The sequence below is a fragment of the Phycodurus eques genome, chromosome 4, assembly GCF_024500275.1.
Source record: "Phycodurus eques isolate BA_2022a chromosome 4, UOR_Pequ_1.1, whole genome shotgun sequence".
Taxonomy (NCBI): domain Eukaryota; kingdom Metazoa; phylum Chordata; class Actinopteri; order Syngnathiformes; family Syngnathidae; genus Phycodurus; species Phycodurus eques.
Window position 1 is genome coordinate 4,819,717 of NC_084528.1, and position 1,090,182 is coordinate 5,909,898.

The 1,090,182-nt window shown below is 41.9% G+C and overlaps 13 protein-coding genes and 1 long non-coding RNA gene across 27 annotated transcripts; 8 read left to right on the top strand and 6 right to left on the bottom strand.

Moving 5' to 3' along the window:
• The first annotated feature begins 84,053 nt into the window (after nt 1–84,053).
• id4 (inhibitor of DNA binding 4) lies at nt 84,054–87,132 on the top strand. The gene is made up of 3 exons (XM_061675507.1): nt 84,054–84,562; nt 85,044–85,110; nt 85,674–87,132. The coding sequence occupies exons 1-2, from the start codon at nt 84,173–84,175 to the stop codon at nt 85,089–85,091; spliced, it is 438 nt and encodes a 145-aa protein (XP_061531491.1). The 5' UTR covers nt 84,054–84,172; the 3' UTR covers nt 85,092–85,110; nt 85,674–87,132.
• Nucleotides 87,133–111,500: 24,368 nt separating this feature from the next.
• LOC133401974 (uncharacterized) lies at nt 111,501–185,301 on the bottom strand. Its single transcript, XR_009768487.1, has 6 exons — nt 184,476–185,301; nt 178,670–178,867; nt 177,998–178,160; nt 169,825–169,868; nt 168,273–169,039; nt 111,501–111,571 (listed from the first exon to the last, which is right to left on the bottom strand). It is a non-coding gene; the product is annotated as an uncharacterized LOC133401974 (long non-coding RNA).
• A 20,383-nt stretch (nt 185,302–205,684) lies between these two features.
• Nucleotides 205,685–270,862, top strand: LOC133401143 (neurocalcin-delta A). Of its 3 annotated transcripts, XM_061673712.1 has the most exons (5): nt 205,685–205,960; nt 251,360–251,769; nt 264,489–264,594; nt 268,124–268,243; nt 269,105–269,195. In XM_061673712.1, the coding sequence occupies exons 2-4, from the start codon at nt 251,392–251,394 to the stop codon at nt 268,219–268,221; spliced, it is 582 nt and encodes a 193-aa protein (XP_061529696.1). In that variant the 5' UTR covers nt 205,685–205,960; nt 251,360–251,391; the 3' UTR covers nt 268,222–268,243; nt 269,105–269,195. The 3 variants fall into 3 exon arrangements, with proteins under 3 accessions (XP_061529696.1, XP_061529694.1, XP_061529695.1); XM_061673710.1 differs by lacking the exon at nt 268,124–268,243 and having other exon boundaries at nt 269,105–270,862; XM_061673711.1 differs by lacking the exon at nt 268,124–268,243 and having other exon boundaries at nt 251,363–251,769; nt 269,105–270,862.
• A 23,615-nt stretch (nt 270,863–294,477) lies between these two features.
• LOC133401145 (14-3-3-like protein) lies at nt 294,478–312,206 on the top strand. The gene is made up of 6 exons (XM_061673715.1): nt 294,478–294,613; nt 301,647–301,955; nt 308,666–308,789; nt 309,366–309,529; nt 310,121–310,216; nt 310,961–312,206. The coding sequence occupies exons 2-6, from the start codon at nt 301,656–301,658 to the stop codon at nt 310,994–310,996; spliced, it is 720 nt and encodes a 239-aa protein (XP_061529699.1). The 5' UTR covers nt 294,478–294,613; nt 301,647–301,655; the 3' UTR covers nt 310,997–312,206.
• Nucleotides 312,207–315,807: 3,601 nt separating this feature from the next.
• LOC133401144 (polyadenylate-binding protein 1A) lies at nt 315,808–330,561 on the top strand. The gene is made up of 15 exons (XM_061673714.1): nt 315,808–316,616; nt 317,954–318,147; nt 318,325–318,440; nt 321,302–321,441; nt 327,853–327,947; nt 328,017–328,154; nt 328,257–328,352; nt 328,460–328,732; nt 328,854–328,944; nt 329,020–329,142; nt 329,248–329,390; nt 329,597–329,681; nt 329,767–329,897; nt 330,015–330,105; nt 330,203–330,561. Exons 1-14 carry the CDS (start codon nt 316,424–316,426, stop codon nt 330,102–330,104), a joined length of 1,908 nt encoding a protein of 635 aa, XP_061529698.1. The 5' UTR covers nt 315,808–316,423; the 3' UTR covers nt 330,105; nt 330,203–330,561.
• Nucleotides 330,562–348,625: 18,064 nt separating this feature from the next.
• On the top strand, nt 348,626–376,370 carry rnf19a (ring finger protein 19A, RBR E3 ubiquitin protein ligase). The gene is made up of 9 exons (XM_061673716.1): nt 348,626–349,573; nt 351,939–352,147; nt 357,063–357,207; nt 362,007–362,169; nt 364,560–364,674; nt 364,928–365,089; nt 369,892–370,105; nt 370,182–370,325; nt 374,476–376,370. The coding sequence occupies exons 1-9, from the start codon at nt 348,867–348,869 to the stop codon at nt 375,215–375,217; spliced, it is 2,601 nt and encodes an 866-aa protein (XP_061529700.1). The 5' UTR covers nt 348,626–348,866; the 3' UTR covers nt 375,218–376,370.
• Nucleotides 376,371–377,119: 749 nt separating this feature from the next.
• On the bottom strand, nt 377,120–401,496 carry spag1b (sperm associated antigen 1b). Its single transcript, XM_061673717.1, has 18 exons — nt 401,145–401,496; nt 400,660–400,819; nt 400,459–400,581; nt 400,318–400,373; nt 400,106–400,209; nt 399,878–399,983; nt 399,663–399,793; nt 395,509–395,615; nt 391,864–391,984; nt 390,254–390,679; nt 385,683–385,782; nt 384,948–385,100; nt 384,602–384,759; nt 383,020–383,161; nt 382,369–382,495; nt 381,996–382,154; nt 379,273–379,593; nt 377,120–378,329 (listed from the first exon to the last, which is right to left on the bottom strand). The coding sequence occupies exons 1-18, from the start codon at nt 401,285–401,287 to the stop codon at nt 378,201–378,203; spliced, it is 2,766 nt and encodes a 921-aa protein (XP_061529701.1). The 5' UTR covers nt 401,288–401,496; the 3' UTR covers nt 377,120–378,200.
• A 471-nt stretch (nt 401,497–401,967) lies between these two features.
• Nucleotides 401,968–408,776, top strand: fbxo43 (F-box protein 43). Its single transcript, XM_061675584.1, has 6 exons — nt 401,968–402,062; nt 404,182–405,004; nt 405,158–405,886; nt 406,292–406,394; nt 408,161–408,355; nt 408,494–408,776. The coding sequence occupies exons 2-6, from the start codon at nt 404,226–404,228 to the stop codon at nt 408,740–408,742; spliced, it is 2,055 nt and encodes a 684-aa protein (XP_061531568.1). The 5' UTR covers nt 401,968–402,062; nt 404,182–404,225; the 3' UTR covers nt 408,743–408,776.
• An 838-nt stretch (nt 408,777–409,614) lies between these two features.
• Nucleotides 409,615–431,052, top strand: LOC133401913 (regulator of G-protein signaling 22). Its single transcript, XM_061675444.1, has 22 exons — nt 409,615–409,629; nt 410,024–410,203; nt 410,304–410,389; nt 410,637–410,690; nt 411,168–411,415; nt 411,572–411,707; nt 413,482–413,643; nt 413,727–413,880; nt 413,965–414,087; nt 414,224–414,325; nt 416,277–416,471; nt 416,659–416,751; nt 417,231–417,403; nt 417,791–417,953; nt 420,176–420,356; nt 422,291–422,343; nt 422,844–423,002; nt 423,794–423,973; nt 430,042–430,212; nt 430,293–430,433; nt 430,579–430,678; nt 430,955–431,052. The coding sequence occupies exons 1-22, from the start codon at nt 409,615–409,617 to the stop codon at nt 431,050–431,052; spliced, it is 2,967 nt and encodes a 988-aa protein (XP_061531428.1).
• A 2,239-nt stretch (nt 431,053–433,291) lies between these two features.
• LOC133401149 (intermembrane lipid transfer protein VPS13B-like) lies at nt 433,292–915,838 on the bottom strand. Of its 10 annotated transcripts, none has more exons than XM_061673719.1 (68): nt 915,572–915,838; nt 914,718–914,887; nt 908,219–908,362; nt 888,222–888,339; nt 881,575–881,742; nt 879,992–880,173; nt 873,742–873,916; nt 859,756–860,027; nt 848,887–848,982; nt 848,006–848,128; nt 846,175–846,312; nt 842,152–842,239; nt 837,437–837,622; nt 832,800–832,969; nt 832,053–832,247; nt 827,704–827,828; nt 794,794–794,978; nt 769,030–769,164; nt 768,340–768,519; nt 711,593–711,702; nt 709,104–709,236; nt 697,215–697,348; nt 677,551–677,785; nt 675,882–676,099; nt 661,986–662,189; nt 649,170–649,341; nt 645,296–645,410; nt 640,860–640,947; nt 639,731–640,000; nt 639,476–639,632; nt 639,285–639,396; nt 601,317–601,520; nt 595,704–595,830; nt 594,929–595,072; nt 564,990–565,322; nt 563,722–564,130; nt 563,478–563,615; nt 555,900–556,262; nt 531,773–531,975; nt 529,167–529,383; nt 522,549–522,733; nt 507,413–507,609; nt 501,905–502,086; nt 501,585–501,805; nt 501,231–501,362; nt 494,638–494,799; nt 470,462–470,617; nt 466,885–467,151; nt 465,254–465,337; nt 459,323–459,498; nt 457,387–457,557; nt 452,338–452,545; nt 452,060–452,248; nt 451,244–451,390; nt 450,076–450,362; nt 449,615–449,742; nt 449,336–449,532; nt 448,141–448,259; nt 447,259–447,709; nt 446,560–446,718; nt 446,239–446,467; nt 441,081–441,257; nt 440,821–440,991; nt 439,886–440,062; nt 437,735–437,837; nt 435,836–436,004; nt 435,674–435,754; nt 433,292–435,038 (listed from the first exon to the last, which is right to left on the bottom strand). In XM_061673719.1, exons 2-68 carry the CDS (start codon nt 914,862–914,864, stop codon nt 434,790–434,792), a joined length of 12,087 nt encoding a protein of 4,028 aa, XP_061529703.1. In that variant the 5' UTR covers nt 914,865–914,887; nt 915,572–915,838; the 3' UTR covers nt 433,292–434,789. The 10 variants fall into 10 exon arrangements, 9 of the variants coding, with proteins under 9 accessions (XP_061529703.1, XP_061529702.1, XP_061529705.1 ...); XM_061673718.1 differs by having other exon boundaries at nt 640,812–640,947; XM_061673721.1 differs by lacking the exon at nt 640,860–640,947 and adding an exon at nt 641,685–641,751.
• A 2,873-nt stretch (nt 915,839–918,711) lies between these two features.
• osr2 (odd-skipped related transciption factor 2) lies at nt 918,712–922,261 on the bottom strand. 2 transcript variants are annotated; one of them, XM_061675509.1, is made up of 4 exons: nt 921,992–922,261; nt 919,767–920,460; nt 919,397–919,496; nt 918,712–919,069 (listed from the first exon to the last, which is right to left on the bottom strand). In XM_061675509.1, exons 2-4 carry the CDS (start codon nt 920,420–920,422, stop codon nt 918,995–918,997), a joined length of 831 nt encoding a protein of 276 aa, XP_061531493.1. In that variant the 5' UTR covers nt 920,423–920,460; nt 921,992–922,261; the 3' UTR covers nt 918,712–918,994. The 2 variants fall into 2 exon arrangements, with proteins under 2 accessions (XP_061531493.1, XP_061531492.1); XM_061675508.1 differs by having other exon boundaries at nt 918,712–919,151.
• A 104,034-nt stretch (nt 922,262–1,026,295) lies between these two features.
• On the bottom strand, nt 1,026,296–1,029,983 carry LOC133401976 (potassium voltage-gated channel subfamily S member 2-like). The gene is given in 3 exon segments (XM_061675510.1): nt 1,026,296–1,028,993; nt 1,028,995–1,029,470; nt 1,029,705–1,029,983. Coding segments are annotated over 2 exon segments (1,440 nt in total). The 5' UTR covers nt 1,029,469–1,029,470; nt 1,029,705–1,029,983; the 3' UTR covers nt 1,026,296–1,028,027.
• Nucleotides 1,029,984–1,046,099: 16,116 nt separating this feature from the next.
• On the top strand, nt 1,046,100–1,060,332 carry LOC133401977 (NIPA-like protein 2). Of its 2 annotated transcripts, XM_061675512.1 has the most exons (11): nt 1,046,100–1,046,308; nt 1,049,187–1,049,255; nt 1,050,175–1,050,343; nt 1,055,560–1,055,619; nt 1,056,895–1,057,016; nt 1,058,289–1,058,385; nt 1,058,615–1,058,750; nt 1,058,892–1,058,980; nt 1,059,703–1,059,766; nt 1,059,853–1,059,947; nt 1,060,118–1,060,332. In XM_061675512.1, the coding sequence occupies exons 1-11, from the start codon at nt 1,046,207–1,046,209 to the stop codon at nt 1,060,222–1,060,224; spliced, it is 1,110 nt and encodes a 369-aa protein (XP_061531496.1). In that variant the 5' UTR covers nt 1,046,100–1,046,206; the 3' UTR covers nt 1,060,225–1,060,332. The 2 variants fall into 2 exon arrangements, with proteins under 2 accessions (XP_061531496.1, XP_061531497.1); XM_061675513.1 differs by lacking the exon at nt 1,049,187–1,049,255.
• Nucleotides 1,060,333–1,061,721: 1,389 nt separating this feature from the next.
• On the bottom strand, nt 1,061,722–1,083,462 carry pop1 (POP1 homolog, ribonuclease P/MRP subunit). Its single transcript, XM_061675514.1, has 16 exons — nt 1,083,388–1,083,462; nt 1,083,115–1,083,226; nt 1,079,050–1,079,187; nt 1,078,093–1,078,268; nt 1,077,730–1,077,987; nt 1,076,737–1,076,824; nt 1,076,466–1,076,644; nt 1,076,126–1,076,400; nt 1,075,954–1,076,047; nt 1,075,758–1,075,866; nt 1,075,558–1,075,677; nt 1,072,830–1,072,951; nt 1,072,549–1,072,740; nt 1,072,041–1,072,195; nt 1,069,966–1,070,199; nt 1,061,722–1,062,889 (listed from the first exon to the last, which is right to left on the bottom strand). The coding sequence occupies exons 2-16, from the start codon at nt 1,083,221–1,083,223 to the stop codon at nt 1,062,211–1,062,213; spliced, it is 2,928 nt and encodes a 975-aa protein (XP_061531498.1). The 5' UTR covers nt 1,083,224–1,083,226; nt 1,083,388–1,083,462; the 3' UTR covers nt 1,061,722–1,062,210.
• Nucleotides 1,083,463–1,090,182: the final 6,720 nt, after the last annotated feature.

A 1,090,182-nucleotide genomic window follows, 5' to 3' on the forward strand; every position in this document is an offset into this window, starting at 1 on the left:
TTGAAAGAAACTAATGAGTTGCGAATCAGAATCAAATCATTACTCGTTGTACTATTCCTAAATAGTAAGTCCAACAAATTAAAAATCCAATTTGAATATTTGAACCGGAAAGAGAGCACACTGGTACATTCTGGCTGCCGCGTTAAAGGAGGCATGTTCCTAAATGTTCAAACGACCTCTCTGTCGAAATAGACAAGCTTGTAATTTCTGGTCCACCATCCGACGTCTCAGGAGAGGAACACTGTGTGTGCACCAACACTGTGTATAGTGGGGAAGGGCCGCTGCTGACCTCGACTCGGGACGTTGTGAGTCGATGGGGAGAATACTTCGAAGACATCCTCAATTCCATCGACATGCCTTCCCATGAGGAAGCAGAGTGTGGGTTCTCTGAGGCGGGCTCTCCTATCTCTGGGTTTGAAGTCACCGAGATAGTTAAAAAGCTGCTCGGTGGCAGGGCCCCGGGGGTGGATGAGATTCGCCCGGAGTTCCTAAAGGCTCTGGATGTTGTGGGGCTGTCCTGGTTGACACGCCTCTGCAACATCACGTGGACATCGGGGACAGTGCCTCTGGATTGGCAGACTGGGGTGGTGGTCCCCCTTTTTAAGAAGTGGCACTGGAGGGTGTGTTCCAACTACAGGGAGATCATACTCCTCACCCTCCCTGGTAAGGTCTATTCAGGGGTGCTGGAGAGGAGGGTCCGTCGAGAAGTCGAATCTCAGATTCAGGAAGAGCAGTGTGGTTTTCGTCCTGGCCGTGGAACAGTGGACCAGCTCTACACCCTCGGCAGGGTCCTCGAGGGTGCATGGGAGTTCGCCCAACCAGTCTACATGTGTTTTGTGGACTTGTAGAAGGCGTTCGACCGTGTCCCTTGGGGAGTCCTGTGGAGGTTACTTCAGGAGTATGGGGTACCGAACCTCCGGGGTTTTTTATTTATGTTTATCACAACGTTCCAACTTGGGAATTGGTGTTGTACTTCATCACATCCATATAGGTTTCAATCCTGTCCGAATCTTATGATCGTGTTATTTTGGACGCCGAAATCGAGGAACATTTTCATCTTTGTCAAAAGTACAGCAAATCTCATTTGAATTGAAAATTTCAAAAACAAGGTGGTAAGGAGGTTTCCCCAACAACGTACCTTATTGTGCGCAAAACTATGAAAAAACGCGATTTTGGTGGACCTCTGTTCAATCCAAGTGTACAGCAAAATGGAAAGAAAATTGCGGCTGTTTTTCTGAATCTAGTAATGTAAATAGTTTTAGTTGCTGCTTTTTTTTTTTAGTTTAAAATGGCATACTTAAAAAAGGATCCCTCACCGTCCTGTGGCCAAAGGTAGGTTATTTTTGCGCCTGTTGGTGCCGTAAATACTGTTAACCTTTCCTGCTACGGTCACCTGACCGTGGTCTGGAGACGCAGGGGAGACGCCTTCTCCAGGGCCAAGGTTGTCCTCCTCGGGGTTAACTCCCTTCTCTCGTTGCACAGCTGAGCTGGGTGGCGGCAACAATAAAGGCACGAAGCACCGATTTGCTGCTTTAATGGCTTTATTAGCTCCTTTGCACATTCAACGTCAACGGGTCCTCCGTTAATCGGTACTCTTCCCCGGTCGCCGTCACTACACTTGTCACTGTACACACTCGCACCTGTGCGCACTCCTTCCTCCTTCACAGTCCCACCAGACGACGCCTGCGCAGTCCCGTCTCACTCACACATCGACGCACACGCCCACACACACTGAGCCTGCTGTCACAATCACGTGGGACAATACCCGCAACACTACCCCCACTCTAGATGGCAATTAAATAATTCCATTCCAGCACAGGGATGTATGAGCTGGTACACACAAACGTGTCACCCATTACTGTATACAGATTAAGGTAGAGTAAAACAATGACAATATTGGCTCATTTATACGGTGTGTACACAATCAAATGGAGAATCAAATGGAGTGCTATGAGGTAGAAACTAAAGTGCACCTTAGTAGGCACTATGTGGCGACCGGGGACAATACTAACAGATCCCCGAGATTCAGAATTAACCAATACAAATAACTGCGTGGGATAAAAAGCACAATCCCTGCAGCTTTTTTTTTTTAAACAACAGAAGATAAAGGAAAAACATAGCTCCATAAACACGTTCAGCTGTTACTGTAGAAACCCAACAAAAATAGAACTTTTACCTGTAACTAGAGTCTCACTCAGAACAGCCTGTGAAAGGACAATCCAACTACGTGACCCACAAACCATACCGGTCGGGTGCCCTGTGCTCACGTCCCGGTTGTTGACCCTTGCAGGCCCACCGGGTGTGACTCACCCACTGCACCCCCACCATTCTCATGTTCTGCATGGCCAGGGGAGGATGGAGTCAGTTGCAGCAGGGATGGAGGGAGGATCAGCACTGGGGCCAGCATCCTTCATCGTGGAGAACAGGTCTTTCAGTCCCATATCACAGTCTACTGGGCCCTCCTCCAAGGCTGGCGGTAGAACCTCCGTCGGTCTCCATTCTTGAGCTTGATCCAGAGCCCAGGTGTTGTCCAGGGGGTCAAGGCAGCGATAATGCTTCAGCTGTTTGTGGTGGACAACTTTCATCTTGGCTCTCGGGTTCTCAGTAGACCAGGTCATCTAATTGACCCAGGACAAAGTATGGCCATTCATACGATGGGAGGAATTTCTTCACTTTACTTTTGACGTTTATTTTAGACGTTACGAGTCCCTTTCACAAGATACCACACAGGATCTCCGATATTGTACTGTGTGTGGCAGCAATTCTCATCATATTGTCTTTTAGCACGTGTAAGCGACTCGCCCATGGCTTCTCTGGTGATGAGATGGGCCAGCTCCACCTGCTCACGCATCTGATGCACGTACTCTGGACCTGTCAGTTGGTTGTCCGGATCGGGAGGCAGCCCTGCAACAAGGTCCAGCGGTTCACTTACTTCTCGGCCGAACATCATGAAGTTCGGAGTGAATCTGGTTACACTGTGTTTAGTGGCCCTGTAGGACATAACAGCATAGGGGACCATAAGGTCCCAGTCCCAATGACAACATTCTGCTGTGGAACCCAGGATCTTCTGGAGAGTGGTGTTGAAGCGTTCAACTTGGCCATCTGACTGGGGTCTGAATGGCGTGGGTGTGAGTTTTGTCGATGCCGAACAGGCTGCACATCCCTTGGAATACCTCCTTCTCGGCTTCGGTTGCAATGCTGCCATCAATATCCGTGCAGCTTCTTAGGGCTAATGTATGCCTTTTTCTGGGGGTATCTTGGTAGAGTGCTGTCGCTGCAACCAGGCTACAACTGCGTACAGGTGCAGAAACTATGCGCAGTAAGTTCAAATGGCGCCAGCCATAAACAAATGCTACAAATCGTGAAATATTTTATATTTTTTAACTTAATGCGGCGTTGCAGCATTGCAACTCTTGTCAGAATAAAGTAATTACTGTAGTATGTTATCCTTTGATTCGTTGTGATTTGAATCTGAAAATTCCGATTCGGTGGTCTTTTTTCCCCCAGAGGACTCCCACCCATTTGTACATAAACCTAGTACTGCATCACTGTTGACAGCTGAGCTGTGTCTATCAATGCTGCTAAAAACCATAAAAACTGTTGCTGCCATTATTTCGTTTTGGGGACAATACTTTAGGTGTCATCTAAACAAGGAATAAAACAAGACGTCGTATGTAGATGAAAAAAAGTAGTTCATTGTCCCTATGAAGACAGTAAACTGGCTATATAATAGTGTGGCAGGAAGGAGAGGAACTGAGCAAGGATCCATCTTCAATGCACCATAGAGAAACATCTGTTTGAGGTCAAATCCAAGGAGGGGGCTCCTCAATTTTTCTGTCTCTCTTTTTCTTTCTCTCTCACAAATTTAACACTTAAGCATATTGTCTCTAATCAGTCTCTTCCTCATTTCGATCCCTTTGAGTTCCTATCACTTGTCTGTGTCTCTAATAATGGAGAGTGCTCATTGTGCTCATCCACTCGTAACCTTCATAGTCCCAGGACACTTGGTTTTAACACAGCACAGATGGACAATGTTGATGACTAAGCTTAAAAATGTTCAACCAAAATAATTGATAACCATCTGGACATGTTTCCAAACTAGTTGATAAGAATGCCCTTTTAAAATAATCTACACAGCGGAAATTACAAGAAAAACATAAGATGCAGAAAAGTATTATACTTAGACTGTAGTTTAGGCTGTACAAATGATCATTTTGTTTGAGCTGAATGTCCTAATGCTTCTTGTAAAACACAGGATTAATATTGGAGATATTAATCCTGTGTGTTGAGAGAATGTTAAAATATTTTTGCTATTGTTTTTGTTTTCCTGGCCAACAAAATCAGCAAATAGTACTTTGTTGCTAGATGCTGAAGGCGACTGTTCTCAGCAAAAACAATGCTCTAATAAACCTTTCGCGATGGACTTCTAATACTAATTACTTTCTGTTTTTGCTGACTGTGTTCTTGGGCAGTCCTTGATAACATATTCAACAAGCGCTTTACAAGGAAGCCATATATCAGTGTTGTGTTTTCTGTTTTTTCTGTTGTCTCCATAGGCATACAACTGGAATGACCACATCCTGCAAATAGACAGGCAGTTCTGCTCAGAATTATTTAGTCCCAATTCCTAGTGAAAGCCAGGCACTACTAGTCTTGTTGGTAGAGACACCTATAGATACATAGATCCTTTTTGTTTATTTTAAAGGAACAATTATGCATTCCATATGGCTATGTGGTCTAATGCTGTGGGCTGTCACTTAGTTAGCCTAAAACTTTCTTTCTCAGGAATGTTTGGACAAATCAATTCTTACAAGCTGTACATTTGATTTATATACAACACATGAGATGAATAAGTGGGTTGTACAATGGAAATTGGCATTTAACAATTTCTTTCTGGTCATGCGGCACCTTGTCGTCTACTTCTGAGTCAAGCTTGTCAGACTTTTGCGATACGGTCTGTATTGCAGTATACAGCAGTGGTGGGAATAAATCACATATGTGCAAGTCACAAGCAAGTGTCAAGATGTAACCTTCAAGTTAAAGCAAGTCCAAAGTTAATGTGGAAAAAAAAATCAAGCAAGTGGAGTTGCCACCAAATTTCAAGCAAGTCAGTACTTGGTTCAAGCAAGTCATAAGTCAAGTCATACAATCTTCCTCAGTCACAACATACAACCCCAATTCCAATGAAGTTGGGACGTTGTGTTGAACAGAAATAAAAACAGAATACAATGATTTGCAAATCATGTACAACCTATATTGAATTGAATAGACTACAAAGACAAGATATTTAATGTTCAAACTGATAAACTTTATTGTTTTTAGCAAATAATCATTCACTTAGAATTTTATGACTGCAACACGTTTCAAAAAAGCTGGGACAGGGTCATGTTTACCACTGTGTTCCATCACCTTTTCTTTTAACAACATTCAATAAACGTTTGGGAACTGAGGACACTAATTGTTGAAACTTTGTAGGTGGAATTCTTTCCCATTCTTGCTTGATGTACACCTTCAGCTGTTCAACAGTCCGGGGTCTCCGTTGTCGTATTTTACGCTTCATAATGCGCCACGCATTTTCAATGGGAAACAGGTCTGGACTGCAGGCAGCCCAGTCAAGTACCCGCACTCTTTTACTACGAAGCCACGCTGTTGTAACACGTGCAGAATGTGGTTTGGCATTGTCTTGCTGAAATAAGCAGGGGCGTCTATGAAAAAGATGTTGCTTGGATCGTAGCATATGTTTCTCCAAAACCCTTATGTACCTTTCAGCATTAATGGTGCCTTCACAGATGTGGAAGTTACCCATGCCATTGGCACTAACACAGCCCCATACCATCACAGATGCTGGCTTTTGAACTTTCAGTCCGGATGGTTCTTTTCCTCTTTGGCCTAGAGGACACGACATCCACAATTTCCAAAAACAATTTGCAATGTGGACTCGTCGGACCACAGAACACTTTTCCTCTTTGCATCAGTGCATCTTAGATGAGCTCGGGCACAGAGAAGCCGGTGGCGTTGCTGGGTGTTGTTGATAAATAGCTTTTGCTTTGCATAGTAGAGTTTCAAGTTGCACTTACGGATGTCGCGCCGAACTGTATTTACTAACATTGGTTTTCTGAAGTGTTCCTGAGCCCATGTGGTGATATCCTTTACACATTGATGTCGGTTTTTGATGCAGGCTGCCTGAGGGATCGAAGGTCACAGCCATTCAATGTTGGTTTTCGGCCTTGCCGCTTACATGCAGTGATTTTTCCTGATTCTCTGAACCTTTTGATGATATTATGGACCGTAGATGATGAAATCCCTAAATTCCTTGCAATTGTACGTTGAGGAACATTGTCCTTAAACTGTTCGACTATTTTCTCACGCACTTGTTAACAAAGAGGTGAACCTCGCCCCATCTTTGCTTGTGAATGACTGAGCAATTCAGGCAAGCTCCTTTATACCCAATCATGGCACCCACCTGTTCCCAATTAGCCTGTTCACCTGTGGGATGTTCCAAACAGGTGTCTTGATGAGCATTCCTCAACTTTCTCAGTCTTTTTTGCCACCTGTCCCAGCTTTTTTGGAACGTGTTGCAGCCATAAAATTCCAAGTTAATGATTATAAATGATCATTTGCTAAAAACATTGAACATTAAATATCTTATCTTTGTAGTGTATTCAATTAAATATAGGTTGAACATGATTTGCAAATCATTGTATTCTGTTTTTATTTATGTTTAACACAACGTCCCAACTATATATATATATATATATATATATATATATATATATATATATATATATATTTGCCCCGACTGTGTGGAGTTTGCATGTTCTCCCCGTGCCTGCGTGCGAATGGTTGTCTGTTTGTATGTGCCCTGCGATTGCCTGGCAACCAGTTCAGGGTGTACCCCGCCTCCTGCCCGATGACAGCTGGGATTGGCTCCAGCACGCCCGCGACCCAAGTGAGGAGAAGCGGCTCAGAAAATGGATGGATGGATATATATATATTTTTTTTTTGGGTACCAGTTTGTTTCCCAAATACTGTATATACTGTATGTGGTATGTGTGTTTTTGTATGGGTGAATGCGAGGCATTAACTTTGTAGGCTGTCTCTTTATGAAGTTCAGCCAGTTAGCGGCGGACCCGTTGACGTTGAATGTGCAGAGGAGCTAATAAAGCCATTAAAGGAGCAAATCGGTGCTTCGTGCCTTTATTGTTGTCGCCACCTAGCTCAGGTGTGCAACGAGAGAAGGGAGTTAACCCTTGGATCTCCCGACCCCTCGATTGATTGGGTGGGTCCTCAGCCGCCGCGGTGCGGCCACAGCAATTACAGGACACTTCTGTCAGTCTTTGTGCATGTAAAACAGTATCAATTCACTTGCATGTATCCGCAGGCACACACCCCTTACTGCAACAAATAACTCATGAATATGCAAATCACTTGTGTATCCCCTCACTTATACGCCCGTTCTGTACACTTATATAATTTACATAATTAATGCCACCACACTTACATGCCACCACCTTACGTACATGCCACCACAGCATGTACGACCCTAGTCCTACATGCTTCTACTCCTGTCCTTGTCCTGTTCTATCTTGTCCTGTCCTTCCCTCACAGGGTGTAGCACAACAGCCCCATGTAACACTCATATTTAACGTTTCACTGTTGTTGATAATGTAATGATTTACTTCACTCATCCTGTCAACAATTAGTGCTTTGTCTTTTGTCTTTGTTTCTTTCTCCCTTCTAGAAACTTTGTTCTGTTCGACTGATCAAGTCGGATTCTCAATAAAGCTAAATTATAATACAACAACGGAAGCTTAAAAACTCCACTGTGACACAGTAAAACTGTTTCGGCATAAAAGGGATACATATTTTCCATTCTGCCTGACCTAACAGCCGAACAGGACAAAAAATAAATAAATCAGGTCAAAATAGTTACAATTGTGAATGGTTGTTTGCGTACTGTATATGTGCCCTGGGATTGGCTGGTGACCAGTCCAATGTGTACCCCACCTCTCACTCAAACTAACACTCAAACTAAGCTGGGATAGGCTCTAGCTCACCCGCGACTCAAATGAGGACAAGCACTATATAGAAAATAGATGGATGATTAAATGAGATTAATTAAATAAATAATAAAATAAAACGTGTAGCATTGCTTTAAGTGCATGCATCTGGGAAGTTTTTGGTTTACATTTCTTTTAGCAATATTGTGATAATACAGACAATTGTGACATAAAATCATACTTTTTCATCTTTAATCTGGTCTCAATGACTATGTATAAACGTGTTGCCCTGACAACACGTCATGAACATGATAAGATTGTTTCTAGCCCACCTAAGACCACAGGTGAAACCTGTTCTGGAGTCTCTGCCGTTAGCCTACCAGCCCATGTTAGTGCGGATGATGACTCCGCTGTCATTTACCTGCTGCATCGTGTTCATTCACACTTGAGTGGTTGTGGAGGTACTGTGAGAGTCGTCATTACCGCACAATTAATTATGTAATTATATATGGTTTATTATTTAGCTTAAGCCATCTTGGATTTGTGTCTTTTCTGCGTTGTCTACATGTTCTCCCTGTGCTTGAGTGACTTCTCTCTCGTGGGATTCCCACAGTCCAAAGAACATGTTGTTAGTTTAATTGAAGACTCTAAATACTCCGGTATGATTGTGAGTGTGAATGCCTCTTTTTCATGTCATGTGTCAGCCCCGTGATCGACTGCAGATCAGTACATTGTGTAAAACCTTGCACTGGATAAGCACTGTGTACAGGTAAAAAGACAGCTTGTCCTATGTCCCAAGAGAAGTTCTTGAAACCAATATTTAATCATTAAGTCATCATATTTTATCGCCGATATACATTGGAAGTAGCAATTTTATTGACTACACAATGAATTTCCTTCCCAATATCACTTTGTGTGTCTCTGTATATTTGTCTGTGCATGCAATTGGACAGTGCAGACCTCTAGACAGCTTATTTACAGCAGACAGATAACAGTAGAAGTATTATCTCGGCCAGCTTCTGATAGTGTATTGATGGGCTATTCGCCCCAAGACTGCTGAATTGAAGAACAAAGACAAGGATAAGTGTGGATGCACAGGATTAAAGTAATGGAAAAATACCCATCACTTCCTGCATTTTTTTGGTAAATGGTATGAAGAAAACAAAATGGCCCTCCAGACTTGATTGTCTGTATGTGGAGGGTTCGTGTGCAGTGATCTCGAGAAGTGCAAGCCTCTAAAATGCTTTTCAGTACGATGTGGTGCAAAAAAATGGGGTGGGGGTTGCTCCTCAGTATGAGCACAAGATTTTATTTGCTTTATAGGTGAGCTCATCTCTGCATGCACATTTGATTTATTTGTTTTTATAGTCTGATTGTGTATGCATGCAGTTAAGGTGAGTCAAATTCAATAATTTTCAGCTGTGTTACAATCCACTTTGAATTACCTTAGCTTTTTCTTTTGGGGGATTGTACAATGCAACATTGTAAAAAAACAACAACGCTTCACATAAAAAAAAATGCAAATGATCAGACTTGATCAACTGTTAAATCTTTTGGGACACCACATGCACGCACACATGCACAGCACACACACACGCGCACACAAAACTCTGTTTTTAACTTTCTCGTTTTCTTCTGATGACAAGAACAATCCGGATGAATAACAGCAGGGGTCAGAGAATTGCACGTGCCGAAATAACGGAATAAAGAGAAGCCTTCACTCAAATTATATGCAGTGGTTGCACACACACACACCCAGACACACTGGCCTGCACACATGGGCCCACGTGGGACAGGCACACAAAGGAATCCAATCAATCAGCAAAGTTGTCTTATCTCCTGCATATGAAAATGGAACTTTCGAAATTAGCTCATTTATTTTGCACAATTAGGGTTATTGAAGTGTGACAGTGAAAATTTAGTGTTCACTGAGGCATGCGCTTGGCAACAATAGCAGGCAGCCAATTGAGTGCGAAGAGCATTTAAAGCTGTAGTATTTACTTATCAACATTACCACTGTGGTGATTTCATTAAAAGCTCTTCCCCTGGTTTTCCTTTTTAGACAGGACAGAAAGATGAATAAAAAAGCAACCATCCATGTCGCATATGATATTATAGCCAGTGCAAAAATTAAGAAATGGAAAAAAATGTGAGGTGGCACTAACTCATCTATAAAGGGTTCATTGGAGGCTAAATGGTCGCGGTTCGAGTATTTCTGCAGACGAATGTAAAAATTAACTAGATGTTGGAGGCTACTGTTGAGGTGCCCTTGAGTACAGCACTGATATGAACCACTTTGTGGTGTGCAATACACAACATACAGCAGCCTGTGAGGTGAATTCCTCTAGGGATTATAATAAAATGAATGAAATAAACAAATAAAGAAGTACAGAGTTTTCTGAAAATAGTCCTAAATAAGGAGCTTCTCGGGATATTCTTTTTTGAAGGTAAGAACCTTCAATGCATGTGACCGAAGTGGCAACAAAACCTCTTTACACAAAATGTATCCTCAATAGCCACAACTTCATATCTAGACACCCAAATAGACACAATCAGTCCACTCCTTTTGATTGTGGAAATTAAAACTACTTGAAATTGGCATCACTCTGCCAGTCTAACAAAAACTTCCCAAGTGAAACATATCTGGTCCATGACTTTTATCAACTTCTAGTTTGTTCTGCTTTTGAAAAATAGCCCACTGAGATTACTAAGTGTAAATGTAATGGTGTTGGTGAAGCAAAAATACGATGACACGCACCAAATGTGATGTTGACGAGATGAACGACGTCACCTTCTGTGTAATGCAGGCATCTCACTGTGCGCTGTACATTCCCTGCTTATTCTTTTGTTATTGTTGTTGCCTTATGCTGATCTTTCTGTACACAATAGTGGCTCTGTTCAACTCGACCCTCCTTAGTTTGGGGTCATCAGTTTTCCACTCTGCAATAGTACCCTGCGAAGGTATGATAACCATGTCGCATTGAATATTTCAGAACGACACAATAACAAAGGAGGAGAAGAAGGGTCTCATACTTGTCATGTGGCACAATTTCATTTGAAAGAAAAGATTGTCCACAGCAAAGACATGGTGACAGTGGAGTTCAATACTGCAGTATCTCCATTGTCTAGTCTAGGGTTATATTTGTGTTTTGCAAAGTTTTTTTTCACCAACACTGCATAACACTACAAACAATAATTGTTGTCCAGACTGGTCCAACAGTATTTCACCATGACTCACATTTCATACACAAGGTAACTCAATGTGCTTTACATGATTGAAAGCATTTAAAAACAAAGAGAAAAATAAACATCCAATTAAAACAGCATACAGTGCAAGAAATATCATCTAAAAGTGGATATGCTCTGAAGATATTTAATGTTCAAAATGATAAACTTGATTGTTTTCAGCAAATAATCATTAACTTGGAATTTTATAGCTGTAACACGTTCCAAGAAAGCTGGCACAGGTGGCAAAAGAGACTGAGAAAGTTGAGTAATGCTCATCAAACACCTGTTTGGAACATCCCACAGGTGAACAGGCTAATTGGGAACAGGTGGGTGCCATGATTGGGTAGAAAAGGAGCTTCCCTGAATTGCTCAGTCATTTACAAGCAAAGATGGGGCGAGGTTCACGTCTTTGTGAACAAGTACGGTCAATAATATCAGCAAAAGGTTCGGAGAAATCACTGCATGTAAGCGGCAAGGCCAAAAACCAACATTGAATGCCCGTGACCTTCGATCCCTCAGGTGGCACTGCATCAAAAACCGACATCAGTGTGTAAAGGATATCACCACATGGGCTCAGGAACACTTCAGAAAACTCCCAGAAATGCTGCCGGCTTCTCTGGGCCCGAGCTCATCTAAGATGGACTGACTAGACAGTGTCCGACTGGAATCGTCGGACACTAAGTGTCCGACGATTCCACATTTCAAATTGTTTTTGGAAATTGTGGACGTCCTGTCCTCCGGGCCAAAGAGGAAAAGAAGCATCCGGACTGTTATGGACGCAAAGTTCAAAAGCCAGCATCTGTGATGGTATGGCACTGTGTTAGTGCCAATGGAATGGGTAAATTACACATCTGTGAAGGCACCATTAATGCTGGAAGGTACATACAGGTTTTGGAGAAACATGCTGCCATCCAAGCAATGTCTTTTTCATGGACGCCCCTGCTTATTTCAGCAAGACAATGCCAAACCACATTCTCCACATGTTACAACAGCGTGGCTTCGTAGTAAAAGAGTGCGGGATACTAGACTGGCCTGCCTGCAGTCCAGACCTGTCTCCCATTGAAAATGTGTGGCATATTACGAAGCGTAAAATACGACAACGGAGACGCCGGACTGTTGAACAGCTGAAGCTGTACATCAAGCAAGAATGGGAAAGAATTCCACCTACAAAGCTTCAACAATTAGTGTCCTCAGTTCCCAAATGTTTATTGAATGTTGTTAAACGAAAAGGTGATGTAACACAGTGGTAAACATGACCCTGTCCCAGCTTTTTTGGAAAGTGTTGCAGCCATAAAATTCTAAGTTAATGATTATTTGCTAAAAACAATAAAGTTCATCAGTTTGAACATTAAATATCTTGTTTTTGTAGTGTATTCAATTAAATATAGGTTAAACATGATTGGAAAATCATTGTATTCTGTTGTTATTTATGTTTAACACACTGTATAATCACTTTACAGTATTTTGCTGTATGATAAGTGGTAAATAACTGTAGAATTTACTGGAATGCCTAAGAGAATATATAAACATATATATATTCACAATTGAATTTGAAGGAGTCACTGATGGTGTAGTGGTACATATGCACGACTTTGGAGCAGGCAGTTCTGAGTTCATTTCTCACTCAGTGATGGTGTGAGTGGTTATCTGTCTCTGTATGTGCCTTGTGACTGACTGGTGACCTCTCCATGGTGTAGTCTGTCTTTTGCCTGTGCTCAGCTCTGATACACTCTAGCTCTCAGCAACCCTGAACAAGATGGTGGTGTAGAAAATGGATGGATTGATGGGTGGATGGACAATATAATGCGGAGAGCATTTTACACTTGAGACTCTGTGAGCCTGGGATGCACATGTCTGTAAACATTGAGTCCCAGCCCTGGAAAAAGTTAGTCCCTGCAATTTATCATCACGGAATAAAGATACAGTAATCCTCCGCGACATCACAGTTTTTGCTTCAGTGGTCCTGCTATATTGCACATATATTACAGTTGTTATGATATCTTTTACACTGTTTGTACAATACTTTTGTTATCCATTGCTTTTGCTCTCTCTCAATATATTATGTGTTTGGGCCTGCCATGATAGCACATTTTTTAAACCAGTATGTTTCTTAAAAACTTTCAGGATAAACAATAGTATCTTTGACGCTTTTTATGCCACTGATATAATGGTATAGGAGCATAATAAAGAATTGTACACATCTTCCAAATTCTGCCCTGGTAATCAAACATATGAACACAACTGTGTAATTGTGAGCAAAAAGATGCAGAGTCCTCAAGCAATTATAGCAGTTTGAATGACTAATATAGCAATAGTCCGATGCAATGACCATTGTGCAAAGGGCGCCTTTGTCGCGGGTGTACTGGTGCCTATCCCAGCTGACTTTGGGCAAGAAGTGATCGCTAGCCAATCGCAGGGCACATATAAACAAACAACCATTAGCACTCGCATTCACACCTACGGGCAATTTAGAGTCTTCAGTTAACCTACCATGCATGTTTTTGGGATGTTGGAGGAAACCGGAATGCCCGGAGAAAACCCACACAGGCACGGGGACGGGGACAACATGCAAACTCCACACAGGCGAGGCCGTATTCGAACCTGGGTCCTCAGAACTGTGAGGCAGATGTGCTAACCAGTCGTCCACCGTGCCGCTGGGTGTTACCACAGCAATGAAAATGTATTGAGTTCGGAAAAAAGTCTAATTTCCATTGTATTTCTGGAACGATAACCTGCCATACTCTGCCTCTGATTGGGTCACAGCAAGACAAGATTTTTACTTTTAGTGGATACTGATTAGCTGAAGCACTTCAGCAACAGACACATACGTGGGTAAGCAATGCTGTGTATCTATCTGTGGACGCATATTCACCATGTTTTATGCGTCCCCGCTCATTTATGTGCGTCTCAGATGCGGGACGCACATCAAACGAGATGCCTGAGAATGGAATGGCAAAATTAATTTAGCGAAAAAACTAAAAAAATAAAATATTTTTATGTTTGACTGATATCTGTCAAGATTTAGTGCTGTGAAGTGGAAGGAAAGTTGGTGGAGCCAAGTGGAGGGAAGCAAACAAAGGCTAGGCAGCATGACAATTGAAACTAAAAATGTTTATTAACAAACGTTTTATGTCAGAATAATAGGCAAACAAGGGTGCTGGAGGGCTAGGATAAAAAAAAAAATCCCTATGAAAAGTGGAAAATAAAATGAGACACAGGTGCACCAAGAACACGGGAAACGGTGTCGCCACATAGACTGTACGACAACAATTGACCAGGGGACAAATGAACAGAAACACCCAGACAAGGACAAATGTGTACAGAGCACAATGGAAATCGAAATAACGTGTTCTAGTGTCACACTGTAGCCACTGCAAAACCTAGTTTAACCAGAAAAGAATCATAACAATAAACAGCTGACTGCATCAAAGACAAAGGTTAAATTATAAGCCACTTTTTTCCATTTTATTTTACTCTGTCTTTTTTTTAAATCACACAAAACTGGTCATTCAATTTATTTGCCTTTCTTTTTCCCCCCAATATTTTAGTCCCATAGAGCCGACAGTGACAACCCGTACCAAGGCAATAGTCATACATCTGTGCAAACAGCTCACCTGTAAGACAATGTGTCCCAGAACACGACTATACCTTATCAATATGCAGTACACTCCTGCATTTCATTTACCTAAGAGGTACTTTATTTTTAAATAAACTCCCCCCCTCCACGCTTCACCAAAGTCTGCATAATTCATCACAATTTACATGGGGTTTGATTTGAATCAGGCCATTGAAGGAAGAAAAGGGGGTTGGGTGATGGAGTTCCTTCATGCTCAAGTCTGAGTGCCAGAGATCTTAAGGAGACAAATAAGGAGCAGTGGCAGGGGCCATCTATGAAGGGATAAATATTTAAGAAGCTATTTTAATAAATAATACTCAACATCAAATCAGCGTTTGTTTTGGCCTCCCAGTTGTAATTACATATTCAGTTGCTGCCGTGTTTTTTTTTATTTTCTTTTTGTCTGTGCCATCAGCTTCTCTTTAATATTAACACATCTGCAGATGGATTTTTCATTGCCTGGCTAAGTGTGTAAATCCCATGTGTCTAAATTATTGTTGCCTCCAACATTATTAATGTATTTTGGTTTGAAATCAATTCACATTCCTTACTTTAAAAACCTGAGATCTCGCCAACATTTTGCCTTTGACTGCTTTTTCATGTATTTATTTATTTTTTAAATGTCCCTTGTTTGTGAGACGTCTCAGAATGGAGACTTGCTGGAAAAAGTGGGCCTCAAAGTAAACCTTTCAGCAATATTTACATCTGTAAATAGAAGAGGCTTTCTGCAGCACGAATACCTATTATGGAAATGGTGTATGTGCTTGTGTGTGTTTTTGTGAAACAATTACAGTCAAATATATTAGGCCAAAAGTATTCATTCACATTTTGACAAAGCAAAGCAAATTTATTTATATAGCGCATTTCATACACCAAGTAACTCAATGTGCTTTACATGATTAAAATCATTTAAAAACAAAGGAGAAAAACAAAGGAGAAACATTCAAAACAAACAAAAAAGTTTTAAAAAAATTAAAAAGTGAATGTTTTGAATCTTCTGTATGGAAATGCCACCAAAAAGTGATAAAAAACTGGTGCAGCAGTAGGTCTTTGGAGTAGGAATGTTGGAGTCCCGCTGCAGACAAAAAAATAAAAATAAAAAATAAAATGGCAACTTGTTGGAGAGACGCTAGTTTGCTTGCTGCCCACTGTCGAGGTTACCTTAAGCAAGGCATCGTCTCCACCACCCCAGCTCCAGTGGTGCAGCACACACTTTTCACTTTGAACCTCTCCTTGCATGCCTCAATGTGTGTGATCTCATTCTATGTGTGGTGTGCAACACAAAGTATATATTGGAACGTAAGTTGATTTTTAAAAATGTATTATTATTTCATTTAGGCCTACTGTTATGCAACATTGGGGCTCAAAGGCAGCTCACAAAAAAACAAACAAACCAAAAAAAATACTTGCTTGTGTAATTTCACACTTGTCGGGTGGGCGGACACGCCGTAACAATTAAAAAGTAATTCTTCCATAATTTGTCCCCTATAATGTTCTCACTGTTTTGCAAAACCAATGGTCCAAACAGATACTGTACATGTTGCGCGCAGATCAGCAGCATTAACACCACTCTCGGTTTCAACAAGGAGCCCCTTGTGACACTGCTGTTCCACTGGCACACACGCACACACACGCACACACACACACACACACACACACACACACACACACACGCACACATGCACACACACACACACACACACATTGAGGCTTGCAGCCAAAGCAGGCTTGGCACAGGGCCTAATGATGCTCGGGCATGCGTCTGCTGTCAACAACAGCAGGATAACACCTGCCAAATTTTACTAAGGTGTAAATGTCTCTATTAGCAAGTGGCTGGTGCCGCATGTATGTCTCTTGGATCATTGGAGGGACTTTGATTGCTGTTTAGAACCCGGTAATCTTTGGGTCCAGTGGGCATGTTGACCATGTCGCTTTCTATTTCCAGTCACATTAAAGAAGCAGCAGGATTATGGCTGCTCTAAAGGAGTAAATATATCGAAAATGGAAGCTTATAAGGCATTATAAAAACTCTTGCTTTTATCAACAGTCGTAAATACTTTATTTTTTTCAAATTTGCCCTGAATTTATTAAGGAACATTTTTCTTGACTTTGGCTCACCATGTGTTCACTTAAACTCTTGTCAACAATCCAGCTCTTCTCTTCGGCCTGGCCCGGAAAGACAACACACAGCATGTATTTTCTGCAGGATCTGGATGGGAAATTGCTTTATAATTTCAATATATATAAACATTTCTGTGGTTTCTAAAGCAGTTGTATTTGTTTAGCTTTATTTCAGCCAAGTGAAATAGCGTTTGCTTTTTCATAATGTGGAGAGGAAATAGCCCTGTACACAGTAGAGAGTACGTATATATATATATTTGTTATATATACATATATATCTCGCTTTGAAGGCCAGAAGCCCACATTTGTGGGATGATGCAAAAATGATCATACTTACCATTAATCAAATTCAAACTCAGTATTTGGATCGTTGTTGTTTTCAAAGCATTGACAGTGTATGAGTTTCCGCCAATCATCTTTCCTGCCTGCAGGACTGTTTTTAAAATGATTTATGTATTCTTTGTTTTGTTTTTTTTTTACTTTTGTTTGGCTCTTCACTTGCAGAAATGTTCTTAGTGTATATGCGATTAGAGCATATTGTAGGTGTTTGATACACAATGCATATTGCAGATGTCAGGTTACTGGGCAGGCATAGGCGAATCCAAACTGGAAACAGAGTGTATTTGCAGATTTTGACAAAAGCTATATTCCTCTGAGAGATGAATATTTATACTACTTTGCACCCACTTCAATAATAGCATATGTAATGCAAAAGGATGAATTGTGGCCTCTTCTGTTCAAGCAATGTTGAAATAACGGCTATTATGTGTATCTGGCATCGAATGAGGGGTTGCATTTCTCCTCATTGGTCCAAGGTGGTTGTGTAACTCATTCACTTGTCACTTTTACAATGTCTTTGTACAATATGAGAGAGAGAATCCATCCATCCATCCATCCACCCCCTGTCTTGTCTATCACTTTAAACAATTTTGCTCAGAGATTAGGTAATTAGCATGAGAGGAACAGGTGTTTGTGGAGAGCCGGCATGACTCTGAAACCTATGAGTAGGAGGTTGTGTATATTTTTGTACAGGCTTAACCTCACACACTGTCACACACAGTCATACCAAAATAAATATAATAATAACTACTGTATATGAATGTTGATCATGAGACGAACCGTGTGGAGGCCTGGGGTGTAACCCAGATTATTTCCATTTGTAAAAGGTGGGAATGTGGAAATGAGTGTTGTATAGTTAGTGTTAGGTTACATTCACTGTAGCGCAGATGTGTTTCAATAAACACAACACACAGTGGAGCTTGAGAAATGGAAGTCCTGCGCTTGGTTTTCTTCAATGAGCCAGTTGCATCATGGTAAAAAAAAAAAATTTGCGTTTCCCCAAAAACTCCAAAGGCTCATCTTTTCATGCTAGTCGGCAACATGTTTGAAGAGTAGTTGCTCTTCGCCGTTGTAGGGGAAATCGTAAACAAACAACAACAAACAAAATAGAATACAAATATTCTCTGGCAAAAAATACCATGGCTAAAAAGGCTGTAAAAGCCAATTCGCAGTTTTTCTTTGATCAACTCAATCAAATATTTTTTTCTTCAGTCTCTCTGTGTGGACTCGGTGGTTGAGGGCTCCAGATTATTGAAGTCAATGACCTTGTTAATTTATCAAGCACCCTTTCAGTAAATGTATAGGTGCATGCCAACATTGGCATACTTCATGAGACTGCTGCAAAAAAGAAAGACAAAAGAAACACCATCAAAAGAAAATGGGACAGTGAAGGTTGAAATAACTCTCTTTTACAGTATTATTAGCATGTGGCTTATATTGTAACTGCATCTAAACTTGAAGTGCAAAAACCGTTGGAGAATATTGTCCATAACGCTTGAATGAGCTGATTGATGGAGTTCGCCTATAGATCAACTATTAATTGGAATGCGTAAGTTCCCCCTCTTTCATCACTCACTTTGCTATGTCAACCACTTTATTGCGATGGTTTATCTTCAGCCACAAACTATAGTACTGAGGTGATCCACAAGTCAATAAAGGTCGGTGTTAAAAGATTTGCTGTGTACCTAAATGGCTTCGGGGCAAGACTTCATGCGAAAAAAACTGTTAGACTTCACCTTTGACAAACAGGATGGGTTTTAAATGATTGAGGAACAAACACTTGTTTGGAGCACCCGAGGTGGACCAAAGATTAATTTTTTTACAAGTATTAAACATTACATGAATTTACGGCCACTTTTACCGAAAGCGTTGTGGTGGCGCACTCACAAGACCTTGATGACTCATAATCTTGTACTTTCATTTTGGGCCCTTTATTAGGTGCATTTTTGCTTTCGTCCTCCATTCCTCCCTCCCTTGTGAACAAACACAACTGATCTGAGGTGTTAGTTGTGGTTAAACATGCGCATTCCACCACACGTTTTGCTTTGGCAAACCGAGGAGTGGGAGCACATTGCACATGCAAAGGCGTGTCCCGTACGGACAAATGTCCATAGTGGCCCTCTTCGGTGAAGTGGGGAAAGCTGTGTTGGATTTCCTGAAAGAAAAACTTCACAGCTGTCAAGTATTTTCTATTTGCAAAAATGGAGAGCATATAATACCGTATGAATACGAAAATGCATTATCAAAGAGGCAGTAGTAACATATTGCACAGGCAGGACTTGTTGGGACGAGCTTACACTTGAATGAATTTGCCAGCACCGAAGAAATAGCTCCTCATGAGAAATTCAAAATACTCCCAGGAAGAATAATGGCTGCAATAAATCATTTAGCTTGGCCAGCCACCCTCACTAATACTGCCAAATCAGCAGAGCGGAGCCAAGTCTTATATGACCATCAATAATTAAGATACACTAACATTATTAACACATTCTTGTGAGCTGTACTGTAACTGGGGGAGGATAGATAGATAGATAGATAGATAGATAGATAGATAGATAGATAGATAGATAGATAGATAGATAGATAGATAGATAGATAGATAGATAGACCTGTCGCTAATTTCAGAGTCAAACTAAGTGGGAGCTGGATGGAATTTGACAGGTAGATTATGAGGTGATTATTTATGGAGACTTTTTAATTAAAAGAAAAACTGCTTATTAGGAACCCGCAGGTCCCTCATTAATAGCATGCACATAAAGAGTCAGTGGGTTGTTGAAGGTTAGTGGGGGTCACTAATGAGATGTGGTCTGTGGTAGAGAGAAGACGTCATCAATTTCACATCGATAAAATGTAATTTTGGCGGTGTTGATCAAATTGTCTTATGAACCCTTTTTTTCCCCTCATTTATAGTATTATATCCTGTGCAAAAATATAATTTAAGGAACTTAATAATTTAAATTAAATGAATTTGCTACAAGCTGTTATTACAGTGTTACGTCTGCGGTTGCTCATGGTGTCGTCAAACATAGTAACCTGGTATACAAACTGTCTTTTAAAACTTAACGGTTAAATCATTGCCTTTATAAATAATAAACACTCCTCTTAGCCTCATTCATATATTCAATTCAATGCCTGGGTCCGCTTGAGCAAACTCATTCCTGACCACCCCGAAAGGAAATTAATCATCAGATTTACATCAAACATCACAGAAAAGAAGAATAATAATATTATAATAATATGACAAATAAATACAAAGAAGAGTGGAAAGAAAAGTATGCGTTCAGCCTACCTGCGTTTCTAAATGAACTTGTCTCATCGGCAGCGAGGTTGCAGTAGGGACGTGGGCTGCACGAAGCGGAGGTGTGTGGTCACCTCACATGGGTTACGCGGCCAATCGGGTGCTTGAATACTTTAACAAAGAAGTGAAGTGAGCCTTTTCTTCCCTTGCCATTGCGTCTCAACCTGGCTCATTATCGCGCCTTGACAAATGTCAGAAGGCGGGCCAATAATTGCCCGCGGGCACCTAGTTGCCGACCTCTGGTGTCGTGGGACGTGCCCCACACTTCTGAGAAGGGCCCGGTTAAGTAACATTATTTTCATTTTCAACATTCAATAATAAATCTAACAAAGCATTTGAAAAGTGACATTTGTTTCAAAAATACTGAAGTGCTCTAAAAGACAGCGAAATGCCTCAAACTACCTTACACTAATATTTGCATCATTGGCGTCATCATCATCATGATCATCATCAGTTTTATTGTGGAGACAGAAACGACTGGGTGTGAATCACGATATGAAGGGTAAAATATTAGAATTTGAAAAATGACAAACCAATGAAGTATGAAAGCATGCATTGCTGAGCAGTAATTAACGTTTTCCTCCGCAGTCATAGCAGAGAAACTCCACACTGTGCACATCTAACGTGTGCGTGTATAAGTAGCATCATGAATTAACCAGCAGCTGCCTTCTGGAACTCAGCTGAGCCGGAGCTGCTTTGTGGGTTTGTGCGACCGGCCCGCACTTTTCCATAATGGAATCAAGGGTACACGTGAATCCAAAAAGTCTTATGTGGTGTTTAGACAATTTCGAGAGAATACTCATAAACATTAAGGGGGTTGCCGGGGTTAAAACGGACACACACACAAACACACGCACACGTGCGCACACAAACACACACGCTTGCGTCAAACTACTGGAACTCTCATATTGTCTCAGTCCAACAATGCAGCAGCTGGCACAAGCAGGGAGCTATTTAACAGCCACCAATTGAGGCTATCCCACCAGGTGCTACTGTGTGCCTTTCCCATCCAAATTTCATGCATCAGCAGAATTTCGTTTGCCTTTATTTTCATAGCTCCAAACAAGTAGAGGTGGGGGTCGCAGGGGCCAGCACAAGCATTACAAGCAAGTATTTTCGCATTGCTCTTGAAATGGGCCAGTGAAAAATGTGGGACATTTGTGTGCTGGTTGTGACGTATGTCCCATATCGTTATCCTTCTTTTAGACTCTCATGTTGTGTTTATATGCAAGTGATGTATATACAGTATTTTGCCAATGGGTGAAGGGTACACATCTGCCCGAGAATGTGTTTCCCACACATTGTGTGGGTTGTGAGCACCAGATATAACACGCTTCCCTGGGACCTTTAAAATTGGCGCCATCTGTCTCTATCACGGAAGGCTTTGGAAAAACGAATGCTTTGGCTCACATGCACTGTTAGACATTCCTTTAAATTGTAGTTATTTACCACATACCATACAGTCATATACTTTAAAGTGACCATACAGTCATTAACTCCAGTTTCCACTGCGTTTTGGGATTTTGGTTAATGTTACAGAGAGCGTTCCCAGCACGCATTGCGCCATAATATGTTGAAGTGCTGCCGTAATGAAGATGTTAATCCTGATGTTCATGAAAGATTAGGATTAAGGTAACAAACATAATGTGATGCGATTGGCTGGCTACCTGTTCAGGGAGTACCCCGCCGCTCGCCCGAAGATATCTGGGATAGGCTCCAGCATGTCCGTGACCCGTGTGAGGATAAACGGTACGGAAAGTGGATGGATTTCCCGTAGTTCGTTGAATGTGTGTATTATTTGAGTCGCGCGTTATATTTAGGTTGCACTTTGTTTTTATGAAACCCTGACTGTGGGTTGTGTGACGTGCTGTTCATTACATCCCCATGACCTGTTGACTTATCAACTGCATTAGATACAAGTGTGAAGGTCCTAGTGATTACTCAATTCGGCCCACTTCTTCTTAAAGCCAAAAGAGCTCCCATTTTCCTTGCATGACTCATCAGCACCACATTCAATAAAAGCATTGGTTGAAAAAAAAAATATATATATACTAACTCTTCTGTTGAAATTATGTGATGCCAACCAAAATCCCATGAGGAAGTGGAAATTATACTGAATGAAAGTGTAATCACTTTATATTATTTTGCAGCATGCATTGTAATATTCATGGCTACGCAGTGTTGAAGCATCATAAAAATCTATTGTGTAGAAATACTGAACAACAACAATACAGCACCATTGCAGAAAAGCATCGTGGCATATGTCTCTGTTATATACTGTGGGTTTTCCAACGGAGGAAGCTCATTGCAGAGGTCAAGAGACAGGAGGAAGGCCACCCCCTTTCGGCTGGACATAAAGGCAGGAAGCCTCACCTCTCACCACGAGGTGGAGAGGACACATCAGACCTTTCCCTGCGGCAGGGTACCCTGCCAGCGCCCCTAGCTACCCTTTCGTTTGCCTGGGCATCTTACGGACAAAGCTCCGTTGGGAGGGAAATGGGTGGCGCACGTCTGCTCCGAGCGTTCTGCGACCAGCGACACCCTGCGCTTGGAACTCTTTCTCTTGCTTTTTCTTTTTTTCCTTCCTCCTTTTTTCGCCAAATCCACCTGTTCCCCCGTGGGGATCGACCAGCCTGCCTAAATTGTGCTCCACGCAACGTAAATCCAACTTGCGGTCTACTAAAGTACAGATTGGCGCATATTTGGGTTTAAATTAACGAGAACAGGAAACCCCAGCTCTATGCATTGGCACCGCGCATGCACTTTCCACCCTCACATCACAAGTTCAGTCTCCTTTACATATGTTTGTCTGTCCTTTTTTTTTTTTTTTTTTGCTTTTCCCTGCATTGTTCCCCTGTAGATTCCCTTGTTAGATTTCATTCAATTGTCTATAAAAATCCACTACATGCATCATTGATGTGTTTGATTCGACAAAAGACCTCTGGTTATCGAGAACTCATCTAATTCCTGAAGCAACCTTCAGCTTAGGGGACGAGACTAGATTTTTTTTTTGTCACTTTCCCTGAAGTTTTACACAGCTAAAAAGAGACGTGGTGCCCCTTTTCGAGAGAATAATATACTAATATAATATATGAAAATAATTAGATTTTAACACTTAAACTTAAAGTCATGCTAAACCGGAAGTAACGCAGGCGTGGCTTCCGGCTTATTCTTTTCTCCTAAATGAATTACGTTTTTATCCAAACCAATATACGCTACATTGTGTATACCTCACAAAATTGAGGTTTGCATTGTCATTAGATGTATTTGCATTGCATTTTATTTGCATCGTATTAAGATGGGGTGAGCTCCAGCTCACACGTGACTCTAATGAGGACAAGCAGTATAGAAAATGAATGGAAGAATGTCTCCATACAGCACAATTCATCCTTTAAAAAAAAAAAAAAAAAAAAAAAAAAAAAAACATTTGGTGGTTTCAAGGTTTTTTTGATATTAAGGATTACTGTTTTATTGATGTGCATTTCTTATTATTCTGATCGGTGGGCTTTTCACACCTAAAGTTTCAATGTGAAAATCACCCGCAGATCGTAAAAATACTACTCAGGAAATCTTTGAAAGATAATGGACATGAGAGGAATGGAACCTGACAGCTAACTGGATTCTGGATGGGTTGTAATTGTGTAATGGTGATTTACATTTAAATCTCTATTTGCCAGTAGCAAACCTCTCGTTAGCTCTGTTTTCTTTGAGGAAAACCGACTGCTGACTCTCTTCTCTAAGTGTGCGTGTGTTAACTTGTCTCCAATGTTTGTGTGTATATGTAGGTAATTGTTATCAATCATTTGGCAGATACATGCCTGCGTCCAAATTCGCCCGCCCTGTCTCTCGTCCTGTCTGTCAGTTTACATTTCAAGTATGACAGCTGTCAGGTTGACTTCTACGCTGTGTCTGAAACCTCTTTGCCTTCCCTGTCAGGAAAATTGAGGCAGACGCAGACGAGATGTGATGGCCACACTGTCCGATAGCCCCCAGATTGTTCATGCTTTAACTGATCTTGACTGTGGATGAGCCTCTAAACTGTCTCCTACAATAAGGGACACGTCCGAGAGAATGGGTTTGACCCCGTGGGTCATCTCACAGAATAATGCCCTTTGTGGTGGCGTTTGGCAGACACGAAAGCCTATTCACACCTCAATAACAGACAGACAACCTAACACACAAACAAACGCATCTGTTCATAGGATTCAATCATAGCAACATACAGTATATGGTTGCAAGTGTGTGTGGGCACATGATGTGGAAAGGCAGGTCTGTACATGAATGTAATCATTTGCTTGAATCACACTTAGGTGCACGTGTGTTTGTGTGTGCATATCGGTGTGTGTGTCATCTCTAGAGTAAACACACGTCACACACAGAGACCTTGAGAAGACACCGTTGGGTTTTCTCCTGACTTTAAGCCTCTCTAATCCCTGAAAAAGAGTTTGACGTAATCCTTTCACATTTCTGCTTTCCTCACTCCCAAATGCTTCCTCTGTTGCGGCTTTGCTACAATTCAGGTGTGATAGCTGGATCTAATTAGGGATGTTCACTAGCAATAAAATGTTTCTTCTAACGGAGAGTGTTACAAACAGATTTGTGAATAATGCATTTAAATTGACGTTTAGTGGCTCATATTGCACAGCATCAAAGAATCAAAGAATCTGGCCTGAACGACAAGATGGCTGTTATTTATTACCCTCACAATAGCTCAATGCCCTGTAATTGGCTGGCAACCAGTTCAGGGTGTACCCCCGCCTCCTGCCCGATGATAGCTGGGATAGGCTCCAGCACGCCCACGACCCTAGTGGGGAGAAGCGGCTCAGAAAATGGATGGATGGATGGATGGATGGATGGATGGACAATAGCTCAAAACGTGCAACCATCTATTCATGACATAAAACCTTAAATAACTAGCTACAATATATCTCTAAGCTTGACTTTACATAACCCTACACTGACGCAAATATTGTTTTTAATGATTTAACAACAATCATGTCATTTTAACAATATTATTTCAAAATTGAATAAAAAAAATAAAATTCAGACTACAAAAAACAGCTTTAATGCTTTCTAGGCTGTGTCCACCAAAAGGTGGATATTTCAGCCCACTTCTAATTTGAGAAAGCACCTTGCGGTTAGTTGCAGATGTTTTTGTTGTAATTTTGGTTTTGTCATAAGTGTCTGTAAAACATTTCTGGTATGTGCTGGAATTTTGGTTTCTCTCTCGGGCACCCACACACGTAGACACACACACACACAAACACACACACACACACCAACTACAGTTGAAATGCAAGTACCATAAAACTTTCATTCATTCATTCATCTTCCGATCTCCTCACTAGGGTCGCGGGCGTGCTGAAGCCCATCCCAGGAATCTTCGGGGGAGAGGCGGCGAACACCCTGAACTGGTCGCCAGCCAATCGCAGGGCACATATAAACAAACTACCATTCGCACTCACATTCACACCTAAGGGCAATTTAGAGTCTTCAATCAACATACCATGCATGTTTTTGGGATGTGGGAGGAGAAAACCCACGCAGGCATGGGGAGAACATGCAAACGCCACACAGGCGTGGGGTTTGAACTGTGTCCTGAGAACTGTGAGGCGGATGTGCTAACCAGTCGGCACCGTGCCGCCTACCATAAAACAGCCTGTACTTTATCAAAAAAGTTGGTCAACAAGCACCTTCTTCATTCAGTCATTTCGGTGAATAAAGCAAATAATGTTTCTGTAAGGCCATATGCAAGTGTTGTTGTGTTTTGGCACTTGAAATGGTCACAGGTGTGTGTGGACTCCCATATTACATGAGTTTGAATGTGATTGGTTAATTCCGAACACAGCCACAAGCCAGTGATAAGGGGTGTGCACACTTTTATTTTACTTGTAATCTGTGTCTGGCGAGTCCATTGTGCTCTTTAACAAGCGCAAACAAACCAGACTTTCTTGGAGCTGAATTTTCCTTAATTTGTTATTTTATATTTTATGTACCATTTGTTAGTTTAAAAATATTTTATGAATTACGGTTTATATTTTGTGGTATTGGTCAGAAATATCTGAATTTGCACATTCATATATTATTTTGTTATTTAGTTTTTTTTGACATTACTCACCAGTCACTCAGTACTTGAGAAACTTTTTCACTGGTTTCTTTCTTACTCAAGTAATTTTGGGGAGGACTACTTTTTACTTTTACTTGAGTCATTATTCTAAAGTAACAGTACTATTACTTGAGTACAATATTTGGCTGCTTTACCCACCTCTACCGAGGTACAGAAGATAAAATAATTGCTCTGATAATGTCGGCGAAGCCAGCAATCGCATAAAAAACATGTTTTGATTGATTTAACTTGCCCTGAGTGTGTGGCAATTGGATAATACAGGAGCAGTATGTGCCCATCCTGCATAACATTACATTTCAAACTTGGGACAGAGCGAGGGGCCAGCACCAATTGTCACAGTGTGCGGAGATAACCCAGACGCACCCATGGAAATATAGAGTTGAAGGGAGCTTTGTTTCATAAGCTCCAAAACTGCGTTGTGGAAAAGACATTGCTATTATTTTTGTTGGCGTTTCAAAAAAGATTTACAAGTGTGGTAAAGTTCTCCGCGCCTCACCTCATTTTGCCTTTTTCTAACGCCGGCAATGCTTTGCATGCTGATTTGCACCTGCCTTTCAGACGCGCTATTTCAAGATGTAAAATCGGCCACTGCAATTGATCTCAGGTTTGATAGAGCCCTTTGCCCATGCAAAATTCATCTATTCCCATATACTCCTCCTGCAACACGCCAAATAAACTCGGCAGATGCCATCCTGGTTGTGCCCGGATATTGGCGTTCACATCTGTTTGCATGTGGTTCTGCGTGTTGTGCAACACAAAAATATACAGCAGAGTGCAAGTTGGATTCCCACTTGAGGGATTATAATGAGAATGATAAATTCAATAAGAAAGGAAATTAATATGAAATTGCGCATCATTTGTAACCTTGCAACTGAATATGTCGGGAGCGTCGTAAACCGAGGACACCAGAGAAATTCATGGAACTGAATGCCCACTTTCTGAACCAGAATTCTTGTGTCTTGTATGAAAACGTCTTTGAGTAATCCTACTTCTGTATTTATGCTTCAATAAATGTGTCACCCCATCCTTGTGAGAATACACCTCCAGGCACCCCTTTCACCATCTGTTCCAGAATTTTGTCAAATCTGTTGTCACATCAGTCGTAGGGTTGTTGCAAATATATCACTGTCTGATTGGAACTGTTAAATTATGGATTTAAACTCTGGATACTCTGAGTACGTGCAATCAAAGAAGTTTGAATCATTTTTAGATCTCGATCCTTGGTGAGATGATTGTGAACATCCTCATAGGATGACGAAGGTGAAGCCTCTTCTCAATGTTACAGTATGTGTTTTATTTACACTTGTCTTCCAACAACACTTTCCCTGATGGCACTGTCACAACACATAACATGTCATCATCACAGATGTGGTTTTTTTCTTCACCACTACTGAAACATTTCTGTTTTGACAACGTTTCTGTCTGGTCTGTGCCTGTGTTTCTTTGCAGCCACATCAGTAGGCAAGCTGAGCTGGAACTGGAGCTACCATTATAGCAGACTCAGCATTCACACCTTACGCCAGCATATTAGACACTAAAAGATTTTTTTGTGATTATTTCAGCTCACTTTGGCATTGCAGAACACAAACAAGAACTATGGTAAATCTTAAGGGTAAAATGGCTCAATTCAAAACTGGTAGATCCATGGAGCACTTGCAGAAGGTTCAACTACTTGACTTCCTCCAGACGCTGGCAACCGCTCAATTAACTAGGAGGGAAAAAGGCATCCGTGATTTATTTTTAAGAGTAAAAGAAGAATGTAGCATGCTACAATTAAATTGGCAGCCAGTCAGCGAATTCATGAGCTGAGATGGTCCATCCATCCATTTTCTGAGCCGCTTCTCCTCACTAGGGTCGCGGGCGTGCTGGAGCCTATCCCAGCTGTCATCGGGCAGGAGGCGGGGTACACCCTGAACCGGTTGCCAGCCAATCGCAGGGCACATAGGAACAAACAACCATTCGCAATCACATTCATGCCTACGGGCAATTTAGAGTCTCCAATTCATGCATGTTTTTGGGATGTGGGAGGAAACCGGAGTGCCCGGAGAAAACCCACGGCAGGCACGGGGAGAACACGCAAACTCCACACAGGCGGGGGCGGGGATTGAACCCGGGTCCTCAGAACTGTGAGGCTGACGCTCTAACCAGTCGGCCACCGTGCCGCCTGAGATGGTCCAATGTACAGTATTTCACCTCACCCTGGGAAAACATAGTGCCAATTTTTCATACGTGCTTGATGTATTATTTTGCGAACAGGTGTAAAATAAACTGCAACAGAAATTTGAATATTTTAGAAACACAACAAACTGTATCCTTGACAACCTGCAACTTCAATGATCTCTTTATGGGTCTGGAATATGTGGGATGGAAGGCATACAAATGCGTTTTATTGGGGCAAATCAACAGGTGATAAACTTTCTGGATTTACAAATCTCCAAAGACGAGTTTTTTTTTGTTTTTTTTTTGCATACATCTGTATTTACAAAGGTAATAGACCAGAACACCATACTACATGCAACCAGTTTTCATCCGCCTTAGCTTATTAATAACATACCCTGTGGACAATTATGAATACTAATACACGCCTGTGCCTCAGATCGGTATTTTCTAAATCATTCTATCAACATGCAGCAGTGGTTAACGACAAAGGGGATATAAAAAACAGACTCTCGAGTCTGTTCAAGATCATAACAAAGGAAAATCTCTTGAAAGGAGAAGTATGTTGAGTTCTAGACCCTAAAGAGTATTTGACCCTGATCTGTTCACCGCTGCCTCGCAACACAACGTGCGTGGTGGCAGACAGCAAGACACCCAAATAACACAAAACGCATTACACTTCAGGGAATGTGTATTTTTTCAAGTTGTGGCCATAGTTTCATAGCCAATTCCACATTATCCTGGTAGAAGTGGGTGAAGTTATTTATGAACAAGGAAATGCATTTCCGCCAAATGGCCACTGCATGGAATAAGGGCGCTAGTGACATGGTCTGTGTTTTCATTTGGGTTGTGTTTAGTTTTGTATCATGTGTTCCATGTTTTTCATGTCTTGTGTGCTCATTTAGTTATTGTGTCCACCTGTTCTCATCAACCTTCTGCCTCGTGTCGACCAATCAGCTCCCTCCAGCCACTTGTGTCTTGTCCAAGTGTTCTTCATTGTGTCGTCAATCTGTTTATATTTAGTTCCGTGGTTTTTTTTCAACTCTTGAAGGTTCATTATCATTGTCAGGTGTCATATGTCAAAGGTAATCTTGTCTCACCCCATGTTTCCATATCCCGTCATGTTGATTAATGGTCAGTATGTTGGTTTCCACGCTTCTTTGTTTCTAATGATAGATTTTTTTGGGACTTTGTTAAGTTAGTATTTATAGTTTTCCATGTACCTTGCTTTTGGAATTAAATGATGGGATGATGATACCTCAAGGTGTGTATTGACACACTACACAAACTGTGTCAGCACTGTATTGATACTGTGTTGGTCACTCAATAGTAATTCTAAAATAATTGCAGGAAAACAAAATAAAAATACAATGGAAAAGCTTACATGCTGCAAACCCAACATCAGCCTGTGAAATAATATTTAATCGCTAGTGCTTTACTTAAAACAGGATCTCATCATTGTATAATTTCAATGATGAGATCGTTTGCTAAGATTTTTATGAGAAGAGTTAAAATTTTCCTTAAAACCTCAGTCTCAGCCACTGCTTGCTTGTTAGGGACTGCAAGCCAAAAGTAAATATTTTGTTAAAAGGACTGTAATTTTGTTAAATTTTTTGTTAAAAGGACTGTAATTTTTACAAATAATATTATAGTCACACAAAGCTTTTTTTGTGTAATAAACTATTTTTGAAAATTCTTTTTTTTTTTTTTTTTTTTTTTATAATTCCAACATACCTCACACGTGTATCTGCCAATTCTTCATTGCCATGCCGAGCTCTATAATGCCTCAGCATTGATGAAGTGCTCTTATTGATGCATGATAGCTCTGTGGAACTTCACCTACAATAAAATAAACATTTTATTTATATGAAAACAATTCAAACCTCTTACCAGAAAAGAGTACAAACATATTAAATTAAAAAATGCCCAAAGGAGAAAAAGATTCACCTTATTTGGTCTCAAAAGATCCAAATTATTCCAGACTGGGGAAAACTTCTTGGAACGATCCATGAAGTCAGTGGAACAAGGTGAGGGCAAAGCAAAAAATCCAAAATCCAACAGCAAAACTCCATCCAACAAATCCGCAACATATTGACAGAGTTTGTTTCCTTATAAACACAATTTGGCGCGGCACATCGAAATGACACACTTCCCGTATCGGTCACATGATTTTTCTTTTTCTTAAAGCGATACACGCGCCAATACAGCGTTTCACGCTTGTGTGCTCGGCACAGTGCTGACGCACCAGTGTTGTTTGTCCCTTCACTATAAAATACCCTTTGTGAGACTCCTGCACGCCTTCCTTGTCACCCTGCTTCCTTGCACTTGGGTCCTCCACTTGCCTCCAGTGCCTTCAAAAACCCTAATCGTGACAGCTCGGGGTTTATGTAGTGGGGAGCCGCAGTGGGCGTGACCTTACGAGGATACCTTTTAGCGCCGCCCACAAAATCTGGAACATTTAGAAAGTGAAAAGTGACAATCAACCATTTAGTGCTGTATTGTTCTCAGTCTTTGGACATGTTTTCAGCACTGATCTTCAAACATACCGTATTTAATGTATTTAGAAACAAAAGGTTTTACGTTTTGGGACGCTTTAAAAAATAAAGCCCTTTTACATTTAGGTTCTCCTGAGTGCCTGGATCTGGAATTCTTTCCAACCTCTTTTGTGATAGCCGTTTGACTTGACAGGTCAGCTCAGTTGAAGCGATTCTACAAACTGAAACTACCTGAGACAATTTAAAATTTCTGCCCAATAAAAACCAAACCAACAGAGTCTGGCTGGTACTACTTGGATATGTGGCTATTATGGTACATGTAAATGAGATTTGCTTCAGTGAAAAGTGGGATTGGATTTATTGTACCACTTGTAGAAAAGAAGCCCATATTTATCACAATAAAACTGCAGCTCTTCTCTTGAAATTATTAACTGCTGAGTCTGGCCTTGTGTAATGATGTCTGCTATTTTATGGAAGCCGCAGCATCCGCATCCGTCTGTCTCCATGTATGGCCCATGCATCCTCGTTAATGATCTATATCATGGCACATTAATTTAAATTATTTAGGGAATGCAACATTAGCACACTGAGTAACTCATAAGTCTTTCTCAGAGTGCAATATTTGGACATTTAATTTTTCTGAAATTCGCTTCATGAGAGGATTTCGGTCGAAGTAAAGGTTGAAATTGCTTGCAACATTTGGATTATATGTTTTTTGTTGTTTTTGTTTAAATAGTCCGACCTTATGTAAATGCGCGATCTGTTAGTTGAGTTATAGCAGAAAAGTTGCATAGCTTGTGTTACAAGCCATTGTGCCCTGGAAAAATTGAAAGAATTTCTTATTGAACTCATTCTTTATGATGCAAAATCTTCACTGAAACCCACCACAACTTTGTCAGTGGTCTTGATTGACCTTGTCAGTCCCTTATGATTTCATATTAATTTGCAATGGAAAATGTTTCTCTTGAAATCTTCCTTTTGATGGCTAACTAACACATTGCATCACTGCTTCTGTTAAAAGACAAAGCATTAGTGATGGGATGATGATACCTCAAGGAGTATATTGACACACGACACAAACTGTGTCAGCACTGTATTGACACTGTGTTGGTCACTCAATAGTGACCCCTGCAGTAGTTCTAAAATCATTGCAGGTAAACAAAATGAAAATACCACGGAAAAGCTTACATGCTGCAAACCCAACATCAGCCTGTGAAATAATATTTAATCGCTAGTCCTTTACTTAAAATATGATCTCATCATTGTATAATTTCATTGACTCAATTTGTTTGCGGAGTTGTTTGTGAGAATAGTTTAAAATTTGCTTAAAACCTCAGCCACATCCACTGCTTGCCTTTTAGGAACTGCAAGCCAAAAGGAAATATTTTGTTAAAAGCTTATTAAAGGACTGTAATTTTTACAAACAATATTATATAATAATTAATATTATATAATAATATTAAGCCAAAATTCAATTTTTTTTGTGAGAATTTCAACATACCTGGGGTACTCAGACGAGTATCTGTCAATTATCCATTGCCATGCCGAGCTCCATAATGCCTCAGCATTGATGAAGTGCTCTCATTGATGTATGATAGCTCTGTGGAGCAGAGCCAACACTTCACCTACAATAAAATACAAAGTTAATTTCGCTGAAAACAATTCAAACCTCTTACCAGAATAGAGTACGAACAAATTTAATTAAAAAACTAACAGTAAACAATGCCCAAAGTAGACAAAGATTTACCTTATTTGGCGTCAAAAGATCAAAATTATTCCAGACTGGGGAAAACGATCCATGAAGTCAGGCGAAAGAAACAAAACTTGGATACCTATTGGACCTACTATTTCAGAGGTGGCGTCATATTGTCTTTTTGTGTGTTTTGTAGTTATGAAAGGATCCATCGAGCTCAACGTCTTTGAAAAAAAGTTACCTAAGACCACCGCCTCCCGCTGTTTCAACAATTGTTACAGGAGAGGATCTCTCTGACCAGTGAATGGTGAGTATTAATATCGATTTATCCTGCGTGTGAACTGACATGTCCAAGTAGTCTTGCTTCACCCTTGTCCTGTCCCTCACCAAAACAGCATTTTCAAACATAACCCTTTCACCATCAGACTGAAAAACAGCATAGAGAATACATTTGTCTAACTATGGAAACAATACATCTTTGCTCTAAAATACATGCTTATGATGAGCAAAAAAAGAAAAAAAAAATCATCTGATAATTGTCATGCGTACACAAATTTTTCGCTGTCAAGCAAGGGAGCAGAAGTGTCTTTTTTTTTCTTTAAAATTTCATCACAAATTATTTCATATTCCAGACAGAAGCCTTTCACAAAAAGGGAGGATGGATTGTGTGTTAGAGTCGTTTCTATTCTAAATGGCTCTTTTATGATTTTTTTTCAGCTGCAGAGACGAGCGAGAGACAGGAGTTTGTGAACGAATGTTTATTGTTGACCGCTTGGTCGGGAGGAAACAAAGGGGACTCTGAGAGCTAGGTCCAGCGTTGTCCGGGTTCCAATGAGGAGCAGTCTGGAAAGGTAAACGTCCAGGTTGTTGGTGGGCAGCAGGAGGTGAGCACAGGTTCGCAGGGAGCGAAGGCAGTTGGCAGACTGGGGACAAAGAGCAAGAAGGGCTGGCCCTATACCTACAATGGGGGACCAAGCCAGTGAGCACGTCCAGCAGAGGACCCAACCAGGGGGACGCCACAGACCCCCCAGGACCCAGGGAGGTCACCAGCCCAACTGAAGCGCCCGACCAGTCCCAAAGGGAGGGACACGGGCACTGGAACACCCCCCACCCAGCGTGCCCCACCGCCGCCATTGCCCCCACCACCCCCAGAGAGCATGAGGGCCCCATCACCAATAGGTCCCAATGCAGGAGCCAGCCGTCACCCAAAAATTGTCATAGCCCGCCAAAAGCGAGCCCATGTTAAGCGCCCATCGTGAGCAAGGACGGGCGAGGGCGCCAAGAGAGGGGAGATGGAGGTGGGGCCCAAAAAGAGGGAGGCCCGTCCGCGGGCCGACAATTTAAAAATAAAAAAAATAAGGTCCAAATGGATCTACAAATATTTAAGAAGCAATATAACATGCACATTTTTACTGGAGCAATGCTTTGAAAAAATTAAATGTGGTTCCTCATTGTCTGCTTTGTCTAAATCCTTTATAATGTCCTTGGGGATTTCCCATATTACATATTGGCGCAAGGCAGCCTTGACGGAATTGTCCAGGGTCATGAAGGTCATCAGCTGTCCGGATGTCATTTGTCTGGCTAGGTGTAAAACTCCCTCGTCCAAGATCAAGGTGTCCATGAGGTTTGTCATATGTCTGCAGACACCAATCCGTTGATCAGGGGCTGAAGCGTCCAAAGATCTTCCCCAGATGTCTCGTGGAGGATGTCAAAACATGGAGCCAGGGTCACGTTGCAGAGATTTTCTCATCACACTATGTGATTCCTCGAAACTCAGTCTGTCAGCTCTCGCCTGTAAAGCAAGACATTACAGTGATTAGATTCTGTTTTTGAAATTGGCTATCCATTGTTACAAATATAGCATAATTTTTTTTCTGATGTCCACATATAAAAGCCGTTAAAAAATTCCCTCATGCCATCCCATCAACAAAATTCTAATGAATACAACACATGACCTATGTTTCTGTTTTCATTCTTCTACACATACATTTGTCACGAATGGAGAGGAGCTGGACCCAAGAGCATATAATGAACAGTTTAATAGAGAAAGTCATGGAAGTGGTCCTTGAGGTGCGTTGGCGGGCAGTGGAGGAAGGGACATGCGGCAGGCAGTGGCGAGGACAGGCGGCTGGCTTGGCGGCGGGGTGGCAGGAATCACATAGACCAGGAGCACAGAGGAAACACGCTTGGAGAAGCTGCAATACTTTGGCGAGGCTTTCCGAGATCAGGCAGGCATATATGCAGGTGGTGACAAGGGGTGATTGGTGACAGGTGCGCGGCTGAGAAAGGTGCTGGAAAGAGAGAGAGGAGGGGCGAGAGAGGGCGAGAGGACGCAAAGCGCCACCCAGGCTCCAACAACAGTACTGCGGGGCAGCTCATGGCACACAGGGGTGTCAAACAAATTTTTCTCAGTTACTTTTTTCCCTCAAATGGCCTTGTAGCGTACACGCCATGGACACCCAGCACCGCAGTCTCCAGCGAGACTCGCTCGTCCCGCCGAGATAGACAAACACGGGGTGCCGAGACTCAACTTCACATACAGACGCTAAGTGAATCAGCAGCCATGATCATCAGAAGCAAGACACATTCATTGCTTTGGCAAGTGAATTACCAGCACCTGGAGCATCAAAGCGGAGACCAAAGATACCGAGTTCGCACTAGAATGCTAAATTAATTAACTTCCACCACCAGCCAGCCCGGAGGATTTCACCTACAAAGGTGCCTCCACCCTGCTGGGTACCCCGCCACTTGGCCAGCAAAGCTGGGAGTTCGGACAGAGCAACAGCGACACCCACAGGTGATGGAACGACACTGCAGACGTGGGCTCATTAAACTGTCTTTACCGGACTTGGCTGGGAGATAATATTTTAATAACTTTACATGAACGCCACAAGTGACTGTATTGCTGCAAACTTGAATGTCTGACGTCGAATATGTTCCTTTTTCTTATTCCTTTCTGCCAAATCCACCTGCTCCCGGTGCAGACCGGGCCGGCCGAACACTCGGAAGCTTGATCCGCCTGCCTCAAACGTGTTCAAGACACGTAAATCCAACATTGTGGTCTACTAAAAGTACAGGTTAGTGATTATTTGGGTTTAAATTAACGAGAATAGGAATCCCCAGCTATATGCATTCACTACACGCTCATTCTACCAACCTCACATCACACCTCTGCCCGTCGAGAACAAGATTTCATAAAGTGTAGCAACCTTCAGATTACGAGATTGATAACAAGGTTTCTCGTCGCGTTTCCTGAATTTTATCCACATAAAAAGCGATGTGGTGCCCCTTTTGCTAGATAAAATATCTTAATTTATAACGCTGCAATTTAAAATTACGCTAGACCAGAAGTAACGCAGCCGTCGCTTCCACCTTATTCTTTTCTCCTAAATTAACTACATTTTTAGTTAACCCGTATACGCTACAGCCGTTATGACTGGAAACACATTTTTAATTGGCTCATCATATTACATATACAGTACATACACCAAAAAATTGATGGCTAACTTGTTTTGAAAGTAGTACATGTGTGATAAAATGCATATTATTGGCGATGTAATGAGGAAACACCAATGTCTCTTGCGTGAAGCCACGGACCAATCACAGCCTGCCTGAATGGATGTGTGCGTGGTCTCTTGAAGCATCATGTGAGCAATGACTCAACGTGACTCGTAGCTGGGCTTCCTATGCATTTGAACAGGAAATATGAAACTTCTTCCATTTTATTTATGAAATCATTGAAATTATTGGATTGAAAAAGAAAATCAATGTAAAGCAGGGATCATAGAACTGAAATGGAACAATATAATTTAAGTTTTTTTTTACTATTCACATGCAGTGGAAAGGAAAGACCACCAAGGGGGCAGTGAGGCTCTGCCTCACTTGCCTACCCTGACCACACGTCACTGGTGTGGATATCCCACCCATCCATCCATTTTCTGAGCCGCTTCTCCTTACTCGGGTCGCGGGCGTGCCTATCGTATATCGTAGCTATCATCGGGCAGGAGGCGGGGTACACCCTGAACTGGTTGCCAGCCAATCGCAGGGTACATACAAACAAACAACCATTCGCACTAACATGCACACCTACGGGGAATTTAGAGTTGTCAATCAACCTACCATGCATGTTTTTGGGATGTGGGAGGAAACCTGGAGTGCCCGGAGAAAACCCACGCACATGGAAACTCCACACAGGCGGGGCCGGGGATTGAACCCCGGTTGGTGTGGAGATATATATATATATATATATATAGATATAGATATATATATATATACACAATATTTTTTTCAGCTTTTAAAATGTTGTGAAGTGTTTGACAGTGGTGTACTATGATACTGTTTAGGATAAAACAACAAAGACTTGGAAGGGAAAATTGGGAGCAGTGAGCTACTCCAAAGCAAAAATCGAATTTCATAACCAATCATGAGGCTCATAGAGAGATTATGGGATGCAATTAAAATGGTTATTAAACGTTTGCTCTTATTTGTGAAGCGGTTTTCTAAAAAAAATAAAAATCAGTATTTAAGCTTCAGCACAACACACACACACACACACACACAAAAACACACACTCTGACAGATGTACACAATCATAATAAAATAATGGAAAAACAAGACAGCAGAGGTCTGCTAACAAATGTAATATAAATATATTGAAGCATCTCGTCTGGATCTTCATTAGACAATATTAGATAATCACCGAGGCTTTGTAGAACTCTGGATTAACGCCATCATAATGCTTCAGTCAGGAGGGATTCCATTGTTTAAATTAAACAAACCTGTCACTCAAGTCACGCATCGTATAGCATTTTATGTCTGCTCTGTCCATTATCTTATGCCACGTGAGAAGAAACGCACTGTGAATGCCTTACTTCACATTTATTCGTCAGATTTTTATTTTTATTATTGAAGATACACCTTAACAATAAGGTATTATATTCATTGAAATTGTGTACGTGTCTGCTAAGCATGTCTAGACTCTGTATAATTTCCATCATGCCTCACGGATCAGACAAAGTGAGGGTGAGCTCTGGACAGTGGACGCAGATGTAGGGGGGCCCGATAGGAAGGTTTCTGTCTCATTTTTGTCATTCCTTGATCAACCATCCAAAGTGTCAATCAAGATTTACACTAAGTGCATCAATTTGACAGTCTGTGTGTGTGTGTGTATTTGTGGAATGATTATATTAAAGAGAGATGCAGTATTAGCTATTTGCTTAAAGCTACCTTGTTGCCATAAACTCATTTGTGATATATTGCCTCATAGTTCTGAGGACCGGGGTTCAATCCCCAGCCCCGCCTCCGGTTTCCTCCCACATCTCAAAAACATGCATGGTAGGTTAAGTGAAGACTCTAAATTGCCCGTAGGTGTGAATGTGAGTGCGAATGGTTGTTTGTTTCTATGTGCCCTGCGATTGGCTGGCGACCAGTTTAGGGTGTACCCCGCCTCCTGCCCGATGACAGCTGGGATAGGCTCCAGCACGCCCGCAACCCTTGTGAGGATAAGCGGCTCAGAAAATGGATGGATGGACATATAGATCGGTGTCAAATGTTTGATTTTATTGAAGTTCATTCGAGGCAGTTAAAGTCCAAATATTTTATCAAGTAAGCGCAGCAGTGCCTCAGTAAGAAATATACTTTAGACCAGAAGCTTGACGAATCCCAAAATATTGCAAATGTTGGACTTGGAGAGGTGCTCGTCTGCTTCCAAAGCAAGGTGCTGAACTTCCACAAATTTAGCTCGTGGTTGCAGAATCATTGACCTCTGTGATTAAATAGATAGATAGATAGATAGATAGATAGATAGATAGATAGATAGATAGACAGATAGATAGATAGATAGATAGATAGATAGATAGATAGATAGATAGATAGATAGATAGATAGATAGATAGATAGATAGATAGATAGATAGATAGATAGATAGATAGATAGATAGATAGATAGATAGATAGATAATGTCAGTCTTATTCTTTTCTACTAAAGAGAATTATAAAGTGAACAATACTGTACTGTATTACTTGGCAAAATGCGTGAACCTGTTGTTTCCAGAAACTCTCATTGCATTGTTGTCATACAGTGTATTTTGGCAGGGCACAAAGAAATACCTCCAGTGAGAGAGACGTAATCCTCATCAGATGGTGTCTGAATGGAGAGAAGCAGAGAGTGGATCGGAATTACCGAATCATCGAGGAATACGATTTGGCAGCAGTTCACACAGTGAGCATGGATGAGACTAATTTACTAAACATACCCTCCAGTCTCATAATTACATGTAATTTCACTGGCATAATTAACTAATTTAATTACTGCTCCTCAAGAGCATCAATTATTGATATTACAGAGCATTCAGATGGCAGGCATTTCTCTCCACGTGGCTCTCATTTAGAGGGTGGTAAACACATGCTGACTCTCCAAGATTCTTGGCCAAATTCCTGCTTGCACATTCAGCGAGAGCGTGAGAGAGTTACAGGGTGACAGATTGAGGGTGCAAAATGTGTGCGCGTGTGTTTGCGTGTGTGAACGTTTAAAAGACAGAGAGCATGCCTGTAATGAGGCCTTAAACGACGAATCGGACAATCAGAATGATTTATTTTTTTTGTTAACAAAAATGACAGTTTATTTAAGGAAGGATGTGAGAGACTATCATTAGGTATAAACAAAAAAAAAAAAAAAGAAAGAAGAAATGGTGGTAAGCAAGCAAAAATCTTGCGTTACCTTTTCGAGAAATGCGGAGGGCGTCCCATTGGTCCATTTTTAATATTGACAGTGAATTGAACAAATCAGGATTTAGGACGGAACTGGCCCCTCCCCTTTCTTGCGCGGTCCGGTTGTCACACAGCGTGACTCAAACTGCTTGTTTCATAATAGTGTAGAGAGCGAAGCAGTGTGTTCTAACGTGGAAAAACAAAAAGAAGTCGCCTGAAATGGAAGAATGTCATCTCAGATGCAGCAGAATGTGCAAAAATCGAAGGTTTGTTCCTTTCAGGAACTGTTTTAGTCTCCACGTTTGTGACAGCAATGCCAGCCATCAACTGCAGGTTGACCGAGGTGAAATCAGCAGCAGTGGTCAGATGGACGAGTAGCTGAAAATGCAGACTTTCGACAAAATGAATCAATTGAGAAAAACAGAGCAACCAAAAATCAGGAAGTTAGCAATAGACACCAAATTTGTGATTGCAAGGATGTTGATGACTGCGACTGGCTGGCGACCGGTTCAGGGTGTACCCCGCCTCCTGCCCAAAGATAGCTGGAATAGGCTCAAGGAGCCTGCGACCCTAGTGAGCATAAGCGATAAGGAAAATGGATGGTTGGATGTTGATGATACATTATATTTGAAATACAATATACCTAAGGAGGTAGAACTATACATGTTGAGTAAATTTACTTATTTCATTTCCACAATGGTTATATGATAGACAGCTAAAGTCATGATTAACGCTACAATTTGAATTGGCCATAAGGCAAAAAGTTGTGTTTTTTATATACTTTATATATGATACTGCTATTATTCATTTGGTTATAAGCATGCCTGAAGCCATCTCCAGCTCTTTTCTGTTATCTTGGTTGGTGCCATGGATGACTATGAGCCTTTTCCAATTATGATCCAAAAATAAAAATCTAACCTTAAGATACTGAATAGGAGCTATATTTATATATATATATATAATGTAATATTATAATATATACCATGTAATATAATATTAATATTCTCCCATTCGTGCATAAGTCTTCTTTTTATGCACCTGGCTTGGACACTGCCAAGGTGCTCCGATTCTCCCGTGTACGACTTCTGACACAACGCCGCGCATACCGGGCGAATTTGTGCGCAAACACCCATGAGGCGTGACTCATCAAAGTCTCAAAGAGGCTTCAATATCTGGCAAGTGGAGTTTCTCTGAGAAATGTGATAGAAATCCATTTAGAAAAAAAATGTTGACACTTAAAATTAACCCCCGTAGCGGATACGAGAGTTGGGTGTTGCCAGTAAGACGCATGCACCGCATGTCTAAAAGGGCTACTTTGAAGGAGCATGTGGTTTTGTATTCTCTATTAAATAAATACTTTACAGTAAATGTAATTTAATCACAATACTGTGCTTGAGAGTGAACACATTTGGACGGCCAGCAGTCAGGCCATCAGTAAGAAAGCGAGTGAGCAAGTTGTTGCCCAGCAACCATACTTGTCATGAACGGAACAAAGGACAGGACCCAAAATGCACGACTCCAATTCAAATGGACAGTTTCAAAAAGAGAGGTTTAATAAACGGGCAGAGGGTGGTACACAGGCAGGCAATCCGAAAAGGCAACAGTATCCAAAAAACGTGAGGCAAAAAGGCAAGGTCGATAATCAGAACAGGGTCTAGTCTTACTATGAGTCGGTGACGTGGAAACAAGGAATGCTGGAACGTGAGAACAAGGTACAACGAACTGGCGACCAGAAAGAACGAGACACGAGGTTAAATGCATGGGGTAATTACGGGTAAATGAGGCACAGGTGGGGAAGATGCTCTCAGGAGCAGGTGAGTACGAGGCAGGGGGAAGACAACAACCATAACACACACCCATGACAATATGAGCGCCACACAACTGGGCACGTCACCTAAATGGATTTCACGACCGCAGTTGTCGTAAGCGTAAGTATGTTTGAAGCCAAAATGCAGAAGTCTGCTGGTGCTGAATTTGTCTTAGCCAATTAATATGACATACTATGTCGAAGTTAGGCTGTTGAGTGGCGTAATGTGTTAGTGGCACATTCATGGACGTTGGGCAGTCGGTGAACGTGTAATATGGCCCATATTACACGTTCACGAGTCACCCGCCTGGCTCTCACCAGGCATCGGCGGCTCCGAGCTCAGGAGCAGTTAACCTAATCAAAACTTGCAATATGATGTCTCACCTTCCCGGGGCGCGAGACTTACAACAGCCTCTGGAGTGCAGCTGAAGAAACGTACTTCAGTCTTTGGCAGAAACCGGAGTGCCCGGAGAAAACCCACACAGGCACGGGGAGAACATGCAAACTCCACACAAGCGGGGCCGGGGATTGAACCCGGGTTCTCAGAACTGTGAGGCTGACGCTCTAACCAGTCTCCACCGTGCCGCCACTAAATATATATAAAATCATGTTCAACCTATATTTAATTGAATACACTACAAAGACAAGATATTTAATGTTCAAACTGATAAACTTTGTTGTTTTTAGCAAATAATCATTAACTTTGAATTTTATGGCTACAACACGTTCCAAAACAGCAGGGACAGGTGGCAAAAAAGACTGAGAAAGTTTGAGGAATGCTCATCAAACACCTGTTCGGAACATCCCACAGGTGAACAGGCTAATTGGGAACAGGTGGGTGCCATGATTGGAGTATAAAAGGAGCATCCCTGAATTGCTCAGTCATTCACAAGCAAAGATGGGGCGAGTTTCACCTCTTCGTGAACAAGTGCGGGAGAAAATAGTCGAACAGTTTAAGGACGATGTTCCTCAACGTACAATTGCAAGGAATGTAGGGATTTCATCATCTACGGTCCATAATATCATCAAAAGGTTCAGAGAATCTTGAGAAATCACTGCATGTAAGCGGCAATGTCGAAAACCAACATTGAATACCCGTGACCTTCGATCCCTCAGGCGGCACTGCATCAAAAACCGACATCAATGTGTAAAGGATATCACCACATGGGCTCAGGAACACTGCAGAAAACCAATGTCAGTAAATACAGTTCGGCGCTACATCCGTAAGTGCAACATGAAACTCTACTATGCAAAGCAAAAGCCATTTATGAACAACACTCAGAATCGCCGCCGACATCTCTCGGCCCAAGCTCATCTAAGATGGACTGATGCAGAGTGAAAAGTGTTCTGTGGTCCGACGAGTCCACATTGCAAATTGTTTTTGGAAATTGTGGATGTCGTGTCCTCCGGGCCAAAGACGAAAAGAACCATCCGGACTGTTATGGATGCAAAGTTCAAAAGTCAGCATCTGTGATGGTATGGGACTGTGTTAGTGCCAATGGCATGGGTAACTTGCACATCTGTGAAGGCACCATTAATGCTGAAAGGTACATACAGGTTTTGGAGAAACTACAGGTTTTGAAACTACAGGTTGTGGAGAAACTGCTTATTTCAGCAAGACAATGCCAAACCACATTCTGCACGTTACAACAGCGTGGCGTTGTAATAAAAGAGTGCGTGTACTAGACTGGCCTGCCTGCACTCCAGACCTGTCTAAAATTCTAAGTTAATGATTATTTTCTAAAAACAATAAAGTTTATCAGTTTGAACATTAAATATCTTGTCTTTGTAATGTGAATTACAAAGACAAGAATGAATTAAATGTCATTTGATACGATGTAGTTAAACAAAATACACAGGCCAAAATGACAACATTTTAAGGGTTGAAATAAAGCTTTAAACATAAATTCTGGGTCTGAGGTTTGTCCTACGAGAGCTTATCGGTTCACACTTAAGTTTGAGTCACTCTATAAATATAGTGTGACACCATGATGAGTGTGTGTGTGTGTGTGTGTGTGGGTGGGGTATATGTGTGTTGCGCGCTACACTGTTCAGAGGGTGTGTGCGAATCTGACGCGAACCTTTATGTGTCATTTGGATAGTATAAGGCGTTTCTCATGTGATTGTGAGTTATGTTTTGTATGCATGGTACTATGGTACACAGACAAGTGGGTTTGTTGTGACATATGTGTTTGTGCACTCACATGACAAGAAGTGTGTGTGTGCCCTGCACATCTCTGTGCTCTCCTCTAATTATATTCATAACAGCAATCTGAATGTGCAGGGTCCATGATGAATGTGCCACCCAAGTGTGACTTGCTTCTAATAGGATTCTGGGATACGCAGGCAGTTGACAAGAGGAGCCCCGTGTGGCACAAAACACCCCACGCCTTGATGTCACACACACATATACACGCACACTATGGACTTGTGCTACTATTATAAAGTTATAGAGTCAGTTATTTGTATATTTTCAATTCCTCTTTTCTCAGTCACTTCCACGTACCTACCAATTTGTAGTCAGCCTCACATTAAGTCAATAAAGGCTTTTCTCCTCACGTGGACATTTATACTTGAGAAATTGTGATGTGTATGAACGATGTTTTGTACCATTTAAAGGTTGTCATTCTCTTACTACAAAGGTGTGAAACCATTTGACAGTGCTTGACATTGTGCAGTTAAATGACACTCCCCGATGTAACAATATTTTTCTGACTCCAAATGTAGTTTGTATTGTTGTAGTTCGGCCTACATAATGCCGCCAACTAATATATCAGAATCAGAATCATCTTTATATGCCAAGTATGTCCAAAAAAAACACACAAGGAATTTGTCTCCGGTAGTTGGAGCCGCTCTAGTACGACAACAGACAGTCAATTTACAGAACACTTTGGAGACATAAAGACATTGACAAAAAAAAACAAAAACACTGAGCAATAAAGGGTTGCTCGTTGTCTGGTAATGCCGGTACATTTTTTATTTTATTTTTTTTGACAATTGTGCAAAAGATACAGAGTCCTCTAGCACTTAGAACAGTTTGACTGACTAATATTGCAATATTCTGGTGCGATGACCATTGTGCAAAGAGCGCCGAGACGTCAAGCGAGTCGTGCGATAATCTGGGACAATGTTGTTTGTGCAAATGTTGCAGATACTCCTCAATCAGTGTGCAAATGGTGCGCTCTGGCATGAGTGGCCAGTATTGGAAATAGTGCAGTGTGGCGAGACTACTACAGTGAGTGCATGAGTAATATATAATTATAATTAATATATAATTGGCCCCACAGAAATGTGACAACGAACTCAAGTCAAAAAATTCCCAGCATGTTGTGATAGAATTGTAGGTTAGGTGTTTAAGAAGTTGATCACAAGAGGGAAGAAGCTGTTGGAATGTCTGCTTCTAGTTTGCATTGATCGGTAGCGCCTACCTCAGGGAAGGAGCTGGAAGAGCTGGTGACCGGGATGTGGATGGTCTGAGAGGATTTTGCACACTCTTGTCTTAGTTCTGGCAGCGTGCAAGTCCTCAAGGGTGGGTAGGGGGGTACCGACAATCCTTTCAGCAGTTTTAATTGTCCGTTGCAGTCGGAGTTTGTCCTTTTTTGTAGCAGGACCAAACCAGACTGTGATGGAAGAACACAGTACTGATTCGATGACTGCTGTGTAGAACTGCCTCAGCAGCTCCTGTGGCAGGCCGTACTTTCTCAGAAGCCGCAGGAAGTACATCCTCTGCTGGACCTTTTTGAGGACTGAGTTGATGTTGGTCGCCCACTTCAGGTCCTGAGAGACTGTAATTCCCAGGAACTTGAAGGTCTTGACGGTTGACACAAGGCAGCTGGAAAACGTGAGGGGCAGCTGTGGCGAAGGATGCCTCCTGAAGTCCACGATCATCTCTACAGTCTTGAGCGTGTTCAGCTCCCGATTGTGTGGCCGCACCACAGTTCCAGCCGCTCCACTTCCTGTCGGTATGCAGACTCGTCACCGTCCTTGATGAGGCTGATGACAGTGGTGTCATCTGCAAACTTCAGGAGTTTGACAGCCGGGTGCGCTGAGGTGCAGTCGTTCGTGTAGAGAGAGAAGAGCACCAGAGAGAGGACGCAACCGTGGGACGCCCCAGTGCTGATGCTGCGTGTGGATGAGGTGGTCTCTCCCAGCCTCACCTGCTGTGTTCTGCCCGTCAGGAAGCTGTAAATCCACTGGCAGATGGCAGGCGAGACGCTGAGCTGGAGAAGCTTGGATGAAAGGAGTTCAGGGATGATGGTGTTGAACGCTGAGCTGAAGTCCACGAACAGGATCCTCGCGTAGGTCCCTGCACTGTCGAGGTGTTCTGGGATGAAGTGCAGTCCCATGTTGACTGCATCATCCGCAGACCTGTTCGCTTGGTAGGCAAACTGCAGGGGGTCCAGCAGGGGACCTGTGACGCTCTTGAGGTGGTCCAGCACGAGACGTTCAAAGGACTTAATTACCACAGATGTCAAGGCGACAGGCCTCTAGTCATTTAGACCCGAGATTGCAGGTTTCTTGGGGACTGGAATGATGGTTGAGATGGAACTGATGAGAGAGAAGAGAGAACAAAAAGCAGTAACAAAAGATAAAAACAGCAACAACAACATCGGCTAGTACATGTTTTAAGAGGGAACAAATAGGCCGTCAGTGTTTTCCGTCTTCTGTATAGTTAAAATTAACATTTGTCAATAAACCAGGCTTATTCAATCAAGTCGAATGTGCTCTTTTAGCAGGCAAAACTGCTACTATGGACCTGATGCCAAATCTACACCACAGTATAGCAGTTCACAATCATGATTTATCCAATAACATGACAAAAACTGGAAAACCTTCGATAAAACACATCGTACTCACCATAGATGCATATTACTTATAGAATTACTCCATCCTCTTTTGCTTGCTCTGCTGGGTCCGTGCCAGCTACATAGTTGTTGACGTGGCGAATAAATCCATTACCGGGTTGAAACATGCCAGCAAGCTATAAGCATTGTCCGACTTACTGTCCAACTGTCCAGTTTGTCTTGAAACGTCCAACTTGAAAATTAATTTCCATCATGTTCGTCACCTTACTCAGTTGTAACGTTATGGACGGGAAATCCACTCAAGTCGCTTGAAACACAATCAGAAGGCAGCACAATTCTAACATCACCAGAGGCCAGCTGGCTACTACAGTTTATTGAATCTGAATTCTGATTGGTTCAGACTGGTAACAAAAAATACATTATGTGTGTATTTGGCATCGGCCAGCAATCTTGAGTCTGAAGCCCCTTGGAATCTTTCATTCACATGGAAACACACATAATGTAAAAGGTGAAATCTGATTGCACCCAAAGAAAATCAACCCTTAAACAAATGGAGGCTGCTCAGCCAAGACACACACTTCTTCTTCTTCTCTTCGTTTCGGCTTGTCCCGTTAGGGGTCCCCACAGTGTGTCATCCTTTTCCATGTCAGCCTATCTCCTGCATCCTCCTCTGCCCTGATGTCTTCCCTCACAACATCCATCAACCTTCTCTTTGGTCTTCCTCTAGCTCTCTTGCCTGGCAGCTCCATCCTCATCATCCTTCTACCAATATACTCACTATTTCTCCTCTGGACGTGTCCAAACCATTGAAGTCTGCTCTCTCTAACTTTGTCTCTAAAACATCGAACCTCGGCTGTCCCTCTGATGAGCTCCTTTCTAATTTTACCCAACCTGGTCACTCCGAGAGCGAACCTCAACATCTTCGTTTCCGCCACCTCCAGCTCTGCTTCCTGTTGTCTCTTCAGTGCCACTGTCTCTAATCCGTACATCATGGCTGGCCTCACCACTGTCTTATAGACTTTCCCCTTCATCCTAGCTGAGACCCTTCTGTCACATAACACACCCGACAACTTCCTCCACAGATTCCAACCTTCTTGGATTTGTTTCTTCACTTCCTTACCACACTGACCATTGCTCTGGACTGTTGACCCCAAATATTTAAAGTGCTACACCTTCACTATCTCTTCTCCCTGTAGCCTCACTTTTCCCCCTCCACCCATCCTATTCATGCACATATATTCTGTCTTACCTTGGCTAATCTTCATTCCTCTCCTTTCCAGTGCATGCAGATCAGAATGTCATCTACAAACGTCATGATCCATGGGGATTCCAGTCTCAATTCATCTGTCAGCCTGTCCGTCACCACTGCAAACAGGAATGGGCTCAGGGCTTATCCCTAATGCAGTCCCACCTCCACCTTAAATTTGTCTGTCACACCTACAGTACACCTCACCACTGTTCTGCTGCCCTCATACATGTCCTGTAATATTCTAACATACTTCTCTGCCACTCCAGACCTCCGCATGCAGTACCACAGTTCCTCTCTGTGTACTCTATCATAAGCTTTCTCTAGATCTACAAAGACACAATGTAGCTACTTCTGACCTTCTCTGTACTTTTCCAACCACACCCTCAAGGCAAATAATGCATCTGTGGTACTCTTTCTAGGCAGGAAACCATACTGTTGCTCGCAAATACTCACTTCTGTCCCGAGTCTAGCCTCCACTACTCTTTCCCATAACTTTGTGGTGTGGCTCATCAACTTTATTCCTCTACAGTTCCCACAGCTCTGCCCATCACCCTTGTTCTTAAAAATGGGCACCAGCACACTTTTCCTCCATTCCTCAAGCATTTTGTCACAAGCTAGAATTCTGTTGAGCAAGCTGGTCAAAAACTCCCCAGCCACCTCTCCTAGAGGCTTCCATACCTCCACAGGAATGTCATCAGGACCAAATGCCTTTCCATATTTCATCCCCTTGAATGCATTTTTAACTTCTCCCTTACTAATCATTGCCACCTCCTGGCCCACCACACTTGCCTCTTCTACTCTCCCTTCTCTCTCATTTTCCTCATTCATCAACTCCTCAAAGTATTCTTTCCACCTGTCCAGCACATTACTGGCACCAGTCAACACATTTCCATCTCTATCCATCATCAACCTAGGCTGTTGCACATCTTTCCCATCTCTGTCCCTCTGTCTGGCCAACCTGTATAGATCTTTTTCTCCTTCTTTAGTGTCCAACCTGGCATACATGTCATCCCATGCCTATTGTTTGGCCTTTGCTACCGCTACCTTTGCCCTACATCGCATCTCCAGTGTATTCCTTTCTCCTCTCCTCTGTCCTCTCAGTGTCCCACTCCTTCTGAGCTAACCTCTTTCCTTATATGATTTCCTGTACTTTGAGCTTCCACCACTAAGTCTCCTTCTCTCCTTTCCTCCCAGAAGATACACCAAGTACCCTCCTGCCTGTCTCTCTGATCACCTTGGCTGTAGTGGTCCAGCCTTCTGGAAGCTCCTCCTGTCCACCGAGAGCCTGTCTAACTCTTCACAAAAAGCTGCACAAGACTCTTCTGTTCTCACCTTCCTCCACATAGTTATCTGCTCTGCCTTTGTTTTCGTAATCGTCCTCCCCCCCCACCAGAGTCGTCTTACACACCCTCCTATGCTGTCTAGCACACTCTACCCTACCACTACCTTAAGCAGTAGAAAATGGATGGATGGACAGTTTGAATATTAAATATCTTGTCTTTGTAGTGTATTCAATTAATAATATGTTGAACATGGTTTGCAAATCATTGTATTCTGTTTTTATTTATGTTTTACGCAACGTCCCAACTTCATTGGAATTAGGGTTTTATGTAAATTGTAAATGCAGTGCTTTTGATAAGGCCCGCAGACAGCACTGCACACTTGTGGTAGGAAGATACCTGAGGTGGGAGTAATTCACATGTATGAGTCATGTGTACTGTATCAGTCTCAAGTTCACCTTCCATGCCCCTTATCCTCACTAGGGTTGCGGGCGTGCTGTAGCCTATCCCAGCTGACTCTCCGCGAGAGGCGGCGTACACCCTGAACTGGTCAACAGCCGATCGCAGGGCACATATAGACAAACAACCATTTGCACTCACTTTCATACCTATGGACAATTTAGAGTCTTCAATTAACCTACCATGCATGTTTTTTGGATGTGGGAGGAACCCTAGTCTCCGGCGAGACTCGCTCTTCCTGCCGAGATAGAAAACCACGGCGTGGCCAGACTCAACTTCACATACAGACTAAGTGAATCATCAGCCATGATCATCAGAAGCAAGACACAGACATTAGCTTTAGAATGCCGACGCTAAGTGAATCACAAGCCCCCGGAGCATCAAAGCGGAGACCAAAGATACCTAGGTCGCACTAGAACGCTGAAATTAATTAGCTATCACCACCAGCCAGCCTGTGGGATTTCACCAACAAAGGCGTCTCCACCCTTTAGAACTTTACATGAACACCACTAGTGACTGTATTGCTGCAAACTTGAATGTCTGATGTCGAATCTGTTGTCAACTGAACCAGATGAAATGTTTCACTCCACACCACACAAATACTACATTGAAAATAGTAGTGTTCTCAACAATCACATAACATTTGAAACATTCGTTACAGGTATTAAAGGGGATGGGCGTGGGACAATGCAAAGCGGGAAAATTGTCTCGTTATCTTACATGCAAGAATTAATATTTTATTCCACTAGTTTTAAACGGCGGCACGGTGGATGACTGGTTAGAGCGTCAGCCTCACAGTTCTGAGGACCGGGGTTCAACCCACGGCCCCGCCTGTGTGGAGTTTGCATGTTCACCCCCTGCCTGCGTGGGTTTTCTCCGGGCACTCCAGTTTCCTCCCACATCCCCAAAACATGCATTAATTGGAGACTCTAAATTGTCCGCAGGTGTGACTATGAGTGCGAATGGTTGTTTGTTTGTATGTGCCCTGTGATTGGCTGGCAACCAGTTCAGGGTGTACCCTGCTCCTGCCCGATGATAGCTGGGATAGGCTCCAGCACGCCCGGGACCCTACTGAGGAGAAGCGGCTCAGAAAATGGATGGATGGATAGTTTTAAACCACGAAATCATCCCAAAATATAAAATTAACACTAAGAGGCGGCCCAGCTCCCATTTTGGTCCCGAAGGTGGTGGGAAAGGAAGGAACAGGGGGTGGGCAGGCGTCGCTTCCAGCCAATTCTTTTCTCCTAAATTCATTACATTTTTATTTAACCCGTATACGCTACGCGTGCTATCCAGTCGGCAACCGTATCGCCCAGTCTGAAGTTATTGTGGGGAAAATCAAGCAAGTCCAGTGGTATTGCCACTAAAATTCAAGCAAGTCGAGGCAAATTATTACTTGGATTAGGCAAGTCAGAAATCGTCATACAATCTTGCTCAGTCACAACATATATTCACAGATGAGGCTACGCAGGGCATGATACCCAATTTATATTTTTTGTCTTTTTATGTAGTTACAAAAAGTTTTTTTTTTTTTATGTAGTTTTATGTAGTTACAAAAAGTAATTTGACTCGAACTGTGCACGGAATGCATCTTTGATGTCACACGCATGTCCACCAAACAGGACGTCACGTTGCGAATGCGGACAAATATGAGGCACCTTGTTTACAAAAGTAAATATGGCCCCTTTCGTAGATCTCGTCATGACGCATTTTGGGTAATTTCAAGGACTTTGTACAACCGCAGCTCACATTAAATTATTTCCTCTTTGATATTAAACTCCCAGATGAATTGTTGCATCATCTTTGTCTGTACAGTGCATCAAGTCTGCCACAAATGACTTGATTTTATATGTTACCTGTTGTGCACCTTAGACAAAATCTAATGATATGCATTCGGCATCAGCATCGCACACTTAGTGATGATTATTTTCATGTTGATTGTCACATTCAAGAATATTCTATTCTCCATTTGTGTAGCTTGTATTCTATATGCGTGAATATAACATCTGCCCAATATGGGCTCTACTCTGTGCTCAGTACATGATTATCATAAGAAAGAGCTATGTGTTTTCGACTTTCAACATCGATTAGATACTGAGATACTGAGAGATGAGATCTGAGACTTGGAGGGAATGTATGGGATAAGACATGGAAAGACCGGTCCTGAGGGATGCCATACTCATGGTGAGCTGGCAGAGAAGGCCTGTTCTCACTTCCGTAACACTCTGCATCCATCCATCAAAGTGTCACTCTGGTTTCTTGCGCTCCTTCCCCCCGAAGAAATCTAATGTGTGGAGTCCCAATTCACTGACTTGTCGTTCCTTGTAGCTCGTGGATCACGCAAACATCTCATTAAGTATGGCACATCCTCCAGCAGACGTCTAAGCTACAATGGTGTGATGTGTCGTCCCTCTTACTTGGCCTCCAATGAGCAAAAAGGTTGACGTAAAAACAAACACAGATGCAAACATGTCCCTGCACATGCTAAAGAAAGCACGCCTCCATGCTTCTGGACAGACCTTCAGATCCCCATAGACCCCTGGTGGCCTCGCTCACGGGGCTCTGATGGGCTGTGGCATTGATAGACCATCTGTAACTGTGTCACGTTGGATTACAGTGAGTGGGAGAGACATACAAAAGAGGGAAGGAGACGAGAGAAAGGGTGGAGAAAAGAATAGGCAGAGAGGACCAAGGATCAAGTCCTTCTCCAAAGGAGTCTCTCTCTCTGTAAAAGACAGGTTCTTATCCTGGGTGAAAAGACTTAATCCATTCCCACACATACAAACTTCACCACTTGCCTCCTCATTTTTCCCCCCAACTCCTCCTGCCCCCTTCTCTCTGAGGCAAACGGGTGCTGCGAAGGACAGCAACGTGTCAGCTGTAAGGCTTTGTGTTCCTCTAGGGAACCTACCTATAGGAGATTGATCTGCAAATCACGAGGAGCACAAAGACGGCAGGTTTTATGCACCACAGTCAGCCATGTATCTAGCTTGGGTGTAGCCATACGTGTCTTATCGCATCACAGCTAAAAGGGCAGATGATAGACGGCTGGTGGAGCGCAGAGTGCTGAGATTGTTCAACTTCAAAGCACAAAGAATAAAAGAGGGGAAATTTGAAGTGTAAAGTGTTCATTGTCAGGAACAGTCTATGGACAGGTACAGTAAATCTGCTTTTGCATTTTTTAAATCTTGGAATGAGATGAAACAGCATTGACATTAGTCGTCATGTCACATACAGTATAGAATTTTTGTAAAAACTACTGTAAATCATTTTTAACAATAGGTGACATTCCAAAATACTACATCAGCCTCAGAGCAGTTGGATATTATGCTAAATATATGTGTAATATTACATAAACATTTGCTCATAAATTAAGTAAAAAAATTGAATTAAAGCTTTTGTAAAATAAGAGTAGAACTGCCAACGTTGAATATTTGGTCTATATTCTGCACTACCCTGAAATAGGCTTTTATTTGTTTTTGTTTTTTTAACTGAATGTGAAGCTACCTGGCGGCACGGTGGCCGACTGGTTAGAGCGTCAGCCTCACAGTTCTCCCTGTGTGGAGTTTGCATGTTCTCCCCATTCCTGCGTGGGTTTTCTCCGGGCACTCCAGTTTCCTCCCACATCCCAAAAACATGCATGCATTGGAGACTCTAAATTGCCCGTAGGTGTGAATGTGAGTGCGAATGGTTGTTTGTTTGTCTGTGCCCTGCGATTGGCTGGCGACCAGTTCAGGGTGTACCCCGCCTGCTGCCCCAAGATAGCTGGGATAGGCTCCAGCATGCCCGCAACCCTAGTGAGGAGAAGCGGCTCAGAAAATGCATGGATGGATGAAACTACCTTTCAGATAAGGAGTTACATTCTCTGGTTTTACGTCGACAAAGTTTCACTTCGTGAAACTGATCTTTCTTTTGTTACAGCTCTGAGTGGAATATCTGATATTTTATTTTTAACTTTTAGTTTGGTCATTAATTTTTTTATTATTTTTTTCATCGTTATTTTGTACTGCAACACTAAATTGCTATAAAATATTTGATTTGTTTACTTGGTAGAACCACTTCTGGACTAGACTTTGAGCCATATATCCATCCATCCATTTTCTGAGCCGCTTCTCCTCACTAGGGTCGCGGGCGTGCTGGAGCCTATCCCAGCTGTCATCGGGCAGGAGGCGGGGTACACCCTGAACTGGTTGCCAGCCAATCGCAGAGCAAATACAAACAAACAACCATTCACACTCACAGTCACACCTACAGGCAATTTAGAGTCTCCAATTTATGCATGTTTTTGGGATGTGGGAGGAAACCGGAGTGCCCGGAGAAAACCCACGCAGGCACGGGGAGAACATGCAAACTCCACACAGGCAGGGCCAGGGATTGAATCCCGGGTCCTCAGAACTGTGAGGCTGACGCTCTCACCAGTCGTCCACCGTGCCGCCTTGAGCCATATAAAATATTAAAATTTAAATATTTAGACAATTTCAATGTGATCCATTTTTTTTATAGTGAATTGCAATCGGCTCAGAACCGGGGATCGACAGATACTCAACATCAAATGTGTGGGACTGACTTGGATTCAAAAGAATGTGATCGGGACGTCCCTACAAAAACGTATTGAATTGAGTTGATATGTGACGTCAGCTACCTCTACCATCTTGTGTTTTGAGCTCATTCAAAATGAGGATACACCCTCAAAGACAGACCATTCTCCCTCCAAGTGGGAAGGAGATCAGGTGGGAATAAGACAGGAAACTTCAATGATGGAGTAGTCAATTACTGTACATAGTGCCATTGTTTTGCAGGCCCTACATATCCATCCCCTCAGGTTCATGTATAAACGTCCAATGCGTGTAGTTATGCAGTAGACTTTTCAAGGTGTGTATACTCAGTTTAATTTGCACCGGAGCACAAGACCTAGGCTAAATCTACCAGGTTGTGTGCTGCATCTTAATAAGAACCCTGAGGCTGTGTATGGGGTCTATCTAGACTTTGTGATAGATGCCATTCCTTTTTCTTTATTTCGGCCATTTCCACTATCGCACTTCACACACATTCGTGTTCACAGTGAAGCGCATACACACAATCTCATGGCACGACCCCTTAGTCGTTGGATCCGTTGCATCAGTGAGATCCAGTCTCCGGCTTCCCTGTGTGCTGATGTATCTAAGAATCCTATTTTGCCATGCTATTGTGTGAGTGGAGCTAGAGGCCCATCTTTGAAAAGCACAAGGTCACTGAACACATCAGCACAAAGAGCCCTATCTGCTGCACTCTGTCTGTGCATAAAAGTCTGCCCTCCTTCTTTCTATTTCAGCAGACACACGCACAGGCATGTACAGATGCATGCACGCACACACACATTTCTGCTGCAGTCACTTTGTTATTCACTCCCTAGAAGACAAAAAGCAGACAGCTCCCGTCCTCAAATACAAAACCTAATTTCCAAGGAAGTTGGGATGTTGTGTAAAATGTAAATAAAAACAGCATACAATGGTTTGCAAAAAAAAGCGAAACCTGAATTGAATAGACGAGAAAGACAAGACTAATGTTCAAAGTGATAAACTTGATTGTTTTTGTTGTTTTTGTTGTTTGCAAATATTCACTCAATTTGAAGTTGATGCCTGCAACAGGTTTCAAAAAAGCTGGGACAGGTGCATGTTTATCAATGTGTTACATCACGTTTCCTTTCAACAGCGCTCAATAAGCGTTTGGGAACTAAGGACACTAACTATTGAAGCTTTGTAGGTGGAATTCGTTCCCATTCTTGATCAACAGTCCGGCGTCTCTGTTATCGTATTTTGTGCTTCATATTTTAATGGGAGGCATGTTTGTACTGCTGGCAGGCCAGTCTAGTACTCGCACTCTTTTCCTACGAAGCCGCGCTGTTGTAACACGTGCAGAATGTGGCTAGTCTTTGTCTTGCTGAAATAACCAGTGACGTCCCTGGAAAAGATGTTGCTTGGATGGCGGCATATGTTACTCCAAAACCTGTATGTACCTTTCAGCATTAACTGTGGCTTCACAGATGTGCAAGTTACCCATGCCATGGGCACTAACACACCACCAGACTGTCACAGATGGTGGCTTTTGAACTTTGTGTCCATAACAGTCCGGATGGTCCTTTTCCTTTTTGGCCCAGAGGACACGAAGTCTATGATTTCCTAAAACAATTTGAAATGTGGATTTGTCAGACCACATCACACTTTTTCCACTTTGCATCAGTACATCTCAGATGAGCTCGGGACCAGAGAAGCTGACGGCGTTTCTGGGTGTTGTTGATATATGGCTTTCGCTTTACATGGTGGAGTTTTAACTAGCATTTGTAGCTGAGGTGACCAACTGTGTTAACTGACAATGGTTTTCTGACGTGTTCCTGAGCCCACATTGCAATATCCTTGATACAATGATGCCAGTTCTTAATTGAATGCTGCCTGAGGGATCGAAGGCCACAAGCATTCAACGTAGTTTTTCTGCCTAGCTGCTTACATGCCTTGCTGCTTACATGCAGAGATTTCTTCTTGTCTGAAATATTTGATGATATTGTGGACCATAGATGATGAAATCCCTAAATTCCTTGCAATTGTATGTTGAGAAACGTTGATCTAAAACCGTTGGACTATTTGCTAATGCAGTTGTTCACAAAGTGATGAATTTTGCCCCATACTTGCCAGTGAACAACTGAGTCTTTTGGGGATGCACCTTTTATACCCAATCATGACACTCACCTGTTTCCAATTAATGTGTAACAGGTGTTTTTGAGCATTCCTCAACTTTCCTAATCTTTTGTTGGCCCGGTCCCAGCTTTGTGGGAACATGTTGCAAGCATCAAATTCAAACTTAAAGAATATTTGCAAAAAAACACGAATGTTCATCAGTTTGAACATTAAAGAGTTTGCCTTTGTAGTGCATTTAACTGAATATAGGTTGAAAGGGATTTATAAATCATTGTATTTTGTTTTTATTTACATTTTACAAAACATCCCAACTAGTCACTGATGTTGTAGTGGTACATTCGCCTGATTTTAGCAGCTTGGGTTCAGTTCCCACTCAGTGACGGTGTGAATGTGAATGCATATGGTTGTTCATTTCTATATGTGCCCTGCGACTGACTGGCGACGAGTTCAGTGTGTAGTCTGGCTTTCGCCCGGAGTCAGCTGAGATAGGCCTCACGACCCTGAACAAGATTAGTGGTATTGAGAATGGAGGGATGGATGAGAAAGTCCCAACTTCATTGGATAGGGGTTTGTATGTTGGCCACAGTAGCCTCAAAGACAGCAAAATATCAGGCCTCTCAAACAACAGTTTGTGATTCAGAGATTAAATTTATCAGGATGTGAAGAATGTCGAGGTTTGATCACAATATCAGATTAAGATATGAAGAAAAGACAGCAAAGTCATGCGACAAAACCTGTGTACAATGGGCCTGAATCACCAACCAACATACAGTACCGTAATTTCACGACCATAAGGCGCACTTAAAAGTCTTACATTTTCTCCAAAATGGACGGGGCGCCTTATAATGTGGCGCGCCTTATTTGAGCCCCGTGTTCCAATATCGGTAAATGTTGTTGTGTGACGTTGATGAGCGCTCCGCTTGAGTGACTGGGAGCATTTCCTGCCGACACGCTGCTTATATAGAAGAAAGGCGGATGTTAAAGGGGGAAGGGCTCACGTGAAAGAAGACACTAAAGACACGCCCCCAGTAGATATATAGTTCCGGTATGTGCATCGGTTTGGCTAAGGACCCCCGAAAATGGCAACTACAAAGAAACACGGTTACGAAGCACAGTTTAACCTGCAAGCTATCAGTTACGCGGAAGAACATGGGAATCGAGCAGCTGCGAGAGAATTCAAGATCAACAAATCCATGGTTCGCAAGTAGAGGAAACAGGAAAACGAGCTATGCCAAGTCAAGAAGACGAAGCTGAGTTTCCGCGGAAACAAGGCGAGGTGGCCCGAGTTGGAATACCAACTCGAGCAATGGATTAATGATCACAGAACAGCCAGGAGAAGCGTCTCGACAGTCACCATTCGACTGAGGGCAATAACTCGGAGCTTGCCATCATTCCGGGAGGCTTGACAAAGGAACTCCAACCGCTGGACATCCGTGTAAACAGGGCGTCCAAAGTGAAGTTGCGAGCGGCGTGGGAGCCATGGATGACAGATGGCGAACACAGCTTTTCTAAGACTAGGAGGCAGCGCCAGGCGAGTTACGCCACAATTTGTGAATGGATTGTGGATGCTTGGGCTAACGTGTCTGCTTGCACTGTTGTCCGAGATTTCGCGAAAGCCGCCATCATTGCTGAACAGCCCCCCGGCAACGAGACTGACTCTGACAATGACGAGAGGGAACCCAGCATGTTGGTTGGAGAACTTGCGCAGCTGTTCTTTTCGGATACAGAGGATGAGGACTTTGATGGATTTGTGGATGAGGAGTGATCAAAAAAATTAAGTGAGTACTTTGTTAAATACTTCAATAAAGTACAACCGAACTCAGTTTTGCTCCCGCTGCCTTTTTAAAAACATACGCTAGCATGCATGCTAACGTATGTTTTAATCTAGCGTATATTATACCATGCCTGTGCCCAATAATACGGTGCGCCTTATGTATGTGTTAAATACAGAAATAGACCCCGTAGCTGAGACTGCGCCTTATAATACGGTGCACACTATGGTCGTGAAAATACGGTATATATGTATACCTAGATAATTTTACACTTGAGACTGTGAGTGGCGGAACGGTGGGTGACTGGTTAGCGCCTCTGCCTCACAGTTCTATTTATTTCCCGTGACCCTTGTGAGGATCAGCGGTACAGAAAAAGGATGGATGGAAACATTACATTGCCAATAATCAATGTTATTTAGAATGTAAAGTTAAAGCTATAGTATGTAATTTTGGCACCCCCTAAGCTCAACTTCTGTATTACAACAAAAGAATAGAGCTGTCGCTTAAATATGATGTCGGCGATGCATGCTATGCCTCTTATGAGTGATTCTACAACATTTTCATTATATTTTGAAGGACATGAATTTGAAATAGTTACACTAATGTTACATTTTCAACAGAGTAACTTGCCATTGTAACAACTACATTTCCAAAGAAATCTTCCCAACACTGCCTGTTAATGTCATGTGTCTGTGACGTGCACAAAAAGGGATTGGATTTGACCTTAGAAATTTTATTATCCTGTAATTGGTTGAAATATTTGGTATTTGATATTATTTGGTGAGGTTGAGAGAAGTATGTTCTGCGCACTCACATGAAAAAAAATCATATTGATCTGGGTTCAGTTTGGCCAGCATGAATTTATCACCTGGAACCTCTGACAGTGCAATCGACCAACACATTTACTGGGTCAGTGATCTGCTGCAGTGTTCGAGATTCGTTTCTGTTCCTGTGGGTCAACAAACCCTTCCATTGCATGATCATAATTTTTGTTTTACAAATTGACTTAATGACTGATTTTGTGTCTAAATCAATTACAGCCATTTCAAAACCAGTTTCCCTTACCGCACATATCACATGTATTCAGATTGTCTTTCTCAGGAATTAACCTGCGGCTGTCAATAGAAACAAATTAAGTATATTTTGAAATGCAAAGAATGCACTCATTATCTCTTCAACGGACAGTACATGTAGATTGTGAGTGTTAGTATAATGACCTGCAACAACTATTGCACTATACAGCACTCATTGGCATTATGACAGTTGATATGGGTCAACAACATAAAGGAAAAAAGGGGGCTATCACATGGGAAAGCTTCTGGAAAAACAACATGTAGATGTCCCAGTAAGGTTTTACTGTGAGTTAAGCTAAGAATTCTGTGTGTCTGTGTTTGGGACAGCAATACAGCATACATTACTAGCCCCAAATAAATATTGTAGTCGTTTCTTAACATCCTCTCGAGCCTCTTCTTGGGAACTGGAAGTGAATAATACATTACGAAGATGCTGGAAAGATAGTGCTTTATTACAGTTCTCAAGTATATTATGAGTTGTTTGCCTCTGCAACTGTTCTGCAGGGGATTATGATGCACTTTTTATGGGCAAGTTTACATTTTTCATTCTCTTTGATGTAGAATTAATAATTGATGTTATCTCACTTCAACAAAACACAAGACACACAAAGGAGAATTGTTCTTTAAGCCAAAATGTGTGAGCTTTGATTAAGTCAAGCTTCTATTCTTTCAAGGTATGCCATTGTGGTTCAGTGAAGTTTGTGTTTTCTTAACCTGTTTCCATGGCGATCTCAATAATAACTCCTAAATTCACCTTTTATCAGGATAACGTCAGGGTTATGGCCATTTTTTCTGTAGATAGTAGAATTATATATTTATAAAAGAAAAATTCTTGACTTTGTTTTCAACTTGAATGGCTCACTGGCACACATACACAATCTCGTGAGTTTCATTAAACAGCATGTATTAAAAGGCTCCCTTAAAAAAAGATAATAAGTATCACTTTTGATTAACATTGCCAGAGAGGAAAAATTTAACAACAATTACCGTATATCTTGTTTGGGGTGTGAAACTTTACCGCATCATACTGAGAGCTGTGTCAAATATTTTTTTTACTCTCATGCAGCTAAATAATGTTGAAAAGGTAAAACTACGCCATGTGTCAAAAAGGTATGCCCACTGTACTGTACCTTGCTTCACTAAAATTGTAACAAGTGTATCAAAGAATCATCAACATGCAAATTAAATTTATGTCTCTTAAAGTATAATTTGCGGGCTGATAGGAAGCCACCCGTGCAGCATTTTATTTCTGGCTATCGAAATGAAATAACTGTTGAAACAAAGAAGGGTACCAATGAGGAAATCTGTGATAAGGACCAACATCCCGTTGCGACATAAGTGGTTTGTAGGCATCTTTGTCCTACAGTATCTTTTCATTACAGGAAGACTAAAGTGACAATAGGCTGACATCAATAATAAAAGAAGAAAAAATGAACAGCATTTATACCACAAAGTCAGATGTGTTTAGCCTTAATGTTCATGTTTGTCCATTAGCCCATCTGTCACACGTCAGTTTATTGTGAGTAGATGCATATATTGTACATTGTACAATATATGCTTCAGCCAAAAAAGCCATGTTCACTCAAATTATTCATAAAATTTAAAAAAGAATGTGGTATTTCAATTACGTGTCATGTATTTATTTCTGTTAACACAATCTACATATTCAATAAGAACACTTTTAACAAAGGAGGTGAAGGGAAGTTACAGTGGATATAAAAAGTCTACACACCCCTGTTCAAATGGTAGGCAGGTGTTTGTGATATACAAAAATGAGACCAAGAGCAATCATTTTAAAACCTTTTTAACCTACTAGTTAACCTATGACCTCCATCAATCCATTTTCTGAGCCGCTTCTCCTCAGTAGGGCCACGGGCATGCTGGAGCCTATCCCAGCTATCATCGGGCAGGAGGCGGGGTACACCCTGAACTGGTTGCCAGCCAATCACAGGGCACATACAAACAAACAACCATTCGCACTCACATCCACACCTACGGGCAATTTAGAGTTGTCAATTAACCTACCATGCATGTTTTTGGGATGTGGGAGGAAACCGGAGTGCCCGGAGAAAACCCAGGTAGGCACGGGGAGAACATGCAAACTCCACACAGGTGGGGCCGGTGATTGAACCCCGGTCATCAGAACTGTGAGGCAGATGTGCTAACCAGTCGTCCACCGTGCCGCCTAACCTGTGACCTGTACAACTCAATTTAACAACAACAACAATATTTTAGGGTAGGGTAACTAAAAATAAACAACTCAGATAACGTGATTGCACAAGTGCACACACCCGCTTGAGGATATGGCTTGCTCAGAACAAAGCAATCATATTTAAACACGTGTAAATTGGGGTTAAGCACACATCTTCCACCATTTAAAGTACATCTGATCAACCTTAAATAAATTTCTGATGTTCTAGTAGGCTTTTCCTAGCATTTTTGTTGTCACATCTTTTAACGTAAACCATGGTCCGCAGAGAGCTTCCGCAGCATCAGAGGGGTCTCATTGTTCAAAAGTATTAGGCAGAAGCAGGGTACAAAAAAATTTCAAATCAATAATGTCATATATCATATCATATGTACAACCCCAATTCCAGTGAAGTTGGGACCTTGTGTTAAACATAAATAAAAACGGAATACAATGATTTAAAAATCATATTCAACCCATATTTAATTGAATACACTACAAAGACAAGATATTTAATGTTCAAACTGATAAACTTTATTGTTTTTAGCAAATAATCATTCGCTTAAACTTTTATGGCTGCAACACGTTCCAAAAAAGCTGGGACAGGTGGCAAAAAAGACTGAGAAAGTTTGAGGAATGCTCATCAAACACCTGTTTGGAGCAACCCACACGTAAACAGGCTAATTGGGAACACGTGGGTGCCATGATTGGGTATAAAAGGAGCTTCCCTGAACTAAATCATTCACAAGCAAAGATGGGGCGAAGTTCACCTCTTTGTGAACAGGTGTGTGAGAAAATAGTCAAACAGTTTAAGGACAATGTTCCTCAATGTACAACTGCAAGAAATGTAGGGATTTCATCATCTACGGTCCATAATATCATCGAAAGTAAGTGTAAGTGAATGTAATTGACAAGACCGAAAACCAACATTGAATGCCCGTGACCTTCGATCCCTCAGGCAGCATTGCATCAAAAACCGACGCCAATGTGTAAAGGATATCACCACATGGGATCAGGAACACTTCAGACAACCAATGTCAGTAAATACAGTTCGGCGCTACAGCCGTAAGTGTAAATTGAAACTCTACTATGCAAAGCAAAAGCCATTTATCAACAACACCCAGAAACACCACCGGCTTCTCTGGGCCTGAGCTCATCTACGATGGACTGATGCAAAGTGGAAAAGTGTTCTGCGGTCCGACGAGTCCACATTTCAAATTGTTTTTGGAAATTGTGGCTGTCGTATCCTCCGGCCCAAAGAAGAAAAGAACCATCCGGACTGTTATGGACGCAAAGTTCAAAGGCCAGCATCTGTGATGGTATGGCGCTGTGTTAGTGCCAATGGCATGGGTAACTTACACATCTGTGAAGGCACCATTAATGCTGAAAGGTACATACAGGTTTTGGAGAAACGTATGCTGCCATCCAAGCAACGTCTTTTTCATGGACGCCCCTGCTTATTTCAGCAAGACAATGCCAAACCACATTCTGGACGTGTTCCAACAGCGTGACTTCGTAGTAAAAGAGTGCGGGTATTAGACTGGCCTGCCTGCTGTCCAGACCTGGCTCCCATTGAAAATGTGTGGTGTATTATGAAGCGTAAAATACGACAACGGAGACCCCGGACGTTTGAACTGCTGAAGCTGTACATCAAGCAATAATTGTAAAGAATTCCACCTACAAAGCTTCAACAATTAGTGTCCTCAGTTTCCAAACGTTTATTGAATGTTGTTAAAAGAAAAGGTGATGTAACACAGTGGTAAACATGATCCTGTGCCAGCTTTTTTGGAACGTGTTGCAGCCATAAAATTCTAAGTTAATGATTATTTGCTAAAAACAATGAAGTTTATCAGTTTGAACATTAAATATCTTGTCTTTGTATTGTATTCAATTAAATATAGGTTGAACATGATTTGCAAATCATTGTATTTTGTTTTTATTTTTGTTTAACAGAATGTCCTAGAATTGGAATTGGATATTATAGATTGTCTAGAATTGGATATTATAGATTGTCCGTGGTGGCTAGTTAAATTTGGATCTCCATTGTGGCTCACTTTGCATTTGTTAGATTTCCCCAGATTTCCCTCTTCCCTCACATACACACACATTTATTTAGAGAGAAAATTAAGTCGTCATGTAAATTAAGTCTTGGAAAAGGGCACAAAATAGTGCACATGAAATTGACTGGGCTCAGAGATAGACCAGTTAAGAGGACTCACTCACCCTTCCTGTTTGCAGCCACTTTCATCTGGTAAACGAATGCCCGAGATCTAAAAGCTTTCCCATAGTTATTGCGCTAACCTTGGAGTACAAAGCCACGGCATTAGCATTTGAAGGAGCTAAATATTAGCTAAGAAAGAGAGTGTTCCCATCTAAAGGCATGAGAAAAAGTCTGCTGCCTTTGGTACTAAACCATCTGTGCTGGCTTCCCTTCTTGCATTGCAAACACGACCTCAGGAGCCGCCTGGAGCTCAGGGAACAAACGCCACATACTTTGAGTCGTGCCTCTGAAAATAAGCCTTTCTTGCACCACATCTATTAATTCAGAATTCAGACTCCAATTCTTCTCTCCATCCAAATAAAACTGTTTGTACTCTAGACATAGCAGGCAATTTTTCATGAAAAGTCCCATATGCAAATCTCTCATTCCTTTGTGGATTTGGGGATGTAAGCCACAGGACAGCAATAGAAATTGTACACAATTCAAAACACATCAAACATTCTGCAGATAACTCTTTCAGGATCCACTCAAACACTTCATCCTTTAGCTAGCATTAAATTGTGGACAGACTCCAGTTAAATGCTAACTTAGCTACTTAGGTTCATCGGTTTAAGCTTCAGGTGGTACAAATGAGGGGTTCACTCCTTATATAGGAGACAAAATGGACTTAGTTTTCAATGTGCGAAATGCAAAGAGTGTTTACAAGCTTGTAATTAATGACCATCTCCAAAGAACAATTTTACAAAAGGGCTCCTCCACTGTTTGTCAAAGATGACCTTAAATGATTGAAATCCACTCATTTGAAGATTTGAAATTCTCTGCCAAATCTGGTGATGAAATTTTATTGTGGGCGTTTTTAAAAAGCAGGGGTGCATCATCTTCTTGATGTGCAATGTTTGCAGATTTTTTATTACATGTTATTACAAAATCTGCTTAATATATACTGTACATCTACAATATGAACATGTATGTTGAGTTAAATACCCTATAGGTATGAATATGTGTGTGAATGTTTATCTGTCTGTACACTATGTGTCAGTCCTGTGATCAGTCCTGGGTGTACCTGCCTTTTGCGCAAAGTGTTCTCTGTATGCCCCCAACAAAAGGGGTCAAGTTTACCTTTGTGTTTTACATAGACTTATTATCATGATATTGCCTAAAGGAAAACACATCACAGAAAGATACACCAAAAGCACATCAACATGTTTTATTTTGAAAACCAGAAATATTAAATCAACAGCACTATGCTCTTTTTGTGCACATAATTACAAAATGTACCGTATATGCTGCTCAAATTTGTAATACGACAGTGGTATATTGAACAAGCAGCAAACGTGCCATGCACTGGTGTAAAATCTTGAGTGATTGTCCTCCCTTTCTGCATTCTCTACATACAGGGTAGTCATCTCACATTAATTTCCAGTCAGGTGCAACAGTGGACTAGTGCTTAGAACAGTGGCCTCACAGTTTTGAGATTGGAGATTCAAAGCCAGGCTCCTGCCTTCCTGTGTGGAGTTTGCATGTTTCTCGCCGTGCTTCCGTTTTCTCCGGGGACTCGGGTTTCTTCCCACATTCCAAAAAACATGTTTATTCAGTTAATTGAAGACACTAAATTGTCCTCAGGTGTGAATGTGAGTATGCATGGTTTATTGTGCCCAGCGATTGGCTGGGAACCAGTTCAGGTTGTGCCTTGCCTCTCGCCCGAAATCAGCTGGGATAGACTCCAGTCCACTCACGACCCTAGTGAGGATAAGCGGGATAGAAAATTGATGCATAATTTCCAATCTGCATTTAAAAAAAAATATATATATATATGCACATACTTCTTTAGTAGTCTTCTATGTAAATGAAGACTTAGTAGTCTGAAGATTTTAGTAGTCTTCTATGTAAATGAATAGCTCGTATCCACGGGCTATTTTGTAACAATACAAAATGTGCCTGTGATGTCTTCTTTGCTGTCTGAATTGCATCCTTCTTCTTTGTCTTCTTCTACAGTTTGCATCTTCTTTCTCTTTTTGTTTGCAATTGCAAGGGCCAAAGACACTACTGGTACTCTCAGAGACGCTAATCACAGTAGCAACAATAACATTATACACACATTAAATCCCCCTCCTGGAAGCCGTCACCTTATCGTGGTGGAGGGGTTTGTGTGTCCCAGTGATCCTAGGAGCTAAGTTGTCTGGGTCTTCACACCCCTGGTAGGGTCACCCATGGCAAACAGGTCCTAGGTGAGGGACCAGACAAAGCATGGCTCCAAAAACCCCAAAGAAGAAAGAAACAAATGGATCTAGGTTTTCCTTGCCCGGATGCGGGTCACCGGGGCCCCCCTCTGCATCACGTTTTAAGTAAACTTATCCCTTATTAAAAATAAAAAGAGCTGGTGACTTAAATACAGTATGTCCACAGAGCTCAGTATCTGTCTGCCTGTGCCGCAGATAAAATTAACCAAAATTGTGTTAGACCAGCAGTCTAGTCTGCACAAGGACTTAGCCATGGTGTGAGGTCTAAGCAGGCTTAAGTTTAGTTTTCTGCCAGCAAATTGTCACACACACATCTCAGACACTCCCTTTGTTGCACTGGAACGCCCAGCTTGGCGCAGGAAAAAAAACTGAATTTATTTTCTTCAGAGAGCGAGAGAAAAAAAATTATCATTCGGGTGCCATTTCACGAGACGTTTTGCTGCAAAAGTAGCGGGTTACTTTCACTAGTTACTGAATACCAATGAAAATGAAAAAAGCATTTCCCCAAAAATAAAAAATAAAAACATAAAGACTTCATTTAGGTCATACGTAGTGCTCCACAACATGGGAAAAGCAATGTTTTCCTTCAATTTATAGTGCATTTGTTTTTCATCAGTAGGTCACACTCATACTCCAGTTATTTGCCGTGAACAATCTAAGTCAGAAGCAGGTTTTTCAGTGTTTGTAGTTTGGGTTTCACACATGTGCATCCCAATGACACAATGATTAAATTCATACGTGTTCTCCATGGCCTTTGGATAGTTCAAATTCAGAGCATCAAGTTTGTGTTTTTCGCGCTCAAAATGTGGTTTCCTCCTCTTCAGCAATGCGGCTGCATATGGGCTGTGTGAATGAATGGAAAACATCTTGCAGTACAAATGTGAAGACGAAGCTACTTCTTCTATTATACCTTCTTTTATGACGATTTAGCTCCATGAGGGGTTTTATCACCACTTACTGTTCATTACTCCAACTGTCAACTCAAACTTTCTGACAAATTTTACTTGAACGATACACTTTCTGTGAGCTAGTGCCACTTTTATTTTCACAACACTTAACCACCAACCAACACTTAAAGTCAACATTTTGGCTAAAATCTAGTTAACTTATTTTTTGGGTCATTCGCTTTTAGATGGTAGGATTATTCAATTGTGATGTTCCATTTAAAGCTTCTCTTTTGGTCAGCATTGGCAAGAAGGTGGGTGGTTGGTGGCGATGGGCTATTTCACTGACAGGATGCATGCTGATCCAGGGGGAGGCCACAGCACCCGTCTGTCTTCTGCCCCTTAGCCCTGCTGCTGCAGCGCTAGAAGGCACACCTGTTACACTTCCCCAGGGGTGTGGAGGTGGAGGGCCACAGCCACCCTGAAGCACAAAGAAAACACACACGCACTTCACACACAAGAGGGGCAGCGAAAGCATACGCCCACACTGCACACACTTCAGGCCATAACCTTTATTCACCCTCAACCTTTTCTGTAACACATTCCAACACAAGTGGATTTCCAGCTACATTACTATTTTCTGTCTACTTAAAATGTATGCAGACATGAAAATGATAAAAATATTGATCTAGATACATACGAAAAGGTGAGACAAATAGGAGTTTGCTTTAGAAAAACCTAGAACACAAGGTCAACAAACAAAATATGATTCAGCAACCAGCTTATTCAAGGCCGGGTTATTTGTTAATTGTCGGCGTTGCAAAAAACAGATGACAGGGCTGATAAACAAAATCAACCTTACCAGGAGAGTCTTTTACGGTTTGAGGAAAAGATCAAGATTTGCGTTTTATTAAAGAAAGGCTGTGTGGTTTCCAATGCATGCTTTATTCACTTTCATTGCCATAGATGATTCAACAGCAGCCTCAACTACGAGTTGCCATTGGCAACTGAAAAGCAGTTGTGATCAATCGAACACAATGACTTTCCACTAAAGTCCCCTGATATTTTTGGATTGCAGAATTCAATATTCAGAGTGATTTATTGCAGCCTTTGTTCATAGATGCATATAATTAATTTTGATACCATTTAAAACTTTGCATCATATTGTGAAGGCATGTTAATGACAACGGAGAGCCACTGTGAACAGCGAGTGAGCATTGAGATGACAGATTTAAAAATATATATTTTCTTTGTACCTTCTGACTAACTCAGTCTTACACTCTACACCTTTCTCTCGGTAACATTCCAGCCACTGGTCTGTAGTTGGATCATAGAGATGCAGGGTCTCTGCTGGTGTTTGAGGTCACCAATAAGAAAGACAAGGAGCAGATGGTGGTCAGCCCTCCCTCCTTGCCTACTCTTTTCAGCTTCCTGGCAAGCACTGGCCACCTCTCTATCGCTCTTGCCCTCTCTTCAACATAGCAGCATTGCAGGCCTCTGAATAGACCCCAACCTAGGCAATGCAACCTTCTGCCTAGGCAGGGACCTCTGCAACCAGATGGTGAGATTATTTGAAGCAATTAATTCTTTGAGAGAATCAATGGGAACATGTTTGCAGCAGAGATTTGAGGGCACACACTGAATGTGTTGAATGGCATTCCTCTCAAAAGTCCATCCAAAAAAATTCTAAGGAGGTGGGTGTTTCCCACAGGGAAAGAGGAGAAAAGGAAGGAGGAGTTTTGTCCAGTAAAGAAAAGCGCGCGAAAACTCGGAACTTTCTTAATGAAAAGAGGTTGGATTTTTACATTGCATATTCTACAATTTGATTGACTTTTAAAGACTTTCTGTAGCACACAAAGAATCAAATGTGATTGTCATTAATGCATTACAAATAAGTCCTCCCATAATTATAATCAACAATCAACCATGTCAAATGGTAAGCTGTCCTGAGCGATCAAATGACCTATCAGTCATTCTGTCCATCATCTGCAGCCTTTTTGTGTCAAACAATCTATTGTTCTTGTTAGCTCATCAGGAACACAAGGACTATAATCTGTCACCACGATGCATTATAGACCTCCTAATGACCCTTCATGTCATAGGGTTGAGTCCCTCATTAACTCTGTCACTGGTATCGTCGTGCATACTTTCTCTGCTTTAACATGGTGAAGGGCTGCAACAGAGCAGTCTCTTATGTTGGTGTAAAGTATATTCAGTGAGCCCATGTGAATTGTGTACATCTCTAATGCAAATTTACTGCCATACATTTGGACATCAGTCACTCTGAAAAATAAAAACTACCTATCATGGTTGTTTGGGCGGAATCCTTGCACCTCCAAAATGCCTACTTTTCAGGAAATTTCAAAAACATGAGTTCAAAAACACCATTTCGTTCAAATTGGTATTATACCTCATATTTAGAGCTGGGACTCGCCGTCTAAATCCCCAATCGCTATTCACGAGTCACAATTGAATCATTACGCCTTATACCATTCAGAAATAAAGACTCCTTGTCCAAGAAATGAAAAATTCTTTTGATTATTTGAAAACTATCTATAGGCTTCTGGTTAAGTCCTGGTAGCAGTTTAAAAAAAAAAAATATATATGCTGATTTACGTCGCCGCCACATCAAAAGTCTGGCTCACAACAATGGTCGATGGACCGTTTCACTTTCGAAAACTTTAGTACATCACAAAAGCAAACGCCTGTGTTATGTCATCTTCCCCAAACTCTTTTTCAAAGGTCTTAGAGCCATGAGTGATGTAACAAAATGAGATGACTAGGCGGTGTATAGGCAGAAATTAATCTGGACGCAAACTTACTTCCATGGCTCACTGAGCTTCCTTCTGCCACAAAGCATTACTGCGATCAATTCTAACAAAAATAAAAATAAAAAGCCTACTCAAATGTATCTAACCTTACTATTTTCACTTGTTATTTTCTAAAACAAAAAACATCCTGACTTTCAATACAGGCAACAAATATTCCGCACAGCTTCCAGAGAACAACAAGAGACAGCTTTACAACACTCCCCAAGCGTTTTGAGCGTTCAAGAGCATTAATAAATTTGTTCTCAAGCTATTTTCAACACTTTCAATTTAAAAATGTTTAATATTGCCGAAAAATAACAGACAATGTGGGGACAGACCAATAGTATCGATTTTGTAAAAAATTATGAAACTGACCATATTTGGACATATGGGGGGTTTGCCTGAAAGCAACGATATGCTATGCATGCTTACCTTTACCAGACACTGACAAGTAGCAGTGCTTGAACAGTTATGTCTCCATCAATTATCTTTTTTGGGTGGTGAATGATGAATGGGCAACATTTATAGTGCTTTCCACAAAGCACTTTAACAATGCCAACATATTCCACCCATTCACACATCAGAATCAGAATCATCTTTATTTGCCAAGTATGTCCAAAACACACAAGGAATTTGTTTCCGGTCGTTGGAGCCGCTCTAGTACAACAGACAGTCAATTTACAGAACACTTTGGAGACGTAAAGACATTGACAAAAAACAATTGTGCAAAAAGATGCAGAGTCCTCTAGCACTGACCGAGAGTCCTCTAGCACATTGACCGAAGCTAAGTGTAAGTATCATTCGCAAAGTTATCCACCAAGGGCAACTATGAATTAAATATACGGTTCAAGAATACCCACTCAAACCAGCAACCTCTATTTGAACAATTGCTAACACCGTAGTCAAGCCACCTGCTCCTTCTAGCTCACTTGTCAGAGGCCTGAAATAATTGAATTATTCTTTGGTATAAAATAACATAAGTAACATCACATTATTATTATAATCATTAATTTTCCTCAAACAGTATTAACATATTATACAAGACCAAAGACAGTACGATCTATATTTTTCAATTTAAAAATGAAAAAAAAACAAGTTATTTTGGTATTGCCAGCTATTATAAATCATCAGTTTCATATGTTAGTCTTTAAAAAAAGGCTTTCAAAAAGCTTTAGCAATTTTAATGCATGATGACTTAGTCTGTTTTCTGTTAATATTTAATTAGTCTCTTTCACAAGGCCAGACTACTCTGATCATCATTAGCAATTAGGTTAAAAGATAAATGTAGCTAATTTAGAGGTAATTTTTCAGCACTAAAAATACTGTTTGGTTGTCAACTATTTCTTAATACAAGCATCAGCTTTACTATTAATGTTGGGGTATGGTAGAGCACATTTACGAGACAAAAGTATTCATCCATCCCTTTTCTATGGTTCTTGTCCTCATTTGAGTCTTGAGATGGACCCTATCCCAATTGACTTTTGTCGATAATTGGGGTACATCCTGCACTGGTGTCAGTCACAGGGAAAATCAACAATTCCCAAAAGTTGAAAATCCATATTTCGCTGCACAGAGAGAATACATTTGAATGACCTGCATTGTCTGTGTAGCAATGTTTTTTTTTTTAATCTTGACAAATGTATATGAACACATGCACTAAGGATTCTCTTCAAAATACATTTCTGACCTCACTTTAACTTTAAATAAAGAAAATTACATTCATGTCAAATGCTTAATAATCACGTTACCGTATTTTCACGATCATAAGGCGCACCGTATTAAAAGGAGCAGTCTCAGTTACGGGGTCTATTTCTGTATTTAACACATACATAAGGCGCACCGTATTATTGGGTGCAGGCATGGTAAAACATACGCTAGCTTAAAACATACGCTAGCATGCATGCACGCTAAAACAATGTTTTTAAAAAGGTAGCGGGAGCAAAACTGATTTCGATTGTACTTTATTGAAGTATTAAACAATGTACTCACGTTATTTTTGGACCAATCCTCATCCGCAAATCCATCAAAGTCCTCATCTTCTGTATCCGAAATGAACAGCTGAGCAAGTTGTCCATCAAACATTCCCTCTCGTCATTGTCGGAGTCAGTCTCGTTGGCGTGCGGCTCCTCAGAAATGATGCCGGCTTTTACGAAAGCTCGAACAACAGTGCAAGCAGACACGTTAGCCCAAGCATCCACAATCCATTCACAAATTGTGGCGTAACTCGCCCGGCGCTGCCTCCTAGTCTTAGTAAAGCTGTGTTCGCCATCTGTCATGCATGGCTCCCACGCCGCTCACTTCACTTCACTTTGAACACTTTGTTTACACCGATGTCCAGCGGTTGGAGTTCCTTCGTCAAGTCTCCCGGAATGATGGCAAGCTCCGAGTTATTGCACTCAGTCGAATGGTGACTGGAGAGACGCTTCTCCCGGCTGTTCTTTGCTCATTAATCCATTGCTCGAGTTGGTCTTCCAACTCTGGCCAGCTAGCCTTGTTTCCGTGGAAACTCAGCTTCGTCTTCTTGACTTGGCAAACCTCATTTTCCTGCTTCCTCCACTTGCGAACCATGGATTTGTTGATCTTGAATTCTCTCGCGGCTGCTCGATTCCCATGTTCCTCCGTGTAACTGATAGCTTGCAGTTTAAACTGTGCTTCGTAAGCGTGTCTCTTCGTAGGTGCCATTTTCGGGGGTTCTTAGCCAAACCGATGCACATACCAGAACTATATACCTACTGGGGGCGTGTCTTTAGCTTCCACTGTCACGCGCACCCTTCCCCCTTTACGTCCGCATGCTGTCCTCAGTTACGTCCGCCTTCCTCTATATAAGCAGCGTGTCGGCAGGAAGCGCTCATTAAAGTCACACCACAACATTTACAGATTTTGGAACTCGATGCACACATAAGGTGCGCCGCATTGTAAGGCGACCAGTCCATTTTGGAGAAAATTTAAGAATTTTAAGTGCGCCTTATGGTCGTGAAAATACGGTACTTTAAAGCACCTCTCTAATTCTGTGAACATTGGCACTTATTCAAGCTCTGGATTTATAAACAATGTCTGGAGAAAAAATGTCCCCCCAAAATAGACTTAGTGGTAATCTTGGCTTTTTTTCTGATGCCAAACTTTGCAGTTCAAGCAGATTTTGGCCCACCCACATTTAGGTTGAAAAACACGCCAGCGTATGATGTGCAAAAGCCGAAGACATTTCCTCATCGAACGTGTTCTGCAGTGTGAATTTGTGGCCTGCAGTGTATTAAAAGTTTGGATGTTTTTTTTTTTTTGCAATAATAAATGATGGTAATATATTTGAGTAGGCTTGTTTTGTAAAAATCGATCATCGAAATGCGTTGCAGAAGGAAGATAGTCATGAGGTAAGTGCTTGCAAATTCATTTACGCCTAATAAACGGGGTTTTGTCAGCTTAATGTTGTATTGATTGCATCACAAATGGCTCTTGACCTTTGAAAAATTATTTGGATTGCTGATACAACACAGGCATTCGTAAAGGCTTTTTGTATGGTAGTGGGTTTGTGTAATTTGATGTCCACGGCTGGCTGGCACCGTGTTCGTACCATTTTAATCAATTATAATAAATTAGAATTTTTTTTTTAGCATATTAAATTTGTGATTGGACATAATTTTAGCATGCTATTGTATTCATGCGAGAGTACAACGGTATATGATAGCAATATAAGGTATAATACCAACTTGAACAAAGCGGTGTTTGGAAACTGAACATTTTTATTTATTTATTTTTTAACCACAATCTATATTTTCCTCACTGGCAGTGTCATTAAAAATAGCATTATTTTTGGAAGCAACATATTTTCTATATCTCTTTGTATTGTAACCATTATATTGTGCAACTAGTCAATGTTGTGGCTGCTCAGTTTATAAGGATTAGGTTGTGAGAAGAGAAGCTGCACTGCACAACAGGATGCTATAATGGTGCACCTGTTGTTGCTTACACACGCACACACACACACACACACACACACACTGAAACATAAGGATAGGCAGTAGCACCACACTTCAGTTCAATATCAGACTGTTGTTGTTGGTTCTCCAACGTTTGCACTATAAACAGGATCCTGCAGCACAGAGTGAACGTCCTAAATGCCAGGTAAGGAGTGTTTGATGTGTACACAATTTCAACTGATGTCCTAAGGAACTGAAAGTACCAGCTGTAAGAATTAAGAAACAAAATACAAATGGTCAATCTGGATTGCTTATAAATTTTGCCTACCTGCATATGGCCCAAAGATTATCCATCCATCCATTTTCTGAGCCGCTTCTCCTCACTAGGGTCGCGGGCGTGCTGGAGCCTATCCCAGCTATCATCGGGCAGGAGGCAGGGTACACCCTGAACTGGTTGCCAGCCAATCGCAGGGCACATACAAACAAACAACCATTCACACCTACGGGCAATTTAGAGTCTTCAATTAATGCATGTTTTTGGGATGTGGGAGGAAACCGGAAAGCCCGGAGAAAACCCACGCAGGCACGGGGAGAACATGCAAACTCCACACAGGCGGGGCCGGGGATTGAACCCAGGTCCTCAGCGCTGTGAGGCTGACGCTCTAACCAGTCGCCACCGTGCCGCCCCCAAAGATTATAATCGATTATAATTATATCTTAATATTGAATGGATTTGCTTTTTTCTTGGATAGCTATTCATTGTACATGACTGACATTACACTCATTCAGTGTCATGCATGCATTTGTGTTTGTTTGAAAATAGGTGTGTATGGATGCATAGGTGTGTGGACAGTTACTCGGGTTGCACAAAGTAAACAGTGGATGCACCTGTGTAAATGATACACAGGGAAGTTGTGTGTTGAGCTGAGGCCATCAGGGACCGAGGCATGTTGTGCAAACTGTGTCATGGACAAAAAAGTGAAGCACCGTAGCCGAGGCAGCTGACACACGGCTGAGAGATGCGGGCTCAGATGTTACCAGTCTCATGTAAGCACTCGATAGATAGTAAACTGGAAATGCTACAAATGTTTGAAGAGATCAAACGTTTGATCTGACCCACAACCAACCAGTGAAAACATCCCTACTTTTACTGTACTTCTACGTAAATGTTCAGTGTTGTGGGAGATTTAGCTGGGAGTAATAATAGTCAGGAAGGGCATCCGGCTTAAAACTTTGCCAAACAAATATGAGCGTTCATCCAAAGAATTCCATACCGGATCGGTCGTGGCCCGAGTTAATAACGTCCGCCACCGACGCTGTCAACCTGCAGGGCGCCGTTGGAAATTCAACTACTGTGGGTCGAAGAAGAAGAGGTGGAAAAAGAGTTCTTCGGCAGAAAGAGAAGAGGAAAGCACAGAGCCTAGAACTGAATGTTGGGACTATGACAGGAAAATCTTGGGAGTTGGTTGACATGATGATTAGGAGAAAGGTTGATATATTGTGAGTCCAGGAGACCAGGTGGAAAGGAAGTAAGGCTAGAAGTTTAGGGGCAGGGTTTAAATTATTTTACCATGGTGTAGATGGGAAGAGAAATGGAGTCGGGGTTATTTTAAAAGAAGAGTTGGCTAAGAATGTCTTGGAGGTGAAAAGAGTATCAGATCGAGTAATGAGGCTGAAATTTGAAATTGAGGGTGTTATGTGTAATGTGATTAGTAGTTATGCCCCACAGGTAGGATGTGACCTAGAGGTGAAAGAGAAATTCTGGAAGGAGCTAGACGAAGTACTTCTGAGCATCCCAGACAGAGAGAGAGTCATGATTGGTGCAGATTGTAATGGACATGTTGGTGAAGGAAATAGGGGTGATGAAGAAGTGATGGGTAAGTACGGTATCCAGGAAAGGAACTTGGAGGGACAGATTGTGGTAGAATTTCCAAAAAGGATGCAAATGGCTGTAGTGAACACTTTTTCCAGGAGAGGTAGGAACATAGGGTGACCTACAAGAGCGGAGGTAGAAGCACGCAGGTGGATTACATTTTGTGCAGATGATGTAATCTCAAAGAGGTTACCGACTGTAAGGTAGTGGTAGGGGAGAGTGTGGCCAGACAGCATAGGATGGTGGTGTGTAAGATGACTCTGGTGGTGGGGAGGAATTTTAGGAAGATAAAGGCAGAGCAGAGAACCATGTGGTGGAAGTTGAGACAGGACGAGTGTTGTGCAGCTTTTCGGGAAGAGGTGAGACAGGCTCTCGGTGTACAGGAGGGGCTTCTAGAAGACTGGACCACTGCAGCCAAGGTGATCAGAGAGGCAGGCAGGAGAGTACTTGGTGTATCTTCTGGCAGGAAAGGAAAGAAGGAGACTTGGTTGTGGAACCTCACAGTACAGGAAATCATACAAGGAAAAAGGTTAGCTAAGAAGAAGTGGGATACTGAGAGGACCGAGGAGAGGCGAAAGGAATACATTGAGATGCGACACAGGGCAAAGGTAGAGGTGGCAAAGGCCAAACAAGAGGCATATGATGACATGTATGGCAGGTTGGACACTAAAGAAGGAGAAAAGGATCTATACAGGTTGGCCAGACAGAGGGATAGAGATGGGAAGGATGTGCAGTGGGTTAGGGTGATTAAGGATAGAGATATGTTGAATATGTTGACTGGTGCCAGTAGTGTGCTCGATAGATGGAAATAATACTTCGAGGAGTTGATGAATGAGGAAAATGAGAGAGAAGGGGGAGTAGAAGAGGCAAGTGTGGTGGACCAGGAAGTGCCAATGATTAGTAAGGGGGAAGTTAGAAAGGCATTAAAGAGGACGAAAAATGGAAAGGCAGTTGGTCCTGATGACATTCCTGTGGAGGTATGGAAGCATCTAGGAGAGGTGGCATTGGAGTTTTTGACCAGCTTGTTCAATAGAATTCTAGCGCATGAGGAATGCAGGAAAAGTGTGCTGGTGCCCATTTTTAAGAACAAGGGTGATGTGCAGAGCTATGGGAACTATAGAGGAATAAAGTTGATGAGCCACACAATGAAGTGATGGGAAAGAGTAGTGGAGGCTAAACTCAGGACAGAAGTGAGTATTTGCGAGCAACAGTATGGTTTCATGCCTAGAAAGAGCACCACGGATGCATTATTTGCCTTGAGGATGTTGATGGAAAAGTACAGAGAAGGTCAGAAGAAGCTACATTGTGTCTTTGTAGATCTAGAGAAAGCCTATGACAGAGTACCCAGAGAGGAACTGTGGTACTGCATGCAGACGTCTGGAGTGGCAGAGAAGTATATTAGAATAATACAGGACGTGTACGAGGGCAGCAGAACAGCGGTGAGGTGTGACAGACGAATTTAAGGTGGAGGTGGGACTGCATCAGGGATCAGCCCTGAGCCCCTTCCTGTTTGCAGTGGTGATAGATAAGATGGCAGATGAGGTTAGACTGGAATCCCCATGGACATGATGTTTGCAGATGACATTATGATCTGCAATGAAAGCAGGGAGCAGATGGAGGAACAGTTAGAAAGATGGATGCATGCACTGGAAAGCAGAGGAATGACGATTAGCCGAAGTAAGACGGAATATATTTGCATGAATGAGAGGGGTGGTGGGGGAAGAGTGAGGCTACAGAGAGAAGAGATAGCAAGGCTGGAGGACTTTAAATACTTTGGGTCAACCGTCCAGAGCAATGGTGAGTGTGGTCAGGAAGTGAAGAAATGGGTCCAAGCAGGTTGGAATGGGTGGAGGAAGATGTCAGGTGTGTTATGTGACAGCCAAGGTTCGATGTTTTGGAGACAAAGTTAGAGAGAGCAGACTTCGATGGTTTGGACATGTCCAGAGGAGAAATAGTGAGCAAATTGGTAGAAGGATGAGGAGGATGGAGCTGACAGGCAAGAGAGCTCGAGGAAGACCAAAGAGAAGGTTGATGGATGTCGTGAGGGAAGAGATGAGGGCAGTTGGTGTTTCAGAGGAGGATGCAGGAGATAGGCTTACGTTGAAAAGGATGACGCGCTGTGGCGACCCTTAAAGGGACAAGCCGAAAGGAAAAGAAGAAGAAGAATACAATGACGAACAGAGGCATGAAAAATTACTCCGCACAACACAATTCAAGCCCCCACGGGCTGATTTTAAGCATTTTGCATTTCTGCCCATCTCACCAACATGGGGAATGCTGACTGCAACTATAATTGCATTGGCGATTTTTCTGTACAACCGCTTGTCCTCAGGGTAGCGGTGAGCTAGAACCTGACTTTTGGCGAGATCACTCAAATTCACAATGATAGGCAGTTTTGAGTATTCAAGTAACCTAACAAACATTTAGCATGTAGTGATATCCTTTACACACTGATGTCGGTTTTTGATGCAGTGCCGCCTGAGGGATCGAAGGTCACGGGCATTCAATGTTCATTTTCGGCCTTGCCGCTTACATGCAGTGATTTCTCCAGATTCTTTGAACCTTTCCATGATATTATGGACCGTAGATGATGAAATCCCTAAATTCATTGCAATTGTACATTGAGGAACATTATCCTTAAACTGTTTGACTAATTTCTCACGCACTTGTTCACAAAGAGGTTAACCTCGCCCCATCTTTGCATGTGAATGACTGAGCAATTCAGGGAAGCTCATTTTATCCCCAATCATGGCACCCACCTGTTCCCAATTAGCCTGTTCACCTGTGGGATGTTCCAAATAGGTGTTTGATGAGCATTCCTCAAACTTTCTCAGTCTTCTTTGCCACCTGTCTCGGTTTTTTTGGAACATGTTGCAGCCATAAAATTCTAAATTAATGATTATTTGCTAAGAACAATCAAGTTTATCAATTTGAACATTAAATATCTTATCTTTGTAGTGTATTCAATAAAATTTAGGTTGAACATGATTTGCAAATCATTGTATTCTGTTTTTATTTGTGATTAACACAATGTCCCAACGTCATTGGAATTGGGGTTGTATAACGTTCTTCCAAATTTCATATAATAAGATATTTACATAAAACATTCTTTCACTCATGTTTTTTAAATTTTACATTTAGATTTAACTATATCGATGTAACATAATATTTGGATTCAACCATTCAAGCTGACAAATATCAGAATCAGAATAGGAATCATCTTTATTTGCCAAGTATGTCCCAAAAAACACACACGGAATTTGTCTCCGGTAGTTGTAGCCGGTCTCATACGACAGACAATCAATTGACAGAGAAGACTTTTGTGACCTAAATACATTGACAAAAAACAGTCACTGAGCAATAAAGGGTTGCTCGTTATCTGGTAATGCCAGATAAATGCCAGGTGCAGCAGGGGACCTGTGACGTTCTTGAGGTGGTCCAGCACGAGACGTTCAAAGGACTTCATGACCACAGATGTCAAGGCGACAGGCCTGTAGTCATTTTGACCCGGGATTGCAGTTTCTTGGGGCCTGGAATGATGGTGGAGCGTTTGAAACAGGATGGTACTTCACACAGTTCCAGAGATATATTGAAGATCCGAGTGAAGACTGGCGTGAGCTGGTCCAGCGCAGACTTAGAGGCAGGATGGGGACACATGGTCTGGGCCTGCCGATTTGTTAATCTTTTGTTGTTTGAAGATGCGTCTCACATCCTGTTCGTGGATGGTAAACGCAGAAGTCAGAGGTGTGATTGTGGTCGGTGGTGCGGCTGGGTGGGCGTGGGGTGTGAAAGTGTCCTTTTCAAATCTGCAGTAGAAGGTATTCAAGTCGTTGGCTAGTGTGCTATTGTTCTCAGCTTGGGGGGATCGTCGCTTGTAATTAGTCAGCGATTGGAATGCATGCCAGACTGATTTAGAGTTGTTAGCGCTAAACTGTTTTTCCAACTTTGCTGCATAGTTCCTCTTTGCAATGTTAATTTCTTTAGTCAGCTGGTTTCTAGCGCAATTGTACAGGGTCCTGTCCCCGCTTCGATGTGCGTCCTCCTTGGCTTGGCGAAGCTGCTTAGGTTTGGCAGTGAACCACGGCTTGTTGTTGTTGAATGTGCGAAATAACTTTGTTGGTACACACACCTCTTCACAGAAACTGATACAGGATGTGACAGTGCCCGTATATTCATCCAGGCTGCCAGCTGAATTTTCAAAGACACTCCAGTCTGTGCAGTCTAAACAGCTTTGAAGTTCCATCTTTGCTTCATTGGTCCACTTTTTCATTGTTTTCACCATAGGCTTCATGCATTTAAATGAACGCCTATATGTTGGTATTAAGTGAATTAAGCAGTGATCTGACGAGCCCAGGGCTGCACAAGGTATAGCACGGTATACGTTTTTTAGCAGAGTATAGCAGTGGTCCAGAATGTTATTTTCCCTGGTAGGACAGTCAGTGTGCTTCTTGTATTCAGGGATATTGTTGTAAATGTCCTGAAAAGTGACTCTCAAAAATTTACGGCAGTTTTTTTAATACTGTTTGAAGCTAAATGTGACAAAATGTTGCTGTTATTTTCAGCCTGAGACACTTTACAAACGGCACCCCATACACAAGCAACGTCGAACTTCGGAACTGTGAGGCATGCATGCATGTTAACCACTACTCTCCCATGCTACTGGTAATTGGCCTCTCTCCCCCCCCCCCCCCCCCCCCTGCACAAGTGAGTCAATAGAACAGTGCGATTACTAACACAAAATCATCAAAGAAAAACCAATGCTGTTAAAACTAAAGAAATGAATTAGCATTTTAATGAAACTTAATGACAATAAAATGTGATATCACACAGTAGTTGCAGACTGAATTTAAAAACTTATTATTTTCATTTAAAAGTTTAGGGTTACGTGTTACTTACCTTGGGTATACTTGAACCTCCAAGAATACTAAAAGCACACCCAGTCTCAATTGGCCTTCTATAAGGGGATTTAGCTGAAATACCACAAATGGAAGCATTTGCAAACATGTTTTTTTTTTGGCATGCTTACATGCTGCATGCATAATATCACAATATTAAGATTGAACAGACTGAGAGTTTGGGATTTGAGCTCTTTCTAAGCACACTAGTCACAACAAGCACTCTCTGTTGTTGTTCTTCCACCAGTCTTATCTGATAATGAGTCTCTAGTTACCAAGCACCAGTCCCCAGTCAGCACAGTCATAAACCTTTAGGGAAGTACAGCCAGAAGGGCCACAATTAAAGAAGCACCGGAAAGTCACCGAAGTCAACCAGATGAAACCTATACAGTACTCACGTTCCCTCTTTTGTGTCATACTGCTGGTGTTAAACTTAAAATGGAGCTACTCGACTAAGCTCAACTAAGACAAGAATAGACTTTAACAAGGTTACTAACAAAGCGTGCACTTATTGTTCTCATTCCTGCTGTACCAACATTAGTCACATGCATGACAATGTTCCTTTACTAAAGCTATTTGAAGGTGTCTGAAATCATATCATATACATATTCTGAAACTTAATAACAAATGAAGGTTGTACAGAAGCCTGGTCGAAGCAAACGCAAGAATACTACACTGGAACTAAGGTCCCTTGATGGATGGATGTCTACAAAATGGGAATTAGTGACACACTGACAAACTTGTGATTAATTATAGCTGCTGTGAGCTTCTTTACGCAGATCGAATGGTTCATCAATGGCATGTTTTTTTTTAATTGTTGTTGTTTTGGTAGATTCCATCCATCCGTTTCATTTTCTGATTGTGATAGAGTACTCCGTCCATCCATCCATCCATCCATTCTCTGTACCGCTTATCCTCACTAGACTGTCTTTAAGCGAGAGGGGGGACGCACCATGGATTGGGTGCCAGCCAGTCGCAGGGCACATACAGTGTTCCCTCGCTATATCTTAGTTCACCTATTGTGGATTCAGTGCATTGCAGATTTGTTAACTGTAAAAAAAGATATATATACAAAGAAGTCATCGAAACACATTTTACAAGGAATAAATTGTGCATAGTGTACAGTACTACTGTGCATTACTGTATGTTTAAAAGTTTAAAGGTAATTAAGAGTAAAAAAAAGAGTTTAGAAGTGTAGTTTTGACTTTAATATGAGTGTGAGGAAAATTCATAAGTCTGTGTCTGGGGAGGTTGATGCAGCTTTAAAATATGCATAAATAAACAAATATGTGGTCGCCACTTTTCAGATTTCACCTATTGCAGGAGTGGCCCGGAACCTAACAGCCCACAATAAACAAGGCATTACTGTATACAACAACATAGTCATTCACACTGATATTCACACCTACGTACAATATAGAGCCTTTAACCTTACATGTACTGTATGTTTTGGAATGTGGGAGCAAGTCGGCATACCTGGAGAAAACCCACACAAGCATGGGGAGAGCATGCAAATTCCACACAGAAAAGGCTAGAACCACGATACGAACCCATGAACTGTGAACTATGAGGCAGACATGTTAACTGTGGGCACATTTTACTAACATATTTAAAAATAATTAATGAATATAATAAAATATTTAAAAAGATGACTGTGACCATCAAGTGTCTTTTCTGGAGTCCTGTCAAGCAAAGGATCCAAACAGCAAACAGAGACTGGAACATAGCAATCCAAGCCAAGGAAATTTATTTAATTTATGTCGCAGTATGGTGGTCTCGTTGTTAAAACGTCTGCCTCACAGTTCTGAAAGTCGGGCATCGGCCCTCCTGTGTGGAGTTTGCATGCTCTCTCCGTGCTTGCGCCGGTTTTCTCCAGGTGCTCTGGCTTCCTTCCGCATTCCAAAAACAATCACGTTAGGTTCATTGAAGCAAAGAGTTGTAGTATGAATGTGAGTATGAATGGTTCTTTGTCTATTATTTAATGGCGACCAATCCGGGGTATACCCCTCCTCTTGCCAAAGTCACCTGAGACCCGAATGAGAGCAAGCGGTATAGAAAATTGATGGCTAGATTTGACTTGTGTTTTGTTTGACTTCATGAATACATGGAATACTGGACACCAGAAAAGAACACCCAAGTTGAAAATACAATAACATTTGAAATATTCATTCAAATTGCCTGTTAAAAGACTTAAAAGTGAGATACTGTGTTTCCATTGAGTCTATCAACTTGAATCTGTTAGTTTTCAGTGTACAGAGGAACAATAAAGGTCCAACAAAGAGGCTGGGCAACCCAAAAACCTTTTTTTGTGAGTTTTCAGGGAGTGCCTTGTAACATTTGAACATTTGTTTGACAGTCAAAATAAGTTTACCAGAGTCATCTTAATAGGTTAAAACCACAAAACATTCTTTACACATTCTTCAAAGATCAACGAGAAGCATGTAATAAATGCATGCCTCACATGTCTTTATTTGAACGTTAACTGTCATGCAAGTGTAAAAAGCAGTTAACCAGCACTGGCGTTCGCGGTCCACTCCACTCCCCGAACTTAACTTCCCAATGCTCACTATGTTTGTCATGAGAGTGTATCCATGGAATACAATATGTGGCAAATGAGATGGTTTGAAGTTGTCCTTGAACCAAATATCTTCTCAAATTACTGAGCGCAACAGCCGCTTCCCATAGCAACAGAAAACACTGAGAGTGAGAGAAGACAACAAGGAGAAACTAAAGCCATTTAAGCCTTTTTTATTATTCATTGCTGAGGAGATTGTGGTGGTTCCCATAAAGTTTGGGACATTAACCCTCCAAAAGAGGCGCTGAGGTGGGTGTCATCCATGCTTGACGCAGACCTTGGGGCCCCCTACATGCATTTTGGGTGGGAAACATTCTGGATTGAGGCTGAAATGCAGCGGAGCGTCCATGGCAACCTGTGTAACGAGACTGAACAAAGGGGGCAAAGTAGAGGAGTTACATACTGTAGGTGTGAATGAATAAGGTCCCAATATGGTGCCAAGTCGTCTGCTGGACTCTGCTACTCAATGAACACTGTAAGCGGAGGGAGAGGCGTTGTGGCATGGATCCCAGAGTGGAGGAATTCAAGAAGCACAAAAAAGACACAGCTCGGCAAAGGAAAGGGGAGGGGGGGGGGGGGGGTACTTGCAAACAGGTTTCATTAGAAACATAGACTCCAGGTAAAAAAATAAAAAATAAAAAATAACAATACTATGCAGTAGTTACAGAGTCTGGTGGATCTTTTTTTTTTTTTTTTTTTTTAAATCAAAAAAAAAAAAAGCTGTTCTTAATTGGACCATGCATATCGGTTGCAAATGATAGAAATGCGGTAATTTGATGTCATTTCCCCCTCTTCTCCTTTAAAATAACAAAATAATAGATGGCAGTTTACCATGTATTAATCATGTGCAACCTAGGTGCATGTTCGAGTTAAGTACATTCAAAGGACTTTTTTTTTTCTTGATGCTAAATTTAAAGAGAGAGAGAGAGACTTTTCCAACCACTCTCGCAGCTTTTTTTTTTTTTTTTTTTTTTTAAAGCGACTACTGACTTTAATTGCGAGAGCATGTAAGGATGTCATATTTATGTGATACATCAAATCCTAACAGAGATTTTATTTGGCCCAAAGCTAAAGCAGTGAAAGGTCATTAGTTTAGTATGTTTATTTTATTGGCACGCAGGTTCCCATATGTACTGTGGATATGCACAAACCCACGTGGACCTCCGAGGGTACGCCGAGTTTGAGAACCGCTGGTTTCCACCATCTAATGAGTGCCACGCCATATGAAAACTAATATCAACACAGTAAACAATTCTAAAAGCATTTTAGTTGAATGATTGGGAGAAGCCAAAATGAATAGAAGCAGCAGTTTCAGATGTCAAACAGTCAAAGACAAAAACAAAATGAGAACACTCGCAGGGGAGCATGGAGCAGACGCTAACGCCGAAATGACCGCAGATGACAGTGACTTGGCCACGCCCCTTAAAGGTATGCATCAGCGCATGAACGCATTTTGTGGGGGGTTTTGGTGGGCAGCCGATTGACCAGCTTGTCCCCCTCGTGTTGTCAGCGTGCTGGCTTGGCGCCTCCCCTCTTTCCCCGTCTCCTGTATAAATGTGCAGTCTGCTCCTTGTGTGCGCTCACAGTCACGTCGAGTCAGAGCAAGTGTGCGGCCTCCCGGGATATTAACACAGCAGACGACCGACAACAATCTTGATTTTTCAAGCCGTTTGCGATGAAGGCTGTCCCTCGCGTGCACCCCCAGGACTCTCCGTCTTCCTCCCCCGCCGGCAGCAGGCGGCTCCCCCTCCACTATCCGACCAAGCGGAGCTTCAACGTCGCCCGGTCCGGGATGGAAGAGGACGACCGGCATTGTCTGCAGCACGACATGAACGACTGCTACAGCCGACTGAAGCGCCTGGTGCCCACCATTCCGCAGGATAAGAAAGTCAGCAAAGTGGAGATCCTCCAGCACGTCATCGACTATATCCTGGAGCTGCAGTTGGCCCTGGAGACGCACCCTTCTCTCCACAAACAAGCGCCTCAACGGACCGCGGCGTGCGGTCCTCTCGCGTCCAAGCCCAGCCGAACACCGCTCACCGCGCTCAACGTCGAGCACCGCCAGGTACCGGTTCTTTACTAGTGTCACAGACGAGACATAGTTAGCGCCAGCCACTTGCGAGACAAAGCGCGTCATCCCCGTTATGTGCCAATGGAGCCCAACATTTTGTTTTAGCAATCTATTTAAAAAAAATAAAAAATAAAAAAATATATATATATATATATATATATATATATATCGATATGGCGTGGGAAAGGCGCATTTGGCGTGTCTTCGATTGAGCGCATTCTGATTTGCATGATAATGTCAGAGGGCCAGGGCTGGTGAAGTACCTCAGCCTGCAGTCCACTCCACTGCGCGCAAAAAGGGTCATTTGTTAGCCAATAGGCAAGAAAAATCATTCTTCTTTTTAATTATTTATGATTTATTTTTTTAACATGTATTGTATTGTGTTATTTCAGGCCATTGGCCGCTGCTTTCACCAATAAAGCTTAACCATACTGCATATCATTTTATACCTGTCGTTTGTATTCTTTGTCTTTAGAGGACATCAATTGTCAAAAAGCCGGAGGACTCCATTTTATGCCGCTGAAAACATACGCACCTGATTGGTAAGTGTGAATTCTTTTTATGATTACTGTTGTTATGTTTCATTTTTCTCCAAATGACATTTATCTAGACACAACGTTAAACGCTAAAACAGGTTGGCGACTGGCGCATCCTCATTGAAACAATCGCACAATATCGCAGAGTAAATGCAGGCCGGCGCATGGAAAGGAAACGAATAATTGAGGAACACGAGCAGAGGCAGCTGTGCTTTGTGCAATAACGGTCACCGGTGTAGCAATCATTGAAGAAGTCTAGGTTCAAACGTCACTTTGGCCTCTCTTTGAGTCCTTGACACTGACTCTCAGTCCCTGGGTTCATGTTAGCACAAGAACATCTGTCTAGAATCGGCGCACACGGCATGTATTTAGTGCGGCCGGAGAATAAAAGTGTCCCGGTCTGTCCGAGATCCGCCGGTCGCTCTGGCAGTAGCCCGCCGAGCCGTGTGGTTGTCGCCTGACCTGGTTTGTTTTGGGTTGTCGATCGAGCATGGCCTCTGTTTTGTTGGTGGCGCCAGTCAGTCTGGAGCTCTGAAGCTCACCCCCACCTCTATTCATCCCCTCCACAGGTGTGCAGGCTGCACAGAACCGCTCCAAAGCCAGCAAAGCTTCGAAAGCAAAGACTCACAGCCACCTGGATGCACAATCACAAGGGAATTTGGAAACTACTGGAACAAACTTATTTGAAATATAATTACAATTTTTGATCCATAGAGCATGGAGTTAGCATAAAGATGTCTCCCTTTATGTTTGTCCCAAACCAGCCCCATCCATTTTTTTTATCCATATTTTCTTTCAAAATTGAATTAACAGTCATCGTTTTGAGACATCCCCCCCCAATCGTGTATGAGCATTACATTGAAAACCTGTGAATTGTGCTTCAAAAAAAAAAAAGTGAGTTTCAAGCTTTACTGAACTGCAAAACTGCTGTACATATTTTTTTGACATCTATTGTTTAAAATAGATGCTTTGTGTCAAGCAGGGATGCCATTCCTGTGGTCATATCATATTTGATACTGTAAAGAAGAACAATTCAATTTGAAGAACAATTAAGATTGTACATGAAAAGAAACAAATGTTCTATAAGAAAAACAGATATGTGAAATGAATACATATATGCTTCAAATAGACTATTGTAATTATAAGATATTTTTTATTAAAATGTCATTGGTCGTTTTGTAAATATTGTTATTTCCACTTAGGAGTCTTTAGTGAATGAATGTGGTTTTGTCCTCACATGATGATATCAGTTAACATTGCAATGTTTTGGAATAGTTTAATATGTAGCATGTCAGGCTCACTGCAGAGATGCCAAAGGTGCACTGAAGCAGCCCCCCCCCCCCCCCCCACCCCACCCCTGTATAGATACAGTAAGTTCTTTTATTTGCTCAGCTTTCCCTTGTTGTTTTTATACTCACTAACTATGACACTTAATCCATTTGGGGCAATAGGTCGCTCCTCTTCGATAGGTTATCGTTTTTGTTGTTGTTTTTTTTAATGAAAAAGCCCGATGTCTTTATTTTACAATGCACTCATGGAAAAAAAACAAATAAAATCCATAACACGCATCACTTCGGTCGGTGTACAATGTAATATCTTAAAATGCAATGATAGTGAGTGATGTCATGGCATCGTTTTTCATTTCATTAGGACAGTGCAAACATTAAATACATGGACGACAATTAATTGTAGTCATTAATTGTGATCAGCATGTTTCATGGCGATCATGAACTCATTTCAGCAGCCGTGTGGTTGATTAATTAAAAAAACAACAATTTTTGGGGGTTTTTTTTCATGACATTGAACACCAAATTTACCTCACCACCCTCCTGCCAGTGTGGGAGGGCGCATGTACATGACTGTCAGAATTGACCTTCACTGGCTCGTGAGGAGCTGTCAAAACAATTAAAGTTTCCAGGAAGAACTGCGTCGTCTCATTATTTGTCTCCAGAGGTATAATGTTGGCAGTGCTGGTGCAGGAAAGTGAAATAATGAGGCCAGAGAGGGAGGTGTGGTAAAATATTAATGTAAGAGGGAAATCATTTGGATCAACGTTTCAATTTGATCCCAATTTTAATTTTAGTTTTTTTTTTTAAATACAACCTTATCGTCCAGAAATACAGCAACGTGGATAAATGCTTTGAGGAAAATTAAAACAATTCTTCGTTGTCGAATGCGGGAAAGCCAACTTTCACAAAAGCAAAACTTAAAACATTTAGTTGAATTGCCCAACTTAAAATGCTATCAAAGTTTGTTGCGTTTGAAATGTTTCTTTCTTTTTATTATTATTATTATTATTATTACAGTGAACAAATTGTATTATTTCAAAGAAATAGAACCATCATGTAAAAGGAGCACAGATGGGGGAGAGAAGAAGGTACAGGTACACATTTTATGCGTCCTATCAGATACTGGGGCAGCATAGTGAACCAGTGGTTAGCACTTGGGCCTCACAGTTCTGATGTTCGGGGTCTGAATCCCACCCTGCTGATTTCTTCCCCGGTGGCTTCCTCCCACATTCCAAAAACATTTGTGTTATGCTAAGTGACGACTCTCAATTGTCCACAGATGTGAATGTGAGTGTGGATGGTGGCGACCAGTCCTGGGCGAACCCCTCCTCTTGCCGACACTTAGTTTGAATAGCCTCCAGCTCACCTGTGACCCGAATGAGGACAATGAGCCGTATAAGCAGTTTCCAGTCAAAACGCAGGTTTGCTTATAAGCCCTGGGTTCTGTGTAGCATGCAAGACTGTACAGTGCTACAGCTCTGATCCAGAGGCTCGAGACGCAAACCATCGAGCAAAGTTAGCCATCATCATCATCATCATCATCATGAGTGTGTGTGTGCATGTGTGTATTCACTTCAGTTCCTCTTGATGCGATTCAGCTGCCGCGACTGCCGTCATCAATGGTTTTGAAGGATAAAAACCAGATGAAAGTTAGAGATAAACCCTCGCAACACATTTAATGAATCTAATTGAAAAGCTTCGGATTCACGCTATTTTATTTGACTTTGATTAATTCGATGCATAATCATCCAAAATGTTCTCTGCATTAAGATGATTTTAAACGACAGCATATGTCACCACATCTAATCTGAATTGGTGATGCGCGCTTACCGTGGTTCGGCACCACATACTGTACGTTTACATTCTTCTTCTCAAAGTTGCCTCCAATATCAATGGAGAGATTCACAATTCATACATGGCGCTAATCTGTCCGCAATCTCCTGATTTTACACACACATTAAAACACTTTTCTGGATTTACCGGCATTATACATTCATCACAGCCGCGTTTTTGGTTCACCTGCAAAATCATTTTATTTACATTTTACATAAATACTACCGTTGCATCAGAATTCTGCCAATACAAAGATAATAACGCTCATTATTTTTTTTCTGTTGCTCTTTTCTGTGGCGCATACTAACTGTTTTTAATATTTTCAGGTTTTAATCTGGTAAATATATGTCTTATTTAAAATATCTGCATTATTTTGCATGCAGTTTTACACGACTGAAAATAACAACCACAATAGTGAGCAAATAGAATGGATATACAGTTGAGTACCACACTTCAGGTGTCATCGCCTTGCATTACCCCAAGATGGGACCAGCTTGTAGGGGCAACAACAACAAAGTATGATGCCGAGTTGTATTTGAATACTGTCATTAGTTTTTCTAGGTTTCTATGCCAGTCAGTTCAAATATTGCTTGATGTGAAACTGCTCTGTGAATGGTCTACCTTTTAGTTTTAGAGTTTAAGGAAGTATGAATATGAAAATAAAAAATAAAAAATGAGACTGGAAATAAAAATAAACAACTGAAATAATGTTGTTCCACTGGTTGTGTTCAGAATGAATCCATCACTTTTCAACTCATGTTATGTGGGAGTCAGCACACACCATTTAAAGTGCTTCTAATTAACCCCCCCCCCCCCCCCCCCCAAAATTGCACTCATTCTACTCGGGTTTTCCTTTCTATTCGTGTTTTTCTGTCTAGCAGAAGCCTGAAGGTTTTATGCTAACACAATCTGCTATTTGGAACTTTTCATTATTCCACCCACCTTGTCTAAGGCCATAGTTCCAACTGAAGAAAAATGTCCCCAAAGCATGATACTGCCACCAGCACCACCATGCTTTACTGTAGGTGTGTATGGTGTTTTTTTTTTTTTTTGCAGAAAAGTGTTGTGTTTGCTAAACACATTTTTTGAAATTGTGGCCTAACAGTTCAGCCTTTGTTTCATCAGACCAAAACACATTTGGGGGAAATCCTAGTTATAAGACAATGTAAACACCGGTGCAACCGCATTATTGAAATTTTTATATGCCCTGTAAAATTAAAGATGAGACAAAAATAATTGAGTTGTACAGCTTGTAGGTCATATCAATAGTGGAAAATGTTTTCAAATGATTTGTCTTGGTCTGTTTTTATTTTTTTTTTACTTTTTTTTTCCACTCTATTCAGTATATCAGCCCAGTCAATCAGAACAATCCTTGTGATCACATAGTCATTGTCATCAATTCTAGGAAAGGCCTATAGTCATATAGGCCTCTTATTTGTGTGCACAAGTTGTAGTTCTAAATAACAGAAAAGGCTCAGTTGAAATCTCCAAAATGTATTATGGAATTGATTTCTTCTTCTTCTTCAGGGTCACTCTGCAGCGACTATGATTCAAAACACAAGTCTGCACAGCACAGTGACACAAACCCATAAAACGAGGATGCTCGCAATTGTTGCTGCTTTGAATTAACCTTCGGCATATGTTAAACAGCAATAACAGGTTTAGCTGTGCTGTCTCACCTCCTTCTCTCGCTGATTTAACTCCACATTATGCCATTCCACGGGGGCCTATATCTCTGCGTGTTAATCACTGCTCTTCGCGGCGTTCACAGAAATATATGGCGACCGCTTGCAGCTGAACGGTGGAGGACAAAAACGTGCTCACTCTTGGACACTACTTGATTACAGTCTAATTGGTCTAGAGTGATTAAATATATCATGCGTCTCACTAATTGCAGCTATTTAAAGCAGCTATTAGTGTAAAATGCCTGCCACAAACAGCCGTATATTCATAAAGCGTGAGATGCAGTAATTTACCAGCAATGCTCCAACTGAAGAACAAGACTTTATTTCTGCATGTACTTATGTCACTTTACAAGTGATAGAAATTTTTTTTCTCTCAAAGCAAATGGATACTTGATCCACTGAAACATTTTGATTAAAGGTCCCATGCCATCATTTTTTTTCTACTTCTTTATGCATAACATAGGTCAGAATGAGTTTGACCTGGTTAAAGTTTGACATCCAAATGCAGTAGATAAAAGCATACATGTTGTATTTTATAACAATACTTAACTACAACCACAATTCCAATGAAGTTGGGATGTTGTGTTAAACTTAAATAAAAAGATTATTTCAGCAAGACAATGTCAAACCACATTCTACATGTGTTACAACAGCGTGGCTTCGTAGTAAAAAAGTGCGGGTACTAGACTGGCCTGCCTGGAGTCCAGACCTGTCTCCCATTGAAAATGTGTCGCGCATTATGAAGCGTAAAATACGACAACGGAGACCCCGGACTGTTGAACAGCCGAAGCTGTACATCAAGCAAGAATGGGAAAGAATTCCACCTACAAAGCTTCAACAATTAAGTGTCCTCAGTTCCCAAACGTTTATTGAATGTTGTTAAAAGAAAAGGTGATTTAACACAGTGGTAAACATGACCCTGTCCCATCGTTTTTTGGAACGTGTTGCAGGCATAAAATTCTAAATTAATGATCATTTGCTAAAAACAATCAAGTTTATCAGTTTAAACATTAAATATCTTGTCTTTGTAGTGTAGTCCATTTAATATAGGTCGAACATGATTTGCAAAACATTGTATTCTGTTTTTATTTATGTTTAACACAACGTCCCAACGTCATTGGAATTGGGGTTGTATATTATATAGTTTACACACACAATGATAGTAAGACCCCACATCGAAGGATCTGTCAATATGAATGCTTGGCTGCCAAGATGTCGCCAAACGCCAGAACGAAGTTATTTTCCATTTTTAAATAGAGAAGCTTAGGGATCCAGTAGCAGCTAGAATAGCTTGAAAAATGGCATCTGGGCATTTTCGACCCAAATTGCAAATCAGCTAAAATGACATTTGAAATTATTTCAAAAAAAAAAAAAAAAGAAAGAAAAGAAATGGACGGCATGGGACCTTTAAACATGCTGCCCTCTAACAGACAGGTTTTTATTGATGCCTCATTAATTACAATTACATTTTCCGAATTCATATTGCTCATCGTAATTGATGCACAGTTATATTTTTATTTGGGTTGCGTTTGTATTTTTATTTCAAATACGAAGACACAACGATCCCACCGTGGATCATTCAGTTTAATTTCATAGCTGAAGACGATGCCTGACAAAGGAAGACCCGCTTTCACATTCAACATCCTCGTGTGATCTGAGCACAGAAGCTTCCATCAAACGCAATCACGTGAAGGGAATTCATGTGTCGACATAACCATTATAGTCAGCTTCTTTCCTGCTTGACACCAAACAGGCTGAATGAGAGAAAGACAGAGAAAGACATTGTGAGAGCGTGTAAGGAGGAAAAGGGGAAGACAAAGAAAAAAAGAGAATTTGGCATCACCAGTGCCAACCGAGTCTCCCAGGAGACGGGCAATGAATTACAGAAATGAGATCTTAGACAAATGCCAAGCTTCTCTAAATAGCAGAGAGAATGGCTGCATGCCCCTTGAGAACTCAGAGATTAGAGAAGGGAAACCAGAAGTCTGCCAAGGCCCTGAAAGATTGAAGATTGGGATGTGTGTGTGTGTGTGTGTAGGGTTGGCCAACAGCCATGTCACAGAACATGACCCTAAGGTGCAACCATCAGACAGCCAATATGGCACGCTAAATACCGCTGCTCCATCAGGGCGGAAGCGCTCCAACTGCCTCCAATCCAACTGGTTTTTGTTCACCTAATGAGCCTAATTAATGAGGCTTCATTTACAGTGTTTTGCTCCCAAAGACACAACAACGTGACAGTTATGTCTCTGAAATGAATCGACTAAAACAAAGACGAAGGTTAATCTAAAACTGTCCTGAAAATAATTTTCCCATGTCAAACAACACCCACAAATATTTATCCTAGCTTGAGACACAAAGACCATGCTTACAAAAAATATTTCTACCCTTACCGTTTTTAATACATCAAAGACCCAATTCTTTAAAAAATATAGTGATCCATTAAAAATATATATAGTGATTATTTGTGGTTTTTTTATGATTGTGTTGTGGGTATTTTTCATTGAAAATGCAGTTTGTTAGGGGGATGCTAAAGAATGTATTCTGTTGAGTAAAGGAAAAACACTATTTGCGCAACAGTGGATATAAAACGTTGGTGTGTGTGTGTGATGTACAAAAATGAGACCAAGAGAGCTCCACAGGGTTGGTGCTGGGACGTTGAAGGCTAGTCTGATAGTGTGAGGGACGGTGAGGAGACTTTTGGCTCGCCACTAGCTGAGTGGGTTTCCATGTGGGTTTGGGGACCTGTGGTTGAGGGTCAATCCCATGTGGGGGTCATGAAGGGATTGTGTAAAGGTGAGGAGACTTAAATACATTGACCGCAGTTCTTTGAGGGTGTGTAGTGATGGGATTAGATCTGACAGGTATTTGGGGCAAGGTTGTGTTGAGCTTTGTAAGCAAGGAAGAACAGCTTTTATCAGATGCGGAATTTGACTGGAAGATCATGTAGGTGTTCCAAGGTGGAGGTGATGTGCTGCCAAGGTTTGGTCGGTAGGAATCTATCAGTGTGGCACATCTTGATGTGGCAATATTTGTCCACTTGTCTTTCCAAAAACATTTTAAATCTGTCAGACTGCGAGGGCATCTCCTGTGCACAGCCCTCTCCAGATCACCCCACTGATGTTTGGATCGATCGGATTCAGGTTTGAACTTAGCTGGGCCATTCCAAAACCTCAATCTTCTTCTGGTGAAGACTTCCTTTTGTTGATTTGCAGGTGTGCTTTGGCCCATTGTTATGCTAAAAGATGAAGTTCCTCTTCATATTTAGCTCTGTAGCAGAAGCCTGGCGGTTTTTTGCTAACATTGACTGGTATTTGGAACTGTTAATAACAATAATTCCTTCCACCGTTTCTAAGGCCCCATTTCTGGCTGATAGAAACAGCCCCAAAGCATAATACTCCCACCACCATGTTTCACTGTAGATATGGTGCTCCTTTGCTGATGAACAATGTGATTGCGTCAAAGTTACATTTTGAAATTATTGCCCAAATTTCAACCTTTGGTTCGGCAGGCCATAACTACAGTGGCCGAGACAGGTCACAACAATTAGTGAAAAAGTGACCAAGTGAAAAAGTCGGTAATTTCCGTAAATTTTAATGAACGAAGTCGGAATATTGATGATTTATGACAATCCAGAAATACACATTTTCTAAAATAGCTCCAAAATAGCTTACTTTCACTTAACTTCACTAAACAACTTTATTAATCAAAGTCATTACAAGGATAGATATCGTTTAAGGTTTTGAAATGTGTTTGTTTAGCTGTTGGTTATATGGGTAGAGTGACGTGTTTAGTTCTAATCCCAAATTTAATTTCATTAGGAGAATCATTTAATTGATTTTTTAAATTATTATTAAAGACAAAGGGAAGCCCATTGGTTGATAAGCAATAGGAGTCCCCCATAATCCGGACGAATTATACAGTTGGAGGGAGTCCCGCGGTGACTTCCGCTCCACCTTAATGTTGCTATGTTGTGGCGTTTGCATTTCTGTTGTGGATTAATGCCGTTGTGTTGTGCGATTTGCAATTGTTGTGAGATGTATCGGCCGCCGTGAATAAGATCTTTTCCTATATACGTTTTTGCAAAATGTTGGATGTTTTTCTTTTTAAAATAAGGCATCCATTTTGCCATCCTACCCATACCCCACACATATTGAGAAGGTAGAAGTCTGGAAGTTTTCTGTCACATGTACTAAAGTACTTCCCAGAAGTTCCTGCAGTTCCTTCAATGTTGCTGCCAGCCTCTTGGCCAGCTCCTTGAAGAGTTTTCTTCTCGTCTTTTCATCAATGTTGGAAAGACTTCCAAATCTTAGTCATGTTACTGTTGTGTTATGTTTTCTCCACTTCATGATTACTGTTTTCATGGTTCCATGGTATATTTAATGCCTTGGAAATGATTTTCTACCCTTACCATGAATCATACTTTTGAACCATGAGACCCCTCTGATGCCGTACAGTAGGTCACATTGGTGGTGGAAAAGGTTTTTGAAATAATTCATCATGCCCTCAGTTTTTTTGGCATTTGAACTGCGGTGTGAGGACTTTTATATCCACTGTAATTAATTACATTTAATATTTCAATACACTACAGAGTAGTAGGGCCACACAGAAAAAAAGAGAATGTAAAAAATAATAATAAAAAAGTATTATTATTAGGGGAGGGGGGGGACTTGTAAAAAGTTGTAATGCTACAGCAATAAAGTCATAAACTAATTTTAGATGCGATGATGATGACAATAAAAAACAATGTGGTTCTTTCTCAGGAACAGACACTAACATTTGTAAAATCACTTTTCATAATGATAATGGTATTGGTGGGTGAAAAGATTTACCATTTTATTGTTTGTGACACTTAAAATCACCGTAATGCGTATACATGTCATTTTCATATAATTTGATCAATAACAGTAAAGACATGGGCCACTTCATTTCCTTTTGAAAATCAATTTATTTTACTGATGTGAATATTTGAATTAATGACAGTTGTTTATCCATCAAAAGGTCATATTTGTTTCTAAGGGGAAAACAATTCTAAAGTAATATTGAAGAATGAAGATTGAAGAATATGAAGTGATCTTTTAATGTCAAAATGTGTTTAACGTTAGGTGTCCAAAATGACGTTTCATGCTTTGCAACGTGTTTTCTGAAGATGCAAATGACATTTTTGGGTCGACATAATCAGTTATGCTGTACTGATTTTTCATTTTATCATTTTATATTTAAGTGTTTTATGTGCAACTATTTACTATAATCATGACTAATCTACTGTGTTGAACAATTTTGGATTTTGTTGCAGCTGGAGGAACAACTTGGTCTTAAACTGATTTAATACCTACAGTAGAAATCGTTTGTTTGCTTGCCTGACGATTGCATTTATTGGTTTCGCTTAACATCTGAGACGGTAACGCAACAAGGCCTTTGCATTTCGGCATTCTTGTGCCTCACTGTGCAGGCATGTCCAATCAACCCACGCTTAAGCCAACTGTTACATCTAGGGATGGGAATCGAAACTGGAGAATCAATGAGAATCCGTTCTAAAGTTAACAATTCCATGGAATCGTCCGCTGAATTTTCAAGCGATTCTCATATCAATCCTATACGGCACAGTGACGTCATTGCGCACGCTACGTGTAGCCCTGCTGACATTTGTATAAGTCTAGGCCTGCAAGTGGTATTAATGGACTTCATCACTCTAACCATTCTGAATAAGTGTGCCTGATAGTCACCAAAAGAAGAACTATTATATGCTGTCTGTACAAAATAGCATATTAAAGATTAATTTTAACACAGTCAAAATGTGATACAGTAATTTTAACAATAGCATTTCATTCTGGGAAACACTGAATGCAAATTTTTCGATTGTAAAATCCGTCCGACCAGAAAATGTAACTGGAATTTTGTCTTACCGTCTTAGGGGCAGTGTGGTGCGAGGGATGCATGGAGCTACACGTTTACTGTAAGCTTAAAAAAAATTAAAAAAAATAAATAAAAAGAGTAGAAGAAAGTCCCAATAAAACTTTAACTCATTAGGAAGAATATATATCTGAGGGTATTGTTATATTATCTGTCTGTATGTGTTACTGCGGCGTTATTTGAAATTAAATCCCTCATGGGGTCTAGTGCTAATTTTAGCTAGCCCGTTAATAGGTTTTTTAATTGAGTTTTAGCATTAAGCTGGCAAGCTCTAAAATGGTGTGTGGCTTGTATTTAAATATGATTTTTGTTGTGCATTTAATTTTACAGTAAACTCCAACTCTGGTCATTAGCAATCTCAGAGAGTGCAGAAGAACATGAACGCTTGCTGTAAGATAGACGGGAAGCATTCAGGGTAGGGGTTGAACCAATTGGTCGATTATTTGACGCGTCGAGTTTACTACTGTGCATCAACTGTGAGAGCATGACATTGATTAATCGCCAATTTTTGTTTTGTAATTTGCATCAACAACATGGACGACTGGAAGGCAGCCGGTGAGGAGGGGGAAGGGTCCTCTCAGCAATCGAACAGCAGTGCCTCAACATTGTCTTAATATTTGTCAAAATATTTGACTGGTAGACACAGTCATCCTGTGTCTACCAGTCTATGCACACATTTGAAAAAGCACTGGATAATGCTAATGGCTGGCTGACTAACGTGCTAAATCCTGGAGAGTTGGAATCCTTATGTGAGTAAGTGCATGTAAGGTAAAATGTGACAGCTGAGTTGCTGCTGGTTGTAATGTTGATGTGCTTGCTGTTCTGTGTAAATTCTGTGTCTGAGCTGACCATTGTCAGAAAATATACATACAGTATTTGCAATGTGAAGCATTCACTTCTACTGTGATATATATGTTTTCAATCATACTACTGCAGCGACTATCTAAAATTGTGTTATGTGCGTTCAGTGTTTCACCTGAACAAGTTCAATGAACGAAAGTTCATGAACTAGTTCATATTTTGTGCGAACGTGAGCTGCAGTTAATTTCTGCCTGATGAACGTAATTGAGAAGGGGGCTCATTCTGGCATCAAAGAACGGTTTTCGAACATAAGTTCATTTTCATTCAAGAGTGCCAGGTTTTGCCAGGACTTCCAGGACAAAGCAGTCTGAACACACTATGTACGAGCCTTCATACATCGCCGAGTAAACGCTGTATTTGGCAACCAATTCAGTGCGACCACGGCCACCTGCACATTGCACTACCGTGAGCAGCGTTCAGGGATACTGCGTAAATAGATAATACAATGTGTTAGTTAAAACTCTGTACAATCACACTGTCATGGAATGGAATTTATTTTGTTTTGTAATATAAGAATAGATAAAATAGATAGATAAATAAAGTGCGGGAAGCGGTGGCGTGAACAGGTGGGAGAGCTTGGCTGTGTAGCTGGAGAGGACAGCGAGGCGGGGAGCACGGACGGAGCACTGAGGACGAAGAAGAACACAGAGGTAAGTACCATTGCAGGGAGTAGAGTAATTTACATGCAAGGAGAAAGGTAGTGTACCACAGATGACCGTTAATACTCTGGCGGTGGAATCCTGGATCTGGCAGGCTTCAATGCAGGCAATGATGAATGCTGATTGACAACAGGTGCGCGGCTGTGGTGGTGCTGATTACTGAGAAGAGAGTGAGACAGAGAAAGAGAGAGGGCGCAAAGCTTGGGGGTACGGCCGGATGGCTAAGAGTGCCGGGGGAGACAGGCTTGAGCAGAGACACATGGAACGTCGGATGGATATTGAGAGATTGAGGGAGTTTTAATTGAACTGACATGGGATTGATGTCTTTAGTGATCGGAAAGGGACCAATAAAGCGCGGAGTATGCTCATGTTCCTTAAACAATGGAGGTTGGGAACCATAACATGCCATGAAAGGAGACATACCTGTGGCGGAGTTGGACTGTGGATGGTACCCAGAAGACAGACTGGCTGCTGCGGCCACCGCCTTACAGAACTGCTTCCATACCTGGGAGGAGAACTGAGGACCTCTGTCAATGGGGATTCCGTGGAGTTTAAAGACGTGACTGACAAGGAGGTTAGTGATTTCAAAGGCAGATGGTAATTTGGGAAACGGTACGTAATGGACATACTTGGAGAATCGATCAATAATAGTAAGAATGACAGTATTACCTTCAGAGGGAGGTAGGCCGGTTACGAAGTCCAAGGCGATGTGGGACCAGGGGTGGCTCGAGATAGGTAAGGGGCGCAGTAGACCAGCTGGGGGCAGATGTGAAGTCTTCCCTTGGGCACAAACGGAGCAGGCTCGGACAAATCCCCGGGTGTCTTTCACCAGGCTGGGCCACGAGAAGTGCTGTTGTATGAATTTGGTGGTGCGGATCATTCCGGGGTGACAGGTGAGTTTTGAATTGTGTGCTCACTGAAGAATGTGCCGAATTGGGTACAAACAGTCGGTCAGGAGGTCCAATCTTGGGATCCGGTTGTTGTTGTTTTTTTTGAGTATTTTTAACCACCTATTTGCTCTCCCAAGTGGCTGCCCCGATGAAGCAGGAGGAAGGAAGGATGAGTTCAGGTTCAGCGGGGCTGGATGGGGTGAACCAGAGGCTGAAGTTGAATTGGCTCAGGAAGAGGGCCCACCGAGCTTGTCGGGGGTTTAGACATTTGGTGGATCGGAGGGAGGCAAGATTTTTATGATCGGTCCATATATTAAACAGAGAATCGGTCCCCTCCAGCCAATGCCTACACTCCTCCAACACCCAGACATTGGTCAGCAGCTCATGATTTCCTACGTCATAATTCCGCTCGGCTGGGGACAGACGACGGGAAAAAAAAGGCACAAAGATGTAGTTTCTGGGATTCAGGGTCGTGCTGGGAGAGAACGGCCCCCGCTCCAGTGTCAGAGGCGTCAAACTCCACAACGAACTGCAGAGTGGGGTCGGGGTGTCTCAGGATGGGGGCACTGGTGAATAATTATTTTAGGCGCTCGAAGGCTTGGGTTGCAGCATGGGTCCACTGGAATGGCGAGCTGGTGGAGGTAAGGCTAGTGAGAGGAATAGCCACTTTGGTGTAATTGCGGATGAAGCGGCGGTAGAAATTGGCAAAGCCTAGGAAACATTGCAGCACTTTGCAGGTAGAGGGGATGGGCCAGTTGACGACTGCTTGGATCTTTGCCGGGTCTGGTTGTAATTGTCCTTTGGCAATAATATAGCCCAGGAAGTGTATGGAGGGGTGGTGGAATTCACATTTCTCCGGTTTGACAAAGAGGCAGTTCTCAAGCAGATGGTGGAGGACTTGGCGGAAATTATGGCGATGTTCAATGTAAGAGTGGGAGAAGATGAGGATGTCGTCTGAATAGATTCAGCGAATCACGGAGGACGCCATTAATGAAGGTTTGGAAAACCGCAGGGGCATTGGTTAATCCAATCGGCATGACCAGGTATTCGAAGTGTCCAAGCGGGGTATTGAAAGCAGATTTCCATTCATCCCCCTTATGCGGATGAGATGGTATGCATTGGGTAGATCCAATTTGGTGACGATCTGGGCATTATAGAGGGGTTCAAATGAAGGGTCAATAAGTGGCAGTGGGGATTTATTTTTTACAGTGATGTCATTGAGTCCACGGTAATCAATGCAGGGGCAGAGAGTGGTATCTTTCTTCTCAACAAAGAAGAAGCCGGCCCCCACGGGGGAATAAGAGGGACGGATGAGTCCAGAATCCAGGGAGTCACGGATATAGCCTTTTTCTCAGGGCGGGAAAGGTTGAAGAGACGGCTGGAGGGTAGGGGCCTCCCGGTAGGGGACTGATTGCGCAGTCATAAGGGCGGTGAGGGGGTAGTGAAATGGCAAGCTCTTTACTGAAACCAGGAGAGAGGTCGTGATATTCTTCCGGCACCTGGGAGAGGTCGACCAGTGTGGCAGGTGATTGAAGTTTGCTAGAGGGCGGCATGGCAGAAATAAGACAATGCGAATGGCAGTGAGAACTCCACCCGGTGATCGATAGGTGGGTCTAGTCAATGGCGGGGTTGTGCTTCATGAGCCAGGGGCTTCCGAGGACTAATGGAGTCTAATGGGAGGGAATAACAAAAAGCTGGATGGTTTCACTGTGATTACCTGAGATGAGTAGAGTAAACGTAGCTGTTTAGTGGGTGACAGGAGAGATGAGTCGCTCATCCAGGACTGTGACCTTTTTCTGAGAAGGGAGGTGTTTGAGAGGAAGTTGGAGCTGACATTCTAAAGCCTCATGAATAAAACTATCGTCGGTGCCGGAGTCAATGAGAACGGGAACCGGAGTATTGCAGTCAGGGCCCAAGATAGATGAGGAAACGGTCAGGGAGAGCTGGGAGAAGTGTTAGTTTGGCTCACCATGGCGCTCTCGGTCCGTGGGGAACCTGGTCTTTTGGCTTCACGGAATATGTGACAATGAAGTGGCCTGGTTGTCCACAATAGATACGCAATCATTGGTTGAAACGGCGCTGGCGTTCCTGAGGATCTAATCTGGTTTTGACAAGTTGCATGGGCTCACCCAATGCAGTGGGGGGTGATGAGGAGGTGGTCGGAAGTCCAGGATGCGGCGGAACTAACGGTGCTGTGCCCACGGAGGATACTAATCTATGAGCTCTTACCCCCCTTTCCCACGCTCTTTCCCGCAAACGACTGTCTAGGCAAATGGATAACTAAATTAGGTCCTCCAGTGAGCAGGGCTTGTCCCTGGGTGTGAGCTCGTCCTTGAGCTACTCAGAAAGCACTTTACAAAAAATACCCCTTAGCGTCATCTCACCCGCAAGCATTCTAAATTCAACAGCATAGGACGCCGCGGAACTAGAACCCTGAGTGAGCGTAAGGAGGCGTCGAGTTGCTTCCCTGCCCTGAATGGGGTAGGAGTCGAATGACACGTGTGCCGGGGAGGAATTATGCCATAGCGCGGTTGCCCATTTAGCAGCTTTTCCGTGTAGGATGTTGATGACAAATGCGACGTTGGATTGTTTAGTATGGTAGCTCAACGGTTGCAGATTGAATACTCGGGAGCAATTTAAAAAGAATTGGCCGCATGCACCTAAGTCCCCCGAGTAGGGCTCAGGCGGAGGAACATGAGGCTCTTTGTACGGGAGGTGGGATTGATTGGAAGCTGCGGGCTCGGAAGGAATACTCACGGGAGGGTGGGCGGCGTGCATTTGGGAAGAAATGAGGGATACTTGTTGAGCCTCTGTCCCTTGGTTGTGTCCTCTCTCCACTGCTCTTCTCTCACTACACGAATGACTGCGCCTCAAACACGCAGCTGTCAAACTCCTGAAGTTTGCAGACGACACGACAGTCATTGGCCTCATCAAAGACGGTGACGAGTCTGCATATCGACAGGAAGTGGAGCGGCTGGAGCTGTGGTGAGGCCAACAAGACCTGGAGCTGAACATGCTCAAGAATGTAGAGCTGATCATGGACTTTCAGGAGGCATCCTTCGCCACAGCTGCCCCTCACGTTGTCCATCTGCCCTGTGTCAACCATCAAGACCTTCAAGTTCCTGGGAATTACAGCCTCCCACGACCTGAAGTGGGAGATCAACCAACATCAACTCCATCCTCAAAAAGGTCCAGCAGAGGATGTACTTCCTACGGCTTCTGAGGAAGCACGGGCTGCCACAGGAGCTGTTGAGGCATTTCTGCCCATCAGTCATTGAATTAGTTCTGTGTTCTTCCATCACAGTCTGGTTTGGTGCTGCTACAAAAAAAGACAAACTCCAACTGCAATGGACAAACAAAACTGCTGAAAAAATTGTCTGTACCCCCCTACCCACCCTTGAGGACTTGCACGCTGCCAGAACTAAGATAAGAGCGTGCAAAATCCTCTCGGACCTTCCAAATCCTGGTCACCACCTCTTCGGGCTCCTTCCCTCAGGTAGGCGCTACCAAACAATGCAAACTAAAACAAGCAGACATTCCAACAGCTTCTTCCCTCCTGCCATTAACTTCCTAAACGGTTCATTTACAATTCCATTGCAACATGCCGCCAATTTTTTGTCTTGAATTTGTTGTCACATTTCTGTCGGGCCAATTATACATTACTCGTGCAGTCACTGTTGTAGTCTCACCACGCTGCACTATTTGCATATCTGTTGTTGACCAATACTGGCCACTCATGTGTATAGTAGCATCTGCAACATTTTTACAATCGACATTGTCCCAGATTATCTCACTACTAGTCACTTTAAACTGTACACGCTTCCTGAAGTCTCTGCACCCTTTGCACAATGGTCATTTCACCGGGCAATTGTTCTATTAGTCATTTCAAACTGCTTTAATTGCTAGAGGACTCTGCGTCTTTATGTACATTGTCAAAAAAAATAAAAATAAATTGTACCGGCGGTGGCATGAGCAGGTGGGAGAGCTTGGCTGTGTAGCTGGAGAAGACAGCGAGGTGGGGAGCACAGAAGGAGCACTGAGGACGAATAAGAATTATATGATTTCGGGGGGCGGCACGGTGGCCGACTGGTTAGAGCGTCAGCCTCACAGTTCTGAGGACCCGGGTTCAATCCCCGGCCCCGCCTGTGTGGAGTTTGCATGTTCTCCCCGTGCCTGCGTGGGTTTTCTCCGGGCACTCCGGTTTCCTCCCACATCCCAAAAACATGCATAAATTGGAGACTCTAAATTGCCCGTAGGTGTGCATGTGAGTGCGAATGGTTGTCTGTTTGTATGTGCCCTGCGATTGGTTAGCAACCAGTTCAGGGTGTACCCCGCCTCCTGCCCGATGACAGCTGGGATAGGCTCCAGCACGCCCGCAACCCTAATGAGGAGAAGCGGCTCAGAAAATGGATGGATGGATGGATGATTTCGGGGTGTAGAGTAGTTTACATGTGAGGAGAAAGGTGGTGTACCACGGATGACCGTTAAATACTCTGTCGGTGGAATCTTGGATCTGGCAGGCTTAAATGCAGGCAATGGTGAATGCTTATTGACAACAGGCGCGCAGTCGAGGTAGTCCTGATTACTGGAAAGAGAGAGACAGGGAGAGAGGGCGAGAGGGGCGCAAAGCGCCACCCACCTCCAACAAAGGAACTGCAGGGCACAGACCATGACAAAAAGGTCTTGTTTTTGTTTTAATTCCTCAATTTAAAAAGGACAAGCAACACCTTTTTTCTCGCGTTTTTGAGATTTTAGGGTGAAAGCTGCAGCTGGCTACTTGTGTGGAATAAATGGGTGGCAACAATGTGAAAATGAAAGGCCAGTATTTTAAGGGAAATAGCCCGTCAGCAACATATTGAGAACAAGCAAGAACCATGAACGAGTACATTTTTGGAATAGTGAATTTAGTTAAAAATTTCATGCTAGAAATTATATGCCCACACCTCGTGACATCACAAGGATACTTTTTAGCCCCGCCCACAACATCAGGAAACTTTAGAAGGTGGAAAAAGAGTTTTAAGCCATCCTGTATATCAACTATTCAGTACTATATTGTTCTCAGTCTTTGCACAGGTTTTCAGCAGTTCAAACATATTTACCGTATTTATGTATTTAGAAACAAAACACAGATTTTCGTTTTGGGGGACTTAAAAGGAAAAATAACCGTAGCTGAAACAACTGTAGCTGAAACAAAGTGCTGTACATAAAGATTGGATAATAAAATACGAAAACACAATGTTTTAAAAAATAACAACAAAATAAAAATAATAATATAAATAGCCATAGCCAAAGGGCCATTTAATATACTACGTATGTGGGACTTAACGGTTGCAATCGATCAATATCAGGATTAATATAGTTATCGGGATAAAAAAAATTACCTACAGTATATCAAGATGTAGGATTTTGTCCATATCGGACAGCACTACTCAGAATCATCGTTTGTATTGTCATATCATATAATGATAATGACATCAATGATATTATGTATCAATTGTATTATTTCATTCCCTCACCCAATGAGAATTGAAAAGGAATGGGATCAATAAGCAGCATCGATAATGGATTGGATATCACTTCCCATCCCTACTTGAAATAGTGTCATTAAATGACTATGGTGTATGAAATCGCTATTTTATTTATGGATTTAAGTGTTTATTTTGCCGATATAGGCACAGTGGACGACTGCTTAGAGCGTCTGCCTCAGAGTTCTGAGGGCCGGGGTTCAACCCCCAGCCCCGCCTGTGTGGAGTTTGCATGTTCTCCTCGTGCCTGCGTGGGTTCGCTCCGGGCACTCCGGTTTCCTGCCACATCCCCAAAACTTGCATGGTAGGTTAATTGAAGTCTCTATATTGCCCGTAGGTGTGAATGTGAGTGTGAATGGTTGTTTGTTTCTATGTGCCCTGTGATTGGCTGGCGACCGGTTCAGGGTGTACCCCGCCTCTCGCCCAAAGATAGCTAGGATAGGCTCTAGCACACCCGCCACCCTTGTGAGGATAAAGCGGTACGGAAAATGGATGGATGGATTTTTCTGATATAGGTCTTGCTTATTTCATTCAGGTTTCAGTCAACAGCTCATTTCTCAAAACCTTCTTTCTCTGATTAGGCAGATTTGTAGAATACACATATGCCTTTACTTATGACATTTTAAATGGTCTATGTCAAAACACATTTGCTCAACACAGAGACTGAAATATTGCAGAGCAGTGAAAATGAATTTTTTCCATTTCTGTAATGCAATTATTCAAGGCCTGCATTTGTCATCCCTGACTCTAATGTGTTCTGTTTGGTTTGATGTACTTTCCCCTCAGGCAGTCACTGAAATACTTATACTGATATAATTCTTGCTGTTCCCCCTGAAGAGAGAATTTTGTCTGAGGGAATCCATCTGTATGTTTTTCTGTCTGTCTGTCTTTCTGTCTCATCATTAAAACGCTAAGTTAGAAGACAGACAGAGAATAAAGTCACAATAGAAAGAGAAAACAATTTTACGAGAATAAATTTGTTGGACTGGTTAGAGTGTGGCGGCACGGTGGCCGACTGGTTAGAGCGTCAGCCTCACAGTTCTGAGGAGTGGGGTTCAATCCCCGGTCCCGCCTGTGTGGAGTTTGCATGTTCTCCCCGTGCCTGCGTGGGTTTTCTCCGGGCACTCCGGTTTTCTCCCACGTCCCAAAAACATGCATGGTAGGTTAATTGACAACCCTAAATTGCCCGTAGGTGTGAATGTGAGTGCGGATGATTGTTTGTTTGTATGTGCCCTGTGATTGGCTGGCAACCAGTTCAGGGTGTACCCCGCCTCCTGCCCGATGATAGCTGGGATAGGCTCCAGCACGCCCGCGACCCTAGTGAGGACAAGCGGCTCAGAAAATGGATGGATGGATATGTGTAAGCCATTTTCATGTAATTTGATCAATATTGGTAAAGACACGTAAAAAACAAATAAGGAATTCAGCATTTATTTTTTATGCGGCTTCTGTAAATTTCTCCCATGTGGAAACAGCCATCCTTGAAGTCCTATTTTCAAAAAAGCTATCCATCCATTTTCTACATCGCTTGTCCTAACTAGGGTCACGGGTATGCTGGAGCCGATTCCAGCTAACTGCTGGCGAAAGGTGGGGAACACCCTGAAATGGTTTTCAGCCAATCGCAGGGTACTTATAAACAAACAATCAGTCACACCTACGGGCAGAATCGTCAATTAACCTACCGTGAATGTTTTTGGGATGAAAACAAAGTACCCGGAGAAAACCCATGCAGGCACAGGGAGAACATGCAAACTATACAGAGGCGAGGCCGGATTGGAACCCGGGTCTTCAGATCTGCTAACCAGTCTTCCACAATGCCGCCTAATATAATATAATATCCATCCATCCATTTTCTTTATCGCTTATCCTCGGGTCGCGGGCTGCTGGAGCCTATCCTAGCTATCTACGGGCGGGAGGCAGGGTACACCCCTGAACCGGTCGCCAGCCAATCACATGGCACATAGAAACAAACAACCATTCACATTCTCCCATTCACACCTACGGGCAACTTAGAGTCTTCAATCAACCTACCATGCATGTTTTTGGGATGTGGGAGGAAACCGGAGTGCCCGGAAAAAACCCGGGGAGAACATGAAAACGGCACACAGGCGAGGCCGCGATTTGAACCCCGGTTCCCAGAACTGTGAGGCAGATGTGCTAACCAGTTGTCCATTGTGCTGGCATAATATAATATAATATAATATAATATAATATAATATAATATAATATAATATAATATAATATAATATAATATAATATAATATAATATAAAATAATATAATATAATATAATATAATATAATATAATATAATAGATACAGGATTGCAGAATTAAAAAGTAAGCAGTTTGTCTTTATGTGTTGATCAATGTCAAATGTCTTAGTTATATTTTCTAATACATTCGAGCCCACACACTGCATGAGGTACTACAGAAAAGAAGTGAGAAGAAATTGGATCCAAATGCAACGGCACAAGCTGTGTGTCTGATCCCTCCATATGTTTCCATATAGATATCAAGCCATCGATTATGAGACTGTTGTCATGTACATGGCAGCCCTTCGTCTGCTGGCTTTGACACACATTCAACACCTAATTTACATGCTAATGTTTTAAAGATCTGGTCTCAGTCGAAGTGCCAGTATGCCACTCCTCCCAAAAGGGGTCCTTTTATTGACTTGATTTTCTGATTGGACAGATGGCCACCTTTCAATATCACATACGCCTGTTTGTGTTGGGCTCATGGTATGCTTGGCAACGGCTCGTTTGAGGAAGGGCGGAGGATTTCCCGAGCTTATGAATAAACAACAATAATTATCGAGATAAACAACAACATTATCTGGCATCTGAACCTTGAAACCGATCAATTATGGTCATTACTGTCACATCATGTGCTACAGTTGACTCTTAATTACTGTTAGTTGCTGTTGAGAAAGAGCGAAAGTTTAGACACGGGATCCGTCACCGGTCTTAATTGATTTGTTCTTGCACTTGCCAAGACAGCAATCAATACAGACAAATGCGCTGAAATCTATCAAAGCGAAGCGAGGACTGACGCAAAAGCATAAACAGCTGCAGCAGGTGAAGAGAAAAAACCCAATAAGTGAGCATTTCACTTTTTGACTCCCTCACTCCTCCTCCCATACATCTCTTCCTCGCCTATTGCTCAGCTCTTCGTTCTTTGTTCCTGCTAATTTTTTTGGCTCTTTCTCAGGAGGCTTTCCCCTGCACGTCTGTGAACGCAGTGTCAATTAGTACTATTGTTGTAAGTGCATGTGTGTGTGCATTCGTGTAAATGTCCCCGGCAAAAAAAAATTTTCAACTGCTTGGCGCAGCTCATTATTTTAGAGCTACTGTATGTTTTCCCACAATAAGGGCCCAATATGCAATGTTTTTTACCTTAAAATTTCTTTAACAAAGACAATAACATTTTTGTCATTCCCATGGGTTTGCTCCATTATTTCACTCCTTTTTTCCCAATACATTGTATAATGTTGGAAAGCCTGTTTATTTCCCCTTTCAGTCGTATGAAATTCAATGGAATGAAGCATTGCTAGAACAGAGACATAATCTATCAAACACAAATTTACAAACTTTGTCTTATGTTTATGTGTTGGTATACAAGTTAATGGCAGTGTAGTTGTACAGGCTTGGGAATGATTCCAGGTCAGTGACTGTAGGTGTGAATATGAGTGAGAATGTTCTATCTGGTTTGCCCTGTGATTGTCTAGCAGTCCAGGGTGTTGTTTACCATTCTTAGACAGTCTTCTGGACTAGTTTTCTGCACACCCATGACCCTAAACATCATAAGCATTAGAAAATGGATGGATGGATGCTGGTGTGCAGAACAGCAGTGCCAAGATTGTACAGAAAAAGCACAGAAGTAAACAAACATTAGAAATTGATGCAAAGGAGCTAGAGCTCATCATACAACCCTTTGGCAATTGCTTATGTAAGGTGTGCTTTTCGCTACAGATTTGATTCAACATGGGTTGTGGTATTTGGCATGATGCACGTCCCTAATTGTTTTTATAACGTCCTGCTCTCCATGACAGATTGATCTGAACTCTATACCAAAAAACTGCAGAAGCACTATCAACACGATCATACTTTGATTACAATGTAATCATATATAATACTGACACTAGTCAGGTAAAGGCTGAGGTGGAATTATGAGATGTCACGTCTGCAAATGATTTTCCAACATTCCAACCTGGTCAGCAACCAAGCACAATGAGAGGGGAAAACTTTTGGAGACCTTTACCAGAGTCACACTTTCCACTCCTCAGAAATTTTGGTTGGGAGTACATACATTTGTGGAGGACGTTTTTCAAATGCCAAACACATTAACAATGACGTCAGATGATCAATTTGCCCCGCCAAGCGAGCAGTGCACTGTGCAACGAGTATCGAGGAAGCACAAACACTGTATGCGTGTGTGAGCGCCATGCCGCCTCTTCCTAAGAGAGGCAAATTTCCCAATCCCTGTAGAAAAATCCGTGATATGTTCGTACCGCAGCCGCCACCACCTCTTAAGGTGCCCCATAGTCACGAGTCAGCTGTAGCTGAAAAAAAACTGGTTGAATGGCAGCAAAAAGAAGGAACAGGCAGTGACAGGACAGTGACAGCCACGGAGAGTCTGTAAGGTGGAAGCTGAAGAAATGGTAAGTTAGTGTTCTAAGCAGTGAGTTCATGAACAGTGAAATCCTGTATCCGGCTATGAACTCTTTGTGTTTAAGAGCATCTAGGCTAGCGCTTTTCGAACTTTTTACCAACCCCTATACTACCTAAGATAAACACTGAAATAAATGTTCAAACCACCTTAAACTGGCACTAAACAGGCCCCAAAAATGTTCATGTAAATTCGACAAATTCGAGTAATGTTAAAAAGCCTCCCAAATGTGAACGAATAAAAAAAATAAAAAAAAGTATATAAAAGTATATAAAATCAGGCTTCAAAAACTTGAATAATAAGGGCCACCTCTCAGCTCTCAGATGCTGTGGGCGTGTCGAATGGATGCGGCAAAATCAAACTGGTCTGTTTGACAACCAAGTTCTCTTCTGACTTTCGGCATCTCCTCACACTGGCATGCCCTCTCTCTTGTGGTTTTAATTGACTGCTTTGTAAAACAGATGAGATGCTGAAAGTACTACAGTAGTTTAGGAATCAAACATACAGAAGGGGTGATAGCTTATACGATGTAAAATCACGTTAGGAGGCTCAACTTCAAAATGTAATAGTTATTGTGGACTATAATCGTAAAAATAAGCACACAAGTCAACTTACCCTCGTTGTTGGTGACATAACGGACATCAGGAAGGTAGGAGGAAGCCCAAGTTGTTAGACAGTCGGCACCGCCCAATTCACTCGTATCAAATTGCCCACAAAGCCATGTTGTCTCTGGTGAAAGTTTACAAAACTATCCATTGTAAAATGCGCAGTGCAGAGTTGGGTGGTAGTGTTGATTCACCTGTGTGTCTTCAAAACTTTTTTATTTCCTCATTTTTTGGGGATCTTAAATAACGTCAGTTAGCTGTTCTGTAAATAGCCATCGTTACCTTGATAACTGCACGCTGAAGTGGTAAATGGGCCTTGTTATGGAAGCTAAGAACAGCTAACTCACAACTGAGCAGCATAGCCGAATTATGTCACTTTGTCCTTATATAGTGGGGGAGGGAAGTCGCGCTAGAAAGTATACGCCCCAGCCCCGTGACATCACGGGGCAATTAAGCTATACCTCAACAGTTCCGCACTATATTGTTATAAGTCTTTGCATATGTTTTCAGCACTTCAAACTTATTTAATGTATTTAGAAACAATACGCATATTTTTGCTTAGAGTCATTTTAAACGTTTTTGTTAATCCACTACATTACATTTGATACTTAGTGTACAGTTGTATTTAACTTTAAAGTACAATGCATTCACATTTTTTAGAACTGTTTCTTTTCAAACATTTAAGTACAATTTTTATTAAACTTTGTTTAATATTGTTTAATTGAATCCTTATTCAAGGACAGTTTTTCATTTTCCTACATTTAAGTATAGTGAGTATATTGGTAGAAGGGTGATGAGGATGGAGCTGCCAGACAAGAGAGCTAGAGGAAGACCAAAAAGAAGGTTGATGGATGTAGTAAGGGAGGACATGAGGGCAGTTGGTGTTAGAGAGGAGGATGCAGGAGATAGGCTCACATGGAAGAAGAAGAAGAATGACCTTTTATTGCCATGAACATGCATGCATGCACACGAAATTTGTTCTCTGCATTTTACCCATCAAAGTGAACACATACACATGTTAGTGGAACACACTGGAGTAGGGGGCAGCTGAAGCGCCCGGGGAGCATTTCGGGGTATCAGTGTCTGAGTCCAGGGGATGTTGGCGGATCGTCCAGGCGGGGTCTTGAACCTAGGTCTTTTTTAATTTGAAATGTAGACTCGTCGAACCACAGAACACCTTTCCACTTTGCATCAGTCCATCTTAAATGAGTTCGGGCCCAGAGAAGCCGGTGGCGTTTGAGGATGTTGTTGATAAATGGCTTTTGCTTTGCATAGTAGAGTTTGCACTTGCGGATGTAGCGCCGAACTGTATTTACTGACATTGGTTTTCTGAAGTGTTCCCGAGCCCATGTGGTGATATCATTTACACACAGATGTCGGTTTTTGATGCAGTGCCGCCTGAGGGATCGAAGGTGACGGGCATTCAATGTTGGTTTTCGGCCTTGCCGCTTACATGCAGTGATTTCTCCAGATTCTCTGAACCTTTTGATGATATTATGGAATGTAGATGATGAAATCCCTAAATTCCTTGCAATTGTACGTTGAGGAACATTGTCCTTATACTGTTTGACTATTTTCTCACGCACTTGTTCACCTAGAGGTGAACATCGCCCCATCTTTGGTTGTGAATGACTGAGTAATTCAGGGAAGCTCCTTTTATACCCAATCATGGCACCCACCTTTTCCCAAATAGCCTGTTCACCTGTGGGATGTTCCAAGCAGGTGTTTGATGAGGATTCCTCAACTTTCTCAGTCTTTTTTGCCACCGGTCCCATCTTTTTTGGAATGTGTTGCAGCCATAAAATTCGAAGTTTATGATTATTTGCTAAAACAATAATGTTTATCAGTTTGAACATTAAATATCTTGTCTTTGTAGTGTATTCAATTAAATATAGGTTGAACATGAACATTTGCTAATCATGGTATCATCAGTTTTGATTTATGTTTAACACAACGTCCCACCTTCATTGGAATTGGGGTTGTAATACGAGCACTCAGTTTTATTTATTAGGAGTCTACCAGTGTGGCACATCTTGTTGTGGCAATATTTGCCCACTCTTTTTTGCAATAATGCTCCAAATCTGTCAGATTGCGAGGATATCTCCTGTGCTCAGCCCTCTTCAAATAGCTCCATAGTTGTTCGATGGAACTGTTCATAATTCCCTTCAGCTTGACTAAGCCCCAGTTCCAACTTAAAAAAAAAAAAAAAAAAAAAACAGCTCTAAGCATGATGCTGCCACCACCATGCTTTGGTTTGGGTTTGGTTTTGTGATGAGCAGTGTTGTGTCTTTGCGCCAATCTTATCTTTTGGAATTACGGCCAAAAGTTCAACCTTGGTTTCATTGGATCATAACACATTTTCCTACGTGTCTTTTGGAGATTCCAAGTGTTTTTTTTCTTCGTAAGATAAGGCTTGCATCCACTCCATAGCATACATATGAAGAAGATGTACTAAACAGCCAGTACATGCGAGAAATTCCTGCATCTCCTTCAGTGTTGCTGTCTGCCACACTCCGTGGTCAGTTTTCTTTCCATCTTTCTGAGAGAGAGAGAGAGAGAGAGAGACCGAGCGAGAGAGAGAGAGAGAGAGAGAGAGAGAGAGAGAGAGAGAGAGAAAGCAACCAATCATACAGCTGATCAAAAGTAATCAGCACATGGCCACAAACACTGCAATCTATGTGATAAAATGAGTAGAACAGGTGCATAGGTGAACAAGGATAAATATAGCTTGGCTTGGTTAAGTAATTTTTCTACCTGTCCTGGATGATAACTCATTATGTTAATTGCAAGCCCTATTAATCATTTTCTCATTTGAGCTGTCAAGAAATGATTGTTATACGAGAAGATTATTCGTCGGAAGCACGGAGAAAAGCTTGGCCTTTTGCCATTCATCAAAGTGGCAAAAAATTCACACATTGGAATGAAAGTCATCAACCATAGCACTGGAGATTTATGCAGCATAATAACAAAAGGCAAGCAATAATAATAGAAATATCCATTAAAGCACTAAAATTGGAGAGAAAAAATGACATGTACAGCTTGTAACGTTATCTTGATGGTACTACAACACAACACAATACATAAGCAATAAGAGTACTCAAAGAGTCCAGACCAACGCCAGGGCTTAAATGTCGGTCACATTTGATGAATGAACTCATTCTACAATTTTAAAAGCTGAGAAAACAAAGTCTGAATTTCTCTAGTATCTAAAGCGTGCATGTCCAAAGTGTTGCACACTACCCTTTTTATTTTATTTTATTTTTTTGTGATAATACAACAAAATCAACGACACTAATGTGCCACGACACACTGGTTGGGAATCACTGTTTTAGAGTATTTAATAGACTAAAGGAAAACATTTGGATGACATTGATTTAAGGATCCCACAATAAATTACAACTTGAATTTGATCAGACAGATACACAATGGGCGGCACGGTGGACGACTGGTTAGAGCGGCAGCCTCACAGTTCTGAGGACCCGGGTTCAATCCCCGGCCCCGCCTGTGTGGAGTTTGCATGTTCTCCCCGTGCATGCGTGGGTTTTCTTTGGGCACTCCGGTTTCCTCCCACATCCCAAAAACATGCATTAATTGGAGACTCTAAATTGCCCGTAGGCATGACTGTGAGTGCGAATGGTTGTTTGTTTGTTTCTATGTGCCGTGCGATTGGCTGGCAACCAGTTCAGGGTCTATCCCGCCTCCTGCCCGATGACAGCTGGGATAGGCTCCAGCACGCCCGCGACCCTAGTGAGGAGAAGCGGCTCAGAAAATGAATGAATTAAAGATATACAATGGTAACTTGACTTCACAGTTTCATTTGTTTGGTGACCAAGCTTGTAACTCAATTTGCTCATTTTTTCCCCATTGAAATTAATTGAAAATGTCAATTCATTCCAGCATCCAAGAAACCCCATGATTGTTTTTATCATTTAAATAAAGAAAAATTATATTATAATTGTATTGTAAAAATCAAACACATTGTAAATTTGTGAGAAAATAGTGCCCCTTGATTACCTTCCATAATGCACAAGTTATTCATTGTGTGCCTTTAGTCAGGAATACGATGTGTTTCATCGGCCTCCTTTATTTTATTATTATTCGTTAAAAGTACTCTTCCATCAAAATCAAAATTTTTACAGTGTTTTATGGATAACATAGGTCAAAATGATTCTGTGACATGGTTTAATTTTGACATCTATTCAGTTTGCCGATTTAATACAAAAGTCAATAAACGGCAAAAGGCTTCCAAAACGACCGGATAAGATTTCTGTCTGTTTGTGATGTCGAAAGTTACTAATTATTCAAGTACCTGCCCACTTCGTAGTTGGCACCCATCCAGTCAACTCAGCTGATCGGCAACATGGCATTTCCAGGTTTAAAGCGAGCGGGTCTCAGCTTCCGTCAAGCCATACAAATACAGTCTATAAAGTATACATATGTTGTGTTTTACAACAATACTTAACTATAATTATAATGTATGATGTAACAGTGGATGAAATAGCAAAGCTTGCAGTCATTGTCACCAAAATGTGTGCGAACGATGAACATAATGTTCAAGTGAAAGGCAGTGGATAATGAGCCTTCTTCTTCTTCTTCTTTTCCTTTAGGCTTGTCCTGTTAGGGGTTGCCACGGCATGTCATCCTTTTCCATATAAGCCTATCTCCTGCAGCCTCCTCTCGAACACCAACTGCCCTCGTGTCTTCCCTCATGACATCCATCAACCTTCTCTTTGTTCTTCCTCAAGCGCTCTTGCCTGGCAGCTCCCTCCTCATCATCCATCCATCCATCCATTTTCTGAACCGCTTCTCCTCACTTGGGTCGCGGGCGTGCTGGAGCCTATCCCAGCTGTCATCGGGCAGGAGGCAGGGTACACCCTAAACTGGTTGCCAGCCAATCGCAGGGCACATACAAACAAACAACCATTCACACCTATGGGCAATTTAGAGTCTCCAATTAATGCATGTTTTTGGGATGTGTGAGGAAACCGGAGTGCCCGGAGAAAACCCACGCAGGTACGGGGAGAACATGCAAACTCCACACAGGCGGGACCGGGGATTGAACCCAGGTCCTCAGAAATGTGAGGCTTACGCTCTAACCAGTCGTCCGCCGTGTCGCCCTCCTCATCATCCTTCTACCAATATACTCACTATCTCTCATCTGGATGTGTCCAAATCATCGAAGTCTGCTCTCTCTAACTTTGTCTCCAAAACATCGAACCTCGGCTGTCCCTCTGATGAGCTCATTTCTAATCCTATCCAACCTGGTCACTCCTAGAGTGAACCTCAACATCTTCCTTTCCGCCACCTCCAGCTCTGCTTCCTGTTGTCTCTTCAGTGCCACTGTCTCTAATTGGTACATTATGGCTTGCCTCACCATTGTCTTATAACCTTGGCCCTTCATCCTAGTCGAGACTGTTTGGTCACATAACACACCTGACACCTTCCTCCACCCGTTCCAACCTGCTTGGGTTCGTTTCTTCACTTTCTTATCACTGTTGACCCCAAGTATTTAAAGTCCTCCATCCTCGCTATCTCTTCTCCCTGTAGCTTCAATCTTCCCCCTCCACCCCTCTCATTCATACACGTATATTCTTACTCAGACTAATCTGCATTCTTCTACTTTCCAGTGCATGCCTCCACCTTTCTAACTGTTCCTCCACCTGCTCCCTGCTTTCACTGCAGATCACAATATCATCTGCAAACATCATTCCAGTCACCACTGTAAAGAGGAAGGGGCTCAGGGCTGATCCCTGATGCAGTCCCACCGCCACCTTAAACTCCTCTGTCACACCAACAGCACACCTCACCACTGTTCTGCTGCCCTCATACATGTCCTGTACAATTCTAACATACTTCTGCCACTCCAGACATCCACATTGAGTACCACAGTTCCTTTCTGGATACTCTGTCATAGGCTTTCTCTAGATCTATAAAGACACAATTTAGCTCCTTCTGACCTTCTCTGTACTTTTCCAACCACACCCTCAAGGCAAATCATGCATTTCTGGTACTATTTCTAGTCATTAAACTATACTGTTGCTCGCAAATACTCACACCTCTCCTTAGTCTAGCCTCCACTACTCTTTCCCATAACTTCATTGTGTGGCTCATCAACTTTACTCCTCTATCTATCTCACAGATCTGCACATCACCCTTGTTCTTAAAAATGGGCACCAGCATACTTTTCGCCCATGCCTCAGGCATTTTCTCACCCACTAGTATTCTGTTGAACAAGATGTTAAAAAACTCCACAGCCACCTCTCCTCGATGCTTCCATACCTCCACAGGAATGTCATCAGGACCAATTGCCTTTCCATTTTCCATCCTCTTTAGTGCCTTTCTAACTTCCCCCTTACTAATCATTGCCACTTCCTGGTCCACCACACTTGCTTCTAGTACTTTTCTTTCTCTCTCATTTTCCTCATTCATCAACTCCTCCAAGTATTCTTTCCACCTATCCTGCACACTACTGGCACCTGTCAACACATTTCCATCTTTATCCTTAATCACCCTAACCTGCTGAACATACTTCCCATCTCCAACCCTCTGTCTGGCCAACCTGTATAGATCCATTTTTCCTTCTTTAGTGTCCAACCTGTCATACATGTCATTATATGGCTTTTGTTTGGCCTTTGGCACCTCTACCTTCGCCCTACGTCGCATTTCCATGTATTCCTTTTTCTCCTTTCCTCGGTCTTCTCATTGTCTTTCCTTGTATGATTTCCTGTACTTTGAGGTTCAACCACCAAGTCTCCTTCTCCCCTTTCCTACCAAAAGATATACCAAGTACTCTCCTGCCTGTCTCTCTGATCACCTTGGCTGTAGTGGGAAAGTCTTTTGGAAGCTCCTCCTGTCCACCGAGAACATGTCTCACCTCATCTCGAAAAGCTGCAGAACACTCTTCCACCACATGGCCTCACAGTTCTGAGGACCCGGGTTTAATCCCCGGCCCCGCCTGTGTGGAGCTTCCACCACATGGTTCTCTGCTCTGCCTTTGTCTTCTTAATGTTCCACCAGAGTCATCTTGCACACCACCACACACCATCTTATGCTGTCTAGCCACACTCTCCCCTACCACTACCTTAGAGTCAGTAACCTCCTTCAGATTACATCATCTGCACAAGATGTAATCCACCTGCATGCTTCTACCGCCGCTCTTGTAGGTCCACCCTATGTTCCTGCCTCTTCTGGAAAAAAGTGTTCACTATAGCCATTTGTATCCTTTTTGCAAAGTCTACCACCATATGTCCCTCCAAGTTCCTTTCCTGGATGCCGTACTTACCCATCACTTCTTCATCACCCCTGTTTCCTTCACCAACATGTCCATTACAATCCGCACCAATCACAACTCTCTCTATCTGCAATGCTCAGAACAACTTTGTTTAGCTCCTTTCTCTTTCACCTCTCGGTCACATCCTACCTGTGGGTCATAGCCACTAATCACATAATACATAACACCCTCAATTTCAAGTTTTAACCTCATCGCTCGATCTGATACTCTTTTCACCTCCAAGACATTCTTAGCTAACTCTTCTGTTGAAATAACCCCTACTCCATTTCTCTTCCCCTCTACACCATGATAAAATAATTTGAACCCTGCCCCTAAACCTCTCGCCTTACTGCCTTTCCACCTGGTCTCCTGGACTCACAATATATATATATATTGTGTGTATATAATATATATATATATATATATATATTGTGTGTATATTGTGTATATACCTTTCTCCTAATCATGTCAACCAATTCCCTAGCTTTTCCTGTCATAGTCCAAACATTCAAAGTCCCCACATTCAGTTCTAGGCTCTGTGCTTTCCTCTTCTCTTTCTGCCTAAGAACCTGCTTTCCACCCCTCCTTCGTCTTCAAACCACAGTAGCTGAATTCCCACCGGCTCCCTGCAGGTTAACGGCGCCGGTGGCGGACGTTCTTAACCCGGGCCACGACCGATCCGGTATGGAAACTTTTGATGAACGCTCATATTTGTTTGGCTTAGTTTTAAGCCGGATGCATTTATCCGGGCTTTGGACCGGCCTATGGTTTGTATTGGCTTGTGCCCCCCATTCAGCTGCATTCAGCGGATAATGAGCATAACATCAAAATATCCCTTATTTTTATTTCTACCCACTTCCCCTTCCATATGCACTGTTAGTGGGCCAACCATCCAACGCTCGGTGAATTGTGCTTCACAATGATAGTGTGACTCCACAATGAAGGATCCGCGACGTTGCTATGAACACTAGGCTGCCCCAAGCCACACGACGCTGTAATATCGCATCAGACCAATCAGGGCGAAGCTGTTTACCATATTTAAATTAGAATAACAGCGAACCAATCAGAGCGAACCTTATTTACCAATGGAATATTAATGAAAAACCCGGCCTTCTCAAATGCTTAAGTTATCTTGCAAACCCAATAAAAAGATATCAAAGATTATAAAACATGAAATTTTATAATTTATGGAAGTGGTCCTTTTACCTGTTGATTTTGTTGCATGTACCGTGAGTGAATGTTGTCATGTTTAGGTATGACCTACAAGTTGCCGACTGCTGAGCTAGTGGTAATTTTTTTTTAAAGTAAAGTTCTTCTTCAGCAAAGCAGTCGGCACCTAAGTACCTGTACCTCATTTAATGTAGCGTCACCCTAATATTTAAGTTATTGGTTCATGTTGATGTCGTTCTGTAACTCTATGGAGTGTATTGCCAGGTTATGTGCACAGCTAAACTAATGTACTTTGGTTAAGTGATATTACTGCCGGCAGCCTCACAGTTCTGAGGACCGAGGTTCAATCTCCGGCCCCACCTGTGTGGAGTTTGCATGTTCTCCCCGTGCCTGCGTGGGTTTTCTCCGGGGACTCCGGTTTCCTCCCACATCCCAAAAACATGCATGAATTGGAGACTCTAAATTGCCTGTAGGTGTGAATGTGAGTGGAATGGTTGTTTGTATGTGCCCTGCGATTGGCTGGGTACCAGTTCAGGGTGTACCCCGCCTCCTGCCCGATGATAGCTGGGATAGGCTTCAGCTACATTTTCAAGGTAACTGTGGCAACACTGCTAATTAACCACGATTGGCACTCACCCTGTACTTAAGCTTTCTGATCTTTCTTTCAGAGCAATTGCCAAAATTACAAATCCAACTGTACACTATATATATTGTACAGTTGGATTTGTTTGTTTTTGTGCAAAAATTAAAAAAAACAAAACATTTTATATTAAAACACCCAAATCTTCAACAAATCATAACTGCTAATCAGTGGAATTTTGCTGGTAATTACGCTGCATCTCTCCCAATAGAAGAGTAGGCAGAAATCTGTTCCGCTTGTAGGCAGAACTCCCGCCTTCACCTTATTGATCATCCAATCACAAATCTAAAAGCATTTGTGATTGACATGGTAAAAAAAGTCCGGAAATCATTTTATTTTTTTCAAACAAAATACAGTACGTGTATTATTTATTGAATTGTAGCGTCTCTTTAATTAAGAAAACGAACAGTCAATGTCTGCATAATCACATCAAAATAGCTGTCTATGTGTCCGCTAGGTGGAAGTTCTCGAGGCAGAAGTTCCACTTACGCACATTCCGCCAATCACAGATCCAACCAGCAGCCGCCATGATTGTTTATGAACACGGAACTAGGTGCATTATCGTCGCAAGGAATGTTTTCTAAACAAGTAAACAAATGGCTAAACATTCAGAATGTCTCAGGAAAAAAAGGGAAACTGATAAAGACAGTTAGGAAACATTGATGAGTGGAAAGATCTGTGCTGTGCTTTTTCTCATGTTGTACAACCTTCATTGACTGTGTGTCACACAAAAGTCATGCAAAAGGTAAGCACTATATCTTTGTTGTTATTGTTAGACTGACCCAAAAATGAAAAAGCGCTTGGTGGTGATACGTGAGCGAGGCAATCAAAAAAATTATAAAAATTATCAAAAGAAACATGCAGCAAATTGGCCAGCACAGCAATTAATCATTTATATAACAATATGATGTCCCACTTTAAAAAAATATAAAAATTCTGATCAGAAAAAGACAAGTTTCCCTGGATCAGTTTGTTGTCCCAAAATCAACCATTGAATTACAAACGAAACAGACAAAGGGGGAAAAAAACACCTGACTCAGAATTTCCCCGTGTTGTTATGGAATAAGGCTCTTCTTCAATGAGGAGCTGGAGTCCTTGTCCCCTTTCCCTCCTTAGTTAAAGTTAATAAGCATCAAACAGTTATCATGTTTATTTAGTGTTTTATTTCTTTATAATAGTGTGTTTTCACTTATTTCTATATTGTACTATATTTATTTTTAACCACACACTGATTAAAAAAAAATGGTAAGTATAACTTCATTTAGGAGCTGGAACGGATTACCGTCATTTCTCGTGTATAATGTCCACCCATGTATAATACCCCCGCCCCTCCTAAAGTTGACTTAAAAATTCTGGAAAACCCTTCTACCTATGGAAACTGCATTTTTACAATGCATAATTTTGCTTCTACCCATATGATCAAAACATAAAGTATTATCTGTATTTTGTTATTTTTGTCAAATAATTATTCTGCGGCGGCGCAATTAATCTATCATGCATGTTTTTGGGATGTGGGAGGAAACCGGATTCCCCGGAGAAAACCCACGCAGGTACGGGGAGAACATGCAAACTCCACACAGGCGGGGCCGGGGATTGAACCCCGCTCCTCAGAACTGTGAGGCAGACGCTCTAACCAGTCGATCACCGTGCCGCCACAAACAGGGTCACAGAACAAATTAAGTTTGTAACACGAGGATCCACTATAGGGGGTGCAAAAGTTGTAGCTCAATATAGCGACGGAACACTGTGTATATCAAAATTGTGTGTGCTGGGATGGTAATGTGGTGCAGGATTACAGTTTTAATGAGGAGCAGACACACACAACAACTTCCACATAAACACCAACATACCACACAACATGAATATACTATGTGTTGGACGCTTGCAAAACCAGACTCGCACAACATGTAATACAAAACGGCCAAAGGACACATCAGATACAAAGACACAAAGAACAGCAGCAGCAGGGTGGTGGAGACGTTATCATTCCATATCTGTGCTTGGAGCCACACAAGTCTCCAAGGCTGCTATCGGCTCCCCCATTATCTCTGAGAGAGTGGTGGAGAAGAAGGCTCAGAAAACACCCGCACCCCACCACCATCCTTCCTCATCTCTTCCTCCCATACCTCCATCATACACACATACAGTAGCAACTTGTTAAAAGTGCGGAAATGAAATGCCTGTCCCTCTGGATAGCCCAAGTTACAGAGCTTTGCAGCTGAAGCAGGTTTAGTGCCAACAACAGAAGTCTAATAAAAACAAAGAAAAGAGAAAATGGAGAGCAACAGTAATAAAGAAAAGCAAGCATTAGAAACTATAGGCTGGGGCTATTTCTTTTTAATATAATGAACTATGTGGATGAGCGAAAAACCACAAATAACACAGGGGAACACAATGTTTGTTGAGTTAGGTCTGACAGCTGTTTTTAACTCATTTGTGGGTGCGGAAATCAAAACTAATCTCAGTTTGTCTCCATCACGTCAAGTTTTTTAACTATAGATGCCCGTTTTCCTAAAAAATTTGAAAAATACTGTACTCAATAGTTATGTGATGTTTTATAAAACTTTTCAAATATTGACATCCAATGAAATATGAAACTTAACAGGCATGACTGCAATGTTTATTCAACACTATTATGTTTTACATAGGATATGACACAAATCCTCTTAATTCCTACTATGCAGATGTTTGCAGATATTGATAGTACTGACCTATTAGGAGCTGCACACACCTCTCACCGCACTGTCACAATTGTGACTGCACAAAGTAGCCCCGTAGCTGTAGATGAGTCCAATCGTAATCAGCTGGCAAGTCTTACTACAGCTAATCAGTGGAATTTTGCTGATTTGGAGGGTAAGCTGTGGAGAAAAAACTTACCATGTTAGAAAAAAACTGACAGCAATTTTGGAATCAGCATGCCAGTTTTTGTTTTAATCAGCATAAAAATCTAACTCAACAGAAAAATATATTCAAATTTTTTTTTTTTTTTTTTTTACATATTTCTTTAGCCGCAAGTGTTTATTTACTCAACTGCAGTGAGGAGCAGGTGTCCATTTAGGGCAAGCTGTTTAGTCATGGCGCGTGGTCTTTTATTTGTACCACCTTCTCCATCAATAGCATGAGCAACTATGCAAGTTCTACCTTAAATTAAAATAAAATAGGACAATTATAAAGAAAATGCAGAGAAATTTATTTATATAGCGCATTTCATGCAAAAAGGTAACTCAATGTGCTTTACATGATTAAAAGCATTTAAAAACAAATTTAAAAAAATAAATAAATAAAAATATATTTTTTAAACAGCATACAGTGCAAAAAATATCATTTAAAAGTGGAAATGCTCTAGAAAGCATGGGAAAAAAGAAGAGGTATTAACTTGACTTAAAAACATGCAACACTTGGAGCTGACAACTGGCAACTTATTCCATTTGTGTGCAATATAATAGCTAAATGCTGCTGCAGCATGTTTGCTTTAGACTCTGTGCTCCACTATTTGACCTGAGTCAGAGCCCTACTGGGTTTATATTCCATTAACATTTCATTCATGTAAACAGGACCTAAGCCGTTTAGTGATTTATAGACCAGTAGCAGAACTTTAAAATATATTCTAAAGCTGACTGGAAGCCAGTGTAAAGACTTTAGAATTGGAGTAATATGCGCTGTTCTTTGTTCTGGTCAGAACCCGAGCTGCAGCATTCTGAATTCGCTGCAGCTGTTTAATGCTCTTTTTAGGGAGTCCAGTCAGAAAACCATTACAATAGTCAAGTCTACTTGAGATAAAAGCATGGATGAGCTTCTCCTGGTCTGCTTGACAGATACAAGCCTTCACTCTGCTAGAAAAAAGCCATATAACATGCAGTACAAAAACAGACCCACAAAACACTGCATAGCAAGCACAGAAGTGACTGAAACACCATGGAAAGATCATACTATTTAATACTGTATAACCATTTACATCTGAGTTGCAGTAGGTAAGACTGACAAAAAAATATTTCCCCTCAGGGAATAGCAGACAGGCGGCACGGTGAACGACTGGTTAGAGCGTCAGCCTCACAGTTCTAAGGATCGGGGTTCAATCCCCAGCCCCGCCTGTTTGGAGTTTGCTTGTTCGCCCCGTGCCTGCGTGGGTTTTCTCCGGGCACTCCAGTTTCCTCCCACATCCCAAAATCATGCATTAATTGGAGACTCTAAATTGTCCGTAGGTGTGACTGTGAGTGCGAATGGTTGTTTGTTTGTTTGTGCCCTGCGATTGGCTGGCAACCAGTTCAGGGTGTACCCCGCCTCCTGCCCGATGATAGCTGGGATACGCTCCAGCACGCCCGCGACCCTAGTGAGGAGAAGCGGCTCAGAAAATGGATGCATGGATGGATGGATGGATGGAATAGCAGACATGCAAACACCAACGGCATGAAAAAGATGACGAAAAAAAAAAAAACATTGTAGGGGAGTCTGAGGGGGTCCCGCATGCCCCCGCAGACAATTATTTATTTTTATTTTAACATAAATTAAGCAATCTGGAAGATTCTGAAAAATAAACAAATTTCTTCATGCTGAAAAACATTTATTTACACCGCTCAAGTACATGTTCATGTACAAATTTAAGATTAAAATTAAATTTGCCTCATTTCTTTGCTCTTTTTTGTTTTGTCCTCCAACTTGAGCCAGGCCCATCTCCACTCCACCTGCACCTGATGCCTGCTTTCAAGCTGTGCCACATGAATAGCAGCCTCCTCTTTAAACACTCTCCTTCTGGAAAATAATTTACTAAAATCATTGTCTGTTTCTCTTCATTTTTCACTATTATCAACTTCAAAGGCTTATCGCAAATGCATCCTCTAGGAAAATATTAAGAACAATATTTTTCTGTTTTCATTGGCTATTTCTGAATTTTAAGTTAATTAATTCTGTGTTGTGACATAATCCCTAACATCGCTCCGTCGCTTAATACATCTAACATTAACATCCATAAACTAATTGATAATTGTAGCTGCTTTTCCTAAAACAAGATGTACTAACGGATCAACTCTTGTCGCCGATGTTACGCGTGCTTCGCGGTTCCGCTGGGACCACAACCAGGGCCATGACCCGCACCAATTCAACGCAAAAATACAAAACACCAGTGCAACAAATACGACACTGGCTGATGTGATGAGCAAAGATGTGTCTTAAACGTAAGAGTCGCAATACAGGATGTTCGCTTCAGACGTGGGTGAAGTAGCCAAATATTGTACTCAAGTAAGAGTACTGTTACTTGACAATAATGTGACTCAAGAAAAAAGTAGTCCTCCCACAAAATACTTTATTTATTTATAAAAAAACACAGTGAAATAATTACTCAAGTACTGAGTAAATAGCACAATGAAAAATCTAAAAAAATAAATAACAACAAAAATATTTGCAATTTACTGCACGGTGTTTTCTCAAGTTATAAGTATGCTGGAATATCCATGTTTGGGCAGACAGTGAAAGCTATTATATACATGAAAGCTGTTGTTTTTGTTCGTCTAAATGTAAACAAGAGTAGTAGAGTGGCTTCGTGGTAACGACAATCTTCCCAAAATGGTGGCCCTTTAGGCACGACGATCAGGCGGGCTGGCTTATCTAGTGCTATTACCTATGCCCCAAGAAGCCCAACAGAAGACGTGTGAGGTAATGTGACTTTCTTGTGTCGTTTGATTGGTGAACTAGACTTAAACGTCACTAGCGCTTAAATTATCTGTCCATCCATTCATTTTCTGTACCGCTTCTCCTCACTAGGGTCGCGGTCGTGCTGGAGCCTATCCCAGCTATCTTTGGGCGAGAGGCGGGGTACAACCTGAACTGGTCGCCAGCCAATCACAGAGCACTTAAATTAGCTTGGCGCAAACAGCGCCTAATGCAGAAGTTGAAGTCGCAGTCTCCCGAACGAATTAAGCAATAATTGATAAATAAAAGCAGCGAGCGACATGTAGATCATTGTAAGGGAGTAAAAGTACCGTTACCGCTAGCTGCTCATGTTCAAGGAGTAGGAAACAACCCCCCCCAGGGAAAACTCATTGGATCTATACGATTCACGTAAATGGCCTATTTTGAGTTCAAAATGGCGAATTTAGCCGAAAGTATGTTTTAATCCTTCAAAATATCCATCCATTTCCTGTACCACTTAACCTCATCAGGGTCGTGGGCATGCTGGAGCCTATCCCAGCTATCATTGGACGAGAGGTGGGGTACACCCTGAACTGGTCGCCAGCCAATCGCAGGGCACATATAAACAAACAACCATTCACACTCACATTCACACCTATGGGCAATTTTGAGTCTTCAATCAACCTACCACGCATGTTTTTGGGGATGTGGGAGGAAACCGGAGTACCCGGAGAAAACCCACGCAGACACGGGGAGAACATGCAAACTTCACACAGGCAGGGCCAGGATTTGAAACCGGGTCCTCAGAACCGTGAGGCAGATGTGCTAACCAGTCGTCTACAGTGCCGTCCTCCAAAAGATGTTCCTGTAAATGTACTTCAAGGCTCAAAATAAATGTTTTTCTTTGAGGAGCAGTTTTGCTCATCATTTCGCCATAAAAATATAACAATATAATGGGGGAGTTGAATGTAGGGCTGCAGCTAACGAATATTTTAGTACTCCAACTGAAAAATTCTATTGAGCTCTTCTTTCTCTTTTCCCATCTCGATCATGCTTTTCATGTCTCGTCTCTGAACCTCAGTTTTATGTCCCCGGAGATCGATAGGGGTTCGTAGGGAGATTCAGATTGTCGCGGCAGCCGACTGGGAGAACCTCTCCATGTCATGACAGCTGGTGAAGCAATTTCTTATGATTCAAATCACATTTCATGTTGCTGGGAGTCAAATCAAGACAAACAATTCTCAAAATTTCACAGCTGCATTTGTAAAGATGACACAATGACACAGACAGCAAGGCATACATTTGGAATAATTCTCCAGAGTTTGTGAAATATCAAAACAAACAAAACATATTTCCTTCGTTAAAGATCAACTGAGAGTCCGCCCGGGTCGACTTTGCAGTTCCTCTCGACGCCTGCGTGTAGCGCCTTGCGCGCACGTTTTGCTGTTAAGCAAATAGTTTTTTGCTGTATTTGCATCCCATCGTCAATCGCTCCCGTTTGGCCTGTTGTGAGTTCAAACTAAAAAAGGACTCTTTGATGATTGTAAACCAAGTATTCGAGGGGACCTGCTAATTACTTTAGGGTCCAAAGCGTCTTGTCGCGGGAATCTTACAGCAGGGCGGCTTCGAAGGCTGCAGTTTATCAAACGGTGGAGAGCCACTGTGTCACCTCCGTTTGCGGGGAGCATGTCCGCTACTCACGTTTTGATTCTCTCTCGTGCTCTGAGCACCTGACAGCTGCTGGCGGCGCAGCAGCTGAGGCGGCATGCGGACCGACAGTTAGCTGGCCCATCACTGACTGCTCAATGGCCGTAGTGTGTCCTGACCACATTACGTCAATCGAGAGTGGAACGTCAGCATATCATGTCATATCAATTAGTTAATTTTCATGCATTTTCCCTTCAAACCTGCTGCATGGTGGCTTGGGAGTTTATCTGAAAGCGCTGCACAACTGCAGTCATCCGAATGGCAATATGGTGTGTTAGATTTTGAATAATTTTGTTCAGATTTGATCTCATCGTCGGTCATAAAATCTGTTTAAGTGACACGCTGGCTTGTGTGGCACCAATATGGTTGCTAAGCAATGTGGATCAACAGCAGGCCACTCATTTTATTGATGGCCTTCCAAAAGCGGATGAAATTACTGTAAATAGTACAGTATTTATTTAATAGACTTTAGAGAGAGAATATAAAAACACACCCTCCTGCAGACTGTGGAAGGAGAGGTGCACTCGTCTCACTGGATGGAAGCCACCTCTGTATATCCACACGGGGTTAATTCCAGAATTAAAGTGTGACATATTTCCCAACTGGATTTCAATTGCATTCACTGTACTTGTCACCTTCGTCATAAACAAAGCCACACATTGGACTGTACACATAATTAACAGAGACGCGCCGCAGGGCAAACGTTATGTTAGTAAAGTAGACTAACGTCAGTCGCACTAATTTGCACTGTTAATTTCACCTTCGTCTATTCGTTATACACTGCGTCTTAGGTGGAGAGAAACAAAGGTCTGTGTTACAACGAACGGGTCCTCGCATTGCATTTCACGATGAAATGCTCCCACACTTTCGCCATTTTCTGTCATTTTTTTCCTCTTCTCAATTCAGCGTCATGTCACATCTTCCCGCTTTGTTCCCGCTCCTTCAACCGAATAACTTCACTTCTGCATTCTATTTCTGACCCTTTTGTCTCCTTTCCTTTCTGAATTATAGTTTGCGGGAATAATTATACATACTGTTGAAGGGGCGTGGAATTGATTATTCTGCAGTCATTTTATACGTTACAACCGCACTGCTGTTCGACAGACGTCGCCTTCCTGAACCTTTTTGAGGTGCCTTTCAAAACTACTAAAGAGCACTTTATTTAGTTTTTTTGTTGATGTTGTTCTCAACGGCCCTAATTTTTTTTTTTTTTTGTACTGTTGGATTATATGTTTGGTCCTTTAGTGTGGTTCAGCTGGCCTCAGGGTTCCATTGCACTGGTCACAAGGCTATTTGTGTAGACTGGATATCAGCCACTGAAGACCCACATAGGCAACAATGTAGTACTCCACAGATTTGGCATTGCTTATGTGTAATATGGAGGCACTTAGACACACAGGAGACATCTGGCAGTGGAATGTAAATCTACAATAAACTGAAATATTATGGAAATGTACACTGTCAGTTGCTTTTGAGAGTCAATGTCCGTAGTATCATCATGTGTGTGAAATCTGCTGTGCAAAGACCACACAATCTCCATGAAAGCTCCAGGCTTTCTACATGGCATCTAGTACTCTAAAGCTATGTTAATGCCAATAATAATCAATGTGATGGTATAATCTTCTATTATTCCTTTCTGCACTGGTCTAAAAATACTAACAGCTGCTGATTAGGAGCATGACAAGACACAGAGCACTGCCAGAGAGAGAGAGAGAGCGAGAGAGAGAGAAAGAGAGAGCGAGAGCTAGGGAGCGAGAGAGAGAGAGAGGGAGAGAGAGAGAGAGAGAGAGAGAAAGAGAGAGAGAGAGAGAGGGAGACAGAGATGACAGTCCTTAGAGATAAAAAGGAGTTCAACACTTCACATTGTGGGCCCAAATGTAGTGAGAAAAGCAATAATTAATGGCAATAATTTGTCACTTCTAGTAAAAGCACCTTCTTTGCAGCTGTGTTCGTCTACACGGACAAGCATCTTCTAGGAGCTGGTGTTCCATTTTGCAATCTACACTAATGCTGTGTTCAAAACGGCTGGGAATCATTTAAATTCTTTTTTAATGTGAGGACAATGTTTGCAGTCTTGACAACAAAGAATTTTCTTTTAACACCTTCGATCTGATGTTTGTTTGTGTGTGTGTGTGTTCGTGTGCTTTTTTTTACACAACCAGAATTACAATTATTGCACAATTAAGGCATTGGTAGTGTCATTATTATGCTGTGAAACTTGGGTTATCTTTGTCTGATATTTACATTTGTTTGATGTGTTTAAACATTAAAGCGGTGAAATTATGCACACAAAAAAAACACACAAAAAAGAATTTGAGAAAAAAGCAAATACTTTTTCATAGCAATGTATGTCTTTTAAGCACCTGGACTTACTGTAATTACTGTGAAACATGGAGGGGACCGGTTATATTCTCGAGCTGTTTTGTTGTGTTTGGCACAGAGTTTACTTGAATCTGTGCGGGGTACAATTAAATATCAAGAATCAGAATCCTCAGAATCACAATCCTCTTTATTTGCAAAGTATGTCAAAAACAGAAACGGAATTTGTCTCTGGAAGTTGGAGCCGCTCTAGTATGACAATAGATACTTTTGAGACATAAAAACACACTACAGAGAATCACTTAGCCTCGAGCAATTTAATGGCAAGAGGGAAGAAGCTGTTGGAACGGCTGCTGGTTTTAGTTTGCATTGTTCGATAGCGCCTACCTGAGGGAAGGGAAGAAATGGTGACCAGGATGTGGAGGGTCCAAGACTAACTTTGCATGCTCTTGTCTTACTTCTGGCAGCGTGCAAGTCCTAAGCAAGTCCTATCAAGACATACTGCATTCTGGAGAGAGTGTGTAAGAAAGCCTGACCTCAGCCACAGGTGTTTGAGGTTCTCCAACATGATAAAGACCCAAAACACACCACTAAAAACACTTTTCTAAAGTGGCCTTCTATAAGCCCTGACATAAATCCTGTACTATGGAAGGACCTGAAACATGCAGTCTGGAGAAGGCCTTTCCGACTAGCTGTAGCACTTTTATTCCGTTACAATAATCTACATGCCTCTCGCTACTTTCATTAATCAATAATTGCGTGTTTAGTGACTATGGCCCGGTTGGCACTGCAACCCCCCCGCCACTCCCCCACAACAACTTGATAAACTGCATTCTCCCAAGCCGCCCCGCTGTGCGAGACGGCCACCAAAGGACGCCTGCAGTAAAGTCAGCTGGACCTTAAACTAATTAGCAGCTTCCCATCGAAATCTGGATTCCAGTCATCAAAGACTCCTTTCCTTCTTTTGAAGTGACAGAGCAACCAAAAGGTTGAACCCTCTCAACCACTGGGAACATAATTGGAACGCAGACGCAATCTGTGGCCTCTCATTCGAAGTTTCTTTAACTGAAGATAAATGTCTGTTTTTTTATATTTTACGAACTCTACAGAAATATTCCAAATGTATACCTCGATAAGTGTGTCATTGTGTCAGATTTACAGGTTCATCTGCAAGATTTTGAGGACTGTCCATCTTGAATTGAAGCCGAACAGTATGAGGTGCTGTATTGAACCATGAGCAGTTGATTTGCCAAGACTAAAGTTTGAACAATCATTTAATATGCTTGATCTATGAGTAGGAGTACAAAGTTGGGAGTATTTTATATGAATATATGATTTTTATACAATTGTTATGGCTCGATTGTAGACCAGGGTTTGAGTCGATGGGCGCGGTCTTCTCCGGTTTCCCCCTTATCTTGGACATGCCTCCTGGGTATCTAACCTTTGACACCCACCTCTTCTCGCTTTCTTGTGTTTTGTTTCTTAGCTTTTTCTTGGCTAACAGTTCTCCAGCTGCAGGGTGGCGTCGGCCAACCCCCTCCCCCTTCCTTTTCCTTTGTCCTTTCGTGCCACTACGTGTGTGCGAGCAAGCGCCGGACCAGGACGTCGCCGCTTTTGATCGATGCGGCTTCGATCGCTTTTCCCAGCCGTGATCTGTTGGCGGAGCCTCAGTAAGCAACTACTGGCATTCCGTACCGGTCACGCACGCAGTTGAGAGCAAGAACGGTTCAATCAAAGTTCAATAGGCAGGAAAGGTACGAGCGCACCTCTTCAATGTCTTCTTCTTCAACCAAACCTGCTTCGTTTTCTTCCTGAGACGTGCGGCGAAAGACCATTCCCAGGGACACCCAGTGCCAAAATGTACAAGATTAGTGCCTCATAATTTTGGGGGAAATAGCTTCACACAAATCCAAACTTTGCACTCTCTCGCTCTGACTCAATGCTCTTCACGCTCACATTTAGATTTTTAGCCCAGCAACACACGATGTCGTATTTTCCTTTACGTATGCCAGTTTCTTTCTATTAGCCTTATTAGTAGTGTTTTCTTTTTGTAGTTAGAACCCTCTGTGTATTTCCCTATAGATCCCTCATAGATTTAATTAAATATTCTATAAAATTCCACTCCTTGTTCTGTTTTGTGTGTGTTTTGAGGTTAACAATGAAGCCTCTGTAATCGAGGACTCTTATCTTAGAAATGTAGCAACCTTCAGCTTATGAGACTGATAAGAGGTTTTTTGTGGCTTTTCCTAAATTTTACACATAAAAAAGAGACATGGTGCCCTTTACGAGACAGATAGTTTGATTGTGATTGTGACATTAGCCCTATTTTATGGACACAAGTAACTGTAAAGCATGCATCTTGTTCTCTCTCCCTCTCTCACACAGACACACACACAATACACCCACACCCACACGTTTTATCAATGAGACTGGTCAGCAAACAGCTTCTTCATTCAGTCGTTTTAGTGGATTAAACAAATAATGTTTCTGTAAGGTGCCAATGCATATGTTATTGTTTTTTTCCACTTAAAAAAATTAAATGGTGGCAGGTGTGTGTGAACTCCCAGTGAACATGAGTTTGAATGTGATCTGGTACTTCTAAATACAGCCACATGTCAGTTGTAAGAGGGATTGCATCCTTGTGCCAATGAATATCAGCTGGTTCAGTTCTAATTGATGGCTTACAAAAGGGTCTCATTGCAAAGGTGTGAGTCAAGGCACATCTCATGATGGGTAAGAGCAGAGAGCTGTCTCAAGACCATCGTAAACTAATTGTTGCAAAATTGAACTCTTTGGATGCCATAATGGACACCACGTTTGGAGGAGAAATGGCACTGCACATCACCCTAAAAACATCGTACCAACAGTGAAGTTCGGAGGTGGGAACATGATAGTGTGGGGCTGCTTCTCATTATTGAAGGAAGGATGAATGGGCAAATGTACAGGGCAATTCTTGACAAAAATCTGCTGCCATTTACGAGGATGATGAAAATGAAATAATGGTGGACATTTCAGCAGAATAATGATCCAAACCATACTGCCAGGGAAACTCTCAATTGGTTTCAAAGAAAAAAATAAAGCTGCTGGAATGGCCCACCTGATCACCTGAATCACCTGAAAATTTATGGAAAGAACTGAAACTCAAGGTCTATAAAAGAAGCCCACAGAACCTTCAAATTTCAAAGTTTGTGTGGAAGAATGGGCCAAAATCACACCAGAGCAATGCACGTGACTAGTTTCTTCATACAGGAGGCGTCTTGAAGATGTAATTGCAAAGAAAGGCTTTTGTACAAAGTATTAAATAAATACCAGTTGGCATGTTCAATAATTTTCCCCCGTGTCAGTTCACATTATTACACACAACTTAATTCTGAGTTTATTTGCTCTATTTGCTTTTGCTCTACTTTCTTTTTTTATGTATGGATTACCAACATGAAATTTACGTTAATAGCAACAAAAGAGACCTTTTTGTAGACCATCAATTAGGACTGAACCAGCTGATATTGATACTGTTTGATTATTAATAGATTTTAGGTGTTGTCTTGGCTTTCCATGTCTTTTTGCACCTCCCTTTCTTCATGTGTTTAATACTTTTTCCCTGGGTCATTTCACATTATTACACATAATTTCTTATCGTATTTGTTCTACTTTCTTTGTACATATGGATTACTTGGGTTGTAATCACTTTCATCACAAAGTGATGGTGGTTTCAGGGGACCCAGTCAGTCCCTCCACAGCTGCACTGCTGACCTCGACTCGGGACGTTGTGAGTCGGTGGGGAGAATATGTCGAAGACCTCCTCAATTCCACTGACACGCCTTCCCATGAGGAAGAATAATCTGGGGTCTCTGAGGCGGGCTTTCCTATCTCTGGGGTTGAGGTCACCGAGGTGGTTAAAAAGTTCCTCGGTGGCAAGGCCCCAGAGGTGGATGAGATTCGCCTGGAGTTTCTAAAGGCTCTGGATGTTGTGGGGCTGTCCTGGTTCACACACCTCTGCAACATCGCGTGGACATCGGGGAGAGTGCCTCTGGATTGGCAGACTGGGGTGCTGGTCCCCCGTTTTAAATAGGGGGACCGGAGTGTGTGTTCCAACTACAGGGGGATCACACTCCTCAGCCTTCCTGGTAAAGTCTATTCAGGGGTGCTGGAGAGGAGATTCCGTCGGGAAGTCGAATCACAGATTCAAGAGGAGCAGTCAGGTTTTCGTCCTGGCCGTGGAACAGTGGACCAGCTCTACACCCTCCGCAGGGTCCTCAAGGGTGCATGGGAGTTCGCCCAGCCAGTCTACATGTGTTTTGTGGACTTGGAGAAGGCATTCGACCGTGTCCCTCTGGGAGTTCTGCGGGGGGTGCTTTAGAAGTACGGGGTGCCGAACCCCCTGATATGGGCTGCTCGGTCCCTGTAAAACCCGTCCCTGTGTCAGAGTTTGGTCCACATTGCTGGCAGTAAGTCGGACTCGCTTCCGGTGAGGGTTGGACGCCGCCAAGGCTGCCCTTTGTCACAGATTCTGTTCATAACTTTTTATGGAAAAAAAATTAAAAGGGGTCTGGTTTGGTGGCCTCAGTATTCCATCTCTGCTTTTTGCAGATGATGTGGTTCTGTTGGCTTCATCAAGCCGTGATCTCCAACTTTCACTGGAGCGGTTCACAGCTAGTGTGAAGCGGCTGAGATGAGAATCAGCACCTCCAAATCCGAGACCATGATCCTTAGTCGGGAAAGGGTGGAGTGCCCTCTCCGGGTCGGGGATGACATCCTGCCCCAAGTGTAGAGAAGCTCGGTCATCCGGGAGGGGCTCAGAGTAGAGCCGCTGCTCCTCCACATTGAGAGGAGCCAGATGAGGTGGCTCGGGCATCTGATTAGGATGCCTCCCAGACGCCTCCCTGGTGAGGTGTTCCGGGCACGTCCCACCGGCAGGAGACCCCGGGGACAACCCAGGACACGCTAGAAAGACTCTGTCTCTCGACTGGCCTGGGAACGCCTCGGGATCCCCTCGGAAGAACTGGAGGAAGTGGCTGTGGAGAGAGAAGTCTGGGCTTTCCTGCTGAGGCTGCTGCCCCCGTGACCTGACCTCAGATAATCAGAGGAAAATTGATGGATGAATTTGCTCATAATTCCCTACCCACTGCGTCACTGGTTACTCACCTTTTCATGTCGTTTATGGTCATCCTCTCTCTCTTCCCTTCCATAGTTTCTGGCTCTTCCGTTACTTCTGCAATGAGTTTGGTGAGGCACTGCAGGAGAATTTGGGAGTGAACTCGCAGGACCCTTTTGAAACAGTCCACCGTTTACAAGGCCGCTGCTGACCGTAAGAGGTCCTCAGCTCCAGATTACATCAAGGGTCAGAAGGTTTGGCTATCCAGACACAATTTACCTCTCAGAGTTGTATCTAGGAAGTTGGCTCGTCGGTCAGTATTAGTAAAAAAACAAAATATAAACGTGCTTGCTAAAAATTGTGTTTTGATGATATTTTTGTGGTTTGGTTTTTGATGTCTCTCAGTAATCCAGGTCATTGCAATGCGCAAATGTTGAATCAAGGCAACTTGGACTGTTGTTTGTTGAATTAGTTTAATTTTTTTCTTCTTTTCTGAAAATGTTTGAAAATGGCTTGGACCTAGCTTGAATAATATTTACAAAGAAAAGTTAACATTTTCAACATCATCGGGAGTCCGGACAGCTCCAGCGGAGCTCGCGAGCTGTCTTATGCACCCCGCTGACGTCCACGTAAGTAAGTGCTTCACCCCTCATCAATCACCACAACTTCTTTACTTGTTAAACAGCTGCTAAACTTGTCAAAGTTTGTTCGCTGTTCATATCAAACTTTACAATGGGGGAGGAGGTGTGTTTGTGTGTGTGTGTGTGTGTGTGTGTGTGTCTGCGTGTGCGTTCTCATGTGTGTTGATGGGGGAAGGAATCAAGAAAAGCTATCAACAAACTCTTTAATGCAAACAAAATGAGTAATCACGCCTTTAGAATATGCAGGGTTGCTACAGTGTCTGTTTGCCTGTCTGTCCATCCATCTATTCCATCCATCCATCCATCTCTGCAGTATGGTAAACAAGTGGTTGGCAAGTTTGCCTCACAGTCATGAGGTTTTGGATTCTGGGTACTCAGGCATCCACCAAAACTGTTTATATTAAACATTCAGACAGAAAAGACCAGACAAATATATATAAATACTATATGACGTTGTATTGCTATATAATTTCTTTGGTCTTTATTAGCATATTTGGTATTAAATTTTATTAACAGGTAACTCGTAACTGTATTGGAATACATTTTGAATGTAACCCTCCAAACCCTGTATTACAAGTCTGCACTAAGTAGCACATTCAATGTGGCTTCAAGCTACACACTAATATTTAAGTTATTCTTTCATGTTGATGACGTCATTCTGTTACTTGTGTGGCGTGTATTAACAAGTAATAATCTAATGCTGTTTTCGTACTGTGGAAAAGTGATATTACTGCCACTCGGAAGCTGCTGAAAGTAACTAATAAAATTACTTGGAATCAAACTTAGTTACTTTTCAAATCAAGTATTCACTAAAGTAATTAAGTTACTTCTAAGCTCAAGTAATGATTAACTATTGCTAACTATTACTACTGTATTTTCACGGCCGTAAGGCGCACCGCATTAAAAGGCGCAGTCTCAGCTACGGGGTCTATTTCTGTATTTAACACATACATAAGGCGCACCATATTATTGGGCGCAGGCATGGTAAAACATGCGCTATCTTAAAACATACGGTAGCATGCATGCACGCTAAAACAATGTTTTTAAAAAGACAGCGGGACCAAAACTGAGTTCGGTTGTACTTTATTGAAGTATTAAACAATGTACTCACGTTATTTTTGGACCAATCCTCATCCGCAAATCCATCAAAATCCTCCTCTTCTGTATCCGAAATGAACAGCTGGGCAAGTTCTCAATCAAACACGCCAGGTTCGAGTCAGTCTCGTTGCCGTGCGGCTCCTCACAAATGATGCCTGCTTTTACAAAAGCTCGAACAACAGTGCAAGCAGACACGTTAGCCCAAGCATCCACAATCCATCCACAAATTGTGGCATAGTCTTAGTAAAGCTGTTTTCGCCATCTGTCATCCATCGCTTCCACGCCGCTCGCAACTTCACTTTGAACGCCCTGTTTACACCGATGTCCGGCAGTTGGAGTTCATTAGTCAAGCCTCCCAGAATGATGGCAAGCTTCCTCACTTGCACATGGCAGTGTTATTGCATTCACTTGAAGGGTGACTTGAGACGCTTCTCCCGGCTGTTCTTTGCTCATTAATCCATTGCTCGAGTTGGTCTCCCAACTCGGGCCACCTCGCCTTGTTTCCGCGGAAACTCAGATTCGTCTTCTTGACTCGTTTTCCTGCTTCCTCCACTTGCGAACCATGGATTCGTTGATCTTGAATTCTCTCGCGGCTGCTCGATTCCCATGTTTCTCCGCATAACTAATAGCTTACACTTGAAACTGTGCTTCATAAACGTGTCTCTTCGTAGGTGCCATTTTCGGGGGTCCTTAGCCAAACCGATGCACATACCGGCGCTATATACCTACTGGGGGCATGCCTTTAGCGTCCTCCTTCACGCGCACCCTTCCCCCTTTTACATCTGCATGCTGTCCTCAGCAACGTCCGCATTCCTCTATATAAGAAGCGTGTCAGTAGGAAATGCTACCAGTCAGTCAAGCGGAGTGCCCATTAAAGTCGGCCAAGTTCTCCAACAAACACGCTGGGTTCTCTCTCTGGGTTCGTCTCGTTGCCGGGGGGCTGTTCAGCAATGATGTCGGCTTTCGCGAAAGCTCGGACAACAGTCAAAGCAGATACCTTAGCCCAAGCATCCACAATCCATTCACATATGGTGGCGTAACTCGCCCGGCGTTGCCTCCCAGTCTTAGTAAAGCTGTGTTTTCCATCTGTCATCCATTGCTCCCACGCCAGCTTTTCCTTGTAATCCCCCGGAAGTTACTGCGCCACTGTGGTCCTTGCCCGGATGGATAAATGGCGCCGTTTCATAAAACAAAAGCACCAAGACGGACCTGCTTGAAAATGTTCGATTTTCCTTTCTTCTGCAAGCGTTTTTGCCATCAGTCCGACAGCTTGCAGTTTAAACTGTGCTTCGTAAGCGTGTCTCTTCATAGGTGCCATTTTCGGGGATCCTTCGCCCAAACCGATGTTGTTTTGCACAATGCACACCCCGGTGTAATATACCGACTCGGGGTGTGGCTTTAGCGTCCTCGTTCACGCGCACCCTTCCCCCTTTACGTCCGCATGCTGTCCTCAACCATGTCCGCTTTTCCTCTGTATAAGCAGCGTGTCGGCAGGAAATGCTCCCAGTCAGTCAAGCATCACACAACAACATTTATAGATGTTGAAACTTGGTGCACACATAAGGCGAGCCGCATTATAAGGCGCCCCGTCCATTTTGGAGAAAATTGAAGACTTTTAAATGTGCCATATGTTCGTGAAAATACGGTAATTACTTTTTCAAAGTAACTGTGACAACACTGCCAGCAAGTCAACTTCTGAATTGCTTGGGGAAAAAAACTAAATGAAGGTTTTGGAGTGGCCTAGTTAACGTCAGGACTTGAATCTGATGGAAATGCAGTGCCATGACCTTAAAAAGGCTGCTCATGCTTGAAACCCTCCAGTGTCGCTGAATTAAAACGGTTCGACAAGGAAGAGTGGGCCAGAATACCCCCACAGAGATGTGAAAGACTCATTTCCAGTTACACAAAACACCTTTTTCAGTTATTGCTGCTGAGGCTGGCCCAATCAGTTATTGGGTTTTGGGGGCAATTAATTTTTCACATTGAGCCAGGTAACTTTAAATATTTTTTTTCCCTTAATAAATAAAATCACCATTTAAAAACTGCAATTTATTTACTTGGGTTATCTTTGTCTGATTTTTACATTTGAGCAAGTTGTTCCAGGAGATGGCCAAAATGCCTGTTGACAGGTACACAAGTCTCATTGAGAATTAGGGAAATCCATCCATTTTCCGTTCCGCTTATCCTCACTAGGGTTGCGGGCATGCTGGAGCCTATCCCACCTATCTTTGGGCAAGAGGCGGGGTACACCCTGAACTACTCGAAAGCCAATCACAGGTCACATATAAACAAATAACCATTCACACTCACACTCTCACCTACGGGCAAGTTAGAGTTTTCAATTAACCTATCATGCATGTTTTGGGGATGTGGGAGGAAACCGAGTACCCGGAGAAACCCCACGCAGGCACGGCGAGAACATGCAAACTCCACACAGGTGAGGCCAGATTTGAACCCGCGTCCTCAGAACTGTGAGGCAGATGTGCTAACAAGTCGTCCACCGTTCCACCAATTCGAGAAATCATGTAAGTTATTTCAGTCACTGTTTTTTCTTTCTTTTTTTTTTTTTTTTTTATAGTAGATCACCAAAAATCTTGTACATGTGTGCACAAACAAGACTGAAACACTTACAGTGCTGAACACATTTTGTTGGCCTAATAGCATAATTGCCCAAGTCATTGTAAACATTCGGCCACAATATGAGTAAAAAACCAAATATAAATGTGCTTGCTAAAAATTCTGCTTTTATGATGTTTTTGTGGTTTGGTTTTTGGTGTAGATTCTCAGTAATCCAGGTCACTGCAATGTACAAATGGACTCTTGTTTATTGATTTATTATTTTTTCTTGTTTTCTGAGAATGTTCGGAAATGACTTGGCATTTATGCTTTTAGGCTGAGAATTCATTAGACAAGCAACATATATTTGCTTCAGAGACTTTAACGTGGACTCTTTCATTTTTTGTGGTTTTCTTCCTCTGGCGTTCAACTCGGGCGTTCAACAAAAGCTTTTTAACTTTTACAATTCCACAAACTCTGCGATTGGCTGGCAACCAGTTCAGGGTGTACCCCGCCTTCTGCCCCATGACAGCTGGGATGGGCTCCAGCATGCCCACGACCCTAGTGAGGAGAAGCGGCTCAGAAAATGGATGGATGGATGGAATTCCACAAACTGGAAACCAGCCAGGAAAGGTCACAGAGTCAGCCAGCGTGCATGAGAGCCTCAGTCACCCTAAACTCATCACAAACAAGTACATCAGAGCAGGCCTCGTTCAAGAGAAGAAATTGACTAGTTGTTTGATTATACAGATCTTCATGACAATGAATTATGACTCCATGATTCAGGAAGATGGTGTGCAATGTGAATTACCACCCAACACTCAAGCTATGAAAGTTGATTACTCATTAGCAGGTGACTGAGTGGCACAAACCACCTGGACACTTTTGGATGCCCCTCCTGTTTGAGTGTACTGTGTGTATTTGTAACTGTACTGTATTGTACTGTACATTGTGATGCAGTTGGCTGTATCAACATTGAATTAGAAAAAGATCTTATATATAGATATACCTTCATCTACCTTTGTGTTTGGTTAAAGACACAATTTGAAATAAATTCTAAGATGCAAGAACTTATCTGGCCGTCAATTGTAAGTAACCAGGTTAAAGCTTAATCGGGACAACCCCTGTAACTTAACACTAACATTTCTAGAGCACTTCCAACAACCTTAACAATGAAACTCAAACGAAAACCAACAGTTAAAACAGCCCTGAAACAGTTACATACTGCACATTCAATTGTTCCCCAAAGGGAGACTCATGTTTGTTTTTACTTCTACGGTATTTTAATTTAAATTGGTGCCTGTTTACCATCTCAATTACTTTGCAATACCAATGACACTGAATATGATGTATTCAGTCTACCAAGACACAAGGCCACATTGACATCAGATTATCATCATAACTTTGAAGCGATTGTGCAAACGTCTTTTGGGCTCAGACTGCTGCATAACTTGTTAATATATGACAGTTTCATTTTTGTTATAGTTGATTCTCGCAATAGAGTGACCTTTGTCCACATATTTATAATTGTATGCCTTTATTCTTCATCAGTGATTGTGTAGTGGGAGCATGGGTCTCTACTTTTCTTTCAAAAACGACACAAATGGCACACTATCTTTCTAGATTCTATCTAGATTTCCAAATGTAAACAGGCAAGAATTGTTCAAGACATGGCCTTTTGCCCGGCATCACCTGGGATAGGCTCCAGCACCCTGTGACCCTAACCAGGATAAGCAGTGTTGAAAATGGATGGATGGATGGATGGATAGCTCGAGTCTAAGTCAGGTCGAGCCTCATAAATCTTGGATAGGCTCCAGTTCCACTCAAAATGATCACCAGTATATTAAATGGATGCATGGACTTTATTCTTATGATAATTTTTTTGTGGTTCTAATAGTCCTCTGCAATTGACTGGTGACCAGTGCAGTGTGTACTCCGCCTCTTTGCGAAGGTAATCTCGGCTGGAAACCAGTTACCCGCGATCCTAATGAGGACAGGATATAGAAAACGGATGAATGGATCTAATAATCCTCAGCAGAGCTGACTCGCCCATGAAACAATCCAGGCAAATGCTAAGGGTGCCGTGTTCTCCGCGGGGTGCCACAGTCGTGAAGAAAATACACTTTCAATATACAGTAGCCATCCATTCATCCACCCACCATTTTCTGTTATGCTTATCCTCACAAGGGTTCCTTCAATATACAGTGGAACCTCGATAATCGTCAGATGTAGCCGATTGTCTGTTCCATTGAAGCACATTTTTTGAGGACATATGCATATTACTGTACAACAGAAAATTGTTTTTTAGTTTTTTTCCGTGGGCTAAAACGCCCAGTACAGTACAACGTTATTGTACATAAATATGAAAAAAAGTCTGAAAAGGTTTGAAAGTTTCACATTTTATCTACACGTACCATACCGTGCTTGGTCACGGTGGCATTGTTGTCATTCAGCCATCATAGGCGAGTCGCTTTCATGACCTGACCTTTCGTGCTTCCTGGTTCCAAATCCATTACCCAAGGGGAACGATCGACTTGACGAAAAAATTATACTGTACCAAAAGTAGCATGTTCCAGACACCAGAGATTTGTTTGTATTCTTCAGTGTTAACACTGCTGCTATGCCGCGCTCTCTCCCCCCGCAGCGCTCTATAGCACAATAGACAATAGAGACTGTATAACCATCATGACTGCTACGTCAAAGCCCCACATTCAACAAGGACGCCATGTATGCACGGGAGGAACATCTAGTCATATTGTATATCAGTGACCGTGACATACATCAGTCCCATTCTCTGCCTGCATTGTGCCACAGCACCAGTAAACAACAACAATTCTCGAACTAACAGACTTTGTCAACAGTGGTTTGAGTCTAAGTCAGGTCAAACGATAGTTTAAGTGATAAATGGAAACTATTTTTGGGCACATTGTTCAGTCACGACGGTCCATTTTATCCGGTGTCTGTTTTATCGCCACTGTAGTTGTTAGAATTTGTTAGTCGTATCATCCATCCATCCATTTTCTGAGCCGCTTATCCTCACTAGGGTCGCGGGCGTGCTGGAGCCTATTCCAGCTGTCATCGGGCAAAAGGCCATGTCTTGAACAATTCTTGCCTGTTTACATTGGGAAATCTAGATAGAATCTAGAAAGATAGTGTGCCATTTGTTTCATTTTTGAAAGAAAAGTAGAGACCCATGCTCCCACTACACAATCACTGATGAAGAATAAAGGCATAAAATTATAAATATGTGGACAAAGGTCACTCTATTGCGAGAATCAACTATAACAAAAATGAAACTGTCATATATTAACAAGTTATGCAGCAGTCTGAGCCCAAAAGACGTTTGCACAATCGCTTCAAAGTTATGATGATAATCTGATGTCAAGGTCAATACACCCTGAACTGGTTGCCAGCCAATCGCAGGGCACATAGAAACAAACAACCATTCGCACTCACAGTCATGCCTACGGGCAATTTAGAGTCTCCAATTTATGCATGTTTTTGGGATGTGGGAGGAAACCGGAGTGCCCGGAGAAAACCCACGCAGGCACGGGGAGAACATGCAAACTCCACACAGGCGGGGCCGGGGATTGAACCCGGGTCCTCAGAACTGTGAGGCTGACGCTCTAACCAGTCGGCCACCGTGCCGCCCTTAGTTGCATCACCTCTTTAAAATTTAAAAGCTAACAGTAGGGTCAAATGTAAAGCAATGCCCAATTAATATTACTAAAAAATTATATCATACCAAATAAGATACAGTAATGAAGTGAAGCATCTTTTGTACTGCATCTGACATGTACTGTTATGTTAATAACATGCTGCTGAAAGATTAGCCTCTACATGGTATGCTATTCAGAAAATAACCAGTTTTATATTTCTGTAGCTGGGCTGAATGGAGGCGTCTTAAAGGTTATAGATATTTTGATTAAACCTACTCAGTTGGTGCCTACATTGGCCTAATCTACGATTTTATTATTTGTGGTACTGTATTTACATCTGCAACATTGTATGTCACTGATGGTGTAGTGGTACACTCGCCTGACTTTGGTGCAGGCAGCGTGGGTTCAATTCCTACTCAGTAACAGTGTGAATGTGAGTGTGAATGGTTGTCTGTGTTGATATGTGCCCTGCGACTGACTGGTGACCAGTTCAGGGTGTAGTCTGCCTTTTGCCCGGAGTCAGATGGGATAGGCTCCAGCACCCTGTGACCCTAACCAGGATAAGCGGTGTTGAAAACGGATGGATGGTTGTATTTATATCTAGCAAGCTAATGTTTCACCTGTTTTTAATAGTCACGCAATCAAAACAATATTCCTTTTTACCCCTTTAGCGATACAGTTCAAAATGTCTAAAGCATGTTCATTGTTTTTAGCTTTACACCAGTGTTAAAGTACATATTATTATTACTCTTACTATTATCCATCCCTCCATCTTCTATACCACTTATCCTTTTCAGGGTCACGTGAGCTGAAGCGTATCTCAGCAGACGTTCGGTGAAATGTGGACTACGCCATGGACCGGTCACCAGTCAGTCAGAGGGCACATACGGAGACATCATTACCTCTCACATTCATATCATCACTGAGTGGGAACTGAACCCACAAAAAAAAAAAAAAAACTTATTTGCAGTTACTAATCAACATTTGACTGTAATAAGGCTGTATCTAATCTAAAATGTATATCAGGGGGGAAAAGAAAAAAAAAAGTATATTATACATGTGGAAAAACAGTTAGTACATCTGCCTCACAGTTCTGACGAGCTGGGTTCAAATCCCGACCTCGCCTGTGTGGAGTTTGCATTTTTCTCCCCGTGCCTGTGTGGGATTTCTCCGAGTACTCCGGTTTCCTCCCCACATCCCAAAAACATGCATGGTAGGTTAAATGAAGACTCTAAATTGCCCGTAGGTGGGAATGTTAGTGCGAGAGTTGTTTGTTTATATGTGCCCTGCGATTGGCTGGCGACCAGTTCAGGGTATACCCCACCTGTCGCCCGAAGATAGCTGGGATAGGCTCCAGCACGCCCGCGACCCTAGTGAGGATGAGCGGTACAGAAAATGGATGGATGGACATTATACTATTATTTTAAAAAACACATTCACTGCCAATGACGGCTTCAGAAGTCAAATATCCTGGGAGGGCTGGCAGTGATTAATTATATGCATATGAAATAATAATCATATACATTAGGATACTTAAATTATTGTTAATTTATTTTGTATGTTATCTTGTAAGTTATCACAATTCGATTCGATTTCTTTTGTAACCATATATCTTAATCACTGATGGACGGGGGCGCCATACAAAATCTTGCCTCGGGCACCACATTGAGTAGGGCTGGCAGTGGTCCTCAGTATAAATGAAACTGACGCTATCTCTTGCTGTGTTTACTGGGTTATTACCCATTGTAATATTTTTACAATTTCAGGTTACCTCTTCAGCGAAGCTGCACTTTTTGTAACATTATGAAGGACCCTTTGTAGGGTTTTACCAAGGCATACAGTATAATGTTAACAGACAATAACAAACAAATACTTACATGCATCAGGCCCGCCTCATCATTGATGGGCAAGTCAACCAATCAAAGCTAACATCTGTCGAAAAAAGCTTCAGAACACAAGATATGTGTGTGTTTGCAAAAATAAATAAATAAATAAATAAGAGATACATGTTCAGTACATCTAGGCGTGGGTCACGGAGTGTTTTGTGTGTGGTTGTCCTTGCGCATGCGAGCGTGCTGCGTGTGTGTGGGGGGGGGTGTGCAAGAGAAAGAGAGTGCTGCAACAAGACAAAAGTTAATGAGGTTTGAAGGCTGCAGTGGCAGCGGCAGGCTCATCTTTTTTATTCCCTCCTCTGTCCTCTACCTCTCTGCTTCCTGCCTGGGCTTTTATTAAAAGGGTAATACAGCAAGGGTCTTTAAGTGTGCAGCTGCAAAGAGAAAGACAAGGGCGAGAGAGGAGTGGAGGGAGGGAGAGGAAATTTGGTATGATGAGCAAAAGGCAGCGGCACGGATGGCATGACTATATAGTAATAAAAAATTGATTTAGACAGATAGATAGATAGATAGATAGATAGATAGATAGATAGATAGATAGATAGATAGATAGATAGATAGATAGATAGATAGATAGATAGATAGATAGATAGATAGATAGATAGATAGATAGATAGATAGATAGATAGATAGAAATGAGCAAAAATTCCCAAATGAGCAAGCATTTTGTCTCGCCTGTTACGGATTGGCCAATTAGTAACTTCTTAATTGGTGCAGGTGCACATGTCTGAGACAAGGGCCATTGTTATGTGTTAAATGATCTCTGCAGACCTCCCATTGGCTCAAATTAGCCCACTTTTTAGAAAATTGCATGTCTCAGGTGTGGTTGTTGTGAACAAGACGTGTGCCTTTTAGTGTTGTAGAGTTGTCGTGTGGTGAGTGCATTGTAATTAGGATGTGGCAGTTATAAGCCTTTCTGTGTCTGACTGGTCGCTTCCACCAGCTGTCTCTCTGTCTCTCTGCTTTACCCGACTGCTTTGTCCAGCTTTCTCACCTGTGTTCTCTCCATCCGGTTGAAATATATACAATGTATTTGTAATCATTCACTTTCGTTTCTGCTTTATCATTCTCGACTTATTTGACCCAGACTACAATGTGCAATGTATCATTACACTCGTTTATTCTATCTTTCCGGACTGCTGACCGGTTTCCAACTACACTGAGCAGACCGCTATACGGAGCTATCGGGGGAAACAAAAGGTGGCGACATATGCTTCTATATCAATGAAAAAGGGTGAACTGATGTCACAGAGCTCAACACACAATGAGGCCTGAACTTGGAGTCGCTGTTTTTGAACTGTAAGTCATTCTACTCGACGCACAAGCTTGCTTCATTCATACTCGCTGGTGTTTACATTGCTCCTCCACGGTGTTCTAGGTCGCCTCAAGATTGTCTTAGTTTTAATAGGAGCGACAGCATTCATGACATCTGAGATTTTCCCTGTGAAATTATCCAAAAGTTCATCAACTGTCTCAGCATTCACAGTTTGTGGTCTCCATAAACTTAGTGGCGGTACTCTCATTTACGTACCTTTTCTTAATAGACATAGAGGCTGTCTGAACTTTTGGAAGAATCTGTAATTAAAAAAATACACAGAAATGGTCAGAAATAGCCATATCCTTAATGTCAATTGATATAATTTCAAAATCCTTAGAGATGACCAGGTCTAAGATGTGACCTTGAGTGTGAGTTGGACTCTTAATAGAAAATTTTTTTCCACATACACAAAAGGTAATTTACCTCAAATATTGTTCACAAATCTGTCTCAATCTGTGTTAGTGAGCATTTCTCCTTTGTCGAAATAATCCATCCCACCTCACGTGTGGCATATCAAGATGCTGATTAGTCAGCATGATTATTGCACAGGTGTGCCATAGGCTGGCCACAATAAGAGGTCACTCTGAAATATGCAATTTTATCACACAGCAAAATGTTATGAGGGAGCATGCAGTTGACATGCTGACTGCAGGAATGTCCACCAGAGCTGTTGCCCGTGAATTGAATGTTCATTTCTCTACCATAAGCCGTCGCCAAAGGCATTGCAGACAATTTGGCAGTCCATCCAACTGGCCTCACCACCGCAGACCACGTGTAACAACACCAGCCCAGGACCACCACATCCAGCATGTTCACCTCCAAGATCGTCTAAGACCAGCCACCCGGACAGCTGCTGCAACAATCGGTTTGCATAACCAGAGAATTTCTGTACAAACTATCAGAAACCGTCTCATGGAAGCTCATCTGCATGCTCGTCGTCCTCATCGGAGTCTCGACCTGACTGGAGTTCGTCGTCGTAACCGACTTGAGTGGACGAATGCTCACATTCGATGGTGTCTGGCACGTTGAAATGGTGTTCTCTTCACGGATGAATCCCGGTTTTCACTGTTCAGGCCAGATGGCAGACAGCGTGTGTGGCGTCGTGTGGGTGAGCGGTTTGTTGATGTCAACATTGTGAATCGAGTGGCCAATGGTGGTGGTGGGGTTATGGTAGAGGCAGGCGTATGTTATGGGCAACAAACACTGGTGCATTTTATTTATGGCATTTTAAATGCACAGAGATACCGTGACGAGATCCTGAGGCCCATTGTTGTGCCGTTCATCCACGACCATCACCTCATGTTGCAGCATGATAATGCACGGCCCCATGTTGCAAGGATCTGTACATAATTCCTGGAACCTGAAAACATCCCAGTTCTTGCGTGGCCAGCATACTCCCTGGACATGTCACTCATTGAGCATGTTTGGGATTCTCTGATACTGACTGGTTTTCTGACCCCCCCCAGACCTCTACAATACAGCAAAACTGCACATTTCAGAGTGGCCTTTTATTGGGACCAGCCTAAGGCACACCTGTGCAATAATCATGCTGTCTAATGAGCATCTTGATATGCCACACCTGTGAAGTGGGATGACTTATCTCGACAAAGGAGAAATGCTCACTAACATGGATTTAGACAGATTTGTGAACAATATTTGTGTATGTCGAAAAGGTTTTAGATCTTTGAGTCCAGCTCACATAAAATGGGAGCAAAAATAAAAGTGTTGCATTTATATTTTTGTTCAGTGTGTGTTGTAATGATGTCATTAGTCAACATTGATTTATTACCCCGCAGATATCAATCAGATTCACAGATACAATTCTTCATGGGTGGAGAGGCGCCCTTTGCAACTTAGTGGATGGTGATTTCAGGCGAGGGGGGATGGGAGGAAGATCTTGGCGTGGTGTGGGCTGGACTCCAATATTGACAATAGCCTTCACCCTGTCTGTCAGACCAAACATGGAATTTGGGCTAGTCGAGAATGAGTTTTGCATTGGGCTTTGCTCTAAGGGGCAGGGAGGGGTGTGGGAGATTGAAAGTGCTGCCTCATCTCATTTCGTTCCTCCGATTGGTTGAGTAATGCTGATAAATTCATCTGTGCCTCATGTCGCCTTATCTCTTGTTCCTCCGATTATTTGGGAACAACTGCATCTTTTTGTCCTTCAGCCATGTCATCAAAGCCAATGTCTTCCTTTCAGGCCACTGAATGACATACACAGTAAAAAATGTTGGCAACCAACATCTTAACCCCTTGTCTATTTAGAGGGAAACTGCCTTGTGAAGATGTCTGCGCTCCCAAAAAAAAGCTGAAATTGCCATTGAAATTCACGGATAGTGCAGTACACACTTCTTTGAGCGACTTATTTAATTGACTGGGCCTACTGAAACGTTCATCTCCAACTCGTACCGTTGGGAGAGGTCCACTTATGAAAACGTCAGTATCCAGACATTGCACTTTTGTTAGGAGATCAATGAAATCCCGCTTCAGTACCTCTGATTGCTGCTTGACAACATCCAGGGCCCCTGTGTGTATAATGACACATTTCACAGTTGGGTGCTGATTAGTGATCTCCAGGATTGGACAATTCCATGCTCCCAACTTTGTGGGAACAGTTCTTCCATTTCTAACATGGCTGTGCACCAGTGCACAAAGCAAGGTCCATAAAGACATGGATGAGAGCGTTTGGTGTGGCTGAACTTGACTGACCTTCTCAGAGTCCTGACCCCAACCCAATAGAACACCTTTGGGATGAATTAGAGCCGAGACTGAGAGCCAGGCCTTCTCGTCCAACATCACAAATGTGCTTCTGGAAGAATGGTAAAAAAATTCCCATAAACACACAGCCTTCCCAGAAGAGTTGAAGCTGATACAGTTGTACAGGGTGGACCGAAATAATATTGCACCCTATGGATGAGGAATGGGATGCCTCTTAAATTCATATGTGAGTCAAGGCAGGTGAGCGAATACTATACTTTGCAATATAGTGTATCTGCATCACTACATTCATGGTACACTTCATTGCTCAATGATTCTCCATACTTGTGTTGTATTTTTTATGTCCTACATGTATATTTTGCCATTGTAGCTGTTTGTTGTCATACTAGAGTGGCTCCAACTACCGGAGACAGATTCCTTGTGTGTCTTGTAACATCCACCATCCATTTTCTGCACTGCTTATCCTCACTAGGGTCGTGGGCGTGCTGGAGCCTATACCAGCTATCTTTGGGCGAGAGGCGGGGTACACCCCAAACTGGTCACCAGCCAATCGCAGGGCACATACAGTGGGTATGTAAAGTATTCAGACCCCCTTAAAATGTTCACTCTTTGTTATGTTGCAGCTATTTGCTCAAATAATTATGTTAATTTTTTTACTCATTAATGTACACACAGCAACCCATATTGACGGGAAAATAACGTAATTGTTTAAATCTTTGCAGATTTATTAAAAAATAAAAACTGAAATATCACACAGCCATAAGTATTCAGACCCTTTGCTCTGACACTGATATATTTAACTAGGGTGCTTTCCATTTCTACTGATCATCCTTGAGATGGTTCTAGACCTTCCTTGGAGTAGTAGTAGTTGGAGTAGTTCCTGTGTTTGATTCTACTGATTGGACTTGATTAGGAAAGACACACACCTGTCTTTATAAGACCTTACAGCTCACAGTACTTGTCAGAGCAAATGAGAATCATGAGGTCAAAGGAAATGCCTGAAGAGCTCAGAGACAGAATTGTGGCAAGGTACAGATCTTGCCAAGGTTAAAAAAAAAATTGCTGCACTTAAGGTTCCTAAGAGCACAGTGGCCTCCATAATCCTTAGATGGAAGACGTTTGGGATGACCGGGGCTATCCTGGATGAAAACCTTCTCTAGAGTTCTCAGGACCTCAGACTGGGCCAAAGGTTCACCTTCCAACAAGGCAATGACCCTAAGCACACAGCTAAAATAACGAAGGAGTGGCTTCAGAACAACTCTGTGACTGTTCTTGAATGGCCCAGCCAGAGCCCTGACATAAACCTAATTGATCATCTCTGGAGAGACCTGAAAATGGCTGTCCGCCAACATTCACCATTCAACCTGACAGAATTGGAGAGGATCTGCAAGGAGGAATGGTAGAGGATCCCCAAACCAGTTTGTTTTTATTTCAGTTTTTCTTTTTTAATAAATCTGCAAAAATTTCAACAATTCTGTTTTTTTCTGTCAATATGGGGTGCTGTGTGTACATTAATGAGGGGGGGGGGGGAATAACTTTGACGATTTTAGCAAATGGCTGGCAACCATTATCCCTGTACCGTGAATGTGTGTGGTGGGGTGTAGTGCATTCAAATTGGAGAAACTGATAGGGGTGAGGCGAGATGGTCACAGGACAATATTGACCCACCTCCATCACCCCAAACCAGGCCAACCAGCTCCACAATGATATGTGAATGTATATAGTGCATTAAAAATCAGCGGGAGAGAAGCATGGATGGACTGAGAGCAGGACAGAGTTCCGGGAAACTCGGCCATGTGTCCTCCTCAGCCCGGCCCTGCCCCTCACCTACAGATGGGTGTATGATGCATTAAAATTGAAGGACCGGCAGAGCAGTGAAGCCTTACCGATCGGTAGACCACAGACAAGAGGGGGGTAAGTAGAATCCGAGCGATCCCGGCCCCCACCCCGGGCCCAAACGACGCCCCCGGGGGAGCCGGGCCAAAGGAACACGCACAGCTCAAATAAAACACCCTCTCAGCAGCCCGCGGCACAGACCAAAATGAACACCCAACCCGGGGCTCCCCACAAAGCAGCACCAATATCAAACCCACGAACCAAAACGCAATGAGTGCGGAAATATTCCAATCAACCCGACACCCATTGATGTCCCAGCCAAAAGTCAAGCAGCACTGCCAATGCAGCCACCCGGGACTGGCCCACCATGCCAAATGGTCCATACGCACAAGCCGCAACCCGACCCCCAGCACCAGGCCAAGCCTCCGCCATTGACGCCCACGCCGGCCCAAGCACCAAAACAAACACAAACAAAAAAAAACACACACAGATCGGTGTAAAACGCAACCAGCCATCCACCCCGCCAGCTGACCCAACGCTTGCACAGATGCACTCCACAGCTCCACCCGTCTAGCCGACCGAGAGCCGAACCCACCGAAGCACAGCGCTGCGTAGAGCCCGGAGCGCGCCAGACGCGCCACACCGCGACAGCCCCCCACAACACAGTCCCAACCCAAAGCGCTGCACCGAGGCGACTGGCCACCAACCCCAACTAGGTCAAGACAAGCCCCGTCCGCCGCCGGAGAACCGGAATGCCAGCCCTGGCCCCAACCCGCCCCCAACGCCCAACCCCAGGGTGAAGCCCCCCAAACCCCATCCCACCCAAAAGCAGCCGTAGGCTAGTGGCCAGAGCAGGGCCAGAAGGCAGGCCCGACCGAGGTGGGAGGTGCTGACAGCCCACCGTGAGCCCCAAGTTAGCCGGGGACCCCACACAACCCGAGAGAGAGAAGGGCGACGACTGCGGCGGCGCACCACCCCGGTACCCGGGCCAGTGAGCAGCCCCAGGATCGGCATAGCCCAGGATGGCATCACAGACACTACCGGTTCCAAGAGGACGAGGGGGGAACAGGCCCAGCATCTCCAGAGGCCAAACCTCGCAAATCCAGAAGAATAAGGTTAAAGTCCTTGGTGGTCTGTCACACAGATCTGGACTTGTCTTGCAGTACCAATGGGATTATGTTGGGGTGGGTTTGGATCAGTAGGTAGAACAGGTTCAAATCCCTGCTACGACTGTCGAAATGTCAAATCCCTGCTACGACATGTCGAAATGTCCTTGGGCAAGACATCCATCCATCCATTTTCTGAGCCGCTTCCCCTCACTTGGGTCCCGGGCGTGCTGGAGCCTATCCCAGCTGTCATCAGGCAGGAGGCAGGGTACACCCTGAACTGGTTGCCAGCCAATCGCAGGGCACATAGAAACAAACAACCATTCGCGCTCACAGTCATGCCTATGGGCAATTTAGAGTCTCCAATTAATGCATGTTTTTGGGACGTGGGAGGAAACCGGAGTGCCCGGAGAAAACCCACGCAGGCACGGGGAGAACATGCAAACTCCACACATGCGGGGACGGGGATTGAACCCCGCACCTCAGAACTGTGAGGCTGACGCTCTAACCAGTCGGCCACCGTGCCACCTTGGGCAAGACATTGAACCCTAATTTGCTCCCAGTCCGCCTGGCAGCGCCACGCATGGCAGCAGTCGCCCATTGGTTTATGAATGTGTGTGAATGTGAGGCTTTGTAAAGTGCTTAGGGCACAGTGATGATGTAGATAAAGTGCTATATAAGTGCAGTCCATTTATCATTTATTTTTCCTAAAATATCAAATAAACTAAATTTTTTAATGTATCTCACGATTCAAATTAACTTTGCTGGTTGCATTCCTTAACCGAAGAGCACAGACGTCCATATTATTGGGAAGCTTTTATTTTGAAGGTGGCTTTCGCCGCGAGTTGGCGACCTATTACCGTAATGCCTAGTATGAACAAAATTAGGGGCGGCTGGCTTGACTGCTACTTTATGAGTCGAGGTTGGCTTGGCCGCAGTCGAAAACTCGCCGGTATGTACATTGTGCAAAACAACATCGGTTTGGCTAAGGACCCCAGAAAATGGCACCTACGAAGAGACACGCTTACGAAGCACAGTTTAAACTGCAAGCTATCAGTTATGCGGAGGAACTTGGGAATCGAGCAGCCGCGAGAGAATTCAAGATCAAAGAATCCATGATTCGCAAGTGGAGGAAGCAGGAAAACGAGCTTCGCCAAGTCAAGAAGATGAAGCTGAGTTTCCGTGGGAAAAAAAGTAAAACAAAACGAGGAAACAAGGCGAGGTGGCCCGAGTTGGAAGACCAACTCGAGCAATAGATTAATGAACTCCAACCGCTGGACATCGGTGTAAACAGGGCGTTCAAAGTGAAGTTGCGAGCGCCGTGGGAGCGATGGATGACAGATGGCTAACAAATTTGTCCGCATCCTCCTAGGGGGAGGGGGTTCCAGTACCTGGTCGACTGGGAAGGGTATGGGCCGGAGGAGCGGTCTTGGATTTCCCGGAAGCTTATACTCGATCATACCCTTTTGGACGACTTCTACGCGCCTCACCTGGGGAAGCCTGGCAGTTGAGAGGGGGGGTACTGTCATATAATGCCCTGCAGTTACTTCCAGCGGTACCACGGCCCATTTACCTAACATAAGTCACTCTATTCATCGTTCCCTGTTTTGACTCCTATGTCTCCTTGTTCTCAGTGTTTTCCCCCACGTTCCTGATCCATGTCATTCCTACCACCAAGCCAGCCGCCTGTCCACGCCACTGCCTGCCAACCCACCTAGGACCACCGCCATTACCTTTCCTCAATAAACTTCATCAATTTACATCTGCCTCCGCCTCCTCTTGGATCCAGCTACTCCCCAAACGTGACAGTAGACGATCAATTCCACTTTGTTCCCATGTGCTGCAGTAAAGGGGTATTTGGTTAATCTCAAAATCAGAATTGTGTCAGATCAGGGGGGAATAATATGGTGCTGACTGAGATTGCGTGATTACTAGACTTTTCCACCAAGCCAATAAAGTGGCAGCAATAATCAAATTCTTAAAACTTTTGTGATGTTTGAGACTTCAGCTGATAAATGGGAAGCCTGAAAGTTTGGTGCAATTACAGTCATTATGTTCTAGTTCCAACCAAGATTGTTGTTTAACATTAGGATGTACCCTTTTAATGAGGTACTGTATTTGGCTCGCTAAATAATCCATCCATCCATCCATTTTCTGAGCCGCTTCTCCTCACTAGGGTCGCGGGCGTGCTGGAGCCTATCCATCTATCATCGGGCAGGAGGCGGGGTACAAGCTAGCTACCCTACAGAAAGGTAAAGCAGAAGGGGGACTTGACACACCAAATTTCAAACATTATTATTTAGCTAGGCATGGTGCCCGACTGGTTAGAGCTTACAGCTCTGAGGGCCCGGGTTCAATCCCCGGCCCCACCTTTGTGGAGTTTACATGTTCTCCCCGTGGCTGCGTGGGTTTTCTCCGGGCACTCCGGTTTCCTCCCACATCCCAAAAACATGCATGGTAGGTTAATTGACAACTCTAAATTGCCCGTAGGTGTGAATGTGAGTGTGAATGGTTGTTTGTTTCTATGTGCCCTGCGATTGGCTGGCAACCAGTTCAGGGTGTACCGCGCCTCCTGCCCGATGATAGCTGGGATAGGCTCCAGCACGCCCGCGACCCTAGTGAGGACAAACCGGAACAGAAAATGGATGGATGGATGGATGGATGGATGTGAATATGAGTACGAATGGTTGTTTGTTTATATGTGCCCTGCAATTGGCTGGCAACCAGTTCAGTGTACCCCTCCTCATGGATGGATGGAAGTTGTATTAAGGGAGTTTATCTAGTGAGTAGTAACAGTAAAACATTTGATTGGGGGAAGGGAGACATCAACTCTAGTGAGGGGGCTGCTTTATACAGTATGAATGCAGGCACTAAAGCAACTTTCATACATTCTTACATAGGGACAAATCTTTCTGCAACAGCAAGCTTTTTTATGAAAATGTGTGTATTATTTATTTTTCTTTTTTGAGTTGTGCCCTGATTTTTTTTTTTTTGAGCTGTGCTATGTCACCGTGGTTGGTTATGTACACTTCCTCCTCTCTGCTGCGCCCTCTATCACTAATGCAACAGACATTAACATAGTGTTTGATGTCGAGTTAGGAGACATTTAGACACTCTCTGTTTAACAACTGTGTCAAGTGTTTGCCACGTCTATTTACCTCTATAACGACATCAAACAATACTCACATGTGGCAATGAGACCCTGTGGAGGATGCTGAGAGGAGGAGAGGGACAGATAAAAAGTAAAAGATGCAGTTGAGCAAGGAAGAAATGAGACCAGAGCCCCCACTCGAGTCAAAGTGAAAATGGTGAATCAGTGCTCCACTGTAGGTCCTTATAGCTCAACAATGACAGGAAGAACCTCTACTGCGTAGAGTTGGATGTTCTACTCCAGTTTCCTCTTAAAATGATAGACATGTAAGGTAAATTTCCAGTAAGCTTCATTGACCCAAGTGCTAACTAGTGTTGTCTGTTTTGTAGTCTGTTCTGACTTCGATACTATACCTTCATAAAATATACGTCGATACTGGAACTGAAACGTTACTGTGGCAAAAATCTAAAAAAAAAAACCTAACACTCATCCCTAACCCTAAAAGCATCCATCCATCCATCCATTTTCTGAGCCGCTTCTCCTAACTCGGGTTCGTGCTGGAGCCTATCCCAGCTATCATCGGGCAGGAGGCGGGGTACACCCTGAACTGGTTGCCAGCCAATCGCAGGTCACATACAAACAGACAACCATTCACACTCACATTCACACCTACGGGCAATTTAGAGTTCTCAATTAACCTACCATGCATGTTTTTGGGATGTGGGAGGAAACCGGAGTGCCTGGAAAAAACCCATGCATGCACGGGGAGAACATGCAAACTCTACAAAGTGGGGGCCAGGGTCTGAACCCCAGTCCTCAGAACTGTGAGGCAGACGCTCTAACCAGTCGGGCCACCGTGCCGCCAACCCTAAAAGCAGTGGAATGAAAACTAACAAAGCAACTTCAACTTTTATATTTATTTTCATTCATTCATTCATCTTCCGTTCCGCTTATCCTCACTAGGGTCGCGGGATATTTATTTTTATTAATTCAAATCTTGAAAAATAATGTAATAATGGAATTACCCCATTCTGAACATTAGTGTTTTTGTTTAATAATTCGATCAATGCCTGCATATGTGTATATATATATATATATATATATATATATATATATATATATATATATATATATATATATATATATATATATATATACATATGTAGCGTATATTCTTTGAAATTAAAATGTAATTAATTTGGAAAAAGATACGAAGGAAGGTAAATGCCTGGATTAGTCTGATTTCCGCTTTAATCGTTAAAATCAAACTAATTTGTCTCGTAAAGGGGAACCACGTCACTTTTTGTACGTATAAAATGAGCGAAAGTGGTGAGAAACCTTTTTATCAGTCTCATAATCTGAAGGTTGCTACATTTTACGAAATTTTGAGTCCTAGACACCAGAGGTTCACTGTTAAACTCAACCCACACAAAACACAACCAAGAGTGGAATTTTATAGAATATTTAATGACATCTACAAGGGATCTAGAGGGAAGCACACAAAGGGGACTAACTAAAGAAAGAAAATAACACTAATAATGATCAAAAGAATGAAAATAGGCGTACGAAGAGGGAAATAGAACATCGCGTGTTGGAATAAAGTCGAAAACGCGAGCGTTTAACACGTCCTGTCCGGACGGGAGAGGGAGAGAGACAGAAAGAGAGAGAGAGAGAGAGAGAGAGAGAGGACAAAGTTATGATTTTGTGTGAAGCTAGTAATTTCCCCAAAATTATTATGCACTAATATTGTAGTCTGGTTAGCCAGCCAGGACACCAAGAGAGAAAAACGCAAGAAGGCGGAAGTCAGAAGTTAAATACCTCGGGGCATGTCATGCTCCTTGGAGTCAAACCAAGACAAACAGTTCTCAAACTTTTGCACCTGCGCTTGTAAAGTTGACACACTGACACAGACATCAAGGCATACATTTGGAATAATTCTGCAGAGTTCGTAAAATATCAAAACAGAAATTTTCCTTTGGTTAAACATCAAATGAGAGTCCCTGATTCAGCTTTGCAGTAGCTCTCAATGCCAGCGGGTGTCGCCTTGTCCCAGCAATTGTTGCTGTTCAAGGACAGATGGTCCGGTGAAAACACCTGGGGGCCTTTGACGCTTGGGAGTTCAGATTTCTAGGGTAGATGTGAATTAGTTCAGGGTCCACTGGACGTCTTCTCGTGGTAGTCTCACAGCAGGGCCGCTTGGAAGAATGCAGCCCATCACGTGGGGGGAGGTATGTAATTTATACAGTAATGAAAAACATGTGGTCTAATATTTTTTCCATGACTATATTAATAGTCTTTGACTTCTTACATTCCTCCAGTGGCTTTCACTTGCTGCTGATGCTGTTTTCACTGCGTACAGAGCCGCGACACTTTCAAACAGTGGACCTTTTTGCTCCACTTGGATATTAAGTGTTAATCACCCAAGCCACGATCAATCCGGTATAGGAATTCCTTGGATGAACACTCACATTTGTTTGACCAATTTTTAAGATGGAGGCCCTTCCTGATGCAACCCTCTGCGTTTATCTGAGCCTGAGACCGGCCCACAGTGTGCGCTGGGCTTGTGCCCCCTTTGCGTTGCATCCCAAGTCTGACTATTACATGAATTATTTAAACAATAAATGTGTGCTGAGTTGTCTATCAGTGAAAAACAAGGCTAACCAAATCAACCATTTGGAATGTCCATCCATCCATTTTCTGAGCCGCTTCTCCTCACTAGGGTCGCGGGCATCCTGGAGCCTATCCCAGCTATCATCGGGCCAATTTGATGAAAAGTCCAGAGACGAGCTTTAAAAATGTTGGGACAATTACAAAAGTGATGGAAGGACTAAAATTTGGCGAAAGAACAGATGTGGTCATGATTCAAAACAGCCAAGCTTTGACTTACATGCTGGCAAATACATGCAAATCAAAAGTGAATCAAAGTGGTGATATAGTTATGATTTAGTCTTGAATGGCTTCCTCTGCAGCGTGCTCACTCATCTTAATTGATGAACAACATCTCCAATATCATTTTAAAATATATTTATGCTGATGTAATCACGATTTGTAATGACCACACTATGTCACTTTATGGAACAAAGAACTGGAAGGGTGCACGCTGCAGACAGAACTGGAAAAAAAAAAAAAAAAATCCTCAAAATTTTCAAAATGAAGTTGTAGCAGGGTACTCAAATACAATTTTAAATGACTTCAGACCACAACACCTGATCTCCTCAGGGCTGTTTACTTTCTCCCTGTACACCAAGTGCTGCACCTCCAGCCATCAAGCCGCAAAACTGATCAAGACTGCAGACGACATCGCCATTTTTGTAAAATATAGTATGGGCTCCCACAGCTGGTGAAGTGTCAACAGTAGGTTTCAATAATATGCACAGTTTGCGCACTGCTCCAAAAATGACACATGCCGACCCAACCTAAGTACATACAACACGTGGTCTTTGGCGGCACAGAGCCCACCTCGTGCGCCACCAATCTCTTTGCCATGGCGCTGCGCTGTTGTGCCACAGCAGCACATACCCGATGAGTGGCTTAGTCGACGGCACACCGTGCGGTGCTAATTGTAGTCCTCAACGGTTCGGGGGTCCATAGATAGGTGGCCTCCTATTGAGGCCTACTGGCTTAGTGGTTTACTCGCCTGACTTCCACGCAAGTAAGTGTGGTTGAGTCAATACACAGTGATGGTGTTAGTTTCAATGGTTGTCTGTCTCTACATGTGCCTTGTGATTAACTGGCAAGCAGTCCTTTCACTTTCGCTTCCTTTCACCCAAAGTCAGCAGGGTCTGTGACCCTGAATAGGCTAAGCAGCATAGAAAATGGATCAATGAAACCTGCAACACATCTCCTTGACAGAGGTAATATGATGACACTGCTTCAAGGCCTAATCGTATTTTGAGAAGCTGAACGTTATTATTATTTTTTTAAATGGAAGATCATTTGTTATATATAGACCATACCCAGTTCCATGAAGAATTCACAATTTACCTTTGGACACACACAATAAGATGATAAATGTTGTCCACTCTACATCCATTGCATCCTGGTGATCCTTAAAAGGGGGATCCCTCCTTCTGCGGTCCCATCTCAAGGTTTCTTCCTTTTTTCCCAAATGGGGTTTTGAACTTTTCCTTGCCCAATTGGCGTGTTTAGTTCAGGGGATGTTGTCAGTCTTTGTCAACTGTGGGCCTGTGAAGCCCTTTGAGACTCTGGGATTCAAATATATAAACTTGACTTGACACGCATATTGTCATTTATCTTCGTCTTTATTCTCTATCTCATGATCTTTGCCACGGGTAGCGTTTTAGATGTGTTCCTGTGTTCAGGCAAGACGCCTGTCTGGGCTGTCAAGGACAAACGGTGGCGATGGCAGTTCAGCGGTGAGTAACAAGCAGCAATCAGGAAAGGTCGTCTGTTCTATTCCACTCCATCAGCCACAGACCGTGCAGCAGCAAGGCTTTCGAAGTATTGTGCTTCTTTTGCATTTGTCGATGCATATTAGTATTTAACAGTGAGTACTTAATAGTTTGCGTGTGTGCAGTGTTGCCCTCTGTTGACATAATCCAGCCAAGGTTTTCTGCGACCAGGGGCCTCTTTTCGTTTGATATGTAGAGACATCCAAAGATCACTCGCTGGACGTTGATATACGTCAATCAGCGTTTTTTTTCTTTTCTTCCCCCCCACCCCCACCCCTCACACTGCAGCCTCAGTGTCAGCCATACTGTCCATCTCTCTCACCTACAGCAAATCCTTTCCCTGCACTGATAAAACTCCAAATATCAGGTGAGTGACTGCTGGCAGCAGAGAGATTGCCTGACCTTATTGTTTACCGTCGCTGCCTTTTTGTTCTTCACAAATAAAGGTTTTTTTTTAATAAACTGAAAGGTCCTCTACTGTGGCCCATGGAGAAAATGAAAGGGGGCAGTGAGGTATGGTACAATGTGACGGGGGGGGGGGGAAAGAGCAGCTCATCAGAAAATAACAAAGGTGCAAGTTAAAGATAAGGTGCTTAGTCAGAGATTAATCCAGTCCTGCTTGATTGTTTTCTTTAATACCAGACCTGCTACAGCAAGCGATAAGTTTGCTGAGTAATTTGGTTTTCTAGGGGACAGGCAGGGACTAGAGTGGCTGGCTGGGAGCTTGAAATAATATTCAGGTGTGCTCCATAATTGATTTCTTTTTTTCTATCCTGTAGTTCTCAAAGAAAAATGAGATGAAGCGCAAAACTGCTTTGACAGGCCCTTTTCGTTCATCCTGCGACTCCCTGCTTTTCTTTGTTGTTCACTTATTCTCTCTTTCTTTTACCTCTCTTTCCCCTTTGGATTAATCAACTGCCTTTGTTGAATACAATAAAGAAAAGGGGAGAAAGTGCTGGAAGAAAATGTTTATTTTTCCCTTCTTACTAGAATCTCAATGTGATAGTTTCGGAATTAAAGGATGAATATAGCCCACATTGTGTGCGTGTGGTGTGTGTGTGTGTGTGTGCGTGTGTGTGTGTGTGTGTGTGTGTCACATTCTCATTAGTCTTAGGAAAATGAATGCAGAGAACAATAGATTAAAATCTATTACAGTAGACTGGTAATGAAATGCAGATACATCCACCCAGTGGTAATTGGGCTGCTGAAATAAATATGTAAATGTGGTATGGGAAAGAAAACTAGTTAAAAAGAAACGTGCAAAGTTACCAGAAAGGATTCTTTTCATTTTCTGTAGAAATTACATGTTCGTCCCGTCACTCTTTTTTTTTTTTTTTTCCCAATCTTAATAGTAGTCAAGGCAGAATTACACAAGGGTTATTAGATAGACGTTACACTATTTTAAGGCTCACTGTTCGTCTTAAGATACAACACGCGACAGTGACCTCCAGCTAGCCAATTAGTGAGCCCACATTTAGCTTTACTGTTAACTGCATCTCAAATTCTGTAAATCAACTTTATACCATACACTTAGCAAGCAACCTATGCAGTTTTAGGATTGAAGTCCATCCCTCGTAAATGCGACTAAAATGCATTTTAGTCGTAAAAAGAAATAAATAAAAACTGTAATAGTGGGGGACCGATTATTATTTGATCAAGAATCAATCAAATGAATCGATTCTAAAAAGATTTGACAGTGACAGGGCTAAATCTAATCCAGCTATGAATAACTAAGTACCCGATACTCTCCTTTTCAGACAGGATCATTATAGTTAGAGATGCATTTACTATTTGAGGTGATAGCAGTTTGCAGGAAAAGAAGTGCAGTGATCTCAAGTGGTTCCATTATTGAGGCTGGGTGGACACGTTGTCACGCGTGAATGGACTCATCTTTGACCTTTTACCTTGTTAATTCCACGGCAACGGTGAAAGAAACCTATAGCAAATAAGTGTCCAAATCAATACCAGACATGCATGTTCAACTCAGCAGAGATCGGATAATAAATAGTAAAGAGACTTCTTTAGGAGTAGAAGTGGCAGTGAATTATCTACAAGAAGTATTGTATTCTATCGCGTATGTTCCACCTTTGTGTTTTTTTGTTTTGTTTGTTGTTGTTGTTTGAAGACCAGCAACTACTATGTAAAGCATGGTTGTGATAATGCATGGGCTGAAATTGAAAGCATAACAATAACTATTAGTTGCACTTTAAACTGCTGGAAAGTAAAATAATAATAATAATAATAATAATAAATCCCACATGAAGTGAGTTTTTGAGAGGGGATTTTGACCTCTTATAGTGTTCCAACAAACTTTTCCTCATCAGTGGTCAATTTTTTTACAATACAGTATTATTCGCTTGCTAGCTAGATGTTCAAATCTGCAAGCAATACATACACACTGTATACAGTATGTATTGTCAAGCGGCTCACGCTAAAAGTAACAGCAACATTTTGTCACACTGTTTAAAACAATGGTGTGAATTTTCGAGTCACTATTTTGCACATTTAGAACAATATTTGTCATCTTAAATAGTTAACTCCAAATATTAAATTTGACACCTAAATCTTAAATCTAAATCTAGATTTAAATATAAATAATAAATCCATCCCTCCATCCATTTTCTACCGCTTGTCCGAGGACGGGTTGCGGGGCAGGGACGCCTAGACTTCCCTCTCCCCAGCCACTTCCTCGAGCTCTTCCGGGGGGGATCCCGCGGCGTTCCCAGGCCAGCCGAGAGACATAGTCTCCCCAGCGTGTCCTGGGCCGTCCCCGGGCTCTCCACCCGGTGGGACGTGCCCGGAACAACTCACCAGGGAGGCATCTTGGAGGCATGCGAATCAGATGCCCCAGCCACCTCATCTGACCCACAGCTCGACCGACAGCTCGTGACCATAGGTGAGGGTAGGAACATAGATCGACCGGTAAATCGAGAGCTTCGCCTTTCGGCTTAGCTCCTTCTTTAACGGACCAATACAAAGTCCGCATCACTGCAGACGCTGCACCGATCCGCCTGTCGATCTCCCGTCTATTCTTCCCTCACTCGTGAACAAGACCCCAGATAGTCCTCCACTTGGGACAGGATCTCATCCCCGACCAGGAGAGGGCACGCCACCCTTAACCGACTGAGGAACATGGTCTCAGATTTGGAGGTGGTGATTCTCATCCCAGCCGCTTCGCCTAAAAATTCTGTCCATAAAAGTTATGAACAGAATTGGTGACAGAGGGCAGCCTTAAAGGAGTCCAACCCTCACCGGAAACGAGTCAGACTTACTGCCGGCGATGCGAACCAAGCTCTGACACCGGTCGTACAGGGACCGAACAGGGGGTTCAGTACCCCATACTGCCGAAGCAGCCCCCACAGGACTCCCCGAGGGGCAGGGTGCACTGCTTTCCCTGCTGAGACGCCGGACGGTGGACCAAAATTTCCCACAGAGTCCCACAGGCGAAAAAGGCCCGATAGGACTCCTTCTTCAGCTTGACGGCATCCCTCACCGTTGGTGTCCACCAACCGGTTCAGGGGATTTCCGCCACAACAGGTACCAACTAGCTTACGGCCACAGCTCCGGTCAGCCGCCTCAGCAATAGAGGCGCGGAACATGGTCCACTCAGACTCAATGTCCCCTGTCTTCCCCGAGATGTGTGTGAAGTTCTGCCAAAGGTGGGAGTTGAAACTCCTTCTGACAGGGGATTCTGCCAGACCTTCCCTCACAATACGTTTGGGCCTGCCAGGGCAGACCGGCATCTTCCCCCACCATTGGAGCCAACTCACCACCAGGTGGTGATCAGTTGACAGCTCCGCCCCTCTGTTCAACCGAGTGTCCAAGAAATGTGGCCGCAAGTCCCATGACACGACCACAAAGTTGATCATCAAACTGCGACCTAGGGTGTCCCGGTGCCAAGTGCACGTGTGGACACCTTAATGCCTGAACCTGGTGTTCGTTATAGACAATCCGTGGTCCAATAAAAGTCCAATAACAGAACACCACTCGGCTTCTGATCGGGGCGGCCGTTCCTCCCAATCACGCTCTTCCAGGTCTCACTGTCATTGCCCACGTGATCATCGAAGTCCCCCAGCAGAACGATGGAGGCCCCAGCGAGAGCACTCTCCTGCACCCTCTCCAAGGACTCCAAAAACTTTTGTTGGTGGGGAGACTCCAAGGACTACTCTGAACTGCTGTTTGGTCCATAGGAACAAACGACAGTCAGGACCTGTCCCATCACCCGATGGCGGAGGGAGGCTACCCTCTCGTCCACCGGGGTGAACCCCAACGTACAGCTGGGGGGCAATAAGTATACCCACACCTGCTCGGCACCTCTCACCGTGGGCAACTCCAGAGTGGAAGAGAGTCCAACCCCTCTTGAGAGGACTGTTACCAGAGCCCAAGCCGTGTGTGGAAGCGAGCCCGACTATATCTAGTCGGAACTTCTCGACCTCACACACCAGCTCGGGCTCCTTCCCTGCCAGAGAGGTGACATTCCACGTCCCTAGAGCTAGGGATATATATATATATATATATATATATATATATATATTAAATACAAATATGACATGTTCAATCTAAATGTTTTGGGGCAGCACGGTGTACGACTCGTAAGCACATCTGCCTCACAGTTCTGAAGATCCAGGTTAAAATCTGGCCTCGCCTGTGTGGAGTTGACATGCTCTCCCCGTGCCTGCCTAGGTTTTTCTCCTGGTTCTCCGGTTTCCTTCCACATCCCAAAAATATGCATGGCAGGTTATTTGAGGACTCAAAATTGTCCGTAGGTGGGAATGTGAGTGCAAATGGTTGTTTTTTGTTTCTATGTGCCCTGCAATTGGCTGGCGACCAGTTCAGGGTGTACCCCGCCTCTCGCCCCGAAGATAGCTGCGATAGGCTCCAGCACGCCCACGACGCCCAGTGAGTATAATTGGTTTGGAAAATCATCCATCCATCCGTTATATTTAGATTTTATTTAACAATAAGATTTAATATTTATATTTAGATATATATGTAAGATTTTGTACATATATATTTAAAATGTAGATTTAATATGTACATGTCGTTTAGATTTAAGATTTATGTTCAGATATACATTTAACATTTACAGTTAGTATTTATATTGAACGCTACATTCAGTATTTAAGATTTAGATTTAAATTGTATATTTAAATGTACATATCAGGTTTAGATTCAAGATCTATGTGTAACATTAAGTATTTGCAGTTAACCATTGAAGTTGACAAATATTGCTCTCAATGTGCCGAAAAGCGACTCGAAAAAAGCCACGGCGGTTTTTTGAACCACTGTTTGAAGCTAAACGTGACAAAATGTTGCTGTTATTATCGGCACGATCCGCTTTCCAAATGGCCCCCCATCTGGTTCTATACGGCATGTACGCAGTCAAAGCACATGTATTCATCTCTGTGTCGCAGGGGCAGACGGCTGGAGACGACCACCCTAATGTGGAAGAAGCTAACTAATTGCTCTGAGGGAAATCAATATGGTGCCAGCAAACAACCTCCCCTCACCGCTCAGAATCCATCAGTGTCGCTCTGCAATTACAACATTGATTGGCCACTGCTAAATGCAAGTCTGTTCACTTACAGGTTTCAGCCAGTCGCTCGCACTCTAGCTGACTTCCGAGACAATCAGTGAGGATCACGCCTATGAATGCAGACGATATACCGATTATCTAATCCGTGGGAAAATGGGCTATAGTTCATTCTCGTACATGATTATCATCCCAAACATGTATTTCTGATATTTTAAAATAAAAATGAGATATCCTACGCCTGACAGCAAAGGGAATTCAGAGATTAGGTGTAAGTCTAAAAACAAACTCCCATTAGCTTGTGTGTTGCAGTGACTCGTAATGGAATAAATCCAATTTCTTATCTCGTTAGTCATGCATGGAATTCAAAATTAATAAAGATACATTGCAAAGGCAGATTACATTATTTCAGTCCTATGCATTAAAAAAAAAAATCGTCAAAATGGTCGTCTTCCATCGTGGCACAAATAGAATGTACAGTATTCAGAATGGGACAGATCCAACCACTCTACACGTAAAAAAAAACATACTTGCTATTCAGTTTCTCTTCCTTCCAAACAGTACAGTAAAGTTAAGTCAAATGAGCAGTCGCAATGTCTCGTGAAAGTATGATACCCCATCGCAACACAACTACACAGTAAAACTAATTTATTCCTAATTGTTTTTATGAGCACACAGAGCGCGCAGAAGTAACGCGCACACACACGCAAATACACACGAGCGTGTGTACACACACGCACCTCGACTTGTCCTGTTTTCTCCCAAGGGTCTCTGTTAAAATTGACCTTCTCTGCCTTTCATCACAGGAAAATATCACCCTCAAAGAATAATAAGGCTGCCAGACACATTAATTAGAGGGCGTCTATTTAGATAAATGTCTGAGGGGGAGAAAGGGAGAGAGAGAGAGAATGTGTGTGTGTGTGTGTGTGTGTGTGTCTGTAAGGAAATATGCAATATGAAAACCAATGCATTTCATCCAGCATACACGAAATACATTGTACAGTAAATGCCTCAAGTCACATGACTTGGACTCGAGTCATGAATTTGATGACTTTCGACTCGACTTGACAATATGTATACCCCAGTTGGATAAAATTGTACCTTTATGACAAGATGACAAACGTGTGCCTCTTTTTTTTTTTAAATAATTAATACCTTATATTTTTCATGCAAGAAATGCCGAGTTTAAATTGAAATGTTTTTATATTTGTGTTTGAAATTGGCTCACTAAAAATGTTTGTCGACAAAAAAAAAAAAATGCAGTTTCCTCCTATATGCACAATGTGAATTTAGGAAAAATACTGTTGATTATCGAAAAGAGGAAAGCAATTGGTCCTTCATTATGAAGTGAAATGTCAAATGTTCTCTTATAATTGCTCTTTAACCAAGCAAGAATATATTTCCCGCTTATATTTGATTACTCCGAAAGGATTGTCAGCAGAATGCTCGATTCTTTTTTGTAACAGGTCTGAAATAAAGTGAGGAAAATGTCGGTCATATCATAGCATTTTCATAGAATAACTGAAAACCCACTATCAATCAGTTTTGAAGGGGCAATAAACTAAGCCCCCCCCCATGAAGGTGCACAAATATTTGACCAGCCCCCTAGTTTACATCTAAACCTTCAATGCACATGTTTATGAAATTTGTTTTGATAAATAAATATGGATTTTCAAATATATGAAATATATAAATGCAGTGTATAATACTGTATAGACATATTAATTAAATATAAATATTATATATATGAAGATATATTTTTATTTTGTTGGCAAAATGACTCGAAAGGGGATGTGTCACTGCATTCAAATGGTGGTAATAGAGCACTATTCTGCTTTTAGCCCATTGCGTGATGAAATACGACAAGATATGAGCTGTAAATGTCAGCTCAATTCGACAGACAGAAAGTGAAATTGTAGATAAAATGGTTCAGTTGCCTATTTGTGACGTGGTGTGCTGGGTTTATATGCATTACACTGCTGCTCATAATGATCGCATTTTAACAGGAAAAACGTCAAATCTGTTTGATTTCATTTTCATTTCTGCGTGCTCATAGGCTTCTTGGTCCAGAAGTCAGTTTTTTGTCTTCTGGGTGTAATTTGGTTGAGTGCATTTTTTTTTTTTTTTTTTTTTTTGCCTTTGGGCTTATTAAGGACAAGATAAACAGTAATTACTGTGATCGCTTAATTAATTCATTTAAAAAAGCTTCACGCCTTTACAGCATCCAGTAAATCTTTTCGAGAGATAACAATTTAGCTGACTCGTTGTGGCTGACATAATTAGCATGTTCCAAAATAAAATACAGCTAAAACAATATGCATTTCCCTTTTTTTTTTTTTTTTTTTTTTTTTTTTTATTGTTCAAATTCTATCCCATTTCACTAAACGTGATTTCTGTTAGTTATCCCTCTCTGATCGCTTCACTGTCTGCGGCCTTGATAATTGTAATCCCCCCTATGGAGACCTTCTTTTGTTTTGAGACCATTCCCATGCTTTGCTTTCATCCCGAAGCTTCACTTATAATGGAACGATTTGCTTCATTCTCTGGGTGTGAAGCAAATCATTCTAACGGTTGTTCATTCGGTCCTAAATTATGCATTCGGGTTTTTTTGTTTTTGTTTTGTTTCACGTTACCGGTCAGTTCATTTTAGTTTTGGGCAATTAAGATTTCGAACCAGAATTAGACTGTTTATGGCTTTAGACAATGCATTGTTCCCAACAAAAGCTAATAAAAAAAAAATAATATTCCCCAAAACAATAAGAAAAGGGTTGGGCGTTTTGTTGTTGTTGTTGTTGTTGTTGTTGATGATGTTGTGGTCGTTGAAAGGGTAATCCTCTCTGTGGGTTTCTATTTCTTGTAACTGTTAATCACTGTGTACACATGATGCACATATTTTGGTTGAAAATATAAAATAGATACTGATTAAATAAGTGTGTTCTACGGTGGTGGTTGAGAGGTCAGTATATACGGTATCCGATAGATTTGTATTTATTTTATTGATTTTGTATCCGTCTTCCATCACTTATTCTGAACGCCTCTCTCCTCGAATTTAGATTTATCGACACGTGAGAGTGGCGCTTCAGTTTTATAAGCATACTCTAGCTTTTATCCCCACCTAGTGGTCTTTTGTCTCTTATTGAAATCTGCCACTAATACCACAACATCAACAGATGTATTAATATTTGTTATTATTATTATTTTTATTTTTTTTAATGGAAACTTGAATTGATTTTTTTTTTAATTGAAAAACGACTGGTTATTTGTTATGCGTTTTAAAATAGAAAAATAAAATTCAAATAAAGCTTGATTTTCTTTTTTTGTTGTCCGGTAAGAGTACGGGAACGTTGAATAACGGTTTGATTTTCAATTTTCATTTCTAAAACGAAAATAGAATATAGCACGGGACACATGTGCCCTGTATTTGTTTTGGATTGGCAGAGGTTGTCACCGGCAAGAACGGTGCTCATGCTGGCCAGTAGAGGGCGACACCGTGGTGCGTCCACATGCCCAACCGTAGGAAAACACGGAAGAAGAACGAGGGGGATTAACAAATAGCCTACAGTTGTGGGAGAGATCAAATTAACGGTACGCAGTAAGCACTTTTGAGCTACAGATGGAACATTATATTGTCTTCATTGGACCTTTCTCCCTCCCACACCATACAGCCTAGGAATCTCATTTATTCCCCCTCTTCTTCTTCTTGTGCTTCTTCTTCTTCTTCTTCTGCTGGTTCTTCTTCTTCTTCTGTGTTTTCCGACGGCTGGCATATCCAGGCATCACACTCTCGCCTTCTACTGGCCACCATGAGCACTGTTCTTGTCGGTGACAACTTCCGCCAATACAAAACATATTCAGGCCATTTTTTTTCGATTTCTGTCCCGTGCTGTACTCTATTTCCTTTTACAAATGAAAATTGACAATCAAACCGTTATTCAACTTTTCCTGACTCGTTCCTGACAACAAAAAAGAAAATCAACCTGTATTTTTGCTTTTCTATTTTAAAAGAAATATGTAAAAAAAAATAATAATAATAATAATAATAATAATAAAAATAATAAATTAATGCGAGTAAGGTTTTTTTTTTAAATTTAATTTAATTTCATGTCATGTCATTTCATTTTATTTAGCTGCAGTGGCCAATAGATGACGCCGGAGACTGAAAATGGAACTGTCAACCCACGTCGACTAACAAAAACAAACAGCGGATTTAAAGAAATACACACGACTCTGCACTGTCTTCAGTTGATTGGAGGCCTGTAGTGTTCAAATGAAAAAGCCCATACGCCTTCATAATTTTATAGTGACACATCTTCGTAGTCGTAGCTCGTGTGCCTTAATAATATATGCTATGCACCCATACATTTACTTTTGTGGTAATAGATTTCACGGCCATTTCAGTTTGTTTCCTTTCCAGCAACACCTCTCCCGAGCGACACTTAGAGTTATTCATTTACATTTTTGGGGGGGGTTTATATTTGTTCTGAAAGTGTAGTTTCTAAGCTTTCCAATGATGGCAATCAGAACATATCGGAAGATACGGCAATTTAAATCGCAGCACAAAATATCTGAAGGGAATATGGCAATGTCAATTTCAGCACCCCTCAAACTACTTTCCTGAGAAATTCAGCCTCAAAGTTTTTCATAAACCTGGGGAGCTAGGTGCTCATTTGCATGACATATACATCAGCCCAATCCCCTACGATCCCCCTAACCCTATTTGTTTATTGGTCACTTGAAACTCTTTCCATCTGAGAGGTGTTGCATGCACTCCCCATGCCTGCATGGGTTTTCTCCGAATGACGAACATAGAGATTGACCAATTATCGGCCGGCCCGATTATCGGGACCGATATTTGGAATTTTTACATACATCGGCATCGGTATTTTTATTTTAATCTGACGTGTCGCTATCAAGAAATGAATATAAAACTGGGTTATTTCGGCTGGGATGCAGCCACGCCTCTCTATCTCTCCTGCCATTTCTGTCGCCACCACTGTTCCACAAAACTTCAAAACTTAATTCACTTGTTTTATTGGAGGGAAGCACGCTAAAGCGCAGGCTGATTTGCTTTTAGTTCCCTGGTCTGGCTCTAAACGCTACGCAGACTATGTATTAGCAATGGGAAGAATAGTGTTTACATGAAAGTCACATGAAAAACTACAGCTCACGACTAGCACAATAACGTAGCGTTAAGGGCGGCGTAAACACAAGCGGCAGGTCTGCTAGCTCGGAGTACCGCCGATGTGTCTGTGAATCACCTGAAATATTGCTAAAATAAAATAAAAATGGCAATTGCTGTGACTGTAATTCCAGCGTGACCAGCTAAAAGCCCAAAATTCAGCCCAGGAATTTAAATGGAGAGGCCGCAGTGTGCACAACCGAAGACCGGCTTTTTTATTTTTATTTGTTTTGTTCCTCCTTCCTTGCAACTAAGCCCCCAATACTAACCAATGAGCGGTGACCGTGATGTTAGGTCTCATAATTTATTTTCTGTATATACTGTCTGCATAATACAATTAACTACGCAGTCCAGCACCCTAACACACGGCATCGCTACCTGTCTGGTTATTGCTGCTTCCTCTTCCATTCTCTTCCTTCTCCCCCAATAAGACCACCACATCTTCCTCATCCTCCTCGTTTTCCCAGACCAGCACCACCTCCTCACCGCCACCATGGGGTCACCCAGTCCCTCAATAACCCCTCTGCTCGTGACCTTCACCCCTGATGCTGATGCTGCTGCTAATAATCATAATAATGATCAGAACAAGAGTTATGTTCTTCATACACAAAGGCAATCCACTTAAGAAAATGTCAGAAATCACACGCAAGCGCAATCATTTTCTGATCATCAGCAACAACAATCAATGATGCTTGCAATACATAAGGTCTAAAGCAAGGGTGTCAAACTCACTTTGGTTGGGCTCACATTGTAGTTACGGTTTCCCTAAGAGGGCCGTTATGACTGAAACCATATCAATGGTTATTCTCATTATATTAATACATATACACAAAACATTGATGGATAACTGGTTTTAAAAAACAGAAGTCAAGGATAATACTTTGTATAATGTTCAAATTACTGTAAAAAGGAGCTTGGTAAGAAATGATTGCTAGCATGATGTCACAATACGCTAGTATAACTTTTCTCTGGACCCAGGAGCAAGCGGAGACAGTGAGGGTTGTGGTGAAAGGTTTATTGAAGAGGATATCAAGGTGGATCCCTGGGGCGGTTTGGCAGATCGTCGGGACAGGGAACGTGTGGCAGGCGGTGGCGTGAGCAGGTGGATGGCTTGGCGGCGTGGTGGAGGAGGTCAGCAAGGAGCACTGAGGACAAGGAAGAACACGGTGGTCAGAGGTCGGGCAAAAGCTGTGCAGGTTTGTGAGCCGTTGTACCGCAGGAGAACGTTAATACTCTGGCAGTGGAGTCTTGGAGCTGTAAGCAATTGATTATTTGCTGCAAATCAGCTAGCACAGACTTCGCAATAGCTTTGGAAAAGTCTGAAGGTATTGCGTCAAGACAGCTCGTTGATGGTTTCAGCTGCTGAAACGTTTTCTCTACAGTTTTGTGGTCAACTATCAAATTCTGACATGGTAATCGAGTTTTTCCTGGGTGGCTTCAGATGTAGTATAATTTTATCATTTTGCTGATTTGTGCTAATATTCAAACTGATGGATTGTATTTTTTCACTAAAATAACAAGCAAATTAATTGCATTTATCTGCTGTTAGGACTTTTGGAGCCGTCAAACAGAGTACAAGTATTGTTAAAGTTCTTACTGATGATTTCGGAAATGTGTTGCTGTCTAGCCCTGACTAACTCTTGTTTAAAATTACAAAGACTTTGTCTGTAGAGGTCATAGTCAATTTGGAGTTTAGTTTTTCTCCACTTACGTTCTGCTTTCCTGCACTTTGATTTAGAGGTCTTAGCCATCATAATGCTCCTCCATGGAGTTCTAGGTCGCCTCAAGATTGTCTTAGTTTTAATAAGAGCGACAGCATTCATGACATTTGAGATTTTCCAGGTGAAATTATCCAAAAGTTCATCAACTGTTTCAGCATTCACAGTTTGTGGTCTCCATAAACTTAGTGGCGGTAGCCTCATGTATGTACCTTTTCTTAATAGACGTAGAAGTTGTCTGAACTTTTGGAAGAATCTGTAAATCAAAGAATACACACAAATGGTCAGAAATAGCCATATCCTTAATGTCAATTGATAGAATTTCAACATCCTTAGAGATGACCAGGTCTAAGATGTGACCTTGAGTGTGGGTTGGACTCTTAATAGGTTGCGAGAGGTCAAATGTGAAAGTTATGCAGAGAGTTCTTTAGATTTTTTATGTCATGTTATTGTCAAAATGAATGTTAAAGTCTTCCGTTATGACAAAATAGTTGTAGTGAGTACAAATAACTGACAGCAGTTCTGAAAAGTCCTCCATATATTTTCTATTGTATCTTGGAGGCCTATAAATTATTAAAACAATAACCTTTGTGTCACCTTTAACTAAAAAAACAGAGATATTCAAAAGAGCTAACGTCACTCAGTATAATTTATTTACACTGAAATAATGACTTAAAAATAATAACAATACCACCGCCTTTTTTCCTTATTCAACACTTGTTTGTAAAATGTTTATTTGCTGGTGTTGCCTCATTTAAAATGGTATTACAGCTACTTTCTGTTAACCACGTTTCATTTAGTAACAAAAAAATCCAGATCGTAGGTTGTAATGATGTCATTAATCAACATTGATTGATTACCCAGTGACCTGATATTGAAAAGAGCTAGTCTAACTGGAGACAATGGTTTGATAGATTCACATTTTATCCTCACTAAGTTTGTAGTTCTACTTTTTTTGTGCTATATTTCTTTGACCAACTTTCTGTCCCTTGCAATTACACGGATCAAAAATGCCTGATCTCCATAGGGGTCTGACTTATTCTAAAAAAGACCCCGCAGATATCAGTCAGATTCGCAGATAAGATTCTTCATGGGTGGACGAGGGGCCCTTCGCATCTTAGTGCACGGTGGTTTCAGGCCAGGGGGGATGGGAGGAAGATCTTGGCATGGTGTGTGCTGGATTCCAATATTGACAATAGTCTTCATCCTGTCCGTCACATGGAGCAGAGAATTTAGGCTTGTAGAGAGTGAGTTTTGCGTTGGGCTTTGCTCCAATGGGGCAGGGAGGGGTGTGGGAGATTCAACTTGCTGGCTCATCTCATTTGTCATTCGCTCCTCCGATTGTTTGGATGACGCTGTTGAATCCTTCTGCGCCTCGTGTCGCCTTATCTCCTGTTCCTCCGATTGTTTGGGAGCAACTGCATCTTTTTGTCCTTCAGCCATGTCACCAAGGCCAGTGTTTTCTTTTTGGGCCGCTGAATGACGCAATAGACATCGGTGTCTATTTAAACAGAAACCGTCTGCCTTGTAAAGATGTTTGTGCTCCCAAAAAAAGCAGAAAATGTCAATGAAACTCACGGTAGTGCCGTCCACACTTCTTTGAGCCACCTATTTAATTGACTGAGCCTAGAGAAACGTTCATCTCCAAATCGTACAAGTGGAAGAGGTACACTAATAAAAACCTCAGCATCCAAACATTGCACTTTTGTTAGGAGATCAATGAAATCTCGCTTCAGTACCTCTAATTGCTGCTTGAGAACATCCAGGGCCCCTGTGTATATAATGACATATTTCACAGTTGGGTGTTGATTAGTGATCTCCAGGTTGTTGTTTTTTTTGAGATATCAGACACCATGTCATTGGTAAAACACAGTACTTTGGTGTTCTTCTCACTGCAAAAACCTTTCACATCCTTGACAGCTCCATCACAAACTATTAATGTTTGGGGTGCCATTTGTTTCTTGTATGATTTAGTTTCATACCTTTCAGGGATGGTGGGAGCTGAGCATTCTTGGCCAGGGTCTTGTGAAAGGGACTCAAATCTATTTGTATGTTTGATGTCAATGTTTTGCATTGACTCGCGTCCTTTTTTCTCGCCCTTCGCTGTTGCGACCGTCCATGTCCGCTCACTCGGGGTTGAAGCAGCCCGCAATGCAGGCCAGCCGGATTCCTCAGTAATCTGCTGGTGTTGTGTCCTCCCTTTTAGATGTTGTCCCATATCATTGGGCTTTGCGCCCAATAAATTCCAGGGATAACTGCTAGATGGCCCATTACCGTTTCCACAGTCCACCTCCGTCCTCTTTGTTTAGATAAGTGGCTGTCTGTTAGCACACTTCTGCTCAACATTTTGAGACATCAGTAGAGTGGTTTCATTCCTCAACTGTCCACTTACATCCACATACACTTCAAGACGGTGGATTTTCGTTTCCACGATTGACATCCTCTGCAGCAGTCCGTGATAATCCTCAGTGGAAAAGGGAGGCATCTTGATTGCTGGTCTTGTTGCTAATAGCAGGCTTGTGCTAATTAGCAGGCCACACTCACGTAATGGTGAGATGGTATCAGAAAATATTGGAATATAGCAACAATTGACTGTATCTACAAAAAAAAGTACAGTCCCACAGGTTTAGAAATATCCAGGAGTCGCTGCTTCTCAATTATTTAGAAGAAAAACAAGCTTATCAGCAAGAAATATTTTAAACAGAAGCGAAGCAAGCAGAGTGAGCAAAAAAACGTCTGCACTGTACAAGAGCGAAAGACAAATATATATATAATATATACACAGGAAGTCCTCGATTTACGAACGAGTTCCGTTCCTGCGCTGGCAACATAATACGATTTTCCGCGTAAGTCGGATTTCACCGTTAAAGTCGAAATTTACGTCGAAATACTTCTGTTACAGGTATTGTCCCACGTGATTGTGACATAACGCTCAGTGTGTGTGGCCGTGTGCGTCGATGTGTGAGTGAGACGGGACTGCGAAGGAGGAAGGAGTGCGCACCGGTGTGAGTGTGTACAGTGACAAGTGTAGTGACGGCGACCGGGGAAGAGTAGCGATTAGCGGAGGATCCGTTGACGTTGAATGTGCAGAGGAGTTAATAAAGCCATTAAAGCAGCAAATCAGTGCTTCGTGCCTTTATTGTTGCCGCCACCCAGCTCAGCTGTGAAACGAGAGAAGGGAGTTAACCTCTGCGTCTCCCGACCACGGTCAGGTGACCGTAGCAGGAAAGGTTAACACTTCGTATAAAGAAACTAAAATAAAAAAACAAGACGCTGTACTTACCATTACAGCTGAGAGTGTGAAAAAAAGGAGGGCGAAAAAGGCAAAGATACTCCCGCCGCACAAACACAGACAAGCACTATGCACTAGCTAAGCAGAAACACTATGGTGCTGGGACAAAATGGCGGACGACGCACGGGCGTCGTAAAGTCGAAATGTCGTGGGTCGAGTGTGTCGTAACTCGAGGACGTCCTGTATATAAAAGGGATACAGATCCTCTGTTATGCTTGACCTAACAGCCGAACAGGACAAAAATAAATAAATAAATGACAACATACACACTATGGAGTTATACGGCACGATAGAGGTTTTAATATACCATGAATCACATCATAATATAATCACACAGCACTATTCATGGACGCAAAGGACTTCCCGTGCACGTGTTGCACGGCTGGGTTCGGCTGGCGAGCCCTTTCGCGGCAGCAGTGGGGCGAGAGTGACGAAGTTTAATTTCTGTTATCAATCCATGTTCTTTTCATCAAGTTACAAAAAATAAACAGCTCAAAACATGCTTCACATATTGTAGTGATGGAAATTGAGGAATACATCGCAAAAGACCTCATTCTGCATCGCATTTGGCGATGCGATACCGGAGATTTTGGATCCTGGAACTACTAAGCCTTTTGGGGATAATTTTTTTTCCTCCTGTATTCGCACATGGATGACCTTGACATAGTTTCCAGACACATTACATTCAGTCTTGTACTAATTCCGATGCTAAGTCAATGACTCCATTCCCGAATGCAAATATGCTGTCTGGAGCCATTCTTAGACATACAGTATGTCACCCATGGGCTCAAATGCTATTTGGAACATCACCCCAGTTGCTAACACACTATTGGGCATCCATTTATGAACTAATAGGCCACCGCTGTGGCATGTTGGTTGTTCTATCAGGCCCTTAAATCACACACTCCATAACCTGAACAACTTCACACTGATACCCCATACTGACAATTTGTCAGAAGTAGTGCCATCAGTAGCAGTTGGTTGTGTTGGAAAGACTAGCTGAGCTTCATCGAAAGGCTTTGACTTCACACTCTGGCTGTTCAAGTGTCCATGAGCATGTACTGAATTAGCACTATGCAAGAATGTAATTTGGCTGAAAATGTGTCATCCATGTGTGAAAGATGGGGAAACAACAATTGACTGTACAGGCATTTTAGGGACAATAACATTTTCCTAAAGCATCTCAATGTACTTTTAGGCAATGCACGATCCATCCATCCATTTACTATACCTCTTGTCCTCATTACGGTTGTGGGTAACCGGATCCTATACCAGCGGACATCAGGCAAGAGGAGGGGTACAGCCTGGACTGGTTGCCAGTCAATTGCCAGGTCATATCCAGACAAACAAACCATTCACACTCCCATTCACACCGATAGCCAATTTAGAGTCTTCAATTAACTTTAGAAGCATGTTTTTGAAACATGAGTAACCAGAGACAATCAACACAAGCATGGGGAGAACATGCAAACACCACACAGAAATGTTCCAACTGAGATTTGAATCCCAATCTCCAGGCTGTGGGGCAAACCTGGCAACCAATATTCTGTCGCACTGCCATCTGTGTGACATTTACACAGACATGATCGAAATATGTCATACTATGAGGGGCCGTTAGGGACATTATTCAGGATTAGCTCTCATACTTACTATTCAAATGCTTTCACACACACACAAACTACTGAAAGGCTCTCATAAACACAACTCAAACCCTCTCATACACACGAAAGTTGCTTTCTTAGTGACTACCCAAACACTCTCATAAACACGACTCAAACCCTCTCATATGCAGGAGTCTTGCTCTCATAAAGACTACTCAAACACTTTCATAAACACTACTCAAACCCTCTCATACGCACGAGTCTTGCTCTCATAAAGACTACTCAAACACTCTCATAAACACTCCTCAAATGCATTCACGCGAGCAGCGTCAATCACATTCTTGCACGTCACTGGCATTCACGAATTGATGTCAATCATGCTCACGCGCACATTGATTATGTCCACACGTGACGAGTGTAAATCTTTTATTAGGTAGTTAAATTAAAAAGTGAAATTATAGAGATGCACTGCACACACTCAGAGTGAAGTATTTCATAATTAAAATAGGTATAATTTTTATGATTATAGCACATAGCAAATAAAAAGAATTCCCCATATTGAGAAACTAAAATATAAAATCAAAGGAAATAGTGAATTAATTCAAGAAATAAAGTGATTTTTAACATAGAAATTAGGCTGAATTTTCCCTCTGAAAAATACTTCAGTGTTTAATCATGAGTCTGTGAGTACTGAAGAAAAACATTTCAACTATATTCTAATGTGTTGAGATGTACCTATATTTAAAAAAGTCATGAAATATTTGACTCCGAGTGTGTGTAGTCCGGTTAATGGTGTCTCTCTCTGGGTAGACGAGCCTCACTACACGACGAGGCTTCTGATTGGCTGACCATTACGTCATATCCTACAGAACGTACACATTAAAAGCAGGCATTTTAAATCAATGAGGAAAAGCGTTATTGTAACACAATAATCAACAAGTATACGACATATATAAGTTATAAATATATATGTATGTACTATACAGTATAATGCTATGTAACGCTAATGCTTACTATTGTACTTTACGGCTGTTGGTCAATGTCATATTTTATTTTGAAACCACTTCCTTTTCAACTCATAAATACACGCTCACATAAACATGTCAACTGTCTGCACACATATAGGTCATATCATCCTCAAATCCATTCATAAAATATACTCAAATCCTTTCACATATCCATCTCAAATGTTTGGATACATGCTTGTGGGGGAATACAAATATTGGGGGATTTATTTTAAGATAGATTTGGACAAATAGATCTAGACATAAATATAGATTTTCGAACAGATTTAGACAAATACAGATTTAGACTTATAAGTACAGAGCTACACGTATAGATACATTTTGACAAATAGATCTAGACATAAATATAGATCTACACATATAGATACATTTGACAAATAAATCTACACAGATATTGACAAACAGATCTAGACATGGATATAGATCTACACATACAGATGATAAATTCTCACAAATAGATCTCGACAAATATAGATTTAGACCGATTAGATCTAGACTTAGTACTTCCTGTCACAGACAAGACTTCATTGTACATACTGGAAGACTGCTTCACATCTAGGTGAATGTCTTATTGAGTTTCAAGTACTTTGTGCGCTTCTTAGCATAATGTAGTTTAATCTGATATTGGTTTCTTTTCAATTGCAAGCTTTCTTTTATGAAGTGAGGGGCAATGAGGAGGGTGGTTTATTTTTTTTTTTTTTTACTTCTGCTCTGGGATCTGTTGAGAGGCTGCAATGAGACGAATTCAACAATTTCCATCAGGAGTGGCTTTTTAGAGAGCATTCTCAAACTCCATCTGCATTTCTTGCGGTGTGTGATGACAGGGACGTCAGTAACCTTCTTGGAAGATTGTACAGATGTTTTAGTAGCCTGTTGATTGAATATGAGGCCAGATAGAGATTTGTTGAAGTGACAAATTTAACACCAACAACGTTGGTTGGCTGTCCAGGTCAACTCCAATACAGCATCATCAGAGAAAAGATTTCCCGGTATGTCCACTGGAATGGCATGGCAGAGAATTGCTTTGGAATCAATCAAATAACCTTATTTAGACAAAGACTGGGAGTTGAGCCATTAAGATAGTCTGTGTTGTCCAATCAAGAGCTGGACTCAGTGGTGACTAATGTCCTACAGAACACCCCAAATGCAGGTGAAGCATACATACATGGAAGCCGGAGATCACGTGGCTTAAGAATACAGCGCTGGCGGGTCAGACAGAGCCCGCATTGAGTAGATCCTATTTGCCGTGCATTTCAACATCATCTTGCTATTCGTCAGAGCGTCTACAGTGTTCAGGCACCTAACAAATTATGGCAACTTTTGCATGAACTAATTTATATACTGCACACACACACACACACACACACACACACACACACAAATATAAAATATAGCGGCCGAAAAAGGCATTTAACACGTCACTATTTTTCCTCACTAAATAGGCTTCAAACGGTGCCATTGACCTGAAAATTTCAACAGATGTTGGGAACGAGCAAAGTAATCCACACACCCAAAGTAGAACAAATAAGATCAGAAATTAAGTTGTGTAAAAATGTCAACTGACACAAAAAGACAAATTACAGGAAATCCTTTTCCAGGTAATGCACTGCAGTCCTCCACGACCACAATAAAAGGTTTGCGAAAAATGGTCGAAAACCAATTAATTCAATATTTATTGTACTAAATGACAGCACTACTGAGTATACTTCAATTTATAATTTACTGTAGCATTTATATAAACATTTCAACTTTCTCTCCAAACAGGCATTTTGATGGAAACCACAAGCTGGTCAGGTGGCAATTAGTTTTTCATGGCTGTGTGGATGGCTACAGTTGGACGATCATATACATCCGGCGCTTATCCAACAACAGGGCATCAAGTGTCTTGTCATTATTTTAAGGAGGCGTAGAGAACTTTGTCTTGCCCTTAAGGGTCAGATGTGATCATGGTATGGAAAATATTAACATTGCCTGTTTTATGTTAGAAAGAATAGGTTTGAACAGGTGTATCAGTACACAACCAAAGGATTGAGAGACTATGGTCAGAGCTCAATAGAGTCGTATCCAGATGCTTTATAAAGCAATTTAATTTCATGGACACACATGAGGGGCAGAATACATGTTTTTGACCACTAAAGCAAACTCTTATCTTGGAAATGGTCTCTCCAGAAAGTAACCACCATCAGCTCAGCAGCTGTCTTGTTGCTCCCTTCTGGGAGAGATTAATGTTGAAAAGATCCATCTGGTCAGCAGTCAGTTTGGCTCAAAGCAGAACAGGGGACAAAAGCTGTTTGGGTGTAGATGAATTTCAGTCCTTCACAGAATCTGCGCAAACCACAACTCACTTGTGCAAAGTCAAATCACCCGTTGGTTTTATAGACTTGCATTATAATTTGGGACGCTCATCTTAAACCCTGTGGACATACCCTATTGCGAATGTAACTATACAACAGCTATTACTGAATACCTCTAAAATGGGCCTTGTGACACGAATAGAGAGTGGCTGGATCCAAGAGCAGTCGGAGGCAGATGTGAAAGGATGAAGTTTGATGAAAGGTGGGTTGGCAGGCGGCGGTGTGGACAGGTGGCTGGAATTACGTGGATCAGGAACACGGGGGGGGGAGAACACACTGGAACAAGGAGACAGGAGTCAAAAAGGGAACAAGGAATAGGGTGACTTACGTGAGGTAAAAGGGCCACGGTACAACTGAAAATAACTGCAATACTTCGGTGAGGATTTCCTGGTGGTGATAAGGCTGAAAACAGAAGGGCGAGAGAGAGAGAGAAAGAGAATGCAAAGCGCCCTCCTGGCTACAATAATGGAACTGCAGGCAGTATATGACACCTTGAACCCTGTGAATGAGCTGAAACATGACAATGTCATGTACCAGCAGATCCTTGTCTGTAATCAACTGCATATGACAAACATCCTGCATTGGCCAAGTAGGTGAGCAAAGGAGCATTTCTCTTAAGTAAAAAGAGAAATGCTGCTTTGCCATCAACACTTGCCAATTCAGCAGTGGTGGCATTCAAAGTAAAAATATAAAGGTGAGTCGTTACACCTTTCAAAGTGGAAAACAAGACAACTCTGCAATGTAAAGTAATTGTAATGCAGTTCAAGACGTAACTACCAAATTACCTTTTTTACTTTACCCATGAGTTCGGTTTCAGCTTTATCTTGGACTTTTTCGATTTGCTGAACCATTGACCAGAAGACTAAATAGTACTGGAGAAAGGAAGTTTGGTGGTGGAGCGCCATGTACCAAGCTCTCTGCAATGGCTCTGCCAGCAAAGTAGTCCCAGTCCCCTCTGAGAGCTGCACAATGATAGCAGAAATCTAACATTGAATGAAGAAATAAAACAAATTTCAGTTAAAAAAAATTGTGGATTTAAAAAGTTCCTACAGTCGCTTTGTCAAATGTGGCCATAGGTAGGGGCATACAGTATTCCAGATAAAAAATGTAAAAAAAATTTTTTTTTTTAAATAAATTAAAAAAACAAACACAACATTTTTTAAAAAGCTTGTACATTTATGTAATTCAACAATATAATTAGGGCTCACTACAATGAGGCCATAGCATAGCTGTATAGTAATTAAATAATTTAAAAAGCTGCTCAATTACAATAAAGTCAAATATTTCACATTAAATGAAGCCAGTCATTACCTGTACTAGAAAGCGCCAAGTTCGTTTTCTTTTTTCCCCTCAAACATGGGTGACATGGCAATGTTGTCCAATGTTTTACATACATCAGAAAATTGGAGCCATAGGACAACCTTCGGAAGCCTCTTATAGCTCCCTCCCATACAGCAGTGCGATTTATGTTAAATTTACACTGCCTTTTTGCGTTTAATTTGCTTGACAGTTCCAGTAATATGTCTTGGACAGGAACCTTTTCTGACCTGTAAACAGAAATTAATGAAAAGATGCACTTGCACAAAACGTAAAACTAGTTATTTTTTTTGCTATAGGTGACTGCAAAAAAAATGTGGATGTGATGATGTAAATAGTTAAATCTAATGATTCATCTTGTGAGATTTTCCGCAATAGATATCCGAAGCTCTCGAGTTCAAATGATCTGTATGTGCTACTTACGTTTGACTCTCCATAGTGGCAATTATCACTTGTTGTAATTCCTCATCAGAAAAGTAAGGAGGAGAAGAAGAAACAAGTCTCAAATATGAATAGTCATCCTGCCCACAGGCACCAGTGGTCTCATCATCTCTTTTAACATGAACACTACTGCTGGCTGAGTGGTTGGACCCGTGCCCATCTACATGACCAGATTTTTCATCTCCATCATGACTGCTGGTATCAGTCCCAATGGTTCCATTACTCCCCCTCTCTGCATGAAGCTGATTAACGTCAACGACAACCCAATCATCCTCGCTGTCATTTTCTGCTTGCATGTTTGATGCGTTTATAATGGGTGAAGTTGGTGAACAGCCATTCTCAGTCTCAGAGAAAGAAATTGATATTTAAACACCCACACACAAGAAAAATCTCACACTTACTAAAACGGTCCTTGATGGTCTCACGTACAGAGCTTTGGTCTTAAAGACCGTGTTAATTAGCATCCCATTGAGCGCCTGTCCACTCTGAATCTTAGTGAACACCAGCTTTTTACCACAGGCCATCAGTTGGGAAAATACAAAAGCAGTCACGTCCGGACTACATTTGAACCCAAATGTACGACAAAACCAAACGCAATAAAGTTCAAATGAATAATACCTCAAGCAATAAAGTACTACAGAAAATACATCAAAGAGGAAAAGCCAAATAGTACAACAAACACAAAATCTACCTTATTGAGCAAAACTAGTGGCTAAAGAAACAAAACACAGTCCTTCGATTAATAATGAGTGCAGTGATAGCACATTTGACTTAACTTAAGATCATGGAATGGAACGCATGGCTTAGAAATAAGACTCAACAGTAAAGACAAACTAGCACAGGACAAAAAGAAACACAAACTATATATAGCAACACACACAAGGTAATGGGCAACTAGGTGGAAACAATCATTTCGGAGAAGACAATCAGACTAGCAAGAAACACACGGTAAGTGCAAGTTACTTGAAGTTGAGGAAGAGTTGGGACTATTACAAAATAAAACAGGAAGTGAACACAAAACAGACAAAATAATCAGCCAGATTTCTTGAATATGAGGAGTTCTTGGGGTCTTGTTCACGAGTGAGGGAAGAATGGAACAGGGAGAGCGTGATGCGGATCGGTGCAGCGTCTAATACAAATGAGTTTCCTACCGCAGGGTGTCCGGGCTCTCCCTTAGAGATAGGGTGAGAAGCTCGGTCATCCGGGAGGCGCTCAGAGTAGAGTTGCTACTCCTCCACATCGAGAGGAGCCAGATGATGTGGCTGGGGCATGTGATTTGAATGCCTCCCGGACGCCTCCCTGCTGAGGTGTTACGGGCACATCCCTCCGGGAGGAGACCCCGGGGACGACCCAGGACACGCTGGAGAGACTACGTCTATTCGGGTGGCCTGGGAATGCCTCGGGATCCCCCTGGAAGAGCTGGATGAAGAGGCTGGGGAGAGGGAAATCTGGGTGTCCCTGCTAAAGCTACTGCCTCCGCGACCCGACCTCGGATAAGCGGTAGAAAATGGATGGATGGATGGACAACAGTAAAAACTTTACCAACGTGTGTTGTACACGTTTAGGGTCCATGTCTATATTTGCAACTTCCTAGGTCCTCACACCTCTGTTTACATGCGAGCGCCTCCCACCAGAAATTCCAGATATCCTGGACAAAAACCTCCCCCCGAATGCTCAGAATCTCAGACTGGGCCGAAGGTTCACCTTCAAACAAGACAATGACCCTAAGCACACAGCTAAAATAGCAAAGGAGTGGCTTCAGAACAACTCCGTGACTGTTCTTGAATGGCCCAGCCAGAGCCCTGACTTAAACCCAATTGAGTATCTCTGGAAAGACCTGAGAATGGCTGCCCACCAACATTCACCATCCAACCTGACAGAACTGGAGAGGATATGCAAGGAGGAATGGCAGATGATCCCCAAATCGAGGGTGAAAAACTTGTTGCATAATTTCCAAAAGACTCATGGCTGTATTAGCTCAAAATGTGCTTCTACTAAATACTGAGCAAAGAGTCTGGATACTTATGCCTGTGTGATATTTCTGTTTTTCTTTTTTAATAAATCTGCAAAAAATTCAACAATTCCGTTTTTTTCCCTGTTAATATGGTGTGATGTGTGTACATTAATGTGGAAAAAAATAACTTAAATGATTTTAGCAAATGGTTGCAATATAAAAAAGAGTGGAAAATTTAAGGGGGTCTGAAAACTTTCCGTACCTGCTGTACATACATATATATTTATAATGTATATATGTTGTGTACTTGTTGCTTATTGTGTTACAATAACGCTTTTTCTCATTAATTTAAAATGCCTGCTTTTAATGTGTAAGTTCTGTAGGATATGACGTAATGGTCGGCCAATCAGAAGCCGTGTCGTGTATGACGTAGGGCTAGGTTGGCGCGTTTATCGAGAGCAAGACGCCATTAACTGGACGCGGATGCTGCCGAATAAATGTGCCTTTCGGGCTGAAGCGCAAGTGGACGGGTGTTTACTCCTGCACTCAAGACAGAGTTTCAACACCGCTACGTTACAATCTGAAATGTAGATGATTCGTTGCAGGCAGGATGGCCGGATAGTCGCATTTAAGATTCCCTGCGCCGGTGTACCTAATGAGGTGGCCAAAGGGAATGAAGGAATTTAATTGTCGTAGTGTAAGACTTGTGCGTATGAGCGTGTTTGAGTAGTATTTATGAGAGTGTTTGAGTACCCTTTATGAGAGCAAGGCTCATGCGCATGAGAGTGTTTGAGTAGTCTTTATGAGAGTGTTTGAGTAGTCTTTATGAGTGCAAGACTTGTGTGTATGAGAGGGTTTGAGTAGTGTACATGAGAGTGTTTGAGTAGTCTTTCTGAGAGCAAGAATCATGCGGATGAAAGGATTTGAGTTGAGTTTCAGTAGTTTGTGTGTCTGTGAAAGCATTTGAATAGTAAGTGTGAGAGCCTGAATAATGTCCCTAACAGCCGCTCATATCGTAGGCCACACTCATACTTGGCAGTCCATCCTGTACTATACTCAGGCTTAGTTCAATCTACAGTATACTTGGTGGGTGGACTTGGGTATGGTATCTTTCAATGCCAACATAAAACATCTACTACTGAAATCCCTGTCCAACTAAGTAATACATAATAGGGTGAAATGACCTGGTATGAGTCTTTTCCTGGACAAAACATTTTGTATCAATAATTGTTGGAACCAATCAAGTTATTTGTCTGCTTTCATTGTACAACCTAGTTGACTTGGGTGGATAAACCTAAATACACAGGTCTTAATTTTGCATCCCAAACTGAAGGTGGATGACAATATTTCACCAAACCTGCTAGATCATTGCCAGTCAATGCTTTAAGTAACAGTACATAACTAGTGTCCATATTTTCTTTATCTAATATTTCCTTTTGCACCCAGATTGTATAAAAGGAGCGGTGTGTTGAGAGCTTCTTGGAGCTATGGTTATATGAGGGAGAAGCACCAATGAGTGGGATGGTATAATTGTGACTGCCGTTTTGCTGCAAGTGAGTAAGCGAGTGAATAAGTGAAAGGAGTTACAAGTGGGAGTATACCGCTGTGGATATGGTAGCAAGACAACACATTACAGCCGCTTCCTCGTTTTACTTTGTGGATGAGCCAATGAACTAGCAAGCACACCCACACCGCATGGGCTGGTGTCATAGGAGATAAGCAAAATATTGTTTCGTCCTTATCTGCAGTACACTCTGTGCATTGTGTTGTTTTCACCATTTACTGTAACTGCAAATCTTACATTGTCTTGAGTAAAATCTTGAGTGCTGCAATGGGCTGAAATATATGCCACCAGAAACTGAATTTAAATTGTTTATATTTGAATAGGTTGTCTTAATTAAAGAGATGCTACAATTCAATAAATAAAACACATGCTGTAAATAGTATTTTTTGATGAAAATAAAATTATATCCAGACTTCTTTTACCATGTTAACCACATATTATTATTATTAGATTTCTGAAGGATGTGAAGGCAGTTCTTGCAGCTGCAAGCGTAACAGATTTCCACCTTACGCCGCAGAGCAGACAACTAGTTTTCAGTTCGCATCCAAGCGTCATGCACCGATCGTCAGCGCGAGTAGAAGCACAACAGAGATCCTTCCGTTCGTCCATACCAAGACCATTTGTAAACTGAAAATAATACGGAGCGAGAAGTAATTTTTCTATGAAAATCTTGGCCGTAACCCAAATTGCTTGTAAACTTGGTTACTCGTAACTGTAGTTTCCACTGTACTTCCAGTAGAACCTTGGGTTGTAAACGACCCGGTTTAGGTATAATTTAAGTTATGTCCCAAATATTTGTAAAAAAAAAAAAAAATCCTCTAATTACCGTATTTTCACAACCATAGGGCGCACCATATTAAAAGGTGCAGTCTCAGTTACTGGGTCTATTTCTGTATTTAACACATACATAAGGTGCTCCGTATTATTGGGCGCAGTCACGGTAAAACATACGCTAGCTTAAAACATACGGAAACATGCATGCACGCTAAAACAATGTTTTTAAAAAGGCAGCGGGAGCAAAACTGAGTTCGGTTGTACTTTATTCAAGTATTTAACAAAGTACTCATGTTATTTTTTTTATCAATCCTCATCCACAAATCCATCAAAGTCCTCATCTTCTGTATCCGGAATGAACAGCTGGCCAAGTTCTCCAACAAACACGCCGGGTTCCCTCTCGTCATTGTCAGAGTTAGTCTCCGGGGAGAAAACCGGCATCATTGCTGATGCCGGTTTTCGCGAAAGCTCGGACAACAGTCAAAGCAGATACCTTAGCCCAAGCATCCACAATCCATTCACATATGGTGGTGTAACTCACCCGGCGTTGCCTCCCAGTCTTAGTCAAGCTGTGTTCGTCAGCTGTCATCCATCGCTCCCACGCCACTCGCAACTTCACTTTGAACGCCCTGTTTACACCGATGTTCAACAGTTGGAGTTCCTTCGTCAAGGATCCCGGAATGATGGCAAGCTCCGAGTTCTTGGTTTTTCACAATGGCTGTGAGATGGGCGCGCATGGAGTCACAGATCAACAGGGACGGTGACGCGTGGAAAAAACCCATCCGGTCTCTTTGTATACACCTCACTCAGCCACTCTCTCATTTTCTCCTCGTCCATCCAGCCCTTTTGATTGGCCTTAACGATGACTTCGGCTGGAAACCTTTCTTTAGACAGCTGCTTCCTCTTAAAAATCACCATAGGTGGCAGTTTATGTACATTACCATGCCAACCAAGCACAACAGTAAAAGCTGACTTCTCGTGCCCCGTTGTGCGTATCGCTACCGTGGTGGTCCCCTGGGATGTCAAAAGCGAAAGAAAGTGAGCGGCACCTAGTCCATGTTGGTGATGTGGTTGGGCTGGATGTGTTTGTCGGCAATATTTTTACTGCAGTAGGAGCGGAAGATGGCCAGCTTTTCCTTGTAATCCACCGGAAGTTGCTACGCCACGGCAGTCCTTGCCCAGATGGATAAATGGCAAAAGCACCAAGACAGACCTTGAAAATGGTCGATTTTCATTTCTTCTGCAAGCGTTATCCAACTCGGGTCTTGAATTCTCTCGCGGCTGCTCGATTTGCATGTTCCTCCGCGTAACTAACAAGCTTGCAGTGTAAACTGTGCCTTGTAAGCGTGTCTCTTCGTAGGTGCCATTTTCGGGTGTCCTTAGCCAAACCGATGCAGATATCGGAACTATATACCTACTGGGGGCGTGTCTTTGGCGTCCTCTGTCACAACGCACCCTTCCCCCTTTACGTCCGCATGCTGTCGTCAGTCACGTCCGTCTTCCTCTATATAAGCAGCGTGTCGGCAGGAAATGCTCCCAGTCAGTCAAGCGGAGCGCTCATCACACAACAACATTTATAGATTTTGGAACTCGGTGCACACATAAGGCGCCCCGTCCATTTTGGAGAAAATTTAAGACTTTTAAGTGCGCCTTATGATCGTGAAAATATGGTATGTATTATTTTCAATTTGCGAACGGTCTTGATATGGATGAACAGAAGGATCTGTTGTGCTTCTGTTCGCACTGCATGATGATAACTTACAGATAACGCATAACGCATTGCTGTAAGCTGAAAACTAGTTGTCTACTCTGAGGTGTAGGCAGAAATCTGTTACGCTTGTCTCAGTATATTATTTATTGAATTGTATTGTCTGTTTAATTAAGACAATGAACAATTAATCAGAATCAGAATCATCTTTATTTTGCCAAGTATGTCCAATAAGCACACAAGGAATTTGTGTGGAGCTGCTCTAGTACGACAACAGACAGTCAATTGACAGAGAACACTTAATCAACACTGAGACATAAAGACATTGAGAAAAACAGTCACTGGGCAATAAAGGGTGGCTAGTAATCTGGTAGTGCGGGTACAAATATATTTATTTATTTATTTATTGACTATTGTCCTCTAGCACTTAGAGCAGTTTGAATGACTAATATAGCAATAGTCCGGTGCAATGACCATTGTGCAAAGGGCGCCGATACTTCCAAGGAGTGTATGCAGTTTAAAGTGACTAGTAGTGCGATAATCTTGGACAATGTTGATTGTGCAAATGTTGCAGATACTCCTCAGTCAGTGAGCAAGTGGTGCAGATGCCACTCTGGCATGAGTGACCAGTATTGGTCAACAACAGATATGCAAATAGTGCAGCGTGGCGAGACTACTACAGTGAGTGCACGAGTATGTATCATTGGCCCCACAGACAGTGACAACAAACTCGAGACAAAAAAAATTGGCAGCATGTTGCAATGCAATTGTAGGTTTGTCAGGATTCAGGTTGAAAGTTGGACCCAGATGCAGAGAGGACAGGAAGGTGAGTTTGTGAATAAAGGTTGATTGCAGCTTGGAAGTGAACAAAGGAACTCAGAGAACTAAATCCAGGATTGGCAGGGTTCCAACAAGGACCGGTCTGGCAGGGTAGGAGTCCGTGTTATCGGTGGGCCACAAGAGGTGAGCACTGGCCATAGGACTGAAAGAAACCGGTTTTATCAGGTAAACATGGAAGGTGGGGTAAATGCGGAGAGAGGCAGGTGGAGAGAGGCAGGGAGCTTAAGGAGTACCACACATGGATTTACCACAGCCACAATCTCATAGGGGCCAATGAAACAGGGGGACAGTTTTTTTTTTTATTTATTCAACCTTGAGTGATAGATGCTTCGTACTGAGCCACACTTTATGGCCAACCGTGTAAGCGGGTGCACGGATGCGGCAACGGTTGGCTTGTACTTGAGACATGGTAGAGGACCGGAGAAGGGCAGTGCGGGATGCTTCCAGACCTTGGAGCACACGCGTGTGTGGGCCTGTACTGAAGGAACTGCAAGCTCAGGCTCCTGCGATGGGAACAGTGGAGGTTGGTAGCCTAAGGAACATTGAAAAGGGGACAGACATGGCCAAGGAGGTGCTGGGCAGTGGGTGCTCCATGAAGCGGGACAAGACTGGAATATGCAATGGAGAGCTGTTGATTGGTGCGCTCACATTGCCGTTAGTCTGAGAGGATAGACTAACACCTATACGAAGCGCTGTGCAAAATGCTCTCCAAACCTGCAAGGTGAACTGGGTGCCCCTGTCAGAGACTTTCTCAGATGGAATGCCATGCAGGCGGAAAACGTGCTGGACCAGACCAGTCGGCAGTCTCCTTGGCGGATGGAAGCTTGGAAAGTTTGTTTCATCTGTCCATAAAATATTGTTCATAATTTGCTCTTTTACATCAAACACGAGTTCTCTATGCACGACTGTAGATGCGATATCGTCGCACGGAACATTTTCTAAAAAAGTACACAAATGGCTAAATGGTCCGCAACCCTTGTGAGGATAAGCGGCTCAGAAAATGGATGGATGGATGTATTTGATATGACTGTTGAAAGTCAGGTCTACCAGTACAAGGTTTTGGACTTGGTCTTTGGTTTTTAAAGAGAATGACCCCAGTAATCTATTAACAGCAGTCCTCTTTTCCTTACTGACAAAAACAATTCTCAGTTTTTTTGTAGTTTAATTGAAGAAAATATTGGCTCATCATCCAGTTGTTAGAAGGCAGTTTTATTAATTGATTTGATATTGTCACGTACGTGGTTAAGGCGAGGGCGAGTAACGCAAGGCAAGAACATGGTGGACCCAATTGCAGGGAAGCAGGGAGGCAAGGCAGGAGTCTCAAAATAATATTTAATCTTCAAAAAGGGAAAACTAAACAAAGTCCCACAACAGATACCAATCAAATCAAAGTAACAAAGAAACACTCGAATATCTAAAACTGGAAACAAACTATGACCTGTGAGTAAGACGTGGAATAGAAAGGGAGAATGACACCTGACAATAACATACCACAATGATAAAGACAACTGACGACTATGACATGGCAGAGACATGTGACAACGACAATGAACCGACAAGAACTGAAAGAAACCAGGGAACTAAATACAAACAGATAGACGAGACAACGAGGAACACCTGGACAAGACATGAGTGGCTGGAGAGAGCTGATTGGTCGAGACAAAGCAGACGAGAACAGGTGGACACAACAACTTAATGAGCACACGACAAACATGGAACACAGGAAAACATGGAACAAAACTAAACACGACCCAAACCAAAACACAGACCATGACAGTACCCCCCCTCTAAAGGAACGGATCCCAGACGTTCTCCAAACAACAACCAAAAAGTCACCAACCCAGGGTGGGCGGAAGGGGGCCTGGAGGAGGGTACAGAGTCCACCCCTCAGGTCAGTCTGGTGGCCATCCAGGCCACCCAGGGTGAGGTGCTTGGCTGAGCGGTTCAGGAGGTCGTCCAGGACGCCAAGCACCAGGGTCTTTACAGGGCCATTCAGGCGGACGGCCACGGTGCCGAAGCCAATGGTAATGCAGGGGCCAGGCAATAGGGTTGGGTGGCGGTCGCTGGGCGAGTGCCGCCAGAGCAAGGACGGGTGACGGCCGCTGGGCGAGCGCCGCCGGAGCAAGGACGGGTGACGGCCGCTGGGCGAGCGCCGCCGGAGCAAGGACGGGTGACGGCCGCTGGGCGAGCGCCGCCGGAGCAAGGACGGGTGGCGGCCGCTGGGCGAGCGCCGCCGGAGCAAGGACGGGTGGCGGCCGCTGGGCGAGCGCCGCCGGAGCAAGGACGGGTGGCGGCCGCTGGGCGAGCGCCGCCGGAGCAAGGACGGGTGGCGGCCGCTGGGCGAGCGCCGCCGGAGCAAGGACGGGTGACGGCCGCTGGGCGAGCGCCGCCGGAGCAAGGACGGGTGGCGGCCGCTGGGCGAGCGCCGCCGGAGCAAGGACGGGTGGCGGCCGCTGGACGAGCGCCGCCGGAGCAAGGACGGGTGGCGGCCGCTGGACGAGCGCCGCCGGAGCGGGAACCTGGCGCAGCTGCCGAGGAGCAGGAGCGGGAACCTGGCGCAGCTGCCGAGGAGCAGGAGCGGGAGCCTGCCGCAGCTGCCGAGGAGCAGGAGCGGGAGCCTGCCGCAGCTGCCGAGGAGCAGGAGCGGGAGCCTGCCGCAGCTGCCGAGGAGCAGGAGCGGGAGCCTGCCGCAGCTGCCGAGGAGCAGGAGCGGGAGCCTGCCGCAGCTGCCGAGGAGCAGGAACGGGAGCCTGCCGCAGCTGCCGAGGAGCAGGAACGGGAGCCTGCCGCAGCTGCCGAGGAGCAGGAACGGGAGCCTGCCGCAGCTGCCGAGGAGCAGGAACGGGAGCCTGCCGCAGCTGCCGAGGAGCAGGAACGGGGCCTGCAGTCGCTTCCTCAGCCTGCCGCCATTGAGGTTTGGGAGTAGAGGGTACGGGAGTGGAAGAGTGCACAAGGTCTCGGGAAGGTGAACTAGGAAAAATGGCTGGTACTGAACATGGTGGCTTGGGGGCAGGTTTGACTGGACGTGACTTAATTGGAGCCGTGGAACAACGTGTGGGAACAGGTGAAAAATTAAGTGACTTGTGAACAGGGAAAAAACGAGGGGGCAAAATTTGACCTTTACTTGGGCGCCTCCGTTGGCCACCACGCGGCGGTCCCGGGTAGATGGCCAAACGGGTGCCAAGAAAAGGTCAGAGGGAAAGGTTTTGGACTCACTGGGGTTGGAAACGGGGAGACGTGACAAAAACTGACGAGGACGGGATAAAGTAGGGAAGGAACCAGAAAAATCTAAGTCTGTGTCAGAGTCAGAATCAGACAGAAGGTTAACTAAATCGGGGCCATCTTCACAATCAGAAAAATCAGAATCTAAAGAAACATGTGAATGTAAAATAGTAGGGCATGGTGAATAACTTGGACAAGTGGGGGGACCTGATGAAAAGGACAGAAAAGACTGAACGATAGGGCTTACTGGAGGAGGGTAGGTATGGATGGCAGGCTGAGGACGGTGGGAGGCAGTTTGGTGGTGTCCAGGGTGACGCCATCTTCTTCCCGCTGGGTCCTGTTCTGGTCGGTTCATTCTGTCACGTACGTGGTTAAGGCGAGGGCGAGTAACGCAAGGCAAGAACATGGTGGACCCAATTGCAGGGAAGCAGGGAGGCAAGGCAGGAGTGCGGGAGTCTCAAAATAATATTTAATCTTCAAAAAGGGAAAACTAAACAAAGTCCCACAACAGATACCAATCAAATCAAAGTAACAAAGAAACACTCGAATATCTAAAACTGGAAACAAACTATGACCTGTGAGTAAGACGTGGAATAGAAAGGGAGAATGACACCTGACAATAACATACCACAATGATAAAGACAACTGACGACTATGACATGGCAGAGACATGTGACAACGACAATGAACCGACAAGAACTGAAAGAAACCAGGGAACTAAATACAAACAGATAGACGAGACAACGAGGAACACCTGGACAAGACATGAGTGGCTGGAGAGAGCTGATTGGTCGAGACAAAGCAGACGAGAACAGGTGGACACAACAACTTAATGAGCACACGACAAACATGGAACACAGGAAAACATGGAACAAAACTAAACACAACCCAAACCAAAACACAGACCATGACAGATATAACTGTTGAAAGTCAGGTGGGAATCTATCAGAACACCAAGGTTTCGGACTTGGTCTTTGGTTTTTAATGAGAGTGACTCCAGGTATTTACTAACAACAATCCTCTTTTCTTTATTGCCAAAAACAATTATCTCAGTTTTGTTGTGGTTTAATTGAAGAACATTTTGGCTCATGCAGTTATTTATCTGTTTTAGAGAGTGACACAACACATCAATTGAACAGTAGTCATCTGGAGACACTGCTAGATATAACTGTGTGTCATCTGAATAGCTATGACAACATTTAGGTTATGAAGAATTTAGCCAAAGGGTAGCATATACAGGCGGAACAGGAGGTGTCCAAGAACTGACCCTTGAGGGACACCATAGGTCATTGCCATTCGATGAGATTGAGCACTTCCTTTGGTTACGAAATAACACCTTTCCTCCAGGTAGGACCTGAACCATTTACATTTAGTGCAACCCACGTTTCCAACCTGTTCAGCAGTATATTATGATCTACCGTATCAAAAGTCACACTGAGAGACAAGACCAGAACTGACACCTTTTCCGAGTCAGTATTCAACCTTATATCATTGAGCACTTTGATAAGAGCTAATACAGTACTGGGATGTGTTTGCAAACCTTATTAAAATTTGTTAATAAGTCAATTGAAGTTCAAGAATTTGCTGAGTTGATTAAAAATAACTTACTCGACAATCTTGGCTATGAAGGGGAGGTTTGAGATGGGTCTATAGCTTGCTAACTTGGAAGCCTCCAGCGTTCTATTTTTTAGAAGAGGCTGAATGGCAGCTAGCGGCACGGTTATTGAGTTTTCCCCCGGTGGCTTCAGATGTAGCATCATTTTATCATTTTGATGATTTGTACTGATATTTAACCTGATGGATTGTATTTTTTTACAAAGATAATAAGCAAATTCATTGCATTTATCTGCTGTGAGGAGTTCTGGAGCTATCTGATTAGGGGGGTTTGTGGGATTGTTAACCACAGCAAACAGAGTGCAAATATTGTTGAGGTTCTTACTGATGATTTCAGAAAAGCTTTGCTGACTAGCCCTGACTAACTCTTGGTTAAAATTACAAAGCTTTTGTCTGAAGAGGTCATAGTCAATTTGGAGTTTACTTTTTCTTCACTTACATTCTGCTTTCCTACACTTTGATTTCGATGTCTTTTTCATCAAAGTGCTTCCCCACGGTGTTCTGCAGTGGGTACAGAAAGTATTCAGACCCCCTTAAATGTTTCACTCTTTGTTATATTGCAGCGAGACCGTTGTGAGGATAACCGGCTCAGAAAATGGATGGATGTTATATTGCACTGTGGCACGGTGGAGGACTGGTTAGAGCGTCAGCCTCCCAGTTCTGAGGAGCGGGGTTCAATCCCCGGCCCCGCCTGTGTGGAGTTTGCATGTTCTCCCCGTGCCTGCGTGGGTTTTCTCCGGGCACTCCGGTTTCCCCCCACATCCCAAAAACATGCATGCTAGGTTAAGACTCTAAATTGCCCGTAGGTGTGAATGTGAGTGCGCATGGTTGTTTGTATGTGCCCTACGATTGGCTGGCAACCAGTTCAGGGTGTACCCCGCCTCCTGCCCGATGATAGCTGGGATAGGCTCCTTCAATTGTTTAGGTACAGTTGGAGAACCCTTCTGTCCTTCAGCCACATCAACAAGGCCAATGTTTTCCTTTTGTGGCTCTGAATGACGTACACTATCAAAAAAAATGACAACCAATAACTTAACTACTTGTTTATTGAGACAAAAAACATCTGCCTTGTAAAGATGTCTGCCCTCCCAAAAAAATTCTAATTAGTCAATGAAGCTCACGGGTAGTGCAGTACACACTTCTTTGAGCCGCTCATTTAATTGCCTGAGCCTGCTGAAACGTTCATCTCCAGATTGTACCATTGGGGGAGGTCCACTTATGAAAACCTCAGCATCCAAACATTGCTCTTTTGTTAGTAGATCAATGAAATCTCGTTTCAGTACCTCTGATTGCTGCTCTACAACATCTAGGGCACCTGTGTGTATAATTACAGATTTCGCAGTTGGATAATCCATTAATGATCGCCATGATTTTTTTTAGAGATATCAGACACCAGTTCAGTGGTAAAACGCACTATTTCGGTGTTCTTCTCGCTGCAAAAACGTTTCACATCCTTGACAGCTCCATCACATATTCATACCATATTAACAATTTTTTTCTTGTATGATTTAGTTTCATCCATTTCAATGATGGTGGGGGATGAGTTTTGTTTTCCACAGTCTTGTAAAAGTGGCTCAAATAAATTATTTAGTCTGATGTCAATATTTTGCATTGACTTGTGTCCTCTTTTTTTGCCCTTCGCTGCAGCGACTTTCCACGGCCGCTCTCTCAGGGTTAAAGAAGCACTCAACGGAGGCCAGCTGGATTCCTCGGTAATCTGCTGGTGTTCTCTCCTCCATTTGGTTGCTGTCCCATACAGGATCTTTAGGCTTTGCTCCCAGTAAATTCCAGGGAGAACTGCTTGATGATCCCTTACCGTTTCAACAGTCCACATCCGTCCTCTTTATGGAGCCAACTAGCTGTCCGTTAGCATCCTCCTGCTTACCATTTTGAGACATCGGTATAGTTTTTTCATTTTATGACTGTTCATTTATCTCCACATACACTTCATGGCAGTGAATTTTCATTTCCACGGCCGCCATCTTCTGTAGCAGTTTTTGATAGTCTTCAATGGAAAAGCGAGGCATCTTGTTGCTGGGCGGCACGGTGGACGACTGGTTAGAGTGTCTGCCTCACAGTTCTGAGGTCCAGGGTTCAATCCCCAGATCCGCCTGTGTGGAGTTTGCATGTTCTCCCCGTGCCTGCGTGGGTGCCTGCGTGGGTTTTCTCCGGGCATTCCTCCCACATCCCAAAAAACATGCATGGTAGGTTAATTGACAATTCAATTCTAAATTGAATGTGAGTGCGAATGGTTGTTTGTTTATATGTGCCCTGCAATTGGCTGGCAACCAGTTCAGGGTGTACCCCGCCTCCTGCCCGATGATAGCTGGGATAGGCTCCAGCAAGCCCGCGACCCTAGTGAGGAGAAGCGGCTCAGAAAATGGATGGATGTATCTTGTTCCTGTTCTTATTGCTAATAGCAGGGTTGTGCTAATAAGCAGGCCACGCTCATGTAATGGTGAGGGGGTCTCATAAAATATTTGAATATGGCAACGACTGACTGTATCTTCAAAAAGTAAAGTCCCACAGGTTTAAAAAGTTACTGCTTCTAATTTATTTGGAATAAGAAAAACAAACTTGTCAGCAAGAAAAATGTAAACAGCGGTGAAGCAAGCAGAGCGAGCAACAAAAAAAAGTGTCTGCAATGCACGAGAGCAGGAGCCAGAGAGTAGTGGCGTGGTTTTCCCCTTTAACATTCAATGGAATTAAATTTATATTATTTATGATATTTACACTTTCCAGATGGGTGATGATGATCTATTTTGTGATTGTATTGAGCAAAATTTTAATATATTGAGAAAATGAAAAAAACAAAAAACAAAAGCAAAGAATGAAAAAAGATGGAGTGCTTCCGCCACTTTTCACCCACATAAGTTTAGTGCTTACCCATCCACCCCCCATCCTATGTACAGTCCCACAAACCCCTGCACCGAAGTGCCATACATATCAAAATTCTCCCAGGGTTAATACCCTTCTCTTAACGCCACAATCCACAATTTCCTGATGTAGTCTGCATAGAAAATGAACTTTCCCTACACTGATGGCGGGTAAGCTGGAGTCTATCCCCTCTAAGGGCGAGAGTTGGGGTGCACCATGGACTGGTAGCCAGCGAATCACTGTGAATGAATCATTCATTTAACTATTTTTAGGGGCCACACGTTGCCCCATATTTGCCTAGTGTGTATGCACCCAAGATATTATTTTGATATTTGCAGCTTCTTCCCTCTTGCGATCAACTTCTTAAACACCTAACCTATAATTCCATTACAACAAGCTGGAAATTTTTTGACTTGAGTTCGTTGTCACATTTCTGTGGGGCCAATTATGAATTACTCGTGCACTCACTGTAGTTGTCTCGCCATGCTGCACTATTTGCATATACTGGCCACTCATGCCAGAGTAGCATCTGCTCCATTTGCACACTGATTGAGGAGTATCTGTAACATTTGCACAACCAACATTGTCCCAGATGATCGCACTACTCGTCACTTTAAACCGCATACTCTCCTTGAAGTCTCGGCGCCCTTGGCACAATGGTCATTGCACCGGACAATTGCAATATTAGTCATTCGAACTGCTCTAAGTGCTAGAGGACTCTGCATCTTTTTGCACAATTGTTTTTTGTCAATGTCTTTATGTCCCCAAAGTGTTCTGGAAATTGATTGTCTGTTGTACTAGAGCGGCTCCAACTACCGGAGACAAATTCCTTGTGTGTTTTGGACATACTTGGCAAATAAAGATGATTCTGATTCTGATTCTGATATTCATTTTTTATGGCAGGAAATACATACGAAGGAACATGAATTTTTCCTACTTCAGCCTATGTTAACTCAGCTAGCTTATGTAAACTCACTCTATTCACTTTCATCCGCGTGCCCAGTTGCAATCAATGGATGGGAGAGTCTCTCTCTGAATGTTCTGAACTCCTGTTTTCATTTTTGTATTAAGCACAATAATGCTTCCCAGAGGAGTTGTGTCATAGCAGAGGCCTTTGTGAACGCCGCCCGAAAGGCGTCTTTATACTCCCGCCGTCGCACGGCCGACAACGCCCGCATTGCATCACGTGACCGATGAATTGCCCCACGCAGCACCTCTGCGTAGCTTGCCGCGCACACGACAAAAATAGTTGCTGCGCATCGAACGCCTTTGGAGATCATCACTCGTGATTGGTCCGTTTTAGTCACATGCTGTGATGACATACTCAGCGTGCCCTTTGGTTCTACTTATCATCTACGCCGCCGCCTTCTCGATCGATCTTGCAGCATAATTAAACGTATCATCTGGTCATCTAGGTCCATTTGTTTTAGCAGAGTCTGTTCCACAGTCACCATTGTTGTTGCTTTGTTCCTTGTTACGGTAAGGAAAGTAAAATGGCCAAAAGGTGCATAGGAAACTCCACCCTGTGGCGTCCTAGCCAGTACCACAGACACCCCCGACTTGGAGGTGAACTGCAGTACATTTTGAAAACTGCACGCGTGGGTTGCGCTCGAGTATAAAGGCAAACTATGCGCCGGATAGCCACAGTGACGAAAGCGCGGTCGCCGTCCGCGCGAGTATAAAGAAGCAATAGGATGACGTTATGTTGTTGTCCGTCCAACCACAAAACTGAATTGAGAGCGCCTCCACTGACGGCAGCCAAGTAGTGTACTTCATTTTGTTACCAACAATCAATTCCACACATTCTTAATGAGAATTTGTTTTTTTATTGGTTGCCAGACCCATCTTTAGTATGTAGTAGGAGACATCCGTGGATGATAACCAAACCCTGATCACCCACATGCTTAGCTAAATTGTTTATGTTGATATCATGGCACAAGCTGTTGGTCAATTTTAAAAACTTTTAGCCAGGCTACACAGTGAGCGATTGTTTAGTGGTGCTACCTCACAGCAAGAAGGTTGAGGGTTCAAAAGGGGCGTCATGTGTGGATGCTACTCTTACTTGTAGTTTTTGTACATTGTTGAAAACCTCATACAGTGTCAGAGGCCACAGCACAAGACAATGTACCCATATCTGACATGATTATGAAAAAATAAATAAATCATATTTGTGATCTGATTATATTTTTGATACTGCAGGTTTTAGTTTTGACTTTAAGTCTTGGCAAGGTTTCACACTTCCTCAGTTTTCCCAATTTGTTTTGTTCACTCAGCTGATTTCAGTTGCATGCAGACAATAATATTTTTAATTAGGCGTGTGTTTCAAACAAATACATTGTGTGGGACTGTTTCCTTTGTCAAAGGAACCTCTGACTGATTTGCTTTGGAGAGAGAAGTTGTTTTCTCTTCCGCCCAGGCTGTTGCTTCCTGAATCTTCAACAGGGAGGAATTCCCTCTTGTGCCTGTTGCCCACTCTCCTTCCAAACACACAGACACACACTGACACACACTGATACAGACACACACACACACACACACAAAGGCAGGGACAATTGCGTTCTACATTCCATTTATTATCGCGTTATGCCTAGATCAGACTAGAAGATTTTTTTCCGATATTGGCCCGATTAGCCATCGCGGGCGATTTCCCAGATCGGGCCCGACATATTTTGTCAGGAACGACAAAACTTCTTGTCGTGTGACATAATCCATGACCAACGATTTGGCCCTACGATACCAAAATGAAAATTCTAGCATGTTTGATTTTTTTTTGTTATATCTGCCATGTAGTGTGACACATCAACGACAACTCTCCGACAGCACACCTCGCGTTTATTCACGCGCTAGGATGATTCAACAAAACGATGGCTTGTTTACATACAAACGTTAGTACTAGCATTAGCTTGCTAGGCTACATAACGTTATGTTGCCTGCTTACGAGCCGTATTGTATTCAAATTATGTGATGATACCTCAAGCTCTTCTGGACTGGACAGCCCACTTCCGAGCACCGGTGATGACAAGGCTTTTCCCTTTTTTCTTCTTTCTTCCCCAACAAAATACAATGCATTGGCGCAATCCATTGTTGTTAACGGCTGACGTTGACCGGTGACACGTTATGGGAAAGAGTAGTGCAGGCTATGACAGAGTACCCAGAGAGGAACTGTGATACTGCATGTGGAAGTCCGGAGTGGCAGAGAAGTATGTTAGAATAGTACAGGACATGTATGAGGGCAGTGGTGAGGTGTGCTGTAGGTGTGACAGAGGAGTTTAACGTGGAGGTGGGACTGCATCAGGGATCAGCCCTGAGCCTCTTCCTGTTTGCAGTGGTGATGAATAGGCTGACAGATGAGGTTAGACTGGAGTCCCCGTGGACCACGATGTTCACAGATGACATGATCTGCAGTGAAAGCAGGCAGCAGTTGGAGGAACAGTTAGAAATGTGGAGGCATGTACTGGAAAGGAGAGGAATGAATATTAGCCGAAGTAAGACAGAATATATGTGCATAGATGATAGAGGTGGAGGGGGAAGACCACCTGTGTCTCGTTTACTGTAATTACCCCATGCATTTAACCTCCTGTCTCATTCTTTCTGGTCGCCAGTTCCTTGTACAATTGTTGTCACGTTCTAGCATTCCTTGTTTCCACATCACCGACTCATAGTAAGACAAGACCCTGTTCCGATTATTGACCTTGCCTCTTTGCCTCACGTTTTTTGGATACTGTTGCCTTTTCGGATTGCCTGCCTGTGTACCGACCTCTGCCCATTTATTAAACCTCTCTTTTGTGAAACTGTCCATTTGTATTGGAGTCGTGTATTTTGGGTCCTGTCCTCTGTTCCGTTCATGACAGAACGAACTGGCCACAACATGGACCCAGCAGACTCAGACCCGGTGCGCAAAGCCCTTCAAGCGCAGGGTCAACGCCTCTCGAAGCAGGATGAGCAGCTTGCTGCCCTCCACCTTCATTTAAAGGGACTGTCAGAGCATCAGGACACTATGATGAGACAGGTGGCCTCACAGTTTGAAGTTCTAATGAATATGGTTCAGAAGAAGTAACCAGTTGGGACAACACCTGATGCCGCCACTGTGTTTCCATGTGAAGCAATCACCATGCAGCCACCTGCCACCTCCGCTGCAGACAGCACCTCCGCTGCTGTCTGCCCACAGCTCTCTCGACTGGAGAGGTTCTCTGGAGATTCTGGGAAGATTAAGCTGTTCATCACTCAGTGCAAACTCCACTTTGAGCTGCAGGCAGCTGCCTTCCCCACCGAGCGAGCAAAGATCGCTTTTGTCATTTCCCACCTGACTGGTCGTGCGGAGGCGTGGGCTACTGCTGAATGGAGCCGCAATTCCGCCGCATGTCATTCTTGGGCTTCTTTCGTAAAGACTCTGGTGCAAGTTTTTCAGTATTCCACACCAGCTCGTGAGGCAGCTCACTCCCTTGTCACCTTAGAACAAGGCAAGCGCATGGTGTCAGATTATGCGATTGAGTTTCGCATTCTAGCAGCTGAGAGTCAGTGGAACAACAGGGAACTACTCGATGCATTTTTTCAAGGACTATCCCCCGTTGTCAAGGATCGTTTGGTCCCACTAGACCTGCCACCCGACTTGGACACTCTCATCGGTCTCGCCGTAAAAATCAACAAAAGGCTTTTGATCGGAAGCTGGACGGAGATCAGCAGAGGGATGCGTCACCGCGCACTTGGAGGACGAGCTTCGGTGACCAGCCAAACCAAGGCAGATCCCCTGTTGCCGGTCTTAATCCACAGGCTAGCGTCACCACGGATGAACCCATGCAACTGGGCAGGTTCCGTCTCTCCCCTGAGTAACGTCAAAGCCGGCTGAAGGACGGGCGGTGCTTCTACTGCGGGCAGTTGGGTCATTCGGTGAGCAACTGTCACGTCAAGGTTGCCGGTGCCGGTAACAAGGGTACGGGAGCGGTGAGTCTAAATTTCATTAAGGAAGACCCTACCCGGGTTCTTCCTAAAGTGACACTATGTCCTCCTGATCAAGAGATTCATCTGTATTGATTGACTCTGGTTCTGACGCAAATTTACTCAACTCGCTCCTCATTAGACGTATGCACCTTAGAACCTTTCAAGTAAGACGCCACCGCATCACCTATGATGCAGACGGCAGTTTTATGGGCAAGATTATTCACCGCACCCAAACCTGATTCTCACTCGGAACGCATTAGTTTTCATGTTTTTGATGCCAGGAATTATGACCTTATTTTAGGGAACCCATGGTTGAAATTACATAACCCCCACATTGACGGGTCCTCTGGGCATGTTATGTCATGGGGCAGCAATTGCGCCCAGAACTGTTTCAAGTCTCCATGTAATGTTCAGGGATATGTTTCAAATGAAATTCCAAAAACCCCATCGGGGGATCCTGACTCATCTCAAGTGCCCACCTGTTACCATGACATAAAAGACGTTTTTTCCAAATCCAAGGCCAAATCCCTTCCACCCCACAGACCTTATGACTGTGCAGTTGATTTGCTGCCTGGAACCCCACCTCCACGGGGGAGGTTGTTCTCTCTTTCAGGGCTGGAACAAAAGGCTATGAAGGAGTATGTGGAAGAATCATTGGCAGCCGGGATTATTCGCTCATCTTCATCCCCTGCGGGAGCAATATTTTTCTTTGTGGACAAAAAGGACAAGACCCTGCGAGCCTGTATCGATTACAGGGGTCTCAACAAGAAAACTGTGAAAAACAGGTACCCTCTTCCTCTCATCTCCACCGCCTTTGAGTTCCTGGAGGGAGCCAAGGTTTTCACCAAACTAGACTTAAGAAATGTGTATCATCTCGTCAGGATAAGGGAGGGGGATGAATGGAAAACAGCATTCAACTCACCAACGAGACATTATGAGTATTTGGTCATGCTTTTTGGACTCACGAACGCTCCAGTTGTTTTCCAAAACCTTGTCAATGATGTCCTGCGTGACATGTTGAATGTGTATGTTTTTGTCTAATTGGACGATATTTTGATATTCTCCCCGGATGAGGAGACTCGCATTATTCATGTCCGCTCTGTATTGCAGCGGTTACTGCAGAATGAACTTTATGTCAAGGCTGAGAAATGGGAGTTCCACAAGGCGTCCGTTTCTTTTCTGGGTTTCGTGCTGGCTCAAGGTGAAGTCAAAATGGACCCTTGCAAAGTCCATGCAGTGATTAATTGGCCTACTCCCACGTAAAAAACAAAAATTCCACCTAAATTTTGTTTCACCCGATCTATAGCGCCCCCTTGAGGTCGCAGCACCCTTAGCATTTGTTAACCTCGCCCTGTGGGCTGCTTACTGGTGTGTTTGGGGTTGTTGTCTTGTTGAACTACTGATTTCAACGGCACTTCCTCTGCAACATGAGGCAACATGATTTCTTAAAGTATCAGAATCAGAATCATCTTTATTTGCCAAGTATGTCCAAAACACACAAGGAATTTGTCTCCGGTAGTTGGAGCCGCTCTAGTACAACAGACAGTCAATTTACAGAACACTTTGGAGACATAAAGACATTGACAAAAAACAATTGTGCAAAAAGATGCAGAGTCCTCTAGCACTTAGAGCAGTTCGAATTACTAATATTGCAATAGTCCGGTGCAATGACCATTGTGCAAAGGGCGCTGAGACTTCAAGGAGTGTATGCGGTTTAAAGTGACGAGTAGTGCGATCATCTGGGACAATGTTGGTTGTGCAAATGTTACAGATACTCCTCAAATCAGTGTGCAAATGGAGCAGATGCTACTCTGGCATGAGTGGCCAGTATATGCAAATAGTGCAGCATGGCGAGACAACTACAGTGAGTGCACGAGTAATACATAATTGGCCCCACAGAAATGTGACATCGAGCTCAAGTAAAAAAAATTCCAGCTTGTTGTAATGGAATTATAGGTTAGGACTTTAAGAAGTTGATCGCAAGAGGGAAGAAGCTGTTGGAATGTCTACTAGTTCTAGTTTGCGTTGATTGGTAGCGCCTACCTGAGGGAAGGAGCTGGAAGAGCTGGTGACCGGGGTGCAGACGGTCCGAAAGGATTTTGCAAGCCCTTGTCTTAGTTCTGGCAGCGTGCAAGTCCTCAATGGTGGGTAGGGGGGTACCGACAATCCTTTCAGCAGTTTTGATTGTCCGTTGGAGTCAGAGTTTGTCCTTTTTTGTAGCAGCACCAAACCAGACTGTGATGGAAGAACACAGGACTGATTCGATGACCGCTGTGTAGAACTGTCTCAGCAGCTCCCGTGGCAGGCCGTGCTTTCTCAGAAGCTGCAGGAAGTACATCCTCTGCTGGGCCTTTTTGAGGACGGAGTTGATGTTGGTCGCCCACTTCAGGTCCTGAGAGATTGTAATTCCCAGGAACTTGAAGGTCTCGACGGTTGACACAAGGCAGCTGGACAACGTGAGGGGCAACTGTGGCGAAGGATGCTTCCTGAAGTCCACGATCATTTCTACAGTCTTGAGCGTGTTCAGCTCCAGGTTGTGTCGGCCGCACCACAGCTCCAGCCGCTCCGCTTCCTGTCGATATGCAGACTCGTCACCATCCTTGATGAGGCCGATGACAGTGGTGTCATCTGCAAACTTCAGGAGCTTGACAGTCGGGTTCGCTAAGGTGCAGTCGTTCGTGTAGAGAGAGAAGAGCAGCGGAGAGAGGACACAACCTTGGGGCGCCCCAGTGCTGATGCTGCGTGTGGATGAGGTGGCCTCCCCCAGCCTGACCTGCTGTGTCCTGCCCGTCAGAAAGCTGTAAATCCACTGGCAGATGGCAGGTGAGACGCTGAGCTGGAGAAGCTTGGTTGAAAGGAGTTCAGGGATGATGGTGTTGAACGCTGAGCTGAAGTCCACGAACAGAATCCTCGCGTAAGTATTGTGATATATTGTGATATATGTATGGAAAATGATCCATGATACCCGGTATGCAAATTCAGTGTTTGGTGGTCATCTGACAAACTGTCTCCAGCCCTTGGATCCAAAAAGATACATTTTAATTTCATCAGTCCAGAAAATATTTCTCCATTTCTCTTTCCCCCAGTGGATGTGTACTTAGGCACATGGAAACTTCTTCAGCATGCCTTTTTTTTTTAAATTTTTTAAAAATTATTATCATTATTTTAAACAGAGGGACTTTACAGGTCATTTTTGCTGATCGATGAGCTTCACACAGATGTCCTCTAATTGACAGAGTATTCACAGGTAACTCCAAATCATCTTTGATCACCCTGGAACTGATCATTGGCTCGTCTTTGTCACTGTGGCTATTTTTAATTGCACCGCAAGGTTAAATGAATTTTTCTAAATCTGAATTTTCGATGCATTCGACGGATGGTCTTTCATTCTCTTCCTCGTGACTGGTTTTGTTTTCCATTTTAACGCATTTTAGCTCATTTTAGCCATGCATCCTATCATTTTCTGCACTTCTCTCAATGTTTAAATCAAAGTATGCCGTCTAAATGATGTCTAGAATGACCTATTTGCTCTGTTTTTTTTTTCTTCAGAGCAAAACAGTTATACATGTGCTGGCTTCAACCTTAAATAAGGTCCACATAATTGACACTTGTTTTTTCACAGAATGAATTACCACGCTAATTGAGCCCCACACTGCTTTTATTTTATTTCCCCAACTGGTGAATTATTTGGCATGTAGTAATTTAATTTCTTGCAAAAACAGTGATTGGTCTGGTTAGTCATGTTAGACAATTATTATTTTGAACACAAGTCACACAAAAAACTTTGAGGTCAAACTGTCGCTGTCGCGCAAATTTACTGACTTCCCATCCAAATTCAGTGACAGTGGCCATAGAACTGTTAATGGAACGCATTGCTATGTAGTTGTACTGTTGTCTGTCACATTATATATTATTAAATAATTGTAATGTAATAATGTATAACTGTTGGGAATTTTCGAAAAATGAAAATGTAGCAGATTTTACAATGCCAGAATTTTATACTATGTCATAGATAAATTGAATTTTCCATGATTGGTTGCAAAATACGAACATTTCGTTGGTCGGCTTTTGATATTTTGCTGCCTATGCTTATTATCCCTGCAAACTCCCAAAGAAGTAGAACGTCCTTACACGAGACACGCTATCAGTCAGTCATCTTAGATCCCAGAATTCATTCTGAATAATTCATCCACAGACTCTTCACTCACTTTTAACATCGTCAGAGCGCTTTGTGCACTGTATCGTGATGGCTTTAATTCTTGACTCTCCTTTAGCTCTGAGCAGGACACTTCTTATTCTCTCTGGCCTCCATGGCATTCCGTCTCATGTTTCTTTCCATGAGCCTTTTACATACATAGCTTACTCATTCTCAGTGGGGGTTTGTGTTCACCAGTGGCGTGCAGTGGGACCTTCAGTAGGTGTGCAAATCCACATCTTAATACCACCACTATCATGTCACAAAATAATGTACGAAAACACAATAGAAATGATATGTGGCATTACAGAGAAACAAAGAGAGAGAGCGAGAGAGAGAGAAAGAGAGATGTGGTGCCCACGGCCCTGTTCTAGGAGTTTCTTAATTATTGTAATAAATCGATTACCTGATCCGTGTCTTTACATAAACGAAGATAATTAATTATTTAAAATAACATACAGTATAATAATAACATATGAAAGGTAATTTGAACATTTTTGTTATTTCAGAGGTGTGTATCAAACTGGTAGCCCTTTGCACTAATCAGTACCCAAGAAGTAGCTCTCAGAATCAGAATCATCTTTATTTGCCAAGTATGTCCAAAACACACAAGGAATTTATCTCCGGTAGTTGGAGCCGCTCTAGTACAACAGACAGTCAATTTCCAGAACACTTTGGGGACATAAAGACATTGACAAAAAACAATTGTGCAAAAAGATGCGGAGTTCTCTAGCACTTAGAGCAGTTCGAATGACTAATATTGCAATTGTCCGGTGCAATGACCATTGTGCCAAGGGCGCCGAGACTTCAAGGAGAGTATGCGGTTTAAAGTGACGAGTAGTGCGATCATCTGGGACAATGTCGGTTGTGCAAATGTTACAGATACTCCTCAAATCAGTGTGCAAATGGAGCAGATGCTACTCTGGCATGAGTGGCCAGTATATGCAAACAGTGCAGCATGGCGAGACAACTACAGTGAGTGCACGAGTAATAGTTTCATTTCATTTCAAGGTTGGTGACAACAAAGACACTAAATAAAAAAAATTAAAATAATAAAAATACATTTAAAAAAATAATAAATTAAAAAAAGTAATCAAACCTTTAACTTCCAACTTCACCTCAGAAAAAAATTACAAACCTGTACACTACAATATTTCAGTTCTAACTTCTAATAGCATGACAAAAGCATTAAAACTTGAAATAAAATACATCGTACTCACCAGAGATGCGAATTATTTTTCACAAACTTCCTCATCCTTTGCTCCTCAGAGCTATAGTTGTGTTGTTGCTGCTATAGAAGTGAAGTGAATAAACCCTTTTCCGGGTTCAAACAAGCCCGCCACTCTGTCATCACAATGTCCAGTTTTTTTTAAAAGTCCGCTCTGAAAATGAATTTTTAATCATGTCCGATATCCGTCCGAAGGCACCTGGGTGAACCCCAATGAATCCCATTGAGTTAGCGGCAGGACAACTATCAACCAATTAGAGGACGGGAAATTCAACCCATCAAAGGAGGGGAAAATCCAGCGAAAGCGGTGAGTGACGTAGGGAATAGTGAATATGATTGGTTAAGAAAAACAACCACTGTTTACAGTGCCTATTTGTCCGAAATCAGCAATGGGGATTCTGCAGGCCCAGGGCAGATTATATTGACATGGCAACACGCAGAAACTGAAATCTGATTGGACAAAAAAAATCTATATGACTGGAAACTGGACAGTCAAGAGACACGCTAGGAAAAAAATAAGAATAATTAAATTGTAAATGTCAGTGCTTATAGTGTTTAGGACTAAGAAGGCCTTCAGTGTCACAATTCGGGGGATGTTATGCACTCTATTCTTTTGTTATTACACTGTTGTGTAATTTACCACGTCTAAATGTATCGTGCTCCACATTTCCTTGAATTCATTATAAGGTATTTTGAATCTCTGTGTTATGGGTAAATCGTGTTCTTTCCATTCATGGTGTCTTAAATGGAGTCAAAAGAGTACTTTCTTCAAATAGCGGAAAACACTGTAATTTAATTTGCGGTTGATCATACCCTGCATTGATTGCATTTAATTTTAGGAACCAAACGCCACTTTTAATACCTTTTTGGATTCACTTCGCCTTAACAGCCCGCTTTTCCTAAACAGGTTGTGTAAAGGAGTCTGTCATTTACCAGCTCCACTCGGCGTGTGTGTGTGCGCGCGCGTGCGCGTGCGTTGCCCTATTGAAATCATTGCAGAGCAGTGTCCCTGTTGCCATGGCAACGCAGGCTTCTGTGTCACTTTTCTCTCAGTCTTTCCCCTCCCTTTGCATTTCCCCTCCACTCCAGCGTGCGGTCATGTGACTGTGCTGACGTCACGCTGGAGAGGAAGGCAAGGGAGAGAGTTAGCTTTCTCGTGTGTGCGTGTGTGTGTTTTTTTCTTCTTTTTTTTTAAACACCCTCTTGCTCAAACGAGGAGTCTCTGCAAGTCTTGTGTGTCTCTGTAACTCAATCAGTCTTTCTCGTTTTCTCCCAGTTTGACTCCACATTGTTTTGCCGTTACTATTGTCGCCTGTTGCTTCCTCTTCTCCCGCCCCAAACTTAGCCTAGAGACAGTGTTGGGTGATGGACTGCTAAACAACTTGTACATCGCCACAAAGTGAGGTAAGCGTCGTGTGTTTTTTCGATGAATCTTTTACAGTGACTCGTGGTTGCGTCTGGAAGCACAAGCTGAGCACTGAAAATGTTTCTGCTTTTCGTTGCACAGCAAAGAAGATTCCGATACTTGTTCAGGGCGAGGGGGGGCATTCAATGTATTAACTGACTGTACCACTTCATGCTAGCCTGGCCTTTGGTCAACCGGAGTCAAGGATGTTATGAAACAGTGATGATAAAACAGCTACCAGCGATCTCTCATGAGAAGACGAGCGTGTTTCTACCTCGGCAAACACAGGCTGATCTTTTTTTGCAGGAAGTGATGGGGGGGGGGGGGGTGTCTGTGGGAGAGGGTGGGTGATGTGTGCGAAGGGCTGAGAGTGTTTAGGTGCTCTCGAGCCACGAGTGATGGGCTGCACCACATGGCTTTTCCTCTCAAAGCATTCTAATGTTAGTGACAGTCGTGGGCTGCTGCTTCTGCCTGCCAAGGATTTAGAAGACGGTTGGGGGAGGGGGGGGGGGGGGGAGCTGAGCAGCTGCCACCTGACCCCCACCCACCCCCTCGGAGATAATGGAAAAGCGTGAGTATTTATGATTTCAAAGCACACAAAAGTAACAGGGTACGATAAGAGTTCCCCTGAATTTGTCTTGATGAGGGTCATGCTTAAGAATCCCCCCTCCCTCCTTTACAAGACCCGTCTTCCTGCACGCCTCAAACAAAAGCATGCCAGCCCAAATTTAGCCCAGAGAGGGCGGAAAGAAAGGGGGGAAAAAAACAATGTTTGTAGTCTTCCGAGAAAACTCTCACTCTTACTTTCTTTTTTTTTTTTTTTTCATCTGCTGTGAGACCACACCACGCAGCAGGTCATTGTGTACGTGTTGCAGGTTTATATTGGTATTCACGATCCCTAATTAGAGGACATTTGTGGCTTTTATTGTGTTTCTCCCATAGTAATATATATATATCTATATATATATATCTATATCTATATATATATATCGATATATGTACACACACACACACATACATGTATAGTATGAGCATCGTCATCGCGATGTGTGTGTGCGCAATAGTCACATCTCAGGGTCTGCTGCGATGGTGATGTGCTGTAATATACAGAGAATCTTTTTTTGCCTATTAACTCATTCACTGCCAGGCGTTTCCTGAGCAGGGAATCCCTAGACTGCCAGGCATTTTCGAGCAATTTCACTCATTTTTCAAGCCCCACAGAATATTGTGTACTATGACGATGTAAACACCAAAACCCACAAAAGAAATATCAGACTCTCTTCTTTCATCAAAAAAAAAAGGTTCTCTCTGGCTTATACCTTTCTTTAGTAATCAGCAGTAAAATATTGGCTACTTTCAGCCAAATCTGTTTCTGGAAGAAAAAAACGGAGAAAACAGCATTTTTGTGAAAGCAGACAGCGCAAGCAGAACAATTACTTTGACAAAAAATTTTTTCCATCCATCCATCCATTTTCTGAGCCGCTTCTTTCTCCTCTATGGGTCACGGGCGTGCTGGAGACTATCCCAGCTGTCATCGGGCAGGAGGCTGGGTACACTCTGAACTGGTTGCCAGCCAATCGGAGGGCACATATAAACAAACAAACATTCGCACTCACATTCACACTTACGGGCAATTTAGAATTGTTAATTAACCTAGCATGCATGTTTTTGGGATGTGGGAGGAAACCGGAGTGCCCGGAGAAAACCCAAGCAGGCACGGGGAGAACATGCAAACTCCACACCGGCGGGGCCAGGGATTGAACCCCGGTCCTCAGAACTGTGAGGCTGACGCTCTAACCAGTCGTCCACCGTGCCGCCCAATTTATTTTCCTTTAGTAAAAATCTCAAACATCTGAACATAAAACAACACTGAAAAAGTACTTTTGACAGAAAAATAATTTATTTACAAGTATAACTGTACAGAATTTACATTGGACAAAAATGCATGAACAAATGGGCCTCCCACACTTGCTCTTTTTTCCTCCAAATTCTCCTCCTGTACCGTTTGCTTAATAGGCTAGTTTTTTATCACCTTGGGCATAAAATCTAGCAAAGTTTTATCCACATCTAGATTTTATTCTTCTGTTGGCAGTGAATGGGATCTTGTGTGGTTGTCATTCTCTTTGAAACCAGTCACTACTTCTCCTTGAAGCACAACCCGTGCAGTTTAGAAACATAACTATTACTAAAACATGCATTGTTGAAATTGCTGTCGTGGGACGTGGATAAAAAAAAAAAAGCTTTCAATTACCTTTTTTGTCTGCACTGCGTACCGGAATGAGAGTCGAACGTCTATTGGATGCATAACCTGTGAGTTTTAAAAAATACATACCATTACTTGAGTACGTTTTATTGATGACTTGTTTTGCAAGGGTAAAAAAAACCAAAAACATTACTTTTCTTCGTTGCAATCGTAAAGGACGTTCAACTCGCGGGTGTTGAATTCCTGCAAGATGGACGAAATGGAAAATTCAAATCAGTACTGGCAGCAGATGTTACATTGTAATGTGAACTTGTGGGACTAAATTATGTTTTTATGTAACAAGGATTGAAGGAGAGTGTTTGCTCGCTAAATGTAGCTAACGCAAGCTGCAAACAAGTTACTTTCGTCTCCCTATCATCCGGAGGAAGCTCCGAATGAAGCTCAGCTGCTTCCAGGCGATCCAGAGGCAGTTCACTCATCTGACGATGAGCATTTACTCAAATCCTGGTCGGCAGACGATCAGCTGGCAAGCGGCCGAGGATGTCACCATTTGGCCCGCCGTTTTGCGCGATAGCTTTGTTACAAAGCAATCCCTCGGAGCGTCATCCTTTATTTCCCCCGCATGATCTAAGGCGTCACTCCTATGGGTCGCAGGAATATTTTTCTTGCCTTGGCGTAATAAATTTCTCGTACTGAAAGCTTTTCTGTTAGATTTGTTTTCATTTTGTCTTATCTCTTTTCTGCCATTATTTTTGCCTTCTCTCATTGTCTCTTGGACCCCGCCGGCCCGCCCCCTCCTTCGTCTTCCTCTTCTTCCTCTTCTTCCTCTGAGGGAGGGACGTTTACCTCAAGGCATTGTTGCCCTCTACAGGGTGCCAATCCTCATTGCAGTTACGCAGAGGCTCGGCGATCACACATAAACTGAACAAGACCCTCCCCCACACATCCCCATTAAAAACCGGCATTGATATCTTTAGACGGCATTGGCAAGGAATAGATGGATTCTGAATGACGTCTTTGGACGGCATTGGCAAGGAATGAGTTAAGGACAAAAATCCCGTCTTTGTTTACATTTCTCATTTAAAAAAATTAAAGCAAGCTTTTCCTCATGATTTTGAGATTGTAGGGTCGAAACTGCAGCTGGAGCGATGAACTGAACTAGTTTGCATAGAAAATTTACTATCCCAACACTGATCCTGTATTATTTCATATTGCAATAGACACTACATCGCCAAAACTATTCACTCACACACACACATATATATATATATATATATATATACCCCTCCAAAAGTATTGGAAAGGCAAGGTCAATTCCTTTGTTTTTGTTGAATACTGAAGACATTTGGGTTTCAGATCAAAAGATGAATTTGAGACAAAAATTCAGAATTCCAGCTTTTATTTCATGGTATTTACATCTGGATGTGTTAAAAAACAAAGGACTTTTCAAGTGAGCAAAAGTATTGGAACATGTGACTGACGGGTCTTTCGAGTAGACTTTACACCGATTTGATCTGTTTGATCAGTTTCGGCCGATAATTAGCATTTTATGCTGATCGGACGATCGGCTTTCATGTCATAATTTGCCAATCCGATCAATGACGTCATCGATCGGCTCCGCAAAAGACATTTACTCCGCGTCGCCGTCGCGTATGAATCCAAATGCTAGTTTAGTTTTAGCCTTGTCTTGTGGCGTAGTACTATAACTTTCTGATGGCCAATAAAGTTTTTTTCAATCTTGTCAGTGAAAAAAACATGTCAGTGTGGGCCTATTTTGCTGTGTCTCAGACAAACAACACGTAAGTTATTTGCAGTCTGTGCACAACTGAAATACGTCGCGGGGAACGTCATCTAAATGCTTCACCTCAACAAATTTGATTGGGCACCTGAAGAATGTACACAAGGAGGACCGATGCAAACTCTGGACAACACCAGTCCATATAGCTGGGACAGTGAGAAAGTTAGAGAAAGCATGTCATTAACAGTATTTGTTAAAGTCATTTAATTGCAATAAAGTAATTTTATACCGTAAGTTAGCACCCATTATTTCTGTCATGTTGTAATGTTGATTTGACCTAAACTTATGTCAGTGGCCAATCCTTGAATGCTCCCGAGAGGTCATTGATGTTTTAAAGTCTGTTTTAAAGATGTTTTTAAGTCTAAAATGCTAGAGAATAATTTTGAAGATACATACTCAGTATACAGTACACAAGCATATACAATAAAAGAACATCCATCCATTCATTTTCTGAGCTGCTTCTCCTCACTAGGGTCGCGGGCATGCTGGAGCCTATCTCAGCTGTCATCGGGCAGGAGGCGGGGTACACCCTGAACTGGTTGCCAGCCAATCGCAGGGCACATAGAAACAAACAACCATTCGCACTCACAGTCATGCCTAGGGGCAATTTAGAGTCTCCAATTAATGCATGTTTTTGGGATGTGGGAGGAAACCGGAGTGCCCGGAGAAAACCCACGCAGGCACGGGGAGAACATGCAAGCTCCACACAGGCGGGGCCGGGGATTGAACCCGGTTCCTCAGAACTGTGAGGCTGACGCTCTAACCAGTCGGCCACCGTGCCGCCAATAAAAGAACAATTCATGTAAATAGACGCATAGCTCCATTTTGTGATCGGATCACTGATTGGTTATCAGTTTTTTAAACTTGCTGATCAGTGATCTCCCCCAAAAATCCTCATCGTGTAAAGCCTTGTTTCTAGCTGCTCAGGTGTTGCCTTTTAGATTGATTGCTTAAACATTAGATAGTGCTTGTTTTTGGCTTTGGCTTTTGCCTGTGAAAACTGCATTTGCTGTTAAGCAAACATGAAGACCAGAGAGCTGTCTATGGGAGAAAAGCAAACCATTTTGAAGCTGAGAGAAGATGGAAAATCTAGCAGAGCTATTGCACCAACATTGGGCATAGCCAAAGCAACAATTTGGAATGTCCTGAAAAAGAAAGAAACTACTGCTATACTGAGCAACAGACATCGAACAGGTCGGCCAAGGCTATCAACAGCAGTTTATGACAGAAACATTGCTGAGAGCTGTGAAGAAACACCCAAAGACAACAGTCAGTGACATCACTGCCAACCTCCACAGGGCAGGGGGGAAGGTATGAAAATCCACTGTTCGAAGAAGACTTCGAGGGAAGAAATATACAGGCCATAGCACAAGATGCAAACCAGTCATCAGCAAAAAGAATTGGAAGGCCAGATTGGATTTTGCAAAGTACAGAGATTAGCCACAAAAGTTTTGGAACAAAGTTTTCTGTACTGATGAGACCAAGATTAAACTCTACCAAAGTAATGGAAAGGCCAAAGTATGGAGAAAGAAAGGATCAGTTTATAATCCAAAACACAGACGCTCATCTGTAAAGATATGGTGGAGGTAACGTTATGGCTTGGGCTTTCATGGCTGCTTCTGGAACAGGCTCACGAGTCTTTATTTATGATGTAACTCATGATGGTAGCAGCAGAATGAATTCTGAAGTCTACAAAACCATTTTGTCTAGCAATTTACAGAAAAATAATCATAATAATGTAAATACCATTAAATAAAAGCTGGGATTTTTAACTTTTGTCTCATAATCATCAGTGTCGCACCTGCCACCTTTGCTGCATTGGGGTTTTGTCATCTAATTTATGAATGTCTTATTTGCCTTGGTTCTCTGACCTTGACGATGTTTCACACGTCACCTGACCTTTGATATTTGCACCTTCAATTAATACTTTTTATACTGTATATAATATAGTTTCGCGGCACGGCCGACTGGTTAGAGCGTCTGCCTCACAGTTCTGAAGACCGAGGTACAATTTCCGGCCCCGCCTGTGTGGAGTTTGCATGTTCTCCCCGTGCCTGCGTGGGTTTTCTCCGGGCACTCCGGTTTCCTCCCACATCCCAAAAACATGCATGATAGGTTAATTGAAGACTCTAAATTGCCCGTAGGTGTGAATGTGAGTGTGAATGGTTGTTTGTTTATATGTGATTGGCTGGCAACCAGTTCAGGGTGTACCCTGCCTCCTGCCCGATGATAGCTGGGATAGGCTCCGCGACCCTTGTGAGGATAAGCGGCTCAGAGAATGGATGGATGATATAGTTTATTTAGGTTTTATATTGAAGTTAGTTGTACTGTCTTTTGTAGTACCGTGGGCCCTTGAGTACCGTAATTTCAATCCTCTGTATGTGTTCTGCATATTGCAGAATTGACAATAAAAATACCTTGTACCTAAATTTCTTCAGGATACAGTACAACAAAAACAAAGGTTTTTGTTTGTGTGTGTATATATATTCTTCTTTGCATTAAAAAAAATAACTATATATTGTATATTTAAAAAGAGCCGTTGGTCTCCTGAACGAACCACCACCACAGACAGATATACTGGTAGCTTTATCAGACATCCTGCAGCTTTCTCCAGTGGGTGCGTATGTGCGCGCGCGCATACATACGGGCCTTCCTGAACAGAAAAACTAGTTTTATTGGTTGAAAGTTATGCTTGAATAATTCATGACATTTTTATGTACAACCCTAATTCCAATTAAGTTGGGATGTTGTGTTAAACATAAATAAAAACAGAATACAATGATTTGCAAATCATGTTCAACCTATATTTAGTTGAATACACTACAAAGACAAGATATTTAATGTTCAAACTGATAAACTTGATTGTTAGAAAATAATCATTAATTTAGAATTTTATGGCTGCAACACGTTCCAAAAAAGCTGGGACAGGGTCATGTTTACCACTGTGTTGCATTACCTTTTCTTTTAATAACATTCAAGAAACGTTTGGGAACTGAGGACACTAATTGTTGAAGCTTTGTAGGTGAAATTCTTTCCCAGTCTTGCTTGATGTACAGCTTCAGCTGTTCAACAGTCCGGGGTCTCCGTTGTCATATTTTACACTTCATAATGCGGCACACATTTTCAATGGGAGACGGGTCTGGACTGCAGCCAGGCCAGTCTAGTACCCGCACTCTTTTACTACAAAGCCACGCTGTTGTAACACGTACAGAATGTGGTTTGGCATTGTCTTCCTGAAATAAGCAGGGGCGTCCATGAAAAAGATGTTGCTTGGATGGCAGCATATGTTTCTCCAAAACCTGTATGTACCTTTCAGGATTAATGGCGCCTCCACAGATGTGTAAGTTACACATGCCATTGGCACTGACACAGCCCCATACCATCACAAATGCTGGCTTTTGAATTTTGCGTCCATAACAGTCCGCATGGTTCTTTTCCTCTTTGGCCCGGAAGACACGACGTCCACAATTTCCAAAAACAATTTAAAATGTGGACTTAGCGGACCAATGAACACTTTTCCACTTTGTATCAGTCCATCTTAGATGAGCTCGGGCCCAGAGAAGCCGGCGGCGTTTTTGGGTGTTGTTGATAAATGGCTTTTGCTTTGCATATTAGAGTTTTAAGTTGCACTTACGGATGTAGCGCCGAACTGTATTTACTGACATTGGTTTTCTGAAGTGTTCCTGAGCACATGTGTTGATATCCTTTACCCATTGATGCTAGTTTTTGATGCAGTGCCGCCTGAGGATCGAAGGCCACGGGCATTCAATGTTGGTTTTCGGCCTTGCCGCTTACATGCGTGATTTCTCCAGATTCTCTGAACCTTTTGATTATATTATGGACCGTAGATGATGAAATCCCTAAATTCCTTGCAATTGTACGTTGAAGGACATTGTCAAAACTGTTGCACTATTTTCTCACGCGCTTGTTCACAAAGAGGTGAATCTCACCCCATCTTTGCTTGTGAATGACTGAGCAATTCAGGGAAGCTCCTTTTATACCCAATCATGGCACCCACCTGTTCCCAATTAGCCTATTCATCTGTGGGATGTTCCAAACAGGTGTTTGATGAGCATTCCTCAACTTCCTCAATCTTTTTTGCCACCTGTCTCAGCTTTTTTTGGAACGTGTTGCAGCCCTAAAATTCTAAGTTAATGATTATTTGCTAAAAACAATAAAGTTTATCAGTTTGAACATTAAATATCTTGTCTTTGTAGTGTATTCAATTAAATATAGGTTGAACATGATTTGCAAATCATGGTATTCTGTTTTTATTTATATTTAACATAACGTCCCAACTTCATTGGAATTGGGGTTGTACAGTATACACATGTATTTATAATTTTAGATAAATCATTAGCTGATTATTTTGCCATTTTCACCTTAACATGTCACCAGCTCCGAACCTTTTATTTAAAAAAAAAAAAAAAGTATAATAATAATAATGTCATTTGACTATTACTTGAGCATTATTCTGAAGTGACACAAATGCATGCATAATGCAGAACTGCAATATTTGCCGCAAATACGGGTGAGACGCTACATTTGCTTTTGCTGAACTTCCGAAATTATATTTAAAAAAAAAAATACCACAAGCTAAGATAAACTTCTTTAAGGTTCCTATAACATCCTGTTTTGTACTTAAGAAGGTTTCATGAGGGTTTCATGTAACACTAGTGGAAACTAACTTGAAGGCAGTTTATGCAACCAGTGATTTATGACCACAGTCAGAAAGAAAGAAATGGAAAGTGTGTGAGTGAGTGAGTGAGTGAGTGAGAAAGAAAGGAACAGTTAAGATAATTGACAAATACTCAAGGAGTAAATTTTAATCTGATACTTTTTAAAGTCTGAATGATCAGTCCTTAAAAAATGTATCTTTGGCTATCAAAAAACGTAAAGTGTTATGAACAAAATAAATCTTGTTGTGTAGAACCCCTGAGGCCAAACAAAATCCCTTCTGCAATGCATGTCGACCTAGACTATGATTATGATTATGAAACAATATTCCTTATATAGGAAGTAATGGGAACTCAAAATCATCCAAGGTCAATCTGTTGCCATCATAAAATCTTTAACAACTTTAAAAGTCAGTGTTTAAGTAGTATTGTTCTTAACTTTAATTCAAGTGTTAAAATAAGTTGACTACTGTTCACATTATTTAAAAACAACAAAACACTCAAGAACTAAATGACAAAGTTTTAATGTAAAGGGGATTTGAGTCCTAATCGAACATCCGTGCTGTGAGGCACTAGTCATAAATATAGGTGTTTCAGGTGTAACAGAATGACCCGCTCATTTTTTTCTTTTCTTTCATGATGTAATTACAGCACGTGCGAGTCAAAAGTCCCTTTACTCATCCGGAATTGCACATTGACAACTTGATTATGTCAGAAAACACTAATACTAAAAAAAAGTTTTTCAACAATGTCCATTATTCCTAATGATTAAATATTGAACAATGCCCATCCCTCGCCATGCAACTATTTTCAGTGCATTCTACAAATGTCAAAACTTGCTTGTCTGCCATTGTGTTAGCGACTTCACCCTTTGTTCACCATGGAATTCAACACAATTCACTGACCTTTCACAGTTTCCTTCCTTTGTCACCAAGGTCATCTTTTTAAAGAGGTTTTAGAGCTCCGTGTATTACCTGGGACATCATAAGTACGCTAAATTAAAATAACTCTTTCAATGAACTTGAAAAAATGAACATGAAATGGCTTTTTTTAAGCACAAATCTGTTGGTTCATCTCAATGGACTTGTGTTGGGTCAACGTAATATATATAATGTATTCAATGTAATTACAATGGTTAATGTATCCAAATTACTAGGATTGCACCCATTATATTTCACATATTTCTGACAATTAGATCATGAAGACACTACCAAACTGGAGTCATAATCAAAAGGTACAACTTCATTGTTATTCTGTTCTGTCTTAAATTTTAAAATACGTCTCATTTGTTTACAAATGCAATACAAGTGCAAGTACATAAGGAGGAAGGAATACATTTTACAAACCCCAATTCCAATGAAATTGGGACGCTGTGTAAAACATTAATAAAAACAGAAGACAATGATTTGCAAATCCTTTTCAATGTATGTTCAATTGAATACACTAAAGGACAAGATATTAATTTTTCAAACTGATCCAGTTTTTTGGGAAAATATTCACTCATTTTGAATTTGATGTGTGCAACACATTCCAAAAAGCTGAGACAGGGACATGTTTACCACTGTGTTACATCACCTTTCCTTTTAACAACACTAATATCTAACATTTTCAGTTTTAACCACTTAAAGCGATCAAGCCATTTTACCGCATCGTGCACATTTTGTGTGCGTGAGGTTAAATCCTTCCCGTAAGGAATGTCTTGAACAAGATCAATATCCAAAGTCTGGATCTGTACTTTTCCACGTTCACAGTCAGCTAACCTAACTTGTTGGCTACTATTTCCTTTTTATAAAGGAGAGTGTGAACATTTTGGGGGGGATCCACAATCGCACCCATTCACTGACGCGCGGCATGCTACGTACATCGCTCGCATACATTTTGGTGATGGAGACCGCACTCCGATCTATTTCATTCACAAGAACATACTGTATGAAATAATAAATATTGTTAAGTATTGTTTGGATAACACAATATATGCATAGTGTATAAACTGTATTTCTATGACTTAGTGGCGGCCGGCTGGGTCTCGATTCTCAAACTATCAAGCGATCACTTGTGCTTAAAACCCAGAAACTTATTTATTGTGCGTGTGAAAGCAGGCATAAGGTGGACTTTACGCAGATACGCGACCGCATTAACATATCAAAAATGGTTGTATGAAATTTGACCACTTCCTCTACCTATTTCCAGTTCTCATTTCCTGCCGAGACATTATTTCTATGGCAACACAGTGCAGTCTTTCTGGCTTCAGAATGATTAATGAGAACAAAAGGAGCAAGAGTAAAGCAGTAGTGTCCAGGAGTATCATCCTCCCAAACTGAGCGAAAAAGAATTGCATATAGGCATCTCAAGATGACTGAGAAGATTCATACATTCATGGCTAGAGTATCAAGTATCAGTATTTTCAATTCCTACAGTGCCAACAGGCTTCATGTCGGCCCTGGACATCTAAGTAACAAAAGCCTTCACCCAGCCGTGGCACCAGACGAAACTCCATCTACAGCGTCCAATAAGGTCCAACCTGAGATCCCCACGGAAATCTAAACACCAACTGTCAATCTTCCCGCTATCGGGTGAGGCCTATCGGAGACGTACGTGTGTGTGGCGGCGAAATCTCTGGTCAAGGGCAACCACAGCTAGCCAACACAAAAAAACAAATCCCTGTTCAGTGGCATCGACCAGAGTCGCCAGTTCTAAATCCCCATCAAAATCACAATGCGATTTGAGGTCTCTTGCCAGTGTGCTTGATCGTCCATCCCAGGTCTGCGTTGCAAACCTTCTCCTGCTAGATGTTTTTTGTGAGTCACGTGGATCCTGACACCTTGTAGGCAGATATGGTAAAAATATGTCTTGAACCAAAACTGACATTGGTGTGAGATGTTTCGAACTAAAACACAAATATCAAAAGTCATTCAGAATAATTCAGAATGATGACAAGCTAGGTTGTCTTCTTGTCGTGAATTTATGGCCCTAATTTGTTGTTGTGAGGAAATTTGTGAACAAATTGTAGGACACTTTTAGTATTTCATTTAAAAAAATAAATTAAAAAAAAGTACAAATTATCTGATCTATCCGGGTTCAAATCCGGCCTCGCCTGTCTGGAGTTTGCATGTTCTCCCCATACCTGCGTGAGTTTTCTCCGGGTACTCATCCCACATCCCAAAAACATGCATCGTAGATTAATGGAAAACTAAATTGTCCGTCGGTATGAATGCAAGTGCGAATGGTTGTTTGTTTAGATGTGCCCTGCGATTGGCCTAGCTACCAGTTCAGCGTGTACCCTGCCTCTCGCCTATAGATAGCTGGGATAGGCTCTAGCACGCCTGCGGCCCTAGTGAGGATAAGCGGTATGGAAAATGGATGGATAGATGTATCTGATCTAGCTATGTACATTCTGAGTACGCAGAATTCCATTATCGAAATGAAAACGTCTGTACTAGATAATCAAGTATGTTGCTCATGTGACATTGTTTTACGACAGGATACATGGCTTGCAAGGGTTGAACTGTGTTTCCTCAATATCGATGTCTTTTTATGGAGATGGCATTGTAAATCTAGTGATCGGCATACCTCCTGGAGGCCTTGAACCAGATTCTGATCAATCCCCGGCTTGTGTCCAGGTGGCATGTTGCCATTGTCAAAGTATCCAAATTAACCACTGATAATAGGATCATATTTCTGACACTTTGAGAATTCAAACATAATGCTGATCAATGTCTTTATGCCTTACGATAACAGAGGTAAAGGACCCAAATATTTTTTTTCAAGCACTTGAAAGTGATTCTGTTCGGTTCGACACTTAGGCCCATTTTATCATTGGCCATTTTATCAGTTGCTGGACCACAGTGTCTCCGCTATACAGGCTCATCAGGCTACTTCATTCGGGTCTGATCTGTATGAACACCATACTTAGATATCACTATTAATACGTTAGTTACCCAATGCTGCCTTCATTCGACTTGAAGAGACCCAAGGAAAGTCTGTGGCGATGGTGATTGAGTCATATACAGTTATACTGTACATGTAATAATCCGCTTAACATCGTGTACATCCTTGATTACATTTGGAATTATTCTACTATCCAATGTAGTATGTATAGCGACCATTGAAGGTATATTGAGTACTACTCCTTTGTTAGTCTGGTGTCTGAAAGAAGTGGGTGAATAATATACTGTATTCCAACCAACCTCACAACCAAATATTTCCTCTGCTCATTTATTCATTTTTAATCATTCTGATGTTTTATAAAAATGCAGCCCGACAGAAAAAGCTTTTTTGGGATAGACCGAGGGACAGTGAGGAAATGCAGCAACTAACCAATAGTTTTGAAATTGAAAGTTACAAATATCGTTTGCCTCAAAAGGTTGTTCAATAAAATATTAAGAGTACCATCATTTTTGCCAAGGCCTGTTTCATAAGTTTGTTTTTTTTAATAATTAAGCAATGTCTAATTTTCACTGATTAATTATCACATACATACATTATTATTTAGTTTGTCTGATTCAAGTAATTTCTATGACCACTGTGGGTTTTTCCTTTCACTAACAGAGGGGTACCAAAGTTTTATACACGTGTAGATCAGTTTAACCCAGTGATTTCAACCAGCCTGCCGTGGCACACTAGTGTGCCGAGAGAGATCCTCAGGGGTGGAGTTGGAAATTATCTAGTTTCACCTAATTTGTTTGGAAATATGATTAATTACAAATACATCTTTGTTCATCTATGCCAGTACCAAAGTGACAGGCAGAACAATTAAATGCTCTTCGTAATGAAACAGATCTGTGTATCCACCTGTTGTCATTCATACAACAGAATAAGTCATCTCTCTGCAAGTGTATCAGCTTTTGTTCAGGCTTTGCATGTGAAGAGGACCCCAATTGCAGAAATGAAGGCAATGTGGCAGATGCAATGACGATTTATTTAACAAATGTAATGGAGATTGCGCTAGGTGCGGTTCTGGGGGTAGGATTTAATCAATGACTGGTTTGAGAGTTGATCAAGTGCAGGGTGCAAGGCAGGCAGCAAAATTGTGGATTTGTCTATAAAAACAGGTAACAAGGCACAGTCAATATCAGTGATACTGCAATAAAGAAAGTTGCTGGATGAACAGCTCGCGAGTTGTTGATGTAGCGACGTGATGGAGTTCTGGACTGGCTTAAATATGCCACTGATGCGATTACTTGCACCTGGTCCAGCACCGCTTGTCTTTTCAATCCTGCACAACGGGAGAAAAATAAAACAACACACACACACACACACACAGAGAGAATGGACTCTGCTCCTTGAGCCCTTCCCTAAGATCTGACAGTATCCCCCCACACACTGGTGCCACTCGGCGCACGACCCCAGCGACCGGGATGGTGGCAACGATAGTCGCAGATGAGCTCCCTATTCAACACCTTGCGGGCAGGAACCCAACGCCGCTCCTTCGGCCCATAACCCTCCCAGTCCACCAAGTACTGGACGCCCCGGTCCCTGCGACGCACATCTAAGAGCTTGCTGACAGTGAAGGCAGGATGACCGTCAATAAGCAGCGCAGGAGGCACAACGGACAGGTGTAACTTGTGAAACGTGGAAAGATGGATGAACCCGAAGATAGCTGAGGAGCTTAAGACGGACTGTACAGGGGTTTACCACAGCAGTAATTTGGTAGGGCCCAATTAATCGGTTTGGCAGTTTCTTAGACTCCACTTTAAGGAGAATGTTCCGTGTGTAAAGCCATACTTTTTGTCTGACTGTGTAGGGGGGAGCAGGAGTGTGATGACGATTAGTCTGTACCCGAGATCTAGAAGTGGCACAGAGCACGGCGGAACAGGCTGACCTCCAAACTTTGGTGCACCAGCACATGTAGACCTCGACAGAAGGAACTGCACACTCTCTCCTGTGACGGCAACAGTGGGGGCTGATAGCCCAAGGAGCATTGAAAAGGAGACATACCAAGGGATGTACTCATCAGCGTATTGTCTGCCGACTTGACCCATGTGAGCTGGATGCGCCACGAACTAGGGTTTTAGTGGGTCATGTAGCGCAGGGTAGACTCCAGCTGCTGGTTGTTACGCTCAGCCTGCCCGTTAGTCTGAACATGGTACCCAGAGGCCAGACAAACACCGACACCCAGACCAGCACAAAAGGACTTCCAGACTCATGATGTGAACTCTTTCAGACACAATGTCAGAGGAAATACCATGTACACAGAACACATTTTGGACTAGTAATTCAGCCGTCTCCTTTGCAGACAGAAGTTTGGGGAGTCCAAGAAAATGAGCAGCCTTAGAGAAACTGTCTACAATTGTGAGGATGACAGTGTTACCTCTTGAGTGTGGTAGGCTGGCGACAAAGGGTGATAGACACCAGAGTGACAAGTCAGTTGCGATGAGTGAGCACACGCCAACACCTGGGAATGGACTGAAACAGGGACAAGCAGACAGTTCCTGGGACCTCCACCAGGATCTCCTCCTGAGACTCGATCTACCAGGTAAGGGATGCAAAAAAAAAAAAAAAAAAAAAGAGAATATGTTCAGGTTCTGCGTTAGCGCCATCAGGAGCAAACTGACAAAATGTGTGTCAGACTTAGTACTTCAAGACCCTGGGTGGTAACAGGGTAAAAATGAACCGATTGAAAAATAGCACCCACCTTGCTCATTGGGAGTTAAAACACTTGGCTGATAGGATGTATTCCAGATTGTGATGGTCAGTCCAAAGGACAAAGGGGTGTTCCGCTCAGTCAAACAGGTGTCGCCATTCCTCCAGGGCCAGCTTGACCGCCAAAAGTTCTTTGTTCCCGATAGCGTAGTTCCATTCATCTGGGAAATGTTTGCGTGAAAAGAAGGCACAAAGATGCACCTTATCATCCTCCTTGGAACACTGACAGCACGGCACTGACTCCCACATCAACCTCGACAATGAATTGTCAGGATGAATTAGGACTGGAGCGGAACCAAACCATTTTTGTCAATTCTCCAAAAGCCAAGTCCAATCCACTTATTATATAGCACAATGTAAACAATGTTCACAAAGTGATGTGCAATGCAAAAAATAAAAAAAAACAGCAAAACTACAAAATAAGGATAAAAACAGTAAAATAAAATGATACAAACTACGTAAAATGAAATGAGTAAAATCTAAATAAAATGCACTGCCCACACACATACAGTACATCACACGCCAACTGGTGTTAAAACCCAGGGTAAAAAAAAAAGTGTTTTTTTTAGCAAGGATTTAAAATGAGAGTGATTCGGCTTGTCGTGTGTGGAATAACAAAACATTCCACAATTTTGGAGCTGCAACAGCAAACGCTCGTTCGCCTCCAAGTTTAAGCCTGAGTCTAGGCTCTTTCAGGAGCAGCTGTTCAGCTGACCTGAGAAAGCTGCTGGGAATGTAATGATGCAGCAGCTCAGAGAAGGTACGGTAGGGCAAGGCCATTCAAGGCTTAAAAAGCAAACCAAATAATTTTAAAATGAATAGGCAGCCAGTGATGTGAAGCTAAAATAGGCGATATATGCTCGTACTTTCTTGTGCCAGTTAAAAGACGAGCCGCAGCAGTTGCAGATGAGCAATGGAGGACCCACTAACCCCCATATATAGCGCATTCCCATAAACCAGCCAAGTAGTCACACAGGCGTGGGTTTCTATTTCAAAGTCATGTTTTTGAAGGATTGGTTTGATTTTTGCCAGCTGCCTTAACTGGAGGCTCGGTTTAACCAACTTTAATTTGGGTGTCATATTAAATTGTCCACTCTTACACCCATGTTGTTAATGATGGACTTTTGAGATCACGCTAAGGGACCCAGATCAACTTGTGTGGGGGGGGGGGGGTCAAAGAAGAGCCACCAATTATTTTATTTCATTAAAATTTAAAAGGTTGAGACACAGCCAGGCCTTACTGTCATGTAAGCACTCTAGCAATGGGATGGCACAGCTCTTACTGTCATCTGCATAGGAATGAAAATAAATACCATGTTTCCTAATAATTGAGCAGGGTGGGAGTAGAGAGAGGGCCAAGCACAGAACCCTGTGGTACCCTATGTGAGACTGGAGGACACAGAGTCAAGCAAGGCCTAACAAGAAAGGTTCAGGTCCTACCCCGTCTCAGAGAACCTTTCAAGTGCGGTACCACTGATGCCTACCCACTGCTCCAAAAGAGCAATCAGATCTAAAAGTACTAGGACAACACAGTGACCAGTCAGTAGCTAAAAAGATGTCAGAAATTACTAAAAAGCGCAGAGTCAGTGCTGTGCAATGTTTTAAAACCAGATTGGAAAAGCTCAATAATATTGTGTTTATTAAACTACATAACAATAGAAGGGAATAGACAAGCTTTTCCAGGATTTTAGAAAAGGCAATTTGGAGATAGCCCTAAAATTTGCCAAGACAGTGGTATCCAGCACAGGTTTTTGTTTTTTTAAATAAAACAAAAGGTTGTACGACAGCATGTTTAAGGTTAATGGGAACCACTCATACAGACAGACGTCTTAATAACTGCAGTAAATGATGGCCCAATAGTAGGGAACACCTTAAAAAGTCAGGGAGGGACATTACTACTTGGTGAACCTGAGGACTTCAAATGACCAACATTTTCCAGCACAAAGTGCAGGGTCACCGGCTCAAAATAGTCTAAAACAGCAGAGGAGGGGACAAACACTTGAAGGATCAACGCTAGGGGGTGAAATAAGGGCTCTGGCAGAAGAGACCATCAAGGAAAAATGTTCACACACACAGAACCCAACAGTTTGTGGTGCATTCAAGTCCGAGTCGATAACCTTAAACAGAACACAAGGCTTGTGGGAGTTTAACAGAACAATATCAGAAAAATATTTCTTAGCCTCTTTCACAGTGGATTGTAACGACGCCAGGAGTCTCAACATTTGAAAAGACACTTGTAATTTGTCCTATTTCCAGTTTCTCTCAGCTCTTCGATACGCCCATCTGGAAGGACGGATTGTTTCATTCAGCCAGGGCTCAGCCTCAGTTTTAGTTTTTTGCTTTCTTGTTTTTAATGGAGCTGCAATGTCATTATTGACTGAAGGCAGTTGAGAAGTAAGCAGCGGTGGAAGGGTTAATAACACGACATCTGCAAGCGGCAGCGTGATGTTTGACTGCAAACAGTACAGGCATATGATCAGGGAAGAAGCCATCACAGATCTTCAGATTAGAAACAGACAAACTATAGGATAAAAACAAGATCAAGTGTAGGCCCAAATTACAGATTGGATAAGATTAAAAGAGTTGATGATGCTTAGAAAGTCACTCTCTAATGGGTTCTTGGGGCAACACGTGAATATTACAATCACCAGCAATCAGGAACCAGTCATATTTAGACAATATCAGTCAAGAATATAGAAAAGTTAAAGTCTGTTATTATTTAGGAGGCCGATAAACTACCGCACACAACACAGTGTGTGAATGTCCCAGTTCAAACAGATTCCGTTCAAAGCTGGCGGGGGATGACAGTGACATCTGGTTGCATTTAAAATCACTCACAGTTTCGCCACCTCGGCCAGATGTCCAGGGATAATTAAAATAACACTCGTGAGGTAAAAGTTGCATAAAGATACAGGACTCACCAGGACTCCGCCATGTCTCTGAGATAAAGAGGAAGTCCAGTTCCCGAGATATGAAGAGATCCTTAAAGGATAAATGTTTTATTCCCAAGTGATCTGGCATTGACCAGGTCAAACCTAGCAGGAGCTGGCGGGTCAGGGCGAACAGCTGATGAGGAAACCCAACACAGAGGGTGCAGATACTCCAGATTGAGACATGGAGAGCAGGGGCCACGGGGCTGGAAGGCCACATCAGAGCCCGCCTATGTAACCAGACAAGCAGAAACAGGGTCCAGGGAACCAGAACCAAAACCACCTTGATTTGGACGTGCCAAACCTTTATTAGGGTAGAATGAGGCGCTGCAATGTGGCTGTAGTTCCGGATGAACCTCCTGTTTAAAATAAATTTTAAAAAAAATTGTGATTTGAATCATCACCCAAGGTAAGCCCATTACTAGCAGAACAGGTAGGGTCTTCTGGCTTATGCAAACAAGTAATTGACAGTATATCAATGCCCATCTGCTCCACAAAGATGCAATCTATCAGATTGTCATCAGCTCCTGAATGGACAAGAGCTCAGAGAGGCATTGACATCCTTCCAGAGGGTAGCAGAGAGCTTAAAGAAAGCTGAAGAAGAGTAAGTTTGTGTATGATTCACCCGTCAATCCTTCCCGGAAGATGAGCTCATGGTCGTGTGGGACAGTTGGAGATGTAGGGACCATTTCTTCCCAAATACAGACACAAATTAGAGTTACGCCTACATGCTTCCTCCTCAGCAGGGCACATCCAAGCTGGATGGGTTCGTTAGTGGCAGTAGGGGGAAGCAAATTGCTTGTCTGGAAGGAAGGGGTGAGAGGAGACTGTTGCAGAAGTGAGAGGGGTGCGGGTGAAGTTGAAAAAAAAGCAAACGTTCTGTTTGGCGCTCCCGAAGACGGCAATCGAGCCGAATAGCAAGCTTGGAGAGGTCATCAAAACTAGGAGGCTCGTCCCTAGAAGCTAGCTAATCGTTGATGGACTCATTCAGTGCGCCGCCGCCAGCCCCCGAAAAACACACCTGGTCGTTGAAATGACTCTCGACTTCGAGACTTCTAAAGTCAACAGAAACCTCGGCCACGCTGCAAGCCCCCTAATGGAGTGACATAAGACGCTTTGCAGCTTCCTTACTGCAGACTGGATGGTTGAAGAGCTTCCTCATCTCATCCGCAACGCGCAAATCGGGGACTGCCTCTCTCATTCCGCAGTGGCCCAAGACATCGCCAGGCCCCTGAGACAGGCAAATGAGGAAGGATATTTTGTCTTGGTCAGTAAAATAAGACAGTGGCTGGAAAGATGAAAACTCTCTTTGGAGCGTACGTGGAGAATTCACATACGTGACCAATCACGTTCAATGCTTGGTTATACTGGTCCAATAGCAATTATTGTCCATTAAGCCTCCGACGAAGTGGATCAGTCTCTGTGGGGTCCATGCTGTTCAGGGGGGAGGATGGAAGCCGTGACTGGTTTGCCATTTGATCAAGTGCAGGGTGCAAGGCAGGCAGGCAGGCAAGGAGCAGAATCATGGATTTGTCCATAAAAACAAGTAACAAGGCACAGTCAATATCAGAGTGATACTCCAGTAAACAAAGTGGCGAGATGCACCAAATCAGGCTCACAAGTTGTTGATCTGGCAACAAGATGGAGTTCTGGGGCAGCTTAAGTATGCCACTGATGAGATTGCTTGCACCTGGTCCAGCACCACTCGTCTGGCCAAGTCTGTTGACTGAAACACACACACGCACACAACAAAAAGGGCGGGGCTCAAGGAGCAGAATCTAGAGACCTGACAGCTTTGTGTTTAATTAAACGGACCAGATTCCATATTGAATAAGTCAATTAGTTAGTAAATTGAGACATGACCATCCTTATTTCAGTATATATACTTGTGTAACATTTTTGCAGGTGTGTGGTGAGATTAATAAAAGTTGGTAAACACTGATTTAATCATCCAGCCATCCATTTTCTGAGCCGCTTCTCCTCATTAGGGTCGTGGGCATGCTGGAGCCTATCCTAGCTGTCATCGGGCAGGAGGCGGGGTACACTCTGAACTGGTTGCCAGCCAATCGCAGGGCACATACAAACAGACAACCATTCGCACTCACATGCACACCAACGGGCAATTTAGAGTCTCTAATTAATGCATGCTTTTGGGATGTGGGAGGAAACCGGAGTGCCCGGAGAAAACCCACGCAGGCACGGGGAGAACACGCAAACTCCACACAGGCAGGGCCGGGGATTGAACCCGGGTCCTTATATTTATATACTGGTCAAATTTACAGTAAAAGCATGCAAGTCTGGTTAATGTGATTTTTATGTCATAGTTTACATCCTAATTTATACGATATTGTCAAAAGTTGTGTTGTTCATGAGGTGGTATTTTACTGTACATATATTTTATTTATTTTCTTAAATCTAACTGTGCATCTTATATTAATTTATTTTTATGAAACGTTTAGGAAATGGATGGATGGTTGGATGAGTTGGAAATAAACATCTATCCATCCATTTTCTACACCACTTATCCACACTAGGGTCACGGGCGCGCTGGAGCTTATCCCAGCGCACTGCGGGCATGAGGCAGGGTACATCCTGAACTGGTTGCCAGCCAATCGCAGGGCACAATTAAACAAATGACCATTCACACTTACGGACAATTTAGAGTCTTGAATTAACCTACCGTGCATGTATTTGTGATGAGGGAGGAAACCGGAGTACCTGGAGAAAACCCATGCAGGCACAGGGAGAACATGCAAACTCCACACAAGGGAGGCCGGATTTGAACCCGGCTCCTCAGAACTGTGAGGCGGACGTGCTAACCAGTCGTTCACCGTGCCGCCTGGAAATAAACAGTTGAATTGAATTAACATTTAAAGTTTTGAAGATTAATAACTGTTTTATATGGGCTACAAATTATGTTTCAACTATTTGTATTGATCCAAAGATTAGCTATTGATGAAAACTGACTAGACTGACTCCTGGAAATTGCCAAAGTGCCCCTGAAACTGTCCTTTCAAACCAAAATAGCTGGCTTCCAGTGCATTTTTTGGGCATCTTCTTCTTGAATTTAATGTCACTAAGTTAAAGTGGATTCCAGGGCTACTTTGTGGCGGGTGCTATGACTCAATGGTTCACGTACAGGACCTCAACAGTTGTAGAGGTTCCCATCTGCCTATTGGTGGTTCAAATTTGGTAGCACGTTAACCTTTGAAGCACTTGTGGAAACAGCCCGATTGACCCCAAAAGGACAGCTTCAAATAAAAATGCCCAACATTCCGGCTTTACAGCATGGGTTCTTGAGACTTTCTTGCTCTCAATGCAAGAAGATCTTCACAACTCGTGCACAGACCGAGAAGTGTTCCTCAGATCACTGTTGATTGTCTGTGCCATCCGTGTGATCTAAAATTGATGTGAGTTATGCATGCACGTTTGTGGTGGTTGCAAAGTTACAGCTGGCCTGCCAGACTCTTTATTTTGCAATTGGGTTCTTTATAAAGGGGTGGATCATATAAACTGAAATCCAACTTCATGTGGGTGCAGAATGTTCAAAGGGGTCGCCTGCAACTGAAAGATTCCGTGCAGGGTGTCACAGTCCCACATGGCTCATTTCTAAAGGATAACCCTGGCCTATAGGCTCTCATGCATTTGCGTAACCTATGGGAAACAGATGTTCTATTTTTATCCACAGAGTGAAATTCCCACACACTGAAATGTCATGCTGGACACAAGCGAATGATAAAAAGGAAGTGGATGTCTCTTTTGCGCCTTTATTTATTTATTTATTTATTTTTTGCGAGACTATGTTTGACAGTGATTCCATTTACGTAGCTAACCTTGTTCCTATTCGTGACATAAATTGTGACATCGTCATCATAAGACTATCTTATCTAAAACAAAAAACTTGTAAAAGTATTTCTCTCATTAACTGTTACTTCTTTTGAAAAACAGATGTTATATTGATATTGTTAAGAAAAACATTAGTTAATGGTACGGGTGGAATGTTTCACAAAATCCACGCTTCGGTTCGTATTTCGGTTTTGTGGCCACAGTTTTCGGTTCGGTACGGTACATGTTGACTCTCAGCAAAATCAATTATTCTTGTATGCAATTTTTTTACATTTACTATTTAAACGATATACTGAAAGTATACCTGCACAGCAGTATTATTATTTTTTATGTTTGTGTTTTTATTTAAATTTATTATTTTTTATTAATTAGAAATATACATTTGCTGTTCTATCTATGTCAGCCACACATAGCATAGATCATTTTACACTTGAAACTGAGTCAAGGATACACATGTATGGAAACAATGAGTCCCAGCCCTGGAACAATTAGTCCCTGGAATTTATCATCGCGGATTAGGGATACAGTACAGATACTCTTTGTACAATATTTTTGTGTTATCAATTGCTCTTGCTCTCTACCAATATACACTAGGTTTGACAGTCAAGTTTATAGTGAATTATATATCCACACTATATTGTCAAAAGTATTCGCTCACCTCACAGATGATTTTAAGTGATATTCCATTCTAAATCCAAATGGTTTAATATGATGTTGGTCTACCCTTTGCACCTATAACAGCTTAAACTCTTGTGGGAAGGCTTTCAACAAGGTTTAGGAGTTTATGGGAATTTTTACCCATTCTTCCAGGAGCGTATTTTTGAGGCCACACACTGACGTTACATGAGAAGGCCTGGCTCACTGTCCACTGCAAATCAACCCAAAGGTGTTCTATCGGGTTGAGGGCAGGACTCTGTGAAGGCCAGTTCAAGTTCAACCGTACCAAATTATCTCATCCATGTCTTTATGGACCTTGCTTTATGCACTGGTGCAGAGACATATTGAAACAGAAAGGGGTAATTGCCAAACTGTTTGACTGTCCAAATTCTCTTGGTATGCTGAAGCATTCAGAGTTCTTTTCATTGGAGCTGAGGGGATAATATTTTGGACATTTCCAACTTTGTGGGAACAGTTTGGAGATGGCCCCTTCGTGTTCCCACGTGACTGTGCATCAGTGCACAAATCAAGGTTCATAAAGACATGGATGAGAGCACTTGATGTGAAAAAACTTGACTGGCCTGCACAATCCTGACCGCAACCCTAGAGAAGAACACTTTCAGATGAATTAGAGTGGAGAATGAGAGCCAGGCCTTCTCATCCAACATCAGTGTGGAACCTCACAAATGCACTCCTGAAAAAATGTTGATACATTCCCATAAACACACTCCTAAACCAGAAGAGTTAAGATGTTATAACTGCAGAGGGTGTACCAATGTCATATTGTCATATTAAACCTGAGGGATTAAGAATGGGATGTCACTTAATTTCATTTCTGATACATGGCAGGTGAGCGAATACTTTTGCCAATATAGCCTATTAGGGCTGCATGATATATTGTTTGAGCATTGTCATCGCAATGTACGCAATAGCCACATCACAAAGTCTGCTGCGATGTTGGTGAATTCATATTCCGTGTATCTGTAATATTAAAAGTGACCAGGAGAGGGACCTGTTTGGACATGCTAGTAAGACATTTGGCTCTTGAGAAAGAAACTCCTCTCGGCAGGCACGCCACAGGTACATGAGTGTGCGAGGTTTTTTTCAGGGACACTGCATAATTGGGAGTGAATATGTTCCTTGATTCGTTTTGTAATACAATACAATACATAATTTAAAAATTGATTACTAGGGAAATGATTATTTGTAACAGAATGCTTTAGTTAAAACACTGTACGAACACACTGTAATAATATGGAATTTAATAATATCAGTCATCAGTAATGTTATCCCTGTTTGTTTGCACTATTTTGTACCATACCGTGCTCCTTGGGCTATCTCCAAATGTAGTGGGCGATATAGTTTCAGGACTTTTATTACATTATTGGCAAGTTATTACGTTGTCAGCCTATTACGTTTTTAAAAGGGCAAATTTTATTACATTCTGGGCTGTTGTTACGTTATAGGCCCATAACATAATAACGACCCGTAACGTAATAACGGCCCATAACGTAATATTTTTTTCCTTTTTAACAGCTTCTCATGGCTTCAACTCTATAGCCAAGTAAACCTCTGCAACCAACATTTAGGAATTGAGGAGGTCTTCGAAGTATTCTCCCCACCGGCTCACAACGTCCCGAGTCGAGGTCAGCAGCGCCCCATCCCCACTATACACAGTGTTGATGGTGCACTGCTTTCCCTTCCTGAGACGTCGGATGGTTAACCAGAATTTCCTCGAAGCCGTCCGGAAGTCTTTCTCCATGGCCTCACCGAAATCCTCCCATGCCCGAGTTTTTGCTTCAGCGACCACCAAAGCTGCATTCCGCTTGGCCAGCCGGTACCCATCAGCTGTCTCAGGAGTCCCACAGGCCAAAAAGATGACAAAAAGTCATTAATGACTCAAGATTACTGTGAATGTACAGTATATGGATTGTGTGCTGTCCTGCGTGTACCTTGTGCTCCACTTGATATTTTATAATCCATCCAAAAAATGAAATTGGACAATATTGATTTACATTACTGCAACTTTATTTATTTATTATTAGTAGTAGTAGTATTAGTAGTAGTAGTACTAATAGTATTACTTTATCTCTCAATACACATATGTTTTTCCTGCTTCCGTAAACTATTGAGATGTTTATGAAGCGGTTAGCACACTAAAGCTCATAACGCTATGTCAAGCTGTCCAGCAGTATCTATTTTCAGAAATACTTTAAAAAAAATATATATATATATATATATATATATATATATATATAAATAAATAAAACTTTCAAACACATCCTAGTTCTTTTGGAGTCTTCCTGTCTCCTGACCTCCCCTGATCTGACATCCATTCTTCTTCTTTTCCTTTCGGCTTGTCCCTTTATGGCTCGCCACAGCACGTCATCCTTTTATCTCCTGCATCCTCCTCTCGAACACCAACTGCCCTCATGTCTTCCCTCACAACATCCATCAACCTTCTCTTTGGTCTTCCTCTAGCTCTCTTGCCTGGCAGCTCCATCCTCATCATCCTTCTACCAATATACTCACTATTACTCCTCTGGACGTGTCCAAACCAATGAAGTCTGCTCTCTCTAACTTTGTCTCTAAAACATCGAACCTCGGCTGTCCCTCTGATGAGCTCATTTCTAATTTTATCCAACCTGGTCACTCCAAGAGCGAACCTCAACATATTCATTTCCGCCACCTCCAGCTCTGCTTCCTGTTGTCTCTTCAGTGCCACTGTCTCTAATCCGTACACCATGGCTGGCCTCACCACTGTTTTATAAACTTTGCCCTTCATCCTATCAGAGATTCTTCTGTCACATAACACACCTGACACCTTCCTCCACCCGTTCCAACCTGCTCAGACCCGTTTCTTCACTTCCTGACCACACTGCGCATTGCTCAGGACGGTTGACCCCAAGTATTTAAAGTCCTCCACCATTGCCATCTCTTCTCCCTGTAGCCTCATTCTTCCCCCACCACCCCTCGCATTCATGCACATATATTCTGTTTTACTACGGCTAATCTTCATTCCTCTGTTTTCCAGTGCATGCCTCCATCTTTCTAACAGTTCCTCCACCTGCTCCCTGCTTGCACTGCAGATCACATCATGGTCCACGGGGATTCCAGTCTAACCTCATCTGTCAGCCTATCCATCACCACTGCAAACAGGAAGGGGCTCAGGGCTGATCCCTGATGCAGTCCCACCTCTACCTTAAATTCGTCTGTCACACCTACAGCACACCTCACCGCTGTTCTGCTGCCCTCGTACATGTCCTGTATAATTCTAACATACTTTTCTGCTACTCCAGACTTCCGCATGCAGTACCACAGTTCCTCTCTGGGTACTCTGTCATAGGCGTTCTGTATATCTACAAAGACACAATGTAGCTCCTTCTGACCTTCTCTGTACTTTTCCATCAACATCCTCAAGGCAAATAATGCCTCTGTAGTACTCTTTCTCGGCATGAAACCATACTGTTGCTCGCAAATACTCACTTCTGTCCTGAGTCTAGCCTCCACGACTCTTTCCCATAACTTCATTGTGTGGCTCATCAACTTTATTCCTCTATAGTTCCCACAGCTCTGCACATCACCTTTGTTCTTAAAAATGGGCACCAGCACACTTTTCCTCCATTCCTCAGGCATCTTCTCACGTGCTAGAAATCTATTGAACAAGCTGGTCAAAAACTCCACAGCCACCTCATTTTTCATCCTCTTTAATGCCTTTCTAACTTCCCCCTTACTAATCATTGCCACTTCCTGGTCCACCACACTTGCCTCTTCTAATCTCCCTTCTCTCTCATTTTCCTCATTCATTAACTCCTCTAAGTATTCTTTCCATCTATCTAGCACATTACTGGCACCAGTCAACATATTTCCATCTCTATCCTTAATCACCCTAACCTGCTGCACATCCTTCCAATCTCTATCCCTCTGTCTGGCCAACCGTTATAGATCCTTTTCTCCTTCTTTAGTGTCCAACCTGGCCTACATGTCATCATATGCCTCTTGTTTGGCCTTTGCCACCTCTACCTTTGCCCTATGTTGCATCTCAATGTATTCCTTTCTCCTCTCCTCAGTCCTCTCAGTGTCCCACTTCTTCTTAGCTGACCTTTTTCCTTGTATGATTTCCTGTACTGTGAGGTTCCACCACCAAGTCTCCTTCTCTCCTTTCCTGCCAGAAGATAAACCAAGTACTCTCCTGCCTGCCTCTCTGATCACCTTGGCTGCAGTGGTCCAGTCCAGACAGGCTCCTCATGTCCACTGCGTGCCTGTTTCACCTCTTCCCAAAAAGCTGCACAACACTCGTCCTGTCTCAGCTTCCACCACATGGTTCTTTGCTCTGCCTTTGTCTTCCTAATCTTCCTCCCCACCACCAGAGTCATTTTACACACTACTATCCTATGCTGTCTCGCCACACGCTCCCCTACCACTAACTTACAGTTGGTAACCTCCTTCAGATTCATCGTCTGCACAAGATGTAATCCACCTGCGTGCTTCTACCTCCGATCTTCTAGGTCACCCTATGTTCCTGCCTCTTCTGGGGAAAAAAAGTGTTCACTACAGCCATTCGCATCCTTTTTGCAAAATCTACCACCATCTGCCCCTCCAAGTTCCATTCCTGGATGCCGTACTTACCCATCACTTCTTCATCACCCCTATTTCCTTCACCGACATGTCCATTACAATCTGCACCAATCACGACTCTCTCTCTGCCTGGGATGCTCAGAACTACTTCGTCAAGCTCCTTCCAGAATTCCTCTTTCACCCCTTGGTCACATACTACCTGTGGGGCATAGCCACTAATCACATTACACATAACACCCTCAATTTCAAGTTTCAGCCTCTTCACTCGATCTGATACTCTTTTCACCTCCAAGACATTCTTAGCCAACTCTTCTTTTACAATAACCCCGACTCCATTTCTCTTCCCATCTACACTATGGTAAAATAATTTAAACCCTGCCCCTAAACTTCTAGCCTTACTGCCTTTCCACCTGGTCTCCTGGACACACAATATATCAACCTTTCTCCTAATCATCATGTCAACCAACTCCCGATATTTTCCTGTCATAGTCCCAACATTCAAAGTCCCCACATTCAGTTCTAGGCTCTGTGCTTTCCTCTTCTCTTTCTGCCAAAGAACCCGCTTTCCACCTCTTCTTCTTCTTCGACTTCGACCCAGAGTAGCTGAATTTCCACCGGCGCCCCACAGGTTGACGGTGCCGGACGTTGTTAACCCACGCCACGACCGATCCGGTATGGAATTCTTTGGATGAACACTCATATTTGTTTGGCAAAGTTTTAAGCCGGATGCCCTTCCCGACGCAACCCTCTGCATTTATCCGGGCTTGGGACCGGCCTACATTTTGCACTGGCTTGTGACCCCCCCCTTAGGGCTGTATTTCTGACATCCGTTCTATTGGTCATTTTCCGTGATGCTTTATCCGGTTTCTGTATTCTTCTGCACAGGAAGTAAACTGAGCTTGAGTCCATCCCTGGGGGCATACTCAATGAGAACCATCTCAGACCTTGCCTCCAGACTGCTCTCTCTGTCTCCCACAATTCATACAGTACAGTTAGTCAGGAGTGGCTTGGACAGCTTGCACATGCTCTGGTTGTTCTGGTTAAGAGTTGAACTGTAACTTGGCACATTTTGGTATCACCATTCCATTGCACACTACATACTGATTGTTGTATGTATGAGCAGGTGTTGTTAAGGGTACATTCAAATGTTCCAACCAAGCATTCTTTACATCTTAAGTTGTGTTCCTTTCACAAGTGTGAGCACTTCACTGGCATCAACACAGTTGGAGGTGGTCAACCTGACCACAGCACGATTTGTAATGCAAGCACATGCACGGGCACCCAACATGTATGTGTTGTAGAATCAATGCAATCATTCCTTCCACCCCTTATGAATGCTAACTGCCTTGCACTATAGAAATACATTTTAAAAACTATTTATGAGCGCTACGATACACCTGGCCCATTCAGGGCTCGAGACTAACTTTTGACACTGGTTGCACTGGTGCGCCCCAACTTTTTTCTTGGATGGACCAAAATTTTCGACCACTTCACATTCAACATCGTAGTCTTACCGGGTCACATTGGGGAAAAAAATAGTTGCATGTCTTTTGAGGCAGCATTGATTAGTAAATGATTAACTCACAATCTGGTCAGCAAAGTTAAATTTCACAAGACTTACTGAACCTCCTGAAAAGTGTTGGTGGTTAAAGTGCTCCGTGTCAGAGTGTTGGTTTGGACTTTGGGACGAATCAGGCCTGAATTAAACATTCTTCATAAAGAAATTCTCAGTCGTTCTGTTCATCTTGTCATCATGGCTATTTCCACTCTAAATCTAAAGGGCCTAGGCCACTAACCAAGTTCTGTCACTATAACATGTTTTTTAAGACAGTATATGTTCCCACACATGATCACAATAAATTATAGTATCGTTGATGTTGTTATTTTCTGCTGCTGATCTAATATTATAATAATGAATTAATATTAGTTCAGCTATATCCTTTTTAAGCGCAATTTAACTTAATTCTCAGGAATATTAAGCATTGACATTGAATTGTAGAACAATAAATAAAATATCTTAGATAAACAACAAATATAAATAAAACAGACTCAGGTTCTGTTCACAGAAATTGCAATTATACAAATATTAAATATTTGGCAAAGAGAGATATTGAGTCGTTAAATTAATGCCTTAACAGGCAATATACTACCAATCAAGTCTACAGTTTGCAAAGTAGCAACATTAATAACATCACCAGACGTAGCGCAAATCTACCTGTTTTACATCAAGATCTGCTCTACTTTTTAACTGCAGCATTTCTTTAAATGCTGCTTGTCGACATGTTCAATGGTTCGTCTCTTAGAATAGTGAGTAACGTATATTAACTTTATAATGTGAGCATATGTGTGCCATATACGCTGTCACGTGTATATTTGCATTGCTGGGCAAAGGCTTACTTAATTGCAAGCTGACGGGAAACGGGATATGTCCCAGAGTGTTGTTTTTTGTTATCTGAAGAAATTGGGTGGGATGGCCCAAAGTCAGCTGAGATAGGCGCCAGCACACCCACGACCCTCGTGAGAATGTAAGCGCGTTATTAGGTCCCAGATAGTTACCAGGCAGGACACGTCCTGCTCCAATATTACTGGCTCCAGGACACGTGCTGCTGCACTATGATTGGCTGCAGTATCCCGGTAGAACACGCCCTACTGGTTCCAGACGGGAAAAGAAATATGTGATTTAAGTGTGCCGGCGTTACTATGTTTCCACTAACCCTAACCCGCCCTAATCCTAACCTTAACCCACCTAAACTGCCTTAAACCCCATCCCTATCCCTAAACCTAACCATAAAAACGTCTTTGTTTTTATTTCGAACAAATGTGATAGATGTTTGGGATGGTCATCTCGTTACATCTGCGTAGCCTGCCCTTCCCGTGATGCAGGAGCCAATTATGTTGCAGTGGGGCTTGTCCTGCCTGGAAACTATGTGGGAATCCTAATAATGAAGTATAAGCGGTTCAGAAAATGGATGGATGGATGTGTTTAAATGGATTTTGTCACTTTGATGTTTTTAGTTTTTAGTCTTTGTTGCGACTGGCTGGCGACAAAAGTCTAAAAAAAAAAAAAAAAGATCTAAAAAAGGTGCAACAAAATTACACGATCCAAAGAAATTCCAGAAGAGTCGAGAAATAAAGTATTTGAAGTCTAGCAGTCTGGAAAGGGTTACAAAAGCCATTTCTACAGCTGTAGGATTGCAGCGAAACATAGGGAGAGCTATTATCCTCACATGGCAAAAACAGGCCGGCCTACAAAGATTGGCCCAATAATTTTTTTCCTGCCCAGAATCTTTTTCCTGCCCATTAGGCTTTCAGGCAGCTTTGCAATGTGTGGACCACAAAAAACAGAAAAATTAAACTAGATTATTTCCTCACTCAACCTTTAAACAATCTAAATAATCTGATAGCTGTCTGATATTAACAAAGGTTTAGCGCTTCCCCCATGCATTGTAAATGGCCCACAAAAATCACAGACAAGTCTCAAATGTTTGATTGTTTTAACACACATTTTATAGTTTTTGGTTGAGTCCTTTTATCCTAACAACCATTGTGCAGTTCAACTTGCTGGTTACAAAATGCCAAGGTTCTCCTTTAATTTTAATCTCATTTTAACCTCTGAGGTTCACAAAGGCCTCAAACTTTTAGACATAATGAAAACATTAGGCTCTCATAAGTTGGATCCCTACTTTTTAGAACTATCGGCAGATTTTATCACCCAACCCTTTCCACACATTTTTTTATCATTGTCTGGCAATAAATGTCATTTTATGACCCCCCCCCCTCGACCCCCTCTTTTTTATAAGGCAATGCTGAGTCTTCTGCCTTCCTACCTTCGGACCTTAATCCGTCAGAGGAACTCTGTATTCTAATCATCTTTATCCTCAGGATGTGTTTTACTGTCTGTTGCAAGGGTTTGAACTGAACTTGGTAAAAAGGCATTTAAGTTTTCTGCTCCCTTTTCCTGGAGCGATTTACACAAAAGGTTAAAAAAAAAAAAACATTTGGTTTCATTGGATGCTTTTAAGATGTTGTTAGATATCTGGAAGGCTACACATCTGTTTGAAAATGTTCTGTCTGATTCCTGGGATTTTATGGTTGTGATCAAATTCCAACATAAATGTGCTGAATTGAAAGGGTTGAATTCATGTTTTCAAGTATGTTTTGGCTGTTGATTGTCCATCTGAAACTTTCACAACCGTGCTGTTACTAGGGTTGGACATCGTTTGAATTTGAGCGAGTCCGGTCCCGATTCCGGTTCTTCATTTCGATTTCAGTTCCAAATGATTCTCGATTCCTATTCTTTTAAGGGGCTGGGTCAAAACAGTTTGCATGGTTTAAATAAAGGTGTCCAAATTATGAACATCCATTTTCTTAGCAGCCTGCAGCATAACCTAAAATGAACATTTGACTTGGCATTTTTTATAACCAGTATCAATATCAAACCTATGAACTAAAAGGCAACGTGTGTGGCACTAACACAATTGACTTAATATTATTGTTTCAGGTCAAAGTTAAATCTAGCATTGTTAAAATAGTTATTTGCGACTGTTTTATCACGTTAAATGGTTTATATGTGCAACTTTTAACTTGACTTCTTGTTTTAAGCATGTAGCCATTTATTTTGAAGTGGTATGCACCAGAACTCAGCATTGTGGCACGAAAAATAACTTTGCACGACACCGGTAAAAACAAATTTAAAACTAATGCAAAACAAAAAAAATGGATGGAACCAAATGCTCTGTAAAACGTTGATTCCTTTACCTACACATCGATGAGACACAAGGTTAGTGTTTGTGATAGTACATTTTTGTGAATTTTTTCCCAATTCATTATGATGTAAGGTTGCTAGTTTGACCTTTCGTGAAGTTTTAGCTGAATGTTAATACGACTCTTCCTACTTTCTGTCCAGTATGGTAAAGTAATTTATATTTTATTTTTCTGTCATCAGCTCTCTGACTGGTCATTTATTTTAACATGGTTAACACTTTTGTTCATCGCTGCCATTGGGCACAAGCACTTCTGTGCGCATTCTTCTTCGTTGATTTTCGCCACTTTGTTGGTTTTCGCCACTTTCTTCTTCATGGTCGGCGGACTATAGGCATCCAAACGGGGAACCGAATTGTTTTTATTTGAACGATTCCGGGAGAACCGGCATGTTAGTCCTAGCTCTAATTGGTTCTCGATTCTCGATGCCCAACCCAAGCTGTTACTGGTCTTAGCCAGAACACTTTTGAAAAGTTTAAGGTTTTCCTTGTTAAAATTATTAAATAAAAAAATATATAATAACGTGTATGTAAACTTCAGACCACAATTGTATAAATGATTTTAAACTGATGAAACAACTATATTATATTTAAAGAAGGCCTCGAGCTGTGGTTGATATTTAACTTTGATTTCCCCCCCATAGCCTTAAAGAAAACTATGACATATTGTTTTGTGAATTTTAGCAGTTCAAACTCATGCTCACACTCATCTTCACAGCAAATGTAGTATGAATTCCAAGCAGTGACACAAGTGTTTGCCAGGCTGGACTTTCGTGTCAAGGCCGACCAGTGCCACAAAGACATGGACACCAAACTCATCGCTACCAATATTGGTAGTATAAAGCACCGAGGAAGCTGAGCTAATTTCTGTAACATTCCAAAATAGTTGTCAAGTGTGACTCAGTTGAGTGGGAGCTGAATCCGCTGGTACTGCATCCTTCACACCCTTTTTTTCCTTTCACATTACATCATTTGTGTGGGGAAGAAAACACAGCTTTTATAGCATTGTTTCGTGGTTATTTTCTATTACATCATCTTTAACACAAGTAAAGTACTTTTAATATATTATAATAAAATCTTTTAGTGATGATCAAATTGACTTCTGTTTTCCTGAATCAATGAGGATTGATTGCCTCTTTCTTTTGCAAGGTCTGTTACTATGGCAACCTAGGCAAGGAGGGAGACTGTAAATGTATGTTCACGCTCCATCCAGCTACTGCCTGGTCACCAGATATTTGTCAGAATGTTTCAAGGAGTTTGACATTTGGAACCACCAGAGGACGTGATTAAAACCCTAATTCACTATCCAAGTCTTGGTGAACCTTGACGGGTCGCGAGCGAAGAAGTTCAACGAACGACTAACTTGTGGCTGACAGTACATTCAGTACACTTTCCGTTCATCAGTACATTCAGTACACTTCAGTCCCTCCCCCGCATGGGTCGTGCTGCCTGATGCTGGCTGCTCATTGGTTATTCACAGGAAATTTATAATGTTGGTATATAGTCTATTTGGTGTTGGGTTTTTTTCACCGGCCATAATCGTGCTGCAAGTCCAGAGATGCTAGGGGAGCCTCAGGAGCTTGCTGCGAGAGCCAGTGGCAGGCGTTAGCTATAGAGCTGCCAACCTATAAAAATTAACTTCCAGAACAATTTGTCCTTCCATCCATTTTCCGTACCGCTTATCCTCACGAGGGTCGCAGGCATGTTGGAGCCTATCCCAGCTATCTTTGGGGGCGAGAGGTGGGGTACACCCTGAACTGGTCGCCAGTCAATCACAGGGCACAAATAAACAAACAACCATTCACACTCACGTTCACACCTACGGGGAATTTCGAGTCTTCAATTAACCTACCATGCACGTTTTTGGGATGTGGGAGGAAACCGGAGTACCTGGAGAAAATCCATGCAGGCACGAGGAGAACATACAAACTCCACACAGGCAAGGCTGGATTTGAACCTCGGTCCTCAGAACCATGAGGCAGATGTGCTTTACCAGGCGTCCACCGTGCCACCCACAATTTGTCCAATTTGTCTGAATTACCATATATTCAAAATTTTGTCAAGAACATACTGTGGGACGGTCATAATGATAATCATCAATAAATGATGGCTTCAATATGTCATTGTAATGTTTTTATTACATGAACCTTCTAATGGTAGCTACAGTTGGAGCCTGAATGAAAGTAGCAGTATATGACATTTCCGGGTGCGAAATGGGAGACGATTGTATAACATCACTTTAAGGAAAGGAGAAGACGGTCTCCAAATGAGAAGCACGCCGTGCTTGCTCCAGGCTGTTTATCTGACACTCCAGGTTGAAGTTGACGATAAAACTGACACAAAAACCAAAAGCGAATTAAACAAACGATGTTGCCACAACAATTGAGTCAGCCAGAGCAAGCTCTTTAGCTCCTTAGCACACTGGCGAGTTAGCTTGCGGGCTAGCGAGCGTAATAAACAGTTAACTTTCCCTAAAGTGTCCCATGTGCGCGGATGAAGGGAGCCAAAGCCATTCTGCCAGCGGCTTGCCGTGTCGTGAGCGGCCCGCCGGGTGTTACGACAACAATGAAAATGTATCGAGTCCGGAAAAAAAGTCTTGTGTCCGTTGTATTTATTGAACGATAATGCGTTATTACGATTGCCACGTTTCTAGGCAGGACACGCCCTGCTCCAATATTACTGGCTCCAGGACACACGCCGCTGCACTATGATTGGCTGTTGTATTCCTGTAGAACACGCCCTCCTGTTTCCAGACGGGAAAAGAAGCATGACACTTAAGTGTGGCAGCGTTAATGTTTCCCACTAATCCTAACCCACCCCAATCCTAACCTTAGTCCGTCCTAAACCACCTTCAGCACCCCCCAAAATGGGCTGGAAACGCCTATGGCTAATACTCCAGCTACACAGTATATTAAAGCATGTTTTTCTGTTTGTTTGTTTTTTTTAATTTAAACATTTTGTTTTGACGATTCTCACACTGTCGACCCTCCTTTAATTTCAGTTGTCACAAGGACTGCATTCCTCACAATAGGCTACTCACCTCACATACCTTCACCCACACATCACCTACACACCCACACATGTAGGCGCACAGATCACGCAGCCCCAGCCTCTGTTTTTTTTTTTTGTATCCGTGTAGAAGTGGAGGAACATGTCAGCGCATTCAGCCAGAAATGTCAATGGTTATGTGACGTGAACAGTATGTTGCCATGGTAACTGCTTTAAAAATAAATAAATTAAATAAAAAATAAAAAGCTTCAGGAGAGAATGTAGGTTGCAGTAAAGTAAACTAAAGTGTATGGAAATAGAAAAAAAAGAGTATCAATGAGATTTTGGAAGGAACAAATGATTGATGTTCAAGAGACCTCAATATGCTCCTTTTGGTTTTAAACTTGCAATTCAGTTTCTTGTGAATCATGTTTTGTCAGTGTATTACAATGGGGTTTCTAGTCAACAAATTCTTTTAGATGTACTGATTTATTTTATTTTTTTTATTTCCACATTGCAGAAATACCATGATGCAGCACCCAATGGGGCAGCATGTGTGACTTCATTACAGTGCAATCCTAAATTTGCAATATAATCTTTTGTGGGATGATGCTAGTCCAGTACTCCAATTTCTTTGGAGTTAAAAAAATAAATAAAAGTCAGTGATGAATATGTAATTATACCTTGTGATTGATATGTTAGCAGTCAAACCTACTGTCTGGACTTAACCATCTCATCAGCTTTTTTATATACTAAATTACACTAACACAGGAGTCTGTTACTGCCTTATTGATGCTTTCATGCAGGCTGAACTGAGCTCATGTGAGGTGAAGTCTTATGCAACATCATGCATGCTTACAATTTAACCTCCATATTTTTGTACGTTAATTTTCTGTGAATTTAGTACAATTTTCCAATGATTTCACTGTAACACTAATATTCCCTAGCCAACTATTTTCGCAATAGTGAAACAATAAATAATACTACATATGCTTATGTGCCACCATCATTTTCAAATCCTTAAATTATCATCTTAACAGGTAAAGGTGCGAATGTGAATGGTTAGGTCATCTTATCACAGGAATATAAAACTCAGTCAGTCTGGTTTTGAATGATAATCCATGTGGTTGAAAGTTTGAAGCAGCATGATTGATTTAGCAGATGTGTTTCTGTTAAAAAGTATTTGTCAAAGAAATAAAAGTGTCCTGTACTGATCTACTACCCATACTTGATCAGAGCTGCGATGACATTACATTTTCCCTTGTAACATTGGAAGCTATTTCACCAACAAAAACATTACCATGTTTGGCTGCTTAGCATGCACGTCTCCAAACAGTAAATTTCACTTTTGATCTTGCTGTAGAGAAGGACTAACAGATGTGTTTGGCAACTGTACGGCTATCTCTGAGAGCATTGGCTGGGATTTTACATTAATTTTTTTTTATTTTTCTAAATTAAGAGCACAATCGAGCTACATGCAACACTTTTAATGCATCTTGTTACTATTCAAGCCTCGGTTTACACCTTGGGAAAAATACAGTATAACAGTATTTGTAAAAGTGAAACTCGTGTATTACACTAGGTGGCAATATTACTATCTATCTACCTACTACCTACTATCCATATATATATATATATATATATATATATATTACTGTTACTGACTGCTGATATGGGTGAACATTCGGCCACTGCCTTTAACAAACAGCAAGATTGTCCAGCATAGTTCATCAAACAATCTAATGTTCCCCTTCTCTTACTGTGAGTCAACATCAGGAAAGGGTGGCGACCAAAAAGGGCCAGCTCAATTTAGCAGGAATCCTCACTTTTCACATTCGTAACCCTTGTCGTGGCTGAGCATATTAGTGACCCTTTGTGAAACTATGCTGCGGACTGGCACCGACATTATACTGTCCCGTTGCTACTGAGTAGCCAACAATTTTACTCAAGTCAATGCACTGTTACCTTCCAATTATATGACTCAAGTTAAAGTAAAAAGTAGGCTCACCAGGCAGAGATTATGTATTATATATAATTTGATTATATTGTATTGATACATAATGTGAGGGTTTTTTTTGTTTAGTTTTTTGTTTTTTTACATATTTTACCTTCTGTTCTTAGTGCTGTAATACATTGCAGATTGCTTTTTCTCCCTATTCTTTTGGAATGCAACCCTTTCTATAGCAAGGATCAAAGGTCAAACAGGTCTCAGTGCGTCAGACGAACTGCAATTTTTATTTGCATGCTCTGGTTGACCAGCTGTTCTATTCCACAGAGCAATACATTTAGCAAAAATAGACCGCGACAGCCTCTCGCATGTTCTTCATGTTCCATGTGGAGGCTTGTAGGCTGAAATGCTGACATTTTTAGGCAGACACAAATGACAGCACATGACATGGGTAGCGGTTCTACTCCATCCATTTTCCATACCACTTATCCTAACTCGGGTTGTGGGTGAACTGGATCCTACTGTATCTGTAAGGTAAATATATCAACACCAATTCCAATGACATGTCTCTACACTAACGTTTTCACGAGTAGCACTGGTGCGACCAACTTTTTCAGTTGGTCGCACCAGCACATGATTTGGTTGCACCATTTATTGAGGAAGTACAGCATGACCATGGCATACCATAATTTCGTATAAAGTAAAGATTGACAGTGACTCGAGATGTATTTGCTAAATGTTTTACTGTGAACAAGTTTGTCCGCAACAAGCAGCGGCAGACAAACGGGTCAATTAAAAGAAAATAAAAAATAGAAAAAGGCAAAGGCTTTACTTTTATTTGATCATATGTTCGACTGAGAGGGGCCAGTTTTTATAGTGAGGGCTCCTGACCCTCCTCCCCTGGGAAAACCGCTTAATTTTGAGCATTACCACAACCATATGATTGACATACATTTAAAATGATTGCATAAGTGTACCACCGCCATATAAAAGTGCCGTTTATGATTATTCACACTATTTTGCAAATTATTTATGAGCAAAACAAACCAATTTACCCATTTAAAATCATCGTCCCAAACAGAACGACGAACTGCAATCATTGCATTTTATTTTAATGATAGTTTGTTTTCCTATTCAATCCTCTTTAAAAGAGTTTGGACTTTCTAACGACATATCGCTATCGTCATATATCTATGCTATAAACATGGTTTATATAGATAGATTTGTTGGCTTATTGCTAGCTTCATAAAGTTATTAAAACCTTTGCACATGGCTGTGGATGTTATATTGAGTGAAATGACAACGAGAGACAAATTAAGCAGGCAATCTTTGCAGTTAGCGGTCTCGGTGTGTGTGTGCACTGCAGAGAGCAAATTTCAACCATTAAAACATGCACTCGCGCAAGTGCAACATGATGAACGTTTTAATCGCACAAGCTGAAAAAAAAAAAAAAAGGTCGCATATGCGGTTCTGAGGTCCGGGGTTCAATCCCCGGCCCCGCCTGTGTGGAGTTTGCATGTTCTCTCCGTGTCTGCGTGGGTTTTCACCCGGCACTCCCGTAGGTGTGAATGTGAGTGCAAATGGTTGTTTGTTTGTATGTGCCCTGCGATTGGCTGGCAACCAGTTCGGGGTGTACCCCGCCTCCTGCCCGATGACTGCTGGGATAGGCTCCAGCACGCCCGCGACCCTATCAAGGAGAAGCGGCTCAGAAAATGGATGGATGGATGGGTTATCTTTGTTTGATGTTTACATTTGTTTGATGATCTTAAACATTAAAGTGGGGAAACTATGCAAACAAATAAGAATTTGAGATGGGGGCTCATCCTAATTCAAAGCAGTGTATATAAATGTCTCATAGGCTTGAGGTGCATCGAAAGCGGCCAAAACCAACTGAACTGTCTTGCGGAGTGTTGTTTGGCAATTGTTTTGAATGAATGGCTGATCATTTTGCCACTGGCGTTGCGATCGCCACCGTTGCAGATTACAGCCGATCAAAATGCACATTTCCACTCATGGTGTAAATACAGTTGCAGTTTCAAACGAGCAAGACATCCCCAAGCCATATAAATAGAGTACATAAAAGCATCAAATATTGTGTTTTACATCAATACTTAACAATATTCATAATGTGTAATGTGCCTGTGGATGATTCGCTCGTGACCAAAATGTATGCGAGCCGTACGTACAAACTGGGTATGTTCAAATGAATGGAGTCAGCGAGACGCCTTTAAAATATCCACACTCTCGCTTTAATTCTCACCCACATCTTCCTATTAATCTATCTTTTTATGGTTTAATAAATGTGATAAGGTACAATACACTGCATACACAGCATCAAACGCCTACACAGGCTGGTTGTTCATTTCCAATCGCTCATTGTGCAGGGGGTGCGTCGGCAACATTTTTATGCAATGGTCTGGACCAATCCGCTTAGACTACGACATCGCGCACTGTGCGGCAGGCCTTAGTAACTTGTCATTGAAGACAGACACTTTACTCACTTACTACTCAAGAGAGCAAAGGCTTGCTCAGTAAATGCCAATGAAGCAACTCTAACTAGTATGTCTGCCTCACACTTTACAGAAGAGGTTGATCTGTGCTTATTTATCTTAAGAAAGTAAAAAGATAGCTTTTAATATCATAAAGTAAGAGCATAGTCATTGGTCATCTCAATTGCATATACAGTAGCAGTAGTATACAGTGGTTGCTATTTTGAGTACATTTAATATGTGTCACACATTATCCTGACAATATCATTGCAAACTGCATGACTAAAATGCATCCTAGTAATAAAGATTGGCATGACAAGCACTTCTGTTGCATTTTCTGAAAGATTACCAATTTGTCTCACAAACTCTTGTAAATCTCAATGCTGTTTCTTGCGTTTAAATATATTTGCATTTTCTCCTCTCTGAGTTGCTATTGTAAGCCTAAACCTCCATCTAAACCTGAGTTTAGTGCGTGTCTAGAGCTTAAACTCATGTTGGGCATATGGTGTTAAGTGTACTCTGTACACAGAACTGTTTTCCAGGTAATGTTCTCTTGGTTTGTAAAATAGGGAGTGATTTGTGTATCCACTTAAGGATACACATTTGAATCCTCTTTGACTGAAAGACAACGGTTGTGTAAGTTGCTAATAGCTCATGTTAGTTCTTTCTTATTACCTTCAGTCTGTTATTCTGATATTGGAAATACAGTAACAGTAGATTTAGCTGACACAGAAAAAAATCAAATGCACTAAAACCATGATTATTACTATATAATTTCTGGCTTTATCAAATTATTCATGTGATTTTGCACGCATACCATGAAGCTGATTAATTTAGTTCTTTTACATCTACTCACAAAAATATAGTTTTTTTTCCTGTGTAAACTCACTTTATTAGCTTTCTATCAGTGTGATGAGAGATGAGAGAGTGTCTCTCTGAATATTCTGAACTCCTGTTTCCATGCTAGTGTTGTATTCCATCCATCCATTTTCCTCTGTTTAGCCGAGGTCGAGTCGCGGGGGCAGCAGCTTAAGCAGGGAAGCCCAGGCTTTCCTCTCGCGAGCCACTTCGTCCAGCTGTTCCGGGGGGATCCTGAGGTGTTCCCAGGCCAGTCAAGTGACATAGTCTCTCCAGCATGTCCTGGGTCATCCCCGGGGGCCTCCTCCCAGTGACACGGTCGAACGCCTTCACGAAGTCCACAAAACACATGCGGAAAGCCTGGGCAAACTCCCAAGCACCCTCGAGGACCCCTTCACCTTCTTAATAAGGGGGACCACCACCCCAGTCTGCGAATCCAGAGGCACTGTCCCTGATGTCCAAGCGAGGTTGTAGAGGCGTGTCAACCGGGACAGCCCCACTCATCCACCCCTGGAGCCCTGCCACCGAGTAGCTTTTTAAACACCTTGGTGACCTCAACCCCAGAGATAGAAGAGCCCATCTCAGAGTCCCCAGACTCTGCTTCCTCATGGGAAGGCGTGTCGGTGGAATTGAGGAGCTCTTCAAAGTATGAGTACTCACAACATCCTCAGTTGAGGTCAGCAGTGCACCGTCCCCACTATACACAGTGTTGACGGTGCGCTGTTTCCCCCTCCAGAGATGCCGTATGGTGGACCAGAATTTCCTCGACGCCGTCTGGAAGTCATTCTCCATGGCCTCACCGAACTCCTCCCATGCCTGGGTTTTTGCCTCAGCAACCACCAAAGCTGCGTTCCGCTTGGCCAGCCTGTATCCATTAGCTGCCTCCAGAGTCATGTAGGCCACAGGACTCCTTCTTCAGCTTGAAGCCATCCCTCACCGCTGGTGTCCACCAACGGGTTCGTGTATTGCCACCACGACAGGCACGGGCATCCTTACGGTCACAGCTCCAGTTGGCCGCCTCAACAATGGAGGCACGGAACATGGTCCACTTGGACTCAATGTCCCCCTCCCACCCTTCCCCAGGACGTGGGTGAAGTTCTGCCAAAGGTGAGAGTTGAACCTCCTTCTGACAAGGGATTCTGCCAGACGTTCCCAGCAGACCCTCACAATAAATTTGGGTCTGCCAGGTCGGACCAACCTCTTCCCCCACCATCGGAGTCAAGTCACCACCATGTGGTGATCAGTTGATAGCTCCAACCCTCTCTTCACCCGAGTGTCCAAGATATGCGGCCGATGACACAACCACAAATTTGATCATTGAACTACGGCCTAGGGTGTCCTGCTGCCAAGTGGACACTCTTATGTCTGAACATGGTGTTCATTATGGACAATCCATGACACGCCAGAAGTCCAATAACAGACCACCACTTGGGTTCCGGTGGGCAGGGGGCCATTCCTCCTTATCACGCCCCTCCAGGTCTCACTGTCATTGCCCACATGGGCGTTGAAGTCCTCCAGCACAACGAGGGGACTCCCCAGCGGTGCACCAGTGCACCCCCTCCAAGGACTCCAAAAAGGGTGGGTTCTCTGAATTGCTGCTTGGTGCATGGGCACAGACAACAGTCAGGACCCGTCCCTCAACCCGAAGGCGGAGGGAGGCTACCCTCTCGTCCACCAGGGTAAACCCCACCGTACAGGCACCGAGTCGGGGGCCAATAAGTATGTCCACACCTGCTTGGCGCATCTCACTTTGGGCAACTCCAAAGTGGAAAAGAGTCCAACCCCTCTCAAGAGGACTGGTAACAGAGCCCAAGCTGTGCGTGGAGGTGAGCCCGAGTCTGAACTTCTCAACCTCACACACTAGCTCGGGTTCTTCGGCCGTCACCCAGCTCACTCTGCATCTGACCTCCTTAGCCCCTCCCACAGGTGGTTAGCTCTTGGGAAGGGGGACCCACGGGGACCCACGTTGCCTCTGCGGGCTGTGCTCGGCCGGGCCCCATGTGTGTAGAACAGGCCACCAGGCGCTCGCCTTCGAGCCCCACCTCCAGGACTGGCTCAAGAGGGGAACCCCGATGAACTGCGTCCGGGCAAGGGAAACTTAAGTTTATTTTTATCATCATATGGGGGCATTTGTTCCTTGCTTTGTTTGGTCCCTGACCTAGGACCTGTCTGCCATGGTTGACCCTAACAGCCCCAGAAAACTTAGCTCCTATCCTCATCGGGACACACAAACCCCTCCACCACGATAAGGTGATGGGAGGGGTAGTGTTTTATTGTGCAAAAGTATTCTTCAGTAATTCAGAATTGAGAAACAAAATTCATCCATCCATCCATCCATTTTCTGAGCCGCTTCTTCTAACTAGGGTCGCGGGCGTGCTGGAGCCTATCCCAGCTATCATCGGGCAGGAGGCGGGGTACAACCTGAACTGGTTGCCAGCCAACCACACCCACAGTCACACCTTTGGGCAATTTAGAGTTGTCAATTAACCTAGCATGCATGTTTTTGGGATGTGGGAGGAAACCGGAGTGCCCGGAGAAAACCCACGCAGGCACGGGGAGAACATGTAAACTCCACACAGGCGGGGCCGGGGATTGAACCTCAGAACTGTGAGGCAGATGCGCTAACCAGTCGACCACCGTGCCGTGCCGCCTGAGAAACTAAATCCCTCTCCATATTTCTTCTGGCATGCATTTGGCTTAACGGGGGGTAAAGCTTCTCACGGTTTAAGGATCGTAAACAAGTGGCAGGTCTAATAGCAACGATTCTCCTCTCAATAAAAACGCAGCTGTTGTAAACATGCTGCTGGTGAAGGCACAAACAACAAGCGCCAATATTCTTTGCCAAAGAATGACACACTGAAAACTGCTGCAAACTGTCCACGATGGCTTTGCCCAAAGCACAATGAACACTAAATGACAAAAAGGGTGGAAAAGTATAAATTAATGAGACAATTAAGAGGCATTGAAATTTGAAAGTAAAATGTGAAAATTAGCAAGAGCTGTTGTATACATGCTGTCAACTGACGGTTTCCTCTTTCATCTCTCCACTTCTTAATCTATGGAAGTTGTCAGACATGACCTTCGAGATAGACGGCAATTGTCGCATTGGGCTCGATATTTGTTGACTGCGCAACATGCGCCAGAGTGAAAATGGTACACATCTTGATTTTCGTATCAGCGTAAGGATCGCTGCACTTGTTTGCCTATTTAGCAGACCGGTCTGCGCCAAGCTGGACAGTGTCGGCGCAGCGAGGGTGTGCCCTTGGAGATGCGCTTGGCAGAGTAAGATTTTGTTGTCAGAAGTCTGAACTTAAGCCTGCACATACCACGTAGGGGATGTAAAATGTTTTTGGTGAACCTGATCAGTGTAGATGCAGCCAGAAAGACATGCAAGATCCTTAGACGTGTGTGGTGGACACATTTCGGTCACTAGCGATATTTCACCAGCTCTGTATTTAATAAGGGTATACTTATGGTGGCCGACAGGGGGCAAACGGCCAAACGCTGTGAGCACTGGAATGCAACAAAGCAAATGCAACACAAAAGCTGCTGCAATCACAGAAACGAAGCAGAAGCAAAAACTTACAAACCAAAAAACAAAATGCAAAAGACAAATGCTGCAAATACCAAAAACACAAACCCAAAAACAACTGCAAGGCAGAAATGCTGCAATTGCACGCCACCAAATGGAAGTATGCCAGCCATGCCACTGGGGGGCGCGATGGACCAGTCCTGTGATACCAAACCCTCTTGAAAGACGTGAGTGAGATTCCCAGGAAAAGGCTGGGGAACTTTTTTCTTTTGAAGAGGAGAATAAAAGGGTACGTTTTACCTTACAGGTACTGTATATCTTTTTATAAAAGATATCATGAAAAACATACCTTTTCATTCTCATCAAAGGTTCTCCAACTTCTTTCTCTTATATTTTTATGTTTGCAGCTATATGATGTCACCATGCCAGACTATTTGTGCTGCTTTTAAAGAAGAATCATCATCTTTTATTGTCATGAACATGCATGCATGCACACGAAATTTGTTCACAGTGAACACATACACGTTAGTGGAACACACTCGGACATGAAATAACCCGCTTCGATTGAACAGGATTGAAGTCGGCTGTGGTGACACCCATACCAGCGCAGACGTTCCATTTTAAATCCACTGTGGGTCCTCCAGTTCACAAAAGTACTAGAATCTGGTCTAGGCCGCCTCCTAGTAGAGTGGGCAGACGATACACGTGGAGTGGATCAGATGTATGTCATTCGTAAATATGTGAACAGCGGACATCGAACTCCTTGAATCATTGGAGAAAGCAATTCATTGAAAGCATCATCATTATTAGCCAATTTAATTTTTTTTAAATCACCCCACTCGCCAGCACCCAGCTCGAGGGTGGAGCGGGTGCATGCATTAACAATCGTGCATAGGTGGGGATGGATTCATAAGGTTCGCAGGCATATTTAAGTCGCCCGCGGTTATCACCAGCTCATACTGTATATAATCACATTATCTTTTGCCACACCGGCCAAGTGACAATGCTCCGTCCCACACGGATCACTCTCCCCATGCATGCGAGACAGTCGTCGGTGCCTCACCTAAAGGGAATGAATGAAATACGACGCTTTGATTGGCGGCGAATAAAGTCGGCTGTGTTTACCCCCTCCACCGCAGACAGCTCCTTTTGTTAAATATGACAGCAGCGCGCTTCTATAAGATTACAAACATCCGGTCTAACCTGACCACTGGCTGAGTTACGACATGGGCTGTGCCGGATTTGCACTTGTCATGAAAATACCGCCCCATGTCTTTGGATGATGTGTGTATTTAAAGTATGTGTAAATACAATAAAATATCATTCATATTGACTCTTGTCGGTCCTTACTCTGCTTACATAGTTGTACAAACAAGAATGAAAAAAAAAACTCCCTCACACAAAACTGTAAACAGTCAATTGACATTTCAAAACTCTTTGTTGATATCCTTTGCATCCGAAAATCAAAGCTCTTCGTTTTCTGTTTCCTCCAGCAGTGAGCCTACTAATTAAAGGACTGTCAGACATGGGGAAGCAGAACAGCAAGCTCCGTCCTGAGGTGATGCAGGACCTGCTGGAGAGCACTGACTTCACCGAGCATGAGATCCAGGAGTGGTACAAAGGCTTCTTGCGGGATTGCCCCAGTGGAAACCTGTCCATGGAGGAGTTCAAGAAGATCTATGGCAACTTTTTCCCTTATGGAGATGCTTCGAAGTTTGCAGAGCATGTCTTTCGCACATTTGATGCGAATGGTGATGGGACAATAGACTTTCGGGAGTTCATTATTGCTCTAAGTGTGACGTCACGTGGCAAGCTGGAGCAGAAGCTAAAATGGGCCTTTAGCATGTATGACCTAGATGGAAATGGGTACATCAGTAAATCGGAAATGCTGGAGATTGTACAGGTGAGTAAGTCATCTCTATGTTGTGCACAAGGGCTAAAATACTGAATTTACCATTTCAATTTAATTCCCAACTCCTATTTCATCATAGTCTCGACCAAAGAGGTAATTCAGCTACACACTAAATGCAGCACTAGTCACAGCAATGTTTGTAGTAACAGCTAACCACAGTATCTATAACAAACCCTTTATGAGATTAGGACAAAAATTGCTGGTGATAAAGGAGGACAGTTTTGCTCAAAGATGTAAGAGGCTCTTATATCTATGGAAGTGCAGATGTGCATCAAATTACCACACTACCCGCAAAGAAAACATCCGTTTAGTGAGAAGAAGAAAAAAGCATTTAGGCAACCATTAACATATGAAAGTGGTTTTAGCAGGCATTCATTCAATGCACTCTCCCTGAGACGGCTTTTAGTCCCACGTAAAATGTTTTCGTCTTAGAGGGAATGGGCGTCAACTCCATATCCATGTACAGTGTTCTAATCTACCTACTACATTCAACATCTAAAGCATCACTTCATTATATGTAATTGTAATCGTTTAATTATTGTCGTTACTTTTTACTTAACGACTGGGAGTAATCTCATGGTTCCACAGCCTCGGTGAGGCAAGTGTCTTCCATTTTGGCATTAGTTTATGTTACCAAATGTGGTTTCTTGCCCTATAAAGAGATCTCATATGGGGTTAGAAAAGCAATCATAATTGCTCTAATAACATTGTAGGTAAATGTCCAGGGGATGTTCTAAATATTCAGTTTCCTCCGAGACTGACTTGGGGTCCCGAAGGGGAATGATTGGTCAAGTATTGACTGGAGCATTCCTCTAGTGTTGCAATGGTGTTTACTTAAAAAATAAAATTTTAAAAAATAACATAAAATATATATATATATATATATATATATATAGACAGTATGAACAAGAAACTGAAGGAGAGCGCTGGAATGGTATTTCCTGGAGCTCCAAATGTAAACACCATCAGATGAAAGACTCCTCCTCTAAAGCATACTAAACACACTGTAACAAGAGCTAAGTGGCCCTCTCTGGCTTCACATTAAGTCAAGAGACATAATGTCGCTTCTGTAAGGGAGGAAAGAAGGAAAGAGTAATAGCTACACATCATGCTGACAGAGGGAAAGTACATAGTAAGCGTAGAAATAAATATTGTATAATGTGAAATATCTAGCAGGTTGTATTTTTTTTATGAAAGATGACAAAGGTGCTTATGCAACGCTATACTAAACTGTGAGAGCATTCATGTGTAGCCATGGCTACATGCAAGGATCACATTGTTCGGCCTGGTCTTCACTGATGAACATGTAATGATAGCGGAGCATTGGTTCGGATTTCAATATTTATACTCGTGCATACTTTGAATCACTAATAGAAGCAGTGGCAACCCCAGCTTGCTATTCTGTCTCATGCAAATGCTGAATACAGCCCATGTTACCGTGATGACTGGGGGCGGAGCTAAGCCCCCAAAATCGGATGTTTGGTTCCCGGTCTGTCACCTCTCAAGTGGCTACTTTGCAGTCTTGCCTCAATTATTCTCTTTACAACTATCCATACAGTTTATCCTCCTCACCCATAAGTTTCGCTGGACAGAGTTCATTAAATGAAAGTTCATGAAGTCGTTCATATTTTGGGTGAAGGTGAATTGAACTTAGTTCATTTCTGCCTGATGAACGTTATTGAGAAAACTGTCATTCTGGCGTCAAAGAATGTTTTTTGAATGAAAATTCATTTTCATTCAAGATTGCCAGGTTTTGCTAAGGACTTCCAGGGCAAACTCATCTGGAAACACTATATCAGAATCAGAATCATCTTTATTTGCCAAGTATGTCCACAAAAACACACAAGGAATTTGTCTCCGGTAGTTGGAGCCGCTCTAGTACGACAACAGACAACAGTTACATTTTTGTGACATAAAGACATTGACAGAAAACAGTCACTGAGCAATAAAGGGTTGCTAGTTGTCTGGTAATGCCGGTGCATTTTTATTTATTTATTTATTTATTTTTTGACAATTGTGCAAAAGATGCAGAGTCCTCTAGCACTGAGAGCAGTTCGAATGACTAATATTGCAATAGTCCGGTGCAATGACCATTGTGCAAAGGGCGCTGAGACTTCAAGGAGAGTATGCGGTTTAAAGTGACGAGTAGTGCGATCATCTGGGACAATGTTGATTGTGCAAATGTTGCAGATACTCCTCAATCAGTGTGCAAGTGGTTCAGATGCTACTCTGGCATGAGTGGCCAGTATTGGTCAACAACAGATTTGCAAATAGTGCAGCGTGGCGAGACTACTACAGTGAGTGCACGAGTAATATATAATTGGCCCCACAGAAATGTGACAACAAACTCAAGTCAAAAAATTGCCAGCACGTTGTAATGGAATTGTAGGTTAGCTGTTTAAGAAGTTGATCTCAAAAGGGAAGAAGCTGTTGGAATGTCTGCTAGTTATAGTTTGCATTGATCGGTAGCGCCTACCTGAGGAAAGGAGCTGGAAGAGCCGGTGACCGGGATGTGGAGGGTCCGAAAGGATTTTGCACGTTCTTGTCTTAGTTCTGGCAGCGTGCAAGTCCTCAAGGGTGGGTAGGGGGTACCGACAATCCTTTCAGCAGTTTTGATTGTCCGTTGCAGTCGGAGTTTGTCCTTTTTTGTAGCAGCACCAAACCAGACTGTGATGGAAGAACACAGGACTGATTCGAGGACGGTGTGTAGAACTGCCTCAACAGCTCCTGTGGCAGGCCATGCTTTCTCAGAAGCCGCAGGAAGTACATCCTCTGCTGGACCTTTTTGAGGACGGAGTTGATGTTGGTCGCCCAATTCAGGTCCTGAGAGACTGTAATTCCCAGGAACTTGAAGGTCTCGACGGTTGACACAAGGCAGCTGGACAACGTGAGGGGCAGCTGTGGCGAAGGATGCCTCCTGAAGTCCACGATCATCTCTACAGTCTTGAGCGTGTTCAGCTCCAGGTTGTGTCGGCCGCACCACAGCTCCAGGCGCTCCGCTTCCTGTCGATATGCAGACTCGTCACCGTCCTTGATGAGGTCGACGACAGTGGTGTCATCTGCAAACTTCAGGAGTTTGACAGCCAGGTGCTTGAAATTAGTCAGCGATTGGAATGCATGCCAAACTGATTTAGAGTCGTTAGTGCTAAACCGTTTTTCCAACTTTGCTGCATAGTTCCTCTTTGCAATGTTAATTTCTTTAGTCAGCTGGCTTCTAGCTCTTTCTTATACAGGGCCCTGTCCCCTCTCTGATATGCGTCCTCCTTAGCTTGGCGAAGCTGCTTAAGTTTGGCAGTGAACCACGGCTTGTTGTTGTTGAATGTGTGAAATGACTTTGTTGGTACACACACATCTTCACAGAAACTGATACAGGATGTGACAGTGTCTGTATATTCATCCAGGCTGCCAGCTGAATTTTCAAAGACACTCCAGTCTGTGCAGTCTAAACAGCTTTGAAGTTCCATCTTTGCTTCATTGGTCCACTTGTTCACTGTTTTCACTGTAGGCTTTGCACATTTAAGTTATTGCCTGTAGGTCGGTATTAAGTGAATTAAGCAGTGATCAGACGAGCCCAGGGCGGCACGAGGTATAGCACGGTATGTGTTTTTTAGCGAAGTATAGCAGTGGTCTAAAATGTTATTTTCCCTGGTAGGACAGTCAATCTGCTGCTTGTATTTAGGGAGTTCGTGGTTGAGTTTAGCTTTGTTAAAGTCCCCGAGAATAATGAGGGGTGAGTCCCGGTGTTATTTTCCGTTCCGTTGAGCGTTAGCGGTGCGGCGTTCGTGTTAGCTTGAGGCGGAATATAGGTGCCAGCGAGAACGAATAATGCGAACTCACGCGGCGAGTAGAATGGCTTACAGTTCAAAAACAGCGATTCCAAATGCGGGCTGCAGTGTGTGCTGAGCTCCGTGATGTACGTACACCATTTTTCGTTGATATAGAAGCATATCCCGCCGCCTTTTGTTTTTCCCGATGATTCCATGTCGCGGTCTGCTCGGTGAATACGGAAGCCGGGAAGTATGACGGCGCCATCGGGTTCAGCGTCGCAAAGCCAGGTGTCCGTAAAGCACATGGCGGCGGAACGTCCGAAGTCTTTACTGGTCTTGAACAGGAGATGAAGCTCGTCCATTTTGTTGGGTAGGGAGCGTACATTCGCGAGGTGCATCGACGGGAACACCAATCTGTATCCTCTCATGCGGAGTTTCACCTGGATGCCGGCTCGCTTCCCTCTGTGACGTCGCCTCCGCCTCCATGCGCCGAAGACCGGGGACGCCGCTCCGGTGAGTAACTCGGGGAAAAAACTGAGCGGATTTGCGAAAGTTGGTGAAAGAAAGTCCGGAGTAGCCTCCTTGATGGTTAGCAAGTGTAAGTGAGTCATGTAATGTCTCCAAAGACAAACGAAAAACACAAAAACAAAAACAATACTAGAGAGCGCGTAACCGAGGCGACCACACTGGTAGGCGCCATCTTGGAAATATATGAGCCTTCATACTGTCAGGGATAAACGCCGTACTTGGCAACCGGCGTTCATGTTTACATTCGGCAGTCATGTCGCAGCAGCCTGTGTGCGCAAGGTGTGTTCAGGGACACTGCGTAAATAGGAGTGAATGTGTTCTTTGGTTGTTTTGTCATGCAGTACATCATTGTAAAAATTGATTACTAGGAAAATTATTTGTATCAGAATGCTTTAGTTAAAACAAAGTGCGATCACACTGTCATAATGTGGAATGTATTCTGTTTTGTAATATACGACATGTTAGAGCGTCTGCCTCACAGTTCTGAGGACCGGGGTTCAATCCCCGGCCCCGCCTGTGTGGAGTTCCCATGTTCTCCCCGTGTCTGCGTGGGTTTTCTCCGGGCACTCCGGTTTCCTCCCACATCCCAAAAACATGCATGAATTGGAGACTCTAAATTGCCCGTAGGTGTGAATGGTTGTTTGTTTGTATGTGCCCTGCGATTGGCTGGCAACCAGTTCAGGGTGTACCTTGCCTCCTGCCCGATGACAGCTGGGATAGTCTCCAGCACGCCCGCGACCCTAGTGAGGAGAAGCGGCTCAGAAAATGGATGGATGGATGAATGAATGAATGACACGGTGGACGACATGTTAGAGCGTCTGCCTCACAGTTCTGAGGACCGGGGTTCAATCCCCGGCCCCGCCTGTGTGGAGTTTGCATGTTCTCCCCGTGTCTGCGTGGGTTTTCTCTGGGCACTCCAGTTTACTCCCACATCCCAAAAACATGCATGGTAGTTTAATTGACAACTAAATTTCACGTAGGTGTGAATGTGAATGGTTATTTGTTTGTATGTACCCTGCGATTGGCTGGCAACCAGTTCAGGGTGTACCCCGCCTCCTTCCCGATGATTATTGGGATAGGCTCCAGCACTCTCGCGACCCTTGTGAGGATAAGTGGCTCAGAAAAAGGATGGATGGATGTTACCTCATTTTTAAATAAATGTCACGCAATTTTATTATCTTGCCATGTTTTGAGTGCCCCACAAGATAACCACCCTCCTTTGAAACTTAATTAGTTCATTATAGTTGTTCTGATTGTTCTATACAAAAGAATCTATATGAATAAATTAACTAATTCCCTGCCAATGCCTACCAAAGATGTCATTAAGAATCCATCTATTCCCTGCCAATGGCGTCTAAAAACGTCAATGCCGTTTTTTAACGGGGATGGGTGGGGGAGGGTCTTATGCAGTTTATGTGTGATCGTCAATCCTCTGGATAACTACACAGGTTCTGCTTCGAGCAGAAGTAGTGACTGGTTTCAAGGAGAATGACAACCACACAAGCTCCCATTCAATGCCAACAGAAGAATAAAATAAGATGTGGATAAAACTTTGCTAGATTTGATGCGCAAGGTAATACAAATTTGGACTATTGAGCAAACGGTGGAGGAGGAGAATTTGGAGGAAAAAAGTGCAACTGTGGGAGGCGCATTTTTTCATTCATTTTCTCTAATGTAAATTCTGTACATAGTTATACTTGTAAATAAATTATTTTTCAGTCAAACATACTTTCTCAGTGTTGTTTTATGTTCAGATGTTTGAGATTTTCACAAAAAAAAAAAATCTTAGTGTCAAAATCATTGTTCTGCTTTCACAAAAAGGCTGTTTTCTGTTTTTTCTTCCAGAAACAAATTTTGTAGCCTATATTTGACTGCTGATTACTAAAGAACGGTATAAGCTAGAAACAAACAGGTTTCTTTTCTGATGAAAGAAGAGAGTCTGATCTTTCAATTGGTGGTTTTGGTGTTTACATCATCATAGTACATAATATTCTGCGGGGCTTGGAAAATCAGTGAAGTTGTTTGAAAATGCCTGGCAGGCTCGGGGTTCCCTGCTCAGGAAACGGCTGGGAGTGAATGAGTTAATGGTAGCTGTAACATGCAAACTCCACACAAGCCAGACTGGGATTTGAACCACGGTCAACAGAACTGTGAGGCAGATGTGCTAACCAGTCATCCACTGTGCCGTCGACATTTTCACTTGCCATGTGAAATAGATACCATCAGTAGACAAGTAATTTCAAGAGTGAACAGAATTTTATGTGAATCGTGTTGTTACCATGGGAATGCTTGGAAGTAAATTTGAGGTAGCAAAACCCTTTGCTCGATCCCCATTTCGACCAAGCAGTAACAGATTGGGTCTGTACAAGTATGCATTTTTTTTACATTTAGAAACATTATGACGAGTACCTAATAACTAGGGAAGTAACAATATTCATGATACAGTGATATCGCAAAAATAAAAGTGCCTCGATAACATCATGGTCTTGTGATTAAAATTTTGTTTTGGAGCGGCTATACGAAGTTATCCAATTGTACTTAATTGCTCCAAAAACTGTTTATTTCCAAGAAAGAAAGTATTTTTATTCATCAATTTATGCCAGTGAGGCACAGTGACAGACAGAACAAAGAAATGCTCTTCTATGAGATGGCAGGAAGTTCATACAGTAATTAATGTATCCACTTTTTGTGACATTTTTGTTTGTCGGTGTGCCGTGATATTTTTCACCTGTAAAGTATGTGCCTTGGCTCCATAAAGGTTGGAAAACACTTCCTTAGCGGATCACGTATGAAGAAGTTCAACGTACAAATCATAAATGGCTAATGGATCACGAACGAAGAAGTTCAACGAACGAAACACTCGTGGCTCACGGATCACAAATAAAGAAGTTCAATGAACGAATCACCCGTGGCTAATAGTACATTCAGTTCACTTTTTGTGTGCACGGTGCGGCCTGACGCTGGCTATTCATTGGTCATTCGCTGAAGTGAGTGACAACACTGGAAAATTGCAAATTACATGCATGATGTTTAGTGAAGTCCCGTCCCCGCCTGAATGCTGGCTGCTCATTGGTCAGTCGTTGCAGATTCAGAAGTGAGAGACAGAACGCGACCGCAGTTCCGTTCCCACTCCCAGCAGACTCACTCACGGCAGCGGCCAAGCTCAAACAACGAATAATTTCATAAACTGATTCAGTTCAGTACATTCACTAAAAAGATTTGTTCTTTTGAACGAACACTAAAAGGCTGCGTTGGGAGAGATGCAGAAACAACTCGGTGCCCCGAGTCCCTCCCAAGGCTGCAGCGTAGCTGCTATGCCAGTCTGAGCGTCGTGTAGCAATCTATTGAGCAAGAGGCGCTTTGTTGTTCGTACCGGCCTTCGTCCCAGAAAACGTTGAACCACGGGCCCGCATCGGCTGCTAGTTGACCTGCACTTCGCGAAGCCACATCCCGGCCTAGAAGAGATGATCCGCCGAATTATTTAAGCATTGTAACAGTAGCACTCTTTAGTGTTGTGTTAAACATAAATAAAAACAAAATACATCCATCCATCCATTTTCTGAGCCGCTTATCCTCACTAGGGTCGCGGGCGTGCTGGAGCCAATCCCAGCTGTCTTCGGGCAGGAGGCGGGATACACCCTGAACTGGTTGCCAGCCAATCGCAGGGCACATAGAAACAAACAACCATTCGCACTCACAGTCATGCCTACGGGCAATTTAGAGATACAATGATTTTCAAATCATGTTCAACCTTTATTTAATGGACTACACTACAAAGACAAGATATTTAATGTTCAAACTGATAAACTTTATTGTTTTTAGCAAATAATCATTAACTTAGAATTTGATGGCTGCAACACGTTCCAAAAAAGCTGGGACAGGGTCATGTTTACCACTGTGTTCCACAACTTTTCTTTTAACAACATTCAATAAACGTTTGGGAACTGAGGACACTTAATTGTTGAAGCTTTGTAGGTGGAATTCTTTCCCATTCTTGCTTGATGTACAGCTGCAGCCATTCAACAACAATATTTTATGCTTCATAATGTGCCACACATTTTCAATGGGAGACAGGTCTGGACTGCAGGCAGGCAGGCCAGTCTAGCATCCGCACTCTTTTACTACGAAGCCACACTGTTGTAACACGTGCAGGATGTGGTTTGGCATTGTCTTGCTGATATAAGCAGGGGCGTCCATGAAAAAGATGTTGCTTGGATGGCAGCATATGTTTCTCTAAAACCTGTATGTACCTTTCAGCATTAATGGTGCCTTCACATATGTGAAAGTTACCCATGCCATTGGTACTAACACAGCCCCATGCCATCACAGATGCTGGCATTTGAACTTTGTGTTCATAACAGTCCGGATGGTTCCTTTCCTCTTTGGCCCGGAGGACACGGCGTCCACAATTTCCAGAAACAATTTGAAATATGGACTCGTCGGACCACAGAACACTTTTCACTCTGCATCAGTCCATCTTAGATGAGCTCGGGCCCAGAGAAGCCGGCGGCGTTTCTGGGTGTTGTTGATAAATGGCTTTTGCTTTGAGTAGTAGAGTTTTAAGTTGCACTTACGGATGTAGCGCCGAACTATATTTTCTGACATTGGTTTTCTGAAGTGTTCCTGAGCCCATGTGGTGATATCCTTTACACATTGATGTCAGTTTTTGATGCAGTGCCGCCTGAGGGATCAAAGGTCACGGGCATTCAATGTTGATTTTCGGCCTTGCCGCTTACATGCAGTGATTTCTCCAGATTCTCTGAACCTTTTGATGATATTATGGACCGTAGATGATGAAATCCCTAAATTCCTTGCAATTGTACGTTGAGGAACATTGTCCTTAAACTGTTCGACTATTTTCTCAGGCACCTCTTCACAAAGAGGTGACCCTCACCCCATCTTTGCTTGTGAATGAAGGGAAGCTCCTTTTATACCCAATCATGGCACCCACCTGTTCCCAATTAGCCTGTTCACCTGGGGATGTTCCAAACAGGTGTGTGATGAGCATTCCTCAACCTTATCAGTCTTTTTTGCCACCTGTCCCAGATTTTTTGGAACGTGTTGCAGCCATCAAATTCTAAGTTAATGATTATTTGCTAAAAACAAAAATGTTTATTAGTTGGACCATTAAATATCTTGTCTTTGTAGTGTATTCAATTAAATATAGGTTGAACATGATTTGAAAATCATTGGATTCTGTTTTTATTTATGTTTAACACAACGTCCCAACTTCATTGGAATTGGGGTTGTAGTAAGTTTTTATCTTAAATCGAAAGTCGTGGGTCAAATAACATAATCCATCCATCCATCCATTTTCTACCGCTTATCCGAGGTCGGGTTGCTGGGGCAGTGGCTTTATCAGGGACGCCCAGACCTCCCTCTCCCCAGCCACTTCATCCATCTCTTCCGGGGGGATCCCGAGGTGTTCCCAGGCCAGCCGAAGGATGTAGTCTCTCCAGCGTTAGTCTCTCCAGCGTGTCCTGGGTCATCCCCGGGGTCTCCTCCCGGTGGGATGTGCCCGGAACACCTCACCAGGGAGGCGTCCGGGAGGCATCCGAATCAGATGCCCCAGCCAACTCATCTGGCTCCTCTCGATGTGAAGGAGCAATGGCTCTACTCTGAGATCCTTCAGGACACCCTGCGGAGGAAACTCATTTCAGCCGCTTGTATCCGGGATCTTGTTCTTTCGGTCACGACCCACAGCTCGTGACCATAGGTGAGGGAAGGAAGGTAGATCGACCGGTAAATTGAGAGCTTCGCCTTTCGGCTTAGCTCCTTCTTTACCACAACGGACCGATACAAAGTCCGGATCACTGCAGGCGCTGCACCGATCCGCCTGTCGATCTCCCGTTCCATTCTTCCCTCACTCGTGAACAAGACCCTGACGATACTTGAACTCCTCCACTTGGGGCAGGATCTCATCCCCGACCTAACATAACACGAAGAGAAAATAACGATTCAGACTCCCCATTTCAACATACCTCTTGGCCAATACATTACAGTCGTCCCAAAAATGAAATAATGAAATCGGTCCACTCCATACAAATACAGATATCAATGCAAAAATAAATCTGACATACAGTGGGTATGGAAAGTATTAGACCCGTATTAGATTAGTAGTAGACCCCCTTAAATCTTTCACTCTTTTTTATATTACAGCCATTTGCTAAAATCATTTAAGTTAATTTTTTTCCACAATGTACCCACAGCACCCTGTATTGACAGAAAAAAAAATGAAACTTTTGCAGATTTATTAAAAAGAAAAACCGAACTATCACACAGCCATAAGTATTCAGACCTCTTTCTCAGTATTTAGTAGAAGCACCCTTTTGAGCAAATACAGCCATGAGTCTTTTTCAGAGTTTTTCACACCTGAATTTGGGGATCTTCTGCCATTCCTCCTTGCAGATCTTCTCCAGTTCTGTAAGGTTGGATGGTGAACGCTGGTGGGCAGCCATTTTCAGGTCTTTCCAGAGATGCTCAATTGGGTTTATGTCAGGGCTCTGGCTGGGCCATTCAAAAATAGTCACAGAGTTGTTCTGAAGCCATTCCTTCGCTATTTTAGCTGTATGCTTAGGTTCATTGTCTTTTTTGAAGGTCAACCTTCGGCCCAGTCTGAGGTTCTGAGCACTCTGTTCCAGGATATCACTGTACTTGGCCGCATTCATCTTTTCTTCGATTGCAACCAGTCTCCCTGTCACTGCAGCTGAAAAACACACCCACAGCATGATGCTGCCACCACCATGCTTCACTGCTGGGACTGTATTGGACAGGTGATGAGCAGTGCCTGCTTTTCTCCACACATACCTCTTAGAATTAAGGCCAACAATTCCTATCTTGGTCTCATCAGACCAGAGAATCTTATTTCTCACCATCTTGGAGTCCTTCAGGTGTTTTTTTAGCAAAGTCCATGCGGGTTTTCATGTGTCTTGCACTGAGGAGAGGTAGAACATGCTCGCCTGCAACCAGCAGAGGCACTGTTGATCCAGTGTCAACTTTGTCACTCTGTGAGCTACTTCCACACAGACCTCCACTATGGCACAACTCCTCCGCAACATTATTCTGCTCAACATCAGTCTCCCATCCCATTACAAACAATATTTGAAATGTAGGCTCCAGCACGCACGCAACCCAAGTGAGGATAAGTGGTATGGAAAATGGATGGATGGATATAACAAGTAATAGATTAATTGAGAATTATTCAGTCGTCAAATTCCCATCCCTTATTGTAAGTTTGAGTACTTTTCTTGGCACCTGATTTGTGTTGCTCAGAATTACAACTACATGTATATGTCTTACTAAATAAGCACAGAAATAATTGTTTTGGGAATTATTTGTTTACAACAGATGATGATAACTTATTAAAGCTATCAATCAGCTTTTTTTGTGACCTGATGATGAGCTGCCCTGAGACTTTGTAATAGGAAGCATAATCATCAGCTATTTAAAGCTCCGACTGCACTGTAATCACAATCAGCCCTCTTCTGTTCACGTCTGCTCTCATTCTCCTCACGGCCGCCTCCTTATAAGAAGCAGTAACAGTGGGCTATGATTTCAGTTTACCACGCAGCGGCCTGCAAGGACAGCTGATAGTTCAGTGTGTGTGTCTGTGTGTGTGTGCGTGTGATCAGTGATGATCTCGAGGGAGAAGAAAACATATTTTGAGTGAGCGCTGTCGGTTCTGCATACAAATTGTTTTCCAGACACAGATTAGCAGCAGAAAAAAAACAAAAAACAAATGGGACTTCAAAAACACCTCAGCCATCTGATGTAAGACATCCATCCATTTTCAACACCGCTTATCCTGGTTAGGGTCGCAGGGCGCTAGATATATACTGTATAGTTGGATCTCAAATTTGAATCTCGTAGAAAAATGTTTTTTATTTCAAATCGTTCAATTAAAAAAGTAAAGCTCATATCATTCAGATTAATTAAACATACTGTAGGAAAAAACTAAAGAAGTTATTTCCTTGTTGTTTCTTATGAAATTTGTTTTGAGGGGCATTCGTTAGCTTAGTAAAATAATCAGATCATGAAATATTTCACTAACCTAATATTTAATTAACTATTTAACTGTGTATAGTGAACTGCGATTAGCTGGCGACCAGTCAAGGGTGTACCCCGCCTCTAGCCCATAGTCAACTGGAATAGGCTCCAGATCCATGTTTGAATAAGATCATTTTGGTTGAGAGTGCTGTAAACAAATTAAATGATTTTAACTTGAAACAAAACTACAATTCCATAACAGTTTGTTATTTTGTACCATGAAATGGGAATCACAGAAGTTTAAAAATGGTTGGGAAAAGTTTCATTTGTGTTGTAAATTGCACATTTAAAACAAATTAGCAAACTAACCACTTCCATCAAAGTGATTTTGAAACATTCCTGACCAACCATTTGTTTGCCTTCACGCAGGCTATTTATAAGATGGTGTCCTCTGTGATGAAGATGCCTGAGGACGAGTCAACGCCTGAGAAGAGGACAGAGAAGATTTTCAGGCAAATGGACACCAACAGAGACGGTAGACTCACTTTATTGGCTGCTTTTTTTTTTTTTTAAAAGACACAAAGTTCCCAGGTGTATGTGATATGCCTTTGTCCAAATACCCCTAAGATCAAGAATTGTATGATACTTCACATAGTCTATTTTTTGTCCTCCATTTTATTTCTTTACACTACCATGATCTATAGGATGTCTGCACTGCAACACTACAGTAGGTAGCAAATAACATTTTAAAAATAATAAATAAATAAATAACTGAATTTATCACTCGAATGTAGCATAAATCCAGCCTTATCGTTGAATTTAGGTGGAATGAGAAGCATTTCTTTTGACGTGCATGCGTGTCAAAACATGTCACGGCCAGGTGCTTTGCTGGCCATCAGCTGTGGTCTCCTTACAAAGATGCCTGCCTTTCAGAGCGATACTTAAATTTAAAGTATTAACAAATTAATTCACACAGGCCTGATATTGATGTAGCTAAAATGCGTGGATCAGACGACAAGATTTTAGCTCCATTTATTGTCCAGATTTCTTATCGCAGCCGGCTTAACAGAACTCCTTTTTCATTGCCAGGTGTTGACAGTTATGTATTTGTTATGATTGTCCTGTGTTTAGTGAATGGAAACAATCAAAAATGTGTCATTTTTAATGTGCATATAAATGGGGAGGAAAAGCTGATGTAGGCATTGAATCATAATTGGGCATTCAGATCTGTCGTGTAACCCAGCCTTAGAAACACGATGCGTAAGGAGCAAATGCAACATGAGGGACACTTAGAGTATTGGGGAACTCACTCACTCCCAAAAGTATTGAAATAATGACAATTTTCTATAGACTGAAAACATTTGGGCGCCACGGTGGCCGACTGGTTAGAGCGTCAGCCTCACAGTTCTGAGGACCCGGGTTCAATCCCCGTCCCCGCCTGTGTGCAGTTTGCATGTTCTCCCCGTACCTGCGTGGGTTTTCTCCCACATCCCAAAAACATGCATTAATTGGAGACTCTAAATTGCCCATAGGTGTGAATGTGAGTGCGGACGGTTGTTTGTTTGTATGTGCCCTGCAATTGGCTGGCAACCAGTTCAGGTTGTACCCCGCCTCCTGCCCGATGATGGCTGGGATAGGCTCCAGCACGCCCGCGACCCTAGTGAGGAGAAGCGGCTCAGAAAATGGATGGATGGATGAAAACATTTGGGTTTAACATCAAAAGATGAATATGAGACCAGAGATCAGCTTTTATTTCCAAGTACTGTATTTCCTACTGGATCTGATACATTACTTAGAAGCAGGGACGTACTGGGCCCAAAATTCAGCCCAGGAATTTGAGACGGAGAGGCCCCGGTGCGCATGGTCGAAGACCACATTTTTTTTGTTCCTCCTGCTGTGTAGCGAAGTCCCGAATACTAACAAATGAGTGATGACCCTGATTTTAGGTCTCATCATTTTTGCGGTATACACTGTACTACGCATAATACAATTGCCTACCCAGTGGGGCAGCCTTACACATGGCATCTCTACCTTTAAAGTTGTCTAGATGTAAATAACTGGAAATAAAAGCTGAAATGTTGATCTTTTCCCTCATATTCATTTTTGTTTTTGTTTTTATTTCAAGCTCAAATGTTTATGTCTACATCAAAAATGAAGACATTTTCCTCACTGTTCCAATAATTCTGGAGGGGGGGGTGTAAGAGGGGAGGAACAAATTACATGTAATGACATTACATAATTTAATTACAAAATTGTTGTAAATTGTAATCCGTTATATTACTGGGAGAAAATGTGTAATTAAATTACAGTTACTTTAGGAAATTTCCATGATTTGAAAAATCACAAAAAAAAAAAAAGCTCTGATTTTCTTTCATATCACTTCCTCATTCTAAAGCCAACACTTTAGATTGGCTCTCTCTGATCATGTGCCACTCTGGTGTTGTCTCAAACACAAATCCAAATAACCATCTCATAATGCTTAGGTAATTTAACACATAAAAGAACATAGATTTTTGAACAGTTTCATCTTTATAATTTGGGATTATGAAACTTTCCCTCATCTGGGTTTTCTAAATTGTGCTTGTCCTTTGGTCAACATGGTATGGTATGGTGGTTTTCCACATGCTTTACACATTTAATGCAACAAACACAGTTTTTTATTATTTATTTACATTTAACCGTGTTTTGTTATCAATTTATTATTTGTGTAAAGAACAAATAGTAGTACTAACAAAGTTAATTCCCCGAAAATTGAAATTGAAATCGAAACATCTGAGGGGCCTGTTGATGCAGTCATTCAAAATTAAGAAAAGTAAACAAAACAAATCAAATGTCCATCCATTTTCTGAGCCGCTTCTCCTCACTCGGGTCGCGGGCGTGCTGGAGCCTATCCCAGCGATCATCGGGCAGGAGGCGGGGTCCACCCTGAACTGGTTGCCAGCCAATCGCAGGGCACATACAAACAAAGAACCATTCACACCTACGGGCAATTTAGAGTCTCCAATAAATGCATGTTTTGGGGATGTGGGAGGAAACCGGAGTGCCCGGAGAAAACCCACGCAGGCACGGGGAGAACATGCAAACTCCACACAGGCGGGACCGGGGATTGAACCCGGGTCCTCAGAACTGTGAGGCTGACGCTCTAACCAGTCGACCAGATTTTTCAATGTAAAATATGTTCCTTGGCTTCATAAAGGTTGGAAATCCCTGCTCTAGTCAGATCGTGTATTCTAATCAGTCAGGTCAAACCAACATTACAACATGACAGAAATAAGGGGTGTTAACTTACTGTAATTAAATTACTTTATTTTCATTTAATTACTTCACCCACACCGAATTTTTAGAGCATGATTCGACAGAACAGCGACATGTTTACGTACAACCGTTAGTGCTAGAACTAGCTTACTAGGCTACATAACGTTTTTGCTGCCTGCTTGTGAGCTGTATCGTATTAAAGGTATGTGAACATACCTCAAGCAAGCCTTAAACGAACGTCCTCTCCTGTCCTGAGCACCGGTGACCACCAACACACGTTTTTCCCCATTTTGTCCTTATAATACAGTCGGCGCGATCCACTCTTGTTGTCGTCGCCAAGGTAACGAGGGTATCCCGTCACATTTGAGTTGACAAGATAAAGCCCAATGATCATAAAAAAACGGGATGCAGTGGTATCGGAATACAAGATTTTATTGCAATAGTCTGACAGTGCAATCACGAAAGAGCAAATTTGTCTTGTAGTCTGATCCGGGCGTTACGTGTTGTCTGTCCCACACCGCCGACAAGTTTGTTGTTTTATTTTGTTTTTAATAACTTTATTGGCCGGCAGATATTTACAGTACTGTGTCAAAAGACACATGACAAGGCTAAAAATAAACTAGCTTTTGGAATCAAATATACTGTGCACGATGGCGACGCGGAGCAAATTTCTTTCGCGGTGATCGGATCGCCGACTTATGACATTGAAGCCGATCAGCATAAAATGCTAATTATCGTCCAATTCCGATCAGTCCGATAAAATCGGTGTAAATTCTCCTGTAAACTGTTGCAACACTACTGTTTTTTAGGAAAGCTGTCCCTGGAGGAGTTCATCAAGGGGGCGAAGAGTGACCCCTCCATCGTACGCCTGTTGCAATGTGACCCCAGCAGTGCTGGACAGTTTTAAAGATGAGGCATCGACTTGACTTGTAAGGGTCAACATTAATACTGTAACACTGTGGAACAATTAGGGGAAAAAAAATTCTGTTGAGTTAGACTTTTATGGTGATTAAAACTAAAACTGGCACGTTGATTCCAAAATTGCCGTCTTTTATTTTTCTAGCACGTCTAGTTTTTTCTCCACAGCTTACCCTCCAGATAAGCAAAATTCCACTGATTAGCTGTAGTAAGAATTGCCAGCTGATTACGATAGGACTCATCGACAGCTACGTGGCAATTTGTTTGTGCTGTCACAATTGAGATGAGAGGTGTGTGCAGCTCCCAATAGGTCAGTACTATCAAGATGTGCAAACAGAAAGCTAGCATAGTAGGAATTGAAAGGATTTTTGCTGGCTTTTCTCTTAACCTTGTAACCATGGGTATACTGTTGTAAGTTCTATTTCCTTTTATGCTGTTTTTTTAGTTGTGTTTTTTCAAAGCTTGTAACTATTCCATCTTAGTGTTTTATTTACATAGGTATATATTTCCTTGTTCCACTTTTTTCAAAAACTTGACATGATAGAGACAAATTGAGATCAGTTTTGGATTCCGCACCCAAAAATTAGATAAAAACAGCTGTCAGACCTAACTCAACAAAAATTGTATTCCGCAGTGTAATCAACAAATGACACCAGCCTTTCAAATAGATTTCAGTAGATAGTGAAGTGCATTTGTGACCTTTTGTGTCTCCTGCTGGAAACTTTTTTTCTTTTAAGAAATAAAAAAAGGCACTTTAATCTTAACAAATTTCTCTGGAAGCACTGTCTAAGGATGTCCTAACTTTCAATTGTTGCATCTAATTAAAAAGGTTTCCACTGTCAATTCTGAGCAGGTCCTTTTGTCTCTTTTAGTACTTCTCTGGGTGATCCATAATGCCCTTCACCCTCCACGATGGAGAAGACTGACTGATGATGAAGAATGTCAAGCACATGACAGTGAAGACAACAGGCCTTCAGTATACACTGAAGATGTCAAAGATGTGCACAACTCCTGACCCACTAGCAGTTTTTCTAAATCCAGGCAAACTCCAACTGCCAGACCTTCTATCGGTTTTGAAAGCCCAGCTATTGCCATCAACAGGCTCATCGAGAAGTTTCCACTAGGTTGTATGTTCACTGGTGTTTCTGTATCAGTGTCCTTGCTTGGCTCTTTGTGCACTGTGTAGAAGGCCATAATGTGCATAGACATTAATGAGAACCGGGATGACGTTCTCATAAAAATTACCTAATGTAAGCAAGAGAATTTAATCTGCGGAGCAGATTTGACAAGTATTATGTTTGTTTTCTTCTTTGCTACATTTGTGTGAGAATGTATATTAATGTATATTGCAAATTCCCCAAATTTGTGTTTTATTTTCATTTACAGCACTTGCAAGGTCTCACAAAGGTAAGGATGGTTTGAATGTTAGTGAGTATCTCTTGAGGATTGGCGCAGAATTTCTGCCCTTTTTTCAATAGTTTTTTTTTTTTAATTAGGTTTTTGAATTCTTTGTTGGGATGGAACACAAAAAAAAAGCAATTTGTAAAGCAGATCCAGCCCATGATGATTTTACTATTACCTTTGTATTCATGCTTCAGCGGGATTTCCAGCATAAAAAAAAATAAAAAAATAAAAAAAAAGCTTTGTATGTGAAGATGAAAGAGAACACTTAAATTTAGATGTTTTCAAATGCCGCATGTCAGTTGGGATCAGTGCGACTCCTAACATATGCAGTGGGTACGGAAATTATTCTCAAGGAACCATCTCAAGGATGATCAGAAGAAATGGACACCACCCGAGTTAAATATATGAGTGTCACAGCAAAGGCTCTGAATACTTATGGCTGTGTGATATTTCAGTTTTATGAATAAATCTGCAAAGATTTCAACAATTCCGTTTTTTTTCTGTCAATGTGGGGTGCTGTGTGTACATGAGGAAAAAAATGAACTGAAATGATTTTAGCAAATGGCTGCAATATAACAGAGTGAAAAATTTAAGGGGGTCTGAATATTTTCCGTACCCACTGTATGCACGGGGCTTATGCTTGTATGTGTTTATGGCTGTTGCGTTAAGCAGCTCTGTGCTTGCTTCTGTTCCCAAGCACTGTAGTGCCAGGATCAGTTCTACCAGTAGTCAGTATTATTGAGACCAATGCTGGATTTCTTTTTTAAAAAGTTGGACAAATGTGACCCCGAGTGGCACCTCGCCCACTTCACGGCGTAGGAGCCATTGCAGATAAGCTTGGCTTTGGGTCTTATATTGAAGAACTGCTGTTTTATTTTATACCATGCAAAGAAAAACAGAATCACTCCATAAACTACTGCAATGACACCCCGAATGGGTTGCTTTTACTGTACTTCTGGGATTTTTTTTTTTTTTTTTCTCAATACCACGTCAGGTATTAACTCTGTAAAATGCGGGGGGGGGGGAAGCATCTTGTGGTCAAGTGCCAAATAAGCAGTATTGTATAAATGTACACTGTACATTTGTGATTTGTTCGATGGAATGTTTGTAGCTGTTGCATTTTTGTAAGGTTTGTATGGTATCCTGTTTTAAATGGCTACACTTTGAGAAATACAAGATTCAGATTTTGGTCAGCCTTAAAAGTAAATAATTAAATTTACAATTTAATGGACTATCTTGTGTCTTGGGTTATTGTGGTTTTGTTTACACACCGATCTCAGTATCCTTCTCGCTGTTTCCCAAAGTTTGAGTCAAGGCACGCATTTTAGATTAGAAAGAGCTCACGGCACACTACGAAACAAAAATGTCACGAAAGGTATAAATACTGAAATAATCATGATCTCGTCTCAGTTTACTCACAAATAGTGTGAAATCTGGGCCAGTTTACATATGCTGAACAAAAATATAAATGCAACACTTTAGGTTTTGCTCCAATTTTCCGTGAGCTGGACTCCAAGATGTAGAAATGTTTTCTACATGCACAAAAGGCCATTTCTCTCAAATACTGTCCACAAATCTGTCTAAATCTGTGTTAGTGAGCATTTCTCCTTTGTTGAGATAAACCATCCCACCTCGCAAGTGTGGCATATCCAGATGCTGATTAGACAGCAGGATTATTGCACAGGTGTGCCATCGGCTGGCCACAATAAAAGGCCACTCTGAATTGTGCAGTTTTATCACACAGCACAATACCACAGACAGATGTCGCAAGTTCTGATGGAGCGTGCAATTGGCATCCTGACTGCAAGAATGTCCACCAGAGCTGTTGCCCGTGAATTGAATGTTCATTTCTCTACCATAAGCCGTCACCAAAGGCATTGCAGACAATTTGGCAGTACTTCCTACCGGCCTCACAACCGCGGACCGCGTGTAACCACACCAGGCATTGGGTCCCCGCGGCCCCCACCGAGTGGACAGTCGTCGGGGCGCCTCTGTGGGGCCGGCAGACCACCCTGGGTGGTTTACATAGTCAATCCCACCACACTTCAGTTGTACAGCCGGGTCCATGACCCTTGTCCTGCATGCTTCTTCTCCTGTCCTTGTCCTGTTCTAGCTTGTCCTGTCCTTCGCTCACAGGGTGTCGCACTACAGCCCCATGCAACAACGGTCATACCTGGCAGACCCAAACATATTGTAAGGGTCTGCTGGGAAACGTCTGGCAGAGTGCTCTGTCAGAAGTGTCACCTCCGACAGAACTTCACCGACGTCCTGAGGGACATTGAGTCCAAGTGGACAATGTTCCGTGCCTCCGTTTTGAGGCAAATGAACGGAGCTGTGGCCCTAAGGTGGTTGCTGCCTGTCATGGCGGCAATCCCCAAACCCATTGGTGGACACCAAGATTAAGGGATGCCGTCAAACTGAAGAAGGAGTCCTATTGGGCCTTTTTGGACTAGCCCGGGAGTCGCCAATCCGCGACTCTCGAGCCGCATGCGGCTCTTTAGCGCCGCCCTAGTGGCTCCCTGGAGCTTTTTAAAAAATGTATGAAAATGGAAAAAAAGAGGCGGCACGGTGGTCGACTGGTTAGAGCGTCAGCCTCACAGTTCTGAGGACCCGGGTTCAATCCCCGGCCCCGCCTGTGTGGAGTTTGCATGTTCTCCCCGTGCCTGCGTGGGTTTTCTCCGGGCACCCCGGTTTCCTCCCACATCCCAAAAACATGCATGAATTGGAGACTCTAAGTTGCCCGTAGGTGTGACTGCGAATGGTTGTTTGTTTGTATGTGCCCTACGATTGGCTGGCAACCAGTTCAGGGTGTACCCCGCCTCCTGCCCGGTGACAGCTGGGATAGGCTCCAGCACGCCCGCAACCCTCGTGAGGAGAAGCGGTTCAGAAAATGGATGGATGGATGGAAAAAAGATGGGGGAGAAAAATATATTTTTTGTTTTAATGTGGTTTCTGTAGGAGGACAAACATGACACAAACATTCTTAACGTTTTCCAATGCTGTAAAAATGTGTGGAATAATATTAAATTTCAATATTTCTGTCTGCGTCATAGCCATAGCCCGCGCGCTTCTTGGAGCTCGGCAGGTGGCTGTCGCAAACAAACCGGCGGGTGTGTGATGGGCCATGGATCGCAAAGGGGCAAAGAGAAAGATAGGTGAGGAGAACAGAGGATTCAACAGTTCTTGGACCGAATCATTTGCTTTCATTGCCAACGCGGAAGGTTTGCCTACATGTTTGCTTTGTAATGAGAAGTTGTCAAATAACAAAAAGAGTCATGTGGAAAGACATTTCCAGGGAACGCATGCTTGCGCTCCTCGTTGAACACATTCCCAGGAGTAAATCAAGCTGACCTCGAAATGGAAATGGCCGATATAACTGACAAAAGATTTATGGGTGTCCAAATTCAAAAGTCTGACAGCCGAGCTTGAAAATGTCACTCGCCGGAAAGGCCAGCTTGCCCAAAGCCACGAATGGAGCGCAATTGAAAGCCTCGCGACATCCGAGAAACTTGTGTTTGGAACATGGAATGCGCTTCCTGAAATTACAGGAGGCATGTTCCATTTTGGTTTTTTGAATCCTCAAAATCAAAATGACATAAAAAGAATCGGTTTTCTTTGTTATCTTTCTCTAATTTCATCAATGCAACGAAACATAACATCAATAATGGAAATTGAACTTAAAACACCATCATGCGGCAGAGTCGTCACGTGGTGCGTCATTCTCTCCAGGATGCGTTGCAGGAAACAATAAACATTTAATCATGAATGCTAATTATGCCATTTGGACAGTAAGCTAATATAGACACTTACAGCATGTGTCGCCTTCATTATAAGACTTTTTTAATTTTGTTGTTTTTTGGTCAAATATTGCCGACCCCTGGTCTAGCCTATAGGCTAGCATACTGCCATAATTTGTCATTGAGCCTAGCCTATCATGAGTGGTTCTTTTGGTGACTCATGCTGTTTGACGTCCAATCTGAGGCTAAGGAACAAGGTTTATTTCACGGTTATCCAACTCAGGCCTGGTACACATAAAAAAAAAGTTCTCTTCCACCACCTAAGTCCTCCAACGCAGAAATCACACGTGGTCTAACAAAACCAAAGAAAAAAACACTTCCGGGTATGTGGCTGTTAGCCGAGTGTTTCCGAAGGTTGCCTGAAGCGGGGCCGTTGTTAAATGACAAGGAGGTCTAAAAAAAAAAAAAAAGTAATTGCTTTGGAAGACAAAAATACTTCTGGCCGTCTGGAAACTCAATTTTATACAAACAAAAACCGACATTGGGTCATACATTTTGGGTTTATTTATGGTCGTTACCTTGTTTCTGAGTCAGCGCACTTCTCGATTGGCAACATTCCGTTCCACGTCACAATTCACGGCGTCATGACTCAGCTTTTGGCATTCACTGGGGGGGGGGGGGGGGGCCTTCAGACCCTTCGACTTTAGTTTCATCTGTCCAGAGAATATTTTGCCAGTATTGCTGTGGAACACCCAAGTGCGCTTGAGCACACTTCAAACGTGCAGCAATGTTTTGCACTGCAGTTTTCCCCATTACACAGCGTTATCAGCATTATGTGTGAACTCGTGTAGCATAAATGAGCTTCCCACACCTCCCCTGCGCAAAATTGACACCTCCACTAAACCAGACCATTATGTGTGTGTGTTGTTGTTGTGTGTTGTGCAAACCCGTGTTAAATGTCTTTTTGTTTGCCCATTATGTCACAAACAAATAAAACACTGAATTCAATTTGTGGTCCAAAAAAAATAAAAATAAAACAGCTGATCTCATCTACCAACACAGTGCATATTCCTTAATAATGGTTGTTGCCGGGCAACAGCAAAGCCATGTCAGAATTTAACCAAAACTAATAATTTGCTCAAAAAATATCTGGTTTGCGTGTACACCCGTTACAGGGTAATTGGGCATCCAGGCCGGTTGCCATGACATCTTTTCGAGAAAGAAAAAAAAAAAAAAAAAAAAAAAGTCAGCCAGTTACAATTCCCTCTGAAAATGCATGAGAATACAGCGAAATGCTGCCAAGGAAAGAAATGAATGAAGGAGTGGTACCGTGGAAAATGCATCACCAGATGCTAAGCAAGTATGCCCTCTAGAGGGGCTGTGAACAGCACAGGGAATCAAATTAGGATATTACTGGATATTAAGATTCCTTGCTTCTCTGAGCGTCATCTTACATACAAAAAATGGATGCAGGTAGTGATCCCCCCCCCCCCCCCCCCAAAAAAAAAAATAGATAGATAAATATATAAATAGGTCAGTCATTTATTCAGACCTGTAAAAATGTGACCAATAACCTGTATAATTCGCTTACCTGGATCGATCAACTTTTAACGGTTAATTTATAATTACTATTGCGGAAATAGTTGGAACAGCTTCCTTTGACACTTTTAAAACATATTTATTTACTTTTCAAACCCCTATTAATTATGTGCAATTTGATGAATTAAATTTAAACACAAAAAAAACATTTATTAATACGAAAGAATGTACAAAAATATGTACAATGCCACAGTATATAGGAAAAACAATGTAGACTATAGGATCAAAACGTAGGATCTGTTGTAAAATTAAGCCAAACAAATGTATTCTTAATACACCCAATTCACAAAATTAATAAAGATATGGCTTCCAAAACAGTAAATGGTAAACTGTGATTATTGCATTGAACACCAAGTACCAAATAAACAAAGAAATGTGGGCCCACACTCACTCACAAGGTACTAGTACCGCAGTCCAACGCACGTAGCAGGCCTGCACAAATTTTATGGATTAAGTACTCACAGGAGTGGTGGGTAAGTAGGAAGCAAGAGAATGGAGGAAAGAGTACCAAATAAGAGAGGAAAATAAAAGATCAATCAAAGCGGCGGACATGTGCTTCACTCAGCAGCATGAACGGAGAATGCGAGAAGGCGCGAAGAATCAGCCTTCGGTCCAAACCAATAGCAGGAAAACGGGCTCTCCAGACGTCCAGCAGAGTGCTTTCCTGACTGCTCACAATTTACCACCGTGTCCAAACCATCGAAGTCTTCTCTCTCTGTCTCCAAAACATCGAACCTCGGCTATCCCTCTGATGAGCACATTTCTAATTTTATCCAACCTGGTCACTCCGAGAGCGAACCTCAACATCTTCATTTCCGCCACCTCCAGCTCTGCTTCATGTGGTCTCTTCAGTGCCGCTGCCTCTAATCCGTACATCATGGCTGGCCTCACCACTGTTTTATAAACGTTCCCCTTCATCCTAGCAGAGACTCTTCTGTCACATAACACACCTGACACCTTCCCCTCCACCCGTTCCAACCTGCTCGGACCCGTTTCTTCACTTCCTGACCACACTCACCATTGCTCTGGACGGTTGACCCCAATTATTTAAAGTCCTCCACCCTTGCTATCTCTTCTCCCTCTAGCCTCATTCTTCCCCCACCACCCCTCCCTCTCATTCATGCACATATATTCTGTCTTACTTCGGCTAATCTTCCTTCCTCTGCTTTCCAGTGCATGACTCCATCTTTCTAACTGTTCCTCCACCTGCTCCCTGCTTTCACTGCAGATCACAATCTCATCTGCAAACATCCTGGTCCACGGGGATTTCAGTCTAACCTCATCTGTCAGCCTATTTTTTTTTGGTACCGAAACCGGGATCGAACCAGGATTACGCACATACTTTAATCCTTATTATTAAACTTGGATTCGGTTCCAATTATAAAGGCCTCCTGTCAAACGTTTTTAACTATCTTTGATCAAAACATGATTCACTTTGTTGATCAAAATGTCGATGATGTGTGGCGCACTGTGGATTGTTACTGGTGCTTGTAACATGACATGGGCAACCGCAAAGACCGCTGGTGTCAAAATTACGCACTTACCAGAGTCAAGTAAATGAGAATTCACTTGATGAGTAGCAGTGAAATGAACGGCAACATTCTATATACGTGACTCATGATGCAATTAATTGTAATGTCAATGTAAATCTGTCGCCCCTGGAGTTACAGTCCCAACGGGATACAGTATTAATGAAAGTTTCTCCATTGAAGAATATGGAGTCAAGTTAGAAAACTTTAGAAAAGGAGAAAACAATGATCTTTTTTTCCTCACTCAGCTACATTTTGTTGAAAAGTACTATAAACCTACAGAGCCGTACTGACAGCACTGACGTGTTGCCATATGAATGTAATCTTCAAAGGGGCTTCAGACTCAAGAATGCTGGCCTGTGCCAAATACATTATTATTATTATTATCCATCCATCCATCCATATTCTGTACCGCTTCTCCGACACCCAACAGGAATTGACCTATTACCTTTTCAAGGTACAGTTGTGGCCTCTTTCCCATATAGACAGACAAGTCGAAGCCCTTTTGAATGATTAACTCCTTAAACAGCCTCTCCCAGAAAGTATCTCTCATGTCCTCCCAGATGCACTCCGACAGCCTTCCTGTGAGGATTCCGTCTGAGCCCACAGCCTCTAACCAACCCCTCCTCCCATACAAAGAGCCTCACGTCCCTCCTCCTGAACCCTATTCGGGGGACCTAGGTTAATGTGGCCAATTTCTTTTAAATTGCGCCCTTGTTTTCCATCTACAACCGTTGACTTATCCCTCTGAGAAATCCAAAGTAGCATTCATTACCAACCTCCTACACAGAAGAGGTGCGAAATGGGAAACCGCGCTCTGGAATAATTCATCCCCGGTCCTTGCTTCTTTCGATTCCTTTTCTGCCGAACTTAAAAAGGTCTTTGACCATCCCGTCAGAGGCAGGGAAACCACTCATCGCCTCCTTGCTCTTACTCAGGGGTCTTGTTCAGTGGCTTCATATTCCATTGAATTTAGAATTTTAGCGGGTGAGAGCAGGTGGGATGACGCGGCGTTAAGGGGCGTTTTTATAAAAGGACTTTCAGAACAGCTCAAAGACGAGCTCGCAGTCAGGGACGAACCCACCTCAATTGAACAATTAATTTCGTTATCAATTACATTAGACAATCGACTACGGGAGAGAGCAAGAGAGAGAAAGGGAGCGCACTATGCGCGCACAGCGCCGCCAACTATTCCGCCGCATCTTCAACTCCCGGCCGCTTCCGCATCATCCCCAACTGCTTTAGAAGAACCAATGCAACTCGGCAAGACCAAATTAGACCCCCAGGAACGTCAGGTCAGTGTTTCGAAACCCAGCTCTGACACTGTCAGGAAAAATATGAATTCCATCTCTCCTCCATACACTTCCTAGGATACGTCATTGCCAACGGACAGTTACAACCCGACCCAGCAAAGATCCAAGCTGTCTCCAAACTGGCCCATCCCCTCCACCTGCTTGGACTCTGGTACCAGTCCTCTGCGTCAATGTTTCCTAGGTTTCGCCAATGCATGTGACTAGTTTCTCCATGCAGGAAGCGTCTTGAAGCTGTCATTGCAAACAAAGGCTTTTTTACAAAGTATTAAATAAATACCAGTTTGCGTGTTCAATACTTTTTCCCTGTGTCATTTCATATTATTACACATAACTTCCTTTCTGAGTTTATTTGTTCTACTTTCGTTGTATGTATGGATTACCTGGGTTGTTCCCAACAGCTGGTGAAATGTTCATGTCAATAGCACCTTTGGAAATATATTTAGTGAGAAAAATAGTGATGTGTTAACTAATTATATCAGCCGCTATGTGTGTTTGTGTGTGCGTGCGCATGTATATATATATAGTTTTTTAACTCGTGACAAGCAGACATTTACACCTCCATTTATGGTTGTTATGTGTGCCAACATACACTGTTAGCTGATAAGAAAAAGCCTTGAGCTCATCTTGTGACTTTGGCATTGTAATTGCAGAGGTCAGTCTGCTTTGCAGATGTATAACTGGGCCAACAGGTTTGTGAACAACTGTAATTTTCTGTTTCACCCGAGAGGCAAATGCCACTTGCTCACACCTCTTTTCCACAGAAAATATACCATAACAGAGTTTTTCAACATTACCTATTTGCTGCTTGTCATCCCATCTCTTTCCCTTCCTTTCCCTCAGTGACCCAACAATATATACATTACATGTTTATACACTGCCCCATATCATAGCATGTGAGCAACATACCAGATGCTGAGCATAGCATGTATTAATCAGGTGCATGAATATGTACATTTCACTTGCTTATCAACTGGCAAATACAAATGATGTGTGTGGTCGATGGACTGAATTATAACTGGTTTAACTGGTTAGGCATCTCATTCCCTGAGTTGAACTCTTTTGTCTTGATCTGAAATTACTTTCCTTTCTCATGGGACCACACCTTGACAAGAAAACTAGAATGAGTGGGGGGTTCAGTGACACAAAGAACTTAGACCATAGATGCTACATTTAAATTTGCCTTGGGTGTGGGGGGCACATACTAACTTCATATTTCCCTTAGAAGTCAAACACAAAGCTGAAATGCGTCCCCCCCCCGCCCGCATTTTACCTTCGATATCAAGATTTCAGTTCAATAACCACCATTTTGTTCTTCCTTGGCATCCTAAAAAGGGTCTGTGGGAGCTAGAGCCGAGCCCAGAAAAAAAAGACAAAAGAAAAGGGAGTTTGTGTACAAGCAGTTATTACAAGTTTGCATTACAGCCATTTTATGCAGAATACATTGATGTTCAGTGTGCCAAAGTAAATGTACATTGTACATAATTAATTTTAAATCAAAGCAGAATTCATAATACAGTACTTCTATTATTAAAAATTCTTCAAGAAAATTCTGAGGCAAAATTTAAAAAAAATCCTACATACATTACAATTGTAGTAGTAATAATAATAATATAAAAGGCTTACTCTGTAGAATATATATTGACAAATGGGAATACCAATGTTCCTTTAAAAAAACACTGCAGAGAATGAGTCACTTTTTATTATCATTATTGATACTTGTAGATTCCCAAAATGATGAACAAATCAATTTCTAAATCTTTCCATGAGTAATATTTGTTATGATGTCCTCTATCAAACCACAAAGATGTCATCACAATTAAAAAATGTTCTTGCTCTCTCTTGCTTTGTGTGACCTGTGGGGAAGATCAGCGTTGACCATTCTGTCGAATACAGAAATTATTTGAAAATAAAGTAATAGTTTGAAATTTTCTTTTATTTACGTGTAGTAACACTAAGTGTAGTTAGCATAGTTTAGTATAGTTAGTATTGTTTACAACTAAAATAGAGGTGTCCAAACTCAGTTCTGCGGGCCTTTGGCGGCTCGCCATCCATGTTTTAAGCAAAGCAAAGTGATTTAATTTATATAGCGAATTTCATACACAAGGTAACTCAATGTGCGTCACATGATTAAAAGCATTTAAATACAAGGGAAAAAAAGACAGCTTATAAACATTTAAAACAAAGAGGAAAAAAGATAAAGGTACAATTAAAACAGCCTACAGTGCAAGAAATATCATTTAAAAGTGGAAATGCTCTAAAAAGCATGAAAAAAAAGAAGAGGTTTTAACCTGTACTTAAAAACATGCACACTTGGGGCTGAAGTCACTTCTGTTGGCAACTTATTCCATTTGTGTGCAGCATAATAGCTAAATGCTGCTTCAGCATGTTTGCCTTAGACTCTGTGCTCCACTATTAGACCCGAGTCTGTCGATCTCAGAGCCCTACTTGGTTTATATTCCATGAGCATTTCTTTCATGTATTCAGGACCTAAATCATTTAGTGATTTATAGACCAGTAGCAGAACTTTAAAATATATTCTAAGTTGACTAGAAGCCATTGTAAAGACTTTAGAATTGGAGTAATATGTTCTGACCTCTTTGTTCTGGTCAGAACCCAAGCTGCAGCTTTTTATGCTCTTTTTGGGGAGTCCAGTCAGAAAACCATTACAATAGTCAAGTCTACTTGAGATAAAAGCATGGATGAGCTTCTCCTGGTCTGATTCACACATGCAAGCCTTCACTCTGAATATGTTCCTCAGATGGTAGAAGGATGTAATTGATTTGATATGACTGTTGAAAGTCATGTCGGAATCTATCAGAACACCAAGGTTTCGGACTTTGTCTTTGGTTTTTAAAGAGAGTAACTCCAGGTATTTACTAACAAAAATCTTCTTTTTTTTGTTGCCAAAAACAATTGTCTCAGTTTTGTTGTGGTTTAATTGAAGAAAATTTTGGCTCATCCAGTTATTTATCTTTTAGACAGTGACACAACACCTCAATTAAACTGTAGTCATCTGGAGACACTGCTAGATATAACTGTGTGTGTCATCTGCATAGCTATGATAGTCAAAATTAAAGTTCTGAAGAATTTGACCCAAGGGTAGCATACACAGGCTGAACAGGAGGGGTCCAAGAACTGACCCTTGAGGGACCCCAAAGGTCATTGCCATTCGATGAGATTGAACACTTCCAATGGTTACAAAATAACCCCTTTCCCCCAGGTAGGACCTGCAGCATTTAAGGACTGTTCCAGTTAGTCCTAACCACGTTTCCAACCTGTTCAGCAGTATTTTACGATCTACCATATGAAAAGCCGCACTAGTATTCAACCTTATAACATTTAGCACTTTGATAAGAGCAGTACTGTGATGAGTTCGGAAACCTGATTGAAATTTGCCAAAAAGTTCATCTAAGTTCAAGAATCTTGGCATGGTGTGCACTGGATTCCTCGGTAATCTGCTGGTTTTGTGTCCTCACTTGTAGATGTTGTCCCATATCGTTGGGCTTTGCTCCCAGTAAATTCCAGGGAGAACTGCAGGATGATCCATTCCCGTTTCCACAGTCCACATCCGTCCTCTTTGTTGAGCTAAGTGGCTGTCTGTTAGCACAATTCTGCTCATCATTTTGAGACATTGGTGGAGTGGTTTCATTCCCCGACTGTCCATTTACATCCACACACACTTCAAGACGGTTGTTTTTGTTTACAGGATTGTCACCCTCTCCAGCAGTCTGTGAGAGTCCTCAGTGGAAAAGGGAGGGATCTTGATTGCTGGTCTTTTTGCTCAAAGCAGGCTTGGGCTAATTAGCAGGCCACGCTCACATAATGGTGAGAGGGTATCAGAAAATATTGGAATATAGCAGCAATTGACTATCTACAAAAAAAGTAGTCCCACAGGTTTAGATATATCCAGGAGTCGCTACTTCAAATTTTGTTTCGAAGAAAAACAAGCTTATCAGCAAGAGAAAACTTAAACAGAAGCGAAGCAAGCAGAGCGAGCAAAAAAAGCATCTGCACTGTTTGAGAGCCCATGAAACTGTAAAAATGTTGGAGTGTTGAAAAAATTGGTGTGGTTTGCGACACCCACATCCCCCACCCCACCCCATCAGTGCAAGGCCCCTGACAACTGCTATGAATACTGCTTCTAATACTGTAATAATACATTGGTTTTATATAGAGCGATTTTAGAGACATGCAAACACACAAAGACACTATTTACAACTCAAATAATAATAACAACACTCTTCAAAATGCCCAGTTAATATAGATAATTCAGTTTCAGAAGCCCCTCCTTGAGCCGTCACCTTATTGTGGTGGAAGGTTTTGTGTCTCAAGGATCCGAGGAGCTAAGTTGTCTGGGGCTTCACGTGCCTGGTAGGGTCACCCATGGCAAACAGGTCCTTGGTGAGGGACCAGACAAAGCACGGCTCCAAAAAACCCTATGATAAATACAATAAATGGATATAGGTTTCCCTCAGTCAGGCCTGGAGGTGGGGCTCGAAGGCGAGCGCCTGGTGGCCGGGTCTGCAGCCATGGGGCCTGGCCGTGCACAGCCCGAAAGGGTAACGTGGGTCCCCCTTTCCATGGGCTCACCACCTGTGGGAGGGGCCATACGGGTCGGGTGGAGTGTGAGGTGGGCGGTGACTGAAGGCAGGGACCTTGGCGATCCGATCCCCGGCTACAGAAGCACGCTCTCGGGACGTGGAATGTCAGCTCTCTGGCAGGGAAGGAGCCAAAGTTGGTGTGTGAGGTTGAGAAGTTCTGACTACATATAGTCGGGCTCGCTTCCACACACGGCTTGGACTCTGGTACCAGTCCTCTTGAGAGGGGTTGGACTCTCTTCCACTCTAGATTTGCCTATGGTGAGAGGTATACTTATTTCCCCCCGGCTCGGCGCCTGTACATTGGGGTTCACCCTGGTGGACGAGAGGGTATCCTCCCTCCGCCTTTGGGTGGGTGTTACTGTTGTTTATGCCTATGCACCAAACAGCAGTTCAGAGTACCCACCCTTTTTGGAGTCTTGGAGGGGTTGATGGAGAGTGCTCCCGCTGGCGACTCACTGCTTCTGCTGGAGGACTTCAATGCTCATGTGGGCAATGACAGTGAGACTTAGAAGGCCGTGATAGGGAGGAATGCCCCCCCCCCCTTCCCGATCAGAACCCGAGTTGTGTTCTGTTATTGGACTTCTGTGCTGACCACGGATTGTCCATAATGAACACCATGTTCAAGCATAAGGGTGTCCACATGTGCACTTGAAACCAGGACACCCGAGGTCGCAGTTCGATGATCGATTTTGTGGTTATGTCATCGGATTTGCGGGCACATGCCTTGGACACTTGGGTGAAGAGAGGGGCGGAGCTGTCAACCGATCACCAGCTGGTGTTGAGTTGGCTCCGATGGTGGGGGAAGATGCCGGTCCGACCTGGCAGGCCCAAACATATTGTGAGGGTCTGCTGGGAACATCTGTCAGAATCCGCTGCCTGAAGGACTATGTTCCACGCCTCCTTTGCAGAGGCGGCCGACCGGAGCTTTGGCCGTAAGGTAATCGGTGCCTGTCGTGACAGTAATCCCAAAACCCGTTGGTGGACACCAGTGGTGAGGGAGGCCGTCAAGCTGAAGAAGGAGTCCTCTGTGGCCTTTTTGGCCTGTGGGACTCCTGAGGCAGTTGAATGGTACCGGCAGGCCAAACGGAATGCAGCTTTGGTGGTCGCTGAGGCAAAAACTCGGACATGGGAGGAGTTCGGGAAGGCCATGGAGAACGATTTCAGGACGGCTTCAAGCTAATTCTGGTCCACCATTCGGTGTCTCAGGAGGGGGAAGCAGTGCATCATCGACACTGTGTATAGTGAGGATAAGGCACTGCTGACCTCAACTCGGGACGTTGTGAGCTGGTGGGGAGAATACGAAGACCTCCTCAATTCCACCAACACATCATTTCACAAGGAAGCAGAGTCTGGGGTGGGCTCTCCTATCTCTGGGGTTGAGATCACCGAGGTGGTTAAAAAGCTCCTCGGTGGCAAGGCCCAGGGGGTGGATGAGATTCGCCCGGAGTTCCTAAAGGCTTTGGATGTTACGGGTGTGTCCTGGTTGACACGCCTCTGTAACATCGTGTGGACATCGGGGACAGTGCCTCTGGCAGACTGGGGTGGTGGTCCCCCTTTTTAAGAAGGGGGACCGGAGGGTGCGTGGGAGTTTGCCCAACCAGTCTACGAGTGTCTTGTGGACTTGAAGAAGGCGTTTGACCGTGTCCCTCAGGCAGTCCTGTGGGGGGTGCCAACTGGTGGAGGGCTGCAGTGATGGTTGACTTTCTAGAACTTTCGCCCATCTCCCGACTGCATCTCTGGAGCTCAGCCACAGTGATCTTTGGGTTCTTCTTTACCTCTCTCACCAAGGCTCTTCTCCCCCGATTGCTCAATTTGGCCAGACAGCCAGCTCTAGGAAGGGTTCTGGTCATCACAAACGTCTTCCATTTTAGGATTATGTAGGCCACTGTGCTCTTAGTAACCTTAAGTGCAGCAGAATTTTTTTGTAACCTTGGCCAGATCTGTGCCTTGCCACAATTCTGTCTACGAGCTCTTCTGGGAGTTCCTTTGACCTCATGATTTTCATTTGCTCTGACATGCACTGAGGTGTAAGGTCTTATATAAACAGCTGTGTGGCTTTCCTAATCATGTCCAGTCAGTATAATCAAACACAGCTGGACTCCAATGAAGGTGTAAAACCATCTCAAGGATGATCAGAAGAAATGGACAGCACCCGAGATAAATATGTGTCACAGCAAAGGGTCTGAATACTTATGGCTGTGTGACATTTCAGTTTTTCTTTTTTAATAAATCTGTAAAAAATTCAAGAATTCCGTTTTTTGTGTCAATATGTGTTGCTGTGTGTACATTAATGAGGGAAAAAATGAACTTAAACGATTTTAGCAAATGGCTGCAATATAACAAAGAGTGAACGATTTAAGGAGGTCTGAATTCTTTCCGTACCCACTGTAGACACGGACAACCATTTGCACTCACATTCACACTGTCACTGAGTGTGAACTGAACCCACGCTGCCCGCACATAATTCTGGTGAGTGTACCACTACACCAAAAGTGACGAGTTTCATTATATATAAAACTATTTATATACAACCCCAATTCCAATGAAGTTGGGATGTCCATCCATCCATCCATTTTCTGAGCCGCTTATCCTCACTAGGGTCGCGGGCGTGCTGGAGCCTATCCCAGCTGTCATCGGGCAGGAGGCGGGGTACGCCCTGAACTGGTTGCCAGCCAATCGCAGGGCACATAGAAACAAACAACCATTCGCACTCACAGTCATGCCTACGGGCAATTTAGAGTCTCCATGTCATGAACGGAACAGAGGCTAGGACCCAAAAATGCAAGACTCCAAAACAAATGGACAGTTTCCAAAAAGAGAGGTTTAATAGACGGGCATAGGTCGGTACACGGGCAGGCAATCCAAGAAGGGCAACAGTATCCAAGAACATGAGGCAAAGAGGCAAGGTCAATAATCGGAACAGGGTCAAAGTCTTACTGTGAGTCTGTGACAAGGAATGCTGGAACGTGACGACAAGGTACAACGAACTGGCAACGAGTGGGAATGAGACACAAGGTTAAATACAATCTGTAATTAGGTATGAACGAGGCACAGGTGGTGAAGATGCTCACAGGAGCAGGTGTGTGAGCAACGAGAGAGAGGAAGACAAAACCTGGAACACACACGCACACACACACACACACACACACATGACAGTACCCCCCCCTTAACGGCCGGCCCCAGACGGCCCTGGGGCCCCTGGATGCGCAACGTGGAAGTCCCGAATGAGCGAATCATCCATGATAAACGCAGACGGTACCCATGAACGTTCCTCAGGCCCATAGCCCTCCCAGTCCACCAGATATTGAAACCCCCTCCCCCTCCGACGAGACGACAACAGCCGCTTCACAGCGAAGACAGGGCCCCCATCCACAAACCGGGGGGGAGGAGGGGGCCTGGAAGGCGGGACCAGAGGGGAGTCCCGGGCTGGTTTGAGTAGGCTGACATGAAAAGCAGGGTGGACCCGCATCGACCTTGGGAGCCTCAGCTTCACGGTGACAGGGTTGATGATCTTTGTGATGGGGAAGGGCCCAACGAACCTGGGAGCGAGCTTCTTGGACTCCACCCGGAGTGGAATATGTTTGGTCGAGAGCCAAACTCGCTGACCCACTTTGTAGTTCGGGGCCGGTGTCCTCCGACGGTCAGCAGCGGCTTTGTAGGACCGTCCCTGGCGCAGCAGCATCTGTCGGGCTCGCTCCCAGGTCCTCCTGCAGCGTCTCACCAAGGTTAATGCCGCTGGAACTGTGGACTCAGGGGCTATGGCAGGAAACAGAGATGGTTTGTAACCATGCACAACGTGAAAAGGCGATAGACCAGTGGATGCAGAGGGGAGGGAATTGTGGGAGAATTCGACCCAAACCAATTTCTGAGACCAGGATCGCGGATCCTGTGAAGCGAGACATCGGAGCCCCGTCTCCAGGTCCTGGTTCAGCCTCTCGGTTTGGCCGTTGGTTTCAGGATGAAACCCAGATGACAGACTGACGGTAGCACCTATGAGATTGCAAAACTCCTTCCAAAATTGCGAAATGAATTGGGGACCCCTATCAGACACCACATTCCTGGGGAAACCATGGAACTTAAAAACCTGATTAATCATCAGCTCGGCAGTGTCTTTAGCTGAGGGGAGTTTTGGAAGTGCAATGAAGTGTGCCATCTTAGAGAACCTGTCAACAACTGTAAGAATGGTGGTATTGCCTTTAGAGGCCGGTAAACCTGTCACAAAGTCTACGGAAATGTCTGACCAAGGACGTAGTGGTATTGGCAGGGGTCGCAACTCCCCAGAAGGACGTTGATGAGAGGACTTGTTGGCAGCACATACCTGGCAAGCATTGACATAATCAATAACATCCCTCCTAATATTAGGCCACCAAAAGCGCTGTTCGACCACTGATTGAGTCTTGGCAATGCCTGGGTGACATACAGTGCGGTTCGTGTGAGCCCAGTGGATGACTCTTCCCCTTAAGGTCGGAACCACATAAAGCCTGTTTTCAGGGCAATCGTCAGGGCTAGGAGTGTCTTTCAGAGCCCCTTTAACCGCCGTTTCAATGTCCCAAACAAAAGCGGAAATAAAACATGACTTGGGCAAAATAGTCTTTGGGTTGGACCAAGAATTCTCTTCGGAGAAAATGCGTGACAAAGCATCTGGCTTACCATTTTTAGAACCGGGTCGGTAGGATAGCGTGAAATTAAATCTAGTAAAGAACAGAGCCCATCTAGCCTGCCTCGCATTTAATCTTTTAGCAGTCTTAATGTACTCAAGGTTCTTGTGATCTGTCCATACTAAAAACGGAGTCTGTGCCCCCTCTAGCCAGTGCCTCCACTCCATCAAGGCCACCTTGACTGCCAGCAGTTCACGGTCACCAATGTCATAATTTTTCTCAGCTGGGGTCAGTTTTTTGGAGAGAAAAGCACAAGGATGTAATTTATCATCCTTGAGAGATTTTTGGGAGAGCACTGCTCCTATTCCGGCATCAGACGCATCGACTTCTACCACAAACTGCTGTTGGAGATCTGGCAAAGTAAGGATGGGAGCGGAGGTAAAGCTCGACTTAAGTTTTTGAAACGCTGCCTGACAAAGCGGGTTCCATGCAAAAGGTTTGTGTGGCGAGGTAAGATCATGCAAAGGAGAGGCTATAGAACTGAAATTCCTGATGAATTTTCTGTAGAAGTTTGCAAACCCTAAGAACCTTTGTACATCTTTGCGTGACGTGGGAGTAGGCCAATTAATTACTGCATCGACTTTGCAAGGGTCCATTTTGACTTCACCTTGAGCCAGGACAAAACCCAGAAAAGAAACTGACGCCCTGTGGAACTCACATTTCTCAGCCTTAACATATAGTTGGTTCTGCAGTAACTGCTGCAAAACAGAGCGGACATGAATAATGTGAGTCTCCTCATCCGGGGAGAAAATCAAAATGTCATCCAAATAAACAAAAACATAAACATTCAGCATGTCACGCAGGACATCATTGACGAGGTTCTGGAAAACAGCTGGAGCGTTAGTAAGCCCAAAAGGCATTACCAAATATTCATAATGTCCTGTTGGTGTGTTAAATGCTGTTTTCCATTCATCCCCCTCCCTTATTCTGACTAGATGATATGCATTTCTTAAATCCAGTTTGGTGAAAACCTTGGCTCCCTCCAGGAACTCAAAGGCGGTGGAGATGAGAGGAAGAGGGTACCTGTTTTTTACAGTGATATCGTTGAGACCCCGGTAATCGATACAGGGTCGCAGGGTCTTGTCTTTCTTGTCCACAAAGAAAAATCCTGCTCCCGCAGGGGATGAAGATGGGCGAATGAGGCCGGCTGCCAGTGATTCCTCCACGTACTCCTTCATGGCCTTGTGTTCCGGCCCTGAAAGAGAGAACAACCTGCCTCGTGGGGGTGTGGTTCCAGGCAGCAAGTCAATAGCACAGTCATAAGGTCTGTGGGGTGGAAGGGATTTGGCCTTGGACTTGGAAAAAACGTCTTTAATATCCTGGTAACAGGTGGGCACTTGAGATAAATCAGGATCCCCAGATGGGGTCTGTGGATTGTCCTTAGAAACATGACCCTGAACATCACATGGCGGCTTGAAACAGTTCCGGGCGCAATTGCTGCCCCATGACATAACCTGCCCAGAGGACCAGTCAATGTGGGGGTTATGTAATCTCAACCATGGGTTCCCTAAAATAAGGTCCTGATTCATGGCGTCAAAAACATGAAAACTAATGCGTTCCGAGTGAGAATCGGGAAATGTCAATGTGAGTGTTTGAGTGCGGTGAGTGATTTTGCCCATAAAACTGCCGTCTGCAGCATAGGTGTTGCGGTGGCGTTTTATTTCAAAGGTTCTAAGGTGCATACGTTTAACGAGGATGGAGTTGAGTAAGTTTGCGTCAGAACCAGAGTCAATTAATACAGGTGTATGAATTTCTTGATCAGGAGAGCATAGTGTCACTTTAGGAAGAACCCGTGTAGGGTCTTCCTTCATCAAATTCAGACTCACCTCTCCCGTGCCCTTGCTACCGGCACCGGCAACTTTGACGTGACAGTTGCTCACGGAATGACCCAACTGACCGCAGTAGAAGCACCGCCCTTCCCTCAGCCGGCGTTGACGTTCCTCAGGGGAGAGACGGAACCTGCCCAGTTGCATGGGTTCCTCCGTGGGGACGTTAGCCAGTGGGCTGAGACCGGAACCAGGGGATCTGTCTTGGTTTGGCTGGTCACCGAGGCTTGTCCTCAAAGTGCGCGGTGACGCAGCCTTCCGCCGATCTCCATCCAGCTCGCGATCCAAAAGCCTCCTGTCGATTTTTACGGCGAGAGCGATGAGAGTGTCCAAGTCGGTCGGCAGGTCTAGCGGCACTAAATGATCCTTGACGGCGGGGGATAGTCCTTGAAAAAAGGCATCGAGTAGCGCCCGATTATTCCAATGACTCTCAGCTGCTAGAATGCGAAACTCAATCGCGTAATCTGACACCCTGCGCATGCCTTGTCGTAAGGTGACAAGGGAGCGAGCTGCCTCACGATCCGGAGTGGAAAATTGAAAAATTTGCTCCATAGTCTTTACGAAAAAAGCCCATGAATGACACGTGGCGGCATTGCGGCTCCATTCAGCAGTAGCCCACGCCTCCGCACGACCAGTCAGGTGGGAAATGACGAAAGCGATCTTTGCCCGCTCGGTGGGGAAGGCAGCTGCCTGCAGCTCAAAGTGGAGTTCGCACTGCGTGATGAACGGCTTAATGTTCCCAGAATTTCCAGAGAACCTCTCCGGTCGGGAGAGCTGTGGGCAGACAGCAGCGGAGGTGGCAGGTGGCTGCATGTTGACTGTTTCACATGGAAATACCGTGGCGGTATTGGGTGTGGTGCCAACTGGTTCCTTGTCTTGGATAATTTTCATAAGAAGTTCAAACTGTGAGGCCACCTGTCTCATCATATTGTCCTGATGCCTTGACAGTCCCTCTAGATGAAGGTGGAGGGCAGCAAGCTGCTCATCCTGCTTCGAGAGGCGTTGACCCTGCGCTTGAAGGGCTTTGCGCACCGGGTCTGAGTCTGCTGGGTCCATGTTATGGCCAGTTCGTTCTGTCATGAACGGAACAGAGGCTAGGACCCAAAAATGCAAGACTCCAAAACAAATGGACAGTTTCCAAAAAGAGAGGTTTAATAGACGGGCATAGGTCGGTACACGGGCAGGCAATCCAAGAAGGGCAACAGTATCCAAGAACATGAGGCAAAGAGGCAAGGTCAATAATCGGAACAGGGTCAAAGTCTTACTGTGAGTCTGTGACAAGGAATGCTGGAACGTGACGACAAGGTACAACGAACTGGCAACGAGTGGGAATGAGACACGAGGTTAAATACAATCTGTAATTAGGTATGAACGAGGCACAGGTGGTGAAGATGCTCACAGGAGCAGGTGTGTGAGCAACGAGAGAGAGGAAGACAAAACCTGGAACACACACGCACACACACACACACACACACACACACATGACACTCCAATTAATGCATGTTTTTGGGATGTGGGAGGAAACCGGAGTGCCCGGAGAAAACCCACGCAGGCACGGGGAGAACATGCAAACTCCACACAGTCGGGGCCGGGGATTGAACCCGGGTCCTCAGAACTGTGAGGCTGACGCTCTAAAAGTTGGGATGTGTTAAACATAAATAAAAACAGAATACAATGATTTGCAAATCATGTTCAACCTAGATTTAATTGAATACACTACAAAGACAAGATATTTAATGTTCAAACTGATTAACTTTATTGTTTTTAGCAAATAATCATTGACTTAGATATTTATGGCTGCCACACGTTCCAAAAAACCTGGGACAGGGTTATGTTTACCATTGTGTTACAAACGTTTGGGAACTGAGGACACTAATTTTTTCAGCTTTCTAGGTGAAATTCGTTCCCATTCTTGCTTGATGTTCAGCTTCAGCTGTTCAACAGTCCGGGGTCTCCGTATTTTACGCTTCATAATGCGCCACACATTTTAAATGGGAGACAGGTCTGGACTGCAGGCAGGCCAGTCTAGTACCCACACTCTTTTACTACAAAGCCACGCTGTTGTAACACATGCAGAATGTGGTTTGGCATTGTCTTACTGAAATAAGCATGGGCGTCAATGAAAAAGATGTTGCTTGGATGGCAGCATATGTTTTTCTAAAACATGTATGGACCTTTAAGCATTAATGGTGCCTTCACAGATGTGTAAGTTACCCATGCTAACACAGCCCCATACCATTACGGATGCTGGCTTTTGAACCTGCGTGCATAACAGTCCGGATGGTTCTTTTCCTCTTTGGCCCGGAGGACACGACGACCACAATTTCCAAAAATAATTTTAAATGTGGACTTGTCGGACCACAGAACATTTTTCCACTTTTCATCAGTCTATCTTAGATGAGATCGAGCCGAGAGAAGCCGGTGGCGTTTCTGGGTGTTGTTGTAAATGGCTTTTGCGTTGCAAAGTAGAGTTTCAAGTTGCACTTACAGATGTAGCGCCGAACTGTATTTACTGACAGTGGTTTTCTGTTCCTGAGCCCATGTGACGATATCTTCTACACATTGATGTCAGGCGGCCGACCGGAGCTGTGGCCGTAAGGTGGTCGGTGCCTGTCGTGGCGGCCATCCCCGAACCCGTTGGTGGACACCAACGGTGAGGGATGCCGTCAAGCTGAAGAAGGAGTCCTATCGGGCCTTTTTGGCCTGCGGGACTACTGAGGCAGCTGATGGGTACCGGCTGGCTAGGCGGAATCCAGCTTTGGTGGTCGCTGAAGCAAAAACTCGGACATGGGAGGAGTTCGGTGAGGCCATGGAGAAAGACATCCGGACGGCTTTGAGGAAATTCTGGTCCATCATCCGACGTCTCAGGAGGGGAAAGCAGTGCACCATCAACACTGTGTATAGTGGGGATGGGGCGCTGCTGACCTCGACTCGGGACATTGTGAGCCGGTGGGGAGAATACTTCGAAGACCTCCTCAATTCCACCAACACACCTTCTCATGAGGGAGCAGAGTCTGGGTTCTCTGAGGCGGGCTCTCCTATCTCTGGGGTTGAGGTCACCGAGGTGGTTAAAAAGCTCCTCGGGGGCAGGGCCCCGGGGGTGGATGAGATTCGCCCGGAATTCCTCAAGGCTCTGGATGTTGTCGAGCTGTCCTGGTTAACACGCCTCTGGATTGACAGACTGGGGTGGTGGTCCCCCTTTTTAAGAAGGGGGACCGCAGGGTGTGTTCCAACTACAGGGGGATCACACTCCTCAGCCTCCCTGGTAAGGTCTATTCAGGGGTGCTGGAGAGGAGGGTCCGTTGGGAAGTTGAATCCCAGATTCAGAAGGATTAGTGTGGTTTTCGTCCTGGCCGTGGAACACTACACCCTTGGCAGGGTCCTCGAGGGTGCATGGGAGTTCGCCCAAGCAGTCTACATGTGTTTTGTGGACTTGGAGAAGCCGTTCGACTGTGTCCCTCGGGTGGTCCTGTGGGGGGTGCTTCGGGAGTATCGGGTACCGAACCCCCTGATACGGGCTATTCGGTCCCTGTACGACCACAGTCAGAGTTTGGTCCGCATATCCGGCAGTAAGTCGGACTCGTTTCCGGTGAGGGTTGGACTCCGCTAAGGCTGCCCTTTGCCAGCGATTCTGTTCATAACTTTTATGGACAGAATTTCGAGGCGCAGCCAAGGCGTAGAGGGGGTCCGGTTTGATGGCCTCAGTATTGCATCTCTGCTTTTTGCAGATGACGTGGTTTTGTTGGCTTCATCAAGCTGTGACATCCAACTCTTATTGGAGCAGTTCGCAGCCGAGTGTGAAGCGGCTGGGATGAGAATCAGCACCTCCAAATCTGAGACCATGGTCCTCAGTCGGAAAAGGGTGGTGTGCCCTCTCCAACTCGGGGATGAGATCCTGCCCCAAGTGGAGGAGTTCAAGTATCTTGGGGTCTTGTTCACGAGTGAGGGAAGAATGGAACGGGAGATCGACAGGCGAATCGGTGCAGCGTCTGCAGTGATGCGGACTTTGTATCGATCCGTTGTGGTAAAGAAGGAGCTAAGCTGAAAGGCGAAGCTCTCAATTTACCGGTCGATCTACGTTCCTACCCTCACCTATGGTCACGAGCTGTGGGTCGTGACCTAAAAAACGAGATCCCGGATACAAGCGGCCGAAATGAGTTTCCTCTGCAGGGTTTCCAGGCTCTCCCTTAGAAATAGGGTGAGAAGCTCGGTCATCCGGGAGGATCTCAGAGTAGAGCCATTGCTCCTTCACATCGAGAGGAGCCAGATGAGGTGGCTGGAGCATCTGCTTCGGATGCCTCCCGGACGCCTCCCTGGTGAGGTGTTCCGGGCACGTCCCACCGGGAGGAGACCCCGGGGACGACCCAGGACACGCTGGAGAAACTACATCCTTCGGCTGGCCTGGGAACGCCTCGGGTCCCCCCGGAAGAGATGGATGAAGTGGGTGGGGAGAGGGAAGTCTGGGCGTCCCTGCTAAAGCTACTGCCCCTGCGACCCGACCTCGGATAAGCGGTAGAAGATGGATGGATGGATGTATTGATGTCAGTTTTTTATGCAGTGCCGCCTGAGGGATCAAAGGTCCAGGTTATTCAATGTTGTTTTTCGGACTTGCCGCTTACATGCAGTGATTTCTCCATATTCTCTGAACCTTTTGATGATATTATGGACCATAGATGATGAAATCCCTAAATTCCTTGCAATTGTACGTTGAGGAATATTGTCCTTAAACTGTTCGACTATTTTCTCACGCACTTGTTCACAAAGAGGTGAACCTCGCCCCATCTTTGAATATGAATGCAATTCAGGGAAGCTCCTTTTATACCCAATCATTGCACCCACCTGTTCCCAATTAGCCTATTCACCTGTGGGATGTTCCAAACAGGTGTTTGATGAGCATTCCTCAACTTTCTCAATCTTTTTTGCCACCTGTCCCAGCTTTTTTGGAATGTGTTGCAGCCATAAAATTCTAAGTTAATGATTATTTGCAAAAAACAATCAAGTTTATCAGCCTGAACATTAAATATCTTGTCTTTGTCGTGTATTAAATTAAATATAGGTTGAACATGATTTGCAAATCATTTATTCTGTTTTTATTTATGTTTAACACAACATCCCAATTTCATTGGAATTGGGGTTGTAGATTGTAGATCAATCGTTCGATTGATTGGTTCTAGCATGTTGACTCAATTAAACTTGAGAATGGCAAAGTGGCCCTTGCAGTCTTCAATTTTTCTCTATGCAGCCCTTAGAAGAAAAAGTTTGTCCTCCTCTGATCTAACAAGTTAACTTCAATTCAAGTACTGTGGAGTGTCCAAATTCTGTCCCAAGGCCATTTATAGCCCACTGCACATTTTTTAATGGCCAGCCGCATGTTGTAATAAGATAATTAAACACAGCCCGCATGAAAAGGATAAAGGATAAATCGGTTCAGAAAATGGATGGATGGAAGTTAAAGTGGGACCTCCTTCCTTCTTGGGGCCCTCAGTAGTAGTAGTCCAGTACGTCGTGTGCTATTGCTATTGAAACTTCATCTCCCAAGATGCTTACCGCTTTGGTTGCTATGGTGATGTCTACGTCATCCACCCTCGTACGGGCAGCGCCTTGAACGAGTGAAATTGGAAGGAAAAGTAAACGCTATCGACTGTTCGCACTGACAACGCTGAGAAGCAGCTGGAAGTTGAAAGGCAAAGCCGCTGCTATCAGCCATTACACAGGTAGGAATAGACAGAAAACGTATTGCGACTGCATTGTCGCCTTAGCACAGGCGACTGCTTGACTTTCGCCGTGTAACAAATGGGGCGACAAATTGTCCTGGCTTTCTGTAACTGACCTTGGATTTGCCGGAAAAGCGCCGACAATAAGCAGACCAGGAACAATGGCTAGCTCTACTACAATTGAGAGGTCTATTAGCTGCTTTCAACGAGAATATAGGACCTGTTGGGCTGTGTATGCTAACTCAACAGTAGTACACCACACTACGAAGAAAACCAAGTTGTTTTTTTTGGTGGTTATGTATTTGTAGCTAATTCTTACATTGAATTCTTCGTTATTCTATATGATTTGAGATCTTGAACTTTTCTAACGTCATTTTGAACAACAAGACGTTAGTTGTACGCTTGGAGAGAACAGACCGTAACTGTTCAAACAACCTTTGTACCGCTTTGACAAATGTTTTTGCTTTGGAAATAGTTTATAGATTGTGCGTGAGTTGGTTACGATTCATGTGTCAGAAAAGCCATTTGTAGTATCTGCGACCTTGTGGCCCGAATGTTAAACGTTGCCAGTTTGCCGAGGTCACTTTCAGGAAATAGCCGGTGCCATTCTGAAAAGGGGTTACGAGAGGGCTAATGTTATCGCGTACATTACGCTGTTTTCGATGATATGTCCGTTCATAATTTGCTTTCGAATGGGAGGTAGTTTGTGAAATTATAATCGTTGATTGGCCTTCGAGCGGGTTAAAGCCTGGGCCTAAAAGTTTTCCATTTTGCACGTAGCTTGTTGGGCGAGACGCAGGTGTGGGGATGGGTGTGGTGTATATCTGCGGGAAAAGAGTGGGGGGGGGGGGATTTGTGTTTTGTACGGAAGGCTTGGACAAGTATGTAAATGGATTTCCAGTACGTCATTTGTCTAAACCGCCATGTTACAGTCGTACTATATACTTTACAGTCATATGATATCCTCCTCTACTGTAGCCGTCTCTCGGCTCAATGAGGAGGCGAGACGTTTTCAGGCGGTTCTTAACTTTATTTGCAGGTTGTAGCATGAGCCACCATCTGCAATCCTCTAACACAGTGAAAAACTAGAGTCAATAGATATATTAGCACCCAGTAAGGTGAAGCATATAATACAAGTACAGCTGTCTTTTTTATTTATTTATTTATTTTTAAACACAACGAAAATTACCGTGTTACGCCTGCAAAGATTCAAGACTTAAGCACTGTTTCGTCACGCTGGAGTTTAGGTTTGGCTTGTCTTGAGATTCAGTACTTGCCTTTTGTGTAAATGTTTGTTGGCTGTGTCCTGAAGCGCTTCTTCCAAAGTCTCAGGACTAATTTCTTCCAAGGACCTCTCAGCCCAATTCTATTTACCATTGCATTGAAAATTATTTTATTTCTGATGTCCCAGTGCATATTGGGGGGCTCAATAATATATAAATTTTTTCGTGCCTTTTTTTTTTTTTTTTTTTCAAGGCACGAAACACTAAAAATAAAACCTGCTCCTGTGCTCTACGAGTCGCAGCCCCTGTTCCAGTGTGTTATAGTGTAGTCGGTTAAATGTAGAGGACACATTACATGAACATGTACAAAATGGAAAATACACTACTATTAAGATCAATATTTGATATTTAAAGGCAGTTAATTATTTATTACACACTATTGATGTTCTAAAGCAATGCAAGACTTAATGGAAAGAGAATCCAGAGAGATGGTTAAATGTTTCAGCATCTCATCACTTGTGCTGTGCCATAATCATATACGCGACATTCAAAATGTGTGGTATTGACGTAATTGTGAGTGATGCAACAAACATGCAAGTTGCAACATGATTAAAGGAAGCATGAGGTCTTTGTGGTCCATATTTCACTAACGTTGACTATGTATTTTTTTGATAAAAAAGGAAATTGTCAGTCCTTTCCAATATCAATCCATTTTAATAACCAATTTGGTTAATAACCAATTACCTTTGGAACTCCCCTTTTCATCGCCAAAATCCAGGTGCCCCCATGTCCTGGTGTGACGTCAGTGGCAGCAGAGGAGACCAGGGCCCTCATGTTCAAAGACTTGCATGGATTTACTACGGAAACATGGCGTCCGCTCAAATCCGGAAAACGTATCCAGATGTATGAATCTGTGCGTACGCATGAATCCAAGCACATTTCCTTTGTACATCCCAATCAACATAGAATTGAGCGCACATGTTGGAGTAGCTGACCCCTCCCTGTCCACGCCCATATTTAACTATGCAAATCATATTTAAATGACCCGTGCACCTTTGATCCCAATCTCTGCATGACCATAAAAAAAGAAAATGAGCAAGGTAATAAAAACATTTTCTGAATGTGAAGTTGAGACGCTGCTCAATGAAGTGGAAGCGTGCAAGAAAATCCTCTTTGGCACACTGTCCTCCGGGGTCAACAACAAGCGAAAGAGGAGTAAATGGGACAGCGTGTGTGCGGCTGTCAATGCTGTGGGGTCTGAAGACATAAAGGTAGATGTGAAGCGGAGGACCGCTACCCACCGCCAAAGTGTGGGGAAAAACAGGCGGAGGAACCGGGGCGCAGGGCCTTACCCAGTTCGAGGAGAGAGTTGCTGCAACCATGGGTGACACTGCTCTCTCAAGGGTGGTGGGAGCACATGTAGCTGACTGATTACCCCCAAGGTAAATCCCAAGTATTTTTATAACTCATAAATGTGTTCATACGGTAACCTACACTCAGCCCTATGAGATAAAGGTTCATGCGTAAATGTTTTATGCATGGTATTTGTAATCTTTTGATTTCAAATAGAAGCATGTCAGCATATCAAAGAAAATATCAAAAACTTTGACTCTCATTACTCAATTTATTATTTTAATACACAGGAGAGGACTCAGTCGCAGCCATGTGCTACATGTTTGGAGGATTCGTCCACCGTCCCCAGTGTATCTGGTGTCACACACGTGGAGGAATCCTCCATCGTCCCTGACACCACTGGTGTCACAGACGCGGAGTATTCGATTCCTCCACCATTCCTGGAGTCTCCTCCGGCATCCCCAGCTTCTCCGACGCAATTACACTCCCAACAACCAGCTGCTGCTGCCCTTCCGGCTGGCCGTGTCCTCACCCGTTTTGTGCTGGAGTCACAAGAAGAGATTGTGAGGGCAATAGGCGGCATAAATGACTGCCTTGACCAATTAATAGGTGTCCTCACAAATATCAGTGATTCATTAAATACACTGGTTAAGTGAATTCTGAGTCCTTGCCTCTTTTACATTGTTGAAATCAAATGTTGCCAGGCATAATTGTGCATCGGTGCTAATTGTTCATGTGTCTCTGTGCAGATTTATTATGTTTCCCAGCATCACCTCTGTCGCCAAAGAGGAAAAATCGCAGTACTGCAATTACTGCTCTAAGATGTATAATTTTTTAAATCGCTGGGTATGTAATTTTTTTTCTATTGAATACAGTCTTTTATTTTCAAACCAAATATATACGTAATATTTGGTACATTAGTAAACATACCATTTTTAGTTAAAATAAAAAAATAAATGCCTTAAGTGACCAAAACCTGCAATTGAACAATATAAAATACTTGAATCCTTTCTGCAAAAAAAATTCTAAATGAAACTAAAATATATGCAATCTGTATTAAATGTATAAACCTACAGGAGAACAATCACACAAATGTATTTTTCAGTTTAATATAACTGCTCAGCCTCCCTGGTAAGGTCTATTCAGGGGTGCTGGAGAGGTGGGTCCGTCGGGAAGTCGAATCTCAGATTCAGGAGGAGCAGTGTGGTTTTCGTCCTGGCCGTGGAACAGTGGACCAGCTCTACACCCTCGGCAGGGTCCTCGAGGGTGCATGGGAGTTCGCCCAACCAGTCTACATGTGTTTTGTGGACTTGAAGAAGGTGTTCGACCGTGTCCCTCGGGGAGTCCTGTGGAGGGTGCTTCGGGAGTATGGGGTACCAAACCCCCTGATACGGGCTGTTCAGTCCCCGTACGACTGGAGTCAGAGTTTGGTTCGCATATCCGGCAGTAAGTCGGACTCGTTCCCGGTGAGGGTTGGACTCCGCCAAGGCTGCCCTTTGTCGCCGATTCTGTTGATAACTTTTATGGACAGAATTTCTAGGTAATTTCCGGTTTGGTGGCCTCAGTATTGCATCTCTGCTTTTTGCTGATGATGTGGTTCTGTTGGCTTCATCAAGCCGTGAGCTCCAACTCTCACTGGAGCAGTTCGCAGCCGAGTGTGAAGCGGCTGGGATGAGAATCAGCACCTCCAAATCAGAGACCATGGTCCTCAGTCGGAAAAGGGTGTGGCATGCCCTCTCCAGGTCGGGGACGAGATCCTGCCCCAAGTGGAGGAGTTCAAGTATCTTGGGGTCTTGTTCACGAGTGAGGGAAGAATGGAACGGGAGATCGACAGGCGGATCGGTGCAGCATCTGCAGTGATGCGGACTTTGTATCGGTCCGTTGTGGTAAAGAAGGAGCTAAGGCGAAGCTCTCAATTTACCGGTCGATCTTCGTTCCTACCCTCACCTATGGTCATGAGCTGTGGGTCGTGACCGAAAGAACGCGATCCCGGATACAAGCGACCAAAATGAGTTTCCTCCGCGGGGTGTCCGGGCTCTCCCTTAGGGTGAGAAGCTCGGTCATCCGGGAGGATCTCAGAGTAGAGCCGCTGTTCCTCCGCATTGAGAGGAGCCAGATGAGGTGGCTGGGGCATCTGATTCGGATGCCTCCCAGACGCCTCCCTGGTGAGGTGTTCCGGGCACGTCCCACCGGGAGGAGACCCCGGGGACGACCCAGGACACGCTGGAGAGACTACGTCCTTCGGCTGGCCTGGGAACGCCTCGGGATCCCCCTGGAAGAGCTGGATGAAGTGGTTGGGGAGAGGGAAGTTTTGCAGAAACTGAGTTTACTTGTCTGCTGCATTTTTATGAATCTCACTCAAGTTCTGCTGCAATACGATTGGGAGCTGCATCCAGCCATCCTGGATGTAGCCGCCAATCATATCGTGATTTCCCCCCTAAACCTAATAACGGGTTGGCCCACCCTGAGCAGCAACAACTGCGATCGAGCGTTTGTGATAACTTGCATTGAGTCTTTTACAGCGCTGTGGAAGGAATTTTGGCCCACTCATCTTTGCAGAATTGTTGTAATTCAGCCACATTTGAGGGTTTCAGAGCATGAACATCCCTTTTAAGGTCATGCCACAGCATCTCAATAGGATGCAGGTCAGGACTTTGACTGGGCCACTCCAAATCTTCATTTTGTTTTTCTTCAGCCATTCAGAGGTGGACTTGCTGGTGTTTTTTGGATCATTGTCCTGCTGCAAAACAAGAACAGCTTGAGGTCATGAACAGATGGCCGGACATTCTCCTTCAGGATATTTTGGTAGACATCAGAATTCATGGTTCTGTTTATCACAGCAAGTCTTCCAGGTCCAGTAGCAAAACAACCCCAAACCGTCACACGACCGCCACCGCATTTTACTGTTATGTTCTTTTTCTGAAATGCTGTTACATTTAAGCCAGATGTAATGGGACACAGACCTTCTAAAAAGTTCAACTTTTGTCTCATCAGACCACAGAGTATTTTCCCAAAAGTCTTGGAGATCATCAAGATGTCTTCTGGCAAAATTGAGACGAGCCTTATGTTCTGTTCTTATGTCTTGCAACTCTGCAATGCAGACCATTTTTGACCAGTCTCTTTCTTATGGTGGAGAACACTTACCTTAACTGAGGCAAGTGAGGCCTGCAGTTCTTTGGATGTTGTTGTGGGGTCTTTTGTGACCTCTTGGATGAGCCGTCGCTGCGCTCTGGGGTGATTTTGGTTGGTCGGTCACTCCTGGGAAGCTGAAGTCCCAAAGCTTTAGTAATGACTTTACAACCGTTTCCACACTGACAGATATCAATTACTTTCTAATTTTTTCCCTTGAATTTCTTTGGATCTCTGCATGATGTCTAGCTTTTGAGGATCTTTTGGTCGACTTTGCCTGGCAGGTGCTATTTACGTGATTTCTTGATTGAGAACAGGTGTGGCAGTATCAGACCTGGGTGTGTCTAGAGATATTGAACTTAGGTATGCTAAACTGCAGTTAGTTATGTTTTAACAGGGGGCGGGCACTCACTTTTTCACACAGGACCATGTAAGGTTTTTTTCCCTCCCTTAATAATAAAAAACATTTAAAAACTGCATGTTGTTTTTAGTTGTTGTCGTTGACTAATATTCAAATGTGTTTGATGGGAAACATTTAAGTGTGGCAAACTTGCCATAAAATAAACAATAAATCAGGAAGGGGGCAAACACTTTGACACCACTGTATCATATATTCATTATAATGCATTGTCTGCACACTGCCGGAGCCCTGCACTTTATCCATCCATCCATCCATTTTCCAAGCTGCTTATCCTCACTAGGGTCGCGGGCGTGCTGGAGCCTATCCCAGTTGACTCTGGGCGAGAGGTGGGGTACGCCCTCAACTGGTCGCCAGCCAAGTGCATATAAGCAAACAACCATTCGCACTCTCACTCACATTCACACCAATGGGCAATTTAGTCTTCAATTAACCTACCATGCCTGTTTTTGGGATGTGGGAGGAAACCGCATTACCCTGAGAAAACCCGCACAAGCACGGGGACAACATGCAAACTCCACACAGGAGAGGCTGAATTTGAACCCATTCCCTCAGAACTGTGAGGTAGATCTTCTAACTTGTCGTCCACTGTGTCACTCCCTGCACTTTATTTCATGAAAAAACTAAACAAAAAAAACAGCTCATACCAATGGTGGAAGTGTTATCTGTTTTCAAACAGTGACTTTTTAAAATTGTGTTATACCGTCAAACCGGTAACTGGCCCATGCCTTGTTCTGTCTGAAAGGCACAGGGGAATAAATTCCATATCTACTGTTACCGGGAATATGAAGTGTTAAAAGTTGGGGCTTAAAGTTTGGGCTACACTACCTTTTATGGGTGTCAGTAGTCTGGTTCAGTATTTCCTTGAGTGGTTTTTGACTTCCTCTTTCATTTTGCATTTGTTTTCCAGTGAGCCATCATGAGTGGGGAAACCAAGGAGTACTTGATCAAAAAGGCCAAACTGGCTGAGCAAGCGGAGCGGTATGACGACATGGCTGCCGCGATGAAGTCTGCAACAGAAAATAATGACGTAGAACTAACCAGCGAGCAGCGCAACCTGCTTTCTGTGGCCTACAAGAATGGAGTTGGGGCCCGTCGTTCTTCTTGGCGTGTTTTGGTCAGCATTGAGGGGAAGGAAAACGACAGAAGAAAGGAATTAGCCAAAGAGTACCGGGAGAAAATTGAGGCTGAGCTCAAGGGAATCTGCCAGGATGTTCTGGTGAGCTTTATTTTGTCATGTACATTATTAAATTTCTTTGAGGCTAGTGAAACTAGTCATGGTTAACTTGGTTCTCTTTTTAAACCAGAAAACAAAAATCAAGAATACAAAGTAGTATGTTTGGGACTACCATCTTTCTTTGGCATTCTGGTTCATTAGAAAATAGAACTCCGTCCCACCTCTCGCCAACATACCAACCACGAAATATACATTTACAATAATAAATAAAATAAAAAAATGCAATATAGAAAGAAAATGTGTGGACAATACACTCTTTAACTACATTCATTTTAATTACATCATGAGGGATATTGTGTGCACATCACTTTTTTTGATTTATTGTCCCAATTATAGAATGAAATTGGCCACTAATGTAAAGTAGAAACATACCAAACTTGGTAACAGCGCAAACATCACTAACAAAACAAGCACTTGCTCCGTCATCCACTTTGCTACAGTAAAACCTCAAACTAACGGTCTCAGAACCAATAAACGCTGGATTTCACGGACAAACTGCACAAATGGTAGTGTCCGGCTGGAACTCAAAACACCTGCGCATAGTGAGCTAAGTCTGTTAGTTCCAGAATTGTCCGCTGCCAGAGCAGTTCTGGGAATAGCCGCTGTTGTTTACTTGAGCGCTTGTCATGTACACGCATGCATCGTGTCTCGAACATTTTATACTGATTTTGGTACATTCTCCAGTATTATCTTTGTCAAGCCCTTCACTATGGCATCCCATCATAATGGAGGTGAGAAAAGGATGCACACTACCCTTAATATTGGTGACATAGGCGTAAGCAAAAACTCCATGCTTTTGCAGTGCATTTTGATGTTTCAGAGTCTGAAATACTATTTTTTTTATAGCAATTATTGCTATGTAAAATTATTTTTGTCTTGCAATTGATGAGATAAAATAAATTAATTTTTCCCCTTAAAAAAAAAAATAAATAAATAAATAAAAATAAATAAATCATATATCCTTCCACCTTGTGCCATACACACAATATATACCATATAACACTGCCGATCGATTGAATTTACTCACCCGATCCTTCTCGCTGTTAGGGGCATGGCTCAAAGCCCGTTGAATGGTAATTTTGTATATTTCCGATAACATTAAAGGATTTTTATCCAAATCTACTGCTTTCTTGTGTGCCTCCACGCGGTTGTGATTGTCAACGTTATTTAAAAAAAAAAAAAAATTTTAAAGCCTGCTGCCTGAAACACGTGTCACAAACTTGTGAGAAATTTCGGCAATATTTAATTACATTTGTGTGCTGGCGACAGGGAACAATGTATCTTATCGACAGCACCCACTTTACAAGTAAAATTAAAGTACTTGGGCTTTTCAGTTTTTAACCGTTTGTGAGCTTGGCATGTTACATTTAACCATCTGCTAGCTGCCATGCGCTCCCTCAGAGTGACTTTTGACCAATCATGATGGAAATTGAGGAATATATCGATAAAAACTCGAGATGTCCCGATCCAACTTTTTCACTTCGGATCCGATACCGATATTGTAGCCTTGAATTTTGGCCATACTGATCTCGGCCTGATCCGATATCAGCAATAATCATAATACTTAGTTTTTAGTACGGAATGTTAGAAAAGGCATGATAAGGTAATATTACTGAAACAGAGAACTATAATCACCAACAGTCAATATGACAAAAACTGACCAATTTTTTATGAACCAATGGGTTACATAAAGTAACTTTAAAAATAAGAATGTACTACAATTGAATAAAATATATCGAAATTATATTCGATCCTGCAAAATAACTAAATGAAATCAATATCAAAATATATTTAAATTGCAACATCACCACTGCTTAAACATAAGCATATTCTACATTTCAGTAGATTAAAAAAAATAGAAAATCATGAAAAATGATCTCAAATACAAATTATACTTTTAAAATGCAAAATAAAGTTGAATTGTTTTTTTTTTTTCAGTATATGGTGGGAGCAGTATTTGCTTTCTCCACATGCAGAAACAAAGAGAGTAGAAGTCACGATTAAATATTATTATAACACGGTTTTCATAGAGTTTGAAGAATATATGCCAGAGTATTGTTATATTGCCTGTTTGTATGTGGTTATACAGCATTTGTGTATCAATATTCATTATTTTGAGAGATATGTGCTGCGAGTACAATGCTAATTTTCATTAGCTCGTCAATGGTGTTTTTCATTCATTGTTAGCTTTGAGCTAGTATTTTTTGTGAACAAAACCGAAGAAAAAAACAAATGCTGTGTATTTGAACATTCAACAGTATAGATCATTTTACACTTGAGATTATGTGAGTCCCGGGATGTACATTTCATGGAAACAATGAGTCCCAGCCCTGGAACAATGAGTCCCTGCAATTTATCATCATGGAATACAGATACAGTAATTCTCTGCTATATCACGGTTCTTGCTTCGCGGTCCCACTATATTGCAGCTTTTTATTGCAGTTGTGACTCTTATATTGTTTGTACAATATTTCTATTCATTGCTCTTGCTCCGTTTTAATATATTGTGTTTATGCCTGCCACGAAAGCAAATTCTTTGGAACAATATATTTTCAGGGTAAATTATAGTATTGTTGCTGGGTTCTTTTTATGCCACTGATATGATGATATTAGAGCATAATAAAGAATTGTACACATTTTACAAAATCTGCCCTGGTAATCGAACATATGTGCACAACTATGTAATGTTCACTCATTTACTAAATAAAAATAGGGCTGCATTTCACAATAAGAGCAAAGAAATAAAAATTGAAAGTTGTGTGTTCAAATAAAGTGCTTAACTTAAGAAAAAAAATAATCCTTTTCTGTTTGGCATCTTGACACAACTGTGAAGTCTCAAACAATTGTACATATTTTAATTTAACACGTAATTGGGAGGAACTGCTCCCCTGATCAGAACCCGAGCAGTGTTCTGTTATTGGATTTCTGTACTCACAACAGATTGTCCATGACGAACACCATGTTCAAGCATAAGGGTGTCCATATGTGCACTTGGCACCAGGACACCCTAGGCCGCAGTTCGATAATCGAATTTGTGGTTTTGTCATCAGACTCGCGGCCGCATGTCTTGGACACTCGGGTGAAGAGAGGGGCAGAGCTGTCAACTGATCACCACCTGGTGGTGTGTTTGCTCCGATGCTGGGGGAAGATGCCAGTCCGACCTGGCAAGCCCAAACGTATTGTGAGGCTCTGCTGGGAACGTTGGGCATAATCCCCTGTCAAAAGGAGGTTCAACTCCCACCTTCGGTAGAACTTCTGTCCCGGGGGAGGTGGGGGACATTGATTCCAAGTGGACCAGCCTCCATTGCTGAGGCGGCCGACCGGAGCTGTGGTCGGTGCCTCTCGTGGCGGGATGGGGTCAAACTGAAGGAGTCCTGTCGGGCCTTTTTAGCCTTTGTGACTCTTCAGGCGCTAGGCAGCTGATGGGTACCGACTGGCCAAGTGGATGGCAGGTTTGGTGGTCTCTGAGGCAAAAACATTGGAGGAGTTCGGTGAGGCCATGAAAACGACTTCCGGATGGCTTAGAGGAAATTCTGGTCCACCATCATACATGCAAATCAGTCACTTTTCAGCAAAATTCGCCGTTTTAAACTCGAAATAGGCCATTTTCGTGGATCGTATAGATCCGATGAGTTTTGCCTGGGGTGGCGGGGGGCTCGCTGAACAAAAAAGCAAAGAAATAAGGCAAATTTAATTTTAATATTAAATTTGTACATCAACATGTACTTGAGCGGTGTAAATACGTTTTTCTTCCTGAAGAATTTTAGTTTTAATAAAATTTTTTGCCTTATTGTACTCTTCAGTCTTCCAGATTGCTTAATTTATGTTTTTAAAAGAAATTCTCTGCAGGGGCCCGGGGGATCCCCCAGACTGTGTATCGTGGGGATGGGGCGCTGCTGACCTTGACTCGGGACGTTGTGAGTCGGTGGGAAGACCTCCTAAATTCCACCGACACGCCTTCCCATGAGGAAGCAGAGTCTGGGGTCTTTGAGGGAGGGTCCTCGAGGGTGCGTGGACAGTCTCCGTGTGTTTTGTGGACTTGGAGAAGGCGTTCGACCGTGTCTCTCGGGGAGTCCTTGGGGGTTGGGGGTTGCTTCGGGAGTATGGGATACCGATCTCCCTGTTACGGACTGTTTGGTCCCTGTACGACCAGTGTCAGAGTTTGTTCCGCATTGCTGGCTGTAAGTTTGATTTGTTTCCAGTCCGACAAGGCTGCCCTTTGTCACCGATTCTGTTCAGAACTTTTATGGACAAAATTTCTAGGCGTAGCCAAGGTGTAGCGGGGTCGTGTTTGGTGGCCTGATCATGTGGTTCTGTTGGGTTAATCAAGGCATGATCTCCAACTCTCACTGGAGCAGTTCGCAAGCTGAGTGTGAAGCAGTTGGTATGAAAATCAGCACCTCCAAATCTGAGACCATGGTCCTCAGTCAGAAAAGGGTGGACTTCCCTCTCCAGGTCGGGAATGAGATTCTGCCCCAAGTGGAGGAGTTGAAGTATCTTGGGGTCTTGTTCACAAATGAGTGAAGAATGGAACAGGAGATCGACAGGCGGATGGGTGCAGCATCTGCAGTGATGCTGACTTTGTATCGGTCCGTTTGGATGAAGAAGGAGCTAAAGCAAATTGCTCAATTTAGCGGTCGATCTACGTTCCTACCCTCACCTATAGCTCGTGACTGAAAGAACAAGATCCTGGATACAAACTGCCGTAATGAGTTTCCTCTGCAAGGTGTCCGGGCTCTCCCTTAGAGTTAGGGGGAGAAGCTTCGTCATTTGGGAGGGGGTCAAGAGTAGAGCCGCTGCTCCTCCGCCTGGAATCCCCCCCCCCCATTATGTCATATGTCTCTCAGGTCATGTATATGATGAAAATTACAGCCCATTCATCTTTTTAAGTGGGAGAACTTGCATAATTGGTGGATGCCTAAATACTTTGTTGCCCCACTGTATGTCATCTCGATAACATAGAATAAATATATTCAAATTTATTTAAATGTACCTGTATATAATAAAATACTCTACTGCAAAGACTGTCTGCAGCCAGGTTGGCATTGCAAATGAGAATCACTTCTCAGTTGACTCACCTGGAGAGATGTGATTTATTGTCTCACATTTGTATTGGAACTGTGTAAGGCTTCAATCTCATGTCCCTGTTGCATTTTCCAGCTGATAAATCACATCGAATCACATCATCTGCAAGCTTCTGTTGCACAATCTATTTAGGTATGTAATCTCAATAAAATAGAACATATTCTAATTTATCGAAAATTTATTGTACCTGTATATAATAAAACTCCCAACTGTAAATACTGTCTGCAACCAGGTTGACATTACAAATGAGAATTACAATTACCTCACCTGGATAAAGGGTTAGGTTTTAAAGGTATACAAAATATTTGAAATTTAGATTACAATATAAAATAAGACATCAAAAGCTTGAAATACCAGGATTTTTTAGATCCAGTAGGTGTCAGTAATGAGCAGCATCAGCCTCATTTGCTTAAGCTACCCTAACCTAATAAGTGCGATGGAAACACAAACCACATGGGCCACAGTGACATTTTGCTACCAGGAACTCAAGTTTCTGAGCTGGATTCGTGGCAAAACCCCTCTTTGAAAGAAAAACCCCCAATGGTCACTGAAATAACTTTAAACTGGAAAAACAAACTGATAAAACAAGCCTGGACAAAAATTATGGTACCCCTAAAAAGACTGAAAATAGTTTTATCATACGGACATGTTAAACTAAAGTGTGTTGGAATTAATTTGACTATAGGGACATGTTAAAACTAAGGTGGGTCCTCTGACTAAAAAAATGGATGACAAATTGAAGAGAGAGGCAATACCAACAATAACCAAAGATCCCAGAACAATGTTCAAAGAAATAAAAGGTGAAATTAACGGTCAAGGTAAATCAGTGTCAGATTACACCATCTTTTGTTGCTGGCATCAAAATTGACTTCATGGATGATGACATAAGAGGACGGGAATTTGCTAAAATGGACATTGACAACCAACAAAGCTTCTTGGAGAATGTCCTTTGGAAAGATGAGACAAAACATGCTTTTTGACAAGCCATATCAACTGTGTTCACAGATGCAAAAACGATGTCCTTTGGAAAGATGAGACAAAACATGCTTTTTGGCAAGCCATATCAACTGTGTTCACAGATGCAAAAATGAAGCATACAAAGAAAAGAACACTCCCTCTATGTTTAAACATGGAGGAGGCTCCGTTATGTTCTGAGGCTGCACTCTTACATCTGGCATAAGGTGTCTTGAATCTGTGCAGGATATGATGAAATCTCAAGACTATCAAGGTATTCTGCTGCCTAGTCTCAGAGAGCTTGGTCTCAGTTGCAGGTCATTAGTCTTCCAACAGGATAATGATCCAAATAAAAACAGCTAAAAACAGAATGGCTAAGAGCAAATGTTTGGACTGTTGTTTGATGTTGCATGTGGACTGCGGGCAACCAGTATGCCTTCACATGTTCGGTGTACACACAAATAAATATACGATATTGGACGTGGCTGGCTTACTTGGCAATGCTTTATCAAATTAGGGGTGATTCTTTTGGATAAAGCACCACAGGTACTCACTTTGTACAAACAATGATTTGATGTTTTCATTTCTGAAATGTATAGACACTTAATTATTTACAAATTACAGTGTTTTTCCTACATTCTTACTCTGCGCAGGATCTCTTAAAAGTTCATCTCATTCCAAAAGCCACTTCGCCGGAGAGCAAAGTCTTCTATTTGAAAATGAAAGGTGACTACCACCGCTACCAGGCCGAAGTGGCAACGGGGGATGACAAGCAGGGTATGTGAGGACTTATCACGGTTAAACAATCTGTGAATGTGGTTGTGTTTCAATGTTCATATTTCTTATTCTTTTGTGTGATTCAAGGTGAAAGGTAGGTGGTGTGTAATGATGTATTAGTTAAATAAAATGTTTCAGGGGCACTCACACAACAGTGTTTACTGTGCTCAAGCTACCACCCAATGTTCAAGTTGTTTTACAAGTGTATGTGTTTGTGTGTGTGTGTGTGGGGGGGGTTATGGTGTTTGCTGCACATTTCAGACATTTTTGTAATACTGTAGTTATTGATGTAGGGTTGTAGGTTGATAACAATGTGTTTTCCACCGTAGGGGATCTTACACACAAACATTGTTTTCATTAGCACAGCAGCTTTTGAAACGAAAATGAACATTGTCTCATTTCTCACTGTTTACCCATTTGGCATCAAGTGACCACAAACAAAGACCAAGCTCTTCTAGTACTATCCATTACTGAGTGTTATTTTGTGTCATGTATTCATGATAAACTGAATATTGTAGTTGGTAGATATATTTGCGTTTAATGTTGTAACGTATGTCATCTTTATTTTAACTTCAGAAATCATCAAAGACTCCGAACAAGCCTACCAAGAGGCTTTTGACAGCAGCACACAACACATGCAGCCCACAAACCCAATCCGTCTTGGTCTTGCACTCAATTTCTCAGTTTTTTACTATGAGATTCACAACTCGCCTGAAAAGGCCTGCCAACTGGCTCAAACGGTAAGAATTCTTGATAAATGTTTTGTTGTTAATAGTTTTGTATTATATGATTCAAACTAGGGCTGCCACTAATTATTATTTTAACAATCGATTAATCTGTGGATTATTTTTTCGATTAATCAATCAATTGGACAACAAACTTAATTTCCCTTCCTTTATTAATAAAATAGGACATTCTTTCAAATTGCAGAAAATGCACAAACATGAACTGATTATGATTCAGTTACTGGTTTGGTTGGGAACATGTTGACCATTGTTTTCCAAAATGCAGATGTCTTTTTTTTTTTTTTTTTTTAATAAATCAAACACGAAGATAATCAGTCTGCTTTCATGGAGGACTGCAGAAATCAGAATATTTACTGTTGAGATGCAAGGTCTGTTAATGATAAATTGTTGCACCTCTAATTGAAACCTAACCTGTAATGTTTTGAGGATTTAATTTTTGTATACTGTACTGTTAAAATTGTAACTTAATGTGATGCTTTGCAGACAATGCATGCATGTGCAAAAAGCTGGCCTCAAACAGACAGGTAGTTCTACTGATGAATGACAGAGGAAACCAACCTTTAAAACTGTTATTCAATCTTGCAGGCTTTTGACAATGCCATTGCAGAGCTGGAAACGCTGAATGACGATTCATACAAAGACAGTACACTTATCATGCAGCTACTGAGAGACAACTTGACAGTAAGTTTCTTAATTTGCAAAGCTGAACCACAGATGCATTTATTATTCATTCATTAAACCTATGTTATTGATGTGGTCCATCAACATTCTAAAAATACTGGTTGTAACTTTTTATTTTTTTTTATTTTCCAAGCTACATTAATACAAGGCTAAAAAATTTATATATAAAAAAAAAAAGTGTGACCATATTTAGCCTATTTTTGTCTGGTGTTGTATTACCATTGTGATCACGGAGGAAAACTCCAAATGTGAGTTTCTAAGACATACGGCAGTAAGTCCGATGACATGACCACAAAGTTGATTTATCAAACTGCTTTAGGATGTCCTGATGCCCAGTGCACATATGGGACACTCTTATGCCTGAACATGATGATTGTTATGGACAATCAGTGACAATCACAGAAGTCTGATAAGTAATAACCACTCAGGTTCAGATGGGGGTGGGAGGTTCCTCCCAATCACGCCCTGTCTACTCAAATCCTCTCGACATCGCGCACCAGCTCCGGCTGCTTCCCTGCCGTAGAGGTGATATTACACTGCCCTCGAGCCAGCTTCTGTAGCTGGGAGTGGGATAGCCAAGGTCCAGCTTACAATGTACTTGAACCACTTGTCACCTACCACAGTTGCATGGAAAGGGGGACTGTAAAAAAATAAATGAATAAATAGAAATGCTTTCCAATTAATATTGTTTTTCTATCTCCCATTCTCTGTCCTCTCCTCCATTTTCTGCACCTCTTTTCTCAGTTGTGGAATTCTGACAACCAATGTGAGGATGTATAGAAGCCCAGAGAGCAAAACCTTTTGTCCTTTGTCCACCTGCCATCACCCTGACTCATCTTTATCAAGACCATCAAACACTGAGACCACCATAATAATGTCATTGTTCTCCAGAGCTCACCAAAATGAATTTTGTATTCAGCTCTGTTAAAACTCATGTCACTCATATGGGTTTACATTTTTTTTCTTTTGTAGAAATTATGAGCCTGGGGGTACAGTATAGGGTACATTTGGAATTTAATGGGTGTGTGTTATTGGCTGCTAATCAAAGTACTTTTTTTGTCTGAGGCAAGTAAGTTTTATACTTTAACGGTGGTGGGTCAGATAGCAGGCTTTCAAGCCTTAAAAATAAGAGTGCAGTTATACTATGTGTGTACATCATCTCATTCATGTGAGGGATCTTAGTTTTCTTATCTTCCTGTGGTTAATGTGAATATCACAATTATCTCGTCACAAGAGGAGACATCAGCTGCTCTAATTAGAGGAATGAAAGCAGTCAACAAAACAAGACAAAAAGAACGGCCAAGTCGGAACTCACAGGTTACATTCCATCACTGTCCAGTGCTTGAATTTATCACTATTTGAATTACTTGTTTTTGGATTTTCTTTCTATATTTTATTGTATAAGTTGCAAAGTTTGGAGTCCACACCTTTTTACTGGTTTTCATTTAGGCACAGAGAAAAAAATGCTTACCTTTTTCTACTTTCCATTTTACTATCCCTGTTGTCAATCTAAAATGCATATATTGGGCAAACATTGTGATGTGAGAGGTTTTTGTCAGGTTGGATAGTTTTGTCCGCTTGATTTGGAATCACTCAAGCAATGTTTTTTTTTTTTTGGAGGGGGGATGTGTAAGTTCAATAAAGATAATTTAAGTTTTAATTCATCCACAAACTAGCAATTTCGGTTGACTGGGGCAGTGTTTTTGATTGCACAGTATTTAGTCCACAGGACTAATTAATTGTATTCAATGAATAGAGTATTTTCAGTTGTACATGGCATTGTTAATCAATGTCATTTGTAGAGTGTTAGTGGTATGATTTAAAAATACTGGGAAAACCACAAAACTTAATATCACTAACATCAGTGGAATGTTGAACACTGCTTTGCTGATCAAAGTCTGGTTATCCAAAATGCAGTTGAAGTTGTACGGCAACTACCTAAACAACCCATGGTTTGTTAAGCTTACAAAGACAACAATTTAGATAAAAACTTGTGTCTGAGCATGTTTTTCAAATGTAAAGTGAACATATTTTCCATACCGCTTGTCCTCACTAGGGTTGCGGGCATGCCGGAACCTATCCCTGCCTCTCACTTGGGCGAGAGGCAGGGTACACCCTGAACTGGTTGCCAGCCAAGCGCAGGGCACATATAGACAAACAACCATTCGTACGTACTCACATTCACATCTACGGGCAATTTAGTCTTCAGTTAACCTACCATGCATGTTTTTGGGATGTGGGAGGAAACCCACACAGGCACAGGAAGAACATGCAAATGCTGCACAGGGGAGGCCAGATTTGAACCCAGATCCCCAGAACTGTCAAGCAGCTGTGCTCACCAGTCATATACTGTGCCGCCTGTGAACATAAATTCAGTCCCCTCCAAAAGCATTGGAACGGCAAGGTCAATTCCTTTGTTCTTGTATACTGGAGATATTTGGGTTACAGATCAAAAGATGACTGAGACAAAAGTTCAGAATTCCAGCTTTTATTTCATGGCATTTACATCTCGATGTGTTTTGTTTGAAGCCATCCACTTTTCAAGTGAGAAAAAATATTGCAAGATGTGACTGACTGGGGTTTCTTATTGTTCAGGTGTTTGACGAAACATTAGTGCTCGTTTTTGGCTTTGGGTTTCACCTGTGAAAACTGCATTTGCTGTTAGTCAGACATGAAGACCAGAGAGCTGCATATGGGAGAAAAGAAAACCATTTTGAAGCTGAGAGAAGAGGAAAAATCGAACAGAGCTATTTGCACAAACTATGGGCATAGCCAGTACAACAATTTGGAATGTCCTGAAAAATAAAACTACTGGTGTACTGAGCAACAGACATCGAACAAGTCGGCCGAGGGTATCAACAGCAGTTGACAAACATTGTGAGAGCTGTGAAGAAACACCCAAAGACAACGGTCAGTGACATCACTGCCAACCTCCACAGGGCAGGGGTGAAGGCATCACAATCCACTGAAGAAGACCAAGAGAAATATACAAGCCATACCACATGATGCAAACCACTCATCAGCAAAAAGAATCTGAAGGCTAGATTGGATTTTACAAAGTACAGAGATGAGTCACAAAGCAATTGAACTTGCTGTTCGAATACCTTTGGAGGGGACTATGTCTGGTAAATTTGAGAGATGAGTTAACAATGCAAAGTTTCTTTGTCTACGCCTTTTCCCCACTAAACTACAGGGTAGTCTGCTGTCTTTAACCTCCAGGAACTCCTGTTGTGAGCGTCCTCTGTCGGCACGTTGAAGCGGAACAAATCCTGATGTACATTTTCTTTCCATCTCTTCATTGTTCCTCCTCTTGGTCTTTTTCCTTTATCTGCAGATTAATCGCCTCCGAAGCAGGGTCATCTTCCTCCATACAACCTCATTCTGATCTCCTTCACCTTCTCATATTCACTCCTAGCTCTGTCCTGATGTGCTCACTTCTCATCCTTCAGTGTCACTCACTCGATTCTTCTTAGCATCCTCATTTCTGTTGCCTATAAAATCCTCTAATTCGCCATACCTCTGCCCCATCAAACAGCACCAGTTGTTTTAGTACACAACAATCAAGACCTAGTGTGATTTAACGAAGAAGAGTTTTTCACTTGTTAACCAAGTGACAATGAGGGAAATCATTGACCGCGATGTGATACACACTCACGGTGCCAAAATAATCCGTTAATGAACAACAAGTGGAAAAGGGGTGGTCGAACACACATAACGTCTACTAACTGTAATAGGGGATAATTAACATTAATTATCAAGAACACAGCATTCTTAACTAATGTACCAGCATTGTTGGTCTTTTGGTTTTGTTGCCGTACACACACATGCGTCGAGGACTTCCATCTCCCTAGTTTGGCGTCGCAGTCCGACTCCACACGGAGCTCAAAATGGGCGTGTACCAATACATAGCTTTGTACCTCACTCACTGTGTCGCAGAGAATTGACGCCATCAGGCAGCGCATTTGTGCTGTGCTGCCGTCAAATATAGAAAAATACGAAATACAGTGCAAATATGCCAATTACAGCACCTATATTTGATTTTTGAATGGTTGTGTGTTGGCTAGTTGTAAGTTAATACATTTTTGTAGTTAGATCTTTTGTTGAGTTTTCATTTCACAATATGTATTGTGGCCTATTTTTGTTTTAATATTGCACCTGACAAAGATTTAGTAGGCGCAAACCTGTCTGCTCCAATCTGATTCGACCAAATGGACCAGAGGCGTGGCAAAGCAGTGTTTCGACACTTGGTTCAAACATGCAGAAAATCACGTAAATTGGATGTTGCTATAACTTCAAGAAAAATACAAATTTACCCTTCCGATCTGTAAGCATCTATTAGGAGACATCGCATTATAATAAGTCCCTTTGGAGCATTTATCTTCCAAAGAACACGATGACAATGATAGGCAACTAGGTCTTGATTTAACACGTAAACTGTGACGCATGACCAGTGACGAAAGAAGCTTGAGGAATGGTTCCCTTGAAATGCAATACATGGGTTTAGCCAGCAGATGGAGCTCTTTTTCAAGCGTGTCAAATGCTTCAAAGCAGTGAGTCATAGTTGGTCAATTGTCTTAAAATGATTAATTGCTTCAGAAAGCCTCGGTTTCTCCACCCCTGCCTGGAATCCTCCCTTCCAGTGGGATCAGGGTAATCCTGGTCCTTAAGAGCAAAACTCTCCTGGGCATTTTCTGGGCAGTCTCCCATGACTCGACAGCTCTCGCCACTTCTCTTATCGCTGTTTCAGAGCCTTATCCATCGTTACTCCCAAGTACTGAAAAACAATCAATCGCCTGTTGAAGGGCGGGAGTATTAGTTATCATTGATGTGAAACAACCCTGACAAGTTTGAATGATTTAAAAAAAAATATCTAATATACAAAATGAGGCTTGCAAATCCTGAAAATGGGTGAAAATTAGCCTATCCCATCTGACTCTGGGCGAGAGGGGGCAAAATAATAAAAATAATAGTAACAAAATCCTTTTAATATCCCAACATTATTACATGATTTGAAATTTTAGTACAGATTTGAACAAGAACCATGGAAGATGATGCAAATGATTTGCTTTCAAGGGCCACGTAAAAAAGATGCGGCGGGCCAGATGTGGCACCCAGGCCTTGAGTTTGACACATGGAACAAGTCAATGCTTACTAATAATAAGTGTGTTACTGTGCATACTGTAAAGCAGTTCACATCAAAGTAGTCAAAAACCCACAGCTATTGAGACTCAAAATTTCAAAACATTTTTTTTATTTTTGTTTATTCTGTGCGCCTCAACCACCTTTGCCATAGTCATTTATGTAAACTAGAGGTTTCACGTTAAACGTAATAGGCAACCAAATGGTGATTTTTAATTTTTTTATTTTTTTTATTTTTTTGTAATGACAATGACACATACTGGGAGCACTAGACGCAATAAATTGTACCAAAAACGATCCTCGCATCGGTTATATATTGAAAAAAAGTAATTGGGTGGGGCTGGGTTTGGACAAGCCGACTTTCCATGAAGCAGCTGAAAATGATGAAAGACGATGGGAAATATCGCGAGATATGTGACGTCACAGTCGCTGTTGGAACTGGTATCGAGAAACAACCTCCACCGACCTTCCTTTCATGCCTGTAATCCGTCTGCGTCGGGTGTGCTCCGTAGCTAGCCACGGCACACATTTTATTATTATGAAACAAACCAAAAGCTAGAGCGCACACGCAGACATATTTTTATAAGAAAAAAAAAAATCGGTGAAGCAGGATTTCATTTGCCAACTCAAGCAACGCGAAGAGGAAGAAGAAACAAGACGTAGCGAGACGGATGCTGGGGAGCTAACGTGAAGATATAACCGCCATTACTGTGCACGCGTGGGTGGTAATTTCATCGCTGTGCCAAGCACGTTTCTACAACGGTGTTTTTGTTATTTGTGACACAAATAGCTTCACACGTTTACGAATCGTTTTGTTCTGTCCGTGAACGGTACAGAAGGGCATTTGTTCCACGAGCCGCATCGGTTAGGCCACGCTCGCTTCGGTAGCTTGCTAATCAGGCTAGCTAGCCCACGTTGCCACCTTTGGAGGTAACGCAAGGAACAAGTCGTCTGGGCGCCCGGTCGTTTACGACGGGACAAAGAAGATCGCCGCTTCACATTGAAGACTGGTGTATTTCAACGTCAGTTGTTATTACGTGTCCTTGTGTCTGAGCACGCGTCGTCATTATGAACCCCAGCGCTCCTAGCTACCCCATGGCCTCCCTCTATGTGGGGGACCTCCATCCAGACGTAACCGAGGCCATGCTCTACGAGAAATTCAGCCCGGCGGGGCCTATCTTGTCCATCAGAGTATGCAGGGACATGATCACCCGTCGCTCCCTCGGTTACGCCTATGTTAACTTCCAGCAGCCCGCTGATGGTAAGTCTTGTGATTGTCGTAGAGCACTCATTAACTCCATTATGAAGTTGAGTTAAGATAAACTTTAGTGTCATGTTCACCAGTTTACAATAAAGATATCGAATATATGGGTCATTTTCATATAATTTGGTCAACGGTAAAGACAATGGCCCACTGAATTTCCTTCTGAACATTTTACTGACAGGAGTACTTTTTAATTGTTGTTAGCCATCAAAAGGATCCCCCCCCCCAAATTTTTAATGCTAGCATGTCTTTGCCATTAGGGGTTTTAAATGACGTTTCAACATTTGCAATGTCATATCTAAAGATGCAATTTTTTTTTGTATAGTATTTGTCTCATATTGCTTATGGCTCTTCCATGAAAACTAACAAATGCATCCTAGTGTCTTCAGACTTCTTTTTTGTGTGTATCTTTTACCAACGGTCCTCAGGGCTCTACACTAAAAAAAAAAAAAAACTAGTAGCACTGGTGCGACCAACTGAACAAGTTGAGGTATGATATTTGCAAAATATGTTACTGTGAACAAGAACTTTGTCCGCAACAAGCAGTAGAAGACAAAACAAGTGCACGCGCTCGCAGGAAGAGATGGGGGGCGGGGGTGACTTTCGACCATTAAAACGTGCACTCACGCAAATGTGATGATATTTTTAATCGCACAAGCTGAAAAGTTGCATATGTGACCAATTTGGTCGCAGTCTCGAGTCCTGGTCCTCTTTGTCACTCAAGCTGTCTTTACTGTTAATGCCACTGCAGAGAGCTTTTTTTGTTGTTGCAATACACCAGAAGGATCTGTGAGCTGAAGTGCCAGGATGATGCAGCCATTTTGTATTCACACAATGCCAGACAGCAAAATGAATGGTGTTATTTCTGAGATTTGAATGTATGATTTTTGTGAAAGTGCCGAAAGAGTGTAATGGGTTTGAGTAGTGAGGATCACTTGTATCCACAGAGTTTGAAGGGCAACATGTGAATTGTGCAACTAATTTTTATGAAGCGGTTTGTCTTGACTGCTTACTGCACCTTTATGCACTTTTGTCTGTGGCGTTTATAAAAGGGAGTGTATTTCAATAGGCCACCACCATTTGCGCTGTCAATCAGGTTTGCCTTTACTATTAATACCTCAAATTAACTTTAAAAAAAAAATGTTCAATTGTGGCTCTAACACCATGGGAGACGTTTACCCATGTAAAACCAAGGGGGCAAAAAAAAAAAAAATTGGAAGTAGTTATTTTTGTTACAAGTGTGTTTACCGTTACTGATAAAATTATATGAAAATTACCCTTATTACTGCCGTGTGCCTTGTATAATTGTACTCATCACTGTGCTATCATTTCAGCTGAGAGAGCCCTGGACACCATGAATTTTGATGTGATCAAAGGCAGGCCACTTCGCATCATGTGGTCTCAGCGGGACCCCTCGCTGAGGAAGAGCGGAGTAGGCAACATTTTCATCAAGAACCTGGACAAGTCCATAGATAACAAGGCCCTCTATGATACGTTTTCAGCATTTGGAAATATCCTGTCCTGTAAGGTAGGCGGCGCACCGCTTGCCTTGTGACCCTTTTGGTCTGCGTCTTGAGTTTTTCGCATACTCACCACTACTTTGCATGACATAGAATGTCAGCGGAATCTCATTGTTAGTCAAATGTCTTTGCAATGCATGGTGTTTGTGAATTTTACTGAAGTGCTCAAATGTTCCCTCTCCAAGGTGGTTTGTGATGAAAATGGCTCAAAGGGTTACGGCTTTGTGCACTTTGAGACCCACGAGGCTGCTGAGCGAGCCATTGAGAAAATGAATGGCATGTTGCTCAATGACAGAAAAGTGTAAGTGGGATTATGATTGACACCTCGAATGAAGTGTCTTACTAACCTTTTTGTCTTTTGTAATCTAATGCTATGAGAGTATCTGAGTGCGTTTAATATGATTAACAAGATGTAATCATTTATATTGTGTGTGTGTCACGGCTTAAAATTCAATGTAGAGCAAAAGATCCTGTATACAAAACTTGAAACAGCATAAACCCCTTTGGGCATACAGATTTATTAAAATTCATCCAGATCCTTGTATTCTCTCACTGCATTACTATTTAAGAAAATTTAGCTGTCAGGTATTTATTCACATTAACAAAAGTACTGTATGTAGAGACTGTTGCCAAAAAGTCATTAGAACAAAATACCATTTGCTTTGTCACCTATAACAAAGCTGAGATGTCGGCTGTGTCAATTACAGTGAACGAAATAATTATTTGATCCCTTACTGATTTTGTAGGTTTACTCACTGAAAAGGACATGAATGGTCTATAATTTTAGTGTATTTTAACAGGGAGCAACTATATCAGAAAGAAATTATAGAAAATCGCATTAAGCAAAAGATTAAAATTGCACTTAATTGAGGGAAACTAGTACCCTAATTTCACATGTATAATGTGCACCCCCCCCCCCCAAAAAAAAAACATTTCCATTAGTGCACATTACACATGAGAAAATAGAAAAAAACGTTTATATTTTATGAATGTATACCGCCATCTGGAGGTTATGAAAAAGTTTTACACTTTCATTTCAATATGCCACCGCCACCTAAAGGTTAGGAAAAAGGTGTAGCCTGCACTTACATTCCAATATGACGGGGGTACGTATGACTGCATATGTACAATTGTGCTCATAAGTTTACATACCCTGGCAGAATTTGTGAAAGATTGTTTTTACAACTGATGACTGAACAACCATCATTAATTTCTTTGTTTTGTTTAATGATAATGCTTTTCTGGAATGCTTGGCAGTTTAATTTGAATCCCATCGAAATAAAAATGTTTCACTTGGCCCATGTATTGTACCCATCTTACAAATTCTGCCTGTGTAATTAAACATATGAGCACTACTGTGTGTTTTCTCATTTTCTAATAAAAATAGGGCTTTGAATTTCAAAATAACAGCAAGTAAATAAAAAATTTCAGGTGAAGTGCTTCAGAATTCTTTGGGGAAAAAAATAACAAAATACAGATAATACTTCGTTTTGATCACATGGGTCGAAGCAAAATCATCCATTGTAAAAATGCATTATACGTGGGTAGAAGGGTTTTCCATAATTTTGAGGTCAACTTTGGGGGAGCTTATTATACATGGGTGCACATTATACATAAATTATGGTATTTGACCCCCTGTCAAAACATGACTTGGTACTTGGTGGAGAACTCCTTGTTGGCAAGTACAGAGGTCAGACATTTCTTGTAGTTGGTCACCAGGTTTGGACACATTGGGAGGAATTTTGGACCTCTTTGCAGATCCTCTCCAAATCCTTCCGGTTTCAAAGGCTGTGCCTTGGCAACTCGAAGCTTCAGTTCCCTCCACAGATTTTCTCTGGGGTTCAGGTCTGGAGACTGGCTACGCCACTCCATGCAAGACCTTAATGTGCTGCTGCTTTCGCCAGTCTTTCATTTCCTTGGCTGTGTGCTTTGGGTCATTGTCGTGCGGGAAGCCTCATCCACTACCGATTTTAAATTATCTGGTTGTCACCCAGCATTTCACGGTACAAGGCTCCATCCATATTTCCCTCAAGTCGGTGAAATTGACCTGTCCCCTTTGAAGAGAAACCCCCAAAGCATAATGCTTTCACCGTCACGCTTGATGGTGGAGATGGTTTTCTTGGGGTCATCGTCTGAATTCCGCTTCCTCCAAACACGTCGAGTCAAGTTGATTCGAAACTGCTCGATTTTGATCTCATCTGACCACATCACCATCTCCCAGTCATTCAGTGGGTTCATTGGCAAACTTCGGACATGTGCCTTCTTGAGGGAGGGGGCTTTCCAGATGCTGCAGGATTTTAAATCCATTATGGCTTAGTGTGTTGCCAATATTTTTCTTAGTGACTGTGGTCCCAGCTGCCTTGAGATAATTAACAAGCTCCTCCCATGTAGTTGTGGGCTGGTGCCCAACCTTTCTAATTATAATTGAGATACCCCACGAGGTCTAGTTTTTAGAGGAGCCACAGACTGCTTCTTCACCCAGACTTTTGCCAATGGTCTTGTAGCCCATTCCAGCCCTGTACAGGTCGACAATCTTGTCCCTGATGTCCTTTCAAAGTTCTTGGGTCTTTCCCATGATGGAGAGGTTTTTGTCTGGTTGATTGATTTCTGTGGACAGGTGTCTTTATACAGGTAACAAGTTGAGAGAGGTGTTTTTCATATAGCTAACGATTTTAGATTAGCAGTACTTTCTTAAAGTGAGAAGACTAAGTCTGTGGAAGTCAGAATTCATTATTGTTGGTAGGGAATCATTCTTTTACTCAATGAAATACATTTATAATTTTTTAAATGTGATGATCTGGATTTTCTTTTAAATATTCTGTCTCATTGTTAACATAAACCCACCATTAAAATTATAGACAACTCATGTCTTTGTCAGTGGGTGAACTTACAAAATCAGTGAGGGATCAAATAATTATTTCCCCCACTGTATATCAAACTGCTGAACATATATATGTTTTACTACATTTGATTAGTTTTGTTCTACTAAAAAGATCAATATCGAAGTTGCCCCTGCATCATTAAAATTTTCAACATCCAACCTTCTGTATGTCAGGACATCCCTGTTCTGAGTGGAAAATTGGAACGTATAATCTTTTGATTTTAGTCCAAATGTAATCCAAATATTGCCTAAAGGTTGTTTTTTTCCCCCCTGTCCGATAGATTTGTTGGGCGCTTCAAGTCTCGTAAAGAGAGGGAAGCTGAGCTCGGAGCCCGTGCAAGAGAATTCACCAATGTTTATATTAAGAACTTTGGGGAGGATATGGATGATGAAAAGCTTAAGGAGTTGTTTGGAAAATATGGTAAGTAGACTTTACACCGATTTTTTTTTTTTTTTTTTTTTTTTTTAAATAAATTTTATTTAATTTAATTTTTTTTTTTAATCGGGCTGATCGGTATGGGCCGATATTTAGCCTTTTATGCTGATCGGCTTTGTCATAATTTGCAGATCCGATCAATGACGTCATTGATCGGCTCCGCAAAAGACATTTACTCCGCGTCGCCGCGTGCACTGTATATTTGAATCCAAAAGCTAGTTTCTTTTTAGCCTTGTCGCGTGTCTTTTGACTGTAAATATCTGACGGCCAATAAAGTTATTTAAAAAAAAAACATGGCGGTGTGGGACAGACAACATGTCGGAGACAGGCAACACGTAATGCCCGGGCTACAAGGCACATTTGCTCTCACAATTGCACTGTCAGACTACCGCAATAAAATCTTGTATTCAGATCCCACCGCATCCCGTTTTTTTTTTACAATCATTGGGCTTTATCCTGTCAACTCAAATGCAACCGGATACACACGTTACCGTGGCAACGAACACGAGTGGAGAGCGCCAAGCTAGTGGTAGCACGAGCGGTTGGCCGTAAACATGCCGGCGTTCTGTTGAATCATTCTCAAGTTTCGGTGTGGGTGAAGTAATTGAATTAAAAATAAAGTAATTTAATTATAGTAAGTTAGCACCCATTATTTCTGTCATGTAATGTTGGCTTGACTGATTAGAATACACGATCTGACTCGAGCAGTGATTTCCAACCTTTATGGAGCCAAGGAACATATTTTACAATTTGATCACTCTCACGGCACCCCTACAAACAAATGTCACAAAAAGTGGATACATTAATTACTGTATTTACTTCCTGCAATCTAATAGAAGACCATTCATTTGTTCTGTCTGTCACTATGCCTCACTGGCATAAATAGAGGAACAAAGATACATTATTTGCACCGGATACACTTTGTTACCATGGCGACGACAACAAAAGATCGCAAATTTATTGGGGTAATAAGGAAAAACGTGTAGTGGTCATCACCGACGCTCGGGAGAGGACATTCATTCAGGGATTGCTTGAGGTATGTTCACGTACTTCTAATACAATACGCCTCGGAAGCAGGCAACAAAACGTTCTGTAGCCTAGCAAGCTAGTACTAGCACTAACAGTTGTCAGCGTTCTGTTGAATCATGTTCTAAAGTTTCTGTGTGTGCGAAATAATTTAATTACAATAAAGTAATTTAATTACACTAAGTTAGCCCCCATTATTTCTGTCATTTTGTAATGTTAGTTTGAATGAATGAACACTTAAACTTATGTCAGTGGCCAATCCTTGAATGCCGTCTCACGGTCACTGTATTGCCTTTTGTCTAAAATGCTAGAGAATACCTTTGAAAATACTCAGTATACAGTACACAAGTATATTCAGTAAATGAACAAGTCATATAAATAGACACATTGCTCCGTCTTGTGATCTGATCGGTTATCGGCTTTTTAAACTCTCTGATCGGCTCCAGAAATCCTGATCGTGTAAAGCCTACTATTATGTAATAGGATAAACAAATTCTGCCTACTGTTCAGTTTCACAACATAATCACTACTCTAAAATTGCTAAATTATGGCTTCAATATTTATTTTACTGTATTTGTTGCATCAACCTTGGACTGGTGGATGCATTTGCAGCCAAATGTCTTCTTGCGGGGCGGCATGGTGGCCGACTGGTTAGCACATCTGCCTCAGAGTTCTGAGGACCAGAGTTCAAATGCGCCCTCGCCTGTGTGGAGTTTGGTTTTCACACACTTCCTGCTATTTTGGACCATTCTAACATGCGGATCTCCTCGAGCAGTGATGTTTTGGGGTTGTCGCTGGGCAAAAGACTTTCAACTCCCTCCAAAGATTTTCTATGGGGTTCTAATCTGGAGACTGGCTAGGTCACTCGAGGAGCTTGAAGTGCTTTTTATAAAGCCACTCCTTCGTTGCCCAGGCGGTGTGCTTGGGATCATTGTCATGCTGAAAGACCCAGCCACGTTTCATCTTCAATGCCCTTGCTGTTGGAAGGTTTTCACTCAAAATGTCACGATACATGGCCTCAGTCATTCTTTCCTTTACACGGATCAGTCGTCCTGGTCCGTTTGCAGGAAAAACACCCCCAAAGCATGATGTTTCTACCCCCATGCCTCACAGTAGGTATGGTGTTCTTTGGATGCAACTCTATATTATTTCTCCTCCAAAGACAACAAGTTGAGTTTTTACCAAAAGTTCTATTTTGGTTTCATCTGACCATATGACGTTCTCCCAATCCTCTTCTGGATCATCCAAATGCTCTCTCGCAAACTTCAGACTGGCCTGGACATGTACTTTGTTAAACATGGAGACACGTCTGGCACTGCATGTCACTAGCGGCCTAGTATGTTACTGATGGTAGCCTTTGTTACTTTGGTCCCAGCTCTCTGCAGGTCATTCACTAGATCCCCCCCGTGTGGTTCTGGGATTTTTGCTCACCATTCTTGTGATAATTTTGACCCCACGGGGTGAGATCTTGCGAGGAACCCCAGATCGAGGGAGATTATCAGTGGTCTTGTATGTCTTCCATTTTCTAATAAGTGCTCCCACAGTTGATTTCTTCACACCAAGCTGCTTACCTATTGCAGATTCAGTCTTCCCAGCTTGGTGCAGGTCTACAATTTTGTTTCTGGTGTCCTTTAACAGCTTTTTGGTCTTGGCCATAGTGGAGTTTGGAGTGTGTTTGAGGTTGTGGACAGGTGTCTTTTATACTGATGAGTTCCAACAGGTGTCATTAATACAGGTAACGAGTGGAGGACAGAGGAGCTTCTGAAAGAAGTTACAGGTCTGTGAGAGCCAGAAATCTTGCTTGTTTGTCAGTGACCAAATACTTATTTTCTACCATAATTTGCTAATAAATTCTTTAAAAATTAGACGTGATTTTCTGGAATTAAAAAAAAAAATTCTCTCTCATTTTGTCTCTCATAAGTGAGGTATGCCTATGATGAAAATTACAAGCCTCGGTCATCTATTTAAGTGAGAGATCTTGCACAATTGTTGGCTAAATACTTTTTTGCCCCACTGTATTTATTCAGTTAGCCCTTGCTAAAGTAGAATTTTTTTGTGAGGTAAATGTTTAAAATTTTTATCTATCATTTCTTCTATAGATATTCATTTTGGACTTAAAACTGTTCCATATTGTATGTTTAAAAAGCAGCGCAATAAAAATATTTTTCCCTAACATGACACACAACACAATTAGGCGGCACATTTGCCCACCGGTTAGCACATCCACCCCACAGTTCTCAAGACCTGGGTTCAAATCTGGCCTCTCCTGTGTGGAGTTTGCTTGATTTCTCCGTGACTGCGTGGGTTTTCTCTGGGTATTGCGGTTTCCTCCCGCATCCCAAAAACATGCATGGTAGGTTGATTGAAGTCTCTAAATTGTCCGTAGGTATCAATGAGTGTGAATGTTTGTTCAATGGGCCCTGCGATTGGCTGGCAACCAGTTCAGGGTGTACCCCACCTCCTGCCTGCAGTTCGCTGGGATACGCTTTCAGCATACCCGTGACCCCAGTGAGGATATGCAGTGTAGAAAATGGATGGATGGATGAGGAATAATCGTAATTAATAATTGTGATTATAACGTTGATCAAAATAATCGTGCTTTAGGCCATAATCGTGCAGCCCTACTGTCTGTTTTCCACTAGAAATGTTTTGATTTTCAAATTTGGCTCATCTCTGCTTTAACGTGGTTCAAGCCAGACCTATGTGACAAGTGTACTCTTACTCTGATTTGATGTTTTGGGACTTCATTACGATAGCTTAGCAACTGGCTTCCCCGCCATCTGTCTCCTGTCTTACTATCCCTCTGTGATAATGACAGTCCTCAAAATGTAGTTTATTCGCTGTCATGGAGGCGATGATTCGGACGCAAAGCTCACATTCGCCTCCGCAGCTTGGCATCGTATTTACCCGTTAGTTGTAGCTTGTAGATTAGCTGGGGCGGCGCAAACACATAGTATGCAACAAACATTCCACCTTAGTAGCCGAACAGCGGAAAGCAGCAAGGTCAGGCGACAATAGGGACGCTGCAGTTTGGACTAGCCACAAGCGTAATGAGCCATGCGGTTCCCACAATTCATTCCGACATGCAAATTATAATTATTGCCATAATAAAAGACACATTTTTGTTGTTGTGTTTGTCGTACCACCTGTTGAATGTGTGCCTTATTTACTGTAATTTCTCATCTATAATGCGAATTTCCCCCACAAAAAATATTGTCAAAAGTCAATAGCGTGCATTATACATGGGTATAGGGGCAAATGGAAAAAACTTTTAACATTTTATAAATGTATGCCGCCATCTAGTGGTTATGAGCTGGACACTTTCATTCCAAAATGCCACCGCCACTTAATGGTTATAAAAAAGGTGTACCCTCCACTTTCATTCCAATATGACGGGGTTAGACTGACTGCATATATGTACTGTTGTGCGCATAAGTTTACATAGTCTGGCAGAAATTGTGAACTTTTTAAAATATGACTGATGAACAGCAACATTAATTTATTTATGGTTATGTTTCGTTTAATAATGCTTTTCTGAAATGCTTGATCGTTTAATTTGATTCCCATTAAAATAAAATTGTGTTTTGGCTGCTCCTTCGTTTTCTTTAAAGAATTGTACCCATCTTACAACTTCTGCCTGGGTAATCAAACATAGAGCACAACTGTGTGTGTTCTTATTAACTAAATAAAAGTAGGGCTGTGAATTCCAAAATAAGAGCAAGTAAAGGATGAAGTGTTAAAATCAAGTGCTTCAGAATAATTCTTTGGGGGAAAAATAGAGAATACTTCGTTTTGATCATATGGGTAGAATCAAAATCATGCATTGTAAAAATGCATTATATATAGGCTGTGGGGGGGGGGGTGATTTTTGTAAAAAATAATAAGAATAATTATAAACCATGGATATATATTTTCTCCGGGCACTCCGGTTTTCTCCCACATCCCAAAAACATGCATTAATTGGAGACTCTAAATTGCCTGTAGGCATGACTGTGAGTGCGAATGGTTGTTTGTTTCTATGTGCCCTGCGATTGGCTGGCAACCAGTTCAGGGTGTACCCCGCCTCCTGCCCGATGACAGCTGGGATAGGCTCCAGCACACCCGCGACCCTAGTGAGGATAAGCGGCACAGAAAATGGATGGATGGATGGATATATAATGTTGCAAGTTGAAAAAATACAGGTTCAGTGTTGGGGAAGTTAATTTTCTACACAAATTAGTTCAAAGTTCAGCTCACCATTCCAAAAATGAAAAATGAACTTGTTAATAACTTGTTCGCTCCCATTTACGTAGTGTCCCTGAACGCAGCTAGCACACGCGCAGCTGCGGTGAGCCTGCCTACATTCTGAAGAGCGAAATAAGAAAAGCAGCAGGTGTACATTGTTTCTGCATCCTCTTTCATAGTTGATTTACAAGGGAGATAAATATACAACACCCGGGGCTGCTCCGTGTGTTGTTTGAAATGTTATAAATGATCATAACATGGATGCTAATCTTACACAGGTCCCTCTGTTGGTCACTTTTTATATTCGTTGATCCACTTTATATTACAGTACACCAACATCGCAGCGGACCCTGTGATGTGACTATTGCGCGCACATACATCGCGATGACTATGCTCAAACAATATATTGTGCGGCCCTATTACACACTATGTTGGACGAGAAGGCCTGGCTTTCAGTCTCAGCTCTAATTCATCCAAAAGTGTTCTATAGGGTTGAGGTCAGGATTGTGCAGACCACTCAAGTTCATCCACATCAAACTCTCTCATCCATGTCTTTATGCAGCTTGATTTGTGCACTGATGCACAGTCCTGTTAGAACAGGAAGGGGCCATCCCCAAACTGTTTCCACAAAGTTGAAAATAAATGATGCACAAAAATGAATATTCTTGACCGAAAACCGAAGCGGAGAAACCGGAAGCCAAAACACCGAAAGGAATTACCAATCAATCAAACTTTATTTGTAAGCGCTTTTCATACAAAAATGCAACACAGTGCTTTAACATTAAATGTCAAACTAATTATTAACATTAAATGTAAAACTAATTATTAGTAAAATTGTGGTTATCACTATGACTGGAGGGCTGCTAACCTATAGAAATTACTTTTAAAATTGTCAAGAACATTACTGCGGGACAGTAACCCCTGCGACTGTCTCACCGAACCCCTGGGGTTCGATCTAAACCAGGTTAAGAATCACTGCGTTAGAGGCAAAATGTCTTCTCAGACAACTAGAACTGTCCAGTTGCAACTGATTCAATGTTCTGAGAATAAATTGAGCTGGATGAATGAAAATATTTACTGGAATATTTGACACGTTACCAAGTTGGGCAAAAGGTCTTTATTTTTTGCCATTTTCATTTTCTTTAGGCCCAGCACTCAGTATCCGTGTTATGACTGACGAGAGTGGCAAATCCAAAGGATTTGGTTTCGTCAGCTTTGAGAGACATGAAGATGCACAAAAGGTAGGAAATTTGGCAGTGTTGTTGAATGTCGTAATGGGTGATTTTATTATTTTATTTTTGTCTTTGTAGGCTGTGGATGACATGAATGGTAAAGAACTGAATGGCAGACAAGTTTATGTGGGTCGTGCCCAGAAAAAGGGTGAGCGCCAGAATGAGCTCAAGCGCAAATTTGAGCAGATGAAACAGGATCGCATGACGAGATACCAGGTTGGTTTGAAAGGAAAATTTTACACTTGGGATGCCTTTCTTTCCTTCAAACTTTAAACTCAAAATTGAGACTCAAGAGCAACTTGTGAACTTGTATTCCAGGGTGTCAATCTCTATGTGAAAAACCTGGACGATGGCCTTGATGATGAGCGACTGCGCAAGGAATTCTCTCCATTTGGGACAATAACAAGTGCTAAGGTTAGGACTTGTAGGAATCAATCAATTTTTTATTTTTTTTAATTGAAAAAACTAGTGATGAATTGATGATGCTTTTGCACCACTCAGCTTAGTTTCTTCCTCCGCAGGTTATGATGGAGGGTGGCCGCAGCAAAGGCTTTGGCTTTGTGTGTTTTTCTTCTCCAGAAGAGGCCACTAAAGCTGTAACAGAGATGAACGGGCGTATTGTTGCCACTAAGCCGTTGTATGTGGCCCTTGCTCAACGCAAAGAAGAGCGTCAGGCCCATCTAACCAATCAGTACATGCAGAGGATGGCCACTGTCCGAGCTGTGCCTAACCCTGTCCTCAACCCTTATCAACAAGCTCCACCTTCTGGCTACTTTATGACAGCTCTACCTCAGGTGAGTCCTTGGAAGACAAGCATATTGGAATGATAATTTGTGTGTGTGTGGCTGATAGTCTCTTAATAGTTAGGAATTAACTGTTTTAAATGAGATGATCAATATTGGTGTTTGTCCTTAGGCCCAAAACCGTGCTGCATATTACTCTGCCAACCAACTGGCCCAGCTGCGTCCCAGCCCACGATGGGCCACTCAGGCAGTGCGTCCACAGCGTAAGTATAAACATTTGCATTGTTGTTGATACATTTTTGTTAGTGTTAATCTAAAATATCATATTCTTCCTCTAGACTTCCAGAACATGCCCAATGCAATGCGGCCTTCAGCTCCCAGGCCCCAGACTTTCAGCACCATCCGTCCCACTGCCACCACCAACACCCAGGTCCCACGCATGATGGCCTCTCAACGTATGCGTGAGTAAAACTAGCATTCTCACTTTAGTCTTTGCTTTTATGATAGTAACATTAAGAGGATGTACCTTTTTATTTTTCTCCTTCCATTTGTTTTCTGCATCACAGCCACCCAGGCCCTCAGCCAGCGCCCTGCCAGTGCTTCGGCCACTGCCGCCCCAGTGCGTGCAATGCCCCACTACAAATATGCCGCAGGTGTCCGTAATCCTCAGCAGCACATGGCCTCCCAGCCACAAGTCACCATGCAGCAGGTTTATTTTTTATTTTTACATAAATACAGCTCTAGACTTAATATGGAATGTATAATGTTTTTCTCTCTCTCTCTCTCTCTCTCTCTCTCTCTCTCTCTCTCTCTCTCTCTCTCTCTCTCACTATGGTTAGTTTGACATGCTGAATAAATGTTCTTTATTAATGTTTGAAAGGGAATGTTCAGATAACAATTGTGTATTTTTGTTAGCCTGCTGTCCATGTCCAAGGACAGGAGCCTCTGACTGCCTCCATGCTGGCTGCTGCCCCTCCTCAGGAACAGAAGCAGATGCTGGGTCAGTAGTTTATATGCTTGTTTTGAGATAAACTAACATTCTGAGTGGCTCCACTGATTCAAGATAACACTTGTTGTTCCCTCAGGTGAGCGACTGTTCCCCCTGATTCAGAACATGCACCCAAGTCTGGCGGGCAAGATCACTGGCATGCTGCTGGAAATAGACAATTCTGAGCTTCTTCACATGCTTGAATCGCCCGAATCCCTGCGCTCAAAGGTCAGTGAATGGCTTGAAAACAAAACTGATTTTCCGTTTTTCCTCTGCACAGTGTGTGGGCTTACTGTAATTCAACACCAACCTGTGTGAAGTTCATTCAGCATTGTTTTGATTTAGGTGGATGAGGCTGTTGCCGTGCTCCAGGCCCACCAGGCCAAAGAGGCTGCTCAGAAGTCCACCACTCCTGCTGGTGTTCCCAGTGTCTAAGGTGTGTAAGGAGTTTCATTTGGTTTAATCACAATGCCCAAGAGTTACGTCTTATTACAATGAATATGTAACCATTAATTTATTATTCCTATCTACAGATTGAACATTTTGAAACCTGCTTCACCGATGGAAAAAGAGAAAAAAAATTAAACATTGAAAAACCTAAAACACTGAAAACATTGCAAAATGATAAATTCTTTCTTAAAAAAAAAAGAAAAACATTTACTCTGCCAGGTCTAGGGATGGTTTGACTAGACCTTGATCATATACAAAAAAGTTTTTGAAAAAAAAAAAAAAGCAAAATGGGTAAAATGTAATTAAATTTGAATGCATTCCTCTGTTTTATGTCATTTTACTGTGTTAAATGCTCAGATTATCAGCCATTGTGTGGGATGGAGGTACCAGAGCATTTTTGAAAGTTTATAGTTAACTACTGGCTAATAAATTCTCATTCAAATACTTGTCTGAATTATTTTTGTCCAAATTTTAAACACTGATAAGAGATTTGTTAAGAGACGACATTTGTTAAGAGACGGTTTAAACATCTATTTCAGGGGTGTCAAACTCAATTCACCGTGGGTCAATATAAAACATTAGGACAACATCGCACCCCAAACTCAATATTTAATGAAAAATCACTGACAACCACTTGCACAATACGATATGCAATCCAAAACTTTTAGCTATTTTTTTTTCATTTTTATTTTTTTTATGTTTTCAGTCTTGTAGGGCTGAATTATACAGAGCTTTTTCTAACATATTTTAGTGGAACTGATAAATGGCTCACATTTAGAGTTCAGTAGAGTTCAACTCTGCAAAACTTCAACCCCAATATTAAACTGAATACTGTACCGCTGATTGTGAAAAACATGCAAATCAGCTGGCTGTCTGCAAAATTTGCCGTTTTGAACTCAAAATAGGCCATTTACGTAAATCGTATAGATGCAATGAGTTATTCCTGGAGGGGGGCGGGGTGATCGCCGTCACTGACCTCCTAGGCTGTTTCGTACTCCTTGAACGCTGGCCGCTAGATCCATTCCACACATCCTCCATCAACACACAGATGTAATTCTGAATATTACTCCGCGGCGGCCTGTGGTTCCACCTGTGCGCTCGAAGTCACAGGAGTTGACGAGACCAGAAGAAAACTTCCGCCGCTTCTGTTGTTAATAAGTCTCGGTAATTTTACTCTGTTACAATGATCTAAATGTTGCTTGCCATTTTTATCAATTATTGCTTATCAGCAATTTTGTGCGCGAGACTAAGACTTCGGCTTCCGCGTCGGGCGCTGTTTGCGCCATCCAACTTACGCGCTCGTGACGTTTAATTCCAGTTCACCAATCACGTCACAAGAAAGTCACACAACCTCACCCAACGTCTTCCATTGGGCTTCCCGGACATAGGTACTATGTCTGGCTGATCGTCGTGCGTACGTGGCGGCCATGTTTGGAAGGTCGTTACAATGAAGGCAACAGCACGCTACTCTTGTTTACATTTAGACGAACAAAAACGACAGCTTTCATGTATTGTAGTATTTGTCTGGGACTGTCTGCTCAAACGTGGATATTTCAGCTCACTCATAACTTGAGAAAATACCGTGCAGTAAATTGCAAATGTTTTTTTTTTAGTTTTCACTCTGCACGCATACACACAGCAACATCAGAACTGTACATTCACTATTTAGTTTGTAATTTAAAAAAATATATTATTATTGTTCATGCTGTAAAAAAAAAAATCAAAATCAGGTTACTCACTATTTACTCAGTACTTAGTAATTTCACTTTTTACTCCAGTAATTTTTTGGAGGACTACTGTTTACTTAAGTAAAATTATTGTCAAGTAACAGTACTCTTATATGAGGACAATGTTTGGCTACTCTACCCACCTGTGGAGAGGACATCCTCTATTGCTACTCTTACGTTTAAGCAACATTTTTGCTCATCAGATCAGCCAGTGTGGTATTTGTTGCGCTGTCTTTTGTATTTTTGCATTGAGGTGCTGCGGGGCCCCTTATTGTGGTCCCAAGTGGAACCGCGAAGCACACGTAACATCGGCGACAAGTTGATCCGGTAGTAGATTTTGTATTAATTAGGAAACGTGTCTACAATTATCTAATTAGTTTACAGATGTTAATGTTAAATGTATTAAGCGACGGAGCGATGTTTGGGATGATCTCACAACACAGAATGAACTAACTTCAAATTCAGAAATGGCCAATAAAAACAGAAAAATATTGTACTTAATATTTTCCTGGAGGATGCATTTGGGATTAGCCTTTGAAGTTGGTAATAGTGAAAAATTAAGTGAAACAGATAATGATTTTAGTCAGTTCTTTTTCAGAATGAGAGTGCTTAAAGAGGAGGATGCAATTCATGTGGCACAGCTTGAAGCAGGCATCAGGTACAGGTGGAGGCCAGAACAAAAAAGCAAAGAAATAAGGAAAATTTATTTGAATCTTAAATTTGTACATCAACCTGTACTTGAGCGGTGTAAATAACTTTTTCTGGGTGAAGAATTTTACTTTAAACATTTTTTTGCCTCATTGTACTCTTCAGAGTCTTCCAGATTGCTTAATTTATGTTTAAAAAAAAAAAAAAAAAAAATTCTCTGCAGGGGCCCGGGGGATCCCCCAGACGCCCAAGCTGACAATGTTTTTTTTTTTTTGTCACCTTTTTCATGCCTTTAGTGTTTGCATGTCTGCACCATCTGACATTTCAGGAGGGGGAAGCAGTGCACCATCAACACTGTATCGTGGGGATGGGGCGCTGCTGACCTTGACTCGGGACATTGTGAGTCGGTGGGGAGAATACTTCGAAGACCTCCTCAATTCCACCGACACGCCTTCCCATGAGGAAGCAGAGTCTGGGAACTGAGGCGAGCTCTCCTATCTCTGGGGTTGAGGTTACCAAGGTGGTTAAAAAGCTGCTCGGTGGCAAGGCCAAATACGTTTTTCTGTGTGAAGAATTTAAAAAATGTTGTTGTTTTTTTGCCCTATTATATTCTTTAGAGTCTTCCAGGTTGTTTAATTTATGTAAAAAAAAAAATGTTTAATCTCTGCGGGGGATTCCCCCAGACCCCCCTAAAATGTTTTTTTTTTTTTTTGGTCACCTTTTTCATGCCTTTGGTTTTTGCATGTCTGGAAAAACCACCACCTTAGTAAATGCAGATTACAGTATTTGATATGGCTCTTGCGTGTTGGATATCAATGGCGTAGGCCTGTCACGACATGTCGACTGATTGTTAAATTAAAAAAATGGGCACGATAGTTGGCGGCACGGTGAGCAACTGGTTAGAGCGTCAGCCTCACAGTTCTGAGGACCCGGGTTCAATCCCCGGCCCCGCCTGTGTGGAGTTTGCATGTTCTCCCCGTGCCTGCATGGGTTTTCTCTGGGCACTCCAGTTTCCTCCCACATCCCAAAAAACATGCATTAATTGGAGACTCTAAATTGCCCGTAGGCATGACTGAGAGTGCGAATGGTTATTTGTTTGCAACCAGTTGAGGGTGTACCCCGCCTCCTGCCCGATGACAGCTGGGATAGGCTCCAGGACGCCCGCGACCCTAGTGAGGAGAAGCGGCTCAGAAAATGGATGGTTTTGTCAGACTGGATAAATTGTTTACATGCGTGTTCAGTTAGCTTGCTCGCTGCTTTGGGAGGTGGGACTCTTTCCCTCTCTCACGCACACACACACACAGAGACACCGTGTGCACAGCGTTGAAGCAGGTAAAAGAGAGGATGACCTACTGTGTACTCGATGTCCAAATTTTTCAAAGGCTGTAAATGGAATGAATTCCGAAGCCAAATGCCACAGTGGCCGTGTGGGAACACATTGGATTTAAGCCAAATGAACACGGAGAGACCGCTAATATTAACGACCCAGTAGGTTGCATTTGCACGAAGCAATTTGCTACAAAAAATGGCAACACAACCAATCTCAGAATGCATTTGAAATATAACCATCCCACTCAATTCCTTCAGCTAGGAATAAAAGACATGACGGGACTTGCAGGGCCTTCCTAACAACTTCCAATTAAGGCTTCCTTTGCACAACAGTGCAAATAAAAATGGGACAGAGTTTTTGTTGTTGTTACTTACTGTTAACAAATTATTGTTGCTGCTTGTTTAACCAACTGGAAACTTGATTGGCAGTTCTTAAGGTATTGCCACCTTTCCCGAGTCAGTATTCAACCTCATTTAGCACTTTGATAAGAGCAGATTCTGTACTGTGATGAGTTTGGAAACCTGATTTAGTCCATTTAAATTCACTATTATTTACTGTTTGTTTTCAATGCAATTTTTGTGAAGAGAGCCTGAGTCTTTTTATATTTTTAAGACTTTATTGTTGCTCTACATTTAAATGCAAATGTTAAATATTCTTGAATTAAAAGTAAATAGTTCTTGGAGGATGTGCTTGAATTATTATGCTAATATGCTCTAGTATCATTATATCAACTGCCTAAAAACAATATTATCGTTTATCATATTTTCTGGGACAATATGGATGTATATATCATGAAAATAAAGATTTTTTTCACTTCAGGCCAGAACATAAGGCAAGTCCTTATCAAAATATTGTAAATACATAAAACATATACAGAATTTATTACAAGTAGAATCGTTATCGCTCAAAATTTTCATTTAGTTTACCTTTTTGCAACGCAGTTGGACCTGCGTAATAGGGTGCGCTCGTCTAAAAATATGATTTTTGTTTTGCTACTTCATGTCGCTTCTACTATTCTGTCGTCACAATCAAATGAAATCCTAAACTATAGTTTTATCAAAAACTCTTGTCTTTGCAGAGATAATATAATAAGCTTTAATGCACATAAATTTGATTTCACGCTTCATTCTCATTTGGGGCATAAATGTATCTAAGACAGGGCAGTTCTATCACTGCAAATAAATAAATCCCTGCGTGATATTTGTGGTCATTATAGAAAGATCACTTGTTTTGCGCTCACTGGATTGTGCTTGTTAGTGTACTTTCCCAGAAATGCCTGAGTGGACCATACCATTTATCTCCACTCCACACAAACTATCGCGATGTGATTTGAATTTGTGAATTTGAGGGCCAACAGTCTTGCCTGCTAGCTGCTCGGCTCACCACCAGTGATGTGAACCAAGAGTGGAAAACAGTGGGAAGTACTTTGCGGCACTGCTACAGGATTACGGGTTTTATGTATTTTTATGTATTTCTTTTTCGTTTTTTCTCGGAAGAACGTGTCCTTTCTTCGTCGTCACTGTCCTGAGGAAAAGCAAATGGCAAGAGAAAGAGACGGGGTATGTTCTCGCATTCGAAGCTAACCTTGCTAGCTTGATGCTGACGCTAGTAGTGGTTCATGCTCAAACTCGGGCTAATGTCTCGAGTGAGGGCAGCTCGGACATAAGTACAATTGTATTCAACTGACACGTTTATGTGCCTTACTTTCCGATGCACGTGCAGTCTGTCTCTTAACTCTTTACAAAACAAAAAAGCACATTCAAATTGACATTACCATAATTGTGCAGCTAGTTATCGTAGAAGCTGCTTTAAGGAGAACACAAGCCAGTGAACAGTTCATCACCTTCCCCGTTGGCTTACTACGTACATGCCAGCTATCAAATATTAATTGTTGTCGGTGTGTGTGTGTGTAACAGTGTCCATTTGTATGCGTTAACTGAGGTAAAATTATATTTGTGTGTCTGCAGCAGCAGTGCATTTTGTTCGTCAGCTACGCCCATTAAAACTGCTGCCAGATGAGTGTCAAGTAATGAAATCCGAGAAACGTTCAAATTCCCAGTCGTAATACAGAAATGGTATTTGTGTATCAGGTAGCATGGCCTATTGTGACCCTTGATAACGCTAAGGATCACTGCCTCCTCACAGACCAAAAAAAAAAAAAAAAAAACAGACAAGTTGCAGTAACAATATCCATTTACACGTTATGATGAAAGGAAATTGTAAGCAACCAAGTGACCCCTTGTTCAACCTTTGTGGGCTGAAATATGTGCCAGCAGGCACTGAATTTGAAAAATGTATATTTGAATTTCTACACTTGAATAATTGCATTCAAAAACTGAATTAAAATGTGTATTGTTTCGTTTGAAACATTGCATTTAAAAACTGTATCTGAATAGTATAATTTGAAATTAGTAGTTTGAAACTGAAGTCCAATAAACTTGAAAGTTGAATAAGAATTTTTTATCCACAGTGAAAATTCAAATGATATATTTTCACATTCAGTTTGATCATTTCAGATTCATTCAATTTCAAATTAGCTGTGACACACATCCGGGAACTGCAAGGAATAGCAATTGATCAGCAATACGGAGATCTTGTCTTTGGCCAATCAGCGCCTTTATTTATCACGTGACATAGGGACTCTCCGAGAAGTCAACTCTTCGAACCAGCTACTGTATTTTAACCTTTATACCACCTTTCCTTAACCTTTGTGGAATGCGGTCAGAAAGAGATAAACAGGTGCTTCCTTTCGAACATAGGAAAAGACACAGACGTGACTAAGTCTTCATTCCGTTTTTTTTCCTCCAAGTAATGTCATTCAGGGATTGAACTCCATGCCTTAAGGCATAGGTGTCTAACTCAAGGCCCCATTTTATGTGGCCCGCGAAAGCAAATCATGCTCGTCAACTTCCGTGATTTTTGCTAAAATATGTACCCGAATTCCAAATTGTCATAATAATAAACAATAATGTTGAGATATTGCATTTTTCTGTTACCAAACCCTTCTTTTACAGTAACTTAAACAATACTTGAACAAACTATTATCCTTGTCTTCTGATTTCATGACGCGTTATCCCTCAAGTTGTTGTGTAATGGTAATATGTTTTGGTGATTCAACATTTATATGGTTTCACTATTCTAACGGCCCTCTGAGGGAAATCATAACTACAATGCGGCCCGAGACAAAAAAAGAGTTTGACACCCCTGCCTTAAGGCCTCTTTATACTACCGCGCTCGCACGGCTGACAACGCCTGCGTTGCATCACGTGCCCGACGCATTGGACCGCGCATCTATGCGGCACTTGACGCGCACACAGCACGAATTGTTGCTGCGCGTAGAATGCCGCAGAGATCATCTCTTGTGATTGATCCCTTTTAGTCGCATGCTGTGATGACGTACTCAGTGTTCCCCTTGGTTCCTTATACCACCTACGCCGCCGCCTTCTAGATTGATTTTGGAGCATAACTAAACGTATCATCTGGTCATCTAGGTCCATTTGTTCTAGCAGACACTGTTCCATGGTCGCCATTGTTGTTGTTCTGTTCCTTGTTACGGAAAGCAAAGTAAAAACTGCTCCCGGAAATGGCCCAAAAAGTGCAGAGGAAACTCCACCCTGTGGTGTCCTAGCCAATACCAGCCCTAGCGACACCCCCGACTCGAGTATAAAGGCAAACTGCGCGCGGGATAGCCGCAGTGACGTCACCGCGGTCACCGTCCGCGCAAGTATAAAGAAGCCTTTAGGCTTCACTGACACCTAGGGGTCGAAACAGCACACAGCACATCTCGATACAGACAACACTGTTTCACATGAATTTAAGGGGTTTACATGAATGAATTGGAGTCCAGTCCTAATGCAGTCGTTGTCCATTTTCTGGTATTCCTAGGGGGTCTCCCACCCAAATATTAACCAGGACGGACCCTGCTTAACTACTGAGATCAGGCAATCTCAGGGAAATTTGCGGGGATTCATTAATGTAAACCCCCTAAATTCATTTGAAAAAGTGCTCTGTATTGAGATGTGCTGTTTCTACCCCTAGGTGTCAGTAAAGCCTTAGGCATGGAGTAAAATGCCTGGATGACGTTATGTTGGAAAAGAACTGGAAAGACGACTTAAGGCTTCTTTATACTCGCGGACGCCGACCGCGCTGACGTCACTGCTGCTATCCCGCACGCAGTTTGCCTTTATATTCGAGAGCAACCCACGTGCGCTGTTTTGAAAGTGTGCTGCAGTTCTCCTCCAAGTCGGGGTGTCGCTACGGCTGGTATTGGCTAGTACGCCACAGGGTGGAGTTTCCTCTGCATTTTGTGGCCATTTCCGGTAGCCGTTTTTACTTTCCTTTCCATAACAAGGAACAAAGCAACAACAATGGCGACCGTGGAACTGAGACTGCTCGAACCAATGGACCTAGATGACCAGATGATACGTTTAATTATGCTGGAAAATCGATCGAGAAGGCGGCGGCGTAGGTGCTATGTGGAACCGGGAGGAACGCTGATTACATGATCACAGCATGTGACTAAAACGGACCAATCACGAAGATGATCTTCACGGCATTCTACTCGCAGCAACAATTTTTGCCGTGTGCGCGTCAAGCGACGCAGAGGGGCCGAGCGGGCCAATTCGTCGGTCACGTGATGCAATGCGGGCGTTGTCGGCCACGCGAGCGCAGGAGTATAAAGAGGCCTTAAACATGTCTGTGTGATATGTCCTTTCCTATATTCAAAAGGAAACACGTTTTGATCTCTTCCTGACCGTATGATGCATTCCAAAAAGGTTAAGGAAAGGTTAAAATACAGTAGCTGGTTAGAAGATTTGACTTTCCGGAGAGTCCCTATGTCACGTGATAAATAACGAAGGCGCTAATTAGCTGAAGACGAGATCTGTGTATCGTCGATTGATTGGTATTCCTTACAGTTCCCGGATGTGTGTCACAGCTAATTTGAAATTCTATTTGTCGAACTGAATCTGAACTGAATGTGAAAATATACAATTTTAATTTGCATTGCGGATAAAAAATTCTTACATTCACTTTCAAGTTTATTGGACTTCAGTTTGAAACTAATAAATTCAATTTCAAATTATACTACTCTACTGTTTAAACTTAAACAATACAAATTCTAATTCAGTTTTTCAAATTCAGTTTTTGAATGCAATTATTCAAGTGTAGAAATTCAAATTCAAATGTAAATGATTCAAATTCAGTTCCTGCTGGCACATATTTCAGCCCTTAAACCTTCTCTACCACCTAAATATACCAGCCCAAATTCATATGGCTTTACATGTACAAAAAAATCCTGTCTTGTGTACCATTGAAAATTCCATTTTGCCTGAATGCCCTTCATTTTTTTTTTTTAATTTTTTTTTTTTTTTTTGGGGGGAGATGTTTGGCTTAATCTGCCAGAGTAAGCAAGATCTTTATGTTTCCACTCGTGCAGTGCACCCTTTTATTGTCCTTACGTAAAGTGGAAACAAGTACAGTACTTTACTGTACTGTAGATCTAAAAATTAGTTAGGCTTAGGCATTCCAGTTTTCCTATCACAGGGGTTGTTTGTGATCCTCCATTCTTTGTTCTTAAAACTTTGCTAGAATAGAACCTCAACATGCTCATGCATCGTTTCTTCCCCCACCCACCACCAAATTAAAGTAGTACTATCGACCACTGTTAACAGCAGCTGTGGGATGAAAACATGTGTACTTTGACATCTTTACTGTCTATTTTCAGGAGTGGATGAATGTTGCCTCATGTTGTCCAGACCGGTGTGTTCTTCCAAAGAAAGGTCATCAGCCTTAAATGGTGATGATGGTGTGTGTGTGTGTGTGTGTGTGTGTGTGTGTGTGGATGATGATGACGATTGTGTGTGTGTGTGTGTGTGTGTGTGAGAGAGAGAGAGAGAGACACCTGTCAATGCTCTTTCATCTTCTCGCCTGTTGTAAACACAGCTGCAAGGTTAGTTAGTGTTTGCCTGGTCAACACAACAGGTGGGTGTCGTGATTAAAAACGAATAATACAAATGTCACAGTTTAGTTTCAAACTGAAGTCCAATAAATGTCACATTTGAAAGCCTTTACCTTTATTTGTATTCATGTTAAGTCTCTTCCTTCTGAATGTTTTTGTCAGTACTTTTTGTAAGATACATTTAAGGCCTCTTTATACTCCCGCGGTCGTGTGGCCGACAACGCCCGCATTGCATCACGTGACCGACGAATTGCCCCGCGCAGCACCTATGCGTAGGTTGCCTCGCGTCGAATGCCGCGGAGATAATTTCTCGTGATTGGTCCGTTTTAGTGGTGGCACGGGGGTTCAATCCCGGCCCCGCTTGCGTGAAGTTTGCATGTTCTCCCCGTACCTGCGTGGGTTTTCTCCGGGCACTCCGGTTTCCTCCCACATCCCAAAAACGTGCATGGTAGGTTAATTGACGGCTCTAAATTACCCGTAGGTGTGAATGTGAGTACGAATAGTTGTTTGTTTGTATGTGCCCTGCGATTGGCTGGCAACCAGTTCAGGGTGTACACCGCCTCCTGCCCGATGATAGCTGGGATAGCCTCCAGCACGCCTGCGACCCTAGTGAGGAGAAGCGGCTCAGAAAATGGATGGATGGATGGTCCGTTTTAGTCACATGCTGTGATGACGTACTCAGCGTGCCCCTTGGTTGTACAAACCATCTACGTCGCAGTCTTCTTGATCGATTTTGCAGCATCACTAAACGTATCGTCTGGTCATCTAAGTCCATTTGTTCTGTTGCGGTCGCCATTGTTGTTGCTTTGGTCCTTGTTACTGAAAGGAAAGTAAAAATGGCTACCGGAAATAACCCCAAAAAAATGCAGAGGAAACTCCATCCTGTGATGTCCTATCCAATACCAGCCATAGCGACACCCCCGACTTGGAGGAGAACTGCAGCACACTTTCAAAACAGCGCGCATTGGTTGTGCTCGAGTATAAAGCAAACTACGCGAGGGACAGCCGCAGTGACGTCAGCGCGGTCGCCGTCCGTGCGAGTATGGAGAAACCTGGTATGGTTTGAAAGATTCACATTTTATCCTCACAACGTTTGTACTGGTACTTTTTTTGTGCCTTATTTCTTTGACCAACTTTCCTGTAATTATAGGGATAAAAAATGCCTGATCTCCATAGGGGTCTGACTTATTCTGGAAAAGACCCCTCAGATATCAGTCAGATTTGCAGATAAGGTTCTTCATGGGTGGAGGAGGGGTGTGGGAGATTCAACGTGCTGGCTCATCTAATTTGTCATTCACTTCTCCGTTTGTTTGGATGACGCTGATGAATCCATCTGCGCCTTGTGTCGCTTTATCTTCTGTTCCTCCAATTGTTTGTGAACAACTGCATCTTTTTGTCCTTCAGCCGTGTCACCAAGGCCAGTGTTTTCTTTTTGGGCCGCTGAATGACGTACACAGTAAAAAATGTTGGCAGCCAATAACTTAACCCCTTGTCTATTTAGACAGAAACCTTGTAAAGATATCTGCGCTGCCACAAAATGCAGAAATTGTCAATGAAACTCACGGGTAGTGCAGTACACACTTCTTTGAGCCACTTATTTAATTGACTGAGCCTAGAGAAACGTTCATCTCCAAATCTTATAAGTGGGAGAGGTCCACTACTAAAAACCTCAGCATCCAAACATTGCAGTTTTGTTAGGAGATCAATGAAATCGCACTTCAGTACCTCTGCTTGAGAACATCCAGGGCCCCTGTATGTATAATGACATATTTCGCAGTTGGGTGCTGATTAGTGATCTCCAGGATTTTTTTTTTTGAGATATCAAACACCATGTCATTGGTAAACACAGTACTTTGGTGTTCTTCAGACTGCAAGCTACCTGGCCCTTTGTGAAAAGGTAATTGCCCCCCTTGTTAAATTATGAATTAACTGTGACTAATCACATTTAATAGAATGTTACCTCCAGACCTGTTCAATGACAAAATCACTTAAATAGAACCTGTCTGAAAAAATGAAATCGGCCAAGAGAACTAAAAAATCTGCAAGAAAATGCCATGATCCATGGAAATTTAAGAACAGATGAGAAATAAAGTAATTGACATCTATCAGTATGGAAAGGGTTACAAATCCAGTTCTAAAGCTTTAGGATTCCAACGAACCACAGTGGAGAAAACATGGAACAGTGGCGAATCTTCCCATGAGTGGCCAGCCTACAAATATTACCCCAAGAGCACAGTGACGACTAATCCAGGAGGTCACAAAGGAACCCAGGGCAACATCTGAAGAAATGCAGGCCTTCCCTGCCGCAATTAAGGTCAGTGTTCATGACTCGACAATAAGGAAGACACTGGGCAAAACTGGCAGCGTTCCAAGCCGAAAACCACTGCTGACCAAAAAGAACATAAAGGCTCATCTTACTTTTGCCCAAAAACATCTGAATGATTCCCAAGACTCTTTGGAGAATATTGTATTGACTGACGAGATTAAGTGGAACTTTTTTGAAAGTGTGAGCGTCTCGTTACATATGACGTAAGTGTAACACAACATTTCAGAAAAAGAACATCAAACATGGTGGTGGTAGTGTGATGGTCTATGGTTATTTCGCCACTGTTGGACCTGGACGACTTGCTGTGATTGATGGAACACTGAATTCTGCTCTTTACCAGAAAATCCTGAAGGAGAATGTGCATCAGTTCGTGACTTCAGGTTGAAGCACACTTGGATTCTGGACCAGGACAACAATCCAAAACACACCAGTGATTCAACTTCTGAATGGGTTGTTTAAAAAAAAATAATAATAAATAAAAAAATAAGGCTTTGAAGTGGCCAAGTCAAAGTTCAGAATTGAAACTGATTGAAATGCTGATGCATGACCTTAAAGAGGGCGTTCATGCTCAGGAAGAAAGAGAGAAAATATCTCCACCGAGATGTGAGAGACTCATTGCAAGTTATTGAAAACGCTTGATTTCAGTTGCTGCTGGTGAGGGTGGCCAAACCAGTTTAGGGGGCAATTACTATTTCACACAGGGTCAAGTAGCTTTGAATAGTTGTTTTTCATTCATAAATAAAATCATCTTTAAAAACAGCATTTTATGTTACTTGGGTTATCTTTGATATTTACATTTGTTTGATGGTCTTTAACATTAAAGTGGAGAAACTATGCAAAAAAATTATTTGAGAAGAGGGCAAATAATTATTCACAGCACCGCAGTTGCAATACATTTTCAGCTGCCCCCCCCATTATTTACTCCTTTGTTGGGCTTTATTTTACATTGTAAGTCAAACAACAAATCAGTCACCTACTCACCAAACCAAATCTTTATTGTTCAAGATCCCCGCTGATGTTCCCACTGTCCCAACGAGGCACAGAATGTGCATGGATGCAACATTATTCAAAGGACAGGCATGCCAGGAATGCAGCCAGTCATAACGTCTGGCTAACTACACTGGCTCAGCTCCCATGTACTTCACTGTTCCCATTTTTTCAGTCCTCAAAGCTACCATCACTTTGTATCCCCCTGCCTCATCTCTATACCTTACAGTGGATATAAAAAGTCTACACACCCCTGTTCAACTGCCAGCTTTTTGTGATGTAACAAAGTGAGACTAAGTTAAATAATTTCAAAACCTTTTCCAACTTGACGTGAGGTATAACATGTACAACACAATTGAAAAACAAACTGAATTATTTTAAGGCCTGTACAACCTAATCATAAAGAGATACTGAAATGTTTATAGGGGAAAAATAAAAACAAAGGAATGTACCATAACCTGGTTGCATAAACTTGCACACCTTCCAACTAATACTTTGTTGCAGCATCTTTGGCGTTTATTACAGCATTGTCTTTTGTGGTCTATGAGTGTGGCACATCTTGATGCGGCAAGGTTTTCAGAAACGCTCAAATTTGTTAGATTGCGAAGGCATCTCCTGTGCACAGCCTTCTTCAGATCACTCCCCGGGTGTTCGATCATAATTCATTGCTTTCAAAACTTAGTATTTATTCACCCCCCCTTGAGCCGTCACCGTATCGTGGTGGAGGGGTTTGTGTGTCCCAGTGATCCTAGGAGCTAAGTTGTCTGGGGCTTTATGCCCCTGGCAGGGTCACCCATGGCAAACAGGTCCTAGATGAGGGACCAGACAAAGCACAACTAAAAGACCTCCTATGATGAGTAAATTGTTAGAATCACATTTTCGTTTGCCCTGACGCGGGCCACTGGGGCCACCCTCTGGAGCCAGGCCTGGTGGTGGGACTCGAAGGAGAGTGCCTGGTTCCCGGGTCCGCACCCATGGGGCACAGCCCGAAAGGGTAATGGGGGTCCTCCTTTCCATGGGCTCACCAACGTGTGGGAGGTGCCATAAGGGTCAAGTACAGTGGGAGCTGGCTGGTGGCCGAGGGCAGGGACCTTTGTGGTCAGATCCCCGGTTATAGAAGCTGGCTCTAGGGATGTGACAGGGAAGGAGCCTGAGCTGGTGTGGGAGATTGAAAGTGCTGGCTCATCTCATTTGTCATTCGCTCCTCCGATGTTTGGATGACGCTGATTAATCGTCTGCGCCTCATGTCGACTTATCTCTTGTTCCTCCGATTGTTTGGGAACAACTGCATCTTTTTGTCCTTCAGCTGTGTCAACAAGGCCAGTGTTTGCTTTCCGGGCAGCTGAATAACTAAAAAATGTTGGCAGCCAAAAACTTAACACCTTCTCTATTTAGACAGAAAGTGTCTGCCTTGTAAAGATGTCTGCACTCCCAAAAAATGCAGAAATTGTCAATGAAACTCACAGATAGTGCAGTACACACTTCTTTGAGCCACTTATTTACTACCTCAATTCCAATGAAGTTGGGACATTGTGTTAAACATAAATAAAAACAGAATACAATGATTTGCAAATAATGTTCAACCTATATTTAATTGAATACACTACAAATCTCAGAGTCACGTGTCAACATTAGCTGTCCTGAGTGCTCGGAGCGTTTCAACCCACAACCCACATTCAACCCACATGACATCTGCATGATTCTTGGTGACCGGGGACTAATGGAGAAATATGAAGAGTTCATGCTCAGAAGGTGGTTGGTGGCTGACCCTGACTGTCGTTGGTGTCCGGCGCCCGATTGCGGGTAAGATTTATTTTTGGTCAGTTAAGTGACTTGACATGGACCAAGTGATAGGGATAATTGTTATGCCTCTGTTATAATTATTTTTTTGCTTTGCATGTACAACCCCAATTCCAATGAAGTTGGGACGTTGTGTTAAACATAAATAAAAACAGAATACAATGATTTGCAAATCATGTTCAACCTATATTTAATTGAATACACTACAAAGACAAGATATTTAATGTTCAAACTGATAAACTTTGTTTTTAGCAAATAATGATTAACTAAGAATTTTATGCCTGCAACACGTTCCAAATAAGCTGGGACAGGGTCATGTTTACCACTGTGTTACATCACCTTTTCTTTTAACAACATTCAATAAACATTTGTGAATTGAGGAATCTAATTGTTGAAGCTTTGTAGGTGGAATTCTTTCCCATTCTTGCTTGATGCACAGCTTCAGCTGTTCAACAATCAGGGGTCTCCGTCATATTTTACGCTTCATAATATAAATATACAACACAGTACTTTGGTGTTCTTCTCACTGCAAAAACGTTTCACATCCTTGACAGCGCCATGACCAACTATTAATGTTTGGTGTGCCATTTTTTTCTTGGATGATTTAGTTTCATACCTGTCAGTGGTGGTGGGGGATTTGCATTCTCGGCCAGGGTCTTGTAAAAGTGGCTCAAATCTATTTGTAAATCTGATGTCAATGTTTTGCATTGACGCGTCATTTTTTCTTGCCCTTCGCTGTAGCGACCGTCCACGGCTGCTCACTCGGGGTTGAACCAGCTCAGTAATCTGCTGTTGTTGTGTCCTCCCTTTTAGATGTTGTCCCATATCTTTGGGCTTTGGTCCCAGTAAATTCCAGGGAGAACTGCTGGATGAACCATTACCGTTTCCACAGTCCACATCCGTCCTCTTTGTTGAGCTAAGTGGCTGTCTATTAGCACACTTCTGCTCACCAATTTGAGACATCGGTAGAGTGGTTTCATTCCCTGACTATCCATTTAGATCCACATACACTTCAAGCTGCTGGATTTTCGTTTCCAGGATTGACATCCTCTGCAGCAGTCCATGATAGTCCTCAGTGGAAAAGGGGGGCATCTTGACTGCTGGTGTTGTTGCTAATAGCAGGCTTGTGCTAATTAGCAGGCCACACTCACATAATGGTGAGAGGGTATCAGAAAATATTGGAATATGGCAACAGATGACTGCATCTAAAAAAAAAAAAGTACAGTCCCACAGGTTTAAAAATATCCAGGAGTTGCTGCTTCTAGTTTTTTTTTTTAAGAAAAACAAGCTTATCAACAAGAAAAAATGTAAACAGAGGCGAAGCAAGCAGAGCGAGCAAAATAGCGTCTAATTAGACTACAGTTACATCATCAATCAAACAATAATAATTTGGCATCATCAATGTCTCTCACCAAACAGTAATTTGTAGCTGGTGATTCAAACAAAGAGCAGTCCAAATGTGAATAAGCATTTAACCGAGACCTTTATTCCAATGAATAGAAGAAAGCGATTGGGTAGTGATTGTTTATTACACAATCCACAGTGATGGTGCAGTACCATAAAAGTGCAAAGAAATTCACGATTTCACTGACGCCACACTATTTGTTATTGTCCTGAGTAAAAAGTGTATTTGATTATTATATTTTTATTTTAACATTAAGAATACAGTTTTACTAGCGTGTTAAACGCGCAATGCATTGTGGGTTAATTATTCATACCGAGTGCGCGTTCATCAATCGGTCATGGAGGGTAAGGACTGACTCACTGAAGGACTGAACAGTACTTAGCTTAAATAATATTTACAAAGAAAAGTGATAACTCTCAACTTCGTCTGTGAGCTGGTTGAACGCGCTGCACGGCTGATGTCACGTAGTAAGAAAAAAAGTTTTCTCGCTCTTTGCATCAAAATTACTGTGGTGGGAGCAGTGGCGTGTGTGTGTGTGTTTGTGTGTGTGTGTGTGTGTGTGTGTACATAAACGTGAAACACACACACACACACACAGTTGCTTTCATGGACCACAATCTGCAGTGTACTGAGAATAGTGTGGTTGTTTACGTTTAGGAACTTACTGTATTGTGTCGCCATGTCAAGTCTGCACTAAGTTGCTGATTTAATGTGGCTTCAACTACACTAATATTTAAGTTATTGGTTCATGTTGAAAACATGATTCTGTCACTTGTGTGGTGTACATTACCAAGTAATGCGTACGGTTAAGCTAATGGGACTAAAGGTTAATTTTGTTTGGAGGTAGCACCTTTTATTCATGTTTTGTTCAGTGACAGTTTTGTTATTACAAACTGTATTAATTCCAGAGTATTTCATTTATTTATTTCATTCATCTTAAATGGCCAAACATTTGAAATATTTTATTAAGATGTATTAAAGGCTTTGTTTAAATTTCAATTTTGAATTTTGTCAGTCATTTGATTGTTCATTTTGTTGAAGGGGCAAAAATTAATCAATTAAAATTGGAATAAAAAAAAAATAGTGATAGCTCCCAACCGAAGGTTGTGGGTTTGAGCCCTAGCCCTTGTGACCATGTCGAAGTGTCCTCGAGCAAAATACCAAACGCCAAATTGCTCCTGATGCTGTGTCACCATTAGGTGAATTAGGAAACAGTTTTAAAGTCCTTTGAGTACCTTTTAAGGTTGAAAAGTAAAAGTCCATTTACCATTTATTTTAAGGCCACATCGCCCAGGCCTGGTGTTATTGGGAATGTGTGAAAAGAGATGGGTGTTGGGGTTATCACACAAATTGGATTAGGAAATGGGTTTTTGGGTTTCACGTAGCTCTTATAAACAATGAACAATGGCAAAGAGAACTGTCAGTGCTTGCTTTGTCCCCAGTAAACCTAGAGTGCCAGAGGAGACAAATTTTGATAACGGATCCGACTCGTTTTGTGAGAAATGGTCGCGCCCCAAGAAAGGCAGGAAATTCTGTTTTTGGGATGAGTGGCTGCAGATCACTGATACAGTGAAAATGAGAATAAATGTGAATATTTAATTTACATGTCAATTTATAGTGTTGGCCCCTAAAACCGTAAGTTAGGGGCCACTGTGCTCCTAGTAAAAAGTTAGTCTGGAGCCCTGGCCTAGAAGCGCCTGTTATGTTCGCCAACTCGCTGCATAGCTCCTCAAGTATTTTGGGATCAAAGTATGTGGTATATTTCTGTTTAAACTCATATCCTGCCAACCATTTCTGTACCGCATATCCCTATTTAGGACATGGGTGTGCTGAAGCCGATCCCAGTTGACTTCGGGTGAGAAGCGGGGTACACCTGGGACTGGTTGCAAGCCAATCGTAGACTATTAATATAGGCTGTTATGAATATTATTAAGAGGGGCCTTTATTACTTATTACTTTTTAACTATTCGCAGCAGGGCTCAGCCCCTATCTCCACAAAAGGGTTTACTGTAATGCAGGAGTGTCAAACTCATCTTTGCCGGAGGCCACATTGTAGTTATGGTTTCCCTAAGAGGGCTGTTAAGACTGAAACTATAATGTTTAATCGCCTCATCATAGTATGACATATACAAAACATATTGCTGGATAACTAGTTTTGGAATCACAAGTCAAGGATAGTTTGTCCAGCTATTGTTTCAAGTTGCTGTAAAAGGGTTTTACACCTGTTGCTGTAATGTATTAACACAGTTTTGTCTCTCACTCCTCTTATTTATTTTTCTTGCTAGGTTGTGTTGCAGCTGTTTCTGATCAAGTGACCACTTTTCCGCAATCATCCGACTATTAGATGTGACCTCGAGGTTGATCAGGACAAGCCACCATGTCTTGAGTACAGAAGGGCCCTCTGGAGCCCTCTACCTTCACCCTGGACCACCTTCCCCCTCCCCTATCCATCACCTTAGCCCTTCTCCCAGCCCCACTCAACTCCATGATCTCCGTGGCCATGTGAGGAACAGGCTTCCCTGCCCTGGACCCCCACTGGCCCACCCCTCTGGTTCTCCTGGAGAGATGAGCCTGCCTAAGCACCATCAGTTTGGTAGTGGTAGTGGCAGGGTAATGGGCTCCGACAGGGATCTGCAATCCACTGCCTCCTCCATTTCCCTGTCCTCTGTGAAGAAGGCTCCCAAGAAAAGGCGCCTATCCCTGGCTTCTCTTTTTAGATGGCGAGGACGGGAGGCCAAATCAGTTCGCCGAAGGTCTCGAGAGCTGCAAAACCCTGGGCCAGATGGGCTTACAGGAGTGGATGGTATTGAGAGCATCCACTCTGAGATGTGTTATGATAAGACCTCTGCCTTTTTCACTGTGGCTGGGACCGGGGCTCCCTCTGCTGCTTTTGTTGCTGCCTCCACCTCATTTGCCTCGGGACCTTGTGTATCTGCTACCACCCCTTCTCCTTCCAGGCTGAGGAGTAGAGTGGGGATGGAGCTTTTGGAGTGCCCCCTGTGCCTTCTTCACCACTCTAAGGAGCGTTTCCCTGACATCATGACTTGTCATCACCGGTCTTGCATTGACTGTTTACGGCAGTACCTGCGCATTGAAATCTCAGAGTCACGTGTCAACATTAGCTGTCCTGAGTGCTCGGAGCGTTTCAACCCACATGACATCTGCATGATTCTTGGTGACCGGGGACTAATGGAGAAATATGAAGAGTTCATGCTCAGAAGGTGGTTGGTGGCTGACCCTGACTGTCGTTGGTGTCCGGCGCCCGATTGCGGGTAAGATTTATTTTTGGTCAGTTAAGTGACTTGACATGGACCAAGTGATAGGGATAATTGTTATGCCTCTGTTATAATTATTTTTTTGCTTTGCATGTACAACCCCAATTCCAATGAAGTTGGGACGTTGTGTTAAACATAAATAAAAACAGAATACAATGATTTGCAAATCATGTTCAACCTATATTTAATTGAATACACTACAAAGACAAGATATTTAATGTTCAAACTGACAAACTTTATTGTTTTAGCAAATAATCATTAACTTAGAATTTTATGGCTGCAACATTTTCCCAAAAAACCTGCGACAGGGTCATGTTTACCACTGTGTTACATCACCTTTTCTTTTCACAACATTCAATAAACGTTTGGGAACTGAGGACATGAATTGTTGAAGCTTTGTAGGTGGAATTCTTTCCCATTCTTGCTTGGTGTACAGCTTCAGCTGTTCCAACAGTTCGGGGTCTCCGTTGTCGTATTTTAGGCTTCATAATGCGCCACACATTTTCAATGGGAGACAGGTCTGGACTGCAGGCAGGCCAGTCTAGTACCCAACACTCTTTTACTACAAAGCCACGCTGTTGTAACACGTGCAGAATGTGGTTTGGCATTGTCTTGCTGAAATAAGCAGGGGCGTCCATGAAAAAGACGTTGCTTGGATGGCAGCATATGTTTCTCCAAAACCTGTATGTACCTTTCAGCATTAATGGTGCCTTCACAGTAAGTTACCCATGCCATTGACACTAACACGGCACCATACCATAATAGATGCTGGCTTTTGAACTTCGTGTCCATAAGAGTCCGGATGGTTCTTTTCCTCTTTGGCCCGGTGGACACGACGTTCACGTTTGGAACGTGTTGCAGCCATAAAATTCTAAGTTAATGATTATTTGCTAAAAACAATAAAGTTTATCAGTTTGACACACGTTGACACACAATGAAAATTGACACTTTTATACTAAGTCCATGTTAGAGAGTCACTCTATGGAGGTCTAAATAGCCAAAATACAGGACCTTTAAAGGAGTCATACTATGTATTTTCTTCACAATTTAAAACCGTTTCAAGGAATCTTGATAGCATATTGTACAAGAATCAAGAATTATAGAAACTTTTACGCACCCAAGTGCAGAGCATCTTACTAAAGGTTTGCTCATGCAAAAACTGGTGCAAACTTTATTACTCACGCCAAACAGATATGGAAACTGATTTACTAATTGGGCGCACTGAGGATTACAGCTGCCAACCAGGCAATATTGCCGCACGTGTTCTGGCAGTAGTAGATACAAATCGATTAATTTAGCACCTGCAACATGATTTTATCTGAAACGCATTCCAGTGGATGAGTTTGCATGCTGTCCCAAGTTTTAAATGCTATCTTACGCAACATGTGCACATGCATTTAATTGCCACCCTTGGGACAAGTTAATTCAAACAAAATATAGCTTTTATGCGGTTGCTGGCTTCCTCAAAATTATTGGCGCGATAGAGTTCTCTTCTGTAACTCACTGTCTACCTTTTCCACAAACATTTCCAATTACATTATTTCAAACTTTATTTTGTGCTTCCGTTGCTCTCCCAAATTTTCCATGGTGAAAACCATTAGAGCTCCGTAAAGTGTGAAACCATTTTTAAATACTGCGGTCTCCAAGCACTTTTTCGCCTGTTACCAACAGCGCGTTCAATCTAGAGTGCAAAACCAATGCATCCAGATTTTTCAGTGAATACCTGGGTGAAAGTCCTTTGAAGTCCATGGTTGCCTGGTATTACTGGTTTCCTCACTAGAGATGCTTGGGCAGAGCTACCTTCTGTTGCTTCTTGTTTGTGGGTCTTACTGCTTTCGCTTTTGTCTTACGTCACTGAAAAGTGTGCTCTATTGCATTTTTGAAATTTGGCCAACGACTTCACCATTGACGAATACTGTATACATTTTTTTTTTTGCCTTAGGATCTATCAAACACATTTCAATAGCAATACAAATTACAGCCTGCAAAATAATTGAATGGCAAAGACAAAGCATTATAATTCTCATGAGGGAGGGATTCCTTACATTGTTTATGTGGTTTGTATTAGTTTTACACTGCATTTGTACATGCATGTTCATGCAGCATATGGCGCCGGTCTCAAAAGGGTTTCATGCTCCTCCAAGTCAAGTATTTTTCCATTAGTGACCTTCCATATCCCCGCAGCCTGTCTGTGTTTGCTTTGCCTCTTAATATTTTTTCTTCCATCATGTCATTGGGAAATATTCACACAGTACACACATGAAAAAAACAGCCAGCCACTGTGACTACCTTGCTATATAATCTTTTTCAAGGTCTATAAATTCAGTCATGTCACAAATGTGTTCTATTTGTTTTCTGCTAGGTATGCAGTTATTGCCTTTGGTTGTGCGAGCTGCCCCAAAATCACTTGTGGGAGGGAGAGTTGTGGTACCGAGTTCTGTTATCTTTGTAAGCAGCTGTGGCACCCCAACCAAACCTGTGATGCAGCACGACAGCAGAGAGCCCAAAGCCTTCGCCTGAGGACAGTTCGCTCATCATCCCTCAGCTCCAGCCAAGAGAGTGGAGTGACAGGTTGACTGGCTCAATCAACACGCACAAACACGAAAACATACAAAATAATTACTAGCTGAACGGCATCATATTACTACAATAATGTCAGTGTCCCAAACCTAAACCTAGTTTCTTGCACAATTGTCATACAGTGGGAGGTGTGAACCCTCTGGAATGTCTTAAATTTCTGCATAAATTGTTCATAAAATGTGGTCTAATCAGCTAAATCACACAACTAAAGAGTCTGTTTAAACTAATACCACACAAACCATTATATGTTTTCATATTTTTATTGAAAATAGCAAACATTAAACAGGATACGGAGGAAAAAGTACATTTAAGTGAACCCCTAGGTTACAGATTCTCGTAGAGCTAATCAGTCACATGCGAGCCAACCTGGAGTCCAATGAATGAGTCAAGACTGGGGGTGTGACTTTAAGCTGCTCTGGCCACTAGAAAACACACACCAGTTTAGAATTGTCTCTTGTCAAAAAGCATTGCCGGATCTGTACATGTCTCACTCAACAGAGCTCTCAGAAGACCTACGATTAAGACTTTTTGACTTGTATAAAGCTTGAAAAGGTGACTAAAGTATCTCTAAAAGTCTTGGTGTTCATCAGTCCACAGACACATTGTCTATAAGTGGATAAGGTTCAGTACTGTTACTTCTCCTCTAAGGAGTGGCCATCCGACAAAGATGACTGCAAGCACAGCACAGAATGCTAAATGAGGTAAAAAGGAACCCTAGAGTGTCCGCTGAAGACTTAAAGAAATCACTGGCACATGCTGTCTAAAAAAAAAAACAAAAAAAAACATTGCTGTACATTTGAAGTATACGAAAGAGCACTTGGATGTTGCACAGCACAACTGGCAAAATATTCTGTGGACTGATGAAACCAAAGTTGAATTGTTTGGGAGGAACACACAATCCCATGTGTGGAGGAAAAATTACGCAGCACACCAACATCAAAACCTTACCCCAACTGCGAAGCATGGTGCAGGGAGCATCAAGGTATGGGCGTACTTTGTGTTCTCAGGGCTTGGAGAATTGAACCCTATCTCCAATGGAAAAATAAATTTACATCATCAAGAAATTTTGCAAAAGAATTGAAGCTATCTGTCCAGCAGTTGAAGCTCAAAAGAGAATGGATGTTGCAACAGGACAATGATCTAAAACACAGAAGCAAATCTACAGCAGAATGGCTTCAGAAGAAGAAAATACGTATTCTGGAGTGGCCCCGTAAAGGTCCTGACCTCAACGCGATTAAGATGCTGTGGCATGACCTTAAGGGAGCTTTTCACACCAGACATCCCAGGAATCTTGCTGAACTCCAACATTTTTCCATTCATCCATCTATCTTCTTCCACTTATCCGAGGTCAGGTCGGGGGAGGCAGCAGCTTAATCAGGGAAGCCCAGACTTCCCTCTCCCTAGCCACCTCATCCGGCTCCTCTCGATGCAGAAGAGCAGTGGCTCGACTCTGAGCTCCTCCCGGATGACGAGCTTCTCCCCCGATCTCTAAGGGAGTGCCCGGACACCTTGCAGAGGAAACTAATTTCGGCTGCTTGTAGCCACGATCTTGTTCTCGGTCACGACCCACAGCTCATGACCATAGATGAGGGTAGGAACGTAGATGAACCTAGTAGATAGAGCGCTTTGCCTTTTGGCTTTGCTCTTTCTTGACCACGACAGACCGATACAGAGTCTGCATTACTGCAGACGCTGCACCGATCCGCCCGTTGATCTCGCGCCATTCTTCACTCACTTGTGAACAAGACCCCCAAATACGCCAGCACTTGGGGCAGGATCTCTTACCCGACCCGGAGAGGGCATTACACCCTTTCTAGGACCATAGCCTCAGATTTGAAGGTGCTGATTTTCATCCCAACCGCTTCACACTAGCCTGCAAACCGCTCCAGTGAGAGTTGAAGGTCATGACTTGATGAAGCCATCAGAACCACATAATATGCAAAAAGCAGAAACGCAATGCTGAGGCCACCAAACCGGACCCCCTCACCAACTCAAGTGCACCTAGAAATTCTGACCATAAAGGTAATGAACATGAATCGATGACAAAGGGCAGCCTTGGCGGAGTTCAACCTTCACTGGAAACGTATTTGACTTATTGCTAGCGGTGGAGCCCAAACTCTGATACCGGTCATACAGGGACCAAACAGACCTTATTCGGGGGTCCGGTAGCCCATATTCATGGAGCACCCTTCCACAGTACTCCCAGAGGGGCACGGTCGAACGACTTCTCCAAGTCCACACTCACTCCCATGCCCCCTCGAGGACACTTCTGAGGGTGCAGAGCTGGTCCACTGTTCCACGGCCAGGACGAAAACCACACTGCTCCTCCTGAATCTGAGAATCAACTTCCAGGCGGACCCTCCTCTCCAAACCCACTGAATAGACCTTACCGGGGAAGCTGAGGACTGTGATCCCCTTGTAGTTGGAACCCCGGTCCGCCTTCTTAGATATGGAGCACACCACACTGGTCTGCCAATCCAGATGCACTGTCCCCGATATCCACGCGATGTTGCAGAGGCGTGTCAACCAGGACAGCCCTACAACATCCAGAGCCTTTAGGAACTCATCCACCCCTGCGACCCTGCCACCGAGGAGCTTTTTAACCACCTCGGTGACCTCAAACCCGCAGATAGGAGAGCCCACCTCAGAGCCCCCAGTCACTGGTTCCTCATGGGAAGGCGTGTCGGTAGAATGGAGGAGGTCTTCAAAGTATTTGGCCCACCAACTCAGAATGTCCTTAGTTGAGGTCAGCATCGCTCCATCCCCACTATACACAGTGTTGATGGTGCACTGCTCCCCCCTCCCGAGACGCCGGATGGCGGACCTAGAATTTCCTCGACGCTGTCTGGAAGTCCTTCTCCATGGCCTCACTGAACTCCTCCCAGGTCCGGGTTTTTGCCTTAGCACTCCACAAAAGCCATAATCCGCTTGGCTAGCCAGTACCCATCAGCTGCCTCTAGAGTCTTACAGGCCAAAAAGGCCCGATAGGACTCCTCCTTAATCTTGACGGCATCCATTACCGCTGGTGTCGACCATTGCAGGACTGCCGCCACGGCAGGCACTGACCACCTTACGGGCACAGCTTTGATCTGCGGCCTCAACGATGGAGGCACGGAACATGGTTCACTCAGACTCAATGTCCCCCTTCGCCCCCGGGACGTGGGCGAAGTTTTGCCGGAGGTGGGAGTTGAAACTCCTAACGGGAGTCCCCCAGACATTCCCAGCAGTCCCACACAATGGGTTCGGATCTGCCAAATTGGACCGGCATCATCCCCACCATCCGAGCCAACACACTACGAGGTGGTGATCAGGTGGTAGCTTCGCCCCTCTTCAACTGAGTGTCCAAAACATGCGACCACAATTCCAATGACACTACCACAAAGCCACTCATCGAACTGAGCCTAGGGTGTCCTGGTGCAAACTGCACATATGGACCCCTTGGTGTTCGTTATGGACAATCTGTGACATGCACAGAAGTCCATTAACGGAACACTTCTCGGGTTCTGATCAGAGGGGAGCGGGAGGGGGCGTTCTTTCCAATCACGCCTTTCCAGGTCTCACTGTCATTGCTCACATGAAAGGTGAAGTCCGCTAGAAGAGCGAGGTAGTCCCCAGCACCCCCTCCAAGGCCTCCAAGAAGGGTGAGTACTCTGAGCTGCTGTTTGGTGCATGAGCGCAGACAACCGTCAGGACCAGACTACCCTCTCGTCCACCGGGGTGAACCCCAGTGTACCCGGAAGCAATAAGTTTACCCACACCTGCTCTGCGCCTCTCACCATGGGCAACTCCAATGTGGAAAAGAGTCCAACCCCTCTCAGGAGGACTGGTACCAGAGCCCACGCCGTGTGTGGAGGTGACCCTGACTATATCCAGTCTGAATTTCTCGACCTCGGACACCAGCTCAGGCTCTTTCCCTGTCAGAGAGGTGATGTTCCACGTCCCTAGAGCCAGTTTCTGTCGGCCTGGATCAGACCGCTAAGGTCTCAGACTTAGGCCGCCGACCAGCTCACATTACAACCGACCCCTTTGGCCTCTCCCACAGGTGGTGAGCCATTGGGAAGGGGGACCCACGTTGTCTTTTTGGGCTGTAGCAGGACCCCATGGGTGCAGGCCCAGCTACCAGGCGCTCGCCATCATGCCCCATGTCCGGGCCTGGCTCCGCAGGGGGGACCCGGTGACCCGCGTCTGGGCGAGGGAAAACTAGGTCTAATATTTGTATTCATCATAAGGGGTCTTTGAGCGTGCTTTGTCTGGTCCTTCACCTAGAACCTCTTTGCCAAGGGTGACACTGTCAGGGCCACAAAGCCCCAGACAACTTAGCTCCTAGGATCATTGGGACACACAATCCCCTCCACCAAGATAAGGTGACTGCTCCAGGAGGGATGCAACAGTTTTGTGAATAGGAATTGTCATAAATTCATCCTGATTGTTGTGCACATCTGATCTGCAACTACAGGAAACCTCCCACTGTACACTGTAACTATAAAGGTCGGCCTCCATCCGTTCTGGGATGCTGGTCGACTCTTGGGAGATTTGCTTGCAAGACATCACGCATTTTCAGGTTTTGACTTTTAAGACATTTGGTCCATTGGCGGCACGGTGGACAACTGGTTAGAGCGTCGGCCTCACAGTTCTGAGGACCTGGGTTCAATCCCCGGCCCCGCCTGTGTGGAGTTTGCATGTTCTCCCCGTGCCTGCGTGGGTTTTCTCTGGGCATCCCGATGATTGCTGGGTTAGGCTCCAGCACGACCGCGACCCTAGTGAGGAGAAGCGGCTCAAAAAATGGATGGATGGATGGATGGCTGGATGGATTAAGTAAACCTTATTTTGATTGTTGTTATGATTTTCTGTCATTGGACAAAAATGTTCTGATCATTTTAATTTTCTCGTTCTGTCCTTCCCACAGCTGATGTCATCAAGCCATGCCCACGCTGTGCTGCTTATATCATCAAAATGAATGATGGCAGCTGTAACCACATGACCTGTGCTGTCTGCGGCTGTGAGTTCTGCTGGCTTTGTATGAAAGAGATCTCAGACTTGCATTACTTGAGGTTAGTAACTGCTTGCTAAAGACCAAAGATACAAGTTTTTATTAATGAAAAAGGTAGAGCTGCGTAATATTATGATATATATCGTAGTGCGATTATAAAAAGTCGACCATACAATACACTGTAACCTGTTGTGTTTACACAGTAGTTATTTTGATGTGTGGGGTATTGGGTTAGCTCTGTTGCTACAATAATTGTAGCGTCTGAGATGGTAGCGCAATAGTCACCTTTCAATTACGTCATCTTTGTCCCACGCTTGACTAATCAAGTTACGCTCAATCCAACTGTTACACGATTGTAATTAGTTGAATTATGCATGTGTTGATTAGTTATTTCTGGAGAGTTAGGTGCCGATATTACGTGCTAAAGAGTGGACTGCTATGTTATGCTGGTAATGTGTGAGCTGAGTTCTATAAATGAAATATATACATTTAGTGTGCATGTGCACCAATAGATGGAGAGTGATTTTAGATGCCCTACACCTAGGATGCTATGCTAACATTTCATAAACAATGACTGAAGATTGCAACTGTAGTATTGCTATTGCTTTGCAGTAGCATTTTTTACATCACCTGGAAATACTTGTTTATGGCACTTCCAGAGGAGCATGGATGTAAACAGCATGCCAGATGTGGGGAGCTTAGTAGAGAACAAAGTGGATTGCAGTTCAAAGATTTGTTCCGAAAAGAGGGAACAGTAATACCATGGTTTGGTTTTAAAACATTGGTACAGTATTCTTCCAAAACATGTCATCAACAAGTCGTTACTCATATCTGTTCTACCAGTTCAGACACAAAATGAAGACTTGTACAGATACAGCGCAAACCTACGACAAAGCGCTACCATTACATCAAAACTGCAAAGTGATGAAAAGGAAAAAAAAAAAAAAACAGTACAAGGCACAGTACTTTAACAGAACATAATTACATGTCACATTGTGTCAAGCTCGCAAGAGTTGGCCATCTTGTCTTCCTACTGTATCTCTCAATTTGTGAAACGTTAACCAAAACGTAAAAAAAGCAACACTATAATTAGTTATTTTAAGAGGTTGCACTGCACGTCAAAACAAGTTGGAAAAACATTCCTAAAGCTAATCCCTTGAACCTGTTTATTTTGCTGATTAAATGGTAGGCATATTTGGTTTACTTGAAGCACTTTATTGTTGTATTTAATTTATTTTGTTGCTCTTTATTGCAGTCCTTTTAAAGCTGGTTGTACTACTAGATATTTTGAGAACTAATTTCTCGTGTATAATGCAAATTTTTTTCCCCAAAAATATATATTTTTTTAACCTGTCCTGTTCAGCTGCATGGCTATGGAGAATGGTGGATCTGTATGCCTTGTGTGCCGGGACAGTTTTACTTTGCAACAGGGGAGTTTGAAATACTCCCTCTACTTATTTAATTTTTTTTTAAAATTATTATTCTGATGTTTATTGAAATTGCAGCCGGACAGAAAAGGCTTTTAGGGGACAGACAGAGGGACAGAAAGGACAAGGGGAATACGGGTGCGAACCACAGCAGAACAATAAAAACGGTCTAAATATTTGACCAGAAGTAACGTTACAACAGTCAAATCACAGTCTTATGTTTGGATGGGTGTGGGGGGGACACCCGGTGAGGACATGCAACAACTAACCAATACGACAAGACGAGAGAAGGACAGAAAAGGACAGGACAGGATATGGGAAATGAGCAAGGCAGTGGTACTGATGAGTGATGCGGTGGTATGCTTTTATAGTGTCTAAACACCTGTAAGAACCTGCTAGTTGAAATCTTGTGTATATGTGTAACCTGTGTTATTGTTAGTTGCCTCAGCATAAGCAATTCAAGCCTATAGCGTGTCTGTGGAACTTATTAGTCAATGAACACCATATCACATGCATGGGGGGCCAAGCCAGCGAGCCCATCTCGTGGCAGGACCCAGCCAGGGGGACGCCACCGTGTCGAGTAATGAAGGGGGCGTGTACGCGAGGTGTGTATCGAGGCTTGGTTAAACTCATAGAGATACACCAAACATACTGAAATTGTTTATTCATGTATAATTTTGATTGTAGTTTACAGCAAATGACAACTCCAAATTCACCATCTCTAGAAACTAGAACATAATGTAACAAACTATTATGAAACAATGGAATTTATTTTTTTCTTAGAATTTAGGCAGAAATTTGCCCTCTGAAAAGTATTTTCCCAAGTGTTTAATGACTCTTTTTGTATGAGTACTGAAATCAATTGAGTTTTCTACCATATTAAATATTTTTTTAGATGTGCCGGTATATGGTTACTATCATTTTGGAAACAGTTACGCACATAGAATACATTCAAACAATATTTTATGATTTCATGTTGACACAGTATTTGGGCAAACACTTTTTTTTGTCATTCATCGTCATTTCCAAATGCCACAACCACCACCATATTGCAATGCATAACATACTATGTGGCCTAAGATACAGTTGCGTGTGATTATACACTTGGCCAGCAGGTGGTGTCGTGTGCACACGACGCATCAAGAAATGGACCTTTACTCGAACCAATGGCCGAAGCATCACGATGCTTCATGAAGCTTCATCTCGCCATCACTACTGGAAATTATTTACTCCTGAATGTTTAATACTGTAGCTATGGTGCACTCTAAGAGTTCAGTTTTGATACTACGGCTTTAAGGTGGGAGGCTTACCCCTCCCACGAGAGCGTTGACACTAGCTGACTTGTACGCTGTAATGAAAACTAGATTCCTTTCTGGTTCCAGAATAATAAGAATAATTTAAAAAGTTAACACGCAACAACAAGATGCAGAAGAGGGGATAAACACACATAAGGTCTATTAATGTTCACATTATTAACTATCTAGGGACCAACTGACAAAAACATCATTTTAACAACTATTTACAACAACGCTAGGCATCCTGGGAAATACGCCGAGGCTGCTTGGTCACGTCTTCATTAAAACATGGCGCCTTGCTATCAGCGTATTTAACAGCAGTGTCATCGTATATAGTTGTTAAAATGCTGTTTTATGTCAGTTAGTCCCCTAATCCGCTAAATTGTTAATAATGTGAATGTTATTAGACCTTATGTGTGTTTATCCCCCCTCTGCATCTAGTTGTTGAGTGTTTACTATTTTTTATTACTATTCTGGAACCAGAAGTGTATTTATCATCCCGACAGATGACGTAACGAGCATAGATCATTCTTCACTTGAGACTGTGTGAGTCCTGAGATGCATGGATCATGGAAACAATGAGTGACAATGATACAAACAATGATACTGTTTGTACAATATTTTTGTGTTATCCATTGCTCTTGCTCTCTCTCAATACATTGTGTTTAGGCCTGCCACAATAGCAAATTTTTTAGAAAAATTTATTTTCCCTAAAACTTTGAAGATAAATGATAGTATCAGTTTTTTTATTTTTTTTTAAATGCCACTACTATAATGATATTAGAGCATAACAAAGAATTGTACACGTCATACAAATACAGTTGTTTGCATCTACGAAGCCAAAGTCGTTCCGCCAGTGTCTTGCTGTGTCGCGAGTGGAGCGACGGGTGTTGCCACAACAATGAAAATGTAGGGAATCCGGGAAAAAAATGTCTCTTGTCCATTGTATTTATGAAACAATAACACACCCTACTCTTCTTCTGATTGCCAAGACAGGACTCTTACTTTTAGTGGATAATGATTTGCTGAAGCACTTCAGCAACACACACACACACACAAGGCTCACATTTTTTTTTTCTTCTTTGAGGAGCAGTTTTGCAAATCATTTATATATTAGAATATATAAAAAGGTTTGGATGTGCATAGTACATAGAAGACCTCGATTTCTGGCATCAACTTCCTGGGTGCGCATTTTATTCGAGGGCATATTATACACAAGAAATTGCGGTAGTATTTGTGGACTGGATATTTGTCTTATTTTGACTTTTTTCATTTTTTTCTAAATAAAATATCCATCTATCCAGTTTCTGTACCACTTATCCTCACTAGGGTTGTGGGCATGCTGGGGCCTATCTCAGCTGAGTCTGGGTGAGAGGGCACACATAGACAAACAATCATTCACACTCGCATTCACACCTATGGGCAATTTAGAGTCTTCAATTAACCTGGAGAAAACCCACACAGGCATGGGGAGAACATGCGAACTCTGCACAGGCAAGGCCGGATTTGAACCCGGGTTCTCAGAACTGTGAGGCAGATGTGCTAACCAGTCGCTCGCCGTGCCGCCAATATAAAATATGTGTTCAAAAATAAATGGGGGTGCGAGTGGAATTGTTACCCTTTTTCCTTGGTGTCTTTTGGTTCTTTAGAAAAGCTTTGCGACAAAGACAGCCAATGGGGGTGGCCATCAGGTTGGCTGAGTTTCAGTCTAGCGTGCCCGCAGCCACCCCAGGCCACCCTCTGGCTCCGCCCGTGGGTGCGTACACTTCTGCAACTACATTATCTCTGTTTATTTTGACTTCCCCTTTCCAAAAGATGTTTTTTTTCAAATGGACTTTCATATATTATTGGCCACATTAGGTGGAAAAGTTCATTTTACAACTCTACTTTAGCATAACGACGGCTGTTTCTAGTATTTGACCTCAAATGAACAACCAAAAGAAATGCATTTTCAGTTTGATAAAATATAAGTAAAATGTCACAATTTCATCAAAATTAAAGAAATGAATACCATTTTTTGGTCCATGTTGAATTTCCAAGTACTGTTTTTATACTAAATAATAGCTAAGACCCATCTGTTTCTTAATGACAGGGAAAGAGTAAACTTTTTTCCCCCTCCCCATCTACCGTTTTCCCAGTCCGTCAGGCTGTACCTTTTGGGGGAAGAAGCCATGGAGCAGAAAGAAGAAGATTCTTTGGCAATTGGGAACACTTGTTGGTGCCCCTCTTGGCATTGCACTGATCGCCGGCATAGCTATCCCTGCAATGGTTATTGGCATCCCTGTATATGTGGGAAGAAAGGTGAGATTGTAAAAACTCATATTACATAATTATGAATACGTTACAATTTCCCTGTTAATTTGCCTCTACAGCACAGGTGTCAAACTCAAGGCCCGGAGGCCAGACTTGGCCCGCCACATACTGTAACTTTATGTGGCTGCTAAAGCAAATCAAGTGCATTAATTGCTGTTTCTTGCAAAAATCTGGACTAAAATTGCAAATTGACTTCACTTTTAATAATGTTGAATTATTGCAAGTGTTAACCCTTTTTTTTTTTTAAATCAATTGAACAATAGCTGAACACACAATGGTCCTTTAATTCTTATTTCAAAATTTGCTATCCATCAGTGTTACACCGCTATATCACGGTTTCATCGTTTGTGCCCCCCCACCCCCATGCTATAGCGCAGATTTGTGTGTGCAACGTGTTTGTGTTTGTCGTCCACGTCCTTGCTATATAGTGGAATGCTGTAATTGTTTTTATGGGTTTTTACTACAGCTCAGACTCAGTCTAAATCCCCAATTATGAACTATTTATAGCCTCCTGTTTATAGCCAATTATTAACTATTTATAGCCACATTTTGGCTGGCGCATTTTAGCAACTCCTCTGGAAAAAAGAGGTTACTTAAAACGCCTCTTTTTAGTTTAAAATGGTTTACTTTAATCAGAATCTCACGCCGCATCATGGCTGTGGTCGGTTTTGCGCCGTCTTTGTGCCGTAAAATCTGTAAATCCACACTGTCTGGCAACATTCTGCTTCTACTACGCCAGCTAGTTCGCGGTAGCTGGCTAGCTCTCGTCAATCATCTGCCACAATGTCTTGGATGAATCTTGCGTAACGTTTTCCAATTCATCTACCGAAGTCGTCATGTCTGTCTGTCATGAACATCCGTGTAGCTCCTCACGGCATAGCACACCTTGTTCCGCCGTTAACGTTTCGGATTGATCGAGAACTAGTCTACATGAGACCACATGGACAACGTGAACCGTTGCTACAACTGCGCATATGTGCATGAGCAGTAATTCAAAATGGTGGCAGACGTAAACAAAAGCATTGTAGCTCTTGTCAGAATAAAATATGTACTTTGATTCGTTTTCATTTTAATTAAAAAATTATCATTTGGGGTTTGTTTTTTCAAGCCAACTAACGAGTGAATCTAAATTGGCACTCATTCGTAAACCAATGTACTGTAAAACCCTTGTGTGTGGGAAAGCTGCAGATGCACTTGTCAGTTGGTTTTTGAATGCTGCGAAACAGTGGTGAGGCTTAAGACCACCCAAAACTTGCCTTAGCCCACCCAATGAATTTGTCCTCATTTATTTTGAAATATTTTTTTTCGTTTTTTATTTTTATTTTTTGACTTTCTCCAGAAAAAGTGTGGTGATAGCACATGCTTTGGCATTGACGAAAAAGCAAACCACGTGAAAATTGGTGGAGAAATGAGCAAGTTATGACTTAATTTCAATGTCCATGGATTGCCTTTGAAGGGAACATTGACCTTCACAACATGGCCGCCACGTAGGCACGTCGGATAGCCGGGCTGCTACAGCACGCTGGCGTATAGTCTTTATGTCTATGGTCAGAACCGCGACACACACTTCCAGCTGTGTTAACGCTAATGACCAGGTAATGCTTGATTTACAACCCTGACAGAATCTATGACATGACTGTTGACCACACAACAATGCCCCTTCATGAATTGCTATACAAACCATCTTCTAAATTGAATACAGTGGACAACTTCTTATTCACGCTTCCACCGGTGCAAATTAACCTATCTGCAAATATTTTGTGGGGGAATCTATTCAAGTTTTTTGGACAAGTCAGTTTTATTTCATGGCACAATACTGTCCAAATACTGTGTGTTTGAAATACTTTAAGCCTTTCCCCAATTGTTTGGGTAGAGCATAGTTTGTGGTATATTTATGGTTTAAACTATTAATATAGACAATTCTAATAATTCTTTTTGGGTGACCCCGCACATTCGCTGCTGTTCATTATTTGTGGTCCCTATTGCCTCCCCCCACCCTCTTTCCTGGACTTGTGGACTCAAGATGGACGAGTTACCTTGGAAGAGCCTTTCAGCTTTAAACTGTTAACTAGTCTTCTGTGTTATGTCATGTTCATAGACTTGTTCTATTTAATTGTCAGTCCCGTCATAGTAGCCAGGCTCTTCTGAGTTTTCCTCCTCTCTTTGCCAAGTACCCATTACCCAGCCTTTTATTGGTTGTGAAAATGGACTACGTTCAAGAATGACCACATAACTAAGTTTACATACTGTAAATATCCTCTACTCTCATCATTCAGTCCTGGTTTCGTTACTTGCAGCGCCCAGATCTGTTTATGTACACAGTATTCTCATATTGCATTCTCTCTGAGAAATTGATGAGGTCTCTTAATTTCCCCCAGATTCACAATCGTTATGAAGGTAAAGATATCGCCAAATACAAGAGGAATCTCGTGATTGCAGGTGGCGTGACACTGTCTGTCATTGTGTCTCCTGTGGTTGCAGCATTCACTGTTGGTCAGTTTCTTGCATTTTGTTCAATAAATGAGTCATGCCATTCCTTGTTTGACTTTGGTAGGTTCAGTAATTTTTTAAGAAAAAACAAACAAACTTGTTTTCGAGATCCAACAGATCTCTCATCTATTGCTTAATCGTGGGAGAAGATAAAGGAAATTTAAAAAGATGATTTTGAAAACCACAACGGAGGCCTAGCTTGCTGATGCAGTCTAATACTGTTCTGTGTGTGTCTTTCTCCGTTGTTGTTTTTCAGGCATTGGAGTTCCCATTATGCTTGCATATGTGTATGGTGTGGTGCCCATCTCGTTGTGCCGGAGTGGCGGCTGTGGTGTCTCTACAGGCAATGGAAAAGGTGTTCGGATAGAATTTGATGATGAGAATGACATGAATGTCGCCACTGGGACAGTAGCCACTGGTAAGCCCTTTGCCTGCCCACCACTGACGGACAACTCCAACTGTCTTGCTAACCAAAAACTAACGAACACTAGTTGTATCCTGGGCCCTCATTTATCAAAGAGTGTCTAGAACAGGTTCTAAATTGAATACGACTGAAATTTAGTATGTGTATGTACAAAAAAAAAGCTGGATTTATCAAATACGTGGGCACCTGTCGCAGACACACCAGTCAGTAATGTGTGTTGATAAATCCCACCTGTTCTAAACTGGGGCTGGGTGATAATGTAAAAAGTAATGTTCACGATTATTTTGATTGATATTGAAATCACAAATAGTACAACCCCAATTCCAATGAAGTCAAGACATTGTCTTCAACATAAATAAATACAGAATACAATTATTTGCAAATCATGTTCAACCTATATTTAATTGAATACACTACAAAGACAAGATATTTAATGTTCCAACTGATAAACGTTGTTTTTGGCAAATAATCATTAACTTAGAATTTTATGGCTGAAACACATTCTAAAAAAGCTGGGACAGGTGGCAAAAAAGACTGAGAAAGTTGAGGAATGCTCATCAAACACCTGTTTGGAACATCCCACAGGTGAACAGCCTAATTGGGAACAGGTGAGTGCCATGAGTGGGTAGAAAAGGAGCAAGGTTCACCTCTTTGTGAACAAGTGTGTGAGAAAATAGTCAGGTAACAGTTAAAGGACAATGTTCCTCGACGGACAATTGCAAGGAATTTAGGGATTTCATCATCTACGGTTCATATCATCATCAAAAGATTCAGAGAATCTGGAGAAATGACTGCATGTAAGTGGCAAGGCCGAAAACCAACATTGAATGCCCGTGACCTTCGATCCCTCAGGCGGCACTGCATCAAAAACTGACATCAATGTGTAAAGGATATCACCACACGGGCTCAGGAACACTTCAGAAAACCAATGTCAGTAAGTGCAGTTCGGCGCTACATCCATAAGTGCAACTTGAAACTCTACTATGCAAAGCAAAAGCCATTTATCAACAACACCCAGAAACGCTCCCGGCTTCTCTGGACCTGAGCTCATCTACGATGGACTGATGCAAAGTGGAAAAGTGTTCTGTGGTCCGACGAGTCCACATTTCAAACTGTTTTTTGGAAATTGTGGACTTCGTGTCCTCCGGGCCAAAGAGGAAAAGAACCATCCGGACTGTTATGGACGCAAAGTTCAAAAGCCAGCATCTGTGATGGTATGGGGCTGTGTTAGTGCCAATGGCATGGGTAACTTACACATCTGTGAAGGCACCATTAATGCTGAAAGGTACATACAGGTTTTGGAGAAACATATGCTGCCATCCAAGCAGCGTCTTTTTCATGGACGCCCCTGCTCATTTCAGCAAGACAATGCCAAACCACATTCTGCACGTGTTAAAACAGGGTGGCTGCGTAGTAAAAGAGTGCGGGTACTAGACTGGCCTGCCTGCAATCCAGACTTGTCTCCCATTTAAAATGTGTGCCGCATTATGTAGCGTAAAATATGACAACGGAGAGTATGTGGGATCTTACTATCATTGTGAAGCAGAATTCATCAAGCGTTGGATTGTTGGCCCACTAATAGGGAATGTGAGCTGAAAGGGGATAGCTAGAATTAGAATTCGATCACAGGTGGGATTTACCTTCAAATAACGAATATTTATACAGCTGCGGCTGAAACTTGTTCGCTTAAAACCCGGAAGTACCATGTTGCCGTTCAGCTGAGTTGAGTGGGTTGGTACCAACAAGGTGGTCAGGTGCTTGAATGTTAATTGACGAAACTATGTCACAATGACGCCGATTTCAAATCCACCCCATTTTGCAAGCCCTATGCCGTTTATTGCCTGTTGCATTTAATTGACAAACTGCATAGATGTCAAACTTAAACCATGTCACAGACTCATTTTGATCTATGTTATGCATAAAAGCTGTATAAAAAATATTGGATTTTGATGGCATGGGACCTTTAATTGAACTAATTTCCTTACCATGATCCAAGTACAAATTCATCCATCCATCCATCCATTTTCTACCGCTTATCCGAGGTTGGGTCGCGGGGGCAGTAGCTTTAGCATGGACGCCTAGACTTCCCTCTCCCCAGCCACTTCATCCAGCTCTTCCGGGGGGATCCCGAGCTGTTCCCAGGCCAGCAGAAGGATGTAGTCTCTCCAGCGTGTCCTGGGTCGTCCCCGGGGTCTCCTCCCGATGGGACATCCGAATCAGATGACCCAGCCACCTAATCTGGCTCCTCTCGATGTGGAGGAGCAGCGGCTCTACTCTGAGATCCTCCCGGATGACCGAGCTTCTCACCCTATCTCTAAAAGAGAGCCCGGACACCCTGCGGAGGAAACTCATTTCGGCCGCTTGTATCCGGGATCTTGTTCTTTCGGTCACGACCCACAGCTCGTGACCATAGGTGAGGGTAGGAACGTAGATCGACCGGTAAATCGAGAGCTTCGCCTTTCGGCTTAGCTCCTTCTTTATCACAATGGATCAATACAAAGTCCACATCACTGGAAACGCTGCACTGATCCGCCTGTCGATCTCCCTTTCCATTCTTCCCTCACTCGTGAATAAGACCCAAAGATACTTTACCTCCTCCACTTGGGGCAGGATCTCATCCCTGACCTGGATAGGGCACGCCACCCTTTTCTGACTGAGGTCCCGCTTTTTGAAAAAGGGGGACCACCACCCCAGTCTGCCAATCCAGAGGCACTGTCCCCGATGTCCACGCGATTTTGCAGAGGCGTGTGAACCAGGACAGCCCTACAACATCCAGAGCCTTGAGGAACTCCGGGCGAATCTCATCCACCCCGGGGCCTTGCCACCGAGGAGCTTTTTAACCACCTCGGTGACCTCAACCCCAGAGATAGGAGAGCCCGCCTCAGAGAACCCAGACTCTGCTCCCTCATGGGAAGGCTTGTCGGTGGAATTGAGGAGGTCTTCGGAGTATTCTCCCCACTGGCTCACAACGTCCCGAGTCGAGATCAGCAGCGCCCCATCCCCACTATACACAGTGTTGATGTTCACTGCTTGCCCCTCCGGAGACGCCGGATGGTGGACCACAATTTCCTCAAAGCCGTCCGGAAGTCTTTCTCCATGGCCTCACCGAACTCCTCCCATGCCTGAGTTTTTGGTTCAGCGACCACCAAAGCTGCATTCTGCTTGGCCAGCCGGTACCCATCAGCTGCCTCAGGAGTCCCACCTGCCAAAAAGGCCTGCTAGGACTCCTCCTTCAACTTGACAGCATACCTCACCTTTGGTGTCCACCAACGGGTTCGGGGAATGCCGCCACGACAGGCACCAACCACCTTACGGCCACAGCTCCGGTCGGCCACCTCAGCAATGGAGGCACGGAACATGGTCCACTCGGACTCGATGTCCTCCGCGTCCCCCGGAACATGAGCAAAGTTCTGTCGGAGGTGGGAGTTGAAACTCCTTCTGACAGGGGATTACACCAGACGTTCCCAGCAGACCCTCACAATACGTTTGGGCCTGCCACGTCGGACCGGCATCTTCCCCCACCATCGGAGCCAACTCACCACCAGGTGGTGATCAGTTGACAGCTCCGTCCCTCTCTTCACCCGAGTGTCTTAGACATGCGGCCGTAAGTCCGATGACACGACCACAAAGTCGATCATCGAACTGCGACCTAGGGTGTCCTGGTGCCAAGTGCACGTGTGGACACCCTTATGCTTGAACATGGTGTTCGTTATGGACAATCCGTGATGAGCACAGAAGTCCAATAACAGAACACCGCTCGGTTTCTGATCGGGAGGGCCGTTCCTCCCAATCACGCCCTTCCAGGTCTCGCTGTCATTGCCCACGTGAGCATTGAAGTTCCCCAGCAGAACGATGGAGTCCCCAGCGGGAGCAGTCTCCAGGGTGGGTACCAAAAAGGGTGGGTACTCTGAACTTCTGTTTGGTGCATAGGCACAAACAACAGTCAGGACCCGTCCCCCCACCCGAAGGGGGACGGAGGCTACCCTCTCGTCCACCGGGGTGAACCCCAACGTACAGGCGCCGAGCCGGGGAGAAATAAGTATTCCCACACCTGCTCGGCGCCTCTCACCGTGGGCAACTCCAGAGTGGAAGAGAGTCCAACCCCTCTCGAGAGGACTGGTACCAGAGCCCAAGCTGTGCGTGGAGGCGAGTCCGACTATATGTAGTCGGAACTTCTCGATCTCACACACCAGCTCAGGCTCCTTCCCTGCCAGAGAGGTGACATTCCAAGTCCCTAGAGCCAGCTTCTGTAGCCGGGGATTGGATCGCCAAGGTTCCCGCCTTCGGCCACCGCCCAGCTCGCACTGCACCCGACCCCTATGGCCCCTCCCACCGGTGGTGAGTCCAAGGGAAGGGGGACCCACGTTACCCTTTCGGGCTGTGCCCGGCCGGGCCCCATGGGTGCAGGCCCGGCCACCAGGTGCTCGCCTTCGAGCACCACCTCCAGGCCTAGCTCCAGAAGGGGGCCCCGGTGACCCGCGTCCGGGCAAGGGAAACCTGAGTCCAATTTTTGTCGTCGTCATGCTTTGTCTGGTCCCTCACCTAGGACCTGTTTGCCATGGGTGACCCTGACAGGGGCATAAAGCCCCAGACAACTTACCTCCTAGGATCATTGGGACACACAAACCCCTCCACCCCGATAAGGTGACGGCTCAAGGAGGAGCAAGTACAAATTCATGAACATTTGTCCAGATCTGAATTTATAATTTGAATGCATTGTGGTCATTTATCAGTTTGAGTTTTTTTTAATACCTGATATACACATTTTAAAATAACTTTGATTGTATCGTTTTTAGATTCAACATTTGTGATAGACACGAGAAACAATCCCAGTGTCAGTGAAGGCAGTGTTGCTGGTCTGACGGGCAGTTTTAGCGCCAGTGGTAGCCAAATGGACAGACTTGGGGCCCTCAGGGACAATCTGAGTGAGACAGCATCCACCACAGCCCTTGCTGGAGCCAGCATCACTGGCAGCCTCTCTGGCAGCGCCATGGTTCACTACCTAAGCAGGTACAGAGGCGGTGACACATACTGTTTGATGTTGATGTTAGTGTCTTTTCAAAACAACTCTCTAACACAATGACAGGTTGGAAGTCCAAGCTGATGTGCAAAAGGACCATTGCAGTCTCAGCGGTGAATCTGGTACTGTCAGCCTCGGAACAATTGGCGACAATACAAGCACTAAAGCGATGGCTGGATCCATTCTTAATGCTTACATTCCCCTTGACAGGTAAGAAACATGAATATGTTGTTTTTTCATTTCTTTGTTTTGTAGAACGTCTCGTCAGACATTAAAATTATTTTAAATCTTTGCAGTCCTTTGTGAAAGTCATAGCCAACCACTAATAGTTTGTTGCACAATTTTAAACAATTCCTAGGTCTCTTAATGGTGTTTCATGCTTTTGTCAAAATACCCCAAGCCATAAATCACACACTATAGGTGTGTGGGTGCTGATTTTTTACTTTTCTGAGGGGTCTTCGAGGCCCCTGTAATACAACCCCAATTTCAATGAAGTTGGGACATTGTGTTAAACATAGATAAAAATAGAATACAATGATTTGCAAATCATGTTCAACCTATATTTAATTGAACAAACTACAAAGACAAGATATTTAATGTTCAAACTGATAAACCTTGTTTTGAGCAAATAATCATTAACTTAGAATTTTATGGCTGCAACACCTTACAAAAAAACTGGGACAGGTGGCAAAAAAGACTGAGAAAGTTGAGGAATGCTCATCAAGAACCTGTTTGGAACATCCCATAGGTGAACAGGGTAATTGGGAACAGGTGGATGCCATGATTGGGTATAAAAGGAGCTTCCCTGAATTGCTCAGTCATTCAGAAGCAAAGATGGGGCGAGTGAGAAAATAGGCGAACAGTTTAAGGACAATGTTCCTCAAGGTACAATTGCAAGGAATTTAGGATTTTCATCATCTACGGTCCATAATTTCATCAAAAGGTTCAGAGAATCTGGAGAAATCACTGCATGTAAGCGGCAAGCTCGAAAAACAACATTGAATGCCCGTGACCTTCGATCCCTCAGGCGGCACTGCATCAAAAACCGACATCAATGTATAAAGGATATCACCACATGGGCTCAGGAACACTTCAGAAAACCAATGTCAGTAAGTACAGTTCGGCGCGACATCCGTAAGTGCAACTTGAAACTCTACTATGCAAAGCAAAAGCCATTTATGAACAACACCCAGAAACGCCACCGGGTTCTCTGGGCCCGAGCTCATCTAAGATGGACTGATGCAAAGTGGAAAAGTGTTCTGTGGTCCGACAAGTCTACATTTCAAATTGTTTTTGGAAATTGTGGACGTCGTGTCCTCCGGGCCAAAGAGGAAAAGAACCATCCGGACTGTTATGGACGCAAAGTTCAAAAGCCAGCATCTGTGATGGTACGGGGCTGTGATAGTGCCAATGGCATGGGTAACTTACACATCTGTGAAGGCACCATTATTGCTGAAAGGTACGTACAGGTTTTGGAGAAGCATATGCTGTCATCCAAGCAACGTCTTTTTCATGGACGCGGGTACTAGACTGGCCTGCCTGCAGTCTAGACCTGTCTCCCATTGAAAATGTGTGGCGCATTATGAAGCGTAAACTACGACAACAGAGACCCCGGACTGTTGAACAGCTGAAGATGTACATCAAGCAAGAATGGGAAAGAATTCCACCTACAAAGCTTCAACAATTAGTGTCCTCAGTTCCCAAATGTTTATTCAATGTTAAAAGAAAAGGTGATGTTAACACAGTGGTAAACATGACCCTGTCCCAGCTTTTTGGGAACGTGTTGCAGCCACAAATTTCAAAGTTGCTAAAAACAATGAAGTTTATCAGTTTGAACATTAAATATCTTTGTAGTGTATTCAATAAAATTTTTACCAGGATACATGTGCTCACAGAAACAGTGGTTTAATTTTACCACGAAATGCTTATTGGTAGTATTATCCCTGCTTATTCAATAATTTTGGGGTGTTTGATTTTTTTTAAAATTATTATTATTTTATTTCTTTCAACACAGTTACAGTGGGTACGGAAAGTATTCAGACCCCCTTAAATTTGTCACTCTTTTATATTGTAGCCCTTTGCTAAAATCATTTATTTTTTTCCACATTAATGTACACACAGAACCCCATATTGACAGAAAAAAAAACGGAATGGTTGAAATTTTTGCAGATTTATTCAAAAAGAAAAGCAAATATCACACAGCCATAAGTATTCAGTGCCTTTGCTAAGTATTTAGTAGACGCACCCTTTTGAGTTAATAGAGCCATGAGTCTTTTTGGGAATGATGCAGTTTTTCACACCTTGATTTGGGGATCATCTGCCATTCCTCCTTGCAGATCCTCGACAGTTCTGTCAGGTTGGATGGTGAAGGTTGGTGGGCAGCCATTTTCCGGTCTTTCCAGAGATGCTCAATTGGGTTTGAGAGTCACGGAGTTGTTCTGAAACCACTCCTTCAGTATTTTAGCTGTGCGCTTTGGGTCATTGTCTTTTTTGAAGGCGAACCTTCGGGCCAGTCTGAGGTTCTGAGCACTCTGGAGAAGGTTTACGTCCAGGATATCACTGTACTTGGCTGCATTCATCTTTTCTTCGATTGCAACCAGTCTCCCTGTCACTGCAGCTGAAAAACGCACCCACAGCATGATGCTGCCACCACCATGCTTCACTGCTGGGACTGTATTGGACAGGTGATGAGCAGTGCCTGCTTTTCTCCACACATACCGTTAAGAATTAAGGCCAAAAAGTTCTACCTTGGTCTCATCAGACTAGAGAATCTTATTTCTCACCATCTTGTAGTCCTTCAGGTGTTTTTAGGAAACTCCATGTGGGCTTTCATGTGTCTTGCACTCAGGAGAGGCTTCCGTCGGGCCACTCTGCCATAAAGCCCCGACTGGTGGAGGGCTGCAGTGATGGTTGACTTTCTAGAACTTTCGCCCATCTCCCGACTACATCTGTGGAGCTCAGCCACAGTGAACTTTGGGTTCTTCTTAACCTCTCTCGCCAAGGTTCTTCTCCCCCAATTGCTCAGTTTGGCCGGACGGCCAGCTCTCGGAAGGGTTCTGATCGTCCCAAATGTCTTCCATTTCAGGATTATGGAGGCCACTGTGATCTTAGGAACCTTAAGTGCAGCAGATTTTTTTTCTTTGTAACCTTGGCCAGATCTGTGCCTTACCACAATTCTGTCTCTGAGCTCCTCAGGCAGTTCATTTGACCTTATGATTCTCATTTGCTCTGACATGGAGTGTGAGCTGTAAGGTCCTATACAGACAGGTGTGTGGCTTTCCTAATCAAGTCCAATCAGTGTAATCAAACACAGTTGGACTCCAATGAAGGTGTAGAACCATCTGAAGGATGATTAGAAGAAATGGACAACACCCGAGTTAAATATATGAGTGTCACAGCAAAGGGTCTGAATACTTAGGCCTGTGATATTTCAGTTTTTGTTTTTTAATAAATCAGCAAAAATTTCAACAATTGTTTTTTTTCTGTAAATATGGGGTGCTGTGTGTACATTGATGAGGAAAAAAATGAACTTTAAATTATTTTAACAAATGGCTGCAATATAACAAAGAGTGAAAATTTAAGTGTCTGAAAACTTTCCGTACCCACAGTATAATTAATGGATGTCAATCATGTTCTGTTCATGGTATGTCTCAGTCCCTATCCCCCTCGAATAGTGGGGGTCCACTGTCTATATTGTCTTTTAAAATAATACTTAACTATATTTATAATTTCATATGTAGCTGTGGGTAGAAAGCAACGTGTGTATGTAGTCTTGGTCATTGAAATCCGTTGGTGCAGTCAGTGAATGGTGCGACTGATCAATGGCTAGCCTCTCAAAATATCCCCTTTCTCTTTATTATTGTCTGTTTCCTCTTTTTGATGGCAACCGCTTCTTCCTTGACCATCCTGCCATGTCTTTGTGGTTTAAAAAAAAAAAAAAAAGTACTATACAGTTTATTGTGTGCGGAGCCTCAAAACTCGAAACAGAGTCACAGCTTTTCCGTTGTGGTGCATCGCTCGATGTGCGGTACTCAGACAGCTTTGTGTGCAGGGAAGAGTCGACGACTGTAATGTTTTTGTGATCGTAGACTTGATTCTTTCGGCCGTGTCACTCGATGTGCGACCCGCCTAAGTACATTTTAGGAATAACAGTTCCAAGAGGACGTTCGCACTTCCTGGTGCTTTGGTCTTAAGAAAACAATAAGAAATACAATAATAAAAATAGCTTAGATTTATATACAGTAGCGTCTTTCACAGGACCTAAACAATAGAAATACCTGTTTGGGGGGGGGGGAAATCTGTTTAATGATCAACACCTGTCCTCCTTGAGCTTCTTGTCTGTCCTCATTTCATTCCTTAGAGACGGGAACAGTATGGAAGTTCAGGTGGACGTTGAATCCAAACCTGCCAAACTACGAAACCACAGCGGCAGCATGGACGACAGCAGCCACATGGGCCGCTGCGGGTGGACCTGCCCCTCTAACGACTGTGGGACCTCGGAAGGCCGAGGAACATACACCAAGTGCCCGTCATCGACCATCTCAGGAGGCAAAAAGTGCAAAGGCAAACTGCACAAGAAGGGAGACAGAGGCACAAAGATCAACGATATGAGGGAGGACATGGGTGCTCAGCTTTTGGAGCAGCATAGCACCACCTCCTTGGAGTTTGACTCTCCTTCTCTGAGCGGCAGCCTGCCCTCCGTTTCAGACTCCCACTCCAGCCACTTCTCCGAGTTCAGCTGCTCAGATCTGGAGTGCATGAAAACGTCATGTAGCCACTGCTCCGGCGGAGGCGACTCCCACACGCGCTTCGCCACCGTCAGCCCCTTACCCGAGGTGGAGAACGACCGGCCGGAGACCTGCCCCCTTTCACGGACCACATCCAAGGCTCCCCGGTCGCCTACCTCCTCCCCGGCTCACGTTGCAGAGCTATCCGCTCTCAGCCTCATCACAGAGGAAAATGTCACTTTGGTGTGCCCAGCTGACCGGGACTGTCAGAAATACACTGCACAGCTAATAAAAGAAACCAACAGTAATCCGCACCTACCACAACATAGCACTCAAACCCAGCACAAGAACCCATGTATACAGACTGGCATATGAAATATCTACCACAAGTGCTTCATACAGTAGACACTCAGTTTTGTCCATCATCAGTCTTATCAAAAGTGTAGTTCATGGAAAAAAACAAAAACCTTTGACTATAAGGAGCCTTGCATGTCAACTGGCTGCAAATTGCTTTGTGATCATTGGTGGAAGGAGGTAGACCATTTATTTTGGTCTGTGGAGGTTTGAGATGAAACCACTGTGCCAGTTTGGATAACATTTGTAGTCAGTGTGTGAGGTGGTGGTGCTTGGAGTTTTTCAGGTTTCTCTGGAGGCCGTGGTTGAGAAGAAATGGAGTCAGTTTTATTTGGATTGATAAAATTCCATGGAGAAGTGTTTTGGATTGTTTGGTCCTGCCTCACTCAGTAAGAAGGGAGTGTTTTAACACCCCCCCCCCCCCCCCCCCCCGACTCATGGTGCCTTTAAAAGCAGTTTGTGTTCTCTGAGTGTGTCTTGCGCGCTCTCTCCACTGTGTCTTAAGAACCCCAGATAATGACCCATTCGATACTGCAGAACGTAATAACCAACATACTGAGGCACGGGAAACATGGTAAATGAAGACGTGGCAATTGCCTCCCAAAGACAGCACTCAGGCTCTTGTTAATCTAACATCTTTGACTTCTCACCAGTAAGACTCACGTTGGTGCAGGATTTTTTTATTTTAATTTTTTTTTTTTTTTTTTTTTACAGCATTGTACTGCATATTGCGATTTCATAAACACTTTTATCCGAAGACACACAGCGGCCGTTTTCCTGTAATATTGTTGATCTGCAAGGTTCGGCGACATACTGCATACTGAGCTGTCTTCAGTGTTAATTTTCCTTCACAGTTGTGTTGCATATCAGTGTTGCTACACAGACTTGGGGTAAAATGGTATTTCTTACACAGCCGTTTCAGCTGTGCTTCTGCTCAGTGGCTGTGTCATTTAGGTGGATGCAGTCGACATTGTTTTGACCCAGGTCTGTTACTGAATGAACACTTTTTCGTTCTGTTGGATAAAGCTATGTGCCACCTTTTTTTCTGTTTATCACAAATACTGGCCCTGACTTCACACTCGTGCCAGATAAGAGTTGTGGAGCGTATTCGATTAGTCATTTGCTTTATTACGTGTGTAAATGCATAGAATAAAAAAATAAAAAATACGTTTGGTTCTACTCCTTTCAGAGTAATTGTGCTCTTCCAAAATTCATTTTCAAAACTGCTTTCAAACCCTTTCGAAAGGCAAACATTTTCCACTCATTCAGGATACTCAACAATGACAATTTCACATTGCAAATTTGTATTTTAGTAGTTCTACATTTTCCAGAACAAAAATTTCCATCAAAATGGAGACATTTGAATTTCTGGATTAGAATTTGTAGTATATGTAGTGGATACAACTGCAAAAAAATAGGTCTTGGAAAAATATTAATCCCAGTAATTACAAGGGATTGCTGGATTCAAAACGTACCCCGGTGTTTAGAACTATTGCTATGATTTCACCTTTGGTGGTGGTATTTTTTTTCTCCCTCCAGGTTCTACAACAGCTGTTGTCCTTGTCTTTTTGTTATTGCTTTTAGCTCTCTTTTCTCAATTGTTTATTCCCAGCTTCCCCAACCAGATCCCAGCAGCTGTTATTGTTCCTTTTGGAATTTTGTTCTATTTTCTCTCTTACCCTTCTCAAACCATGTATTGCTGTCCAGTGGTCATCCAAATCCAATACAATTTGCTTGCAGAATAAATCAAACACATCAGGGAGAGTATTCTAGACTCACATACACGTTAACGGCTCATCGCAAGGATTACATTTGGAGAAACATAGCGCCAGAAGTAGCCTTTCCTAAGATATACAATAAATGTAATGTTTTAACTTTACTGCATCATTTTAAAATCATTCACATTTCATTTAAATTATGGCTTAAACATTTATGTCCAATAATTTGCACAACTTGTCAGAATGTTTTATTTTTTTAAATCATGTAATTTGACATTTTAATACACACATTTAAGTTCAGTGCCACAAGATTTTTTTTATTTGAAGCAGGCACAGCCTACTACTGATTTTTGTTATCATTTTAAACCAAATCAAAAATAAATACAGTGAAGAGAATTGGGCAGGTACATTTGCTTTAATGTGGAAAATGTCGGCAATAGATTTTTAACCAATGTATTTTCTAAGCACGCACTTATTCCGATAAGTCAGTTATTCCCTTCATGGTCACGGCAGGAACTTGAGCCATCGCAGCCAACATAGAACTACATCTCCATCACCGCAGACTACATACATGTTGGCTGATTGTGAAGAGCGGAGTGTGTGAACCACTGCACTATCAAAGGCTACTTTAAAAAAACAAAAAAAACCGATCATCAAATAATGGTGGTCTGAAGTTTCAAGTTGTATTTTCACTAGTTCAACGGGTACTCTTACCGTTGCTGCACTGAACAGTTCTAAGAGATCATGCAGACCTATGTCTTCCAAAATAATAGTATATACAGTTGTAGAACTTTCTTTCCCAAACGCAAGGAAAGTCTTAAATAGCTCAAAATTCCCTGAAAGTCCCCATGCACTGAATTTTAGCAGCTTGGACAGCAGCTCAATCATCAACATTCTGATATTAAAGGACTGAGTGCAAGGAGCACAAGTACTGGGCAACTGTGCTGTACTGAGAAAATATGGCTCATCTTTGGGCCCAATTTACCAGTACACACGATGTCCATCGTACTGTGCCCTTTGTACATAAATGGTTAGAGTAATACAAAAGTAATTCTCCGTAGCAAAATTGTCTTCAAAAAAAAAAAAATATATATATATTCCTTGTATAATCATTTTAAAAATACTATATAATCTCAGATCATTTACAGAACAGTTAAAGTGAATGTGTTTAATCTGGGACACATTCTGTAGCAGGAGTTTTGCATAGATCCAAGAGTTGTGGCGAGCAGCGGCGCGGTGGCTTGTGCGGTCCGGGCTGGGCAGGGATGATGCAGATTGCAGGTGGGTCAGATGTATTTGTTGGCCAGGTTCTGAACATCAGTCTTGGTGAACTCTGTGCTCTCAGCAGATGACAGGTGCTCAAACAGTTGGCTCACGTGGCGACGCTCATCCTTCTCCAGCAGCATCAGTACAACCTGAGGAAAAGGGTACATGTACATACGTTTAGAACAAAAGCAGTTTTTAGCAACCTGATTCTGATACATTGTGACATCAGTAGGGCAAGACAATGAAGCAATTACTGTATTTGAGATCCTTGATGTCCATATACTAGAACACTCTTTGTCCTCACTTTTAAGACAATTCCATACACTAGTAGAACTATTTCTTACTAGTAAGTAGTAATGTTTTTCTTTTTTCCCCCACTACTAGTGCCACTTTCGGCCTATTCACTTGTATTCAAATAAACCTCTCTACTAAACTACTGTGATGCACTAGTAACACTACTAGGCCCAACTAGTAGGAACACTCGTAGCCTCCTGGATCCTACTAGTAGCACCAAAATGCCCACTAGGTGTTTTGCCTCACAAGTAACATGTTGTTGTCCCACTAGTATGTTTGGAATGTCCTACAATAGTGGAAGGCAATTATAGAATTTTTTTTTTTTTTTTTTTAGTAAGACATTAAGTAGGTCATTCTACTAGTTGGCTGAATTGTCTTACTCGTGAGGACAAAGAGTATTAGTACATGGACTCACGAGTAAGACGAGTTTGTCATACTAGTTGAGTAAGTAAGGAACAACTGCACTCGCTGACAAACGCATGCTATTAGTACTTAATAGTGACAAACGTCTGCTCGTTAACATCTAGTGCTTCCCTAGTAGTGCGAGTATCTGGCCGATGTCAACAAGTGCAGTTTAGCCTCAGTAGTAACATGTAGTTGCCCTACTCGTATGTCTGAGACCTTTAAACAGTGAGTACAAATGGCTAATTGGGCCCAATTTGGACATTTTCACTGAGGGTTTACTCACTTTAGTTGCCAGCAATTTAGATATTACTGATTGCATGTTCAGTTACTTTACAAAAATGTCACCTACTTTTATGAGATACTGTTTCTAAAACGGACTAAAGCTCCTCTTACCGAGAACCTGTCAGCAGTATGAAGATGACTGAGGTGTTTGTAAACTAGGTTTGGGTCCTTCTCCAGGAGGTGTGAGTCCAGCACTTTCACAATGAAGCTGATGGTCTGCCCGTTGAGTTGAGTGCTCAAAAACTGCGGAAGCATCTCCGGAGCCGTTGAAGCCAACATGTCGGCGCAAGACGCCACGTCTCCGCTGCTGCAGGCGTTGTTCAAAGCTTGGCCAAACTCGTATGCATTGTTTGGCTGGGATTTGTTGCTCAACTCTTCTCTGAAACAACTGTCAGAATTTGCAACAGTTGACGTTTCCTGATCACCGTCCACCTACGGAGGCCAATGAAGCAAAGACAACTTCTGTGTTGACGTAAAGGGAGGCTTTGTTGAATAACTGATTTTAAGTTAAGAGCAGCACTACAATGTAAACCCTTCCTTAAAGGGGTGGGGGTATGCTGGGTTTCAAACAGTTTGGATGTACAATTGTCTCTATTGTGCCTCAGTAAACATGAAATATGAAAAAAAATCGTCCACACGTTCATGAGCCCCGGACGTTTTTCTGCCGAGAGGCGTGAAATCAGATCATTCGAATTTCTCGAGCTTGTCTCCGTCACTAGCGACGATCTCCGCCTGCCTTTCCGCTCCCAAGCCAGCGCTGTCAACGTAAACACGTGTGGTCTCACAAGTGGGTCTTCTACACAGAGGCAACCAATCAGAGATAGGGGGGTGGCAGTGTGAGCCAAATATGGACAAAGCTGGGTCAAACAGAGGTAGCTGTCAGAGGGGCATTTTCTGGGCACTCGTGTGACAAAATCAAGGTGTTTTATGAAATGAAATTGACACTTTTATACTTAAGTCCATGATGTTAGACAGTCACTCTACGGAGGTCTATATAGCCAAAATATGGGACTTTTAAACTTCTCTTTCTTCCATCCATTTTCAATACAACTTGTACTCATCATGGTCGCATGTTAGCTGGAGCCTATAACAGTTGAATTTGGGTGGCAGCCAATCGCAGGGCACGTATGAGGGTTGCTTTATTTTTAGTGGCCAGTGGAGAAAAGACTGACTTTTTTTAAGTGCATTGCAAATTAAAACTTTCCATCCATTTTCCATACTGCTTATCCTCACTAGGGTCACGGGCAATGCTGAAGCCTATGCCAGCTGACTGAGCGAGGGGGGCACACCACGAACTGGTCACTAGCCAATCGCAGGGCACATAGAAACAACCAACCATTCACAGCTATAGACAATTTTTCCAGAGTTTTCAATTCACGTCCCATGCAGGATGCTTTTTTGGGGGACGTGGGAGGAAACCAGAGTACCAGGAGAAAATGGCACGGAGAGAACATGACCAGACGAGGCTGGATGTGCTAACCAGTCGGCAACCGTGCTGTCATGTTTGATTTTTTTTTTTTTTTGTGGGTTGGACCCTCTGCATTACATAACATCCATCCATCTTCTGAGCCGCTTATTCTCACAAGTGCTGGAGCCTATCCCAGCTGTCATCGGGCAGGAGGCGGGGTACGCCCAGAACTGGTTGCCAGCCAACCGCAGGGCACACATAAACTAACAACCATTCGCAATCACATTCACGCCTAGGGGCAATATTGAGACCTCAATTAACCTACCACGCATGTTTTTGGGATGTGGGAGGAAACCGGAGTGCCCGGAAAAAACCTTCGCAGGCACGGGAAGAACATGCAAACTCCACACAGGCGGGGCCGGGGATTGAACCCGGGTCCTCAGAACTGTGAGGCAGACGCTCTAACCAGTCGTCCACCGCGCCGCCCGTTACATAACAATTGCCAGTAAAGGTGATTTCTGTAACCTGACATTTTAAAAATAAAATTGACTATGGAGTGAATGTCATGGATGACATTTTTAAATCAAGGGCACATAATTCTGCTTAAAAATGTTATATTATCACTCTCTCATGATAAAACAAAATGTATCCTTTAAAACTTTTAATTGTAATAACTTTAACTTAACTTTAATTAGCATAGACAATAGTTATAGTTCAAGTACCACTAAACTGGGCCTGCCACTGAGTTGACAATTCAAATACTCACCTTAATTTCAAAATGTCTCGTGCCAGTATGACTGGTGCAAAGTTCAAGTTCATTTTTTCCTCTGCTCATTAATGTACACACAGCACCCCATATTGACAGAAAAAAAAAATGTCAACAATGGACTGTTTTTCTGTCAATATAGGGTGCTGTTTGTACATTAATAAGGGGGAAAACGAACTGAAATGATTTTAGCAAATGGCTGCAATATAAAAGAGTGAAACATTTACTGGGGTCTGAATACTTTCCGTACCCACTATATCTTTGTTTATTCCTGCGATGGATAGCGACAGGCAGAACGATTAAGTGTTAATCCATTAGATGGCCGAAGATGCAATAAACCTGTGAATGAGGGTGCCAGGATGGAAAACACCGAAATCTCGAGGATTGACCGCATGCTCTCAATGATATTAGGGTCTAAAGACCCTCCAGGCCAGGCTCCCGAAATCTTGGGACTCGGCCTTCAATACAACAATTGCGGTTCTTGGATGTTTAAATAAAATGATCGCAAATGGCAGATTTTTAGGTGCAATCTTACTGACTGACAGCGATGTGCTTGGCTATAAAGCCCTTTTGACAACAGCACATGGTTAAGAGAGAGAGACCATATATACCATATTTTATATCCACGTATACATATATATTCAAAATGTGTGTCTCTACCTCTGTAATGGGGATGACCTTCCTGGATTTAGCTTGTGATTCATGGACGAGACTTTGCTTGAGTAGAATCGTTACCTCCTCCAACTCCTTCTCTGCCTCCTGGACAGTGGGATCCTGCCGCAGCACCTCCTGGAGGTCTGTGCTGCATGTCAGGTAGTCCTGGCCCAAGGAACAACAAACCATACGGATGGTCACTCACACAATAGAACAAAAAGCCAAACAAAATTCCACACCAAGAAAAGCGAACATTGACAACGTCTCGACTAATATGTGAAATCTTGCTGGAGATGATTTACAAAAGCATCTCTGTTGGATGAGCGGAACCCTAAAACCCTGCATGACTTTCAGCATATCGACTTTCAGCTGCCCTCACCTTAAGCCCTTTATTGGCCATGGCTCGCCTGTAGAAGGCCTTCTTGTTGCTCGGCTCCAGTTTAAGTGCTGCGTCACAGTCTTCCTTGGCCTCAGTAAACCTCTCAAGCTTCAAGTAGCACAGGGCTCTGTCAGTACAAACACACACACTTGACTTGTGACACTTGTCTTTCACCGGCATCTTATCCGAGTCATTCATCTGATCTCATTCTGCTCATAAAACCTCGAACACGAGAGGGAAAAAAAAAAAGCAAAGGGCCATTTATGTCTTCACAACAAGGGGCCTGTAACACGCCGCCTGTGTCATCATGTCTTAGCAGCAGCATGGGTATGTGTGTTTGCTCGGGTGTGGCTCCGAAGTAGAAGGTGATCTACAGCAGAGCCACGAACAAAAACAAACACTTAACCCAATGGGGCGTTATTCCGGCTAGCTGCATCACAGTTCTCACCATTGTTATACCTGTGAATGCAAGAGAACATGGAGGAGCGATGAGGAGCACAACTTGAGCGAACAACATTTGGGTGAATTATTCAATAGCATGTTTTCATGATCATGACTAATCAGGTTTCGATTCACAAAAGAAATGTAATGTTGGTCCATGACATTTATTTAAATTTGAAGAAAATTTATATGAGGCAAATTCTTTCTCACCTGTTGGTGTAGATAGCACATTCCTCTGGCTTCATCTTAAGGCAGTCCGAATACTTTCCCAGCGCGTCCTGGTATTGGCCCTTTTTCACAAACTCGTTCCCGTCTTGCTTCAAATCTGCAAAACGAACTTCTTCTTTCCTTTCTAGATGACGACAAGAAAACAAAAACCTAAACACCCTAACCTGAACAATGATGCCGGGAATGTGCTGCCATTCAAGTAAAATCAACTAAAGAAGCTTTTATGACATCACATCCTATTAAAATCCTAAGACATTCACATATTTACAGTTAACCATCCAAATTTTATACCGCTTATCCTCATTTCTGCCCGTTTATTTTTGGGATCGTTGTCCGGCTGCAGACCCCAAGTGCGCTTTCAGCTCAAGTTCATGTTCTTATAGCTGAACATTCTCCTTCAGGATTTTTTTGGGTAGAGAGCAGAATCATCAATCACAGCAAGTCGTCCAGGTCCTGAAGGAGTGCAGCAGTCCCAAACCATCACCATGGCTCTCGACGTGCTTCGCTGGAATCCTAAAGCTTCACAAATGGCTTTGTAGCCCTTTCAACTACTTATTTTCTCTTCCATCCATCCATTTTCAGAGCCGCCTATCCTCACTAGGGGTCGCGGGAGTGCTGGAGCCTATCCCAGCTACCATCGGGCAGCAGGCGGGGTACACCCTGAACTGGTTGCCAGCCAATCGCAGGGCACATACAAACAAACAACCATTCGCACACTACATTCACACCTACGGGCGATTTAAGAGCCTTCAATCAACCTACGACGCATGTTTTTGGGATGTGGGAGGAAACCGGAGTGCCCGGGAAAACCCTTCGCAGGCACGGGGAGAACATGCAAACTCCAAATAGGCGGGGCCGGGGATTGAACCCTGGTCCTCAGAACTGTGAGGCAGACGCTCTAACCAGCCGTCCACCGTGACGCCCTTATTTTCTCATCTGTTCATGAATTTCTTTGTATCGTGGCGTTTTGAGCAACAGATCATATTGTCACGCAGGCTCGAAGTGATTTCTTGATTGAACAGGTCTGGAGGTAATCGGGCTTGGGTGTGGCCAGTCAAAATGGACTCAAGCTTTCAGAAAAATGTGATAAGACAAAGTCAATCATTGATTAACAAGGGGGGGGCAATTACTTTTTCCACACAGGGCCAAGTAGCTTTGAATAGCATTTTTTTTTTTAACCCTTAAAAAAAATAAAATCACCATTAAAAAGTGCTTTTATGTTTACATGGGTCATCTTTTGTCTGATGTTTACATTTGTTTGATGATGTTAAACCTCAACGAGTATTAACTTGCCCAACACTGTTGGTTACAGAATATGGCGATGACGTGAACCAAAAGTTCTGTTAAAGCTCATTCAAGCAGAGACAATTTTTCTGCAGTCAGTACGTGAACGAGTCAATCCGAGCTCGGGGATGTGTCTTTGATTGTGGTGACGTAATAGCAGAGAGAACATTTATAGCCCCCTTTCACACTAAAGAGTGTAATCCCCCCCCCCCCCCCCCCCAGTGTGTCTGTGGACAGGCTAAAAGCAGCAAGAGTAAGTCGCTTTATTTTAATCACAAACCTGCATCCTTGGCAGCCTTCTCAGCCCGAGCCTTGAGGACCTCAGCGCTGGGTGGCTCCTCTCTGCGGTGCTGCTGGGCAGAAAGAGGAACCAAAGGAATATCTGGGAGTTTCTCTCTCCAGTCCGCACCATCCTGCTCGATCAGCAAGCGGGTGATCCTGAATGAGGGCAGGCATTAATTGATGGGACATGCTGACAATTGAACATGTACCATCCCTCAAACACAAGTAAAAAAAAAAAAAGAAAACATTATTATTATTATTATTATTATGACTATCGAAAATATGTATTGAGTGTTTGAGCAGTCAGTGAAGTGTTTGGCCTCGAAATGAGAAGTCTAATATACCTGTTCACACTGTCATGTGCTGCCTGCACACTGACGTCTATCTGCAAAACAGTCTTGTAATCCACATAGGCCTGGCGGTAGCGCTCCAGGGACTCATAAGCCATGGCCCGGCGCAGGAGGGGCTTGAGGGAGAATGGCTGGAGCTCCAGGGCTCTGGTGAGTATAAATAGATGCGAGGAGACAGGAACAAAGGATCAAGACTGTTAGCAGATGCTGCTGTGAGAGAGCTCTCCATCTTGCTATGCCTGCTTTGAAAAACACTGTGTATTCGTGAATCGCAACGCTAACCTTAATTCCTGAAGGGAAAACATGCATCTGTCACAGAGCTATTCATGGAACAATGTTTCGATCATAAATGTTGTTTACAACCGCAAACATACATAGTGTGGTGTCTGCATGATGCTGTTTCTTTTTTTTTTTTTTTTTTTATTATTATTCCGGTTACATCATTTAGCTTTATGAGAGCAGCAAAACCGAATCAGAATCACCCCCCCCCCCCCCGCCCCCCCCGACATCGATTGCTTATGCTTACGGACATACTTCTAGAGAGATTCATTGTTACATTAAGGTGGTTAATTACAACACTATATTATTATTCATTTCTGGAGGTTAGGGATTTGTCACACCTGCAGTATACTATTAACATTCCTTCTCACTCGATGTCTACACACACACACACACACACACACACACACACACATAAGCATAGCATTACAAGGTCAAGGTATATCTCACCGTGTGCAGTCCTGTATGCAGTCTTGACTGTTACCATCCTTCAGGTAGCAAGCTGCTCTGTTGGAGTACAGAATACACAGATCATCTGGACTATCGATACCTGCAAGAAAAACAAAATCAACCTATAAATGCAGTCATTTTTCACAGATACAATGTGAAATTGTCCACCTATTAAAGTCTTTATAGAGCCATCCATCCATTTTATTTCTCTACCACTTTTCCTCATTCAGGTCGCCGGTGAGCTGGAGCCTATCCCGGCTGATTTCCGTTGAAAGGCGGCATACGCCCTGGACTGGTCACCAGTCAATCGCACGGCACAAACTGCGTAACATTCACGTTCACATCCATGGGAAATTAAGAATTTTCAATTCAAAACATCCATGTTTTTGAAATGTGGAAGGAAGCCAGGGTACCCAAAGAAACACCACTCAAGCACAGAGAGCATGCTATTTCACCTTGCAACCTTAAAAAAAAAAAAAATCTCATTATAAAACTTACTGCGCACGCTAGTTGAAACTACCAGTTGAGACCAGATGTTTCCATTCACTATATAAAAATCATTTTTTTCCCCCCCTCACTGTCTTACATGAAATCAGACTAAAGTTGTCCTGTTTTAGATCAATTACGATTACCAAAATTATTACAATTTGCTCAATGCCCAAATAATGAAAGAATTTTTGAAGGCAATTTTTCATTACTTTCTTCTCAAAGTCAGGAGTTCAAATACGGAGGCACATCTGCCTCACAGTTCTGAGGACCGGGGTTCAAATCCCAACCTCGCCTGTGTGGCGTTTTCATGTTCTCCCCGGGTTTTCTCCGGGCACTCCGGTTGCATCCCACATCCCAAAAACATGCGTGGTAGGTTGTTTGAAGCACGATTGGTTGGTTGTTTATATGTGCCATGCAGATTGGCTGGCGACCAGTTCGGGGTGTACCCCGCCTCTTGCCTAAAGATAGCTGGGATAGGCTCCAGCACGCCTGCGACCCGTGTGAGGATAAAGCAGTACAGACAATGGATGTATGTATGTATATATGGAAATGTTTATTTCCATAATTCCATTCAAAAAAGTTAAACGTTTATAGATTCAAGGCCCACAATTTCAAGTATTTGTAGATTTTTACATAATTTGGGCTTGCAGCACATAAAACCCACAAAATCAGCAATTCCAAAAATGTGAATAGCTGTGAAGAAATCAGCCAAGATCTTGCAGAACATCAATGTTTTAAACTGAGTGTCACACACTCATCATCTACTAAACTCAAAGCACCTGCACAAGTTTCCCCAGGTGTCATTAAATTGCTTCAGTTTGGTTCAATTGTCCCAGTTGGGTTCAATATGGGGAAGACTGCAGATTTGACAACTGGCCAGAAGACCATCATTGATACCCTCCATAGGATGGGTAAGCCACAAAAGTTCATAGCTAAGGAGGCTGGCTGTTCACAGAGTGCTGTGTCCAAGCATATCAATGGAAAGTCTAGTGGAAGGGCAAAAAGTGGCAGGAGAAGATGCGGCCAGCAAAAGAGATGACCGTGGGCTTCAGCGGATTATCAAACAGAGAACATTCAGAGAAGGGTTTTTTTTCATTTCAAATTCAGAGCTCAAGTGGAATGAGGCGGGAGTCGCAGTTTCAAAAACCACCACATTCAGACGCATCCGGTAGCTACAACTGTCGGGTTCCTCTGGTCACGCCACTTCTGAGCCTGAGTCAACGTAGGAAGCATCTCAACTGGGCCAAGGAGAAGAAGGACTGGACTGTTGCCCAGTGGTCCAAGGTCCTCTTTTCCAATGAAAGTAAAGTGTGCCTTTCATTCGGAAATCAAAGTCCAAGAGTTTGGAGGAAGACGGGTGAAGAACAGAACCCAAGCTGCTTGAGGTCCAGTGTGAAATATCCACAGTCCGTCATGATTTGGGGTGCAATGTCCAGTGCAGGTGTTGGTAATCTCTGGTTTCTTAAATCCAAGGTCACGCAACAGACTACCAGAATGTTTTAGAGGACTTGATGATCCCTTCTGCTGAGGATCTGCATGGAGATGCAGATTTCATCTTCCAGCAAGACCTGGCCCCGGCCCATACCGCCAGAAGCACCAAAATCTGGTTTGATGCCCATGCCATCACAGTGCTTGACTGGCCAGTCAACTCGCCAGATCTAAACCCCATTATGAATATAAGTATAGAGTAATATATTGTTGAATTTTTTTCAGATTTATTAAAAAAGAAAAACTCATATTGCCGTAAGTATTCAGACCCTTTTCTCAGTATTTAGGAGAAGCACCCTTTTGACCAAATAAGCCATGAGACTTTTTGGGAATGATGCAACAAGTTTTTCCACACCTGGATTTGGGGATCCTCTGCCTCTAACTCCTCCCTCTGCCTTCGGTCCCTGTACGACCGGTGTCAGCGTTTGGTCCGCGTTGCCGTTAGTTTGTCTGACTCGTTTCCGGTGAGGGTTGGACTCCGCCAAGGCTGCCCTTTGTCAAGTTCTAGGTGCAGCCGAGGCGTAGAGGGCGTCCGGTTTGGTGGCTTCAGTATTGCATCTCTGGTCTTTGCAGATGATGTGGTTCTGTTGGCTTCATCAAGCCGTGATTTCCAACACTCACTGGAGCAGTTCGCAGCTGAGTGTGAAGAGGCTGGGATGAAAATTAGCATCTCCAAATCTGAGACCATGGTCGTCAGTCAGAAAAGGGTGGAGTGCCCTCTCCAGCTCGGGGATGAGATCCTGCCCCAAGTGAAGGAGTTCAAATATCTTGGGTTCTTGTTCACTAGTGAGGGAAGAATAGAACGGGTGATCGACAGGCGGATCGGTGCAGCGTCTGCAGTGATGTGGACTTTGTATCGGTCCGTTGTGGTGAAGAAGCAGCTAAGCCGAAAGACGAAGCTCTCTATTTACCGGTCGATCTAGGTTCCTACCCTCACCTATGATCCCGGATACAAGCAGCCGAACTGAGTTTCCTCCGCAAGGTGTCCGGGCTCTCCCTTAGAGATAGGGTGAGAAGCTCGGTCATCTGGGATGGGCTCAGAGTAGTGCCGCTGCTCCTCCGCATTGAGAGGAGCCGGATGAGGTGGCTGGGGCATCTGTTTAGGATGCCTCCTGGACACCTCCCTGGACACGCTGGAGAGGCTACTGAGACTGGGTCTTTCAGCATGACAATTATCTCAAACATACGGCCCGGGCAACGAAGGAGTGGCTTCATAAGAAGCATTTCAAGGTCCTGGAGTGGCCCAGCCAGTCTCCAGATCTCAACCCCATCGAAAATCTTTGGAGGGAGTTGAAAGTCTGCGTTGCCCAGCGACAGATCCAAAACATCACTGCTCGAGGAGATCTGCATGGTGGAATGGGCCAAAATACCAGCAACAGGTGTGTGCAAACCTTGTGAACACTTGCAGAAAACGTTTGACCTCTGTCATTGCCAACAAAGGGTTGAGATTTATTTTGCACCATAATTTGCATCTCTGACCATGTACCATAATTTGCATCTCTGATGAAAATTACAGGCCTCTCTCATCTATTTAAGTGGGGGAACTTGCACAATTGGTGGCTGACTAAATGAGTTTTTGCCCCACTGTACATTCACTAGCTTTAGCTACATCGGCAATTAAAATACCATCAAGAGCTGTAGAAAAGATTCATTCTTGACAAAGATAGTTCTTGGTTTTGATTGACACTGTCTAGAGTGTTTTCATATAAAAATATATATTGATTATTGAGGTAAAAGCTTGTAATGGTAAAGAATTGCGCTGCATTACAGTGAAACAGGTTGATAATATTTTGGTTGCCTCATTCGGCTAAATGAGAAAGTCCAAATATTAGACGGCTATATTAGGATGCAGTTTTATACAAATAAATCGCAAAGTAGCCCCCGTTTTTGGTCATTTCAGATTTAAGTCAAGATGGACGCTGCACTCTATATCACCGCTTTTACCCTGCCGAAAAGCAAAAACTGCAATGATTATGAAAAGGGATAGAATAGATGAAAAGAAAACGTATCATTATAATGACATTGTTTCAATAGTTTCAACAAAGTACAATAAAGGCCGATTATTTCAGTGAGTGCCCTGTCCATCCATCCATTTTCTGAACTGTTTATCCTCACTCGGGTCACGGGTGAGCTGGACGTTATCCCAGCTGACTTGGTCAAGAGGTCAGATGGAAATTTATTGTATTATTACTTCCAACGTTTGCCCAATGTTGTGTCCGGTGACTACATTTAGTGTACACTCCATTAATACGAAACTCTTCTTAATCGTATCTTAAATGAAATTCGATTACGGGTGATGACGACGAGGTAGGTGACTTGAAGTTCGACTGAAAAAGATAGAAATGCAGACATTACGCTGGCAAGGTCATGCCCGCTGAATGACAGCGTTGACGACTCTTAAAGCTATTTAGATGTGGGCGGAGGTGTCAGAGTAAGATGGTGAGGGGAGACGTACCGGCTTCTTGCCGCAACACATTAACACGCTCATCAGCATAGTAGTTACTTCAATGTCATTGTGGCACAACAAGTTTTGTTTATACACTCCGTGATGAGTGTACCTACTAAGAATTTAGCGGTAACCCGCTCAGCCTTACCTGCATCGCGATAGCCCCGAATGGCTTGGGAGTATTTTTCCAGTGCATCGCCAAACTGTCCATTCTTAAACAGCAGGTTTCCCTCATTCTTCAAGTGGGCCAGCGGTAAGGGGAGGGCTCCACATGGTGCGTCAAGATTGACAGGTTCTCCAACATTTCTGCCCGCTGGAGTCTCCTTGCTTGTCGAGCCCCTCTTGACTGTCCCGTTCGCCACCTTTTCCTTGCCGTCTTGTGGGACTTTGTACTTGTCCGAGCTGCCGCCTTTGCCCCTCCAGTGTCCGTGATGGGAGTTCGAGGACTCGTTGTGCGGGGCCCCGTCCCCTTTGCCGTGGGGCCTCTTTTGCGCGTTACCCATGTCTCCCCTCTCCGCAGCAGCAGCTGAGCGCCCGTCCCCTCCCACAAGCTGGCTGGGTTCAATCGGACAATCTAGAGGGGACAAAGAGAGAGAGGCAGAAAGAGCGCAGGATGAAACACACCCACAGGAAGCAGTCGGTGGTTACATCACTGTTGGGGGAGGGTTGGGATTCACATGACACAGAGCCACATAAGAAGACTTTCAGGAAGTGGCAGGAGGAATTACACGAGCACTGGTTGGGGGGAGGGTGGAAAACACATGCGTGCATACGGTCGTGGGTCACGTGGCCCCGTGGGAGGGCATTTGTGGTCAAATAATATACTTGTGTACGCCGTAACATCGCAGCGAGCGGCACTAGCTAGAAGGTTCAATACGGACGCTGGATCAAAAATTCTCGCCAATTAAAAGCTGCTTAGCACCTCAGCGTATTATACAATTCATACTTAAGTTACGGTAAAGTGAGTGAACTATATATCCCAGCCCCCCCCCCCCCCCCCCCCAAAAAAAACGAGATATACCAAAAGGTATATGTAACAAGGCGCGCAGTTTCAATTGTTACGTAACGACAGGATTGGATGTAGTATGGAAAGTATTAAAATACCGGAATATATGATGTCTATGGGTATAGTCACTCATAGTAGGAAAACATGATTGCAAGTGCAATCGTGTAAATGCGGTTGGGTGTTCTGGGACTCTGGGACTCTGTTCATCATAGTTTTGAACATTGACACTGTGCTTGAATATAGGAAGCTAAAAACAGCTGTACTTCATTCAGGATTCAATTCAAATGATTGTAAATACAAGTGTAAAAGCAGTCGTGAAACATGAAATGCAAACGTAATGAAAAGTTAAATACGACTGAACTGTCGTGATTCTTTCATGTACAACTCAAGGGTGTCTCCATGTACCACACTTTTTGAGAATCACCGTTATATGGCATGTGTACATGTCAAGTCAAGTTAACAGCATCTACTGCATCCATTTGAAATGTACTGTCTTATTATGATTGTAGCTTTCATGTTCAGCTGTTTTTGGACTCTGCAGCCGCTAAAAAAATCCCTGCAGACTAACATCACAACTACAAACATTTGCTAGAATTAAACACAGCTCTCTGACAGCGTCCATCAAAACGGAGCATTATAATCTTTGCAAAGGCAGAGCTTTTAACACGTTTCTAAGCTGAGCTCATTCGCTGGAATGATTGTTGTTGTTGTTGTTGTTGTTTCCCCCCTTTTCAATATTTAACTAACCTTACCAGTGTGCTCCGATTTCGCCTCTTCGAAATCCTCCTCCTCTCGGATGATGATTTTTCGGCCTTTTCTCGCTTTTCCCTGTCGCACATCTGTCATCTTCTTTGTCGTTTCAGACAGAAGTTGCTACATCACAAATCATTGCACACATCAGTATTAGTGATGACACACCAAAACGGGCTATTACGTCAGCAAAGGTGACCACAGCCTATGACCACAACTACCGCCTCCGGGGACGCGGTTGAGACATTTATGTCAACCGTTTTCTCTTGGCGAGTTCATGTTTCGGATATGACGCCGCGCATACAGCGACACCTGGGGGACAAACTGCGAACTGCAAACTCTGGACACCGCCGAGCCACAGAGTTTCCTCGCGTTGCGACGGTGTCCCGTTCCTACGGCGACGACGTCACCCGAAATATCACCAACGCTCGCTCACGCAGTCGGACATTTGTATTTACAATAAATATTTCAATGAAAAACACTTCTGGGCCATGAATAGTCATAATCAAATGATAACACAAAGTACGTTTTAGCATGCCTCCTTCCGCCGTATGCCGATGGGACACCGTTCATAACTTTGAAATATACACAAAATGGAATTATTATTATTATTCATTATGTATAATCTAATACAACATATATTTTAATAATATATATATTCATTTATTTCCGACCAAATAGGCACGATGAACAATGGCTGTCTTTCTGAACCAACAAGATGCCATATTCATTACTCTCACGTCAGTCTGCGCCTCTCTCACAGGTCTCGCGCGACGTTCTCCCCCCACTCCGTCCTCTGATTGGTTGATCGTTGTCGCGCTGCTAACTCAACGGGATTTATTACTGGGGTTCGCGCAGGTGCCTTGAAGACGGACGATTACTGGACATGATTAAAAAATCATTTTTTCAAAGTGGACTTTTCAGGGAAAAAAATGGAAATTGTGAGGACAGGGCGGCTGGCTTGTTTGAACCCGGAAAAGGTTTATTCACTTCGCCTCTAGAGTAGCAACAACCTCCCAAGTTTTGACTGCTAGCCACGGGTAGCTCTGACGACCCAACACAACTCTTGAGTAGATTACGAACATTTTCAAAATACAATTATATCAAAATACACAGCATCATTGGATAGAAGAGCGTTACAAGAACAGTATGATCCCTCGTTTGTAAGAATGAGATATGGATAAAGGATTTTATGCCACTTTTTATGTCAAAAATGTTCTGCCTAGAAATCAATTTAAATCATCAGGAAGCCTTGACTCTGAAAAATGGCCAGATGTGATGTTTATCTATTTTTCTATTAAGGTTTTTATGCATTTGTTATGTTATTGTAAGTTAGAACTGATATTGTAGTGTAGAGGTTTGTCATTTTTCGGGAGGTGAGTTGAAAGGTAAAGGTTTAATTATGTTTCTTTCTTTAGTAGTAATCATAATTCACATTCACTGCCATTGACGGCTTTAGAAGTAAAATTATCCATTAACTGAATCTGGGGTCCTGAACGGAACTAAGAGCTACTTCTTGGGTACTGATTAATGAGAGGGGCTACCAGTTTGATACACACTTCTGAAATAACAAAAATGTTCAATTACCTTCAATAAAGAGGTTATTTGTTATCACTAATAATTAATGATCTTCATTTATGTACATACTGATCAGGTTAATGATTTTGAACAGATAAATATCAATTTGCCATACTTTATTACTAAAGCATAATACTTTTTTATCTTTAACTGAAACTGGGGCCTAATTATCAACAGCTCAAAATAGCAGTCAGTGTTTTTTTTTTTTTTTTTTTTCAGGGTTAATGAGCTGTGTGACTGGTTAATTCTGAACACACCCAGTTATCAGAGGCTGTGTACATTTGTGTAACCAAATTATCTCACTATATTTTTACTTCCCCTCTTGAAAACATTACCTTTTTTTCTTTTGAGTTGTACAGGTTATAGAGGTCACTTTAATCGAGGGAAAAGTGCTGACTTTATTTATCCTAGTCTAATTTATTTCTCTCACAAAAACCTGGAATTTAAACAGGAGGGTGTAGACTTTTTATATCCACTTTATATGCTCTTCCATTACATGGCAGGAGGTTCAATAAACCTGTGTATTCACCTGTTGCCATGCATACAACAGTATAAGGTCATGATTTCCTGTGCGTAAATCAGATTTGAGCTCAATTAAATAGGACTAGATTACAGTGAGTAAGTACATTTGACAAATAAATTGAGACGAGATCCTTCACTCCAGTGGAACCTGCGTATTCGCAGTCCAACACTTGCGACTTCACCAATTTGCGCACTGTAACGTGGCTGAAAGAGTCCTACAATTATGTTTGTATTTTTTGCATCAAAATAGTGACTACATACAGTATGTTATAGTAGTTACTGTATTGTAGTGTGTTTTTAACTCATTCAATGTCAGCCTTCCCAGTTAATGGATATTTGACTTCTAAAGCCGTCAATGGCAGTGAATGTGTTTTTAATTGAGACAACAAACGGTTACTTTGACCGTAACCGTGGCAAAACAGTTGTCTGCTCAACACCCAAACCAAGCTTTTGTTCAACCACACTTGTGTGGGTAGACGGAGGTTTTGCCTACACACGTTGTCTCTTCCGATCATAAATCTTAAAAGCGGCATTATCAGCTGCATAAAATGCACTAGCCCTTAAAGCTATATACTCTACATTGTGAATCTGGTTAACTGTAAACTGTTTACTGTACTGGATTTTTATGAGAAGAGCAATGTTGCTTGGAAGTGGTTGAAATGCTATCAAAACATTGCTTGCGAGTGTTTGAAATGCTTTAAAAAATCCTATGAGTGTTTTAAAATAATACTTTGTGGTATATTTATAGTTGAAACTACTAACGTAGGCAATTATAATCACTTTTAGGGGGAGCATAATAGTAGTTAATCGCACACTGTTCGTACCCTCAAAATTTCATAATTACAGTAAATATTTGTATAAATACGACAAATGGTAATAGGCTGGGCCAATCACGTCACTTAGATGTTTTAACCACAAATTAACATGTTTCCCCCCCTGCTGCAGTACAGTGTGCAACGACAATGTTCTGTGAAATAACTGGGTATGACCTCTTTTGACTTGAAAGCCTCTAAGCCAGTGCTTTTCAAACATTTTACCCCCATACCGCCTCAAAAATTAAGGATGTAACTACGTTCTAAGTACCACCATAATGACCAACATTAAAATACAGTAGCGTCGTCAGTGTTCATCTAAAATGAAGTGCAGGTTTTATTCCTAAAAAGAGTATTTCATATTATGCATACTTGGAACATAAACACTGTGCTTAAACATAGAAAATAAAAAAATTATTCACTGATTGAAATCAAATGTATTGCACATAAATTTAATAAAAAAATTGTACCTAAATAAAAAAAAAAAAACTAAATTATTAAATGCAAACGTATTATACTTAAAAGTGAAATACAATTGAATTGTACGTTACACAAGTGCTAAACTGTATTAAAAAACCCAAAATAATAAAAAAGCTGAAACCGCTGTCCATGTGACCCTCATAGTACACAAATTATTACATTTACAATTGTGCTCAAACGACATGGTTAATTGCACACCGTTCAAATGTCGTATGTCTCGACTGTAAAATAAGAACCTCCTGTTCTGTAACTTACAATGGCCGGAACATTCTGTGGCTCTTGTTTCAGCACCACTGTCAGGTCTTCAACAGCCATTTCGAAGTTCCCCATTTTATTGTGCACAGCAGCACGACGTAGCAAAGCTGAAGAGGAGATACATTACAAATTACTACTACTCTATTGTTTAGGTTCTACAGTCATGTTATATTATTGAGATCCAATGAGGGTCCACGGATCTCCTCAACAACAAATTGATACATAAATGTGTATCTCAGTAAATTACAATATTGTGGAAAAACTCAATTTATTGTTCAATTCAAAAAGTGAACCTTAACGGATAGGGAAATATTTTGTCTCGAGTTGTTTGAAGTAAATGATTATGGCTTATAGCTAATCAAAAAAAAATTCAGTATCTCATGAACTCTAAATTTGGTGAATAAGTTCACTTGTGTTGCACTCAAATCAACAAATTAATACACATCAGTAAGTATTGGGAAACAACATCATTGCTCTGTGTCTTAAGGGAAGGAGAAAAGCCAACAACCACAGGTTAAAGACGGAACAAGCTACCGCAAAAGAGATATGAAGGTAGACCTGGGAGAAAGGCTGCAGTTCCCTCAGGTTGTCCACCCTAAACCCAGATGTGGTACTGTGGTCTGAAGAGGCAAAGAAAATCATCCTCATTGAGCTGACTGTCCCATGAGAGGACCAATTGAGTGACAGCAGGGAGAAAGGGATGGCAAGCTGAATGTTTCCAGTCAAAGTTGTTTGTCAAGGATTCCCTGCCTAATCTGTTTGGAGAATGCTTATAGCCATCGGGGTAACAGGAATAGAAAGTGCCTCTTGGTGTCTATGGAACAAGAGAGGCGTTAAGATGGACGTCGCGAGGTGGAGCTGGGCAGTGATTTGGCCGCCACTGCCGACCCACCATCGGGTGGGCGTTGCGTTTCAGGGTTGAATCACCCAATGGAATGAACGGTGGATAGCACCTGATGACATCAATCGCTCCTGGCCAAAGCTACACTTACTCAAGTGAATGAAGGTCAAAGCATTGCTGTTGTGTTGAAATGCCTACAGGGACTTCCCCAGCCTTTAAATGGTCTCATAAGTCTGTTTCAGTAGCCTCCACAAACAGGAGGAAGACTGCTGACTTGACTGATGTCCAGAAGACAGTCAATGACACCCTGAAAATATTATTGCTCAAGAAACTGGCTGGGCTCAGAGTTCAGTATCCGAGCACTATAATACAAAGTTGAATGGAATGACAAGCAACGGAGGTAACTGCAACCTTGAGAGTATGGTGTAGCAAAATATATTCAAGAACTTGGGGACACTTCACAAGGAGTGGACTGAGGCCGCAGTCAGTCACTGCATACTGTAGACGTATCAAGGAATTGAGCAAATTCCTGGCGTCAAGCCACTCCTGAAAGAGAGACGATGTCAGAAGTGTCTTACCTGGGCTAAGAAGAAAAACAATTGGACTAGTGCTCGGTGGTCCAACGTCATATTGTCAGATGAGAGTACATTTTGAATTACATTTGAGAATCAGGACCCGGTTTCTAGGGGAACATGAGAGAGGCACACCGTCCAAGTTGCTTTAAGTCAAGTGTAAAATTTCCACTTAGTGACGGTTGGGTGCTGGGCCACTCTCTTTCTCTCCAAAGTCCATGCATGCAGCTAATTACCGATACATTTTACAGCACTTCCTTCCATTGACAAGCTTAACTGATTTCATGCAGCAGCGGGACTTGGTAGTGGTACCTGCACCCACCCTGCAAAACTATCAAAAACTGGTTGAATAACCATGATCACTGTGCTTGATTGGCCAGAAACTGACCAGACCTGAACCCTGTAGAAAACTTATTGGGTGTTGCCAAGAGAGAGACGAGAGACACCAAAGCCAATAACACAGATGTGCTCGAGGCTGCTATTACAGGCCCAAAAAATGGCATGTAAATTCGTCACACCACAGAGAAGAGTAATGTTAACAAGCCTACCGAATTTGAATTAATAAAAACATTGCCAAGTACATAAACTGAGGTTTCAAAATTTGTATAATAACGGCCACCTCTCAGCTGCTGTGGGTGTCGAATGGTTGGCTGCGCCTAAAATAATCTAACATATTCAGGGTGTGATGTTGTCTCTGGTGAAAGTTTACAAAACTATCTGTCGTGAAATGCTCACAGCAGAGTCGGCTGGTGGTGTTTATGTTCAGCTCGCCATCTGCGTGTCTTCAAAAAGTCAATCCAGTGCTTTTTTTATTTCATTTTTTGGGAGCTTAATAAAACATCACTGAATTGCTCTGTAAATTGAGGCATCCAACGAAGATGCATTTTCGGGGTGAAACCATCGTTAGCTTGCTAACTGCACGCTGGAGTAGTAAATAGGACATGTTATGGCAGCTAAGCACAGCTAACTCACAACGGAGCAGCATAGCCAAACTAAATGACGTCACTTTGTTCTTATATAGCGGTGGAGGGAGCTCGCACTCGGAAGTATGGGCCCCAAACCCATCGCAGGGCTGTTTTAACCCCGCCCACATATTCAGGAAAATTCAAATGAAAAAGATGCTTAAGCTGTATCTCAACATTTCAACACTATATTGTTATAAGTCTTTGCATATGTTTTCAGCACTTATCTTCAAACATCCATCCATTAATTCATTCATTTTCCATACCGCTTATCCTCATTAGGGTCGCGGGCGTGCTGGAGCCTATCCCAGCTCTCTTCGAGCGAGAGGCAGGGTAAACCCGGAACTGGTCGCCAGCCAATCGGAGGGCACATAGAAACACAACCATTCGCACTCACATTCACACCTTTGGGCAATTTAGTCTTCAATCAAGCTATCATGTATGTTTTGGGGATGTGGGAGGAGACCGGAGTACCCGGAGAAAACCCACACAGGTATGGGGGGGAACTTGCAAACTCCACACAGGCAAGGCCGTATTTGAACCGGGCCCTCCGAACTGGGAGGCCGATGTGCTAACCAGTTTTCTGGTTAGCACAATTCTGCCTCTGAGCTCTTCAGGCAGTTCCTTTGACTTCATGATTCTCATTGGCTCTGCATTGCACTGTGAGCTGTAAGGTCTTAGATAGACAGGTGTGTGGCTTTCCTAATCAAGTCCAATCAGTATCATCAAAACACAGCTGCTCCAATGAACGTGTAGAACCATTTTAAGGATGATCAGAGGAAATGGACAGCACCAGAGTTAAATATATGAGTGTCACAGCAAAGGGTCTGAATACTTATGGCTGTGTGACATTTCAGTTTTTCTTTTTTAATAAATCTAAAAAAAAAATTTCAATAATTCCGTTTTTTTCTGTCAATATGGGGCGCCGTGTGTACAGTAATGAGGAAAAAAAATGAACTTAAATGATTTTAGCAAATGGCTGCAATATAACAAAGAGTGAAAAATTTAAGGGGGTCTGAATACTTTCCGTACCGACCGTACATCTATGATCGACTCGTGAAGGCAGACTCCAGACCTCTTTCATCTATAACCGCTTCATAATTCAAAGAGCATGTATGAATGGATGTTTTTATGTTTTTAGGGTTTGTGATTTTGTGACAGTGGCCACTCGGAGAAGTCATTTCATCCCTCTTTATGCTCTATATACTTTATGTTGAGGACTGACAATGAAATGCTACCATACCAAGTATGATCTTTAGAAAAATCATCCCTCTCTGGCCCCATTTCATGCCTCTGGTTTAATTTGAATCATTATTTTACAACTGGTCACAGCGCGACAGGAGTCCTGAGCAAATAGTGTGTCAATGATTTGCCCACGCACACCGCGCACATGTAGCTTGTGGGGACACACCGCAGCCTTTTGCAAAGGAGACTATACGTTTCTTGGCAGGATTATTTAACTCCGATTAGCAAGAAAAGTGAAAAAGAATGGGGTGGGGGGTGAAGCGAGGCTCCATGCAAATCTTGCTAGCAGTTTGAAAACCACATACTTTAAAAATATATTTTTTGGTTCTTATGTCATTCAAATAGTTTGAGTGGATTCATTTTTTAAAAATCTGTAAATTGTAATCATCAAAATTATAAGAAAGGTTTCACTCAAGTGAGTTGAACCTGTACACGAGTTTCACTTTTTTTTTTTTTTTTTAAATTGAACTATTGAAATAAATAAAGTTTTCCACAATATGAAATTATTTTGTGATGCACCTACATATAAAATACCTTTCACATTGCAGGGTTCTAGCTCCAATACACTGTGGCAGTCATTCATGGCACTATGCCATTGCTTCAGCTTGATTCCTGCCTGGGCTCTGTTATTGTATGCAGCCACTGTGGGCATTATGCACAGGCTCCTGTGATTAGACGATACAACCACATTAGAGCTTTCGACAGGCAGCGGCCCAGCACACAGAGACGGGAAGTTTTTAAAGTCTGACCTGGAGTAGTACACAACTGCCTCCTCATAATCATTTGCTCTGAAAGCTTCATTTCCTTTGTCTTTTTCACGCTCTGCCAGAAGGTTTCTCACCTCTGTTGCGAGCGCTGGATGCATTGAGATACAACTTTTATGTTAGAGGCATCGCAAGACCCCAAAACGCTACATGAGTTGCAGAACCCAATGCATTTGATGCTATTATAAATACAATGGAATTGAGTTGAATTACATGAAGGGTCCACTTTCGTTGTAGGGTGTGCGTTTATAATGGCAGGCCGGTCATTTTTAATCACATCCCCATCAATTTTCTGACATTCTTTCTCCGCATCAAACCTGGAGGAAGATGCTCACGGTGTGACAAAATACAAAGATTGAATGGATTTTTCTTCCTTTTCCTTTTTGAATCCAAAGCTTTTTCAATTTTACGACAGAATCACTCACTTGTCCCATTCTCGATAATCTCGTGGCTGGATACGCTTTTGTTTACGAGCCGGGTTCTGTGGGGCGGGGGAAACATTCCTTTTGTTATCTACTCGAACTAATTCTTGAAATGATTCTGTGAACAGGAGGAGGCATGCTTACCTCGCTGAGTGGAACAGAATAGTTGGACGCTCTTACAGGCGGCATGTTTTGATCCACAACATCCTCAAACGTTAGCTGTCTTTGAAGGCAAGTCTCCATCACTCTGGTTTCATCTTGCCAAATCTGCAATATGAACCTTTTTGAGTCATGTTTTCATGATATAGCCACATCATGACGAGTTGAATAAGTAAAACAGCGCACCCTCAACTCATCCTCAATATGGCTCCACTCATCTGCTGGAAGGTGGGAGGATGTGGCCACGGGGATTTCCTTCCGAAGGGCTCGGCTCCGAGGGTTCAGAGTCTCCAGTCGACTCTCACAGAAATCGATCAGATGAGGATAAATGCCCTCCTTGCCAGACCTGTACGTAATTTGTTTATTACAAGCTCCATTTGTTTATTCATATTAGGGAGCCAATGCCTCCATGTATTTTCTTATTGTTGTACACTTTTTGAAAAAATTCTGAATTCTGCACACAGATGAACATAATTAGCTGCATGCACGTAAGTCTCACAAGTTGTATTGATGAATTTGTTCCCTTTATAACTACATGAGCCAAAATATCACACGATAAACTACAACCATAATAAAGATTGTTAAATGACTCTTTGACAGTTTGATGAAAGCTGATGATTATCATCATTGTAAAGCAACAATTTAGATACAAATAGCTGCTGCATTTTTACCTGAGCAATATCAGGATTTTCTCCAGGTATTTGGCATCCTTGCATTTGTCAATGTAATCATATTCCAGGTGCTCCACTGGGATCTTCAGGGGACCGCAGTCAGAAGAACCGAAATAGTTTGGAAAAAAGGAGGCCGAACTCATTGCTATAAACCCCTTTAAACTATGATTTAAAAACAAAAAGCCCTTTAGTAGCTAAAGCCACTTGTCTCGTTGTTGTCTCTAGTCCTTGATGCTTAAAGACCCCGAAATGGCGTTATAAAGGATAGTGTTTGAAGTGTTGCCCCTGGAGACGGGACACGCTGCATACGTCACCAGACGGCGTCAACGTGTGTTTGATCAACGAGTGGTCTGATTCTGCCACAATTTGCATTAAAAATAAAATAGCGACCCAAAATTCTCAAAACTTCATTCATCCGTTCATTCCGTTTAGCAATGTTCAATTCTCAGAACCGCAAAACTTTGGTACAACATGATACAAGTTTTAAAAAAAGAAAAAAAAAAAGATACAAGTATGTAATTAAAATAAAAATAAAAAGATACCGCTTCCAAAACCCTGCAAAACCGGCTGCATTCAGGAAAGATAATTTTCAGCACAATTGGTATATGTATTCTATTGAAATTATTTTTATGTCCCATTTAAATCACTTATGGATCGCTACTCCTACCTGATCTGATTGAACTTTCATTCACCTCACCGTGTCACCCTGACTGTTTCCATGGTAACGTTAGGCGTCAGCCCAGCTGACCCGGAGGCGGAAACACGTGTTACGAGCCACGGTGGGCTCCAAATTTGAAAACGTGGCAAGCTGCAACTTGACTGGCAAACCTTGCCCAAATGGACTGGACTGAAACGAGGGCGCGCGGTGGCAACTGAGGTCCGAACAAGCCGAGACGCGGTACCTCGCCGTATGTTAGAGTAAGTATATTTGTACTTTATTACTGTCGTAAATTTCCGTCAAGGTGACAATTTGACTCGAATGCTAGCCTGTTTGACCTGACTTCAAATTCTTCTGTAATTAACCTGAAATATAATGGTGACCTTAGACGTGGAACACTTCGTTTGAGGGGTTATATGAGTGTAACGGCAATTTAAAAAAGAAAAAAAAGTTTAAAATGGATGAAAACCGAAGGAACACAATGAAATGCTAGCAGTGTTCATTGACTTCATATCGTAGTTGCATTAAAGAAAAAAAAAAAAAAAAAAAAGGGCGTGACACAAGCTGTTTGGTGCCAACAACGGCACGCCACGGTCGGGTCTAATTGATTGACAGGCGTTGTCATGGTGACGCCAGTACAGCACCAGAAAGTGTTTGGCGTTTAACCAGCTCAGTGAGTTCCACATTAACAACTCACAGTAAGTTTGGGATATTCAACAATCGGGTGACTTTTCAGGATGAGACTAAAATGCACTTGATGTTCTCCAACGGGGAGCTGAACAGCAACATTCACAGAAGGTGTTTGATTCATGACTGGACAATACACTTCCTGGGTCAATTAGAATTGATATTGAAACACTCCTCTTCATCGTGCTGTTCTGTTTTTGTCGTCGTGCGACCAAGACAACACCTAACAATTGATCAACAGTACCTTGCCGTTGCAAAGCTTTAAAGTCTCAGAGGAAAGTCGCCACTGAGTTTAGCGTGTTGCAGACTGTCATCGGCAGGTCGGGACAAAAAGAGAGAGCGGTTTGAAGGATCACAGAAAGCCATCTACGTGAATGTCCTTAGGGACGGTGGACTTGTTGTGTATTTTGCTGTTCAACGTCTTGTTAGAGAACAGCAAATAGGGGGAAAATTACTGAAACAAACAGTTGGATGCGCATTCAACTTTGGAAAAGGTCAAATTAAGTTTAGCCTGTGCATTTTGGGCTCATCGTAAAAGTTCACCCAGAAGCTAAACATCCCAAACATTTTGTAAAATTACAAATGCACGCCCGTCTCAATCTCCTTGAGCTTGATGCACAAAGTGCATTGCAATATACTAGTGATTGCCAACCTTTATGGAGCCAAGCCACCTATTTTACAATTGAAAGATCTCACGGCACACCACCAAACAAAAATGTCACAAAAAGTGGATACATTAATGACTGTATGGACTTCCTGCCATCTAAGAGAAGAGCATTTATTGGTTTTGTCTGTCACTGTGTCCAACTTCCTATTGGATCTAAAATATTGGGTGGTTTTGTGACGTTTAACCAGACCTTAGCTGCAATTAATTATGCGGCACTGATGTAATAACACTTAAGTGTCCAATGAGACACTGCTCCGATCCTCTCCGTTTAACAATGGGTGGTCCATAGGAAATGACACAAACCACTTTTGAAATTCTTAGAATATTTTACCTCATTCACAGGGGTATGCTAATACGGCATATGTTCCTCGGTCAAACAAACACACATACGCGCACATTGTCTTGACAGGACCGCCTTTCCGATGCTGCGTTCCAAACTGGGAAGTCAAAAATCTTTGACCAGGAAAAGTGCATTTGAACACTGGGAATTCAGGGCACATTGATGTACCCCAATTTACATAGATGGAGAAATCTGACATCACACATGATGGACTGAGATATAAAGTGTCAAAAGAAAACCATTTACCTCTACTGTACATTATTTATCAATAATTCCAGACATGGCAATTTATCACAACTTGAGCTGCGTGAATACTGGTAAGATTTTTGTGAAGTTATAATGTAAAACTGAGCGAGGCTGCATAAAAAGAGGTCCACTATTTTTCAGGAAATCTGCTTGAATGTACCTTCAATGTGCTGGTTGAGGTTGTCATCCATGTTTTTTGCTTCTTAATGAAACACTTAGATCGGAGCTCCGCATAAAAGTCCTAATTCCCGACAGTCTGGAATCCATCATGAGAGTTCAGTCTTCTACTCAGATTAAATTTGATGTATCAACCTTTCCGTACAGTTTTTAAAGGATTAGAATTTGAGCCTAACCGTTCTCTTGACTGTCGAGCTACAGCTGTGTTTGTATGTCTCACATGGTTCAGAGTTGGTGGAATTTATTTTGTTGTCATCTGCAGGCCTCTGTGGGAGTGCTGCTGTTTGGGCAAAGAGGAGGTTGAAAATGCAGTGTACCCCGGAGTCCAATGTCTACCATGGCAGCAGCAAAGGCCAACAGTGTGATGAGTGTTTTGACAGTGGCTACTCGGGTTTATTCCACAGTCCACAGAGTATCAGTGGATTTGGCTCCTCTAGGCCTTTGGCTTCAGTGGACTTCATTGACACACCCAAAGAGTATCTCAGACTTCCTGTCACCCCCAAGGAGAGTAGCAGGGCCCCTTTGCACAAAGACTCCAAGGGGGTTCAGCGGTCCTGCACGCTGAACTGGTGTGAAACTCCCAAAGTGTGCAAAAGATATGTCTCGCTGCAACATAGACCTGCTCTGTGCGATGCCACTAAAGAAAACACCACTTCCACATGCACCGGAAGGATAGACTCGTCATTTGGGTCTGACCATTGGCCCAATGTTTCGTTTGACTCTCTTGATACCACGCCGCAGTCTTTGACTTTAAGCACTTTAAAATTGGAGCAGGATTTCCCGTTATCTGGTAGGAAACGTCGTCTGCTCTTCTCTCAGGTAAGGACCTCCACTCGTGTGGACGGTACCTTCGGCTTGGGTGACAGCAACAGTTTGGAGAGACGAATTCCACTCTTGGATGATTTCTGTCAGCACCTTGGTGCCTCTGATCAACTTAATGTAGAAGCACCGTGCTTAAGCAAATTCCTGCCGGCCTCATCCAAGGAAAACTCTCCATCACCAGTCAACAAGCAGACAAGTGACTTATATGACTCCTCCAGTGTCTTGTGCACGCCATCATCGACACAAACACCCAAGTATATCAGGTATAGTAAACTGTTTAACAAAAAAAAAACATGATACACATTATCTGCATTCCTGTGAAAATTGATGTGGAGAGGCTTGCTGAGGTTTTCAGCAATGCTTTTAGTTTACTTCTCAGTCAAGTCATTTGAGAATATGTCTGAATCCCACTGCAGGTCTGTGTGTGAGGACAGTGGCTTCAGCTCCCTTGCGCTCGATAAATCCCAAGGCTCTTCTGTCGACCATGACGGCTCGTTCCAGGAGTTGCTGCTTTCCGCCTCAAAAGGAAACTCCGAAACCCCCAATCTGACAGATACAAAACGGCGTTCCCGTTTGCAACGTCAGCAAAGACTTTCCACTCTAAAGGAAGGAGGCTCCTTATCTGATGAAGACCTGTCGGACAGAAAGCATCAGCATATTCACAGCCATGGCAGCACTTCTAAAGATGAGGTTTTTCTCAGGGAAACCCCGCGCAGGGTTCGTACAACGTCTGATGGGCCGGCATCGAATAACGAAGGTTATACAACTCCTCGAAGCCAAACAACGGCCAAGCTCGACTGCATGCCACCTTCTTGTACCGCGTCTGTCAATTCTAACGTAACCCCCTTCAAGACAACCGTATCCAACCTTTCATTGACACCTGCGTTGCAGCTGATACATACTTTGTGTGAGCAGAGGGCCAATATGTTTGCTGGCCAAAGTCCAAGTCTAAAAGAGCAGCTGAGGACCACATCAGCTCTAACTGAGATCCCTGTAATGTTGAGCACAATTATGCCGTTAGCAGGGCTGATAGGCCGGAAGATGGGCCTGGGGAAGGTGGACCTATTAACAGAGCTGAGAAAGAGGAACCTCAGGCACATCCTGGCTGTCATACTCGGCCACCTGTCTGCTGAGTGTGTCTACAGGTCAGCACTTGATGTTCTCAGTCGTAACCTCTGCTATTAACTGTTTCGTAGTATTTCAGAATTATTTTCTTTAACCCTCAAATTTCAATTTCTGAATACGGATCTATTGCTGGCCCACTATGCCCATAGATGTTTCTGGTCACAGCCACACTCATCACTATTATCAGTGTTTTGCAGATGTTAGGGACTTGTGTGCTGTGTCAGAACAAGAATCCTATTGATTTTGAATTGGACCCATGCTGGCTCAGGTAGCTGTGGTCAAAAGTTGGATTTTGTTTCATTTTAAAAAATATATAAATTCTATTTTTTTGCTGTTAAAACTTTCAGGAATCTTTCGCTAAATATGGCAGTATGAGATGAGATTTGGTGGAAAATGTCCTTATTCAATTATTCTTTTTTTTGCAGGTGTTGTCAGGTGTGCAAGGACTGGAATGAAATAATCCAACAGGACAAGCAAGCTCACCTCAAAAAAGAAATTCACCGGAGTGAAGTAGAAGCTGCTCTCGAGGTAGAGGAACATTTAAAAGCAATATCTGATGAGTAGTTTACCTCCACCAAGAATGTTTTAATTGCTGTCTGTTATTTAGCAGGATTTCACAAAATTTGATCATATTAAAAACATTTGATGGCTGAATGAAGAACAGTAGAAAATGAACCAGTGACATGTTTTTCTTTTTTGAGAGAGGGAATCTTTCAACATTTTCTCGATTTCTCAGTCAATACTTAATGACTTAAGGACAGAATGCATCTTTGTGGGCATCTATGAGGTGTCAAATGTCTGTATTTTGCCCTTGCAAATCTGTGCGGTACTGAGTACCATTCTATGCTATGCATCAAGTGAAAACGTATTTACAATTCCAATGAAGTCGGGATGTTGTGTTAAACCTAAATAAAAACAGAATACAATGATTTGCAAATCATGTTCGACCTATATTAAATTGAATACACTACAAAGACGAGATATTTAATGTTCAAACTGATAAACTTTATAGTTTTTAGAAAATAATCATTAACTTAGAATTTTATGGGTGCAACATGTTCCAAAAAAGCTGGGACAGGGTCATGTTTACCACTGTGTTACAGCCCCTTTTCTTTTAACAACATTCAATAAACGCTTAGGAACTGAGGACACTAATTGCTGAAGCTTTGTATGTGGAATTCTTTCCCATTCTTGCTTGATGTACAGCTTGAGCTGTTCAACAGTCCGGGGTCTCCGTTGGCATATTTTACGCTTCATAATGGGCCACACATTTTCAATGGGAGACAAGTCTGGACTGCAGGCAGGCCAGTCTAATACCTGCACTTTTTTTTACTACAAAGCCACGCTTTTGGAACGTGCAGAATGTGGTTTGGCATTGTCTTGCTGAAATATGCAGGGGCGTCCGTGAAAAAGACGTTGCTTGGATGGCAGCATATGTTTCTCCAAAACCTGTATGTACCTTTCAGCATTATGGTGCCTTCACAGGTGTGTAAGTTACCCATGCCATTGGCACTAACACAGCCCCATACCATCACAGATTCTGGCTTTTGAACTTTGCGTCCATAACAGTCCGGATGGTTCTTTTCCTCTTTGGGACGGAGGACACGATGTCCACAATTTTCAAAAACAATTTGAAATGTAGACTCGTCGGACCACAGAACACTTTTCCACTTTGCATCAGTCCATCTTAGATGGGCCCAGAGAAGCCGGGGGCGTTTCTGGGTGTTGTTGATAAATGGCTTTTGCTTTGCATAGTAGATTTTCCAGTTGCACTTACGATTTAGCGCCGAACTGTACTTACTGACATTGGCTTTCTGAAGTGTTCCTGAGCCCATGTGGGATCGAAGGTGACGGGCATTCAATGTTGGTTTTCGGCCTTGCTGCTTACATGCAGTGATTTCTCCAGATTCTCTGAAACTTTTGATGATATTATGGACCGTAGATGATGAAATCCCAAAATTCCTTGCAATTGTACATTGAGGAGCATTGTCCTTAAACTGTTCAACTATTTTCTCCCGCACTTGTTCACAAAGAGGTGAACCTCGCCCCATCTTTGCTTGTGAATGACTGAGCAAATCTGAGACCATGGTCCTCAGTCGGAAAAGGGCCGCGTGCCCTCTCGAGGTCGGGGATGAGATTGCAAATCATTGTATTCAGTTTTTATTTAACACAACGTCCCAACTTCATTGGAATTGGGGTTGTATGACAATTAAGAGCCTCAACACAAAACCATTGCCTCTTTTTTTTTGTAATGTTTGAAATGAGCTTCAAGTCTCTTATCTGTTGATTTTCAGCTTGGTGGAACTGTCCACGTTTCTGACGCCGAGACCAGAATGGCTCTGCTTGAAAGGTCAGCCCTCAAGACTGTACAGGCCCAGTCTCGAACCTCCAGTTACTGCACGCCACAGTCTGGAAGATGCACTGTCACCCCTTTACAAAACAGCACTTTGTCTTTAGGCAGCAGCAGCAAAAGGGAGAAGTTCATAGAGGTGCGTTTCTTAGGTTTTTGTTGTGGTTTGGCTTTTGAGTTTTTTTTTTTTTTACTTGGAAGTGCGTGCTTGCATAAACAAGTGCAAGGTGAAATTATTCATATCCAAAAATTATTTTTATATGCCTATGCCTTTCAGATTGCCAAAACCCTCTTCAACGATGAATGCCTCAGACATTGCCCTCGCTGTCAGCATCCCGCAAAGTGTCACTTTGTGAAACGCGAAGGCGTTTGCACCAGAGCTGACTGTGCGTTCCAGTTTTGCACAGCGTGCTTGTGTGCTTTCCATGGCGCCAGAGAATGTGGCGGCCAGTCTGCAGGCCGACGCAAGAAAGACGTATTACTTCCAGGAAGTGCCCAAAGCAAGCGAAACATTAGGAGACTATGAACAGACAATGACGTGTAGCTCTTGCTACTGTTCTGAGGTTATTTTAAAATATTTTTTGCCACTGATTAGTGAAGACTAGATTAAACCAAGTCCTATGTTGCTAGGAGTATAAGAGCAACTTCTGTATTGAGGTATTTTTGTGTGTGTGTGTGTGTGTGTGTGCGCCACTTTTTTTCTAAAAACTTTTTAGAAACGTTTTTTTTTCCTTTTTATATACAAACTTTACTGAACATAAATGTCATATGCTTTTGTATTTTTAATCACAAATATGGTAAAGTCTTATATCACATAACGTGTGGTTGATTTCCTTTCCCATAGATATTGAAGTACGCTTTGAGCTGACTTCAGTGTGTTTTCAGACACTTTTTTAAAAAAATAAAAAATAAATTCCATCTTTTTAAAAAAAAAAAAAAAAAAAAAAAAGTCTACTCCTTTACAACGCACTTTTTTTTTTTGTTTAATCCCCGACCACGACCTCGTCTGAGGAAATACATATGTAAATGTTTGGTGACATCTAGTGGTCATATACCGTCCAAAGTAATTTCTCTATTTTGCGCACATAATCAGTAATCCAGCATTTCTGGGGAGGGGGTTTGTCTCACAAGCGCATATGATTAAAAATGCCTCCTACAATGTATTATGGTGTTCACAAGCTCTCCGAAAGTCAATGCCTTCTGTCACACTCCTGGTCTTCCGTTAAACCTTTATAAGCAGCCGCCTCCACCCATGTTGTGAAAGTGACTCCACTTCCATAGCAACCTGCAGTGGGTAATCACACAAAGCTTGGTGCCCTGATCTCCAGAAGAACTGCATAAGGAACTTTTTTTAAATTTTAATTATTATTATTTTTCTTTAGGCACGAGCCATGTATCATGAAATTTCAACTGGTAAGACTTGTTTTTCAAAACTTTACATTTGGATTTTGTCATATTTTAAACCTTTTTTTTTCAATTTAATTTAATTTTTTTAATTTTTTTTTTAGCAAGGTCTCCACAACTCACTGTTCACAATTTGGTGAGTACAGTACACGTCTTAGGATTAGTCCTACTATGAAAACAGCAGTCTGATAAATGCTCTTTTATTCCCATACAGGAGGGCTTCCTGACCTCTGATCATCAGTTTGTTCACATGTTCAATACATTTTTATGTCTACCGGTAAATTCATATTAATCTATCGTTGATATTGAAGTCATTAGAATGATTAGAATTCAAATAATAATCATTTTTTTTTAAATAAAAAATATTTTCACGCCATTTTAGTAAGATTGTATCTTTTGCCAGTGTTTCCCACAGGCGTTGATATACAATGAGGAGACGCATCAATTTGAGATGCCCAGCAATGCAGCAGAGTTGACCAACAAAATCAGATCAGCTCTAGAACAAAGCAAATCACAGCTCCTTTATAAGGATGTCAGAGGACTGGCCAAAACCACTTTAGTGGACAACCATTACACTGTCTCTGTAAGTAAAGTATGTTTCCTATTTGCATAGCAAAAGAGAAGATAATGAACTTTCTTTGTTGATGGAGGAATGTCTTTTTTGACTCTCCCTTACATTGTAGTGTCTGGACCGAGCACAGGGGATTCAGTGGATTCTAAAAGAAAGATTGGCGTTTTTTCTTCAAAGTAGTTGCTACCATGAGTACAGGTACGAGACACGATAGGAGCCAATTGGCACAAATTTATGTCTACACAGTGCAATGTATGCTTTGAATAATATAACTTAAAAATAAAAAATGTTGTCCTTGTACTTTTATGGCCTAATGTGTGTGTTTGCCTTAAAATGCATTCCATAGAGATTGTGTAACAAGATGTATCATTTTCCACAATGTGTAATCTTTCATTCATGTGTGCTATGTTTTTGAGTGTATCCTGTTTCATTTGGTGTTTTGTAGACTATCCAAGTTGTTGTTTCAGCGGGCACCACATATAAATGGCCACAAGAGAAGGTGCGGCTCTCGTCAGTCCACGACTACTCTCAGTGACGAAGAAAATGGCACAGCTTTGTATACGCAAACAGGATTGTGTGCTCACAAGAACAAATCATCCAAACAAGGTTTGCACAATTTACGTTCATCAGCTGCAAAACTTACCTAAGAGCCCTATCCTAGATAAATAGCAATCGTCAGTATAATGGAGTGCAGTTTTACATCACTGAAAAATCCAACTCAAATAATGAATTTAATACCTTTCCAACCATGTCAATCAAAAACTGTATGTTATAATCTTTGCAAAGGCAGAATTTCTGATGTAGCTGTTGTCCTTAGATTGTCCATGGCCATTGAGTCTAGATCTGTGTACTATATGTTCAGGATGCTAATGACGCTTCATCACTGTAAAGGTGGTGCGGGAATACATCAGCCAATGTGTACATCCTCTGGTCATGGTGGACATATGCACAGAAATCTCAGTGAATCGTCCAACAGTTCCAAGCCTTCCACTTCCTTGACCTCAAACCCGAACGGTGTTGACATCAACATCCAAGAGACATCAACTGCATCTCAAACGAAGCAACTACATGAAGAGGCCTCTGAACTATATTTGGATGAGCTGGCTACCCAAGTGGTTGAACAGGTGCTTGAAGATCCTGTATTTCTGTTGACTGCGCAGAGCTGGGAAAACAACGGTGACCTTACAGGCTGCACCGACACAGATGGAAATTCCAAGTGTAAAGGTTGGCAATGGTCAGTTGATGCAAACACTAAAGAACCCTGTGAAGGACGCCAGCAACGGAGTTGGGGAAAAGAAATACATAATGGGGATAAGACCAAAATATCTGAGTGCAGTTGGAGCACAGACTTGGAAACGGTGTTAAATATTTGCTGCCAAGGTACCTGCCACCTAGGCAACCAACCAGGCATGGACGACTTCAAGGAGTTTTTGCATGGCACGTCAGGAGGCAGGTTGTTTAATCTCTGGCGGGACATAGAGAGACTGAAAAGTATAAACAGTGAGCGGATGAACAGGTGATCATGCCACCATTGCTTTGTTTACGTACACTATATAAAAATACATGCTCCCCCCCCCCCCCCCCCTCAATGTCTGACATGAAATCAGACTAAAGTTGTTTTAGGTCACTTAGGATTACCAAAATGTGTTTTATTTGCTAAATGGATAACGGAAGGATTATTATTTTTTTTGGACACATTTTCTTGACTTTCTTCAAAGTCAGATGTTTACATCCATAGGCTTCCACAAGCTTCTCACAATAGTTGGCAGAAATTGTGGCCGATTTCTCAGACAGAACTCTGGTGTAACTGAGCCAGGTTTGTAGGCCACCTGTGCCTGTTCAGGTCTGTCCAAAACTTTTCAAGCGAGATCAGGGCTTTTCGGTGCCGACGACAAAACACTGACTGACTTGGTTATCCTACACCCTGTAAGCAGTTTGGCACTATGTTTCGGGTCTTTGTCCATCTGGAAGACCCACTATCCCTGTAACTTTACTGGCTGACGTCTTGAGATGTTGCTTCAGTATTTCCGCATTATGTTCTTTCCTCATGACGCCATTTTATTTGTGCATCATTACCTCCTGCGGCAAAACAACCCCACAACATGACGGTGCCACCCTCATATTTCAAAGTTGGCATGGTGTTCTCAGGCTTGCGAGCTTCCCTCTTTTTCCTCCAAACGTAACAATCCTCATTTATGGCCAAACTGTTCAATTTTAGTTTCGTCAGACCACAGGACATCTCCAAAAATTAAGATCGTTGTCACTATGTACATTTGCACATTCACAAGGTCTTTTTCTTTTGTTCTTGGGTTGACATGCAAATTTCAGACCAAAGCACATTCATGTGTGTGGTACAATAGCAGGACGTTCCCATGGTATTTATTTATTTGGTCTATAATTGTTTGAACAGCGGCAGCATGGTGGGTGACTGGTTAGCACTTCTGCCTCACAGTTCTGAGGACCGGGGTTCAAATCCCGGCCCCGCCTGTGTGGAGTTTGCAGCTTCTCCCCATGCCTCCGTGGGTTTTCTCTGGGTACTCCGGTTTCCTCACACATCCCCAAAAACACGCGTGATAGGTTGATTGAAGACTCTAAATTGCCCGTGAGTGTGAATTGTTGCGTGTTTATATGTGCTCTGTGATTGCCTGGCGACCAGCTCAGGGTGAACCCCGCCTCTCGCCCGAAGATAGCTGAGATAGGCTCCACCACGCCTGCGACCCGCGTGAGGAGAAGCGGTACAGAAAATGGATGGATGGCTGTTTGGTGTCGGGCATCTGGAAATTGCACCCAAGGATGAACCAGTCTTGTCCACAATTCTCTTCCTGATATCTTGGCTGATTTCTGCTGACTTTCCTATGATGAAGTGTGTTTCAGGTGTACCGACTTCAAATGCATCCACAGGTGTCTCTAATTAACTCAAATGTTGTCAATGAACCTATCAAAAGCTTTCAAAGAAACGACATCATTTAGGTTTTCCCAAATTGTTCGAAGACATAACAGTAAATGTAAACTTCGGACATAGAAGAAAGTAATGAAAAATTGTCCCCCAAAAATGTCTTCTCTCATTATTCTGGCATTTACAAATGTTTGGTCATCCAAATTGAACTTAAGCAGGAAAAGTTGAGCGTGTTTTCATGTCAGACGGTGAGGGAAAAATAGAGTGCCTTTTAAATTGTGTATATAAACACCTGGTTTCACCTGTATCTTTATGTGTACACTCTATATGAAATGAAGGAAAATGTGCGCGTGTGTTATGCTTTAAATGTAACGTGCAGTGTTATTTGCCTCAGCTTTTTGGCTTTAATGAGGAGCCGCTACCTGCTGAGCAGCAGTCAGAACAGTCTAAACATGGAGCTGCTCTGCAGGTTGGGGCTGACTACCTCCCCCTGCTGGACAAAAGAGAGACTGTGCGCAATACAACCCAACCTCACGGAGTCAATCATCTCCTACTGGTGATATTCTTTGTGATGCCAAGTTTCTGTTTTTGCATGCGTCTCTGAGTTCTGAATATATTTCAACCCTGCTGTCCCCACAGGGTTCCTCGTTACTGGACATCCCAGCATGTCCAAGGAGACCTTGATTGTTCTGACATGAAGCTGTGTGTTGGACCTCATTCAGCCTCAGTGACCCCTTGTTCCCTTTGCCCTGAACCCTGGCTGGCCGAATCGTTTTATGACAACCATCCACAGGTAAGCGAATTAGGGTATGATACGACTGGCTGCGGTTGTGCACATAGAGACGTTAACTTTACATTTACTGACTTTTATGAGCAGTTTTGCCCAAGCAGAAGTCAATCATTAGGCTGCACAAGACTGGCAAAGATTTTGGAAGCGCTATTTGTCGACCCAGATGCTGGCTGGTACTTCACTCACTTCTGTGAGCAATCAAGAAACCAGGTACAAAACTCTATATAATGTGGCTTTACAGCTTTATTTTAATGACACCGATATCCCAAGTGTTTAATAACCATGGTAAATGTTTGTCTATTAAGATTATTTTTTGTTGTTGCTCCTTTTACTCTTTCACTCAAAGGTGTGGGAAAATGCAGTTTATTTTTGGCATGACCTCCAGCATTATCATGAGCTCTTCTACCAGGACGGACTGGATCCCTACAGAGTGCAGAGAGTGGCTCAGGTACACATACACACACACACACACACACACACACACACACTGAGCTAAAACTGGCCAACGAAGTGAAAAGAAATTGCAACACACTCTATGAGACTAACGGCGTTTATTTACCCCTTGTGCCTCCTGAAATGTACTCTTACCCTTTGGACAGCTTTGTGGCAAAATGTGCTCTAAAATCATCATCCTTCAATAATTTTTTTTCCTGCTTCCGCCATCCGAATGCATCACTTAAACAACTTCAAGCGTGGGCAAAACTACCAACGACTAAATCATTTTGTGAAATTTAACCATTTCAATGTCATGATGATGATTTGCATTGTTGTTTTTATGACCGAGCAACACAAAAAATTATCTTTTGAGGGATGTTTTCTTTTATTTGTCAAGATGCTTGAGTATATACATAGCCCCTTGCTTTTGCTTTATAAAAAGAACTGTTAATGTGTTTATGCACCTGGCTGCTTTCACAGCCAAAGATAAACATGTAGCTTGGCTAAGGTGTCATTTTATCATTGTGCATTAGACCAGTTCAACAAAAACAAGAGGAAGAAGCTCACTGAGCGGAGAAGGACAAAGACCTGGAGGAAAAATGAAGAGACGTTTCAGTGCAGAAGAAAACACACAAAGGGGAATGTACTTGTGGGATGACCAGAGTTGGAGACCTGTCTTCAGGGCCACTGTGTACCACAAACAATTTCAAGTGCCAGTTTTGTGGCAATCCAGGCTTGAAAGGCACCCTGTGCGAGACCCCCCTTTGGTGCACACCAACACCAGCATGCGCACGCACACACACACAAAGGAGCGGACCTTATGTTTTCTTTTAAATATATTTAATTATCAAGAAAAAAAAAAAAGATCAAATCTTGAATTACAAACAAAACAAAAACAAAACAATGTAATGAAACCTTATTGCAAAAAAAATTGGCTGTTTCTCCAAACCATTTCACGTAGCAATTTTCTCTCTTTTGGGGCATGTTGCTGTCACCCAGCTATGCTGCCCCACATAATGCATATGCCAGAAACCGACAGCGAGTGCCAGCCTCCAGTTCGATGACTGACTCACGAGGAGGAGTATAAGCGTGCTTTCCGGAATATGTGTATTATTTTTTTTTTTTCTTCTTGGTTGTTTGTAAGTGGTAAGCATTTACAGCTGTGCGAGGCGGACCCAACAGTGGCTTCTTGTCCTATTCGTCAATTGAATCATTGTCTCAGCCTTCAATGTACACCAGGTGCTGGTGCCATAGGGGTGGTGAGTCGAGTCAACTTTTTTGCTAATCTTTGATTTATTGAAAACGCTAATCACCACCAACTTATTATTATTTAGAAAATGATTCCATTTTTGTTTTTGATATAATAGAAAAGAAATAAATGGTCGAAATACAAAATAGATATTTAATTTTGGTAGTTATGAGCAAGCCTGAAGTTGTTTGTGTGATTTATTAAAAACACCGGGAGAAAATGATTGTCGGTGATTTTAATAGCCATTTTATTTGTGCTTGTATTTTTTTGGCCACAAAGGTGCCTGGAGGGCACAATTGGGTCGACAGATTACAGTCTAAACGACATAAGAGTCCAAAACGCCGGATTTAACAAAACACACTAAAAAGAAAATGTTCTGCAAAATCTCTTGCCACAAGCTGAAGAACAGCTAAAATGGTCACTCTTCCCCAAAAAACAAGAGAAAAATGGACAACAATGCCTTAAAAAAGCAAACAAAAAACAAGATCAATAACAGAGACACATCATGTAATCCTTTTATTACAGTATGTGCACTGCCCCCCCCCAAACTCCCAGGAATAACCCTGACTGGAAGTTCAACACTGCCGAACAATGGTTGACTAGAGTTACATGTATATTCATAAAACAGGCCAAGTGTATTTGAGTGCGAATATTGTTTAAAACAGAGTTGTCAACTTTTTGGGGTACATTTAAGGTGACATTTGTCAATTTTTAGGTCCTCTACTCCACGTACCTCCGCAGCTCTGCCAGCAGGAGCATTGGCATCAAGGAGGAGATCAGGAAGGAGGTGCAAGACCAGCTGATGCCTGCTTTTGAGGAGCTCTTTGATCAAGTTGAGGACCACATCTTGAACATCCTACTGGATGCTTGGGCAGTGCTTGTCGACCGGGAGAAAAAGTCCTTCCTGCAGGTTAGCACGGTTCATGCACCTTTTATTAATATTACTCTTTCTAACAAAGGTGTCGAAATATTAAAAGTATTATACAGTATTTCAAATAGCAAATACATCACCTCATCAATCATGTAATGTTTTTTTAGAATTATGTGTAAGGTGCAATATAGGGCTTTGTGTTCATAAAGTGTGTCTACGTTTTCAGATATGTGTGTATGAGGAGGTGCGCTCTGTCAACACTTGGCAATACAGGGAATTGCGCAGTTTGTGCGCAAAATCCAAACAAAAAATCAATCAGGTCAGTCAAGAAATGTACGCCTAAAAGAACCAATATTATTTCCCCGTGAATTCTGTGTGCCTGTTGAAAACGTAGTTCAATTAGTTTACATTTAATGTAATCCAAATTGGTTTTATTGCCAGTCATGATGTGGAGCTAGGATATATTCCCCCCCCCCCCCCTCTTACCCCCTCTCTGTCTTATGGTGCAACTTGAAAAATGGATGGTATTAATGAAAATTCAAATTCTAATATAAATTAGACGAAGAAGGAAAATAATGTGCAATCAGTATCGGGTGTGTGTGGTGAAGTTATAATGGGTGATACCGACGTAGTCAGTGGGAGGTTCTGGTCCGAATGGACAGTAGCCTCCTACCTGAGGGGAGAGGGTCAAACAGGCTGTGACCAGCGTGGGTAGGGTCAGATTACAGCTGACCCTACCCACGCTGATTATAATGTTATTAATTATGTTGTTTGTGCCGTCTAAATACGTGCGGGCAGGGTGTGACATCTCCATCTAATACTTCATCCGGCATCTTCTCTGAGGGCACCCGGGTCCTTGACTCTTGGTCCAATGTGCCTCCACAGTACCAAGGTTACCGCTTAGGCTCCTTACCTTGCCAAAACCACGAGATCTGGCATTTGATGTCTTTCCTCCAGAATAAAGACGCCAGGTGAGTTACTGTATGCAACACACTGTTGGTCTGCATCGGACTGATGTCGGGTCCCTTATGAAGCTATAAAGTGTCATTATTCAGTTAACCGTTGTCCTGCAATCTGGAAAAAGTATTTTAGACATTCATTAGTCAATGAACTATATTTAAGTGGGTGTACGGTTACACACACGCACACAAAATATACATATGCGGTAATATAATACAATCTTATCCATTCTCTTTTTATTTTTCATCAAGCTTATCTGATTTTGTAATGTCAACAAGGTAAAATAAGAATATAATTTCTTCTTTGTCTTTAACTTATCTCGGAGCACAAAAATGTTGTAAATAAACTCGGCAATTCCCGTGCGTGTAGCGTTGTGCATTTGAAATGTTTCTTGTCAGCATCCACCAGGAATGCTGGCTGGACCTGGAGCAGTACAGGAGAACTCCTCAGAGGAACAAGGCAGTGAGACAGGACCGATCTTCTCGCATTGCAAAGAAATATCTCAACAGAACCTACTTCTTTAGCTCCCACAGTCCTGCCACAGAAGAGGAGCAAAACAATGTAAGTGGATCAACAAGTGTATTGAATTGTAGTGATGTGCAATAGAATGTACTAGAATTTGAATCGTTGTCAAGTTTGTGGGAAAGTTACTATAGACACAGGGCTATGAACATTCTGCCTGTGACATGACAATCCAGATTTGGCGTATAAGCTCCTGCTGAGGCTTCAAATCAGATCTAATAAACGGAGACCTCTGTAGCTCTCCTACAATGTTCTCCCGCTTCTCCTACTGACAGTTCTGACAGGGTGTCACTGGAGGATCTGAGAACAAAGGACATGGTTAGAATTAGATGAATGTGGGTTATAGGTTTGTGGTTTGGATCCACAAGACAAGCGCAGCCCTAGTAGGAGAAAATCTCTTGTCTAAGGTTTTTTTTTTTTTTTTTTTTTTTTAGATCAAAGTATAACTGCAGGGGGCATACTGTGCAAGGGGTTTGGCCACTTTGATTTTCTAGATCAAGGCACTAAATATTATTTAAGTCACTGGGTAAAATGTTTGATAAAACTACACAATTCAGTGCAGTGCAGTACAAGAGCTGCTTCAAGCAATACATTTTGCCCAAAAGATTGCTCATGAGCACCCTCTGTTTCCAAGACCTTGTAGATGAGCTACTGTATTTAACATTGTTAAATTAGTACATAGCTACTGTATATGTTGTACACAGCCATTGTTTTTAGCGCCACCCCTGTTCCACAAATACCAGTCAACTACTCAATGCAAAGTCTTTGAATAAATCTTCTTCTACTTATCTGGGGTTGGGTCACGGGGCCAGCAACCTAATCAGAGAAATCCAGAATTCTATCTTCTCAGGCACTTTGTCCAACTTTTCCAGATGGATCCTGAGATGCTCCCAGGCCAGCCAGTAGAGAGAGTCTCTTTTAATGTCTCCTTGGTTTTCCCCCAGGGCCTCCTCTCGACCACCTCACAAGAGAGGCATCCTCTTGGATCTGCAATCTCTTGAGGGAGCGCAGACACCCTGAGGAGGAAAACATTTCGTCCGCTTGTACCCGTGATCTTGTTCTTTGGGTTACTACCCACAACTCTTGACCATACGTCAGGCTGGGAACATAGATTGATCGGTAAATTGAGAGCGTCTCCTTTTGTCTTTAAGTCTTTCACCCTGACAGACCAGTGCAGAGTTTGCATCACTGCAGATGCTGCACCAATCTCCCGCTTTATTCTTCACTCACTCATGGATAAGACTTACAGATACTTCAAGTCTTCCAGGTGGGACATGATCTCATCCTTGATCCGGAGAGGGCACTCCATGCTATTTCTAGACCTTGGGCTCAGATTTGGAGGTGCTTATTCCGATCCCATACACTTTAGATTTGGCTGTGAACCGCTCAAGATCATGGCCTAAAGAAGCCAACAGAACCACATAATCGGCAAAAATCAGAGATGCTATACTGAGGTTACCAGTATAGCCGGCGTCAAGGCCCTGTCCATGATGGTTATGAACTAAATCCGTGCCAAGGCCAGCCTTGGCAGCGTCCAACACTCCCTAGCAATGAATCAGTCTTATTGACTTATTGGAAATGCAGACCAAACTCTGACATTGATTGTACGTGGACCGAAGGCCTGTATCAGGGGGTCCAGTACCCCATACTAATGGAGCAGACTGCACAGGAATCCCCTAGTCCCTAATCCACGGACACATGTAGACTGGTTGAGCCAACTACCATGCACCCTCCAGGATGCTGCCGAGGGTTGTAAAACCGGTCCACTGCCTTTGGCCCAACACACGTGCAGTCATTCAGTTGTCCACTCACAAAAATGACCTCCTTTCGTCTCGTGGCTCCTAATCCAGTTCCTTCACTGATTAGCAATGCTACTCATGTTGAGGTTTGAATGCAAGTGCCGGTATGAGAAAATATACTGTTGATTAAAAAAAGGTCTTCATACTGAATGTGTCAAAAAGAGTATACCGATCTATTTTCAGTTTCCATTACAAATGGGGGAGGGGGAGGACCTGATAAACGAGGACTGAAAGCAGACAAAGGAGGTGAAGGGAATGAGTGGATTGTGGGAATGATGTTGAGAACAGCATGAGTCAGACATTTTCAGTCTGGTTTCCCACTGTGGGAAGGTTTAATCTGACGAGATCCACTGCCTCATATTTGTCATGTGGATTTAATGACATATACAGTATCCACCTACTACGTGGCTTTCCTGAGTCTTTCTCAGTCCTGTGTCTGTGTGCGCGCGTGTATGTGTGTAGATATTGCACCTGGCAGGTGGGCTGGAGCTTCTGAAACTTGAGTGTCTCTCAAGGCGAGTTACTGTGGAGATCCAGTACATCATCAGATGTCACATTGAGAAAACATGGCTGCCTCAGTTTCTGGTCACAGCAGAGTTCGCAGAACGACAGAAATGCAAACTAAAGGTAGACGCCAAAACACTAGTCCTACAACGACTAATCCTTGATGTAGCCGAAATGGCAAATTCCATAATACGTCAGGGTTTTTGTTGTTGTTCTAAACTGGTGGTCTGAGGCATGTCATCAGAAACAGATCAGAGGTGTGTGAGCAGACACATTGAAGCTGACATCTCAAATCCAAACTACGCACTAATTTGAAACAGAATGTAGTGTTGGTTAGCATGTGTGCTCATGTTGGCAAGAGCTTTTGTTTTAAAAAAACAAAAAAAACAAAAACAAAAAAAACCGAGAGATTCTCATGGACTAAGTCTACAATTGAATTGAACGAATTAAAACCTAAAACGCTACTGGGACAAGGCAGTGTCAAGTTTAGCAGAAGCACTGACAGACCCCAACAACAGTCAAATGCGGAACAACTGAAGCCATTAAATATTCCAAAATAGTCTTTGCGAGATAACAATCAACTACTGTTTACGTAATTAAGCAATAATGGACTCGTCACTTCCACTTTCAATGTTAGGTTGCATGTTAACGTTAGGGTGGCGTGTAAATGCACCGTGACAATATGGGGAACGTGTTAAAACTCCTAACCGAGGTGACGCTGAAATAGCAGCGCAACGCAGTGTTGATTGGAGGCGTTGACCCTAGACTGGTTGCCAGCCAATCCCAATTTATCTGACTATCTAACAGCTAAAGAGAGACATCTTACCCCTTGTTGGTTCAAATTATTATCTGGCATGTGTGAAGACCCTTCCCACAGAGCGTACAAACTTTTTTTTTTTTTTTTTTTTTTTTTTTTGTCTGATGAATAGCCACAAATGTTTAGTTGTGACACGAATGTGTTGGTTTATTATTGGAGTGCATGTGCAAGTAACTCCAACTTAACACGAAGCAAGGGCCACCAATACAACATATCACCAAAAGTAGGTCATCTTGGGATCATCACAGAGATGATCTCCAACCAATTCTAATTCTAATTATGAAGCTGCTATTTTAAGATAAAGCTACCACAAACTAATTAGATGATTTGTGCCTCCCGAGTCGCATTGTTACACTGCACAACTATAATTAATTTCATAGTTTCCAAAACAAAAATTCAAATCACAGGTAAATTGTCTTTTTAGCTGTGAAATGAATGTAGCTTGATTAAACAAATCCATGTAGAGATAAACTAAGGCTACTGTACAGTGTACACCATCAGATGTTGTTTTGTTTGATACAAGTTCTGTTTGAACTTGTATCGGACTGTCAGGACAGTGTTAACGTGAGCGATGAGGACTGTTTTTATTTCAAAGGAGAAAATGGAAAGCCGGATATCCCCAAGATGCTGAGATCACAAGTTTCATATTAACTTCATTGTAATTTGGAAGACAAATGGTTAGACTGTAAGTGCCAGCTTGTGTTGAGGCCATAAGTGTTGCTAATTTCTAAATCATTTATACGAACACATTTGTTTATTGAGCAAGGTTTCAAGCATTTGCTGAACGGTATTAAGACTGACTCTTGCCAACCTCGACTTCCTCTACATAAACCATGCAGCTTTTGCTTCGTGTTGCCTTGAGATAAGACGTCAGGTTCACATTAGCAGCTCCGCTACATGTGGGAAAGCACGAAATGCCGTCACTACTCTGTCTCATCAGGTAACACACGGACCACAGATTCTGTTGCTCAGACTCATTATGTTATCAAGTTGACATAGTTTGGCCACATGGTTCCTCTCATTAGGTAGAAGTGGTAGTGGTAGCTTAGCATTACATGCGGGAGGCGGAAGAGTCGAAGGAGGTGAAGAGAAATGCCAGTTGAAATGAGGGGGTTTCTACAAGAAAATACAGTAGGAACAAAACGTACTGAAGAGTGTGGATGTGCTTTCTACAACATGACTCCAAAGCATAGAGTTCATCTCTGTTTGCGTTGATCATTTTTTATTTTGATTTTTTTTTTACTTGGTTTGTGTTTGTGTGTCACAGGACGACTCTCAACGACAACCGACGAGAAAAGAAGGGTGGAAGGTGAGGCGACAGCCACAGTTGTTAGTTGGAATGGCGAGAAGGCATTTCCTGGCCTGGCCTTTCTTCACCACTTGGCTTCAAGCACTGGCTTTGTCAAACTCCATTTTGGCCCAGCGTTTAATTTTCCCAAATGGGATCCAGGATAAATAAGATTAAAGCATCAGCATAACTAACCTTGCTTTAATAGTCTTTGGAGGGGTTTCATGCAGCTCAGCGGCATGTCACAGATATAAAACATGAACATTTGAAGCAGCGTGATTACAGGACAGAGTTTTCATACATGATTGTGACTTTGATCTTTATGATCATGATGTCATCACTAGAAAAGAGCAGCTTCTCCAAGGAAGAGGATCATTATTTCAATTTCGTGTGAGCTCATCGCTCCCATAACATTGTTACTGTTGTTGTTTATGTCCCACCACAAGATGACAAGATGCCATTTATTGACCTCTGGGGACACTTCTGCAGTGCCCTTAAAAGCTGCGTATGCTTCCCCACAGAGTCAGGGTTTGTGGAGGAGTTCCTCCAAGGAGAGCCTTCTTTTTCGACAGCTTCTCCTCAACCCTGCCTCCTGCTTGCAGTTCCAACACTTTGTCTCTCTGAAGGGTGACTTCCTGCAGAATGATGTGCTGTTTTGGCTGGAGGTGCAGCGGTACAAGGTACAACAACACAATACTATGTAAATGGGCAGGAACCCAGACAGACGGTAGGCAAAAAGTCTCAGGACAACAGTAACGTTGTTGTTTTAATGAAGAGCAAAACTCATTTTGACATAGTAAAACAGTAAAGAGTAGGACTGGTCCTGACGTTATCATCTCAGGTTCCATTACATACATTCGGAGAGGCAGCAACCTTTAAAATACAGTTGGGTACATTTACATTTGGAAAGTGGTTTTTTTTTATTTTTTATTACTATGACGATGATGACGAAAGTGACACCTTTCCAATTACATCTCTATTCATGTGACTTTTGTAATCTTTGTCAAAGTATTAGCACATTATTTCAGAGCTTATATTTGCATAAATGCGTGCATAATAATAATAATAATAATAATGATAAAACATATGTACATTTGTAAAGTCCAGCCACTCATTTGCTGTACCGCTTTATCCTCACGCGGGTCGCGGGCGTGCTGGAGCCTATCCCAGCTATCTTCGGGCACGAGCCGGGGTATACCCTGAACTGGTCGCCAGCCAATCGCAGGGTACCAGTTGTAAAGTGTAAAATATAAACCTTTCAGTAATGTAGCCAAGTACTACTTTGTGCGATTTAAGATGATCTTAGTTTAGATATCCTTTAAAATATCTAGTTATATTGTTGCTACACAATAATGGGAATTATGGTAAAACTTGGATTATAAGGAACTCTATGATTTGACGTTGAACCTGCTATTTAAGATGCTACGAAGCCAACTACTTGTCATCACTAAAAAAATACAGGTCCTTATAGGACCTGTGTCATTCTCACAGTGACGAGGCCACAATTCAGCAAAAGATCTCCACAATAATCAAGTGTTTCATCAACTCATCCACACCTCCAGCCCTGCAGATAGACATCCCTCTGGAACAGGCGCAGCGCATTATGGAGAAACGCCATAAACTGGGCCCTTACATCTTCAGAGAGGCACAGGTAATCAGTGTCAGTGTGCGACATTTGTTTGTCGTACAGTGCTATGAAACAGTATTTGCCGCCTATCTGATTTCTGATATTTTTTGGCATATTTATCACACGGCGGACAAGTGTTGAGCGCATCTGCCCCACAGGTCTGAGGACCGGGGTTCAAATCCCGGCCCCGCCTGTGTGGAGTTTGCATGTTCTCCCCGTGCCTGCGCGGGTTTTCTCCGGGCACGCCGGTTTCCTCCCCCATCCCAAAAACATGCATGGTAGGTTGATTGAAGACTCGAAATTGCCCGTCGTTGTGAATGTGAGTGTGAATGGTTGTTTGTTTATATGTGCACTGCGATTGGCTGGCAACCAGTTCAGGGTGCACCCCGCCTCTCGCCCGAAGATAGCTGGGATAGGCTCCAGCACGCCCGCGACCCTAGTGAGGAGAAGCGGTACAGAAAATGGATGGATGGATGGATTTATCAGACGTCATATTTATCTCATCAAGACAACACAAGTTAATATAGAATGCGGTTTCGAAATGGTGATTTTTATTTGTTATGGGACAAAAAGTCCAAACCTATTTGACCCACTGTGGAAAAAGTATTCGCTAAGGCTAGGCATGGCTAAGAACCTCACAATTGGATTGGATTTCGATTCTTTAGGTTGTGATTTGATTTTGATTCTTTAGGGTTGCAGTTCGATATTGATTCAAATGCTCTGATATAGATTCAGTAAGAAGTAGGCTTTACACGATCAAGATTTTTGGGGCCGATCACCAAGTTTAAAAAAAAAAAAAAAAAAAAAAAAAGACGACGATAACAAGATGGAGCAATCTGTCTATTTACATGACTTGTTCATTTATTGTACATGCTTGTGTACTGTATCCATCCATGCATCCATTTTCTGTGCAGCTTATCCTCACTAGGGTCGCGGGCGTGCTGGATCAAATGATTCTCTAAGCCTTTAAGACAAAAGTTAAAACACCAATGACCTCTAGGGGGCATTCAAGGATTAGCCACTTTTTCAAATTTGTTGTTTTGAAGCATTGAGCTGACGTTCCCCACGACGTACTTCAGTTGTGCGCAGACGGCAAATAACGTACGTGTTGTTTGTCTGAGACACCGCAAAATGGTCCCACACCGACGACGTGTTTTTTCACCGACAAGATTGAAAAAACTTTATTGGCCGTCAGATAGTTACAGTACTGCGCAACAAGACGCGTGACAAGGCTAAAAAATAAACTAGCTTTTGGATTCATACGCGACGAAGACGCGGAGTTAAATGTCCTGTGCAGAGCCAATCAGCATAAAATGCTAATTATCGGACGATACCGATAACGCTGATCAGATCGGTGTAAAGTCTATTAAGAAGTAGAAAGACAAATAAGAGTAAATTTGGACAATTTTGAAATATTGTATTTATTTTTTATGCCATGTAAACATGTCGTATGTCATTAACTTAAATATTTTTTATTTCCTATTGGGAATTGTAACATTTAAACAAACAATAATTTATAATAGATTAAAACATACATCCATCAATTTTCCGTATCACTTATCCTCACTCGGGTCACTGTTTGCTGGAGCCTAACTCAGCTAACTGCGGGTCCCTGAACAGCCTAACTCAGCTAACTGCGGGGACCCTGAACTGGTCGCCAGCCAATCGCAGGGCACATATAAACCTACGGGCAATTTAGAGTCTTCAATTAACCTACCATGCATGTTTTGAGGATGTGGGAGGAAACCGGAGTACCCGGAGAAAATCCACACAGGCACGGGAAGAACATGCAAACTCCACACAGGCGGGGCTGGATTTTTTTGAACCCGGGTTCTCAGAACTGTGAGGCGGACGTACTAACCAGTCGCCCACTGTGCCGCCGAGATTAAAAAACAAACAAACAATACAGTACAATCCCTTATTTAAATGAATAAATAAAAACATATAAAATGTAAAATCAAACACAGGGCTCTACACTAACTTTGGTAGCACTGGAACATGCATGATGTATCTTTGGCATACTGTGGCTATACTGAAACAAACATTGAAAGAGATTCAAGTTATACCTGCAAAATATTTCACTGGGAATTTGAAGTTTGTCTGCAACAAGCAGTGGCTGACTAAACAGGTCATATTTCTTTTATATCAGTTTAAAAGACATAATGGAAACATGTTAAAATAAAAGCAAAGCATAACAGCAGGCATGCATGTCTTGTATTCAGTTTTACTTTTCATAAATGCTGTACTTAAATGAATGTAATAGCAGTATACTAAATAATATAAAGTATTAAGAGGAAACAACAAAAGACAGGACATTAGCTGTAAGAAAGATGAGGAAAGCAAATCATAATTTACCTAATACAATAACACAGATTCGAGTGGTTTATGGGGCAGTAGTGCAACACCGTGTGAAGGAAGGACAGGACAAGAATCGGAGGGGAAACATGCAGTACAGAGATAGTGGAACCGGCTGAAGTGGCTATATAAAATTCCAAACATCTATCGAAATAGAGTGAAAGTAGGTTTGAGTGAGTTATTTATCGTAATGAGTGGCCCCACACCAAGTGAATAAGTTCCAGATGTGAGTATCTGCGGACACATGCAAGTGAATTGACACCGTCTCGCATGCACAATAACCTTCAGAAGTGATGTCTACTTACTGCGCCTGCACCGCGGGGGCTAAGGACTCCACCCCACCCACCCGAGAGGCGGGGTGGCCACTGATGCACGCCAAAACCGGCCACCTGGAAGAGGCCGCAGGGACCCAAAGCCACCCACCCAGCCGATACCAACGCCCCCCCACCACCCCGTGCGCCCCTACCCATTAGTGATTACGCTGCTCAGCTCTGTTTTTCTCTGCTTCATCAGCCTCTGCTGGGTTTTAGGCAGTGTTTGCACCTTCCCCCCTGTTTTATTGGCATTAATTTAGTTTTCTTCCTATTTTCTGTTTCTGTTGGTGGCCATTGCTGGTGATGGCAGCGTTTCCGCCCCCTCTCCCAGCCTTCGGCATTACGGCTTATCCAACTGTGGTCCTGTTTTTCCCTATGACTCTTGGTGGCGTTCGCGCCCCCTTTTCCTCATCTTCTTGGTCACTGCGATACTTGTTCGTACTTTGTGCTGAGCGGCTCATGCTTGCTGTGTTGGCGGCGTGCACGCCCCCTTTTCTGGTTGGCCGTTCGCAATTCTTTTTGAGGCCACTGGTGACCATGACCGTTGCCCGAGGTGCCTCGGTCCTTCCCGCCCTGGTGAACGTTTGCCTGAAGACCCGAGCTTGGGTGGCAATTGGATGCCTGCGGGGCTGTGGGGTGATGGCCTGAAGCGGGTGTCTGTTGGTGGTGCGGAACCCCCCCCGTCACTTCGATATACTCTGCAGTGTCCTTGGCCTCAATGTCTGGTGACCGATGACTTTCTCACGAAGACCTATAATGCTGGTGCACGCACCGGATGCATTGGTATCTCATTGGCTCATCTTATGTTTGCTCTCTCTGCATCCCTGCAGGAAAGCAGTGTAGACCCCTCTGTTGTGGGTTTTAGCGACACCGCTCTGCAAGCTTTTGCCCTCATGACAAGGGAGCTTGGGCAGATGATGTCCCTTTTGATCCAGACATGCCGCCAGGTGTGATTTGCCCAGTCCCCCTTGTTGGAGGTGTCCAGGAGGACTCTTCGGAGTGTTCCGCTGGCGGCGGGGGAGCTTTTTGGTTCTGGCACAGTGGGGGTGCTGGAGGGGACTGTTCGGGCATGTGTGACCAGGCAATAGATTGCAGGCCTTAATAGGCGCATGGCTCCCCCGAGTAGACCCATGGATTAAGGACCCCCTACTTTCATGTTCCTGTTGCGCCTCAGCACAGGCAGTTTCTCCATTTTGCCTACAGAGGCCGTCACTGGCAGTTCCAAGTACTCCCTTTCTGGCTCTCCCTCTGCCTGAGGGTTTTCAGTTGCTGTGTGAAAGGCTGCTCTTGCACCCCTACAGTCAGGGGGCATGATGGTGTTGCCGTACCTGGACGACTGGCTGATCTGTGCCCCTTCATGTGCTTGGGTGGTCCAGAGTAATGCCAGTCTCCTACCCATGTGGCCCAGTTGGGCCTAAGGGTCAATTTGGAGAAGTCATGTCTGAACCCCTGTCGGCGGTGTACTTTATTTGGATGACCCTGGACACTACGACCATGAGGGCCAAACTGTCCTCTCACCGGCTGGACTACGTTCTTCGTCTTCTCCCGTTCTTCCAACCGCGTAGATTACTGCCATACATTGTTTTTTTCTGTGGCTTCTAGGCAAGCTGATGTCTCTGACTGTGGTGGTCCCGCTGGGCCTGCTGTCCTGCAGAGGTGGATGGACGTCAAGTGACACTGTTACTGGCGGGTCAGGGTGTCGCATAGGTGCCTCCTTTCCCTGCCCCCTTGGAGAGACAGAGTTTTCCTCTCGGCGGCTGTCTCATTGGCTGTGATTCTGGCCCGCCGCGAGGTCGTCACCATGGATACCAGCCTATCAGGGTGGGGTGCTGTCTGGCAGCACAGGATGGCGCAAGGATGGTGGTCCGTGCAGGATGGCACTAACCACATCAATGTGCTGGAACTGCGAGCTGTGGACCTGGTCCTCAACCATTTTCTGCCGTACCTGTGAGGAAGGTACTTGCTTGTGCGTTCGGACAACACTGTGACGATTTTTCACACAAATCAACCAGCATGGCACGAGGCCGACCCGGTTGTTGCAGGCCTCCCAGCGCCTTCTCAGGTGGGCTGGCCCCCGTCTGGGCAGTTTGCGGGCCGTGTATCTGCCAGGAGGTCTGAACCAACTTGCGGACTCCCTCTTCCGGGAGAGTTGCGCCTCCCCCCGGAGGTGGTGCTCACGATTTGGGGTCTTTTTGGCAGAGGAGGAGTCAACCTCTTTGCCTTAGTGTTGATGTTCACTTCCCCCTTTGGTTTTTTCCTGAGGGAAGCCACCAGCCCTCTAGGCCAGGATGCGCTGGCGCACCCTTGGCCAAGGTGCCAGTTTATGCCTTTCGACCGCTGCCTGTGGCTTGGCTGACACTTCAGAGGGTTTTTCAGGAGGGTCACACGCTGTTGTTGGTGGCCTGCCAGATATGGTTGCCCCTGTTGCGCAGACTGCTTTGGCGAGCCTTGGTGTCTCTTCCTTAGGACCGATATGTTATCTCAACAAGGGGTCGGTTTTGGCATCCCGATCCTCGTCGGATCCACTTATGGGTTTGGCCGCTGGAAGGCCCGACTCGCTTGTGTGCAACTGTGCGGAGCCTGTCCAGCAGACCATTTTGAACACCAGGGCTCCATCCACTCGGCTCCTGTATGCCAATAGGTGGAGACTCTTTGCGGGATGATGTTGGATTTGCAGGGTGGACCTGGTCCTTTGATCAATACCCTTGGGTCTAGAGTTCCTGCAGTCCCTCCTGGACAACGGTTGGTCACAGTCTTCTCTGAAGGTGTAAGTGGCTGCGATTTCGACCCGACATGCAAGGGTAGACAATGGCACAGTGGGGAGCCACGGCCTAGTGTTGTCTTTTCTCAAGGGGGCTCTGAGACTTCCCCCTCCGAGGACTCTGCGAGCCCCACCATAGGACCTGCATTTGGTGCTGGATGGCCTGTGCCAGCCTCCCTTTGAGCACCTGGCAGGTGCGGAGTTGCAGTGAGTGTCTCGCAAGGATGCGTTCCTGCTCGCCATTGCTTCAGTGAAACATGTCTGAGTCGCTCGCGTTGTCGGTCAGCCTTCCGTGCCTGAGGTGGCACCCAAACGGTGCCAGTGTCACTCTATGGCCGAACTTCGCGTTCATTCCGAAGGTGATGTCAGGTTCACATTTTAATCAGCCTATACTGCTTGGTCATTATGTGCCCCCTTCTAGAGAGGTTTGCGGGCCGTGTTAACACAGTTAACATAAATTTTAAAAGGGGAGGGGGCATTTTTTCACACAAGGTCAGATTGGTTTGGATTCCCCCCTCCCTTAACAAATAATAAATGTCATTTAGGAAGTGCATTTATTTACTTGGCTTGTCTTTGTGAGATATCGCAACTGTCTTTATGATCAGAAAAATTTGTGAATTTCTTTTTCACAGCATCAACTGCATGCTCCTCTGTGTTTATAGATGTCGGTGTTCAGTAAGTTGCTCAGGTTTTGGCCCAAGTTTCAGGAGCTTAGGAGCAGTGTACATGAAGGTCAGTTACTGAAAATGCTTCAGGACGAAGGACTCAAAAACAAAGCCAGATTACGAAGACAAAGGAGGAAGGAGGAGGAAGAGGATGAGAGGAGAGCTCAGGTATGCTACATGATGATATCATGATGATTGTGTATCTGTTACTTTTTAAATCAAAGTTCTTCCTTCTTCTCTTTGTATAGGAAGATGTAAAACGGCTTGATTCCGGTTCTAGTGAGGATGAAGAAACGAAAAATGATGACAACAGGGGAGTAGAAAAGAGAAGAGGTGAAAATACAGCAGTAAAGACACACAGCGGCCAGATGCTGTTTTCCACAGAACCAGTAAGATAATTTCCTCCGAGGATCTTTTCAGCAGGGAAAAATGAATAAAATCCTGTAAACTAAATTCAGTTCAAACCACAGAAGCCATGTACTCTACTAGTTTTTATGACAATGTAATTTGATGGGATGTCTTATGTTTCCTCAGTTGTCATGGTCCTACTCCAAATACATGGCAGCACTGAAGAGGGAGGAGGCGCTACTAAGGACACGCAGTCAGAAAGAAGCATCCTTCTCCTCATACTCAGGTACATACAGCTCAAATTTTGAACTCGTCAAAAGGGAACTATAATCTTGACATCTCGTATAAATCCACCTCAAGTTTCCAAAGGTCTAGCAGTTAAAGCCTGAGTGCCTGTCACATGTCAATGTGATGTCATGATATAGAACACCTGCCGCACTCCGTTGCCATTTAAGGTTTTACCTGGACTAAAAGTGAATGTATTGCTTAGAAATCATCGTTATTATAAAACAAGGTAGAAGGTGGGGCTTTACACCACTACTCACCTTGTCTGTCTCCTCAGTGTCCTCCGACGGCAGTGTGAGGTCAACAGGAAGTATAAACAGCCACCGGGAGACCTCCCAACACTTCTCCAGGTCACACGTGAAACAATGTCATTAATGTGACAGGAAGTAAACAAATATTTTTTTTTCGTGGCCTAAAACGCCCAGTACAGTACAAAGCTACTGTAAATGAATGTATATAAAAAAAAAGACGCGACCCCGCTGACGTCACTGCGGCTGTCCCGCGCGTAGTTTGCCTATATAGCGAGCGCAACCCACGTGCGCAGTTTGGAAAATGTACTGCAGTTCACCTCCAAGTCGGGGGTGTCGCTACGGCTGGTATTGGCTAGGACACCACACGGTGGAGTTTCCGCTGCATTTTTTTGGGGCCATTTCTACTTTCCTTTCAGTAACAAGGAACAAAGCAACGTCGTCTGCTAGAACAAATGGACCTAGATGACCAGATGATACGTTTAATTATGCTGCAAAATCGATCGAGAAGGCGGTGGCGTAGATGGCATGTAGAACCAATGGGCACACTGGTACGTCATCACAGCATGTGATTAAAACCAATCACGAGAGATGATCTCCGCGGCGTTCGACGCGCGGCAACTTTGTCCCGTTGTTCAATCCCGACAGTTCGTTTTATCGAGGTTCCACTGTATTACTAAAGCAAGAAACATAATTAACCCTTTATCTTCCTCCAAACCTCTGCACTACGGCCTTTGGAGCAGTTCACAATCAATATTCATCTAATAACACGATAAAACATAACTTTAAATAAAATACATCATGCTCACCAGCGATGCTTGATAGATCATAAAATCCATCCTCCTTTTCTTTGCTCTTCAGAGCTAGTTGGTTAACTAATTGTGTAGTCAGAGCTAGCTAGTTGTTGCGCTCATATACACTACCCGAAAGTGTCGTAAAAAGTCACTGCTAATACTGTGGATGAGTCATAGGCCAGCAATGCTGATTGTGAAGGCCCTGCGGAGATTATTGTACAAAGTATCATGCGCGCGACTGGAAGCTGGGCAGCCAAAGCACACGCTATGAAATGAATATAAGAGACTGTTTGGAAATAATACAATTTCATGTACGTTGTAAATGCAGGTCAGTACTTTTGATAGTGTTTAGGCCTGAAGAGAAGGCCTGACTGTGCTCCACTCTGTGTATGTACAGTCCCCTCCAAAGGTATTGGAACGGCAAGGTCAATTCCTTTTTTGTTGTTGTATACTAAAGACATTTGGTTTTCAGATCAAAAGAATGAATATGGCACAAAAGTTCCGCATTCCAGCTTATATATCACGTTGTTTACATCTAGATGTGTTAAACAACTCAGGACAGAGCACCTTTTGTTTGAAGCCACCCACTTTTCAGGTGAGCAAAAGTATTGGAACAGACATTACTAAATTAAAGTGAATAACATTTCATATTTGGTGGCATAACCCTTACTTGAAATAACTGCATCAAGGTTGCGACCCATTGACTTCCCCAGACTGTTGCATTCCTCATTTGAAATGCTTTTCCAGGCCTTTACTGCAGTGCCTTTCAGTTTGTTTATTTCTGGGGGTTTCTCCCTGATGAAGTCCTTTGTTGTGGGTCATTGTCTTGTTGCATGATGAAACTTCTCCCAATTAGTTTGGATGCATTTTTCTGTAAATTGCCAGACAAAATGGTTTTGTGGACTTCAGAATTCATTCTGCTGCTACCATCATGAGTTACATCATCAATAAAGACTAGTGAGCCCGTTCCAGAAGCAGCCATGCAATGACCTACACCCTGCTCCGCAGATTAGCTTGTGTGTTTTGGATCACAAGCAGATCCTTTCTTTCGCCATACTTTGTTCCAAAACCATTTTGTCTGGCAATTTATAAAAAAAAAAAAAATGCATCCAAACTAATCAGGAGAAGCTTCTGGCCAAGTCAATCACTGGAGTTTAACCCAATAGATCATGCATTCAGGAGACACCAGAACTGAAAGACACTGCAGAAAGGCCTGGCAAAGCATTTCAAATGAAGAATGCAACAGCCTGGCGAAGTCAATGGGTCGCAGACTTGATGCAGTTATTGCAAGCAAGGATAATGCCACCAAATATTAAATGTTATTCACTTTAATTTAATGTCTGTTCCAATACTTTTGGTCACTTGAAAAGTGGGTGTCTTCAAACAAAAGGTGCTCTGTCCTGAGTTGTTTAACACATCTAGATGTAAATACCATGAAATAAAAGCTGAAATTCTAACTTTTGATCTGAAAACCACATGTCTTCAGTGTACAACAAAAACAAAGGTATTGGCCTTCCAGTACGTTTGGAGGCGACTCTGTTTTTATAGATTCTTGATGTTATGTTTTACATACACACGACGACACACAAATATTAATTTTTTTTATTATAAAGGTTCTCTAAATATAATTTTAAAGGCCTAGTACTGAAACCTTAGACAGAGCCCAGATGTGCAATGACACTATAAAAGGCAAAAACATAAGGGTTGGGCATCAATGTACAGCGTTACATCATATTATAACATCAATTGGTTGGCAGCTGGTGTTTGTGACTTCATTCAATATTCTAGCTGACAAGAATGCTTGTTGCTCTTTATGGACTATGTACTGTATATGCCATGTACTTTGTCTTTGCGCAGTCTTCAAGTTCAACTCTTTTGCACCTATGAATAAAAACAGATTTTGAGCGCTGCTTCCAGCTCTTGTGTTTGTATTAGTTTAAAAAAGATGTATAAAGGCAATTTTTCCATCTATCCCATTTTGTGTACCGCTTGTCCTCAACAGGGTCGCGGGCGTGCTGGAGCCTATCCCAGCTATCTTCGGGCGAGATGCGGCGTACACCCTGAACTGGTCGCCAGCCAATCGCAGTAAAGGCAATTTTTTCAGAGGTGTATTTGCACACATGCTTGACTCATATAAAACAAAGTGCTCCAATTGGATATACACTATATTGCCAAACATATTTGCTCACCTGCCTTGCCTCATGTATGATCTGAAGATCTTCTTAATCAATAGGGTTTAAGATGGCATCAGTCCACCTTTAATAGCTATAACATCTTTAAGGCTTTCCATAAGGTTCAGGAGTATATGTAGGTAATTTTTGACCCTTCTTCCAGAAGCGCATTTGTGAGGTCACACAGTGACGTTGGACGAGAAGGCCTGGATCTCAGTCTGCACTGTAATTCATCCCAAAGATGTTCTGTCAGGACTTTGTGCAGGCCAGTCAAGTTCATCCACGCCAGGCTCTCTCATTCATGACTTTATGGACCTTGCTTTGTGCATTGGTGCACAGTCATGTTGGAACAGGAAGATGCCATCCACAAACGTGGGAGCAATGAGTTGTCCAAAAAGCTCTTGGCATGCTGAATCCTTCAGAGTTCCTTTCACTGGAACAAAGGAGTCAACCTGTTGGACAATTCCATGCTCCCAACTCTGGAGGAATAGTTCTTCCATTTCTAGCATGGCTGTGCACAAAGCAAGCCCCATAAAAACCTGGATGAGAGAGTTTGGTGTGGATGAACTTGACTGGCCTGAACAGAGTCCTGACTTCGACCTGATGGAACACCTTTGGGATGAATTAGCGCGTAGTTAACATCAGTGTGTGACCTCACAAATACACTTCTGGAAGCATGGTCAAAGAAATTCCCACAAACACAGTCCTAAACCTTGTGGACAGCCTTTTCAGAAGAATTAAAGCTGTTAAAGAGTGGACCGACGTCATATATAACCCTATTGATTAAGAAGGGGATGCCACTTCAGATCATATATGATTCAAGGCTGGTGAGTGAATACTTTTGACAATGTAGTGTATTTTGCATGAATGGGTAGGTGGAAAAGTGCAGCTGATCAATGTCAGTGGAATCCGATCCGTAAGGCTTTATCCTTCACCATGGTGAACTTGCTGACAAACACCTTGGCAAACGCGGGATCAACCAGATAGCGGTATGACTTGTTGACAGAGGGCGGCGGCTCAGCGAGCGTCACTGGAGGCTGCAGCTGCAGTGATGAAGCAGAGGGAGGGAAATAGTGGGAGGCCCGCTTCACATACTGCACCAGGCGCTGATACTGCTGCTCGGATAGACGCTCTCGCACACCTTCACCCTGGGGGAGGACAACACATGATGACTGCCACAGAGAACCATAATAAAGAAGGAAATTTATATTGAGGCTTAACACTTCGAGGGGGAGAAACTGTGACCAAATCCAGATTGGTAAGGGAATCCAAACGAGTACACTTCATGATATTAAGAATACTTACATCGGCGGTATTTACACAGTTAACGCGTAACTTCCTGTATCATGCTCTTATTGTCAAAACACATTGTACCACTTCCAGTACCAGACGTAGCTTACTTAACAAACGATACGGGTAAATTTGACTAATAAACATCATGTAAGACACTCTGGAACAACAAGTGACGGTTAATACTAACAAGGCACTTGTGTTTGTGACGCACACAGTCGAATGAAATAATCGGGTACATGTGCTACCTAGTAGCATAATAATACATTTGATTTATATAGCGCTTTTAGGGCAGCACGGCTGGTTGTTGGTCTATATGTGCCCTGCGATTGGCTGGCGACCAGTTCAGGGTGTACCCCGCCTCTGGCCCAAAAGATAGCTGGGATAGGCTCCAGCACGCCCGCGACCCTAGTGAGGATAAACGGTATAGGAAATGGATGACAACAATTTTGTCATGTTCCCAATGAGGCCAAAGATGTTTTGGTGGGCTCACCTCCGTGTCACTGGCTAATGTCTGCTGCTGCAACGTGAGAGTGAGCTGCCCCTGCTGTCCCGCCTCCTGGTGACACTCGACCTGCAGACGACGCCGCTGCCAGATTTAGTGTGCACGCAGCAGCAGATATTGAACGGCTCCTTCAGTCATGCGTTCCTTTACCTCCGTGATGGGGAAGGCCTGCTGCTGTGTGTCCTCACTGAGGCTGACCACAAAGAGGACCTCCGAGGTAAGCAGCAGACACCCAGCATGCTCCTGGCCAGACCCACTCACAATAGTCACCTCTAAGGCCATGTGCAGCTCCGGTCGCCCTAAAGACTGGAGCATTTTCCTATAGGCAGAGAGGAGGGGAAGCTAGTTAGGATTTGTCATTTCATGCCAGATCAAGTTGTTTCATTCAGTGATAGAATTTAATCGTAGGTCTTCTGAGAGCTTTTTTTTTTTTTTTTTAAACAAGGCACGGTCCACAATCAATGAATGCTTCTTGACGAGAGACAATTCTACACTGGTGTGTTTTTTTTTTTTAGTGGCCAGAGCAGCTTTAAGCCACATCATCAATCTTGTCTCACTGATCGGACTCCAGGTTGGCTCACACTTTACTCTGATTAGCTCTTAAATAATCCGTAGCCAAAAGGTTCTATTCCATTTTCCTCCCTGTCCTCAGAATGTTTATTGTATTGAATGTTATTTAAAAAAGAAAAGAAAAAAAGAAACCAATCGTTTTTGTGGTGCAGTATATTTTTTGTTCGATTGTTGTTGTTGTCTCTGTTTGTTTATTCCTGTGATTCAAATTAAGGTCAGACTACATTTTATGACCAATTTCTGCAGAAATTCCAAAGGATTCACATACTTTTTGCCTTCCACTGTGTATATACATTTTCCATAAAGACCACACAAAGTGTCCCAATATATTCAACACACAAACAAGTGACAACATATGTTTGGATACAACCTGTAATTGACATGTCTACAGAACGTGTGGCTCCTATTACACGAACGCTCAGTTGAACTACGCGTGAAGGAAGGCGAGTGTTCAGTCGTGTTTCTCGGACACTGTGTTTACTTTGGTAGGCAGGTGCTCCAATTGCGCAGCAGATGTGAGAAGCAGCAGAAGGGGACAGTTTGTTTCTGTTCAGTGTAACTGGGCTCAAACCGTCTGACCCTTCAAGTGTCTGCGCTACCTGCAGTAGTAAAAATAATTGACGGACACCTGATGGAAACCAGTTTCAGTGCAAATGCAAAAACAATAACACCACAAGGGAGAATTCTCTTGGCATTTGTGTATTTTTATCACCCCCCCCCCCCCCACCCCACTAACGTTACATACCGCTAACCCCTCTGGTGTCGACATCTAAGGTGAACTGTTCCAAAGGAATATTGAATTTAAGATTTGCCATTTTCCATCACCGGCCGCTATTAAAAATACTTGTTTCGGGAACTATGGAAACCCAACTGCATCGCGGAAAGCTCATTATAAAATGCAATCCTCTCTTTCCCTCTGGAGACTTGGCCCTCTAATAAACCTTGTTAATATTATAAGCATTCCGCTGAGAGGAAATACTGGAATGAAGGCCAAAATGTGACGCAGCGCTGTGTCTCTGATCAAATTTCAATAATGCAGAAGCTGAAGGTGAACACGTCTGCTCTGTACAACACGCAACCTCAGTGATCAAGCTCCAAAGCATCTGGCACAAAGGGGAACGTGTCCCTCCTCCACGTGAAGGCATCTCTCTGGATCCACTCACAGCTCACGACTTTGAGCTGGAGGCTTTGGCAGAGTGCTTACAAAAACCTTTTAACATGGTTTGATGAGAACAAGGGAGAGCAGGCTGGCTACCATGTGTGGAATCAAGGTCAAACAGACTTTTCGGGGAGTGGGGTGGTGTTAATGAACCCTTCACGACAGCGAAAATGATGAGAGGTAAGTGGGAGAAAAGGAACACCGGATTTTGGAGAGGATCCAAGAAAAGCAAAGGCCAACATGTCCGACTTTAAACGCACAGCTTCAAGACAGTAAAGGAACACGGGATGCTATTTCATTTTGGGGTGGTGGAATCATACCAAACATATTTAAGGTGGCTGTTGGGGGCTTCAGCGGATTTCTCCTCTGTTGGCAGGTAAAGTTGTTTAGGAAGCTGCCACAGTCCTGCTCCATGGAGGATCCCTGTTAGAAGACACAGCACAAACGGACAAAGCATGTCACACATCCGTGAGGTCAATTAGACACAGAACAGAACTTTTAATGTGGAGGTAAACCGACATTCTTGGGGAAAAATATGCGTTGAACAAAAACCATTTGAACTGCTGCCACGCATGGCACAGCCAGACTCCATCAAATCTCGAGACTTAAAGCCAAGTGGGGATCTAGAGCAGGGGTCACCAACCTTTTTCATACTGAGCGCCACTTCTTTTATGCGTACCGATTCATGCAAAAGCATGATACAAAATAACAAATTCGCTCAAATTACATTTATGTCATTAGTAATTAATGAGATTCATCGATGTGAAAACCGTGATCATCTTAGCAATTTTGCGCAATAATTATCGACAATAAGGTACGAATTACATAAATATAAATGTGCAACTCTATTTCTGTAAATCTCTATTTATATTTTCAAATCATCACTTCTACAACATTGCGAGGAATTCACAATGTCCCCCGACCCCCCCCCCACATCACCGGTGAGCTACTTTTAGAACAGGCCTCTGAGCGACTTATGTGGTTCTTGGGGGCCGCCTGGTGTCCGCTGGCGCCATGTTGGTGGCCCCTGAGCTAAAGGATCACAAGAGTATAAAATGTCATGTCATGTTTTTTTTTTTTATTTTATTAACAGTGCCTGACTTATTTCACGTGTATGACAGTTTAGGATGTTGAAATGTTATTAAAACCTGCCGGTACAGTTAATAAAGATTTTATGATGGTGACACTTTGACTGGAACGGATGACTTCTCTTCTCTTTCCATTATTTTCTATGGGAGAAAATGCTTGTGTTCGAGGTTTCCTCTGTATTCCAGAGGAATATTACATCCTCTTCCACAGTCTGGTCTATACACGGTCTAGAAAACAAGACGTGTTTGGCATGTATATGTCCGAATGAGTTCATGTACGTGTGGTTGGTTTCCCTTCATCCCGCTCTCTCAGGCAGCAGTGAAGTCATCGGGTGAAATAGAGCCATAAAGAACACGAGAGCGCTCCATTAATGATGTCACTCCAGTGGTACTCTGCAAAGCCGAGTGGATGTTTACACAAACCACTTTCAGAAGACACAATGAAGTGACAAAATGACGACACAAATCAAGGCAGATGATCTCCATCTCGTGCCAACGTTGCGAGCACAATACGATAATGTTTGTGTTGGACTCAGAGGCTCAGCGAGAAGGGTGCCAGGCTCGCTCTGGGAGCCATCACTCTGATTGGGAGTGGTTCACCACATTGGTAATGTGCAGCGGCAATAACCTGTTACTTGCCAAAACACACCACCGCCTGACTTATTCCTCAACTCCATCTCCCACTAAGCTAACTCCACAGCCTAAAGGGTCTTATTTTTAGACAGCGCACCCCTGTGTCCTACATGGCTATATGAGTAAACTTGTTATACATTTTGTGTCGAAAGCTAGTATGAGTGCCGCATTGATGAACGCGGAGACGAGTTGAGACTTCCATTATGAATCCTGCAAAGAGGCACATTCTTTCTAATTCCATTTAATTACATAATAAAGTACAATACTATGGAATGCTATTTTTCCTAGTTAAAAAACACACGACAGCAAGCTTTGTTGTCTTTTGGGGGGAAGGCCGGAACGGATTAATGGCATTTCAATTCATTTCAATTGGAAAGGATGATTTGAGATAGCATTGTGGTCACTGAACGAACTGGACGCGTATCTCAAGGAACCACTGTATTCATTCCGTCTTTGTTTTTTGGCATTTGAAAACCTAAGACCTTTTCTTGCAAAATGCAATGCAAAAACAATCTTAATACTAGTAAATGCACTAGTATTATCATATTTGCATCTCTTCATAACTGATTTGGGAAAGAGGTAGGGTACATTTCTGAGCGATCACTCGGCAGCGTTTGATGTAATATCCTCCTTGACAATGACATTTTGGACGACCGTGGTGGCTGTGACTGTCAAACAGCATGACAAAGAAACTTGATACGTCTCATTGGTGTGATAAACAAACACCAGTAAGATCAACTTTGAACGCACCATATCCAGTTTGGGATACCAGTTCGGCTGCTCCTCCAATGGGCTTCGTGAAAACCCCCACAATTCCTTTCCCCATGCCAGAGATGACGCCTTTGGCTTTGCTACCAGCTGTGCTCTGCATCTCCCAGTTCCTTTGGAAATTCTGCATGGGCTGGTCCACGATGCCCGCTATTGCTCCTGGAACAAAAACAAGCAGGGTTTCGTCTTAACATTCATCCATTTTCCATTGAACCTGAGTATTCTCTGACTATTGTACAAGGTGTCGCGTCAACCTTATAAGGTGTGATAATATAACCGTTCCTATTATTGTCTGTTGGACATTTGTATTTTTAAAAAAAATTAAATGTATGTTGGCATGCTTGTACGTTTCTACTTGTACGAAACGTTAAAAGAAATCCATAAACAAAGTGTTGCCATTTGTTTTCATCCATTTTCCATATGGCTTGTCCTCATTTGGCATTAAACAAAACGTCTTCCTTTGCGTTTCATAAAAACAACAACAACAACAACTGTTTGATTAAAGTTGAATAAGATCATAATATAATGGAGCCCTGCTATTTGCAGGTGATAGGGACTGAACCCAACCGGAATAGTGAATTTCATCCAATAATTGATGCTTCCGCTAAAAGTGATTATAATTGCCTTTATTAATAGTCAAAGCCACAAATAGATGATAAAACTATGATCCTAAAACAGGCTTTCAGACACACATCTACCTTTAAAACTACAATATAGTAAACAGCTTATCAAAACCAACCTTTGTTTCTCATTTGTCCTGCAGCTATTATGTGTATCTCAAGTTGGATACCATCACTCTGACGCATGAAGGGGTTCAACCAGTCGGCAAAAGCATGCTTTTATTCACAACTGAAGGCAACAACTAGTCGTCGTTGACGAGCCGCTTTGACGTGCGTACGATCTGCATCCTCGCATACCTAACAAACTAATCCCAAGTCGTGACAGCCCCTGCCTGAGTCCGTCCCCCAGACTCTCTGGTAGCTGCCGTCTCCACTCCTCCTGCCTGGTGTAGTGCTCCTCATCCAGAGACAGACGGTCCATGTTTCGGGCTAGGCTGGTTGCTAAGTTGGTGATGGACGTCAGGGTGCCTGGGCACAGGTGGACACATTTTAATCATGAGAACATTTTAAATGGAAAGGACAAAAACTGAAAAGATTCTCCTGAACATTTGTGTTACCTTTTGAGATGTGCTTGACGAAAGACGTGGTACCCCTGGAGACGCCACTGACAAAGGCACCAGGTCCACGTGTCAGACCTTCATATGGCAAGCGGAAGAAATCGGACACGCCATTACCGATGCTGCGCACCAGGCTGGCAGGACTGCCCAGGATCTCCAAAGACCCCACAACCCAGCCTAACACACAGGAACAAATACAGACACGGGCATACTGTGAAGGCAAACGTATGCTGGGAAATATGATTTGAATTTTTTTTTGACAATAGATGGAGGAATTCAACCCTTTTCAAAACCACCTTCGATATTATTTTAAGATTTATTTTTTTTTTGCCAGAGGTAGAGTGACATGAATTAATCAGTCAGGCTACAATCCTGAGGCTGGATTTACACTGCAGGGCCAAAGGGCCAGCATTCAGCCCGCAATCCACATGGGGAACGTCACGTGACCAAGCCCAGAAAACAGGTTAGCTGACTTCCTGCGTGTGCGACGCCAATGAACATGACCTACAGTTTGCCGACATGATTGTTACGAAGCCAATGTTGCAAAAAAGTTTTTTTCTTTTTTCTTCATGGCTTTTTGTCTTCGGACGCCTAAAGTTCCTACGGTTGCTTTATCACGGCACCCTTCGCCATTCAGCGGGACCAGGAAGAAGTGCTAAGACTTGTTTGGCCAAATGTGGGGATGTAGGTTGCGCATGCAGCAGATGAAAACCAAAACCACGACAATGGTGAACTCCGTAATGGTGACAACGAGGATAAAATGACACACTTGTGGGTGTATTTCCAGAAGAAGCCACAGTTGTTTTTTGAGTGAGGGAATACAACAGCAGCACCTGCCCACAAACAAACCAACACTTTATAGTGTCAAGTTGATTTAGTCTTCACTGGCCCACAGTCGGCAATGCTAGATGACATCCCCCTAATCTGTATAAATCTGTAATGTGTGAGGCTACACACGCCTGTTCAAATGCCAGGATTTTGTGAAATACAAAAATGAGACCAAGATAAATCATTTCACAATTGTTTACATCATGAATATGACCTACAGCCTGTTCGACTCAATTAAAAAAGAAATACCTCGGAAAGGGGAAGTAAAATGATACAACAACAACCGAGATAGTGCGGTTGCGCAAGTTTGCACACCCTCTCGTAAATGAGGATGTAGCTGTGTTCCGAATTAACTGATCGCATTCAGACTTACCATCTGCCTCCCCTCAAGCTTTATCTTTTTTTCATGCCATCAACGATAGAGTGCATATTAAGTGTCTGTAACCATTCTGTTGGAGACGGGACGAGAGACAGAAACAGGAGCTTGCCAATCACAAGCCTCAACCCTGTTAGTGTAAGAATTGTGCAATCTGAGGTGAGGCTTTCACCTCATGTATATTTAGAGCAAATATGCAAATTCAGCTCTTTTGAACATAACATGGATTTTATTGGATTCCAAACCAATATAAAGAAAATGTGATGCCTGCCTTTCTGCCTCCCCTGACCACAAGCCACAGCACCATGCTTGAAGTGAGGTATGGTTTGGTTTTTTTTCTTTGGTGATGGGCAGTGTTGTATTAGCGGCAAACATACCTTTTGGAATTATGGCCAAAAAGCTCAATCTTGGTTTCAGCAGACCATAAAACATTTTCCCACATGCGTCCCAAGTGTGTTTGCAAAATATAGCTGGCGCCCCGACATATGAAGGAGATGGAAGATATTTGTCACATGTACTAAACAGGTAGCATTTATTTCTGCAGCTCCTTCAATGTTACTGTTGGCCTCTTGGCAGCCTCCCTGGCCAGTTTTCTTCTCATCTTTTCATCAATTTTGGTTCTCCTGACTGATGGTAACGTTAAACAACAAAAACAAAACTCTGATGCTGTGCAAGCTCTCTGTAGACAATGGCTTAAGCTATAAGATGTGACAACAAAAATGCCAGGAAAAGCCTACAAGTACATATAGAATTCATTTGGGGTGAATCAGAGGCACAAATGCGGGCAGGTGTGTGCTCACTCCCATTTAGCATGAACCTCACCAGAACCTCTGTTATTATATAAGAGGGTGTCCACACTTGTGCAACCACATGATCTCAGTTGTTTATTTTTACTTCCCGTTGTGAAAAAAACGTTCTTTATTGTTATTCAATTGGGTTGTACAAGTTATAGGTCATATTAATTGAACATATTTTTTGGGGCAGTATTTTTGTTATATCAAAGCGCACGCACACGCACGCACGCACGCACGCACGCACACACACTGGACATATGGATAAGCCTGTGCATGATATCCATATGCCTACATTGTGCGCGTGTTTAAATGTAGTATTGTACATCCTGAAGCTAATCAGTCCCAGTATGCAATGGTTGCCCAAACTAATGATGACTCAGGAAGCAGAGAACATGGCGAGGTGTTGAAATACAAGCAGAAATGAGGGCTGTGATGAAACACAGCGGAAAAGGAAGAACCCAGCCAGAACAACCATTTCTGATGTGGAAATGATGGGTTAAATCAGACCACATGTGGAGGCTTCGACGAGACAGGGCGAGCACGGCCCAAAGGCTTTATACAGGCCTGATATCCAGACTTCTCCATGGTGACTGCTTAGATTAACCATAATGTATCACAAGTAATCTGTCAAACATTAGGAAGCCTTTGCCAGGCATAAGGGGATTCAGATTTTGCTTCCTTTCCTTTCCTCTAGAGAAAACGTTTCAAACTCAAGGCCCAACTTCCATTTATTCACGTCCTGCAAGCTCATTTTAGATGTTTATTATCAGAACTGAACTTGTGATGCAATTCTATCAATTCACTTTCTATGCTGCTTGTCCTCAATTAGGGTCACGGGTGAGCTGGAGGCTATCCCATGCAGCTGACTTTGGCTGAGAGGTGGGCTCCACCCCGGACTGGTCGCCAGTCAATTGCAGGGCACATACTCTATAACCTAACAACCGTTCACACCCAAATTTAGACAAGGAAGTCTTTAAAAATATGGAAGGAAGCCGACGCAAACGCCACAAAGGAACACAGCGGCCCAGAAGAACCGTGAACCTTAGAATTGTCAGATGCTACTTTCACCCTCAGTGATGTTGGAGAACCGCAAGGGACTGTTCTGTCACCATTTCTGTTCACCTTGTACGCTTTTTCAATACAACTTTGGATGTATGTATGTATTAAGGACGGGCAGGAGACCAGGTACAGAGAGGCGGTGGACAACTTTGTGGGTTGGTGCAGTAGGGATCAGCTATTCCTCAACACTAAGGAGCTAGTTGCGGACTTTAAGAGGTCCAGAACCACCACTCGGCCTATCTCAATCAGCGGGAGGAGATGCAACAGCAAAGAAGCTCTTCCTCTAACAGACTTATTCAGACCTTCTGTCAGAAACAATGGTTCAGCTCATCTTTTATACTGTATACTATACTTTTATACTTTTATACTATTCACTGCTATAACCATTCCTCACTGGGTGTGTCCATCTGTCCGTCCATCTATCGAACGACTCGGGCACCGCGCTGCCCAAATGCATGACTGAAGTCTGCGATGTCTTCTGTCCACGCAAGATAGCGTTTTCTATTGTAAGTCTCAGCAGAAATACTGATGCTGATTAGGTATGCAAACTTGCAATCGATTTAAAATGACAGGCGATGCAAAAGGAAAGACTTGATCGCATATTCCCTTGCTGTGGATGACAGCGCCGGCATGACTGACACATCGCAGCTGGCAATCTTTATCCGTGGATTTGACTCTGGTTTGTACATTACAGAGGAGATTTTAAATACTATTAAATCATTGCATTACACGACCCAAGGAAAAGATATATTTGAACAAATCTGCATCTGTGTAAATGTCATGAAATTGACACCAACCAATAAAAAGGTTTGGAGTTGCCTATAAATGCCACAAGATCGCAGCGAACTGAGCAAAGCATTATTTTGGGCTCAGTTAAACTGCTCAACTCAAAATAGTAGTTACTTGGCACCAAGATGGCGACAAAGTGATACATTTTTGCTTTGGCCTGAGCACAAAAATAGCCAAAAGCTAAAATTTTCAGCAAATAACAGAGGAGACCAAAATATTGGCAAATAGGTGAATTTGTGAATGCCAAACCACAAACATGAAAGGTTTCACTCTCAATGAATTTAATGTAAAAACCTATGAGTATATAGTACACCAATTAAATTTCTGCAATTTTTTTTTTTTTAATCTAATCATTAAAATTCTGGACATTGTTCTTGTGTTCACCGAGAAATGGATAAAAAAAAAAAAAACTCACTTTTCAAAGAGTGTGTTTTCTATTATGTTGGGAACTACACTTTTACTTTCACACTTATAATTAGCCCTCTGAGGGCAACTCCCACGAGACCTGTGATTAGATTGAGTTTGACAACCCTGCACTAGCGAAACTAGAACACTGTCTCATGACCAGTTAAACAACATGCCACAGGCCAAACAATCGACTCATTTGATTTAAAGGGGACACATTTTGCCAAACCAACGTTTTCTAGTATTTGGGATGTAATATTGTCTGTATGGTGCCTCAGTAAACGTGAAATATGAATTTAAATCGTCCACGCATTCCTGAGTCCCAGAGGCTTTTGTGCCGAGAAGCCTGAAATCAGGTCATTCGAATTTCTCGAGCTTATCTACGTCACTAGATCTCCGCTCACGAGCCGGCACTCTCAACATAGTGAACGCGTATGCTCTCACAAGTGGGTCTTCTACACAGAGGCAACCAATCAGCGGTAAGGGGGCGGTCTTAACCAAATATGGACAAAGCGGATGCAAAACTGAGTCAAACTGAGGTAGCTGTAACAAAGGCCTTTTCTGGACACCCTCTGTGACAAAACTAAGGTGTTTAAAAAAGAAAAAATGAAATAGACACTTAAAGTCCATGTTAGAGAGTCACTGTATAGAGGTCTAAATAGCCAAAATACGGGACTTTTAAAAAATAAAACAAAATAAAAATCATACACAGCAGTTTACTGTCCCACTCTTGTCCTGTAGGTCACCATAATGAAAATTGCCAAACACTGCAAGCTTTTATCACTGCAGCTCATTTGTCTCACAAATGTATGCACGGCAGTTGGAATGATAAAGATCTAACCTCACCTCAATCATGGCGAGTCAGGTGTAAATACAGTTTGCACAGCACAACTACAGCACTACGTACCGGCTCTGAAGAGGGCCCCAGCAGCATAATGCATAGCCAGAGCGTGAACCAGCTGTCTGGCTGTAGTGCAGAGCGGCCCCCTCTCAAACAGGGAGAAGGCGAGAGGAGTGTGGTCTGAAGCAATGTAGAGCTTGAGGGATGCATGGATGCTGACCAGCAGGTTGACTGGCTGAATAGTTAGCCTCTGCAGACGCACTGGCCGGACCAGTGCCTGTATTGACTGAAGTACCTACAGAACATTTACACAGTACAACATTATCATCTTCATCTTGGCCTAGATTGTCTCAGTTAATTCCATCACTACTGTCAAGAATTATGCACCTGTTCAGGGACGGTGGAGGCTGATCCAGACTCTTTACACTTCTGAGGCTTCACTGAGGCAAAGGTGGAGCCAGGGACGAAAGTGTGGAACAAGGTTTTGACATAGTAAACAAATGTGTCTTCAAGGTATATTCTAGCAGGCTGGACCTGGAAGTTAACCTGTGGAGGACACGAGCAAAGTTGTTTTGAGACTATAAATTGCAAACAAAGTGATGAAAGCAGGCTAAACACACGAAAGGAGAAGAAATAGTAGTAGTTGAAGAAGATATAGAAGAAACTAGGCTAAATGTTAGCTTATCTGGTAAGTACAGTGCGGTTGCACACTTGTCATGTTTATTGTGCTGAATGACTTTGGTGACATTATTATTATAGTTTGCAATTGCCAATAGATGCCAAGAAATGGCAGCAAAGCACTTTTTTTTCTAGTAGACTAGGCTATGGCCTGAGTAAATACATCTCCTCTCTTCAGTTCAGAAGTTGCTTGGCACCAAAGCAAACATAGCTTTGGCCTGAGCACAGAAACAGCGGACCGGTGAAATATTAGATTTGCCCCCCGCGCCAAAAAAACAAACAAACCCCAGAACAAAACAAAAATCAACAAATGAGCAAATTTATAAATATCGAACTCCAAATATGTGGGCGTTGACTGTACCCTGCATTAGAACACACTATAACAAGGTTTGGAGAACTGAATCCAACCTCGTCCAGGGTGCATCCATCCGCAGACAGGATTAGCCTCAGCTGGAGGAAACAAGAACGTTTAAACTCCTCCAGCATTTCAGGAGTCTCAGTGGGAACGTCGTGGTTACTCCACTGATCCCCGAGCTCGCCGCCTCCTCTCTGCTCCTGGCACAGCAGCACGGGGAAGTGGAAGCTTGCACGGTTGTATAGCTGGTTGTCCACTTGCAGGCACAAGCAGTAAACCTCGATCAGAAAGGCGTCAGGCATCAGAGTATAAATGGACGCTGTAGCTGCTCCAGGCTCGAGGGTGACCTCGGGGGGCAGGCACGTGGATGTTGGGGCCAGTCTGAGGTAGAGGTTGGTCAGTGTGAGTCTTAGCAGCTCCACAGAACCTGAGGGGTTGGTGATGTCATCACTCAACACGACGCTGGCGTCACTCAGAAGGACAGTTAGGGACAGCTTGGTAGACCTGAAAAAAGGAGTGCGAAAATAAATGAACATTCTCCATCTCCAACACAGATTAATTAAAGCACTCAAATTGTTTATAGAGCACAATAGTAGTGAGTTTTCTACCAACAGAGCACAATAACAAACACTGTCTGTTGTCATTTGCTCACATTAACCTGATATTTAATCACATAGATCTCCTGCTATTCAAACGTTAATGATGTTTGGTGTTGATGTAATGGAATAAAGCAGTAAGAGCCATGTTCTGAAATGTCATGGGAACACAGCAGGCTTTTATTCCCCTCCTGTGGTGGAAAAGATGGCACTTTGCATGTCACGTCTCTTAATAATTTCTGCATAGGAACTGCAAATCGAGCACCTGGGTTCTTTTGGTCAGAAAAATACACTAGTTGAAAGAAACACCACCAAGCAAGCATCTGTCTGCACACATACCTGCTGTGTTGGTTGATTACGCAATCTGCACCGCCCTCTGGTGACAGAGACAGAACCAAGGTTCCTCTCTCATACCCCACATCAATGTAGAGACAACCAAAACCTGGCAGGAATACCACCTGAGCAACAATAACAAGAGAAAATAGTTAACAGCAAAACTATTCATAACCAGCATTCACAAAGTCAAGAACTAGCAGATTCATAGCGACATCCAAGATTCTTTTCACAGATGTGTACTCAAACATGCATGTGCCAGATTTGAACCTCCGTCACTCCCAGATCAACATGATCAACTCCTCATGTGACAAAACGAAGCAGAGCCCACTGAAAACCTCACTCAGCAGTCATAACAAGCCTGACCTTTGACTTCTCACCCGTACCACACAGGTCAAATGAGGACCTCACAGTAACTAGAGATGCGCGGCCTCAGCCTCAACCCCAACCTGTGACTGGCTAGACACAACACGAAACGTTACACACCCTCCAGGTTACTCTAATCCCTGACCAGCTGAGCTGATCACACTAACTTTAAAACATTTGCATTGTCATTGCGTGTAACATCCTCTTGTACTGTATTATCTGAGAGCGTGCTATATCCTAACATGGGGCTAAATTCGTCAATTATTGCCAACTTTGGGCCTTTTTTATGATTTTTTGTGTGTGTGATTGACTGGACTAAAGAGAAACGAGAACACTATACACTGAACAGAGCTGTATCAAATAGTCTGCCTTTACAACGATATGTTTATCATCGTGGTTGTAGATTACAGTGCTATGGAACTGTACTATATCATCATGAGTCTGTCATGTGTATAATAATATTTTGGTCATGCGAGAGAGTCAAAACTATCAGGCTATTATGATGCAGCACAGTACAGCACACTAGCAATGGAATGATGAACATATTGTTTCACTAATCTCTCACTAACAGTATGTATCAGAACTAAAATCATTAGATTAGAAACAATATTTATGTATGCGCATGTTATCAGAGGCATCGCATCCTGATCGTGCAATCATATAACATATATCATTATCAAGTCCCTTGTGAAAGATGGGGGGGGGGGGGGGGAAGAAAAAATTAAATGACATTGCAACCCGATTTCATAAAGCTACTAGAGAATCAAACAAATTTGTAATTTTTTTGTGTGAGTGATGACACATGAGAACTCCCTTTCCAAAGGAACATTTTTACCTGAGTGCCAGGGCTATTGATGTCAATAGGGTCGGTCCAGTCTGTGCTGCCAACATTTGCTGCGGTTTTTAACAACAGCGTGGGCAGTGCTTCTCTCTGCCTGCAGTCGGGGAAACTAGAAAAGTGATAGTAGAGCTCATGGTGCACTGAGCTATTTGCAGCAAGTGGACAACAGTACACCTCGGTCCTTGGAGTTTCTGTAAAAGATGAGTTTAAAATATTGAGCAATTCAAAAAGGAGACGTGAGGAGGAGGAAAGTCTGTCATAGTCTTTCCTCACCTGTTACGTTCTCCTTAAGCACAAGCTGGAAAGGACATTTGTTGTGCACCAGCATGGGAGGGCAAGGATCCTCATTTAGTGTAATGTACGTCACTCCAAGATGCTCCTGGTATGTCAAGACTATGGCTCTAGCAAATACACATAGCAATGAACAAATCCATGATAATCGTCATTACAGTCTCTCACAGCCACACAAAATTGATCTGAGGAGACAAGCTCGACGGAGCCGTAACAGACCGAAGGCTAACAAGTCTTAAGAAAAGTCATGGGAAAACATGGGGCAAGTCGAGATGGACCAAGACGAGGTCAGGAACTGAAAGTGGGAATGTTGAGTGAGGGAATTTCATTACTGTTGCTTAGCATGCTACAAACTACTTCGTTGAGTCCTGTGCCAGCTTGGTCCGGGACCCTGCTCTAAATTGACTGTTGCTGCCACAGACTCTGTGCCAAAGTTAACCCACCTGCTGCTCGGGCCACCCCAAGAGTTTGTTTCACCCGGAACCGACACACTCTGTCTGAGGAAGTCTGGTCGGATGAGCGTGGGGAGGCTCCATGCTGTAGACCCATGTCTGGCATCGGGCCTTGATAATGAGCTGAAAAGCATGCATTTCACTGCCAAGGGAAACTCCACTTTTTCCTGGGCGCTGGTTTGAAGACGATCCCAGCATGGCAAAGAGTAGGGTTTGGTCTGAGACGCCGCTTCAGACGGAGCCAGGTCGAACACTGTAGTCTCTGGTATGTCACAGGCCTGTGCAAAGGACATACCATAAACTTGTACTGCATTTGTCTTTAAAAAGGAAATCAACACAAGAGACGTTATTTCGAAAAGTTGAGAAACATGGAAAGAAAAACTTAAGACTGGAGGAGAATACTGTACAGGGGGCACAGATGGGGAGAAGACATTGCAGGAATGCACATGTTGAAACCATATTATTATTATTATTCTATTTACTTTTCCCAACTGTGCTTTGTGTTAATTTGGTTTCTTAGAAGTGATGGGCTGGATTAAAGTCCATGGGATTGGCTTTTAAGAGATGAGGAACAGAGAGTATGGACTGGTATGTAAATGTTTTCAAGATTTGCACCCACTTTGTTGTTATTTAAGGCATTTTGTTTTAGGATTTCAGTCCGTACTTTAGTGGCAACTGGCACGCTTTGGCTTTTTTCTCTAGGGAGATCTTAAAGCTTGTGAAATGACATCATTACATTGTTGCTCTCTTGGGGGGGACAAGCAGCAGATGAAAGAGAGAAGGGAAACCTGCATCCAATTCTGGATGTTAGTTTAATACCCCTAAGAAGTGCCATTGACTCATGGTGAGAACAGTGGAGCAAAATGATCTGATGGAAAAATGGCTTGCTGTGTCCCTCTAATCCATTTGTGTGGTCGTTACGGGGTGTGTGTGTGTATGAGTCATGTGCGCAGTGTATTTACTGTACGTGTGAAGCAGTAGTAAGGACAGGAGACATCATGCAGTGCCATAGACAAGCAAAAACATTTTGGCTTTGTACGAACTTTGCTCTGAAAGGAAAACCGTGACGTGTATTGTGTTGTCATTGTTCTCTTTCTACTTTGAAACAGCAATTTACAGCATTGGTCTAGAAATGTACATGAACATTTCCGCTTATTACCTGGTTATCATTTCCCAGCTTGTGGTCAGTGAGCAGAGGCCTGTAGTGTATTGTGTAAGGAGTGCTGTTGACAAGGATCGTTCTGTCCGCTATCTGGAGAATCTGGATGCCATGTTTTACCGTAGATGACACACAGAACTGACACAGCTGTGGACGAAATGACAGATGGCAATATTAGCCATGAAATGCTTCATAAATCAAACATTTATTTGCTTGATGTGGTTACTATGGCATCAGTAGCAGATAGAAGTATTAGACTGAAACAGCACTTATTAAGTACACCTGTATAATCAAATTAGAAATGACAATAATAGCCCTGCATCCACCAAGGCTGAACTGTCTTAAAAAATGTCAAACTTGATGATGATGTGTTCCGCAATACTCCAGTCCTATAGGTGGCAACTAACTAACTAACTGTGACAGTAACAATGGTTTTGATTGTCAGCGATGAACTTAATATGTTCATCGGAGGAGGAACTTCCAGTTTTATAGAACTGCAAATTGAAAGTTATTTCTATTTTGCTCACCCGATCAAACTCCACTTTAACACATTTCGTATGATGAGTTCGACATACTGGATCTGCAAGCTTCAGCTTCAGTAAGAAACAATATTAAACAAACTCACTTATTTTACCCAGGCAGGATTTTAAAGACAACTTTCCAGTTCTCAATAAATTGTGGAGCTGTACCAATTAAGGGTCTTTCCATTCATCCTTTCAGGTTTATCAATGACCCAAAGACTTTCAACATTGCAAACGAACAGTTACAGATCATGTTGGTAAAATAGCCAATATTGTTGTCTCATGTGACTCTCACCTTCTGTCTTCCAGGGAAGGCTCCCAGGGTGATGTTTGCCTCTACATATCCTTCCTCATCCAAGGTTACCACCTCAGAATCGGTGCCCTCTTTCCATCGAGGGGAGGTGAGATCATGAACAAGTTTCATGGCTGTAGACTTGTGGACAGTGTTTGTTTGAGCCCAATAGATGCCAATTTGGAAAGCTTCCTACATCAGAGGCACAAAGGACAGTGTGTAATAAAGCACGATGATAATTCATTTAGACTAAAAACTGAATGCTATAGATGCCTCTCTACCTTGAAGTTGGGTGGTACTATGACCTTGCCGGCTGGAATCTGCAGCACAATGGTCTCTCCCTCAAAAAGCCACAGATCCCACTGGGAGTGATTAGCTAACAGGGCCCAGGGCAGCAGCTCCACCAGCAGGGTGCTGAGGCCCAATTTCCAGCACGATAACTTTACCTGCATGGGACTGTCCCACTGGGCAAGGGGCTCCGGCACTGACCTAGTTGAAGCAGTAGTGGAAGCACTGCATTTGAATTCACTCCAGTCACATCAATTTCATTTTACTACTGTGGCTAATGAGTACTTAGACATAATTCAATGAAAAGAAGCAGCCAGTGATCTGGGAACACAGGAACACACAGTCATTAATATTGTTATACAGCCCATAGTAATAAATGGATGGTTTGAGCATGAGTAGATTTGAAGGAACCTCTAAAACTGACAATATGAATGGCTTGTTCTGTGCAGTGAGCTTAGTTTGATGACACTAGCATGCCAATACAGTGGCGAGCTTAGTACAAATGTAAGCCACAGCACCATGACTCCGTCTGTAAACGTCTCCCCACAGACACATAAACAACGAGGACATACATATAGACAAAGTGACAAACACACAGCTACCTGTAATTTAGCTCTGATAAACAAATGTCATAGACAGTTTAGTTTGTTAACTAAACAATTTAACCTAATTGCCAAAACTAAGGGGGACCGTTCTCCTGTCCACTTGCTACAGTATGTTTTACACTTCTTAAGTAAAGCAGTAGACCACCTAAAGCAGTCATTTAGAGTTGTATATAAACAGACATTTTATATTTTAAATATATATATATATGAGACAGGCCATTAGCACACGTGATACATGAACACAGAAAGTTAGTAAACAACTTCGGTGATACAAACAGATATAGACGACAAGCATCCAGGTACACAGATACTATAGAATACTGAAATACTGTAGTCAAAACAGGCATTTGTGCAGTCATTTCACAGTAATCACAGTCTTGTGAATCGTATAAAGAGTCCTGAGACCAGCATAAAGTCCTCTCTGTTCAAGCTCAAGTTCAAACCCATTAAATGTGACCTGGTATCGACTCTGCTCTACAACTGCCAGTGCTCTGCTTGAGGTACCTACTTCCACTGTGGTTAACCTTTATTATATACAGTACTGGTGTTTTTGTTTAATTGGTACACTGGTCTTGTCGTGGGGGTTAGCCAAATGTTTGGTTCAGGGATCACTTTGCAGGGCTTTGTGAGGAAAGAGAAAACATTCAAAGAATGAAATGCAACTGATGGCATCGTGAAGCCGAACGCGGCTTTCTGAGAGGCACGCTGCTTTAAAAGCACACGACGACAGCATGCGAGTGTGTGTCCTCGCTACATAGAAAGATGTTAGTTCAATGATCCTAGAAGTGCTTCCCTAAAATCCAACAGAAAGAAACCAAATCAAATTTGGTGCTTCAACTCCTTTGACCCTTCAAGAGCCATGCAGTTGAACCTCTACGTTGAATAGTATAGACCACTGCAACTGACAGTGAACATTTACATATTTTGATTGGATTTCGAAACAATTTTGAAACCATTCGTCTAAATGAGTCAATCAATCTTTCGATGCTTGCTGAACTGAGGTCTTAAGTGACTTCATGCATTACGGTGGTCCAAACTCCAAAGGTTTGTGCAACAAGGAGGAGTATTTCCCCATGTTTATACAATTAGTACAAAGAGGGAAGTATAAAATTGACAAGTGATATGGAATGAGGCGGCACGGTGACCGACTGGTTAGAGCGTCTGCCTCACAGTTCTGAGGACCATGGTTCAATCCCCGGCCCAACCTGTGTGGAGTTTGCATGTTCTCCCCGTGCCTGCGTGGGTTTTCTCCAGGCACTCCGGTTTCCTCCCACATCCCAAAAACATGCGTTGTAGGTTGATTGAAGACTCTAAATTGCCGTAGGTGTGAATGTGAGTGTTAATGGTTGTTTGTTTAAATGTGCCCTGCGATTGGCTGGCAACCAGTTCAGGGTGTACCCCGCCTCCTGCCCGTTGATAGCTAGGATAGGCTCCAGCACTCATGCGACCCTAGTGAGGATAAGCGGCTCAGAAAATGGATGGATATGGAATGACATATTGAGGAATTATGATACACCCAATATGTATAGTGTATGAACAACCTGTTAAGATGCATAGTATGTACTATATGTGTGATATTGCGCATTGAAGTAATATTTTAACAGTGAGGACATATTAAGAGTTATGGATATGGATACTAGTATAAAAAGTGTCTGGTATGTATGTTAATATGCACAACATTGATCGAACATATGCAATATGTATGACATTATTGCAGTGTCCAGGAGTACCGTAATTTCTCGTGTATAATGCGCATTTTTTTCTCAAAAAAAGTGTAAAAAAATCAGTGTTGCGCATTATACATAGGAAGGTATGACAGGGGTACGTATGACTGCATAATATCTACAGTTGTGCTCATAGGTTTACATACCCTGGCAGAATTTGTGAAATATTATTATTATTATTTCAATTACGATTGATGACTGAACAACAACCATCATTGATTTCTTTATGGTTATGTTTTGTTTGATGATAATTCTTTTCTGAAATGCTTGACAGTTTCATTTGAATCTCAATAAAATAAAAACTAAGGTGTTTCGCCTGGCCCTTCATGTTTTTAAAGAATTGTACCCATCTTACAAATTCTGCCTTGGTAATCAAACATATGAGCACAACTGTGTTTTTCCGCATTCACTAAATAAAAGTAGGGCTGTGAATTTCAAAATAAGAGCAAGTAAATGAAAAGAAAGTGTTACGTGTTCAAATAAAGTGCTTAGCTTCAGAATAATTATTTGAAAAAAATTAATACAATAAAGATAATACTTCATGTTTTGATCATAGGGGTAGAAGCAAAATCATGCATTGTAAAAATGCATTATACATAGGTGGAAGGGTTTTCCATAATTTTGAGGTCAACTTTGGGGGTGCGTAATATACACGGGTGCGCATTATACACGAGATATTACGGTATTATACGGTATTATGGTATTATATATATATTTCTTTTTTTCGGGTGAGGAGGTGCCACTGAAAAGGGCGCAGATACCCATTCAGAATCATAATGACATTAAATCGATCCGTCCACACCACTTTTTTTTTTTTTTTTTTTTTTTTTTTAAATCACCCACTCTACCTGAAGTCGGATCTCAAACTCGGGAAGTGAGACGAATCTTACAAGCATGTCACGGAACTCATGCTATCTGATTCTCACGTAAAACACTACCTGTATCGTTAATAGTTACGTTTTGTTGTACAGTACGTTTGTACGACTCAGAAGGACTGGGAGCACAGAACTCTGGCCTTACGTGTCACAAGCTTTATAAATTCCGACTCTCAGTGGAAATTGGACACGCGGTCACCAGACTGCGTCATGAGTCTCACTACCAACACTGTAAAACATGAGGTATTTGTTCAGCTTGAAATAAAGTCACAATTTACATTTTACTCAGATATTTGTAATTTTATCTCTACTTACCTCGATAGGTCTTGCATCATGTACTCAACACTGGCTGAATTGAAATATCTTCAAAATAGCCATGGAAATAGTTACATATTTTATTTTACTCTGAGCCAACAGCCAGTGGCAAAGGTCATTCAAAAAATTTTGCCAGCAGTGCAGTGCCTATTGTATTGTTCACAAAAAATAAATAAAATAAATAAATAAATACCAATTGCAGCGGTTTTTTAAAATGTTTTTATGCTGTATGCACTAATAATACTACTGTTATTTAATTTCATGTACAGTTTACATGTTTTTTTTCCCCATGTAAATGTGTTGTTTAAACTACAGTTCATACAAAAATGTTAAAATAAAACTTTTTCCAACTGGCATGAAGTTTTGGTTGGTGATTAGCATTCCAGACAAGTTTCACCATGTATGACTAGTATTGATCTGGTAGGCATTTCCGTCCGACTTATATTATATGAAAGATCTTTGCACCGTTTGGTGTGCTGAGAGGAGTTTGATTTATGGCTCTGAAGCAGATGAGAAAAAAAAGACTCAAAAGTTCAAAAGTAAATAGAATCAGATCTTTAAATAGTTTGTGTTGTCAAATGCAAATGATTTGAATGCATACTATATTGTAGTAGCTATGAACTTTCAGGGTGCAGTGTATCCCGCCTCTTGCCCAAAGTCATCTTTACGATAAGCTTTAGTGACCCTGAACAGGACAAGTGGGAGAAAATGTATTGCCCATTCATCATAAGGGATGGAATAGAACGGTAAGTTCACCTCAAAAACAGTTGAGAGTTGTTGCTTTAACACATCAATGAGGGTTGAAATACTGACCGAAAACATTCTACACTGGGTGGAAAGATTCAAATGAGTCTTTTTTTTTTTTTTTTTTCCCACATCAATTTTGCCCATTGAAATGAGTGGAAATTAGATTAATCTGTTCCTGCCCACAAAAAACCAAAAGCATTTTAACTTTTTGTGTTTTGTTTTCAATCACAATAAATAGAAGTGGATTGTATAAAACCATTGTAAGCGATAATGTAATGAAATGAATTTAGAAAGTGTCATTACTGTATGGATGGGACAAGCCCAAAGCCACAATGCAACTGTAGTGTTGTACATCTGCCTTGAAAGGGCGTCACCGAGTGATTGACGTCGGTTAGTCTGTGTGTGAGCGTCTTGGCATGGCTTTTAGCTTCTGTAGTTCCTTGCGAGTGTTCGCATTTTATATTTGACTGTTTTCCTGTTCTATAAACGACAGAGTGCATCTGCGTGTGCGGCTCTCTTTTTTTTTTCACTTCACTTGAGCGGCAGTGTATCTGAAGTTCGCGCTTAAACTAACATTTTGGATTGCAAAACAAACAAAAATAATTTGACAAAGCAATGGTTTGTAACTTGAAAAACTTGTAAATTGAGGCACTAATAAGTCGTACCACTGTACCATGCACTAAATTGTTGCAACACCATGGAAGTCAAACGTAACTATTCTTCACTTGCTCTCATGGATACAGGGCACAGAGGAGGGAGCAACTATATCGGCATACCTGGCAGCATCTTTGGAGCTGTAAGGCCATGGAGGCTCAGCGGAGGCCTTTTGACCATAGAAATCACACAGGACGTTTTCCAGTTTGTCCTCAACTCCATTCTTATCCAGTATCTGTTTGATGAGGCTTGTGGAGATGGGCACAGCACAGTGGGAAGCATCCTTATCCTCACTGTAAAAGACCGCAAAGAGCATGCAATCGGGTGTAGAGGTGACAACACACAAGAGTTGGCCAAAAAAGCGGATGTTTAATGTAGACTAAACTCAAACAGAAAGCGCGATGCAAGTTGAAAGTGCTCACAGAAAAATCTGAATGTTAATGCTTAATTGTATATGTTACAAAAGCCTACAACAGTGCAGTGAAGAGTGAATTGAAGTGAAGAGGCTTTTGATTGTAAGCCTCTGTTTTCTAATGTGGTTACCAACATGACCTGATCAGGACATGGTGGTTCTGCTTGAGACCTGTCTGTCTCGCTTGTGTTACACCCGCAGTTCTGTCCATTAAAGCCCACAACTATGTGTAATTACAGGAAGGAAAGATGAGCCGCTGACCAGTGAACAGTGAAAATTGAATCCTTCCTTGAGGTTTATGTGCGTGCGTGTGTGCACGCATAAAGATATATTTCCACTTGTGGCTTCTGTCGAGTGTATTTGTGAGTACGGAAAGGGATAAGGCATGGATTGAGTTGGGGTACCAGGGAATGGAGAATGGAAGTTTGTGGTGAGACATGGTGTATTCACGGGACACTATGTAAATACAAGGATCATTGTGGTTCCAACCCAGGGAGGACAAGACACTGAAATGTTTTCGGTTCAATCCTTTTCCGACTTATCTGAAACAACAGGAGCTAAATATATATTCCAGTCACTAACCCACAGACCTGCCTAAAAACTCTCTCACAGGAGTCCATTACATTCAATCAGTAGTTGCTACCAAAAGTATGAATTTCCCTCCGTTCACTTTCATAACACGACAGTTTATTCATGCACAGATGACAAATACGGTAGGAGTAGCTACCATACACTGTATACATCTGGTAGTAATTTCCCAAGGGGCCACCCACACCGATGCATAAACACCAATGTTACTGAAAGTCAAAGCATCTGACATTTCTACATGCGTGACATGACACATGAGGTATCATGGTGATGTTATCCAGTGATGTTATTACACTGCTTCCTTCAGATGAATTACAGATGGATGCTGATTATTTTAGGGCAAATGTTGATGTAAATGACATTTTGTCTGAGAAGAACCCTCAATGATAAACTGTAAACAGTCTCTTACAGGATGTTTTGAACAAATGAACACAGATATGCACACCCGCGCAGTGGTGACTGCCCATGCTGATGTGATGACGGTCACACATAAAATGGCACATACTGTATGTAGCTAACCAAGTCAAACACATGGATACTGGATATCCACTTGAACACGAGTGGATACATGCATCTAAACACACACAGAGCCAAGGTGGGAACAAAAACCTGCTCTCTGTTAGGGTCTCTATGTAAATTAGGGGTAATTATGGTTAGACCTGACATGTTGGAATTAAGGTTGCGTTTCTGCTGCCAAGCTCACTTCCTGTTCTCCTGAGACGGTGCTTGGATCTCCCTGGATTGTGAGCTAATGTTGGCTAACAGAAACCAAAATGTGGTGGAACAAAATCTTACGTGTCTCTCCCACTACACTCGATCGAAGCATAACAAGCCAGAAAAAAAAAAAAGAATCAGAGTCTCCTTTGCCACCATAGTTAAAATAAGACTAAAAGACTAATGATCTGCCACAACACTGTAAGAACAAACATGACATACAGTATGTAGCTTTCTCTGTGTGTCTACCTCATCTGTTACTACTGTATACATTTTCAAATCAATAAGGTTGATGCTGTATGGGTTTTAATGATTATTATTTCTATGAATTAGTTACTAGTTACCTGGCCTGAAAAGTGAGGTGATGCGTGAGGTCTGCTTCAGTGTTGAACAGGGGCTCTTGGTGGCCCTGTCCTGGAACCAGCTGGCTTTCCCTCAGTCCAAGGCTTCTCTTCTCTATGTGGATGATTACCGGGTCTGGCAAGTGGCTCCTCATGACAAACAGTGGACTAAAAACAACCTGCATGAGGGAATTAATATGTTGAGACAGTATTGTACATCATTCCTTCAATGTTTTATTCAATGAAAAGTCATCCAACTAGTACAGGGGTGATTGAAACAGATATCAACAACTTCAGGCAAACTTGTGACTATTTAAAATTTATAAAACCCTTTTGACGAATAAAATGAATGGCTTTAGGTTTCCCTTGCCCAGACGCGAATCACCGGAGCTCGAAGGAGAGTGCCTGGTGGCTGGGCCTGCACCCATGCGGCCCGGCTGGGCACAGCCTGAAAAGGTAACGTGGGTCCCCCTTCCCATGGGCTCAGCACCTGTGGGAGGGGCCATAGGGTCGGATGGAGTGTGAGCTGGGCGGTGGCCGAAGGTGATCCAATCCCCGGCTACAGAAACTGGCTCTAGGGACGAGGAATGTCACCTGTCTGGCAGGGATGGAGCCCCAGCTTGTGAGTGAGGTTGAGAAGTTCTGACTAGATATAGTTGGGCTCACCTCCACACACGGCGTGGGCTCTGGTACCAGTCCTCTTGAGAGGGGCTGGACTCTTTTCCCACATTGGAGTTGCCCATGGTGAGAGGCGCAGAGCAAGTGTGGGTATACTTACTGCCCCCCGGGTACATTGGGGTTCACCCCAGTGGACGAGAGGGTAGCCGGGTCCTGACTGTTGTTTGTGCCTGTGCACCAAACAGCAGTTCAGAATACCCACCCTTTTTGGAGTCCTTGGAGGGGGTGCTGGGGAGCGCTCCTGCTCCATTGTTCTGCTGGGGGACTTCAATGCTCCCGTGGGCAATGACAGTGAGACCTGGAAGGGCGTGATTGGGATGATGGGTACCGGCTGGCCAAGCGGAATGCTTCCAGGACGCCTCCCTGGTGAGGTGTTCCGGGTTCATCCCACCGGGAGGAGACCCCAGGGACGCCCCAGTACACGCTGGAGAGACGCAATCTCTCAGCTTGCCTGGGAACGCCTCGGTATCCCCTCAGAAGAGCTGGAGGAAGTGGCTGGGGAGAGGGAAGTCTGGGCTTCCCTGCTAGAGCTACTGCCCCTGTGATCCGACCTCGGATAAGCAAAAGAAAATTGATCGATGGATAAAATCTCAAGATTCAAGATTCACTGTCATGTTGAAAGTACAAACACAGTAGCTATGCAGTGAAAGTCTCACTTTGCTTACTTGCCTGGACACAGGGCTAAGACTAGGTAAAAAATAAAATAAAAATAAAATTCATTCAATCCCAGCCATTTTTTAAAAGAGAACCCCCCTCAGTACCAGCCATTTTAGAGGATTTTGACCCGATCTTTCAAAGCACACGGAATATTGTGTTCTACGACTATATAAACATGGCAACCACCAAAAGAAAGATTAGACTTCCATCTTTCAAATAAAAAAAAGTTTGTTTCTACCCTTTTCCGTTCTTTAGTAATTAGCGGTAGAATATAGGTAAATTATACCAAAATTCTAAGTTGTATGATACACTGCTGCCATTTAGTGTCGGCTTTTATGGGCATTAAAATTGCTCTCAGGCCTAATCCCATGGTGAGGTGTGACGTGAGCCCCCCCTGAAGCCTATTGCGCAAAAAAACGTAAAAGACGTAAAACTACGGCTTTGGGATTAGGTGATCAAGTTTTAAAAGACGTAAAACTACGTTTTGGTATTAAATGAGTTACTTTAAGCAATCGCTTCTTTAAGCAATAGAAAATATGTTTAATCAAGTCAGATTCCAGTATTGTATGAAAGAACAGCACGTAGTTTAACATCCATGTTATTGATTACGATTATTAAGAGAAATGCAAATATCTTTTGTATTTGGTAGCATGTGCAGATATTGTTGACATGTAAATGACTAAGTATGTGCAAATATGTTGTGTAAGGTGCTGTTTTTCTAGTAATTTAGTAGCTTGTCAACCAGTTGATAAAAAAGTATTTTTCAACCTTGTACGGTATTCTATTCAATAATTATTATTCAAATTATTCCTACAAATTATTCCTAATTTGTAAATGAAAGCTTTTTTTATCCTGCCAATAATACACATAAAATAATATTATTTGACAGAGAAAGAAAGAGGCTAGTCACATTTTGTCACTGGTTATGCATACTGTATGTAGTTTTAATTATGTGATTAAGGATATTGAAATTGGATTGTGCTTCTGAAATGAGTGATACTGAATGGAATTACCATTCATTACAGTCTTTAGGGTGTGCTTACACTTGGGTTGCTTCTAGGGCTGTTCACGAATGGGTGGTGACTCGAGTTGCAATTCAAGTGGGTGTGGACAAGCGATCATCGAATGAGAATTTTCAGGACTCAAACCAGAACGAATCTTAGAATATCTCAAGGAAGCCCAGTTTATTTGTATAGCCCTTAATCACGAAAGCGTCCCAAAGGGTTTCAAAGGCCCACAGTTGACGAAGCTCGACGTCCCCTGATTTAAACCCCTCAACCAGGAAAGAAAAAATTCAAAACACATTTGGGGAAAAAAATAAAATAAAATCTGACGAGCAGCAACTGCTGCCACACCGCATTTACTTAAAAAATACAAAATATTTCAATATCCTGTGAATACGGCCCACGCCATTTGACTTACTGCACATAGTTTCTGCACATATGCACAGTTGTACAGGAGTTCTTTCTTGTAGTTGATCATGGATCACAGATGCAAATAGCTGTCGCCCTCCAGTGAGATGATGATTTCTGTGGACGTAGGTATCCGACTGCCGTGCCCAAGGAGCTGCATGGATGTTCATGGCAGACAGTGACAACAGTATAATAAGTGCAACAAAGTTACACAAGCTCCAACACAGTGTGGCAGATGGTGACAACTAAAAGAAAGAAGGCAGATGGTCCCAGCCAGCATGGATTTACGCATTTTACAGCACCAAGACAGGCATAAAACCAACCGTTTCTACTTTTGGCCACAGTACAGTGAGGGATCCTGGTAAAAGTAAGCCATTTTAAACTAAAAATAAATACTTTTCTGGAGGGAGAAGCGTCAGCCAAATCAATATCAAATCGGGATTTAGAGGGGGAGTCTGAGTCCTAGTTGGTTGAAATGAAATATGTGATAATTCTAATGAAGTGTCACATTTGATTATGCGTAAGCGAATGCTCCATGAGCAAAAGACGGCCTATAAATTATAGCATAAAGTACAAATTATATCTATTAAGTTGAGGAGAGGTGTTGGAATTGCCGTCACGTTAGTCTCATCCATCTTCATCTTTTTCATACCCTGCAGATGCTCTCGGGCAGTGCAGACGCTTTTCTGCTCGTTCTGCTTGCATAGCCTTTGTTGACATTTTTCTTGTTGGTAAGATTGTTTTTCTTCTTCCAAAGAAATTAGAAGCAGCGACTCCTGGATACTTTTACATCTGCAGGGCTATACTTTTTTTTTGTAGATGGTCAGTTGTTGCCATATTCCAATATTTTTTTGATACCCCCTTACCATTACGTGAGCGTGGCCTGCTAATTAGCACAAGACTGATATTAGCAACGAGACTAGGAACAAGATGTCTCCATTTTCCAATGAAGACTATCATAAACTGCTACACAAGATGCTGGTCCTGGAAACGAAAAGTCTTGAAGTGTATGTGGATGTAAATGGGCAGTCGGGGAATGAAACCAATCTACCGATGTCTCAAAATGGTGAGCAGAAGCATGCTAACAGAGTCACTTAGCTCCACAAAGAGGATGGATGTGGACTGTGGAAACGGTAATGGATCAGCCAGCAGTTCTCTCTGGAATTTACTGGGAGCAAATCCTAAACATATGGAACAACATCTAAAAGGGAGGACAGAACAATAGCAGATTACCGAGAAATCCAGCTGGCCTGCGATGCGTGCTTTTTCAATCCCGAGAGAGCGGCCGTGGACGGTCGCCACAGCGAAGAGCAAGAAAAGAGGACGCAAGTCAATGCAAAACATTGACATCAGACTTACAAATAGATTTGAGCAACTTTTACAAGACCCTGGCCAAGAATGGCCATCCCCCACCACTACTGAAAGGTATGAAACTAGATCATACAAGAACAAAATGGCACCCCAAATGTTAATAGTTAGTGATGGAGCTGTCAAAGATGTGAAACGTTTTTGCAGTGGGAAGAATACCAAAGTACTGCGTTTTACCAATGATAAGGTGTCTGATATCTCTAAAAGAAAACCTGGATATCACCAATGAGCACCCAACTGTGAAATCTGTCATTATACACACAGGCTGTTGTTAAGCAGCAATCAGAGGTACTGAAGCGAGAGTTCAATGATCTCCTAACGAAAGTGCAATGTTTAGATGCTAAGGTGTTAGTGTGTTCATAATAGTGTTCACAGTGTTCATAAGTGGACCTCCCCCAATGGTACGATTTGGAGATGAACGTTTCAGTAGGCTCAGTCAATTAAATAAGTGGGTCAAAGAAGTGTGTACTGCGCTATCTGTGAGGTTCATTGACAATTTTTTGGGAGCGCAGACGTCTTTACAAGGCAGATGGTTTCTGTCTCTAAATAGACAAGGTAGACAAGGAGTTAAGTTATTGGCTGCCAACATTTTTTATTGTGTACGTCATTCGGCGGCCCGAAAGGAAACCATTGGTCTTGTTGACGCAGCTAAAGGACAAAAAGCACAGGAGTCTCCAGTTGTTCCCAAACAATTGGAGGAACAAGAGATAAGGCGACACGAGGCGCAGACAATCACACAAACAATCGGAGGAACGAATGAGGAATATGAGGAGGCAGCATCCCCCACACCCCGACCTGCCCCATTGGAGCAAAGACCAACAGAAAACTCACTCTCTACAAACCTAAATGCCCTGTTAGATGTGACGGACAGGATGAAGGCTATTGTCAATATTGGAATCCAACGCACACCACGCCAAGATCTTCTTCCCATCCGTCCTCGCCTCAAACCAACGTCCACTAAGATGCGAAGGGCCGCTCGTCCACCCATGAAGAATCTTATCTTCAAATCTGAATGATATGTACGGGGTCTTTTCCAGAATAAGTCAGACGGCCTACGGAGATCATGCATTTTTCATCCCGATAATTACAAGGGACAGAAAGTTGGTCAAAGAAATGTGGGACAAAAAAGTAGAACTACAAGCCTATTGAGGATAAAATGTGAATTTATCAAACCGTTGTTGCCAGTTATTGCTGCGAGACTAGCTATTTTCAATATCAGGGCACTGGCTAATAAATCAATGTTGATTAATGACATCATTAAAATCTATGATCTAGACTTTTTGCTACTAAATGAAACGTGGTTAACAGAAAGTAGATGTAATACCATTCATTTTAAATGAGGCAACACCAGCAAATTTGTATTTTATGAACAAGTGTCGAATAGGAAAGAAAGGTGGTGGTATTGCTGTTATTTGTAAGTCATTATTTCAGTGTAAAGAAATTACACTGGGTGATTTTAGCTCTTTTGAATATCTCTGCTTTTTAATTAAAGGTGACCCAAAGGTTATTGTTTTAATAATTTATAGACTTTCAAGATCCATCCATCCAACCATTATCCTCCGCTTATCCGAGGTCAGGTCGCGGGCGCAGCAGCCTCTGCAGGGAGGCCCAGACTTCCCTCTCCCCAGCCACTTCTTCCAGCTCTTCCGAGGGGATCCCGAGACATTCCCAGACCAGCCGAGAGACATTGTCTCTCCAGCGTGTCCTGGGTCGTCCCCGGGGTCTCCTCCTGGTGGGACGTGCTCGGAACACCTCACCAATGTGTTCTGTCGATGTTGCACTGTACAAAAAAACATAAGTATAAATCAAGGACACTCACCACTCTTTGCTTCATATGGGAATCTGGCTCTATAGTGATGACATTACACCACACAAAGAGCAAAGAACCACCAGAACATGGCACCTGAAAGAAGAAAAAATCCTTGTTAGTGGGCCAAACTCCATACAATTATAGACAGAGCAAGAGTAAAAAATAAGCGCAATCCTGTTTGGATGAGGGATTCCAACCTATGGGGAAGATCAAAATAACCTCTGGTGCTTTATAGCCAAAGATGAGACAGTAGAGACATGGAAAGTATGTTGTAGGAAGGACGGAAATGCAACATGAGCAGGTTTCCAGAAGATGAAATAAAAAAATAAGGGCGGTAACTCCATGATCGTCAAGGTAGCCAGAATGTGGGCAAGAGAGCAAAAGAAACAGGGAAAGAGTTACAGGAGACAAAAGAGCAAACATTCAGATACGAGACAATCCTGCATGTCTAATGAATGTCTGATCTGCACAGAAGAGATACTGTAACAGCAGAGGTCGGAGTGGAATGGAGTCAGCTGGGGTGACAGAATCACAAGAGGCTCATAAAGTATCAAAACGAGAAGAGAAAGACAAACACGCTGACAAGTAAACTAAAGAATAAGAGCGGCAACATCAGTGAGGAAGAGATCATCTGGTGCTAATCCAGTGGTGTGAAAGTGTCTTCAAAGCATCTGCTCGTGCCCACATATCAGCTAGTGTTTCCTGTTTATGGTTAGTGATGTTATGAGGGAGCAACATCTTTGGGTAACAGACAACAGAAATGAAACACATTTGTAAGGGAACGATCACGGTTTGTTCTCAAGTGATGTGCCACAGTGGCCACCCAGGAGAAGATGTTCTCACAGTTGGTGGTCCAGGAAACAGCAACAAACTGGTCTCAGGATGAAGATTTGATTGTGCAATATGTATATTTATCTGTTTGCCAGCCTTGAACATTCTTCAATCGTAATGAATGGAGCAGCAAACTATAAATGCACTCTGTTTGTGTATATAAATATATATCTATGTATGTACAGTTGGAGTCTATTTGTGGCTCTCATAGTCCAATCAAACTGGAAATTTGCCATACGGGAAGTTGATACATTCTCCAAACCAGAAAGAGTTCTGGTGTGTCTCCAAGCTATTAAGGCAAAGGTGAAGGATACAAAAGCACCTTTGAGGGTACCACCTTATTGACAAGCCATTGTAAAGCCAAGTAGAATTTTACTTCTAACTTGATTTCTGAAAGCCAATTCATTTAATGGTGGATTTGTGTGAGTGTAAAAAAGGTCAAATAAGACTGGTGGCAATCTTTGCCTCACCATTAAAATTACAACTATTGTATGATTAGCAGCAAAATAGACTGCATGTACCTGTACTGTGACACTCAGCTTACCTCACTACAACTCTTTTTTCCGAGGCTTTTTGTGACACAACTCTCAAAAAAGAAGGACCAGTCCATATATTTTTTAAGAGAAGAATAATGCAAGGAGAAGGTAGAGTTACCATTACAGCTGTATGGTTAAAATGATTTTTTTTTCTTCTACTTTATTTCTACAGTGTTGCCATTTGTTTCAAAATCGGAACAAATTAGAGGTTTGATAATTAGAGGTTCCATTCTGCTTGTTTCTTCTTAGATTGCAGCTGTTTAGCCAGTTTACCTGTACGACAGAGCTGCTGGTGCCTTTGTCCTTCCGCTCTAGCTGCACATCCTGGGACCAGTCATCATCTCCTCTGGCCCGTACACACAACTCTGTCAGCTCAGCATCTTCCAGAATATAGGAAGGCAACTTTGTCCCTGCCTCCAGGCAGTCACAGTGTTCTCTGACCACTGTCTGAGCATCAGGGCCAACATAGTGCTGCACCAACCGCAGTTCAATGTCCTCAGTCAGATAACTGCACATGACCTGCCGCCCACAGATTATCACCTGCAGAGGGGAAAAGAAACACAAATAATGTAAATACTAGAATGGCAATGGTAGACCACAGCACATTAAGGTTGAAAAATTACAATTTGGATCAGCACCAAATAGTTCATCTTCATTGATAACCACCTTCAGCAAATACCCCAAATACAAAGCTTTTTATTCTTTGTTTTTATTTTTTACATGATCCTGCTCTCAAACAAATGGCAAGGAAAACGTAACCCCCATAGCTGAGATGAGAACAATGTTATAAGCTAAAAATCAAGAATTCAGTTTGTTTTGAGGGGGTGGTCCTGTCTAATCAAGATGAGCGACTGCTAACCCCACCAATTATATTGTGAAACCAATGGTGAGTATGGATTTTGGTACAGTAATGAGCAAGGGTGGAGCTTGCAGCTTTGATTTCCTTTGAGATTTGACATGATAGTGTTTCAGACAGAGTTGTACAGCTGTAGCCTGAAAGTGTTATTTTTTATTTTTTTTTGCATGGGAAGAGGACTGAGAAACTCTGTGTGGGTTGGTTATTATGAAAATTGTGAAGACAAAATTACCACAAAATTAAGAACGGCTTGCACAAACACATTTCAGAAATAGACAGCAAACCTTAGTCATCCATCCATCCATTGTCTTCCACTTATCCGAGGTCGGGTTGCGGGGGCAGCAGCCTCAGCAGAGAAGCCCAGACTTCCCTTTCCCCAGCCACTTCCTCGAGCTCTTCCGAGTGGTTCCTCAGCGACCACCAAAGCCGCATTCCGCTTGGCCAGCCGGTACCCATCAGTTGCCTCAGGAGTCCCACAGTCCAAAAAGGCCTGATAGGACTCCTTCTTCAGCTTGACGGGATCCCTCATCGCTGGTGTCCACCAACGGGTTCGGGGATTGCCGCCACGACAGGCACAGACTAGCTTACGGTCACAGCTCCGGTCGGCCGCCTCGGCAATAGAGGCGTGGAACATGGTCCACTCGGACTCAATATCCCCCGCCTCCCCCAGGACGTAGATGAAGTTCTGCCGGAGGTGGGAGTTGAAACTCCTTCTGACAGGGGATTACACCAGACGTTCCCAGCAGACCCTCACAATACGTTTGGGCCTGCCACGTCGGACCGGCATCTTCCCCCACCATCGGAGCCAACTCTCCACCAGGTGCTGATCAGTTGGCAGCTACGCCCCTCTCTTAACCCGAGTGTCCAAGACATCCGGCCGCAAGTCCGATGACACGACCACAAAGTCGATCATCGAACGGCGACCTAGTGTGTCCTGGTGCCAAGTGCACGTTTGGACACCCTTATTCTTGAACATGGGGTTCGATATAGACAATCCGTGGTGAGCACAGAAGTCCAATAACAGAAAACCACTCGGGTTCTGATCGGGGGGGGCGTTCCTCCCAACCACGCCCTTCCAGGTCTCACTGTCAATGCCCACGTGAGCATTGAAGTCCCCCAGCAGAACGATGGAGTCCTCAGCGGGAGCGCTCTCCAGCACCCCCTCCAAGGACTCCAAAAAGGGTGGGTACTCTGAACTGCTGTTTGGTGCATAGGGACAAATAACAGTCAGGACTCGTACCCCAACCCGAAGGCGGAGGGAGGCTACCCTCTCGTCCACCGGGGTGAACCCAAACGTACAGACGCCGAGCCAGGGGGCAATAAGTATACCCACACTTGCTTGGCACCTCGCACCGTGGGCAACTCCAGAGTGGAAGAGAGTCCAACCCCTCTCACCTCATAGGTGCCGGCCCGGCCACCAGGCGCTCACATTCGAGCCCCACCTCCAGGCCTGGCTCCAGAGGGGGGCCCCGGTGACCCGCGTCCGGGCAAGGGAAACCTTAATCCATATATTTTGTTTGTCATGGGTTTTTGGAGCTGTGCTTTGTTTGGTCCCTCACCTCGGACCTGTTTGCCATGGGTGACCCTACCAGGGGCGTGAAGCCCCAGACAACTTAGCTCCTAGGATCATTGGGACACACAAACCCCTCCACCACGATAAGGTGACGGCTCAAGGAGAGGCAAACTTTAGTTAGTCGCACATAATTCAAATAAAAACGTATTTGTTCTTATTTTGTTTCGACTTCATAAGATTTGGTCAGAGACTGTGGACTGTGGACAAGCCAGACATGGGCCGCAGACCATATAATACCCAGATCTGATTTAAATAGTGTTTAAACGCATAGTGGGAAGCTTCATTGATACAACTGATAGAATGTCGGGGTTCATTTTGAAAAAATAGACACATGACAGAGTAGTCAACTTTCTCAGCAGCCACCCATGTTCACTCTGAGATAGAGTGTTCTGAATAGTATTGGACCGACAACCTTACCCTATCATTTGAAGCAATGGAACAAAGATAGAAACTGTGTGGGATATTGGGAAGAATTGTGAGAGACTACGGCTATTCTGTCTGGAGGACAAGTGGGAAACATGCTGGGTCATTGACACCGTCAAGTATGTGTCATCACTGTAATTTAACGGCATGATGGCTTTTTAAAAATACAGTGGCTGTTTTGTGTTTTGTGGAAATTACAACATGACTGTTGGGGTAAAAATGTAAATACAGATGGTTAATGGTTTGTGATTGCCTGTGATGTGGACTGAATGGGCACACAATAAATTATTTCATATTGCTTCTATTGGTATAAAGGAAAATAAAAAGGTCACCTCAGGAACACAGACAACCAAGACCACTGTTGAAAAGTAAACAGTCTTCTTGACAGTCAGTGATATTAAGAGTGACAAATGTAAATCATAAAACACAGATTAAGGAAAAGTCCAGTCTGCTACAGTAACATTAAAAAGGCAGTTGCTCCATATAACATAAATCTTTTCCCTCCTTTTTGTTTTATTGTGAAGACTTTCAGTGTCATGTGGTGGACATGACCTGATTTTGTATTTAAACACGGACGCTATTTCACATTAACATACGCGAAATCTACAAAATTATTAAATTATTTAAATAGGGAACTCTCGAAGAGTATCTCAAATATGTCTATTCTTGTTTCAGCTGGCCTGATTTTAGACGGCGCAATAATATACAGATAACTCCTGCAAAGATTTATGGAGTTTTATTCTTGAAGGTAAAGATTGGATTAAGTTTTTCAGACTCTATGGTGACTATTTGTCATTGTCATCTCGCTTTTATTGAAAACTATATAAAAGATTTACTACAAGGTAGATGTAATCATGTAGATTTATTTCTAATCAACTGATTATCAAGCCAATTCATTTTGAATGCATGTCAGAAATCAAGGGAGAATTTTGAACATTGAAAAATGATTAGTCGTTTTCTTGCTGGCCATTGTCAAGATATCTACACATGTAACGTACCTGTTTCTGGACACCGTTAAGCTGCACAACCTTGATGATGAGTGAGGCTGTGCGGCCTTTGTACTCAATGGTCCTGAGCAGGGTCCCCACATTGTCCACACTGAAAGCCTCAGACCAGCGCCAGTTACCCCAACCTTCTATGCAGATGTGGAGCAGCTGCAGCACAGAACACAGACGAGAAACACACAAAAACAAAGACAGAGGCACACTTAACATCAGAGGGCAGTCGCCTTGCTCTTTATTTATTGCGAAGCAAAAGGCACATAAACAACAGGATTCTTTGTTTAAAAGATTTTGGTAGGGGGACAAACACAAAGTTCCTGTTTACTGGTGCAGAACAGGCCTGCTGCTGTACAAAAATAGGAGGCACACACAATAAACTGGCTGGTGGAAAACAGCTGATGTGGAAGCTAATTGTGGCTGCATGTGTGATGGATGTGGACGAGTCTGTTCCGCACACGTCTAAATAGGAGGCACATAGTTTGGCCCTCAACCATTTCAGCCTCATATCCATCACTTCAATATGGAGCTCACCCGCGTGTCTGCTTGAGTGTAAACACACAGCGTATGGAGGACAATAAACAGATGGTGAACAAACTTACATTGGATAACATTTTCCAACTGTGTTTTATATAATTCCTTGAACCATGGGTCACAATATGGCAGTATTGACGAGGATGACAACTCAATTCTGTGTTTGCAGACTCACAGTGAGCGGATCAAAAATCCTCTTTGTATGATACAGTGCTGATCTACACCACAACTCACAGAAATCAATACAAAACAAAACAGAGGACTATTCTCTTTGTAAAGGCGGAATTTTTAATGCAGCCAAATTGGAAAGATATACCTAATTAGGTGGTTGGTAAGTATAGGAACTGTGATGCTACTGTCTGATCAAAACTGTGTAATTGTGTTCATTTTATCAGGCGCTTACAGCAACATTTCATAACTGTTCTCTTTTTTCTACTGTGGCAGGAAATTATGATTATTATTCGTTTTTTACAGCGGTCATTTTGATGCCTTGAGGTACCCTAAAGTGGCCTACCAACCCACTCCAATCCCAAAAAATCATTCTGGCTCCGCCTTGCTGGAACATCACCCATCCATAACACCATCGAGAAGCAGGCAGTCATCAGTGAATAAAACTCTTTGAAAATAAGTCTAAGCGTATATATAGTAATAAGTATTTTTGACCTTAAGGCAAACACTCCTCCAAGTGAGATTGCTCAGGGCTGGCCCAAACACAGCTGTATGCATGACTGCAAGCCTTTGGAGAATCCTGGATCGAGAGGTTCTTGGGTTCCCAGAGAAACCAGCAGCTTCAGATACCTGCTTTCTGCTCATCAGTTGCTTTTGAACAGCTGCTGGTTTAAACTTTATATATTTTTTTTTTACCAAAACAACTTTTTCTACTATTTTGGATGTAATATTGTCTCTGCAGTGCCTCATATAACATGTGAAATATGTAATATAAAAGTCCACGCATTCCTGAGTTCCAGAAGTTTTTCTGCCGAGAGGCCTGAAATCAGCTCAAATTTTACGAGCTTTTCTCCGTCACTAGCGAAGATCTCCGCCTTCCCTTTCCGCTCCCAAGCGGAACATAACAAGCACGTGTGCTCTCACAAGTGGGGCTTCTATAGGGAGGCAACCAATCAGAGGAAATGGGGGCGGTCAAATATGGACAAAGCGGATACAAAACTGTGTGAAAGAGAAGTAGCTGTCAGAGGGATCTTTTCTGGACACTTGTATAACAAAACCAAGGTCTTTTTTATGACACTTTTTTTTTTTCCCCCCAACTAAGACCATGTTAGAGAATCACTCTATGGAGGTCTAAATAGCTAAAATATCTCTAAAACAAAGCACTGCTTGACTAACTTTTTTTTTTTTAAAGGCTTTTATCGGAACAAACCCGCTTGCTCTCCATCTAGTACAATGATTTTCTTGAAAAACCTATATACATAATAAGTTGTAAATTGTGCCTAGTTGTGAATGTGTGTAATTGGTTGTCTATACGTATGAGTCTAGGGTGTATCCCACCTCTTGTCCAAAGTCAGCAGTATAAGGCCCCAATTCACTCGCGACCCCAATGCTGACTCTATTTGACAAACTACAAAAATGTTTAAGTTCCTCTCAAAAATGATCAGAACGTGGAGATATGTGATTTTCACCAGACAGTGACATTCTGCTTTACTCGTAGAATAACAAAGAATATTCTGTACTGCCGTCGGTAGGTTATCACTACTTAACCAGTTCATGGATGCACAAAGCAAATTTGTGCTACAGTAAGGTCATTCAGTGACTGTCCACATTTTTCTTCTGAGCGTGACATGACGAGAGCTCATATGTCAAACAAGGCAGTGTTGTCATGAAATGATAGTCACAATACAGGAGCCGAATCATAAATACGCAGGCGAGATCTAAAGCCCTTTCCCCTCTGGAGGCAACGAGGCTGACATTCCACCTGAGTGAACTCTGTGTTAGTGTTGCCGCCAACACAACTTGCCTGAGTCACTGAACAAGAGGGAGGATGTCAGAAAGGTAATGAAAGAGTGTATAGGACTGAGCGAAAGAGGGGGAAACATGGGGTCAGTGGCTGGCTTCAATATGCTCCCACATGAGAAGCAACTAGACTAAAACACAGAGGAGTGGTTCTGAACAATTTTTAAAGATTAACACAACACTTTAATGTTCCGAACTTTTAGGTAATCGCTCTCTCTCGCTCTCTTTTTTTTTTATTTTGTTTCAGGAAAACACATTTCTCCTCAGGTCAGAGGGCATGGGGGAGCCCTGGTCAAGAGCTTCTATGATTCCCTCCACTGCAATCGTTCCTCAGTGTTTGAAGGCAGATTTCTTTACAATAACATTCTTAATCAAAGCCTGAATTCACTTTATTTGAGACCGTCTCGACTTCCTTTTGGGTGAGTGGAAGTGACATAATTTCTCGGATCTCCTTCCCTGTGGGCTTGATCACAGGGAAAGTGGCAAAATAGTGTAAACAACCAGGTGGTGGAAGTTATGGTCAAGCCTCGGGGTGGAGAACTACTATATAATCCCCTCAAGCAACACTAGCATTACATTAAAGTACCGTAAAGTTTGAGCTGCTTTGTAAGCTGCTTGGTATGAAATGGAAACGTTTTAAGTTTGAGTCAATGTAAAAGCCTGCTTTACATTCTTAGTATTAGTTTCAGTCTCAGTGAGTAGTTGAGAAGGACTGGACTGAAGTTAATTATGGTTAAAATTGTTTGGTAGTGCACTTACTGGAAGTCTGTGTTGTGCCTCAGCACCATCTGTGACGACTGTTTTGTTATTTCAACACTTTTCTCTCCTTTAACCTCGTCGACCCGCCCTCCTCTCTGTGCACGTTATCACGCCTGTGGCTCAACTTGACCTTTAAGACAGACGTCATAACAGTGTCTCTCCTCAAACTTCAAACGGTGACTACGTCTAAGTCATCACGGCTCTGACTCAAGCAAAGAAAAACACGAAAACATCACTAACACAAACCGAGCACGTAAGACAACAAGAATGAAAAATACAAAGCTGTTTTGCCTCTTTCTGACTTATCCAACTTTAGTGACACAGAAAAAAAGCTAGTCTGCCACATGTGGTGGCTTTCAGCCCAGAAATTAAGCCAGACCTTGCACTCACATACATTAAAGGGAGAACCCTGCCATTTATTTTGATTTCTTTGTTTTAACAGAATGTCAATGTGCGCCGTGTATAATATACTTTTGATGGCAATTTTGTAAACGTATTGGATAAGAAATGATGCCAACACGAGGGTAATGATCAGCCCAGTGGACCAAGAGCCTTGTGACTGACAGCTAAATGAAAACTGTAGTTAAAAAGTGTACAATTAAGCCCTATATTAGTTTCTCAAGAGACTCTCATGCATGTATTCATCACACATGCAAACAACAAAGGCATTAAAAAGATGACCCCCCCCCCTCCCCCCCAAAAAAAACATTATGGGGGGAGGGGGGGTATCCGGGCCGCAGAGAATTGTTTTTTATTTGAACATAAATTAAGAAATCTGGAAGACGCTAACGAGTACAATAAGGCCAAATCAACAAATTGTCTTCACGCAGAAAAACATTTATTTACAGCGCTCAAGTACATGTTGATGTACAAATTGAAATTTGAAATTCAATTTGCCTCATTTCTTTGCTCTTTTTGCTTTGTCCTCCAACTTGAGCCAGACCCATCTCCACTCCACCTGCACCTGATGCCTGCTTTCAAGCTGTGCCACATGAATAGCAGCCTCCTCTTTAAACACTCTCATTCTGGAAAAGAATTGACTAAAATCATTGTCTGTTTCACTTCATTTTTCACTATTACCAACTTCGACTTCAAACTTCCCTTTTGTGTAGGTGCATGTTCAATTCCCGGTCAGTGACGCAAAACCCAACAACTGTCGCTCCAAAACCTGGATACAAAAATGGACGGGTTGTATCAGGATTCAGAAATGGCATTTGGTGTAAAAACTGTGCCGACCAAAATCATGTGAGTGACTCGCTGTGGCGGCCCATGATGGGACAATTTAAAAACGGCAAAAAACACAACAACTCTATGTTTGAAACTACAACTATTATTCACTTCGTTAAGATATGACAACAAGTTGTCTTTGCAACTAAAAGATGAGCCAGGCTTCATCACCGTACAGGTTAACTGCTGAAAATGATAAAGATGTACATCAGTAGGTTGCGTCTCAGATCAATGAGTACGACTGATTAATTTGCATTGAACACAAAATCACATTCATGACGAGGCTTGGATCAACATACCATGCCACTGGATGTATTTATTTATCTGATATGCATAAATGCCATAGTGCTTACACATTTATTTCAATGATTAACACATGATAACGTTTTGATGTTTTTCTTCTGAACCAAATATGGAAGGGTCACAATGATGACATGAAAGTCAAGACAGATCCAATTGGGACCATGTATGGCCTCATAAGATTGGTACCACATGACACAGATCTTTGTGGTTGCTATAGATCGTATATGCACAAAAAACATGGGACTGACATTCAGAAATGGTGCTGGTGTCTGAGAAGCACCCACCTTTAAATGCTAATAAGAATTGATGAGTCAATCAAACAAGCAGATGTTTTCATAGATTTATGTCACATCTAATATATAAGTCTAAAACGAATGGTTCGGGGAAAAAATAATGAGTTTCAAAGACTCCTGTAGAAAGTGGGTAGATTACCCACATATAACCAAAGCAATGATGCGTTAAACAGTCGCTCCCTCACTTGGTTTGCACATCCTCGCATGCAGTGGAGGTGAGCGGGTGTGAGCAGAAACACGGGAAAACAAAACAATAGAAAAAATCTCTCTCTCTCTCTCTCTATAAATATAGTATCACACATTCTCTCCCCCTTTCCCACTCTTAATGATTTTCCCATTCACGCCCCTTGACAACTATTTAAACAGTGGGGCCAATTCCTCTATTTTTGCTATAGCGCAAAAATATTTTCGTTTGACATCAAATAATAAATATTAGAAAAGAGAACAACATTTCAGCTTTAATTTCAGATATTCACATTTGAATGTAATACACCACTGAGAAGATGGCATTATTTCGATTTACAGCACCGCAAACTAGGTGAGCAAAAACTATTGTAACAAACAGACATAAAATTGATTAATAAAAAAACAGAATATTGACTTGTCGTGCTGAAAGACCAAGCCACGTTTCATCTGTCACCGCCCCGGCAACAAAGGAGTGGCTTCATAAGAAACATTTCAAGGTCCTGGAGTGGCCTAGCCAGTCTCCAGATCTCAACCCCATAGAAAATCTTTGGAAGGAGTTGAAAGTTGCCCAGCAACAGCCCCAAAACATCACTGCTCTCAAGGAGATCTGCACGGAGGAACAGGCCAAAATACCAGCAACATTGTGTAAAAACCTTGTGAAGACTTACAGAAAACGTTTGACCTCTGTCATTGCCAACAAAGGGTATATAACAAAGTACTGAGATGAACTTTTATTAATGACCAAATACTTATTTTCCACCACAATTTGCTAATAAATTATTTAAAAATCAGACATTGTGATTTTCTGGATTTCCCCCCCTCATTTTGTCTCTCATAGGAGAGGTATACCTATGATGAAAATGACAGGCCTCTCTCGTCTTTTTAAGTGGGAGAACTTAAAACACAACTGGTGTATATATATATATATATATATATATATATATATATATATATATATAAAATAGACTCTAAATTTCCCGTGGGTGTGAATGTGAGTGCGAATGGTTGTTTGTTTATATGTCCCCTGCGATTGGCTGGCGACCGGTTCAGCTCCAGCGGCCCGCGACCCGAGTGAGGCTAAGCGGTAAAGAAAATGGATGGATGTACACAACACACGCATGCACGCACATACATACATACATACAAAAGAACACAATTTGAAAGTTAGGGGAATGTTATTCCAGTATTTCACTGAAAAATGTGAAAAATCTTTAAAAATGGAAAAGCAGTACCGGTGGCGGTCTTGGCTTGAATACGCGCCCTGTGCGAGACCCCCCTAATTATTGAGAATGAAAGCGCTAATGATCTACCACTTTTTAGAAATGCCACAAAGACTTGCTGGGATGCCGAGCATCAACTTCCCCAACACTACAGCAGGAGATGAGGCTGCACTTTCCATCATTTCTCGTGGCATTTTGTTTTAGTTTTGGGAACTACTGTACGTGTTATTGTCACCCGTTTGGTTTTTCCTCATAGTTGTCATAGTAGTTGTGGGTGTGCTTTTGTTGTTTACCGGAGCAGTAGTAATACTTATGTGTTTTATATGCAGTCCCCTCCAAAAGTATTGGAACAGCAAGGTCAGTTCCGGTCAAGTCACAGGTTCCAATCCTTCTGCTCACTTGAAAAGTTGGTGGGTTCAAACAAAAGGTGCTGAGTTGTTTAACAAATTTAGATGTAAATACCATGAAATAAAAGCTGGAATTCTGAACTTTTGTCTCATATTCATCTTTTGATCTGAAACCCAAATGTCTTCAGTATACAACAAAAATAAAGGAATTGACCTTGCCGTTCCAAGACTTTTGGAGGGGACTGTACTTATGTGTCGTGCTTTCTATTTGTTTACAGAGAAAGGTTAATAATGTGTTTAGTGACCACCTAGTTCCTTTTTACTGAGAGTTGAGAGTGGAATAATAGTACTTGGGATTGATCTGGATCATTAGGCTCATCATCGAATAATTATTTGTGTATATAGAATGGGTCTGTGATTTAATGTCAGCACTAGGTTTTACTTTCACCCGACTCTCTAAAGTTGCATCAACATGCATTTCTCTTAATACTCTTCCAGAGGGTGCCCCGCCCTCCCCACTAAAAATGACAATGCTTATTATGTCATGCCTTAATGGAGTAAAAAAACATTTAAGGCATCATTTGCCACCCTGCCAGCAATGAGTAAGGGCAGTACTCATGAACGTATACTTGGACATAAATAATAAAGACGAGGCTTGGAGGCTGAAAGAATCCCAAGAGTAAGACAGAGAAACCCAAGAGGGCTATTTTTTTCGTTGTATTTTTTAATGTGTGTACATAGTGCTAAATTGGTCACAATACAACTTTTTGAACTGTATAAATGGTATGAATTCAGTTCATCTGAATTCATTTTCTAGCCTATAAATGCTATGATGGACCAAATATAAAAAAAGGCATATGGAACAGTGGCATGTGTTTCCTGGTGAAATGACTTGGAGACCACTTAGCTGGCCTAGGCACCTAACAAATTAGAAACAGGTTCACACGAACATGAAAGGATTTAGATGATTGTGCTCTGGAAGAGAAACACAATATTGAATGGCAGGAGGAGGGGAAAAGACAGTAAATGAAAAGCGAGAGCCAGCATTGTCCTTGCCAGGGCAGTCAGGGCTCACCAGTGTAACACGAGGGAATTATGGTGGCGCTAACATCTGCCTGCAATACTTCACCTCTCCATGGCTCCCTCTCTTTGACAAAAGAAGCAAGGCAGTACACCATCAAAGGCCACAATTGCAAGTCGAAGAGGCGCTTTATTCATGAGCGATACAGAGTGAAAACATATTGTGTGACCTTGTGGTTGCCGGGACATTAAGAGGTATGTGCCGAACTAACTAACTAGCTAACTTTCCCTCTCATTTCAACTTAAGCGGCACAAACCTCTTCGCTCGGCTTCCAGGGTTCCAAGAGACGCAGACACATAAGGTGTTTGCACCAAATAAGGACAACATAGTGAAGAGCAGTTGGAAAAATTGGGGGTGATGACATGAATGGACAAATGGATAAAAACAGAGCTCAGAGAGTTTCACCAACATTCTTAAAATCAATCACTGTACTGACTCATTGCCAAACACAAACACCCCCGCCAACAACTTCACCGAGGCATCAAAAAGTGGCACGTTTCAGAAGACAACACTGCTATCTAATTCAGACTGAAAACTCTTGTTCTCTTTGCTGAGTACAATGCCACCACTGGCTAATAAAATTATATCGCCCTCACTCAGACACACTAATAATAATAACAATAATAACAGTACTAATAATAATTATCATCATCAAATTCATAGCAAGTGCCCATAGAGATATTAAGTCCTTTCTAAAGTGCAAATAAAAAGTCTTATACACTCACACAACACAGAGAAAAGTGTTGTTAACAAACCTGCCAAATTTGAATGAATAAAAATATCCCCAAGTTTATGAAATGACGCTTTTTTTTTTTTTTTTTTTTGCTGACATGTTCTCTCAGCTCTCAGGCGTGTCCGCTGAATGAGCTGAAAACACGTCCTGCTAAACTTTCAACTGTCAATCAAATATGTTCGGACGTCTAGCATATGCCTTACACCTGCGCACCATTATAGGCACCCCTTCATTTTTGGTATTACCTGTATAATAGCTTCAGAAATAAATGGAAATGTACCAAACTTATATCATCATATTAAAAGAAAAAAATTAGACAACAGCATGTGTTGCTATAGTGGCACCACTTCTTAATATTTGCACACCCTTTGGCAGCGTTGACAGCCTCCAAACGTTTCTTATATCTATCTATAGGCTTTTTGAACTTCTCAGGTGGTATTTTCTCCCACTCTTCCTTTGCAATTTGTTCAAGCTCTTTAACATTTACAGGGTTCTTTTCCCCAATGAATGATTTCAGCTCCCCCCAGAGATTTAATTGGATTGCGATCAGAACTCATTGCTGGCCAATTTAAAACAGTCAATTTTTTCCATTTCAACCATTCCTGTGTGCTTTTAGATGTGAGCGTTGGGTCTTTGTCTTGGTGTAGGACCCATGATCTTTGCCTCAAACCAAGTTTTCTTACACTGGGTAAGATATTTCGCTCTAAAATCTCTTGATAATTTTCTGATTTCATGATACTTGTGATACAGTCAAGAGCTCCAGTACCGGATAGAGAAAAGCAGCCCCACAGCATTATGGATCCTCCAACATGCTTGACTGTTGGCAGGGTGTTCTTTTCCTTAAAGACTTCATTGCATCATCTGTAAACATACTGTTTGCGTGCACTGCCAAAAAGCTCTTTAGATCTGTCCATAAAATGTTTTTTGTTTAATCATTTGCTCTTTTGTATCAAACAAAAGTTCTCTCTAGAAAAATGTTGTTTCACTTGATACATTTTCTTCAGGAGATATGGATAGAGATATAGGAGATATCTATTGCACGGGCTAACAGGGTTCCATATGCTGCAGACTGGCAGGGTCGTCCAATACGTCACCGCCTCACTTGGTGTTGTGTCAGTGTGTGGGTCGACATAACAGAGGCACTTCAGGGAAAGTGAAGCGTTTATTAAGCACAGCGGCACATGTTATTCAGCCGGTTGCTAAGACTACACAACATTTGAGCACATACTTCCTGCTCGTTCCAAACGCCACAATGCTTCGCGCTTCAACATACATATTTCAGTAGCCTGAATAACACAAAACATAACACGAGGGAATATAAATGACATCGAGCTGTTCAGTAAATTGTGGCATACGGAAGATGCATGAACATTCCTAAAACACAAAGGTCTCAAACTCATGGCCCGGGGACCAGATCCGGCTCGCCACACTGATTTATGTGACCCGCAAAACCAAATCATGTGCGTCAACTTAATGTTGCTAAAATACCAAAATTGCCAACTTGTTTTCTCTTTTAAATTGGCTTCTGATTTCAAAACTAGATATCCATAAATTTGTTGTGTGTAATAATATGAGGCGATCATACATACTATATAGGTTCGTAGTAATAACGGCCCTCCGAGAGAAACCTCAACTCTGATATGGCCCGCGAAAAAATACGAGGTTGATACCCCTGCATAACATTATCACCAGAAGATAACACTGGTTACACTGTTAGCTAGAGATATTCTGTGATAACACTACAACTCTTGATTACCTTTTGGCTTTGACATGATAGCAACCGCTGCTTCCAAGGGTTTTTTTAGCTCTAGAATTCTGTCCAGCCTAGCTGCCACATCATTGGCTGAGAAACTCTGTGTGGGGAGGTTATTCTATTAGGTCCACTGTTTTCTAACAGCGGGTCAGAAGTGCAGAACAGTTCGCTAACAAACACATTTTCAGAACTAAGCAGGTAACCAACGATTTATTTGGTTGTTTATTTTTGCACTTCAGTGTGGAAAGGTACCACAGATACCCAACTATTTGTACACAAACATTAAAAAGTTTATTTTCCATAATATGGCTCCTTTGAGATTAACCAGTTTTGTTAAGTATTTATCTGCATGGTTTGTTCGGGTCACAGTCACCCAGTGAGACAACGTCTTTCTGCATAATTTCTAGATTTTCAGTGAAAGTCAACCAAAAATATTCAGATCATAACAAAAAAAAAAAAATCTCAATCAAACAAAGTGTTTGAAAAGCAATGACAAGCTTGCAAAAAAAAAAAAAAAAAAAGATACGAGTCAAAACAAAACAAAACACCAGTCACAGTAGGAGACCTTTTATTGTGTGGGTGACATCATAGCCCAATTTGATTTGAGGAACTTGTTGGAAGATGGATCTCAATTGCTTAAATCTGGAGTCACAGTGCGGCAGAATCATTAACAGGACTTTTGTCATGTGGAGTTTGACCAGGAATGGTTTTGCTGCCCATACACAGTTCCAGCCCTTTGTTGTAGATTCAAGGCCAGGGACTTGGCAGGGAACAGCAAATATTTTCATCCTTTCATTTTTAAAATGCTAACAGATTGACATGTTTAAAAAATTACAAAGGAAAAAAAATTATTATTCTCTAAGTTCAACTCTCATCAACATGATAATTGAATTAATTCCCCATGTCAGAAAAAGAGAACTTCCTGTGGGACAAACTACACAGGGAGTTGAATTACTTCAACGCATAAACATATATATATATATATATATATATATATATATATACACACACACACACAAGGAGCCATGACAGAACAATGGATCATATGATAGACACCATGGAGTCATAATACAATCTCATAGAAAATCAGAGAGAGAAAAACAACCCTCCTAAGTAAATATTGGCCTGATAGACTTTAGAGTGATGAGAGGGATTTAAGAATACTGAGATAAAACAGTAAAAAAGGGGGTGGTGAAGAAAGAGACTGACAGTCCTTATTGAATTTCGCATGAAGTTTTGGCTAAAGAAGTTGTGGTAAGGAGCTAGGGAATGAAATTGATTGTTTTTTAAAAGGTTGGCTGGTGAACAAATGTTAATAATAGATAATCAATCATTAATTCATATTGTTGGATATTTTAGAGACAACCAATTCATCCCTAATAAGCTTTGAACAAGTACAGATAGGAAAAATAGTTTAAACCTCTGGTCTTAAGAGTAAAGATAAATTCAAAGTTTTGCTTGGCCTTCATTACCATGAAGAACAGAGTGGGAACGAGGCGCTTGCGACGAGGCGAGGGCTACCACTAGCCCAGAGTATGAAGAAAAATAAGCAAGCGAGGATTTGAAGATCTATTTTATTTTCACTTGTTCAGGCAGGACTTCATCAAGAAGTTGAATTACACTTGTTAATTAGTGGTTCTGTGCCTGCGGCGCATGCTGCGTATACAACTGTGTACACAATGCCCCCACGTGACGTCAACAAATTTGCTAACATTCTAGTATGTGCCGGTTATCATATGATACAGCTAATAACGCACTTTAAAAAAAACAACTTTAACAATTTTTTTTTTTTTTTTTTACCTTTTTTGCTCACTGATACATTTTTGGAAATAAGCAGCTCACAAAAGAATTTACTTGGTTGCGTAATTTCACACTTGATGGGTGGTGGGCAGGCACTCTAGGGAGACAATATTTGTATACAAGCAATTACATTTAATATATATATATATATATATATACCAATAAAACTAACTAAATAAATTAGAGTGGACCTCTGCTATTCGCAGGGCATAGGGCAAATAGTGAAAATCCGTGGATAAGTGACGGCCACTACAATTGTCTTGGAAAAAAAAAAAGTATATATAGATATATATTTTTTTAAACCCCTAAAGTTTTTGAATAAGCGGGGATAAACTGCCAATAAGTATTTCTGAGATTCGTTCTCCTGCAAAAAAAAAAGAAAAAAAAAATCCCCAAAAGAGCTATAAAAAACAAACAAAACAAAAAGTAAAAAAAAAAAAAAAAGAAGAACAAAAATCTGTAAATATAGGCGAATCAGCCCGAGGTTGCCGAACCACAAGTATGCGGGTGTCCACTGTACTCCTACCTACCTTAACTTCTGACAAATTAAAAGCTATGATATGATTGTGACAATAGCACATAAATCTGACATTCCTGCTCAGCATTTCTAACTTTTCTCATGTAGAGTTGTATCGGTGAGGCAAAGTGACCTCGGCAAAATATTTGCAGCTTGGGACCTCTGGTCAAAAGTTTCCCCACATGTGGAAAAATCAATGCTTTGCAACGTACAGCATAAATGGCCACCATGTCTTTGGCAAAACGCGACTGACTCTGTGACTGCCTTCCATCGGCTCCTTTCTTTTTACATGCAAAACAATGTGAAAATGAGCCCGCTCAATTTAAGACAAAAAAATTGAAAAATAGTACCCGGAGCACTCATAATAAATGAATGAATGAATCAATCAATCAAATCGCTAAATTGGTAAAACTAACTGTGGCTTTATAAACTAGCTCTTCTCTGTTCACAACCATGTTGTTAGTGGAAGAAATGACAATCTGTTAGCAATGACTGATAAATGTTGAATTTCAATTTGGCCAAGTTCCTTTCTATTAAACCGGTCCTCCATATTTAGGTTGAAACATAAAACAACAATTACCATTACATTTCGTGGTGCACGAGGTGTTTAATTGGATTTAGGATTATTAGGGGTCCTTGGAAAAAAATTCTCCTGTGACAAAGACAAAGGTGAATGCAGCAAGAACTACAAAGAAGCAGTGACTGAAGATGGCTGCAGTGATAACCTGTCAAAGCATCTCAAGGGAGGAAAATAATATGTACAAGGGCTCCACAAAATGAAGTTGACCCTGAAAATTGCATTCTTAAATGGTAAATGCAGTATTTTTGTACAAACTCTCAAATTAAAGTTGAAGTCTCCACTTTTTGACTGATTGATTCCAAACCAAATATTGTGGTGTATCAAGGCCAAACAGATCATTGTCCAAATACAATAATTCTGAAATTAACTATATGCAACCAACTTATTTCATTCATAGTTTCCCTGTTCACCTTCTATATCCACTGTACTGTGCATTCAGAAATGTTTTGATAAGTTTTGTGCCCAAAAGAAATATATTTCTAGGTAAGGGTCAAAGAGAGCAATATTGTCTTGTCTAACAATGTCAGTATCATGTCCACAGGTAAACCCATCTGCAAGCTGCCCACTAAAACCATAGTCTGATCTTTAGGCCAAGTAGCAGCTCCACTTGAGCAGTTTGGGATGAAGGACCTTTACCCAAAGAACCTGCAAACGCTCACTTTTCCCAGAACCGTTTATAATGTCAGTCCGGGGATTGAACCAATGACCACTATTGCTCACGCTCTAACTATTGGACTTCAGGGGAACAGCAATCACTACAAAGAGGTCAACCTTAGAAGCCTGCCGCTGGAGTAAATCACTATTTATTCGAATTCTGATAATTCCTTGTAGGCACTTAAAAGTCCAAAATCCTGGGGGCTTTTTACGCCCCTCTCCTAGCTTAACCACAATAACCACAAGGATTTCCATCAGCCAGGCTGTTTCCTGTACTGAGTAGCCAGATATTTCAACTATCCACACCACACGCCAGAGTCCTGAAAAACAACAGGGTGGAGTGTGAGAGGAATCGATGTTACATGCTTCTAAATATAAAAGTATGTGCAGCACGACGCAGTGATGAGTTTTTAATGGATGTTGTTAATCACTAGATGGCTTGTAGTCTACGATACAGTATAAATATACATTGCTTTGGTTGGGAAATGCTGGGGTGTGAAGGCATGCGGGGGACTTGACTAGCAAAACTAGACTGTGAGCCCTGCCAGTCTCCTGACCGTAGGAAACATTTGATCACGTTCTATAGGTGTGTGAGAAGATTTGATTCAGGGTCAGGTCACAGCCGACCTGCCTCATTTATCCTTTTTAATGCAACTTATGGTTATGATTTGCAGAAGAAACGGGGTGAGAAAAAAAACAAAAAACACAGGAGCACTGAGAGGGAGTGTGACCTGAGTCAAGGGTTGTGTTTCACTAAGAAAACACTCTGCTGGAGCGTTCCTTGGGAGAGAAGTGACAGATATCCAGAGGTATGTCAACATCATTGCAAGTTTGTCGGGTTTGACTGCTCGGAATCAGATGCACTTAACACTATACTCTCCTCTAACACAAGCATGTAAGGGGTTGTTCCGTTCATTTCAAGGATTCTCCTTCTTTCCTTACTGTTTCCAAGTACATCAATTAGGGAAAAACAGGCGAAATAAATAATGCTGCATTTCAACTGCGACTACCCTTGTCCAAGCTCTACAGCGGAAGTGCAATTTACGAACGCCTCAGTGTTCGCACTTTTCCATTTACGAACCACAGCGATAAAAAAAATATTGCCCGATGGTCAAAGCTTATGGCAGTGTGAGAACGTTTAACTCATCCATTTTGTGCCAGGCGGTGCGCCCACTGTGGGGAGGTGGATGACTCTCAGCCGCTTCAGCGTTGCGTTCGGTCACTGCTTTGCTTAGTGCGCCATTGTGTGCCTTTCCCCCCTTCATTTTCACGTTTTGCTAGCTCAATATGGGTCTAAGAAAAGCAACAGAAAAGCATGGCAAGAAGGAGAGAGTAGCTGTGGACGTTTTTTTGTCAGGAGTATATCAATGGCGCACGCATTGTAAAGCTTGCTCGCAAGTACAGCACAGTATGGAAGAAACAAGTCAGCAAATGCCACTATTGTGGAAAAAAAGGACATTTTGTTGCTACTGACAAGGCCAAGGGAGTGATGTATTTTTATCGGACCAAGAGAAACTTCTGGACCAAGTCTGCTGTTGCTCGTCTGGATAAACAAAAAACAGCTAGCAAGTGACAGCATTTACAAGACTATCATTTGCGTGAAGGCGAGACACTGTTGGCTAAGTGGATTTCGTTTTTTAGTCTTCGTAATTGTAGCAACCTGGTTGTTAAAGTTAACGGGTTTTGTGATTTCGGACTGGCTGTGAATGTACCAGAGGGACACCGTTTGGGCGCAAGTCTGCAGGACAGCTGCATTTGAATGAGGAGGACAGTTCCGCTTGTTATTGTTAACTTGGTTAATCGAGATTTTTGATCGATCACCCCTTGTCAGGTTTGATATTTGTACTGTATAGCGTTATATTGTGTTCAATCTGAACAAACCTTTACTAAATAGGGAATTTTGTTGAGGCTGGAACCAATTATTGTTGTGGGAAAATTATGTCCAATTGACAAACTGTAAATTTTGTTTAAGAACCAACAAAGTTAGTAAACTGAGGTTGCATTGTACTTGCTTTGGTTTGTGGTGGTGATAGGTATTTTGTTACAGTACAAAATTGTACGGTGGGAAACTGATGGACTATTTATGCATCAATCGCAATTAGACGTATTAAGAAAACAACACCAATGGAGGAGAATGAGGGTGTCCTGAATTTACTTGTAGGCATGTGGCTGTTGGCCACTCTAAGGAAACACATTCGAATTGAGAGGAGACTGAGTGGAGCACGAAAACGGACATACTGTATGCTGCATGTAGCAATTGGGGCATGCTTGTACCTCAAATTTTGGCTCGCAACACAAAGTATACAAAAGAAAAAAGAAATCAACCGACCAAGAGCTTGTAACTTGGAAAACTCACAAGACAATGTACGACTGTATTGAGTTTCACTCTGTTGTGATAGTGGGTTCTCTGGACCAGTGAGCATGGATTATTCTCTGCTCTTTTGCTTTTGGTCTCTCTTCTCAGTGAGTTTTACAACTACTACAATTTGTTTTTGGTTTTTCTTTTAATAATAAATCCACTCCATTCTGCTCTAAACTCTCCTCAATCCGCCCTTCCCATTTTGTGAGTTCTCAGGGGATCTGCAGGGAAAGAAATAGAATTCAAGAGAAGGGGACTAATAATTTCACAGCCAAAAAATAAATTTCTGATTCGTATGTGCCTATGGGACATTTCAACTGGGACACGGACATCATACCAAAGCGATGAGAACAGTTTGAAGGCCCCAATCCTAATGCAGAGTAAAAATGACTGAACAATAGGGGTGAAGAGCATCTATCGTGCCTCCAAGGAAAAAAAAGCTTGGTCAGAAAGAAGGCATGGGCATTATGCTCAGTATGTACAGCATGTTTGACACCAGGAGGGGAACTGGGAAAGTCACAGTACCAGGAAGTACTGTTTTTTTATTGTTACTGTGATATCCAAATGAAGTTCCAAAACAGTTAATAAGCCAGCGGTGGCTCAGGATTACTGATCTTAATGAGCTGGTCAGTGAATTACAGAGAGTAAAGGATCAAACTGACATTAAGGCATCTCTGTACAGCGTTTGGTTTCTTGCAAAGAAAAATACACAATATACTGTGAACACGCGTTCATCACAGGTAATACGTTCCACACCCACCCGCAATAGGTGAACATCTGATATACAGAGACCATATAAAAAGCACCCCTCAAATATGCTTTAAACACATTGAAACTTATCATCAAACAATGTATTAAAATACACTCTTGAAAGATGTTTCAAACCATCCATCCATCCATCCATCCATTTTCTGAGCCGCTTCTCCTCACTAGGGTCGCGGGCGTGCTGGAGCCTATCCCAGCTGTCATCGGTCAGGAGGCGGGGTACACCCTGAACTGGTTGCCAGCCAATCGCAGGGCACATACAAACAGACAACCATTCACACTCACATGCACACTTACGGGCAATTTAGAGTCTCCAATTCATGCATGTTTTTGGGACGTGGGAGGAAACCGGAGTGCCCGGAGAAAACCCACGCAGGCACGGGGAGAACATGCAAACTCCACACAGTCGGGGCCAGGGATTGAACCCGGGTCCTCAGAACTGTGAGGCTGACGCTCTAACCAGTCATCCACCGTGCCGCTGTTTCAAACCAATTTTAACAAATAAGAACAAATTACAAACATCAAATGAAGAAAAAATACTGTGCATATTGCAGTGTCTGTGTACATGCATGTGCCTTTAAGAGGGGGGCCTGGTGGGGTGCTGTGTGAATTCAGCGAGTATGCGTGTGAGCGATTTTTTGAGTGAGCTGTGCTGACAACAGCTTTGGCGGAAATGTGCTCAGTTGATGTGTTTTACTGTTCTCCCAGCATTTAATAAATAGCGTCTTTTTTTTTTTTTTAAACAACATGCAAGGTCATTACAGTAAGGACTCATCAGAAAATGATCATTTAAAACAAAAAACAAAAAAATACAAGATGAATTATGATATAACAAAAGAACATGACACCCTTGGTTTATAAATTTTACTTGGTCTAATTCCAAGGATTTTCATCCTCAATTTTGCCCATACTGTAGAATGGGCATAATTATTTCACTGCTTTCAATGTGTACGTAATATTGCTGTTAGTGCTTAAATTTCCAGAATACATTTGCTTTTTATATACATATTATTTTATCGTCTCTTGTTTTTGGTAATGTCTTAGCTCCACTTTTGTGATTACCCTAATTTCTCGTGTATAATGCGCACCCATGTACAACCCCAATTCCAATGAAGTTGGGACGTTGTTAAACATAAATACAAACAGAATACAATGATTTGCAAATCATGTTCAACCTATATTTAATTGAATACACTACAAAGACAAGATATTTAATTAATGTTCAAACTGATAAACTTTATTGTTTTTAGCACATAATCATTAACTTAGAATTTTATGGCTGCCACACGCTCCAAAAAAGCTGGGACAGGTGGCAAAAAAAGACTGAGAAAGTTGAGTAATGCTCATCAAACACCTGTTTGGAACATCCCACAGGTGAACAGGCTAATTGGGAACAGGTGGGTGCCATGATTGGGTATAAAAGGAGCTTCCCTGAATTGCTCAGTTATTCACAAGCAAAGATGGGGTGAGGTTCACCTGTTTGTGAACAAGTGCGTGAGAAAATAGTCGAACAGTTTAAGGACAATGTTCCTCAACGTACAATTGCAAGGAATTTAGGGATTTCATCATCTACGGTCCATAATATCATCAAAAGGTTCAGAGAATCTGGAGAAATCACTGCATGTAAGCAGCAAGGCCGAAAACCAACATTGAATAGCCATGACCTTCGATCCCTCAGGCAGCACTGCATCAAAAACTGACATTGTGTAAAGGATATCACCACATGGGCTCAGGAACACTTCAGAAAACCAATGTCAGTAAATACAGTTCGGCGCTACATCCGTAAGTGCAACTTGAAACTCTATTATGCAAAGCAAAAGCCATTTACCAACAACACCCAGAAACGCCGCCGACTTCTCTGGGCCCGAGCTCATCTAAGATGGACTGATGCAAAGTGGAAAAGTGTTCTGTGGTCCTACGAGTCCACATTTCAAATTGTTTTGGGAAATTGTGGACGTTGTGTCTTCCGGGCCAAAGAGGAAAAGAACCATCCGGAGTCTTACGGCAGCAAAGTTCAAAAGCCAGCATCTGTGATGGTATGGGGCTGTGTTAGTGCCAATGGCATGGGTAACTTACACATCTGTGAAGGCACCATTAATGCTGAAAGGTACATACAGGTTTTGGAGAAACATATGCTGCCATCCAAGCAACGTCTTTTTCATGGACGCCCCTGCTTATTTCAGCAAGACAATGCCAAACCACATTCTGCACGTGTTACAACAGCGTGGCTTTGTAGTAAAAGAGTGCGGGGACTAGACTGGCCTGCCTGCAGTCCAGACCCGTCTCCCATTGAAAATGTGTGGCGCATTATGAAGGGTAAAATACGACAACGGACACCCCGGACTGTTGAACGGCTGAAGCTGTACATCAAGCAAGAATGGGAAAGAATTCCACCTGCAAAGCTTCAACAATTCGTGTTGTCAGTTCCCAAACGTTTATTGAATGTTGTTAAAAGAAAAGGTGATGTAACACAGTGGTAAACATGATCCTGTCCCAGCTTTTTTGGAACATATTACAGCCATACAATTCTAGGTTAATGATTATTTGCTAAAAACAATCAAGTTGATCAGTTTGAACATTAAATATCTTGTCTGTGTATTCAATGAAATATAGGTTGAACATGATTTGCAAATCATTGTATTCTGTTTTTATTTATGTTTAAAAAAAAACAACAACAACCAATATTTCACAAATTCTGCCAGGGTATGTAAACGTATGAGCACAAATGTACATACATGGAGTCATACGTACCGCTGTCATATTGGAATGAAAGCGTCGGCTACACTTTTTTTTATAACCACTATGTGGCGGTGGCATTTTGGAATGAAAGTGTGCAGCTTTTTTTGTAACCACTAGATGGCAGCATACATTTCCAAAATGTAAAGGTTTTTTCCATTATCCCCAATACCCATCTATAATGCGCACTATTGACTTGACAATTTTTGGGGGGAATAATGTGCACTATACACGAGAAATTACAGTAGATGGGAGATGTAATTATAAACCATTTCCACTTCTGATCCACCCAGCACAGTGTTTATAGTATTCAATAGAATTTGCTCTACTATATTGTTGTTGTTTAAAGTGCAAAACTGAACAGAATTAAACCAACGGTCCCAAGTTATAACGTCTTTTCTGGTATTCTGGTGGTGATATAAGACAAATAGGGAAATGAGTGTGCAATTGGAAGGGAAGGAGAAGTGGAAAGGTCATGAGCTGTTAAAATGAATTCATAAGTCAAAGAAATTAATGTACTGCAGTACAAAAAAGTAACTGCATTGTAATGAGAAAGGGTATGTCTGGGGGTTTTCATGGATCATCATGTTCACTTGTTTGAGAGACTCTCTGAAGCAGCATGGGATGTACGTAAAATAGCGCAAACAATTAGAAACTGTTGGGAAATGATTTGCAAAAGCAACAAAAACAGACCTCTGAACAACCATTTAAGAAATACAACCCTTTCTTTTATCAGTTTGATTATTTGTATAACCCTGAAAAGTAATTAAGTGTGTGTCCTAAGGCGGACATCTGGGCACACATTTATCATCAGGCTTAATAAGTTAGCTGATTGTTTTGGCAGAGATGCACTTACTTATTTATCTACTTTCACAAATCATGCTCATCTTGAGAACACATATTTAATATGCTGTATCACAAACACATGATAAAATAACATATGACAAAAGCATCTTGGAATCACATTATTTATCATTCGGACAATGTTTCTTCAGAGACATCTTGAAGATACAGAGGTCATTTTGACTCACTTCAGACATGAGATGGGATGTTTGCTGTGCCAATATGCCGGATTGCAAGTTCCCCAGTGGGTGTTTGAAATGATGTAAGAGCACAGCTTAACCATAGTGAATGATTAATACAACTTGACTGACTGACTTACTGTGAGTAATTATAGCAATGTCTTTTCTCAAGGTTGACTTTCTCACACTTGTCGTGGAGTACATGTGTTCAACGAGCCCACACGTTTATGCTCTCAACAGCCAAGCCCACCCTCCACTCAACCTCAAAACCACAAAGGGTTAAATATCATCAATCTTCTTTACCAACGCTGTCTGGGCACGGACAGAAACACTAAAGAAACGCACTGTTGACCACGCAGTACAGTTGTGCTCTGTTTGGAACAGTATTTACGTTTTTGAGTTTCTACTGTCAAAAGGTGTAGTACCACAGACAGATCTACATCAAACTACATTTTTGACACCTATCGTTAGAGTCCCAACCTCATTAATTGTGTGACTGCTGAACAGCATTCACACAATTAATGTGGTTGGTATTGTTAGTAATTGCACATTTGCACCACAGTTGAAGGAAATTTAGACTAATTTAGCAAAAAAAAAACCCAACAACTTTTATACACCTTAAATCATAATTACCAGTGACAGTATAAATCCTCTGTTATGCTGTGATGCAAATAACACACCTTTTGTTTGTGTCTTTATGTGTTCTAAAGGCATGAATTGATATAAAGCAGAGATGGGGGGACTCGGGTCAAATGACTTGACTCCAGTCGACTCGAGTTGCCACTTTTATGACTCGCGACTTGCTTGCCAAATACTTCAGAAAGACTTGACTTTTACTTGGTAGCCAAGAGACTTCACTTGAAGTACATCACTTGACAAGTCATCTCGTTTAGAGTTGGAAATCTACATTTTAATTGAGACAGTTTGCCCCCCCCCCCCTTTTTTTTTAAAGTAAGAAATGTTTTGGGGGGTGGGGGTCCCAGTATGCATTGTTGTACACTTGCCAGTGTGACATAACCACCTGCATGAACAACGATGGAAGGAGCTCCAAAGATAATACAATTTCGATTCAAGGATTATTTTTGCCTGCAAAAAGAGGATGGCAATCTGCATGCCTTGCAACGCGCGCATTAAAGACACAACAATGACGTCGAACTTCTCCGTCACTACAAAACTCACAAAGACAGGTAAACTCATTTAACAATTTAGCTAGCTGGTCAAACATTAAGTTTCATAGACTGGTTTGGGATAATTAAATATAAAAATGATGTGATTGTGAATGTTTTAGTACAGCAAAGTAACATAACTAGGGGTGGGATGGTTTATAATTGTCCGAACCTTTAGTTTTGGTTTATAGGCATTTTTTTCCCCCTCTCTTTCTTTCGTGCACTCTAGAAAGTAGCGCCTAAAATATAATGCCAACCGCTGAATGCAGAAGTGAAACTGTGTTGCAGAGATGAAAACCTTTTTAGTGTTATGATTTATGGGGAAAAAAATTGTGAAAAAAACATTTTATTACCACTCCACTACTACAGCATGTTGCGACTGCAGCTAGACTGTATGACCCGACTTGCGATTTGCTTTAACCAAGTAATGACTTGACTCGACTTGCTTGAAATTTAGCGGCGATTCGACTTGACTTGCTAGATATTTTTCCCACAGTGACTTAGGGCTTGCTTGAGACATGAAGGTTATGACTTGAGACTTGCTTGTGACTCACTCCCATTTCTGATATACAGTGTTGTGAAAAGGTATTGGCCCCCGTTCTCAAATTCTTATATTTTTGCATAGTTTCTCCACTTTGTTTAAGATAATCAAACAAATGTAAATATTAGACAAATATAAACCATTTATTAAGGAAAAGAAATATTGAAGGTTTCCTGTGCCTGTGTGAAAAAGTAATTAACCCCCTTGTTAAAACATGAATTAATAGTGGCTAATCACAATTTTTGGTTAATTTTCACTGATCACACCAAAGCCTGATTACCTCCTGAACAGTTCAATCAAGAAATAATTTTTTGTCCCGACAAAATCAAGTCAGACAAAAGATCTAAAAAAGCTGCAACAAAATGACATGACCCAGATAAATTCCAGAACAGTCAAGAAATAAAGTAATTGACATCTCAGTTTGGAAAGGGTTACAAAAGCTATTTTTAAAGCTTTAGGGTTAAAGCCAGAAATAGGGAGACGCATTATCCCCACATGGAGAAAACATGGAACAGTGGTGAACCTTTCCAGGAGTAGCTGGCCTACAAAGATTACCCCAAGAGAACAGCAAAGACTCATCCACAAAGGAACTCAGGACAACTTCTAAATAACTGCAGGCCTCCCTTTCCTCACTTAAGGTCAGGTAAGGAAGAGACTGGGCAAAAATGGCATCCATGGCAGAGCTCCAAGGCAAAAACCACTGCTGGCCAAAAAGAACATAAAAATGCTCATCTTTTGAGAAAAACAACAACAACAAAAAACATCTGAATGAAAATGACTTTTGAAGGTGTGTGTCTCATTACATTCGGCATAAATGTAGCACAGCATTGCAGAAAAAGAAGATCATACCAACAGTCAAACATGGCGGCAATAGTGTGATGGTCTTGGGCTGTATTGTACCTTCAGGACCCGGACAACTGGCTGTGTTTGATGGAACTATGAATTGTGCTCTTTAAGAGAAAGTCTTGAAGGAGTATGTTCAGCCATCAGTTTGTGAACTCAAGCTGAAGGACACTTGGGTTCTGCAGGAGGATAACGATCCAAAACACACCAGCAAGTCAAGTTGGGTTTAAAAAAAAAACCAAAATGAAGGTTTTGGAGTGGCCTAGTCAAAGTCCAGACTTGAATCTGATTAACATGCAGTGGCATTACCTTAAAAAGGTCGTTCATGCTCGAAAACACCCCCATTTTTGCTGAATTCAGACAATTCTGCAAGAAAGAGTGGGCAAAAATACCTTCACAGAGATGTGAAAGACTCATTACCAGTTCTAGAAAATGCTTGATTTCAGTTGTTGCTGCTGAGGATGGCCCAACCAGTTATTAGGTTTAAGGGGCCATTACGTTTTCACACAGGCCCAGGTAACTTTGAATAGTTTTTCCCCCCCTTTATAAATCATTTAAAAACAGCATTTTAAGTTTACTTGGATTATATTTGTCTGATATTTACATTTGTTTGATGATCTGAAACATTAAAGTGAGGAAATTACGCAAAAATACAATAATTCGAGAAGGGGGCCAATACTTTTTCATGGCAGTGTACATTGTATAAAATGTGTTGAAATTATAAAAACTAGCACAGCCAAAGAGCTCTGAGATGTCGGGTACTTCCCAGCCTTTGTGTGTTTGCGTTACCTGGGGAGATTTGTGGGATCTCCAGCTGTACTGGTGGCTGTGGAGGCTTGCCAGCAGCACATTCTCATCGGTGTCCACCTGGCCAAAGCGCAGAGTCTCATGGGTATCATTGCAGATGACATAATGGCTGTAAACTAGTTCCTCAGCCTCTGGGTTTCCATTCTGTGAATGAACAGCACAATGGTAGTTAGCGGTAGGAGTTAAGACTGGACAGATTCATTAAAAAGGTGACAGAAGAGAGAAAGGACTTAGGCCGGCAATCATGTACTATGACCTGCTTATGAGTGCATTTACAACATCAAGTTAGTAGTGTTCTTGATCTAAAAAAATTCTGAACTTGCCAGGTCAGCTGTGAGTCAGTAGGAAATTGCGGTGATTTCATCTGTGGGAGCAACACAACCTCAATAGGGGAGTAAAACAAATCACAGACTGACAGCTAACCAGGATACTGCATGGAATGAACTTGAGAGCCAAATATACATCTTGGTTTCTCTGCCTCTGAAACATTTTACTTTCTCACATCCTAGATTCTGCAAGTAGCAGAAAGCCACAATAGTTTTGGTAATTCCACTAGTTAATAATGATAATTTATGATTTAAACCACGATGCCAAGTATATGCAATGCTATAATGACCGTATATAATTATTTCAGAGTTCTTATTCGACAAGAAAGTCAGGTGATTGCAAACAGCAGTTCTATTATGTGCTTATGACTATATTGATTCATATAGAAAAAAGGATTACACAAAGAGGCCACATTAGTTGGGGAGTTATTGTGTTACTGAGTTCCTAGTCTGATCTAAATCCATGGATCAATGAGAAAACCAAGATGCGTCATGCAGGGATTGATGCCTTGGTACTCATACATCACTTTAATGAAATTAAAGAGAGCTTATGGGCAACATACTATGTACAATTTACAATTTGATTTGAGCTCCATTCAAAGCTTTTCGGCCCAAAGGGGATCTCTCATGCACACCCCTCCCAGCATTTAGTTCAGACGGCCTATTTACTGCTACCCAACTTCTATTTATAAAAAAAAAAAAAAAAAAAAAAAAAAAAAAAAAAAAAAAAGACAGACTTTCAAATGGCAAAAGGGTTCGTGGTTATAAGAGGCTGGCAGTAAAAGCTTACAGTTTGACTGCCAAGCACGTTTAAGGTCCTGAGGTTGTTGAGGCTATTGAGAACGGATGGGAAAATTTAAACCATCGAAACAGCACTTGATGATGGATGTCTACAAGACAGACAGAAGACTAAAATAAGGTAGTGTGAGAGAGTGTGTGTGAGTGAGAGAGAGAGAGAGAGAGAGAGAGAGAGAGAGAGAGGTGAAAGCGAGAGAGGTGAAAGCGTGAGCAACATAGAAAGGGGACAGCTGCACTGGTTTTGCATCCACTTCCAGTTTTACAGTGGAACACTATCTGTGTTCCCTATCAAATCTGACACTGCACATTTACAAACTTCCTGGTGCTATCTTGCTAATCCCGCTCTTTGATGGTATCGTGTTTCTGCTCCGGTTCACAAGACAACATGATAGGCACGTCACGTCACAAAAGATTCCTACTGTGATTGCAATCACCTCTTTCTATCCAGGGATTTTAAGTGTATCAGCATTCGGAAAAATAGAAAATAAATGAAAAGAAAATGAATCTTCCTCGTTAAATAGAACATGATAAAATGCAAACTTCTGTCAGCTTCTGCATCAGGAATCAGCATATCAATTTCACTCATCAACCCAGATACTATTACTTTAGTATCTTGAGTTTATGCAAGTGGCACATGCCTACATGCCCATAAAATGTCTGGAATATAAATTGTAAATAATGATACCCACTGAAAATAAGAACACACAAAATTTGAAACTAGAGATTGACGCCTGTAAAATGGACATAAGGAAACAATTGTTAGAGCTACAATCACCTACATTGGGAGTAGCCAGCCAGATGAAAACAGAGACAAAAACAGCCTACTCCATTGCAAAGAGTTGGTTCGTCACATTTGGAAGACCTTTACATTAAATGCAGGTGGTAATTGTAAAAGTATACAACACTCTGAGCTGCTTTGTGTGTGTTTGAAGTGTTCTAATTTACCGCAACATCAATGCTAATCTTATTCGCAAGTCTTGTTTTGTCTTGTCTTGTTTTGGCCAGTTCAGTTCTTTTTGTGCTCTTATTTTGATGTTTGTAATGCATGACGGGACCATCTCAAAAACAAGATGCTACACCTCAAGAGGTTTATCCTCATAAAAATGGACAACATCTGCGAGCTGCACCGGGGGCAGCCGAGAAGCACGTCTGATCTCACTATTTTTCGATAGATGACTTGCAACCATACATCTGCTACTACCGGGAAAACTACCTTTTGACACGTTGTTTCAATTTGCAATACACTGTGTGCACACAGTGTGTGTGTGTGTGTGTGTCCGGGCGTGCATTTATGCAATAGACATAAGACAATAACTTTGTAGTCTCACTAGCATATACGTACACTACAAAGGCCTGTGAAGATTCTGTGAGAAAATACATAGTGCCAGGCTTTTTTGTGGCTTTCCCCCTAAGCCAATTCCCTGAGGTTTAGTGGCTGAGAGGGAGCAAAGATGAGGATGGAGAAATGTAAATGGAGGCATGATGAAGCTTGAGGTTAAAATATAAGAAGGCTGAGGTCGAGGCCATATGGGGGAACTGAGTTCAAGGATATCAACCTAAAAAGATGAATCTGATAAATATAATGGCTGCATATTTTCTCAAAAATAACAGAAACACACAAATATGCTCTGAATCCTTACATGTCATAAAAACTGGCTTAATAATTCCCAAGTGATTGATGGATAGAGCCAATAGGAAGCACAAGTAGATGGAAGAACACAGGTGAGGATTATTAACATTGAGAAACCATTTGGCGTGTATATTTCTGACAGCAGAAATGCTCTTGATGGTATTATGGATAGAACAGCAACCCAAGTTACCATGACAACAACCATGTGTATGACTATATACATATAAATTACAACCACATAACAACGCAGCACTTTTATGCATGTTTATTGCTGTGCATCTGGAAGCGTTACAGCTGTCCTGGTTCTGGGGGTGTGGTATGACCAGACACGGACTAATAGCATTAACTTGTGTGGTAGTTGAGGAATCTTCTCTTTGGTTCAATGGTAACCCTTAAGGCCACATCACAACAGACCTGTCTGGTAGCCTTGAAACCAGGAACCATGAAAATCATAAAATGTTTACAACAAGCCAAGACACATCCTTCTGTTGTGGCAGGAAAAGGCTGTTAACATGTCAGACTAAGTAGGTTTTCAATTTGGATCACGTTTTATGATTTATGAACAGTGTGTGTGTGTGTGTGTGTGTGTGTGTGTGTGTGTGTTCAGGCTTTAGTCACATTTAAATCAAACACATTTAAAGCTCAAGTCTTACATTAGCACACCACCATTTTTAACAAGATCTGTGTTTTGTGATTGACCTCTCTCTACCCCTGTCTCCAAAACGACCGTACCCACATACAGCACATTTACCTCACAATTATGGTCTGTTTCCCCCCCTGTGTTAAGCAAAGTGGTTGTAGAAGTTCCAAGGTTGCTGCTGTTTAGTCCAATCAAAGCAATATATAAACTCAACAACTCCACGAACCAACCCCTAGTGAGTATCAGAAAGTCCCTGTGGGATATAAAATGACCAAGAAGTCATGCTTGGCAAGTTTAGCAAAGACATCAACATGTCCAAAACACTACTTCAGTGCTGCACTATGAGTTTTCATTACAGTGCTCATTCATTCAAGTATTATTTATGGCTAAATTAACGGATAGAAATTGGGAAGGAGCATTAGCGTGCATCAATAAAATAACGAGGCCAATGGTCAAATACGATCCATCATCCAGCAAAATCTAATTAGAACTTTGATGGAGTACAAATAAACTCCGTGCTGAACGATTAATTTAAGACAGATTTGTATGTATTTGATAGATTATTTTCCACAGGTAGAGACCACAGCTGTTTTTCTATAGAAAACCTCCAAATAGCTATTATTTCTCACAAGTAAAACCATGAGGATATTTCATGTCTCCAGAGGCCACTATAATGAGTCAGCACAGCTGAGCAGAGCCACGCAAAGCCAGATCGTCCCAAGTGCGTGAGCCTGTTTGTGTGGTAGAGAAGTGGGTGGAGGACCTGGGCCAGATGAAGTCTTGACAGGTGTCATCACTCAAATGTTACCGTATTATCTTGGGCATTACTTCAAACACGGTGCAATTCTGGCTACCAGAGGCAGTGGTGAGAGTTGAGAAAGGAGGGAGGACGAGGACCAACATGCTAAAGTCCTACAACAGACACATTGCAGTCGTCTTTGTCATGATTTACAACTAACTAAAAAGGAATTATACCTACGGTACATATACCGTATATACATGAGTTGCATAAAATCCAAACTATCCGTGTGAGCTGCTTCATTTTGTTATGGGTTTGTTTAGCTGATATTCCACCTGGGACGGGAGATAAACAACTGTTTACAGTATTTTCTTGGGATTTCCCTGACAGATTTACTCTACCATATGCGAAAATGAGAAGAAGCGCATTTTGAATGAATTGTCTCAAGTAAACTAGTTGAATATCAAGTAATGCAATACTATGTAAATGCAACAGATTACTATTGTTCTTTTGTTTGCATACATTGCAGTCTTTATCTTCCAAACTCGTTACATCAAACGATTGACATTGGGGTTGAGACCGAACAGATGCGAAAGAACAAGCCGCACAAAAGGCTCATTGAATACACATAGTACGCCCTCTTGACTGCTACTGAAACCCTGCATTGCATCAAGCATCAAAACTGAAAATAAATAAAACATAACCGTGTTTTGTGCTGATCAAACTAAACCCGTTTTTTAATTAATGGCTTTCTACATGAATATTCTATTCTCATCTGACATACAGCTAAGAACACATTTATTCTTACCCTTCATACCCCGTTTTGAGTTAAAGTTAATCTGAATTTATTGATTCGGTATCTTCTGGCTCCAAAAACAATAGATAATCAATAAACAAAAAAATGACGATTTTCATTTGTTTACATTGTGAAAATTATTAATTTCCCTGATCTTATGGAGCAATTTTGAGGAAACACTTCTAAAGGATCCTGGTAAGTAGAAAAACCCAATCAACTACAAATTTAGAACAGTGGTTATAGTCTCAACAGTTTGGTACTTCCGAAACTTAACCTCTGAGAAAAAATATCACAAAATGGTATGCATAATATTTGGTTCCTTGTGATTAAATGACGAACATTAGAAAAAGGTTTCTGTTTGTTGTTGTGCATATCAAACAAATAAAAATGCATAAGCTGTTTTTATATACCATTCTTTCTCCTATGCTTGCTCGTTTGACTCAAGGGAAAGAGACTTAACAGGCAAGTTTTAAACAATACCTAAAGAACAATTGAGCGTCAACTGTTGTTTCGCTTAGCGTTTTTTTTTTAAACCACTTGACAGTCCACAACATTTTCTACAGACGCAAACATTACCCAGTAGTACTACAAACACAGTAAGTATTAATTGTCTCTCTCGATATTGTAAATACCCAGGGCCTGATTCACGAAAGGTTTGCACTCACGCAAAGAGATGCGGGAGCTGATCTAACCAGTTGCCCGCAGGATTGCATCTGCCAAACGAGCAATATTTCCGTGCAGTTCATTTTGCGCGTTCCGGGAGGAGTGTATGCAAATAGAGTAAATGGATTGAGCAAGCACAATGTGATTTATCAAACCTGAGACGAATTGCGATGGCTGACTTTGTGTCTTCAAATACTGCGTCTGAAAGGCAGATGCACACCTGCACGCAAAGTGGCGCAAGCGTAGCATAAACATTTTTGAAATGCCAGAAGCAAAACTATATCATGACACATGACATGACATATTGAGCAATCCAATTTTGGAGCTTCTGAATGATCCAAGGGCTGACTTGGAGCCAGGCACAAGGAGTCAGGCCATATCACTTATGACAAAACTCCTTTCAACTCTGCATTTCCTTGCATCTGGGTCATTTGATTTTAGATCACTGTGACAATTGATGCTGGCCTTTCGCAGAGCAGTTTTTCGGGACTGCTGCCCTAGGTTTTAAATGCAATGTTCCTCAGAATGGGCAGCTATATCTAATTCAAACACACTTGGGGTGAGTTAAATCAAACAATACTTGGCTTTTATGTGGTTGCTGGTTTCGTTTTGGTTTGCGATACTTATTTTCTGTAACCATTTCTTTGTATTCCACTAACCTTTCCAATTCCTTCACTTCAAACTTCATTTTGCATTTGCGGCTCTCCCAAATTTTCAAGAGTGAAATCCATCACAGCTATCTAAAGTACAAAATCCTCTTTTGAAATATGGCAATGTCCACCTCTTTTCCACCTGCAGCCAACAGCGCACACAATCTATTACAGTGACTGAACAATTTAATTTGAGATCTTAGTAAACCAGGCCCTTACAGCTAATATTCTTACTACATATTTTCTATGAAATGTGAAGTATTTTGGAAAAGCTTCTGGATCACTAATATATCAGATGTGATTTAATATACACAGTGTTGTTGTCTGTATTACCTGTTGCCAGCTTTGCAGAGCAGTGTCCAATGTGTGGATGGCATACTGACTGACTGTGGCAAACATAGGTTCCATAAAGAAGTTTGCATGCAACACACTGCTTTGGGGACAACATGTGGCTGTAGCCTGGCCCTGAAACACAGCACATGAAAGTAAATCAGATCTAAAAAATCAATGGACACCAATAAATTTGATTGAATTTTTTAATACACTCTAATGTAAGAACACAGACATCCTTTTTTTTTTTTTTTTTTTTTTTTTTTTAAAACTGAAATGAGAGGGTTCAAATACTAGGGATGCAATGCAATTCTATACCGCTGCACACACATATTCTGTAATTGTACTGTCATCTACCTGTATTACACAGGGCTGCAGAACTTGCAGGTGTGTTAAGTTTCGATACTCCAGCAGCTTGCAGTCTAGCTGGGTGGAAAAGTTGAACTCCTGACAACGTCTTGGTCCACTGGTCCACTGACGAAAGAAGATCTGTGGTTCCCAAGCACCAACAACCATGAATTCTTGTTTCTGAGGTATCTTCCTGTCTGGCAGGAACGGTCGAAGTTTTTTAGATGGAACTGTGACGAGAGGGAATATTAAACATTTGTGTAACTAAACTGATTCAAACTTTAAAATGTTAACCAAGTTTGGTATGAATCCGTTTTCTGCACCCTGACCTGTTCCCAGTTGTTCTAGATGGTGGCAGAGGTGAACTTGCATCTGTGCTAGCTGCAGGGACACACCCAAGGAGGGGACAAACCAAGGTGCAAAGCAGGAGTCCACACGGGTGCATGCTGCCAGGGCCATGGGAGATACCAACTGATCGCATGGTAGTTGAGATCCAGTTTCACTATCTGAACTGTAGGCAATGAAGAGAAACAGATTTGAGACTTCAAATAAATTCTAAATTCATATGCAAGTGAACGTGAAGCCACTTTAGAAACAATTTCTGAGAAAAACAAAAGTGGAGAAAATGAGAAATGTAAAAGCCTGCAATTTTAACATGTGACAACGTTTAATATTGATGACTGAAACTGAAGTGATAAGACACTTGATAATTATAAGGCAAAGGCTCATTCAATGATTGAACATGATCAAATTGTTCAAAGAGATAATGTCACTGATCAAGCTATCTGCCTCTTTACATATAGTAGACATGTATGTGCATACATTTTATATGGTCTATATATGATTATATGATATGCCATGAAGAAGGAATAGGCCGTAATCTGCCACGCTGGCCTAATGCGTGTTGGCAGATTGTCCAAACTTAGTCCCGTAGTTTTACCTACGGTTAAGTTTATTTTACCAGTCCTCACTTACGGTAGTGAAACTTGGACTACGAATGGCGAAGTTATACAAAGAGTACGTGTAACCCAAAGGAACATGGAACGCCAAATGTTGAAAATAAGCATTTGGGACAAGAAAAGATGCAGCTGGATAAGACAACAGATGCGAGTTACCGACGTCATTCAAAAAATAAAAAGCCTTATATGGAAATGGGCTGGCCATGTTGCCCGAAGAGCTGACAAAAGGTGGATGACAGAAACTATCAATTGGATACCACTGGACAGAAAGTGACCACGGCGAAGACCTAAAAGTAGATGGATAGATGAAATCATTAAACACACCGGAATACACTGGCAACAGATTGCAAAATGTCGTAGTAGTTGGAAACGTGAAGAAGAGGCCTTCATCCTGCAGTGGATTGATAATGGCTGATGATATATATATATATATATATATATATATATTAGTATATATTAGTATGTAGCATTATGTTAAGATTATCTATATATATATTAGTATATTGTATAGTATATATTAGTGCCATTATGTTAAGATGATATATATGTATAGTATATATTAAGTTAATATATAACTTATATATTAACTTAATATATTAAGCATAATAATATATTAAGCATTATGTTAAAATGAGATATTCTGAGTTGAGTTATTACCAAATTACTATTATATCATTACTATGACTTGAAGTGAATGAACAATGTGTTTTAATGTTGTAGGCATTACATGATTTTGCCACAGTATCTGAAATTTTGAAATTTTGAGAATTGTCAATGTATAATTTTATGGTGGATTATTCAATTGTGTATAACAACTAGGTAGAATATCACGATTGGCATTTTAGATTTATTTAAAAAAATGCTAAATTCCTCTTAGGTGTTCAAGAAATGAGGATAAGCGAAATTTTTTTGAATCAAGTACAGTATATGCAGCAATTCCATTGGCAAAATAATGGCCATTCTACTCCCCATAATTACAACAATCGTAATATTTATTTTATATATATTCATGGAAAAAAATGTTTGACCACTCTTGTTTTTTTTCAGTTTTTTGTTCATTTTTAAGGCTTGGTGCAACTAAAGGTACATTTGTTTGGACAAATATAGGGGCACCTCGATAAAACGGACCGCAATATAATGGATATCTAATAAAATCGGGACTGAACAATGTGTCCAAAAATAGAAAAATTAATTTGTCACTTAAAATGCCGTTGACAAAGTCTCATAGCTCCAGAATTGGCCGCCGTAGTTTATTGGCGCTGTGGCGCAATGCAGGCAGACAATGGGACTGGCATACAGTGGGTACGGAAGGTTTTCAGACCCCCTTAAATTTCTCACTCTTTTTTATATTGCAGCCATTTGCTAAAATTATTTAAGTTATTTTTTTCCACATGAATGTACACACAGCACCCCCCATTGAGAGGAAAAAACAACAGAATTGTTGAAATTTCTGCATATTTATTAAAAAAGAAAAACTGAAACATCACACAGCCTTAAGTATTCAGACCCTTTGCTCAGTATTTAGTAGAAGCACCCTTTTGAGCTAATACTGCCATGATTCTTTTTGGGAATGATGCAACAAGTTTTTCACACCTGGATTTGGGGATCATCTGCCATTCCTCCTTGCAGATCCTCTCCAGTTCTGTCAGGTTTGATGGTGAACTTTGGTGGACAGCTATTTTCAGGTCTCTCCAGAGATGCTCAATTGGGTTTAACTCAGGGCTCTGGCTGGGCCATTCAAAAACAGTCACGGAGTTGTTCTGAAGCCACTCCTTCGTTATTTTAGCGGTGTGCTTAGGGTCATTGTCTTTTTTGAAGGTGAACCTTCGGCCCAGTCTGAGGTTCTGAGCACTCTGGAGAAGGTTTTCGTCCAGGATATCCCTGTACTTGGCCGCATTCATCTTTCCTTCGATTGCAACCAGTCTCCCTGTCCCTGCAGCTGAAAAACACCCCCAGAGCATGATGCTGTCACCACCATGCTTCACTGTTGGGACTGTATTGGACAGGTGATGAGCAGTGCCTGGTTTTCTCCACAAATGCCACTTAGAATTAAGGCCAACAATTTCTATCTTGGTCTCATCGGACCAGAGAATCTTATTTCTCACCATCTTGGAGTCCTTGAAGTGTTTTTTAGCAAACTCCGTCGGGCCACTCTGCCACAAAGCCCCGACTGGTGGAGGGCTGCAGTGATGGTTGATTTTCTAGAACTTCCTCCCATCTCCCGACTGCATCTCTGGAACTCAGCCACAGTGATCTTTGGGTTCTTCTTTACCTCTTTCACCAAGGCTCTTCTCCACCGATTGCTCAGTTTGGCCGGATGGCCAGCTCTACGAAGGGTTGCGATCGTCTCAAACTTCTTCCATTTCAGGATTATTGAGACCACTGTGCTGTTAGGAACCTTAAGTGCAGCAGACATTTCATTGTAACCATGGCCAGATCTGTGCCTTACCACAATTCTGTCTCTGAGCTCTTCAGGCAGTTCCTTTGACCTCATGATTTTCATTTGCCCTGACATGCACTGTGAGCTGTAAGGTCTTATATAGAGAGGTGTGTGGCTTTCCTAATCAAGTCCAATCAGTATTATCAAACACAGCTGGACTCCAATGAAGGTGTAGAACCATCTCAAGGATGATCAGAAGAAATGGACAGCACCAGAGTTAAATATATGAGTGTAACACCAAAGGGTCTGAATACTTATGGCTGTGTGATATTTCAGTTTTTCTTTTTTAATAAATCAGCAAATATTTCAACAATTAAGTTTTTTTTCTGTCAATATGGGGGGTGCTGTGTGTAAATTAATGAGGAAAAAAATGAACTTAAATTATTTTAGCAAATGGCTGCAATATAACAAAGAGTGAAAAATTTAAGGGGGTCTGAAAACTTTCCGTACCTACTGTATTTTAAAAAAGCACCCATCTTCTGAATAATAGTAATTATTTGCAATTGTGGCCCACCCCCTCATGGTTTAACATAGCAAAATTAGGTCTATGGTTACTGCTGCTGCTGTTGCATCCCCATGGAAATTTAATGTATGCCATGGTTGACGGTGCTGAATGGAAGGTAATTGAATAAAATAAATGACCATTTTGCTCAGTAATTTGCTGGTCCACCATAACAACTCTAGCAGGAAATACTTGAGACCTAAAGGTACAGCAGGGCACACCTTAAAAGAGAAAAACATCGTATGATGACGATTTCTAATATAATTTGTATGTTGAAGCTTTTCTTAGTGGTTATTTTTTCTCCTTGAAACTAAAGAACGGCAGTTGAAATGAGTGAGTTGGGAGAGTGGATCAGTTTTGATCAAAAAAGACAAATAATTTAAACAAAGAACATGTAGTACTTGGAGGATGATTATAATGAAAGTCAGATGTATATTTAGTTTTACACTCTTTCTGGCAAGTTCCCCCCCCCCCCCAGTTTCTTTTCTTCCGTTTTCTTGGTCCTTCCCTTTCTGCTCGTCTAGCTCTCTCAAATTCTATTCCACTTAAAGTTCCCTAAATCTCAGGAGGAAATAGGGGAGAGAGGAAATAAGTGAATTAAGATGGGAAGACATTGAAAAGAGAATGTGTGAAGCCCATAAGAAGTCAGAAGGTGTTCGCTGACATATTGGAGAAGAGAAGCAGTGGTAGTAAGACTGGACGACCAAACACATTCTTTTTGAGGTGTTACAAGTTGACCCAACCCTTCTGGCAACTTGTGAGCCAAACCAAAAGGGGCTTTTACTCCTTGTGCTTCCCGTGAGCTTTCGCTCGATTAGATACACTCAAGGTAAGCAGGAAGGAATCCGGATGGGGCCTGACAGGCACTTGGTGTGCTGGGAAATCTCATTAGGCCGATCTGAACGCCTTCCAAACCCACTCCCAGCTCCTGCTCACCATATGTGGGACAAGGGACACATTGCTGACTCTTTGCACTTAGTCGCCTGGATGTGGCTCTCCCTCTACTTTCACTTGTACCCATTGAAGATATAAATGCACACAGTACAGCAGAAATAGCTCAATATTTCACTTCAACGCACTACAACGTAAGCTCCAGTAAGTGTACAGACAGGCAAGCCAGACTTACATTAATATTAAATGTGAGGACATAGAGTCATTACACCAACAAGAACTGAAAATTGGACAAAAAAAACACCTTGCAATCTTCTGGGAAGACTTTCTATAACATTTTGGAATGTGTATTCACCCAGATGAGCATTTGCGAGGTAAGAAGTCACTGATGTTGGATAAGAAGGCCTGTCTCACAAATTTTATTCTAATTATTCACTAATGTGTTTAGGATGGAACCCATACTCAGATTTGATGGGGTTGAAATCAGGTCTGTGTGGGCCAGTCAAGTTCTTCCACACCACATTCCTCCCACACAGCTTTTTATGGTCCTTTGCTATGTGCTGTGGCATAGTCATGGTGGAACAAAGTACTTTGTTCAAGCTTCCACAAAGTGTGAGGCAGAATTTAGAAAATGTCTGTGAGCGCTATAGTATTACAATTCAGGAGGAACTTAAATACGGGTTTCTGTTCAGTTTCCTTCGCCACTGTACAGTTTGGATTGGGAAAACTTGATATCGCTTGATGAAGGGCTTTGAATGTTTTTGTCTGTTGTAATCCAACACTATGTTTTGAAATGAAGTTTCCTTCCCATTCCATTCTTACATCCAGTCGTGAGACAGAAGTGATAACCGTTTGTCGATCAGTCATTGGGCAGCAGTACAGGTTAGACATTTTGGGACATTTTACAATGGAAACACAGAACTTGTACTGAAACAGACCAAGCTACTGATCGAAACAGGATGGTCTGAAGTGGTCTAGGCTAGCTCCTTAATTGATTGGGTCTCCACAAGAACATACAACAATAATAAGGTGAACATTCTTTTACCTCTGCTCATCTCCTGCCTCACTGTTATTATTGAGGACAATCCTCCACACGTCCGAGGCCACCAACTCCTTCTGCTGATCAGCGAGGCTCAGGCTGGGAAGCTGTAGCTGGCAGGTGTGGCTCTCAGACAGACTAAAGTCCCGATATGGAACAAATGTCTGCTGGAGCTCATCCCAGTACTCTAGGCTGCATGGTACCTGGAAAAAAGGCACCAAATAACATGGTGTTTATTCATACAACCTCTGCATCCATCTGAATGTACACAGTAGTGTTGACTCCAGATAGGAGACCACACTGGTAACTTAAATCACTCGTATCTCAAAATAATCGTTCTCCATTGAAATTAATGGACATTAATCCTTTCCAGGTCCCCCCCCCCCACCAAAAAAGATAAAGTAAACTATTTTTTTTTAAATGAGAAAATTAGCACTCTAATATTGTACTTTATAAAAACATACAGTAATGTATAAATAGAATTAAAAACATGTTTTTTGTTATACTTTCTCAAACATGAACGTCTATGTACAAGGGACAGTACAGACGTCTCAGCTCCTCATAGAGGATAAAGAATAGATCAATGTGAGTACTGTTGTACTTAATGTCTAAATGTGTTGCTGGACCATTTGTGGCCGGCCATGAGAAAAACAGCCGGCCTGACAAGTTTTTTTCCCCGTTTATTTTATTTTTTGTCATGAAGTCACTTACTCCAACTTTCAATTAACAATAATGAGGAACATAAAACCTTAAATTTGGTGTTAAAATCTGTTGTTTGTGGGGAAAATCCCTGCAGCACCTCAGGGCTGTTGGGGGTGTGGGGATACGACAGTAAATTAGCATACTGGCTTTCATTGGATCTTCAAGTGTTTGTGTTCCTTTCAAGGAAATTCAATTCTAACTTGGTTATTTCTCAACCGATTTTCATGAAGTTTACTTTTTTTGTCAATGCCAAAGTGTATGCTATCAAGCCCCAACGTTTGAAAAAAACGATATTTGTACATGTGAAAGGTTATTCCCAGGTCCGTTGTCGTAATTGTACAGCTTTGTGTGCAATTTCAGTACAATGTGCCGGCATCCTTGTCCTTTTGGTTTTCTTACCGTCCACACACATGACATTGACCTCCCTAGTTTAGTGTCGCTATCAGCACGGATCAGCATTTGATCTATGTTATGCATAAAACAGTAAAACAATAAAATAAAATTGGCTTCTGAGGGAAGGGCACCTGTAAGCATTTGGCCTTCGATGCCCCATTTGTTTATTTATTTATTTATTACCCCAAATGAACCTGGTCTCCTATTCAGGACAATACATCATTTCAATTTGCGGTTCAAATACACCAATACAACCATGACTGACAATGAATAGCATCATTGCAATCATTTGCTATTGAATGAACAATACTTTCCAGTGTATCCCTATACAGATTAAGCTACTTTTGTTGTCAACTAAACACAAACCGTGTGATACATTACTGCCCTATTATGGTAATTTTGCACAATGCCATTCTTTTTATTTACCGAACAAACAAGTTTGTTTCTCATCAAGTCATAAAAGCCAAAACATTTTCACCACAGAACAACACTAATAAAGCATGAGCGACAACTCATAGCCATAACAACACTGCATGACAGCAGCATAAGTTAACTGCAGGCTACGAGACATTCATTTGCATTTAAGTCCCAGAGCTTTTTTCACACTGAATTTCAATCAGGTTATGTGAACATTTTCACAGTACAATGGCTGGCAGGGCTCCATTAATTTCTGTTACAGTGAGCCAACATTAGCATGCATGTGGTGGGTGGGTGCTCCTGTGTGAACAAAACCCAGTTCTCAGGTTTCACTGACCACCTGCAGAACCCTGCTACTGATGGATCAGTAGTGGCAGGGAGCTCTCAGCAGCCCACCTGATAAATGCCAGACACCAAGGCACAAAGGTGTGTGTGGAGTGCATTGGTCTGTGTAAATCAAATTGTTTACTAAAGCTATGGTGCTCCCCGGACAATTTGGAACTGTCAAGAGGGCCAGTACGCATATGTGCAGTGTGAACTCCTTGAATTTGTATGTGGGGGTCTCAACCTTGATCAGATGAGGTAACCATGGTTTACATTGTGTAAGAAATGCCACATACGGCATCCTGGAATCAACTTTTCATAATTGTAGCCGACATAGTTGTGCACCCGCAACCTTAGCACTTGCCACTGGAGCGGAAATGTATAGTCTCCAAAGAGAATTCCCGGAACTATTCCCCCCCCCCCCCCCCTCTTTTATTCTATCCACACAACAGCAGATATGACTACGTAATGTTTATACAATAGGACAGAAACTGTTGCATTTCTATCATGTTCCTCTTAACACGAGACCACTGATGCACTTGATTTTGCCTGGGCTAAATTGAGTTTTTATTATTGCTCATGTTTACACCAACACAATAGACTCGAGATAAAACAACGCCAACGCAATTGAAATACTTTTTCCTTTAATTAAAAAGGTTCGACAAAAGTATGCCCCTTACATTTTGAAACTATAGCCATTTTATGCAGAGTAACTAAATTTTTAGGGGCTACAAAATGCTTAAAACATGAAAAACTCTGCCATTGTCCAAATATTTCGTGATTTGACTTTAGGTGGCAAATAGAGCTTTGTATTTGTTACCTGTTTGTATTCAAGAGAAGACAATAAATAACTGTCTATGAAAGACAATATGGATGTATACTGCATATGTACTGTATATACAGCTGTTCTTATGAAGGGCAAGTAAATACAGGCTGTGTATTGTTAGTTTCAACGTGATTGTGTGTATCTTACCTGATGAACAAGATGTAACTATAAATAAGTCACACGCTCTGCTGCAAGTCTTAAACGACTTGATGATGTAAGACAGCCAGGTTACCCTATTTCTTTAGATAAAGTTCCATTTTGAAAGCTGCTCAAATGCCACGAAAATGTACATATGTTGAGGGCAAGTACAGTAAATATTCAAAACTATTTATACATTTCCTTTACATCTAGGGCGGCTAGCTGATCTGACTTCCATCACTGTCAAGCACTTCAGTTTCTGCCAAACCTCAAACTATTATTTTGCATGGAGTTACTTGTCTTGGACTGATTGACACATTACAGTCCCTCTGAAGGATAATTAAAGACAGGCGACCTAAAGCAAACACACAGCATGAAGAAATGATTTCAATTTCCACAATGAACCCAGGTGTGATCGCTGAATCAAAGTTCAAGTATGCCTGTGCAACTGAAGACTCCCCGAGCTTGCTCTGAGGCTCTGACTGCTAACATGCCCTGCCCTGTTTTCCATGACTTTTATTAAAAAGATCAACACTGATTAGGTCCTCAGTTCTGTGACTGGTGTCTATATATGTATAAAATATCCACAGCTCATTACGTCTTATACGCCAGCTGAAAAATTGAATTGACATCAGCTTGACCAAATGTTTACTCAGAAGATGCAATGATTTTTTTACCCCCCTGAAAACGACTCCCGCACTGCTGTCTCAGGTGGGCTGATAGAAGCCCTTTCCAAAAAAAAATTTGAATATCATGGAAATGTTTTTTTATTTCCATAATTACATTCAAAAAGTTAAGGTTTTTTGGAAAGGGTCTGTATATGTTAACGTTAATCAGGGTGGAAAATCAGGGATAAGATGTAATGTCAAAGTTGCAAAGAGGGACTGTGAAGTTTTTGGTGGATGAGGTGTAAAAACTCAAAATCAAATTAACCACATCAACAGTATTTTCTTTTTTATAGTGCATTAGCTGTAACTAGTACAAGTCTACTGGAGTGCTGTCCTGTTAAAACAATAATTATCTTGGCTGAAATGCATTTATGCTATTTTTAGGTCAACGCCGCGCTTAAAGCTAAACAGCTCATAGACTTCCCTTAGGCTTTTATGAATTGGAGTTTGAGGGCTCTATCTTACTCACAGTTGTAAGTGTCAGACAGCAAAGAATGGTTGTCCTTTAGTGACGGAATGCTAGTCACATCAGTTATGTTTTTGTCGTGTGAGAGAACGCACAACTGGATGCTGTGACCTTTGGTGAATTGAAACAATATTTTGTTCGTAAACCGATTTCTTTGTGAGCAGGGGCGTTCGGGAACCGAGGTTCCACTGTAGTGATGTGTTGGCAATTGGTGGGAGAGTGGAGAATTGTGAGTGTTATGCAGCAAGTGTTGTGCACCATAAGTGAGGTTAAATTCTAGTCGGAAGAAATAATCCTGGACTTGAGTAAAATAGGTATCACAGAAGATAATATGACGACTAATAAATTGATGTTCACCTCCAAAATAAAAAAAGTCTAGGATAACCACGAATACTACTGTAAAATACAATGCATTGTAGTATTGACAAAAGGGAAATGTATTGCATTTGTTTCCTTACTTCTGATGGTGACTAAATTTACAGTATAGCATTGTTTGATCTTTCATGTAGTTCAAGGAAGTGCTTGTGAATTGACAGCCTGTGGCAATAGCCCAGCTAACTTTCTCCTATCTGTACTTACCCACCATTTTTTTCTCATTTAGTGTACAGTTTTGGCGGCACGGTGACCGACTGTTAAGCACATCCGCCTCACTGTTCTGAGGACCTGGGTTCAAATCCCGGCCCCCCGCCTGTGTGGAGTTTGCGTGTTCTTCGCGTGCCTGCATGGGTTTTCGCCGGGTACTCCGGTTTCCTCCCACATCCCAAAAACATGCGTGGTAGGTTGATTGAAGACTCTAAATTGTCCCTAGGTGTGAATGTGAGTGCAAATGGCTGTTTGTTTCTATGTGCCCTGCAAATGGCTGGCGACCAGTTCAGGGTGTACCCCGCCTCTCGCCCAAAGATAGCTGGGATAGGCTCTAGCACACCCGTGGCCCTAGAGAGGATAAGCGGTACAGAAAATGGATGGATGTTCAGTTTGCATTTTGCTAACCCGTTTTGAAACATTCCCATCGTTTTAGCCTTGACATTCTTTATCAGAGAATATCAGCGCTTGTTGTTATGTGTGACTTTATCCTCTTTACCCTGCCCACCCTTACTTTTTGTGCCATGTCGTGTTTGCACTATGACAGCGTTATAGCGGTGCTACTTTGTTTTACCGCCGAATATATAATGTTCCTCTCTCTCATCTACTAACAACTTCACACAAGATGTTGGACTGTAGAACAAGAGGAAATCAAACTCTGGACCTCCTGTATGCCAAATGCCAATGTTTATGGAGCGCTTATCTATTTTAATTAGAGACCAATATTTATTTATTGATCTATTTATCATAAGTATTATATTATTAGTTTTTGTATTGTGGTTTATGTTTTATGTTCGATCTTATGGAGAGCACTTTACTGTTACAGCTGTAGTTGTTGTGAAAGTACAAATACAGAAATTGAGTTGAGAGTTGCTTTAACATACTATAACCCCCCGCTCTTGCACTCCTAATTTGAGGTGTGACAAAACCTCCTGTTCCTGTATTAACTCTCTTTATCAGGCTATATAACGCCACAAAGCGACATCGGGACAAAAAAAGGACACCTGCCTAAAAATCAGAGTGCTCGTCCACAGTGCACTGAAAATGTGTCAATGAGTCACCCTCCTCTCTCTTTTACTGTCCCATCATCACTTCGGCCCTCTACTGGTGCAAACTTGTAGAAGTTCTTTCAGAGATCTGTCAATTTCTAGATCCAACTCCCTTGATCCTGCCACTTTCCTTTGTCTGTGTGTGAAAATATTGTAAGCAGTACTATGGATTAGTCGTAGTTTGGGATTCCCACTGGAGGACACTGGAATTAGTTGGGAAACCAGAACTATTTATTTGCAGGGAAACTTGATTTTATAGACTGTATATAATCATCAGCTCTGGGGACAAGCAAGCGGTATGGCTAAAAACTACAACCCCCCCCCCCCCCCCCCCCAACTCCTACCTTTATCTATTCAGCAAAATAGAGACTGGGAGCACAGCAGCGGCAAATAGGATTTGTGGGGGTGACAATAAGAGGATGAGGGAAGAGTGAATGGAGTGAAAATATGGATCACATTTTATCCACTTGCAATCAATCCTAAAGAGCCATTTTCAGAGAACCTTTACATGACAGATAGGAATTACAAGACAGCTTTCTTTGCTCCCTATTTCTATTTCTTTTCCTACGCCTCTCACTTTACATTTCTCAAAATCTATCAGCCTCCATCTCTGTGTGGCTCCATGGTAATTCTAGAGGCCTGAGAAATAAATGACTGCCTTGGTTTCAACCCCTCACTCTTTAGTGTCTAGATGCGAAGTGAGTTAAATTCTTTTTGGAACAGAAACCGAAGCATTAATGTTTTTTTATGGCTGCATTTCCGTCCTTTGACTCTTTTCATTTTTTTTTCTGGTCTTGGGAGGAAGCGAAATAATTAAAACATCTGCACTTCTGCACAAAGTAAGGCTAGCTGCTTGTTGGCCATAGGCTTGAATCTATTACATCTGGGATCACAATGACTTTTGGTTGATGACTGAGGGGTCCAGTTCAAATAACCCCCTTGAACCTAACCCTTGTGCTCGCACACAACTGACAGACTGAGTGAGTATTTGGACACAAGTCTAAGCAAGTTTGGCTGTGTAACCCCATAAGCAATGGAGCCAATAAATTATGATTACTTCACAATCACACTTTTCAAAAGGTCATGCATTTTTCAAACGGAGTAACATGGATCAAGGCCATTCACCCATGGCCTCCTAAATGTTTATTGCCCCCTATACCTACAGTAAGTTCAGCTAACTCACTGCTAAGGTCCTGACTGTTTTCTGTAACTATGCCGCCTTCTGGCATGTACAGACATTATTATACATTTATGACTTTCTCATGTCTTACTACATAGTGGGCTCTATCATATACAACGTGCATTCTGTAGAGACAAATCATCTCACCAGTTCACATTATCCAAAGGTGGTTTCAGTAATAGAAGGGGGTTCCGAACCCTCTCCTTTCAACACTTGAATGAAACACTCATCATTTGTTTAACAGACTTATTTTCGGCAGGAACATGCCAGATGACAAGGGGATTAGAAGATGTGGAAAACACATGTTCATCAACCACAGGTTGCATTCTGCATTTTTTGCCGTGTAACTCATTTTAACACATAACTCGGAAGTAGTCTCATGTATGCTAATGATTTGATCAATGTGGTATTTGGGGTATTGGCAGTTGATGTAGGCCTACTCACCTTCATAAAGATGTGAAGGTTTATTCTTCTCTAATGGTTAAAACGTTTTGATGTTTGATTTTGATGAAATGATAGGTACACTAAATCGAGGCTATGTAGAAAGTTCCAAGATGTTTTAACTTGACAAGGCCAGGGCCTTTTGTCTCCAACTGCCTGTTAATGATTGTGATGATCACGAGTCCAATTAGGTCAGTACGGAACTGAGAAAGAAGATCCTTGATTTGCGGAAGATATGAATTGTCTTGAACATGCCAGGATCATCAGCCCAAACATTATGTGTGAGTAGTATAAGTAATACCTCAGGAATTAACAAGGCCTGCCATAAACTGAACACTGACGGAATAAGTGTCAACATCGGTTTGGTAGCTACTTTATTTATGCTAAAAACATTTTGAAGCGAGGTTGTTGTCCAGGAAAGACAGACAGGTGTTGGCCCAACCTCCTCGGTCACATCACATATTTACAACAGACCATATGGACAAAGGCAATTCCTTCTGGAGTGTTTAAGCATGTCATTTAGTTATTTGACCAGTCCAAACAAGTGATGGTGAAGTCCTATGTGGGACAATTTATTGATAATCTGAACTGGCATGATGCTCTGTCTAGAATATTGAAGAAATACAATTACTTTAGAGTGCTTCAGCACTACTATTATGGTCGGACCATAAATACACTGTAGATCCAAAGTCATTGTAGTTCAATGGCTTGCAAAAGTACTAAATGGTCAATGTTGTAGCCAGAAATCTATTTGATTCCTGCAAAAGTTTCTGGTCAAGATTACACTCACTATGAGACATTTTATCAAATACAGTGCAGTGAAAAAGTATTGGCCCCCTTTTCAAATTGAAATATTTTTGCCTAATTTCCACACTTTGGTTAACATCATCAAACAAATGTAAATATCAGACAAATATAACCAGAGTGAACTTAAAATGCTGTTTTTAACTGATTTGATTTATTAAGGGGAAAAAAAACTATCCAAAGTTACCTGTCCCTATGTGAAAAAGAATAACTAACCTAATAACTGGTTGGGCCATCCTCAGCAGCAACAACTGAAATCAATAACTATCTATAACTGGCAATGAACCTTTTACATCTCTGTGGAGATATTTTGGCCCACTCCTCCTTGCAGAATTGTTTTAATTCCGCAAAAACAGAGATTTTTCAAGCATGAACAGCCTTTTTAAGGTCATGCCACTGTGTTTCAATCAGTTTCAAGTCAGACCACTCCAAAGTCTTCATTTTGTTTTTTTAAGCCATTCAGAAGTTGACTTGCTGGTGTGTTTTAGATCGTTGTCTTGCTGCAGAATTCAAGTCCACTTCAGCTTGAGGTCACAAACTGATTACTGAACATTCTCCTTCAAGATTTTCTGTTAAAGAGCAAAATTCATGGTTCCATCAATCACAGCAAGTCGTCCAGCTCCTGAAGGAGCAACCAGCCTAAGACCATCACACTACCACCACCATGTTTTACTGTTGGTATGATGTTCTATTTCTGAAATGCTGTGCTACAGTTACGCCAGATGTAACGAGACACACACCTTCCAAAAAGTTCAACTTTCACCTCGTCAGTCCATATAATAATCTCCCCAAAGTCTTGGAAATTCATTCAGATGTTTTTTTTTTTTTTTTGCAAAAGTAAGACGAGCCTTTGTTCTTTTTGGTCAGCAGTGGTTTTTGCCTTGGAACTCTGCCACGTATGCCAATTTTGCCCAGTCTTTTCCTTATTGTGGCGTCATGAACATTGACCTTAACTGAGGCAAGGCAGGCCTGCAGTTCTTTACAAGCTGTCCTGAGTTTCTTTGTGCCTTCCTGGATGAGCCATTGCTGATCTCTTGGGGTAATCTTTGTAGGCGGTCACTCCTGGGAAGGGTCACCATGTGAGGATAATGGCTCTCCCTGAGGTTCTCCCTGAGGTTCGCTGGAATCGTAACGCTCTAGAAGTGGCTTTTGTAACCATTCCCAGAGTAATCGATGTCAATTATGTTAATTATTGACTGTTCTGGAATTTCTTTGGATCGTGTGTTTTTGTTGCAGCTTTTGTATGTCTTTTGTCCGACTTGATTTTTTTCGGAACAGATTCGGTTAAAGTGATTTCTTGATTGAAAAGGTCTGGAGATAATCAGGCCCAATATTGTGACTAGCCACAATTAATGATTTAACAAATGGGATAATTACTTTTTCACACAGGGCCTGGTAACTTTGAATATATTTTTTCCTAAATAAATGAAATCACTATTTAAAAACAGCAGTTTAAGTTCACTTGAGTTATATTTGTCTGATATTTGGTCGATGATCTTAAACATTAAAGTGGGGAAAGTCATTTTTCACGGCACTGTTCACTATATTGCCAAAGGTATTCACTCACCTGCTTTGACTCAGATATGAATTTAAGTGACAACCCATTCCTAATCCATCGGGTTTAATATAACATCGGTCCATCCTCTGCAATTATAACAGTTTTTTGGAAGGTTTTCCTCAAGGTTTAGGAGTGTGTTTATGTGGATTTATGATCCTTTTTCGAGAAGTGCATTTGTGAAGTTACACGATGATGTTGGACGAGAAGGCCTAGGCTCTCATTCTCTGCTCAAATTCATTCAAAAGTGTTCTATCGGGTTGAGGTCAAGATTGTGCCAGACGGTCAAGTTCACCCATATCAAACTCTCTTATCAATGTCTGTATGAACCTTGATTTGTGGACTGATGCACAGTCATGTTGGAACAGGAAGGGGCCATCTCCAAACTGTTTCCACAAAGCTGGAAATGTCCAAAATATTAGCTCCTGAGCTTCAGTGAAAAGGACTGAATGCTTCAGCATACCAAGAGATTTTGGACAGTCAGTTTGGGGATCACCCCTTCCTGTTCCAACATGTCTGTGCACCGATGTACAAAGCAAGGTCCATAAAGACATGGATGAGAGAATTTGGTATGTTGGGATGTTGTGTTAAACATAAATAACAACAGAATACAGTGATTTGAAAATCATGTTCAACCTATATTTAATTGAATACACTACAAAGACAAGGTTTTCTGAAGTGTTCTTGAGCCCATGTGGTGATATTCTTTACACATTGATGTCGGTTTTTGATGCAGTGCCGCCTGAGGGATCGAAGGTCACGGGCATTTAATGTGGGTTTTCGGCCTTGCCGCTTACATGCAGTGATTTCTCCAGATTCTCTGAACCTTTTTGTGATATGGACCGTAGATGATGAAATCCCTACATTCCTTGCAATTGTACGTTGAGGAACATTGTCCTTAAACTGTTCGACTATTTTCTCACGCACTTGTTCACTAAGAGGTGAACCTCGCCCCATCTTTGCTTGTGAATGACTGAGCAATTCAGGGAAGCTCCTTTTATACCAAATCATGGCACCCACCTGTTGCCAATTAGCCAGTTCACCTTTGGGATGTTCCAAACAGGTGTTTGATGAGCATTCCAAACAGGTGTTTGATGAGCATTCCTCAACTTGATCAGTCTTTCTTGCCACCTGTCCCAGCTTTTATGGAACGTGTTGCAGCCATAAAATTCTAAGTTAATGATTATTTTCTAAAACAATAAAGTTTATCAGTTTGAACATGAAATATCTTGTCTTTGTAGTGTATTCAATCAAATATAGGGTTAACATGATTTGCAAATCATTGTATTCTGTTTTTATTTATGTTTAACACAATGTCCCGACTTCATTGGAATTGGGGTTGTAAATTATAATACTAAGAAACCACAGCGGCAGCTTAAAAACTCTACTGTGACACACTAAAACTGTTCCGGCATAAAAGGGATACAGATCCTCCATTCTGCTTGACCTAATAGCCGAACAGGACCAAAAAACAACAACCAAAGAGTCTAGAAGCTTTGCCCATGACAGATTTGACAACTGTGGGCCCTGGTCGCACAGTATCTCTTGGTATATATGCTGGTACATCTTAAATACATACAGTAGAATAACATTTGTTCTTCAGAGGAAAATATGAGATGGAGTACAATTGTTTTGTCAAAAGCAGCAGTATGTTCCTACACCAGACAGAAAGGAAAGGATAGGGACAGAGAAAGTGGGACATGACATTCGAATACTTATGCTGGAAAGGGAGGTGGTGCATTGAAATGTATCAAACAAGTAATAGAAGAAAAGATGGGATGCCTCATCCCATACCGAGCCTTAGTAGACTCAGTAGCTGCAACAGCCTGCCAAAAACATAACCTCATCTGCGTTTGAAGACACCTGGCTTTTCGCACATGACATGTAAGATGACTTTCACAGCTGTCTCACCGTACATTACATGTTTGGAGGGACAGCAGGGCTCTATGTCATTCAATAACATGTAAGCTGTGGGTCTCTCGTGACTCAGATCAGGAGAATCATATGGGCACACAGCCCAGCTTGGAGAATTTATTTGTAGTTTACATTGAGTGATGTTGAGCATGCAGCAGTGAAGGAAGCTTGTGGATTATCTTTGCTCTATAGGCCCCTAGCACCTTAGTCTTAGCAGCACGACTCCAAGACAACTAATATATCCTGTGTGGATGCATAACACGTCGTCACTCCTTGGATCCTCCAGATGTGTCATCGGTGAAAATGTGATATACGTCTGTGTATGTCTGTGTTTGGGCAGGATGTTGCAAGACTGTGGTGTACGTCATTCTATGATATCTATGTCATCTTGGAATGCCCAACTACAGATGCTCCAATGTGACCAATTCTGTCAGGAACAGACAGGTTGAACTGTCGGGTCAGCACACTCAACATAGTCAACCACCCTTTCCCAGACACTTTAAGGACAATGATTTTATGAAACTTCTGCAGCTCCCAGCACTAGTCACCACTGCCAATATATGTAATGCATATTCAAGAGCAGGCGTAATAATGAGACACCACGGAGAACACAGTAAACACATAATAGTGTATGGAATGAATGTGAAAATTATATAAATGAATGATCACCTCATCATATTATAATGTAAATACGATTTCCCCTGCAATTCTATCTATCTATCTATCTATCTATCTATCTATCTATCTATCTATCTATCTATCTATCTATCTATCTATCTATCTATCTATCTATCTATCCATCCATCCATCCATCCATCCATCCATCCATCCATCCATCCACACGCACAGACTCTTTCCAAAAAATTTGAATATCATGGAAAAGTTTATTTATTTCCATAATTCCATTCAAAAAGTTAAACTTTCATAGATTACAGATTCGGGCTTCAAGCTCATAAAAGCTAAAGAAGGAGCTAAGCCGAAAGGCGAAGCCTAGATTTGGACCATGTTCCGCGCCTCCATTGCTGAGGCGGCCGACCGGAGCTGTGGACGAAAGATGGTCGGTGCCTGTCGTGGCGGCAATCCCCGAACCCGTTGGGATGCCGTCAAGCTGAAGAAGGAGTCCTATCGGGCCTTTTTGGCCTGTGGGACTCCTGAGGCAGCTGATGGGTACCGACCGGCTGGCCAAGCGGAATGCAGCTTTGGTGGTCGCTGAAGCAAAAACTGGGAGGGGTTCGGTGAGGCCATGGAGAAAGACTTCCGGACAGCTTCGAGGAAACTCTGGTCCACCATCCGGCGCCTCAGGAGGGGGAAGCAGTGCACCATCAACACTGTGTATAGTGAGGATGGGGTGCTGCTGACCTCGACTCGGGACGTTGTGAGTCGGTGGGGAGAATACTGCGAAGACCTCCTCAATTCTACCGACACGCCTTCCCATGAGGGAGCAGAGTCTGGGTTCTCTGAGGCGGGCTCTCCTATCTCTGGGGTTGAGGTCACCGAGGTGGTTAAAAAGCTCCTCGGTGGCAAGGCCCCGTGGGTGGATGAGATTCGCCCGGAGTTCCTCAAGGCTCTGGATGGTGTAGGGCTGTCCTGCTTGACACGCCTCTGCAACATCGCATGGACATCGGGGACAGTGCCTCTGGATGGCAGACTGGGGGGGGGCCGGAGGGTGTGTTCCAACTACAGGGGGATCACAGGGGGATCACACTCCTCAGCCTCCCTGGTAAGGTCTATTCAGGGGTGCTGGAGAGGAAGGTCCATTGGGAAGTTGAATCTCAGATTCAGGAGGAGCAGTGTGGTTTTCCTCCTGGCCGTGGAACAGTGGACCAGCTCTACACCCTTGGCAGGGTCCTCGAGGGTGCATGGGAGTTCGCCCAACCAGTCTACATGTGTTTTGTGGACTTGGAGAAGGAGTTCGACTGTGTGCCTCGGGGCGTCCTGTGGGGGGTGCTTCGGGAGTATGGGGTACCGAACCCCCTGATACGGGCTGTTCGGTCCCTGTATGACCGAAGTCAGAGTTTGAGTTTGGTCCGCATATCCGGCAGTAAGTCGGACTCGTTTCCGGTGAGGGTTGGACTCCGCCAAGGCTGCCCTTTGTCACCTGTTCATTCTGTTCATAACTTTCATGGACAGAATTTCTAGGCGCAGCCGAGGCGTAGAGGGGGTCCGGTTTGGTGGCCTCAGTATTGCATCTCTGCTTTTTGAAGATTATGTGGTTCTGTTGGCTTCATCAAGCCGTGACCTCCAACTCTCACTGGAGCAGTTCGCAGCTGGGATGAGAATCAGCACCTCCAAATCTGAGACCATAGTCCTCAGTCGGAAAAGGGTGGCGTGCCTTCTCCAGGTCGGGGATGAGATCCTGCCCCAAGCGGAGGAGTTCAAGTATCTTGGGGTCTTGTTCACGAGTGAGGGAAGAATGGAACGGGAGATCGACAGGCGGATCGGTGCAGCGTCTGCAGTGATGCGGACTTTGTATCGATCTGTTGTGGTAAAGAAGGAGCTAAGCCGAAAGGCGTAGCTCTCGATTTACCGATCCATCTATGTTCCTACCCTCACCTATGGTCACGAGCTGTGGGTCGTGACCGAAAGAGCAAGATCCCGGATACAAGCGGCCGAAATGAGTTTCCTCCGCAGGGTGTCCGGGCTCTCCCTTAGAGATAGGGTGAGAAGCTCGGTCGGTAGAACTGCTGCTCCTCCACATCGAGAGGAGCCAGATGAGGTGGCTGGGGCATCTGATTCGGATGCCTCCCGGATGCCTCCCTGGTGAGGTGTTCCGGGCACGTCCCACCGGGAGGAAACCAGGACACGCTGGAGAGGCTACATCCTTCGGCTGGCCTGGGATCCCCCCGAAAGAGATGGATGAAGTGGCTGGGGAGAGGGAAGTCTGGGCATCCCTGCTAAAGCTACTGCCCCTTGACCCGACCTCGGATAAGCGGTAGAAAATGGATGGGATGGATGGCCCTGAATCTATAATCTATGAAGGTTTAATTATGGACATAAATAAACGTTTCCATGATATTACATTTTTTTTGGAAAGGGTGTGTATATATATATATATATATATATATATATATATATATATATATATATATATATATATATATATATATATATATATGTAAAACATCCATCCATCCATTTTACCGCTTATCCTCACTAGGGCCGCGGAGCCTATCCCGGGTATCTCCGGAGGCGGGGTACACCCTGAACCGGTTGCCAGCCAATCGCAGGGCACATAGAAACAAACAACCATCTGTGCTCACATTCACAACTACAGGCAATTTAGACAACAAAACAAATTTAATTTTAATTAAGAAGTCATGAAAAACAGTGACAACCAAGTATAAATACTATTGTTCGTCTGACAGTTGTGGTGTAGACTGTACATGACTGTACTTATGAACTGTTACTGGCCTCAAGGTTTGGTTGAGTGCAATGGATGTACTCTAAGCATGAGTCCCTTAAGAGGGAATGATGGGAAAATGCCCAAATGGACATTTTCTCATGTAGCCTCAAATCCCGGGTGGCACTCCTGACTATATCAGCTGTTGATGTGGAAAAACTCGTATGCTGCTAAATTTAAGTTTAAACCCAATTAGCATACTTGTCAATCATATAGTGTAATGTGTTGGAAGTTCATGGGTGCAATCAATTATTTCTAAAATCAAACATTGGCTTGTTTCTACCTGTAAGGTGTCCCCTAGGTCAGCCATACTGATTTCCGGGTCCTCTATGGTGTTGAAAGGGACTGGAGTTATCCTGATGAAGGTTAGCACACGAGGTTCAGGATACCTCCACAGCATTAGTCCGGGGCTATCCTCTGTCTCACCGTAGAACACAACCTCATGTGGTCCTGGCCATCTTTGGGAAGCTATCACAAAGTAAACCGATAGTAATATGAGATACACATTACACGTGCAGGTAATATATAGGGGAGAACCAGACAAGAGCACACGCATCATCTTGAATCTAGTCTACAATTTTGACCCGTAAAATGGGTTTACAAACATATATTATCCCCCCAACTTTGTACTCTCTACTTACAGGTCAAGCATGTAGAGTGACTGTTTAAACTTTAGTCTTGGCAAATCAAGTGATTATGGTTCAAAACACATTTAATGCTACTTGGAGTCAAATCAAGGGAAACAGTTCTCAAAATCTCACGGCTGCACTTGTAGAGTTGACAAACTGACACAGACATCAAGGCATACATTCGAAATAATTCAGCAGAGTTCGTAAAATATTAAAACAAAAATTTTCCTTTGGTTAAACATCAAATGCAAGTTCATGGTTCGGCTGTGCAGTTCCTCTCAACGGCAGCAGGTCTTGCCTTGAGTGTATGTTTGAATATTAAGCAAATAGTTTGTTGCTGTCTTTGCATTCCATCGTCGATCCGTCCCTTTTTGGCTGCTGTCAGTTCAAACGAAGACAAGGACTCTTTGATGACTGCAAACCAAGATTTCAAGGAGACCTGCTAATTACTTGAGGATCCAGTAGGCGTCTTCTTGTGGTAGTCTCACAGCAGGGCCACTTGGATTAATGCACTTTATCAAGCCGTGGGGGGGAATCACTGTGTCACCTCAGGTTGCGGGGAGCTCTTTTGGAAACTTCAGACCTGCAGCAATGTTTAGGCAAAACTCCAGTATTCTTCTTCACCTCATTGAGCATTCTGTGCTAGGCTCTTGCAGTCATCTTTACAAAACGGCCATTCCTAGGGATAGTAGCAACAGTGCTCAGCTTTCTCCATTTACAGACAATCTGTGGACTGATGAAAAATGAAGGCTTTTAGAGATGCTTCTGTGAGCATTTTCAGCTTCATGAACTGTAAGTTAACAATTCTGAATGTTAGGTATTCCGAGAGCTCTTTTGTACCGGAATGCTTCTTGAGAACACAAAACTCAAAACTTTTTTACGAGAGCTGGGGAGCGTTAACCAATACCTTCAATCTCGTCACAGTGTGCAGACTCTAGGTTGGCTGACTAATGACTGATTCATTAGTTATTAGCCAAGAGCTTCACATACTTTTTCCTCCCAACACTTTGAATCCAATGGCATCTTGAATTCCAAGTAATCTGACTTTTTTTTGTTTTGAATTGCGAGAAAAAAAATTAGTTACAAACACTAGATGAAGGAAGTAGAATTCAAGCAGCAGTTTGGAAGATAGCGAACAATTTGTCAATAAATTGGCCAAGTGCCTGCTTAAAGCTGTTTGTTTCCACTACCAGTTGTAGTTTACTGTAAAACTAAACATAAAACAAACAGAATTACACATTGTGTATTTAACCAAACCATATACATCAGCTGAAAAGTATTATATAGTATAGTAGTACACGTCACCATTTTTCTCATTAAATATATATTTCCAAAGGTGCTACTGACTTGAACATTTCACTAGATGTTGGGCACAACCCAAACAATCTATACATATAAAGAAAGTAGAACAAATAAGATCAGAAATTAAGTTGTGTGTAAAAATGTGAAATGACACAGGGACAAAAGTATTGAACACATGAAGGGAGGTGCAAAAAGGCATGGAAAGCCAAGACAACACTTAAAATCTATCAATAATCAAAAAGCAATCCAGCCCCTTGTCAGTGCCAATGAATATCAGCTGGTTCAGTCCTAATTGATGGCCTTCAAAAAGGTCTCAAAACCAAGGTGCGAAGTCAAGACACATCTCATGATGGGTAGGAGCAGAGAGCTGACTCAAGACCATTGCAAACTAATTGTTACAAAACATAACGATGACATTGGTTACAGGAGCATATCTTAGCTTCTGAACGTTCCAGTGAGCATGGTTGGGACTGTAATACATAAGCGGAAAGCTAATCATACCACCATAAATTTGCCTCGATCAGGTGCTGCTCGCAAGATTTCTGACAGAGGAGTGCCAAGAATAATCAGAAGACTTGTCCAAGAGCCAAGGACCACCTGTGGAGAGCTTAAAAAGACATGTAATCAGTAGGTACTGTTGTCACAAGGAAAACAGTGAGTAATGCACTCCGCCGCCATGGCCTGTATGCACGCTCAGCACGCAAGACCCCATTGCTGAATAAAAAGCATGTCAAAGCTTGTTTAAAGTTTGCTGAACAACATTTGGACAAGCCAGTTAAATACTGGGAGAATATAGTCTGGTCGGATGAGAGCAAAATGTAACTGTTTGGATGCCATAATGCACACCACGTTTGGAGGAGAAATGGCACTGCACATCATCCAAAAACCACCTTACCAACAATGAAGTTCAGAGACCCCGAGACCAGTGTGCCGTGGCACATTAGTGTGCCATGGCACATTAGTGTGACGTGAGCGCTTTTCAGGTGTGCCGTGGGATATTATCAAGTTTTACTTCATTGCTCAAAAAAATGTATTTACAAGAAATAATTTATCTTTGTTCATCTAATTATGCCAGTGAGGCATAGTGACAGACAGAACAAATAAATGCTCTTCTATTAGATGGAAGTACATACAGTAATTAATGTATCCACTTTTTGTGATATTTTTGTTTGTTGGTGTGCCGTGAGATTTTTCAATTGTAAAATATGTTCCTTGGCTCCATAAAGGTTGGAAATCACTGCCCTAGACGACTTGCTGAGATCAATAGAACAATGAAATCTGCTGTCTACCAGGAAATCCTGCAGGCGAACGTGTGGGCATCCGTTTATGCCCTCAAACTCAAGCACACTTGGGTTATGCAGCAGCAGTACAACGACCCAAAACATACCAGCAAGTGAAACTCTGAATTGATTATACAACGCCAATTCCAATGAAGTTGGGACGCTGTGTTAAACAAATAAAAACACAATACAATGATTTGCAAATCATGTTCAACCTATATTTAATTGAATATACTACAAAGACAAGACATTTAATGTTCAAACTGATAAACTTGTTTTTAGATAATAATCATTAACTTAACTGCAACATGTTCCAAAAACGCTGGGACAGGTGGCAAAAAAGACTGATAAAGTTGAGGAATGCTCATCAAGCACCTGTTTGGAACATCCCACAGGAGCTTGCCTGAATTGCTCAATCATTCACAAGCAAAGATGGGGCGAGGTTCACCTCTTTGTGAACAAGTGCGTGAGAAAATAGTCGCACAGTTTAAGGACAATGTTCCTAAATGTACAATTGCAAGGAATGTAGGGATTTCATCATCTACGGTCCATAATATCACAAAAAGGTTCAGAGAATCTGGATAAATCACTGCATGTAAGCGGCAAGGCCGAAAACCAACATTGAATGCCCGTGACCTTCGATCCCTCAGGCGGCACTGCATAAAAACCGACATCAATGTGTAAAGGATATCACCACATGGGCTCAGGAACACTTCAGAAAACCAATGTTAGTAAATGCATTTCGGCGCTACATCGGTAAGTGCAACTTGAAACTCTACTATGCAAAGCAAAAGCCATTTATCAACAACACCCAGAAACGCCACCGGCTTCTCTGGGCCCGAGATCATCTAAGATGGACTGATGCAAAGTGGAAAAGTATTCTGTGGTCCGACGAGTCTACAATTCAAATTGTTTTTGGAAATTGTGGACGTCGTGTACTCCGGGCCAAAGAGGAAAAGAACCATCCGTACTGTTATAGACGCAAAGTTCAAAAGCCAGCATCTGTGATGGTATGGGGCTGTGTTAGTGCCAATGGCATGGGTAACTTACACATCTGTGAAGGCAACAATAATGCTGAAAGGTACATACAGGTTTTGGAGAAACATATGCTGCCATCCAAGCAACGTCTTTTTTATGTACTTTTTCAAGACAATGCCAAACCACATTCTGCACGTTTTACAACAGCGTGGCTTCGTAGTAAAAGTGTGCGGGTACTAGACTGGCCTGCCTGCAGTCCAGACCTGTCTCCCATTGAAAATGTGTGGCGCATTATGAAGCGTAAAATACGACAACGGAGACCCCGGACTGTTGAACAGCTGAAGCTGTACATCAAGCAAGAATGGGAAAGAATTCCACCTAGAAAGCTTCAACAATTAGTGTCCTCAGTTCCCTAACGTTTATTGAATGTTGTTAAAAGAAAAGGTGATGTAACACAGTGGTAAACATGACCCTGTGCCATCTTTTTTTGGAACATGTTGCAGCCATAAAATTCTAAGTTAATGATTATTTGCTAAAAACAATAAAGTTGATCAGTTTGAACATTATAAATCTTGTCTTTGTAGTGTATTCAATTAAATATAGGTTGAACATGATTTGCAAATCATTGTATTGTGTTTTTATTTATGTTTAACACAACAGCTCAACTTCATTGGAATTGGGGTTGTAAAATAAAAAAGATTTAGAAATAGCCAAGTCACAGTCTGGACTTGGATCCAATGAGATGCTGTGGTATGACCATAAATGGGCAGTGCGTGCACGAAGATCCTCCAATATAACTGAGTTAAAACAATTATGTGAAGAAGACTGGGCCAAGATTCCTCCATAGTGATGCAAAACACATCAGTTATCACAAATGCTTGATTCCAGTTAATGCTGCCAAGGGTGGCGCAACCGGTTTTTAGAGGGCAAATGTTTTTTAACATGGGGCCAGATAGGTTTGAATACAATCATCATTTGGAATTTGATTTCCTATTTACTTAACACTGTCTTTGTGACATTAAAACTGGCTTGACTATCTGAAACATTTAAGTGCGACAAATGTGACACAAAATAAATATCCCAAATCAGGACGGGGGAACTCCTGTCTTCTTTTTTTCTCTGTCTTATTTGCTGTGAGAAAATAATCCTTTTGTTGTTGGTCAGTCCCTGTCATTTCTTATTTATATATTCAGAATAAAAATCGGATCTGCACTTTGAGCAGAGATTGCAAAATGTGGAGTGATGCATTTATAGGTGTTTCTATGGAACCCAAAACAGAACATAGATTTTTCCATGCTTTCAGAATGTTTATGTGCATAAGAAGCAATATGTAAACAGAGGGGTTGACTAAACCTTTTCTTTATAGAGTAAACAGTCTGACTGAATTGTGCCAAGCACCTGAAAAAGCTGGATTACATGGATTGAAACTTTTGAGTGGGGTTTGAATCAAGTTGTGGCTGCTGTTTCGTATCCAAGTCCTTTGGAAAAATGTTTATTTGGGGAAAAATAACCCTGGGGGTACAAAACTGATACTCTTTGTTGCGAACACATTTCAGGGAGTAGCAAAATCTCTCTGTGGGTAAATGTTCCTTTCATGTTAAGAGACCGACGTATTACTCTGCTGCAAACAGAGGAGGAAACAAAAGCAAAAACAGACATTTTCATGGTTTGGCGTTCAGTCGCATTAGCAGAGACCCTTTTGTTTTTGTTCTCCCTCTATCTTTTACTTCTCTCAAGTTCCTTCTTGTCAAGCCCTTGGGGGGTACTTGCACTACTCTGCACTTTGGCGATTGCTTTCCTTTGTCTGTTGACAACGTCTTGCAAACTTTGTCCCGTGTCCTTGTACAAGCAATACAATGCATATTACTTATATAGCGCTTCTACAGGCACTCAAAGATGCTTTACAAATTCATGCATTATTCATCCCGTCCTCAGTCTAACCTGGTGGTGGTAAGCTAATTGTGTAGCCACAGCTGCCCTGGGGCAGTCTGACGGAAGCGTGGCTGCCATTCTGCGCCTACAGCCCCTCAGACCACCACCAAATATCCAACTACATTTACCCATAGGCAATGTGGGTTAAGTGTATCGCCCAGGCACAAAACGACGACATGCGGTTGGGCGGGGACACAAATCAGCGTCGCTGCGGTTGTCTTAATCTCTGTGCCACGCCACCCAAAATTTGCATTCTTTATCAAAGATGCAAGAGTAAAACTGAAAACAAAAACAAGGTCAACCACAGTTGACAGTGGATGACTAGTCTACAGCCATTAAGTAGTTTGATCCTCTTTGTATAATGTTCCTATGTGTGCATATCAAGAGCAGCACACACAAAACTCAAAGAACGTCAAGACAGCATGTTACTTAGAGAAGAAGCAGGCAGCTTTGTCGGATCAAACTTCTCCACATAGAGGTCTTTGATTGATATCATCGTGTAAGTTGTTGGCTACCTGCACACCCATAGTTCAGCTAGGCAGTTTGTTAACTTGCATTTGAATGACACTGAATCTGAAACCAGTTGAGCATGGTTCAAATTAACCTGTGACCTACAGTATGGTTTGCGCACACACACACACACACACACACACACACACAAACTTTGGTGGATAGAGCGGTCAGATAACTATGACTCCAATGTGTAACTCGGTTTTCTCTAGTAAACATATAATTTATAATTTTGTAACCCACTAAAATACAAATAGAATTATTATTCACCTGAGTCCTGGATGTACTGAAAGTTCCCAGTTCGCAGGTCATCAGAGCTGTGTTCTGAGCCAGAACAGGGGGAGCCTGGGGAGGGCGGTGGCTGGGCCAGAAAAGTCTTGGCTTTAGAGCAGTTTTCCACTGAGTCCCCTTTCTGTGCAGAGTGATATGCTTGCAGGTGCTCCTCCACTAGCTTCAGGCAATTTAGATGTTCTTGTCCCCAGAACACCTGTCAAGCAAGCAGCAGGAGAGCAGCTGGACTTTAGGTGGGTGGGGAGAATAGAAGCGTTTACAGAAGTAATGAAACTGTGAGATTAATTCCTGGAAAAAAGTTTGGAAGTACAGTGTATCCCGGCAAGCATGCACTTAATAAATTACTTTTCTGCAAAAAGATTAAATCAATTACCCCCCTCAAACTTTTACACACAACACCCGTAATGACGATGACCTTTTAAAAAAATGTTTTACAAATAAAACACTAAGAAATCACATGTACAAAAGTACGGAAAAATTATGTACATGTGATTTCTTAGTTTGTTTTTTTTTTTTTGCCATGAAGCTCAAATTGACCTCGGGTGCATCCTGTTTCCACTGATAATCCTTGAGAGCTTAATTTGAGTCCAGCCGTGGTAACACACCTTTCTATATCCGGTCCTGCAGTTGACAGCTCATGTCAAAGCACAAACCAAGCATGTCAAAGGAATTGAACAGGATTGTCTTGAGGCACAAATCTGGGAAAGGGTACAGAAAATAAAACTCCTGCTCTGAAGGTCCCAATCGGCACAGTGGCTTCCATTGTCCACAAATGGAAGGAGGACTCTTCCTAGAGCTGGCCACCCCTTATAAACTGAATGATCGGGGCATAAGGGCCTTAGTCAAGGAGCCCCAGTGTTCCTCTGCTTAAAGAGGAGAACCTTCCAGAAGGACAACCATCTCTGCAGCAATAAACCAATTAGGCCAATATGGTAGTGGCCAGATGGAAGCCACTCCTCATTAAAAGGAACATGGCAGTCCGCATGGAGTTTTCCCAAATGCATCTGGAGTCTTGGACCATGAGACAAAATTGAAACGTGAATGCCAGTTCTCACGTTTCGAGGCAAATACCATCCGAACAGTGAAGCATGGTGGTGCCAGCGTCACAGAGATCTTTTCAGCGGCAGGAACTGGGCAACTAGTCAGGAGTGAGGGAAAGATGTTTGTAGCAATGCACTGAGACAACCTTGATGAAAACCTGCTCAAGAGCGCTCTTGACCTCAGACGGGCGACAGTTCATCTGTCAGCAGGAGATCAGGACAACTCTGTGAGTGTCCTTGAGTGGCCCGGCCAGAACCCAGACTTGAATCTTATTGAACATATAAAAATGAAATCTGAAAATGACTGTTCATAGACACTCCCTATCCAACCTTGAGCGGTGCTACAATGAAAAAAGGACGAAACTGCCTAAAGAAATTCCAAGCTTATGGCATCGCATTCAGAAAGGCTGTAATTGCTGCAAAAGGTCCAACGACACTGTATTGACCAGTTAATACTTAATACGTCATTTTGTAATTTTGGGGTGTTGTGTGTCGAATTCTGAGAAAAAAAAAAAGGAATTTATTCCATTTTGGAATAAGGCTGTAACATGCAGAAAAAGGGTAGCGCTCTGAATACTTTCAGGATGCATCGTACATGGTGTCAGCAGGTACAGTAAATATCTGCACAGCAACATGACTCACGGGTGATATGTGTATGCAGATGTTGATCATTTTTCAACATTATCTCCCAAAACAAGATGTGAAACAGTCACGAGTCACCACTTTACAGTGCCTCATCAATAACTACCAAACAACTAAGTTTCCTTCTTACATGGTGTCCCCCTTCCCACACACCATCAATGTGGGTCTGCTGGGATTTGGACAAAGGAGCAGGAATCTCTGAGTCAAAAGCATTTCACACATGGTGCTGTGTGCGTGCCTGCTACTAACTAATGACTAAACTCTGAAAACAGGAAAATTGTGGGAGTTTCTTCGAGGCATTTGGAGAGAGAAAATAAGATGAAGAAATCGGAAGGAATTCCAGTGGTTTTTGTAAAGCACTTGATTAAAACACCACGAACACCAATATTTTCAAAGGGAAACATATAACTACGTATTAAGGGCAACCACTTAAAAAGACAGAGAGCAGGGTCACTCTGAAGTAGTAATGTGGAACAATACATTAGTAATAATGCAATCAGTTAGTCACATTGAAAAGGGGATTTTTCAGCTGGGACATTATGTAACACTGAGCACAAAGCCACATATAAAATATAACCCAGCCTAGAAATTGCCAAATAATGTTCCACTACTTAACCGGCAGATGAGACCCCAAGTGACACACACATACTGGTCACAATGGATTTGAAGGGTTCAATGCCTCTTCTAGTACGACAACTACAGCCGGTAACACAGAATTCAAGAGGAACAGTAGAATTAAACAGCAAAATATCAAAGAATGTTATTAATGCGAAACCGAAAAGCACTAAAATGGAATTGGAATTTCATCTAACTATAACAAAAATACTTTGCCCAAAAATGTTACAGAGGTGCTTTGACCTCTTACAAATGTACTGTAATTATCACATATGGAGGTATTTAGACCTGCAACAGGCCTCCTTTCAGGTCCAGCAGCAGTTTAGGGGGACCAGGCTCAGGTCCAGGACTACCACTGTGCCGACACCACCTCGCCTCCAGTGAGCTGCTGCAAGAAAATGGCCCCAGTAGGAGATGGCTTCTGTCTTTCAGCCCTGTTCTCATCAGCACATCTTGTAGCTCCAGCTGCACAGAAGCAGATTGCACTGCATCTGGGAGAACAGAAGAAGTGACAAGAAATGATGAGGGGTTACACAACCATATAAAAACATTGGACCAGGACAATGGAAAATGTTAGACCAGTCATAGAACACCATACAGTATCCACAGACATATTACACTATCTTTTGAAAAAGATGAAATACAGGAAAAAGCAATCGAATGGAATTAAGGTTTGTTCATGTAATAACTACCGTGGAACATACAAATCCAAATGCCCTCAAGGTTGAACACTTTGTACAACCGGTACCTGCGCGCCAGCCCATGTCGACTCGGTCTCTTATGAATCTTATACATGGTAATGTCACTTGTTCAGTCCCCTTATATCTGTCCGGGCTGGTCACCATATGGCCAACAACAATAATATAAAAGTACACTTTGTACACGCGTTACCATTTGTCGCACATCAAACATGTCGGCAAGTACACATTATTAGTAACTGTGGTTAACATACATGTACTGTATATTTACTTGTATGACAGTAACAACAGTAAAATGTTACCTAAAAAATGCCTGTGCAGTTAATAAAGATAAGATTTGATTGTGACACTTTTACTCCGGCACAGATTCTTTCATTTATAACTGATCTGCATGGGAACAATTACAATAAGAATCAGGGAATCAGGCTGCTCCTGTTTTTCTTTAAAAGTGTGCCGCTAACCAACATGTTTAAACAAAGACAGTGAGACTGAAAAAAACATGGTGAGATCCACATGGCGAAGCCAAACACCCACTCATCCCGAAAGAACCAAACATAGCAGGAGCCACCACAATAAGACAGCACTCTCTGTCCTTTCCATTTAATCGCAGATGGGTCATTAACTGTGGTCACAGGCTGTCCAGAAGTTGGCCTATAAGTCCCAATAAATCAGCAGACTCCAACCTCATCTAGTAGTTGTTAACATGGCAGGGCTGAGCTGGTCAGTCACAGCAACAGCAGCAGCCCATTTGGAAACCTCAAACCAGAATGACTAATAATGCCCTGTGAAGTGGCCCTTTGCCTTTTGACGGCAGTAATGGTCCCTCCACTGTGCTTGGCTCCGAGTCCTGGGAAGCAGAAAAGTAGAGCGTGCACATGCAACTACAGCCCACATTATAGTACACAGATGTGGCTAACATAGGGCACATTTATACAAATCATTAGCCTAATAGCATAATTGCCCAAGTCATTTTTAACTTTATTGTCAAAAATACCAATGTGCGCGCTGAAATGTATTTATTTTTTTTATTTTGTTTTTCTTGTCTGTGCAGATTCTCAGTCATCCAGGTCATGGTAATCCCCAAAGGTTGAAACAAGGCAACTGGACTTTTTGTTTATTGAATTCGTTGTGCTTTTTCTTGTTTTCCGAAAATGTTCCAATATGACTTTGGCAACTAAGCCTTTGGGTAAACGATATGTCATCTTCTAACAGGAATGATTGATTTATCTTCACTACATTAACAGTATGTAACTGATATAAATGTCACTTTTCATTATATTTCTTTTATTGACTTGGACAAAGAAGAGTGGGGGAATTATATCCATCAGCCTCCAACAACAAAATACAGCTGCATACAGGTAAGGTTGTTGCCAGGGTTCCATTTGGAATACGATATCCAGTGGACTACATACTTGGCATATGATTCCTTTGCCAATTCCTGTAACCAATCAATAATGACGCAAAACATTTCATATTTAAACCATAGCTGCTTGCAGAAATTCCAATGGGTTCTTCTGGTGTGATATAGGCTAGGTGAATTTTTAAGGAGAAAATGGAAAACCATGCAGTGGGAGTGGAACAGGAGCTGATCAACTAAGGAGACAAATGTATGTAGACTTGGGGGGGGTGGTGGGGTGAATGACATTAAATGATCTATCTATATGACACAGATCTTTCCAGACTTGCTAAACTGACTAAGATATGTCTTATTCAATATTCGGGCCCAACATCACAACTGGAGTGTTCCATTGAAAGAAGGCTTTTTTTTGTATAAATCATTCTGAAATATTACACTGGGGTGAGTCATTTGTCCAGGACAGATGCTGTTGATACATGTTGGCAGTTTACCTGCTAACGTCTTCTGGTGTTGTGGTGCACTGAAAGTTATTTATTGAACAGGTTTATTTTCATGGTGAGGATTTATTTGACAATGCAAGGAAACTCCCAAACAGGGTTGTTTAAATTGTAAAAAGTGGTCTTTTATTCCCATTTGAGTGGGAGACACAAATACAGACACAGAAAGTTGAACTATGGACAAGCTAGTGCGCCCCAAAAAAAAATACTCACACACACATGCTCAGATCCAATGGGCAATCAACTCTTTCACCATGCATCATTTACAGCCTAGTTGACCTCAGCATCCTGCAGTTGCAACCAGAAGCAACAGCAGCAGCTCATAATAATTAGGTTAATTTGGAATTATTTTAATGAGGGGGAATCACAGTCATTACTCACCCCATTTTTCCATCCAGTCAAGTCAGACTCTTATTTGTCAACCTCCTCCCTATCCACTCCTAAGCGCTCTGTGTGACCATATTACCAGTATGTTGGTCCCAGAAGATGCGTCAGCAGACAGCTAAAGACATTATGCAGCGCAACAGAAAAGTGTGAGTGGAAGGAATGTACAATAAAAATACTTGGATACACAGTAGGATGAGCCAGGTGTCGTCGGTTTTCTGTAGAATTCATCAAATACTGTAAGAGACCCTAATGCACATGATGTAACACCTTGAATTTATGAGTTCCCGGTAAATATATTAAAAATAGAGAGACAAATTCAAAAGTAAAGTTTCTGATTCACGCGGACGTTGTACGCGCCAGGCCATGAGGAGGTTTTTGCTTTGACATAGAAAAATAATCCTAAAAAAGATGGACTGAAAATTGCACACAGCAGACTTTGACCTTTGACTTTCGCTACCTCAGCCATCTCGGGAATGCAGCCCTTTGACCTTGACTGCCTCTGCCATTTTTGTTTACAAATCCTTGAAAATGTAAAGAAATATTGTGAGGCTCCCTGTCTAAAAAAATTTAACAAGCTGCGTCTGTAATTAGGCTGCTTACCAATATCCATGTAACTTTTATAATCAGTCACACTATGACAAAATTATTATTATTATTATTTTTAATGTGGCAAGTACACACAGAATGGTATAAAAAATTCACATCACAATTAAATGACCAAAATTGTCAATGTTACCACTATATTGGTAGAGGAAATGCAGGTATTTCCAAAGTATTGCGGTTTTATTTGAAATGCACTTTTTGCTCATTAGACATCGTAAGCACCAGCGACTGAAATGAGTTGATGGGTTTGTAAATAATCGGTTCTTTAATAAAAATGGCAAGTACAAAACCAAAATGCGTCACAACAAACTATCTTCTCCTATTGGTCACAAGAATATAAACAGGAAGGTTTGCTGTATGGATTGGTGACTGAGAAGCGAATAAAGCAGCATCAATTAGATTAGATTCAACTTTGTCGTTGCACAGCATAAAAGTATTGAGACACTTTAGCATCTAACCAGTGAGTGGTAAGAGAGCAGGAGGTGCATCTGAATAGTAGTATACACTAGGGCTGTACGATACATTGTTTGAGCATTGTCATCAGTATGTGCGTATGCGCGATAGTCACATCGCAGGGTCCGCTGCGATGTTGGTGTGCTGTAATACACTGTGAATCAACTGTTATATTAAGAGGGACCCATTTGGACACGCTAATAAGATTAGCACCCATGTTACAGTCAATTATAACGCTTCAAACATATGATAACTATGGTAAGAGGACGCAGGAAACAATGTACACCTGCTGCATTTCCTATTTTGCTCTTCACAATTAAGACTGACTGTAGTCAGGCTTGCCGCAGCTGCGTGAGTGCACAAGGTGTGTTCAGGGACACTGTGTGCATAGGAGCAAATATGTTCCTTGATTCTTTTGTAATACAATACATAACTGTAAAAATGGATTGCTAGTAAAATTATTATTTGCATCTGAATGCTTTAGTCAAAACACTGTACAATCACACTGTGAAAACATGGATTTTTTTTATAGTAGATAAGATAAGGGAATGCAAAGTTATCAGTCCTTTCAACATCGTTCCTGTCATACTGTGTTGCATGTTTTTGGTTGCACATAAAGGACTACAGTCCTGTTTTTGTTTTAATTCATCATTTAAAAAAAAAAAAAACCCAAAAAAAAACCAAAGCGACATGTTTTTGAGATTGTTTGGGTGAAAGCTGCAGCTGGCTACTCGTGTGGACTGAATGGGTGGCAACAATGGGGAAATGAAATGCCACTATTTTGAGGGTAATAGCCCGTCAGCAACATATTGAGGGGTAAAAAAAGAACTATGAACTAGTTAATGTTTGAACCCGTAACTTAGTTAAAACTTTGGCATTATGAACGATGAACTGAACTTTGACCAAGTTCGTGTAGAAAATGAACTTTTCCAACATGGATCCTGAAATAATAAAAAAAAAAAATAAATAAAAAATTCACAAATGTTTTATATTGTTTTAAAACTTTTTTAAAAAAAGCCCGTTTTAAAGCATCTATACTGAAAACTAAAGAAGCTAGAGAGTATTTCAACATTTTGTTAATGTCTTTTGTTAACAACACTCCCCAAAGTCAATAATTAAAACAATAACCCCAACAATATATTAGCATACTTACTAAGCAAATAAAAGACACAAAGAAAAATATAAGAACACTTTGCGCTCAACAGTGGAGTGAATGTAGAAATTTTTGGAGGTATGATGGAGAAAATGAAGGCACCTTGAATCGCAAACATGATCATTCTCCAGTTATGATGCTTCATACCCTGTTAACATGATTGCTACTTTCAAATGTGCATCAACTGTAATAACAATACAGATAAAGTAGTTTTGCCATTTTACAAATCGCTTTAATAATGATGACACAAATTATTGTGAAATGGCTAACTGCTACTGCTACTTGTGCTAGCAACAGATAACGACAATGACTGCAATCACATTATTTTTTATTTATTTATTTATTTTTGCTTTCCCCATAATCACTTGGGTGGTACGTCTTCAAATGAATAAACACAATGTTGTCCGTTTTTGAGGGCGCAGCTATACCTTACACATTGGGTAGCATTGGTCCATGTTGCTTTGGAGACGCCATCACACAACCGGCGTTGTGTACTCGCGGACCACCGTCGCTGGGGCGAGGGCGGGGTGAAGACGGGGCGCCGCCAACTCAGATCTCGCTACAGGGCGAGCCGGCCGAGTAGGCGCGGTTTCTGTTTACTCTTGCAACTTGTAAATGGAAGTGGAGCCAGAAAAGGATGTCTCTGATTGTCTGTTGTCATGCACATTCCCGTCACGTTAGATTGAGCCCTGCTCCAATATCACCGGCTCCAGGACACATGCCGTTGCACAATGATTGGGGCGTGTATGTTTGTGTACGTGGGTACAAACATTCACTCGCCACATGACGAGTAGCACTCTGAGATTCATTCGCCAAAAGGATAATTTAGTCGCATTTGGCGCCTGGCGAGTGTTAAATTCGGGCCCTGCTGCTAAATATTCCACAGTCGCCTGTCAGCTGTATTATAAGAACGTGGAAGCGTTTGGGAATGACAGCAACTCAGCTACAAAGTGGTAGGCCACATAAACCGACGGAGCGGGGTCAGCCGATTCTGAGGCGCATAGTGCAAAGAGGTCGCCAACTTTCTGTCGAGTCAATTGCTACAGACCTCCAAACTTCATGTGGCCTTCAGATTAGCGCAAGAACAGTGCGCAGAGAGCTTCATGGAATAGGTTTCCATGGCCGAGAGCCGCATCCAAGGTATACATCAAGTATACGAGTTCAATGCAAAGCGTTGGATGCAGTGGTGTAAATCACTTCCGCCACTGGACGCTAAAGCAGTGGACGTGTTCTCCGTCTGGCAATCTGATTCACGAGTCTGGGTTTGGTGGTCGCCAGGAGAATGGTATTTGTCCGAATGCATTGTGCCAAGTGTAAAGTTTGGTGGAGGTGGAATAATGGTGTGGGGTTGTTTTTCAGGAGCTGGGCTTGGCCCCTTAGTTCCAGTGAAAAGAACACCGAATGCTTCAGCATACCAAGAGATTTTGGACAATTCCATGCTCCCAACTTTGTGGGAACAGTTTGAAGCTGGCTCCTTCCTCTTCCAAAATGATTGTGCACTAGCGCACAAAGTAAGGTCCATAAAGACATGTATGACAAAGTCTGGTGTGGATGAACTTGACTGGCCTGCACAGAGTCCTGACCTCAACCTCATAGAACACATTTGGGATGAATTAGAGCAGAGACTGAGAGCCAGGCCTTCTCGTCCAACATGACTATGCTCCTCACAAATGCGGATAGCCTTCTTAGAACAGCTGAAGCTGTTAAAGCTGCAAAGGTCTTTTGCGTAGGACGACCTTAATGTGGGGAGTGAAGAACCAGTGATTTGTTTGGCAGTTTTCACCAGCCTCTGGAGAGATCTGTGGTCCGCAACAGAGCAAATGCCACACCACACCGAGATGCAGTTGGCGAGGATGCTCTCCATGGTGCAGCGGTAGAAGTTCAAATAACCCCAAATGGAGCAAAAGTGTTGCGTTTCGGACTTAAATAATTATCTTTACAATCTAGTAAGCAACAACACACCAGCAAATAGCAGAGTCACTTTAAAAGCATGATGTAAATACATTGTCTCACGAGGTGAAAAAAACAGGAGCATACTAAACCAAAGACATATCTGTTCAGCCAGTGGTGTAATCTGTTTATGTGCCACCTGTAGTTACATCACCATAATGACTTTTAAGCATTGTAAGAACACCTATCTTGATCCTGTTAGCTTCTCATGCTATCGCTAATATTGTTGCACGGACTTTAAATCAATACTCGTAGATACAGTACGCCATGTATAAACGATAATTGCAATTTGCAACATATTTGTTATGATAATCTTACCCTAGTTGCAATTCAGGGGCTACATAAAGTCTAATTTGATGTTATCTTGGCCGCATCAGTAAAATCATAGCAACATTCAAATCAAACAATAAATTTGTAAAACACCAACTCCCTTTTGCTTTTACCTGAATGCAAAGCAATACCTTAGTACCTTATGAAAATGTTGACATTTAATGAACTATCTTTTTAAGAAACATTAAAAACGATCTCAGATTTCTTAAGAAAATGTGTGTATTTTAACTGATCGCAGTGAGGTCCAAACTTCAAGTCAAAGGTATTTGGAACTGAAAAATATAGTATTGTACATTAAAATAAAATCAATTTATGAAGATCTAGGAATTATCACACTCCATTTTCTACATGTGAATAATTCTCAAAACCTAAATTGATGTACAAATTAATGTGCAAACTATTTCAAATGTATTATCTAAGCCGGAAAGTGACTGGCTGCACTTCAAATGTATAAACTGCATGAATTAAACACATAAAAAATACATAGATAAATGATATGGCATTGCGTGAACCATATGATCCCACCATACCAAACTGTATTGTAGTGAAGCTGCTGACTTAACACTTAATTGCACCTGCCCCCTTGGCTTTCTCATCCAGTCACAAGTCAGGACTCCTCTTCACATTCACAGCCTCAGAAACAGTTGGAAATTAAAGAAACTCTTATCACAACACAACTGCAGCATCACTTCCATATTTGTTTCACTTTCAAATTCATCCTGGCGGGTTGGTTTGCACCCCACCTCAAGCTATATGCACAATGAGGGAGTGACAAAACCCAGTGTAGAAGTAGCACCGTCGACATCTCTGTTGAAGTTAAAAATAAGAGGTTCACACATGACCAACAGGGCGCATTTTATTTTATTGGCCATGCATGGAAATGTATGCGCATGCAGTCACACAACCACACACACAGGGGAACTCCTACAGCTGTTGTTTTGGAGCCATTTGATGCTGTGGTAACATCTATGGCAGGAAAAGCCTCCTTATAAGGGACCATTGCAAAATGATATTAGTATATGAACATGTACATGCACTTACAGTGATTGAATTCCAAATTTTGGGTTTTTCAATTTTTGGGGGACTGTCATTAATTTCTACAGGTACATACATACCTTACCATCTATGTAAGTATCTGCAAAACTTGCAGTACCAATCTTTGGGCATCAGCGAGTCAGTAAATACAAGCAGCCCTGTATATGATTGGATGGGGAGGGGGTGGGGGGTAAATAGCATATTCCAGGAAGCTTGGTCCATGCATGGCTGGCTGACTGATGTAAAGAACTGGAACGATGTCAAAACGCTGAGAACATTCAATCAAAGATGTGCATATGCTAACCTTCACCTGCATAATACTCTACAGACCCGCCAGTAATCCAGTGCACACCAGCCTTTCTCTGCAGGCTAACATATAACTTATGTCACTCCAGCAACTAAGTGGGTGGTGTGGGTGGAAGTTTTCGTAGAGTGAAACACATCTCTGGCAAACACTTGGGTAAGATTAGATAGGATCGCGGCCTGATTTACTGTCTCAGTTTCTTCCTGGCAGGCCTTATCTGACCACTGCCTGGCTGATTTATACTTCAGGGTGAACTGGTATCAATTAGACGAAACCTAAAGGAGTCATTACCTAAGTAGCAGAACCTTCCATAGACTAGCTGAGATGCTTAGAGTAATAGAAATAATATATTGTCACTCACCACAGGAATACACTTTCCACTTACCACCAGACCACTATAGGAAACTAGTTCCATAGGGGCAGACATTACAGCCCAAGTACAAGTTTTGTATGTCATCTAAGTCATTAGACAACCCCTATGTGATAAATGTTGTTCTGTAATATATGTGCCAATGTATTAATCAAAAGAAAAGGAAAGTAAGGCTTGGGAGATTTTTGGAAATATCTTTTCATTTGGAGTCAAAGTTCTAGAATGGCAAACAGAACAAATACTGCAGATTAATTATTCGTGTATCACCAAGATTTTCTCACATCACACCCACAGGAAAAAGGGAATCGATAAGATGTTCTTTATAAGGCAACTGCACATACAAGTGAATAAGAAAAAAGATGACAAATAACAAGACAGTGCTATGAAAAAGTATTGGCCTCTTCTCAAATTCCTATATTTTTCCATAATTTCCCCACTTTAACGTTTAAGATCACCAAACTAATGTAAATATCAGACAATTATAACTAAGGTGAACTTAAAATGCTGTTTTTAAATGATTTCATTTGTTAAGAAAAAAAAATATTCAAAGTTACCTGGCCCTGCGTGAAAAAGTAATTACCTCTCGAGTTATATCATGAATTAATTGTGGCTAATCACAATTTTTTGTTAATTTTCACTGATCACACCCAAGCCTGAATAGCTCCAGGCCTGTTCAATCAAGAAATCACTTAAACAGAACCTGTTCCCACAAAATCAAGTCGGACAAAAGATCTAAAAAAGCTGCAACAAAATGACACGATCCAAAGAAATTCCAGAACAGTCAAGAAATAAACTAATTAACATCTATCAGCCTGGAAAGGGTTACAAAAGCCATTTCTACAGCTTTAAGATTCCAGCAAACCATAGGGAGAGCCATTATTATCACATGGAGAAAACACAGAACTGTGGTGAACCTTGTCAGGAGTGGCCGGCCTACAAAGATTACCCCAAGAGAACAGCAAAGACTCATCCAGGGGGCCACAAAGGAACTCAGGACAACCTCTGAAGAACTGCAGGCCTCCCTTGCCTCAGTTAAAGTCAGTGTTCATGACACAACAATAAGGAAGAAACTGGGCGGAAATGGGACCCATGGCAGAGTTCCAAGGCGAAAACCACTCCAGACCAAAAAGAACATAAATGCTCATCTTACTTTTATAAAAAAATAAAAATAAAAAATAAAACATCTTAATGATTCCCAAGACTTTTGGGAGAATATTATATGGACTGATGAGATGAAAGTGGAGCTTTTCGGAAAATGTAGCACAGCATTTCAGAAAAAGAACATCATACCAACAGTCAAACAGGGTGGTGGTAGTGTGATGGTCTTAGGCTGCTTAGGTCATTCAGGACCTGGACAACTTGCTGTTATTGATGGAACCATGAATTTTGCTCTTTAACAGAAAATCCTGAAGGAGAATGCTCAGCCATCACTTTGTGACCTCAAGCTGAAGGAGAACGATCCAAAACACACCAGCAAATCAACTGCTGAATGGCTTAAAAAAACAAAATGAAGGTTTTGGAATGGCCTAGTCAAAGTCCAGACTTTAAACTGACCTTAAAAAGGTCACCACTGCTCGCAAATCCTCCATTCAAGCAATTCTGCAAGGAACAGTGAGGCCAGGTAACTTTAAATAGTCCCCCCCCCCCCCCTTTTTTTTTAAATAACATCACTATTTAAAAACAGCATTTTAAGTTCACTTGGGTTATATTTGTCTGGTATCTACATTTGTTTGATGATCTTAAACAAAGTGGGGAAACTGTGCAAACAATATAAAAATTTGAGAAGGGGCCAATAGTTTTTCACGGCACTGTATTGTTATTTGTCATCTTTTTTCTTCTTCACTTACTACCTGATATCTTTTAAATAGCAATATATTAGTAGTGTTCCCTCGCCACTTTGTGCTTCACGTTTCAGTGCTTCGCGGGTTTTTCCAAAATATTCCTAAAAAAATAAAAATAAAATAAAATAATACAGCCATATCGGCAGCCATATTGCGGAAAGACGCGTTGTTTCATGTTGATGCGCGAGAGAGAAGGTTTCCCTGCATGCCAAACAATGAAATGAGTTGACTCAGAGGCTTTGTACATGCCTGTACTGTACGGGCACTCATACAAGGCGCGTGATTGGTTCCCGGCGCAACATCGACCAATGAGAGCACGAGTGGATTTATCCCGTGAGCTGATTGGCTGCGCATCATCGCAGCCTCACCTTCCCTTCCCTTGTTGCGTCTCGCCAGTCTCGTCCACGCTGTTGCGTTCGCAATAGCTTTTTTTGTTTAAGCGATAATTTTTTTGATTAGTTAAGCAAGCAAGCCCTTACAATGCCGCCGAAGCGCTGTGCCCCTGTGAAAGCTTCCTCCGGGGCGCCCAAGAGGAAGAAGATGATGATGACCATCAGCAAAAAAAGTGAAACTTTTAGATTTGATCAAAGAGGGCAGAAGTTATGCATCTGTGGCACGCCATTATGGCGTGAATGAATCTACAGTGCTGTACATAAAGAGAGAGGAAGCAAACATCCGCAAAAGCAAAGGCAATGTTGATGAATGTTAATTACTGTATAAGGTTTTATAATTAAAGATTTAAGTAAATACGTGTACTGTTGTAATCTTTGTCTCAAAACTATAAATAATGTTTACATATTTTAAACATTCTGGTACCCACATACACATCCACGAAAACTTCCTGTGGGGTGGGGGTGGCTGTGGGAGCAAATCCAACTTTGCGGTTTTTCACCTTTTGAGGGGGGTTCTGGTCCCCATTAACCGCGAAAAACGAGGGAACACTATACATTGAACTGGGGGAAAAAAGTCAAATGTAACAACTACCGATATATCTCATTTTTACATCGCAATTATGATGACTATGTTGTATATACTAATGAAAACCCTATTTCAGACCCACCACTGCCAAATTTTAAGATCAGGAACGTTAAAAAAAACAAAGTATGCATTTCAATAAATACCATAAAATTTAATTCTACTTAATTGAGCGCACAGGCATACTGTATAAACCGCACCCATTTATTTCACGTATAAGCCCCACATATTGCACAGACAAATACAAGAGAAAACAAAAACAACTAACCTTACTCTAGGACTTAAACACAAGCGGAAAAAGTACAAAGTAACAAAGTCATGTTTTCTGCCTGATGAACGTGCGCTTGAGCAGAGCAGAATACCGATCCGAAAGCTTCAATGCATCTCAACCACAGGTGTCAAACTCGAGGCCCGGGGGCTAGATCATGTGGCCCGTGAAAGACAATCATGTGCCGTTGACTTCTTGTTTCTTGATAGTATACCAAAACTAAACATTTTCTTCAGTGGTATTAATGTTGTACTTTTTTTTAAGTCAATCCCCCTTTTAAAATGAATTATAGAATAGTTGAACAAACTGGCCTCTTATTTCGCAAGCAGTCATCTATTAATTGTATGTGTATATGGTCTGTAATAATATGAGACAATCATACATTTATATGGGTACACAGTCATAACGGCCATATAATAGAAACCAGAACTAAAAAAAATAGTTTGACACTCCTGATGTAAACAGTTGACACTTCAACATGGAAATTCAAAACAAAAACATGAAACTGTAAACACAATTTCGGTGAATAGACGACAATATAACGCTCCTGTGATAGGGAAAATTCACACACTGTAAATCCGACCATTGTTTAAGTTGCAGGGGTTGACGTTTGGGAGTGGAGGCTTCTAGCCCGAACTGTATGGCAATGATAACCAATTTTTACAAAGAGACCTCTTACCTGCCTCCATTTGCTAACTTTAATTCAAAGATGGACGATTATCAAGCATGATGTCACCGGAAGATACTTAAACGGACTCGCATTGCAAAAAAATAAATAAATAAAAAAAAGACTTCAGCATCATTGTATGCATCATCACTTGTCGTTAAAGGCTGAGTACTATTTGATTTAATTTTAATATTTAATTATGAGCCATGTATGGAAATTTACAGTCTTTTTAATACACTTCTTTGACAATCAATTGAAAAAGTACCCAAAATTGGATAAGTGGTCAAGAAAATGGATGGATTTTAGATTTTGAGCTTCAATGAGTGAGGTGCAGCTCAGAAATTACAGTACTTTCACTTTTCTGCTTATATGATAGTTAAGAAGGTTAAAAGGTTACTTAAAAGAGACATGTCATTGGCCGAAAAATGTGTGTGGTGGTTATTACCTATGTTAATGAGCCACACCGCTTTGTAACTGTGTGTGTGCAGAATGACTTGCTGACAGGCACGTTTTCAGAAATAATTAGTTAAGTAATTTACTTGGTTGTTCAATTTCACACGTGATGGGGTGGGCAGGCTCTCCAGAGGGCCAAATATTTGTATACAAAAAAAGAAAATACATGTTCCATAACACAATATGTCCCCTTTAAAAATGCCTGTGCAGTTGACAAAATTATTAGTTTGGTCAAATTGTTATTAATGTATTTTGTTATAATGATGATTTATGATCATGTCACTGTCTTTGGCCTTTTCCAACAGTTTAAGTGACAAGAGAACACTGTGACGAGCCAGATGCTTTGTGGAGGAAAATGCTCAGTACTGGATAAAACAAAGACAATAAAAACAACAGGATACTTGGAAAGGGATCATAATTTTTGTTGTGAGTAAACTAACAGGTTTGATCCCAATCCAAAGGTTGTCCAAGAAAACAATTAATAATGAATTAAATGAAGACACCTAAATAAATACTGGGTAGCTTGCATCTTGTTCCTACGAGCAGACGTTTTCCGTTGGAAGCATGCTAGAGTAAACCAGCCTGAAGAAGTGGGGTGGTAGAGTTGAAGTGTGGGCTGGGGTAGGGGTGGTGGGGTGTCATGAGGGTTGGGAAGGGTCCACAGAGGCACAGGACTGAGGTGAAAGCTTTGTATGTCAGACTACATATTGTTGTATGCGCGTGAAAAAGTAGGCGTGTGTGTGCGTGTGTGTGTGTGTGTTCGTTCATAGGAAGTCGGGGGCACTCTTTGAGCAGTCTGATGGAGAGTTGAGAGATTAGGGAAGGTCTTGTTTCATGGACCTTTAGACATCTGTTCTCTCTCTTTTTGCCCACCTCCCTCCTTTCTTTCAATGAACTATGAATGCCCCTCTACCTTGGGGAGTGGTGAGCCGTGGACGGAGGGAAGAATGTGGGGCTTCCACTTGCTTTTCATTAACACAGGATCTGGTAACACACCTCACTGTCAACCTAATCCCCTCTCTCTCCATCTTGTTCCTTGGCAGAGCGTGGCTGCTATGACCAGGTACAGACCCCCAGATGTTAGAGCAGCTAAAGTCTCATGAAGACAGGATGAGGTGGGGTGCGTGCAATGACATATTCAGGGAAGACCTCTGTTTTCCCTGCTTTCTCTTCTTACTTCATGCCCTTTATCATATCTCATTCTTTCCATTTTTGCCACTCTTGTTTATTGACGTCTTTTTCCAGTGTTTCTTGAATGACCTCCACAACATCTGCTCTTTGTACACTAATTAATTTTGTCTGTATCCTCGTTCTAGTCAAGCTGCTTTTTCTCCATGTTTGCATCAATCTTCTACAATACTTGCTTTGAAATTATTTTCCTTCCATCTTTCTTTCCCCTGTCCTTATGTCTCCTTCCATGCACACTGGCATTCTGCTCACTTGTGCTGTGCTCCATCAATACCAACTATCATCCACTAAGGGCCAGGAGAGCAACAAGAGTAGCAGTAGTACTGGTAAATATTGCAGCAGTAGTCCTATTACATTCTCCTGTCTAACATCTCATATGAACAGCCAGTCTCATGGGGGTCATTCCCATTGACTGATTGAGGCTTCTCAAACTGGAATCTTAACTTTCATCTGAGTAAATTTCTAAGGTATCTTTTTTTTTCCAGAGGTACGGATTAGAAAGCAGTCTTGATCGGTGAGTGATGGAGCCGGTGCGGCGGAGTCAAAAAAAAAAAAAAACTAAAAAAAATAAGTACAATTGGGAGATAGACCTATTAGAACCAACAATCAGTCGTTGTAATTGAAGACATCTGTCTCCTTATGATGGCAACAAAATCTGGAATCACTATGAGAAGGCATCCTTGGGGAACAGAGACAATTTATGACAGAGCCCTATAAGAGTCCCAAAGTTATCAAGAGACTAAAAAAGGTGAGGCAAACATGTCGCTTAACAGCTAGGTTTGAGACATGTGCTTTGAAAAATACTGTTTCCCACACACAAGCATACTTTGGCTTTCTTGTATTCCACTGGCAACATGGACAGGTTTCACCCCACATGAACTTTTCAACATTCTTTCAAAGACAGGGCCAAGGGATGAAATATTACCAACTATAATGAGCTAGACATAAGAAACCTCACAGGTTTTCACCAAGTGCTCAAATAGGAATTACGAGGAAGAAAATAAAAGTTTTGTAGCATATGGTGACTGTTATATTTATAGCCGTGCTGCTCAGAACAGACGTGCTTGTCTACATAATCTTGTTGGGGCATACCGGCAACCATTTTCCAGCCAAACTGCAGTAATATCAGTAAACACGAGTGCTCCAAACTGAATATTTGTAACGATTCTCCAGTCAAACCCTAATTCCATGAGGGCACATGTTTTTATAATATGTTCATATTTATAAGGAAAGCAAGATCCCTCCAATGATTAACTCTGGGTGTGTGTTTTCTTGCCCTAAAAGACGTCAAGTCTGATGTCCCTTGAGAAGTCCGTGCTAGTAAAGAGCTCAATTCAGCAAATCCAAAGGATGAACACTGGATGTGTTTTGATTACTTTGTTAGTTCCCCCCGCCCTTTTTTTGTGATACATAAAAGAAAGATCAGCCACAACAAGGAGTAAGAGAAGAAGAATGTAAGAGGAGAACAAGAATAATACACATTGCAAGTTGCGTGACAGAGACTTATAGTAAAATTCCACTTCAATGTGTGACAACTGGAAAGTTGAGGGAGGATGTTTTATGATTTAAAAGTTTGACTTTTAACATTGGTTCACTGGATTTACACTTGAAATATTAACTAAATAAAAATATGATGAAAATTTAGTGAGTGAGATTCATTACTCTCAAAAAGCATGAGGGCTTCATCATTCGCCATTAAAGTTAAGACTAAGCGTGTTCTTCTTCTTGCTTTTACATTTTACAACTGCCAGAGGTCAACACCTTTCCTTATTAATAATAACGCATACACTTTATATAGCACTTTTCAAGGCACTCAAAGATGCTGTACAATTGCCCACATTATTCAATCACTCTGCAGTCACACCCCAGTGATGGTAAGCTACTTGTGTAGCCACAGCTGCCCTGGGGCAGTCTGGTGGAAGCATGGCTGCCATTCTGTGCCTACGGGCCCGCCGACCGCCACCAAATATCCAACCACATTCATTTGTGGGCAATGTGGGTTAAGTTTCTTGCGCAGGGACACAACAACGACATGCACTCGGGCAGGGATGTGAATAAGCCACCCTCCGGTTGCAGGGCATACACTTAATGTGAATAAACCACCCCAATTACACTGAACTACCTGTATATTAGTCATGATGGAATTGTTTTTCTATCTATAAATCTGACTAAATTGGAGGTTGACTGGCATTCTGTAACAAATTGCATTGACCCTTAAGAGGTTCCAGTGTATGGTTTTGTCAAAGTCAACACATCCATGATGGAAAAAGCTGATGAAAAGTGGGGCAGCATGTAGTATTGTTTCATTGTGCAGCTAAGTAGACTAAGGTAAACAAAATACACGTTTTTTGAGGTTTTAATGAGATGCTTTGACACCGAAATATCTTAGTATAATGTAACTCTATATCACCATCTGTAAAACAGATGCAGGCACTTGTGTAGCCCTGCCCCAATTTTGTCTTTGTCCCTCAGCAACCGTAGTGAGAGGTTGCACAGCAATGCAGCATGTACAAACAAGCCACTTAGAGGTAAAACCTCTATCTACTGCAAGGGGAAAATCATCAGTCTTTGGTTCTTTTGCTATCATTTAATTTTTTTTTAACTAAGGAAAATTGGCAATGCATGCACAAGCTCTTGTAACTGGGGATGTGGCTATGCACAGTATCGACCATTCACATTTAAACTCACATTAAAGAGTTGTTAGTACACACCGTGGAACACAGTGAAGACAGTCCTTGACAAGTGGATAAAACATGGCAGTGACATTACTCCAAAAGTGATTAAAAGACAAGAAAAATGATCAGGGAGGCTGTTAAAAAAGGCCTACAACAGCAACATTAAAGGAGTTGCAGGAATTTACGGCAAGTATGGGCTGTGTCCTTTATATGACAACAATTTACCATACTATTCATGTCTGGGCTAGGGGGTAAGGTGGTAAGATGGGTGAAAAATATCAGACCCTGGCTAAACCTAGCAAAAACAAAGTCTCACAAAAGCATGTTGGAAAATGTTTTATGGTCTGATGAAACCAAGGTTGAACTTATTACTTACTAGCCATAACTCTAAAAGGTATGTTTGGTGCAAAATAACACTGTATATCACCAAAGGAACACCACACCCACAGTGAAACATCATGGTGGCTTTGGGGCTGTTTTTCTTCAGATAGAAATCAGGTCATTTTCCGCACAAAACCTGCATGGTTGACATCTCAAATGCTCGCATGTGTTGCTTTGGTTCAATATGTGTGGTGTTGCAACACAAAATAAGGTATATACCAGAGTCACCAACCTTTTTGAAACTGAGAGCTACTTCTTAGGTACTGATTAATGCAAAGTGCTACCAGTTTCATTCACACTTCATAACACATTTGCTCAACTTTAATGATATTTTATTATCAATCGTTGATAATATTCATCTATGTGAAGATACTGATTGTGCTGTTTTCTCACAATAATCATCAACAAAGTTTAGTAACAGATATCAATATGCAACACTTATATGCAGCACTATAAATCTCTGCAAGTATTTATATTTTCAAATGATTACTTCTCCAGCATTCTTAGGAAATCACAATGTCCCATCACTTCTAAGTTATTTTTTAGAACAGACCCATGACCCATGTGTAGTCCTTGGAGTCCCAGTTAAGTGTGAGAGTGTGCGTTGGATTACAATCCAATCCAATCCTGGCTTGCCATTACTTTCTCAAACTAACAGTGAAAAAACAGAAATTCTCATTGGCACTAAATCCACCTTCTCAAAAACCAGCAGTCTTTTCCCTCCAGATCGACAACTCACTCTGGGTGTCATCCTGAATAGCACTCTCCTTCCAGTCACACATTTACTCCATCACTGGGTCTGCCTACTTTCACCAAAGCAACATCTCCTGTCTCTGTCCATCCCGCTCCAACAACACTGTCACGCTTAGTCATACATTAGTCACATCCCATCTTGACTATTGCAATTCTCTTTTCACTGGCCTCCGAAACAAATTCATCCGTAGATGTCAAATGGTTCAAAATTCTGCCGCCCGCATTCTGACAAAATGCCCTCACAAGTCACATCACATCTGTCCTACAGCAACTTCACTGCTGCTCATTACACACCGCATTTCATATAAGATCCTCCTCCTCACATTCAAATCCATCAATAACCCCGACCCTCAGTATATCTCACCAACCTACTCCACAGACCCACCCGCTCCCTTAGGTCATCCTCCTCTCTTCAACTTGTTTCACCTCCCACCCGCCTGATCACCATGGCGTAAAGAGCCTTCAGTCGCTCAGCTCCCGCACCAGTGCAACGCTCTGACATTAGGAAATCAGACTCTCTCATCACCTTCAAATCATTAGTCAAAACACATCTTTGTATACAGGCATATTCTTTAGAACTGGTTTGGTTTTTATCTACTTTTATCTTTTTTTTCATTTTTATTTTTTTAAAACCTGTCCTGTTCAGCTGGATGGTGGATCTGTATGCCTGGATGGTGGATCTGTATGCCTGGATGGTGGATCTGTATACCTTTGCGCTGGAACAGTTTTGTTGTGTAACAGGGGAGTTTGAAATACTCCCTCTGCTTAATTAATACAATGTTTTTAATTACTCAGATTTTTATTGAAGCATGTTGCAATGGAACTGTTAACTGTTAACTTTAAGACATTAATGGCAAGAGGGAAGAAGCTGTTCGAATGTCTCCTTGTTTTAGTTTGCATTGTTTGGTAGCGCCTACCTGAAGAAAGGAGCTGGAAGAGGTGGTGACCAGGATGTGCAGGGTCCAAGAGGATTTTGCATGTTCTTGTCTTAGTTCTGACAGTGTGCAAGTCCTCAAGGGTGGGTAGGGGGGTACCGACAATCTTTTCAGCAGTTTTGATTGTCCATTGCAGTCGGAGTTTGTGCTTTTTTGTAGCAGCACCAAACCAGACTGTGATGGAAGAACACAGGACTGATTCGATGACTGCTGTGTAGAACTGCCCCAGCAGCTCCTGTGGCAGGCCGTGCTTTCTCAGAAGCTGCAGGAAGTACATCCTCTGCTGGGCCTTTTTGAGGATGGAGTTGATGTTGAGATACCTCTTCAGGTACTGAGAGACTGTAATTCCCAGGAACTTGAAGGTCTTGACTGTTGACACAAGGCAGTTGGACAGCGTGAGGGGCAGCTGTGGCGAAGGATGCCTCCTGAAGTCCACGATCATCTCTACAGTCTTGAGCGTGTTCAGCTCCAGGTTGTGTCGGCCGCACCACTGCTCCAGCCGGTCCACTTCCTGTCGCTACGCAGACTCGTCACCATCTTTGATGAGGCCAATGACTGTGGTGTCGTCTGCATACTTCAGGAGTTTGACAGACGGGTGCGTTGAGGTGCAGTCGTTCATGTAGAGAGAGAAGAGCAGCGGAGAGAGGACACAACCTTGGGGCGCTTCAGTGCTGGTGGTGCGTGTAGATGAGGTGGCCTCCCCCAGCCTCACCTGCTGTGTTCTGCCCGTCAGGCATCTGTAAATCCACTGGTAGATGGCAGGCGAGACGCTGAGCTGGAAAAGCTTGGAGGAAAGGAGTTCAGGGATGTTGGTGTTGAACGCAGAGCTGAAGTCCACGAACAGGATCCTCGCGTAGATCCGCGCGCCGTCGAGGTGTTCTAGGATGAAGTGCAGTCCCATGTTGACTGCATCTTCCGCAGACCTGTATGCTTGGTAGGCAAACTGCAGGGGGTCCAGCAGGGGACCTGTGGCGCTCTTGAGGTGGTCCAGCACGAGGCGGTCAAAGGACTTCATGACCACAGATGTCAAGGCGACAGGCCTGTAGTCATTCAGACACAAGATTTCAGGTTTCTTGCGGACTGAGATGATGCTAGAGCGTTTGAAACAGGATGGTACTTGGATCAGTTCCAGAGATCTATTGAAGATCTGTGTGAAGACTGGAGAGAGCTGGTCCGCGCCAACAGGATGGGGACACAAGGTCCGGGCCTGCTGCTTTGTTAATCTTCTGTTGTTTAAAGATGCGTTTCACATCCTGTTTGTAGAAGCTCAACTCAGAAGTCAGAGGTGTAATGTTGGGCGGTCGTGCGACACTCCAGTCTGTACAGTCTAGACAGCTTTGAAGTTCTACCTTTGCTTCGTTGGTCCACTTTTTTACTGTTTTCACCATAGGCTTCGCACATTTAAGTTCTTGCCTGTATGTTGGTATTAAGTGAATTAAGGAGTGATCAGACGAGCCCAGAGCTGCACGAGGTATGGCACGGTAGGCGTTATTTAGCATAGTATAGGAGTGGTCTTTTCCCTGGTAGGACAGGCGATGTGCTGCTTGTATTTAGGGAGTTCATGGTTGAGTTTAGCTTTGTTAAAGTCCCCAAGAATAATGAGGGGTGAGTTTGGGAGTTTTTTTCCCCATTTTGTTCACTTGTTCAGCGAGCGTTAGCAGTGCAACATTCGTGTTAGCTTGAGGAGGAACGTAAACACCGGCGAGAATGAGAGTTGCGAATTCATGAGGTGAGTAGAATGGCTTGAAGTTCAAAAACAGCGACTCTAAATCCGGGCTGCAGTGTGTGCTGAGCTCCGTGACGTCAGTACACCATTTTTCATTGATGTAGAAGCATATCCCGCCACCTTTTGTTTTCCGTGACGCGGTCTGCCCGGTGTAGTTGGAAGCCCGGAAGCATTATGGCGCCATCAGGGAAGCGTTCACAAAGCCATGTCTCCGTAAAGCACATGGTGGCGGTCCAAAGTCTTTACTGGACTTTGTCAGAAGATGAAGCTCGTCCATTTTGTTGGTTAGGGAGCGTAGATCCGCGAGGTGGATCGACGGGAAGGCCATTCTGTATCCTCTCTTGCGGAGCTTCACTTGGATGGCGACGCGCTTACCCCTTCGTCGCCTTCGTCTCCATGCGGACCGCAGCCGCCCCCCTGGGGAGTAACTCTGGGGGGAAAACACTGAGCGGATTTGCCAAAGTTGGTGAAAGAAAGACTCACTAATGTTTAGCAAGTCTTCCCTTGTGTAAGTGAGTTGCGTAATGTCTCCAAAGACGAACGAAAAACACAAAAACAAAGACAATACTTTTAGATCCATCCATCCATTTTCTGAGCCGCTTCTCCTCACTAGGGTTGCAGGCGTGCTGGAGCCTATCCCAGCTGTCATCGGGCAGGAGGCGGGGTACACCCTGAACTGGTTGCCAGCCAATCGCAGGGCACATAGAAAGAAACAAACAACCATTCGCACTCACAGTCATGGCTACGGGCAATTTAGAGTCTCCAATTAATGAATGTTTTTGGGATGTGGGAGGAAACCGGAGTGCCCGGAGAAAACCCACGCAGGCACGGGGAGAACATGCAAACTCCACACAGGCGGGGATGGGGGTTGAACCTAGGTCCTTAGAACTGTGAGGCTGACGCTCTAACCAGTCGGCCACCGTGCCGCCTACTTTTAGAACACTTTGCTGTATTTTATTCTTCATTTTGTAATACTTAATGTTATATTGTTCTTTTGATCCTGCAAGGTGAGCTTGAGTGACATGAAAGGCGCCCTACATAAAATGCATTACAGGGATCTCGTTTGATGTGCATCCCGTGTCCTAGATGAACAAAAATGATTAGGGACGCAAAAGGCATGGAGAATCTCCGTCCATTGACGCACAACATTGCTTACCTACGTATGTGTGAAAGGCTTGAATTAAGAGTTTTCGCATCGCATTTTGTGTGTCAAAATTCTCATTTTTTTCAAAACATTGAAAAGCAAAACTGCACATCACATTTACCATGGAGACAGTCGCGAAGACGGGAACAGGCAGGGGAGTATTAGACACAACACACGTACGTCACCGAAGCACGGACGCAGAAGTGAAGCCTTCGATAGATTAGCGGGAAGACAGTGGTTGCGAAATGTGATGCCGAATTGAGGAGAGAGAGAGAGTAAAAAGACAAATGGCGATAGTGTGGTAGCATTTCAGAGTGAAATGCAAGGCGAGCACCCAGTCGTCGTAACACGGAACTCTCTCTCAGCAGAGTATGACGCCGCGTCGCGGGACCCGAGAGACATAGGTGAAGTTGACATAGCACAAATCAGTGATCTTAACATTAGTCTACTTTACTAACAACGTTAGCGCTGCAGAATGTCTCTCTTAATTATGAGTACTGTCAAATGTGTGGATTTTTTTTTTTTTTTTTTTACCGTGACAAGAACAGTATAACACAACCATAACAGTACATACAGAGCAGTGTGCTTTTTGCTGTGTGACATAGGGCCACTCTGATGATCTGTAAGTGGAAAAACGTCAAACAGGTGAAAAACGTCGCAAATGTGGCAAGACAGGAATAAGAGTAAAATGGATCATGTACCCAAACAGAGGAGGGTTTTGGTGAAGGGAGATGAAGGAAATATTTTTCTCTCTCGAGGTTTCTTCATTTTAATTAGAACAAATTGAACACTTCCAAAACTTCTAAAAGAATATTTGTCTTATTCCTAGTCAGCTGATTTAAGATCATAAATGCCCAGCCATGAACCTAATTTATTAATGTTACAAATTGCTAAAATGCAAGCTGTTTAAGTGAAGAGGCACAAAGGCTGTTAATGCTTAAAAAAAATAATTTATGCACAATGTAATTTCAAGAAATTAAAATTGTTGGTTATATTTAAAAAAAGGGAACCAATTAGTTATTATACGGTATGAGGTGAAAGGTCTTATTTTCTCTTTTGTATTCAAAATTGCTCTTTAACCAAGCAAAAATATAGTTCATCCAAACAATCGATTGTTTGATAGAATTATCAGACGGATACCATCCATCCATTGAGTAATAAAATATTGGTTAGCTGCAGCCCTACATTCAACTCCCCCATTATATTGTCATATTTTTATTGTTTCATAAAATCCTTGCTTCGGGTCCCTGTGCGATAAAGCTCAAAACAATTGCTCCTCAAAATTATAAAGTTGCTCCTCAAAAAATATATATATATTTTGAGCCTTGTGTTTGTGTGTGTGTGGTGCTGAAGCGCTTCAGCGCATCATTAGCCACTAAAAGTCTGTCTTTGTGCTAGCCAATAATAAGAAGAGTAAGGCTTGCTCATATCTTTGATTACCAGGGCAGAATTCGTAAGATGTGTAAAAATGTTTGTTATGCTCTAATAAAAAAAATAATAATTGAGACTGTGTATTATACATAGGTGTAAAAACAATTACCAAATTAAAAAACAACGCAAAAACCTTCTCTGCTTCTATGTCTTAGGCATATACCGGTACCTATAGGGTGCTTTGACGGCAACGGGGCAACGGATATTGTGTCTTAGTTTACTTGACGGCAGAAATGCTCACTTGTGAATTTGTAATATACCTAATTCCTAGACTAAGATAGATAATTTTGATTATGTAACTGCTTACATAGTCTTAAGTATCAGTGTCATCAGTGCATGTGTACAGAGCAAGGCAAGCATTTTCCGCTATTGTTTTGTTTGACGCATACACAGAAGTAGCCAAAGGACTTCAGAGAATTTCTTTGAAAACTTAATAAAACACAAGTTAATATGCGGCTAATACTGCAACTTTTGAGCATGAATACCACAAATTCTACGGTGCGTATTATAAATAAGTAGAAGGAAAATTCAGCTGTGAAAGTGTGATTTTTTTTATACTCGAGCGTACTACACACGAGAAAACAAAACAAAGGTCTATAAATGATTAAAACAAAAATAAACAAACACCTACTTAAATAAGTATATCAAAAAAGAAAAAAGCTTTTCAAGCAATCCCAGTCAGTTTGGTACTATTTCAAATGCATTAGTTTTTGCAGAAATGTATATAACATTTTCCTGAGAACAAGTTCCTAACTCTGTTGTTATAAAATGTGATCATTTATCTTTAAACAATGTTTTTCCATGCCCACCAAACCGAATAACATAGTTCTGTTTTACTCACCCTCGATGCTTGGGTCTGACTTCAAGTTGAGACTTCCCATCAGAGAAGACACAGACACAGTCACGCTGGGCCTCATTGGATGGGCCTCCGTCTCCAGGACAACCACAATCTGTGTAGTGTGGAGAAAGACTTTGTGGAAGGACAAAGCCAAAGCACCGATGCTGCTGGCTTTCCACAGGCCTTGACTTTGATGAGGTGGGGAAAAAGCCCTCGTTGGCATCTTTGCAGGGGATGGATGAGGGGAAGAGGAGGTGATCCAAGTGTGGTTTGGCAAGATTTTCTTCAGGTAGGCTTTGGCCTGCTCCAGTTTGACCAGTGTTGGGTTGATTTTCAAGGGGCGAGAGAACTGTAAATTCAGTTCAGCTGTGGAGGGAAGTAGAAAGATGGAATTAGATAGGTACAATTAAATGAAAACACACAGTGCTATCAACATTTTACTGCAAGTTCACGAATAGATTCAGGGCTATCTTTAAACACCAGAAAATCTCCCCAGTACTTGAGTGTGTAATATTTATGAAGTGGCAAGTGAGAAAGCATATATCAAGGGAACAAAAAGGAGCAATGCTTTCAGGTAGCTAGTGACAAATATATTGTCATCATGCTCACATACGCTCACTGGTCTTGGGGCTTTGTGGGTGTTCCAATTTCTGCGGTTTTGCATCAGTGGATGGGAAATTGCAATTTTCTAGTATATTCATTTTATGACAGCCAATTTCGTGATGGGGCCCAGGACACAACATGAACAAATAGAAGTTCAGGTGCGGCCCTGCTAGTAATTTGAAAATCCGCCATAACTGGACAAATTCCATTTCGTTCCATAAAAAAGGGACAAGCTTCATCAGTGTTTCATGGAGCAAAATGTGCTGCTACCAAACCCACGGGACACTGGTTTTTATCTTCTCTGATCGTTCAGCTTTGCTTGCAAGAATGTGTTTGAGAACAGATGGTCTCAGTCTCACTCTCCTGTTCTTATAATCAAACATATACATAACATAAATTAATGTGGAAGAGCATGAAAGGGAATCTTTTCTTCATGAAAGACATAAATTCAAGACGTCTTTTGCTTGTGCCTTTCTGCACTGCAGTCTTCAAACACTTGACTGGAATTCGCCGAGACACATGAATTCACTCCGTGCCGTGTTACACCACTTCCATTATCCAATTTTTCCACTTGGTCATGATGATGGGATAGGGAAGCAGCTGAAAACAAGTCCAGCTGCTTTTCATGGTATCCTCAAGGCACTAGTGCTTTTAAGGGGGTTTAGGCCTTCCGTATGTCTCCTTCCCAGATACAAGAACTAGATGAGAACTAGCAGCAGCACTGCCAGGAGAGGCAATGTGTGCATGCACGCGCACGCACACAGTCACTGCAACCAAGATTCTTTTGTTTAATCCAGTGGAAGTGAGGCAGATGGTAAAAAGGAAGGATGGAACTGGAGGGCAGAGCAATGTAGCTTATCATTTCCACCTGACTTAGACCAGGAAATTTTCCGGAGATGGAATAAAACCCATGTATGCAGCTGTTCATTTAGAACACCTCTAACTTTCTTCACTCATTTATCCTCCCCCCTCTCTGCTTCATGGAGTTCATCTTCTTGCCTCTCTCCTCTTTTACTCAATCACATCTTTTGCTTTTTCCACTGGGCCCCAGCCTAATCAACCCCACCCTGGTTGTAATCACATCAAGTTGGCTCTCATCACAGTCAGGGCGGTGCCTGGCTCTGTGTTCTCTGCCTGACTGTCAACATCAAGTGTCCCTTTCTGTACCCACCCAGAAAACCCCCCAACTGTACCCCTGTAACCAGTTAGTAGTAAAGTAACTGAGGAACACAAAATGAATGACTTACTAACTTTACATGAGGTAAAGTATTACCCTTTAATGCAAACAAAACCTTAAACCTTTGCTTCTAAATAACATGTTTGTGACCCCTGCAGTAAATATGTCCAATGTCCATTCAATAAGAGAAGTGCGTTCCTGTATCCCTTCCTCACAGAGCGCGGCACTGCTTTGCCAGTTCATTATTAGTTCATTATTATTTTTGTGACCTTCGGGCTTACGCCCCTCAAAACTCGTTTGTGATGAAGGGCTCCATAAATAAACTCGACTACATAATACAACTGATACAGATTCACCTATAAATACGTATATTTAGCGATTTAGTTGTCATACAGCACAAACTTTAACTTCCAATTCCCCTAAGGTCTTATAATTCATACATTCTTACATTTATCAGAAAAAAAATATGCTTCTAGATTTGCATGAAACTTCGGAATTGGAACTGCTGTCATGCATGACATCTTGTGAGACCTCAGCAAACCTCAAAGTTTCAAATGTACTTGTTGGGCCTAAGATAAGGTTAAGGGCAATTCGTGACTTTTCCCAGCATCATCCTCAATGTGTTTATTGACGAGATAAGCTTCAGACACACTAACAGCTATTCCAAGATTGTTGCTGTAAGTGGAAGGCCTAACAGAGGAGCGGGCAACAGTTCTGTAGGTTGAAAATTACTCTTAGTTGTTTCAACATTTTAAAGAACAGTCCATGATATGAACAGGCTGTGGGGATTCTTACACAGCCTTTCTCTGATGTCAGCTTTGATTAGCACTACAGGAACTGTGAGAACATGGAACTTGGATAAAATATGCTTATTAAACAGGTTACCTTGCATTTTTGGCAAGGTCAAGCGTGACAACGTTGCCCCTTTGAACCTGCTGCGCGTGTGTGCAACAACCACAAAGTTTGTTTTCATCTGTGCCCTCCTTTGATTCTGCGGTTGACATTTTACGCTTGACTTTTGACAGCAGAGAGGCTGTGTCAGACACAGGTGGTGATGTGTCCAATTACACGCTGCCTGCGTGTGAAGAGGATGTTTGTGCAAGGCTGTGGTTGTGTGAGCACAAATGCTTGAAGGGTATCGGTAGAATCGCAAATTCACAAAAAGAGCCTCGTACATATAAGGCCAGTGACACGTACCTCAGATTGCATCTGAATTGCATTACAATGGTTCTAGATGGTTTGGAGGTGCACAAGCTTGTATACAGTAACTGACAGTCTTTCTTAGAAGCCGTACTTTGACAGAAACCAGGGACATAGGAGAGTAATGGTTCCAATTTGTTCTAGCTAATCTATCACCCCCTGCCTCTCACTGGAGAGAAGGCTGATCTCTCGTTTCCAAATGGTAGCAGTTACATCTTTGGACTGACCGACTGACCTGCTACGAGACTGGAACTGTTTAGGATGACAAGGGTGGGGGGGGTGGGGTGGGGACAGTGTCTGAGGGTGTGCCACGCCATCACTGATTAGAAAACAAAAAAACGACCTTGTTTTTAATAATCACTGGTGGAACATGAACTTGCGCAGTTGAAAAATCAGTATGTATCTGCATTAGTTATGTTAATTGCATCGAGTGATGACTGTGCTGAGACACCATCCAGTTTACATTAAGCAAGACTTTTCCACTATGCATCCTTGAGAGGGTAGGTTGGATTGGTCATGTGGAATAAACAGTACTAAAATTGCAAGCATATTGCTTTCATCACGCAGGAAAAAGTAGCCTCATGGTGGTATGTGCCCCCACTGACATCTCATTTAAATAAATCAAATTTGACGCATTGTCAAATTAAGAGCCGGCAGACGTGATAGGCACGCATTACACACACAGCGATAAACTATTAGGAAGACTTTCACAAGAAACCAATTAAACTGTGGATGGTTCAAGAAAATTCAGGAGAAAAATCTCACTATATATCATTATATTTCTCTCTTCTTGGGTGTTAAACACATGGACCAAAATGTTGGTACCTTCCTATTAAAGAAAGAAAAACCCATAATTGTAAAATATGACGAAGGTATAAATAAAAAAAAAAAATAATAATAATAATAATTCTAAATGACTGTAAATGAAATCATGAAAATTAAGCATTATTTTACGTGTGTGGTAAAAGTGGTCCAGACAAACAATTATCCCTTAACATTTTGTTGCATAATTTCTCAGACAATTTCTATCACTCTCAATGAGAGTTCGGCACCTGTCAACAGGTATTTTGGCCCCCTCCTCTTAAGGTAAATTCTCCTGCAGCCTCAGGATTAAAGGGGGCCTTCGTCAGACTGCATTTCACAGATTCAATAGGATTTAGATTAGGGTCCCATATCCTGTTATAGTACCCATTACCTACAGCTGAGACCAAGCTTTGACAATGGGGAGTACATTTTGCCTCAGAATACCATGATAGTCTTGCGATTTCATTGTACCTTGCGCAGATTCAGCAAAGCAGCCCCAGAACATAAATGCGCCTCCTCCAATGTTTTACAGTAAGTACATTATTTGTAAAGGCAGCACAGGCAAATTGGCAATTAACTCCTTCTGTTAAAGAAAGAAAGGCCCACAATGTTCAATGAACTGATGAGACTGGAATTTGCCAAAATGCATTTTGACGAGCCACAAAGCTTCCGTAGGTCTTCTAGAACAGTGGAAAAATATCCTTTGGACAGTTGAGACTACACTTGAGAGCTTTTAGGCAAATCAAAAGTCATGCAAAAATAAAGCATATAAAGAAAAGAACTGCTCAGTTATGTTCTGGGGGCTTTGTTCCATCGGGCACAAGCAAGGCTTCTTGAATTTGAGCTGGGTACAATGCACTCTCAAAGCTATTGAGGCATTCTGGAGTGAAATGTGTTGCCCAGTGTCAGAAAGCACAGGTTATTGGTCATCTGACAGGAGAAAGCCCCAAAACACACAAAGAGAAAACACCCAAGAATGGCCAAGAGCAAAATAATGGACTAGTGTGAAATGGCATTCCATGAGCCCTGATCTAAAACCTATTGAACATATGTGGAAGGAGCTGAAACACGCAATCTGAGGAAGGCACCCATCAAACCCGAGACAGATGGAGCAGTTTACTCAAAGAGGCACGGGCCACGATACCTATCGAGAGTTGCATAAATTATTTGTTTGCAGTGACTGCCTCAAAAGCTTGTTCAACAAAATCATGTTGTTGAACAATTGTATTGTACCACAACAAAGCAATGTTTTTTTGAAAAAAAAAAATGGTTAATTTTCAGTTATTTTATTAATGATATTATTTTAATTTCATTTTACTCCGCTGTCTGCAGCCAGGTCTGCCTGAAAAATGAGATGAATCTGCTCTCAAGCCGGTATATGCGCAAACTACTTCCGCATTCGGCAAATCAGGAAAAAGCACTTCCGCCTCGCTCGGATGAATAGGGAACGGGACCACACCACAGAGCCACTAATGATCACTATGCGGTACGGTATCTGGGATTCATTGTTTACATGCATGATATCATATTTGGATGAATAAATGATATTGGTATTCCATGTTCCACGTTGGACACATGACGTTCCGCATATAGCGGATTGCCTTACCTGGATAAATAATGGTTAAACAAATAAATAGAAAATAAAATGAGTCATTTTAGGCACCGTTTCCTAAAATGAGGCAACGGTTCTTTCTTGAACTGAAGGCTACTGAGAGTTTTGTCCACCTGTGTAAAATTATTAATTAATAAACCTTACATGCGTGACCATGTGCGGACAATTTCCGAACATGAATGTAGATGCATATACGGTTCTGACATGAAAGTAGAATTTCAGGTTCATTAATCTCTCTCCTCGTTGCAATTTCCTTTGCGTCATTGCAGGAACAGACTGCCAACAGTAAAGTCCCCTTAGTTTATAAAGAAAAGAAAAATAGATCAATCAATCAATCACAAAATGTGCATGAGTGTGTGTGCAAATGTGTCTGTGAAAGGTGATGTGGGTGACGGGAAACCAGTAGCACGTGTGGTCAATTCCACATATTTCCAGCATACGGTGACCCAGGGGGTGTTAGGGTGGCAGGGGCAACCTCACACTGAGCCTGGATCCTGTCTATGTAATTTGCCAGAGTGCTCTTTGTGTGTGCGCACACACAAAGAGTGTGAAGTTATAAATATAGACAGACATAAGGGCAGGTAATCTTGCTATGTTCAAAGGAAATATCTGTAATGTACTGTACATGTCATTTTTTCGTTACTTCCACTACTGAGACAAAGGAAGTCTTAGTGTCCTGTTATGAATCAAATGAATACTGTACAATAGTATTTCATCAAAAGTGATCGAAGCGTCTAAGTGCAAATGTTGTTCCTCATAAGACTACACAGAATAAAATGGTGCAGGCTGCTGCACCTCCTCTTTCAATCAATAATTTAAAGGATTACCATTTCATTATTTGGTACATGTCTAACATTTGAATGTATTAGTTGTTGCTTTTTATATTTTAAAAATACAAATTTAATTTGAACAAAAACAAACTAAATTACTCCATGGTGAATTCATAAGAGGAGGGACGTATTGTTGCTCTCTCCAATGATTAGTTTTGTTTTTATCCGATAGGAACAAACACACACAATTTGGAGATACAAGCGGTTTGGATACTGGAAAGTGGCAATAAATGAATAATAGCTGACAATAGCTGGGATAGACTCCAGCACTCCTGCGAACCTTGTGAGGATAAGCGGCATCGTTAAATGGATGGTTGGTACACGTCATTTTCTATGCTGGTACCCAGAAGCACAGAATATAGATTTTGGAAAATTTCATTTACAAATCTGGGACTGGTGATGTAGCGGTCAATGTTGCTGCTTTTCATGCAGATAGTGAAACTGGAACAACTGTGGCAAACAAACAAATGTGAGCAATTCGCTGGGAGCACCCCTGATGGGCCAAGCCGAAAGTCGTAAGTCATAACTGAATTTCTTTACAAACCAAAAACAAGCACCGTTTTAATACAACCGTTTTCAACCTGTTTTTGGTGCCTCCAGTTTATCTAGATTTACAATTCAATTCACACACACATAAGACAATAGATACTGGAATTGTGACTGACTTCGAAATGTACCATATGGAAAGTATACCGTTTTGTTTTTTTTTCCTACTTCTGGTGTCCTCTGAAAGAAGCAGATGGGTAGATTGGAAATCTGTGTGTGGCTGTGTTGTGTATTTGCTGTGGTGTACAGAGCAGCATTGTGTTGTACTGACTGATCCTTGGTGGACAGATACGCTGAGGGCTTTCCGTGGACAGCAGGAAGGGATGTGTGTGGCTCGAACCATCATCAATAACAACTACAGTACGGTGGGTCTACTGGGATCAGGGAGCTAAACTGTGAAGGATTTCCTGCGCCTACACACACTGTTCATGGATTCACGAAATCCTCAAAGGGATGAGGAAGTTCCACTTACTCATCCACTCAAAAGCCCACTCACACAGTTGATTATTGCAGATCAATTTGGATAAAATGTAAGACAAACCCATGGGTCAAGATATTTAGCTTCAAGGTACTCATATGGATATAATAGAAGTCTAAAAATAGATGGCCAAGCCCTGTGAAAAAGCAAATTCACAGGACACACACGCGCACACTCATACACACACAATGTAGTCCAAGGGAGCTTTCGCACATTTCATGTGAAACAAATTTCAAAAATATACATACATATATAGATGTATATTACAATATACATCATCTTAAGTTTCATCTTTGAACAAAAGTTTTTGTCAAAAGTGAATTCATCCTACCGGGTCCATTGAGGAAGTCTTTAATTTGAAGGCATAGCAGAGGCGGAGGAATGCCTGTGTCGCTGTCCACGTCACCTGCTGCTGTCTGGAGCCAGCACACATTATAATCCAGACACTCGGGCAAGGTCTTCCCTTGGTCTGAACGGAATGACACCAATGGAAATTCAAAAAACAAAACAACAAACTATTTCAGCGGTCAAATGTATTATGTATTATGATAAGCCATACAATATCGCTCTCATACCTTGGCACTTGTAGTCTGAGGCCACTCCTCTTAAGGCCACATCAAACACAGAGACCTCCATCCTCTGTTTGCGGTGGTGGCAGCTGAGAAGAGCAGAAGGTTGGATCACCTGCAGGTAGAGCAGCGGCTCCAGTACCTGGTCAGCAGCCCCCCTTCTTCCGGGCTGCCTTACAATTGTCACCCCCAGCGCTTGGCGTGCTGAGGAGCGGCTGGGGGTTGACAGGGAGTTGAGGGAGAGCAGACTGCCCCTCAGCATAGGGGAGACGGGCTTGGAGCTATTGCTGTTGAGGATGTCTTCAGCAGTCAGGTCTGTCAGGGTAACCTGGGCAGCAGGGTCCGGAGACGCAAAGGTCGAGGCTGGAGGAGACTCAGACAGGATTTCAGGCTGGTTGAGAGCACTCTTTCCTACCTGAAGAAGGTGTAAATGGATCCCTAAATTAATAATAATACAATATTGCATACCACATTTTCAAGGCACTCAAACACACTTTAGAATTGCACACATTATTCATTCACTCCACAGTACGACCCTAGTGGTGATAAGTCACTTGTGTAGCCACAGCTGCACTGGGGAAGCAGGGCTGCCATTCCGCGCCCGAGGCCACGATGACATCCGCTCGGGCGGGGATACGAACTGGCAAACCTCTGGTTGAAGAGCGTACTCACCCTCTGCACCACGCCGACCCCAAATTAACTATAACGAATGAACCTTCCTTTTCGCCAGTCAACAGTATGTAAATGCCAAGTTACCATTTTAATCTCATCTTGGCATGCTACATTGATAGCCATTGTTTCTGCATTATCCACCATTTGTTTCAAACTGAAAAAAAAAAAAAAAAGAAACTGAATGAACATTCTCCCACATTATGTTCTGGGTAGGTTCAGCATGTTCAGTGCAGGATAATGCATTTACAAATGCATGAACGGACACCATTAAGAGAGTGAAGTTCCAGTGGCAGCAGTGGATTGCAACAACACGAGCTGGGGGACAGGACCAAATTCTTTCCAAACAATGAAGTATTCTTGGACTGGACTGAATTGGTACCTGGGTACCAAACACTACCCAACGTAATCACATTTTACTGTAGATATGTATGTTTTTTTTTTTTTTTTTGTAACAAGTTTCAGATTATGTTCATTTGCTTCGATAACTGTTGTTTACTTGTTGTTACACAGACACAAAGGGCCTCCCATGCACACACACGCACTCAGACCAGTTATGACCATTGACTCCAGTGGGAGCTTCCAAGTCACACTTTTTTGTTTACCTTTTCAATGGGCTCTTTCCTATCCTGTGTGCTGTCTAATGAAGTGGGGGCCTGTGGGGGATTAGAACATTCATAGGCCATGACAGACAGCCTACTAGCAGTCAGAAAGATGTCGAAGGGGATAAAGTTGAGGTTTTTGGTAATGGTGGACTTATGGGAGGGCCTGGCTATGCAGTGGTGACTGGTTCCACTCTGCTGCTCAATCTGGATAATTCGGATGTGAGCGCTATCGCTGCCGAAGCCGCTATCCTGCCCGTTCCCACTGTGACGAGATGAACTGTCGATGCCTGTCAACGAGCCTCGACTGCTCTGCTTCTGCTCTTGTTTACGGATCTGCATACAGGCACAGAGGAAAGAAAAGAAAGGCCACATTTGAGTCTCAAGTTACTACATACTGCTTGTATTGCACTTTTGGAAATGTCACTAATGGAAACAACCGCAATCCCAATGCCTGATTAAATAGCAATAGAAAGAGATCAATAGTTTAGTTACTGTCAGGTGTGAAATGTTTTTGGGTTACTTTAACCACAGCAGACACTTAAACTACACTCACTAAAAAAATAAAAGCTCAGGGAAAAAAGATGACAATGATCGAAAATGAACAATGTGTAGAAGAGTTTTAACATTCAAAAACAAAATGACCCAGAACAAACTAGTTGATTGGAATTAATGAAAGGAACATCAATGAGTATCAAATAAAACATGAGAGCATTCTTTCTTTGCAGAGAGTTCTTGTGTCGTTTGTGGCCTTTACAACAAGACATAAACCAAATAGCTGACTTGATTGAAACCATGGACCAATTGACCAATGAAAGGGAGCATCGTACAGCCACAAAAACATTAAAGGCATGCTGTGGGACCTTTTTTGTGGTCTTCAACATAATTTAGCAATTCTGAAATATTGAAGATATCTTGAAAGAAGGGGTTCACTCCAGTAAAATCCAATTGTTTTTTTGCAGTGGCTGTGGTATCACGCATAAAGCAGCCCAAATTGTATGCTTGGCTCCAGATGCAGAGACTTCCAACTACTGTGGCTATGAAAAAGACTTCATGGCCAGAAAATATGTTTCGAGACTAGATTGTAGTGATTCAAACGACAAAGAAAAAAATGGACATGTTTAATCTACAAAACATGGCCACCATGAAACTGCTGCAATTGGCTCCCATGGAACGAAAATGACAAGTAATAACTCGACAGCAGTAGAAATTGTGACAAAAGAGATGGCAGGGAGGGCAAAAGAAACTAACTCCCAATGATGACGCTGTTCACGTGTGTATCATAATTAAAAACTCACATTAGAAATTTCTGACGGTTTTTGGTCGAACATGTTTCCGGAACACATTAGTCGACGTATTTACAGTGTACGTTCAGTTCGCTACTGCTATTTTGACCGTTTACATTCGTTTGGAAGAGAGAGCTTCAAGTGGACGCAATGTGTGGTGAATCTGATTATACCCTCATCTGATCAACATGCACATGGTTGCTATTACAGCATGTACGCTCAGCTGCCCCCTTGCACTCTGCATCACTCGCTCCCACCCACTCCATGGGAATTTTAAATGTATATTATTGCCGTGGCAGAGATAGTGTTTCAAGACCTCTGAGCAAATAGTAAACCCACTGGCAGCACATTAGACAGAATACTTGACTTATTAGATATTTCCGAAACTAAACAGTGTCATCAAAGGCTAAGAACAAGAGCCATATAAAACGCTGCGGCACGCCTGCCTGTTCTGTTCTTTTAGGCCCGGCTTTCACAGGATAGGCCCTGCCAGATCCTTCTTATTTTCTCTGGCTGATTGTGGATAGGATGTGTGGACTTCTATTTCTGTAGAAAAGTAAGATTTTCCCCAAAAATGAAAGGGGAAGGATTCTGGGCGGATCTTCAAGAGTGTTGTCTAAAGCAGGTGACGATTCTGTGGCGGAAAAGAGGTGTTTGAAATGCGCATCAGCGCAGTAGAAATGTCCGCTTAATGAGTGCCCCTTGTTGGAGGGGACAAATAAGTTGTGCAGCAGCAGGGAAAGAGCAAGAGCCAGAAAAAACAACTGCCAAATACTCATTTTGCTCCCCTGTCTCTCTTCATGAGCTTAGGCTATACACATGCATTTACAATTATGGCAAATACCCAATCTTCTCTTACCACCACCGCAAAGAAAGTGCCTCCTAAGCAAATTCTTGATCTATATTTAGACATGCTTGCAAGTGGAATATGGGATAATGGGGCACACAATCGCGGGGTAGAGGAAAAGAAACAATGGAAAAACAGTTGTTCGAACTGCAGTTTGATTCAAAGCGTGCAATTAGCACATTCACAAACCCATGATTTCATATAAATTTCACTTTATAAAAAAAAAGTAAAGCAGACGACTGGACTTAGTTACACACCTTTATTATTACTCACAGGCAAGGCGAACAGGTATTAACAACGCATGGCTCTGAAGTCTGTAGACTTTAACGTTACGCCAATTTATTCACTGACAGAAGGCAATAAATTCCGAATACAAACATGCACTGCAGCTACATGCCTGCTCCCAGCTGAAATCCCCCTTTCCAACCATTACTTTCTATTACATTATATAATAGCTGCACTGAAACACAGTTTCCACATCCCAGAGTAATCTTTCTCTGGACTTGGGAGTTGATCGTGATCGTGAATGTGCGATGACACACACACGCAACCCACAACCTCCATTGGCCAATCATGATGTCATGCTTCTCACAGTCTCTCGGCATAACGTCCTGGAAAATGGAGGATAATCCCCAAAGTGTGAAACCATGAGTCTCCCAGGTGCCAATCATATCAGTGCGCATCTGTGTGACCCCAATTTCTGTCAGTGTAACTCAGAACAGCTTGGCTCGAGTAAGGCTAATAAGCGGAAGCAAATGTCACATCATCCAAATGCCACCCGTTTACAGTGTTGGCTTGCTAGTCCAATATGACAACATACGTTTTACATCTGAATAGCACATATGCACTTGAGTGTTTCCAGATGAATCAAAAGTAGGTTGCAATTCAGGTTGAGAGATCATGGAATAAGAAAATCTGGAGGTTTTCACTTGTAGGAAAGTCCATATGGTCTCAAAAGAATATAGTCAATTTAGCATAAGTCACATACTGTAAGGTGAATGTTATTTCACGAGTCTATTTAGAAGCCATATATCCACAGTGAAGTCCAACTCCTTTAATATTCAACGAGAGTGGATTCATTGGGGAAATTATTTATTCAAGGGGGCAGACAAGGACCAAATAAATAAAGTACAAGTAAGAAAAAAAAAGACAACAAAAGAACAATAAATACAAAATAAATCCTGTAATAGCTTAGTGGTACAATATACAGTGTATTTTCTCCAATATGTGAATTTCAAAGGTTTTTCGAATGGAAATGACAACAGTACATAGTAACAGCAACAGAGCTACAAGTTGAGTTAGTCACAAAATTGTTCCAAAAACTACAGTCAATATGGTTAGTTGCAATGCTTTCCAATCTAAAAACATCACTACGTAAATATTATGCTTCCTTGCAATTCATTTATTTCTTAAGCATATAAAAGTCACCGTAATATCAAATTATTAACCCACAAGTAAGAGTGAGTGGGGGTAGTCATAGAATGTTGAGCTATCTTTCAGTATTTAATGTTGATTCAGTGTTTGACACGGGTTTCTCGTGTTCTCTGGTGGACTGCAGTAGAATTTCCATTAAAATCATAGGAAGTCATATTAGTAAATCTTTGTGACAGCACAATACAGTTGAGCTACTTGCTTGCAGGACGTCTGCATGGGATTAACTTCTGTTGCTCGACCACATCAGCGTTTACAAGTTCACCCCCTGTTGCGCTACCCGCTATTGTTTACCAGAAACTGAAAGCCGATAGCAGGCCTCTGTTCTTTTGTGCCCAAGGTAGAAAACACTCAAATGGGGCCCACCTTCATCAAAAAATAATAACAATAATTCTATACTAAATGCCAAAAGGACTTCAATTCAACCTTTCATTTTCTTGTGGAAAACAGTGGGTGGAAGACATTTATAATGTGAAGTCACCTCTCTCTAGGCATTAACGGCAGCCACTAAGTAAAGAAAGGCATCAAAGGCAGCCATTTAATACGTTCAACGTTGTTTCACTAACAAAGGCAACCTGCAATGCACTTAAACTGAACCACAACAAAGTAGCAATGGAAGGTCATGACCTTGCAGCTTGGAAATGGATGCTGAGTGCTTCAGAGTGACTGTCAACTGTATTTTAAACATGGCATACTCCAAAGCTCAGGGCGCCAAGAGGGGCCATTTTAACAAGCTCCCTGCACTCTGTAATGCTGGTGGGTGGTTTTACTCCTTCGGGGCTTAATGGCCCATCTTTTGCCTTTAGGAGAATGAGGGACAACTTCACACTTTATACTTTTCATTTACATTTCCCAGACTACCAGCATCTCCTCTGTCTTGACTTCAGGAAGGCTTAGAGAGCTAATAATAAGAGGGTGGGTGGGGGGGTGGGGGGGGACTGGAAGTTGCACGCGACATACTTAAGGAAAAAAAACATTTAATGACAGGACAATTTATGCATCTGGACATTCCTAAAGCACTGGGTCAGATGGAACCCTTTTCAAGTGGAAGAGACGCCAAGAGTGGGGGGGTGGGGGACGGGGGGGGGAATTCTTTGATAAGGCTGTTGTACTGTGCTCAACAAAAATAAGTACACACCCTTGGAAAAAAATGTTCTATTTATTTCTCAGTGAATACAGGAAAATAAAAATAAAAATCTGAATCTTGATGATAATTTGATACCTGTGGTTGAATTGGTATAAATTAGAATTTTATATATAAAAAAAAAAGATTAGGTTTGCTGGTATTCACACATTTTGTAACATTGCAATTTTAAATTAATTTGGTGGAAGAATTACATTTTTGTATTTCCATATGGACAAATGTACAAAAATTTATATAGTATGAAAATATTGATTCAGAAAGAAACCCAAGTTTAAAAAAATAATAATAATGTAATTCCTGCTCACTGTACATTCAGGGATGTCTGCTGGACCCCGTATAATAGGAGGGAAAATCAACAATGATTTTGATCAGTTTTCAAATGCCTTAAGGTTGGGAAAGCCTTGGCTCAAACACAAAGATACAGTATTATAAAAGTTGGATGATGAAAAGAATAATTGGCAAAAGAGAGAGTTAATGCGGTCCAAATGGGGACCGACAGTAAGCTACTTAACAAAAGACTGTTTCTGGGACACATGGCAGCCAAAGCCTTGGTTTTATAATTGTTTGTTTAAACTTCAAAAACGGGTTCTCTCCTGTGCCTTTGTGCAGCATTAGTTTACTTACAAATATGCTGCCACAAATAAAGCCCACATTTCTGTTGCTGAAGAAAACTGAGCTACATCCTGAGTAATGACATTTAGCAAACCCACACTGCCCCGCGCTCAATCTTCAGCAATCAAGAATGATTTAATAGCTCTGAAAGACGCTGCCCTTAAAGCACAAAAGGAGATTAATCACAATCAGAATCATCTTTATTTGCCAAGTATGTCCAAAAAACACACAAGGAATTTGTCTCCGGTAGTTGGAGCCGCTCTAGTACAACAACAGACAGTCAATTGACAGAGAACACTTTAGAGACATAAAGACATTTAGAAAAACAGTGACTGAGCAATAAAGGGTTGCTAGTTATCTGGTAATGCCGGTACAATTTTTTAAAAATGAATTAATTAATGTATTTATTCTAGCACTTAGAGCAGTTCGAATGACTAATCTCGCAATAGTCCGGTGCGATGACCATTGTGCAAAGGGCGCCGCGACTTCAAGGACTGTATGCAGTTTAAAGTAACGAATAGTTCGATAATCTGGGACAATGTTGATTGTGAAAATGTTGCAGATACTCCTCAGTCAGTGTGCAAGTGGTGCAGATGCTACTCTGGCATGAGTGGTCAACAACAGATATGCAAATAGTGCAGCGTGGCGAGACTACTACAGTGAGTGCACGAGTAGTATATAATTGGTCCTACAGAAATGTGACAACAAACTCACACAAAATAAATTGGCAGCATGTTGCAATGGAATTGTAAGTTAACTGTTTAAGAAGTTGATCGCAAGAGGGAAGAAGCTATTGGAATGTCTGCTAGTTCTAGTTTGCATTGATCGCCTACCTGAGGGAAGGAGCCGGAAGAATGCACCAAACCAGATTGTGATGGAGGAACACAGGACTGATTCGATAACCGCTGTGTAGTACTGCCTTAGCAGCTCCCGTGGCAGGCCGTGCTTCCTCGGAAGCCGCAGGAAGTACATCCTCTGCTGGGCCTTTTTGAGGACGGAGTTGATGTTGATCACCCACTTCAGGTCCTGAGAGACTGTAATTCCCAGGAACTTGAAGGTCTCGACGGTTGACACAAGGCAGCTGGACAGCGTGAGGGGCAGCTGTGGCGAAGGATGCCTCCTGAAGTCCACGATCATCTCTACAGTCTTGATCGTGTTCAGCTACAGGTTGTGTCGGCCGCACCACAGCTCCAGCCGCTCCGCTTCCTGTCGATATGCAGACTCGTCACCATCCTTGATGAGGCCGATGATAGTGGTGTCATCTGCAAACTTCAGGAGTTTGACAGTCGGATGCGTTGAGGTGCAGTCGTTCGTGTAGAGAGAGAAGAGCAGCGGAGAGGTGCCCCAGTGCTGATGCTGCGTGTGGATGAGATGGCCTCCTCCAGCCTCACCTGCTGTGTCCTGCCCGCCAGCACGAGACGTTCAAAGGACTTCATGACCACAGATGTCAGAGCGACAGGCCTGTCGTCATTCAGACCTGAGATTGTAGTTTTCTTGGGGACTGGGATAATGGTGGAGCGTTTGAAAGAGGACGGTACTTCGCAGAGTTCCAGAGATCTATTGAAGATCTGAGCGAGCTGGTCCACGCAGACTTTGAGGCAGGATGGGGACACATGGTCTGGGCCTGCCACTTTGTTAATCTTTTGTTGTTTGAAGATGTATCTCACATCCTGTTCGTGGATGGTCAACTCAGAGGTCAGAGGTGTGATTGTGCTCGGTGGTGCAGCTGGGTGGGTGTGGGCTGTGAAAGGGTCCTTTTCAAATCTGCAGTAAAAGGTATTCAAGTCGTCGGCTAGTGTGCTATTGTTCTCAGCTTGGGGTCATCGTCGCTTGTAATTGGTCAGCGATTGAAAGGACTGATTTAGAGTTGTTAACGCTAAACTGTTTTTCCAACTTTGCGACATAGTTCCTCTTTGCAATGTTAATTTCTTTAGTCAGCAGGTTTCTAGCTCGATTATAGTGGGCCCTGTCCCCGCTTTGATATGCGTCCTCCTTAGCTTGGCGAAGTTGCTTAAGTTTGGCAGTGAACCACGGCTTGTTGTTATTGAATGTGCGAAATGACTTTGCTGGTACACAAACCTCTTCACAGAAACTGATATAGGATGTAACAGTGTCCGTATATTCATCCAGGCGGCCAGCTGAATTTTCAAAGACACTCCAGTCTGTGCAGTCTAAACAGCTTTGGAGTTCAATCTTTGCTTCATTGGTCCACTTTTTCACTGTTTTCACTGTAGGCTTTGCACATTTAAGTTCTTGCCTGTATGTTGGTATTAGGTGAATTCAGCAGTGATCAGACAAGCCCAGGGCTGCACGAGGTTTGGCACAGTATGCGTTATTTGGCGTAGTATAGCAGTGGTCTAAAATGTTCTTCTCCCCGGTGGGACAGTCGATGTGCTGCTGGTATTTAGGGAGTTCGTGGTTGAGATTAGCTTTGTTAAAGTCCCCGAGAATAATGAGGGGTGAGTCCGGGTGTTTTTTTTCAATTTCGGATACTTGTTCGGCGAGCATTAGCAGTGCGGCGTTTGTGTTAGCTTGAGGCGGAATGTAAACACCAGCCAGAATGAATGATGCGAACTCGCGAGGTGAGTAGAATGGCTTACAGTTCAAAAACAGCGACTCCAAATGTGGGCTGCAGTGTGTGCTGAGCTCCGTACACCATTTTTCGTTGCTGTAGAAGCATATCCCGCCGCTTTTTATTTTCGCCGATGATTCCATGTTGCATTCTGCCCTGTGAAGATGGAAGCCGGGAAGCATGACGGCGCCATCGGGTACAGCGTCACAAAGCCAAGTCTCCATAAAGCACATGGTGGCGGAAAGTCCGAAGTCTTTACTGGTCTTTGTCAGAAGATGAAGCTCATCCATTTTGTTGGGTAGGGAGAGTAGATTCGCAAGGTGGATGGACGGAAACACCAGTCTGTATCCTCTCTTCACTTGGATGCCGGCTCGCTTCCCTCTGTGGCGCCGCCTCCATGCGCCAAAGACCGCGGTCGATGTTCCGGTGAGTAACTCAGGAAAAAAAGTAGCCTCCTGGATGGTTAGCAAGTCTCCCCTTGTATAAGTGAGTCATGTAATGTAGCGCGTAACCGAGGCGACCACACGGGTAGGCACCATCTTCATGTGTGATAATTGCTTCAGCATTCTGAACAGATCAACCAATATAAACCCAATACCTGATTCAGATCAAATTTGACAGCTGGGCATGCAGGAATTAACCCGGATAAGACACAATAACATGCACGGTGGAGGTCACTGTATAACTCTGTGAAGGAATTTATTTCAAAGGCTTTGTTATAATTATATATCTAACTGCACAGCCCAATTCTCAGTTGAAGCAAACCGTGAGCAATTAGTTTGAGCATCATGATGTGAGAATTTAGATACGCCAAAGACTTTCTCTTCACATCCAGAATAAGAGCTCGCCTGCATGGAACAAGTTGTTGCAGAATAGTCCTTATCTGAAGATATAGCAGCAATCCAAATCGAAATTTATAGTTGGGAGATTAATTTATCAAGTGAAAGCTGGTGGGAGTACTCGTATGAAATATGTTGTGATGCCAAGTAAGTATTTTTATCTGTTTCTCCAACATCCAAAAATATTTAAATGCATCCTCCAGCATCATCTAAATTGGTAGACGTACAGTATATGGAACCAAATAAAATACAGCTAAATAATCGTTGAAAGACAATGCAGTATAAATGCACAGGAACAGCTCACACAGAGCTTTTCTTTCTTGTTGGCAGATCTATGACTACAAGGTTGTAACAAATTGGATCGTGGGGAAAGATCGTAACAGTGTTTTCTATTCAGGCAGCAATTACAGCAGCTCAGTGTGAAGTGAATGTGCACTTTCCTGCTTCAATAGCACTTTAAAGCAAACTGACTTCACTTCTATCAGCAAAGCGAATGGTGGCCATTAGTGTCTGCCTTTTAAAGCAAATAATCATCCTCTTCTGCTTCCTTTCTCACTCACGGAGAGAACCACTCACAGCGTTCAATCAGTCCATTTTCTATACTGCTCTTCCTCATTAGGGTCACAGATTAGCTAGAGCCTATCCCAGCTAACATTGAGCATGGTACACCCTTAACTGGTCACCAGCCAATCACAGGGCACACTGACTGACAATCATCCACATTCACAGCTATGGGCACCTATTAAGTCTTCAATAAATTTAACATGCATGTATGCTTTTGGCATATGGGAGGAAGCCAAAGCCAGAGAAAACCCACGCAAGCACAACGAGACCATGCAAACTCCACACTGAAAGACTGGAGCTGAGAGTCGAACCACCAACCTCAGAGGCAAATGTGCTAACCACTTATTCACCGTGCTGCACCCCCACTAACATCTAATAAGAACGTCTTATCTGGGTAACACAACATTAGACAAGTACATTTTGCAACAGCAAGATAGTGGCCCCCTTTTCTTCTATTAAGGTAAAATGGAAGAAAGAAAGAAAAAAAACACCATCTGATTGCAGACTAAGTCTGGGTTATGGCCACACAAACACAAAGGTATGTAATAGAAATGTTAAAATGAATGAACTGTCACTATTTAGCTTGGAGAACTGTGTTGGGTTAATTCTCTAATCTGATAATCGGGCTGCAGTGTTTATGCATGTATCCCTAAACGGGATAGGCTCCCATTGTTCTCCAACAGTGCGTACGCACAAATCTGTGATTCATCAACATGTTTGCACTTGAATTTATGAACAAATTTAGAACCTGCTCAGACCCTGGGTACGCACAAATGAAGGATCAAAATGTTAACCACACCCTTTACCCTAGATGCACAATGTACTGTATTGAAACTACAGTCATTTATAAAAACAATAATAACTTTAACTATCCATCCATTATCTGAGCCGCTTCTCCTCACTAGGGTCGCGGGCGTGCTGGAGCCTATCCCAGCTATCATCGGACAGGAGGCGGGGTACACCCTGAACTGGTTGCCAGCCAATCGCAGGACACATACAAACAAACAACCATTCGCACTCACATTCACACCTACGGGCAATTTAGAGTCCCCAATTAATGCATGTTTTTGGGATGTGGGAGGAAACCGGAGTGCCCGGAGAAAACCCATGCAGGCACGGGGAGAACATGCCAACTCCACACAGGCGGGGCCCGGGGATTGAACCCCGGTCATCAGAACTGTGAGGCAGACACTCTAACCAGTCGGCTACCGTGCCGCTAACGTTAACTATAATAACCTAAATCAGGAATTTGCAAATAAGTTGACTAATGTCCAAAATAACGGTGAAAAGGACACTTCTCATCACTTGTATCCTCGTTCCATTCATGTGCTTATATGTGCATTTGTGTGTGACACCCCGGATGCAGCTGTCTGCGTGCAGTACTCAGTGAGCAGGTTGCCCAACCTGCAGTTCCTAATGTATCCAAGGCTTCAATGATTCTTTGAAATCCCTACGACAATCTGATTTATATATTTTTCTGTGATTCTGCATGTTCAAAAGTGATGAAAATTGATCAATTTGCACACACACTGACGCTCGCGTGGCTGCTTGTGACGTACATTAAGTCTGATAGGCATAAGGCTTATGACACGTATTTTCCGTTGCTTCCAATTATACTTTACACCGATCTGATCGCCCTGATCGGTATCGGCCGATATTTACCATTGTATGCTGATCGGCTTTAATGTCATAATTCGCATTGATCGGCTCCGCAAAAGACATTGACTCCGCGTTGCCATCGTGTACAGTATATTTGAATCCAAAAGCTAGTTTATTTTTAGCCTTGTTGCGCGTCGTTTGACGTAGTTCTGTAAATATCTGACCACCAATAAAGGTTATTTCACAAAATTGATTGGCCCCAAAAATCCTGATTGTGTAAAGCCTACTTCCAATGCTGATTTCATAAGTTTCCTCAACTGCCTCATTGTTGTGCTACTATGTATGTTAACAACCTATGCAGTGTTTGTTCATTATCAGCTCTTAACCTGTTTTTGTATATGCATGTTTTGTGCAATATTCTCGAATTTAACTTCAGAATTAGTAAAAACATGATTAATATGAGTATTATATGTTGTCAGTTTCTGTGTCTAGCAAGCTTACCGATGATACCAACCTTTTGAAAATAGGATAAAGTTATTAAAGTTTCGGGGCCATCTCTCTAAACTTTAAACCTCCGCGCATTGGTTTAGATGCTTCAGACGGACGCCCTTTTATAGGGAAATAGGGGCACAGTTTATGCAGATTGCAGATCGCGGCCACAACCTTGTTATTTGGAATGAATTCTGATTCATTAACATACACACGGTGGGGCGTCGAAAATTGGCCGGTATGCATGGACAGAAAATAGTGTCCGTTTGGAACTCAACATTTCCCTTTGTAGTGGACCAAGTCTGTTGGTTCCAGAATTGGCCGCTGTTGTTTATTGGCAAAATCAACAGACCTGCATTTCCGGGTTGTGCCGCTGTTGTCACAGATCCAGCTAACCTACGTAGAGACGATGATGGCAGAGGCAACGTTCTCATCAAAGGCATCATTGATATTAGCTTAGCCTTGTTGTCGTATCTATTCATATCTATGGCTGTTGTTTACTCGGGCGCTGGCCATGTACATGCCTCTCAAGCATGATATACTGAGTTTGGAAGCGTACACTGTTGGTTTTTGTCAAGCTCTTCTCTATGGCAACCAATCGTAATGGAGGTGGGAAAAGGAAGCACGCTAACCAGGCGGCTCATGTAAGTGACCCTCAACTCGCCACCACAAGAACTTTTTCCTACCAGCTGCAGGCCATTATCACACCGCCCAAGCACGAGCGATCACGGCTCTCACGGCAGTATTAGACAATCACAGCAATGTTATAAAGGTAAATTTAGGTCAACATTAAAACTTTACAAACATTTTCAAACGTCTTAACATTTATTTACAATAATTTTGTACTATACTGGGTGTTTATAGGCCATAAAAAAAACTTTATTCAAATTAATGGACGATCCCTACCCCCTATTAGTTTGTTAAATTGAGGTTCCACTATATGCTCAACTTGTGCCCAGAGTAAGAGCATTTCTACGCATTTATTAGTGAATGAGGCCCACTGAGTCTATGGGTAGGATACCAGGAGATAAGTTGTGGACGTTAAACATTGTTGTGTAATTGGAATTAAAAAAAAAAAAATTTTAAGTATATTGTTAAGGCATAATGAATCAATGTAATTCTTGTCTCATTTCAGTTTGTACTTAGGGGAGAAAGCAAAGGGTGGCATTGCAACAGAAAAGACACATTCTTAGGTTACAAAATTGGCTCCCAAGATAAATTATTGAAGATTCAGTAATGCTTTTAACTTTACATCTTTAGCTTTGGCATTGAGTTTTCAACAAACAAACAATAAAGGATACTTCAGCATGTATTGTCTTCAGCATTGGCTTGCGGTTCACAAAAGCAAAGGCTTGAGAGACTTCAAAAACAGTAGATGCTTTTCATTAGTTCATGAAGGGTTCTTCTGAAATTCCTGTAAGTGCTGCAAGATAGCAATGTCTGCATCAGCAGAGAAAACAGTGAGGCGGAATCAGGCCGTTTTGAGTGGGGCCGTGTGGTTCAGTGTAGCAAAGATGCATGATCTGATGACGACTGATACGAGTGATGCACAAACGGGTGTTCTACAATCCCATCCATTTTCTGTACCGCTTATACTCACTAGGTTTGCGGGTGTGCTGATGCCAATCTCAGCTGACTCTGGGCGAGAGGCACGGTATGCCGTGAACCGGTCGCCAGCAAATAGCAGGGCACATATAGACAAACAATCATTTACACTCACATCCACACCTACAGACAATTTAGAGTCTTCAATATAGAGAATATGCAAACTCCAAACAGGCGAGGCCGGATTTGAACCTGAGTCCTCAGAACTGTGAGGAAGATGTGCTAACCACTCTCCACCGTGCCACTACAAATAGCATTAAAAGTGGTATGAATCTAAGAAACTATAAGTCCAGGAATGCTGTTTATGTCCAGAGGTGATGAAAGAGAACAAGTATTTAGTACTTATTCATTGCTGTCTGGATATGTTCCAAGGAGTGAGGGAGGAAACTGCTCAGATGTGCTTTGTGTTGAGCATGCAAAGGACAATAATGTAAGATCCCCACCGTCCCATCATCTACAATAGCAGGGTGTTTTTCTTTGGCGATAAATACACCAAAAAGATAAGCAAAATGGGAAAAAAAAGGACATTCTGGTTTCATAGCATTCCGGCTGAACTGACAGACTGTTCAAGAAGGCAGAAACTTAAACTCATGATCACTGGACTGCATTTGGATGTTTCTAAGAAAGGGTTTAACACTAGGAACCCTCGAGCATGTGTATTTATGTTTGTCTTTTCTAGCCTCAAGTGTTCCAATGTTGTGGCGATAACAAACAAAACATTGGCGTGGCATGCTTGGCACCTTGGCTGACCAGGTACTCTAAATGGTACCTCATAGTACCTGGGAGTACCTGCTCCACCAATGGAAAGTAAGGAATGGTGAGGCGAGCCGTGGTGAGTAGGTATTGTGCAAAATAAAAGGGATAACATACCTATACCTTCATATTTTTGGAGTTCATTTTTTGGGGGGTTAATCAGAGGAACTTAAAATGGTGGAAGGTGTGTGTCAACTCCTATTTAACATGGAGATGAATGCGATTATTTAATTTAACCACATCCCCAGTTATAAGAAGTAATGCACAACCGCATTATCTCAGTTGTTTATTTTTACTTCTTTTTTTTAATTTCAGGATACAGGTCACAGTCATGGCGGAAAATGGATTTATCTTGGCATTTAAACAGGAGTGTGTAGACTTTGTAGACGGTATATTCTCCAAACAGATAGATAGATAGACAGATAGATAGATAGATAGATAGATAGATAGATAGATAGATAGATAGATAGATAGATAGATAGATAGATAGATAGATAGATAGATAGATAGATAGATAGATAGCGATAGACAGATCGACAGATAAATAGATGGATAGATGGATGGATAGTTAATGTGTGTATGTGAAATAAAACCAGTTAGCTGGATAGGGTTATTTAATCCAACATTAGCATGATCCCACTGTGGTTGTGTGTACACATTTATGCATCTACAGTGGGTATGGAAAGTTTTCCGACCCCTTAAATTTTTCACTCAATGCAGCCATTTGTTAAAATCATTTAAGTTCATATTTTTCCTCATTAATGTAAACACAGCACCCCATATTGACAAAAAAAACATCATTGTTGAAATTTTTGCTGATTTATTAAAAAAGAAAAACTTAAATATCACACAGCCATGAGTATTCTGACCCTTTGCTGTGACACTCATATTTAACTCGGGTGCTGTCCATTTCTTCTGATCATCCTTAAGATGGTTCTACACCTTCATTGGAGTCCAGCTGTGTTTGATTATACTGATTGGACTTGATTAGGAAAGCCAGACACCTGTATATATAAGACCTTACGCTTACAATGCATGTCAGAGTAAATGAGAATCATGAGGTCAAAGGAACTGCCTGAAGATCTCAGAGACAGAATTGTGGCAAGGCACAGATCTGGCCAAGGTTACAAAAACATTTCTGCTACACTTAAGGTTCCTAAGAGCACAGTGGTCCTCCATAATCCTGAAATGGAAGACGTTTGGGACGATCAGAATCCTTCCGAGAGCTGGCCGTCTGGCCTAACTGAGCAACTAGGGGAGAAGAGCCTTGGTGAGAGAGGTAAAGAAGAACCCAAAGATCCCTGTGGCTGAGCTCCAGAGATGCAATCGGGAGATGGGCGAAAGTTCTAGAAAGTTTTTCAGCTGGGACAGGGAGACTGGTTGCAATCGAAGGAAAGATGAATGCGGCCAAGTACAGGGATATCCTGGACGAAAACCTTCTCCAGAATGCTCAGGACCTCAGACTGGGCCGAAGGTTCACCTTCAAAAAAAGACAATGACCCTAACCACACAGCTAAAATACCGAAGGAGTGGCTTCACACAACTCCGTGACTGTTTTTGAATAGCCCCGAAAGAGCCCTGATTTAAACCCAATTGAGTATCTCTGGAAAGACCTGAAAATGGCTGCCCACCAACGTTCATCATCCAACCTGACAGAACTGGAGAGGATCTGCAAGGAGGAATGGCAGATGATCCCCAAATCCAGGTGTGAAAAACTTCATTCCCAAGTTGCATCATTCCCAAAAAGACTCATGGCTGTATTAGCTCAAAAGGGTGCTTCTACTAAATATTGAGCAAAGGGTCTGAATACTCATGGCTGTGTGATATTTCAATTTGTCTTTTTTAATAAATCTGCAAACATTTCAACAATTCCATTTTTTTCTGTCACTATGGGGTGCTGTGTGTCAATTAATGTAGAAAAAAATAACTTAAAATGATTTTAGCAAATGGCTGCAATATAAAAAAAGAGTGAAACATTGAAGGGGATCTGAATACTTTCCGTACCCACTGTATATTTTTTCTTGCAACCTTAAAAGTATGTCTATTTTACATGACATTACCACAATTTAGAGACCAGACAGATACAATGGGCAAGGTACAACCATGTCCACTTGCAAACACTTTTGCTACACATTGTTGCTTTTACAGTCGAGAAAGAAAATCTCTCTTTTTTTCCCACCCCCTCACTGCTTGTTTTTGTACTGAACAAAGTCTATCACGATATGTGTACATATGAGTCTGCACTGGTTGGCCTGATGTGCCGTGCTTTTACTTGTCCCCTGAGTCGCTGGCTCCGTTTCCTTTGCAGGCAGAGAGACAGAGGGCACGTCTCACTCCGTTCACCTGAGTCGATACCCGATCTCACAATCGACCTCCCCTATAAGACGCTGTCTGCCCTAACACAATTCCAACCTTCATGATTTAATCTGGAGTTTTCACGCCAATTTTGCCAAAACCGATTGAAGGGACAGCAAATTCAGCTGCTACTGATCTCAAAAGATTAAGTTTCCAAAGGGCCAATTTTAGACTGCCACAGTTATTGCTTTGAGAAGTTGGACGGTTAGGGTGCATGGACTGAACAGGCAAGGTGAGTTGTTATGACTGGCTGTCAATTAGCAGTTGATTCAAACAGGAGGGTCAGTAAGGGATGGAAAAATGGGGGGCGCTATAGTTTCATAAAAAATGAAGGGCAGCGAGATGTGTACTGGCTAAGAAACTGTGCTGAAGATGAGATGAGACAACAGTGTTTCCTATAAAGATGCAAGGCTGCCAAAATAGAAAAGGAGATGGCTGCTCAGGGATGGTTATTTATTATTGTACTCAGGAGCAAAAAGGGCAAATGAGAACAGAGCTAAGCAGGATGGGAAAAGGTTGGAGGGGAAATGCAATCTCGTCCGCAGAGAGTGTTAATGGCCAGGTTAACTGGTTAAGAGCAGACCTCTGAGGAACGTCAGCTCCCACATTTACAGAAAATAGTTTGGAAAGAGGCAGAAATCAAAGCAAACATCAGCTTCAGCTTCTCTTATTCTCCCTATGTCATGTCAGTGTTTTTTTTTTCCTTCGGCTACATTCTCCATCCGTTCGTGCTCAAGCTTCCAGTCTGTTACCGGCTGCACTCATTATTTTTGTTGGCCATAAAAGGCCGCTGCGACACATCACTGTCTTGGAAAGTTTCAAGTGAGACATTTTACCTCTCAGAGACAATAATGAAACACTCATCACAAGGAGAAGCACTTCTGGAGACAGCTCACTTGAAACGTACCGTATACAGAAAATGATCCAGATTCAGGTCCAAATCTTATATGTGCTTCTGATATTTAGCTGACACTGTGACAAAAAAGATAAACTGAAACAGCGTATGAGACCAACTGAGCTTCCAAACTTTGGCAGTCTAACATTTTCTAGCAGTACATGAAGAGGCAAAGACGAGAAAACAATGTTGCATTATTTAACTAGATGTGACACCTTAGAAGTCAGTCGCTCATATACTGGACATACTTGGAGTACTTTGACATACTCGTAACAATGGGACAACTTTGAAACACACACTATTTATGTGTGGTTGCATGGCGAATGTGCACACAAAAAAGAAGCTTCACAGAAGTGCTGGCCGCTTCTAACTGCTCTCCTAACCCACTGACAAACCAAAGCAGCTACCGACCAATGTGTTTCGTGTCTACTGTAAATCCATGTCTCACCGCAGTTCGTGCTGGCTGGCAATGTACTCTGCTTTATAATTAGGTGCTGTAATAGTGAAGCTGTGCGTGACTGCAGCCTATGTGCATATTTGAGCCTTTAAACACAGACACGCAATACAGAGATTGAGGACAACACACTGCACTGTACGAATTTCATGAAGGGAAGACATTAAAGCACCAGAATCCATTTTTGTTCCTAATTTTTATGCATAACGTAGGTGAAAATGTGTCTGTGCAATGGTTCAAGGTTTGTCCTTTGAATGCCTTTGAACACCAAACCACTTACAAAAGACATGATTTTAAATCGTTGACAGTGTGACATAGTTTTGGTAAGTATATTTATCTATTCATTTATTATACCGGACCACTTCATGGGTTTTTCCCGCCCACACAACTCAGCTGAACGGCAACACAGCATTTCCGGGTTTTAAAAGACTGAGTCTCAGCCGCTACAGAGCCACGAATATAAAATCTCTCAAGTATACATATGTTGTGTTTTACAACGGCACGGTGGAAGACTGGTTAGCATATCTGCCTCACAGTTCTGAGGACCGGGGTTCAAATCCCGGCCCCGCCTGTGTGGAGTTTGCATGTTCTCCCCGTGCCTGCGTGGGTTTTCTCCGGGCACCCGGGTTTCCTCCCACATCCCAAAAACATGCGTGGTAGGTTGATTGAAGACTCTAAATTGCCCGGAAGTGTGAACGTGAGTGCGAATGGCTGTCTGTTTTCTATGTGCCCTGCGATTGGCTGGCAACCAGTTTAGGGTGTATCTCCCGAAAACTGTCAAAAAAACCCCCCAAAAAAACAGAGAATGCATAGTACCAAATCTATTTAAAATTATGATACACACACCCATTATATGTCACATTTAACATTCGTGTCTTGGAATGTCAATGGCCTTCGATCACAGGCAAAGAGAATTAAGGTTATGGATTATACCACTAAACTTAAAACAGACCTCCTCCTATTACAAGAAAGGGCACCTTACTAAATCAGAAGAAAAATGCCTCATTGACTCTAATTTCACTCAGGTTATCTCGGCCTTTTATAACTGTAGACAAAGAGTAGTCTCTCTCTTTTACAATAAATAGTACAGTAGTAGATCCAGAAGGCCGATTTATAATTACACAGGCTACAATATTTGACAAGCTTTATACAATTGTCAATGTATACGCTCCAAATAAAGATGATCTAGCCTTTTAATTAAACACATCACAGAAGAATATGCAGTTAATCCGATAGATACGGTTAGAATCCAACTTCGAAAGGCAAAACATCAGTTAGACGTTATCAAAAAGAACAGATTTTCTACAATAACAGTTAATTAATTAATTAACAATTACACACTTCTGGAAAAAATGTCATCTGATTTAAGACGCTGGAATAATTTGCCTATATCATAACTGGGAAGAATAGCTACAATAAAAATGAAAACCTTACCTGAAATAATTTTATTTTCAATGATTCCATTTAAGCCCACATTTAAATGGTTTCAAACCTTAGATTCTGCTGTAATACATTTTTATTCCAAAAATAAGAAAAATAGAATCAGTCGATCCAGTCTTCAGAAAAATAAACAGGAGGGAGGCCTAAATGCTCCCAACTTTAAACACTGTTATTTAGCTAACCAATTACAATACCTCATCAAATGGTTGCACCACAGTGAGGAGTGTGATTCTTGGCTAGAATTGGAAGAAGAGCTCTCCATGTCTGCTGACCGTAGCTACTGGATACAGATTTGTAACAATACGTTTAGAATGACAAAAAAAAAAACACAAATCTACAGCTTATACAATATAAAGTACTTCATAGAACACACTTTACTCAGTACACTATGCATAAAATGGGCTTCTCTCCATCTAATATATGCGTACAATGCATCAAAAATACGTCAGACATCTATTTTCATGCTATATGGGAATGTACACCAATTCAATGCTTTTGGTCGTCGGTTATACAAAAACTATCGTATATTTGAAACTGCAGGATTCCACTTTCCTCAAGATTGTGCATACTTGGCGACTTAAGCATAATTGACCTCCTTAATAAATATTCACAATCATTATTTGTCGCGTTAGCTACCGCTAAGAAAGCAATTCTATTACACTGGAAAAACAAACAAGCTATTAACATCAATCAGCGGCTAAATCTCATCATAAAATATATTGCGTTCGAAAAAATATCAGCAGAACGGAAAAATCAATTACACATATATACGAAGATAGCTGGTCACCTTTCCTCAACATGCGAAATCTAGACTCTTGATTCCTTTGATAGCTGGGATAGGCTCCAGCATGGCCGCGACCCAGTGAGGATAAGTGGTACAGAAAATGGATGGATGGATGATTTACAACAATACTTAAACTTAAATACCCTATATTTGTCATTTTTAATGAAACTGTGGTGGATGAAACAGCACGCTAGCACACTAGGGAGGACCGAGTTAGTGGAGGTCCGGCGCCAAAAAGCACTTTGAGTCGCCACAGCGACGCCCGCCCCCCACCGGTTGTCAAAGCATGGTGAGAGTGACAAGGACTGAGGTGGCATGCCAGGTGGCCCGGGTGAGATGAGTGGCTCCGTGTGTATAAATCATTGTGAAGCACAATTCTTTAATTGTTTTGATTGTTGCCCTACTGAAAGAGAATGTGAGCTGGCTGAGATGGGACGTGTGGGTGACGTAAGAGAGCGGGCTATTTTGAACTCATGTTTCACTCCCATTCATGTGAATGGAATTGGCCGCGACGCCCATTGCTGGTGACAATGAATGCAAGCTTTGCTATTTCATCCACCGGTTACATTTTGAAAATTACAAATATCGTTAAGTATTGTTATAAAACACAACATACGTATACTTGGACTGTATTTGAATATGCATTCTATGTGTATAAATAACTCCCATGATCAAATTCATGCGAGGGATTCCAATCTGAACTAGGCATCAAAGGACCTGACATCCATCTTGCAGACACCATGATATGGACCAATTGGACCCAAGCTGTTTTTTCGATATTTAAATGAGGGAAGGTGAGCAATCCAATTAGAGCAAATCTCATTTACATGTTGCAAAATAACGAGAAATCGGACAGTCTGAAATGTCAGGTGGAAAAGACCAACTGCAATTGCTTGCAAAAGGACATTTTTGCCATTTCCAACCAAAATGATCATGCGAACCAGGGAAAAAGGACATCATAGATGATAAAAATTTAAATGCCATAATAATAGTGAAAGGAGACCTTTAAGCAAGAGAAGATGAAAAGTATGAAACAAGGGTGTACATAGATAAAAAGGCTCAGAAGAGATGACAGAAGAGTTATGTGAAAACATGACACGGGGCAATTGTGACCAAGTTATGAGCGACTAAAGGTTTTTGTCATACATATTGACTGTAATTAAGAGGTACATTTGATGCAGGGTACCTTTCTCCCCGAACCTGTGTACAACCTTGGTGTGTGCACTTTGAAACGTGCACGTGTGTGAGTGCTGAAGGAAGTCTAAAGCCCTGTTTCCCATGCGTGTAATCATCCCAGGATGAGGTGGATGATGAAGCCGTGCGGGACTTCCCCCGCACCAGAGGGTATTTTCCTCTTCCACTGTGGTAGAGGCACATGGCTGACCTCGGCTGCATCCGTGTGTGAGCGAAGACCAAAGGGACACGCACTGTTCTGTATCTGTACTCGCATCTGACAGAGGAAATACTTTGGCAACCTTTAGCAACTGGCAGTGTGACGATGTTAATGACAAATGACGAGCTGCACGCAGCTGCTTAGAATTAGGTGACGATTGTATGTTGATGGACAGGTGATGGACACTTCATTGCGTACACCTGCACAATCGAATACTATCAAAAACAAGAGAGTAGACAGAAAATGTCTGTCTAAAATTTCGGTCTAAAATGCCTCTCAGGTCAGATGGCTGGATTTCTCATTAATATTCCATATTTAAATAAGCTTTGCTCTGATTGGATCGCTGTTCTCCTTAATTTTAATATAGGAAGCAGTTTTTGTCTGCTTGTTAGGAGGCTATATCTTGGCCGCAATCATCATTATAGCTGGGTTTTAAGCAGGAGATGTCAAAAAGTTAATAGCCAGATAACTGGCTTGTGGTGGCAGAGTGTTCATAGCAATGTCGCTGTTGGCTATGCCTATCATTGTGATACAGAATTTACCAATCATTGGACTGTTTGGCCTGATGATGTGTTGTCGCAATAGTGATCATGACAGCCAAGATAAAGCCCAAATCTGACCGGATACAGGTCGATCTAGCTGCAAACGTTACATTGACTGTTTAGGCTAGCGTCAGTCAGCCACTTTCCAAAGATGAGTTGAGTGGGTGGGTACTTCAATAATATGTATTGTAACTATGCCACTATGACGCCTTAAACTCAGCTCATTTTCCTGCCTTTTTCCTTTTATCACCTATTGCATACAATCGACAAACCGCATATATGTCAAACTTCAACCAGGTCACAGATTCATTGTGACTTACTGTACTTTCTCGTGTATAATGCGCACCCCCCCCCCCAAAAAAATGTTAAAAGTCAATGGTGCGCATTATACATAGGTATATGGGAAAATGGGAAAAAAAACTTTCCCATTTTATAAATGTAAGCCTCCATCTGGAGGTTATGAAAAAGCGGTACATTTCAATATGTCACCGCCACCTAGAGTTTACGAGAAAGGTGTACACTTTCATTCTAATATGCCAGCGCCACCTAAAGGCTATGAAAAAGATGTAGCCTACACTTTCATTCCAATATGACTTCGTAATATGTACAGTTGTGCTCATAAGTTTACATACCCTGGCAGAATTTGTGAAATATTGTTTTTATTTATTTAGTTATTTTAATACAACTGATGACTGAACACAACCGTCATTAATTTCTTTATGGTAATGTTTTGTTTGATGATAATACTTTTCTGAAATGATGGACACTTTAATTTGAAACCCATTAAAAAAAAGTGTGTTTCGCCTGGCCCTTCATGTTTTCTTGAAAGAATTGTACCCATTTTACAAATTCTGCCCAGGTAATCAAACATATGAGCACAACTGTGTGTTTTCTCATTTACTAAATAAAAGTAGGGCTGTGAATTTCAAAAGAAGAACATTACGTGTTCAAATGAAGTGCTGAACTTCAGAATAATTCTTTGAAAAAACGAACAAAATACAGATAATGCTTCATGTTTTGATCATATAGGTAGACACAAAATCATGCATTGTAAAAATGCATTATACATAGGTAGAAGGGGTTTCCAGAATTTTGATGTCAACTTTGGGGGTGCGTATTATACATGGGTGCACATTATACATGAGAAATTACGGTATGTTATGCATAAAACAGTGGATTTTAATGGCATGGAACCTCTAAGTTACTCTGCATTTTAAAACCTAATTCACTAAAACAAGGGCACCAAAAAACTCAATGCATCTTGGTATGATACAGTAAAGCTGCAACCCACTGCAGAGTATCACTACAATAAGAACTATCTGACTGTGTCAACCAAAACTGATCATTATTATCTTTGAAAGAGGAGAACTTGTATTGTATATCATTGTGAAGGTGTGACGAATTAGTGAGATGAAAATTGAGTGTCAATTTGTCCCACGTTGTAGGTCCCTCTACTTCTCTTTCAGTAAAAGAGCAGAGCAGACAGACAAAATACACACTTGAGCGAGATTTCAGTACTGTCCCTCACCCTGTGATAATGTTAGCATGTAGAGAATGTGGGAACCATATGTATGTATATGCATATGTGCGCGAGTGAGGACAGACACTTCTGTGTTGTGACACTGCCAAAGTCCAAGAAATCACTCGATCACCTATGCGTATGTGCTTCACTGAATCATCTCCTGCTGCTGAAAGCTGCCTGACAAAAGCCCAGCTTCACTTCTTCATGATTAACATAAACCATCTTATGTCGCAAGTCCTCCAGGAAGAACAATGAAAAGTGTGTAAAACAATCTGCCCGAAATGTTATGAGTTCACCCTTGACCAATGCTATACCATGTAAATAAAGGTGTGGGTGATGGCATTATAGTGCTGTAGCTAGAGAAACAATAACATAGCAGATAAATGTAGTAGGTGATAAATAATGAGTAAATTGGATGTGCCTATATTTTACATCAATCAGTCTGCATAAACCTTGTGATTTAAGTATGGATAAAAGGCCATATTATACAATAGCATAAAATGCAACAGATTATGGGGAAAATCACAACATATGACAATACGCAACTTTCTCACACACACAGCTCAATGAATTGAAATGAGTGAAGTCCCACACAAGGCTTCCATGGAAGGCATGTGTGCACACATTGCCCACATGCCTGCTTTCGCCTCACCACTGCCAGGGAACCCAAAAGCCTCTACAAAACAAATTCATTAACCCGGACAATAAAACACAGCTGTGAGGGATGATGGGAACTGTTTGAAATCAGTGCGCGGGATTGGGGGGGAATCTGTTCAAGTCAAACAGCATGTTCTCAAAATGAGTGGGAAAGAAAGGCAAGGGGGAAAAAAAGACTTAGAAGCACGGGACATTGAGAGAGGAGCAGTGTTTAATCTAAACTGCTGAGTGAGAGCAGAGTTGCTTTTTAGGCTTTCATAAAACACAATAAGGAACCGTTTTTAATAGAGCGTTAATAGAATGTTATGAACAGGATGTATAAATGAAGTACAAACACAACTGTCAAATACTATAAATATCACTCATGAAATGTACTTGTAATGTACAAATATAACGGTTCCAAATATATATACATACATTTTTTTTATATCTTGGAAACTGGCAAATGGAAACGCATTTTATCTTGATGACTTCTTTGGATGCCGTGAACACACGACCAGCATCTATTGTGTTCTGTTCTCAATACATCAAAAACTCTTGCGAATTCCACCAGCAAACAATGTCAGAGTACATGCGACTGATACGATTGTTTTGTTGTGGTGGGCCTAATGCATTAGCAGGGGGGAGACAGATTTTTGGCACAGCAGATTGGTAAGTGAGAAGACTCAGCCTTTGAGTTTGGGTGGGGGGGGCACTGAGATAAAACACACCACTAGAGGGACTCGTAGCTTGCACAATGGGCTCCTGCTTAATGACCAACCCATGCTGGAATATTGTGGAATTCTCTCCTACTAGCCTGGGCCAAGAAGCGGGAAGAGGCAGTTCACAAAAGGACTCACACCCCTGACACAGATGGTGCTACAGATAGTTAAAACAAGATGAGCCAGACCTTATTTATTGTGATTATTAACCTCCATGCATGCAAGATTATTCTTGAAAATGAATTACAAGGCGATAAAAGTTGACGGCAATAGAAGCATTTACCAACATAGGTGGACACACTTTGCGTTCAGTAACCTTTAAAGGAGCCATATAATGCATTTCCTCCAATTTAAACCAGTTCCAAGCTGTCTTATTAATGATACGTCTGTGACGTGCTTTCATTAAAACGCCCCAAAAATAAATAATTCCAGCATACTTTAGACCCCCCTTTTTTTCCTTTCGCTGAAATTGGCCTGTTTAAGGGGGTAATCCTGTCTCATGCAAATGAGTCACTGCTCACTCTGCCTCCGTATAGTGCTGGGCCTTTGCAGAGTGACTATCGGAAGCTAATGCTGGTTAGGCATTAGCTAGCCCTTTTATCACAAATCTATGATAACACTGCAGCTCTGCTTACTTTTCGACTATGACATGACACTCTGGCTAACAGGTCATAAATGGAGAATGGGCTGTACTATGTAAATTAGCCGCCCTGTTATAACAACTTGCTCATAGACACATTTTCGGAAACAGATCATTTATGTTGGCCATAAAACCAAGTATTTACTTGTTTGTGTAATTTCACACTTGATCGGTGGGCAGGATTTTAACTGCTCGCATACAACTATTTGTATGCGAGCAGTTAAAAAAGCCAATTTTCCATATACCATGGCACCTCAGGTTATGGACATAATTGGTTCCATGACCATTTGTAACCCGAAACGTTCTTAATCCGAGGTAATGTTTCCCATTAAAATGAATGGAAAAGCAATTAATCTGCTCCAGCCCCAAAATTTTATTATACTTACCTTTGTTTTATCAGGATATGGTTAAAAATAGAGTGCAATATAGAAATAAGTGAAAACACACTATTTTAAAGAAATTAAACACTAAATAAATATGATTGCAGTTTATTGCTCATTAACTTTAACTAAGGATGGGAATGGGGAGGAGGAATACAGCTCCTCATTGAAGAAGAGCGTTCTTCCATCAAAACACGGGGAAATTCTGATTCAGGTGTTTCTTATTTTGTCTGTTTCTTTTCTAATTTATTGGTTGATTATGGCACAGCAAACTGAAAACCTTTCTGTTGAGAAAAAAAATCGGAAAGTAGGACATCACATTGTCATGCTGCACATTTCTTATGATCATTTCTTTTATTGCCAAACGCTATCACCAGCGAGTGCTTTCTTATTTTTGTGAGGTTAATAGAGAGCAAACAACAAAGCTACAGAGTGCGTGTACCTTTTCAGTTGTAGTGTGTGACACACAGTAAATGACGGTTTCACAATGCGCACATCTTTCTGCTCATGAAAAGTGCTTCCTAACACTAACTTTAGCAGTTTCCCTTTTTATCCTGGGTGCCATTCTGACTGTTTAGCCCTTTGTTTACTTTTTTAGAAAAAGTTCCACGCGACAATAGCACACCTCCTTCCTTCTTTATTCATAATATGGCGGCTGCTGTTCGCATTTGGATTAGCTGAATGTGTGTAGAGGCGGAACTTTGCCAAGCTAACACCTCCGTGAAGGGCTATGTTGACATGATTAAGCAAACATTAACCATTCGTTGTTTTAATTAAGGAGACGCAACAATTCAATAAATAACATACTGTGCATACTGTAAATAGTATTTATTTTGATGAAAATAAACGATTTTCGGACTTTTTTTTAACGTCAAATCACAAAAGATGATCGATGATGTGGAGGCGGAACTTCCGCCTAGAACAGATTTCCACCTTACGCTGCAAAGCAAAAAACAGGTTTTCGCGTTACATCCAAGCGTCATGCAGAGTCAATGATTGTGACGCAGTGCAAGTAGAAGCACAAAAGATCCTTCCATTCGTTCATACCAAGACCGTTCGCAAACCGAAAGTAACGTAACGAGAAGTCAGTTTTCTACAAAAGTTTGGTACGTAACCCAAAGTGTTCGTAACCACAGTCATTCATAACCTGGGATTCCACTGTATATCATACCAGGTCAAACGTAATATGTAAAGTTGGTATATTTGGTTGCGTATAATGTTCTGCTATAGTTCTAGAGTGACACCAACTGCTGGCAAAAAATAAAAAAATAAATCCTTTTGTGTTTCTCATTCTGCTCATGCATTGGCTAATGGATAAACAACTATCCTATGCAATCTTTTTGTAGACCTCCCAGAGGAGTTGCTGATCTTTCCCATCTTGCCTTGAACTTGGATGAACCTTCTTCCAGCCATTAGCTGACCCTCAGCAGAATCATGCCATGAATCATTACCAGTCAAAGGTGAGGCCTTCAAGACCAAATCAAGAGCAGATGTAAAGCTAGCACTTACGTACATAGGTCTAGCTGTCTAAGTAACAAAAGGGCTTCACAAGTGACTGGTCAAGAATTCTTTTAACACAATATTCTAAAATATACTACATATGTTAATTACCTTTATTCTTTCCAGAGAAGCTAATGTCACTTGTGATATCTTTGATAGAATTCACGCTACTTGATTAAACAAGCAGAAAGGAACTACAGGTGGAGGAACAGAATTACTCCACTTCTTCACTTCTAAGTCACTTCTTTTCATTTCATTGCACCGTCTCTTCTTTTCGCTGTCCATTGCTCATCGCTATGACTCTCATCCTCACCACAGCTGGTAAATATTTTTATATTGTGTTCCATTAGCAAGTTTTATTGAGCGGTCAGACTGGGCAAATGGCGCCTAGGAGCTCCCTGTCCTGTAAACAATAGGAAAAGGCCCTGAAAGCTGCAGCTGAGCACAGTGCAGTAAACTAAAGCCACATTAGAGAACCACTGTGTGCTGAGTAAATATTTCAATGTGTTGGATGCACCCCAGTATAGGCACCAGTTTAGGGAAACTATATCAAGAAAACATTTGCGATTTTTGACCAAAGTCGACAAGAGGTCAATGGATAACTCAACTTTATATAATAACATACAGTGGTATGAAAAGGTGATTGCCCCCTTCCTTATTTTTTTTTTGCATGTTTGTCACACATAAACGCTTTCCATCATCATACATTACATATTTGTCAAAGACAAGTAAACACAAAATGCATTTTTTTAATGTTTTTTTTTATTATTAAGGGAGGAAAAAAAATCCTACATGGCCCTTTGTAAAAAAAGTGATTGCCCCCCCCCCCCCCCCATGTTAAAACATAACTGTGGTTTTTCATACTGGAGTTGAATTTTTTCTCGCCACGTCCAGGTCTGATACAGCCTCACCGGTTCTCAATCGAGAAATCACTTAAATAGGACCTGCTTGACAAAGTGAAGTAGAACCAAATATCTGCAAAAGCCAGACATCATGCAGAGATCTAAAGAAATTCAGCCACAACTGAGAAAGATAGTTCAAATCTATCAGTGTGGAAAAGGTTATAAAGCCATTTCTAAAGCTTTGGGACTCCAACGAACCACAGTGAGACCCATTATCCACAAATGGCGAAAATACAGACCGTGTTAAACCTTCCCAGGACTGTCCGGCCGACCAAAATTACCCTAAGACTGCAGCGATGACTCATCCAAGAGGTCACAAAATACCACACAACAACATCCAAAGAACTGCATACCTCACTTGCCTCAATTAAGGTCAGTATTCATGACTCCATCATAAGAAGAGAACGGGCAAAAATGGCCTGCATGACAAGAGTTCCAAGACGAAAACCACTGCTGAGCAAAATGAACATTAAAGGCTTCTTTATACTCGCACGGGCGACGACCACGCTGACGTCACTGCTGCTATCCCGCACGCAGTTTGCCTTTATACTCGAGTTCAACCCACACGCGCAGTTTTGAAAATGTACTGCAGTTGTCCTCCAAATCGGGGGTGTCGCTACGGCTGGTATTGGCTAGGACGCCACAGGGTGGAGTTTCCTCTGCATTGTTTGGCCATTTCCGGTTGCCATTTTTACTTCCCTTTCTGTAATAAGGAACAAAGCAACAACAATGGCGACCGTGGAAGTGTCTGCTAGAACAAATGGACCTGGATGAACAGATGATGTTTATTTATGCTGCAAAATCGATCAAGAAGGCGGGGGGCGGTATGTAGAAACAAGGGGAACGCCGAGTACGTCATCACAGCATGTGACTAAAACGGACCAATCACGAGATGTGATCTTCGCGGACATTCTACGCGCAGCAACAATGTTTGCCGTGTGCGCGTCAAGTGACGCAGAGGCGCCGTGTGGGCCAATGCGTCAGTCATGTGATGCAGTGCGGGCGCTGTCGGTCGCGCGGGAGTATAAAGAGGCCTTAAGGCTCATCTCAATTTTTGACTTTTGAAGACTCTTGGGAAAATACTCTGTGGTCTGAAGAGACACAATTTTAACTTGTTGGAAGGTGTGTGTGTGTCTCATTAAATCTGGCGTAAAAGTAACATTTCATTAAAAGAACCTCATACCAACAGTAAAATATGGTGGTGGTGGTCGAGGGCTGTCTTACTGCTTCAGCACCTAGAAGATCTGCTGTGATAAATGGAGCAATTAATTCTGCTGTCTACCAAAAAATCCTGAAGGAGAATGTCCGGCCATCTGTTCGTGACCTCAAACTGAAACGAACTGGTTCTGCAGCAGGAAAATGATCCAAAACATACCAGCAAGTCCACCTCTGAATGGCTGAAGAAAAACAAAATGAAGACTTTGGAGTGGCCCAGTCAAAGTCCTTAACTGAATCCTTTTAAGATGCTGTGGAATGACCTTAAAAAGGCAGTTCCTGCTGGAAAATCCTCAAATGTGGCTGAATTCTGCAATGATGAGTGGGCCAGAATTCCTCCACAGCGCTGAAAGAGACTCATTGCAAGTGCGATAGCAAACCCTTGATTGCGGGTTGTTGCTGCTAAGGGTGGCCCAACAAGTTATTAGGTTTAGGGGGCAATCAGTTTTCCCACACAGGGCCATGTAGGTTTGGATTTTCTTCCCCTCCCTTAATAATAAAAACCTTCATTTAAAACATGCCTTTTGTGTTTACTTGTCTTGTCCGTATTGATGAATATTCAAATTTGTTCGCTGATGGGAAAGAATTGAGTGTTGCAAACGTGGAAAAAAAGAAAGAAATCAAGAAGGGGGCAAACCCTTTTTCACACCACTGTATATGAATAACATATATAGTATAACAAGTATATGGATGTATTATGTTGAAGCACCATCTTCAAGTTAACAGAGTCAACTAAACAAAAGTTAAAGATTACGTTAAAGGACAGTGACCGTGAGTGCCAAGTTAGGATGGGGAATTGCAATTACTGTACAGGTCTTTACCTCAGTGCCTTGCACAGGAGTGTCCATGGCCCTGATGTTGTCTCTGAGAAGCTGTTGAAGGAGGTGCACCTGCGCAACGCTGAGGTAAAAATCCAGACTGCTGGTCACATTCACTTCAAGAGAATGGCCACACACCACAAAGTCCTAAAAAGGAAGGGCAGTTCAAATAGCAAATCAATCATTGAAGCAGAATAGGAGAAAATTCATTCAAAACATGTAAAGTACTGTAGCAGTGTTTCATGTATTCTAATATATGAGTCATATCAGATATATTATAATCCCTACTTGTTAGTTATGTTTTCCAAATCCTTGGGAGCCGCACATACCATATTTTGCATACCCTGTGTGTACATGTCAGTGCAGATTATGAATTAGTTGTTATGCATTGTCAAGGGGAATGTTCGTGCGGAGAGAGTAGGCATCAAAGAGGCAGGAAGTTGGAGCGAGCTGGGCCAGAAAACATCAGCTGTACAAGCAGGGGTTTGAACTCTGCAGGTCAAAAGTCTCCATTACATGGTTTTCTGTCTGTGGGATTCCTAATGAGGGATTTACTGTATGTAAAGAGGCAAAAGTTTAATGCATCTGGCATCACCCGAAATCAAGAACAGAGAACCAGTTCTGCAGTCCCCATTCTAAGAACGTCAAGGTCCAAGGACAATAAGGTGGCACTAGCGATCAAACTTTTACTCAATATTGAATCTAACTTTCCATGATGGGAACTTAAAGACAAAAAATAATGCTTTGACACTGTACAAGCTGTGCTCAGTCCACTGACCTCTGCTTGTCCAGTATCAAGGGAGAGATTCTTGCTGAAGATGATGGCGGGGGCAGCAGTCACTCGGACAGAGAAGTCAGTCACAATGGGTGTCAGGATGGCCCGACGCTCCTGGTGCCTCCTGATACTACACAAATACATATAAAATCAAACTGTGGTTAAGTGCATGCATTCTAGGAAGGTTCTGGAAATAACCAACATTCATTTCATCGGAGGCATCAATGTTTAATGGTCATGTTTGGAAATAAGGTTTATGCCTGCCTGTGAATATTCTCATTCATCCAGGTCATTTCATTTGCAGGGCATTGAACTGATCACCCCACATACCTTTTTATGGTTTCATTTTCTGTTGTTTAATATTGATGTATCGGTTTGTATGGAGGCAAAATAACGTCAGTCGAACGACGCAGCCCAGGCGAGGCGTATTGTAGCGCCGTTGTAAGCCCATATCGAAATGTTTTGGCTTTAAAAATACAGCTGACGTCAAAAGACAATTCCTGCAGTTATTTGCGTGTTGTAGCTGCAACGGCTAAGTTGCATATTCAGTATCTTTGTGTAACAAAGACGCAACTTACACAACTTTAAAAAACTGTATATGAGTCGTATATGGTTTAATGGCAGACATGGGTGTTGCCAGTTATATATCTTTGTTTAGTTTGCAAAGTTGCAAATTACAGAATGGTAAAATGCTCGAATACGCTCTCTAAAACATGCCTGACAAAAGCGCTATCGGTCTGTGTACACGTGGCCGCCGGCCAGCGTGTGATCGGCGGAAGGGTGTGTGTGCGCGCGCGTGTGTGTGTTTGCTTGTGCGCCCGTGCATGTGTGTGTGGACTCAAGGCAGAGTGAATGAGACAGAGGAGTAGAGTGGTCGAATTTACGTGTACTGCGTGCAGTACAAAACAATGAATACAATTCAACCCGCCAAAGTGGCAAGTGGGAGTGGCCGTGCTCCCCGCCACGGTGGAAACTGACCCGCAAATTGCGGCTTGGCGGGTGTTCATGTAAAGCCCTGCTCCTGGGAAACAATTTCAAAGGAGAAGGACAAAATATTAGAGCGGGTTCCAAGTATCATCAGTGCAGTCCTACATTTTTGCAAAGTAAAACCACACGTCCATCAAATTGGATTATTAGTTTTACATTTGTAAAGGCAGAATTCATTGGAGTTCATTTGACCAATTGAGCTAAAATGTCATGATACACTAGGGGAAAAAAAAGTATTCACTTTTGAATCATTGTTATGTCTCAAGTTGACAACCAGAGACACATTTCATACACTTGCATTGCCATGTCACATTTAAAGGAACATCAAAGTTCCAACTATCAGTGATTTATTTTTCTTATATGCTGGACATAATAGTATCATGAATAGACGATTAAAATTCCTGGCTAAACACATTTTAGCTGGAAGCACAAACAAAGTTAGAGACATAGTGAGACATTATTTGACAAGTCCCAGTTGGGAACAACCTTAATTGTATACACAAGATCAAACTGAGACCTTCTCACATCAGCTTTCTTCATTCCACTAATGTGCATTCCCACAATCAAGTCATATTTGTGGGAACATTTGTTAGCAGTAAAACAAATATACAAGCCAGCTTTATAAGGTGGTGTTAATTGCCACATCTGCTGCTATTAAAACAATCATGCTGTATGGTTTACAATATTTATAGTTGGCCGGGATTATAAAAAGCCCTGTCTCTAGGTGGCCTGGAGTACAGTACTCAGCCCGAACCACTATCATTTTCACTTCTCCAATACAAATGTGCATTACTGCTGCCCTCAGGCTATTATTTTCTGACACATTTCTTTGAATAGCCAGCAAAAGAGGTTTCATTTAGAGGTGAAATGATCTATGAGGGCAATTGGTGTTAGCTAATCTCTCCTCAGACAGGGATTGAAACAGTAAGTGTCTCGTTGCAGTGGACAGGTGCGATCATTCACCAGAAAGGCAAAAATGCATAGGGCTCAGTTTACCAGTAATATATGGGGGCCTCTGACATTGAGCTGAGTGTGTGTCTCTATACACCTTTGAGTGGATGTGGTGGAAACAACAATACACGGGAAGTGGGGCTTTTATTTTGTGCAAAACGAAACAGCAGCAATATCAATGGCATGTGCAAAATGAGGAAGGCTCGACAAGCTGAGAGATGGAGAAAGTTCACAGAGCCCTGACAAAGGGTCTTTCCTATCCAGCAACTACACAGTGGAATGAGGACAGATCCTGTCAGTGGATCCGTGGTGCTGGAATTTCCTCACAAAACCTCAGGAAACTGACTGAGGCCACTGCTGATCCAAAACTACTGGAATTGTAGTGAACCCAAAAAGCTGTGGAGAGAACATGCCTAGTGTCTCCAAAACAGGAGAGAGTGTGAGGGTATCGATGTAGAAAACAAGTGGAAGGTGAGAACTCTGGAAGTGGTGTGCGTCAAATCTTGTTAAAATGGAGGGGGTGGCATTTTTGTGTGATTACAGGAGACAAGTAAAACTGTGAACTCAACTCTTTGTCTTAAGTGCTGGGTTTTCTTCTGTTTATATTTGGTGTGAAAACGAAAAGTGAGGGCGTCATCGCTGCCATGTGTAAAACCTATATATTCATACATACATGTGGCAAATTCAATTAGGATTGAAATAGTTATCTCATCGAGAGATAATTGGAGAAATACATAAACACATTTCGCTAATTCATTTGTAATATGTGCCGCAAAAAAAGAAACACCTCTTAAGTCACCTAAAACGCAGGAGGTCAAACCAAAGCCATGCATGACTTCATGCTCAACAAAATGAGCATAATAAACTCCACAAGTCTGCTTTCCTTTCGACTCGAGTGTATTTGTGTCTATTTTTTTAAGAACAACGTCAAATGTGTATTAAGGGTGATTGAGATATCATTTGATCGATAATGGCAAAGACAGTTGCAAAATAAATAAATAAATACATATTTGCAATTCTTTTATGCCGCCTTGGTTTAAAATGGGTAAATGTCTCCCATGCTGTAACAGCCAGACTTAAAAGTCCTACTTTCTCAACGTTATTGAGGATTTAAAAATGTATGCATTCGTAGTAAAGGCAATGCGTATTGACAGAGGAAAGGGTGGTGGCCCACTGAAATACACTTCTTTTTATAAATAAATAAATGTAAAAAAAACACAAAAGTGCATACAAATTGTGTGAGTTGCACAATTTTCACGTGTTGCAACTTAAAACTCAAGTGCGGTACTCAGTAAATTCCACTTGTTTTTTATACAACCGCAATAACGGTAAAGACATGCCATCGTTCCGCCAATTTCACAAATGCTTACATATTTATTCATATCTCAGAAATAACACCATTTATTTTAATGTCTGCTTTTTTTTGTGTGAATGCAAAATGACTTCCTCATCCTGGCACTTCCGCTCACAGATCCCTCTGGTGTATTGCAGAAACATAATGAGTCTCACTCGAGTGGCATTAACGGTAAAGACAGCTTTGAGTGACAAAGGAGGACCAAAGTACAGTACCGAGCTCTGAAGACACGAACATGCATTTGTGTTAATTTTCATGGAAAATTTAGATTAAGCAATAGGTGAAAATTTTGATTTATCTAAAAATTTAATTACCAGCCTCAGAAATTATGTTACAAATCATGTAGCTTCATTTTGAAAAAAACATTACTTTCGAAGAGTTTTTTTTTCTGAGAAACAATTCAGACTTTTTGATGGATAACGACCGCCGATAGTTCAGATACTCATGTCATCAATTTCAAAGCTTTTTCCACCATTAATGAGACCTAAAACCAGTAACGAAAATATTTTAGAGAGCGGAAGTAAAAATAAACAAGAGAGATCATGTGGTTGCACAAGTGTGCACACCCTCTTCTACAGTAACTGGGGATGTGTCTGCGTTCAGAGAAAAACATCTGAACTTCATTGATAATTAGTCAGAGACACTTCAAATGGTGGCAGGTGTGTCGTTTGTTAACTCCTATTTAACATGAGTTTGAATGTTATTGGTTAATTCTAAACACAGCCACATTTGTCATTATTCTCCTCCCAAAAAAAGGGATTTCATTTTGCGTTCAACTGAGTTGCACAGGTTACAGGTTACATTATTGGTGAAAAATGCTTTGAAATTACTCATCTTGGTCTCATTTCTTACATCACCGAAACCTGGCATTTGAACAGGGGCGTGTATACTTCTTCTAGCCACTGTACAAACAAAACTCCTTTCAACTGTGACAATTGGTGCTGGCCTCTCCCAGAGCCGTTTGTCGGGTGTGCTGTCCCAAATTTGAAATGCTATTCTACATAGGCTTGGCACAAACATCCAACTGCCAGGCGCTCGGGGCGAGTTAAATCAAACAAAACAGATCTTTTATGGATTATGGGAGCGATCTATTTCTTTTCTGTAACTCAGTAATGTTTGTTTGCCTCCTCCACTAACACTTCCAATGCCATCATTTCAAACTTCATTTTACGCTTGCGATGCTCTCCCAAATTTTCAATCGGGAAAGCCATCAGTTACCTAAGGCGCGCTTTTAGATGGACTCCGTCGACAGTATATCCTGATGATCAGAGAGAAATCAGGCCCAGGTTGATTTTGCACTCCACTCTTGCACGCTTGTTTTTAGTTAGCAGAGAACAAAACTGAATTCTTAGCCCATGAGTCTGTGAATTTTGGGTCTGATTCCTCAGAAAACATGAGTGGAAAAATGGATGTGAGGCCAAACAGGCTATAACACTCATGCTTGTTTAAGCTCCCGAGCCCTTAAAAAAAAGCATCAAAAGTGTGTGTGAAATTACGTGTTCAAAGAGGCTCCGTGAAAGAGAAAGCTACCTCAATGACTACATCCTGCTCCCACATCAATACTTTGGAGATAAATTACGTGGCATTCATTCAGACAAGACATATCAGCTAAAAAATATTATTAGAATAAATCAATACAAAGCAGAATTAAAAAATGAATTAAATTGTTCCCCAAAATGTTCATGCATTCATGAGTGACGTCCATCGCAGGGATCTATATCGATAGGTTTCAGATTTGTACATTGATCTACAGTCAGTAAAAATGTTAACACTTGTTGGTAAGACAAACAATATTGAGACTTATCGAACACAACTTTAAGTGCACCTGTATTATCGAATAAAAAGTGGCGTAGAAGGGAGCGTTTCCTCACCATCAAAACCTCTTGAAACTACCAGTTAAGCCTTTCGCCAGACTAAATGTCACAATACTGTCAGAGGACATCTGTGACTCACAATTAACAACAGTCTCAAGTATCTTTCATGTATCCAAGGCCAGACATGGTGTCCCTCTGACAAGTAAACAGATTTACTGAACAGTAAGTCCAATGATAACTTAGCTTTTCACCACTGGTTGAGTTGCCAAGTCATAAAATTATCTGGCTCCGTTTGGTGTGTTAAATGTTCAACTTCACCTCTCACTCGGTTTCTTTGGCTAACACATACTCTGTGCATCTTACATATGTGTTTGTGACAGCCGCCATTACGAATGAGTCCAGCAGACATTAGTTTGATGAAAAAGGTGGGGTAAAGTGTGACGACTTCCTTACAAATGATGATGGAGTCAAGCTGTCTGTACACAATAAAGAAATAATAATTCTCCTGACCTGCTGGCCATGTTCCATTCCAGGGCCGGGTTCTGGGAGTTCCTCTCAACGTCGGAGGATACACCTCCTTTTATTCCCTCCTTCTCTGGCTTGAGTTGCTCCCATTGAGCAGTGCCAATGTTGATGGACTGAAGGTCGACCTGATACTGGCGATCCTCAACCTCTGAGCCTGGGTCACGCAGGATACCAAGGTTTAATGCATGTCTAAAAGGGGGGGGGGGGGGGGGGGGGAGAAAGATGGAATTGTTACCTTGGCGCATAATGGGACAGAAACATATTATACTAGTGCACAAATATATTTCATTGTGGTAAACGTCACACTGAATCACTTTTCACGAATTCCACTGAGTTGGGGTGTCACGGTAGGCCGTGGATTTAAGGTCCCAGTTGGGTTCATATTTGATAGGGAACAAAATTCAAAACATACGGAACAAATTGAAACACATGGCAAAAAAAAAAATGAAACCTGAACAAAAAAATGCTAACTTCCTACAATCAAATGAAAGAATGTGTCCAATAAAACGCTAAAATATATACATAAAATAAAACAGCTTTTCTTTTTCGGAAAGTGGTATATCAATTGTCTCCTGTTCAGGAAAATGAACAATGCATCCATTATTGCTAGAAGTTGTGTTTGCACTGCGGTAGCATGATGAATGAGAATATGAACAGGCATGTCTCACAATCTTTTCCTTTGCCCACTAAATAGTTCAGTATTTTTACAGGACGATTGGGAAGGGGGAAAAAAAACAGTAGTACTCCTAAGACCAACAACCCTGCCAGCTTATCATTGGCAGTAAACACTGCAAATCTTCACTGCCTGTCTGGCAAGACAGCAGCATAGTTTTCAGATAGTGGCCTGAGTACACCGCTCTTTCTTTTTTCGTGATCTCTGTAGTAGAGGACATGGACACAAACACAAATCTGGGAAGAGATGGAGAGATACATCAGGCATGGGTATGGCTGGCTTCAGTAGTTGAACTGCGACAAACACTATTCTATCAGTGCCAAGAAAAGATGATGCATTCTAAAGACAAGATACGCATGAATTCGCAAAGCAAAAAGGAACAATCACAATCGAGCATCTGCTTATGACATCAGAGCTTTTGGTTTGTTATGATATGTTTATTTGTGCTGGTGAATTCAAATGAATGCTTAAATGGAATAAATAAGAGTTTAAAATGACTACAGATGTAGTGGCAGGCTGAGTAGTTTTATTTAGTTCGGCAACGTCAATGCTAATTTTCATTCAGCGTTTTCCTCGCTTAGCCGCAGTAGAAAAAAAACCTCCACAAGTGCGTTATGTTATGACATAAGCATCAAATATAAAAACAACAGTGATGGGAGATCAGAAGTGCATAACCAGAGTTAGCTGGATTTGTTGACACACAAACAAGCGAAACTGATCCTTAATCAACATTTGGAACTACATTTATCAACATAGTTAGATTTGAATCAAGCCAAAAGCCCAACTATGATTTCGGTGGGACGTGTCAGTCTAGATTCATTAGGTTTTTTTGTAACACTACCTCCATCTCCTGCCCATCCTCAAACTCTATCTTTCACATTAAACAAACCTAAGTTAGCTCATATGCTTTCCAAATTGTCTCTCCACTTGAGCCCATTTAGCAGAGCCTCTTACTCATAATCAACATAACATGACCGTCTGCAGCCAGGTTTCTACATTGTTGAGCTGCAGGGTCGCGCCCCCCCCCCCCCCAGTGATATAAGTATAAATGATAAACATTTTTCTTGGTCATGCAGCCAATGGAAACCTGTGTGATTTAATATCAAACGGCATATTTCAGCCAATCAGAGGAAACAAGAGAGCTTCATTTCTGACAAATAAGGAGGGGAGGAATTTTGGGAGCTTCCCTTGGGGTGCAATAATAATTGAAGCCAGAGCTCTTGCTGTACATGTGTGTTTGGGGGTGGGGGGCACTGGCGGTTTGACATATTTGATTGGTCATGTGAGGACCACACTGCGTGGCCAAGAGGAGACAAAGAAGGCCTTGGGAAAGCACAGCACTCCACCTACTCATGTGCACATGTATGACCTAAAACATGTAAGGCAGGTGGAACACACCATTTATTCTCACAAGCTTTTATCACACATCTGCGAGCCACTACCACGTGGAGAATAGTGAGGAAAATGAAAACAACAACTAATAATTGACACCCTTTTCCAGATGAGGAAGGCATGACGGGAGGGAGAGTATTTGAGGATTAGGGGGCACGTAGTACCTTAATTTGCCCTTGTTCCTGAGCCAAACTTATTTAATAGCTGGGAAATATCAGTGAAAAGTTTTTTTTTTTTTTTAAATGACAAAATGCTGCAATTTATGTATGGGGAAAACAAAACAAAAAAACAAAAAAAAAGATCAAAAGCACCATAAATGCTGTAAGTGCACTGTATCCTGCATTCATGGTCATTATTTCAGGAGGCAGTTCAACTTCTTTCGAAACACACCATTTATGTCTGAGGAGCCACAAATCTTTTGGATTGGAGTTCAAATAAGACCGCTTGTTCCAAATGATTTTGGCAGAAAAGTCAAACACTACCAATTTGAGCACTGGCAATATGCTGAATGTAGACCTGCAAATTCACAGGTGCGTCATCACAGGAACATACTGTACATACTGTATATCCCTAGCCCAAATTCCCTTGAAAATAAGACATGAGAAAATATTTAAAAGCAAAAATGGAAAATTAATTACACCCTACATTGCAGTGTTTGAAAGTCTTTGAGTCTGTGCGTGTTTTTGACAGAACATTAATCTTGATTTGTCTCAATGGGAAGACTTCTGGGAGTATTGGTGATTGAGGTGTTGCAGATTAGGGATCATGTGGCGACAGAATTAAAGGAGGGGCCTTATAGATAGATGCAGGCGAACTCTGCTGTTTCATGATGTAGCACATCAAGGTGGAAGCCTAAACTGGAGAAAAAAAAAAAACAACTTTAAAAAATCAAATCTAGACATGGACTATATATTTGCATTACAGTGGAGAAATAATTGCTAGAAAAGTAAAGTTGAAGACCTTGAGAATATTGCAGCAAATTGTATTGCATTGTACAGCAAATTTTATTGGAAATAAGTAAAAGGGCTTGTTAAAAGCAGAATCCTGGGACGGACTGATTACCATGCTGAGGTTTTGAAGGCTAACTGAGGTTCAAGGTTGTAAAATAAACCACAGTGGGATCTGGTTGAGGCTGCTGGCCTGATGGTTGGAGTGTGGGAGCAGTGAGCTGTGTTAAAACACTCCAACCGGGGTGATCCGACAGGGCAACATACACACGTGTGCATAAACGCGAAAGCGCACAAACACTTCTCTTGCAACTTCCATCCAGACCCCTTTCCCAACCTCCTGCCCCCGGCTAGTGGTACAGGAAGCGCCAGTGTAATACTAAGCCCTGCCAGCTTCTGGGTCTTGTCACTCCAAAACCCACAACCTGAACCCACAACCCCAAACCTGTTTTTCACTCTATTTCCCCAACAATCACATGCAATACATGTCTCGTTGCACTTAGATTAGGAGATTAGGTCCTCTCTTTTTGTAGTAATTCAGCAAAGTGAAGTTCAAATAGAGATGTACTGATTCAAGAGTGCTCCATATACATTAGAACTTCAAAAGTTAAATGCCCCTGAAGTCATAGAATTATTAATTATACTGAAATGTCCGCGAACATATGCCTCTTAAGACCTCTGCGTACCTCATTTCACCATGCATCAAAGGAATAATGCTAGGTGCGTTTTGTGCTCTCTCTTTGACTTATTGTGGCTGTTCAAAACATTTTCTGAAAGGAGGCAAAGATTGTTCAGAAAGTGAGAAGAAAAAACACACCTATTAACATAAGGTCAACTGATTCACACTCACAAGCAGTAGGTTTGGTGTGCCAATACGTTTAAATGCTGTTGTCACTTGTTATCATGGTTAAGGTAGAGTGTAGTTTTCCATTTACACGGGTAACTTCATTTTACACTTGTTTGGCAAGTGTAAAAACTGGAATGGACTGTTTTTGACGTGAGATGTTCCTCCACACTTTGTGTTCAGCGATTTGAGGCTCCACTGTTTCAGGTTCTGGTGTTGCTCCCTCGTAGCTCCAAGTGTAGCCAGCAAGTCCTTTTTGCATCCAGGAGTCCTGTAAAAGCATTAGGCTGCACAGTGGCTTCTCAATCAGTTTGCTTTGACTCCCACTTGGCAAGTGTGAATGTTGAGAGGGAATTCATAAGCAGTATGATTCATAAAAGTTGCAATTACTAAGTAGGTTAATCCCCCTCCCTGTCTATAGTGATCTGTTCTGACTAGCCAGACATTCTGCAACTTGTGAGTGGCGGATTTATGACTCCAGTCAACAAATCAAATAGTTTTTAATCTGCAACCACCAATTATTGTAATTAAATCATTGAAATCACAATGCTTGCCAAGCCTCAGAATGAGGGGGTAAAATGATGCTGTGGAATATATACGGCAAGCAAAATATAAAACCCTGTCAGTTACAGTTTCTCCCAAATTAATTTTTGATGACTTCAACAAGGATGAAACTCAGTCACGAAGAAAACACCATTTTAAAGACGGCAGCAACAAGCTACTCCAAATGTGTGTATGAAAGGAACTTAATTGTTGGTATTCTAAGTGCGTTTTTCCTTTAAATGGGCTGACACATGATAAAGAGAAAGTGCAGCTTTCCGGCTCTGTGATTTAAAGTTCATACATTGGCTCATGGTCACGCCAATCATGCTCAGCATGACTCATCTTAACAGTTGTGCCCAAAATTCTAACTTATGCCACCCTCACGAAAGTCATACATGATACCAACCAAACAATGAGGCCATCTATTTACACTGCATCTTTATACAACACAAAATCAGTGTTTGCAGATTTATTTAATTTTCAATCTATCGCCCTCGCAATTTATATGTCAGGGAAGTGATATTTTTCTATAAACAGTTGGTATCGGATGTGTGTGTTACTCTAAACACTGGCTAATGTGCTCTCAATGATGGACCGCTTAACATGTCTGAACCTTCTAGCACATTCACGTGGCAAAAAATCCATGTACAACGACCACATATTTAATTTGGCCTCAGCCATTGCGTATTTTAGGTAATTCAAATATAGACGTGAACTTAAAAGTCGTACAGTTTGAAAACCAAACAACATCTCCTGGATGCATCGAGAGTCACATGTTGAGGACCGCACATTGAGCGTCGCAATGCAATGGGGGAAAAACTGCAACCCTGTACGGGGTTTTGAGGATCCACATAAAATATACTGTACTGTATAATTTTTTTTGAATCATGAACAAAATGGAGCGATTGTCAAGAAAGAAGCGGGTGGCCACAAAGAAGAGGAAACTGGCAAGAATAAGGAGAAAGTGTGGATATCTTGAGAGGCTGTTGGCAATGATGGATCGCCCCATTTTCTGACAGACGACTACGCGCTCTGGTTTCTAGCCACAGGTTCTCTCTCTCTCTCTCTCTCTCTCTCTCTCTCTCTCTCTCTCTCTCTCTCTCTCTCTCTCTCTCTCTCTCTCTCTATATATATATATATATATATATACACACCGTATTTTCATGACCATAAGGTGCACCATATTAAAAGTGCAGTCTCAGTTACGGGGTCGCTTTCTGTATTTAACACATACATAAGGCGCACCGTATTATTGGGCACAGGAATGGTAAAACATACTCTAGCTTAAAACAGGGTAGCATGCCTGCACGCTAAAACCATGTTTTTAAAAAGGCAGCGGGAGCAAAACTGAGTTCGGTTGTACTTTATTGAAGTATTTAACGAAGTACATTTTCACCATGCTTCGTCTCAAGTACTCACGTTATATTTTGATCAATCCTCATCCACAAATCCATCAGTCCTCATCTTCTCTATCCGAAATGAAAAGCTGGCCAAGTTCTCAATCAAACACGTCAGGTTCCCTCTCGTACTTGTCGGAGTCACTCTCGTTGCCGTGTGGCTCCTCAGAAATGATGCCGGCTTTTACGAAAGCTCAAACAACAGTGCAAGCAGACACGTTAGCCCAAGCATCCACAATCCATTCACAAATTGTGACATAACTCGCCTGGCGCTGCCTCCTAGTCTTAGTAAAGCTGTGTTCGCCATCTGTCATCCATGGTTCCCACCCCGCTTACTTCACTTTGAACGCCCCGTTTACACGGATGTCCAATGGTTCGTCAAGCCTTCCGGAATGATGGCAAGCTTCCTCACTTGCTGCACATGGCAGAGTTATTGCACTCAGTCAAATGGTGACTTGAGACACTTCTCCCGGCTGTTCTTTGCTCAATCCATTGCTCGAGTTGGTCTTCCAACTCGGGCCACCTCGCCTTGTTTCTGCGTTTTCTTTTTATTTTATTTTTCGCGGAAACTCAGCTTCATCTTCTTGAGTTGACGAAGCTTGCTTTCCTGCTTCCTCCACTTGGGAACCATGGATTCGTTGATCTTTAATTCTCTCACGGCTGCTCGATTCCCATGTTCCTCCGCGTAACTGATAGCTTGCTGTTTGAACTGTGCTTCGTAAGCGTGTCTCTTCAAGGTGCCATTTTCGGGGGTCCTTAGCCAAACCGATGCTGTTTTGCATAATGCACACCGGCGCTATATACCTACTGGGGGTGTGGCTTTAGCGTCCTACTTCACGCACCCTTTACGTCCGCATGCTGTCCTCAACCACGTCCGCTTTTCTTCTGTATAAGCAGCGTGTCGGCAGGAAATGCTCCCAGTCAGTCAAGCGGTCCAAAAACAAAAGTCAAGCGGAGCGCTCATCACACAACAACATTTATAGATGTTGGAACTTGGTGCACACATCAGGTGCACCACATTATAAGGCGCCCCGTCCATTTTGGAGAAAATGTAAGACTTTTAAGTGCGCCTTATGGTCATGAAAATACAGTGTATGTGTATATATATATATATATATATATATATATATATGTATATATCACACAGTTGAACGGGGGAGGCTGGTTAGCACATCGGCCTCACAGTTCTGAGGACAGGGGTTCAAATCCCAGCCTCGCCTGTGTGGAGTTTGCATGTGCTCCCCGTGCCTGCGTGGGTTTTCTCCGGGAACCTTGGTTACCTCCCACATCCCAAAAACATACACGGTAGGTTGATTGAAGACTCTAAATTGCTCGTAGTTGTGAATGTGTGCGCGAATGGTTGTTTGTTTACATGTGCCCTTGGCTGGCGACCAGTTCAGGGTGTATCGTGCCTCTCGCCCAGTGATAGCTGGGATAGGCTCCAACACGCCTGTGACCCTTGTGAGGATAAATGGGTACAGAAAATGGATGGATGGATATATCACACACACGCACGCACGCATGCACACACACACACACACACACAGTATATCCCCTCCTTGAGCCGTTACGTTCACGTGGTGGAGGTGTTTGTGCTAAGTTGTCGGGGGCGTTATGCCCCTGGTTGGGTTACGCAGGGCAAACAGGTCCTAGGTGGGGGACCAGACAAAGAACTCTCAAAGACCCTCTAGCCTGGACGCGGGTCACAGGGGCCCCTCTCAGGAGCCAGGCCTGGTTGGTGCACGCCCGGCCGGGCAAAGCCCGAAGAGCAACGTGGGTCCCCCTTCCTATGGCCTCACCACCTTTGGTAGGAGGGGCGAAGGGGGTCGGGTGCATAGAGAACTGGGCAGCAGCCAAAGGCTAGGACTTTGGCGATCCGATCCCCGGGTAGAGAACCTGGCTCTAGGGATGTGGAATGTAGCCTTCCTCCACCTTCGGGTCATGAGTGTTGTTTGTGTCTATGCACCGAACAGCAGTTCAAAGAACCTGCCCTTCTTGGAGTCCTTGGTGAGGGTGCTACAGAGCGCCCCTGTTGAGGACTCCCTCGTTCTTCAGGGGGACTTCAAACCTCATGTGGGCAATGACAGTGAGTGCTCTGCTGGGGACGTCTGGCAGAATCCCCTGTCAGAACTTTGACCACGTCCCGGAGGAGGCGGGGGATATTATTCCAAGTGGACCATGTTCTGTGCCTCCATTGTTGAGGCCGTTGACCAGAGCTGTGTCCGTAAGGCGCTCGGTGCCTGTCGTGAACACTCCCTGAACCTATTGGTGGACACTAGCGATAACCGATGCCATCAAGCTGAAGAAAGTGTCCTATGGAGCCTTTTTGGCCAGTGAGATTCCAGAGGCAGCTTATGGGTACTGGCTGGCCAAGCGGAACGCAGCTTTGGTGGTCGCTGAGGCAAAAGCTCAGGCATGGGAGGAGTTTGGAGCCATAGAGAATGGACTGATAGCTTTGAGGAAATACTGGTTCACAATCCGGCATCTCAGGAGAAGGAAGCAGTGGACCGTCAACACTGTGTATAGTGGGGACAGGGTGCTATTGACCTCAACTCGTGACGCTGTGAGTCGTGGGGTGAATATTTTGAAGTCCTCCTCAATTCCACCAACACGCCTTTCTATGAGGAAGGAGTCTGGGGACTCTGAGGTGGGTTCTCCCATCTCTGGGGTTGAAGTCACCGAGGTGGTAAAAAAGCTCCTCGGTGGCAGGGCCCCAGTGGTGGATTAGATTCGCCCGGAGTTCCTAAAGGCTCTGGATGTTGTAGGGCTGTCCTGGTTGACACAGGTTATATTAAGATATCAACTCACTGGTTCTTACAGGTGTTTAGACACTATAAAAAGCATCCCACCACACCATTCATCAATAGCACTGCCTTGCTCATCCCACATCCTTTTCTGTCCTCTTTCATCTTGTTCTATTGGTTAGTTGTTGCATGTCCTCACCAGATATCCTGGGGGTCCCCACCCTCACCCATCCACAAATAAGAACATGATTTGACTGTTCTAACGTTACTTGTGGTCAAATATCTAGACTGTTTAGCTATTGTTCTGCTGTGCCTCGCACCCCTATTCCCCTTGCCCGTTCTGTCCCTCTGTCTGTCCCTAAAACATCAGAATAATTAAAAATGAAAAAATAAGCAGAGGGACAAATCAAATTCCCCAGCTGCACAGCAAAACTGTTCCATCAGAAAAGACATAGATATCCACCATTCTGGACGGCCATGCAGCTGAACAGGGCAGGTTTATATATTTCTAAAATAGGTAGCTGAGGATTTAGCAGCAACGCGAAATTAGCAACATTTCTGAAGGACAGTTAAGTTTAAGGTAATTTTTGTTAAACTGATTGTAAATGCCCCAAAAAATAAAAAATAAAACATCAAAGCAATAACATTTAGCCTTATACTAACACTCAATTACAAATAAGTCATGCTACCAATGCAGCAGCTGTAGTTAATGTCAGCTTGTTTACTATGGACGTTGCGTACAGTGCACGTCTCGTGCACATTCACGTTAGGAAGGGGCTTTGTTCAGAAATTTAAGGGGGGCGAGATTAGTGAAGTGTGGCTACATTAAAATCCAATCTAATAATTTTAAAACAGCACATGCCCGGGGTTTAACTCATAACACTTTTTTAAGTAAGGCCAGATTTGTATTACCCCCTCCTTAATAATTATAAGGTGGAGATTTTACATTTACTTGGGTTATCTGTGAGATATATTCTCGTGGATGACTAACATTTTACCCAATAGCTACTCTTTTAACCACTTACATGTTACACACAATGTCCAGACTTCCTTTTCCAGTATTTCAAACATGAAAATGTTACGACTGGTTTTTAAAAACAAAGAATGGAGTGTGAAGGCCACAACTAAACCATCCATGGAAGCCTATGTGAAAATGACTCAAAGCTACGGCAAAACTCTCTAAACACAGTTCAATTTCACTTGAGCTAACAGGGAAAGTCAAAATACGATTGGCCAACGTGTAATATGAGTCTTGACTCATGATTTGGCAGAGGGGGTTCTATAGAGTTGTAAAATTAGGATTGCTTAATAGCTTAAACAACATGAGCATTTTTTTCCACTTAATATTGATTAGGAGGTTGTGTATTGCCAGTCTGGTTCACATTACAGACACGCCTGTGAAGAGTATTTCTGAAGATAATCCTTTTTATCTGTCAAAGAGGGCTTCTGGCAAAGCACTTTTAAGTAAATTACACATTGTTGACAACAAATATTGAATCCTGACTACGCCTGTCACGATACTTAATAATAATGACTATATCGACTTATCGTTCGACAAATAAAATGGACACGATAGTTTCGACTCAATAAATGGCCATTGTTGTGGTGAGCTGGCGTGGGGATCACACAATGAGCCAACGGAGTTGGACGGCTGTGTCATTAGCCGCTATCGGGACGCCGGCAGACGGGTACACTCTTGCAGGTGGTGAACCTGTCCAGTTCTCCACAGCATTGGTCCATGTGCAGCATGTAGATTTACACAACATAGACACTTAAGGGAAAGTTATCTGTTTGCTTGCGAGCTCACAAGCTGGCTCACCCCCAAATGAGCTAGCAAGTTAAGTTGCTAAACAACTCGCTGCACGGCGGCAATGTCGTTTAAAATATCAGCTCTTCACTCCGTGTTTTTGTGTATGTTAGACCCCAGTTAACACCAATTTGGGAATATGATCTGTTTATTAAGCATGACCTCAGTGCCACACGTTATTCAGCCAGTAGTTGACTACAGCAAACGTCAACATATATTTGATTGACAGATGAAGGGCTCATCTTTATAGGACCACAGTAGCCGGGTTTACGTGGAGATGTTTTTGTCATTCCGATTGAAATTATTCCAAGTGAAGATCTCTGGTCAACTGTTCACATGTGACGTGATCTATTGCGATCAAGTGTATACATTATTGTGCACTAGATTTCATTGGAACAGCCGTGTGGCATGCGCAATGAACGTCACGTCATTTATCAAGATGCCGGTCCATCGTCTATTCAGAAAAGTGGGATTGTTTTTATAGATTTATTTTAAAAACGCTTGATTAAAAACGACTTATAAGTAGTTAAAAACAAGACCTCCGTCATATACGAGTTCCGTCGGGAACCGCCATATTTACGTCGTGCGTAAAACGATGACGACACCCCACATTAACGGTGAGACGAAGCATGGTGAAAATGTACTTCTGTTCGGTTTAGCAAAAGGAATATTCCACCCCAATGAAATTGAATGAAATTCCATTCGGGTTTAGCCTGTTCATTACGACTGAGGTGCTTATATGGAGCATTTTCATTCGGTTTGTGCTTATAAACCGATTATAATCGGAATAGAAGGCTCCATATCGACCAGGCTAGTCTTGCAGCTTTTTATTCTTTACTTCAGACTCAGGGGGATCCATATCATAGATACAATAAAATCGAATAGAGAAACAAGAAAGGATATTATAATAAAAACAACAATAATAATACCAACAAAACTGTTTAAAAGCAAAAATAATAATAATAAGGTTGGGCCTTATTTTTCATGATTTCAGAGGCATAAAAATAGCAATATTAGTATTACTGTTATTGTTTTTGGGGAATATATTCTATATGAGTCATTCCACTGAGGTGGTACACAATGTGTAACATGTAAGAAAAATGTAAGAACTTGAATCATTTTGTTGAAAATATGTTTTTTTTTTAAAAAAAAGAAACATTTCTTTGAAGTATACCAGTATCCATTTAGGGGTTCATGGGATAATAACATACATAGTTTACTTAATATGCCCATTATTTGACTAGTGGTCACTTGTAACACTGACTCTAGATATGAACATGGAAAGCTGTTTATTGTATGAATTTTTCACACAAATACTAGGGTTAGTGTAGTTTCACAAACCAATTTATGTCCAACTTGTTAATGCACCGCAGAGTATCGAGTAAAAAATTTACTCAGGGCAAATATAGATGTGTGTAACATTGACTAAAAATACAACATGGAAAATGAAGGACCTGAATACTAACAGGTATAAGTGAATGAATTCAGTGGATACTTAATAGGACGAGTGAATTTTTCAATATCAGTTTCCTTACTTGGTATGATACCCTTCACATTAGACCACCAACTTGAAGCTTGAACGTTGACATGTTCCATCACTTGCCATTTTTAACTTCCAATTCAATCATTTGACCAACTATGTTTATCTAATTGTTTGTACATGATAAACAATGTAAAGTCAACATTTTAGATCATAGCGAACATTAAGGTTGTTTATATTTTTATTTTAATTCAGGTTTTTGAAAACATGAAAAAAAAAAAAAAACAGCAGGCCCCAAAAAGAAAAGCTTCCAGCTCATTCGAATGGACTATTAAAAACTAAATAGTAAAAATACAGAACACATGTGAGTACAAATAAAGTGGCCCCTAACGACATTTAAATCTGCATGTACTGGGAACTTTTAATGGACACAATAATTCAGTAAAATATCAGTCATGATACATCTGACACTCCAGTGCCTCAGTCTTTATGTAGACACAAATCAATTACACTGTAAGTACTGTATGCCACACCAAGGATGAAGCCTCAGTGATATGATGCAATGGAAATTAACCTTACCTGAAAAGCCTTATCTTAAATGGCACTAAACATGAGTGGATATTGCACAGCAAGAGGCTGCAGTTAGAGCAACGACAACTTTGTAGGAGTGGGTGGGAAGGGAGGATGTAATGTAAGCGCTTCTGTTGAACATAAAATGTGTGTAGAGCACATTCCAGGTGGAAAGCATTAGAGGAGATGGCACATCAAACAGGGCCATTTTTTTCCCCTCTTTCCTGCAGCCATGGTGGCAGGAAATGCTCAACAGCATCCTGTGATCTGACCAAAAAGTGACAGCATATAGGAGTCTAAATAAAACGGGAGGTTAAGAACATGTAGAAGATGTTCAAGAACATCCTGCAGAGAAGGGGGTGTAGGGGGTGGTCACTTAAGATGCATAATAATGACTGCGCCAACTACAGCAATACAAAGCAGGCATCCGAAGGTGAACTTGGCTTGCTTTAGTTGGACAGAGAATAAAAGAAATTAATTGAGGAAGAAAAAAAAAAGATGTATGGATTTTAAAATAACACTTGGACAGGTTTTACATTAAAAAGTGTTCCCAGATGTTCAGAGAATGTCTGTGTGTTTATATGTAGAATACTGTGCAACACAAGTCTGCCGACCAGTCACAACTTTATGATAACTTGCACAATAAAACATGTTCCATTACAAGATTTCTAAGAATGGTTAGATTTGCTTGGCACATTTGCAAAATTTGTTCTTCCTCACACCCTCACTCCGTTTAATGGATCTGTCATACTAATTTCTCAAGAACAGAACTGTTGCTCATACTGCAGAGCTAACTCATTCACACGCATGCACACACTGTACTGTATATACAGGCATATTATGTCACTGCCAGTTTTCATGGTGATATCCTGGTTTAAGCACCACCGCTACGAATACTACTACTACTAGGGGTCCACTGTGACTGTAAAAATGTGTGCTATTTTGTGTTTCAGGTGCATGTCGGTACTTTAATGTAACTGGTCAGACGATGTCTGAGCCTGTGCTCCCTGTCACCTGCTCTCTCTCGCATACATCAAACCAGGCATCCGAATAGTATAATGTCGTTTTATGATACCAATGATCTCACAACCAGCCACACATATGGAGAGACCGGACCAAAAAAAAAAAAAAAAAAAAAAAAAAAAAAAAAAAAAAAAAAAAAACACCAGGCACTGACTGCCTTGAGAGTTGCTCAATGGTGAAATGGAAGTAGTAAATTGAAAAGCATGATACTTTAAACCGTCCATTCATCATTACTGAGGATGGATGGAAATTGAGCCAACAACCTGACATTTTATTACAACATGAATGTACCGTATGTAGCAAAGCATTTTGCTTGAGTTAATAATTTTTCCCCTGATTACATGTGTGAAACTGGAGCTGGGCAGTAATAAATTGAGGGGGGTTGGGCGCTGACTTGGCGGGCTGCTGTGTATGGGTGCATGTGTGTACTGTTATGTGCGCCGGGTACGCTATGGAGAGAAGAAAGAGGACCACCACAGTAGAGCTGTCCATGTGGTGGCTTCACATTTCCCTCTGTGGTTAATTCAAATCTACATTTGGCACACACACGCGCGCATGCACGCACGCACACACACACACACACACACACACACACACACACACACGTCGATGTACAGTAGTTCAGCCACACAGTGGATATAAAAGTTTTACACACCCCTGTTTAAATGGCAGTTTTTTGTGATAAAAAAAATTAATAAAAGAAAATACACCAAGCTATATGATTTCAAAAACTTATTCCACCATGAATGTGATCTCTAACCTTTACAACTCAACTGAAAAATATAAATATTTTCGAGTTGGTAACTAAAAATAAACAACGAAGACAATGTGGTTGCACAAGTGTGAAGACCCTCTTAGGACTGGGAAAGTGGCACCCAATTACATTGTAACTCACGTTAAATTGGCGTCACCACACACCTGCCACCATTTGATGGTCTCGAATTAATCCCAAATTAAGTTCAGATGTTCTCGTAGTCTTTTACTGACATTTTGCTGTCACATTTTACAGTGCAAAACATGGTCCCCAGAGCACTACCACAGCATCACAGGTATCCCATTTGTAGCGTATATGAGTTGAATAAAGTAATGAATTTAGGAGAAAAGAATAAGATGGAAGCGATGCCTGCCTTACTTACTTTAGCGTAATTTTAAATCAAGCTATTTTATCTAGTAAAGGGGCACCGCATCACTTTTTAGACGTATAAAACTTCAGGACAAAGTGACGACAAACCTTTTTTCTTCAGTCTCGTAATTTTAAGGTTGCTACATGAATTAGATAAGAGTTCGAGACGGCCAGAGTTTTTTTTTCCCTCAAACCCAAACAACAATGCAGGTAGTGAATTTTATGGAAAATGTAATGAGATCTAAATTGGGGAATCTACAGGGAACCAATACAGAGAAAAAACAAAACAAAGGACGGACGAACATTGGCAAAGGAAACTGACTTGTGATGTGAGGTTGGGATGACAATGCATATAGCTGAGATTCCTGTTCTCATTAGTTTAAAACCCAAATATGCACTAATCTGTACTTTTCGTAGACTGCAAGTTTGACTTACATGTGTTGAGCAATTCAGGGAGGCGGGTCGACCTTCCGGGGGTTGGCAACAGCGCTCAAAAGGGATGGTTTGAAGAAAAAGGAAGGAAAGAGAAAACGATGCTGGCAGTTGCAATGCTTGACACGCAGTCAGGGAAAAGCTCGCACCGCAATTACTTCCCAACGGAGCCTTGTCCGTAAACTGTCCCACACCCAAAAGGGTAGTTTCGGGGAGTTGGCAGGAGCTTCCTGCGGGAAGTTCGGTGTCTCCCTGCCTCCGCCACCTCGTTCCGATAGTGATGCCGCTTGGTCTGAAGTTTTAGGGTCACAGTGCCATCGTGTGAGAGCATGTCCATTACACATTGTTCAAGGTATCAATCAGGAGAAGATTCTAAAAGACTTTCCAAGACATTAATGATACCATGGAACACACTGAAGACAGTCATTATCGAGTGTAAAAAATATGGCACAACAATGACATTACCAAGAACAGGACATCCCTCCAAAATTGATGAAAAGATGGTAATAAAACTGGTCAGGGAGGCAGCCAAGAGGCTGGCAGCAACTTGAAGGAGCTGCAGACATTTCTCGCAAGTACTGGCCTTGACATGTGACCACCATCTCCCATCTTCATATGTGTCCAGACGTAAGCCTTATTTTACAAAGAAAAACATCCAAGTCCAGCTACATTTTGCAAAAACACACTTGAAATGTCCCAAACATATGTGGGAAAATGTGTTATTGTCTGATGAAACTAAGGTTGAAACTTTTGGTGATAATTCCAAAAGGTATATTGGCCCTAAACATTACCAAAACAACACTATACCAACAGTGACGCATGGTGGTGGCGGCATCATGTGTTGGGGCTGTTTTTCTTCAGCTGTAAATGTGGCCTTAGTCAAGGTGGGAGGAATAGTGAAGAGTTCCAGTTCCAAAAATTAGTCAAGTTTTAGCACAAAACTTTCAGGTTTCTGCTAGAAAGCAAAAAAATAAGTCAGGAAAAGCCTACTAGAACATCTGAACTTTATTTGGGGTTAATCCAAGGCACTTTAAATGGGCGCAGGGGTGTGCTGACTCCCATTTTACATGAGTTTGAGTGTGATTGGTTAATTCTGAACACAACCACATTCCCATGGGGGAGGTGCACACTATCGAAACACATTATTTTCACTTTCCCTATTGAAAATATTTTATTATTTTATATTGAGTTGCACATGTCAGAGAGAGCGGCACGGTGCCCGACTGGTTAGAACATCTGCGTCACAGTTCTGAGGACCGGGGTTCAAATCCCAGCCCCACCTGTGTGGAGTTTGCATGTTCTCCCCGTGCCTGCGTGGGTCTCTGGTTTCCTCCCACATCCCAAAAACATGCAAGGTAGGTTAATTGAAAACTCTAAATTGCCCATAGGTGTGAATGTGAGTGCAAATTGTTGTTTGATGATATGTGCCCTGTGATTGGCTGGCGACCAGTTCAGGGTGTACCTGCCTCTCGCCCGAAGATAGCTGGGATAGGCTCCACCATGCCCGCGACCGTAGTGAGGATATGTGGAACGGAAGATGAATGAATGTCAGAGATCATTTTACACTTGACTATGTCAGTCCCAGGATACACATGTCTGGAAACAATGAATCCCAGCCCCCGGAACAATGAGTCCCTTCAATTTATCATCACGGAGTACAGATAAACTAATCCTCGGCAATACGACAGTTGTTGCTTTGTATTATGTATAATGCGATTAGTGGCTATGCCCCACAGATAGGATGTGACCGAGAGGTGAAAGAGAAATTCTGGAAGGAGCTGGACGAAGTAGTTCTCAGCATCCCAGACAGAGAGAGTTGTGATTGGTGCAGATTGTAATGAACATGTTGGTGAAGGAAACAGGGGTAATGAAGAAATGAAGTGTCAGTTCGGCATCCAGGTAAGGAACCTTGAGGGACAGATGGTGGTAGACTTTGCAAAGAGGATGGAAATGTCTGTACTGAAGACTTTCTTCCAGAAGAGGCAGGAACATAGGGTGACCTTCAAGAGCGGAGGTAGACGCACGTAGGTGGATTACATTTTGTGATGACGATGTAATCTGAAGGAGGTTACTGACTGCAAGGTAGTGGTCGGGGAGAATGTGGCTAGACAGCATAGGATGGTGGTGTGTAAGATCATTCTGGTGGTGGGTGAGGAAGATTAAGAAGACAAAACCGGAGCAGCGAACCATGTGGCGGAAATTGAGAAAGGAAGAGTGTTGTGCGGCTTTTCGGGATGATGTGAGACAGGCTCTCGGTGGACACAAGGAGCTTCCAGAAGACTGGACCACTACAGCCAAGGTGATCAGAGAGACAGGCATGAGAGTGCTGTATCTTCTGGTAGGAAAATGGAGAGGGAGACTTGGTGGTGGAACCTCAAAAGTACAGGAAATCATCCAAGCACAAGGACAGAGGTTAGCTAAGAAGAAGTGGGACACTGAGAGGGCCGAGGAGAGGAGAAAGGAATATGTGGAGATGGGAAGTAGGGTGAAGATGGAGGTGGCAAAGGCCAAACGAGGCATATGATGACATGCATGCCAGGTTGGACACGAAAGAAGGAGAAAAAGATCTATACACGTTGGCCAGACAGAGGGATAGAGATGGGAAGGATGTGCAGCAGGTTAGGGTTATAAAGGATAGAGATGGAAATTTGTTGACAGGTGCTAGCAGTGTGCTGGACAGATGGGAAGAATACTTTGAGGAGTTGATGAATGAGAACAGAGAGAAAGAAGACATAATTCTAGCTGGTGAGAAGATGGAATGGAGGAAAAGTGTGCTGGTGCCCATTTTTAAGAACAAAGGTGATGTGCAGAGCTGTGGGAACTATAGCGGAATGAAGTCGATGAGCCACACAATTAAGTTATGGGAAAGAGTGGTGGACGCTTGACCCAGGACAGAAGTGAGTGTCTGCGAGCAACAGTATGGTGTCATGCCTAGAAAGAGTACCACAGATGCATGAGTTGCCTTGAGGGTGTTAATGGAGAAGTACAGAGAAGGTCAGAAGGAGCTACATTGTGTCTTTGTAGAGCTCTAAAAAGCCTATGACAAGAGTACCCAGAGAGGAACTGTGGTACTGCATGCGGACGTATGGAGTGGCAGAGAACTATGTTATAATAGTACGGGACATATATGTGGGCAGCAGAACAGTGGTGAGGTGTGCTGTAGGTGTGACAGAGGAGTTTAAGGTGGAGGTGGGACTGCATCAGGGATCAGCCCTAAGCCCCTTCCTGTTTGCAGTGGTGATGGATAGGCTGACAGATGAGGTTAGACTGGAGTCCCAGTGGACCATGATGTTCACAGATGACGTGATCTGCAGTGAAACCAGGGTGCAGGTGGAGGAACAGTTAGAAAGGTGGAGGCATGCACTGGAAAGGAGAGGAATGAAGATTAGCCGAAGTAAGACAGAATATATGTGTATGAATGAGAGGGGTGGAGGGGGAAGAGTGAGGCTACAGGGAGAAGAGATAGCGAGGGTGGAGGACTTTAAATACTTGGGGTCAACAGTCCAGAGCAATGGTGATTGTGGTAAGGAAATGAAGAAACAGGTCCAAGCAGGTTGGAATGGGTGGCGGAAGGTGTCAGGTGTGTTATGTGACAGAAGAGTCTCTGCAAGGATGAAGAGGCAAAGTCTATAAGACAGTGGTGAGGCTAGCCATGATGTACGGATTAGAGACAGTGGCACTGAAGAGACAACAAGAAGCAGAGTTGGAGGTGGCGGAAATGAAGATGTTGAGATTCTCTCTCGTAGTGACCAGGTTGGATAATATTAGAAATGAGCTAATCAGAGGGATGGCCAAGGTTAGATGTTTTGGAGACAATGTTAGAGAGAGCATACTTCGATGGTTTGGACATGTCCAGAGGATAGAGAGGGAGTATATTGGTAGAAGGATGATGAGGATGGAGCTGCCAGGCAAGAGAACTTGAGCAAGACCAAAGAAAAGGTCGATGGATGTTGTGAGGGAAGACATGAGGGCAGTTGGTGTTAGAGAGGTGGATGCAGGAGATAGCACTTACTGCGACAAATAACTGATGAATATGCAAATTGCTTGTGTATCCCCTCACTTATACTCTCGTCTTGGAGACTTTTATAATTTACATAATTAATGCGACCACACTTCAGTTATACAGCCAGGTTCACGACCCTTGTCCAGGGTCAAACTGTTCCGGCATAAAAGGGATACAGACTTTCCATTCTGCTTAACCTAACAGCCGAACAGGACAAACAAAAATGAAAAGTTTTATTTGTGGCAATTTATATTACATTATTATATTGAGTTAAACATTGAGGACTGTTCCTGCGTGATACATTAAATACTCCTGTGTAATACATAAAATACAATAAATGTTTGTTTTATAATTTCCAAACTGTTCTCCAAAATACATAGCTCGACCAAATCATTACAATCCCCCCTTTATTATTTTCAAATTGTGTGTGTGTTTTTTTTCTTCCAAATTATGCATTGAAACACATTATACAAACAGTGGAGTGGATTTTGAATTGTTGTTTGTTCTGTTCACTGGATCAAATACAAATAGCTGTCAAGTTGACTTACAGAACATGTCTGTAAAATAATGTATCAGTCATTAAAACAATTTGTAGATTTGCCTGGCAGATGGGTATCAACAATATAACAATAGCCCTTTCATACAAAAGTGATCAAGTCTCACATTACAATGGCATTTACAAAGCACAGTCGTGATTTCAGTTCTAATTGAGTGGTTCCAAAAACAACACTTTTTTTGTGAAGCCATTTTTTTTTGTTGAGGTGGACATATGCTTTGGATCATTGTCACACTAATAGGTGCAATTCCTCATCATCTTCACTTTCCCAGCCACACTCACACCAAAACTGGTATTTGAAAATGTCCTTCCATGTTGTCAAACGATCCAATTCTAGCTGAAGACAAACAATCCATGCTTCATTTGGGTATGCACTTTTGGTTCTGTGCCAGTTTCTCTTATTTTTCGTCAAACATACTGTTTGGAATTAAAAATCCAAACTCCAGTGTTGTTGAGGGCCTGCCCATATGTTCCCTTGGCCGTAAAGGTCTACAGTGTGTCATGATCTGTGTTTTGTTTCATGTTTTCCTGTGTTCAATCTTTTTCATGTCTTGTGAAAAGGTATCTGCTTTGACTGAAGATGAGGACTTTGATGCATTAGTGACAAAAGATTAATCAAAAAATAATGTGAATGTATTTTTAAATACGTAGTAGAATAAAGTTCAACCAAACTCACTGTTTTGCTTCCGTTACCTTGTTTTAGCATCCATCCATCCATTTTCTGAGCAGCTTCTCCTCACTAGGGTCACGGGCGTGCTGGAGCCTATCCCAGCTGTCATCGGGCAGGAGGCGGGGTACACCCTGAACTGGTTGCCAGCCAATCGCAGGGCACATAGAAACAAACAAGCATTCGCACTCACAGTCATGCCTACGGGCAATTTAGAGTCTCCAATGAATGCATGTTTTTGGGATGTGGAGGAAACCGGAGTGCCCGGAGAAAACCCATGCAGGCACGGGGAGAACATGCAAACTCCACACAGGCGGGGCCGGGGATTGAACCCGGGTCCTCAGAACTGTGAGGCTGACGCTCTGTGCCGAATAATACAGTGTGCCTTATGTATGGCTTAAGAACTAGACCCTGTAATTGAGACTGCGTTTTACAATTCGGTGCGCCTTATGGTGCAGAAAATATGGTAGTTATTGTGTCCACCTGTTCTTATCAACCTTCTACCTTGTGTCGACCAACCAGCTCCCTCCAGCTACTCGTGTCTTGTCCAGGTGTTCCTCATTGGCTTGTCAATCTGTTTGTATTTAATTTCCTGGTTTCTTTCAGTTCTTGGTTCATTGTCAGATGTCATTGTCCCTGTCTGTGTCACGTCATAGTCGTCTGTAGTTTCAGTAGTCTTGTTTGCAGTTTTAGGTTTATTCAAATGTTTCTTTCTTTGTTTATCAGTTGTGGGACTTCGTTTAGTTTGCTTTCCCATGTTCCTTGTTTGCCTTTTTTGGAAATGAAATATAATTTTTTGATACTTCTGCACTACTGCGTTGCCTCCCTGCTTCCCTGCACATGGGCCCACCACGTTTTTGCCTTGCCTTGCACAGTGCAGAACATGTGACACCCAATGCATTGGATCCCCCCCCATCTCGGATTTGTCCGCAATTCTTTTCTATTACACTTGTAAATAAGCCTTGTTTTTTGCACATCTAGGATTTGGTAATTTAATTGGCACTTTACCAAGTGATTTTAATTATAGGCGCTTTATATATGTAATAATTAACTTTACATTGTAATTTCAATTATTTTATTGGCATTTTATGTAGGAATTAATTGAACTTTACATTGTAATTTTTATTACGGTTTTGTATTTTGATATATTATGGAGTCTGTATTACATTTTGGTATATTTTATGAGTTTTTTGTTAGTTGTTATGTACTCCAATATGTTTGTTTATTTTATGGTCGGGACTACAGATAAAAATTTGCTTTCTGCTAAATCGGGTGCAATTGTCTTTTTATGCCTTTGATTTAGATTAAAGTATGTGCACATTGTCTATACATGTAATTAAAGAAAAATCTAGATAATGACTTATACCTCTGCTTCAGGTTTTTACTGTATATTGTATATACACCTGGCTTGAAATTTTAATTAAATGAAACCAAAATGAACCTGTGTGCAATGCAGTAATTATTCCAGCCTGACTGCCATGGTCTCTATGACAAATATACTACTGTAGAAAGGAAGTGAGCTACAGACAGTGTAAACGTCCTATACCCCCCTCAAGGACTTGGATCTCCAAAAAAAGTTCTGAGCACAGCTTCTGGTTCTTTAGAGTTTGGTATGACCTCCTGGAGTTATAATATGCCTCTCATTACACAAGCATTAGACAATTACCACTGGATTCTCATGGGTTTCCCAGAGCTATGCTTGTGGCTTCACACATGGGCATTTAAAAGCATCTGCACATTCCTTCTTTCTTGAGGTTGAAGTCTTTTTTTTCTTCTTCTTCAGCCCTCCAATTGTCTTTTCTTTGATGTGATGTTCTACTGTGTAGATGGCAGGTAACTACTGACCACACGCACACTTTCAAGCTTAAACAAGAATGTTTCCATGTGAACACTTCTGAACTGTACATTCAAAGTCCTTGCTTTGTAGATTGATGAATTGCTCAGTTTCTGATATTTCATGGTAAATCTTCCGAAAAAGAAATTAGCGACGACATACTGCCGACCACCTGGTGTGTGATATGCTGTGTGGTTGACCAGTCAGAGGTTCCCTGACAGCTTCAAACCAACCACAGGATGCCAGAATATCAACATGTCATGCGTAGCATGAAAAAGAACAAAAACACCATCATAATGTGCAAGGCTGGGGTTTGACAACACACACTGACACACAAGCACACAAAAAAATATGCACATACTATTTCCGCTGTGTGCACACATCACACACTGACAGGAGAATGTGTGTATCATAGTTTGCAGTTGGGTTTCCTAGTTTGTGATAGGGTGTATTCTTAGAGCCTCATATCCTGCTTCAGGATGAAGTTGATACACTTGCACATACAGCTGAGGCCACTGAGGTCACAGTCCAGTGGCCAAGCATTCAACCCCTGGATCAGATCCTTTTATGAGAGCAGCACAGCTGAGTGGTCAACCCACTGACATCTGTCAACATGCATCCCGACCTGACTGACAGCAGCATGCCAAAACACAAGAGTGGTTTCCGGGAAGCTCGCAGATAAGGTCTGTCACCTTGCACATGCCCTAAACAAGAATTAGAGGAGGCCTTGTTTCATACTGTATAACAGTGAGGTGGACAAAAGAAGAAGAAGCTATGCTGTGAATGGCACATGGATTGCAGATGAGCTGAATAATAAATAAATAAATAGCATTTGAAGTATCTTGTAGTACGACCAGTTTTCAAGAAATGCAATAAAGTGTAGATATGCAAGTATGCCAACTACTATTTAACCAGTAAAAATGCTCATGGGGGTTTATGAACTTGAATTTTTGTTTTAAGGACCAACCCTGCTTGGGTTCTTCAGGTCCGTCAATCTGACAAAATGACTGCGTTCTTCACAAGATCACTCAAGACAATGGAAATTTTGCTGAACAAGGTGAGTCGTATCATTAAAGCAAATTCGTCCACATCAATACTTGTGTTCAATATGGACCAATAGCCTAATGCGAAGCTTTAATGTTAGTTCATTTTTGTCAAAACTACACTATCACACAATCATTTACGTTTGACCAACATCTTTCAGCAAAAAAAAAACTACATCAGCACAAGGTTGTCTTTTTTTTTTCTCCTTTCATGGTGACTTAATTAGAGATATCGAGGAGGACCGCAGGCTTGCCATCCATGGTTTTGGACATTTAAAATCAAGAGGCCGCCTACATGGGTGGACGCCTCAGTAACACGGTCTCTTCTCGTATTGTCCTTGTTTTTGTAGTTTTCGTTCATCGAGACATTACGAAACTTACGCTATGAAAGAAGTCTACGCCGAACTTTCACCAATTTTCACAAATCAATTTTTTTCCTCAGAGTTACTAAATAGTGGAGCGACTGCAATCTATGTCGCATGAAGGAGTTGAAGACGGTGCCACAGAGAAGCGTGACGGAGTGCAACTTAAGCTCCAACAGCGAGGATTTCAAATGTTACTTCTATCGAGTCACCTCTTGAATCTACGCTGTCTACCCAACAAAAGGGACGAGCTTCACCTCCTCATAAAGACCAGTTAAGTCTTTGCACGTTCTGCTGGCCTCTGGTTCACGGAGACTCGGCTTTGTGAATGCATCCCCGACGGTGCCGTACTGCTGCCCGGCTTCCAACTACACCGAACTGACCACGACACGGAGCTATCAAGGAAAACAAAGGTGGCAGGATTTGCTTCAACATCAACGAAAAATGGTGTACTGATGCCAGGGAGCTCAGCATACACTGCAGTCCAGAATTGTAGTCGCTGTTTTTGAACTGTAAGCCATTCTACTCGCCGCACAAGTTTACATCATTCATACTCATCGGTGTTGACAACCCCCTCGTCCCCAGGGTAACACGAACGCCGCACTGCAAACTCTGGCTGACCAAGTACACAAACTTGAACAAAATCACCCAGAGTCACCACTCATTATTCGTGGGGACTTTAAAAAAGCAAAACTCAACCACGAACTCCCTAAAGACAAGTAACACATTGACTGTCCCACCAGGGAAAACAACATTCAGACCACGACTACACCACCCTGAAAGGCTCGTACGGAGAGCACTGATTGGAGTTCAACTGGCAGCTTGGATGAATATACAGACACTATTACATCCTACATCAGCTTCTGTGAAGGTGTGCGTACAAAAGACATTTTGCATGTTCAATAACAAAAAGCTGTGGTTCACTGCCAAACTTCGCCAGGCTAAAGAGGACGCTTATCGGAGTAGGGACAGAGCCCTGTACAATCAGGCCAGAAACCAGCTGACAAAAGAAATCAACATGGCAAAGAGAAAATATGTAGAAAACCTGGAAAAACAGTTTGCTGCTCATGACGTTAGTTTGGCGAGGATTACAATCACTAACAGGCGATCATCTCCCCGAGCAGAGAACAATGAAGGACTGCCTGACGACTTGAATACCTTCTACTACAGATTTGAAAAGGACACTTTCACACCCCAAACCTGCCCAGCCACACCATTGATCAGCATCACTCTGCTGAACCTCCCCCCCTCCCCCACCCCCATTAACGGGAAGGATGTGAAAAGTGTCTTTAAACGACAAGAGATCAACAAAGCGGCAGGCCCGGACAGTGTGACTCCCTCCGGCTTGAAAGTCTGCGTGTACCAGCTCGCCCCGATTTTCATACAAACCCCATCCTGCCTCAAACCTCCAACCTGCATTTTCAAGACTGAATGACTATATACCTACTGCTGTGACATCTGTGGTCATGAAGCCCTTTGAACACCACGTGCTGGACCACCTCAAGAGCGTCACAGGACCCCTGCTGGACCCCCGGCAGTTTGCCTGTCGAGCAAACTGGTCTGTGGATGATGCAGTCAACCCTGGAATACGCTTCTTTCAAGAACACCTCGACGGTGCACGGACCTACGCAAGGATCCTGTTTGTAGAATTCAGGTCTGCGTTCAACACCATCATCCTCAAACTCCTCTCCTTCTCCAGCTCAATGTCTCGCCTGCAAAACTGCCAATGGATCTACTGCTTCCTGACAGGCAGAACAGAGCAGGTGAGGCTGGGGGACACCACATCATTCACATGCACCAACAGCACCAGGGCTCCCCAAGGATGAGTCCTCTCTCCGCTACTCTTCTCTCTCTCTACATGAATGACTTCACCTCAATGGACCCAGCTGTCAACCTCCTGAAGTTTGTAGACGACACCACAGTCATCAGCCTCATCAAAGATGGTGATGAGTCTGAATATTGACAGGAAGTGGAGTGGCTAGAGCTTTGGTGCGGCCGACACAACCTGGAGCTAAACATACTCAAGATGGTAGAGAAGATCGTGGACTTCAGGAAAAATAATTCGCCAAAACTGCCCCTCACGCTGTCCAATTGCTCTGTCTCAATGGTCGAGACCTTCAAGTTCCTGGGAATTGCAGTCTCTTAGGTCCTGAAGTGGGAGACTAACATCAACTCCATCCTCAAAAAGTTTGCTTGAGGACTGCATCATTTGCACAATTCCCATTATATCAGCATCACCACACTTGTGGTCGACTTTTATTGCTCAATGACTCTCAATCGTGTTTTTTATGTCATACATATATAATATGTCATATATTTTGTCATAGTGGCTGTTTGTCGTCATACTAGAGTGGCTCCAACTACCAGAGACAAATTCCTTGTGTGTCTTGTAACATACTTCTGATGAAGCTTCCCGACAGCTCGTATCACATATGTAAGAGGGTTTTGCGCTTTGAGGTACTGAAAATAAATGCCTATAATTTGGTGGAAGCCAGCAACTGCATAAAAGCCCTGTGTAGCAATAAGATGTACAGGTATGGGCCCCATCCTGCGTAACACTGGTGTTTAAAACTAGGGGACAGTTCACCCGGAAAAGCATGGAAATGCAGAGTTGAGGGAAATTTTGTCAGACAGGGCTTGACTCGTGAGTGGCTCCAAGTAACAAATGAGGATGGGTGACTTCATGAAAAGCCAACAGAAGCGGGTTCTACTGTCCCGTAACTAAATGAAAACACATGTAATGTATTACCTATTCTTTGTATCATCATTGCTGTGTGTGTTTGTTTGTTAGCAGGACAACAATGACAAAACTGTGCAGTGACTATGGTCCAGTTGTCACTGCAAGCCCCCCACCCCAACAACTTGATAAACTGCATTTTCCCAAGCCGCTCCGCTGTGCGAGATGGCCACCAAAGGACGCCTGGGTATCTCACCTGGATCTTAAACTAATTAGCAGCTTCCCGTCAAATCTGGATTCCAGACATTAAAGACTCCTTTCCTTCTTTTGAAGTGACAGAGCGACCAAAATGTTGGACTCTATCTCAACCACTAGCAACATTGCTGGAGTGCGGAAAACACCTGCTGGCATTTGAGAGTTACTGCAATGTGTGGACTACCATTCGGGGTTTCGTAACTCAAGATAAATCTCTGTTTTGATATTTCACGAACTCTGCAGAGTTCGTGAAATATTCTCTGCAGTATGCCTTGATGTCTGTGTCATTATGTCAGCTTTACAGGTCCAGCTGCAAGGCTCTGAGAGCTGTTTGTCTTGATTTGAAGCCAAACAATACAAATGTTGGATTGAACATTAAGCTGCTGATCTGCCAAGAGTAAAGTTTAAACAACCATTCTATGTGCTTGATCTATGAGTAAGATTACAAAGTTGGGAGTATATTATATTATTATATGATCTTTACACCATTTTTATGGCTAAATTGGAGACTAAAATTCAAGTCGATGGGCGTGGTCTTCTCCAGTTTCTCCGTCCTTTAGACACGCCCTCGGGGTATTTAACCTTTGACTCCCGCCTCTTCTCCGTCTCTTGTGTTTTTCTGTCTTGTGTCCGGCTTCTCTGCTTTTCTGGCTGGTTAATCTCTCCAGCCACAGGGTGGCTTCGGGCAAGCCCCTCCCCCTTCCTTTGTCCTCCGGTGCCACCATGTGTGCGCGCGACCGCCGCAACCTGACGGCGACGCTTTCAATCGAAGAAGCCGGCCATGCGACTTCAATCGCTTGTCCCAGTCGTGATCGGTTAGCGGAGCCTCAGCAAGCAACTACCAGCATTTCGTACCGGTCACGCACGCAGTTGAGAGCAAGAACGGCCACATGTTCAATTGGCAGGAAAGTTATGAGCGCACCCCGATGGCACAACAATTTTACTTTTTCTGCCTGTTTTTGTTTTATTTTGGTGCATCCTTTTTCTTCAACCAAACCTGCTTCTTTTTCCTTCTGAGATGCGAAGAGAAAGACCATCCCCACCGACCAACTGATCTACGGTCATGAGTACAGCACAACAAGCGTTGCTCGAATGTATAAGATTATAATGCCTACTAATTTTGGGGTAAAATACCAGCTTCACACAAGTTCCAACGTTGTACTCCTCGCTCTGACTCAATGCATTAAATGCTCACATTTTCATTTTTAGCCCAGCAACACACGATGTCCTATTTCGCTTCTCGTACGCCTATTTTTCTTTCTTTCACCATTATTCGTGTTTCCTTTTTGTACTTCGACCCCTCTGTGTTTCCCTATAGATCCCTGCTAGATCCATTAAATATTCTAGAAAATTCCACTCCTTGTGTTTTGTGTGTGTTTTGAGTTTAATAATGATACCTCTGTAATCTAGAATTTGTATTTCCTAAATGTAGCAACCTTCAGATTATGAGACTGAGGGTTTTTCATCACTTTCCCCCCAATTTTATACATATAAAAAGAGACGTGGTGCCCTTTACGAGCCAAAAATAGTTTGATTGTGACGTTAAAACGTAAATCAAACTAACCTGGAAGTGAACGCAGGCGTTCACCTTCGACGAATTAATTTCTTAAATAAATTACGTTCATCCAAATCCAATGTACGCTACAACTGATTAACATGGCACTGGAGAGATGACACATATGCTGAGCAGGGGCTCACTGAATTTTGGTGCATATTTAGAAATAAAAGGCAGATCAAGCAATGTATCTTTTCTTTTTGCACTCTGAGTTACAATGGAACAAGTCTCCCTATGCCAGACTGCAAATGGTTAACCCCCCCTAGCCCCACCCCTCTTGCAACCTTCCCGATGAACCATAATGTATCCTGCTAACAAATATCCTGCGTAAAGAAACTAACAACATAGGGCACTGGATGAGTTTTTAACTTTTCTACATTTCTACCTAACCCACTAGTGAGAGGTGTTTCCCCAGCCAAAAACTTAAAATAAATAAATAAATAAAATAAAATGTAATGATTCTACTGAACTACAATTCAAAAGCAATGTCTGATTTTCGTTGGTTAATTTTCAGTACATATTTTTTTATTATTAGTCTTGTAAGTTTCAAGTTCAGTGTCCATTGTGGGTTTTGTGTTCAATTAACTGCCTGGTTGCAGGACAGAAACCCCAGTGGTTTGCTTTTTGTGTGTGGGTTATCAATAAAGAACACTGCTATCGTTATTGTGAGAGCGCACGACGCTGACTACACAAACTGTAGCTTGCCACAATGTGATTGGACAAACAAATATAAATATAGGGCTCTATAATGTTTGTCTTTTGTTATAGTTCAACCTTGACGGAAGGCTGTTCTCCTGACTGTTATTCTAGTTTTCGATGTTTGAAAACATTTTCAGTCGAATGATTATCTCAAGAAAACTTCTGTGAACCCCCAGTGTGATTACAGAAAAGATCAGCATGTCATAAGGATGACAAGAATCAATCTTCTTTGGTCGGTAAAAAATTACATAAATACTCAGTCTGACAAAGGTAATTAAGAGACCACAGGCTGGGGAAAAATGTTGGACCAAGCTCCAAGACCAACAGCTCCTACAAAAAAGAATGAAAACAAATGTACTAGTTTAATGTGGTTTATTTGTTTGATTCGCCTGTGGTGAGCTCCAATATCCAAGCATTCCATGCTTCTTCACAGAATCCATGAAAATTCTTTAAATAATATTACTATATAATGTTAAGTGGGACCCTAGCAAGGGAGGTTCTTCTTGCCTAATCTCCCCAACTATCTAAGCTCCAGTGGGGGAAAACAAGTGTTGTGTTGCAACCATGTCATTGAGCTAAAGAGCCTGAGAATAACATCAGAGAGGCCACAGATATTTAAGGAATGAACCACAAGCTGTACACAGAAGTCAGCAGACACCACAACAGAAGACCCTGTATACAGCTCCCTGCTTGCGTAGAGACTGTTGGTTGAACACAATGAGGAGCTCCGGGACAACTTTAGGATGACGGTTAAGTGGATTTAGAGGAATAACGAAAGATGACTACAACATAGTATGATGAATAAGTCTGAGTTTGTTTGATAACAATGCATTGCCAAGTTTTTTAGGTCTTAATATTACTTTGAAGCAAATCTCTTTCAGGGCCTCAAGTTACTAAACAGAAAGAGGGATGACTACTGGTCAGTCTAGACAGTGTGGAGTACACCCTTAAAAGAATGATAGCCTCATTCTGAGTGGTTGACTTCATTAAATAAAGTGGAAAGGTACTGTAGTTCACAGATCAAAGATCAAAACCACTAAAATTTTTCTGGTTTCCTCTGTTCTTCTCTCATAGAATTAGCTCCACAAACAAAGTTCTCGGAAAGCACTCGTAGTGAATGCCATTGTTTCCATTTGCTGATATCAGTTTACACACTATATAACATGCTCGCTATATCTTCTGGGAAATTAGGAAATCCATCAATCAAACCCCCATTTCTTAAAGAGAAGAATAACAGATATAGATCTACTAAAACTGTAAAACAAATTTTTAAAAAAAGTAAAGATAAGAACCTGGATCAAAGACATCTGAATAATGAGTTGAGTCTATACTTCCTCTTGTAGTCACTAAATCTCTAAAGCCCCTTATACATATCCCCTTTGCTTCTTCCTGGCTCGCCGTGCTCTGTGCATGGTACCAGAGCACTATGGAGGCTTGAAGTTGACCCAGGAATTTACTATCAGAGGTGGAACACTGTCAGCTGCGACCACAGTGTGAAGTTTAACACCCGAGATTCACTGCCCATGCCCCTTTGTGTTGAAATCAATTGTGTTCATGATGGGAATCCATGACCCCAGGCATTATTTGTAAGATGTGTACCATTCTTTAAAGAAAACATGGCATTCAAATTACACTATACTATAAGGCATTTTACAGTAGCACAATCATTAAACAAAACAGCCACAAAGAAAATAATGAGATGGTTATTATAATTATTATTAATTATCAAAAGGTTTATAAATAGTATTGAATTCATTTGATTAGACTGATGCAGATGTGGCTACAACTATGAGTCTACTTAAATATACATAAGACTAAATAATGTGACATGATGATCTTCCGGACATTTGCTTCAAGAAATCTTCTGGACTGAACCTCTTTCAACACCATACAGATACAGTATTGTACATGCAGTGTGTCAATCCAAAAAAACTCTACCTATAAAAGAGCTTACAGTAATCATTAGATTTCTCAGTAGACCGGAAATATTTTAAAACAACTCCAAAATCAATGTATATAAGCGCAGGTCCAGTTTGGCACTGTGTGTGGCCTAAAAGTGCTTTTCCACTGCAGCAGTGTAGCAGAGTTGACACACTTTTTGCTGGTGTAAACAAACAGGGAAATTTGGCACTTGGCAACAGACTAAAGTGATGAAGCAAGTGTGCACTGAAGCATCTAATGAATCATTTTCTGGGAATTCTGGGTTTTATGAGGAAAAGAAAGATGAGGAGTGTGGACACGGGGTTGGCAGCTGAGAGCTTAAAAAAAACAACGGCATTCCATTAAAAACTAAAGGAAACAACATTTGTGGTTGTCACACAGACAATTGAGACAATTTTACTGCATCTTTCTGACTCGGTGAGGAGACAACAGATCTCTCTAAACACAAGTGCCCAATTCCGTTTCAACGCCTATATCTGATTTTAAAATGAACAATTGCTAGCAACTAATATCCCTTACAGATGTGTTTATGTTCACAGAACCTAAGAAACAATCCAAATGCATAGATGTCCAAATCATATCTAAGTAACTCCACAAGTCTCAACACCTGGAAGTGACAACACTGAAGTAAACTACAACCCCAATTCCAATGAAGTTGGGACGTTGTGTTAAAAATAAACTCGGACAGGTGGCAAAAAAGACTGAGAAAGTTGAGGAATGCTCATCAAACAGCTGTTTTGAACATCCCACAGGTGAACAGGCTAATTGGGAACAGGTGGGTGCAATTATTGGGTATAAAAGGAGCTTCCCTGAATTGCTTAGTCATTCACAAGCAAAGATGGGGAGAGGTTCACCTCTTTGTGAACAAGTGTGTGAGAAAATAGTCGAACAGTTTAAGGACAATGTTCCTCAACATACAATTGCAAGGAATTTTGGGATTTCATCATCTACGGTCCATAATATCATCAAAAGGTTCAGAGAATCTGGAGAAATCACTGCATGTAAGCGGCAAGGCCGAAAAACCAACATTGAATACACGTGACCTTCGATCCCTCAGGCGGCACTGCATCAAAAACCGACATCAATGTGTAAAGGATATCACAACATGGGCTCAGGAACACTTCAGAAAACCAATGTCAGTAAATACAGTTTGGCGCTACATCTGTAAGTGCAACTTGAAACTCTACTATGCAAAGCAAAAGCCATTTATCAACAACACCCAGAAACGCCGCCGGCTTCTCTGGGCCTGAGCTCATCTAAGATGGACTGATGCAAAGTGGAAAAGTGTTCTGTGTTCCGACGAGTCCACATTTGAAATTGTTTTTGGAAATTGTGGACGTCATGTTCTCGGGGCCAAAGAGGAAACCATCTGGACTGTTATGGACGCAAAGTTCAAAAGCCAGCATCTGTGATGGTATGGGGCTGTGTTAGTGCCAATGGCATGGGTAACTTACACATCTGTGAAGGCACCATTAATGCTGAAAGGTACATACAGGTTTTGGAGAAACATATGCTGCCATCCAAGCAACATATTTTTCATGGATGCCCCTGCTTATTTCAGCAAGACAATGCCAAAACCCCATTGTGTTACAACAGCGTGGCTTCGTAGTAAAAGAGTGCGGGTACTAGACTGGCCTGCCTGCAGTCCAGACCTGTCTCCCATTGAAAATGTGTGGCGCATTATGAATTGTAAACTACGACAACAGAGACCCTGGACTGTTGAACAGCTGAAGCTGTACATCAAGCAAGAATGGGAAGGAATTCCACCTACAAAGCTTCAACAATTAGTGTCCTCAGTTCCCAAACGTTTATTAAATGTTGTTATAAGAAACGGTGATGTAACACAGTGGTAAACATGACCCTGCCCCATCTTTTTTGGAACGTGTTGCAGTCATAAAATTCCAAGTTAATGATTATTTGCTAAAACAATAAAGTTTATCAGTTTGAACATTAAATACCTTGTCTTTGTAGTGTATTCAATTAAATATAGGTCAAACATGATTTGCAAATCATTGTATTCTGTTTGTATTTATGTTTAACACAACGTCCCAACTTCATTGGAATTGGGGTTGCATAATAAATAATAAAAATAATAAACCTTACGTATGATTTAGTATGCCTAGACTGTAAAGTGTAATGAGTGAAACACCACAAATTAAAGCAAGAGGCCACAAAAGGGCCATGTTGATAACTAATTATCTGGTCAGTATAGAATAATTTTCTAGGCCAATGATTCTCAAAGTGTGGTACCAGTACCACTAGTGGTTTCCGGGATCCCTCTGGTAGTACGCTATTATAATCACTGCCTATATATTCTATTGTATTGAACTTATTAGTACATTTGAACTGAATATTTAAGAACTGTTTTTAAAAAAAAAAAAACATATTTAGGTAACATTTTATATAACTACAATACATTTTAATCAAATGATTTTAGTAGAGTTTTTTTTTTCTCCCTATATTTGAACAGTGTTAATGTTCAAACTGTGCATAATAGAGATAACATTCATTCATTCATCTTCCATTCCGCTTATCCTCACTAGGGTCGCGGGCGTGCTGGAGCCTATCCCAGCTATCTTCGGACGAAAGGCAGGGTACACCCTGAACTGGTCGCCAGCTAATCGCAGGGTACATAGAAACAAACAACCATTCGCACTCACATTCACACCTACGGGCAATTTAGAGTCTTCAGTTAATGCATGTTTTAGGGATGTGGGAGAAAACCCACGCAGGCACGGGGAGAACATGCAAACTCCACACAGGTGGGGCCGGGATTTTGAACACTGGTCCTCAGAACTGTGAGGCAGATGTGCCAACCAGTCGCCCACCGTGCCGCCCACAGATAACATACAGTGGCTTATAAAATGAAAAACACTTTTTAGGAATAAATCCTCTATCTCGTTTTTAATGACCACTATAGCCTGTTTCGTTACTGTATTGTAATGTTGGTCACTATGGTAGTACTTGGGAGAGCTAAGTTTTTTTTGCGGGTATGTGGGGGAAAAAGCTTTGAGAACCACTGATCTAGGGAACTGCACTTCAAGGTGACGTCACAAGCAATTTAATGTCCTGCTTGAGCATGTACAACCGTTCCATTTGCTTGAATTAACCATTCACATACAAATTCAGGTTAAATGGGAGTCCATACCTCCCGTCTTTGAAAGACCCAGTGATTAACCCCCAAAAACTTCAGCGGTTCTTGTATGCTTTTCCTGACATTTTTGTAGTCACATATACAGCAAAACCCATCGTCCACAGGGAGCTTGCACGGCATAATTGGGGTCTCATTCTTCAAAAGAATTTCCAAGGCATTATTAAATATACCTTGGAACACAGTCATCATGAGTGGAGAAAATATGGCACAACAGTGACATTACCAAGAACTGAAAGTCTCTCCAAAATTGATGAAAATACGAGAAGGAAAGAGACGGACAGCAATATTGAAGGAGCTTCAGAAATGTCTGGCATTTACTGGCTGTTTAGTAAAGGTGACAACAAACTAACGTCTTCTTCATATGTCTAGGCTAGGGGGTAAATTGGGAAGAAAATAGATATAATTATTTAGTTGTTTTTGTTTTTTTTTCCCCAATTGTTTTCTACAGGCTATAGGTCACAATGGTGGAAAATGTTTTATCTTGGGGTCTTTTTTTTTTACGTGTATCTATATCACAATAGATACACTATATCACAAAAAAGACATATTTTTTTGTGTGTGTGTGATATAGATATTTTTGTGATATCGATACAGTGATTTTCCCTACATTGGAAAGATCGGGAAAAGGAAAACACAAATTCACATGGAGACATAGAGAGAAAACATTAGTAAGACCTTTAAGAGTGACCGGGCATGGAAAAATAGACAAGTGAAATATAATGTGGATAGACACTTGTTTTTTTTAAGACATGGAGCATGTGGGAAAAAAAGGAAAAGGCGAATAACAATAAAAATGATGGGTAACAGTGAGCATGTGTAAGAAATTACAAAAAGTGACAGTTAAATTTAACTTACAAAAATCAACCTTCACGCAGCAGTGGTCAAAGAAGAAAAAATAACTAATGTTAAGGAGACAAGCGTTGTATAATGGAGGTAATAAATTACAGTTATTGAACTATCAAAATTGGCTGGAGTGCCATAAATGTCAGGAAACTAATACAGAATGGGAGAATCAAGCAAGGAGAAAAAGGTAAAAACTTATACCGACGAATAAAATATAAAAGGGGAGACTGAAATAACATCTATAGATACTGTTCACCCTTTTAGCTTTGCTCGCTCTCTCTTACTACTGACACAGCAGGATCAGCCTTCCCCTCTGTTACCATAGAAATGCAGACCTTCACCAATCAAAACAAAATAACAAAACATATTTTGAAGCACTGCGGGATGCTCCCTTGGTCTCTCTCAGACAGACCATGAGGTAACGGGTATGTGATGGAATCGAGGGCTGTGTCATTTAGGAGTTGTCGGGAAATGTGCAGGACGCTAAAGACACAAATACAAACACAAATCCAGGACTCCACATAAACGAGTACACCCTAAAATATTTGTTAGAAAACCTTGGGTTTCCTTTGAAAATCAATGTCTTCTATGAAATATACTACGAAATAAACTTTCCACTGGTGTATGATATTTAAAATGTTAAGCTAAACACTGCTTGGACAGGTAATAAAGATTTTATAGTGGTTACAGTTTGAACATCGAACAGATTGGATTTCATTTCACGAAAGTAAAGCAAATTGTCAGCTGTCCAGCTTCTCAGAACAAATATTGTTCGGAATTAATCACTATCAATGATCAAAAATCACTTTACAGAAAATAGAAACACAAAACTGGGTTTAAACTCCTTCACATTGCATTTTGTATGTGATTCTACATGTAACATGGTGTACCTGAAAAGGTGCAGCCATCTTTAGGGTACTTGTAATCCCCTTCACACAAACTTGTGACCCAACAAGAAGTTTTCAATTGGGTGTTCCATAAGGATCAAAAAAAAAAAAAAACTGACTGAAAAAAATAAATAACAAAATGCACATAAGTGGTGAGTAAAAGATCTGTATGATTTTAGAAAGGGCCCAAACCACAAGAAAGTCAGGGTTGAATGCATGCTGGACGTTCCTCGGACCAGCACTCATGCACACAATTTTTCAAGACAGGAAAATGATTTCAGCTGTGTAAATTGACAGCGGCCTTGTAAGCTCAAGATGGAGAGGGAAGAAAAGGGGAAGCCTTGAGGCCTGTGTAATAATTCCTGCTTAGCAGAGAAGCCGCTGGGGACCTCCTCTTTTCTGGAAACTAAATTCAATGTCACATGATCAAATGAAACTGTAAACTGCTACCAAATGAACCTCGTAGTGGATATCAACTTGGGTCTGAAGTCTTACAGGCACTGGTTTATTTAGCCTTCTTTGAAGAGGCAAAGTGATGACCATGCACACAGTACACTTAAAATGTTCAGGCTCAAATGGAAGTTGGAGATAGCGTTTAGTGGAACCTCATCTAGATATGCTCCGTCAGAATGTTTACGCCGGCGCACTGCTTAGCCTTGGCCGGCCTCTCGTCTCCCAGGGTGGCATTCAAATCAAACCTCGTGTTAGACATTCTAACCAATTCCATGTACAGGAGACAATAACACCATAGCTGTAGCTCGGATTAGTCATTCAGTTAGGTCCACGGATGTAATTAGAGGTGGACTTTATACAGAGTTACAGCAAATGGCTACTGGCACATATTGCGTTTGCAGCCACATATGGTTATAGTTTGTAAACACACATATGTTTACAGGATCACAGCCCATCGACTGTGACTTACGTTATATGACTTGGGGGATCAAATACAGCATGATTAAGCACAGATAAAACACATGCATTCTTCGGAATAAAATGTCAACGATCGTATTTAATTGATGTTCAGACATGATCTAGGAAGGTAGTGAGGAAGATAATGCCTGGTTAGGACAAGAAAAATGTTCACACAAAGTAGTTTGGCATTGGTTCCACTCAGAAAGGGAAGTGGTGACTCCAAATGTGGTTTGTTTGCACACATGCACAAACACATGCTTACTGGTCGTGGTATTGGTAAGAGTGAGTGCAAACATGCATCTTGAATATGTACAGCATGTGGTGTATGTATTACATATATGCACAACCTTATGAATCTTATGTGCACTTTACTGAGTTCATCGTACATTTACTAGAAGTGCATGGAGCAGCCTTGAGTCAATGTAGTGTGTTTGGGTCAGGGTGTAGCTTTCTATGAGCCCATCATTCTTGAGGAGATGTGGCGCCACAGAGCCTCAAACTACCAGAAGCAAACCTTTTCAGGCCATTCGTAGGGTGAAATTGCACGTTTTGGGGGAAGAAAGTCTTATTTTCGCAAAGGATTTCTTCCATGTTTACAAGATCATCAGTCATCATCTGACAAGATAACAACATGGTCAACACAATTCCATGGAACCGAAGTATATGCCGAACAAACATTCACCATAAACAAACATAAAAGATAAGAGTGCCCCTTGTGAAACTGGGTTGAATTTAAAAAAAAAAAAAAAAAGAAGGAACATGACAAGAGGCAGTAAAACAGTAGCTATGGTAACTGATCAATAGCATGCGTGCTGCTCTCTATATCTGTTTCAGGTTGGCGGGTATACCCCTGAGCATAGACCATCTCTGCCTGCCTGCCGCTTGCATTTTCCCCCTTTTAAGACATTCCCGCTGGCTGAAGCAAGTGTTGTCATCCATCCTTTTTTTCTTCCACATTACGTCGTGTGTCAGCACACATCTTACTTGCAGCTGCACAAAGCATTAGGCATCACTTTTATCCCCCCATTACATGTGTTTGCCAGCAACATATCTGCCCATTCAAACAAATGCTTTCTCACAGATACAATGTGGGGCTGTGGTTTCCAGGCAGCTGTGACACAATCCAGAACCTCAGCGCTGCCTATAGCAGGGAAATATGTTTTGTGCCGAGATATTCCCCTTAGAAGTTCAGATTTTCCCGACCTAGCAGCTTTCAACCATATGACTCTTTTGTTTGAGCTGGCAGAAGTTGTGGACCCTAAATATGTCGTTTATTGTGCTTTGTCATTGCTGATGCAGCTTGACTGTGCGAGCTGTATACTTAAATATAACACTCTGTTGAGGGGAAACACTCATGGGACAAATTACTAATCGTAAGGTACCCTGAAAAATATTTGCCTTACAACAGGTTCTATTCTATGTTACAATACTTTTCAATTCATCAGCCAAGTCTGTTGGACTTTGAAATCAATTAAAATATGGCATCGGTGTTTATGCTGCACATTGTAATAATAAAGCAACAATCAGCTCATAGAAGACGTTTCTGAAATAGCTTAGACTTATTAGGGGGCAAAAAAAGGCTCATCTTACTGGTAGAGGTCTTTGCGTAGCACTGTGCGGGTAAGGTGGTTATCAGCCTGAGGTGCCATGCTAAGGGAACCCAACTTAAGTACTAAGGTATCTTCTTTCTTTGCATGGAGATCTGTTGACACACAATTGACAGCTGTATAAGTCTTATGGAACATCCAAAAGTAGAGTGTCTTCAAATGACTGTTTTGTACCTGGTGTGGTAGTTTTGTCAGGTGCTCGAGGGCAGAAAACCCTGATCAGATTAGTGTTGATGTAGATGAGAGGCAAACACCGAGAGGTCAAGGTGTGGCTCCTCATTGGCTGGCCTGCTGACTTGCCACGGTCTTTGTAACGTCTCGGTACAGGCGTCTAATAATCCAGTCAAAATTGAGATCATTCAAAAGAACGTCAAAATAATTTTCATGGAACAACATATTTGTAAACTTGTACATTCAATTAGTTCCTACCTGAAATATTCCAGCTACAGTAGTTAACAAAGGACAGGACAGCACAACATCAAAGGGCTGAGCTGTCAGCAGGATTTCTCTCAGGTACTGAGGTGAACCATCTGCTAGTGGATCAGCAGTAACTCGCTGACCGGCTGTTGTAGCACTGCGCGTTGGCCGCTCCGGCCGTGTGGTGAGTTTATGACGAACATTTTTGGTGACAGCCTGTGTGTAGGTAATGGACAAGAACCCATGTTGCTGGTGAGAGCCTTCCAAGACCTTGGCTGCCGTCTGGCCAGTGGTGAGAGAGGGGGAAAAAAATTATTACTGCAACAGGCACTGTCACCTGAAATCATGTCAAACACATTACAGTACAACCAATAATAACTAAATACATTGACTGTAAGATCCAATTGAAAATAAATGTGCGTTCATAATGAGACTTACAGGAGACTTCTTTTTTTATTTTATTTTTTAAATCTGAAATGGTCAATAGATATATTTTTTTAACACTGAACTATCTGTACCAGACTTAATTTTTTTTTAAACATAAGCTAATGCCTATTAGGACAGAGGCCAGGGCTATGAAGCTATATGGTCTAGCAGGGAATAAGGTAAAAGAAAAATACTTTGAGATGACAATGAAATCAGAAAAGTATGTTTTTGTTGTGAAATTGTATACAGTTATACAGTAAATGTTGAATAAGAATGTCAAATATACTCCTAATCAAAAGCGAGAAAACGACAACTTTTCTTAAAACACCAGACTAGTCTTCAAAAACAAACAGTGACAGTTGATATCCATGAAACAAAAAAATTCAATTAAACAAGTGTGAAAAATACAATTATGTGCCCTTTGGGAGAGCGTTCTGCAAAAATTGAAGCAAACAAACTTATGATACATTCCTCAAAGTGTCATATCTAAAGATTTACATCCCTTTAGGATGATATGTGACTGATTTAAATAAAGTGGAACGTTTCAAAGTAAAGGTCTCAAAGCACTGGCTGCCAAAAAAACATCTCTGAGGAATGCACAGAACCTACACCACTACAGATGAAGCATAGCAGAGAAAGCTACAAAGCAGAAGTGCCATATTCTTACAGGAGGGAAAAAGCCAGAGAATTGGCTGAAAGAATCTTGCTTGCTGACCGGTCGAACCAACACAGTGCGTCTGTTCAGCTTGTCAGTGCAAGAGAGGACCACTCCTCCACAGTTGTGCCGAACACCCTCCTCCGTACTGGAGGTAAGGAAAGAGACAATAGGTGGACAGGAGGACAGAGAGAGCAGGAGAAGGAGAAAATTTTAGTGAGCGTAAACAGAAAGAAACACAGCAAACAATATTACAGAGATGATTGAAGTTCATTGAATTTCATAGAATTGTGTCCTTTACATAATTGGGGGGGGGGGGGGGAACGTTAAGAGTTAATCGGTAAAACCAAAGAAAACTGTGCCATCTTGAACCAGCAGAAATACTGTGTAATGGTCATATACTAGAACACAATATGAGTATAATGTCATCACAATATGGATAAAATTGTTAAAGCATTATTTTTTGTGTAGTAGATTCATTCCATGATAAACGTGATTAGATAATGACTGATTGTTATTATGAAAATAATTTTAGATACAGCATATGTTACAAGTATAAGACCATCTACAGTATTAGCTTGAATCAACAAGAGAATGGAGGCCATGTCACCAGATTCCATCCACTTGATTATGAAGACAATTAGAACCACTGGAGAGACAGGGGATGTCATTTAATGTCAGACTCTTCTTATATTATTAATTTTTTAGGGTGTATCTTAATCCAACATGTCTGGCCACTCTGAGTCACAGCCAGAATCATGAAGTCTTTTCCTGTCTGTCCAGCATGAGGAGATATTAAGAACCCTAATTAAGAGCAGCAGAATGGCAGAGACGCATTATAAGGAGGCCTAATGCTGGCTGCTCTGGGACAGGCAGAGGCCTCACCACAGCGGTCTCCTTGCACCGCAGAAGGAGTCCTTCATAAAGCCCAGAGTGCCAGCCTTGACCTGGCCTGAAGAGACACACATGGCCAAGTTTAAATGGGGCATCTGGAATTAATTACATGACTGTGACACAGTTTGATAATATCTCTTTGATGGCAGGAGTTTTGGGATAAACAAAGCCATGGGCTTGGCTGTGTATGTATGTATATACAATTGCAACCGGGATATCATTTTAACAGTAACAGTCTTTGAAGGTATTAACGGAGACAAGATAAACAAATAATAATAAACCCAGATATTCCTTCTGGCATCCAATTAAGGTTGTGGCACACAGAAACAGAGAGCACCTGTAAAGAAAAAATCCACAATGAAGCTATTAATATTCAGATAAACAGCATTCATCTCACATGTTTCCATTTAGTATCGCGATCAGGATTTCTCTTTTCAAACCAGGTGGCCTGGTTTTGAATCTGAGTACCGTAATTTCTCGTGTATAATGCGCAAAGTTGACCTAAAAATTCTGGAAAACCCTTCTACCTATGTATAATGCATTTTTACAATGCATTATACACGAGACATTAAGGTATGAGAACACATTTGCCGGGGTGGCTAAGACACATGAATCCCTTCTATGACTTTCTCTTGGGAATGTCTCTAATGTCTGTGTGACTGACTAATAAATAAAGACCTCACAACTCCCCGAGGGGGGATATTTGCATTTTTTTCAGTCATAACTTTTGAAAGTTGAGAGATGCTGTCAGTGGGTCAAAATGCCAAATAAAGAAATTACCGTAATATCTCTTGTATAATGCGCACCCATGTATAATATGCACCCCCAAAGTTGACCTACAAATTCTGGAAAACCCTTCTACCTATGTATAATCCATTTTTACAATGGATGATTTTGCATCTACCAATATAATGAAACGATGAAGTACTATCTGTATTTTGCTAGTTTTTTCAAAGAATTATTCTGAAGTTGAGCACTTTATTTGACCACGTAATACTTTATTTTTATATACTTGCTCTTATTTTGAAATTCACAAACCTACTTTTATTTAGTAAATGAGAAAACACACAGTTGTGCTCATATGTTTGATTACCCAGGCAGAAATTGATGGGTACAATTCTTTCAAGAAAACATGAAGGGACAGGCGAAACAAATTTGGTTTTATTTTAATGGGATTCAAATTAAACTGTTAAGCATTTCAGAAAATCATTATCATAAAACAAAACATAACCATAAAGAAATTAATGATGGTTGTTGTGCTGTCGTCAGTCATATTTAAAAATATATATATATTTCACAAATTCTGCCAGGGTATATAAATTTAAGTGGCACTGATGGCGGTGGCATATTGAAATGAATGTGTACCACTTTTTCATAACCTCTAGATGGCGGCATACATTTATGAAATGGGAAAGTTTATTTTTCATTTCCCCCACACCTATGTATAACACGCACCATTGATTTTTTTTTTTTTTTTTTGGGGGGAGGAATGCGCATTATACACAAGAAATTACGGTAATTAAAAATTTGAATACTGGTCATGTAAAGCCATATCATAATTACAATAGACAAGTGCTTGAAGGCGATACAATAGACAACTACTTTATTGCTTTTCTCCCAAATACAGTAAGAATTAGATGGGAAAGGCACTGCTATTAATCACACAAAAGTCCACAAAAGTGACAAAACATTGCTTTACTGTCTCCCCTAAGGTCCCTTTCTTGCCTTATAATGAAAGCATCTGAAAACGACATCAGAATATTGCTATTATTCTGCGTTACCTCTCTGTCATTCTCAATCCTCTACTCTTATATTCCTCATGTTTGATTAAATTTAGAATTCAATGTTCTACGTACTTCTAATACTAGACTGACCTAACCATTTTACTATTTTCCAGGAGTGAGACATGATGAGCCAGATGAGACATTTTCTGTGTCAGGCTTAATTTAAACCAAGCCATTGCACACAAATAAACTGGGCTGGGGCAGAAATACCAAACAATTATCTATTCAGAATTATGAATATAGACTCCAATCCCAGTGGGCTCTCTTGTATATGCGGATGATAGAGATTACAATGGGCCAGGAGCCCATGGAGCCTCCACTGTGTCCTGAACAGACATGTATGTTACCTGACTTGGATTGTGGAGAGCCTCTTCCTGCCAGTTTAAAGGGCGTTTATTAATGTGCATTAAACAGAAATAACTGGAAAATGTGAAAATAGACCCATTATCTTCTTGGGAAAGCACGGAGGTCTACTAAAAAAGATTGAGCTTGGCCCAGTCCTAGTAGCAATTGGGCACACACCTGTAGAGAGAGGTAAGATTGCATAATCACCCCATGACACCTTAACACTGGAAAACTACTTCTCACCACTGGCATTGTACTGGCTTGGTGTGGTGGATCAAACTTAATGGGGAAACATTTTGCCTGGTGGAATCAAATTAAAAAACTACAGATTCCCCAAAAAAACCCAACAAAAAAAACAGGGAGGTCTGCACAAATCTGAGGTTTACTTTTAAAGCCAAGTCAGTTGTTTGAATCACTCTCTTGCCAGTAATTAACACATACGACTATTACAAACCGAATTGGAATCAGCTAAGGTGATTTCAAAATCTGGCAAATCAGTCCTTTTCTGTTATCATTTTGGTGGTTCACCCACTCATTGCCAATGACAGGCTTCAATATAGACTCAGGGCAAGGAGGTTCCATCCCCACTTCACTGTCTGGCTCAATGAGAGGAAGAGGCACTTAAAGCCAAGAACATATTTGCACAGACATGTAAGCACACAGAACTGAACACAGAACACACACAAACACGTTGCTGTACGGTCTATGGGTTCCAAGGAGCTGGGTTTGTTATCTTCTTAAACTAAGGCAGAGGGAATTGTCTTCTGCTAAATGGACCTCAGGCAGAAAATACTGGGCACTCTTAAATCACTGAGTCCAACAATGAAACATGTAAATAGCATGAGCAGGAAAAATTCAAGGAGAAAGTGACTAGAAACATGCATACAGTATGTGGAAAGAAAAACAATAATTACAAATACTGTAATTTAGTCACCGTTTCAGTTTGTTTGGCTTTGATAATTTCTGTGGAGAAGCTAAATCATAGCATTCCAAATGCAACTGGACTTGGAGAAAGATTACTATATATTAGGATGTCATGGAACAACGCCAAGTGGTTTTCCTCCAGTGTGTTAATGTTTCTATGAATCAATTCAGACACGAGAGGCGCAAATAAAATGACTGATGGCCTAACTGAACTCATCTGCTCTGTGAGTCAGACTTGGGCCAGCCCATAGCAGAGTCAAATCGTCCATCCAATTTTTTGGTCTCAAGCTGTCTGGAAAGACGATGACGCTGGGGTGATAATCCGAAAAATCCCCCTCACGAAGGTGGAATGGGAACAGAAAAGTGTTATTGGCATTGGTAAAGTGTGTGCATGTGTGTGAGGGTGTGTGTTTCGGGGGTGTTTTTGTTATTACTTGGGTTTTAAGTGGTGATGGTTACTTTCCCCATGAATATACATGCACAGAGAGAGGCGCAATGTGTGTGTGTGTGTGTGTTTGAGTGTGAGACTGTGTGTTAACAATACCCCACCTGCATCTGTAGTGGTCAATGTTGAAACTGCCAACTTTACATTTGATCTTAGTGTATACATCCTGGATATCTACTGAGGCGCTCAAGTCTTCTAGTTCACTGACCACGCAGACTTCTGTTGGAAAACGAAAAAAAAAAGGTATTGTTTTTCATATTTTCATGACATTTGTAAGTGCTGACATACAAGCATTACAAATGTTTGGCTGCACATGAATCCTTAAGCTGGAACACTGCTAATGATGGGAGGGGTTCTCCTAGTTTTTGTTTCAATGGTCATACGTTCACACTGGCAAAAAGAACCATATTGGAAAATGAGAGAATGAGTAACAAGGTGAAATGACTTGAGTATACAGTACAGCCTCAGCTTGCCAAAATGAGGAACGTGCATGTCACCCAACACTGATTGTTCATAAAGACTGTGCATTTATACAGCCATACTGTACATATACTATGCGCATTACTCACTGCACCTTGTGCGAAAGCTAAATTACCCACAACAGGCAAAATGAGTTTCATGCTCTACAAACTGATGAAGATTGTTGTGAAGCAAGCCTGTGAGCTGAGCGGATCGTTGTCATTGTTTCCACTGAAAAAGTCCCGCGGTCTAAGAGTGGCTTGGGAAAATGGACTTCAAGCATGTTGTTACTGTTGCCTTGTGGTGATTTTGAGAAACACAGAGGTTCCTCGTGGGTTCTTAACTTGAAAAACAAGGCATGTCAGCTTTATTGTGGATATTGTGTGGAAAGAACGCACCCAAGTTGGTACAAGTAGTCGTCAGCAACTCGTAGTCTCCGAACATGATTTAATATTGATGTACGATTTGGATAATTGATTTGGGCTTTAAAGTGCGCCAAAACCTAAATCCTTGTTTTTGTTTCTAAATACATTAAAGTAAAAAAAATAAAAAAGAATGAAACACTTTTTCACGTTCTAAATGTTCCTGATTTTGTTGGCGGGGCTAAAAACTATCCTTGTGACGTCAAGAGGCATCCCCCACTGTATAAACACTCAGTGCCCTTTTTCCATGCAGTGGTCATTCGGCATAATTGACAGTTCTGCCAGTCTAGTGTGCAGTTAGCCATCAAAGTATGCCCACAACTCGAAAAAAATATATCTGCCCTGAAATGCGGTGTGTTTGGGGTTATTTGGGCTAACATGTCTCTGCCGTTTGGCCCCATGTGTTGTGAGGCACCCCGCAGCCCCACGCCAGCCCGACAGCGGTCAGAGTACACGACAAAGGTCCCGCACAACAGCGAAGGGCTTTCAACCACTCGCGGTGTGGACGAGGAAGAGCTGGGGGGAATCTTCCGGCTCCCGCAATGCGTGCGCCACAGAATTCCGCCCCACTCTGCCTTCTCCTCGCAATTCGTCACAGCTGGCAAGTCCCTCCATCGATTTACGGCCCGCTGAATTTAAACAGAAACAAAGGGGCGGAATGACTCTTTGTGGTCCGTGAAACCATGTGCTATGTGCATCGCTCCTCTCCCCACCAATAGATAGGAGCCGTGATAGAATAAGTATTTGATTGACAGCTGGAGGCGGGACTTTCAGAGCACCCAGCGACACCCCCTCAGCATCTGGAAACTCAAAGAATCTTGACCATTTTGAAGCCTGATTTCACATACTTTGCAACTTTTTTTTATCCATTCATTCATTGTTCAGCTTGTTAACATTACTCTCTTCTGTGGTGTGTCAAATTTACAAGACATTTTTGGGCATGTTTTCTGGCACTTTAGGTTGAGCCAGTGGAGAAGAATTTGTGGGTGATCTAGATAGCAGAATGTTGTTGATGTACAGTGGACCCTCACCTATTCACTTATTAAAACAACAACAACAACAAAAACGATCCTCCGTTATTCACAGAAAAACTCACCTATTCTAAAATTGTTGTAAATGCAATAAAACTCTGATTTTTTTTCCCACCCGTGGCAAAATATTGCCTACAGTATGCGCGATATTTATCGTAGGGTCTCTTTAATTGAGACAATAAACCGTTATTGTCAGCTGTAGCAACAATATTATACAGAAATCTTACCTCTTTAAAACAACTCTCCAGCTAGTCGACAGAAGTCCATATTAAACGTACTTCCTCTATGTAACGCACCGCCCCCATTCATTTGAATTGGGAAGAAACAACGCAGTGGAATCAAGGGCAAAGCACTTACTTTCTTTTAATGCACAAAATGCAAATAACCGTGCAAATCTAACGAAATATTGAGAGCCATTCATTGGCCAAGGTGTAATCTCTCTGAACTAAGACTGATGCACTCATGGCAAAACTCGTTGGGAAAATTACCCATTAAGCTGATGGCTCATGATGAATTCATTGTAAAATTATCAATGTAGAAAATTATGAGTTTGGAACTTCGTTCGAACTGTGAAATAAACACACAGTTATTCCCGTTTTTCTTAGAACGTTATTACACACAACCATTGTTGGTCGCTTCAGTACCTCAAAACAAATGAAAAAAGGATTGATTTACATTTTTTGTACTAACCTTACTACCGGAAAAATGTTAATTGCATTCGGCTTTTGGGTGAAATTTTGGGATAAACCTAAAATGCACTTTAACCTTTAAAGGTGAACTTCGGTTGAACTTCTCTAATCTTGTCAAGCTGTTCAATCTTTCAGCACGTTTTGCACAACTTGCTGCTCTCTAACAAGGAGCTGAACAGCAAGATTGACAAAAAGTGCTTGAGCCATGAAAATCTCCTAGGAGATCCAATTCTATGCATTTCTGTAACTCTTCCAGTCTCTGTTGCAACCTGCTGATGACATTCTACGCTCAGTGGCCACGTCCCTCTGAGAACATCGTGTTTGAAGCCCCGTAATGGCGAGGTACTGATGATCAATCTTGGGTTCATGATGTTAAATGCGAACAGCATTATGAAGATGACCGTTTTTAAATACCAATTCTAATTGAACCATGAAATGTATTGGTCGATTCATGGCTCAAAGACCTGTTGTGAATTTTGCCATTCAGCTCCTTCTTAGAGAACAGCAAGTTGTGCAGAATGTACTGAAACACTCAACAGTTGGACATGCGCTTTGCAAAGTTTAAAACTGAGTTCAACTGTAAAGGTCATGGGGCATTTTGTGTCAACAATTAAATTTCAACCTGAAAATAGCCTGTCCCTTAAATAACGTTTTGTGTATGTTCAATAAGAAACATTTGTTGTATTTTTCTATTTTTTTTATAATCAACTACTGATGAATAAGGAAATGTGACATACATGGATGTCATCGGACCGCGACAAGATCGACCCGACATTAGTCAGATCATCGGTCGGTGGATTTGGCTGGAAATAAACCCAGATTTCTTTCATTGTGAACCAAATGGTGCATGATTGAAATGTTTTTTTGTTTTTCAAAACCTCTTCCTCTCTTCAAATGCTCCCCCAAAAAATTCAATGTCTGCACTTAAAGATTGGCCATTTTTAAATCTGGAGGGCAGATGCTCCATATTGGCGGCACCCTTTGAAAGTAAATTAAGATTTTCAGCACTACAATAAATTTAACAGGGTTCACTTGGATTCATCACCCAATTATTTAAATGCATTTTCCATCAATGCTCTTCCTCCCCAGCTACTCCCCTCCTCTTACTCTTCAACAGTTAAATGCTAAGACAGCGAAACTCCACAGTTCACATCTCTGTTCCACTATAAAAATTATAGGAGCTCATTTTTAGTCATTATATTCATCATTGTTGCAGAAGCAACGGTGTAATTAAAGCAGCAAAATACGAACTTGCTTTATACACCTTATAACTATCCAGTTTGTCTTCTAATTCAGAAAGAGGAAACTGAAGATTCTGAAAAATATTGTCTTTGGGATAACCAAGTATAATTGTGAATATCACATAGAGAAACATACCTGTTTTTATGACTGTTGGGTCAGCAGCAAAAAGTTTAACAATAACCTTGGGTAACATCCACTGCATCCAAAGGCTGACTTTTCCACTAGTTCCACCGATGTTGCTAGTTTTCTGCTCCAGGGTCACTGTGTCAGCAAAAGGACCATCATCACCTCCTGGTACTGAATCTCCCTAGGGAGGCAAAGCAAGGTTAAGTTAAGAGGGTGCCCCCATGTTTATTTTAAAATGTGCAATTACTGTAAGCAAGTGAGTAACAAGATCCAAATGATAATTTCGATTGCACGGCAAGGAGAAAATATTCTTCAATTTCACCGGGATACTTGTATGTAATAACACATCGTTTAAAATGTCGTTTTTGTTTTTTAATCAACTGTATGAGGATTTTATTTTTCTGTCATCTCTCATCTCAGCACTGAGGTTGGTGAGGTTCTGAGGAGCAGGGCAATGGGGATATTTTTGTGCCGATGTCTTTCTTCCGAGTAAATCTGTTTTCCAAACATATATTTGCATGACTGGAAAGTGAGAGACCTGCAAATAAACAATGTGGTAATTTGAAGCTATAGAAATGTGGGATTTTCTCTTTTTCCACAGCTTCTTCCATCGCTGCCTTGTAATGACAGATTATGTCATGGTTATTGAGCCTGGCTGTGGCTGGTGGGGGAGGTTATCAACCATCTCAATTAGAAACACCACAGCTGCTGGGATGATTACAGCGTCTTTAAGAGGATCCAGATGAGGAAACTATGTCCCCATTCCAATGTTTGGGAAGGATAAGAGCACAACACTAATTTGCAAATTGAATTTAATCGCACAGTTTGGAGTGGCTGACAAGGGCTCAGTGACAATCGTATTAAAAAATATATATGGATCGCGCTGATTTAAAAACATATTCAACATTATAGCGTATGGAGACCACAAGACACTGATGAGAAACATGTGCCCCATTAAATATATTTGCTTTTTAAGCAAGAAAAAAAGTTTTAGGCACGTTCTCAGAGTATAAAGTTTTCAAACTGATTAAAACTGAATTTCAAACTGATTAAAATTAAGCAAGGCTTTAGACAAAAGTATGATCAGATGTGACACTGAAGAAGAAAAATTTAACCGAGAGGCATATTATGATTATTATTATTATCATCCATCCATTTTCAGGTCTGCTTAGCCTCACTAGGGTCGCGGGTGTGCTGGAGCCTATCCCAGCTGATTCTGGGCGAGAGGTGGGGTACACCCTGAACCAGTCGCCAGCCAATCGCAAAGCACATATAAACAACCATTCACACTCTCGTTATTATTATTATTATTATTATTATAATACCATAGTCCATAGCATAAATTACACAACATTACACATGATGCATCAACACCATTAGTCCTGTCAACAGGAGGAATTTAAAGGCTGTAAATGAATTATATTCTTCGACAAATAATTATTCAGTTATCTTTTAAGTGAAACTTGATCCAAGAAACTGCCAAAGCACTGCAATAGGTTTCCAGGGAACCAAACAAGGTTGTTGTGTGTCAGTCTGGCTATGTAATAACAACGACTGGCAGCGAGTAACATGAGCCCAGCAGTAATGGTGCTCAGTCCGTTTCATAAGATATAATTTCAACTGCCATTTGGGGACTAATTATTGCTGAGCTGGAGTCAAAACATATCCCTCGGTGAGTGCATGTGTGTGTGTGTGTGGGTACTTGAATGTGTGCGGTTACGAGTGTTTAGTTTACAGTTCTAGCCAGTCAGTGGGATTACACTCTGTAATGTCAAGAGTCCAAGTAGGAGCTGGCCGCTGGCACTGTGGGACTGACCACAGTGTACTGAAGAGTTGTTATGCTGTAACATTGGACACCCAACCACCTCTACTTCCCAACCAGAAAAGCCCTTTGAAACCGCTTTCACTGCGATACAAAAAAAGAGCCTTGAAATTAGGGGTCTAAAGGTTCTTTTCTCATTTCGGTACGTCCCTTGATTTTAAGGTCACGATTCGGTTCACATTTGGTACGGTGATGGAACAACATGAAAACTATAGAACTGCGTATCTTTTATGTAAACGGAAAAACAAATGACACCAAAAGAAAGTTTGCAGTAAATTCTCCCAAAAATTGTCAAAGAAACAAAATGTTTTCAACAATATTATCCTAATTGTAATAAATATTGAATAATTTATCGCTAATTTTTTTCGTTCTCTCCTTTTCAGAAAATGAGCAATTTACATAAGTGTGACTGTAATAGTTTGTGATAATATTTCAAATGAGTTAACAAGTTTAACATACTGGCAAGAGTATGTCGCTATCCATGGCGTCCGCGAGCCAGAGGCTGAGCTTCACTGTTTTTGTTTACGGAGTACCGTGTGACAAGAGCGTGAGGCAGTTACATTTCCCTTACCTAATAGGTTCAGTGTGAACAATTAGAATATGAATACATATACACCCCTACTTGAAATGAAATTGAACCGAGCAGTCAACTAAACAATACATTTTTGCAAGATTAATGAAATTCTTAACATCTATAACCTTCATCATCATTCAGCTTCCGTTCCGCTTATCCTCACAGCGGTCGCCGGCGTGCTGTAACCTATCCCAGCTATCTTCGGGGGAAAGGCAGGGTAGACCATGAACTGGTCGCCAGCCAATCACAGGGCACATAGAAATAAACAGCCAGTCGCACTCACATTCACACTTACGGGGAATTTAGAGTCTTCAATTCATGCATGTTTTTGGGATGTGGGAGGAAACCGGAGTGCCCGGAGAAAACCCACGCAGGCACGGGGAGAACATGCAAACTCCACACAGCCGGGATTTGAATGCTCAAGGCGTAATTTCTGTTGTATTGCAATTCGCGCGTCTCAATTGACACGTCAAGACTGCACAGAACGCTTCAGTTTCCGGTCCCAGCCGGCTCGAACGCTTCTGTTTCCGGTCCGAGTGGGCTGGCTAACGGCGGCAGAGCTCAAAGAACAAAATCATTTCATAAACTAATTCAGTTCATTATGTTTATTGAAAAGATTTGTTCTGTTGAACGAAACGTTGGCGAACGAAACAACACTATATCAGGAGTACTACTTAAAATAACGGGTTTATCGCAAAAGTTAACTCTCACGCACCAAGTTTGCTCTGATATAGATACAGTCGTAGGTTTTTGCTCGACACAAGCGGAACTACTTTTACGGAGTTAAAAGTCTACTCTCAATGAGGAGCTACGGAACTGCAGTCTGGTCTGGCCGCCTACAAAAACTCCGACCCCCACTCCTGCATCGCGCCCACCCTGGACGCGCCATGAACGGCGAAGGAGGAAGCAGAAGCGAGGCAAGCGTGCATATACAAACACACACACACACACATATATATAAATATATATATGCACGCCACCACAGCCATTCCGTGAGAACAATGCCGACTCCTAAACGGTCCGCAGTGCAAAGAAGGTTGGGGAAGACTGCTGTAGAAGACATCATGTTTCATCTGAGTCCCCAAGAGCCCTCACGAGTCAGACAGTGGACTTCAGACCTGTGGCCCTGACCTCAGACCTTTCTTCACACATGGACTTTCTTGCCATTCTCCCGAGCTACAGAGCCCATCACATTCAGATCCTAGGTATCAGCTGCCCTATTCCCACCTTCGTGCACAGCGAAGAGAAGAATAGTGACAAAAAGAAGTACAGCTTTCAATAAAGATGGATGGATGGATAGATGGATTTTAAGTCTACACACAGGGTCCGAAATATCTGGTATTGCATCGCCAAATGCAACGTAAAAAGAGGTCTTTAACGATGTATTCCTCAATTTCCATCGCTACAATATGCGATGCACATTTTGGAACCTTTTATTTCTCGTCACTCGGCGAAGACAGCGTGGATTTATCACAGAAATGAAAACTGCGTAGAGGTAAACAGCTCAGTGATTGCTGATTGGTCAAAAGTCAGTTACATTGTTCAATTTGTCGCCACCATGCAAATGTCATTAAATATTACCAAAATCACTAGTCGAAGTTTGTGGAAGGTGTTACAGGCAGCGGGCTAGAAAAAAAAAAGGCAGTGGATTTGGATAAAATTCCTTCAACATTATCTGAAATCTACAAAAACTACTATTGGACGGGCGTTGAGCCATGCCTAACACCGAAAAGGAACGGCAAGTAAATACAATCGATCGGTAGTGTGTTGTACGGTACTACATTATTTGGATGGCAAAAAGCCAAGGATATATGATGCCATCAGGGTGCGTAGAGTCTTGAAGATAGAGACAGCCCAATGATACTGAGCTGATCAGCTTCAAGGTGTTATATTTATTTTCTTACTTACGGGAGACAACCACAAAAGTTAGGAGTAGTGGCCCCTGAACAGAAACCCAAACTATACAGTAAATCTGTACTTTAATTTACATTTTTTGTTTTTAAATCAGTGGTGATTTAAAACATCTTTATGTCTTAGATTTGTGTTGTCTTTTTTCTTCAAAAAACATGTAATCCTATTTATTATAATTTATAGAGAAAGCCAAGACATTTGAATTCAGTGAAAAATGCTAATATTCATTTGGCTTATTTCCAGTAATTTTGCATTTGCCGTGTGTAAGGTCTTTCATTTTAGTAAATACATTAGACATGGTAAGCATAATAAAAATGACTAGTAACCAGAGAAAACAAAATCATGTTTTTTCTAAAAAATAAATAAATAAATAAATAAAAAATGATGATGTGGCTGCAAAAGTGTGTACACCCTTTCATAACTAGGGATGTGGCTTTGTTCAGAATTAACCAATTAAATTAAAACTCATGTTGAATGAGAGTCAGCACACACCTGCCACTATTGGTATTTGATTGATTATCTGATTAACCCCAAATAAAGTTCAGATATTCTAGCTGGCTTTTCCTGACATTATTTTTTTTAAACCCTAACCTTCTTTAATGAAAGCGTACCAACAAAGTTGCTATTGTGTAGAGATACTAGACACCTAAATTAAATAAGTATATACAAATTTAAAACGGAACTGAAATAAAGCATTTACAGAAAATTAGCACATTGGCATAACAATTAAATGATAAAACTGCACAAGGACACCATTTAGTTCATGTTTAATCTGTTGAACTAAGCTTACTCCTGCTCCACTCAGCAAGGTGATAACTTAAAGAAAACATAGTATAGCCATGTTGCGCAGGGTGAGGCGGGTTCTTTCACATTCCTAAGCTGCCAAGTTGGGGCCCCAAATACACACACACGCAGACACACAGACACACACACCCTCTTTTTTTCCCCCCCATACCTTCAAAAGCATCCACCCATGCATTCATCCGGGGGAGTGGGGGGCAGTAGCTTTAGCAGGGTAGCCCAGACATCCCTCTCCCCAGCCACTTCATCCAGCTCTTCTGGGGGAGACCCCGAGGTATTCCCAGGCCAGCCGGGAGACATACCGTATTTTCACGACCATAGGGCGCACCGTATTAAAAGGCGCAGTCTCAGTTACGGGGTCTATTTCTGTATTTAATTATTGGGCCCAGGCATGATAAAACATATGCTATCTTAAAACTTACGGTAGTATGCATGCACACTAAACAATGTTTTTAAAAGGCAGCAGGAACAAAACTGAGTTCGGTTATACTTTATTGATGTATTTAACAATGTACTCACGTCATTTTTTGTTCAATCCTCATCCACAAATCCATCAAAGTCCTCATCTTCTGTATCCAAAATGAACAGCTGGGCCAAACACGCCAGGTTCGAGACAGTCTCGTTGCCGTGCGAAAGCTCGAACAACAGTGCAAGCAGACACGTTAGCCCCAGCATCTACAATCCATTCATCCAAATTTTGGCGTAACTCGCCCGGCGCTGCCTCCTAGTCTTAGTAAAGCTGTGTTCACAATCTGTCAACCATTGCTCCCACGCCGCTCACTTCACTTTGAACGCCCTGTTTACACGGATGTACAGCGGTTCGTCAAGCCTCCCGGAATGATGGCAAGCCGCGAGTTATTGCACTCAGTCGAATGGAGACTGTTGAGACGCTTCTCCCGGCTGTTCTTTACTCATTAATCCATTGCTGGAGTTGGTCTTCCAACTCCGGCCACCTCGCCTTGTTTCCGTGTTTTCTTTTTCTTTTTTTTCCGCGGAAACTCAGCTTCGTCTTCTTGACTTGGCGAACCTAATTTTCCTACTTCCTCCACTTGCGAACCATGGATTCGTTGTTCTTGAATTCTCTCGCGGCTGCTCAATTCCCATGTTCCTCCACGTAACTGATAGCTTGCAGTTTAAACTGTGCTTCGTAAGTGTGTGGCTACGTAGGGGACATTTCGGGGGTCCTTAGCCAAACCGATGTTGTTTTGCACAATGCACACCCTGGAAATGCTCCCAGTCAGACAACGGGGGGGAAAAAAAAAAAAAAAAAAAAAAAAAAAAAAAAAAAAAAACACCCTGGCGCTATATACCTATTGGGGGCGTGGCTTTAGCATCCTACTTCACGCACCCTTTCCCTGTCCTCAGCCACGTCCGCTTTTCCTCTGTGTAAGCAGCGTGTCGGCAGCGAATGCTTAAAAAAAAAAGTCAAGCGCAGCGCTCATCACACAACAACATTTATAGATGTTGGAACTCGGTGCACAAATAAGGCACGGCGCATTATAAGGAGCCCCGTCCATTTAGGAGAAAATTGAAGACTTCTTAAGTGCGCCTTATGGTCATGAAAATATGGTAGTCTCTCCAGCGTGTCCTGGGTCGTCCCTGGGGTCTCCTCCTGGTGGGATACGCCAGGAACACCTCACCAGGGAGGTGTCCAGGAGGTATCCTAATCAGATGCCCGAGCTAGATACCTAGATACTGAGTACCTCCCGGATGACCGAGCTTCTCACCCTATCTCTAAGGGAGACACCCTGCGGAGGAAAACTCATTTTGGCCGCTTGTGTGCTGGATCTTGTTCTTTTGGTTACGACACACACCTCGTGACTATAGGTGAGGGTAGGAACGTAGATCGACAGGTAAACTGAGAGCTTCGCCGTTTGGCTTAGCTCCTTCTTCACCACAACGGACTGATACAAAGTCCGCATCACTGCAGGCGCTGCACTGATCTGCCTGTCGATCTCCTGTTCCATTCTTCTCAACCGTGAACAAGACCTCAAGATACTTGAACTCCTCCACTTGGGGCAGGATCTCATCCCCGACCTGGAGAGGGCACGCCACCCTTTTCCTTCAAAATCAGTATGCAGTTTAATTTTGGGGCCACAGGCCTATACATGGGCTGAGTATCCCAGTTTATTTTTTCTGCAGAGTTTGTCTTTGCTCATCAAAGAGGCCCAAACACTGGCAAACAGCAGGCTGGTAAGTGTCAGAGAATGATAGAGGGAAGAACTGACAGCTGGGTGGGGGTTAATGCATGCTATTTAAATGTGCCTTTCTAAGAACACAAGGATATCATATAATTAAACAGTGAAATTAAGGTAAAAATATATTAAAAAGTCAAGAAACCAAAGTAAAAAAACAAGACTATACCAGGGCGAGTATGAAATTCTGACTAGGTATGTTTTGAGTTTGGCTTTAAAGAGAGTCTGTGTTGTGCAGCACGTCTTTTGGTATTGAGTTCCAGAGGACGGGAGCAAAGTGACAGAATGGGGTGAAGTTATGGATGGTCTTGAAAGTAAGCAGAAGAATTTTGAAATCAGGGTTTGCGCTGGCCGTTTGCCACCTCGCTAATGGCTAATTGAAACAGGATGAATACTGCCGATGTTCGCCACGCTGGTGAATCAAAACTTAAAAGCCCTTCCTGATAAAAGTTTAAAAGCCTTGTGTGAAGCTGTGAACGGTGTTAAAGGTTTAGTTCGTAAAATGCTTAAATCCGCCATCCAACCGATACTGGCTATAAGCATTCAGGCTCACGGGCTTTCCCAACTGCGGGGAGCAGCACGTTGGCAAAGACAAGATCCGATGTCGCTTGGCGCCGAATTGAGGCATGCATATTTATTACTGCTACGTGCGTTTGAAGTGTTGCTAGTCAATGTGTCCTGCAATATCCGTATCGTTCAGCCCTACTCCTGATTAATGACGAGATAGATTTAATTGGGCCCACATCGTTAAGGCTTATCGGCTTCCCTCCCAGTGATGAAGAATGGCTAAGTGTGACTAAAGGTTTAGCCACATCATCACACGTAATGTTGTGGCTAACTATGGCTATGAGATTTTTATGATGTTTAGCCCCATTGGCTAAGAGGTTTCATGACCCAATGCCAACCCTAGAAATGTAACAGAAATTCAACCTACAGCCATTGGAACTTTTTTAAGACGGGTGATTTAGTGAGAAGGATGGGATTCTCATTACTGACTCAGCTGAATTCTGCATCAACTGGAGTTTATGGAGGGATTTGTGACCAAAATGAAGTAAATTGCCATATTCGACCCAGGATGCGACAAGGCAGTGAACATTTTTACGGCTGATATGCATGTGTGCGGACCGTGTTATTATCTGCACTATTTTCGCTTGAAATGAAAAGATGCTGTCAAGATGACACCCACTCTCTTAACCTGGGTCAGAGGGAAAAATGGATTTGAGAAAGCTTGCACTGAATAAGGATTTAAGTTCACTGAGACAGTGTGTGCGATAAAATGGGGGAGAGGGGTTGAGGCGTGCTGGAGAGGTAGAGCTGGGTGCCAACCGCGTAGCAGCGAAAATAGATGTTGCGCTTGTGAGATATATTGCAGATTGGAATAAGACTGTGACGAAGAGGAGGCGCCAACTGTGGTGACTGGGGGCTGCTTGGAGCTTAAATGTTTTAAGTCGAATGAAATGAGTACAGTTAGAAAGGTAGGATTTAAAACAGTTTAAGGGGATTTGGGAGATGCCAATGGAGATTAGTCCATTGAGGAGGATAGTGTAGGATATTGTGTAAAAGGCCGCACAGAGATCAAGGATAAGAAGGATGCTGAGTAAACCGGAGTCAGTTGTCAGGAGGAGCTTGTAGGTGATTTTTTATTGCGGCTGTTTCAGTGCTGTGGAGGGGACAGCTGACTGGAATTACTCAAACAGGTTCTTATGGGTGAGGTAAACTATGGAAGAGTGGATGAAAAAAGTGAACAAGTTAGAATGAATGCATTACTGGCACAGGCTTTTTTTTGTAGCTTATTTCATGAGTTATTGACACTAACTTAAGGACCTCCGAATGTAAGTTACTGCATCTCCAAATAGATAAGCTAAATCAGCAAATCTGGTTATGTTAAACACTTCATGGCATGCTAGTGTGTTGTGAGAGGTGGGTGGAAGGCAGCGCTTTGCATTTGGCACGGTGAGATGTGGGGTGGGTGTGGCGGATTGGGGGTTTTGCACCAATGTGTGACGTTGTGAAATGGAAGATTATTGTGTGGTGAACAATTATTCAATCTCTGTGGAAAAACAACATATGAATGGAAAATATGACTCAACTTTATTACAGAATATCCAGTGATTTCGTATACCATTAGTAATTAATCAATCTGACAAAATATATTCAAACAAGGAGAAGTTTATAGGTTTATAGGATGGTATAATATTGCCATTTAATGGGATGGGTAATGGTTGGGATGTGTTGTGTGTGGTTTGGGTAGATTTAAAAAAAAAGATAGGGAGTAGGGGGAGGTCATGGGGTGTGCTTCTTGGGGAGAGTGTGCTGCCACTACTGCCGAGACTTATCAAAACAGCTCCTACATTCTTGCTTAATCATCAACCTTCCACAGGACTAAACACTTCTTCCAATGTTTGTACTTAAGTAAACAGTGACAAGTGGGTTGTCAGGGGACTCTAAGGCTGTTATAGACACACACATAAAGCCCTTCCCTGACTAACTAAACTGTTGCCTTGCCACTGGTTCCACAAATGATGCAAGAATAAACACGTTGATGGCTCTAAAATTAATGCCAAAACAGATGTACATAGGCATATGGTATGAAAATACCATGAATACTGACTCACTTTATTGCCTCTCAGATGTCATAACGTTGTTTCTGTGATCCCGGAGGGCCACACATTTCTGACAGGTCCAATGTGGTCAAAGAGTAGTCATTAAATCACTGGCTGGTTGCCACAGTTTAACAACACAAACATTCATCTAGACCATCATTGTAATGGAGCTGGCTTTTCAACCTCACAAAAATCACACAATGCACTAGGGATGGGCAGGGACTTAGGCAGTTAGTGTTACAGTTAAGGTTTATACGTACATCAAATCCTTTCTCCCATGTCTGTGATCACCCTGGGCACTAACAATGTAAATACCTTAATACTGCTCACTGCTTCCATCATTACTGCTTAGATAAATACCCTCAAACTGGGATAAACATTCACTACCACTTGGCCTGTCACAATAACAATGTTTTAAAGATATATTTTCCCCAAAACTATCACAATTAACGATGTTGTTTTTTTAATGTCTCTGAAATCATGAAAAATTATTTTTGATTATTTTATTTTACTTTTTGCTTTTAATTCAGTATTATTATTATTATCATCATCATTATTATTGTTATTATTATAATTAATATTTTTTTTTCTTTACTCTGTGATATTGATCCCCCTGGGTCTGAAATAAAGAATAAAGAGCTGCAAGACTAGCCTGGTTTACATGGAGCCTTCTATTCCAATTATAATTGGTTTAGAAGCCCAACCGAATCAAAATGTTACATATAAACACCTTAATCGGAATAAACAGGCCGAATCTGAATGGAATTACATTCGGTTTCACAGCGATGCGGTGATGTCATCGTTTATGCGTGGGGTAAATATGGCAGCTCCCAGCAGAGCATGTATGCGACGGAGATGTTGTTTTTAACTACTTATAGGTTGTTTTTATTGTGTGTGTGTGTGTTATTTTTTTTCAACAAAACATATATAAACAATCCCAACTACTGTGCTGAATAGACAACGGACTTCCATCTTGATAAATGACGTGACGTCCACGACGAAGTGCGCATTTCACATGAATGTTACAATCACATTTAGTGGGCATCATGTATACACCCGATCGGAGTAGATCACATCACATGTAAACAGTTGACCAGAGATCTTCAATCTAAATTATTTCAATCAGAATGACAAAAAAGTCTCCATGCAAACCCGGCTACCGTGTGGTTGGTCCGCTGAAAGCGAGCCCTTCACTTGTCAATCTAATTCGCTGGAGTCAACTACTGGCTGAATACTGTGTGCCACTGAGGTTATGCTGAATAAACAATTAGTTCCTGTGTTTGTGTTAATTGGGGACACACACAACAACTCTGAGAGGCGCTGACATTTTAAACGACTTCTGCACGGTTGCTCGTTAGATCGCAAGCTAGCTTGTTAGCTTGCAGGCTAGCGAACACAACAGACTGTTCATGTTCCCTTAAGTGTTTATGTTGTATGAATCTACGCGCTGCATATGGAGCAAGGCTATGGAGTATTGGACGGACCGGTCTGCTGGCATTTCATAAGCCCACTAGTGGCTAATGACAGATCTGTCCAACTCTGTCGATTCACTATACGATCCACACGCTGGCTCACCACAACAATGACAATTTATCAAGTCTGGAAAACTATCGTGTCCATTTTATTTATCGAACGATAAATTGATATCGTAATTATCGTGAGAAATAACACACACGCATTTAGTTGTTGTCTTTCCAACACACACCAGTCAATCCAATACCAGTACTGTATAAGAATTTTGCCAATACAAAGACAATCATTTGTCAAACGTTTGCAAAAGAATGCATGGGGGTTCCACAACACTACTGGCAAACTATTGTGTAAACATATGAACCCAAAGTGGAGTTGTTTGGAAGGAACACAAAAGCTGTATGTGAAGAAAAAAACGGCACCACTGCAACCTCGTCCCAACTGTTTAGTATGGTGGAGTCGGCATCACTTGTTTGAGACTGCTTGACTACCTCAGGGCCTGGACGTATTGCTGTCATAGACAGAAAACATTAAAGACATTTTGAAAGACAACTTAAGACCATCTGTCTGCCAATTGAAGCTTAACAGAAAATGTGTGACACAGAACAAGACAATGACAAAGAAGCAAATCAACAACTGAATGGCTTCAAAAGAGGAAAAGACGCCTTCTGGAGTAGCCCAATCAGAGTCCTGACCTCAACTGGATTTTGGATGCTTTGGAAAGACCATCAGAGTAATTCACACAAGACATGCCAGGAATATTGCTGAACAGAAACCGTTTCCTAAAAAGGAATAGTCTATAATTATTCCTGATTGTTGTCCAGGTCTGATCTGGAACTACAAGAAATGTTTAGTTGAGGTTATTGCTGCGAAAGGAGGCTAAACCCATGATCAAATCCAAAGGTTCACATACTTTTTCCCACCCTGCATTGTGATGTATAAATGTTGTGTTCAGTAAAAAAAACGGAAAAATATAATTGTTTGTGTGATATTAGTTCAAGAACATGGTGTTTGTCTATTAGTGTGACTTAAATGCTAGGTCAAATCACATTACCAATTTTTGCAGACAACTAAGGATTCACATACTTTTTCTCGTAACTCAATATTGTGCATAAACCTGCAGCATTGTATATCAAATGTTTATTTGGAATCCAATCATATACTTAGCTATTCTAAATTTAAAAAAAAACTGATGGTTAAATAATAAATCAAGAGCATAAATATGCAGAGAACAAAGTCTTATATAGTATGTTTGAATGCATTGCACATAGCATGGTTTCATTTTGGCAAGATGTATTCACTGAAAGTAATTAAACGTAGGAGGTACAAGGTGCTTACAATAAATTGGGGTGCAAAGTAAAAGTTGTCTTTGACAGGTACATTTCGAATATACTTGCTTAACAGAGAATCGACCCTTATAAACACTTCAGCTGTACAATTTAAACAAACCTCAGTAGGGGATCCCACATCTGCAGAGGGGCTATAGGTGCTGGTATCGGGCAAAGCTGTTCCAGCGCTGCTGTGTACTGAAGAGGATGGAGCAGCACCAGCAGGGTGCTCTGCGTTACTGGCAGACTGAGGTAAGATGCCATGTTTCTGGAGACGAGCCCATGTAGACAACCAGCTGAGAAGGAGCTTGTACAACAGCTGCACCTGAAGAGTGACCAAAGAAAGTAAGAAAAAAAAAGCATACCCAAAAACATGGCGAAAGAATACAAATCAAATACTGTAAAGCTCTGCTATTTGTGTGGGGTAGGGACTGAACCTGCTGCAAATAGCAGAAACCCACGACTAATGGACACCCCCCTCTAAATTGTTTCATAACTGCCGATATTAATAGTTTAAACTGTCAATATATCACAAACTGTGATCCTAAAACATATAAACATTTCAAGCATGACAGAAAACACCACAAAATTTGTTGAGACCTGCGAATATTTGAATTTTTCAGCAAATAGCTGAGTTAGGTTCCACAGAAAAAAAACAATGAAATTGTCAATAGTAAACTACTAGGTAGCAGTTTTCTGGAATTCACACTGTGCTGTAGCTGCATATGTCTTCAGTACATGCGGAACGCTGTTCCAGTTGAGTAAATTAAAAGATAAACCTACAAAACATACCACACATCTTAACATTTGAAAGCAGATTCAAATGTATTTTGGAAAAAAAATCTACTCCAACAGCTGCTTTAGGAAGTTCCCATGTCGTTTGAGGCCGTTACCACTGATTTGGCTTGACAGTTTGGTAGTTGCGTGACACTAAATCTTGAAGAGTGAGAGTAAAGAGACAAGCAGCCAGCGATGGACCACAATCCATCCCAATACTCTCTTCAACACTGATTGTTTTTGTCTGACTTGAAATTCAAAAACTCCAATGAAAATATTGATTTTTCTCAATGTCCGTGAATTTGAAATGCACCGCATGCTAACACACGTGCCTCACGATTCAGGTTTTTTTCTTTATCTATAACAACAAAAATCCCAAAGAATTAGCCACAGAGGAAACTTCTGTTGTCTCATAATTTTCCCTTTAAAAAACTCACCACAGTAAGGAAAAACTGAAGGCTTGGCGTCAAAAAGTTCAGAGCAATTTATCATGTGCTCACTTGAGGCCCTAACTTTAAACAACAACAAAGCCAAAAACACGAGTGGAAATCATGACGGGAAAAGCAGGGGGACGTGATGTGATGCTTTCAGTTATTCATGCATTCAGCGAAGACTTATTTAGAGAAGAGGGAGCTCTAAAAAAGCAACCCTCTTTCACCATGAGCTCAGTTGTGGATTTCAAATGTTTCGCTTCTGAAGCCTACCATACACCTCTATAACTCCACACTATTCCTACTACTGCTGGTCCTTCGAAAGTAGAAGGTGCACAGATATATGAGAACACACAAAATAACTTTAAACAACTCCAAACACAATTTTATTTTTCTCAGCTGCTCATTCGCCCACACATGCTGGCCTGTTAGCACATACATTAGAGGGAATTTTTTCTATAAATAAATGAAAATCAGCGCAATTCATTACAGCTGGGTTATTTCAAACATGTCTAGGAAGACCTGCTAACGCTAGTCCAGCAGCCACACAGGGACAGAGCCAACAGCTGTCAGCCATACCCAAGCAAGTGGACTGTGCCTCAGGCAGCAGAGACCTTACACCATGCACCATTCTCTGAGTCTGAGGCCAGTAAATCAAACAAAACACAAGGCCTAGAGAAAAGAGCTAGAGAATGGCTGTTCATGGGCAATAAATTACCACTACTCTGAGCAAAGTGTTGACTGTAATCTCTATTTCTACCATGAAGATGTTAGTGCCCCACCTCAATCCAATTCCCATATTGTACATACCATGTCTTCATATTTTAGTCATCTCTACACTGTCCATCATCTGTCATTGACTGACTGCCTTAGGTCCCTATCTATCTCCTGGTTATCGTCCCATTTTTGAAGGAGAGTGGGTATTGTTCAGCAACTATTGTCTGACCTACAGGCAGGTTGGGACACAAAGAGACGAGAACACACATGCTTACATGGACTCACAATTAGTGATGCGCAGAAATTTCAACCACCAAAATGTTTTGGTCGAAAATAGACCAAAAGGGCATTTTCAGTTTCGGAATGAAAGACTATTTCACCGATGTAGAACTACCGAAATAACTCGTCACATACATGTCACCTGTTGAACACAGTGATTGCCGGCGCACACGAGTGTGCACACCTCAGAGGGAAGAATCATTCACTATTAACAAGCAATGCCCTATAGAGCTTTGCTGACTATCCAGTTGAATTGACTGGGAGGTCATTTTATTACACACACCTTTATGACGCACTCACAGTTGGATAATGATATAGTGTCATCGTGCCAATCAACCAACCATAAATGTGAAATAAGCATATGTTACATAACACATTCACTCAACAAACTACTGGTAAGATAAACACATTCCGCTGTCCGGGTGAGGGGAATGCTTGTTGCATGGTATTTTGTGCCACCAAAGCTACCTACGAGGGACAGCTAACGCAGCTAAATATGATGCCGAGTCGCTGTGGCGAACGTGCGCCTCGTGTCCGTTTCAACACAGCATATGTCACTAATCATCGCCTCCATGACAGCGAAAAACTACACTTTTAGACAAACATCGTTATCACGATTCACGAAGGATGGGTGGAGGATAAGACAAGAGCCCAACGGGAACACCATGCTAATCACTAAGCTATCACATGACGTAGCAAAACACCAAAATATGTGATTGGGTGGTATAGTACACTTATCACATAGGTCTGTCTGAGAGCTGCGTTATAGTGGAGACAAGCCAACTTAGAAGAGTAAAATAGTGGGCAAATTAGTAAGTGTTTATAGAGGTAAATACCCTACTATTTGATGGTAAACAGCCATAACAGGGACTGGAAAGAAATTAGTATGTCACCTCTGCAACGTCACTTGTGAAAATGAACCTATAATTTAAAAGTACATCAACTAATTCCCTGCCAATGGAATTTTCCCTAATTCCCTCCGAGCGATCGCTTTGTTGCAAAGCTATCCGCCAAAATGCGGGGCCAAACGGCGACATCCTCGGCCACTTGCGAGCTGATCGTTTGCCGATCAGGATTTGAGTAAATGCGATCCGGAATCGTCCGATGAGTGAACTGCCTCTGGATCGCCTGGAAACAGCCGTGCTTAATTCAGAGCTTTTTTTCCCTCCACGTCCCATGACAGCAATTTCAAGAATCTATTTTTTAGTAATAGTTATGTTTATAAACCGCACAGGTTGTCCTACGAGCAGAAGTAGGGACTGGTTTCAAGGACAATGACAACCACACACAAGACAGCCACCAAAGAATAAAATCCACATGGATAAAACTTTGCTAGATTTTAATGCGAAAGGTAATAATTAAAAAAATAAACTGTTGAGCAAACTGTAGAGGAGAATTTGGAGGAAAAAAGTGAAAGTGTGGGAGCCCCATTTGTTCATGCATTCTTTTCCTAATGTAAATTCTGTACAGTTATACTCGTAATTGTTTTTTTTTCTGTCAAAAGTACTTTCTCAGTGTTGTTTTACATTCTGATCGTTGCGATTTTCACGAAAGAAACAATTGTTCTGCTTGACCTGTCTGCTTTCACAAGAAGACTGTTTTCTCCGTTTTTTTCCTCCAGAAACAGATTTGGCTGAAAGTAGCCTATATTTGACTGCTGATTACTAAAGAACGGTATAAGCTAGAGACAAACTTTTTTTTCTGATGAAAGAAGAGAGACTGAGCTATCTTTTGGTGGTTTTGGTGTTTACATAGTCATAGTAGACAATATTCTGTGGGGCTTGAAAAATGCCTGGCAGTCTAGAGTTTCCATGCTCAGGAAATGGCTGGCAGTGAATGTTTCAATATAATGAATCTTTAAAATCCAAGACAACCTTTATAAGTCCCACAATTGGGAAATTTGCATCAGTTCAGCAGCAATAGTGGACACAGGAAATACAAAAGGAGCATGCAAAAGAGAAGACATTTGGCTGCAAATGCATCCGGGATTACAAGGTTGATGCAATAAATACTTGAAAATAACAAATAATAAAACCATTTATTAATGATAATAGAGTAATAATTATGTATGCTGTGAAATTGAACAGTATGCCAATATGATTATTATTTTTAAAATCCTATTACACAGTATATTTGTGCAATAACTGTCCCGTGGTAATGTTCTAGATCCATCCATCCATCCATCCATCAATCCATTTTCTTTCGCTTATCTGAGGTTGGATGACTGGGGCAGTAGCTTTAGCAGGGACGCCCAGACTTCCCTTTCCCCAGCCACTTCATTCAGCTCTTCCGGAAGAGGGGCCCGAGGCATTCCCAGGCCAGCTGGGAGACATAATCTTTCCAGCGTGTCCTGGGTCGTCCGTGGGGTCTCCTCCTGGTGGGACGTGCCGGTAACACCTCACCAAGGAGGAGTCCAGGAGGCACCAAAATCAGATGCCCGTGCCACCTCATCTGGCTACTCTCAATGTGGAGGTGCAGCCTCCACTCTGAGCCCCATGCGGATGACCGAGCTTCTCACCCTATCTCTAAGGGAGAGCCCAAACACCCTGCCGAGGAAACTCATTTCGGCCGCTTGTATCCGGGTTCTTGTTCTTTCGTGACCATAGGTGAGGGTAGGAACGTAGATCGACCTATAAATTCAGAGCTTCGCTTTTTGGCTTAGCTCCTTTCTTCACCACAATGGACCGATACAAAGTCAGCATCACTGCAGACGCTTCACACTCGGCTGCAAACCGCTCCAGTGAGAGTTGGATATCACGGCTTGATGAATTAAACAGAACATCTGCAAATGCAATACTGAGGCCACCAAACCGGGCCTCTCTACCCCTCGGCTGCGCCGAGAAACTCTGTCCATAAAGCTTATGAACAAAATCGGTGACAAAGGGCAGCCTTGGCGGAGTCCAACCTTCACCGGAAACGGGTCCGACTTACTGCCAGCAATGTGGACCAAACTCTGAGACTGGTCGTACAGCATACACCCAAAGCACCCCCCACACCCAGAGCACCCCCCACAGGACTCTCCGAGGGACACGGTCGAACGCCTTCTCCAAGTCCACAAAACACATGTAGACTGGTTGGGTGAACTCTCATGCACCCTCGAAGACCCTGCCAAGGGTGAAGAGTCGGTCCACTGTTCCACGGCCAGGACAAAAATCACACTGCTCCTCCTGAATCTGAGATTCGACTTCCCGCCGGACCCTGCTCCCCAGCACCCCTGGATAAACCCTACCAGGGAGACTGAGGAGTGTGATCCCCCTGTAGTTGGAACACATCCTCCGGTCCCCCTTCTTAAAAAGGGGAACCACCACCCCAGTCTGCCAATCCAGAGGCACTGTCCCCGATGTCCACGCAATGTTGCAGAGGCGTGTCAACCAGGACAGCCCAACAACATCCAGAGCCTTTAGGAACTCCGGCGAATCTCACCCACCCCCGGGGCCTTGTCACCGAGGAGCTTTTTAACCACCTCGGTGACCTCAACCCCGGAGATAGAGCCTGCCTCAGAGAACCCAGACTCTTCCTCATGGGAAGGCATGTCGGTGGAATTGAGGAGGTCTTTGAAGTATTCTCCCTACCGACTCACATCGTGAGTCGAGGTCAGCAGCGCCCCATTCCCACTATACACAGGGTTGATGTTGAACTGCTTCCCCCTCCTGAGACGGCAGTTGCTGGATATTGGCAGAAACTGCAACACGCTGTCGTATACGCCGATCCAGAGCATCCCAAATGTGCTCAATGGGTGACATGTCCAGGGAGTATGCTGGCCATGCAAGAACTGGGATGTTTTCAGTTTCCAGGAATTGTTTACAGATCCTTGCAACATGGGGCCGTGCATTATCATGCTGCAACATGAGGTGATGGTCGTGGATGAACGGCACAACAATGGGCCTCAGGATCTCGTCACGGCATTTCTGTGCATTCAAAATGCCATCAATAAAATGGACCTGTGTCCGTTGCCCATAACATACACCTGCCCATACCATAACCCCACCACCACCATGGGTCACCCGATCCACAACGTTGACATCAGCAAACCGCCCACCCACACGACGCTACACACGCTGTCTGCCATCTGCCCTGAACAGTGAAAACCGGGATTCATCCGTGAAGAGAACACCTTTCCAACGTGCCAGACGCCATCGAATGGGAGCATTCGCCTACTCAAGTCGGTTATGACAAGGAACTCCAGTCAGGTCGAGACCCCGATGAGGACGACGAGCACGCAGATGAGCTTTCCCTGAGACGGTTTCTGACAGTTTGTACAGAAATTCTCTGGTTATGCAAACCGATTGTTGCAGCAGCTGTCCGGGTGGCTGGTCTTAGACGATCTTGGAGGTGAACATGCTGGATGTGGAGGTCCTGGGCTGGTCTGGTTACACGTGGTCTGTGGTTGTGAGGCCAGTTGGATGTACTGCCAAATTGTCTGAAACGCCTTTGGAGACGCCTTATGGTAGAGAAATGAACATTCACTTCACGGGCAACAGCTCTGGTGGACATTCCTGCAGTCAGCATGCCAACTGCATGCTCCCTCATAACTAACTTGCTTCGTGACATTTTGCTGTGTGATAAAACTGCACATTTCAGAATGGCCTTTTATTGTGGCCAGCCTATGGCACACTTGTGCAATAATCATGCTGTCTAATAAGCATCTTGATTTGCCACAACTGTGAGGTGGGTTGGATTATCTCAACAAAGGAGAAAAACTCACTAACAGATTAACACAGATTTCTGAACAATATTTGAGGGAAATGGCCTTTTGTGTATGTAGGAAATGTTTTAGATCTTGGAGTCCAGCTCCCGAAAAATGGGAGCAAAAACAAAAGTGTTGCATTTATATATTTTTGTTCAGTGTGTGTGTGTATATATATGTACACACATAAACACACACACACAGTGGGGCAAAAAAGTATTTCGTCAGCCACCAATTGTGCAAGTTCTCCCACATAAAAAGATGAGAGAGGCCTGTAATTTTCAACATAGGTATACCTCACCTACGAGAGACAAAATGAGAGAAAAAAAAATCCAGAAAATCACATTGTCTGATTTTTAAAGAATTTATTGGTGGAAAATAAGTAATTGGTCAATAATAAAATTTAATCTCAATACTTTGTTATATACCCTTTGTTGGCAATGACAGCGGTCAAACGTTTTTTCCAAGTCTTCACACACTGTTGCTGGTATTTTGGTCCATTCCTCCATGCAGATGATCCCTAGAGCAGTGATGTTTTGGGGCTGTCGCTGGGCAACACAGACTTTCAACTCCCTCCGAAGATTTTCTATGGGGTTGAGATCTGGATACTGGCTGGGCCACTCCAGGACCTTGAAATGCTTCTTACGAAGCCACTCCTTCATTGCCCGGGCGGTGTGTTTTGGATCATTGTCATGCTGAAAGACCCAGCCACGTTTCATCTTCAATGCCCTTGCTGATGATTTTCACCCAAAATCTCAGGATACATGGCCCCATTCATTCTTTCCTTTACAAGCATCAGTGTATGGAAAGTGCATTTGGATAATCCAGAAGAGGATTGTGATACACACCGTGTGTGTGTATGTGTGTGTGTATGTATATATGTTTTCATATAAACATATACATACAAAATGGTTTCACTCTTCCAAAACTTTGAGGGGAGTGGGAGGTCTGTTTTGTTTTGAAAGGGTGGGTTTACCCTGGCAGCACTTACAAAGCTGCTGCATGGTTTGACTCATCATTATGAGCAGAGAAAAGAAGTAGGAAAGAGATTCATTGGGTCTTAGTATTAGTAATGACTCAACATATAATCAAAATAGCTGTACCCAGCACTGCCAGATTTAGACACACCATTTCAAAAGGAATTACACATTAAAAGGGAAAAAAGGAAGTTTCCCAGACCAGCTCTTCAAATATCTGGGGAAGTTTTACACCACCAACAACAAATGACATACTATCATTTGCTTCTGGTAACAATTTTCCCAATATCACCACGGCTCATCACTGCGGTCTGAGACTTTGTGACCACTCAAAAGGTTGCCCCAATAAAGTGTTTACAGAAAGCCTAATTTCATCCAGCTAATTCAATTTGTACCTGTAAATCTGATGAATATAACCATAAACAACACAGTCAACTAACTGGGAGATACAGTAAAAGTGCTCCTTTAAAAAAAAAAAAGAAAAAAAAAAGAAAATCAATTCAACATGCCCTCACCAAAAGTACAGTATAACAACATCATATTCGATAATGTCCATCACAAATAATCCAATGGATTCCTTCAATCTGACCACAAATGAGGCAAAGTAATGTCTTTTCATAATAACAAAAGGGATTAAAAAAAGAAGTTTCTGGATAAAATCAGATTTAAAAAGGTGAGGAGTGGAGATGAATTTCACATCAAGATTATTAGTAATATACTTTATTGCTAATAGAAATGCAAACATACAGAGAAATGCACCAAAAACAATGCAACATTTGTTATTCTCACCATAAAAAATAAAATTAGCAACCCTATTTCGTTTTGGACATCAGAAATTGTAAACCGCAACAACCATGCAAGACCCCATAATAAAAACAAATATCAAATATTTAATGGTGGTGGGATTCTTTTAAAACATTAATCAAATTTGAAACTTTGTATTTAGTTTTACTTTATGTTAATCAAATAAATACTGTATGACACAAACTATGTTTTGCAATTAAAACTGATTTTTGTCACTGAAAAGGAACTTCGGAGTGCACCAATAAAACGTACTGTATTTCAGACCAAGTACTTACATTTGAGTACTCACTGATACCGAATAACGATACTTGATAATGTAGTTAGATCTTGCAATTGTGATAAAAATTGGTTTTATTTTAATCAAATATTCTTCAAAGACACAAAACAAACCTTTCTGGAACAAGGCAAATATAACACATTTTAGAGTAACAACTTGTTAGTTTTAACATCCAACTGCATGTTTTTTTTTTACAGTCTTGCTACACATTTCACTTAAACGTAGCCATTAACACAATCTGGGCAAAGCATGGCCCGCTGGATTCATCCGGCCCGTCCAGTCTTTATGAAGTCAAAATAAAAAGTAAAAACAAAATAATGGAACATTTTATTTTGACAGTGGTGCTTTTATTTTCATTTGCACGTGTCACCAGTACAAGCAAGCAAGAGCAACAACTTGTGTTCAGAATTGCCAACTTAGTGACTTTGTTGCCATTTTTAGCAACCATTTAAAGAAAAAAAAAATGACTAGCGACCTGATCAATAGCGCTTCTTGTTGTGCAATGTTAGCAACGTTCCTATTTTGTGAGTCCCCAGTCAAAACAGCTAATATGAGATAGTAGTTTGTAAAAGGGTCTTTTCCACTGCGGGAACATTTTCTGCAACTTCCCTATCTACCCTGGTACATAGGAAGTTCCCTGTGTTTCTACCGAGAAAAACTACCAGGGTGCCGAACGTTCCCCAAGGGTTATTTATTTCCGAGGGTCTTCTTAAGCTAACCAGCAACTCTTGACGGTGTGGGCTGTGCTGACAAACGCTGATTGGTTCACACAGACGTCTGTCAGTAGTGTCACATTCTTGTTTACTTTTCACATTCACAAAGCGGCTGGCTTCTTTTCGACTGGAGGCTGGCCTGACCGCAGTCATTGTTCATACAGTGTAGTTCATGCCACTTTGGAGAAAAAAATTGTGCGAGGGATTCACACACTTTATTTCTTGTCCAGTACTTTTGATTTGGTAATGTTTTCTGCCATTGTTTCAGATGGTTGAATAGATTAGTTGTATTACCGCAGAGCTGCCAACCGATCAAAATTCACTACCAGAACTATTCATCTAAATTTGTCTGAATTTCCATGTTTTCAAACTTTTACCAAGAACATTTCCGTGCGACAGACACAATCATAATCGGGACTAAATGATGGCTTCAACATTTGTCGTTTAAATGTTTTTATTAAATTAACCTTTTAATGGTGGACGCAGTTGCAGCCTGAGGCAAAATGCCACTATATGAGATTACGACATTCCATTCTCAGAAATATCTGTCTATATATTAATTCACCAATTCTGTTTTCAACCCTGGTATCAAATAAATAAATAAACGCAAGTCTATTCAAGCACATTAATCAGATCTCAAACGTCAAAATTAAAACTCAGCACTCTATTTTGCAAACAAACAAATAACATGCTGCTAGATTGAATTGAATAGTTTATGTATCGACAAGGCGGCACGGTGGCCGACTGGTTAGAGCATCAGCCTCACAGTTCTGAGGACCGGGGTTCAATCTGTGTGGAGTTTGCATGTTCTCCCCGTGCCTGCGTGGGTTTTCTCCGGGCACTCCGGTTTCCTCCCACATCCCAAAACCATGCATGGTAGGTTAATTGGAGACTCTAAATTGCCCGTAGGTGTGAATGTGAGCGCGAATGGTTGTTTGTTTGTATGTGCCCTGCGATTGGCTGGCAACCAGTTCAGGGTATACCCGGCCTCCTGCCCAATGATAGCTGGGATAGGCTCCAGCACGCCTGGGACCCGAGTGAGGAGAAGCGGCTCAGAAAATGGATGGATGTTTAGACAATAGCTTTGTTTTCTATTTTGTGCAATGTACAGTACTTCTTGTACGCGTAAAAGAAGTACATGTAAGAAGAAGAAATGGAATTGTGTCTTCTCTTCCATGCTATTTATATTACATATTTATATTTCCTATATCCACGAATGCCGCTGAAACTATGCAAATTTCCCCATTGTGTGACCAATAAATGTTATCTTATATTACATATATTTATGAATAATAATATACATTAAACTTGCCCACATTCTTAAGTGACGTGTGCAGTGACAGACTAATTCATTTCTGGTTCAGACACAGCGTCCTGTGTGGACTTGTATTATTTTATATTTATATCTCTAAACATATTAATTGGTGTGTTATTTTGTTGTTCAATGTTGGTTACTCTCCGCAAAAACACGGTTCCAGCCAGACCTATGTGACAAGTGTATTGTTTCACCAAATCACTTTTTTCGATGATTTGCGACTGCTTGTAACGATAGCTTAGCAATTAGCATTTAGCAATTAGCAACCCCCTCGTCCCCCCTTCGTGACACTTGTAAGAAGCATGGTAAGATGTGTATATTATTCGCTAATATGGAGTCGATGATCAATGACTTACAATGAATGCATTGACACCGGACGCAAAGAGAACTTTCGCCTCCATGGCTCGGCAGCCAGGGGGTGTAATAAAATTGCGTGCACCAAGCAGCTGTTCAATGTGGACGTGGCAGTAATGTAAGACGCTGGATTTCCCCCCCCCCCAATATCCGGAACAATCAGTGTTACGGCCGTAACAAGTCAACGTTCAGTGATTTCCGTGACAAAATACAGACTTTCCGTAACATTTGGCAGCTCTGTTACTGTGTGAGGTAGACAACTCTGCTGCACTCTTTACATCTTGTTTAAGGTAACATGCCTTGAATAAAAAAATGTCCAGAAAACATGTTGATCCCTTTTCGAGGCACTAACTCCTCACCATGATACTCCTCATTTTCAATTTTTGGTGTACTTGCTTCTCTCGCCATGACACAAGCTCATAATTCCACGGAGATTGACTGAGGCTACCTCTGCAGAGTGCGCTGGGCGTCGCTCACCTGTTATTTAGGCAGCTTAATAAAGCCTTAACCATGTGTTTGCCCCCTGGTGGTTGCCTGACTACTGGTTGAGAAAGTGATTCAAATTCATATGCAGCATAGGCTGCATTTTAAATGTAAAAATCCCCGACTATCAGGTTAATTTAATCTTAACAGCCAAAATCAAGATCACAATTCAAATGTGATTAATTAACTACTAACTAAAATGGAACAATCCATGGACTACATGGAATCGTCCTTAAATGGTTCAGTTCCTAACTGGGGAGGAAGTTATGTTGTAACCATTGGAAGTGTTCAATCTCATCGAATGGCAATGGCCTATGGAGTCCCTCAAGGGTCAGTTTTTGGACCCCTCCTGTTCAGCCTGTATATGCTACCCATGGGTCAAAATCTTCAGAACTTTAATTTTGATTATCATAGCTATGCAGATGACACACAGTTATATCTAGCAGTGTCTCCAGATGACTACAGTTCAATTGAGGTGTTGTGTCACTGTCTAAAACAGATAAATAACTGGATGAGCCAAGATTTTCTTCAATTAAACCACAAATTGAGATAATTGTTTTTGGCAATAAAGAAAAGAGGATTGCTGTTAGCAAATACCTGGAGTCACTCTCTACAAAAACCAAAGACCAAGTCCGAAACCTTGGTGTTCTGATAGATTCCGACCTGACTTTCAACAGTCATATCAAATCAATCACTAAAACTGCCTTCTACCTTCTGAAGAACATATCCAGAGTGAAGGCTGCATGTGTGAATCAGACCAGGAGAAGCTCATCCATGGTTTTATATCAAGTAGACCTGACTATTGGAATGGTCTTCTGAAGGGACTCCCCAAAAAGAGCATAAACAGCTGCAGCTTGGGTTCTGACCAGAACAAAGAGGTCAAAGCATATTACTCCAATTCTAAAGTCTTTACACTGGCTTCCAGTCAGCTTCAGAATATATTTTAAAGTTCTGCTATTGGTCTATAAATCACTATATGGTTTAAGTCCTGAATACATGAAAGAAATGCTCATGGAATATAGACCCAGTAGGGCTCAGAGATCGACAGACTCAGGTCAAATCGTGGCGCACAAAGTTTTCAAAAGCAAACATGGTGCAGCAGCATTTAGGTATTATGCTGCACAAAAATGGAATAAGTTGCCAACAGAAGTGACGTCAGCCCCAAGGTGTGAATGTTTTTAAGTCCAGAAAAAAACATTCTTCTTTTTTCTCATGCTTTTTAGAGCATTTCTACTTTTAAATGATATTTCTTGCACTGTACGCTATTTTAATTGTACTTAATTTTTTTTCTCTGTTTTAAATGTTTCTAAGCTTTTTTCCCCCCTTTGTTTTTAAATGCTTTTAATCATGTAAATCTTCTGGAGAATGCCACAAATTATAAAATAAAACCGTGACAGGAGAACTGAAATGACACTTTATCATATCATCGCTTACGTCTCTTTACTCGACGTGGTGCCATGCAACAGCAACTTTCTGATGGGACCGCTTTGCAGCCGAGCCAGTCCGAGAGACTCTTAAACTTTAACTTAAAGTAGCTCCACACAGCTGACATGGCTACTACTCCACCTGTCTGAAAGTTATATGTCAGGCTGGTAAGGTGGTATTGGTGTTTAAAGCGTTGTTTTCGAGTCTGAGTTCAATTAAAGGCATATGGTATTGGTGGAACCCTATACACATGAAAATAAATGAAAACATTCAATCAAAAAAAAATTATTTCCATCATGCTAAACATACACCAACAGATAATTGTCATTTATATTCATTATTATTTATCATATTACATATATTATTACAAGCTGCATTTAGAGCTGATATAATATTTACATGGCTTAAACTCGTGAATTTCAAATTAGATATACTCAAGCTTTTAAAGGACTTTCTGTCAACTATTAGCTGTTCATGATTGGAGCATCAGCACAGTGTAGCTCTCTCTGTAACCTGAGCACTATAGTCAGGGATACCTGCAATGCAAGACTGAGTAGGATGAACCTTCTTTATTGTTTACATTATTATCATATTTAATTACATACATTAAACATGGTAATAATGGTAATTACAACTTGAAAAGATATGAATTGTGAAGCAAACTGTAAACCGTGCTCATTTTTTCAGTCTTCAGGTAAGATGTACAGCACATATTCAATGGAAATAAAACAAGGGATGTAGCTGGCTAATTCAGAGATTTGTGAGATTTATGACTCACCTGAGGGTTGGAGCACGTGACTCGGACGGGCTGCAGATCAACATGAAGGCAGACAACAAAAGACTGCCTTCCTTCTGAACAGTTTGGCGGCTTATGTGACGTGACTGCCAGCGTGGAGGTACACCCCATTGGTTTGAGAAGGCTCAGACTGCGCTGCTGCCCCAGCAGAGTGTACACACTAAACTGACTCAGGCTAATTGTCCATGGGAAAGCATCACCTGGTGGGGTTACAAATCAAAGAAAACATGAACATTTACACAAACAAAGTTAAAACCAGAGATAACCAGATGAAATTTGGTGAAATGTTTTTTTTTTGTTTTTTTTTAATTATTATTTTATTTATGTATTTATTTTTAAATCAGACTGCAACAAACAGTTAACACCAATCTCTCTGTCCTCCTTGGTCATCTCCCATAAAGTCCACTTTGGACTCAAGCTGCTTGTAGATGGTCTTACCCGTTTTCCTGTAACGTGCGTGTCTATAATTTTTTTTCTAATCTCCGAAAGCCACTCTCTCCTTCACGTCCTCTGGTCCATGTTTCGTGTGGCACGCACCATGTCACCAAACAGCACAGTGATTACTTGTCACCATTTAAATAGGCCGACTGACTGATTACAAGTTTGAAGTCACCTGTGACGCTACTTAGAGGACACATCTTGTTTGAACGTCCCTATGATCAAATTATTTTCAATCTTTTCTATGAGTACCATCATTTTTGTCAAGGCCTGTTTTATGTTTTTTATTGGAATAATTCTGTTCATTGTCACGGATTAATTGTGCCATTTTTAAAAATGTATTATTACTTTTGTCAGATTCAAGTTATTTCTGTGATCATTGTAGGTTTTTCTTTCATGAAGAGAGCAGTACCAACAATGTTATCCACGTGTGTATATCCTTGCTAGGGAAAAAAAGCAAAACTTTTGAGTGTGAATTTCGAGCACGCAGTTCTAATTAACTATTGCTGAGATAATCTGTTAACATTCAATGGAACAGGAGTGTTGACGCACATATTTAACGGTAGGAATATATTGCTAAAACCATCCTTTCACCAGCAATATTGCCAAGATTACTGATGTCACTATTTTTGTTGTCATTTTTTCTCCTGGATTTTTAAAATCTGTATGCCTAATTCTGATGTCACTGGGGTGGTATGAAAAAAAGTGGTGTGCCCCCAAGTCTTGTTATTCTAAGAAAAAAAAAAACACTGCTGGACTGTCAGGGCTTATGTCAACTTTGCCAGGTGTGCAGACCACGTGCAAGGATCTATCTCTATCTCTCAAAGCCGGTCTACTTAAGTTTGTTTGTCTTTTGTCATGGTAAATGAGTACTATTCAGTCAAAGGTTTGCCTAGTGATGAAAAGGCCATAATGATGACGAATTTCCATATAATATCTCATTGCTATTATTGTCCCCAGGCATTTCAATTATAAATGATATCTGTAATTATGTTGTGATTTTTTTGGATGAAATTTATACCACTATACTTAATTCCTAATCATATCAAACATATCGAACCAATACATGGATTCAGATTCACATCTCAAACTGTTGCTCTTTATATTTATATTGGATTTTTCAAAGTCTAATATTAATTAAACTTACGGTTACGGTTTTAACAAACTAGATTGTTTTTAAAGGCATTTCATAGCATACATTGTGAAATGTTACCTTCTTCCAGGATGGGCTTGGAGACCACAAATGGGAGCTCCTGCACCGGTTCAATGTACTTGTGCCCAGCACTGAGGACACTGATCTGGGGCAGGCAGACCACAAGGGTTCCTGGCATAGATGCTTGGTTGTGGTACCAACTACGCACTGTACCAGGAATGTCACCAAAGATGATAGTGCTTGGGGATGGAAGGCTGTCATTGGGCAGGAACACACAACATGATTGCAGCTCCAACTGGAGAGAAAACACAGTGGAACGCATGGCTCATGATGATCAAGTTAGTAACATTCAATTAGATAAATGAGAAACATTACTAACAACAATAGCATAAAATATATATCTAAGGGATATGCCAATTAAGTTTTTGGAAAGTTATCAACCAAGTGTAGGTTACAAAGAACATTTTCAAGCCATCGGTCCAAAATAAAGCCCATAACCAACACATGGAAAAACAGAATTGTGAAAGTGCAGATGATTGACTCACTCTGCTTACCCCTCCACCTACTGTATATGAAGGCAAGAGGTTGTTGACTTTGCATGTGTACTTTCAGATGTATGTAATTATAGACAGAGATTACAAATGAATTTCACCTCCTAGGATATTAAATAACTATTCTTAAGCTGTAGACAAGCACAGAATGTCAACAAGTTTGAACATGAACAAGATGGCCATTAATAAAGTTCCCATTTCTATGTGAACGTTTCCGTTTAAAATTGACGTAGCTATATTTGTCTTAGATAAGTAGTAATGATTGTTATGTTGTAGTTTACTCAATTTACGACACACATTGATTCCCATGGCAGCGACGAAACAACTTGGAACGTAGTCTCACTAACCTATGCTAACGCAATAGCAAAGTCATAATTACAGTCAAGATTTGCATAAAAAAACAATCACAGGCCTTTAATATAAAACTGTTATGTTCTTAAATTGGTGTTGCTGTTCATTTGGTTTAAAGCCCAGCAGCAGCGGAAAGGAATTGTCAGATTATACGGTCCTGCATATTGCCATTGTCCAGTTTGTATTCCTAGTATTCAGAATCTCGAGTTCCCTGCCCACTGTTCAGTGGTACGTCCTACTTGTGCTATTTTTACAATTGTTTTCTGACTAGTTTTGCTTACATCCTTGTGTAGGATTTATTGTTGTTAGGTACTCCATTTCGCTGCGGCTCCGTCCACCAGCGCACAGTATAGTTGTTATTGTTTTGAGTAACTCGGCTCACGACGCCCTTTTTCGTCGTTGCTTTTGGTTGAACTTTGTGTCCACGTTTATCGTGCGCCTTTTGTTTATTAAAGTACTAGTAGAATTCATTCGTTCTACGGCTCGTTGTCTGCCTTGGGGTCCTTTTCCATTTACCCGCTCTCCCATGACAAAAACAATCATATAAAGAACAGCAAGTATGGAGTGAACGTGCCTTCTTATGTAAACTAGCACACTGCTTGCCATTCTTAACCTCAAAATGTTGTAGAGACTGCATGCAAGGTCCATGGCATAGCACATTTCATATACATAACATTAATATAAACAACACTCAGCATAAATTCCATAATTACAGACATCCACACCAACAAATGATAAGGCTATACTGCCTTGGGCTGTTATTGTGGTGAGTGTTTATTCATGTGAGAGAAGCACAAAAGCAATTATGTTACATTTTCTGCACACAGAGGCAAGATTGAGACATAAAAATTCCACGAGACTGACAGAAGAGCAGACAAAAAGAATGAAATGGGGTAAACATAAGAGAAAACGATAAAGATGGGAAAGATGTTAATCTTACTCTAACGCAGTTTCGTATTCCATTTTTCTTCTTCAAATGTGGTTTTGAGAGCACATAAAGCATCTGCATTTACATCCTCTTAAACGCAGAAAGAAAATAAATTTACACTACTGAGACAACTGCAGATGTTAGCAGGGTTACTGTAAATAGTTAATGCAAGCATACTAAAACTGCAAGGTCTAGGATTCTTACTCATGTTGACCCCTTCAAGGCTGCCTGAGGCAAACACTCATCTGACATAGATTGTATATCGTGCGACATAAAGTACATAATTGTAGTATCGCACCAACCAGCAAATATGGATTTATAGTATTTTGCCCATTGTGTTTACAGCAACAAGGATTTTTTTGTTTGCATGCAACCTAGATCATAGTTTTAGTTTGTCCATGCTCTCATGTCATGTGTTTACAACGGATCTCAATATTGGTCAAAAATCATTTCCCCTTTGCAATATTCATTTTTTTTTAAATTATTATTAAATGGATGCTGAAACTGTAATTAACATCTCGCATTAAGCAACACACATTCAAATTGTACTTCCATCCACATATGCGTTATACTTGTTGAGAAAAGTAGATGAAATGAACAGAGTTGATGGGTAAGAATAACAGTCAATTACATATACATGCTGAGGATCAGAACAAGCAGCTACTGAAAATCTTGAAGTGTGGAATAAGGAAATATTGTTCAACAAATCAAATTTGAATGACTGCAATGAAAGTCAGTGTCTTGCCAGTGCTTTGATTAATTCAAGTTTTAAGACTGTGGAGATTCCTCAGCAAAACTTAATGTAACCCATACCAACTGCAAAAGGCAACAGTTGCTGGCTGAAACTGAATCAAGACAAATACTGCTAAGAAATATGACGAAAATAAAATGACTACGCCAGTTGAGGCTTCTGTAATGGTTGTTTCAATTCCAATTGTATGTTTCTATGCATAATGTAAATATTCTGCATTCCTTACCCCAGCAATCCAAGTGGAATTGAGGGACAGCATAAGCTAAAATGTCAACTGAACAGTCATGAACCTAATTTTGGAAGCCCGCATAGCTAACTGGCTATCATTCACCCCATTTTCCAAGCTACTGTTAACAACAGGTCACTGTGGTTTACCTCAAAAAACTGTCCATGAATCCACTGTGGTCTCATGTTTGACTTGTGTCTCACTCATAAGCAGAGAGAGGGAAACATGCACTTTCCGAACAAACCTGAAAGACCTGACAGAGCTGACAGATCCAACGACAGAAATAGTCTGAGGTCAAAATGTTGCAAATAAATCATTAATTTGAGCATAGCCAAACCACTGACAGCATCCCTTTCCCTGACTGACTCTATATCCATCTTACGCCATCGCCCAGCCCAAATGTGCATCAGTCCTTTGGTCAAGGTCAAAGCTTGGCATATAGATCTCTCTCCATGACCAGGCATTGATTCCAGATGGAAAGTCCATGTAGACATGCTGTGAGCAAAGGCTGCAGATAAAAATCCTAGCGGGGATAGAAAGGAAAAGAAAGGAGTTTGGAAGAGTTGTGGGGAATCCACTGTTTGTGTTAAGGGTAATTATGTAGTTGCATGCACAGTGGAAATACAATGACTGTGGCTTGCACTCAGTACAGAGAGCAGAGAATGGGTGTGTGGGCTTTGTGTCTCAACTAAAGGTATAACAGTTCAGTTGAGGTTGTCTCGGGTTAAGTATGGTATTCCCCACAATTATGTTTAACAGCTCGGTAACAAGTAAATAAACAAAAGAATGGAAGAAGTTAGCCTGTATGAGTATGTCTCTTTAGTATGAGGTGATGGGCATGTCAGGTTTGTGTATGTTTTTTGAGAGAGAACGCATGCATGCACAATGTCAGGACAGGAAACTAACGATGCCAGGATGACCGAAGTTTTGTTCCATCAGATGCTAAGGGCGTGAGGCCCACAGCTGCCACATGAAACTAGACTCAAGAGCCACTCACAAATTTGTGTCCATAATAGAATAGTGGAAAATTAATAATAATTTGAGGGCCAACGCATGGAAGAGCAGGATTTCCAAGTGATGCTAAAGGAACATTCTAAAATTAGAAATGGGCACAAAAAATTGCTTAAATTCAGGAGTGTAATTGCTGTGTGGAATATTTGTTACCCAACTCTGTCCTCAGTGGTTCGGGGTAATATGGAAATAAAACTGCATAAATTAGAAATACATTGCCTCTGAAAATAACTCGGGTACAAGGAGTAATTGGGATTCTAGTCTTCTGTTGGGAAGAGGTGCGAGAATGAAAATGTACATATCAATAAAGGCTTCACTAGTGAAGCAAATAGAATAGGATTTGTAATTACATTTACCACATGACATAATGTTAAGGTGAAATTTAATAAAGAAATAAAATGAGCCTGGAATTGCTACAGTTAATTAATACGTCGAACGACAGAATGATTTAGGAAAACAAGGAGACAACGTCAGAGTCAGTGAGTGTGCACGCATATCCAATACTGTCAAAACCATTCAAATTGACAGAATGACTTCCTTTTTGATCAGGAACTCTATATTAAGTAAGCTTTAAACCAATCAACTCCATATGAAGTCGCACGTGCCACAGCTTAACTGCGTAAATATTGCTTCAGAGGACACGAACTTATTTTAATTTCCTGGAGACTTAAACTTTAAACCCAGCCTTCTAATAAATAATAAATTACATCAAAATCACTTACGTTTTACCCTCAAAAGGGAGACAAGTACCCAGAGACAAAGTCCCATAAACAAATAAAGCGCAATGACTAACTAACACATGTCATTTGGCCATATACCGGTAATATAAAATACAGTGTTAGATATAAAACTGAATTGAAGGGTTAACTGCCACTACATTATGGAGCAAATTTAAATGAACAACTGGTTACTAGTTGTTAAATAGATTTGTTTTTTTACCCCTGAAGTAGGAGTGCAACAGCGGTGCACTTGAGAAATGTGCAACTACAACAGAGGTGTGATAATGAGATCACATTTAGAAAAGTTGTCACCACTGTTGTAGAGACAAGGCATACGTTAAGAATATCTTCCTAAACACACAGTTGACATATTTGCACTCCCTCTTACGAAAGCTATCCAGAATAGGAGAATCAGATTCAGCTTTATTGGCCAAATATAGTATAACACGCACAAGGAATTTGTCTCCGGTAGTTGGAGCCACTCTAGTATGGCAAAAAAAACAGCCACTGTGACAAAATATATATGTACATATATGTCTATACACATAATGACTTCCAGGCAGCGCTCTCAGGCGAGTCAATGAGCAATAAAATTGGACCATTTGTGTGATGATGGTGATATAATGGCAATTGTGCAAATGATGCAGTCCTCCAGCAAAGTAGATTAGCAAAAGTGACTAATAGTGCAATGAACTGGTACAGTGACAATTGTGCAAATGGTGCAGAGAGTTCTCAAACAAATAAGTGGCCAGTACTCAACAACAACAGTGTGCTAATTGTGTAGCGTGATAAAACAGTGAGTGTATGAATAATGTAGAAATGTCACGGCAGAGATGTGCAAAATTGGTAGCATGTTACAATGAAATTGTAATTGTAAGTTAACAACAAGAGGGAAGAAGATGTTGGAATATCTGATGGTTTTAGCTTGCATTGTTCGATACCGCCACCCTGAGGGAAGGAGCTGTATAGGTGGCGACCAGGATGTGGAGGGTCTAAGAGGATTTTCCATGCCCTTGTCTTAGTCCTGGCAGCATTCTCAAGTCCTCAGGAGTTGGTAGGTGGGTAATTTTTTTGCCAGCCCTGACTGTCCGTTGCTGTCTGTTTTTTTTCTTCTTTGTGGTGGATGAACACAGAACCAATTCAATGACTGGTGTGTACAACTGCCTCAACAGCTCCTGTGGCAGGCCATGCTTCCTCAGATGTCTCAGGAAGTACATCTTCTGCTGGGCTATAATTCCCAGTAACTGGAAGGTCTTGACAGTTGACACAAGGCAGCTGGACAGCATGAGGGGTAGCTATGGCGAAGGATGTTTCCTGAAATCCACGATCATCCCTATCATCTGCAGCGTGTTCAGCTCCACGTTGTGTTGGCCGCACCAAAGCTCCAGCCACTCCACTTCCTGTTGATACGCAGACTTGTCACCATCTTTGATAAGGCTGATGACTGTGGTGTAAATGTCAGAGTTTGACAGCCAGGTGCGTTGAGGTGAAGTCGTTCGTGAGAGAGAAAAGAGAGAAGAGTAGAGGGCAGACGGCAGGCGAGACCCTGAGCTGGAGAAGCTTGGAGGAGAGGAGTTTGGGGATGATGGTGTTGAATGCAGAGCTCGAACAGGATCTTCGTGTAGGTCCTTGCGCTGTCGAGTTGTTCCAGCATGAAGTGCACTGCGTTAAGTTAAACAACTCACACAAACAAACACTAGTCTGTTCAACTTATAACTGCCCCAAAGAGTTTAACCGAATGTCACTTTTGAGTGACAGACTCTAGACTATTTCAGAGGTGACTATTGCTTATCCTCGCGCTTAGGCCCTGATCCCGTCATTTTAAGTCTTCAAACGAAGCAGTGTAAGAAGGTAAGAAGGTCTTCTTGCACTTTGATCTGTAATCAATCAGGCACTAACTCAGTCTGGATTCTGGATCAGAGCACCAGCATCTGCTGGTCTGTAATGAATAAATACTACTAGAAAAGAGACACGAAGAAAACAGAAGTATATCCAGTTGTTGGGTATATTAATTAAATTGCATTTTCTTCCCTCTTTTTGTACGGTATCTCCCCCTTCCCTTTAAGCCTGGCGTCACATCAAAGAGCTTAAAATGGTTTGTCTTTTTTGTGGCAACTTCTGCTTACTTTTATTCTGAACCGCTTCTCTACTCCATTAAATAGTGTTACAATTCCAGCCACGAGTGAATCAAATCAAATCCCTACTTTCCCCTTTCACAACCACTACCACCACCACCTACAACATGTCCCTTACTTCCTCCGTCAATGAGCAGGAGTGAGAGCATATCCTCTGACTCGTGTATCATTTCCCCCTTGAGTCTTTGTGAAGATAGTTATCTAGTTCCAACAGAGCAGCTTCCACCAGAAAGGAAGCTAAGGCACAAACAGACATACGTTTAAAGGATATGACCATCCTCCTTACAACCACACGAGGCATTTGGGGTCTGTCACCCATGGTTTAAAGTGAGACATTATTGCAAAAAAAATGTACTACTAGCTTACACTCATACCTTGTATGTTTACCCATTTTCACCAGCAAGTTTATCTTATCTTTCTGTGTTATGCTTTTGGTTCCTTTTACCACTGCAGAAGCAGACTTGCACATACATTAGGATTGTTAGCATTTACAACGGTTTTCAATGAGAAATTACTGTTAAATATACTTAACCTTTATTGAATAATGAATTCCTATATATATTTGTTTAGCTGACAAATCACCCTGATGCATCACTTTTTTAAAATAATTTCTGTCGTAGCCCTGGCATAACATTTAGTCAGACATTTAACCTGTGGTATAATCAGTGTGTATATATATATATATATGGTCAGATCAATTGCCAACTGCTTTCATGTAGCGGCAGTTTGAAAACCTCTGTCCTGACACCTAGAAAGCATAAACTCTCATTGGACAGACAGTGTCCACATAGAGACAAAAAATAAATTAGTTACACATTCACTGACTTATCTGACATTGATCTCTAATTCTTTGCCAACACTTTGCAATCTCACACATACTGCATACACACGCAAAAAAATCTATTCAAAACCAGAGACACAGAGCTGTACAAAAGGAAATTAGAAACACCCTCCTTGCATCCCCGGTGAAAACATTTGCAACTCAGGAGGAGAAAAATCTCACTGGGGGGATCGGCAGTGAACGGAAAAACACATCCTTTTGTTTTTGAAAACCTGAAACCTCTCCAAATGTAATCTTCCTGTGCCTGCACCAGACGGGACAGCGTTTCCGAAGTGGCTGGTCGGATGAACAGAAGGTCCATGGAGCATCCCCCAAATACCTCTCTGGGCACCCCGCCCACCGTTCACCTTTTGCTCCCCCTTTTTCTGGACAGCCTGCATTCCCAGCTGTATCCAAAAACACATTTGGAATAGTGGCTAAACTAGTGTAAATAGTGTCTTCTAGAAATGTAGATGATTAATGTGTGTATTTAAAGATGAAACTGTGCAGATGTGCATTGTGGTGTGTGGATGTATACACACACATTTGTTGCCACCTCAATAAACTGCTTCGCTTCTAAAATACTGTGAGAAAGGCTGATGCCCTTTGACAAGAAATAGGCTAGCTCTCGGCCGCATGCCATCACCAGCAATAAGCTTGTGGCCTGGCACAGGAGCACAGCAAAGCCGTCAGCCATCCCTGAAGCCCCACATTCCTCTCTTCTAACAGTGCTTACAGAAGCTGACAAGCACTGGAGGTCTCCTTGGCTGAGGTGGAAATCTGCAAAAATAAACGCTTTAGGTGACATGAAGGCTTTGTTTGTTTCTGCTGGCCTAGATGTTTGTGTTAGCGCAGTGGGTTAATTGCAACTTTGATCGCTACGTTTATTGATTCCAACAGTGGCCTTAGAGTGCGGCTGGCCTGGCCTGCATCGGCTGATCCCACCCTTTGAGCTCAAACAATCAACTCACAACCATTTCTGGCATACTGAGCCAGTACAGATGCATTCAAAGGGGTAGCCTCAGCCAAATTAGGCCAGAGGATGCCCTTAAAGGCTTTAAATCTAAAGTGCCCAGACAGAGACATTTTCCTTTTACTGGGTGATAGGGTAGTAAGGCTGCACTAGAAATGGAGTGAAATGTGGGACAACACAGTGAAACGTCTGCCCCACACTTTCTGGGTTTGAATCTCGGCTTGGGTGGAGTTTGCATGTTGAAACGCATGTCATGTTAGGTTAAATAGAGACTAAATTGTCCATAGGTGTGAATGTGCATGTGAATGGTTGTTTGTCTATATGTGCCCTATGATTGACTGGCGACCAATACAGGGTGGACCCCGCCTCTTGCCGAGAGAGCTGGGATATGCTCTGGATCACTCGTGACCCTAATGAGGACAAGAGGTACTGAAAATGGATGGAATGAATTGTGTTTTAGTGCACATCGCTGATTTATGAAGTGCGATGGAATACAGCAAGCCAAACGGAATCCTCAGCTGAGCTGACCAGACCTGTTTGGCAAGGCTTCATCTTCTTACACCCCAAGGCAAAGTGTGGATGCATGCCACAAAAATTGTCCAGATTCACTTCCACACAAGGATTCCAAAATACACATTTATTTTTATTTTTTTTATAGAGCAATAAATTTGTGTCAGTACTGTACTTTTTATGAAAAAGTTTCCTTCAAATTAAGCCAGGTCTCAGAGCTCTAAAGTGTCTGTGTTTCAGTTGGTCAATCAAGAGGATACTGTAAGCACTTATCCAGTGTAGCCCAGAAACAAAGTCTAAGGTGTTTGTATCAATCATGGCTATGAAATTATCAGTGTGTCCAAAGGTGTTACTGCTTTACTTGAGTCGACTTCTGGGAAAAAAAAAAAAAAAAAAAAAAAAAAAATATATATATATATATATATTTATTATATATATATGGGTTATTCCATGGATGTGGTGAAATGTTACGAGCAATTATTAACGGCAAAATACATTAAAAGGCATCAAATAGTAACACACAACAGTATCTTCAGTAATCAGGTATCAACATGTAGATATAAAATAATATTGTATCAATAATTTTCCACCTCCAATTATTTTGCAATAAACCATGTCAAACGCCTGTTTGTGGTTTTTGACCAGCATGAAGTGTGACATTTCAGCAGTCATCAACGTAAATAAGCGCAGTGTGAAAAATATCGGCAAAATCATGCAACCACTTCGCCAATATCTGCTAAAAGGGTGCGCCCACCACTCAACAGAAGTTAATGACATTCCAAGGCGAGATTTCTTAGAGGCACTTATTAGAAATAGGCATCGTGCTCCTAACTTTGTCGGTCAAAACGCGTTACGAGCAAGCGGCCACTCAATTTCATAACTGTAAACAAACAACGACCATTTTACGACGGCTATTTGGAATTGATGCACTAATCTACAAAAATAATAATCATAGAATGATCCATCAAATGCTTCAGAAGGAGTAGGAGACAATATTGACTTACATTTTTAAGTGTCGGTCATATTTCCGTTCGAGCGACTTGGACAAAATAACAAAACCGGTCGACTATTTTGAGACATCGATCACCCAGAACCATTTTCAGCTTACATACGACCAGCATACGGCAGCATTTGAGCTTGATGGGAACATGGAGGGGCCGGTAGAGAAAATGATGTCAAAATGTTACAAGCTTCGATCTCAAACGGTCAAGTTACTAGCGATGATGAAAAGCGATTTTGTATAGAATTAGATGGTTTCTTGTTTGATTCGTTGAAGGAGAAATGATTGGTGAATTTCGACCGTTTTCTATCGCTAGTGCACAGGCTGTTTTCTGTGTCTCCTGACGGCACTGCTGACTCGCTGGTAATTTTGACGGGTCACAGAAGTGTTGTGGATGTGGTCATGATTACGCTCATACTTTAATCCTTATTATTAAACTTGGATTCGGTTCCGATTATAAAGGCCTCCTGTCAAACGTTTTTAACTATCTTTGATCAAAACAAATGATTCACTTTGTTGATAAAAATGTCGATGATGTGTGGTGCACTGTGGATTGTTACTGGTGCTTGTAACATGACATGGGCACTGGCAAAGACCGCTGGTGTCAAAATTACGCACAGGTCTAAATGGCTGTATTATCGTTTACTAACACTGACTTCTGTAGAGACATTGTGTTCAGAACTATGTGTCAACGTTTTGAAATCATAGTATTGTTCAGTCAAAGATTGGTATTTGGAATACAGGTTGAAACTCTGGAATGCCATGGTGTGTGTAACTGGAAATGTGTTTGACTGGCATAAAGCCCAGTCAAAGTTACGTACATGCTGTTCTTCATAAACAATTTTGTGTGTACTTCCAACTGACAAAGCATAACACTGAAAAGGTACATCTAGGGTTTTAGCAGTAAAAAATGGCAATAGTTAAACCTGAAAAAAAATATATATATAAACAACCTTAATGTTCCCTATGATCTAAAATGTTGACTTTACAACCACAATTCCAATGAAGTTGGGACATTGTGTTAAACATAAATAAAAACAGAATACAATGATTTGTAAATCATGTTCAACCTATATTTATTTGTATACACTACAACGACAAGATATTTAATGTTCAAACTGATAAACTTGATTGTTTTTAGCAAATGATCGTTAACTTGGAATTTTATGGCTGCAACACGTTGGGGCTGGGACAGGTGGCAAAAAAGGCTGACAAAGTTGAGGAATGCTCATCAAACACCTGTTTGGAACATCCCACAGGTGAACAGGCTAATTGGGAACAGGTGGATGTCATGATTGGGTATAAAAGGAGCTTCCTTGAATTCCATTCATATTCAAAGATGGGGCGAGGTTCACCTCTTTGTGAACAAGTGCGTGAGAAAATAGTCGAACAGTTTAAGGACAATATTCCTCAATGTACAATTGCAAGGAATTTAGGGATTTCATCATCTACGGTCCATAATATCATCAAAAGGTTCAGAGAATCTGGAGAAATCACTGCATGTAAGCGGCAAAGGCCGGAAAACCAACATTAAATGCCCGTGACCTTCAATCTCTCAGGCGGCACTGCATCAATGTGTAAAGGATATCACCGCTTGGGCTCAGGAACACTTCAGAAAACCAATATCAGTACAGTTCGGCACTACATCAGTAAGTGCAACTTGAAACTCTACTTGCAAAGCAAAAGCCATTTATCAACAACATCCAGAAACGCCACCGGCTTCTCTGGGCCTCAGCTCATCTAAGATGGATTGATGCAAAGTGGAAAAGTGTTCTGTGGTCCGACAAGTCCACATTTCAAATTGTTTTGGGAAATTGTCGTGTCCTCCAGGCCAAAGAGGAAAAGAACCATCCGGACTGTTATGGACACAAAGTTCAAAAGCCAGCATCTGTGATGGTATGGGGCTGTGTTAGTGCCAATGGCATGGGTAACTTACACATCTGCGAAGGCACCATTAATGCTGAAAGGTACATACAGGTTTCGGAGAAACACATGCTGCCATCCAAGCGACATCTTTTTCATGGACGCCCCTGCTTATTTCAGCAAGACAATGCCAAACCACAACAGCGTGGCTTCGTAGTAAAATAGTACTAGACTGGCCTGCTTGCGCCCGCGACCCTAGTGAGGAGAAGCGGCTCAGAAAATGGATGGATGGATGGCCTGCTTCCAGTCCAGACCTGTCTCCCATTGAAAATGTGTGGCGCATTATGAAGCGTAAAATACGACAACTGAGACTGAAGCTGTACATCAAGCAAGAATGGGAAAGACTTCCACCTCCAAAGCTTCAACAATTAGTGTCCTCAGTTCCCAAACGTTTATTGAATGTTGTTAAAAGAAAAGGTGATGTAACACAGTGGTAAACATGACCCTGTCCCAGCTTTTTTGGAACGTGTTGCAGCCATAAAATTCTAAATTAATGATTATTTGCTAAAAACAATCAAGTTTATCAGTTTGAACATTAAATATCTTGTCTTTGTAGTGTATTCAATTCAATTTAGGTCAAACATGATTTGCAAATCATTGTACTCTGTTTTCATTTATGTTTAGCACAATGTCCCAACTTCATTGGAATTGGGGTTGTACATTATCATGTACAAACAATTAGATAAACATAGTTGGGCAAATGATTTAATTTTAAGTTAAAAATGGCAAGTGATGGAACATGTCAACGTTCAAGCTTCAAGATGATGGTCTAAGTGTGAAGGGTATAATACCAAGTAAGGAAACTGATATTAAAAAATTAACTAGTCCTATTAAGTTCTGATATCCACTGAATTCATTCACTTATACCTGTTAGTATACAGGTCCTTCATTTTCCATGTATTTTTTGTCAATGTTATTTGAAAAAAAAAAAAAAAAGTATCGAGTAAAAAAAAAATAATTTTTTACTCGATACTTTGCGGTGCAATAACAAGTTGGACATAAATTGGTTTGTGAACCTACTCTAGCCCTAGTATTTGTGTGAAAAATTCCCAAGGTTTTCATACATTAAACAGCTTTCCATGTTCATATCTAGAGTCAGTGTTACAAGCGACCACCTGTCAAATAATGGTCATATTAAGTAAACTATGTGTGTTTTTATCCCATGAACCCCTAAATGTAACTGGTATACTTCAAATAAATTTTACTAACATATTTTCACCAAAATGATTCAAGTTCTTACATTTTTCTTAAACGTCACAAATAAAGTCAAAAGTAAACATCCTATTAGTTAATGAGTATATGATTCTGTAATTATTCAAAGTGTTTCAAAGTGCTATTAGTTATGATTGTAAATCCTTCAGAAACTGTTAGATTTTCTTGACTATGAAGATGAGGTGTTGAATGGAGGGATGATAAAATGGAGGGATGGTGCAGAAGATGAAGTAATGTGCCTGCAGAAAATGCTCCAGCTGGGGGTCAAATCCTGTTCATGGAAACCATCTGGCTAGCTCCATCAGAGCAACACCAAAAATACAGTGTAGTCCTCTTCGATCTCTCCCTTAACTTCTTCCTTAAAAGTAACCTCTGTGTATGTTACTCCTTCTTCTCATCTCAACTTCCTTCTCATTTCCATCACTTTACCTTTGATGCCTCTGCATTCTGTCCCTAAAAAAAAATCCTACTCATTAATAAATAGCAGCTGCAGGGAGCAGTGTTACTGCATTTTTCCATGGCAACAGTATTTTTGTTTAAGTAGATCCCATTTCAGTTTTGGGAGCAACGTGCTGCTTTGCCAACATTGAACACATGCATGTGTTAAATAGAAGGAATTATTGCTAAATTCCTGAGATAAATTCACAGTCCTGATCAGAAGCAATTATTATCATGGGTGGGAACATGGGTGTCTTGTGGACAAACATTGAAAAGAGTAAGAGATGAAAGGAAGGAAAACGAGGAAGGAATGGGCAAGTATGAGATGAACATTTGGGAAATACTTATACAGGGTAAACATGAGTTAAAAAAAATAAAATAATAGAGTCGCTACCTAGAATCGAAAATGTATTCTACAGTGATGAGGTCTACACATTTGAAGTCTCATAGATAGTAAAGGGATAAAACTGGTCATCAAAAATACCCTGTAATTGCATCTAGGTGTGATTAAAGAAAAGCGAGACAGACTCCAAAAATCTGGTGACGTAATAGATAAACTGTAAAAGCCCAGTTGTTAAACAAGCATAAAGAGAGCATATTTTCATCTATCTTTGCGAAGGCGAACAGTTTGGCTAAAGATCGAATTACGCACACTGGACATGGAAACTGTGACGAGGCGAAAACTCTAATCTTATGTATGAAGACAAACTTTTGTGGTAATTCAACTAATGTGTAAAGGTCAACACAATGTATCAGCCATGTCATTAAAAGGTCTGTCTCGGGAGTAACCTGCCTCTCAAACCCTAAAGCCTCTTTCACGCTGGCTGTCAAAGCTGTCAAGGTTTTTGTGATGCTACTCACAGCCCATTCATCCATCAAAACATCCAACCATACCACTTATCCGGTTCAGGCCTATAGCGAAGCTGGAGATGTAAAAGAGTTTTTGCAAGATTTGGGGTATCGCAGACATAACAGTATAGCCAGCATACTGTGCCTTTCACACAGAACTAAATGAAGTGCGTGCATGTTCAATCAGCAACATAGTTTACCGCAAACAGATAATTAAGTGTGGTTATGTGCGTGCCGGCGCCTGGTGTGACAAAGAGTATGCAAGACTTGTCAAACAGACACAATTGTCCCCAACACAAGAGGTCAATTGTGTACTTTTTTTCTCCCAACAAGTTGAACACAGATGTCTTGATTAAAATGTAGAATGTAACTGATTCAATCAGAAAACTCCCCCAAAATGCAACAGAAACAGAGAAACTTCTCTTTGAGTCACTGTCTTGTCAATTAGATGCTACCTGATTTGATATTAAAATTGAGTTCCAATCCGATATCTTGCCAATGCATTAAGGAGGGGAAAAATTTATGTATAAGTAAATTTATAAGTATTCCAACATGATAGCTTTTTATATGAAAATAAATCTAGTGCAGCGGTGGTCCAAACCAAGTAAACTAGGGGCGTGCTGGAGCCTATCCCAGCTATCATCGGGCAAGAGGTGGGGTACACCATGAACTGGTCGTCAGCCAATCACAGGGCACATATAAACAAACAACCATTCGTCCACACATTCACACCTAAGGGCAATTTAGAGTCTTCAGTCAACCTAACATGCATGTTTTTGGGATGTGGGAGGAAACCGGAGTGCCCGGAGAAAACCCACACGGGCACGGGGAGAACATGTAAACTCCACACAGGCGGGGCCGGGATTTGAACCCCAGTCCTCTGAACTGTGAGGCAGATGTGCTGACCAGTCGTCCCCCATGCCACCTTTCACTTTCCAAATTAAAACAATTCTAAACTGCAGACATTATCCCTCTCCCGAGACACCAGCTTCACATTTACGTTATCTACTAGTTACAGCAGACCATCTGTTGTTGTGACCGAAAAGATAGGGGAGGACAGAGGGAAAAATAAATAAGAACAGAGAGCTAGCTCTAAGAAAAATCGAACAAAGCATTCTATGCATACTACAATGGATTTGAATTTTGTACAGGACAGTAGAGCTACACCCTGTGAGGGAAGAACAGAAAAATGTAGGATAGGACAGGCGGGAGACAGGAGGGGAAGAAAGGAGGACAAAGGTAGTTGACCAGGCTGTGCAACTGGAGTGTGGTGGGAGTGGCTATGTACAGTCTAAAAATCTGTAGAAACGGAGTGCAAGTGAGGGGACATCCCAAGAAGTTGAACAAGTCGCAAGAGTTGTTTATAGCAATTAGGGAGTGGCCCCACACCAAGCAACTGACTCCCATTGGTGTGTCTGTGGACACAAGCAAGTGAATTGACACTGTCTCGCATGCACAATAAATGTCAGCTGTGTCCTGGAATTGAGGTGCCAGCACGATGGGGACGGATGACCCCACTCCACCCAGCCAGGAGGGGATGATGGGCCCAGGGGCCCACCCGAGAAGGGCTCGACTGACAGGACACCACCCATACCAAGGGATTCAGGGCGGTCCCCGAGCTCCACCGCACTCCTCAAAATCAGACACCTGGAGGAGAACGCAGGGAGCCACTGCTGAACCTCCCCCCCCAGGCCAACCAGCACCTCTGCCCACCGCCTCTTTTCTTTTGTCAACCATCTCACCCCATAAGGCAAGGGAACGTGTGGTCTACTTTTTTGTGTTCATGTATGAACGAATAGGTTTTATAAAACTGGGCTTAATAGATTGCAGCTTGAATAAATGATGAGCAATTTTGTGAAATTCTGGGCAAGGTCCCCCCCCCCCCCCCCAAACACACACACACACCACCACACGGGTCGCTAGAGGGAGAACAAAAAAAAACAAATGTCAAAAATGACCGTGCTTTAATTTTAAAGGGCTGTATACGCTGGCCATTCACACTCCTAAACAGTAGGAAACGATGATTGCCCTGTAATGCTGGCCAACTCCCACCATTTCACCGCTAGAAGAAAAGCTACTGTTGCCAGAGGTGTTTGCTCAATCCACAGGGAATCAACTGAAACTCATACATCTGTCAATTGACACAATAAGTCGTCAAAAGGGCTTATGTGAAACCAATCTCCATATTCACCAATACTGATTCAAGTTCTTTTTCCTTCCAGTTCAGGTGACTGATAAGCCAGCTGGCAGGAGACCAGGACAAAGCAACGGTAGAAATATTAAAAATCTACACTGTCAGCTTGTTTGTCTTCGTGTGTTACCAAGGAAGACCGTATCCGACGTTTAGGCTTCGACGGCGCTTCACAGTGCAGATGAACAATGACCCAAGCATACTGTGAGAATGCATTTCACTTGCAGAAGACAAAACTGATGGGAAAATGCCCCAAGAACAAGCAGGAACTAAAGACAGTTGCAGTAGCATCACCAGGGATGAAATCCAACATCTGGTGGTGATTATGCATTGCAGACTTCAGGCTGAAATTGATTTCAAAGGATTTGCAATCAATCATTAAAAAGTGAAAGTTGGATTTATGATTGTTAATTGGTCCCGTTACTTTTGCTCCCTTAAAAACTGGGAAGCACATACAGTATACAAACTGTTGTAATTCCTACATCGTTCATCTGATTTGGATGTAAATATCCTCAAATTATAGTTGAAAGTCTGCTGTTAAAGCACATTGTGTTCCTTTCATTTCAAATCTATTGTGGTGAGAATTGATGAAGAAGGATGAGAATTGTGTCTTTGCCCCAATATTTATAGCGACCTATAAATCATAACCAGCAGTCACATGTCCTTATTTTTAATAAGCTTTAATTATTCTCTGACACTGTAGAGAAAAAAAAATATGAAGTAAACTCTTCTTCAAAAAGATAAATACAACTTTCTTCTTGTTAAGGTATTTCTTTGGTACACTTCTCTTTTGTAAAAGATGGAAGAAACGAATTCCTACATGCACATGTGCAGAAGAAGTGTGATCCAATAGGTATTCTATTTACGTGGCACTAAAATAAATAGAGTGGTTGAAGTTTTGAGATATCCAAGGCCTGGGGTACCAGCTGTCAGGTTGTCGGTTTGGTTCAGTTCTACCTCCATGTCAACAGTGTAGGCTGTTTCCTAATTACTGCTGTGCTTGGTGCGGTCCCAGTTGTACAGCCAAAGGGGACAGAGGAAAGTGGAGGCAATGACGGGCTCGGCAAACTATTAGAAGGTTGAGTTAACTTTTGAGGAAGTACTGTAAACAGCTTAATGGCCTGACATGAGACTTGGGTTATTGGAGCTTTTTTTTCCCTCCAAATTCACACACGTCATGCACTCTTTCATGTTTGACATACATCGGTTTGTGTGGTCCCAGCAATGAGAATTAAATGGAATTAGTAAAGCCTGTTGGATTTGCATCATTGGCTGTTTACTTGCATTTTACATTAACTTACAATTACATTGTTTAGACATCCCTAAAAACCCATGTTTATACTAAAAGGTTCACTCACCCATTTACTCGACATCTTTTCTATAAATCTGGTAAGACACTGCTTCTATCTTTTATAAACTCATTCAAAAGTAAATAAAAACACTGAATATTCTCTACCACTGCAAGGTACCTCTCCGAAAAAAAGAATGTTGTACTAAAATTTTAGTCAATTGCGCAATTTGGGGGAGTCATTAGTATGAAAATGTTGTCATTTATAAGGTTTACATAGTGGCCTGGTTTGATAATTGCACTAACTTCTTCATCTACTGGAAATTTGACAAAGCACAAGCTGTAGGATTTGAAAAGTTAAAAAAGGAGTAATTGCCAAGATATCAGAATAGCATGGCCCAGAGTCCTGCAATGGATCGCCAACCACCGGTAACATAAATTCAAAATTAGTTATGCTACATTCATACTACGTTCCTGGCGGCCACAGCAGCACAGTTTGCCCAAAATGTAGTATACCGTGGATTTTGGGTCATTTTTTTCTGTATTCAAGTCTTGCGACAGTTTCTCAGGGTCTATCCCAGTCGCTGTGACGGACCGCGGGGGTAATGGGGCTGATGAGTTCCCGAGATGCACTTGAGTTTGGCGTACGTTTTACCATGGATGCCAGTACGTTTCCTCCTGGCCCATCACGTTCTGATCAGGTCCAACACATTTCACACGTTCTGTCAAGGCCTTCTACGGAAGAAACGTGTACGAATGAAGCTCCCCAGCCAGAATCGGCGTCAGCATAGCGGGGCACATCAAATAAGATGCCGATTTAAATAAGACCACTTGAAGATGCTGTCATTACTGGGAGAAAAAAAAAAAAAACTGAGCATACTGAACGAGAAACTCCAAGTGCATCTTCTCCATAAGATGACAGTATTCCTCCTAAACTGAAAAGGCTTAGGTTGCTTGCAGGTAAAATTGGGTAACATGATGAGTGTTCACGGTGAAGTGTAAAGTCTTGTTCAAGGTAAGGAGAATCATAATAAGGTAAAACTTTATAATAATTGGTTCACGGGTGTGCTGGCACCTCTCTCAGCATCTCACCCAATGCAGGGTCCACCCTGAACTGGTCGCCAGCCAATCGCAGATTGAAAATATATATTTTTTAAATCACTTAAAACAACAAAACACAACAAATATAAACAATAAAACAATAAAACGAGTCTTAAGCCTTGTTGAAAGTCAAAGAGGAAAAATGGGCTTTAGAAGACGAGTTCTAAAAATGGACAGTGAGGGGGGCTTCTGTAATGTGCAGAGGGGTCACACACAGCATTGGAACAGCAACAGAAAAGGCTCTATTTCCTCTGAGCTTTCGCCTTGAATCGGTACCTGAAGAAGCAGCTAATCAGCTGACCTCAGGCATCGGGGCAGGGGCATAGAGATGGAGTAGCTCATAGAGGTAAGGCAGAGCAAGACCATTTAGAGGATTAAAAATGTATGCAAGAATCTAAAAACGGTTGTTTTTCTCCAACACATTCAACCGTAATGTCAACCTGTCAGCCACCAGAACACGGACAATTGTGATTGTTTCTGCCAGATAATGTGAGGCGCTGCAGCTGCAGAATGGTGTATCTTGTGTTAAACAATGCGAGACAGGCCAAAATAAATCACTTTAGATTGAGTGACTGTTAATGTGCGTGTGCAGGTTTTCAAAACTCAACCCTTTGGATTTCCCTAAAACTGATTGAATTATGTGAAAATTTAGTCTCATGCGCCCAAAACTGCGAAATCATGATTTCATTCCATCACTGCTGATAATGCCACAAACATACAAAAGAGTAGCGGGGTGTGGTTTGTTACCTGTAGAGTTAGGCGTTTAACAGAATCCCAGGCTTGGCCAATGAGCTCTTTCATTTGTTCCTCTGACGTTGCCAATGACTCTACTGCTGTGGTGTCAGGCATTAACTTCATAGGAATGGAAAGGGGACGAGATTCTGGAGAAGAGGGAAATAGGCAAATTACACTGGATTCAAACAACAGCTTGTGTGTTCTCAATCCATTCATCAACATGTTTGTAGTAGCAACACAAATTATATTTTCCTGTGTGTTCACTTGAACAGTCGGAGATCAAGAATAGCCATGTGGATAACTAAACACAAGTTCTGTTCAGCGATCTTTAGAAGTACTACTACTTTTATTTTGATTTGATACGTGATTGATTACTTCCTAATTTGTTAAATTCCCATTGCCTTGACTGAATCTCAGGAAGACTGTATTTACCAAGCGTTTGCACCAACTGTGCATCCAGTGTAGGATAGATTCTTGCTCTGTGACACTAGTTGGGAATGTATGTGAATGGTTGTCTTTTGCTAGGTGTTCATTGTGATTGACTGGCAACCAATTCAGTCTAGTCACTTGGAATAGGTTCTAGCTTTCCAGCAACGCTTATTGAGAATAATTCATAAAAGAATTGAGAATAATTCATCATCTTTTAAAGAGTGTTTAATTGTTTCTTTCAGAGTATTATTGGAGTGTTTAACTCCTGCTGATATTTGTATGACACCAACATTAAAATGTCACTTAAAACATATATTGTTCAGGAAATAAATGTTTTATTATGACAACATTTTGGACTCAGTAATAAATTATTCCCAATGGTATTTTTGTATTTCAAAGTCGAACAAATTGAAGTTTGTCCAATCTCACAGAGCGGATTGTGGTCAGACTTTGAGGTACGACTGCATATAAAATGGATGGATGGATGCAATTAATGAGAAAATTTATGATCTTGGAATACAAATCCATTTAACTGGACAGTATCGTGTACTTCTTCAACTGGGAATGTGTGCACACATATATCATGCATGCACACACACACACACACACACAAGCACACGCATCGAAAGACAGTAATAGCTAGACATGACACATCCTGGTATGCCTGCTGTGGTCCAGACGAAAGCAGATTGTGCAGACATTTATGCTGAACAGCAGCGACTACCCCTCATATTTCACAGATCGAAGGAATCTTAGAACACATCATAAGCGTTTAAGGCACACTCACTGTGGGAAAAATGCGAGAGGAGAAACAAGGGATGAGAAAGGTTAAGTAGAGAGGCAGAAACTCAGCCGATGAGAGGGACATGAACGCCCTTTCTACCAGATTACCCTGACGTCTGTGCATGTTAAAGCCATCAGGGTGTCAGAGATTAACAAGAGTTTTCTCTGAAGACGCATTTAGACATATTGCATGATTTAGGCATGCCTTATTCAGCAGCTTTAGCCCACATTTGTCATGAAACAGTGGTGATGTCACAGAAACCCCAGCCTCCTCAGATACCACTCATCTATACATCAATAAAACAGCCAAATGAATCAGCATAGCAAAATATGTGAATCGCTTAGGCATTGAACAATATTGCTGGAATTTACCTTGTAAAGTATACAGTGGGTACGGAAAGTATTCAGACCCCCTTAAATTTTTCACTTTTTTTTTTTTTATATTGCAGCCATTTGCTAAAAACATTTGTTATTTTTTTTCCCACATTAATGAAAACACAGCACCCCATAGATTGATTCAAAAAGAAAAACTGAAATATTACACAGCCATTAGTATTCAGACCCTTTGCTCAGTATTTAGTAGAAGCACCCTTTTGAGCTAATACAGCCATGAGTCTTTTTGGGAATGATGCAACAAGTTTTTCACACCTGGATTTGGGGATCGTCTGCCATTCCTTCTTCCAGATCTTCTCCAGTTCTATCAGGTTGGATGGTGAACGTTGGTGGACAGCCATTTTCAGGTTTCTCCAGAGATGCTCAATTGGGTTTACGTCAGGCCTCTGACAGGGCCATTCAAGAGCAGACACTGAGTTGTTCTGAAGTCAGTCCTTAGGTATTTTAGCTGTGTGCTTAGGGGCATTGTTTTGTTCGAATGTGAGCCTTCGGCCCAGTCTGAGGTTTTGAGCACTCTGGAGAAGGTTTTCATCCAGGATATCCCTGTACTTGGCCGCATACATCTTTCCTTCCATTGCAACCAGTCATCTTGTCCCTGCAGCTGAAAAACACTGCCACGGCATGATACTGCCACCACCATGCTTCACTGTTGGGACTATATTGGACAAGTGATGAGCAGTGCCTGGTTTTCTCCACACATGCTGCTTAGAATTAAGGCCAACAATTTCTATCTTGGTGTCATCAGACCAGAGAATCTTATTTCTCACCATCTTGGAGTCCTTCAGGTGTTTTTTTTTTTTTAGCAAACTCCATGGGGGCGTTCATGTGTCTTGCACTGAGGACAGGCTTCCGTCGAGCTACTCTGCCATAAAGCCCCGACTTTTGCCCATCTCCCGACTGCATCTCTGGAGTTCAGCCACAGCCTCTTTGGGTTCTTCTTTACCTCTCTCCCCAAGGCTCTTCTCCCCCAATTGCTCAGTTTGGCGGGACGGCCAGCTGTAAGGTCTTATATAGACAGGTGTGTGGCTTTCTTAATCGGGTCCAATCAGTATAATCAAACACAGCTGGACTCCAATGAAGGTGTAGAACCATCTCAAGGATGATCAGAAGAAATGGACAGCACCCGAGTTAAATATATGAATGTCACAGCAAAGGGTCTGAATACTTATTATGGCTGTGAGATATTTCAGTTTTTTTTTAATCTGCAAAAATTTCAGCAATTTGTTTTTTTTCCCGTCAATATGGGGTGCTGTGTGTGAAAAATTTAAGGGGGACTGAAAACTTTACGTACCCACTCTATGTAGTCACTTGCTTATAACAGGGCAGGGTCCGAAATTAACAATTGACAAATGCGACAAAATTATTTGTTTGGCGAGTGAATCTCAGAGCGTGACTCGACGTGGTGAGTGAATGTTTGTACCCACGTACGCAAACATACATGCGCCAATCCTTGTGCAGCGGCACGTTTCTTGGAGCCAGTAATATTGGAGCAGGGCTCGATCTAACATGACGCAAATGTGCTATAAAGCAGCCAATCAGATACATCCTTTTCCTGCTCCACTCACGTTTTTAAGTAGTGGGAGTAAAAAGAAACCGCGGCTACTCGGCTGGCTTGCCCTGTCGACTTAGCTGTCCTCGCCGCCTGCTGAGTCGGTGGCGCCCTGTCCTCACCTCGGGGACGGAGGTCCGCGAGTACACGTCGGTTGTGTGGCGGCGTCTCCAAAGCAACCTGGAGCAATGCTATTATAACTACCCGATGTGTAAGGTATGTTGGCGCCCTCAAAATCAGACAACAATTTTGTTTCTCGTGCTTACAAAAATACCCTGGACTTCAAACTCATGTTATATTTTTCTACATTAGCTGAACTAATGAGTAAAAAGCCATTTTTCGTTATGTATTTTATTTGCTTACTGTAGTAAGTATGCTAATATGATGTTGGGGTTGCGATTTTAATTATTGACTTGGAGGAGTGTTGTGAACAAAAGGCTTTGATAAAATTTTTAACTACTCTCTGGCTTTAGTTTTCAGTATAGATGCTTTAAAAGTAGCTATTTTAAAAAGTTTAAAAACAATATAAAGAAAATATGGTGATAATCAAGATAGGAGGATAATGAAAAAAATAAATGGGATTTTGTTGTTGTTGTTTTGCCAGATCACCCAGCCTAACAACCAACACATTAAACAGGTTTGCAGTACAAGCTAAAAACATTCAGAAAATCTCATAATACAACAATCCGCACAGCTGTTTTACTTAGCAAAATCCAAACTCTTTCAAGTCAAATTAAATGAAACATGGACAGCCTGATATTTCCACCTCCAAGCTGCTTGAAAGTCCTTTAAAATGTTCAATGATGAAAATGTAAACAGGTGCACACATGCCAGGGAGTATGATCCCAAGGAGGCTGTAATGCTGTGGCACGAGGACTGTGTCAGGAGAAGGGATGCCAGACTTTATGATTGTTAAATAAAACTATTTTGTTTCTTATTGCTGCTGTTTAATGTTGTTCTGACTTTCACTTTGCATCCAACATAATATCATATATAAATGTGTGTAAAATTAGGGCTGTTCACATACTGTATCCACATATTGCACGTGCCAATATCACGATATTTTTTCGACATATTGTCCAACCCTACGTACAACCCCAATTCCAATGAAGTTGGGACATTGTGTTAAACATAAATAAAAACAGATTATAATGATTTGCAAATCATGTTCAACCTATATTTAATTGAATACACTACAAAGATATGTATATTATATTTAATATTCAAACTGATAAACTTGATTGTTCTTAGCAAATAATCATTAACTTTGAATTTTATGGCTGCAACACGTTCCCAAAAAGCTGGGACAGGTGGCAAAAAAGACTGAGAAAGTTGAAGAATGCTCATCAAACACCTGTTTGGAACATCCCACAGGTGAACAGGCTAATCGGGAACAGGTGGGTGCCATGATTAGGTAGAAAAAGAGCTTCACTGAATTGCTCAGTCATTCACAAGCAAAGATGGGGTGAGGTTGACCTCTTTGTGAACAAGTGCGTGAGAAAATAGTCAAACAGTTTAAGGACAATGTTCCTCAATGTACAATTCCAAGGAATTTAGGGATTTCATCATTTACGGTCCATAATATCATCAAAAGGTTCAGAGAATCTGGAAAAATCACTGCATGTAAGCGGCAAGACTGAAAACCAACATTGAATGCCCATGACATTCGATCCCTCAGGCGGCTCTGCATCAAAAACCGACATCAATGTGTAAAGGATATCACCACATGGGCTCAGGAACACTTCAGAAAACCGATGTCAGTAAATACAGTTCGGCGCTACATCCGTAAGTGCAACTTGAAACTCTGCTATGCAAAGCAAAAGCCATTTACAACAACACCCAGAAACGCCGCCGGCTTCTCTGGGCCCAAGCTCATCTAAGATGGACTGATGCAAAGTAGAAAAGTGTTCTGTGGTCCGACGAGTCCACATTTCAAAAAGTTTTTGGACATTGTGGACGTCGTATCCTCTGGGCCAAAGAGGAAAAGAACCATCCAGACTGTTATGGACGCAAAGTTCAAATGCCAGCATTAGTGATGGTATGGGGCTGTGTTAGTGCCAATGGCATGAGTAATTTACACATCTGTGAAGGCACCAATAATGCTGAAAGGTACATACAGGTTTTGGAGAAACATATGCTTCATATGCATTGGAGCTCAATGTCTCAGAAGATCAGGGTGTAAGACTACACTAACTTTAAGGTGCGGCACAATCAAAGAATAAATGCCAATAACTGCAAGCTTCTCATTAGTGTCACGCAGTCAATTTACATGCACACAACGAGGTTACCAATGTAGGTGGTTTTCTCCATTTTCCCCACATTTCTATGTGATGCCTACATGCATTGGGTGCATATATTCCATGACGCTTCTTTCAGTTTGTTTACTACCTTGTCTACAAATAGTTGGATGATGATCAAAAGTAATGACTGGTGGGACGTATTGTTTTAAATACATTCTAAATGATTGCTTTGATTTAGCTAAAAACACATTTTTCTCATGTACATGCCATTAAATGTATTCAACAATAGCATGTTTGTAACATCTAAATTGGTGAGTCTGGGGATACCTACTTGATTAAATATGTATATTTAAGTATGAATAAACAATTACACAACTTCTTGTGGATGCTCTTTACATTCATTTCAAGTATTTACTATTTTTAAGTCAATTTGCATTCGGGTAACAAGCGACATTGCTGAAGATGAGTACATTTCGTTTGTGTAACAGTGCAGAATTATTTATCAATTGTAATGGACCAACAAGATACAGGCGAATTATTATTTATTTAATTATTTGTCGCTTATTTGTGATTATAATTATTTTATCGAATTATTTTTATTTACACTGTAGATGTGAATATAAAAATGTATTTTGGATGTTAAAATGTGTCTGTTTGATAGGCGAATTTGTTTGGGTACAGTTTAAAACTGCATTTTTGAATAGGTAGGCTTACTACTGTGCTAATCAAAAATAATTTGTGCCAGTGCTCTAGGGTAGAGGATCTACTAGGATAATATCTAAGGTGATACTGGCTACAGTTAGAATTGAAAAATTATTCTTTAGACCAATCAAACTTAAATTGATCACATTTTAGATGTTTGTACAGACAGTCAATGCCAATAGAAAGGTTAGCCCAACAAAAATGTGCTGTGCAAGAGGCAGCAAAATGGATTTTTTTAATAAACCTGCCTAGCTATTTGTTTTGGATGCAAGTTGTTTATTTAAATATTCATGTGACCATTTGTTACAGCACAATCGGAGCTGACATGAACGTGATTATCGTCTGGCAGACTGGAGCCGAATGGAATGTACATGATGTCATGTGATGGTTTACTATTGTTACGATTAAGCATGTGGCTCTTACTACCATAACTGGTCTGGCTCTTGGTGCTATGGTCAGTTTTCAATCAGTTATTATACCTGCTATATTTGGGATCAAGAGTCATTCCCCCCTTGCTAAAAGTGGGGCCAAGAATGAGTAGGTTGTTCTGAGGTCATCTAAGGTGGACCTTGGCGGAGTGAAAGAGCAGAGAAAAGAATGAAGCAATAGGGTCCCCCTGGCATGTGTTGCCAGGTCAGCATCGCAAATGAGAATACAAATGTGTAAATGCATAAAATGTGCAGGATAACGCCTGAACCGTTGATGGGGATGGTGCAGTGTATGTTGGAGAGGACGTACGCCAGCAAAACCATGACGCATGATGTAAATAATACACAACACAACATCCTTTCAAATGTCTCCGTGAAATTGAGGAAACCCAGTTTCGAATCACTGCATGTTCCCCTATTCTCATAACTTCCCTTTTTGTACACTTCACTTTGACCTAATTGCATGCAGCCAAGATCCACAAGAATAATACCCTTATCATTCATAAAAGCCCAAAAAGGCAACGCAAAGAAAAATGTATTCCCCCTGGAGTCAATGACAGTTTGAATGGGCTAATCAGTATGAGGCATCCAAATACATTCAAATTTAGCAGTAAGAGTCCCTTTGAGACTAAGCAGTCTTCTCAAGAAGGGGCCTCATATCTCATTATTTAGAATTTGTCTTGTTTTCTTTCCCAAGCCAACAATCCTTACCTTGATAAATTATTGGCTGTACCAGAAAAAGTTAAACTATATAAACTCTGCAATGAAAATATTAGCCCATTCTGGAAAGCAAACAGCAGCCAATAAAAACCTGCCTGACTTCCATCAGACTACTAGGAGATTATGTAGAACTACCTCGTTCTGCCTACATGTCTTCCCTTCAGTTTCCTCTATCATTTATCTGTATGTAAATACATCTACATCTACCAAATATATAGCAAGTGAGGGCTATCGGGAATGTTTCTGACCATGAACCTTCCTGTTCCTAGCATACCATCATTTTTCTTATATGGCTGAGGCTTTTTGTTTTTTTTTAGGAGGGCAGCTCTGACCACCAAATTATATTTTTTGACAACCTCACAGATTAATGGCACAAACAATACAACTGTTTCCATTTCACTCTATCGTTTGCTAGTCCTCCCAGTAAACAGGAAAATTACACATAATCCCATCATCCAGACCACTAGCAGACAGGAAGAAAGGCAGCACTTCTTGTTCCAAACTTTGGGAAGCAGAGCCAGATTGGAGGATAGGCTTCTCAGCAAAGCAGAATTCTTTTAGGGCGCCAACGGCTAATTGAAGGATTGAAAAGCAAGGCCAGTGAGCTCATTTCTCTGGTAGATGTTAGCGAACAATGAGAAGGTCGGGACTTGGAACATGATGCTGCTTCTAAAAAGAACATTCATTAGGGAGAAATTTAAAAATATATATATTTGGGGTTAACTTTTATGTGAACCAATTTAAGAAGTAATTGCCCGGGCAGATGAATACCGATTTAAAACTACAGTGAAAAACAGATAATTACACACATACCATAGCTTAAAAAAAAAAATTTAAAACTGTGACTAACAAAATAGTCAACACTGCTGTGAATACATAATGGTAAGGGAGTGATATCTTGAATTGTATATTTAAAAAAAAAAAAAAAAAAAAAGTACTGTATTGAATTGTAGACGGACAGAAAAGAAAGTGTGAGAGTGATAAAAACATGAAAATACCCTTTTCTATTTACAAATCCTGTATGACACACTATAGGGGCCTCAGTTCAATTCAGCCATGCTTGTTCTACAAATCAGTGGCATCCATCCATCCATTTTCTGCACCACTTATCCTCACAAGGGCCACGGGCGTGCTGGAGTCTATCCCTGCTATCTTCAGGAGAGAGGCGGGGTACACCCTGAATTGGTTGCCAGCCAATCGCAGGGCACATATAAACAAACAACCACTCACACTCACATTCACACCTACGGGCAATTCAGAGTCTTCAATCAACCTACCACGCATGATTTTGGGATGTGGGAGGAAACGGAATGCCCGGAGAAAAACCACACAGGCACGGGGAGACTCCACACGGGTGAGGCTGGGATTTGAACCCCAGTCCTCAGAACTGTGAGGCAGATGTGCTCACCAGTCGGGCACCGTGCCGCCCCATTTTGAACATGTACATGTATATTTAACAAGCAACCACTAAAACCTGAGAGGAATAAAGACAGAGTAACATATTTGCTTGCCAAATGCAGAGATTATTGGTTCCGAGATTTGAGCTGGGCAGCAACAACACTGCGGCATGATATCACCTTGCCCTTAGCGCTTTCTGGGGAAATGATCTGCAGTGAGCTGCTTATGTGTGTCTGTGTACATTTGCTTGCACATTAACAGGAACCCACAAAAAGCCTGGAGGAAAGCCCCCTTGATTACAATGAAGCTACGCTAAATGTGTGAACAAAACAGCATCATACTCTCTTTACAGTAGACGTTCCAGGCATGGCCAGTTGAAAGCAAAGTATCTAGGAACTACAGCGCCACTCACCATTCTTGGCACCCCTTCCTTTTTTGCATAACCTGTATAATATTCTCAGAAATAAATGGAAATGTACCAAATTTATATCATCAGGAGCTTTTAATTGGCGGTCCGAAGTCATTTAACAAAAGAAATTTGTTTTTTTCAACTTAGATATTGTAATTTCAAAGAAAAAAATCAAAATAAAAAAAACAGAAAAGAGGCACGTGTAGCAATATTGGCACTCCTCTTTAATATTTGATTGCACACCCGTTGGCAGTGATGACAGCCTCCAAACGTTTCTTGTATCCATCTACAAGCTATTTGCACTTCTCAGGTGGTATTTTCTCTCACTCTTCCGTTGCAATTTGTTCAAGGTCTTGAAAATTTGCAGGGTTCTTTCAGCTCCCCACAGACATTTTTAATTGGATTGAGATCAGGACTTATTGTTGGCCATTTTAAGACAATAACCTTTTTCCCTTTTCAACCATTCCTGTGTGCTTTTGGATGTGTGCTTTGGGGTTTTGTCTTGCTGTAGGATCCTTGATCTTCGCCTCAAACCAAGTTTTCTTACACTGGGTAAGATATTTCGCTCTAAAATCCCTTGATAATTTTGCGATTTCATGATACCTGTCATACAGTCAATGCCTCCACAATGCTTGACTATTGGCAAGGTGTTCTTTTCCTGAAAGTCTTCATTGCGCCGTCTGTAAACGTACTGTTTGTGTGCATTGCCAAAAAGCTCTATTTTTGGTTCATCTGTCCATGAAATGTTGTTTATCATTTGCTCTTTTGTATCAAATGCATGCTCTCTATTGAAAAAAATGGTTTCCCTTGATTCATTTTCTTCAGGAGATAGTCCACATTTAGTACTTAAACTTCATGGGTGCCAATAATGGTTAGCAGGACTGTACAAATGTTGTGAGTGGCCGGATCTTTTCTTTTTCTTTGCAATTGATTATGTTAATTCCAAATCCAACATGACCATCTGCCTGATTTACCTATTTAATTTGGGGCCAATCTGAGGAACCCTCGAAAACAGACCTATGGCCTAATTTATAAAGGATAAATAAAATATGGACAAAACCTGCACTGGCCTGAAAGGTGCATATGACACTTTTTTACACCACTGCTTTGATTTATTTAAAAAACAACAACAACAACTTGGCCTGGGATTATGTGTATACCTTTGTGCAAACTCAAAAACTGTCATACACGCATTTTGGAGGCACTGGGGACTGGCAACTCGTGATGTGATGAAATGACGCCAAATCACAAATTGAATTTCACTTCATAAGAAACAAATCATTGAAGACAGCTGTTATGTGTGCTTTACTACATTCAATCAAACTTATGCATTTTTCACTTTTCGTATCAAGTATGAACCTTTTTTTCCACTTAATCTCACTATGACATTAAAGTAACTCAAAACTGTTAACTACGAAACTATCATAACCACCGATCGGCCTTAAAGTCTTAAAGGTGACATATGGATTTGTTTTATTGCTTGTACTTTATACCAATAATTGGATTGCCCGTCCACTCGTCAAGTGTGAAATTACCCAACAAGTATATTTTTTGTGAGCTGCCCAATAATGTGTCTGTAAAAAAAGCTGAAGGTAGTTTTATGTACAGCATGAAGTCAATAATTCGAAAATACCACTGAAATTATGATTCAAAAATTAAAAGTTTAAATGTAGTTAAATTAAAGGCCTGTCCAACTCAGTATTTTTTTACATAATATAATAAGCTCTCATTGTGATAATTTATATATTCACCACCATACAGTTTACAGTGCGGTCTTCATATTGGTAAAGCAATTAAGGTATTTAGTCTAATGCCATATAAAGTATATTTACATTTTTATTACGGAATACATATAAACATAATGATCCGAATTACAAATGTCGAGTGACAGCCTGTTGTTTTGCAAAACTACTTGTTTCTGGCTGAAAAAAAAAAACAAAAAAAAAAAAAAGTAAAACATTGGTAGCAGCGTGTGGTTACAGGTTCTATTCTGGATATCCAGAACCATATACAGTAGCCTCTCTGACGTTATCAAAGAAGTGGAATGAGAGGATAGGTGTCTTTTGAGAAATCTGGTCAAAGAAGGTCAGTGTGCCGCAGTCGGGTTAGAATCATTGTGAAAGTGGTAGTATTAATAGCAATATGACAAGATTTCCCAAAAATGAAAGTCTGTCAAAATGCTGAGAATGGCGACTTCAACTTGAGTACAACGCACAAAGAACTTTGTGAGGTGGAACAAAAAAATCCCTTTTTGGTAAACACCTAGAGAAAATCTGGCCAAAGAAGCCCTTTAAATTAGAGTAAAACAGTACAGTTATTTCTCAATATATCTCCTTGACCCTTTCGTTCCATCCACTTACTCGTCGAAACCCTCCTCCGATTGGTTGACGAGTTTCAGTTACAAATATCCCCCAATAAGCTCCTATGTGCTGAAAATCCGAAGGGTACTCCAACTCAAGTCAATGCGTCAAATTTACTGTAACGTTTCAAACGGCATCACCCGCCCTAAAAGTTTGACTTAAATAGCATAAATGGGACATTATTTGTGAGAATAGCAGTGTGGGCGGTATAATAGGTCGTCTTTTAGTAATTAATTGTTTTTCCGAGAATTTATTGTTATGGAGCAATGGATTATAGAGGCGTTTGAAGTGCGAGGTCCATGTTTTTTTTTTTTTTTTTTTTTTTTATTCCACCAAGAGGGCAGCCACCTCACGTCGCTAGCATTACGGTTTTGAAAACTGTGACAGATTGACTGCAAGAAAACAGGTCTAATCGTAATAAAATAATTTGCAACTGTAAATACAGAAATGCAGCTGCCACTGGAGTACATACGGTGGTTAGTAAGCTTACCTGTGACAGTCTTGGTTTTGACGGGGCTGCTTGCATAGTCGGAAGCTTGAATGGAGGGCTGCTGGACCAATGGTGTGCTGCCTACCGATACCTCATCCTCTCTCCGCTTTGCCAAGGGAACTGGACCTGGATTCTGTAATGATATTTTTGAGGTAAGCGGCCTTCTCCTTCAGAATCATCTTTATTCACAAAGTAGGCGAAAAACACAGAGGGAATTTGTAGCGCTTGTGTCACATGAATTAGCAACAAACTTTGTACATAATACACACACTTTTAGGACATATACACAAATGTTATTACAACGGTGCTGTAAGAATAATCAATAACATAAGTCTGCAAGATCATGTCAAAGCCCAGATGCTACAGTGACAAATGCAGTGCTGTTTGCACTTTGATCTGACAAGTCCATTGTTTAAAAAGTTAATGACAAGGGGAAAGAACAAAGCTGTTGGAATGTCTGGTGGTTTTGGTGTGCAGTGTTACTACAGTGGGAAAGAACTTGAAAAGGTGGTGTCCAGGGTAGAATGAGTGCATGAGGATTTTGCCTGCCACTTCTTAAGTTCTTGCAACATGCAAGTCAACATCAACTCCGTCCTCAAAAAGGCCCAGCAGAGGATGTACTTCCTGCGGCTTCTGAGGCAGCACGGCCTGCCACAGGAGCTGCTGAGGCAGTTCGGCACAGCGGTCACCGAATCAGTCCTGTGTTCTTCCATCACAGTCTGGTTTGGTGCTGCTACAAAAAAGGACAAAATCCGACTGCAACGGACAATCAAAACTGCTGAAAGGATTGTCGGTACCCCCCTACCCACCCTTGAGGACTTGCACGCTGCCAGAACTAAGACAAGAGCGTGCAAAATCCTCTCGGACCCTTCACATCCCGGTCACCAGCGCTCTCAGCTCCTTCCCTTAGGTAGGCGCTACCGAACAATGCAAACTAAAATGAGCAGACATTTCGACAGCTTCTTCCCTCTTGCCATCAACGTCTTAAACAGCTAACCTACAATTCCATTGCAACATGCTGCCAAATTTTTTTGTCTTGAGTTTGTTGTCACATTTCTGTGGGGCCAATTATATATTACTCGTGCACTCACTGTAGTAGTCTCGCCACGCTGCACTATTTGCATATCTGTTGTTGACCAATACTGGCCACTCATGCCAGAGTAGCATCTGAACCACTTGCACACTGACTGAGGAGTATCTGCAACATTTGCACAATCAACATTGTCCCAGATTATTATTACTAGTCACTTTAAACTGCATACACTCCTTGAAGTCTCGGCGCCCTTTGCACAATGGTCATTGCACCGGACTATTGCAATATTAGTCATTCAAACTGCTCTAAGTGCTAGAGGACTCTGCATCTTTTTCCACAATTGTAAAAAAATAAATAAATTGTACCGGCATTACCATATAACTAGCAACCCTTGATTGCTCAGTGACTGTTTTTCTCAATGTCTTTATGTTTCAAAAGTAGTCTCTGTCAATTAACTGTCTGTTGTCGTAGTAGATAACCGGAGACAAATTCCTTGTGTACATTTTGGACATACTTGGCAAAATAAAGATGATTCTGATTCAAGCATGGGCAGAGGGGCACTGATAATTCCTTCTGCAATCCTTGCTGTTCATTGCAGTTTGATGCCCCACTTGTGCAATTTGCAAGAAGTAACAGTGTCCTCACTGATACTTTAAAGGTGCACAAGCTAGGCAATATCTAGAGCAACAGAAGCTGTAGGAGATCCCCATGAAATTATCATTTGTGCTGTCAGGCACGTCCGCTCACATAATTAATAATAATCAAAATAATAATGATTGATTGATAGATTCATTAATAAATAAATAAATACATAAATACATAAAATGTCACTGTCCTTACCCAGTATCAAACTAGCGTCACATTACTGCGGGAATCTGGAGCTGCCACTTATTTACATTTAAAGCATGTATTAGCTTTTGTATTTTTCCATCAATACTTCATTTTTACATGGACAGGCGCACCAGATGCAGGATCCTGATCCCGGATGAGTTTTCAGCTTTTAGTTAGAGAAGATGAGAGAGAAAGAGGAGACGCCTCAGCAATGTTGCTTTGCATTTTACTTTTCATTTTATGCGTCAGTGTGACCAAAATTGAAAGTGTTGGTTTTATGTCCTGTCAGCGGTTGACTGAAATACAAAAGAAATTGTCATTACAAAACAAAAGGGTGGTGAGAGAATTCAACCCGAATGACTCTGACACAATACCACTTGTATTGAAAAAAAATAAATAAATAACACAAATAGTGCTAACTGAAAAGAAACCCGATAAACCTGGACAGGGTGTCCTGTCCATGTCATTTACATGAAAAATAATACATGCCTTAAAACCGTCACATGCATACACACGTTCACTCACGCTAGAGGGTGTGCAAAATAATAGAGTTGCTGCATTTTATCAACACAAATGATGGAAAAAATGTTTTGTTCCAAACATAACTGAAGGAAGCCTTTCACACCTGTTGCTGTTGCCTGCTGCTCCCTCTATGAGGCTGATGCAGCAGCCATGTGCAGAAGATTGGGTCCACGTTGATGGATATACCCTGGACACTGGCCAACAAAACTCCACCTGGACACGTGGAAAACAGAAGAAAATGAGTTTCAATAGTGTTATCCCAACAAAACTGCTCAACTGATGACACAATTTGACTAACATACAAGGACTATTATTAATACAGTGCTTTGAAAAAGTATTCATACCCGTTGAACTTTTGTTTTTTACATTTTGTGACTCGAAGATCCCAAATTTGAATGTATTTTGTTGAGCTTTTGTGATAGACCAACAAAAAGTAGCAGATCATTGTGAAGTGTAACTAAATGATATATGTGGTTCTCAAAGTTTTAAGCAAATATTAATCTGAAAAGTGTGGTGTGCATTTGTATTTAGTTCTGGCGCTCTGATCGATCAGCCGCCAATCACAAAAAAACGATCACCCGCAGCATGTAGCTGTACCTTAAATTAATAGCAGAAAGGCCAAAGGTGGATTACTCTTGTTCTACTCTCACAGGTCTCAGTGTGACCTACATATCTTGAGTATATAAAGCTGTTTATTGGAGAGCAGCAAGGACTATTTTTCCTCCAACTGCACTGTTCAAAGAGGTAGCGCTCTAAGCCAATCATAACATTTTCTTCTGATAAATTTCTATGAAACTTGAGACTTTCGCTGTGTTTTGGTTTACTCTTAAATAATAATCTTTACCAACAATAAGCGAGCCCTGAGGTAATGCGTTAGGATCCTATCAATAATGATTCCCATGCCGGCAGGATTAGTGCAGGGTCTCTGGCGTGCCGTGGAATGTCCCAGCATGACGACAAGAGGATGTTTTAGCTCTAACAGCAGGACTTTCAAGAAGTTTAATGATACTTTGGACAAGACCCCAATCTGCTGTTTCAGGCCCCAAGGCAAAGGAGAACCAGTGTGAGTGTGTGTGTGTGTGTGTGTGTGTGTGTTACAGTGGAAGCCTGATTGCTTGCTGTCTTGCAGATGTGACAATCATGCACACACAGAAACGCACTGCACAACAACAGAAGCATGCACTTTGATACAGAAATTTGCCAGCCGAGCAGGCATTCCTCTCAACTATTATATTATTTTGAAAGAATAAAACGGCTCTAATTTGCTTCGCTTTTTCAGTGGTCAGTGATTTGTGATGCTATTTGTGTGTGTCTGCAGTGTGAAATGGTTGACTGAAATGATGTGCAATGTTAAAATGTGTGTATGTGTGTACAATACTGGATGGGCAATACATTTGGGCAAATGTTGTTGTTTTGTGTGTCTAATAATTGTTTACTAACTACCCTTTAATGGTGTGCAATGGATACAAAATGACCAAAAAAGACAACTGTTTTTCTTGGATCAAGTCAAATTAACAATCCTTCCTCTTTTGTTTCATCAATCTTCTGTAGTTTACTTTCCGTCAGTCCTGTCATAATGTCTCCCCTTGTACCTCCCAAATGTCGTGTCCTTAACAACAGTTTTTTTCTGGCGTCTGTCCCTAATTCAAATCTATTCCATAACCCACCCTTGTGTTCTCCCATCCATCTTCCACCCCTCATTCCCTTGTACCAAAACTTCCACACCATTGCAATCTCTCACTTCAGTGTCCAGATCGCTGTCATCCTCCATTTTGCACATTGCAAGTTTTTCCACCTTCAGTCTTCTTTTGTCACCATGCATCCACTCTCGCCTTTTCCTAAATAGGAATCATAATCTCAGCCCTGTGGCTTGAACTCCTGTACCAAAATGTGGCTGCCTAATTGGACTTGGCTTTCGCTGTACTACTGGTAGCCAACTTCAACTAGTTTCATCATAGACCAGAACTGCATGAGGAAGATAGAACACGTAAGGCAGGGAATGAGCTGCATAGTGAATATGTATTCGATAACTGACTTTAAATTTAAGGTTTGGCAGCCAGCTATACATGATACAGCACTATCATGAGTCACACCACAAGTAGTCCACCTATTTGAGTATTAGAGAGATACATTTAATCAAATAATTGTTTTTTCAATTTTTTAATTCTTTTTTTACTTTTTGATTTTTTTACTTTTTTTGGTGGGGGCAACTTGTCACCATTCAAAAATATAAAATATATATATATATATATATATATATATATTATATATCATCAACACAATTATAATGGATGCCATTTATCCCATGATTTTTGCTATTGCAGTCCAGTCCAGTCCAGTCCCTACCACCGGCAAATAGCGGGGCTTCACTATAGTCTCAAGCAGAGAAGCTTAGCCACTTTAAAGAGAATAAAGATACAGTTTCAGGGAAAAGTATGTGAACTAGCAATTAAATAAAAATTCATGGACGAAACCAAAAACCCGAAACTGACGAACCCGTGGCCAAAAGCTCAAACACCAAAATAACCTGTAGAAATTGACTTCTAGAACAATTGGTCACAATTTCCGTATTTTTTAAAATGATGTCAAGAATATTACCGCGGAACACTCATTGCAGTATATTATGCAATCCAAGATGGCGCCGACACGGGTGGTCGCCTCGGTAACGCACTCTCACCAGCTGACTAAAGAAATTAACATTGCAAGCAAAGTTGGAAAAACAGTTTAGCGCTAACGACTCTAAATCAGTCTGGCATGCATTCCAATCGCTGATCACCCCAAACTGAGAACAATAGCACACTAGCCAACGACTTCAATACCTTTGAAAAGGATACTTTCACGAAGGAAGGAGACGAAGACGGCATTGGGGGAAGCGAGCTAGTGTCCTGGTCAGGCTGCAACAGCGAGGATTTTGAACGCTGCTTCCGTCAATTCACCTTGCAAATCTACGCTCTCTATCCAAAAATGGACCAGCTTCATCTCCTCACAAAGACCAGTAAAGACTGCTCGTTCTTCCGCCCTCTACTTCACGGAGACTTGGCTTTGTGAACGCATCCCCGACAGCAACGTACTGTTGCCCGCCTTCCAACTACACCGAGCAGACTGCAACACGGAGCTATCGGGGAAAACAAAAGGTGGCGGAATATGCTTCTATAGCAACGAAAAATGGTGCACCGATGTCACGGAGCTGAACACACACTGCAGCCCGAACTTGGAGTTGCTGTTTTTAAACCTTGTCATTCTACTCGCCGCATGAGTTTGCTTCATTCATACTCGCTGGTTTTACATCCCCCTCAGGATAATATAAATGCCGCACTGCAAATGCTGGCTGACCAAGTAAACAAACTTGTAAAAAAGCACCCAGATTCACCCCTCATTATTCTTGGGGATTTTATAACATAGCAAAATTCAACCATGAACTCCCGAAATACAAGCAGCACATTGAGTGTCCCACCAGGGAAAACAACATTCTAGACCACTCCGATACCACGCTGAAGGTCTTGTACCATGCTGTTCCCCGTGCAGCTTGGCGTTCGTCTGATCACTGTTTAATTCACTTAATACCAACATAAAGGCACAATCTTAAATGTGCAAAGCCTGTGGTGAAGACAGAAAAGAAGTAGAACAATGACGGCAAGATGGAACTTCAAGACTGTTTAGACTGCACAGATCAGTGTGTCTTTGAAACTTCAACTGGCAGCTTGGATGACTATACAGCCACTATTACATCCTAAATCCTCTGTGAAGATATGTGCGTACTAAAAAAGAAATTTTCCACGTTCAATAACAACAAGCCATGGTTCAATGCCAAACTTCATCAAGTTCGCAGACTAAAGAGGACGCTTATCGGAGTGGGGACAGAGCCCTGTACAATCAGGCCAGAAACCAGCTGACAAAATAAATCAACATTTCCAAGAGAAATTATGTAGAAGAGATGGAAAAACTAGTTTGCTGCTAATGATTCTGCATCAATTAGGCAAGGATTACAATCGCTAACCAACTACAAGCGCTCATCCCCCAAGCGGAGAACAATAAAGGACTGGCTGACGACTTGAATACCTTGTACTGCAGATTTGAAAAGGACACCTTCATACCCCACACCCACCCAGTCGCACCACCTAAAACCACCATCACACCTCTGACTCCCCCTTCTGAATTGACCATTCATGAACAGAACATGAAACGTGTCTTCAAACAACAGTAGCTCAACAAAGTAGCAGGCCCAGAGAGTGTGCCCCACTCCTGCTTGAAAGTCCGTGCGGACCAATTCGCTTCAGTTTTCACACACATTTTCAATAGATATTTGGAATTGTGTGAACTACAATCCTGCCTCAAACGCACCACCATCATCCCAGTCCCCAAGAAACCTGCATTTCCATGACTTAATGACTATTGACCTGTTGCCCTGACGTGTGGTCACGAAGTACTTTGAACGCCTCGTGTGGGACCACCTCAAGAGCATCACAGGACCCCTGCTGGACCCCCTGCAGTTTGCCTATCAAGGAAACAGGTCTGTGGATGACGGAATCGACATGGGACTGCACTTCCTCCTGGAACACCTCTTTAGAAGCCACAGGAGCTGTTGAGGCAGTTCTACACAGCAGGTTCTGTGTTCATCCATCACAGTCAGGTTTGGTGCTGCCACAAAAAAGGACAAAAAAATCAAACTGCAACCGACAGTCAAGACTGCCAAAAAGATACTGGTACCCACCTACCCACTCTTGAGGACTTGCACACTGCCAGAATTAATTATTTTGCAAAATCCTCTTAGACCCTCCGCATCCTCGTCACCACGTATTCCAGCTCATTCCCTCAGGTAGGCGCTATCGAACATCCATCCTTCCATCCATTTTCTACCGCTTATCCGGGTCGGGTCGCGGGGGCAGTAGCTTTAGCAGGGACGCCCAGACTTCCCTTTCCCCAGCCACTTCATCCAGCTCTTCCGGGGGTATCCCGAGGCGTTCCCAGGCCAGCCGAAGGACGTAGTCTCTCCAGCGTGTCCTGGGTCGTCCCCGGGGTCTACTCCTGGTGGGACGTGCCCGGAACACCTCACCAGGGAGGCGTCCAGGAGGCACCCGAATCAGATGCCCCAGCCACCTCATCTGGCTCCTTTCAATGCGGAGGAGCAGCGGCTCTACTCTGAGATCCTCCCGATGACCGAGCTTCTCACCCTATCTCTCAGGGAGAGCCTGGATACCCTGCGGAGGAAACTCATTTCGGCCGCTTGTATCTGGGATCTTGTTCTTTCGGTCACGACCCACAGCTCATGACCATAGGTGAGGGTAGGAACGAAGATCGACCGATAAATTGAGAACTTCGCCTTTCGGCTTAGCTCCTTCTTTATCACAACGGACCGATACAAAGTCCGCATCACTGCAGACGCTGCACCGATCCGCCTGTCGATCTCCCGTTCTATTCTTCCCTCACTCGTGAACAAGACCCCAAGATACTTGAACTCCTCCACTTGGGGCAGGATCTCATCCCCGACCTGGAGAGGGCATGCCACCCTTTTCCGACTGAGGACGATGGTCTCAGATTTGGAGGTGCTGATTCACATCCCAGCCGCTTCACACTCGGCTGCAAACTGCTCCAGTGAGATTTGGAGCTCACGGCTTGATGAAGCCAACAGAACCACATCATCAGCAAAGAGCAGAGATGCAATACTGAGGCCACCAAACCGGACCCCCTCTGCTGCGCCTAGAAATTCTGTCCATAAAAGTTATGAACAGAAACGGCGACAAAGGGCAGCCTTGGCGGAGTCCAACCCTCACCGGGAATGAGTCCGACTTACTGCCGGATATGCGGACCAAACATGCGCTATCGAACAATGCAAACTAAAACCAGCGGACATGTCAACAGATTTTTTCCCCTCTTGCCATCAACCTCTTAAGCAGTCGTCTTACAATTTAATTGTAACATGCTGCCGATTTTGCACGTCTCTGTTGGGAAACATCTACATTATTCGTGAACTGAATTTATCATCACACTGCACAATTTGCATACGGTTGTTGATTACTACTAGCCACTTATGTGTTTGAGAACTCTTCACCACTTGCACAATTGTCACTGTACCAAATCATTGGACTACTAGTCACTTTAGATGGCTCTAAATTGATTGAGAACTGCATCATCATCAATCAAGGTCTGATATGCAACTACATAAAACCAGAGACCAACCAAAGACCAGAAATTTGGACCATTCCTCCTTTCATTTCAGCAATAGTCATGGGATTTCTGATCATCTGAGCATCTCAATAGGGTTGATGTCACGACTCTGACTGAGTCGCTCCAGAATGTGTATTTTCTTCTCTTGAAGCCAATCAGTTGTTGAATTACTTCAGTCCTTTGGGTAGTTGTTCCATTGCATCACCCACCTTCTGTTAAATTTTAATTGGAAGACTGATAGTCTTAAATTAAACTTGGAAATGTGTTTTTCTCGTCAAAGTTGAGCTCTCAAAGCAGTTGGAAACCATGATGCCCCTTCAGCCATGCTTCATTTGGGATGAGGTTTTGATGGTGGTGTGATGTGTCTTTTTTTTTCCCTTCACACATAGCATCGTGTGTTCCTTCCAAACAACTCCATTTTGATTTTATCTGTCTACACAATAGTTTGCAAATAGCATTGTGGAACATCCAACAGCTTCTTCCATGGTGTCCTCCAATAACTTACATTTTTGTTTAAGTAATATTTAGAACTTTAGCGGAAAGACTACAACTTTTCTCCACCTCTTTGCATTCTGTGCGATGCTCTTTGTCATCTTTACAGAACGGCCACCCCGAGGGAAAGTTGCAACGGTGCCAAACTTTCTCCATTTACAGTATAGACAACCTGTCTAATCATGAAAATTAATAAAACTGCATCTCCTGTATGCTACATATAAGCCAATATCAAGGGAGCGCTTCAATATTTTAATTATAAAATAACATTTTATGTATTTATTTTTTATTGTATTATTATTATTACCGGCACGGTGACCGACTGGTTAGCACATCTGCCTCACAGTTCTGAGGACCGGGGTTCGTGGGAATGGGTGTTTGTTTATATGTGCCCTGCGATTGTCTGGCGACCAGTTTGGGGTGTACCCCGTCTCTCGCCCGAAGATAGCTGGGATAGGCTCCCCCACGCCCGTGACCCTAGTGAGGATAAGCGGAATGGAAGATGAATGAATGAATGAATATTATTATTACATCTTGCACTGTCTTGGTCAGCCATTGGCACGTCTGCAATGACGTGAACAGCCCCCTTCATAAGCTCTTCGGCGATTAAGAAAAGCCATAAGCAGAGATATAAAGTTGAGTTTCAATTAAATTATTATATAACATTTGAATTATGAAAGGCATTTGTTTAAGTCAACACAACACAACACTTCAATCACTAAAGTCACACTAAAATCATGAACAGCCAGTGCTTGTGCCATAGGCTCTAACCATTCAGCCATGCAGGTATAGAGCCAATCACCATTCTTAAACCAGCAAACGTGAGGTCTGCTTTGACAGCATGGGCAACAGTTTCATAAAACATGTCTTAACTTAAAAAATTTAAATTACTCAAATTACTTCCATCCACCAATCCATTCTCTAATAAACACTTGTTCCACGCCATTTTGAATGAGCCAGTCTGCAGAGGGGCCTCTGCAGCGGGGTGGCGAAATGACGTGGGCTGATTTGGCTTCCATGCATTGAGTGAGGGAGGGTTTAACTGTAACTCAATTTAACGTTAATTGGTTCGGGCGATGGAATTTGACGCCCTGTCTCGGCAACATCTTTCTTATTGTACATGACCCCAGCCTGCATGTCACAATTTAACGAGACATTAACGGCAAACGACTGTGCACTCAAAACTGGAAGTTACGTCAAAGAATTAAAAAATGGCGAAAAACTAATCTCATCTAATCTAATTCTAACTAATCTTATTTTCATTTTTTTTTCATTTCATTGACTTTTGTTCTTAATGTTGAGTCAGCAGCGGAGGGGCAGCCCCCCAGCGCCCTCTGTTGACAAGCTACCATTGCCGCCTCCAACACATCCTCACCAGGTCGACAAGTAAATTAATCACATCTCTTGTATTTTTAATTGATGGTAAATTCTAAAAAATCAAACTGCTAGCAATGGCTGAACATGAAAACATAATTGTTTGTGCGGTATTACATGAAGCAGATTGTCTATTGTGACTTACATGATCAGATCACGTTTTATGACAGATCAATGCAGAAATTGAGTATTCCCAAAGGATTCACATACTTTCTCTTTCAACTGTATTTCACTGTCATGTTATAAGGTGGGCCTCCAATTGATTTCACGTCACATATCTTAAAGCTGCTTACAGACATGGAAAGCAGTTGCAAATGCATGATGGATTCTTTTACACAAGCTGAGGTAATTTCTCTTGTGAATTGGATTTCTCCATCAGAAGTTCCAATTACAACATTTGGAATTTAAGTGAGTGGTGCTTGGCAGACATTTGGTCGCCAGGTTGTAAAATGTGGCACATAATCGGCTGAGCATATTTTAGGTCGAATCGCACAGTGTTAAGTAAGTGATGTGGCAAAAGTTTTATATTTATTTTATTCTTTTATGTCATGTAGCAATTGGGGATTAGGTACTGTGAGAAAAGTGGTGCCATTGCTACCATTTCTCAGTGACCAAACAAATTCTAAAACATGTTCAGCAGTTAGGCCAGGCCTTTCGATGAATAACAACTAGGATTGTAGATGAATCTCAAGCATAATATGTGAAACATCTGATTTAAACCAGTGTACTGCAATTTGTATGGGGCATTGTTTGCTAGAGTTGATTAATTATTTCTCCATACGTACAGTATATTTCAACAATTGAAAATATGCCCACAAGTTTATTGGCATGGCATTTTATCTCTTAAAGAGCAAACATTTTCTCTGAACTAAGCTCACAATAACACAGACAAAATATGTGTTGACCTGCCTTTTGGGGCTTTGAAGACCAAGCCTAATAATACAACTGTGTTCTTGTTCCATTTATTGTGTTGGCACAACAGCCACAGAGTGACATCTCCTTTGAAGCAGGCAGTATCATGAAACAGCCTGACATGCTTAGGGGGCGACCTCAGCAGGACGCTAACTGTTGTTTTCTCTCCTCTAATAGGGTGGCACATGGGTAATTACAGAAAGTGATGACAACGATAACAGATGTGTTTTTCTTACTTCATAAATTATTCCTCAAGAAAACACTAGAGAACTGTGCCGTGTACGTGTAGACATATGAGGACACACTTACCTTGACTCACCCACAATGGACCTATTAATGTCAAAGGTGTTTTTTTTCTCTCTCCAAAGGCTTAAGAGCAGTAGACTTAAAAGAGAGTATGGGGCTGTTGGTGTTGTTTTACAGCTCTCTGACAACAGGCTGCTCCCAGGCCATGTTGAATCACGAGATCGGCTAATCGAGGCCTTTAAAATGCTATCCATATTTTGACTTTTTCGGGTTTTTTTCTTGACTCCCCAAATACCGGTAATTCTTTCATATCATCGCTCTGAGGTCATATCCTCTTTTTGTGTCTTTATCAGCATACAGCATATATTATGTTACAATGCAAAGTCTGTGTACAGCAATGGGTTATGTCATGGGTTAAAGAGGACCCAACCTTAAAAAGGGCACAACCTCAAAACTACAGGGGCATGACGCAAAAATCGGAGTTTCTGACAGGCAAGAAAGACATGCTCACCCCCCAACCCATCAAGAGGAGGGGGGAGTATACGTGTTTTAGCCAGCTAATCGCCCCCTCAGAATTGGTTCATTATTGGACATGAGGCAGTGCTGGGACTGTGTGTCCAGCTTCTCCAACAGAAAATAAATAAATATAGCCCAGCTCACGTCAGCCAGATGACTTCTGACAGGTTTAGTTAATTTCGAAGCCAAGTAGCAAAACAAAACATTACGCAAGCGTACAGGGCCTATGCTGCCTTTAATTGGTTTTCCGATGAGCTCATAACTTTAAGGTGTCCTGGAGCGAGGCATGCACTTCGACAGGTGTTCTGCTGTTTTTTGGAATCGGTGTGAGTGTCAGTAACTATAAATGTATGTGTGTGTGTTTATGTCAATGTATGCACGTGACAGACCAGGAGCTGCTGGCACTATAGAAAAATGACTCAGTGGTGTGTGGGTGGGTGTAATGAACACTATGTTAAAATTCAAAAAAACAAAAAGTGTACATGCATATTGTCAAGATAAGGGAGTGTTTCTATTTTCCTCCACCAACAGAGGATGAAGAGACAGGGATAAAGACAGCCAAATACTGTACTCTACACACTAAAATACTCCCTATGTAAACTAATTCCTATTCACAATCACTGTTTTGCTATTTCCATGTGGGGCTGTGACCTGAGGGCAACGCTGCCGAAGGAGCCAGGGGCTCAGGAAGGACACAGACTGGCTGGACTGGAAACAGACTCCTGGCATACAGAAAGCCTGATCAGTGTTTGTGTGTGTGTGCGCGTGCCCACTTGGTTGTTTGGGAAGGGTAGTCGCGGCAATGATGAATAATTAGGGAGAGAGGCATATGCGCCTCAGCCAGTAAGCATGTCTGTGAACATAAAATGAGCCATCTATGACATAAAGGATAGACATACATTCAGAGAGGATAAAAGAGGCAAAGGCAGAGCTAGTGAAAATAAACGGATGGAATATCTAAAACAGGGAATATAGGAAAGATAATGGGCCGTCCGTGTCTGAATGAGTTTTGGGATTACGATAATCTACATGCTATGTCATGTAAATTGAACTGGGTACATCACATACTGCTAGACAATGCAGTAAACTGTGTGTGCTTGCATTTGTGTGTCCGGGTGTGTGTCCGTGTGTGTGCGTGTGCGTGCGTGCGTGCTTGCACGTGAACAATAGCAACTTTTTCGAGTGGGTCTCATATCAAGTGATGAAAATGGAAATGTGATGGGAAAATTAAAAGATAGATAATCCAAAGCATATTATCTGATGGACAAAATAGTAAACTTTTGCAAAATATACGACTAATGCTAGAAGCAATACTTACAATAAAATGAATGACTGAATACAAATAGGAAAACAACAAAAATCCATAACTACAGTCACAAAAAAATTGATACATGAATAAATGTAATGAAACTTTTTTTTTTTATATAACAAATAAGTTCACAAAAATGTCTGAAATGATTTAAAACACATGCTCATGCAATATTTAAAATACATGGGAAAAATACTTTTTGCATGAACTGCCGAATAGTCGTGAGGCCAGATGAGGGTTTGAAGAGGTAGTACAGCAGCTCTGTTGAGCCCCAGATGTTGATAAGAAGCTACACAGTTATAACATATCCCCTTTTATAGACAACTCCGAGCCTTCATAAATTAACAATGACTCTCATTGTTGGGAGAAAAAAATAAAAAAAGCTCCTGCCTGTACCCCTAAAGAAACGAGCTGCTTGGATTTGGAGTATAACAGCTGTTATCTTTCTGGCACTATTTATTTATTTTTTTCAATGACCACAAAAATAATCAGTATTTTGTCTTGTCACACTAATGTGAAATTAAAGTCATGACCTGGCTCTTGTCAGCAAGATAGCTAGTCTTCTTTATGAGAGACAAAACAGACAAGGGCCTGATTGCACTAATGTATCTTTACCATATCCATCATGGCTATAAGTGCACTGTGCAAACTTAAAATGAGCTCCACTGTAAAATAAGGGAAACGGAGGAGACAATTCTGAGATCATTAAAATAAACAGACTTCTGCTTCTGCTGCTGAATTCCGACCGACGGACAGAATTTTGCAGCATTACCTTGAAAAGTCCTTATCGCAGCGAGCCTGCAGCTGGCTCATGGGCTTTTACTACAGTTCAAGCTCAGTTCTCCCAGTTTATCATGATGGGTGAGGGGGTAGTTTAACTATTTAATGTCAGTCATGAATGGGGGCTTCGCGTGTGTATTTTATCTTGATCTGACAAATGAACATAGCTATGTTAATACAAAATAAAAAGTTTCTCAACATTTCTCTTCATGTGAAAAGTACACATAAAATGGTGGTAGATGACCACAGCGTGTCCCAGTGGGCATCCCTCAATGCATACAGTACATGCATATAAACGATTTAAAAAACAAAACAGGTTCCAATAAAAAGTGACAGGTCACAACATTATGAAAACATCTCATAATCTGTTCTGTGCAAAAAACAAAAATTCTCCGCAATTTATGAGATGGGTTCCGCCAAAAGGATAATAATATAATATGCTACAGAATCAATAGCCAGTTACACAAATAATGTGGACATGGTAATAATGCTGAACAATAGTCAATGATGAACCATTGTTTTGTTACTATATATATATATATATATATATATATATATATATATATATATTTATACATACACACACACACACACGCACTCGCGGTGCTGTGGAAAAGTGGTTGCCCCCCTTCCTTATTTATTTATTTTTTTTTTGCATGTTTGTCACTGTTTCCCATCATCAAAGACATTTAAGTATTAGTCAAAGACAACACAAGTAAACACAAAATGAAGTTTTAAAATGAATGTTTTTATTATTAAGGGAGAAACAAAATCCTAACCTACATGGCCCTGTGTGTAAAAGTGATTGCCCCTAAACCTAATAACTAGTTGGGCCACCCTTAGCAACAACAATTGCAATCGAGTGTTTGCGATAACTTGCATCGAGTCTCTAACAGCGCTATGGAGGAACTTTGGCCCACTCGTCTTTGCAGAATTGTTGTAATTCCGTCACATTTGAGGATTTTCGAGCACGAACCACCTTTTTAAGGTCATGCCACAGCATCTCAACAGGATTCAGGTCAGGACTTTGACTGGGCTGCTCCAAAGTCGGCAGGGGTTTTCATCTCTTTTTGCCCAGTCTCTTTCTTATGATGGAGTCTGAACACTGACCTTAACTGAGGCAAGTGAGGCCTGCAGTTTTTTGGATGTTGTTGTGGAGATGTGGGGTCTTCTATGACCTCTTGTATTAGTCATTGCTGCGCTCTTGGGGTAATTTTGGTCGGCCGGTCACTCCTGGGAAGATTCACCACTTTTCCATGTTTTTGTCATTTGTGGATAACGGCTCTCACTGTGGTTCGTTGGAGTCCCAAAGCTTTAGAAATGGCTTTATAACCTTTTCCACACTCATTTGTTCTGAATTTCTTTAGATCTCGGCATGATGTTTAGCTTTTGAGGATCATTTGGTCTACTTCACTTTGTCAGGCAGGTCCTACTTAAGTGATTTCTTGATTGACAACAGGTGTGGCAAGTATCAGGCCTGGGTGTGGCTGGAGAAATTGAACTCAGGTATGATAAACCGCAGTTATGTTTTAACAGGGGGGATTCAATAAGTTTTTCACACAAGGGTAGGTTTGGATTTTTTTTCCTCCCTTAATAATAAAAACCGTCATTTAAAAACAGCATTTGTGTTTACTTGTATTATATTAGAGTAATATTCAATTTGTTTAATGATGGGAAACATTTAAGTGTGACAAATGCAAAAATAATAAATAAAAAAATCAGGGAGGGGCAAAGACTTTCACACCACTACATATATATATTCATTTATTTTTTATCCATAAATGATGGTACTTTCGCTGTCTGTTAGGGGGTCTTTTATCGCAGGAGCCTGCGATAAACACACAGACCCACACACACAGACGCACACACATGCAGGCGCGCACAAAGCAGCGAGGAGAACAACGGCCGTGCATACAAGTGAAATGACAAAGTATTATGACTTGGTGTGTAACAACCAAAGCGTCATTAAAGCATATTAATAACACATTCACTGCCATTGATGGCTTTAGAAGTCAAATATCCATGTTAACTGTGAAGGCTGGCAGTGAATGAGTTAAGCAAAAGCAATCCATAGAGCGACAAGTTGTTCAGTAACCATAAAACGTGCACCAAATAGGAATGTTAACGGCTTTGTCAATAAGGATGAATCTGTATGGACCATAGCACAACAGTTTATCTCATACATGAAACAAATAATACAACGTGGCAATTGTTACTACTACTACTAAGACATCCATTATTCTATTGATATTTTATATTGCAGAACTTCACAATATAATACAATATGGGGGGAAAGCTGAACGACTTGTTACCAGATCTTCCTCAAAGTTCTGAGGACTCTGGTTCAAATCCAGCCTCGCTCGTGTGGAGTTTGCATGTTCTGTGCCTGCGTGGGTTTTCTCCGATTTCCTCCCACATTCCAAAAACATGCATGGTAGGTCGATTGAAGACTCTAAATTGGTCGTAAATGGTTGTTTGTCTATATGTACCCTGCTATTGGCTGGCGACCAGTTCAGGGTGTACCCCACCTCTTGCCCAGAGTCAGGTGAGATAGGTGTCAGCATGCCCGCGACCTTAGTGAGGATAAGCAGTACAGAAAATGGATGCATAGATTACTTTCACAATAGAGTTGAGGTTATTTTCATCACCAATCTCCTTTGCTCAGATGATGGGTGAGCACGTTAAAACGTTAAAAGTTCAAGGTGAACTGTATGTTTATTGCTGCAATATTTCTATTATTATAGGAGGAGCAGATACACTACAAAAACTCAAACTCTTACTAAGAATATTAGTCTTATTTCTAGTCAAAACCAATTAAAATAAGACTTAATGTGAAAAGTAACTTGTTTTTAGACAATTTTCACTTGTTTCAAAATATTTTTTTCTGTAATTAGTCGGGAAAAAAAATTCCCAGTGGAGTAATAAAAAAATTAAAAATACTCCACTGTCAACTTTTATTTAATTCAAGTAAAAAATAGAAACAAGTGAAAATTGTCTAAAAATTACTTACTTTTTTAGGTGATTAATTTTATTGTAAGTGTAATCACATTAGTTTTGAGATTTTTGACTAGAAATAAGACAAATAGTCTTTGTAAGATTTTGAGTTTTCGCAATGCAGGGTTTGGGACAAGGAAACGAAGAGGACAAGCTTTTTTTAAAAAAAATTTATATATATATATATATATATATATATATATATATATATATATATATATATATATATATATAAAGGCAAAAGAGTCAGGGTGTGATGAGGAAAGGGAGGGAGAAAGGACTTTGAAGGTATAAAAGCAGCAGCTGCACTTGTCCTTCGAGTGGTACACAGTGTTAGTAAGGAAACTCTTTTTAATTGGCTCATCCTTTCCTCATTTTCAAATTCCTAATAAAATGCCCATTTGAAATGTATACTCTACTAAATTCCATTGGAAGAAACTATATAGTATGTTCCAGTTTCAAGAAGAATGAAGCTGAACAGTTCACCTGCACAATTAACACCACTACTCTGTTTTTGACACATCTAATGCTGTGGTATTAGGTCATAATCCTCCAGCTATCTACTCTACTTCCTGTCTGACACTAGACAATGAACCATCAAAATAAGGAGATGACATACTTGGCTAGTGAAATGGAACAAAACCCAAAGGAAATGCGTCCAAAATGACCATCTTGTTGGAAATCATAAACCTGATGAAAATTCCTGTCTGGACTCAAATAATCACAACTATGGTGAGACAGGGTGTTGTAATGAGCCAGCATACGGTACACATTACTGGTAAGTGCTTGTGTCATTTTCATCACACTGATTCATAAATATATTCTCAGTGACAGGTACCTCATTTATTATGGACCCAAATGATCTGCAAAGTCCACCAGTGAAAATACAGTAAACCCTACAACAGCAGGCAATCATATTTTGACCACAGTGGTCAACAAGCCTTCTGTTGTAGTAGGATTGGCTCAAACTACATTTAATGAGAAAAACCAAGACACAAAAGGTCAATCTTTAGACTATGACCTCACAAAAAAACAGGTTGTGATATCAGAAACCATAATATTATACTAAGAATAAGGCCCTTATTGCACACATCAAATTAAGCTTGTTTTCAGATAAGCGCGAGAGCATGATAAGCAAATAAAAACCTCCCCCAACTTCAGCTTGTCTAATTTCTCAGGCCTGCATTAAGATTGCTGTGGCTTGGATGTTCATAGTAACTTCAACCAGATCCACTTCCTTATATAACCTATATTTAAACATGCTGGCATTGTATATTTTAGTTGTTTCGTAAAGAAGCTATGGAGAGGAGGCTTCAAAGTAAAGCTAGAGAACATGCAAGCTGTGAGTCTGTGATGTGAGCAGAAACTTCTACTATTATTAGAAGCTTCATGAGCATGGTGGCATGACTCTTAATTATGAGGCAGAGGTTAGAAGAAGGTAATAGTGTCGGGAACCCGTCCTTTCATCTACCAAGCTTGTATATGCTGTGAGCAGGAGAGAGAGGTGCTTGAACTGCCAGTGTTTACTGCCTGTTTATCTAAGTGGGCATGTGGGGCCTGGCGGGCCACAGCAGGTCAAACCACACACAGTGAGAGGAGTCCAGGACCCCCGAAGGACTACTTCATAGTGATGAAGTTTTACAACTACTGCTTGGTCTATAACTACTGCTGCTGATGCACACACACATCCTTGACGCAGTGTTGAGAGTTTATTACTACTGTGGTGAGACTAGATGCCCCTGGGGCAGGAAGATGAGTTGAGGGGGACTTTAAGAGCAAGTCAAAGAAAGAATCCCAGCTTTAAGAAGGCCAAGCATGTGTAAGATACTGTCGATCACAACAGATCAAATAAATTCGATATTAGCAGCGCATGGCACTTTTCAGATTCAGAATAATCTTTATTTGCAAAGTATGTCAAAAACACAAAAGGAATTTGTCTCCGGTAGTTGGAGCCTCTGTAAGCACGACAACATTTGACAAAAAAATAAATATTTTTGTGACATAAAAAAAACATTAAACACAGTACGGAGAGTCACTGAGCAATGAAAGGTTATCGGTAATGTGGTAATGCTGGTACAATTTTTATTTATCTTTTAGAGGGGGGGAATTGTGCAAATGATGCAGTCCTCTAGAGTAAAACAATACTTTCTTTGCTTGAGGTTTTCAGTAAATTAAAAAAAAAAAAAGTCTATATGTGAATTTGCAAATCCCAAACCACAAACATGCAGGGGTTCACTTCATATGTGACTCATTGGCCAGTGAAGAAAGGCTTGCAAACTTCTCAATGATATGTACGCTTACCAAGAAAGTAAAACTGAATTTTCTCTCCAAGCAGGCGGTCATACCACTACCACCTGTGTGATATTCGTGTTGCTATTAAAAATCTGCACAGAGGACCACTATGTGCGGACCAAGAAAAAGCATAGGGCAGCCACTAGCAACCAGCAAATTGAAGGCAAGCAGCTGAGTTTGTTTTCTTGTAGGGGAGGGTTTGAATGTGGCTGTGGGCAGGAGAAATAGCTAAATAAAATAAACATTTTAATTTGACTGAAATTGCAGGCAACAGGGGCTGCTGTAAAAAAGGCTGTGAAGTGTGATTTCTTGTGGTTTGGGTTAATCCTGATTGAGGAGCCCCTGAGTTGAGATGTCAGCAATATGAGACTAAAACAAAAATAATTACAACCTGGGTTAATGAAGACAACTGCCTGAGGCATGGGGGCTAGCGAGAAAAAGGAGAGAGGAGTGGCGGAGTGAGTGAGAGAGAGAGAGAGAGAGAGAGAGAGAGAGAGATTAAAACAAAAAGTGAAGGAGAGTGTTGTCAAATAGTGAATGTTTTTGGGACGGCATCTAAGCAATCAAAATCCTAGCCCATTATGGTCTGAGAATATAAACATCTCACGGTGTAAGGCTGGCATTATAAATAAGGGCCATCCAGCTGTGTCTTTACAGAGTCTAAGGTATGCGATTTCTCCTTAAGTCTGATAGTATGGCCTAAGGTTGAAACATGAAGTGTGGCAACGCCATTCCTCCCACTGAACTACTTCTGTGTTGTATAAGTGGACGCTATCTCTTTGCAACTACCTTTCATGTTTGCTGTTATGTCTACACGTGGTATCTCAGTTGTGTAGGGAGCTGCCCATCCCAAGAACACTGAGGGTGATATGAGGCACCTGCACCTTTAAATTGTTGGACTGAGTCCATGTGGATTGGTGATGATTTCATTCATAATTGAAAAATCTAGATAGAACATCTAAATTGAAACATTATATCTAATGCAATCTGTCCCAAAATAGTTTAAATACATCACTATTATTAATTGCGGGGTTACATAAGAAAGTAAACAACGGTTTGTGTCAAAACTGTGGCACAGGTGGTTGTCTTCTGTCTGATTGGTAGCCAAACGTCAGAAAGGTAGGTCAAGTAAGCCAAGTTGGAAAAAGATGGAAGGTGAGACGGGAGAAGGAAACAAAAAAACACAAAGCCAACTGGGAAAGCTCTAGAGGAGCAGGAAAGTTGAAACCCTGTAGACCTTGATGAATAATGAATTATAACCCTCATCAGTGTTATGTTTTTGTTTCTGTATTTTAGCCAGTGTTAACTCAGACCAACAGTGTATTGTGAACGTAGCAGGCCAACTGCCTCACACAGCTCAAGACAATAAATAGTGCAGGAGACCAGTCGGACCAACTTGAGCTCAGCTCAGGTTTCTTTCTTTCTAAGGGTACACTCAGATTGGATCTGTCATTTGCGTGTTTCCCGTGTCCAATAATTTTATACATAGCCAATCAAAAAGAGCAGGCTAATTGAATGGTTAGTTATTTTATTATTTGTTATTCAGGGCAGTTGGAAGATCCGATTAGCAGAGCATAAAAGAACGCTCAGTACAGCTCACCCTCAGTGCTCACTGACCAGTGAACATCTGCTGTAGGGGATGACTCCAAGCAGAGAGCCTCAAAGAGGCAAAAACAACCCACATCAAAGGAGTTCCATTGAAGGAACATGATTATCAACCTTATTTCACTCTACACGTCCTCCCTCTACCCACGCATCACTCACTTGCAAGGGGAGGGGAAACAATGATAAGCTAAATATAAGCTGACCACAGACTAACGTCTTAATCATCTCTTTCGTACTCCCCCCCCCTCCCCCCCCTTTTCTGTTTCACCTTTGCCGGCACGGTGGACGACTGGTTAGCACATCTGCTTCACAGTTCTGGGGACCGGGGTTCAAATCATCGGGGCATGATCATTGTTCATTGTTTGCATGTTCTCCCCGTGCCTGGGTGGGTTTTCTCCGGGCATTCCGGTTTCCTCCGACATCCCAAAAACATGCGTGGTAGGTTGATTAAAGTCTCTAAATTGCCCGTAGGTGTGAATGGTTGTTTGTTTATATGTGCCCTGTGACTGGCTGGCGACCGGTTCGGGGTATACACCGCCTCCCGCCCTAAGAAAGCTGGGATAGGCTCCAGCAGCCCGCGACCCCAGTGAGTCTAAGCGGTAAAGAAAATGGATGGATGGATGTTTCACCTTTGTATATTCTCTTAAAGGGGACATATTATGGAAAATTAACTTTTCTATCCATCCCTCTAGCCATCAATTTTCCACCATGCACCGTTGGAGGGTGGGGGGGAGTACAAAAGGGATGATTAAGACGTTAGTCTGTGCTCAGCTTATATTTAGCTTATCATTGTTTCCAATATAAACAAACAAACATTCACACGTATGGGCAATTTAGAGTCTTCAATCAACCTTTTCTAATGTCTTTTAATACAAATGGTCAGCTCCTTGGAGTGCCTGCCCACAAATCAAATATACAAATATTATATAAGATATATAATATATAATAGACTTCCATCTGCCCAATTGTAAACATGTGTCTGTAGGCTAGCCGTTCTGCAGTTATGCTAATTAACATATTATCCACCCCAAATAGAGTTTTTCAGCCAATGATATGATCAGCAAGGCTGGGTGAAAATCCACAGACAAAGATCACTTTGATGCAGTGACCTAAGCCAAAAGGTAAGCAGAGCTGTAGTGTCGGCAAAGATTAGCGTGACCTAACGGATTACTTCTAATGATGTTATAATAATGTTCGGCTAAGTTGGCTTCATGGGAGTAGAGGGTATTTGTGTTTGTCGATGCTATGCACCACACCACTACACTTATTGACTTAACAAATGCAATATGGTGACTGAGTTATGAAATGCTGTCTCTGAGAGTGCCAATGAACACTCTGTGGGCACTCGTTTTGTGTGTGCGTGTGTGTGTGCGTGTGTCCAGTAAAACTGTTGAGCTACCTAAGTAGAAAAGAACTACACAAGTGAAAGCGCTAGCCCATACTAGAATTTTGTCATGGTGTTGAAATTCTCCCACAAATTTCACTCTCAGTGTTGAAATTCTCACTTCAACTCACTAGTTTAATAGGATCTTTGTGGTCACTTTTGGGAATACATACCCAGGGCTGGGTGGAGCCACTCATCTCAAACAGCTCTAGAGGAGCTAAGTAATAAGGACCAGACAACAGGATAAAATGAACTGATCCCTGATTCCGAGCCCAAGGGATGGTCAACATGGGTCCATGGTGCATTACCTAACTTTGAAGGATTGTGTTCAGTTCATGTTTTGGTTGCAGTGAGGTCAGGCCCCAGAAAATGTTGGATAAAGCAGGAGATAGTGTTGCAAAATACTGGGCTTTATGCAGCAAACTATCCAAGACATGAATTGGACTCACATGATGTCGCATACAGGTCAGTCTTGGTGTTCATGATAAGAAAAACGAGGAATGCAATAAAACGCAGATCTTAACTGCACCTTTTACAAAGTTCCTCTTACTCAAAGAACATATTACAGATCACATTTGTTTTATTACTTCAAAATGTACTTTTAATGTTCTGTACCACCCTGTATGTCATTAGTTTCTGTCCTCCTCCCAACAGGGCATGATCGTTGTTCATTTTAATGTCCTTTTTCTTTCTCACTTTATACTCTAGTGTCACACATGCTTCCATCTAAAAAAATAAAATAAAATCCACCAGAACCCCAATTAATTGGCAAATAATTTTACTGTTGAAGAGAACGAACATTCAACACAGTCACATAGCTACTTCATCTATTAAAAGTAGGACAAGAGCAAAAACAATACAAATAGCAGATGGATATAAATGTGAAGTCACTGCTGTGGATGCGGGGACTGACGTAAGGCAGCCCATAAACCTAGTTCAGGTGCAGGATTATTTTCCTTGGACCCATCCAATAAGTATTGAAATAAGAATGTCACTGACAGACACAGCTAAACAATAAATCCCTTCTCACACTTTGAAAACATTAAGTAGAGCTGCTGTTCAAATAAACCTTGGCATGTATGCAGCATATTGTGCCATCTGACACATCTAGTCCTCCAATTAATGCTGTTGCAATGGCCTTAGAGGCATACAGTCTATGTCAGGACCACAACGGCTAATACGGCATCTGAACGTTTTAATATTAGGTACCTGGTTGAAAACTATTACAGTGCCAGTAAAACTACTTTGTTAGGTTATTAGCAAGAGTAATATGTGGAGTAGTTTGTACTGCAGTTGAGGATCAGCTTAATTTAAAAAAAATATATAATAAAATGAAAAAAAATCCCCATTATTTTATGTTTTTAACATTACTATACTAATTTTAAACCCACAAGGGAAATCCAATTATCACTGCTGTATATTTCTGTTGCATACCACACAAAGAAGTAGACCACAAACATGCAGGCATACAAACAGACATGTAACAGTGATGAGGAACAGTGGTCTGCCCCTGATCTGAAGTTGAGGGGTTCAGTACCATGCTCAAGGCTGCGGGACAGTAGTCAAGCTGCAAACTAGTATCTCTCCAACTATTTAACTATTTAATTCTCTCCGCTATTTCCGCAGTGGGATTCGAACCCAATCCTCTGGTTCTAAAGACCTTGGAATATAAGTAAATTACCCAACCTTTTAAATATAAACAACAATTACGTATACCTCTGTGGAAAAACTTGGTTTAACTATCATCATGCATTTATTCTTATGATAAAAGAGAACCAGCTTCAAAAGTAGAAGCCAGAATAACAAAGGTAAGCAGACGAGTATTCAAAGCAATAACACTCCTCTGCGTCTCAGTGCCCAGCGCATTTTAGTATTTCATCCGCTAGAGATGATGTGAATTTGAACCAGGAGTAGATCGAAGAATGAATGGACACAGTGACGATTGTGATGTTGAAGATACGTTAAGTGAAGACATTGGGGTTCATTGCTAAGTGCTAACAAGAGCCACTAGCTGTGATTGTCATGTTTCATTGAAGCTGATAGAGTATTTAATGAGTGTCTAATATGTTTAATATGTTCAATGACTTTGATACAAATATTTTTCGAACTTTTATTGACAAAAAAAGATGAATAGAGCATTAAATGATGTTTTTTTTCCCTTTTAATTGGCCCGATTTGTTTACGAAACTCACCTCGCCCAGAACTTTACATATATAACAAAAAAATTTAAACTGACGCTGTCCTGGCTCTGACCTCTTTGCTTTGCTGTCATCCCAGCCCACCATAAAGTTTAAGGAGTGCGGACAAAGTCTGTGGCGCTTCTGGCTCACCCAGCTCTGACCTGCCTCATATGCTTTACTAAGGCTGATTACATCTCTTTCTGTCAACCACAGAAGAGAACTCAGAGAGAGGTTACCTCCTTGGAGCAAACTGTACCTCAGAAATATCTAACAGAGGTGTGTTGAATTAAAGGAAAAGCTTAAAGGCTACACATGAATTAAAACTGACTTTTTAATGGAGTCTATGCACGTAGCATGACTGCGTTTTGCGTAAGATGACATCTTAGCTTACAGTCAGCATGTAAACACATTTGTCACTAATTGGGCAACCTGTTAAAACTGAAAAACAGAGTTGATGCTGAACATAGTGGCACACCATTCTGTTGAGCTGGATAAGATTATCTCCTCGTCTTGAAAAGGAGAAACGTTTGCTGCAATTTTGACCTCGAAAATTACCACCATCAAACTATTGAATATACCAATTATTCAACCCCTGGTTATCACACTTTTGACGACAGAGATTCTTTTTCAGTCAGATGGCGTCCCAGTAGCTTGTAACATACTGATATTGAGTTATTCCAACTAACCTTTCCACCAGAAATGCTGAATGTGTTACCATCTATAAGGCCAATAGTTTGAATACAAATAGTTTTCGTTACCAAAAATGTGCCTCTTAGCAAGCTGTTCCGAATTTTGCTGACGAATACCACCCTTTCACTAAGTTTCTTCGCCCATGATTTAGCAGCGAGGCTGGGCAAATATCCGCCATTTTCAAGTGGACTTCACATAAGCAGTCCCCCGTCAAAGCCGAAAGGTAAGGAAAACTGCAGAGATTACAATTCTCTATCAGCATCGTCAGCAGCAGTACTTAAATATTTAATGAAAATTCATTCTGAATTACAATATTACTCTACTATATTGTCGAAAGTATTCACTCACCTGCTTTGAGTCACAGATGATTTTAAGCAATGTACCATTCTAAATCCATATGGTTTAATATGTTGTTCTACCCTTTGCAGCTGCAACAGCAACTCTCGTGGGAAGGCTTTCAACAAGGTTTAGAAGTGAGGTTATGGAAATTGTTGCCCCTTCTTACATGGGCATATTTATGAAGACACACACTGATGTTGGACGAGAATGCCTGGCTCACTGTCCACTTGAAATCAACCCCAAGGTGTTCTATCGGGTCAAGGAGAGGACTCCTTGCAGGCCAGTCAAGTTCATCCATACCAGATTTTCTCATCCATGTCTTGATGGGCCTTGATTTGCGCACCGGTGCAGACATGTTGGAACAGGAGAGGGGTAATTCCCAAGGTGTTTGACTGTCCAAAATCTCTTGGTATGCTGAAGCATTCAGAGAGTTCCTTTCACTGTAGCTCAGGGGCTAATATTTTGGAGATTTCCAACTTTGTGGAAACAGTTTGGAGATGGCCCCTTCCTGTTCCAACATGATTGTGCATCAGTGCACAAATCAAGGTTCATAAAGACACAAATGAGAGAGTTTGATGTGGATGAACTTGACTGGCCTGCACAATCCTGACCTCAACCCTATAGAGCACTTTTGGATGAATTAGAGCAGACATTGAGCTTGAGGCCTTCTCGTCCAACATCAGTGTGTTACCTCACAAATGCACTTCTGGACAAATGTCATAAATGCCCATAAACATACTCCTAAACCTTGTGGAAAGCCTTTCCAGAAGAGTTTAATATGTTATAATTGCAGAGGGGGGAATCAAAGTCATATTACACTTTATGGATTTTAAGAATGGGATGTCACTTAAATCCATATCTGAGTCAAGGCAGGTGAGGGAATATTTTGATAATATAGTGTATATGCACGTTCTACAACGTCAAAGCCCAAAGGTATGGAGAACTGTACAGATTTTTGTTGGCTGCACAGATTACTGTTATCTTCTCATCAGCAGTACACACTTGATTGCTCTGAGAAGTTGTCAATGTGGTGGGGGTGAGGAGGAGTTTGTATTTGAAGTTGTGTCTGCATGTGCAACAAACACGGAACTGCATTGTATTTAACACGTTTAATTTGGCGGCTGGGTGATGAAGTGATGCATCAGCGAGGGAAAATATAACCCATGCTGTTTTTGTTGTGGTTCCTATGTGCTTCATAGTTCACAGTTATTGTTTTTTACATTTGGGGATCAAACAGCAGCCACTCCTAACTACTGGTCCTAATCGTCATGGTAACAAAATCTGCACTCCCCATTGGCCCAGCAGTGTGTGGGACGGGATAACAGCTGGTTCACTTAAAACAGAGCTGGCCCCCTCAAAACAGGCTAATTTCAGCAAGACACACATAGGGTGTGTCAAGTGAGTTGAATTTGTGATCCTTGGAGTATTTTGACAAAAGTTGTTACTAAGCCCTGGTACACGTATAGGGATTTTTCAAATCGTAAAATATTGTTTATCTGAAAAAATCTGTTTATCTGTTAAATACCTGAAAAATCAGGTATTTAACAGTTTTGGTTGTTTTGCGTGTGGCGTGCTACGATAATCTCAACCTAGAACACTACACAAAGATTCTGTTCCACCACCGATCTAGAAACAAGGCAGAATTCATGTGTGTCACACATGATCTCACAAAAACGAAGAAGGGCAGACACTTCAGGATATGCGCAGATGTTTCATGAGTGTTTCCGAAGGGAGCAGAGGCGGGAGTGTTGTAGAATGGCGATGTTGTCAGAAAAGACTTGCTTTGGAAAATACTTCTTGCTGTCCAGGAAACCAGCACTTGGCTTTCCCAACGCACAAAGATTTTTGGTGGTAAATATTGAACATTCAATCTTAATGACTGTCGGCCCCCGCCAGTTTCAGACCATATTAACGGGACAAATTCATTCCTAATGCAATAAAGAACCGAAGGATAATCTTATGGGATGAATTTTATAAGGCATAAATTAGTTAGTCAGCCCGATTGCCTTTATGTGTGTACTGAGCACATGGGAATTGTTTTAAATTGTGGGGAGAAATGCATAATGTGTCCCCTTTAAATAATTTCCTAAAGTGAAAGTACAGTTGGCCTATATGATTTATTATATGTATTATATGCTATGGCCTTTTAATCCACTGGATAGACACGTTTAACAAGACTGCAACAAAAAAGAACTTGGAATGGATAATACAAACAAGGCAATATTCAAAGGGGGAGGGGGGAAATCTTCACTGATCTGGATGAACTGCAAATATACCTAAAATAGTGTGGTATTAACAAACCCTCAAGGAAATGTATTCGATGGAAGAAGTGGACCATATAAAATGCATTTTTCATTTTTATTTCATACAAGGCCACTTAATTGACTATAGTGTATAAATGCATTTTGAAAGTGTAATAAATTTGTATTCCTAACACAAATAAACACACAAAAATTATTCATTTGTAATTATTGTGTTTATATCTGTTCCTATGTGCTTTGAAATGAACATTCACAGATGCAGAAGAATAAGACAAAAGAATCAAGCCCAAAAAATTGTGCAATACCATAAATAATAAAGCCCACTCCAACAATACCATCAAGTAGTTAGCATTGACTGACCATATGTTTAGTTATCTCTCTGTCTCCACCAATCCTTCCTTCATCTGAGCACAACTGAAATACAGACACATATGTGCCCCCATCACCAACACCACACTGGAGGTTTATTTGAATAGAAAATGACCCCGCTTGTGTTTAACATATCTTCAATACTGTCATCACCAAATATTTATTTGGAGAGGAGAAGCCCTCTGAATGGCCACATTCCTTTTGCCTCACAACATTTACACAACTTTGTGCACAAACACCCACCCACCCACCCACACACACACACACACGCATACATGCATGCACACACCCATGCACTCACGCTCGCACTGCCAAGACTAGATACATTTAGAATCCGAATCAGAACCATCTTTATTTCGCCAAGTGTGTCAAAAACACACAAGGAATTTATCTCCGGTAGTTGGAGCCAGTCTAGTACGACAACAGACACTCAGTTGACAGAAAATACTTTTGAGACATAAAGACATTGACAAAAACAGTCACTGAGCAATAAAATGTTGCCAGTTATCTGGTAATGCCGGTACAATTATTATAATTTTTTTGACAATTGTGCAAAGAGAGTTCTCTAGCAATGAGAGCAGGTTGAATGACGAATAGAGCAATAGTCCGGTGCAATGACCATTGTGCAAAGGGCGCAGAGACTTCAAGAAATGTATGCAGTTTAAAGTGCCTAGTAGCGCGATAATCTGGGGCAATGTCGATTGTGCAAATGTTGCAGATACTACTAAGTCGATTGTGCAAATGGTGCAGATGCTACTCAGGCACATGACTGGCCAGTATTGGTCAACAACAGATATGCAGCATGGCGAGACTACTACAGTGAGTGCACGAGTAATATATAGTTAGCCCGACAGAAACCACTTCGGAGATTCATATAAAGGCCTGGTTTAACTTGATATATTTTGAAAAGTGACTAGCTCAAGTTATTTTGTGGGGGGGAATAATATCAGACCCTCTTTCTTTGTGTTGTTGACCTTGTATAAAGGATGAAAGGCACTGATGTGCCTTTATTATTTCTTTAAAAGGAAAAACAGAATTAATGAATTCATATACAGCAACACATATACAAGAGTTTAACATAATAGTGCATTTCATCTACAGTAAATGGAAAAAGATTAACATGTCAAGTGTCAGCAAATCAATGGTCTTTATCACAGAAACAACTGTGTCCACATTGAAATGACAGCAGTTCTTCTATGTTTTCCAACAAAGAGACAATCTACCATGTTCGAATAACTAACCAGGAATCCCAAGGTACAAGACTTTATACACAATATTGCAATTGTACCATGGGGGGTGGTCTGCCATCAGGTATAGGTGGACTGCTTCACATTATTCATAGCAAACCACAAGGGGGCAGTGATGTAACAAAGACCTACCAAAGGTCAAAGAGGCCTCTTGTTACAGACATGGGACAGTGTAAGGGAATAGCAACTGTGTACAAACGGCAAAAAAAGAGATGTGCAAAAGGAAGTTTTTGTGTCAAAGAGTTGAAAACAGTGACAGAGTGTACTACGTATATACAAACATTACTTTAAACTGCAACGTTAATTGTTGTTTTAGAAGGACAGAGACTTGGGGGGTGGGGGGGGGGGGGGGGGGGGGGGGGAAATAGAGTTGAACTTCCTACAAACTAAACCAAACCAGACCAAAACTTTATGTAATATATTGACTGTCACAAAGGATGATAAATAAAATTATTTTGGTGCATTGGTATAAAATTGATTTTAGGCTAATTCCAGAAATGTGTTCCGGTTAAGCCAAAAGGTCCCAGAGGGAGGTGCTTTAATTTATGTTTAAAAACTAAGATTGTGCCAATTTAATTTCAAGGACTCTGCTAATTTCTCAAGATTGTATGATCAACAAAAACCTCAACTAAGTTTCATTGTGACACCTGCACGGATCCACTACGCTTGGTGGTCATGGTAATGAAGACCATACTCTATTTTGGAATATTCTTGTAATATCCTTGGAATAGTTTAGTAAAAGCATGTCACAGACATCTTGGATTTGCTTTAAAATTGTGAAAACATTGCATAGTATGTCTAAGTTATGTTTTAGTGGATATTTTTTTCGTAAAACAGTCTATACTTTCTCACAAACACATGAACCGCACGATAAGCAACAAATTGAATCACTTGTTTAGAAAAGGAAAAACAGTTCTGGTGCATTACCAGTCGGGGCCTGACCACCGTCTCCAGCACCCTGCTGTTCTTTCCCTCCCCTGTCACTGGTGACCCCATGTTAACTCCTTGATAGCAGTAAGAAAACTCTGAAATGTTCCTCTAAATCTCTTGATTGTCTGGCGGCACTCTTCCAGCGAGCATCATATCCACAGTCTGCCTGCAACTGCTGAGAGGATCTGTTGGAAGTCGAGATCTCCTTTTCCATTAAAAGTGAAATTAGATGATAATTTAGGACTGGATAACACTGGATTACAGTGTATAGAAGACCAGTCTTATCATCCACATCTCCCCTTTGACAAACATGCCACTCTCTTTCACAGGCAAGGCCTTAATTCTTAGTGCTGTGGTCTGTCTAGCTTCCCTGTGGCATAGAGGAAGCCCCTGTGAAGCTTTGTGATAGCAGAGAAGTACTGCTGCTTGATAAGCAAGGTGTGAACAGCAGGGTAAACTTGTCACTGCAGGGGTCTACAATGACGGATCAGAGGTTAAAGGTTTACAGGCCTAACAGCATGTCACGAGGTAGAGCTACCAATCATCACAGTTGTAATTTATTAGGACTTTTGAATCAAGTTTGTCTAAATTTGAGCTTCATTCACTTTCAATTAAGATGACATTGATTATTTGCTCAGACTTTATGCTGCACTAAAAGCGCTTTCACACCTGTAGTTGGCTTTATTTGGCCAAAATCACTTGGTGAGTATAAAAACATATTTGACTCCACACAACAAAAATGCAAAGTGTACCAAATCCATCCCAACAAACCACATGATGTCACTCTTTTTGCTTGTTCGTCACAAGAATGGAAACAGAAGGAAGTTTGTTGTACTGTACTAGCGAATAGATCAGCAGAAATAAATACAACATGGAGCAAATTGGACATTAGTTGATAACCTTAATAATTATCTAGCAGGCTACAATATAGCAGAAAATAGCCATGTATTTTAAAAGCAAAAGTTGACCACATTATAATTGTTCTTGCCGTGAAAAGAAGACCTGCTGGTAACTGCAAACATGCTAAACCAAACGTGTCTGACAAATTAATGGTTTAATCTGCTTAAATGTCACATGTAGTTACGTCACTAAGATGATTTTCAAGCATGATAGGAGCGAATCAATCACAACTTGCTTCAACTTGCACACACACCACATCATAGGTTAGTCGATTGAGGTCGGATGGCTTTCACATCATATGTGACTAGCGTTTTAAGTGCACCAATTTGTTTGCCGTGTTCCCACCTATCCAACTGAACCACACCAAGGTGGCACACGAACTCGTGTTCGATTAAAGCAAACTGAAGGATGCTAATGTGAAAATACCATAAGTTCTACAGTCATAAATCTACCATGTGACTAGGTGATTTACAGTGGGGCAAAAACGTATTTAGTCAGCCACCAATTGTGCAAGTTCTCCCTCTTAAAAAGAAGAGAGAGGGATGTAATTTTCATCTTAGGTATACCTCACCTGAGAGACAAAATGAGAGAAAACAAAAAACAAAAAAAAATTCCCAAAAATCAATATTGTCTGATATTTAAAGAATTTATTAGCAAATTATGGTGGAAAATAAGTATCTAGTCAAGAACAAAAGTTTATCTCAATACTTTGTTATATTACCCTTTGTTGGCAATGACATAGGTCAAACGTTTTCACACACTGTTGCTGGTATTTTGGCCCATTCCTCCATGCACATCTCCTCTATAGAGCAGTCATGTTTTGGGGTTGTCGCTGAGCAACACAGACTTTCAACTGCCTCCAAAGATATTCTATGGCGTTGAGATCGAGAGACTGGTTAGGCCACTCCAGGACCTTGAAATGCTTCTTACGAAGCCACTCCTTTGTTGCCCGGGCGGTGTGTTGAAAGACTCAGACACATTTCTTATTCAATCCCCTAGCTGATTGAAGGAGGTTTTCACTCAAAATCTCACGACACATGGCCCCATTCATTCTCTGCTTTACACAGAGCAGTCGTCTTGGTACCTTTGCAGAAAAACAGCCCCAAAGCATGATGTTTCCACCCCCATGCGTCACAGTAGGTATGGTGTTCTTTGGATGCAACTCAGCATTCTTTCCTCGCCAAACATGACAAGTTGAGTTCTTACCAAAAAGTTCTATTTAGGTTTCATATGACATTCTCCCAATCCTCTTCTTTTATTTGTAATTTTTTTTGTCCTGTTCAGCTGTTAGGTCAAGCAGAATGGAAAATCTGTATCCCAATCCTCTTCTGGATCATCCAAATGCTCTCTAGCAAACTTCAGACGGGCCTGTACATGTACTGGCTTAAGCAGGGGCACACGTCTGGCACTGCAGGATTTGAGTCCTTGGCGGACTAGTGCGTTACCGATGGTAGCCTTTGTTACTTTGGTCCCAGCTCTCTGCAGGTCATTCACTAGGTCCCCCCGTGTGTTTCTAGGATTTTTGCTCACCGTTCTTGTGATAATTTTGACCCCACAAGGTGAAATCTTACGTGGCGCCCCAGATCGAGGGAGATTATCAGTGGTCTTGTATGTCTTCCGTTTTCTAATAATTGCTCCCACAGTTGATTTCTTCAAACCAAGGTGCTTAACTATTGCAGATTCAGTCTTCCCAGCCTGGTGCAGGTCTACAATTTTGTTTCTGGAGTTCTCTGACAGCTCTTTGGTCTTGGCCATAGTCGAGTTTGGAGTGTGACTCTTTGAGGTTGTGGACAGGTGTCTTTTACACAGTTCAAACAGGTGCCATTAATACAAGTAACGAATGGAGGACAGAGGAGCCTCTTAAAGAAGTTACAGGTATGTGAGAGCCAGAAATCTTGCTTGTTTGTTGGTGACCAAATACTTATTTTCCACCATAATTTGCTAATAAATTCTTTAAAAATCTGACAATGTGATTTTCTGGATTTATTTTCTCCTTTTGTCTCTCATAGGTGAGGTATACCTATGATGAAAATTACAGGCATCGCTCATGTTTTTAAGTGGGAGAACTTGCACAATTGGTGGCACACGAAATAATTTTTTTCCTCACTGTAGGTCCCTTGGCTGAGCTTCCCCCATATGCTTCATATCACACCATTGCACACTCCCTCCACTCCACCATCCCACCTTCCGTTCTTCTACATATTATGGAAAAGCACGACGGTGTGACCTTTGACACCTTAATCAAGGGTATTAAAGAGCCTCTTAAATTAAACTGATGGACTGGGCAGATTGGACTGACAAGGGCGACTGACTGACTAGCCCAGAGGCTAAGACGGATCCAGAAGCAACGGTGCTGAAATGCTTTTGCCAACACATCGGAGGTGGCAGAGGTGGTGGGAGAGTGTTGGCCATCATAGGGTTTACAGATTAGCCAGACTTATTAGTTCACTAAAGGGGCCTTCCACCCTCTCAGGATTGTCACACATCTACAGTATTTACCATTTAGCCATCTAGTACCTGTCTCAGAGAGGCTGGGTGTCTGTCTGTCAGAGGCAGATGAAGGTTAAAGGTTGAGAGTGATTCTATGAGGAGAGGCGGTAATGTTGGACAACTTCACAAGAGCCACCAAGATCAACAATAAGTATAAAATGAACCTTAGACAGACACAACCAGAAAACATACATAAATAAATACTGTATGCACAAAGACAACTCTTTGTACAAACTATATTGCACATTTTTTACCACAAGACAAAATAACTCATTTTGAATTACTATGATTTACAATTAACAGGAAAGTGATGGTATGTGGAAAAAAAAAAGCTAAATGCAGCAAGAGGACAATGACGCAGTAACAAAACATGGCAGATTAATCAGCAAGAAAATGAGAATTAGATCAATGTGTTGATATAGAAAGGATAAAGGACAGAAAGGCTATAACTTACTGTGTAATAGGATAATATATTTTACTTGTCCTCCAGGAAGGGGTTCAACTATCTGTCATCCATGTATTACAAATATTATTATTATTATTATTATGTTAAATCACAGGGGGCAGCATTTACTTTAAAAAAAAAAAAACTGCTTGGTACAACATGCCTTTGATTCATATTAACTTAAACAAACAATCATGCTAGTATCAAAACATGTTTAAAATAGGTACCTAAGAGATATTGTCCAATGATTTGAACTGCCAACATCATTATAAGAATTATTTTATGTGTACATAACATCATCATCATTATGTATTGTTATGTGTATTGTGATCCGCATCTTTGCTTTAATTGTGGTTCAAAAAATGCCACTGAGGTCAAAATCGTGGCTCTGCTTTTTGCAAAACTGATACCAATAGTTGACAAACAAACAGTGCCCTGAAAAAGTATTGGAGCCCTTATCAAATTCTTATATTCTTCTATTTTTGCATAGTTTCCCCACTTTAAGATCATCAAACAAATGTAAATAGACAAATATCTGACAAATATAACCAAAGTGAACTTAAAATGCATTTTAAACAGTGATTTCATTTATTCAGGAAAAAAACTATGCGCACTTAGCTGACCGTGTGTGAAAAAGTAATTATCCCCTTGTTAAATCATGAATTAATTGTGGCTAAACACCATTTTGGGTAAATTTTCACTGATCACACACAAGCCTGATTACCTCCACTGCAGACATGTTCAATCAAGAAATCACTTAAACAGAATCTGTCCTGACAAAATCAAGTCAGACAAGAAATCTAAAAGGGCTGCAACAAAATGACACAATCCAAAGAAATTCCAGAACAGTGAGAAATAAAGTAATTGACATCTATCAGTAGGGAAAGGGTTACAAAAGCCATTTCTGAAGCTTTAGGATTCCAGCGAGCCATCGGGAGAGCCATTACCGTCACATGGAGAAAACACAGAACAGTGGTGAACCTTCCCTGGCCTACAAAGATTAACCCAAGAGCAGCAATGACACTCATCCAGGAGGCCACTAAGGAACTCAGGACAACCTCTACAGAACTGCAGGACTCCCTTGCCTCAGTTAAGGTCAGTGTTCATGACACAACAATAAGGAAGAGAGTGGGCAAAAATGTCTTCCATGGCATCCAAGGTGATAATCACTGCTGACCAAAAAGAACATAAAGGCTCATCATGTCTCGTTACATCTGGGGTAATTGTAGTGCAGTACTTCAGAAAAAGAACATCATACCAACAGTCAAACATGGCGGTGGTAGTGTGCTGGTCTTGGGCTGCCCTGCTCCTTCAGAACAATTTGCTCTGATTGATGGAACCATGAATTCTGCTCTTTAACAGAAAATCCTGAAGGAGAACATTCAGGGGCCCCGGCCGGGCACAGCTCGAAAGGGTAACGTGGGTCCCCCTTCCCAAGGGCTCACCACCTATGGGAGGGGCCATAGGGGTCGGGTTCAGTGCGAGCTGGCCACCACCCAGGGTTCAGTGCAAGCTGAGCGGTGGCCGAAGGCAGGGACCTTGGCGATCCGATCCTCGGCTACAGAAGCTGGCTCTTGGGAAGTGGAATGTCACCTCTCTGGAAGGGAAGGAGCCCGACCTGGTGTGTGAGGTCAAGAAGTTCCGAATAGATATAGTCGGACTTGCCTCCACACACAGCTTGGGCTCTGGTACCAGTCCTCTTGAGAAGGGTTGGACTCTCTTCCACTCTGGAGTTGCCCACGGGGAGAGGGGCCGAGCAGGTGTGGGTATACTTATTGCCCCCCGGCTCGGCGCCTGCACGTTGGGGTTCACCCGGATGGACGAGAGGGTAGCCTCCCTTCACCTTCAGGTGGGGGGACGGGTCCTGACTGTTGTTTGTGCCAATGCACCAAACAGCAGTTCAGAGTACCCACCCTTTTTGGAGTCCTTGGAGGGGGTGCTGGAGAGCGCTCCTGCTGGGGACTCCATCGTTCTGCTGGGGGACTTCAATGCTCACGTGGGCATTGACAGTGAGACCTGGAAGGGCGTGATTGGGAGGAACGGCCCCCCAGATAAGAACCCGAGCGGTGTTCTGTTATTGGACTTCTGTGCTCATCACGGATTGTCTATAACGAACGAACACCATGTTCAAGCATAAGGGTGTCCACACGTGCACTTGGCACCAGGTCACCCTAGGTCGCAGTTGGATGATCGACTTTGTGGTCGTGTCATCGGACTTGCGGCCGCATGTCTTGGACACTAGGGTGAAGAGAGGAGAGGAGCTGTCAACTGATCACCACCTGGCGGTGAGTTGACTCAGATGGTGGGGAAAATGCCGGTCCGACGTGGCAGGCCCAAACGTATTGTGAGGGTCTGCTGGCAACGTCTGGCAGAATCCCTCCGACAGATGCTCATGTTCCGGGGGAGGCGGGGGACATCGAGTCCGAGTGGACCATGTTCCGCGCCTCCATTACTGAGGCGGCCGACCGGAGCTGTGGCCGTAAGGTGCCTGTCGTGGCGGAAATCCCTGAACCCGTTGGTGGACACCAACAGTGAGCTGAAGGAGGAGTCCTATCGTGCCTTTTTGACCTGTGGGACTCCTGAGGGAGCTGATGGGTACCAGCTGGCCAAGCGGTATGGGAGGAGTTCGATGAGGCCATAAAGAAAGACCTCCGGACAGTTTCGAGGAAAATTCTGGTCCACCATTCGGTGTCTCAGGAGGGGGAAGCAGTGCACCATCAACACTGTATAATGGGGGATATTGTGAGGGTGGGGACTCGGTGGGGAGAATAGTTCTAAGACCTCTTCAATTCCACTGACACGCCTTCCCATGAGGGAGCAGAGCCTGGGTCGTCTGAGGCGGGCTCTCCTATCTCTGGGGTTGAGGTCACCGAGGTGGTTAAAAAGCTCCTCCGTGGCAAGGCCCCAAGGGTGGATGAGATTCGCCCGGAGTTCCTCAAGGCTCTGGATGTTGTAGGGCTGTCCTGGTTGACATGCCTCTGCAACATCGCGTGTACATCGGGGACAGTGCCTCTGGATTGGCAGACTGGGGTGGTGGTCCCCCTTTTTAAGAAGGGGGACCGGAGGATGTGTTCCAACTACAGGGGGATCACACTCCTCAGCCTCCCTGGTAAGGTCTATTCAGGGGTGCTGGAGAGGAGGGTCCGTCGGGAAGTTGAATCCCAGATTCAGGAGAAGCAGAGTGGTTTTCGTCCTGGCCGTGGAACAGTGGACCAGTTCTACACCCTTGGCAGGGTCCTCGAGGGTGCATGGGAGTTCGCCCAACCAGTCTATATGTGTTTTGTGGAATTGGAGAAGGCGTTTGACCGTGTCCCTCGGGTGGTGCTGTGGGGGGTTCTTCGGGAGTATGGGGTACCGAACCCCCTGATATGGGCTGGTCGGTCCCTGTACGACCAGTCAGAGTTTGGTCCGCATATCTGGCAGTAAGTCGGACTTGTTTCCGGTGAGGGTTGGACTCCGCCAAGGATGCCCTTTGTCACCGATTCTGTTCATAACTTTTATGGACAGAATTTCTAGGCGCAGCCGAGGCGTAAAGGGGGTCCGGTTTGGTGGCCTCAGTATTGCATCTCTGCTTTTTGCAGATGATGTGGTTCTGTTGGCTTCATCAAGCTGTGACCTCCAACTCTTATTGGAGAAGTTCGCAGCCGAGTGTGAAGCGGCTGGGATGAGAATCAGCACCTCCAAATCTGAGACCATGGTCCTCAGTCGGAAAAAGGGTGGTGTGCCCTCTCCAGGTCGGGGTTGAGATCCTGGCCTAAGTGGAGGAGTTCAAGTATCTTGGGGTCTTGTTCACGAGTGAGGGAAGAATGGAACAGGAGATCGACAGGTGGATCGGTGTAGCGTCTGCAGTGATGCAGACTTTGTATCGATCCGTTGTGGTAAAGAAGGAGCTAAGCCGAAAGGTGAAGCTCTCGATTTACCGGTCGATCTACGTTCCTACCCTCACCTATGGTCACGAGCTGTGGGTCGTGACCGAAAGAACGAGATCCTGGATACAAGCGGCCGCAATGAGTTTCCTCCACAGGGTGTCCGGGCTCTCCCTTAGAGATAGGGTGAGAAGCTCGGTCATCCGGGAGGATCTCAGAGTAGAGCCGTTGCTCCTTCACATGGATGGATGGATTGATATTTCTCAAAGACATTTTATTGATTGTTCTCCATTAGAATGCCACTGTTCAACGTTCTTTAGAATTGAAAGTCTTAAAAAATATGTACTTGAATTATTATGTGCTATAATATCATTATATCAGTGGCATAAAAATAAACAATTATACTATCGTTTATCGTGATAGTTGTTTTATTACAGTTACAGAATGTGAGGGGAACTGACTGTCAGTTTTAGAGAAACTGGGCCAAATGGTGCTGTCAACCATCGAGTTGATAGGGAGGCTCTGAGGTCCAAGAACCCAGATCACAGTCTTCACCTTAACTGTGGAGCTCACTCACACAGAAGCAAGGATGTAGCCCCCAGGCCTACTGGTAACCCTCTCAGTCCAAACAATTTGTGCTGTCCGGAAACTGATTAAGATGATACACACCATGGGCACAGAGACATATTAGCCACAGCTTTCAAAACACCAGATTATATTTCATGGTCAAAAATGCTTTCCTTATTAATTTCTTCAATGCGCATGTGGTCCAGTCACCCCATGTAATTCATCAAATGTGTGATTACACACAGATAGTGATGTCAAAATGATTTTTTTCCTTTATTTATAAATTCATAGGTCAAGTTTTCATCCTAATCTGTACTTGTAATAGTAGCCAGTATGTCTCTAACATGTAGTATTTTAACAGCAATACAGAGTTGATGCTGTCCATGCAACCTTTATTTTAGGACAATTCTCTTCTGTCCACTTACATAGTACAAAAATTAAGACGTACACAGAGAGTAAATTTAAACTTTGTCCTTTTCTATGTAAGCCACACCATGTGAGTCATAGAGGAGAAGAAAGAGGGAGGGCGATGAGAAACAGAGGCACAGGACAAATAAATGAGTGTTCAGAGTCAGAGAATGACAACTGATCATAAAAGTTTAGCAGAGCTGAAGATGACCAGTCAAAAGGTTTTGTCTGGCTTTCGAAAACACTGAAGGTCAGGTTTCCAGAAGAGGATGAAGGCCCAAGGGAGCTAGATGCTCTCCTCACCTAAGAAACCATAATTCTTGTTGGCCAGAACCACTTGCACGAAAGCTTGCCCTGTAAGGAGATCTCATTCACCTTCCAAATCTAGTCCCATTGACAGGTGCCATTAACATTCCTGCCTAACCTGGCAGAAGACTGAATAAAGGTTCAGTGGGTTGAGGGAGTAAAGGGTATACAGTGTTTTTACATATAAACACATTAGCTAGGCCATTTCACTTTGATTCAGTTTGTAAACCTTTTTATTTCCTTGCTCATTTCAAAAAGCTGAGCATCACAAAAGCCTGCCAAAGGAAGAATCATATCAGCTGTCGTCGATCAAAAGATTGCAAATACATGGGAATAAAATGTTATTTGTCCAAAAGCTGTCTTTTCCAAATCCTACTGCCATGCGTAATGGCAGGAAGAAATATCTTAAGGCTTTGACCCCTGCAGTCAGCAGTGGAGAGCAGAGAGGTTGACATAAACCAGGATGCTGAGCTCCCACTTCCTCCAGCGATTCCTGCTTAGGCCTGAGTTAATAGACTTCCAATTGTGAGACCGTGAAGTAAGCACAAAAGTATGGACATTAACACAGAATGAATGGAAAATTAAAAGATTTAATTTGAGAGGTCACTGTCAATCATGTAGACACGCACATTTGGACACACTATAAAAAACTGTGAGTAACCTAATCTTCCCTAATTTACTAAAGCCTAAAACACACAGAGTGGAACCGTTGGCTTTATTTTAGGTACTGTATTTTTAGGCCAGTCTATATTGTACCACATTTAGTACCCCAAACCCACTGAGTTTTACAATATTGCCTTTTCATTACTAATGCGACAACACATCATCAGTAGAGCAAAACTAACCTGTATCACAACAGTCTAAACCCAGCTCATGTTCTCTTTTAATGGGTGCACAATCCAACGCACCATTTGTTTAAAGGTGACAAAATGAACTATTGTAAAGTGTTGCACATTCGGCTCCCACTACTGGAGACAAAATCCTTGTGTGTTTTTTACATATTGGGCAAATAAAGATGATTCAAAATCTGATTCTGAATCTTATCTCAACTGTTGAGTATCTTTAGTCTACAACATTGATTCTCAACTGTTGTCACCCTGGGACACACCATTTTCTATTGCCGCTGAGTCGCGACCCACTTTTACAGAAGTTAGGAACAATAAAGAACGTGTTGTTCAAAAATAACCTTTGGACCATAAGAATATGATATTTTTAAACAAATAATCACGCTTACATGTTTAAAGTACCTTTCAGAGCACCTTATTAAGAAACTGAGGATGACCATAACTGCACCTCCAAAAATGTATATCTTGGCACTGATCTCTTCTTTTTGGAAATTGCAACAAATATTGTGTCCTCTATTTAGGAAATGAAGGGTGCAGACCAAAGCAGCTGGAACAGTTTTAAAAGTCTGAATTTTTATACTATATATGTTTTACCAGCAGTCCGCGACCAGCCCAAAATGGCTCCGCGACCCACTTTTAGAGTCCCAACCCACCAGGTAAGAACCACTGGTCTATAAGAAGTGTCTTTTTCAACCTGTTCCAGATGAAAAATGCCTTGGGAAGTCTTTTGTTGTGAATTGGTGCTTTATATATAAATGCATTTTTGGCACACAACACTACTGATTGTTAGATCCAGTCATCACTTACATCAGTCAAACCGTAAGGTGAAAAACACTGTAATTGACTGTGTGTGTGTGTGTGTGTGTGTGTGCGCGTGGAAGAATAAATTTGATCTTATAAGGAAATGTTAGATCCTGCCATCATTACATTAGGCCAAGCTAATTCGTCATACACTTTTCATAACCGGATTCCCTCAAAACATTTGTCATCACTTGCGACTACTGCTTAATCTGGAACCGCAAGCACCCACTAACTTATATCTGTTGAACCGACGACTGCAGTTCCCTGTAGTTTGGGCAACTGATTTAGGCAACAGTATAGCCTGGGAAAGTGTGGGTAAGGGAGAAGATTGAGGTGGAGGTAGGAATTAGTGTGGGAGGAATGGGCTAAGAGACGCAGGAAAGGCATGGAACATGGGAGGAGGCGCGCTACAACAGCTGAGCTGTGAAAAAGCTAATGGGCTCTCATCCTCTTCCCTTTCCCACGGCAACACTATGTTTTCCGATGGCCACTGGAGCAGTCAAGCCCATATTGGTTAGGCTACTGGCACAGAACTCCAGTCGACATGGTTCAATAGCAGTTTGCAAGGTGCATTTTGAAAGTGCCTGGACTCTGGTTAGCCTGTATGTGACTTAAGTACTGGCCGTATGAATGCATGAATCAGTAACCCAATTCTAATAATATCAGGAGGCGGGAAGGAAGTTACTTCAAGCTGGAACAATGCAATACTGGGAGATGAAAGAAAGAAAATGATGATCATTGTCAGGATTTAAGTGACAGGGATACACCACAAATTGTTTGCCTCTGTCAGCTACGGTAGTAAAAGGAAAATGTATTTTACAAGCTAACAATAAACAGTCTGTTGCTTTGATATTTGTTAAATTCAGCAGAAGTTAACAATGACAAATGACGGATGTTTCATGACTTGCAATTTTCTGCCAATCTCACCAAAGCCCATAGTTACATTAATAATGATGTAAACATGCATGTATCACTTACAAGGTGTTAAGAGGAATGGGAAATAGTGCATATAATATGTGAATTCAGTCCTGTAGAGATGCAGCAACCAAATTAAAATGAATCCAACCAAGGACAATGTCATAACCAGCCACAGTCAGTCTGGACGTTATCCAGATTGATCCGTCCAAAATCCCAAGTCCCTGATTAGGCGATCGGGGAAACCAATTGTTTTGACTGTGTTGTATGATGTTTGATCTGACTGTGTGGAATGTGGTGACCTTTGATCTGGTGACAACATTCAATTAGATAAGGTTAACTATATTGACCTCTCCCACCTTTGCCACTCAGGCAAGAGCTGGATAGGCTCTAGGCGCTGGATAGTAAGTGGTTTGTTTGGTACACAGTGAACCAGGGATTACCACTGTGCAAATGTCCAAATTAGAAAATCAAGATCAATCCGTGGACCATTCATTCTTTCTATTTTCCATTGGCAATCCAAAAAATTCCCAAAATTAAAAATTAAAAAATATTTTGTTATTCGTTTTTTAATCGATCAAAAACAACAACAAACTTGACAACGGGGAATAGTTGAAAAATAAAGTCTTAGGCAATGTTCACACTGCAGGTCCATTTAGATTTTTTTCATTTCAATGTTAATAGTGCAATTCAGATTTTTTTTTCAGGCCTCTTTTGTATGTGGATATAAATTTGATATGTATCCGAAACGAGTGCAATATGGATGCTCATGCCGCGCTCATCTGACCTATATGTCATCAAACGGCGACATCTTCAATCTTTCGACATAACAGATGCGGTAAAAGCAAACGGCAGACAAAGAAGCAGAAAACAGTGGCGAAAAGAAGCTGCTTCAGTGATAAATCCAATAAAATGTTGGCTCCGATTGCTCAAAATCCTTGCAATTAACACAAGCGCTTCATGACGAGACCTACGCGAGGGACCGTATTTACTTCTTTCAAGACGGCGCCTCGTGTTTGTGTACATGCGCAATATGACATCCTGTTTTGTGCACATGCGTGAGACGTCAAGGATGCGTTCCGTCTCCAGTAGAAGTGGTATTGGTTTTTGTAATGTGAACGACTACATAAAGAGATCAGATTTAATAAAAATCATCTGAATTGGGCATCATGCCCTGCAGTGTGAACAGTTCTGGGCTCTTCCGATTGTCAGGTTAATAACAAAACGCTGTATCCAATTAAGACATTTGGTCACAACACTGAGGATGTGAAATGAATGGCTTTAGTTCAAAAACGCAAGCAAACAAGCAAACAGCAGTGGAAGGTAGGGCTGGTCTATATGGGGGGAAAAAATCCAATCACAAAACTTTTTTATATACACCACGATATAAAACAAATCAATATATATTTTTTTCAATCTTAAATGTTCCCTGTTACTCAACCATTTGATTAAAATGTTTATTTTCTGTCAGAAGTTGAACATGACATGGAACATTATATATATAAAAAAATAAAATAAAATCCAGACAAATACAACTTGTAAACTTACAAACATGTATCATCTGACCATGCAAAAGCTTGGTTTTCCAATACCAATTTATGCCCCAAAAAATTGGTAATGAGAGTCTTTAATCATCCACTTTAATCCCTTCTTTTTAACTGTGCTTACAGGTAGTATGTCTTTTGCGATACAATGTGGTTGTTGTTTTTGGATGGGGGCGGGGTGCACCTATTCTGTTTCTGGTCAGACTACAATACCAAAATAACTCCACACTGCCAAACTTTTCGGGCCTTTCTTGTGAACAATGAGGCTTGGCCTGTGTCTCCCATTGTTTCTTCCAAGGCAACACTCATTTTCTTTTTTGTTTTCAGCGCTCTCCAATGGCTGCAGCAGTAGGCTACAAACAATGCCTGGTAGAGGTTGAACGACTCCAGATTTTTTTTTAAATCGACACTTGGGTGATAGTAGTCGAGTCGACGTCGACTGATTGATGACATCATTGTTATGTATCTTAACTTGAACGCCAATGTAATAAATAAATACATTAATTAATTGATTGATTCATCGCTGTGCATTCAAACCTTCGCTCTCCCTCACACACTGGCTGGCTGCTATGCTGAAGACACACCCCACCCTCCTACACGTTCATCCAATCACATTAAGATACAGTTCAGGTCCCTTTGGAATTTATACACCGTTACCAACAATTAATCTAAAACAGCAGCATCGCAATTTGCTACAGTATACTGTATAAGAGTATTATGAAGTTTAAAAACCAAAAATAAAAGAGGAGGCAACGGTTTTCAACAATGTATTTTATAAAACTTTCAGTTGTGTTACAGGAAATGTTATTGCAAGAGTTTTATAAAATAAAAGAGTTTTACTTATAAAAAAAATGTTCTTTGACAGTCCCTAAATGTATAAGGAGGTGGTCCTAGCCACAGCAGAGAGAAGACACAACCTACGAGTGAGTTAAGCTTGGAAGACGATCTTTGACACATTAAGCGTTCATCTTGACAATAAAGAGTTTATTAATCAACCATGGCTGACCTCCATGTCATCGTGTAAGCAAACACCACAGTATGAGGGCGTTTGTTGGTGAGAATTTACAGCTCGTCAAATAGCGTTAGCTTTAGCCCTTTCAGCAAGCTAGTCCGTGTCCAAAACACGTGACTGGCAGTGATTCGACTACAAGCTATAACCGTCATTGCACAGCGGCAAAGTCGACGTGTTGATTAGTTGACTAATTGGTTCAACACCTAGCGCCTGTTACGTCTAGCTGCTAAGGTTTTGTGTGCGTCAACCTAACTTGCCATGGTTCAATTCACGTCACATGATTGGTTCAGGGTGGAGCAAACCGCATTATAATTGGCTATTGGTATGATCTGTCAAAATATGGATGTAAACAAATTTGCTTAGCTGGGCCATGATAGATTGAAAGGCTCCTAACTCCTCCATATACAGCAGCTGAAATAAGTATTTAACACGTCACCATTTTTCTCACCACATATACTTCCAAAGGTATATTGACCTGAAAATTTCACCAGATGTTGGGAACAATCCACGTAATCCATTCATACAAAGAAGGTAGAACAAATCAACTCAGAAATTAAGTTGTGTGTAAAAAATGTGAAATGACACAGGGGCAAAGTATTGTACACATGAAGGGAGGTGGAAAAAGGTATGGAAAGCCAAGACAACACCTAAAATCTATCAATAATCAAACAGCAATCCAGCACCTTGTTAGTGCAAATGAATATCAGCTGGTTCGGTCCTAATTGATGGCCTACAAAAAGGTCTCACTGCCAAGGTGTGAGTCAAGACACATCTCATGATGAGTAAGAGCAGGGAGCTCTCAAGACCATCACAAACTAATTTTTGCAAAACATAACGATGTCATTGGTTACAGGCGCATATCTAAGCTTCTGAACCTTCCAGTGAGCACGGTTGGGGCCATAATACGTAAATGGAAAGCCAATCATACCACCATAAATTGGCCATACCCACAGTGAAGTCCGGAGGTGGGAACATGATTGTGTGGGGCTGCTTTTCAGAAAATGGCACTGGTCAACTTCACATTCTTGAAGGAAGGATAAATGGGCAAATCTATCAAGACTTTCTTGACAAAAATCTGCTGTCATCTAAGAGGATGATAAAAATGAAACGAGGGTGGCCATTTCAGCAGGATAATGATCAAAAACATACTGCCAAGGAAGCTCTCAATTGGTTTCAAGGGGGAAAAAAAAAAACTGCTAAAATGGCCCAGCCAATCACCTGACTTGAATCCAATTGAAAATCTATGGAAAGGTCCATAAAATAAGCTCACAGAACCTTCAAGATTTGAAGACTGCTTGTGTGGAGGAATGGGCCAAAATCACACCAGAGCAATGCATGAGACTAGTTTCTCCATACAGGTGCAGTCTTAAAGCTGGCATGGCAAACAAAGGCTTTTGTACTAAGTATAAAATAAATACTAGTTGATGTGTTCAATACTTTTTCCCCATGTCATTTCACATTATTACACAATTAATTAATTTCTGAGCTCCTTTGTTCTACTTTCTTTGGCTGTATGGATTACTTGGGTCATTCCCAACATCTGGTGAAATTTTCATGTCAATTGCATCTTTGGAAATATATTTAATGAGAAAAATGGTGACGTGTTAAGTACTTATTTCAGCCGCTGTACATCAACAGCAACCCGGCAAAAAGAGAAATGAGAAGAGCCCTCAAGCCTCTGTTGAAGCCTCCCACAGAATGCCTTGCGGCTTTCCTCAAGATATTTTTTTTCTATTGATATTGACAAACGTGTCTATCCCGATACATATTGATATTGAATTATCATCCAGCCCAAGTGGAAGGGTTTCCTTCCTGTCTGCAGTAATGAACAAAGTCGATGAAGAGAAAGGCTTCAAACATCTCTTTGCTCTTACACACAGTGTCATCACCAAATATACGTATTTAATGTACCATTATATCTGATGCAGATCAGGTACCTGGGTGTTCCGTGCGCGAGTTTAAAGAACCTTGACCGTGTTAAATTGCTTTCTTTTAGCCATCTGACATGTGCGTACCTTAGATTAGTGTAGTAGTACTGGTATATATTTTATACCAGTGAAATTGTGGTAGTTGGTATTATAGCAGTAGGGAAGAGCACATCTAGACCTTGCTTTATTTCTTCGCATCAGCGGTTCAAGTAAAGCTGTCCAAGATCACACTTTACTCAAGGGTACACTTCAATTTTTCATCTTTCTCTTCCTAATCAAATTGCATGAGCTGCAGTCAGAACCAGTTGGTGAACATTTTCGTTCTGCTCGTTATATTTGCACCATATTGACTGTTAAGGGCCACGCCCCCAATCGAGTCATATACACGTAGTTCCTTGTGTGTCACTGTAGAACGGTTGAAGTAAGAACAATGTAAAGAATGGTTGCTGAAGTGATTTCTCGCCAAGTCCACTAGACCTCATGTGGTGTTTTGTGTGGTGAGGAATGCAATCACATAGACAAACAGCAATGAAAGCATATCTTCTGTGTCAGACAGAACGCATGAAACTAATTACAATAAAGCTTTGTCCTTGATATAACAAAGACTGATGGATCGTTTGATGGTTCACGGGCGTGGTCCAGACTTATTGTGGTGGCTCACAAGCCAGCGTATCTTTACTAATACTACTAGTACTAATACGTAACCAGACTAATTAAATATTTTTGATAGTTTTTCCATTTCGTATTCTTTTTAACTGGGCCTAAAATAAAAACATGAAATTTTAGGCTTTTTTTGTTTCTTTTTCTTCCCCGTGGGGTGTTAGGATTTTGAAAAATAAAACAAAATCCATAACATTTTGAATAGAAAATGGAAAGGACCAATTATACATGGATTAAGATGCCACTGCCCAAATAACATATGCACCTTTCTGTTAGTGAAAACGCTGTTCTCAGAATCAATCCATATTAAAATGGCACTTTCCATATACCGTAATTTCTCGTGTATCATCCGCATTCCCCCCCCCCCCAAAAAAATGGCAGAATGTGTGAAATGTTTTATTTATTTATTATTATTATTTTTTTAAATGCAACTGATGACTGAACAACAACCATTGTTAATTTATTTGTTTTGTACAATGATAATACTTTTCTGAAATGCTTAACAGTTTAATTTGAATCTCATTAAAATAAAACTAAGTGTGTTTCACCTGGCGCTGGTTTTCTTTAAGCAATTGTACCCGTCTTACAAATTCTGCCTAGGTTAATCAAAAATATGAGTACAACTCTGTGTTTTCTTATTTACTAAATAAAAGTATGGCTGTGAATTTCCAAATAAGAGCAAGCAAATAAAAAGAAAGTATTACATGTTCAAATAAAGTGCTTCAGTATAATTCTTTGAAAAAAAACTAATAAAATACAGATAATCCTTTGTATTTTGATCATATGGGTAGAAGCAAAATCATGCATTGTAAAACTGCATTATACATGGGTAGAAGGGTTTTCCAGAATTTTGTGGTCAACTTTAGGGGTGTGCATTATACATGGGTGTGCATTATACAAGATAAATTATGGTAAATATTGCATCATAATAATAATAATTCTCCATAATAAAAGCACATTCATGACTGGTTGTCCCAGTGTTCCACTCATGGTAAAAGACCAATTTGAAACTTAAAAACAAATCTTTTCAATAATTAGTGTCCATTTTTTTTTAATCAATTATTATAAGTTTAAGTGCAACTTTGGCATTACAAGGGGAATGTATCAAACAACCAGTTAAATCACCGGTACCTAAACAAAATTACACCAAAAAATGTAAACAACAATAATTAAAAATAAAAACTCACGTTCGCACATGCGCGCGGACAGGCACACACAATATAGAAGCCAATCAGATCTTTTAATCCATTTGGACATCTTCAAACCTGATGGGTTAACTTTCACACGGTGAATAAGGATCATTACTGCTCTTTTTCCCTCTGACCTTGCCCTTCTTAGAAGACAACCTGAGAACTCCTTGACCCACAATGACCTCTCTTTACTCTTCAAGGCCATATTTTCATGTTTAGCCCAATCACTACTACACTATGATGCTGACAACTACAGGTACATTCACACAACACTGAAAACCCAGTTAAAATAGGAATGCTTCAAAAGGTTTATGTACAGACAATGATATTGTCAAAACATTTCCTGCCAGCAAACCAATTAAAAAACAAATGCTGATTCAGTATTTGGCAGCGTTAACTTTGTCCTATGAGAAACAGTCTTTTGAATACTTTCAGCATATATGTGAGATGTGACTTTTTAATGTTTTCTGTAAGAAATGTGTGCATTCTATAAAGTTTTGTTATGTTAAGCTATAAAGTTGTGTTATGTTAAGTAAAAGCGACAAAACCTTCCAAAGTCAAAGCACCACAATCCCAGATCATTTTTGTGTTCATTCATAATCAACTTGACCAGGTTGTATATTCTAATATATTGCAGTATCATTATGTTTTTGCTTGAAACCCTATAATTTTAAAATATGTTTGTTTTTAAGGAGGCTTGTTTGTGTTTGTTTGTATGACTATTTTTGACAATCATTTTGGTACATAATCTCTATGACTAAGAGAATCAAGAAAAGTGTCAGTTGCTTCCTATTCCCTTTGCGTCACTTTGATCTTAACTCCTAGCTAGAAGAATCAGAATCATCTGTATTTGCAAAGTATGTCCAAAAAAACACAACGAATTTGTCTCGGGTAGTTGGAGCTGCTCTCGTACGACAACAGACAGTCAATTGACAGAGAACACATTTGAGACATAAAGACATTGAGGAAAATCAGTCACTGAGCAATAAAGGGTTGCTAGTTATCTGGTAATGCCGGTACAATTTTTTAAATGTTTATTTCTTATTTTTTTGACAATTGTGCAAAAAGATGCAGAGTCCTCTCGTACTCAGAGCAGTTTGAAATAGTTGTGACTTGGTCAGTGCCAAATAGACACATGGGGGCAGTGATATCATTAGAGAGGGGAAGGTCGACTGAGCAACAGCCGAAACCCCAGCCACATGCCAACCCAACCCCAGCACTATCATCAGTATCAGCGCTTATACTGTCCGTCATTGTCTCAAATCTATCTATGCCCACTGCATCTCAGCCTCATGAGCCAATCAAACTTTAAGCACTGTGATAATGGTCTAAGTGTACTTCACAGATGAGCAGCTTTAGTAATGGGCTGTGATTGACCTCAATAGTCAGCTCTGAGTGGGTTCCCTCAGGTCTAATCTCCCCATTACTAGCTCTGCTTCCCACATACGTACTGATAAATATGATGAGACTAACAGATTTGTAGATTAAAAAGATAACTGAGGTGTAAAGTGCATTCAGAAAGTATTTACAGCGCTTCAACGTTTTCCACATTTTGTTATCTTGCAGCCTTATTAGAAAATGGAATCAAATAATTCTTTTTTTGCCAAAATTCTACAATCAACCTATAATGACAGTATGAAAAATCTTTGCAAATACGTTACAAATAATAAAATAAGACGGCCTTTGCGCAATACGTGGTTGATGCACCTTTTGCTGCAATTACAGCCTCAACATTTTGAATATGATGCCACAAGCATGGCACACCTTTCTTTAGGCCAGTGGTTCTTCTTAACCTCGTTGGTGGTACTGAACCCCTTTTAATACATGCATTCACACAACACTTTGAAATTGAAAAAGAAAATGTGATTTTTAATTTCAAATTCAAACCATAGGTACAGTGGTGTGGAAAAAATGTTTGCTCCCTTCCTGATTTCTAATTTTTTTGCACGTTTGTCACACTTAAATGTTTTCTATCATCAAACAATTTTGAATATTAGTCAAAGTAAACACAATATGCAGTTTTTCAATTAAGGTTTGTATTACTAAGGGAGAAAAAAAATCCAAACCTACATGGCCCTGTGTGAAAAAAAACATTATTGGCACCCCCCACCCCGGTAAAACATAATTCTGGTTTATCACACCAGAGTTCAATTTCTCTCGCCACACCCAGGACTTATACTGACAGACCTGTTCTCAATCAAGAAATCACTTAAATAGGACCTGCCTGACAAAGTGAAGTAGACCAAAAGACCTCAAAATCTAGACATCATGCAGAGATCTAAAGAAATTCAGGAACAAATGAGTAAAAAAAAAAAAAAGTAACTGAGGTCTATCAGGGTGGAAGAGGTTATAAAGCCATTGTTAAAGCTTTGGGACTCCAGAGAACCACAGTGAGAGACATTATCCACAAATAGCGAAAACATAGAAAAGCGGTGAACCTTCCCAGGAGTGGCTGGCCGACCAAAATTAGTCAAGAGTGCAGCGACGACTCATCTAGGAGGTTACAAAAGACCTCACAAAAACATCCAGAGAACTCCAGGCATCGCTTGCCTTATTTAAGGTCAGTGTTTATGACTCCACCATAAGAAAGAGAATGGGCAAAAATGGCCCACTCTCTTTCTTATGGTGTTCTGAAAAGCTGACTGGGGCAAAATTCCTCCACACCGCTGTAAGAGACACTCATTGCAAGTTATCACAAACACTTGATTGAAGTTGTTGCTGCTCAGGGTGGCCCAACCAGTTATTAGGTTTAGGGGGCAATTACTTTTTCACACAGGGCCGTGCAGGTTTAGATTTTTTTTTCTCCCTTAATAATAAAAACCATTTAAAAACTGCATTTTGGGTTTACTTGTTGTCTTTGACTAATATTTAAATTTGTTTAATGATGGGAAACATTTAAGGGTGACAAACGTGCAAAAAATAAGAAATCAGGAAGGAGGGAAACACTTTTTCATACCACTCTACATATTATATCGGTGCACAAAATGCATCACTTGCACACAAAATCACTGTTTTCAAAGAACAAAACCAACAAATCATGAATTGCACTCAAAAATCAAAAACTAACTAAATAATCGGTAATGCTCAACTTCACCGTGGCAAGTGCCACACATCATTTTCCCAGCAAAGTATGTTCCTTTTCTTTGTTTTTATAGACATAAAAACCATCCCCGAAAAGGATTGCTCGCAAAGATACGTTGTAACAAACAGTATGAGTATCTCAAAGGCTTTCTACGATTTATTGATGCCAAAACCCAGTGAGCCTCACTGTTCTGAAGCATTCTCAAGAGTCATACGAGTGGGGTGAATGGAATGAACACACACAAACAGTATATATCTTGACCTCCGCTGAACGCCTGAAATTCACTCGCCGAACCCCTGAGCTTCAATCGAATCCTTTGTAGCAACGCTAACGCTCCATCAGCCTGCATAGCCATTTTCAGATCTCAGATTCAAGTTTGCGCTCTGGGTGGGCGACTCAAAGACATTTACAGAGTTGTCCTGATGCCACTTCTTTGATATCTTGGCTGTGTGCTTAGGATCATTGTGGTGTTGAAAGATAAACCCTCACACCAGTCTGAGCTTAAAAGTGCTCTGGAGCAAGTGTTCATCGAGGATGTCTGTGCACATTGCTGCATTCATATTTTCCTCAACCCTGACTTGTCTCCCATTTCCTGCCACTGAAAAACATCCCAAGAGCATGATGTATCCCCAGCATGCTTCACTGCAGTGACGGCTCCAAACATGACGTCTGGCCAAAGAGTTCTATCTTTATCACATCAGATCAGAGACCTATGTTTCTCATGGTCCAACAAGCTTCAAGTGTCTTTGGGGAAGCTACTGGCGGGCTGCAACATGCTTTTTACTACAGGGTGACTTTTGTATGGCCACTCTACCATACAGGCCAGATTGCTGGATTGCTGCAGAGATGGTTGTCCTGGATGGTTCTCCCTCTTTCCATTAAGGAGCCCTGGAGCTCTGGCAGAGTGACCATCGAGTTCTTGGTCACCTCTCTGACTAAGGCCCTTTTTTCGTCCAGTCAGTCAGTTTCGGTGGGTGGTCAGCTTGAGGAAGAGTCCTGGTGGTTCTGAATTTCTCTCTTCTTTTTTTGAAATGATGATTAAGGAAAATGGATGGATGGATGGATGGATGATGCAAAACAAGGCAGCACTTTTGAATTTTCTACCCTTTTTTTTTTTTTTAGTTTTTTTAAATGAGCTCTAAATAATAATAGAGGCGGCACGGTGGAAGACTGGTTAGCACATCTGCCTCACAGTTCTGAGGACTGGGGTTCAAATCCCGGCCTCGCCTGTGTGGAGTTTGCATGTTCTCCCCATGACTGCGTGGGTTTTCTCTGGGTACTCCGGTTTCCTCCCACATCACAAAATCATTCGTGGTAGGTTAATTGAAGACTCTAAATTGCCCGTTGGTGTGAATGTGAGTGCCAATGGTTGTTTGTGCATATGTGCCCTGCTATTGGCTGGCGACCAGTTCCCCGCCTCTCACCCGAAGATAGCTGTGATAGGCTCCAGCACACCCGCAACCCGAGTGAGGATAAGCGGTACAGAAAATGGTTGAATAATAATAGGTCCATCTGGTCTAATTTTTCACTGACTAACTCACAAGATTGATTTTATCAAATCTATTTTTAGTTTAAGTTTGTCTACTGTGGATTTATCAGCCAGCCAAAGTTCGAGCCAGCAGCTTAAAACCATCATGCTGATGCCTGAAACAAAGCCAGCCTGTTGATTTACCACTCGACGGAGTGAATGAACATATGCACAGGAGTGAAAGGGAGTATGATAGATGGACATATGAAAGTACAGCAGGTCTTTGAAATATTGTAATGGAGGAGACTACCAAGGGATATCCCAAAATTCACACCTCATCTACGGTGCAACTCATTCAAGGGTTCCAGTTTCAACAAAAGGAGCATGTGTGTTTCAATGCATGCAGGCACTACACTTGCTAGAGTGTGTCTGTGGGTGAAATATTCATATCAAAGGCAGGTGGTGCATCTGCTCTCATTAGTCTTTGGTCTACGGGCTTACGTAGTACAAGATGCAACCTTTTTTATTGCCATGGGACGGTCTCCCAGTTAGGACATTCAAAGTCCCATGACGGAGGGCTCAATAACTTTAAAAAGGTGACACTATTACACCAAAGTCTTCCATAAAATGATTAACTATTATTATTTTTTTTTTTTACTTTCACCTTGAACAACGGATCTCAACTGAAAACAGCTTCAAGATCTATGAGGAAACTACATACATATGTTCGAATAAATAAATATAAAAAATACACTTCATGGCGGTTTAAAGTTCTTGAAATTAAGATTAAAGGTCACTTTGTACCCTTATTTTCACAGCCTCCATGGTTTGGTAAAGAGATCAAAACTGGAGGGTTTTTATAGGGAACATCTTTAACATTTGCTCTATTCTCAGTGTGCTTGATTAAATGTAACATTTTCAGAGCGCTAAGAGTTCTAAGAAAAGCATAAATCACTGTCTTGCAGCTGCTGGCGTGCTTAGGGAGAACACATGCTATCCCTCACTCACTCTCTCGTTTTTGTCTTCAATATGATCATAAAGCACACCCGACCCAAAAGTCCCTCCTCCTCTGTTGCAAGCGAGTGTGGTGGAGGGTGGCGGGAAACACCTGCAGGTCGCTGCTCGCCCTGAAGTTGAGCATAAAGCCAAGCTCCTCACACGCCCTCTGGCCCTCTGCTTCCTCTGGTCTCACACATTAGGTTTGTCCAAGGCTCCAAAAGTCTCTCTCATCAATCAGCGGTGACAGGCCAAGATCAAGCCAAAGAGGACTGCAAATGTCAATGGACCAAAATGATAAGTCACTCGAGTATTGCTGGAGGTTAGTGTGATGTGGTCAAGAACGTCTTATCAGTAGGTTCAAAAATCTAAATGTATATAATTAAGTTAATGGAGACATCTGGCTGTCTCAGGTACTTCACTGATGGCAAATACAAGATCAAACCTACTTTTACTTGATTAATTGTATGTTACTGAAAAATATCTGTACTTTGTAAAATTAGTAATCGGTGCATAATGTTCATTAATGATCCTGATTTGTCATTATGACATGCATGTTGCACCCGTGTAAGTCATGCATGGATTTTATCAAATGTAAGCATGTAAGGTATGAGTTTATGCTCTACTGCAGAAGGTGACTATGCCTCTTTGGATCCGGGGAAAGAAGGTTGACCAAGTTGTGCCACGTGGACCTTCTCCATTTAAACCAAAGCCCTTAATTGTATTCAATGCAGGTTGCAATGACACTGTTCCGTGATCAGAGAAGCTGTCCAAAACACAACACAAGTCACCCAATAAATCAGAAATAAAAAGTAAATAATAAAACTTACAATTTGTCCATATTAAAAATGTGAAAAGTGATTGAAATAAATGTTGACTATACAAGATGTTTCAGGAAAAACTCCAGGAATGGTGTCACAAAAGATAAGTTTCAAATCCACACTATGTTTTTCCTTTCAAAGCAATCCTCCTGGTGTGGAACACACTTTCCGAGGCTTCTCTGCCACACCTGCACTATTAGAAGGAACCTTCCAGGATGTTGCGCAGACCCATCATCACAGCCATCTTGATGTCATCCAAGTCTTCAAAACACGTTCCCTTGATACTCCCTTGAGCTTGGGAAAGAAGTTGCTCCAGCAGGGCAATGATCTCATGAGCTAGGAACTGTCAGATGCTCAGGGCATTGTGAGTGGGCGCTTTGTCAAGGTGAAGCAGCCACGACCTGTCCTGCCACAACTCTTGCCTCTTCTCACATATTGACAGAAGCAAATGATGCAGTATCTTTTCGTAGACATGATTGGTTTATCGTCTGGTCCACATTGAAAGGAAAAACATTTAATATTAATATTAGTTGCTTTAGTGAGGGAGTACTTTTTTTTTTACCATGGTTTTACTCTGCTTCACCAGTCATGCACTAAACATACTGTGATCACACTATAATAATTTGCAGAATGGATTCCATAGAGGTGGAACGGTGTGCGACTGCTTAGCACGTCTGCCTCACAGTTCTCAGGACCAGGGTTCAAGTCCCGGCACCGCCTGTGTGGAGTTTGCATGTTCTCGCCGTGCCTGCGTGGGTTTCCTCCGAGTGCTCCGGTTTCCTCCCACATCTCAAAAACATGCATGGTAGGTTAATTGGACAATCTAAATTGCCCGTAGGTTCGAATGTGAGTGTGAATGGTTGTTTAGGTATACAGTAGGTACGGAAAGTATTCAGACCCCCTTAAATGTTTTACTTTTTGTTATATTGCAGCTATTTTCTGAAATCATTTAGGTTCATTGTTTTCCTCATTAATGTACACACCAGCAATAGTGACAGAAAAAAACAGAATTGTTGAAATGTTTGCAGATTTATTCAAAAATAAAAACTGAAATATCTCACAGCCAGAAGTATTCAGACCCTTGACTCAATATTTACGAGAAACACCCTTTTGAGCTAATACAGACATGAGTCTTTTTGGGAATGATGCAACAAGTTTTTCACACCTGGATTTGGGGATCGTCTGCCATTCCTCCTTGCTTAGAATTTAGTCCAAAAAGTTATATTTTGGTCTCATCAGAACAGAAAATCTTATTTCTCACCATCTTGGAGTCCTTCAGGTGTTTTTTAGCCAACTCCATGCGGGCTTTCATGTGTCTTTCTGAGAGGCTTCTGTCGGGCCACTCTGCCATAAAGTCCCGACTGGTGGAGGGCTGCAGTGATGGTTGACTTTCTAGATCTTTCTCCCATCTCCCGACTGCATATCTGGAGCTCAGCCACAATGATCTTTGGGTTCTTATTTACCTCTCTCACCAAGGCTCTTCTCCCTCAATTGCTCAGTTTGGCCGGACGCCCAGCTCTAGGAAGGGTTCTGATCGTCCCAAACGTCTTCCATTTAAGGATTATGGAGGCCACTGTGCTCTTAGGAACCTTAAGTGCAGCAGAATTTTTTTTTGTGTGACCATGGCCAGATCTGTGCCTTGCAACAATTCTGTCTCTTAGCTCTTCAGGCAGTTCCTTTGACCTCATGATTCTCATTTGCTCTGACATGCACTGTGAGCTCTAAGGTCCTATACAGACAGGTGTGTGGCTTTCCTAATCGAGTCCAATCAGTATAATCAAACAGAACTGGACTCAATGAAGGTGTAGAACCATCTCAAGGATGATCAGAAGAAATGGACAGCACCAGAGTTAAATATATGAGTGTCACAGCAAAGGGTCTGAATACATACAGCTGCGTGATATTTCAGTTTTTCTCTTTTAATAAATCTGCAAAAAGTTCCACAATTCCGTTTTTTCCCCCCTTTCAATATGGGGTGCTGTGTGTACAATGAGGAAAAGAAATGAACAAATGATTTCAGCAAATGGCTGCAATATAACAAAGAGTGAAAATTTTAAGGGTGTCTGAATACTTCCCATACCCACTGTATGTGCCCTGCGATTGGCTGGCGACCCGTTCAGGCTCTGCCACGCCTCTCACCCGAAGATGGCTGGGATAGGCTCCAGCACGCCTGCGACCTTAGTGAGGATAAGCGGTACAGAAAATGGATGGGTGTATGGATCCCATAGAACCACATGGGACTAATCAATTGTGCTTAATAGTAAGGCCAAATTGGCTGGCGACCAGTTCAGGGTGTACCCCACCTCTCGCCCGCAGTTAGCTGGGATAGGCACCCGCATACCCTAGTGAGAATAAACAGTGTAGCAAATGGATGGCTGGATGGTCATCATCACAAAATGTTGGGCCATGAGTCAGTCCTATGGGAGCAAAAGGTGCAACTCATTTAGACTGGTGCTACTTCTCCTTTCATCTCTGCCAGAGCTAAGCACTGCATTCATCATTCCATTAACGCTGCTCTAAGAGGCTCTATGTCAACCTCTGGATGATGGCAGGGACATTGAATATGTGGACTAAAGGCTTTGATGTAAGCCTGGCCACCATACAAAACGCAGGCTTAAAATCAGACACCCAAAAAATGTCTGTTGCGTACAAACATTAGCACACAAGCGCATGAACACGGGAACTCACGGTTCGTTTTCAAACTCGTCTCTCTGATGTTTGACACGACACACATGCAAAGAGAGAATGTAGCAGTCTGGTCAAATTGTTACTTGTCAAACAATAGGGCACTTTTCAACTATGACAGTATTAATAGATAAAAGAAATATTTCTGACATATACAGTATAAACTTAGGTTCTGTATGTATGAGCGTGCCGTAAATACTGTGTGTGTGTGTGCCAGCTGTTCTACAGTCTTTTTTTGCAGTTAATATTTGAAAACATTTTATTGCACATATGAGGTTATTCTTTTGAACTTACCACCAGCTTGTAAGATAAATGCATATGACAGGAAGGGTAAGAGAACAAGTAAACCCTAGATGTGAAATTTAAGTACAGTATATCAAAGGATGCAACGAATGCAGAGAAAAAGATGACAAAAAAAAAATCAAGCGAACTGATGATCAGAAGGGACTCTAGCGCCTTCTGCTCTACATCTGCTTGATATACTGTATATGCAAAGCTTCTGGGAATCAGGACCTCTACAGCTAAATCAGAATGTGTCTTACTCCCCTTTTCGCTTTCTGGAGAAGACACTGGTCTTTAATTTGCAGGAAAAAAAAGAAGCATGTTCTTGAAATTCCAGATGCAGAAATTGCCAGTGATGAAAAGAAAAAGAAAAAAAAATCTATCAAGGTTTTTACTGTACCAACATTCCTAAAAAGGTATGCCAGGCCTTTCCTTACCACACAATATATATAGCGCAGCAGTATCTTCGCACTGTGATTTACCCGATAAGCCAGAGCAATCTCATGATAAAGAAAAAAAACTACTTCTTAATTGCACCTGAGCACACAGTTGCATTTTCTAGCCTTTCCAATCCTCATGCCAGTTCCATGTCTAGGTAGGTCAATACAATGCTGCTTGGTTTGAAAATGTGCAAAAGGAATCGCATTGAAAATGTGAATGGCAGTTAAATACATTTTGGAAGTCCAAAATATAAATCTTACTTTTGAGGAAAAAAAACAAGGCAGAAATACATATATATAAAGGTTGCATTTTAGGATAGTTTTATGAAGACCCACTGATGGTTGTATGCACAGCCAAGCTATATATTTGCCCAGTTGGTAAGTGCTGGAGACCAAATGTTATCAAACAAAACAGGTCTTCTAGACTGTGTTGCATGTTCAAGATTTTTAAAAACAGCATCTGAATAATCCTCTCTGTCCACCCAGTCTGGTTTAATGCATAGATGTAAACAAATAATGCAGACAAGCACCAGCAACTCCTACCTATAGTTAAAAAATAAAATTAAAAAAACTGAGAACAGACACATTTACAGTGCTGAACGTAATTCATTCAACCAACTGTCACGAAGTGACCATCCAGCATCATGAAGTGCTTCGATGGGTGGGGACTCTTTCAATTTAGTGCGCTCTTTGCATCAGCAATGATCGCCTTTTAATACCCAAATTTGAGTCAGCTCACTGACGTTCTCTGAAAAGTCTAACATGAATTAAGCATAACACTCAAGGGCTAAAACTCATTTTCAATCCAGAAATGCCCCTAAAACAAATAAATAAATCTCAATCAGTAAATGATGGAGATTTCCTATTTTTTTCTTTTACTATTCTTTAAATAGTAAATGTATTTTAGCATTAAAAATCACATTTTGAGTAAAAGAGCTTCTTGATGCCAGTGTTTTGACCATCACAGGGAAAACAAAATTGGTAATTATCAATGTTGTCAATTTAAAACAGCAACAGGTTAGTGGTCTGACAAAAACATGCGTATTTGGTGACAAGCAAGGTATTTTGAAAAGAACGTTTTCAATGAAGCCTTATAATAGCTGAAGCGTTTCACCTGAGTTCCTGGAATCATCTCCTTGCTGTGGCACCTGCACAGAAAATGCCAGCAGGTCAGGAGCCAAAAGTGATTCAGGTTTGCGGCTCTCATTTAGCCATCGCCTCATATGAAGTTCCTTGGTGTCGGATGGGCCCTGGATCAGAGGAATCAGCCTCTCCTTTGTGACCTCTTCTGAGCCTGCGGGACGTACACAAAATGTCCTCAGTAGAGCATTGTTAAAATCATTATGACACATTATAAAAGTGCAAAATGTCAAACATTCTATAACTACAGTTATAATGTAGAAGTTACCTAGTTTCAAATGGATTTTGATCCAGTTTAAACTCTTGTAATGTCATTAAATTATAATGTGTGCGCTTATATCTTCGTATTTCTTTATCAACAGCTGCAGTAAATCTTAAGCTTCTGACATCATATGTTCAGGATGACCTGTTGGACTCGGTCTCCAATAACATCCTTGCGTCAAAGACATGACCAAAGCCCAATGACAACGCCACGGGTGAAAACACCAACTTAATCACATAGCTGGAAGTGAATCAACATAAAGTAGGAAAGACAGGAGACAGTGTTGGTTTGAGAAAAGTGTATGTTTGAGAACGTAAAAGACAGTCTAGTGCAGTCCAGTCGGTCTCACTCTCTCCCTCCTACACAGGCAGTAAAGTTTTAACAGGGCACAGCTGCACACACCTGGGGTCCTGGCACACACTTTTACAGCTCCCACGGTTCCTGAAGCGCATTTCACCGTTGCACGGCTGCAGAACTTCAGCTCAAGGTTTTGGAGCGAGCCCTCAAGAGTCGGTGACGAGCCTCGAGATTTCACACCTAATAAAAAAAAAAGGGGGGACGAGGTTGGAAGAACAAGGAAAAAGCAGAAAACGGTGAACATGAAGTGAATTTTGACAGGTTTAAATACAGTTGCTGTGGCTTCATTAAATACTTGATTGCCCTTTAATTGTTCTTAACCACTTTCTTTTGCAAAGTTCTGAGCAACGAGATACACTAAACCAGAACTGAGGTAAACCCAAAAGCTGAGTTCCAACAGGAACATAAAACCAGAGTCCAACATTACAGCGTAATTTACAATCCTAACCGACTAGTTTGTTTTTCTACTCACACATCCTAATTGACATCAACACCTACGTATACTGTATGTTGAAAAATATATTTCAAAAAAATAATAAAATCTCCACAAAAACACATTTGTCACCTCTCAAGCACATTTTGGCCAAGCAGTCAATGAAAATTGAATCAAGGTCGCCATCAAATGTCTTGGTCGAGCATTCTGATGCCTTAGTTCCGATGTAGAGACAACATGAATGACTTTTTTTTTTTATTTTTTTTAATTTAATTGGACCTGCGCGAGTCACGGACAGTGTTGTGGTTGACTCACCTGCCTGCCCACTCAGCGATGATGTAAATGTAAATGTGAGTGTGTGTGTGTAGTCTCTCTATACAGTAATCCCTCGTTATCGCGGGGGTTGGGTTCCGGACCACCCCTGGGAATAGGTGAAATCTGCGAAGTAGCCATCACATATATATATATTTTTTTATTTATACATATTTTAAAACTGTATGAACCTCCCCAGACTCTTAATCTTTCTGACACTCCTATTAACTTCTACCATCCTATTATAAATGACACATTTTTTAAACTCTTGTACATAAACTAATGCACAGTAGTACTGTATACTATGTACATTTTATGCCTTGTAAAATCTTTTTAACTTATTATTTTTTTTTTTTACAGTTTTAATGTTTAAGCTAGAAAGTGTTTATTTTACCACAAACAAATTACAGCATACACTCTAAATCCCGCAATATGGCGAATTATGTGCAATATCAATTTGAAAAATCCGCAATCGTTGAACTGTGATATAGTGAGGGAGCACTGTATACTATGTGTGCCCTGTGATTGATAAACAATCAATCAATATCCCCACAAAGCCTGAACAGGATAAGTGGTATAGAAAATGGATGGACAGCTGGCTAGATTTTCAAGCTCAATTTTCACCATCGGAACAAACAACACTTTTCTGACACCTGTCACTTCCTGTTTCCTTCTCCCTCTCTCGCACTCCCTCTCTCCTAACACATCAAGTGCTGGTTCATTGTCTGTCTCAAACATGTAGTTTGGGTTTGAAATGCATCTTTTGTGACACCACTGGAACTTCGCTGACACACCTCATATATATATATATATATATATATATATATATATATATATATATATATATATATATATATATATATATATATATATATATATATATATACAGTATACACACATGGACAGAATTGTTGGTACCCCTCTATTCATCATTTTTATCCAGGCCTGTTTCATTACTTTGTTTTTTAAACTGATTCTGTTGAACCACAACTCAGAAGCAATGTTTGATTTTCATTGATTTAAGTTTTAGTAATTTTTTATCCATTACATTATTTGGCAGTTTCAAGTTAATTCAGTGACGAATGAGGGTTTTTCTTTCATAAATGGAGGGGTCTGTACAAGTATACATTTCTGAAAATAGTAAAGGTCTGTGAATATCAATGAAGTTAATTTCCCAGCAGTCAAGACTAAAAAAAAATTGTACAGTTTAGAATTCTGGCAAAAATGTGACCGCAAACCCGTACTAACTTGATACTTGTTTGAGTGACCGTAACCCTCTGTTCATGTGATGTATACAATTACTGTATATGTTGAATAAGGTTTTCGTAGTATAGCACAGATAGGAACAAGCACTCACCAATCCGAACGTATAGGTGGCAATGCAATCTGTTGACATTTTGCCAAATGCTACCTAACAGGTAAAGAGTGTTATAGGGCATACGGATGACACAATGAAGCAATTCTTGACATGACCAAGTCAATCACCTGACCTTAGCATGAAAGGCCCACGGCACAGAGCAAAGCGCCGAAAGCAACTGAAGTGGACCATCGCAGAAAAAATAGAGTTGGCGACTTTTCGCCGCACACCAAGCAATTGAGTACCGCACATCGCTGCAACGGAAAAACTATGGTCCTATATCGGGTTTTGAGGCTCCACATTAAATATACTTTACTGTATGAATGTGAGTGCGAATGGTTGTTTGTTTCAAAGTGCCCTGCGATTGGCTGACGACCGGTTCAGGGTGTACCTTGCCTCCCTCCCGAAGATAGCTGGGATAGGCTCCAGCAGCCAGCGACCCTAGTGAGGATAAGCGTTAAGGAAACCGGATGGATGTATTATTACGTTAAAGAATGTCGTAATTGTCAAGGACGAAGCGGCTGGCCACAAAATAGGAAACAGGCAAGAATAAGGAGTGTGGATATTTTCAAAGGCTGTTTGGCAATGAACGATTGCCCCATTCATTGATCGCACCCGTGAATTTCGGCGACAGACACTCCACGCACTTTGCATTCCAGACACAGGTGCATATGAAATTGTGAACATAGTTAAGTATTACGGTAAAAAACATACTGTGCATATACTATATTGGTACAACTTGGTGGCACCGCTCCAGCCACCGGCCGGCTGGGTCTTGTTTATGCTTAATGCCTGGAAATATATTCTTGGGTATGCGAAAGCTCATGTGCATTTTTGATTGGCTGTTACATCTAAAATATTGCAACGCCGATTCAAATTTTAGATAACCGCAAAAGCAGTGATATTGAAAACTAATTGCTGAACCCCACACACTGCACAAGCAGTTCAGTCAGTATTGGCAATATTGTTCAGTGTCCGGCGGGCTTAATGAAATTTAATATAATGTCTGTAAAACGTAATATTGGCATGACTTGGAATGTTTTTTATTGTTGAATATTATCAAAATGATTCTGCAACACACAAACCTTGCCACTGAGAATCAAAACATTTCTGAAGTATTGATCTGATTACAAATAATTTCCTTCTAATTGCTTGTGACAATATGGTGATTGCACATTTTCACACATTGAAGCCCACAGAGCCTGTGCAAAAAGTCCCCCAAACAAGCAATGAAGGCTGTTGCAGGAAAGACCTGGCAGAACATTTCAAGGGGAGAAACATATTTGATGGGTTCCAGATTTCAGGCAGTCATTAGCCACTTTTACACTGCCGTTTAAGGCCAGGAATGTTACGCCGCTGTTACGCAGAGCTGTTACCTCGCTGCATGGAGAAAGAAGGTAAAACAAATTAGCTGGCTACTGAGGTTTTAACACAAGCTGATTGAAACAAAAGCTTGTTTCATTACGAAACACTAAAAACCATCATTCAATTTGATTTACTGTATTGCCCGCTACTGTATACATGGCAAATAGAAAACATAAATCATATCTTATTTTTTAGTCATAAGATTAAACAATATGGTTAAAGGTCTCTTTATACTGCCGCGCTCGCACGGCCGACAACGCCCGCGTTGCATCACGTGACCGACACATTGAGTCGCGCGGCTCCGCTGCGGCACGCTCGAGTATAAAGGCAAACTGCATGCGGGGTAGCCCCAGTGACGTCAGCGCGGTCGCCGCCCGCGCGGGTATAAAGAAGCCTTAACAGCTAATTCAATGAAACAGAGGGATTAGATGGATTAGATCTAGTGTGGGCAATTCATTTTCCAAATGGGCTGCATGATAAACTGGAATGGTTGTCGAGGGCCATACCAACATGCTAATCTCAATTGTGAACACAATTACTTGTTTATATGATGCAGTAAATCATCTTGTTTTTATAAGATACTACTTATGTCGAAATACTCTTTCATTCTCCATTGTGTAGGAAATAAGAATGTCGAGAAGCACTGTTGGCATTGCCGCTTTTTGAAAAGTAGTCGATAGTGTGGTCAGAAAAGCCGTTAAATATAAAGTCATTTAGTCAGCAACACTAGACACTAGTACTTTCCCTTGCTTGCTTGTATCTATGTGCACATAAAAAGCAGTGCTTTTAAAATGAAAGCACCACATATTTTGTTTTACTTTGACTTCATAATGTTTTTTTGCAAAACTATGGAAAGGTCGGAATGCAAATACGACAGATTGGTGATGAAGTGGCGCCTCCTCGATGTAGAATACAATTGATGCAGATTACAATTGATGTTTTTCATTTGTCTTTATAATGGCTCACTTTTCCCTTCGGACTATGGGCTGCTTGAGAGCAAATAGCCGTTCATCACATCGCACTAGCTCAGCCCTCAGTTGTAAGGGTAACGAAAGTCTGTACTCAGTGTTGGCCCGGCATGGAAGAGGGCAGGGTGAGAAGTGGGTCATTTGCATAACACAGGATCGACCACCTCCTCAAAATACGATTATTAATTATTATTATTATTATTATAATACGTTCCATTTACAGAAATTACAAGTCGCTGTTGCACTGTCATCGCTTTCCGAATTGAAATACTTCCAACTTGCAGCCAATAACCCTGTCCTGAGACACCAGCTTCACGTTTACACTGTCCACAAGGGACAGCATGCCCACTCCAACTATCCATCCATCCATCCATTTTCTGAGCCGCTTCTCCTCACTCGGGTCGCGGGCGTGCCGGAGCCTATCCCAGCTGTCATCGGGCAGGAGGCGGGGTACACCCTGAACTGGTTGCCAGCCAATCGCAGGGCACATACAAACAAACAACCATTCACACTCACACTTACGGGCAATTGAGAGTCTTCAATTAATGCATGTTTTTGGGATGTGGGAGGAAACCGGAGTGTCCGGAGAAAGCCCACGCAGGCATGGGGAGAACCCACTCCAACTAATGCTAGCTTAACGTTACCCATCAGCTGTAAACTATGTTACGTTGACTCATGTCTGTGTAACAATTTTTTGATGATGATGTTTGGGTAAAGTTGTTCTCTTACTGTGCGCCGTTGCCTAGAAGCAAAATCAGGCAGCACCTTTGTTTCGGTCGCCAACTCGCTGCCATAGCTCCTCTTTTTTTTTGTCAATCACCCTGTAACGTGAGGCAATGTGTGGGCTCCTTTTTTGGTTCATAGATGAAAAACTGCTGTACAACCAGATTGGAAAAGTTCCAGCTTGATTTAACAACAAGCATTTTAGTGGAATCCCAGCAATCATGTGGATGTGGATTTTTTTTTTCTGCCCCTTTTTCACTCCACTTAACAAATTCAAAATGTTTAACTTTAATATAACACTAAGGTATTGCTGTTCTATTTGGCAAACTATTTTGTACCTAAGATTATTTTTTCGTTAAAAATTAAGAGTATTTTAAAAAATATGTTTTTCACCTCATACAGATCAGTTAAAAACTACATTATGGGATCGCGATAGCTCTAATGTACATTGTCAATATTATTTCTATGTTGCAAAGGAATTTCAAATGAGTAGTCTGAGAAGGAAAAAAAGCTGGTTGACTACAAAAATCAACATAGCTTAGGGAATTACGTGCTAGGCCACCTGTTGAGAGAAAAGAGGAGGATTCACTCATCACATGCACATTCTTCCAAGAGGCTAAAAGTGTCAGAGCGCATCATAGTCATTCTTGCATTATCGGTTTTGATAGGTCTGACTGGTCAAAATAACCCCCTCTTTATTTGATTCCCAACAAGCATTCTTTTGACTTTAACTTTGCTTTCCCCCCCGTTATAAACAAATTAATGTGAACAAATAATTGTTCCATTCCCTGGATGTCATAAACTACCACTAAGGGAAAGGGTTGTTTCAAAATTCGTTTGCAGGTAGGTTTATTTAATGTTTTAAACATTACACATTATGTACATTTTAAAAATAAGTCATTTACTGTTGAGCATGAGTAATACAAACACTTGGGATGAACAAATCCATCCAAACAGAGGCTTTAGAGGGAGGGGAAAGATGTAGGGGAAGGTTTAAAGTGGTAGAATTGGGATTGGCCCATTAACTAGTTTTAAAGGCCTCGAAAAATATAAAACACCAAACAGCAGGCAAGGTGTAAATGGAATGACTCAAGTAGATAAATCTATTGACATTTAACCAAAAGAATTGCAGGCACTTTGCTAAAATCTTAACCACCGACTTCCCTCCTCTCCCTCTCAACAAATTACCGAGTGACCTCTTCCTTCGCTGTATGAGCGGCTCTCTGTATTACCACGTGGAAGAGGAGGACGTTAATAACAATCTTTATGTCTCCTCGCCTGCCATTTAATACATGTAGTGCAACAGAATTTTTGTTAATAGATTCCTCTGTCTGGAGTAAGTCGCATCCTACTTGAAAGTCCTTGAAAATACCAGTATGTCATACAAATACTAGACTTTACACCGATTTTATCGGGCTGATCGTTATCGGACGATAATTAACATTTTGTGCTGATCGGCTTTAATGTCATAATTCGGCAATCCGATCAATGCTCCGCAAAAGACATTTACTCCACGTCGCCATCGTGCACAGTATATTTGAATCCAAACGCTAGTTTATTTTTAGCCTTGTCGCGCGTCTTTTGTCGGCGTTGTGGAGCAGGCAACACGTAATGCCCGGATCAGACTACAAGACAAATTTGCTCTTTCACGATTGCACTGTCAAACTACTGCAATAAAATCTTGTATTCCGATACCACCGCATCCTGTTTTTTTACGATCATCGGGCTTTATCTTTTCAACTCAAATGCGACCGGATACACACGTTATCGTGGCGATGGCAACAAGAGTGGATCGCGCAGACTATATTATGAGGACGAAATGGGGGAAAACGTGTGTTGGTGGTCACCGGTGCTCAGGACAGGAGAGGATGTTCGTTTAAGGCTTGCTTGAGGTATGTTCGCATACTTTTAATACGATACGGCTCGCAAGCCGGCAATAAAATTTTATGTAGCCTAGCAAGCGAGTGGTAGCACGAACGGTTGGACGTAAACATGCCGCTGTTCTGTCGAATCATGCTTTAAAGTTGCAGTGTGGGTGAAGTAATTTAATTAAAAATGAAGTAATTTAATTACAGTAAGTTAGCACCCATTATTTCTGTCATGTTGTAATATTGGTTTGATCTGACTGATTAGAATACACGATCTGACTAGAGCAGTGATTTCCAACCTTTATGGAGCCAAGGAACATATTTTACAATTGAAAAATCTCACGGCACACCAACAAACAAAAATGTCACAAAAAGTGGATACATTAATTACTGTATTTACTTCCTGTCATCTAATAGAAGACCATTCATTTGTTCTGTCTGTCACTATGCCTCACTGGCATAAATAGAGGAACAAAGATACATTATTTATTGTAAATATATTTTTTTGAGCAATTAAGTACACGTATATACAGTAAATGAACAGGTCATTTAAATAGACACATTCCTCCATCTTGTGATTGGATTGGTTATCGATTTTTAAACTCGCTGATCGCTCCCATAAATTCATGATCATGTAAAACCTAACAAATACACATGCCTACCTGTGCATAGTGCATTCAGAGCACATTATAAAAGGTACTGAGGAAACAAACTCCAAAATCACACAGAATAAAGCTGGATAGTTAATAAATATATCCCTTTATAAAGTGACGCAACAAATAAACGTAAAAAATAAACTGCAATTTTAAAAAAGGCCAAACTATCACATCTTGGTTTCTGATCATTTTTATTCCCAATGTATGAAAATTCATATTTTAAAAACCTTACTTCATATTTACCCCACTATCAGCACAAAGTTGACGTAACATAAATCAATCTTCAGGGTAATGCTAAACCGACAGAAAAATCGGATGCACAAATCTTTTAAAATAGATTTTTTTTTCTTGCCACTTTTCAGAACAGACCCACCTGTTGAGATTTATGGGTCGATCGTGTAAATATTCTAAATGATTAATATGCGGTTGTTTTTATAAGCTTTTTTTTCCTAAACGTTAAACATTATTTTATAGTCGTTATTTTTTTATAAAAACATGAATATGACAACAACCATGAACTAGAGAGGTATTACTCCACCCCATACTCACGTAGATGTCCTAAAGGGCACAGTGCACCTGCCGGGGTGGTAGTAGTTGCACTGGGGGGCTATGAATAATGTTTTGTCCAGCTGTTAAGCCTATAAAAAGTGGGGTGCCCAGGAAGAGAAAACACACGGGTTTTTAGTTTGTTGCCATGAACTGTGGTATTCCATTAGGTATATGTGTGCAAAGCATTAGTGTGTGTATTACAACCACACGTGTGTTTCTGTGTGCGGCAAAGAGAATTGAATGTGTGTGGTGCTGTTATTTGTCAAAAGAGGGCAGGTGCAAGGAGTACATAAACACACAGCTAGAGGCCAGAGGCTACAGCACGCCATCAAACACCGTGAGGGCAAATATGGGCAGCTGGATTTGCCATCCTGAAATTAAGCAGTGAGTCCAGAAAAAAAATGAAGAGTAAAAGGGCAAAATATTTTTTTTTTGTGTACATATTCAAATAGGAGTCAATGCCAGTATAGGTTGGGAAGAGGCGGAACAGGAATAGGGCAGTTGTTGGTTTTTTTTGCTAGTTTGTGCAGACGAGGCCAATTTTAGAGTGTGTGGGTGTAGGTGTGTGTGTCCATGTGTGTGTGTGTCCACATGTGTGTGCATGTGTCCATGTGTGTGTGCATGTATGTGTGTACTTATCTGTGTATCGCTGTAATAACATTTCCTAGGTATACAGTCTAAAATACTTATGTCAATGTCTAACAGATACTAGTATTAAGTATTAAAAGTAGTACTAGTATTAAAAGATCACGGTTGTTAATGTTGGTGGTGGCAGAGGCTTGGGGTGTAATTGTCAAGATTTCCATCCTCCCCACGGGCTGCATGCTTTTCTGTCTGCACACTTAAAGCAGTGACACATGTTCCTGGCTATTCTCTCCGCCACCGAATTATTTCAATTAAGGCTTCTTGCGGAAGCCATTTGGTCAAAACTAATGGGTCTTGGCACTAGGCTTGGGAGACAGTGAAAGTTGGGCCAGGGGAGCGAGGGATAAAAGAGAGGCAGTGCAACAATCACAGGACCAGTAAGAAGGTATGTGTGAAGAGTGAGAAAAGCATTTGCAGGGAGCTACAGGATTCCTGCAATGGCACTGGTAAGGAGAAAAATAGCTGTTTTACTTACCGTTAACTACAGTGGTACACTGAAGTGACTCAAGTTGAACTTCAATTTGGTCCATGCACAACATTTTATTTTCCATTGAAATAAAGCATATTTGGAACAATTATTCAAAACCACCTTCCATTTTTTCTCAAAATATTGGCAGACTCCAAATTGTACCACTTTTGAGCCATTCAAACGTCAAGTTATGACTGTTCTTTTTTTTCTCTCTCCCCATTTAAATCATCACATGGAAGATTACAGAATATCAAGACGAAGGACAGATAGAGGCTAACTGAGTGTCAGTGTTTCTGAGTCAGTGTAACTGCAGTTGCTTGGTGACAGTTGATCAGAGATGTTGTTTAAACGATTAACAAATGTGCTTTGTTTTGCTTTGATCTCATCAAAAGTAACAGTCCAATGCTTTGAATGATTATGGGAAAATACAGCTCAAAATACATGTTTTGAATTAATTTCCCTGGTTTCATGTACAAACTCTAGACAGAAGTGAATGGCATAAAAAAGAACAGAGATGCAGGAGGACAAAAGAAAAAGACGAAGGCCCAGTGTCTGGACTAACTTAAAACATCATCATGATCCGCCAGGAAAGGAACTAGACCGTATGTGGCCCATTGAAGTTTGCATTGACAAGAGCCGTCTCAAGTTCCATCCAAGATTTATTTATCAGTTCTCTGATGCTGACACAATGTGTTTTTAATGTCAGAAATAAGGTTCTGTGTGGATGAAAAGGCCTCTTTCTTTTGTACTCTTCCTCATTTCTCGCTACCATTTAAAGCACAGTAGGTGACAGGCAAACATTTGACTCAAACTAACAATTTACCTCTTCAAAGAAAGTGTCCTGAGTGAGGTGGTCAGGCCATAGTGAAACAGACTTTGTCTCAATACCTAACCACCATTTGTGCCTATAATTTATTTTGCTTTCATTGAGCAACAATGAAACGGAGCTCAATGTTTGTCTCAGAGTTTGAAACCATAATAAAACATCATAGCATAACACATTTGAATAATGTGTGTGAAACATTAACAATGAGAAATAAGAATATTTCTGCCAAACTCAGCATAAGAAGGCATTGGAAAACAACTGCCAATGTTCATGCATGGTCAGAAAAGGCTATCAGCTGCAGCATTGGACATTGGTGGTGAATAGCAGCAACACTGACCCAGGTTGCGGGACCAATCAACAGTATTTGCATAGTATTAACTAAATGATAAGCATTGTGGTAGTGTAGAACATTACATTTTGATCCAGTTTTATCCACATCCAATAACAGAACGATTATTTAAAGTGATAAAGCAGTAGCGTATAGAGTGAGATTTGCATCCGAAAACACAGTTACAGGATTAATGTGAATAACTGGTCATTACAGGATTATGTTTTTCAATGCTGCATTAAATGCTTCAAAACATTATTAATAAGTGAATTATAACCCAGGAGAAATGGTCTAAAGAACTATGACACAGTTGCAATATTAGGTATCACATCTTTCGACATTATTAAAGCAAAAAAATAAATAAATAAATGTACTGAACCAATGCTTTGTGGAGACAAGCTAAAGGTGCAACAAAATGTTTTAGGTTTTTGTTTTGTTTTGTTTTGCTTACCAAGGAATGGGTGATAGTTTAATAAGTGACTTAATCAGCCTTAGACTTGGTTTACATTTTCTCAAAACACTGTTTTTCTCTCGTCTTGACCTTTGAATCTGTATAGTTTATATATTACATTTAAAAACTTTTCTGCTGTTGAAAAAAATAGAACTGATATCATTGGTTGGAATCAGAGTGACTAAGTAAAACCATGCATCCAAACATTCTTGATTAATCTTTTCCTTACATGGGCTGATATTTTGTCACTCACCAGCATGCAAATGCTCTTTAACCAAAAGTACAAACCCCAATTCCAATGAATCTGGGACATTGTGTAAAACGTAAATAAAAACACAATACAATGATTTGCAAATCCTTTCAATCTATATTCAATTGAATATACGACAAAGACACGATACTGTATTTAATGTTCAAACTGATATAATATATTCACTCATTTTGAATTTGATGCCTGCAACACATTCCCAAAAAGCTGGCATGTTTACCACTATGTTACATCAGCTTTCCTTTTAACAACACTCAATAAGCATTTGGGAACTGAGGACACCATTTGTTGAGGCTTTGTAGGTGGAATTCTTTCCCATTCTTACTTGTTTTACCACTTCAATTGCTCAACAGTCTGGGGTCTCTGCTGCCATATTTTGTGCTTCATAATGTGCAACAGGCGGCACGGTGGCAGACTGGTTAGAGCGTCAGCCTCACAGTTCTGAGGACCGGGATTCAATCCCCGGCCCCGCCTGTGTGGAGTTTGCATGTTCTCCCCGTGCCTGCGTGGGTTTTCTCCGGGCACTCCGGTTTCCTCCCACATCCCAAAAACATGCCTTAATTGGAGAGTCTGAAACTGCCCGTAGGTGTGACTGTGAGTGCATATGGTTGTTTGTTTGTATGTGCTCTGTGATTGGCTGGCAACCAGTTCAGGGTGTACCCCGCCTCCTGCCCGATGATAGCTGGGATAGGCTCCAGCACGCCCGCGACCCTAGTGAGGAGAAGCGGCTCAGGAAATGGATGGATGGATGGATAACGTGCAACACATTTTCAACGGGAAATTGGTCTGGAATGCTGACAGGTGAGTCAAGTAATTGCACTCCTTTACAACGAAGCCACTCTGTTGTAACATGCAGAATGTGGCTTGGCATTATCCTTCTGAAATAAGCAAGAAATAGGCAGAGATGTCTCTGAAAAAGATGTCGCTTGGATGGCAACATATGTTGCTCCAAAACTTTCAGCATTAATGTTGCCTTCACACGTGTGCAAATAAGTCATACCAATGGAACTTAAACACACCCCTACCATCACAGATGCTGGCTTTTGAACTTTGCGCTGATAATAATCCAGATAGTCTTTTTCCTCTTTGGCCCAGAGGACGTGACATCCATGATTTCCAAGAACAATTTGTGGACTCAGACCACAGCCCACTTTTTCACTATGCTTCAGTCCATCTCAGATGAGCTCGCTCCCAGAGAAGCTGGCAGTGTTTCTGGGTGTGGTTGATGTGTGGTTTTTGCTTTGCGTGTGTCTTAGATGTAGCTGCAGATGTAGCGACGAACTGTGTTAACGGACAATGGGTTTATGAAGTGTTCCTGAAGTCACATGGCAATATCCTTTCCACATTGATGCACTTTTTAATGCAGTGCTGCCTGAGGGATTGAAGGTCACTGGCATTCAATGTTGGTTTTCGGCCTTGCCCTTACGTGCAGAGATTTCTTCAGAGTCTCTGGATGAAATTATCTTTTGATATTATTGACTGCAGATGATGAAATCCTTCGACTCTTTGCAATTGTATGTTGAGAAATGTTGTTCTTAAACTGTTGGACTATTTGCTCATGCAGTTGTTCACAAAGTGGTGAACCTTGCCCCATCCTTGCTTTTGAACAACTGAGCCTTTTGAGGGATGCTCCTTTGATACCCAATCATGACACTCATTTGTTTCCAATTATCCTGTTCACCAATGGAATGTTCCAAACAGGTGTTTTTTAGCATTCCTCAACGTTCCCAGTCTTTTGTTGTGCCTGTCCCAGCTTTTTGGGACCATGTTCCAGGCAACATATTGAAAATAAGAGCGTAATTGGGGGGGGGGGGGGGCGCAAAAACAACGTTCATCAGTTTAAACTTTTAATATTGTGTTTTGTATTGTATTCAATTTAATATACAGACATGCAAACACAAGAAAAAAAACATTGTATGAGGGTCTGGGAGGATACCCCAGGCTCCCGCAGAGAAGGTTTGGGATTTTAACGTGAATTAAGTAATCTGGAAGACTCTGAAGAGTACAATAAGGTAAAATAAAAAAAAATTTCAAGCAGAAAAACATTTATTTACACCGCTGAAGTACATGTTAATGTACAAATTGAAGATTCAACTTCAATTTGCCTAATTTCTTTGCTTTTTTGTTCTGGCCTCCAACTTGAGTCTGGCCCATCTCCACCTGCACTTGCTAATGCCTGCTAATGTGCCACAGGAATAGGATCCTCCTCTTTAAGCACTCTTATTCTGGAAAAGAATTGACTAAAATAAAAAAAAGAGCGCCGAATGCGGAAGTCGAAATCGTAGTCTCGAGCACGAAATAGTTGATAAATAAGCAATAATTCATAAATAAAAGTAGCGCGCGACATTGTAACAGAGTAAAAGTACCATTACTGCTTAACAGCTGGAGCGGCGGAAGTGTTTTTTCTGGTCTCGTCAACTCCTGGGACTTATCCAAAACAGGTCCTGAACGCACAGGCGGAAAATTACATCTGTGTGTGGATAGTGGATGTGTGGAATGGACATAGCTACCAGCGTTCAATGACTATGAAACAGCCTATGATGACAGCGACCCGCTAAAAAAAAATCTTCGGATATATACGATTTACGTAAATGGCCTGTTTTGAGTTCAAAATGTCGAATTTCACCGAAAGGCAACTGATTTGCATGTATGAATATAAGTTGAAAAGGATTTGCAAATCATTGTATTCTCTTTATTTGTTTTACACCAAGTCCCAACTTCATAGGAATTGGGGTTTGTATATTTTTTATGGTAACATACAGTATATCTAGAGCATTATTGTTATCCATGAATTTTATAATTCACTAATTCACAAAAAAATTGTAAAACATCATTTCTTCATTGACATAAAATTGTTACGTATTTACTTGAGTTCCTGAGTAGAAAGTGCTTTAGTGCTTTAATGTAATGCTTGACGAATGTTTGACTTCTCAGAGAGGCCAAATGAGCCAGCTCAAATTTGCGTAGAGAAGGGAATTCAGTATGAAAGTGTGTGTTAAAACACTCAATAGTGCAGGCCAGATCGCTTAAAAAAATGTGTGGAGTGTCACACCCAATTACGTGCAGAGAAGCTGTGTCAGCATAGCAAGTGAAGCAATCGTCAGATGTGTTGGCATTGGGTCCACACCACACTCTAAATGTTTTTATGTCCATCCTTCTGTCACGTTTCACCATCAACCTTTATTATTCCACTTTTTCATCGGTCATTCTTTGCTCACTGTATATCATGACTTTTCGTTTTTTGTCCTTACACGCTTACTCTGTCTTTCTAAAGTTATGTCACAGCTCATATAACACACAGCAACACACCATTCTAAGAGCAATACGTTAGACAAAATAAAATAGTCCTTAAACGCTTAACTTTGATGAAGAATTAAGTCAGATAAAGGTTGCATTGCTGATACATTTCATGTACACTATATTGTCAAAAGTATTCGCTCACCTTCTTTGACTCACATATGATTTTAAGTAGGGTTGGGCATCGAGATTCGATTGGAACCGGGACTAACGTTCCGGTTCTCCCGGAACCATTGAAATGTAAAAATTTCGGTTCCCTATGATGCCTAGTCCTCCAGCCGCGAAGAAGTGGGGAAAAACAACGAGGAAACGGCGTAAACTAACGAAGAAGAACGCACACTATGATGTGCTCGTACCCAACGGCAGGCTGCGGCGAACAAAAGTTCGTCTTAACTTTGTTCACATTAATGAGCAGTCACCTCAGTGCAACACTTGGAAAAAGATTACATTGTCCAAAGGAGGCTTTCACGATGTGTAGCGTCTCACGCGCTCTGAGCCTCAGCCTACACCACGCGGAGCTTCAGTGAAGTCATCTTTCAGTCAACTGGGTGAGTGAAACAATAAAATAAGTCTATGCTAACATTGAGACAGCTAATAAGGTTGCTGGCACTTTTGCACTGATGTTTTTTAGCATTTATTTTAGTCTTCAAACCAACGTAAGCGATGCCAAAAAAAAAGAAGCTTAATTTAACATTGGGGTAAAGCTTCACCGTAGCAACTTTACATCACAATGAATTGGGACAAAATTCACTTAAATGTCTCACAGTATCACAAACAATAACCTTGTGCCTCATCAGTGGGTAGGGAAAGTAATCAGCGATTTATAGCATTTGGTTCCATCCATTAAAAAAATAAAAAATAAAATCACTAGTGCCGTGTGAAGTTACTTTTCGTGCTAAAATGCTTAGTTCCAGGTGCGTACCCTACAAAATAAAAGGCTACAAGGTTAAAACATGAAGTCAAGTTAAAACTTGAACATATAAACCATTTCACGTGATGAAACAGTCCCAAATAACTATTTTAACAATGCTGTATTTAACTTTTATCTGAAACATTAATGAATATTAAGTCAATGAGGCTAGTTCCACACACATTGCCATTTAGTTCATTGGTTTGATATTGATACTGGTTATAAAGAACTTTGAGTAAAATGTTCATTTTAGTCTACGCTGCGGGCTCGTAAGAAAATGGATGTTCATAATTTGGACACCTTTTATTTAAACCATGCAAACTTTTTTGACCCAGCCCCCTAAAAGAATCGGAATTGAGAATCGTTTGGAACCGGAATCGAAATAAGGAACTGGAATCGCTCAAATTCAAACGATGCCCAACTCTAATTTTAAGTGATATTCCATTCTGAATCCATATGGTTTAATATGATGGTGGTCTACACTTTGAGGCTAAAACAGCTCTTGTGGGAAGGCTTTAAACAAGATTTAGGAGTGACTTCATGAGTTAATTTTTGCCTATTCTTCCAGGAGCATAATTTGTGACACACACTGATAGACGAGAAGGCCTGGCTCACTTTCTAATCGAAATCAACCCAAAGGTGTTCTATCAGGTGGAGGGCAGGACTCTGTGCAGGCCAGTCAAGTTCATCGATGCCAAATTCTCTCATCCATGTCTTTATGGACCTTGCTTTGTGCACTGGTGCACAGACATGTTGGAACAGGAAGGCGTAATCCCCAAACTGTTTGACTGTCCAAAATATTCTGGTATGTTGAAGCATTAGGAGTTCCTTTCACTGTAGATCAGGGTCTAATATGTTGGGCATTTCCAACTTTGTGGGAACAGTTTGGAGACGACCCTTTCTGGTTCCAACATGACTGTACATCAGTTGACAAATCAAGATTCATAAAGACATGGATGAGAGAGTTTGATGTGGATGAACTTGACTGGCCTTTACAATACTGACCTCAATGCCGTGCAACGCTCAGCGCTTATTTTTAGTGGCCACAGTGTTCCCAGGGCCTTACCGCTTATAAAATAAAATGCAGCTTTTTCATAAAAGCAAATGATACTCATACTTTATACTTCCCACACCACACAAGTTTTTTTCCCCCAAAAATAAATGTTTTACAGGGTGCTATACAGCTTCGAACTAATGTTTTCTTCATAAAATGTCAGTCAGTGACGTGTGCCAACAATGTTTTTGAAATTTAGGGTCTTTGATAAACTATTCAGTAAGTGAATAGGCAGACTTTTACCAGTAAATTGTGTTCTTCCAGGTGTGTGAACAGCAGGTGTGAATTAATGCCGCCACCTTGAATAGTGTCTATACTTCATGCGCAATCTGTCCCTGATAAATTTGCCACTCTATGACACTTACAATGAATTTTGGTGTCCATGATGCACTCAATATGCAAAGCAAAAATGTTTTTGAAAAATGTACTTTGAACAGGGATTAAATGATCTGAGTAATTTGAAGGCCTGCTCAAATTGTAACAGTTACATCCCAAAAACAGGAATGTTCAAATTAGGGTGAGTAAATCAATTCAATGTCAACTCGGTGACTCGGCAGCTTATTGAAACTACAGATACTGTTTGTGCTATCAAATTAAAGTTTTAAAGGATACCTTTTGTTTTTCACAAGTTTATCTATATTAAGTGATAATATTAGAATTTCAGCAAAATTATGTGCCTTTGATTAAAGAATTTCACCCCATGACAGTCACTCCGTGACGTCGTTTTTATTTTAATGGTTCTAAAAATGTCTGGTGAAAGAAATCAGCTCTGCTGGCAATTAATATGTAATGGAGAGGAACCAAGTAACTTTAGAAAAATGGTTTCTGACCATTCTTGCAATTTTGTTGCAAGAAATACATGAAAAAAACCTCAAGACTGGCGAAGTATGTGGTACGACAGTGTGGTCAGTGTGCCACTAAAGCTGAGGTTAGCAGTGGCTGCACGCCACGGCAGGCAGGAATTACAGGCTTGCTACTGGTATTGCTACCATGATAGCTGCTACTATAAACCACACACGGATCCCAAAAGTATGACAGAATATAAATCAAGGGGGGCCGCTGACAATCACAGCCAGTAAGCAAATAAATTATATGTACAGTATACATAAGGAAAATCAGATCAAACAATGAATGTGCGATAGAAATGAGGACTCTGATACAGACCCTTTCCAAAAAATTTGAATATCATAGAAAATCTTATGTATTTCCATAATTACATTCAAAAAGTTAAACTTTCATAGATTATAGATTCAGGGCCCACAATTTAAACAATTTAAAGTATTTATTGGTTTATTTTTTTATATAATTTGGGCATCCATCCATCCATTTTCTGTACCGCATTTCCTCACTTCCAGCTCATAAAACCCAGGAAATCAGGAATTAAAAACATTAGAATACTGTGAAGAAATCAGACCAAATTTTGCAGGCCATAATTTGTTTAAACTGAGTGTCACACACTAATAATCTACTAAACTCAAAGCACCTGTACAGGTTTCTCCAGGTGTCATTAAATTGCTTCAGTCTGGTTCAATTGTCACAGTTGGGTTCAATATGGGGAAGACTACAGATTTGACAACTGGCCAGAAGACCGTCATTGATACCCTCCATAGGATGGTATCAATGGTAAAAGTTAATAGCTAAGGAGTTTGGCTGTTTACAGAGTGCTGTGTCCAAGTATATCAATGGAAAGTCTAGTGGAAGGATAAACTGTGGCAGGAGAAGATGGACCAGCAAAAGAGATGACCGTAGGCTTCAGCGGATTATCAAACAGAGAAGATTCAAGAATCTAGCAGAGATCCAGAAAGAGTGGAATGAGGCGGGAGTCACAGCTTCAAAAACCACCACATTCAGACGCATCCGGGAGATGCCGATCTGAGCCTGAGCTAACGTAGGAAGAGTCTCAACTGGGCCAAGGAGAACAAGGAATGGACTGTTGGCCAGTGGTCCAAGGTCCTATTTACCAATGAAAGTAAAGTGTGCCTTTCATCCGGGAATCAAGGTTCAAGGGTTTGGAGGAAGACGGGTGAACAACAGAACCCAAGTTGCTTGAGGTCCAATGTGAAATATAAACAGACAGTCATGATTTGGGGTGCAATTTCCAATGCAGGTGTTGGTAAACTCTGCTTTCTTAAATCCAAGGTCACGTAACAGTCTACCAGAATGTTTTAGACAACTTGATGATTCCTTCTGCTGAGGATCTGTATGGAGATGCAGATTTCATCTTCCAGCACCAAAACCTGGTTTGATGCCCATGCCATCACAGTGCTTGACTGACCAGCCAACTAAATTTTTTTGAATTCCTGATTTTGTGGGTTTTATGAGCTGGAAGCCCAATTTACATTTAAAAATAAATAAATAAATACTTTAAATTGTTAAAATTGTGGGCCCTGAATCTATAATCTATGAAAGTTTAACTTTTTGAATGGAATTATGGAAATAAATGAACTTTTTCATGATATTAAATTTTTTTTGGGAAGGGTCTGTATACTCAGAAAAGATTGAAAGAAAATGTAAAACAAAGTCTGTCAACACATCAAAAAAGTCCAGGACTTTCTTCGAGCAAAAAAATAAATAAATGAATGAAAAGCAGTTTCTACCCTAAGTGGACAGCTGACATGGTGTTAAGAGTTAGTACGTGTACAAATGTAAATCCCTTTCTCTCTATGGGACACCTCTCCATTTCCACCAGACACAAAGTACGACGAGGTTTTTCTGCAACCCCACAAAAACATAACACTAGTGTGTTGTGTGGAATAAAAAGGAGAGAGCTGGTATCACGTGTTACCACCAGTGTTTTGTAAAGTACTTGGAGAACTAGTTCTCGTAACCAATTACTTTCTCAAAAACGTAATTGACTTACTAACTGAATTAGTCTGCGTTTGTTGGCAGTAACAGCGTTATCATGATTAAAAAACTAGACATGGGTGCATTGAATTACAAGTTTTTCCAGATATTTTGTCTTAAGATACAAGCAAAATTTGAGATACAAATGCGCTTCAGAACCCCAGCCACCACTTCACAATATCCAGCCATAATTAGTTCACAATGGTTTCCTTGCAGTGGAAGGACAATGTCAGTCGGTGGTACTAATGCGCCATTTAGTTGGCTTGCCAACTACCAATAGAGACCACAGAAGAAAAACATGGAGGGTCAATCCATTTGGTACATTCATGTTTTGTGCTGACATTTTCCATGTTTATTGGTTATGTGGAGAGCAAATCTCACATCTCCAAAACAATCACATTTCAGGAGGCCAAAAAAATTTCGTTTGTCGAGCCAATTAGGTTCCATCGTCCAAGAGAGCAGCCATTTTTTATATTGAGCAATAACTTAAAAAATAACAGACCCATGTGGGAACTGACCAATAAAATAGATTTGTGAAATAATAATAATAATACGAAATATGAAAAAAAAATAAAAGGCTGACTAAGTTGTACAATACTACTAATAAGCTTTTTCCATGAAAAGCGGGCATAGGTTCCCCACAAAAAAATTAACTATTTTATAAAATTGCTGCAAATACATAGATGCCGAACCACAACGATGCGGGGGTCCACTGTAATTGTATTTCCGTTCATTTTTACTGGGACAGATAATTTGAGAAAGGAAAAAAATTAAACTCATATTTCAAGGGACCACTGTACTTAGATTATGCACAAAAAGGAACACACTTTGGAACACCATTTATTTATAACGCCATTACTCCCATCACTGGTCACCACATAAAACTCGTATCTTAGATGAAGAGAAAACAGCACTGGAAATCTGTGTTGTGCTGCAAAAACACAATTTTACACTTTTTTATTTTCTGATTTTATTCAATCATCGATCAGCTTTCAATGCCAAATGTAGGCTAATAACCATGCTGCCTGTTGAGTTAAAATTGCTGCCACTGTGCAGTAATTTAAAAAATAATAAGTTACTTACAAGTTCTTGTGGTTGTGTTAGTCTTTTTCAATTATTTCAAATCTCTGACAGCTGCTTTAATCTGAGGCCAAAATTATTTCAAGGAAACCTTACCTGCCTGTCAGTACCCTGAGATTAAAATTTCAGCTTTCATGAGTTTGCCCCCCTTGCTTTTGATTTTTTTCTTTGGAGAAGAAATCTCAATCCAAAGCATCTCCCCCACGAAGGACACTGACCATATGTGTTAACAGATAGTCAATATGAAACACCTTTTACTATTGAGAAACCCTGTAACATCAAAAGGGAGGGGGGTAAAATTCCTTTAAAAAAAAAAAAAAAAAAAAAACAATGTTCAAAGCGAACAGTTTTTTTCTTGTTCAGGGTGCAGCTTCAGCCTTTATGTTTGAGTGCATCAGTCAAGGCCATATGTGTCAAAGTTTCGGGCCGGATGTATTTGCATTCCATACCGGAAGTGGCCAACACCAATCATTTGATAAATAGCGTGGAACTGACCCACACCACGGATGTAAACTAAGCCGTAAACATATGGTGACTTTACTCTTCACAGCAATAATTACTTTGTACTTAACAGAACCACAGATGTGGTTCAAAAATGTCGCAAGAGACCAGAGTGTCAATTACCGCACTCACATTGCAATTCAGAGTACCAGACTGGCCACCACCAAAAGCTAGCAATAATTTAATTCGACATGACTAGAAACGACACCACTTTAACTATTACACCATGTCTGCACAAAATAACACATTAAAGAGGCATGATAACAGGCAGCAAAACATGCTGGGAAATGCCTTCTCCTCAGATTCCCTAACGCCACAATATATATTTTTTAGCGGTAGCAGTGTGATGAAGCACAAACTACAAATGCAATAATACAGCGCGGAGAAGCCACCCTACAGAACAACAGGCTAACGGCAATCATTCTGTAGCTCGAACGCTGTGCATCTTTGAAGGCACATAGCTGTGTGAGCAGCTGTTCTCTGTGATGAAAATGAACGAAACATCACACAGGAGTTGCCTCACTCATGAACACCTGCAGTCCAGCAGTCCATCCTGAGAATCTCTTCAACACAGGACCTTACCCAAAACGTAAATGAACTTGCTGCAGAAAAAAAGGATTAAAAAAAATAAGTAATATCCAGCTCTGACAAAATGGCATAATAGCAAAGAAAAATGGAAGTTTGGATTCATGATTACCTTAACTTTGACTGAATATATTATAATTTTAGCATGTTAAAATTTTGAATTTGTACAATTTTGACAGATATTTTAATGCAGAGTAACATACAGTATTAGTATTATGTTATTGTAATACTGTATCCTGTCTTTTTCAATTAATATTGATGTTAATAAAAAAATTATTTTAGTCTATTCAATAATTGTGATATCCTTTTTGGCCCACAACCTAAAGTGTGTGTTGATTTTTGGACCCCTGTGCGATTGAGTTTGACACCACTGGTCTAGGCAGCGGATGTATGGCCACAGGTTGGTGAAAGAAGAATGAACACAGGTCTCTAACCCGGTTCCAGTTCTGGATTTTGTAATTATTGGAAAATAACCGCAGTCACTCTGTCAGAAAGCAACATTAAGAGAAAAGTCATGCGACTGCGACGATGACTATTAACACAATGCTACTGTGTCAGCACTTTAAAGAGAAACAGAAGGTAAACCTGTGTTGTGAAGAGAATTAGCAAGTGTAAAAATATTACAATTTTTTTAAACATTATAACAATTACACTTGCATTTACGGAATCCATCTTTTAGGCTTTTTTTTATCCACACAACACCCAAATCTATGCTTTAAGGCTGACCATAACAACTGTATTATTAATAATAGAACATAGGCTTATTCAGCAAAATTAAGATCTTTTTTTTTTTTTTACCGTGACCCTTAAAGTGCCTTTATCGTTATTATATCGTAGAAATTGTACAGTGAACCCCTTCCAAATTGCCATCCGTGATTTGTTTCTTTTCTTACAACTATTTACTGAAAGAATCCACCGATTGGCACCTATCCACATATTATTGTACTCTTTCAGTAATGCCCTAAGATGCCGCCCAAATGCCCACAATCAATCAATGATTCTGAAACTTTTTACACCAAGCGCCACCTCAAAAAACAGCTCTTCAAATACCAACAAAATGACCCACATTAAAATGCAGTAGCATAATAGGCCCAAGTTTTCATCAAAAATTTTACCAGATTCAAGTGTGTCACTCCGCATTTTTCATTTTTTTGGGGGGTTTTTTGGAGCGGAGCGATAGACTGGGCTCGATGAGTGTTGTGTCGTTCACAAACAACTCACTGAAATGAACAAATCTTTTGAGTGAACATACTGAATGGAATCACTTCATGAACTGATTTGTTCCTTTCTCAATTTAGTTGAACTCAGCCATGATTGTGTGCCGCACTAGAAACTCCCCAACGAGACAGCAGGCTTTGTGGGGGTCTCAATCTGGCTGCGCAGCGGCTGCGACAGTCCGTCAAAATATGTCTTTTGTGATATTGGTCTGTGGTGCGAAAAAGATTGGTGACCCCTGCCCTAGAGAACTACACCAAAGTAGCTGATCGTGTGGTCCCATACTGTAAGTCTTTATGTTCAACCACTGAGGTTGGTGGGTCAGGCAAAAAATTAACACGAAGCCGCAACCTGTGTTGCTCCTTTAAGAACCAGACCAAATTTACTATGTGTATACCTAAATACAAACATTCTTAGGATGGGCGTCCATTATTTGCTAATTTTCGATATTCGTGTCACGGCTTGATCGTTAACCACAAAAACAATAGTAAAGGTTGAGCTGTAAAACTAAATTAAAAGTTGTAAAAAGCTACTCACCATCCCACATTCATATGCAGTTTCAAACATTTATTCAACACCTCCACGTTTAAACTACAAAACTAGAGAACACATCAACAATTCCTCAACACTTCTTTGCCTCCAAAAGGCTCCCTCACCACCTTTTTTTCTAACCTGCAACCAAATGTCCAGATGTTAAAATTGTTCTGGTCAAACCCTGTTCCAAGAGAACGCAGAGTGAGAGAAGAGGAATATTTGATTTTACTCCACAGGAGACCAGTTTCATACATTTTGGCAGCCACACAACAGTAAAAAGGTAGCTTTGCTGGTTTGGCAGCCAGAGACCGATGGCTTACCAAACAACGCAATCGTAATGAGTTGGAAAACCCCGAACCCTCCAGAGAACTGTCCAGATGTGACCATCATGAGAAGTGCTACTGTTTTAATTTGACTCTAACAAAAGGCAAAACGCTGAAACGGAAGATTGCTATGGCAGATAATCTGAAGCATAAAGGAGTTTTAGTTCATTTCACCTTGTCTTCAGAACCACTTCCAACTCTTAGCCCCCTACCAGGCAGAAGTTGATCCACATTTATGTGACTGAAAGTGTGAATGTTTTCATTTATCCATTTTATGTGAGGAATATATAAAGGAACAATTTTTCATGCTTCTGTAGTCATGATTAATGATGGAAATTCAAAATATCACCCAACTCTGTTTACTTTGGCTTTACTTTAGGCTTTATGGACAATTTAATTTCATTGCTCAGCTGTCTGTCACACAAGTTTACTGCTGTAGCTTTCTGATCTCATAGTGCCATTTTCTGACGCAATAGAAAGTTTTTGGGGTTCAGTTTTAAAAAGAGAGCATATGAAGTATGTGAACGCCAACTTTTCTGCTCAAGCCTCTGCCATACCGCTTCAAAATGTCTTATAAAAATCAGTGAAGTAGTTGTGTTACGCTGGTAACATGCAGACAAACAGTCCCCTCCAATAGTATTGGAACAGCAAGGTCAATTCCTTTGTTTTTGTTGTATACTGAAGACATTTGGGTTTCACATCAAAAGATGAATATGAGACAAAAGTTCAGAATTCCAGCTTTTATTTTATGGTATTTACATCTAGATGCGTTAAACAACTCAGAACAGAGCATCTTTTGTTTGAAGCCACCCACTTTTCAAGTGAGCAAAAGTATTGGAACTGACATTATTAAATTAACTATGACATTTAATATTTGGTGCCATAAGCCTTACTAGCAATAACTGTATCAATCCTGCGAGCCATTGACTTCACCAGACTGTTGCATTCTTCATTTGAAATGCTTTTCCAGGCCTTTACTGCAGCCTCTTTCAGTTCTTGTTTGTTTCTGGGGGCTTCTCCCTCTTCAGTCTCCTCTTCAGGAGATAAAATGCATGCATGCTCTATTGGGTCTGGTGATTTACCTGGCCAGTCTAAAACCTTCCACTATTTCCCCCTGATGAAGTCCTTTGTTGTGTTGGCAGTGTTTTGGGTCATTGTCTTGTTGCATTTGGAAGCTTCTTGGAAGCTTCTCCTGATTAATTTAAAGTGCATTTTTTCTGTAAATTGACAGACAAAATGGATTTGTAGACTTCAGAACTCATTCTGCTGCTACCATCATGAGTTACATCATCAATAAAGAGGAGTGAGCCTGTTCCAGAAGCAGCCATGCAAGCCTAAGCTATGACATTACCTCCACCATGCTTCTCAGATGAGCTTGTGTGTTTTGGCTCACATGCAATTCCTTTCTTTCTCCATACTCTGGCCTTTCCATCACTTTGGGAGAGGTTAATCTTGGTCTCATGTGATATGGCCTGTATATTTCTTCTCTTGTAGTCTTCAAACAGTGGATTGCGATACCTTCACCCCTGCCCTGTGGAGATTGGCAGTGATGTCACTGACTGTTGTCTTTGGGTGTTTCTTCGCAGGTCTCACAATGTTTCTGTCATCAACTGCTGTTGATAACATTGACCGACCTCTTCGATGTCTGTTGCTCAGTACACACCAGTAGGTTCTTTCTTTTTCAGGACTTTCCAAATTGTTGTATTGGCTATGCCCAATGTTTGTGCAATAGCTCTAATCGATTTTCCCGCTTCTCTCAGCTTCAAAATGGTTTGCTTTTCTCCCATAGACAGCTCTCTGGTCTTCACGTTTGCTTAACAGCAAATGCAGTTTTCACAGGTGAAACCAAAAACCAACAACAAGCACTCTCTAATGTTTAAGCAATCGATCTAAAAGGCAAAACTTGAGCAACTAGAAACACCCATCAGTCACACGTTCCAATACGTTTGCTCACTTGAAAAGTGGGCGGCTTCAAACAAAAGGTGCTCTGTCCAGAGTTAACACAAAAAGATGTAATATCTTGAAATAAAAGATGGAATTCTGAACTTTTGTCTCATATTTATCTTTTGATCTGAAACCCAAATGTCTTCAGTATACAGCAAAAGCAAAGGAATTGACCTTGCCATTCCAATGCTTTTAGAGGGCACTGTACATACTGTACAAAGCTTGCACTTTGTGCTAGTATTAAAACAATTAAGGGCACCACTGAGCAGTTATGAGTTGATTAAGACCTAACGCTTTATTTTACCTGGAGCTTTGTAAACCTCATTGATAAGGCTTTCGCTGGATATCGAGGGTGCCCAATTCAAAATGCCAGGTGTCCAGCTTTGCCAGATTGCTTGGAGCAGATGTGTCTGTGCTCTTGTGGCCTGCACAGTGAAGTGAGGAAGCTCCACAATACACTCTGTGGTGGGGACAGAAGACCTTTTACTCCTGCAAGATAATGTAAAGCAACATAAAAAGATGGTAAGGTGAAGGATAGTACAACTGCAGGCAAGGTACTTTCACAATAATGTTGGCGGAACCTTCTGCTTGACTCTAATTCTATATGATTCATAAAATAACATTGCCTTGACGGCATAGCACAAGACGCTAAAAAGGAAGAATTGAATTCCAACATCAAATATACAACCCCAATTCAAATAAAGTTGGGACGTTGAGTTAAACATAAATAGAAACAGAATACTATGATTTGCAAATCATGTTCAACCTATATTTAATCGAATACACTACAAAGACAAGATATTTAATGTTCAAACTGATAATCAGAATCATCTTTATATGCCAAGTCCAAAAAACACACAAGGAATTTGTCTCCGGTAATTGGAGCCGCTCTAGTACGACAACAGATAGTCAATTGACAGAGAACACTTTTGAGACATAAAGACATTGACGACAAAAAAATAAATAAATAAAAAATAAAAAAAGTCCCCCGGTGCAATGACCATTGTGCAAAGGGCGCCGAGACTTCAAGCGAGTAGTGCGATAGAATTCTATGGCTGCAACACATTTAAAAAAAGCTGGGATAGGGCCTGCTTTGCCACCGAACCCTCTCCCACCTCAGCCAAAACTGAAATGATGATTTATGTGAAGGAATGTCTAGCCTAGAAACCTAAAACGGAAAAGAATCTCGGAACAGTTAACATTTCATCTGTCAGTTGAGAGCGAGATGAGTATGTGTGTCTGTAGTTGCATGCGTGGGAAAGACAAGCTTAAGGGAGGTTTATGTAACAGCAGTTGGATTGGTGTCCTTCAGGTTTATGTCCATCAGAAACTCAGTGTGTGTTATGGACACACACACACATGCAACACACACACACACACAGTGGGTACGGAAAGTATTCAGACCCCTTAAAATGTTCACTCTAATATTGCAGCCATTTGCTAAAATCATTTAAATTAATTTTTTTCCTCAATGTACACACCGCACCCCAATTTTTGCAGAATTCTTAAAAAGGAAAAACTGAAATATCACACACCCAAAAGTATTCACACCCTTTACTCAGTATTTAGTAGAAGCACCCTTTTGAGCTAATACAGCCATGAGTCTTTTTGGGAATGATGCAACCTGGATTTGGGGATCCTCTGCCATTCCTCCTTACAGATCCTCTCCAGTTCTGTCAGGTTGGATGGTGAACAATGATGGACAGCCATTTTCAGATATCTCCAGAGATGCTCAATTGGGTTTAAGTCAGGGCTCTGGCTGGGCCATTCAAGAACAGTCACGGAGATGTTCTGAAGCCACTCCTTCGTTATTTTAGCTGTGTGTCATTGGGTCAGTCTTGTTGGAAGTTGAACCTTCGGCCCATTCTGATGTGCTGAGCACTCTGAAGAAGGTTCCTTCACCAACTTTCGCAATCCGCCCAGTTTTTTCCTCGAGTTACTCACCGGAGCGGCGTCCGCGGTTTTCGGCGCATGGAGGCGGAGGTGACGCCACAGAGGGAAGCGAGCCGGCATCCAGGCGAAACTCCGCAAGAGAGGATACAGATTGGCGTTCCCGTCGATCCACCTCGCGAATGTACGCTCCCTACCCAACAAAATGGACGAGCTTCATCTTCTGATAAAGACCAGTAAAGACTTCGGACGTTCCGCTGCCATGTGCTTTACGGAGACCTGGCTCTGCGACCCTGTACCCGATGGCGCCGTCATGCTTCCGGGTTTTCATCTTCACCGAGTGGACCGCATCGCGGAGTTATCGGGGAAAACAAAAGGCGGCGGGATATGCTTCTCTATCAACGAAAAATGGTGTACGGACTTCATGGAGCTCAGCACACACTGCAGCCCGCATTTGGAGTCGCTGTTTTTGAACTGTAAGCCATTCTACTCGCCGCGTGTTTGCATCATTCATCCTCGCTGGAGCGTACATCCCGCCTCAAGCTAACACGAACGCCGCACTGCTAACGGTCGCCGAACAAGTCAACGAAATTGAAAAGAAAAACACCCGGACTCACCCCTCATTATTCTCGGGGACTTTAACAAAGCTTAACTCAACCACGAACTCCCTAAATACAAGCAGCACATCGACTGTCCTACCAGGGAAAATAACATTTTAGACCACTGCTATACTACGCTAAAAAAACGCATATCGTGCTATACCTCGTGCAGCCCTGGGCTCGTCTGATCACTGCTTAATTCACTTAATACCGACATACAGGCAAGATCTTAAATGCACTGAAGCCTACAGTGAAAACAGTGAAAAAGTGGACCAATGGAGCAAAAATGGAACTTCAAAGCTGTTTAGACTGCACAGACTGGAGTGTCTTTGAAAATTCAGCTGGCAGCCTGGATGAATATACGGACACTGTCACATCCTATATCAGTTTCTGTGAAGATATGTGTGTACCAACAAAGTCATTTCGCACTTTCAACGACAACAAGCCGTGTTCACTGCCAAACTTAAGCAGCTTCGCCAAGCTAAGGAGGACGCATAGAGCGGGGACAGGGCCGTGTATAATCGAGCTAGAAACCAGCTTACTAAAGAAATTAATATTGCAAAGAGGAACTATGCAGCAAAGTTGGAAAAAAGGTTTAGCGCTAATGACTCTAAATCAGTCTGGCATGCATTCCAATTGCTGACTAATTACAAGCGACGATCCCCCCAAGCTGAGAACAATAGCACACTAGCCAACGACTTGAATACCTTCTATTGGAGATTTGAAAAGGACACTTTCACTTTCCTGCGGCCCTAGTTAGGATAAGCGGTATGGAAAATTGATGGATGGATGATTAAATTGGCATGAACACCCCGCTGGGTGCCAGACGTACCCATTAAAAACCACCACGGTCACACAATGCCACCGACCGTACATTTCCATTTTCTGAGCAGCTTCTCCTCACTAGGGTCGCAGGGGTGCTGGAGCCTATCCCAGCTGTCATCGGGCAGGAGGCGGGGTACACCCTGAACTGGTTGCCAGCCAATCGCAGGGCACATAGGAACAAACAACCATTCGCACTCACAGTCATGCCTACGGGCAATTTAAAGTCTCCAATTCATGCATGTGTTTGGGATGTGGGGGGAAACCGGAGTGTCCGGAGAAAGCCCACGCAGGCACGGGGAGAACATGCAAACTCCACACAGGCGGGGCCGGGGATTGAACCCGGGTCCTCAGAACTGTGAGGCTGACGCTCTAACCAGTCGGCCACCGTGCCGCCACCGACCGTATAAAGAGCCTTTAATTTCACAAACGGCTATATTATGTCATCTTTCGAAACTCTTCAAAACTGATCCAATCAATACAACAACGAGTTGACTAAATACGTGTATATAGGTGGAAATTAATCTGCATGCACGCACTTACCTATGCCCATAGAGCTTCCTTCCTTCTGCAACAAAGAATTACAGAATTCGATTTTAACAAAACAAGCCTACTGGAATGTATCTAACCTGTTTTCATTCATTATTGTCAAAACAAAAACTTCTAGACTTTCACTATAGGTGACAATCAAGCTGCAGGCCTCGGCAGAACGAGGAACTTGGATCACTTCAAGATATTTTCAGCATTCAAGAGCGTTTATCGATTTGTTCTCAAGCTATTTTCACCACTTTAAATGGATTAATATTGTGTAAAAATAAAAGACGACGTAGGGACAGACCAATACTATCGATTTGTGAAGCAATCAAGAACACGTACTAGAATAAGGAAATGTGCTCGCACATGCAAGTTTTTACATGGGCAGGCTAAGAGCTGTATGAAAATCAAAAATGTGATCAGAAAACAAGGGGGAACTGTTTTCTGCAGGCATCGTTTTTAAGTCTAGAAGTATTGAATACGTGCCAATGTTCATATTTTAATATTGCATTCATGGAGTAACAATGAAACAGAAAATGTCAACAATATAAGGAAGCGGCCACGTCGCCCTCTATCGCAGACGTAGTGACGACGAAGCAGTTACCTCCTGCCACACCACATTTAGGTAAGCCTGGTTTGTTAAAAAAAAAAAAGGATTGGTAGGAAATGCAACTGTGTCAGGCTGTCAGAATGAAGTGTAAGTGTGCAGATTAGTTTTCACTTACTAAAGTAGTCCGCCGGCTGGCCCAAGCCAACAAAGCATTGGGCGAGAGGCCAGGGGCCAAGCACCTAGCTGAACTGGAGCTGTATTTTACAATTTTAATACATGACAGCGTAATTAAGTACCATTTTATTACCATATGAAATTATCCATTGAACATGATTTCGGGAGGGTGTTGTGTTGATGTTGGTGACAACAAGTATATGATGGCAATTTGTAGATAAGTTAGGCTGTAATACCAATTTAGACGATGCGAGAACAACCGTCAGCCAGGATTCCACCATTAGCTGACTAAATAAGTGGCTCTGTCTGATGTTTAGCTTGTTACTGAATATTTACCAACTCTGTTTTTTTTTTCTTGTAAATAAAACGGACATAAATGGATAATACAATCTGACTCTTGACAAGTCACACACATTCTTGCAAATTCACGGTCCAAGAACTAAAAATGGTGCCCCCCATGAGCAAGTAGATGGAGTGTTTTAAAGTATTTTTCAGAATAAATACTTTGTAGATTTAAGTAAACAGCAGCTGAAAAAGAAGATATGCACATTTATAATACAGTATAATAAAACATTTTAACAACTTGGGTTAAATTCCCCTTTAAAGTGTGCTGTATGTCCCGAGGTTTTGCCCCTGCTAAGCAGCTCTGCAATCGTTTAACTTCTCTACTTTTCTTGCTCTCCTTTCTGTCTCTCTATATCTTTCCCTTTATTCTGCTCCTGGGTGGTTCAGCAGGGAGACACGACCCGTTAGCTGCACACAGACGGGTGCGGAGTACTAAACCGCCTGTTGCCTTGGAGGGGGGGGGGGCAACGAAAAGACAGAATCAGTTGGACAGAAAGAAGATAAAAGCAAAGAGAAAATGTGACAGGGTCAACAGGTTTAACTTTATAGTACGCATACTTTTAATCCACAGTTGCATGTGGTGCATTTGACAACCATGGTTCTCAACTATTCCAATCACAACTGTTACATTATATATAGCTTGACATCAAACACATTTTCATGTGTTTGTGCATGCCTGTGTACATAGTTACTTTTTGCTGATGTACAAAAAAAGTGAAGGGGACCGTGCAACAATAATGTCCCCCACATGCAGAGCAAATGTCTCTGCAAAGCCACTTCAATAGGCAGATTGGCAAAGGATAAAGTATAAAGGTTTGTTGGCTTATTCAAGTGTGATTTCAAGGGAGCTGTCATGCGTATGAGATCCCCTAAAACCTTAATTATGCACCTGCTTTTATTATATTATGCACAACTCATCATTTAAAAAGCAATGCGGATGGACTTAAATAAATTGAAGAAAGTCTCATTAGGGTCAGAATGTTGGCTGTGAGGACAGCAAGACACTTCAGATTTCAGCTGGCAATGCAACATGGTAAACAGCTTTGGCAGAAACCTTCGGGTCTGGAAAAAAAAAAAAAAAAGCCTCAATGGAAATATTTAACACAATACAAATAACCCTGTATTGGGCAGCTAACAACTTGTGTGAAACAAAGTTGACTTTGCACCATGGGAAGTAGCGCTCATTTTAGCATACTTCAACTATAATGTAGGAACCCACCAGAACTGGCGCCACAACCCTTTTGGGATCCTGGCTCATAAATTCAGACACCCGCTTACTGACTTGCAAAATCAATGCTTCATTGAATTGACAGTGTCTGATCCCACATTTGTCTTTCATATCAATAAATTCTCAACTGAGAACACATAAGCTTGTAAAAAAATGGGAAATTAAAATTAGTCAGGAGTTATGAAAAATAAGGCATCTGAACTACAGCTACTGCCAGGTGTATTTCAACAACATTAAGCCCCATTTCCTGACCTGTCCTCCGTTGGTGCTGTCACAAAATCATACTCCAAATCGAGGCGAAGCCAACTGGAAGACTCCCAAACTGCTGGACTAGGTTACTTACTGACTGGCACACCTGTCTTCCTCTCTAATGCCCCAGTCGGAATCAGGCAAAACAGAGCCTGGTGTTGTGCAGAAGATATGAGTCATGAGTTACAGCCACTATAACAGCAGAGGTACTATTCCCTAGTCTGTTTCCTCTTTTGACTGGCTAAAATGTCAAAATAAACAGGAACAGCAAGTTGCTTTTAGTCATTAAAATGAATATGTGAAATCAAAAAGGTGTGAGAATTAACAGTAATGACTCACAAAATAACCTATTTCTTTCATAGTGAGTTTCTATAGATCCAATCGTAGCTCAGAGCTGGTTTGAGATGCATTCTGCGATTTCCATCAGCTTTATCCATACAGGCCAATGGTTCTCAAGCAGACAAGCCTCCTGGTCTGATCTGACTGTGGTCATGACATTTAGACAAATACAGCTCTTTCGAATAGGCTGTTATTTCTGCCAACAGTGACCACATAAGAATGCAAATGGAGACAAACCGCCAAAATAAAGAAAAAAGAAAAAAGAAAAAACTAATGCCAAAACCATGACTGACATAACAAACTCAGTGTTTCAACTGTCCACAGAATATGCTCAGACTAATAAGAACAGAGCAAATTGCAATTACAGTATAATGCCAAAGCTATATGAAAAAGCTATAGGTGTTTCCCCTGGTCCTCAGTAAAATAATCCATCCAGCCAATCTCTGCTTATCTACTTATCCTGTGCACGGTTGCAGGGAGCTGGAGCCTATCCCATCAGGCAAAAAGGCAGACTACATTCTGGATTGGTTGCAAAGCACATATAGAGACAGACAACCATTGTCTGTCACATTCAGACTTTCACTGAGCTGGAACTAAACCCACGTTGCCTGCGCCAAAGTCAGGCAAATTTACCAGCACATCATCAGTGACATCAGTATAATATCCATGCATCTATCCATTTTCTGTACCGCTTATCCTCACTAGGGTCGCGGGCGTGCTGGAGCATACACCAGTCATCTTCGGGCGAGAGGCGGGGTACACCCTGAACTGGTCGCCAGCCATTCGTAGGGCACATAGAAACAAACAACCACACGCACACACATTCACATCTACGGGCAATTTACAGTCTCCAATCAACCTACCACACATGTTTTTGGGATCTGGGAGGAAACCGAAGTACCTGGAAAAAACCCACGGAGGAACGGGGAGAACATGGAAACTCCACACAGGCGAGGCCGGGATTTGAACGCCGGCCCTCAGAACTGTGCGGCAGATGTGCTAACCAGTCGTCCACCATGCCGCCCAGTGGAATATATCAAACAAAAATAACTCCTGCAGTACTCTCGAAATCTTTAATTGGAGAGGTTGCTTCAGACCTATACATGTACAGTGGGTACAAAAGGTATTCATCCATCCATTTTCTGAGCCGCTTCTCCTAACTAGGGTCGCGGGCGTGTTGGAGCCTATCCCAGCTGTTATCGGGCAGCAGGCGGGGTACACCCTGAAATGGTTGCCAGCCAATCGGAGGGCACATACAAACAAACAACCATTCGCACTCACATGCACATCTACGGGCAATTTAGAGTTGCCAATTAACCTACCATGCACGTTTTTGGAAAGTGGGAGGAAACCGGAGTGCCCGGAGAAAACCCACGCAGGCACGGGGAGAACATGCAAACTCCACACAGGCGGGGCCGGGGATTGAACCCGGGTCATCAGAACTGAGAGGCAGAAGCTCTAACCAGTCACCCACCGTGCCCAGAAAGTATTCAGACCCCCTTTTATTTTTCACTCTTTGTTATATTGCAGCCATATGCTAAAAACATTTAAGTTATTTTTATTTCCTCATTAATGTACACACAGCACCCCATATTGACAGAAAAAAATTAATTGTTGAAATTTTTGCAGATTTATTAAAAAAGAAAAACTGAAATATCACACAGCCATAAGTATTCAGACCCTTTGGTCAGTATTTAGCAGAAACAAGCACCCTTTTGAGCTAATACAGCCATGAGTCTTTTTGGGAATGATGCAACCTGGATTTACTTATGGCTGGGTGATATTTCAGTTTTTCTTTTTTAATAAATCTGCTAAGATTTTAACAATTCAATTTTTTTCTGTCAATATGGGGTGCTGTGTGTACATTAATGAGGAAGAAAATGAATTTAAATGATTTGAGCAAATGGTTACAATATAAGAAAGAGTGAAAACTTTAAGGGGGTCTGAATACTTTCCGTACCCATCCATCCATCCATTTTCTGAGCCGCCTATCCTCACAATGGTCGCAGGAGTGCTGGAACTTATCCCAGCCATCATCGGGCAGGACGCGGGGTACACCCTGAACTGGTTGCCAGCCAATTGCAGGGCACATACAAACAAACAACCATCCGCACTCACATTCACACCTACGGGCAATTTAGAGTCTTCAATTAACGTACCGTGCATGTTTTTGGGATGTGGGAGGAAACCAGAGTGGCTGGGGAAAACCCACCCAGGCACGGGGAGAACATGCAAACTCCACACAGGCGGGCCCGGTCCTCAGAACTGTGAGGCAGATGCTCTCACGAGTCGGTCACCGTGCCGCACTTTCCGTACCCACTGTATATAAATATTTAGGTGTGTGTGTTCACACGTAATGTGTGTCTTTAGATGTCCAGCAAATTATTGAGTGTAACTCCAATGTTCTGAGAGAGGTGCTACTAAGAAGAAAACATAATTCCTCAACAGCAGAGCCACCTGTGGTCTGCAACCCCCCCCCCCCAAAAAAAGTAAGGCCTGCATCTTGCCATTATTGGAAGAACATTGCCAAGAGCAGCTGGTCCAAATGGTTTATACAGTGTCCCAGAATTCAAGCTTGGAACCGGCAGATTTTTTTCCACAGTGTTTATTTTTGTTATTACTCATATGCTGCAGAAGACCAAAATTCATTTCCCTCACTCTTTTCAAAATACAGTGACAAAGACAGCTGTGGGGCTTGGGAGGTCGACAGGAGATGAGGAACTCGGTGCCTGTCAATGGATCGGAAAGGAGGACTATATTTACACAATTGTATATTCCCTTGCGCAGGTGGAGTCTGTCTGTAATGAGATCTGGATGTGAAAATTCAATTTGAACGAGAACAACCCTTTTAAAGATAGTGTACATAAAAAGTATACACACCCCGGTTTAAATGAAAGTTTTTGTGAATGCAAAAAATGAGATAAATTGATTTTTTTTGCGCATGATCAGGCTTCCATCTTGTCACTCTACCCGTAGCCCAGACATACAGTGGGTATGGAAAGTATTCAGACCCCCTTAAAGTTTTCACTCGTTATATTACAGCCATTCAGTAAAACCACTTAAGTTCATTTTTTTCCCTCAACGTACATACAGCACCCCATATTGACAGAAAAAAAACAGCATTGTTGACATTTTTGCAGATTAAAAAAAAAACTTAAATATCTCACAGCCATAATAAGTATTCAGACCCTTTGCTGTGACACTCATATTTAACTCGGGTGTTGTCCATTTCTTCTGATCATCCTTGAGATGGTTCTACACCTTCATTGGAGTCCAGCTGTGATTGATTATACAGATTGGACTTGATTAGGAAAGCCACACACCTGTCTATAAAAGACCTTACAGCTCACAGTGCATGTTAGAGCAAATGAGAATCATGAGATCAAAGGAAATGCCTGAAGAGCTAAGGGACAGAATTGTGGCAAAGCACAGATCTGGCCATGGTTAAAAAAAACAATTCTGCTGCACTTAAGGTTCCTAAGAGCACCATGGCCTCCATAATCCTTCAATGGAAGACGTTTGGGACCACCTGAACCCCTCCTAGAGCTGGCCGTCCGCCCAAACTGAGCAGTCGGGGGAGAAGAGCCTTGGTGAGAGAGCTAAAGAAGAACCCAAAGATCACTGTGGCTGAGCTCCAGAGATGCAATCGGGAGATGGGAGAAAGTTCTAGAAAGTCAACCATCACTGCAGCCCTCCACCAGTCAGGCTTTATGGCAAAGTGGCCCGACGGAAGCCTCTCCTGAGTGCAAGACACATGAAAGCCCGCATGGGAACACCTGAAGGACTCCAAGATGGTGAGAAATAAGATTCTCTGGTCTGATGAAAAAGATAGAACTTTTTGGCCTTAATTCTAAGTGGCATGTGTGGAGAAAACCAGACACTGCTCATCACCTGTCCAATACAGTCCCAAAAGTGAAGCATGGTGGTGGCAGCATAATGCTGTGGGGGTGTTTTTCAGCTGCAGGTACAGGACGACTGGTTGCAATCGAATGAAAGATGAATGTGGCCAAGTACAGGGATATCCTGGACCAAAACCTTCTCCAGAGTGTTCAGGACCTCAGAGTGGGCCGTAGGTTCAGCTTCCAACAATGACCCTAAGCACACAGCTAAAATAACGAAGGAGTGGCTTCAGAACAACTCTGTGACTGTTCTTGAATGGCCCAGCCAGAGCCCTGACTTAAACCCAATTGAGCATCTCTGGAGAGACCTGAAAATGGCTGTCCACCAACGTTCACCATTCAACTTGATAGACCGAGACAGGATCTGCAAGGAGGAATGTCAAAGGATCTCCAAATCCAGGTGTGACAAATATGGGGTGCTCTGTGCACATTAATGAGGGAAGAAAATGAACTTAAATGATTTTAGCAAATGGCTGCAATATAACAAAGAGTGTAAAATTTAAGGGTGCATGAATACTTTCCGTACACACTGGATATATGAAGGAGACAGGAAATTATTGTCACATTTACGTAACTCATTCACTGCCAGCCGTTTCCTGAGCAGTGAACCCCTAGACTGCCAGGCATTTTTCGAGCAATTTCACTCATGTTTCAAGCCCCACAGAATATTGTGTACTATGACTATGTAAACACCAAAAAAAAAAGATCAGACTCTCTACTTTCATCCGAGAAAAAAAGGCTCTTGCTTATACCGTTCTTTAGTAATCAGCAGACAAATATAGGCTACTTACAGCCGAATCTGTTTCAGTAGGGAAGAAAAATTGAAAACAGCCTTTTTGTGAAAGCAGACAGAGCAAGCAGAATAATGACTTTGACACCAATATTTGTTTTTCTTTCATGAAAATCTCAAACATCTGAACATAAAACAACACTGCGAAAGTACTTTTGATGATTCCAAGATGGCGCCTACCAGTGTGGCCGCCTCGGTAACGCGTTCTCTAGTATTGTCTTTGTTTTTGTGTTTTTCGTCCGTCTTTGGAGACCTTACACGACTCACTTACACAAGGGGAGACCTGCTAACCATCAAGGAGGCTACTCCGGACTTTCTGTCACCAACTTTCGAAAATCCGCTCAGTTTTTTCCCCGAGTTACTCACCGGAGCGGCGTCCGCGGTTTTCGGCGCATGGATGCGGAAGCGGCGCCACAGAGGAAAACGAGCCGGCATTCAGGTGAAACTCCGCAAGAGAGGACACAGATTGGCGTTCCCGTCGATCCACCTCGCGAATGTACGCTCCCTACCCAACAAAATGGACGAGCTTCATCTTCTGTTAAAGACCAGTAAAGACTTCGGACGTTCCGCGGCCATGTGCTTCACGGAGACATGGCTTTGCGACGCTGTACCCGATGGCGCCGTCACGCTTCCCGGCTTCAACATTCATCGAGCGGACCGCGACATGGAATCATCGGGAAAAACGAAGGGCGGCGGGATATGCCTCCATATAAACGAAAAATGGTGTACGGACGTCACGGTGCTCAGCACACACTGCAGCCCGCATTTGGAGTCGCTGTTTCTGAACTGTAAACCATTTTACTCGCCACGTGAGTTTGCATCGTTTATACTGGGTGGAGTCTATATTACACCGCAAGCTAACACGAGCGCCGCATTGCTAACGCTCGCCGAACAAGTCAACGAAATTGAAAAAAAACACCCTGACTCACCCCTCATTATTCTCGGGGACTTTAACAAAGCTAAACTCAACCACGAACTCCCTAAATACAAGCAGCACATCGACTGTCCTACCAGGGAAAATAATACTTTAGACCACTGCTACACTACGGTAAAAAACGCATACCGTGCTATACCTCGTGCAGCCCTGGGCTCGTCTGATCACTGCTTAATTCACTTAATACCGACGTACAAGCAAGAACTTAAATGTGCGAAGCCTACAGTGAAAACAGTCAAAAAGTGGACCAATGAAGCAAAGATGGAACTTCAAAGCTGTTTAGACTGCACAGACTGGAGTGTCTTTGAAAATTCAGCTGGCAGCCTGGATGAATATACGGACACTGTCACATCCTATATCAGTTTCTGTGAAGAGGTTTGTGTACCAACAAAATCATTTCGGACATTCAACAACAACAAGCCGTGGTTCACTGCTAAACTTAAGCAGCTTCGCCAAGCTAAGGAAGATGCATATCAGAGCGGGGACAGGGCCCTGTATAATCGAGCTAGAAACCAGCTTACTAAAGAAATTAACATTGCAATGAGGATGATCTATGCAGCAAAGTTGGAAAAACAGTTTAGCGCGAACGACTCGAAATCAGTCTGGCGTGCATTCCAATCGCTGACTAATTACAAGCGACGATCCCCCCAAGCTGAGAACAATAGCACACTAGCCAACGACTTGAATACCTTCTATTGCAGATTTGAAAAGGACAGTTTCACTCCACACACCCACCCGGCCGCACCCGCGACCACAACCACACCTCTGACTTCTGCGTTAACCATCCATGAACAGGATGTGAGACGCATCTTCAAACAACAGAAGATTAACAAAGCAACAGGACCGGACCATGTGTCCCCATCCTGCCTCAAAGTCTGCGCGGACCAGCTCGCTCCAGTCTTCACTCAGATCTTTAACAGATCTTTGGAAATGTGCGAAGTTCCATCCTGCTTCAAACGCTCCACCATCATTCCAGTCCCCAAGAAACCTGCAATCTCTGGTCTGAATGACTACAGGCCTGTCGCTTTGACATCTGTGGTCATGAAGTCCTTTGAACGTCTCGTGCTGGACCACCTCAAGAGTGTCACAGGTCCCCTGCTGGACCCCCTGCAGTTTGCCTACCAAGCGAACAGGTCTGCGGATGATGCAGTCAACATGGGACTGCACTTCATCCTAGAACACCTCGACAGTGCAGGGACCTACGCGAGGATCCTGTTCGTGGAGTTCAGCTCAGCGTTCAACACCATCATCCCTGAACTCCTTTCAACCAAGCTTCTCCAGCTCAGCGTCTCACCTGCCATCTGCCAGTGGATCTTACAGCTTTCTGACGGGCAGGACACAGCAGGTCAGGCTGGGGGAGGCCACCTCATCCACACGCAGCATCAGCACTGGGGCGCCCCAAGGTTGTGTCCTCTCTCCGCTGCTCTTCTCTCTCTACACGAACGACTGCACCTCAGCGAACCCGACTGTCAAGCTCCTGAAGTTTGCAGATGACACCACTGTCATCGGCCTCATCAAGGACGGTGACGAGTCTGCATATCGACAGGAAGCGGAGCGGCTGGAGCTGTGGTGCGGGCGACACAACCTGGAGCTGAACACGCTCAAGACGGTAGAGATGATCGTGGACTTCAGGAGGCATCCTTCGCCACAGCTGCCCCTCACGTTGTCCAGCTGCCTTGTGTCAACCATCGAGACCTTCAAGTTCCTGGGAATTACAATCTCTCAGGACCTGAAGTGGGCGAACAACATCAACTCCGTCCTCAAAAAGGCCCAGCAGAGGATGTACTTCCTGCGGCTTCTGAGAAAGCACGGCCTGCCACCGGAGCTGCTGAGACAGTTCTACACAGCGGTCATCGAATCGGTCCTGTGTTCTTCCATCACAGTCTGGTTTGGTGCTGCTACAAAAAAGGACAAACTCCGACTGCAACGGACAATCAAAACTGCTGAAAGGATTGTCGGTACCCCCCTACCCACCATTGAGGACTTGCACGCTGCCAGAACTAAGACAAGGGCGTGCAAAATCCTCTCGGACCGTCTGCACCCCGGTCACCGGCTCTTCCAGCTCCTTCCCTCAGGTAGGCGCTACCGATCAACGCAAACTAGAACTAGTAGACATTCCAACAGCTTCTTCCCTCTTGCGATCAACTTCTTAAACACCTAACCTATAATTCCATTACAACAAGCTGGCAATTTTTTGACTTGAGTTCGTTGTCACATTTCTGTGGGGCCAATTATGTATTACTTGTGCACTCACTGTAGTTGTCTCGCCATGCTGCACTATTTGCATATACTGGCCACTCATGCCAGAGTAGCATCTGCTCCATTTGCACACTGATTGAGGAGTATCTGTAACATTTGCACAACCAACATTGTCCCAGATTATCGCAGTACTCGTCACTTTAAACCGCATACACTCCTTGAAGTCTCAGCGCCCTTTGCTCAATGGTCATTCCACCGGACTATTGCAATATTAGTCGTTCGAACTGCTCTAAGTGCTAGAGGACTCTGCATCTTTTTGCACAATTGTTTTTTGTCAATGTCTTTATGTCCCCAAAGTGTTCTGTAAATTGACTGTTTGTTGTACTAGAGCGGCTCCAACTACCGGGGACAAATTCCTTGTGTGTTTTGGACATACTTGGCAAATAAAGATGATTCTGATTCTGATTCTGATTGATAGAAAAATAATGTATTTACAAGTATAACTATGTACAGAATTTACATTAGACAAAAATGCATGTACAAATGGGGCTCCCACGCTTGCACTTTCTTCCACCTAATTCTCCTCCTAAATCCAGGATTGTATTACCTTGCGCATAAAATCTATCAAAGTTTTATCCACATCTGTATTTTATTCTTTGGTGGCGGTGAATGCGATCTTCGGTGGTTGTCATTGTCCTTGAAACCAGTCCCTACTTCTGCTCGAAGCACAACCTGTGCAGTTTAGAAATATAACTATTACTACAAAAATACATTGTTGAAATTTTTTTCAAAGAATTATTCTGAAGTGAAACACTTTATTTGAACACGTAATACTTTATGGACTTGCTCTTATTTTGAAAGTTCACAGTCCTACTTTTATTTAGTAAATGAGAAAACACACAGTTGTGCTCATATGTTTGATTACCCAGGCAGAATTTGTAAGAGGTGTACAATTCTTTAAAGACAACATGAAGGGCCAGGCGAAACATTTAATTTTATTTTAATGGGATTCAAATTAAACAGTCAAGCATTTCAGAAAAGCATTATCATTAAACAAAACATAACCATAAAGAAATTAATCATGGTTGTTCAGTCATATTTAAAAAAAATAATAATAATAATAATTTCACAAATTCTGCTCGGGTATGGAAACTTATGAGCACACTGTACATATATGCAGTCATACGTAACCCTGTCATATTGGAATGAAAGTGTAGGCTACACCTTTTTCATAACCACTAGGTGCTGGTGGCATATTAGAATTAACGTGTACACCTTTCTCATAACCTTTAGGTGGCGGTGGCATTTTGGAATGAAAGTGTACAGTTTTTTCATAACCTCTAGATGGCGGCATACATTTATAAAACGGGGAAGTTTTTTTCCATTTTCCCCTATACCCATGTATAATGCGCACTATTGACTTCTGACAATTGTTGGGGGCGGGGGGGAATGCACATTATACACGAGAAATTATGGTAAGTACTTCATTAGATATCCTATCAATTGTGCTGCTTTCTCTGCGAAATAATTGTGGTCAAATAAAGGCAATCATGACATCTAGCCAACAAACCGAATAAACACTCATGGATCTGAGTGAGTGGGGAATTAAGATGATGCAGCGGTTAGATTGCTGGTCACTTTTCCAAGTTTTGCTGTTCCTCAGTGTCAAACTTGTTCCATGTGTGCATTTCTCAGTCATCTGTTCTGTAATACCCAAACTAAGAAACAGTCGAGTGAAACTCACTCCTCCTTTCTCCCCACAACTCCCTGTCTCTCTCTCACACGACCACACACACACACACACACACACACACACACACACACACACACACACACAAAAGCACCATCTGGAGCACCCTTGACCTAACACACATGCACACACACATTCTCAGGAGAGAGCTTCATTACACAGGGATTACTAAAAGAAATGTTTTAATCAAGTTGTGCAGACAGCTGCAGATCGCAAGGCGAGAAAATGGCAATGACGTGGTTCATCAGGCGTTAAAGGAAAACATATCAAGAGGCCTGTGTATGTGAAGCCCATGCATTAGTGTGTATAACAGTGTTTGCAGCTTCCTGCCGTTGTCTCGCATGTCCAACTGTGGAGGACATGGGTCATTATTAGGAGATGAGAATTATTGTCGCAGGTTTATTTTAAAATTGTACTCACAGCAGTTGTAAGTCATGTCACAGTGAAATGAAAAATACAGCAAAGTAGTTTTGTTCAGTATTATTCTGGGCCAGAAGACAGAAAATAGAAATAGGGACAATAAAGTAGCAAAAATCTGATCGACTTGTTCATGGGAAGGAGTGGAGCAGCACCGCAGTCTAAGGAGTTGTGGGGAGAAGAGGAAAGTGGAATGCACACAGTGATAATCCATTTAGAGTTGATAATCCATCTACCCTTCCCCATTTCCCACTGTTTTCCCTCCCTCAAGCTTCAGTTCTTCAGATGAGGATTCAGGCATTAATCACGTTTTAGTCAACTGAAAACATCAGCACCTGTTTTTTATTTCCTCATATTGTTTTCAGTTTTAACAAAACCATCTTACTGTAGCAGTGAAATTGAATACATAATTTTAGAAGGAAAAGACACTGCCTTTTAAACATCTGTTAATCACAATGATGAGCTGATCACTATGGTATAGTGATCTCAGTCAGCATGTCAGTCAGAACAAAGCTTTAGAATTATGTCATTGCCTTGCTACAGGGCTTAATACACCTATAGAGCTATACACAGCAACCATATAAAACTGCAGACACCAGATGTAAAGAAACAAAACAACACAAAATGGGACAAAATACTTCAGCCATGGCCTATGCATTGCCTGATGTTTTACCTTGCAGTTTACAATGCATGGCAGTCCAGTGCTTTGGAGTGTAGAGTGGACCAATATTACCTCATATCGTCATTGTCGGCTAAACACCTGTTAATACATAATAACAACTTGTTGGAGCTTAATCATTGGCGAATATACTATCCATCCATCCATTTTCTGTACTGTTCATCTTGTGAAACAGTCGCGGGGAGCTAATGCCTATCTCCGCTAACTCCGGGTGAAAGGCAGACTATACCCTAGACTGCCAGCCAGTCAGTCACAGGGCACAAATTTATAGAAACGTACAACCATTCCCATTCACAGTGTCACTGAGTGGGAAGAGAACCAATGCTGTCTGCACCAAAGACAGGCGAATGTACTATACCGCTACACCAACAGTGACTGGGTAATATTATCTTTCTAAAATATTCATAAGAATGGAAAATGGAGAGTAATCTCGGTATCACTTTCTTGAACTGTATTAGTTATTCCCTGCATGTACGATATGGTTTCAGAAAAAGCTCAACATAGCCACAACATTTGAAACCAAAGGAAGGTCAATCTTTGATAATTAGAGATTAAACAAAGAAATTCAAGACTATTTAAAATTCCGGTAAATACTACCAAGCAATCAATTAAATTTCCATAATCAGATAAAGTATCTGTGTATATATATCCGTATACTGTATCTATCAAGCAACCATCTTCAGTTTGCTTGTGAAATACTGTAAGTGGAGTTGAGGTACATGTTGTTTGATGGTTGTGACATCATTCCCCAATACTGTACAAGCATAAACTGATTTGGCCACACAATCGATGTGTTTCTGCTGTTACTAATGAATTACCCCTCAGGGACAGTAAAGACTTCCAAAACCAATTTGCCTATTTATAATACAAATGTATTATGTTTTCATTGCCATTTGAGGTATGGTTGCTAACCATGACTTAACTTATTGTGACATTATGTCCCTCCGTTCTTAGTTGTGCTTGGAGACAGACCAGGAGCTGCTTGCCTTGACTAACTATGAACAGAAGTAATGAGGCATTACAATCACACCACAAGGCTCATGCCTCAGATACCTCAAGCAGCATTCATAAATCACCACATGAGCTAATCTAGAGTCTAGACTACTGGTCCAGACATAGTAATGGACTTTTCAACTTCACATAAAACAATACTTCAAGTTGTGTGAAAAAAAGAATAAACTATTGACAATATACTAGAGTTATGGCAAGCGTTAGATACCAAGGGAAATAAAACATTTGCTTTTCGTTGAGAAACATTCACAGGGCAAATGAGCTTTTTGTGGCTATATAACATGCACCTGTAATGCCACATGGTCTAAGAAATGATCCCCTCTGAAATAGCTGAGCGAGAAATAGAGGCTGTTAAAAGTGCCACATAAAAGCTGACGTGGGTCTGAATTATAGTCTGCAAAGCGACCAGCCACACTAAGCTGCTGTGGGTTTGTTGGTTGGTTGGTGGGCCCCAGACTTGGCCTGCCTCCATATGCTGATGCTTTCAGGTGGCCCTGCATATTGCATGGCATGAGTGTGAGGGGGGCAGTTATTGGGTAGCTCGATGCAGGTGGCACTTCTAACACCCCTTCTAAGTGCCACATCCCTCAACTATCCTACTTTTTATAGCGCTGATCTTATTTGGGATTAGGGGTTTAACAGCCAGAACAATTGAAACTGCGCACGGGTGAAGTTGGAAGCTTCAGACACACCAATTGTGGAGAAGTGTACCTCGATGTAAGTGTGAAAGAATCGACACTGTTCACAGAGGACTACATTTGTGCCCCTTTTAATACATCAAATTGAGTTTTTCAAGTGTTGGTAATTTTACGGATATACAGTGGGTACGGAAAGTATTCAGAGCTCCTTAAAATTTTCACTCTGTTATATTGCAGCCATTTGCTAAAAACATTTAAGTTATTTTTTTCCCCTCATATTGACAGAAAAAAACTGAATTGCTGAAATATTTGCTGATTTATTAAAAAACAAAAACTGACATATCACACAGCCATAAGTATTCAGACCCTTTGCTCAGTATTTAGTAGAAGCACCCTTTTGAGCTAATATAGCCATGAGTCTTTTTGGGAATGATGCAACAAGTTTTCTGTATTTGGGGATCCTCTGCCATTCCTCCTTGCAGATCCTCCCCAGTTCTTTCAGGTTTGATGGTGAACGTTGGTGGACAGCCATTTTCAGGTATCTCCAGTGATTCTCAATTGGGTTTAAGTCAGGGCTCTGGCTGGGCCATTCAAGAACAGTCACAGAGTTGTTCTGAAGCCACTCTTTCATTATTTTAGCTGTGTGCTTAGGGTCATTGTCTTGTTGGAAGGTGAACCTTCGGCCCAGTCTGAGGTCCTGAGCACTCTGGAGAAGGTTTTCGTCCAGGATATCCCTGTACTTGGCCGCATTCATCTTTCCTTCGATTGCAAACAGTCATCCTGTCCCTGCAGCTGAAAAACACTCCCACAGCATGATGCTTCCACCACCATGCTTCACTGCAGTGCCTGGTTTTCTCCAAACATACTGCTTAGAAATAAGGCCAAAAAGTTCTCCCCCGACTGCTCAGTTTGGCCGGACAGCCAGCTCTAGGAAGGGTTCAGGTGGTCCCAAACGTCTTCCATTTAAGGATTATGGAGGCCATGGTGCTCTAAGGAACCTTAAGTGCAGCATAATTTTTTTTGTAACCATGGCCAGATCTGTGGTTTGCCACAATTCTGTCCCTGAGCTCTTCAGGCATTTCCTTTGATCTCATGATTCTCATTTGCTCTAACATGCACTGTGAGCTGTAAGGTCTTTTATAGAAAGGTGTGTGGCTTTCCTAATCAAGTCCAATCTGTATAATCAATCACAGCTGGACTCCAATGAAGGTGTAGAACCATCTCAAGGATGATCAGAAGAAATGGACAGCACCCGAGTTAAATATATGAGTGTCACAGCAAAGGGTCTGAATATTTATTATGGCTGTGAGATATTTCAGTTTTTTTGTTTTTTAAATCTGCAAAAATTTTAAGAATGCTGTTTTTTTTCTGTCAATATGGGGTGCTGTGTGTACGTTGAGGGGGAAAAATGAACTTAAGTGGTTTTACCAAATGGCTGTAATATATTCTGTCTCTGAGCTCTTCAGGCAGTTCCTTGGACCTCGTGATTCTCATTTGCTCTGACATGCACTGTGAGCTGTAAGGTCTTACAAAGACAGGTATGTGGCTTTCCTAATCAAGACCAATCAGTATAATCAAATACCGCTGGACTCCAATGAAGGTGTACCCCCAATTGCCTAAAAGCCTAAAGCCTATTGACCATTTTTGGAACGAGTTGAAACATGCCATCCAGAGAAGCCACCAATCAAACCTGAGACATCTAGAATAGGAGCAGGAAAGTGCACAGGTTTCACTGAGAGTTACATAAATCATTTGATTGTAAGTTTCTTGTATACGCCCGATTTGTTTGTTTCCTTAATAAAATGAGATGAACTGATTTTCATCAGTTAATTTTTATTAAGTTCTTTTTCAGTGACCACTTTTGGAGGTTTTCTTTAACAGAAAAGTGCCAAAATTACCTCTGTGTGTACTATACTAAAATTCAGTGTCATTTCACAAAATAGTTGAGTCACTTGAAAGAATGCATTACTTATGCTAGCATAAGGTAATTTATGAAGCCAAAATGTTGTGTTGTCTACGGTTTCAATATTGACAATTGTTTCAAAGGAATAGTTGTTGTGAATAGCAGAAAAGATACCAATGTCTTTCGTCCGAACTTACTGAGCCAACATTCTACTACCAAATAAGGCTTGAACTAATCGTTGCCATGCTCCTGATCTGATTTTGTGACACTTGCATTTAAAGAGCACTCATCTTGTTCTCAGTGAACCCACTTTGCAAAAAACTACGTAAACTTCACCTCTGCTCGGACATTCTGTCGGAGAATCTGACTGTCTAGTAGATTCACGTTTACTGTTTAACAACTGCTAATACTATCTGTTAAATATTAGCAGACACATTACACACCTGTTCCACTGTGCCAGTCAAATCAAATTTTTTTATAGTTAGAAAGGATTTTAGACATTTTATCAGGTTGTAACAACTGAAATTTACAATGTTGAGGAAAATACAGGTTGGTTAAGGTGTCCAATGTTTAGTTCATCAGGAAGGTTACAGCCAAGAAACATATGATTAAAAAAAAGCTGCCACGTGTGAGATTAATTTTTTCTGCAATCTCCAAATTCCCCCAAAATGTACAATGTCACTCTGCAATTGCTAACCAGCAGTCAGCTTAGAAACATTTCAGTTCATTTCAAGAGATCCAAAGTCTGACATTAATCATGCCCAGTTAAGGCCAAGGTTGGCACAGAAAATATGTCAGAGCGATGTACTTTCCCCACTGAAAATCCCAGGCTGCCCACTGTGCGAGGCAAGAGTCTTTGTGGTGAGACCAAAAGCAACATGAGCTGAGGACTGTAGGAAAGCTCACAGAAGAGAAGCTGGCCCTTCAAAGATGCCCAGTGTTTATCCAAACTCCATCATGTAATTGTATACAAGCAAAAAATATTTGGTAAAAGTACGTCAAATGTGTGTGCTTGCTTGTCTGTTCAAGTGAAAGACTGAACAAAAGTGACTTAACCACATGTACGACATCGCTTGCCCTCTCCAGTTCTACTATTCATAATCACAATTCTTTCTAATAGAAAGTCCAGTAGGAGACAAATCTGATCTTTAAAAAATTGTAATCTAATCAAAATTTTTTTAGTGTGTAACAGATTAGCAAAGACAGAAACATTAACTTGATAAATTAATTTAAAAAAAAAAAAAAATTACTTGATATATGCAGTGGCTGAAATAAGTATTTAACACGTCGCCATTTTCTCACTAAGTATACTTCCAAAGGTACTATTGACCTATAAATTTTACCAGATGTTGGGAACAAACCAAGTAATCCATACATATAAAGCAAGTAGAACAAATAAGATCAGAAATTAAGCTGTGTGTAAAAATGTGAAATGACAGAGGGAAAAAGTATTGAACACATGAAGGGAGGTACAAAAAGTCATGGAAAGCCAAGACAACACCTAAAATCTATCAATAATCAAACAGGAATCCAGCCCTTGTCAGTACAAATGAATATAAACTGCTTCAGTCCTAATTGATGGACTCCAAAAAGGTCTCATTGCCAAGGTGTGAGTCAAGACACATCTCATAATGGGTAAGAGCAGAGAGCTGTCCTCAAGACCATTGCAAACTGGCATTGGTTACAGGTGCATATCTAAGCTTCTGAATGTTCCAGTGGGCACGGTTGAGGCCATAATACTTAAGTGGAAAGCCTATCATACCACCATAAATTTGCCTCAATCAGGTGCTCCTCACAAGATTTCTGAGAGATGAGTGCAAAGAATAATCAGAAGAGTTGTAAAAGAGCCAAGGACCACCTGTGCATAGCTTCAAAAAGACCTGGAATTAGCAGGTACTGTTGTCACAAGGAAAATGTACTCCGCCGCCACGGCCTATATGCACAGGAAACCTGGCTTCTCGCATGGACGCTAAATTAATTACCAGCTAACCTGGTAATGATAATGATAATCTCATTATCAAAGCAGAGGCACAGGACATTGGTTTCTCACTCGGATGCCAAGTTATTTAACTTTCACCCCCAGCCGGTCTGAAGACTCTCACTGACAAAGACTTGTCTCTACTCACCAACAGAAGACCATTTGGCCCTTCGTGTCTGGGACAATTGGTCGATCACAAACGACACCCGCAGGCGGTGGAGAGTTACTGAACTCTACGATTGAGAGTTACTGCAAACATAGCTTCACCGAATGTGAAAGTTGTGTGACATTTTAAGAACTCTGCATGAATGCTCCCAGTGTCCCACCACAGCAATGTCACTAGTGATTGTATTTCTTCGAATTTGAATGTCTGATGTCAAATCTCTTTGTCAACTGAACCAGATGAGACGTTTCACCCCACACAACATAAATGCCACATTGCAAATACTAAATGCTCTCAGCACCTACATAAAATTGAAACACTCATTACATGAATTAAACAGGGTGTGCGTGACATTGAAAAGCTGGGAACCGGTTTCCTTATCTTCGATCCAATAATTCATCTTTTATTCCCAATGGTTTAAAACCACAAATAATCCTAGGATGAGAAGTAGTTGTAAGTCTATCACCCTTTTGGTCCCGGGGGGTGGGGGTGGGGTGGGGGGGATAGTGAATTGAAATTTGATAGTGAATTGCAGGGAACAGTATTGCAATTCACTGATGAATCAATATTTTTAACCACCCCAAGTTCATTGACTGGTTTGTCAGAATGATCCTTGCCCCAAGACCAGTTTATTGTTAACCTTTAAAATGTCTCTATACTCTTATACAGACCCCAATTCTAATGAAATTGGGACTTTGTGTAAAACGTACATAAAAAGAGAATACAATGATTTGCAAATCCTTTTCAACCTATATTCAATTGAATACACGACAAAGACATTTAACGTGCAAACTGACAATTCGGTTTTTTTTATTTCTTTTTTTTTTTATTATTTTATCTCATTTTGGAAAAGGAGAAAAGAGAGGAAAAAAGGAAAAAAATAGAAGAAAAAAGAAGGGAAAGAGAAAATAAGGAAAAAAGGAAGAAACGAGAAGGGGGAAAAAGGAAAAGGGCGATAAAGGCGAAAAGGGAAAGAGAAGAGGAAAAAAAAGTATATGTAAAGGACCATATTTTTGCGACCATAAGGTGCACCGTATTAAAAGGCGCAGTCTCAGTTACGGGGTCAATTTCTGTATTTAACACATACATAAGGCGCACCGTATTATTGGGAGGAGGCATGGTAAAACATACGCTAACATGCATGCTAGCGTATGTTTTTAAAAGGCAACGGGAGCAAAACTGAGTTCGGTTGTACTTTATTGAAGTATTTAACAACGTAAACAGTGAGTTTGGTTGTACTCTAATGAAGTATTTAACAATGTACTCATGTTATTTTTTTTTTATCAATCCTCATCCACAAATCCATCAAAGTCCTCATCTTCTGTATCCGAAATGAACAGCTGGGCAAGTTCTCCATCAAACATGCCCTCTCGTCAGTGTCTGAGTCAGTCTCGTTGCCAGGGGGTTGTTCAGCAATGATGCCGGCGTTTTCCTGCTTCCTCCACTTGCGAACCATGGATTCGTTGATCTCGAATTCTCTCGTGGCTGCTCGATTCCAATGTTCCTCCGCGTAACTGATAGCATGCAGTTTAAACTGTGCTTCGTAAGTGTCTCTTCGTAGGTGCCATTTTCGGGGGTCCTTAACCAAACCGATGTTGTTTTCCCACAATGCACATACCGGCACTATATACCTACTGGGGGCGTGCCTTTAGCATCCTCTTTCACACGCACCCTTCCCCCTTTAATGTCCACGTGCTGTCCTCAGTCACGTCCACCTTTCCTCTATATAAGCAGCGTGTCGGCAGGAAATGCTCCCAGTCAGTCAAGCGGAGCGCTCATCAAAGTCACAAAACAACATTTACAGATTTTAGAGAAAATTTTGGAGAAAATGTAAGACTTTTAAGTGCGCCTTATGGTCGTGAAAATACGGTATGTATAATTTATACGGTATTTGTGACCACTGACGAGTTGCCACATTTTTTTTTTTTTTTTTTAATTCTCTTACATGTTCTGTAAAATGTAAACTGAAATTAACATTGATTCAATAAATTTGTTCCCTAAAAAAATATTCTCTCATTTGGAATTTCAACATTCATTTTCAAATTCAAATTAAAGCTGAAAGGTACATACATGTTTTGGAGCGACATATGCTGCCATTCAAGCAAAGTTTTCTTCAGGCCCGTCCCTGTTTATTTAAGCAATACTGTGCCGAGCGACATTCTGCATGTGTTACAACAGCGTGACTTTGTAGTAAAAGAGTGTGAGTACTAGACTGGTCCACCGGCAATCCAGACCTGTCTCACCTCGAAAACGTGTGGCGCATTATTATGCGCAATTACGACAACGAAGAGCCCATACTGTTGAGCAACTGAAGTTGTACATAAAATAAAACTGGTAAAGAATTCCCCCTACAAAGCTTCAAAAACTACTGCTCAGTTCTCAAATGCTTATTGAGTGTTGTTAAAAGTAAAGGTGATGTAATGCAGCGATAAGAATGCCTTTTTTTTGGGAACATGTTTCAGGTATCAAATTCAAAATGAGTGAATATTTGCACAAAAAAAACAATTTATTAGTTACAAATCTTTTCTTTGTAGTGTATTCAACTGAATATAGGTTGAAAAGGATTTGCACATCATTGTATTCTGTTTTTATTTACGTTTTATAAAACATCCCAACTTCATTGGAACTGGAGTTTGTACAAATATTACATTTGTAGTGACTCTGACCCAGTTGCAAAAACCTCACGCCCCCCACCAACAACTTGATAAACTGCATTCCCCCCTGCGGCCCTGCTGTGCAAGAAAGCCACAAAAAGACGCCTGCTGGACCTTAACCTAATTAGCAGCTTCCTGTCAAATCTGGATTCCCATCTTCAAAAGACTCCTTTCCTTCTTTTGAGGATAGCGACCAAAAGGTTGGGGGATCCTCTCTCCAAGAAGACCAAGCTGGGACAGATCGACAACGGAATGCAAATACAGCAATGAACTATTTGCTTAATATTGAAACATGCATGCAAGGCACCGCCGAACGCCTACTGGGAACAATTGCTGGGACAGGGGCGCCACCCACTTGTGTTTGAGAGTTACTGCAATGTGGACTTCCATTCAGGGTTTTCTTTCACTGAAGATAAAATGTCTGTTTTGATATTTCACAAACTCTGCAGAAATATTCCAAATGTATTCCTTGATATCTGTGTCAGTGTGTCAACTTTACAGGTGCAAATTTTATGGGTCAAAACTGTAGACTCGCGTCAAACTGATGGGTGTGGTCTTCATCCAGTCTTCTCCATCCCTTAGACACACCCCCTGGGTATTTAACCTTTGGCTCCCACCTCTTCTGGATCTCTTGTTTTTTTTTCATCTCTTGTGCCTGACTCCCTCTGGGTGACCTCGGCACGGGTTGGCCGTGCTAGCAGATCCCGAAAACAGGCAGGTAGAGAGACGGTCATATTCTCCCAACGAAGCCTGACGGATAACTTCCCTTTTTCTTCTCCCGCCTGTTTTTGTTTTATTTTTCTGCATCCTTTTTCTTCTTCAACTAAACCTGCTACGGTCGTGAGTACTACAACGAGCGTTGCTAGGATGTACAATATTAGTGCCTAATAATTTTGGGGAAATTGCTAGCTTCACACAAGCTCCAACCTTGTACTCGCTCAACACGGTGCAATCGATAAACGCTCACATTTTCAACATTAGCCCCGCAACACACAATGTCCTATTTACCTTTCTTTCACCATTATTCGTGTTTCCTTTTTGTAGTTAGATCCCTCTGTTTGTTTCCCTATAGATCCCTTGTAGATTTAATTAAAAATTCTATAAAATTCTACTCTTTGATGTGTTTTGTGTTTAATAATCAAGCCTCCGTAATCTAGGATTCATATTTCATAAAATATAGCAACCATTAGATTACGAGACTGATAAAAGGTTTCTCGTCGCTTTTCCTAAATTTTATAAATATTAAAAAGAGACGTGGTGCCCTTTACGAGACAAAATAGCTTGATTTGTAACGTTAGTCGTCAAATCACGCTAAACCGGAAGCAACGGAGGCGTCGCTGCTTCGACAAATTTATTTCTTAAATACATTACATTTTATCCAAACGCCAATATATACTACACATTGTTAAACCAAAGAATCCTACTAGAGTGGCAGCTCCTCTGCTCAAAGAACGTAAGGTATTAGAAAAACAAGAAATAAAAACATACAACTAAACGTCACAAAGTTGCTGATTTTTCAAAACTAGGTTCCTGTCAAACCTCCTCACAATCATTCTTAGAGGCAAACACTGTCGTTTTATGTTAATTACATTTTGACAATCGATGGACAGAGATTGGAAGTAAGGAATACCTCCTAAGAAAGAAAAGGTCAAACCTAAGTCAAGTTACAGTATACTTGAAAGATCTAAAAGGCTTACCCAGGACGCCCTGTCTATTAATCAGTTGAGAGAAGTAGACATGGAGGGGGAAATTGTCTGTGTTATTTTTAAGGGCTTGTCCCAGATCCAAAAAAGAAATACAGCATGGTATGATCTGTGAGGTTTTCTTAAAAGAGAAACATAGAGTGAAAAATAACATCCGTTTCAGATCTGAATCCACTATATGATGTAGGCAGGGCAGAAAAGGCACACTTGGAGATCAAACAAGCAACTACAAGTTTCATATTGAGAGCAGAGACGTAAAACAAGAGTCTTGACATAGACCTGCTTCTACAGAAGACTAAATGGAGGATTTCTGTGTGACCTGCTCTCAAACTTGCACATACGACAATTGTCTGGAAAAGAAATAAAAAAAATAAAAAAAAGCTGACACCATCTACAGCCCTTTGACAGTTTTAAATTGAAAGTAACGTGGAAAAACCAATTCATAAGTCAGGCACTTGACTGCAAGGTGTGAATAATTATATTTTTCCATAGTTTCCCCACTTTGTTTAAGATCATTAAACACATTTAATAAATATCAGACAAATATAACCCAAGTGAACTTAAAATTATGTTTTTAAATGGTGATTTCATTTATTAAGGAAAAAAAACTATTCAAAGTTACCTGGCCCTGTGTGAAAAATTAATGGCCCCCTAAACCTAATAACTGGTTGGGCCACCCTCAGCAGCAACAATTGAAATTAAGCTTTTTCTATAACTGGCAGTGAGTCTTTCACATCTCTGTGGAGATATTTTGCCCCATTCTTCCTTGCAGTATTGTTTGAATTCAGCAAAAAGAGAATGAACGGCCTTTTTAAGGTCATGCTACTGCATTTCAGACAGACTCAGGTCTAGACTTTGACTAGGCCACTCCAAAATCTTCATTTTGTTTTTTAAGCCATTCAGAAGTTGGGTTGCTGGTGTGTTTTGGATCGTTATCCTGCTGCAGAACCCAAGTGCGCTTCAGCTTGAGGTCACAAACTGATGGCTGAACATTCTCCTTCAGGAGTTTCTATTCAAAAGCAGAATTCATGGTTCAATCAATCACAGCACGTTTTCCAGGTCCTGAAGGAGCTAGGCACCCCAAGATCAATACTACCATCACCATGTTTGACTGTTGGTATGATGTTCTTTTTTTGAAATGCTGTGCTACATTTACACCGGATGCAGTCCGATGGAGTCATTGCTGTTCTCTTGGGGTAATCTTTGTACGCCGGCCACTCCTGGGAAGATTCACCACTATTCCATGTTTTCTCCACATGAGGATAGTGGCTGTGCTACATTTACACCGGATGTAGTCCGATGGAGTCATTGCTGTTCTCTTGGGGTAATCTTTGTAGGCCGGCCACTCCTGGGAAGATTCACCACTATTCCATGTTTTCTCCACGTGAGGATAATGGCTCTCCCTATGGTTCACTGGAATCCTAAAGCTTTAAAAATGGCTTTTGTAACCCTTTCCAGGCGGATAGATGAAAATTACTTTATTTCTCGACTGTTCTGGAATTTCTTTGGATCATGTCATTTTGTTGCAGCTTTTTTAGATCTTTTGTCCGGACAGATTCTGGTGATTTCATGATTGAACAGGTCTGGAGGTAATCAGGCTTGGGTGTGATCAGTGAAAATTACATTTTATTTTATTTTTTTCCTGCTCAGCTGTTAGGTCAAGCAGAAAGGAGGATCTGTATCCCTTTTATGACGGAGCAGTTTTAATGTGTCACAGTGGAGTTTTTAAGCTGCCACTGTGGTTCCTTTGTATTCGGATGGATATTTATTGAGTATTACAGTCATTCAGTCGAACAGACCAAAGTTTTGGAAGGGGAGTGACAGAAACAAAAAGGAGAGAGTGAAAAGGTAACACAATAATACAGGAAAAGAACACAACAAAGAACAAGACACTAGCTGTAAACAAGATCAAGAAAGTAAATCATTACGTACCTAGTACAATGACACATTATAATCAAGTGTTGTATGGGGGAGTCGTGCTACACCCTGTGAGGGAAAGACAGGACAAGATAGGACAGGACTGGACAGGACAGGGACAGAGGGGGAAGCATGCAGAACAGAGGTCGTAGGCCCGGCTGCACAACTGAAGTGTGGTAGGAGTGGCTATGTAAATTATAAACATCTATACGACCAGAGTGTAAGTGTAATTAACCAAATTTGTGATTAGCCACAATTAATTCATGATTTAACAAGGGGGATAATTACTTTTCACACAAGGCCAGGTAACTTTGAATAGTTTTATTTTCCTTAATAAATAAAATCACCATTTAAAAACAGCATTTTTAGTTCACTTGGGTTATATATGTCTGATATTCACATTTGTTTGATCATCTTAAATGTTAAAGTGGGGAAGCTATGCAAAAATAAGAATTTGAGAAGCGGGCTAATACTTTCTCAAAGCACTGTACATACAGAACTGTCATCATGTGTTTGGTTTTGTACTCAATATGCACAAATAAGTTAGTTTTGTGGACATTTTTTTATTACAATTACCAAGAGGATACGAACATTATTTAAGTTCATGCAATTTTTGTTTTCTACTCCATGTGCACAAATAAATTATGTGAAAATTTGTATTTTCCGATGTTTTATTGCTTAAAAATTGTAATGTGACGTACGACATGTTTACATGGCATCAAAAATAAATGTTTCAAAATTGACATGACATACGACATGTTAGTTTACATGGCATCAAAAATACTTAAAATGTGTCAGAATTTACACTTAATTATTTATTTCTACTTCTTACTGAATCGATATTCAAGCATTTAAATCAATATCAAAACAAATCGAATTGCAACCATAAGAATTGAAATCAAATAATTGGTGAGGTTCTTAAAGTGCCCCAAAGCGTAAATGCTTGTTATGTTTCTAAATACATTAAATATGTTGGAAGTAGGCGGCACGGTGGCCGACTGGTTAGAGCGTCAACCTCACAGTTCTGAGGTGCGGGGTTCAATCCCCGTCCCCGCCTGTGTGGAGTTTGCATGTTCTCCCCGTGCCTGCGTGGGTTTTCTCCGGGCACCCCGGTTTCCTCCCACATCCCAAAAACATGCATTAATTGGAGACTCTAAATTGCCCGTAGGCATGACTGTGAGTGCGAATGGTTGTTTGTTTGTATGTGCCCTGCGATTGGCTGGCAACCAGTTCAGGGTGTACCCCTGCCTCCTGCCCGATGACAGCTGGGATAGGCTCCAGCACGCCCGCGACCCTAGTGAGGAGAAGCGGCTCAGAAAATGGATGGATGGATGTTTGAAGTACTGAAAACATGTGCAAAGACTGAGAACATTATAGTACTGAATTGTTGAGATATGGCTTAAAACTCTTTTTCACCTTCTAAATGTTCCTGAGATTTGTGGTCAGGGCTTTATCCTCGTGATGTCAGGAGGTTTGGGCGTATACATTTAGTCTCCCACTATATAAACACCAAGTGCCCTTATTCCATGCAGTGGCAAGCCGATGTAATTGGCCCTTCCTCATTCATAATGGAACCGGTATAGTGTGCAGTTAGCCATCAAAGTATGCCCACAACTTGAAAAATCTTGCCTGAAGTGCAATGTGTTTGGTGTTATTTGGGCTAACATGTCTCTGCCATCTGGTCCCATGCGCTTTGTGTTATGAGGCAGCAGCGAACCGTATAGTATCCCACACCCCGCGGCCCAACGCCAGCCCGACAGCGGTTTGAATACACAACGAAGGTGCCGCACAACAGCGAAGGGCTCCTAGCCACTCGCGTTGCAGGCAAGGAAGAAGCACAACAGCGAAGGGCTCTTAGCCACTCGCGTTGCAGGCAAGGAAGAAGTAGGGAGTAGGGGGGCGGGGGGGGTCATCCGGCTGTCGGCACTGAAGGCTCCAACTCGCAATACGTGCACCACGGAATCCACCCCGTTCTCCTCACGACACGGCGCATCTGACAAGTACCTCCATCGATTAAAAGCCCGCTGAATTTCAATGAAAACAAAGGGGCAAAATGACTCTCTGCAGCCCGTGCAAGCGTGCGCTACGTGCATCGCTCCTCTCCCCGCAGATAGATAAAAACTGCGACAGAAGAAGTATTTGATTCAGAGCTGGAGGCGGCATTTTCAGAGCACCCAGCGACAAGCCTACAGCGTCTGGAAAATTAAAATATGTCTCAATTCTTGACCATTTTGAAGCCTGATTTCACAGACTTTGCAATTTTTTCCCCCCCATTCACTCATTGTAAGCACTAGTCTCTTCTGTGATGTGTCAAATTTACAAGTTGTTTTTTGGCCCTCATATTTATGACCTGGAAGTGTTTTTCATACAAATATTTACTGTAATTAAGACTTAATTAGTTCATCTTTCCCTCCCTCCCAATTTTTGGAATATATTGAGTGACACTATATTGCCAAAAGTATTCGCTCACCTGCCTTTGACTCACATGTGATATGAAGTGACATCCCCTTCTTAATCAATAGGGTTTAATGTGACATCGGTCCACCTTTTTACAGCTATAACAGCTTTAACTCTTCTGAAAAGGCTTTCCACAAGGTTCAGGAGTGTGTGTCGGGAATTTTTGACCATTCTTCCAGAGGCGCATTTGTGAGGTCACACAGTGATGTTAGACGAGAAAGCCCGGCTCCCAGTCTGCATTCTAATTCATCCCAAAGGTTTTCTATTAAGTTGGTGTCAGGACTCAGTGCAGGCCAGTCAAGTTCAACCACACCAAACTCTTTCATCCATGTCTTTGTGGACCTTGCTTTCTGCATTGGTGCACAGTCATGTTGGAAGAGGAAGGGGCCGTCCCCAAACTGTTCCTACAAAGTTAGGAGCAATGAATTGTCCAAAAGGTCTTGGTATGCTGAATCCTTCACAGTTCCTTTCATTGGAACTAATGAGTCAACACTTTGGAAAATTCCATACTCCCAACTTTGTGAGAACAGTTCTTCCATTTCTAACATGGCTGTGCACGAGTGCACAAAGCAAAGTCCATGAAGACATGGATGAGAGAGTTTGGTGTGGATGAACTTGACTGGCCTGCACAGAGTCCTGACCTCAACCCGAAAGAACACCTTTGTGATGAATTTGAGCTGAGACAGTCAGGTCTTGGCGGCACGGTGACCGACTGGTTAGAGCGTCAGCCTCACAGTTCTGAGGACCAGGGTTCAATCCCCGGTCCCGCCTGTGTGGAGTTTGCATGTTCTCCCCGTGCCTGCGTGGGTTTTCTCCGGGCACTCCGGTTTCCTCCCACATCCCAAAAGCACGCATTAATTGGAGACTCTAAATTGCCCGTAGGTGTGAATGTGAGTGCGAATGGTTGTTTGTTTGTATGTGCCCTGCGATTGGCTGGCAACCAGTTCAGGGTGTAACCCGCCTCCTGCCCGATGACAGCTGGGATAGGCTCCAGCACGCCCGCGACCCTAGTGAGGAGAAGCGGCTCAGAAAATGGATGGATGGACAGTCAGGTCTTCTCCTCCAGCATCAGTGCATGACCTCACAAATGCGCTTCTGGAAGAATGGTCAAAAATAAATAAATAAATAAATAAATGTGAAAAATCACTTAAACAGACTCCTAAACCTTGTGGACAGCCTTTCCAGAAGAGCTGAATCTGCTATAGCTGCAAAGGGTGGACCAACGTCAAATTGAACCCAATGGATTAGGAATGGGACGTTACGTAAACGCATATGTGAGTCAAGGACGGTGAGCAAATACTTTTGGCCATATAGTGTACGTGAAAGAGCTACACTTTGGTAGAACATCTAAAAATGAATAAAAGTCCTTAATCTGTAACAATAAGTACTCACCAGTATGCAGGCATCTGGATCGTCTTCCCATAAATTGCCGTACTAAAGGAGGGAATAACAGGGATGAGAGGAAGGAACCCGCTTGTACTGTCTTGGCATGTCAGGCCTGCCTGGAACCCAAACACCTAGAGAAACGGACAAACATATTAGCAGATGTGCTTTAGCTTGTTTGGACAGCACATCTACACTGGTGCCACCATTTTTCTCTCCATAAGGTTTTTTAAAACACAATAATTATGTGGCACCGTGGTTGAAAGCCTCACAGTTCTGAGGACCGGGGTTCAAATCCCGGCCCCGCCTGTGTGGAGTTTGCATGTTCTCCCCGTGCCTGTGTGGGTTTTCTCCGGGCACTCCAGTTTCCTCCCACATCCCAAAAACATGCGTGGTAGGTTGATTGAAGACTCTAAATTACCCGTAGATGTGCATGTGAGTGTGAATGGTTGTTTGTTTATGTGCACCCTGCGATTGGCTGGCGACCAGTTCAGGGTGTACCCCGCTTCTCGCCTGACGATAGCTGCGTAGGCTCCAGCACGCCCACGAGCCTAGTGAGGAGAAGCGGTACGGAAAACGGATGGATTATTATATGGCAGAAATGCTTTGGCCATTGCATTGTACTTTTACTCATACAATGATAACAGTTTTTACACACAAATTAAAAGTTATTATATTTTTCTGTGTTGATTATGAGTCCCAACTTTTCAGACAAACATTATACAGCACATACGTTTTTTTTCCAAATTCAAAGTCAACTCTGGCCGGTCATACCATTTTATGTGGCCTGTGAAATCTTTAAAAAAAAAAGCAGTATTACTTAAAAATATTTTTTCTGCCTTACAGTAAAACAGTGGCCATTATCTATGCATCCAATCTCTGTACCGCTTATCCTCACTACGGTCGTGGGTGTGCTGAGAGCATACCTCAGCTGACTTTGGGCGAAAAGCGGGGTAGACTCTGAACTGGTCGCCAGCCAGTCGCAGGGCACGTATAGACAAAAAACAATTCACACTTACATTCACGCATGTATGTACATAACCTACCATGCATATTTTTGGAATGTGAGAGGGAACCAGAGTACCCAAAGAAAACCCACGCAGGTATGAAAAGAACATGCAAACTCCACACAGGAAGGCCGTAGCCCGGTTTTGAACCCACAACCTCTGAACTGTCAAGAGGATGTGCTAACCACTGGTCGGTCCACTGTGCCGCCTGGTTCTAGCAGAACGCAACGAACATTTAGCTACTTTGAACATCCTGGGATGGATATCCTTTAAAACAGATTTCAAACTCATTCCGGACTGTGAGATGCAAGTTGGAAATTGGCACACTGCTAAAGGAACGTGGTGTTTTCAGTTTTAGTCATATTGTGTCAGATATCAATAGTACTATAGATGTCAATAGTATTACTGCTTTGACAGAAGGAATTAATCCTGAAGACAAGGCGCTACAGTATACTGTATATTAACATGCACATAACATGTACACATTATTGATTCCAATGTCTTGACAATAAAGCGCGCAATCAACACCTTATGAGATAGAGTGATCATGTCAATACTACAACAATATCAAGCCAAAATTCCAACATCCTCCACAGTTTCTCTGACAGGTCTTATAACCTATGTCACAATAGGTCACACTGCCAAACACATTATGCTGTTGAGACCAACCAACCACAGTGGGAAAAAAATCTGTACACTGTATAACTACAGGAAGTCATTGACTAAGTTCACATTCACAGATTAATCAGGTTAGTGACATAGTACTGTCCAGTTTTTCAAACATCCCTTTCCCTGTGGAGTCACAGTTTATATGTTTAGCCAAACTATGTCTAACTCCACAATGCTACGCGGCGAGTTTTTGGCTTGTTTAATGGGTAGGGTTCAACAAGGAAGAGCAGCTTGTTGCTACTTACTAACTGGCACAAGCCGAGTGCCATACTGCTATTTTAATTTTTGCAAGACCTCTATCATGACTCTTGTGGTTATGTTGGCACTCAAAAACAGGAGACTTTTTTTTTTATCAAATCAAAACACAATCACCAAATGCTTTTGATTGTGTCAACTTTTGAGATGACTATGAAGGTTCTCTCATTATTGTGATGCCAAACAAAAGTCAAGAAAGGTATGATGAGTGAATTAAATATAGCTGATGGCTTGCTTTGATTGACTATTTGAAAACAATCGCTCCGCTGTACAGGCCATCATTTAAAATGCAGGCCTCAACAGCAATTTTTATGACAAAGTCTAAATTGTTGTTTGTTGGTATTCCAGCTCGGATGTTCGATCAACGGAAATGTATTTGTGAGAAGAATTTTTTCCCCACTCAAACAGTCGAGTGTGTTAATACAGTTTTTAAAAGTCGAACACGGTCAATGGTGTTTGTTTTTTAAAAGTCTAGTTTGGAGCGATTTAATGCAAGAGTTAATTTTTCTTTAGTGCATGCAAGCGTATTCAATAACGACCTAGCGCACTGCATCAGTTCTTTCCAATGTTGCAATAAGAAGATTTCGGTCTTGTGAGGAGGACATTTTAGAGAAGACATGCAAAACTAAAACAAAGAGTGATAGACAACTAACACAATATAGTAGAGTCGATTCACCTTTTTTTGTTGTTGTTTGTTTTTAACATCGACTCCAATTTTGGAAATACTGAAGCATTTCTTCAGAAAATGCTTGCTTTTCGACTATTCGCTTAAGCCTCCCTTCCAGATTTATTTTAGTTATTTTCAACAACCATGGGGGTGGGATAATGGCTTACCACCACCATCAAGACAGACACCTAAACGCTGACAACCAGTCTCCATAAAACAAAGATTAAGATAAGTCTTAGTTTATATCCATTTCAAGTCATTTCCTGAAATGGGTGAGTTGTGGCCAGAGTGACCTCCACTAAGTCACAATCCCACTCTCAAAATACAGAAGTGGTATTTGACTGCAGATCGGCAGATGTTCATTGGCTAGTTGGTTGGACTGATCCTCATCCACTGACCAGTTTATTGTTAACCCTTCAGTGACCCTGTGATAAGACTAACAGCATGACATCCAGCAAACATCCTGCCTTAAAAAAAATACTTCCGGGCAATTTCAGGCCAGAGTATAACATCCAAGATTAACACAGATAGACAGTATGTGCCAGCTTTCCAAATGTTTTGATTATTCCCATTTGCCAAAGCTATTTATAGATATAACAGGATATACACATATTTATGTCGAAAACCAAGATCAAATCAGTTACAAATGTTAGATGAATTAAAGAAACGTTTCCTTTTGGAATGGTTTGTTGAACAGTTTCATTGAGTCATACTGTTCTCATTGAAAAGACTACACAGATCATCAGATTAATGGTAATAAAATGGTAGTCTGCACATTTCTTAAACTGTACCCCCATTAATCAGCATAAGTACATTTAACGAGTCACAATTAATTTGCTGCTGTGTATCTACTGTATGTGTTGTACTGTAACCGCGAAAGACTTAGCTTTCACTCGCTGGCCACTGCTTTAATGTTAACAGGAAGTAATATGTCCCATTGTACAGGGCGCGTCAATTAAATTTCTGCATGTGCGTCCAACTGCAAGAGCAAGCCAAGTGAAAAAACACATCCTAAATAGCCTGACCAATGGATTCAACAGATTGTGTTTGTAAATGTATGATGTGCATTTGAGTTTATAGAAATAGATTATAGAAATTTTAGCAATTAGTGAAATAAACATTATGACTGGCAAAATGCAGAACCTTGCCAAGGAGGTGTACAGAATAGAAATGAGTAATCACTAAGTGACATCTGGACAGTAATACAAAATATCAATCAACACAAACATGTCATTGAAAAATATACTGTATGCTGAACTAACTAATTAAAGTCTAAAACCGACACAACAACAGGGGAAGACCATAGTGCCAGCAGCAATAGCGCTCTTTAGCATCCCATTGAATGCTGTGAAGGACCAGAGCAGGACTGGTAATCCTCAGGAAGCTCACAGTGCTAAGATTTTTATGACCAGGTGGAAAAAGGTCATCAAGGTCACTGAAGGGTCATTTGCACCATAACAGGCTGGAATTACAAGTGTGGCTATTTAGTTAATTGACTATAGAGACTGGACAAGGGTCTATAAAAAAATAAATAAATAAAAAAATGTGGTGTAAATACGTGGGTATTTAAGTTTTTTTAATTTTTTTTATCAGATCTGGTGTACCTTTTAAAGAAGTTTTTAGTAGTTAGCAAGGTCAAAATGATTCAACTGTAGTCCATTTAACTAATTGTAATTATAATAAAGACAGGTGTCTTTTACGACTGTGAATTGGTGAAATGTATCAGAACTACTGCATCAATTCAAAATTGTCCCATCTACCTTCAGGTAAAAATGTGCATAGCAGTGATGTAGGAGGTTGTCAGGAGGCTGGTTGAGAGCACTAACAGTGCTGACCAATTCCAGAGCATACATCGGCACAGAATGCTCAACATTCACTCTCTCCACTTGGAACTGTACAGATGGTAGGGGGCGCGCTGGCTGAAATGCTGATATGTTGAGCAGTCCTGGAGTAGCCTATGAGATTAAATATGTGGGAAAGGACAACATAAAAGTGAGTATGCTATCCACATTGCAAACACTGGTTATTCAATGTTTTCTTCAGTTGTCTCTGTGTTAACTTGGTTGTAGTTTTGAATAATAAAAGGAGATGTGCTATTCTTCTACATAAAGTATGTCTTTTTAGCAGGTTTCTCCCCCCACAGATTGGATGGGTGCAGTGAGTTCACGGCTTCAACCAGTCATTGCCAGCAAAAGGTTTTCAGGGTTTTTTTTATTTTAATTTCTTAATTTCTTACTTTTGAGCCCCTGAAATGAATTGGTTGGGGTTTTCAAAAATGCTTTAGTTCCTGAAGTTTTTCCTGCAATCTTTTTGTTCAACCCATTGAATTAAAGCTCAAAGTCTGTACTTCAAACTGCATCTGAATTGTGCCATTTAAAATTCATTGTGGTACTGCACAGAACCAACATTCAAACAAAACAAAACTTCATCCCTGTCCAAATATTTATGGACCTAAATGTATAAAATGTAACATGAACAACAAAGGTCGTGTATATTTTTGCACTCACCTTGCATCCGGTGATGACGGGCATTAGCATATGAAGAAGATTGAATTCAGCCATAGAAACTGTGACTGAGACTTGGAGGAGTGTGAGACAAGTGAGTCTGGTGGGGATAAATTCCTCTAATCTTGATATCTCTTCTGGAGTGACTGGACAACAACTCTCCTCAACCATTTCTGCAGACATGATGAAGTCATTTAGTAATACCAGTAATAATAATTTTAAAAAAACTTGTCGGCTGATGTACTGCTCATGTACAGTAAAGAATATGGTCAAATGTGCAGTCGTGGAAAATTGTTCAATTTTCATTTATACATTCATAGACAGTATCTCATAAATGAGAGTACCTCCCCTCACATTTTTGGAAACATTTTATTATAATTTTTCATAGGACAACATTGACGAAATAACACTTTGCCACAAAGTAGTCAACCTGTATAAAAGTGCAAATTTACTGTGCCGTCAAAATAACTCAGCTCTTAATGTTGAAACCACTGGCAACACAAGTCAGTACACCCCTAAGTGAAATTGTCCAAATTAGGCATGTTGCCTGCCAAGAGATGTAGTCCAGCATCTCCTGGGTCGTCCCCAGGGGCCTCCTCCCCTTGGGACATGACCTGAACACCTCATCAGGGAGGCGTGCAAGGGGCATCCTAACCAGTTGCCCGACCCACCTCATCTAGTTTCTCTTGATGCGGCAGAGCAGCGCCTCGACTCTGAGCCCCTCCAGGATGACCGAGCTTCTTACTCTATCTCTATGGTAGAGAGATAGAGTAAGTAGTAGAGTAAATGGTAAATTTATTTGCAGAGGTGGGTAGTAATGCGTTACATTTACTCAGGTAACATTTTCTGTAAACTGTTCTTGTCAGAGTACTTGAAACAGACCGTACTTTTTACTTTTACTTGAGTATTTATGTGAAGAAGGATCGATACTTTTACTCCGTTACAATGACCGACATGCCGCTCGCTACTTTTATTTATCCATTCTTGCGTGTGCGCGTCTATTTTTAGACTCCATTTTCAACTTCCGCACAAGGCGCCCGTTCCCCTGTCCAACATGATCACTAATGTAATTTGACTCCAATTCACCAATCAGACAACACAAGGCAGTTGCATGACCGCACACGTAGCCTTTGCGAGCCAATCAAAATGACAAATTTGTGTGTGTGTGTGTGGAGAGGGAAGGGGGGGGGGGGGGGGGGGGGGAAGCCGCGCGAGTGTGTTTACTTTACTGACTCCCAACAACCGCACCTTTGTCAAGCAGCTCTAAAATTGTGACTGCCCAAACTATTTCACCCCACTTCTAACTTTAGAAAACACCTTGTGGTAAGTTGCAGATGTTTCTATTGTTGTTTTGGGAGTGGATGTGGCAAGATTAGCCCTATCCTATGGTGTCTCACATGCACACCCACACACAATCACTAAGTCCAGTCAGCAAACAGCTTCTTCATGAAGTCATTTAAGTGAATAAAGCAAATGTTTCAGTAGGGCCCCAATGCATGTGGTGTTGGTTTTTGGGGAGTTGAAAATTGAAATGGTGGCAGGTGTGTGTCGACTCCCATATATTATTTTTTTTTATTTGCTTTATTTGCTCTGATTTTTTTTTTTTAAAAGTTACTCACAAGTAACTCTTTACTTGAGTAGTTTTTTTCATTGAATACTTTCTTACTCTCACTTAAGTAAATATTTGGATGACCACTTTTAACTTTTACTTCATATATTTCTAAAGTAACAGTACTTTTACTTGAGTACAATATTTGCCTACTCAGCCCACCTCTGCTTATTTGGTTGAAATGATGTCAAGCATATGGGGAGATGGTAAGGAACATTTTCTGCTGCTTTGACAGTCGTAATGAGCACAGTGGCCTCCATCATCCGTAAATTGATGACAACCAGGAGTCTTGCTAGAGCTGTCCGCCCATCTAAACTGAGTGATCGCGGAAGAAAGAAGGGCCTTAAGTCAGGGAGGTGACCAAGAACCCAATGTTTACTCTGTCAGAGCTTCAGCATTCCTCTGTGGAAAGAGGAGAAAACATCCCGAAAGACAATGATCTCACTACAATGTGGTAGTGTGGCCAAACAGAAGCCCAAAGATGCAACTACTAATCATTCAGCAAAGGCTGTAAATACTTGCATACATGTGATATGCAACCCCAATTCCAATGAATTTGGGACGTTGCGTAAAACATAAGTTAAAACAGAATACAATGATTTGAAAATCATGTTCAACCTATATTTAATTGCATAGACTACAAAGACTATATATTTAATGTTCAAACTGATAAACCTAATTGTTTTTAGCAAATAATCATGAACTTAGAATTTTATGGCTGCAACACGTTCCAAAAACGATGGGACAGAGTTATGTTTACCACTGTGTTACGTCACCTTTTCTTTTAACAACATTCAATAAACGTTTGGGAACTGAGGACACTAATTGTTGAAGCTTTGTAGGTGGAATTCTTTCCCATTCTTGCTTGATGTACAGCTTCAGCTGTTCAACAGTCCGGGTTGTCCGTTGTCGTATTTTACGCTTCATAATGCTCCACACATTTTCAATGGGAGACAGGTCTGGACTGCAGGCAGGCCAGTCTAGTACCCGCAATCTTTAACTATGAAGCCACGCTGTTGTAACATGTGCAGAATGTGGTTTGGCATTGTCTTGCTGAAATAAGCAGGGGCGTCCATGAAAAAGACGTTGCTTGGATGGCAGCATATGTTTCTCCAAAACCTGTATGTACCTTTCAGCATTAATGGTGCCTTCACAGATGTGTAAGTTACCCATGCCATTGGCACTAACACAGCCCCATACCATCACAGATGCTGGCTTTTGAACTTTGCGTCCATAACAGTCGGGATGGTTCTTTTCCTCTTTGGCCCGGAGGACACGACGTCCACAATTTCCAAAAACAATTTGAAATGTGGACTTGTCGGACCACAGAACACTTTTCCACTTTTCATCAGTCCATCTTAGATGAGCTCGGGCACAGAGAAGCCGGCAGCGTTTCTGGGTGTTGTTGATAAATGGCTTTTGCTTTGCGTAGTAGTTGCATTTACGGATGTAGTGCCGAACTGTATTCACTGACATTGGTTTTCTTAAGTGTCCCCGAGCCCATGTGGTGATATCCTTTACACATTGAAGTCGGTTTTTGATGCAGTGCCGCCTGAGGGATCGAAGGTCACGGGCATTCAATGTTGGTTTTCGGCCTTGCCGCTTACATGCAGTGATTTCTCCAGATTCTCTGCACCTTTTGATGATATTATGGACTGTAGATGATGAAATCCCTAAATTCCTTGCAATTGTACGTTGAGGAACATTGTCCTTAAACTGCTCGACTATTTTCTCACACACTTGTTCACTAAGAGGTGAACCTCGCCTCGTCTTTGCTTGTGAATGACTGAGCAATTCAGGGAAGCTCCTTTTATACCCAATCATGGCACCCACCTGTTCCCAATTAGCCTGTTCACCTGTGGGATGTTCCAAACAGGTGTTAAATGAGCATTCCTCAACTTTCTCAGTCTTTTTTTGCCACCTGTCCCAGCTTTTTTGGAACGTGTTGCAGCCATAAAATTCTAAGTTAATGATTATTTGCTAACAATAAAGTTTATCAGTTTGAACATTAAATATCTTGTCTGTGTAGTGTATTCAATTAAATATAGGTTGAACATGATTTGCAAATCATTTTATTCTGTTTTTATTTGTTTAACACAACATCCCAACTTCATTGTAATTGGGGTTGTATATGTATATATAGAGAGAGCGAGAAAGCGAGAGAGAGAGAGATTTTTTAAAACCTTTAATGTCATTATAGGGTGTTTGTTGTATATAAAAATGTTAGGGAGGGAAAATATTCCATTTTAAAATAATGTAACAATTTCATGGAAAAAGTGAATCGCTGTACATACTTTAACATAACATTTGCTCAAGCACAACTGTTAACAAAAGAAAAAGAAACAAAGAACAGCATATCCGTGTTTGCATTTGTTGTGTTCATCTGTTATTTAGTTAGTCGGTGTTCCATGGAGAATGGTGTAGAATGATATGAATTGACATGAAGTATCTTGGAAAGTGTATACTCAATATTAATTAGTTAGACTGAGGATTTTTTTTTTTATTCAGCTGTTAGCTAAGGAAATGAGAGAATGCCCTTAAATCACTGAGATACTAACAATATATGGCATTAGTCATAAGATTCAGTAACGACCCAATTCTGTATTATCTATCACAGATGCTAAAATAAAGTAAAACCTACGGATGTTATCATTTCACCATAATGAGAATTATTGCTTTAGATATTACACACACATTCCATATTCTTTCACAACATGCCAGGGATGAACTCGACAGCGTTGCAGGGCTGATTACTACGGAGGTGTTTGGCTCAACCTCCCTTATATGTTCCAAAAGGTCACTACTTTCATTTACAACTACATGGTGAAAGATGGGTTGCGCAAGGAAATAATGTGATGAAGATATTGTAAAGTTCAAACTTGTGTAGTTTCTGACCACTGACAGAATGGAGCAGAAATAGTATTGCATTAGTTCAATGCAGAGAGTGGAATGACTTCTTTGATATGAGCTGCCTAGGGTGTTATGTAACTCCAGAAAACCAATAATGAAAGTGTGGATAGTGATATCTTACCTTGCTGTGGTTTGCTGTAAGGCTCATATTCGTGATCCATGGCACAGGTCACCATTTTCAGTATACGATGGACTGCACTACTGTGCAACTTGATGTCTAACGGTCCAACCACAAGTGTCTTGATGGATGCTTCTTGGCTAGTTGGGACGACCTCTTCCACATTCAACACAGAGAAGTCCTGAGAATCTACCAAGAGAAACAAGTAGGCTTTAGACCGATCTGATAGGCCTGATCGGTATCGGCCGATATTTAGCATTTTATGCTGATCGGCTGATCGGCTTTAATGTCATAATTCGCCGCTCCGCAAAAGACATTTACTCCGCGTCGCCATCATGTACAGTATATTTGTATCCAAAAGCTAGTTTATGTTTAGCCTTGCTGTGTGTCTTTTGACATAGTACGGTAAATATCTGACCACCCAAGAAGTTATTTAAAAAAAAACAAAAAAACATGTCGGCAGTGTGGGACAGAAAACATGTCTGAGATAGACAACGTAATGCGTGGATCAGACTACAAGACAAATTTGCTCTTTCACAATGCATCCCGTTTTTTACGATCATTGGGCTTTACCTTGTCAACTCACATGCGACCGGATACACTCGTTACCATGGCGAGGACAAGAGTGGATTGCGCAGACTGTATTAGAAGAACAAAATGGGGAAAAATGTGTGTTGGTGGTCACCGGTGCTCAGGAGAGGACGTTCATCTAAGACTTGCTGGGGGTATGTTCATGTACTTTTAATACAATACGGCTCGCAAGCAGGCAACAAAACGTTATGTAGCCTAGCAAGCTACTGCTCGCACTAACGGTTGTACCGCCGTTCTGTTGAATCATGCTCAAGTTTCGGTGTGGGTGAAGTAATTTAATTCCAATAAAGTAATTTAATTACAGTAAGTTAGCACCTATTATTTCTGTCATGTTGTAATGTTGGTTTGACCAGACTGATTAGAATACATGACCTGACGAGAGCAGTGATTTCAAACCTTTAATGAGCCGAGGAACATATTTTACAAGTTTCTTCTCTGTCACTATGCCACACTGGCATAAATAGATGAACAAAGATACATTATTTCTTGTAAATATAATTTTTGGAGCAATTAAGTAAACAAGTATATACAGTAAATGAACAGGTCATTTAAAGAGACACATTGCTCCATCTTGAGATCGGATCGGTGATCGTTTTTTTTAAACTCGCTAATCGGTCCCAAAAATCCTGATCGTGTAAAGCCTATTAACAAGCATTATATACCCTAAATAATCTAAGGTTTAGATGCACTAAATTTCCACATTTGGCAAAGCCTATGCTACCAACTTGCAGAAAGCAGTTTAAGAAGGTCACTGTATGACTGCGGCACAGTGTAAAAAAAAGACGTCCATCAAGGTCTGAGCTCAAACACATGTGGGACAAACTAGTAATTTTTTTATTTTAGATTTAAAACACAGGTGTCAAACTCAAGGCCCACGTGCCAGATCTGGCCCTCCACATCATTTTATCCAGCCCACAAAAGCATGGTAGTTTTTTCATTTTTTTTTTTTTTTTAAGCTTACCTCAACTTTATTTCTAGAACACTTGTTGAAAAATTTTTAAAAAATAAATAAATAAAGATCGAACATAAAACAGTGAATAATAATAATAATAATAATGACAGGGTTAGAAAAGAATGGAATGCATGAATGAATGAAATATTATTTTCTATCTCTATCTCTTATCTCTTAAGATACCTGGGCAGCACATCCACTGTGTCTTATACCCAACTGTTACAGTCCTTATGTTGGTCCCCTGCTGTTTCGCCAAGGAAACTAGTCGTAAAAATGATCATCGTCGAATGCATGGGGCACTTCTATGATATGATTGGCCGATTATTAGGGTAATGACAAAGAACGTATTAGGTAAGGGACCAGAAGTATAACTGCCTCCCGCTCTGGCTAACGCCTAGTCCGTAAACAAACACAGCGCAACTCAGCATTTGGTTAGCAGCTGTTATGGCTAGCGGTATGGTTTTGGCTGAACTTGGTCAATCATTTGAAATGACATCACTCGAATATGAAGTGCAGCGTGAAAAACAAAAAGAAGTAGAGCTGTGCAAATGCAACTTACAGCAGCATTTAAACACCTTTTCCTGGGCACTGCAGCTGGAGTCAAAGCAAAAAATAAGTGAATGCCCTTTATTACTGGTTTTCATAGCATGATTCAGACTGTTCAAATTGTTACTGTTGGACTTGTCTGCATCATTCATTTCCTAAAAGAAATACAAATTATTGATATTGCACTTTCCTAAAACGGAAAAACATTTCTATGTGTTGATGTTTAATTTTAAGTGTCATTAAATTTGTCCCTATTCACACAAAATACAAATGAGTTATTTTATATTTTGTTCCTTTGCTGTCCCGAATGTTAACTGAACCGTAATCTCAACACAAAGGTACATACCAAACTGTGACTTTTGGCATACAGCCAAGCACTCAAACTATTTGATTGCAAATAAATTCCGCCTACATGTACCTACTTAAAGCGATCGAATAGCGGAGTGGATTTTCTGCATAGCCAACATTATTTAATTCGCAAGACACAAGGTTCCTCTATTGTCAATATTCATAAATGCAATAAAAAATATTGATTTCTTAATCAAGTAAAAAAAAAATAATAATAAATTTTAAAAAAAATATAAAAAAACTTTACTTGGGCAACATTTTGGGAATAATTAGCCAATTACAACTGTGCTAAGTGGTTTTATGCAAAAATTTTATATAGCCCAAAGCAATCAGCTCACATAGCATTAAACTCTTGAATGATGAGTATACCAAATGTCCGCTATCCTCACACAGCTGTCCCTTCGGTCTCAGCAGGCCTCTGTTCCAGAGGTTCACTTAAAAGACTATGCTCCCCAGCAATAAAAGTGGAGAAATTAAAAATAAAAGAAGGGGGTGGATGAATGGAAGACACAGGGAGTGGAAGGACAGAAGGTCACAACTTGCTTTAAGTTCCACCAACACACAGAACATTCTTTTAGTTTAGAAGACAAAGTAGGAACTACTTTTTAAGCTACAATGGTTCTATGATGGATAAGATATTTTACAGATTAAAAAGGGTAACTGGCAATGCCACTTCCTCTTCTTTTCTTCAGTGAGATTTCACTGGGAAGGATTAGCCTTAATATTAACCATATGGCTACAGTTGAATAGTCAGTGTGACATGATGCGAGGCAGACTACAGTAAGGATTTAAACAATTTAAAGAGTGTCTCTGTTTCTAAAGATTAAAAAGAAAGTTCCCTTGAATTTGAAGTCAGTGGTAAGTGTGACCTGGGTGGGTTAGTGTTTCAGTTGACGCGGAGTTTATGTTAGTCCTGTGGCAATAGAGACTAATTTGTATGGAAGACATTGGATCTCATTCGTGTGCAGGATGGAAGAAAACACTGACAGAAGAGAAGCATTCTATTTGACCACGGTCGTCCCACAGGAGTACGGACACTATCCCTACTGTAAAATACAGTGAAAAAAGATCATATCAATGTTCCTTTTACAATTTTGGATTATCATCTAACCATATATTTGCTCAAACAGAAATGAACTAGGACTGCTTTTGCTATATATTTGCTATGATAGCGTCATACAACATTGCTTTCGGACCAAACTGATCAGATTTGATAAAGATGGGTTCGTAATCAATTGTAGGCAATGCATTAATTCAGTAAATTTACTACAGCTTTTAATTGTCATTTCCGCAGAGATAAAAATGCTATGCGCTCTTACGACTTGTAACGCAACTTCACTAAACTAAATTCTTACCAAAAAAAAACAAAAAACAATCCAATTCTCCAGACGGCGGATCATTTATTGTCCAGGTATTGAATCACGCGCAATAAGCCTCTGCAAACTGCAAGATATACGACAGGCAATTTGGCAAGAATTCAACTCCAAATACAGTAGATTCCACTTCAACATTTGTCTGTCAGACTGGATTGGCCCATGAATCAAGTGAAAACCACATGGTCTCTCTGGAGTTCTGAGCAAATATAAATCTTTGTCATTCAGACTTCATCATGTCAGAGAATCCCTCTTATGAGTTTAAGTTTACATCATATATAGCCAACAAATTCAAAGATTTGGCAATCCCACAGTATCAGACAAACATTTGTAGCTGCAATGAATTATTTCAGTTAGACAGAATTGTATCGCTCAATGGAAACTTCTGTTCTTTCAAACTTAATCATTGAGTGCTTTAGTTCAAGAATGAGGAAGACCCCCCAACTCTCAGCACTTGCCAAAAAGAGTGACACCTAATTAGGCAAGACGGTTCAATTCACTTTCTCAAGGGCTTTACAGGTAGAGAGAAAGGGGAGGAACAGTGTTTCAACAAGCAGCGGGGAGAATGAAACTCAAATGTGTCAGCAGACTAAACACTTTTGTGACAGTTGCCCTCCAGGTAAGTTGGGGGTGAGAGAGAGGACAGGAAGGGTCAAGGACCAGGTGGCTGCGACTCAAACAAGACAATCTCTTTATTCAAGTCTCCAGGGGGCTTGTTTGATGGAGAAAAAGGAGAGAGAGAAAAAGAAAGATGAAGAAGCAGAATGCAATAGAACGCGCAAGACTGATAGGAAGAAAGGCAGGCCAAGCCGGAGCAAAAGAGAACATGACAAGGATAAAGAAAGAGAGAGAAGAGGTGGCAAGGTTAGCAAACAAGCTCTATGAGGAGGAATGACTTAAGACAATACCTTTGCTGCTGCTGTTCTCCATTGTGTAGAGGTAATCCAAGTAGAAAGCACCAAAGCGCTGCATGCCTGCTATCTCTGTGTAGGTCTCCTGTCAAACAAAAGAAGAGTTAGATAAACATGGCAGTGAGGGAGCAAACAAGCTGATAGCCCTCAAGAGTGGCAATGACTGGGGTCATCTTGGATATGACAACGAGGGGTTAAAAAGCTCTGATTAAAATAAAAAAACTCATTTATGGGTTGATCTTTACATTTTTGGAGCCTTTCACTAACAAGTACACAATGAACCAGAAAATCTGATGGATTTTGGCACTCTCCTACAATTGGAAATTAAAAGGTTAAAAGAGCTCAGCCCTCATTTCAAACTGTTGCATATGCGCAAATCGGGGTCTGAAAGTTGCGTACACCATTTTTTATGGCAATTATGTGAGTTATTAAAAACTATTTGGCAGGAGAATGTTTATACCTCTATGCAAATTCTGGAGCTGTCATATGCACATTTTGGAGACACTGATGACCAGCCACTTTCTTTTTCATCACTTTGTGGTTTTAATGTAACGTGTTTGCATCATGAATAATGAATTGTTGGCGGCATGTCTTGCAGCTTACCGTTTTCTGGTAGGTGTCTGACTTTTTAAAACCAAACCATGGAATTACAGGTTCCTTCTTTTCACGACCAACTCTCTGGCTCTTTTTCTACTTTGTTCTCTGCTGAGCTCACAACGTCTGGCATGTTGTTTACATCCATCCTCCTCTAGCAGTGCCGTAGTACTTGCGGGTAATGTAAAAATGCTACCACAAAGTAGTAGCATCACTGCAGTTACAGCAACCGTCATTCATTGTTCATGCAAAGGGTAGCATCCTAGGTGTAAGCCATCTAACGCAGCATGTGACTAAAACGGACCAATCACGCGAGATGATCTCCGCGCCGTTCGGCGCGCAGCAACTATTTTGCTGTGTGCGCGTCAAGCAACACAGAGGGGCCGCGCGGGCCAATTCGTTGGTCACGTGATGCAATGCGGGCGTTGTCGGCCGCGTGACCGCGGGAGTATAAAGACGTCTTAACAGTTGAATTGAGCGTATATCGAATAGTCATACATGGAAAGTGAGGCACAAGGATGACGTAATTGAAAGCCTGTTGTTATGTTCTCGCCTCGGACACTACATTAGTGTAGCAACAGAGCTAACCCAATACACCTAGCATGAAAAAAAAAAAGAAGATGTAAACGAAAGAGCGTTATAACATACGGTAGACATTTTTACATAGCACTACGAAATATATGGTAATATTGCACAGCAACCGTGCTCAATACAAGGAGCAACCTTGGAATTTATACACACTAGGGGTGAAAGAGTTTTTTAATACCGTACAAACAGTTCGATTCGATTGTCTATAAATCGGTCCGAATGGTACACATGCGGACCGATTTATAGTCACGCTGCAGTGACATACAGCTCTCCTCTTCGGTGCACTATATGTACTATTTCCTTGCTTGTTTATGCGCTATCAATTCTGTGATCATTTGCTACACCCACCAAGACCTTAATGAGACTGGCGACCGGCACTAGATACTTGTTTCGTGTGCCTTTCAATACTCTCATAACATCCCAGATGAACACGAGATCAGCGTACCCACTCTGTATCTCTCCAACGTAACAGCTCTGTTGCATAAAATGGACTTCTTCTCGCGTTGGAGTATTTACAACTCCCTGGAAATCGCTACGTTCGTACAAACATGTCAGTTAATGTGCATCATATAAGATGTTAAAAAACTTGAGCTTTTATTAAGGTGCGTAATAATAAGATCAGTGTTTTCCAACCTGGTGGCACAGTGAAGATTGGTTAGATTGGTTGGTCTGCCTCACAGTTCTGAGGACCCGGATTCAAATCCGGCCTCGCCTGTGTGGTGTTTGCATGTGGAGTCTGCATGTTCACCCCGTGCCTGCGTGGGTTTTCTCCAGGAACTCTGGTTTCCTCCCACATCCCAAAAACATGCATGGTAGTTTGACCGAATACTCTAAATTGCCCGTAGGTGTGAATGTCAGTGCGAAAGGTTGTTTGTTTATATGTGCCCTGCGATTGGCTGGCAACCAGTTCAGGGTGTACCCTGCCTCACGCCCAGAGTCAGCTGGGATAGGCTCCAGCACGCCCACGACCCTCGTGAGGATAAGCGGTACGGAAAATGAATGAATGAATGAATGTTTTCCAACATTGGTTGAGGCAAGGTGCCTACTATATTTTATATTCGAAAAAATCTCACGGTCATGAAAAGTATGAATACTGAAATAATGAGCTTGTCTAAATTTAGTCACAAATGTAGATAGTGTGAAATTTGGGCTTGTTTAGTTGAACACGTAACTGATATATTTGCAAGGAGCCATGTGACTTATTCTGTTTTATGAAGGGCAACATGTAGATACAGGTTTATTGCACCTTTTGACATCCAATGGAAGAGCATTTAATTGTTCTGCCTGTCACTAAATACCACTGGCAGGGATAGACAAATATATATTTTTAATTAACAAAAATAATTTAAATAATAATAATACAAAATATACAAGACATTGATTTTCTTAAGAGTCAACATATCCCAAACAGAACCAAAAACCGTCACCACAAAACCAAGATATGAACCAAACCATGGATTTTGTGAACCGTTCCACATAAAAAAGAAATATAAAAGCTCTAAGTACTATACATTTCTTATACTCATTCAATTAACAAAATGTGTGTATGAAACAAGAGACATACATAGAACTCATACACAAAGTACGTGCGCACACATAGTTAACCCCAAACTAAATCTCAAGCTCTCCAAACAGAGATTTCAATGCAGTCTTATCAGAAAAGCAGGTTAATGAGTAATATTTATAAGGGGTACTCGAATAGCCCTGCCATGCTTTTGGATCAAAGCTGATTTCAAAACCGCTAATGAATTAACACAAAAACCTTTGACTCCTTGACTTTTGAGCCTGAATAGATGGATGAATGGATATACAAACAAATGCTTCACTGATGGTCATGAGCACTTGTGAGCAAAGTCAATACTCAAGTTGTGACAGTGGATGAAGTGACCCTAGAGTTGTCAGACAGTCTTTGGTGTGGTAGTTACTAGTTCAATAAGAGGAAAATTCCTGCACTGGGGCAAGCAGCTGGGTGGCTAAAATTAGAAGTGCGGATTTTAAAGTTGAATAAAACATTTAAGTATTGTCTTATTGATTTGTTGAGATGAGAGGCTGCACAAATACACTTTTTAAAAAACTATAAATACATATGTAGGCCTACTTAGTACCACTGACTATAGTAACAGATGTCATTGCTTCATTAAAAAAACTATTTAATTACAGTGTATTACTAGCCCAGGCAAAACACTATTATGGCTAGGTGCTTTAAAAAAAAAATAAAAATAAATAAAAAAAAAAAAAAAAAAGAGTGCGCATTTTCAAATGTGTGATTACTTTGATCATTTTAGGATCATTTTGGGAACGTTTTCGCATAATTAGTTTTTTTTTCTCCACGCTTAAGATTTTTGTGATAAAGAGGTGACGAGTTTTGTGATAAAATGCGACTTTCTAGACAAAACATCCAATTACAAAATGGTCACACAATGTGGCCATGAAAGAGAGAGTAGAGCAATCTGAGGCATCATCTTCACTCACAACATATTTTGACTCCAAACATGAGCGAGAGAGCAGCATGTCAGCGACCAATGGTACTGGAAGCAGGCTGTGTCCTTAGTATGCATTCAAACAGCTTTTGCATCCTTGCGCATTAAGATAATTAGATACATGGCAACCTCAAGACCAGCGTCTCGACAGCGACATTTGCTTTCAACACAAAGCAGCATCAGCAGTGAGTCTTGAAAATTGATGAACACCGTGTTAAAAGTTGTACTTTTGGAAGACTGCTTTGCTGATGAGCAAGTTTGAAGTGTAATGAATGGGCCAAATACTTTGAGCAAAAATAAGTAGGAATTAAATGCAATGCTGTCAAGGTAAGAAAGATGTTACTACAAGTATAAAGACCTTGTGAGTTACAGAATCCAAGATGAACTCAGCCCTGACGCCATTGTTCTCTGGACTGCGGTAGTCAAACAGAGAGTTGGTAAGGTAGGTCATTCCTTTGCTGCTTAGGCTGTCACCACAGCTGAAGAACACTGCATCCTGAAGGACCACAAAGACAAAATGATCAAACAAGTAAAGGGTGTCAATGAAGAACATACAAGTTAGAAAAAACATTTTCTGGAAGTATGGAGTATATCTGGGCCAATACTTTTTTGGGGAATAAATGTTTAACAACTAAACAAGGCATACATTGCAGTGAAAAAAAAAGAGTGCATATTATCTCACCTTCATTCTTTTACCAACAAGGGTTATAGTGGGGCAAAAAAGTATTAAGTCAGGCACCAATTGTGCAAGGTCTCCCACTAAAAAACATGAGCAAGGCCTGTAATTTTCAACATAGGTATACCTCACCTATGAGAGAAAAATGAGGGGAGGGGGGGGGGGATTAAAAAATCCGGAAAATCACATTGTCTGATTTTTAAAGAATTTACGAGCAAATTATGGTGGAAAATAAGTATTAATCACCGACAAACAAGCAACATTTCTGGCTCTCACAGACCTGTAACTTCTCGTTATCAGTATAAAAGACACCTGTCCACAATGTCAAACAGTCACACTCCAAACTCCACTATGGCCAAGACCAAAGAGCTGTCAAAGGAAACAAAATTGTAGACCTGCACTAGGCTGGGAAGACTGAATCTGCAATAGGTAAGCCGCTTGGTGTGAAGAAATCAACTGTGGGAGCAATTATTAGAAAATGGAAGACATACAAGAGCACTGATAATCTCCCTCGATCTAGGGCTCCACGCAAGATCTCAACCCCCGTGGGGTCAAAATGATCACAAGAACGGTGAGCAAAAATCCCAGAACCACACGGAGGGACCTAGTGAATGACCTGCAGAGAGCTGAGACCAAAGTAACAAAGGCTACCATCAGTAAAACACAACGCCGCCAGGGACTCAAATCCTGCAGTGCCAGACGTGCCTCCCTGCTTCACCCAGTACATGTCCAGGCCCGTCTGAAGTTTGCGAGAGAGCATTTGGATGATCCAGAAGAGGATTGGGATACAGATTTTCTATTCTGCTTGACCTAACAGCTGAACAGGACAGAAAAATAATTAAATAAAAGAAGGGGATTGGGAGAATGTCATATTGTCAGATGAAACCTACATAGAACTATTTTGGTAAAAACTCAACTTGTCGTGTTTGGCGAAGAAAGAATGCTGAGTTGCATCCAAAGAACACCATACCTACTGTGAAGCATGGGTGTTGAAACATCATGCTTTCGGGCCGTTTTTCTGCAAAGGGACCAGGACGACTGATCCGTGTAAAGGAAAGAATGAATGGGGCCATGTATCAGGAGATTTTTGAGTGAAAATCTCCTTCCATCAGCAAGGGCATTGAAGATAAAACGTGGCTGGGTCTTTCAGCATGACAATGATCCCAAACACACCACCGCTGTCATTGCCAACAAAGGGTATATAGCAAAGTATTGAGATAAACTTTTGTTATTGACCAAATACTTATTTTCCACCATAATTTGCTAATAAATTCTTTTAAATAAATAAATAAATCAGAAAATATGATTTTCTGGATTTTTTTTCTCATTTTGTCTCTCATAGGTGAGGTATACCTATGTTGAAAATTTGACAAAGAACTTGCACAATTAGTGGCTGACTAAATATTTTTTTGCCCCATTGTAAGTAAAAAGCAACTGCATTCCAGGCTCAAGTTTTCTTGTTTTTCACACCAAATAATCTTGGTCCTCATTTGTGGTTTTAAGGTTGTCTTACCTTTTCAGGTCGGTTCATGTTTTCTTCAAAATCCCGCACTCCCATGATGCCTTTCAGACAGAGAGCCCGGCAGCTCACAAAGCCAATCTGACAGTCAAAGAAGGGTTCCCCCTTCATAAGCACCTAAAAATAAAATAAAAACATGAAAAAGGTTAAACCAATGCATTCACTCTTACAAAACATCTTAAAACAACTAACAACAATTAAGCCTGAAACATTAGACAAAATGAAAACCAGCTGAATTTGCTTGTTTCAAGGAAACACAAGAATGGTATTAAGAGAGAAAAGTCATGACTGAAATTAACACAAAATGTTCCTTATGCTAACCTAACACAAAACTATAGTAAGCAGAGTATACATAGAATGTAACATCTTACGACACACAATAATTAGTAGGCCTTTCTGAATTGCTTGGCTTTTTTATTTTTGGTCTGAGTTCAGACTACTCTCTCCGTGTTCCAGAAAAAAAAGCATAACTTACAAAAATTGTCTTGGGAAACGTTGTGAAATTGTTACATCTGGTAGAAAGCTTAAACAAAGAAAACAATTCTATTCCAACCAGGTAATCAGAGAAAAACTTATATCTACACCAAGGGAGATATGCAGAAATGATCAGACTCAGGCAGAGATTTCACTATACTAACAACTGGCAAGAGATAAGTGACCAGGGAGGCTTTATAAATACAATTAGAGATGGATGTATTCCAAAGTAAATATGAAGGCAATTTAAAATAAAATACAATACTACAGGATTAAAAAGTAAGAATAAAGTAATACGGTCACACAATCAGGATTTGTTTTTTTTTGTTTGTTTTTTTTTTTTGGGGGGGGGGGGGGGGGTGTAATTGCAATATAAATAAATAATGATGATTGATTTTTACCTCAATAGTGATTCCCTCCTGCTCCAGGCCCAATACCTCTCTTGACTTAACCTTCTGAGGACTGTAGTAGCTGCTCTCTGCCTGGGATTCTGTAAGCTGACACAATGAAGAGAGTGCATTGTCAAACTGTCATATTTCTCTAACTAAGAAGGCTTGACTATACTATTAAGAGCAAACTAAAATAGTGCTAAACTAAATGCTGGATTCATAAAAGGGACAATTCAGTCAAAGAATAAACAAACCTTACTTGGAAGTTTCACTGTTCTTATCTTTTAGTAATTTAAGAAAAAAGCAAAAAAGTTTGTAACCAATAATGCAAGCTCACTGAGCCTTAACGTTAGAAGATGTCATTTCAAAAATTCAAATGTACTTATTTTAATGTCGCCGTGGTCAAATTAAAAGCATGTGTCAGATAATGTGTGTCTTTGACTTTTGAAAATTACATGTGATTTTAAAAAATAAACTATGCCATCCAAGTCTGAATGCCAATGAAGCCCTACAAAATGTTGTTTAAAACCTAAATGATCCTTTTGGTCATTTTCTTTACCAAGTTTGGGCTTTAGACAAATACTTTAATCAAATCATATTGCACCAACTCCTATCTAGTTTTCTGGGAGGCCCTGATCTTCTCTTTGGGGAATAACAATCAGAACACTGCTACAGGCCAAAAAATTCCAAAGTTAATGTAAAATAGGGATTGTTCAGCAAAACCTTTACTCCTCTGAGTGAAGTTTGAACAAAGAAAGAGCCCGAGAGAGCATCTGGTCAAAGCTCCCTGGCTGCAACAAGAAAGGGCAGTGATGCTTAGAGTTTGGTCAGTGTAACAACTGTGGGTGTAGAGTAGGACTGTGCAGGCCTCAACCCATTCAACTTTAGCACAGGAAGCAGGTGCAGAACAAGAAGCAGCTGTGCCTTATTATCCCAACTGATGGAGCCGATTCTCTCAAAGTCACTGCCTTCCTCTCCCTTTTTCAGTTAATCACGTGTGAGGACTAACCTGCAAATTCCTGGTTGGAATATTAAGGAAGGAGGTTACTTAAAACCTGAATGAAGATATGTTTTACTGTCTGATAACAGAGTGAGTGCAGAAGCATTCATAAAGTATTAAGAATATGCTACTTGGTGAGCGATTAATTAAAACTCGTAAGACATTGCATATGCAATGAGAAAAGTAGCCACACAACCACCCTTGCTACTGCACCTTCATGGCATTTTGAGTCCTTTTAAAAGTTCATTTTATGTGGCTTCAATTTTAGACCAAATTGCTGAATTGATTGTCCATTATTTTAAAAAATCCACATCAGTATTTTGTTTTCATGAGAAAGAGAACAAATGAAAGTTTGGCAGGCATGCAAAGGTGAAACAGGCAAGGCTAAATTGTGTCTGTAAAAGTCATTTATGTATACAGCCCATTTTTCCAACAAAACAAAACTGGAGAGTATAGAGTTAGCAATTAAAGTCAATCCTGTGATTTCAAGCCCATACATTTCAAACTGGATTTTAGGCATTATTTAACCATTCCCTCTAGCCAAATACTTCCTAAAAGGAAAGTGATGTGAATGTTTAAAAAACAATCTTTTCAGCTGTTAGCAATTACCCGCGAGAAGTAATTGTTGATTAAAAGAAATTAAACAATACTAAGAACAATTTAAACATTGGCACCATTCCTTTTCTTTACTGAGAAAACACACACACACACAGACATAAAGTAATAATGTGATATGAGAGCCTGAACCTGAGGGTTTACATAAATGAATTCTAAGAATTTTGAGTGAACTGGTAGGATTAAAGATTGTGATCTGTTTCTGAACAGTCATCCATCCACATAGAATGTTTAAATCATTAACTGGACACGAGACGCCAGTTAGCGGTTTCCCTATCCTTGCCTTCACCACACACAGATACAAAGAGGACTGAAACATGCTGGGGACCAAGCTATTCTTAAGACTTAAACTCAAAATGACCACACGATTTAGGGGTGGGTGCACATAAGGAATGAACTACGCAACAAAGATGTAGTAAAAGGGGAGGGGATGTACAGTGGGTACGTGAAGTATTCAGACCCCCTTAAATTTTAAATCTTTGTTATATTGCAGCCATTTGTTAAAATCATTTAAGTTCATTTTCTCCCTTCAGTGTACACACAGCACCCCACACAGACAGAAAAAAAAAAACAGAATTGTTGAAATTTTTGCAGATTTATAAAAGAAGAAAAACTGAAGGTATTCACACCCTTTGCTAAGTATTTAGAAGCACCCTTTTAAGCTAATACAGCCATGAGTCTTTTTGGGAATGATGCAAAAAGTTTTTCACACCTGGATTTGGGGATCCTCTGCCATTCCTCCTTGCAGATCCTCTCCGGTTCTGTGAGGTTGGATGGTGAACGTTGGTGGACAGCCATTTTCAGGTCTCTCCAGAGATGCTCAATTGGGTTTAAGTCAGGGCTCTGGCTGGGGTATTCAAGAACAGTCACAGAGTTGTTCTGAAGCCGCTCCTTCGTTATTTTAGCTGTGCTGCTTAGGCTCATTGTCTTGTTGGAAGGTGAACCTTCGACCCAGTCTGAGGTCCTGAGCACTCTGGAGAAGACTTTCGTCCAGGATATCCCTGTACTTGGCCGCATTCATCTTTCCTTCGACTGCAACCAATCATCCTGTCCCTACAGCTGTAAAACACCCCCAGAGCATGCTGCTGCCACCACCATGTTTCACTGTATTGGATAGGTGATGAGCAGTGCCTGGTTTTCTCCACACATACCGCTTTAAAATTATGGCCTAAAAGCTCTATCTTGGTCTCATCATACCAGAGGATATTATTTCTCACCATCTTGGAGTCCTTCATGTGTTTTTTAGCAAACTCCATGCGGGCTTTCATGTGTCTTGCATTCAGGAGAGGCTTCCGTCGGGCCACTTTGCCATAAAGCTCCGACTAGTGGAGGGCTGCAGTGATGGTTGACTTTCTAGAACTTTCTCCCTTCTCCCGACTGCATCTCTGGAGCTCAGCCACAGTGATATTTGGGTTCTTCTTTACCTCTCTCACCAAGGCTCTTCTCCCCCGATTGCTCAGTTTGGCCAGACGGCCAGCTCTCGGAAGGGTTCTGGTCGTCCCAAACGTCTTCCATTTAAGGATTATGGAGGCCACTGTGCTCTAAGGAACCTTAAGTGCAGCACAATTTTTTTTGTAGCCTTGGCCAGATCTGTGCCTTGCCACAATTCTGTCTTTGAGCTCTCCAGGCAGTTCCTTTGACCTCATGACTCTCATTTGCTCTGACATGCACAGTGAGCTGTAAGGTCCTTTATAGACAGGTGTGTGGCTTTCCTAATCAAGTCCAATCAGTATAATCAAACACAGCTGGACTCCAATGAAGGTGTAGAACCATCTCAAGGATGATCAGAACAAATGGACAGCACCAGAGTTAAATATATGAGTATCACAGCAAAAGGTCTGAATACTTATGGCTGGGTGATATTTATTTTTTTATTTTTTTTAATAAATCTGCAGAAATTTAAATAATTCATTTTTTCTGTCAATATGGGGTGCTGTGTTTACATTAATGAGGAAAACGAACTTAAATGATTTGAGCAAATGGCTGCAATATAAAGCGTGAAAATTTTAAGGGGGTCTGAATACTAAACAACAGCGTGGCTTCGTAGTAAAAGAGTGCGGGTACTAGACTGGCCTGTCTGCAGTCCAGACCTGTCTCCCATTGAAAATGTGTCGCGCATTATGAAGCGTAAAATATGACAACGGAGACCCCGGACTGTTGAACAGCTGAAGCTGTACATCAAGCAAGAATGGGAAGAATTCAACCTACAAAGCTTCAACAATTAGTGTCCTCAGTTCCCAAACGCTTATTGAATGTTAAAAGAAAAGGCGATGTAACACAGTGGTAGACATGATCCTGTCCCAGCTTTTTTGGAACGTTGCAGCCATAAAATTCTAAGTTAATGATTATTTGCTAAAAACAGCAGTTTATCAGTTTGAACATTAAATATCTTGTCTTTGTAGTGTATTCAATTAAATATAGGCTGAACATGATTTGCAAATCATTGTATTCTGTTTTTATTTATGTTCAACACAACGTCGCAACTTCATTGGAATTGAGGTTGTACCTTTTCCATTGGTAGCACTGGACCATGCATGATGTAGTGTAGTCATAAATAATTGTCATACCGTAGCTTTGTATATCACAAAGATGGACAGTGACTCAAGTTGTATCTGCAAAATATTTTACTGTGAATATGAAGTTTTTCTGCAACAAGCAGTGGGTGACTAAATAGGTCATTTCTTTTATATAATTTTAAAAGACAATGGAATCATGTTCAGATAAAAGCAAAGCATAACAATAGGCATGCATGTGTTTACATGTAGTCTATGTATTTTTTTTTTACTTTCCTTAAATGCCGTACTTAAATTAAAACAGTGTGATTTGAATATAAAACGTTTATTTGCAGAGGTGGGAAGTCACAAAGTACTTGTACTCTGTTACTCTAAAGTAGATTTTTCAGGTATCTGTACTTGAGTATTTATTTTTCTGGAGACTTTTTACTTTTACTCATTACTTTTAAACTCAATTATCTGTACTTTCTATTCCTTACATATTAAAAATAAGCTTGTTACTTTTAAAACCTTCCAAAGTTTAGCCTAGTACACAAAGATTTTTCCACTCTTAAAAGATTTTATATCTGCTACAGACCCCAAACATAAAAATAAAAAAAAATCGGGCATTCAACAGTTTTGGTCGTCATGTGTGTAATGGGCTCCGAGAATCTCAATACAGCAGACCACAAACACAAAGATTCTGCTTTACCGCCGATATTTAAGTCTCGCGTGATCACACGTGAACTCACAAAAACGAAGAAGAAACACGTCCGGATATGCGCCGATGTGTTCCCAAAGGTTGCCGGAGCTGATAGACTATGACTTGAAAATATGACTTGATTTGGAAAATACTTCTTGCCGTCTGTGACAGTGAGTACACCCACTCACATTTTTGGAAATACTTTATTATATATTTTCATGTAACAACACTGAATAAATTACACCTTTCTACACTTTTCTACAATGTAGATATATGTAAATGTATGTAATTTAAATTTACTGTCCCCTCCAAATAATTCAACACACAGCCATTAATGTCCAAATTGGGCCCAAACCTCCCTGGTGTCATGTAATCCGTGAGTGTTACAAATCAAGGCTCTCAGGTGTGATGAGGGAGCAGGTTCGGTAAATTCCACTCTGACACTCTACGTAAAGATAGCCTAGGCCGGGAGTGTTCAATTAAAATTTAAAGAGCTCCAGTTTTGGAAGATTTCTTGAAGCAAACGTCTGTAAGATCATATTGTCTGACTATCTATTGTGATATATATATATATTTGATAAATGCCAGAATAATGACAGGAGGATGTTTTATAGAATGTTTCATGCATTTCTTCAAAGTCTGAAGTTTACCCTACATTTCATTAGTATTTCATACCATTGCCTTTAAACTATGACTTTGGTGAAACGTATAGACCAGATCAGACCACATGATTTGTCTCCAAAATGTAAGGTCTTTGTTCCTGTGTGCAGTTGAAAAGTGTAATATGGTTTCTTTTGGAGTAATGACTTCTTCCTGGCAAAATGGTCTTTCAGACCATGTCAGTACAGTACTCGTTTCACTGTGAATCTTCACAAGGTCTGTTGTTTCTGTTCTTTGGTTCATATGCACATTTCAGACCAACGCACATTGATCTCTTAGACACAGACCCGTCTCCTTACTAAGGGGTATGATGGCTGGACATTCCCATGGTGGTTATAATTGTGTATAATTGTTTGTACAGGAGCGGCACGGTGGATGGCAGGTTAGAGCGTCAGCCTCACAGTTCTGAGGTGCGGGGTTCAATCCCCGGCTCCGCCTGTGTGGAGTTTGCATGTTCTCCCCGTGCCTGCGTGGGTTTTCTCCGGGCACTCCGGTTTCCTCCCACATCCCAAAAACATGCATGCATTGGAGACTCTAAATTGCCCATAGGTGTGAATGTGAGTGCGAATGGTTGTTTGTTTGTATGTGCCCTGCGATTGGCTGGCAACCGGTTCAGGGTGTACCCCGCCTCCTGCCCGATGATAGCTTGGATAGGCTCCAGCACGCCCGCGACCCTAGTGAGGAGAAGCGGCTCAGAAAATGGATGGATACCAGACCTGTGAAAGCCCACAAGTGGCTGATTTCTTTTGACTTAATTTCCATGATGTTACAAAAAATGTGATGTGTTCCAGGTCTCCCTTCAAATACATCCACAGGACTGTCTCTAGTTAACTCACACGTTATCAATAAACCTATCATCATCTGGGTTTTCCGTATTTGTTTAAAAGCATAGTAATCTTACTGTATGCAAATGTCTGACTTTGAAGAAAATAATGAAAAATTGTTTAAAAAAAAAAAACTTAAAAAAATCACTCAAAAGAATCTCTCATTATCCTAGCATTTAGCAACAATTTTTTTGTAATCCCATTTGACCTAAAACATGAAAGCTTTAGTCTGATTTCATGTCAGAATGAGGGGGGAGGGGAGCTGGTCTTTTTGTATACAAACCCCAATTCCAATGAAGTTCGGACATTGTTTAAAACATATACAAACACAGAATACAATGATTTGCAAATCCTTTTCAACAGATAATTAATTGAATACACTACAAAGACAAGATATTTAATGTTCAAACTGATAAACAATTTGGGGTTTTGGGTTTTTTGTTTTGTGCAAATATTCACTTATTTTCAATTTGATGCTTGCAACACATTCCATAAAAGCTAGGATGGGGCATTTTGACCACATTGTGAAATCACCTTTCCTTTTAGGAACACTCAATAAGCATCTGGGAACTGAGGACACTAACTGTTGAAGCTTTGGAGATGGAATTATTTCCCATTCTTGCTTGATATACAACTGCAGTTGCTCAACAGACAGGTCTGGACTGTTGGAAGGCCAGTCTCGGTCTCACACTCTTTTACCGCAAAGTCTTGCTGTTATAACACATGCAGAATGCAGCTTGGCATTATCTTGCTGAAATAAGCAGGGACCCTGAAATACGTTGCTTGGATGGCAGCATATGTTGGCGTTTCACATTTGCAGTTTTGAATCAGTGCTCCTCAGTGGGAAGTAGAAACAGAAATAACTCATTCCATCTTCATTTTTTTGTATTTTCCGTCCATCCATTCTCAATAACACTAATCCTGTTCAGGGTCATGGGGTGCTGGAGCATATCCCAGCTGACTTCAGGCGCAAGGCGGACTTCTCCCTGAACTGGTCGCCAGTCTGTCGCAGGGCACATAGAGACAGGGACACTCACATTCACACCATCCCTGAGTGGGAACTGAACCCATGCTGCCTGCACCAAAGACAGGCGATGGTGTACCACTACACATAAGTTACTTAGTCTGTATTTTCTCTCCCTTTATTCATTTTTCAACTTTCTCCAGGGAATCTCACTTTCTCTGACTTTAACTCATCTTTCTACAGCACAGTAGACTAATACACTCCCCTGCTCCTTCTCAGTCAGTTTTTTGCTGTGTGGTCTGCACTACAAAGTCACAATGTTTACTAACTGAATTGGAGACTTGATTGGCTGAGTAAGGGCCTATGGGATGTCTTAACTCACAAGTAATTGGTTTGTACGTTTTGTCACCCGCTTAACCACTCCTGTAGAGCCTACAATTGCGGCACAGTTTAAAATAGAAGCGCCCCGTCAGGTTTAAATCAAAACCCTGCATTTTTGTCTTTAGGTCTAGGTCCATATGGGACAGCTTCCGGGCCCAGACCCGGACCGCAGACCGCTAGTTAGTGACCACTCGCCTAGACTAAAAGAAGATTGCCAACAACCTGAAACTGAGCTGCAGCACGGTGGCCAAGACCATAAAGATGTTTAACAAGACAGTTTCCACTCAGAACTGGCCTCGCCATGCACAACCAAAGAAGTGGAGTGCACATGCTCAGCGTCATATCCAGAGGTTGTCTTCGGGAAATAGATGTATGAGTGCTGCCAGCATTGCTGCAAAGTTTGAAGAAGAGAGGGGTCAGCCTGTCAGTGCTCAGACCACATGTTGCAGACTGTATCAACTTGGTCTGCTTGGCTGTCTTCCCAGTAGGAAGCCTCTTCCAAAGATGATGTACAACAAAGCCCGGACACAGTTTGCTGAAGATGAGCAGACTAAAAAATATTGACTATTTCGGCCCAATTTAGACATTTTTGTTTCCAGCATTTAAATATCAATGACTTTGTGTTAAATTATTTTGAGGGGACAATGACAGTTATACAGGCTGTACAGTAACTACTTTACATGATAGAAAAGTGTTGTATTTTCAGTGTTGTCCCATGAAAATATATAATAAAATATATATCAAAATGTGAGGGGGATGCTCACTTTTGTCAGATAGAGGAGACCCCTACTATTCGTGAGGGACAGGGACAGAGCCCGACCACAAATAGCACATTTCTGCGAATAACTGATGCTCCCCTACCAGTGATTACAAATGTGTATAATAATTACCGGTACTTACTGACGAAATAAAACAAACAAACTGGAAAACTGGTCCATTTACACTTAAATAATTCGGTCATTGAATATGGATTTGTGTTGTTTTTGGAAAATGTGATAGAAAAGGATTGGCATGCACTCCATTCTATATATAGCATTTCAGTTCAGGTTTTCAAAACAATAATCTTTCAATAGATCAGGGGTGGGGCAACCGCAGTTGCCTTCAATATTCATCCATCCCATCCATCCATTTTCTACCGCTTATCCGAGGTCGGTTCGCGGGGCAGTAGCTTTAGCAGGGACGCCCAGACTTCCCTCACCCCAGCCACTTCATCCAGCTCTTCCGGGGGGATCCCGAGGCATTCCCAGGCCAGCCGAAAGGCGTAGTCTCTCCAACGTGTCCTGGGTCGTTCCCCGGGGTCTCCTCACCAGGGAGGAGTCCGGGAGGCAACCGAATAGATGCCACAGCGACCTCATCTGGCTCCTCTCGATGTGGAGGAGCAGCGGCTCTACTCTGAGATCCTCCCGGATGACCGAGTTTCTTACCCTCTCTCTAAGGGAGAGCCCGGACACCCTGCGGAGGAAACTCATTTCGGCCACACTTCGGCCACACACACCTATGGTCACGACCCACAGCTCGTGACCATAGGTGAGGGTAGGAACGTAGATCGACCAGTGAATCGAGAGCTTCGCCTTTCGGCTTAGCTCCTTTTTACCACAACGGACCGATACAAAGTCCGCATCACTGCGGAGGCTGCACCGATCCGCCTATCAATCTCCCGTTCCATTCTCACTCGTGAAGAAGACCCCAAGATAATGGAAAGGGCACGCCACCCTTTTCTGACTGAGGACCATGGTCTCAGATTTGGAGGTGCTGATTCTCATCCCAGCCGCTTCACACTCGCCTGTGAAATGGTCCAGTGAGTGTTGGAGATCACGGCTTGATGAAGCCAACAGAACCACATCATCTGCAAAAAGCAGAAATGCAATACTGAAGCCACCAAACCAGACACCCTCTACGCCTCGGCTGCGCCTTGAAATTCTGTCCATAAAAGTTTTGAACAGAATCGGTGAAAAAGGGCAGCCTTGGCGGACTCCAACCCTCACCGGAAACGTGTCCGATTTACTGCTGGATATGCGGGACCAAACTCCGACTCCGGTCGTACAGGGACCGAAGAGCCCGTATCAGGGGGTTCGGTACCCCATACTCCCGAAGCACCCCCCACAGGACTTCCCGAGGGACACTTCTCCAAGTCCAACCTATCGGAGCCAACTCACCACCAGGTGGTGATCAGTTGACAGCTCCGCCCCTCTCTTCACCCGAGTGTCCAAGACATCCAGCCGCAAGTCCGATGACACGAACACAAAGTCGAACTGCGACCTAGGGTGTCCTGGTGCCAAGTGCACGTGTGGACACCCTTATGCTTGAACATGGTGTTCGTATGGACAATAACAGAACACTTCCCGGGTTCTGATCGGGGCGGCCGTTCCTCCCAATCACGCCCTTCCAGGTCTCACTGTCGTTGCCCACGTGAGCATTGAAGTCCCCCAGCAGAACGATAGAGTCCCCAGCGGGAGCGCTCTCCAGCACACCCTCCAAGGACTCCAAAATGGGTGGGTCCTCTGAACTGCTGTTTGGTGCATAGGCACAAACAACAATCAGGACCCGTCCCCCCACCCGAAGGCGCAGGAAGGCTACCCTCTCGTCTACCGGAATGAACCCCAATGTACAGGTGCCGAGCCGGGGGGATATAAGTATACCCACACCTGCTCGGCGCCTCTCACCGTGGGCAACTCCAGAGTGGAAGAGAGTCCAACCCCTCTCGAGAGGACTGGTACCAGAGCCCAAGCTGTGTGTGGAGGCGAGTCCGACTATATCTAGTCGGAACTTTTCGACCTCACACACCAGCTCGGGCTCCTTCTTTGCCAGAGAGGTGACATTCCACGTCCCTATAGCCAGCTTCTGTAGCCGGGGATCGGATCGCCAAGGTCCCTGCCTTTGGCCACCGCTCAGCTCACACTCCACCCGACTCCTATGGCCCCTCCCACAGGTGGTGAGCCCATAGGAAGGGGGACCCACCTTACCCTCTCGGGCTGTGCCCGGCCGGGCCCCGTGGGTGCAGGCCCAGCCACCAGGCGCTCGCCTTCGAGCCCCGCCTCCAGGGCATTCAATATTAATTTGATGTATTTATTTAACATGTAAAATTGTATTGTTTTAATGAGCTGCTACGTGTGGATATATGTATATGTTGTTATAGTTAGGAAATAAAAATGGTAAACAATTATAAGCAGTAAATAAAATCAAACAATTATAGCCATTTAATCAACATTCACAACAAGCCAGGTCTGCAATAGATAAATTACCTTAAATGTTACAGAAGCCTTGGTGCAGTAGAAGCCGATTGAAATAACAGGATCCTTGAGTGTGTGTTGTTGGGGATTGTTTGGGATGCCCCCTGTCTCTCTTTGCTGGTAGAGACCTTCCTCGCCCTCCTCTGAGCTCACAATGGCTGGAACAAAGGACCAAGCCCAAGACACCCAGCCCTGGTTATTATCTGCAGAAAGGCCTGAGTTCATGTAGAACTCTTCACTGGAGTACTGGCTTGGACCTTGGTTCTCCACGTCCATATCTATCCCTGAAACAAAAATATGCAAATCACAAAAACAGCATACATTAAACTGTACAGTGGTGTGTTGATAGAGGTGAGACAAAAATTGTCTGGTTGGTCAAAGTATGCAACTCTGTACTTTATCTAGGTAAATAAGTGCACAATAAATACCGTACCTACCACCCTGAGAGCAGTGATCAATCAATTAGTGGAGTCAGGAAATAAAATATTTATATTGATTATTTATATATATTTTTAATATTCATTATATATCTGCATGTGTTGTTGAACGTCTTTTTTTTTTTTTTTAAAACATATATTGACAGGTATGCATCCAAATTCAGCAACAGTGCAGTGTCTTACTCCATGTTATTTGATTTACTACAAGATTGCGTTCCTGTTTAAAGGGAAAATGGCAAAGAAGCAAAGCGTGAATCCAATCCGGGGTATATGTGGATTTTTGTACATTGATACGTGACCCTTTGATATCAACATGAAAAAATATCGTTGCCAAACAGGTTGGAAATAAAATGTTTTTAGAATCATTGTCAACTGTCACCCAAGATTAAGAATAAATTACATGTTGAACTGTTTCAATGACATTTCATTAGGTGGTGTTTAATTTGTTAAGTATTAATATTTATTGTCTTCACTTTCTCTTCTATCTATTCTACGGTATAGTTGTTGTGTTCCTCTGTTTGCTAAACGGTGCATGTGTTTTCAAAGGCTTGGTTTGACATCTATGAAAGGGGTTCTGACTAAATTACCATAGCAAAATGTGGGTCGCAGGTTGAGGCCAAAAAACCTCACTGGTCACGTGCACTTTACAGCACACATAATAGATATAAAAAGGCTTGGAATAGAAGTTCAAACAGGAAAGCAAACAGACGAGTGTCACTGATTTGGAGAACATTGAAGAAATTATGTATGCGATGCATGATATCAACGATTACCACTCAAAAGACAAAAATTTTAAATCGCAGTTTAAAGAACACATTTTAGGGGAAATATCTGTCAGTCTCTTTACCCAGTACAACTAGGGCTATGAAAGCTAATTCGGCTAAGTTAACCATAAACATTGTTCAAGGCAAACATTTCTGCCTCGGGGCAATAAAAAAATATTAATAAAAGCATATTTACGCCACCCGGAAGCATTTGGCCACTGTCCATGTTCACTGCATGGACATTTTTTGCAGACGGACGCGGTTTTGGACCACTGAAGATATTGCCAAAAACAATGTAGGAGCATCTGTTATTTTTTTAGACCCTATTACAACCCCAATTCCAATTAAGTTGGGACGCTGTGTCAAACATAAATAAAAACAGAATGATTTGCAAATCATGTTCAACCTATATTTAATTGAATACACTACAAAGACGGTGGGAAATGTGGACGAGTGGTTAGAGCGTCTGCCTCACAGTTCTGAGGACCGGGGTTCAATCCCCCGGCCCCGCTTGTGTGGAGTTTGCATGTTCTCCCCATGCCTGCGTGGGTTTTCTCCGGGCACTCCGGTTTCCTCCCACATCCCAAAAACATGCATGGTAGGTTAATTGACAACTCTAAATTGCCCGTAGGTGTGAATGTGAGTGCGAATGGTTGTTTGGGCTCCAGCACGCCCGCGACCCTAGTGATGAGAAGCGGCTCAGAAAACAGATGGCTGGATAGAGACTACAAATACAAGATATTTAATGTTCAAACTGATCAACTTTACTGTTTTTAGCAAATAATCATTAACTTAGCAATTTTATGGCTGCAACACATTTAAAAAAAGCTGGGAAAGGGTTATGTTTACCACTGTGTTACATCACCCTTTCTTTTAACAACATTCAATAAACGTTTGGGAATTGAGGACACTAATTGTTTAAGCTTTGTAGGGTGGAATTCTTTCCCATTCTTGCTTGATGTACAGATTCAGCAGTTCAACAGTCCGGGGTCTCCATTGTTGTATTTTACGCTTCATAATGCGCCACACATTTTCAATGGGAGACAGGTCTGGACTGCAGGCAGGCCAGTCTAGTCCCCGCACTCTTTTACTACAAAGCCACGCTGTTGTAACACGTGCAGAATGTGGTTTGGCATTGTCTTGCTGAAATAAGCAGGGGCGTCCATGAAAAAGACGTTGCTTGGATGGCAGCATATGTTTCTCCAAAACTTGTATGTACCTTTCAGCATTAATGGTGCCTTCACAGATGTGAAAGTTACCCATGCCATTGGCACTAACACAGCCCCATACCATCACAGATGCTGGCTTTTGAACTTTGCGTCCATAACAGTCCGGATGGTTCTTTTCCTCTTTGGCCCGGAGGACACGACGTCCACATTTTCCAAAAACAATTTGAAATGTGGACTTGTCGGACCACTGAACACTTTTCCACTTTGCATTGTCTATCTTTGATGAGCTCGGGCCCAGAGAAGCCGGTGGCGTTGCTGGGTGTTGTTGATAAATGGCTTTTGTTTTGCATAGTCGAGTTTCAAGTTGCACTGACGGATGTAGCGCCTAACTGTATTTACTGGCATTGGTTTTCTGAAGTGTTCCTGAGCCCATGTGGTGATATCCATCCATCCGTTTTCTACCGCTAATCCGAGGTCGGGTCGCGGGGCCGTAGCTTTACCAGGGACGCCGTCGGTTTTTGATGCAGTGCCACCCAAGGGATCGAAGGTCACAGGCATTCAATGTTTGTTTTCGGACTTGCCGCTTACGTACAGTGATTTCTCCAGATTCTCTGAACCTTTTGATGATATTATGGACCGTACATGATGAAATCCCTAAACTCCTTGCTATTGTACATTGAGGAACATTGTCCTTAAACTGTTCGTCTATTTTTTCACGCACTTGTTCACTAAGAGGTGAACCTCGCCTCGTCTTTGCTTGTGAATGACTGAGCAATTCAGGGAAGCTCCTTTTATACCCAATCATGGCACCCACCTGTTCCCAATTAGCCTGTTCACCTGTGGGATGCTCCAAACAGGTGTTTGATGAGCATTCCTCAACTTTATCAATCTTTTTTGCCACCTGTCCCAGCTTTATTGGAACGTGTTGCAGCCATAAAATTCTAAGTTAATGATTATTTTGTTAAAAACAATCAAGTTTATCAGTTTTAACATTAAATATCTTGTCTTTGTAGTGTATTCAATTAAATATAGGTTAAACATGATTTGCAAATCATTGTATTCTGTTTTTATTTATGTTTAACACAACGTCCCAACTTCATTGGAATTGGGGTTGTACATATAACATGATGTACATGTGTTCTCGGCCATCGTGGAGTTTGGAGTGTGACTGTTTGAGGTTGTGGACAGGTGTCTTTTATACTGATAACGAGTTCAAACAGGTGCCATTAATAAAGGTAACGAGTGGAGGACAGAGGAGCCTCTTAAAGAAGAAGTTACAGGTCTGTGAGAGCCAGTAATGTTGCTTGTTTGTAGGTGACCAAATACTTATTTTCCACCATAATTTGCTAATAAATTATTTAAAAATCAGACAATGTGATTTTCTGGATTTTTTTTGTCTCATTTTGCCTCTCATAGGTGAGTTATACCTATGATGAATATTACAGGCCTCTCTCATCTATTTTAGTGGGAGAACTTGCACAATTGGTGGCTGACTAAATACTTTTTTGCCCCACTGTTTTTGAGTGAGCTGAATGGTAGTTAGCATTTTTTGTTTTTTACCTAAAATGGTAAACACTAGCTTGCTAATCCTAATCATAAATGCTAACCTTGAAGCAAAGGCTAATTTTGTTAACTCAAATTCTGTAGAGTTTATACTATACACTCAGAACCCATCCATCCATCCATCCATTTTCTGTGCTGCTTCTCCTCACTAGGGTCGCGGGCCTGCTGGAGCCTATCCCAGCTGTCATCGGGCAGGAGGCGGGGTACACCCTGAACTGGTTGCCAGCCAATCGCAGGGCACATGGAAACAAATAACCATTCGCACTCACAGTCATGCCTACGGGCAATTTAGAGTCTCCAATTAATGCATGTTTTTTGGGATGTGGGAGGAAACCGGAGTGCCCGGAGAAAACCCACGCAGGCACGGGGAGAACATGCAAACTCCACACAGGCGGGGCCGGCGATTGAACCCGGGTCCTCAGAACTGTGAGGCTGACGCTCTAACCAGTCATCCACCGTGCCACACTCAGAACCAACAGATGCAATTAAAGGATATAAGTCCAGCCCTCATAAATTAGAATAAGGTGTTAGTAGTATTTAAAAAAATAATAATAATAATTATTATTTTTTTTATTTTTTTTGTGGGGGGGGATTACTTGATGATTTACCTATAAAATAATCAATTCTAAAAAGATTCGATAGTGACAGCCCTAAATACCACATATGCAGTTTGCCCATGTCTCCCGGCTAGTTTAGTACTTTTAAATTGCCAACAAATGAAGACGCAAACACTCTCACATTGTTTGCTGCCAAAGTTGTAGCATCCGTGAGACTGAGCACATGTGCTGCTTAAACACACTTTTTCACATGAGTAAATGTGATGGTGTTTTGAAGATTGGAACTACAAACCACAATTACAATGAAGTTGGGATATTTTTTTTTTTTTTTTTTTTTTTTTTTTTATAAACGTAAAGACAATGCCAAGCCACATGATTTGCAAATCATTCTATTCTGTTTTTATTTACATTTTACACAACATTCCAACTTCATTGGAATTGGGGTTTCTACACAAACATTTTGTAATCAGTCTCTTATCGTGTGAATAGACAAATGTGCCACAAAGTAAGTGAGAATATTAAAAAAAAAACTTGGACAGAAAAAGGAATTGGTAAATCACGGGTACAACACAAGAGGGATGATCAAAAAACAAGGAGCATTTTGTTCGTATCATTCAACCATGATTGAATAATGCAAACAAAATTGTCCTCAATTGTCTTCATTTCAGTGAACCTGGAAGTAAAGCAAGCAGACAGACTGGTACATTGTTTTTTTTTGTATCAAAACCAAATACCTCTGAATGCAATCACTCTTCACAGGTTTGAACTACACCACACTGTTCATTTTCTGATCCCGAACATTCATCTCATGTCTGTTACCATAAAGATGGAGAAAGAGGAAGCTGATGTCAATACACAAGAATGTGTAATCCCATTCCTTGCAGGCTCATGTCCTCTGCAGGAAAACAATACTGTCTGTGAGGTCATTGCTTAGGAATCCCAGAGGCTAAAGGGGTGAAAATATGACATATTTTAATTAAATGTTTCACTTGGTCAATTGGAAGTCCAATGTTATGGTTTATTATCGCTCTCTTCTCCAGTGTTCCAGTCCAATTTGGTCTCTTTTTTCCACTCTGTGGTAGCCTTTGAGGTGCCACTTCAACAAGTTAAGCTGTTCTGCTTCATGTCACAGGCTGACGAAGCCTACGTTTGAATTATGAGACAATCAGAATAAAAGAGCAATTATGAACGAAATGATCAAAACACAGCGGTTTAAGTAGACTTTGAAGTATTAATCCAAAGAAGTGAGTGAAAAATTCCCAGAGAGATGTGGCTGATTCACTGCATCTGCAGAAATAAAATGACCACTGTTTCTCACATTAGTTCAGCCTAAGCTTTCGTGGCCGAATCTAAAATAACTCAAATCAGAGGAGTATCAATGTCCAAAGTAGGGCTCCAGGGTCAGCATTTAACACCTGTCGCTTTGCTCCTCAGCTTAAATAACAAGTGGCTATGTAAGTGAGTGACCAGCTGATTGACATTGAGAAAGACCTAAGAGGACAAATGGGAGAAAGGCTGTGCCCTCAAAGGCCAGCAGATGTCTCTCCATGTTTATGCAAGGGAAAGGTGGACTGATCACCTGACACATTAGCCAACCCTGAAGTGTTCCGACTCTTCTTCTGTCTTCTCAGTGCATATTTTATTATCAGTGCATTTTATTTTCAGAGCCTACATAAAAGATAATGCACTTCAATGAGAAGATTGTGCAGCTCTGAATAAAACTGAATGTATATAGTTAAGCCCAAAATTATTCATAAACTGGCCAATGAGCATGTTCTGTGTGGAAAAGATCTATGGGAAAACTTTGAGAAAAAAATATTTTTCACAATTCTAAAAGATCCTGGTAAATTAATATAGAACATTAAAATCACCTACAAGTATTTAGAACATTGTATAGGCCTGTATTGAGACAGTGTATGAACAATTTTAGACAACACGTTTTGTTAAAATGTAAAAAAAAAATAAAATCTTTACAATTGTGATTATCTCTAATGAATATATATATCGACATGTTTTTGTTTTATACAAACGTTACATTTTCTTAGTGTCATTTCGAGCAAGAATAATATCCATTCGGATGAAAATGATTTGAAAAATAAAAGACAGTAATATGATTATCTGAGTCATATTATTTTATCCTAATCCATATGCTGTGTAAAATATAAAAGGTCTTGACATGTCACCACCCTGACATATGTGAGCCATATGAACTCTGTTTGAGATACCCTGATAGTGCGTGGCCTCTAACCAATATGTGTGATAGTCTGGTCCATTCAAAGGGACTGTAAGAAAAGTGACTGCAAGCTCTGCTTCAAAGCAAACTCATGAGCAGAAAACATAAGCATGAGCTATTGGACATGATCCAGGCCCTTACACACAGAGCATACAGTACAGTACAGTGAGACGCATGCGCATCCACGTAAACACACGAAACGTGTGTGCATACACACACAGCTACAGACCATAGTTAACATACACAGAAAACAATTCAAAATTATTCACATATTCATGAAACTTTACAGCTTTTGCTAAAATGACCAGCTCATCTATTCAAGTGTTTTAGTCATTTTCTGTTTGTTTCCAATCACTGAAGCATTTACACTATTTCCCAACTGAATCATCAATTGGTCAAGTCTCCTTGACCTTCCCACCTACCGGGGCAATTTATTAAGATACAGGCTCATACCAAAATAGCGCGTGAACAAATTGCAGGCATAGAGACATTTAGTAACATATGCAGTACACAACATTGTTTCGATCATTATGCCCTAAGAATTGCAACATAATACAAATACAGTTTGTGTAAGAGGTCTACACACCCCCATTTAATTGCGAGGTTTTTGTGGTATAAAAAAGGAGAGCATGATCATTTCAAAACGTTTTCCACCATTAATGTGACCGATAACCCACGCAAACCAAGTGCAAAAAAACGAATATTTGCAGGAAGGGAAGCAAAAATAAACAACACACAATACAAGCGTCTCTCCCTCTCAGAACTGTGGATGTGGCTGTGTTCGGAGTTAATGACCAATGATATTCAAACTCATGTTAAATGGGAGCCTGCACACACCTGTCACCAAGTGCCTGTGATTAACCCCAAATAAAGTTCAGCTGTTACAGTACACGTTTCCTGACATTTTTGTAGTCACTTTTTAAAGCACAAACAATGGTCCACAGAGACCTCAGAGAGGTGAGGAGATTCAGAGGAATCTTATTCTTAGAAGGAATCACTCAGGTTACGGGTAGGAAAATTAAGCCAACAGAAAAATGGCTTAATGATGGTGGAGTGTTCCATTGATGTCATATTGACATTTTAAAAATAAATGAATTCCTGTATCTGCACCCTTATCCAGGTCTTAACTAAATTGTTGAATGGGTTCTTTCTTAGCACACTTACCAACCCCTTACAAGGCTTTTTGAAAATCTAACCATGCATAATAGGTTATTTTTTGTTTGTTTGTTTTTTTGGGGGGGAAATCCTGCTTCCAGTGTCTGACTTATTCAAAATAACTGCTCTGGGAATAGGTAATTAAAACAACAAATACAGACATGATACAAAACTTTTGCACAGTTCTGTAAATGTGAGATCGGTAACTTTAAGTGTCAACATAATTAAATGTGGTTGTATTCACAAGGTATTAAAGGTTCTAGAAAGTCAACCATCACTGCAGCCCTCCACCAGTCAGGGATTTATGGCATTGTGGCCCGACGGAAGCCTGCATGGAGTTGGCTAAAAAAACACCTGTAGGACTCCAAGATGGTGAGAAATAAGATTCTCTGGTCAGATGAGACCAAGATTAATTAATTCTAAGCGGTACGTGTGGAGAAAACCAGGCACTGCTCATCATCTGTCCAATACAGTCCCAGTAGTGAAGCATGGTGGTGGCAGCATCATGCTGTGGGGGTGTTTTTCAGCTGCAGGGACAGGACGACTGGTTGCAATCGAAGGAAAGATGAATGTGGCCAAGTACAGGGATATAGTGGACCAAAACCTTCTCCAGAGTGCTCAGGACCTATGACTGGGATGAAGGTTCACCTTCCAACAAGACAATGAGCCTAAGCACACAGCTAAAATATTGAAGGAGCGGCTTCAGAACAACTCTGTGACTGTTCTTGAATACCCCAGCCAGAGCCCTAACTTAAACCCAATTGAGCATCTCTGGAGAGACCTGAGAATGCCTGTCCACCAACATTCCAACCTGACAGAACTGAAGAGGATCTGCAATGAGGAATGGCAGAGGATCCCCAAATCCAGGTGTGAAGAACTTGTTGCATCATTATTATTATTATTATCATCACAATAGCTCAAAAGGGTGCTTCGACTAAATACTGAGCAAAGGGTCTGAATACTTATGGCTGTGTGATATTTCAGTTTTTCTTTTTTAATAAATTTCAACAATTCCGTTTTTTTCTGTCAATATGGGGTGCTTTTTGTAGATTAATGAGGAAACAAATTAACTTAAATTATTTTAGCAATGGCTGCAATATAACAAAGAGTGAAGAATTTAAGGGGGTCTGAATACTTTCCGGACTGTATGTGCAGGAAACCAAGACTTATTCTGCTGTATGAATGGCAACACGTGGCTACACAGGTTTATTGTACCTTCTGCCATCTAATGAAAGAGCATTTAATTGTTGTGCCTGTCAGTATACGTCACTGGCATAGATAGATGAACAAAGATATACAGTGGTCCCTTGAGATACGATTTGTACGATTCGTTCCCTGACCACGCTCGTAACTCAAAACACTCGTATTATAAATATTCGTTCCCCATTGAAATGAATGAAAATTACATTCACCTGTTTCAGCCCCACACCCGCCAAAAAACACAATTGTTCTTTTTGTTTTTTTAATAAGGAAAAAGCACGCTATCATATGGTACCTTATTAAAACGGAGTCGTAAAATAATTTTTGAAAATGTAAAGCATTAAACAATTTGTGCATAATGATTTATTGCTGCAATACAATTCAGTGTGCTGCTACATCTGGTGTGCCCGCCTTGGCCAACGGGAGGCAGTACTGTATAATACCGTCATGCAGACATAAACAAAGAATAGACTGCTCTGCTTCTTTTACTACTACTCAGTAAGTTTCTGCAACATTAGTCATTTTTCATAGAGGATAGAGAATAAGCCTGTGAGTATTGTTATATAATTAGTCTACATGGGTTGCTCCACCATTTGTGTTCAAATATCTGTTGCTTAAAGTGTTGTATCACTGATGCTGATCATTGATGCTAACGTTAATTGTATTTAAGATGCTTATGATGAAGTGAGTTGAATTGAGTTTACTGCCACCATACAGCACTCATATCTCAAGTTCGAACTTGCAAGTTAAAGCAAAAACTCGTCCAAATGACTGCTCGTATGTCAAAAAAACTGCTAAGTCAGGTCACTCATATCAAGGCACGAGTGTATTTTAAATTAATCCATACTTTTTGGACAAATTAAGTGAAATTGGACAAATTCCCGTGATATCCAAGATGATCTCTCATGACACACTGGTTGGGAATCCATCCATCCATCCATCCATCCAATTTCTGAGCCGCTTATCCTCACAAGGGAGTGCTGGAGCCTATCCCAGCTATCATCGGGCAGGAGGCGGGGGACACCCTGAACTGGTTGCCAGCTCATCGAGGGGGGGGGGGAATGCAAGGAAAGCCTAATGTTTATGCACAAGCCAGAATTGCTCCCAATCCTATCTCAGCAAACACACACCCAGTTTCTTTACTCTGTCGATTATTTCCAGCAAAACAAGCTCTGGGTGTCCTCGGGTTCCAAGAGCTGTTCCCCTCTTGTATATTTTATATTTTGATAGGGTACTAATTCATTCTCAGAGGCTCCAAATACTGTAGCAGTAGGATGACACCGACTTTTACATCTGGCACTGAAAACCAAACTGCAAGCTGCGCCAACTTACAGTTATAGTTCCTGGCCAACAAGCAGGGAGTAGGTTGGTGGGAATAACTGAAGGAGCTACAGTATAGTGTGTCGTGTTCTCTGACTCCCTCCCTTCCGATCATCATTTCTTCTATTTGCTCCTAGTGCTACAAAAAGAGTGTTGGCCCATTGAGACCTGGGACTTAATAACTCAATCGTGTTGAAATGAGGATCAGCATGAGGTGGTATTTTGTTATGGTTGTGTCTTCAGTTATTGAAAGAATGTATTTATAAATGGTATGGCTCTATGTATGTGCTCATTGGGGGTGTAGTGGTGCATGCTGCTCTCTTTCATGCTGACAGCACCCAATACCCAGCAACGGCCGGTCGCAAGCCCAGATAATAAATAAATAAAAATGGGTAGGTGGCATCAGTAAGGGCAATTGGTGCCAAACCAATCATGCGAGTGATTCATCATGGTGATCCCTGATTGGACACGACAAAAGTCCCAACAACATGGCTTTCTTTGGACAACTGCACTGAGTTTATAGAACCTATCTTATACTGTGAACATTGGCACTTATTCCATAGCTCTGAACTTACAAATGATGTCTGCAGAAAAAAATTCCCCCAAAATAGACGCGGTCGTAATTTTAGGCTTGTTTTCTGATGACTGCGATTGGCTGGCGACCAGTTCAGGGCCCGCCTCTCACCCGAAGCTGAGATCGGTGCCAGCACACCAGTGACCCTAGTTAGTATAAGCGGTTTATAAAATTGATGGATGGATGTTTTTTGATGAAATATTTGCTCTTTAGCCAAATTTTGGCACACCCACACGGACACGTCAGCCTGACATGTCAAGTGCAGTCAGTCTATTGTACTACATATTCTGCGGTGTTATTTTTGCCTGTATTGAAAGTCTGGATTTGTATTTTATTCTGATATTTTCAGAGGCGTACATGGGCATAAATAGGAATGCACTTATAAATGTTGGTGATGATCAGCGACAAATTTGGGACATAAAGCTTTTGGCCAGGAGATCGATGCCCTTCCGAGCTGACATTATGACAGCCAGCCAAATCTGCATCTATCACATATTGTCACCTACAGAAATGCTTTGTGATCTATGGAACTCTGTTAGGAGTGTTAATTTTGGCGATGAAAAAGGATTGATATTATTGGAAATGACTGCTAGTTTTATTTTCTTGAGCAAAACATACATACAATCAACTTGTTAGTGAAATATGGACCATTAAGACCACATACCTCCTTTAAGTGTCGAAAGGATATTATGATCAAGTAACAAGAATAGTAGTGAAGGTTACTGTTGCATATTAAGACTAGTCATGTGACCATTAAACCTAATTTAACATGTGCAAATGCTCCAGGTATCATTGTGTATAATGCAGTGTGGACACGTTTGCGAGTGAAGTCAGGAACACGTGTGTTTTAGTTGGCTCCAGGATGTGAGGAGTGTGATTTCCTATGAGGTTCAAATCAGAAACTAAGAGATGGGGCTGTGTTTGATTTACCCTTGTTTCTTCACTTGATCCTTCTATGCACATGGAGGGCTCAAGCTTGATGACAATAGTCTGTGTTCAGTTAAATATGCGCAGATTTATTTGCTGAAAAAGCAGGAGGAAGATGCACGATGGTAAAAGTGACGCATACTGTCCCATTTGTAAAGAAAGAGAAAAAATATATACAGTATATTTCTCAAAAAGCACTGCTATAATTCAGCACTTACATGAGGGTCCTCTATATGGACTATTTTCATAAGCCCCAATAGATTTACTACGATAACTGTGTGAAATCAATTCAAGTCTTGCTTTTTTCCATAGCATGTGTTGTTTAAATTCAGTCGTAGCTCATTCTGTAAGGATGTAGTTTAGAGACAAGTTACTTGAGAGTGGCCAATTCCAGTCCTGCTATTGACAAAATATGGAATGGGGACCAGTTGCTTGAGGAGTTAGTTTGTTTCCCAATCACTGTCCTCACTTTGGGGTGCTCAATGACGTGCACCGCTCTAGCTCTAACTCTTCCTTGCATGTTCACTTAATCACATCCATAAATATTTAGTACATGTCTGTCTTTCAACTTAAAAGTGGAAAAAATAAATAAATTCCCCTCTTGGGGACAACTAGTCTTTCTATTCAGCAACAACATCATTTTCCTAAGTAGATTAACACCTGATGTGCAAATCGGCACCAAGCACAAGCCAACAAGTCCATGTTCACTAGAAAGTGGTGACGATTTTACAACTAGATGAGAGTATTATGTTTTACTGGTTTTAAGCCACTATATCAATGCAGTACACACTGATAATAATGATGTACAGTATGGTTGGAGCCGACTGCACATAATACTCTGCAAAAAGGATAACGAATGTGCGGGAGGCGATAGAGACAACTCGCGGGGCCCGGTTAGCGGTCATGGCAAGCACAGATGTTCGCGGGCCTCGTCGAGCGTGTTACTTAGCTCCAGCCGAGCCAGCCACCCTCCCATCACGAAGCTGCAGCAGACAATGTGCTGCGACCTAACACGTTGAATAAAGAGAAGTATGCGGTGGTATGATAAGTATCACTTCAGTTGTCCTGCCACAGTTTTATAACCTGTGGTATTCTCAAGAGGCAGTCTTGTATTTCTTTTTATTTTGTGGTTAACACACAGAGGTAACATGGCATCTGTATTCCTACTTGTTTCTCAAGAAGACCTTCTTCTTTGTCTCTTATACTCCTTCTTGTGAACACACAGTCTGAACATTAGTGCCCCTAGTGTTCAGACTAAAACACTAAGTAACTGAAATACCTTGTGTTACAGGCTACATTTAAGTGAAAATATGATGTTGGATGTTAAGATGTCAGTAATGACAAGCTGTTAATCTAGAAAGTGCTATATTACAATGAAACATGCCATGTTCAAGAAGACTTTGTTTTTGAACAATATTTAATTAAAATATGGCACATTTTCATCACAATTGCAAGACAAAGGCATTATCAAATATCAATAAGTAATGCAAGTACTTATTCTCGGTCTGAAAAAAAAAGTGCCATTGGTGCATCCCTAATCATTATATTAGTAGCCATTGGAAAATGAAATCTGTTCTCAATTAATTGCCTTACCTGGAAAAATATTCTTCAACCACCGTTTTGTACAGTATTGTTAGTACATGACCCTCTTTCACAGCAGAATAAATATATTTTCTTTTATTTTCCTTTTATTTCACCTTACAGGGATGATGAGTAGGTGTGGTTACTGAAATATTCCAGAATAAAAGAAAATGCTATAAGACGTTAACATTAAACTTCAAATTGGATTTTTCATAATATATTGCAGTACAGTACTTGGCCACAGCTGTCTTGTTTTGGTGTTTATTGGAAGTTAGCGAGATCATCCAGCAAAAATGGAAAAAAAAGAAAACATCCCTTTGGAGTGAGGTCAGGAAGGAACATTTCACATAAGGAACATTATGTGAAGGTGAATTTATACTCACACTGGTTTAGCACCAGATTTTTTTTTTTTTTTTTTTACACCATCAAAAACAAAGGCCAGTGAAAATAAATATTTAAAAAGGATAATACTTGACATTAAATTGAAATGAAGTAGACTCAAAAGACAACTCACTTACCAGGTAAATTTGTTCCAGCTTCTCTGACATGACAGCTGGCCTCTTCTCGCTCTGCTTCTTTGTGCCCTCCTATTTCCCCATAGTAGAGTGCAATAATGAGTTGTAAAATGCGGATAAACATGGGAAGTTGCTGATCCGTAATCGACAACTTCAGGCTATCAACCATGGTTTGTATCTGAGGAGACAGAAGAAATAAAAGATGATGATGGTTTTAATAAAGGAATCCATTCTCAAACTACATGATTTTGCATGAAACATCCTCACACCAAGCCACGATGGGGGTTAATCAAAGCTGATTTGATTACCTGCAAATAGAAACCAAAAACGAGTTGTCTGCATGTGAGTGGAATGAGAGTAAGACATTATAACCGTAAAGACATAAGTACAAATGGAAATTAGACCGAAATGGAAATCAATCTAACTTGCTAATGTTAATTCTTGCCATACAATACAGTATACGTAGTACTTCCATTTTAAAATAAGCAACAATGTATTGACCGATGGGTCATGAATAAATCTCCACTTCAAGGACCTGATATACTATTCTAAAGCTATGTCTCCACATTTTTTTTATTCTGTAAACTAACTAAAGTACTTTTGTTTTGTCTTGATCCTGATATCAGTCTATCCCTAAAATGATGAAGCATGACTGAGGGCAACATGGGTGGGAACTATAGATTGGCATATAAAGTGAAAGACCACAATGTTTTTCAAAGAGGACTGTGAAGTGTGAACAGTCAAATATCTAAACTTTTTGGGGGGGATCACTTTGCTGATCTAATTAGAACATGCACCAGCTTTAAAGCAAAGCAAACCAAATTTATTTATATAGCGCATTTCAGGCGGCACGGTGGACGACTGGTTAGATCGTCTGCCTCACAGTTCTGAGGACCGGGGTTCAATCCCCGGCGCCGCCTGTGTGGAGTTTGCATGTTCTCCCCGTGCCTGCGTAGGTTTTCTCCGGGCACTCCGGTTTCCTCCAACATTCCAAAAACATGCATGGTAGGTTAATTGAAGACCTTAAATTGCCCGTAGGTGTGAATGTGAGTGAGAATGGTTGTTTGTTTATATGTGCCCTGCGATTGGCTGGCAACCAGTTCAGGGTGTACCCCGCCTCCTGCCCGATGATAGCTTGGATGGGCTCCGGCACTCCCGCAACCCTTATGAGGATAAGCGGCTCCGAAAATGGATAGATGGATGGATACCGCATTTCATACACAAGGTAACTCAATGTGCTTTAAATGATTAAAAGCTTTAAAAACAAAGGGAAATATCTTATCATCATTTAAAACAAAGAGATAAATAAAAGTACAATTAAAATAGCATACAGTGCAATAAATATCATTTTAAAAGTGAAAATGCTCTAAGTAGCCAGAGATAAAGAGAGTTTTTAACCTAAACTTAAAAACATTCACACTTGGGGCTGACGTCACTTCTGTTGGCTACTTATTCCATTTGTGTGCAGCATAAAAGCTAAATGCGGCTTCACCATGTTTGCTTTGGACTCTGTGCTCCACTATTTGACTTGAGTCTGTAGATCTCAGAGCCCGACTGGGTTTATATTCCATAAGCATTTCTTTCATGTATTCAGGACCCAAACCATTTTGTGATTTATAGACCAGTAGCAGAATTTTAAAATCTATTCTAAAGCTGACTGGGAGCCGGTGTAGCAACTTTAGAATTGGAGTAATATGCTCTGACCTCTTTGTTCTGGTCAGAACCCGAGCTGCAGCATTCTGAATGAGCTGCAGCTGTTTAATCAGAATCAGAATCAGAATCATCTTTATTTGCCAAGTATGTCCAAAACACACAAGGAATTTGTCTCCGGTAGTTGGAGCCGCTCTAGTACAACAGACAGTCAATTTACAGAACACTTTGGGGACGTAAAGACATTGACAAAAAACAATTGTGCAAAAAGATGCAAAGTCCTCTAGCACTTACAGTAGTTCGAACGACTAATATTGCAATAGTCCGGTGCAATGACCATTGTGCAAAGGGCGCTGAGACTTCAAGGAGTGTATGCGGTTTAAAGTGACGAGTAGTGCGATCATCTGGGACAATGTTGGTTGTGCAAATGTTACAGATACTCCTCAATCAGTGTGCAAATGGCGCAGATGCTACTCTGGCATGAGTGGCCAGTATATGCAAATAGTGCAGCATGGCGAGACAACTACAGTGAGTGCACGAGTAATACATAATTGGCCCCACAGAAATGTGACAACGAACTCAAGTCAAAACATTTCCAGCTTGTTATAATGGAATTATAGGTTAGGTGTTTAAGAAGTTGATCGCAAGAGGGAAGAAGCTGTTGGAATGTCTACTAGTTCTAGTTTGCGTTGATCGGTAGCGCCTACCTGAGGGAAGGAGCCGGAAGAGCCGGTGACCGGGGTGCAGACGGTCCGAGAGGATTTTGCACGCCCTTGTCTTAGTTCTGGCAGCGTGCAAGTCCTCAATGGTGGGTAGGGGGGTACCGACAATCCTTTCAGCAGTTTTGATTGTCCGTAGCAGCACCAAACCAGACTGTGATGGAAGAACACAGGACTGATTCGATGACCGCTGTGTAGAACTGTCTCAGCAGCTCCGGTGGCAGGCCGTGCTTTCTCAGAAGCCGCAGGAAGTACATCCTGTGCTGGGCCTTTTTGAGGACGGAGTTGATGTTGGTCGCCCACTTCAGGTCCTGAGAGATTGTAATTCCCAGGAACTTGAAGGTCTCGACGGTTGACACAAGGCAGCTGGACAACGTGAGGGGCAGCTGTGGCGAAGGATGCCTCCTGAAGTCCACGATCATCTCTACCGTCTTGAGCGTGTTCAGCTCCAGGTTGTGTCGGCCGCACCACAGCTCCAGCCGCTCTGCTTCCTGTCGATATGCAGACTCGTCACCGTCCTTGATGAGGCCGATGACAGTGGTGTCATCTGCAAACATCAGGAGCTTGACAGTCGGGTTCGCTGAGGTGCAGTCGTTCGTGTAGAGAGAGAAGAGCAGCGGGGAGAGGACACAACCTTGGGGCGCCCCAGTGCTGATGCTGCGTGTGGATGAGGTGGCCTCCCCCAGCCTGACCTGTTGTGTCCTGCCCGTCAGAAAGCTGTAAATCCACTGACAGATGGCAGGTGAGACGCTGAGCTGGAGAAGCTTGGTTGAAAGGAGTTCAGGGATGATGGTGTTGAACGCTGAGCTGAAGTCCACGAACAGGATCCTCGCATAGGTCCCTGCACTGTCGAGGTGTTCTAGGATGAAGTGCAGTCCCATGTTGACTGCATCATCCGCAGACCTGTTCGCTTGGTAGGCAAACTGCAGGGGGTCCAGCAGGGGACCTGTGACACTCTTGAAGTGGTCCAGCACGAGACGTTCAAAGGACTTCATGATCACAGATGTCAAAGCAACAGGCCTGTAGTCATTCAGACCAGAGATTGCAGGTTTCTTGGGGACTGGAATGATGGTGGAGCGTTTGAAACAGGATGGAACTTCGCACATTTCCAAAGATCTGTTAAAGATCTGAGTGAAGACTGGAGCGAGCTGGTCCGCGCAGACTTTGAGGCAGGATGGGGACACAAGGTCCGGTCCTGCCGCTTTGTTAATCTTCTGTTGTTTGAAGATGCGTCTCACATCCTGTTCATGGATGGTTAACGCAGAAGTCAGAGGTGTGGTTGTGGTCGCGGGTGCGACCGGGTGGGTGTGTGGAGTGAAACTGTCCTTTTCAAATCTGCAATAGAAGGTATTCAAGTCGTTGGCTAGTGTGCCATTGTTCTCAGCTTGGGGGGATCGTCGCTTGTAATTAGTCAGCGATTGGAATGCATGCCAGACTGTTTTTGAGTCGTTCGCGCTAAACTGTTTTTCCAACTTTGCTGCATAGATCCTCTTTGCAATTTTAATTTCTTTAGTAAGCTGGTTTCTAGCTCGATTATACAGGGCCCTGTCCCCGCTCTGATATGCATCTTCCTTAGCTTGGCGAAGCTGCTTAAGTTTAGCAGTGAACCACGGCTTGTTGTTGTTGAATGTCCGAAATGATTTTGTTGGTACACAAACCTCTTCACAGAAACTGATATAGGATGTGACAGTGTCCGTATATTCATCCAGGCTGCCAGCTGAATTTTCAAAGACACTCCAGTCTGTGCAGTCTAAACAGCTTTGAAGTTCCATCTTGGCTTCATTGGTCCACTTTTTGACTGTTTTCACTGTTGGCTTCGCACATTTAAGTTCTTGCTTGTACGTCGGTATTAAGTGAATTAAGCAGTGATCAGACGAGCCCAGGGCTGCACGAGGTATAGCACGGTATGCGTTTTTTACCGTAGTGTAGCAGTGGTCTAAAGTATTATTTTCCCTGGTAGGACAGCCGATGTGCTGCTTGTATTTAGGGAGTTCGTGGTTGAGTTTAGCTTTGTTAAAGTCCCCGAGAATAATGAGGGGTGAGTCCGGGTGTTTTTTTTCAATTTCGTTGACTTGTTCGGCGAGCGTTAGCAATGCGGCGTTCGTGTTAGCTTGCGGTGTAATATAGACTCCAGCCAGTATAAACGATGCAAACTCACGTGGCGAGTAGAATGGTTTACAGTTCAAAAACAGCGACTCCAAATGTGGGCTGCAGTGTGTGCTGAGCACCGTGACGTCCGTACACCATTTTCCGTTGATATGGAGGCATATCCCGCCGCCCTTAGTTTTCCCCGATGATTCCATGTCGCGTTCCGCTCGATGAATGTTGAAGCCGGGAAGCATGACGGCGCCATCGGGTACAGCGTCGCAAAGCCAGGTCTCCGTGAAGCACATGGCCGCGGAACGTCCGAAGTCTTTACTGGTCTTTAACAGAAGATGAAGCTCGTCCATTTTGTTGGGTAGGGAGCGTACATTCGCGAGGTGGATCGACGGGAACGCCAATCTGTGTCCTCTCTTGCGGAGTTTCACCTGAATGCCGGCTCGTTTTCCTCTGTGGCGCCGCTTCCGCATCCATGCGCCGAAAACCGCGGACGCCGCTCCGGTGAGTAACTCGGGGAAAAAACTGAGCGGATTTTCGAAAGTTGGTGACAGAAAGTCCGGAGCAGCCTCCTTGATGGTTAGCAGGTCTCCCCTTGTGTAAGTGAGTCGTGTAAGGTCTCCAAAGACGGACGAAAAACACAAAGACAATACTAGAGAGCGCGTTACCGAGGCGACCACACTGGTAGGCGCCATCTTGTTTTTTCATTCATCATGCTCTTTTGGGGGAATCCAGTCAGAAGACCATTACAATAATCAAATGTACTTGAGAAAAAAGCATTTAATATGAACATTTAAAGGTGCCATTTTCTACCAAACCAACGTTTTCCAGTACTTGGGATGTAATGTTGGCTTTATGGTGCTTCAGTAAACATGTGAAATACAACCCCGATTCCAATGAAGTTGGGACGTTGTGTTAAAAATAAATAAAAACAGAATACAATGATTTGCAATTCATGTTCTATATATATGCACATACATTTTTATGGCTGAAACACGTTCCAAAAAAAGGTAATGTTTACAACTGTGTTACATCACCTTTTCTTTTAACAACATTCAATAAATGTTTGGGAACTGAGGACACTAACTGTTGAAGCTTTGTAGGTGGAATTCTTTCCCATTCTTGCTTGATGTACAGCTTCAGCTGTTCAACAGTCCGGGGTCAATGTATTTTACGCTTCGTAATGCGTCACACATTTTCAATGGGAGACAGGTATGGACTGCAGGCAGGCCAGTCTAGTACCCGCACTCTTTCACTACGAAGCCACGCTGTTGTAACACGTGCAGAATGTGGTTTGGCATTGTCTTGCTGCAATAAGCAGGGGCGTCCATGAAAAAGACGTTGTTTGGATGGCAGCATGTTTCTCCAAAACCTGTATGTACCTTTCAGCATGAATGGTGCCTTCACAGATGTGTAAGTTACCCATGCCATTGGCACTAACACAGCCCCATACCATCACAGATGGTGGCTTTTGAACTTTGCGTCCATAACAGTCCGGATGGCTCTTTTCCTCTTTGGCCCGGAGGACACGACGTCCATAATTTCCAAAAACAATTTGAAATGTGGACTCGTCGGACCACAGAAACTTAATGGAGATCTATAGCCATAATATGGGAACTTTAAGATAACATTACAGGGCATAATATGAGAGCTCTTTATTTCTAATTTTTGTTTCACATTTGATTTACTGCCACTAGAGCATGTGGCACAATTGGAACCCAATGCTCAAAACTACAAGTTTTGAGCATTGGTGGTAGTTATTGTGTTGTTGATGCTTATTTACTTACTTTGATGACAGAGGGGATCTTAGAATTGATGTTGTCATAACTAAAATGAAGACGTGTTCGGAAGGAACATTTGTACAGCAGTGGGTCTTGGTAGAACTCAATCTTGCCACTTGCATTTCGTTTGTCCAAGCACACAGTGCAATCAGAAAAGTTGATCACTTTCCGAAGAACAAGTTCTGGAGCTGCAAAAAGAGCAGAGTTACATGTTAATCTTCGACCCCCTCTTCAGTATCCCATCTCTCTCATCCTTTGAAATTGTAAAACCCTAAATTTGCCTGTAGCATATTTGACAATGCAAGAATTGCCTGCTATCCACACTCATAGACCTTAATTTTACGGAGAGTCCACAGGTTTTCTGCCTTTATACCCATAGTTTGTAAAGCTTCAATGGTGCACTACATTTCCAAAAGTATTCGCTCATCTGCCTTGACTCTTATATGAATTTAAGTGACATCCCATTCTTAATCCATAGGGTTTAACATGACATCGGTCTACCCTCTGCAGTTATAACATCTTAAACTTTTCCGGAAAGGCTTTCTACAAGGTTAAAGAGTGTATGGTTTCTGACCATTTTTAAAGAAGCGCATTTGAATGTTTGCGCATACAAAGAGATTTTGGACAGTCAAACAGTTTGGGGATTACCACTTCCTTTTCCAACATGCACCAGTGCACAAAGCAAGGTCCATAAAGACATTGATTAGAGAATTTGGTATGGATGAACTATGAACTTGACTGGTCTGCACAGAGTCCTGCCCTCAACCCGATAGAACACCTTTGGGTTGATTTTGAGTGGACAGTGAGCCCGACCTTCTCGTCCCACCTCAGTGTGTGATCTCACAAATAAGCTCCTGGAAGAAAAGGGAGAAATTCCCATAAACTCACTCTTAAACCTTGTTGAAAGCCTTTCCACAAGAGTTGAAGTTGTTACAGCTGCAAAGGGTAGACCAACATCATATTAAACCTTATGGATTTAGAATGGAATATCACTTAAACTCATGTATGAGTCAAGGCAAGTGAGCGAATACGTTTGGCAATATAGTGTATCTTTTGCAGCATGGGATAGTGCTTTGTCTTGCATGAGTATTACTTTACTAAGAAGGCACCGTTCTTTGTTTTTTACCATGGCCTGAAAATGGTCAACTCTACATATTCTGCAGAGGTCATTCTGACACCTTCAGGCACCAACCATCTCATACCCTTTTATTCCAGTCCAAAACATCACTCCACCACTGCCTTACTACAGCCTGCAGCCTATTTGGGACACCCACCAGCAATCCAGATCATCATCCATCTGGACCATTTAAAATAGCATGGCATTCATCACTGGATAAAACTAAAGTGTGGGTGAAAAGTAACTCCCTTATTTTTCTTTAAGTGATCTTAGAAGTTAATTATCAAACTTTTCTGAGATTGATAACAGTGATCATAACTGAAAGGAGAAACAACATGTCCAAAAACTTCCCCAGAAAAACCAAAACACAAATGTTTAACTTAAATCCTACATACATAATGATCTTGAACACAGTATATAGGATACAGATTTGTGTCTACCACTACAACGGAATGTGAATAGCCTTTCTTACCAGTGACGTCCATGAAGGCCCTCTCCCACACATCATCCACAGTGTAGCACTCTGCTGAAGTAATGTTGACTGACAACACAATGTCATCCTCAACGTACTTCAATATCAAGTTGTTCACCAAAACATTCACATTATTCACCACACGTCTGATAAGGCTCTGCACATAACCTATAACAAAAACAAGCATATAATTGAGAAACACATTATACCGTATACTATGTATACATTAAACAGACAAGTAAAACACGTATGTTGTCGGACAAGAAGGCCTCGCTCACAATTTGTTGGGGAAATGTTGATTTTGGTGATGAAAAAGGGGCGTTCCAAAGGCAACAAGGTTATTTACCAATCGCTCCAAAATGGATTGATATTATTATTATTCTTGAGCACAAAATACATAAAATCAAGTTGTTCATAAAATATGGACCATTAAGACCCTATACCACCTTTAGGGCCTGATTTACTACAAGTTTGTCTCTTGTGACAGAATGACTTCCCGAGTTTTTGTATCTCGGAGTGCATGTGTGAGAGTGGTCGTTCAGGGTGGTCATGCTCAAGGCTCGAACCCTACGTTAACACCGTCCCCTGAGCTGAGAGTCGAGTGCGCTAACTAAGGGCCAGCACACACTGCACGACCCGGCCGAACCCGACTGAACTTTTGTGCAGTGTTCAGAGGTTTTGGCATCTAGTTTTTATGATTGGCTGACAGTCAGCCGCTGGTTTTGCAGCGAGTTGCATGGTGTTGCAACTTCGCAAATGTCACGTGCAAAAAATACATTTTCTGGTTTTAAGCAAGTGAGACCCAGCCGAACACTGCCAAGTCATGCAAATACTGTATACACAGTATACATGTATTGTCTTTTACAACAATACTTAACTATATATATAATTTCATATGTACAGTTGTGCTCACAATTATTGGCACCCATGAAATTTAAGTATTAAATGTGGAATATCTTCTGAAGAAAATTAATCAAGTGAAACAACATTTTTCTATAGATAAAAAACAGCAAATGACAAAAACATATTTTCGGGACAGATGAAACAAAAATACAGCTTTTTAGCAATATAGACAAACAGTATGTTTGCAGACGGCACAATGAAGCTTTTAAGGAAAAGAACACCCTCCCAACAATCAAGCATGGTGGAGGAGATCATAATACTATGGGGCTGCTTTTGCATCATCTGGAACTGGAGGCCTTGACTGTGTCACAGGTATCATGATATCAAAGACCCAAAGCACACATCCAAAAGCACATGGGAATGGTTGAAAAGGGAAAATTGGACTCTTTAAAAAAATAGCTAGCAATGAGTCCTGATCTCAATCCAATTGAAATTTTTTTGGGGGAGCTGAAATCCATTGGGGAAAACAACCCTGCAAATGTTCAAGACCTTGAACAAATTGCAAAGGAAGAGTGGGAGAACACACCACCTAAGAAGTGTAAAAAGCTTACGGATGGATCCAAGAAATGTCATCGCTGCCAAAGGGTGTGCTACCAAATATCGAGGGGTGCCAATATTGCTGCACGTTGTTTTATTATTATAGCTGTGCACTACTTGAGCAGCACCACTGGGATTTCCACCAAGTCATGATGAATGAAATAATTGAAAAAAAATATGTATTCCATTTTGTGCAAATAGAATACATTATATTGCCATATACTTACTTCCACAAATCACACATTGATTCTGTACTGAGACACTTGAGTCCTGGAGTCCAATTAATGGATACAGTGTACATATTAAAAAAAAAATAATAATATAGAATTTGAATTGTGTTTAAGTGAAATGACAACCATAGGGCTTTTGTGCTGAGAAAGTAAATGTGCACAAGAAGAAGAGAATAAGCAATCTAAAAGAATGAGTCATTTGACTTGGGGAGCCAACACCACTGGGGAAAAGCTTCAGTACATAACATTACTAACCAAACTGAGAACTAACTTAAAATACTCCAGACAGAATCCTTCAAACCATCAGACCAGTGCAGTCATTTATTTCTCCAGTGTCCCGTTTAACACAGTCACAGCATAGTAAAACATACTGTATAAACATCTTGAGTTTTCCCTTTATTTTCAAAACCAAATGTTTTTCTTCCTGTATTTTCATGAATACCCTAAAGAGTAACAGAACCAATAATGAAGCAGCACTAAATGCTGCTCTTGATGAAATTATTTTAAATGAATTAGCAAGGTGTTCTGCTGTGCCTGACTAGACATGACAAAATTGTTGCGAGTTTGCTGACTGACCAATTAGAGGTAAGAGGCGAGGTTGACATAAACTCAGCTACAAATGCAATGTGTTTGTCACATAGGTGCCTGGCTTTACACGCATGCGTGTGCCAAAGTTTGAGTGTGTTCTGGCTTCTGCAGCATGTATGAGTGTGGCTGTGGTTCTGAGGTCAGTTAGAAAGCTGCTGTTGCATCAGCAGCCTGGACATTAAACCAGCAATGTTATTTCCCTTTCTGGATCTAATTTGTCGACCGCTGGGATGTTTTTCTCTCAAATTTCACTTGTACTTATTCTTGCCTCACACAAAGTCCATCTATGAACTGTCACACTTGTGTGACCTTCTGTAAACAACTGACATGGCCAGCACCTATCCTAATGCCAAAAATATACGGCATTCAAAAATGTTCACCCCAGTCAGAAAAGTTAAGAGGAAAAACAAAGGTGTGGGAGGGCGGGGGAGGGGGGGGTTGGGGTGAATGCAAGGGACCACTTTATGATTTTGTTCTACTGGGCAAGTCTACCAACTTCAACAAAACGTTAAATTTTAGAGTTTGCTTACAAACATGTCATTTTTGACTTGATCTTATAGATTTGAAAGGAGCTCCACTTCAGCAAAGCGAGAAAACAAACAGTGATCGATCAGGTAATAGTAACAAAGTAATAACACTATGTCTTTTATCACCATAGTGTATTCATGTTTTATAGTCAACCTTTGGTTCTAAAACAGTGAAACAGATTCGCAAAACCCAAAAGTGTTTAGTACGTTACTTGTCTGGTACAGAAGTAAGCTGTACATGCAAAAAGCTCAAGGGTGGGATATTCAGTATTCTTAAGTAGCATTTCCCAGTAATACCAGAACAGCTGCCGTATTTATTCTCTTTGGAGAGGCCCCAGTACCACGACAGCAGTAGCACTGGACCATGGATTTATCTCAGGAGTGTGTTTGCTCTGCAGCTCAGGCAAATCTCAATCTCCTCCAATCACGTACATAATTACACAATCATGCATGCACAATTCTTGACACACTCAAGAGCAGTGGAAGCAGAACAAATGTGAAACATATTTGTGTGTAAGCACTGCACTCAACACTATAGTAAACACAGTATAATAAATAGCAATTCATAAGAATTTGGTAAGTCGATCCCAAAGGGGCGAACAATCATTCCTGTCAGTATCGTAAGTATGATCCTATGCCAGTCAAATTGAGATTACATCCCACCACAGCAACAAACTGGTTGCAACAGAGTCCAAGGACATGCTTTTTTTCCAAGTTTTTATAGTTAATCCACATAAAGCACTGTTAGTTAATTTGGGGGGAAATTAACAATCAATCAATTAATATAGTTCTTTTTTATATTTTTAATGGAATGCGATAATCCTTCTCTGCATGTTCTGAACTCTTGTTTGAAAATCAGTATTATATTGAGCAGAATAATGATACCCAGAGAAGTTGTGCCATCACGCAGATGGTGTTCTTGAGGGTGCAAACTAGGTTGATACTGAAACGAAACATAATCATTGACAAAATTGCTCAAGGTCAAAGTACTTGGTCTTTCTGTCCAAGTGTGGTTCCCCAAAAACTGCACCAGAGACCTAATGACATGCATTTCCATTGGTAAACAACTATATGGAAGCTTCACATCTCAAGGTAAATGCTAAGCATTGGATGGAGTTGTGTAATGCCACCACCACTGGACGGTTTGAGAAGTGACTCAACATTTGACCTAGAGTCTCTACAGGCTGTAGTTGGTTGGTTCATTCCTGGAAAAGTGTGGTGGGATTTATTTTCTCTCTCTTTCTTTTTCTCTCTCTCTCTCTCTCTCTCTCTCTCTTTCACTCACTCTCTCTCTCTCTCTCACCTACATCAGAGCTCAGATAAATGCAGGCCCAAGGGGAGAATCTGAGGTGAGGCACCTTGCTTTAGCAGCTGGGGAGAGATATTATATCATAACATCAGGCATGGAAATGGATCCTCCCTAGATAAAACCAGCTAAGAATGGATGTAAGTTCATATATTCTGGCATGCTGAGGTTCGGATAACTTGGGTGTGAAACCGTGACCTGCTCTGTAAGATGAATACCCTTTTCCTTCCCCTTCCTTCCCGTTCTTCTGCTACAACCCCCTCAAAAAACATTTTTTCCCTAGTATTACCATTTTGCTTTAAGATTGTTTTACAAACTACACTAATTTAATAGTGTGAAATGTTTTATATCGGTGTACATATAATTTTAGACTTGATATGGAAAACTGACAAGCTAATACATGGTCGAGCTACACGTATCCTGTTTTCAAAATGAAAAAAAATGCATAGGAAGACCTCCATCCATCCAGTCATTCTCTTCACCGCTTATCCTCACTAGGGTCGCTGGTGTCTATCCCAGCTGACTTTGGACGAGAGGCGGGGTACATCATGAACTGGTTGCCAGCCAATCACTGGGCACAAATGGACAGACAACCATTCATACTCATATATACACCTAATGACAATTTAGCCTTCAATTAACCTACCATGCATGTTTTTGCAATGTGGAAAGCGGAGTACCCAGAGTACATGCAACCTTAATTCATTAATTTTCCGTACTTCTTATCCTCACTAGGGTGACGGGTGTGCTGGAGCCTATCCCAGCTATCTTTGGACGAGAGGCGGGATACACCCTGAATGGGTTGCCAGCCACACATTGGATTTGAGTGTGGTATGGGTCAGTAGTGCTACAACCTGTGAGGGAAGGACTGCACAATATAGGACAGGACTGGACAGGACAGGAACAGGAGGGGAAGCATGCAGGACAGGGGTCGTGGACCCGGCTGTACAATTGAAGTTTGATGGGAGTGGCTATGTAAATTATATACATCTATAGGAGCAGGGTGTAAGTGAGGGGATACCTAAGAAATTCACATAGTTATTTTGTTTGTTGCCATGAGTGAGTGGCCCCACACCCAGCAAATACGTCCCAGGGGTGTGTGTCTGCGGACACATGCAGGTGAATTGACACTGTTTCACATCCACAATAACCATCAGAAGTGTCCTGTAATTGCCTGTACCGCCGGGGTTGAGGACCCCACCCCACCTAATCGAGAGGCAGGGTCGGGCTCAGGATTCCACCTGAGAGCGGCCCGATGGACAGGACATCTCCCACACCGAGGGATCCAGGGTCCACTGGCCCCACCGAGGCATCCCGAAAACCCACCACAGGGACCCAACGCCACGCAGCAGGCAACAAAAACGTTATGTAGCCTAGCAAGCGAGCAGTAGCATGAACGGTTGCACGTAAACATGCCGCCGTTCTGTCGAATCATCTTCTAAAGTTTCGGTGTGGGTGAAGTCATTTAATTAAAAATAAAGTAATTTAATTACAATGAGTTAGCACCCATTATTTCTGTCATGTAATGTTGGTTTGACCTGACTGATTAGAATACACGATCTGACTAGAGCAGTGATTTCCAACCTTTATAGAGCCAAGGAACATATTTTACAATTGAAAGATCTCACGGCACACCAACAAACAAAAATGTCACAAAAAGTGGATACATTAATTAATTACTGTATTTACTTCCTACCATCGAATAGAAGACCATTCATTTGTTCTGTCTGTCACTATGCCTCACTGGCATAAATAGAGGAACAAAGATACATTATTTATTGTGAATATAATTTTTTGAGCAATTAAGTACACAAGAATATACAGTAAATGAACAGGTCAATTAAATAGACACATTCCTCCATTTTGTGATCGGATCGGTTATGGGTTTTTAAACTCGCTGATCGGTCCCAAAAGTCCTGATCGTGTAAAGCCTAGTAATCAACCCATAGTTCTGCTAGTTATCGCAGAATACACGGAGAGCCCGCAATCCTGATCACTGGGTTTGGTCACGTGACGTTCGCTTTACAAGCGCAAGGGCAGATGTGAGGTTAATTTCAGTCAACAGAAGAGGGCCATATTGCTTAACATGGCTGCCCCCTGGGATCAGTGAAAATTGATGAATTTTTTTGTTTAGTTCTTATTCCACGAACACAATATTAATCAGTATGCTGTGTTTAGACTAGTGGGAGCACACACAACATATTCTTGCCCCCCAAAATTGCCTTTCCTTCCCCTTTAATGTTTGTAAAATTTGCAGGTCACGGACACAACGCCCACACTGCTCAACATGTATTTACACTGGTGATCTTCCTTAATATATGGCAATATGAGTATTTTTCTCATGAACAGGTAAGACATTATTTGATGGCAAACCTGGAGGCATTGGTCCATTGAATTCTTTAAAATGCAAATATATTCTCAACATTCTTGGAGGCCTGCTCAACCCCTTGATTGTATAAACTGGCTCTAAGATGAGCCTCGGTCCGTGTCCCTGTCCTCCCCCCTACAGCCTTCATTGGAATAATTAAAAAAGAAGGGAGGTAGCAGAGCATTCACCTGGGGGCAGGTCTGGGTCACTAGGGGCAGCCTGCTGGAGTCGGCGAGGCTTGCCGACAGCCTTGGAACTCTCAGAGACACTCCGACTCGTGGAGCTAGAACCACTCTCATGGTCATCCTGATGAAAAAAACAAACACAAACAAAAACAAGCTCGTGTTAGGATGGACACTCAAATATGACTTTTAATCACAGACAAATGGCAGAATCAACAGTGTTGTGATAACAGAACAATACGGGGTGCATTTGGGGTGGCAGCAACCATGCAGCACTGTTTTTGAGCATTTCTTTAGGTTACACTAATTCCAACCAGACCCCACTCCCAATTTAGACTATAAATAAATAGTGGTCCTTGAATGAGGCCGTGTCTTTCCTCCGCAACACTATACATCACTTCTGAGTAATTACAACTCAGGAATGTAACCGCAACTTGCATGTCTCCATTAGTGTTAATAATAATAACATAACTTAATTTATATAGTACTTTTCAAAACATTGTGACAAGGTGCTTGCCGTTTAGTCGTATGGATAGTATGAAAGACACTAAGAAAACAACTAAATTCATAGTTCTATTTGTATTACATTCATCACACTACGTAGAACTGTCAGCGGTTTAGGAATTTGGTGCCTTGCCCAAGGGCACCGCCACCGTGCTCAGGAAACCTCCATCCTAAGTACATAGGTTTTGCATTAGAGAATCCCCACACTAGTTTTATAGGTTGTTTAAAATTTTTTTTTTCCATTTATAAATTTGTAACCCAAACCCAGGGGTGTCAAACTCATTTTTGTCACGGGCCACATTGTGGTTACGGTTTTCCCGCAGAGGAGAATTTTGACTGTGAAACCATATAAATGTTTAATTGCCTCATCATATTATTACATGTACATAAAAATTGATGGATAATTGGTGTTGAAATAGAAGTCAAGGATAACCAACTATTGTTCAAGTTCAAATTACTGTAAAAAGAGGTTTAGTTATAACAACAAAATGCCTTTGCAATATCTCCACATTTGTTACATATAACAATTCAAAATATTAGTATGGATATTAGCAAGAATCATGGAAGTTGATGCACTTTATTTGCTTTCGCAGGCCACATAAAATAAAGGGGCGGGCGAGAGACATTTTGTAAATAATGGTAATGAAAAGGTATACGATAAAAGGGGGAAAAGCAAGACAAAACATATTTTAACAATTATAAAATCTGAGATCTTGTTAAAAGCTGGTGGGCTATGTGTGATAAGCACTGTCTATGGCATTGAGGGGTTACTGGAACTGTTTAACAGTCAGTCAAGGCGGTAAAATTGTGAGCTAAGCAAGCTAAAGAAAAGCAGCATTCACGTGTGCTTATTATTTATGGTGGGAGGGTCTCTGTGGTCCTGCAATAGTCTGTCTTTATGCAGAATCAAGTAAGCAATTGAAAAAGGCTATTGAAATTTATTTTTGTTTGCTCTTGGATTGAATCAGATAGACGCACAGAAATGTAATAAAAACAAAACTTTTTTTAAACAAACACAGGCACTAGCCAGATTATGTTATGTAGAGTTACAAATATTTATTTAGCTTTAAGAGTCGACTGATTTCAACTACTCAAACGGGGGAGGGAAGGAAGAGGAAGGCGCACAATTAACCACTCAATACCATTTTAGGCAATAAACTTTTCTCATGAGGCACAAAATGCCTTTTTCTGAGTGACTCCCGAGGACAACATGATGGTGCCTCAGTGGCTGCCAGGTAAATGGATCGCTAGGTTATTACATAAGGGCACAAAACAGGGAACAAGTGCTGCAGGAACACAGGGGATACAAGATGGAGATTGAGGAAAGGCAGGCCAAGCACTGCCTGCAGCCATATCAAGTCAGTACAAATGTGAAACTAAATACTGTACAGACAGACAAAGAGGCACAGGATTTAGCTATGAGAGTGGCATTGCCTATAGGCAAGTGGGGACCCCCTAGCCAGAGTGTAAGTGGGCACCAGTTGAGGGTGAGCGCAAAGGGAGGCCAGATCTAACCTCTATCCCCGCAGACATCTGGCTGAGTGAGAGACCCAAACGCAGTGTGTTAGAAATGTCTGAAGTGTTGACCCCATCTGAGTCTCTCAGAAATTAGTTGAACCCTATTGCCACAGCTGGCTATCAGAAACATTAACTTTGTAGATACTGTCATAGGTTTCCTTTGATAAACATGTAAACTACTAGAGATTCTAGAAACATTTAACCATTATTACCTCTCACCACATTTTATGACTACACAATACACACTACACACAGTTGCAATTTGTAACACTGTCAAATTATTGATGCACACATTGAAAAATCAAAGTAAATATCTTCTGAAGAGTAATCTATGTCAGTAACTCAAACATTTTTATAGCACCCTTTTTCATAGATTCTGTAGGTTAATGGAAGCATATAAATGGCCACTGCCGAATCAGATTCAGACAACTTTATAGACCCCCATGCAGGCAATTAATTTACAGCTTTCAGGTTCCAATGCATATTCAGCCACAACAAAAACTTAAGACAAGGTAATATAAGACTTGGAAATAGGCTATAGGACAGGTTGCAATACAGTGCCGTGAAAAAGTATTCAAATTCTTATATTGGCATAGTTTCCTCACGTTACTGTTTAAGATCATCAAATAAATGTACTGTAAATATCAGCCAAACATAACCCAAGTGAACTTAAAATGCTGCTTTTAAATGGTGATTTCATTGATTAAGGAAAAAAAATATTCAAAGTTACCTCGCCCTGAGTGAATAATTACACCCCTTGTTGATCATGAATTAACTGTGGCTAATTACATTTTGTGGTTGATTTTCACTGATCACACCCAAGCCTGATTACCTCCAGACTTGTTCAATAAAGAAATCACTAAAACAGAATCTGTCCCGAAAAAATAAAGTCGGAAAAAAGATTTTTAAAAGCTGCAACAAAATGACACGATCCAAAGAAATCCCAGAACAGTCGAGAAATAAAGTGTTACAAAAGCCATTTCTGAAGCTTCAGGATTCCACCTCCACAGAGATGTGAAAGATGCTTGATTTCTGATATTTACATTTGCTTGATGAGCTCAAACATTAAAGTTGGGAAACTATGCAAAAAAATTGTAAGAATTTGAGCAGAGGGTGAATACTTTTTCACGGCACTGTAAATAAAGAAACCAATGAGATAAAAGCAATGTAACACAAAAAAAAAAACATTAAAACAAAAAATCTTATGAAGAGTTAAAGAATAGCAATTCATTTCGTGCACCGCAAACACTCTCACTGTTACTGTTGTTTTTCCACTGTGAGTCACAAGCAGACTCATGCTGACATCAAAGTGACAGGCATGGAGATTGGAGGCCATGCAGTGAAGGGTGAACGCCTATAGCGTGATAAAATAAATGAATGATAGGACACCAAATAGGTCTTTATCAAAGACAGAATCCCGCCTTCCAGCCGCCTCACCCGTGACATGAAGAGGCCCCGTCTTCCATGTCAGGACCTACAGAACTCTCTAATTGGGATTAGACCGCCTGTGTTTTAACAACTAAATACAAGATACACTTACCATGCAGTGTTCTGCCAATATTTTTCGGACTTGTAGCTTAAAGGACCTAGCTAATCTTGTGACAATTGGCACTTATTCCATAGTTATGGATTTACAAATGATGTCTGAAGCCAAAAATACCCCCAAAAATACAGTCCCCTCCAAAAGTATTGGAATGGCAAGGTAAATTCCTTTGTTTTTGTTGTATACTGAAGACATTTGGGTTTCAGATCAAAAGATGAATATGAGACAAAAGTTCAGAATTCCAACTTTTATTTCATGGTATTTACATCTAGATGTGTTAAACGACTCAGGACAGAGCACCTTTTGTATGAACCCACCCATTTTCAACTTGTGATCTGAAACCAAAATGTCTTCAGAATACAACAAAAAAAAGGAATTGAACTTGCCATTCCAATACCTTTTGGAGGGGACTGTAGACTGAGTAGCCATTTTCGGCTGTTTTTTGATGAAATGCCATGTCATCCCACATGAGTAAGTGTTTGCAGATTCATTTCCAAATATGTAAACGGGTTTCGTATAATAATAATTGATCAATAAAAGGCACGAGCGACATTTAGACCATTGTAACCGAGTAAAAGTACCGTTACTTCTTAACAGCAGAATGAGGCAGAAGTATTTTTTCTGGTTTCGTCAACTCCTGTGACAAACAAACCATCTCCCGAGCGCACAGGCGGAACCTCACGCCAATGCGTACGCATATTAGTCCGCCGGAGTAATATTCAGAAATTACATCTGTGTGGATAGTGGATGTGTGGACTGGATCCGTTCAAGAAGTACGAAACAGCCTTTGACGTTCACCGACCGCGACCACCACCCCTCCCCCCATAAGAAAAATTAATCAGATTGATACGCTTCACGGAAATGGCCTGAATTCGAAACAGCGAATTTCGCCGAAAGGTGACTGATTTGCATGTATGTTTAAAAAAAAAAAAAAAAAAAAAGGGGGACATTGTTTTCAATTAAAGTGAATTAATGTAACAGAAGTGGTCAATGCATCCCCGCTATGGGTAAAAAAAAAAAAAAAAAAAAAGTGTTTCAGAAGTTCCTGTTACGGTTACAATTCTAATCATATATACTAGGTCACATTTGGTTAAACAAATGTAGTCAATCATCCAATCATCATTTATAACGACCGAGTTATACACATAAGCTGTCAGATATTAGTTAATAGAAGTATTTGAACTACACTTGATCTACACTTACTTTAACACTAACTTTCAAAAAAATTGTTTGTAGCCACCACCACCAAAAAAAAAAAAAAAAAAAAAAGTGATTTTTTTTTTTTTTTTATACAGTAATGTCGATAATGTAATGTCAGCATGTGGACACTTTTTCTACACTTCACTTGTGCCTTTTGGGGCAGCTTAACCCATTGAGGATTAACCCACTGGAATGTAGGTGGAGTGAAACAGAGCTCATCGCATTTGAATCATATTACACTTTTTAATGTTCCTTGGCCTCAAACCCATCGGTGAGCTCAACAAAACAAAATGCCACTAATGGGTTTTTAATGAAATTGTTATGAAGACTGATAGGCATTACACAACAATTAAAGATACTGTATGAGTTTAAGTTTCTACTCAAAAATATCTGTGAAAAGAAAGACCCCTGTAAGCTAAAGTGATAATGAAACAGTCAATTTTCGATACTGCTTGTCCTCCTTATGATAGCGGGTGACTGGAGCCTATATTCAGGCGAGCGGAGGGGTAAACTCAGGACTAGTTCAAACCACAGTCAACCCCAGTGCTGACAAACAGATGAACAACAATTCACCCTCAGATTCACATCTATGGGGAATTTAGGGTCTTCATCAATCCATTTTCCATACAGCTTTTCCTCACTAGGGTCACGGGCGTGCTGCAGCCTATCCCAGCTATCTTCGGGCAAGAGGCGAGGTACACCCCAAACTGGTCACCAGCCAATCGCAGGGCACATATAAAACAAACAACCATTCACACTCACATTCAGACCTACAGACAATTTAGAAGTCTTGAATTAACCCACCATGCATGTTTTAGAGATGTGGGAGGAAACCTAAGTGCCCGGAGAAAACCCACACAGGCACGGGGAGAATATGCAAACTCCACACAGGCGGCGCCAGGATTTGAACCCCGGTCCTCAGAACTGTGAGGAAGATTTGCTAACCAGTCCTCCACCGTGCCGTCTTAGGGGCTTCGATTAACCTTTTAAAAAAAAAAAAAAATAAAAATAAAAAAAAAATAAAAAAGTTATTGGGATGTGGGAATCAGAATACCAATAGAAAAACCATACAAGCATGTGGAGAAAATGCAAACTCCAGTGAGATCTGCAAAACGGAGTCTCAAAGTCAAACATTTGCACACATATAGTGCTGGGCCATCCTCAGCAGCAACAACTGAAATCAATGGTTTTCCATGACTGGCAATGAGTCTTTCACATCTCTGTGGAGATATTTTGGCCGACTCTTCCTTGCAGAACTTCAGCAACACTGGAGGGTTTTCGAGCATGAACTGATTTTTTAAGGTCATGCCACAGGATTTCAATCAGATTAAAGTCCTGACTTTGACTGGGCCACTCCAAACCCAGAAGTTGATTTGCTGGTTTATTTTGGCTCGTTATCCTGCTGCAGAATCCAAGTGCACTTCATCCTGAGGTCGTGATCTGATGCCCGAACATTCTCCTTCAGGAAATTCATGGTTTCATCAATCACAGCAACTTGTCCAGGTCCTGAAGGAGCAAAGCAGCCCAAGACCATTACACTACTACCACCATGCTTGACTGTTGGTATGATTTTCCTGAAATGCTGTGCTACATTTACAGCAGATGTAACGAGACACACCTTCCAAAAAGCTCAACTTTCATCATGTCAGTTTCATATAATATTTTCCCAAAAGTCTTTGGAATCATTTAGATGTTTTTTGCAAAAGTAAGACGTGCCTTTATGTTATTTTTGGTCAGTAGGGGTTTTCGCAAGTCTGCCCTGCATGCCTAATTTTGCCTTGTCTCTTCCTCAGTGTGGTGTCATGAACACTGACTTCAACTGAGGCAAGGGCGGCCTGCAGATCTTTAGAAGTTGTCCTGTGTTCCTTTGTGACTACCTGGATGAGTCATCGCTGTGCATTTGGAGCAATCTTTGTCGGTTGCCCACTCTTGAGAAGGTTCCATAATTTCTCCATTTCACGGTAAATGACTCTCTATTTTTCGCTGAAATCCTGAAGCTGTAGAAATGGCTTGGTAACCCTTTTCTAGACTCACAGATGTCAATTACTTTTTTTCTTGACTGTTCTTGAATTTGTTTGCATCATGTCACTTTGTTGCAGCTTTTTTATATCTTTTGTCTGACTTGATTTTGTTAGATTCTGTTTAAGTGATTTCTTGATTGAACAGGTCTGGAGGTAATCAGGCTTGGGTGTGATCAGTGAAAACTAACCAAATGTTGTGATTAGCCAGATTTAATTCATGATTTAACAGGGGGAGTAATTGCTTTTTCACATAGGGCCAGGTAACTGAAGAGGTTTTTTTTCCCCTCAATAAATGAAATCACCATTTAAAAACAGAATTTGAAGTTCACTTGGGTTATATTTGTCTGATATTTACATTTGTTTGATTATCTTAAACTTTAAAGTGGCGAAACTATGGAAAAAATATACGATTTTGAGAAGCGGACTAATACTTTTTTATAGCACTGTAAAGGAGACATACAATCCATTTTGCATATTCTCCATAGCAACAATCTAAAACAGTCCACGCGTCTTAACGTGTGGCATGCTTTTGTATTCAGTATTAAGAAATATATCACATTTCACACCGCCTATTTGTTGTCTTGTTGAAATTAGTCTGTTTTGAGGGGGTAGTAATACATGTGAGGCAGTGCTCAAATGGCCCCATATAATTCTGTGCCAGTGGCGAGTTTGGAGTTCAAGGATTCAAGGAGTTTATTTGTCATACCAATCAGTGTTTCCCACAGGACCAGAATCTACTTGCAGTTGTGGGCATCTACCGGCTGGCCCGCGCGGGCGCGTTGCTGAAAGGGGGGGGGATGTCTTTTTGCGCATCAATTTTAAAGTTTGTGAAAAGTGCAATATCAAACACCAAATAACAAAGGCCATTTCATCAGAAATATCATGGCTTACTGAAATAAATAAGAAATAACGTATGTAACAAATGAAGTAACAAGTGTTCAATTTTCTTGCAGAGTTTGCACTCTTCGCTGGAGCACTGAAGTTTTCATGGTTTAGCTTCTAGAATCATTAACAAAGAGAAAGCTTAATATAACATAAATCTGACCTGCCTAAACTTCTGGACTTGTTTGGCGAGGTTTTTTTTGTGTGATCGTATTTCTTGTTTACCTTCGTTCTTATCTTCATCTGTTCGTGTCCCTCATGATTCACGCTGTCGGCTCACTTCGTCTTGAGCCACTTCTTCTCCGGCAGACCAAGTTGCGCCTCTTGGCGGAGGTAATACATAATGCCACCTACTGACCGGCGTGTAATCATACGTGACAGTCAGCACGAGGACGAAGAGATAGCGGCTAAATCTTTTAGTGGCGGCCAAAATTCACTTGTTGCGGCCAAGCACAAATGTATTTGTGGAAAACACTGTCAATAACGGGAACAATTTGAAAAAAAGAAATCTGTTGAGTTAGATTTTTATGCTGATTAAAACTAAAATTTGCATGCTCATTCCAAAATTGCAGTCAAGTTTTTTCTCCACATCTTACCCTCCAGATAGACAAAATTCCACTGATTAGCTGTAGTAAGACTTGCCAGCTGATTACTGATTCGACTCATCTACAGCTACGTGGCAATTTGTTTGTGCAGTCACAATTGAGACAGTGCGGTGAGAGGTGTGTGCAGCTCTCAATAGGTCAGTACTATCAATATCTGCAAGCAGAAAGCTAGCATAGTAGGAATTAAGAGGATTTGGGCTGGCTTTTCTCTTAACCTTGTAACCATGGGTATACTGTTGTAAGTTCTATTTCGTTTCATGCAGTTTAGTTTTCAAAGCTTGCAACTATTCCATCTTAATGTTTTATTTACTAAGGTATATATTTCCTTTGTTGCACTTTGTTTTCAGTTTGTTCAAAAACTTGACGTGATGAGTTTTGGATTCCGCACCCACAAATTTGTTAAAAACAGCTGTCAGACCTAACGCAACAAAAATTGTGTTCCCCAGTGTAATATGACAGGAGATTTTATACCCAAGGTCCCAAATTAGCTCAATAAGTCTCAAGACATTGTGAAATATAAATAGAAAAAGAAATAAGATAAAATAATACCTAATACCTATTTGCAGTTGTGAATGTTTGCAATGGTGCAAATGCAGCAAGGATTTGGCTGCAACGACTATACAAAATGCCAGAGGCTTGAATTGCACATAATATTTACATATTTCCATGATCCTTTGTAGTGATGGGAGATATGGCCTACATTTGATATCACAATTTTTTTCCCTAATGTCCATATGACCCAATATTTATTGTATCAAAGTTTATAAATGTATAAAACCAGACCAGACCAAACTGATTTGCTTTATGTGACATCACGCCAAATGAATATTGTGTGCTGATCTATAAATGAAGCAAGTAAAAAGAGAAATACTGATTCTTGACAATGCCACACTGACCAAACCAGACTGTACGGAACAGGTAGCCAAGACAGCGATGGCACGCCCACTGTGAAACTATTTCCTGATCACTCATGCAACGAGGCTAGCTGCTAATGCTAATGTAAACAATCCCATGAAACACTTTGTATCTCGTCCATGATTTGCAAACAACTATCTTGTTATCTTCCTGCCCCGTTCACGGAGCTAACAAAAACAAAAGCACTTCAACTGCCTCCGCTATCACTATGCCGTTGTTTTGTTTAGGTTAATGCAGCGGCACAGGGAGTCGCGGCTCTTTTAGCATGACACGTGCATCACACTCAATAAAGTGCTTTATCTTCAGGTGATTTTACACACATATGCCTGTCTTTGTCGTAACATCTTTCATACACGTTTCACAGACTGCGGTTGTTTCCAAATGATAGAAGTTATGCTCTTTTTTTTTGGACTATTTCTGACTCACTGGTCGCTAGCATCTTCTCCATGTTGTGTCAGTGCAGCAAGAGCTACCGCAGAAGTCATGCGGTGTAACAAAATCACCCGGAGTAGCGAAAAATATGGAACATAAAATCGATGATCACCTTTTGTGATATTAAGGATTATTAAAATATTGATTGGATTGCCCTTCATTCTCCCAGCACTCGTCCTTTGTAGTTGAAAAGAATAAAGTGTTCATCGTATAGGGATTAATAGGCATGGGGGGGTTGATGTCGGGGCAAAAGACCACTGTTTGAGTTTAGTAGTCTTACAGCTTCCAGAAAGAAGCTGTTTCTCAGACTGGTGGGCCTACATCGGATGTTCCGTAGCCTCCTGTCCAAGCGGAGTGGATGAAAGAGAGGGTTCTGCAGGATGGGTTGTCTTTGATACGCAGAGAGCCCTCTCTCTGTACCTGCTGGTAGAGATGTCTGGAGTGGTGGGATTTCACTGAGCACTCGTAGGTCAGTAGTGTGAACAGGAGGGGGCTAAACATGCAGACCTAGAGGGAGACAGTATTGAGGGTGATGGAGGTGGAGATGATGTTGTGGATCCTGACAGTCTGTTGGTCAGGAAGTCCAGGACCCAGTTCCCCAGTGATGAACGCAGCCCTAGAATGTCCAGTTTTTCACCATGGTCAGTGGGAAGATGGTGTTGAAGGCAGAGGTGAAATCCATGAAGAGCAGGTGAACGTAAGAGTTCTTGCTTTCCAGGTGAGTGAGGACGGTGTGGACCACTGATGAGATAGCATCATCAGTTGAGCGTTTCTTTTTATCTGTGCCTTGATGAGCTTTTCAAAGCACTTCATGACTATTGGAGTGAGGGCTATTGGCCAGTAGTTATTCAGACCTGTCACTGTGTGGGGATCTTGGGTATGGGGATGATGGAGGCAGTCCTTAGGCAGGTTGGGACAGACGCTAGTTGGAGCAAGGCGTTATATATGTCTGTTGGAACTTCTGCCAGCTAGTGGACAAAGTCTTTCAGTACCTGCCCTGGGATGTTGTCAGGACTTGCAGTCTTGCGGGGGTCTATCCTTTGCAGAGTCTTCCTCACGTCTGTTAGGGTTATGCTGAGGGGCATGTCATCGGGTGGTGGTGTGAGTCTGGCACTGAGGCTGGGGGTGACGTTGTGGTCCTCAAAGCGGGCATAGAACTGGTTAAGGGCATCTGGTCTTCTGGGCATTGTGCATCCTTGGTGTTGCAATTTGTGATGCACTTGATGCCTTTCCACATGCTCCGAGGGTCACTGGAGGTGAAGTGGCATTACATTTTTTCTGCATAGGCTTCTTTAGCCCTCTTGATGACCCCAGCTAGCTCTTCTTGGGTGGGGGTGAATGTCGAGCCCAAAGTCTAAAAAGGGAGTGTGAAAAGCAAAGGACATGCGAGCCCCGACAAAGACGGCATCTATTTCCCTACTCAGCATTTCATCACCAAGCCACTGAATTAGACATCCGTGAATGTGGCGCATGCAGCAGACACCCCACCAAGTCGACTTCACAGAGCAATCAAGTATGTTCCCCAAATATCAAAAGCTAAAACTGGTAGCAACTGCTAATACATCCAACTCTGTGCATCCAACAAAACTCAATTCAGCTCGTTTTTGCTTTGGCATAGTGTTTCCGACTGCGTAAAAGTGGCAGATCTTCGCCCAGCATAGCTGCCAAATCGTGGGTGGACACATTTGGTATAACACCTCTGTTACATCACAGTAGGGTAAATTCCAAATGGCTCGCTCACAGACGCATTTTCAGAAATACACAGCAAACAAGATTTATTCGGTGGGTTGGTTGGTTTAATTTGGCACTGGATGGGTGAAACAGGCACTCCAGAGACTATTCATATACAAGCGACAAGTGCTTGCCAGCCTTGTAAAATTTTCTTAAAATCATGGAATGAGAACTTCAAACGCTGCTAAAATCCTCCATAAGTAATACATTCGTGGGGCGGTCTTACTAAAGTACATGACCTCTTCTAGTCCCCACACTGCTCTTCTCACAAATAATGCTCCATCTTGCGCTATTTAGTTCGAGTTTTTAGTGGAAGTGAGGCCATCTGAAATGTCATGGTAATTTTGGCACGTCAACTTGGAGAACCCCTTGGAATTTTGGCCCATACAAGTTTATTGGTGGATATTTTTAACTGACTGAAACTTGTCAGCCAATCAGAAAAGGGGTTTTCCAAGTAGCGGACGAAACGAAAGGGTCAAGGGGATATGTTCCATCCATCCATTTTCTATCGCTTAGCCGAGGTAGGGTCGCTGGGGCAGTAGCTTTAGCAGGGTAGCCCAGACTTCCCTCTCCCCAGCCACTTCTTCCAGCTCTTCCGAGGGGATCCCGTGGAGAAATATAATGAAGTAACACTGTTTTACTCTAATTCAAAGCAGTTTTTTTAACCAGATTTTCAATCGTCGACATCGCACAAAAACGTTGCCCAAAAAGGCAATTATTTTTTTCCAACATAAAAACTCAATTTCTACCATCATCCGAGTTTCAAAATACTTGATGTGTTTTTCTCAGGTTGAAGTGGCCATTCCAACCAGACTAAGCATTTTGACAGACCATTTTGGGGAACTATTATATTGTTTGTTGCTAATTAAAAAGCATTTTTTTCATCATATGTCCCATTTAAAATCATAGTGTCTCAAATTCAAACACATGATTTCCCTCATACCAGAAGGGATAGGCAACAAGTTGTCATGATGTTTCTGCGACCTCTTGATGTTAGTCATGTTTCTTTCTTATTACTGAACCTCACACAACTGGCTGCACCATGAACAGACAAAAGAAATTATTGTGAAGAGGCCAACATGGCAACAAGTACAGGAAAGTGAAAGGGAGAAAGTGAAGGAGACTCACAGATAGAAAGAGAAAACAGGAGAATGTTTTCCAAATTTAGATCTAAGAGGCTCTGGTCCGTCAGATGTCTCCATCAACTAACCACAAGCATGCTGCTTGTGCCGGCATTGCTATCCCCTCATGCTGATTATTGCAATGTGTTATATACAGTAGTATAACAGTCAATACATACCCTTGATATATACACAAACACATACATCTTTGTCAAATCAACCACAATCCGCAATGGGAAATTCCAACATGTAGGGCAACTTGATTTCTAATCCAAATAACAACAAACAAACGTGTAAATGAAATACATACTCTAACCAATCAAAGGAAATTCAAAATATTTAGAAATAGTAATGATATAATACACAATATATATATATTCACAACAGTGATGGTCGCACTTTCTTACATTCAGTCATTATTGTATACACTGTTTTGGGCACATAATAAAAGCTATAAGCATCCCTTGTACAACATATCGACCACCAAGAACAATACAAGCAGTGGCCGAGGCTACTTCGACAACTTAATTGCACATGTGAGGTACAGCTGGAAGGCAGGCACGGCAAAGTCATGTGTGTTCTTGGAGAGTATTAATGTTCTAAAACCAGCAAATCAAACAGAAAGAAATGGGAGAAGACTTTTCATCTATGATAAATATCAATGCCAAATTGCTGGAGGATTTAGCAAGCAAGTGAGATGGATGAAACTTCATGTTTCCCGCACTTTCATCCGCCAGGTTCTAATACAACTGAAGTACTGAAAATATAACGGTAGTATCAAACTCACGTTAATAATGGAAAACTGTCATACTTGGTAAACAAAACATATCAATTGTGTCCTTGAAACATCTTGGACCTGTAAAACAATCTATTTCCAGGGTGTCTTCATCCCAACTACACACAAAACCTTTTACAGGGCCTTATAAGCATTTTTGACAAAACATGTTATGAATCCAGAAAAGGCAACAAAGTCAAATCACATTTCCAGTGCACGCTTTATACTCATGTTGCGTGACAAATAATAGGCATATAGCTCTGACTCCCATCCTTGGCAAGGCAGTCCAAATCTGTTGTATCGAGTGCAACAAACTCCCTAGGTTTCAGAAAATATCTCCATAAATTCCATTGCTTGTGAGTGTTTTGTCATTGGCCTCCACTTCCTTAAGCTGATGGCTGCATTCACATCTGTAAGCAGCAGTGGCAAACCTTTCATGGAAACATTTCCCAATTTTTAGTTGGGACAATTATGTGTATATACACCACAATAACCAGTCAGTTTGTCCTCAGCAAAGTATTAATACAGCAAACATTATCTATAAATTATGACCTCAAGACTGCAGTATCACCAACAAGGCCTGGAAAGCAAGTAATAGACTCCAAAGAGGAATTGCGACAGTCCGGAAGGGCTGAAAGCAAGGATTAAGCTGAGCAGTGGCAGCATCCTGTCCAGAGTGTATTGATCACCACTTGACTCAATGGATAGAGGAAGCTGCTGGGCTTAATTTCTTTCCCTGGCTGCTTTCCTGTGTCTGAGGAGCAACAGTAACATCATCCTACCAGGAACCCAAAACTTCATTAAACTTCAAAGACAAAGCAGTGTTACACCAGAATCACCTGACTCAAATGCAAGGGCAGCTAAGCACACTGTTTTCTGGTAGAATGACATGCTGCTTTGCATTCACGTCTGCATATGCTTTAAATCAGTCTGGAATGCCAACATGCTCAGAGCAATGGATCATTCTGGAATTGTTACAACTTAAATCAGGGAGAAACTGATAAAGCACAAATGATTATGTTTTTTAAGCTGTTACATTCATGCCAGAAAACATTTGTTTGACTTATTCACTTTCCAAGTAAAATAGTAATTTACTTTATATTAAATCCAAGGTTATATATTGTTAATATTATTCTCAAAGGCAGTCTTTTGAAAACTCCACTTTTTTTTTTTTTTTATTCAATTGATACGTCCCAAAAATAAACTACAAAAAATGTCTGTCTGTTTGTCTATCTATACGTCTATTTAATCACAAAAAGTTGAATTATAGGAATAGGAAAGCTTCAAAGCTCCATGTTCTCAGCTTCTGACTCCTCTTCCCTGAAGACAAAGCCGAGTTTAACTGATGGTCAGATGGATTTATAGTGCAATCTCTGTGAGCCATTTGTTGCCTGAAAGCAGGAGAATCAAAGACTAGATTTCCGGATGGTAACAGGACAGAGATTAACCAGTTTTTGCTCTCTGATTGCAAACTCCCACAGGCTGTTTTCTTCTACTTTTTTCATTTGTCCTTTGTCTTTTATGCCCCTTGTAAGTGGAGATTTACAAGCACAAATAGGTCTTGGTCTTGTTCTGTCGAGGGAGACTAGGACTATAGCGGCTGACAGGAAAGATCTTAATATGCTGTTCTCCCATTGGCATTTTTGAGATGGCCCTTCCAAAAACAAAAGATGAAATATAAAAAAGGTACAAAAAGAGAAAACATTTACGTAATGAAAGAGGGCCTTGGAAGAGCAAATCGAAATTAAAAGAATAATAAATCACTCAAACACCGCGGAGCAGTTCTTCGGTTCAGTGCCTGAGCTCAAGGGCACCTCGACAGCGCTCAGGAAGCAGACCAGAGTCTCTCCAAAAGTCACATTTAATCTTTATATTTTAGGTCTGCAGCAGCTCCTATTTTATTTTGCTCTATTTTGATTTGGTGGAATTTAAGGAGGTGGATCCCAGAATCACATTATTAGCAAATACATTAGATGGATACTATCTAGTGTTTATAGAGCTTAAAACACTTCGGAAGGAATTCAACCGAAGAAAAGGCTCCATAACACCAAGAGCATGTTTAGAGGCACCTCCCCAAATTGTCTTGAAGCAATACATCAATCAGAGGCTCCACAGCAGTGGCAAATGCACTCAGCAGGGCTAAAACTCCCACATGAGGCAAACACAGAACCAAAAATCAGGAAAAACGTTACTCAGCAAAACCTTATCTTTGTCTTGTAAAGAAATATAAATTGCTTGGGAGTGTTATCATCCACTGTAGCTGCTGTCACGCCACTATCTCTGCTGATAACACCTCATCTTCCAACATCTGGAGAAGTTTCCCAAGATGTCAAGAATAACTATAGAGCAAGAAAAATGTGCTAGTAAAATTGCTGTGCCTCCTGTCAGTATGGCCAATTTTTTATTATATATTACAAAATCAAACAACAAAAACACCCAAAAATAAATATCCAAAAACTATACACAACCTGATCTGAAGACCTAAAATTTAAATACAGTATAGAGACAGGGCCCAACCACAAATCGCAAAAATCTGTGAATAATTGACGTCCATTACATTTGCACTGGAGAGGGGAGGGGGGGGGACTTTTTTTTTTTTTTGTAAACCCAAAAACCGCTTGAATAAGCAGGGATGTACTACTGCCAGTGAACATTTTCAGGGTTGGTTCCCCCCTCCCCCACCCAAAAAAAGAAAGAAAAAAGAAGAAAATTGAAAAAAACAATTAAAACAAATTGGGGGAAAGGAATCCACGAATAGGTGAATCCGCAGGCGCCTGAACCACAGTATGGGGTCCACTTTAATTGACCCTCCCCCCAAGAGGGTTTATAATTTACCTATACTAATAGTTCAAACAGTACATATACACCTAAACTATGATCCCCAAACAGTTTAATATAATCAAATTCAGCTTGTAACATTACAATTAAAAATAAATGGCTTACAGATTATTTGACTTTGAAAAGCCCCAGTGTGACAACTCTCTTGATTTCTTCCGCCTACTTGTCTCTCCCCTTAGAGAGAGAGACAAGGAGGCTCTCTCCTTAGCTCCTCAATGACATACAAAGCTTCTCTCTCAGTCAAGATGTGACACGCCAACTTAGTTCCTAGGCACCAGGATGGCACGAGATGGCACCAAAGCCTAGTCTAATAAAAAAAACAGAACTATGTTTCAGAAAGAGCACACAAACGGCAAATAGGCGAACTTCTCAGCGAATAACAGAGAATAGGTACCGCCCTAAAAATATACAACACCAATTCCAATGAAGTTGGGACGTTGTGTTAAACATAAATAAAAACATAATACAGTGATTTGAAAATCATGTTCAACCTATATTTATTTGAATACACTACAAAACCAAGATATTTAATGTTCAAACTGATAAACCTTATTGTTAGCAAATAATCATTAACTTAGAATTCTATGGCTGCAACACGTTCCAAAAAAGCTGGGACAGGGTCACGTTTACCACTGTGTTACATTACCTTTTCTTTCAACAACATTCAATAAACGTTTGGGAATTGAGGACACTAATTTTTGAAACTTTGGAGGTGGAATTCTTTCCCATTCTTGCTTGATGTACAGCTTCAGCTGTTCAACAGTCCGGGGTCTCCGTTGTCGTATTTTACGCTTCATAATGCGCCACACATTTTCAACGGGAGACAGGTCTGGACTGCAGGGAGGCCAGTCTAGTACCCGCACTCTTTTACTACGAAGCTACGCTGTTGTAACACGTGCAGAATGTGGTTTGGTATTTTCTTGCTGAAATAAGCAGGGGCGTCCATGAAAAAGACATTGCTTGGATGGCAGCATATGCTTCTCCAAAACCTGTATGTACCTTTCAGCATTAATGGTGCCTTCACAGATGTGTAAGTTACCCATGCCATTGGCAGTAACACAGCCCCATACAATCACAGGTGCTGGCTTTTGAACTTTGCGTCCATAACAGTCCGGATGGTTCTTTTCCTCTTTGGCCCGGAGGACACGACGTCCACAATTTCTCAAAAACAGTTTGAAATATGGACTTGTCGGACCACAGAACACTTTTCCACTTTTCATCAGTCCATCTTAGATGAGCTCGGGCCCAGAGAAGTCGGCGGCGTTTCTGGGTGTTGTTGATAAATGGCTTTTGCATTGCATAGTAGAGTTTCAAGTTGCACTTACGGATGTAGCGCCAAACTGTATTTACTGACATTGGCTTTCTGAAGTGTTCCTGAGCCCAAGTGGTGATATCCTTTACTCATTGATGTCGGTTTTTGAGGCAATGCCGCCTGAGGGATCGAAGGTGACGGGCATTCAATGTTGGTTTTCGGCCTTGCCGCTTACATGGACTGATTTCTCCATATTCTCTGAACCTTTTGATGATATTATGGACCGTAGATGATGAAATCCCTACATTCCTTGCAATTGTACGTTGAGGAACATTGTCCTTAAACTGTTCGACTATTTTCTCACGCACTTGTTCACAAAGAGGTGAACCTCGCCCCATCTTTGCTTGTGAATGACTGAGCAATTCAAGGATGCTCCTTTTATACTCAATCATGGCACCCACCTGTTCCCAATTAGCCTGTTCACCTGTGGGATGTTCCAAACAAGTGTTTGATGAGCATTCCTCAACTTTCTCAAGTCTTTTTTGCCACCTGTCCCAGCTTTTTTGGAACGTGTTGCAGCCATAAAATTCTAAGTTAATAATTATTTGCTAAAAACTGTAAAGTTTATCAGTTTGAGCATTAAATATCTTGTCTTTGTACTGTATTCAATTAAATATAAGTTGAACATGATTTGCAAATCATTGTATTCTGTTTTTATTTATGTTTAACGCAACGTCCCAACTTCATTGGAATTGGGGTTGTACATGAATAGGCGGGGGAGTACCCGACAGGGCAAAAGAAATTGAAGGAATTGAGGCAAAATAGTGTGCACTTCTACAACAGTGTCGTTGATCCAATCTTAACTAGTTAGTAGCCTGAAAAAGAACAAGACATCTCCTAAGGCCTGCTTGGCAGACCTTCACTGGCACAACCTTTACAGGTAGCATGTTATAAAATATGTGCTATATTTGGTTTAAGTCTCGAAATTAACTTGGCTAGTCCAAAAACATACATATCCACTTCTTATCTTATTCTTAGCTTATCTTTTTGCTGCATTTCCACCTTTTAAAGTGGATTACATAGACTAGGTGTCATTAAAGTCGCCATATTTTCCCAAACCAGCTGTTTTACAGTATTTGGGATGTAATATTGGCTCTATGGAACCTCAGTAAACGTAAATTATGAATTAAAATCCATCCATCCATCCATTTTCTACCGCTTATCCCAGGTCGGGTCGCGGGGGCAGTAGATTTAGCAGGGACGCCTAGACTTCCCTCTCCCAGCCACTAACTTTAAAATGTGTCCAAATTTTACTTCATTTTTCAACGCTGATTTTTTTCACCTTAGCTGTGTGTAGTCCCTCACTACATAGCAATGCTCTCGCGCTCATGTCTCTCCATTGCTGCAGTTTGTGTGCTCACTGTGCTTTGTGTCTATAAACTCCTGCCTCACCCTTCTGCTTTAGTGTCTGGAAACAGATGCCGCCACACATATTTGACAATCGGATGCAGCTTTAACAGAAAAAAGACGAGAACAAAAAAAATAATACATTCGGCCTCCAATCAGGACCTGGCTCCTCACGTTAACTTCAAAGTGTCGGATAAGAACAGGACTGTTCACAACCGACACATCAATAGTAGTAGCTAATTTAAATTCCTCAAACTGGATGAATTTCTGCTATAAATTGGTCCTTACTCCAAATTATGTCTCATGGGTGTACATACCTCATGAATAATTTGTCCAATTGTCATTTGCAATTCTTGGAAAAAAATCTTCTTTCAGCTTCAACTATTGAATAAATAAAAACATCTGCTAAAAATTTTTGTATTGAGACTTTGCATTTCACCAGTGCTGGTCAACTCTGTATGGGCACAAAATCCAAGTTTCAATTTGCTTCTTTCTTGAAACCTGATTCAACAAGCAGTAGCCACCGGCACTGTATGATATTTACCCTTAATTCTGAGCAGCTAAAACTCATGTGTTACAAATCTTTTTGCCACAGCCTATATAATTACCTGTAATTGACTTCCCGAGAAATGTGTTTCTTCTGGGACATCTGGTCTTAAAACTGCAACTTCCCAAAGAGACGTGCCTGGCCTCCAATAGCATATTTCTAACTTGCTTGAATGGCAAAAGTATGACTAGGCATTGCAGCAAAAATAATAAAAAATATGAAAAGTCAACATTGTTAAAACTTAAAATTAAATGTTTCTCTTCTGACTCAAAAGTACATAATTTCTGCCAACATAAATTAGTCTTTTGTCACTTCGGATTTGATTACTGTAATATGGATATCTACAAGTTTAAGAAAGCCATATTTCGGACTTCCTAAGACCATTTTTGATTTTGTAAATATTACCAATAGGAGTGGTTGATATGGGATACATTCGAATAAAGAACCTGTAACACTGGCAGAAAATGGAATACAACATCTTAATTTTGGCATAAGGGGAAAGCACGTGTCCAAATTAGGGTCGCGAATAAGCAAGAGCTTATCCGACCTGACTTTGTGGGACCGGTGAGGTACACCCTGTACTGGTCATCAGCCAATCGCAGAGCACATATAGCACACACAGACAACAATTCACTCATATTCACACATTTAGACAAGGCTTCAATCAACTTAACATGGATGTTTTTGGAATGTGTTCAAATTGTGAACAAACCTGGTCTCCATCCCTCAACTTTAGGATGCACTCCATGGTGTTGATGGTGATGACGACTGGCTCGGAACCCAGCTTGGTCCAGGGTACATGAATACGTAGCTCATGTATATGACCACTCATGAATGTAAAAGGAAGCTTCAATTCCTACAAATGACAAATAAAAAAACACAACAGAAACAATGGTTTGAAAAAACAAAAAACCCATATCTACCTTGAAGACCTTTTTATAAAGGGTAAATAATAGAAACACTTATAGTCAAGTCATACATTATCTATATTGAATCTGATTTGAACGTGACATTACATTATAATAAAGAGATGTACCGTAATGTACCGCATATTCATGGTTCGCTATTTATTCTTTTTTTAATCTACCCTCCATTATTTGCTTGAAAAACTCACCTATTTACATTTTCTTTTCTGTGGAACCTATCCCCTCCTTTTTGCTGAAAAACCCACCTAAGCTTGGCCCCTACCCCCCGCGAAAAGCAGAAAGCGGGGATTACTGTATTATGAAGAGGGCTTTACGACAAATGTTACGTTTTTTGGGGGCGTGACTAAAACCAGTGATGCACTTGGGCCTCGGCATAAGTCGTCTCTCCTACTATAAGAACTTGAAAGCCTTTGTCGCATCAGTAGTTATACAGTGCAAATACGAAGTGCAGTTAACTAGCTAGTATGAGTGTAACGATTCATTCATGATATCGATGTATCGATTTATATTCCTGCATTTCAATTGGATCGATCAGTCCTTTGCAGAGTTCCTCTTCCGGACAAAAATATATCGATTTAAATCGTTTTAAAAAGGTAATCAATCGTTTCCATTGTTAATACGAAATAAGACATTGAATTTAGGCATGGCACACTTTATATGGATGCGTATGTGTGTGTATTTTAGCATTTCTAATGATAAAGACATAAAGCGTTACTTGATTAAGATTTTATGTCCGTGAGGTCGCAAGTGATCATGGGAGCATCAAAGAGTAGTTTTTTTCTGGCGCTATTGAGTGGGCAGAGTGCACTAAGAATGAGCCTGCGCAGTGCAGGAAATATGATGGAGCAGTGTTCCATTGATTAGCACACTAAACTTAATGCGTGGAATCCGCAAAGGTTGAATCAAGGCCCCTCCCAGAGCCGTCCCAATGATCCTAGGAGCTAAGTTGTCTGGGGCTACACGCCCCTGGTAGGGTCACCCATGACAAACAGGTCCAAGGTGAGAGACCAGACAAAGCACGCTCAAAGACCCCTTATGATGAGTACTACTAATGGACCTCGATTTCCCTCGCCCAGACGTGGGTCACCGGGGCCCCCCTCTGGAGCCAGGCCTCCACACATGGGGCCCGGCCGGGCATAGCCTGAAAGCCATAGCCCTCCCATGGGCTCACCACCTGTGGGAGGGGCCAAAGGGGTCGGGTGCAATGTGAGCTGAGCGGTGGCCGAAGTCGGGACCTTGGCAAACCGATCCCCAGCTACAGAAGCTGGTTCTAGGGATGTGGAATGTCACCTCGCTCACAGGGAAGGAGCTTGACCTGGTGTGTGAGGTCGTGAAGTTACGACTAGATATAGTCTGGCTCGCCTCCACACACGGCTTGGGCTCTGGTACCAGTCCTCTTGAGAGGGGTTGTGGACTCTCTTCCACTCTAGAGTTGCCCATGGTGAGAGGCACCAAGCAGGTGTGAGTATACTTATTTCCCCCCGGCTTGGCTCCTGTACATTGGGGTTCACCCAGGTGGACGAGAAGGTAGCCTCCCTCCGCCTTCGGGTGGGGGGATGGGTCCTGACTGTTGTTTGTGCCTATGCACCAAACAGCAGCTCAGAGAACCCACCCTTTTTGGAGTCCTTGGAGGGGGTTCTTTCTGGAGAGCGCTCCCACTGGGGACTCCCTCGTTCTGCTGGGGGACTTCAATCCTCACGTGGGCAATGACAGTGAGACCTGGCAGGGTGTGATTGGGAGGAACTGGACTTCTGTGCCCATCACGGACTGTCCATAAGGAACACCATGTTCAAGCATAAGGGTGTCCATATGAGTACTTGGCTCCAGGACACCCTAGGTCACAGTTCGATGATCCACTTTGTGGTTGTGTTATCGGGCTTGCGGAGCATGTCTTGGGCACTCGGGTGAAAAGAGGGGCGAAGCTGTCAACTGATCACCACCTGGTGGTGAGTTGGGGCCGACGGTGGGGGAAGATGCCGGTCCAACCTGGCAGGTCCAAATGTATTGTGAGGGTGAGGAACGTTCTGCTGGGAACGTCTGGCAGATTCCCCTGTCAGAAGGAGTTTCAACTCCGGTAGAACTTCACCCACGTCCCGGGGGAGGCGGGGGACATTGAACCCGAGTGGACCATGTTTTGCGCCTCCATTGCTGAGGCGGCTGACCGGAGCTGTGGCCGTGAGGTGGTGTGTGCTTGTCGGGGTGGCAATCCCCTTTGGTGGACACCAGTGGTGAGGGATGCCGTAAAGCGGTAGCGGCTGGCCAAGCGGAACGCAGCTTTGGTGGACACTGAGGCAAAAACTCGAGCATGCAAGGAGTTTGGTGAAGCCATGGAAAACGACTTCCGGACGGCTTCGAGGAAATTCTGGTCGACCATCCGGCGTCTCAGGAGGAGGAAGCAGTGCACCATCAACACTGTGTATAGTGGGGACATTGTGAGTCTGTGTGGAGAATACTTCAAAGTATATAATACTTCACTTCAAAGACCTCCTCAATTCCAACGACACGCCTTCCTATGAGGAAGCAGAGTCTGGGCTTTCCTATCTCAAGAGTCGAGGTGGTTAAAAAGCTCCTCGGTGGCAAGGCCGCAGGGGTGGATGAGATTCTCCCGGAGTTCCTAAAGGCTCTGGATGTTGTGAGGCTGTCCTGATTGACACGCTTCTTCAACATCGCGTGGACATCGGGGACAGTACCTCTGGATTGGCAGACTGGGGTGGTGGTCCCCCTTTTTAAGTCAGGACCCATCCCCCCACCTTTTTAAGAAGGGGGACCGGAGGGTGTGTTCCAACTACAGGGGGATCAGGGCCCAAAGAAGAAGTCAAATCTCAGATTCAGGAGGAGCATTGTGGTTTTCGTCCTGGCTGCGGAACGGTGGACCAGTACTACACCCTCAACAGGGTTCTGGAGGGTGCATGGACGTTCTCCCAACAAGTCTACGTGTGTTTTGTGGACTTGGAGAAGGCCGTGTCCCTCGGGAAGTCCTGTGGGTGTGCTTCGGGAGTATGGGATACCCTGTACGACCAGTGTCAGAGTTTGGTCCGCATTGCTGGCAGTAAGTCAGACTCATTTCCGGTGAGGGTTGGACTCCGCCAAGGCTGCCCTTTCTCACCGATTCTGTTCATAACTTTTATGGACCGAATTTCTAGGCGCAGCTGAGGCGTAAAGGGGATCCGGTTTGGTGGCGTCAGTATTGCATCACTGCTTTTTGCAGCTGACGTGGTTCTGTTGGCTTCATCAAGCCATGATCTCCAACTCGCACTGAAGCGGTTCGCGGTAGAGTGTGAAGCGACTGGGATGAACATCAGCACCTTCAAATCTGAGACCATGGCCCTCAATCGGAAAATGGTGGAGTTCCCTCTCCAGGTCGGAGATGAGATCCTGCCCCAAATGGAGGAGTTCAAGTATCTTGGGATCTTGTTCACGATTGAAGGAAGAATGGAACGGGAGATCGACAGGCGGATTGGTGCACCATCTGCAGTGATGCAGACTTTGTATCGGTCCGTTGTGGTGAAGAAGAAGCTAAGCTGAAAGGCGAAGCTCTCAATTTACCGGTCGATCTATGTTCCTACCCTCACCTATAGTCACGAGCTGTGGGTCGTGACCGAAATAACAAGATCCCGGATACAAGCAGCTGAAATGAGTTTCCTCCGCAGGGTGTCCAGGCTCTCCCTTAGAGATAGGGTGAGAAGCTCGGTCATCCGAGAGGGGCTCAGAGTAGAGCCGCTGCTCCTCCACATTGGCAGGAGCCAGATGAGGTGGCTAGGGCATCTGATTAGGATGCCTCCTGGACGCCTCTCTGATGAGGTGTTCCAGGCAGGTCCCCGGGATGACCCAGGACACACTAGAAAGTCTACGTCTCCGGGCAGGCCTGGGAACGCCTCGGGATCCCCCCGGAAGAGCTGGATGAAGTAGCTGTGAAGAGGGAAGTCTGGGCGTCCCTGCTAAACCTACTGCCCCCGCAACCCGACCTCTGATAAGTGGAAGAAAATGGATGGATGGATGAATCAGGGCAACTGGACTGTGCTTGTTTGTTGAAGACATTGGGGGAACGTCCTGGAAAGCTTAAATCAGAAATATGGACGCATTTCTGTTTTGCAGTAATAAAAAACAATCGCAGAGAAACCATGACGGGCATGCAATAACTGCTGACTGCCGCCATCGACAAGTCGTGGAATACAAGTAATATGAAAAGCCGCAATCACCTGGAACCAACAAGCAAGTGAGGCCCAACACCGATTCGTGAGACATTTCAAGCAGGTTTTTCTTCATGATAGGATGATCGAGAGCTAAAAGGTTCGTGAACACACTTAATTTGCCACGGTACAATATTTCATCACGAAATACGAACACCAACACTTCACTAAGAGACAAAGTCCAAAGTAGTGAAAGAGAGCATTGAGCAGGCATACTGTTGAGCAGTGGCTCTCAAACCTTTTACACAGAGTACCACCTCAAAAATACTTAGGACTCCAAGTACCACCATCATCACGACCAACAAAATTCCGTAGCGTAGTAGGCAAAAGAGTTCATCAAAAACGAGAGGTTTTATTGCTAAAAAGTATTGATATCTAAAGGTCATCATTTATTATTGTAAGCCACTGTAACATTAGACACAGTTTGAACATTAAAACTGCACTTAAATATAGGAAAATTAAAAAATACTTAATGATTCAATTAAAATGTATTGCACATAAAAGTTCAATCAACATTGTACCGAAGGAAATGTCTTTACAACAGTTATAAACAATCAAATGCAAGTGTATTGTGCTTAAACATTAAATACAACTGTACTTTAAAAAATTTCTTAAAAAGTTTAAGACACTGTAACATGACGCACAGTTTAAACCTTTAACTCAGTGATTCTTGCATGCCAGTAGAGTGAGCCCACGTACCACTAGTGGTACATGTACCACACTTTGAGAACCACGGCTGTATAGTGTTTCACATGTGACAGATGGTAACTAGGACATCACGACCTTCTCAGAGCTACGTAACTACTACATCACACATCATGACTAGTGAGTGGGTACTGAAAAATATAATTACAATATTTGAGCATTACATGTTTTGTGTTCAATAACATTAAGATTTGTATTATGTATTGTTGAAAAACAACATCAGTAGCAAGTAGCAGCTAAACCTACTGTTAATCCAACCTGAAGAGATGTTAGTTGCATTTTATTCAAATTAAGTGCAACTGCGTTAGCTATTATTATTTGCTATAATGATTGGTTATGGTTTGTTTACCTGATACGTTTACAAGGAACAAACGGAATTTCAAAAATTTCGCCTGCACTGTCCACTACTTAGGTGTATGTATTTATTTCACAGTCATAATGAAATTTTGTCTTAAAAAATACTGACTCGATTTCCAAACAGTGAATCGTTTCAGATCAGATCACTTTAGATGCACCGATCTTGTCCTAGAATTGAATCAGATCGCTGCCAAACTGAATCGTTACACCCCTATTCGCTAGCTATGCCTACAACACAAAAATGCATCTTGCTTTCGGATTGTCCACTGGCATGGATGCTTTATTGCGCCTCGTTGTTGGCAGTGAGTGCGCGCATATCATCCAGAAAAAGGCGGAATCGCCAGGAGAAGAAAAAAAAAAAGAAATCTGACTTGAAAGCCAGTGGGTGGACCAGGGCTTTGCAATAGTGTGGCTGCTTGAGAGTGCCTTGTAGTCGGCTGTGAGCACGCCCATGTCACGGTGAGAAAGGTGGAAGGGCCAGGAGGGGGTAGAAAATGTTTTTAAAAGTCCAACTTGACAGTCAGCCTGTGGACCAGGTTCGGGGTGGTGTGGCAGCTCCAGAGTGCCTCATAGTAGCAGCACGGAAAAGCCTGGCGACGGATATATTCCAGCCAACAGAGGCTTTAGGCGGATCTAGTTTCCCAGCTCAAACATGTAGTTATGTGTCAGCATAAGAAAGATGCTAGACATTTTTAAGGTCATAGTAGAGGTATTTGTTTGACAGAGGTATTTGATTGACAGTTGAGTGGGTGATGATTTGAGTGCATTCAGCAGCCACACCTAGAGCATCTGAGAGCAGAGACAAGCTTGCTTTGTCATGATTTTGAAGTCTCATTTTATATTCTTGGCAATTTTTTTTAATCATTCAAATTTGACACGGTTGTTAACAACACTCTTCTGAGTGGTGTGTCAAATTTAGAAGACGTATTTTCACTTTACTGGGACACTAATGAAATACCTACCATGCCAATAAATCTAGCCTTGAAATTGCAAAAGGCTCAAGACAGCTGAGGTTACATACTGCAGAAAGTACCTGTTCTAGCACATCCAGCTTCAGGTCCAACTTGCTGAGCACGACATCTCCTCCCCAGAGAGACAGCTGCAAGTCAGATGGCTTCAGATTCTTGATGTACTTGTTCACATAGCTCATCAGGAGCGGCGTGACATAGGACTCCAACATCGTGTCCCTCTTCTGTAAACCAGCTGTTTGGACCAAAAAAAAAAAAAAAAAGCAATGCACTCTTATTTAAGGCCACTTTTTTTTTTCCTCCTCTCTAAATCTTGTCTGGCCAGATACTAATTATTCACAGATTAATCCCAAGGGCAGAGTTGTGCATTTAACAGCTTAGTTATCATGTAACTATTATTATTATTATCGTCAGTACTGGTGACTGAAAAGAAGTGCATATGCAAGATTAAAATCAACCGAAACCTTACAAAATGTAGCTCAGTGTCACTCTGCTCTAACAAAGGACTCTGTCCTGTCTTCTGAAGGCCTTGTAGCATGTATTCGGTAAGGAACATCTTCGAACAGATAAAGTACAGGACAGTCACAAAATGAATTAAAACTTCATCCATTTTGACACATTAGTCCAGTGGCTACGGCTGCATGTATGGCAGCAAGGATATTTAGACAAAAACAGAGGCGGGAGGTGTAGTTTGCGTATGATGGAGTGCCTACATATTTTTATCTTTTTTTTTTTTTTTTTTTCAAATAACTGCATGATCAGTTAGCCTGTTTGCTAATGCTTTCTGACCCACCTTCACTTTTTGTACATACGTCTGTAGTGAATGAGCTGCACAATATTTGCCAGTGCTTGACTCGTGCACACCCGTGTAACACGGCATTTTGTTTTAAAATGGTACCGTAGAGTAGAGAAAACTTACTTCGCTGTATTTAGGCTAGCTACGAGCTGCCATCATTTAAAGCAACCAGCGCCGCAGCTGCGAGGCAGAGTAGCTAAGCTAACTCCTTGAAAGAAGTCCTCCTAACTTGGTTTTCTCGAAGTCAAACGGGTAGACACGCGTTACAACAAAAAACATGCTCTCACGCGACACTATCTTGGATTATCTGGTGGTTTAGTTTGCATTTAAAGTGACGATTTCATTGCATTATCAAACGCCGACCCCCAGTTCTCCACCGCTCCAGAGGCAACGTCATCAGTAAACACGATTACGACTTCCGCATGTCTGGTGTTGCCTTTACGTCCGCTGGTAAATGTGAAAGTCGACTACTTTGTTCACGGCAGGTGCTACATTGGAATGATTTGTCATAATACGTATTTTACTGTGTTGTATGCTTAATAGTGAGTTGCCATTTAGAACCGAATGGCGTCTAATCTACCACGCAAATAATTGGGGAACTAGGCGTCATTTAGCCTAAACTATACATTGTCTCAGCAACCGGTTTAGTGTATTTGTAACTAATAATTCAATATTCGAGAACGGAGGCGTAATTTTACCTAATACATTCAGATCGGTATTTTAAAATCTGGCAATATTAGAAGAATATACAGCTACCCACGGTGCGGAGTAAGAACGTCGCGCACAGAATATGCGCATCTCTCTGCAGTCTGCAGGTATTTTTCTTGACTCAATATTATTTTACATGCAGCAGTTGTTGCGTTCAGTCGGGCAACGTAATCTTAAAACGCCGCGTATGGAGTTTTGATACGAAATTGATGTGTACTTTCTTTCTTTGTGTATATAAATCAGCATTAGACAGTTTCTGTCGGTGCATAGATTCCCGTTTTAGTAATGCAAATTAACATGCGTGTATATATATATATATATATATTATATATATATTTATATAAAATATATATATATATATATATATATATAATATCTACGTAATCTAAGGGAAGAAACAATTTTAAACTATTCTTGCCATTAGAATTTTCCCGAATCTAATGTACTGAGGAACTTTACGCCTTGACGTTGTGAATATTGGAGTTTTTCACATTTGAAATCAGCTGAAAAATGAATTTGGAAAAAGAGTCGATTTTTCAAAATGACATTACGCCTCGTTCCCCAATTATTTGTTTTGCTTGATTGGTCACTATTTGTAGACTGTAGCCCGAACAAACAAAGATGGGCCACCAACTGTATTATTTTAGGGGTATGTGAGGGGACCTTTGGAGGCACCATATAGGAAAATAAACTTTATCAGCGTATGAATTGAACGTGTGTGTGTATATGTATATATATATATATATATATATATATATATATATTCATAGAAAGTTCACAAGATTACCATACACGACGTTGAAAATCGTTTTTAAGTGTACATCATTTTAGTTTGGAGCCATAAACCTCATTTTAAAATAAAAAATTTTTTAACAACTTTGGAACTGACTTTGTATACAGGCCTTGAATCATGTTGTTAATATAGTCCAAATGTACTGACTTATTGTTTATGAAGTTGTAGCTATTACTGCTGGCATTAGAGCCGTCCCTCCCTGTATAGGCAATTATAAATTATAATTGAGAGCATGTCCTATCAGAAGCATGAACGGCACAAACATATATACTGTTGTCAGTTCCATGCTTGACCAAATTGTTGAAAATGCCCAGGAAGGGTTACTAGTCAGAAATGTAAGCAGAAAAAGAGTGAAAGTCACCGCCATATGTTATCATGAAATTATTTACATATTTTAACATGAACCATTTACTTTGTTTGCTTCATGTATTTGTGTACCTTGTCCGATGCACAGACGATTTACTCTGAAATCATCTTGAGACCAACGCGTTGCACACAACGTGATTCAGAAAATAAAAAATAAAAAATAAAATAAAAAAATATATATAAACTTCCAGCCAACATTAAAATTGCTTTCTACAAATAGCGGTTAGATGATGAATCTGAACACGAAAGACAAACTGTAAGCCCTTGTGTGCATCTGGTTTGTAAGATGTCCAGCCAGAACAAAATGACGAAATGTTGACTAATGCCCTCGAAATGATTTCATCTATTTGAAAGTTCTTTATTTCCAAGACAGAAGTCCTTACTGTCATTTCTAGAAATATATAATATTCACAACTGTTGTGATCTTTTTATTTTTGAAATATCCAGCTGTGTTATTATTATAAAAAAAATGCCATATCTATTAATATCTAAAAACTTGCGTTGTTTCTTTTTGCCAGTCTTTAAGACCGTTAAGTGTAAATGTACTATCATTTAAGCAACTGTTTCCCATGTGCGTGGAAAAGCAGATTTTGATCTTTTTTTTTTTTTTTTTTTTTTGTCTGTGGTTCTTGCAGTTATGAAGCAACAGGCCTCAAGGCCAACTAATCAATTAAAAAAAAAAAAAAAAATTATAAAAATGATGATGATGAGGATGTGTTATCTGTCCGACACTGTTGTGGGTTAATATTCAAGATCACCCTAATCAAAGGTTAGTTGGATTCAATCCAACCCTTTCTGCACACAGCCTAAATACGAGCTTTCATCGCACACCCCAAATGTCCTTTCTTCTAATAGCGGCATACAAAACATACACGCCTACATGTTTTCTTATCTTGTATTTGAAATGAACCTAGTTGCAGTTCATTTCGCTTTAAAAGAAAATGACTGAATCTTTTGCCACACTTTAGTTTCCCGTTCTTGTCCTGTGTTATTCAACTTGTCACGTTATCTCCAAATTGTCTCCGCCGTCATGATAGCGTCGTGAAAACGCGATACGACTGACATTATAGTGATCCATTTCAACATTTATTTAAATGGGAATGTTGAGATGCTTGTGCGATTGTAATATGATAATTATTTAGTAAATACGGAAATGGTTTAGCTTCGTCAATGATCCAAGGCCTTGAAGTGTTTGTTTGTTTTTAAATTTAAGTAGAAATGTGTGTCTTCTGCTTGCTTATACTGTACATTCTGCTGCAGTCGTCAATTTAGCGACTATAAACTATACAATTGATGAGCACGTTAGGTTCATGTGAACATTGAGGTCATATACAAATAAAAGCACACCAATGAATGTAATGGAAATATTTATTTCTAAAATACAAATTCAACACAGGCTTTTTTTTTTTTTTTTATAACAACTTTATCATTTGAATGCCAGAAAATACAGTTTTTCTTATGTACACGATCTTGATATTTACATGGTGGTGTCCCACATGCTGTGCAATCAAGTCATGTGTTTGCAGTGTCCACGTTCGGATATTGTCCATGCACAAAGGTTGCTGACTTCTCGTCTCGTTTCCATTTGTTTCATTGTTGTTGTTGTTGTTGTTTTTTTTCCTTTCTGTTTATTTTGTTTATTTCTGTCCAGACCTAGAAGTCCCGATGTGGGCTGTGCGTCAAACTGTGCCGTCGCAAGTCACAGTTGCGCCGAAACACCTTTCCGCAGCGGCCACAGCTGTAGGGCTTGATGTCTGTATGGGTGAGAAGGTGAGTTTTCAGGTTACTTCTTTGATTAAAGGTTCTTCCGCATGTGGAGCATTTGTGGGGAGACTCCTGTTTAGATTTAAAGCAAGCAAAGGATTATTCCTTTCAATGATGTAGAACTTTGATCATGAATATCTTTCCAAAATTAGAACGCATGCGGATTTTGAAATGTGAGATATGTGCCCCATTTGTATGACTGACCGCGACAGACGTTCTGTAACATCCCCACGAATGCATGCATATGTGAACGAATGGTCATAAAGCTAAGAAAAGCTACATATGCATGAAATATGTTGGTGTTATTGGCATCTCACCTGCATGTGCAAGGTTTTATGGACTGCTAGAGTGCGAGACTGGCAGAATCCCTTCCCACACTCTTGACATTTGAATGGCTTTTCCTTGGAGTGGATGTATCTGTAAAAAAAAAAAAGAAATGACAATTATAGGTGCGCTACGAGGCAACGGTTGGCGTGGGGAGGGTTACAAGCCGAATATCCATTATTATTATTATTATTTTTTTTTTTTGAAAAGAAGAATATTCTACTAAAGCGGCCGTCTGTAACGCGCAAAAAGTGAGAGTCTGCTCGCGAGAGCTTCTGCGCGCTGAAGGAGACAGCCGCGATTTCAAAGCGACTTCAGGTCATCGTTATTACGGGATAAGTAAGGCGGAGGGTCGTGCCGTACCTGTGATCTCTGAGGTGGTCCTGTCTTCTGAAGGCCTTGTGGCAAATATCACAGGTGTAGGGCCGCTCGTCCGTGTGGGTCCTTTCGTGGATGAGGAGGTTGTAGGACTTGGTGAAATGCCTGCCGCAGAACTTGCAAATAAATTCCTTTTTAGTCTTGGACGGGAGCCTGCCCCTCGTGGGTTTTCTGTCCGGGGACAGCTTGTTCAGCTCGGTTATGGTTCCCCCTAGTCCCGACGCCAGCTTGGCCAAATCCGCAGCCTTCGGCGGGTCCTCCTGCGTTGCGGCCAGGGCCAGATTGGCGAAGTCGAACCTCGGCCTGTCCTTGTGCATGAGCGAGGGCACGCCGTGCGTGACTGAAGCTTGTTTTGGATGGAAGAGCTGCGCGGCGGCGGTGAAGGGCAAAGCCGGGAATGGAATCCTGGGGTCCATCAAGCCCTGGGCGGCTGCCATTTCTGTGATAGTCGATCTCAGTCCTTGGATGTGCGGGTAGCCAAGAGTCCAGTGGTTCATGTGCATGGTGTGCACGGCGCTCAGGCCGTACAGTCCCTGCAGCTGGTCAGCCGGGAACGTGTTGACGGCCTGCAGGAAGGAGTAGTTAGTGAGCTGCAGGGGCGGGTGCAGGGGGATCGGAGCGTGCAGAGCTTTGCTCCCCATCGCGGCTCACGCTTGTGCAGAGGACACGCCGACAACCCCTTGGAAAACAGAAAACATGTCCGCTGTTAGTCGCGTGGATTGGCAGACACAAGAGATTTACAGAATGAACGCTGCATTGCAGCAAAAGCGTATCCCTAAATTGATCCTGCGTCTCGAACGAAGGACCCTAACCTCGCAATGGGAATCATTGTGCATAATATGGCCACTTTGTTCGAACTCACCACGATCGCACGCCGAAGCGGTCGTCTGTGGAGAGCGCGGATACGAGACTGTGCGAACAAGCGCCATTTAAAAATTAATAATACATAAATAAACTAATCATATATATGTTTTTTAAAAAGGCACATTTGACAATGAATGCAACGGGCTTTCCGAAAGTCGTCACTGTATACAGTCATTATTTTCGGTGATGGCGACAAACGCAAATGAACGTGTATCTATTCATTTCTTTGAATAAAGCAAAATAAAATACAATAAAAACGCGACATCATGTTTTCTCGTGAAATTTCTGTGGGGGCCTTTGGGAAAATTGAACCACAACAATTAACATTATTATAAGGCATGATCAAATACATAAAGCCTTTGTATAGGCGTATTAATTATGAGGATGCTAAAGAGGCATTTCGTATTTCTTTGAATTGTTGAACAATTTTAGGAGTAACCTGTTTCTCTTCTGACGCTTCCACTTCGAGATTTCAAGCTACCTTTGCAATTAGTTTAAAAGGAAAATAAGACAAAACAGGTGAGCTGCCAACAGTGAATGAAGTAAATCTCCGAAATTATTTTGGACTGAATCACAGCGAGAGAGAGATTGATTACTTGACAGCGAGAATGATTATTGAGGGCAACAGAAGAAAAATGACTCCTTTCTTTTTGGGGGCTTTTCGGAATTGATGTTTTATCCCGTTCCCATCATTTTATAAATCAAACCCAAACTAAATGTAGTATTCCTCCTCCAGGCAAATGCTTGGAGACAGCATGCACGGGATGACTCAAGGCCTCGATTGTTCCGCTGATGTTTTTGAAAACACTTTCACAGTATAAGTCTTCGGATTGGGCTCTCCCCCCACATCAGACAGGATGGGGTTAAATATAAAGTTGCACAGGTGCAGCTTAAGTCACCATACAGGCACCCCCCCCCCCCCCCCCCCACACACACACACACACACACACTCTGCCATACTCACTATTTCGATCAACATGTTCTCCCTAACCTTTGGACTTCATTTACACTTTGACAGTTTGCCTGAACGTGTGTGCGTGTCCGTGTTCCTGACGTTCTTTATTCTATTATTATTATTATTATTATTATGATTGTATTTTTTTTGCGTTATAGCAACATCGTGTTTACAGCGCGCGTATGTTTTTGTGCAAAAACTAAAAGCAACGTTGCTCAACAAGAAGCGATAATCAGCCTCATGGATCCATTGGTTTCGTTTATGGGAAGATGACAAGTGCTGGTTTTGATGCGCATTGCAGCGCAAGTATTTGAAGTGACGGAGCAGTTCCGAAACAAGTCAAGTTTTGAGTGACGTACGTCGGCATGTACCCTTCCAAACACACTCTTACCCCAATAAATAGCTGTCAAAATCCTGCGGTATGCCAGTAATCCACAGGAACTACTGAAGCGACCGGCTCCAGTACAGCGCCACTATAGGTTTTCCAAGTTCGAAGTCCATGAAACTTTCACAGCCATGCAGCCAAGTGCTACGCCTCGGACATGTGCACGCTACACTCGTGTAGTGGGACCGAGCTGCAGTGGGTCTGGGAGACAGGCAGGCAGGCAGGCAGGCAGGCAGGCAGGCAGGCAGGCAGGCAGCAGCACTGTGGGAGTCCCGTCCGCAGCTGAGGCTGGAAGTGTGCGTCATGCGCACCGATTCTTCACTTTTTAGGGCTCACTCTGCCCGCCTCCGACACGCCTCCTCTTTCTCTATCATTAATTCCAACGTTCCTCCTCTGTTTATTTGTGTTTGGTTAGCAACTAGAGCTGAAGCACCCCGTTCAACTCAACCATACCCCATGCGACACCTCTCTGAAAACAGACAAGGCAGAGGAGTCCTGCATTTCACGGACACATTAAGTGCAAAGTCTGATCCCACCACCCCCTCGCCACGCTTCTTGAACACGGTACCTGCTTTTGGATGCTTGACTACCTCGCGAGATGTTCTTTCAAACCATAGACGCGGCATGATGCAAAAGGACAATATTAAACCACTTGTGTCATTTAAGTAACAAGCAAACATTTCCGTGCGGATGGAGCCACCGATATTAGCGGGGAGAGAGAAGAAATACACACAATAATAAATGCTTCTTCATTGTATCTAAACTTTTATCCTGCAATACACAAAATGCAATTTGTTGGGAAATTTCAATCGGTGTTATTCACAACGAATACGTCTGTAAAAACAAGGCATTCGGGATGTTTTGCACAACTCAATCGAAATTCAAATTCACGAGCAAGGGACAAGTTGAAATGCCAGAATTAGTGTATGAACAAAACGTGTATTTCCCGTGAGTCCGTGTGGAAAAGTATCTCCTGCATGTCGCATTATTCAATATGTAATTAATTGCGCTTGGTTTCTGTTTGGCAACAGATCGAATGCATTTGTGAAGACGTGTGAGGGCATCGCACCAAACGGTGGTGTGCGTTCACACACAAAGTGCCATCACGCATATCTTCACGTAAACCATGTCAACCGTTAAACGAAAACGCTTGATTTTCCCGATTCAATTTAAATCATCAAAATATAATAAACAATTAAAAAAAAAAAAAGATTAGCATTTAAAATAAATAATAATACAAAAAATAAATAAATAAAGGATTCAAATACATACAAATACAATACACATAATAGGCCTAATTCTCAAAATGTGTATTATTATTATTATTATTATGATCATAATTATTATAATAACTTGAAATCTGTCAATAGCATTGGAATTGCCATGGTCCTGTCATGGTGAATTTTTTGAATGCAGAGCGAGTGGCTGAAGGCAGCCTGTGGCGCATCAGAACGTTGGCACTGAGTATATGAGTCTGCAGCGTCCCCTATCGATGTTTTATCATAACGACAAGGCCTTCTCCACTCATGCGTTTGAATGTTAAAAAAAAAAAAAAAAGGGGGGGAGGGGGGGGGGGGTGGGCGTTCCATCACACCATTGCCAAAAACAGACATTTCGAACAGAAATGAACCAACTTAATGACAATTATTATGATGATTTTTTTTTTTTTTCAAGGATTTGTTTGGCTATTTCAGATATCGGTCACAGACAAGACTTAACCGATCCTTTTCATTTCTAAACTTTTCTTGCAGGTGTATAAAATTGAGCTAACACGTGAAACAAAACATGACTGAACACTGTTTAGTGATCAGACAAACAGAATTTCCAACAGTAGCACAAGTGAAATACTGAAAAAATACTGCAGAGCTGCAGAGCATGTGGCAACACATTTCTGCACACAACATGCTTGTGGTTTCCATTCTGTTACTCCGACTTCCATCGTTACCTTCAGCTATTTTTAGTACAATATAGCCAATTCTATTTATTTTACATAAATAAAGATTTGTGTTTATCCTTAAAAGGATGACACGTGTTTGAATTGATGATAGAAATTTGCTTTATCGTTCACTCCCTTGAAAAATTACTTTCCGATTTGAATTTGATTTGATAATTAAATCCATTAATAGCAGGGCTATTTATATGAATTAGCTTGAAGATTGATCGAAAACTCACAGATGTGACATTTTTTTCTCTCTCTCCGTTTGACTGTTTTTGAGTGTCATTTCTGATCATATTTAAACTTGGGTTAATGATTGCAACTTTCATCCATTTCAATTATCAGTGGTACGTTGACAGTGCCAGCGTTAACTTTGTGTGGCGTCTTCCCCCCTCGCGAAATAGTAGTAATCAATACTGTAAGACAGGGAAAGTGTTTTGCTGTTAGTGTTAAAATGACACAACTCAGACAGTAAATAATTAAGTGTGGGCGTTGAATTTTATGTCTGCATGATGATTGATCATGAGATCATCACCACGATATTTTGTGGCTTCTCGAAGTTTTTTCTTTCTTTCTTTCTTGGACACGCATACAGTTTTTTTTTTTTTTTTTTTTTTTTTTTTTTTACTCCGGTTTACGTCAGCGAGTTAGTGCCGTGACTTTTGACCCTGGCTTGAGTCCCAGCACCCGCCATCATTCTCTGTGATCATCTCACGACCAGAGAGCCTCAGTGTTGGAGCCCCATACAGCTGACAAGCCTGTAATGGCCGATACTTTTTCAACCCCCCCCCCCCCCCAACTCTGACCGTCAAAAGAAAAGGGATACACTCGATTATCGGTAAAGACTATGAGATTGCTCGCAGGTTTACTTAAAACATTTACTGTACATGACATCAAATTATGCCTCTCTTTTTTTTTTTAAACACAGTATATATATATATTCTAGTCTTGTCCAAAAGTCTAGATTTTAAACAAACCATTTTTTTTTTTTTTGGGGGGGATTTCATTTCATGCAAGGGCCACTTGCTCTGTACTCACTTGTGGTGTCTTTGACAGTGTAGTAGTTCCTGGCTTTGTTTCTGCATGTGAGTGTGTGGGATTCTATGTGTTTCTAAGCATGTCGCCTTACAGGATGTCAGGTCCGTACTACAAGTGCACGCGGAGGCAAAGCTGTCACTCTTACCTAACCCCGCTGTGGTTTCAAAGCCCCCACCTACACAGTCCCTCATCCTGTATACGGCACTGGTTCACCCAAAGACCCCTGCTGTCACAGTTTCTCACATCACACTTCTACATAACATGAAATAAAAAAATAAAATCTACCCATTATTTCAATTAACTACATTTTCAAAATGAGATGTTAATAATACAGTTTGTGGTCGCGTTTGCTTCAGATTTTCAAATGTGTACACTGTGTACCCTAAATCTCGACAACAGCATATTAAGGTCACATTGAGGCGAGGACCCTCTCCTGCAGACGTGTCTGTAAAGCTCACGTAGCCTGTAATTTCACACATACGTGTGAAATTTAAAAACGTTTGTTATTGGCATATTTCTAATTGGATTGCAAAGCGGTTACGTTTGCGCTTGTAAATCTTACTGCTTAGGATGGTCCACTTGTCACAGTGTTGGTTACTGCACTATACAAGATTGCCTCCTGTTGGTTAACCAGCAAACTACAACCCCACAATGTCACTGCAAGCTATACACAGAACCGAGTGAACCACAATTCAAGGGCTGTGTCCAAACGTCTGCCTTGAAAAAGGCCATATTGCTGAGTTTCGAATGACACTGACGGAGAGGCATTCATGTAACCATATGTGTTAGTTGCCCGAATGGCAGCAAAGAGATTGTGCAGTCTTTAGTCTCCTGTTGAGCTCTTCTCCATCTGCTGTCCATTGCCACTTTCGTCACTGGTCTCCCGCCATCTGTTAAACAGCACCCACCGTCTTCGCGTGACCAAATGCCTTTACTCCGAGCCGTGTCATCCGTGCTGCCAGAGAGGCATATAGCAAAGAAACCCATGATATCGTACTTGTTCAACCAATAAAACCCACCAGTTAATGGTGTTGAAGCTCAGCACTCCATCCCATTTGTCAGCAAATAGCTTCCCTGAGGCTGTTTGTTCTGGCCAGGCGCTTCTGTAGAGCTGCCTGCCATTCATATGCCATACTTGACTTTTTTTGTTTTGTTTTCACGTCCATCTGGTGGCGAGTGCAGTCAATATGCAGTAAACGGACGAAACAAAGGGAGAATCTGTACATGATCATCACTGTTGATCACTATCAAAGGAGATGTATGCAAAAGTGTGCATGCAGTGATGCTGGAAGATCCATATTGTGTACAAAGTCAGCCAGACTTCTCAAGAATGTGCAGTAACCTACTGTGGTGCCACCACTTTCTTTCATTCACAATATAGGTATTAACTGCTTCAATTGCATTTTTGTATCGCTATAATAAAATAAGTTGCCTTGCATCTGGTCAGTTTGTGTATATCACTTGGTACAGGAATGTACTTCCTCAAATATTGCAACAACTCAGAGGTGCCATTACAAACAAATTCATATTAACATCAATGTCCAATACACTTGCCCCGTGTCTTATATTGTACACTTTGCTATTGTGCCTTATTCACCCAAGGTGTCGAATCCTCTGGTGCAACTGCACTCTATACAGTCCCCACTACTCTCGCTGGTAAAGTGATGGACAGTAAAACTCCTGCATCTGTTTCCTGGCCACGCTGAAGTGTTGTTACAGCCACGAAGAGAAGACATTAACAACGTTTCTGCAACACACTTGGAGGGATAAATCAACGGAGAGCAAATGTGTCTCATCCAGTCTGTCAGAAATGGCATTTTTAAAAGGTTCCAGTGCCCGCTGTATTCAATATTTACCTGGGGAGATGGAAATACAGCCAGAGTGGAGAGATGAAAGCAGCGATGGAAAGCTTTTACAGTTCATGGGTGGAGAGGAAAGGAGCTGGATGGAGAATAAGATGAAGAAATGGAAGAACTGTAGAATGGAAGGAGGGAAAGATGTTTGCGGAAGCAGTGGAAATATCGAGAGATACGGTGTGAGCTGGAAACGAGCGAAAGTGAGGAATGGAGAGATGAAGGAACCGGGATCCAGACTACTCGTCATGATTTTGTGTAATCAGTCCCCTTTGAAGACCTTGAAAACATTTGTTGATTAAGTTGGATGTTGACTGAATATTGCAATAGCCCCATCCTGCATCAACAATCCTGTTTGAGTTCATATAATTTATTCTTCCCTTGACTTATTTTCTCTTTGTGATGTGCCAGATGTAAGTCAATTACAAAGAGAGTCAGGAAATGGTTTTCCATCAAAAAGTGCATGCAGATCTTGACACTGTTACAAGAAAGACCTGTGGCTGTGAATGACCTGTGGGAAAACCACTCTGGAGGCAAGTAGCCTTTTCTCATGTTTTCATAGAAGCGTAGAAGTAACAATTAAAGTCATCCACAATATTTGTTCCATATGTTATTGCTGTGCACATCAGTCACTCATAAATTACTGTAATAAAAACTGAAAAGGCAATTGTTTCTCTAAACGCTAAAAATAGCCCTTCAGCATTGTAGAACGTCTTTCTCTTATTATTCTCCATCACTTTGAACTAAAAACATTTTTAACAGCATCTGTTGCTGATGGATTACTGATCCACTCTTGTTTGAATTATTAGTGTGCATGTCTCTATGGTTGAATTACAAACACACGTAAACATGGGGGGCTTCAACACGCTCTAGCACACGCTCACTCACTAAATAAATGTTAATGTACAGGTGCAGTCTTTAGGGAGGTTGTGTTTCCCTCTCATCAGTCACTCATAATCACTTCCCCCTCCAGCCCACTAAATCACCGTTTTCACTAATGCATTTATAGAATACATGCTCACTACTTATAGCCAGGGGAAAGTTTGGCTACCACTAGGAAAACATTATAGGCTTCTGCATCTATACAGTCACACATTCAATACAGTCAACTCACAGACAGGAAATATATATATTTTTTTAAAAGTGTACTTGTCTCTGAAATGTATTTGTGCTTTTAATAGGGTTTTAAGCTGTTTATGACATATAGGTGAGAGTGGAGTTAGTGGTCCCTCGGGGACTTCTGGGCAGCTGTACATATTGGCAGGTTGCACAGCTCCACCAAACTGGTCCCGGGGAGGTCCAAATGAGCTGTTTTATACTAACACAGGCGCTTTGTCATAAAACTAGGGGGAAGTGGAGTCACAACTTGAGTATTTGTTTGAAGTGGGTGGAAAAGGTCCCCCTGTGGCAAAACCATGCAAGTGTTGTGGGCTGCTGTGTCTGCTGAGAGTTGAAGTACGGGTACACCGGAATACGGGTACTTTTGTATCTACATTGATGGCAAGGCTCTTCTTCAGCCATGTTCCTTTCTTTTTAGATGCAAACAAGTACCCGTCACTGGACTTTGGAACTAGTGTTGAAGGACTTGCATATAGAGGTGTGATGTATGCTCTGTGCTGCATACCAACCTAACGAGAGTTTGCTATCCCTGTTGTGACACCGTTCTGCTTTCCTGTGCCGGTTTCCCACAGCCCTTTTCTGTCTTGACTGGGACAGATGAAATGAAAATGGAAATAATAGGAATGGAACATGCAGACTTACCTGTCACGGTGACAAAAAAAAAATTCTCTGCATGAGTGGTGTGCGTCACATGGATGGTGTAAGTCTGTTCCAGGGTTATGTTTTATGAACATTTAAGAGACCCTGGGGTTGATCTGCAAAGCACATAATCTTAGTCAAAGTGTTAGTGCTAGATGAACACTATTGCTGTATTATTAAACACCTAAAAGTGGGTCTCGAGTTAGTTGAGGCCCCTGCATATCCAACGAAACATTCCCTGATTCTAGATCTGCACCCCTGCCATTTGGATATCAAATTATGATATTTATCAGGAATCAATTTACTACAAAGGAGAAGTGGGAACTACGTAATTCAAAATGATACATCAAGAAAGAGAATTCTGAAACACCCTTTAAATGCGCAAAAATGTGTCATATGATTTCCTTGCACTATTTTCCAATATTCTGGGTTCTTCTCATACACCGAAGCGGGTTTTATCTCTATTATGAGAGTATGAAAAGGGAATACTTTTGGCAATAGGCTTCAGATTTGACAGCACAAGTAAGAATTCAATATAAATGATGTAACACTAATTTCACATGTGTAGGTAAAGTATTAAGACATGAAGGGGATTCAGAGCTTCGGATGTTAATGCTAGACACCCCAGGGGCCCGTTGACTGTTTCCACCGCTGTGGGACCTGTTAAAAATACTATGAAAGTCTAGATTTTCTGCAATTATGATTGCTTTTTGGATTCACTTGATAAGAGTTGACCCAGTAACTATAAATGAGCAGAGACAGGGAACAATTTTATTATTTTTTTAAATATCATTTGGCATGTTATATTGGTCATAGCAACCCGTTCTCTGCTTTGCCACAGAAAAACTCGGAGTGAATTAATTTAACAAGATTATGAACCAAGGAAATTGCATGAACAATTATTACGCATACAGTAAACCTTCAGACGAATATTAAATAGGAAGACTGTGCATAAGAACGAGATGTTTCAAACTAATCAAAGGCAATGCCAAAAATGCTCAGTAACCTATACTATAGGTTAAGGAATCCCTTCCATTTTAACATATAGAATGAATTCAGTTCACACTCAGTGAGTGTGTGAATGTGAGTCTGAATGTTTGTCTGCCTCTATATGGTATGTGCCCTGTGATAGACTGGCTAGCAGTGCATAGTGTTGTCTACCTTTTGCCAAAAGTCAGCTGGGATAGGCTGCAACACAAGATAAGCGGTATAGAAAGTGGATGGAAGAATTGTCAAAAGTGAGTAAAAAACTGCTTTAAAAATGAAAACAAATGTACAGTGGTGCCTTGAGATATGAGTGATCTGATGCGTTTTTTTGAGATACGAGCCGTCGTTCAGAAAATGTTTGCTTTGGCTTGTGAGTACAAATTTGAGATACGAGCGCTGTATGGTGGCAGTGAACTCATCTTGCTTCACAACAAGCAGCAGTTTGGCAGATAGTGAATAATTCTTAAGAAAAAGATGTTTCTAACTGTTTATTGCCACCCACAGTTAAAGTTTATGGTCAAACTAAACACAAAACAAAGAGAATTACCCGTGTATTTAAAACAACCACAGCTGTTCCGTATCAGAATCAGGATCATCTTTGTTTTGCCAAGTATGTCCACAAAAACACACAAGGAATTTGTCTCCGGTAGTTGGAGCCGCTCGAGTACGACAACAGACAGTCAATTGACAGAGAACACTTTGGAGACATAAAGACATTGACAAAAACAGTCACTGAGCAATAAAGGGTTGCTAGAAATCTGGTAATGCCGGTACAAATTATTATTTTTTTTTTTGACAATTGTGCAAAATGATGCAGAGTCCTCCAGCAAATAGAGCAGTTTGAATGACTAATATAGCAATAGTCCGGTGCAATGACCATTGTGCAAAGGGCGCCGAGACTTCAAGGAGTGTATGTGGTTTTAAGTGACGAGTAGTGCGATCATCTGGGACAATGTTGATTGTGCAAATGTTGCCGATACTCCTCAGTCAGTGTGCAAGTGGTGCAGATGCTACTCTGGCATGAGAGGCCAGTATTGGGCAACAACAGATATGCAAATAGTGCAGCGTGGCAACACTACTAAAGTGAGTGCACAAGTAATGTATAATTGGCCCGACAGAAATGTGACAACAACCTCAAGACAAATACTAAGAAGCACTGCAAAATAGCATAGACGGGCTAATGCATAGCATAGGTGTTGTGGTGTTTGTACCTTATTTAGACAAATAATATAACAATACTCACAAGCGGATATTCTTTAGCCACTGCAAAGAATGACTAATATTAGTGTGGCTTACTTTGAAGTGACCGTCTCCATGTACAAACCCCAATTCCAATGAAGTTGGGACGTGTAAAACATAAATAAAACAGAACACAACTATTTGCAAATCCTTTAAAAACTATATTCAGTTGGATTTTGTTATGGATGTACAGCTTTCGCTTTGCATGGTAAAGCATTTGTAAATATAACTGACAATGTTTTTCTGAAGTTTGCCCTCGTGGCAATATCCTTTACACAATGATGCCAGTTTTTTATTATTATTTTTTATTTTTTTAACCCTGTCCTGTCCTACATGGCCTTGTAGAATGGTGGATATGTATGCCTTTGTGCTGGAACAGTTTTGGTGTGCAACAGGGCGGTTTGAAATACTCCCTCTGCTTATTTTTAAATATTTTAATTATTCGAATGTTTATTGAAAATGCGCTGGCACTGTGCATGACTTGTTAGCACATCCGCCTCACAGCTCTGGGGACCGGGGTTCGAATCCCGGCCCCGCCTGTGTGGAGTTTGCATGTTCTCCCCGTGCCTGCGTGGGTTTTCTCCGGGCATTCCGGTTTCCTCCCACATCCCAAAAACATGCATGAATTAGAGACTCTAAATTGCCCTGTCGGTGTGAATGTGAGTGTGAATGGTTGTTTGTTTCTATATGCCCTGCGATTGGCTGGCAACCGGTTCAGGATGTACCCCGCCTCCTGCCCGAAGATAGCTGGGATAGGCTCCAGTAGCCCGCGACCCGCGTGAGGAGAAGCGGTAAAGAAAATGGATGGATGGATGGATGGATGGATGGAAATTGAAAATGCAGCCGTACAGAAAAGGGTTTTAGTGGAGAGACAGAGGGACAGAGTGGACAAGGGGACTAGGGGTAAAAACCACAGCAGAATAATAGTGAGACAGTCTACATATTTGAACACAAGTAACATTACAACAGTCATTTGCAGATTGGTGGTTGGGGACAGGGGAGAGGGGGCGGGGGGGATACACCCGGTGAGGACATGCAATAACTACCCAAGAGAACAAGATAGGACAGAAAAGGGCAGGACAGGATGTGGGACAATGAGCAAGGCAGTGCTACTATCGAGTGGTGCGGTGGGATTCTTTTTCTGGAAGAACCTGTGAGTTAATATGTTAGTATAACCTGTGTTGTTATTAGTGGTCCCAGCACTAGTAATTAAAGTCGATAGTGTTTCTATCGAACCTATGAGTGAATGAACACCATATCACATGCATGTTAGTCAACTGGTGTACGGAGTTGCTGAGCCGTCACATTGAGGAAGAGTGAGCCCGAGACCCAGGGAGGTCCCGAGCCCGACCGAAGTGCCCCGACCAGTCCCAAGGGGACCATCACCCACATCACACAAGGAGAGCATGGGGCCCCCAGCCACCAACAGGGCCCAACGCAGGAGCCAGCAGTCACCCAAAAAAAGTCATAGCCCGCCAACGCGAGCCCGAGTTAAGCGCCCGTCGTGAGCAAGGACTGGCGAGGGCGCCAAGGGAGGGGCGGGGGGGGGGGGGGGGGGTTATTAAAACTGGAGGACCGGCAGAGCAGTGAAGGGGCGGGGCGGAGGGGGGTTTCACGACCAGACCAGAAACCAGTACAGATGTGTCAGCACCCGGCCCGGACCCCGCCCCACCATACCTGGTGCCAGTCCCCCAGGGGACCCTGAATGAGATATGAGCGGGCCCAATATGCGGAATATGTACTTCTACAGTTTGAGTATTAAAAAATGTGTGAAGTAAGAGGCTAGACTCCTGCGGGTCCGGGCTGTTTTTAATGCAGTCACAGGCATTCAATGTTGGTTTTCGTCCTTGCTGCTTACGTGTAGGAATTTTTCCTGATTCTCTGAATCTTTTGATGAGATTATAGACCGTAGATGATAACAACAACAAATGTATTACAATTGTACATTAAGAAATGTTGTTCTTAAACTGTTGGAATATTTACTTTTGGGAGGCTGGAACAGATTAAGGGCATTTCCATTAATTTCAATGGGGAAAGATGACTTGAGATATGAGTGTTCAGTGTTACGAGTGTGGTCACGGAACAAATTAAATTCGTATCTCAAGACACAACTGTACTATGTTATGACTACGTTATGTTATCTTCAGTATACATTATTGTTACCTATCCTAGAAGATTCTGGTATCCAGAAACATTATTCTTAATAACAAATACCACAGCAAATGCCACTGCAAATTACAGTACAATACAAGACCAAGACAAAATGAATGGTAACTACAAAAATATGATCCCAAAACATTAATCCACTGGTAATATTTGTACTGAAAGGTTCTTATTATCAGTTTGAGAAAAGTTCTGATAAACATCATTAGTTATTAGGTAATGCGGGACAGGATCCAAAAAAACAAAACAAAAAAACAATAAATTAATAACAAGCAAGCTCAATTTTCAGTGGCTAAATGGTCCTCACACTTTTCTTTTGTTTTTATTTAATTGTTATCTTCTTGGGATTTTTAGTTAATGGGGTTTGGGTACAGCACAGCAAGCATACCGTATGCTGTCAAAAAAGTACTGCAAGGAGGAAGCAGACCCAAATGCTCCATATTAGTGCCACGACCGCAGCCTTGGAACCCAAAGGGACGAGCTTTTTATTTATGATTGCAATGCTGGAAATCTGTTGATCTTTGTCATTTTTACCATCTGGAATCTTTCATTTCAACTCTGCAACTTAAAAGGCTCATATTGTTGCAACTCTTGTACACAAGACAGAATTCGATTTCAAGATGTGATACTGCACAAGACCACCAAAATTGCAGCCGTTGTTTCATGCTGACTCGACTAAAGTGATTTTTATGATTTTTTTTAACATAAATTCTTCTTTATTACCCTCTCATGCAATAACAAGATTTGATATTCCAAAGTTGGCTTTGGCCTTGAGTGTAGCACTGCATTTGTAGGGGTCTAATTTCAGTGTTATTTGGCTAGTGTCCAGTGCCATTGTTCATGCGAATAATGAGAAAATGTTGGCAATATGAAGAGAATCAATTAAGCACATTCACGAGATGTATGTACAGTGTATGGAGACGTGTGGAAAATGTGGCTAAAATGAAATTCCCACAAGCTCAAAATTCATATTAAATTACAAGGTTGCTTTTTACTGCCCTGAATTCACTGCCAACCAGATGATGTTTTTTATTTTATATATGTTTATTCAAATACTGTTTAATTTAATGTTAGGCAGCTTAGTTATTAGATTATCAAGTCATTTGACATTTGAGTTTATACAACAACAGACACAACAGAAATATTGGTATACAGTATATCTCAAACTATCCAAGAGAAAGAGTAACAAGGGTTGCGCTCATTATTTAACACAGTGCCGTTGTTTAACGAGACCCTCCAACATTGTAAAGCTATTCATCTTGAAAGAACTCCCTGCTTCTCCATGAGTACTTGAAAAAACAATGCAGTCTTGCATGCTGTAACTAGGTTTAATTGAGCTGTGAACTAATGCAAGTTGTTCCTGACCCTAGTAAGAAGGCAGACAGCATTACATGAGTCACGAGAGGTTCCACTGGACAGACAGGTAGGAAAGCTGTAAACCTGGACGACCAGATGCTGGAGCTCTGTGTGTTTATCTCACTGGTCATATAAGTGATGTAACTACAAAAGATACAGTTCTCTGCGGTCACATCCTTTCATTATTAATAGAGCACATACATAAGGGTTAGAGGAAGGACATGGGGAGAGTTGTTATGTGCCACCAGAAAGCATTGGGAGTTTGACGTGTCCAAGTAACAGAATTGGGCTGTGGGGATCTGTAATTCTCCATGCTCTACAAACTCTTATCCAGCATATATTAGTCAAATGTTGCACTTTTGTCAGCAAATGCATTTTACTTAGTAGTACTCAGCCTCCTTTCTTTTGTTTGAACAGAAACAAAACAATCTAACTCACTTCGATGGATCTAAGTAGTATGTGATGTCGTAGGTGACGTCTGCCTACAGGAATTACCAACAGATAATTGGCTTCTTTTATACATGTGCACCCCAAGTTTGCTATGTTCCCTCTCATTCCCACATGTTGGGTTTTCTGCCACCTGATGTGGAATGCTGTTAGAATGTAATTTTGCTAGGTGAGCCCAAATAGGGGCTACCAACAGGTCATCAACAATTGGTTTTCATGAGACCCTGACAGAGGGTTGGGGTAGAAGGACAAAGTCGTTAAAAAATTAGTCACAGTAGCCATATTGGTCACAATGGTATTAGATGAGTAAGCTTTCCAAATGGGTTGCAATCACAGGATATGGCTTTTCAGACCCAGATATACTGCTACGGATGTCCCAACATTTTAATGTCCAACTAGTGGATATTGCCAGCTTCCTGAGGCCTGGTAAACACATTTTATTTTCTTTTCTTTTTTTAATTAACCTGTCCTGTTCAGCAGCATGACCATGCAGAATGGTGGCTCAGTCCGCCGTTTGTGCTGAAACAGTTTTGCTGTGCAACATAGGAGTTTGAAGTACTCCCGTTGCGTATTTTTTTCATTTTTTATTTTTCTGATGTTTATTAAAAAATGCAGCCAGACAGAAAAGGGGTTTAGGGGACAGACAGAGGGATAGAATGGACAATGGGAATAGGATCAAATTAAAATTGTTTTTATCTTTTACAGACCCCATGCATAAAGATTAAAAACAAATCTGGCATTTAACAGTTTTGTTTGGATTATGTGTGCTGTGCTCTGATATTCTCAACAGAGAGCTGCCCACATAAAGATTATTTTCTGCCATCGATCTCGAAATCTCGCGTGATCACACGTGAGCTCACAAAAATTAAGATGAGCAGAAACTTCCAGGTATGCGCTGATGTTACCCGTGTGTTTTTGAATGTTGCTGGGTGCGGGACCATTGTTAAATGGCAACGACATCTCAAAAAGACTTGCTTTGAAAAATACTTTTGCAGTCTGGGGAATCAACTTTTAAAGAATAAAAATGACATTGGGGGCGGCACGGTGGACGACTGGTTAGAAAGTCTACCTCCCAGTTCTGAGGACCAGGCTTCAATCCCTGGCCCCGCCTGTGTGGAGTTTGCATGTTCTCCCTGTGCCTGCGTGGGTTTTCTCCAGGCACTCCGGTTTCCTCCCACATCCCAAAAACATGCATGGTAGGTTAATTGACAACTCTAAATTGCCCGTAGGTGTGAATGTGAGTGCGGATGGTTGTTTGTTTGTATTTGCCCTGCGATTGGCTGGCAACCAGTTCAGGGTGTGTTCCTGCCCAATGATAGCTGGGATAGGCTCCAGCATGCCCGCGACCCTAGTGAGGAGAAGCGGCTCAGAAAATGGATGGATGGATGGAAAAATGACATCGGGTCAGACAGGGCACTTCTTGATTCGTTACATTCTGTTGCTCGTCACAATTAACGTTGTCATGACTCGCCGTTCCCCATCCACATAAAGATTGCATCCATCCATCCATCCATCCATTTATTTCCGCTTATCCAAGGTCGGTCACGGGGGCAGCAGCTTAAGCAGGGAAGCCCAGAATTCCCTCTCCCCAGCCACTTTGTCCAGCTCTTCTGGGGGAAGTCCAAGGTGTTCCCAGGCCAGCTGGGATAGATAGTCTTTACAGCGTGTCCTGGGTCATCCCTGGCGCCTCTTCCTGGTGGGAGGTGCCCGGAATACTTCACCCGCGAGGTGTTCCTAACTCACTGTCATTGTGTGTGTGTGTGTGTGTGTGTGTGTGGGGGGCGGGGGGCTCAGTCAGTATGCCCACACCAGCTCGGCGCCTCTCACCATGGGCAACTCCAGAGTTGAAGAGAGTCCAACCCCTCTTGTGAAGACCCTAGCACAAGCTGTGTGTTGAGGTGTGCCCGACAATGTCCAGTCAGAATTTCTCGACCTCGCACTCCAGCTGGGGCTCTTTCCCTGCCAGAGAGGTGATGTTCCACTTCCCTAGAGCCAGCTTCTGTAGCCGGGGATCGAACTGCCAAGGTTTCCGCCTTTGGCCACTGGCCAGCTCACACAGCACCAGACCCCCTTAGCCCCTCTCACGTGTTTTGAGCCCATAGGAAAGGGAACCCATGTTGCCTTTTTGGGCTGTGCCTGGCCGGGCTCCGTGGGTGCAGGCGCTACCAGGCGCTTGCCATCGAGCCCCACTCCAAACCTGGCTTCAGAGGGGGCCCTGGTGACCTGCGTCATGGCAAGTGAAAACATGATTCAATGTTTATCTTCGTAGGGGGTCTTTGAGCCGTGCTTTGTCTGCTCCCTCACCTAGGACCCGTATGCCTTGGATGACCCTGCCAAGGGCATAAAGCCCCAGACAACTGAGATCCTAGGATCATTGGGACATAAACCCCTTCACTACGATAAAGTGACGGCTTCAGGAGGGGCACATAAAGATTTTTGGTCGTAAATATTGAACGTGGCTCTGCCTGTGTGGAGTTTGCATGTTCTCCCCGTGCCTGCGTGGGTTTTCTCCAGGCACTCCGGTTTCCTTCCGCATCCCCAAAAAAAACATGCATGGTCGGTTAATTGAAGACTCTACATTGCCCTTAAGTGTGAATGTGTGTGCGAATGGTTGTTTGTTTATATGTGCCCTGCGATTGGCTGGCGACCGGTTCAGGCTGTACCCCGCCTCTCGCCCGAAGATAGCTAGGATAGGCTCCAGCACGCTTGCCACCCTTGTGAGGAAAATGGAAAATGGATGGATAAAATAGTCTGGCGTTTGACGTCCTTGATCGGGAAGTGGCAAAATCGGGACAAAAAGAGCCTAATTGTCTTTGTGTGTTCCAGGCCTTAGGTTCTCTACTGACACAAATAACATCAGGTGGGACAGGACATCGGTCACTCATGCCCTCTCTGATCTGTGGTTTGCAGTCACGAAAGATTATCTACCACATCAGTACAGATAAAGTGTGTTGACACTTCTATTGGTCTTGCTTGAACTCTAGACACCCCTCACATATGAGTTTATCTACATCCACTTATAAATTCTACAAAAGATCTCTAGGGATTTCCCCCTTGCCAATATACTACACATATCCCAATTGCCTGCTTCCAGTCAATGGTATACATTCCTAGCTAATCAAGGTCATTGTACTATTTCTAACCTGTCTCTTTTTCATGTTCCAACTAGTACTCTGTTCGTGTATCAATTTGTTACAATACAACTATGGATGTATAGGTATTAAGAGCCATGGACAAGTAATATATTTCCAAAACTGCAAATTTTCATCATTTGTCTGTTATTTGGTTTTTAAAATTGCTCTGGGACTGGCTGAATAGCTTCTTGATGTCTTCTTTCAGACTCATAGGCTGCAGCTTTGGGGACTCCCTAGTGCACTGGCCTTCTACTTCCCCTGATTTGGCCATGCGATGTGCCGTTCTGGGTCAGGAGAGCACAGTTAACTCTGCTTGCGACTTATTAATTTCAACACTGCATGTTTGATGTTTTGGTTTCGGTTTATTTATGGATAGGTCGAGTTTCCAAAAGTTATTTTGTGTACAATGTTTTGTCAAAAAGTAATCACTTCCCACTATTCATACAGAACCCGATTATTTGGCCCATGCTGTTATTTCTTCTCCTTAATATTGTTTTCTTAGTTCAGTCTTTGTAGAATGGCAACTTGAAATTCACTCTACTTAAGTCAGTAAGTAAGTGTACTGTAAATAATATATATTTGTATAGGGATTGTTTAATGTGCACTCCCCAAGCTGAAACAGCTGGGTGGCTGCTGAAGTTGTGTTGACCTGCTGCCCTTTAGGTCCCACCCTGCAGTGTTGCTGTGTAAGTCAACCAGAGCAGTTCCAGCCCAGCTGCAAATGCTGGGATCTGGATATTCAGATATTGTGGTGTCGAGAGACTTCTCAGGCTCTGAGGACCTTTTTGTAGAAAATGTATTCTTATGCTGGGAGGCCTTTAAAAACGTTCACCAGCACTGCACTCCCCCACCTGCCCCAACCGCTATCCCTCACTCCCACCCCCTCGAATCCCAACACAAACAAACAAAAATACTGTACATTCAACTTTTATTTTGACATACATAATAAAGCCTACACAGAAAAATCCAAGTATTGGACTATTATTTCACCCTTTAAAATACCTCTAGTAATTTTTCTGATCAGACTTGTGTTGCCTCACTCACTCAATGGTGCTAGTTCAAGTGTACTTGCATGTCTCTTGGCTTGTTTTTTTATTAGCTGTTCCAGAGCCCCAAAGTACTTGGCCCAACATGGTTCTCCCCAGCCTTTTCCCCACTAATGAAGTGCACATTCTGAGTGGAGCGCTTGGCAAGCTTGATACCTTGCTCATCTTTTAATGGGAATATCCCCAGTCTTCATTGCGTCTTTGTCTACCTCACACGCTGCCATTGTCACTCTGGTGTGTGTGCGTGTATGTGTGTGACAAATCTTATAAAATGTCAGCTATTAGCCAAAGAATATTTGATTTATGAATCTTCGCCAACTGGTTTGCCACTGATGGACTGGTTGGCAGAGCAACCTGCCTCGTTGTTAAAAGCTTTGAGTAAATACATGTCTGGGTGTCTGTTTAGAGCTTGTGCCCCTGACACTGTGGTGTGGACAGGGAAGTACTTTGCATGGGCAACACTATGTTGACATTCATCATCTGATCTGTTTAAATGTACTCCACATGCTCCACAAAACTGGGAAATCCATTTTAATTTTTCTAATTTGATGGATGAAATTATGTCAGACTTGCTTACTTGAGTATTAAACAACTGTAGAAGTGTAAATTGACAAGTGATAGTATCAGTTTATCTAGCAATACCTACAACTTGTGTAACCAGTGCATCTTCTGATATTTCACAATGTCTCAAAAATGAGAATGGAATGAATGTTTTTACTGTACACAGAGGATGCGACAGCCTTCATCCTCAAATTAACCTTGAGGAGCCTGTGCTATCTGCATTTTATGAGGAAAAATCACCAGGGAGATGGAAGCTGGGAATATACTTTGTGACAAGGGAGGTCATGCGAAACTGGCTAAATCTGGTCTGGCTGGCCATTTGACGGTGAGTTTGATTCCTCTGGGCCTTCGACTATTGAAAAATCAACATAATAAAAAAGGTCTTCCTTGGGGATTATGACAAATGATCATTCTTGTCTTGAGTGGTTTTACTGTGACTGAATTAACCTTTGAGATGCAAAACAAAAGGCAGAATACATTGATTTTTTTTTTCACAGTCTTCGCTTACATTAGGCATCCAAACAATGTAGTCATGTATTTAATTCTTCCCGTCAGCCTATTTTATGTCAAACCCAAGAAAATACTGCAAACAAAAGAAAATGCTGTAATATTTTGGGGAGTATGGATCTAATTTCTTTACATGTTTCTAATAGATTTATGGAGGGGTGGTTGCAAGTCACTGAGAACATTTTACTTTTCCACTCTTGGTTTTGTCTTTGCTGCTCTTGTCTGATGAATATTTTCCTCTGTGGGGGGGCAAAGCGATACTTCAGCTCCCTGTGGATACCAGTGCACAACCGTTTCCAGCTGATCAGCAGTTCTCTTTCTTAAGGCTGGGAATATCCCTGTACTATAGGAAATTTGTGAAATATGCTAAAGGTGGAAAATTAAGTTCACATTTACACATTATTAAATGTACATCCAAAGCGCCCACAAGATTAGCAAACTGTTAAGTTTCCTCTCATGTTGAGGTCACTGTGACCACAGTGTTTGACTACTCTGTAGGCTAATTTTGACCTTTAATCTCCCCACTGAGAAAGTCACAAGACAAATACCCTTGGGAGACCACATACTGTAATGATATCTTTGGTAATATTGTTCAGAGACAGAAAAATAAAAGTCAATTAAAATGAAAGAGCCAAATAGTTCCAAACTTACTTGGCTTGCTGCTGACTGGGTGGTCCATGGTCTACATAGCATAAGCGACCCATTACTCACCTGGTCACACCCCTCTACTTTCTGGACACATCCATTTTTGCAAAGAACTTAGTGATTTAAAGAGACCCCTAAAGAATGTGACCTGCTAGAACCCGAGTTGGCTGAGACTGAGCTGGGAGCAAACTAGGGCCATAGGAATGGTGTTAAGGCTCTAATACAGTGCTTGGAATGTCCTGTATATAGTTCAATAAACCATCATACCCCTGGGCTTAACACAGTGTAAGAAATGTTTTGAAAATAAAAATCTGAAGTCCTTAGACAAAAATATACTTATTTGTTTGTATGACTTTTTCTATGACAGTCAGCAAATGGTCATTGTGAATTTTTATGTCAAGGCTGTAAGGGATTAGAGAAGGACCTGATAGTATTTTATTATGGTCTGCGTGTCATGAAATTCGATGTGGCTAATGATTCTGTATTGTGGAGTTTCATGCATAAAAAAATGTGAATCCATCATATTCAGCAAATTCACCCCTTTGCATTAAAGTACCAGAATTGTTGAGTTGCAGAAAAGAGTACTAAGGATCGATGATTGAAATGCTTTATGCTTTACTGAAATACTTAATACTTTACTCCCCTGTTGCACAGCAAAAGTGTTCCAGCACAAAGGCATACAGAGCCACCATTCTGCAAGGCCATGCAGCTGAACAGGACAGGTTTAAAAACAACAAAAAAAAAGGAAATACTTTATGGCCGTCAGCTCACATTAATTATTTTCATGTTACTTACAGATAGTTTCTCCCTAATCCAACTCATGTGCTGTATGACATTAACAAACATATTGTACTTGACTTTGAAAAGCACATAAGCCCTTTTTTCACCAACCGGCCCAGGAACTTCGACTTCCTGGTAGCAGAAGGTTCCTGTGGACCATGTGGCTTGTGTTTCCACCGCACCTATTAGTTCACGATAGCTTATCCAAATGGGAGAGTTGCTAATTACTGACACTTGCGGGATCTAAAAAAATAATTGCAGGCAATTTAAGCTTTCAAGATAGTGTCTTATTTTATATCTCAATCTAAGTTTAACATTTTTCGAGACCTTTAAAACCTAACCCTAACCCTTTATTTATCCAGGTAAGTCATCTGAGAACTGATTCTCGTTTGCAATGCCAACCTGGCTGCAGACCACACCCGTCACCATGGGGAGGCCATAGAGGGCAGTGCCCGCCCACCAAGATTCTTATGCCCTCCACTTGAGACACATATCTCTGAAGTCCCCAAATATTTTTACTCGCAACAGTCCCGCACAATTTTTGACTCAGCAAGTATTTTTGAAAATGATTAATGATGGATATACACAAGTGGTTGAAAACTCAACCACCTCTAGTTGTATTAGCTGCGATGTGGTTTAATTGGAAAGCACAGTGGCCCATCATTTGTTCGTGGTATACGGCTGCACCCCGGTTTCCCCCGAAGATGGAACATGGACAATAACTAACATGCTGCAAGCTGTGCTGACTGTTGTCACAGCCTGCAGCCGTGCCCTAACTTTAGGAGCCCCTATGTGTGTGATGTGTCCCTTTGCTCGGCCACAATACTCTTTCTCAGGAATGCAAAATTTCGAACAAGCAAGCAGTAAGTGATTAATAAATGGCCGTGATGGAGATCAAATGCGTATGCTCTTGTATGCTTTATTGTGGTCTTTTATCCACATGAACTCACCGAAACACTCTCAGCATGAGTTTTTTTTTTTTTATTAGATCACTCAAAGTAAACAGCTCCAGTGAATGTTTTTGATAAAAGCAATTTGCTGCAATGCTCTTTTCCAAGTTGCATCTTGTGTTCAGCCTGTTGTAAGTTAATTTGCCAGATCAACAGAAAAAAACAGAGAAATCTAATGAAAAACACTACCCTGGCATTCACACTGCATACCAGTGGTTGTCTAAAGAATGGGAGCCCTTTAATGTGGTGATTGCACGGCTTCGGTTTGAAAGTTAGTTTCCGTAAAAAGAACACACTCTTCTGTTGTCTTTTGCTCTCATTTGTTGCTGAAATTCTCGGTTTTTCCAAGGTACTGACTCAGGATTGTCACTGAGCTCTGTACTCTTCACCAACTTATATTTTCGTCACATTTGAAAGTAGTAAATATTGCGGCTGGAGCTGGCATCATTGCTCTGTCATCACTGCATCAGTGCAGCTGAAGTACAAGACATAAACTTCCATGAATAGTGGGAGGGAATTGTGGTATTTTGGGCAAAAGTAAGAAATCTTGGGAAAATCAAAGACCGTATGGCACCTGAGGGAGGTGTTCTCATAACCATAGTTTTCATTTACGGGTAGCCACAGCTGGTTCGGAACTGGATGTGAGGTGAATACGGCGGTGGCCTTTGTGTTTTTCTCTCAGTTTGACTGAGGCAACGGCTTCCTTCCTACAATAAAGCCCATGACCACGTTTTGGAGGAAAGTGAGGAGGTGTGATATAATACAATGTCATGTTGGTCCATTCAAATACAAGGTTCTCACTTTTGTACTGTATCCAGGCTTTGCTCAGTCTCTTGGCTGGCGGCGGTACCTCTTAACATCAACCTTTGCCAAGTATGAGTTCACAAGGGCGACATATAAGTGCAAGTGACGTACTTGGGTCAGGTGGCCAGGAAGGGCAGCTTGGTCTGGTGCTTCTAAGACTTCAATCTTTAGGATGATGACATACTCCTGCCATGAATAATTACTGAGTTGTTGAATGGAAAAAGCATTTTTTTGGCTACTTGCATCCATCCGTTCTCAATGCCGCTTATCCTGTTCAGGGTCACGGGGTGCTGGAGCCTATCTCAGCTGACTCTGGGTGAAAGATGGACTACACCCTGAACTGGTCACCAGTCAGTCACAGGCCACCTATAGACACAGACAACCATTCCCATTCCCATTCACACCATCACTGAGTGGGAACTGAACCCACTCTGCCTGCACTGAAGTCAGGCGAACGTACCACTACACCGTCAGTGTTGTTGGATACTTGTCCTGAGAATTTCAAATGGCTAAGTTGTGAACGTTCCAAATTTTAGAACCCTCCATGTTTGTTTTTCCTTCATGTAGATACAAGGTGGGGGATGGTGCTGTTAGGTGCTGATGACTTGGGCTGGGTTGATATGATCCTTGGGCTTAGGATCATGTTTCAAATGAAGGAGCTGTGATGACCCTCAAACTAGGTCTGCTCAATGTTTTCCCTTGTCTGTTTGTGTTCTCTTGCATGTCCTTGATGGAAAGAGATCATTACAGCCAGTGGTGTTTTTACATGGAAAATGGTAGGCTATCAACTACTTACAGTAAGGAGCAAATTATTTCAATACATGAACAAACAGATGTATATTGATCTGAAACACCTGTCCTGTTTTCATGTGGAGGAAAAAAAGTCAGTGAGTGTGTGGGTATGCATGTGCACAAATCAAACAAATTGTCAACATAAATTATGATAAAACAACTTAAAAATAGTTTCTTGTTGTAGCAAAGGGCTCTACTTTAGCAACACAAGAGAGGACAGGGAAGGTCAATGGTAACACATGCAGATTTCCATGAACTGTAGGCCTGTGGAGCCCTTTGGGACTCTGTAACGATTAAAGGATATATAAATAAACATGACTCGACTTGATTAAAGTCAGACAAGGGAGATATTAGAAAAAATAAATCGTAGGGATGAATTACTAGTCAAAAGTGGGACAGAAGGTGTCTCCAAATGAGTAGCAGTTTAAAGGCTCGTTTGTCATTCTATTTAATGAGAAAGTGTGTCCAAACTTTAGACTGGTAATGGTACCGTGCATAGTTTTGTTAAATCACTACTCTGTATTAAATATAAAATACAAACATGAAAAAAGCAAAACATCTTTCCAAAACAGCGCTTGAAATGGCGGGGCATGTGCACCCTCATGCAAAGTTGGTTCTAATTAGCATTAGCCAATGCGGCGCCCTAGGCGAGATTTTATACGACGCCCCCATCAATCGATGATTTACATACGCTTACAAAACGTTGAATAACATCGCATTTAACATTGCCTTTATAAGATAACGTCATACAATTTAAAATATGAAATAGAACATTTTCTTCATTTCATTACTGCATTGTTGCTGCCAAACAAATCATGCGCGTCACTTGCTGTTGTGACACCTAATGGGCAGGGGCGGAGCCAGAGGGGAGGCCTGGGTAGCACTGGACCCCCCTGAAATCTGATGAACCCCCCCAGATGATTGCCATATCACGGCACCGCACGTCTTGTCGAAAGAAAATCTGTGACGCCTTTTGACTGCTAAGTCCCTCCTGTACAGTAGTTGGCGCTATGTACCACAAGGAGTTGTAATCCACATTTGTTAGGAGAAGAAGAATAATCTCAACAGAAGAAGAGGATTTTGCCCAGAGCCAGTCTATGTCACGACCTCATCCAGAATTACAGTGGTGTCCTAATGAGTCACTGTTTATAATCACTTTTGTGTTCAGATAGGAGATCATTTTTGGTAGAAGCTAAAGTTAGCATTAAGTTACATCTCATGGCGGTAAAAACGAAAACCTATCACCCTGCTTTCAATAAGCAGTCAGTGCAGTGTGCCACTGGCACACACAAACACGGGCACGTGGTCAAGTTACATCTCATGGCGTCTACACATGACCAATGTCAGCTTCCAACAGCAACTCCACATTAACGTGTACATTTAATTCGGGTTGCTGCTTATATTGACGTGTTTCTCCAATGATTTTAGAGGAATGAAACTAGCAAACAATCGACCAGCTAGCTGTTACATGTTCTGTTGGCTTCAATAAAATATAACGTGAAGGAGGCTGGGGGATTATCCCTCACGTTTTGCCCTTTTTATGTCTGTATACTGATATGTTTGTTTAAAAGCTTATATATACTTGTGTAGATTCTTCAGTCCTGCACAATGTGTTCCGTTGCAGAAGTACCTTTAGAAAGCATCTTTGTCCCACTTGCTACTCGTAGAATTATCTGTTTACACCCCGTTTGCTTTCAACTGTGACTGGGTATGTCATTTTGTATGCTCCAAGCAGGAACACTGATTTTAAAGTACGTAGTTCACCTTGCTCCTCTCTTTTTATTTAATTGTTTATATTCATTTCAATGTGCTCCTGTTTCCTTTTCTTAAAGTGGAAACATTTTTACTTTAAATGAAGAGTTGCTGGTAATTCTTTATTTTAATATATTAATATTAAATCAAACAAAGCAAATTTATTTATATAGCACATTTCATACACAAGGTAACTCAATGTGCTTTACGTGATTAAAAGCATTTACAAACAAAGAAAAAAACAGCTTAAAAGAAAGAGAAAAATAAATAAAATAAAAATACAATTAATAAGGCATACAGTGCAAGAAATATCATTTAAAAGTGGAAAAGCTCTAAAAAGTATGGGAAAAATAAGTTTGTAACCTGGACTTAAAAACATGCACACTTGGGGCTGAAGTCACTTCTGTTGGCAACTTATTCCATTTGTGTGCAGCATAATAGCTAAATGCTGCTTCACCATGTTTGCTTTTGACTCTGCGCGCCACTATTTGACCTGAGTCTGTCAATCTCAGAGCCCTACTGGGTTTATATTCCATGAGCATTTCATTCATGTATTCAGGACTTAAACCGTTTAGTGATTTATAGACCAGTAGCAGAACTTTGAAATCTATTCTAAAGCTGACTGGAAGCCAGTGTAAAGACTTTAGAATTGTAGTAATATGCTCTGACCTCTTTGTTCTGGTCAGAACCCGAGCCGCAGCATTCGAATGAGCTGCAGCTGTTTAAGTCTCTTATTGGGGAGTCCAGTCAGAAGACCATTACAATAGTCAAGTCTACTTGAGATCAAAACATGGATGAGCTTCTCCTGCTCTGCTTGACACATGCAAGCTTTCACTCTGGATATGTTCTTCAGATGGTAGAAGGCAGTTCTAGTCATTGATTTGATATGACTGTTGAAAGTCAGGTCGGAATCTATCAGAACACCAAGGTTTCGGACTTGGTCTTTGGTTTTAAAGGTAAATTTTCATGTGATTTATTTATTTTTGGTTGCCCCCTCTGCGATTGGCTGGCAACCAGTTCAGGGTATACCCCACCTCCTGCCCGATGACAGCTGGGATAGGCTCCAGCACGCCCGAGACCCTCGTGAGGAGAAGCGGCTCAGAAAATGGATGGATGGATGGATGGTTGCCCCCTTAAGGCTTCGGCAACCTTAGCATGTGCTAATCTCACCTAATGGTCGAGCCGGCCCTGCTGATTAGTGGCCACATACAGGTATTCAGTCTCCTATGCTGATGAATGGGCTTTAAGTCAAAAGACTCATTCCATTAATCCAACCAAAAGAACAGCAGATGGCCTTCTGCTTTTCTTTGCTTCATTTGGACAACTTTTTGTGTAGCTGTCAATTTTTGGCTGAACTTGTTCTTCTTCTATATACCGGAAAAACATGTCAATTAGCAAGCCAAGGCCCCAGGCAGAGCTATTTCTAGCATTATAAAGATGAAGCAACTTGTTAACAGCGGCCTGTGATGAACAGAAAGTATAACTTTCAATGTCTGTTTCAGACCAAGTTAGATCACGGCCATCATGCTTCCCAGCATCAACTGCAGCAAATCGTCATGACACAAAAATGACATGTTGTTATTCTGAGGTATGGATGTGATGGATCTGTTAAAGGTTTAGCCTTAACTGTGCAAAATATTATGCTGTTCTATTTTCTTTACCTTGAATCTTGATTAAAACGCAGACATTGACAGGCACACATGTAAATGTTACATTTCATCATATTCAACATATGTTTGAATCAAGATGGACAGAGAAAGTAAGCTTCCTTCGTTTCTCTTGGAGTTTGCGGTTTAGAGTTATTGTTATTCGAGAAGACTGCATGTTCAAAATATCGAGTGTATCTATTGGGTTTTGCTGCAGGCAGTCTTGGCCAGGCCACAAAACCCTTTTGCTGCATGCTGCCAGTAGGCCCATTTCTGCAACAATTTCAATAAAGTATTACATGACTTTGCTCTTTCAAGGCTTCATAGGGAAGGAAATAGCAGATTGAATGTAAACAAGATTAGCCTCCCTCCCGTGTTGCACAGCCAACTGCTGCTTGAGTGCTGGGCCGTAAATCTGCTGGACAAGCTGCGCAGAGATGATGGAAAGTGAGATGTTACTGTCGCTTTTGTAACTTTTTGGCAAATGGGCAAAACTCCTTCAGATGGAATATGAATAATACATTTCACCATGTTCATTCTTTATATAAATAAGGCTTTCTGACACCAAACTCCAGAGTTGGTGGAACATTATAATTCATTCACAAGAGCATTACGACAAGCATATGGTTTGCATCCCTTGCATCACCTTTGCAAGCTGGAGCTACTTTGTCCTTCCTTCCTACTGACACCGGCCTTGGTTCCTGCTGCTCCCTCAGCTATCAAAGCCTAAATATAGCAGATTTGTTGCTGCTGCAGAATATTTTCCAACTGCCAAAATACACAGGCCCTGCTTTCTTAACCTTGGGCAGTGATCTGTGTATTTGTAGTGGAAATGCAGTGAAAAGGGAAGCTGTGGTGTTCAACAAGGCTGTCTTAAAGTGTGGTAATGACACTGTCTGCTTGTGTTTTTGGAAGCTGTGAAACCACAGTAGGGAAATTGCCATAACTACTCCAATGTAACTCCATGTTATAATTCACATCAGAGAGATCAGGATTCGTGATGGAATTTGCTCGCTCCATTGAGGCACCCTTCATATTTCGTAGTCTTTACATATACTGTTCTCAGGATGCTTCTAGTTTCACTCAATGGAAAGAGTACAGTATAACAGCAAAAAAAAAACAAAAAAAAAAAAAACGAAAACTATATTACAGTATTTCTCCAGAGATATAAATGGCGTAATAACAACATCATTTACCAGATATTTTAGAAATAGAAAAATGTAAAAATAATTTAACCACTTGTACTAAAACATAAAACCAAGAAGACAGTCTTAACTTGAGCTGTTGACGACGACGTCATGTGAGCGGAACTGCGTTGCAGATCTTGAGGCGGATCCTTTTTTTCGGAATGGGCGGCACGAAAACAGCCATTAAAGAAAGACCAAAGAAAAAGCAAAAACACGTGCAGCATTAATCATCTGAGGTTTGCTGAACTGAGGTCTCGCGTGTAATGATGACATTGCTTGAGTTGAATGTCTGCAGAGATATGTGTGACTAGAGGAATGCAGTACTGTATATTTCCCAAAAATGTTGACTTAATTTTAAATTGTACAGCAGTTGGACTTCAGAATTTCCTTTGTACATTTTATTTTCATAGATTCAATTTATTTGAAGACATTTCTTCCTTTTTTTATAGTCTAATTATTATTAACTACGACCATAGTTGATCACTGTAAGGAATTTTTCCTTACAAATGGCATCTCTTGCTTGGACTATAATCAAATGAATATGTCCAATACAATCTGCTTTACTTTTTTATTTTATAAAGAAAAAGAAAAGAAATGACTGCATGTTTCCTTTCCAGATGCAGCATCTTGTTCTGATCATTCTAATCAGCCATCTTTCTGCGCTCTTTCTCTGTATGTATTCCAATATAATTAATCAGAAATTGAATTGAATCGTCTTTTTGCACCCCTTTGTCTGATTAGTTTGACCCACCATTTGTGTGCAACCAATTAGGTCTGTCTTTGTTTCTCACACTTGTGCCTCTTATTGGTGTTTCGTTCTGCAACCGCTTTTATTTTGTTTCTCTTCACTATCACCACATTTCATTGCAACATTGGTATCAATTCTGTCATTATTGTTGTTCATCCTTGTGCGCTGTTATGCCCTCTTGAGAAAGGCTAAAAATAAAAATGAAATAAACAAAGAGTATTGACTAGTCAAGGGTGTACCCCGCCCCGTGCTAAAAGTCAGATGGGATAGCCTCCAGCTCAGTGACGACAAGCGTGATAGAAAATGGATGGATGGATAAATAAAGACAAACAAAACCTTTGACACAAACAAAACTGTTTGTGTCAAAGGTTCAAGAGCGGCGAAAGACAGAATACTGAAATTGGGACTGGTTGCAAAACAGATTTGATGTAGTATTACAGTGGAGACACTTTCAAATGATGGCTAAATATATCTCTTACCAGATGAGAATAATTCACCACTTCCCATCTTCAGCACATGCCCCCTTCTAGTTCCCCATTCTGTCATTCCCAGGCTCTGAATGTGGGTGTCCCACAGGGAATTCAAGTAGCTCTTTGGGTCATCTACTCCAAACCCCGTACTTAAAGGGATTCATTGCAAGGCTAATTAGGATAACATGGCTGGAAAGGTTGAACTTGGCATTTCTAAACAAGGTTTCAGTTAACTTGTAATAAGGGTAGGTGGCCATTTGGAGGGAATGTGAAACATGACTCACTTGATGCTTAGCTTTTCTTTGATTGATCTGTCATTGTGCATGCAATTATACATGGGAGAATAAAGAGTTGAAAAGCTGCTGAACTAAAAAGTGGAAGAATGGGATGCATTCCCGTGTCATTGAAAAAAGATGTTCCTCCCATGAATAGGCATTTGTTGTTCACAAGTTTTGTGTACTTGCATAGTGACGTCGCCATAACCTAATTCTAAAAAAGAATCGATAATATTTGTCCAACCCTCTTAATCCGACCTGACCTTTTCCTAACCTAAATCAAACCTATCCATTCATCCATTTTCAATACCTCTAATCCTGTGAGCTGGAGCCTATCCCAACTGACTTTGGATGAGAGGTGGGTACACCCTGAAATTCACGCCATTCACTGCTTATATTCACATGGATGCTTCAATGACGTGAACCTGCATGTTTTTGCAAGATGGAGAGAAAGCCAGAGTACCCGGAGAAAACCAACGCAAGCACAGGGAGAAGGGAGAACACAAATTCCACACAGGAAGGCACAGCTGAGATTCAAACCGACAACCTCTTGACTGTGGCCACTCTGCCCTCGTTTTACTTTTAATCAAACTATCGTGTTCATTTAAATTCCATAATTTTCTCGAGGGTACAATATGGCATTTATTAAAAACAAATATTCAAAAAAACTCTATTGTCAGTTAAATAATTTTCATTAATTATCATACAATGAGGTGAAAGTACAGCAAAGTGCACACAATTTAGACCAGCACATATCTGTTTTTAAGTTAGCGTGTCCCAATCTGTCATTAATTTCATGACAAAAGCCCCGTTAACCCACATGGTTGGCTCTCATTTCTTTGAGGAAGTTTATTATTTCGTTTTATATTGTGTACTGGCCCTTAGATGTTGGTGCCAGTTCCTCTAATCCAGCAGGCCTGAAACACACTGCCAGAGGTTTCAGTAAGTGGACTGAGCCACCTGATGAGACACAGAGTGGAGTTCTGGCAGAGGATGGACCTTTTTAGCGGCGACGTCAGCACATGTACCTCATGTTTTGGGTCATTCAGAGCCACATGACACCAGAGACTTAGACTGGATTATTTTCATTTCCAATGGCAACAGTGTATGTAGGTGTGGGCTTCTTATGGGGGCAGGAAGAAACCAGGAAGACTGGGTGAGGGGATCGACCCTGTGGATTAAACTCAAATTCATGTTATGTTATCACACCGAGGGGCCGTTTACGCTGGAGCATTTTCAGTTTGAAAGGGAAAAAAAATAAACGTGAACATTATCAACCGCACGCGAGACATTTGAAAAGGCCCCATTTTTACGAGCTCGCGCTCGTCTAATGCTTGACTCTTTTGAGTATTGGGCTCCTTGTTCTTCTTCTCTGCATTCATACTCCTCCTCAACCTCCTCCCTAAATTCCTCTTTTCCCCTTATTTCAAATGACCATGAATCCAAAGAATTTCTCTCTCTGCAAGTGTTTAACACACTGGTCTTTGAAGCATGATCCAAGAGCCTGCAATGTCTGTACTTTGTTGTTGTAAAATCACCCCGCCTGTGTGCTCTACATTCTCCAAACCTCCATTTCTCAAGGAGGAAGTCGTGTTCTGCACCTACAGGAGCTGTGTAGGGATATTTACACAGGCTTTACAAACAATACTAATAGGCGTGTTAATGCTGTAATATATGCACATTGATGTTGCTCTTGGAGATGTTTCCCTCTGAGACGGGAGCTGACGAAAAAGAGAGCGGGCTGCCTTTTTGTCACGTCCAATAACTGGCGACTCACTTTCTCTCCTTTGTAAAACTGAAGCCAAAGCACATGTCAAGTCAGAGATGTGGAGATGTTGGAGAAGTTCTTCAGAAGAATATTTGCCGAAAGATGGTCTCGATTCAAACGATAGTGTCAGGGGGACATTAAAGTTATGAAGTCTAGTTTTATTTTAGGTGTTTTATGTTGTAAACGTAAGATATACGCCTAGACCTCAAGAGAAACCAATGTTTTAAGGCTTTTCGTGATGGCCTATACAGGATATTGTCTCTAACTGGAAACACTCTCATACATCATTTTAACAGCACAATTAACAGAGTCCACGTAGAGCGCAGTGGCTTGTGTTTGCCTTTTATTCTCAAACATTTGCAATTGATTCTTTTTTTTCACAGGTAGCCCTAGAAAGATGGAAAGACTACAGAGGAGCAGCAGTAAAGCAGGCAGAGGAAACACACCTTTCTTTTACGGCCACGGAATAAACAGTAGTTTATGGGCGCTGTGTTACTGTCATATTGCATAAGAAGGCAGGGCCGTTTTCATAAACAGTTGAAGCAGATGTTCTAAAGACGGTTTTCATTGAAAATGTTTTCTTCCTCCCGACAGCAACATTCAAATGTAGGCCCTTATCTGCATGGATCAAGCCATACTTTCCCCCCTTAAATTATGTTTTATGCGCTATCAAAGAAAATTTGTTGTACCGGATTAGTCCACTTCACTTCCCCAAATACCTTCACATTTATTACATAGCTTTTTTTTTTTTTTTGTTTGTTTTTTTACTGGTTGTAAAAATATCCTGACTTGGTGTGCGACTTGAATCTGTTATTATAGCTATATTACATTCCCTTTGCAATCACTTCATTACGGATAGAAAAAACATCAACTTTAAAAAAAAACATCAGCAAATGTCAGCAATCTGAGAACGATGAGCTCCTCTTATCAGCTCCCTCAGTGCACAGCCTTCACCTCTGCTTCGTACAGGCCTGTCAAATAGCTACCCTAATTTTATGGCTTTACCACCCTTTGTGTGCGTCTCTTCACCTGTGATAGCGTTCAAAGGTGCATCCATCCAAAGATAACAGTTTACAGTAGTTAATTGGTGATTAAACGACAAGATGTCCTTGTAAAATGTCGCTACCTGTGTTGTGGTGTTTTCAAAGACCTTTATTTTAGGATGTCGAACTTTTCATTGAGTTTGAAAAATAAATGTTTGTTTTGAATGGATTTATTGGCTCATTTTCCAATGAACCACTTGGAAGCTGATGCGGTGTAGCGGGCCTCTTCAGAGTGTAATTCATTAGCACAGTGCACGGAGTATGAAAAAAAGTAAGTTGTAAAACATGTGTTGCGAGATTACATGTGAGAATGTTTGAGACAAACAACATTTCTTCGACTTTCTCACAACTAAAAAATGAAAACAAGAAAATATAAAGCGTCAACAGATAAGATCACCAACAGTCCAGTATCTAACGGCAGGCAGTTGTAATATTCTAACTTATTTTCTTGTAAAATTATAAGGCTCGATTTGCGGTATTGCAACTTTATTCTCTTAACGTATACTTGTAATATTTGGACTTGACTCTCGTAGTACTTCTTCATTCGACGGGGCACATTTTCAATGAAAAAATGTTTTTGTGTCCAACGTGTGGTCTCTGCCTCGCTGTCATCTTGCACGTCAGTCAAACGGTACAGCGGGAACTGGTCGGCCAGTGTGAGATTTGCAGTCACCCTAGCCTGAGCCAGTGCTCTAAACCCATGTAATTACATTTTAAGCAGCATTGGCTTGTTGAAATACCTCCAGTAATTAGTTTTGTTTTTCCACCCTTCATATAATCTTCTCCTTTTGCGAGTGGCTTGGACCACACGCTGGAAAAAAAAAGGGGGAACAGAACAAGTCAGTCAAGTAATATGGAATACATTAAAACCAAATCTGACGTCGTTGGATGTAAGAATAGAATAGTACCCCCCGAGCCCCCACCCCCGTCATCCACCCACACAAACACATTAACAGAGACCACCTGTAATGTGTTTTGGGGGTTGTTTCCTTTGATTAGGAATGTTATGGGAGTACTGCACAAATAGAAACGCTGTCCAGACTGTTTTATTTTGTTTATTTGTGGATCCACCTGTGTTTCCAACCAGAAGAATCAACTTGTGATAGTGATGAGAAACATATTGTGTAAAGTAAGTCAAGTGGGTCTCTAAATGCCTGTTTCTCTAATTGTAATTGTAATAGTCCCATTTCATGTTTGGAAGTCATTTAGACTGGGCATCTGACCCTTCTCCTCATCCCTTTTTTCGCTCCTCGTGGCTCTTTCCCTCGTCTCTGTCAAATATTTATAGCTGGTGGGAGATAAGATTATTTCAGCTCGGGACCTCTCTGTGCCAGCTGCTGCTGACCTTTGCTCACAATAAAGACTAAGATGTGTTCTGGGCAGGCGGAAGGTTGTTTTATTTGAAGCTCATCTTAGTCCTCTGTTGATACGAAGGTACAAGAGCAGCAATGTTGTGTTCTTTAGCTCGCATCAGCACGTTGATCTAATGTTGAAAATGCGTTTTAAATTCATCGTGCAGGGTTTGGACTTTTGACGACGACGAACGCAGAGTTTTCCGTGTTAGGTCGGTGCATCTATATTGTCTTGCAGAGATTAGGTTCCACGTTTGTGATGAGTTTAAAATATCTCCATACAAACCTCGGACAGGACAGTACATAGTCATCATCAGAATACTTTGATTAGATTATAAACCTCAATAAAAGGGAGACATATTTTTTTTTAGATTAATAAAAGACATATGTTAATGTCTTATTATACAATCAGAGACATGAAACTGTACGGCGAAAAGGACTGAACACATTACAACCTGTCATAGTTGGACCACTGCCAGTCATGGTCATGAATGGAAAAACTTGTTTCATAAAAAAGAACACCATCTGGTCTTTTCCGATTGTTGCAATATGTGCAGATTTTTCTCAAATTATATTTTTGCTAACCTCGAGCAACCCTCAAGTTTTTGCGGCTGCACAAACACTTGAGAACACATGAAGCAGACGCACTGCACAAGATAATGAACGTGGCATAAAATTTCAATCCTGTCCGACTTGTGTATGCAGCACAGTCAGCACACTAGTTTCTAATCATATCATACAGTTTTATCATGCATCTTCTTTCACTGTCCTCAGTCAGGGTTCAGTCAGAAAATGTGAAAGTAAAGTATTTACATGCACACAGAAGCAATGTTAGGCAAAAAAGTGGCACTGATGCACTCAAAAGTGTCAATAACATTGAATTTGGCTTTTTTAAAACAGAAGGAATTGGAAGGAGGAAGCAGTATTGTAGGTAGTAGATTGACGAGAAAGTCCTGCGTTTCAATGTACTGTCCTGAATTTAGAGATGAAACAACAGCGGTAGTGCCACCTAATGGCAAATCAACCAAAAAAGAAAAAGCAACAAGTTGTGAGCTCTTATCATGGCTACTGTCTATTGATTTCTTAACTACAGTGACTTTGAACCTGCACACCGATTCCCTGATTAAGAACTCCTGCTCTTGCACATATCTGCAAATTAAAGTCTCAGCTCAGTCGACTGTTTATACACTTCAATGTCTCAAATGGTAAGACAATGTATTAAAAGAAAAAATAATAATTGACAATTTTTCATCAATAGTATTGAAATCAGTTCCATTTATATGAACGGTTCTATATTAAAGCCATAATACAGTAACCACAAATACAGATATTTTATTTTTGATATTAGCACTTCATTAGGCAAGGAACCGTATTTGGTAACCTAAACAAAAGACATGTATGCCACATAATGTAGGCTACATACCTCACTATAAAACAGTAGGAGCCTGTGGTTTCCCACAGCGGCAAATAGAGGAACTGATAATAATAATGACATGCAAGTATATATATATATATATATATATATAAAATGGCAAATAGATGAATATTTTAAATACACCAACAATAATGGTAACAATAAAAATAACGTTAATGTTCGTATTCTATTGCTATACATCATGTGCCCTGCAATTGGCAGTAGCAGCAGCAGCAGCAGCAACAACAACAATAACAACAACAAGGTGGGGGTACACTTTGCAACTAATCGCAGGGCACATGCAGACAAACACGCGTTTACACTCACATTCACACCTATGGATAATTTAGGGGCTTACTTAAGAAACATAACTATAAGAATTACTTTTACTCCTTTTCTAATTGATCTACATTTGCATTTTAAAATTGGACTCTTTTTGAATGTTGCTCACAAAAGACCTGGCTGTCAACACATACAAGTCATCAGTATGGTACTGGGTTAATATACAAGTTATTTCCTGTTGGAAAAGTCCCTGTAGTTGTATGCTTTTATGTTGTAACTGACCAACAGCCATTTTGTCTGTCTGGAACCAGTCATTTGCCTTGCGAGTCTTATTGTCTTTTAAGTCTGTTCACTTCCTATCCCATAATTCTGTACTCGCACAAGATCCACATGCGTGTATATGTATTTGTACAGCAACTTGTCCAAATGCACATATGTATTTTAGCGGATATACAGTACCTGTATATATGCCCGTGCGAGTGGGGGAAAGAGTTGAAAACTCTCATCTGCAAATGGTAGGACGGCTGCCATTACGACCTTTCAAACGGCACCGTTTAGGAGCATAAAAATGAGCTGATTGCGAGCATAGCACGGCACCAGTTCCTCACTGCTAGCAGATGCCTGTGATAAGATAATGATACGACGGTTATCAGGCATCCACATCGATGTGTTGACCGTGGGATCACATAGCCGCCAGAACCCTAAGCTGATGACAGAGCAGCAAACAGGCCCATTAGAGCAATGAGGCCTGCAGGCAAGCAAAGTGTAGTTCGGAATATAAAGTGCACTTAACTACTCAGGGATGTTGATGAAGCTATATAATATTGATTGTGATATGATAACCATGGGTTGGTTTGTCTATAAACAGTCCCGCCCTTATCTTTTGCATGTCATCAGGCAAAAGGATTTCTTTGCCACATGTGCCATTGAAATACTTTACATATGATTAAACAAAATGAATAAAAACAAAAAATAAAACAACAAAAATCCCAGCATACTCCGTTCACCTTAACATTAATGTTGTTCGCTGCCCTCTGTCAAAGGTTGGTCTTATCCTCCTCTCGTCTTTGCTCTTGTCACCACTGTTACTCATTTTGATTGCCCAGTACAAAGGTGAAGTGTTTATTAGTGCCATTCTCCATCTTCTAGAAGCTCTGGGCAGCAACCTAAAGAAGGTATTACTTGGAATATTTTCGGTGCTCTGATAACCAGCAACCAAACGTGCACGGAAATGTCATATCTTAGAAAGATAAGCATTGGAGTGTCTTTGAGCTCAAAGGGTATTCAAAACAGAGCCCCCCAAAAATCAGTTCACTTTAAATTATCTTTTTGTTTCAGTGTTGTTTTCTTCCTTGTTAGTAGTCTTGGTCCCGCAGCTCTGACAATGTTTGTCTTTGCCTTAATGGTAAACAACCTGTGTGACGTCTGTGCTTTGAGCTTGATACTAACGCGTGGGCAGTTAACATATTGATATACATTATAGAACTGAACCTCTTTAAGGGAAGTATTTCTTAACTTTGTACACAAAATATTCTTAAACTAATGACAATGAAAAACACATTCTATTTGCACTTGACAAAAAGGTATTCATTTCATTTCAGTTTATATATCTATATACAGGGTGATCAAAAAGTAACTCCCTATTTTTAAGTACTTCTAATTTATTTCGGAACTATAATTCTTACAAGAAATGAACATGAGAAGAAAATGTATTGCATGGAGTTTTAGTTCAAATTCGATATGGGCGCCAGCATTAGCCACCAGTTTCTCAAGGTGCCTGGGCACCGCATTAACTGATTTCACTAGGAACTCTTGTGGGATGGAAGACATAACTTCTCGTATTCGCCCTTCAAGTTCTTCCAAAGTCGTTGGTTTGGTAGAATAGACTTGCTCCTTTAATCACGGAACATACGCAAAGAAATTGAGAAAAGACATGACAACATATGAATAAATTATAAGTATTTTCAAATCGGGAGTTACTTTTCAATCACCTTGTATACACACACACACACTTTTGATGTTTTCATTTAGCTAAATGTGACAACTAACATGAAAAGCAAATCTGCCACTTTACACTTTATTATTGTTTTTATTATTATTATTATTATTATTATTATTATAATATAGTCTTTGTAAAGGGGGCCAACTGGTGGACCAGTGGTTAGTATGTCTTCCTCACAGTTCTTAGGTCCGGAGTTCAAATCTCAGCTCTGTGCTTGCATGGGTTCACCCTACATTCCAACAAGATACGTGCTAGGCTCATTGAAGACCTTAATTTCTTTATTGGTGGGAATGTGAGCGTGAATGACTATTTGTCTATCTGTGCCCTGCGATTGGCTGGTGACCAAATCCAGGGTGAAACCTGCCTCTTGCCCAAAGTCAGCTGGGATAGGCACCAACCCCAAATGCCAGTGATATAGAAAACAGATTAATATTCTTTGGAACTACATATATTTTGATATAACTTATATTAAATCCATTTAGACTGTTAGTGAGCCCAGGTTACTTGTTCTTACCAGTTGTTACAATTTTAATATATAGGCATGGTGGGAGACCCACTTGGGAAATAATGACAGTTGAAAATGTTTATTTCACACTTATATGTGGATTGTTGATGTAATACAAATGGACCTTCAAAAATTGCCAGTTAAAATATTGAGCAACTGATTGCATGATTCAAAGTGGGAAAAACTGCAGGAATAAAGTTGGACTAAAGACTTCATTTTGAGATAATGTTACAAGAATTTAGTTGTAATTTTATGATTAATAAGTTAAAATTCTAATTACAAGCATTTTCTCATGATACTGGTTTATTATTGTAATATTATCATAATCTGGTAATCTAATATTGCAAGATGATTACTGGTTAGGAAGTTATAGTCTAATAAGAATGCCATTGTTAGAACAACATAGATTGAACTCATCACTTTGTTGGGTCTTTTCGATCATGCATTCATTGATTTTTAATAACTAATATAATAAGAATAAGAAGAATTATTCATAATAATTATAATAAGTGGGCCCCCCTCTGGATCCAGGCCTGGAGGTGGGGCTCGAAGGCGTCCTTGTGGCCGGGCCTGCACCCATGGGTTCCGGCCGGGCACAGCCCGAAAGGGTATCGTGGGTGCCCCTTCCCATGGGCTCACCACCTTTGGGAGGGGCCATAGGGGTCGGGTGCAGTGTGAGCTGGGTGGTGGCCGAAGGCGGGGCCCTTGGCGATCTGATCCCCGGCTACAGAAGCTGGCTCTAGGGACATGGAATGTCACCTCTCTGGCAGGGAAGGAGCCCGAGCTGGTGTGTGAGGTTGAGAAGTTCAGACTAGATATAGTCGGGCTCGCCTCCACACACGGCTTGGGCTGTGGCACCATTCCTCTTGAGAGGGGTTGGACTCTTTTCCACTCTACCCACGGTGAGAGGCGCCGAGCAGGTGTAGGTATACTTATTGCCCCCTGCTCGGCGCCTGTACGTTGGGGTTCACCCTGGTGGACGAGAGGGTAGCCTCCCTCCGCCTTCGGGTGGGGCGGGGGGACGGGTCCTGACTGTTATTTGTGCCTATGCACCAAACAACAATTCAGAGTACCCACCCTTCAGAGTACCCACCCGTCCTTAGATGGGGTGCTGGAGAGCGCTCCCGCTGGGGACTCCATCGTTCTGCTGGGGGACTTCAATGCTCACGTGGGCAATGACAGTGAGACCTGGAAGGGCGTGATTGGGAGAAACGGCCCCCCCCCCTGATCAGAACCCGAGTGGTGTTCTGTTATTGGACTTCTGTGATCACCACGGATTGTCCATTACGAACACCATGTTCAAGCATAAGGTTGTCCAGACGTGCACATGGCACCAGGACACCCTAGGTCGCCATTCGATGATCGACTTTGTGGTCGTGTCATCGGACTTGCGGCCGCATGTCTTGGACACTCGGGTGAAGAGAGGAGCGAAGCTGTCAACTGATCACCACCTGGTGGTGGGTTGGCTCTGATGGTGGGGGAAGATGATCTGTCCGACGTGGCAGGCCCAAACGTATTGTGAGGGTCCGCTGGGAACATCTGGCAGAATCCCCTGTCAGAAGGGGTTTCAACTCCCACCTCCGGCAGAACTTCACCCACGTCCTGGGGGAGGCGGGGGATATTGAGTCCGAGTGGACCATGTCCCGCGCCTCTATTGCCGATGCAGCCGACCGGAGCTTTGGCCGTAAGGTAATAACCGCCTGTCGTGTCGGCAATCCCCGAACCTGTTGGTAGACACTAGCGGTGAGAGATGCCGTCAAGCTGAAGAAGGAGTCCTATCGGATCTTTTTCGCCTGTGGGATTCCTGAGGCAGCTGATGGGTACTGGCTGGCCAAGTGAAATGCGGCTTTGGTGGTCGTGAGAGGAGTTCGGTGAGGCCATGGAGAACGAATTCCGGACGGCTTCGAGGAAATTCTGGTCCACCATCTGGCGTCTCAGGAGGGGGAAGCAGTGCACCATCAACACTGTGTATAGTGGGGATTGGGCACTGCTGACCTCGACTCGGGACGTTGTGAATCGGTGGGGAGAATACGTCGAAGAACTCCTCAATTTGACCGACACACCTTCCCATGAGGAAGCAGAGTCTGGGGCATCTGAGGTGGGCTCTCCAATCTCTGGGGTTGAGGTCACCGAGGTGGTTAAAAAGCTCTTCGGTGGCAAGGCCCCGGGGGTGGATAAGATTCGCCCCGGAGTCCCTCAAGGCTCTGGATGTTGTAGGGCTGTCCTGGTTGACACGCCTCTGCAACATCGCGTGGACATCGGAGACAGTGCCTCGGGATTGGCAGACTGGGGTGGTGGTCCCCCTTTTTAAGAAGGGGGAGCGGAGGCTGTGTTCCCACTACAGGGGGATCACACTCCTCAGCCTCCCTGGTAAGGTCTATTCAGGCGTCCTGGAGAGGAGGGTCCGTCGGGAAGTCGAATCTCAGATTCCGGAGGAGCAGTTTGGTTTTCGTCCTGGCCGTGGACCAGTTTCAAACGCTCCACCATCATTCCAGTCCCCAAGAAACCTACAATCTTGGGTCTAAATGATTACAGGCCTGTCGTCTTGACATCTGTGATCATCAAGTCCTTTGAACGTCTCGTGCTGGACCACCTCAAGAGCGTCACAGGTCCCCTGCTGGACCACCTGCAGTTTGCCTACCGAGCAAACAGGTCTGCGGATGATGCAGTCAACATGGGACTGCACTTCATCCTAGAACACCTCGACAGTGTAGGGACCTACGCGAGGATCCTGTTTGTGGACTTCAGCTCAGCGTTCAACACCATCATCCCTGAACTCCTTTCATCCAAGCTTCTCCAGCTCAGCGTCTCACCTGCCATCTGCCAATGGATTTACATCTTCCTGACGGGCAGGACACAGCAGGTGAGGCTGGGGGAGGCCACCTCATCCACACGCAGCATCTGCACTGTGCACTGGGGCGCCCCAAGGTTGTGTCCTCTCTCCTCTGCTCTTCTCTCTCTACACTAACTACTGCACATCAACGCACCCGGCTGTTAAACTCCTGAAGTTTGCAGATGACACCACTGTCATTGGCCTCATCAAGGACGATGACGAGTCTGCATATCGACAGGAAGTGGAGCGGCTGGAGCTGTGGTGCAGCCGACACAACCTGGAGCTGAATACGCTCAAGACTGGAGAGATGATCGTGGACTTCAGGAGGCATACCTTCGCCACAGCTGCCCCTCAGGTTGTCCAGCTGCCTTGTGTCAACCGTCGAGACCTTCAAGTTCCTGGGAATTACAGTCTCTCAGGACCTGAAGTGGGCGACAAACATCAACTCTGTCCTCAAAAAGCCCCAGCAGAGGATGTACTTCCTGCGGCTTCTGAGGAAGCACGGCCTGCCACAGAAGCTGCTGAGGCAGTTCTACACACCGGTCATCGAAACAGTCCTGTGTTCTGGTTTTGGTGCTGCTACAAAAAAGGACAAACTCCGACTGCAACGGACAATCAAAACTGCTGAAAGGACTGAGGACCCGGGTTCAATCCCCGGCCCCGCCTGTGTGGAGTTTGCATGTTCTCCCCGTGCCTGCGTGGGTTTTCTCCGGGCACTCCGGTTTCCTCCCACATCCCAAAAACATGCATTCATTGGAGACTCTAAATTGCCTGTAGGTGTGAATGTGAGTGCAAATGGTTGTTTGTTTCTGTGTGCCCTGCGATTGGCTGGCAACCAGTTCAGGGTGTACCCCGCCTCCTGCCCGATGACAGCTGGGATTGGCTCCAGCACGCCCGCGACCCTAGTAAGGAGAAGCGGCTCAGAAAATGGATGGATGGATATATATATAGAGAGAGAGAGATTCACAGCAGTTTTCTTTGCAATTTATTGCTGTTGGAATAGAAATTGTAATTTTAAGAAGTATATCAGACGGTGAGAGGGTGTGCTGTTGTATTAGTGTTTTTTTTTGGTTTTTTTTTTTAAACAGGTATATACAGTATATAAATGCCCTGGTTTAATGGAAAATCACATTTTTATTTTTTTTTACTGGCTGGAACAAGGGCCAATCTTAGCCAACAACCACAGTTGCTTAATTGACGCGGTGTCAGTTCACCCTGAGCCTTTGTTGAGCCTCTGTTTGTGTTATGGCGAGACATGATCTATAATGAGCACTGATTAGTTAACTCATGTAGAAGCCTCTTACTATTTTGGTCACTGCCGCTCAGCCATCCGTCAAGACCCATCCTCGTCAACCTCACCCACCCGTCTGTACGGGTGGCATTCTTCAGAGGTGTCTGAGCTGCAGTAAGAGGCTACTACTCAGTTAAAGTTCAAGTTCATCTGTATGAAACATGCAACACAAAGGGTTTGATGTCCTCATCACAATTTTACCCAATTGCCCACTGTCAGTTGCCATACACACATCAGTAATTAAAGCAATACACAGGTAACCTGCAAGAAACATGGGGTTACTTTTTCTGTTTTTCCTTCCTGTCTTCTTATTTCCTTCACATTCCCTTTCAATTTTAACATTGCACAGATGTGAGGAGGTGGTGTCAGTCTTGACAGTCACTGTGGGGCTTAGCCCTTCCACATCCACCTACACCAAGTGGACCTCACCCTCAGTCTGTTTTTCTTTCCACTGGGGAGTTGAATAAATGTTAGAAGGTCACATAGGAGGAGTGTGCCTTTCTAGCCCTTGAGTCTGGTTCTGTGATGTCAGTCTGTGTTTATTTGTCATACTGTCCAGCAGTGCAAAATGAAACATTTTTGCATCAGAGTGGTAAAACAAGAACTGAGAAATGGGTCATGTGCCTGGCTGTAAAACAAACTCTTTCAAAACAGAGCACACAAAACAACTGCAATGTGCTTTTTTTTTTAATTCAAGTTTCTGCTCTGATTGCAATTTTATAAACTGGGCAGACACCCAAAATTATTCATGAATTATTAGCAAACTGCACAATTGAAATAACGTTGCAATCAATCCAACAGCAGCAAGCTAGATCAACTGAACTGCTGTGATTATTTCCTGTTTTACATACTGTACGTTCAGTTGCTTGTTGTGGGGCACAATTCCTGATGCGCAACTTTTTATGCCCTAAAGCCTAATAAAAGAAAATCCCATGCCAATCATGCCAATTAGGCTGTTTTAAAAGCACTGTGCTCCTGAAGAGGTCAAAAACCAAATCTCTAATGCTCAATTGAGAATTTGACCAACACTTATGGAAAGGTATGACTGGACAAACCACCCATATGCAAAATTTGACTGTGTCATGCAAGACCTCAATCCTGCAAACATCAAAGGTTTGTGTGTGTGTGTGTGTCTGTATATGTGTGTGTTTGTGTTTTCTTTTTAAAAGGACTAACCTAAGCAAGAGGTCTTAAAAGTGAAGTAGTATGATAGAAGTACAACCCCAATTCCAATGAAGTTGGATGTTGTGTTAAATAAAAACAGAATACAATGATTTGCAAATCATGGTCAACCTATATTTAAATGAATACACTATAAATATAAGATATTTAATGTTCAAACCGATAAACTTTATTGTTTTTTAGCAAATAATCAACTTATAATTTATGGCTGCAACACATTCCAAAAATGCTGGGACAGGGTCATGTTTACCACTGTGTTACATCACCTTTTCTTTTAACAACATTCGAGAAACGTTTGGGAACTGAGGACACTAATTGTTGAAGCTTTGTAGATGGAATTCTTTCCCATTCTTGCTTGGAGTGCAGCTTCAGCTGTTCAACAGTCCGGGGTCTCCGTTGTCGTATTTTACGCTTCATAATGCGCCGCACATTTTCAATGGGAGACAGGTCTGGACTGCAGGCAGGCCAGTCTCGTACCTGCACTCTTTTACTACGAAGCTACGCTGTTGTAACACGTGCAGAATGTGGTTTGGCATTGTCTTGCTGAAATAAGCAGGGGGGTCCATGAGAAAGACGTTGCTTGGATGGCATCATATGTTTCTCCAAAACCTGTATGTACCTTTCAGCATTAATGGTGCCTTCACAGATGTGTAAGTTACCCATGCCCTTGGCACTAACACAACCCCATACCATCACAGATGCTGGTTTTTGAACTTTGCGTCCATAACAGTCCGGATGGTTCTTTTCCTCTTTGGCCCAGAGGACACGACGTCCACAATTTCCAAAAACAATTTGAAATGTGGACTTGTCGGACCACAGAACACTTTTACACTTTGCATCAGTCCATCTTAGATGTGCTCGGGCCCAGAGAAGCCGCCGGCGTTTCTGGGTGTTGTTGATAAATGGCTTTTGCTTTGCATAGTAGAGTTTCAATTTGCACTTATGGATGTAGCGCCGAACTGTATTTACTGACATTGGTTTTCTGAAGTGTTCCTGAGCCCATGTGGTGATATCCTTTACACACTGATGTCGGTTTTTGATGCATTGCCGCCTGAGGGATCGAAGGTCACGGGCATTCAATGTTGGTTTTCGGCCTTGCCGCTTACATGCAGTGATTTCTCCTGATTCTCTGAACCTTTTATGGACCGTAAATGATGAAATCCCTAAGTTCCTTGCAATTGTACATTGAGGAACATTGTCCTTAAACTGTTCGACTATTTTCTCATGCACTTGTTCACAAAGAGGTGAACCTCGCCCCATCTTTGCTTGTGAATGACTGAGCAATTCAGTGAAGCTCCTTTTATACCCAATCATGGCACCCACCTGTTCCCAATTAGCCTGTTCACCTGTGGGATGTTCCAAACAGGTTTTTGATGAGCATTCCTCAACTTTCTCAGTCTTTTTTGCCACCTGTCCCAGCGTTTTTGGAACATGTTGCAGTTAAGTTAATGATTATTTGCTAAAAACAATCAAGTTTATCAGTTTGAACATTAAATATCTTGTCTTTGTAGTGTATTCAATTAAATATAGGTTGAACATTATTTGCAAATCATTGTATTCTGTTTTTATTTGTGTTTAACACAACATCCCAACTTCATTGGAATCGGGGTTGTATATGCACTCAAAGTTACATGGAGGAGGTAGAATCACATTCAGAATTGTAAAACACCAACGTCACTCTGCGCATTGTCACTTTAAGGTAGTGTGTTAGATTTAGGTTAGGTTAACTTCATTTCACACTTGTTTGACAGGTAAGGGTTACGGTATTAAGGTTTTAAGGTAGGAATGTTATACTGGTAGGTGAGATGTGGGAGGCACATCTGTGACATGAATCATCTTCACATGCCTAAATAAGAGAATAAGAAATGCTTCTTAAAAATGTAGAAAATTTACATCTGGAACTGATTATTTCTTTGCCATGATTTCCTATGAGACCCATGGATATTAATTATAGTAAATTCAAATTAAATAAGAAGAAAAGCACCATCCGGGCGGGCAATACTCCGCTCCCTAAATTCAGTGTGCATGTGAAACGGCATTTTTCAGGTACTGAGGTCAGGATGATGGTCGCATTAGTAGTAAATAAACTTAATTACAATTATCTCCTCGGCCTCGTTGAACCTTATCCATTGAGTAAGGAAAATGTGTGCACTTGTTTTTGTGTGCCTGTCTGCAAAGCGTGCCTTCCAACAGCACTGAGGACGTTGTGGTGTTTGTACAAAGAATAAACTGTCTCTTGTCAAATGGACCGAGGTACATGTCGGTCATTACAGCCTCCAGAGAGTCTTTCAGGAGGCCAAAGATAAAGACTAAGAAGTGATGGGCTCTATGTGATGCCCTTTTGAGAGAGGAAATTTAATGAAAGTGGCTACATTGGTAGCAGATGGAGCAGTTTCCTGGACCTCAGTCATGGTGGAAATATTAGAATGTGCCACACACACACACACACACACACACACACACTTGAACATTCACACATCCTAGCCCGCTACAGTTAATGTGATCACCAGATTTACAGCATGATAGCAACTAAGAGATGAAATTGGAAAGTTTTTTTTTTTTTTTTGCCCCGGTACATCAGACAGCAATGGTTAATATATTTTTGCAGATTTTCCTGGCCTATTTCTTTCTATGTGTCACTGTCTGCCTCTCCTCCGTTTTTCTTCTTTTTGTCACACTCTTTTCAGAATTCCCACAACAAACCCTCACAGGATCCTTTCGATGCTAAAACTTCAGGCTGACAAATGTAGTCACTTGTTGAAGAAAGGCTGCCGTGAAAAAAAGATTTCAGTTTGGATTTTTACAAGCGGTGTGTGTTCATGTGTGTGAATGTGTGTGTGTGTGTGTGTGTGTGTGTGTGTGTCTGTGTGTGTGTGTGTAGTGCCGCAAATGTACAGATGAGAGCAAGTGAGAGTTGTAATTTGTCTTGTACGTGCATATGTGAGCGGGGCCTGAGTGTGTGTGGATGATTCCACTGAGGGTTGAGTGGTTGAGTGAGATGACGGTAATAAATGCTTTCACTATAGGACCTGTTGATTGCATCATTAGTCACATTTATTGATAACCTGTTACCTTGAATACCCCAGAGTCATTGTTACTCCAACCTACAGAACACCATCCATAACAGATTGGCGGATACGCACAATTTGTGATGTATTATGTTACGTATTACGTTAAGATAGCAATGAATTATATGTTGGAATGGATGGCCAACATGCAGCATTAGACTTCTGACCTAAAGCTATAAACTGATGGGGAATAGTTGGAAACCAATTAGATCTTCTAAAAAAGCAGTCGGGCCTCACTTTAAAGGGATATTTTGATATATGCAGCTGCAACTGGAGAGCTAACCAGGTCCATTCTAATGTAGCTTTATTCCTGTAATGTAAATACTATGCATTGTATTTAGTGCAGTCCCAGTTGGATTCTATCTAAACCAGTGATTATGTTTCACTTAATCTTGAGATTGATTTGGCAAAATCTTAAATGTTGTGGGTCTGTCCACCAAACACAACTTTCTTAAAATAAATAAATAAGTAAGTACATAAATAAATTTTTTTTTAAAATAATAATAATAATAATAGCATCCTGGCCTTTTTATTAGTCTCCTGGAGTAGCCATAATGATAGTTTGTTTCAATTTATTATTATTATTATTTTTATTTTTTTTTAGCAAAAATAAATTGGTTCAGATTTAAAGGAAACTATAACTTTTGTACAATCAAATCCACAACTTGGTTTTCCAGTGGTATAAATGTCTTTTCAAACATGTTTATTGTTGTGATATATAGAGCACACTTAGAGAAACATCTTATCACATTTCTCGGGTGGGCCTCAATTTTATTGACTGGTGGTTGGAGGCATTTGACCTACAGCCATCAGCACTTCTCTCTCTCTCCTTATCTCTCTTCTCGCTCCTGCTCCCCATTCGTCCTCACTCCCTTCACTACATCCTTCACTACAACTCACTGCTTTCCTTTCACAGGACCACCCCCCTCTCATTCCATCGACTTCTTTACTGTTGGGAATGTGTAAGTCTTTTGATGACCTCGCTGCAGGTCATAAATTCAGTGATGAGTAATAGTGCAAGCGACACACAGATAGAGATGAAATGAAGAGATTGCAGCCAGGTCATCCATCACACACTGTATAAATTGTAGAGCTGGTAAATCCTTCCAAAAGCTAATATTAATGTTAACTGCTTCTCACTGACAAACAAAGAATTCATCTCATGCAAAGACTACATGCTCTCCAGTATGTTTACTGCATTTAATATCAGGTAAGAATTTTACAATAAGGTTTCCTAAATAGATTATCAACTATGTCTAGATCATTATTAGAAAGAAATAGATTACATGCAAGCCGTCCACCACTAATTGGCAAGTTCAGACTATACCGCCACATTAGTTACTCCACTGCAGAGTACCGGGCATCTGTTAGAAGTTTATTAATCATTTTAATCTCCCCACAATAATAATTATAACTCAAAATGATGTTCGAATAAAATATTAATGATGATAAATTAAAATACATTTTCTTTCTGAGGGGTGTATCTCTTGTTTTCCTAACATTCCCTATATAATGCTAGCAACAAAATAAATCCAACTCTTTCTAATTAAGACGGAGGAAAGTTAGTAGTGCTAAATGTGGGATGACTATTTGCCAAGCAGGAGGTTACTCCTGTAATTGAGGCTTAACACTTAAGGGGCAGTCCTAACAAACTCATTGGAACTATACAGTATGAATGGTGTAAACCCTCGGTAAGGTTACCCTTATTGCAAAGTGGAGTGGCAATTTCAGTTTGATATTTTAATCAAACAATTTCTGTAATAATAGTTGATAGCCAGTGTACATTTGGCATGTGTTACTGGCTCATGAGGTAAGCGCAAGGGCACCTTCAAACCTTATTAGATTTTTGCTTTCCTCTCCTCGGGAACAGATGGGTCTATTACTGAACTGAACAGATGAACCCACTGGGCCAAGCACATTCTATGAATGACTTGACGGCTTGTTGTGTATGAGCGTGTGTGACTTCTTTAGCTCTGGTGAGAGTCTGAAAATGCAGACGGCCTGTACGTAACACAGTGGCCGACCCGCTGCACACCACGGTTCAATCTTTCCAGCCCATATAGATCACAACTCAGCGGGATCCCTGTTTGCTCCCAGATAATGCTATCAGAGCTGATAACTGCCCCTGACCCCCCTCCCCGCTGACTTCACCCAGCTGGCACCCGACTCCCCACATGCCGAGCCACTGGTTTGCATGCATCGGCTTGGACAAGGAAAGATAGAGAGAGACGTCCCTCATTTGATCGCCACTCTGCCACCCATTAACCCTTGTGTCTGTCTACACGGCTTGACTGGAGCATACAGTCGATACACCACCACAATCCAACTCAATCAGCCACTGTCGGGCAGCGAGAATCCCGAAGACAAGCGACATTTTCCCTTTCCCCGCTTCCTGGTGTTTTTATAGCTGCTGATGTCATTCCATACATTTTTTTCACAAATCAGAGGACCGAAATTACGTCCCATCAGAAGGCAGCTTAATCGTTAATATCAAAGTGTGGCTGATGGCTTGATTATTACGGGATAGGGCAGCTATTGCGGGGCGTAAGGGAGGAGAGGGGTCGTTACAAATCACCGCATGATTGAGGAGAGTTTTGGGAGAGCAAGTTAAGGGTAAGGGAGGGTCAGGCGTGATAGTTCTGGCTGGTGGCTTTTGTTTTGTGGGGAGAAGGGTGTAATGGTGGTAGATGATAAGATTAGCACGAGTCGGGGGCTGTGCAAGAATGTTTGGAGGGGGTGTATATGGAAGCTTGGGGTACGGAAAAAGGGTATCCCCCTGGTTTGCCTGGAAACTAGTCTGGAGCAGTTGTAAATATAGCCTCCTTGCATGCCTGACAGCAACCTATTTATGTAAATGGTATTCACCGTGGGTGCAAACTTTAAATTGATAAATGTAGAAAAGCAGGAGATAAAATGACAAAAATTGGAAATATATTGGGAAGAAGCATGCCACAGAAAGATAACAATACTATACGTATGGAGGCCTACTTTTCCCAGAAAGGCCAACTAAATCCCCCAAGTGCCTGTAATTGTGGTCATCTCTGATATTGACTTTGTCATGTTTACAGCTTCTCTCGATGGTTCTCATGAGCGCCCTGCCAAGAAAGCCTCAATGCAGTTAATAGTTTCAGACATACTGTATAGTCTCGGTGCCCTGGTACAATGTCATTGCCAGAACTGCTTGTATGTATTGCGTGTATTCTGGAAATGACTGGCTCGGTTATTATCGGGCTAATCCTGAAATTGGAGACAGTATTAGACTTGGGCATGTCATTCAAGGGAGGGATCCCGCCTGTGTATTGACTACCGTCGCTTCCAATTAGACAAAACATTTCCTCAAAGCCTTCCAGATTGAAAGGACTAACACATTCCGTTGTGCATTTTCACCTCAGACATAAAGGCCGTTACTGGCTAAATTGGATGAGTCCAAGAATACAACTTTGTCCTCTCTAACCTCCCTACTTTTCCCAGCTCTTCACATCTCCCTCCTCTCTCATCCTCACCTTTGGCCTTACCGTTGTTTTCCCATGAATCCTTGTGTAATAGGTGTGGATATTAGCCCGGTCGGCCCAGTGTCGGGTGACAGCGGGCTCAGCTTTGGGCTCTAAACTGTAGGCCTGTCACTGCAGCCCCTCTAGACATTGCTGATGGAGTCATTTGTTTTTGCACATTAATTCAATTCTGTCCCCAGACCAGGGTCGGACACCTGCTTTCCATTGCGGTGGAGAGGACGGGGGTTGGGGGAACCAAAAGGGCTGGGGTGGGGTGGGCCACCTGCCAATGTTATTACAGTAGTGCAGCACCCAGACGAAAACACACACACACACACACACACGCATTCACAAGGTTTTTTTTGCCTCATGTTTCTGATAAATCACACATAACGTACCTGCAAGGACCATGTTGTGTGCTCATAATGTTCTTAAAAATATATATATATATATATAATTATTTCGACATTTCTAAAGAAGCTGTTTATACTCATGCAGATTTGTTTGAGCTTGTAATTCAGTTTAAAGTGGTTTAACTGTGTGAGGTGGATTGATTTTAGTGATCACTCAGCACTCTGCCAGTCGTAGAAAATTTGTGAGTGATTTCCATGGGTGTAGGTGAGTGGAGCACTGACCCCAACACTGTACAACAGTCAGTCTATTGTTAGATGTGCTCAACCATGTGGAGGGTGGTGGGTGAGGGTGTTCAACTCGACAGTACACTGCCCCCCAGTGCTTAATACATCCCCTTACTGGGAAAAATAGGAAAATTAGATCATGGACTACTACTACTGTCAAGCATCCCTAAAATGGCATGGAGCACTTCTAAGCACTTAAAAGGCCATGAGCATTTTAATAACCCTTCGTGGTGGTAAATGCAAATTTACATGAAGACACACATGCACACTCATAGTCACACTTAAATTACACAGTCGATAAGGATCTGCTCATCAAGAGTAACCTGCAGCTCGAAACCCAATAGCCACAAGTTCTGTCAGTACTTTAGGGCCAGATCCAGGCTACGCATCGGTGCTGTGTGTGTGTGTGTGTGTGTGCGCGTGTGTATGCGTGATCATTATTATTTATGTTGAAGCAACCAACCAAACATTATCATCCACTTACAGTATGGAATAACTTCCAATGCAAGAGCAGCAAAAAGCCACTCTTTCCAAACATAATAATACCCAGTTTTGAGAAATATTAATTTGACAATATGTTTACTATTTGTGGCTGTAGAACTGCACTGCATCATACTGAGAGGTGATTCAAGTATTCGATGCCTCTCCTGTAGCCAAATGAGGTAAAAAAAATACAGTTCTCATAATACAGTGCAGCTCTACACCACTAAATTCTCTCTGTGAATTAAATAATACCAGGTGTCTCTACATGATGAATGTGAGCAGGCATACCTTATTTTTTGTACAGTAAATACCAGCAATCAGTACAGACAAAAAAATGACAACGATGCTGAGCCAAGAGTTATACTCATTTTATCTCCATGACCAAATAGTAGCCCACAATGTTGAGATATTCAGTCCAGACACTACATTAGGAGGCCCATGCAGTACAATCAGTAGCATCAGCGAATTGTGTAGTTACACAGTCAAGGACATTATAGTTTCCTGACACAGTCTCCATTCACTTTGAAGCGATTACAGTACCTGAACAGTATTTTTCCTGTGACATAAGGTAAATAGGAAACCAAAAGCTGATGTAACGTGTTGCCCAGTCTGTAATCAGCCCACTTAGTGCTATGACGGACCCAATCACTGCCTGCCTGTCAGCCAGCCGCCACCCAGATGTAGCCCCCGTCTTAAGCCATGCTTGTTTAAGAAATCCCTGTCCTGGAAGTAGGTTTTGCAAACGAAGGCTTCCCCTGGAAATGACCAATTAGGAGGTAATATGGACCTAGTTTCCTCTATGCCAACTTGAATCTGTGCACCGGCGCTATAATGAGATATGATCTGAGAGATACATGGGTGGAAGTGGTTAGGAGAAGCATGAAATGGCTCTCTTACCCTCAACCCCCTCCCGTCTTCCCTTCTCTACACCATCCAGAACTAAATTGGAGTACATAATTCCTGTAGAACCATGGGAGGATAATTGATTACTGTTTCCCCTCAGCCACTGGCAGGGGATTGTATGTTTGAACAAATCTTCTTTGACCACACCAAGTATATTCTGTCTTTCTTCGAAACAAACTCCAGGAGACCAATTGACGATATGTCATTTTAAAGAACTATACAAAATTACATTACAAAAAAGTGAGTGACATCTAAAGGTGCGTTTGAACACAAACAGTAAGGTAGTACACAAGCAAACTGTTGCAGAAGACGATATGACTTTAGCGACCAATTATCAATTATCAATTATCATCACAGAAAAATAATGTAATGCCATGTAAACTTCAGGTTGCTGACCGTAACCTCAATCGCGTTGTAAACTTTAACCTGACTAATATGTGGAGTTTTATTGAGACCGTATAGCATATGTGTTAACAAGGTTTAGTCACTTGCCATCTGACTTTTACTATTCTTCTGTTTGTTTTTAATGGGTTTTTTTATTGTTGTTTTTTTGTTGTGTTTGTACGTTAATGAGCAGGCTTAATTCTGGTTACTGGACAATGGCTTTAGTACTGTATTATGGATAGCACTCTACCATTAGCATGCTGGCCAAGAAGATGACATTTCTCTCTCCACATTTTAGGCACGTTTGTGATCTCGCCACCAAAATTGATTGATCTTTGGCCTATTCCACACCCCTCCACAAAGTCTTGTGTGAATTTGTTGAGCGTTTCGGGGCTTAAATTGGTAAAACGGGATTCAGTTTAGCCGAGAAGAGTCACATTTCCTAATATGTTGTATGTTGGCGCGGGTGTTCATTTACTAAACTGCAGATGGTAGGGCAGTGATGTACAGTGAGGGCCTTCAGAGCCTTCTCTGCTGGCCTAATCACTATAAAAAGCACTGAAGTACATTTACAACTCCATTACATTATTAAATAATTGCTCATATTTATATGTATAATGTAGTATAAAAAATATAACATTTACAAGAATATGTATTAATGTTAATACATATAATAATATGTCTTTTGTCTGAATTTCAAAGCGTTTTTCTTGGCTGTCCAGCTTCTACTCGTGTGGATGATTTTTTTTCTTGGTCCAATCAGATTTTAGCTTGTATGTGTTGCCAAGTCAATGTAATTTGCCTAAGCATTCAATGCTGTGCACACTGGCCGATGCCACATACACACAATGGTAATGGCTGTTGATTTTTTTTCAACCAATCAGATTTCAGATTCAATAAACAGGGCTACCGAGAAGGCCCCGAATGATGTCGGCATTTTCCCGTCCTCGACTGGTTGATTAGAGCAAAAACTTCCCCAAATGGCTGATGAAACAGGAGGAGAAATCGATTTGGTTGTAACGATACGAAATTGTCTCAAACTGGACTGGACCCAAAAGCAGACTTAGGCGGAGGGAGTAGATGAGAATGGTTTATTTAGAAGTGGCAAGAGTTCGGGTATCCAAGACGGGGTTGTTGTTCGCTCGCTCTCAAGTTCTTTCTCGTAGACCACTGGTGTCAAACTGGTGGCCCGGGGGCCAGATCTGGCCCACCACATCATTTTATCTGGCCCGTGAAAGCAAATCAAAATTGCTCATTCTGGTGTAATAACAGAGATATTCCACCAGAATAAGATATTTGCAAGCATTTTTTTTTTTTTACCAATCCCCCTTTGAAAATAAATGTAATAGTTGATAAACATGTTTTTATAGGCTTCTGATTTCAGAACTGGTTATTCATCAACGTGTTGTGTATAGTGTATGTAATTATATGATGTAATCTTTCATTTATATGGGTTCACAGTCGTAACGGCCTTCAGAGGAAAGTCATAACTACGATGTGGCCGTGACAAGAATGAGTTTGACACCCCTGTTGTTGACGATTGTCCAATTTAATGGCCAATGAGATGAATTCCTCAAGCGGTGGGTTCGTCCCTGGCTGCGCGGCTTTGAGTGACTCTGATAATCCTTTAAAAGCTGCAGTCAGCTGTGGCCCAATGGTAATGGTAAATGGTTAAAATCATCGCCTGCCACCGTGGGCACCTTGGTTCAAGACCCCGACTGGACCATCCACCTATATCTCCCCGACTCACGGCTGTGGTGTCCTTGAGCCACACACTGATACCCCAAACTGCTCCCTGGGCACTTAGGTTGCTCCTTGCTCCAGTGTGTTCCACTAAGAACTCACTGTGATGGGTAAAATGCAGAGAACAAATTTCATGTGCACGGTTGAATGTTCATGACAATAAAGCAAAGCAAATTTATTTATACAGTGTATTTCATACACAAGGTAACTCAATGTGCTTTACATGATTAGAAACATTTAAAAACAAAGAAAAAAAACAGCTTACAAACATTTAAAACAAAGAGGAAAAAAATAAAAATACAATTAAAACAGCATACCGTGCAAGAAATATCATTTAAAAGTGGAAATGCTCTAAAAGAAAAACATGGGAAAAAAGAGTTTTTAACCTGGACTTAAAAACATGCACACTTGGGGCTGACGTCACTTCTGTTGGCAACTTATTCCATTTCTGTGCAACATAATAGCTAAATGCTCCTTCACCATGTTTGCTTTGGACTCTGTGCTCCACTATTTGACCTGAGTCTGTCGATCTCAGAGCCCTACTGCGTTTATATACCATTTGCATTTCATTCATGTATTCAGGACCTAAACCGTTTCGTGATTTATAGACCAGTAGCAGAACTTTAAAATCTATTCTAAAGCTGACTGGAAGCCAGTGTAAAGACTTTAGAATTGGAGTAATATGCTCTGACCTCTTTGTTCTGGTCAGACCCGAGCTGCAGCTTTCTGAATGAGCTGCAGCTGTTTAATGCTCTTTTTAGGGAGTCCAGTCAGAAGACCATTACAATAGTCAAGTTTACTTGAGATAAAAGCATGGATGAGCTTCTCCTGGTCTGCTTGACACATGCAAGCCTTCACTCTGGATATGTTCTTCAGATGGTAGAAGGCAGTTTTAGTAATTGATTTGATATGACTGTTGAAAGTCAGGTCGGAATCTATCAGAACACCAACCGTATTTGGTTATCCACGTGTTTAAATGTTTTATTTTGGAAGGGTTTTGAAGTTGTACATATTTCCAATCTTTACACGTCAGGCTGCCTCTTGGATCCATTTTAAAGTTAGTGTTTCCCATTTTTGTGAATTTGGAAGTCAGTGTATTCGCACCTAGAGTGACCTAATACTGACTTTATTCAAAAAAATGACCGGGTGACAATGAATGTCTTGAGTTCTGGTAACCCTCAACCTTCTACCCCAAATGGGGCGCAGGATTCTTGCCTCTGCTTCCAAACTCAGTTGTCACTTACAATCCAGTCTCATACATCCATACTTTTACACACACACACGATATTAGTAACGTTTTAACAAACACACGAAAACATGGAAGCATGGAAACACAAAAACACGGAATTTAATCACGTATAGGACTCCGCCGTCCTTCTCTCTTTTATTTTATTTAACACGGAATTTTATACGTACAGGACTCCGCCGTCCACGCGGAATTTGTCGGACTCCGCTGTCCTTCATTTACTTGCCAGTGACTAGTATTACACAAGGTTTATTTCGCCGCAGACTTCTTTGTCGCGCAACACACTCACTCTTCCAAAAAAAATTTTTTACCCCTAAATTTTTTAAAAAAAATGTAACTCACCAATCGTCTTCAATCCTGTGGATTGTCGTCAACCTTCAGATCCCAGTTGAGGAGTACGAAGACCAGTCCCGGAAAGGGTCTCAATTGCCGTGGCCACGGTCTCTTAACTGGGTGTCGGCTCCACAACTGGAATCCTCGGGTGTGTTTACATCCGGCTCGAAGGACCAAATTAATGTTGGATTTATCTTACCCAACATTATAATGAATAGACACAAAAGGAATGAAGACGCTGGTCTCTTTTTCTCATGAGGAGGGCGCATGGGAGATTGTTCAGGTTACAGCCTCTCAACACGCTCTAAACAATGTCCCCCGTCGCTCCGACATTTATTTGAAAATAGGGAGGTTTCTAAGTTTACAAGACACAACACACTAAGGGGAGGGTTTCAAGGTGAAAATATGGCACCAACACCTGCCACGTCCCGGCCACGTCCTTCTCTCTGATGATTCCTGCTGAGTCATCTTCTTGAAGGCGAGACATCTTTCTTTCTAAAAATTGTCCATAATACTCATGCAAGCTAAGCAAATAAATGATAACTTATACGATATATCTAACAGTTTTGGACTTGGTCTTTGGTTTTTAAAGAGAGTGACTCCAGGTATTTACCAACAGCACTCCTCTTTTCTTTTTTGTCAAAATTTTTTTCTCAGTTTTATTGTCGTTTAATTGAAGAAGATTTTGGCTCATCCAGTTATTTTAGACAGTGACACAACACCTCAATTGGACTAGTCATCTGGAGACAGTGCTTGATATAACTGTGTGTCATCTGCATAGCTATGATGCTCAAAATTAAAGTTATGAAGAATTTGAAGGGTAGCATATACAGGCTGAATAGGAGGGGTCCAAGAACTGACCCTTGAGGGACCCCATAGGTCATTGCCATTGATGAAATTGAACACTTCCAATGGTTACAAAATAACTCCTTTCCTCCAGGTAGGACCTGAACCATTTAAGGAGTATTCAGTTCAGCAGTATATTATGAGCAACCGTATCAAAAGCCACACTGAGGTCCAACAAGACCAGAATTCACACCTTTCCCGAGTCAGTATTCAACCTTCTATTATTTAGCACTTTGATAAGAGCAGATTCTGTACTGTGATGAGTTTGGAAACCTGATTGAAATTTGTCAAAAAGTCCATTTAAGTTCATGAGATTGCTGAGTTGTTTAAAAATAACTTTCTCAACAATCCTGGCTATGAAAGGGAGATTTGAGATGGGTCTATAGCTTACTAACATGGAAGCGTCCAGCATTCTATTTTTTAGAAGAGGCTTAATGGCAGCTACTTTAACAGCTTTACGAAACTCGCCTGACTGAAGTGAGCAATTGATTATTTGCTGCAAATCAGCAAGCACAGATTTTGCAATAGCTTTGAAAAAGTCATATGGTATTGAGTGAAGACAGCTCGTTGATGGTTTCAGCTGCTGAATCGTTTTCTCTACAGTTTTTTGGTCAACTGTATCAAATTCTGACTTGGTAAAAGAGTTTTTCCTGGGTGACTTCAGATGTAGTATAATTTTATCATTTTGCTGATTTGTGCTAATATTTAACCTGATGGATTCTATTTTTTTCACTAAAATAACAAGCAAATTAATTGCATTTATCTGCTGTTAGGAGTTCAGGAGCCATCTGATTTGGAGGGGTTGTGAGCTTGTCAACCACAGCAAACAGAGTGCGAGCATTGTTGAAGTTCTTACTGATAATGTCAGAAAAGTGTTGCTGTCTAGCTCTGACTAACTTTCGGTTAAAATTACAAAGACTTTTGTCTGTAGAGGTCATAGTCAATTTGGAGTTTAGTTTTTCTCCACTTATGTTCTGCTTTCCTACACTTTGATTTAGAGGTCTTTACCATCATTGTGCTCCACCACGGTGTTCTAGGTCGCCTCAAGATTTTCTTAGTTTTAATAGTAGTGACAATGCGATTGCATTCACAGTTTGTGGCACAGCAATGGTCTCTATAAACGTAGTGGGGGTCCTCTCATTTATGTACCTTTTCTTAATAGACATAGAGGTTGTCTGAATTTTTGGAAGAATCTGTAATTCAAAGAGCGGCACGGTGGCCGACTGGTTAGAGCGTCAGCCTCACAGTTCTGAGGACCCGGGTTCAATCCCCGGCCCCGCCTGTGTGGAGTTTGCATGGTCTCCCTGTGCCTCCGTGGGTTTTCTCCGGGCACTCCGGTTTCCTCCCACATCCCAAAAACATGCATTAATTGGAGACTCTAAATTGCCCGTAGGCATGACTGTGAGTGCGAATGGTTGTTTATTTCTATATGCCCTGCGATTTGGCTGGCAACCAGTTCAGGGTGTACCCAGCCTCCTGCCCGATGACAGCTGGGATAGGCTCCAGCACGCCTGCGACCCTAGTGAGGAGAAGCGGCTCAGAAAATGGATGGATGGATGGATGTAATTCAAAGAATACACAAAAATGCTCAGAAATTGCCATATCCTTAGAAGTTCAACATCCATAGAGATGACCAGGTCTAAGATGTGACCTTGAGTGTGGGTTGGACTCTTAATATGTTGAGAGAGGTCAAATGTGTCTAATATAGCAAATAGTTTTTAAAAAATATTTTCCCATGATATTGTCAACATGAATGTTAAAGTCTCCTGTTATGACAAAATAGTTGTAGTCAGTCCAAATAACTGACAGCAGTTCTCAAAAGTCCTCCATAAATTTTCTATTGTATCTTGGAGGCCTATAAATTATTAAAACAGTAACTTTGGGTCACCTTTCACTAAAAAACAGAGCTATTCAAAAGAGATAGAATCACCCAGTATAATTTATTTACACTGAAATAACGACTTAAAAATAACAGTACCACCTTTGTTCCCTATTCGACACTTTTCATAAAAATAACATTTGCCAGTGTGTCATGAACGGAACAGAGGACGGGACCCAAAAATGCACGACTCCAAAACAAATGGACAGTTTAAAAAAAGAGAGGTTTAATATACGGGCAGAGGTCGGTACACAGGCAGGCAATCCAAAAAAGGCAACAGTATCCAAAAACATGACGCAAAAAGGCAAGATCGATAATTGGAACAGGGTCAAGTCTTACTGTGAGTCTGTGACGTGGAAACAAGGAATGCTGAAACGCGACGACAAGGTACAACGAACTTGCGACTAGAAAGAATGAGACACAAGGTTAAATGCAAGCTGTAATTAGGGTGAACTAGTAACAGGTGGTGAAGATGCTCTGAGGGGCAGGTGTGTACGAGACAGGGGGAAAACAACAACCGGAACACACACCCATAACATAGTGTTGCCTAATTTAAAATGGTATTAAAGCTACTTTCTGTTAACCACGTTTCATTTAGTAACAAAAAGTCCAGATCATAGGTTGAAATGATGTAATTAATCAACATTGATTTATATTACCCAGTGACCTGATATTGAAAAGTGCTAGTCTCGCAGAGATAACTGGAGACAATGGTTTGATAGATTCACATTTTATCCTCACTAAGTTTGTAGTTCTAGTTTTTTTGTGCCATATTTTTGTGACCAACTTTCTGTCCCTTGTAATTACAGGGATCAAAAATGCTTGATCTCCATAGGGGTCTGACTTATTCTGGAAAAGACCCCGCAGATATCAGTCAGATTCGCAGATAAGGTTCTTCATGGGTGGAGGAGGGGCCCTTCGCATCTTAGTGGACTGTGGTTTCAGGCGAGGTGGGATGGGAGGAAGATATTGGCGTGGTGTGCGTTGGATTCCAATATTGACAATAATCTTCATCCCAAGTCATACCTAGCAGTTCTCTCCTCCGATTGCTTGGATGATGCTGATTAATCGGTCTGAGCCTCGTGTTATCGCCTGTTCCTCTGATTGTTTGGGAACAACTGCATCTTTTTGTCATTCAGCCATGTCACCAAGGCCAGTGTTTTCTTTTTGGGCCGCTGAATGACGTACACAGTAATAAATGTTGGCAGCCAATAACTTAAATCCTTGTCTATTTAGACAGAAACCATCTGCCTTGTAAAGATGTCTGCGCTCCCAAAAAATGCAGAAATTGTCAATTAAACTCACGGATAGTGCCGTGCACACTTCTTTGAGCCTCTTATTTAATTAACTGAGCATAGAGAAACGTTCATCTCCAAATCATACAAGTGGGAGAGGTCCACTAATAAAAACCTCAGCTTCCAAACATTGCACTTTTGTTAGGTCTATGAAATCTCGCTTCAGTACCTCTGATTGCTGCTTGATTGCCTGTTTGCTCCAAGGCCCCTGTGTGTATAATGACATATTTCACAGTTGTTATTTCACATCAGACACCATGTCATTGGTAAAACACAGTACTTTGGTGTTCTTCTCACTGCAAAAACGTTTCACATTGTTGACAGCTCCATCACCAACTATTAACGTTTGGGGTGCCATTTTTTTCTTGGATGATTTAGTTTCATACCTTTCAGGGGTGGTGGAGGATGGGCATTCTTGGCCAGGGTCTTGTAAAAGAGGCTCAAATCTGTTTGTAAGTCTGATGTCAATATTTTGCATTGACTCACATTCTTTTTTCTTGCCCTTCGCTGTAGTGACCGTCCATGGCCGCTCACTTGAGGTTGAAGCAGCCCGCAACGCAGGCCAGCCGGATTTCTGGTAATCTACTGGTGTTGTGTCCTCCGTTTTAGATGTTGTCCCATGTCTTTGGGCTTTTGCTCCCAGTAAATGCCAGTAAATGTGATGCAGTTGGTAGAAGATCGTGTGTGTACAGGATTGTAATTTTTTTGGCTGTGTGTTTTAATGACAATTGAGTCACGACACACAAGTACACATACAGAGGTGGGTAAGAATGTACATTGACATTTAGCCAAGTAACATTTGGGATAAAATTTACTTGTCAGAGTAGTTTGAATGCATCATACTTTTTACTTTTACTTGAGTATTTAAGAAGCAGTACTTTTACTCCTTTACAATGATCTTTTATTAATCAATTATTGCATGCGCCGCAATAAATTTTTACACTTTGACTTCCACTTCTGCGTCAGACGCTGTTTGCACCAATCCAATGTTACCAGTGGTGTCATTTCACTCTAGTTCACCAATCAAACGACACAAAGCAGACACACGACCTAAGATGGACTGATGCAAAGTGTAAAAGTGTTCTGTGGTCTGACGAGTCCACATTTCAAATTGTTTTTGGAAATTGTGTACGTCGTGTCCTCCGGGCCAAAGAGGAAAAGAACCATCCGGATGTGCGCAAAGTTCAAAAGCCAGCATCTGTGATGGTATGGGGCTGTGTTAGTGCCAATGGCATGGGTAACTTACACATCTGTGAAGGCACCATTAATGCTGAAAGGTACATACAGGTTTTGGAGAAACATATGCTGCCATCCAAGCAACGTCTTTTTCATGGACGCCCCTGCTTATTTCAGCAAGACAATGCCAAACCACATTCTGCATGTATTACAACAGCGTGGCTTCGTAGTAAAAGAGGGTACTTGACTGGCCTGCCTGCAGTCTATACCTGTCTCCCATTGAAAATGTGTGGCCCATTATCGCTCCATCCATTTTCTCAACCATTATCCTCACAGGGGTCGCTGCAGAGCTGGAGCCTATCCCAGCTATCATCCGGCAGGAGGCGGGGAACACCCTGAACTGGTTGCCAGGCAATCGAAGGGCACATATAAACAAACAACCATTTGCACTCACATTAGAGTCAATTTAGAGTCTTCAATTAACCTATGTGGCAAATTATGAAGCATAAAATACGACAACGGAGACCCCGGACTGTTGAACAGCTGAAGCTGTACATCAAGCAAGAATGGGAAAGAATTCCACCTACAAAGCTTCAACAATTAGTGTCCTCAGTTCCCAAACGTTTATTGAATGTTGTTAAAAGTAAAGGTGTTGTAACACAGTGGTAAATATGACCCTGTCCCAGCTTTTTTGGAACGTGTTGCAGCCATAAAATTCTAAGTTAATGATTATTTGCTAAAAACAATAAAGTTTATCAGTTTGAATATGAAATATCTTGTCTTTGTAGTGTATTCAATTAAATATAGGTTGAACATGATTTGCAAATAATTGTATTCTGTTTTTATTTATGTTTAACACAACATCCCAACTTCATTGGAATTGGGGTTGTAGGTTGTTGTTATTCGGGGTATTTGTCAAGTGTGATATAAAAGAAAAAAAAAGATCGTAATAAGTACTGTGTAATAAAAACATTTACAAAATACCATTAAAAAAAGGAACTAACTTACTAACAGATGAACAACCATCCACAAATCAAATACAGGTACTGTATAACAGTCCACAGAATTTGAAGTGCAATAAGTGCAGTGCATAACTCTCACGATGCGAAGTTGGATGTGAGTTGGATTGGACCCAAGAGCAGACTGTGGCGCAGGGAGTATTGTATTCTGTTTTTATTTATGTTTAACACAATGTTCGAACTTCGTTGGAATTGGGTTTGTATTTGGTCTAAATTCTTTACATAAAAAACCTGGCATATAAACAGGGATGTGTAGACTTTGTATATCCACTGCAGCCTTGTTCCAATGCTTATAATCTTTGCCTGGCGATCCAATTGTGTTAACAAGTGGGAACAAAATAGTCGAATAGTCATTTCTTGGAGGCAATTTTGTCTTCATTTGTGAGACGCTCCAGGAGGACCTGGGAGCGATGATCATTTTATACATATTTTTGAAAGATCTGCATTTTTAGAATAATATCAACAATTATATTTAAAAAAATGTAATCACTTGAACTGTTTAATGTATGTGTGAACAATTGTCTCCATGAACTGAGAAACTGAGAGATCAAAAAACATGGCAAACTGACTCTAAACTGCAGACAACAGGACCGACAACACGCATCAAAACAACAATGACCAGAGAGAAAAAGGACTCTATTTTTGTGGACTGTGCAACTGAGGCGGAGCGCAAAAACTGGAGTGTCTTGATTTTCATCCGAGTGCAACCCCTGCTGCGCGTTTGCCAATTCAGCAGAACAGTCTGCAAACAAGATGGGTATACTGGCGCAGCAAGGGTGTTTCTTTTGACATGACGGCCGGCGCATTTACAATTTGGTGCCCGAATGTTGTTCTAAATTTACGCCTTCTGAGACGACATCTAACTTTTGAAGCAGCTAGTCTTACGCAGTTTTGGTGAATTTAATCAGGGCACAAGCAAACAGATAAGCGAGCTGCGCGGACATGTGTGATGGATGACAGATGTATTTCATTTTCTAAATGTGTGAACAGTGGGCACCGAACCTTCTGAATCATTGAAGAAATCAAATAACTGGATTTAATTTCAGGCTTCTTGGATAATGATCAGACTTTGTAATCATTGTGAGGGGTTTACCGCAGGGCTCTTCCATGGGGCCACTACTTTTCTCCATTTTTATTAATGATTTGCCTAAAATTTGTTCGGACTCTACACTCTACAAGGTACTGATGACATGATTATTTATTGTTGCAAACCAGACATTTCACAAACTCTCTGCACACTACAGCCAGACTTGAACTCTGTCAAAAAATGGTTTCATCTAAATGAGCTGATAGTTAACAGGAAGAAATGCTACAGTATGGAGCTTTCTTTAAAAGCAAATTCTCTATCCTTGCCGATTGCGTGATGCCTCTCTCCTTGAGTAAGTCAAGGAATATAAATATCTGGGCCTCTGGCTTGACCCTCAACTTTCTTTTAAGTCTCATGTTGACTAAGTTAATACAGAAGATAACTTGTAGCTTGAGAATACTATACCTTTCAATCAATTGTTTTAGCCTCCAAGTTAGAAAAAAAAATGTTTTGCATTATTATTGTTTATAATTGGCTTGCTAGATTTGTTCTTAGGTGTCCTTAAATGACCGATCATTGTATTATGTATGAATCACTTGAGTGGCTTACTCCCAAATACAGAAAGTATTCTCATTGGCTGTAGTTTATCTTCAAATGTATTTTCATTAGTTTTCTGCAATACTTTGTGGTCGATGACTGCCTGAAGTCTAAATCAAAAGGTAATAATTCCAGCAATTATGAAGGTCAGTTGAAATTATTACCCGCAGAGAGCAGTGATGAGAAACCACTACAATGTCGGACAAGGGCCAAACCTATCAGAATCTCATCACTTTACTGTGGCTTCAATTCACAAGAAATCTGCAAAGAATTAAACTTAATTATTGATGTCTAATGTGAGCTTGTGAGGAAAGAAATGTGGCATAGATTTCTCTTCCTTCCACAGTTTCTTAATAACATTTCAGGCTTCTGTTCAGACAGCATTCCACTAAGGACCCCTGGCCTCCAGCAACCGGCTTTGAGCCCAACACAAGGAGAGTCCAGTTGGTAGCAAATGCAATGAGGCGAATCTCCCTCTCGATCTCTCTTACACTTAAACACACACTTATGACATGCACAGTGATTAATGCTTGATTTCACTTTCAGTCCTCTGCACACACGTCTCTATCATTAGCCTGTGGAGTAGCCTTCTCTTTTTTAATGAGGGATGAATGCACGGTCAGTGTAGAATTACAGTACCATCCCCTAAAGAATTAGAAGAACGACTTTTTTAGTTTTGATGGATTGTAACAAACTTGTGGTTAATGTTACCATGACGATTACATCATCAGGTCGGCACGCTCCTCCCTGAAGAGGTGAAAAACAACCCTCTACTTGATAAATTTCATCAACTCGGCCGCACACAGCTCTGTTATTACCCACTCCAGTTTTGTTGGACCAGTTCTTCCCAACTCATCAGATTATTGCCTCACATATTAACCAGCTCAGACCAAAACAATTTCACTTGTGAGAAAATATGCCCCCACCAAATTCTCTGTTCTTAAATTCAAACCAAGACTTAATTGCACATATTTGTCACATTTGACACTTGAAAATCAAAAAGCAAGCTCAGCTCACAACATCCACCCACCACTTGCCAGAAGCACATATTGTGTTTGTGGGGGGGGGATCCTCATTTCTTAACAGCTTTTCACTGTCTGTTCCTCTTAAATAGAACCAGACACTCAGCAACAGCAAATTGTTTGAGATGCTGCACAGTCAACCCCTTTCACACCCTCATTGAGTTTCCATTTGAAGTCAGATTCAAGCCGCCTAATCTTCTTTAAAAGTTTTTTTTCCTGAAAGACAGCAGCAGTAGTCTTCGCTTCAAGAACAACATCAAAAAGCTGTCACCAGAACCTTCATCTTGAGTGAAAATCCTCTTACCCCAGGGAAAGAATGTACGTCTCGTAGGGGCATTCTTGTAGCTCAGGTGCTGATGTAGCCAGTCTTTCTTTAGATGTGGTTGGCCTCAACACTGTGTGTGAAAAAAGGAAGAAAAGGGACATGACGGTATGGAGAGTAGCTCTGGAACAGATAAGATATGGCTGAAGCTGACAGTATTCGAGGAACTTACAACCCCAATCCCAATGAAGTTGGGATGTTGTGTTAAACAAATAAAAACACAATACAACGATGTCCAAATCATGTTCAGTCTATATTTAATTGAATACACTACAAAGACAAGATATTTAATGTTCAAACTGATAAACTTTATTGTTTTTAGCAAATAATTATTAACTTAGAATTTTATGGCTGCAAAAAAGCTGGGACAGGGTCATGTGTACCACTGTGTTACATCACCTTTTCTTTTAACAACATTCAAGAATTGTTTGGGAACTGAGGACACTAATTGTTGACGCTTTGTAGGTGGAATTATTTCCCATTCTTGCTTGATGTACAGCTTCAGCTGTTCAACAGTCCGGGGTCTCAGTTGTCGTATTTTACGCTTCATAATACAGGGGGGTTTGGATGAATAGTGAGATGGGAGGCGGTCAAAGCTGGGGGTTCTTGGCAGTCTGATCCCCGGCTACAGAAGCTGGCTCTAAGGATAATGGAACGGGACCTCTCTGGCAGGGAAGGAGCCCGAACTGGTGTGCAAGGTTGAGAAGTTCAAACTAGTTGTAGTCCGGCACTTCCACACACAGCTTGGGCTCCGGTACTAGTCCTCTTGAGAGGGGGTGGACTCTTTTCCCCTCTGGAGTTGCCCACGGTGAGATGGGTGGGGGCGGGGGGCGGATGGGGGGTTGAGGGGGTGGTGCTCCTGGTGTAAAGAAAAATCAGCACCTCCAAATCCGACGTCCTCAGTTGGAAAAGGGTGGAGTGCCCTTTTCTGGTCAGGCACAAGATTCTGCCCCAAGTGAAGGAGTTCAAGTATATTGGGGTCCTGTTCACAAGTGAGGGAAGAATGGAGCGGGAGATCGACAGGCGGATCAGTGTCAGCATCTGCAATGGCGTGGACTCTGTGTCGGTCTGTCGTGGTGAAGAAGGAGCTGAGCTGAAAGGCTAAGCTCTTGATTTACCATTTGATCTACATTCCTATCCTCACCTATGGTCACGTGCATGACAACAGCCAATCAGAGTAGTCATTTTCCTGTTCCACTTGCCAGTTGTGGAAGTAAACAGAAAGGGCGGCTCCTCGGCTGGCTTAGTCTGTAGAAAAATCCAAAATCCCACCTAGAATCAGCCGTCGTCACACGGGGCACGCTGTCGCCACGTTGTTGGCGGCCACGCTTCATCCCAGCTCAGGACCGGCAATAGCCATTCCGTGAGTTTGCAAAAATCCACAGTATAGGGACCATATACAGCAGAAAACAGTTTTAATAAAGAACAAATTAAAATGTCCATGCATCGCCTCTGATGGGAACGTCGACTTTCCCAACATGGCCGCCACGAGGCATGTCAATCAGCAAGATGGCATAAATTGGGATTAGTTGCTTCTAGTTTAGATTTAACAGTTTGCTTCTCCAAAAAGTCACTGTTGGTGGAGTGGTACACTCGCCTGACTTTGGTGCGGGCAGCGTGGGTTCAGTGTCCACTCAGTGACAGTGTGAAATTTGAATGTGAGCGCGCATGGTTGTCCATGTCTATATGTACCCTGCGACTGACTGGCGACCAGTTCAGGGTGTAGTCCGCTTTTCGCCCGATGTCAGCTGGGATAGGCTCCAGCGCCTCGCGACCCCAACCAGGATAAGCGGTGCTGAAAATGGATGGATGGATGCTTCTCCAAAATAGCTAAAGTGCCCTTGAGAGAGGCACTCAAACTATTCCCTCCTCTAAGCAGGGATGAAAATATAGAGAGCGAACCTAGGGAATTAATGCTCATAGACAGGCAGAACAATTAAATGCTCTGCAAAGACACAGCTGGCATGTCATCCAATCACATGGCAAAATGTACAATGAACTTGTTTAATCTCTTGTTGTCATTCACACAGTAGACTAATAACTTTATATGCAACTCAACAGCCCCAGAAAAGCACATTTGTAATTAAATTGGGACAAGATTGTCATTATTTCAGTGTACACGATACTTTTGTGACATTTTTGATTGGTGGTGTGCTGGAAACACAGCTTTAGAGGAAAATGACTCAAAAGACACAAGTGAGCAGAGATGCAAATGTTACAAAATGGTTTCTCAATATCCCACCTCATGAGTGCTTGTCATGAACGGAACAAAGGATAGGACCCAAAAATGCACGACTCCAAAACAAATGGACAGTTTCCAAAAAGAGAGGTTTAATATACGGGCATAGGTCAGTACACAGGCAGGCAATCCAAGAAAGGCAACAGTATCCAAACACATGAGGCAAAGAGGCGAGGTCGATAATCGGAACAGGGTCAAGTCTTACTGTGAGTCTGTGACGTGGAAACAAGGAATGCTGGAACGCGACGACAAGGTACAACGAACTGGCGATGAGAGGGAATGAGACACGAGGTTAAATACAAGGGGTAATTAGGGTGAACGAGGCACAGGTGGTGAAGATGCTCACAGGAGCAGGTGTGTGTGAAATGGGGAAGACAAAAACTGGAACACACACCCATGACAGTACCCCCCCTTAACGGCCGGCCCCAGACGGCCCCGGGGCCCCTGGATGCGCAACGTGGAAGTCCCGAATGAGCGAGTCATCCATGATAAACGCAGACGGCACCCATGAACATTCCTCAGGCCCGTAGCCCTCCCAGTCCACCAGATATTGAAACCCCCTCCCCCTCCGACGAGACGACAACAGAGAAGACAGGGCCCCCATCCACAAACCGGGGGGGAGGAGGGGGCCTGGAAGGCGGGACCAGAGGGGACTCCCGGGCTGGCTTGAGTAGGCTGACGTGAAAAGCAGGGTGGACCCGCATCGACTTTGGGAGCCTAAGCTTCATGGTGACGGGGTTGATGATCTTTGTGATGGGGAAGGGCCCAATGAACCTGGGAGCGAGCTTCTTGGACTCCACCCGGAGTGGAATATGTTTGGTCAAGAGCCAAACTCGCTGACCCACTTTGTATTTTGGGGCCGGTGTCCTCCGACGGTCAGCAGCGGCTTTGTAGGACCGTCCTTGGCACAGCAGCATCTGGCGGGCTCGCTCCCAGGTCCTCCTGCAGCGTCTCACCAAGGTCAATGCCGCTGGAACTGTGGACTCTGGGGCTATGGCAGGAAACAGAGATGGTTGGTAACCATGCACAACGTGAAAAGGCGATAGACCAGTGGATGCAGAGGGGAGGGAATTGTGGGAGAATTCGACCCAAACCAGTTTCTGAGACCAGGATCGCGGCTCCTGTGAAGCGAGACATCGGAGCCCAGTCTTCAGGTCCTGGTTCAGCCTCTCGGTTTGGCCATTGGTTTCAGGATGAAACCCAGTTGACAGACTGACGGTAGCACCTATGAGATTGCAAAACTCCTTCCAAAATTGCAAAATGAATTGGGGACACCTATCAGACACCACATTCTTGGGGAAACCATGGAATTTGAATACCTGATTGATCATTCACTCTGCAGTATCTTTAGCTGAGGGGAGTTTCGGGAGTGCAATGAAGTGAGCCATTTTAGAGAACCTGTCAACAACGGTGAGAATTGTGGTATTTCCTTTCGAGGTCGGTAATCCTGTCACAAAGTCTACGGAAATGTCTGACCAAGGACGTTGTGGTATTGGCAGGGGTCACAACTCCCCAGAAGGACGGTGACGAGAGGGTTTGTTAGCAGCACATACCTGGCAAGCATTGACGTAATCGATAACATCCCTCCTAACATTAGGCCACCAAAAGCGCTGTTCGACCACTGATTGCATCTTGGCAATGCCTGGGTGACATACAGTTCGGTTCGTGTGAGCCCAGTGGATGACTCTTCCCCTTAAGGTCGGAACCACATAAAGCCTGTTTTCAGGGCAATCTTCAGGGCTAAGAGTGTTTTTCAGAGCCCCTTTAACCGCAGTTTCAATGTCCCAAACAAAAGCGGAAATGAAACATGACTTGGGCAAAATAGTCTTAGGGTCAGACAAAGAATTCTCTTCGCAGAAAATACGTGACAAAGCATCTGGCTTACCATTTTTAGAACCAGGTCGGTAGGAATAACATGAAATTAAATCTAGTGAAGAACAGAGCCCATCTAGCCTGCCTCGCATTTGATCTTTTAGCAGATTTAATATACTCAAGGTTCTTGTGATCTGTCCATACTAAAAACGGAGTCTGTGCCCCGTCTAGCCAGTGCCTCCACTCCATCAAAGCCACCTTGACTGCCAGCAGTTCACGGTCACCAATGTCATACTTTTTCTCAGCTGGGGTCAGTTTTTTGGAGAGAAAAGCACAAGGATGTAATTTATCATCCTTGAGAGATTTCTGGGAGAGCACTGCTCCTATTCCAGCATCAGACGCATCGACTTCTACCACAAACTGCTGTTTGAGATCTGGCAAAGTAAGGATGGGAGGAGAGGTAAAGCTCGATTTAAGTTTTTGAAAAGCTGCCTGACAAAGTGGGTTCCATACAAAAGGTTTGTGTGGCGAGGTAACATCATGCAAAGGAGAGGCTATAGAACTGAAATTTCTGATGGATTTTCTGTAGAAGTTTGCGAACCCTAAGAACCTTTGTACATCTTTGCGTGACGTGGGAGTAGGGCAATTAATAACAGCATCGACTTTGCAATAGTCCATTTTGACTCAACCTTGAGCCAGGACGAAACCCAGAAAAGAAACTGATGCCTTGTGGAACTCACATTTCTCAGCCTTGACATATAGTTGATTCTGCAGTAACCGCTGCAATACAGAGCGGACATGAATAATGTGAGTCTCCTCATCCGGGGAGAATATCAAAATGTCGTCCAAATAGACAAAAACATAAACATTCAACATCATTGACAAGGTTCTAAGGTCTAACGAGGAGGGAGTTAAGTAAGTTAGCGTCAGAACCAGAGTCAATTAATACAGGTGTATGAATTTCTTGATCAGGAGAGCATAGTGTCACTTTAGGAAGAACCTGTGTAGGGTCTTCCTTAATGAAATTCAGACTCACCTCTCCCGTGACAGTTGCTCATGGAATGACCCAACTGACCCCAGTAGAAGCACCGCCCTTCCCTCAGCCGGCGTTGACGTTCCTCAGGGGAGAGTGGGCAGGTTTATCATCTTTTGCACATGGCTCGACAAAACACACATCACCAGAGTTTGTGAGGCTGCAACTCAACTATCTACCAGCAGATGTAAGTGTTGCCTAATTCAATTTTTATCGCCCGTCTAGCGATTTGACTGCAATTCCATATTGTCAAAACGGCAATAATCTCTGCATGGCTGCGTTGCCCTGGCATCATGGCGTCAGTGAGTCACAGTTGATGATGAAATTATGTTGAGAGTTATATAAACACACAACTAAAACCCTGAGCACACACAGATGGCCTTTGGTCTTTGGGCCCAAACAGACATTATATTCCTGACACCATAGCGATTCAACAAGTGGGAAATGGATTGTTGATTACTTTTTAAGTGTCACTTATTGGTTAGACAATCACACAAGCTGTCTTGTTAATCAAATAAATAACTATGATTAGATTACAGCAAGACTAACTTTTAGGGAAATTTCAAACTGGAAAGACTGTTAAGGGCTTGTTTGTTAAGCCTGGTTAAAAAAAGAATAGTCAGTTTGTAAGAAATGCACCAACCAGTGCTAAACTGCTGCAAATTGCAGCTCTTTTATGAGGAAAACCAACATGAGTTATATATATATATTTTTTTTAAATTTTATTTTATTTATTTATTTTTTTTTTTTCAAAGGATATTTATTTTGGTTTAATATGTTTCATATTGGCGGCACGGTGGAAGACTGGTTAGCACATCCACCTCACAGTTCTGAGGACCGGGGTTCAAATCCCGGCCCCACCTGTGTGGCGTTTGCATGTTCTCCTGTGCCTACGTGGTTTTTCTCCAGGTACTCCGGTGTCCTCCCACATCCCAAAAATGGTTGTTTGTTCATATGTTCCCTGTGATTGGCTGGCGACCAGTTCAGGGTGTACCCCGCCGATCGCCTGAAGATAGCTGGGAAAGTCTCCAGCACGCCCGCAACCCTAGTGAGGATAATCGGTACAGAAGATGGATGGATGGTGGATGGATGTTTCATATTGATTTTTTAATAACCTAATTCATATTTATTTATTTCAAGAAATGTGGCCCCCATTTACAAAGAGATTACCTCAAGCCCACACAAGATTTGATCCTGACCATTTCTCAGTCTTGTCTTCTTCACCCAAAATGTTAAATGTCCATAGTTGAATACCTAGCCTGTAGCTCGAATGCAATGCATGAAGTTAAAGATGGCTAAATTCAGACCTGTCACAATGAAAAATACTATTCATAGAAAGCAGCATGAGAACAGATGAACAGATCCTGGCATTGTCTATCAGTATATTGCAAGCACAAGTAAGCAGAAAAAAGAGTCAATGTTTCGAAGAAGAAAAAAAGACTGAATTAAAGAAGAACAGTCTTCACCATCTCTGCTCTCTTCTGTCATACAATCTTTGGTTCTTCAATCTTAGGTTTTTTTTCTCATGATTTTGCCTAGATTTGTAATGGGTCACAAAATGTTACGTGAAGACCTTCAGTTTTGATTTAAAGTAAAGAGGTTCACAAAACGTGGATTATTTACCATTAACTCGATCATTGTCCCAATACTTCTGGACCTAACTGTTGAACCTATGACATAAAGTTATCTACATAGTGTTGTGTGTTCCTTCAGAACTCTGCGGTCTACTGTCATTTACCCGAGCTCATCTGTTCACTTTGGTCCTGGTCATAAACACATCTAATGAACCAATTTAATTCATGCATAGACATAACCAGTTTGTGATCGCACTGAGCATCAAATGACATCCATGTAATACAATATTACATTGGCTTGGAGCTACATTCACGTCATTAGAGCTCATTATTCAATATGGGTGCGACACTTGCCAGCCAGCCCCTGGCCATTTTTCAATAGCAACATAATACACACTCCTTCTTTGCTAATTAATACTTACGGTACTTCTATTATATGCCTTACCCTCTCTTTCTGCTGTGCTTTTGTTGGTCTTCTTAAACGCACATTTTTAATGGAAAACCAATTCAATATACTGTAGACTTCATTGCTCCTGCTGCAGGAGTCCTGCACATTTGATCAATGCAACAGGAGTATCAAATACTCTGCTCTGAGTAAATGAATGCTCGTTTTTGGCAGTAATGTGCAATACAGCACTACACCACTGCAAACTACATCCACATTAAAATGAATACTTCTTTACTATTGCAGTGACAAACTGATCATTTTAATCTTTGCTAAGACAACATTTGAATATATCTATATATATATATATATATATATACTGTATATACATATATATCCAGGGCAATTCATATATTATTTAGGATGCCCTGGTCGTCTAACCACAGCGCTCCAAAGAATTATTCATAAATAGCATCACACAAAACTCATTCTTTTCCTTAGTCACTTAAGGCAGGTACATCTGCTCAGCATATGTCAATTAGAATCTGCCTGGTCCTTTTGCTTGTCAGGGTTGGAAAGATAAAGCCTTTCCGATATGGGGCACATTATGTCCGGGTGAGGAATTTTGAAGTCTTTATAAGATTTCCGGGAACTGCTAAAACCACTCTGAACTGTGCCAACACTGCAAAACCTTGGGTCGCTGATGAAATTTCCAGCTCGACCTTTTACACTTATGCCTTGTTGCAAATACATGGTCATGTTATAAAGTTCTGCAATAGGAAGATAAGAAATTATTTATACACTTACTGAATTTACTTACTTATAGCTAAGACTATTCCAAAATGTAAAATCCATATTTGAGCCAACTGCAGAATGCAACTTTTGTTTCGGAGCTTTGGACCTGCGGCAATCAACTTGTTGAGAGTTAATGTGAGGAGACTCAACTCTCTTTTTTTTTCTGTTTATGTAGTCTTACGGCGGCACGGTGACTGACTGGTTAGAGCATCAGCCTCACAGTTCTGAGGACCTGGGTTCAATCCCCGGCCCCGCTTGTGTGGAGTTTGCATGTTCTCCCCGTGCCTGCATGGGTTTTCTCCGGGCACTCCGGTTTCCTCCCACATCCCCAAAACATGCATGAATTGGAGACTCTAAATTGCCCGTAGGCATGACTGTGAGTGCGAATGGTTGTTTGTTCCTATGTGCCCTGCGATTGGCTGGCAACCAGTTCAGGGTGTACCCCGCCTCCTGCCCGATGACAGCTGGGATTGGCTCCAGCACGCCCGCGACCCTAGTGAGGAGAAGCGGCTCAGAAAATGAATGAATGAATGTAGTCTTACATAACACAGTGGATTATTTTATAGAGCGATAGAACATTTTTACATCCATCATGATTTTTGCAACAGTTTGACTCTTGAATTGAATATTTAAAATGGTAATATTTTTTTATGGGAAAAACAAACACATTCAAGATCAAACAGTGTCCCAGAAAACATTGGGTTCTACTGCGGAGGTTCCACTGTATGTAACAAAAATAATAACAAAAAATAGTACCATAGGAATTCAACGTTATGAGCGTGTTTGAAGTGGATAAATATATTTACAGTAAATGAAGTGGTAATATGTGGTTTTGTATCCCTGTGTCAGTGTGAGTCTTTCTGGTACTACACATTGTTTCTTTTTCTGTGCAATGTGTATTTTTAATGCAGCTGTGTGTTGATTTGTTCTTAGCATCATTAGCAGCGTAGTGCCTCTGCTCCTGTGTGAGTCATTATTAGAGGAGCCTGTGCTAAATGGCTGTGGAAATAAATTATATGATTGTTTCTGACGGTGCAATTCAGTGGCCTGCAGAGCAAAGAGATTTGGAACAATGCTGATCTCCAGCCTCTAGCAACTCCTTGACCACCAAGAGAAAACACAATACAGCAGTCACTAGAGATTTACCTCAATGTCCTGAGCCTAGGAACATGACTCAGGGCGTAAAGAGGGGTAGCGTGATGACAGAAGAGTACTGAGGGATGAGACAGACAGAAAGAGACAGGACTAGAGCATCCGCATTTTGGTGAGACTTTGCCATTAGCTTCAAACGCATTAGGCCTATACATGAACTGATCAAAACGTGCCTAAACTGGTGCTCATTTGGGAAATATCCTCATCCAAGCAATTATCTACTGTATGTAATGAGATTCTCCCTAGTCACAGTAATGTGACCAGTCAAGCGCATGACATACAGTATATACAGGAGGTAGACAAATTATGATGCACACCTATGGACAACTGAGTCTTGAATCTTCAGTTTAGCTATTTGATAGGCTCCTTCCAATGATATCCCCACTTTTTGACTGCACTCATGCATTTTGGCAGCAGAAACTTCAAAATGTTGTCTCGAGACAACATTTTGAAGGTATTTTTCTTGTCTTGTCCCAAAGTTCTTGGTCTTGTCTCGGTCTGGGACTGGACTCTGAATTTTCCGTTTTGACTCAACGAGACCAGCACTGATCTGCTATTCTTCAACTTCATTAATGTGATAATGAGGAGAAAAACCTGGTAAAACAACAAATACCTTCAATTCATGTGTGACACACAAACGGAACTGAAAGATGTGAGACGTAACTACGAAACTGAGCGAGGAGAGCCTGGAGCAAGACATGTCTGCTAACTCAACGGTACTTAAATCTGGCTTCCTCTTTACAAAGACTTCAGATGTAAGACCCCTATCTCACTGGCCTGGAGACTAGTTGGCGACCTGATGGCGACTCAAGTCTCAGCTGGTTGCAGAGACGTCTCCATGATATCTCCTGGAGTCTACGAGAAACTAGCTGGGACGCCAAGGAGTCGCGATGAAATCGCACATGTTCAATTCAATTGGAGAACTTTTGGCGACTCCTCCCACTATAGAGAAAAACCTTAATATTACAAAACTCCAATCAATCGACACTAAAATGTATGTTGACATTTGTACTTATGCCCACTTCAACCTCTTAAAATAGAACAATCGTCTAAATATTTCATTTACCTCACTTGGACATTGAGGACAGTGCCTCTGGATTGGCAGACTGGGGTCTAAATAAAAAAAGGTCAGGGTGTGTTCCAACTTTAGGGGTATCACACTTCTCAGCCTCCCTGGTAAGGTCTCTTCAGGGGTCCTGGAGAGGAAGATCCGTAAGGAAGTTGAATCTCAGATTCAGGAGGAGCAGTGTGGTTTTCTTCCTGGCCGTAGAACAGTGGACCGGCTCAACACCCTCAGCAGGTTCTTCCAGGGTTCATGGGAGTTTGCCCTACCAGTCTACATGTGTTTTGTGGACTTGGAGAAGGCATTTAACAGTGTCCCTCGCAGAGTCCTGTGGCGGGTGCTCCGGGAGTATGGGGTACGACCCAGGGCACGCTGGAGAGACGATGTGTCCCGGCTAGCCTGGGAACACCTCGGGATCCCCCCGGAAGTGGCTGGGGAGAGGCTGCTGCCCCTGCGACTTGACCTCAGATAAATGGATGGATGGATGAATGGATTATTATGATTATTATTGTTGTTCTTCTTCTTCTTGTTATTATTATTATTATTATCATAGAAGCATCAACAGTGATTCTGAAAATGTATTTTATTTTCTGAAAGGCTATGGTATTACCCAAGTACGTTAATACTAGAATGTATAGCAGGTATATCTAGACAATGCATATTTTAGAGGGATATGCCGAAAACAAATGTGCAGTGTCTGACAAATCACAACTACTCATTTCCCCGTTGACGTTTTGTATTCCACCATGTCTAATGCAAACAAGCAACATATCATCATCAGACTAGCTTTTGAATAAAGGAAACATTACTAGACTATCTAATCGTGTGTAATCTTTTTGAAAAGGTCTAATTACTGCATGACTCAGTACAACACATTTTGAGTATACAAAGGGAAATAGAGTGAAGCCCTTGCTTTTCAAAGGCTTTGTAAATTCAAGGTAATTAACTATTTGTTTCCCCTCAGCTGTTCGGTAGGTTTTTGGAAAATGTATCTTTGCAGTAAATCCTCCATGGTGCCCTTTGCAAACTAAGACAATTGACCCATAAACCTTTTTGTATTAAATTGTGAACCAGCAGCAGGTTGTATGATTTTGTCTTAATGCCACATTTGTTTGTGTTGCTACTCCTTTCCCTTCCCTTTGTGCTGTGCAGCACCAGAATAATGTGTGTGTGTGTGTGTGTGTGTGTGTTAGTGTGTGTGTGTGTGTGTGTGTGTGTGTGTGTGTGTGTGTGTGTGTGTGTGTGTGTGCGTGCGTGCGTGCGTGCGTGCGTGCGTGCGTGCGTGCGTGCATGTGTCCGTGTCTGAGCATGCGTTTGGATAAATTTTTGGTCATATAGCTCACAGTTGATCTTTAAAATGTCACTGATGATGTAGTGGTACACTTGCCTGACTTTGGTGCGGGCAGCGTGGGTTCAGTTCCCACTGAGTGACGGTGTGAATGTGAATGTGAGTGCTTGTCCATGGTTGTCCATGTCTATATGTGCCCTGTGACTGACTGGCAACCAGTTCAGGGTGTAGTCTGCCTGACATTCCACGTCCCTAGAGCCAAGTTTGAGCATTAAGTATCTTGTCTTTGTAGTGTATTCAATTAAATATAGGTTGAACATGATTTGCAAATCATTGTATTCTGTTTTTATTTATGTTTAACACAATGTCCCAACTTCATTGGAATTGGGGTTGTAAAACTAATACTGAAACTAATAAAGGCATTTTTGAAAAAATAAAAACTAATAAAAACTAACAAACCTAATTACAACTTAATTTTAACAAAGTTAAGACACACTTTTGTTCACCACCGCCATTCAGCACAAGCACGTCTTCGTGTGCGTTCTTCTTTTTCTTCGCCGTTTCGCCTCACGATTCCGGGAGGACCGGAACGTTAGTCCCGGTTCCAATCGGTTCTCGATTCTCGATGCCCAACCCAATCTTCAGTGCATTTACAGATGACGGGACAAGAGTTAATTTTGAAATTAATACAGTTCCCTGTTGCAAGTTCCTTCTGGCTTTTACTATTTTTATGTTGTCATTGGTTTTACTAATACTGCTCATCACTCAAATGACTCTAATCCAGTGATTCCCAAGTCAGAAAATTAGAAACCCCAATTCCGGTGAGGTTAGGATGTTGTCTAAAACAGAATACAAAGATTTGCAAATCATTTTCAACCTACATTCAATTGAATACATTACAAAGAGAATATATTAAATGTTCATACTGATGAAAGTTGTTTTTTTCTTTGGGCAAATATTCTCTCATTTTGGATGTGACGCCTGCAGCACGTTCCAAAAAATCTGGGACAGGGCCAACAAAAGACTGGTAAAGTTGAGGAATGCTAAAAACAAAACAAAACACCTGTTTGGAACATTCCACAGGTGAACAGGTTAAATGCAAACAGGTGAGTATCAAGATTGGGTATAAAAGGAGCATCCCTGAAAGGCTCAGTTGTTCACAAACAAAGATGGGGTGAGGTTCACCACTTTGTGAACAACTGGGCCTTTCAGGGATGCTCCTTTTATACCCAATCTTGATACTCACCTGTTTGTTCAACTTACAGTTGTTCACAAACAAAGATGGGGTGAGGTTCACCACTTTGTGAACAACTGCATGAGCAAATAGTCCAACAGTTTAAGACCATTTCTCAATGTATAATGGCAATGAATTTAAGGATTTCATCATCTACGTTCCATAGTATTAGCGAAAGATTCAGAGAAACTGGATAAATCGCCACATGTAGGTGACAAGGCTGAAAACTGACATTGAATGCCTGTGACCGTCGATCCCTCAGGCGGCACTGCATTAAAAATCATTGTGTAAGGGATATTGCCACGTGGGCTCAGGAACACTTCAGAAATCCATTGTCAGTTACTGTAACACAGTTTGACGTGACATCTACAAATGCAAGTTAAAACTCTACCATGCAAAATGAAAGCCATATATCAACAACGGCCAGAAATGCCTGAGCTAATCTGAGATGGACTGATCCAAAGTGGAAAAGTGTGCTGTGTCTGATGAGGCCAGATTTCAATATGCTTTTTGAAATCTTGGAAGTCATGTCCTCCGGGGCAAAGAGGAAAAGGACTATCCAGATTTTTAGCAGCACAAAATTCAAAACCATAATCTGTGATGGTATGGGAGGGTCTTAGTGCCCATGACATGGTTAACTTTCAATTCTGTGAAAGCACCAATAATGCTGAAAGGTACATTCAAAATATGACCACAGAGACCCAGGACTGTTGAGCAACTGAAGTTGAAAATCAAGTGAAAATGGGAAAGGATTCCATCTACAAAGCTTCAATAATTAGTGTCCTCAGTTTCCAAACGCTTATTGAGTGTTGTTCAAAGGAAAGGTGATGTAACACAATGGTAAATATGCCGCTGTCCCAGGTTTTTTGGAATATATTGCAGGCATCAAATTCAAAATTAGTGAATATTTGCAAAAAAATAACAAAATTAATTTGTCTGTATTCAATTGAATATCGGTTGAAAGGGATATGCAAATATTGTAATTCTGTTTTTTATTTAAATTTACACAATGTCCCAACTTGATTAGAATTGGGGTTTGAATAAAAACATTAACGATATCTTTTGTATACCAATGTACACATTTTCTTCATTACAAAAAAGGACACGATATACACAGCAATTAATTACAGTGACGTGCAGTGTTGGACCACCACTTGCGTTGCTGTTTTAGTGATCCTACTCAGTCATTTAGAAATAGTAAAATAATAATAATATTTACGCAGATACAGTTAAAAAAAAAATCTACATATACAAAACCCTGTGAACCAGGGAGTAACCATCTTACTAACAGACAAATACCAAATGTGCCACTTTGAGAAGCAGGCAGCCTTGGCGAAGGTCTGCGCTCTATGGGCGACATTCTAGTCATGCAGTTATTACCAAATTCCAAACAACTAGTTCAACCAAGTTAAACTTTAAACAGTGTTTCAAGGGGACACAATTATACAAGGATGCAAGGAATTTATTTTTCATACCAACACATTTCACACATGACATAAAGTACAGGGTAGGGCAGAAAGGATGATACGATCCCCTATGTCCCAGATTGGCCCAAGATGTAAAATAAGATGTAAAAGATAAAATACTTATCTACAAATTAGTGTGTGTGCAAAGATGCAAATCCACACGCCCCCATCTGTATTTATATATATATATATATATATATATAAGTATTTTAAGTATAAGTATTTATAGGACAGTATGTCTCGTAATTTTCCAGATGAACCTAAGTGGACAGTATCTGAATGCTGAGCTTCTACATAATAATGCAAGGAACTTGTGACAAGTTTCTGCTCTTTCACTTTCAAAAGCTTGCAGCTTACTATTTCTGTGTTCTGTCTTCTATGTTGTGCACATCCTGTCATAGAGGGTTGTTGATTTTCAGTAAACTGTTATTGGAGGAGACCTAACCAGTTAGTTCTGGCAAAATAGACTACATTCATATCATAATTCTACATGCTGATTTCTCTTGTTCACAGACTGAAAGCCACCACTGGTTGAATTTCTGTAGTATATTGATGCCTTGTTTGTCCTGAACGTGGCCATCCTGCTGTTTAATAGTGAGTGGGTGGTAGTGGAGAATGGAGAGTCAGTGTGAGTTTGCTCGGCAGTCATACCGTTGATGCTTCTGTTCTGCGGGCACTCACTGGGCACAGTCGCCGCAGCCTCCTCATTAATACTGCTGTTGAGCATGACTGCCTCACCTCCACTCAGGAGTGTTTATCACAAAAACAACTACTGTATATTGACTAGTACATTCAGTACATGTAATCCATCTATCCATCCATTGTCTTCCGCTTATCTGAGGTCGGGTCGTGGGGGCAGCACCCTCAGCAGGGAAGCCCAGACTTCCCTCTCCCCAGCCACTTCCTCTTGCTCTTCCGAGGGGATCCCGAGGGGTTCCCAGGCAAGTCGAGAGACGTAGTCTCTCCAGCGCATCCTGGGTGGTCCCCGGGGTCTCCTCCAATTGGGACGTGCCCGGAACACCTCATCAGAGAGGCGTCCAGGAGGCATCCTAAACAGATGCCCAAGCCACCTCATCTGGCTCCTCTCAATGCGGAGGAGCAGCGGCTCTACTCCGAGCCCCTCCCGGATGACCGAGCTTCTCACCTTATCTCTAAGGGAGAGCCCGGACACCCTGCGCAGGAAACTCATTTCAGCCGCTTGTATCCGGGATCTTGTTCTTTCGGTCACGACCCACAGCTCGTGACCATAGGTGAGGGTAGGAACAAAGATCGACCGGTAAATCGAGAGCTTCACCTTTCGGTTTAGCTCCTTCTTCACCACAACGGACCGATACCAAGTCCGCATCACTGCAGACGCTGCACCGATCTGCCTGTCGATCTCCCGTTCCATTCTTCCCTCACTCATGAACAAGACCCCAAGATATTTGAACTCCTCCATTTGGGGAAGGATCTCATCCCCAACCTGGAGAGGGCACTCCACCCTTTTCCGACGAAGGACCATGGTCTCAGATTTAGAGGTGCGGATTCTCATCCCAGCCGCTACACACTTGGCTGCGAACCGCTCCAGTGAGAGTTGGAGATCACGCCCTGATGAAGCCAAGAGAAAAACATCATCTTCAAAAAGCAGAGATGGAATACTGAGGCCACCAAACCAGACCCCCTCTACGCCTCCTCTCGAGGGTCGTGGGCGTGATGGAGCCTATCCCAGCTATCAAGGGGCAGGAGGTGGTGTACACCCTGAACTGGTCGCCAGCCAATCGCAGGGCACATACAAACAAACAACCATTCATCCTCACATTCACACCTACGGGCAATTTAAAGTCTTCAATTAACCTCGCATGCATGTTTTTGGGATGTGGGAGGAAACCGGAGTGCCTGTAGAAAACCCACGCAGGCACGGGGAGAACATGCAAACTCCACACAGGCGGGGCCGGGGATTGAACCCCGGTCCTCAGAACTGTGAGGCAGACGCTCTAATCAGTTACCCACCGTTCCGCCCTAGAAACTCTGTCAGATAAAAGTTATGAATAGAATTGGGGACAAAGGGCAGCCTTGGCAGAATCAGCGTGGGTTCAGTTCCCACTCAGTGACGGTGTGAAAGTGAGTGCGAATGGTTGTCCGTGTCTATATGTGCCCTGCGACTGACTGGCGACCAGTTCAGGGTGTAGTCCACCTTTTGCCCGAAGTCAGCTGGGATAGGCTCCAGCGTCCCGCGACCCTAACCAGGATAAGCAGTGTTGAAAATGGATGGATGGTTATTGGCAGAGGTGTGGGGTATAAAGTCGCATGATTTGGACTCGAGTCAGACTCGAGTCATGAATTTGATGACTTTAGACTCGACTTGACAAAATGTAGCAAGAATTGCAACTGGACTTGGACTTGAACAGCAATGAAATGATTTGAAAGTCGAAAAATCCAAGTGTCGGACTTGTAAGACTTGGGACTTAATAGTGACTTGCAAAACAATGACTTGGTCCCACCTCTGGTTATCGGCATTGGCTTCGAGAAGCAGCAAGTTATTGGTATCAGTGGTTAACAGTTATCATGCCTCCCTAATTAAAACGATAACTTAGCTGAAAAAAATGGTGGTGGTCAATGGCGTGCTTGTGTGTTAATTAATACAGCTGTGAAATATTTGTGCAGCCTCTGCGCTAAGACTGGTAAGTTCCCTCCCACACGATACGGGGGTGGGCCAGCCAAGCGAAACGGCTATGCATGCATGTCACCTCCACACCTTTCTGCTCATGAAGCACTTCTATGACCGCTTGAAATTAACAGTGCAGGACGAACATTTGAAGCAGAACATGTAAGACACGAATAAAGACAGATTTACGATTTTTTTATTTATTAAAATAACATTACAGCTGACAATAAAAAAAGGTCATAAAAAGATAAGGCTATTTTGTCAGACGCCGTTAAATGAAGCTTTTTCGGCCGATGCTTGTCAGACGTATAGCAACTGCTGGCCGACTTGGCTTCCTAAGGTTGATGCGACGTACTGTACGATTGCTGTCTGGGTTGTTTGAGTGATGATTGATACAATACAGAAAATGTAAAGGACTTCCCACTCCATTGAACAAACACTCATGTTCATTCAAGTTATTTGGACATAGTCCTGTAATCCAGCTTTCTAATAAATCTGTGGCTGGCCGTGAGATGTAGCCATCTCTTGTCAAGCCTTTTCTTCAGTCCAGTTTCATCATTCGCAGGCTGTCGGGCAGCAGTTTTTTGTTTTGTTTTTTAAAGTGTTTTTACTTGTATTTTAGTCGAACAGAACAAGGTTTTAGAGGAGAGTGACAAAAAAGAAAAAAGAGAGGAAAGAGAGAAAAATAAGTTGTAAATTGTAAGAAAAGTAAACAAACGGAGCATTATATGAATACTACAATGTCACATTGGATTTGAGTTATGTACGAGACAGTAGCGCTACATTCTGTGAGGGAAGAACAGGCCAATTTAGGATAGGCGAAGACAGGACAGGGACAGGAGAGGAAGAGAATAGGACAAGGGTATTGGACCCGGCTGTGCAACTGGAATGTCATGGGTGTGGCTATGTAAATTCTAAACATCTATAGAAACTGAGTGCAATAAGTTCACAATGTCATATGAGTTGTTTATAGCAATTAGGGAGTGCTCCCACACCAAGCAAGTGAGTCACACGGGTGTGTGTCTCTGGATACATGCAAGTGAATTGACATCGTCTCGCATGTGCAATAAACGTCAAAGGTTAAACGTCAGTTCCTGGAATTGCTGTGCCAGCACAACGGGCGCAGAGGACCCCACCCCACCCAGCTTAGAGGGGAGGGTGACTCCAGGGTTGTGGTTGTGGTTGTGGTTGTGGCGGACAGCGGTGTGGATTCACGGGGTAGCATTGTTGCATGTTGCACGGATGACTGTCGGACAGTCTGACACTCATTGCATCATCAACAAAGCCTTAAATAGGGGGTGTATCACTGTGGCTAGTAGAATGTGATTGGCAGACAGATTGGCTTTCTGTCATGACCGAAATGGCAGACTGACAGTTTTGCAGTATTTGACTTTGGAGATTGCACTGTATGAATACATAATAATGTGAATGCTGTAAAAAGGAGGTAGCACACTATTCTATACAATCATATTGCGCATTTTCATTAGAGATCTGGAAGTCAAGTGTTTTGTCCAGCGAAAGAAACTTCACTAACAATAAGCAACTCCAACAACCAGACAAGCAGCCATCCGTTTTGTTTTGTGTTGCTTTTAACAGGCCAGTCTCCTTGTTTGTGCTCCAGATATACAGTATGTAATGAATGACAATGGCGATATTATAATTATTATTATTATTATTTTACTAAAAACAATATCAATGGAACTGTCTGTTTTAAAAAGTAAAGGTTCAGTTCCATGGGCATTTACAGGTTGATGGCGGAGAGGAATGGGACTGTCTACCCAAGTCCACCCCCCCCCCCCCCCCCCCCCCCCCCAAGGAACTCTAGGCTAAAATTAGACTGGGGAGCTATGCTGAGACCTCAATATAAAGATTTGACAATGTGGGCAGGGAGAGACAGAGAGAGTTAACTTTGAATTTAAGGGTTACATTCTGTGATGGAGCATGTGCATCGTAGCACAACAAGATTGCTAGTGATATGTTCCAACCAGTCATGGGGACTAAACTACAGGTGGCATGTAAACTAATTCGACAGCTTTGTGGTGTTTGGCACAAGTGACGTTATAAGTAGCTGCCTTACTACTTTAACTATATTTCTCAGTAGCCTGTTCGTAGCTTCCAACATCATATAACTTTTCAGCCATGAGGCTACTTTTGTGATCACATAACACAGAAGTGTCCACAGAAGCTACATTTCCCCAGGCTGTTCTAAACCTTAAATGTGTCTCTTCCGTTTGATGTCACTTACCAATCCCCTCTAAAGGTGTATTAAAAGATGCCCGCAAAGTCTGATAATGGAGCGCATCAGGATGGAAAGTGCACATCTGCAGGCAATGGCAGAGGAGGGGGCAGAGATGTACAAACCCTAATTACAATTCAGTTGGGTTGTTGTGCAAAATGTAAATAAAAACAGTAAAATAAAAAAAAATACAATGATTTGTGAATCATTTTTAACCTATATTCAATTTAATGCACTACAAAGCCAAGATATTTAATCTTCAAACTGATGAATGTTTTCTTGTTGGGTTTTTTTTGCAAATATTCTCTCATTTTGAATTTGATGCGTGGAACACATTCCCAAAAATCTTGGTCAAGACCAATAAAAAAGTGGGACGGTTGAGGAATGCTCCAAAAAAAAATTGCACAGGTGAACAGGTTAACTAGAAACAGGTGAGTGTCAAGATTGGGTATTGGGTATTAAGTTCGAAAGGCTCAGTTGTTCACAAGCAAGGATGGGGCGAGGTTCACCACTTTGTGAACAGTTGCGTGAGTAAATAGTTCAACAGTTTAAGAAAATTTCTCAACCTACAATTGCAGGGAATTTAGGCAATTCATCATCTTTGGTCCATCATAACATGGAAGATTCAGAGAATCTGGAGAAATCTCTGCACGAAAGCGATGGATATATAGTGTAGTTATAGTATACTTGTGTGTCACTACTCACTTTGTCATTGACGCACACAGCTGAACGAAACCCAAAGGTGTTCACACACTGCACTTGGTACTTGCAGCACCCACTGCGGGGTACAACATTTTAAGATTTTGTTTTTCTTTTAAATAGACCCACACCACTTTTGCTATTTCATTGTAGCATAGCTTGCTATGTTTCTCTGGTGGATAGCTTCAGTGCAGTGAAGCTTCATTTAATGTAGAACAACATTTTTCTAGTAGCTTGCCCAACACTGCCACTTTGATGTTGACTTGCAGCACATTGTCTTTTCACCAGGTACGTATGACGTTATCAACATACACTTATTCATACAGCAAACTTTCTTGTTTCTGGCTTGTTGTGACGGATGTTGGTACACTTAGAATTTTTGCTGTGTGAACATGAACCAAACCAGAGAGGCCCTGGCTGAGCCAGAGAGGGAGCTGGGGTAGCATTGGACACTGCTAAAATTTAATTGGACCCCCCAGGTATTCCCCCTAAATGACTGACATGTCACAGCATTGTCACCGCACATCTTGCTGCACTACAGCCTTCCAGCATTTTGAAATCAGTGATGCCTATTGAGTTGGAAAATTCATGTTTTATATACGGTGCCGCAGTCGTGGTCCGGCGTCGCTCGCGCACGTGGTGGCAACGAATGACAAGGAAAAGGAGAGGGGGAAAGGGTTGGTTGAAACCGCCCCGTAGCTGAGAAGGTTAGCCATGAGGAACAGAGAGCCAAAAGACCAAGAAGACAAGAGAGAAGAGCTACGGATGTCGAAGGGTTAAATACCAAGGGGGCGTGTCTAAGGGATGGGGGAAGTGGAGAAGAACGCACCCAACAACTTGGATTTCGTCTACAATTTTGGCCCATAAAATGGGTTTAAAAATCATATATTAATCTAAAATGTTCCCAACTTTGTACTCTAACTCATAGATCAAGCATATAGAATGATTGTATAAACCTCAGTCTTGGTAAATCAACTAATTGTTCAATAGAACATAATTTCTTACTGTTTGGCTTCAAATCAAGAGGACAGTCCTCAAAGTCTCGTAGCTGAACCTGTAAACTGGCACATTAATGACACAGACATCTAGGCATACATTTAGAATATTCCTGAAGGTTTGTTTGTTCCAAATGTGGGATTTCAGTGTCCGAAAGGCAGTGTCTCTAGCCACCACTGGAGATGGTTGATTGTGTTCCATTATTGAACAGTCATCAATCACTTCCTCCTCCTCCAATGCTGTGCAACCATTTTTATGGCGTCAGATGATATAAGCCAGGCTTCCTGTGTCTTGGTCTTCATATAGTGTGTGGAGATAGCTTTACAACATAGTGAGTCGCAGTGGCAACAGAGACAAAAAATGTGATGGTCTTATGAAATCCTGGGTGGGTCAATCCAAAATGACCAACTGGCTTATAAGTGCCTACTTGAAATGTTCATGTGTTCAAAATGGTATCAAATCAACAAATCATGTCTGATCGGAGGACAAAAGAAGCTTTGTTTTGCTCAGGAGAGAGACAACAGAAGTGTGTTTTAGTTATATTGCTTTTTAATGGAATATCACCTGGTGGGACAGTGACCAAGTGGTGAGCACATCTGCCTCACAGTTGTGAAGACCGGGGTTCAAATCCACCTGTTTGGAGTTTGCATGTTCTGCCCGTGCCTACGTGGGGTTTCTCTGGGTACTCCGGTTTCCTCCCACATCCCAAAAATTGAATTGATTGAAGACTCTAAATTGCCCATAGGTGTGAACGTGAGTGTGAATGGTTGTTTGTTTATACTGTGTATGCTCTGCGATTGGCTGGCGACCAGTTCAGGGTGTACCCTGCCTCTCGCCCAAAGATAGCTGGGGTAAGCTCCAGCACGCCCCCGACCCTAGTGAGGATAAGCGGTACAGAAAATGGATGGATGGATGGACGGAAAATCAGCTTTGAAATAAATGGGAGCAGAAAACGTGGCTGTTGAAAGTCAAAGGTGTCCTCTCCACAGTGGCAGCAGTGAGTTTCGAAGACTTGCTGTCAACGGTTCTTACCTCAGATCTGTTCATTATCTTTGGCCCGCTGTCAAGTACTCTCTCTCACTCTTGACGGCCTTGTTGAACCTCTCGCACATCTCACAGTTAATTAACAGCACTATCATCTCATCTTCACACGAGAAGCCATGGAGGAAAAACGAGTTTGGTGGGGAAATTAGAGAAGCACCATGGCGGAAACAATGAGTTAAAAAAGATTGTTGGCAATATAGGAAGCCGAATAGGGCTGAGCCATGCATTAATTCAAACAAAAGAATTCTAGGAAACAAGCTTGAATTGACAAAGAAAATGTAAACAACACAAGACTACGAACGATGCAGATAACAAAAGAGCTGTCGTTTATCTGCTGTCCCACCCACAGTCTTTCTTATTGGGTGTTTCAAGACACTGCGACATGTGTCCTATTGACACTGAAGTGAAATTAAAGTACGCACAAGGGGCAATCAATATAATGCATTAGTATTATCTAGGCTTTACACACCCGGGTTCAATCCCCGGCCCCGCCTGTGTGGACTTTGCAGTGTTCTCCCCGTGCCTGCGTGGGTTTTCTCCGGGCACTCCGGTTTCCTCCCACATCCCAAAAACATGCATTAATTCGAGACTCTAAATTGCCCGTAGGTGTGCATGTGATTGACTGGTTGTTTGTTTATACTGTGTATGCCCTGCAATTGGCTGGCAACCAGTTCAGGGTGTACCCCGCCTCCTGCCCGATGACAGCTGGGATAGGCTCCAGCACGCCCGCGACCCTAGTGAGGAGAAGCGGCTCAGAAAATGGATGGATGGATGGATGGATAGGCTTTACACGATCAGTATTTTTGGGGCGGATCACCGATCAGTGAGTTTAAAAAAACGATAACCGATCACCCATCCGATCACGAGATGGAGGAATGTGTCTATTTAAATGACCTGTTCATTTACTGTATATATTTGTGTACTTAATTGCTCAAAAAATTATATTTACAATAAATAATGTATCTTTGTTCCTCTATTTATGCCAGTGAGGCATAGTGACAGACAGAGAACAAATGAATGGTCTTCTATTAGATGGCAGGAAGTAAATACAGTAATTAATGTATCCAGTTTTTGTGACAATTTTGTTTGTTGGTGTGCCGTGAGATTTTTCAATTGTAAAATGTTCCTTGGCTCCATAAAGGTTGGAAATCACTCTTGTTGTCGTCTCCACAGTAACGCGTGTATCCGGTCGCATTAGCGTCAACAAGATAAAGCCCAATGATCGTAAAAAACGGGATGCGGTGGTATCGGAATACAAGATTTTATTGCAGTAGTCTGACAGTGCAATCGAGAGAGCAAATTTGTCTTTACATCTTGTCTATCTCAGATGTGTTGCCTGTTCCATACCGCCGACGTTTTTTTAATTTATTTTTTTAAATAACTTTATTGGCAGTCAGGTATTTCCAATACCACGTCAAAAGACGCGCGACAAGGCTAAAAATAAACTAGCTTTTGGATTCAAATATCCTGTGCACGATGGCGACGCGGAGTAAATGTCAATGACGTCATTGATCGGATCAGCGAATTATGACATTAAAACCGATCAGCATAAAATGCTAATTATCGGCCAATACCGATCAGCCCGATAAAATCGGTGTAAAGTCTAGTATTATCATTATTCAAGTCAAGTTTGTTTGTATATCCCTTATTCACAAAAGGGCTTCACGGGCCCACAGTTGGCAATAATTGACGACATCCCTGAATCTAAACCCCCCAATCGAGCAAGGAAAAACTCAAAACCCCATTTGGGGAAGAAAGAAACCTTGAGAAGGGACAGCAGATGGGGGGGATCCCCCTTCCAGGATGACCAGACTGCAATGGATGTCGAGTGGGCAACATTTATCACATATTCTGGTGCTGTACAATGTTTATTAGGATAGCATAGTCCATTCCAAGAGAAAAGGCGCCGCAGGGTAGACACCTTCGGTGGTTCTGCGTCAAGACCTGGCCCGGTCGGTCAGAGCGGATCAAATCCCCCATGGCAACGGGGTAAGTCGTCCACCTCAGATCTTGTCCTAGTTGGTCAGTGCAAAACCCAAACAGCAACAGCCTCAGATTCGGTCAATGTCACCTAGCCCTCTCTCTCCCCCTCTCTCTCGCTCTCTCTCTCTCTCTATTATTATGATAAGGGTTCATTCATTTTGATATGAAGCAGAATAAAAGTGTCTATAAGACGTGATGTGTAATACCATAGTTTGTACTAGGATTTGCACAAGTGACATTGACATGAATTTAATAATGACGAGAAGCTATGTCAAGCTTATTAAGTATTTTTCATTTTAGTTTTACAATCTCTTCCATCTATTCATCCCTACTTGTCAAAGTAGGTATTAAGATAAGGGGCTGAAGTGTTGATAAAGTAGGTGGCGTAGCTATTTGTTTTATTCTATAAATATAACTTGTCATATTCACACTTAGAATTTAAAGAGCTGTACTGTCCACGGTCTTCTTTCACCTCCTTTTAAATGTCCATGCATCATTTGAGGTGGCCCAAATCCAAGTGTGCAATGCCTTTCAAGAGTTGAGTCATTTTCAATTGGAAATCAACTGGCTGAGTCAAAACTAAAAGGACGCAGAGGCATGTGATTTTAATAATTTTTATGTGATCTGACGCATTGGAAGTCGATCCTTTTCTGTCTGTCTCAAATATTCTGTTCATGGCTCTCTTCCAGACTCCCACAAATGTTATAAGGTATCGCTATAAGACACGCAGCAAAATGGGAGATGATGAAAATAAACTTTCTTTCTCTTATATAAGAAAAGAGCAAAAAAAATAAAAGGAAAAGCCCATAATTGTTGGGAAGAGGGCAGCTGTTTCCTTGGGAACCGTGACCATCGCAAGGATGTCTCATCTTGCATATTCAGGTTCAAGTATGCAATTCCACTGATGGACTGTGGAAAAGAGAAAAGAGGTCTTTTATGATGAAGAATTTCTGATTTTGATGGAATGAATTGTCCCTAAAATTCATATCCTCAAGAGACTGCTGCAGATAAATGCGGCTACCGCCTCTGGGTAATCACAGATAAAAATAAGGCTATTGATGTGGAATTCAAAATCTCCTGTGGATGTGACAATTTGTTTTTTTCAGTTCTTTTTTGAATAAATAAAAGTCAATCCCTTACAAAACATTTTTTTCTGCATTTAACAATTTTTACCTTTATTATAAATGTCACTTTGTAACGCATGCATGCTGAATTCAAGGCAGTCTTTTTTTTCCATATAAGAAAGTACAAAATTGCAGAAAAAGAGGGAAAAAACATTCATTTCAATTACCAGTTACAATAGATGATCTATGTATTTGTGTGTATTTGTATGTATGTATTTTAACAGTGCTATCAAAGCAACACAAATATAAGACAATTATGTATCTTAATAATAAGACAATCGCTAGTTTATAATACAAATGTAATAATACAACCACTAGCCCGCCAGCCAGCACAGTGAACCAGTGGTTCGCAAGTCTGTATTAGAAGCATGCATTTGTGCAATGTCAGATGAACTTGGGAAAAATGGAATGACTGGAATATTTCCTTTTTTGCGTGCCTTTCTGCTACTGTGTCAGACAGACACGTCAAAAGAGAGGCAGGGCAAGCAGTCTGTTGGGAGAGTTCTGCCCGAGTCAGCTAAAACATCCGTGCGTAATCCTGAAGTGAGTCTTTCTGACAAAAGCAGTTAATCATTAGCTTGCTGCGCACGGAAGCTACCTTGGAATAACGCGCAAATCCCACAGAGTCGCGAGATGTGAGGCATAAGTGCTAACCGCTTTAGTAGTGTGCCACCTATTTGCAGTCTTCAGTTAACGTAACATACTGTAGGTCAGCCAGAGGGCACCGTTGGGCAGTGGGAAGCAAAGACAGGGTTTAATAGCATATTGATTCCCCAGACCTGATTAAACTCAGTCTTGTTTTTACTTCCATTTATAATTGTTTGTAAACCAGAGATCGTTAAGCGACTCATTTGGGCCGACAGCAATCTCTAGTTAAAGTGTGGATGCAACATCACTTGTTTCTTTAGTAGTAGAACTGGGGGATCTGACTGCTTTTTACTTGAGCTATTGAAAATGGTCCTTTCATGCTTATATTCCTTATCAATTTGCTACCCAAGCATGCATGGAAAGAGGTCTCACTACCTGGCAATATACGTAATTCTTCTCAATTATATGGTTGGGCTGCTGCAGGCATCTAGTCCTCGAGAGAGCCTATTGTGCTGATTAAAAACAACCAGAATCAGAATCATCTTTATTTGCCAAGTATGTCCAAAAAACACACAAGGAATTTGTCTCTGGTAGTTGGAGCCGCTCTAGTACGACAACAGACACTTTTGACACATTGAGAAAATGACATCGAGAAAAACAGTCACTGAGTAATAAAAGGTTGCTAGTTATCTGGTAATGACAGTACTTTTTTTTTTTTTTTTTTTTTGACAATTGTGCAAAAAGATGCAGAGTCCTCTAGCACTTTGGGCAACAAGACACCACCAACAACTTGTAACGCACCAACAGACATGCTATGCAGATCGACTATGAGGTCCAGTCTCTTCAATGGGAGCAAAAATTCTTAGCATATTCTAAAGGGCTACACAAGACTGAAAAATCAACAAATCGGCAAAGAATCTTGTTTGAAATTTACATTTGATACTATAAGAAGGATGTGCAAAGATGAAGTTGACCATTGACTTCTGTAGAGTGAATCCAGAGTGCTTGGGTTGCTGATACAAAAGTAACTTCATCACCTGTGCAAAAAGTTCACGCAGAAGTGAAATTTACTCCCCTGTAATTGCCACGGGCCAGGCCCTTGAACTTCCGCAGAGGAACAATATGTCCACGCTTGTGTGTGGGCCTGCTAGATTGCCCAGATAAAGTAGTTATCAAAGTTCTCAACAAACAGCAGTTTCCTTTCATTTTGTGTTTTTATCAAGCAAGTTTCGAAGGTTCGATCGATCGTTTTCGATGGTCTGCTGGTACCGTTCCATCAACCTGCAAGGGAAAAACGGCACACAGAGTGGAGTCAAGGTGTTCTCCAGTTTTACTGGACTTCCCACTCGCTCCCTGACTATTTGTGAGCAGGAGGTTTGCAGCATGACTGCTCAGATTCCTTGATGTATGTATGGTGTATTGCTATTTACAGTATGTATAAATGTGTATGTGCATATGTATGTAATGTATATTGGTCTGTCTATCTATCTATCTATCTATCTGTGCACCCGGATTCTCCTGCATTCTCAGACCTCTGACCTATAGTACCCCACAAAAAAAAAGGGATGACCCCACAAAAAAAGGGATGACCCGTTTTTTACCGGTTGGACCTCCAAACATGCACTCAATCTAGTCTAGTGCCTGCCATTCTATAGATCAGCGGTGCACAACTTTCCTTGCACCAAAGAATCACTTTAACATGGACATGTACTTTGATGACCGGCATAGGAGCAAATAAAAACAAATGAATACATATCTAACTCACCATTGTGCCAAATTTATGAAAACTGCAGGAGTTGTAGTAGTGGAAGCCCTGCGCCTTAAAAAAAAATCCAAGCCACCAGCAGCATGTTTGAAGCAGAAAAGCTCCTTTTTGCCAATATACATCACAAACAAAATGCCGACTCTTTGACCAGCTCAGTAAAATATCTTTTGTCCAGTCTGGCTATATTTCATAGGTTTCTGGAAGTCGCTGACAACGTGTGGCGACATATGTTATAATGGTAGGGACACATTATACCTATAGCTGAATGTCGGCGTGAAGTGTCCTCACCTATTACGGCCGTTGGGCGTTTTGTAAATTTGACGCACCACAGAGAAGAGTGCTTTTAACTACCATACCAAATTTGAATGATTACAACAACTGCCAAGTACTTCATATAAAATGAGGCTTCAAAATAATGAAAAATCAGGCCAGGCTCAGAGCTGACGACGCGGGTGTGCAGCGGGCACATTTGTTCACGCTAACGCTCCAGCTCACCCCTGACCCTAATGAGGATATTTAGGATATTAAATGGCTGGATGTAAATGTTTATTTCGCTCTTATGAGAGACATAAGTATCAGGACTGCAAGTGATTATTTGGATGTTAGAATTCACTCTTTTTGACAGCTTATAACACGTTATGTCCTTCTTCTGTTACTAGCTTAATATAAATTGAAAAAAAACATCTTCAGACCCCCGCACATACAGCATGGATTCTTTGTGTAGTAACTCAGCATAATGTGGACAATTGCAATGCCTCTCCACATAGACACAGTATAGAAACAATAGAATTATCATATTTAGTAACCTGACAAGATTAACAGAGAGATAAATTGTCAGTATAATCGATTGCAGCACAAATAGCTTATTCTTCATACCCCGAAGCAGCATCTCTCTGACATGACCCTGTAAATACCTAGCAACATGGACATTATTACTATATTTAAATTAAAGTTCACAGTCTGCTGTTTTACTTGACACTTAGCAAATTGCTGTTTGAAATGAACATCTATCGAGCGCATTTATGGCTTGTAACATATAATTCTACTGGTGTTGACCCTTTTGGGTCTTTCAGGGGTGTGCATGGGCGTCTTGTGCATGTAAAGTATGCTTGTGGTTTGCAATCCATTTCTAACTTGACATATGATGAACTTCTGACAGTAACAAACTATGTTTTTTTTTTTTTTTACATTTATCTTATCTCCTAGATAATAGTAATTACGAACATGAGGCAGTAGTAATTATGTGATTCAATGGGGTATGAGGAGATTACCTAAGGCCACAGAAAAGAGAATGACTGCTGTACTTGTAAATAAATAATGTGACTCTTGGTATTTAGTGTTCTGTTTGTCTTATAAATGGACCAATACTTTGTTCTAAAAGGAAACTCCGATATATATACAATTTGTCTTTATATGTCCTTTGCTGTTATTTTGTCTGAACGAAAGGGCGAGTGTCCTTGGAGGAGTGTTTGCAAGATCAGCAGTGACAAAATATCATTTAGTCCACACCCATTCAGACGCCATTCTCTCTGGTGTGTCTTGAGCCCAGTTGCTCCAACGGACAGGAGCAAATAGATTTAAACCTCCTTCTTGGATGATTGATGGAGGAAAGACTTGCCCTGGCATTCAATGCAGAGTGGACTTTCTGAGGAAATACCACCCATTCATCACTATCTCTGCAACAGTGAGACGCTTAATTAATGGTGACCTTCGGAACAAATGTGTGTGGGAAAAGGTGCATTTGATTTAAGTGCTCAAATAGTAATGAGTTGCTCCCAATGATTTACTTGTCTCCCATGGTTTAAGAGATAACAAGGGGAAAACAGTCTTTCAAGAAATTAATATTAGTGTGACATTTCACCAAAAAAAGAAGATTCACAGAGGTAGAGTCGTCTCCTCATTCAATGAGGGTAGGCAAGAGCATTTAGGGGAATCACTTGGAAGGTGGGTTGCTGAGGGCACCACAAAGGTCAAAATCCAAACCCTTGAATGGATTTGGAGCTGACAAGCTGCACTGACAAGGAGTGTCAGGTACAGTATAAGGCAATCTATCGCCCTTTTGCCTCTTTCACTTTGTGCTACCTATTTAGGCAAAGGGGATGGGGAAGCCATGACTTCAAATGTTCTTGCATTTGAAAATGGGCACAGCAGGGCCTCACAGTGACACAATGAATGATATTTTTTTTGCGTTAATAAGACAATAGCTACATGCATATGGATTAAATGTTTTGCAGCATTTGTCTCCAACCCGCAACAGGAATGAAGAAGAATGATGATGCACCACTCTGTTCCACTGTCACATTAGCAGATCTTTGTCCCACATGGAGGCATGATAATACAGTACATATAATGTGATGTTGTCCATCTTTATTAATACTTATTTTCCCAGATTAACAACACTGTTGCCTCCAGTCAGTAGACTAATGATGAACAAAGGCAGCATGTCGCAGCTGATCAGTCACCTCAAACAGATCTCCTTCCCGTTAGCCTATCCTTACACTGTTTGTCTCTCACTTGTTCTTTCTGTCACCCTCATTTTTCTTATTTTGTCATTTGCCGTTCAACTCTATCACAGTAGCGTGCCAAAAATGTATTTCCAATCGAATAGTAGCATATACTGGTTTTGCTCAACAATCTTTTAAAGAGTAGATCATGGCTAGAGTAATGGGGTTTTCAGTTAAAAATAAAACACACGGAAAAAAACAACAGTTTTTGTCATATATTTTAAAACTATGTATGACTTGAGCTCTGGTTTAGTTGGTAGATCGGGTCACCAAGTGACCGAAGGGTCGACGGTTTGAATCCCAGCTCCAACTGTCCGATGTTAAAGTGCCCTTGGGGGAACACTGAACCGTAAAATGTTCCCAGCGGGCCTGGAAGAACCTTCCATGACAGCAAAAATTATGAATACTGAAATAATGATCTTGTCTCAATTTAGTCACAAAATGTACTTATTGTGGGCTGAGGGGGCAAGTACAGTGTTAGGAGACTACTTGCATACTAGCTGTGGTTTAACAAAATAGGAGAGATTTCAACATTTCAAAAGGGATAGCTGTTTTAATTTTTCACAGGTAGGGCACTCCAGAATACTGGGGCCCAAATTGAAAATTCTCTAGAACCTGGTGAATTCTTTTTTAGTTCTTGGAATCACCAAAAGACCATGTACGTAAGGTTTGGGATGTAGTGATTGGTAATTGGATACTTTCTTGCGGCACACCTAATGATCTCTCACAGCAAACCAATGTGCCATGGCACGGTGGTTGGGAATCCCTGAACAAGTGGTTAGAGGGGAGGCAGTTACACTTCTTGTCCCTTATGAAATATGTTCTGTGTGGGAACTCTACACCTCTGTTCCATGCAAAAAAATCACAATACAAATACCGGTAATGTACATGTACAATTACAGTATGCCCTCAGTGATAACATTTCTGATGCATGCCTCTCTAAATGTTTTTGTCAGAATAAAAGACAAGTCTGACCGAGGATGCGCATTAAATACAGTATCTCAATGTATTATGAGGGGCCGTTAGGGACATTAGTCAGGATTAACTCTCACACTTACTATTCAAATGCTCACACGCACAAACTACTGAATGGCTCTCATAAACACTAGTCAAACACGCTCATTAACACTTGTCAAATGTTCTTATAAACACTAGTCAAACACATACACACGGCTGAAAGTCTTTCTCATAAACACGAGTCAAAAGCGATCATAAAAGGATGTCACTGGCGCTCACATGCACATGTCGTTGTCGCTCACGCACGCATATCAATGATATTCATGCGCACGTCACTGGTGCTCACACATTCATGTCACTGACACTCACGCACGCATGTCAATCATGTTCACTCGCATATGTCACTGGCGCTCACACGCTCATGTCACTGACACTCGCGCGCGCATGTCAATCACATTCACACGCAAGTCACTGACGTTAACGCACAAATATCAGTAACATTCACGTGCGCATGTCAAACGCTTACGCGCACATTGATTATGCTCACACGCAAATAGTGTAAATATTGATTTCGTTAGGTAGTTCAATTCAAAACGTGAAACTCATAGATGCACTGCAAACACTCAGAGTGAAATATTTCATATTTAAAATATATATTTATAATTTATATTTATAATATAAATATATTATATATATTTATATTTATTTTTTATATTTATTATATATATTTATAAGTATAGCTCATAGCAAATGAAAAAAAACTAATTCCCTATCTTTAGAAACTAAATTCTAATGTGAAAATAAATAAATAATGAATTAATTCAATAAATAAAGTGATTTGTAAAGTACAACCCCAACTCCAATGAAGTTGGGACATTGTGTTAAACATAAATAAAAACAGAATACAATGATTTGCAAATCATGTTCAACCTATATTTAATTGAATACACTACAAAGACCAGATATTTAATGTTCAAATGGTTAAACTTTATTTTTTTTTAGCAAATAATCATTAACTTTGAATTGTATGGCTGAAACACGTTCCAAAGATGCTGGGACAGGTGGCAAAAAAGACTGAGAAAGTTGAAGAATGCTCATCAAACACCTGTTTAGAACATCCCACAGGTGACCAGGCTAATTGGGAACAGGTGGGTGCCATGATTGGGTATAAAAGGAGCTTCCCTGAATTGCTCAGTCATTCACAAGCAAAGATGGGGTGAGGTTTACCTCTTTGTGAACAAGTGCGTGAGAAAATAGTCGAACAGTTTAAGGACAATGTTCCTCAATGTACAAATGCAAATAATTTAGGGATTTCATAGCTACGGTCCATAATATCATCAAAAGGTTCAGAGAATCTGGAGAAATCACTGCATGTAAGTGGCAAAGCCGAAAACCAACATTGAATGCCCGTGACCTTTGATCCCTCAGGCGGCGCTGCATCAAAAACCGACATCAATGTGTAAAGGATATCACCACATGGCCTCAGGAACACTTCAGAAAACCAATGTGAGTAAATACAGTTCGGCGCTACATCCGTAAGTGCAACTTGAAACTCAAAGCATGCAAAGCAAAAGCCATTTATCAACAACACCCAGAAACGCCGCCAGCTTCTCAAAGATGGACCGATGCAAAGTGGAAAAGTGTTCTGTGGTCCGAGTCCACATTTCAAATTGTTTTGGAAATTGTGGACGTTGTTTCCTCCGGGCCAGAGGAAAAGAACCATCCGGACTGTTATGGACGCAAAGTTCAAATGCCAGCATCTGTGATGGTATGGGGCTGTGTTAGTGCCAATGGCATGTGTAACTTACACATCTGTGAAGGCACCATTCATGCTGGAAGGTACATACAGGTTTTGGAGAAACATATGCTGCCATCCAAGCAACGTCTTTTTCATGGACACCCCTGCTTATTGCAGCAAGACAATGCCAAACCACATTCTGCACGTGTTACAACAGCGTGGCTTCGTAGTAGAAGAGTGAGTGTACTAGACTGGCCTGCCTGCAGTCCAGACCTGTCTCCCATTGAAAATGTGTGGCGCATTATGAAGCGTAAAATACAACAATGGAGACCCCGGACTGTAGAACTGCTGAATCTGTACATCAAGCAAGAATGGGAAAGAATTCCACCTACAAAGCTTCAACAATTAGTGTCCTCAGTTCCCAAACATTTATTGAATGTTGTTAAAAGAAAAGGTGATGTAACACAGTGGTGAACATGATCCTGTCCCAGCTTTTTTGAGACGTGTTGCATAGATAAAATTCTAAGTTAATGATTATTTGCTAAAAACAAAAAAGTTTATCACTTTGAACATTAAATATCTTGTCTTTGTAGTGTATTCAATTAAATATAGGTTGAACATGGTTTGCAAATCATTGTATTCTGTTTTTATTTGTTTAACACGTCCCAACTTCATTGGAATTGGGGTTGTAATAATTAGGCAGGAATCATTCTAATTTATTGAGATGTACCGATATTAAAACAAAAAAAAATCACGAAATATTTGATATATATACAGATATATTTGACTGAGTGTGTGTAGTCTATAGTGCACAAATTTCACCTTATGAATTGAACTTCCTAACAATATTATGCTTAAGACGCTGATCTAATTTATCGAGATGTTCCTGTGTTTAATTATTTCTTTTTTATTATTTAATCCACATTAATCAACACATCAGAAAAAAGGCATTCATATAAGTATGAAATGCCAGAGATAAAACAGTGGCTAAATTTCATCCTTTGTCCTAAAGTGGATAAAACACATACAATAAAAATACTACTAGTATAGTTTCACAAGGCCTGGGACCCATCGGGCTCATCTGGGACCTCAGGTATCAAATTGCATTGCTGTTTTTTTCTTTGTTTTTAAATGCTTTTAATCATGTAAAGCACATTGAGTTACCTTGTGTGTGTGTGTGTGTGTGTGTGTGTGTGTGTGTGTGTGTGTGTGTGTGTGTGTGTGTGTGGCGTGAGTCGGAACGCGCAACAATTCTGTCATTAATTTAGGGTAACACAGCAGTTAAGTCATAATTACAGTAAATATTTGAATGCAAAAATGCATGTCTAGTCCATAAATATAAAAGAATCAAGTATCGCTGTATTGAGCATGCCTTTTTGTGCCATGTGAGGACATACTGTATTACGACACTGCCGCGCAAACTAGTTCATGGCACGTAGATTGGCACTGTTGTAAACCAAGGACTCCTTGTAATTTGCCCGCAACCTCCTTAAAATGGGTCTGCGATCCTCTTTTGGGAGCACTGCTATAGACATTTTACAATTTTGAGGAATGAGAATTAAAAAATATATATATATATTCCAATTTTTCATACCCACACTTTCACTCAGGCTTGTCTCAGAAGTCAGAAATTGATCATAACATGGAAACAATAAAAAGAAATTGCATTCAGGAATTCAACTAAATTCGCTTGAATTTAATGCCAATAGAAAGTTAGACTGTAATTTCTTGATCAAGACATTAAAAAAGCTGCTTTCAATGTATTCAGATTTTGTAAAATGTTTAAAAACAATCGATAGCAATAATTATAATTTAGAAAATATTATTTGGGTTAACGCGCTTCTACATACATGGTGTATTACCATTCGAGAAAAGTAATAATATTAATCATACCATTATTATTATTATTGTTGTTATTTTGGTATTTACCAATGCTGCTAATTTGTAGCAGCTGTGGCATAACCTTACATTGGGTGGTCTGATAAATTTGTTGAGCTATATGCCAAAAATACAGGACCATTCCAAGAGTATAATAGTGCAATAATTCAGTTTGTTACCATAATTTCATTCCTTTGGATGCCTTGTCAATTTAGGATTGGCTACAGCGCTTTAACACCACATGGATTACAAATAGAATTACTAACTACAGTGCCATGGTCCAGGCTAGTAATTACAACAAATTAGGTCATTATCACCATCCCTTTAGTGTGGGGTGCTGATTGTAACATTTAATTCTGCGTGAGTTTATTTTCCAGGCAAATAGATAAGGAGAAGAGGAACGAGGACAGCAGCAAACCGACGACTGACCTTGTTTTAAGGTTTAAGGTTTCAGGTTTAAGGACAATTTAGAACTGGAAATAGGTTACAGAGCAATGGTGCCTCTTCATAGCTACATTTGCATAGATAGCAACTGCTTAACTATTGACCTTATTGGAAATTAAACTATTTCTATTGTAGTGGTTGCTTGCAGAATACTGTAGTTCATGTATTATTTATTTTACAGCCGATGGTGTTATTATGTCAAACATCGTCAGCTCCTTCCAGAAATTCATAATATCATTTTCACACCTCTCAGTTGTTGTCCTGTGATAGCCTCGCACCAGCCTCAGGTGGGACCTGTTATAAAGCTCTCTCACATATATTTGTAAATGAAACTGTTTGAACTGGTGTCCTCGGCAAATCCTAGCTCAAGAAAACAGCACTTCTAATGACATGCATTTACTATGACTCCATCCAAATCCCATTACACATGGCTACTTGACCTAAACCATTCAACAGAAGGTATGGAGAACATACACTATCTATCGTTTTTCCAAGTCTTCAGGTCAGATTTGAAGGATACAAAAAGTAGCTTTTACGTGTACTGCCCTCATGACTGTGCAGTAGTTTGTGCAAAATGTTTTACCATCCGTCTGAATACTGTTGCTCGCCAACTTGAAGAAAAATGAATAAGTCCTTTGTGGATACAAACTTGATGGTGTTAGCTAGAATTACCTGAAAGTAAATACTGTACAAGGTGTTCCAAAAAAATAATTTCGTAGTCTAATAACATAGCCAATTCTCCCTCCAAAGATCTCAAGTTTGAAGTAGTGTTAGTTTATTGTTTTACGTTGACTTTTTACCATGGTGAAGCATGACATTCACTAGCAATGAAAAAGTATTTTGCGTGTTAGAATATGCTTAATCGCAGACAAACAATAGTGTGCAGCGTGCATTTTCGAGGACATTAAATAAAAAGTTCCTGAATGGGAAGCCGCTTTGGACAATGCACAACACATTCAAAGAGGAAAGCAAAAATGAAAATATCTTTAGTGTCACAGGCGGTGCTTATATTGAACATTTATGAAGCTTGGTAAAATCGGTTATAAAAGCTATAACCATTTGAATTTGTTGGAATTTTCTTGTCTTTTATTTTTTAAATTTAAAATAACTCATATATGTTTATTTGAAATGATGTCATTTATACACCATGTATTTGTGACAAGAGGAACGATACATTTCTAGATACCTGTACAAGGCACCATAACATATACCTTGTCATGGTCTGTGTTTTAGTTTCGATTATATTTCGGTTTTTTTTCATGTGTCCCATGTTGTTTATGTCTTGTGTGCTCATTCAGTTATTGTGTCCACCAGTTCTGATCAACCCTCTATGTTGTGTCAACCACTCAGTTCCCGCCAGCCACTCGTGTCTTGTCCAGGTGTTCCTTATTGTCTCATCAATGTGTTTGTATTGAGTTCCCTGGTTTCGTTCAGTGCTTGTTGGTTCATTGTGGAAGGTTATATGTCGATGTCGATTCTAGTCTGTTGTCTCACGTCATGTTTCCTGGTCCTGTCTTGTAGTGGTGAGTTCTTTGTCCCGTAGTGACTTTGTTACTTTAGCATTTGAGACTCCTTCACTCCTTCCTTGCCTCCCTGCTTCCCTGCACTTGGGTCCTCCACGTTTTGCCTTGTCTCCAACACCACCAAAAAAAAACAAAAAACGATTATGACATACCTAATAAAACAGACGTCACATTGTCATCAGAGAAAATGAGAATATGACTGAGTCAGGTCAATTCTGACCTCAAAACGAGATTACCATCTACCGAAGATTATTTATATTTTGCAATAATAGCTTGCAATAACAGATTAGCATCTTGACCACCAAAGCAGACACAATTACGCAAATTACCCACTCCAACTTGGGTCGCCCAGTCCTGTTTATGCATTTTGGACACTTATAAAATGCACTTTGACACATTTGGTGAAATTAATCTACTGCAATCGAAGATGTAATACATTCCATATTTTAAATTTTCTCACTCACACAGTCACATGGAGAAAAGAGTCAATCTCTCCACACTGTTTTAAGCAAGGGCATAGTAGCAGATGGTGATGTGAAGCAACACTAACGCCTCCTTAGGAACAGCAGCAGAGTTAATTTTACCAGAACACAGCACATTGAAGAGGATGCTCTTGTGGCAATATTCAATAGGCTCTCATTTCAAATTACTCTAATATGTTTGTGTTGTGCTTTCATGCTGACAGTGCTACATTAATTAAATACATTTTCTTCCTGCATACTGCAATATATAGATCGATGCTTTTGCCTCAACTTCAGGACTCTTTGTATTTGCAAAATGGATCACGGTCATAAAGCTGTGATTTCCCTGTTTAAAAAAAACATCCATCCATCCATCCATTTTCTACTGCTTATCCGAGGTCGGGTCGCGGGGGCAGTAGCTTTAGGGGGGACGCCCAGACTTCCCTCTCCCCAGCCACTTCCTCCAGCTCTTCCGAGAGGATCCCGAGGCATTCCCAGGCCAGCGTGTACTGGGTCGTCCCCAGGGTCTCCTTCCGGTGGGACGTGTGCCTAGAACACCTCGCCAGGGAGGCGTCAGGGAGTCATCCTAAACATATGCCCCAGCTACCTCATCTGGCTCCTCTCGATGTGAAGGAGCAGCGGCTCTACTCTGAGCGCCTCCCGGATGACAGAGCTTCTCACCCTATCTCTAAGGGAGAGCCCGGACACCCTGCGGAGGAAACTCATTTCAGCCGCTTGTATCCGACCCACAGCTCGTGACCTTAGGTGAGGGTAGGAACGTAGATTGACCGGTAAATCGACAGCTTCGCCTTTCGGTTTAGCTCCTTCTTTACCACAACGGGCGGATACAAAGTCTGCATCACTGCAGACACTGTGCCAATCCGCCTGTCGATCTCCCGTTCCATTCTTCCCTCACTCGTGAACAAGACGCCAAGATACTTGAACTCCATGACCCGGGGAGGGTAATCCACCCTTTTCCAACTAAGGACCATGGTCTCAGACATGGAGGTGTTGATTTTCATCCAGGGCGCTTCACACTCGGCTGTAAACCTCTCCAGTGAGTGAAGGAGATCACGGCTTGATGAAGCCAACAGAACCACATCATCTACAAAAAAGCAGAGATGCAATTCTGAGGCCACCAAACCGGACCCACTCTACGCCTCGGTTGCGCTTAAAATTCCGTCCATAAAAGTTATGAACAGAATTGGGGACAAAAGGCAGCCTTGGCGGAGTCCAACCCTCACCGGAAACGAGTCCGACTCTGACACTGGTCATACGGGGATCGAACAGACCGTATCAGGCGGTTCGGTATCCCATACTCCTGAAGCACCCCACACAGGACTCCCCGAAGGACACAGTCGAACTCCCCCTGTAGTTGGAACACACCCTCTTAAAAACACACCCCAGTCTGCAAATCCAGAGGCACTGTCCCCGATGTCCACGCGATGTTGCAGAGGTGTGTCAACCAGGACAGCCCTACAACAGCCAGAGCCTTTAGGAACTCCGGGTGAATATCATCCACCCTGGGGGCCTTTCCACCAAGGAGCTTTTTACCCACCTCAGTGACCTCAACCCCAGAGATAGGAGAGCCCGCCTCAGAGACCTCAGACTCTGCTTCCTCATGGAAAGGTGTGTCAGTGTAATTGAGGAGGTCTTTGAAGTATTCTCCCCAGGTCAGCAGTGTCCCATCCCCACTATACACAGTGTGCACTGCTTCCCCATCCTGAGACGCCGGATTGTGGACCAGAATTTCCCCGAACTATTCCGGAAGTCTTTCTCCATGGCATCCGCCAGGCCGACCGGTACCCATCAGCTGCCTCAGGAGTCCCACAGGCCAAAAAGATCCGATAGGACTCCTTCTTCAGCTTGACGGCATCCCTCACCGCTGGTGTCCACAAACTGGTTCGGGGGTTGCCGCGATGACAGGCACAGTTCCGGTCGGGATTTCCAAGGTCCCTGCCTTCGGCCACAGCCCAGCTCAAACTGCACCCAACCCCTATGGCCCCTCCCAGCCCTTGGGAAGGGGGACCCACATTACCCTCTCGGGCTGTGCCCGGCTGGGCCCTATGGGTGCAGGCACGGCCACCAGGCGCTCGCCTTTGACCCCCACCTCCAGGCCTTGCTCCAGAGGGTGACCTCAGTGATCCGCGTCCGGGCAAGGGAAATCTAAATCCATTTACACTATTCATCATAGGGGTCTTTTCCCCATGCTTTGTCTGGACCTGTTTGCCATGGGTGACCCTACCAGGGGCGTGAAGCCCCAGACAACATAGCTCCTAGGATCATTGGGACACACAAACATCTCCACCACGATAAGGTGACAGCTCCAGGAGGGGATATTATATCTTATAATATATATTTATAGATTATCTTTTAATGTGATATTTATTTGGAGAATATCGTTATCGTAAAGTTATCATCACAGGCCTAAGCGCTGTTTTTTGTTTTTTTTGGTTTTAACTTTTGTTGCTAATGGAATCAAGCAATCCGGAATTGGAATCAAGCAATCAAGCTAAGAAACTATCAGTCTACTCTGATATGATAAAAAGTGTTGTTGTTTTTGAAAACTTGAAACTTTTTGAAAACTGCAAACTCCCTTTAAGATGCCATCTTAAGCCAGAAAAACACACAAAGTTTTTTAACATTACCTTACAAAAAACTTTTTTTTGTTTGTTTTTTTTTCACATTTGAGAGACCACACACATGATGATGAAAATAATTTGTGTTCTTACTGCTCTTACAGTGTGTGATGTACTCGAGATGATGAACACAGCACACCACACATACTGTATAACGATATTGTTATCGTGAGTCTTCTCCCCAAACCAGATGTCTTCTTTAGTACCAAGACTGACGTGTGGGACACAGAATGCCAGAATATGCAAAGAAGAAAGAGCAGTTGTAGAAAAATAAATTGAAGAAATTAGGCTATCCATTAATGTTGACTGATCTGGTACCAACAACGCTGCTGTTGCAAATTCTTCCCTTGTCATTTTTATTGTGCTGAATGACTTAGGTGACACATTATACAAACACTCAACACATCCACTTTCTCCTCTATTTGTCTCCGGAAGCAGCATAAGCTTCAGGTCACTTCCGAATTGTATATTCTTGGGTTTCATGGAGTCCATGGCTCGGCCATCGCCGATGTTGTCCACACACATACTGTAAGGATTTGCTTTTGTAAAATTCACTGAATAATTAGTCATAATAATCTTTTATAGACATCTGAACATCAGGCCTTTGCTGTCTTTGATCAGAAGGGAGAATCATCATCCTATGCTGTGTGTACCCTGCTTTCGCTGTGTGTCAGACAGGATTAAAGCTCTCCTCTTAACACCACAGTCAGAGGATAATAGTGCAGTCAAACCAAAGGGGAGAAGGACGGGGAAGACATTTCCATCTTGCTCCTCAGGAGTCCCAGTGGCCTAAATACACTCATATTTGTATGACAGTTGACGGATCCTGTCCTTTTCATTAACTAATTATGGGGAATCGACCGGTCATCGAGCCTGCGCCAGCTGCAAGAAAGTCAGTTAGGTGAACCAATACGCTACTAATGGTCCTCTGTACGACCAATAGATTATTTTATGCAACTCCCGTTAATATCGTCTTCAAAATTCATCATTGATTAAATATTTGTATTCATTCATAAATTATGTACTATTATTTCTACTCGACAGCTATACACTATGTGTATGTTCCAGCTGACTTTGGAATGTAACATGATTTTAGACTGTAGGACGAATCTGGAGGACCAGTGGACAATGCAAACATGCAATTATACAGTAGATGTCAATCAATGTCTGGACTGAGACTCAAATCAAAATGTTCATTATTTTGGGATATTATTATTTTTGGGACAAGAAACATGTCTGAATAGAATACACTGCAGTTGCACACCACTGCAAACGAACAAAAAAAATAATGAATGTACTGTACTTTGAAAGAAACAACTCTGACCGTGTCATTCAAAACATTATTATTATTGATTTAGTGAATAAATAACAAAATATGTTAATTTAAATTAAAGTGTTTTCATCACATAATTATATTGTTCAAGGCATATTTAATAGCTCCTATTAGATGTTATGAAAAGTGGCCAGTGTATGCTGTTTACAGAGTACTGTACGTTAATAAATGCTCTACATCAGAATGATTGCAAAGCGTCACAGTTACACGGCTCAGTAGAAAATAAACCAATTGTCTCGTTTAAGAAATGTCAGTTGCATATCACTGCTGTTCCCTGTCAAAATGTTTTCGATTTAATGTCAGTCATTACAAATGTCTAGTTGTCTCCTAATTTCTATGTACTACCTGAATCAGGATGAAAGGGAAACGGTAGAACATGATCCTTCATAAAGAAAAATGAAAAACTCTTTCATGTATTTCTTGTTTAATTCACTTTGCATGACACGCATTTGAAGTAACGATGTTGCAAAACCACAATTTCACATTTGACTCTTCCTAAAGTCACATCTTTTACAGCTTACTTCAGATACTACAACAAGTAGAATTGGAGGCTGGACTACATATACTCTGTAAGACTGAAAATGACCACAGCATTCTCTGTCTTTTTCATTTTTTTCTTTTTGGGAAATACTGCACAGTGGTATTGTTATATTCAGACTCCACTACGTTTGCTGTTATTTCCGCTGAGAACTGACACAAAGATTATTGCACGCAGCTACAGAGAGGCGTAGGTAGGATTGCAAAATTCTACGTTGGAGACTGTCCATGGAAATCCAGTATATGGACATTTAGAACCGATCACCAGAAATAATTTGGAAATTAGGGTATCTGTTCATTGGATTTAGCATGAATGTTTTTGTTGTTGTTGGTGTTCATTTAACCTTATTTTAATGCCTTAAAACCACCTAAAAAGTATATTATTCTGCATGCTTATGAGAAAACAGCATGTACCTGTGAGAGTGTCTATGTTTATATGAATACAGTATATACGTATTGATATCGTCACCTTCCTAAAATAATAGCCTGAGTAAAAATAAGAAATAAACACTTTAGATGCCTAAATCATCTCCTCATCATGCTGGCCACCTCTCTCATCCTCAGCTCAACAGATCCTGCAATTCTACCCCTGACATGTAATTCTTAAAAAATATAATATATTCAGTATTTGGTTCAGCTTTCTGCGTTTTCTGGGCAAAACAACAACAAAAAAACATGACTTAACAGTATTTTAGGCTATTATTGTAAGAAGATGACAATATGTTATACCTGTACCAACAGCTTTGTTCATCATTGGACACTTACACCCTGATCTGTTGTTGCATAATTACAAGTGTTTTCACATCATTTACATAATTTTACACAAAACATTCAAGCATACTTTATGTTTCACTTCTACTTTTATGCCTACGATTGTGTGGCTGCTGCAACAAAGCAATTTCCTATAAAGGATTGATAAACATCCATCCATCCATCCATTTTCTGAGCCGCTTCTCCTCACTAGGGTCGCGGGCGTGCTGGAGCCTATCCCAGCTGTCATCGGGCAGGAGGCGGGGTACACCCTGAACTGGTTGCCAGCCAATCACAGGGATTGATAAACAATAGATCTAAAACAAAATGTTAATTCTCATGATCATATGAAATCTATTCATTTTCTATACCACTTGTCCTCATTAAGGTCATGGGTGAGCTGGAGACTATCCCAGCTGGCTTTGGGCTAGAAGCGGGGCGAGACCCTGGACTGGTTGCCAGCCAGTCACAAGGCACATAATATATAGAGAAACAACAATTTACACTCACATTCACTCCTATGGACAATTTAGATCTTTCAATTAACCTACCCTACATGTTTTGGGAATGTGGCGGGAGAGCCGAAATTCTGACCCAGAAGATCAGAACTCTGGGGCTGATGTGGTAACCCCTAGATCACTGGGCTGCCTTCTTTTTATATAAAATTATTCAGCATTTGGGCTGCTGAAACAAAGCATTTTCCAATAAAGGACTGATAAAGAAAACATCTAAAGCAAAATTTTCAATATTATGATTGCATGAAATTAATTATTTTTAAATTACTGTACCTCAAGTTTCTAGTCCATTCCAACTAATTGCAAAAGCAATCCAACTACTCATGGAAAAAGCTTCTAATTTCCCACAAGCCTATGTCCCACATATGTCATCGGGCTTTGACACCTGATGATTCAGTCCCTGGGCCACCTCCTCACGCAGGCCCTTAGTGTATTGACTCACTTAGACTATGCTCACTAGGTGAACTCCGGCTCATGTTTGACAAGCTGGCCATAAGAGACTTGACTTTGTGTGCATAATAGTTCCTCAGGTTGACTGAATGCACTTCTTTTATGCCCTCATCAAAGTCGCAGCTTCGCATTGCGATTTCCAGTTGTTTTTGTCTCTTGTAAAACAAGGAAAATTTATTGAAAATAAGTGTGATCGGAAGCACTACTACTAAGATCCCCGCCAGAATGCAGGCCGAGGCTGTCAGCTTGCCCGCAATAGACAAGGGCACCACATCCCCATAGCCTACAGTGGTCATGCTGACCGTGGCCCACCACCAGCATGCCGGGATGGTGGACAAGTCCTCGCTATCTTCTTTCTCAACCGTGTATGCCACGACGGAAAAGAAAGACACTCCGACTGCGAGATAGAGAAGCAGCAGGCCCACCTCCTTGTAGCTGTTTCTCAAGGTGGCCCCGAGGGAGCGCAGCCCGGTCGAGTGGCGCGCCAGTTTAAGGATGCGGAAAATCCTCATGAGCCTCAACACTTGAGCGACACGGCCCAGGTTGGCCAGCGCTGGACTACTCTCCACCACCAGGTTGATGACGAGCGTCAGGTAGAAGGGAAGTATGGACACCAAGTCGATCAGGTTCAACGGATGCTCGAAAAAGTGTACGAGGTCCGGGGCCACCGCGAACCTGGCCACCAGCTCCAGCGTGAACCAAGCAATGCCCAAGTGCTCCACGATCTCAAACCGGGGATCCTCCGTGGGCTGCCCTTCGGCGTCCACGAGGCTGAACTCGCTCATGCTGTTCATGCACATTGTGGCAATGGAACCGAGCACCACCAAGATGGAGCAGACACTGATAAAGCGGCTGGCCACGGAGTAGCCGGGGTTGTCCAGCATCAGCCAAACGCGCCTCCGGGTGCTCCCCAGCGGTTGTTTGTCAAATTTAGAGGCGTCACTTGTAAAACTCCAACAGCTCGTCAAATGACGAGGTGGTGCTTCCTTCATCACTCCTGTCCTCCCACTCTTCCCGGTCTTGGTCCATTTTCCTACAGTGGTAGGCACTGCTGCAGCAGGAGTCGAGAAAGAACTCGTTAATGCCCCAGTACTCAATCTCCTGGCTGAAGGAGAAAATGCACAGTTCAGCCATGACGTGCAGCCGTCCCGTGTTGTAGAAATTCAAGACATAGGGGAAAAGCGCGGGATTCCTATCAAAGTAAAACTCTTTCTCTGCGTCATCGTAGTCGTCGCACAGCTCCAATATGGACTCCTTAGACCGGCAGTGGAGAAGACGCGCCAGTCGTGTCTCCGGGAACCGAGACAGAGTTTCTGTGTGGAGATGCTTCTTGAAGCCGCCCACGTTGATGCGGATGGCGGCATCGTCCTCTGAGGGAGCTCTGGCGCCAGGTTCCCTCAGGACCTGACCCGTCATGTCTGAACACACGCACACATGCACACAAAAACACACACACAATGAATGAAAGAAAGAAAGAAAGAAAAAAGAAAGAAAAATGTAAGAAAAAAGCATCAATAGAATCACTGATGTAGGTCAACTATTTGCAAGCTTGTGCTTTGTAATCAACTGGCACCTATTTACGGTACAACCACGTGTTCCCCTCAAACGTATTCCCAGGAATTTAGAAGCAAACAGGAAAACAAAGAACTTACTGCAACCGGGTCAACAAATCCCTGCAGATGATTGCTTTGATAGCATCCTGGCAATTTGTGGCCAAGTTGTCTCCTCTAAAATGTACAAATTGACATGCATTTCCCAGAAAACCGCAGACGTGTCTCAGTCACGTTGATTAGGATAAACTCCTCCAAAGGGAGTGATGCCAAATGTAAAAATGTATCCATACAAAATGAATTGACACTCCTTTCTCAAATATACAAGAATATAGTCCGCTGTGTTTGCAGCATCACAGCCACGGACAAGTCTGGGCTGTGAGCGCAAGCAGCAGACACACGCCCTGACAACTGCTTTTGTTTGAATAGGGGAATCCTCTCCCCGGCTTGCTCTATTCCTCTCTCTCTCTCTCTCTCTCCAACATCTCTCTTCTTTCTGTTGCTGCGCAGCAACACGTAGCTCTCCCACTGCACCGCCCACCTCCCTCCACTGATTTCAACATCACGGTGATAAGGGGACAGCGGCTCTTTTAGGAGTCACCACTGACCAGGTGGTAGAAATATAGAGAGTGAGACAAAACAGGCATCAGTAAGAAAATCAGTGCATCATCACAAAACAATAAAAGCCAAAAGCGAGCACAGACCACCTCCTTTGTTATGTGCAATTGCCACAGTCAATAGAACAGGGTTGGGGAACCTACAGCCTGAGGCCCATAAACGGCCTGCAAGAGCATTTAATGCAGCCGGCCATGTATTTCTGACAATAAATACAGTTGACTGTATTTCACTGTATTGTGAAATGTGATTATCAAATCATAATAAAACATACTTAAAGAGAATATAATGAAATAAACTAGTTTTATAAAGTGTGATTGAGTGCAATTGACTGTGTGTTCCAGTTCCTGACAGTATTCAGCAACTTCCCGAAGCCTTTGGGTTGGAGTGGCTCAACATTTCACAGGCCACACAACACAAAACCTTATCACTTCCATACGAAGGACATGTGTCGCACTGTGTGAAGCAAATGGTGGTCACACCAGGTACTGACTGATTTTCTGCCCAATACAGTGGAACTGCTCATTTTAGAGTGGCCTTTTATTGTGGGCAGCCTAAGGCCCACACTGCTCGATGCAGTCGAATGCGACTGGACCGGACCGTTGCATAAAAATAAGAGTTGCTCACGCGACCTCACACATTGAGCAATTGGACATACGGACGGCATAAATAATGAGCCTGTGTAGGCGTTTGATGCTGTATAAACAGTATATTGTACTTTTTTACATTTCTTAAACCATAAAAACATATAATAATAGTTAAAGAATAGGCAGGTTGCTAAAGATAGTGGACGTGGGCGGGAATAAAGGCGTGAGTGGGGAGATTTTAAAGGAGTCGCGGTGACTCCATTCATTTGAATGTACCCAGCGAGTGCATTTTGGTCACAAGCTTTGCTTTTTCATCCATAAGCACATTATACATTATGAATATAGTGAAAGGGGACATACTTTTTCTAGTATTTTGGATGAATTATTGTTGCCGTTTTTCTGCTGAGTTTTCCCGCTCCCGTGCCAGGGATGTGTACGTGACAAACGTGTGCTCTCACATGTGGGTCTTCTACACAGAGGCAACCAATCAGAGGAAAGGGGGCAGTCTGAGCCAAATATGGACAAAGCGGATACAACACGGGGTCAAACAGAAGTAGCTGTCAGAGTAGCCTTTTCTGGACAATCGTATGACAAAAACAAGTTGTTGTTTTTTTAAATGAAATTTACTATTTTTTACCAAGTCCATATTAGAAAGTCGCTCTAAACAGGTGTAAATAGCCAAAATACCGGACCTTTAAATATTGATGTAAAACACAATATTTGATGCTTTATATATTGTGTGTCAAATATTTGGCTTGGGGCGGCGCAACGGCCCTTCCAGTGTCTCGCTTGCGTAAAAACCCATAAATGTGTTTTCAGCGTGAGTGAAAGTTTGTGTGCGTTTTGATTGGCTGTAAGATTGAAATGTTGCGAAGGTGAGCGCCGGCGATTCTAATTTTGAATCAAGGCATAACAGTTCAGTCGGTGTGCGGCAGCCTTAAGGCACACCTGTGCTTAAATCATGCTGTATAATCAGCAACTTAGTGTGCCACACTAAATTGGGGTGAGGTAATTGGATGATGTCACCAAAGGAGAAGTGCTTACTAACACAGATTTAGACATATTAGTTCACAATATTTGCAAGAAATATATATTTTTGTTCAGTGTATCATAGTGAACATTTGTTTTTTGGTGTTGGCCCTTTGATTAGTTTGGTGACAACTCTGGGGTGCATCATGCCTTGCACCCAAAGTATGATGGGATGGGCTCCAGTTCACATGTGACCCTAATGAGGGCAAAATGGATGGATGGTTGTTCATTGTTGCCTCATATGTGTTGATTCCCACCTAAAGTAAGTGGCAGCACAAAAACCTTATGATAATTAAATTGCTCCTCCACGGGCCATCACCTTTCCATGGTGGAGGAGTTTGTGTGTCCCAATGATCCTAGGAGTTCTGCTGTCGGGGGCTTTATGTCCCTGGTAGAGTCATCCAGGGAAAACAGGTCCTACTGTATGTGAGGAACCAGACAATGCACCACTCAATAAAACCCAAAAAACATTTGGATGTTTTACCTTGCCTGGATGCAGGTCACCGATACCCTTCTTTGGAGCCAGGCCTAGAAGGGGGGGGGGGGGGGGGTCGAGGTCGATGGCGAGTGTTTGGAGGCTGGGTCTGCACCCATGGGGCTGCCATGGCAGTCCGGAGAGACGATGTGGGCCCCTTTCCCATTGGCTCACCACTTGTGGTAGGGGTTGAGGGGTCAGCTGCAGTGTGAGCTGGGTGACGATATGTTTCCAGACTGCAGAAACTAGCTCGAAGGATGTGGAACATCACCTCTCTAGCAGGAAAAAAGCCTGAGTTGGTGTGACAGGTCGAGAAGTTCTGACTCGATGTGTTGGGCTCGCCTCAACACACAGCTTGGGCTCTGGTATCAGTCTTCTTGAAAGGGGTTGGACTCGCTTCCACTCTGGAGTTGCCCTTGGTGAGAGGTGCCAAGCATGTGTGTGCATACTGATTGCCCCACAGCTCGGCACCTGTACGTTGATGTTCAAACCAGTAGACAAGAGAGTAGGCTCCCTCCACCATCTTGTCGGGCGACGGTTCCTGCTAATGCACCAAAAAGCAGTTTAGAGTACCCATCCTTTTTGGAGTCCTTGAAGGGGGTGGTGGAGAGGGCTCCTGCTGGGGACTCCCTCATTCTGCTGGGGGACTTAAACGCTCACATGGACAAAGACAGTGAGACCTGGAAGGGCGTGATTGGGAGAAACTGCCAACCCCCACCCCCTCAACCCCCATTTTAACCAAAGTGGTGCTTTGTTATTGGATTCCTGTGCTCATCACAGATTGTCCATAAAGAACACCATGATCAAACATAAGGGTCTCCATATGTGCACTTTTCACTTGGACACCCTTGGTCCCTATTGCGTATAAACGTATTGTGAGGGTTTGCTGAGAACATCTGGCGGAGTCCCCCTGTAAGAAGGAGCTTCAACTTCCACCAGAACTTTGACAACAGCAGGCGGGGGACATTAAGTTCGAGAGGGCCATGTTCCGCACCTCCATTGGTGAGGCAGCCAAATGGAGTTGTGGCCGTTAGTACCTGTCATTATGGCAATTCCCGAACCCATTGGTAGAAACTGGCGGTGAGGGATGCCATCAAGCTAACGAAGGAGTCCTATTGGACCTCATGGCCTGTGGGACTCCAGAGGCAGTTGATAGGTAATGTAAGACGAAGCGGAAAAAAGGTTTGGTGGTCACTGGAGCAAAAAACACGGCCGTGGGATGGGTTTGCTGAGGCCATGGAGAAGGATTTCAGGACAACTTCAAGTAAATTCTGGTCCACCATTTCAGGAGGGGGAAGTAGTTCAACATCAACACTGTGGGGACAGGGTGCTGCTTACCCCAACTCACGACCTCCTCATGTCCACCAACACAACTTTTGTATGAGGATATGAAGTGGGCTCTCCTATCTCTAGGGTTGAAGTTGCCAAAATGGTTGAAAAGCTCCTCGGTGACAGGGCTCCAGCGATGGAAAATATCCGGCAGGAGTTCCTAAAGGCTCTGTATGTTATGGGGCTATCCTGGTTAAGACGCCTCTGCAACAACACGAGGACATCGGGGACAGGGCTTCTGACATTGGAAGACCAGGGTGTGTTCCATAAACAGGGGGATCACACTCCTCAGCCTCCCTGATAAGTCCTATTCAGGAGTGGTGGAGAGGAGGGTCCATTGGGAAGTCCAATCTCAGATTTATCAGTAGCATTGTGGTTTCATCCTGACCATGGAACAGTGGGTGTTCTACACCCTCAGTGGGGCTCTGGGGGGTGCATGGTAGTTTGCCCAACCAGTCTACATGTGCTTTGTGGACTTGGAGAAGGCTTTCGAACGTGTCCCTCAGGATAGTCATGTGGAGGGAGAGTGTGGGGTACCGGACCCCCTAATGCAGGCTGTTCGATCCGGTGTCAAAGTTTGGTCCGCATTGTAAGTCGGATTCATTTCCTGTGAGGGTTGACCAAGGCTCCTTTTTGTCACCAATTCTGTGTATAATTTATGGACAGAATTTCTAGGCGCAGCCGAGGTGTTGAGGGGGTCTGCTTTGGTGATCTAAGTATTATGTGTCTGCTTTTAGCGGGTGATGTCGCTCTAATGGCTTTATCAAGCTGCAATCTTCAACTCTTTCTGGAGCAGTTTGCAGCAAATTTGGAGTGGTTGGAATGAGAATAAGTACCTCTAAATCTGAGTCTCAGTCGTAAAAGGATGGAGTGCCCTCTCCGGGTCGGGAAAGTGATCCTACCCCAAGTGGAGGAGTTTAAGTATCTTGGAATCTTGTTCACGAGTGGGGGAAGAATGGGAATTGACAGGCGGATTGGTGCAGCGTCTGCAGTGAAACGGACTCAGCATCGGTCTATTGTGGACGTGATTTACCGGTCGATCTACGTTCCCACCCTCTCCCATGGTCACGAGTTGTGGGTCTTGACAAAGAACAAGATTTGCAAATTTCCTCTGCAGGGTGTCCGAGCTTTCCCTTAGAGATAGGGTGAGAGGCTTGGTCATCCAGGAGCAGCTCAGACTGGAGCCGCTGCGCCTCCACATCGAGAAGAGCCAGATGAAATTGCTTGGGCATTCGGTAAGGATGCCCTCTGGACGCCTCTCTGGTGAAGTGTTCTGGGCCTGCGCCCACCGGGAGGAGGCCTCGAGCACACTGGGGAGACTATGTCTCCCAGTTGGCCTGGGCCTGGCTTTAGGATCCCCCTGGAAGAGCTCGATGAAGTGGCTGGGAGAGGAAAGTCTGGGCTTACCTGCCTAAGCTGCTGCCTTTGCATCCCGACCCTGGATAAGTAGAAGAAAATGGATGGATGGATGGATGGATGATTAAATTGCAGGTTAAACATGGCATAAAAGGTACACAGGGAAGTGCATACGAACAAACAAGCACACTTTACCGTGTCAATGATAACATAAATTCATTCAAAGAGGTAATTACTGTTATAGTCTCATGAAACACAAGCAACATAATGTCTTATGGGAATATCATACAGGAGAGTATAAAGATATACTGTATTAAAGGTCACTCTGGAGGAGAGTCACAGCAAGCATTCTGTACTGAGCTCAGTGGTCTGTCACTGCTAATAAGGAGTGTGGATAAGAAGTTTGTCATAATTGTCGTACATAACCATTCTATATTATGCTTTATGCACTCATGGGCCCCCACTGTCAGATAACTTGAGCCTTTGCAGGGCAGCCAAAATATTGATGGAAATTATTTATTTGAGAAAAAATTCTTTTTTGACACAATTATGTATATATGGACTGGTTAGAGCGTCAGCCTCACAGTCAATCCCCGGCCCTGCCTGTGTGGAGTTTGCATGTTCTCCCCGTGCTTGCGTGGGTTTTCTCCGGGCACTCCGGTTTCCTCCCACATCCCAAAAACATGCATTCATTGGAGACTCTAAATTGCCCGTAGGTGTGACTGTGAGTGCAAATGGTTGTTTGTTTGTATGTACGTGCCCTGCGATTGGCTGGCAACCAGTTCAGGGTGTACCCCGCCTCCTGCCCGATGATAGCTTGAATAGGCTCCAGCACGCCCGCGACCCTAGTGAGGAGAAGCGGCTCAGAAAATGGATGGATGGATGTATATATGGGCGGCACAGTGGAAGACTGGTTAGCATGTCTGCCTCATAGCTCTGAGGACCCGGGTTCAAATCCGGCCTCGCCTGTGTGGAGTTTGCGTGTTCTCCTCGTGCCTGCGTAGGTTTTCTCCGGATACTCCGGTTTCCTCCCACATCCCAATAACATGCATGGTAGGTTAATTGAAGACTAAATTGCCTGTAGGTGTAAATGTGAGTGCGAATGGTTGTTTGTTTATATGTGCCCTGCGATTGGCTGGCGACCGGTTATGGGTGTACCCCGCCTCTCCCCCAAAGTTAGCTGGGATAGGCTCCAGCACACCTGCAACCGTATCCAGGTGAGGATAAGCAGTATGGAAGATGAATGAATGACTGAATTTTATGTGAATGGAAAGCAAGTGATCAAAAATACAGATGAAATATACCAATAGAATTATTACTTCTCTGGCAGATAAATAATCAAAGCTTTAAATTATAAATTATTTTTTTAAATAAATAAAAATAAGTCTATACTTCCGAAAATGTGATTGAAGATCGTTTGAAATCCATTCAGCAAAGATTGAACCATATAGATTATATACACCCGTTTACAGTCGGTCGTGCTCCAAAATGCTGTATAAAAAGATTTTTAGCGGACAATCTATAGTCACAATTGTCTCTTAATGACAAGCTCCTCATTTTAAACAGTAGAGGCATAGTACCGATTGAAGACACAATTATCATTATCCAGATATTTACTGTTTCCCTTAAGACAAAGCACTGCTGCAGTAATTCTATACATTCAATTATTGAGTTTCATGGTTGTTGATCAACCCTTTTTCTTGGTGAATTTCCACATTTGACTTGCTACAGTCCGGTTTCCTAATTAAAACAGTGTGTGGGAACAAACAATCCAAAAGGTGAACATACTTTATGAATTTTTAAACACTTAACCTATATGACACCAGCTGCTTTTATCACTTCAGTGATGTTGTCATCATCAACACCATCAGTCAGAATATAAGAATATAAGGCCTGTCATAAAACTGTCTCATTGTAAAACAGCCATTACAAACAACGTGAGTGGGAATTGAACCCATGCTGCCTGCACAGAGGTCAGCCGATTTTATTTGGTGAATGGATATTTTTTTCAGAGATTTCCAAAAATATATTATTTTGTATTTTGACCCAAAAGAATTTATGTCCAAAATTATTCACACCTGTTCATACGCCACAGAAGCATATGCAATGTTCTGTACAAATTGTAGTTTACAATGCTCTAGGGTCCTTTGGAATGTTAGGTTTCCTCAAAATTGCCAGGCTTGTGACTAATTTTCAAAATGTGCATGGCAAAATTTGTCATGAATATCTCCAACGCAATTTCTTATAATTTGGACCACTTTTTTGTTTCATTTGGCGCCACAGGTTAAAAAATATGAATTTGTTTTAACTCATAATTTGACCAGGACATTAACCGTTAATTTTATTTGGGCTTATAGGTAGACAATTCAATACCATCCATCCATATTCAACACCGCTTATCCTGGTTAGGGTCGCAGGGCGCTGGAGCCTATCCCAGCTGACTTCGGGTGAAAGGCAGACTACACCCTGAACTGGTTGCCAGTCAGTTGCAGGGCACATACAGACACAGACAACCATTCGCACTCACATTCATACCGTCACTGAGTGGGAACTGAACCCACGCTGTCTGCACCAAAGTCAGGCGAGTGTACCACTACACCATCAGTGACACAATTCAATACACTACTATTTATTGTCCATTTGAGGGTGACAATTTGTAGGTAGCACTGATGTGTCACAGAAATCAGAATCAGAATCAGAATCAGAATCAGAATCAGAATCAGAATCAGAATCATCTTTATTTGCCAAGTATTTCCAAAACACACAAGGAATTTGTCTCCGGTAGTTGGAGCCGCTCTAGTACAACAAACAGTCAATTTACAGAACACTTTGGGGACATAAAGACATTGACAAAAAACAATTGTGCAAAAAGATGCAGAGTCCTCTAGCACTTAGAGCAGTTCGAACGACTAATATTGCAATAGTCCGGTGCAATGACCATTGTGCAAAGGGCGCTGAGACTTCAAGGAGTGTATGCGGTTTAAAGTGACGAGTAGTGCGATCATCTGGGACAATGTCGGTTGTGCAAATGTTACAGATACTCCTCAATCAGTGTGCTTTATATTATAAATTATTTTTATAATTTCTGCTTTCCAGTGCATGCCTCCATCTTTCAAACTGTTCCTCCACCTGCTCCCTGCTTTCACTGCAGATCACAATGTCATCTGCAAACATCATGGTACACGGGGATTCCAGTCTAACCTCAACTGTCAGCCTATCAATCACCACTGCAAACAGGAAGGGGCTCAGGGCTGATCCCTGATGCAGTCCCACCTCCACCTTAAATTCGCCTGCCACACCTACAGCACACCTCACCACTGTTCTGCTGCCCTCGTATATGTCCTGTATTATTATAACATACTTCTCTGCCACTCCAGACATCCGCATTGAGTACCACAGTTCCTCTCTGGGTACTCTGTCATAGGCTTTCTCTATCTTCATGTCATCATATGCCTCTTGTTTGGCCTTTGCCACCTCTACCTTTTGCCCTATGTCGCATCTCAATGTATTCCTTTCGCCTCTCCACTTCTTCTTAGCAAACCTTTTTCCTTGTATGATTTCTTGTACTGTGAGGTTCCACCACCAAGTCTCCTTCTCTCCTTTCCTGCCAGAAGATACACCAAGTACTCTCCTGCCTGTCTCTCTGATCCCCTTGGCTGCAGTGGTCCAGTCTTCTGGAAACTCTTCCTGTCCACCGAGAGCCTGTCTCACCTCTTCCCGAAAAGCTGCACAACACTCGTCCTGTCTCAGCTTCCACCACATGGTTCTCTGCTCAGCCTTTGTCTTCCTAATCTTCCTCCCCACCACCAGAGTCATCTTACACACCATCCGATGCTGTCTAGCTACACTCTCCCCTACCACTACCTTACAGTTGGTAACCTCCTTCAGATTACATCGTCTGCACAAGATGTAATCCACCTGTGTGCTTCTACCTCCGCTCTTGTCGGTCACCCTATGTTCCTGCCTCTTCTGGAAAAAAGTGTTCGCTACAGCCATTTGCATCCTTTTTGCAAAGTCTACCACCATCTGTCCCTCCATGTTCCTTTCCTGGATGCCGTATTTACACATCACTTCTTCTTCACCCCCGTTTTCTTCACCAACATGTCCATTACAATCGGCACCAATCACAACTCTCCTCACTGTCAGTGATGCTCAGAACTACTTCGTCTAGCTCCTTCCAGAATTTCTCTTAAAAGGTCACAACATTTAGGATTTCATTCTTAAATGATAGCCGCCTGAGATTATTCAAATTGTGTTTTCCCTCTTAATGCACGTTCTAACAGCACACAGCAGGAAGTGGACTCTATACTATTGCCTGAAACATGTACAAATTATTTTATCGAAACACACAAACAACTTCAGCGAGGACGCATATCCCTGACTATGAATGGGAAATTGAAGTTTCTTTAATCAAACTGAATGGGAAATTAGCTTTAGATTAACTAAATTAATTGATTAGTTGATATCTGAAAAACATTTTAATGGGATTACGGAATTTCTCTCTAAATCTGAGGTCGGCAACTAGGGGCCTGCGGGCCATAATTGGCCCGCTGCCAATTATATCTGGCCCGCCAAATGACGTTTGTCAAGGCACGATAATGAGCTGGGCTGCTACAGTGCAATGGCACTTCAATTCCTTGTTACAGTATTTAAGCACATCATTGGCCATGCAACCCATTTGGTGTGATGTCACAAGAAATACACTGATTGGCCGTTTGCCCACATGACCAAAATGCAGCGTCGCTATTGAATGCAGAAGTAATGTCTAAAAAACGCCAGCTACACCAGCTGTAATTATTTACGATCACCCAGTAAAAAAAACGGGATCAAGCGAGGCTGTGCGGATGTACGTTGAGAAAACTCACCCCCAATCCTTAAAACAGGATGCCCACATCCTGGCTGCAACCTTGTTGCAAATGACACAAGTTGGCGTGACATTTTCAAACACAGGTACGATGAACACATGCTTTTCTTTACACTCTTCTTTGTACTTCCTACAAAGATCAAAATATTCCTCGACCCCCCCCCCCACACACACACACACAAACATACACACAGAATGCCGCCCTGGGCGACTGCCCTTATCACTCATATCAGAAACCATCCCTGCATCCCAGGAATGAGATGGCTCGAAAAAACCTGAAAATGGTCTGTTTAAACATCACATTTTCATCTCAACTAATAACAACTATATGGGGAAAAAGAGTCAAATACATACCTAAAAATGCATGAATTGCGCTCAGAGAAGTATTTATTATTTAAAATGGTAATTACTTAACCATTAAGTCTTAGAAGACAGTTTGTGTAAGCGATTAAAGCCAGCCGCTTTATTATCGCCAGGTTACTATCTGTTTCATGACACCGTGAGGAGTGGCAGAAGTAACACAGTAATAAAACCCTGTAGCGAATTCAATTGTTTGAAATGTATAAGTTCATTAAATTAAGTTTTTTTTTTCTCCATGATATAATAACATAAGGCAGCACGGTGGCCGACTGGTTAGAGCGTCATAAATAATAATCAATTCTCAACGATCAATTAATTGAGTACCGCTATGTTACTATGCCCATTCCGAGCCCTGACAGTCGAGCGGTAGACGAGGAAAATAATGAAACCATCTGTCACATATACATTTTGTAATGTTGCCACTGAATGCACGAAATAAACAGAAAAATATTCAGCAGCACCAACAGCAGACTTTTTTCCTCAGCCAATTAAAAATGGTATGGATTATCATCTTCCCTGTGATATCATCCTGGCTGATGTCCTTTTCTTCACTTGTAGGGAGAAGAGCTAAAGTTGAATAAATGGAATTTGTTCCTTCAATGAGCTCCTCACTCAGGTCTTCATCATAGAGCGGTAAAACAGTGCCTAGGGACTGGTCGGGAAATGGCAAAGGTGGGGTAGGAAAGAAAGGAGTAAAGAAAGGAGACAGCATGCAGATTTCCCCCACTGCGACATGTGTGATGATCTTAAGCAGTTCAGGTTGAAAGCTATGAATGTTCTTTCCTAGGTCATCCAAAGTGAAAGCCTGACTCACTTTATCCTGGATAGTCAGGACCAAATTGTCTCTCATGACGTGGGAGAAATATATACGGATCTGTTCGGTAAAGGGTAGAGAGATACAATCCAGCACTGCCTGTGTCACTCCGACAACCATTTTGCTGAGGTATAGGGATGGCATGCTAAAGGGTTTTTTGGGAGGAGAGAACCAGAAGCCCTGCAAGACTTTTGGAAGCACCTCTATCACGATCTCATGCAAGGTGAGTAGCTTGCCGGAGGTGGCCTCCTGGTGCTTCAAGTTGCTAGCAATCTGCTGAGCTTTGCTGATGATCCCAGGATGTCTGGAGGTTACAATTATGAAATTATATAGTCATGTTTGATAAATGCTGTATGTAGACATAAACATTGTACTTGGGCTGATATGCTGAATGGGCATCAAGCGACACTGACTTTAACTGGGGAGGGATCATCTCAGGAGACGCCAGGAGCCTTCTGGCTTCAAACTCAATGTCTCTCATCTTCATACTGATGTTCACCTCAAACGCCTGACATAAGAATAAGATGCAAGAAGAACATTGCAAAGTTAATTAAACATTACGTTACTTACTAAAAACGGCCAACGTTTTTCCAGATTGTAATCTTACCATCTTGGCCCGAGCCTCAAAACATTCTTCCACGTCAAACTCCCAAAGCCTGCAAACACAAGCAAAATATTTACTTTTCAAATGAATCAGACAAACATAAGTATTTGGTGCCATGTAACTATATTTCTAGTAACTTATTTTATTCTGAGAGATTTATTGGTCTCTTCCACCAGAAGGTCAGTCATTGTTTCAACAGTCACCTCAGGTGGGATCAAGTTATTCTGTTGACGTCTCAAAAGTTCTGCCAACAGTCCAATCTAAAGAAAAACAACAACAACAAGCACTTTCATCATTCCGGTGAAGTACTGAAGAAGATTTGTAGCATGTATCTATTTTATATTAGATTAGACATGTTGGTTTTGTGGGTGTTACCTGGATGATATAAGCGTGGAGGTTCCAGCAAGTTTTCAGAGCATTTTTATACGCGGGAGTGTCAAAAAACATCTGTAAAGTAGGATTAAAAATAAATCATATTTTTTGGGGGGGGGGGGGGGGGGGGGGGGTTTAAATCCATTTTTAACCTGGGTGTGAAAATGCATGGGTGTAGGGTTTAATGTCAAATAGCAGTGGGCAGAAGCAAAGCGCTATGTTTTGTTCTGTTTTGTTGACGACAAGAGTACCTTCTTGTCAACGTGGGTTGCTGAAAGACGTTTTGGCTATTTGTACCAATGCACCAAACAGAGGTTCGGAGTATCTGGCCTTCTTAGAAATCTTGGGCGATGTGCTGGACAATACCTCTATTGTGCTGCTAGAGCACTTCAATGGTCATGCAGCAATGACTGCTGATTTGAGGTGATCCGGGGAACCTTTAATCCCAAAAGATGTTGTACAGTCCTGGGACATTACCATCACTTTTTTTTGGAACATTAGGGTTATGAAAAGACACTGCACAAGGACAAGATTTGTCTTGAGATACTGAAGGCTTTAAATTTTGTTGGATTGTCTTGACTGATGTAGTGTAGTGGTACACTCGCCTGACTTTGGTGCGGGCAGCGTGGGTTCAGTTCCCACTCGGTGACGGCGTGAATGTGAGTGCGAATGGTTGTCCGTATCTATATGTGCCCTGCGACCGGTTCAGGTTGTAGTCTGCCTTTCGCCCGGAGTCAGCTGGGATAGGCTCCAGCGCTATTGAAAATGGATGGATGCATGGATGTCTTGACTGACCTGCCTTTTCACTGAGTAGTGGCAGTTGAATATATGGTCTGTCCTTGAAATTGATTCCAAATTGTGTACCGATGCGAAGGTGTGTTCCAACAATAGCCTCTTGGGGCAGTCTATGACTATTCCTATGAGGACTCACAAGGAGAATCCACCTGATTGTCAAACTGAGGAAGTCTGCACTGGGCTCAAAAGGAGTACTTAGGTGGGTTGTGGGAATTTCCATGTTCATGTCTTCTGTGGACCAGGAGAGGGCCAGTCCATGAGGTACTGGCCTAGTAGAGGGTGAGGGGGACTACTGCTAGGAACTATCTGATCCCAACACAATCACAATGAGAGACTGTGCTCCACCAGGTGTTTTTATTTATTTATTTTTTTTTAAAATCTGATTATGTTTCTGATAGTCATGGACAATCTCAAGACACACTCAGGGAGTGCTGAGTGACAAGGTTGGGGACTTGAGGATTGCATCTTGCTATTTGCAGGTTGTGTGCTCTTTCAAAGCACAATCTCCAACGATCCCTGAAGTGGGTGGGATGACAGTTTGCTGGCCTAAAATGGACGAGCCTAGCCCTAGAAATTCCAGAAGGATCCTTCCGGAGGGATTTGAGGGGAAGGTTAAGCCAGAGATAGTTTTCAGTCTGTTGCCAGTACCTGGAAAAGTGCCACATGAATAGAGAAACTTCGAGTCCAGCACAAACATACCATGATGGGTCTATAGACGCCTATGCTTCCATCAATAAAATCCATTGTCACTTTTCTGCCGTATAGCTCAATGAACAAGGTAGGGTTCAAAACAAGAGTAGTGAACCGACTATTTTATCATCCAATGTAGATTTTAATGTCGTCAAAGGGAGTAATCATAAAGGCGCAGGTGACATGACTGCTCCATGCTTGTCACATCAACATTCTCTATGACATCACAACTCTCACGCTGTATCCCTCACTTGTTTCTCCACATTTTCACTATTTTAAACAGTATATATACACGTGTTCTGATGATTTGAAGGTTGGTTCTTAAAACTTAGCTCATTAACAATATTTTTTACACATATCAAACAATAGTGAAGAGAGAATAATAATCATTGCATGTACTGTTGCCCTTCACAGAGTTCACAGACCATAGCAGTGGTTTAGTGTAAGACGGTTGTGCGGGAGAAAGATTAGGAGGAGGTAAAGATGTCAAATTGAGGATGGGGAGGAGAGAAAATGAAGTTTTCCTTTCCTTCAAAATCAGAGGCGCAGGCTTGACAAAGAGTGCGTAGGAGTCTTTTTTTTTCTTTTTTTTTAAATTTGCTGCTCCTGAGCTTTTCTCAACAAAAACCTCACTCCTTCCCTCCACTGAGACATTATTCACCCTCTGTTATCTTAACCCTTTAATCGCTGCCTTATCTCTTGTTCCACCCTAGTGTTTCCTCACGTTTACCCTCCACCATTGTTCTCCATCAGAAAGGTCAGGTAACAACAATATTTTGAACTCCTCTGACTGAAAACATTTGGTGACATGTGTCTCCATAGCCACAGGGAAAATGTTACTTGCCTGGAGGCATAATAGAATCTGCCATTCAAAGCCCATCCCGATCGTCTACCGGCACCGGTTTATAAACAATGTCTCGAAAGATGAATACACGTTGTAAATTAAAGGGAATCTGTTTAGTCATGTAAAGTCTTGACAATTCAAATGAAGTATGTTTTGCTTTCTTGTGCCTCTTCCCTTTCACACCACAGCAGTCCCATCAAATGGCTGTCAATTATTGTCGCAAAGGGCTGGTAGACTCAGAGCAGCGCACAAAGGGTGAGATTAATGAAAAGAAATCAAAAATATGAGATGCCGTTGACTCACATGTTGATTTAAGAGGGTAGCAAGTGTAACGAAGGATTACAACTACGAGTACACGTTACGGGAGCCAACTATGATAATCTGCGTCTATATCGACGTGGCCGTGATAAACAACATGTTTTGCGCTTGCATCCTCGTCGGGAGCGGGATCACTCGGTGAGTTCAGATGAAAGGGAGCGCCGTCTTGCCGAATTTCATCTCTTTGACCAGGGAACGTGCAGCTGGGCCCATACGGAGAGATGCTTTGGCTTTGTGTTTGTTGAGGCGGTCCTTTCTCTTTCTCCCTTTCAGCTGCAGATGAGCTTCGCGAAAGGAAGGGCCGATGAGGATCCAGATACACTGAAACATCTTGTTGAATATCAGGAGGCGGTTTGTAGCCTTCGTCGTTGGAAGCACTAAAAATGCGCCACAATTAAACCAATGTGTTGAGCATTGCCCTCATTTTGCTTAAAGTAAGTAAGTACTGTAAAGACAATAAAAGGCAGTTTCACTTGGAGAGGCAGGAGTTCACTGTGTGCATGTGACAAATGGACACATCAACTATTAGTGATTCTCAAAGTGTGGTATGTGAAGGAATCTTTTGATTAAATGTTCAAACTCTGGATAATGTGGCCTTAAACGTATTTTTTAAATCCAGTCCACTACGCCTGATCAGTATAGTTCAGTTGCGTAACCTTTAAGTACAATATATATCTGTTTAATCTCCTATAGAACTGTATTATTTTCCAAACATTTATTTAGCTACAATTTTTATTTAACTATTATGTCCAATGCATTTTCATGAATTTCCATAGTTTACAGACAAAACTGTCCCTCACATCGCTTCGGAATCCTGGAGGTGCCCAGTAGGGGGCGACATATCTAAATATTGTATGACTATCCGTTTCATGTAATCTTTTTTTTTTTCTGATTTCTTTTTGACTTTTAAACATTTCACTACTTCGGAAAACATGCACGCACTCACAAATCGCATCCAATACCAGTTTCAGGTTATTTTGCGTTATATACACAAAATAAACACTTTCAAATCTGAAGAAATGCACGAAAACAATTGATCTAGTTTTTCAAATGTTAGTAATTAAAAAAAATTTAAAAAAAAAAGAAATAATTTAACAGTGCTATCTTCGGTCTGTCTCTTTTCTCAATCTTCTATTTAAGTTGTCTAAAAAGGATATCAAATAAATCTGATGATGTTTGGGGCACGAAAGTAGGGGTTTGATGATGGTGCGTTCAGGCACACTCGAAATTGTGTAAATTATGTCTAAAGCCAATGTTTTCCCTTAAAAAAAAACGAAATAACCTCATGGAAAGCTTCTCATGAGACTAAAAGTGTCTTCGTACTGTATTAATTGTCATTTTTATTCCCCGCCCAAAATACGTGGTCATAGTTCCATTGGTAAAGTGACATATTTCCTACGGTCGTAAAAGTGCTGACAGTCGTCGTGGAAGACAGAAGTTCGCCTCAAGTTTTGGATGGAGAGGGCTGAAAAGCGGCGGCCAAAGATGTGAAGCGGCAAGCTTTGGAAGACAAAAAAAAAATATATATATATATATATATATATATATATCGATGTTGTACAATATGAGGGCGAATTTAAGTGTTCCGTGGGACGCTCTTAATTTGACGATCGCACTGGCTCACCGGGCTGAAGTCCTGCAAAATCCACTTCAGGTAACCTTATTCTATTGAAGCCTACATTAGTCAGTATTAAGAAGTGGATCCGTATTATATTCATTGTGATTTGACTCAATAACCTAGTACAGTAGTATCCAGTGAACACACACCAGGTTTTGGTCATGCAGAAAAATTAAACCATTTTTTTTAGATTTTTGGTTTTTTTTTTTGTATCTTTCATCATGCGTACACTTCATTCGGTGTTTGAATGTTTGGCCATTTAAATGCTCTTGAAATATGTCAGATTGCAAGGAAATCTGTGCACAGCCCCCAGATTTGACTCCGATTTTCAATTGGGGGATCCTGCTGGGCCATTTGAAAACTAAATCGTAAAGTCAATTCCTTAGCCGATTTAATAATGCAGTGCTGAAAGGCGCAAATCCTCTTTAACTTCAGCTTTCTCAATGAAGCCTGATGATTTTGTGTCCCCCAAAAAAGGGGCTGTCGGAATTCTGACAGTTCTAGATGGGGGAAATGATTGCCCAAAAGCATGACGCCGCCACAACAAGGCTTCACTAATAGTATGGTGAATATTTTTACAGAGCAAAACTTTGCCATTTGAACAATTGTGTGTCGACCTTTTTAGCCACCGCTTACAATGGGCGCACAGCGATGGCAATTCATGATCACGAGCCAATAGATTCCCTTGGAAATATTCAAATGTAGCCTTTCTGTAGAAACAAACCACATGGACCACTCATGCCCCCCGATAGAGATGAACGTTCATCTGTGCTGTCTCTTAATCTTTTTGTGTCTTGACTATTGGGCGCGGGCCAGCCAGCACAGAAAGATATTCATGTTGACATCTGTCACTATTTTCTCAAGTGGTCACGACTACACCATTGTGCAGAAAGTCCTTCTCTTTCAGCTGGACTCTGCAACTCACTGCACTAATACAGAAAGTTTGTGTATGATCATGCCTTTAACGGGAGGCGCGCACATGTGATTGTCCTGCCACTCTTACGCTCGCATCCTCCTCATGCTCAGCTTCTCCTCTAATTGTCTTGTCTTGTGTGTGACATTTTGGGGCGGCAGAGAGGAGAGAGTAACAAGAGGAGGCAAGAGAGGCACAAATAGTGAGTAATGGCTCACGGGTGGGCGTTAGAGAATGGATCTACTGTAAGAATCCTGAAGAGCTGGATAATGGTCCCAGCCTCCTTTGTCCCAAGCTACCCACGATGCCAGTGAGCATCGTAACAATATCATTCTGTCTCACACTTCAGCTGGCTTCTGGAGTTGGAGCTGGAGGTTTGCAGTGTGCCTGAAAGAGAGAGAGGGGGAGGGGGGGGGGGGGGGACAAAACAAAAAAAGGGCAGCACACCACAGGCAAAGAACTTATCCGGTTGGTTTGAAGACTTGAGTCCCACTGATGTACAGTATCCAGATCATGGGGTGAATGATGCTTAGTATTCATAGCTGTTCAGTGCTTCTCCCAGCAAACTGCGGGCGGGAGGTGGGGTACGCCCTCAACTGGTTGCCAGCCAATCGCAGGGCACATTTAAACAAACAACCATACCAGCAGCTTGCAAGCCCATTACCCTTCCCTCATGCTATTATCATTTGGCTTGAAATATGTCATGGGGTTTTTTACGATTTGATTTGGCAATTACATTGTGCTGTTGACGGCAACACACCTACAGTATAAGAAAAAAAAAGTGTTGCAAAGTGTTTATGGCTAAAACTAATAACTGGGAGGGTGGGTATTTTTTATTATTATTTTTTTTTTAAACTTCCGCAGCTGGATTCGTCGCCCCGTCCATCTAAGGTCAAATCTTTATGGACTGAATTGCTAGAAGCTCAGAAAGAGCTACGACTATGACAATGGTCTTCCACGAAAAAGACTGCTGTCAATAGCGGAAATCCGCAATTGATGCCTCCCTAAAAAGGTTTGCAATTACCTGCAGATGTCACAAGATGACAGCAAAGCACTACTTTTGTATAAATGAAACACTTCAACTCACTTCAACACACAGTATTTCCCCGTCACCAAGATGACACAAGATAGTGCCAAATTAATACTTATATTGCATTAGCCTGAAAACAGAAGCAGCGAATAGGTGAGTTTTTCAGAAAATAACGGAGGATAGATTCCCCCCGCACATCCTCATCATCATCATCATTATTTTTAAGATGTGAGTTGGTATCAGGTGCTACACAATGTTGCTTTAAAGTCAAAAGTCCCCTCCGCATGAAATTTCATCAGTGCTATTGCTAACTGAATGATGTCCTTAAGCTTTGCATCCCATTATACTTTATACACGCACAGTTGAATTGAAATCAGTCCCAGAATCTCATTAAGAGGCCGCCCATCTGCTTTCGGCCTCCTCCTTCTCCCAAATCCTGTTACGCCGCTGATACACGGCGATCATCAAACATGGTCTCACTTCGAGACAAAGCCATTCACACAGTCAAGACGTAATCCTGTTTACCTTCAGGCGTGGTCTCGTTCTCGCTTTAATGTGTGGCGAGAGTCAACAGCACGCACGAAGTTCTGAGTTCAAGGTGAATGTGAGAATGGTTGGAGAAACATATATTGGAAAAACATTTCATTTGGAGTCCAACTTGAGGGACAGAAATTGAATTTGACTGCACTCTTATTTTTGGGATACTGTTGATCATCTTTGCGCGGGTAACATTTTCGTGAGTCTTTGTTCCTGTCTGTTTGTTGCATGTCAATGTATAGAAAGAGAGACTTTGATATTCGCAAATTCGGAAGCGTGTAGTGAAGCACACATGCAAGCACAGAACCCTCGCGGCTCTGTGTGACTTTCATAAAAGTGGCAGCCGGAGGGAAGGGTTGTAGAATTGTGGGAGTTGCTCTATGACTAGTCAAGCGTCACCTAATCTCCTGCCTGTTTACCGCCTGCTTCCACAGACATATCTCCTCGGAATCATCATCTCGATATGTGGGAACGTCCTCATCAGCGTTTCCCTCAACATACAAGTAGGACACTCTGCCATCCTGCTATCCAGAACATGAAATTATTAAAATCCCAATTTCTGCACACTTTGTTGCATATCTTCTGCGGCGTAACCTGACTTTGACATATTTACGGAACAAATGTGCTGACCTACTGGCTACAAGTGCTAAGCGTGCTTAACCAAGGCTCGAACATCATAGTTGGATTTGAGTTTAACCCTGTCATGGGTAGAGATAGCAAATAAAAAAGTTTATATTTGCAATTGTACTGGAAACATAATTGTTGTTTGTTAGAGCCAAGTACCTTTCATAATTATAACTATTTGACCAAACGACTTCTTCTGGAAAGTCGAGCTGTAAAAAGTAACTATTGTTTGATTAGGTGTCCAAGTGTAAAAGGTCATCTGAAAGTAAATGTGGTCAAATGATTCTCAGTTGATTAGAAATCGATTGCTTTGGCATTGTGCCGCGAGTGTTGCTCACCCGAGTCTGCTTGAATGTCCGAAATGCATCTTACAAAAATCGAGCGAATTGGCGGAAAAATCGATTTGGAGAGAAACCTCGTCGACGGTTGGAACTGACTGCGGTTGAGACATGTTACAGCCTCAATTAAAAATCGGGGGAAATGCTGAGCAAATGGAGCCACCCCCATTGTTTTGGCACCGTGAGCTTGTTTATGGAGGAATGTGTCCTTCATCGGCTGGAATGAGCTTCCCAACTCATTGATCTGCTTAATTGGTGTCAAGCCACCTCTCTGATTAAATGCTGCTGAAAGTTGTACGTTTATATTAAGAGTTGGGCAACGACCCTTATCATGACATATTACGGAAAACGTTACGTATGATTCATTACTATCAGTGTGACGTGCACGTGTGTTTTATGCAGGTGTTTACCGCATGGATGTGAATCTGCCACAAACTCTTCTTCCCTCTCCTCCAAACAGAAATACGCCCACGTCCGTCTGTCCCAGCAAGGCTCCAAGCCTTACTACACCTCTGTGCTGTGGTGGTGCGGTCTGGTTCTCATGGGAGTTGGGGAACTGGGGAATTTTGCGGCCTACGGCTTTGCCCCGGCATCCCTCATAGCCCCACTGGGCTGTGTGTCTGTCATAGGTACATTTTGATTACATTCAGAAAAAAAACTAACAAAACAAAAAAAACAGTATACGTATTATGTATCGCGTATTTATATCTGTTAACACAATCGACAGTCAGTAAGACAACTATTAACAAATGAGATGAAGAGAAGCTACAGTGGATATTAAAAGTCTATACACCCCTGTTCAAATTGCAGCTTTTTGTGATACACAAAAATAAAATAAAAAACCAAAATAAATCATTTCAAAACTTTTTGCTACTATTAGTTAACCTATAGAAGTCAGCACACAACTGCCACTATTTAGTGCCTCTTATTAACCCCAAATGAATCTCAGATGTTCTAGTAGGCTAGTCCTGACATTTTTTGTGGTCACATTTTACAACACAAGCCATGGGCCGCAGAGAGCTTCCGGAGCATCAGATGGGTCTCATCATTCAAAGGTATTAGTCAGAAGAAGGGCACAAAAAGTCCCAGTAATAGTTATCATAATTATATCATGTCGCATGCAAAATTCTCCCAAGGACTCAAATAAATGCCTGTCAGATATCAAAACACTTTCAGGTGGAATTGATGTCACAGAGGGTAATTCCCTTTCTTATCTTTAAAAAAAAAAAAAAAAAAAAAAAAGGGATCATTGAAGAAAAAATTGCCGTGGAGTTTACATGTTCTCAACGTGCTTGCGTGGTACTCTGGCTTCCTCCCACATTTCAAAAACATGCACGTGAGGTACAATTTTTTACTGTTATACACAGTAGGTGTAAAAACAAGATAACTCTTGTTAAAAGTAAAGCGAAGAAAAGGCGCAAACGTGTGCCACGATTTCTAATAACAAGCGTGAATGTATATGATGAAGCTGGGCACACGGGGCTGCTTTGAAATCTAAGCGAGCATGGTTAATCCTCAATGTACTAACTCACTTTTGAGCTTCCATTGTATCTGAATTGATTTCCTGTCTGATATAGGACATCTATTATAAAAAATTATAAATCAGTAGACCTGGTGATTGCAACGGAATTGTGGGTGCGGGCGATGTTCGGGACTCATTTCCATTCCTACCGTGTTCTTTCCGTTCTCCGTTCTTCTCCTCTTCCACACTAGCTCATTTGACTGTGACACTGTGAACTAAGCTGTTACGAACCAAGCCAGACTCACGGGCCAATCAAAACAAAGCCTGTCTGCTCGTCGCAGCTGGCAGCTGCTCTGTGCATACATTCCAAACGCGGGTTAAACATTAAACAGCTTAATTATTCTTTTTTTTTAACTCCTGCAACTCGTCAGTCACCGAAACGGAGGTGACGGCTGCTCATGATTATTGATATCGATTACCCAAGTGCTTCAAACGGTTTTTCTATTGCCATGTGTTGCAAATGGCTGAGTGGTTTGAATAATACACTGAAGTAAACCACCATCTTGTTGAGGGCTGAATGCAGTACCGTACTCAATTTAGTTTTACCAAAGTACTTTGTACTTGACTGTATACAATGCTGTTAACACACAAATTTTGATATCATTACTGTAAGTCATTATAAGGCAAAATCGGGCCTGCGGGCCAAATCCGGCCCCCGATGTATTAGTATTTGGCCCGCAAGATCATATCAAATGTGCATTTCAGCTGGCCCTCCAGTGTCGAGCGCATAATACTAATGCTAATACTAATACTACAAATCCCAGAATGCTTTGCTAGTGTGTTGGCGCATCAGTCGAGACCAGCATTAGCGACCATGCACCCAGTCTCCTCGGGCAAATTTGCCCCACGTAAAATGGCCAAATGAGAGATGGAAAACAGGAGCTTTCAAGACAAAGTGGGAGGCGTATTATCTGTTCACGACAGATTCTAGATTTCAGATCTTACAGTCGGGACGGAAAGTATTCAGAGCCCCTTAAATTGTTCACTCTTTGTTATATTGCAGCCATTTGCTAAAATCGTCGCCCACTGTATCTGTTTAAATAAGAAGCAAATACCACTGATGTGTCCTTTATTGGACATTGTCGTGCGTTTATAATAATAACGTTTGCTTATTCCAAATTCATTTAAGTTGGTTTTCATAGGATAAGGTTTGACATTACATATCTGGAGAGAAGCGAAAACATGCACAATTGCGGTCAAGTTTTACTAAATCTTGAGTTTGGCCTGAGACTTTGTCCGCATTTTTAATTTTGGCCCACCGTGATTTTGAGTTTGACACCCCTGTTAAGTAAAAAAAAAAAAAAAAAAAAAAGTGTGTGGAGTTTTTTTTTCTTTTTTTTCAGACATGCTTTGCTAGCTAACGCACTCCGATCCTGTGGCGGCGTTGGATGCGAGCGAAGGCTTCGCGGGGCGACAAATATAGCAGGAGTCCTCGGCTGCGTAAACAACAGGAGGGTGGGTGATAGATGAAAGAGATTTGTGAGGGGAGACAAAAAAAAAAAAAAAAAAAAAAAAGGATGAAGAATACAGATGAGTACCAAAATAGAATAATAATAAAATAATATAATATATATGTAATAAAAATGGAGACGATGCGAGAGGGAGCCCATTGATGAGACTGTTGTTGTACGCCTGTCCAAGTCCGCCACTGTGATACCCCAGTTACTATCCCGGCCTTTTCCCCTGAGGCTGCTTGTCACAACTGGGTGAGACAACAGCCTTCCAAATATTGTTGTGCAGGCCCACGTGTCAACTCTCCTTCCCTTGAAATAGAAGTCAATTCATCACTCGGAGGAAGGAGGCTGGCATGCTTCCGCTGAAGGTCACCTTAAACACATGGCGGCGACACACAATATCGCAATAGCAAAAAATCCAATTACAGTTAACCCATTTGGAAACAAAGCAATAAAGATGCGATTCAAGTGTAGACTTTCAAGCAGTTTAAAGAAATGTCCAAATACTTCTGGACCTAACGGTAGTGTGGAGTAGCAAGTAAGCAGCATTGCTTACACAGGGTCAGCAATAGGGTAGCATCTTTTATCTTTTGTTTCTTTGCCAAAACGGCACCTTGATTGCTGAAGTGTGATGTGTGTTCTCCCCCAGGGACTCTCCCGGTTTCGTGCGCGCACACACAAACGCGCGCGCAAAACTGCTTATACCCCAGAGGTTCCCTTTGTCCCATTTCTCATTTTATCAAGCTGTGTGAATCCCACTTTAGACGGTGTTGCTATGGTGACGTCACTTGGCAAAAGCCAGCTGCTCCCAGAGGCACGGGCATGTTCCTTAATGTGCGTGTATTTCCGCTGTATGAAATATTTAACAACTGACTGTTGAAGAGTCTTTTTAATCCTCCAATTAGTCACTGATGTCCTTCCAGCTTTGTGCACACGCATTCCATGTTTTACACTCCGACCGATACATCACAGTTAGCGTAGATATTATTGCTTTCACTTAAAAGTTTGAAAAGCACTTTGGTTTCATTTCCAGTGCCAGACATTTAAGTAAAAGTGTTGTCATGCTTGCCGATCAATGTGTGAAGAAACCGTGTCCTACCTTTTCACTACATTTAATCTCACATATTTGTTTGTGTGAATCCGTGTAATATTGATTGTTTATGCGCTGGCCGTCTGTTTCTTGGTCGGCGTTTGTCAGTATTTTCCAATCCAGTACATCGTGATGACATTTCGACGATCCCCAGCATGACACTTTTTCTCCAGCTATTTGCTTTAGATATTTGTATTTATGTCTGTCTGCTTTGATTGCCCCATGCACTTTGCGCCTGTGTGGCCATCCATCTGTGTGCGTACTTCCCTATTGACGTGTGTCTGTGGTCCTGGATCACAACCCATTTTTGTCACACTCCAACACTGTAATGGTTGCCCATCAGTCCCGGTTCGCTGCATATCCCGGGGCAATACAAAGAAGATTTGTGAGGCTTGCCTCATGTAGAAATGATTGTTTTTCAGTAGCTCATCTTTTGACGCTGATATTGATGAATGTGTTCATTAAACATGCTGCGTGGAAGATCAGGTTGGTGAGCTTATGGAGTAACCTAATGTGCTCCATCCATCTCAGGATTCTGACAGATTTTACAGGCAGATCAAACTGTCAACTTAGTGTGCACAATTGCAAGAAAATGCATGTGAACCCTTTGGTATTACCTGGATTCCTGCATAAATTGGTCCTAACATCTATATGTAATAGAGAAAAGCAGTCTGCATAAGTTAATACCACACAAACAATTCGGTTTTCATGTTTTTATTGGACACACTATGTAAACAATGAACCTCTCCACGAGCTAACCAAAGTCAGGAGTTAGTCAACCGAGATCCCAATCAATTTGATAAGGCTGGAGGTGTTGGTTAAAGTTGCCCTGCCCTATAAAAAACGCAATTTAGAGTTTTCGACTCTCAAGAAGCATCGCCCGATGCTAACCATGCCTGGCACAAAAGACCTCTTGGATGCCCCACAATTCACAATTGTTACCTTGCATGAAACTGGAAGGGGTCTGAAAGTCTTGATGTTCATCAGTCCATAGTCAGACACCGCTAGAGTGTTGGCTAAAGACTTACAGTTTAAATTCTAAACATCTAAAAAAAACAGCGTGCAAGTGGGGGGATACCCAGGAACTTCGCATAGTTATAAGAGTTATTTATAGCAATGAGTAAGTGACCCCGCACCCAGCGAATAAGTCCCAGGTGTGCCTGCGGACACATGCGAGTGAATTGACACCATCTCGCGTGCACAATAACCCTCAGAGGTGTCCTGTAATTGTTGTGCCGGCACCGCGGGAGCAGAGGGTTCCCCTTCACCCGTCCGAGAGGCGGGTCCATGTCCCGGGGTCCACGCGAGAGCGGCCCGGTTGATGGGACACCCCTACAGCGTCATGGTTTGGGACCGCTTAGCATCCTCAGGGCCCGGACGCATTGCTTTCATTGACATAAAACTAAAATCCCAAGTTTATCAAGACATTTTGCAAGAGAACTTGAGACCATCTGTCTGCCAATTGACTCTTCCTCATCCGACAAAACACATCCCAATCCTGTTTGTATTTATATCCAATCAACTTTATGCCCTTGTCCTTTGCCCTATGTCGATCCCAAGGTTGCAAAATAATTTACAAGCATTGCTTGTCATTCAAAAATATAGATATATTTTAATCCTGTTTTATTGTGTCTAGACTTTGCTACTTTCAAGGCACACAGTCAGAGGGTGAAAAAAAAAGACTGCATTAGAGCTCAGTGCCTCTATGACACTAACGAAGAAGCAGATGCTTCAATGATTGTTAAACTAACGGGAATATCTTTGTATTTCTCTTTCTAGCAAGCGCTCTCATTTCTGTGATTTTCCTCAAGGAGACCCTGTGCGTCTCCGACATTGTCGGTAAGCAAACACTCAGGAACAATAATAGATGTATCCGCTGACAGATTGCTGGCTGGTTGGAGAAATAACTAATGTTATATTTAATTAAATTTGTTTTTAAACTATTTGTCAGAGAGAGAGAGAGTCAAGAAATATGGAAATGTACTGAGAAACCTAATATTATTGTTGTGGCATATCCATGTATACTGTCACGATACTAATTCGTATCAGGTTTGACAGGACCCAAAAGCAGACTGAAGCGGAGGGAGTAGATTTAGAATGGTTTATTGAAGGTTGGCCCAGGGTAAGGATAGGTGGGATAGCTTGGCGGCGTGGCTGGAGCGGACAGCGAGGCGGGGGGAGGGGGCACGGAAGGGGCACTGGAGACGAAGGAAAACACAAGGAGGTAAGTATGACTTCAGGAAAGCGAGTGAAGAGAGTGCAAGGGTCGGCATGTGTACCACGACAACGTGTTCATACCGTGGTGATGGGTTCCTGGATCCGGCAGGCTTTTATGCAGGCAGTGATGAGTGTTGATAAGAGGGCAGGGGCAACGGCCCAGGTGGTGCTGATTTGCTGGGGGAGAGAGCGAAAGAGGGAGGCGAGCCACAAAGCGCCACCTAAGCTCCAAAAAGGGGACTGCAGGAAACAACCATGATATATACTTTCCTGTTGTTACAAGTGCTGGAAAGAAAAATGTAGAAATGCACTTTATGTACTCATATTTATTGTTATATCATTTATTTCTGTTATTTCAGCAGCACAGTGGAGGACTGGTTAGCACATCTGCCTCATAGTTCTGAGGATCCAGGTTCAAACCCGGCCTCTCCTGTTTCCGGTTTAATAAGAATAAGAATTGATGGGATGAAGTGGGGCAAGTAAGTAGGAAAACTCGAAAAAGTGCAAAAGCAGGAGGGCAAGGCCGCCATTTGGTGTTTGTCTGGATGACAACCCCAAAAAAAGTGCACCACTGCTATGCAAGAACCAGTTATATTTGTATGCTAATCCAGGTAGAAATGTTGACAAATTATTTTTTTTCTGTTTTTGCTGTTTCGGTCATGATAGAAGCATGAAATCCTGATAACAAAATAATAATCCAACGTCTTGCTGGATTGAATAATATTGTTTTGTTCCATATGGTCCGGATTGAAAACTACGTCAGCGTTAAGGTGTCTTTGGTTTCTCTGTACAGTATTTGAAATACGATACCCACTTTTTCGTGTACGCGTGCGTTTCAATGGATCTGGCCGATGAACGTTGCCAAGTTGTCAGCTCACCTCTCGTCTCTGTCTTTAGGTGGCACCCTGGCGATAACAGGCACCTACGTCTTGGTGACATTCGCTCCCCACACGTCCACTCACATTACAGCCCATCTGGTCCAGCACTATGTCATCAGCTGGCACTTCCTGCTGTACCTTGTATGTAACCCTTTCCAAACATGCTCTATGCAGTATATACAATCATGTAAGTGAAAGAAGAGTTCTATTTTCTTTGGGTCCAAAGTTTTCATGAGAAGAACCACTCATGGGGGGGGGGGGGGGGGGGGATCCAAGGAGTACAGGTGTATAGAGTATGAATAACCAACCATTATTGTGCTTAAACCTGAACATGTTATATAAGAGACATATAAGATTGAGATTCTGACCTGGTATGAGTGGCATGCAGTATGTATACAGTAGTTTAGAGACAGCAAGTCCTCTGTCTTCCGAAAAGATAAAAGATTAAAACAACTCCATTACCTGCGACCCTAACGACAAGGACAAGCGGTACAGAAAACGGATGGATGGATGGATGCAAGTCATTCCAGTTTAACCTTTGGCATGGATGTTGTAAACATACTGTGGCTGTTACCATAGGGATGAATGCGCTTCTGACAAAAGCTACTATTTATTTCTATCTAATGCCGCAACATGCACAGATCAATTCAACCCTGCCAAATCTCCACGTATATTCCAAATGTTCCCTTTATTCCTACGGGACAGTCTATTCCATGCACATACTGTAGTCTTTCCAAACAGACCCAGAAAGATAACAGCAAGCAGCTCGCCAAGTATTTCAGTCAGTGCCGAGTGTGTGCCCTGTGTAACAATACCACCATTATTCACTGATCACCATATTATTGTAATTCCCATTCTACACTTGAATCTGGTCTGGTTTTCTTAACTGACGCAAGAAATGTGCAATAGAAATGTCTCCGAAATTTGCGTAATACTGATGGAAGACTAGATGCACTGCATTGAAAAAGTCCTGCAATTGATATAGACACGCACACGCATATTACGCAAAGGCAGAGGGGTGGTTTGGATTGATTTAAAGGTCAGTTTGCCCTTTTTCCACACCCTACTTTTGCATTCCCCTCTTATTCTCCATTTGTTACCGCCCTGTGGTGTTTGCTCGAGGTCCTTCAACAGCTGAATGCTATTGGACTCACGAGGACAGCTCTGCTCATTAAAAGGACTGCAATTCACCCCCCCCCCCCCCCCCCCCCCCCTCTCACCCCACCGTGGTGATTTGTTTCAATTAAAGAGTGCTGCTCTTTTGTCTGCAAAAAGCACTTTGTCATACAGATGAGGTGGTCGGGAAAAGAGGAAGAGCAATTACAACTTTCATTTTCTTTGTGAAGTATGAGGAAACAGGATCTGCATAAATTAATCTTACCAACCCCCCCCCCCCCTCTCCTTTCTCAATAGATGATAGAGGTCATCGTTTTTTGCATCCTGCTCTTTCTATACAAGAAGAAGAACATGAAGCACATTGTTATTGTGATGCTGCTGGTGGCACTGCTTGGTACGGACAAGTGCACACTGCTTGATTGAGGGCGCATGAATTTGACCAATTTGGGTCGTGTGTTGCTTTGTTGCCTAGTTACCAAAATGGACCTGTGGTCACACATCATTTCTGCATAGAGAATGTCAAGGCAAAATAATTAAGTGAATTCACATTCAGATGGGATCATTTACTCTGAATATTAGCCACGCAACTACATATTAGTGACGTGTTACTTGCATTCCTGCAGCCTCTGTTACGGTCATCTCAGTAAAGGCTGTGTCAGGAATGATTACGGAGTCGATAAAAGGTCATCTGCAGCTCATCTACCCCATTTTCTACGTCATGCTCGTCGTCCTGGTGGCCTCTTGCGCCTTCCAGATCAAGTTAGTTCTACTTTTCTTTTTGGGCTTGCTATTCTCCCACTTTTCTATTGGATGGAACCACTCAGATCAGCCCGACAAAACAATCATGTAAAGCAAGGATTCACTGCACATATCCAATATTATTCTTCTGCTCGTCCACAGGTTTCTCAATCAGGCAATGAAAATGTTTGATGCCACGGAGGTGGTTCCAATCAACTTTGTGTTTTTCACCGCAAGCGCCATTGTTGCAGGTATGTTCATCACAAAAGCGTCACTCTGTGGGTCGTTCCCTTTACGCACCAACCTCCAGATTATGATCTATTTACGCAATTTGATGAGATCCAGTACGAACACATTATGAAATATGCCGCCGTTGCGAAGTTAAAAATGTCCACGAGATGGTCAGAGAGACTAATTTAAAAAAATATGTCTGGTATTATGTTTGTAGTTTGCAGCCACATAGTGTTGTTTCTAACATATTAATGACCTCATTTAGGTGCGTTAAAAACAATCCAAATACAAAATACAATTATTTCCATTTAAAAATAATACATAATACAGACCAGCGCTACAGAAAATGGATGGACTAACAGTAGATTTTATGAGCAATGCACAAAATTTATATTTAATTTTAATAAAAAGTCATTCCAATTTGCACCAAGTTTACGTACTGGAGATTTAGTTGTGTGCACGTGTTAGCAGCTCCGTCATGCTGAGCACCAATAAGCGAAGTAGTCAAGAATATTTTCAGAACAAAGTAAAGTATAACTGAGGACATACTGTATGGTGATAGAGATTTTTTATGATGATTATTATTCATAGTTGAATATCATACAAACAAAGTGGATAGAACACCGGGGGGGAAAAAAATCCACATTAGCTACACTTGCACCTAATTCTAAATACGTACTTGTCTATATGGGAAATTCTGTTGTGTACACTAGAAGTTGACATTGAATATGTTGCCTTACAGGGATAATCTTTTACCAGGAATTTGAAGGGTTGGCATTACTGAATATTTTCATGTTTCTTTTCGGGTGAGCATTCACTAAAACACAAATTTCATCTTACGATTTCATTTTTCATTTATGAGGAGTTTAACAGGTTTCTCCATTGTTTGCAGATGCTTGCTATCCTTCCTGGGAGTTTTCCTGATAGCCAGAAACAGGCCAAAAGTAAAACAAGATTGCAACTTTATAGCAATGGATATTGTCCCTGGTAAGCTATCTAACATTTAAGTAAGCAGAAGGTCATTTCATCACTTATACTAGACAACACGGAAAATGTACGAGCAAGAAGTGAGTGACCCACGACTTCTATGATGGCCGAGTGCAGCAGCGCTGGCATCTAAGGCTTCATCGAAAGAGCTCTCCTTTTTGTGTTGGCAGGAAAGCGACGCACAGACAGAGTGCAGCCTGAGACCAAAACTCAAACATATGGATCATTGGCAGCCAAGCTCATGTGCAACAGAGGTGACCAAACAGAAGAGTCTTAGGACCCGTCCCATCTGTTGAGACTGAGGAAGTGTGTGAACACATGCCTCCTAAAACGTGAATGGGCAGCATTTTAAAAAAAAAAAAAAAAAAAAAAAGGCTCATCAATGTGTAAGGACTTGTAAATTAAAGCAAAATGTAAAAAGGTGTGGTATGTTTTTGGTGTATATGTCATGGTTACTGACGGTGGTTTGCGGCCCCCCTTCTCAAATTCTTATATTTTTGCTGTTTCCCCACTTTGGTTAAGATCATCAAACAAATGTAAATCGACAAATATAACCCAAGTGACCTTAAAATGCTGTTTTTAAAATGACTTCATTTATGAAGGAAAAAACTATTCAACGTTACCTGGCCCTGTGTGAAAAAATGATGGCCCCCTAAACCTAATAGCTGGTTGGGCCATTCTCAGCAACAACAACAGAAATCAAGCGTTTTCTAGAACCGGCAATGAGTGTTTCACAACTCTGTGGAGATATTTTGGCCCACTCTTCCTTGCAGAATTGTTTGAATTCAGCAAAAATGGAGGGTTTTCAAGCATGAACGGCCTTTTTAAGGTCATGCCGCTGCATTTCAATCAGCTTCAAGTCTGGACTTTGACGAGGCCAGTCCAAAGTGTTTTTAAGCCATTCAGACGTTGACGGCGTGTTGTGGATTGTTATCCTGCTACAAAACCCAAGTGCGATTCGGCTCGAGGTCGCAAATCGATGGTGGAATATTCTCCTTCAGGATTTTCTGCTCAAGAGCAGAATTCATGGTGCCATCAATCACAGCAAGTCGTCCAAGTCCTGAAGGAGCTGAGGCAAGGGAGGCCTGCAGTTCTTCAGAAGTTGTCCTGAGTTCCGTTGTGGTCATTGCTGTTCTCTTGGGCTAATCTTTGTTTGCTCCATGTGATCAAAATGGTTCTTCCTATGGTTCTCTGGAACCTTAAAGCTTTACAAATGGCTTTTGTAACCCTTTCCAGACTGATAGATGTCAATTACCTTTTCTCCACTGTTCTGGAATTTCTTTCATTTTGTTGCAGCTTTTCAGATCTTTTTTCACACAGCTCCAGGTAACTGCATTTTCTTTTTCTTCAAGAAATCATTTTAAAATAGCATTTTAAGTTCACTTGGGTTATATGCCAGATATTTTTAAAATATTTTTTGGATGATGTTAAAGTGGAGAAACTATGCAAAAATATCATTTGAGAACTGGCCAATACTTTTTCACAGCATTGTATAATACATACCATACATACACTTCACCTCAAATAAACCAAACCACATAAAGACCTGAATCTAAAATTAAGGGTTGCCAAGCAACCAAACCTTTACTGCCCTCTTACCGCCCACACATAATAGGATGTGTATACAAGACTTGATGTTTAAGGAGGAGTCTGTGCCTTCTCTCACATTGCCTCTGCTGTCATATAGTGTTGGTGTTTTTGTTCCCGCTGGAGAATGTGATACATGTAGGCTAAATTGTCAGAAAGGTTGGTTTCGGTCGCAGATGATGGGGTTGCCATGTTTTGTTTTGTTTTGTTTTTCCTTTAGCAGGGGGGTACCAACAATTACATACGTGCGTAGTAATCATCTGAACAGTCATATATGGGTCTTTTATTAACTTCAATGGAAAAAAAAAAAATTATTCTATGCGATGGAATTTGGTTTTCAATGAAATGTTGAAATCAAAATCCTAGTACTGACAGATTCCATCTGCATGTAAAATAGACACAATACAAGAAATGTACTTAACTAAAATGGTAATAGATGAACTTGACCATGACCGGCACTCGAGTATTTGTCTAGCAAATGCAAAATGTCATTTATATTACCAGTCATCTTATTTTACAGCCTACACAAATTAAAGACATAGGGTTTCAGTTCGATCACTGCGCAAAGACCGATGACAAAGTTGCATGATGCTATGTTTTATGAGCGCTTTTCAGTTACCCATAAACCGAAAAATGTATTTGCCTCAAAATCAAGCAAGTTCAGCATATGTTCCACTCAAACTTCTATGTTAATTTTAGCAAAGCGGTACTGTAGGGACATGGGGTTGCGTAGCAGCACCGTTCCTCTGTGTTCCAGAGGCTGACTGACGAGTGTGCCAATGAGGCCGGTGACACTCACAAAGCCGAGAGCCTCCCCACTCCCTGCAGACAGGGAGAAGTCGGCCTGAGTCACCCAGCCTAGCGTCAGTCGGGAGCAGTGAGAGGTGACACTCGGCAGGGGATTCGGCCACACTCCCAAAACAAAATCAGAAGCAGGAGAAGGAGAAGATGACTGGGGCTTCTCAAACGTGGTGGTCTTCTGATCAGAGGCTGAGGGAGTGTCTTTACTTTTACTTTTATCAGAAGCCCTTTTCTTGGCACCCTTCTTACTACGTTTGATCGTGCTTTTCAAGTGGTCCTTATGGGGGGGCTCCTGAGGGCCGCTACTGACAGGCCCTTGGTTCAGCAGCTTGAGGTCATCTGCAGTTGGCACACACACCATGGCATGGGGGTCTGGTTTACCCTTCAACAACAGTGACAGACGTACCCAAACCAGACTCATCCCATGACTTGCTTGGAATGACATCTTTGCAGCATGGTCCAGAGGTGGCATTTCCTTGACACAGTACAACCTCTGACCTTTACATGAAGTGGGTCTGCACCAACTAGAGAGAAGCCTCAAAGACTTCCTGTTCCTAGGAAACAAAGTTGTATGATTAAAATTTAAAAATGCACTTCAATATATGCATAAATGAGAACGATAGAATAAAAAACGTGAACTGGTTCCTTTGCTTTCTTGATGTTTCAGGGACATAAGATCAGCAAAAAACATTTATGCCATGTTTTCTTATTTTTTTGCATGTTTGTCAGACTTAAATGTTTCCCATCATCAAACAAATTTAAATATTAGTCAAAGACAACACAAGCAAACACAAGATGCTGTTTTAAGGAGAGAAAATAAATCCAAACCTACATGGCAATGTGTGGAAAAAGTGATTTGCCCCCCGTTAAAATATAACTGTGGTTTATCATACCCGAGTTCAATTTCTTTAGCCACACCCAGGCCTGATGCTGCCACACCTGTTCTCAATCAAGAAATTGCTTAAATAGGACCTGCCTGACAAAGTGAAGTAGACCAAAGGATCCTCAAAAGCCAGACATCATGCAGAGAGCTAAAGAAATTCAGAAACAAATGAGAAAGATAGTAATTCAGATCTCTCAGTGTGGAAAAGGTTATGAAGCCATTTCTAAAGCTTTGGGACTCCAGTCAACCACAGTGACCATTATCCACAAATGGCGAAAGCAGAACAGCGGGGAGCCTTCCTAGGAGTGGCCAGCCGACCCAAATTACCCAAAGAGCGCAGCGCGGCTCATCCGAGAGGTCACAAAAGACGTCACACCGACATCCATTGAACTGCAGGCCTCATTTGCTTCCGTTAAGGTCAGTGTTCATGACTCCACCATAATAAAAGAGACTGGACAAAAACGGTCATGGTTTTCTAGACGGACACCACTGCTGAGCAAAAAAGAACATCAAGGCTCGTTTCAATTTTGCCAAAAAAACATCTTGATGACCCCCAACACCTTTGGGAAAATACCCTGTGTTATGATGAGAAAAGTTGAACTTTTTGCAAGGTGTCTGTCCCATTTCATCTGGCGTAAAAGTAACACATCATACCAACAGTACAATATGGTACGGGTAGTATGATGGGGCTATTTGGCTGCTTCGGGAACTGAAAGAAGATTTGGAGTGGCCTAGTGAGAGTCCTGACCTGAATCTTATTGAAATGCTGTGGAATAACCTGAAAAAGGCAGTTCATGCTTGAAAATCCTCAATTGTGGCTGAATTACAACAATTCTGCCAAGACGAGTGCGCCAAAATTCCTCCACAGCGCTGTAAGAGACTCATTGCAAGTTATTGCAAACGCTTGATTGCAGTCGTTGCTGCTAAGGGTTATTATTATTAACCAGTTATTAGGTTTAGGGGGCAATCACTTTTTCCACACAGGGCCATGTAGGTTTGGATTTTTTTCCCCCCTCCCTTAATAAAAAAAAAAACATTTAAAAAATGCATTTTGTGTTGAGTTGTCTTTGACTAATATTTAAAATTGTATGATGGGAAACTTAAGTGTGATAAACTTGCAAAAAAAAATAAAAGATATCAGGAAGGGGGCAAATACTTTTTCACACCATTGTATGAGTAAAGTGTATCCAATGTGGCTTGCTGCAGTGTTTGAGTCACAGACTAGTGTTTTTCAGTTTAGGAACCAAAAATGTTTACCAGTTTAACATTTTATAATCACCGAAAGAGTTTCATATTGACGGAAGGCCAAAAAAATATATACTGTATATATTTGTTTTGCTTTCCTTTTTATTGATAATAACCTAATGCACAGGTGTCAAACTCATGATCCGTTATTTTATGTGGCTCACAAAAGCAAATCAAGTGTCTCTTGCCAAAATACCAAAATTGCAGACTTTCTTCACCTTTTAATAACGTTAAAGTAATGCTTGCAATATCCTGTTAGAATTTCCCCTTTTAAAATATATTGAATATTAACTGAAAATCGGGTAAAAATAACTAAATCGGCCAATTTTGGCCGATTTGAAAAAAAGGCTAATATCGGCCGATTAAAATCGGTCGCGCCCTACTTTTCATACATAAAATTTTAATTAACACAATGACAGACGATTGTCAATAAACATAAAAATAACTACGATAAGGCCCGCAACAAAAATGTATTTGACACCCCTGAAATGGCCACAAACTTTGATCCAGGTGTCTTGGAGAATTACACATTTACATTTAATTCCTCATTCTCCCGTGGAACCTTGAAGTCAACCTCCAATGTGTTCAGATTTTGAATATTTCCCAAAGTAAAGCCTGTATTTTAAAAAAGTTACAATTCATATATTTTTTTAAATATCATTTTAACATTTATAATAGGGGAGATGACAGGAGATGGAGGATTATTGCCTCAAGTGCATTTCTTCCTTCATGCAGCTCTATTTAGCGTGCACATTTTGTTCTTTAATTATTGTCACCATCTTGTACTGGCCAACCATTTTGTTGTTAAAACACTTGCATTTATTGTTCAGTGGTCATCATCACGTTAGTCCTCATTGCCACCACTGGTGCCCTTCTGTCTGGTAGCATTTTGGAAGTTCAAGGAAAAAAAACAGAAACTACTTTTTTTTTTTTTGGATGTTCACTGGAATAAGGGATTGCATGACAAGTCGCATGGCTATGAGGCTGCTGTATAGGACCAAAGTAACAACTCTCCCCCCCAAAAAAACTTTCAAAACTAAAAAAAAAAAAAAAAAAATTCACATCAAAAATGTTATTCATCAAAACCCCCTTATTAAAACAAACAAAACAAAAACATGGCTTTTTACCATGTGAGTCGTGACATCTTTTCTCAAAGTGAGGTTTGGTTGTGTGTGCGCGTGCGAGGTAAATATTTTTGGCCTGTCTGCAAAATATCACAGTTAGCACATCTGCCTCACAGTTCTGAGGTCCCAGGTTCAGATCCAGCCTCCCTGTGTGGAGTTTTGCATGTTCTCCCCGTGGCTGCACGGGTTCTCTCTGGGTACTCTGGTTTCCTCCCACATTCCCAAAAACATGTATGGTAGGTTAATTCAAGACTAAATTGTCCGGTGAGAATGCGAGTGCCAATGGTTGTCTGTCTATATGTGCCCTGCTATTAGCTGGCCACCCCGCCTCTCGCCCGACATCAGTTGAGATAGGCGCCAGCACATCCGCGAAACTAAGTGCGGACAAGCAGTTAAGGAAATTAATGGCTGGAGGGATAATGGAGACCATATTTATATCAGCATACTTGGAGGGCTCGGATTAAGGGGGGAAAAAAACAAGTGTGATTTGAATATAAAATGTTTCTCTCTTAAACAACCAGAACTTTACTTTTAGTAAGAATATCGTTTTCAAAACATGCAGTACTGTACAGAAAAACTATATACGTTTGTTGGAATTTTTTTTAAATTATTTTTATGAAGATTTTAATGAACTTGAGTTTACAGTATGAGTCCCAAGGTAGAATGAAGTGGGACACTGACGCCATCATTAGACTTAACAATTGCATCTCTCCATTTGTTTCAAAGATCATTTATACAACTTTAAAACTGTATAATTGTAGACAAAGGACATATCTGAGTTGAGTTACGGTTGGGGGGTGGGGGGTGCGGGGGGATCTCGCCATGTAATTCTTTTCGCGGCATAATCCTAAACTCAGAAGATCCTGACGACTGTACGTAGGCGTCTCCCCAAAATGGAATAGAGTTTCCAAGCAAAAACACAAACAAAAAAAGCACTAAGTCTGCTGTGGCAAGACACCATTACGCCGGTTGGCGCAGCGTCACTGGCGATCGATTCGCAAAATTAAACGTCAATACTTTTGATGCTTAAGTAATTTGAGGGACCGTATTTTCAGTATCGTATCATAAAGGAAATCGGTGGTATTGATCATCAGCAGACGCAGAGAAGGACCATAAAGCGGCACAATTGCAGCGCAGCAAAAGCCAAAATCTATTTGCGATGGCCAAAATTTAATTGTGAGGGCCTGCCACAAATAAATGCATATGTGGAAACCCCGAATGCTCTGCGACAACAGGACCTCAGCCACCTTGTGTACTGTGAATAACAGTTCTGTGAAAATGAACACCTCCTGTAACCTTGGTGGAAACATTTTCTTTTTGTGTCTGTATTCTTATGTATACATTATCAAGGCAGGGAGATAACTAATTCTGAAAAGTTCCCAATTTAGTTTGTATGGCGTGATGAGTCAGTTGAGGTTTTCAAGATTTCCAGATGGATGTGGAAATGTATGTACATTTAAAAAGATTTCTAAATATGATGTTTTATAAGTTACATACAGTTTACTGCGATTGGCTGGCAACCAGTTCAGGGTGTACCCCACCTCTCGCCCGAAGATAGCGGAGATAGGCTCCAGCACGCCCGAGACCCTAGTGAGGATAAGCGGTACAGAAAATGGATGGATGGATGGATGGACGTACAGTTTATAGATTGTCTGTGAGTTGCATATGCAAATGAAAACACTGATTCATATTGTTGAACTTTTATATAATGTTATTTATATATATATATATATATATATATATATATATATATATATATATAACATTATATATATATATAACTTTTATATAACATTTCAGCTGGTTCATATGACTTGAAACAAGAAAAAAAGTGGATATTTTCCCAAATGTAGTTGCAATTATTTTCACCCAAATAAATGAGAAAACATTTTTAATTGTTGTTTTAATTATAGTTTATTAGGCCACAGATATACTAGTCCAGCCCACTTGGTATCAAATTGGGGTGAATGAGTGATAAAATGAGTTTGACACCCCTACCGTAGAGCTTAGTGAAGCTTCTTACAGCACTGCCCATCAGAACATCGTGAAGTGATGGGATCATTTAATCAGCATTAAAGGCTTAAAGAGTTACATTGGTTAGTCGTGTTCATGAGATTACAGTGAGTTTGTAAATGTCCAAATAACAGATTGTCACATGAGAAGTTAGGAGTCCCTTAAGGGTCTGTGCGAAGGACAATATTAATCACTGTAAATGCTTCCCAAAGGCCATGTCATTGCAAAAGACTCCAAACATTTATTGATCGATGTAGCCTGATGAAACTCAATCAAGCATATGGATGCCCTGTACTTTCAAATTAAACCTCAAACAGAAAAATTGCATTTATCAGTTTAGAAACCCTCCAAATGACTTTGCTCTGCCCTCTCCCACAATAGCAAGCAAACTTTGCATCATCTTTTTAAATGGCCATTTCCACATTTGAAACGGTCAGAATGTGTTATGTGTTGCATCAACTAGGAGAGAAGATAAAAGAGAAGCACACACATTATTGAAGCACCAATCATCAAGCCGGTTTCGGAGCTATATTCTGGTCAGTGGACATTCATACCAACACTGCAATGGTGTGATTCAAAAGGTATGGAATGATAATGTCTCGACCTTACACCGATCTGATCGGTTTGATCGGTATCGGCCGATAATTAGCATTTTTCATAATTTAGCGGTCCGGTCAATGAGGTAAGTGATCGGCTCCGCAAAAGACATTTACTCCACGTCGCCATCGTGTACAGTATATTTGAATCCAAAAGCTAGTTTATTTTTAGCCTTGTCTCGTGGCTTGACGTAGTACTGTAAATATCTGACCGCCAATAAAGTTGTTTGTCTGAGACAGACAACACGTAATGCCTGGATCAGACTACAAGACAAATTTGGTATTTCACAAATGCACTGTCAGACTGCTGCAATAAAATCTTGTATTCCCATACCACCGCATCCCGTTTTTTACGATCATTGGGCTTTATCTTGTCAACTCAAACACGACCGGATGCACACGTTACCATGGCGACGGCAAAAACAACAATGGATCGTGCAAATTTATTGTGTGTGGGGGGGGAAGATAAAATAAGGAAAAACATGGTGGTCATCACTGGTGCTCGGGGTAGGACGTTCATTCAAGGATTGCTTAAGGTATGTTCACGTACTTTTAATTCTCGCAAGCAGGCAACAAAACGTTCTGTAGCCTGTGTAGTGCTAGCACTAACGGTTCTAGTAAACATGCCTGTGTTCTGTTGAATCGTGCTCTAAAGTTTCGGTGTGTGTGAAGTAATTTAATTACACTAAGTTAGCACCCATTATTTCTGACATGTTGTAATGTTGGTTTGACCTGACTGAAAACTTACTTATGTCAGTGGCCAATCCTTGAATGCCCCCAAGAGGTCGTTCATGTTTTGTCATGTCTAAAATGCTAGAGAATACTTCTGAAGATACTCAGTATACAGCACACAAGTATATAAAGTAAATGAAATAGACACATTGCTTCATCCTGTGATCGGATGAGTGATCGTTTTCTTTGGGGGGGGGGGGGGGGGGGGTTTGGTCCTGTTCGGTTGTTAGGTCAAGTAGAATAGAAAATCTATATCCTTTTTTGCCGGAACAGTTTTACTGTGTCACAGTGGAGTTTTTAAGCTTCCACTGTGGTATTATAATTGAGGTTTATTGAGAATCAGACTTGATCAGTCGAACCAAACAAAGTTTCTAGAAGGGAGAGAGAAACGAAGACAAAAGACAAAGCACTAATTGTAAACTGGATGAGAGAAAAATCATTACATTATCTACAACAATGAAACATTAAATATGAGTGTTGCATGGGGCTGTAGTGCTACACCCTGTGAGGGAAGGACAGGACAAGATAGAACAAGACAAGGACAGGAGAAGAAGCATGCAGGACAAGGGTCGTGAACCCGGCTGTACAACTGAAGTGTGGTCGCATTAATTATGCAAATTATAAAAGTCTACAGGACGAGAATATGAGTGAGGGGATACACAAGCGATTTGCATATTCATGAGTTATTTGTCGTAGTAAGTGCGTGACCCCACAACCAGTGAAAGAGTCTTAAGGGTGTGTGTCTGCGGATACATGCAAGTGAATTGATACTGTTTTATATGCACAAAAACTGACAGAAGTGTCCTGTAATTGCTGTGGCTGCATGGCGGCGGCTGAGGACCCCACCCAATCAAATCGAGGAGCGGGTTCGTTTAAACTCGCTGATCGGCCCCAAAAATCCTGATCGCGTAAAGCCTAATAATGTCAGCAGAGACCCGACTGTTGCGTATTTTGAGTAAAATCGACGTTTATCTGACCAATATGACACAGGCACCATAGAGAACATAACATGCAAACGGGACACTAAAACAACATACCTCAGGACAGTGAAGTGGGTTTGCAGCTTTGTCGCAGGGACTTCGTGATGTGACATTATCTCAGATTGGATTGCTGTATCACCCCGCAATGTGCTTTTAGCCTGGATGTGTCCTTTTTTATCCTCTCCATCACTTCCAATAACATCCCACTCCTCAGCCAGCTGTTGCCAAGGGCAACAGAATGGAGCCAGGCAGCCATGTTTAATGTAATTGGTTCTTTTGGCAGGTGGACGTCTAGAGTAGAGGGCAAATGGTCAAACCCTTGTCAAACTGCAAATCCCCCAGTTTATGAGACAAACTGTGAAAGCTAAACAACAGCTAGCGTAGGATGACGAAACAGCTTTATTACAATGTCATCTACATCAGGGGAACTATCCATGTGATAGAAATTATTTAGGGTCAGAGTAAAATCATCCAATATTTTAAGTACATTCACGTAAATTTGTACTTCCTATTGATATGTTATATGAAATAAGTATTTAACGTCACCATTTTTCGCATTAATTATATTTCCAAAGGTGCTATTTGACCTGAAAATGTCATCAGATGTTGAGAACAACCCAAGTAATCCATATATACAAAGAAAGTAGAACAAATAAGATCAGAAATTAAGTTCTGTGTAATAATGTGAAATGACACAGGGAAAAAGCATTGAACACACCAACTGGTATATATTTAATACTTTGTACAAAAGCCTGAATGGAGAAACTAGTCGCATGCATTGCTCTGGTGTGATTTTGGGCCGCACAAGCAGTCTTCAGATCTTGGAGGTTCCGTGGGCTTCTTTTATCGACCTCGAGTTTCAGTTCTTTCAATAGATTTTCGATTGGGTTCAAGTCAGGTGATTGGTTGGGCCATTCTAGCTGCTTTATTTTTTTAATTTGAAACTTTTTCTTCTTTGAAACCAATTGAGAGTTTTCTTGGCGTGTTTTGGATCATTATCCTGCTGAAATGTCCACCCTTGTTTCATTTATCATCATCCTCACTGATGGCAGCAGATTTTAGTCAAGAATGTCTTCGTTTGCCCATTCATCCTTCCTTCAATAACGTGAAGTTTACAAGTACCACATGCTGAAAGCAGCCCCAACACCATCATGTTCCTACCTCCGAACGTCACCGTCTTCACAGTTCAATTATGCTCTCATCCAACCAGACTATATTCTCCCAGTATTTAACTGGCTTGTCCAAATGTTATTCAGCAAACTTTGACATGCTTTTTTTTTCCCCAGCAATGGGTCTTGCGTGGTGAGCGGGCATACAGGCCATGGCGGCGGAGTGCATTACTCACTGTTTTCCTTGTGACAACAGGACCTGCGAATTTCAGGTCTTTTTGAAGCTGTGCACGGGTGATCATTGGCTCCTGGACCACTCTTCTGATTATTCTTAGCACTCCTCCGTCAGAAATCTTGTGAGGAACACCCGATCGAGGCAAATTTATGGTGGTATAGGATTGGCATTCCACTTACGTATTCTGGCCCCAACAGTGCTCACTGGAACATTCAGAAGCTTAGATATGCGCCTGTAACCAAAGCCATCGTTATGCTTTGCAACAATTAGTTTGCAATGGTTTTGAGACAGCTCTATGCTCTTACCCATCATGAGATGTGTCTTGACTCACACCTTGGCAATGAGACCTTTTTGTAGCCCATCACAATTAAGACTGTACCAGCTGATATTCATTTGCAGTGACAAAGGGCTGGATTGTCTTGGCTTTCCGTGCCTGTTTGCACCTCCCTTTCTTCATGTATTCAATACTTTTTCCCTGTCATTTCACATTTTTACACAAAACGTAATTTTTTAGTTTATTTTTTCTACTTTCTTTTTATGTATGGATTACTTCGGTTGTTCCCAACATCTGGTGAAATTTTCAATAGCACCTTTGGAAGTATATTTAGTGAGAACAATTGTGATTTGTTCAATACTTAATTCAGCCGCTGTGTGTGTGTGTGTGTGTGTGTGTGTGTGTGTATATATAAAAAAAAAAAAAAATCTATACCACATGACAATTGTTCTTGTCAAGAAAAAGCAGGATGTATTTTTGATGAAACTCAAATTGCTTTTATTTTTCAACTGACCTTTTGAACTTTTCAAGCAGCTCAGACTCTTGGTCCTCTTGAAAACGGGCTCCTGCAGGGCAGTCTGGGTAATCGTTGGGGAAGTGAGGAACACCTTTATTTTGCGAGTGTGTCAGACTCATTTTTAGTCCACCAATGCGAACACCTCTGTACACCTAGCAGAGGGACAAATGTCAGACAAAGAGCGAACGTAAGCACTGGATTTTGATCTGTCATTGGAAAAACAAAATAAACCTGGGGGCTTCAGGTCAACTTTTTCACAGGGTGTGTTGAAACAAAAATAAGGACATAGCAAGTGAATAATCTTTCTATAAAACTATCAACATGAAGGATCAATTTTCACACATCAAGCGCCTGAAAAAGACAGGTTTAAGAACAGAAAGAAAAACCTCAAAAGCAAACCTGTAAGCCCCTCTGCTTTCTGTCCCTCTTACAAAGGGAAAATGGAACCCAGGCGCGCACGCACACGCGCACACACACACAAAAATGGGTGGTCCCCAGTACTCACCAGTGGGATCCAAAAAGCCATGCCCCAGCCTTTAGGAAGCAACAGGTCCCATCCGACACCCCACGAATTCATCTCATGTCCCTCCTGCTTGCCAGGCTGGTGAACCAGCAGGATGGGCACTCGACACTGTGGGGGAATAGGGCTAAGCCTCGACCCGGGCACGAGAACCTCGCTCCTCATACGGTTCAAGTCCTGTGAGATGTAAAGGCAGAAGTAAAAGGCCTTATAAATAAAGTACTGTAGACAAACTAAGAGAAAGTTTGAATGCCATTTTGTGATACCTGCTCTGAAATTTTTTTCTCTGTGACATTGTTGCGAACAGACTGTTCCCAGAGGAAACTCTGACAACAGTGTTCTGGTACACCGCCCAAAGACAGCGCCCTTCTCTTGTCGTCATCCACCTCTGGAATAAACATCACATAAGCATGCCCCTGTGTAATCCCACATTTAAATAGAAAATGGAGTTACTGTATGAATCTTGCCATAGTGACACATTTTGGAAATTTCTCAGTTCAGATGATCATTGTCTAAATGAGCAGCAAGATGCCAATTTAGATGTTTCTATCTAATATATCCATGAATGTGTTTACCATCTCATATTCAAAGTATATATTTTATCAGACCTACATACAAAATTTAGAGAATGACCGGTATTGTATTCTAAATGAACACCATTTTACTTTGTAGTTACCTTATTATATCTGTTTTCGAGATACAGACAACAAGAGCATCCATCTCCTCAGTAATGACCGTTGATAAGCCTCATTTGAAGCAGACAATGAGAAACTTGAAGTGTCTTCCTGCACTGTGTATTTATTTTTTTACACTGCTTATCCATTTCAGGGTGGTAAGGAAAGCTAGGGCAAAAACTGGGGCACTCTCTTCTTGCTGCCGAGCAACATTTCTATTATTTATACCAGTGAAAATGTGTCACTCTGTTTAAAGGAAGAGGAACATAAGCTGTTGTTTGTCAGTGATGCCGTTTTTGGAGTACAGGGTCCTGCCAGGATTCGAACCTGGAGCATCTGCATGGCTGGGCAGAGGCCCCCCAGGAGCACAGGACCAGGGGTGCACTCTGTGAAACGGCCTCAGGACAGAACAACAGACTTATTTGGACCTGCTATTATCAACCATATTTGTAGCTCATGTTGATGAACTAATAAAACTGAGCCAAAAAAACCTTGAAGATGACATTACGGAAAATGTACTTTTTAATGGCCTTTTATGCAAACATTTGGGCCGGCCCACCCATCAAGAGTGTGTGGGGGGGCGCGAACAAAAAAAAAACAACCACCTTGGACCGTAATTTCTCATGCATAACGCGCATTTCTTCTGCAAAAAAATTGTCAAGTCAATGGTGCACATTATACATAAGTGTAGGGCAATATATAATAAAAAAAACTTTCACATTTTATAAATGTATGCCGCCATCTAGAGGTTAAGAAAAAGCTATACACTTTCATTCCAATATGCCACCATCACCCAGAGGTTATGAGAACGGTGTACACTTTCATTCTAATATGGCATTGCCATCTAGAGGTTATGAAAAATGCTCGGCCTACACTTTCATTCCAATATGACAGGGGTATGTATGACTGCATGTATGTATGTGTGTGTGTATATATATATATATATATATATATATATATATATATATATATATATATATATATATATATATATATATATATGCATATATGCACATATACACACACACACACACAGTTGTGCTCATGAGTTTACATACCCTGACAGAATTTGTGAAATATTTTTTGTTGTCTTAAATACGACTGATGACTGAACATAAACCATAATTAATTTCTTTGGTATGTTTTGTTTAATGATAATGCTTTTCTGAAATAATTGACAGTTTAATTTGAATTCCATTAAAATCAAACTGTATGCGTTTCACCAGAGCGCTTCATGTTTTCTTTAAAGAATTGTACCCATCTTAAAAAGTCTGCCAACCGTAAGTTTTTTCATTTACTAAATAAAAGTAGGGCTGTGAACTTTCAAAATAAGAGCATGTTCAAATAAAGTGCTTAACTTCTGAATAATTCCTTGAAAAAAACAAAAATACAGATAATACTTCATGTTTTGATCATATGGGTAGAAGCAAAATCATGCATTGTAAAAATGCATTATACATAGGTAGAAGGGTTTTCCAGAATTTTGAGGTCAACTTTGGGGGTACTGATTAAACATGGGTGCGGATTAGACGAGAAATTATAGTAAATCTTTTTTTCTTTTTTTTTTTTTTTTATAAATCTGCCCAAATTTTTCAAATGTGTTTGTGAGCCATTCTGCACACCCGCCCCACTGTTACGCAACAGTGGGTGAACTGACATGACAGTCCACCACACATTTGTCTGCTCATGACATGGCTGCTGGTCACATGTGATCGGCTGAATGTGCAATATCCATCCATCCATTTTCTGAGCCGCTTCTCCTCACTAGGGTCGCGGGCGTGCTGGAGCCTATCCCCCCTATCATCGGGCAGGAGGCAGGGTACACCCTGAACTGGTTGCCAGGCAATCGCAGGGCACATACAAACAAACAACCATTCGCACTCACAGTCACACCTAGGGGCAATTTAGAGTCTCCAATTCATGCATGTTTTTGGGATGTGGGAGGAAACTAGAGTGCCCGGAGAAAACCCACACAGGCACGGGGAGAACATGCAAACTCCACACAGGCGGGGCCGGGGATTGAACCCGGGTCCTCAGAACTGTGAGGCAGACGCCCTAACCAGTCGTGCACCGTGCCGCCATGAATGTGCAATATAACAGTGAAAAATATAACAGTGAAAAATGTAAGGGGGTCTGAATACTTTCCATACCCACTATACATCTCCTTTGACAGATAAACCAAGTTCTACGAAGCAAATGGGGGTTCGAATTTGAAAAGGAAGACTAAGCACACTAAATGGCATACGTGTAAACCACAATTAGCATCTGTCGTAATTAGCAGCCCGCACTTCCACCGCCTCAGCGGTAGGACAGCTTTTACCTTGTGTCTCCTTTACACAGGGCAACGCTTTAACCCTCTTTGCCGGTATATTAAGCCTCGGGTCATCAACTGTCAGCCCCAGCACTGTGCCAGGTGGGAGCTCTGCAGTTGAGTAGATGCCTGGACGAGTTACACAACAATGATTAGATGACAAAAAACATTCAAACCGACCAATTCACACAGAGACAGAAAAAGTAAACCTTTCAGTAAGTGAAAGACATCGGTTTGTTGCTGATGGAGCTTCATCTTATGCTCATCTTTGCAGTGATCAGGCCACCAGAGGCAGGAGGGCTGGGATTTGCTCATATCCTAATAAGAGACAATGCAACATTTGGTTGGTATAAAAAAAAAAAAAGACTTTGCTCACCATGCTGATAAAAATTCACAGACACTTACATCACAGTTTGTAGCAGCTTCCAAAGCATCTGCCAGCACAGAATGGGATTGCGGTCCAATCAGGCGGTATCTTACAATCTCCATTGTGAGATCACTGCATAAGATAAACAACATATTTCATGTCACCTTTTGCAGATTTTTCTCACAAATCCAATCAAGAAGCAGCACAAACTTGATTAATATTCCAGTTGAGTTGGATTTCCAGGTAACAGGGGTGTCGGGTGATCTGGTGCCATCACCAAAGAGCTTCTTAGGAGGAGGTCCACTGGCATCCTTTTGGCTTTGCTTCCTCTTAGTCCCAGGTGCCTGCTTGATTTCAGGGGCTCCATCAGGCTTCGGTTCTGAATCTGTGGTGGAGATTGCCTCTGTGCGCGTACCATATGACATGGGCAGCGGGACCACAGCCTCATGACACTGACACACACTTAGGAACTCACTGAGGATGTCCTGCAAGTAAAAATCCATTCAGTAAAGAAAAACTTTAAATTAAACAAATAACAAAAACACCCTACTTGTTTAAGAGTGGGATGAACCCAAGTCCACATTTGCCTGTGAACTGAGCCCAGGGAACGGGGTCTCCAGAGGAATGTGACCGGGCCCAAAGGCTGCGAGGGGAACTGTCCTGCCCTGTACAACACCACGCTACCTTGTCTTTGTCCTGACAGACACAACCGTTGAGCAAATGTAGGGCCTGCCGAATTACAAACGCAGTACATGTTATGCAAACTGACTCGTCGTCACAAATCAAAAGCTGCATTTGTGGTTGAGGAAGAGCACAGTCACCAGTCTCCTTGCTGGTCAGTTGTGACAGACAATCCAGTAGCTTGTCTTCCTCTCCCTGGAGCTCTAGGCAGCAGTAGTAAGTCAGGTCCTGTTCAGTCACAAGCAGAAATCGGTCTCAGACTACTATTTTTTTTTTATTTTATTTTATTTATTTTTTAAATCTATTTCTATGAGTGAACCTCCGCTATGCCAAGGTCTATCGTTTGCACCCTTTTATTATCGTGGATTTTTAAGCGCTCAGTTTTTATTTTTAATGCGTTAAAACCCATATTTAAATGTGTTTTTTTTGCACAGACAGGGTTTAATAGTTTAAGTGGTGTCGTTTTTAGTATAGTTAAATTGGTGTCATACTGCTGGTTTTGGTGGCAATCTGGCACCCTTACTCAGAATTGTTAGACCGATATAGCCTATTAAGACCACTTGCAGGGCGATCATCCTATGAATACTAGAAGGTCCACATGTTGCGTAAACTGCGTAAAGTGTGCGATACGTCATTCTCCCCTACTAGAATTGATAAGGGAACCTTTTGGAAATTTAGCGAACGATTCCAAGTTATCGTTAACTTTAGAACCGGCTCGCGATAGGTACCGGTTCTCGAATCCCATCCCTAACTGAGAATGACAAGCAGCTTGAAGCAGGCAGGCTTGCCTCTTATTTGGAGAACTGTGCAAGCGAGAGTCTTCTTTTTGTTTCCTCATAGTGATGTTATACAATAGTTTCCCATTTCGTGACTGCGAGAGGGTGAGAACAGGAGATAAGCAGTACTTAAGTTAAAATGTATTATAAACCTCTCAGAGGGGTAAACCTACATGTATAAAAAAAAATTGATAATGATTTATATATATATATATATATATATATATATATATATATATATCGCAGATTTTCACTCATCACTGGTGAATCTGGAACGTATCCCCCGCGATAAACAGGGGTTCACTGTTTATGAAATACAAAACACAATCCTTTCCTCCCTTGTGTGAAGGTCCATACCTGCAGCAGACAATGAGTGCTCATGGCTCTGTAGCAGGGGCGGTAGCATTTCAAGGTGGGTCTGTCCCCTAGGCAGTAGCCCCACTTTTTTACCATGTGGAAGCGCTTTGCGTGCCAAATGTGCGTCTCCAACCACACATTCTTTCTCTGCCGCCGGTTGAACTCCAGCAGCATGTTTCCGTGACGGCGACGAGCTTTTCGGCTCTTGTTCTTAGAGTGCGCCTTTTTTTTAAAGCTGCCCTGCAAGCATTTCTCCCTCTGTGGTCAGCCAACATAAAAATAATGTAAGTGACAAAGTAACGCGTTTGTAAGATTGATTAAAACAGAAACCAACAATGAGGAAGAACCACTTCTGAACACTACCATTTTGTTGGCCATCTCTCTCAGGCGGCAAGGAAGACGCTTGGTGTTGTGGCTCATTGCTCTTCTTCTCATATGTTTTGGCAGCACTCCAAAGACATGACAGCTGCCTGTGGTCTTGGTAACAGCTTTCAGCATGGCTCTTACCTCTGCTGCCCTGGCCCTGGCAAAAACTCCAGCTACGGATACAATTTGGCGAGAGGAACATTAACAATTGTCACTCAAACAATGCAAGAACCCTCTTATAGTGGGCAGTTAACCCCAATATCTCCATTTGTTTGCTCTCGTTTTAGCATGGATTTTTAAGCAACCATTTTTTATGGGTTGTGATGTGCGCCTGCAGTGCCCACAGCCGCAACATTCCAGGCAGCACCAAGGTCGACTGGAAAAGACGCAGCATAATTGAGACGAAGGAGAGGGGATGCCCCTTCGGTGTAATACAGTAGCACATTTTGCCATTTTAATATGCATTGTTCCCATAGAGCAGTTAGTATTGTTATATCAATGGCCAAAATGCAAAACCAAATCTAATCTGATGCAGACAGTATGTGTTGCGATTCCAAATATTCCCACTGAACCTGATTGGAGGTTTTGGTCAGTTGACTTTTCTATCACAACAAAAGGGTGGGATTATCTTGCAGACTGAATGAATATGAGCATCAATTCCAGTTTTCTTTTACAGTAAACTACGTGGGAGTGATGAATAAACAGCTTGAAGAAAGCATACTTGGACTCTTACTTGGAGAAGTGTGCAAGCCGCAATAAATGGAGGTTCACTGTAGTTACCAAACGTTAGCTTGATGAGTGAAACCATTCAGATTAAAAGCAACAGACTGAAAGAATACAAGTAGTAAATTGATTACAGTGCTGATGTTTAGAGGAAGGGGTAAATCGTAATTAAGCCTTCAGTCGAACTGTCTCTAACTGTCTACTCATGTAAAAGAGGAGAGGTGAATTTACCAGTAATATACTGAGGCATCTTGTCAGCATAGACTCCACCATCTTTCTGGTGTCCACGGACCCACCCAGTCTGTTGGTGGGAGCTCTTCTTTCTAACTGAAAGTGGATCTTTGTCAGATGGACCATCACCACCTCCACCTGACGGGCAATGTTTACAAATAAATAAGAATGTTGGTATGTTAATAAATCCAGATCACCGGCCGGCATTTTCTTTCCATTTCACTAGTAAATAGAGTAAATCGTGAGAGACTTCAGATTTTTGGTCAGGTGACTTTTCTGTCACAACAAAAGGGCAGGATTATCTTGCAGACAGAATGAATATGAGCATCAATTCCAGTTTTCTTTTACAGTAAACTACGTGGGAGTGATGAATAAACAGCTTGAAGAAAGCATACTTTGTAAATAGTGAGTAACTTCAGATTTTGTTTACCATAGCATGAACAGCATTTTTAAAAAAAATAAAATACAAAAAAAAAAAGAATGTACAAATTCTGATGTTGCTGGGTGTGTGTGTGTGTATCCACAGTCAAAACATCAGCAATTTACTGCATGGTGTTTTCTCAAGTTATAAGTGAGCTGAAATATCCACGTTTCTTCAGACAGTGCCAGACAATACAATACATGAAAGCTGTAGTTTTTGTTCGTCTAAATGTAAACAAGAGTAGCCTTCATGGTCACGACGATCTTCCGAACATGGCCACCATGTACGCACGACGATCAGCGGGGCAGGCTTATCTAGTATGAATACCTATGTCCGGAAAGCCCAATGGAAGACGTGTGAGGTCATGTGACTTTCTTGTGTCGTTTAATTGGTGAACTAGACAAACGTCACTCGCGCTTAAATTGGAGTGACAGCGCCCGATGCGGAAGTCGGAGTCTCGCACACGAAATAGTTGATAAATAAGCAATAATTGATCAATAAAAGTAGCAAGCGACATTTAGATCATTGTAACGAAGTAAAGGTACCGTGACTTATTAACAGCAGACGCTGTTAATTTTTTTCTGGTCTCGTCAACTCCTGTGACTTCAAGCGCACAGGTGGAACCTCAGGCCGTATATTAGTCCACCGCGGAGTAATATTCAAAATTACATCTGTGTGTTGATGGTGGGTGTGTGAAAGGGATCTAGCTGTCAGCTTTCAAGGAGTACGAAAACAGCCTATAACGTCAGTGACTGAGACACCCCCCCAGGAAAAACTCATCGGATCTACGGTCTACTACTACTTACAAGTTATTTTTAATCAAGTGTTTTGTTTTTTTTAACATAAAAACAATCCAAACTACTGTGTTGAATGGACGATGGACCCCAACCTTGACGTGACGTTTACGACGACGTACGCATGTCTCACGGCTGTTCCGATTAAATGTAGTGCACATTATGTATGCACCAAATCGAAATAGATCACATCACATGTAAACAGTTGACCAGAGATCTTCAATCTGAATTATTTCAATCAGAATGACAAAAAAAAGTCTCCATTTAAACCCGGCTACTGTGTGGTTGGTCCGCTGAAGATGAGCCCTTCACCTATCACTTGTACGTTGACGTTCGCTGTCGTCACCTAGTGGCTGACTTACATGTGCCACTGAGGTTACGCTTAATAAACAGTTAACATTCCGATGTTTGTGTTAACTGGGGACTAACACACACACAACAACTCTGAGAGCCACTAACGTTTAAAATTACTTTGCCGCCGCGGCAGAGCGAGCTGTTTAGCTCCCTAGCGTCAGGCTAGCTCGTTAACTCACAGCCGGGCTAGCGAACACAACAAACTGAACATTCCCTTAAGTGTCTCTGTTGCGCTGCACATGTAGCAAGGCTGTGGAGTATTGGACGCAGCCAACACCGGCAAGAGTGTACTGGTCCGCCGTAAAAACAGAGCCGTCCAACTCTTGTCCACTGTGTGATCCACACTACAACAATGACCATATACCGAGTGCGGAAAAAACTATAACCCAACGTCTGGCAGAGTCCCGTCAGAAGGAGTTTCAACTCCCACCTCCGGACTATAAACTATCGTTGATCATTTTATTTATTAAACGATAAGTGCCGTGAAAACGTAATGGCCCCCTTCTCAAATTCTTAGATTTTTGCATAATTTCCTCACTTTATTAAGATCATCAAACAAATGTAAATAGACAAATATAAACCAAGGGATTACAAAAAAAAAAAAAAAAAAAAAAGAAATGCTGTTTTTAAATGGTTTTCATTAAGGAAAAATAACAAGGTTACTTGGCGCTCTGTGAAAAAGTAAATACATACTTGTTAAATCATAAATTAATTGCGGCTATTCACAATTTTTGGTTAATTATGACTGATCACACCCAAGCCTGATTATCTCCAGTCATGTTCAATTGGGGGGAAGGGACAAAACAAAAAAAACATCACAGACTCTGTCCCAACAAAATCAAGTCGGACAAAAGATTAAAAAAAAAAAGATGTAACAAAATATCTTCCACCCTGGAGTTGCCCACGGTGAGAGGCACCGAGCAGGTGTGGGTATACTGACGGCCCACGTCCCGGTGCCTGGAAGTTGCGGTTCACCCCGGTGTACAAAAGGGGAGCCTCCCTCCACCTTCGGGTGGTGGGACAGGTCCCAACTGTTGTCTGTGCCTATGCACCAAACAGCAGTTCAGATTACCCACCCTTCTTGGAGTCCTCGGAGGGGGTGCTGGAAAGCACACCTGCTGGGGGCTCCCTGCTTCTGCTAGGGGACTTCGACACTCATGTGGGCAATAACAGCGAGACCTGGAAAAGCGTGATTTGGAAAAACGGCCTCCCCGATCAGAAACCGAGCAGTGTTCTGTTATTGGACTTCTGTGTTCATCACCGATTGTCCAAAAGGAACACCTAGGTCAAACATAAGGGTGTCCATACATGCACTTGGCACAAGGACAACCTAGGCCGTAGTTCGATTATCAACTTTGTGGTCGTGTTATTGGACACTCTGGTGAAGAGAGGGGCGGAGCTGTCAACCAATCACCACATGGCGCCCTTAATCACTGTTGGCTCCGATGGTGGGGGAAGATACCGGTCCAACCTGGCAGACCCAAATGTATTGTGAGGGTCTGCTGGAAACGTCTGGCAGAGTCCCGTCAGAAGGAGTTTCAACTCCCACCTCCGGAAGAAATTCACACATCCTGGAGGAGGCGGGGGACATTGGGTCCGAGTGGACTATGTTCCGCACCTCCATTGTCGATGTGGCTGATCGAAGCTGTGGCCGTAAGGTGGTCAGTCCCTGTTGTGGTGGAAATCTCCAAACCCGTTTGTGGACACCAGTTGTCAGGGATGCTGTCAAGCTGAAGAAGGAGTCCTATCGGGCCTGTTTGGCCTATAGACAGCTGATGGGTACGGCTAGCCAAGTGGAATACGGCTTTTGGGGTCGCTGAGGCAAAAACTCCGGCGTGGGAGGTGTTTGGTGAGGCCATGGAAATCGACTTCCACACAGCTGCGAGGAAATTCTGGGACATCATCCGGCATTTCAGGGAGGGGGAAACAGTGCACGATCAGCACTGTGTACAGTTCTGCAGCAGGATAACGATCCAAAACACAGCAGCAAGTCAACTTCTGTATGGCTTTAAAAAAAAAAAAAAAAAAAAAGAAGACTTTGGAGTGGCATAGTCAAATTCAAGACTTGAATCAGATTGAAATTAAAAATCAGGAACAATTTATTTGGGCCAATTTGCAACATAAACACTAGCATAAAAATCCTTTATTTTTATCCGATTCTTACAAACTAGGGCTAATTTTATTCGTGTGTCATATCGCTATCTAATTATATTCTCCATTTTAATATACAGGAGGTTTGAATTTTTTTGTAACATACCTAAATAATGTTTATCGTCATCGTAACGGGCACAACGATATTGAAGATGACGTAAGAGAAAGGTGACAGAAATGCTACTAAGTTGTAAAAAGGGTTTGCGTGTAAATGCTTAAATATCGGTCATATGAAGAAAGAACAATACGAAAACGTAGTGCGCGTCAGGGAAAGAAGAGGAACAAAACCAGACAAACTACTACATTAACGGTGTGTTTTTGACACGTCAAGATTTCAAGTGTTACCGTTGGGATGGGGGCTGCCCTCCTCACGAACAGACGAGGATACAAACTGCACACTGGCGGGCTGGTTTCTCAGTTTCTTCTTTCGCATTTTGACTTTTGCGGCAGACATTTTCTGTCGAGAAGGGAACATTCCTGATTCCATACCATCATATTCAGCTAACTAAAAACAACATAGACTTCTCCCAAACCAACAACGTTATTCCAGGCGGACGTGCGAATTGTGTTATTGTCGAACAAAAACGCAATGAAATAATATAATGGAGCTACATTTACCTCGGTGGATGCCAGGAATTCTGTCTCAAATGTGATTTTTGTCCTGTTGACAAGCTAGCGAGCCAGCGTGTGAAACTCAGAGAGAGAACGTGCGAGTTGCTTCCGGATATTTGGTGCTCATGGGAGTTGTAGTGTGTATGCGCAACTACATTTATCGAGCGCCGTAGGAACGTTTGCATTGTTTAAATGCACCTGTCTGCATACCACTTTAATGTTTTAAAATATACTTTAATATACTCTATTAAAATGTGATTTTTGTTTTCCAAATTCATTATCATCCTGGCTGATTAGTTATTACGTGTAGTTAAATTGTTTCACTCTGTTGTTCCCATTTTTTAATCAACTTATTTATTTTTTTCAGGTTGGCCAGACAGAGGGCTAGAGATGCGAAGAATGCCCAGCAGGTTAGGGTGATTAAGGATCGAGATGAAATGTTTTTGACTGTGTGCTAGATAGATGGAAAGAAGACTTTGATTATTTGATGAATGAGGAAAATGAGAGCAAAGGAAGAGTAGAAGAGGCAAGTGTGGTGGACCAGGAAGTAGCAGTAAGTAATAAGGGGGAAGTTAGAAAGGCACTAAAGAGGTGGAGAAATGGAAAGACAGTTGGTCCTGATGACATTCCTGTGGAGGTATGGAAGCATCTTGGAGAGGTGGCTGTGGAGTCTTTGACCAGCTTGTTCAACAGAATTCTAGCAGGTGAGAAGATGCCTGAGGAATGGAGGAAAAGTGTGCTGGTGCCCATTTTTAAGAACAAGGGTGATGTGCAGAGCTGTGGGAACTATAGAGGAATAAAGTTGATGAGCCACACAATGAAGTTATGGGAAAGAGTAGTGGAGGCTAGACTCAGGACAGAAGTGAGTATTTGCAAGCAACAGTATGGTTTCATGCGTAGAAAGAGTACCACAGATACATTATTCGCTTTGAGGGTTTTGATGGAGAAGTACAAGGAAGGTCAGAAGGAGCTACATTGTGTCTTTGTAGATCTAGAGAACGCCTATGACAGAGTACCCAGAGAGGAACTGTGGTACTGCATGCGGAGGTCTGGAGTGGCAGAGAAGTATGTTAGAATAGTACAGCACATGTATGACGGCATCAGAACAATGGTGAGGTGTGCTGTAGGTGTGACAGAGTAGTTTTAGGTGTTTGACCTTGGTGTTCCTTTTGGACAATCGGTGATGAGCGCAGAAGTCCAATAACAGAACACTGCTCGGTTTCTGATTCCCACATTCCAAAAACATGAATATTAAATATACTGTATATTTTATTGGAATGTCTTTTGTCAAATTTGGTATTGGAGTAATCCAAAAGTGAATGTCATCAAGTTATATACATACATACATATACATTATTGACTACATTTTTTTTTACTGTAGCGGAATACATTTTTAAAGTAACCTTCCCAACCCTGATTGTACATGTATTTTCAAAGGCTATTTTTAAACAAAAACAAATCTTTCTTGTTCTTAACTTCTATAAAAGTGGGTCACAACTCACGACTTTGCAACAATAGGAAAATATGGTTCCCAAGGTGACAACAGTGGGGAACTGCTCTTGCCTTCAGTAGCCTACCAATAATGCTCAGAGCACATTCCAACCACTTGAGGACGCTGTTTCCCCATGCTGGAATAGCTTCCCAACAACTTGTACTGTACTTAATTTTTTATTCCAATATGGTTAAACTTGTAGAAAACACACTATTTAGGGGTAGGATTTCTCTAACGGTAACTGATTTTAAAATTGTGTCAATATGTGCTTCTAAAAAATAATAATAATAAAGGGAACACGTCAACAACACACCCTAGATATTAATGGTTGAAACATTCTAGTGAAAACCCTTCTTCAATACATGCTAAGTTGCTAATTACCGCTCATTTCCAACGGACGTCAGTTCTATTTCCACAACAGCAATAGAAACTGATTCACAATTCGTATGGCTGCCTAACTGAACAGGTTGATATCCTGGAGGTGCGATTGACTTGTGAGCTACATTGGAATTAGTTTTTTTTTTTATTATTTAAAAAATAAATAAAACAACACTGTGCATTACACTGTATATTTAAGTTGTTCACCATGTTTGTGGTGTGTGTTGCGTCCTGTGTAAGCACAGTGAAACTGATGTTGCTTGAAATTAATTCAATTTGAACTTAATAGAGTGCTCATACTTCAATACTCTCAATGACTAAGATGACGCCTTGATGACGCACTCTGTAGTTTTGTCCTTGTTTTTGTATTTTCGTTCATCTTTGGAGACATTACGTGACTTACTTGCACTAGGGAAGACTTGCTTAATATTAGAGAGTCTACTCCACATTTTATTTGCCAACTTTCACAAATCCACAAAGTTTTTTCTCAGAGCATGGAGAAGCATGGAGAAGACGAAGACGGCGCCACAGATGAAAGCGTGCCGGAGTGCAAGCTAAGCTTCGACAGCAAGGATTTCGAACGCCACTTCCTTCGACTCTCCTTGAAAATCTACGCTGTCTACCCAACAAAATGGACGAGCTTCATCTCCTTACAAAGACCAGTAAAGACTTTGCTCATTCTGCCGCCTTCTGCTTCAGAGAGACTTGGCTTTTTGAACGCATCCCTGACGGCTTCGTACTGCTGTGTGGTTTCCAACTACACCGAGCGGACCGTAACATGGAGATTTCAGGGAAAACAAAAGGTGGCGGGACATGCATCTACATCAATAAAAAATGGTGAACTGATGTCTGAGCTCAGCACACACTGTAGCCTGGACTTGGAGTCACTGTTTTTGAACTGTAAGTCATTCTACTCGCCGCGCGTGTTTGCTTCATTCATACTCACCGGTCTTTACAAACCCCCCCCCCCCCCCCCCCTCCCCACACACACACACACAGGCTAACACAACCGCCACACTGCAAACGCTGGCTGACCAAGTAAACAAACAAAAAGCACCCAGATTCATCCTTCATTATTCTTGAGGGACTTTAACAAAGGAAAACTCAACCACGAACTCCCTAAATACAAGCAACACATTGACTGTCCCACCAGGGAAAACAACATTCAAGACCACTGCCATACCACACCTAAGGACCGTGCTATTCCCCGTGGAGCTTTGGCCTCGTCTGATCACTGTTTAATTTACTTAATACCAACATAAAAGCACAAATTTAAATGTGCGAAGCCTGTGACGAAAACAGTGAAGAAGTGGACCAGTGAAGCTAAGATGGAACTTCAAGACTCTTTAGACTGCACAAATTGGAATGCCTTTGAAACTTCAACTGGCAGTTTGGATGACTATACTATTATATCCTACATCAGCTTCTGTGAAGACGTGTTTGTACTAACAAAGACATTTTGCACGTTCAATAACAACGAGCCAATGTTCACCGCCAAACTTCGGCAACTTCGCCTGGCTAAAGCGGAGGCCTATCGGAGTGGGGACAGAGCTCTGTACAATCAGGCCAGAAACCAGCTGACAAAGGAAATCAGCATTGCAAAGAGGAATTATGCAGGAAAGCTGGAAAATCAGTTTGCTGCTAATGACTCTGCGTCACTTTGGCAAGGATTACAATCGCTAACCAGCTACAAGCGATCATCCCCCCAAGCTGCGAACAATAAAGGACTGGCTGACGACTTGAATACCTTCTATTGCAGATTTGAAAAGGACACTTTCACACACCACATCCACTCAGCTGCACCACCGACAACCACCATCACACCTCTGATTCCCCCTTCTGCGTTGACCATCACGAACAGGACGTCAAACGTGTCTTTAAACAACAAAAGATCAACAAAGCGGCAGGCCTGAACAGTTTGTCCCCCTCCAGCTTGAAAGCCTGCACGGACCAGCTTGCTCCAGTTTTCAAACTCTATCTCCAATAGATCTTTGTAACTGTGTGAAGTCCCATCCTGCCTCAAACCCACCACCATCATCCCAGTCCCCAAGAAACCTGTAATTTCAGGACTGAATAACTACAAACCTGTTGCTCTAACATCTGTCATCATGAAGTCCTTTGCTCGCCTCGTGCTGGACCACCTCAAAAGCGCCTGCAGGACCCCTGTTGGTCCCCCTGCAGTTTGTCTATCGAGCAAACAGGTCTGTGGATAACACAGTCAACATTGGACTGGACTTCATCCTGGAACACCTTGACAGCGCAGGGACCTACACGAGGATCCTGTTCGTGGACTTCAGCTTTGCGTTGAACACCATAATCCCCGAACTCCTCTCCTCCAAGCTTCTCCAGCTCAACGTCTCGCCTGCCGTCTGTCAGTGCATTTACAGCTTCCTGACGGGCATGACACAGTAGGTGAGGCTGGTTGACACCACCTCATCCACACGCACCATGAGCTGCCCAAGGATATGTCCTTTCTCTGCTACTCTTTCTCTCCACGAACAACACACCCGGCCGTCAACCTCCTGAAGTTTGAAGATGACACACAGTCAATGGCCTCATCAAAGATGGTGACAAGTCTGCGTATCGACAGGAAGTGGAGCGGCTGAACCTTTGGTGCGGCCAACACACCCAAGACGGTAGAGATGATCGTGGACTTCAGGAAACATCCTTCGCCACAGCTGCCCCTCACGCTGGCCAACTGCCCTGTGACACCAGTCGAGACCTTCAGGTCCCTGGGAATTGAGCCTGAAGTGAGAGACTAATATCAACGCCATCCACAAAAACAGTGGTCCCAACCCCCGGTCCGCAGTCCGATACTGGTCCGTGAGGCATTTGTTACCGGGCTGCATGAAAGGAATGAACAATTTATATAATTTCCGTTGTATTGCGTTTTCATGTGTCAAATTTGTTTGATTTTGACAAATGACCAGATCTTCCCCACTGCAGCTGCTGCGTGTCGCAATTGACACGTCACGACTGCAGAGAACGCTGCAGCAGTTCCGTTTCCGCTCCCAGCCGACTCGCTCATGGCGGTGGCCAAGCTCAAAGAACGAATCATTTCATAAACTGATTCAGTTCATTACGTTCACTGAAAAGATTTGTTCTTTTGAACACACTTAGACTGCACGTCGGTCATGTGATACGTTACCAAAAATAAGTCCGCAAACTAGCAAAAATGAGTAAAAAACAAATGTCTTCGGAGAGCTTCTTTTCAAAAGGAAAAAGGCCACCTGAGGAGGCAGAAGAACAGCCTACGACCTCAAAGAAAAAGAAAGCTTCTTTTATCCGGTATGCGTTATGGTGGGTTGTTGTTTTTTTCATGCGTTTAACATTCTTTTTAAAGTCAGGTCGTGCTCATTTATTTTGACTGTATATGTATATAGAACACACCTTGACAGCCATTACACGAAAAAAAATGCGGAAAAAAAAAGCCTACTCTAAACCGGTCCGTGTTGCAAAAAAGGTTGGGAACCACTTCTCAAAAAGACCCACCAGAGGAAGTACGGCCTGCCACAGGAGCTGTTGAGGCAGTTCTACACAGCAATCATTGAATCGCTTCATCCATCACAGTCTGGTTTGGTTCTGCCACAAAGAAGGACAAAATCAGACTGCAACAGACATTCAAGACTACCAAAAAAATTATCCATACTCTTGAGGACTTGCATGCTGCCAATAATAAGACTTGGCAATGCAAAATCCTCTTGGACCCTCCACATCCTGGTCACCACCTATTCCAGCTCCTTCCCTCAGGTAGGTGCTATCGAAGAATGCAAATTAAACCAGCAGACATTCCAACAGCTTTTTCCCTCTTGCCGTTAACTTGTTAAACAGTTGACTTCCAATTTTATTGCCACATTCTGCCAATTTTGCACAGCTCTGTCGGGACACGTCTCCATTATCCATACACTCAGTTTTATCATGCTGCACTGTTTGCATACTGTTGTTGATTACTCCTGCACACTTATGTGTCGAATGACTCTGCACCATTTGCACAATCGCCACTAGACCAGATCATTGCACTATTAGTCACTTTAAAACTGCTCTAAATTGCTTGAAGACTGTATCCTTTGCACAATTGCCATTATATCAGCATCACCACACTAGTGGTATACTTTCATTGTTCAATGACTTTGCACACTCGTGGTTTTTTTTTATGTCCTAAATGTACATTTTGTAGACTCTAACCCGATTTTATCGGCCTTATCGGTATTGGCCGATAATTAGCATTTTATGATGATCGGCTTTCATGTCATAATTTGCCGATCCGATCAATGACATCATTGATTGCTGTTGATTTGGCGTAGTAGTGTAAATATCTGACGGGCAATAAAGTTATTTAAAAAAAACATGTCGGCAGTGTGGAACAAACAAGTCTGAGACAGACAACACGTAATGCCCGGATCAGACTACAAGACAAATTTGCTCTTTCACGATTGCACAATGTCAGACTACCGCAATAAAATCTTGTATTCCTATACCACCGCATCCCGTTTTTTCCGATCATTGGGCTACATCGTGTCAACACAAACGCGACCAGATACACTCGTTACCATGGCGACGACAAGAGTGGATCGCGCCGACGGTATTATAAGAACAAAATGGGGGGAAAAGGTGTGTTGGTGGTCACCGGTGCACAGGACCGGAGAGGATGTTCGTTTAAGGCTTGCTTCAGGTATGTTCACGTACTTTTAATACGATACGGCTCGCAAGCAGGCAATAAAAACGTTATGTAGCCTAGCAAGCTAGTGCTAGCACGAATGGTGGTACGTAAACATGCCACTATTCTGTCAAATCATGCTCTAAAGTTTCAGTGTGGGTGAAGTAATTTAATTAAAAATAAAGTAATTTAGTTACAGTAAGTTACCAGCCATTATTTCTGTCATGTTGTAATGTTGGTTTGACCTGACTGATTAGAATACATGACCTGACTC

Bases quoted from the DNA above. Each gene is read 5' to 3' on its own strand.
- osr2 (XM_061675508.1), bottom strand. From the start codon at position 920,422: ATGGGGAGCAAAGCTCTGCACGCTCCGATCCCCCTGCACCCGCCCCTG. The intron at 919,497-919,766 runs GTACGGCACGAC...TTTTTTTTACAG, and splicing joins GACCACCTCAGAGATCACAG to ATACATCCACTCCAAGGAAA. The intron at 919,152-919,396 runs GTGAGATGCCAA...AAATCTAAACAG, and splicing joins ATAAAACCTTGCACATGCAG to GAGTCTCCCCACAAATGCTC.
- spag1b (XM_061673717.1), bottom strand. From the start codon at position 401,287: ATGAGTTCGGCCTCCTTTTTTCCAAACTATTTCGGTTCTTCTGACTGC. The intron at 400,374-400,458 runs GTAAGCATGCCT...CCCGCCCCACAG, and splicing joins ATTCTGTTCCACTCAGCGAG to AACCCGGCTCGTAAACAAAA. The intron at 385,101-385,682 runs GTGAGATATACC...TATACTCACCAG, and splicing joins TGCATACAGGACTGCACACG to AGCCCTGGAGCTCCAGCCAT.
- LOC133401977 (XM_061675512.1), top strand. From the start codon at position 1,046,207: ATGTTGTACAATATGAGGGCGAATTTAAGTGTTCCGTGGGACGCTCTT. The intron at 1,050,344-1,055,559 runs GTACATTTTGAT...TTCTCTTTCTAG, and splicing joins GGGCTGTGTGTCTGTCATAG to CAAGCGCTCTCATTTCTGTG. The intron at 1,058,981-1,059,702 runs GTATGTTCATCA...GTTGCCTTACAG, and splicing joins CGCAAGCGCCATTGTTGCAG to GGATAATCTTTTACCAGGAA.
- LOC133401145 (XM_061673715.1), top strand. From the start codon at position 301,656: ATGAGTGGGGAAACCAAGGAGTACTTGATCAAAAAGGCCAAACTGGCT. The intron at 301,956-308,665 runs GTGAGCTTTATT...TACTCTGCGCAG, and splicing joins GAATCTGCCAGGATGTTCTG to GATCTCTTAAAAGTTCATCT. The intron at 310,217-310,960 runs GTAAGTTTCTTA...CTCTTTTCTCAG, and splicing joins TACTGAGAGACAACTTGACA to TTGTGGAATTCTGACAACCA.
- fbxo43 (XM_061675584.1), top strand. From the start codon at position 404,226: ATGCAGTGTACCCCGGAGTCCAATGTCTACCATGGCAGCAGCAAAGGC. The intron at 405,005-405,157 runs GTATAGTAAACT...ATCCCACTGCAG, and splicing joins CAAACACCCAAGTATATCAG to GTCTGTGTGTGAGGACAGTG. The intron at 408,356-408,493 runs GTGCGTTTCTTA...TATGCCTTTCAG, and splicing joins AAAGGGAGAAGTTCATAGAG to ATTGCCAAAACCCTCTTCAA.
- pop1 (XM_061675514.1), bottom strand. From the start codon at position 1,083,223: ATGTCTGCCGCAAAAGTCAAAATGCGAAAGAAGAAACTGAGAAACCAG. The intron at 1,076,645-1,076,736 runs GTGACTGTGCTC...GTAATTCGGCAG, and splicing joins ACTGACCAGCAAGGAGACTG to GCCCTACATTTGCTCAACGG. The intron at 1,062,890-1,069,965 runs GTATGTTGTTTT...TTTGTTTCCTAG, and splicing joins ACCCACTTCACTGTCCTGAG to GAACAGGAAGTCTTTGAGGC.
- rnf19a (XM_061673716.1), top strand. From the start codon at position 348,867: ATGAGCCTGCCTAAGCACCATCAGTTTGGTAGTGGTAGTGGCAGGGTA. The intron at 364,675-364,927 runs GTCAGTTTCTTG...GTTGTTTTTCAG, and splicing joins GGTTGCAGCATTCACTGTTG to GCATTGGAGTTCCCATTATG. The intron at 370,326-374,475 runs GTAAGAAACATG...TTCATTCCTTAG, and splicing joins GCTTACATTCCCCTTGACAG to AGACGGGAACAGTATGGAAG.
- LOC133401144 (XM_061673714.1), top strand. From the start codon at position 316,424: ATGAACCCCAGCGCTCCTAGCTACCCCATGGCCTCCCTCTATGTGGGG. The intron at 328,733-328,853 runs GTGAGTCCTTGG...GTTTGTCCTTAG, and splicing joins TTATGACAGCTCTACCTCAG to GCCCAAAACCGTGCTGCATA. The intron at 329,391-329,596 runs GTTTATTTTTTA...TATTTTTGTTAG, and splicing joins CACAAGTCACCATGCAGCAG to CCTGCTGTCCATGTCCAAGG.
- id4 (XM_061675507.1), top strand. From the start codon at position 84,173: ATGAAGGCTGTCCCTCGCGTGCACCCCCAGGACTCTCCGTCTTCCTCC. The intron at 84,563-85,043 runs GTACCGGTTCTT...CTTTGTCTTTAG, and splicing joins TCAACGTCGAGCACCGCCAG to AGGACATCAATTGTCAAAAA.
- LOC133401143 (XM_061673710.1), top strand. From the start codon at position 251,392: ATGGGGAAGCAGAACAGCAAGCTCCGTCCTGAGGTGATGCAGGACCTG. The intron at 251,770-264,488 runs GTGAGTAAGTCA...GCCTTCACGCAG, and splicing joins AAATGCTGGAGATTGTACAG to GCTATTTATAAGATGGTGTC. The intron at 264,595-269,104 runs GTAGACTCACTT...TGTCTCTTTTAG, and splicing joins AATGGACACCAACAGAGACG to TACTTCTCTGGGTGATCCAT.
- LOC133401913 (XM_061675444.1), top strand. The intron at 423,003-423,793 runs GTACAACAACAC...AGGTCCTTATAG, and splicing joins TGGAGGTGCAGCGGTACAAG to GACCTGTGTCATTCTCACAG. The intron at 430,434-430,578 runs GTAAGATAATTT...ATGTTTCCTCAG, and splicing joins TGCTGTTTTCCACAGAACCA to TTGTCATGGTCCTACTCCAA.
- LOC133401149 (XM_061673718.1), bottom strand. From the start codon at position 914,864: ATGTTGGAGTCCTATGTCACGCCGCTCCTGATGAGCTATGTGAACAAG. The intron at 640,948-645,295 runs GTGGGGTATTGT...CCTTACCTCCAG, and splicing joins ATTGACCACTACAGATGCAG to TACGGAGGAGGGTGTTCGGC. The intron at 556,263-563,477 runs GTAGGATGAATT...TTCCCTCCACAG, and splicing joins AGACTTCCTCAATGGACCCG to CTGAACTGAATTTACAGTTC.